General features: G+C 41.5%; 14 protein-coding genes across 32 annotated transcripts; 5 read left to right on the plus strand and 9 right to left on the minus strand.

Annotated features, from left to right (window-relative positions):
* Nucleotides 1-25,304: 25,304 nt before the first annotated feature.
* On the minus strand, nt 25,305-49,715 carry LOC140477001 (cathelicidin-related peptide Oh-Cath-like). 2 transcript variants are annotated; one of them, XM_072570073.1, is made up of 4 exons: nt 49,476-49,715; nt 31,113-31,220; nt 29,385-29,465; nt 25,305-25,696 (listed from the first exon to the last, which is right to left on the minus strand). In XM_072570073.1, exons 1-4 carry the CDS (start codon nt 49,653-49,655, stop codon nt 25,691-25,693), a joined length of 375 nt encoding a protein of 124 aa, XP_072426174.1. In that variant the 5' UTR covers nt 49,656-49,715; the 3' UTR covers nt 25,305-25,690. The 2 variants fall into 2 exon arrangements, with proteins under 2 accessions (XP_072426174.1, XP_072426173.1); XM_072570072.1 differs by having other exon boundaries at nt 25,305-25,699; nt 49,476-49,714.
* Nucleotides 48,241-119,329, plus strand: LOC140476999 (actin, cytoplasmic type 5-like). 2 transcript variants are annotated; one of them, XM_072570067.1, is made up of 3 exons: nt 48,241-48,369; nt 114,420-114,568; nt 116,784-119,329. In XM_072570067.1, the coding sequence occupies exons 2-3, from the start codon at nt 114,443-114,445 to the stop codon at nt 117,786-117,788; spliced, it is 1,131 nt and encodes a 376-aa protein (XP_072426168.1). In that variant the 5' UTR covers nt 48,241-48,369; nt 114,420-114,442; the 3' UTR covers nt 117,789-119,329. The 2 variants fall into 2 exon arrangements, with proteins under 2 accessions (XP_072426168.1, XP_072426165.1); XM_072570064.1 differs by lacking the exon at nt 48,241-48,369 and adding an exon at nt 114,220-114,331.
* Nucleotides 58,161-72,631, minus strand: LOC140477000 (actin, cytoplasmic-like). Of its 4 annotated transcripts, none has more exons than XM_072570070.1 (3): nt 72,608-72,631; nt 66,924-67,033; nt 58,161-59,173 (listed from the first exon to the last, which is right to left on the minus strand). In XM_072570070.1, exons 2-3 carry the CDS (start codon nt 67,023-67,025, stop codon nt 58,169-58,171), a joined length of 1,107 nt encoding a protein of 368 aa, XP_072426171.1. In that variant the 5' UTR covers nt 67,026-67,033; nt 72,608-72,631; the 3' UTR covers nt 58,161-58,168. The 4 variants fall into 4 exon arrangements, with proteins under 4 accessions (XP_072426171.1, XP_072426170.1, XP_072426169.1 ...); XM_072570069.1 differs by lacking the exon at nt 72,608-72,631 and adding an exon at nt 72,014-72,161; XM_072570068.1 differs by lacking the exon at nt 72,608-72,631 and adding an exon at nt 71,628-71,764.
* On the minus strand, nt 85,047-104,124 carry LOC140476998 (actin, cytoplasmic 2-like). Its single transcript, XM_072570063.1, has 2 exons — nt 103,991-104,124; nt 85,047-86,051 (listed from the first exon to the last, which is right to left on the minus strand). The coding sequence occupies exons 1-2, from the start codon at nt 104,114-104,116 to the stop codon at nt 85,047-85,049; spliced, it is 1,131 nt and encodes a 376-aa protein (XP_072426164.1). The 5' UTR covers nt 104,117-104,124.
* Nucleotides 119,330-133,770: 14,441 nt separating the features above from the next.
* LOC140477002 (uncharacterized) lies at nt 133,771-200,929 on the minus strand. Of its 2 annotated transcripts, XM_072570075.1 has the most exons (10): nt 200,655-200,929; nt 165,270-170,588; nt 162,252-162,374; nt 158,162-158,446; nt 155,177-155,262; nt 147,645-147,728; nt 146,410-146,556; nt 140,047-140,175; nt 134,903-135,025; nt 133,771-133,915 (listed from the first exon to the last, which is right to left on the minus strand). In XM_072570075.1, exons 1-10 carry the CDS (start codon nt 200,722-200,724, stop codon nt 133,901-133,903), a joined length of 6,381 nt encoding a protein of 2,126 aa, XP_072426176.1. In that variant the 5' UTR covers nt 200,725-200,929; the 3' UTR covers nt 133,771-133,900. The 2 variants fall into 2 exon arrangements, with proteins under 2 accessions (XP_072426176.1, XP_072426175.1); XM_072570074.1 differs by having other exon boundaries at nt 162,252-170,588; nt 200,655-200,928.
* A 7,686-nt stretch (nt 200,930-208,615) lies between these two features.
* On the minus strand, nt 208,616-252,681 carry tbrg4 (transforming growth factor beta regulator 4). The gene is made up of 11 exons (XM_072570077.1): nt 252,578-252,681; nt 246,134-246,587; nt 240,146-240,469; nt 237,737-237,908; nt 233,053-233,210; nt 224,950-225,060; nt 223,476-223,620; nt 217,824-218,072; nt 215,627-215,738; nt 212,842-212,956; nt 208,616-208,885 (listed from the first exon to the last, which is right to left on the minus strand). The coding sequence occupies exons 2-11, from the start codon at nt 246,542-246,544 to the stop codon at nt 208,784-208,786; spliced, it is 1,899 nt and encodes a 632-aa protein (XP_072426178.1). The 5' UTR covers nt 246,545-246,587; nt 252,578-252,681; the 3' UTR covers nt 208,616-208,783.
* Nucleotides 252,682-257,016: 4,335 nt separating this feature from the next.
* Nucleotides 257,017-339,214, minus strand: ccdc12 (coiled-coil domain containing 12). Its single transcript, XM_072570078.1, has 7 exons — nt 339,080-339,214; nt 281,939-282,018; nt 268,900-268,979; nt 265,676-265,737; nt 259,799-259,833; nt 259,600-259,676; nt 257,017-258,513 (listed from the first exon to the last, which is right to left on the minus strand). The coding sequence occupies exons 1-7, from the start codon at nt 339,161-339,163 to the stop codon at nt 258,434-258,436; spliced, it is 498 nt and encodes a 165-aa protein (XP_072426179.1). The 5' UTR covers nt 339,164-339,214; the 3' UTR covers nt 257,017-258,433.
* Nucleotides 339,215-358,796: 19,582 nt separating this feature from the next.
* On the plus strand, nt 358,797-586,571 carry nbeal2 (neurobeachin-like 2). Of its 4 annotated transcripts, none has more exons than XM_072570079.1 (55): nt 358,797-358,966; nt 429,838-429,932; nt 431,726-431,887; nt 437,258-437,336; nt 446,155-446,282; nt 448,810-448,892; nt 451,696-451,781; nt 456,547-456,853; nt 458,650-458,756; nt 460,076-460,162; nt 462,651-462,734; nt 465,086-465,184; nt 465,615-466,189; nt 469,926-470,058; nt 473,915-474,034; nt 477,184-477,493; nt 482,187-482,269; nt 482,854-482,946; nt 483,718-483,889; nt 486,922-487,055; nt 490,519-490,678; nt 492,499-492,601; nt 500,282-500,432; nt 503,186-503,344; nt 505,173-505,332; nt 506,854-506,942; nt 509,858-510,586; nt 515,779-515,957; nt 516,602-516,761; nt 519,031-519,168; nt 523,117-523,419; nt 524,365-524,514; nt 531,109-531,266; nt 532,740-532,864; nt 533,542-533,662; nt 535,637-535,794; nt 539,108-539,241; nt 543,843-543,947; nt 545,307-545,402; nt 547,613-547,737; nt 548,562-548,702; nt 550,473-550,603; nt 551,896-552,005; nt 553,360-553,477; nt 554,270-554,367; nt 556,443-556,556; nt 559,688-559,768; nt 563,076-563,185; nt 564,350-564,522; nt 568,529-568,623; nt 572,153-572,269; nt 575,588-575,749; nt 578,345-578,493; nt 580,712-580,880; nt 582,841-586,571. In XM_072570079.1, the coding sequence occupies exons 1-55, from the start codon at nt 358,916-358,918 to the stop codon at nt 582,946-582,948; spliced, it is 8,367 nt and encodes a 2,788-aa protein (XP_072426180.1). In that variant the 5' UTR covers nt 358,797-358,915; the 3' UTR covers nt 582,949-586,571. The 4 variants fall into 4 exon arrangements, with proteins under 4 accessions (XP_072426180.1, XP_072426182.1, XP_072426183.1 ...); XM_072570081.1 differs by having other exon boundaries at nt 580,712-580,847; XM_072570080.1 differs by lacking the exon at nt 358,797-358,966 and adding an exon at nt 396,027-396,155.
* Nucleotides 586,572-591,693: 5,122 nt separating this feature from the next.
* kif9 (kinesin family member 9) lies at nt 591,694-701,641 on the plus strand. The gene is made up of 21 exons (XM_072570115.1): nt 591,694-591,955; nt 597,477-597,578; nt 604,010-604,175; nt 611,125-611,231; nt 614,575-614,799; nt 624,558-624,641; nt 628,928-629,020; nt 636,382-636,529; nt 637,390-637,454; nt 642,099-642,176; nt 644,974-645,042; nt 647,131-647,235; nt 655,065-655,120; nt 658,159-658,249; nt 665,656-665,783; nt 668,135-668,317; nt 679,440-679,648; nt 681,652-681,831; nt 691,669-691,781; nt 696,295-696,399; nt 701,528-701,641. Exons 2-21 carry the CDS (start codon nt 597,483-597,485, stop codon nt 701,639-701,641), a joined length of 2,415 nt encoding a protein of 804 aa, XP_072426216.1. The 5' UTR covers nt 591,694-591,955; nt 597,477-597,482.
* Nucleotides 701,642-702,490: 849 nt separating this feature from the next.
* On the minus strand, nt 702,491-784,632 carry LOC140477015 (tubulin delta chain-like). 2 transcript variants are annotated; one of them, XM_072570116.1, is made up of 11 exons: nt 784,462-784,632; nt 781,049-781,154; nt 754,567-754,662; nt 754,096-754,157; nt 748,928-749,065; nt 738,075-738,216; nt 737,042-737,227; nt 719,796-719,891; nt 718,428-718,503; nt 716,068-716,209; nt 702,491-702,751 (listed from the first exon to the last, which is right to left on the minus strand). In XM_072570116.1, exons 2-11 carry the CDS (start codon nt 781,150-781,152, stop codon nt 702,516-702,518), a joined length of 1,278 nt encoding a protein of 425 aa, XP_072426217.1. In that variant the 5' UTR covers nt 781,153-781,154; nt 784,462-784,632; the 3' UTR covers nt 702,491-702,515. The 2 variants fall into 2 exon arrangements, with proteins under 2 accessions (XP_072426217.1, XP_072426218.1); XM_072570117.1 differs by having other exon boundaries at nt 702,601-702,751; nt 716,059-716,209.
* A 17-nt stretch (nt 784,633-784,649) lies between these two features.
* Nucleotides 784,650-910,839, plus strand: setd2 (SET domain containing 2, histone lysine methyltransferase). Of its 4 annotated transcripts, XM_072570094.1 has the most exons (24): nt 784,652-785,275; nt 796,351-796,975; nt 817,923-818,042; nt 832,514-832,529; nt 834,867-839,536; nt 846,479-846,607; nt 849,534-849,662; nt 850,565-850,688; nt 857,376-857,453; nt 861,627-861,724; nt 864,049-864,184; nt 867,988-868,122; nt 869,262-869,390; nt 871,946-872,566; nt 877,790-877,844; nt 882,069-882,255; nt 887,056-887,725; nt 887,912-888,064; nt 894,663-894,802; nt 897,603-897,714; nt 898,038-898,106; nt 905,045-905,128; nt 907,795-907,896; nt 908,651-910,839. In XM_072570094.1, exons 2-24 carry the CDS (start codon nt 796,971-796,973, stop codon nt 908,810-908,812), a joined length of 8,124 nt encoding a protein of 2,707 aa, XP_072426195.1. In that variant the 5' UTR covers nt 784,652-785,275; nt 796,351-796,970; the 3' UTR covers nt 908,813-910,839. The 4 variants fall into 4 exon arrangements, with proteins under 4 accessions (XP_072426197.1, XP_072426195.1, XP_072426194.1 ...); XM_072570093.1 differs by lacking the exon at nt 796,351-796,975; XM_072570095.1 differs by lacking the exon at nt 784,652-785,275 and having other exon boundaries at nt 796,329-796,975.
* Nucleotides 910,840-942,357: 31,518 nt separating this feature from the next.
* Nucleotides 942,358-972,494, minus strand: nradd (neurotrophin receptor associated death domain). Of its 3 annotated transcripts, none has more exons than XM_072570085.1 (7): nt 972,329-972,494; nt 971,819-971,962; nt 952,212-952,344; nt 950,320-950,655; nt 947,523-947,715; nt 946,740-946,810; nt 942,358-945,872 (listed from the first exon to the last, which is right to left on the minus strand). In XM_072570085.1, exons 2-7 carry the CDS (start codon nt 971,852-971,854, stop codon nt 945,565-945,567), a joined length of 1,077 nt encoding a protein of 358 aa, XP_072426186.1. In that variant the 5' UTR covers nt 971,855-971,962; nt 972,329-972,494; the 3' UTR covers nt 942,358-945,564. The 3 variants fall into 3 exon arrangements, with proteins under 3 accessions (XP_072426186.1, XP_072426184.1, XP_072426185.1); XM_072570083.1 differs by having other exon boundaries at nt 946,668-946,810; nt 972,329-972,493; XM_072570084.1 differs by lacking the exon at nt 972,329-972,494 and having other exon boundaries at nt 946,668-946,810; nt 971,819-972,102.
* Nucleotides 972,495-991,153: 18,659 nt separating this feature from the next.
* On the minus strand, nt 991,154-1,058,432 carry LOC140477008 (D-serine dehydratase). 4 transcript variants are annotated; one of them, XM_072570090.1, is made up of 8 exons: nt 1,058,361-1,058,432; nt 1,050,958-1,051,165; nt 1,044,890-1,045,170; nt 1,035,336-1,035,516; nt 1,007,550-1,007,671; nt 1,005,635-1,005,824; nt 1,001,977-1,002,082; nt 991,154-994,322 (listed from the first exon to the last, which is right to left on the minus strand). In XM_072570090.1, exons 2-8 carry the CDS (start codon nt 1,051,104-1,051,106, stop codon nt 994,233-994,235), a joined length of 1,119 nt encoding a protein of 372 aa, XP_072426191.1. In that variant the 5' UTR covers nt 1,051,107-1,051,165; nt 1,058,361-1,058,432; the 3' UTR covers nt 991,154-994,232. The 4 variants fall into 4 exon arrangements, with proteins under 4 accessions (XP_072426191.1, XP_072426187.1, XP_072426188.1 ...); XM_072570086.1 differs by having other exon boundaries at nt 991,154-994,959; XM_072570087.1 differs by lacking the exon at nt 1,058,361-1,058,432 and adding an exon at nt 1,058,112-1,058,207 and having other exon boundaries at nt 991,154-994,959.
* Nucleotides 1,058,433-1,064,256: 5,824 nt separating this feature from the next.
* Nucleotides 1,064,257-1,087,235, plus strand: klhl18 (kelch-like family member 18). The gene is made up of 10 exons (XM_072570091.1): nt 1,064,257-1,064,413; nt 1,064,545-1,064,675; nt 1,066,514-1,066,654; nt 1,069,041-1,069,239; nt 1,071,104-1,071,264; nt 1,072,605-1,072,741; nt 1,074,707-1,074,929; nt 1,076,533-1,076,637; nt 1,078,910-1,079,021; nt 1,083,541-1,087,235. Exons 1-10 carry the CDS (start codon nt 1,064,297-1,064,299, stop codon nt 1,083,925-1,083,927), a joined length of 1,713 nt encoding a protein of 570 aa, XP_072426192.1. The 5' UTR covers nt 1,064,257-1,064,296; the 3' UTR covers nt 1,083,928-1,087,235.
* The last annotated feature ends 10,019 nt before the right edge of the window (nt 1,087,236-1,097,254 follow it).

Raw genomic sequence — 1,097,254 nt, forward strand, 5'->3', positions numbered from 1 at the left:
GTTTAAGTGGAGAAGGAACCCGAGACACTACACGTGTAGTGTCTCCCACCCTCCCTCCTCCTCTAACCTAAAAAAAGGACTCAGTCGGCTGAACAGGTAAGCTACTTAGTGTTCTTGTTTTGGAGACTAAGTGTAGAGTTATGGCAGTGCAGGCAGTGGAATGTTCCTCCTGCAGGATGTTTGAGGTAGGGGTGACCACCGATGCTCCTGCCGACTTCACCTGCAGGAAGTGCAACCAGCTCCAGCTCCTCACAGACCGCGTTATGGAACTGGAGCTGGAGTTGGATGAACTGAGGATTATTCGAGAGGCTGAGAGGGTGATAGATAGAAGCTACAGGGACATAGTTATGCCAGAGAACAGAGGTAGCTGGGTAACAGTTAGAGGTGGGAAGGGGAGGACGCAGGCAGTGCAGGGATCCCCTGTGGTCATTCCCCTCAACAATAAGTATACCGCTTTGGATACTGTTGGGGGGGGCGGCCTAGCAGGGGTAAGCTGCAGTGACCGGGTCTCTGGCACGAGGTCCGGCTCTGAGGCCCAGAAGGGAAAGGGGGAGAGGAGGAGAGTGCTAGTTATAGGAGACTCTATAGTTGGAGGGACAGACAGGCGGTTCTGTGGACATGGGCAAGACTCTCAGATGGTTTGTTGCCTCCCGGGTGCCAGGGTCCAAGACGTCTCGGACCATGTCTTCAGAATCCTTAAGGGGGAGGGAGTGCAGTCAGAAGTCGTGGTGCACATTGGCACCAACGACATAGGTAGGAAGAGGGGTCGGGAGGTCAGGGAGTTAGGCTGGAAGCTAAAAGCTAGGACGGACAGAGTTATCATCTCTGGGTTGTTGCCGGTGCCACGTGACAGTGAGGCAAGGAATAGGGAGAGAGTGCAGATGAACACATGGCTGCAAGGATGGTGTAGGAGGGAGGGCTTCAGGAATTTGGACAATTGGACTGCATTCTGGGGAAGGTGGGACCTGTACAAGCAGGTGGGGCTGCACCTGAACCAGAAGGGCACCAATATCCTGGGAGGTAGGTTTGCTAGCACTCTTCAGGAGGGGGTTTAAACTAATTTGGCAGGGGGATGGGATCGGACTTGTAGTCCAGCAAGTAGGTTAGCTGTTTTTCAGGATGTCCAAGAATGTAGGGAGGCTGTGGAGAAGGTAGCACTGACAGGGAATACTTGCGGACACAGAGATGGACTCAAGTGTGTATACTTCAACGCAGGGAGTATCAGAAATAAGGTGGGTGAACTTAAGGTATGGATCAGTACTTAGGACTACGATGTTGTGGCCATCACGGAAACGTGGATAGAAGAGGGACACAAATGGTTGTTGGAGGTTCCTGGTTACAGATGTTTCAGTAAGATTAGGGGGTGGTAAAAAAAGACGGGGGGGGGGGTGGCGTTGCTAATTAGAAATGTTATAATGGCTGCAGAAAGGCAGTTCGAGGGGGATCTGCCTTTGGAGGTAGTATGGGCTGAAGTCAGAAATAGGAAAGGAGCAGTCACCTTGTTGGGTGTTTACTATAGGCCCCCCAATAGCAGCAGAGATGTGGAGAAACAGATTGGGAAACAGATTTTGGAAAGGTGCAGAAGCCACAGGGTAGTAGTCATGGGCGATTTCAACTTCCCAAATATTGATTGGAAGCTCTTTAGATCAAGTAGATTGGATGGGGTGGTGTTTGTGCAGTGTGTCCAGGAAGCTTTTCTAACTCAGTGTGTAGATTGTCCGGCCAGAGGGGAGGCTATATTGGATTTGGTACTCAGTAACGAATCGGGACAAGTGATGGGCTTGTTAGTGGGTGAGAATTTTGGTGATGGTGACCACAATTCTGTGACTTTCACCTTGGTTATGGAGAGAGATAGGTGCGTGCAACAGGGCAGGTTTTACAATTGGGGGAAGGGTAAATACGATGCTGCAAGACAGGATCTGAGGAGCATAAATTGGGAGCATAGGCTGTCAGGGAAGGATGTCGTTGAAATGTGGAACCTTTTCAAGGAACAGGTACGACATGTCCTTGATATGTATGTACCTGTCAGACAGGAAAGACATGGTTGTGTGAGGGAACCTTGGTTGACGAGGGAAGTTGAATGTCTTGTAAGGAGGAAGAAGGAGGCTTACATAAGGTTGAGGAAACAAGGTTCAGACAGAGTATTGGAGCGATACAGGATAACCAGGAGGGAGCTGAAGAAAGGGATTAGGAGAGCTAAGAGAGGGCATGAAAAACCTTTGGCGGGTAGGATCAAGGATAACCCCAAGGCCTTTTATGCGTATGTGAGAAACATGAGAATGACGAGAACGAGGGTAGGTCCGATCAAGGACAGTAGTGGGAGACTTTGTATTGAGTCGGAAGAGATAGGAGAGGTCTTTAATGAGTACTTTTCTTCAGTATTTACAAATGAGAGGGACCGTATTGTTGAAGAGGAGAGTATGAAACAGACTGGTAAGCTAGAGGAGATACTTGTTAGGAAGGAAGATGTGTTGGGCATTTTGAAAAACTTGAGGATAGACAAGTCCCCCGGGCCTGACGGGATATATCCTAGGATTATGTGGGAAGCAAGAGAGGAAACTGCAGAACCGTTGGCAATGATCTTTTCGTCTTCACTGTCAATAGGGGTGGTGCCAGGGGACTGGAGAATGGCAAATGTTGTGCCCCTGTTCAAAAAATGGAATAGGGATAACCCCGGGAATTACAGGCCAGTTAGTCTTACTTCGGTGGTAGGCAAAGTAATGGAAAGGGTACTGAGGGATAGGATTTATGAGTATCTGGAAAGACACTGCTTGATTAGGGACAGCCAGCACAGATTTGTGAGGGCTAGGTCTTGCCTTACAAGTCTTACTGAATTCTTTGAGGAGGTGACCAAACATGTGGATGAGGGTAGAGCAGTGGATGTAGTATACATGGATTTTAGTAAGGCATTTGATAAGGTTCCCCATGGTAGGCTTATGCGGAAAGTCAGGAGGCATGGGATAGTGGGAAGTTTGGCCAGTTGGATGGTTGAACTGGCTAACCGGTCGAAGTCAGAGAGTGGTGGGAGACGGTAAATATTCAGCCTGGAGCCCAGTTACAAGTGGAGTTCCGCAGGGATCAGTTCGGGGTCCTCTGCTGTTTGTTATTTTTATTAATGACTTGGAAGAGGGAGTCGAAGTGTGGGTCAGTAAATTTGCAGATACGAAGATTGGTGGAGTTGTGGATAGTGAGGAGGGCTGTTGTTGGCTGCACAGGGACTTAGATACGATGCAGAGCTGGGCTGAGGAGTGGCAGATGGAGTTCAACCCTGTCAAGTGTGAGGTTGTCCATTTTGGAAGGACAAATAAGAATACGGAATACAGGGTTAATGGTAGGGTTCTTAGTAAAGTGGAGGAGCAGAGGGATCTTGGGGTCTATGTTCATAGATCTTTGGAAGTTGCCACTCAGGTGGAAAGAGCTTGTAAGAAGGCCTATGGTGTATTATCGTTCATTAGCAGAGGGATTGAATTCAAGAGTCGTGAAGTGATGTTGCAGCTGTATAGGACCTTGGTAAGGCCACATTTGGAGTACTATGTGCAGTTCTGGTCGCCTCATTTTAGGAAAGATGTGGAAGCTTTGGAGAGGTTGCAGAGGAGATTTACCAGGATGTTGCCTGGAATGGAGAATAGGTCATACGAGGATAGGTTGAGAGTGCTAGGCCTTTTCTCATTGGAACGGCAAAGGATGAGGGGTGACTTGATAGAGGTTTATAAGATTATCAGGGGAATAGATAGAATAGACAGTCAGAGACTTTTTCCCCGGGTACAACAGAGTGTTACAAGGGGACATAAATTTAAGGTGATGGGTGGTAGGTATAGGGGGGATGTCAGGGGTAGGTTCTTTACCCAGAGAGTGGTGGGGGCATGGAATGCGCTGCCTGTGGGAGTGGCAGAGTCAGAATCATTGGTGACCTTTAAGTGGCAATTGGATAGGTACATGGATAGGTGCTTAAGCTAGGACAAATGTTCGGCACAACATCGTGGGCCAAAGGGCCTGTTCTGTGCTGTATCGTTCTATGTTCTATGTTCTATTGTGCAGTTGTAATGACATGTCCCTACTTGTATACTCTGCTCCTTTAGTAATAAATGCCAAAATTCTATTTCCCCTCCTTATTACCTGCAGTACCAACGTGCTAGTTTTCATGTGCAAAACCACTTTCCATTTAGTTTAGCAGTTCCCTTTCCATTACTTCCATGAAAATGGATAACCACACATTTATCCACATTAAACTTCATCTGCCAAATTTTGCCCCATTCACCTAACCTATCCATATCTATTTGTACTTTTAAAAATTTCTTCTTTGCAACTTATTTTCCTACTTATTGTACTATCATGTGAAAATTTGGCTTTAGTACCTACTATTCCTGCACCCTAGTCATTGATGTAGATTGTGAGTCATTGGGGCATGACGTCCAAACCCTGTAGCGTCCCACTAATTACAGCTTACCAACCAGACAAAGACCCATTTATCTTGGCTCTCTGCTCTATGTTAGTTAGGCAATCCTCTATCCAAGCCGATAACAGAAATTCAGTTATCCAACATCCAACTGTGAAATAGGCACAGCTTCCCGCCCTTGGGGTCAAAAGGAAGTATTGCCATACATTCCACAAGTGAACAAATGCTATCACCTTATTTACACCGATCCATTGACAGTAAGAACAGATATCTTTACTTCTTCGATTTTATTTAAAAAAATAAAAGGGGTGGCATGGTGGCTCAGTGGTTAGCACTGCTGCCTCACAGCACCAGGGACCCAGGTTCAATTCCAGCCTTGGGTGACTGTCTGTGTGGAGTTTGCACATTCTCCTCGTGTCTGCATGGGTTTCCTCTGGGTGCTCCGGTTTCTTCCCATGGTCCGGGGATGTACAGGTCAAGTGAATTATCCATGCTAAATTGCCTATAGTGTTAGATGCATTAACCACAGAGAAATGGATCTGGGTGGGTTACTCCTCGGAGGGTCAGTGTGGATTTGTTGGGCTGAAGGGCCTGTTTCCACACTGTAGGGAATCTAATCTAATCTTAAAAAAAAGTTACTCCACCCATGTGATCTTTCTTTATTTATGTGCAGTACCTTATCAAATGCCAGGAGTCCAGATATACTACACCAACAGGACCCCCTTTGGCTACTTTAGTTGTGATATCTTTGAAGAACTCTAGCAAATTAGTCAAACATGATTTACCCTTCACAAAACCAAGCTGACGCTGATAGGTTACATTTTGACTTTCCAATTTCCCCAAATGCATCCTGCTTACCTAGTAGGATTTCACAGCATGACAGAAATGAAAAGTGACTCAATCTACTTAAATAGTCATCTCTTAGTTTGAAGGATACAAAAACAATGTTTTTTTTTAAATGAGTAGGATCCCACAAGCAGAATTTTTTAATTGAATTCGATAATCTGTCATCAGCCTGGGTGTTTCAGTTACACACTTACCTGCCTAATACTATGAGAGATGGTCAATTAACATGTAGAGTCATAGAGATGTACAGCATGGAAACAGACAAGAACACAGAACAAAGAAAATTACAGCACAGCAATAGGCCCTTCAGCCTTGCAAGCCTGTGCCTATCCAAGTCCTCGATCTAAACCTGCCGCCTATTTTCTAAGGATCTGTATCCCTCTGTTCCCTGTCCATTCATGTATCTGTCTAGATACATCTTAAATGACGCTATCGTGCCCGTCTCTACCACCTCTACTGGCAATGTTTTCCAGGCACCCACCACCCTCTGCGCAAAGAACATTTCACACATGTCTCCCCTAAACTTTTCCCCTCTCACCATGAAATTCATGACCCTGAATAATTGAGTCCCTCACTCTGGGGAAAAAAAAACTTCTTGCTATCCACCCTGTCTACACCTCTGATGATTTTGTCGACCTCAAACAGGCAACCCTCAACCTCTTTCTTTCTAATGAAAATAATCCTAATCTACTCAACTGCTCTTCATAGTTAGTGCACTCCATACCAGGCAGCTTCCTGGTGGTGAACCTCCTCTGCACCGTCTTCGACGCATCCACATCCTTTTGGTAATGTGGCAACCAGAACAGTCAAACAATCAGGGCAGGGAGGGACAAGGTAGGACTAATAAATTAAACTGCATTTATTTCAATGCACGGGGCCTAACAGGGAAGGCAGGTGAACTCAAGGCATGGTTAGGAACATGGGACTGGGATATCATAGCAATGACAGAAACGTGGGATAGGCAGGACTGGCAGCTTAATGTTCCAGGACACAAATGCTACAGGAAGGATAGAAAGGGAGGCAAGAGAGGAGGGGTGGGGGTGTGGCATTTTTGATAAGGGATAGCATTACAGTTGTGCTGAGGGAGGATATTCCTGGAAATACATCCAGGGAAGTTATTTGGGTGGAACTGAGAAATAAGAAAGGGATGATCACCTTATTGGAATTGTAATATAGATCCCCTAATAGTCAGAGGGAAATTGAGAAACAAGATCTCAGCTCTCTGTAAGAATAATAGGGTGGTTATGGTAGGGGATTTTAACTTTCCAAACATAGACTGGGACTGCCACAGTGTTAAGGGTTTAGGTGGAAAGGAATTTGTTAAGTGTGTACAAGACAATTTTCTGATTCAGTATATTGATGTACCCACTTGAGATGGTGCAAAACTTGACCTACTCTTGGGAAATAAGGCAGGGCAGGTGACTGAGGTGTCAGTGGGGGATCACTTTGGGGCCAGCGACCATAATTGTATTAGATTTAAAATAATGATGGAAAAGGATAGACCAGATCTAAAAGTTGAAGTTCTAAATTGGAAAAGGCCAATTTTGACGGTATTAGGCAAGAACTTTCGAAAGCTGATTGAGGGCAAATGTTCGCGGGTAAATGGACGGCTGGAAAATTGAAAGCCTTCAGAAATGAGATAACGAGAATCCAGAGAAAGTATATTCCTGTCAGGATGAAAGGGAAGGCTGGTAGATATAGGGAATGCTGAATGACTAAAGAAATTGAGGGCTTGGTTAAGAAAAAGAAGGCAGCATTATGGGTGGCAAAGTGGCACTACGGTTAGCACTGCTGCATCACAGCGCCAGAGACCTGGGTTCAATTCCCGCCTCAGGCGACTGTATGGAGTTTGGACATTCTCCCTGTATCTGCGTGGGTCCCCTCCAGGTGCTCGGGTTTCCTCCCACAATCCAAAAATGTGCAGGTTACATGAATTGGCCATGCTAAATTCACCTAGTGTTAGGTGTAGGGAAATGGGTCTGGGTGGGTTGTACTTTGGCGGGTCGGTGTGGACTTGTTGGGCCGAAGGACCTGGGTCTACACTGTAAGTAATCTAATCTAATATGTAAGGTACAGACAGGATAGATCAAGTGAATCCTTAGAAGTAGGAGTATATTTAAGAGGGCAAAAGGGGGACATGAGATACTTTGGCAAATAGAATTAAGGAGAATCCAAAGAGTTTTTACAAATACATTAACGACAAAAGGGTAACTAGGGAGAGAATATGGCCCCTCAAAGATCAGCAAGAAGGAATTTTTGTGGAGCTGCAGAAGATGGGGGAGATACTAAATTAGTATTTTGCATCAGTATTTACTGTGGAAAAGGATATGGAAGATATAGATTGTAGGAAAATCGATGGTGACATCTTGCAAAATGTCCAGATTATAGAGAAGGAAGTGCTGGATGTCTTGAAACGCATAAAAGTGGATAAATCCCCAGAACCTGATCAGGTGTACCTGAGAACTCTGTGAGTAGCTAGAGAAGTGATTGCTGGGACTCTTGCTGAGATATTTGTATCATTGATAGTCACAGGTGAGGTGCCGAAAGACTGGAGATTGGCTAACGTGGTGCCACTGTTTAAGAAGGGTGGTAAAGATAAGCCAGGGAACTATAGACCAGTGAGCCTGACTTCAGTGGTGGGCAATTTGTTGGAGGGAATCCTGAGGGACAGGATATACATGTATTTGGAAAGGCAAAGACTGATTAGGGGTAGTCAACATGGTTTTGTGCATGGGAAATCATGTCTCACTCAATTGAGTTTTTTGAGGAAGTCACAAAGAGGATTGATGAGGGCAGAGCAGTACATGTAATCTATATGGACCTCAGTAAGGCGTTCAACAAGGTTCCCCATGGGACACTGGTTAGAAAGGTTAGATCTCACAGAATAAAGGGACAACTAGCCATTTGGATACAGAACTGGCTCAAAGGTAGAAGACAGAGGGTGGTGGTGGAGGGTTGTTTTTCAGACTGGAGGCCTGTGACCAGTGGAGTGCCACAAAGATCAGTGCTGGGGCCTCTACTTTTTGTCATTTACATAAATGCTTTGGATGCGAGCATAAGAGGTACAGTTAATAAGTTTGCAGATGACACCAAAATTGGAGGTGTAGTGGACAGCGAAGAGGGTTGCCTCAGATTACAGCAGGATCTTGACCAGATGGGCCAATGGGCTGAGAAGTGGCAGATGCAGTTTAATTCAAATAAATGCGAGGTGCTGCATTTTGGGAAAGCAAATCTTAGCAGGACTTATACACTTAATGGTAAGGTCCTAGGGAGTGTTGCAGAACAAAGAGACCTTGGAGTGCAGGTTCATAGCTCCTTGAAAGTGGAGTCGCAGGTAGATAGGATAGTGAAGAAGGCGTTTGGTATGCTTTTCTTTATTGGTCAGAGTATTGAGTACAGAAGTTGGAAGGTCATGTTGCAGCTGTACAGGACATTGGTTAGGCCACTGTTTGAATATTGTGCAATTCTGGTCTCCTTCCTATTGGAAAGATGTTGTGAAACCTGAAAGGGTTCAGAAAAGATTTACAAGGATGTTGCCAAGGTTGGAGGATTTGAGCTCTAGGGAGAGGCTGAACAGGTTGGGACTGTTTTCCCTGGAGTGTCAGAGGCTAAGGGGTGACCTTATAGAGGTTTACAAAATTATGAGGGGCATGGATAGGGTAAATAGACAAAATCTTTCCCCTGGGGTCAGGATGTCCAGAACTAGAGGGCATAGGTTTAGGGTGAGAGAGGAAAGATATAAAAGAGACCTAAAGGGCAACGTTTCACACAGAGGGTGGTATGTGTATAGAATGAGCTGCCAGAGGAAGTGGTGGAGGCTGGTACAATTGCAACATTTAAAAGGCATTTGGATGGATATATGCATAGAAAGGGTTTGGAGGGATATGGGCCGGGTGCTGGCAGGTGGGACTAGATTGGATTGGGATATCTGGTCGGCATGGACAGGTTGGACCGAAGGGTCTGTTTCCACGCTGTACATCTCTATGACTCTATGACTGTCTATGATTGCTGTCAAGAGTTTACCAAGTGGGCAGGGACTGTGTTATTTCCATGTGGTGTCTCAGGTGGATTCAGTTCCCCCATAACCAACATCAGAGACTCCAGGCTATTTCAGCAGGCACCCTAATGTGATCCATTTCTGCATTACTAATCTCTATGTATCTTGCCTGCTTTGTCACTCTCACAGTGCTGCTTCCTGTTATAATAATTGTCTTGATAAATTTCATCTATTACAATTTATATTTAAATAGTTAAAAATCACACAACACCAGGTTATAGTCCAACAGGTTTATTTGGAAGCACTAGCTTTTGGAGCGCTGCTCCTTCACACACCTTTAACATAATAGACATCCCAAGGTCCTTCACAAGAGTATTATAAAACAAAGAATGATACGGGGTCAAAAAGTGTGATGCTGGAAAAGCACAGCAGGTCAGCCTACCTTCCCACTCTACCATTAGCATCTCATGAAGAGATCAAGCCTGGTTCAATGAACAGTGCAGGAGGACATGCCAAAAGCAGCACTGGCACACCTAAACATGAAATATCAACTTGGTGGGACTACAACACAGAACTACTTGCTTGTGAAACAATGGAAGAAATATGCAATAGACAGAGCTAAGTAATCCCAACACCAAGGGATCTGATATAAATTCGACAATCCTGCCACAGCCAGCCATGAACGATAGTGGACAAGTAAAAAAAACACTGCAGGAAGAGGATGCACAAACGTCCCCATCCTCCAACATCCAGTGTTTGGCTGAAAGGTGGCAAGTACTATTTGTGTCAGACACCTGCCAGGCAATTATAATTTCCAACAAAGGAGAATGTAACCATCTCTTCTGGGCATTCAATGGAACCATTGCTGAATCTCCAACTGTCAATCCCATTATCCTGGGGTTACCACTGACCAGAAACTAAATTTGATAAATAGCCATATAAATACTGTGGCTACAAGAACAGGTAAGAGTCTCGGAATTCTGTGGCAGATAACTTACCTCCTAACTTTCCAAAACCTATCCATCTTCTACAAGCTGCAGATCAGGAGTACGATGCAGTATTCCCCACTTGCCTGCATGACTGCAACTCCAAAACATTCAAGAAGTTCAAAATCATCTAGGACAAGCAATTCATTTCATTGACACTCAATTACCAATTTCAACATTCACTCCATCCATCACTGATGCACAGTGGCAGGTGTGTGTGTGTGTGTGTGTGTGTGTGTGTGTGTGTGTGTGTGTGTGTATGCTCTATATAACATACTGTAGCAACTCACAACAACCCTTCAACTGCACCTTCTAAACTCATGGCCTTTATCTGGGGTAAAAAATACACAGGAACATCATCATCTGCAACTTCTCTCCAAGCCTACACTGTCCTGAACTAACTTCATTACAGTTCCTTCAGTGTGACTTGGGTTGAAATCCAGAAAGTTCTTTCCTAACAACACTGTGGGTGACTTGCATGAAATGAATGCAGTAATTCAAGAAAACAGCTCACCGCCATCTTCGTAAGTATAAGATGTGCCGGTGTTGGACTGGGGTGGACAAAGTTAAAAATCACACAACACTCGGTTATACTCCAACAGGTTTATTTGGAAGTACTAGCTTTCAGAGTGCTGCTCCTTCGTCAGGTAACTAGTGGGGCAAGATAATAAGACACCGAATTTATAGCAAAAGATCACAGTGTCATGCAATTACAATGATATATTGAATAAACTGAGATTGCAGTTAGATTTTTCATCTTTTAGAATGGGTTGCAGGTTTCAATTCATTGATATGTAAATCTCAGAACTTCTTTAAGCTATCTCGAGAATCTAACTTAAATGTTTTATTTTTAAAAAGGGAGACATCTCAGCTCAGACAATGTATTAAAGGTGTGAGGTTAGAGTCTGTCTGTGTCCCAATCTTGAGCCAGACTGGTTCTATTTCCAAAGTAGGAATTTATAAAATGTTATATGGATTGGCTGCCTGCGTCAATTGCCTGCAGCTTGTGTGTTTTTTGAGCAAAAATAGAATGTATCTGCAAATAAAGTTTTGCAAATGCAAATTCACCCCATAGACTTATGTGTGTATATGTGTGTATGTGGATGTGAGGAAGAGAGAAAGAGAGAGAGTGTGTGTGAATGTGTGCATGTGAGTGTGTGAGTGTGAGTGCGCGTGAGAGAGTGTGTGTGCGTGCTTGATAGAGTGTGTGCATCGGCATGACACAGTGTAAGCCTGTGTGCATGGGCATGTCTGAGAGAGAGCGTGTGTATGAGAGAGGGTCTGTGTGAGTGTGCACGTATGTGTGCTTGTATGTGTATGTATGAGAGTGTATTATGTAGTCGGGTCACCTGTAGTGTGACATGAACCCAAGGTTCCAGTTAAGGCCACCGTCATGGGTACAGAACCTGGCTATTAGCTTCTACTCAGCCACTCTGCATTGTTGCATATACCAAGGATAGTCACCTGAAGATCTGAGGCTGAATGCCCTGACCACTGAAGTGTTGCCTGACTGGGAGGGAACATCCCTGTCTGCCGACTATTGCGTGGTGTCCATTCATCCATTGTCATAGCATCTGTTTGGTCTCGTCAATGTACCATGCTCAGGGCATCTCTGCCTGCAGCATATGAGATAGACAAATGTTGGTCAAGTCACATGAGTAGTGTGTGTGTGTCTGTGTGTGTGTGTGTGTGTGTGTGTGTGTGTGTATACATGGTGGGCGGTGTCCCCATGTGTAATGGTGGTATGCATGTTGACACTCGAACACGTCTTGCAGTTGATGCCATGAGAGGGTTGTATGGTGTTGTGGTCGATATTGTCCTGAAGGCTGGGCAGTTTGCTGCAAACAAAAGTCTATTTAAGGTTTAGTGGTTGTTTAAAGGTGACAAGTGGAGGTGCTTGGAAGGTCTTGGTGAGGTGCTCATCAATAATGAGTTGCAGGTTGCAAAGAACATGGTGTAGTTTCTCTGCTCCCAGAAAGATCTTGACGATGAACTATCGGTCGCATTGCGTGTCTGTCTCCTGAGGAGGTCATTATGGTTTCTCGCTGTGGCATGTTGGAACTGGCAATCGATGAGTTGAGCATCATATCCTGTTCTTATGAGGGCATCCTTCACCACTGTCAGGCAATCATTGCATTCCTCCTCACCTGAACAGATCCTATGTATGTGAAGGGCTTGTCTGTAGGGATGGCTGTTTTAATATGTCTAGGGTGGAAGCTGGACGAGAGCAGCATCATGAGGTTATCTGTTGATTTGTGGTAGAGTGAGGTACTGAGGAGCCCGTCTTTGCAGACTATAACCTAGTGTTGTGTGAGTTTTAACTTTGTTCACAAGTATAATTAGAGAACGGCAATAAATGCTGGTCTGGCCAGTGATGCTCAGATCCCATGAATGAATATTTAAAAACAAATTTACCATGCTATATTGCCCATAGAGTCCAGGGATGTGCAGGCTAGATGGATTGACCATTGGAAATGCAGAGTTACAGGGATATGACAGAGGAGTGGGTCTGTGAGGGATGCACTCTGGAGAGTGGGTATGGAATCGATGGGCCAAATGGCCTACCTCCATACTGTAGAGATTTTTTGATTCGATGATTCTATAAGAATAAGGTAATGTTACCATTGTTCTGACCAACCTTTATCATTCCAATGCCATGAAGGAGAGAATATCTTGTTATTTATTTCACTGTCATTGATGAGAACTTTCTCTGGATATATCACCTGCTGAATTTCCCTGTATTAATGCAGCAATTAGATTCCAAATGAAGTATTTAATTTGTCATGAAGGTATCGCAGGTTACTCTTAAACTGAAAGTTATTTCCTCTTTTCTACCTTTACTGCTATCTTTATTTTCACTTGTAATTCTTTTGTTCTTCTTATTGCATTCTTTGTAAATATATTGAGATGAACTATGCTCACCAAATATCAAAAAAAAACCTAAACTTTAATTGGGAAGTAACAGACAAACTTATCTCAAATCTGTATCAAAGTAAATGCTTGAGAATATTGTCCAAGATATAATCAATGTTTATCTAAAGTGTGTAAACACCGTAAGGAGTACTTGGCATGAATTAGAAACAATTTGTCATGCGTCACAAATCTAATGGAATTCTTTGAGGAGGTAAGTAAGTTTGCGTAGGAGAGACATTCAGTCGATGTTCTGTATGTGGACTTTCAGTGGGCACTCTGTGGGGTTTTGCATTTTTTTAAAGGTGAACTATACTCCACTTGATACTCAACATGTTTAAATAGCACTTAACTCAAGGTGGTGGTGGAGACGGGCTCCTCACCAGAGCTAGTTCGCTCCGACTGCTATTCTCTGTTCTTTCCTCTTTACTCACTTATTCCCTCGCTTTCTTTGAGTCCCTTAGTATGTAGTGCTCAGTCGTGGAGGTGGCAATGGCAGTGGCTGGGGAGTTTTGACAGATGGCGATGAGGTGGCTGGTCATGGACAGCAGCATCACAGCTTCTTCGATTCCCCGGAGCTGTCCACAGTAGAACTCTGCAGTGAGGCAGTGGCTGGGGCCCACCGCGAGCCCTGATGGCAGCAGTGGTGGTCAGCAATGAGACTGTGGTCATCAGCAAAAGGTAGCGGCAGAGGTAGTCAGCTGCGAAGGTTGGCAGCAGCAGCAGTCAGCGTGAAAACTGCACTGAGGCCTTGCGAATGGTGGCGAAGCCTGGTGAGCCCAATGGAGGTCAGCAGCGGCAGTCGGCAGTGAAGGCAGCTGGCAAACACAGGCCGGTCTTAGCCAGGCATAGCTAAGGATGTGTCCAGTGCCGGGGAGAGCGAGTCCTCTTGGGGAAAGTCCAACGTGGAGCGTCTACAGGTCCATGGCTTAAGAAATGTTTGATTTTTTAACTTAATTTCTTTATTTTTATATAAGATGATTGTAGTGCTGCACTTTTTTTAACTTATATCTTTATTTTTCTGCTTCTGTAACTGAGATTTTGTACCTAGGTATTTTGTACTGAAAATGGCACCGCATGTGATGACATTGTACACTTTTCACTGTACTCTTTTATCCCCTACTTGAGTACACATGTCAGAAAAATCTAAATCTAAATCTAAGTCATTAAGCAACAAATCCAACTGACTGTAGAAACAGAATACAACTCAGGAAATGTCCTCCATAACGTACAGAAGTCTGATCTTAACAGAAAGATTCCTTGATGACAAAATCCCACACTCAATTTAGCTTGGCTTTTATCATCCTGTTGCATGATACAATAATAAGGAAATTGCTCTCTAACCATAGCAATCAATCTTAACAATGATTCTAATAGATAATGGCAAAATGATGTGAGGACACCGCCACTATTGAAAAGCATTGAACAATATCTCCAAAGTTCCTGTTCCTCTTAAGCATGCCATGTTTATTAAATACCACATCTCCAATTACCCATCTATTGAAATTCAGCAGAATTACCATGACTGAATCTCCCATACCAATATCCTGGCAGTTAACCAAGGACCAAGAAATGGAACTGAAGTGGGATATCATCGGGAGTTTAAACTAACATAAATATAGTTGAAAGACTAGAGGTCAAACACAGAAGAAGAAGATTTCATCTTGCTTCTGCTTACATGTGGGATTAACTATGCAAGACTGACTAATGCAATGTCAATTCATTGTCTTCTATGTGTAGAACAATCCTCAGTCCATTACCTCAATTCCATAAGTTTCTCTCTTGTTCAAAAACCTTTTATGTCACAACTGATTGAATGCAATCTCAAAATCCAAATATAGTCTATCTACCAGTTCTCCTGCATCAACTCTATGATGATCTTACAAAATTGATTTCTCTTCCATAAAACCATGTTAACTTGGTTTGATTGTGTTAAGTTTCTCTCAATACTCTGCTATTTCTTCCTTGATAGTGGACTCTAACATTTTCCCAATGACAAATGTTAGGCTATCTGACCTATAATTCCCTTGTTTTCTGTCTCCTTCCCTTCTTGAACTAGGCAACACATTTAATGGTTTTCTATTCTGCTGGAATACTCCGAGAATCCAGTGAGTCTGGAATATTTGGACTAATGCCTTCACTATGTCTGCAGTCATTTCCTTTCAAACCCATCAGGTCCTAATTAATTATCAACCATTAATCCCATTAGCTTGTCAAATTCTTGGTCTCTCATGATGTAGACTGTTACAAGATCCTTCATCGCATTAGCACTTTGCTTATTTCATACCTCTAGAATACTTATGATGTCCTCCAACATGAAGACTGATACAAAATTATCTACCTGTTCTGCATTAAGTCTCAAATTCACTTCAATTACTCACTTTTACATACCCACAGAAGCTCTTGCTGTTTGTTTTTATATTTATTGCCGATTTACTTTAATAATCAATTTTCACCCCCTTTTATTGGATTCCTAATCATCTGCAGTTGGTTCTAAAACAATTTTAATTTTTGCTGGATTGTATGCCTTAATTGTTGGTTGGATATTCTCTTTAGCTGCCTTAGTTAACAACTAAGTTAACAATTTTTCTCATCGGATCCTTCCTTTAGATCAGAATACGTTTTTCTTGAATGTTCTGAAATGTCTGCCTCTGCTCATCCACTGACCACCCTCTTAGTCTAATTCACAGTGAACTATAGACATTTTCTTATTTCTCTTGTCCTTAATTAAAGTAATTGTCCTTATTTGAGTTGTGAAGAATGGTTTAAGAGGATTCTCCCTTGAACTGAATTTGGAATTCTACAATGTGATGATTGTGACCTCACATGAATGTCACGCACACAAATATTCTGAGAACGGAGTCTATCAAACTTAAATAATTAGTCCACAGCTTGTCACTGAGACTCAGGTTGGATTTGCAGATTGTAGAGTCAATGCAGAGATGATTCACTAGGCTAAATAATGAGGAAAGACTCAAGAAATTTGACGTTTTTAGATTTGAAATGAGGCAACTGAGAAATAACCTTACTGCACTAGAAGAGACTATAGTACAGGAAAGAATGAGGTCAACTTTCAACTTCATGTTGTGGACAGTAATCTGGTGTAGAGGTTCCCTGTCATTTATGGAGTCCCAACAATTTGCTTTCCAAATATTTAACAACAGCAAAGAAGCTCAAAACTGTCAAGGACACAGTAGCTTGCTTGAGCAAGAATCTGTCCACCACATTAAACAGCCTCCTCCCATCACTAACAAATTTTGGCTGCCATTTGGGCTATCTATTGATGTACTATATCAAGGCTGCACATTTCTTACTGCAGTTATACAGGGACTTGATGAAATCAAACTTGGAGTTTTACGTGCAGCTTCTTACAAAAGAAAACATATATTTGCCATAAAGGGAGTGCAGCAGAGGTTCACGGGGCTAATACAAACAGTTAGAGACAAAAAACTGCAGATGCTAGAATTGAAAGTAGACAAGCAGAAGGCTGGAAGAAGATGAAGAAGTTGATGCTTCTGGTGTAACTCTTCTTCAGGAGCCTGACCTCTCCATCTCCTGATGCCACCTGGCTTGCTGTGTTCTTTCAGCCTCCTGTTGGTCTATCTTGGATTCCAGAATCTGCAGTGTTTTTGTCTCTAACCAAGTGATTATCACCTACTATCCTTCTTCGGCTAATAAACCTTTGTTTCTCCTTTCAAAAAAAAATTATTTGTCTGTGAGATGTGGGCATAATTTTTAATTGCCTACACCTAGTTGCCCCTGAAAAGATGGTAGTGAGCTGTCTTCTTGAACCACTGCAGTGTACTTGCTCAAAGTATCCCATAAATGCCATCAAGGAAGGAGATCCAGGATTTTGTGGCAAAGACAGTGAAGGAACAACTATATATTTTCAAGTCAGGATGGTGAGTGGTTTGGAAGTGTACTTGTAGGTGGTGGTGTTTGCATGTATCTGCTGCCCTTATCCTTCTAGATAGTAATGATCATGGGTTTGGAAGGTGCTGTCTAAAGGGCACTGCAGAAATTCAAAATGTTGAACACAACTTGTATGAAGCACCCAGGGGTGTAAGTGCAAATAATGTACTCCACGACATCAATGTCTCGCACAAAGATTGGTTTGGTCGCATGACTACTGACCCAGGTGGCCAAATATCGAAGGACATCGTTGATAAACTGAACATGCAGCAAAGAAGAAAAACTGACTTGACTTCCTACTCACATATCTAACTGTTGCATATGAAGTTCTTAACAAGAGTATTGATAGTTGTGGTAGTCTTCACCGTGAAGACACTCTGCTTCATGGGATAGATTACAAGCAGATCTCTTAGCTCAATAATGGACATTTATGATGCCATGAGCAACATCAGAATATTATTCAACCACAATCTACAACCTCATGTTCCAGTTTCTCTCTCACACTAGTATTGCCAGCAAGCCAGTGGATCAGTGCTATTTTAATAAGGATTGTCAGACAGCAGTAGGTACACATACCTAAACCTGGTGTAGCTAGATGCATGACACAAATAGAGCAAGACAAATTGGAGAATGTTCTTTTTTTTTTAGATTACTTAGATTACTTAGTGTGGAAACAGGCCCTTCGGCCCAACAAGTCCACACCACCCCGCCGAAGCGCAACCCACCCATACCCCTACATCTACCCCTTACCTACACTACGGGCAATTTAGGATGGCCAATTCACCTGACCGGCACATCTTTGGACTGTGGGAGGAAACCGGAGCACCTGGAGGAAACCCACGCAGACACAGGGAGAACGTGCAAACTCCACACAGTCGCCTGAGGAGGGAATTGAACCCGGGTCTCTGGCGCTGTGAGGCAGCAGTGCTAACCACTGTGCCACCGTGCCGCCCACTACCACCGTGCCGCCCACCGTTCTGTCCATAAACAGCAGGATAAATTTAATCTAAACAATTACTTCCTCATCTATGTATTCTCAATCATTATCAAAGTAATTCTCATCAACAGCAGCACTAACTCAACAATTACCTGCTCTCTGCCTCATCATTCAGACCTCTTGACTTCAAACCTAATTACAACATTAGTCCAAATATGGACAAAAGAACTGATTTCCAGGGGTGAGGTGAGAGTGACAGCCCTCAACATCAAGATGGCATTAAGGAGCCCTAGAAAATCTGGAGTCATCAGGAATTATGGGAAAATGTCTCCACTGGTTTGTGTTATATCTAACACATTTGCAGATGGTTATCATAAGATCAAATCCAAACGCAGAATTTAAATGTGATCAAGAACAGTAATCTGAGAAATTATGGCCTCAATTGGCATACAAACCCATATGATGTTGGAAGCCAATCATCTCAGACTTGAGCCATCTCTGCAGAAATTTCTCAGCGTAGTGTCCTAAGCTCAAACATCTTTGGCTGCTTATCAATGACCTCCATCATAGGGTCAGAAGTGGGGATGATGATTGCACAATGTTCAGCATCATTCAAGACTCCTCAAAAAGTGAAGCAAGTTCTGTCTACATGCAGCAAGATGTGGTCAAGTGCAGGCATGGGCTTATAATTAGCAAATAACAGATTTGCCAGATAATTGTTACAATCCCTATTGAGACCATTCACAGTTAAAGAGAAATTTTTGATCAACTAGAAGAGGTTATGCCACATTTTAAATGAAAATAAACTTGATTGTGTATAAAACTAAATTAAGCAAAACTAGCACTACTAATTCAACAATATTGTTCATAACTATTAGTGCTTTGAAATAGAAAAGATGATAAAATACTTTAAATTTAAATACTCAACTCTACATTTCCTTTTTCACGTTGACTCTGTCACCTGTTCCCACATACACACAATTGGTTACTTATTAGACTGAGAGCAAATGTGCCACAGCACTCAAGAGCTCACTTTCACTCTTCACATTGTTCCTGCTATTCTCTGAGGCCTTGGGACCTCCCTTCTTATTTCTAGTGAAGTAGTCCTTCTCTTTGATTACTGATCATTCCAGTTCAATGAATAGTTTTTAATTCAGAAATAAATATATATTTAGTGAGACAATTGAGAAACAGTCGGGAATGTGGAATTCAATGCCTGAACAGATGAGAATTGAAAAGTGTGGTGTTGGAAAAGCACAGCAGGCCAGGCAGCATCCGAGGAGCAGGAGAATCGACGTTTCGGGCATAAGCCCTTCTTCAGGAATGAGGCTGGTGTGCCAAGTGGGTTGAGATAAAAGGTGGAGGGGGGGGGAGTTTGGGGGAGGGGCGCTGGGAATACAATAGGTGGAAGGAGGTGAGGGTGATAGGCCGGAGAGGGGGTGGGGGCGGAGAGGTCGGGAACAAGATTGCAGGTCAAGAGGGCGGTGCAGAATCCGGGGGTTGGGACTGAGATAAGGTGGACGGAGGGGAAATGAGGAAGCTGGAGAAATCTACATTCATCCCGTGTGGTTGGAAGGTTCCTAGGTGGAAGATGAGGCACTCTTCCTCGAGGCGTCGTGTGGCCAGGGTCTGGTGATGGAGGAGGCCAAGGAATGCATGTCCTTTGCAAAGTGGGAGGGGGAGTTGAAGTGTTCAGCCACGGGGCGGTTGGGTTGGTTGGTGAGGGTGTTCCAGAGGTGTTCCTTGAAACGTTCCGCAAGTAGGCAGCCTGAACAGATGAGTCAATATCTTACTGAATGGTGGAGCAGACTTGATGGACTAAATATAATACCTGCTTTGCAGCTCAGAGCTTGCAAGATAAATGTAGGTTACTTTTTAATTGCAATTAACGCAGGCTTGTTCAATTTTCATTCATTTTCGGATTGTTTACTGGGTTTGTAATCAGCTTTTTCCATTTTCATGTTTTAGTATTGAGAGTCCAACATCAGATATATGTTCTAGTTAAATGCTATACATATTAACCATAAATTATATGAATTACAAAATCAGACATATCCAACACCATCTCTAGCTAAGAGATTCTAATCATCTTCCCTTGATATCAAACCCTACTTCCATCACTGCATCCCCTACTATCAAGATCCTGGGAGGTACCATTGATCAGAAACTAAAATTTGGATTAGCCAATCCTGAAACATTTCTTCAATACATTTCTGAAGAAAAGTCAACTTCACCTTGAAACGTTAACTCTATTTCTCACTGCACAGATCCTGCTAGACCTGTTGAATTTCTCCAGGATTTTCTCTGTGAGCAAGAGATAATGAGGGGTTGACTATACACATCCCACTCCCCCAAACCATTACACCCCAGCTATACCCTGCAGACAAATTTGTAGCAAAACACAAGTGTTAAAAGTGAGATGCAGCCCTAATTGGTGGGTTAATGGCCTGACATCAGCATGTAGATTAGTGTGGTGTGAAGGTTACAGTTCAAAAACAGCCATTACATACTCCTGCACTGCAGGTAAAGAAAAGTAAAAGACATCATCTCACCTGAAGTGCTGCCAGCCAGTCACTTTTGAAAGTAACTAGGCATTTGAATGAAACCCCAAAGCCAAAAATCTCAAAATGCACCGTTCAAATACCAATGCTATTGGTACCAACCAATGTAACAGCTACAATGTTCTACTACCTATTCCTCACAAATGACTCAAAGTCTGATCGTCATACCTTTTCGTCAACTTAAATCTATTAGTTTACTTCTTATTCCTAATCTGTGTGTAAGTATGTTGCATTAAAACTGCTTCTCACGTGTAGTAACTAATGAATTCATTCTCTTATTAACTCAAGAAAGCCTGATTAAAATTGGCTCTTATTTAAACCAAAATTCCTTTGGTCTGGGAGAAAGGTATCCACAGGGGAAGGGATCCTTTTTTTTCTACTAATCTTGTTGCAACCAGTTGATAGGTGGTGAATAAAAAAAAGGGATTGGTTCATTCCTCCTCTTCCAGAAGCCGAATGATTTGGTTTATCCCATCTGGAAGCTTAACAAATCAAAGAGTCTTGTCTGGTGACCAATTGTAACAATGGAACAAGGGGATTCAAAAAGGACACACACTAACACATCCTTTAGGGCAATTTGGGATGGGCCTTGCCAAGAATGTCCAAATTCTCTGAATGAATAAAAAAATACTAAGAGTCAATGACATTGGGTCTGTGGTTGGAATCACATATAGGCCAGACCATGTAAGGATAGCCGATTTCCTTCGCTAAAGGTATTACAGAAATGATTGTTTTCATCCAACATTCGGTATAACTTTATTCCTTCAAGATATTTCTTTTTGGTGAATTCAAATCCTTGACCTGCAAGGGTTGATTTTCAATTCATATTGTCTTTGTTATTAATCCGGGAATCTGGATTGCTGTGGGTTCTGAAGTTAGATCTGACAGCATGCATGATGTCTGACATGCCTAATTCTTCTCAATTGGTCTACTGTATTTAACTCTTACTTATATATCATAGCCAAAACCACTCAAGCAATGACTGTAATGATGCCTGTTCCCATGCTGAACTGGGCATTTTCATCAGCTGTTTTCAAATGTCATCCTTCCTTTGCCAGTAAATTGTTCATTTTTAATACTTCCCTTCCTCATCCAAACTGTCTCCATTTCCATGGATATGCTATCAACCAATGTTCATTTTAAGTTTATTGACTCCCACTGCTTCCTCAGCTACACCTCCTTCCAGCCACATCCTGTAAGGAGTCCATTGCATTCTCACAAGTTTCTCATATTTTCATCTTTCTGTTCAGATGATGCTAATTTTTAGGCCTTTGATTTTCTACTATCATCCTCAACTAAGGATAACCATCCATTATGGCCATGACCATTCTATTTCCCACACTTCTGCTCATAATCCTTTACCTCCATCAGAATCACAATGAGTTTCCCTTACTCCACCCCACCAGCTTCTGTTTTCAATAGATCCTCTGCCATTTCTGCCACCTCCAGGATGATGTTAACAAATAGTACATCTTTCCCTTCCAGTACTTTGAAGAGGCCATTTCCTCCACGACACCCAGTTCCAATTCTTAATCAACTGCAATATCCCACCTCCTCTTCCCATGGCACCTTCCTATGCAAACAATAGACATGCAAAACTTGTCCTTTAACTTCCTCCCTTCCTTCCTTCTCACCAGTCCCTCAGATATTCATTAATGAACAATTTACTGATACTCTTTCCAATTTAGTAAATGGAAATCAGTGCTCATGGTGCGATCTCCTCTCAAAATTGCAGATACCATAGAGGATTAATAGAAAGAAAAAGAAATTCTTCATATTCATGTATAATGTTACCACACCTCTTAGATGTGTCTCAATGTTGCACATGTAATGAAATCCTTTGAACACAGTGACTGACGATACTTAGGAAAGGGACAGAGCCAAAATAAAGGCACATCAGTACGGCCTGTACCTGTCACGTTTGCTATTGTTAAATGATGCATGACATGCTCTCAATTGAAAAGGTAATAGGATTCCCCAGCCCCATGGATATCCCTTTGTAAACTAAAATCCCAGAAAGTTTGATATACATTTGATGGTTCACCACGTGGTGAGATTTAAATTATTTAAATCTCAACTGCCTAGTACAGCACAGAACTAAGCCTTAGAAACTGAGGCTGCAACAAGGCAATAATTTACAGGGCATTGAATCAATGGAAAAGACTACAAATAACATGAGCTGTTGGACGAGATTTACATCCTCAGCTCACTGGCTGTTGCTTCAATCTGTCCCAGTTGAGATATTTCTCCCCGAAAGTCAGCATCCTCTTCTTTCCTATTGTGCAGCCCTACAAAATCACACACTCTCGAAGTAGGACCTGGCTTGTAGATGGAACCTAGACATGCAATCATTGTAGATAGCTCAGCTGAACTAGGTCCTGCTGTCAACTCCATTTTCATTTTGAAGTCACTAGAAACTTAACTCACACTTAATCCATACCCATTACCCTACATTTTCCCCTGACTAATGCACCTAACCCACACACTTATTTTCTTCCTCCACTCTGAACTCAGTTGTACTTAGTCAACCTAAACATTATAACAGATCTACAGCTTCCTAATTGATTTCTTTATCTTTCTACAACATACTAAAAGGGAGAGTTGGAGTGAGATAGTTGGCAGTGTTAATTGCACCCCCTTCAGAAGTACAATCAAATTTTCAATCAGTGTTTGTAGGCGGTATAGAGTCACTTGTATTTTAATTATTCATATTCACTATATTCAGAATGAATTATAGATTAGCATACAGCTAAGAGGTTCAGATTGTTCACATATGGAATCATGGATACCTGGAAAAGAATTATTGATTGGAATTTAACTATGGAGTTTATATTAAACACAAATGGACAACTGGGAGAAAGCTACAGGCTGATACTTAATCAAGAAATTTTGGCAGTTTATCTGTTGAACAGCAAATACAGAGAGTGAGTTCCAGGCTGTGATTCAAAATACAAGTTCAGATAGTTTATATTTAGAATAATGAACAACCAGGAATGAATTGCAGACTGGAATCTAATCAAAGGGTTCAAATGGTTTACAGATAGAATAATGGATAATTCAGTTGCTTTATCATGGTGGGAGTTCCTTGTACCAAGCAGGACAAATTGCATAAACATTAGAATAAATCATCCTATGGGAAGTTAAACACGGTCCCCAAACATAAAATTAGAAATGAAATAGTCTTTAATTTTGTCTGAATGGTGCCTCTGAATCAGGCGTATTGCCTCTGTGGAAACCAGGGATGAGTCTGACTAATGTAATGGTCACAATCTGCCATCTGCTGGTCACTAAGGAGTGTCACAAGGGCCAAATGTCACATTGCAATACATTCCCTGGTATTCCAATCATCACGTAGGTATTTCTGTATTATGGAGGGAAGTTGTGCATTCGAATGAACAGGATTGTTCAAAAGTAAGAGTGTAATAGGCAATTCCCCTGTATATAGTACCAGTAGACGAGTCTGATAAAGTCAATGAATTCGTGGGGTTCTAATACAGTTAAGCTATGAGGTACCCATTGAAGAGATAGAGGACTGAATATCAACTCTAACTCCCAGGTAACTATTAACCTCAATGGTAGATTTGCTATCCGCTCCCCCAATCCCATATATTTTCCAGACTCCTGACCACCAATATCATGCAAACCCTCCCCCCACCCCTTCCATTTCAATCAGACGTTGACACTCTCTGGCTGCAGGCCTGAGCCCCCCTACCCCTCTTGGACATGACAACCCCTGACTGTAGGCCTGACCTCCAACCCTTCTTGGACATGACACCCTCTGACGATAGGCCTGACCCCCAACCCTTCCTGGACAGGACCCTGCCGGACTATAGTTCTAACCCTTGGACATAACATTCGCAAATTGCTGGCCTGAGCACCATCCAACATGATACCACCACTCCCAACTCATCAGCTTGGCTCCACAGATTTCACAACATACCCCACAGACCTGACACTGCCCCAATTTCACTGGCCTGAAAGCACACACACTGTCCTCAACACCATTACCACCATCCCAGGATCTTTCAACCCCTCATCCTCACGTTACCTGACCCCGTGCCAATGTTATGCTGGGTCAAAATCCTAGAATTCTCCCCCCAGTGTCATTGACATATCAAATGGATTGCAGCAGTTCAAGAAGGCAGCTCATTCCCAACTAAGGAGTAACTAGGAACGGGCAATAAATGCTTGTTCAACCAGTGACACCCGTATCCCATGAGCGAATACAATGATGACAAAAGTGTTATATGACTCATGAAAATGTTGTAGTATAGCAAAGTCCTAACACAACCTAGTCTCTTCTGAAGCATCACTCCCATCTTAATAATAAGAATGTCTCAACGTGGCACTCAAATAAATTTTGGATACGGGACATGGAGTGAATGAGTGCATGAGGGACTAGATTAATACCAGTAAGAGTATAGTTAGTAAAATAGGGTTCAGGGAGGGGTTATAGAGTGACTGTGTGAAGGAAATGGATTAGCAACGGAGATTCAGAGCACTGTCTAAGAGGAGTTACTGAGCAGAATTAACATCATTAGTAGAAACAGGAGCAATAGGTGCTAGGAAAGCGGTTGATTAGTGACAGGAACTGCAGGGAACTGGTGGGAGAGATAACAGATTAACAACTTAACTTCAGTAAAAATACAGATAGTGGAACAGGGCACGTTTAGTCCCCATCAGTATGCTTACCTGTTAATTTAGCTCTTGAAAGTAAATGGTGGTGCTTTTCCTGTTCCACATAAAACAGATGGATACATCATGTTGATTATAATTTATTGTAGTAAGATTAGACAGTGAGAGTCACATTTTTAAATCCAGTTGAATGACTGCTTATGATAACACTTAGAACAACAGCTCTAATTGGTTGAACTACACATCTTTACTCACTATTGAATCAGATGATTGACAGAGCTATTGAAGAAAACAGGGAAAGTCTAATACAATGCATATTGTTTTTCTACAAAACATTCTGGATAGTCTAAAACTAAATTTTAGTATGTTTCTTCTCTGCAATAAATTTCACATTTTGTCCCATGCTCATGGTTTTATTTTAAACAGGAAACTTTTGGCAAAAGCTGGTTTTCTTGGCAGTTTGTTTTGCCTACTCTGCTGTTGACCAATGTCCTCTCCAAAACTTCTCACTCAATCCTGCTGAAAAGGCAAACGCAAAAGACAGGAGTTAAACATGCAGGTTCAAATCCAAACATCCCTTCACCCCCAGAGAGACAGACAGGATTTATTCTGCTAGTCAAGCCTACTCAGCTGTACAGTTAGATCATTCCTGATCTCTGCCTCAACTCCAAATCTCATGATGGTCTTAACCAAGCACTCGTAGCCTTTTGGAGGAGAGAGTTTTAGATTGTTACTACCCTTTGCTTCCTGATTTCACCCTTAAATAACCAGACCCAATTTTAACATTATTCCTTTTTTACCTGTGCCCTGTTTCATTATCTGTATTTTTACTGAAGTTAAATTGTTAATCTGTTATCTCTCCCACCAGTTCCTGCAGTGCTAATTGTATCATGGCTGATCAATCCAGTTCTCATCCTGTCACTAATCAACCTCTTTCCTAGCACCTAGTGCTACTGCTTCTACCAATGATGTTAATTCTGCTCAGTAACTCCTCTCAGATAGTGCTCCGAATCTCTGTCCCTAATCCATTTCCCACCACAGGCAGTTATTACTAGTTATATGCCCTACCCTATTGAATCTTTCTAACTCAACTGGATTATCCTTAAGACCTGTCTACTCAAGGGAATATAAACCTGGTATATGCAATTTGTCCTCATTACTTGACCCTTTAAGCCCTAACTACATTTCTGCAAACACCCCCACCTTGTAAAAGCCCATATATCTTTCTCAGAAGAGTAACTGTCAAAAAGTGAGTGCCATAATCTGGATGGGGCCAAACCAAGGTTCTGAACAGGTGAAGCCTAACAATATAAGAAGATAGAAACAGAAACAGAAACAGGAGTGGGTCATTCAGTAAGCTCAGGACTCATCAAGATCGAAGATAGTAGCCCTCAACTCCCCAAGCATCCAAATATCTGTCTATTTATTTTTCAAATATTTTCATTGATCTAGCTTCCACAACTTTCTGAAACAGAGAATTTCCGACAATCACAGCCCTCTGGGAGAAGAAATTCCTTCACCTCTCTGTTTTAAATGAATGTTCCCTTCTTCTAAAATTAAGTCCCTAGGTTTGAAATTGCCCCACAAAAGGAAACGTCTTTTCAACGTTGATCTTGTCAAGCCCCCTCAGAAGTTTATGTTTCAGTAAGATCACCCCTCCTCCTTCTAAATTCTAATGAATAAAGGCCTAACCTGTTTAGCTGTTCAATCTCTTTATCCCAAGAATAAGTCATGAATCTCCTTTGAACTGCCTGAAATGCCATTATGTCCTTTCTAAATACAGGAACTAAAACCCAGCTATACTCCAGTTGCAGCTTCAAACAACATAACTACAGCATAATGTCCTCCCCTTTGTGTTCCAGCCCCCTTGTGATAAAGGCCAACAGCCCATTTTACTTATGTAAATTGTTCTTTGTATCTGTCAATAGGTTCTTATGACTGTGTAAACTATCCTCTGTGTTTTTCGTTTCCTATATGAGTTCCTAATTTATTTATCACTTGAAATATTTCCAAAAAAATATGAAAATTGCCACAGTTATGTCCACAAACACTGTCAGTAACTGGATCCCAAATTTATCAAACCTCTTCATTTGTGTAGGTGTGCTCTCACTAATTTGTGATAAAGGGCAAAGCGAGCTGTTGCATGGGAAAATTATCACTTCACAATTCTGCTCAAAGTCACAAGTTATCCAGATTTGGAAATAAATAGCTGTTTCTTCATTGTCACTGTGTCAATATCCTGAAACTCTCCACCTAACAACACTTTGGAAGCACCTTCACCACATAGTCTTCAGTATTCAAGAATAAGACTCTTCAACATCTTCCTGGGGCAGGAAGGGATGATGCATTAATGCTGGCCTTGCCAGTGGGATTCAGAGCAATTCCTTGGTATTTTCTGTGGTACAGGTTATGGTTTTAGGAGATGCTATCAAAAAATATCCTTGATGATCGTTTCGTAATCCTTATCTTTTCAAGTGCCACAAATTCTCGAAGGTAACAATTGTAACATTACTGTTTAAAAAGGGACAGAGAGGAAGATCTCTTAGTTTGGCGTCAATGCAAGGAAATCTTAAAATCATAAAGAATTTGATAACTAGACATTTGAAACAATTGGGAAAGTTAGTTGGAGTCAGCAGGGATTTATGAAAGGGAAATCATGTTTGACAAACTTGTTGGGAGTTCTTGAGGATGTAGATTAAGAAGAACCAGTGACTGTGGTGCACTAGGATGTTCAGAAGGCCTTTGATAAGGTCCCATGCAGGAAGCTAGTAAATAAAGTTACAGCAGAGGGCTAATATACTAGTATGGATTACGAATTAACAGACAAGAAGCATAGAGTAGGAATAAACATATTCTCCAGATGACAACCTGCACCTGCAAGGATTCACAGCTGTTCACAATCTAAATAAAGAATTTGGATGTGGGGATACCTTGTGATGTTTCCAAACTTGTGATCACACAAAACTAGGTGGGAATATAAGTTGTGAGGAGGGTGCAAGAAGGCTTCAAGTGAACTTAGGCAGGCTGTGACTGAGCAAAAACAACAGTAGAACATAACGTGAATAAATGTGAAGGTATCCACTTTGGTAGAACAAATGGAAAGACAGAATAATTTTGAAAATGTTGATGACTTGGGGAGTGTTGGTGTCTGAAGGGAAAAGGATATCCGTGTCCAAGAGTCACTAAATGCTAGCGTGCAGGTGCAACAGTCAATCAGAAAGGGAAATGGTATGTTGACTTCATCACAAGGGTCTTTAAGCATAAATATTTTGTTGCAGATGCAATGAAACTTGGTGAAACCACACCTGGAGAATTGTGTACAATGATGGTCTCCTCATCTAAGGAAGAATGTATTTGCCAGAGAGTGATTGTAATGGAAGTTCACGAGACTGATATTTCAAATAATGGCATTTTATAATGAGGAAAGATTGAGGGAACTTGGTCTGTATTCTCTTGAGTGGTGATCTCACTGAAATTTATAAAATTCTTATAGGGTGTCTAGACAAAGGGACACAGTCTCAGGGTAAAGGATAGGCTAGTTAAGATTGAGATGGGAGGAATTTCTGCACTATGAGTATGGTGAATGTTTGGGAATCTCCAAAGGGGTATGGAAACTCAATCACTGAGTAGGTTTAAGAGAATAATGACATTGATGAATATGAATATTACACGGGAAAGTGGTCTTGACATTTATGATCAGTCATGATCCAATTGAATGTCGGAGCAGACCTGATAGGCTGAATGACCTACATCCACTCTTACATTCCTGTGTATTTCCTGTAGATGTTCATACTGCAGTCACAATGTCTGGTGTTGAAGGGAGTTGATTTTTTAACTGGTGGAAGAGGTATCAGACAAGCAGACTAGTATGTACTTGATGCAATCAAAACTCTTAAGTGTCACTGCAACTAAAACCATCCTCACATTCTTGTCTTGGACTTGATAAGGGGAAAGAGTTTGGGAACTCAAGAGCTCAGCCACTCATAATAGACCACCCAACCTCATGATTCATGTGGCTTGTCTAAATGATAACCGATCAACATGCTGAAGGGTTTTGGCAATGATAATGCCACTGACTTTCAAGTATAGATAGGTTTTCTTTTCTTCAGTGACTGTCACTACCTGACAATAATTATATCATTCTGTCTATTTACTGTCGCTATATGTGAAGCAATTACCAAAAGACAAGAAATGGATTGCTTACCGGTGAGCAGCTGACTGTAGTCTTTGTTGGTATAGGGACGTTGAAGCTAATTGTAATGATTGCGTTGCAAATCAATATGGTCTGTTAGGAAAATTGACCAATTAGTAGAATAAATGATTGTATTCTACTATTGCAGAAGATAATTACAGTTGAAAAGATACCATTACTTAGATTTGGATTATGTAAGTCTTTCAGCACACCTTAAGGTCTTACAAGAAGGCCACCTCCACAGTCTCCTTAGTACATTATCAAGCCTCATCTCAAATAGATTCGCTGTTCTGGTAACAATTCACATTCGTTATGGTGAATCTGTGCTGCCTTTCCTCTGAGGTCAATACATTCTTTCTCAGGGATGGTACCCAGGATTGAATGCCATATTTTTGATGACGTCTAACCAGAACTGTACACAGCTATAATATATCTGGCACTCCTTGGTAATTCCCCTCAAGATGAAGGCTAACATTCCATTAGTCTAAATTATTTTTGACCCATCCACTGGCTTTCAGTAGTTTCTGTATAAAGGTAGTCAGATTTGTCAGTTCTGCTGCAGTTTTGGATTCCTCGGAAAAATAAGAAGTGCAATTTACATTCAGTTGAGACTAAGTTGTATGGTTTGAATTGAGAGTCTTAGGTATTCTGGAACATAATTTCCTGAAAGTGTGAGTGTAGGTAGATAAATACATTTTAAAAACCAAAACTGTTTAGGAGTTTATAAACAGGGGGTGGATATGGAGTGAAGAAACAATGTTAAATTTTTACAAAACATTTGTTCAACCACAGTTATTCTGAGTGCAGTTTCAGAATGAATGTTCTTAAAAGGACATTGAAGCAATAAGAGTAAGCAGATTAGGTTTGCCAGGATGATGCCAGTACTGAGAATCTATGGTCTACAAGGACAGACCTGAGGTACGAAGACTACTTTGATTGAAACAGGAGAGATTAACAAAAGATTTGCGCAGGAATTTTGATACATTAATATTTTCTTTTGCTTGACAATCGGTAACAAGAAATTGTTAACTTAAACTGCCACAAAAGGAAAAATGAGGAAGGTTACAATACATTCTCACTGAAGCCTAGATTGTCTTTCTCCACAGGATGGAAAACAAGACAAATATGTGACAAGAAAAAAATATTCAGAGTTATGGGGAGAGATTTGGATAGCAGGATTAGATTTGGATTGCTTTAGAAAAAGCAGAGATAGCTCTGATGGACTGAATGTTCTCATTCCACACTACAGACCTTCAGGTTAAGGAAGTGTGGAGTAAGTTGCATTGGGAAGGATTGATACAAATGGTAGAAAATGGTTCAAGACATATGTGGACCATAATCTATAAATTAGGACCAGGATCTAATGGTTTATAGACTCTCCACTGCCTATCACTTGCCCTCTTAAGGGGCGACCTAAGAATTCTCGATTTTCCCATCATTCCTTTTACAAGGCAATGAGAGAAAGTCCGAGTGCAATATAAAGTTGGCATGATCTTGTTACGGTTGAATTCTGATACTACCATCAGATTCCCATTGGAGTTATGACGTGAGACTGACAGGACTAAGGAGGACTATTGAGGCTTATAAGGTGCATGGCTGCTGCAGATTAAATGGCAGCTAAGACCAAACTGAGCTCTCCCCCCATCTGACATCCTTTGTTAGAAACAGACACCATGAATCACAGTTAATTCCATTGGGTCATTCCCAAAATGCTCAGAAAGAAGACACAGTTATACTCACTCCATCATCCATGTATTCACAGTCTTGCATTACATCCTCCATTCCCTTAGTGCACACTGTCTGTTTGAGGGCAAACCCAATCTCATATTCTTTACCTTGTGGGATTTGCTGTTTGAACAAGGAGTAATTAAGCATTTACATTCTTATAGCAGTGCATTTGAGAGCATCAAGTCTGTTGAGGCATTTGCTTCTTTTTTGTCTGCAAATTTATCTTCCTGCAAGCTGAGGATGTATGTTTCAAACATTTATATATCAATGTTACCAGTAAGGACAGACAGATCAGAGAGAGCACAAGATGGATAAAAGAAAGGCTGAATCTCCATTGTCCCATCAAACACACCCTGGGCATGCATAGCATACTTAGGGATTAAATAAATCTCCCCTGCACTGTCCCATCAAACAAACTCAGGGCATGTACAACAACACAATAAATCTCGTTTGTATGTTCCAATATTCCCAGATAATGTGCAGCATGGATTAGACACAGAAGAAAATCGATGCAGTCCCATTAAGCAATCACTGAGTAGGCAGGACTGGTTAGACTTAGGGAAATAACCCCACGACTGAGTCCCATTCCTTGTGCAGGTAGACACAGAATAAAATTCACATCACATTTATCCACCAAATAATCAGGATAGGTGTAACATAGGTTAGATATAGAGTGAAAGTCGCTTTCCACAACCCACCCTGTACGGTTCACTGACAGCCTTTTTGGAAAGTTTCAGTCTCCAGATGCAAAGGTCTGGGTCTATTGAATTTGGTTCCCATTTTCTTCCAGTCTAATATACCTACTGTGATCCTCTTTGTCTGGAACCTGCAATTTAGAAGTAAAGAACATATTTACGTAGCGTCATATAAAACCCGGAAATGAATTATTTTTGAAGGGCAGTCACTGTTATGTAGTTAAGTGTGACATTCAATTTATGCACAGCAAGTTCCCACAAACAGCAAAAGGAATGAAGGCTTAGTTAAACAGTCTTTCAATAATGCTGGCTGAAGACAGAATACTGATAAGGTCAACAAGGAAAGGCATCTGCACCTCTTCAAACACAATAGAATCATTTCTGTTCACCTTATGTTTAAAACTTGATATCAAGTAAACAAAAAAATTATACCTGAATATCTAAATATCTGAATATGTGTTGCATTCATAACAAACTAAATGATTGATAATGCACATTATAGATATAAATAATACATGGTAGCCATTACGGAGTCATGTTTGCAGGATGTTGAGTCCTGAGTATTGAAGGGAATGTAACATTAAAGAAGAATAGATAGATGAGCAAAGGCGGAGGGCTAATCAAAAATAACACTTGTACAATAGTTAAAGGTGACTTGGTTCAGGAAATCAAGGTGTAGAATTAGTTTGGATAGAGATGTAGAACAGTAGAAGGAAAGAAGTCACTGGTGAAAATGGTTCACAGACCCTGTAGTGGTAACTAGAAATTAGGACAAAGATTACAAAAGAATATGGTCAATAGACAGCAATAATAATGGATAATTTTAATCTGCATATAAACTGGAAGAATCAGACTGGCACTTCTAGCCTTGATGAGAAGTTCATGCTTTCATCATCGTTCTTAGAGCAGCCTATCTGGCACCAAACAGAGATGAGGATATATTAGACTTGCTATTGTGTAGTGCAACAAGATTATTTATTGACTGCAGAGTAATGGCACCTCTAGGTAACATGACCTGTGGTCAAATAGATGGCAGATGAAGTTCAATGTGAAAAGTGCAGTGATGCATTTTGGTAGGAAGAACAAGACAGACACTATAAAATAAGGGGAACAATTCTAAGGAGGGGTGCAGAATTAGAGGCACCAACGTGCACAGGTTATTGAAGGTGGCAAGAGAGATGGACAGAGCAGTAAAGAAATCATACATTGTGCTGGGCTTTATTGATAGAGATATGCAATACAGGAGCAAGGTGAAGCTTAACTTGTATAAGTTACTGAAAACCAAAAATGCTGAAAATCACAGCAGGTCATGCAGCATCCATGGAGGCAGAACAAGTTAATGTTTCGAGTCTAGGTGACTCTTCATCAGAAGTGACATGAAGTATGAAGGGGCGGGGGGGGGGGGTGGTTGTAGAGTGCTGGGAGGTAAAAAAATGTTGTTAGTGCATATTAAGTGATCAGAATGTGAGAACGGCAGAACAATGGTGGGTCGAACTGCCAGACTGGAAAAAACAGATGGTCCCACTGAAGTGAGGGGAGGGGAGAGAGGACAGGGTGACAGAGAATGTAACAATAGAAGCTAAAAGAAAGGGAAGGAATGGGAATGAATTCACAATCTGAAGGTGTTGAAAGTATTAAGTCCAGAAGGCTGTGAAGTGCCAAGTCTGAAGATGGGATGATGTTCCTTCAGTTTGCACTGTGGTTCACTGGAACATTGCAGCATGCCAAGGACAGACAGGTGGGCACGCGAGCAGGTTGCTGTGTTAAAATGACCAGCTACAGGAAGGTTGGGGTCATGCTTGTGCACGGACCAAAGGTGTTCTGCAAAATGGTCGCCCCATCTGCATTTTGTTTCTCCAATGCAGAGTAGGCCACCCTGCGTGCAGCAAATACAATACGCAATTTGGAGGAGGTACAGGTGAATGCTGCTTCACCTGGAAAGACTGTTTAGGCCCTTGGATAGTGAGCAGGGATAAGGTGAAGGGGCAGGTTTGCACCCTCTGTGGTTACATGGGAAGTTGCCGTGGGAGTGGTGTTGGTTGTCGAGGACTGGACTACGGTGTTCCAGAGGAAACAGTCCCTCAAAATGCAGAGAGGGGGAGTGAGGAGAAGATGTATCTGCTGGTGGCATTCTGCTGAAGTTGTCTGAAATGGAGGAGAACGATCCTTTGAATGTGGAGACTGGCAATATGAAAAGTGAGGACAAAGGGGACCCGATTACGCTGTCATGTGTGATGGGATGGGACAACGGCGAAAGCACAAGTGATAGGTCTGATGCAGTTGAGGGTCCTGTCAACCAGTTTGCAGTTATGTGTAAGTTACTTGTTAAATCTCAGCTAGAATACTTACTACTAACTGGGTATACATTGTCTTAAAGCAGTATAATCAAATAAGGGCAGGAGAGGTCTTCCATCTGATCTCATAAATATTTAGCCTTCAGTTAACCTTAACAAAAACAGATTATCTGCTCATTATCAAAATTCTGTTTGTGGAACTTTACTGCTCACAAATTCACAATTACATTTCCTATACCACAACAGTGACTAATTTTCAAAAAGCCTTCCTCAGTCAGAAAGTACTTTAAGATATCCAGTTATGAAAGTTGCAATACAAATACAAGTGTTTCTTTGTTCATCTCTTGCTGCCTCCAAAGACACCCAGTTATTTCATTACTGTAGATGCACCACCCTCACACAATGCATTGCTCCCCTTGCCTTTCAGAACAATGTTGGCCATAATAGAAGGTGCAGTTAATTGTCTAGCTGCTGGCTAGACATAGCGTTAACACCTGAATCCAATGGAGGAGATAGCCCTTCACATCATGGAATCAGCTACAACTGAGCCCACAGCATTCACCATCACGAAGACCACTCAGGATGTTCATATGTGACTGCATTATGGTCCCACCTTAACCCAAACCCCTCTCATCCTGCCATTTGACATAATGTGAAAGTAGCTGATTATGTAAGCATCAATCTCTCACTTTACCCCGCCCCTCGGTCCCTTCACCCCCTCAATCTGTCCTTTCTGATTCACGCTTCCAGAGCCACCAGCATCTCCAGCCACAGTGATGAGAAAGCACAGCTAGTTGATGTGATAATCACAGTCAGCAACTCAGATACTGATACTGCTCAAACCTTAAATGCCTGTATAAATCAGCACACAGTGAGACAATGGGTAAGAGATGGCAGCAGCCTGGTTGAGAGTGATAGGGTAGCCTGTGTGCCAGACCACCAGAGGATAACAGCACAGATAAGCTTTGAAACACGGACTAAAATGAAAATTTTGATAGGTTGGCCCACAGGAGAGATTGATAGTAATGAATGCCAGATTCACTTTTGCCACTGTCAAAGGCCCATGGAAGAGTTCCAAATCAGTGTGAGGAGATCCCATAGAGCCTGAAGGCCAACTATTGCATCAAGGAATTGGTAACAGCAATCCATGACAGCACCAGCAAACCTAGCCATGCTACAGAGTCTGATGGGTGCAGTCTCTGTTCCATTGTAGCACAGACAGAAGCCTCCCAATGTCTCAGGGCTGCAAAGAAGTGAAAGCACAGGCATAGATCCTGAGTTCGATGCTTGATGTGATTACAGACTCAAGTTCCTGCCATTATGGCCATGGGTTTCAATTCTCAAAAGACCATACAGGCTCTTGTGACAATCTGTGCTCCTAAAGATATCCAAATTGCTGAGATGTCACCCAGAAACAAAGTAACATCATGGTGCACCATTAGTCTTTCTCAGGATGACAACCTTCATACTGCCACCACTGTATCTCCACCAGTGCCAACCTAGAGCTTCTCAAGGCCATCTGGAGTCTCCCTTAGTGCAAGTCACTCCGTCCTCCAGCCAGGCTGCAGCCAATGGGATAACACTGGGTCAGGCAAAGGTGCATGGAAGACTGATAGTAAGTATGATTTTTTTATTAATTATGTTATTGCTTTGTATTATTGCTATGTTACTGGATAAGATTGTAGAGTCAAAGTGAAGGAGCTTCAAACTCATGAGCTACTACATACATCACTTGCATCACCAAAAGATAAATCTCTAATTCTCCATGGAGGCCTTAGGAATGAATAACTGTCTCAGAATAAGTGCATAATGGTTTCTACCAGGATGGAAAGCATTCTCTGGCATGATATATGTGCTTATTTAAATAATTGTCCTGGACATTTCCAAAACCTATTGTTATTGACATCCATAATGTTGCTTCTGCCAACAGAGGAAGAAACCATGTACTCAATGAGCATAACATAGACGGGATCAACATTGGTGTATTCATTGATGTACAAGGATATATCGGAACGTTACCTGACCCCATGTGGAAACATCCAGACACATAAAATGTCTATCCCACTGTGACCTTTGTGGTCATGAACATGTCACTCTGATCCTACTGTGTGATTTCAAATCAGGCTGAAGCAAGTGGCTCAATCCTTTGATCTCATCCTTGTTTAAATTGTGTCCTGATTCAAACAGAGATGGAGGTGCTCTGGAGAAACCTTTAAGTGGACAGCCCACCTCTTCTGCCCTCTCTGTAAAAGTTCATATCTCTGCAGTTTTTATTCCATTTGCTGGTTTTGTTGCAGAACAAGGAGACACAGTCACCACAGCCCCTAGATTTCATACAATGTTGAGTCACCAAATCCCATTGCCTCTCTGAATGCATGCAATAGCTCATCAAAACACAATTCACAGCTGGAACTGCTGTTTGACATCATGATGGAATCTCTTCTGACACTTCCAATGACAATATACCTCTAATCCCTTCTCACCATGATGAGATAATGCCAGGAATGCCCAAAAGCATGTACAGCACCATTTCAGACCTTCAGGGCTGCTGCGGCATTGGCATTATCCATGATTTGGAGATAGTTTTACAAAATACCTAGTTCAGTCCTACTCGTTTAAGCCACAGTCATTTCCAATGTTATCACCCTCTAATTATAAATTGGGCTTCATTACTTGTGTGATGGTTAACAACAAAACTTACAAGCAATGGAGATCATTTCACTGAAAAATAGCACTTGGCTAAAACAAGATGTGGATACATCAGTACGGATCTCCCCTATTGCCACAGTGGGCTGAAATTTATAGATCATTATCAGTGGATCTGAAGCTGGAATGTTCACAGGATATAACACATGGCAACTCCACTGATTTCACATCCATCCCTCCCTATGTGCCATTTTATGATGGGTTTTATACAGCCCACCCATTGTCAGATCCAAGAAAGGACCTTAACCGGTCAATTAGTAACCATTTAAGTGCAGGATTACTTCAAAATCATCCATGGTAGGTAGAGGCTCACACCAGAGGCTCACACCAGCATATCCTACACAGGTTGGTTTGGGCTAAGTTGGCTGGAGAACAACATCCCATTGAGGTACTACACTCTCCCCAACCAAGGTCACAGACAGCCCCTCCAACCTTTCCCTCTCCTATCCGCCTCTTAAGCCTTGCTACCACTATTGCATTCTGCCAGCGCACCGCGCGTTCTCACTCCAAACTGCCAGCCCTCCCCTCCCACACTCACCACTCCAATCTGCCAGCCAGACCCCACCAATACCCCAGACGTAGCTTAAATTCCTTTTCCATGCCTGTCCATTATTTGGGGATGACTTACAGCTTCTGCAGTGGCCACTACTCAAACCTGGAACTGCTGGGACTGTAACATTGCCAAGCAACAAGCTGGTGACCTCCTTGTTTTATGGGCATGAGATCTTATCCTGAACCAATTAACACTGCTGCCAATGTAAAGTTGCCTCAGGCCAGCTAGTTTTTAATGAGTGGGCTCCCTATTGGTTTTGTAGTCAGGGTTTGGAGTAATGTTTTTGTACATACTAAATTGCCTGGCTAGCTCCAGCCATGTGAGCTTTACCTCTGTATAACTTGTTTGCACTTCAGTTTGTGGCAGCCATTGGTGGAACTAAGGAGCTGAAATTGAAGGAATTTTCTGAGCCATGTGAAATCCAGCTACTGTGAAGAAAGTAACCCCAGCCTCGAACATTTGAATATTGGGTGAATTAGAATGGTTGGCAATTTTCCACACCTTGTTGCTGCGGAAATGAAAGGAGATACGAGACAGATATGGAATGTGTTGTTCCTTTCTCAGTGGCAAAAATATGAAGTAGTTACACAAATAAATAAAAAGACTGAACAAATAAACATAGTAACCCTGTTATCAGCCCTGGGTCAAGAGCGATAGAGGCTGTATACATGCTAAACTTCACTGAGGAGCAGAGAACCAAAACAGGATAAATTTTGAAGATTTAAAGACTTGAACCATCTAATAATGCTACATTGAATGATAAATATTCAAATCAGAATTCAAGGAGAGAGGGAGATTACTAGTTCAGATGTGATATCACTGATACAGCTAGCTGAACCCTGAGAGTTTGGCCAAAGTGAAAGGTCATCTCAGAGATAGAATTGTCTTTAGGCTTAAGATATCCCATTCTGAGAGCATGTTTGCTAAAAAAAAAAGGAGGAATTAAATCTCAAGAAATCCATTAACATAACAGAACCTCTGACGCTGTCAATCATCATCTACAGCATATTAATGGGAGAACAGGTAAGACTTTGCATTATGCTGAGAGACATTCCAGGATAACAAGAACAATAGATTCTAAACAATTAAAAAGTATTTGTAGAAGGGCCAGAAGAGAGGTCACGGCCAGAGAACACGATATAAACATTGTGGAAGACATTAAACAGAAGAAAATAAAACATATCTAGTGTGGGGAAACGATGTCTATCTGTAAGAAGATGAATCACTTTGCATGCAAATATCAAACTGGAAAGGAGCAAAACAAGCCTTTAAAGATGGCTGCAAGAGAGATTTCAGACGATACCTCTGAATGAATTATTTTACACTATACAACAGGTTGGTATCAACAGGTCTAAAAATGCTAAGTAGTTTGTGACTATTAGACCACTGCCTGCACAAGGAGAGCATCAAATGAATGTGGCGTCAGATAGACATCATTCAGGTGCCTCATTCAACATTATGGGCTTTGTAAAGTTGTTCAAAATGGTGACGCAAAAACGAAGCCCTCATAGATTAAGTTGAGGCTATATGATGGAATGATACTCATTCCAATAGGAGAAATGAAGCCGAGAGTCTGACGCATTGGAAAGAATAAAGATCTGGAACAGTAGATGTCCACCCAACTCAACTGAACCAAGTCTAAAATTTGGACTAGTAAGTCTTCAGAGAAGCCTTCCAGAAGAGGCCTGCAGAGTTTCACAGGCTGCTAAGCCATTGACTGCTGAAAAGGTTATAAAGATCTTTTTACATGTGTTACATATCTTCATGGTATCATCTCAAAGTAGATTAAAGTGTGAGACTAACTCAGCATCTGCTGAGGTGGATTCCAACTGCCTGACAGACAAGATAGGTGATATCACCGACTCAGGAGTTCCTAAACAATGAAAAGAAAGATAAGGTGAAGAACTTATTCTGTGAAGATACTGATAGTTGATAATAAGCAAACGTAAGCTAAGGAGGTGGTCAGCACAGAACAGCAGAATGAACAATATGAGATGGAAATAAACAACATAAAGAAAAGGAGTGCCTGACATCACGTAGAAAGTTCATATACTGAAAGCAAAAAGCCTTAGCTCAGATCCTGATAAAGTGAGAGCTGGGGCAGAGATGTAGTGACCAATAGATGTGAAAACTGCAAATATCTGTTGGACTTGTGAACAATCTAGCAAAGTTCTCGTCTAATTTGTCATCAGAGTGTGAACATCTACACAGGTTCACTACTAAGGATATTGATATTGATGGTATTGGGCCACAGATCAAAAAACAAATTTCACTCAAAACCAACAATCAGCACCAGAAGTTTGACATGCTCCAGAAATTAGCAACATGGCAGATATCGGGTGGAATTTCCCAGCATCTGAATGACATGACCAATGGTAAGAAAGGATAGTCAGGGTTAGTTAGTGTAGATTTGGTAAGCGAAGATCACATTTGACAAACTTGATTGACTTTTATTGAGATAAATGGGAGCGTTAAAGCTCTTGATGTGGTCCACATGCACTTCAGCAAGGTTTTTGATAAGATCCTTCATGGAAGACTGGTCAAGAAAGTAAAAGCCTATGGGATACAAGGCAAGGGATACAAAGCAACACACTGGGTCCAAAATCAATTGACAGGCAAGAAGCAGAGGGTGAGATTAGAAGTATATTTATGTGACCGGAAGTCTTTCCAGTGGAGTGCCACAGGGCTCAGTGTTGTCTGTGGTGTATATTAATGATTTGGACCTAGATTTAGGGGGTATGTATCAAGAAGTTCATAGGTCACATGAAAATTTGCAGAACAATACATAGTGAGGAGGATAGCTGCAAACAGCAGGATATCAATGCACTGCTCAGCTGGGCACAGTAGTGCCAGTTGGAATTCAATCTGAAAACTGTGAGGTTTGGAAAAGGATTGGGCCATGGTCACTTTGGAAAACTAACAAGACAAAGAGTTACACAATGAATGGCAGGACCTGGAAAGTACGGAAGATGGGAGAGTGGGTGCACATTCACAGATCCGTGAAAGTAGAAGGGAAGGTAGGTGATGTGATAAGGCCTTTTGTGATACTTGGTTTTACAAGCTGAGATGTAAAATACAGAAGCAGAGGGGTTACGCTACAAATATAACTTACTGGGCATAGCTGGAGTACTGTGTGCAGTTCAGGTCACCACACAATAGGAAGGTAATTATTACACTCGAGAGGGTGTGGAGAGGATTTCCTGGATTGCAACCTGGGCTGGAGGGTCTGAGATATAAGGGAATATTGGTTAAATTGAGGTTGTTTTCCTTGGAGAAGTGATGGTTGAGAATGGCCCTGATGGAGGTGAATAAGATTATGAGGGGCTCAGATAGGCTGTAGAGGAAGGGTCTTTTTCCATGAGCAGAAGGATTAATCTAGATGGATAGATTAAAAGCTAAGAGCTAGAATGCTAAGAAGAATGTTGAGTTTTTTTTGTGGAGGGTGATGGGAGTCTGGAACTCCATGCCTGAAAGTGTGGTTGAGTCAGAAATTCTCATAATAATTAAGCAGTATAAGATATTCATTTTCATTGCTATAGCCTCCTGGACCATGATATTCTCTTGCTCTGGGCTCCATCTCCAGCCATTGTTTACTCCTCCCACCACACTTTTAGCAATACATACCAACCCTTTCCCAGCTACAGGGCAAACCTACAGTCAGTTCTGAACTAGCATCACTGGACTCAAAATGTTAACTCTGCTTTCTCTCCATAGTTGCTGCCAGAGTTCCTCCAGATATTTCTGTTTCTGTTTCTGATTTCCATCATCCACGGATTTTTTTATTTTTTTTTCACAGTAATTCTTCTTACTTTGTATTTGAGTGCAGGCATAAAACTAGGCAGCTATGCCTGAAAGTCTGCGAAGAGTAGTCCTTAGTCCAGTCAGGGAGGACTTTGGCCAGTCAGCAATTCAGTCACTGACTTCATCAGACCTGAGTCCATGGGGTTGGCTGTGGTCAAGGTCCAGGGATCATGTGCATATAGCCCAAAGATTGGGCCATGGTCAGTCTTGCAATTTGAGTCCAAGGATCACCAATAACTCAGTCAGGGAACTAAACAGGAAGCTGGTCCCTCCTCAGTCAGGGCAGATGATGGCAAACCACAGCCAGTCCTGCAGTTTTGCGTCCTCTATGTCGAAGGGTGTTATTAGGGAGCAATGCTGTTCTAGGGAAATTGGGGAACTCAAATCATGAGACTGGTGCTACGATGCAGAGTGGACAATAACTGTGAAGGGGTGATTGTAGATACTGGCGTGGGAACTAACATAACATGGGAGGGCACGTGATACCACAGGAGGGAGAGTCATCAAGGGTCACCACCATGCTGGCTTTAGAGGGGGCAGTGGATCACTATGGTGGCCATTAATAATTGTTAGGCCTGCAGTTCAAGAGATAAAGTGCAGAGATGAATAGCTAAATAAACAAGTTGAGTGGGGAGAATCAAAGCTGGTAGAGTTGACAGGGATTTCAATTCAGAAAGGGACATGAAGGTACTGTGCACCGAGGCAGACTTGATAAGGGAGCTTAAGGTGAAGGAACCCTTAGGAGGCCGTGATCATAATTTGATTGAATTTACTCTGCAATTTGGGAGGGAGAAGATAGAATTAGCGGTAATGGTTTTACAGCTGAATAAAGGTAACTCTAGAGGCATAAGGGAGGAGCTGGGTAAAATTGACTAGGAGAGAGCCTGGCAGGAACAACAGTGGAACAGCAATGGCAGGAATTTCTGGGAGTAATTAAGGAGACATAGCAGAGATTCATCCCAAGGAAAAAGAAGCATGGTACAAGGAGGAGGAGGCAACCATGGCTGGCTAGGGAAGTCAGGGAGAGCATAAAAGCAGAAGAGAAAGCATGTAATGTGCTGAAGGGCAGTGGGAAATCAGAGAAAGTTTACAAACACCAACACCAAAATGAGATAAGAGAGATTAAATATGGGGGTAAGCTAACCAGTAATATAAAGGAAGACTGTAAGAGTTTCTTTAGATATATCTAGGGCAAAAGAGAGGCAAAAGTGGACATTGGGCCACTAGGAATGATGCTTGGGAGACAGTAGTAGGCAACAAGGAAATGGCTGAAGAACTGAATAAATTACTTTACGTCAGTCTTCACGGTGGAAGACATGAGTAATATCTCTAAAGTTCAAGAGAGTGAGAGGGCAGAGCTGAGCATGGTGGCCATTATCAAGGAGGAGGTGTTAGAAAAACTGAATGGGTAAATTGCCTGCACCAGATGGACTTCATCACAGAGCCTAAGGGAAAGAAACTTCTAAGCTGAAGAGATAGTGGAGGTGTTAGCAGTGATCTTTCAGGAATTGCTAGAGTTAGGGAGGGTTCCTGAGGACTGGTAAGTCGTTTACATGACACCTGTCTTTAAAAAGGGAGTGAGACAAAAGAGGGAAAATTACAGATCGATTAGCCCAACCTCGGTCATGGGTAAGATCCTGGAATCCGTTGTGAAGGATGAGATTTCTGAATACTGGGAAGTGTATGGTAAATTAGGACAAAGTCAGCATGGTTTCATCAAGGGGAGGTCATGCCTGACAAGTCTTCTCGAATATTTTTGAGCAAGTAATGAGCACGTTAGCCCAAGGAGAGTGAATGGATGATATATATCGAGAAGGCCTTTGACAAGATGTCGTACAGGAGGCTACTGAGTAAGATAAGGGCCCATGGCGTTCAAAGCAAGGTGCTTGCACGGATAGAAGCTCGGCTGTCTGGCAGTAAGCAGAGAGTGGGGATTAAAGAGTCCTTCTCAGGATGGCAGCCAGTGACAAGTGGTGGCCTGCAAAGCTCAGTTTTGAGACCACAACTTTTTACTTTACACATTTATGATCTAGATGAAGGAACTGAGGGCATTCTGGTTAAGTTTGCAGACAATATAAAGATAGATAAAGGGACAGGTAGCATTGAGGAGGCAGACAGCTGCAGAAGGATTTGGAAAGATTAGGACAGTGAGCAGAACATTGGAGTACAGTGTGAGATCATGCACATTGCTAGAAAGAATAGAGGCAAGGACTACTTTCTAAATGGAGAGAAAATTGAGAAGTCTGAAGTGCAAAGAGACTGAGGAGTTCCAGTCCAGAATTCTCTCAAGATAAACTTGCAGGTCGAATCAGTAATTAGGAAAGCAAATGCCTTATTTTGAGAGGAGTTGAATATTAAAGCAGAGATGTACTTCTGAGACTCCATAAGGCTCTGGTCAGACCACATTTGGAGTATTGTGCACAGGTTTGGACCCAATATCTCAGAAAGGATGAACTGGCCCTGGAGTGTGTTCAGAGGAGGTTCACAAGAATGGTCCCAGGAATGAAAAGATTAGCGTATGAGAAATGTTTGAGGACTCTGCATCTCTACACGATGGAGTTTAGAAGGATGAGGAGGGACGTTATTGAGATTTACAGAATACTGAGTGGCCTGGTCAGAGTGGACGTTGGGAAAATATGTCCATTGATAGGAGAGACTAGGACACAAGGGCACAGCCTTGGAGTAAAGGGAAGACCTTTTAGAATGGAGATAAGGATAAACTTCTTCAGCTAGAGAGTGGTGAATCTATGGAATTAATTGCCACAGAAGGCTGTGAAGGCCAGGTCATTGAGTATATTTAAGGCTGAGATGGATAGGTCCTTGAGTATCAAAGGGATCAAGGGTTACAGGGAGAAAACAGCAGAATGGAGTGGAGAAACATATCAGACATGATTGAATGGCAGAGCAGACTCGATGGGCTGAATGGCCTAATTTCTGCTCCTATGTCTTATGGTTGGTGGGGCGAAGAGGCATCTGGAATAACAAGTGAAGCTTGCAACTCTCTCTCTCTCGAGTGCAATCTGGAAAGTCGTCTAATCTTGCCCCCAATTTCAACCACACAATGAACAAGTGCTGCCCCCACATGTGGGCAGAATAAGTTTGTTATATTTTGTCTGAGGGAACAGGCCACACTTGTGAGCAATATGCCCCTTCAAGGGGCAATTGCATTCATCAATCTTTCAGATTTGAGATTGAAGACATCTACCACCACAAACTTTTGCATGTGCACCTCACGCACTGGTCATCTTTTCAGTTTAGAATCCTGGCCACAAGCAATCCTGACCATGTCATTAACTACTACAAATTAATCCTTGTAATTTCTGGGAAGCAGAAAAGATCGCATGTGACCTTTAAAGTTGCATCTGCAGTCCAACAATTTTCGAACACATTCCACGGGTCTCAGACTGCACAGGGGTGCAGAGCTGCTGTATGTCAGAAGATGCTCTATTATGCAAGACTGCCTTTCTCGGGTGATGTGGGAAGTGGGGTTGAGGTGGGGAGGTGGGAGCAGTTACAAGGTTTCAGTAATCTCATCACACTCAAACTCTTACTGTATTTGTACAGCATGGTTTGTGCTGTATACATCTGAATAAATTTTGATATGCTCGTAACCCATATAGAAGCATCCCATGGCCTTCCTTGACAGAGATCTCCACTTCCTACAATACTGTAACTCTGGTAAGCTCCTGTGTGTGTCTGCTACAATGGCCCAAGAGTCACATTTTATATCTATCTTCAGTCCATCAGCTCTGCACCAGCAGTCAATAAAATCCTGGCTGATCTGATAATCTTCAACTCCAGTTTCTTAATATTTTCCAACAACTCTTAATTCCTTGACAGACTAAACAGCTCTCAATTCCTGCTTCGAATGGACTTGATGACCCAACCTCTACAGGCCTTTGCAATAAAGAATTCCACAGATTCATTACCTTCAGAGTAGAAATTCCTCATCTGTTGGAATAATTTTTGAAAAGATTCACCCACATAACAATTATAGATAGGCCGGCATTTTCTGCCTTTTTTATTCCTCTCTCCTTTGTTTGAACGGGTGTAATAGTTGTAATCCTTTAGTCTTTGGACACTGACCAATATATAACAAAGATTGACAAATTTTAAGCAAAGCCTCTGTGATTCCTGTCATGCAAAGTCTTTAGGATCCTGAAGCAAGCTTAGAATGATGTCACATTAGCCTCTTCCTGCAGGGTATGAGTATGAATGGTGGGTAGAATTAGATGAGTAGAAAGTACACAAATCAAAAATGGAAGATTCTTCAGTTGTGTATTACAATCTCTTAACAACTCTTACCTCTCTGTCTCTCTGGGTAAATGCTCTGTCTCTCTGGGCAATCCAAGATGGAGGACGGGAAAAATTTCTGGCTGTAACAGCTGCTCCTTTTTTGAGGTTTTTTAGGTGTTGGAGGTGATTACCTCAAATTCTAGGAGCAGCAATTACTGTTTCTTATGCTGTTGCATTGTTTTGGATCTTTGGGGAAAAAAGGTCCAAAACAACAGCAGTTTTAAAAGGGAGAAGAGCAGACAAAGGAAGCACATGGTGAGGTCATTGCAGGAGAGAGAGAGAAAGAGATAGAGAAAGAAAACCTGCACAGTTAGTGCCTTTGCTGTTTGAATTCATGTATCGCTGGACATCGGAGTGTGTCTGGGGAAATTAACAAACAGTGAAATTCACAACTGATCTTGGAGGAACTGTTGGGCGAAGTTCACAGCACAGAATCAGATAAGTTAATCATTGTTTTAAGTGTGGCCTACAGAGAATCGGCAGTAGTGAGTAGAGTGGGTTCTTTTTTGAATATATGTTTTTGGAGATATGTCTCTTGATTAAACTTAAAATATAAGCCATAACTATTAATTTAACCTGGGGCAGTGTTGTAGAGGAATAAGATGGTGTTATTTTCTGGGTCTGTAGATTGTGAAGGAGCAAACATGGCCTTTAATAGAGTGATATCTACTTCTTGTCAGATGTGGGAGTTTAAAGAGAGCTTAAGGGTTACTGTGGATTATATCTGTGATAAATGCTGTTGGCTGCGAATCTTATCAAATCAAATGGATCGGTTGGAGAGACAGTTAGGAGCAATGAGGAATTTACAACAGTAACACTATGTGATAGATGGCAGTTATAGGAAGGGGGAAAGTCTCAGATACAGTCACATAGATGGGTTAACTCCAGAAAAGGTAAGAGAGGTAGGCAGCTAGTGCAGGAGTCTTTTGTGGATATACCCATTTCAAACATGTATGCTGTTTTGGAAAATGTAGGGGTGATGGATTCTCAGCAGAACAAAGCACAAACAGCCAAGTTTCTGGTATTGAGACTGGCTCTAATGCAACAAGTGTTGCGTCGGGTTCCAATAGATCAATTGTGTTCGGGGATTCTCTAGTCCAAGGTACAGACAGATGTTTCTGTAGCCAGTAGCGAAAAGGCAGAATGGTGTGTTGCTTCCCTGGTGCCAGGATCAAGGATGTCTCAGAGAAGGTGCAGAGGGGCCAGCAAGAGATCATTATCCACATTGGAACCAACAGCATAGGAAGGGAAAAGGTTGAGATTCTGAGGGGCATGGATAGGGTAAATGGGCAAAGTATTTTCCCTGGGGTCGGGGAGTCCAGAACTAGAGGGCATAGGTTTAGGGTGAGAGGGGAAAGATATAAAAGAGAACTACGGGGCAACGTTTTCACACAGAGAGTAGTACGTGCATGGAATGAGCTGCCAGAGGAAGCGGTGGAGGCTGGTACAATTGCAACATTTAAGAGGCATTTGGATGGGTATATGAATAGGAAGGGTTTGGAAGGATATGGGCCGGGTACTGGCAGGTGGGACTAGATTGGGTTGGGATATCTGGTCAGCAGTTGGACTGAAGGGTCTGTTTCCATGCTGTACATCTCTATGACTCTATGACTCTGAACCAGGTAATGTACAGATTACTGCATGTAGTAATAAGGGTATTAATGGATGTGCAAGTGGATATGTGGAGTTTAGGTACATGTTCTACTTCCCTGTTGCTATTTTGATACAAAAAAGTAGAGCGATGACTTCTCTCTTCAGATCACACCAGAAACTGCCAGTTTTCTTTCTTACAGAATTACAGAATTGTTCTGGCATAGAAGGTGCCATTCAGCCCATCATGCCTGCAACTGTTATATTCCCAAATGCCAATTTCCCTATATCCTTGTACATAGTTTCTGTTCAATTAATCATCAAATGTCCTCTTGAAAACCTCAATTGAAACTATCTCCACCACATTTCCAGGTTATGCATTCCACACCCTAACCACTCACTGATGAAAAAGTTCTTTTCTTACATAACCGATGCTTTTTTGTACATCACCAAGTGTATGCACTCGTGTATTTTTATGAGCAGAAACAGTTTCTCCCTGTCCAGTTCAATCATGATTTTGAAAACCTCTATCAAACCTCCTCTCAGCCTCCTTCTCTCCAAGGGGAACACTTAAAGCTGCGTCATCAAAGAACTGAGTCCAGTTTAGGTAAGGCTATAAAAATGTGCTCAACATGAGATCACATCACCTAGTGCAGAGCTTGCAATGAAAATTAAAGCCAGCAAGATACATTACATCCCAGACAGATCATGAATGAAACTTGGATTAGGTCTTTTGGAGGAAGTGATTATCTTGTCAAGGTCTATTCTGAGAGTAAGACCATCAAATCTCACCGACTGCCAGTGAAATTGTGCAATGTTTGAAAGAACACTAAAATGTAGTTTCCAATGGTAAAAAAACTACTGAAGGCAGCAGTTGGAATTGGAGTAATGGACAAAATCAAGGTGAAAAAACAGGGCTAAATGCCACTTTGATGAAACTGCTGAATCTTTGCCAGAGTTGAGCACCGGATAGCTAGAGTGCAAAAGGTCAATGCCCTCAACAAGAGTCAGCCCCCATTTGGCAACTTGTGTCCTGAGCAAAATGGTTATGACCTTGGCCACAGTTATCAGGAATGACCATTATTGCAAATACTGACATTAACCTACAACTAGAGAAACCGATCCTCCTTTTCAGGCAGCTGCTTAGGAAGATATGATCCAACCACCTGCATAAAGTACAAAACAACACACAGTCCCAAAGATCCATCACTGTCCAACATGGAAATAGACAAGCAACAGTCTACCATGGCAACAGCACTCACTACAAACACCTGTAGTTAAAGGAGAAACAAACCCTTGGGAACAAACAAATACCAATGAACAGCCAACAACACGTAAGTACTATTGGAAGAGTTGCATAATTTACAGCTTATGAATCCAATGCATGTAAAAAGACTGATGAATGTGGAATACATGAGAGCTAATACTGCTTTTTTTCCCCAAAAACGATCATTTTTGTTTTTGTCTGTATTTTTGGATTTATAATTTGAAACTGCAAATATTAATACATGCAATCTCTTTTTGTTTTCTTTAAAAAGGGACATGTTTGGAGAAATGCATTTGTACATTGAGTACAGACTGACTTGCTGTGGTCATGTGACCTCATAGCACAGCTGCAACTAGTTTTCACTTTCATTTAAACACATTATTAGAAACAAAGGGAATATAGCACCCTATTAAATCCAGCCAATAACTCACACAGAGAGGACTCAGGTCCAATAAACAGCCAGCGCTGACTGAGCCACACTTATCCTTTTAGGGGAAGAGGGTGGAGTGTGTGAGAAAAGGTTTTAAAAATGCTACCATTGGGAGGATGGAATTAAAATCAGCTGATCACTAACCAGCAGCAAAGAATGTTGGTTGACAATACTACTATGTGCATGATTTGTCTTGGCTAGGATGCTTTCAAGATAAAATAACCTGCACAAGGAATATCTGGATGCAGCACACAGTTTAGAACTGGGCTTCTGCCAGCAAAGAAACATTTTGTGAAGTGCTGTCCAGGGGCTACGGAAACAATTCAAAACAAAATCTTTGGAGGGCAGGAACATGTTAAACTGTGCATGACACCGTCTCTTACCAAGGTCCAATTTAAAATGGTGATTAAAGGGTCTATTTATGCCACAGGACTCTGACATGAAATAAATCCAGTCGCTTAACAGATGTTGGTTTTGAACACCTACCAATCACTTGTCACTGATGATAATGGATCCATAATGCTGCTGACCCCATTTTGTAAACATTGCAGTTCTGTTAATGACAGGTGGATTGGGCCCATTATAATTTTTTTCTTGCTTGCCTCACCTTTGGTTAGGTTCCCTCTGATGTGCTGGCTCACCCAGCTCCTACTCCCAGGTCTACAGCAATAAAAGCAAGTTGCACGCAGGCCTACTGGGAAACCTCTTTCCTAATTCCAGCACTTCAGCTCCATTTTTATTACCTTGATTGCAATGCAGGAGGCTCCCAAGAGCTTAAATAGGTTCGTCTGGCTGGAACCTGCATTGTACTTGTAGATAGCAGCATACAATGCATCCTTGGATGTTGGCGTCCGTAGAACTGGGGCTCCGTTCCCCATGGCAACTGCCCCAACACACAAAAGCATTATCAACCAGAATCTCATCCCGTAAGAAGTTTCCTGTGCAAGATTCCAGTCAAAACTACTGCGACACTCCAGCAGAAACCTGTCTGCCCATAAGTTAGCTATTGGTTACAATGGTTAATTATTATCACAGGCCTTGAATATGTCTTTCATGGTCAGGATGAGCTGGCTTTTTTTTTATGTATAGATAGTGCTTCAGTTGTGTGCGGCTGTCGACCAAAACAAACACTAATGAAGCCGTCTGAACAAACATTCAGCTTTAGGTTTTGTGAGCTTAGCGTTTAAAAACGTTTTCTTAAAAAGAACGGAGAGAACCTAGCCACCAATATTACTTAGTCATGCAATGACGGGCAGTGCCATGGGTGAGAACATTGCCCTCCACTTGGCTTCACTGAGATTTTAACCCACTCTAGACCAATATGTCACAAAGCTAGTCCCTTTTTTTCTAAAAGCTGTTCCATGGCTCAAGGAGATCTGTCCTTGATTTTATTCAGAGGGACAATAAACCGGGCCGGGCTCCGATCAGTCTGGTTTGGTACAGAGATGAAACAGATTTCGAGAGGCCTTTTGTTTATGTGTAAACAGATGAGATTTCAGGCCAAAGTCGGTCATGCTTTAGAAGGGCCCTGTATAAAGAGAGGGGAGTGGTCAGCTCTTTAGCTGAGCTGAGCTGAGCAGTTTTAGTTGAGTCTTGAACTGGGAAGTTCAACAGGGAGCTGTGTGGAAATGCTCTCTTCCTCTTTTCTGCCCTTCAATTTCAACCTGTAAGCATGTGTTCCATTTATACTGGGTTTTTTAAGGGAGTTTGCTCATTGAGACTGTTGTGTATATTCAGAACAGCATAATGAAGGCTAGATGGATAGGTTGAGTTCTGTAGGAGTTCTTTATTTTGTTCTTTGTGTTTCATTGTGTATCAATTTTGTGAATACATTTTTGTCTGTCTTAAAATCTAGTAGTCAACCTAGCTACCTCACTTCAGGTCATTTTCACTGTACACTTACTGAAACAAATTGCAAAGTTTTGATCTGGGCTGCCTGCGTAAGAATGTTTTGAGTGGTCTGGCCTAGTCCATAACAGATTGGGGGCTCTTTGCGGGATTTTAAACAGCGATTGGTAGATGCTAGTGTCTTTATTTCAGGTGTTGGTTTGTTTGGGTAGACAAAGCTTGGGATAGGAGTGGCTCTTTCAGTTGCCAAAAGTTTTCTGGGTGCGGATGAGGTGACTTTTGAAATTCTGCAAAAGGAGAATAAGACCAAGTTGGAAGAATTAGCAGAGAAGCTGGAAGTGGAACTGCCTGTTTCAGTGAGGAAAGGAGAGATAATTACAGCAGTAGCTCACCATTTAAACTTGCTGGAGAAACCATCAGAATCTATAGAGACGACAAGAATTCAGTTGCAAATGAAGCAGCTTGAGTTAAAGGCAGGACATAAGGAAAGAGTAGCAGAAATGAAACAGTTTTAGTTACGACTAAAAGCAGAAGTGAGGGAAAGAGAGAGCAGCAGAACAGAGAGAAAAAGAGAGAGCAGCAGAAGAGAGGAAAAAGAGTGAACTTTTGAACTTTAAAAACTGCCACTTAAAGAGGAAGTTCAGCTTAAAAGTCTGGAGATAAAGGCTGAGGGTAGGTTCAGTGAGGAAGTAGTGCAAACTCATGTGGAACTCATGTGGAAAAGAATCACTAAAATTTTTTACTAGATATGGACTGCCAATAGAGATCTAGTCAGATCAAGAATCAAACTTCACATCCAAACTATTCAAGGAGGTTATGGATAATGTGGGAATAAAGCAATTCAAATCTACTGCATGCCATCCGGAATCGCGGGGAGCACTAGAGGGTTGGCATCAAACATTAAAGACCATGTTGAGGGCTTATGGTCAGGATTATCCAGATGATTGGGATAAGGGAATTCCATTTGTACTTTTTGCAATCAGAGATGCACCAAATTAATCGACCAAATTCAGTCCATTTGAATTAATCTTTGGGCATGAAGTAAGAGGTCTGTTAAAACTTATTAAGGAGAAATTAATAAGTCAGAATTCAGACACCACATAATTTGGATCATATGTCAAGTCTTAGAGAACGATTAAATAGAGTTGGAGAGTTGGCTAGACATCATATAAAAGTATCACAGCATATAATGAAACAAGCAGTGGATAAAAAATCACAAATTCACAATTTTGCAATTTGGGATAATGTATTGATAATGCTTCCAGTGTCAGGTGAGCCTTTAAAATCAAGGTTTAGTGGACCTTATCAAATCGAGAGGAAATTGAGGGAGGTGAACTACCTGATAAGGACTCCAGACAAGAAGAGATCTCACAGAATGTGTCTTGTGAATATGGTCAAAAGCTATTTTGACAGGGAAGGAAAGCAAGAGGAGAAAGTGTTAATGATTACAGCACAGAAGGAAGAACCAAATTCAGAGGATTTGGAAATGGACATTCCTCAAATCAAATTGGACAATGAGGAAGTTGTCAAAGTATTGAGTTACTTTCCACAAGAAAATCGAAATGAGGTGAAAGAGTTATTACTATCACAGCATGTGGGAATAAACTAGGAAGTACTAACTTAATTGTGTATGATGCGAATATAGGAAATGCTATTCCGATTAAGCAACATCCTTATAGGCATAACCTCTAAAGTTGGCAAAGGTCCAGAAGGAGATAGAGCACATGCTCCAAAATGGCATAATTGAAGTGAGTTACAGTGACTGGAGCTCATCCATAGTCATGGTGCCAAACCTAGATGGTTCCCAACGGTTACGTATGGATTATCGCAAAGTCAATGCCGTTACAAAAACTGATGCATATCCAATTCCAGGATTGGAGGACTGCTTTGAAAAAGTGGGACAAGCAACTTACATTTCTAAGTTGGACTTGCTCAGAGGCTATTGGCAAGTACCTCTGTCAGAGAGAGCAATGTCAATTTCAGCTTTTGTAATGCCAAATGGACTATATCAGTTCAAAGTCATGCCATTTGGTATGAAAAACGCTCCAACCATATTTCAGAGACTGACTACTAAGGTCATTGCTGCCTTACCCAAATGTGTGTTATATAATGATGACCTGGTGATTTTTAGTCACTCACAGAAGGAACATTTTGAGCATTCATCGGAGTTGTTCGATCGACTTTGGACGGCAGGCTTGATGGTAAACCTAGCTAAAGGTGAATTTGCCAAAGCCCAAGTTACCTTCCTGGGCCATATTATTGGACATGGACAAATGGCCCTATGAGATGCAAAAATGAAAGTAATTGGTGAATTCCCCATATCATCGATGAAAAAAGCAGTACTATGGTCCTGGGGTTGAGCGGATTTTACCAAAAGTGTGTGCCGAACTTTAGCAGTGTGGCTGCTCCACTTAGCAAATTGTTTAAAAAGGGCAAGATGTTTCAGTGGACTGTCAAAAGGCATTTGAGAGCCTAAAACCTGTATTAACCACTGCCCCAGTATTAGCCACAGTTGAACATTCATCAACAGGAATATTCAACGGTGGAGAAAAAGACTTTAAGCTTGGTGTTGGCCTTACAACATTTCAGTGTTTATATTACCAGCAATACGTCTGAGTCAATCGTATACAATGATCACAACCCATTGACATTTGTAAAAAATTTAAGGACAAAAACGAGATGGAGCTTGTTGTTGCAGCCGTTCAATTTGACAATTGTGCATGTGGCAGGTCACAAAAACGTGATTGCCGATGCGTTACTAAGACTCAAATGAGATATGGAGGCGTTCGGTAGTGGGTGTACTACGGCCTGAATTTGCATGTCGTTGTGCATGTTTGCATGTTTATAGTTAGTATAGTGTATGTGTGTGATTAGACTACTAACTGATTTTTGAATGGTATTGATGGTTCACTTTTTCTTAAGGGGAAGATGTCACAAACTCGTCCCTTTTTTTCCTAAAAGCTGTTCTGTGTCCTTGATTTTTTTCAGAGGGGCAATAAGCCAGGCCAGGCTCCAATCAGACTGGTTTGGTACAGAGATAGAAAGGAGTTTGAGAGGCCTTTTGTTTTTATGTTAACAGGTGAGACTTCAAGCCAAAGTTAGTCATACTTTCAAAGTGACCTGTATAAAGAGAGGGAAGTAGTCAGCTCTTTAGCTGAGCTGAGCTGAGCAGTTTTAGTTGAGTCTTGAACTGGGAAGTTCAATAGGGAGCTGTGTGGAAACTCTCTCTCTTTTCTGCCCTTCAATTTCAACCTGTAAGCATGTGTTCCATTTATATTGGGTTTTTAAAGGGAGTTTCCTTATTGGGACAGTTGTGTATATTCGGAACAACATAATCAAGTCTAGTTGGATAGGCTGAGTTCTGTAGGCATTCTTTATTCTGTTCTTCGTGTTTCATTGCGTAATAATTTTGCGAATAAATTTTTGTCTGTTTTAAAATCTAGTAGTCAACCTAACTACCTCACTCTGGGTAATTTTCACTGTTCACTTACCAAAACAAATTGCAAAGTTATAGTCTGGGGCTGCCTGCTTAAAAATGTTTTGAGTGGTCTGGCGTACTCCATAACAGAGGTGATGCAAGTACCTTCACAGCTTTCTATCCTGACTGGACCCTGTTCAGTGTTGTGTTCCACAGCTTAACTTCATGTTATCCACAGGAGCACTCTTCTCTCTGATTGTGGTACTGTCCTGCCCAGCCAAAATCAAGAGAAATCTTTACTGTGTCTTATTACCTCCTGACAGTGTGTGAATACATTCTGTTTGGGACGCCACATATCAGAGGGGATTACATTAACCATGGGCAGGCTGCAACCCAGATTCACAGGGGTGAAGCATTAAACACTGAGGAGATGTTAAAGAAACTAAACTTAAAATGGAAGAAGAGTGGTAACCTAATTGAGGAGACTGAAATGATAGAGTGATTGAATCATTTATTTAGATGCAGGGAAACTATTTCCTGTCTTGGAGAAATCTAAGAGGAGAAAGTGAGGACTGCAGATGCTGGAGATCAGAGCTGAAAATGTGTTGCTGGAAAAGCGCAGCAGGTCAGGCAGCATCCAAGGAGCAGGAGAATCGACGTTTCGGGCATCAGCCCTTCTTCAGGTTTTCCAGCAACACATTTTCAGCTTGGAGAAATCTAAACAAAGTGCACTCTTAAAATTATGGCTGGCCCATCCAAATAAATGGTCCAAAGGGTCAGTTTCTGTGCTGTATAACTCTATGACTCTATGGTATTAGTTTCTGAACCCTGAATCTTAAAACCTGGAAATTGGAAATTCCTATTTCTGACCAAGATCAGACTAAAGGTTGCTGATGTGCCTTCCCAGGGTTTTTTCCAGATGGATGTCAATGCATCTATCACAACAAATAAACTCTGCAAACTTCGCAAGCAATGTCTGGGTAGATTGTCACAGAAACCAGAACCACTTCCTTTTATGGCAATAGCTGCCATATACTAATAAGTAAAATGTTCAAAGGTCCCAAAATTACTCTGAGAGTTCCTGAGAAGGTAGGTGCATGGCAGACCGGAAAGGAAAGTAGGTGGGTGTGGGTGGGGGTCCAGATGGAGGGTAACTCATGAAAGACAAAAGGTGGGTATTGAGAGCGTGGGCAGGTTGGCATCACTGGAGAGGGTGTGGATGGATCAGGTATTCGGAGCAGGTCAATACAAGCAATTTGGGGACCAATGTCAGTGATCAGGGAAACAATTTTATTGTCATCCACGAGTGGGTTTTCTTCCCTCTAACAATTCCTGGGTAAATATTAATGTGAGTATATTAGGAACCTTGTTACCTCCTAAAATGATTTTAATAAATTTGTTAGGATGATTTCACCTTCTCAAAGCTGTGTTGCCTCTACTTGATTATATTATGTATTTCTAATAGCTCTGCTGTTATATTGTTTGTAAAACTACAAGTTTTCCAACAATGGACACAAAGATAACTGGCTCGTTGTTACCAGTTTCTTGTCTCCTTTCCTCTTTTATTGAATGTAAGTGTTATACTGGCAGCTTTCCAATTATCTGGGACTTCACCAGAATCTAAAGATTATTGGCTGATTACGACTGGTACATCGACTGTCTCTGTAGATATTTCTTTTAATTTACTCGGATGGAAACCATCAGGTCCAGGGAATGTGTCGACCATTAGGCCCACTATTTTCCTTAGGACATTTTCTCCAGTAGTAGCTATTGTATTTATTTACCCTCCTTTTAGCCTCTTGATTATTTTAATTTGCTAAAGAAACTCCTCTTTGATGTGGATTGGATACACTCAGTGTCAATGCCAAAATCCTTATTTTCATATGTAATCCAGATTCTACAAGTCAAGGTAAAATAGTTACATTTGCAGATGCTTATAGCAATTCACTGCTGAGGAAGTAAAGAATTATTTGGGGATGGTGTGAAAGTATTTGAGACAATGATAGATGGACTTTAAATGAAGGTACTTTGTTCTTTAATCATATCACTAATGATAAATCTACTTTATCCATTTAATCAGCTGGACTGGTTTAACAAGCTTTTATAAATGCAACCTCCATAATGTAAAAGGATGGAGAGTTTTTCATTACAGTGATAAACTTTCCTCCATCGCTAGACAATTACAATTCAAATGGTATCTTCAGGTAAAATTTAACTAAATTACCATTTTAATATTTTGTTGCAATAGTGAACATAGCTCATGAGCATGAGCAATGCTAAAAAGCTAAAACTGGGGCTGAAAGTATTTGAGGAGATGGAAGTGTTTGAAGAGACCTAATGTAGAACGGCAATCAACAAAGAAAATAAAAAGTCAATAGTGGAAGAAAGTAATGGCAGAGATCTATTCTGATCAGACTGAGCCTTAAATACTAAGCTTAGCATTAGTCATCCAAAAACCAGATGAGATACTTGAGCATTAGAAACTGTGCAAAGGAATCCCTGAGGCTGATCCACAGCATCAGGGCTAAGAGTTGTAAGGATTACTCTGGAGATTTCCATCTTGAGAAAAATTGTTTTAAATTAATCTTGGGTGATGGGTTAGAACCAGTAGACACAAGTTTCAACCAGTAAATGTAATGTGATCACAAATAGAATTTCCTGATAGTGTTGTGGAGATAGAAATCCTGGAATTACTTCAAAACACTATAGGACAGCCTCATAGGAGCTACTAATTAATATTCTCTGGCTAGATGTTTGCAGTGGACTACGTGTTTCTCATCATTGCAATAAACTTGAGGGATAAAGCTGACAATTAAAATCATACCAAAACAAGTCTTGGAACTGAGAAATTATTGTCATCGATAAAATTATCCCATGCTTTTCAATGACAAATCTGATCAAGTTATTTGACAAACTAACAAGGAGGCTTAATTAACGATAGTTCAGTAAATAATTTTTACATGGATATTCAAAAGTACATTGATAAAGTACCTCACAACAAGCTGATTTGGAAAATAGAAACACATGGCATTACAACTGAGGACTTGCATAGTAAATTGGTAAGGGATTGGAGGCAGTAAGAAATGATGAATGGGTGCTTTTCTGACAGTGTTATGCAGCAGGGCCCTCCTGGGGACCATTAGTTTTCTTGTTTTATATGAATGACCCGAACTTTGAGATTGTACTTCCTGTATCCAGCTTCACAGACTATACAGAATACTCAACATAGTAAATAATAAAGCAGAAAAATAGCAAACTTCAGGAGGAGATCAGCAGATTCATGAAGTAAGCATGTAGATAGTAGATCTAATTCAATATTGCAAATATGAAGTAATGCTCTTTGAGCGAACAGCTGCAGAAACAGTATAATGTAAAAGGTATTATTGTGAGAAGTGTTCAACAACCTCTGAACCAGAGGATGAACACTCTTTGCATGCAAAATGATAAGACAGTTCAGAAAGAATATGAAATACTTGGCTTTTTGAATATAAACTTTAAAAAAGGCTAATTAGAGGCAGAGTGTAGGGCAATTGGGGCCTAAATGCTTTTCCTCATAATTGGTTTTCCTCATAATTCCTCATACCAGAGATCATAAATCTAAACTAAATTCACAAAGAAAAAGTCTAAAGGGAAGTGAGCAGTAATTTCTTCACCATAAAGGTTTGTTAAAAATCAAGAATACACTCCTTGTAATCAAATTCCTCAGGAGCTCCTAGATTTTAGTTGATAATGTACTCGAAAGGAATAACTTGTAGTGTCAAGAGGAAAAATCTGGGCTGTGAATTAAATTGAACAGCTCTTTCAAAAAGCTGCCAAAGACATTTACAGGCCAAATAACTCGCTTACTGTCAGCTTCCATGATCCTATGTGATTGCCACACATTGTTTGGTGAAATTGGGCCCCTCGTAATTTTAGTCACTTACCAGACAACAAAACATCATTCACCTGCCTGTTGCACTCAAATCAAAGATATTATTTTTTTAAATTACCAGGAGTAGATGAAATGAGACCAAGGCATAGAAACTCAGAAATACAATTAGTGTCAATGTCACCATCATCATGATATCAATCGTAAATCAACCAGAATAACATCATTAAGCATATTTTGAATATCTTGCCCCCCTCTCACCCCCCACCCCCCCCAACCCCCCCAGCCCTCAGCCATAACACTTAAAAGCATTTGCGATGGATAACGGAGAGTCCAAATTCATCATACTCCTGCTTGGTGGTACACATTTCCTGGAAAGCAGAGAGAGAAGCTAAGATTGAGCCACCAATCCAGCTCAAATACTTCCTTTCAGATGAAGTAATAATTCTAATCTTTGTTGTTTTTGGAGCCAAGACTGTGATTTCTTTCTGCATTCGATCAACAATGCCTGGAAACATGGTAGATCCACCAGCCAGAGTAATATTTGCATAGAGATCACTCCTGATAGAATGTTCACATGCCTCGATGCTGTCATTGACAATCTTGTGGACCCCAGCTGATGGTATTCCCAAAAAGGAAGGTTGGAATAGAGCTTCTGGACATTGGAAACACTCCTTATTGATGGTGAGGATTTGACCATCTGGAAGTTCATAGCTTTTGTCTAGAGTGGAAGTAGTGGTAGCCTTTGACATTTCCTGGTCATAGTCAAGGGCCACATAGCAAAGCCTCTCTTTGATATTTTCGGCAAGCAATCTCTCAGCAGCCGTGCTGAAGTGGCAGCCACGCTGAATCAAGCTCTCCATTAAGTTGTCGTTTAGTTCCCTGCCAGCGAAGTTTAGGCGTTGAATGCTTTCAGGTATGGTATAGCCATCATTGACTGACATAGCAGAGGTCACGCCCTCACCACTGTCCAATACAAGGCCTCTGAGGCGGCCCATTCCATATATGGAGAGTAAGCTAGGAACAGTAGCAAAAACGCGTGGTATGTCAAAACTCTCAAACATCATCTGGGTCATCTTCTCTTTGTTAGCTTTGGGGTTGAGAGGTGCTTCTGTGAAGAGAATGGAATGTTCTGCTGGAGCAACTTTCAACTCATTGTTGAAGATGTGTTGCCAAATCTTTTCCATGTCATCCCAGTTGGTCACAATCCCATGTTTGATTGGGTATTTGGAGATCCAAATGTCTGGCCTGTCCCTGGCTTCTTTCCCAACACAGTAATTATTTAAGTCTGCTCTGAGAATAGCATCCTAAAGTAGAAAAGAAAACATGATTGTTTTACTTTCCCTTTTCTTATGTTGTCATTCATCTTACTCTTTTATGCAATCTAACATTCGCCATATTGTTTATTCCCACATTTGCCTGCTCCATTGTTTAGAATTCCCTTTTATCTCCCACAAATTCTTTCTAATCCTGATTTTATTTTTAGTATTTTGTCAGAATGGTTTTTCTTCCAAATCAGTGTGTAACAAAGTCACACCCAAACTAAAAAATCCTGTCCACCAAAAGTTTTCAGCAGGTATCAAGGTTCGAGTAGCGCTAGAAAACAAATCAATGCTTTTACCTCATCTGTCATCATCCCTGGGTATGTCTTATATTAAGAGTGTGGTGCTGGAAAAGCACAGCAGGTCCAGTAGCATCTGAGGATGAAGGGCTTATGCCCGAAACATCGATTCTCCTGCTCCTCAGATGCTGCCTGACCTGCTGTGCTTTTTCAGCACCACACTCTTGACTCTGATCTCCAGCATCTGCAGTCCTCACTTTCTCCTATGTCTTATATTGGACAGGACAGAAGAGGTGGAGGCACAGTGATGTACAATTGAGGGGTATGGGGAGGAAGGTGATCCTGGGCATTCTCAACATTTACCTTGAACCCTATCTAGTCTTATAAACGTGGAAAACTCTTGATTATCATGCAACTATACCCCAGCTGGAGATCTATGTTGAGCACACTTTGAAATAACATCAGTGATAACAAAAGCATAGAATGTGCTCAGCCTAGGGGACCATGACACCGAATCAAGGGTGGCTTGGCAATACCGTCAGTTCAGGACTGGCTTAAGGTCAAAAGGGTACAGCTGCTAAATTGTCAGAGTCCTAGAGTGACACTCCAATATTGACTCCTTTCACCACCAATCCACAGTGACAACAGCGTGTACCTTCTACATACTGCACTGCAATAATTCACCAAGCTTCCTTCAACATCACCTTTCAAATGCATGCACCTCGAAGCACAAAGGCAGCAGGTGCATGGAAACACCACCCCACCTACACGTTCCCCTCCAAGCCACTCACCAGCCTAACTTGGAACAATATTGCTGTTCTTTCACTGTTGCTGGGTCAAAATCTTCCTTACTAACTGTTGGTGTACCTAGACTGTAAGAATTATAGCAGTTCAGGAGGCAGCTCTCTACTGCCTTCTCCAGGGTAATTAAAAATAGAAAATAAATGCTGGCCTAACTAACAATGCCCACAGAGGGCACTGCAATTGTCTCCTTGATTAAAGGCAGATTAAACCTATCAAAATTGGGCATCCGTGAGGCACTAGGAGCAAACAGCAGCAGCAAGCCATCATTGTCTGTAACCTTATAGCCTATATTCTTCATTCCTCCAGTTCTATCATATCTATTCTTGGTTCGACAGGCAGCAAACCGCGTGGCAGTATCTCAATAAGTACATAACATATACCAGCTAACTGTTCTTGTGTTAGATTAGATTAGATTACTTACAGTGTGGAAACAGGCCCTTCAGCCCAACAAGTCCACACCGCCCCGCCGAAGCGCAACCCACCCATACCCCTTACCTAACACTACGGGCAATTTAGCACGGCCAATTCACCTGACCTGCACATCTTTGGACTGTGGGAGGAAACCGGAGCACCTGGAGGAAACCCACGCAGACACGGGGAGAACGTGCAAACTCCACACAGTCAGTCGCCTGAGGCAGGAATTGAACCCGGGTCTGTGGCGCTGTGAGGCAGCAGTGCTAACCACTGTGCCACTGTGCCACCGTGTTCTTGTAGTCCAAAGTGAAAATAACGTGCTATGGACAGATATTTCACAACCAAAGGATCAGAGCGGTTCTAGCACATAAGGGTAGCAATACTATAGATAATTGAGCACCATCCCTGTTTGTAACTAATAGTATTTCCCAGCACTAGAATATCAAAGTCCAGGCTCCAAGGTTTGTAATCACCTTCAGCCAGAATGTGGACACTCCTTTTTGGCCTCTTTCTGTGGTTCTTACCATCATAGATATCTGTCTCGAGTCACTGCACATGACACCAGGAATCAACAGAGTGCACGAAGCACAGCATGGTCACACTACTGAAGAGGACATTTTACCCCATTCATATTGCCACTCGTACCTAAAGTCAGTAATTTGCCACATTCCATTTGCTCATCTTCTCCCTGTAACCCAAAACATGCTTCTTTTTCAGATAAGCATTCAATTCCCTTGAGAATATCACACCTTCCTCCATTACTTTGGATTCTTAATCACTTGTTGTGTAAAAATAAAATGTTCTCATGTTCTGCACTGATTTTATTGCCAATTTATCTTAAATCCGTGCCCTTTTACTCTCAAATCTTCTTCCAGTGGGAATTTCTTTTCCTTAATGAGTTTTGAGTTAGCTCAGGTTGACTTGGATTTCATTTACCACCCCTGAGAAAAAGAACAGGAAATGACGTCACCAACCCAAGGCAATCTAAACACATAAATAGAAAGCGGGCCATGCCACCAGTCTTCATCCAGAGGCTCACTGAGATGTTGCTTAGTATGGTAACGAAACGTCTGAAAATGAACCTTCCAGCTCAGCAAGCAAACCTACATTCAGGTTTTTTCACTATTCACTCTCTCCAGACCCAAAATAGTTTTGAACATCTCTGTCAGATTGTCTCTCAATCTTCCCTCCTGCAAGGAAATCAGTCCCAACCTCTTCAATCTTTTGAGGTAATTGAAGTAACTAGATACAACAAACACTGGGAGGTTCAACAACATCTCTACTGTAATACTGAGACTAGTTTGCCTGATCTGGCCTTGCTGCTAGCCAAGTTGCTCCAGGGCAGATGCAACAATGGTATCTACACAAAGTGGAAAATTGTCTGAGTGTGTCCTCTTTACATAATGTGGACGTGTCCGGTGTTGGACTGGGGTGAACAAGGTCAGAAGTCACACGACACCAGGTTATAGTCCAACAGGTGAAGGGGCAATGCTCCAAAACTTGTGATTTCAAATAAACCTTTTGGAGTGTAACCTGGTGTCATGTGACTTCTGATTATGTAAAAAAGAAAGATAAACTCAACTCAGTCAATTACCATTCCATCAGCTTATATTCAAACTTCAAGAACTAAACAGGAATGGGGAGGTGAGAATGACTTCCCTTGAAATCAAATAATTCAACCAATATACACCAGAGTCTGAGTTAAAAGGTTCACAGGGATCAGAGGGAAAATACATGTATTGAAAGCATCATCAGCTGAAGGAGTTGGGACTCTAGGTTTCAATGATTGTGCAATAGCTGGCATTACTAGGGGCAGTACAGTGGCTCAGTGGTTAGCATTGCTGCCTCACATCACCAGGGAGCGGGGTTCAAATATGGTTCAATTCATCTGTGTGGAGCTTGCACAGTCTCTCCATGTCTGCATGGGTTTCGTCCAGGTGCTCAGGTTTCCTCCCACAATCCAAAGATGTGCATATTAGGTGGATTGGCCATGCTAAATTGCTCATAGTGTCAAGGGATGTGCAGGCTAGATGGATTAGCCATGAGAAATGCAGGGTTAGAGGGATTTAGTAGGGAAGTGGGTCTAGGTGGGATGTTCTTTGGAGGGAAGGTGCGGACTCAATGGGCTGAATGGCCTGCTTCCACACTGTAGGAATTCTATTCTATGACTTATCACAGCATTGTAGCTGTGAGACTTAGAGTAATGTAGATAACACATTTGTGAAGGTGGTCACCATACCATCTTAACAATGTGTAAGTAGAGAGGAAATGGGTGACCAGCAGACAGATAAAGCACAACAAGCAGTTAATGCAGTAGTTCCTCCATGTGTTCCTCAGTGTCTTGCTGATATTCAATCCAAAATACTGGTGAGGACAAAGATTCTCCTGAGGCATTTCAACTGTACAAAGAGGCATGGAAAAGCTCAGAAGAGAGTAATACTGAAGAAGGATCAATAGTCAGATGAACACACAGGGATTTCCATGGATGCAAATGTTGACACCAGGCTGTTATGTTGCTTCCTTCATTGCAGGGTTAGAAATCTCACTGAGAAGCAGCAGAGCATTCTGAGGAGAGAGAATGAGCATCCAGAAATCACTGTTCGTATTGGTACCAATAGCACAGGTAGAAAGAGAAATGAGGTAGACTTTTACAAAGTTAAGAAAGGAATTCAGAAGTAGGTCTTCAGAGAGGTAATGTCCTCATTACTCCCATTACCATGCACCACTGAACACAGAAATTGATTGTCAGTGCCAATAAATGCATATTTGGTGCTAGAGGGAGGGTTTTAGGTTCCTAGGACATTGAGGCCAATTTCAAGGAAGGTTGGACCTACACAAGCTGTTGTAGGTTATGATGTTGTTGTATGTTGTATGTTCTATGTTGCTCATCACTGGTGCCAGACCCAACATCAATACCATGTCAGCAATGTTTACCAGTGCTACTGGAGAGAGTTTAAATTAATAGGCTGGGGGATGAGAGTTTGAATGCAGATTCAGAAAGGAAAGAAAAAATACTAGAAATGAAAAGCAGAAAATTGGAAAGCAATGATATAAAAGAAAGAAAACTGTAGAAAATAATCAAGGAAGTTGTTCAAAGAGTAGTGGTATATACTTCAATGCTCACAGATTAGTGAATAAAGCAGATGAGTCAAGGACACAGCTGGACACTTGGAAGTGTGAGATGGGAGAAGTAGGTCATACAGTGTAGCATTTGCTGAGCATATAGAGATGGTGGGCATCAATGCCCACATTTTCCAATGCCTTTGAAATAAGAGGGTGCTGGGGCAGACAACAAGCAGTGGGTCCCACATCCAGACCATTCTGAAACAGGCCAGAAGTGTGGCCCATATCTGGGTTTCTGTGACTGACAACTTGAAGACATGTACTTATTTAATACACATTAGATGTAATCTGCATGAATTTTAACAAGGCTTTTGACAAAATCACAAATGGCAAAATGGTTAGAAAAGTAAGAATTCAAGTGACAAGTTGGTTCAATGGTAGGAAGCAAAGTCTGGATTAGTGGTGCTGGAAGAGCACAGCAGTTCAGGCAGCATCCAAGGAGCTTCGAAATCGACGTTTCGGGCAAAAGCCCTTCATCAGGAATAAAGGCAGTGAGCCTGAAGCGTGGAGAGATAAGCTAGAGGAGGGTGGGGGTGGGGAGAGAGTAGCATAGAGTACAATGGGTGAGTGAGGGAGGGGATGAAGGTGAGGGAAGAAAGGGTGGAGTGGATAGGTGGAAAAAGAGATAGGCAGGTAGGGCAGGTCCAGACAAGTCAAGGGAACAGTTACTGAGCTGGAAGTTTAGAATTAGGGTGAGATGGGGGAAGGGGAAATGAGGAAACTGTTGAAGTCCACATTGATGCCCTGGGGTTGAAGTGTTCCGAGGCGGAAGATGAGGCGTTCTTCCTCCAGGCGTCTGGTGGTGAGGGAGCAGTGGTGAAGGAGGCCCAGGACCTCCATGTCCTCGGCAGAGTGGGAGGGGTGTTGAAATGTTGGGCCACGGGGCAGTGTGGTTGATTGGTGTGGGTGTCCCGGAGATGTCCCCTAAAGCGCTCTGCTAGGAGGCGCCCAGTCTCCCCAATGTAGCGGAGACCACATTGGGAGCAACGGATACAATAAATGATATTAGTGGATGTGCAAGTAAAACCTTGATGGATGTGGAAGGCTCCTTTAGGGCCTTGGATAGAGGTGAGGGAGGAGGTGTGGGCGCAGGTTTTACAGTTTCTGCGGTGGCGGGGGAAAGTGCCAGGATGGGAGGGTGCGTTGTAGGGGGGCGTGGACCTGACCAGGTAGTCACCGTCTCCTCCCTGACCTATCACCTTCATCCCCTCCCCCACTCACCCATTGTACTCTATGCTGCTTTCTCCCCACCCCCACCCTCCTCTAGCTTATCTCTCCACGCCTCAGGCTCACTGCCTTTATTCCTGATGAAGGGCTTTTGCCAGAAATGTCAATTTCGAAGTTCCTTGGATGCTGCCTGAACTGCTGTGCTCTTCCAGCACCACTAATCCAGAATCTGGTTTCCAGCATCTGCAGTCATTGTTTTTACCTCGGTAGGAAGCAATGGTTGATGGGCACTTTTCTGACTGGAAGGCAATTTCCATTGAGGCTCCACAGATCTTGGATCTGGGTTGTTTACTTTTAATAATATATATCAATACCTTGGACTCAAAACCTGAAGGATAATAGAATGAAAAATCCTCATTGCATTTAAATATTTGTATATATTCATGATGCTCTAACCTACAGGATTGCAACCTGTAGTGATTGTAACAAGGTCAGTCAGGTGGATCTCATAGAATATGAGTTCTCTGATTGGACCAGATTGACAGCCCCAATCAGGGAGCCCTGGCTGACAGATATAATCAGAAGTGTCAGAGGTTCTGTTCACTCAGAGCTGGCTCTGAGGGAGCTGGATCATTGTCAAGGACTCTCCATGTGTAAATAAAAGGTGAATTGGTGACGGGATACCAACCTCTGTAGAGTTATTTCACAATCCATGAGCTATAAAGTTGGATTATGAATAATAATAGGCCAAATGGTCTCATTTGTGCTGTAAGTTTCCTTTATATAGTGGCTGACATAAAGGAAGATAGTTATGGTTTATGGAGATGAACTACTTTAACTTCAGGAGATCATTGGAGTTTGTCAAGGCAGTACTCTAGGCCCAGTTCTGTACTGCTTCTTCAATTAGCTGCCCTCCCTCATTAGATCAAAAATGGAATTGCTCACTGATGATTGCGGTGTGTTCAATTATTCACTAACTTTCAGATGAAGAAACCTTTTATGCCAGTTTACAAGTTTGTTTCACAGTGTTGGAAGTTAAAAACCTAAATGTGCCCATGAAACTCTCAAACTGGTACAAAAATTTAAATTGTTCACTAGTTTCTTTGGGAAGGAAACCTACTGTCCATAGTCTATACATGACTCCCTAATAACACACCAAATTAACTGTTCACTGAAATTATCTTAACAGGCTATCATGATAACTAGGAATACAAGTTACCTGTGCACTTACATTTGTATCTCTCGATTAAAACAACACTTCATCGATCAAAGAGCTGTTTGCTTGATCAGCACTCATCCACTAACTTAAACAAAAACTTCTTCAACTAATACTCAAGGAACATTACCTATAGGACACAATGCTGTAACTCGTGAAGACTTCACTGGCAGCACCTTCAAACCTGACAATACCCTTTAGAGTCTCCTTTTTCATCCGTCCTTTATCGTTACGAATCACACCTCCTCTTTCCAACCTCTATCCTTTATATTCAGACAGTCTTTTCCTATTTTAACCTGCTAACTTGTCTTCCCATGTATCTTAATCCATCAGGAGATCAGGAAGTCATGTATCAGAATGTATCCAGAGTCTTCCAATTTCTCCCATCATGAACCAAGATGAAATATCATCCAAGGTCTTTTAGTACACACCCCGCCTCCACCCATCACAGCCCCCAACCACTTCCTCACCCTTAATTCACCATTCTGAGAATGCGGAGATGGGTACTGCAGATGCTGGAGATTAGAGTCAAGATTAGAGTGGTGCTGGAAAAGCACAGCATCTAGGGAGCAGGAAAATTGACGTTTCAGGCAAAAGCCCTTCATCAAGATTGGATCAGCTGTCACCTGCAGTATGGATGCAAATAAATATTCCTGGTAAGAAGTGGATGCAGGTGAATATATGATTTAAGTCACCAGCAACTAGAAGGAAATTTAAAATGAAATTTGTTCTCTTGAATGTGTTTCAGTTTTGGCTGACTGAGAAGGTTTACCTGATGCATTCCCACAACAGATGGAAACACTGCTGTGGGATATTGATCCTCTGCAAACCCGACCTTGATCATCCCAGTTCCAATATCCACAACCACAGCCATGACTCAAACTGTGAGGAAAAACAAACACACAGAAATTAAAAAAAAACAAAGTGGTAACTGTGATAGAATGAGATTTAAGTAAATCGTGATGATGTAACTAATCACATAATTCTGACATCAGTAAGAGAAAAGACACAAGCCAAAATAAACATGTGAAGAGAGGGGCTTTGCGCACAACATTTCATAACTTACTATCCACATAAATAATTAAACTGTTCACAAGAAGTTGCCTTATAGTCATAGAGGCATAGACATGGAAATAGACCATTCAGTCCAACTCATCCATGCTGGCCAGATATCCCATTTTCCAGCAGTTGGCTCATATCCCTCTATAAACCCTTCCAATTCATATACCTATCCAGACGCCTTTTAAATGTTGTAATTGTACTCGCCTCCACCACTACCTCTGGCAGCTCATTCCATAAATGCACCATCCTCTGTGTGAAAAGATTGCCCCTGGGGTCCCTTTTAAATCTTTTCCCTCTTCCCTTACTTAGAGATAAGGAGTAGGCAGCCTATGAATAGTGTAATTTGGAGGTGCTGGTTTTGGACTGGGATGTACAAAGTTAAAAATCACACAACACCAGGTTATAGTCCAACAGGTTTATTTGGCAGCACTGCTCCTACATCAGGTGGCTGTGGAGTATAAGATTGTAAGATACAGAAATTATTGCAAAAGTTTACAGTGAGATGCAACTGAAATTATATATTGAAAAGACCAGGATTGTTTTAGAATCTTTTATAATGACCATGTTGGTTTCAGTTATTTCATATATAAATCACAGAACTTTTTTAAAAGTTACATTCTCAAGTGAACTTTAGTAGGTGCCATGTCGACTCAGATAATGCATTCAAGGTGTGAGGTGTCCTATGTGAGGTTGTCTGTGCCCCAATGGTCAGACTGATTCTATTTCTAAAAAAGGGATTTACATCATCTTATATGGATTCATGCAGTTTTTGAGCAAAATACAATACAATTCTGCAAGTACAAATTCACCCCACAACTTAAACGTGTGTGTGTGTGTGTGTGTGTGTTGGGGGGGTATGAATGTCTGTGAGAGATTGTGTGCATGTGTATGTGTGTAAGTGAGAGTGTGAAGGGGTATACGTCTGTGAGAGGATGCATGTGTGGGTGTGAGTGTGGATGTGTATGAGAGTGTGAGGGTAAGAGTGTGAGAGTGAGAGTAAGAGCATGAGAGTGAGAGTAAAAGTATGAGAGGAGGAGGGACAGGGAGACAGGGAGACGGAGACAGGGAGACAGAGAGAGGTGTGACATGAACTTAAGGTCCCGGTTGAGGCCATCCCCATGGATACCGAACTTGGCTATCAGCCTCTGCTCAGCCACTTTGTGTTGTTGCCTGTCCCAAAGACTGCCTTGGAGGATGGTCAGCCGAAGGTCCGATGTTGAATTCCCAGATCACTGAAGTCAATTGTTGTATGGTGTCCATTCAACAGTTGCTGTAACCTCTGCTCAATCTCACCATTGTATCATGCCTCAGGGCATCCTTGCCTACAGCGTATGAGATAGACAACATTGGCCAAGTCACACAAGTATCTGCCGCTTACATGGTGAGAGGTGTCCCCACATGTAATGGTGGTATCTGTGTCGACACTCTGACACATCTTAAAGCGTCTTTCATGACAGGATTTTAGGGTGTGTTCTGAAAACCGGGCAGTTTTCTGCAAACAATGAACTGTTTGAGGTTTGGTGGTTGTTTAAAGGCAAGAGGTGAAGGCATGGGGAAGGTCTTGGCGAGGTGCTCATCCTTATTGATAATGTGTTACAGGCTGTGAAGAACATGGTGTCGTTTCTCAGCTCCTGGGAGGTGCGCGACAATGACGGGTATCCTGTCGGTTACAGCTCGTGCCTGTCGCCTGAGGAGGGAACTACAGTTTCTCACTGTGGCACATCAGAACTGGCGGTTGATGAGTTGAGCGTCATACCCCATTCTTGTGAGGGCATCCTTGAATACTTGCAAGTGCCTGTCCCGTTCCTCCTCATCTGAACCGATCCTGTATATGCGTAGGGCTTGTCTGTAGGAGATGGCTGTTTAATATGTTACGGGTGTTGTATGTGTTGTGGTGCCAATCACTACCAGCTTGTTGTTCGAGTAATTTGCAGCCAATCTCCCCATTCTTCACAGGGTCTAAAGGACTAGTTCGTTTGCAGTGAGAGAAGGAAACTATAAGTGAGACTGAACAAAAGACTCTAGTCTTAAACAAGATATAGTTTATTGCATGATGACAAACAGGTGCAAGTTACATTAGTAATTTCGATATTGTTACTAAGACTACTGTAAGGCCTGTGGATATCAGATTTCAATCCACAAAATCCCAAGATCTTCTAACTTTTGCCCTACAAACCCTTATTACATCAGATCGGATAGATCTCAAACAGCAACCCTTTCAGAGCCATTACATTTTATAACACCCACACCCAGAGACAATCCAGATCAGCATTGCAATTTCCATATACCATTCTGGTTTAAAATACAAGATAAAATGCTAACGTGGTGGGGGCGGGAGGTGGATAAGGAAGCAGGCAAGTGAGAGATTGGCCTTCCCAAGCTCTCTAACTATTTCCATCATCTTCAAAAGCTTTTCATCCTCATAATCTTATCTAACATGCATTCTTTTAAAACACAAAGAGAGAATGCAATTTGGTATTTCTATTCCATTCTGCCAAAAGGCCAGCTGTGTATTCTGTGCAATAAAGTTGTCTGTCTCTACCAATCAATGCATATTAATCTCCACCGAACAGCACCTCAAACTTCCTGGGAAAGAAGAAAGGCAAGTTCTGTTATTAGGATCTCTCATAGTTCAGTGGGGTGCCGAAGGAGTAATGCATTGAACTAGTGGTGAGGTGAGACAATGAAAAGTTGACACAGGAAGTCATGATGATCTAGAATACAGGGATGAAAGGGTAATGGAAGCAGAGTCAATAATAACTTCCTTAAAAGGAATTGGATAAGGAAAATTGAAAGGGCTATGGGGGGACAAGGTCAGTGACTTCTCTTTCAAACTATTGAATAGAAATGTGATGGAGGTTTTTAAAATCATGAGCAGGCTGAAGAGAGAGAGAGGCTGTTCCTGCTCTGAAAAGCAGAATGGTAAGGCATAGATTTGAAGTGATGTGCAAACAAAGTGAAGGTCATGTGAGCAAACAAAACTTTATCAATAAGTAATTAAGGTATGGATGATCTGCCTAGAAATTTGCTGAAGGCAGGTCAATAGAGGCACTGAAGTGGGCACTGGATGATTATTTGGATAGAAATGGTGTGTAAGGATATGGGGAAAAGCCAGGAGATTAACCCGAGATAATAAAATCAGTACAGGCATTGTGGGCAGAATGGCCTCCTTCACCATCATAGAAATTATGTGATTCTGAGACTCTAATTGGGTTGAATGTGTAATTCCTGGTTCCTGATATTCTCAGTGAGTATGCTGGACTTGGCGATGTAACTTGTACACACAGCTACCTTACTGTAAACTACATCTTGTTGTTAACACTAGTGCCTTTTCCTCTTAAGATTTTACCACTGTTAACAGGCCCCAAAACCCAGAAGAGAAAAGATGGATTGGTGAGAGCAGATGAGTTCAACCATTAGCTAGTAATGTTAGATTCTGCAGCACACACAGAAGAAGTCAAGAGAGGAAGGTGGCAAGGAGGAGTTTCAGTGAGAGGAAGAAATAGCAAGCAAGGAGTCAGAGAGTGGCAAAGGCTTGAGCCAGTGGGTCAAGGAGCAGGTTAGGCCAATGTATGAAGAGTGAGCAGTTAGAAAAAGGATCACGGAATAGGAGAGACTGCAGTTCAGAAAGTACACAGCAAGGCAGTCCGTTAGGTAGTGGCACAGACAGCTGGAGGGTCAGCAATGAGAGGATATGTCGGGGTGGTGCCACTGGCCAGAGGGTCAGCAATGAGAGAGTGTATCAGGGTGATGCCACTGGCCAGAGGGTCAGCAACGACAGGGTGTGTCAGGGTGATGCCACTGGCCAGAGGGTCAGCAATGACAGGGTGTGTCAGGGTGATGCCACTGGCCAGAGGGTCAGCAATGAGAGGGTGTGTCAGGGTGATGCCACTGGCCAGAGGGTCAGCAACGACAGGGTGTGTCAGGGTGATGCCACTGATCAGAGGGGTCAGCAATGAGAGGGTCAGTTAGGGACTAGCAGTGATGGTCAACTGAGGGTCAACTAGAGAGAAATTGTTAGGCAGCTGGAAGTAGTGCTGAACATTGCAAAATAACTTCAAAATAAAACTCATTATAGTAACTGAGAATAAAGGCCCCATTTAAAGACTGACATTAAAGTGAAAGAAAATAAGGTGAAAAATGTAACACAAGTTCTTACCATATTACCTTTATGATTTCCCTTATTAATTTGACCCTGGCTCTTAGAAGAACCTTGTTCTTTATTCTACCTAAGTCACTGGTTCCTACATTGATTTGCCAGTGCAAGCAAAACAACACAATTCCCAGAAGTGCAGAGCAGCAACATTCCCAGATTGTAATTTTCTTCACCCAGTACCATATCACTTTAAACTTCACCCACATGAATGTAAACAAAGGCTGAACTCCTCCAGCACTGCACCTAGGATTTACTTACCTACTTCCGTCACAATCACACACTCCTATTCAAGAATAAAAAATCCAGACCAAAGGACGAGGAGGACTGCCTTGTGGATCAAAATGCTGAGGCCAACTTTCCTCCTCCCTGATGCCTCTCAATATTGGCACATTGGACTCTAGCTCAACAACTCTATGCTGAATTCCTGATTACACAAGTAATTCTTTGCAATTGTAACCTTCCCACAATCTATTACTCATTGCAGTCATGACACAACACTGACACTGAGATTCCTATCTAACCTTGTTTTATTTATTTAAATTTAAGCTCACGCAAATAATCAACTTGGCTTCTAACTTTAACCTATTTTGTACTATTTGCTTGATCTAGTTTAAGATAACAGGTAGATTAAACTAAATACTTACCTCTAACAAGAACTACTCCAAGTATAAAACTTCTTCTTCCCCCTCTATGTTGAATGCTCACTCTCACCAACTTCCCAATCTTTACACTGCAATTATAATGCAGTCAGAATCAACTCACATTTGACCAACATTTTAAGCACGCCCAAGTTCTAAAGGCTCACTCAACTTATGTTCACTGTAATTGCCTCTTATTTGGACAATCATTGACAAATGATTGACAGCTAGCTTTTAGCTTGCACTGACTTGCAGTTTCTGTTGAGTGTTGGCTAACCTCCAATTTCTCTTGCCATTTTTAAAGTTCTAAGTTAAACAAGATTTCAATTTGAAACTCCAGTTTCCATACTTAGCAGAGAATTGCTCTCTTACAATGTTCTAAATTTTTACTTTATTGACAACTACCAGTGTGTGCACAATCAGATAACTCATAACCTTTACACACTTTTTTGCACACACAACCAAGTTGTGAGTGTTCATTTTGTCACGTAGATGCCAGCATAAACCAAGGAAACAAAAATCTTTTGCCTAACTGAAAGTCCCATTACCACATCACTCTACGCTTTTAGGCAAGAAATGTTCTGATTTTTAAATTCTTACCTTTGTTTTCAAATCCCTACAAAGTGTTGCCCCTCCCTCTCTCCTCCAACCTTACAACTCTTCATGATATCTGATCTTCTTTAATGCAAGCCTATTCTGCATTCCTGATTATAACTGCTGCATAGTTTGTGTATGTGCCTTCAGCTGCCTGGGCACCAAGCTCTGGAATTCCTTCTCTCCAACTTGGTTTTCTTCTTTCAGAACATAAATTCTATCTCTTTGACAAAGGTGTCATACAGTGTTTTATAATACTTCCGCAAAGCTCCTTGCGATATTAAAGATGCTATAACAATATTGTAGTCGCTATATAGGAACAGACTTGAAGGGACAATGCTAGTTCTGTAGCATGAAACTTCATCACTCCCTCAGGGCCCTTAGAGTGTGCTGTACCCAGTACACCCAGCTATTTCTTAATGTAGTATGTAATGGATCAAATTGGCCAGAGACTCATGATTATAAATGGTGGGGATTTCATAAATTGACAGAGGTGGATAATGCATTGCATACTTTTGGCTTGAAATGTTTGCAAAACCTCCATCAATTAGCATGGGAATATTTCGGGCAGTTGTTAATCGACTTTCACCATTCAGACTGGATGTGGAAAATTTATAGAGCTTTGATCTGATCTGTTTGTTGGCAGCTTGCTTAACCCTGACTATTGAATACTGCTTCTGATATCCAGCCTGCATGGTTTAACTTCACCAGATTGGCATCTTATTGTCACATGACTGATGCTGCTTCCAGTATGCGCTTTACACTCCTCATTGAACCTGCATTGGTTTGCACATTGATGGTAATGGTAGAGTTGGCACTATGACAGGCCATGAGGTTGCAGATACAATTCTACTATTGATGGACCCACAGCACCTTAGGGGATACCCAGCTCTCAGATGCTAGGTTGGTTCTGAATCTATCCCATAAAGCAGGATCATGGAGTTCTATCTCCATAAAGACTGTGTAGTATCAATCCCCACAGATGTTGCCAGACCTACTGAGTTTCACCTGCAAGTTTTGTTTCTGTTTCAATGTGTACACATCCTGTCTGCAAAGATGCGCTGTGCAACAGGATAGCTAGCTTCAAGCACGTGCTGATGTCTCATATGGTGAGGCTGATGGACAATGCTAATATCACTAGTTTAATTGGGTTTTATAATGAGGTGACTGTGTGTGTAGATGAGAGTAGTGCAGTTGATGTAGATTACATTGACTTCAGTACAGCTTTTTACAAGGTGTCACATGGGAGACTAGTCAAGAAAGTGAAAGTCCATGGAACCTGGGGCAATTTGGCAAAATGATCCAAAAGGTGAACTTTTATTGCACTCTCTCTGTGGTAATAGCTTTAAGGTAAGGGGACAAAAACTGCACGTAGTACTCTTGGTGTAGTCTAACCAAGCTTCTAATGATTGAAATAAGACTTCAATATTCTTGTACACAGATCCTCTTGTGATAAAGGTTAACATACCATTTGCCTTCCTAATAGCTTCTTGCACCTTTATGTTAGCCTTCAATAACCTACTGATGAGAACACACAGGTTCCTTAATACTTCTCTAGTTTCTATCCTCTTCTGATTTAAAAAAAATTGCACACATCTGTTCTTCCTACTAAAGTGAATAACCTCAAATTTTACACATTACATTCCATGCTCACTCACTGAACATGTGCAAATCCATTTGAAACCACTTTATGTCTTCCTTATGGCATAAATATCAACCTAAGGATACATTCTTTTGGTAAAAGAGAAAGGGGGTGCTAATGGTGGTGAAGGTGAGATGGAAATGTAAAGTGGGTGTAAACAAACATGTGAAAAGGAAAAAATGGGTCTGACCTGCTGAGAGCAAAGTCAGCAAGACATATACAAGAGGCAGCTTTGTTGGGGGGAATTGTAGCTGTGTTGGTGGTGGTGTAGTGGAGGTGGCAGCTAGAGGTGAGAGTGTTATGCTGTGAAATTGAGATGAGGGTGTCATGCTGTGAAATTGTGGAAATCAATATTGAGCTCTAGAGGCTGCAAAATGCCTAATAAAACCTTGTTCCTCAAGTATGCATTGAGTTTCATTTGAATAGGTCCAGGGTGGAAACATTTCCACGCGAACAAAGTGGTTCATTAAAATCAGCAACTGGAAGGTCAGAGTCATTGCTGTGAGCAGTGTAGAGGCATTTTGCAAAGTAGTCACCCAACTAGCATTTGGTCTCACCAATGTAAAGGACACTACATTGTGAGCAGAGAATGCTGTAGATTACATTGAAAGAATACAACGTAAAATGCCACTTCTCCTGAAAGGTGTGTTTGGATTCTTGGTCAGTAAAGAAGTGAACTGGAAAGTGTTACACCAGCATAGAGTCATAGCGATGGACAGCACAGAAACAGACCCTTTGGTCCAACTCACCCGTGCTGGCCAGATATCCTGACCTAATGTAGTCCCATTTTCGAGCACTTAGCCCATATCTCGCTAAACCCTTCCTATTCATATACCTATCCAGATACCTTTTAAGTGTTGTAATTGTATAAGCCTTGACCACTTCTTCTGGCAGCTCATTCCATAAATGCACCACCCTCTGTGTGAAAAGGTTGCCCCTTGGGTCCCTTTTAAATTTTTTCACTAGTACCTTAAACCCATGCCCTCTAGTTCTGGACTCCCCCATCCCAAGGAAAAGACCTTGTCTATTTATCCTGTCCATGCCCTCATGGTTTTGTAAACCTATATAAGGTCATGCCTCAGCCTCTAACACTCCATGGAAAACAGCCCCAACCTATTCAGCTTCTCCCTCTAGCTCAAATCCTCCAACCTTGGCAATATCCTCATAAACATTTTCTGAACACATTTCAAGTTTCAAAACATCTTGGGAAAGAGCTATGTGGTGTGACTAAGTGTTAGGAGTGTTGCTGAGGAAATAGACCCTGCAGAGTGCTGACAGTGTAGGAGCATGGAAAATATGTTTGGTGGTGATATCCTGCTGGAAGTGACAAAAATGGCAGAGGATGATCTTTGAATGCAGAGACTGTTGGGTGGAAAGTAAGGACAAGGTGAACTCAATTGGGTGTTTCTGGGAGAGAAAAGAATGAGTGAGTGCAGAAGTGCAGAAGACAGGTTTAACACAGTTAATAGTCTTGTTCTAGAATAAGTGGGAATGAATTGGAGAGGAAAGGAATTTTGGAATTTACTTTGCAAAGAAAGAAGGGGGATCAAAGGTTGGTAGGTCCTTTCATGACTGCATTCCACTGCTCAGGAAAGCTGATAGGTAATCAAATTCTTATCTTGGTGATAGCAGTTTCTTCTGTGTTTAGAGTACTCTTATCAGGATGAAATTTCATTGCATGACAATGTCATTCCAATTTATTTTTATGCATGGTCAATGTCCAAATAAATTTATATAGCACTGCTGCTTTAGTATGAACATTATTCTGTAGTACTTTTTGCACTGTATTGGGTGTCACCTTTCAAATTAAGTGTTAAACCCAGGCCCCATCTACCCCATTAGGTGGATTTAGAAGATCCCAACTATTTTATACAGTCCTGGCCAATTTTCAGCCCTCAAAATAAGGAAACTAAGTTTGGGTTCAGGTTGAGTATGAATAGATACAGACAATTTTCCAGTCCCTTGATCTGGCAGGGCAGATGATGGAAATTACAAATAATGGGGCAGGTTGGCACCAAAGTCGTACCAGCCACCTCACCCTTTAAGTTCTGGGTAGGAAATTCCATGGGTGACCTTACTGGTCCACTACAAATTAAGCCCCTTAACTGATTAATCAGTTAAGGGCCTAAGGCCTCAGCAGTCAAATTCCATGCCTTCCCAGCAGGCAAGAAAAGTGACAACTTTCCAAAATAAGGAAAGCAGGGCAGTTTGCAAGCACAGATTGGGGCAAATAATAGTCACTGACCACCATTTCCCTTTAACACCCCTCCCCCATGATTCTTTCATCTTAACAAAAAAAAAGGGACTGAACCTCTAATTGGAGGAGAAAGTGAGGACTGCAGATGCTGGAGATGCAGGAGATATGTTCCTCCTCCCTACCTTTTATCTTAACCTGCTGGACACACTTTCCTCATTCCTGAAGAAGGGCTGATGCCTGAAACGTCAATTTTCCTGTTCCTTGGATGCTGCCTGACCTGCTACGTTTTTCCAGCAACACATTTTCTGTCCCTCCTCCCTACCTTTTATCTTAGCCTGCTAGACACACTTTCCTCATTCCTGAAGAAGGGCTGATGCCCGAAATGTCGATTCGCCTGTTCCTTGGATGCTGCCTGATCTGCTGCGCTTTTCCAGCAACACATTTTCACCCACACCCCCCACCAACCCAACCTCCACTCCCAGCACCTTCCCCTACAACCGCAAGAAATGCAAAACTTGCGCCCACACCTCCCCCCTTACCTTCCTCCAAGGCCCCAAGGGACACTTCCATATCCGCCACAAATTCACCTGCACCTCCACACACATCATCTATTGCATCCACTGCACCCAATGTGGCTTCCTCTATATTGGGGAGACAGGCCGCCTACTTGCGGAACATTTCAGAGAACACCTCTGGGACACCCACACCAACCAACCCAACCACCCCGTGGCTCAACACTTCAACTCCCCCTCCCACTCCACCAAGGACATGCAGGTCCTTGGCCTCCTCCATCGCCAGACCATGGCATTACGACGGTTGGAGGAAGAGCGCCCCATCTTCCGCCTGGGAACCCTCCAACCACAAGGGATGAACTCAGATTTCTCCAGTTTCCTCATTTCCCCTTCCCTCACCTTGTCTCAGTCAAATCCCTCGAACTCAGCACTGCCTACCTAACCTGCAATCTTCTTCCTGACCTCTCCGCCCCCACCCCACTCCAGCCTATCACCCTCACCTTGACCTCCTTCCACCTATCGCATTCCCAACGCCCCTCCCCCAAGTCCCTCCTCCCTACCTTTTATCTTAGCCTGCTGGACACACTTTCCTCATTCCTGAAGAAGGGCTGATGCCCGAAACGTCGATTCTCCTGTTCCTTGAATGCTGCCTGACCTGCTGTGCTTTTCCTGCAACACATTCTCAACTCTGATCCCCAGCGTCTGCAGACCTCACTGTCTCCAAGACTTTGATGTTGTGCAGCCTTAGGCTCCATCAATGCTCTCCAGCTCCCAATGGCTGCTACTGGCCCCTGATTGGCTGACAGTTTCAGGCATGGCAGGATTTGATTGGCGAGATACCTAATTGGCAGAAAACCCTGCCAGGTCACTACTTAAATGTGTGATTGGCTCTTTGATCTGATCAACATACTCAGTTTGTGGGCAGGAATTACTGGTCTTTAGAGTCCCTGCTTCCATGTTTAATGCCAAAAGAACTAAATGCAGCCCAGAGAAACATCAGTAACTGATGAAATAGTGCAAAATGTCATGGTCCAGTAGGCAATCGCCAGGGAAACTCCTAGGTGACTAGGCCATCTTGGGATCACAGGTCAGAATCCCCACCCCAGACACTGGTCTACACTTCTTCCACTTCCAGCACTGTAGTCCTGAAGCTGATATAGTTTTTCTTATTGTCCTGTGAACACTCCTCCTTGTCTTGTGACATCAGCTATTTGGTAATTCAATTCATTTCTGAGCTGCATCTTATCAGAGTTTTTTGGGCTATTGTGGCAAAGTGGTAATATCCCTATCTCTGACCCAGGAGGCCTAAGGGTCACCATCCTTTAGGAAGGAAACTGGCATTCTTTCCTGGTCTGGTCTACTTGTGACTCCAGGCCTACAGCAACATGGTTGACTTTTAACTGCCATCTGGGCAATTGGGGATGGGCAATAAATGTTAGCTTAGCCAGCAACACTCTCATACACTGAATGATCAAATTAAAAAGTTCCGGTTGCTCAAGATATATGTTGAAACATCTGAGTAAGTTAATTAGAAAATATCTATCACAATCCTTCCCATTAAGCTTTTCCTTATTACCAGATGCCCAAACTACACTCCCACATAGATTTAATTCAAGGTCAGTACCTCCTTAAACCCTGCTCATTGATGGTTAAATCCAAGGAGCTAGATTAGCAAAATGAGGACGTGGAGGATACTGATGAGGACAATACAGCATTATTTGCTTCCATTGCTGTCCAGGATTTTAAGAATGTTCTTATTAAAGCAAGATTCACTATGCATCTCTGGCATAGTGACAAACAAAATGCAACAGAAATTCTTCTCCACCATCTATTTTATGAGTCCCCACCCCACAGTGTCATCACCCACCGTTTAGTCAACAGCCAATGATGCCACCAACACAAAGCACTCCCTTCAAACAATTTTTTAATTGGACTCTTCACTGGAGACCACCAATTCACTTCTTGGAGGCAAGTTAAAAGAATTCTTGTAAGTCAATCACCAAGAATGGACAAATGGGAAAGTGATACAAGAACAATGATTTTTATGTGATTATGTGATTCACTTTATGTGATTCTGCTAAAGTATAAAAACATAGCAAAACATTGCTTTCACATATACCTACATGAATAACAGATCCAACTAACCATTAAAGAAGCTAATCAAATTAGTAAGTTATCCACTGGAAGCAGTCTTTCACTATCTACTGATATTAAACACCCAAATTTCACTTAACCCTTTACAGGTTGCTCCTCTCAGTGCTGCTCCCGCTCATAACGTTACTGTTGCTTCTTATCCCACCTATATAATCTTATCCCACCTATATAAGAGGTTCTCCCAGGTGTTCTGCAATAATGGATAATAGATTCATGTTCCATTGTGGAGGACTCCCAGCTAATTCTGGTGTGGTGGGAATTTTTAATATCGAGGCTAATAGAAATAGGCCTCAGTTGAATTGTTTGGTAGAAAGACAGCTTGTCTATCAGTGCATAAGACTTGAACTTAAAACTTTCCAACTCAGAGATAAATAACACTGAAGACAGACAACAAAGTGGAATAACCACTTGGACATTAACAGGTTAACTTATCACTGACAGGATAATAAGGATTTCAGGAGTGCATTGAGAACAGGCTTTATTAAATTGATCTGGATAAAAGAGATGGTGAGAGACAACATCTTGTAGACCACTACAAACTTGTATTCCAGTTCCACGTGACCTGACATCATTATGGCAAATCTCCTTATGAACACTCTAACAATTCTGAGAGTAAGAGTATTTAACTTTTTAGCTAATATTACTACTGCTAATCATTGCTGCTTATCGTGAATGTTTTGAATGTGATGGATGGCATCAGGCTTTTTGAGTGTTGCTGGAGCAATGCCGATCCAGGCAAGTGGAGAGAGTATCCCTGACTTGTGCCTTGTAAATAGTGACAGGCTTTTTAGTGTCAGGAGGTGAGTTATTCATTGCATGACTCCTTGCTTCTAACCTGCTCTTGTAGCCACATACTTAAATGACTAGTCATGTTCAGTTTCTAGTGAATAGTAATGCCAGGATGTTAAGTGGGGGATTCAGTGATTATAATGCCAAGAAGCAATGGTTAGATTCTCTCTTGTTGAAGATTATCATTGCATGGCCTTAGTATGGCATGAATATTACTTTCTGTTTGTTAACCTAACCCTGGATATTGTCCAGGTCTTGCTGCATTTGGGTATACATTGTTTCATATCTGAGGAGTTGTGAATCATGCTGAACATTGCACAATCGTCAGCGAACATCCCTATTCTTGATTTTATGATGGAGGGAAGGTCTGTTTGGACCTGGGATTCCACTCTCAGGAACTCCTGCAGAGATGTCCTGGGGTTGAGATGACAGACCTCCAGAAACTACAATCATTTTCTTTGTGACAGATATGACTCGCACCAGCAGAGTGTTTTCCTCCTGATCCCCACTGACTCCATGACACCACAAATAGTCAAATGTGGTCTTAATGTCAAGGGCTGTCACTCTCTCCTTCCTCTGAAATTCAACTCTTTTGTCCATGTTTGAACTAATGCTATAAAGAGGTCAGGAGCTGAGTGGCCCCAGTGGAACACAAACTGGGCGTCACTGTGCATTTTATTGCTGAGAAGGTGCTGCTTGATAACATTATCGATGACTGATGATCAAAAGTAAACTGATGGGGCAGTAATTGGCTTTATCTTGATTTTTACATACAAAACCTAGCTTTCATACTGTCAGGAAGATGCCAGTGTTGTAACTGTAGTGGAACAGCTTGGCCAAGGTGCAGCAAGTTCTGGAACACAAGTTTTCAGTACTCTCACTGCAATGGCTAAGAGACCATTGTATAAGCAGTGTCTCCGGCATTTCTTGGACCAAGTCACAATAGAGGATAGCAATCGTAAGAGTGATGGATGAATGGACTTGGTGTGAGTTCAAATGTGAGTAGCAGATCTTTGCAGGAGTTCAAAGTACTCAATGGAAAGTCAAAGACCAGCCAGGAAAGCATTGGAGTTCTCAAGCTGAAGAGGGGACAAAGACATGATTAAGGGTTTTAGCAATAGATGAGCTGAGATAGGCCACAGATGTGCAATGTTATAAAGATGGAAGCAAGTAGTCTTAACAATATATTGGATATGTGGTCAGAACCTCATCAGGTGTTTGAATGGAACAAAAACAGCAATTGTTGGCAAAACTCAGCAGGTCTGGCAGCATCTTGGGCAGCACAGTGGCTCAATGGTTAGCACTGCTGCCTCACAGCACCAGGGAGCCAGGTTTATTTCCAGCCTCAGGTGACTGCATAGAATTTCTACATTCTGTCCGTGCCTGCGTGGGTTTCCTTTGGGTGCTCCAGTTTCCTCACACAGTCCAAAGATGTGCAGGTTAGGTGAATTGGCCATGCTAAATTGCCCACAGTGTTCAGGGATGTGTAGGCTCAGTGTATTAGTCAGGGAAAATATAGAATATAGGGGAATGGCTTTGAGTGAGTTCTCTCAGGGAAGGAGCATCGCTCCGAAAGCTAGTGTGCTTCCAATTAAACCTGGTGTTGTGTAATTTTTAACTCTTCAGATGATCAGTGTGGACTTGTTGGGCCACATAGCCTGTTTCCACACTGTAGGTATTCTTTTATGAACTGTGGAGAAAAAGTAGAATTAATATTTCATGTCCAGTGACCTTTCTTCAGAACAGAAAAAAGGTCACTGGACATGAAATATTAATTCTACTTTTTCTCCACAGATCATGATAGAACAGAAGAAGGGCCATTGGATCTGAAATGTTAACTGTGCTGTTAATTAATTTCAGTGGTCTTCGCAGCTCATACCCAAAACTTAATTCAAATGGATTGAATTTAGTTGATTCATTCGGTGCATCTTAACTGCAAAAAGTACAAGTGGAATTCCTTTATCCAATCTTCTGAATAGTCTTGACTATAAGCCCTCAATATGATCTTTAAAGTTTAGTGCCACCATTCTAATGATCCTTGTGATTCCAGATGATATGGATTTAAATTGGTTTATTCCTAATATATCCATAACTTCCTTGAATAATTTTGACCCTTGATCCAATTGTATTTCTGTGGGTAGTCCATAACTATAAAAAAATTTACAATCTTCTACAATCCTTTTAACTGTGATACTGCAGAATGGAATGGCCTCTTGAAATCTAGTAGATACATCTATTATGATCAACAAATGCTGATTCCCACTTTTTGTTTTAGGTAGGGGTCTGACACAATCAATTAAAATGTTCTAAGGGATACGATATATACCCATTTGGAAGAAAATGTGCTTATCAGTGATAGGCAGCTTAGCTTTGTGCAGGGAGGGTCATATCTTGCCAACCTAATAGAATTCTTTGAAGAAGTGACAAAGTTGATTGAGGGAAGGGATGTAGATGTCATATACATGGACTTTAGTAAGGCATTTGATAAAGTTCCCTATGGTAGGCTGATGAAGAAGGTGAAGTTGCATGGGGCCCAAGGTGTTCTAGCTAGATGGATAGAGAACTGATTGTGCAACAGGAGAAAAAGAGTAGGAATAGAAGGGCCCTTCTCAAAATGGAGACCTGTGACCAGTGGGTCCCACAGGGATCTGTGTTGGGACCACTGTTGTTTGTGATATGCATAAATGATTTGGAGGAAGGTGTAGGTTGCCTCGTTAGCAAGTTTGCAGCTGACACTAAGATTGGTGGAGTAGCAGATAGTGAAGGCGGCTGACAGAGAATACAGCAGAATATAGATAAATTGGAGAGTTGGGCATAGAAATGGCAGATGGAGTTCAATCCAGACAAATGTGAGGTGATGCATTTTGGAAGATGCAATTTCAGAGTGAACTATACAGTAAATGGAAAAATCCTGGGGAAAATTGATGTGCAATGAGATCTGAGTGTTCAGGTCCATTGTTCCCTGAAGGTGGCAATGCAGGTCAGTAGAGTGGTCAAGAAGGCATTCGGTATGCTTTCCTTCATCGGATGCGATATTGAGTACAAGAGCTGGCAGATCATGTTACAGTTATATAAGACTTTGGTTCAGCCACATTTGGAATACTGCATACAGTTATGGTCGCCACATAGCCAAAAGGATGTGGATGCTTTGGAGAGGGTGCAGAGGAGGTTCGCTTGGATGTTGCCTGATATGGAGGGTGCTAGCTATGAGGAGAGGTTGAGTAGATTAGGATTATTTTCATTAGAAAGAAGGTGGTTGAGGGGGGACTTGATTGAGGCCTACAAAATCATGTGAGGTGTAGACAGGGTGGATAGCGGGAATCTTTTTCCCAGAGTGGAGAACTCAATTACTAGAGGTCACAAGCTGAAAATGAGAGGGGAAAGGTTTAGGGGAGATAAATGTGGAAAGTTATTCACACAGAAGGTGGTTGGTGCCTGGAATGCATTGCCAACGGAGGTGGTAGAGGCAGGCACAATAGCGTTATTTAAGATGTATTTAGACAGATACATGACTGGACAAGGAGCAAAGGGATACAGATCCTTAGAAAATAGGCAGCAGATTTATATAGAGGATCTGGATCAGCACAAGCTTGGAGGGCCGCAGAGCCTGTAGCTGTGCTGTAATGTTCTTTGTTCTTCAAATTCAAGAATGGGTATTAAGGATAGTTTATCACTGCCTGAGGTTTTCCAATTAACCGAACCAAAGTCTTATACAACTGAAACATGATTTGCCAGCTCTTGTACTCAATATCACATCCGATGAAGGAAAGCATGCCGAATGCCTTCTTAACCACTCTACTGACCTGCACTGCCACCTTCAGGGACCTGAACACTCAGATCTCACTGCACATCAATTTTCCCCAGGATTTTTCCATTTACTGTATAGTTCGCTCTGAAATTGCATCTTCCAAAATGCATCACCTCGCATTTGTCTGGATTGAACTCCATCTGCCATTTCTATGCCCAACTCTCTGGCAAAACGCAACCACGTCTTTATGGAGCCCAGACCAATAAAACTGTTTTTTCTATTTTGGCTTGAATTGTCCTTCCTCCCAAATTACCTCCTACTTGGTCATTCATGTGCTAACCACAACACATCCTTTCTATAATCCACCGGTAATATCACTTGATGATGTTCTGCCCATTTTCCACTCGTCTGTATATGTGACGGTCCCCATTTCCTCATCGCAGCAACATTGTAACATTCTGGAATACACTCGGATTCTTCTTCTGTGTATGCTTTTTGATATAACTGCTATAGATTTTCAACTTTCTGTTGTAATTCAGCCAATTTCTCTGAGCTAAAAATATCTACTTTGTCCTCCACCTGTTCTTGTTTTTTGTTTTCTGAACCATTTGATGAAACATAGTGTCTGATAATTGATTTTTTAACTTCCTCATCTTTATTATTTAATTTCTCCTCCTGTTTCTATTTGTGGCTTTGTAACCTTGTGATCTTTGTGACTACATAATTCAGAAATGCTGCAAGAATTCAACAGTTGGATTTCAACAGAACAGATGAGCATGTTAAGTAGGGAGATGGGGCCAGTCGGAATCCGCCTACAGGATTGATCAGAATGGATAAGATAACAAATGGCAGAAGGAGCAAAGATAAGGGATGGGCAGCAACAGGTTCACCTTTCAAGAGCCTTACACCAATCCTGCCAACAGGGCATGCGAGACCTTGTGTCATTGAGTCTCCTTCAAGAGACGAATCACCTCAATTTCATTGAAATGGTACACATTGAGGTGTTTGCACAGAGACTGCTACAGGACACGAGACTCACAAACATGTGAAGGTCAAAGCTAAGCAGGTAAAATGAAGCACATAAAGGAAACGCATGGGGAATACTTGAACATTTCAGAAATATGACAGCAATTAAGATTTTGAACTGGAAAATTAATTTGCTTTTAATTTTGTAATTGAGCACAGAAAGGAGCCTCTGAACAATTGGTAGGCCCCCAGCATGCAAATTAGAATACTATTTGGAACAAACTTGAGAGGAATGTCTTATTTGGAATTCAACATCACTTAGAATAAAGAGGATTACTGACTCATGAAGGTATACAAGTGATTAATGAAACTATATAAGGGATAATTTTGCTTGTAATAATGCCTTAAGCCAGATCAAGTCCACTTAGAGAAACTGATTAGAAGCACTTGCGATGGACTATAGAGGGCCCTGATTCATCATATCGCTGTTTGATGATCCACATTTGTTGAAAGGTAGAGAGAGAAGCCAAGATTGAGCCACCAATCCACACTGAATACTTCCTTTCAGGTGGAGCAATGATTTTCATCTTCATTGTGCTTGGAATCAGTGTTGTGATTTCCTTCTGCACTCTATTTGCAAAGCCTGGGTACATGGTGGATCCACCAGATAAGACAACACTAGCATACAGATCCTTCCTGATGTCTATGTCACATTTCATGGTGCTGTGGAAGGCAGCTTCATGGATTCCAGTTGACTCCATTCCTAGAAAGGAAGGTTGGAAGAGAGCCTCTGGACATCTGAAACGTTCATTGCCAATGGTGATGACTTGACCATCTGGTAGCTCGTAGCTTTTCTCTAGAGTTGAAGAGGAGGCAGCTACAGCCATCTCAGACTCAAAGTCAAGAGCCATGTAGCATAGATTCTCTTTGATGTCACGGACAATATCCCTTTCAGCTGTGGTTGTGAATGAGTACCCACGTTCAGTCAGAATCTTTATCAGGTAGTCAGTCAGGTCTCTGCCAGCCAGGTCTAGTCGCAGAATGGCATGGGGCAAGGCATATCCCTCATAAATAGGTACAGTGTGAGTAACACCATCACCAGAGTCCATTACAATACCTGTAGTGCGGCCAGAAGCATACAAGGACAGGACAGCCTGAATGTAGATATACATAGCCGGTGTGTTAAAGGTCTCAAACATAATCTGAGTCATCTTCTCCCGATTAGCTTTAGGATTGAGAGGTGCCTCTGTGAGGAGGACAGGATGTTCCTCTGGGGCAACTTGCAGCTCATTGTAGAAAGTATGGTGCCAGATCTTCTCCATGTCATTCCAGCTGGTCACAATCCCATGCTCAATTGGATACTTCAGGGTCAGAATCCCTCTCTTGTTCTGGGCTTCATCACCAACATAACACTCCTTCTGACCCATTCCCACCATCACTCCCTGTAAAGAAAAAGGTAAAAAAAGGTATACTTAGGAAACAAAGAATTATAGTAACACAAAGTAAACATCTGGACTTAGTCAGCCAGTAAAATCAAAGCCACAAACTGATTTATATACAGACTATTATAAAGTGATAATCAGGACTCTATTAAGAATTTGTTACTCAGTGACATTAGACCTAAATTTCAGAGTCATGGAGACTCCATTGCTTAACAACAATGGTGGAGGGACTTCAGGTCTGGAAATCCTAAACTAACACCTGTCCCGACCACTGTAAGTTAGAGAAACCATCGATCCTCATTTAGAACAGATAATATCTGTAGAACTGCCAATCTGTAAATTATTTAAAGTTAAGGCCTTCAAAAATTGGGTAAATTTCTGTCTGTTGAATAAGTGTTGCAAACCAATTCAAGCAGTTTCAGGATCTATTTCGGTATTTACTAATGAACCTGTTCAGAAATGTTATTACATAACACATGGAATAGATGGGACTTAAATCCAGGTATCCTGGGTCAGAGGTAGGGACACTAACACTGTACCATGAGCACTCACTCAGTAGCTGTTTATTGACATAACGCTAAGTGTTATCATTCTGTCATGATTAATGCTTCCACAGCCTATCACTATAAATATGGAAATTAACACTTTGAATGGAAGCTCAAAGAGATCATTAAGGGATTAACTGCCTTTGAAATGAGATTATAAATATATATGTTTTTTATAAGAATTAAAAACCTGAAGGGACTTAAATTCGTTGAATACCATTTGCTGGAAGTTTTTTTTCTGGAGTAGAATTTGTAATGGATATATATAATTTTATTTTATTTCAGCATGGTTCCTGAGGTCTACTCATTGTGGGTATTGGATGAGTTGGCATTGAAGGATTATTGGTAAAGCATAGCGGACCACAGCATGAAGTAGAATAGGGATATAAGGAGCCAAGAGGATGGGTAGGGAACCGTGAGCTGGCACTAAGTTGATAGAGTACTCGTGAGCTTACAAATATGAGTATGGGGACTGGGCAGGGCTCAGAGTTTGTGATGTTAACGTCTGGAGAGCCTAACTTTTAAAAAAACAATGAAGTCCCAGAGAAAGAGGGTGGTCATTTGAAGCACTTGATAACTCCTGCAGTCACTTCAGGTCAGTGTTTGGGGCAGTGCAGCGAACCATCGCATACTCACTCCCCCAGAATGGGGATTCCACCATCTGGGGCACTTTTTCTGAGATGAGTTAATAACTGGGACATTTTCTGGCTACGGAGCAAACTTTGAAGTTTTTACTAATTACCTACATTTTTTATTGATTCAACATAACAAGTCTTTTTTAAAATTCTTCATTCATGTAATATGGCTGACTAGGCCAGAATTTATTTCACTTTTCTAATTGCTAAGGGGCAGTTTAGAATCAAACCCATTGCTGTTGATCTGGAAAAACAGGCCAAGTAAGGACAACAGACTTTCTTCTCTAAAGAACATTAATGAACCAAATGGCATTCTGGATCACTAATCTAGTAACTTTACATTGCATCACCATCACCCTATGGGACAATGATCTCAATACCTGTGTAAACTTGTGGAGGAAGGGAACATGGTTAATTTTTATAAAGTGTGGGGATTGCCAGCAAGGCCGGCATTTATCACTTATTACCCTAGTTGCTCTGGGAGTGTGGCATTGCAAGTTCTTTCTGAATACCTGCAGCTCAGGTAGTTTTTTTTTGTTCTAACAGTTTGTTACAACTGAGAAGTTTGCAAATCCACTTCAGGATAAGTTAAGTGACAACCACACTGCTGTGCGCCTAGTTTTCCAACTGAGCCAAATTGGGTAAGGCCATGCTCTGCATCCTTGTTATGTCATATATACTATGCACCTTCGTTCCTAGCTTTGTGCCAACTGCAAATCTACCCACTATCACTTCAATCCTCTCATCTAATGAATTAATATATATTGTAAAATATTATAGGCTCAGCATCGATCCCCACTCACCACTTTCAGCCAAGCAGAAAAACAATCCATATTAGTATGTTACCCCATACACTTTGAGCAAAAAAAAATTAAGTGAAACCTTTCCAAATATCTTCTGAAACTCTAAGTACATCGATCTCCTCTATCTACAACCTATTCCGCTCCTTCAAAGAATTCCAATAAATTGGTTAAATATCATTTCTCTTTCACAATACCATACTGTTGCTATCTGATTACCTTGAGTTTTTAACAAAGTCCAGTTATAGCCTATTTAATTATCAATTTTAATACCTTCCCCTTGACGGACAAGCCATCATCTCCTGTTTTATGCCTTTGTCTCTTCTTGAATTGAGGGTTTATACTTATTGATTTTCAATCTGATTAAACCTTTCCATAACCCATCAAATTTCAGAAAATTGACAAGGCATCCAATATCTCATTAGCTACCTCTTGCAAGACCCAAGAATCACAGTATGTCCATGAGGACCAAGACATTTATCAACCAGACTGCCATTGGTTTACTTAGTTTCCCTAAGGATTATAATTTCACAATGTACTCCTCTTCCTTCAACCTCTTGTTTACAGGCATTGCGAGAATGTATTTGTATTGTCAACCGTGAAGAAGCAAAATAATTATTCATTGCATCCACATTTCCTTTTTATTTATTTACTCTCTAGTCTCATCTTCTAGAAGACCAACAGTCACTTTGCTTTCTCTTTCCTTTTTTTGATACCGATAGAAACTCATGCTATCCATTTTTACATTTCTAACTGGCTTCTTCTCATCCTCAGCTCTCATGTGCATAGAGTATCCTTTATATAAGTTTAAACTACAAGAGTTTGATGTACTCTTCTCCCTCTCAACTAGCTCTTAAGTTTAATTATATTATGCTCACTGCTACTTACAACTACTTTGAGTTCGTATCTGGTCAGTTCCATATCATGCTTCTTTAAGAAACTATCTCAAAAGCATTCCACAAACTCCTCATTGAGGCTAATATTATAAATCTAATTTTTCCAATTTTTAATGTCAATTAAAGTCATCCATATTTATTGCCATGTCTTTGTCACAAGCACCCGACATATCTTTTATACTTCTTTCCTATATTGTGTTTACTGTTCAGAGGTCTGTACATAACCCTATTAATAGTTCCCTTCCCCTACCATAACTTATCTCCACCCAAATCAATTTCACATCCTGATTTCCTGAACCAAGGCCATCTCTAGCTATTGGACCAATGCTGTCTTTGATTAACAGTGCTATGCCTCCACCATTATCTGGCTTCCTATTCTTCTTGAATGTTATATACTATTCAATAGGGCTACATGTAAGAAATCACACCAATGCCTCTACTTCCTCAGAAAACTAAGGAAATTCAGCATGGCCACAATGACTCTTAACAATTTTTATAGATGCACAGTAGAAAGCATCCCATCATGATGCATCATAGTATGGCAACCACTCTGTTCAAGACCACAAGAAGTTAGAGAATTGTAAACACAGCCCAGTCCATCCTGAAAACCAGCCTTCCTGCCATTGACTTTGTATATACTTCCTGCTGTCTTGGGAAGACAGATAACAGGATCAAAGACCCCTTCCATCCTGATTCTACTCTCTTCCATCAAGCGAAAGATACAAAAGTTTGAAAACATTACCAACAGATTCAAAAACAGCTTCTTTCCCATTGTAATCAGACCTCTCATATATTAAAGTTGATCTTTCTCTGCACCTTCCCTGTAGCTGTACCACTATATTCTGCATTCTGTTCTATAATCTGATTCTATTACTTTAGAAAGGTACAATTTGTCAAGATAGCACACAAAACAATACTTTTCATTGTCTCGGTACATGAGACAATAATAAGTCAAATCGAATCAACATTCAGACCCAACACTTGTTATCCTGCAACCACATCTCTGGAATGGCTATCAGATTATATTTATTTACTTCAATCTGCATTATGAATGCAATGCATATTCAGAGGCATAGTCTTTAGGTTTTTTTTGGTAACATCTAGTATATTCCTGCTGGTATATTCTTAACATATTTTGCACTTTAATTCTTCCTGAAATTCTTTTAACCTCATGGTCCATATTAATAATTTGCTCCCTACCTTAATTCTATCTCTTGAATTGTTACATTTACCTGAGCTTGATCACTCATCCCTCTTGTTAAGTCTGAGCACTTAGGGTTTTCCTTGATCCTATCAGCCAACAATATCTCATGTCCCCTCCTGGCTCTTCTTAGCCCTTAGCCTTCATGCCTCAGTTTTCTGACACAGTATGTAGACGGGACGGGCCAACAAGGGGAGATGCCGTATTGGATTTGGTACTCGAAAATGAACCTGACCAGGTGTTAAATTTGGAGGTAGGTGAGCACTTTGGTGATAGTGGCCATAATTCAGTTTTATTTACAATAGCAATGGGGAAGGATAGGTCTATACCGCAGGGAGAGAGGTATAACTGGGGGAAATGCAATTATGATGCGATTAGGCAAGAGTTAGGAGGCATAGGATTGGGAAGGAAACTGCAGGGCATAGGGCGCAATTGAAATGTGAAGCTTATTCAAAGACCAGCTACTACAGATCCTTGATAAGTATGTACAGGTCAGGCAGGGAGATAGTTGTCGAGAGAGGGAGCTATGGTTTACTGAAGAGGTTGAAGCTCTTGTCAAGAGGAAGAAGAAGGCTTATGCAAGGATAAGGTGTGAAGGCTCCGTTAGAGGGCTTGAGACCTTTAAGTTAGCCTGAAACGATCTAAGAAGAGGGCTAAGAAGAGCCAGGATGGGACATGAGAAGTTGTTGGCGGATAAGATCAAGGAAAACCCTAACGCCTTCTATAGGCATATCAGGAATAAAAGAATGACTATAATAAGACTAGGGCCAATCAAAGATAGTAGTGGAAAGTTGTGCGTGGAATCTGAGGACATAGGGGAAGCGCTTAATGAATACTTTTCATCAGTAATCACATTGAAAAAGGGCAATGTTAGTGTGAATATGGAGATACAGGCAACAAAATTAGATGGGATTGAGGTTGACAAAGAGGGCATTTTAGCAATTTTGGAAGATCTGAAGATAGTTAAGATGCCTGGGCCGGATGGGATTTATCCTAGGGTTCTCTGGGAAGCCAGGGAGGAGATTGCTGAGTCTTTGGCTTCGATCTTTATGTCATCATTATCAACAGGAATAGTGCCAGAAAACTGGAGGATAGCATATGCTGTTTCCTTATTTAAGAAGGGGAGTCTGGATAACCCTAGTAATTATAGGCCCGTGAGCCTTACTTCAGTTGTAGGTAAGATGTTGGAAAAGGTTATAAGAGATAAGATTTATAATCATCTGGAAGGGGAAAATTGATTAGGGATAATCAACACGGTTTTGTGAAGGGTAGGTCGTGCCTCACTAACCTTGTTGAGTTCTTTGAGAAGGTGACAAGATAAGTGGGTGAAGGTAAAACGGTTGATGTGGAAAATTTGGACTTCAGTAAGGCATTTGATAAGGTTCCACACAGAAGGCTATTGCACAAAATGCAGTTTTGGGATTGAAGGTGATTTAGCGGTTTTGATCAGAAGTTGGCTAGCTGGAAGAAGACAGAGGGTGGTGGTTGATAGGAAATGTTCACCCTGGAGTTCAGTTACCGGTGGTGTGCCACAAAGATCAGTTTTAGGACCACTGCTATTTATCATTTTTATAAATCATCTGGATGTGGGCAGAGAAGGATATGTTAATATATTTGCTGATGACACTAAGGTAGGCAGAGTTGTGGATAGTGCCGAAGGATGTTGTGGGTTACAGAGGGAAATAAATAAGATGCAGAGCTGGGATGAAAAGTGCCAAATGGAGTTTAATGCAGAAAAGTGTGAGGTAGTTCACTTCGTAAAAAGTAACAGGAATGCAGAGAACTGGGCTAATGGTAAAACTTTTGGCAGTGTAGATAGCCAGAGAGATCTTAGTGTCCAGATGCATAAATCTCTGAAAGTTGCCATCCACGTTGATAGGGTTGGTAAGACAGCATATGGTGTGTTGGCGATTATTGGTAGGGGGATTGCATTTCGGAGCCATGAAGTCATGCTTTAGCTGTACAAGACACTGGTAAGGCCACACCTGGAGTATTGAATCAGTTCTGGTCACCGCATTATAGGAAGGATGTGGATGCTTTGGAAAAGGTTCAGAGGGGATTTACTAGGATGTTGCCTGGTATGGAAGAAAGGTCTTATAAGGAAAGGCTGAGGGAACTGAGGCTGTTTTTGTTGGAGAGAAGAAGGTCGAGATGTGACGTAATCAAGACATATAAGACAATCAGAGGGTTAGATAGGGTGGACAGTGAGAGCTTTTTTCATCGGATGGTGAAGGCTAGCAGGAGGAGGTATAGTTTTAAATTGAGGAGTGATAGATTTAGGACAAATATTAGGGGTAGTTTCTTCACTCAGTGAGTAGTAGGGGTGTGGAACAGCCTACCTGCAACAGTAGTAAACTTGCCAATGTTAAGAGCATTAAATGGGCATTGGACATACATATGGTTAATAATGGAATGGTGTAGGTTAGATGGGCATCAGATTATTTTCACAGGTCAGTGCAACATCGAGGGCTGAAGGGCCTGTACTGCGCTGTAACATTCTGTGTTCTCTGTTCTATGTTCACTCTCTACTTCCCTAGTTATGTGGCTCATGAGAACACCAGTGCCAACAAGATTCAGGTGTAGACCATTCTGGGGCAGTACTGGGGCTGTGCCACACAAACCAGATCCCATCTCTTGATCCACGCATTCACTTTTATAATTTTGTACATTCTGTATGAATTTGTATATGATTTAGGTAGTAATTCAAAGATTTTTTTATTATCTTTGAGATTGTGCTTTTTAATTTAGCACCTAATCCTCATACTCCTTCAGCAGAACTTCCTTCTTCATCCTACCTATGTCACTGGTACAAATGTTGACCATGACCACGGATCCTCCCTTTCCCACTCCAAGTTATTCTTGTGCCCAGAGCAGATATCCCAAACCCTGGGAATGAGCAGATAACACAGTTATTTAAACTTGTAACCTTTGTTGCAAAGAATAGTGTCACTTGTGAAGTGTGTCTGATTGACATATATATAACATTTAGAGACTGGGTCTTAATTAAGAGGCTTAAGGCTGTTGGTTACTTTTGTGGAAAACTAAGCGTGGGAGATTTGTTATAACCAAAGCAGCCATCTTGTCACATATTAAAAGCCTGGAAACCATTTTAAATTTCATATTAGTGTCTGCTTGTTAAGCTTGTACATTCCCAGGCTCAGTGAGGTGGTTGACCTTGCAGTTGTACTATCACATGGCAGTGAAACTCTTTACCAGCACGGCAACGTTCTTCTTTACAAGATCCTATTGTAATACGAACACTTGCTTGTCAGCTAGCATTGTCCAGACACTATGTGACTGGGGCTAGTGACTGGGCAAAGTGCCTACTTACTCATTACACTGCAATTAACAGTTTGTTATTGTTAAATAATTGTAACCTATATAATCACGCAATTCTCTGTATCTCGTTGGAGAGACTTGTGACCATTAGGTTGACTTGTGTCTCCCCGTGAGCTCAAGAATAAACAGTCAATAACTCAAGGTTTGTGTGGCATTATTCATTGTTCCCTTAAATTGAACTGCTACGAGCAAGTCACCCACTGCATAATTCATTTCATCCCCAACACTAAGTCAGACAGTCCTTCAACAATGATCTAATCCAGGAATTGCCTAGGAAGCAAGGAACCTCTCAAATATCATTGGAAGATTTTTCATACCGAGGAGATTTATGGTAGGTACGGTAAACATTGAAGGCAATTAGCTTGGTTTGGGTTCAGGAATTAATTTAACTTAAGAAACTTCAATATTCAAAGCTAGTTTTAAGGCAGTTGAAGGAGACCTGACTAGGGTCAAAAGCTAGTATGTCCTCTCTCCTAGAAAGGAGTTTTTCCAATTAAGAGAATAAGTTACCTCAGTCGGGAAAAGTCCCATCTTCATATTGAGGATACCCTCTATCATGTTGTGTTTAGCACTACCAAAATGTGAAATAGAATAAATTTCCAGAAGATTTAGCATCTCAAGATTGGCACCCATGAAGCTACCAGCAGGTGTAGAATTGTACTGCAATACAATCTGCAATTTCTTAGCATACCTTATCCCCTATTCTGTTGTTACCACAAAGTCAGGGGATCAACCCTGCTTTAATGAAAATTGTGGGAGGGTCTGTCAGGAAGAGTATAAGGTCTCCTTGAAAATGAAATGTTATCAGTGAAGCTACAACACGGAGCTACTTGTATGCAAAACAGTATAAGTATCAAGTGTTAGACATGACTAAGCAATTCCATAACTAACAGATCAACTGTAAGCTCTGCAATCCTGTCGCATCCAGTTCTGAATAATTGTGGACAAATAAACAACAGTCAGGAGCAAGCAGTTCCTCAAGTATGCCCATCTTCAATAATAAAGGAGCCCAGAATATCACTACAAAATGCAAGGCTGAAGCATTTGAAATAATCTGGCTGGAGGTCACCAGCATCACAAATGTCAGCCTTCAGCCCATGGTTCAAATATGGATAAAAGAACTGAACTGAACTGAAGAGGGAAGGTAAGAGTGACTGTCCTTGGCATCAAGGCCCCATTTGACTAGGTGTGGCATCAAGGAACCCTTGCAACATTAAAGCCAGTAGAAATCAGAAGGAAAATTGTCCCGTGCTCGGAGCCATAACTAACCGTATGAAATGTTGGCAATCAATCATCTCATCTCAGAACATCTCTGCAGGAGTTACTCAGGGTAATGTCCTGGGCCCAACCATTTTCAACTGCTTCATCAATGACCTGTCTCCATCATGAGGTCTGAAGTGGGGATATTTGTTAACAATTGTACGATGTTCAACACCATTCATTATTCCTCAGATACTGAAGTGGTCCAGATGGACTTAGACATTATCCAAGTTAAGATTACCAAGTGGCAAGTAACATTTGTAATACACAAGTGCCAGGGAATGACTATTTCCAATAGAAAAGAATCTAGCAATTGTCCATTGATATTTAATGGTATTATCATCACTGAATCTCTCACCATCGAAATCCTCATGGATACCATTAAGCAAAAACTGAACTAGACTAATCATACAAATATTGCTGATACAAGAGCAGTTCTGAGGCTATGCATCGTGCAGTGATTAGCTCACCTCATGACTCCCCAAAGCATGTCTACTATCCACAAGCCACAAGTCAAGAGTGTAATGGAGTATTCTCCATTTGCAGTTCCAACAATATTCAAGAAGCTTGACACCATCCAAGACAAAGCAGCCTGCTTGATTGACACCACTTCCTCAACATTCACTTCCTGCACCACTGATGCACCTTTCAAACTAATGACCACTGCCACCAAGAAGGACAAGAGCAACAGATATGAGAATACCACTACCTGCAAGTTCCCATCCAACCCACTCATCATTCTGATCTGAAAATAGCTCACTGTTCTTTCAGTATTGCTGGGCTGAAATCCTGAATTCCTTCCCTAAATCTACAGTGATTGCAGTGTATCAATTCAAGAAGGCAGCTCAGTACCACATTTTAAGAACAATTAGGGATGGGGGAAATATGCCAGCCTAGCCAGCAAAGCCACAACCCATATTAGAAAGAATTTTTAAAAGTGAAAAAATAATGATGTGAAAACTTGAGAGAGGAGGAAAAATCAGCAAGTATATCATGTTAATACATTAAAGAGACATCATGACAGGGATGATAGTCTAGACAAAAGTGTATATGTGGTATGTGAATGAAATAGGGAATGAAATGAAAATAGTATCAGTACAATTGGAGAATTAATCATAATTTGAAAACTGACCAGTTAATCCTCTATAATCAGATTGAATAATAATACGAAAAATTTAAAACATTAGGTAGCATGATAATTTAACTTCCAGAAAGCTATCAAAGTAGCTATAACAGAATCATAAATCAATTTGTGTAAATAGTTCAAAAAAACATTTTTGGTTGTTTATTATATTCATATAAGGGATGTGTTAGGTATAAAACAAGATTTTTACAATCTCAACCCAGAGAAATTAGCCCAAGTGAAGAAGAGACTAAGTTTCTATAAACAATCTAGATTACTGAACTGAGTCATAGATGGAGCTGACCTATTGTAATGGTGCCAAAATCTGATGGTCACAAAGTTATTGCATTGATTATCACAAAATCAACAATATATCAAAAGTAGACTCAGATTCAATTTCAAGATTGGAGGACTGCATTGAAAGCCTTTGTATGATTCATCATTTCAAAGGGTGGCATGATGGCTCAGTGGTTAACACTGCTACCTCACAGCACCTGGGTTTGGTTCCAGCCTTGGATAACTGTCTGTGTGGAGTTTGCATGTTCTGCCCATATCTGTGTGCGTTTGCTGTGGTTTCCTCCTACAGTCCAAAGATGTGCAGTTAGGTGAATTGGCCAAGCTAAATTGTCCATAGTGTTCAGGGATGCGTAGGGCACATTAGTCAGGAATAAATGTAGTGTAGTAGAGAAGTGGAATGGGTCTGGGTGGTTCATTCTTTAGAGGAGCAGTGTGGACTTGTTGGGCTGAAAGGCCTGTTTCTACACTGGAGGAATTCTATGATTCTATAATTGACTCACTGAAAGGATATTAGCACGTTCCATTGATTGAGAGAAATATTAGCATTTGTAACCTGGATGGAATTTTCAATGCAAAATCATGCTACTTGTCATGAAAAATATACCATCAACATTCCAATGATTAAACAATAAAGTCATTGAGGGGCTATGTAATTGCATCATTTACATTGACAGTTTGGTTGTGTTCAGCCACTACCTTGAAAGAACATTTAGATCACTTGAATGAACTATTTAATCATCTACAAAGAGCTAGTTTGGTTATAAATCTGGGTAAAAATGACTTATTTGGCTTCCATAGTGATACAACACCATTTAGGACCTAGAGAGGTAAAAATAAAAACTATTTTGGGTGTTCTCATGCCTAGGACAAAATGTGAACATTTGCAACATATTGCCATGTGTGGATTTTATTGGACATTTGTTCCAAGCTCCCACAAGATATTGGCTTAGAGACATAGAGATGTACAACACGGAAACAGACCCTTCGCTCCAACTCGTCCATGCCGATCAGATAACCGAACCTAATCTAATCCCATTTGTCAGCTCTTGGCCCATATACCCCCAAACTCTTCCTATTCATACACCCATCCAGATGCCTTTTAAATGTTGTAATGGTACCAGCCTCTACCACTTCGTCTGGCAGCTCATTCCAAACACACACTACCCTCTGCATGAAAATGTTGCCCCTTAGGTCCCTTTCAAACCTTTCCCCTCTCACCCTAAACCTATGCCCTCTAGTTCTGGACTCCCCTACTCCAGGGAAAAGATCTTGTCTATTTATCCAATCCATGCCCCTCGTGATTTTGTAAATCTCTATAAGGTCACCCCTCAGCCTCTGACACTCCAAGGATAACAGCCCCAGCCTGTTCAGCCTCTCCCAATAGCTCAAATCCTCCAAAACTGGCAACATCCTTGTAAATCTTTTCACAATACCCCTCTGCTTCATTGACAAATTTGTTAAAGAAAGACAGTGAACGTGAATAGTTGCAAAAACAGAATTTTTTTGACAGTTGAAACCTGTGCTGGAAACCACACAGTTTTAGCAGTAGCAAATTATAAAAAAGACTTCTAAACAGGTTGTGACACCAGCAACATCAGCGTGGGTGCTGTTTTAGAACAAGATTGCAAAATGGTGATTGAATGGTCTGTTCGTTGTTTTGAAGAAATTGAATGCACGCATTCAATGGTAAAGAAAGCTACATTGTCTCATCAGTTTGAAGTCTACATCACTAACACACTAAAGAAACTGTTATTTTATACAGACTACAATTCTTTGTTTTATTTTTGGAGAATTTCGAGACAAGATCCTTCAGTTGTTTTGATGGAGTTTCATCCTCTAGGTGTTTGAATTAAAAATAATTAAAGTTCTTGGAAGAAATAACATTATAGCTGATACCAACTGCTATGATCCAAACAGTCTTAAGTCAAATATGGCTGCCATGTAGTTCATTGTATGTTTAATGTGATCATATTATTACTGTTAATTTAGTAGTAATATAGTATTACAAGTTTTTTTTAATGGGAAATTATGAAATTGCCTCTTATGGATACACGTATATTATTTTGTGGAAAGTGTGTTGAAAGGTGGATTATTTTTATTCATTCATGAGATTTGAGCATCGCTGGTTGAGCCAACATTTATTGCCCATCCTTGGCTGCCCTTGAGAAGGTGATGGTGGGCCGTTTGCCTGAACCATTGCAGTTCTTTTGCTATAGATAGTCCTATAGTGATATGAGGTGTTGGTTACTTTTGTGAAGGGTATCTGTAAAAACAAACACTTAGGCAGACAGTTCTTCCAAAATAGTGACCTGATCAAGTATGCATTGGAAGTTCAAGGTAACTCTGGAGCATTATGGAAAATTATTAATGTGCTTGTTTACGATTGGTAAGATGAACATCGAAGACCACTTTGTTTTGGTTTAGGATAAAATCAATGTTTTAGTTTAAGAAACCTAGAGATTAGGGTATTTTGGAGGTGACCTGGCTGGTGTCAGGAGAAAGTACAATCTCTTTCCTAGAAAGAGCCCAAATAACGGATTAACTCATCTCAGTAGAAAAGGTTTGTTTTTGCAACTTCCAGGTCAAGACGGTAAGGTTACAAATAAACAGGTTATTAGAAGCTGAGAAAGTCTAAGCTCTCAGTTTGGGAGTGAATTTTGGAGTAGACTCCTCCATCCACAAGATAGCAATAGGGAGAATCAGTTAAATCAAATACAAAGATTTGGCACAGAGGTGGACTTCAATCACTGTAAAATGACGGTGTTGTGGAATGGGTTGAAATTTGGTGCAGAATTTTACCAGAAATCAGCTAAGTACCATTTTCACTGCGTTACCCTTCATGAGAAGTAATGTGTTTGCTCACACTGCCATCCCAAATTTTCCTCTATGGCATCCTGTTTGTCAATTAGCAGGCCAATTCTCTCACTGGCCATAAGCAGAAGTATTTGCCATTGACCCAGAAATCATGGGATGCCTGGAGTTGGTACCATTTTTGACCCCAGCTATGCACCCAGTCAAGAATTGGCAGTCGGGAGCTGCCCTTCACTATCAGTATATTGGCACAACAGCCACAGATCAACACTTCCCACATCACATGTGTAGCAAGCTAACAGTTCTTTACACCTCCAAGTACATATTCCATCTATCACTGTTTGAACCCCGTAAACACCGAGACACACAGCTTACCTGTCCTACGCCACATTCCATGCTACAAACCTCTAAGTCATTGTTACTGTTTACCCAATGTCCTCTGTAGCTCAGTATCTCACCATTATTCAATATGAGTTCATCACATACAGGAAACCCTTCAAACCCTTAAAACCAGTTACTTTTAGTCACCAGCAGCAAAAGCAAAATAAAACAGAGGCCACAATGGTCTCTTTGAATACTGTCTAGAACTAAAGCACAAAAACGGTGCAATTACTTGCTCAGAGGAGACTCTCAACCACCATTTGTGGAAAAGATGTAGAGCAACAAATCCACAAGGAAAGTACAGAGGTACAATCATCATCGAATAGTTATAGCAGGGGACTTTAATAAACCAAATACAGACTGGGAGAGCAATAACGTAAAGAACAATGAAGTGGAAAGTGATGGGTTTCAGGAGGATCCAGAGACATACAGCATACATGAAGCATACAGACAGATGGGAAAAAAAAAGGGATTCATTTTGATCATGAAAATGAGAAGGGATCGTATAAGCTAATGGCACATTAGTGCAGGAACAGAGTACTATGAGCACACAAACACAAATCTTTGAATGAATAGGGAAAGATGTTTTAAAACGAACAGAACAAGATTTCAGGCTTTAAAAATAGTAATTGCAGTGTTTAATTATTCAACTGTTTGACGTCTGATCGTGTGTGTCTGGTGACTCCTTGCTTCTATGTATTGTTAGTCAAGATAAGATGTGATTTCTCAAAAACTAAAAGTAACCTGAAATCTCATGACTCCAGACACTTTAAATCTTCTGTTTTGATAAAGAAACAGGTGCCATATTTTCATATCAATGAGACATAAAACATAACAGACTAGAGCAGAAGACATTAAGCCATAACATTGTGTAATTATTGATTAAGCTTCAGTAGGAGTATTGTGTCCAATTCTGAGATGCACATTTGAGGATTGATTTCACATCATTGGAGATGGTACAATTGAGATTTACTAAAATAATGCCAAGGATGAAGACTTTAGTTATGCAGAGGAGCAAGAAAAACTAGAGTGGTTTCTATGTTTTGCTTGGAACAGAGAAGGTTATGGTGGTTGGACAGATTTAATAGAGATACTCAAAATTGTGAGAAGTCTTTTTAAAAATTGACAGGGAGAAACTCATTGTAATGAGAGGAAACCTATTTAGAATAGTTGGCACAGACATGACATGTGGGAACCATTTTCTTTTAAACATCAATGATTGTAACCTGGAATGTATTATCCAAATGAAAGGCAACAGCAATTAATTAGGAAGATTCAAAAATGAATTCAGTAAATTGCTGAATGAAAAGAAAAATAATATAGGGCTATGGGGAAAGAGAAATAGAGGGCCCACCTGTCCCCTATATACAGCTCCTTGCTGATTTTTAGCTTGTATCTCGACTCAGTGTCAACTCATACCAACACATTCCCCCAGCAACCAGCTTTTGCCCTGCTCCTCTCTATTCTGGATTAGTGGTGCTGGAAGAGCACAGCAGTTCAGGCAGCATCCAATGAGCAGCGAAATCGACATTTCGGGCAAAAGCCCTTCATCAGGAATAAAGGCAGTGAGCCTGAAGCGTGGAGAGATAAGCTAGAGGAGGGTGGGGGTGGGGAGAGAATAGCATAGAGTACAATGGGTGAGTGGGGGAGGAGATGAAGGTGATAGTTTAAGAAACCTAGAGATTAGGGTATTTTGGAGGTGACCTGGCTGGTGTCAGGAGAAAGTACAATCTCTTTCCTAGAAAGAGCCCAAATAACGGATTAACTCATCTCAGTAGAAAAGGTTTGTTTTTGCAACTTCCAGGTCAAGACGGTAAGGTTACAAATAAACAGGTTATTAGAAGCTGAGAAAGTCTAAGCTCTCAGTTTGGGAGTGAATTTTGGAGTAGACTCCTCCATCCACAAGATAGCAATAGGGAGAATCAGTTAAATCAAATACAAAGATTTGGCACAGAGGTGGACTTCAATCACTGTAAAATGACGGTGTTGTGGAATGGGTTGAAATTTGGTGCAGAATTTTACCAGAAATCAGCTAAGTACTCCTTCACTGCCGCACCCTCACCACCAGATGCCTGGAGGAAGAACGCCTCATCTTCCGCCTCGGAACACTTCAACCCCAGGGCATCAATGTGGACTTCAACAGCTTCCCCATTTCCCCTTCCCCCACCTTATCCTAGTTTCAAACTTCCAGTTCAGCACTGTCCTCTTGACTTGTCCGGACTTGTCCGACCTGCCTAGCTCCTTTTCCATCTATCCACTCCACCCTCCCCTCCCTGACCTATCACCTTCATCTCCTCCCCCACTCACCCATTGTACTCTATGCTACTCTCTCCCCACCCCCACCCTCCTCTAGCTTATCTCTCCACGCTTCAGGCTCACTGCCTTTATTCCTGATGAAGGGCTTTTGCCCGAAATGTCGATTTCGCTGCTCGTTGGATGCTGCCTGAACTGCTGTGCTCTTCCAGCACCACTAATCCAGAATTTGGTTTCCAGCATCTGCAGTTATTGTTTTTACCTGCTCCCCTCTATGCCAACTCAGCTAATATCTACCATGGGAAAACCTTAGAAACTATGATGGTATAGTTAATGTTGATGATGTTTTGCTTAAAAGAAAGTAGATTGAAATTCCTTCAACCAATCTCTTCTGAGATAGAATATAAATATTCTATGGTGGGAGAAGTGAAATTGACAAAGCAGCACTCAGTAAGCACAGAACAAGTAGACACGCCCAAAACAAACACTTAGAAACCACAGGACAGTACAACACAGCTGTGTCCAAGTCAATGTTGTTCGAGCTGTGGATCTAACAGTAGTAAAGCAAGAATTTGATGAGCGATCTCCCCACGTATTGTGCCTAACTTTCTCTACCCGACCGTCTTTCTCCTGGCTAGAACAGGTTCGTGACAGAAGTTCTGACTCAAGGTGAATCACGCGTGGGCCAAATTAAGGTTTGTTGCAAAATTTCAGGTAATTAATTTAGCACAGGTGACGACTTCCATCAGCCCAGTCCACACTATTCAGTACCGAATTACCAGCTGCCCGTTAACATACTTTCCCACTAGATGACCTCTACAGGCCCAGACATGGCAGCTTAAAAGTCAGTTAACAATTTAGGAGCCAAGTGCTCACCTCCACAAGCCAGAGTTACGACTCACATTCCAAACTGCAGCAGCAGCCGGCTGCCAATTAGTTACATTTGAAAATGAATTTAGCCGCTTGCCAGACTACCTCCACAGGCCGGGCCCTGGCAGCAATTTAGGAGACCAGTGCCCACCTCCACACGCCAGGGTCACTACTCAATTTCCAAATTGCAGTAGCTGAAGTCAATTCGCCGCAGATCAGAATTGTGGCCACCCTGCACAGTCACCCAGCCTTTCTCTGGTCTGACCCCTGGGCAGGGCTGGCTGCCAGGTACCAACTGGGTTAAATTTAAAATGTGAGGTTCGCTTACCCTGTTGAGAGGAAAAAAAAGGGCCTGCCAACTAACACCAAACTGTCAGAGAAATTTGCTCAATAGGTTAGAGATCACAAAACACATCTCAAAGTGAAATTGACAAACAGTTTATTGCAAGCAATATCGCTGGAAGAGAAAACAGACCAGCTGACACAGAACTGACTGTCTGTACAGGTAGATCCGATTTCTCTTCCCAGAGATAAGGATGAGACCAGTTTTATAATAATGCTGCACAATGACACTGATTAAGAAATGGGAAACTACAATGTCTCTGGAAATGGAGTAATTTAGTTACTAGGATGCTAATTGGAAAACAAATATCGGATGAATGTCATGTTCCTTCATATAATGCAACATCCTGACAGTATCTATGGTTCCATTCCTCTTCACAGGGAGGTGTTAATGTCTCCTCTGAAGTGGTGAGGTGCTTCCATTGTCCTGTTCCTGGAGCATGTCCTTTGCTGGTGCTTTTCTGTCCTGCTCTTTGTGTGGCTTTGGTATTGCTGGGTTGTGAAACTGCCCTTGGGGCTTTGAAATATCTGTGGTGCTCTGTCATTGTCCATGGGAGCTTAAAATGTATTCCCTTGTCTGTGTCCTGTCTGATTCGGCTTGTGAGCTGCTTGGGAATTCTGGGTGTTCTGGTACAGTTTGGCCAATTTTGCTTCTGTGGGCCTAGCATGGGTTAGCAAATCTTTTCCCACAGTTGCTTAACAGCTTTGAAAGTGATACTTGGCAGTTCTTTGGCAGATTTGACAGTTCCAATATTTTATCTATTTTAAATCTCTCCATGACATCTTACACTTCCTTTGTCCCAACATTGGCAACTTTCTCTTTGAGGCACCAATTATCTCTATCCTTTTCACCACACACCCATAATTTTGACAAATATCTTACATACACCTCCTAATATTTCTTTTGGCTCAGCATTAATGGTGAGCTTCTAATTTTTGAATATTATACTTCCTTCAGTGTTTATTCATAAACATGAAATACTTAAGCACAAAAGATGGAGAGAGAAAAAGAGGGAAAAGAGGTCCAGAGAAACAAAACCATTGAGATTTTGATAGGAGTCTCTACATGTATTGTTTAGCATGCAGTTTGCTTTCTTGAAGAGCTTACAAGATGATACCTGTTAGTAAATTGAAGGCCTTTCATAAAAATAAGCTGAGTTAAAAAAGGAGTCTATTAAACACTGACCTCATGTCGAAGCTTCCCCACGATGGAAGGGAACACTGCTCTAGGAGAATCATCCCCTGCAAACCCAGCCTTACACATCCCAGACCCATTATCCACAACCAGAGCAGCAATCTCCTCATCCACCATGGCTCAGAACCTACTGGAAATTACTGGAGATGAAGAGAGAGAGAAAAAAGCATTTCAACACATAAAGAAAATAGTAACTATTTTATATCACCTACGCACTAACCTTTTAAAACTAAAATTCAATGTTAAGCAGCTTAAATGATGGTTTCGCATTTATTGCTCCCCCCTTAATCCTACCTAAGTCATCAGCTCATTGACATCACATAAGATAGGGACAAGTTTTGGAAGGCTATTGTGGTTAGGGGGAGGGGCTGATAGAGAAGGTGGTCAAGTTAAAATGCAATATAAAATTTCATTTTTAGAAAGCTTCTTTGAATTGACATGTGTGTCTAAATAATTTCGCAAAAAATTCCCTCTTAGATTATACCTTTCAACTGTTTTGTGGGCAAATTTTTGTTATACTGGAAATGACCTCCCTTTATCAGTACATGGCATTCAGCCAAACTGGATAAGGGTGTGGAGTCAAAGATCAAATATGGTTGTTGGAGATTCTGGGGAAGAGAATGTGTCAGGGAGTTGGAGACTGGGGTCGGGAAGTCAGATTGTAGGCTGTGTTAAGAGGTAAGCTTGGTAGTTGGGAGTAGGTATTACTGCTCCCTCTGGGCTATGAACAGTGACATAAAAATATTTACTTCTTGGATTTATCCCTGATGTACCCTTTCATACTTGTCTTCCCTCCTGAGAGAGAAGAGGACGACATTCCTGCCTTGATCCCTTGTTGAAATTTCTGTCACATTTCTGATATCTCTATGTATGTTCCATTACTTCTTTAAAACAATTCATGGTATGTGGACAATGCAAGCAAATCCAACATCTGTCCCCTTGAACTGAATGGCTAGCTTGGGCATTTCAGAGGATGATTAAGAGTCAACCACATTGGGACTGGGTTTAAAGTCACATGTAGGCCAGACAGGATAAGGATGGCAGACAGATTTCCTTTCCTAATATACTTTAGTGAAGGTGATGGGTTTTTATATCAATCATTTATATGTTTGTGGTCACCATTACAGAGATTAGCATTCGATTCCAGATTTATTGCTTGTGTTTCAACTCCAGTCATTTTGTGATGTGGCTTGATCTCCTACTCACAGAGCACTGGCATCTGGATTTCCAGACCAGTGACAATACACTACACTGCCATCTGCCCTTTATTCATAGCACACATTACTTCTTCAAAGAACTCCAATAAATTGATTAAACAAGATTTTCCTTTCAACAAACCATCTTAACGCAGCCTGATGATCTTGTATTTTTCTAAAATCCCGACTATAATACCTATTATAGCTTCTAATATTTTCCCTATGACTGCAAGGATGTTGCCAGAGTTTATAGTTTAAGTTATAGGGAGAGGCTGAAAAGGCTGGGAGTATTTTCCCTGAAGCATCAGAAGCTGAGGGGCGATCTTATAGAGGTTTAGTAAATAAGGGGCATGGATAGGGTGACTAGCCAATTTTTTTTCCCCAGGTTAGGGAAGAACAAAACTAGCGGGCATAGATTTAAGGTGAGAGGACAAAGATACAAAAGGAACGTAACGGACAACATTTTCACATGGAGCGTGGTGCATGTATGGAATGAGCTGCCAGAGGAAGTAGTGGAGGCTGGTACAATTACAGCATTTAAAAGGCATCTGGATGGGTATATGAATAGAAAGGGGTTAGAGGAATATGGGCTGACAAATGGGACTAGATTAGGTTAGGATATCTGGTCAGCATGGACGAGTTGGACTGAAGGGTCTGTTTCCGTGCCGTACATCTCTGAGTCTTGAGTATATGACTCTATGACTCAGAGACTTGTCAGCATGTAGCTCCACCATTTCCCAAGCAATTACAACGTCTTTGAGTTCCTCCTTCCTTTTCATTCCACTGAATTACAGCTTTTACTGGAATGTTACTTCTCTCCTCCACAGTGAAGACTGATGCAAATTATCAGTTCTAAAGAAGAGTCATATTAAACTCGAAACATTAAATCCGTAAAAGATGGTGGAATTCTAATTTGGAAACAATTTTCACTTACTTGTCTCTTCGTAATAAATAATATTTTAAATTCCTTAAGTTTCTGTCCCTTCCTTTAAAACTCTGTCTTAAATCTCAGTGATGGCATTCAATGATTGAGAGGTTAGCGATTTGAGTGGTTATAAGCTATGTTCTTTTAACCACTTCAGCAAGATATATGATTTTTAGTGTGTTGGCAAACTGACATGTGTAAAACCTTGTACTACTCCTTTCCAGGTCATTATTTTGTTCCCTATTTTCTCCTATTTCTGGTTCCAGGCTCCTTGCTTTATCTTTTGCTTTCTGGACATTGTACATTGAACAATGAATGTCACCACTTATCATCTAATGATGGAAGGAGGGTCATGGTGGAGCAGCTTAAGATAGTTGGGCCTAAGAAACTGACTGTAATGAGAACTGGAGTTGAATAGTCTTGACAAAGCCCAAACTCAGCTTAAGTAAGGAAGTTATTTGCTGATTAAGTGCTGCCTGATAGGACTATTGACAGCTTCCATTATATTTTGATGATTAAAAGAGTAAAATGATGGGGCAGTAATTGGTCAAATTGACTTATCTTGCTTTGTGTGAGCACTTGGTCAATTTTACACTTTGTCAGACAGATACAAGTTGTTGAACTGGTGGCATTTGGGTAAAGGCACTGTTAGGTCTGAAGCAAATCTTCAACTCCACAGCTTGACGTTGTCAGGGCCTTTTCTATAAGGTGAAACTTAAACACACTCTCTGTTAACCCCTACAAGGCCCATGGATAGTCACTAATTAACCTCCTCATGGAGCTTGTTGAGTATGCGTTCCCTTGGTAACCGGCAATGGCCTGCCTAACTGCAACTCATCACTTGAGCTTTTTATAAAGCAGATCCAATTGCCTGTAATGGACTTTACATGTAAATATCTAATTGGCTTCAAAGTGCTTCACTGTTGATGGTAGTTAATATTTAATAATAATAAAAACGTTATGGTGATGTGGTAATGGGGAAAAAAAAATCAGTTGTGTGTAAGAGCACTTCAAGAAACATCAGGCAGACCTAGGGATGCGTCTGCAGATTTGTCTGCCTCGACTGAGACCAGCCTATGTATGCCATGAGTAGTGACTCTATTTTAGTGTTCAGCAATGAACAGTGTTCCTTGTCTTGTTGGGTTTCCTGAGTTATTTCATATTTTGTAGTGAACAATGAAAAACAACCTGTTCTCCAAATTACCTGAACCCTCAAAATCAACTGAAAGATATTGATGACTGAGGGATTTGTCAGACTGTCCACCTTTGTTACCATCCAAGCTGTGTTGACATTTGCACCTCTGGTTACACAACAAGTTATTATTAACAGCTTTGCTATGGCCCACGTTGCATCCATCTATGAGGGGTCTGCCTTTCCCCATGCCCTACTGAGTCATGTTTGATTACCAGGGATCTCACTGACTATAAGATCCTAACTCAATATGCTATGTTGTTGCAGTTCACTACTGCAGTTGAGATCTTTTATGATGAAAACTGTTCTGTGCATCTTGACTTTAGATTAAGATGGCTGTAGCATTACAGCCGTCACAGCCTGAAAGAAAATAATAAGTTTTTTAATTGTCTCTGTCACTGATAATTGTTTCAGACCCTCTGATAGCTTACTATGAAGGAATATAATAACTTAGGGACTTTCATAGTCACATGCAAGAGTTTCTAAATAACTGACAAAATAAATTAGTCAGATTCTACAGTTCTAGAACTCTCTATTACACCTAGTTCTGATCTGCCATTCCATTTCTAAACTCCCAGAGAGTGAGTTTTTTTTTGTTTGTGAATCATTAACAGGAGGAGTGTGTCCTGCTACAAAATGTGATTGGAATGACAATTATGAGCTTTCTATTCATGTCTTGTCCTTCATGGATTTTCCTCTCTCAATATTGGCTATTGTTACCTATGTGAAAAATCTTGGGATTATTATACTAAAATTGATAATATCCATTGCTTTGAATTGAATGTTCAATTAATAATTTCTTTCACCCCTCAAACCGATAATGATGTTAAGATATTGGCAGCTGCTAATCAATCTGAGTTTTTGACATTGGAACCTTTAAGTTCTGTTATCCCTCCACCCCTTTCATCGAAGTATTGTCTGGTGAAACATCAAACTTTGTTATTCTGAGATAAATTAACCTCTTTATCACCCCTAAAACCTCAATTTACTCACCCTCAGCACAATTCTTTTGGCACAGGTGTAAAATACACAAGGGTTATTTGGCTTCCCCATCCCCCCACCAACTCCTGGAAATGATGTCAATAGTGATGTAATAGACCTTAGGACAGTTATGGCACCATAGCCTATTGATGAACATAAATTACCTATTGTGAATAAGACAACATTATTCACAACAAAACCATGGCCACATAAAGTGGTGGAGAAATTAGCAGGTCTGGCAGCATCTGTGGAGACAGAGAGAAAAATAAAGTTAATGTTTTGTGGTAATATGACCAGGAACTATCATGAATAGGAATATGAGAGTTCCAAACAAGAGACATAACGATCACAAAACTAATTTGGTTTCTCCCACCACAGATACAACCAGATGTGCCAAGTTGCTCCAGCACTTCATTTTCTTTCAGATCTCTAGCAACCACAGTAGATTTCTGTTAAAACCTTGATTCCTAAAAGTTTGATTCATTTTTAGAACTGAACTTGAATATTTTCTTTCCCCCAACTTACATCTCAAATTGTTTGTCAGTAAACTGTTGAGTAAAACGTTTGAAACTAATCTTGATGTGGACATTGTGTATAGTGTTTTGATACATTTGAAACCTTGTGTTTTTTGTAAATAATTCGATCTTCCTAAAATAAGGCTACTGCAATCTTTGAACACTTGTCCCATTAACTGCGCCATTGTTAAAATTAAACATGTTAACCATCACCAATACGGAACTTACATTTGTGTAGTCATCTTCCTGAGATCTGGAAATCCTCAAATACTTCTAAGCCACTGAAGTACTATAATTATTTCTACAGAATAGTGAAAGGCATTGCCATCACATTCGATAGAACAGATCATCTCATTTTGAATTCTACCTGCCATTTTTTTAAGCGCAGTTGCCATTTTCTTTCACTCATGGAACATGGCTGTTACTGGCTGGGCTTGTATTTTTAACCTATCTCTACTACCCTACTAAGTGGTGAGCTGCCTTAATCATAGAATCATAGAGCTGTACATCACAGAAACAGACCCTTCGGTCCAGGTCGTCCATATCAACCAGATATCCTAAATTAATCTAGTCCCATTTACCAGCATTTGGCCCTTATTCTTCTAAACCCTTCCTATTCATGGACCCATCCAGGTACTTCTTAAATGCTGTAATTGTACCAGCCTCCACCACTTCCTGTGGCAGCACATTCCATACATGCACCACCCTCTGCATGAAACCATTGCATCTTAGGCCCCTTTTAAATCTTTCTCCTCTTGCCATAAACCCATGCCCTCTAGCTTTCGATCCCCCTACCCTTAGAAAAAGACCTTGGCTATTCACCCTATCCATGCCCCTCATGTTTTCATAAATGTCTATAAGGTCATCCCTCAGCCTCTGATGTTCCAAGGAAAATAGTCCCAGCCTATTCAGCCTCTCCCTATAGTTCAAACCCTCCAACCCTGACAACATTCTTGTAAACCTTTTCTGAATGCTATCAAGTTTAACAGGGAGACCAGAATTGCACACAATATTCCAAAAGTGGCCTAACCAATATCCTATGCAGCTGCAACATGACCTCCCAATGCCTATAATCAGGGCAGTGACCAATAAAGACAAATGTACTAAACGCTTCCTTCACTATCCTGTCTACCTATGACTTCACTTTCAAGGAACTGCACCCAAGGTCTCTGTTTGGCAATACCTCCCAGGGCCCGACCATTCAGTGTATAAGTCCTGCTCTGATTTGCCTTACAAAATGCAATACCTCATATTTATCTAAACTAAACAGCTAATCGGGTCATCTGGCCAAGTCCCATTTTACTCTGAGGTAACCTTCTTTGCTGTTCACTGAACCACCAATTTGGTATAATTTGCAAGCCTACAAAACAATCATCCTATGTCCACATCAAATTATTTATATAAATGATTTTTGAGCTGCTACAACCTATGTGCTGTCCATAAACCCACAATGCCATTTCGGTCAGAATTCTATGATGTCTCCTTTGGGTTCATGTGCAGGACTCGTGACCCTTTAGTCCTAGTGACAAGTGCCTATGGGATAGGATGTCCAGGGTTTACAATTAGTCTTCAATCTCAAGATATTATTCACAAAATAGTATGAAATGAAGGATGAAGCAAAATCCAACAGTAAAATTCTTGCTAAAGTTACACCAAGCTCCATCTTCCTCATGTCCATGTAAAACTACCAATAGCTATTTCAAAGTTCTCTCATAAGCTCCAACAAATTATAGATGGCAGTTGAGTTCCAGTGCTTGGAGTTCTAATCAGCACAGTCAATGTTGTATAAGGAAATTGTCCTGAAATGATTAATATTGAAGTAGCAAATCTCTGAGAAACGCTTATTCCTCCACAAGAACCCAATGGAGACAGATATGTGGCTTCTGCTATTTGTAATTATGCCTAACTAGATAATGGTACCAATTGCTATTATGCTATAGGTGATACATTACTTTAAAAGACAATTTTTTAATATATTCACCCATGGGACATTGGTGCCGCTGGCTGGGGCTTTGCCCATCCATTGTTGCCCTCGAGAAAATGGCAATGAGTTGCAATCATGAACCGCTGTAGTCCACGTGCTTTAGATGGACGCATGATGACTTTAGGGAGGGAATTCCAGAATTTTGAATCAACAGCACTGATGGAACAGCAATAGATTTTCAAGTCTGGAAGGTGAGTGGCTTGGAGGGGAACTTGTATCTGCTGTCCCTGTCCTTCTAGATGGAAACAGTCATGGGTTTGGAACTTCAGTGAATTTCTGTGGGACATCTAGGAGATGTATATTGCTACTGCTGATCATCGGTGGTTGAGGAATTAGAATATTGTGGATGTGGTACTTCTCTCTAGTGGCATATCTTCTACATTTTTAATTGGTTAGGCCCTTAGACCTAACAAAGAAAGGAGGATCAGAGGCAGTGAACTACTACACTCAAAAGCCCCCGATGGTTAGTACCCTCATCCCAATGCGACATGCAGCAAATATAGCAGATTGGAGAGTAAATACTCAGATGGTAATGTGAAAGGTGTTGGTTGAAAGATAATTATTGGGTGTAACACAATAGGGACATCTCTCTGAGGATAATACTATCCTCTAGCACCCACACCTCCAAATATAATTTGAGTTCTGAGGAAGGATCACTCGACCTGAAATGTTAACTCTGATTTCTCTCCACAAATGCTACCAGACCTGTTGAGCTTTTCCAGCAATTTCTATTTTTGTGTCTAATTTACAGCATCCACAGTTCTTTCGATTTCTTATAATAAGAGAAGTAGATCAATTGGACTTTTGAACAAACTCTGTGATTCAATTAGTTCATAGGCAACCCTCTACTTAGGCAACACACCTGTGTACTATCCACAGTTATATCCTTTGACATATTCTTTCAGTCCCTTAGTATCTAAAAATCTCTTAATTTCTGAATTGAATTTACTCAACAATTATTTACTCAGTTGTACATTGTGAACAAAGTGAGGCATATGTATAACTGTACATCTCCTAACTCTATAAACCACAAACAGTGTAAATAAGAATCTCTTTACATGCCTTTGAGATAATCAAATTACAAATAAATAAATCAACCTCCTGTAAGGAACTCTTCAATTCAAGTATTTGAAATTTAAAACAGGTTGTCAAGAGAAACCTGTCAGATTAAAATTAAATTATTTGAGATAATGATTAACTCCTGAACCCCATGGCACCCACTGTCATTGAAAGCTTCAAGAGTACAGGAGCACCCAGTCAAAGACATGACCTCAAAACAGAGGCAGAGAGTCAAGTCAAATTGGACATCCTGATGGTCCACTGAGCTGAAAAACAAGGAGGTCCTTAGGCCTACCACACTGGTACCTCCATTCCCTGCCACCACATCACTTGGCCAAAGGTCAGGAGCATGGGCTGTATTTCAACTATAAATTTAGTCCTCCTCTGAACTGGCCTGTTCTTCACTGATATTTTAACTTTTGTTATCAACCAAAACTTGATTCCAATCTCACTTTTTCCAGATGCTGCACTTCAGTTAAAAAGCCCATGTGGTGCTGCAATTCCAATTTTTAAAAATTCCATTGCTTCATCTCTCTCTGTTCAACTGATTTAAGGGCCCTTTACCAGTGCCAAAGTACAAAATCTTGGATTCATCAGCCTTCCCAAGATCCCAGCTTTCACATCTCTACTCTACAATGCACCACTTCAAGGATTCTGTCAGTTGTTTTTTTCAAGTGTGGACTGATGATGCAACCTCCATATGTCATTCAGGTGAATAATAGTAGAACACACGGCTCCAGTAATGTTTTGTTTCAGATTTTCCATCACCAATTATGATCAACCACAGAAGTTGAAAATGATCTACATTTATTCACAATAGTTGTGGACTGAATCTTCCTACCATTCTCACCGTGCTAATCCATTAGTTGCAAATCCATCATCTCTTTTTTTAAAAATAAACTCTTGTACAACACATTGCCGGCTTTCTTTTTTTGAAAATCAGAAAATCAACCTAGTAGTCAAATACCTTCTGAAAATCTACATACACCACATAATCTGGTTCTCCTTTATCTACATTACATGTCATTTTTAAAAAACGCTAATAAATTAGTCAAACACAATTTCGCTTTCATAAAATCCTTATGACTCTACCTGACTTAATTTACATTTTCTAAGTGTTTATTTTAATTGTTAGTTTCACCTCGAGAAAAGGCCTTTATTTCCTTCACCGATGTTTTTGTAACAAACAAACAGAAGAGATCCTATACATAGAGTGAATTCATCAATTCCCAGAAACTCTGCCTCCAGAAGAATTGTTAGATTATGTGTGTTTCTGCCAATCTCAACATTGCCCTTTATATACAAAATAGTCACTGACAGGATTAATGACCATCTCCAGTTTATCTATATTGTTCCATGCTTTAATTCAAAATGATATTTCAATCCACCTATTTTAGTTTTAAAGAGTAGTGATAGTTTGTCAGATGGATAGGTTGCAAAGTAAGTTGTCAAGAGAACATAAAACTACAAAGGAATTTAGATTGATTAAGTAAATGTAAAAATTGGTAGAGTGAGTTTAATGCAGGAAAAAGTGACTATGTCCACTTTGTCAGGAAGAATAAAAAGTGATATACTATTTAAATGAAGAGGGACTGCATAACTCCATGGTACTGAGAGGATTAGTTGTTCCAGTACACAAATCATAGGAAGTTGGTATGAAAGTAGGTCAAAGGATTAGAATATGCATTGAATACTAGTACTTATTGCAAAGGAAAGTCAGTATAAATATAAGGAATTATTGCTACGGTTTGGTTAATCTAAGAAATAGAATCCTGAAGAAAAAAGATGGAATGAAATGTATTAATTCATTCAAATACTAGCTCAATTTATTTTGAAAAATAGTGGTTGGTAATACAGTACACAAAGAATACATTGTGTGAGCATTATTTGGGAGCCACTTTAGACCCATGGTCGAAAGCTCTCCACCACTTGAGGTTTGCATTGTGTTATTTCTGAATCTGTTATTATTTTATTAATAACAAATTAATTGTTCTGATTAGTCATCAGTTCCATAGTCATTAGACTATTGTCCTAGTCAATATTACATCTTCAAAAATAAAAACTTAATTCAACAACTCTTCATGTTGTGCTTACAATGATTACATAACAAGAGCCAGCCATTTCAAAGGAATTCAATGTCTGGGATGTCAGTTCAGCCTGAATCTACATTTCAAAATGTTCCAAGCAAATGTAAGCAGGACAATTAGGACTTTAAACCTAACATCAGATTTAAAGAATTCTTTTCATTTACATTAAAGAAAAGGCAAACTAAAACAGGAGCATTGTTTGAAATTAAAACTAAAAGGTTTAAACATGAATAGGAGTATTTTAGCTCCTCCCCCATGTCAAGCCCATGTGATATGGGCGAGCTGAATCTGATGCAGTATAAAAGAACAGTGAATGAGCTGAAGAACATATGAGTAATCATATTTGCTGAGTGCTGTAATGCAAGAGGAGTTGTGCTGGGAATATCTTTGAAGGTAAGATTTGCTTGTCAACTTATTGCAAGAAAGTGGTTTGCTTTTCTTTCTGTCTGTGAAATGTTGTGATTTTTGGTTCTCTTTGCAGTGATTTCCAGCAGATTCTGAGTCATGGGGGATGAGGAGATTGCAGCTCTGGTTGTGGATAATGGATCTGGGATGTGTAAGGCTGGGTTTGCAGGGGATGATGCTCCTAGAGCTGTATTTCCTTCCATTATTGGAAGGCCTCGGCACCAGGTAATTTTATTCTAATTAATTATTCAAAATAAAATATTTTAAAAGGAGATTTTCAAATTTTGGTTTATACATCAAGATGAGTTTAGAGTTTGAAGTGGTCTTCTGGGCATGACTGGTCTCCCTGTCCTTTATATGATCTGTAAAGGATATTGCTTATGAGAAAACATGACATCAAATCCCACCACAGTACAGACTCATGTTTGAAAAGAAAACTAAAACTAAGATTTTATTGTTTTTAGTATTGTTTTTAGTTCTTTTTACAGCAATGATTATGCTGTAAGTTACACATCCTATCGTATTGATCCTGACCAACATTTGGCCCTAAAACACTGTCTATTCATTCTTTCCATGTGTCTCTTCCTATTCAACATCATATTGAGTTTTCATTTGTATTGTTTTGGAAAGAGTTTTGCATTTATATTGTCTTTTTCAAGGACAATCTCTTCTGTTTCTATTCAATATGTATTAGATTCAACTCCCATCAACTTGAGTGACTGTTAACAGCTTTCTGAAATGCCCAATGAAGCCATTCAATTGTGTCCAACATCTAAAGCAGGGTAACTAGGAATGAGCAAGATATTCTTACCAATAACACCTGCATCCCAGTCGTGGGATGTTTGAGGACTGTGAAGGTCAGGAATGCAATGTTAAGGTTGGGCTACATGGACCAGCAGTTGGGTTGCTAGGAAACCTGACTGCATTCTGTTGCCTATGTTAACCCATCATTTACAAGACCAAGAAAAAAATCCTTCAGAAAGGTCATTTCCTCTTTTGAGCGTAGGTCAAAATGTACTTTTTAATTAAAAATATTTTTTCTATCCTGATCTGGTATACAAATACTGCAATAAAAGAGCCTAAGCATTTTGACAGACTAGAAGCTTTCATATTTCATGTTTTGTTTTTTGTATTTTAACAAGGACCTATATATTTGGAGAGATAATAATGGGAATATTTCTGTTGATTGAACCGGATATGTAAACTTCTTTGCTGACCTACAAATCAAAGTTTAAGGTCAAAAATGAGGCTGATTTTTATCAAGAGAAATAATGTTAGCTTTCTGTTGTAGTTTGTTACTCCAATTTGCTTGAAAGCATTCAGTCTGAGCAACAAAATATTAACCTGTATCTATCTGTCCTTGAGCACAAAAGGAAGCTTGCAAACTAACTGCGACAGAACCAGCATGGTTGTTCAGTGGCTGTTACTAGAATAGCAATTCAGAATCCAGAGAATGTGAATTACAACCCTAGTTTAAAACATCTGGGAACAAAAAAGCTACAGTCAGTAACAGTAACAGAAGCACTCTGCCAATAAAGTAAAACTTGTTCAACAGTGTCCTTTTTTACTTCCAGGAAAAAAATACCATTCAGGCTGATGATTCCTGGTCCCTCACTGATTTGGTTGTCCACTGAAATGACTGAGTGAGCGATTCCGCTATAGTCACCTTTTTTGAGTGACTAAGCAGAAGTAGATAATACCAACTTTGCTAACAACACTCACACCTGGGAATAAATTACAGTTTGCTACTGAAGGAAATGTTATCCTCTTTAGTTCAGTGCCCAGCAGGGAATGAACCTTCAATGACTTATACCTTTGCTGACATACATTCTTTATTTATCCTGGTCACATGATAATGATTTATACAAATAGGAGAAGCTGATAAGTCTTTGCCTAGAAATGCTGCAGTCCACCTGATGTAGTTACATCTCCTATCCTATTGGTCCTGACCAGTATTTAGCCCTAAAATAGTCTATTCATTCTTTCCATGTGTCTTTTCCCATTCAACATCATTTGAGTTTCCATTTATTTTGTTTTGGAAAGAGATTTGCATTTATATTGCCTTTTTCAAGACTTACCCCAAGTCCCTTTCACAAGATATGAAAGACTGCTGAAATATATTCACTGTAATTTAGGGAACAATGTCAATGAACACAATCTGCTTTTTGTGATGTTGACTGTTGGCCAGAACACCGGGGAAGAGGGGGGGGCTAATTCCCTGGCTCTACTTTAAAGTATTACCATGGATTTTGTTTTATATATCCACATAAGAAGAGAACTGAGAGTCTTGGCTTTACCTCATGAATAGCAGCACCTCTGACTATGCAGCACACCCTCAGGTTAAATCTTCTAGTTTGTGCTTAAGGCCTGAATGCACCTTGAGTGTTCTACTAACTGTACCATGGTTGACTTGGCCTTGCTCATGATCTTCTAATTTCAGGGAGTGATGGTTGGAATGGGTCAGAAAGACAGTTATGTTGGTGATGAAGCCCAGAGCAAGAGAGGGATTCTGACCCTGAAGTATCCAATTGAGCATGGGATTGTGACCAACTGGGATGACATGGAGAAGATCTGGCACCACACTTTCTACAATGAGCTGCGAGTTGCCCCAGAGGAACATCCTGTCCTCCTCACAGAGGCACCTCTCAATCCCAAAGCTAATCGGGAGAAGATGACTCAGATTATGTTTGAGACCTTTAACACACCGGCTATGTATGTCTCCATTCAGGCTGTCCTGTCCTTGTACGCTTCTGGCCGCACTACAGGTATTGTAATGGACTCTGGTGATGGTGTTACTCACACTGTACCTATTTATGAGGGATATGCCTTGCCCCATGCCATTCTGCGACTAGACCTGGCTGGCAGAGACCTGACTGACTACCTGATAAAGATTCTGACTGAACGTGGGTACTCATTCACAACCACAGCTGAAAGGGAGATTGTCCGTGACATCAAAGAAAAGTTATGCTACATGGCTCTTGACTTTGAGTCTGAAATGGTAATGGCTGCCTCCTCTTCAACTCTAGAGAAAAGCTATGAGCTACCAGATGGTCAAGTCATCACCATTGGCAATGAACGTTTCAGATGTCCAGAGGCTCTCTTCCAACCTTCCTTTCTAGGAATGGAAACAACTGGAATCCATGAGACCACCTTCAACAGCATTATGAAATGTGACATAGACATCAGGAAGGATCTGTATGCCAATACAGTGTTGTCTGGTGGATCCACCATGTACCCAGGTATTGCTGATCGAATGCAAAAAGAAATCACAGCCTTGGCTCCAAGCACAATGAAGATTAAAATCATTGCTCCACCTGAAAGGAAGTATTCAGTGTGGATTGGTGGGTCTATCTTGGCTTCTCTCTCCACCTTCCAACAAATGTGGATCACTAAACAGGAATATGATGAATCAGGGCCATCAATAGTTCATCGAAAGTGTTTTTGATCTGAGCTTGTTCTGTGTAATGTGAATGTCCAGGCTGTCAAAGTAGAATATTGCCTTAAAATGCTTTAACTTGCCATTTTTCTTAATTATGTTGTTAAAAAAAGGTTTATTATATTAAGATAGAGGTTCATATTCTAAATGATATTCAAGGGAGTTTACTCACTTAAAATCCAGTGTGTAGGTAGAAAGTTGAATCCATTTGTTTTTTTTTTCCCCAAATCTGTTCCTTCTTATCCTTGTCTACAGTCTTCACCAGTTTCAATATTAAATCAGCTTAAATTTCATTCAGGATTCCTTGATATGCAAAAATAAACCCTCCATATATCTCCCTCCTTTAAGAATTAATTATTATTTTAATGATTATTCATCCTCTTGAAGCCACCAACATGTGCTTGAGAGCACATCTGTCCATAATAAGCCAAGATGCCCGTGTCAAAACTTCTGTTGTGAATGTAAACAATGCCGACTCCAAATTGCATATATATATATATATATCCTATTTAGTGGGCTAATCTTGCTTTGCATAATTCAGGATAAACTAAATTAAGCATTGTAGGTCATTATTCAGAGCTTTAAACCCACCACATGCTGTGCTGTTCAACACTATCCCTCCCTCAGGGATTGCCTATTGAATCTCAATGAGCTTTGGCTGCTGAACATTGTCAGTGATCACTGTTTTTTGCACACCGCCTTCAGGAAGTAATAATTTTGAAGAGGAAGTAATAAAGCATAGGATAAAGAATTACAAAGTACCACAAGTGACCGACTCAAGCGATTGTAACTCTTATGACTGAGGGATTACCACTTAACTATCTTAGGGATCTTGTAATTCTTATTAATTGCCTTGGTGCAACTGATCAGGTGAACTCCTCAAAGAATAAATTAGGGGAAACCAAGAACTTTAAACATGCTGATTTAAAGGACAGTAACAACCAAGTTTTCAATGTGGAATGGAAGATAGAACATCATCAAGGTTATATGTGTGGAATACTGGCCTTTCTTTGGTATCACTACTGAATGAGGAAGGTTCAATTTCAGAATATTTAACCTTAAGCAATCTGAAATGTTAGCTGAAAACTTGATCTGTAGGTTCCTTGTGTTGTAATACATACCAAAGTCCCAGTCATAGTCACCACAACCAACAGGTTCAGAATGTACACCCTAAGTGACTATTTTGCTAATATGGTAATTCTTCTTCCAAATGAGAACCCACTTTAACTCCATTTCTCTCCACAGGTGGGTTTCTCCAGTATTGTGTTGTTTATGTTTCATGTCCAGTATGACTCTTCTACAGAATCCACTAAACTTTGTCCAATAAGCTCATTCTGGCCTCCTCTCCATATGAAAGCGTGTCAAAGCTCGATAACCAGGAACTGAATCCTGCTTTATATTCCTTGGCTATTGTGAATAAAGTGCTCCATCTGACTTGTGCGCAATTAGTGTTGTACTAAGAGGGATTCTGCTTCTCCTTCTCCCTTTTAACTGTTTGGAGTCAGTGTGTATAGTTTCCCTGTAGTAAATAAATCATAAATGTAATGTGATTACGCTTTTGATGTTGTCTGCCTCTTCTCTCTAAGCACTATATCTGTTTTGTTGTGACAGTAAATTGTTCCTCCTCTGGTAACTTTCAATCCCAAGTCACTAATGAAGGCACATTTTCCTAATATTTCTCATTCTCCTTCTAATTCTAGTGAACATGTATCCTGTTTCTGATATTCAGTGGTAGTTGGGTTTGGCACAGGTTCCAATACAATTTCCAGAATTGTTCTCAGAGTATGCTTCTGTAAACAGCACCACCAACCATGTGAGAAATAGCTGCCCACTTCTTGCCCCAGCTTTTAAACTGTAACTGTGTACACTTTATGCTACAGGGACTAAATTCAGACACCAGACCACCTACAATACATTTTGTGGTTAAAATCTACGTGGTACAAGAGTTTGTTAGTTCATACTGAGAAGCCTTAAGGTTGAGTTTAATGTTGTTCCAATGTAAGATGTATTTGACCTTACAGTTTAATCTTCTTCTCTTAAGGTGCTTATATAATTGAAAAACATATCACAACCTCAGAATCTCTCAATGCCCGAAAGTGTTTCAAGGCTTATTAAGAAAAATCTTTGACATGTAGACCTCAATATCATGTAGCAGCCATCAAGTACACAGCATAGTCACGCAATAAAATGAATAACCAGATAATTTGCCTTACATATTGGTTAACTGAACCTACAAACCCTCCCTTTAGTCTATCCAATAATTCCAAAGAATTTTTTATATTCACCTTAAAAGACAAATGAATCTTATCAGGGGAAAAATGGCACCTCCAACTGTGCTGCTCTTCTCAGTAAAGCTCTGCCATGTCATAAGATGCCATTTGGCCTGTTATGGACCAGAGTCTAGATTAGAGTGGCGCTGGAAAAGCACAGCAGGTCAGGCAGCATCGGAGGAGCAGGAAAATCAACTTTTCTTGATTTTCCTGCTCCTCGGATGCTGCCTGACCTGCTGTGCTTTTCCTGCACTACTCTAATCTAGACTCTGATTTCCATCATCTGCAGTCCTCACTTTTGCCCTGTTATGGACCAGGCCCAATCCCTCAAAACATTTTTAAGCAGGTTGCCCAGACCTTAACTTTGCTATGTTAGTGTATAGCGGATTTTCCCGGAGAGAATTTAGCTGGTCAGACCACTGAGTTTTAAACAAAACAATGTATTTATAAGATTACTGAACCAAACACAAAGAACTGAAAATAGAATACCAAAACTTATCCCATCCATACCTGACAGGCTATCCTGACTTAATGGTGCTGTTCCAAAATACTTGCAACAATCCCAATAAACATCTCTTGGCACAAAAGGTAAAAATGAAAACACATCCTTACAGGTTTGAAGTCAGAAGAGGACAAAGAGTGGCAGCTTCTCACACAGACTCAATTGACTAATCTAAATTAAGGCTAGCTACGCAGCTAGCTGGCTTCTTCCCTTTGATTATACTGTTTTTTTAAAGACTTGAAAGCCTTCTGCTGGAGGCATTATCTGTTATGTGTAAATAAAAAGGACTCCAATAAACTCTGCAAACCCTGTCCAGTTGAAACCTGGCCAATTACCCCCTCTTTGAAAAAAACTCAAGGGCATAGTAACTTTGAGAAAGGATCAGCTTTGTCACAGGCCCCTCAAGCCTCCACTGCTGCTCAATAAACTGAGGGCTGATTTGATTTGACCTTGGCTGAACTTGGTGCCTGCCCTCCATATCTTTCAACACTAAAAGAAAATCAGTATAACTTACCCTTCAGTATATACAATGAGTCATGACTGCTTGCTGGGGAAGAGAATTCCAAACACTAATGATCCTCCTCATCTGTTCTAAATGGAAGATCCCTTCTCTGGACCTTAGTTCTGGTATTCAGCCTCACATATGTGGTCACCTCTCAGGGTGTGCCTTGAATCCATAAATATTCAGAAATAGCAATTCTATAAAAAAAAAAGGGCTTTCCCATTTATTGAAACCTGAAATCATGTTTGACACCACCATTTTCTCTCAAGGATTTTGCATTTATTACTGAGAAAATAAAATACAAAAGCAAGTTTTAAAGTCCTCCAGATGGTTTTATTAGAACTTGTATAGTGTCTCTTTGTTTTCCTTCTCCAAGCACTAGGGATCAAAATGAGAATTGATCTGGGGAGACTGATGTGTGAATAAAGTAGGGGAAGAATGAGGGTGGCAGAGACCAGACAAAATTCAAACAGGAGCTGAATATTTGACAAAAGAAATGACTGAATATGCAGAGAAGGTCAATTCATCAGAAAAGCTAAAGTTTCACAATGGTTCATTTTCAGTCCTGTGTGTTCCTAATTCTTAATCCTAATTCTTAAATCTGATATTATTGATTGGGGTCAAAAAAGCATATCAGGCAGCATCTAAGGAGCAGGAGAGTTGACGTTTCGAGCATAAGCCCAACAAATTCCTCAAATGCTGCCTGACCTGTTGTGCTTTTCCAGCACCACACTTTTTAGACTCTGATCTCCAGCACCTGCAGTCCTCACTTTCTCCTATTATTAATTGGGAGTTAACTTTCTTCATTTGTGTATAGAAATAGACAAATAAATGAAAATCGGTTTGTGATACTTTAGGGACCATGAGTTAACAAACCATGCGGGCTCCTGTGGAAAGTTTTAAAAAATCAGATCAGTTTGGAAAAGAATGTGGAAGATTTCTAATAGTTATCCTTCTCTGACCCATTCACACATACCACTTGAGTGATGAAAAATAGCCTAATAGGCCACTCTTAACAAACTTCCACAACCACCTGATGAAGGAGCAGCACCCCGAAAGCTCGGGTTTCCAAATAAACCTATTGACTATAACCTGTTGTGTGATTTTTAACACTTAACAAAAAAAAGATTTGTTTTTGTTTCACATAGTGAGGAACTAGTTCAGTTCTCATGTGAAGACAGTTAGTACTCACAATTTCTTCTATAGGTATATTGTCCTCTTAGAGAAGGAGAACTGTCTGCTGTCCGACCAATCCAACCTTATATTACTCATTTGATTACTTACAGTGTGGAAACAGGCCCTTTGGCCGAACAAGTCCACACCGACCCGCCGAAGCGCAACCCACCCACTACATTTACTCCTTACCTAACACTACGGGCAATTTAGCATGGCCAATTTACCTGGGCCTGCACATTTTTGGACTGTGGGAGGAAACCGGAGCAAACCCACACAGACACAGGGAAAACATTCAAACTCCACACAGTCAGTCGCCTGAGGCGGGAATTGAACCCGGGTCTCTGGCGCTGTGAGGCAGCAGTGCTAACCACTGTGCCACCGTGCCGCCCAGCATTGCTACCTGTGAGTTAGTGCTGCTGAATTAATTGCATACCAAACTGTGACTACAAATATCACACAGTTTGAGCATCCTGATTTGTGTTCTCACATGAGGCATTGAATCAGGACATATAAGTGAATATCTACCCTGTATTGTTCTTGTGTTACAGTGCCAAGTAGCCTGTGACTCAAGGGTTAACAATGTATTTCATTCAGGCATTTAAGTGTGAGTTCGGAGTCACAAATTGAAGCATTCACACTTACTAATATGCAAAACCACAACCCTTGGCATTAATATTATTCAAATTCCCCAACATCAACATCCTGAGGGGTGAGGTCTCATTTGACTAGAGGTTTACACAGAGCAGACATAAATGCTGCACCAAAAGCAGAAATTGCTGAAAACCCTCAGCATGCCTGGCAGCATCTGTGGAGAGAAATCAGAGCTAACTCAGTTCTGAAGAAGGGTCACTTGACTCGAAATGTTTACTCTGATTTCTCTCCACAGATGCTGTCAGACATGCTGAGTGTTTCCATCAATTTCTGTTTTTGTTTCTGATTTAAAGCATCCACCATTCTTTTGGTTTTTATATAAATATAATAACTAAAGAGCAAATCAGAAATGGGTGATCAATTCACTCCTGCCTCTTTTCCATCATCTACATGCAGAATTCAAGTTCCAGATTGTGATTGAATATGCTCCATTGATGTGGGTGAGAACAGCTTCAAGACTAAAGCATTCACCCCCCATTTAGACCAAAGCATCTGCTTAAATTCCACTGTCCATCCTCATTTCCTGCAGCACCAGCTCAGCCTGTCTTCAGTGTGCACCATTTACAAGACAGCACCTTTCACATCCCTGACCTCTACTGCTGAGGATAGGACCATTGCCTGTAAGTTTCCCTCCAATCTCACGTCCTCCTGACTTGAGAATAGTGTCCTTCATTGTCACAGAGCCAAAATCCTGGAATTATTGATCTACTAACAACAGTTTCTCAAGGGCAATGAGGGATGCTCATACCCCATGTAATAAAATCTGTGCTCTCTGAGGGAAAATGAGGAGATGGAGGAAATACTCTCTTGGAAGAGGACAAGGGCAAACCCCTTTCCCAGTAACACAAAGCCATCTGAACAAACACAAAATTAGAAGCAGTGCTGAAACATAGTTATCAGTTGAGATCCTTTCATGAGCATAGCATTGAAAATGGTGGGGCCTGTTTACTTCCTACATGGGCTTTTTTGTTACAGTGGCAAGTGAACACAAGGGTACAAGTCATATTTGACAAGGCCACTTGTAATTTGCTGAGTAATCAGGCCTGTCAGGCCCACGGTTCTGGCAAGCTGTCGCTTCAGTGTAAGTTAAATGACTTTGGGAATCAGTCAGCACTTTCTGATGACATAAGGCTCAAGGTACGGATCAATAATCTGCTCACCATCTGTTTCTCAGTAACTCAACCCACAGAAGCTATTTTCAGCATTGCAGTACAAGTAATTTTGTTGATAATTTCTGCGCTTTCACTTTGTGCCTGCATTTTGCTGCAGTGCAAAGTCATCCCGAGGTCCTTTGTAAATTAAGCAACACTGGTTTGTTCCTATTTTGTAATTTCTGCTCTCCTGCTGACAATGGAAATCCAATCAAATGCTTGAGCGACTGCACATCCTCTTCCAAAATAAAGACAGATGTGAAGTAACCATTTCATGAGGATTTATTTTTAGTTCTGGTAAATTAAGGTCTACTGTTTGTAAAGTTTTTTGTTTCTTGGGATTTAAGTGGATGTGGTATCTATTACGAAGGGATTGCGACTTAGAGTATTGAGAATCAACAACTAGAGCCATGTGCAGGCTACTCCGATAAAGATTTCATTCCCTAAAGAACATCAGGAGGGTTTTGAGAACAATCATGCACTATATCAATATACCACCCGAAAGGAACATTCACAGTTCCTCAAGGATTAAGTCAAGCATAACGGACAAAGGATTCTGGGATCCCAATGTATACTACAGGCTTCATTCAATCTAACTACTTACACTTGCCGATTCATTTACCCTATCCATATCCACTTGCAGACTTTTTTGTGACATCCTCACCACTTGTTTTTCAACTTATTTTTGTGTCATCGGCAAACTTCACTACAGTACACTTCCCTTACTCAACTCATTAATACATACTGCAAATAGTTGTGACCCCAGCATTGACCTGTGTGGCACACAACTAGTTACAGGTTGCCATCTTAAATTTCTCCCCTTCTTCCAACATTTTACCTTCTATTAGCCAATCCTCTATTCATGCTAAATTTCTACCTCCAACACCATGTGTTCATATTTTCTTAAGTAACCTTATCAAATGCCTTCTGAATATCCAAATATATTACATCCACTACTTTCCCTTTATCTATTCTGCTTGTTACCTCCTCAAAGAATTCTACTAAATTTATCAGGCATGACTTCTCCTTCATGAAGCCTTGCTAACTTTACGTGGTCATTTTATGCATTTCAAAACATTGTTACTGTTACAGTGGGCAGCACAGTGGTTAGCACTGCTGCCTCACAGCGCCAGAGACCCGGGTTCAATTCCTGCCTCAGGCAACTAACTGGAGTTTGCACATTCTCCCCGTGTGTGTGTGTGTGTTCCCTCCAGGTGCTCTGATTTCCTCCCACAGTCCAAAAATGTGCAGGATAGGTGAATTGGCTATGCTAAATTGCCCGTAGTGTTAGGTGTAGGGGAATGAGTCTGAATGGGTGTGCGTCAGTGTGGACTTGTTGGGCTGAAGGGCCTGTTTCCACACACTAAGTAATCTAATCCCTTAGAATAGATTCAAACATTTTCCCAATAAGTGACATTAAACTAACTTGCCTACAGTCACCTATTTTGTCTCTTTCCCTTTTTAAATAAAGGTGTTACCTTGTCAGATTTCTAACTCTCCAGTTTTTTGTTTCCAGAATCTAAAGACTGTGGGAAGCTTACTACCAGTGTGTCTCGAGAGCCACTTCCTTTAATATCCTAGGATACATCCCATCAGGTTCAGGGAACTTATCCGGCTTTAGCGCCATTAGTTTCCTCAGCTCTTCAGTGATAGGTTTTCCATTTATTTCCTATTCTTTTACCCTTTGAACATTTAGAAATTTTGGATGTTATTAGTGTCTTCTACTGTGAAGCAAGTGTCACATAGTCTACATTCCAGATTCAGCTCCTCTGCTACTTCCTGGCTCTCCACAATTATTTTCCCAGCCCCATGCTCTTAGTCTACACTCAAAGTTTATTTAGCCCCTTCATTTGGTTGTCTTTTGTTGGTTTTTAAAAACTTTCTCAATCCTCTGGCTTATCACTAATCTTTGCCATGTTATATGTTTATTTTCTTTCTATCTGATGCTATCCTTAACTTCTCTGGTTAATTGTGATTGGTTCATCCCCTTCCTAGAAAACTTCATCACTAAAATGTTCCCTAGTTGCGAACTACAAACTATTTTCTGAAAGGTCAGCCATTGTTTCTCAACTGTCTTTGCCGCTAATCTCTTTCTCCAGTTCAATCCAGCCAGGTCTGTCCTCTGTTTTCTGTAATTATTCTTACTTAAGTTTAGCAAAGTAGCTTTTGACCCAAGATCCTCCCTCCCAAACTAAATGCTAAATTTTACCATGTTATGGTCTTTTACTCTGATATCCTTTATTAAGCCTGTCTCATTAGTATCACCAGCTCCAAAATACCCTGATCCCTGGTTGTATGCAGAGCAAATTGTTGTACTGATTTAGTTATATGCTCTCATTCTCTCCAGATTTATTCTATGTTCCACCACATAACTACTATTCAAGGTCCTACAGATTACTCATAGCAGTGTCTTCTTTCCCCTGTTATTTCTTACTTCCACCCATATGGATTCTAAATCTTCTGATTTAAGATCATTTCTTGTTATTGTATTTTAACCATCCTGAACAAACGTACTACCCCACATTTTGCTTCATGCATTTTCTTAGAAAACTTTACACACCCCTGAATGTTTAGTCCCCAGCTTTGATCTCCTTAATGGCAATTAGAGTGAATCCATTCACCTGTATTTGTGCAATTATTTCACATATTTTATTCCAAATACTATGCACAATCAAGAAAAGAGCCATTCATTTTGCTTATTTACAATCTTTACAGGTTCACAACCCTTTGAGAGAAAAAATTACTATGTTTTAAATCTGCTACCCCTTATCCTAAAACTATGCCCTCTCATTCTAAAGTGCCCCATTAGGAAATATCCTTTCTACATCTACTTTGTCAAACCCCTTTAATATCTTACATAGCTCAAATAGATGTTCTCTCATTCTAAACTCCAGACAGTATAGGCCTAAACTACTCAATCCTCCCTCAATAAAACATAACCCTCATCTCTGGAATCAATCTAGTGAACATCATCTGAACTGCCTCCCATGCAACTAAATCCCCTCTCAAGTAAGGGGACCAAAACGGTATGCAATACTTATGTGGTCTCACTAATGCCTTGTACAGTTGCAGCAAAAACTTCCCTACTTTTATAGTCTATTCCTACACAATAAATGCCAAAATTCCAGTTGCCTTCCTTTTCACCTGCTGCACCTGCATACTAGCTTTCTTTTTTGCAATACATGCACAAGGACACCCAGAGGCCCATGCACTAAAGCTCTCAAGTTTCTCTGTATTTAGAAGTTACCGTTCTATTTCTCGCACAAAAATGGATAACCTCACACTCATCTACAATAAATTTCTTCAGCTAAAATTTGACTACTTCCTCTGCTTCTTCCTGGCTCTCTACTATTAGTTTCCCAGCCCCATGCTCTTAGTTTACATTCAAAGTTTATTTGACCCCTTTGTTTGGTTGTCTTTTGTTGATTTTTACCATTAACCTAATCTATTCATGTCTATTTGTAAATTTCTTATTGCAATTTACCTTCCTACCTACTTTAGTGTAACCTGCAAACCTGGCTGCAGTGTTTTCTATCAGCACATCCAAGTCATTAGATTAGATTAGATTAGATTAGATTACTTACAGTGTGGAAACAGGCCCTTAGGCCCAACAAGTCCACACCGCACCCGCCGAAGCGCAACCCACCCATACCCCTATATCTACACCTTACCTAACACTAAGGGCAATTTAGCATGGCCAATTCACCTGACCTGCACATCTTTAGAGTGTGGGAGGAAACCGGAGCACCCGGAGGAAACCCACGCAGACACGGGGAGAACGTGAAAACTCCACACAGAGTCGCCTGAGGCGGGAATTGAACCCGGATCTCTGGCGCTGTGAGGCAGCAGTGCTAACTGCTGTACCACCGTGCCGCCCACAAATACAGATTGTAAATAGTTCAGGCCTAAGGACCAAATCTCATGACATCCCACTAGTTACATCTTGCCAACCCACCCATTTGTGAACCAGATTTCTTTTTTAAATTTATGACAGTCAACAATATGCATATTAGGACAATTTTTATTCAAAATTTTACCAAGTTAAAATTTCACCACTTGCCATGGTGGGGTTTGAACTCATGCCCCCAGAATATTGGCCTGCATTCTGGATTGGTAATCAAGTGACATTACCACCGAATCACTGCTTGTGTGTATATGGAGATAGTAGGTGCTGTAATGAGAGTTTATTGAAATCTTCTGTTCTACATGAGAGTCAGCATAAATATCATGACAGCTGAAGCTCATCAGCTATCATGTCCTTTCACATCAACCACTATTTGCAGAGCATCTGGTACGTCATCAACAAATGTAAGCAAAGATAGTGTATAATCTTTGTTTTTTTAAAAAAAATGAAAGAACAAAACAAAATATGCATTCTCTAATGAATCAAAACCTAAATGACTGAAATTAACAAATGACTGTCCATGCCAATTAAAGCAGAACATTAAATTTTGTGTGATGGCCCTGTTGGGTAGGGAGAGAGCGAAGAGGAGTAGGCAATTTAGCTCTTCAAACCTGCACCAGCACGGTGGAAACACCAATCAGTAACTGAATGGGAAAGCAGACTAGTGGGGCTACACCTGTGTTCCTAATTTGCTTAAACATTTAGAAAAAGATGCAAAAGGCTTCAAGTTTAGCAAAGGATTTGTGTGTTGTTTCTTGTGAAGTATTAGTGTACACTGCATCTGCACATATAAAATGCACATTCCTCTCACTGGCCAGTAGTAGTAAAATCAAGGCCATGACAATCACCCACTTGAGGGAGAGAAAACCACCCTCGAGAAATGATTCTAAAATTTCCACTTAATGGCTCAAGCAATCAAATTGATTTTCACCATATTTTGTCTTTCTACATGTAACCTTTGAAGCTGATTCACAGAATATTCCAGATAGAGCTGGCAAATCAGAAGACTGTGCTCAATTTCTCCAGATGAACAGAAGGAGGCGTCGCTGTTGGAATCACTCACAGACCTCCCCCACCCTGATCTTAAAAACAATATTGGGTCTGATGGAAACATTCTATCAAAATACTTGCAAATTATTTTGACAATTGAAGCAACCAAATACTTTTGCAATGAAGAATGAATACTTTGAGTTCTATAAAGCAAAAACATTTTAAATAAATTCTAAACATAAACACAATTGCAGGTGTTGCAATCATGCCCATTGAGTTTAAATTTCTTTTCACTTTTGATCTAAGCTCTTTGAAATAAAAACTAAGCACGTAATATGAATATTTTATTCAATTTAGTGTCATATTGATTCAATTCACTTTCACCTCAGAACCGCAAGTTTTTGGGTTCAAGTCTCGATCCAGACACAAACACGAAAAAACGGTTAACAATCCAGTGCAGCTGAGGGAATGTTGCCTTCGATGGATTTGCCGCCTTCTGGAAGCAGAGTTAAACCAAGGTCCAATCTACCTGTTTGGGTGGATATAAAAAGGGACCACAGTGCTTCTCTTAAAGATGAGCAGGGAGGTTTTACTCCCTAGTTACACCCTCAAATCACTAAAAATTATCTTATCACATTTGTGGGTGTAAAAAGCTCTATATATATATTGCAAGTCCCTTTAAATAACTAAACAAAAAAATCTGTTATGTCAAATGCTCAGAATAGACTAAAGTCAAAAATCTGTAAGAACGTAAATATATTCAGTTATAGCCAGACATCCACAGGATTCCTTGTTGAGAAATAGACAATAGGTGCAGGAGTAGGCCATTCAGCCCTTCGAGCCTGCACCACCATTCAATATGATCATGGCTGATCATTCCTAATCAGTATCCTCTTCCTGCCTTATCTCCATAACCCTTGATTCCACTATCTTTAAGAGTTCTATCCAATTCTTTCTTACATGAATCCAGAGACTGGGCCTCCACTGCCCTCTGGGGCAGAGCATTCCACACAGCCACCACTCTCTGGGTGAAGAAGTTTCTCATCATCTCTGTCCTAAATGGTCTACCCCGTATTTTTAAGCTGTGTCCTCTGGTTCGGCACTCACCCATCAGTGGAAACATGTTTCCTGCTTCCAGAGTGTCCAATCCTTTCATAATCTTATATGTCTCAATCAGATCCCCTCTCAGTCTTCTAAACTCAAGGGTATACAAGCCCAGTCGCTTCAGTCTTTCAGTGTAAGGTAATCCTGCCATTCCAGGAATTGACCTCGTGAACCTACGCTGCACTCCCTCAATAGCCAGAATGTCTTTCCTCAAATTTGGAGACCAGAACTGTACACAGTACTCCAGGTGTGGTCTCACCAGAACCCTGTACAACTGCAGAAGCACCTCTTTGCTTCTATACTCAATCCCTCTTGTTATGAAGGCCAGCATGCTATTAGCCTTCTTCACTACCTGCTGTACCTGCATGCTTACCTTCATTGACTGGTGTACAAGAACACCCAGATCTCTCTATGCTGCCCCTTTACCTAAATTGATTCCATTGAGGTAGTAATCTGCCTTCCTGTTCTTGCCACCAAAGTGGATTAACCATACATTTATCCACATTAAACTGCATCTGACCACTCACCTAACTTGTCCAGGTCACCCTGTAATCTCCTAACATCCTCATCACATTTCACCCTGCCACCCAGCTTAGTATCATCAGCAAATTTGCTAATGTTATTGCTGAAACCATCTTCTAGATCATTAACATATATTGTAAAAAGCTGCGGTCCCAGCACAGATCCCTGTGGTACCCCACTGGTCCTTGCCTGCCATTCCGAAATGGAGCCGTTTATCACTACCCTTTGTTTCGTATCAGCCAACCAATTTTCAATCCAATCTAGTACTTTGCCCACAATACCATGCGCCCTAATTTTACTCACTAACCTCCTGTGTGGGACTTTATCAAAAGCTTTCTGAAAGTCCAGGTACACTACATCTACTGGATCCCCCTCGTCCATTGTCAGAGTTACATCCTCAAAAAATTCAAGAAAATTAGTCAAGCATGATTTCCCCTTCATAAATCCATGCTGACTCTGTCCTATCCTGTTACTACTATCCAGATGTGCCGTAATTTCATCCTTTATAATAGACTCCAGCATCTTTCCCACCACTGAGGTCAGACTAACTGGTCTATAATTTCCTGCTTTCTCTCTCCCACCTTTCTTAAAAAGTGTTATAACATTAACCACCCTCCAATCCTCAGGAACCGACCCCGAATCTATCAAACTCTGGAAAATAATCACCAACGCATCCACGATTTCCCGAGCCACCTCCTTCAGTACCCTGGGACGTAGACCATCAGGCCCCGGGGACTTATCAACCTTCAGACCTAACAGTCTCTCCAATACCAAATGCTAGCAAATATAGATTCCCTTAAGTTCAGGTCCTTCAGCCACTGTTACCTCAGGGAGATTGCTTGTGTCTTCCCCAGTGAACACAGATCTGAAGTACCCATTTAATTCTTCTGCTATTTCTTTGTTCCCCGTAATATATTCCCCTGTTTCTGTCTTCAAGGGTCCAATTTTAGTCCTAACCATTTTTTTTGCCTTGCACATACTTAAAAAAGCTTTTACTATCCTCCATAATATTATTGGCCAGTTTACCTTCGTACCTCATTTTTCCTCTGCGTATTTCCTTCTTAGTAATCCTCTGTTGCTCTTTAAAAGCTTCCCAGTCCTCCGTTTTCCCACTCATCTTTGCTATGTTATACTTTTTCTCTTTTAACTTTATATGTTTCTTAACTTCCCTCGTCAGCCCCGGCCACCCATACCTCCTCCTGGGATCTTTCTTCCTTTTTGGAATGAACTGATCCTGCAACTTCTGCATTATACACAGAAATATCCACCATTGTTCCTCCACGGTCATCCCTGCTAAGGTATTGCACCATTGAACTTTAGCCAGCTCCTCCCTCATAGCTCCATAGCTCCCTTTATTCAACAGAAGTACTGTCACTTCTGACTGTACCCTCTCCCTCTCAAATTGCAGATTGAAGCTTAATGTATTATGGTCACTACTTCCCAATGGCTCCTTCACTTCGAGGTCTCTGACCAATTCTGGTTCATTGCACAATACCAGATCCAGAATTGCCTTCGCCCTGGTAGGCTCCAGCACCAGCTGCTCTAAGAATCCATCTCGGAGACACTCCACAAAGTCTCTTTCTTGAGGTCCAATACCATCCTGATTCTCCCAGTCTACCTGCATGTTAAAATCCCCATAACAATTGTAGTAACATCTTTGTGACAGGCCAATTTCAGCTCCTGATTCCACTTACATCCGACATCCAGACTACTGTTTGGGAGCCTGTAGATGACTCCCAAGAGGGTCTTTTTACCCTTAGTATTTCGCAGCTCTATCCACACTGACTCTATATCCCCAGACTCTAGGTGCCCCCGCGCAAGGGACTGAATATCCTCCCTTACCAACAAGGCCACCCCACCCCCTCTGCCCGTCAGTCTGTCCTTACGATAGCACATGTAGCCTTGAATATTCATTTCCCAGGCCCTGTCCACTTGAAGCCACGTCTCAGTTATCCCCACAATATCGTATCTGCCAATTTCCAAAAGAGCCTCAAGCTCACCCATCTTTTGTCTAATGCTTCATGCATTCATGTATAGTATTTTTAATTTGTTACTGCTCTCACCCTTCCCATCAACCCCTATTTCACTCAACCTTACAGCATGATCCCTTTCTGAGTTTTCTGCCTCATTGATACAGTTGTCTTTCTTGACTTCCCTTGTTCTAACTTTCCCTTCAATTTCCTTTTTAAACATCCAGTTTGTCCCCTTCGTGCCCTCCCCCCCCCCGCTACTTAGTTTAAATGTAGCGGTGTTGCAGTAGAAAACCTGCCTGCCAGAATGCTGGTCCCTAACCTATTAAGGTGCAAACAGTCTCTCTTGTAGAATTTACACTGCACCTCTGTAGGTGTGACAGGTCTTTCAGAGAGTGAGGTGGGAGGTACAGTACAAAGACAATGAACAAAGGAACCATGGCAACATCAAAATATTTGTAACCTGGAAACTGAAGGTTTTGTCCTCTATCATTATTGGTGGTCACCCTCACCAGGAGGCATCATTTTTTCACTGGGAAATTATTCCATCTCATTCCAACTGCATATTATTCATGGGTGAACCCTGAGTGACTGAGACTATTCCAACAAGGCAGCAGGGAGGGGGCCTCAGTTTAGCTTGAGCCTGTCCAAGCTCAACACAAAGGAAGATTCAAATCAGAGGCATATGGACTGAATGGCTGAATTCACTAAACCATTGGATTAACCGAGGCAACAAGACCATTCAACTACAAAAGGATGCTATAACAGAGTCTAATTCTGTCCCCATTAACCCACATCCTACTTTGGAAAGACATGAAAGAATGAAAGAAGCTGCATTTATAATAGCACAATTCACAAACTCAAAACATCTCAAATTGCTTTATAGAGAAAGACATATTTTTGAAGGATGATGATGTGAGAAATACTGCTTGAGACTAATCTACAAATAGCAATGATATAATGCCCAGGTATTAGGCTTCAGTGCTACTGGTAAGGTATAAACATTGGCTGAGGTAGAAGCCTCTTGCTCCTCTTCCTATAATACTGTGGAATCTTTACGTTCACAGGGAGGACAAAGGGTTAACATTTAATCTCTAAAACACCACCTGCCACAGTACTGCAGTGAAGTCTCAGCCTGCACTAACTGTTTCAAGTTTCTGGTGAGGCTTGATCATTCTCCCACCATCATCCACACCCACAACCCTCAGTTTCTTTTTGCTGAATCAAAAGAAGCACAATCCAGCACAAGTTTGGTTTCTATAGCAGAGTTTATTAGTGATATAACAGATGCAAACTTGTATGATTTACAGTTTGGTTATAGTTTATAATGTTGATAATATCCAGTGATTATATATAGAAATAGATCTTCTTTTTGCAGTTTACATTGTTAGTTCCTGGGAATAAAAAAAAGAGACAATATTGAAATAGTTTACGATAAAGCCTCAGGTCTCACCCATCTTCACTTACTGTCTAATCCATGGGTCTTCTGGGCATAGTCATTGATCCTAGCTACCTGGTAGAAAACTGGGCAGATAGGAAGTTAAGAAATCAATGGGAGTGTTTCAACTAATCACGCCCAGCCTGGATTTCTCTAGGATCAATCTTGACTTGCATCTAGCAAAGACAGCCAGCAGGATACTTAGTTAAATAAGAAGGGTTTTAACTCTTGCCACAGTGAAGAAGCTTCCAGAGCTTTCCTGCTGGTTCACTGCCTGTCTGAGCAGAGTCAGAAGCACAGAAAGGCATTTAGAATAACTTTTATCTATTCTGTAGGGCCAACAGAAAAAAGGTGCCCTTGCACTGACTGGGGCCCAGGCACATGGCCTTCCAGTTGACGAGTAAAATTCTTGTTCATTGACCATCTACCTGAAGAATGAGATCCTCAGGATGTGGGCAATACTGGCAAGGATTGGCCGATTGTCAATCGCTTGAAAACTTCTTGGTCGTATAAATGAGTGGTCTGAGAGGGAATGAAGAGTCAGCTAGTTATTACCATACAGACCCAGAATGGTTTGGTTATCAGCTCCCTTCCCTGAGGATCAGTTGAGTTTTAACAATCAGAGCTTTCAAGGTCATTTTTCTCTAATGCTTAGCACTTGCACCATTTCCTGTTTTCATTTCAGTGTTCCAGGGTCTGCAGTATTTTTCATTCGGCACAGACACAAAATGGGAAACAGCCCTTACCATGGTCCAAGTTTGGTGACTTTCAACTCATTAGGTCAACGTGAATTTAATCCACAGATGAAGGGCCAGATCAAAGCCACTATACTATCCAAACAAATTCTTAACAGTTAAACATGTTATTCAATCCTGTTACCCTTCCCCACAGAGGCAAATATAAAACAAATCAACAAAATTTTTAAAAACCTGGTGTATCTCACCATTATAGCATTGACAATATCGTTCTTGTTGTGTCTGAGTGCTCGCACAGCTTTTCCCCTTGAGACATTTGCTTGGGCCATCACCAACTCTATATCTCTCGCTTCGAGTCCAGTTTCATCCAACTAGAACATGGAACATTCAAATGAGTCAGTCTGGTTGCCCTTTGAAACTTGCTAAACTACAGAAGGACAAACCAGCCTTGAAAGGTGTGCAAAAATTCCCAGGTTGAGGGGCAGTCCTCTCGACCGAGATGGTATGAAGTGGCAGTGTCTTCTTTTAAGAATTAAAATCCATAGAGTGTGGAAACAGGCCCTTTGGCCCAATAAGTACACACCAACACTCCGAAGAGTAACCCACCCAGACCCATTCCCCTACATTTACCCCTGACTAATAACCTACACTATGGACAATTTAGCATCTCCAATTCACCTAACCTGCACATCTTTGGACTGTGGGAGGAAACTGGAGCACCCAGAGGAAACCCACACAGATATTCACCAGAGGCTGGAATCGAACCTGGGTCCCCTGGCGCTGTGAGGCAGCAGTAAGATGAATGAAACGATCGCATTGAAATAGGTACAATCTTTCAGGGGTTTGACAGAGTAGATGCTGGGAGTATGTTGCTCGGGCTGAGGAGTCTAGAACTAGAAGTCACCATCTTGGAATACGATATTTCACGATTCAGGCGAGACAAAATTTCTTTGAAGGATCTTTGAAATGCTCTAATTCTCTATTAATAAAGTAAAGAGCGAGTTACTGAAGTAGGGAGAATACTTTAGAGGATAGATTTCATCAAATGCATTCTGGACAGCTTTTTCAATCAACATGTAGAAGGTCTAATGTGGGAATGTGCAGTGCTAGACCTAATTCTAAGGAACAAATCCAGACTGGTGTTCAAGGTGGCAGTGGGAGAGTATTTTAGTGACAGCAACTACAACGCTGCAGACTTTAAGTTTGTTATGGAAAAGGAAAAAGATAGTCTGAAAAGAAAATGAAATGGGATCGGATTAGAGGAAAGCAGATTTTATTAAAATAAGGCAGGATCTGGCCACAGTAGACTGGGAATAGCTACTTCTGGGTAAATGTGTGACAGAACAGTTGGGGATATTCAAACTGAAATTGGCAAGAATACAAGCCAAATATATTTCCTTTAGTGTGAAATACAGAAACAACAAGTCCAAAGAATCCAGCAGGTCTATGAATATTCAGGACTGGATAAGGGGAAGAGGCCTTTAACTGGTACAAAAGGGAGAAAAATCAATGAATGCCCTAATGGAGTGTAAAAAGTGTAGTAGAGAACTCAAAGCAAATCAGAGAGCAAAGAGGGGTGTGGGAAAACACTGGCAAGTGAAATTAGAGAGAGTCCCAAGGTATTCTATCAGCATATTAAAGAGAAGATAATTATGGAAGAGAAAGCACCATTAGGACCAAAGCTGCATATGGAGTTAGAGATGTTGATGGATGTTAAACAAGTACTTCACATCAGTCTTCACTTTAGAAGAGGCGGCTATAGATACAGAATTCAGGAAGTGGGACTGAGACAGTCTGAGTAAATTTACAAAGGATGTGAGGAGGTATTGGAGGTTTTAGCAGGTTTCATAACTGAAAAAGGCCCAAGTCTAGATGAATTGCATCCCAGGCTCCTGTGGGGTACAAGGGCTCTGACCCAAACTTTTAATTCCTCACTGGCCATGGAACAAGTGTCCAAGGACGAGAGGACATCTAAGATATTCCACTTTTCAAGAAGGTAGAGAGAGATAAACTTGGGAATTACAGACCAGAGTCACATCTGTGGTAGAGAAACTATTAGAGAAAAGTCTCAAGGAGAGAATTAATCTCCACTTGAAAAAAGCTTGATCAGGGATAGTCAGCATGGCATTGTCAGAGGGAGTTAATGACTAACAAACTTGATTGAATATTTTGACCAGTTGGGTAGATGAGGGTAGTGCAGGGTTGATGTAGTTTATATGGATTTCAGCAAAGCCTTTGACAAAGTCCCACATGGGAGACTGATAAAGGTGGTAAAAGGGCATGGGATCCAGGATAAACTGAGCAAATTGGATCCAAAAGTGCCTTAGTGTAGGAGACAGACTGGTGATAGAAGACTGTTGTGTATGCCTAGAGGCCAGTGTCCATTGGCATACCACAGAGAACAGTGCTGGATCCACTTTTAGTATACGTTGAATATTTGGAAGAAAACGTAGGAGGGATAAATCTTCATTTTATCTGTGAACTAACTTATCAGGTAGTTGTCAGTGAGGTAGAAGGTCTTAGCTTACAGGACAATAGAGACAGACTTTTTTCGGATTGGCAGATCTGTAGCAGATGAAATTGGACATTAAAAAATGTGAGGTGATACATTTTGAAGGAAATAATAAGACAAGAGAGCACTAGATGAATGGTAGGATACTAAGAAATTCAAAGAAACAAATGGATCATGGGTGCTTATCCAAAGATTCCTGAAGGCAGCAGGAAAGGTTAATAGGGTAAGGTATATAGGACACTTGCTTTATCAGTCATGGCATCAATTATGAGAGGAGGAAGGTTACACGGGAACTTTACAATAACTTCAGTTAGGCCACAGCTGGAATACTGTATGTAGTTCTGGTCACTGCAGGATAAAGGATGTGATTACACTGGAGAGTATGCAGAGGAGATTCACCAGGATGTTGCCTGGAATGGAGCAGTTTAACGATGACGACAGGCTGGAAAAGCTCAGGTTATCATCTTTACAGCAGAGAAGGCTGAGAGGGGACCTGATTGAGACGTATAAGATTGTGAGGGGCATGGGCAGGGTGGGTAGCAGCTGTCTCTTTTTGTTGAAGTGTCAAAAGCAAGGGGGTATAATATGAAGGTGAAGAGGTAATTTTAAAAGCAGGAGGTTTAAGAGGGGATTTGATGAAATAATATTTGACCCAGAGAGCGGTGAGAATTTGGGGGAACGCACTGTCTGAGAGGATAGTTAAGTCATGAAACCTCCACCTTTAAAGTGCTTGGATGAAACTTGAAATTTCATGATGTTCAAGTGCTCAGAAGTTGGAGCAGTTTAGAACTATAGTCGTCTTGTCCAAACAGACTCAATGGGCCTTCTGTAGCATATGATCATATGACCAAATTACCTATTTCGACTTTTATATTATCCTTAACTACGGTACTCTTTCTGATTGCATTATTATGAATCATTGTCATCTCCCAATGAGCCTGAGAGTTCAAGGTGATTTTTTTTAAAAATCCAGTGAATGGGCTACTGTTCTACTATGACTGAAAAGTCCCTCTTATACACTCACCATCAGCATTCAGAATCTGGAGTTGATCAGCTCAGAGGGGTGCAGTACAACCTGTTTTAGTGGTGCTTCTCAGTACTAAGGAAATCCCAGCCTCAAATTAGTCAGCAGACAGAATCACAGGACAAGACCAGATAAGTTCTCAAATAGTACAAGATGTGGTAGGCCAGCTCAGGAAAAGAAAGGTGACATTGTGGTCTTCCTGGCACTCCAGGCAGTAGTCGAGACCCTGCTCAATGCCAGACAGTGATAGACAGAAACAGTGGAAATCTATTGACTAGTCTGTTTCCATGCTGTACATCTCTATGACTATGACTATGCTGTATGAATGAATTTTACCAGCAGCCCTTCCTTCTTGAAAATTAATTTCCAAGATGTGGCCAGGTCATATATAGTTGGACTGAGCGATGAATTATGGAGCCATCTTGAAGCCTATACAAACTGGGTTAAGAAAACCACTTGTCCTTCCCTGACATGAACATGATATGATTGTGTCATAGGAAGAAATAAGAAGTGATAGCAATGGTCAAAGCTATTAGGTGATCACCATTGCATTTCAATGAATCATCTACTTACTAATTCCTGGAACATTCATACCTGTGCACTGCATTTTGATGTTGCTCCTGAGATAACGTAAGACTCTTCTCATCCTAACGATCGCATTAAAGACGTGTGCCTTGGAATTTGACTAGTCACCATGGTGACGGAGTTAAACATTAGACCAAGAGATAATAAAGGAATTTATCCTGTACAAACCAAATGTATTTATACTGGGTTCCTTTTTCTAAAAAAACTGTAGAGCTAATATAAAAAAGTAAAAATTACGATCCTGGAAGTGTAGCTCTCAGACAATATTTGCAGAATTCAAAAAATATCTGTAAGGCTACAACTGTTGTCACATAAAATAATCTCAGCCAGTTCTAGTCTTATGAAATAGATCTATAAATTTATCCCTAACAGAAATAAATAAAAGGTGGTCTATGTCATGTCTTGAGATTATAATATGGAGCTTTTTTGAACCTTTGGTAGGTTCTCCTATTGATATTTAATAAAATACCTAGAATGAAAGTTCTAAGAAAGCCTTTTAGTTGATGTCAAGAAATCAAAGCATTGTTGTGAGGGGAGGAGGAAAAAGAAATGATGCTCAACTGGTTCCAATGTGTATCCTTCTGTGACAAATAACCCTTTGTAACCTCAACACGGACTGTGCATGAGGTTTGCTCACTAACCATAAGTAAACTGAAGTACTTAACATCTTCCCCAACCCCCCCACCCCCCCTCCCCTCACTGACATCTGTAGGCAGAGGTTGTAATCATGTGGTTTCGTATGATATATCATTACAAACAAATTTCTAATAACCACTTTGCCCAGATCTTTGTATTTTTGGAACTCTGCTGAATCTCAAAATTAGATTTTAAGGGGAGATAAATTTAGAGATAAACTGGGAAGAGGAGAAGTTCCCTTGGAGATTAACCTTCCATTCCTGATATCGGATGCCATCTTAGGGATGGTATTAATTTGTGTTGCTATGAGTTTTGAGCAAATTTTCTTTCCCGATTGGCTCTCTGTTCTCAGATAATTTTCCAACAGCATTAAACTCACTGAATCTGCTATCGTTAATTTTCTGCCTGATTCAAAGATGGCTGCATTGTTTGTCCCAAATCCCAAATGTTGTTGTGAGTACTGCCACCTCTCAAAACCAACAGTGGAGCCATTTCATCCCTTCCAATACAGGCACCGTGGGGAAGTATATCAGGAAGATTAGAATATTAAGTGAAACAAATTCTGGAGTGGTTCCCCAATCTGTTTGGCCCTTTGCGAAGGCTTTGCTCCCAGCACATTACAAAAGGTGCTTTACCTCCTCTTCCTCACTTTCCTCCTTAATTGTGAGAGTGGGAGTTGTTTCAGGAACCAGTGTGGCATGCTCAATAGGGACTTTGAACTTCTCAGCTGCTGCCTTGTGAGCCTGCTGGGACAGATCCTCAATCTGGAATAACAGAGCAAAGAATGAGATTTGCACTTATATAGTAATTCAATTACAACCGCAAGATATCCCAAAGCCCTTTCCATGCCAGTGAACTAATCATGAAACATTGTCAAAAATATGTGGGAAACATAGCAAGATTCTTCAAACAACAAAATAAAATGAACTGAACTGAAGAACTGTTTTTGATGTTAATTGGGAGATAAATGCCAGCCAGAAGTAGTCCATAACTGTCTTCCAGTATTGCCAGGGAATCCTTCATATATGTCAAAATGGTAGACAACTTTCATCAGAAAGGCAACACCTATGACAGTGCAGCATATTCCCTCAGGACTGCACTGGTACATCTGCCTAGGACTCTAGAGGTGGGTTGGAACCATAAACTCTGACTCAGAACTGCGATTGGAGTTGGAATTGGAGCTGGAACCGGTGCATATTAATGACTGAGTGTCCTGCGATCTTTCCTCTGCCTCTCAGTGGGGGTGGGGACTGTGATCCATGGGCTCAGACCACCCCCCATCTGCTCAACCAAACCACCCGTTATATGTGGGGAAGAATGATTTTCAAAAAGGATATTGTGTTAACAGTGTCCAAAACCTAAACTGACAGAGCAGGCCTTCCACCACCTCCACAGCCATACACCACCCTATAGCAAGCCTCAGTCAATTCTCCCTTTATTATTCTGTGGGAGGTCCTCATTGTGTTCCCAGCTGATGAGCCCATTTTCAAATCTTCATCCCTTTGAGCTTAACATCAAGTGACGTTATTATTCAACTGTACAGATTGTTAGCCACGCCCCATCTGATGTACTGCATTACGTTTCAGGCAGATTTCTAGAAGGATATACTTCCCTTGCTGGGAATTCCGGTGCAAATCACCAGAATTAACCAGGAGCTGGAAGAGTTAGCCAAGGCTTAGAGGGTGATGATTGGTTGGCAAGATAACTGAGCCCCTGAGATACTGCAATGGAGCAAACAGTAGGGAACTATAGGCTCCCCAAGGACACAGGAAATTTAAAATAGACAAAGGGCTTGAGCAGATTCCATTCAGTTGCAGAAAACAAATCTCTGCACATGAATGTATGTTGCTTCCAGCAAACAGAAATGACATGCTGCAAGCATTGTTGACTAACCCAGAGTCTGCAAATTCACTAGCAAGCAAATGAAGAGGTTCAGTTTGCAATGAATTCATTTATATTTGCTATAACCTTTCTATTCATCTAGTGATGTGGGCTTCACTTATTTATTGCCAATCCCTACTTGCAGTGGTTAACTGCCTTTTTGAACCATAATCCTTGGCAGGTGGGTTTACCCAGAGAGTACTTTTAGGAAGAGAATTCCAGAATTATGACCCAGTGACACCATAGTTGTACAGATATGTATGAACTGTATTCCTCAGTATCATTCCCCTTGTCCTTCTAGATAGTTGAAGTCACAGATTTGGAAGGCACTGTGGAAGGAAGCTGTGTGAGTCACTGTAGATGGGCCAAGGGAGTGAATGCTGAAGATGGCAGATGCAGTGCCAATCAAATGGGCTTTGTTTTGGATAGTTGCAAATTTTTTTTTGAGTATTGTTCGAGCTGTATTTCTGCAGGCAAGCAGAGTATGCCATCACACTCAGGGGTAATGGCAGGTACAGGGAGCCAGGAGACAGCTTAGCTATAAAGTGACAAGAAACATTCATGCCACACAACTGCCAGGCAATTACCATCACCAACAGGTGAGAACCTAACCATCACCCCTCAGTATTCAACAGTATTGCAATCAGTGAATCCCCAACTAACAACATTCTGGGGATTATCACCGACTGTCACCTACAGGACGAACAGCGGGCGGGCAAGGGAACGTGGAAACTGAACACTAAGCTGTTGACCCCAGGAAACATCGAAGAGCTCAAGAGGGATTACGCAGGTTGGAGAACCGTGAAGCCCCTCTTTGAGTCTCCAGCAGACTGGTGGGAAACGGTAAAAGGGAACATCAAGAGGTTCTTTATCCTCAAAAGGTGTCCAGGAGGCGAGAGAGAGGCGGGGAAAACTGTCCCAGCTCCAGGAAAGTATGCAGAACCTGCTCCTGCTGCAGACGATGGGGGTCGATGTCACGGAGGACCTCAAGGAGGTGAAGGGCCAGCAAGCCTCGCTCTTTGCCTCGGAGGCCTCCAGGATAATCTTCCGGTCCAGGGTCCGCTCGGTGGAGCAGGACGAGACGTGCTCACGTTTCTTCTTCCAGAAGGTGCACAAAGAGAGCTCCGTGCTCAGCAGCCTGAAGAAAGAAGATGGCTCGGTAACGTCATCTCAGGCTGACGTCATGAGGATCAGCAAATCCTTCTACGCCAGCCTGTATGACTCTAAGCCAACCGACAGCGCGGCCTCCCAGTCGTTCCTGTCCTCTATCACGGAGGTCCTAGATGACGGAACACGAGAGAGGCTGGACCAGCCGCTATCTCTGGATGAACTGACCAAGGCCCTCGAGTCCTTCGAAAAGAATAAAACTCCCGGAAGCGACGGCTTACCGGTCGAGGTTTATTCCGCTCTTTGGGACTTGATCGGCCAGGACCTGCTGGAGGTGTATGTCAGTATGCTTCGGGCAGGTACCATGAGTGAATCCATGAGGAAAGGCATCATCACCCTCGTCTACAAGCGGAAGGGGGAGAGTGAGGAAATTAGAAATTGGAGACCGATCTCACTGTTAAATGCAGACTACAAAATCTTGTCAAAGGTCATCGCCAACCGGGTCAGGTCTGCTCTGGGATCGGTGATCCACCCGGACCAAACCTGTGCTGTACCGGGCAGGAAGATCTCTGAGAGTCTCGCACTCCTCAGGGATACGATCGCCTACGTGCAGGACAGGGGGGGTGGACACCTGCCTCATCAGCCTGGACCAGGAGAAAGCCTTTGACAGGATATCTCACAGGTATATGAGAGATGTTCTCTCCAAAATGGGCTTTGGGGAGGGAATCGGAAATTGGATCAGACTGCTCTACACCAACATTGTCAGTGCAGTCTCAATCAATGGGTGGGAATCAGATAGCTTCCCTGTAAGATCTGGAGTCAGGCAGGGATGCCCCCTCTCACCCGCCTTGTTTGTGTGTTGCATAGAGCCATTTGCCGAATCCATCAGGAAGGATGCGAGCCTGAGAGGGGTGACTATTCCTGGCAGCGGGGGCCTGCAGGTTAAGGCCTCCCTGTACATGGATGACGTCGCTGTTTTCTGCTCGGATCCGCTGTCCGTGCACAGACTCGTGTGCATCTGCGACCAGTTCGAACGGGCCTCAGGGGCCAAGGTAAACCGAGGCAAGAGCGAGGCCATGCTCTTCGGGAACTGGGCCGACCAATCCTCTATCCCCTTCACCGTCAGGACGGACCACCTGAAGGTGCTGGGTATTTGGTTCGGGGGGGCTGGGGCGTGCACCAAGACCTGGGAGGAGCGGATCAGGAAGATGAGACAGAAACTAGGCAGATGGGGGCAACGGTCGCTCTCCATCGCGGGAAAAAACCTGGTCATCGGGTGTGAGGTACTCTCAGTATTGCTATATGTGGCACAGGTCTGGCCTATCCCCAGGACCTGTGCCGCCGCAGTCACCCGGGCCATCTTCCAATTCATTTGGAGATCAAAGATGGACCGGGTCCGAAGAGACTCTATGTACAAAGACCGGTGCAATGGGGGAAAAAACACGCCCAATGCCACCCTCACCCTGATGGCCACCTTTGTGTGTGGCTGCATCAAGCTGTGCGTGGATCCCCGGTACGCAAACACCAAGTGTCACTACGTACTGAGGTTCTACCTGTCCCCGGTGTTGCGAAGGATGGGCCTGGCCTCGCTGCCGCGGAACGCTCCGAGTAGTTGGACCGTTCCGTATCACCTGTCCTTCGTGGAGAAATTTATGAGGAAAAACACCTTTGACCACAAGTCCATCAGGAAGTGGTCAGCACGTAGCGTCCTTGAGACTCTTCGGGAAAAGGAGAGGGCGGATCCTGTCGAGCGGTTCCCTGAGCAGACTGTCAAAGCCATTTGGCAGAATTCCTCATCGCCAGAACTTTCCAACAAGCACCAAGACGTGGCTTGGCTGGTGGTGAGAAGGGCTCTGCCTGTGAGATCCTTTATGCACGCCCGGACTCTCTGCCGCACCGCATGCTGCCCTCGAAGTGGCTGCGGGGGGGACGAGACTGTCACACACCTCCTTCTGGAATGTGCCTATGCAGAGGAAGTCTGGAGAGGAATGCAGTGGTGCTTGTCGAGGTTCGTCCCGAGCAGCGCCGTGACGCGGGACTCCGTGCTCTACGGCCTGTTCCCCGGGACTCACACCGAGACGAACATTAACTGCGCCTGGAGGATCATCAACTCGGTGAAGGACGCTCTCTGGGCGGTCCGAAACCTGTTGATCTTCCAGCTGAAGGAGTTGACCCCGACCGAGTGTTGCAGACTGGCACATTCCAAGGTCCAAGACTACGTGTTGAGGGACGCGCTGAAGCTTGGGGCAGCTGCCGCCAAGGCGCGGTGGGGAAAGACCACCGTGTAAGATCGGCCTGCCGAAAGAAGAACAGGGGGCCCATACAGACGTTTTTTTGGGCTCTGCTGATGCCTCAGCCAAATATATGTATATATACAAGATTGAAAAATGCACAGGATTGTAAAGGACAAGGATAAAGTCGAATCTGTGTTTGTAAATATGGACATATGTATGGCATGATCCAATGTACAGACCATCAAATCATTTATGAATAAAGTATATTTTTGAAATAAAAAAAAAATCAGTGACCAGAAACTGAACTGGATTAACTACGTAAATACTGTAGCTACTAACAGCAGGGAAGAGAGAATAGGAAAACTGCTGAGCAAATTACCCACAGATCTGCCAAAGCCAGTCCATCATCTACAAGGTAAAGGTGTGATGGAATATTTCCTATTCTTAGGTGAATGCAGCTCTAATAACACAAGCATCTTGATGCTATCCAGATACATACCACACACTTGACTTGCACTCCATCAACCATCTTCAACACTCATCCCCTTCACCACCTCTAGTGGCTGCATTTGTACCATCTACAAGATGCACTGCATTAAGATGCCAATGCCCTTAGATTGCACCTTACAAACCTGTGGCATCCATCATCCGAAACAACAAGGACAGCACAAATATAGGAATACCACCTGCAAGTCACTCTACAAACCACACACTAGCCTGACTTAGAACTACACTGCTTGCCATGCCTTTATTGTTGCTGAGTCAAAATCCTGTAACTCCACCCTGCGCCACAGTACAGCGGGTAACCACACGAAATGGACTGCAGTGGTTCGAGGCTCAACAAGCACCTTCAAGAGCAATTAGGATGAACAGTAAATTGCTCATCAAGCCCACAAAGCCCAAATCCTGAGAATGAAAGATGGTGAGTTACTTGCCACAGAATTCGTGGCTTAAAACCTGCTCTTGTCAGCAGCATTATAGCGGGACCAGTCTGCTGCAGTAGAGTATATACAAATCTTGCACTTTTTTTATGAATTACTCAGGAATTTGTGAAATTGCATTACAACGCCTCAGTCAGAGTTATCTTGACTACCAATCATTCCCTTTCCTCCAGTAATATAAATTGCAATTGTTAACATTCTTATGTCAATCCTGACAAGTACAAGACAAGAAGTTTCAACGTCTTGACTCTATTGTCAGCAATTTTCAGGTTCCACGTCACCAAATGACTACTAAATGCAGAGAAGTTATTTCCTCAGGCAAATCCAGAACAAAAATACAACACCTTATAACTAGGGTTCAATTCAGAAACATTTTTCAAACAAACAGGGCATTGGAATCCTGGAACTTGTTCCCTCAAAATGCTTTGAGTGACTGGGTCAATTGAAACTGTCAACAGGTTCTTGTTAGGAAATAAATTAATCCATGGATGTTGCATGACCTGTTGCGATCTCTAGCACTTGTTTGCAGTAGATTCTTGATAGGTGTCACCCAACAGATAGAAAGCAAAATCAGGCTGAAGTTGTTCAGATACGGATCAGCCACAATCTAATTCCTCCTACACACTGTTCTTTGCAATGTCTGATCAAACTCTCCCAGGTCAGGTACAGCAAGAATTAGACACAGGGTAAAGCTCTGTCTATACTGCTGTCCAAATTTACAACAACTCCTTTGATAAACATGTATGCTCACGCTTTATTTAATCTTTAAACAAGCCAATATTCAGTGATGCACAATAAAGCAATTTGTTCATCATAATTTCTAACACTCACTCACCTTTGCTTCTCCAAAGACTATGTAGATGTCAGATACCGGGCTCTTAAAAACGTCTGGTTTCGTTATAACAAAGAGGATGTTTTTAGACTTTCTGATTGTTATCCTAGTCACACCATGTACTTGACGCAGCCCCAACTTGGACATAGCCTAGAATGGGAGTGGAGAAAAGATAGAAATAGATAAAGAAACAAACCCAGTTAGAAGGACAGAGAAGAGTGAGATTGTGAGAGATAGATAGATAGAAAGGAAGGAGCAAGTGTTGGATTGAATTAGACAAGGAAGCGACAAAAGGGGAGAAGAAAAAAAGAAAACAAAAAAAAGAGTTGGAGTGAAAGTAAACCATGTGGAGGGAAAGATGTACAAGAGATGACAGTCATTGAGGAACAAGAGATATAGCAGGCAGAAATAGGGAGAGAACAAAGGACAGAAAAGGGAGACAGAAACATACAGAAGTATGAAAATGAAAAAGACAGTGAGGGAGGGGGAAGAGTTTGACAGCGGGAGAGAGTCAGAGTGGAACAGAAGAGAGTTCAAGGAAAGGAAGAGAGAGCGCAATATATTATCATACATTTTTAAAAACCTTGTGGAAGACTACTATTGATATCATCATCAGCTGGAAGCACTACTTTCCTCAGAAATGGAGGTTTATATTGGATGCGAGTGTGCATGGCTAGGTTCAGAAGCCATTAATATAAAGACCAGAAGAAAACTTGGCTCGCCATTGAATCACTTTGTCACATTGCATCACTCTGTACCTCTATTCATTCAGAAGGTTGATTTAGATCATGACCCAGTGCACTGAACTTGGTTTATATCACTGTATCTTGATGTGTAAAATGATGACGTTTGAAGGGAGGAGTTTATTCTTGTTAAACTGCTGATTGTGATTTGATACAACTGATTAGCTTTCTAGACTAAGGATTAGGCAACATTAAGGATTAGGCAATTGGGAACTGGAGTCATATATAGACTAGATCATTTAAAGCTGGCTCTCTTTTCCAAGGCATATTTATGAACTTTGATGGAATTTAAGTTTTCATACCTACCAAGGCAAGATATGAGCACATGTTCTTTGCATTGTTAGTCCAGTTATATAAACTTCTAAATTGCCTATTCATATTGTTTTAGCACATATTCATGCCTGTAATTTTGATAATATGTCTTCTCTTGTACATCTTGAGAGTCCAGCTATACCTAAGGTATCTCTGAGAGATTACACATGGCTTTTGACTCACCTTTCGTGCCTTCTTCTCACTACGGCTCTGCTTGGCTTTGCTGACAGGTTCATCGCCAATCCCAACTGCTTGGGCCAACTGTGACTGGAAGCAACAGATTTTAAAATAAATTTTAAAAAAGCATTGTAATTAACATGCAAAGATACTCAAGACAACAACTAATCTCATATCATGCGAAAAAACGTTGCAGAATGGAAAGCAGTCAACTTTCCAAGTGCCACAATACAACATACACTGTTCAAGTAAAGCATGTGAACGATACAGAGGACATCACTCTCTACAATGTCCCTTCAAAAACTTCAATGTTAGCTACATAACCTGGTTACAGTAAAACTCCTGCCTTGACCAAGAAACATTCACGACTCAATTTGGCCACATTTGGAATATTGTGTACAGTTCTGGTCACCATACTTTAGGATGTGAAGGGTGCAAAAGAGATTTACCAGGATGTTGCCTTGATTGAAGCATATTAGAAGTAAGTAGAAATTGGACAAACTTGGATTATTTTCACTAGAACCTTGGAGTCTGAGGGGTAACCTGATTGAAGTACATAAAACTGAGGCACAGAAAAGGGTAGATAGTAGGAGTCTTTTCCCAGGATATAAAGGTCAGATACTAGGGGGCATAGGTTTATGGTTGGGAGGTGGGGGGGTGGAGGAAAAACAAAAAGAGGTAGAAGAGGAATTTAAAAGATATGTGCGGCAAGGTTTTGTTTAAAATAGAGGGTGATAGACAGCTGGAATAGGCTGTCGGGGATGTAGTTTTCAAAGTAGTGGACAGTGGAATAACTATCAAAGTTATTTATACAAACTTCCAGAAGGCAAGTTTGTATAAGAGACTGTTAGGTGAAATTAAGCCCATTAAATATTAGGTACTTTATTAACCATCAGGAAAATCCCTGTGTTGGAGGATTTGGGATAATGGAAGAACATGTAAAATGGCAGGATGTGACATGGTGTGTCCAGCTGGAACGTGTGCTGGGATCTGGTTTATTTGCTGTACTTTGAGAATGATAGAGGAATTCACTAACAAGCAGGTAAGGATAGATAATGCTGTAAGTGGTGCAGATGAAGCCATAAAATTACAAAATATATTTGGAAAATAAATGGACAAAACTGTGATAAATGACTAAAATTTAGAGCAAGACCTTTCAGGGTGGAAATCAGGAAGTATTTCTATTTGGTAAAGGTGAGAAAAATCTTAGAACTCTGTTGTTTGATCAATTGCAAATTTTAAATCAAAGATTGTTAGATTTTGGTTATCCAGATAGACAGAAGTAGTTAAGCTGAAAATCAACCAAGATCTCTCTGAATGTCAGAACAAGTTAAATGATCTAATCCTGTTCCCATCAAGGAATATAACAAACTGAGATGTAGTGCCCATTGTGATCAGGTGAGAAGATCCAAGTGGGCATACTGCTGCAACCCCCACCTCCCACTGACTTTGGAGAGGCCTTCCGACTCTGGGCTGAGTCCAACGAAGGATAAATTGGAATATGTAGAAGGTGAGAACAGTCACACCAGCTGGACAATATTGAGGCGAGATGTTAAATGGCAATGGTGTGGTCACACAGAGGTCAATGAGGATGTGGAAGGATAATGCACTGCAGTCACAGACAGACATCGGATTCTGGATTAGTGGTGCTGGAAAAGCACAGCAGTTCAGGCAGCATCCGAGGAGCAGTAAAATCGACGTTTCGGGCAAAAGTCCTTCATCGGGAATGATGTACTAATGAGGTGTATTGTGACATACCAGTGACTTGAATAATCCTGTGACTGAGATTTTGCATGAAAATTAGTACTAAGTACATAGACATAGATATAGACATGTCACTCATGGCTTGACTGGGGCCTTTTCTATGTTAGGATAGAAGTGCTGTATTATGGAGTTACATATAGGCCTGATTTCCCTTCCTAAACAACCTTAGACGAACCAGATGGGTTTTAAACCACAATGATTTCATGGCCATCATGGCTGATTTCACATTGTTTTGAATTGTTATGGTGGGATTCAAACCTGGGTCACCAGAGTCTGTGGATTACTAGCCCTATGACAATACCATATTGTCACCCCTAGATGGAGGCTGCAATCACCATCAATGAAACTGAAGCGTGAAAGCAGTGAGAGACTTGGCCTGGGGCTTGAGTGAGCAGTGGAGAAAGATGATTTTAAAAAGGAGGCATGAGAGGCGAGATGCTTAAAGGAAAGCGTGTTAGAGAAGGTTGGAATGGGGGGGGGGGGAAACATGCTGACGTGAAGTTTGTTAATAAGAGCCACAATGTTTTGGCATATTGCATTGCCTGTTACAGGGAGCTTTGTGTTAACTGAAAGTCATGTATCCAGAGGTAACTTGGGTTGGGCAGCCTGGAAGTATAGGTCAGTGGCCACATCCCTGAATAGCCTCAGCCTGAACATCATTGATCCTCAACCTGGGATAGTAAGTTGTTGCTTAGGCTGTGCACAGAACCCAGCAACGGGAGTGCCTGCTGATGTGAGAAGCTTTCAGTAGAGATGGGCTTTAAGAGCAATGCAGAGGAGTCTCCGAGGTGTATTGTTACATACCAGTGACTTGAATAATCCTGTGACCGAGATTTTGCATGAAAATTAGTACTAAAAGTAACTGAGAAAATGCTCATGTATACAATATTAATAAGTTTTATCTGAAGGAACACAGAGGGCTTCCCTGACCTTATTTGAACAGAAAACCCATCCTAAAATATTTTCCCTCAGTTTCCTGCACTATTACAAGTTGTCACAATTTATGTTTTAAAGGTTGCAAAATAAAGTGGCACATTTTTAAAGTGGGTTTTAAGAGCAAGCTGGGGACTCATGTAGTGTCTTTGAAGAGAGGACAAATTGAGAAGTCATACATTTTGGTTAAGTCCCTTGGCTTCATAAATATAATCCAAGCACAAAGGCAAGGAAATTATGCCAAACCTTTATAAATCACTGCTCAGGCCCCAACGAGAATATGTAGCCAATTCTGGCTAATGCAGTAAGGACATCATTCGCTACCGTTTTAACAGGGATACGGGATTTCACATATAGGAGGAAAAAAAAAGAAAGACAATGAAGAATTTAGATAGAATAAATGAGGAACGGGTTTCAGCAGCCAAAGGATCAGTAACCATCAAAACAGCAAGAGGAGACATGGAGGTTTAACTTTTCATTATACGCTATATGATTCGGAATGTGCTATTCGAAAGATCAGTGGTAGGAGAATTACTAATAACTTCCAATACAAAACTGCATTACTACTTCAAGAGAGAAAATTTGCAGGTGTGTGGCAAAAAGAGAAGTGAAACTATTTGGATAGCTGTACCAAAAACAAACAGTCAACTGTCTGAATCACTTTCTCATATGCTGATTAATTCTGAGAGATCTAACTTGCAGAGGCAACCACACATGTTCAAGTACAGCTTCCCTCAGTTAAATCATCAATAGTCACAGGTAAGGTGCCAGAATACTGGAGGTTGGCAAACATGGTGCCACTGTTTAAAAAGGGTGGTAAGGACAAGCTAGGGAACTATAGACCAGTGAGCCTGACCTCAGTGGTGGGCAAGTTATTGGAGGGAATCCTGAGGGAATGGATGTACATGTATTTGGAAAGGAAAGGACTGATTAGGGATAGTCAACATGGGAAATCATGTCTCACAAACTTGATTGAGGTTTTTGAAGAAGTAACAAAGAAGATTGAGGAGGGCACAGCAATGGATGTGATCTATATGGACTTCAGTAAGACATTCAACAAGGTTCCCCATGGGACAATGATTAGCAAGGTTAGATCTCATGGAATACAGGGAGAACTAGCCATTTGGATACAGAACTGGCTCAAAAGGTAGAAGACAGAGGGTGGTGGTGGAGGGTTGTTTTTCAGACAGGAGGCCTGTGACCAGTGGAGTGCCACAAGGATCGGTGCTGGGCCCTCTACTTTTTGTCATTTACATAAATGATTTGGATGCTAGTATAAGAGGTACAGTTAGTAAGTTTGCAGATGACACCAAAATTGGAGGTGTAGTGGACAGCGAAGAGGGTTACCTCAGATTACAACAGAATCTGGACCAGATGGGCCAATGGGCTGAGAAGTGGCAGATGGAGTTTAATTCAGATAAATGCGAGGTGCTGCATTTTGGGAAAGCAAGTCTTAACAGGACTTGTACACTTAATGGTAAGGTCCTAGGGAGTGCTGCTGAACAAAGAGACCTTGGAGTGCAGGCTCATAGCTCCTTGAAAGTGGAGTCACAGGTAGATAGGATAGTGAAGGCGGCGTTTGGTATGCTTTCCTTTATTGGTCAGAATATTGAGTACAGGAGTTGGGAGGTCATGTTGCAGTTCTACAGGACATTGGTTAGGCCACTGTTGGAATATTGCATGCAATTCTGGTCTCCTTCCTATCGGAAAGATGTTGTGAAACTTGAAAGGGTTCAGAAAAGATTTACAAGGATGTTGCCAGGGTTGGAGGATCTGAGCTATAGAGAGAGGCTGAACAGGCTGGGGCTGTTTTCCCTGGAGTGTCAGAGGCAGAGGGGTGACCTTATAGAGGTTTACAAAATTATGAGGGGCATGGATAGGATAAATAGACAGTCTTTTCCCTGGGGTTGGGGAGACCAGAACTAGAGGGCATAGTTTCAGGAGAGAGGGGAAAGATATAAGAGAGACCTAAGGGGCAACTTATTCACGCAGAGGGTGGTACACGTATGGAATTAGCTGCCAGAGGATGTGGTGGAGGCTAGTACAATTGCAACATTTAAGAGGCATTTGGATGGCTATATGAATAGGAAGGGTTTGGAGGGATATGGGCCAGGTGCTGGCAGGTGGGACTAGATTGGGTTGGGATGTCTGGTCGGCATGGACAGGTTGGACCTAAAGGTCTGATTCTATGCTGTACATCTCTATGACTCTATGACATTTTTGCCAGTCGGATGTCCAAAACGTGGTCTGTGCACTCCAAACCTGGCAGAAGGTCGAAATCAGTCAGACCTCTTTGGAGAGGTATAATCACCTTTTTGGAGAAGCATAATAACCATTTCAAAAATTTTCCCAGAGTGTCTTTGGGAGTGGTCAAGCACTCCTTGGCATTGTTAACAGTAGATCTGTAAAAAGCGTACAAAATCAATAGAATGGTCAAACGGTGCCAACAATTCATCAAAATCTCCCAAGTCTACTTTTTAAAAAAAAATCATTGTGCTCTTTCATTCTCTCTGTTGATATAGGCAGGAGCATCATCAATATAGGATTAGTGTTGCCTGAATGATTTCATAATCTATTGTCACACAGTCAGGTGCTTGTCAGTTCATAGTTTGACAGCTCCAAGTGCTTATAAAGTCTTAGAAGCATGACTATGTCTAAAAGACTTTAAAACAAGTAGTATTAAGTAGGTGCAGAAAGTCAAGCATAGCAAATAGGATTAGAAAAAAAGCAAAATTACTGCAGATGCTGGAATCTGAAACCAAAAAAGAGAAAATGCTGGAAAATCTCAGCAGGTCTGACAGCATCTGTAAGGAGAGAAAAGAGCTGACGTTTCGAGTCTAATTGACCCTTTGTCAAAGCTCACAAAAAAAAAGGGAAAAATAGGGAGGTATTTATACTAGGCTGAGAGAAGGGGAGTCATGGCTCTAGAAGCAAAGGTAGCAGTTAAGAGATGATAATGACAGTGCATAGAGAGATTAGGAGCTGTGAATGACCAAGGCTGAAGCCAGTGCTATGTGACAAAATATGTGGGGGATAAGGGGAAATGGGTGAAGCAGAGGCAAAATGGAAAACAGGAGAGAAGGGTAGCAAAGGGGGAAAGAGGAGAGGAAAAAGGTGATGAGAAGAGTGGGGAGCGAGAGAAAGAGACAAGAAATAAGAGGCACAGAACAGTGAAAAAATAATAAAGAAAGGCAAATGAAATAAAATTACAGAGCAGAATGAAAACAGAGGGGTCAAGATGGGATAATCATCTGAAGGTGTTGAATTCAATGTTGAGAGTGGCAGGCTGTAACGTGCCTAGTCGGAAGATGAGATGCTATTCCTCCAGTTTGCGTTGAGCTTCACTGGAACATTGCAGCAGGCCATGGACAGACATGTGGGCATGGAAGCAGGATTGTGTGTTGGAGTGGCAAGCCGTGGGAAGGTCCAGGATCTGATTGCGTACAGACCGAAGGCGCTCAGCAAAGCGATCACCCAGTCGGCGTTTTGTCTCCCGATATAGAGGAGACCACATTGGGAGCAATGAATGCAATAGACCAAATTGAAAGAGGTACAAGTGAAACGCTTAGTGTCAATTAGAGTGTTTATTTTAAATAGTGAATTCATAATCTCAGTCTTGATGTCTGCCATAGAAGATACTGGGTGAATTGACATGCAGGCTGGAAGAGCATAGGAGAGTAGGTGAAGGGGAATGGTTTAGTATAGGTTGACATTATATTTGCAAAGGGCTATAAAGGGGGATTGGTAGAGGAGCCTAGGTTATCAGAGGGTGTGATGGTCCATAGGGGTGAGTGGAGATATGAGTTAACACAGGTTGGCATAGATGTAACCCAGGGAGTGAGGGAGGGTGTTGTATAAACACAACAAACTTTCAAGCACTTCTGCACCCACCCCCCCCCCCCCACAAACAGAGCCAGGAACTGCCCTGACCTGGCATCAAAAATTTAGACCATTGGTTTATGTTATTGCAAGCCTGATGCAATGGAATGTGTGCAGTACAGAATAGAAAATAATCACAACTCACTTTAAAAAAGGTCTATAACAAGCCTGTAAATGCTGATTACAGAGTGTCAAATAGCCATTTTGAATGAGGAGATGCGGCAGCACCAAGTAATCTTCCCCATCTCAGCTCTGAAAAATGACGAGTTTCACGACAAAGACCTTCACAAATCAACAGAAAGAACAAGGGAGCATTTGACCAAGCATGCTAAGAGTAGTTGTTATCACCTCACCTTGAGTGTTCAGTCTCTCGTCCGCATTTGGACCAAGACTACAATGTGGTCAGCAGCCGAGTGGCCTTGGTGCAGGCCATACAGACTCTCAGTTACTGCTGAACAAGTGCCACCTGATACCACAGTAGATTACACCATCCATCATTTCACTATGATTTTCTCCATGCATTTTAATTGCTAAAAATATCTTCAGAAAACATCATTCTGTTGAACAAGTCAACTTAATGCAAATATAAGGATCACTTCAATCAAAGTATGAACTGTAAGCCCATCTCTACTGGGACTTCCATAAATTAGAACCTTTGCAGCCAAAAGATTAAAGGGATAAAACTGGAACAGACTTGACTCCACAAGATCAAGTAATCATCTAATTCTATCAGCCACTGTTGACTATTCAAAATAGCTGTAGATTGTCATGATTTTGCACAATAATGATTCGAAGCACACTTAGAATTCCTCAAAAAATTTGTGCATGAAATGGCTGCTCCCTGGATCCATGCTGCAATTTTCATGGCTGAGGGTTAAACTTCAGTCAAGACTCCACTCATATTACAGTGTAGGCTCTTGAGCTGTCAACTGCCAGTGCTATTCAGAAAACTTTTCACAAACCTGTTCCTGTCCAGCTATTGGCACAGGGACCACAGGCTCCTCAAGTTCGGGTACTGAGTCATCACTGTCTGATTCATTGCAAGACCCTGGTAACACAAAGCAGCAGCATTAGCAAGGCAACCTCACTTTTAAAGGCACATCAAAAATATTCATGGAATGAAAAAAAACAGAACAGAATCCACTGAATTGCTCCAGAAGAGGATATATTTGAACATTTATCAGTGCCTCAGCCAACCTTTATTGCATGGATTGCTAGCTCTCGGAAGACAAGAAATGGAGTCATTTGTTCAGCACTCCACCAACTGCAATATCATAAAGGTCTCCTTCAATGATCTCACAATGGTATTTATTTACTCAAATTTCTTTTCTCAACTCTTCCTCTGTACTCTTTCACGTTCTTTTTATAATTACTTTCTTCTTACAACTCAGCTTCAATATCCAGAACGGATGAATCGGACAAAACCCTTGAACTTCTAGAAACAGTAGGGAATGGGACTAAGCCAATCAACCCCTTGAGCCTACCTCAAATCTGACTATCTGCTTTTGTTTCATATGTCCTGGCACCTTTAGCCAACAAACATTTATCAATCTTGGTCTTAAAGAGATATGGTAAGAATTTTTAGAGGAGAGAAGCAGACATGTTTATTGAGAGAATTACAGTAGAGAGGCTTATGAAGCTGAAGACACAAAAGGTGGAACCATCAAATAGGCAGGGTTAGCAGTGACATGGACCTGTAGTCAGAAGCTTATCTTACAGTCAAGCATAGTGGTAGCTCTCAAAATGGTGGTTCACGAATGCAGACTTTCACTAATCTCTCCAAGGACAGGGAGTGGTAGGAATCATTCACAGGAGTGGGAAACAAATGGAAGGATTGGAAAAGAAAGATCTGCCTATTTTTATGTAAATGAGAATTAATCCTGACAGTGTTGGGTCTCAAACCTAGCGTCCACTCAGCAATCACAGTGACAATGCCCTGTTGGTCTCGCATTTGCCTTCCACCTCCAACTTCCAAAAGGTGCAAACCAGTCACCCTGTAATATCAGCATGCATTCAATTTGGACTGATGCAGGGAGCAAGTACCATCATGAAACAACCTGGCTCAGTTAGTATATCCAGCATTTCCACTTCATGTTAACCTCTTGTTGTGTTGACTCTTGTTTTCATGGTTGGTTTGACTAATTTGAAATTTTCCACTACATGTTGCAATATTTCAAATTTCTCAGATGATTAAATAACACTAAGAAACTGCATGGGCTGGCTATGTGCAGATCTGTAAACATTTACTTGATTGAATACTTCATAACAGAACTGGAGGAGACTTGTCTGTTTCAAGGAAGAGACTTTTTCCAAATTAAAATAATAACCTACTTTTAGCCTGCTGAATATCTAAATATAGAGTGTCTGTTTTAAATACAGAGTTAGTAAATAGCTGTTGCAGTAGATGCAGCCTAAGAACTGATTGAGTAGGTTATGCCATTAACAGGCACTCTTTAATCACATTAAAAACCAGTCATTACTCACTGCTACGTTCACAGTCACACAGTTTTCTCTGGTCTGTCTCACCAATGTCTACATCAGTATAATTACTATTCTAAGCAAACAATAGTTTTCTTAAAGGCAATATTGAAGCACTATATGCACATGCAACGCTTTCATATTATGAACACTACAGACTATTACAATTTAGCATGGGGTTGATAAATAGCCCATTTGAAAGAGAATCCTCCAATGAAAAACTGTTTATGAAGTACTGTAATTTGACACCAAAATAGTGTACAATCTGATTCAGCTTCAGGTTTGCAAGGAAGAGGAATTGGGTGACAGTTTGCAACAGAGAAGGAGGACCTAGATAGCCCCAGCTGCAAATTAAATCCTGGTTACAAACGCGACTCCACTAATGAAAGCTCATCCTGCCAAAATCTCTTTTCCAAATGTTGGATCACTTGAGGGAAGCTTGCCCTGATAGCTGCTTGAACAGGGTTTTCTCCTGTGCTCCCCTATTCTAGTCTCCTTGCAGTACTGATGTCCTGGAACAGATGCCCTGGAGCCATCCAAGATTAGCCACCTCCTTTCTAGGCTAGAGCCCCCACATCTCTGCAGTGCTTTCTCAGTGTAGCTCAGACTTTTGAAATCAGCGTGATGATTGGAAACACTATCGCAAATGAAATGTGAAGTACATTTAACTGTGACATGATCAACTGGCCCAGAAACATACCACCTTTGCAGGATGTTTCAGAGTGGTATATATTAAATATCAAATCTAGTTTCATCCCAGCTCCCTTTCTCAAAACACACCACTAATACTGAATATCAGACTCCAACTTAAGAGTGCCAAAAATAACAGCAAACTAAAAAGCAGATTCGCCATATGACATCAAGTTCAGCCAGTAAACCTCGCCAATGCTTCTGTAAGTCAAACTGGTAAGTGGTCTTTCAGCCTATTGAATTCCAACTGCTGGTTCCAACAAAGCTGCCGGTCTGTAGTACAGGATAAAAAAAAACATGTTGCATCAGCTGTCAGGCCTGGAATCCAGAGTTCAAAAAGGTCAGTGGATGGAGAGATTACAATTTTCTTTTTTAAAAAAGCCTACTGAGCAGCTTGCACCTGTCCAAATTAAACCGTGCCCTGGTTTGACACAATTCTTCATTCCCAACACTGAAAACAATCTGGAACTGTTTACACGGCTGTGCTGAGGTAGGGCACAGGTCCCAGCAGAGATTCTCCCTCATCAGCAAACCTAGACCACTGTCCTCTTACGTATTCCCAAAAGAATCTCCCAGTTATTATACCGGTGACTTAAAACAAAAGTACTCTCCGGATGTGGGCATCACTGACAAAATCAACATTTATTGCCCATTCCTAATTACATTGAAATGTGATACAAATCTGATTAGATATTTCAGAAGGCAAACCGAGTCAGTTAAAACTGGGGGAACTGGAATCACAAATAGAAGGTAACCCTCCTCAGAAGGTTACTTGTTACCTTTGGAGACAGAGACAGTCTCATGTATCCTTTGCCTCTTTGGGATCTGGGCATCACTGGATTCAGTTTTAATAGTGCCTTTCTGGGCAGAGATCTTGCTCCTGCCATCTCTCAGTGGGATTGGGAACGGCAGCTCACTCTCACTGGAAGAACTTGAATCTGACGGACTAAAAGCATGATGTATCCTGCGATCGGGCTCAACATCCGAGGACCTTGCTTCAGCCTGGACAGAGTGAAGATGGTCAATCCTGCGGCACTGTTCCAGCTGTGCAGACATCTGCAAGGCTACCAAAACAAAAACCTGTTTTCACAATTTTGCTAAAAGGAACATTTTAATTACAACTTAGACTGATTTACTTTTTTAATATCAAGAAAGCAATGTAAAATGTCACAGGCCACAGCTCCACCAAGTAGAACAGAGAAGGTGGTGAGAAGTGTTTTGAAACTGTTCTAAATTTTCCTCGTTTAAAAAGTCTATGAAATATTTATGGTGTCTTCACTCCAGCTCTTGAAAGTTTAACACCTGAACCATGCTTGTTCCTCGCTGGCTTCTCCAATTTCAAATTGGTAAGCCTGGATATTTGGAAAAGGCTACCACTTTGAGGTTTGTAGGGAGCGGTTTAGTGGAGCAACAAATTGAAATTAAATGCAAAATAGCAAGAACCTCAATTTAAAATGCAGTCTACATTTGCCTCAGTCGAAACGCGTTCAAATCTCACCCCAGAGACTGGCATTCCAGTGAGGGAGTACCACACTAATCGGGAGGAGATTATTCCATAACATTATGCAGGGGAGAATTCATCTGCTGCTCTTCAACGTCTGAGTCAATAGGTATCCCTTGTTCATAGTGAACAATGAGAAGACAAAAATACATTTCTGGCTCCAAAACATTGAGAATGTCCTTAAATATAATATATAAATGCATAAACAAAACATTGTGAATGCTGGAAATGTTGAGCTGGTTGGGCCTGTGCTCATTACAGATTAGAAGAATGAGGGGTTAAATCTTATTGACACAAAATTCTGAAAAGGCTTGTCAGAGTAGACACTGAAAGGATGTTTCAGAACTGGGGGGTAGAATTTCCAATTCAAGGAGATCCCATTTAAAGATAGAAAGAACCAGGAATTTCTCCTCTCAGGAGGATTAGTCGTCGTAGGAATTCTCTTCCACAGAGTGGTGGAAAGCTGGGTCACTGAATATATTCAAGGCCGAAGCAGACAATCCTGATCAACCAGTGAGTCAAGCGTTATAGCAGACAGACAGGGCAGTGGAGTGGAGGCCACAGATAAAATCAATGATGATCTTGCTGGATGATAGAGATTGCTTAGTGGCAGAATAGGCTACACCTTTCCTATTGTTTTGTGGTCTTATTGCAAATGATTCATTCAATAGCTGGTGTGAAGAAAACATTGACGGTGCTGGATACAGCAAAGACATGATAACATTCCATTTGTAGCACTATGCTCCAGACCTCGTGACAAACTGCTTCAATAGTTACAACACTGGTACCTAACTACCAGTGTGGAAACATGGCATTGATATGTTCTGCCCACAAGAACAGAACAATTCTAACCCAGTGAATTGCAATCCATCAACTCAATCTCATAGTAATGGAAGGGATCATTGACTAACAAACAGCTTTTATACAACAATAATCTGCTCACTGATGTTCAGTTTGGGTTCCGCTCAGACCACTTAGCTCCCAACCTCATTTCTGACCAAGGTTACATCTGGACAAGTGAGCCATATTCTAGAGAGGAGATCACACAGACTGCCCTGGACATCAAAATAACATTTGATCAAATGTGACAAAGACCCTAAACAAAACTGGAGTCAATGGGAATTCAAGAGAAAACTTCTACTTGTTTGGAGTTATACCTATCATTGGAAGATGTCGTTAGAGGCCAATCATCTAGCCCCAGGGAATCACTGCACAAGTTCCTCAGGATAGTGCCTTAGGTTCAACCATCTTCAGTTGCTTCATCCAACACCAAAAAGGTCGGAAGTGGGGTTGTTCACTCACTAACAATTGCACAATGTCCGGCACCATTTGAGACTAAGTTATTGAAGTAGTCTGGTGTTCCTCTCCAAGTTGCACATGATCCTACCTTGGAACTATATTCGACAGTGATGGGTCAAAATCCTGGAACATTCTCCACACCCCACCCCCGACCGCCCCAGAGCAGCACTGTGGATGTATCTACACCATATAGAGTACAGCAGTTCAAAAAGGCAGCTCAGCACCACCTTCTGAAGGGCAATTTGGGATGAACTACAAAAATTGGTCTTGTTAATAAAGTCTAAATGCAAAGAATTGGTTTTAAAAACAAAACACAGAAATTAAGATTTTCATGGGGCAGGGGAGTGGGCAGACCATGTCACAACTGAAAATTGATAAAATTTTAAGCTAGAAAATCTAGACATACACACACTCTAGGTTGTACAAATTCAGAATTCACCTCCCAAAAAATGCTGTGCATGCTAGGTAAGGAATGTGGAACATAAAGGGGGTAAAGGAAGTTGAAATACCAAATGAGTCAATCTTACTAAATGGCAAAAAAAAGTGACTCAAAAGAATGAACTCAGCACTCTACATCCATGCCCATACTAGTGTTCCTCCCTCACCCATTATTGCAGTACTCTATACAGAGGAACTGCAGAGGGGGTCAGGGGATTGACAAGGAAAGCTGTCATTTTGTGCAATGCTCTTTCCACGGCTGAATAAATAAGTTCAATAATAAAGGCACCTATCAGAATAGGCCTATGGTCTTGAGAGCCAATGAAATATTTCCGAAGTGTTTTTTTTCAAAAGAAAGCATATATATTCACCCAAGGACATGGGCATGAGCATGCACACTGGTTAAGCTGGCACCTATTGCCCATATCTTGTTGCCCTTGAGAACCTGTTGCTTTCTCACCCAAAGCCACAACTTCAAAGCTCAAACTCTTCATGACTTCTCACCCACTGGTGGACTTTCAGTTGTAACAGTTTGTGTTGAGAAAGTTTCTCTGTTCGGATATCCTTCTTGAATTCTGCAATCCATTTGGTACATACCCATAATGCCATTAGGGAGGGAACTCCAGGATTTTGACTCAGTGACACTAAAGGAACAGTGATATGTTTCCAAATCAGGATAGCGGGTGGTATGGAGAGGAACTTGTAGGTGGCGGTGTTCCCAGGTATTTGTTTCCCTTATCCTTCTAGATGGAAGTTGTTGGAAGTTTGGAAGGTGCTGTCTAACGATCTTAGGCAAATTTCGACGGTGCATCTTGTAGATAGTACACACTGCTGCTAGTGAGTGTTAGTGATTGCAATGTAAATGAAACACAGTCATGATGCAATTCAGGGGTACACAAAAGGGGGGCAAATTTTGGCATCACAAGCTCCAAGACAACAATGGCCACCCTGGAGCTCTAATGGAGTTGGAACAGCTGCACACCCATTTTAACAGCCAGGCCCTGCTCTCAGGCCTCCATCAACCCTGTCACAATTTTCACTGAAGGGTCACAACTTATAAACCACAAATTGGATTGTCACAATTTTGAAAACATTTGAGATGCACCGATCTGATTAAATGACAGAATAGGGCTTGAGTGACGAGAAATGTCCAACTTCTGTTTCTAGTTCTGTAGCTTTACCTCTCAGTTCAAGCTTTATTCCAGTTATGATACATGCCAGGAATTTGTACACTGAAAGCTCCCACAAAGAAAGAAAAGTAAAATAAATCACGTTTTTAAAAAGGTGTTGGTTGAAGGCTAAATTTTAACCAAGATAAAGAAAAAAAATCCCTGCTCTTTTCCAAAGTATCATTCAAGTCCAGCAAATTGGGCAGATCGATTTAACGTCTTATTCTAAGGATGTAACCTCCAACAGTGTAGTGCTCCCTCGATACTGCACTCAAGTACTGGAGTAGCACTTGAGCACACCACCTTTTTATACGAAGGTGAAAGTCGTGTGAACCAAACTAACACATTGAAATAGAACAAAACTGTAACAAAGGGGTTAATATATTCTAGTATATGATGTTTAATCAATAAAAATTCAAACACATTTCAATTCTCATCTTAAACAGAACAGAAACTCCTTACCTGTTGCTTTCTCATCCATTTCCACCGCTTCGGACAGCTTAAACTCTCCATGACTCTTATCGTCTGCTAGTGGATTTTCAGTGGTAACAGCTTGCGTTGAGTAAGTATCTTGGTCCTGATGTCCTAAAGTCAGTTTACATGATGGGGAGGATGACACAGCAGAAAAGCAGTTGTTAGCCAGCTCAGGAGAGGTTGTGGCAGGAGCTTTATCTAAGGAGGGAAGGTCTAAAACCGAACAGATGGGCATTGGAGCAAAACCAAACTCTGTCATTGAAAATGTAGTAGGAATGTTACTCAATGTAACATGAGGACATGCAGGAGATTTATCTGGAGGTCTGCGAGATACATCAAGTAATGTATCAAATGTTGGTGTCTCTGCCCGTGAATGACCAATGGTGGCGAGATGCTCGGAATGATGTGAATTACCCAAATTTTTATCCTGAGTGTTGTTACCACTCACATCAAGCGAAGTGTGGTGATAAATGTCAACCTTTTCTTCTCCAGCATTACCCACCAGGCAGACAGGCATTTGATCTTCCACTGGTGCACTATTGTCTGTTTTGTTAGAATATAACTGTTCACTTTTCTGGGTGTCCACAGGAGCATCAGATATAGTTTGCTCTACGTCGGAATTGGAATATGAATTTGCCACTAAACCAGGAATATCATTGAATTGGCCAGTTACCAATCCTTCAGAATCCTGGCACTGAGATGAATCCAGACCATCAGGTGGACCTTGGTCTAACTTTCCATCTTCTAAATCTGTAGGTGCCTTCATAGGCAACTCTCCCTGTACCACTATGCACTCCTGAATGGTATCTTGTGCCATTTGACATACAGAAGAGATGGATGAATCTACCTGAACTGGCTCTGATGGAAGGACAGGAGGGACACTGATCTCAGCATCCTCTGATCTGGAAATACCGGATGTTGAGATATTGGATTCATCAGTGGGAATATCGAGGTCAGCTTCTTGTGCAAATTCTGAAACCCCAAACAATGACATTACCTCAGAAACTTCCTCCACTTCTGAATTTGCTTCCTCAGCTAAATCATGGCTCCTTTCATTGAAATGGGAAGCCCAGGCTGAGTTTGACCCATCTGGTGTTTCACAAGTCACATTTTCGTCAGGAGCATCTATGGTCACAATGCAATCATCAGAACTATCTTGTTCAAATAACTCCACAACATCATTTGTTGAATTTCTAGAAGCCTCCAAACATTCATCGGTTATTCTTTGTGCAGTCTCTGACAATGTCAAGGCAGAAGAATTTGATTCTCTTTCAGAGACTGAGATCTCCAAATTATAGTAAGATTTTGATGCAGTTGTACAGATTTCCTGTTGATGACCATCTACTGTTGAAACTGGGTTTGAGAGCTCAGTTTGAGAATTGGTATCTCTTTGTTCTAAGTTTAAATCCTCTACTGATCCAATACTGGGACCTGGTGATATTGCAGAAAGTTCAGTTTGGCAGGAATCAATACTTGCTACAGACTCCAGAAGATCTGCATTAATGATTAGATCATCTTCTATTTCTGATACTGGATTTACAATCTTTAATTCACACCCATCATCTCTCAGTGGGGGATCTGAGAGTTCAATTTTTCCATTGTTATTTATCGATGTTGCCTCTGCAACTTTGAATGTATTAACATCGCCACCTAGTGGAATACTGATGGAACTTATTTGATCATCTCTTGGACTCTCATCCAGGTTCACCACATTTGTATTGTTTTCCAGCATTGAATCAGAATTACGATCAGTGACTTGCGCATCATCTATAGCCTTGTTTGCACTATCCCTCAATGTCAATTCGACCGTCTCAAGTTTATAAACATTACCTTCGGGTGAGCTGTTAGAGAACTCTATTTCATCAGCAAAATGATGAGATATGGACATATCCTCTATCCCCATATCACTTTGTGACCCATCAGTAAGCTTATCGTCTTCACCTTCATAATCATTAACAAGATTATCATTAATTCGTTCTGACACATCTATGATCTCCAAATTATTAGGTGCATCATCAAACAAATCCCTCTCTTCTGGGAATGTGTCCATGACTTCTGATTTACAAACCTCAGATCCAGGTAATATATCGGAGGGCTTGGTTTGATCTACATCTGTTGCTTCACTAGAATCACGTTGCAATAGGTTCCCGAATGTTGCCACCTGGGAACTATAATCTCTTGAATCCTCTGACAAGCTAGTCGAATTTTTTACAAGTGTTTCTGAGTATTCAGCAGCATCACAGATTTGTGAATCATCTAACATTTTGTCTTCACATATCACTGTATCATCAGCCTCTGATTTAGAAGCAATCCCTAACAGATCAGCATTGTCTCCTAGTCCACAGTTGGAGACCTTCAACTGATCTTCAGAATCCCTTTGCAGCTTATTTATGGCTGCCTTGGTAGGATCCACACACTCAGTGGTAATACCTGGAATGGCTAATTTGTCTACATCATCCCCTTCTAAAACATCTTCTGCCTTTCTAGTTATAGTCTTTGATTGAAAAGAATTATCTTCTGATGAAATATCGGAGTCTTCATCTTTATCACCAGTGATGGTACATTTACAGACATCATCTTTTGGTAATATGGGAGGAACTTCTGCTTGACAATCATCATTTCCTGCCACTTTGTCTGCATTTTCTAATTTACCAGCATCATCCCCGCGTTGTAGGCTGGCAATTTCCAACTGTCCTCCAAAATCTTCAACTAGCATATCCAAGATCTCTAATTTGAGAGCATAATCTTCGGGTAATGCATTTGACACCTCCAATTTCTTGTCTTCGTTGAACATTGTCCCTACAACACTTGAATCAACAGAACAATCTTCTGAGTTACTGCTAGAAAGCTTGAACTGATCATCTTTTGGCACCTGGTTTAAGATTTTATCAACAATATCCCCTGGTTTTAAAAGACCTAATTGATTTGTATTATCTGGTAAACTATCTAAAGACTCTGCTTGATCATTATTCACTTCCTGCATTGTATCTAAATCTTTTAACTTACCAGCATCATTGTATTGTAGCACATCAGAAGATTCCATTTTCCAATCAGTATCTGCCAGTAGAGAATCAGGAAGTTCATTTGAATTATCATCCCCTTCGGATAGAGCGTCGGAGTGTGTTAATGAAGGAGGGTCAGTTTCTGAAATAGAGGCTATAGCCTTTAATTGGCCACCAGAACTTCCAGTCTCAGTATCTGGAAGTGCTACAGAATCAATACATTCTTGTGATGAAGAGAGATTTCTTGATAAAGGATCTGAACTTAAATCAGGATCAGACAAGTTGGATTGATCGCTGCCACCTTTGGCTTCTACTTCAATGTGTTCTTGGCTTGCACTGGGATGAGCTGTACTGTCTCCTATTCCAACTTCAATCTGTTGACTTCCAAATTCTTGATTTGGTTTCTCCAATGGTTCAGAGTACCTAGACTCAGCGTCACTGACCAACTGCTGAGATACACCTGCATTACTTTTTGTACTTTCTAATAAAGTCATGTCCTGTTGAGCACTTTCTTGTAAAGGAGGGTCGGTCTCACTGGTAGGATTATAAATTTCCAAGGCTTTTGTCAATTCAGGATCTTGAACGGAGGGCACGTGCTCAGATAAATCGGACTCACTGCTCATGTCATAATCTTCTGTTTCTGATGAGGAACTCCTCAAGGATGAAGGTATTGGCTCACTTGCAAAATCTTCCAAGGTTTCCTTCATTGAATTGTCTAATGGAACGATATTCATCACTTCCTGGTCTATGTTGAGAGGCTCATTACGCTGCTCCACCAGATTATTCCCCTCCAGGTTCATTTTTGATGCTCCAGCTATCTGCTCAGGACTTGCCAAATGTGAAAGGTTATTCAGTCCTGTATTTGTTGAGGAGTGGTCTATACCAGATAAGGAGAGAGATTCTTGTGTGACTAACTCAATGTTTTCACCAAAGCTTTCAACATTGGTTACATAGTCAGGCAATGGCATATCCCTGAATCCCAAAGCAATGATGCTTTTACACCCAATGGTTGGTCCACCTTCAGGTGATATTTCCGTAACAACTTCAGTCATCTCTGTGCATGAAGAATCAAATGGCTCTTGGACTATATTGTCCTCCAAGGAGTATAGTTTGGAAGGAGACAGTGGCCTGAGCTCTTTTCCATGATTAATTATACTTTCTGATCCACTGAGAGGGGATGACACAACTGTGTTTGCATTTTCTGCATCTGCTTGGGAAGAACTGACAAAGGAAGATTTTTCAGTGTCTTCAAGAGTTAGATCATCATAAGTGCATGGATTGTCAGCTTTCACAAAGACTGACATCAAACCTTCATTGATATTGTCATTAACACTAGAAGAATCTGCAACTTTCCCAAGGACATATTGACTAGCATCACATGACTGTTGGGCAGGGTAGACAGAGTTGTTGCTTTCAGAATTTGATTCACTTGAGCTGACATTTGGCAAGTCAGCATCACCAGGCAGATCAACAGGCAAATTTAATGGCATTTCAACATTGGGCCCTTTGTTCACGCCATCTTTAGACCACACACTGGCAACTTGATAGCAGTAATCATCAAACTTGTTCATACCTTCAGGCAAATTAGAAGCCAGTTCAAAGTCAAGTTCATCTCTAGCAATGTCCTGGGTGGGATTGGTATTTTTCAACTGGGAAGTGGGGCTTGAACTTGCTTCTGTTGGTGTGGGCTCTTTTGTAATCTGCCATGTTGTTGTTGTTTCACCACAGCTCTCTGATTGTACCTGACCAAAGATGGGGAGCAATTCCACCTCTGGTGACTGCCTTTCGCTTGGCTCCAAGTCATGAGTCATATCGTCAAAAGCTGACAATCCAGATGACAGATCTTCACTGTCCGAATCAGTTGAACACATCTCATTCTCTTCAACCTCAAGCATCATCTCAGGGAAAATGTCTTTTGCAAACCCAAACAATGATTTTTGCTCAGACAAATCTGGTGTACTGGGGGAGGGCTGGGAAACATATATATCCTCAGATAATGGATCGGTTTGTATGGTATACGTCTGTGAGACTGTAACACACACTGAAGCTGGCTGCTGTGAGATTTCTGTAATTAATCGTGTTTCACCTTTATTGTCATGGTCTGTGCCCTCAGGTTCTTTCCTCCAAGTCTCTTGCGTTTTTATTTCAGTAGGAGATGGTTCCTTACCATCATCTGAATTAGATTTCTCAATTTGCAAAGATGCCATTTCACATGTCATACTAGTAGCACAGTAGGTTTCATCTGGTCTAGAATCTGATGAGGAGGTTGAAGATGACATTTCCATCTCACTCTCACTTCCTGAATCAACAGATTCACCTTTTGATCCTTCAATCTGTACGTCAGTAACTCCTGAGAACAGGACGTAATGTTCTGGAGCAATTCTTTCATCTTCTCCCTCAAGAGATGCAGAAGCAGAAGATTCTGAAGTCGTATCTTGAAATGCAAAAGTCTCGTCAACTCCTGCAGTGATAGAGGTCTCTGATAGGGAGTAAAGATATGACACAGAACTGTCTTCTTCTTCATCTCCAACATTACAGTTACCATCAACGTGATCATCATTTGCATTACCAACATCATCTTCAATATTTTCTAGTTCTGTCTCAGTTGGGGACACCTCAGACAGTGAAGTAACTTCAATAGACTCTGCTTCAAAAATAATGCTACCTCTAAATGACAGCAGTGTTGCAGGTACCATTCTCTCATTACCAACACCCAAACCAATAGCTTCATTGGGAGACTGGAGTAACGTTGAAGTCCCCACTTCACAACAGCTTGCGATGTCAGAGTCTTCAGATGAACAGCTAACTTGTGTGGAGCTGTAATTTCTACTGGGTGGTTGATCACTTGGAATGCAAAGCTCAGAAGGTAGTGGCACAGAGCTTTCAAGCTTATCATCTACAAAAGAACTGTCATAATCAAAATTACAAAGAGCATTGGAAACCTTCCTGCATGACTCTTCCAACTGTAAAGTGGACTGAGATGGGATTGAAGTTTCAAGTTTTGAATCAAGTTCAGTCTTTAATTCCATGCCCTTTTCTTCATTGCATGTATCAGCATAATCTTCAACAAGCTCCTCCGAAGAAGCAAGAGGAGCATAGTTAGTCAAATCTTCATATTGTTTACTATACTCATGCTGGTCCTCAGTAGAAAGCAAATTGTTACCTGTTGTGCAAATTGTGCTATCCCCACTATGACTTGTATTTCCATCTTCCTGTAATAGGTTCTCAAAGTCTGAAGGCAGGCTCCTAGGTGTTGTTTCATAACAACTAACATTGTCATGTGCTCCCACGGATATTGTGCTTTCTTCCTCAAGTGGATCCTGAACAGGTTCAGTCGGATAATGCCCTGTACTTTCACCAATTTCTGTGCTTACATTTGGCATACACAGCCCTATTGGGTCATTTGCATTACTGGGTGCTACAGCTATTTCCTCCAGACCTGCTTCAGTCTTTTCATAATTTGATTCACCACGAGTGGAGCATCTATACTCCCTACTATATTCTGACTCGGTGGTAGACGCTTCGTCAGATTCTCCATGCTTAGTGGTTGTAGAATTTTGTAATATTGTTTGTGAGCTCCTCAATCCCTGATTAAAGTTACAGTCTGTTGTGTAAGATTGTCGATTCATATCATTTCCCTCAATTAATCTTGGCCCAGCACTAGAAATATCTTTATTTTTAAGATGTTCACATTCTTGTCCATCTTCATCAGCATCATCATCATCATCTTCACAGGTTTCAAGATTTTCACTATCAAATGCTAAAGCAGCAAGGTTATCTTGTGCTTCTGTAAGGCACCTTTCAGTTGATTCTTCCACAGAGGTCCAAGTTTCTTCTTCGATTATACTATAAGGAGAATCATCAAGAGGCAACACCTGGTCAGATTGGTCTTCATTGAGTTCCTCTGCAAATGCAGATAATGATTCTACATAACACGCAGACACTTCCATTGTTTCAACCTCTGTCAGCAGGTTTGGGGAGCATGAGGGTGAAGTGTTTGGGGTGCCAGATGATGTCCAGCTACCTCCTTCTGCAGTTCTATAAGATCCTGAGGGTGAGGTTGGAGGAGAACAGATGCCTTCGCTGCCCTCACTCTCCAGGGCTTCAATGGGCTCTTCATTTAAGCTGAGCTTCGAGTAAGAAAAGTATTTTGGGGCACCACACGTTGTCTTTATTGGACTGGATGGTGCAGAGAAGAAGAGATCGGCATCAGTACTGCACACATTGTCCGCAGTACTGGGATACACAAGCAATTCTTTGGTGTGTCCTGAATAACACAGGGGAATAACAGTGTATCCGATGGTTGTTACTTGGTCCTGAGTTTGAGAAGGTTCAGTCTTTGTATTCTCAGCCCTCAATTCAGTCAGTAAGTGGAGATGATCAACAGGTTTAGGCAGCTCCGCCTTATTGTCTGAAATGGCCCGATGTTCGAATGTTAGTGAAGCCTCATTACTGCTGTTTGCGAAGTTTGAAGAAAGGGCAGCCGAGGAAACGGTTTCCGCAAGAGAGATTGGTTTCTCGCGTTGCGTTTCAAGTGAATCGCGATCCGTTTCTACAATGGGGATATCTGCCTCAACAAGGGGCAACTGAACTGAGGTGTCTGTTTCGGAGTCAGATAGATCCTGATCTCCCTCCCTTTCCAAACCAGTTATTTCTCCCTCTCTGCCTACTTTGGTACTTAGCAGTTGCATGTCCCCATCTGGCTCCTCCCTAGACAGAGTATCTGTCTCTGAAATGCTGCTCACCTCTGACTCTTCCAAGGACATGCCTGTGCTAGCCTCGGAACTATCTTGTCTTGCATCTACAACTGGCTCGGTAGTGGTGGGCGGGCCATCTAATACATGCCTGCTTACTTCTCGAGCATCCACTGTGGATATCCCTGAGCTAATGTCTGCACTGAGGAGCTGTGGCCCATCAACAGTGCTGAGTACAAACACATCTGCCCTTTCATTATCCAGGTCCACTTTGTGCTGGGCACCTTGTCTTTCACTTTCTGAAAGACTTTCCTTGCTGCAAGATGCCGAAGATGACTCAGGGTACGAGCTATCCGTGTCTGTGTCACAACTAGCTCCTTCAGGCTGAGGTCGGGTACCCTCATCAGTTGGGCCTTTGTCTCCAAGGCTGTCAGAAACGTCACTGCTGCAATCCAACGCTGGACCAGCAGATGGCAGCTCGCTCTGTTCCATCCCCATGTACCACGTCGAGCCACCAGAAAGTTGCATCAGGTACGAGGAGTCAGCTGTTGGGGAGGCCTGGGGTGAGGTTGGACCTTTAGGGGTGAGCATGCTGTGAGAAGAGCCACAGGAAACATCAGGGGAAATGTCTGCAGAATTGACAAAAGAAAACAAAAAATAAGCAGATGGATTGCAATCAGAACAAAACCAAAAGTAAATGGAGACAGGGAGAAACAAAAAAGGTGAAGAGCAAAACAGTCAAGAATTAGTATTTTCATTAGATTGTTGTTCATTTCATAGAATCTTACAGTACAGCAGTCCACTTAGACATTCAGTCTCACCTTTACCATTTGTCTTTCCTCATAAACCCATAAGACCATAAGGCATAGGAGTGTAAACAAGGTCATTTGGCCCATCGAGTCTACTCTGCCATTCAAATTCCACTTACTCGCACTCTCCCCGTGGCCCTGAATTCCTGGTGAGATCAAGAATTTATCAATCCCTGCCTTGAAGACACCCAACGTCTGGCCTCCACTGCGGTCCATGCCAAGAATTCCACATAGATTTGCAGGTCTGCGGCCAATTCCCTTTTGAAAGTAGCTATTAAATCTTCTGTCATGTTTCAGGTAGTGCATTTCTAACTTTGGTTTGAGAATGGAATTCAGATTCTCAAATACAATTTAAATGCATGCTCGCCGTAATGATCTAGTCAGGCCTTTATTATGACAGAACCATCTCCAAAAGTCGGCCCAATTCTTCTGAAAAGGAGTCAATTGGCTGAAATCAACACTCTGTTCTGCCAGTCAACCCACAGTTTTCTTATCCCCACATGGTTTTGGAATTTTCTACATTTCCTGTAAATAGGGTGGAAAGGAAAGGACTACTGCCTCTGCTTTGGATAACTGTGACCAAGATGCCATGAATTTCAAAATGATTGTCCAAAGCGAAGAGACAGACAAGAAGAAATATCTTTTAAAGCAGGTTTGCCGGAGCCTAGATACTTCCCGAAGCATCAGAATCATAACACACATTCAATCCATCAACATCCAGGGTAACAGGTCCACTTCTGTTCGTCATTTTTTTAATTACTAGGATGAGAATACAGAAGGCATGCTCAGTAAGTTTGCAAATGACACCAAAATTGGTGGTATGGTGAATAGTGAAGGTTATCTATGATTGCAAACAGATCTTGATCAAAATTAGGTCAATAGGCTGCATCGTAGCAGGTGGAGTTTAATTTGGATAAATGCGAGGTAATAAAACAAGAGAGGGTACATCACAGGTAGACAGTGTGGTTAAGGTATTTAGCACACTTGCCTTCACTGTTCAGACCTTTTGAGTATAGGAGTTGGGACATCAGGTTTTAAGATGTTAGGGTCATAGTTTTAAGATATTAGGAGAAAGGTATAGAGGGGATGTCAGAGGAAGGTTCTTTATGCAGAGAATTGTGAATGGATGGAATGAGATGCCAGTGGTGGTGGTGGAAGCAGAGTCATTAGGGACATTTAAGTGACTGCTGGACATGCACATGAATAGCAGTGAATTAAGGGGTGTGTAGGTTATTTTATTTTACATTAGATTAGGGTAAATCCTTGGCACAACATCGTGGACCAAAGGGCCTGTTCTGTGCTGTACGTTTCTATGTTGAGGTTTTACAGGACCTTAGTGAGGAGTCTTCTGAAGTATTATGGAGTGCAGTTCTGGTCACCCTATTATAGGAAGGATATTAAATTGGAGAGGTTACAGAAAATATTTACCAGGACGTGGCCAGGAATGGAGGATTTGGGATATAAAAATAGACTGGATCCTTTTTCTTTGGAGCATAGGGGGTTGAGGTTTATAAAATCATGAGGGGCGTAGATAAGGTGAACAACAAGAGTCTTTTTCCTAGGGTGGGGGAATTAAAAATTGCCCTTTAGTTTTGAAGGAGAGAGAAGAAAGTTTAAAAAGGATACGAAGGACTTTTTTTTATAAAACACACAGATTGGTTCATGTATGGAATGAACTGCCAGGGGAGATGGTGGATGGAGGTACAGTTAAAACATTAAAAAGACATTTGGATAAGTTCACAAATAGGATAGGTTTGGAGGGATTTGGCCAAATGCACGCCACTAAGGCCTGGTTTGGTTTTTGAAAATGGTCACCACGGACTGGATGGACCAAAAGGGTCTGTTTCCATGCTCGGTGACTCTATGACAATAGAGTTCTACACCCTTGCTTATCCTTCCTAGCTACTACAGTTATCCTAACACCTTTAATGATTTTAGTCATTATATCCCCAGAGTTTTGCACTTTAAGTATGAAATTGGTTCATATTACCTATCCTCATTCTCCTGGCTAGTCTGTCACTTGAAACTGCTGAGTGTTAAAATTCAGTGTCTATGGGTGGAAAGAATCCTGCCCCCTTAGAGAAGAAAACTGAGACTGCTCCTGCAGGGGATGCCAAGACATCACTGTAATTCCCTCATTAACCTAACCCCACTGTCAATATCATACATTGCTCATCACCTCTAACAATGGCCTGCAATGCCTTCCCTTGCTTGTGCCTTGCAGGTGCCAACAGGATGGCCATGGTCTCTGTGGAGAAACATTTAAAAGGGTCATCTGGTTGGGTATATGAATAGGAAGGTTTAGTGGGATATGGGCCAAGTGCTGGCAAATGGGACTAGATTAATTTAGGATATCTGGTCAGCACGGTAGAGTTGGACCAAAAAGTCCATTTCCATGCTTTACATGTCAAATTGCTCCAAAGCACCTCCTCCATCACTGAAGAAAACCTCCAAAAGGAAGCATTGCAAGACTGTCCCCTGCACCCCCTACCAGCTCAGATACTGCATCTTGGTGGGAACATCAGGTTTAGAAAATTTAGGAGCTGGTGAGTACCTCAGTGCAACAGCTCCACAGTCGGCTGAGGAAGTACCATTCCAGACCACTGGCACTCAGAACTTCTTTAAAACCCACTCAAGATACTCAACCAACCCATCCTTCAGAAGATGGTGGCGAGCTACTCAGTGCCAGGCAGAAGATTCGGTGGCATCAACAAACAGAACTTTGTCCAAATGCATGGGGCAGAGCTGGAGCAGATAACAGCTATGTGGGAGGCATTGGCTTTCATTGCCCAGAGATTACAGTAATGCTACTGGAATGCAGCTGCCTCAAGCATCCTTTACCTTTGACCTCCATGTACAGGTTAGCAGTTGCCATGGAGAACCAGGCCCAGTACTCTCAGAGTCTGTCAGATACTTGCACAGAACCTGCCCTCTACTGGCCCAGCCATTGGTTTTCAGGACAATCAGGGCGATGTGGGAAACCTGGTACCCCTTTCTCACAATTCAACAGGGCGGGGCCAAGCACCCAACACAGGTCGTCTCCTCCAGGAGGTGGCCAGAGCCTCCACCTCTACCCTCACTGTCTCCCCACTACATCCTTGGAAGTTGGTTAGCACTGCTGCCTCACAGCGCTGGAGACCCGGTTCAATTCCCGCCTCAGGCGACTGACTGTGTGGAGTTTGCACGTTCTCCCCGTGTCTGCGTGGGTTTTCTCCGGGTGCTCCGGTTTCCTCCCACAGTCGAAAGATGTGCAGGTTAGGTGAATTGGCCATGCTAAATTGCCCGTAGTGTTAGGTAAGGGGTAGATGTAGATGTAGGGGTATGGGTGGGTTACGCTTCGGCGGGGCGGTGTGGACTTGTTGGGCCGAAGGGCCTGTTTCCACACTAAGTAATCTAATCTAATCTAATCAGGCAGGTTCACTTGCCACTGGCATGGTGACTCTTGACACATCCAAGCTGTCGAGACACAAACAAACATGCTCACAACCGAACCTCCAGGGCTAAAAGGACTCTACTGTCAACCAGGCTCCATCCACCCCAGAATCTGGGACAATACTGAGACTTGGTGGAAGTAAAGGAAAATAAAACTTTGGCAGCACGGGTGACATCACACTGTTTATAAATTCTCATGTCTCCATTAATGTGAATGGTTTTGCAATAAATCTGTTTGTTTGAGACTGTGTAGCCCTGAATATAAACATGCCACCCTGATACCATGATCACATGGGAGGTCCTTGGATCCATGCAGCCTGTAGAAGCAAGATGAACAAGGTAGCTATGGGACACTGCTTTACTGGTACTCAAAAACCCCTTTGTCAAACATCACAATTCTTTCTCTGGCCTCTCTGTGCCAAAGTGCAGGTGTGAATGAAGTGGTCAGCAATGTCTGGGGCAGGGAGGAGTGCTGCATAAAGAGACAGACAATGCAATTAAAAAATCACCAGGAATTTGGGGGCTTGGATAGCAGAGTCCACACAGTGTGTGGTAATGTGGGTGTGTAATGCTCTGGCCCTCTATAGGGCTTGCAGGCCCCTCCATCACAGACCATGATATTTACTCTGCCCAACCCTCCTATGGACTCAGCCCATTTGCTTCCCAATACGTTGTTTTGACTTCCAAAATGATGGAAGGAGACAGTGAGCTCACTTCAGGCACTGCTCCCAACTGCAGTGTGCGTGTCAGAGGCCCTGAATATCTAGGTCACCTCCCTGCCAGCCTTTCTTGCGAACCTCATTCACACATCCCCAGGCCCCACCCAAAAGTTGCCTACATGTGTCTGAACCAGTGTCCCCATCCCCTCCTAAGAATGAAGTGACCAGGTTGGGTACAGTCATACACTGCAGACTCTCAACCTTTAAGGAAGAGTGCTCCCAAATGCGAATGGACCCCATCCTTGTTACCATCACTGAATCTCCCACTATCAATATCCCAGGGGTTACCATTGATCAAAGACTCAACTGGACTCACCACATGAACAGTGGCAGCAAAAGCAGGTCAGAGGCCAAAAATACTGTGGCAAGTAACTCACCTCCTGACTGCCGAAGCCTGTGCACCATCGACAAGGCACAGGGGTGTGATGGAATACTCCCCAGCTGCCTGGATGAGTGCAGCTCCAACAACACTCAATAAGCTTGATACCACCCAGGACAGAAACAACCTGCTTGATTGGCACTACATCCACAAACATCCACTCCCTCTACCATTGACACTCCAGAGCAGCAGTGTGTAACATGTACAAGATGCATTGCAGAAATTCAAAGATCCTGAGAGAGAACCTTCCAAACCCATGACCACTTCCAACTAGAAGGGTAAAGGCAGCAGATACATAGGAACACCATCACCTGTAAGTTCCAGGGTCTGTGACTGTGAAATTGTTGGGTTCTCTAAATGACTCGGAGATGCATGCAGATGAACAAATGGAAGTAAGTGGAACATGGAAAGATAATTGTAGTAAGGCTGGGTTTTAGCCTGCTGAATTCCCCCCCTCCCAAGGGGTTTTCTGGTACAGAGTTGTGACCCCCACCTCTGAGCCAGGAGCCCAAAGTTCAAGTTCCACCTGTTCCAGTTCTGTCATAACAGGTCTGAACAGATCAATTAATAGTATTTATTTACCTCTCTGCTTGGCAGTTCACAATAAAGAATTCATGCCAACAGAAAACAAAGAAGAATGCCTCCAAATGGAATAGTTTTCTGTTTGACCGTTTTCAAATGGACCCTGATATAGAAGTATATCCCTGAGAATAGTGCAGAGACTCTATTACAAAGATATAGGATGTGTTGCAAAGACCAGAACACTAAAGACAGAAGTAGTCAGGAATTGTGGACAATGCCCAATGTGATTATTGAAGAATGACAGGAGCATTAAAAATAAAAGTCAGGGAAGATAACCTTTTGGTGGGGGGGGGGCGCGCAGGGGGAGACTTTGGGTCATCAATGTCATGACCCTAGCGAGTGTGACAGACATGCAGCTCATTAGTAGTAACTAGGTGTAGAGATTAAATTGAACTCAGTTGTCAGTGAGTGCAACATTAGAATCAAGAATTATGAGAAATTCTAAAGGGAAAAAAAAGACCAATTTAGAAAAATTCTGAGATTGCAGTGATTCACATGTTTGGGGAGTAATGTGATTGCCTGTAACAGCAAGGATTCACCTTGTAGTTTCAATTATGTAAAGCAAAATTTACCTTTTTATTTGAAATTATATTGCTGTAGTTTGTTTCAGTAAAAATGTATAAAATTGCAAGCATTCAGCAGTTTCCTCTCCATTAATATGCTGGGGTTTACTTCTTTTAAAGGAATGTATCAGTCAGTTTGGAGTTTATAATACTATCCTTGTTCATCCTTTTTTGACATTATTTTCCTTGAACAAATCAGTGTTAACTTTAACTTATTAGCACAAGCTTTACAAAATGCTATTTAGCTTTGTCCAAGATTACTCACTGAAATTCACTCACTGTCTTACCTGTAGTTGCTGGGTTTATTTTGTATCCTCCTTTGTTTTCACAATCCTTCAGTCCTCTTGCACTACCCTATTATCCATGGGGATTTAAAAGATCTGTACTCAATAATTCCCAGCCTTATTCCCCCACCCCCACAGTAACCTAAAAAGCATCCCATCCAATCTTGATGACTTATCCACTTTTGGAGGACTCCCAGCTTTTCTGGTAACTCACCTTTAATTTTTTTATCCTAGCAAAATCATTACTGCCCAGTCCTTTTCTGCAACATTCTCTTAAAAGAAATAGATGCAAAGAACTCAGAATTTTAAGACCTCAGCTAGTTAGCCTGGAATAAATAACACCCTATTTTGTCCCTCTCTTTGTGGGATTTTCTTTTTACTACTAATGGTGTTGATTTGACAAAGAAATAGTTGAGACCACTGCATCTTTTAAAGGAAGTCTCTGTGAAAGAGAAAGCTGTTGGACAGAGTGATGGCTTGGGATTAATTTTCACTTGCTTGAATGAACAAACAACACAGCCATGTCCTTCTGTACTGTAAATATCTGTGATGAGTCAATAGGAAGGATGAGTTAAGATAGACTCCTGAAGCAGTAGTAATAACAGAGTATAGTGACCCCACACAAAAAGCAATTTAATACTGAACTAGAAATGGAGCAACGATAGGAAATCTATTGGTCAGAAGCTGGGTTGGTTGGGAATCAAAACTTCAGGGAGACAAGCCTCAATTCCAAGCAGATGTTAAGAGGTTGAGGGAAAAAGCTACAGATCAAGTCATGGCTTCACTGGGTGAGAAGATGAGGTCCAGAAGGATAAAGAGACAATGGTAACTCAAGCAGAGTTCAGCACGCAGTTCAGTCTATGAGCTCTTCACACATGGAATTCATTAGAAATTAAAAGATTGAAAGGAAGAAAAAAGGGACAGTTGATCATTAAAGACTTGAAGATGGTCTTCAGCTGCCATGACTGAACTGGAACCAGAGATGTGCTTCCCGAGTCAGACAGATACTAACTGGCCTTGGATATGGCATCACATGAGTGCCAGGACTTTTTTTTTAAAAAAAGAAGAAAGTGACACCTACAGAATTTGGAATCTATTTTCAGTTATTGTGGATGCTTCTCTGTCAAGTGCCTTTTTTGTATACAAGATACAAAAGATTTACATTTGTGACCACAGAGTTTGAAGGTTGATCTTAAAATTTCATGTATACCAGCGGCACTTTCCTGGCTTAACCCCTCACTTCTATAATCTTAGATTCCAGACCAACAAGGAAATCAATCCACCTCTACCTTCAAAATATTTAATAACTTTGTCTCTTTCTGGGGAAGACACAGCAGATAGTGTGGCTCCAACATTTTCTGTACCGGGAGGGAATGAAAGGGAGGTTAGAGAAATCTTATACCATAGGCAGCATTGCTAGAATGTGGAATTATTTGTCACCAGGAACTACGGAGGCAGAGACTGCAGCATAATGGAAAATGAATGTGTAATGCTGACAGTCACATGCTATCAAGACTAAGTGATTAAGAATGGAAAGACCATACTGGAAGGGTGTAATCAGTTTTCTGCACAATAGAATGTAAAGTCTCGTCAGGACTTACTGAGTGTGAAGGAGAGAAAGGTAAATCTAGAAATGCAGTGAACTGCAAGCAGGTATAGTCTAGCTAGAGACAACAGTGTGCATGATGGCCAGATCCCATAGTAGGCAGCATCCACAACAGTATGAAGATGCAGGCAAGAGTTTGTCGAGGTGGAACAATCCATGGATATAGTAGTATCATCACTGGAAAGGGAGTGACCTTGCTATTTCAAAAAACAGAATGCAAGCAGGAACTGGAGAAAAGCCAGATGATGATACTGGAGTTGAACAGCCCACTCTGTCACAGGGAAGCTGGGATATGGGTCGCCTTGTTGCTTCGAAGCAAGTGTGACTTATACGGAGTTAGTTCAACTAATTACCAACAAAAGGAATGTAGGAATGGCTAAACAAAAAGAATTCCAAAGTCCATCTAGATCAGTTTCTAACATACTGCTTGTCACATAATACAATGATAATGGAATTGTTGAATAATCACTGCAATCACTTAAACAAATAAATTCCAACAGATCCAGACAATGGTGGTGAAATCTCAGTACTACAGGTCCAAAGTTCCAAAGTTCCATCAGAGCTGGAGGAATTTAAATTCAATGAATAAATCTGGAATATAAAACCGGCCTCGGTAATAATGTTCATTACAACTGCCATTACTTGCTGTCAAACCCATCTGGTTTACCAGCTCTCCTTCAGGAAGGAAGCTGCCATTTTTACCCAGTCCATTCTACCTGCAACTCCGGGCCCATGAAATGTGGCTGATTTTCAACCGTCCCCCAAAATGGCTGAGCAAGTTAATCAGTTCAAGAGCAGTTTAGGGGCAAGCAATGAATCCTGGAGTTGGCAGCACACTAATATTCCTTGTATAAGGAAAGGAAAAAAGTAACCATGCAATTTCTCAAATTATTCACATATTCCCAGGAAGAAATCCATCCGCTTTGCACACGACTGAACGAATCTTGTTCCACTGTCTCCTAGGGAGCCTATTCCGTAGATTGATCCATGCACTCATTGAAGTATCTTTTCTGGAAAGTAGTTTCGTATGCACTGATCTTGAAAGTGCAAGTCCCAATCCTCTGGTGCTACAGTGTTGGACATAGTAAAATAGATGAGGGATGTCTCCATGATAATGTTAGGATAGTCCCTGCAGACCACAGCACTGCTGACGCAGGACCAGATGACTGGTGATGGTTAAACCAGAGGGTCACTATGCCTCACAAGAGGTGAGAAGGCAGGGCTTCATAGCTATGTTACAGGAAAGCAGTGAAAGTCCATTGAATTATTGCTGGTATTCCCTACATACACAAAATCCAACCCTCCACTTCCCCCTTATCATACTCTATGGCACATGCTTTTGCTTCCCAAATCCTCCTCCAACAAATTGGCCATTTTGTCCCAAGGGATTTGCAGGGGCAGAGGAGAGTGCTGGGGGCTGGGCAAGAGCTGACAACTACTCTCTGGTCACACAATTAGAAAAACGCAGCACTGACACTTTTGTTCAGCAATGTGGTTTTATCAAGGGCCAGTACAGTGGGTTGACTGTTGTATGGGAAGGGTAGAGAGGGGCTCCAGATGGTACAGCCATAGCAGACAGGTTACAGGGTATAAGCAGATGGTGTCATCCCTTATGCCAGCTCCTGCAGTTGTCTGAGTATCAGCTTAGACAACACAGTAATGTATTTTGACAAAGAGCCTTTTTAGAGATCTGCAACGTTGCCCAGTATTGAATAAGCTGGGAACTTGTTGGGAAATAAAACAAAAATGTCTAGTGATAAACCAAAGGATGACTTACTCCTTTCACAAGGAGGAAGCCTCCTGTCTCTCAAATCAATCACATTCCCAAATTAAATTTTCTGCTTTTGCTCCCACAAATTGAGTTGCTTTAGCAAAGTCACTTATATTTTGCCCCCAGTTCATGATAATTCGGGGGTGGGTGCAGGGAAAGAGGTTTATTTAGCTCAGAGTTTGCCTTAGCACAGAGCAATTTGTTCACTGCAGCTGTCACATGACAGAGCAAAACGTAAAGAATGGATTAACAGGTAGACTCAGACTGGTAGAGGTCACAGTCTATTTTGCTGAAATTTATTGGTAACGTGGCAGAGGGATGAGGGCAGCGGTGACTGAATTAGGCAGAGAATGTGAAATTTTGATTTCCAGGCAACAGACTGAGATGCAGAGATTAGGTTAATGGCCTGTTTGCAATGGAACAGACTGAGTCATGTGGTGGATCAATTTACAGTTTCTCCTATAACACACATTTGCTAAATTCAATTTGGCTGTAACGTAATTTGTGAATTGCGGACTTTTTTTTTAAAAAATGAAGCAAACTCCCATTTGCCATTACCCAATTCTATCCCCGGCACTAGCTGAACAGCAAAACCCAGCCTCAGGACCCTCGGTTTGTAAAATGCAAATTCAGTGTGTTCACCCAAAACAGGAATATAATCAGCTCTGCAAGCCTTGAATCACACTTGAAACTGGGAATTGCAGTCTACATTTAGAAGGAACTTTATTCAAACCGGGGGGAGATACTTCCACATCAGCATCACATGATCAGTCAGCTCACACTCTTTCTAGTGAAAAACTGTAGTCAGTGATATTAGCATTAAAGTGTTAAATTTACTATATTATTTCACTAAAATATGATTTGAAGATTTACTTAGCCTAATGCAAATGGTAGCAAGTAACTACTATTTTTGTTTTGAATTTTAATGATATTTTTAAGTGGTTCACCCCAACCGTGTTTTTCTCATAGGTCATTATTTATATTGCGCAATTTTCTATAACACGGTATTGCACGGGAACGTTATAGCAGAACCACCGCACTCATTAAGTACTTTCTTCAAATTGCAACCTACATTCAAGATAAAGCCAATGGCATATGAGAATCTGGTGGCACCCAGTTCATACCCATTTAAAAAAGGAGAAAGAGTCAGTCGGAGGTCAGTAATATTCCTCACTGAACTCTGCGGCACAAAGAGAATGACAGAATGACAGCTTGAATACAAGCTCAGGATTGGCAACGGCAAGTTTGGCAGAGGAGAGGTGTTCAGATGCATGGGGAAGCAGGAAGAGAGATCCAAGGGAAGACACAGGGTAGGTTCAAGGCATCAGGGAGTGAAGTGAGAAGGGGACACAATCAGTCAAGGTAATAAAATTAAGGGCCTAAAATGTGGTCTGAGTACAGTCCAAATGCATGTCTCTCTCTCAGGATGTTGACTTGCAGCGTCTTTCTGTGCTCAAAATCCACCGGCAACATTTCAATCACCCCCTTCCCCCCCCCCCCCCCCACCCCACAACAGGAGTGATCTCAACTTTAAAGGGAGGACTAACTGAAGCTGCAAGTTCAGTCATTTTCAGGAACAGAGTCTAACTCTGGATATTAACATGAAGAGTCAGTAAGGAATGTGTTAAAAAGAACATTGGTGAAGAAACAATGAGAATATCTTTACTCTCCTGTAATCAGTGCATGCCAACCCTGAGGCATGCCAGCACATTTAGCTCTGACTAAGTGTGTATCAACAAATAACAATGACACGCACAAATCAAGTGAAATCAGTGTATTGTGAAATATTCACAAGTGAAATTTAAATTTGAAAGAACCGCTATGGATCTGATGGAGCAACACAGGAATGTCAGAACAGGGGTGGTCTATTCAGCCTCTCCAGCCTATTCCAACATTCAGTGAGATCATGGCTGACCTGTGGCCTAACACCATCGCTTTGGCCCATATCCTGTAATCAGTTTGATTACCAAAATGTATCTGTCTCACATTTAAAAGCAACAACTGGTCCAGCATCCTACCCTTCGTGTGTAGAAGGGCTTAACACCGCTCTTGGATGGTCTGGCCCAAATTTTTAGACTATACCCCTAGTTCTAGAATTTCCAATCATCTGTGGAAATAATTTATCTGCCTTTTTCTGTTAATATTTTAGATTTACATTTTATTTTGATTAGATCACCCCTTAACTTTCTAAACTGTGGAGAAAACAGGTCTAATTTGAATAATCTCTCCATACACTAACCCCTGACGTCCAGGTGTCATTCTTATCAACCTACGTTGTACTCCATCTGAGGCCAATATATCTTTCCTAAGGTGTGATGTCCTGTTCTGCTCACAGTACTCCCAGTGTGGTCTAACCAGGTTGTTTTGTGACTGCAGCATAACTTCTACATGTTTACACTCCAGTTCTCTAGATATAAGCCACCTTGTCTAGAGGCTCTTCAATAGCCTCCCTCCCCCCACCCAACCTTAGCTGCACCATTGTCAGCTGACAGTGGGTTTCAACAATGAAGTTCCATGTGATTCTATGCATGCCACTAGCACTTACAATTTTAATTAAAATTGTAAGAAAAACCTGGAAATGTAAGAGTCCAAACACTTCCACTATTAGAATTGATGCACTGCTGAGAAAGTTATATTTCTACATGTGTAGTATGATAATCCCACAACTTAATAGCTATTTTTCTGGTGTCAGCTACTAAATTGCCACATTTATCAAGCGTACAGAGAAATAGGCTATTTAGTCCAATTGGTCCATTATTTTTATATTCATTCAGGAGATACGGCTTCACAAGAATGTCGGCATTTATTGTCCATTCCCAACTGTGCTTTAGAAGGTGGTAGTGAGTTACCTTCTTGAACCACTGCAATCCATTTGGCATTGGTTCAGCAACAACCACAATGCTGATAGCATCTTTCCTCCATTCAAGATATTTCCCACTTTAGCTGCCTCTGTACCACTTCGCTCTTTAACCCCTCTTCCTTTCTTGTATCCATCAAGCTTCCTTTTTACGCAATGATTTCTGTTCAACCACTCCTTGTAGCCTCAAGTTCCACCTTCACCCTACCCTTGGAGCAAAGAATTTCTTGCTTAGCTCTTTGATTTGTTCCTTACTATTGTTTAATTAATTTTGGCTTACCCATGAGAAACTGCTTTTTCTTGCCCAATTCCGACATGAGGATGGAGCAATTTGAGTTCACCATTGCTATGCTACTAGTCCAGTTTGAAAACATTAGGTTACTATACATATGCTCTATTTACTGTTAGTTCTCCAGTTTCCCTAAACAACTGTCTGCTTAAGTGAGATTTGTGTGGGAGTCTACAGAAGGAGTCTGCAATCATCACCATCATTCTGATCTTCAATAATTCTTAAACTGTGAACACCCATATCTTTATGCAGTGATTTCTATACAGTATCCAGGGGTAAGTCTGGTCAGTCTCCACCTAATTGTATCACCTTTGCCTCCTAGTCATTAGGCTTGAGCACACAATCCAGGCTGACCAGTGCAATACTGAGAGGGTGCGACACAGATAGAGGTTCTGAAATCTTTAAACTGCCAATTAATGTGAAATTAAGTTAGCAAAAACTGCTCCATTTTTCCAGTGTGCTTAAATAATAAAAACAAAGAACATGTAGAATTGTTGGGAGGTCATTAAATTCTACCCTGCAGCAAGTTTGGAAGAGGGAGAATTTAATCAGACTGCAAGGTACAGAAGAAGGACCTGACTTCCTTCCTACCATTGCTCAATTAAATCCTGGACAGGAACGCTCATGGACTGTCTTCTCACCCAGCTAATGTCCACTGAAAGGACTAATCCACTGTTTTAGCAGATTTAATTGATCAGGCATGAAGAACCTTTGAATGAACAACTCTAAAATCAGTGCCCTCCTTCTCACCTCTTCTGCCAATGGGAACTTGCCAATGCCAGTGGCAAATACACAGACTAAAAAAACTTGATTTTTGAATACATTTAATAAAATCTCTCTCTCTACCTCCTCTTTCTTACATAGATTCAGGAAGCTGGGGTTCTTCCATCAAGGTGACTGGAGTCCCTCAGCCCCAGGGAAAATCTAAATTTTCTTCTGCAACCTCTAACGTCTTCACGCCCTTCCTGATAAATGGTATCCAAAACTGGCACAATATGCCAGTTGAGACAAAACCAAAATGTTTTATAAGGGTTCATCTTTGCACTTGCACTCTCTGCCTCTATTTATAACAGCAGGAGAGCCTGTTTGCTTATCCAGTTCCTCATACCACCTTCAATGATTTGTGAACATACACAATAAGTCCTTTAGTTCCTGCACTCCTTTGTTACTGTAGCCTTTATTTACATTGCAAACCAGGCAAAGCGTTGTTTTCTGAACCCACTATTTCATGTGTGATAGCAAGATTTGTGGCACAGATCCTATGCCGCTAGGTTTCACTGTATTTCAGTCCACTAGCCATGAAAGTCTCACGTGTAGCAGTGGCATCAGATGTTCCTCTCCCAGGGCCACCTGTGCATCGCTATAGCTACAAAGGTGACATAGGCAATTGGAACAGACATAGCTGGTACACTAACTAGGAAAGTAATTCCTTTTTAGGAATCCTCAGTCAGCATATCCCCACAATCAAATCGGTTTTCAGATTTGCACTTCTTTTGAATCCTCTCAAATTCAGTATATATCGTCCATTCGTAAATTTGAGGTTTCTAGTGCCATAGTGAGACACATCACCCACGAATAGAAGACTCAAACAGTTAGAGACCCATCCAAAAAAATGTGAATGGGTCCTTTTGTCTTAAATGGTGCAAACACCCACACAATGAGCAACACTGTTGAAAGTTGATCATGGACAACATGGAGTTAAAATTGTCAAATGAAAATGAATAAAGATTACAAATGGGGAAGAGAGTGAAATGATTTACAAGTTCAACTATCCATTGACAATTCTAACTAGTAGCAGCTATAAGTTTGGCAGCTTCAGAACTTGATCTATGAAGGAGACAGAGGCAGTCGGTAAAAGCTAGCAACTCTTTGTCAATGTAGAACAAAGAAGGAGAGATAGTCTGACACGTGAATCTGCCTAACAACCAAAGTGAAGAACAAGCTTAAAAATTGCCCGCAAGCACATTAACAGCTCGAGTGTGTTGTTTCTGCATGTGCTTGCGTCCCTATCTCATTAAAAAGCATTTGGCTATTTCTCAGGGATTTAATTAGTTCTCAGTGCTCTTGCTCAAAGAACATTCTGGAACTTTCACTATAACAACAAGAGCTCTCAGATCAAGCGAGAACAGCTTAAGACTATGTCATTTGCCTGCATATCCATGGGAACAAGCAAAAGCCTGGTGCGGAAGGAAGACCAATGGAAACCCTACTGAATTGAGTGACAGGTTGTTTAGGAGCAGTCATCAGACTGCTTTACTGGCCTGCAGTACTTCTGCAACCTTCAGTCAGAACGCAGTTTAGAATAACGAAATGTAAAATAAACAAACATCAACACTAAGTCCACTTGATTTCTAAGTTTGTGTTTTTTCAAACCTGGTGCATACTGTAAAATGTACGAGAGATCATAAATGTACACAAGTCATACCAGAAAGGAGCATTCTGCTTTTTTCGCAATGTGCAGGAGCCAACACAGACACACAAGGAGTGCACAGTAGCAGAATGAAATCGATCATTTGCTTTAACTGTTCTGCAGATAATCAAACCATATAATGACCTGGATGGGAGTGAACCAGTCTCTTTTAGCCACCACATTTGAGTGTGTACAGGAACTGACCCTGTGAGAGACATACACACAGAGTCACTTTGCTTTTTTTCCAACACATAAGCAAAGTTTTGCATCCAGCGAAGCCTCAAAAGCTGAAATAGAAAGCCTTTTATTGATTAAAGGAAGAGCATTAAGCTTTCCTGCTGCACTCAGACTCAAAAAGCTTTTAACCCAATTATTGGCTTGGTCTCCATGCTATTCCTGTCCACGATTACAGAAGGTAAAAAAAAATCCTGAGGCAAAAGGCCGCTTCACTGAAATGCAAGCACATTTTCTTCCAAAGAATCTTACAACGCAGAAAGAAAAACAGATAGAAAACTTCAATTTACATAATGTCTCTTTTGACCTCAGGACATCAGAAAGTGCTCTCGAGTTAAATGTAGCACTTTAAATGTAGGACTTCCAGCAACCAATCTACACAAGTTCACAGAAACAGAAATGTGAACATGAGCGGATAATTGCCTTGAGAAGTGCAAACATACAATTTCAGAAAAGTGGGCTAGTCTGTCCCTCTAGCTTGCTCCTCTATTCAGCAAGACCACGACTGAACTATTTGTGTTCGAATTCCCTATTCCAGTTTACTTCCAATAATCTTAGATTCTTGCTGCACAGGGAATCAATTGACTTCTGCCATAAAAATATTCAATACTACCCCCACATCATCTCCATTGCTTTCTGAGCTACAGGGAGAGGCTGAACAGGCTGGGGCTGTTTTCCTTGGAGCGTCGGAGGCTGAGGGGTGACCTTATAGAGGTTTACAAAATTATGAGGGGCATGGATAGGATAAATAGGCAAAGTCTTTTCCCTGGGGTCGGTGTGTCCAGACCTAGAGGGCATAGGTTTAGGGTGAGAGGGGAAAGATATAAAAGAGATCTAAGGGGCAACTTTTTCCACGCAGAGGGTGGTACGTGTATGGAATGAGCTGCCAGAGGAAGCGGTGGAGGCTGGTACAATTGCAACATTTAAAAGGTATTTGGATGGGTATATGAATAGGAAGGGTTTAGAGGGATATGGGCCAGGTGCTGGCAGGTGGGACTAGATTGGGTTGGGATATCTGGTCGGCATGGACAGGTTGGACCGAAGGGTCTGTTTCCGTGCTGTACATCTCTATGACTCTATGAGGACTCAAAGTCTCAACCAGCTGAGACAAATATTGCCATCTGTCCTAAAACAGCAACCTCTAATTTTAAAAATGTCCTCCAGTTCTGGGTTCACCCTCAAAAGGGACTATTTTGTCTCAGAGTTCCACCTTTCAACATTATGCAGGATCTTAAACTCTTCTGTTACATCACCCTTCATTCTTCTAATCTCCAGTGGAAACAAGCCCAGTCTGTCCTACATTTCCTTATAACACAACCCCTCATTCCTGCTCAGAACCATCTCCATTGCATTTAATCTTTCCTTATAGAGGAAATTAATACTGTACACAGTATTTGAGATGTGGTCCTACAATGCATTTAGGGCAGCACGGTGGCTCAGTGGTTAGCACTGCTACCTCTCAGGGTCCCAGGTTCGATTCCAGCCTCAGGCGACTGACTGTGTGGAGTTTGCACATTCTCCCAGTGTCTATGTGGGCTTCCTCCGGGTGCTCTGGTTTCCTCCCACAATCCAAAGATGTGCAGGTTAGGTGAATTGGCCATGCTAAATTGCCCATATAGTGTCAGGTGAATTAGTGGGAGGGAAATGGGTCTGGGTGGGTTACTCTTCAGAAAGTCAGTGTGGACTAGTTGGGCCAAAGGGCCTGTTTCCACACTGGAGGGAATCTAATCTAAAGCATTACATGCTTATTTTTAGCACTCAATTTCTCAATATAAAGGATAGCATTCCATACACACATTCTTCGTTACTGGTTGTACTTATATATTAACTTTTAGAGACTAGTATACCAGAATACCTGTTAGACATAGGGTAAATCCTTCTGCTTATTTAAACCAGCAACACAAAGATATTCACCTCCCCCCAAACCATCTGTTAAAATTCAAGAGGGAAAGAACTACACCAGGTCATGATTTAAAGTAAAATTAACAACTTTATTCTTTAAGTCTAACAGAGAATATTAAAAACAGCTATTTACAATTCCTTTCTCTTAAACCTATCTTTTACCTCCCACTCTACAATACTAGTCCAATAAAAAAAATCCTGATCAAGATTTACAAAAAAAATTCAACTTTCAAAACCAGTCAGCTGCCGAATCTTCTCTTTGTATCTTCACTGCAGATTTTCCCACTGTCATTTTCTCTATGTTCTACTGCGCAAACTTTGTATGGACAGGTACCTTTCAGAGAACTGTTCTGCTGGCAGTCTGAACTTGGGTGGTGGCTTGGCAGTTCTCCCCCTAACTGTTCAAAATATCCCAAAACATTGGATCACTTCATTGGCTTTAATATTACCAAAATGAGACTGAATTCTGGTATCTTGGGGCATAACCTAAACTGAATTTGATTTTTTTTTGTTTCATGGCAACCCAGATGCTGCTAGCTGTTTCAACAAAGTGTTACATTATTACCTTGTTCCGGACACTCTGTGCTTTGTCCTTGCTAGCTTTTCAACTCTCAAAAAGTACAGTACCTCTACCTTCGTAACACCTGAATCCCTCTCTATCTTGACAATAAAAGACGTATAAACAGTCATAATTAGGAGAAAGAGGCCATGTAGCCCATCTACCTGTTTTGCCATTCAATATGATCATATACACTGATCCTCTATCTCAATTCTATACTCCCCCTCTCTCCCATATCCTTAACATCTTTGGTTTCTAGAAATCTATTTCTTAAGCATACTTCAGTGACCTTATCTGCACAGCCTTCTGTGGTAGAGAATTTACAGGTTCACCATTCTCTGAATGATTTCTTCCCATCCTGGTCTGAAATGGCCTACCATCACCTGAGACTAGGACTCTTGTTCTGGACTCCACCTCTCAATTAGAGGAAAGAACCACCAAGTCTTCATTCGATCCAGCCTCAAAACTAAATCCATTTCAATAAACCCCCACCCATCACCATTCTTCTAAACTCCTCTGAATACAAGACAAGCAGACCCAAATCTCTCCTAATACAACAACTTTACCATTCCCAGAATCAATAATTTCCCTCTGTGGAAAATACATATTCTTCTGAGGCAGTGAAATCAAAATTGCACACAATATTGTAGATGTAGGCTCACCAAGGCTGTGCATAACTACAATAACTTTCCTACTTTCTGAACTCAAGCCCCCTTGCAATAAAGGCCAAATTACCACTTGCCTTCTTAACAGCTTGCTGTATCTCATGCTTGCATCTAATCACTCCTATACAAGAACAACCATGCCCTGTCCACTGCCTTTTAATGAAATTACCTAATCAATTGGAGCCAACTCATCCCCGATACCTTTGTAGTTTCACTCATTGAGAGTTAGGACCCTAGTTCTGGATTGGGCTACTCATTCCCTTGGACTTCTCACAAAATTAACTAACCCCCTTTGTTCACAAAATCAAATGTTATATTTCCTGCCCCAATATTTGTGCCTCAATGTACTAGTCTAAAATCCCATCTTGTCTATACTCCAAGTATTCATAGACAATATACAATACTGTCTATAACCTGGTGTCATGTGACCTCAATATTAATTACTAATGTTGGCCAGTTCACACAAATTAAAATTGCCCATTACTATAGCATGCATCTCTAATTTTGTGTTTAATGCCATCTCTATCTCACCACGACTGGTTGGAGGCTTACAAGTAACTCCTATAAATATTTTCCACCCTTTATTTTTCAACTCCACCCAGTCTGATTCTACACTCAGTTTCTGTGCCAATGACCTTTCTCACAATTGCACGGATATAATCTTTTGTGAACGCCTTCTTTTCCATTTTGCCCATCATTGTGGAAGATTAAATCAATCAATCTTGGGGGTTCAGTTCCCAGCCTTGATTACCTCGGCAGGTCTCTGATTACAATGGTGATTAGGGGCAACATGGTGGCTCAGTGGTTAGCACTGCTGCCTCACAGCACCAGGGACCCAGGTTCACTTCACACTTCGGGCGACTGTCTGCATGGTGTTTGCACATTCTCCGTGTCTGCATGGGTTTCCTCCAGGTACTCCAGTTTCTTCCCACAATCCAAAGATGTGCAGGTCAGGTGAATTAGCCATGCTAAATCGCCCATAGTGTTACGTGCATTAGTCAGGGGTAAATATAGGGGAGGGTAATGGGTCTGGGTAGGTTACTCTTCAGAGGGTCAGTATGGACTTGTAGGGCCAAAATGGCCTGTTTCCATATTGTAGGGAATCTAATCACAATCATGTCATATCTATGCACAACTATTTGAGCTGTGAATTAGTGTACTTATTGCAAGGTCCATTTGCATTCAGATATAGTACTTGTCTTTTTGACATTTTTACAAGTCTATTTTTGATATACATCTTTGCTATTAGTCTTTATTTCCGCTGCCTTATGGAATTATGGAAAATGAGCAGGAAAGTGCAGTTGATGCTGAGACAAGATCAGCCATAAAAGGCAGAGTAGGCTCAAGGGGCTGAACTGCCTATTTCTACTCCTTATAGTTATATTATGTTGTTCCACAGCTTTGTTCCACCTTTGTATTGCACTTCCATCTTTGTTTCCCCTCACTCTTGCCTCCCCTCAGATTCCTATCCCCCCGCCACTCTACACCAAATCCTTCCCCGCTGTACTAACTAATGCTTCTGTGGGGATATGGTCTCAATCCTGCTGGGGTGCCTCATCCTCCCCAAAATCAGTCTGAATACCTCATGTATATAAATTTTTCCTCCCTAAATCATCCATCCAGGCTCACATTCCCTATTCCTGAACTTGATAGCACGTGACACAGATTAAAAACTTTGAGATAATAAAATGGAAAGAGCAAGCCATTCAGCCTTTCAAACTTGTTCCGCCATTCAACAGATCACACCTGATCTGCCCTAGGCCTCAACTCTCCTTTCATGCTAATTCCTCAGAGTCCTCAACTTCTGGATATATCACAAACCTATTTTTTTTAAAAAATACTTTCATTGATTTAGCCTCAGGGTAGAGAAGTCTAGACATTCACTACCTTCTGGACAAAAAGAAATTTCTTTGCCCATCACAATTTAAAATGAGTGCCCTTGATTCTGTAGCTATCTCCTAATGTCATTCAATACTCCCCATTTGTAGAAACATCTTATCAACATCGACTGTCACCCTCAGAATGTTGCGTGCTTCAATAAGATCACTCTTCAAAACACTAAAATCAATAAAGGCCGACCTATTCACCTGTTCTTGAAAAGTCAATCTTACATCTCAGTAATTAACCTAGTGAAATGCTTCTGAACTAGCTCCAATGCCAGCATATTATTTCTTAAATGTGGGGACCAGACTGTACTCCAGTGAGAGTGCCAGTGTGTGCGTGTGTGTCAGTGCGAGTATGTGTGTGTGTATATAGTGCAATGGTGGTCACCTGTAATGTGACATGAACCCCAAGGTCCTGGTTGAGGCCCTCTCTATGGGTACCAAACTGGTCCAGGACATTTGGCCTCGGACCTTCGGGTGACCATCCTCCAAGGTGGACTTCAGGACAGGCAGCAGAGAAAAGTGGCCGAGCAGAGGCTGATAGCTAAGTTCAATGCCCATAGGGAGGGCCTCAACCGGGACCTTGGGGTCATGTCACATTACAGGTGACCAACATTGCACTACACACACAGACATGCACACAGACACCCCCTCACAGACTTAAGACACTCTGCACTCACTACACACACTTTCTCACACTCTCAACCCACAATCCAGACAGACACACAAAGACCCACCACACGCACACATATTTTGTGGGGTGAATTTGTACTTTCAGGGTTACATTGTACTTTGCTCAAAAACTGCATGAATTTATGTAAAACTCTCTTATCTCACTTTTTAGATTAGAATCAATCTAAGCATCATGGCATAGACAGAGAACACAGGGGGCCAACACCTTCAACATATTGTCTAGCTATCACCATTGTTAACAGCTAACCAGAGAATGCAACTTTTTTTAAAAAAGGTTTTGTGATTTACACATGAAAGAAATGAAATTATCACTGTATTCTAACAGATGAAAGGCTTAACAGAATCAATTTTTCAATGTATAATTTCAGTTACGTCACACAGCAAACTTTTGCTATCAATTCTGTGTTACGATCGAGCCCTCCACTATCACCTGATGAAGGAGCGTCGCTCCAAAAACTAGTGTGCTTCCAATTAAACCTGTTGGACTATAACATGGTGTTGTGTGATTTTTAACAAAGCATCATGCCTGTGACATGAAGTCAATCAGCATTCACTTCCCTCTTTACTCTAGACAGAAATTTCACAAGTTCCAGGTCCATCTGAGCTCAACCATCTAAAAGAAGTGGAAGTAATTATTTCTTCCTTCACTGCGTTCTATTGCAATTTCAAAGCTTTAGCCTCCAGTCTCTTTCTTGATAGAAATCTTAAATTCATTGCCATTCCAACCCCTGTATCACTACCAAATATTTGGTGCAGACTCCTTCCGAGTATTGCAAGGCTTTCTTTTTGATAAGAATTTCATACTTACCACACTGACTTATCTATAAAGACACTACAAAAGCCAGAGCACAACTGGATTTGGTAGGACTACAGAGCTTTTTTTCCATTGTTTCTACTGTCAGTTAGCAACAAGCACCCACGATATTGTCTCAAAGCCATCATAAGTAAGCAGTTTGATCATTGTTCTATTTGAGGTCCTATTTCATCATCCTACTCAAAAGTCTAAAAGGATTGTGTATCTTTGGGGAGTTAATACTGTGTAAGCTGAACCTGACCTATATCAATACCACACAGGAAAAGACAACTAAAATCCTTCCAGGGCCATATCAGTCAAGATTCTAAAATATGATACATATGTCATCTCAGGGTTTCATGCCCTGTTCTCAAATGAATTAAACTTCACATAGTACTAGTGTCGTTAAGTTTAGATTGTAGAAACTTATTGACTAAAGAAAGAAAGAACAAAGTTAAAAGGGTATTGCATTTACCTGAAAAATGAGCAGACATCTCCAGGAGTAGCAAGGACCCTGAACTTGCCATATCAAGGACACGTAATTGAGGAAATAAAGGTTAGAAATCCTGAAGCTATACTGTGCCAATTGGATGAGGAATATATAATCTGGAATGAGTAATGCTCATGGAAGGTTCTGGGTTCTATTTGCTGTCTTTACTGGGGGGAACTGATATCTGCAATGCATTGGAAAAATCACATCTGGCCCCAACACAGGCAGTAAAGCAAAAAAGAAAACAAAAATCAGTCAGGATTCCTCCACCCACTTCCTATCCAGTTAGCACAGCTGGAAGTGACAGAATTGTCAAGCATTCTGACACAAAGACAGGGCATCAGTCCATAAAGCCAGCATTAGTTTTTTACCCCCATTCTGTCATTCAGTTTCTTATTCATGCATTCCCATCTCAATGAATTTCAAGCTCTTCATGATGCTGAGATCCTTTGTCACCAGTGACTGAGGAGGACCACCACTTTTCATTTTTTTTTCTTTCTTTTTTTTTCTTTTTTTTTTCTTTCAAAGTGCACAAATCTTTATTCAATTTCCACCACCAGGAAGATAGGAAAAACACCCGAGTGGCCAGTGACAAGCACTGCCCTTCAAACCACAGGGCAATGCTGTGTGAGCAAAACAGTGAAAGGAAGGGTAGGGACTAAATCAAAATAGAGTTGGACGGGGAAATAATACACTCCACTCCCTGCGGCGCCCACCTCTCTCTGAACGACTCCAGGGTGTCGGTGGACACCGCGTGCTCCTTCTCCAAGGACACCCGGGCTCTAACGTAACCCCGGAAGAGGGGCAGGCAGTCGGCCCTAACGACCCCCTCCACGGCCCGCTGCCTGGACCTGTTGATGGCCAATTTGGCCAGGCCCAGGAGCAGACCCACGAGGAGGTCCTCGGACCTGCCCTCCCTCCTCCGTACCGGGTGCCCGAAGATCAGGAGCGTGGGACTGAAGTGCAGCCAAAAGCAGAGGAGAAGGTTCTGACCACCACTTTTCAATGAGAAGCTGACAGGAAGGTAATTGGACAGAGGGCAAGGGTCCAGGTGAAGGGAGCTGGGCAAGAGTGCCCACTGTAAATAGAGGATTCCTGCTTAAAGGAGTGGATTGAGAGATGGTGACAGAAATGGGCCAAATAGGACGAGACCAGATTGGGATGTCTGATTGGTGCAGACAAGTTGGACCAAAGGGTCTGCTTCCATGCCACATGACTGAGTGTTTGCATGCCAGAGACTCAGCAGCATGTGAATACAGCTAAGCAATCCCAAAACCAACAGATCAGATCAAAGCTCTGTAGTCCTACCAAATCCAGTTGTGGATGATTGTTGACAGTTAAACAGCTCGCCTGAAGAGGAGAAGGAACAAATATCCTAACCCTCCATTATCTGAGAGTCCAGCACACATCCATGCAGAAGCATGGCACTTCTGGCTGAAGATAGTGGTTAAGTGGACAATCCATCTTTGCCTCTGCCTGATATTCCAAAAGGTCATTCTTCAACTCATTATTTTTCATTAAATTAATTTGGTGGGAGCAGGGGTGGGGGGGTTGTGCTGGAGGTCAATCCTCTCAGTCCCAACCCATCACTGCAGAAGTTCTCCAAGATCGTGCCTTCTACCCAACCATCTTTAGCTGCTCAAATCAGTGACCTTCCTTTCAACATAATGTCAAAAGTGGGGATGCTTACTGATGATTACATAATGCTTAACACCTTTAGCAGTGACTCAGATACTGAAGCAGTCAATGTCCATCTTAAACAATAGAGAATCTATGTCACACCTTAACATTCAGTACCGTTCCAATTATAGATCCAACAGTCTGATTCTCCAATTTACATTATTCTGGGGATTACAGAAACTGAAGTACAACAATCAGGTTAATACAGTGGCTACTAGAGCAGGTCAGAGACTGGGAACTATACAACTGGTAATTCACCACCCAACTCCCCAAAGCCTGTTCACCATCTACAGGGCACAAGTCCTGAGTGGGGTGGAACATTTCCCACTTGCTTTCAACACCACTCAAGCAGCTCCAAGTCAAAGGAGTATACTTGATTGGCACCCATTCAACACGAACCACTCTCTGACTTAGTAGCCACAGTGTTAGCCAGATACAAAATTCACAGCAGCAACTCACCAACGGTCCTCTATGCATAATCTCTACTACCTCGAAGGGCAAGAGCAGCAGTTGCACATGAATATTACCTCTCCACTTCCCACAACAAGATGTAGAACTACATCACTCTGTTCCTTCACTGTCACTGGATCAAACTCCTGGAATTCCTGCCCTAATAGAATTGTATATATATGTACACCACATCAGGTGAAGGAGGTGGCATACCACCATCCTCTCAACGCAATAATGGCCCAGAGCAGCAATGCCGTCCTCTACCAGAACCCTGGCTCTGGGTGGGTTACTCTTTGGAGGATCGGTGTGGACTTGTTGGGCTGAAGGGCCTATTTCCATACTGTAGGGAATGTAATCTAGTCTACTAGAATGTTGAAAGGATTCTCCAATTCTTCCTTGCAGAGAGAACTAGTGTCCATCTGCCACCATCTCCACCCTCCTCTTAGCACAGCTTGTTCGCTCACTGTACAATTTCTCCTTCAATTCCACCCACTCCATATAAACAAAAAATGGAGAATGGGTAGGTGCATGACTCCAAACTATGCCTAGCTTATTGAGACATCCAGGAAATACTCCTTGTTCCAGTTCTACTCAGGTCCCTTCCCTCGTCTCCTTTACCATTATATTAATTTATCAGGGTTTTTTCTTGCTCACATCCTCAAATGGAAATATTCATCAACTTGGTTTATAATTTCCACTCTTCTGACATCATCATATGTCCATTTCTGATTTTCTCTCCCCTTCCTTGACTGGGAATAAGATATCAACTGATATTGACCAGTAAGCCTCCCATAGGTAACCTGACACTTGCTCACATCCACGTTCTATACAGACTCCATTCCAACTCCCAATTTCTCCATCTCTGTTCCATCTGTTGACAAGAAATATTCTTCTATACTAGTGCTTCTGACATGTTTTCCCTGCATCAACTGAGGAATTCCACCCCCTCCCCCAACAAGATCATGGTTGATAGAGTCCATTCTATTTCATGGATTTATGCTCTCACCCTTTCTCATCCATCACAGACCATGACAAGTTTCCGCTCAACTTTACTTTCCATTCCAACACTCTCCATATTCAATGGAGAATTTTTTGCTATCTCCATCACCTCCTGCAATGAGGCTATCAAACAAATTTTCTCCAGCTTTCTTCTTTCAGAATTCTAAAAGGTATCTTTTTGCAACAGCGAATTGCAAATGCTGAAAATCTGAAACAAAAACAAATTCCACAGGGCCGATCACATCTGTAGCGAGAGATTTATCGTACAACTTTTCCCTTCTGGTTCAGTTTCTCCGTACTTCCCCTTACATTTAGTCAGCTGCTATCCTGACTTTCACAACTGATCTAGACCTCTCTGACTGTTTCAATCAGATCACCTCTCATTCTTCATTTCAGAGAGTATATTCAGACTTTCATCATAAGACAAACTTCTCATCCCAGGGACCCAATCTAATGAACCTTCATTGTACCACTTCCAAAGCAAGTGTTTCTGTCCTTAAATGAGGTGAAGTCAAAGTCACTTCCTTGCCAAAGTACCATTTGACAAGCAAAACTGAAGTCAATGAAGATCAGGAGAAACTCCCCATTGGTTGGAGTATTATCCAACATATTGGGAGGAGGTTGTGGTTGTATGAGGTCAGTCATATCAGCCCAGAACTTTGCAGTTAGAGTTTTTCAATGTACAGTTCGAAATCCAGCCATCCTCAACTGCATCAAATGAGCTTCTGTCCATAGTTTGATCGGAAATGAGAATGGTTGCTGATGACGATATTTATATCACCCACAACCTCGGGAGAAGTTGGAGCACCATCTTCCTACTTGAGCTGATAAGTAGCAAGCAACATTTGTACCAAAAAAGTGCCAGATGAGCATCTCCAACAATCAAGATTCTGACCTTTTCCCCTTGATATTCAATGCCTTTACCATCACTGAATCATCCACCATTGCCCAGAAATTGAACTGAACCAGCTAAATAAATACTGTGGCTAAGAGAGCAGGTCAGATGCTGGGAATTCTATGGAGTGTAACTCGTTTCCCGACTCCTCACAGATTGTTTGACACCCGAAAAGGTGCAAGTCAGCAGTTTGATGGAATACTCTTCACTTGCCTGGGTGAGGGCAGCTCCAACACTCGAAACTTCAAAGAAACTAATTGACTCAAATCAGAACCCTCACCTACCATTAAGAATTCACTCCCTCCTCCTCCAGTGCACAGTGTCAGTAGTATGTAATATCTATCAGATGCACCAAGGTTACTTCAAAAGTATCTTTCAAACCCATGAACTTTACCACCTAAAAAGGCCAAGGGCAAAAAAGGATACCTGCAAGTTCCCCTCCAAATCGCACACCACCCTGATGTGGAGCTACGCCCAATAATTCCTTAATCACTAAAGTCCTTCCCTAACAGCATTGTGGCGTTATCACTATGCCATAGGGCGTGTAGCAATTTAACACAGTGGCTTCTCGTCTTAAAGTTAATTAAGGATAGACAACAAGTGCTAGCCTTGCCAGTGATGTTTCAATCTCATGAACGGGTTAAAAAGAATTATGGCCTTGTCTGTCTTCCCATGACCTCTCCACTGCCAAGGACACTGCATTTTGCTACTTTCCAATTCCTTCTGGCTGCCTGCCAGGTGATCCATTCAGCTGAGGACAGGAAAGGAGGTAAAATCTGTTTAAGGTAATATCATTAAATTTGACACAACTTTCCATATCAGATTTTCTGCTTTCCTACCTCAACTCCATCCTGATGAAGCCAAGACATAGAGTCATAGAGATGTACAGCATGGAAACAGACCCTTCGGTCCAACCTGTCTAGTGAGCAAGTAATCAGTTTATAGAACAGTCCCATTCAAGAAATTGTGGAAGCAACAATAATGATTCGTTCAAATGCAAATTAAACAGCACAAGTATTTTGAGGCATGACACATAATAAGGGAGGAGATAAGCAGCTACCTTTAGTCCTCTTGGGTCTTCCAGACTTTCTCTTACGACGTTTTAATCTGTTGGATATTACTAGATGATGGTTGATTGCTTTCGTTGATTAATAATTCCAACATCATTGTTTCATGCAACTACCAGGCTGGTTGAAAGCAAACTAGACATACAGACAGACACTGGTTTTCTTGTTGAGATAGAGACAACTAACTTGCGGACAGATATTGTCATGGCATGATGCCTAACCTTCACAAGAAGGTTTTCTGTGCAACCACATTCTGAAGAATCTGAGTTATACTGCATACTTCAGATTCACTGCTTCGACCCTAACTCCAAAGAGACAGTGCTTCGACATGTTTGAAGAGGAGGAGCAACTGTTGGTCAACATTCCTCCCCGAACATTATATCACTGTCGACAGGTCTAACTTATTAATCCTCTTTTCTGATTCCTATGTTTGACTTCACAACAAGGTCAGCCCTTGGGGAACATGGGCTGAACTGAGAGCATGGCAAAATATTATACAATTGTCGAGTCTTTCTTAGAAAAGCAATCTCAGATCATTTTCTCAGCCTGAAATAAAATATCTTGGAAAAAATGTATAACGCTCAAACAGTTCTTGACAGACTTAAAAATCCACAGAATATTTCTGTGCTGTTGGGTCAGCAGCATGATGTGGCAAGCTAGTGGCAGAGATGAATGGGAGGGGATCAGGCAATATTTATCCAAAATAATCACTCAAGAAATGAAACTGATGAAACCAAACAGATGCTGAGGCCTTAGTCTCTTAGCCTTCAAATAATTTGGCATCTCATGTCATTGCACAGGGTGACCTTAGTGTCTCAAACAGGAAGGACTACGTTACAGAACAAATTAGTCATAGCAAGTTTTGAGAAGATTTGTAGCTCATGTTGAGGTTCTGGATCGAGTTAGACCCCATCTACCACCACCTGAGAAAAAGAACAGGAAATGACATCACCAACCCAAACACAAATAGAAAACACGAATCATCAGTAGTGCTTCGCCTGGAGGCCCACTGAAGATGTTACCTAATAGGGTGATGAAACGTCTGGAAATGAACCTTCCAGCTCGGTGAGCAAACCTACATCCAAAAATAATCATACTGGAGTTCAAAACAAATTTGTAGGCTAAGTGGAAATAACATGGAGTGGATTTGCAAAACAGTGTTTGAAAAAAAACCATAGAGAAATTAAGAACTTTTGCCCCACACAGAATTTGGTAGGAATCACATTGCTTGAAAAGATGGTGGAAGCAGAAACCCTCAACACCTGGATACATACTTGAAATACCCTAACCTATCGCGCCATGGAACAAAAACCAGAACGATTCATTTTAATTGGCCTCAGTACTGTGCCACTACATCAGTGATTATATCCAGTGTAAAGCTCAAATTCAAATCCTCTGACCCAAAGGCAGTGTTTGAAGCTGAACCAATGACATTTCATTCAGTCATCTTTTCATCAAATTCTATAGCAGACGTCTGACAAAAGTTAGCTCAATTTTTCTCTCCAAGATGCTGCCAGACCTGCTAAGTCTCTTCAGCAATGTTTTTGTTTCAGATTTCCAGCACCTACTGTCCTTTAGTTTATTCTAGAGTCCATTTTGTTTTCCTAACTACTAAGACATAACTTCTAATTGCATAGTATCCGCCATATCAATACATTCGAAATCATTTTGCAGCCAAATAAGACATTAAAAAATTGTTGCAATGCAACCAGTGGTAAGCAATTTGTGCACAGCAAGATTCACATTAAGAAAGAGGCCAGATGTTCTGTTTTGGAGATGATGGATGAGAAGATACATTTTGGGTCAGGACATGAGAGGAACTGCCCTGCTCCCCTTGAAAACGTGCTGCAGGATCTTTTGTATCTACTGGATAGGTCAGGTGGAGACTCAATTTCATGCTTCACCCAAAGGGGAGCACTTCAGAGTGTTACACTTCCCTAGCACTGGACAGAAGTGTCAGCCTAAACCATGTGCTCAAATCTCAGGAATGGAGCTTGAATTCACAGTCTACTGGCCCAGAGATAAGAACACTACAGCTTGAAACGACCCATTTGGAGAATCAAGTTGAGTTCAAACATTTTGCCTGATGTATTTCACTAACGGTCCTGTTTACTTGAAACAACCACACTATGTACCTTGATTTCATTCGGATTCCTATAGATGACAACAATAACAACATTTCATTTTAGCTAAGGTCCAAGGTCAGTAATCAGCCTTAACTTCTATTCGCCTTTAGTACAAACATTGATAAAAACAAGGCATCCTTGAATGCACTTATTAAGCTTATCAACTGTTATATAATCTGACACCGTTTATCAGCTTTAAATCAAAACTGGTGCAGGGCAAGTCGAATCATGGATGCATACAGAGATTTAATTTTAACTGTGAAAGTAGATATTTAGGTGTGAATATGGTAGTATGCCCTGCTTTATTCAGCGTTATATCAGATAATGCTGCGTTCAGAACTGGAAAGCAGGTTTCACAGAATTATGATTTGCTCGTCCCCGTTATGAAAATGTCCGTCATAATACCCCAGAATAATAAAAATGAATTTTCAACATCGAGGTGGGGGCGGGGAGAGGGAAGAGTGCAACATTAAGACTGTTAAGCAGTCATGCTCTGGGGGGGAAAAAAAAGAGATAAAAGAATGAATTAATTAAATCCTCTTCCCAACCCCGACGCACCTGGACTCCTTTGCTTCGGTTGGAATTCCTCATGTAGACTCGCTGCATCTTTTGCTGCGTCTCCGGGCATTGTCGAACCGGCTCTCAGAATGAATGCGGCGGGTTCATTTAGGCGAAGCAGCCAGCTTGTGTTGTTTGGTTATCCCTACACCTGATCCTTCAGCAGAGCTGGGGGGGGGGAGGGGCAATACAGCGAGAGCAAACGTCTGCGGGCTGCGTGTGTGTTTGTGAGGCCGCAACTGAGAGTGCGCTGCACCAGCATCCCCTCTGACAGTGCACTCTACCGTACTTAGCTGTGTCATGCTAGATGATGTCAGCAGGATTCTGGAGAAAAATCAGGGTGTGTACCAGGCACTGCAGAGTGAGTGAGGGAGGGAGAGAGGGAGAGAGAGAGAGAGCTCGGTGGCCAAATAGAAAGCTCTCGTCTCCAATCAATACTGCAGAATAAGAAGCCACTTTTCCAGCACCTGGGGCTAATTGCATCACTCTGATCCTGTTTTCCACTCTGGAGATGAGCCTTATTTTTGTAACCTTTGTTAGATTAACGTTTCCCCCTTCTTTTAGATATTCATTTTAAATTCAAGCAGTGTCTGTTTAAACATCAGCAGGACTGCCACTAGTAATAATAACTGAAGCACAAAGACCATCAATGAAAATGTAGGGGAGAAGAGATAGCCTCGTTTGTTGAGAGTAAGGGGGCTCTCTCTGTTAACGTGAAAACGTAGATTATTAACCCCTGCCTGGGTAATAACCGAAAAAAAACATTCAATACGAAAGCAGGCGGACGTGGATCGGATTGTCTTTAATTGCCAGAAATACAAAAAGGAACTGCATTAAGCCAGCCCCGCGGTTAAATGTATCCGCTTTTTCAAGGTCTGTACGTTCTTAACACATTCTAAAATGATAGAAAGCTATAGTGCAGAAGGGTTGCACCTCATGTGAGAACAAGAGGGTGTGAATTATTTCTGTTCCAAGCAAACACTCATTCTGAAGGGTTATCAACAACAATGATTTGCATTTAGAGAGTGCCTTTCCTGTGTTTTTTTTAACCTCAAACCGCTTTACAGGAGCATTTATCAAACAATATTTTCTAATCACAGAAGCTTGTTGAGCCCAAAACATTGAATGCACTCAAGGAGTTAGACCTACTTCTTGAGAGTTAAAGGAATCAAAGAATGTGAGAAGAAAGCAGAAACAGGATACTGAGTTGAATGATCTGTCATAATCCTACTGAATGGCGTATTCCTGTTCCTATTTTCTGTGCTTCTAAAGCAAGGGAGTTGCCTCTAGCTGCCTCAACCACTGCCATATAAACTGGTTTTCTGGTCATTTATCTGATGAACGTTTGTGAGATCTTGTACTTGAAACAGTGGTTCAACAGTGACAACTTTAAAATTACATAATTAATTGTGAAATATTAAGATGTTCTTGGGCCATAACAGGCACAAGGTAAACTCCTTTGGTAATTCAGGAAGAACAATTACAATAGATTTTGTTGGTTGTTGTCTTCGATTTCAATATTTGTAGGTGGGCTTGGCCAGTATTGTTACTCATCTTTGTGACCCTGGAGAAGGTGGTAGTGAGCTGCTTCTTGAACCACTGCAGCCCAGGGACATATACACACTGCACTGATTGGAAGGGATTTCCAGACACAACAACACAGGAGGAATTGAAAAATACTTCCGAGGCAGGATTGTAAATGGCTTGGAAGGGAATTTGCAGGTGATGTTCCCATGCCTATGGAGCCCTTGTCATTCTAAATAAGAGGTTGTGGCTTTGAAAGGTACTTTGCTGAGTTATTACAAAGTCTTGCAGATAATATAAATAGTAGCAGTTTGTACTGAGTTCAAATTCCACCATCAGCTGTAGCAGGATTTGAATCCAGGTTCCCATAACACTATCTGGATTAACAATCCAGCAATAATACCACTAGGCCATCACTTCTCCACTTCCTGAGGTTCCTGACAGATGCTGGTCTTTAGGCAATTCAATTCATGTCACAAGATGTCAAAATGAATTGATAAAGGCAGTAGATACAACAAAGGTTACAGGCACTGATGATATCCTAGCAGTAGTATCATAGAGATGTACAGCATGGAAACAGACTCTTTGGTCCACCCCATGCTGCCCAGATATCCCAAATAAATCTATTTCTATTTGCCAGCATTTGGCCCATATCCCCCTGAACTCTTCCTATCCACATACCCATTCAGATGCTTTTTAAATGTTGTAATTGTACCAGCGTCCATCACTTCCTCTGGCAGTTCATTCCATACAAACACCACCCTCTGTGTGAAAAAGTTGCCCCTTAGATCTCTTTTAAATCTAACAATGTATGAGCCTTCTGTAAGTACAACTGAAGAGAGTTTTAACCTGTGGAATATTTCAAGTTTAAAGCTGGCTATAATGTAACACTTCCTACTTTCCCTGATAGTAGTAGCATAGCATATTTACAACATGAGTAGACTTAGTGAATAGGCCATATATTTTTGAAAGCTATATAAATGCCAATCAATCTGTACTGAATGGTGTCAAGCTCCTTGAGTGTTTGAGCTACTGTCATCCAGGCAAGTGAACAGTGTTTCATCACATTCTTGACTTGTACCCTGTGGATAAGACATTGGGAGACACTAGGTGAGTTGCTTACTGCAGAATTCCCAATCTCGGCCTGCTCCTTGAGTCACAGTATTTACAAGGTTACTGTACTTAAACTTCTGGTCAATAATAACCACTAGAATGTTAATGATGCAAAATTCAGGAATAATAAAGACATTAAGGGAGGTGGCCAGAATCTCTCTTGTTGGAGATGGTCATTGCCTGGCACTGAACATTTCCAGGTTTTGTTGGATGCAGGAATAGTTTTATTTTAGGTACCAGAGGAATTATGAATTGTACAGCACAATGTTACTGTACAATCAGTAATATCCCCACTTCTGACCTCATTATAAAGGTAAAACCTTTGATGAAACAGACATAAGATACTACTCCAAGGAACCCCTATGATAATGTCCTGGAGTTGTGATGACATTCCTCCAATAAACTTTGTGCTAAGTATGTCTCCAACCAACAGAGTTTCCTTCTAATTCCCATTGGCATTTCATGAACAGGACTACTTATGTAATTTTCCATCTTATGTTGTGGTTGTACTGGAACAACTTGATGGGGAATGCAGTTAATTTTGGAGTAAAAATCTTCACCACTACTACTGCTAAGATATTGTCAGTGCCTGCAACTTTTATTATATCCCCTCCCTTTATCAATTCCTTTGACATCCTGTGGAGTGAATTGAATTGTCTCAAGACTGGCATCGGTCAGGAACCTCAGGAAGTGAGGAAGTTATGGCCTAGTGATATTATTGCTGGACTGTTAATTCAGGGATTCATGTTCAAATCCTGCCATGGCAGATAGTAGAATTTGAATTCTGTATAAATCTGAAGATAGAAGTCTAATGATCACCATGAATTTACCTTTGGGGGAAAATCCCATTTGACTCACTGAAGTCCTTTAAGGAAGGAACTGCCATCCTTACCTGGTTTCACAAGCAGGAGGCCAGAAGAACACAGCAAGCCAGGCAGCATCAGGAGGTGGAGAAGTCAACTTTTCACGTGTAACCCTACTTCAGGACTGGGGGTGGGTGTAAGGGGAGCTGCAGATAAAGGGGGTGGGTGGCAGGGTGGTGAAGTGGGGTTAGGTGAAAACAGGTAGGGGGTACGACCTGGTTGGTCAATGGGAGGAATGAATCCAGCAGGTGGCTAAAAGGAAGGATCGATGAGAGGAATGGAAGGGACGAGGAGGAGCTGGGAAGGGAATCAAGGGGCCGGGAAATGTAATGGGAAGGGAGGTTATTTGAAATTGGAGAACTCAATGTTGAGTCCTCTTGGCTGTAAGCTGCTGAGGCAGAAGATGAAGTATTGTTCCTCCAATTTGCCATCTGATTCATTGTGGGAATGGAGGAGGCCAAAGATGGTCATGTTGGAAAGGGAGTGGGCAGGGGCTGCAAATTGGAGGAACACCCCATCTTCTGCCTCAACATTGAGTTCTTCAATTTCAAATAACCCCCCTCCCATCCCCTGTCCTGAAGAAGGGTTACACCTGAAACATTGACTTCTCCACCTCCTGATGCTGCCTGGCTTGCTGTGTCCCTCTAGCCTCCTGCTTGTCTACCTTGGATTCCAGCATCTGCGGGGTTTTTTTGTCTCTATCTTGACCTGGTTTGGCCTAAATGTGACTCCAGACCCATATGATGTGGTTGACCCTCTGGGGCCAATTAGGGATGGATAATAAATCCTAGCCAGTGAAGTCCACATCCTGTGAATGCATTAAAAAAAAAGTCTCATCCATTTTACATTTCTGGATGGCTATGGTTATGTATGTTTCAGTCTTGTCTTTTGCACAATTGTGTTGTGCTCCCCTATTGCTGAGGATGGGAATATTTGCAGAGCCACCATCTTCTATTAATTGTCTCCCTCCATTCATGATTGAATGCTGTAGGATGGCTCTGTTTTGATATGATCTGTTGATTATGGGATCATTTGGTTTTATCTATCACATGCTACTGTTTCGCATGCAAGTAGTTCTCTGTTTTGGTTTATTCAGATCAGCATCTAAATTTTAGGTATGACTGGTTGCTCTTGGCATGTCAGCTTGCACTTAAGAGTCATAGAGATTTACATGGACAGAAACAGACCCTTGGGTTCAACTCATCCATGCCGACTAGATATCCCAACCTAATCTAGTCCCATTTGCCAGCACTTGTCCCCTCTAAACCCTTCCTATTCATATTCCCATCCAGGTGCCTTTTAAATGTCACAATTGTACCAGCCTCCACCACTTCCTCTGGCAGTTCATTCCATACACGTACCACTCTCTGTGAAAAAATTACCCCTTAGGTCCCTTTTAAATCTTTCCCCTCTCATCCTAAACCTATACCCTCTAGTTCTGGACTCCCCTACTCCAGGGAAAAGACCTTGTCTATTTACCCTATGCATGCCCCTCACAATTTTATAAACCTATGTAAAGTCACCCCTCAGCCTCCGACACTCCAGGGAAAACAGCCCCAGCCTATTCAGCCTCTCCCTAAAGCTCAAACCCTCCAACCCTGGCTATATCCTTGTAATTCTTTTCTGAACTCTTTCAAGTTTCACAACATCCTTCCGATTTAATTGAACCAGTGTTGTTCACTGGCTTGATTTTAATGGTAAAGTGAAGTATATGCCAAGCCACAAAATTATAGATTGTGGTTGAAACAATTTTACTCATGCAGGTGGCTCACTACACCTAATGGATGACCAATTTTGAGTTGCCAGATTTGAATTCTATTCCAATCAGCACATAGTAGTGCCACCTAACACAGTGGACTGTTTCATTAATGTGAAAATGAAACTTCGTCTCAAGGACTGTGTGGTGGTCACTACTACTATACTGTTGAGAGCAAATGCATCTTCAATAGATGAGACTACAAAGGTGATGTCAAGATTTTTTCCTATTGTTGTTTCCCTGAACATTTGCTGTGGGCTCATCACCATGTTCTCAGGGACAGTTGGGAAATGCAGACCATTGCAGCAATGCCCACACTCCATTTAAGCATATGTGACCTTCAATACTTGATGAGCTCAATCAACTGTGGTGCTACTGAGCCACTCTTGGTGATGGAGATTAGAAGCCTCCCACCTAGAGTAGGTGGAAAGGAGATCTGAGAGGAAAAATAAATTTGCCTTAAGGGTGGTAGAAATATAGAATGTGTTGCTGAAGAGGGTGGTGGAAGCAGGTGCTCTTGTAACATTTATGAAGCATCTGGATGAGCACTTAAAATGCCAGGGTGCCTGGATCAAGTGCAGGTAAATAGGATTACAGTAATTTGGTATTTGCTGGTCGGTATAGCTATAGCAGGCTGAAGGGCCTCTTTCTATGCTGTACAACTCTATGGCCATTCCCTCACTGTCACTGGATTAAAATCCTGGAACTTCCTCCCTAGAAGATGGATGATATCCCTATTCCACATGGATGCTTTACAGTTCAAGAAGATGATTCACTGCCATCTTCTCAATGATAAAGTTGGCAATGAATGCTGGTTTTGCCAGCAACACCCAAATTCCATGAATGATTAAAGTGCAAGGAAATATAACAATAAAGATGATATTTCATTCAGGTCTACATACAGTTGAATTACATATTATAAAAACATGTAGATTTCATTTTATACTTTGTGCCAATTTCCTGTCATTTATTCTTGATGACTGGCAATTTCAGCTTTTGAGTTGCATTATGATAAAAAATGTAAAATTTGTTGAGCAACATGGACAGTGAAAGGGAGGCTTGTTGTTTATATTATACAATCATTGAATGGTAACAGTGCAGTATGGCCAATTTGGAGAAAGTGAGGATGGCCAATTTGACCACCAGTGTGCATATCATACCAGCTCTCAGTGAGCAACTCAGCTCATCTCACTCACTCATCTTTTCCATGCAGTACTGCAACTTATTACTTTTCCGTTTATCATCTAATATCTTTTTGAAACTCAAAACTGATTCTGCCTCCACCACATTGTCAGGAAGTACATTCCTCAAATTGCCTTTGATAAATGTTGAATGGCAAAATGACCAATGACCTATGGTTCTCAACCCTTCCATCAATAGTAATAATTAACACATGCTCGCATGCCCACCTATCCTTGGCATCAGTCAGTGTTCCAGTGATTCGCAGTGCAAACTGGAGGAACAACATCTCATCTTCAGACCAGGCACTTGACTTAATACTTTCAACAACTTCAGATTGTGAACCATTTCTTCTCTTTCATTTAGCTTGTTATATTCTGTTATCATGACCTCTCTCAGATGCTGTCTGACCTGCTGTGATCTCCAGTTTTGGTTGTTTTCAGTAAAAGTTCCTCTCTATCTTTCCAGATCAGCTCAGACATCTGAAACACATCTTCCAGTAAACGTGCTCAAAGATAATCAAGACGACACAAGCAGTAAACCTCCAAATTAATTCTCTGCAGTGCAAGTGTAGAAGAGGCAAAAACCTTTATAACTTCATGATTAATTCTGATGTTTTGATTTGCCATTAATTAATCTTACAAGGAAGGAGGCAGAATAAGGAAAGTGTGATGGACTATCAAAGGCAATAAAACTAATATCAATTCTAGAGTTATACACACAAATGTTCACCCCTCCAGAAGAGACGATTCAGTCCAAGGGTATTTATCATCCACACAAATCAGCTGTGGTCATTGTTCTCATCAGACAAAACCATTTAATTAGAGACAGACAGCAATGACTGACAATCCAATCTGGATTCATTCAGGAAGCTGAGGATGCTTCATGGCAGCTGGGGAGTCTCGACAAATTCATTCCCTTCTGAACACAAGGCGACGCTGAAATATCATATAGATTTTATCAGCAACATGGGGAGCAATGGTGGAGAGGGGTGTGATGGCAGTTCTGAAGAAGGGTCACTCAACCTGGTTTCTTTCCACAAATGCTGCCAGACCTATTGAGCTTTTCCTGCAATTTCTGGTTTTATCACAAAAAAATGATTACTACTCCAGGAATAAAACAATTCAGAATCATTTGAACTGTACCTGAGGTGAGTGGATTGCTGTTTCAAAATTTTTCAATTGTGATCGACTACCTCCAATTTGGGGTATGGATGTAGATCAGATTACAAGTGGGGATACTCACTACTACACTGAAGCAAAATGGGATTCCTCAGCCAAACCAGGCGATGCTTAACTTAGCTGAACACCATGTTGCAAACCACCATTCCATGACAGTGGAACACAGCCAATGAAAATTTCCACTCCCCACTGTTCAGAGACCTGGATTCAGTGAATCTCACCTACTTGCAAGTAGGTAAAAACATCAAAGGGGGTTAGCAGCTAGGAGGAAGGCTTCAAACAGAAACAGGATCGAGCATGATATGTAAAACCAGCAAATAATTGCTTGCATCTCCCACACAATCCTTGTTGTGAACTGAGTACCTTTTTAATTTAAAATATGTCTGTACAGTACAAATCTCTCCAAGTTCCAACTCCTCTGAATCTTTTTTTTGTCGCATGAATTTCAACAGGAATATTTTGGCTTCAGAGCCGGTTTCTGAATCACAGCATTGCGGTGGAGGTCTCTGCACTTCATTGTACCATGTCCTCAGCGATGGCTTTACCCATCTTGTCCTTTAGGTATGCAACCTTCTGCCAGTCAGATTTCAACTCCAGCCAATCATAGTATGGAACCTGCAGAGGAAAAAATGTCCAGGGAATGGGGCAGGTACAATAAACAAAAGTTACCTCAATATTCAAGCTATTCACTATAAAGAAATCCTGAATAAGTACATAATTTATGCTGCAATATAACTGAGACAGAGCACAATTTCTTTTGAGAAGTCCACTCGAAATTTTCTCAAGGGAAGCGAATATGTAAGGAGATGTCAGAGATCCATAAGAATAAGAAAGTTGTAATGTTAGGGGATTTTAACTCTCCAAACATAGACTTCATAGTCTAATAGTGTTAAGGGCTTAATGGGGAGGAATTTGTTAAGTGTCTACAAAAAAATGTTTTTTATTAAATATGTGGATATACATATGATAAAAAGAGCAATGCCTGATCTTCTGTTGGGAAATAAGATATGGCAAGTGACTGAGGTGTCAGTGCAGGAGCACTTTGGGGCAAGTGATAATAATAATAAAATAGTTATGGAAAAAGATAGACTTAATCAAAAAGTTGAAGTCCTACATTAGATTAAGGCCAAATTTAGTAGTATTAGGCAGGAAATTTCAAATGTTGATTGGGAGAGGCTGGTTGCAGGTGAAGGGACAGGTGAGAAGTGGGAGACCTTTAAAAATGAGATAATGAGAATTCAGAGACAGTATGTTCCTGTTTGTGTGAAGGGCAAGGTTACTGGTGTAGGGGATGCTAGATAACTAGAGAAATTGGTCAGGAAAAAGGAGGAGGATTCTACCAGTTAAAGACAACTGGGATCGAGTAAATTCCTCCAGCAATATAACTGCAATAGGAGAATTAGGAGGGCAAGGGGCATCAGATAGTTTTGACAATTCAAGTTAAGAAGAATCCAAAGAGTATCTATAAGTACATCAAGAGCAAAAGAGTAACTAGGGAGAGAATAGGGCCCCTTAAAGATCAATATGGCTGTCTGTGTGTAGAACCACAGGAGATGGATGAGATACTAAACAAATATTTTGCATGAAAGCTAGGGAACTTGGGGAAATAAATAGTGATGTCTTGAAAAAAGCCTATATTACTGAAAAGGAAAGTTCTTAAAAAGCATAAAATGTGGGTAAATACCCAGAAACTGATCAAGTGTTTCCCAGAACTTTTTAGAAAGCTATGGAAGTGATTGCTGTATTCCTTGTTGAGATATTTGTATCATCGACAGCTGTGCTGAGGTGCTGGAAGAGTGGAGGTTGACTAATGTGATGCCATTATTTAACTCTCCACAGGCAGTGACTCTGGCTGGTTCAGCTGCCTCCAAGACAGTGGAGATGACGACCGTCAGATGGCCAAGGCACTGCAGAGACCACCGATCGAGAAATATGGCATTCAGGGGTGAATGTGAGACAGCTATTAGGGTTTCTGTTTTATCCAGTTGGGTGTGGGCAATGCTTTGGGGTTCCTGTTATATCTGTCTGCTAGATATTGATGGAACTGGTGTATGTGTTGTACATAACTTGGATGATGGGGGACCTTGGGGTATCTGTTTTACATGTCTGGGTGTTTTGGGGGCATCTGGATTTCTGTTGTACCTGTGTGTTGGAAATTGGTGGCCCTCTGATGTATCCGGTGTACGCTGTGGGTGCTGGGGTTGCAGCTGAGTGTGTCCTAACCATCTATTGGGTACTTTAGGGCATGTGTTGTTCCTGGCTTGGGGATGGGAAGTGGTGGTCCTGGTGCTGTGTTTCCTTCTCCCCCTAGAAGAGTCACTTGATGCTCTGCCATTTTCAGCATCACCACCTTCCAACCATTTACCATCTGATGGCTTCCTATCCTTTGCTACTTTGCTTGCTCCTCCTTTTCATTTTTCTCCCTTTTTTTGTTCTTCCTTTTGTTTCTCCTTCCTCCCCCACACCTCCAAAGTTATAGATGCAGATTCAGTAACAACATTTTAAAGACATTTGGACAGGTACGTGAATAGGAAAGTTTTAGGGGCAAACGGGCCGAAAGCAGACAAGTAGGACTAGTTTAGTTTGGGAAACTTGGTCAGCATGACCAAGTTGGACGAAAGGGTCTGTTTCCGTACTGTATGACACTAAGAAAGGTAGTGAGGAAAAGCCAGGGAATGTACCTTACATCAATAGTGGATAGGTTGTTGGTGGGGACTGTTATGAAACTGCAGGCGGGTACTATACCTTTAAGAGAGAGAATGCTGTTTTGAACTAAGATGGCAGTCCTAGAGTGTACTGGAAAATTGAAAATGTGTAACATTTAGCTGTGAAACGGATATCAAGTTTTGGTTACTGTTTTGACAACAATCCAAGTTTAACTAATTTAAATTATGCCCCACAATACCAAAACCCAATCGAGTTTGAATTTGTTTTGCCAACACTGAACCAATGAGACTATCCGGTGTTGGATGTATAAAATGCAGACATTTTGAAAATTGCTCAGAGAACAACTGCTGTAGAGAAAGAGTGAGCTAACTACAAATATAACATTTTGCTCTCAAAGAAATTAGAAAACACTCTCCATCAAAGGTACCTTTCCACGTGAAACATACTCGTAGAAAAAGATGATGACCCAGGACAATCAACAGTTGGAGGAGTGAAGACACAGAAGAAGACAGCGACTGTGTGGCTTTGAAATTAAGTTGATGTAATTTTAGTGAGTGTCTCAATGGAACAGTATATTGTTATAGACTTATGATTTGGAGATGCTGGTGTTGGATTTTTAGATTGGAATCAATCTAAACATCAGGTCATAGACAGAGAACACAGGGGGCTAACACCTTCAACATATTGTCTAGCTATCACCATTGTTAACAGCTAACCCAAGAACGCAACTTTAAAAAAAGGGTTTTGTGATTTACACATGAAAGATGTGAAACTATCACTGTATTCTAACAGATGAAAGGCTTAACAGACAATCAATTCTTCAATGTATAATTTCAGATACATCACACTGGAAATTTTTGCTATAAATTCTGTGTTACGATCGAGCCCTCCACAATCACCTGATGAAGGAGTGATTTTTAACGTTATAGACTTAGAGGCAGATAGTAAGCAGTTAAGAGAAAGGGGGCTTAGAGTTGTGAATAGTTTTTTTTAATGTTGACTTTTAGGGTTAGAAAAGAAGTTGATATTATTTTCTTTAATTATTGGAATTTGGGAATTCTCCGTCACTCTTATTTTAACTGATCATAATCAAGGTTAGCTTTTCTGGGTTTTTGGTTTAATTAACAGAGGGGTTCTCCCCCATGTCCTAACAGATTTGGGAGTACTATGGTTAGTACGACTTTTAAATTCTCAAATGCCCCAAATCTGTTACAACACAGAGGCGAATCGCTCTGTTAATTAAGCCAACCACGCCTTCAACTTCATAACAGGATTCTGAGGAGCAGGATTTACATGCATTTGGAACGGGAAAGACTGCCTAGCGATAGTCAACATAGCCTTGTGAGTGGCAAATAGTGTCCCACTAACTTCATTGAGTGTTTTTTTTCTGAAGAGGTACCAAAGAAGATTGATGAAAGCAGAGCAATAGACATTGGCTGTATGGGCTTCAGCAAGGCATTCGATAAAGTTCCGCATGGTAGACTGATTAGTAAAGTTAGATCAGATCTCAATCTCAGAATTAAATTTAACAACTGACAGTTTTCATTATAATAGCATCCAATAGTTTTCTCCTGAACTGATGTAGCTTTTGCAAGGAATTAATTTCCTCAATGCCTCGAAGTTTTCCTGGCTCCTAGTTAGTTAATGAGTTTAAAATGAAAATCTCCTCTTTGCATCCTCCATCTCCCTCCGGCTGAACCTCCTGTTCTGTCACGTTATGAAGTCTCCTCCTCCTGTGACAGACATAGTCTCCATACACTTCCTTTGGCTGACTCTCCCCATCTCCCAGACTTCATAGCAGTCTGGCTTCAATGCAGTTTGGTCCTTGTGCACTGGTTGGGTTCTACATGCAACATGGAGCACAGTAGTTTCTTGCTACTTCCCAAAAATAGATGGAAGCTTACATCTACAACCAAGAATCCAGCAGCTAGCAAATGCCGACGGGCCATAGCGAAACGCCCAAGTAGGTCCCGACTCCGTGAGTTGTAGTTTGGGAATTCTCGAGCCACAAATGCCAATCTGTAAAATTAAAATGATGTTCAAAACAAGAGTCAACCTAAAATGCTTAGAAAAGAAAAGGCCATGGTACAACAACCCAACCATGTAACAACATATTACATATTAATTTGTGTGCCGTCAATGCGTACTCAGATCTTTTACAACCTTTCTCAATGATACCTCAAATCTCCAACTAATGCATTTGTTGAAAATTTCAATTTGGCTTCCTATGTTCAAAACCAAACCAACTATAGAGAAAAAAAATTAGTGGATCCAGAAATGACCACCATGGAGAGCAACACTCAGTCACCAAAATATTTTGTTTCCCATTTCCAATTTGTCAATCAAAATTACTTTGAATTATGTGCTTTAATTCATTACTGAGCAAGGTTTCTGACAATCTATACAAACTACATCCATCGTATGCACTTTATCTGCTCAATCGCTGCTTGAACAAAAAACCATTATGTTTGTCAAATATGACAGTTAAATAATCCTTGCCGGCTGGGTTTGATAATATCACCTGCTTCTATATTTAACATGAAGAGCATATTACCCCAAATATGATCTCATTTAATCACGCTGCAAATAAACCCACTCAGCATAGCCAAACTGTAATTTTTTTAAAAAAGACATATTTACTTGTGGGGTGTGGGTGTCACTGACTGGGCCAGCATTTATTGCCTGTCCTTAGTTGGCTTTGAGGAGGTGGCAGTGAGCTGTCGTTGTGAACTGCTGCAGGTTGACTCGCTAGGGAAGGAATTCCAGGATTTGACCCAACTGGAGGAATGGCAATACATTTCTAGTTCAGGATGGTGAGCGATTTGATGAGGAACTTGCAGATAGTGTTGTTCCCATATATCTGCTGTCCTTGTCCTTCTAGATAGTTGTGGTCATGGGTACAGAAAGTACTGTCTAAGGATCTTTGGTGAACTTCTGCAATGTTTCTCTTAGACAGTACTCACCGCTGCTTCTGAGCATTGTCGGTGGAGTGACTAATAGTCTGCGGATGTGGAGAGTTACTTGCTGTAGTTTTCCTAGCTTCTGACCTGCCCTTGTAGACACTGTATAAAAGTTCAGCTCAGTTCCTGGTCAATGGTAACCCCCAGGATATTGATAGTGTGGGATTCAGTGATTAACACCATTGCAAGTCATGAGGTGATAGTTAGGTTATTTCTTATTGGTGGTAATCTTGCCTGGCATTTGTGTGTCAAGAAGTTACTTGCCAATTGTGAGTTCAAGCCTGGATATTATCCAGCGCAGCAGGTCAGGCAGCATCCAAGAAGCAGGAGAATAGACGTTTCGGGCATGAGCCCTTCTTCAGGCTCTTTCCTGAAGAAGGGCTCATGCCCGAAACATCGATTCTCCTGCTCCTTGGATGCTGCCTGACCTGCTGCGCTTTTCCAGCAACACAGTTTCAGCTCTGATCTCCAGCATCTGCAGTCCTCACTTTCTCCTGGATAATTTCCAGGCCTTGCTGCATTTGGACATGGGCTGCTTCAGTATCTGAGGAGTCTCAAATGATGGTGAACATTATTCAACATTGCCACTTCTGACCTTATGATGGAGTTGAAGATGGTTTGGCCAAGGACACTACCCTGAGGAACTTGTGGAGCCAAGATGGCTGACTTCAAATCACCACAACTATCTTCCTATGTGCCAGGTATGTCTCCAATCAGTAATGAGATTTCCCCCGATTCCCATTGACACCAGTTTTGCGAGATGCAGATTGATGCCAAACTCAATCAAATGTGGCATTAATGTCAAGGATTGTCACTCTCCCCTTTGGAATCTAGCTCTTTTGTCCATATTGGAACCAAGACTGTAATGAGGTCAGGAGCCGAGTTGCCCTAGCAGAATTCAAACTGGGCATCAATGAGCAGATGCTGCTTGAAAGCAGTATTTCATCACTTCACTGATGATCGATATTAAACTGACGAGGCAATAAATGTCCACGTTGTGTCCAGGACTTACAAGGAAAACTTTCCACATTGTCAGTTAGATGCCAGTTTTGCAGATGTACTGGGCTAGCTGGGCTAGTGGAGGAACAAGTTCTGGGGCACACGTCTTCAAAATGTTGTCAGGACCCATAGCTTTGCAAGGCCCAATGCTTCTAACCAATACTTGATATCACGTGGAGTGAATCAAATTGGTTGAAGATTGGCAGCTGTGATGCCAGGGACCTCTGGAGGCCAAAATGGATCATCCACTTGGCAGTTTTGGCTGAAGATTATTGCTAATGCGAACATTTGCACTGATGTGCTGGGCTCTCTCATCATTTTGGATAGGGATATATGTGGAGCCGCATCCTCCAGTGAGTTGTTTAATTGTCCACTACAATTCACAACTGGATGTGGAAGGACTGCAGAGCTTAGATATAATCTGTCACTGTGGGATTGCTTAGCTGTATCACTTCCTGCTTATGGTGTTTGGTATCTTCAGAAAATTGACATTTAATTTTGAGGTGTGCCTAGTGCAGCTCCTGGCACGCCCTCCTGGACTCTTCATGATCTGCATTTAACTTCAGGGGCCTTTACCTGACCCAGGTCTGTGAGATCCTCACATTACATGCTAACTAGAAATGTACATTTTTTTATTTAGATTTATTCAAGTCTGGTTAAATGGCATTCAATGCAGAATGGATCATTTTTATTATTGATACTTTTTATCCAATCTTCACTCACTCCTTACCTCTTGGCTCCAAAGGGAAGGGGTTTTGACCCCTCTGACTGTGGTCCATGTGGAGCAGTGTATTCCTGCACAACAAGAGGCTTATTCTCAGAATCAAGCACAACTTCTCCATCTATGAATAAAGAACACACATTAACCATGCACAAGATGTAACATTCTAACTTCAGTGCAATGAAGCTGTAGGACATGTGGCACAGCTAACTGGACACAAGGATATCACAACCCATACCCAAAGGCAGGCGTTCTCAGCCAAGGCAACTTTATTGGGTACAAAACAGGATGCTAAAAAGAAAATAAGTGAAACAAATCTTCTGGTACTCACCAAAGCAAATTAGTGATTACCTGCAATAGCAGCATTCAATCAAGGTATCTGAGAGAGAAAATGTTTAAATAGCACCTTATGTTGCAATGGTGTAAAAAAATTGTTGTTCTGTGAACAAACACAAGCAGCCATTCCAAACAGCAACTTTCCAAAAACAGCAATGAGTGAGAAGCTGTTTGATGCTCTTTGAGAGATAATATTGGTCATTAATTGGGAGAATCTTCCAAAATTTTCTGAAGAGCGTCATGGAATTTCTAATGTCAAAGAATCAGACGTCAAGAGCCCAGGTGGTGATATTTCAACTCATTGATCTTTGAGCAAGCTCTCCACTTAATCCCATTCCCGTCACACTTTTAATCATCTCCCACCACACTAATACCTTCACACCAAAAAACACAATATTTGATTTCTCTGCCAAATACACAACAGTACTTCCACGATGTTTGACATTTAGCTTTTCATAAACTCACAATGCTTGAGTCAGACTTCTTGCTTCACCCTTTCAAGGCTGATCTTTAAGCCCCTTTTTTTAAACCAAAGCTCAGTTCAGCTGGTGTGAGGGTTGATTCAAAGGAGGACACCAAAGAAGATGTAAAATTGCACAGGGCTAGCTGCCTAGATTATGTGGTAAAATGTCTGTGGGATTAGATTTGGATTGTCCAAAAAAAAAGCATGAATATCCTCATTCTGTGCTGCAAACATTTGGTATTAATGTCTGCCCAGGACCCAATCAGAACCATATTCTTGATTTCTACAAGTTGCATTGAACACTGCAGGACTCAACTATTTAAATGATTAATCCCCGTACGAAAAACGAGAAGGAAACTTATATTCTACATGACAAGCAGCAATGAAATGAATGGCCAGTTAATCTGTTTTTGATCAACTAGGCAAACTCCTCAATAAGTATGCAAAATCAATAAGAAACAAGTGCTGCTTTATTATCTTCAAAAGAACAGCAGCTCCAGCAATATAAATGACCCTCTTAGTGCTCTCAAACGTACAGTTTAATATTGACTCATTTAATGTGTTCTGTCTTAACAACACTGTAGTGTCAGTATAGTTTTGCACACATGACCTTTACCCCTAGGGCATCCTCACTCTCTCAGATCCCTCTTGTTGCTGACTCTGGCTCTCAGACATGCCTCCAGTTCTGGCTCTCTGCATAGACTTCGTCCAGCCCCCACCTCTTCCCTGCGTGTCATTTCTCCTACGGGACTTATTTCCCGATTCTCTCAAACCCCTGGTGTTACTTCCCAGCCTCACTTCTCTGCAGACTCAGTTCTCACCCAGTACTGGCCTGGACAAGCATGATCTAAAAGTAATGTATAACTAGTGCATATATGTAATTATATACAGAATTTATTAAATATTTAGTGATATGTTTTATCTTGCAACCTTTTTCAGCTATGACTGTAATTGAACTTGTTCATTGATGTTTGAGTGAAATTTCCAAAAGAACCAAACTTTGACTTTTAATATTGATTCCTATGAGAACCTTGGATTCATTTAAAATTCGGAGTTTGAGGAACACAACCACAATTTTAAGTAAAAACTTACTGTATGTTTAAAATTTTATCATGTAGACATGCTAAGTTTGGAAGAGGAAAGTCAGCCCAGCACTGAATCCCTGTATGTTATCTAATGACTCCTGCTGAGCTATTGCATGTGGCAGCTGCTTCTTGATGGCAATATCAAGCTCAACTGCAGTGCTCAATTGGACCAAACAGCTTACCAACATTCAACGTTCAGACACAAGTGCAGAACTGCCATTTGGGTCAGGTCAATGTTGTCAATAGAAATGAAGTACAAAAACATTCAAGAACAGGATACGGTAAAATTAGTGAAGAAAAATAACTAATTCTACATACTTACCAATTACCCAACCATACGTAGTGTTGACACCACAGCGACACTTGGTCTGATCTCCAACAGCAGTCTGCAGCATCTCACGCACACCACTGCTGAGTGGACTTAAGTTCTTCCTGGTTCCTGAGATCCACGAGTCCAAACAGTGAGTTGGTAAATAGGGACCATTATAGTCAGAGCACTCGAGTTGGGCTGTTGCATTGATATGGACCAACTTCAGCTTGTAGTTTTCACTTTTCTGTGTCTGGGTTCCTTCTAGCAATAGTGAAAACAGAGACAAAGAAATGCAGTAGTGGCAGTCCCACCAGGGAATTGTTCCCATCCTTATTTGCAATATGTAGCTGAAACACATCCACATGTCACAAGGTTATAGACGAAACAAATCATTTTTAGAATGCAGTCACTCATACTTGACTTCCAAGACCAATTTAATTAGGTGAAGCAAAAGCACTCTCATTATTTACATTTCAAGTAGGAAAATAAGTTGTACTTGTAGCAGCTGCTTCTTGACAGCAGGATCAGGCTTAATTGCAGTGCCTAGTTAAGACTCTGCAGCAGGATGTAGATAGGTGAAGTGAGAGAGCAAAGATCTGGCAAATGCAATATAGAGTGGAAAATGTGAAATTGTCCATTTTGGCATGAAGAATATAAAGGGAGCATATTATCTAAATGTGAGAGGTCGCAGAGTTCTGGGATGAAGGTCTGGATAATCTAGTGAATGAATCACAGAAGGTTATTATGCAGGTAATAGAACATAGAATTATAATATGACAATAGTGAATTGAATACAAAAGTTGGAAGGTTTTGATTCAATTATACAGGTCACTGGTGACATGACATAGAATCATAGAACAGGAGGAGGCCATTTGGCCCATCATGTCAGGACAGGCAGCATCGTAGGTGGGCAGGAGGGGGAGGGAAGAGAGAGAGAGAGAGAGAACTCCCTCAAGTATTTTTGTTTCAGTAGATTCCAGCATCTGCAGTAATTTGTTCCCACACAGCTAGTCCTGTTCTTCAGCCATATGTCAGTGATTCTCTAAATTCATCACTTTCAAATATAAATCGAACTGTCTTTGAAATCTCACATAGAATCAGCCTCAACCACTCTCACACGTGGTGCATTCCAAATCCGAACAACTCTGAGTAAAGAAGTTTCTCCTGATCTCACTCCTAGCTCTCTTGCTGACAATCTTGTAATTGTAATTATGGCTCCTAGTTACTGACAGATCAACTCGTGGAAACAGAACATCATTCATTACCCTGTCAAAGTTATTCATGATTTTGAACAACTCAGTAAGATCATCTCTTCATCTTCTCTGTTCCAATGAGTATAAGTCCAATTTCTCTAATCTAAAATGCCTCATTCTTACTAAATCTCCTTTGAACTCTCTCCAGGGCTTTAATGAAGGTGCAAAGAACTGAACACAGTACTCCAAATGTGGTCTGACCAATGATTTGTAGAGTGTAGCATTATTTGCTTGCTTTTATACTCTATGCCTCCATTTATAAACTCAAGGATCCTTTAGCCTTCTTAACAGCTATTTCAACTTGCCTGATCATTTTCAGAGAAATATGCACGTGAATCCCAAGGTCCCTCTGCTCTTGCACTCTCCTTGAAGTTGTACCACTGAGCCTGTATTGTCTCTCCTCATTTCTTCCACCAAAATGATTTACCTCACATTTCTCTGCACTGAAATTCATCTGCCATATGTCTGCCCATTTGATCAACTTATCCACATCCCTTTGAAGTTGCTCAGTGTCATCCTCACAATTTAGTATTCTCCCTCGCTTAGTATCATCTGCAAATATAGATATTTTTGCTCTCAACATCCATCTCCAAACCATTTACATAAATCAGAAAAACAAGGTTCACAACACCAATCCCTGAGGAGCACCATTTTTAATTCATCTTCGATCTAACAAATAGCCATCTATACTTATTTTCAGTTTACAATCTTGCCAAAGAACTCAATTAAATTTGTTCGACATGATCTGCCCTTAACAAGGCCAAGCTGCCTGTCTAGTATTAACTTATTTTTAGGTGCAAATTTACCTTATTCCATATTATAGCCTCCATCTCTTTTCCCACTGTTGATGGCAAGGTGAGAGATCTGTAGTTTCCTGGGTTATTCTTTGCCCCCTTCTTTAACAATAGTTTCACATTTGCAATCCTCCACTCAATGGGACCAACCACTGTTCAGAGGGACCTGAAAACTTTCTGTCAATGACTCTGCAATTTGCTCCCTAACCTCTTTCAGCAATCTAAGATGGATCCCATTCAGGCCTGGTGACTCCCCTACTTGGAGCACAGCCAGCCTCTATAAGCACCTTTTCTTTCTTATCACTATACTGCTTAGTTGCTCAACAGCTACATTTTCAACTAGACCATCATCACCACTTTCTAATTTGGTAAAGACAGAAGCAAAATATTCATTTAGTCTTTTGCTTTAATGATCAGCTTACCCTGCTTAGTTCTTATAGGCCCAACTCAATCCTTCACTAATCTTTTACTGATAATATGTTTGAAGAACATTTTGCTATTTGTTTTAGCACAATTTTCCATGCTTCCTCTTAGCCTTCCCTATTCCAGCCTTAGCTTTTCTCCTGCATTTGATATGAGTATTGGTCTCTTTATTTAGAGAACAACGTACATGTTTTGAAATCAGTTCAGGTAGTTGACTCGACTAGTCATTAGAGTGAGTGGTTCATGAGGAAAGATTAGACAGGCTACCCTTGTATCAGCTGAAGCTTAAAGAGTAAGTGATGAATTGATTAAAACGTACAAGATCCTGAAGGGAAATGGAGACTATGATTACTCATATCGGAAAACCTAGAACTAGGAGTCACTATTTAAAAATCAGGGGTCACTCATTGAAACCAGAATTGAGACAAAGCTTTTCTTCTCTCAGCAAGTCATGTGTATTTGAAATTCTCTGCCTCAGATGGTGATTTGTAGCAGAGTCTTTGAATATATCAAGGTTGAGGACAATAGATTCTTCTTGGGTAGAAACTGAAAGGAGACTGGGGTAGGTGAGATTGTGGATTTGAGATAACAATCAGTTCAGCTGTAATTTTACAGAATAATAGAGCAGATACATGGACCACCTTCACTGTCACTGGGTCAAAATCCTGGTAGCCTCTCCCTAAGGGCATTGTGGGTCAACCTACAGCACTTGGACTGCAGTGACTCAAGAAGGCAGCTCACCACCACCTCCTTGAGGACAACTAGGTACAGGCAATAAATGCTCAGAAACCAACAATGCCCACTTAAAAGATTTTTTAAAAACTTGAGGGGCTACAGGATCCATTCCTGATTCGTGTTTGAATGTATGATACCTGGAAGTATAGTCAACAAATTACTTTTGAAGTCACGGGTATTGTGTAGCTGCATAATACAGCAACAACCAGTTGTCCAATTGAACAACTTTGGTGATTTGTGCGTGTGTGTGTGGCTGGAAGCATATGCTGGTCCAGACTAGGTTACTCCTGCAACTTCACATCCCTAAACAACATCAGTGAATCAGCTAATCTGACAGTTTCCATGGCCCACTAATTACAAGACTTAGTCAATTTCGTAATTTTTTATGGTGGGATATAAACTCCTACATTTTGGGTGACCAACCAACTCAATATCATAAAAGCTTTAAACATGACAGACATAAGGCCAGAACAATAATTGAGAATGAACAGAACACCGAAGGTTTAGTGAAGAGGTGCAAAAATGAAAAAGAGAAGCAAAGACTCATACGTAATGTAAAGGGAACCTTAAGGTCTTCTATAGGCAAATAAGCAATAAGAGAGCAGCTGGAGACTGAGTAGGGCCACTCAGAGACCAATCAGGTGATATCCAAATAGAAGCAGGGGTTATAGCCAGTTTGTTAAATGAATACTTTGCATCTGCCTTTTCAAAAGAGAAGGATGCTGCCCAGGCTATGGTGACAGGGGAGGAAACGCTGTCACTTGAGCAGTACAAAATTACTAAGGACAGATTGTTAGCGCTTAATACTGACATTGCACAGGGACTGGATGAGATGCATCCAAAGACTTTGAAGGAAATGAAGGTAGAAATTGCAGGGGCACTGGCACCTTTCAGTTTTCCCTGGATTCAAGGTAGGTACCAAAGGACTGGAGAATTGCACCTTATTCCAGAAAGGGTGTAAGGATGATCACAGCAATTACAGACCAGTTAGGTTAACTTGAGTGGTGGGGGGATGACTAGGAACAATTTTTGGATAGAATTAGTCATCACATAGAAAAATACAGTCGATTACAAAGACTCAGCACAAACTTCTAAAACGGAAATTGTGTTTGACTAACATGTAGGAGGTTTTTTTGAAGAAATAACAAAGGGTCAATGAGGGCAATGTTATAGATGTGGTATACATGGGTTTCCAGAAGACACTTGGTACAGTGCCATGCAATTGACTGGAGAGGAAAGTTATAGGTCATGGTAGATAGTGAGGTAGCTATGTGGTTACAAAATTGGTTGAGTGATGGAAAACATGAGAATGGTTGATGGATATTGTTGGGCTGCAGGAAGATTTGACGTGGAGTTCTCCAGAGTTTGGTACTGGGACAGTTACTTTTCCTGATATTTAATCACGATCTGGATCGCAATGCAGAGAAGTGCAAAGCGATGCACTTTGGTCAAAGAACGTGAAAAGAGAACAAAAGTAAAGTCAAAATAGACTTACTGGACTATAGGGCTGCTTTCTCATTAGAGAGAGAAGAATACTGGTGATTTAATCTGAGGGTCCCCACACATCAGGTAAGGGGAGAGGCAGAAAGGAGAATCACCATGGCAACCACAGCTGATGTGGGAATTGAACTCAAGCTGCTGAGATCATTCTACATTGCAAAACAGCCAGCCAACTGAGCTAACCAACCCCTATGAAAGACAATATAAAATAAGAGGTACTAACTCCAAAAGAGGTGTAGAAGCAGAAAGACCTGGATGTATATATGCTCAGATCATTGAAGGTGGCAGGACAGGCGAAGAAAGCAATTCATACAGCATAGTGTTCTCAGCTTTATTAACAGGTGTATAGAGTACAAGAGCAGGGAGGTGATGTTGAACGTGTATAAGACCCTGATCAGACCTCAGCTGGAATATTGTGTAAAGTTGAGAGAAATATATTGTAGCAAAGATGGGAATGTATTTGAGAGTGCACAAAAGAGATTTACAAGAAAGGAAACAGAAATGAGAAATTTTAGTTATGAGGATAAATTGAAGAACTTGGGATTGTTCTCTGAGAGAAGGCGGAGAGAAGATTTTCAAATAGGGGTTTTCAAAATCATGAGCAGGTGGGATAGATTAGATGTTGAGAAGCTGTTCCTGCTCTTAGAAAAGAATGAGCAGGCAAAATTTTAAAGTCATGTGTAAAAGTAGCAAGGGTGATGTGAGTTAAAAACCTTTTTACACAGTGAATAGTTAGGGTATGAAATGCACTGATTAAAAATGTAGTTCAGTTGAGGCATTTAACAGGCATTGGGCGATTACTTGACAGAAATGATTTTTCCCAGTGTGGGGAAAAGGCATAATATTGGCACTTGGTAAGAGAATTGGTGCAAGCACAATGGGGCAAATGGCCCCAGGCCTCCTTTTGCACCATAACAATCTGAGATTCTGTAACAAATTGAATTAAAATAAAGGCATACCTGTGATTCTTTGGAAGAAATGGTGATCCAGTACTTGACTGAGGTATAAAGGGCTTACTTGCTGCAATATACAGAGAGACCAGACTAAATCAACCAACAGGAATGGCTCCATCTCCACGAGGACACTGCTTAGTTTTTCATGAATCTGATGGGAAAAATGGTGGATGTCTTTATAAAAAGGATATGCTTGCTGACACACACACAATCCGACCAACTGACCTGCTTATAATGTAAAGCTAAGGGGTGCAAGGTTTTGCATTTCGAATGAATGACTTCCTTCCCCTTCACCTTTTACGCTATCCGTTTCCAGATCTCCCTGCCCTTTAGATCTGTAACCAATGGTGGCCTTCACTGATAAGTCTTGACTGCATATACCATAATGACAGTTGAACTTGAGGATAGTTACCAAATGGACCCCGTTCCTGATTACATACACACATACACACACACACACACACACACACACACACACACACTAGCAGAAATTAGTCCATAGCAATTAAGACTGATTTTGTCACTCCATCACAAGAGAGAGAATGATTCGATAAGGTTAAATGTGAGGTCAGTTACCTCAGGCCAAAGAAAGATCAACTGGAGTAGTTTCTACATGGTAAGAAATTTCAAAACTCTAGTGAAGAGGAGATTTGAGAGTCGAAGCATACAGATCACTTTGAAGCTGGTGAATAAGTACAAAATGAAACCAAAAAAAGCTAAAGGTGGCTTGAATATAAAGGGAAGGAAGTTATCCTACAACTGTACAGAAATTTGGTTAATGATTACCTTGATACAGAATCAGGATTAATAACTGGCTCTGAGGGAGTGTTGCACAATGTCAGCAGAATAATACTAGGGATTAAAGGTTTACATTACGAGTGCATATTTTGGTTCATCTTCCCTTGAAGATGGACAGTTGAAGGAAGATCTCATTGAGATGTTTAAAATAATGAAGAGTTTAATAGAATAAACAGAAGTACCTTGTCTAGTGGGGGAATAAAGAACGAGATATAGTAAAATTTCAGCTAACCCATTCAAGAGCAAAATCAACAAGCGGCTCTAAAGACAAAAGGTAACAGAAGTCCAGAATTCTCAACCTGAAAAGGGCACAAAACACTGAAGATCAAGATTAACTGTCTAATTGAAAGCCAAATTCTGGAAAAATATTGTACTGTTTCATATACTTCTGTATGAACTACCATAATCCTAATTAACATTTTTGAGAGTTAAGGCAATCAAAAAATATAATGCTAAGGTAGATGCATAGAGTTCAGGTTTGGATCAGTTTTGATCCAACTGAATAGTGTAATGAGCTGAAAGCTAAACGTACCTGTAATAACTAAGCATTCCCAGCTAACATCAGGTTAATTTTAAGTGAACTGGCCAAATCACTGGTCTTAGACCCCAATTATGTTTCTCTATTTTAAACCCAAAGGTGAGAATGTTAACATAGAGTCTGTACCAACTACAATATTCCTACCTTAGCATAGAAGGCCTCTCCTATGGTTGGTTGATAATTGAGACGAGCAAAAGCCATGATAATGTTACAGAGCTGCATCTCAGTCATATTGTCACAATGTTCGAGTACATACTGCATGAGATAAAGTTGATGTTAATACACTTTTGTTTGCATTCTTTAAAACAATCAGGATTTCTACTATAACCAGAAATCATTTTACATCTATAATACATAAAAGTTTATACATAACAAATACATCTCTAACAATTCTGACTTATCCCATAACTCACTCCCAATGTAAACGTTCCATTGAATGTTCTTTCTGGCTACACAGCCTCCTGAGATCCATGTGCAGCAACAATTTCTGGAAGCTGGAGTCAATGATAGGATTGGCATGCTGATGCCCATTGCTGTGCATATGCATAGCTTAAAGGGGGCACTGTTCTCAAGAATCCATTCTTTTATGAAGATGCATCAGAAGCCCAAAATATTTACAGACATTTATTACTTTTAATTCAAAAATGCATTGGTTTAAAGGGAGGAATGTTACAGGAAAAACTGCAGACTTAAATTCAGCATCTGGCAACATCCTGAGCAAAGCCCATGGAATGTCACACAGGTAAACTGTCAGGAAGCTTCAAACAAGGAGAGACTTATCAACCCTTCCGAGGCGAAAGTCACCTCTTGCAGACATATCTTTTTTGCCTTTCAGAATTATACAAAAGCAAAGGCAATGTCAATTCTACTGGATTGGACTAATGATTTGATTTTGATTTGATTTATTGTCACATGTACCTAAGTAGAGTGAAAAGTTTTGTTTTGCATGCACTACAGGCAGATCGTACATACAAACATTCATAGGGTGATAGAACAAAGCAAGCAGTACAAAGTTACGGCTGCAAAGAAGGTGCACAACAAAGCAAGGTTGACATTAGATTTGAAATGTGAGAGGTCCATTCAGAAGTCTAATAACAGGGGGAAAGAAGCTGTTCTTGAATCTATTGGTACGTGTGTTTAAGCTTTTGTATATTCTGCCTGACAGAAGACGTTGGTAAAGATTATAACTAAGGTGGGAGTGGTCTTTGATGATGTTGGCGGTGTTTCCATAGCAGCGAGAAGTATAGATGGGGTCAACAGATGGAAGGTTGGCTTACGTGATGGACTGGGCTATGTTCACATCTTTCTGTAGTTTCTTCCTGAGCACAGAATTTTTCGTACCAAGCCATGATGCATCCAGATAGAAAGCTTTCTGTGGTGTATCTGTAAAAGTTGGTCCTTATGGACATGCTGAATTTCCTTAAGTCTCCTGAGGAAGAGGTTGTGCCTTCTTGACCATCGCACATACATGGTGGTCCAGAACAGATTGTTGGTTATCATCACTCCTAGAAGCTGGATGTTCTTAACTCTCTCCACCTCAGCTCCATTGACGTAGATAGGGGAGTGTCCTCCTCCTTGCTTCCTGAAATTGATGACTAACTCTTTACTTTTGCTGATGATAAGGGAGAGATTGTTATCTTTACACTATGCCACCAAGCACTTTATCCTTTTACTGTATTGTCTTCTTATTGTTTGATATCTGGCCTACAATGATGGGCTCATCAGAGAACTTATAGATGAAGTTTAGATGAAATTTAGCCACAATGTCATGGGTGTACAAGGGGCTGAATACACAGCCAATGGGGTTAGGGTTAGGGTGCCAATGTTGAAGACTGTCGTGGAGAAGGTGCTGTTGCCTGTTCTCACTGATTACGGTCTGTGGGTCAAGAAGTCGAGGATCCACTTCGAGAAGGTGGAGCAGAGACTGAGATCTTGGAGTTTGGAGATTAGTTTGGTTGGGATTGTAGTATTGAAGCTGGAGATGTAAATCAATAAGTAGAGGCCTGATGCAGGTATCTTGACTATCCAGATATTCCAGGAATGAGTGCAGGGCTAGGGAGGTGGTGTTTGTCATGTACCTTTTGAGCCAGCAGACAAATTGCAAGGGATCAAGACAGGCTTGGAGGTAAGAGTTGATATCAGTTAAAAATATGCTGTAATATGTACCAGTCTAGTTCAAGCCTCAGCATGCTGTGATAGTCACAGTTGAAGAACTATCCCCCTAGTTATCCCTGTGTTACAAGTAAAAACGTTCTCTTACTCCAGGTAGCTTGATTTGTTTTTTTATTTTACCTTCTGTGAAATAAAATTATGTTCAGTTTTTAAAAGTAAACATGCACCTACCTACATGTCTATGGCTCTATCCCACTGCATTAACAAACTCAACACAATAAGAACTATCAAGCCAGATTTCATTCTGCAATCTGACTTATCCAGCAGACCCACCAGCTGGGATCATAACAATGGTATATCTTTCTTCAGGAGTTCTTTCAATGACAATGCTTTGGTGGAAAACTTCAGAATGTATTATGTCAAGAGATTGAAGAACCCAAGGCATCGCTAGGCCCTTTTTTTGGTCTTTTGAGGTAAGCACTGGTCTTATATCTTCGACTTTGCCTGGTTTAGGATTGATTCTTCAAACTGTATATAATGAGCCTAAGTAATTGAGTTATATTCACCTGGTACATTTTGCTGTTGTAAATAAGCCCTTGACAGTGAGCTACTGCTACCAGTGAGTGAAGGTTCTGATCAGACTCTTCTTCTGTTTTATCTATTACTGCAATATCATCAGCCATGCATACAGATCCAGGCACACATTTCTGTAATTCTGTTCATATGCTTCTGGAAATCAAAGAAACTAACAAGTCATAAAGTAGTCTCTGAAAACAACATTTTTGAAATTGTGTTCTGAACTTAGTGACTTCCTCAGATTTTCTGGCTAAGTGCGCTGAACAATATCTATGATTGGTACGCAACCTAAGGAAGAATTTATCTCCTGCAAACTTGGGATTCAATTCCTTTCATGTTGGAATCTTGCATGGTCATCTCCTTAGAAATGACACCCCAGATCCTGATGTACCGATGTTCCTTTTTATTAACTACACATATAATTGACCTACAGGAGTAAGTGAGGTGACCCACAAAGTGTTCCATGTCATCCAGCTGATAATTAAATTGTTTTTATATGTTGACACTGAACTTTCTGGGAGAGTCAGATTGACAGAATTGCATTTTCTCTGATGTGCAACATACTTTTGAAACGTATTATGGATCAAAACCGCCCAGATACAAATTTTGTCAATGAAGGACTGACAAAACTTCAATATGCAGGTGGACTGGGTAAATAATGTTGCTAGTGGATCTAAAGAAAGGGAATTCATGGAATGCTTACAGGATGGCTTTTTGGAACAGCTTGTCATGGAGCCCACAAGAGAGCAGGCTATTCTGGACCTAGTGCTTTGCAATGAACCAGACTCTATAAAAGATCTTAAAGTAAGGGAACCCTTAGGAAGTAGTGACCATAATATGGTAGAGTTCAGTCTGGAGTTTGAAAGGGAGAAGGCAAAATCTGATGTAATGGTGTTACAGTTGAATAAAGGTAATTATGAAGGCATGAGAGAGGAACTGACTAAAATAGACTGGAAGCAGAGGCTAACCAGGAAGACAGTAGAGCAAAAATGGCAGGAGTTTGTAGGTATAATTGAGGACACTGTACAGAGGTTCATTCCCAAGAAAAGAAAGATTAACCGGGGAGGGATTAGATAACCTTGGCTGACAAAGGAAGTCAGGAAATGTATTAAAGAAAAAGAGAGATCCTATAAAGTGGCTAAGAACAGTGGGAAATCAGAAGATTGGGAAGGATACAAAAGCAAACAGAGGATAACAAAGAGTGTAATAAGAAATGAGAGGATCAAATATGAAGGTAGGTTAGCCAGTAATATTAGAAATAATAGTAAAAGTTTCTTTCAGTACATAAGAAACAAACGACAGGCAAAAGTAGACATTGGGCCACTTCAAACTGATGCAGGGAGCCTAGTGATGGGAGATAAGGAAATAGCAGGAGAACTTAACAAGTACTTTGCGTCAGTTTTCACAGTGGAAGACATGAGTAATATCCCAAAAATTAAAGGGTGTCACGGGGCTGAGTTGAGTATGGTTGCCATTACGAAAGAGATAGTGCTAGAAAAGTTAAAAAGTCTTAAAATTGATAAATCTCCTGGCCCCGATGGGATACACCCTAGAGTTCTGAGAGAGGTTGCTGAGGAAATAGCAGAGGCATTGGTTGAGATCTTTCAAGAGTCACTGGAGTCAGGAAAGGTCCCGGATGATTGGAAGATGGCTGTAGTAACCCCCTTGTTCAAGAAAGGATCAAGGCAAAAGATGGAAAATTATAGGCCAATCAGCTTAACCTCGGTTGTTGGTAAAGTTCTAGAATCCATCATTAAGGATGAGGTTTCTAAATTCTTGGAAGAGCAGAGTCTGATTAGAACAAGTCAACATGGATTTAGTAAAGGGAGGTCATGCCTGACAAACCTGTTGGAATTTTTTGAAGAGGTAACAAGTAGGTTAGACCAGGGAAACCCAGTGGATGTGGTCTATCTAGACTTTCAAAAGGCCTTTAATAAGGTGCCACACGGCAGGCTGCTGAGCAAGGTGAGGGCCCATGGTGTTCGCGGTGAGCTGCTGGGATGGATTGAGGATTGGCTGTCTAACAGAAGGCAGAGAGTTGGGATAAAAGGTTCTTTTTCAGAATGGCAGCCGGTGACGAGCGGTGTCCCGCAGGGTTCGGTGCTGGGGCCACAGCTGTTCGCATTATATATTAATGATTTGGATGAGGGAACCGGGGGCATTCTAGCGAAGTTTGCCGATGATACGAAGTTAGGTGGACAGGCAGGTAGTACTGAGGAAGTGGGGAGGCTACAGAAGGATCTAGACAGGTTGGGAGAGTGGTCCAGGAAATGGCTGATGGAATTTAACGTGTGCAAGTGCGAGGTCTTGCACTTTGGCAAAAAGAATCAAAGCATGGACTACTTTCTAAATGGTGAGAAAATTAATAAAGCCAAAGCACAAAGGGATCTGGGAGTGCTAGTCGAGGATTCTCTCAAGGTAAACATGCAGGTTGAGTCTGTGATTAAGAAAGCGAATGCAATGTTGTCTCTTATCTCAAGAGGGTTGGAATATAAAAGCAGAGATGTACTACTAAAACTTTATAAAGCTCTGGTTAGGCCCCATTTGGAGTACTGTGTCCAGTTTTGGTCCCCACACCTCAGGAAGGACATACTGGCACTGGAACGTGTCCAGCGGAGATTCACATGGATGATCCCTGGAATGACAGGTCTAGCATATGAGGAACGGCTGAGGATACTGGGATTGTATTCGTTGGAGTTTAGAAGATTAAGGGGAGATCTAATAGAGACGTACAAAATAATACATGGCTTTGAAAAGGTGGATGCTAGGAAATTGTTTCTGTTAGGCGAGGAGACTAGGACCCGTGGACACAGCCTTAGAATTAGGGGGGGTCATTTCAGAACAGAAATGCGGAGACATTTCTTCAGCCAGAGAGTGGTGGGCCTGTGGAATTCATTGCCACGGAGTGCAGTGGAAGCCGGGACGCTAAATGTCTTCAAGGCCGAGATTGATAGGTTCTTGTTGTCTAGAGGAATTAAGGGCTACGGGGAGAACGCTGGTAAGTGGAGCTGAAATGCGCATCAGCCATGATTGAATGGCGGAGTGGACTCGATGGGCCGAATGGCCTTACTTCCACTCCTATGTCTTATGGTCTTATGGTCTAAAACATGAATATTCTTGGTTATTTCTACCACCATGGTTACCTTAGTGATCTCAGGATAGTCAGAATGCTCAAATCCATATGTGCTGGTAGTCCTACCACTGCTGGTCATACTTTACCAGCTACATTTGTGTGGTTGCTATAGTGGATTGACATAGCTGCACTGCATTGTCAAGGTACTAAAGTAAGGAATTGGCGACCCATTAGATGTAGTTAATAGTTGTCACTTGTCTTGTTAAGTTTCAACAATCCTGACACATGTCCTTCAGAATTTGGACTGGCAGGATGCCTGCACTATCTTTCATGTCAATCTTGGGTTGGGTGTGTATTTACCAATTTTCTTTGAGCAAATGTTGCTGATTGTGGCAATCCAGTTGATTGACCTAATCTAGTTGTGTTAGATTTAGAATACTGAAAGTCTGCTTGCTCTCTGGTTGGATGTTGTTCCACTCTGGGCCTTGAGTTAAGTTTGGGCTGTTGTGAACTTTGTGTATCAGGTCACATTTATGTAGCCTTCCTTGCTGCTGTTGTCATACTGCTACACCTGCCTTTTCCTTCATTGTTCCCCTTCGGAGCTTCTGGCTACATCTTTAGAGACAGACTTATTGCACAGGCAGGCACAATGTCTTTTTGTACCAGACACCTTGTACAAATCTTGAAATGCAGCACTGCTTCACAGAGGTTTGACATACTGCACTTACCATACAGCTAACATGCTGCGTGTCCTGGCTAATTTCAATACGGTTTGCTGCACTAAATGCTAGCAGGTGCGATTGTCTAGCTACAATGTCCTCATATTTTCTGCTACCTACAAGCTGTGAATCAATGCTGTAACTTTCAAGAAATGTTGTTCGGTGCATACTTGTTCAGGATGTAAGAGAAACCTTTTTTGTATTCATTCATGGAATATGGGCGTCATTTATTGCCCATCCCCAGTTGCTCAAGTAGGTGGTGGTGACTTGCCTTCTTGAACCATCACTACTGCAACTGCGACATTCTCACCACTAACCACGGGGAAGATAATCTGTGCCATGTCTTGAATCAGATGAGCTAACCATCACTAAGTAAACTTCTGGTGTTTGGTACCATCTCCTCCACTTTGTCTTCAATCAACCGCACTTTGAACTTGCTGGCAGGTTCAGCCATACATCCAGGGTTTGAATTCCTTTCAGAGAGCATTCAATGCTGTGTGATGGCTTACCAATGATTTCTGCTCCTGTGTAGACTTACTACGGTCCCATGGGTTGGAATAGATAGATGTTAAGTTCGCACAAATTCGGTAAATCCAGAGTTACCAGTGTAAAGTTTTGGCTTATTACTGTTACCAAAGATTACAATATTGAAATCAAGAATCAACCATGACCAAAGTGAATTGCAAAGCATGCTCAATGGATAAAAAGGCCTATTCGTGCTCCAATGAATTTCTTATTCTGCAACACCCTCAACACAAGGTGCAGTTCCCACTCATCCAGCTGTTTCAATACATTTACTCTACATCATTCATTCCACCTTCTCTTGGCATAACTTTCATCTCTGTCAATTCTTTCTGGGACCTTTATTTTCAACACAATACTCATCAGCTTTCAATTAATTATTTGCTGAAATAAGACCAGAAGAACTAGAAGCATGAGAAGGCCATCTGGCCCTTTATGCCTGCTCCACCATTCAATAAGATCATGGCCGATCTTTTCATTGACTCAGCTCCACTTACCTGCTCTCCCACCGTATCTCCTAATTCGTTTATTATTCAAAAAAAAACTACCTTAACTTTAAAAGCGTTTACTGAAGTAGCGTCAATGACTTCACTGGGTAGGGAATTCCATAGATTAACAATCATCTGGGTGAAGAAGTTCCTTCTCAATTCAGTCCTACATCTGCTCTCTCTTATCTTCAGGCTATGCTCTCTTGTCCAAGCTTCACCTGCCAATGGAAACATCCTCTCTACTTTTATCTTATCATTCCCTTCATAATTTTATATGTTTTTATAAGGTCACCCCTCATTTTTCTGAATTCCAATGAATATACTCAGTCTCTCCTCATAAGCCAACTCCAAAATCAACCTAGTGAACCTCCTCTGCACCCTCTCTAGTGTCAGTACATCATTTCTCAAGTAAGGAAACCAAAATTGCACACAGTACTCCAGTGTGGCCTCATCAGCACCTTGTACAGCCGCAACATTACCTCTCGGCTTTTAAACCCAACCCGTTTAGCAATGAAATTGTGCCATTCAATCTTTTGAACTTCAGATTCTCCCATTTTCTGGGCAGGATTTGGAAATTTTCATTACTACAAAAGTTGTGGATAAGTAGAGATTATTGTTCCCTTCCTGCTTGAGAGTCTGTGCACCATAATACTCTAATCGGTCTTATCGGCTTGGCCAGTTAATATTACAGATAAACAGAGTTAAAACTTGCCTTTAAGGACAGTTCCAATGTCTGTGTTAACCTTTGCTGCCTCACCTGTGCTAAAGCCTCAAACAGAGGCAGATTGAGCCACTTCAGGTAAGCAAATGACTTTGTGCATCGCATGACATCCATGGGGCTCAACTCTGGTACCCTGGGTAGAAGCTCGGCTGCTAACCGCTGAAAAACCTGTGTCTGCTGGAAATTCAGTTTCCCTGTCGGAACAACAAAAGGGAAATGAAAACTTTTCATAGATGTTAGGACTAATTTATTACAGGTATTTCTTTCAGTAAACAAATAAAACATTTTCATGAAATATTTCAATATGATCTTCTCCAGGCCTCAACTTCTGAGACCTCGTAGGGACAATTCCCAATCGCAGTGCGATACTACAGATGCCAATCAAACTAAGACACTTGATCAGATAAGGTTTGAAGAGTTAGGTCAAACTATACATTTCCCCATTGCCATGAGCAGAAATAATGTTGCCACTAGCTCACTATTCTATACAATCTTTACTGGGTTACAACTGGAGCAGGATCAAGGAGGCAATAAAAAGCACGATGAGTGGACAACAAACGTATTCATATTTTAAAACAAGTAATAAAGTGGAAAGGTGATCAGAGTTATGGACAGTTTGACATTAGCCAAGGGTATAAAAATATCTGCTGTGAATGAAATTAAGGGAACAGAAACAAAGTGAAATGCTCATCTGGACAGTGTTGTGACAATTCTGTGATCTGAGCCAAACATTTAAACCATCTAAGAGAACTGACCGCATGGAAACACAGTGATCGTTGCCCCGTGAAATCGAGTTAAGTTGGTTAAAAGAAAATCCAGAAAAAATTGTTCACACCTTTGTGAAAATAGACAATAGGTGCAGGAGTAGGCCATTCTGCCCTTCGAGCCTGCACCACCATTCAATATGATCATGGCTGATCATCCTTAATCAGTATCCTGTTCCTGCCTTATCTCCATAACCCTTGATTCCACAATCCTTGAGAGCTCTATCCAATTCTTTCTTACATGAATCCAGAGACTGGGCCTCCACTGCCCTCTAGGGCAGAGCATTCCACACAGCCACCACTCGCTGGGTGAAGAAATTTCTCCTCATCTCTGTTCTAAATGGTCTACCCCGTATTTTTAAACTGTGTCCTCTGGTTCGGCACTCACCCATCAGCGGAAACATATTTCCTGCCTCCAGAGTGTCCAATCCTTTAATAATCTTATGTGTCTCAATCAGATCCCCTCTCAGTCTTCTAAACTCAAGGGTATACAAGCTGAGTCACTCCAGTCATTCAGCGTACGGTAGTCCCACCATTCCAGGAATTGACCTCGTGAACCTACGCTGCACTCCCTCAATAGCCAGAATGTCTTTCCACAAATCTGGAGACCAGAACTGCACACAATACTCCAGGTTTGGTCTCACCAGGGCCCTATACAGCTGCAGAAGAACCTCTTTGTTTCCATTTAGGTAGTAATCTGCCTTCCTGTTCTTGCCACCAAAGGGATAACCATACATTTATCCACATTAAACTGCTCGTTAAGAACATATCTTGTCTCTTCACCAACAACTTCGCCTTTTAGTCCTATTCTTTCCTCAGTGATCCTCTTGATCTTTGCATATTAAAGCAACTTTTCACTTCCAGTGATTTTATTTGCCAATGCTAATGTCACACCCATACTTAACTTTCCTAAATTTTTTTTTGTTATAACTTCGCACTTCCTAAATTTGTTTAAGGTCTAGGATGACCTGATCTCTGAAAAGTATTATATGAATGCAAGTTCTTCCATTCATTCTCAGTTTCATAATGAAATATCCAAATATCTACATTAATTTTCAGTTTGTAATCTTGTTTTAGGAGGAAAGATTGAAGAGGCTATTATTTTATCAACTGGCGCTTAGGAGAGCAAGAGGTGACTTGAATGAAACATAAAAGAGCCTAAGGGGTTTTAATAGAGTCGAATTGAAAAGGAAATTACCTCTGTAGGAGAATTGAGAACTAGAGGACACTTGAAAAATTAGGCGCTTAATTTAGACAGAAGAATTTTTATCTCAAACAGTCTTTAAAACAGTCTTCATCAAATAGCAATGCAAGCAAGAGTTTTCAAATTCTTCAACGCAAATGGAGATAAGCGAGGGGTTAAAAAGTTATTGGAGATAGGTAGGAATGTACAATAATTATATCAACCAAGATCTTACTAAATTGTTGAACATTCTTGAGGGCCAAAGTGGCCTGTTCCTTTTTGTAAACAAAAAAGTTTATAGATATTTTTAATCAACCTGCTCAAAGATTTATGGTACACCTCTGGAGCAGATGTGATTTGAACCCTGTTCATATGTTTGTATGCTGACTCACTCCTTGATATCAATTATACAGTAAGCTGTGTACAATCGGGAAGAAGCAATCACATCTGGAGTGCAACATGGCCATAGAGAGTATTGCTTGTGGAATTTGGAGCAGTGTGGGAATAAGATGCAGAGGGGAATAGATGCTGTTTGCTTGCATTTTTGTGGCTCAGCAAAAAAAAGTGACATCACAGGAACACCGTAAGTTCATTGGTTGGCAATAGTGACTAATTTTACTGTCTATTTTGGTTACTTTCAGATTTAAGGTAAAAAGAGGGGAAATATTTACAGGTTACAGACTAAAGGTTCAGTAGGAAATTTTTAAAAATCAAATTAAGAACTATGTAAACAAAACAGGCCAAGCGATGTTTTGTACCTATAATGATTTGTGAGCAGGTGAACCCCAATGTGGTTCATCGTGAGCACATCTGTAGCAAGTGCTGGTTGCTTGACAAACTCTGTCTCATATTTGATGAGCTGGAGTCTGAGCTTTGAACTCTATGACACATCAGGAGGAGGACGAGTTATCTAGACGCCCTTAGATTAACTACCTTAAATTGGTCAGTGCTCAGGGAGGAACTGAATAGTTATTTTGCATCAGTCTTCACAGTGGAAGACACCTGTAGCATATCAGATCTACAAGAGAGTCAGGAGGCACAGCTGAGTGTAGTGGCCACCACTAAGGAGAAAGTGCTGTACAAGTTGAAAGGTGGATAAAGCAACTGGACCAGATTGACTACACCCAGAGTTCAGAAGGTGGTAGTTGAGGAAATTATGGAGACATTGATGATTTTTCAGGAATCAATGGAGACAGGGAGGATGACAGAGACTTGAAAATGACTAATGTAATACCCCTTTTAAAAAGGGAGGATAGCAGAAGACTGGAAATTATAAGCCGGTTAGCTTGACCTTGGTCGTTGATAAAGAGTTTAGAGTCCATTTTTTAGGATGAGTTTGCAGAGAATTTGGAAGTACATGTAAAATACGGCAGAGTCAGCATGGCTTCAAGGGGAGGTCATGCTTGACAAATCTGTTAGAATTCTTTGAATAACTAGCAAATTAGACCGGTGCCAGTGGACAAGATCTCTTTGAATTTCCAGAAGGCCTTTGACAATATGCCACACAGGAGGTTGCTAAATAACAGCTTATGGTGTTAGGGGAAAGCTATTGGCATAGCTAGAGAATTGGCTGACAGGCAGAAGGCAGACAGCAGAGATAATGGGGCCTTTTTCAGGATGGCAGTGATTAGTAGAGTTCCGCTGGAGTCAGTGTTGGGACAACTATTCACGTTATACATTAATGTTCTGGACAAAGGAACTGAGGGCATTGTTGCAAAGTACACAGATGACATAAATATAGATGGAGGGTCTGGTAGTGTTGAGGAAGCGGGGAAGCCACAGAAGGACTTGGACAGGCGAGAAGAGTGGGCATAGACAGAATACAATGTGGGAATGTGTGTGGTTATGTACTTTGGTAGGAAGAATGTTACCATTCAACACGCCGAGAAAACGAGCAGAAATGTACTGCTGAGACTGTCAAAGGTTCTCATCAGATCACATCTGATATATTATAAGCAGTTTTGGGCCCCGTTCCTAAGAAAGGATTTGCTTGCCTTTGACAGGGTCCAGAAGAGGGTGATAAGAAAACTCCCAGGAATTAAGGGATTGGTATATGAGGAGAGTTTGAGGATGCTGGGTCTGTACTTGATGGAATTTAGAAGGATTGGGGGATCTCATTGAAACTTGCAGAAAACTGACAGGCCTGGATAGAATGGATATGAAGATGATGTTTCCACTAGTCGGAGAGGCTAGAATCCAAGGGAACAGCCTCCAAGTGAAGGGCTGGCCCTTTAGAACAGAGATGAGTAGGAATTTCTTCAATCATGAATCTGTGGAACTCATTGCTACAGAGTGCTGTTGAGGTGAAGTTATTGAGAGTCTTTTAAACAGAGATAAATAGGTTCTTGATTCATATGGGATCACGATTTATGGGAGAAGACAGGATTGAGAAACATATCCATGATCAAATTGTGCAATAGACTTGATAGGCCAAATGGCCTAATTCTGCTCCTGTGTCTTCGAAACAGTATTTAAAAGTGAGTGCTGGAAGTACACCAACAAACTTTTCAGAAAAGAAACAGCAGTTAAAGTCATTGTTCAGTTTTAGGTGAAACACAGAACACACCATTTGCATCTGGATGCTAACGACCTACGGCAACTGTTCAGCATTTTGATTTTTTTTCAGAATTCTTGCATCTACAGTGGGTTCTATGTTAAAATATGTTTGCAGGGGTAGCCTCACAATAAATGTTCCTGTTCATTTGGTCCTGGTTCATACAGTGTAAAATCATATTGCTTTCTCATTAATCAGAGACATTTGACTTTCACAAACCATAAGCGAAGGCCATGTCGACCAGTACTCCAGTCTTCAGGTCACAGTGCTTCTGCATGAAATGATATGACAGGGCACGAAGTAAGGGAATAGTGCGCCGATTCTGCATCGCCAAAGCCAGTGCCACCTTTCTTGTGTCATCAGGAGTGAAAAACTCAGCCAATTCCAAGCCCTGCAATGTAAATTCAACAAATGAATAATCAGAATGCATACTCAAGACAGAAGTTAACTTGTATAAATTTATCTTCGGAAAAAACATCAGGATATCACAAACAGCTTTACAGCTGAAGTGTTATCACTGTTGTAATGTAGTAAATATGGCAACCAATTTGCATGTGGTAGTGTCCCAGAAACAGAAATGAGATCATATCCAGATCACCTGTTTGTGTTAAATGACAGATTACCCTCTCTCTTCTTTACTTGGCCCTTTGGATACTTTTAACTTCAACCAGAACAGATGAGACCCAGTATTAACACTTCATCTAAAAAATAGCCCCTTCAACAAAACAGTGCTTCCTCAATGTCTCACTGAGGTATTAGATCTAGATCATATGCACATGTTCCTGAAGTGAGACTTGCTACCACTAACCAAGATTGACAGCTGAGTCATGAACACTGATTTATATGGATGGTGGCATATGTGGGACCAGTGCATAATTCAAAAGTTAACTGGACAGTCTTCATGGGTATGGAACTTGCCTCTCAGTTTCTGCTCGGCAATTCTGCATTGTTTTGTATATCAAAGGCCACCTTGGAGGATGCTTACCTGAAGATCGGAGGCTGAACGTCCTTGACCGTTAAAGTGTTCCCCAACATATCAGCCTGGGGAAAACTTCAGCAGTTAAAGAACAACTGCTAAACAGGAATGTTCCTTTCCAGTCAGGGAACACTTCAGCAGTCAAGCAGACAGTGTCTGATCTTTGGATGTGTCCTCCAAGGCGACCTTCAACATACGCAACACAGCAGAATTGCTGTGCAGAAACTGATAGCCAAGTTCCATACCCATGAAAACAGCCTCAACTGTGATCTTGAGTTCATGTTGCACCACATGTGACCCCACCATACTGTTCTGAATTTATAAAATCATCTTTACTGTCCTCTTCTGATACCATCACCTTAATAACTTGCTATGATTTCTCTACCTTAATTAATTTACCGAGTTTTGGGATTACTTGTTATTTGGTTAGATCCTGGGCATGCAACTCTCATAACCATCATGTTATTCCAGTCATGTGGTTTGTCTCCAGCACCATCTTATTTTTAATTTTTTTGTCCTTATCTCTCTGCCTCAATTAATTGCATACTAGGGCATTTCTTCACTTGCTATTCAGTTGTTGACACTCCACTTACACCAGTTGTATGATCTTTTGGTCTCTCTGCCTGTGTGCTTCTCTTTACTTCACCTGTGATAAGGGAACAGTGCTCCAAAAGCTTGCGATTTCAAATAAACCTGCTAGACTATAACCTGGTGTTGAGAAACATCGGACCATAAAAGAAAAAAGCAGAGGTGCTCATGTAGTACAGTTCATAATCAATAGATGTCTCAAAGTGCTTTCAAACCAATGAACATTTATGGTATAATAACTGCTGTAGGAAACAGCAGCAAGTTGCAAACAACAAATTCACATACAGAGCAGTAATAATATGGTTCAGTGATTTTGACTGAAGGATAAATAATGAACAGGAAAATCTACTTGTCTTTGAAGTAGTGTCATAGGATCTTTCATATTCACCTGGATTGGGTCTCATCTGAAAGGCAACACCTCCAACATTTGACTAACCATTCAGTCCCCCACGACAGCATCAGTCTCGACTGTGTATTCAAATACAGGAGTTTTACTTGAACCTGAAACTTTGAGATTCAGGCAACAGTAATACCATCTCAGCCATGATTGACATACAGAAAGAAGAGTGACTTCGATGGGTGCCATACAGATACATGCATAGATACTAGCTACCATGGAGAACACCATAAAAAGTGTCCACTCTTGTGAGCGTAAACATTAAATAGCACACCATGTCTTAAGAACTGCATTCTCTCCACTTCTCATGTTATAGTCCAGTATGTAACAGTGTTTTACATAGTATTTACAGAACAGAGGTAGACCATTTGTTATAACTGGACAACAGTGGCTTTTATGCCACACACAGCCTTCTCTCATACCATTTTATCTCACCATCGCAACATATTCTTCTTTTCCTTTTTCCTTTCTCCCTCATCAAACTTCCCTCTAATGCTTCTTACACTTCAATATTCTGATATTCAATTTAACATTGTTTCTGTGTATAACATGTATCATACAAATACATCTATATTTCATATTTCAAGTTCAAGGTATAACATAGGTCATTATTACAGGGACAAAACATTTTTGATGAAAAATATTTCACTGTACAGGTAACTTATACCTTATCCTCCAGTCTGCCCATTAATGCACTTGATAGGGGTCCCAGCTTTGTCATCAATGTGGTTACAGTCTTTGCATCTGTGATCTCAGTCCAGCGTAGCTCCACGTTTTTTATTATGTCACTAAGCAGTACTTTCTGTCCGTCTGTCTGTGCATAGCTGGTGTAGTAGCCTGCCAACGAAGCAAGGTTTTTCAAGCTCAGACGCCTCAACCGCCAATGAATCTCATTTTCAACAGACCTCAGGACATGGTTATGAGCATCCAGTTTGATCGCAAAGAGGCTCCGCAGCAAGCTTACCAGATTCCCATTCCACACTGACGAAATCTAAAAATGATAAAACTAGAGGTCAAGTCCAGCTGAGTGCAAGAAACAAACAGCAGGAAGTCTTCCTTGGGAATATGTTGTCTTAATTCATTTCCCCACTGGGTGGCAATGTAAATTTACACTGAAATAATTCATGCATGCTGGACCTAATTTCAGGCCAAAGAGACATGTCTACAGAGTTAGTGACCAATACATCACATCAGTTGTATGACATTTTATTTATTTATGATAAATTGTGTGTCCTATGATCCTGCCCCACTAGCTATCTGACGAAGGAGCAGCGTTCCAAAAGCTTGCACTTTCAAATAAACCTGTTGGACTACAACCTATTGTGATGCAATTTTTAACTTTACTCACCCCATTCCAACACTGGCACCTCCACATCATGGAGACCATTAGCGGAAGAGAACTTGAGCAAAGAAGATGAGTTTATGGCAAAGTGAGTAAGCGAGTAAACATTTAGAACAGATCCAGTGCATTTAAAAAGTGTTTGCGGATATATATTTGGAGGGAAACACTCAAGGAGGTGACAGAAATGATGATTCTGACTTGCATACCAGGTTTATAAAACAAAATCTCTTGGGTTGTGGATGTTGTGGTCAAGACCAGCATTTATTGCAGGTCCTTAAGTGCCCGACTACAATTGTTTGCTAGGCTTTTCAGAGGACAGTTCAGAATCAATAACTTTGTGGGGACTGGATTCACAAAAAGGACAAAATGGGTAATAAATGTAAGATTGCCATCTTTAAATGACACAGTGAAATAGTTGGGTTTTTACAAAGGTCTGGCAGCTTCAAAGCCACTTTGCTATTATTGACCTTATTATTGCAGCCATAAGACACAGGAGCAGAAATTAGGCCAAACAGCCCATCGGATCTACTCCACCATTCAATCATAGCTGATAAATTTCTCAACTTTCTCCCTGTAACTTTTGATCCTCTTTACCATCAAAAACCTAGCTATCTCTGACTTAAATATGTATGGCAGTGAATTCCATACATTCACCACTCTCTAGCTGAAGAAGTTTATCCTTATTTCCATTCTAAAAATTTCTTCCCTTTAATCTAAAGTTGTGCCCTTGGGTCCTAGTCTCTCCTACCAATGGAAACATCTTCCCAACATCCACTCTGTCCAGGCCATTCAGTATTCTCAAAGTTTCAATTAGATCCCTCTTCATCATTGCAAACTCCATCAAATACAGATCCAGGGTCCTCAAACGTTCCTCATTGATGTGGCTTTTCATTCCTGGACCGTTCCTGTGAACCTCCTCTGAGCATACTCCTGGGCGAATTCATCCTTCCTGAGATATGGGATCCAGAACTGCACACAATACTCCAAATGTGAACTGACCAAACCCTTATAGAGCCTCAGAAGTACGTCTCTGCTTTTATATTCAAGTCCTCTCGAAAAAATGCCATCATTGCATTTGCTTTCCTAACTACTGACTCAACCTGCAAGTTTACCTTGATTGGGTCCTGGACTAGAACTCCCATGTCTCTTTGCACTTCAGATTTCTGAATTTTCTGCCCATTTAGAAAATAGTCCATGCCTCTATTCTTCCTACTAAAGTGCCTGACCTCACACTTTCCCACATTGTACTCCATCTGCCAATTCTCTGCCCACTCTCCTAACCTGTCCAAATCCTTCTGCAGCCTCCCCACTTCCCCAATGCTATCTGTCCCTCTACCTATCTTTGTATCGTCTGTAAACGCAGCCAGAATGCCCTCAGTTCCTTCATCTAAATTGTTAATGTATAAAGTGAAAATTTGTGGTTCCAACACTGAATCTTGCAGAACACACTTGTCAAAGGCTGCCACCTTCAGAAGGCCCCTTTTATCTCCAGTCTCTGCTTTCTGCCAGACAGCCAGACATTTATCAATGCTAGCACCTTGCCTCTGACACCATGGGCCCCAGTAGCCTCCTGTGTGGCACCTTGTCATAGAGTCATAGAAATGTACAGCATGGAAACAGACCCTTCGGTCCAACCTGTCCATGCCGACCAGGTATCCCAACCCAATCTCGTCCCACCTGCCAGCACCTGGCCTATATCCTTCCAAACCCTTTCTATTCATATATCCATCCAAATGCCTCTTAAATATTGCAATTGTACCAGCCTCCACCACATCCTCTGGCAGCTCATTCCATACACGTACCACCCTCTGCATGAAACAGTTATCCCTTTGATCTCTTTTATATCTATCCCTCTCACCCTAAACCTATGCCCACTAGTTCCGGACTCCCCGACCCCAGAGAAAAGACTTTGTCTATTTATCCTATCCATGCCCCTCATAATTTTGTAAACCTCTATAAGGTCATCCCTCAGCCTCTGATGGTCCAGGGAAAACAGCCCCAGCCTGTTCAGCCTCACCGTATAGCTCAAATCCTCCAACCCTGGCAACATCCTTGTAAATCTTTTTTGAACCCTTTCAAGTTTAACAACATCTTTCCAATAGGAAGGAGACCAGAATTGCACGCAATATTCCAACAGTGGCATAACCAATGTCCTGTACAGCTGCAACATGACCTCCCAACTCCTGTACTCAATACTCTGACCAATAAAGGAATGCCTTCTTCACTATCCTATCTACCTACAACTCCACTTTCAAGGAGCTATGAACCTGCACTCCAAGGTCTCTTTGTTCAGCAACACATCCTAGGACCTTACCCTTAAGTGTATAAGTCCTGCTAAGATTTGCTTCCCCAAAATGCAGCACCTCCCATTTATCTAAATTAAACTCCAACTGCCAATTCTCAGCCCATTGGACCATCTGGTCCAGACCCTGTTGTAGTCTGAGGTAACCCTCTTCGCTGTCCACTACACCTCCAAATTTGGTGTCATCTGCAAACTTATTAACTGTACCTCTTATGGTCCCATCCAAATCATTTATGTAAATAACAAAAAGTAGAGGACCCAGCACCGATCCTTGTGGCACTCCACTGGTCACAGGCCTCCAGTCTGAAAAAACAACCCTCCACCACCACCCTCTGTCTTCTACCTTTTGAGCCAGTTCTGTATCCAAATGGCTAGTTCTCCCTGTATTTCATGAGATCCATCCTTGTTAATCAGTCTCCCATGGGGAACCTTGTCGAACTCCTTACTGAAGTCCATATAGATCACACCTACAGCTCTGCCCTTATCAATCCCCTTTGTTACTACGTCAGAAAACTCAAGTCAAATTCGTGAGACATGATTTTCCATGCACAAAGCCATGTTGACTATCCCTAATCAGTCCTTGCAGGTAGATAACATCGGTGGTAAAAACAAGGGCTGCAAATGCTGGAAACCAGATTCTAGACGAGAGTGGTGCTGGAAAAGCACAATAGTTCAGGCAGCAACCGAGGAGCAGGAAAATTGACGTTTCGGGCAAAAGCCCTTCCACTGGTTCTCCTTGGTTTAATCTGCTCGTTACTTCCTCAAAGAATTCTAACAGATTTGTCAGGCGTGACCTTAAATTGATGTTTTGGTTAAGAAAAAGAAGGAAGCAAATGTCAGGTACAGACAGCAGAGATCGAGTGAATCCGTAGAAGAGTATAAAGGCAACAAAAGTATACCATATATATTCATGTATAGGTAAATCCCATGTAAAAGTAAACTCCTTGTTTTTGGCTCAAAAAATCTTGTATTTTCTATATATCTTGTGTATAAATCTTGATCAGATGGGCCATTGAGCTGAGTGGCAGATGGAGTTTAATTTAGATAAATCCAAGATTCTGCATTTTGGAAGGGCAAATCAGAGCAGGATTCATACACTTAATAGCAAGTGTTGCTGAACAAAGAGACCTTGAAGTGCAGGTTCATAGTTCCTTGAAAGTAGAGTTGCAGATAGATAGAATAGTGAAGGTGACCTTTGGTATGCTTTTCTTTATTGATCAGAGCTTTGAGTAAAGAGGTTGAGAGGTCAGTTGCAGCTGTACGGGACATTGGCTAGGCCACTTTTGGAATATTATGTGCAATTGTCATGTCCTGTCTATCAGAAGGGTGTTGTGAAAATTGAAAGGCTTCAGAAAAGACTTACAAGGATGTTGCCAGGGTTAAAGGATTTGAGCTATTGAGAGAGGCTGAACAGGCTGGCACTGTTTTGCCTGGAGTGTCGGAGGCTGATGGATGACCTTATGGAGGTTTAGAAAATCATGAGGGGCACGGAGAAAGTAAATAGACAATGTATTTTCCCTGGGGTGAGTGAGCCCAGAACTAGTGGGCATAGGTCTAGAGTGAGGCCAGAAATATTTTAAAGGGGTCTAAGGGGCAACGTTTTCATGCAGAGGGTGGTGCATATATGGAATAAGCTGCCAGAGGAAGTGGTGGAGGCTGGTACAATTACAACATCCTATTCATATTTAAAAGGCATCGAGAAGGGTAAGGGTTTAGAAGGATATGGGCTAACTGCTGGCAAGTTGGACTAGATTAGGTTAGGATATCTGGTCAGCACGGACGAATTAGACTGAAGGGTCTGTTTCTGTCTTGCACATCTCTAGGAAGAAACCCTTGATGGTACCATGCTGACTATGCTCAATTTTACCATACACTTCCAAGTATTCAGAAATCTCAATCTTCATAATAGATTCCAGGATCTTACCCATGACCGGGTTTGGGCTAATTAGTCTGTAATTTTCCTCCTTTTGCCTTACTCCTTTTTTAAACAGGGTGTCATGTTAGCAATTTTCCAGTCCTTTGGGACTGTCCCTAATTTTAGTGATTCCTGAAAGATTACTACTAATGCCTCCATTATCTCTTCAGCCATCTCCCTTAGAACTCTGGGGTGTCGCCCATCTGGTCCAGGTGATTTATCCACCTCAAGCCATTCAATTTTTCTAGCACCTTCTCCTTGGTGATGGCCACCATACTCAGCTGTACTCCCTCACTCTCTTGAATTTTTGGGATATCCTCATGTTTTCTACTATGAAGACTGACACTAATTATTCATTCAGTTCCTCAATCATTTCTTTGTTCCCCACTAGGATCGCACCTACGTCATTTTCCAGCAGCCCAATGTCTATTTCTGCCTCTCTTTTGCTCTTTATATATCTATAAAAGCTCATACAATTTTCCTTCATCCTCCCTTTACCATGCTTCGTTTGCCTCAGGATGAATCTCTGCTGTGGCTCCTGAATTACTCCCAGAAACTCCTGCTTTTGCTATTCCGTTATCTTTCCTGCTAAGCTCCTCTCCCAGTGAATTCTACCCAGCTCCTCCCTCATGTCTCTACAGTTGTTTTATTCAGCTGAAATACCATTACCTCTGATTCTATCTTCTCTCTCTCAAATTGCAGAGTAAATTCGATCAGGTTATGATCACTGCTTCCTAAGGGTTCCTTCACCTTAAGCTCTCTTGTCAAGTCTGTCTCATTGCAAACACTAAATCCAGTATTGCCTAGTTCCCTAGTGGGCTCCATCACAAGCTGCTCCAAAAAGCCATCTTGTAGACATTCCACAAATTCCTTTTCTTCCAAACCATACAAACCTGATTCTCCCAGTCCACCTGCATACTGAATTCCCCCACAATCACTGTAACTTTGCCTTTCCAATGTCCTGGTGTATCTTGTATCCCAGCTCCTGATTACTGTTTAGAGGCCTATACGTAACTCCAACTATGGATCTATTGTGCTGTTATTAATGACTCCGAGCTCAAGGCAGGTGCATTTTATATGATAAAAAGTCACTAACCTGGCCATCAACAGCATTCAACAAATGCTGGAAGCGACTGTCTCTAAGAACGTCCTGAGTGTCCAACTTCTGCTCCACTATGTGGCGGCACAGGCGGATGAGCAGTGCAGCTGCTTGATTCCCAGTAACTGGGTGTTCTGAGGAAATCTGCAGGAGCTCCTCTGTGTTCAAGGCTGACTCAATCAGCTCATCCACTTTTATGTGCTCTGGCTGGCAAGCATGTTCAGTGGCAGGTGTCAAGTCGGGTACGTGATGGTGAACAGATGAGTGGATGCCAGCCAGTGATGTCGATGACTGGTACAGTTCTGCTGGGGTCCATCTGCAGGCAGTTAGTAGAATGGCAGGAGTCGACACAGTGAGGAATGAAGCACTTAAGTGCCGTGCACATCTTTGTATCAACCTAGCTGCCATTTTTGTTGCTGAGTGACATTAAGTGCTTTACATCTCACACCACCTAAAGCAAAGACAGAAATTGTGATGTTGATGTTAAATGAATACATGTACTTACAATAATTATTCATTGTATTAAAATGTGACATGAGTGTTTAAAGTAGGAACAGGAGTTGCCCATTCAGATGATGAATGTTCTATCTGTCATGGTTGGGTTCTTGTGGCACAGAAGTAGTGTCCCTATCTTTAAGGTAGAAGACCTGGATTCAAGACCTGCAGCAGTGATGTTTTCCAACATGTCTGAACAGGTTGATTAAAAACATCTCCATCATTCATGGGAACACAGGAAGCAAGAGTACACCATCTGGCCCACCAAGTCTGCTCAGTTACTCAACTAAATCATGGCTTACCCTCTCCCATAACACACATTTTCACACACTATTCATTACATCTTTAACATCTAGAAATCAATCAATCTCTCCCTTGAATGTACTCAATTACAAAGCTCCCACAGCCCTCTGCAGTATAGAGTTCCAGACTAAGGATTCTGAGAGCAAAGAAATTCCTCCTCAGGACAGTACTAAATTGCCTTTCCCTCATTTGAGTCTGTGTTGCCTTTTTGACACCTCTGACAGGGTAACATCCACGCGCATCCATCCCATTAAGCTGTGTAAAATTTTTTGAGTGTTTCAAAACAGTGGAAAATGCGGGCAGTGAGCTTACTACCTCTCGCATCCAAAGTAAACACTTTACCATTTGACTGAATGTACCTGCACCATTTGAATTTAAATTAAGATATTGTTTGGTGTTTACAGTACCTTAATCTGTTTACCTAACTTTGCTTGATAACCATTGAGATCATTTTGGCAAATTGCACTGCACCAGCTCCAAAATCAAGACCTCTTCCTGAAATGTGATACCCAAACCTACTGCATTATTCTGGATGGGGTCCCATTAAGATTTCATGCAAACATATACTCAGATTGTCATCTGCAAGATGCTGCACACAGCAAAAATGAATGACCAGTTATTGTTTCTTATATTTACTAAAGGAAAAACATTGGCCAGTGGCACTGTGTGCGCCTCTATGGCATTTGGATGCTCTCTGGTCCTGTCATGTTGACAGCATTCTTCAGCCCTCTCACTCAACATGATGTTCCATCCCCATCCCCCAATACTATTGAAATTCCCAGATCACTCCCCCTAAACCACAAGTGTCTTAATTCCCCTTACCCTTGACATGACTGGACAGGCATAGTAATATCAGCGCCCTTGACGCAGCTAACAGCATCAATGCTATGATCATCCAAAACCAATTCCACTGGGTCACCTAGGTGCTTAGGAGAAGCGGAGTTCTGAGTGCCAAAGAAACCAACTTGGAAATAACTCTTCTGTCAATGGAACTAATTCTTCAAGAACATTGGCATGAGGGAGTATGGAAAAGGAACTCAAGAAAACAATGTTAAGGATGTCAACTTAAAAGACCACTTCCACCTCCCGGAGACCACTACCGAATGACTGATCAGAGATGTGGCTGGCTCTAGAACTGAGCTCATCAATTACAAAGGATTCTCAGAAACCATGACCAATGACATGGAATTGTCCTAGGTGGATAGTCATATTCATTAGCAAGTGATTGCTGACGACGCAATTGGAATTACCAATTCTTTCCGCTTGATCCTGTTGGTATTTTCTTCTTTTCCCTTCTGCTGTTATGCCCCCATCACCTGACACTGGCCTTTCCTATTCCCTTAGCACTGCTGGTATCACACAGTCTCCCCTTTATTTGGCACTCCTTTTCCCCTGACATTATTGGTTTCTTAATCTCATGGCCCTGGAGGAAAATAGTATTAAAACAAAATATTGGAAATACTCAGCAGGTGAAGTAGGACCTGTGGAATGAAAAACAGCTTAATCGTTCAGTTCAATGAAAAATTTAATGAAAAGCCATCAACTTGAAATTAACAATTTTTCTCTCCAGCAGTGCTAAAACAGCAAAGCAGATCAGGCAGCATCCGAAGAGCAGGAGAGTCTATGTTTCGGGCACAAACCCTTCATCATTCAACACTCCTGATGAAAGGCTTATGCCCAAAACGGTGACTCTCCTGCGCCTCGGATGCTGCCTGACCTGCTTTGCTTTTCCAGTACCACTCTTTTCGACTCTGATCTCCAGCATCTGCAGTCCTCACTCTCTCCATAGATGCTGCCAAAGTTGCTGAGTATTTCCAGCATTTGCTATTCAATACAATTTTTCTTCCAAGGGTCAGGGATTAGGATATCAAGTGTCAGATTTTCAGAATTTGCAGAATTTTACTCGACAAGAAACCGTGTTGACTGATATCCAAAAAGGATCCGAATGCAAAAGCAGGGATAGAGCTTTAGCGAAACCACAATTGGAGTCATGTTTCGGTCTCATGACAATCTTTTGCTAGACTGATTCTTGGCATGGCGAAAGCTTGAGTATAAATAGGCCAATAATCTCCAGTATTGAGAAGAAAAGGTGATATATCATTGAAACACACAAAATTCTTCAATTACTTGAAAGGATGGATGTCTGGAAGCTATTTTCCTGGTTTGCTAGTCTAGAACTCGGAATCAAAGTCTCAGGCTAAGGGGTTGGTTAGTTATGACTGAGATGAGAAATTTGCAACCTTTGGAATTTTCAGAAGGTTGTCAAACTCCATCTGAATATATGTTTTATTATATACACTCAAGGGTGAAATAAATAAGGTTTTTTTCTAGCAGCAAGGGAATCATGAAATTTGAAGATAACGCATGACAGTAGAAACAACATGGAATTTAGCTATGAATGGCAGAGCAGACTCTGAGAAGCATAAGATCCTCATTTAAGACCATTAGAGACAGAAGCCATTCAGCTCATTGATTCTGCTCTAACATTCAATGAGATCATAGCTGTTATGATAATCTTCAGCTCCACTTTTCTGCCTTTTCTCCATAAACCTCGATAGGCCGAGTTGCCAATCCAGATCTTAAACATTTAGGAACATGTTTCATTTGCATCAAGTTCTAACCTTGACTGCATAATTTAGGACAAACATTTGAGGAAATTGTGTGCAAATTACATTTGTAGTTTGAAACTCTATTTAAGCAAATTATGTAACATTTACTTTGAAAACATGCCCGCAGCATCAGGGAAAGACTGTTGTCAGGAAGCAGTGGGTCTGAGAGGGGAATGTGGAGGGGTGTGAAAAACAGTTGAGGGAGGGATAGGTGAGGGGAATGGTTGAATCATAGAAATTTACAGCACAGGAAGAGGCTACTCATCCCATTGTGTCTGCAGTAGCCCAGAAATAGCCATAGAGCTAAATCCCACTTTCCAGCTCTTGCTCTTAGTCTTAATGGCTGAGACACCTCAACTACATATTTATTTCAAATGTAAGGATTTCAGCCTCTCCCACTCTCCAAGGTAGACAAGCAGGAGGCTGGAAGAACACAGCAAACCAGACAGCATTAGGAAGTCGAGAAGTCAACATTTTGGATACAACCTTTCTTCAGGACTGGGGGTGGGAGTAAGGGGAGCTGCAGATGGGAGATGGGGGATGGGGGATGGGAGGCGGGGGGGTAGTTTGGGAGTGGAGGGGGTGGTGAGGTCAGGGTAGGTGAACACAGGTAGAGGGTATGCCCTGGTTAGTCGATGGGAGGGATGAATGCAGAGGTCCAGCACTCGTATGGAAAGAGTTTGCCTCTCAGATGTACAGCATGGCAACAGACCCTGCGGTCCAACTCATCCATGCTGACCAGATATCCTAACCTAACCTAATCCCATTTGACAGCACATGGCCCATATACCTCCAAACCCTTCCCGTTCTTATACCCATCCAGATGCCCTTTAGTAGTTGTAATTGTACCAGCTCCACCACTTCCTCTGGCAGCTCATTCCATACATGCACCACCATCTGCATGAAAAAGTTGCCCCCCCTTAGTGCTTTTTATATCTTTCCCCTCTCACCCTAAACCTATGCCCTCTATTTCTGGACTCCCCTACCCCATGGAAAAACTTTCTCTATTGGTTCTATACATGCCCCTCGTGATTTTATAAACCTCAATTAGGTCACCCCTCAGCCTCTGATGCTCCAGGGAAAATAACACCAGCCTATTCAGCCTCTCCCTATAGCTCGAATCCTCCAATCCTGGCAACATCCTCGTAAACCTTTTCTACAACATAACCTCCCAATACCTATACTCAGTGGTCTAACCAATAAAGGACAGCATATTAAATACCACCTTCACTATTCTATCTATCTACAACTCTACTTGCAAGAAACTATGAACCTGCACTCCAAGGTCTCTTTGTTCAGCAACAATCCCCAGGACCTTATCGTTAAGATGTATAAGACCTGCTCTGATTTGCTTTTCCAAAATTCAGCACCGCACATTTATCTAAATTAAACTCCATTTGCCACTCCTCAGCCGTTTGGCCTATCTGGTCAAGATCTCCCTGTACTGTGAGGTAACCTCCTTTGCTAGGAGAAAGCGAGGACTGTAGATGCTGGAGACTAGAGTTGAAAAATGTGGTGCTGGATAAACACAGCAGGCCAGTCAGCATAAGAGGAGCAGGAGAATCGACATTTCAGGCATAAACCCTTCTTCAGGAATCAGCTCATTCCTGAAGAAGGGCTTTTGCCCGAAACGTCGATTCTCCTGCTCCTTGGATGCTGTCTGGCCTGCTGTGTTTTTCCAGTATCCTTCTTTGCTGTCAACTACACCTCCAATTTTGGTACCATCTGCAAACTTACTAACTGTACCTCCTATGTTCACATCCAAATCATTTATATAAATTACAAAAAGGAGTGGACGCAGTACCACACCTTGTGGCACTCCCCTAGTCTCAGGCCTCCATGTTTGAAAAGCAACCGTCCACCACCACCCTCTGTCTTCTACCTTCGAGCCAGTTCTGCATTCAAATATCTAGTTGTCCCTGAATTCAGTGAGAATTACATTTACAGATACATTCTATTTTGCTGAAATAGGACTAAATCTGCAGGCAGTCAACACATATAATATTTTGTAAATTCCACTTTAGAAATAGAACCAGTCTGACTCAAGATTGGAATACAGACAAACCCTAACCTCACACCTTTAATACATTGCCTAAGCTGAGATATCACCTTTTGTTATAAAATCTTAAGTTATTTCGAGGTGACTTAAAAGTAGTTCTGGAATTGACATATTAATGAACTAAAATCTGCAACCCATTCGAAAAGTCGACTTAATAACAATTCAGGTTTGTTCAAAATATCATTTCAGTTGCATGACACTGTAATCTTTTGCTATAAATTCTGTCTTATGGTCTTACTCTCCACAATTACCTGATGAAGGAGCAGAGCTCCGAAAACTAGTGCTTCCACATAAACCTAGTGGTCTATAACCTGGCATTGTGTGATTTTTTTTTAAAAAAACTTTGTCCATGAAATCTAACCTTGCTAACCAGTCTATCATGATTAACCTCTCAAATCCCATAAACCCCAAACTTCCAGAACTTTAATCCGGAAAACACGACCATCCTATCTTTCAACTTCCCAACACATCTTTCTTTCGAAAGGAATTATCCCAGTATTTGTTACTCTTCCAAAGTCCAGGCAGGATACGCACAAAACGTTTGCAACACGATCACATCTGTCTTATGGGCCAGGACAGTCACCTTACTAGATTCTTATTCAGTTCCAACAAGATGTGTACAGTAATTGCAGGTATGGAGGCTGGTCTGAGGATGGGGGAAGTGTATGTGCATGTGGTGGGGTGGGTTAAGGATGTGTGAGAGAGAGCGCATGCGCGAGGGGCCAGAGCCCGTGAGAGAGTGGGGGGTGGGGCGACAAACTGAGTGTGTGTGAGAGAGAACGACACACACACACACACACACACACTGAAGAAGCAATGTGGTGAGAGGATGGAGTCAGGATGGGAGACAGTGAGAGAGCAGGGACAGGCATCCCTAGTTATGGGGCCAGAGGCCGCGCTCTCGCTTCCCCCTCCCTCCTCAGGATCGCGAGTCCAGCCCGTAGACCCAGCTCTCCCACCCTGAAGCTCACTCACCCACTTCCCCGAGACCAGCATGGCCGCTCACATTCGTCATCCAGACCGTGGTGATGACGCACAGAGGTCACCGCCAGGGTGACGACTTCCGAGTGACCAATCAGCTCGTTCATGTTACACCATGGGGCACGTGACCCGGAAGTGCGGCACTGCGGATGTCATGCCAAGGGCTACAGCAGTGGAGCTGGACAGTAATGGGAGCTTGGGGTTGTCCTAAACCCTTCAACATCAAGGCGTTTCTACTTCCATTTATACCAAAATCACAGTTTTAATCCAAATAAACTTCCCATAGAAATAAGATTAATAATACAATAAGTTCACGAGGAAAAGTCGGACGTGTATCCATTGGGGTTTAGATGAGTGCAATGTGATTGATCTATGATCCTGCGTGAACTTGACAGTGTGTATCCTGGGAAGATATTTCCCCTTGTGAGGGAATCGAAAACTATAAGACGCCGTTGAAAAAAAAGGTACTTCCCATTTCAACTGATTAGGAGATTTTTTTCAGAGAGGGGTTACTTTTTAGAATTCTGAAGGCTTACTTAAGACAGTTAAGATAGTTAAAGGATATGGACGGAGTTAGGAAAGTAGAGCACACAATCAAATCAATTATATCTTATCAAAAAAAGCCGGAAGGACTTAATTGCCTACTGTTGCTCCTAGTTCTTCTGTTGCAATTATTGCACCTGCATAATTTGTGATATCTCCATTATTTTAAGTCTCTCAACAGGTAGAATCAGAGCTCGCAGAACATGGGGCGCATTTGTCTGCTGGCTTTCTAAAGAGGCAGTTCACCTAATGCCACTTCTCCATATAACTATGTACGTTTCCTTTTCAGATAATAACACAATTCCCTCTTGAATGTTTTAATTGAACCCACTTCCGCCACACTAGCAGACATTGCATTCCAGACCAGAACACTACATTTAAAAAGTTCCATCACCATTACTTTCTCTTCCTTCTTTGCAACGGCACATTAGGAAGACTAATGGAATGTTAGCCATTACTGTAAAATGATTTAAGACCATAACACATAGGAGTGGAAGTAAGGCCATTCGGCCCATCGAGTCCACTCCGCCATTCAATTATGGCTGATGGGCATTTCAACTCCACTTACCCGAATTCTCCCCGTAGCCCTTAATTCCTTGTGACATCAAGAATTTATCAATTTCTGCCTTGAAGACATTTAGCGTCCCAGCCTCCACTGCATTCTGCGGCAATGAATTCCACAGGCCCACCATTCTCTGGCTGAAATGTCTCCGCATTTCTGTTCTGAATTTACTCCCTCTAATTCTAAGACTGTGTCCACAAGTCCTAGGCTCCTCGCCCTACCGAAACAATTTCCTAGCGTCCACCCTCTCCAAGCCATGTATTATCTTGTAAGTTTCTATTAGATCTCCCCTTAATCTTCTAAACTCCAATGAATACAATCCCAGGATCCTCAGCCATTCCTCATATGTTAGACCTACCATTCCAGGGATCATCCGTGTGAATCTCCGCTGGACACGCTCCAGTGCCAGTATGTCCTTCCTGAGGTGTGGGGGCCAAAACTGGACACAGTACTCCAAATGGGGCCTAACCAGAGCTTTATAAAGTCCCAGAAGCACAACGGTGCTTTTATATTCCAACCATCTTGAGATAATTGACAACATTGCATTCGCTTTCTTAATCACGGACTCAACCTGCATGTTTACTTTTAGAGAATCCTCAACTAGCACTCCCAGATCCCTCCCAAAGTGCAAGACCTCGCATTTGCTCACATTGAATTCCATCAGCCATTTCCTGGACCACTCTTCCAAACTGTCTAGATCCTTCTGCAGCCTCCCCACTTCCTCAGTACAACCTGCCTGTCCACCTAACTTTGTATCATCGGCAAACTTCGCTAGAATGCCCCCAGTCCCTTCATCCAGATCATTAATATATAATGTGAACAGCTGCAGCCCCAACACTGAACCCTGCGGGACATCACTTGTCACCGGCTGCCATTCCGAAAAAGAACCTCTTATCCCAACTCTCTGCCTTCTGTCGGACAGCCAATCCTCAATCCATACCAGTAGCTCACCTCGAACACCATGGGCCCTCACCTTGCTCAGCAGCCTCCCGTGTGGCACCTTATCAAAGGCCTTTTGGAAGTCTAGGTAGACCACATCCACTAGATTTCCCCGGTCTAACCTACTTGTCACCTCTTCAAAGAACTCCAACAGGTTTGTCAGGCACAACCTCCCCTTACTAAATCCATGTTGACTTGTTCTAATCCGACCCTGCTCTTTCAAGAATTTAGAAGCTTCATCCTTAATGATGGATTCTAGAATTTTACCAACAACTGAGGTTAGGCTAATTGGCCTATAATTTTCCACCTTTTATCTTGATCCTTTCTTGAACAAGGGGGTTACAACAGCGATCTTCCAATCATCCAGGACTTTCCCTGACTCCAGTGACTTTTGAAAGATCTCAACCAACGCCTCTGCTATTTCCTCAGCCACCTCCGTCAGAACTCTAGGATGTAGCCCATTGGGACCAGGAGATTTATCAATTTTAAGACCTTTCAGCTTTTCTAGCACTTTCTCTTTTGTAATGGCAACCATACTCAACTCAGCCCCCTGACTCCCTTTAGTACAGGAGGAATGAAGTATTGCTTCAATTCAATAGGAGCTTGGTTAGATTGCACGTACAGTACTGTGTGCAGTTTTCATCTCATCTCAGGTAAGATATTATTGCCATAGAAGGAATGCAATGAAGGTTTGTCTAAAATCGCAGAAATCTTCTATAAAGAGAAATAGGTAGAATGGTCCATTATTCACTAGGGTTTCAAAGAACAAAAGGTGATCTCATTGAAACCTATAAAATATTTTAAGGAAGAGACAGGCAGATACAGACAAGAGGCATTCCTTGATTGGGGAATCCAGAACCATGGAATACAATTTTTTTTAAAAATGATGAATTTAGGACCAAAATGAGAACCTCCTTTACTTAGAGAGGCGAATCTTTGGAATTCTTTACTCCAACCACTATGGAAGTGCAGTTGTTGAGTATATTTAATACATTTTTCATTATCAATGATGTAAGAATTGCAGGAATAGTATGGGTAGGAGGCATTAAAGTGTTTGGTCAACCATGATCAGATTAAATGGAAGAACAGGCTCAATTGTGATCTCTGGTTCTTGTCCCTTCCACCAACAGGAAATGTGGAAGTGTTTCTTCTTGTATATGTTGACCTAACCCTTCATGGTTTTGAATACCTATATCAAATCTCATTTTAGCCTGTTTAATCCAAGAAAAAACAATCCCAGCTTTTCCAATCGGTCTTCATAACTGAAACAAAAACAAATTGCCAGAAAAGCTCAGCAAGTCTGGCAGCCTCTGTGGAGAGAAATGAGAATTAACGTTTCGGGTTGAGTGACTCTTCCTCAGAACTACTGTTTCTGATTTACAGCATCTGCAGTTCTTTCAGTTTTCATTATTGAAAAATCAGCTTATGAACCTTTTCTGCACTTTCTCAAATACTTTCACACTCCTCCTGAAGTGTGATTCTTAGGAATGGACACACTATGCTGGTTGAGGCCAAACCAGCATTTTATTCAGGTTTAACTTCCTTGCTTTTGCACTCTAAGCACCTATTTTTAAATGAAGCCCAGAACATCATAGGCTTTTTTTTAACCGCTTCCCTATTGATAGTCAGCCTAACAGCCATTGGGTCCACCTTTTGCTACCAACTCACTTAAAACAAGTTGGAACATTCTTTAAAAAAACTAGGGGCCATAAATGCAAGTTAGTTTAATGAATAAATCCAACAATTAATTAAGATATTTCTTGGTGTGGTTTGAATATGAAAATCAACCACAGGAATGAGTGGCACAGCTCATAGGTTAGCACTGCTGCCTCACAGTGCTAGTGACCCATTGTTCAGCACTATCAGCACTCTTTCTCCCCTACTCCAACTATTGCATAAATGCTAACCCCTCCACAATTAACGTCAGCTCTGTTGAAGTCATCTCGACTTGAAACATTAACTTGCTCTCTCTCTCCACAGATGCTGCCTAACCCACTACGATTTCCAGCAATTTTTGTTCTCAGTGCAGATTTCAGCTTCTGCAGTAATTTTTTCCTACTCCGTTAGTATATTTGTCAGTCCTTGATCTTCCATTATGTTTAAACTTTTATCTTTAAAGAGCACTAGCACATCATTCCAATAGAATCTGACTGACCCCAGGTTTAGAGGTCAATATCAGTACTACTGTACTACCCAAGGCCTCTGCCGATCAGGTTGTTTGGGTCAATTTCATGTGACCAGTCTGAGTCGTCAGGTGGTCAGAGCTGTTAATCTGAGTCTGGCAAACCAGGTTTGAATCAGACAGAGCAGTCTGAATAGTACTGGCTGAGATTATCTGACCAGTCAGTCCAAATGACAACATAATTTATTTCACTGTAAACCAGTAGGATTGTTTTGTAATTTGTTTTATTATAAATTGGTGCATCAGTTCATTAAAAAAAAGTACAGAAAAAGCTGTCTAAAATATTGCAGAGCAGAAAGCATAATCAGTTAACAAAAGGGTAAAAATCTGTTTTGTGAAATCCCATCTCTAAGTGCTGACATTAGTCATTGACAGAGATGGACACACTTTACTCAAACAGACAGCGGTGTGGATGCATCCCTCATACAGAGATAAGGAGATACACATTTACAACCCTACACAGAGGAAGACAGACACCCAACATGAGAAAGATCTACAATCTTCAATGATACCCAGAAAGGAATAAGATGAACTGAAACTCAATAATAAATTCTTTTTAAAAGAAAAGCTGCAGGTATGGACTCTTCAGGATTTCCCACCAAAGGTCATTAACTAAAATATTCACTTTCCTTTCCTCTTTCAGATACTACACAGCATCTCCATAATAACCAGCAAATTATGTATACTTTTGATTGTTTTTGCAGATTGAGAATTGTTTAACACTACAAAAACTTATTCCTGAGTTCAGGTTGTGTCTCTATCGCCATTGATGTAAATTTCACTCTATAATTTCAGTGCATTTTAATGTTACTGGCTTCAACTCTCAGATACTGAAGGTTTTTGTAAAGCCTCACAGCTCCCCATTCTTCTAATCCCTCCAATTCACATTAATTTGATTTGATTTCCTGCAGGATCAAGTGAGCTGATGAGTGTCCATGATCATAAGGAGATACTTATGGTCTCTCAGGGACATGTTAATTATATTGCAGGTGTAGGTAGCTTTTCCCCTTAAACCAATTAACAATTCACCACATGAAAAACTGGAGAAAACATAGCAGCACGACTCAGGACTCCAAAGTGACCAGTTACTGGTGAATAACTGCACAGTGCTTGAGACAGATTGCACTGATTACTATGTCCAGCTCTGATCAGCATAACACAAAGAATCATCCAAACTCTGAAATCAGAGTAGAGAATAGGCTAAAAGGTGATCTCTCATGTTAGGTGGACTGAGCAGCAAGAAAAACAACTGACATTTTGACCTAGAAAGTAAGAAACCAAGAGTGATCCAGGCAAGTACTGATAATAGTAAATGGCACAGAAAAAGTAAATACTGAGCCATATCAAGATGAACTGTAACAATGGGAGATGCAAATTTAGAATGGATTTCAGTAAGTTCTTTACTCAGCAACAAGTTGAATTGAGTTTCAGGAAAGCTGGAGATGGCTGGACAATCACTGTAGAGAGGACTGCAGAATCATCTTGGGGGAAAAAAATGCTGAAGATTCTCTTTCCTCTTCACTGTGATCACTCAGTGAGTACAGCAATAGTGTTCTTATTCCAAGAAGACAGCTGTTGTGTGTTTGGTCTCCCCCACACCTCCATTGTCATGTGAAATTCTGAATCACTCTGAATCATAATCCTCCTGCTTCACAGCTCCAACTGCAGATGCCAGATCATCTTCATTACCTTTTAGTTTCTCGCCTGAGGGATGGAACAAAAAAATTAACATTATTTCCAATATTGTTATTTCCAAATTTTCAAATAGGCTTTCTTCCTTTGCCCCGAAACTACCATCTGCTAGTTGGCAGTTGTGCTCAGGACTTCATGCTCACTGATTCTATAATCACACTTGAACAAAATCATGTAATATAAATAAAAGCCTATGCATGCATGACCAATTGAGTATATGTAAGTAACAGTATGATGGAGAAGACAGCAAAAGTGTGAGAGTACAGGACCTAAAAAGACATGCAAAGGAGAGTCAGACATTGAGAGAAAGAGAGAAGTAAAAGACAGACGTAAAGAGTACGAGAGCGATTGGGTGTGAAAGAAATGAATTTTGTGATAGTGTGTTAGGTGTTAACAGGATCTTGTGTGGTTGTGTTGGCTCCTAACCAACAATAGGACAGCACCACTATTTGTTGAATAATGCACTGTACTGCTTAACTGTGGCTTTGTCTATATCTGTTTATTTTCTGATCTTCTTCTTCCTCTTCTGACAATGATGCCTGTTGAGCACTGTAGGATGTTGGCCTGCAGGTTAATCAATCGACTAGCTTTATGGCCACAGCAGAGACTGCTCCTGATCTCAGTGATCAGCAACAATGTTATCAAATGGCAGAGCAGATTCAAGGGGCTGGATGGCCCATTCCTGTTCCCAATACATGTCTGTATCTAAACCTTACATACACCAACGTATGCAAGTAGGCACAACATAAAATGGTGGAAATAACAACAGAAAAAGATGCTATTTAGCTGGTCACAGCAATGCTGGGGACAGCCACAGTCTTTTTTTCAAAATCTGCATGCCAATACATTCTTCCTTTCAAATACATTTTTAATTAACTTGCAAATTAACCATCAACTCTGCCTGGGTAACCATTTTTGATAAAGCATTCAAGACAGTAAGAACAATCAAGTTAAGGAATTACTTTTCAATTAGCAGCATTCCTTCCACTTGACCTTAACCACACTGAATAAATTGCCTCAACAATTTTGGAAACTCTTTGGTGACCACCATTGCTTCCAGTGAAGGCACTGGAACCTGATAATTAATTAATTACTCACGGATCAGTTCTGCTATTGCTCTCTGTGTCCTCTTCTCCAGCTTTTCCAGTTTCTTAGCTACATCCCTCTTCAGATCCCTGCAAAAGAAAGTCCATCAAATTGAACAACGTATCACCAAGTAGAACAGAAATTTGTATACAAATTAGGCACATTTGCTTCATAAACAGCATCTTGAGAGATTCAAAAATCAGACACCTACCAGTCAGGCTTCCTGGGAGCAAGGTTCACCAAGTCCTACAAAATAAAGTTTAAAAAATTGACAACATTTTAGCAACAGTTTGAGAATAGAAATTCAATTATTGCAGTTTTACCAAAACCAGATGAAAATTCAGGACACTGGACCTTGGTTCCCAAGATCTCTTCCAGAACACTCGCTAGAGTGCCCCAATACCTACGAAGTTTGTGGCATGACCACAAGCAGTGAGTAAAAGTACTAATATCTGTTTTACATTTGGGGCACTTTGGAGAGACTCCGGTCTTAAATTTCGCAAGCCACTCCGGTGCCAAATAAGCCCTGTAAAGTACCTTCAGTGGCACTGCCTGCATCCTATTACAAATCAAATCCTCCTTACATTCTTCCAAATATCCACCCCTGCCTCTGACAAGATCTCTACCCCCAATTCATGAGTCCAGATGCTGCACAGCCGCTGATTGTCCTTCGAAACACTACCTCCTAGTAAACAGAAAAGGGTATTGATTGAGAGTGTACCTGTGGATCAAAATTCTTTCCACATCAGACTTGCAGGGACGAACCAATAATGTAGTATTTTTCTGTATAAAGTCCCTAATCTGAAAATAACGAAAGAGGTCCCTCCTGGATAGTTCATATTTCTGGCTCAGCTGTTTGAAAGACATCATGACCTCCCTTTCAAATACATCTCCCAAACAGGAAACTCATCTAGACTCCCAGAACCTAAAGCCAGAATCCATTGATCCCAGCTGAAATCCTGGCATTCCTACTATGGGAGTAAAAAGGGAAGTTTTATGTAAATTGCTCTCACTTTGTCGCATCATTCTCCATGCTTAACCATGTTAAGGACAATCGGATTTCTGCAATGCTCCATGACAATCTTCATCTTGTCCATAAACAACAAACTAATGAGGGGGCATTTTGCCTGGGAGGCCTCGATGTCCAGCCAAACTGACCTCAGGTCCTGGCAAGTCCAATCAGCCACAGAGGATATTTCTTAAAATTTGGAAAGTCCACACCTCCACATCCCCTGCGGGAGCTGCAATTTAGCAAGCTTAATAAGAGACCACCTGTGATGCCTGATGAAAGAACCGAGCCAACTGTTAAGCCTCCATAGCACTTGCCAAGGTATCGTCAAAGGGAGCATTCGCATGGGATATAATAAATGAGGAAGAACGTTCATTTTAACCAGAGCTATTCTACCCAACCAAGATATCGGAAAAGCCTCCCAGCACTGAAGGTCCTGTTTTATCTTCTCTAGCAACTGCACAAGATTAGCTTTGTATAATTGATCAAAGGCCAGAGTAATAAAAATGCCAAAATACAGGAAACCTCCCTGTGACCACCTAAAAGGCAGATTCCATCCCCAAGTGAGAGTACTCCGACGAGAACCCCCACAGGCATAGCCTCAGTCTTCATAAAATCGATTTTATACCCCGAGAAAGAACCAAATAATCACTTGTATTAAATGGGACACAGATATTGTCAGATTAGTTAGAAAAAGAAGAATGTCATCTGCGTAAAGGGTGACCTTATGCCCCCCTGATCCCACTTCCAGAGCAATTATGTTCGGGTTCCTCCGGATAAGCCTCTGTCTACGGCTCAATCACTAATGTAAACAGCAAGTGAAAGGGGGCACTCTTGTCGGCTGCCTCTACTAATATTAAAATATCATCAGATCTTCGACTTGTCTAGCTACAGTTGTACCACTTTATTGGTAGAGGTTTTATTCCTCAAGGTATCAGGAGAATTATGAGTGATTTCTATTGCTTATCAAATTAATCTCATTTCCTCAGACCGTATGCCATTAGTGAGAACTGCTGCCTTAGGGTGACTGTATAATAATGGCACCCACTTGGCGAAGAGCCCTCCAAGACCAAACTATTCCAGGACATAAAAGAGGTATGGCTACTCCACACGGTCAAACGCTTTCTCTGCATCCAGGGAGACTACCAAGTCCAGAAACAACCCTTGCTGACATACCTGGACCATATTCTGTACTCTTATAATGTTGTTAGATGACTTGCAACCCTTAATAAAACCTGTCTGGTCCACCAGTGGAGGGCAAGACCTTGTCCTACCTCAACGCAAACATTTTTGACAAAATTTTGAAATCCACATTCAATAGCGGTGTGGGCCTGGATACCTGACACCTTAATCAAACTATCCACCTTGCCGCATTCAAAGACAATCCTAGGATCACCTGGTGGGTTTATTCCTTGGAAACTAGTGGCAGAAGAGTTAGATGGAAATGGATTTAAGTGACTTTAAATTAGGATGTGGAGGAGCCAGTGTTGGACTGGGGTGGACAAAGTTAAAAATCACACATCACCAGGTGCCTGATAAAGGAGCAGTGCTTCGAAAGCTAGTGCTTCCAATTAAACCTGTTGGACTATAACCTGGTGTCGTGTGATTTTTAACTTTAAATTAGGACACATTACAGGAACCTTGCTCTCTACCTAAAGTTCAGAAAGGATGCTAACTGCCAGAGGAAACAACAAATAGATTAACATCATTTCTAGGTCACTCTCCTTGAGCAGGTATTTTGCAACAGGCAATTCCATAATATTCTCAAGTACCAACAATGTGATGAGGAATCAACTAGGTACCAGGTTACTTCGATGTAGACATGAGTAAGGAGGTACAATTTTCATCCTGGGAATAGCAATCATAATATGGTGGAACATCTCATTTTGAATTTTAAATGATGTGTTAAGAGTCTGTAACTCAGTTCTTAACTTTAAGAAAAGCCAGTTATGGAGGTATCAACTGAGCTGGATTAGGAAATGAGATTAATTTGATAAGCAATAGAAATCACTCATAATTCTCCTGATACCTTGAGGAATAAAACCTCTACCAATAAAATGGTACAACTGTAGCTAGACAAGCCGAAGATCTGTTGAAAAGAAGAGGCCTGCAATGTTGCCATAAAGAGTAGTTACTTTGAAGATTGAGAGGTCTTTATTAATTTCTTCATGATTGTTCGTTGACTTTGGAGAGATAAACTAGAACATGAGTAAATTAACAAGAAATACAGGAAACAAATTTTACAAATTTGGAAAAAGATGATTTGGAGGTGCTGGTGTTGGACTGGGGTATACAAAAGAAAATGAAAGTAAATCAGGCAGGAAAAATTACACTAGCGAATAAGGAAATGGCAAAAAGTCTTGTCAATCTTCACAGCAGAAGATGTAAAGAACAAACTTTAAATTATAGGAAACCTTATGTTTAAGGAAATTAATTAATTAATATTAGTAAATTAGAAGTACTGGAGAAATTACCAGGATGAAAAACTGACAAATCCTCTAGATCTTGTGGCCTACATCATAGAATTGTAAAGAACATGGCTGCACATATGATCAATTTATCAGTTTTGATGTTCAAAAATTTTGTTAATTTGATAACAGATTTATGGATTGAAAATAACCAGTGTAACCCCATTGTTCAAAGGAGGCAGCAAAGGGAAACTAGGGAACTATTTACTACTTAGTCTGACATTAGTAAAATGAAAAATAATGGAATCTATTACTGTTGTTGTGACAACAGGGCATTTTTAAAAACATCACTGTTAGTAGAGTCAAGATTTTAAGTGGAAAATGAAGTCTGACAAATCGAGAAGAGGTGACTGGGTCTTTAGTGGAAGAGCCAACCACAAGGGAAAATCTACCTTAGCTTGTCTTTACTCAACTAAACTGAGGTCCGGAGAACAGTCATATTGAATTGGAAACCTTATTTGATCTTCTTTCTCCACAAATGCGGACAGATCTGCCGAGTTTCACCAGCACTCTTTTTTAATTTCAGTTCGCTAATATCTGCAGTATTTTGCTTTTAACCTACTCCCTGGGTTCTGTCAGGGTCATTTGATTCCTGACCTCATTACAGTCTTGTTCTGAACATGGATAAAAGTGCTGAATTCAAGAGGTGAAGTGAGGGTCACTTCCCTTGACACGTGATCAAATGTGACACCAAGAATCCAAAGCAAAATTCAAGTAAATGGGAATCAAGGGTACAGCTTCCACTGGTTTGAGTCATACCTAGCACAAAGGAAGATGATTGTTGTGATTGTTGAAGATCAAGCATCTCAGCTGAACAACTCTGTATAAGTTGCTTGGGGTAATATCCTAGGCTCAAATGCCTCCACTACTTCATCAATATCCATCCTCCAACATAAATCCCAAAGTAGAGATGTTTGCTGATGATGACAGTATTCAGTACAAGACAACGCCTCACACTGAAGAGTTCTTGTTCATGTGCTTTAAGATCTTGGTAAATTTTAGGTTTGGACTGGAAAATGGTTACTAAGATGCTCACTCCATAAGTGCAAAGCAATTGTGATCTCTAATCTCCAACAGAAGAGAATTTAACCATCTCCTCTTGAGGTTGAATGGCATTACTTTTGCTGAAAACTCCTAGGGTTACCATCGACTAGATACTTAACAGGAAAGAGGAATGAACAAACAAAGAGGTACTCCAGATGGAGTCTGATTAAGGTTCTGTACAACTAATGCATAGTACCATACCTTTATTTTGTAACGTCCTTGATAGTACAAGTGTAACGAAAGAATGAGAGAAATGTCAAACAGTTTAGCATACGAAGGCGTATTCATTTGTTGGCACCAATTTTATTTTTCCTTTTTTGTTTTAATCCTAAATTTCTCCTTCAATTGTTTCTGGAGAAGGCTGTTGGGTATTTGTTTCCAATGTCTATACTCAGCTATCTTCCAACCCTTTTGATTCCTTAACTTCTACACTGATCTAACCTATCGCATACCTTTCTGTCCATTGGACTCAACAACTTGTAACAAATTACTAGCTAGACCAAGGTGTGATATAAATGGAAATAAAACATGGGGAAAGATCACAGAAAGGGAGATCTGGGGCATCAAAAAGGTATATAAGTCATGGTAAATTGATTATTATAAATGTTCGCGTAAGAAAGAAAAATGAAGAATTAATCATGTTAAGAGTCAGCCTCAGTACCTGGGGCCACTGGGGCAGAGGATTCATTCTCGCAAAATAGGGAAAATACATAAAAGACCAGTGGCTTTGGGGCAGGGATATTTCGGCTGGAAGAGGTTACAAAGATTAAGATGAGGAAAATTGAAAGAGATTATCTTTATTAAATAGTTTTTGAAAAGACTTTTTAAAAATTATTCTGGGCAAAGGTCATTTCTGACAAGACCACTTATTTTCCATCTCTAGTTTCACCTGTGAAGATGTGGAGAGAACTTCTATTTGAACTGCTGTAATCCGTTTTGGGAAGGTGCTCCCACAAATTCACGTCTTTCCAGAATTATGTCCAAGCAATAATAACAGAATTATGATAAATGTGCAAGTGTGAAATGTGAAAGGAAATTTGAAGTTGCTGTTGATTCATGCAATTGTTGGCCTTGAAGGGGTTGCATGTTTGGACAATGCTGCGAAAGCTTTCATGGTCCAAACTGAAATCATTCACTCATGAACCAATGTAGTTCTAACATTAGCTCTTCTTTACTAAGTCAAGTTTTCTTCAATGTAAGATTATAGTGTGTGTGCTTATACGTAATTAAGCCACACACAGCATCACAGAAGCATAATTCTATTCTCGCCTACTGGCCAAAGAAACACATTGTAAAAATAAATGCATTCTCATCAGTGCTACAATAAATGCTGATAACAAGCTCTGAGAATAATTTGAATATTCTGACTACTTTCCCAACTGAGACCAGCAAAGAATTAGACCTGCATCTGGGGCCTTCCTTTTACAAATGGTTTATTTACCACGCAACTATCAACAAATCAAGTATTGTCTTCTGTCATAAACATTTCTAAGCTGGACTGTTCAGTTTCACTTTGTCATGACAGTGGGGGAAAAAAAAGCACCAGAGAACAAAGGACATCACATACCACTTCTTCAATGATTGGCTCAGGCTTCCCTGCTTCAAGTTGATCCTTCACCTTTTCGTCCACTGTTGATACAAACATAGCATGGACATCCATGAACAGATAAAGTCAACTCATTTATACAGTACCAAGTAACACTAGAAAGTCACACATTCATTTGCTTCTTGCAATTTCAGCAACAATCCTGCAAGACATCAATTCATCATCTGAAAGTCTTCTGTATCTTTTCTTATTAAACATGTGATAGCACTGGAAGATCATACACAGCAAGAAGGACTGCTATATTAAACCTATCAGCCCTAATGGGCTAGTGATCACCAAGAGAAACTCAGTTTTGGTTGCTCCACCTCCTAGCTCAGGTACACTATCAACCAACTCTTTGACATCAGACACTGGACAAACCTACACTGCATTGCCCAGCAACATATAAATCAGTGCATTTACTCAAGTAAACATAAAGCCAGTAAAGCCACACTTTTCATTCCAGTCGAACTTAAAATGTCATTCTTCAGAAAAAAGGCAAGTGGCGCAAGCTTTATCCTTTGCAAATAGCACTCTCCACCATGGCTGGGATTCAGCTAAGAAAGGTTGTGAAAACCTAAGGCTTTGACTATTTGTCACACCTCCTTTGGAAGAAGTCAGCCATTTTGCTATTATTTTGCTCCAGGACTGCAGGAATCACTGGTAAAGGTGGGATTTATTGTCCATTTCTGGTCACCCTGGAAAACAAGTTAAGCTTTCTCCTCAACCGTTGCATATGTTGTAGCAATGAAGGAAGTTGCATGGTCCTTGGAGCTATTATGGTAGGACACTGGGTGTCTAGGACTCCATGTATGGGGCACGTCTTCTTCAGCTCCTTTTCCACATTTTATCCACTCACCATTCTTATTCATACTAACTGAAGAGCCTACTAGAACACAGGCGAAAATAAACTTCTAAAGCCCACAGACATCTCTATTTCAGTACTCATTGTGATTTTGGATTCATTCCTTCCAACATGGGCCTGCTCAACAGTTTGGCGTATTTGTACTAGCATAACCATGGAATCTGCATCAGGCCACACCTCTACACATCATAGAGGTGACATGCGACATTAGCTATTACAGGGATATATCTTATTTGTAATGTGGTTTGTAAATCAATAAACACTGATGTCAGGTGTAATTGACTTATTGCACACAGAATACATGCAATTTTACTTAATATACCTGATAATGGTTGGTTGGGAATTTAAGAATACTATTATTGAGATTAATCTCTTAAGACTTTGAGAACCCACTCATCATAGACTGTCTCTAGCCTCTGGGACAGAAGGATCAGGTGCCAGATGAGCAGTCAGACCTGTCCCACAGGTCTGTCCTAATATTTTAGAACAGATTGACAAAAAGTCATTCTGTTTTTCTTCTAAAGAATTGTTCTATTTAACTCACTCCCTCTACATAACAAACCCCACAATTTTAGATTAGATTCCCTACAGTGACCCTCACCGTCCACACCGACCCTCCGCAGAATAACACACCCAGTCCCATTTCCCTCTGACTAATGCACCTAATACTATGGGCAATTATGGGCAATTTCCCATGGCCAATTCACCTGACTTGCATAAGCTGTGCAAGATGGCAGCTGGGTAGAAGGGCTGCATATGGGCTCTTGCCTGGGACTCATCCGCTTCCATCTGCTTTCATTTTTTAAACTTTGGCTCTTTGGTGGATCAGTCAACGGCATTGGGAGTGGGTCGTGTACAGAGCAGTGGCAGAAGATTTGGCACCTCCCAGTGAGGCGGTGGCAACGGCAGCAAGGACATCCTCCCTGCACTCGGATGCAAAGCTCCTCCAGCTGTCTGAGGCAATGGTGGCAGCAACAGACTCTTAACGATGGTGGTGCCAACAAAATGACATCTTGGAGGAGGGCAACCAGAGCAGGACTCTTGCCGCTGTGAGACTCTTGACAAGGCGGTAGTTGCAGCAGAGCCAGTAGGGGCAACTGTAGGTCCAGCATGGGAAATGGCAGCAGAGCCGGCGAGATAGGCCAGTAGTGAAGAGGTTGCACGAGGAATGTGAGTTCATCCCTTCTCACTTAGGACCACAATGTTTTGGGTAGGGTAACCCATCCAGAATCATTGTGACAAACCTGTTCCTTTGACAAGATTGTCAAATGCTAGATTGTCCTTGGTTTTTAATCAGGGAGGTTCCATCATGTCTGAAGTTCGAATGGTTCATTGGGGCCTTTTGGTTACCCCTAACAGATAATGCCTCCGGCCTAAGCCTTTCATGTCTTTGAAAAAAACGCAGTATAATCAAAGGGGTGTGGCCAGCTAACTGTGTAGCTAGTCTTCATTTAGAGTTTTTTGGTTCGGTTGCAGCAGGGGATGTGTGAAAGGCTGCTGAATTCTCTCCTCTGACTTGAAACCTGTAAACTTTTTTGTGTCATTTTTTAATCTTTGTGTTAAGGGGTCTGTTTATGGAGATTGTTGCAAGTATCTTTGGAACAGCATCATTAATTCAGGATAGTCTGTTGGGTTTGGATAGAATAAGTTATCTGGTATTCCATTTTCTGTTCTTTGTGTTTCATTCCGTAACTTTGTAAATAAATTCTGTTTGTTTAAAACTTGGCAGGTTTCCAGTTGATTCACACCGGGAATATCCACTATACATCTATCAAAAACAAATAGCAAAGTTACGATCTGGGCTACCGACTTAAAAATGTTTTGGGCGGTCAGGCCTAATCCATACCACACAATGAATTAATGGCCATTGGACAAGGACCAGTTGTAATATCCTTGACAATGTTATCAAACTATTACATTTCTCTGAAACAAATGAATCAATAATAATTTCTTATTACTTCATCTGAAATAATTCGTAATTGCAGAGTCAACCCTGACCAACAGTGCTTTAATGTTACATACTGGTGCAAAAGCTGGGCAAGAGGTAGAGATTTTAAAGTATTTGGTAGAAGGATAAGAAGGTAGGTGAGCAGTATATGACAGGGTGGTAGAGTTTTGGAGAGTATTCCTGAGAGGTCAGTCACGGCAGAAACATCCACTGAATTTAGAAAAAGCACTTGGATTTACGTTTGAGCTGCAGTACTCTATAGGTCAAGAACTAGGAAGCAGGATTAAACTGGATCGCTTTTCAGGTTGGCACAGATACAGCGAAGCAATGAGCTTCCTTCTGTACCCTCCATCTTTCCATGAGAGGTATTTCAGCAGTCACAGATTTACTAACCTGAAGCTGGCTTGGCATTGGGCACTTGTCGTTCTTTCAGTTCTCTATCTTCTGGGACATAGTTGCGGAGTTTTAATTCTCTAGAAGAAAAAAGAAATTCTTACAACTTTTATTCTTCAAAAAAATTACCAATCATATTTTTTTTGATTTCAGCTATCTGAATCAATGAAGTTAGTAAACATAGCGAAAACTGGAAAAACTCAGGTCTGGCAGCATTTGTGGAAGAGAAGTAGATTTAACATTGAGTCCAGTACATTTTTTTCTTCAGAATTCTTCTTCCATCATCCTTCAACCACGTTTTGGCCAGAACATTTTCTAAACAAGTTCAGCTGGACAAAGATAGGAATTGACTCAAAAAAGGGGTGGGGAGCATTCAAGCATCCCTGGTAAGAGATGTATAGGGAAAGAAACCAAATGAAATGGTACAAGTGGTACACAGCAGTCAAAGATGGAATAAACTTGGAAAGAAGAAAATAAGGCCAAGTTAGGAAGAAATAGATTGAGAAGACTGAATGGACTGAAATAGAATAGATTTCAGGAAGGCTATAGCAGAAGACTGCACAGGCACTCCAATTCTCTCAGTTTCCTCTTCATAATTGTTCTGACAATCCCAACAAGAATATATTCTTCGCCTCTGCCATCCTCAGTGCTTCTCCCACAAGCTGTTTATCCACAAATTTGAATTTGTGTGACTGCTGCCTTTTCAAGGATCCTTAACGACAAGATTTTTTTTAGTACTGATTTATCAGCTAGGAGAGAGCGCGTTAGTAATCAACAAAACATGCCCTAACTCATGTTTGACGTGATGCGTGAGACCTCCTCAAGTCCAGAGTGAATGTTGAGGACATCCATGACAATTCCATCCCAGCTGAATACCACTGTGCTGCTATCTCATGTGCATTTATTCTGCTGGTGGGATAGGATGTACCCAGTGATAGCAACGCCTGGGACATGGTCTGTAAGGTACATCTTTGAGTATGACTATGTCAGGATGTTGTTTGACAACTCTGTGCAACAGTTCTCCCAATCCTGGTACAAAACCTCAAAAGTTAGAAAGGAGTAATTTTCAGGATTGGTAGGGCTGCGTTTTCCAATGTTGATGGCAGGTGGTCAATACAATTTCATTTCTTTGTGTAGACTTTGTTGCAATTTGATACAACAGAGTGGCTTGCTAGATCATTTCAAAGTCAACCACATTGCTGAAGGTCTGAAGTCACATGTAGGCCAGATTAGGTAAGGACTTTTTTCCCAATTGAGAATAGTTACATGGTTTTTATTTCTTACTTTCATAAATCAATTTTCTTTAACTTTTATCCATTATTGATTCCTCAAAGATTCCCAACCCTAGAGTCTATTACTATTTTCTGTTCTTTGAATGCATTTGTTTTTGATTGAATATGCTCCTTGTCCACTTTTGTCAATCATGGGTGGTTCATCCTTCTCAGAAAGTCCTCCTTTCTGACTAGAATAAATTTTGCCGGGTGTTAAAAAGCATCTGGTTAAATGTCTAGCACTGAACATCTCCTCACCTTGCACTTGGTCTATATTCCCAGCATGGTTTTAGATACTACTTTTTTCCATACCTCTATTACTGTCCTTAATTAAGTTCAGGACACTGGTTTGAAACCCAATTTGCTCTTCCTCAAAGTGAATTTGAAAGTCTACCATGTTGTGATTGCTGCCTTTTCAAGATCCGATCTAATCATACATTTCTGAATCTAAAATGGCCTGTTCCAGGGCAAGAAGTGCAATGTACTGCTCTAAGAAACAATCCCTGATGCAATCCACAAATTCACCTTCCATGTTACCCTTGCCCAACTAATTTGTCCAGTCAATACACAGTTTAGATTCACCTCTGACAATTGTAGTGCCTTCTGAAACACGTCCACTACTTCCTGATTTATACTTTGGCGTAGAGAGAGAGAACTCTTTGCGGGCCTGTACCCCATGGCTTCTTTCCCTTGCCATTCTTTATTTCCACCCACATCACAGTCTAGTGCAGCTGTATCACTACGCATAATGGCATTGATACCTTCCTTTATTAACAAAGCTATCTCACTTCCTTTTCCTCTTTGCCTATTCTTCTGGAACATCGAATACTCTTGAATATTGAGTTTTCAGTCTTAACCCGTCCAATAATGACCTTTCTTTCATAGCTATTTAGTCATATTCATTTTTTCTATTTGGACCATCAACTCGTCTACCTTGTTATTTTGCATGCATTTACATAAAAAGCTTTGGCATTTTGCTATTATTGCTTTCTGGTTTCTAATTTCCACTACACTCTTCTGTATGTATATTTCATAAAAGTCCTGTAGAGTGGAAACAGGACATTTGGCCCAACAAGTCTATACCAACCCTCTGAAGAGTATCCCACCCAGACCCATTCCCCTACCCCAATTACTCTAAATTTCCTTTAATTACTGCACTTAACCTACACATCCCTGAACACTATGGGCAATTTTACTTGGCCAATTCACCTAACCTGCACATCTTTGGACTGTGGGAGGAAACCAGAGCCCGAGTAAATGTACAGAGAGAGAATGTGCAAACTCCACACAGTCACCCAAGGCTGGAATTGAACCCAAGTCCCTGGTGCTGTGATGCAGCAGTGCTAACCACTAAGCCACGATGCTGCCCGATATCTACCACTTTCCCTGCATTTCTGGTCTCCATTTTTAAAATTTATTTCAACTTCACTTCAATTGGACCTCTCACCTAGGAAGTAGAGATAGAAATAGAGCTAGAAAATCAACCAACATCATTGACCTAAAGGTAAACTAAACAATAAAATGTTGCAAAGTACCAGCAACATCTGTTTGCATGAGGGGGAAGCGAAAGAGAGACAGAGACAGAGGGAGAGGAGAGAGAGAGAAACCTCATCAAACATGCTGTAGTATAGTCAGGTAGCCGATAGGTCCCTGTATCAATGCAGTCAGCTGAGTGGGGATCCTTCATGAGTGCTGTCACATGAGGTACTGAGGCCTTTGGCTTTCATGCATGTCAGAAGGCCATCATCTTGGCCAGTCTGTATCACATCAGACCAGTAAGTTAGCTCACATCCAGAATGGGCAAAGGAAAAGTGTCCATTCAATGCTTGCCCAGTAGCCCACTTGAGGTGCAGTGATACTGTCCCTATCCCTGGACTGAGAGGCCCGGAGTTCAAGTCTCACCGATCCAAAGGTGTTTTGTAACTTCTCTGAATAGGTTGATTAAAAAAATTTTTAAAAAACACAAAGCACGTATAATGGAGGTTTTCATAGTGTAACTCTGCAATGAACAAAGAATCAATAACAGTTTTCTTCTTTTTTATTATCCTCTATTTCTGAAATATCAGGTTAGTCACTGAAGTAAAGTCAAAGTCAAAACCACCTGGAGGCCATCATGCGAATCTTGACAAGGTTACTAGAATATCCAGTGGACAAGGACAATACAGCTAAATCTGATACTTTTCTCATCTAACATCCATCTCTCACGTGCACACACTTCCTAGCTATGATCATTTGATAGTGATTGAGAATGAATTCCTGGTATTTATTCTCTTCCTTCCTGAGCACAATCACACAAAGAGCACTGAAGCATTCCTGTCATTACAACACTTGAACGTCACAGTGCACAGGTGCTGTCTCTGTCTTGCAGAATATCTGCCACTTGAGGGCAGCAAATATTACATCAATCACTCCAAATGGCATTCTAGAAAGTTTTTGAAACATACAAGCAACTGAAAGGACAGCTTAGTATTTTAAATTTCTAGCTCAGTAACTCTGGTGATGCAGCTAATTTGCTAAAATAATAAATTATATAATGGGATGGATTAAGAGTATTGCCAAACATTTCTATCAACTATCAGAGGGGAAGCTGCAAAGGACACTTACCCTGAACATTGGCTGCAAGACTTAAAATACAGGAGCAAGGAAGAGGGTAAGAGGTGTTCACACACAGAAATGCTGAAGTTTTGAGAAGACAAACATGAGGCTGCAGTAAACAGATGCAATACAAAAGGGTGCAAAGCTAAGGTCCCTGAGAGACGGGTAATGTCAGTTGCACTTATTTGAGATGTTTGTGGGAAAAATTTTGTTCACAAGGGTGTGTCATAGAGATGAAAGCCAAATATAAGAAAACAGGTTGGTAAGAGGTTTGCTCATAGCTAGTGAACCAGTCTTTTAGCATACTCTGGGAATACTAAACAAAGTAATGTTTTCTGGGGGAAATTTTGGCAAACGAAAATTCGTTATGGCAAGCACTGGGTAATGCAACATTTTAAATAAATACAAGGCTCAGTAGAGAGGGGTCAGTTTAAGGTAAGACAGATGACAGAATGAAAACATAGGTAGGCCAGATTGGTCTGAATAGATTGATCAATTAATCTCTGAATCATAATATAGGTAAATAGTGTACTCCCAACCCCTCTAACAAGTCAGGCTGCATAGTATAATTAAAAACTTTTCAAAGTTAATGATGTCTGAATGCAAGATTTTTGATGTGTAATGTTAACTTTGTTTGTCTCTCTACACCTAATGCCTGGTCTGTTCAGTATCTCCAACATTGTAAGTTATCAGATTTCAGCTTCCACACTGCTTTTGTCTAAGTATCTGGTTGGAAATGAGGCCCGATCAGAGGAGAATCTTTTATTTTTAGATTGCCATCTATACTGGAAGCTAAAGTGGTTCGTTGGATTTTTGTTACCCAAGACCTTCAACTTTCATCACAATGCTTCACAGTTTCACAATGTGAGCCACTCTAAGCTCCAAGCTGTTCTGTCGGGGCCATAAGCATTCCTCACTCTAGAGAATGTCACAACCTCAGTTGGTACACATTTCAGGAAGTAGTGATGGACTGCTGTTGGGATCACACAATATAAAAGAAAGAATAACACCATTTCAATTAATACAGGTCTACGTATCTTGGTCTCTAATATCAGATTTTTTCTTGGTATCCTGCTCAATATCTATCCATTAACTAACATCATTAAACTAACTTTCACAAAACTGATGATGGAAGCCTGTACTGCATAAAAGGGCTTACATTTCATGCAACAATGACTATACTTATTTTGAGTTGAGGGGGCAAACATGGCCTTACTTTAAAAAGTCAATTAAAAGCCGAGGGAAGTGATTGCTGGGCCCATTGCTGAGATATTTGTAACATCAATAGTCACAGGTGAGGTGCCAGCGGACTGGAGGTTAGCTAACGTGGTACCACTACTTAAGGTGGTAAGAAAAAGGCAGGGAACTGTAGACCAGTGAGCCTGATGTCAGTGGTGGGCAAGTTGTTAGAGAGAATCCTGATGGACAGGACATATACATATTTGGAAAGGCAAGGTCTGATTAGGGAAAGTCAACATGACTTTGTGTGTGGGATATCATGTCTCACGAAATTTGAGTTTTTTGAAGAAGTAACAAAGAGGATTGATGGGGGCAGAGCGGTGGACGTGATCGATATGGACTTCAGTGGCATTTGATAAGGTTTCCCATGGGTGGCTGGTTAGCAAGGTTAGATCTCATGGGTTACAGGGAGAACTAGCCATTTTGATACAGAACTGGCTTGAAGGCAGAAAACAGAATGTGGTGGTGAAGGGTTGTTTTTCAGACTGGATGCCACAAGGATCGGTGCTGGGTCCACTACTTTTTGTCATTTATATAAATGATTTGGATGTGAGCATAAGAGGTATAGTTAGTAAGCTTGCAGGTGACACCAAAATTGGAGGTGTACTGGACAGCAAAGGTTATCTCAGATTATAACAGGATCTTGATCAGATGGGCCAATGGGCTTAGGAAAGGCAGACAGTGTTTAATTTAGATAAATGCGAGGTGCTGCATTTTGGAAAAGAAATCAGAGCAGGACTTATACACTTAATGGGAAGGTCCTAGGGAGTGTTGCTGAACAAAGATCTTGGAATGCAGGTTCATAGCTCCTTGAAAGTGGAGTCGCAGATAGGTAGGATAGTGAAGAAGGTGTTTGGTATGCTTTCCTTTATCGGCCAGAGTATTGAGTACAGGAGTTGGGAGTCATGTTGCGGCTGTACAGGACATTGGTTAGGCCACTGTTGGAATATTGCGTGCAATTCTGGTCTCCTTCCTATCAGAAAGATGTTGTTAAACTTGAAAGGGTTCAGATAAGATTTACAAGGATGTTGCCAGGGTTGGAGGATTTGAACGAGAGGGAAAAGCTGAATAGGCTGAGGCTGTTTTCCCTGGAGCATTGGAGGCTGAGGGGTGACCTTATAGAGGCTTAGAAAATCACGGGGGCATGGATAGAATAAATCGGCAAAATCCTTCCCCTGGGGTGGGAAAGTCCAAGACTAGATGGCATACATTTCGGGTGAGAGAGGAAAGATATAAAAGGGACCTGATGGGCAACTTTTTCCACACAGAGGGTGATATGTGTATGGAATGAGCTGCCAGAGGAAGTGGTGGAGGCTGGTACAATTGCAACATTTAAAAGGCATTCGGATGGGTATATGAATAGGAAGGGTTTGGAGGAATATGGGCTGGGTGCTGGCAGGTAGGACTAGATTGGGTCGGGATATCTGGTCGGCATGGATGGGTTGGACTGAAGGGTCTGTTTCCAGGCTGTACATCTCTATGACTCTATATAAAAGGGACCTAAGGGCAACCTTTTCATGCTGAGGGTGGTGCATGCATGGAATGAGCTGCCAGAGGAAGTGGTGGAGGCTGGGACAATTAGAAATTTTAAAAGGCATCTGGATGGGGGTATGAAAATGAAAGGTTTAGAGGAATATGGGCCAAGTGCTGGTAAATGGGACTAGATTAGATTAGGATATCTGGTCGGCGTGGACAAGTTGGACCGAAGGATCTGTTTCCGTGCTGTACATCCCTATGACTCTTTGAAAATACTGTGGGTCCTGAAAATCTGAAACAAACACAGAATACTTAAGAAATTTAGCACATCTGGCTACATCTGTGGAAACAGAAACAGAGTTAACTTTCAAATCCAGTATGAATCTTATACATACTGGATTTGAAATACAATGTACACATAAGTCCCTGTTTCACCTCAGAAGTGTGGGGCCTTGAACAATGAGGAGGCCTCCTGCATTCATATGGAAAGATGCAAAGGGGAGAGATGGAATATCTGGTTCAATTAAGGAGTGGACTGGGGTTTGTGGAGGGATCAGTCTTTTCAGAGAATCAAAGATTATCAAGTGTATGCAGGAATGTCAAGTTGAGTTTAAAATCAAATTAGCCATAATCTTATTGAATGATAGAGCAGGCTCAAATAGTTGGTGGCCTTAGATTAGATTTTCCTACAGCATGGAAACAGGCCCTTCAGCCCAACCAGTCCACACCAACCCTCCGAAGAGTAACCCACCCAGACCCATTGCCCTCTGACTCATGCACCTAATACTATGGTAAAAACAATGATTGCAGATGCTGAAAACCAAATACTGGATTAGTGGTGCTGGAAGATCACAGCAGTTCAGGCAGCATCCAACGAGCAGCAAAATCGACGTTTCGGGCAAAAGCCCTTCATCAGGAATAAAGGCAGTGAGCTTCAGGCTTCAGGCTCACTGCCTTTATTCCTGATGAAGGGCTTTTGCCCGAAACATCGATTTCGCTGCTCGTTGGATGCTGCCTGAACTGCTGTGCTCTTCCAGCATCACTAATCCACCTAATACTATGGCCAATTCACCTGACCTGCACATCTTTGGATTGTGGAGGGAAACTGGAGCACCCGGAGAAAACCCACGCAGACACGAGGAGAACGTGCAAACTCCACACAGACAGTCACCCGAGGTTGGAATCGAACCTGGGACCCTGGTGCTGTGAGGCAGCAGTGCTAACCACTGTGCCCCAAATGTTCATGTGTTCTTTGGAATGCTGATAGGGACGATATGTTTAAAGCAGTTAGCACTCAGAAAGGTTAACTAACATTACAAGATAAGCTCTGCCCATCAGGTTCCTGTGAGGAGCTAATCATTTCATACCTGTGTTCAAACCACTATGTTCCATGCAGCTAAACAGTACTGTGTAATTATTCTCAAGTCTATCTTAAAGTCTCACAAGATACAATATATCAGTGTTACATGAGTGTAACTAGCTCAATGCCATTTAATTAACATACTCTGTTCAACAAGACTCTCGTTCTGCCAAAGACTTCATCTGGGCATTGTTCAAGGAACTGTGAACCTGCACTCCAAGGTCTCTTTGTTCAGCAACACTTCCCAGGACCTTTCCCACCTGGCAAATGGGACTAGATTAGTTGAGGATATCTGGTCGGCTTGGACGAGTTGGACTGAAGGTCTGACTCCTTGCTGTACATCTCGATGACTGTTATTTCTCTCTGTATAATAATCTAAGTATTGCTGCATTAGATAAAATAACCTACAGATATAAATCAACATCACAGCAGCAGGGACCTTGTATTAAAATAAACACCATATCTCTGGCAGATATTTAAAAAACCATTGAAGACCGATGGCAAAGCATCAATGAATTCTGAAAATTCAGACAACCAGCAGTATCAGTTTCTGAGACTATAGTCAGCATTCAGAGCATTCGGTAAGGTATCGACCAGTCAAAAGAGAAAGCCAGTTTCTTTTTGACTGAAATCTCTTTGAAGATACAAGTAATATCTAAGGGTCAATTCACTTGAAATAAAGGGACTGAAGTTACAAATATGAGCTAACTAAAGGTTAAAAATGTGCTAACAGTGAATATTTTACTCCTGTCTCACATAAAAATTCAATAGCCACTGCTTCGTTTTTTTTTAAAAGAAAAGCAACTAATTATCTAGTGCTCCAATAGGAAATACAGCTTTAAAAAATACCAGGAACCCATCTTTACACTAACCTCAATTTTTTTTCACATTGGTGCCAAAATATACAAGTCAAAAATGATGTCTCCTTATTTGGCATGATTGCAGTACGCAGGCAAAAAAGCTTCATACACAATCCTAAACTAAAAGCCTGCAGTTCTCAAACCAACATTTTGAAGGGACCAAGACCAATAAAGGTGCACCAACAGGGAACAATGAAGGGAAATTGAAACAAAAGAAAGGAATGATAAAAGAGAAGCAATAAAAATTTTAAAAATTACACTGCACTTTATTCTTAAAAAATGCACACATCTTGCAAAGAGAAATGGAAGATAAACAATTATGAATTGAGGATCCAGGAACATATTTGTTGAACTACAACTATTCAAACAGTATACATTTCTATTTTGCAGAACAGCAGACAAATTTTCTCAGCCCATTCTCCTGCCTTCTCTCCATAATCTTTGATCCCCTTACTAATCAAGAATGTATCTGTCTTCAATACAATCAGAGACTTGGCCTCCACAGTTTTCTGGCAAGGATTTCCACAGATTGTCAAGTCATACAGCACGGAATCAGACCCCTCAGTCCAACTTGCCCCCACTAAACAGACATCCCAATCTGATCTAATCCCATTTGCAAGCATTTGGTCCATGTCCCTCCAAACCCTTCCTATTCATATAACCATCCAAATGCCTTTTAAATGTTCTAATTGTTCCAGCCTCCACCACTTCCTCTGGCAGCTCATTCCATATATGCACCACCCTCTGCATGAAAAAGTTACTTCTTAAAATCTTTTTCCCCCTCTCACCTGAAAACCTTTAGCTTTGGATGCCCCACCCTATGAAAAAGATCTTGGCTATTTAACCTACCCATGCTCCTCACGATTTTATAAACCTCTTTAAGGCAGTGAGCCTGAAGCGTGGAGAGATAAGCTAGAGGAGGGTGGGGATGGGGAGAAAGTGGCATAGAGTACAATGGGTGAGTGGGGGAGGGGATGAAGCTGATAGGTCAGGGAGGAGAGGGTGGAGTGGATAGGTGGAAAAGGAGATAGTCAGGTAGGACAAATCCGGACAAGTCATGGGAACAGTGCTGAGCTGGAAGTTTGGAACTAGGGTGAGGTGGGGAAGGGGAAATAAGGAAACTGTTGAAGTCCACATTGATGTCCTGGGGTTGAAGTGTTCCGAGGCGGAAGATGAGGCATTCTTCCTCCCCCTCCCACTCTGCCGAGGACATGGAGGTCCTGGGCCTCCTTCACCGCCGCTCCCTCACCACTAGACGCCTGGAGGAAGAACGCCTCATCTTCCGCCTCGGAACACTTCAACCCCAGGGCATCAATGTGGACTTCAACAGTTTCCTCATTTCGCCTTCTCCCACCTCACCCGAGTTCCAAACTTCCAGCTCAGCACTGTCCCCATGACTTGTCCGGACTTGTCCTACCTGCCTATCTCCTTTTCCACCTATCCACTCCACCCTCTCCTCCCTGACATATCACCTTCATCCACTCACCCACTGTACTCTATGCTACTTTCTCCCCACCCCCACCCTCCGCTAGCTTATCTCTTCACGCTTCAGGCTCACTGCCTTTATTCCTGATGAAGGGCTTTTGCCCGAAATGTCGATTTCGAAGCTCCTTGGATGCTGCCTGAACTGCTGTGCTCTTCCAGCACCACTAATCCAGAACACTATTGGAGATGTCTTTCTTTAAACAAGACATGAAACCAAGATCCCATTTGTCACTTTTGTTTAAAACTGCACTCTTCATAGATTGGAAGCTATCCTGGCATCCAAGTCACCACTATACACTCAAATAACATGATCAAAAACAGATACGCTGTTCAGCTATCTCATTTGCAGTTTGTTGTACTTTTTGGTCCAAAATGCCCTGCATTATAAAAAGAAAGAATTGCAAGTACTTTGAAAGGCTGTACCAAGATGTGGTTTGAGCACACAATCTTATTTATTTGGTTCCAAACATTTTGGGATCCACTGGGGTAGGGAATGGTTCAATAATAAGCACAAGTTCATGTTTTTATCAATGAATGGAAGTCAGCCAAAACCCACAAGGGAAAATTCGAGAGGGCAGGAGACAACAGCCTTTTTCCAAATGTCCTTCTCCTGACTAAGAAAGAGCAGTTAAAAAAATCTTGCAATAGACATTCTACTCAAAAAAATTGAAGGTATTTAACAAAATTGCTTTAATAAAACATACAATACAGATTTGATCAGAAATTTAGGTCGTAGAAGCCAATACACTGAGATTTAGAAATCCCTCAACAGTGAAAAATTGGAAGCAGCTGCAAGCCTCCAGGTGTCATTAAACAGCACTATTTGCCTGGGAAAAGTCAGCTGTGGTCTGATCATTGTGAATTCTACACATTTCTAAACAGTGATGTTTCAACATGCTATTCCTTCCCTCCCAAAGTAGACTTAATAGACAAAAGATAGGCCATTGTTTTGGGTAGACACTCACTACTAACTGATTAATTAACACCTTTACTAGTCTTTTATCTATCCAAGCTTGAAGGCAGGCTCTGAGTCATGAGGTTACACTTTCAAACCCCACCCAGTGAGCACAGAATCTAATCAGCACTGTGCTAAGTGACAGCCACGTCACCAATGACACAAATCGTTCCAATGAGACTTTAAATCTAGGTCCTGCTTGCCTGTACCTGTACTGACTTGGCATCATAGATCCCATGGCACGATACCAAAGAGGAGGAAATACCCCAGTGATGGACAATGTTCATCCCTCAACGATCACCACGTCAACAGGAGGCTCACTGCTGTTATGAGATTTGATAGGGAGGTGCCGGTGTTGGACTGGGATGGACACAGTTAAAAATCTCACAATCCCAGGTTATAGTCCTGGTGTTGCGAGATTTTTGACATTATGAGATTTGTCATCCCAAAAAGGATTGTCACATTTGTAGAACTATCACCATAAGTGCTTCAAAAGTCAGAAGTCACATGACACCAGGTTATAGTCCAACAGACTTATTTGAAATCACAAGCTTTCTGAGCGCTGCTCCTTTGTCAGATGAAGTTGCACTTATTATTGCACCATTCACCTGACAAAGGGACAATGCTCCAAAAGCTTGTGATTTCAAATAAACCTGCTGGACTATAACCTGGTGTCAAGTGACTTCTGACCTTGTCCACCCCGGTCCAGCACCAGCACCTCCACATGACGCTTCCAAAGTAGTTAACAATTCTCTGCAAGTGTAACAAACTTTGGGAAGATTCAGGGAAGTTTGTGAGGATGCTACAAAAGTCTTCTTCAACAGATCCTATTATATTATATTTCAGGTGTACACGCAGTCATCTGCTGGTACAGAACTTGAGTGTTATTGAAAAAAGTTTGTTTTCTCAAAGTTTTTCATCTTGCACTCATTAGGATAATTCACAAGGATACCAACTTAGTGAAAGAAGCATTTCTGTTGGTTATACTCATTCTCTGTATATTGCTTATATTCTATTCTTACTTCAGAGTTCTAATACTTTTAGTTTCCACTTAGTTCCTTCCTGCTGTACTTTTTGTCAAATTGTAATCTCTTTCAAAAAATACTTAAAATGGGATTGAGGTTTAAAAAAGATTTCATCTATTTGAAATGTACCAAGAGCTTTAACTGTAGTTAACTCATTTTAAATAAGATTTTAATTTCTTGGACTCAGCAGAAATCCACTGTTTGTAGTGTCAGTTCCAACTCAGAGGCAACTATGCTGAACCTAAATTGCTCAGTTAACCCAGCAAGTCCTTGACCCACAAAGTGAGGGAAGATCATTGTAATCAAGCCAACCTTGTCCCAAGACAGCTTTGTTTTAATTCATTGGATATGAGCTTAATATTTTTAATGCATCTGTGCCTGCCCTCGAGGAGATGGTGATGGGTTGGCTTCTTGAACTGCTGTGGCCACTTGGCCACAGTTAAATGAGTGAGCAGATTAAATTTTAAATTGTTAAATTCCCATCATCTCCCCATCACTCCCAAAGGCTCTGACACTGTTGTTTCATTAGGCTCCACAACCTAAAGCAGTTCTCTGACACTGTGGACAAGAATGAAGCACAACAATAAGTAGTGCTGAATGGTAAGTATAAAGTATACTCAATGTTCTAATCTTTATGATCTCAAGATTCTCCATCCTGACGAGTCTAATAGTCACACAAAGCCAACTGGCGTCTGTAGAACTGCAACAGCATACAAGTTAGTGTGAAAAACAAAGGAAAGTTAGGGTAAAAATGTTAAGACAGTTCTACTCACCGGTGCTTCACCTCCTCATTCGTTTCCTTGTCTTCTCTGAGCTGTTTATTTTCTGGCTCTCCTTCATCTTGGTTTCGGTTCTATAGATCAAAATGTAAAGAGTAAATTGATTCACTTTGCCTGCAGTGCACTACTGTTCTCACATTAAGTCAAATAGTACAGGAACAGTTCAACTCATCCATGTCAACCAAGTTTCCCAAAATAAACTAGCATTTAATGTGCAACCAGATTGCAGTTCATTCAATTCTCCAAATAAAATTCACGTAATCGAGGTGAAAAATGCATCACTTTGTACTGGAGTAATTTATTGATTCTAAATTACATGTTGGAGCTATCAGAAAAGCATTTTAACCTTTTTAAAACCTGCTCAGTCCAGTCTTTAAAATATAAATCATTGTTATTGGTGTCAGACTTCACATGGCAAATGTGGCTTCATGAAAAATGATGACCCAACTAACATGCTGTAGAACACACGATGTTGATGGTCCCATACCACGACAAAGATCAGCTGCTGCACAAGGAGAGGAGACAGAACGAGAGGAGTAACAAAGTTGAATGACCAGGAATGTCTATTTAAATCCAAGATGAAACATTAGTGTGCAATAAACTTTGCTCAACTTCTCCTGTCAACTCCATTACATATTCTGGAAACTTTATATGTTGCCCTTGCTTCACTCTGGCTTGTGTCTGGTCTCCCACAGCTCTCTCTTTGAAGTAAGCTCACCAAGCTCCTGTTCCTTCTTACCCACATTCTTTTCTTTCTCTTCCATTCTCCCTCAAAATTGTTTGACCTTCTTTCTTTCCATGCCATTCTTCTGAGGTCAAGTATCCCTCATACTCCAGTTTCTGGTTTCTTGCTCCCTTTCTTCCAGCATGCATTGTATTGGATATGCAATATAGCCTGTTCCTTAATAAAGGTTTCAATATTGTGCAAAACAACCAACACATTAAACTAAAGATTTACTTCTATTTAGGAATGAATGACTGAATGATATTGGAAACGTGCATGACATTTTCTTTGATCAAAAAATATGCAAGTCACCAGTAAAATAAATATATGGGCTGAAGAACTTCTGTTTTAAATGAAGGACAGGGAGCAAAAGAAAAACTTTACAATAACTTTTTCAAATCCTGGGTAGAGTCAATGTTAATGCAGAGACATTTACAGACTCTGACATGATACACTGTAGATTCTAGTTCCTTTCCTTGAATGTATCCCATAAACATTCAAAGGCATGACCATTTATGCTAATAATTAATATTTTGAGGTGCTGGTTCTGACATAAATATGAACTGTGCTTTCACTTCCCTGAATAGCCTACAGGCAATCAAAGACAACTCAAATCTTCCAAATGCAAAAGCATGTCCTAGCTTGTCTCTCATACTTGCTAAAAACAAGTACAACTCAAATGCATTCACAAAGTAAATTAGCTCCCCACCTACATTTTGAAATGTTTGAGCAGAGAGCCAAACTCTTTCAACCTCAGCAGGTGTTAACTATCATCCACCCGGTTTCCATATCAGGTATGATAATAGCTGTGACACAGCCATTTGCTTCCCTCTCCACATTTTGCATACAATCTGGGAGGCAGTGTGAGACCCAAAGTTAACATATCAGAGTCACAGAAGTGTTAAGGTGTGGAAGACAGCTACTCATTCTGTCTTGCCTGCATTGCTTTATTAAACAAACATCATTTCTTATACAAAATCCTGCTTTTTCCTATATTCATGCATACATTTTATTGAAATAATCATCAAATGGCTCTTGAATGCCTCAACTGAACAACATAGTGGACATAATATAAACTGAATAATATAATGATCAACTTGATCTCAACAATGGCAACATGAGACTTTCAACCTATATCCACAATTTTGGAGAATACGGAATAGGACAATTATATCATCCTTCCAAACCAATTTGCATCTGCAGGCAGGTTTGTGAGTGCTTAGAGTGTGAAGTCTAGTTGTTAAAAGTCTTTCACTGACATGGAGAGGCATAGAACAGGAACAGCTAATTAAGTATTCCAAATAGTAAAACACACTCAAATCCATGCAAAGTTCACAAACCTGCAGATTAAAAATCCTTTCTCTCACACTAAAGATTAATGTTAAACTGACTTTCAGGGAGAGTTACTCAATGATCAATTGAAAACTTCAAAAAGGAACTCATTTAAAAGATGTAGAAAGAAAGGAAACTGAGGGTTCAAAGCATGGGTTTGACATTTTTTTGAATGGGAGGTAGAGGAAGGAAATTATCACTTGTTAAAGTGGGAAGTTAAATGGAGATACAGAAGTAATGTTCGCAATATAATCAAATGCTGAAAAATGTGTTGCTGGAAAAGCGCAGCAGGTCAGGCAGCATCCAAGGAGCAGGAGAATCGATGTTTCGGGCATAAGCCCTTCTTCAGGAATGAGGAAGGTGTGCCAAGCAGGCTGAGCTATAAAGTAGGGAGGAGGGACTTGGGGGAGGGGCGTTGGGAATGCGATAAGTGGAAAGAAGTTCAGGTGAGGGTGATAGGCCGGAGAGGGGGTGGGGGTGGGGGTGGGGGTGGGGGTGGGGGTGGGGGTGGGGGCGGAGAGGTCGGGAAGAAGACTGCACGTCAAGAAGGCGGTGCTGAGTCCAAGGGTTGGGACTGAGATAAGGTGGGGGGAGGGGAAATGAGGAAGCTGGAGAAATCTGCATTCATCCCTTGTGGTTGGAGGGTTCCTAGGCGGAAGATGAGGCGCTCTTCCTCCAGGCGTCGTGTTTCCATGATCTGGCGATGGAGGTGGCCAAGGACCTGCATGTCCTTGGCAGGAGTGGGAGGGGGAGTTAAAGTGTTCAGTGGTTGGGTTGGTTGGTGCGGGTGTCCCAGAGGTGTTCTCTGAAACATTCCGCAAGTAGGCGGCCTGCCTCCCCAATGTAGAGGAGGCCACATCGTTTACCTGAACCATCTCAGACTCCTCCCTCCCCTTCCTAGACCTCTCCATTTCTATCTCGGGCGACCAACTCAACATGGACATTTACTATAAACCGACCAACTCCCACAGCTACCTAGATTACACCTCCTCCCATCCTGCCCCCTGTAAAAACACCATCCCATATTCCCAATTCCTTCGCCCCCGCCGCGTCTGCTCCCAGGAGGACCAATTCCAATAGCAAACAACCCAGATGGCCTCCTTCTTCAAAGACTGCAATTTCCCCTCAGACGTGGTCGACAATGCTCTCCACCACATCTCCTCCACTTCCCTTGAACCCCCGCCCCTCCAATCGCCACCAGAGCGCCTCATCTTCTGCCTAGGAACCCTCCAACCACAAGGGATGAACGCAGATTTCTCCAGCTTCCTTATTTCCCCTCCTCTCCACCTTATCTCAGTCCCAACCCTCGGACTCAGCACCACCTTCTTGACCTGCAATCTTCTTCCCGACTTCTCCGCCTCATCACCCTCACCTTAACTTCCTTCCACTTAACGCCCCTCCCCCAAAATCTCTCCTCCCTACTTTTTATCTCAGCCTGCTTGGCACACCTTCCTCATTCCTGAAGAAGGGCTTATGCCTGAAACGTCGATTGTCCTGTTCCTTGGATGCTGCCTGACCTGCTGCACTTTTCCAGCAACACATTTTCAGCTCTGATCTCCAGCATCTGCAGTCCTCACTTTCTCCTAATATAGTCAAATGTTCAAAGGCAAAGTGTACAATAACACAGTGATTATAGTACTGGACTATTAAACCCCATTATCAAAATTTGGTGCATGAGGTGCAGATTAAGCAACCTACTTAGTCTTGGATGGTATCAAACATCGAGTGCTGATGGAGCTGCACTCATCCAGGCATGTCAACCTTTATTCCAGGAAGAGTCACAGCTCAGGAACAAAAAAAAACACTTCTACTTTGAAAGCACCTTCCATCTCAAAAACCTTACATTATACTCAACATAAAATGAATTGTGAACCATGAAATGCAGTGTAGAACACCAAAACAAAACAGACAAGGCGGTGGATTGGCAGAAAGCAAGGACATGAAGTCCAACGTATGAAGTGTGAGCTGAGGCATTTTCATAGGAACATGACTACACAAAGAAACACTATAAACTAAGAGTTACAATTCTTAAGGGGGTACAGGAGCTGATAAACCTGCTTTAAAGATAGCAGGACAGATGGAAAGATATAATATTCTGGGCATCAGGTACAAAAGCAATGAGGTATGGTGAACTTATATAAGGTACCTGTTCAACCTTAACTAGAGTCTTGGGGTAGTTCTGAGCACCAAACTATAGGAAGAATTTCAAAACATGGAGAGAATGCCAAATAGGCTTACAAGACTGTTTCCAAAGATGAAAACTTTCAATCATAAAAGAAAAATTGGAGAGGGTGAGACTGTTCTTCTAGGACAGAAGGCAAATCGGAGTTAGGAACGAAGTTTCAAAATGGTGAGAAAACTGGATGCAAGAGATAGAAACTGTTTTCACTCATAACAGGATCAAGAACAACAGGCTTGTGGTTTGCCAAAGTAGCAAATTTTATGCAAGATAAAACTTTTTCATGTAATGAATAGTTCAGGTCTAGAATGTACTGCCTGGAATTGCAGTGGAGGCTGGTTCAATTAAAGCATTCAAGAGGGTATTAGATAATTACTTGAATAGAACAATGCACAAGAGTACAGTGAAAAGGAAGAAGATTGGCACTAAGTCATAGTGCTCATTTCAAAAGCTAGTGTAAAAACAGTAGGCTCAATGGCCTCCTTCTGAATTGTAACACTTCTATGTTCCTGTGAATGCATTTGAAGTCCAGGAAATATATTTATTCAATGCTGAGATAGACAAATTTCTAATCAGAAGCAAAGCCAAGTATTATGAGGAAAATGCAGGAAAAGTAGAGGTGAGAATGATTAGATCAGACACGATTTCACTGAATGCCAGAGCAGACTTGATGGGCCAAATGGCCTATTCTCCTTCACCATCTTAAAGTAGCCATTCTGTTCAGGATAAGTGTTCATATTAGTTAACTTTTCTTGGCAGTCAGTTTAGGGAATAAATATTGGCCAAATTCCAAACAAACAGAGGTTTCTGCACTCTCTCCAAATATCCAAGTTTGATTAATTCTGCTCCTAACTCGTATTACACTATAAAAGAAACTTCAGTGCTACAAAACAGTGGGGACAACCATAAATTGTGAAAGGCTCCTGAAAAATGCAATTTTTATTTCTCTGAAATAGAGCCTTGAGATCTTTATCTTATAGACCACTGGAGGAGATGATGATATAACATCGTGATCCTCAGTAGTGCATTGACGACACCATCCAAGAGGTTGCACATTAGTCTGGAGTGCAACCTGGACCAACAATGTTATGAAGCACACTGACACGCACACACACAGCAAGACATCAGTTAAAAGGGAACATTTTTTTGCAAATCAAGTAATCTGGAAAATGTTTTTGGGAGGGACCAGTTAAAGTAAACAGTGTAGATCGAAGACAATGATAGGAAATGGCTACATTCCTGGCAACATGTGAAATATAAATTGCACATTTATGAGGTAAATATTGGAACAGTTCAATCTGCAGAACATTACAGGAAATAATTTAAGGAAGACTGTTTTCAGAACAAAATTAAATTCTATTAAAGGGACTTAATTACTTGCATTACAGTACAAGACTAAACTGCATGACTAAATACACACCCTGCCCAGTTGCAAAGTCCTCCTCATTACACCTTGAGAACCTGTGCTAATACTGGGAGGGGCACACCACAGTCTAGTCAAAAAACAGCCTGATACACTCTCAAAATCATACCTTATAGGCAACATAGCAAAATCCTCCAACACCATCCTTAGTTACATCTATCCCACCAGAAGGACAGTCCCATCAAAGAGACTGGGAGCTCTCAGCATTCATTCTAAATTCTACATGGTCTCATAGCATCTGGACAAACCCGGGAATGGAAACCACCTACTGATTATCTCCACTGCCCTTCTTCAGCTGGTGAATCAGTATTTCTCCATGTTGAACACCACTTAAAAATACTGAGGACAGTAATCACACAGAACACATTGTGGGTTGGGGCCATCAACACCAGATCCACATGTTGGCAAAGGAGAAACCATGATGGCATGTTTTATGTTCTCTTGTTATATTTGCACTGTTTAATCTTCCATTTCAGTTTGAGTGGAGCTAGCCAATGGATCAATAGAAATGAGTCCTGATGAAAGGTCTTGCCCGAAACTCTCCCGCTCTTTTGATGTTGCTTTCTCCAGCTCCACATTTTATCGACTCTGACTTTCCAACACCTATAGTCGTCGCTACCTTTAATAGAACTGGTACTGACGAAGCTGAAAAACATATCTGCCAGAAAGTGTGCAGCAATTGGTGAGGGAACCTATCAAATGCAGGTGTACTGGTACATGACAGTCTTGGTAGGAGCACCCATTGTACAGTGTTGTACAGATGAAGCCCCACCTTAATAATGATATCTTCCTGCACTATCTTGTGTGTCACGACCAACATTCTAAATGGTATAGACTCAGAAAAAACCAGCAGCGCCCCCTATCTTCTAAAAGATGGGTATGGATGGGTAACACATGCTAGTTTGCTAACGATGTTCTCAGCCCATGAATGAATAAAACTTTAGTTTAAATTTTGTTATCAATATAAAATATTGGAACAATTTAGTTTCTCTTTTTTTCTTTTATGCAAAGGGATGTGGGCATCAAAAGACAGGCCAGCATCTATTTTTCATCCCTATCTTGGAGAAGGTGGTAGTGAGCTGTCTTCTTGAACTGCTGAACCCCTCTATGCCTCAAGGAGAAAATACTGCAACTCAGTATTGAAGAATTGATAATTAATATACGCAATGTTTGATTTACAGTCACAAGTGGATAAGTAATCTCACATTCAATAATAAAGCAAACAATGATCGTTCTCAATGCTCCAAGATATAATCAGACAGAATTCCCCTGCTCCAATATTTAGCAAGACCTGCTGGCAAAGACGCATGTATAGACACCAGCTGAGGGTAGGATTCAGCTTAATTCTGGTGGTGATTGAACATTGATTATCCATACTCTTATTAAGAATGAGAGAACTGCTACCACTTGCAGACATATGCAATATCATCGGCTAACTCCACTCAAACTCAAATGGAAGGTTAAACAGTGCAAATATAACAAGAGAACATAAAACATGCCATCATGGTTTCTCCTTTGCCAACATTCTAGTGACGTTTTGGAATTGGGAATATAAAATAATGTCAATTGCAGGCATTCTGATGCTGACCTGTTCCCTAACCAGAGGATACAAATATGGGATTTTCCCTCACTGAATTAAAATTATTCTCATGATGTTGGCAGTGATGGTTATTAAAAAGGAATGCATTTTTTGTTTTTACAAGAATTGATACCACAACAGAACTGGATAGAGGCTGAAGCTCTCTCGACCACATATTTACAAGTCCAGTATGATTATTGGTGGGGAAATACTGAGGCATCAAATATTTTCCAAAGGAACAGTGAAGGGAATTTCCCAGCATCTGATGTAGTTGATCCATGTTAACATTTCATACCATGTCAACAGGCCTTGCATACTGTGGCCAAATCATAATTCTCATGCATGAAATTAATCATGTAAACTAAACATGAGGAACTTCCCATTCCAGATTTGGCATATATTATGACTGTGTCAATTAAAAATGATCAGAAGTAGAAGTAATTTAGTCATGTGGCTTTGCAACCCTCCCCAACTATGGAATATGGGTGTCACAGCATTCCTGCCCTTGTGACAGTTGTGACAAGTCACCTTCTTGACTTACTATAGTTTGAGGGCGGGATTTGAGTCGGAAACAATTGTACTAAACTTACATAGAGGTTATTACAAAATAATGAGGGTGGAGCAGGCTGGAATAAACTGGGAAAGGAGTTTGAGGAACAATTGCAGACATTTGAGAAAATAGTTCATGACTCACAGCAAAGATATACTCCACAGACGAAGAAAGAATCTAGGAAGGCAACAAGTCAACCATGGTAACCCAAGGAAGTTAAGGGTTGCATTACACTGAATGAAAAATCATTCCATGTAGCAAAGAGGAGTGGTAAACTAGTGGATTAGGACAATTTTAGAAACCAACAAAAGATAACCAAAAAATGTAGTAAGGTTAATAAGGTGGTAAGTCTTAAGTTATAAAGGTTAGATCACATGGAATCCAAGAAGAGTTAGCCAATTGGACACAAAATTGGCTTGACAGTAAGAATCAGAGGGCAGTGGTAGAGAGTTGTTGTTTTGACTGGAGGCCTGTGACCAATGGTGTTTTGCAAGGATCAGTGCTGGGCCCATTGTTGCTTGTCATTTATATAAACAATCTGGATGAGAATACAGGAGACATAGTTAGCAAGCTTGAGAATGACACCTAAATTGGTGGTATGGTGGATTGTAAAGAAGGTTGTCCAAAGTAGGATCTTGATCAACTGGGCCACCGGACTGAGGAATAGCAGATGGAGCTTAATTTAGATAAATGCAAGGTGTTGCATTTTGATAAGACAAACTAGAGCAGGACGTACACGGTTAAGGGCCCTAGGGAGTGTTGTCGAACAGAGACACCTAAGGGTGCAGGTACATAGTTCCTTCAAAGTGGAAGGAAGCGGACAGGGTGGCTTGGCACGCATGCTTTCATTGATTAGAGCCTTGAGTATGGAGGTGGGATGTCATGTTACGGCTGTACAAGACAGTGATTCGGCCACATTGGAGTACTGTGCACAATTCTGATCACCCTGATATAGGATGCATATTAGTAAAGTGGATAGGGTGCAAAAAATATTGATAAGAATATGGTCAAGAACGGATGGTTTCAGTTATAAGAAGAGGCTGGATAGGTCAAGATTTTTTGAGTGGAGGATAGGAGGCTGAGGGCTGGTGAGTAATCAAGGTCTTCTCTCCAGGATAAGGAGTCCAAAACTCGAGGGTATAGGTTTAAGACGAGTCATTGAGATTTAGAGCATGAAACAAGTCCTTTGGCCCAATTGGCCAAGCCAATCAGTTTTCACAATTAAACCAGTCCCATTTGCCTGCGTTTGGTGCATGTCCCTCCATATCTATCCCATCTCTGTCAAAATATTTCTTCAAATGACAAAGTTACACTTGCTTCCACCACTACCTCTGGCAGCCCATTCCAGACACTTATCACCGTGTGGAAAAACGGGTCCCTCTGGATCCTGTTGTATTTCATCTCTCTCACCTAAGGCCTCACCACAGGCTAAGATTCGACAAGAGGGTGAGACAGGCAGTACAGAAGCCTTACCTGGCCATTCCTCTGGAAAATATATATTCCGCTTTGGATACTATCAAGGGAAATGGCCTCTCAGGGGAAAGCAGCAATACCCAAATTTATTGCACCACTGTGGTCTCAGCTGCACTGGGGAGGAGTAAAAGGTGGGAACACAATGACTTTAGGAGATTCAAGTGTAAGAAGATTAGGCGTTTTGGTGGCCTCGAGGATGGTACGCTGCCTCCTGGTGCTAGGATGAAGGACATCTCAGAGTCTATCAGACATTCTGGAGGGGAAGAGTGAACAGCGGGTGATCGCCATACACATTTGTACCAATGACATCAGTAACAAAAGGGTGAGGTCCGAAAAGCAGACTACAGGGAAGTAGGAAATTGAAAATTAGGACCTCAAAATTAGTGATCTCAGCATTACTACCAGCACCATGTGCTAGTCAGAGTAGAAGGAGCAGGAAACAAAATAAAAACTGCAGATGCTGGAATTCAGAAACAAAAACAGAAATCACTGGAATAAAACACAGGAAAAAAAACAGGTGGCAACACCTGCACAGACCAAGTGGAGCCAAATATCCCAGACTCTGAAGAGTAACTGGACCTGAAATGTCAACTGTGCCCTCCCTCCACAGATGCGACAAACCCGCTGCATTCCTCCCCTGCCCACTCCAAGCAATCCCTGCAGAAAAACAAGATATATCAGAGGAATACATGGTGCAGGGGTGAAGAGTTTCATATTCCTGTAGCATCAGGATTGGTCCTGAGCTGGTGAAACCAGTACAACTGGACAGCTGACACCTGAACACAACTGAGGATGATGGTCTGGGGGATTTTGTGCTAAACCAGTCAGGAAAGCTTTAAAGTAAAATGGCATGGGGATGGTAACCTAGGCAAAGACAAAGTCAGGACTGCAGATGCTGGAGATCAGAGTCAAAAAGTGAGGCGCTGGAAAAGCACAACAGTCAGGCAGCATCCGAGGAGCAGGAGAGTCAACGTTTCAGGCATAAGTCCTTCATCAGGAATGTTTGGGGGGTGAGGGGGGCTGCTGAGACATAAATAGGAGGGTGGGTGGGGCTGAGAGGAAGTGGCTGAGAAGGCAATAGGTGGATACAGGTAGGGGGTGATGGTGAAACACCTCATCTGCTGTGTCCGTTGCTCTTGATTTGGTCTCCTGTACACCAGGGAGACAGGATGCCAACTCACAGAATGGTTCAAAGAACATCTCTAGAGCACACGCACCAAACAACCCCACCACCCCACGGCTGAATACGTCAACTCCTCCTTCCATTCCACCAAGGACATGTAAGTCCTGGGCCTCCTCCATCACTAAATCCTAGCCAGCAGATGCCTGGAGGAACAACACCTCATCTTCCTCCAACCATTCGGCATCAACGTCGATTTCACCAGTTTCCTCATCTCCCCTCCACTCCACTTCATCCCAGATCCAACCCTCCAACTCGGCACTGCCCTCCTGATCTGTCCCACCTGTCCATCTTCCTTCACACCTATCCGTTCCACCCTTACTTTGACCTATCACAATCACCCCACCTCCATCCACCTATGGCCTTTCCAGCTACCTTCCCTCCCAGCCCCAACACCCCCCTATTTATCTTTCAGCCCCCTTACTCACCTCCCCCCTTCACTGATGCCTGATGATGGGCTTTATGCCTGAAACAGCAACCCTCCTGCTCTCAGATGCTGCCCGACCTGCTAAGCTTTTCCAGCACCTCACTTTTCAAACCTATGCAAGGAGTCAGAGGAAAGGGAAACAGGGACAAGAACAAAAGACATCAAGGAGAATAAGTGACAGGCAAAATAAAAATCAATAGCCAAGATCAAACAGAGCCACGGTGAAAAAGAATGAGAACAAGATAAGTACATTAAGTACATAAGGTTTGTGCCTTAATGTACATTCATCATAAAATAGGTGAATTAATCATACAAAACATGAAAACAGATATGACATAACCAGGATTATGGAGACATGGATGAAGGATGAACAGCGACACAAACTGAACATTGAGGAGTACTTAGGAAGTATGGACAACAACCAAAGGAGGTTTAAAAGGGAACTGAGGGGCAATTTTTTTCCCACACAGAAGATCGTGCATAAATGGAACAAGCTATCAAAAGGAACATAGAACATAGAACATAGAAGAATACAGCGCAGTACAGGCCCTTCGGCCCTCGATGTTGCGCCGATCAAAGCCCACCTAACCTACACTAACCCACTATCCTCCATATACCTATCCAATGCCTGCTTAAATACCCATAAAGAGGGAGAGTCCACCACTGATACTGGCAGGGCATTCCATGAACTTACGACTCGCTGAATGAAGAACGTACCCCTAACATCAGTCCTATATCTACCCCCCCTTAATTTAAAGCTATGCCCCCTTGTAATAGCTGACTCCATACGTGGAAAAAGGTTCTCACTGTCAACCCTATCTAAACCCCTAATCATCTTGTACACCTCTATCAAGTCACCCCTAAACCTTCTTTTCTCCAATGAAAACAACCCCAAGTGCCTCAGCCTTTCCTCATAGGATCTTCCTACCATACCAGGCAACATCCTGGTAAACTTCCTCTGCACCCGTTCCAGTGCCTCCACATCCTTCCTATAGTATGGCGACCAAAACTGCACACAATATTCCAGATGCGGCCGCACCAGAGTCTTATACAACTGCAGCATGACCTCAGGACTCCGGAACTCAATTCCTCTACCAATAAAAGCCAGTACGCCATATGCCTTCTTCACTGCACTATTTACCTGGGTGGCAACTTTCAGAGATCTGTGTACATGGACACCAAGATCCCTCTGCTCTTCCACACTACCAAGTATCCGACCATTAGCCCAGTACCCCATCTTTTTGTTACTCTTACCAAAGGGTATCACCTCACACTTAGCTACATTGAACTCCATTTGCCACCTTTCTGCCCAGCTCTGCAGCTTGTCTATATCCCGCTGTAACCTGCCACATCCTTCCTCACTGTCTACAACTCCTCCGACTTTCGTATCATCCGCAAACTTGCTCACCCAACCTTCAAGCCCTTCCTCCAGGTCATTTATAAAAATGACAAACAGCAATGGTCCCAAAACAGATCCTTGCGGAACACCGCTAGTGACGGCACTCCAAAGTGAACCTTTGCCATCAACTACTATCCTCTGTCTTCTTCCAGCTAGCCAATTCCTAATCCAAACCTCCAACTCACCCTCAATGCCATATCTCTGTATTTTCTGCAGTAGCCTACCATGGGGGACCTTATCAAACGCCTTACTAAAATCCATATATACCACATCTACCGCTTTCCCCTCATCTACCTCCTTAGTCACCTTCTCAAAGAATTCAATAAGGTTTGTGAGGCACGATCTGCCCTTCAAAAAACCATGCTGACTATCCTTGATCACATTATTCTTATCCAGATGTGCATAAATCCTATCCCTTACAATTCTCTCTAAGATTTTGCCCACAACAGAAGTGAGACTCACTGGCCTATAGTTACTAGGATTATCCCTACTCCCCTTCTTGAACAAGGGAACCACGTTTGCTAGCCTCCAGTCCTCTGGTGCTACTCCTGTAGACAAAGAGGACACAAAAATCAAGGCCAATGGCTCTGCAATCTCCTCCCTTGCTTCCCAGAGAATCCTAGGATAAATGCCATCAGGCCCAGGGGACTTATCTATTTTCACCCTTGCCAGAATTTCCAACACCTCTTCTCTACATATCTCAAAGCCATCCATTCTACTTATTCGTGCCTCAGTATTCATATCGACAACAATGTCCTGTTCCTGAGTGAATACTGACGAAAAGTATTCATTCAGTGCCTCCCCAATCTCTTCAGCCTCCACACGCAACTTCCCATTACTATCCTTGATTGGACCTATTCCTACCCTAGTCATTCTTTTATTCCTAACATACCGATAGAAAGCCTTAGGGTTTTCCCTAATCCTACCAATTAAGGACCTTTCATGTCCCCTCCTTGCTGCTCTTAGCTCTCTCTTCAGGTCCTTCCGGGCTACTTTATAACTCTCAATCGCCCCTATTGAACCTTCACGCCTCATCTTTACAAAGGCCGCCCTCTTCCTTTTAACAAGGGATTCCAATTCCTTATTAAACCACGGCTCCCTCACACGACCCTTTCCTCCCTGCCTGATAGGTACGTACTTATCAAGGACACTCAATAGTTGCTCCTTGAACAAGTTCCACATATCAATTACGCTCTTGCCTTGGAATCTACTTTTCCAATCCACACATCCTAAGTCATGCCTCACCGCATCATAATTTCCCTGCCCCCAGCTATAACTCTTGCCCTGTAGTACACAATTATCCCTCTCCATCACTAGAGTAAAAATCACCGAATTGTGGTCACTGTCCCCAAAGTGCTCACCTACCTCTAGTTCTAATACCTGGCCTGGTTCGTTACCCAGAACCAAATCCAGTATGGCCTCACCTCTTGTTGGCTTATCTACATATTGTGTCAGGAAACTCTCCTGCACACATTGGACAAACAAATGTGGTACAAGTGAGTATAATTACAAAAATCAAAAGATGTTTGGACTGGTACTTGGATAGGAATGGTTTAGAAGCATATGAGTCAAATGCAGGCAATTTAGGATATCTGGTCAGCATGGACGAGTTGGGCTGATGGATCATCTTCTGTATTGTATGACTCTAAAAGGGAAAAATTAAACTGTGAGGTTCACATTGTAAGTAATATCAAGATGGCCAGCAAGAGCTTCTTTAAATACATAAAATGGAACAGAGAGGCCAAAGTGACCATAGGTCACTTGGAGGATAATGCTGGGGAAAATATACTGGATGGAAATAGCAGAGGAGTTGAATAACTAGATTGCATCAATTTTCACTGGAGAAGACATTAATAGCATTTCAAAATTTCTAAATATGTAAAGGGCAAAAGGGCAGGAAATAAACACAATAATTATCACTAAAAAAAACTGCTAGGGAAATCTTTGGAGCTAAAGTCCCCTGGACCTGATGGGATGAATCCTTAAATAACTAAGTAGCTACAGAGATAGTGGATGCACTGGACATAATCTTCTAGGAATCCTTGGATTCAGCGTAGTCCCAGAAGATTGGAAAGCTTCTGATGAACCAGCTTTAATTAAAAAGGAGACAGCAAAAAACACAGGCAGCTTAATGCAAGTTAACTTAATATCTGTTATTGGGAAATTGTTTGAGTCTGTTCCAAAGCATGTCACAGCAGAGCATTTACAAATACATAATGTGATCAAACAGAGTCAATAAGGCTTCATGAAGTGGAAATCATGCCTGACAAATTTACTAGAACTCAATGGGGCGGTAACAAGCAAGCTAGATAAAGGAGAAGCAGTGGATGTAACATTTGAGAATTTCAGACTGCATATGACAAGGTGTCACACATTTGACTAATTACTAAGATATGAGCCTGTGGTGTTGGCGGAGGTTTATTAGCATGGACAAATGACTTGCTAACCAATAGAAGGCAAAGGGTGGTGATAATGAGGGGTATTTTCAGAATGGCAACCTGTGGAGTATGACAGGGGTCAGTGGTGGGGCCACAATTATTTACAATATATTAAAATTGCTTGGATAAAGAAAGTGAATGCACTGTAGCCAAGTTTGCAGAAGGCACAAAAATAGGTGGGAAAGCAAGCAGTGAGGATGACAACGGATCTGCAGAGAGACATAAACAGATTAAGCAAGCGGGTAAAAACGTAGCAGATGGAACACAATATGAAAAAATGAGGTTATGGACTTTGACAGGAAGAATAGAAAGACTCGTTTTTATTTATATCAAGGAACACTGGAGGACAGAAAAGAGATTTGGGAATCCTCAAGCAGGATTCATAAAAACATGCATACTCATTCAGTGGATAGTAGGGAAGTCAAATGGAATGGTGGCCTTCAAAAGGGAATAAAGTATAAATGTAGAGACGCTTTGCTAAAAACAAGGCAAGGCACTAGTCAGACCACAGATGGAATATGCTAATCAGTTTTGGTTCCCTTACCAAAGGAAATATATAATTTCATTGTAAATAGTCTATCAGACATCCCTAATGAAGGGCCTATGCCCGAAATATCGACTCTCCTGTTCATTGGATGTTGCCTGACCTGCTGTGCTTTTCCAGCGTCACACTTTTGATTCTAATCTCTGGCATCTGCAGTCCCTAGAAGGGTTCACGAAACTAATACCAGAAATGGAGAGATTGTCTTAAGAGATTGTGTTGAAGAGGGACTGTACTCATTGAAATCGAGAAGATTAAGAAGCAACCTTAATGAAATATACGAGATTGTTAGGGAATGTGACAGCAGAAAGATCGCTTCCCCTTGTGAGATAGTCTAAGACCAGAGGGCCCAATCTAAGGATGAAGGGTTGCACATTTAAAACAGAGTTGAGGAGGATTTTCTTCTCTCAGAGGGCAGTGAATTCATAGAATTCTTTACTGCAGAGGGTTGCTGAGGCTGGATTGTTAAGTATATCCAAGGCTGAGATAAACAGATTTGTAATCAGTAAAGGAATCAAGGGTTATTGAGGAAAAGACAGGAGAGTGGAATTGAGCATCATCAGATCAGCCACAATCTCATTGAATGGTCGAACACATTTCATGGACTGAATGGCCTACTTCTGCTCCTCCGTCTTAGGGTCTTATGCAGGCCAAGAAACTGGGTCAGTAGTCCAGGATTTTGACAGCTACAAGAATAAAAACCAGTAGTTCCAAGTCAGGGTGACATCTGATTTGGGACGGAATTTGCAAGTGTTTCCTCACATGCACCCGTCAGTCTTTTTTTGAGATAGCACAGATGACAGTTGAAGAGCAGCTATCAAAGAAGAATTAGCAACTTTGTGGCAGTGCATTTTGCAAATAGTATGCACAGTTGCCAATGCGAAGAATGAGAGACAGAGTGAATGTTTAATGGGATGGATGATTTCCAATCAAGTTGCCTTTGGGTAAGCGTGAGAGTAGATTTAATGGGTCAACCATTGCTTGTCAGGTTGCTTTTGATCAGTTAGTTGTACTCAAGGATGAAATGTGTGAATTCAAAGAAGAATTTGGTTAAATTTCTGCTCTTTGACCCAGATAAGACCTGCCCTCTCATTCCTCTCCAGAATAATTTTCACACTTTACAACTGACCTGTCACTTTTTCACCTTGGCAGGTGATGGCCTTTAAATCAGACATTACACTGAGGCCCAGTGGGCCTCTTTCAGTAGCTTCAAAGACCAGGCAAGACACTATGACGAGAAATCTGAAGTCAACCCAATGATCTGGCCAACATTTATCCCTCAGAACTAAACAGATAAACTGTTCATTGATGTCATTGTGGAATGTTCCTGTGGCAGAATGGCTATTGCATTTTGTAACAGTAAGGAACAAAGTTCTTGTATTTCAAACGTAAGTTCACTCTTATTTTAAGAGTGCGCTCAACATTAACTCTAATGGCTTCAGATTAAACAAGAGCAGGAAGCATACTGCTTATTACCACATACCATCCTCCCTTGGCTGATGAATCAATACCCCTCAGTACAAAGGAAGGACCGATGGTGGCAAGGGCACAAAATGAATTCTAGGTCAGGGATTTCAATGCCCACTACCAAGTAGGGCTCAGCAGCACTACTTCTGATTGAGTTGGTTGGGTCCTAAAGGAGACAGCTGATAGATCGAGTCTGCAGCAGATGGCGAGGATACCTAGAAGAGGGAAAAACATACTTGACCTCATCCTTATCAATTTGCTGGCTGCAGATGCATCTGTCCAATAGTCTCCATTGTGTTGTGTGGCAATATCACCATGCCAAATGGGACAGACTTCAAACAGATCTAGCAATGCAAAACTGGGCATCCATGAGGCACCATGGACCATCAGCAGCAACACTGTACTCCAGAACAATCTGCAACCTTTTGGCCGGGATAGCCCTCACTCAACCATTACCATCAGCCAGAGGATCAACCCTGGTTCAATGGACAGTGGAGGATAGCATGCCAGGAGCAGCATTAGGCATACTTGAAAATGAAGTGAAGCTACCAAACAGGATTACTTTCTTGCCAAACACCATAAGCAGCATGTGATAGACACACCGAAGCAATCCCACAACCAATGGAACAGACCTAAGCTCTGTAGTCCTGCTACATCCAGTCATGAATGATGGTGCGTAATTAAACTACTCAATAGTGAAGGAGATTCCACAAATATTCCCATCCTCAATGATAGAAGAACCCAACACATCAATGCAAAAGTTAAGGCTGAAGCATTAGCGGCAATCTTCAGCCAGAAGGAAGTGGTGGAAGCTGATACAATTGCAACATTTAAGAGGCATTTGGATGGGTACATGAATAGGAGGGGTTTGGAGGGATATGGGTCCGGTGATGGCAAGTGGGACTAGATTGGGTCGGCATGGACGGGTTGGACCGAAGGGTCTGTTTCCATGCTGTACATCTCTATGACTCTAAGTGCCAAGTGGATTATACATCTCAGTCTGTTCCAGTGATCCCCAGCATTACAGATACCAGTCTTCAGCAATTATGATTCATGCCACATGATATCAAGAAGTGGAGGCACTAAATATTGCAAAGTCCATGGGCTCTACAGAAGTCCAGCAATAGTAATGAAGACTTGTGTTCTCAAACTTGCCAGTTCCCTAGCTCTTGCAGTGCAGTTAGAAAATGAACAACCACCAACCATGTGGAAACTTGGCCAAGTGAACCCTGTACACCAAAAGCAGGAGAAATCCAACCTGGCCAATTACAATCCATGAGTCTTCTCTCGATCATCAGGTTGTGTTGGAAGGTGTCATCAACAGTGCTATCAAGCAGCATCTGATCAGTGACGCACAGTTTGGGTTCACCAAGTTCACTCAACTTCTGACCTTATTACAGCCTCGTTTCAAACATGGACAGAAGAGCTGAATTCCAGAAGTGAAGTGAGAGTGACAGCCCTTCACATCAAGGCAGCATTCAGCCAAATGTGGCATCAAGGATCCTTAGCAAAACTGAAATCAATGAGTATCAAGGGTCAAATTCTCCACTGCTTTCGGTCATACCTGGCATAGAGGAAGACGGTTGTAGTTGCTGGAGATAGGTCATCCTAGCTCTAAGCTACCTCTGAGGGAGATCTAGTGTCCTCGACCCAAGCATCTTCAGTTGCTTTATCACTGTGCTATTCTCCATGGTAAGATCAGAAGTGGAGATGTTCCCTGATGATTGCACAATGTTCAGCACCACTCACACAGCTCAGGTTCTCAAAAAACCCATGTTCAAATGCAACAAGATCTGGACAATATTCAGGCTTGGACTGACAAATAGCAAGTAACATTTACACTACACAAGTGCCAGGCAATAACCATCTCCAGTAAGAAACAACAGAACCAGCACCCCTCGACATTCAATGGTGTTACCACCACTGAAACCCCACTATCAACATTCTGAGGACTTACCATTGACTAGAAACTCAACTGGAGTCATGTAAACACATAAGGGGGGCACAGTGGCTCAGTGATTAGCACTGCTGTCTCACAGCACCAGAGACCCAGGTTCAAATTCGATCTCAGGAGACTGTCTATGTGAAGTTTGCATATTCTCCCCATGTCTGTGTCCATCCAGGTGCTCAGGTTTTTACCCACAGTCCTAAGATATGCAGGTTAGGTGGAGTGGCCATGCTAAATTGGTTGCAGGGAAAGGGCAGCTGGGTGGGATGCTCTTTAGAAGGCTGGTGTGAACCCGATGGGCCAAACGGCCTACTTCAACACTGTAGGAATTCTCTGATAAAGACACAATGGCGACAAAAGCAGGTCAGAGGCTAGGAATATCACAGCAAGTAACTCAATTCCTGATTCTCCAAAGCTGTTCACCATCTATGAAGCACAAGTCAGGAGTATGATGGAACACTCCCCAACTGCCTGGACGAGTACAGCTCCAACACTCAAGAAGCTTGACACCACCCAGGACAAACCAGTCCGCTTGACTGGTACCACATCTACAAGCATCCATTCCCTCCACCACTGGCATTCAGTAGCAGCAGTGTGTACTGTCCACAAGATGCACTGTGGAAATTCACCAAAGATCCTCAGGTTGCCCCTTTCAACCAAAAGGACAAGGGGAACAGATATATGGAACACCACCACTTGCAAGCTCTCCTTCAAGCCACTCACCATCCTGACTTGGAAACATAACACTGTTCCTTCAATGTCACTGGGTCAAAACCCTGGAATTGTCTCCAAAGGGCATTGTACGTTAACCTACAGCACATGGACTGCAGCAGTTCAAGTAGTCAGCTTCATCATCACTTTTAAAGGGCAACCAGCAACAGGTACTAAATGCTGGCCACCCAGCAATGCCAACATCCTACAAGTGGAAAATAAAGCCTAGAGTACATTACTACTTGCACAAGGGAAAACAAAATTATCAATAATTTCAACTACTGATCTGCTCAAACTCTGTGGATATAGGTGATAGAGAGGAAAAGGAGGCGAAAAAGAGTACAATGAAGAAAACAGGCAACCAAAAACAAATGGAGAAATGACAATAAGAGAAGGGAAAGGAAAATGAAAGACAGAACAAAGCAACAAAAGGGAAACCCACCTCCTCTTATTATTGAAGTAGTTTTCTACTCAGGTGTATTCTGAAGACTGTCCATTGCCTATCAGATGCTGGCAATTATTATGTCATGAATTTTTCAGCATTCCTGGCTGAGTGTAATTCAAACTTATTGCAAAACTCTAACCAATTAGAAACAAAGTCTGAAAATGACTACGTCCAACTTTATGCAGCAAAAAGGATTAAAAATTGTGAGTTGTGCTGTCATCCAATCTCATATTGGATGACAGTACAAAAATAAAATCATGAAACAAGCTAGGTACTTTATAATTATGCACAGTAAGCTCCAAGTGGTTGTTAGGGGTTAACCAACATTGTTTAAAAATGAACTAACACAGGTTCTGAAACAGAAAACTCAAACACTTAATGACTAATTATTAAGCCATTTATAGATTTTTTTCCCCCAAGAATAAACACTGCTAAGTACAACCTCTATCCTTGTTCTACAAGTGTACATGATCAGCTCCTGTAGTTCAACTGTGCAAACTGCCTGGTATATGCTGATAGAGAGCCAATAAAAATAGAGCCAAAACAAAAGAAAGGCAAAGATAAACGTTGCTAAGATGAGAGTAGGGTGTTTGGAAGTGGGGGCTGGGGGAAAAGAGAACAGGAAGAGACAATGACAAAGACAATGTCTTTATGAAGAGCTACAAAGATTCTTTCTACAATAGAGAGGCCCAATAAACAGGGGCCTGGTCAGTGTACATGTCCATTTATAAACCGGGATTAAGCTCGTGGACTGTAGAAGCAAATAAACATGTCTCACTTCAGTTAACGATGCAACTATTTCACCATTGAAAGTGATTTTGAACTCCTAAATCAGCAGATTGGACTTTGATAGTAAACCAGAAATGGAAATATTCATTCAGGAACCCAGATTAAATGATCTTAGAATTAATAACATTTATCTACAAATTTGGCACTATAAATAATTGTTTCCTTTTTTGAGGTTCTATTCTCCAAGTCAAGACAGTATTTGCCAACAATGGATGTAATCACAGCTGCTTCACCATCTGGAAATCGCCGTTAATATATCAGGTTTTTCCTTTCATTGTTCTGGTTCACATGATCTCAATCCTACTCTGTCTTATGAAAAATTAATGCTGCAAACAAAATAACACACAGGATGAATGGCCACTCAGGCAAGCTGTCAAAGCATTCCTGGATTATGCAGAATCTCATCCTAATAACAGCATGCGTGTTCATGGGGGTTAGTGAGTGTTCTGGAGTTTGCACTGAAGTAAATAAAAATTGAGAATTAGCAATTTGCACCTTAATATTATTTCATTTATCCGATGCCTATAATCGGAGTTCAGGAATTTCCAACCCCATTACCAAACCCCCACTCTCTCAGAGGTTATTGACTTTTGCTCACAATAAGTAAAGTATTTTCTGAAGAGTAACAACAATAATTGAGGGAAACCCAGCAGTACCAAGTAAGCACCCTCAAACAGAAGTACATTATACTGTAAATAAATTTTAGATGTTAGTTGAGGAATGTGTACTGCACATGCAATTTGGCTTCCATCTCACACAATGTGTTGAGTTCTTAATGCCTCCATAATGACATAGAGACAGGCAATAAACATCCAGGGGGTCAGTTAGCCCAGTTGGCTGGACTGCTAGTTTTCAATGCAGAGTGATGCCAATAGTGAGAGTTAATTCCTGCACTGGCCAAGATTACCATGAAGGTTACTCCTTGTTAACCTCTCCTCTTGTCTGAGGTGTGGTGACCATCAAGTTAAACCACCACCAATCATTTGTCCCTATTGAGAAAGCAGCCATATGGTCCGGTAGGACTAGGACAACCGTACCTATATCCTAAGAACAAATGAACAATGAATCACATATAGCAGGTGGATGTGTGAACACACTGTCCCAAAAAAGAACTGTGGCAAGTATTGTTGGTTAATTCAAGGGAGCTCTTCAAACTCATACCAATAATGAAGATATAAACAAGGCTGACAGTTCCAGTTCAGTCATAGAATCACAGAGATGTACAGCATAGAAACAGACCCTTCGGTCCAACCTGTCCATGCCGCCCAGATATCCCAACCCAATCTAGTCCCACCTGCCATCACCTGACCCATATCCCTCCAAACCCTTCCTATTCAGATACCCATCCAAATGCCTCTTAAAGGTTGCAATTGTACCAGCCTCCACCACATCCTCTGGCAATCACTCCATACACGTACCACCTTCTGCGTGAAAACGTTGCCCCTGAGGTCTCTTTTCTATCTTTGCCCTCTCACCCTTAACCTATGCCCTCTAGTTCTGGACTCCCCAAACCCAGAGAAAAGACTTTGTCTATTTATCCTATCCAAGCCCCTCATAATTTTGTAAACCTCTATAAGGTCACCCCTCAGCCTCTGATGGTCCAGGGAAAACAGCCCCAGCCTGTTCAGCCTCTCCATGTAGCTCAGATCCTCCAACCCTGGCAACATCCTTGTAAATCTTTTCTGAATCCTTTCGAGTTTCACAACATCTTTCCGATAGGAAGGAGACCAGAATTGCATGCAATATTCCAACAGTGGCCTAACTAACTCCTGTACTCAGTACTCTGACCAATAAAGGAAAGCATACCAAACGCTGCCTTCACTATCCTATGTACCTGCGACTCCACTTTCAAGGAGCTATGAACCAGCACTCCAAGGTCTCTGTTCAACAACACTCCCTAGGACCTTACCATTAAGTGTATAAGTCCTGCTAAGATTTGCTTTCCCAAAATGCAGCACCTCGCATTTATCTGAATTAAACTCCATCTGTCACGTCGCAGTCCATTGGCCATCTGGTCCAGATCCTGTTGTAATCTGAGGTAACCCTCTTCACTGTCCACTACACCTCCAATTTTGGTATCATCTGCAAATTTACTAACTGTACCTCTTATGCTCGCATCCAAATCATTTATGTAAATGACACCTTAGTCATAGATGTTGTTGTGATGGAAAACTCTAGTCTACTCCCACCTGGGAAGCAGATATCAACATCATACGTAAACCTAGTGACAAACCCGCAGTGTATATCCTTCTAAAGTTATGTAGAGATGTGATGAATTTCTACAGAAAGGTTATGTACAATTGTTCTTTCATTTTATGAAAGACACACATACACAAAAACGTGCGTGCAATATACTTTCAATTAATGTTTTAATTCTTATCCCATTCCCCAATTCCACTTGAACTCTTAATTTGAACTCAGTATTTACTGTGGAAAAGGATATGGAAGATATAGACTGTAGGGAAACAGATAGTGACATCTTGCAAAATGTCCAGATTACAGAGGAGGAAGTGTTTGATGTCTTGAAATGGTTAAAAGTGGATAAATGCCCAGGACCTGATCAGGTGTACCTGAGAACTCTGTGGGAAGCTAGAGAAGTGATTGCTGGGCCTCTTGCTGAGATACTTGTATCATCGGTAGTCACAGGTGAGGTGCCGGAAGACTGGAGGTTGGCTAACGTGGTGCCACTGTTTAAGAAGGGTGGTAAAGACAAGCCAGGGAACTGTAGACCGGTGAGCCTGACCTCAGTGGTGGGCAAGTTGTTGGGAGGGAATCCTGAGGGACAGGATGTACATGTATTTGGAAAGGCAAGGACTGATTAGGGATGGTCAACATGGCTTTGTGCGTGGGAAATCATGTCTCACAAACTTGATTGAGTTTTTTGAAGAAGTAACAAAGAAGATTGATGAGGGCAGAGCCACAGATGTGATCTATATGGACCTCAGTAAGGCATTTGACAAGGTTCCCCATGGGACACTGATTAGCAAGGTTAGATCTCATAGAATACAGGGAGAACTAGCCATTTGGATACAGAACTGGCTCAAAGGTAGAAGACAGCAGGTGGTGGTGGAGGGTTGTTTTTCAGACTGGAGGCCTGTGACCAGTGGAATGCCACAAGGATCGGTGCTGGACCCTCTACATTTTGTCATTTACATAAATGATTTGGATGCGAGCATAAGAGGCACAGTTAATAAGTTTGCAGATGACACCAAAATTGGACATGTAGTGGACAGTGAAGAGGGTTACCTCAGATTACAACAGGATCTGGACCAGATGGACCAATGGCCTGAGAAGTGGCAGATGGAGTTTAATTCAGATAAATGCGAGGTGCTGCATTTTGGGAAAGCAAATCTTAGCAGGACTTGTACACTTAATGCTAAGGTCCTAGGGAGTGCTGCTGAACAAAGAGACCTTGGAGTGCAAGTTCATAGCTCCTTGAAAGTGGAGTCGCAGGTAGATAGGATAGTGAAGGCGGCGTTTGGTATGCTTTCCTTTATTTGCCAGAATATTGAGTACAGGAGTTGGGAGGTCATGTTGCGGCTGTACAGGACATTGTTTAGGTCACTGTTGGAATATTGCGTGCAATTCTGGTCTCCTTCCTATCGGAAAGATGTTGTGAAACTTGAAAGGATTCAGAAAAGATTTACAAGGATGTTGCCAGGGTTGGAGGATCTGAGCTACAGAGAGAGGCTGAACAGGCTGGGGCTGTTTTCCCTGGACCATCAGAGGCTGAGGGGTGACCTTATAGAGGTTTACAAAATTATAAGGGGCATGGATAGGGTAAATAGACAAAGTCTTTTCCCTGGGATTGGGGAGTCCAGAACTAGAGGGCATAGGTTTAGGGTGAGAGGGGAAAGATATAAAAGAGACCTAAGGGGCAACCTTTTCACGCAGAGGGTGGTACGTGTATGGAATGAGCTGCCAGAGGATGTGGTGGAGGCTGGTATAATTGCAACATTTAAGAGGCATTTGGATGGATATATGAATAGGAAGGGTTTGGAGGGATATGGGCCGGGTGCTGGCAGGTGGGACTATTAATACATCCATCGAGATGCCTTTTACATGTTGCAATTGAACCAGCCTCCAAAACTTCCTCTTATTCCAATTCTTTGCAGTGCTTTGTTGTTGTTTGTTTACACACTGATACTCTCATTTACTGGTGGAGAATTCATCCTTTCATTGTCTTTTGAGGCATTATTTCTCCTTCAGCAGAGGATATGCAGAGACTTTTTGGTGTCTTCACATGTGAGTGAGTGTGAGAGTCAGACAGACAAAGACAGGCAGAGCAACACAATTAGTAGTTGGTCCCATGCAAGCCACAGTCACCAGATCAATAACCAATCAAGACATTGTTGTCAAGCAATTAGCCCCCTTAGTGCAGAACCCATCAGCTTTGTGGACCCTATTTTTGCTCGCACTGTTCCAGAGGAAAGCAACATTGTACACAACTCAGTGTGCTCCAATACACGTAGTTTTTAAAAATTGCAGCCTGTTTATTTTATACAAATATGTATCTCCCATTTTTTGTCTACAACGTAAAACTGAAGGAAATAAAAATGTGGTTTTCACAAAGTAAAGTTGCTAACCTTGGAACCCATTAAGTTGGAAAGAAAACAGGGGGAAAAAATCACAAGACAAGAGATATGCAGGAGAGAAGTGCAAATGCATTTTTCAGAGAGATCAGCAAGGTCAGTGCAGTCTGACATTATTCCAAACACTAAACATTTCCAATAAAAATGACTCATTTTTAATAAACAGTAAGACAGTTTCACTTTATCACTATATAAAACTGACACTGATCAAGTACACAGTCAGAAAAACATGCAATGTTTTGGAAGTCAGATCCAGGGATGGTGGGGAGCAAGCAATTTCAGCTTTTTTGGAAATAGGGAGAGGCATTCCTGCCGGTGTCCTGCTGAAAATACAGAAACAAAGTAAACTGCTGACAGACACCAGAGTGAAGATCTGCAGTTCTCTTCATTATCAATAAATCCAGATGACAGCAGTTGATGGCAATGGGTGGAATTCTCGAGTTAGATTTCCCTCTTCATACTAAGTTACTTACACAGAAACATTTGGTGTTACATTCAGCCCATCCTGTACATGTCAGTTCTCACTTGTGAATCATATTTACCCACTCTCCTCCCATATCCCTTCATCCATTTTCCCATTTGTCTTCAAATTCAATCTAACTTCAAAATATTCAGTTTCTGCTTTAACCACAAAATCTGGACGTGAATTCCATACAAACTACTATATGCGTTAAGCTGCATCAAAATCCTGGAATTCCCTTCCAAACAGCATTGTGTGTCTACTTACAGCGTGGACTGCAGCAGTTCAAGAAGACAGCTCATCACCACTACCACCTGCTCAAGGGCAACAATGGAGTGGCAGTAAATGCTGGCCCATTGATACCCATGTCCCACAAGTAATTTAAAAAAAGTTTTTCTCCTGATCTCTTAAGTGTTTTGAATTAAATCTTGCAACATGACCCCATAAAAACATTCTGCTTCTCTCAAAATTATCCCATAAGTTTATAATTTTATACTTCATTAATGCACCTTGTAATATGCATTGTTATAGTAAAATAGTTTCAAATCTATCTTCATCCGAATCAGTCTTCAGAGTCCCTAAAAAACAAGTCCAACACTGAAAACAACACATTAAGTTTTTCTATTGTCAAACCATTATCTTTTCGGTTTGATATCCTATAATTCAGGATAAACCTCAAAATTAGCTATTTCCTAGTCTTCTCAACCAAATGTGCTGTTTTAATGTCCGAGGAAGTTGTACTCTGAATTCCTTCAGCTTTTCCAGAGTATCAAGCCTTTTTCAATTCAGATTATAATTACTGATTATTTTTAAACTAAAGCGCTTCACCTCAGACGAACTGACATGGAATTACACAAGCTTCTTTTAGACTTTCAAAACATTCTGCCTAACTCATTTAATTCTATAACCAAATCATCACAGGGAACAGAATCGATTTCTGTAAAATACCTAAACTCTTCTAAGCACTCTGGAAAAACTGATACTAGTTCATCTGCTTTTTTTCTTTCTAAATAGTTCAACACAATTTGCTATTTACTGCTTATTCCATTCTTCTCAATAGTCTCTAAAAATCTCCCACCTGACAGCTGATTAAAGGCTTTCTTAAAGTTTGTATAAACAACATCGATTGTGTTTCCCCACCTTCATGACTATTATCTCCTTGAACCATTCTATGAAATTTCTTCAGCACAATTTCCCATTTTAAAATGTTATGTTTTACCTTCTTAACAGCACTGAAGGTGTACTGCATGGACCCAGTTGCTCAAAAATGCAGCTCTCCTCCACCTTAAGAGTACAGAAATAGGCAACTACTGTTGGACTACCCAGAAATGCCCACATTCTGTGCAAGAATATATTAAAGAAAATGTCTAACCACCAGCTTTTCTAGTTGTATTATTAATTTATATTTAGACACACTTTAAAATTTCCATGACCACAAATGGCAAACTAACTGATCTGCAATGACTTGGACTTCCTTTCTATAAATAAATATTAAATGACCACTCAGCAGTCCTCCACTACACATCCACTCAATAAAAGCATAAGACATAATTACTAGGCCTCTGCTGCTTCCCCCCTCAGTATCTGGGATGTATCCCATCAGATAAGAGATCTTCCTTTAACCCAACTAATTTTTCATCAACTTTCCATGATAATATGATCATCTCACTCTCAGTCTACTTCAGAGTTCACCTGCTCTTGCAACATGTCCAAAATACTTTATCCATCATTATGAACAGATGTCTCCCTCGAGTTCCCAGCCTAGTCTAATAATTCTTTTTACTAATATATATATATGAAATGCCAGAAGTTCCTTTGGATGAGTCTTGAATTACTTCACTCATTAAATCTTTCACCTCAGCAAATCAAAAGCTGTAAATCCAAGCCTCACTTCAGGATCCAGGCACACGACACAGGCTGATCTTTTTAGTGCAACACCATGAGGAACATAGGTGGTGCAGCTGAAGTGTTCAAACTGTATTTCTTGACATGTCAATGTTGAAGATCTGACATCACAAATCTCCACAGTTCTGGTATATTCTCTTCAATAAGGTTGGACAATAGAAAATATTTCAGATCTGACTGAAGAGGGGCACGATACTGAAATCTTGAGTCGTGCACTGAAACTGAGGAATGTCAAATTTCAAATGATCATGTCAACTTATAATACAGGAGTAAAGTATGGAAAGTGAACATTGAGTGGCAAGATGGTGCGATTCCAGAAAGCAACTGAGAACTAACTACAGCAAAGCTTTTATTAAATGGCACCTATGGGATCAGGAGGTGATCAAATAATCAAGAGGTCCAGATATTAATGTAAAAACACACAGTAAGTAATAGAAACGTAATGTGGGGCATATATATCACTATTATACTTTGTTAACAACATAAATCATTTAACTAATAATGCAATGTTGCCTTAAAACTTACTGCAGAGAATCTTTTCACTCATACCTTCAACCAACTACTCAGACATTGTGGGAGATCACGGTATTTGAGGAGAAATTAACTCGAACTTGAATCAGTTGTTAATATTTTGTGTGGCTATTCAATTGAAAAAGTATATTTACATTCAGGTACGTAAATTGAAAACTATAATAATTGGACAGAATAATATAGTAAACTTTGTGATATCTGAGGTATATAAGTTTTTTGCCAGTTTATCAAAAGTGCTAGTTCAAACAAACTTTGCTATATCTCCCAAGCTCCGGTGTAATTCAAGAACTCAACCCTATAACTTGCAAATATAAAATCTTTTAACTTGACAGTACGTCACTTCCACAAAGTGTACAGAAGCCACAATATGGTTGATGGATTATCTTAAATTGGTTGTTTGCATACCAAGTAACACATTCAGAGTGTTCAGGAAGTACTGCCCAGATGCAAAATGACTTCCAACAACACACATTTTGTTTTGGGCTTTGCAAGTACTAGCTGGTTGAGCATGGTCTTTTCTTGAACCAATATGAACAACAAAAGGAACATGGAGTCACAGAGATGTATAGCATAGAAAGACCTTAAACATACGTCCTCTAGTTTCAGACTCCCCCAGTCGAGGGAAAATAGCTCGTCTATTCATCTTATCCATACCCTTCATGATTTTATAAACTCTGATAAGGTCACCCCCTCAGCCTCCAACCTTTTCCCTTCCAGGGAAAATAGCCCAGTATATTCATCCTCTCCCTGTACCTCAAACCCTCTAACCCTGGTAATTCTGGATTCTGGGGTTGAAAAATGTGGTGCTGGAGAAACACAGCAGGCCAGGCAGCATCCGAAGAGCAGGACAATAGACGTTTTGGGCATAAGCCCTTCTTCAGGCTTATGCCTGAAATGTCGATTCTCCTGCTTCTCGGATGCTGCCTGGCTTGCTGTGTTTTTCCAGCACCACAGTTTTCAACTCTGGTCTCCAGCATCTGCAGTCCTCACTTTCTCCCAATTCTGGATTCTGGGTAATGCAAGATTGAGGACAGGTAAAAATTGTGGCTCCAAGAGCTGCTCCCTTTTTGAGGTATTCTCAGTCATAGAGATGTACAGCATAGAAACAGACCCTTCATTCATGCCGACCAGAAATTCTAACTAATCCCGCCCCATTTGCCAGCAATTTGCCCATATCCCTCCAAACCCTTCCTACTCATATACCCATCCAGATGCTTTTTAAATACTGCAATTGTACCAGCCTCCACCACTTCCACTGGCAGCTTATTGCATATATGCACTACCCTCTGCGTGAAAAGATTGCCCCTTAGGTCCCCTTTAACTTTTTCCCCTCTCAGCCTAAATTTATGCCCTCTAATTCTGGACTCCTCCATGTCAATAAAAAAACCTTACCTATTTATTCTGTCCATGCCCCTCAAGATTTTCTAGAACTCTATAAGGTCACCCCTTAGCCTCCAATGCACCAAGGTAAACAGTCTCAGCCTATTCAGCCTCTTTCTAAAGCTCAAACCCTCCAACCCTGGAAACATAGGAATGTTACGCTTAGTAGTATTAAAATTCTGGAACTCCTTTCCACATAACACTATGGGTGCCCTACACCTCATGAATTACAGCAGGCCATGGTGATAGCTCATCACCAATTTCTCGAGGGCAATCAGGGATGGACAATAAGCGTTGGCCCATCCAGCAATGCCCACATCCCAGGAATAAAGAAAACCATTCTCAGGAGGTTTTACATTAATACTTCTGGTTCAGGACAGGAATGTCTTCCCCTTTAACCATTGTCTCTCTCTGCCATTGAGAAAGGAACATAAGGGATCAGTTGGACACAGTCAAAGCATCCTCCATTTTTCTCCTCAATGGTACACCCCATGGTTAATTCCCTCCTCCAATTCCCCTACTGCTCCATTCTCCCCTCCTGTACTCACACTCAGAGTCACAGAGTTATGCAGCACAGAAATGGACCCTTCGATCCAATCAATTCACACGTTCGCCAAACTAAACTAGTCCTATCTGCCTGCCCCAGCCTACATCCCTCCAAACCTTTCCTATTCTTATACATCTCCAAAAAGCTTTTAAAGTTTGTAATTGTACTCACATCCACCACTTCCTCAGGAAGTGTCAGTCCACATGCGAACCACTGTGTAAAAACAGCCCCTCAGTTCATTTTGTAATGTTAAAAGATTGAGTTGTACTATCTCTCTGGACATTAACGTCATGTTAAAGGATTAAAGTGTGCTGTCTCTGGGTGGGGGCGGCATTCATGCAGGAATGTGGATGACACACACTTCACTTGGCCAGCCATTTACCACTACTCTCCTGCTATTATCAAATTAAACTCTCATTCAGTCCTTCCATTCAGAAATGCTTTCATAGCCAATTTCCGAAACAAGCCACATGACACCTACATTGTCTTGGGGAATGACTAAGTCAGGAAATAGTTTACATAATGATTCCCCAGGATTAGGGCACTTACATTATCTCTGAGGATGACCTCATCCTACCATTGTACCTGGGGTAATATGTGGTTATGAGGGAGTGGCCAGAGTCTCTGTGAACATTACCAACTGACCTGTATAAAGGGACTGTCTTTTTCTTTGTTCAGGGCCTCTTTTGACTGGACTTTGCATGCCTGCGAAGAGGGTTGTACAAGCTTTAATAAACTGTTTGCAGAAGTGAATTGCGTATTGTGTGTGAAACCTGGGAAAAGAACCTAACAATTTTTAAATCTTTCTCCTCTTACCTTAAAATTACACCGCTTGCTTTTGAACTCTCCTTCCTTTCGGAAAAGACCCTTATGATCAGATAATGTTCTGGGGACCCAGGTTCAAATCCTGCCCTGATAGATGGTGGAATTTGAATCCAACCTTTACAAAGTCTAGAATTAAGACTCCAATGACGATCATGAATCCATTATTGATTGTCGGAAAAAACCATCTGGTTCACCAATCTCCCTTCGGGAAGGAAACTGCCGTTCTTATCTGGTGTGGCCTACATGCGACTCCAGGGCCACAGCAACATGGCTGACCCCCATATTGAGGTTGATTTCCTCGAATTCTCAGAACAGTTAATTACTGTTTTATAAGCTGTTGCATTCTTTTGGAACTTTGTGGAAGATGCTACTTGATTTGATCCCTATCGCAGCCAATCATTGGATTGTACAGTTAAGCACCCAACATTACAGCATTACTGAAATTCGTAGACAATGTTACTCAATGATGTGGTGAGCTGAATGTCTTTTTGAACTTACAGCAGCATTGCTTTCATGAAAAACAACCCTTGTATAGCTACTGTATAACAGCACCTGGAAAGGCTTGCTCATTTTGAATTGTTGTTCAAATTTTACGATACTTTGAGGTAATTATTTCCACGTGTGGGGGAAATCCAGAACGTGAGTGCCTATTCTTAAAAATAGCTCAGCCACTTTCCAAGCAAATGCTACTGGAAATCTGTAACTCTCCTCTCTAAAAGGATCAACTGTAATTTTATTTGGGTTAATGTTGCTGGAAGAGCACAGCAGTTCAGGCAGCATCCAAGGAGCTTCGAAATCGACGTTTCGGGCAAAAGCCCTTCATCAGGAATAAAGGCAGTGAGCCTGGAGCGTGGAGAAATAAGCTAGAGGAGGGTGGGGGTGGGGAGAAAGTAGCATAGAGTACAATGGGTGAGTGGGGGAGAGGATGAAGCTGATAGGTCAGGGAAGTGAGGGTGGAGTGGATAGGTGGAAAAGGAGATAGGCAGGTAGGACAAGTCCAGACAAGTCATGGGGACAGTGCTGAGCTGGAAGTTTAGAACGAGGGTGAGGTGGGGGAAGGGGAAATGAGGAAACTGGTGAAGTCCACATTGATGCCCTGGGGTTGAAGTGTTCCGAGGTGGAAGATGAGGCGTTCTTCCTCCAGGCGTCTGGTGGTGAGGGAATGGCGGTGAAGGAGGCCCGGGACCTCCATGTCCTCAGCAGAGTGGGAGGGGGAGTTGAAATGTTGGGCCACGGAGCGGTGTGGTTGATTGGTGCGGGTGTCCCGGAGATGTTTCCTAAAGCACTCTGCTAGGAGGAGCCCAGTCTCCCCAATGTAGAGGAGACCTCATCGGGAACAACGGATACAATAAATGATATTAGTGGATGTGCAAGTAAAACTTTGATGGATGTGGAAGGGTCCTTTAGGGCCTTGGATAGAGGTGAGGGAGGAGGTGTGGGTGCAGGTTTTACAGTTTCTGCGGTGGCAGGGGAAAGTGCCAGGATGGGAGGGTGGGTTGTAGGGGGGCGTGGACCTGACCAGGTAGTCACGGAGGAAACGGTCTTTGCGGAAGGTGGAAAGGGGTGGGGAGGGAAATATATCCCTGGTGGTGGGATCTGTTTGGAGGTGGCGGAAATGTCAGGGGATGATTTGGTTGATGCGAAGGTTGGTAGGGTAGAAGGTGAACACCAGGGGCGTTCTGTCCTTGTTACGGTTGGAGGGGTGTGAGGGCGAAGGTGCGGTATGTGGACAAGATGCGTTGGAGGGCATCTTTAATCACGTGGGAAGGGAAATTGCGGTCTCTAAAGAAGGAGGCCATCTGGTGTGTTCTGTGGTGGAACTGGTCCTCCTGGGAGCAGATCCGGCGGAGGAGGAGGAATTGGGAATACAGGAAGGCATTTTTGCAAGAGGTAGGGTGGGAAGAGGTGTAATCCAGGTAGCTGTGGGAGTCGGTGGGAAGGGATATGCTTCAAACTTGGGCAAATGGAATTGATGTCAAGATTACCCATGATTTAACTTTGGCAGAACAGGTTCAAAGGGCTAAATGTTTTACTCTTATTCTTAAATGCCAGCATAAATCAAGATTAAAACACGTTATTTATCTCATCCGTGCTTGTAGAATATTAATGACCTACAATCTCCACTGCATTTGCCAATCATACATTTCAGAAGTAGTACATTGCTAGGGGTGCTGAAAAGATTTTAATATGTAGAGTCATAACGGCCATTCCATCCATCAAGTTCATGCCATCTCTCTATAGAGCAATCCAGTCAGTCCCACTCACCTGCTTTACGCCTGCATCCAAAATATTTCCCTCCAATTTTCTTTTGAAAGTGTTGATTGTCTCTACTTTAATCGCCACCTAAGTAGGTAATGAAACCTTGCAGGTTTTTAAACACTCACTGCATAAAAAGTATTTCCCCTATATATTTGCCAAAAACCTTAAATGTGACTCAGTTAGCTTTTGGACCAAGAACTAGCTTATCTAACCCTAATAATTTTGCACACTTCTATATAAATCTCCCTTCAATTTCCATTGTTCCAGAACATGTGCAATTTTTCCACATTCTAAAATGTTTCGCATTTCAAGTGTTCCCTTGGTAACAAACTGTACAATGCAAGTAAACTAGACAGAACGCAGAAACAAGTCTGAGTTGTTGTCATATAAATGCAAGTTTTTTTTCAACATTTATTGATATTGATGTCTACCTGTATTAAGAACACTTCAGATAACACACAATTGTTCAGATGCCTTCTCATGGATCCAAAACAATTAGCAGACACTAATGTACCCATTAGTCTCCAGGCTATCCTCAAACATTAATCAACAGTCAGGTTGAGACTTGATTATCCTATAAATCTTCTCTGCTCCATGTCTCAAGTCATTTAATTTGTTGAATAGCAATGAAGGCAAATCCTCAACCCCTTGTTTCAGAAGGCACTATCCATCTAAGATTTGACTGGGTCATTACATTGGATCTGAACTATGCATCTAGTGCTCGTTTAACATTCATCTAAGATAACAGAGGTGAAGGAGCTCATTCAGACCAAGCTAGCTTTTTCATCTTGAAAAAGCTTTCAACCCTCTTCAGTCATAAGAGTGGAGCGCCTTATATAATTTTAGGGTAGTTATTTCCAGTACTAAATTTACAAATCCAATCAGTGTCTTTATCAGACACAGGGTTGCCTTTTACTCATGCAAATCCTATATACAATGTTCACAGTTACTTCATGCAACTTTTCCACTTGCAGTTTCTTTACCTCTAAAGATTTAACCATCAGATTCCTTTTATCTCTCCTCTTAAACCATGCAACGTTAGGTACCCTAATCCCCAAATCTAGAATGTTGCCCTTGCACTTTAGCAGCTAAACATGAACAATGCTGAAAATATGATCTTGTACGATTTTTAGCCTAACTCCCAACAGCAACTTGTATTCATATACCAAGTTACTATACTAAAATATCCCTAGGTACTGGCAGCTGCATGATCAAACAACATTTCACACTCAGCCACAAAGATTATGTTCGGGAAAATGACCAAAAGCTTGGCCAATGAGTTAGGTTCCAAGGAGAGTCTTATGGAATGAAAAAGAAGAGACTGGAGATATTTATGAAACATCATGGCACCTGAAATCACAATGGAATAATCTAGACTGAAGCGGAGAGAGCATTCAGATATGAAAATATGGTTGAGGAATTGCCTAACTGGGAATATCAGCCAATGAGTATAGGTATTTTGGACTTGTGTAATTAAGATGCCAACAGAATTTGGATGACATGATTACAAAGGATTGCATCGAGTAGACTGATCAAGACAGTACACTGGAATAGATCATTCTACAAGTAACAAAAGCATGGATGAGAGTTTCAGTAGCAGTTGCACTGAGGCAGAAACAAAGTGGAGAGATGTGTAAATGGAAATAGGCAGCCTCTGTGAAACGTATGGATGCATCGTCAGAAGGTTATCTCCAGATCAAATAGGACACCAACACTGAACAGACTGGTTCAGGCTCAGACAACTGTCAGAGACAGGGACAGAGTCAGTGTAGAGGAAAGAGGGGTTGTGATGGATCTGAAGACAATGGCTTTAGTCTTCAATTTTCCTAACATTTAGTTAAAAGAAATTTCCACTCATCCATTCCTGAATGTTGGACAAGAATTCAAAGTTAATGAAAGTAAGGTGGCAGTCAATTGCACTGGCTCAAGTGCCATTCTTTGGATAATAAATTCACACCAGGAGATAGGATGGATATTTAATATTGCATGGCAAAACTGAAGTGGAGGAGTTCTGGTCATTATCCTTCCTTCACCATGTAATCTACAAACTGCAGTTTCTCCTTATCCAAAATGGGAAACAACATCTTTCTCCCACTGTGTATAAATTCTACACTCCCGGGATCTAAATTATGCAAGGTGACAGAAGCAAGGCTTAAGGATCAGTTTTAAGTTTAAGCAGATAAGTATCCTCATCTGAAAGGCCATTGACTTGTGAAAGTGTATAATAAAAAAAATGGATTGCACTGAATGCAAGCACACTGGCACTCCCCAACTTTGACTTTCTCACACTTAGCTTGCAAGGTGAGAAGTCCTGTATCCTACTGCAAGCTCACAGTAACACATTTTGAGCATCTGTAAAAAGTCAGTTCTAAATCAGAATGAAACAGGCAAAAGGTAAACCTATGCACAATGCTTTCTTCGGAGAACATACTGTGTATAAAAGGAAAGTTCAAGATCCATCATCAGTTTTCTTTTGCTCTATGCTAAAAAGCTATTTACCAAAAATATTTTGAGTTAGGACAACCACAAGTTTCCTTTTCATACCCAATATAGCAGCAACTTCTCACATCACTGTGACTTTACAACATTGACAAACATCTGATGGGAAACTCTGGTTTCTGTTTTTTTCTAAAAAAGATAGGACCTAGCTTTTTTCAATAATAAAAAAATTATTTCTACTTTGCCTGACATCTGTTAGATACGTTCTGACAGGTTTTAATGTCGTGACTTTTAAGTGCAGTGACTGTGAATGAACAGCCAATGTGCACTTAACACCAACTGCAATGAGATGAACAACTCATTAATGTGGTATTGGCTCATGGATGAATGCTGACCAAGGAATAAGAAGAACTCATAAATAGTTCCAGGATATCTTCAGTATCTGTTTCGACCATACTCTGGATCTCATCTGAAAGCAGTGCTCTCTAGAAAGTAGTTCTCTGACAATAACCAGCCTATGTCAGCCCGAATCGCATGCTCAATCTAAGCTCAACTGACAATCATCTGAATCGGTGACAAGTATATTATCCAATTAAGGCCATGTAAATTAAACACATTCACATTATAAACTCCACAGTTCCTTGGAGAAGGAGCACGCGGTGTCCACCAACACCCTGGAGTTGTTCAGGGAGAGATGGGCGCCGCAGGGAGTGGAGTGCATTATTTCCCCGTCCAACTCTATTTTGATTTAGTCTCTGCCCTCCCCTTCACTGTTTGATCACATAGCATTGCCTTTTTTGTGAAAGGCACTGCTTGTCACTGGCCACTCGGGTGTTTTCCTATCTTCCTGGGGGTGGAAATTGAATAAAGATTCGTACACCTTGTGTCTCTCACTGTGTCTCACACCTACACACACACACACCATGGGTGCTGGGGAAAAAATAATAATAATAAGTGGGGAAAAGAAAAAGAAAGAAAATAAATAAATAATAAATAAAAAAATAAACAAGAGTGTGATCACACAGCATTAAAAAAACAAAAAAAATAAACTCCATAGTCTCCGGCTGCACTTTGAAATTGAAGCTCCAACCTTTGATGTTCCTGCTACACTGAAATTCCATCTTTTTGCAAATCTTACACACTAACAGTGAAATGACCAGCCTCTTTCTTTGACTCATCAAGCACACATTAAAATAGATAGATTACAAGTTTAATTTTTACAGTTGGTGACAGTAATGGTCATTTACTAAAGTTATTCACAAGGCAAATTTATTACACAAAAGAAAAAGTTTCTTTAGAAAGATCTAACAGAAGCAACAAAATAAAGTTTCAACCAATTTCTCAACAATATCCTTCACAGATAATCACTCCAAGTGCCAATCTGACCTTAAATCCTTTATTTCCAGTTTGATGTCAGACAGACTTCGCTTCAGTTCTGATGGAATTCCTGATGAAGCGCTTATGCCCAAAATGTCGACTCTCCTGCTTCTTGGATGCTGCCTGACCTGCTGTGCTTTTTTAGCACCACCCTCTTCAACTCCCCAGCATCTGCAGTCCTCACGTTCTGACAGTTCTAATTTTTTTTAAATTTCAAAAATATACTTTATTCATAAAATTATTTGGATCTCTATACATTTCCGTCATGCCATTCTTATGCACACATTGCATTGCTTTACATACAGACATCGAAATTTATTTTTCCTATACACAAGTCTGTACATTTACTATCCAGCTGTTCTGCTGAGGTGTCAGCGGAGCCCAAATGACTGCATGGGCCCCCTGTTCTTCTTAGGCTGGCAGATGTTACACGGTGGTCTTTCCCCACCACACCTTGGCGGCAGCTGCCCCACGCTTCAACGCGTCCCACAACACGTAGTTCTGGACCTTGGAATGTGCCAGTCTGCAACACTCAGGTGGGGTCAACTCCTTCAGCTGGAAGATCAGCAGGTTTCGGACCACCCAGAGAGCATCCTTCACCGAGTTGATGATCCTCCAGGCACAGTTGATGTTCGTCTCGGTGTGCATCCCGGGGAACAGGCAATAGAGCAGAGTCCCGCGTCACGGCGCTGCTCGGGACGAACCTCGACAAACACCACTGCAATCCTCTCCAGACTTCCTCTGCATAGGCACATTCCAGAAGGATACTGAATTAGTGGTGCTGGAAGAGCACAGCAGTTCAGGCAGCATCCAACGAGCAGCGAAATCAACGTTTCGGGCAAAAGCCCTTCATCAGGACCCATTCCAGAAGGATGTGTGTGACAGTCTCTGGGGTTGGTGATCAACCCTGACCAAACCTATGCAGAACCGGGCAGGAAGACTGCTGAGAGTCTCGCACTCCTCAGGGATACGATCGCCTACGTGCAGGACAGAGGGTTGGACACCTGCCTGATCAGCCTGGACCAGGAGAAAGCCTTTGACAGGATATCTCACAGGTATATGAGAGATGTTCTCTCCAAAATGGGTTTTAGGGAGGGAATCTGCAATTGGATCAGACTGCTCTACACCAACATTGTCAGTGCAGTCGCAATCAATGGGTGGGAATCAGATAGCTTCCCAGTCAGATCTGGAGTCAGGCAGGGCTGTCCTCTCTCTCCTGCCTTGTTTGTGTGCTGCATAGAGTCATTTGCCGAGTCCATCAGGAAGGATGCGAGCCTAAGAGGGGTGACTATTCCTGGCAGCAGGGGCCTGCAGGTTAAGGCCTCCCTGTACATGGATGACATCGCCGTTTTCTGCTCGGATCCGCTGTCCGTGCGCAGACTCATGTGCATATGTGACCAGGTTGAATGGGCCTCGGGGGCCAAGGTAGAGCGAGGCAAGAGCGAGGCCATGCTCTTCGGGAACTGGGCCGACCAATCCTCGATCACCTTCACCTGATGGTGCTGGGTATTTGGTTCGGGGGGGGGGGGGGGCGTAGCAGCAAAGTGAGGCAGAAACTGGGCAGATGGAAGCTACGGTCACTCTCCATCGCAGGAAAAAACCTGGTCATCAGGTGTGAGGCACTGTCATTGCTATTATACGTGGCACAGGGCTGGCTTATTCCCAGAACCTGTGCCGCTGCAGTCACCTGGGCCATCTTCCAGTTTATACAGAGGTCAAAGATGGACTGGGTCCGAAGGGACTCGCTGTACAAAGATCTAGGCAACAGGGGAAAAAAATACACTCAATGCCACCCTCACCCTGATGGCCACCTTTGTGTGTGGCTGCATCAAGCTGTGTGTGGATCCCCGGTACGCAAACACCAAGTGTCACTACGTACTGAGGTTCTACCTGTCCCCGGTGTTGCAAAGGATGGGCCTGGCCTCGCTGCCGCGGAACGATCCGAGTAGTTGGACCGTTCCGTATCACCTGTCCTTCGTGCAGAAGTTTATGAAGAAAAACACCTTTGACCACAAGTCCATCAGGAAGTGGTCAGCACGTAGCGTCCTTGAGACCCTTCGGGAAAAGGAGAGGGCGGATCCTGTCGAGCGGTTCCCTGAGCAGACTGTCAAAGCCATTTGGCAGAATGCCTCATTGCCAGAACTTTCCAACAAGCACCAAGACCTGGCTTGGCCGGTGGTGAGAAGGGCTCTGCCTGTGAGATCCTTTATGCACGCCTGGACTCTCAGCCGCACCACACGCTGCCCTGTCACACACCTCCTTCTGGAATGTGCCTACACAGAAGAAGTCTGAAGAGGAATGCAGTGGTGTTTGTCGAGGTTCGCCCCGAGCAGCGCCATGACGCGGGACTCCGTGCTCTACGGCCTGTTCCCCGGGACGCACACAGAGACGAACATCAACTGTGCCTGGAGGATCATCAACTCGGTGAAGGATGCTCTCTGGGTAGTCTGAAACCTGTTGATCTTCCAGCTGAAGGACTTGACCCCAACTGAGTGTTGCAGACTGGCATGTTCCAATGTCCAGGACTACGTGTTGAGGGACGCGCTGAAGCGTGGGGCAACTGCCGCTATGGCACAGTGGGGAAAGACCACCATGTAACATCTGTCTGCCTAAAGATGAACAGGGGGCCCACGCAGTCATTTGGGGTCTGCTGACGCCTCAGCTAAAAATGTAATCATACAGACCTGTAAATAGGAATGATTACTCTGTTTTGGTATGTAAGGAAATGGAATGTTTACATACGTATGGCATGTCCAGTTGTATAGATCATCAAAGTATTTTATGAATAAAGTATATTTTTGAAATAAAAAAGTGTTCCTGCCTCTGAGGCAGAAGCTTGGGTTCAAGTCCCGTTCGCTCCAGAGGTATGCAATAACATCTCAGAACAGGTTGATTGGAAAATACCCACGTTTTCCTGGATGGGTGTTGGAAGTGCATTCAATTAGGCAAGTGGAAACTAATCAATCTGACTTGTGCCTTATTGATGGTGTACAGGCGTTCAGGAGTTAGCTGATGAGTTACCCACCTCAGAATTTTCACCTTCTAATCTGTCACTCTAGCCTGATTTATATGGCTGCTCCTGTTCTGTTCCTTGTCAATGGTAATCCAAATATTTTATGAGCGAGGGAATTCTTATTTTTTTTTCCCTCTATATATAAATGTTTTATAAAAGATTTTAAAAAGCTTTTCAAGAAAAATATTTATTTTAGAAAAAAGTGAGGGAATTCAGTTGTGGTAATATCACTCAAAATCAATTAAAGATTAGATTCCCTCATGCTGGAGATGGTCAGTGCCTAGTACGTAGTGATCAATAACTTAAGTCCAATTCTACATGTTGGAGCGACATGCGATACTCAGCATGAGCTTTATTTGGCTAAGTTTGACTTAGGAAAATCGATGTTTCAGGCAAAAGCCTTCATCTGATCCTTGATGAAGGGCTTTTGCCCGAAACGTCGATTTTACTGCTACTCAGATGCTGCCTGAACTGCTGTGCTTTTCCAGCACCACTGATCCAGAATCTGATCTCCAGCATCTGCAGTCAATGTTTTTAACTAAGTTTGACTTAGTACTGCAAGACTCCAATATTGAGGGTTTTTCAGGGAACTCCCTCCCAACTGTATACCACTGCACTACTACCTTCAGTGGGTTGGTTCTGCCACAGTCGGTGTTGCCTGGATTATTGTCCATAAAGGGATTAAAGAATGAGTATGAATACGTTAGGCTGTTGTGACATTACTTTGCAAGACAGCACTGTCAATACTGGCACAAGTCCTCAGACAAAACTAGGGAGGACTTTGCAGGGTGAACAGGTCTTTGTAGACTGTTGACATTTCTGGCACCTTTTTGATTTGGCAGCAGTTTGATACAACTGCATGGTTTGGAAGGCCAATTCAAAGGATAGTGAATAGACAATTACATTGCGGTGGATGTGATGTCCCGTGTAAACCAGCCAAAACTAGGAAGGCAAGTTTCCATCTCTCAAGGAGATGAGTGAACCAAATGGGATTCGTTACACAGTCACCATTACCTAGACTAGTTTTGTATTTGCAGCTCCATATTTACTAAATTAATTTAAATACCACTAGTTGCTTTGGTGAGATTCGAGCCAATGTTCCCAAAGCATTATCACTGTATCACTACCTCCTTAGGTAATCTAATTAACATGGTTAAACCATTAACTAATTCAATAGCAACTGGGGGATAAAGAACACTGGACTACAGTGAGGCTACTCAGGAAAGACAGCACAAAAGGACTATTGTCATGCAGTAGGATAAATCTGAACTTCCTCCCCTGGAAGGCTGAGGTGAGATCAATTGAAAATGTCAAAACTGAAAGTAATATTGCTTTGTTAGCTGAATGTAATAATAGATCCAATAAAGTTATGTAAATAGAATTCAAATACAGATCAGCAACAATCGAAATAAACAGCACAGCAGGCTCAAGGACCAAATAATCTAGTCCTGACCCTGTACATCATAATAACACAGACGTCTGTTGAGAGAAAAGGGAAAAGAACAGGTTTCACATGAGTGAATAGTAGGACCACACCATTGAAATATATGGAAAGGCTTGTTTCCATTTGATCTTAAATTAAAAATGCATCAGGTCGCACTTTAAATTCGACAGAAGAGGAAGGGTGGGGCTGCTTCCAATGTTAATGGTATGTTCAGAGATACAAACAACAAATGTTACTTGGAACTTTGTGCGTCAATGTCAATACTGCAAGGTCCAGTTTCCGTGAAATAACAGAGGATAAACAGACCCCTTCACAAGCCCAAACTTGCAAAGATTGCAGGTGCATAATCTTGGTTCATTTTAGTACCCTTGTTATGACTAATTACTCACAACCTATTGTCTTCAAATTTGCTTTTACTTATTCATTTTCCAACTCATGGAGCTGCACTCCTATGACTCATGACTGTATTTTCAGTCATCTAGACTTAAACTCTATCTTTTGAGCACCCCTGCTGCCTCCAGTCCTCATTTCTTTTTGTTTGCGAATTACTTTGAGTGAGTAGATTAATCCCTAGAAAACATAACAAAAAGTGATTATTTTGTCAGCTGAAGCACAACACAAGCAAAATGCAGATAAGCTGAGAGGGGACCCGACAGAGGTGGAGCAGACTGAGGGGCATGAACAGGGTGGATAGCAAGCAAATAAAAAAACCGAAAGAACTGTGGAAACTGAAAATCAGGAACAAAAACAGAAGGTGCTGGAGAAGCTCAGTAGGTCTGGCAGCATCTGTGGAGAGAAATCAAAGTTAACGTTTCAGGTCTGGTGACCCTTCCTCAGAGCTCAACTAGATAGAAAGTAGCTGTGTCCTTTAGGTGAAGAATAAATAACAAGGGGGCATAATTTTAAAAGAAAACAGTGGGTTTAGAAGGGAGTTCAGGAAAATGTTTTCACCCAGAGGGGTTGGGTATCTGGAATGCAGTGCCTGGGAAGGTACCTGAAGTGGGGAAACCTCTCAACTTTTGAAAAGCAGCTGAATGAGCACTTGAAATACGAAAAAATGGGACTAGCATAGATTTAGATGAATTTTGTTAGTGCAGACTTAATAGGCTGAATGGCCTCTTCTGTACTGCATGACTCTATGAAAATATCAGTAATAAAGAAATTAGAAACAAACAGAATACTGGAGAAACTCAACAGATCTGGCACCTGTGAAGAGAAAAATAAAGTTAACATTTGGAGTTAATTAATCTCCTTCAGAACGGGAAGAATTACTGAGTTTCTCCAGCATTCTGTGTCTCTTCCAAATTTCCAGTACCCACTTATTTTACCTTCATACAAAGACCTTAGTAGCCCTCAAAACCAACAAATAGACAATAGGTGCAGGAGTAGGTCATTCTGCCCTTCGAGCCGATGAATCAAATGGTTTCCACACAGTAAAAAAAAAGATACAACATAGCAGATGTTCTAAGATTAATCTTAAAACATTTTAGAATCATAGAGATACACAGCACACAAACCCTTTGGTTTAACTTGTCCATGTTGATCATATATCCTAAATTAATCTAGTCCCATTTGCCAGCACTTGTCCCATTTCCCTTTAAACCCTTCCTATTCATAGACCTATCCAGTTGCCTTTTAAGTATTGTAATTGTACCAGCCTCCACCACCTCCTCTGGCAGCTCATTTCCATACTTGCACCAAATTCCAAGGGAAAAAGTTTGCCCTTCGGTCCCTTTTAAATCTTCCCCCTCTCATCTTAAACCTATAGTTTTGACTCACCCATCCTGGGAAAAAGACCTTGGCTATTCACCCTCTCCCTAAAGCTCAAACCCTCCAACCCAAACAACATCTCTGTAAACCTTTTCTGAACCTTTTCAAGTTTCACAACAACTTTCCTATAGCAGGGAGATCATAATTGAAGGCAGTATTCCATCAGTGATCTAATTAACGTACTATACAGCCACAACATGACTTCCCAACGACTATACTCTTATTACTGCCAAGCAATAATACTTCCTTTGAATTGGAAAATCGTGCATGCACTAAGCTATTAAGAAAGGTGATAGTAGCATAAATCCCTGGATTTTGTAACAAAAATAGAAATTGCTGGAAAAGTTCAGGTTTGGCAGCAATGTTTTGGGTCCAGTGACCCTTCTTCAGAACTGGTGGTGGCTAATAAAAAATTGATTTTTATGCAGAGGATAGAATTGGGAAGGGGGTAAGGAGTAAACAATAGGTGAAGATAGAGCCCAAAGAGAGAAGAACACTTGGACAGACAAAGTAGTGGATAACGGTCAGCCTAAGAGAATGAATAGCTATTAATGGGGACTATTAGTGGCTAACAATGAGTTGTGTATAATAGCAGACCACATGATAACCTGGTGTGGGGATTACGTAAGGACATGGGAGAAGATGCCTCAAGCCCTAAAATTGTTGAACTTGATATTGAGTCAAGAAGGCTGTAGAGTTCCAAAGCAGAACATTAGATGCTGTTCTTCCAGTTTGCATTGAGCTTCACTGGAGCACTGCAGCAAGCCTGAGACAGAGATGTTGGCCAAGTCAGCTATGAACAGCGACTATTAATGGCTCACAATGAATTGTGTGCAAAAGCATGTGGTAACAAGGCCTTATCTATGGGAGTTCAGGTAAGGACATTGGGGAAGGTACCTCAAGCCCTAAAATTGTTGAAATCGATATTGAGTCCAGAAGGCTGTGGAATTCCCAAGCAGAAAATGAGGGACTGTTTTTCCAGATTCATATTCATTTGTGAGTTTTGAGAAGATCTGTAGCTCTGGTTGAGGTTCTGGGTGTAGGTTTGCTCGCTGAGCTGGAAGGTTCAGTTTCAGACGTTTCATTACCAAACTAGTTAACACCATCAGTGAGCCTCTGGATGAAGCACTGGTGGTATGGCCCGCTTTTATTTATGTGTTTAGGTTTCGTTGAGTTGGTGATGTAATTTCCTATGATGTCGTCATTCCCCGTTCTTTTTCTCGGGGGCAGTAAATGGGATCCAAGTCAGTGTTTGTTGAGAGTGTTCCAGTTGGAATGCTATGCTTCTAGGAATTCGCGTGTATGTCTCTGTTTGGTTTGCCCTAGGACGGATGCGTTGTCCCAGTCAAAGTGGTGCCCGTCCTCATCCACATGCAAGGATACTAGTGAGAGAGGGTAATGTTGTTTTATGGCGAGTTGATGCTCATGTACCCTGGTGGCGAGTTTTCTGCCTGTTTGTCCAATGTATTGCTTGTTACAGTTCTTGCACATTATTTTGTAAATGACTTAGTTTTGCTTGTTGTCTGTGTAGGGCCCTTCAGGTTCATTAGCTGCTGTTTTGGTGTGGCGGGTTTGTGGGGCTACCATGATGCCAAGAGGTCTGAGTAGTCTGGCGGTCATTTCAGAGATGTATTTGATGTAGGGGAGAGTGGCTAGGATTTCTGGATGTGTTTTGTCTGCTTGTTTGGGTTTATTGCTAAGAAATCGGTGGACTGTATTTGTTTGGTACCCGTTCTTTTTGAATACACCGTATAGGTGATTTTCCTCTGCTCTTCGTAGTTCCTCTGTGCTGCAGTGTGATGGCTCATTGAACTAATGTTCTAACGCAGCTTCGTTTGTGGATGTTGGGATGATTGCTTCTATCGTTCAGTATTTGGTCCAAATACTGAATGACAGAAGCAATCATCCTAACATCCACTCCCTCCCAACTCTGTCTTCATTTTCCTAGCTACCATCAGTTCTAAAGGCAGCTTACTGGACCTGAACATGAACTCTGATTTCTGCCAGACCTGCTGAGCTTTTCCAGTAATTTCTGTTTTTGTTTCTGATTTCCAGCATCTGCAGTTCCTTCGATTTTTGTTTTTAATTATAATGCTAGTCTAACATCGGCTGCCAGGAGATACAGTTTATTATTTTAAAAAGGTGACTGCATATCTTGAAAATCTTTAGCTCTCAAAGAGCGAACATGGAATTGTAAAGGGTAGACCATGCGCAAAAAAATCTCTCTGAAGATGTATTAAAGTATCGAATAGGAGAATGTCTTTGGATGTTCTGATTTGGATTTCCAGAACCTATGTGCTCATAAAAGATAATTAACTAAAGTTAAAGTTCATGGAATCAAAGACAAATTATTGATCTGGTTCAGAAATTGACTGAACAGAAGGAGGCAGAGAAAAGAAGAATGGGCAGATACGCTAATTGGTAGAATGAGACCTGCGGTGACTCAGATGCATCTGTGTTTTTGATATTAGCAACTTAGATAAAGGGATAGATAGTAAGAATAAATCACCATTTATCAAAACTTTCCAAATATATAGGATAGGTGGCATTGTTAATGAATGTAGAACTTTATCATTATTCAGAAACATCTACAGATGAAGTGAATGGGTAAGAAAAAAAAGGATTTCAATGTGTCGGTATGTATTCAACCGCATTGGACTGAAAAAACTGTTCTTTCTAAATGGTGAAAACCCAAGAAGACTGTGATACAAACATGGTTAGAATCATAGAACATTAAAATTCCATGAACATATACAGAAAATCATCAAAAAGGCAAATGCTATACCAGACTTCCTTGCTCGAGGACTGGAATGAAAGGGGTGGAAATTAAGCTTCAGTGATACAAGCCCTTAATTAGAACACATCTGGATTAGAGTCATAGAGACCCTTCGGTCCAACCCATCCATGCTGACCAGATATCCCAACCCAATCTAGTCCTACCTGCCAGCAACCAGCCCAGATCCCTCCAAACCCCTCCTATTCATATACCCATCCAAATACCTCTTAAATGTTGCAATTGTACTAGCCTCCACCGCTTCCTCTAGCAGCTTATTCCATACTCGTGCCACCTCTATGTGAAATAGTTGCCCCTTAGGTCTCTTCTGTATCTTTCCCCTCTCACCCTAAACCTATGCCCTCTAGTTCTGGACACCCCGACCCCAGTGAAAAGACTTTGCCTATTTACCCTATCCATGGCCCTCATAATTTTGTAAACCTCTATAAGGTTGCCATTCAGCCTCCAATGCTCCAGGGAAAACAGCCCCAGCCAGTTCGGCCTCTCCCTGTAGCTCAAATCCTCCAACCCTGGCAACATCCTTGTAAATCTTTTCTGAACCCTTTCAAGTTTCACAACATCTTTCCGATAGGAAGGAGACCAGAATTGCATGCAATATTTCAACAAAGGCCTAACCAATGTCCTGTACAGCCGCAACATGACCTCCCAACTCCTGTACTTAATATTTTGACCAATAAAAGTAAGCATACCAAATGCCTTCTTCGCTATCCTATCCACCTGCGACTCCACTTTCAAAGAGCTATGAACCTGCACTCCAAGGTCTCTTTGTTCAGCAACACTCCCTAGGACCTTACCATTAAGTGCATAAGTCCTTCTAAGATTTGCTTTCTCAAAATGCAGCAACATCTATCTGAATTAAACTCCATCTGCCACCTCTCAGCCCATTGGCCCATCTGGTCAAGATCCCATTGTAATCTGAGGTAACCTTCTTCGCTGTCCACCACACCTCCAATTTTGGTGTCATCTGCAAACTTACTAACTGTACCTCTTATGTTCACATCCAAATCAATTATAAATGACAAAAAGTAAAGGACCCAGCACCAATCCTTGTGGCATTCCAGTGGTCACAGGCATACGTCTGAAAAACAACCCTCCACCACCACCCTCTGGTCTTCTACCTTTGAGCCAGTTCTGTATCCAAATGGTTAGTTCTCCCTGTATTCTGTGAGATCTAACCTTGCTATGGAGAAGGTGTCCTGTGGGGAATCTTGTTGAATGCCTTACTGAAGTCCACGTAGATCACATCTACCGCTCTGCCCTCAACAGTCATCAAGGGATATGGGGGCATTGCAGGAAAGTGGCATTGCATGAGGAGGAAGCCATAAGGGCCAAATGACCTTTTGCAATTCCTATTTCCTCTGTTCCTAACAGACATGGAAACACACAAAAGAGGAATAGGCCACGTGGCCCTTCAAGCTTGCTCTGCCATTCACGGCTGATCATCCAAATCAACAGCCTGTTCTCACTTTCCCTACACCCTTTGATCCCTGGAGCCCCAAGTGCCAACTCCTTCTTGATACAAAGTTTTGACCAACTGCTTTCCTTGGTTCACCACTCTCTGGGTAAAGAAATTTTTCCTCATCCCGGTCCTCGATGGTTTATCCTGCAATCTTAAATTGTGACCCCAGTGCTGAATTTTCCTTCCACTGGAAACATCTGTCCTGCATCTCACCTAACAGTCCTGTTAGAAGTTTATGGATTTTTAGGAGATCTCCTCTCATTCTTCCAAACTCCAACAAATACAATCCTAACTAAATCAATCTCTCCTCATAATCAGAAATCAGTCTGGTATATCTTTGCTGCATTCCGTCTCTAGCAAGAACATCCTTCCTCAGATAAGAGGACAAAAACTGCATATAATATCAGTGTGGTCTCACCAAAGCCCAACATAATTGCAGCAAGACATCCCTGCTACTGTGCTCAAACTCTCATTGTGAAGGCCAACATACCATTGGCCTTATTTTACTGCCTGATGCACTATTTTGAGATGTATATTTTCAGATGTCGATCACGTGCTTCCCTTGAGCAACTGGTGTAAAAAGGATACCAAGATCTCATTGCACGTGCCCCTCTCTCAATTTATAGCAATGCTGATAAAAAAGCTGCCTTCCTGTTGCTATCAAAGTGGATAACATTACATCTTTCCGCATAATACTACTTCTGACATATAACTGCCCACTCAAACAGCTTCTCCAAATCTCACTTAACATCTTTGAATCCTCCTTACAGTTCACCCTCCCACTCAGCTTTATGTCATCTTCAAATGCGGCAAGATTACATTTAGTTCCCTCACCTAAATCATCAACAAACGTTGCAAACAGTTGGGGTCCTACACTGATCCTTGCAGTACTCCACTATTCTCTCCTTGCCATTCAGAAAATGATCTATTCCTGGTCTTTATTTTCTGTCAGCTAGTTTTCTATCCACCTCAAAATACTTGCCCCAATTCCATCCACTTTAATGTTCCACATTAATATCTTATGTGGACTTTGTCAAAAGCCTTCTGAAGGTACATACCAATAGAAGCTTTTAATTAGTTTTTATGTTCACTGCAAGCTTACTCTCATGATCTGTTTTCCCTTTCTTTGCTCTCCCTTGCTGAAATCTAAACTGTTCCAATTCCTGTTGTTTGTTCTGGCAAATTTGTATGCCTCTTCCTTGGATCGAATATTATCTACAATTTCCCTTGTAAGCCACGGTGTAGCTATCTTTCCCACTGTACTTTTGCATTAGACAAGAATTAACAATTAGTGCAGTTCACCCATGCACTGAATGTTTACCATTGCCTTTCTACTGTCATTCCACTAAAAAACATTCCCTAATCTATCATAGCCAACCTGCACCTCATACAACTGCAGTTCATGTATTTCGATTAACACCCTTGTTACAGCATCAAATTCATCACTCTCCACGTTGATGAGGAATTCGATCAGATGACAGTCACTCATTCCAAAGGGCCTCTCACAATTCGATTGCTAATTATTTCCTTCTCATTACACAATAACTAGTTCAGGATGGTTTGTTTTCCAGCTGGTTCCTCAACATATTCGTTCAGTAAACTATCCCACATACACTCCAGGATTTCTCCTCAATAGTACTGTTATTAATTTGATGTGCCTAAAATATTTGCAGATTAAAATCATCCACAAGCGCAAATATTCCTTTATTACATGCATCCTTAATTTCCTGTTTAATGCCATTCAGAATCTCAACTTACAGTTTTGGGATTGATATATGATCTCAACTAATTTTTTTTGCCCCTTGGTGTTTCTCAGCTCTACCCACACAGATTCTACATCAATGGAGCTAATATCATTCTCCACCGTTGTGTTAATTTGCTCATTAACCAGCAATGCAACTTCACCTCCTTTTTCCTTCTCTCTGCCATTGCCAAATATTGAATATCCCTGAACGTACAGTTCCCAGCTCTCATCACCCAACAGCCATGTCTCGATAACGTCAAATATATTGTACTTGTTTTATCTATTTACACAATTAATTTATTCTTTTTATTTCAAATGCTCCATGTATTAGGAACAAGGCTAGCGTTTTTAAGATTATTTGTCCTGTTTCTGGGACGGGCTAAATAGTCTACTCCTTTCTCAAATAAACCCTTCAACACAACTTCACATGAGGACATCACTCTTCACCCCAACTTCAAAGTATGCAACCATTTTCCAACTCACAGAAAGCATTACTGTCCAGTTCAGCTATAGTTACAGTCATAAATCACTAAGCATCAATGGTTGGGTCTCTAAATTCACCTATGCCCAAACTCACCCCTAATTGATGAGACAGGCTTTCTGTGCATGTGTAGATTGCTTCATTTAAATAGCATGGTTTAATACAGTCAAGTCTAACAGCTAAACAAAATGAAACAAGGAATTGTGGATACCAAATCATGAGAGACATGGATAGGATAAATAGACAAGGCCTTTTCCCTGGGATGAGGGTGTCCAGAACCAGAGGGCATAGATTTAAAGTGAGAGGGGAAAGATACAAAAGGGACCTAAGGGGCAATTTTTTCACACAGAGGGTGGTGTGTGTATGGAATGTGCTGCCAGAGAAAGTGGTGGAGGCTTGTACAATAATAGCATTTAAAAGGCATCTGAATCGGTATTTGAATAGGAAGTGTTTAGAGGGAAACAGGCCAAGTGATGACAAATGGAACTAGATTAGGTTCGGATATTTGGTTGGCATGAACGAGTTGGACTGAAGGGTCTGTTTCTGTGTTGTACATCTCTAAGACTCTATAAAGGCCTGAAACATACAAAATCAGAAATTGCTGGAGAAACTCAGCATTATCTGGTAGCATCTGTGCAGAAGTGTGATCCTTCTTCAGAATGTACAGTGCACTTGTGACTTCAAATCCCATTGTTGCAAAACTTGCGAATGAATTTGATAAATCCATTGACTTTTTGGCTAACACTACAGGCTCTATGCAGTTGATTTAATTGCCTTGTTGTAAACAATTACGAGAAAATAGCAACTTAAAATTGCTCCATTTCAATTCTAAACAGGAACTATGGATTATTGTTGTGAGATACTTGAGAATGCTGTAGCAGAAAGGTAACTTAAAGTTGAGGCCAAGACAGATTGGCAAAACAGCTTTTAGCTAAGTCTGACTGTGCCTGCTTCACTCTTGAGAATCAACATTTGCCAAGCATTAAAAAAAATTCACAGGCAAGAAAGTAAGATAATCAAGAGCTGCGGTCATTGACTCCCATATCCTTTGCCAATACAAATCACTGTGTATATATCTCCAGCTTCCTTGCTTTGTCTACTCAGTAAGGGCAGTAACCTATCTCAACAGATGTTTTAGGTCCCCTCGTAGCTTTTTGATATACCTTTTGCTTTTAAAGTTATTTTTTATGAAATGGCATCAATATGCAAGAAAACAAAATTCCATATCTGTTCCCTTGAGCCAAATATTTCTTGATCATTCCAAGCTCTCCAATGTCAGATGAAAGTATTGTTGTATTTACATGATTTGAATCTACTACAGCAAAGCAGCAGCAGCAACTTCCTCTTTCAACCGCAGTCCAAACTCGACCTTATCACAAACAACAGTAGCACAGTAACTACTTCCTTTTCACATTCCCCCACGTTCCTGGGAGAAGCCATTAATTAAATCAATTAATTGTCAGTTTGGCTAACTTTGGTAGTCTAAGTCAGATGGTTCAAGGTGCACATCGTCACACAACAGAGACTTGAGTTTACAACCCAGACTGAGGCAACACCTCATCATGGAAGGAGCAGTATGTGGTTACAGTTGATATCTTTCAAATACTTTGAGCAATACAAACAAGCAATCACATGCAATATTGCATAACACTCAGTAAGGAGGGAACCTTCCTGATCTTCTGGTCAACATTCTCTCCTCAAAGCATAATTAAAAGCAAATTACTCTTTTAGCTCACTGCCCCATTGAGAGGAATTGCTGATCAAGAACAACTAGGCCAGACATAAGAATAGCCATTACACTCCAATGATGCAAATTTTTTGCTGTGATAAGTCCCTGCATAAATTCAAGGGTAGTTTCTTAGCTGTAATGGCCAGGTGATCGTAATCCAGAGAATATATTCAAATTCCACCTTTGGCAAGTTGATTTTTTAAAAAATCTGTATGTAAGTAAAAGAGACCACAAAGCTGCCTTTGGTTGCAGAATTTCACCACTGACTTTTGAAGAAAGAAACTTGGCATACTTACCCTGCCTGGCAATATTTGTCCCCAGTAACTTAAAGATGACTGACTCTTAACTGCTCTCAATTGTATCAACTTCTCAGATTAAGTAAACATTGACAATAAATGTCATTCTCATCAAGAACAGCAATAACCCAAATTTATAAAACAAAAGATGTATTAGTAAAAGTACAAATATCCATGTAAAAAGTGTGTTATATTACAAATAAACTACTATGTATATAATTATTATTACCGATCTCTACTGAAATCTAGAGTCTGTGAGCTGGCACTGACATAAAAATCGTTATTGAACCAAGACTCAGAATTTCCATGCACTACTCGCCATCCCCTTTTCTTTACCTGAATTCACCTTCCATCTAAAGAATACGCTCTCCTTTGTTGAATCCTAACTCATTATATAACTACCATTTTTACAGGGGCTCTGCTGAGCAAGTGGCAGTATTCCTTCCTCTGGAAGAGAAGGCCCACATTAAATCCCATTATCTCCTAGAGGTGTGCCATGAATAGCTTGACTGAAAATATCTATTAATACCAATTGTTGTTTAATATTGGAAAATATCACAAGGAGTTTGTCAAAAAAAACACAAAAGGAAATATTAGGACAATTAAGAAATAGATTTCAAAGAAGTTAAAAGAGGAAATGTCAGACCTTAGGTCCCAGGCACGAATGAATACTCTGCTACCAGTTATCAAGTTAAAATTGTCTGGACTTGATGGATACAGAATTGGAGGGCTGTGAACTTTAAGGACAATGCAGATATGGAGCAGGTAGCAACAGAGATGTGAAAACCACGAGAATATAAAAACTGAAGCTATTTCAGACCAAAAACTGGTACAGGATAAAGCCAAACGATCTAACAGGATCAAATCAGAGATCTGAATCACATCTTCCTCCCCCTAATATCCTTTCCAGTAAAATATCCTCCTCAGAATTCCCTTCCCAATAATCACAACCCCACTCCCAATAATCAAGTGTCTGTCAAAACCTTATCAGAAGCAACTCACCATCTTGAACATTTTCTCTCCTACTTCTGGAAAAAAGAGACAGCAGCATGTACTATTTCCACATTGCACTGCTGCAACTCACCAAAGTTCTCCTTCAACAGCATCTTCCCAACCCACAACTTTCACCACCTACTACTAGGGCATCAGACATATGGAAACAGCACCTTTAAGTTCCCCTCCAAGCCACACACCATCCTAATTTTGAATTATATCTTTGTACATTCATGGTAGCAGAATCAATGACATGGAACTTCCTTCCTAATGGCACTGTGGCTGAATTGACAGCACATGAGACTGTAGAAATTCAAGAAGGTTCATTATCATCTCCTCAAGGGTCTTTACAAACAGGCAATAAGTAGTACCCTTACTGGTGGCACTCACATCCCATTATCAATTAATTTTTTAAAAAAATCACCCTCCAAATGATAGCACACACCAATTGCCTGCAAAATGATCCAACATATTTCTTACTGACCAACAAAGCATCCATGCTGTCAGAAATGAGCTTTCCTTCATGAATACACCTCCCATTGATCAGATCTTCCTCCATTGCACTAGTTCTTCATCCCCACACCTCCTTCCGTTGCATCACTATTTGTTGGCCAAGATATTTAGTATGCCCCTGCTGTGAACTCCAAGCATCTCTGGCCATGAGTCGAGAGTGTGGTGCTGGAAAAGCACAAATCAGGCAGCGTCCGAGGAGCAGAAGAATGGGCGTTTCAGGCATATGCCCTTCATCAGGACTCAGCCTTCTCTCCCACTTTTTTTTATTGTTTCCTCACATAAGAGCATAAAAGGTAGAGCAGGAGGAAGGCAATTCAGCCCTTCAAGCCTGATGTGACATTTAATTAACATTCAATTCTATGGGCCAAGTGCTTGAAAGTGGAACGAGTGCAGATGTATGGCAACTTTTGTCACTGCAGACTCTATGGGCAGTATTGTATGATTCTACAATTCTATCATTAGCCTCTTAATTCCAGATTTATTTTTGGCCTCATTGTATGTCAGAGATGATGGTCAAGTGAAAGAGAAGAAAACCCACCATACATACACTACACAAACAGAAACAGAATACTCAGCCAATAAGGCCATGCTATTTGAGTATCCTTCCATCTTTTGTCATCTAAATATATTTATAATCCTCCATTCTCTTCTCTCTCATACTCTTGCTCTGCATCCTCTTAAATATGAGGTAAAAACAATGACTGCAGATGCTGGAAACCAGATTCTGGATTAGTGGTGCTGGAAGAGCACAGCAGTTCAGGCAGCATCCAAGTAGCTTCGAAATCAACGTTTCGGGCAAAAGCCCTTCATCAGGAATAAAGACAGTGAGCCTGAAGCGTGGAGAGATAAGCTAGAGGAGGGTGGGGGTGGGGAGAAAGTAGCATAGAGTACAATGGGTGAGCGGGGGAGGGGATGAAGGTGATAGGTCAAGGAGGAGAGGGTGGAGTGGATAGGTGGAAAAGAAGATAGGCAGGTAGGACAAGTCCGGGCAAGTCAAGGGGACAGTTACTGAGCTGGAAGTTTAGAACTAGGGTGAGGTGGGGGAAGGGGAAATGAGGAAACTGTTGAAGTCCACATTGATGCCCTGGGGTGGAAGTGTTCCGAGGCGGAAGATGAGGCGATCTTCCTCCTGGCGTCTAGTGGTGAGGGAGCGGCGGTGAAGGAGGCCCACGTGTGACAGGAATTTCCATATTTTCATCACCTTTTGCACCATGAAGTTTCCTCTGGAGTTACTCCTGATTTCTTGGTGACTATTTCATATTAATTGTCTCTAGCTCATGCTCTTCCCACAAGAGAAAACATGCTCTCTGTAATCATTTGTTTCAAACCTTTCATAAGATTACCATTAATTCACTCTTGAGCATCTTAATAAAAAAAGGACAAAGCCCATCAATCCTTTTTCAATACCCATGGGATTTATGTTCTCAATATTCTCAGTACCCTCGGCATTGTTTCAATATCTTTTTCTTTAACAAGGAAAGCAGAACTGAAGGCAGTATTGTAAATGTGATGCAATCAAAGTTTGATACATAGCTTCGCTATTTTTTAAATCTATCCCGCTAGAAACATTGAGGTTTTTTTAAATGGTTTTGTTAACCTGTGGCATGTTTAGTAATTTATACATTCGTACTTTGACATTCCTTTGTTTCTGTACCTTAAGGAGTCTCAAATTCCAAATAATTATGGCATTTCTATTCTTCTGACCAAAATGTACCATACATCTTCACTTTTATAATTTGTCAACTATTTGTCCAACCTGTACTTGGAGATTATTTATTTATGCGACTCATCTGCAGTATAATTTGTATGACTGTCAGCATCCAAACCATTTTTTGCACTTCTGCCCTCACCTTTCCCCTCAATCCCAAGACTACAACAAGATCCCCTATATACTTACTTTGCACCCCACTAGTTTCCATACTCAAAGGATTATCCTGCACCTTTACTGCCACCTCCAGCTGGATACCTCCACCAAACAAATGTTCCCTTCACATCTCCTTTCAGCACTCCAAAGGGACTGTTCCTTCTGCAACACTTTAGTTCTCCTCCATCACCTCATTCTCTCACCTCCCCCAATAATTCCTTCCTATATAATCACAGGACAAGTGACATTTGTCCAAGGCCCACATATTCATTCCAAACGGAGAATAATTTACTTGTACCTCTTTCAATGTAGTATATTTACATCCACTGCTGACAACATAGTCACCTCAACACTGGGGACTACAAATGCAGAACAAGTCACCACTGTGCAAATTACCTCTGCTCAGTCCACATCAATTATCTTTGTCATGACATTCACTTGGCATTTCATAATACCACTTGGCCTCATGCTCACATTTCTATTTTTGCATGGTGTGTTTTGGTGAAGTTCAACACTACCTGGGGGAACAGCAGCATCTCATTTTCTATTTATGCCCTTGACAGCCTTCTGGATCCAACATTGAGACCACATAACTGTAAGTTAATATTTTAAGATTATTTCCTCAGTCCAATGACCCAATTTTCTTCATCCCTCAGTGTTTGTACTGTTTTTATTCATGGTTTCATATTCAGACGGCTTTGCTTTTATTTGATTTCAAACTTTGTTTCCAGCCCTGTAATTGGGTATCAAATCTCGATCTATTGTCTGTCTTCTCCATAAATATTACCACTCCAGTTGGCTTTTGCTCATTGGAAATCCACGGATCTCCAATCCCCCTGAACCTTTCCCTGACCATATCTCAAACCAAAAGGCCTGTCCTTTTGTTCCACTTCCCCCTCTATCTTTTTCAACAGCATAAAACACATGTCTCATCCACCTCTCTTCAGTTCTGAAGAATAGCCATTTGACTTGAACTATCAATTCTGCATCTCTCCCAAAGATGCCACAGGACTGAGTTTATCCAGTGCTTGTTTTTATCTTAAATTGCCAGCATCCATGATATTTTGCTTTTATATTACAGCAAGTTTATGGAATGCATTTCTCTACTTTGTTGAGGAGCTCTACAACACTGAATATTAACCCCACCAATTTAGTCACCCATAGGGTTAGACACTGCATTTTTGTTTCCATAGTCCAAATGATCGATCTAAGCTGTAAACGTCAGCAATCTTTTTAGAGAATCAATTCCCCCATACTGCTGAACTGAATAACTACCATAATTCTCACTCTCTGCTTTGTTTTGAAACATGCTGGGAATCCATCTGTCACTTGTCCTTGACTCCACATTCACTGATTTTCATCACAGTTCTATTATGGGGCAAAGGCCTTTTGAAAATGCAGATACGTTGCATCTACCACAATGCCACTGCAAATCCTCTGTTACCTTCTCAAAAAAAAATTAAGTTTTGTCAGGCACGACTTTCCCTTTTGAAACTCATGCTGATTGCTCATTATTGTATTTCTCATTTCCAAGTGTTCTTATTCCTTCCTTCATCAGGTTTTTTTTTCTAAAAACTCTGATGTTAAACTGATTGGTTTATAAATGTCTGTACATATTGTGCCTCCATCCTTAAATATAGGAATTACAGTCAACAATCCACCAATCCACCTTTTTTCACACAATAACAGGAGTAGAGATAATGCCTTTGCTGTCTCTTCAATACATTCTTTTGGATGTGCATCATCCGGATCAGGAATGTTACCTTCTTTGGGTTTATCATGTTAAGTTAGTGTGATGTTCTTTCAATATAAACCATCATGCAGAAGGCAGGAACAACTATCTGCAGTACTTTGTATTTTATGTCACGTGAGAATTAGCAAGTTGGGGTTCTTTCTTGCACGATGTCATTCAATAGATGTGTTAAATGTCGATACACTTTGACCCATCAATATTATATTTTTTACCTTTACGACAAGAAGTAGTATCTTAAAGTAAGGGAGGTTGTCAACATAATGTGGGATTGTCATACGATTCCCCAGTTTTATCACTTTGTAAACTGACACCTAAAGTTAGAAGTCGGAGAGCTGATGAATACAGGCCCGAGCCTCGTTTACCTGTAGCTGCCGCTCTCTCAAAGCCTTCAGCCGCTCCTTCCTCCTGAGCGCCTCCTCCTGCAGCTTCCCGGTTCCATCCGCCATCTTCCGGCTGCCCAGCGCCTACAATTCCCGGCAGCCCTTACAACAGACGTAACCAGTCGCTCACAAGACAAACAACCAGAACCGTGATGAGAGGAGGGAACATCGAGCGTATCGATTTGTTCCATGCGTGACACCAAGGTGAATTCTTCACTCGCCTTATCAAACACCAAATCATTAAAACAAGTTAGGAACACAAAACTCTTAGTTTTCATAATATACTGGGTTATCTTGCAAGAGACTTCAAAATCTAATCATTTAGACATATGTTTTCCTTGTAAGCTGTTAAGGAAACTAAGAGTAAAATTACTCATACATACTAATCTGATTCATCTCATAAACTTTAAAACGCAGCCACAGTTCATTTCTAAATATTCTGTTATTTTTTGTCCATGTTTTCCCTCTGAATATATACTCTGTTAAACACAAAATGAATGTCAATAAATTAATAGCAAATGCATTAGCCTAAGCTCAATACCAGAAATGTGTGGAATAAAGCAGTTATGGTATATATTCTCTCCTAAGTTCAATGGTCACCACTTGGTCCATAGTAATGTACACACCTCATATAAGAATATGACTATAAAACTGAGGACCCAAGGTAAGCCAATCAGCCCTCACCATGGGATTCAGTGAGATCATGGTTGATCTGATCTTATCTTTGCTCAACAGCCATTGATTTCCTTCCTGATTAAAAGTCTGTCTATATCAGCTGTAAATATATTTATTAACCCAGTCTCAACACTGGTTCGGTAATGTGATGAATTCCATAGATTCATGTTCCTCAATGAAATGAAATTCCTCCTTATCTATGTCTAAACAGATGCCCCCCTTCCCTCCACTTTGCTCTGAGATTATGCCTTCTAGTCCGAGGTTCTTCCACAAGGGGAAACAATCTTTCCACATCTACCCTGTTAAGTCCTGTATGACTCTTACACATGTCAGCTCTGGACTGCCTCCAATGTCAATATATCTTAGACAAGAGGCCAAAACCAGTTCACTGCATTTCACATGTGGTCTTACTTGTAAACTTTGAGGAGAAAGTGAGGACTGCAGATGCTGGAGATCAGAGCTGAAAAATGTGTTGCTGGAAAAGCGCAACAGGTCAGGCAGCATCCAAGGAGCAGGAGAATCGAAGTTTTGGGCATAAGCCCTTCTTCAGGAATAAAGAAGGGCTTATGTCTGAAACATCAATTCTCCTGCTCCTTGGATGCTGCCTGACCTGCTGCACTTTTCCAGCAACACATTTTTCAGCTTGTATAGTTTGAGCAAAATTTCAACATTTTTGTACTCCATTTCCTTTGAAATAAAGGCCAACATTCCATTTGCCTTCTCTACAACTTGCTGAACTTGTATGCTATCCTTTCGTGATATATGCATGAGGACTTCTAAATCCCTCTGTGTTGTAACTATATGCATTGTTTCTCCATTCTTTTAATTTGCTTGTGGGATGTGAGAGGAACGAGCCGTGCCAGCATTTATTACCCATCTTTAGATGCCCTTGAGAAGTTGAGCTGCCCTTTGAACCACTGCAAACCACTGGAGATAAACCCCCAATGAAATTTGGAAGGGAATTCCAGAATTTTATACCAGCGATATATCTCCAAATCAAGATGGTGTGTGACTTGGAGGGAAACTTGCTGGTAGTGGTGTTCTCATGTGTCTGCTGCCTTTGTCTTTCTAGAAAAAAAGTGGTCGTGAGTTTGGAAGGTGCTCTGTTAGAGATTTCATGAATTTCTGAAATGCATCTACAGTATATCTTGTACATAATACACAATGCTACTACTGAAATTAAGTGGTAAAGGGCATGGATGTATTTGGATGTGGTGCCAATCCAGCAAGCTGCTTTGTGATACAGACAGGTTAAGTGAGTGGGCAAAAACTGGACAGGTAGAACATAATGTGGGGAAATGTGAGATTATGTACTTTGACAGGGAAAATAGAGGAGCTTTAAATGATTTAAATGGAGAAAGACTGCAAAAAGTTACAAAACAAAGGGATTTGAGAATGAATCACAAAAACGAGCATCCAAGATCAGTGGATAAGTAGTGAAGGCAAATGGAATTTTGATTTTTATCCCAAATGGAATGGAGTATAAAATTGCTAAGATTATACAACAGCTATGTAAGAATCCTACTCATTGACAACAGTTCAGACTTCAACACTATTATCCCCTTTAGACTGATTACTAAACTTAGTGATCTCAGATGAAGCCCCACTCTCTGCAACTGGATCCTCAGTTTCCTGACCCGCAGGCCACAATTAGTGAAGATTTGGGACAATATTTCATCCTCACTAACACTCAACACTGGAGCCCCCCAGGGCTGTGTACTCAGCCCCCTACTGTACTCACTGTATACCCATGACTGCGTCACCAAATACCAGACTAATGCCATTTACAGGTTTGCTGATGACACCACATTAGTCGGTCGAATTTCAGATGGCACAAAATAGACCACAGCCGGGAGGTGGAAGATCTGGAAAAATGGTGCACTGAGAACAACCTTGCTCTCAATGCCAGCAGAACCAAGGAACTCATTATTGACTTTCGGCGGGTGTTACTCATGCCCCCGACACATTAACAGAACAGAGGTGGAACGAGTGGAGAGGGTCAAGCACCTGGGAGTGGTCATCTACAACAAGCTTCTTGGACTCTTCATGTGGATGCACTGGTTACAAAGGCCCAACAATATATCTTCTTCCTCAGGCAGCTGAGGAAATTTGGCATGACAGCGAATATCCTTGTCAACCTTTATAGATGCGCCATCGAAAGCACTCTATCTGGATGTATCACTACCTGGTATTGCAACTGTACCATTCAAGATCGGAGATGATTATAGAGAGTGGGGAACTCAGTCCGGACAATCACAAAGGCCAACCTCCCAATTACAGAATCTGTCTACCAGGCCGACTGTCAAGGAAAGGCCACTAGCATTCTTAAAGCTCCATCCCACCCTGGCAGTGTTTTTCTACAATCTCTACCATCGGGGAGAAGGTACAGAAACCTGAACACACACACACACACCAGCTGGTTTCGCAACTACTGTTGTTTGAATACTGAATGGACTCACAAACTCTTAACATTTGCCTGTACCTGTGTTTTTGTTTTTACCTATTATTTACTATCTATGCTACTTAACGATGTGATCTGTCTGTATTGCTCGCAAGACAAAGCTTTTCACTGTGCCTTGGTACATGTGACAATAATTTCAATTCAATTCAATTCAATTCAACAAGGCATTAGTCAGACATAACTGGAAAACTGTGAACAGTTTTGGTCTCCTTATCTAAGGAAAGGTGTACTAGCATTGGATTTGAAGCATGTGGTGCTGTAAATGCACAGCCAATCAGGCAGCAACCGAGGAACAGGAGAGTCAACATTTCAGGCATAAGACCCTGATGAAGTGCTTATGCCCAAAACGTTGACTCTCCTGATCCTCCTTGGATGCTGCTTGACCCGCTGGGCTTTTCCAGCACCACAATCCTTGACTCTGATCTCCAGCATCTGCAGTCCTCACTCTCTCCTATACTACCATTGAAGGCAATCTAGAGAAGGTTAATTCCACACTTAGTCAAATGTGCTCTTGACATCAAGGGCAGTCACTCCCAACTCACCACTGGAATTCAGTTACTTTGTCCATGTTTGAACTAAGGCTGTAATGAAGTCGGGAGCTGAGTGGCCCTGGTGGACCAGTGAACAGTTGGGCACCAGTGAACAGTTTGTTGCTGCTTTTTTAACTTAAATATTCAATTCCTCTATTCCTCCTGCCATTGTGTGTAACCTTATATTAAATGTTCACTTATGTGTTGACACAGACATCTCGACTACTAGATTCTACAAAGGTCTCAACTGATTGGAAAGACAAAAATGTAGCTGCTCTATTCAAGAAAAGGTAAGGCAGTAAGCAGGAAACCTTTTTATTTAACCAGATAGCTTAACATCTATAATATGGAAAACGTTAGAATATTAAACAGGTTGTAGCTGAACACCTAGAAAATCAAATTACAATCAGGTAGACTCAACAGGCTTTTGTGAAAGGGAAATTGTGTTTTCACTCATTTATTTGAGTTTGCCAAAGATGTACAGGTTAGGTAGACTGGCCATGTTAAATTACATACAATGTCCGGAGAGGTGTGGGTTAAGTGTGTTAACCATCGGAAATGCAGGGTTACAGGGATAGGGTAGGGGTGCGGGGTCTGGGTGAGATGCTCTTTGGAGGGTCGGTGTGAATACGATGGTGAATGTGAGCAAACGCGAGGTCTTGCACTTTGGAAAAAAAGAATACAAGCATGGACTACTTTCTAAACGGTGAGAAAATTCATAAAGCCAAAGTACAAAGGGATCTGGGAGTGCTAGTCATGGATTCTCTAAAGGTAAACATGCAGGTTGAGTCCGTGATTAAGAAAGCGAATGCAATGTTGTCATTTATCTCAAGAGGGTTGGAATATAAAAGCACCGTTGTGCTACTGAGACTTTATAAAGCTCTGGTTAGGCCCCATTTGGAGTACTGTGTCCCAGAAGGAGCATGTCCAGCGGAGATTCACACGGATGACCCTTGGAATGGTAGGTCTAACATATGAGGAATGGCTGAGGATCCTGGGATTGAATTCATTTAGAAGAGTTTAGAAGATTAAGGGGAGATCTAATAGAAACTTACAAGATAATACATAGCTCGGAAAGGGTAGATGCTAGGAAATTGTTTCCTTTAGGCGAGGAGACTAGCACCCATGGACACAGCCTTAGAATTAGAGGGGGTAAATTCAGAACAGAAATGCGGAGACATTTCTTCAGCCAGAGAGTGGTGGGCCTGTGGAACTCATTGCCGCAGAGTGCAGTGGAGGCTGGGACGCTAAATGTCTTCAAGGCAGATAAATTCTTGATGTCACAAGGAATTAAGGGCTACGGGGAGAATGCGGCTAAGTGGAGTTGAAATGCCCATCACCTATGATTGAATGGTGGAGTGGACTCGATGGGCCGAATGGCCTTACTTCCACTCCTATGTCTTATGGTCTTATGGGCTAAATGGCCTGCTTCCACAATGAAGGGATTTGATGATAAGTAACAAGCAAGCAACTCCAAAGACCACAACAATTCAAGAAGGCAGCACACCCCGACCTTTTCCAGGACACTTCAGGATTGGCAATAAACGGTAGCCTTACCAGCAATGCCCATATCCCTTGAACAAGTAAAAGAGTTGGATAAAAGGGAACATGTAGAAATGGTATACTTGGATTTCCAGAAGGCATTTGATAAGCTGCATTATCGACTAATGCAACTGCTAAGTCCATGCTCATTGCACTTGCAGTGTCTGTGATGTCACAGCATTCCATCAGAAATCTTGTAAATTCAAGTTATAGGAGACACACACACCACAACTTCATTCTGAAAAATTGCATTACTAAAGACAATGTAACATGATTTGTCACATTCTGATGTTCATGGGATTTTACATACTTTAGGGGCAATGTAGCGGCTCAGTGGTTCACACTGCTACCTCACAGCACCAAGGATCTGGGTTTGATTCCAGCCTAGGCTGAATGTCTGTGCGGTGTTTGCACAATCTCCCTATGATTGTGTGGGTTTCTGCTGGAGTCCAAAAATATGCCATGAATTAGCCAAGCTAAATTGCTCCATAGTGTCCAGGGATGTGCAGATTAGGTGGATTAGCCGAAAGAAATGTGTAATGACAGGAATGGGGGTTGGCGGGTCTTTGAAAATCTTTGAAAACTTATTTTAACTCAGTAGATAAATTATTAATAAAGCAAGGTATAGGCAGGAATGTGCAGACATCAGACCAGCCATGATCTTATTGAATTGTGGAGATGACTCAAGAGGCCAAGTGGTCTACTCCTGCCACTAATTCATTTATTCATACAATGATATGTAAAGCAATTCAGAGAAAGTTCACTCAACGGATTCTAACTGTTCTTTGGGGTGAAAGAATTATTGTACAAAGGATGATCGAGTAGGTTCTACCTAAACCCGTGGAATTCACAAGAATGGGATTTTTTTTTAACTGTATCAGATTCTGAGGGGATGTGACAAGGTAGATGCTAAAAAGATGTTTTCCCTTTGGGGCTGTCTCAATCTAGAGGATGCCATTTAAAAATTAGATCTCTCCCATTTAGGACAGTAATGAGAAAAAAGTTTTTTTGCTATGGATTTTTAGTCTGTGAAATTCTGTTTCCCACAAAGCAGTCAAGGTTTTGTGAGGTGGGGTGCATGCAGACAGGAAAATGGAGTAGGGACAATGATCAGATCAGCCACAATGTGCACAATCTGACTGAATAGCAGAGTTGGCTTGGGGAGCCAACTGTGTATCTGTTCGTATAGATTTTAAATGTCATGTTAAATGTTATTCATATGTTTCTTATATTTTCATCTGTTTCCTTCAATATAGAACCGTTATATTTTTCCAGATGTTTCTGTTTCCACATTTAAACCTTACACCATAGATATAGATCCAAACTCTGAGTGTTATCTTCTAGATCTGTGCAAACCTTGAACCATTTTTGTTTTGACCAACACATTTAATAGTGACGCCTTTGCTACTTTCTAAAGAAAATTGAGCTTTCCAGAAGTGACTATAACCCTGGTCATCTCCATAAGTCTCTATTTCACCTGCTGCAGAGAACCAGATAAACTTTCCAAAAATATAACAGACATTTTCCGTTTAAGACATGCCTGCTGGTCAATCAACTCCCAGATATTAAAAACACGCTAGCTTCAGTTTTGCATGTGTGGGACACTGCTGCATTGGCTTCATTGAATTTTAAACCTACTACTTTACTCTCACTGTGCCGGAAAAGTATGCCTGCTGGACACACTTTCCTCATTCCTGAAGAAGGGCTGATGCCCGAAACGTCGATTCTCCTGCTCCTTGGATGCTGCCTGACCTGCTGCGCTTTTCCAGCAACACATTTTCAGCTCTGATCTCCAGCATCTGCAGTCCTCACTTTCTCCTCAGAAAAGTATGTGTCAGGTGTCTGTCCAGCAGCCCCACTCATTGGAGGGTGTGAAAACTGACCATCCTGCATCTTTTTAAGACAGAACTGCTACCCTATAAATGAGAGGGCAATACTGAGTGAGTCAAAGTGCATCCGTGTTCAACACTTCCATTGAATTTCGTTATGCATTAAACAAACCTAACCTGTTCATTGCAGAGCTTTCAGGGATGTAAAATGTCAAGTATTTCAGATTACTACTCCCTTTGTCCAGACTGTTATTTATGTGGAAAGGGATCAATCGTAATTTAGTATGATATTATGATTCTTAACAGGAGGAGACTTTAGTAATCAAGCCCTTTTACTCCATGAAACATACCAAAAGTGAAAATGTCTTATTTCATCATCAAAATAGTTAATTTGTTCCTCTTTATTTCTGCTATCCAGAATGGAACAGACTTTCACCAGGTTCTTGTAGTAAACTCCGAAATTTCAATTGTTTAAAACAAACTCATTCTAGCAATAAGTGGCAAAGCAAGTACTATTTGGAATCAAACCAAATTCCCTTAATACCAATACACATAGTCACATGACAGGCAATACAAATCTTCAGAGATGTTAAATGTTTTAAGAAAAAAGCCAAATGGCTAAGACACCCCAATGAATCAAATGTCTAAACTTAAAGGATGAAAATGGGAAGATTATCACAGTCCAATCAATTTCCCATGGTTAAGACTGCAATGTTGATCGTTTCAGATTCAATGAGATTGTTTGGTCAGACTTCAGTTTAGATGAGAGTCAATTAGAAGTGACAATTCAGCTTTTAAAGTCTATGAAATAGTTAAATATATCAATTTCTAGAACATATTTAGGTTCCTAGAAGATACTTTCCTGAGAGAGAAATCTATGCAACTTCTCCTGCTGTAAGGTTTCATCTTTGGATGGCTCGGTGGTTCAGCAGTTAGCACTGCTGCCTCACAGCACCAAGGACTTGGGTTCAATTTCCACCTTGGGCAACTGTCTGTGTGGAGTTTTCACATTTTCCCTGTGTCTGTGGGGGTTTCCTCAGGGTGCTCCAGTTTCCTCCCACAATCCAAAAGATGTGCAGGTTAGGTGAATTGCCCATAGTGCAAGATACATTAGTCAGGAGTATGTGTAGCGGGGTGGGCTACTCTTCGGAGGGTCAGTGTGGGCTTGTTTCCATACTCTAAGGAATCTAATCTTTACCCAGAGAGAGAGGAAGACCTTTCTTTTTGGTGCCAGCTTCTTGGAGGTTTGAGCCTTCAACTGACACACTTCGATGTCCATTGGAAAACAGAAATTTCAGTTCAGAGGCTATTGCTAGGAAACCTTCAGCACACAACCAATTCGAAATCAATTTGTTCAGCAATTACAGGCCACAGACATGAGAAGTTGTTGGCGGATAGGATCAGGGTTAACCCTAAAGCTTTCCATAGGTAGAAAAGAATGACGAGAATTAAATTAGGGCCAATCAAGGATAATAGTGGGAAGTTGTGTGTGGAGTCAGAGGAGATACAGGAAGCACTAAATAAATAATTTTCAACAGTGTTCATTATAGAAAATGAAAATGTTGGCGAGGAAGATACAGAGATACTTGCATCTGGACTCGAAGAGATTAAGGTTCACAAGGCAGAGATATTAGAAATATTGCAGAGTGTGAAAATAGACAAGTCTCCTGGGTCAGATGGGATCTCTCCTAGGATCCTCTGGGAAGCAAGGGAAGAGATTGTCGAGCCTTTGGCATTGATCTTCAAATCATCATTGTCTACAGGAAAAGTGCTTGAGGACTGGAGGATAGCAAATGTGGTTCCCTTGTTCAAAAAGGGTAGTGGAGACAACCCTGGTAATTACAGACCAGTGAGTCTCACTTCAGTTGTTGGTAAAGTGTTGGAAAGGTTATAAGAGATAGGATTTTTAACCATCTAGAAAAGAATAATCCGATCAGGGACAGTCAGCACGGTTTTGTGAAGGGTAGGTCGTGCCTAACGAATCTTATTGAGTTTTTTGACAAAGTGACCAAATAGGTAGATGAGAGTAAACTGGTTGATGTGGTGTATATGGATTTCAGCAAGGCGTTCGATAAGGTTCCCCACAGTAAGCGATTATACAAAATGCGGAGGAATGGGATTGTGGGAGACATAGCAGTTTGGATCATTAATTGGCTTGCTGAAAGAAAACAGAGGGTTGTAGTTGATGGAACATGTTCATCTTGGTGTCCAGTTACTAGCGGCATACCGCAAAAGTCGGTATTGGGTTCACTGCTGTTCGTCATTTTTATAAATGACCTGGATAAGGGCTTAGAAGGGTGGGTTAGTAAATTTTCAGACGACACTAAGGTCGGTGGAGTTGTGGATAGTGACAAAGGATGTAGTAGGTTGCAGAGGGGCATAGATAGGATGCAGAGCTGGGCTGAGAGGTGGCAAATGGAGTTTAATGTGGACAAGTGTGAGGTGATTCACTTTGGACGGAGTAATCGGAATGCAAAGTACTGGGCTAATGGTAAGATCCTTGGGAGTGCAGATGAGCAGAGAGATCTCAGTGCACATGTACACAGATCCCTGAAAGTTGCCAGCCAGATTGACAGGGTTGTTCAGAAGGCATACAGTGTTTTGGCCTTTACTAATAGAGGGATTGAGTTCCGGAACCAGGAGGTTATGCTGCAGTTGTACAAAGCTCTGGTACGGCCACACTTGGGAGTATTGAGTACAGTTCCGGTCACCGCATTATAAGAAGGATATGGAAGCTTTGGAAAGGGTGTAGAGGAGATTTACTAGGATGTTGCCTGGTATGGAAGGAATGTCTTACGAGGAAAGGCTGAGGGCCTTGAGGCTGTTCTCATTAGAGAGAAGAAGGTTGAGAGGCGACTTAATAGAGACATACAAGATAATCAGAGGGTTAGATAGTGTGGACAGGGAGAGCCTTTTTCCAAGTATGGGGACGGCAAACACGAAGGGACACAACTTTAAAGTGAGGGGAGATAGGTATAAGACAGATGTCAGAGGTAGTTTCTTTACTCAGAGAGTAGTAAGGGTATGGAATGCTTTGCCTGCAACGGTATAGATTCGCCAAGTTTGAGTGCATTTAATTTGTCATTGGACAGGCATATGGACGTATATGGAATAGTGTAGGTGGGATGGGCTTCAGATTAGTATGACAGAGCGGTGCAACATTGAGGGCCAAACGGCCTGTACTGTGCTGTAATGTTCTATGTTCTATAAAGCCCAACCTTTTTTTTCTTGAAAGCTTTTCTTATTTGCTTTCCCATAAGTCATTTGACTTCCAACCAAAAGAATAGATGGCTAACAGCCCATATTAAATTTTTGACTCCAGTAATTAGATCAAACACAAGTCCCAAAAAACACATCATTTTAACACCTTTTCATTCCAGAATGTCCAAACATTTCCACAATTCCAAGGTTTGGGAGAAGATTTGTAGCTCGGGTGCTCGTTGTTGTGGTTCTGTTCGCCGAGCTGGGAATTTGTGTTGCAGACGTTTCATCCCCTGTCTAGGTGACATCCTCAGTGCTGTTCTGTGCTGTTTCCTCCGGCATTTATAGTGGCCTGTCTCTGCCGCTTCCGGTTGTCAGTTCGAGCTGTCCACTGTAGTGGCCGGTATATTGGGTCCAGGTCGATGTGTTTGTTGATAGAGTCTGTGGATGAGTGCCATGCCTCTAGGAATTCCCTGGCTGTTCTCTGTTTGGCTTGCCCTACAATGGTAGTGTTGTCCCAGTCGAATTCATGTTGCTTGTCGGAGGAAACAGCACAGAAGCGCTTCACAGGAGGCACCCAAGCACTGAGGATGTTACCTAGACAGGGGACGAAACGTTTGCAACACAAATTCCCAGCTCGGCGAACAGAACCACAACAATTTCCACATTTCAGTTCCTCACAGTCTTAAATTATAAAAAGTATTCTCAATAGTAGTTTTGATAACTAGGTTCAACCATGAAACTTGTATGTTGAGAGGACTGTTCACCACCAGAACTAATGTGCATGGTATGGTACAATATGGTTTCTGACAGCAGCATATCGCTTTTTCATTTGCGCAAATGGTGCAATGATTATATTCATAAATTGGGTCATTTTCATTCTAGCAGCTCACACCTCAGATTCAAAGGAGGGGTTTTGATGTCGGAAAGACACACTTTCCTTTGCTGTCCCTCTTTAGCAAAATCACCAAACTGTTATTCCCAAATGGACCAGCTTTATGTACATTACTCTTTATCTGTATTTCTCAGGGAAGGAAAGTTTTCTTTTGACCCATTAAATATTACCTCTCCTTTGCAGGGTAGCAATTGTACTTTAAGAGTTGCAGAATGGTCAAATCTACCATCCGCTGTATGATATTATTGGCCAGACAACCCATGTACGTTTTTCCTGTGTAGACAAGATAATAGGATAGATTTCAAAAATTCTACTACATTGCAAATGTGTGCACTCTGACTTCAGTGGAATTGCAAAAATGAAGCTTCTGTATGTTTAGCATAACTTGATCTGATATAATACTTGGAAAATTAGAATGTCCAGACTTCTGATTTTTCTTCAGATTCTGGGCATTGCTGCCAATGTTATGTTTGCTGCTCAATCTAAGTAGCCCTGAGAAAAATTCCTTAATCAACTCAACAGTCCAGTTTATTGCATGACTGCTTTTTTAAACAGTTAACATAATATAAATTCTAATGGCCAAATCAAAATAAGGATAAAGCGTGTGATTAAAATTGAGGTTGAATCATGTGTGAAGTCTGATTCACTCATCTCTTTGCCCTGTGGCTGACTCTGTTTCACCTGAATGTAGTACATAGTTTTGGATTTCCAAGTGCAAGGCTAAAGTGTCTGAACTTGCACACTTATCCAGCTTCTCTCTTATCTTCTTTCATGCCCTCTCTGAGCTCATCTTGTCCATAATAGCCACCTCACACTTCCTCACCCCTAGTCCCACTCAACTGTTCAATACCCAATATTCCCATCTGGTCTCCATATTTATGGTTTAATTCTCTATGTATTGTCCTTCTTTCATTACAATGTGCTGACATCACTCCTTTCTCAAGTAAATCAGGATAAAAATGGGTGTGTCGCAGACCTGAGATGTTAACTCTGTTTCTCTATAGAGATTTTGCCTGACCTGCTGAGTATTTCCACCAGTTTCTATTTTTATTCCTTGAGGAGTCACATGTTGGCCAGATCAAGTAAGAGTTGCAGATTCCCTTCCATAAGGACAGTACTGAGCCAATTGGGTTTTTACAACAAACAATAATAATTATCATTGCCACCATCACTTGGATTAGGTCTATATTCCAGATGTATTAGTTAGTTTCAAATTCTATCCAACTGATTTTTAAAAAATCATTTTGTGGGAGGACCTTCCTGGCTGGGCCAGCATTTATTGCCCATTCCCAATTGCTTTAAAGAGGGTGCCAATAACTACAGTGATAGTTGTGGAGTTTGTACAGACTTTGGCTCATTGTATCTGCCCCAGTCATTAATCATCTACCATAACACGTTAATATTTTCCAGCACTTGGTCCAGAGCTATATGCTATGGCATATCAATATTTGTCGAAATATTTTTCAAATGTCTAGCTGGCACCTGTCCCTACCAACCTGTTATGCAGTGAGTTCCAGATATCCACCACGATCTGGGTGAAAAAAAAGTCCTTAAATCCTTCTAACCCCTTGCTCCTTATCTTAAAACTGTGCCCCCTTATTGTTAACCTCTCTGCTATGAGGAAATGTTTCTTCAAATCTACCCTACCTATGCCCATTACAACTTCATACACCTCAATCAGATCCCTCCTCAGCGCTTTTTACTGTAAGGGAAACAACCCCAGTCAAACTAGTCTATCTGAAACACCCTTGCCTAGGCAACATTCTGGTGAATCTCCTCTATACCTTCTCGACCACAATCACATCTGTCTTATAGTGTGTTGACCAGAAGTGCAGACAATACACCAGCTGTGGCCTAATGTTCTTTACAGTTCCATCTCATAACCTTCTTGCTCTTGTATTCAATGTCTTAACTAATAAAGGCAAGTATCTCATCTATCTTCTTAACCACTTTATCTTCCTGCTGCCTTCAAGGATCTATAGGCATGCATACCAAGATCCCTCTAATCCTCTATACTTCCCAGGGCCCGACCATTCCAGATGTATTTCCTTATCTTGTCCATTCTTCCACAATACATCAGCTCACACTTTTCTGAATTAAATTACATTTACCATCTACATTCCATCTCTATCATTCAATAATTTAGGGTTTCCTCCTTGCTATTCAACACACCATTTTTGTGTCATAAGCAAACTTACTGATTATGTATCCTACATTCATGCATTCTGGAACTGCTGTAATCTGTTTGCTGTGGGTACACCCACAATGCTTTCAGGGATTGGGTTCCAAGATCTTGACCCAACAACAGTGAAGAAATGGTGACATATTTCCAAGTGAATAGCTTGGAGGGAAACTTGCAGGTGATTGAGTTCCCATTTCCTCAATGGTATTGGTCATGATAGATGCTACCTAAGATGCTTTGGTGAATTTCTTTAGTGCGTTATGTGGATAGTACACACTGTTGTTACTATGCATCAATGATGGAATGAGTGAATGTTTGTGGACGTGGTGTCAATCAAGCAGGCAGCTTTGTTCTGGAAGGCATCAATCTTCTCAAGTATTATAGACCTGCACTCATCCAGGCACATTCCTGACTTGTGTCTTGTTGATGATTTACTCATTTTGGGGATTCAGAAGGTGAGTTGCTCACTGCAGGTTTCTGACCTGTTCTTGTAGCCACTGTATTTATATAGCTAGTCCAGTTCCATTTCTTGTCAACCCTCGGATGTTGATACTTGAGAATTCAGCAATGCTAATGCCACTGAATGTCAACAAGTAATGGTTAGATTGTCTATTATTGGAGACAGTCATTGGCTGGCATTTGTTTTATGTGAATGCTATTTGCTACTTGTCAGCCCAAGCCTCGATATTGTCCATGTCTTTCTGTATTTGAACATGGACTGCTTCAGGATCTGAGAAGTTTGTGTTACTGCATATTGAAAACATCCCCACTTCAGACCTTTTGACAGAAAGAAGGTCATCGATGGAGCACCTGAAGATGGTCTAAAGCACTAGCCTGAAGAAACTCCTGCAGAGATGTTGTGGAGTTGAAGTGGCTGAGCTGCCATCTTCCTTTTTGCCAGGTACGACTCAAAGCCCTTGCCCCCCTCCGATTCCCATTGACATCAGTAATGCTAATGTTCCTTGATGCAACACTCAGTCAAATGCGGCCTTAATGTCAAGGGAAGTCAGTCTCATTTCTGCTCTGATATTTAACTTTTTTTGTTCATGTTTGAACTAAGACTATTATGTGATAGACTATTATGTGATCAGGAGCTGAGTTGCCCTGTCAGAGCCCAAACTGGGCATCAATGAGCAGGTTGTTGTTAAGCAGGTGCTGCTTGGTAGCCCTGTTGATGACCCCCTCAGTCGCTATATTCTGCTCGAGAATAGACAATAATTGAGAGTTTTAGATTTGTCTTGCTTTTTTTGTGTACAGGTCATATGCAGGCAATTTTCCACATTATCATTGTAACAGTGCTTGAATAACTTGAGCTCGGCACACAAAATTCTGGAGCACTTTTCTTCAGTAATAATGTTGGAATATCATTATGGTCCATATTCTTTTAAATATCCAGTGCCTTCCGCTATTTCTTGCTACCATATGGAGTGTATTGAATTGGCTGAAGACTGCCATCTGTGATGATGGGACCCTCTGGAGGAAGTCAAAATGGATCATCCACTCAGGACTTCTGGCTGAAAGTTGTTACAAATATTTCAGACTTACTTTTGAATTGACGTGCTGGGCTCCCTCTTCATTGATGATGGGGACATTTGTGATACCTCCTCCTCCAGTGGATTGTTTAATTGCCCACCATTATTCATGAGAGCTTACGTCTGATCCATTAATTGTGGAATCCCTTAGCCCTGTTTATCACTTTTTCAGATTTTTCTACTTGTGCTGTTTGATAATGTAAGTAGTTCTGTGTTATAGCTTCAACAGGTTGACACCTCATTTTTAGATGTAACTGGTGATTTGAACCCATGTCACCTTAACATTAATCTGAGCCTCTTGGTCACTAACCCTTTGTAACATTACCTGAACTCACACCATTTCAGTTCATCTCCCAGTTGACAAAACCCTGACTGATGTCTTTGTTACTTCTAGATGTGAATATTCCAATTCACTCCAGGCTCGTGTTCAACATTCTATCCTCCATAAAGTCAAGTTCATCTCAAATCTTTATCTCTCTTGCAAAAATCCCCTTCACCTGTCACTCCTGTGTTTGATGACCAACATTTCAATTGTAAAATTCACTTTCCCTGTTTTCATATCTCCACATACTGTCTCTCATTTCTATCTGTTTAGTCTTGAGGCTTACAAGCCTTCGATATATCCATGCTCTTCAAATTCTGGCCTTTTGTGCTTCCTCAATTTTGATCATGCTGTGCCTTCAGCTACATAGGTGCTAAATTCTGGAATATTCTGCTTACCCTTCTCCACCTCATTGTCCTTCGTTTTAGACACTGCTTAAAACATACCTCTTTCTCCAAACTTTTGATCATCTGACCCAATATCTCCTTTTGTGGCTCAGTGTCATGCACTATTTCATTTTGCTCTTTTGAAGTACTTTGGGATATTTAATTAAAGCGCTATACCAATAAGTTGTTGATGTTGTTGATTAGTTTTGAATATTTTTAGATGGATTTGTTTCTAAGCGAAGATACTAATATATTTAGCAGCTGTATTATTGAATGTTCGTTGCCTTGGTGGAAGGAAAGCAGTCTGGAGACATAACATTTTAAAATGCAATTGGAATTTCCCCAAAGGTTAGACCAGTAAAGAAAGTATTGTTTTACAAGGCTGATTGTGTCAGTAATAGCACTTCCTGGGTATCCAGTGTAGAAATAATTTGAGACATGACAAGTGGCGAGTGTAAAATGCTTGCAAAGCACAGTGACATTAGACCTATGGTTTCCAAATCTCTCCATATTTGGAGTTAGCCTGATATCATGTCTGTTCTAAGGCAATTAATAGAGATTGATTGTCATCATTAGTTAACAACTGTTGAATCATGTGAGTATTGAGATGGTACAGGACAAACTGATTAACCCTGTGTTTTTTTTTGGCTATAGCAATTCTGATTCCATGGAAACTTCCACAGTTCTAGTCTCAAGATCAGCTCCATAACATATCATGCTGCTTTCGGTTTTTACTTTTTTAAACAATGAAAATCAGATCAACAGCCCCGAGGGAACACTGCAATAGAAGCACAAACAATTAAAAGAAACTTAAAGAAGGGAACATAAAGTTACCAAATCAAACTAACATTATCAGGGCCGATGATCCACCCAGCCCCTCCACTGGTTTTCAAAAGGCCTCTATGTTGCTGGTGAGCAACACATGCTCCTGCTCCTTGGGCAACATGAACACAGACATATCTGCAAAAAAGGGGCAGACATTCAGGCACAATGACTCCCTCCACAGCCTGCTGCCTGGACCAATTAATGGCTACTATCTGGTCATGACCATGACCAGACCCTTGAGAAGGCCCTCCGATCTGTCTGCCCCTCCACAACAGTAGCCTACATCCCTGGATGACTAGTTCAGTAACATTACCATTATGCCACCAACTTCTTACCTCTCAGTTTCTACACACACAGGATATTTAAAAAGAATTCATGTTGTTTTGCTGTGTCTCTAAAAAAATGTAACGGTCAGTCAGGGGTTATCTTGTTCATCTTCAAGGGAGCAGCTGCATTGTATCAGACTTAACTGCCTGACAGGGCTAGTTTTTTGGAGTTCAATATACAGGTTACTTTGGCAGAGCAGAATTGGTTGTAGAAAACAAACTACGAAACAAACCTGTGAAAAACAATCAGCCCAAATAATACCTGTAATAGTGATAACAAAATATTAAATAAGGATACTAGTGGAGAAAGCCAAATTAACACGTAGAATTAATCTGTTGTTGGCAACACTAGTTGTAAAATGAATAAAGCCCAGTCACTAAAAGGAAGCTTCCTGCTACTCTTCAAATAGTGTTATTATAGACTTCGGAGCCAAGCAACATATCAGAGCCCCCAGTGGAACCTGTGTTATTTTTAATAATCTCAATTCGATTGATGTACAGACTTCAAATCAAATCTTTGCACAGGATATTCACAAAGCAAACACAGCATTTAAGTGCTAATAGTCCTCTCATCTCCCTCTGAATCACCTGAATAGTTGGTTTGTCAGTTTAAAATCTAATGTAAATGACAAACCCTGTTAGCTGTACCCCTTTAATACTGAAGTGAAGCATCTGCCCACAACCTACAGGTTTGCGACTTGAATGGAGTGCAACTGGTGCTAGCAAACCCTTAGTAATTTAGTAATTTGAATAAGTATACTTGTAGGATTTATTGAGTTAAAAGTACAAACTCACAAGGAAATGAATTTAAGCCATTTGCTTCTTTAAACAGTTCTCAGAGAGAACTATATAAATTCCATTTGATTTTCCCCCATTTACTGTTTGAAAGAGCTTTTTCATCACATCTTTTACTATCTTTTTGTGATTTGGCACTTTGTGCCTGCGCTAATGTAATACCCCTGTTTAAGACAGGACAGAGGTTGATGATAGGAAATTATATGCCGATTAGCCTGACCTTAGTTGTTGCGAAGAGTTTAAAGTCTGTTATTAAGGATGAGATTTCAGAGTACTTGGAAAAATAGGTAAAATAGTTATGGTAAAATAGGACTGAGTCAAGGGGAGGTGATGCCTGACAAATATTTCAGAATCCTTTGAGGAGGTAATGAGTAAGTTAGATTCAGGACAGCCAGTGGACATAATCTTTGTGGATTTCCAGAAGGCCTTTGGCAAGGTGCCACATTGGAGGCTGCTAAACAAGAGCCCATTGTGTTCGGGGCAAGGTACTGGTGTGGGCACAGGATTGGCTGATGGGCAGAAGCAGAGAGTGGGTATAAAGGACTCTTTTTCAGGATAGCAACCACTGAATAGTGGAGTTCCACAAGGGTCAGTGTTGGCACTACAACTATTCACATTATACGTTATACATCTAGCTGAAGGAACTGAGGGCATTGTTGCTAAGTTTGCAGCTGGCACAAAGATAGGTGGGGACATAGACAATGTTGAGGAGGCTCAAGGCGGCAGAAGGTCTTGAACAGGATAAGAGAGTGGGCAAAGAAGTGGCAGATGGAACACAATGTGGGAAAGTGTGAAGTTATACACTTTAGTAAAAAAAAGACATAGACTATTTCTAAATGGGGAAAGGCTTTGGAAATCTGAAGCACAAAGGCATGTAGGAGTCCAAGTTCAGGATTCTTTAAAGTTAACACGTTGGTTCAACAGTTGGCTGTTAAGAAGATGTTACCAATATTAGCATTCATTTCGAGAGGGCTAGATTTCAAGAGCGGGGATGTAGTGCTAAATTTGTATAAGGCTCTAGTCAGACTGCATTTGGAATCTTATGAGCAGATTTGGGCTCACAGCACCAGGGTCCCAGGATCAATTCCAGCCTCGGGTAACGTGTCTGCGTGGGTTTCCTCCAGGTGCTCCGGTTTCCTCCCATAGTCCAAAGATGTGCAGGTCAGGTGAATTGGCCATGCTAAATTGCCCGTAGTGTTAGGTGCATCAGTCAGAGGGAGGTGGGTTGCTCTTCGGAGGGTTGGTGTGGACTTGTTGGGCCGAAGGGCCTGTTTCCACACTGTAGGGAATCTAATCTAATCTTATCATAATGGTAATATTTGTAAAGTAGCTCATCATGTCTCAAGATGCTGCGGATAAAAGAAAATGACTGTTCACAGAACTAAAATAAGGTAATTATCAGGTGGAAACAAACAGGGGGAAGAGGAAGCGGCCAGCTCAAAGGGGGGGGCGCGCACCCCCTTTCACCTGGCCGTGCGCGCTCCCACACCTCCACCACGGTCGCGCGCACGCCCTTCCATCTGGCCGCGTGCTCTCACTCACCTAGCCGCGTGTGACCTTCCACCTGGTGGCGCGCTCCCTCTCGGTTGGCGGCGCGCGGCTTCTGTCACCTGACCGCGCGCTCCCTCGCACCTGACCCGGCGGCCAGCGGCAGAAGCGCGCGCGAGCGGCCCCTTCCGCGGCGGAGCTGAACCTGGGCAGTTGTCTTCGCTCTCTGCGCGCGCGCGCGCACACACACACTTGGAGAATTATTTTTTTCGGGGGGGTGGGGTGAGGAAAGGTGATCTGAGTAGAGGCGCGCTCCCGGTCAAAAAAAGGGGGCGGCATTCCCTCGCGTGCGCGCGCGCGCTCAGAAGGAGAAGCGCAAACAGATTCAGCCAAAAAAAACCACACACACAACAGGAGCAACAACATAAAAGAGAAAAAGAAGAAACCCCGGAACCGAGATGGCGGAAGCGCCTATTGTTTGAAAACAGAAGGGAGAGTGAGAAAAGACATTTACTCGGAGTAACTTACAACTTAACCAAAGGATTTAATGTTAAATATAAAGCGAGGAAAGCCCAGCTTTCGGGATAAATACGTGAGGAAAGAGAATCTTCACTGATGCGAGATTCTGTGCAACAATTCTGGTTTTTTTTTGCAACGAGGGACTAATTTTACATTTTTTTTTGTTTGCAACATCGGTGGGGAGAGGTGGAAAGTGGGGATGAAGAGTTGCAAGAAAAAGCTGCGCGTGTGAGAGAGGATAAAGAGAAAATAGTAAATTATTAATTGTTTTTTAAAAAAAGAAGAAAGCGCAGCTCCTGTTGGTCGAGGAATGGCTTCGAAGGAGCGGCTGTACGAGCTCTGGATGTTGTACTTCGCCAAGGTGAGTCCCACACCTGGAAACGCAGGGCCAGGGACGCCAGTCTCACATGCGTTCACCCCCGGCGTCTGTCTCAAAGTTTCTAGCTTCGCTTGCAAAGGAAAGCAAAAGTACAAATCTGCTGTCACTGCACCGTGACAGTAGATTTTTCTTTTGCAATTTAATTTATTTTGTTTGTTATGTGTTGCCTTTGAGAATAATCTTTCAATTCCACGTTTACTTCATATCACAGTGTTATCGTCATTTCTCATTTGAGGAAATATAACTTGCAGGATAGTTGAAGGTGGCTGTCTTTGCCTTTGTTTATGCTGATTTGAGAAATGTTTATGTATAAGCCAGCCAATGTTTGATGGTGATGTTGAATGATCACGTTTGTAAAAGCAATCCAGGACTTGTTGCGGCCAACAATTGAAGTGTCTCATACGCACGATGCAATTTATTTGTGGACAGTTTAGTTCACTTCTCTGGGTTAAAAAACCGTTCCTTGAATTGTTTGGAATATTCATTTAAATCGAGAAAGAGGTAGGGCATGTAATGCTGACCGATGTTCACTGCAAGTGCTGAACGGATTTATTCGTGTTATGGTAGTTAGATTTCAAACAAGAAAAAAAAGTTCTTGATACTTCTGTTTGTGTCTGAGCGAGATGCCCAGTTGCAATTGTCCAATGTATTGTTGATACCAACCGTTTTACAAAGCGTAACTGTATTTGGGATTGTTCACCTTCATTGTTAGAATTGGTTCCATTGCAATAACACGGTGATCTTTTCGCAAATCAGACAGCTACTTCCAAATTGCATCTGTCGTACTTGGACAATGAGCTGTACTTTTGATTGATCATCATTTTCTGAGGGTGCGTTTATTTCGTTGAGTTGGTCATTTATTTATTTATTGGTTTACATACATTACGGTTTGTACGTGCATATATAGTGTGCATTGTATTAGAATTGGCAGTCCCCAAAGAAGAGTTTGCCTGGTCTGGATCGGCTTTTGCTCCAGGAACTGGGGTACGGTAACTTTGGGTCCGCCGATGGAGCCACTCCTTCAACTCGAGCGCTGGCTGTATGTGTCTGCGTGGAGTTCAACTTGCAAAACCTAACCTCTTGACGGAAATCACACTTCAAACTTGAAAATTCTAGCGATTTACTGCGTTTCGATGCTTTTTAGCTTGCTCACAGCTCTACATCTCCCTCGTGAGCTTTGGTTGAGTGTGTGATACAGTGAAGGTCCGCCCAGAAATCCCATTGTGACCTCAATGCTCTTCTCCATATCACTGCCCTCTTGGAGGCACGAGCTTGTTGTCATTGTCAATGTTGACTCTGCTTTCTTCCCACAGATGCTGCCAGACCTGCTCAGTTTCTCTAGCGATTTCTGATTTTTGTCCTGAAAGGACCCTTGGTGCTTCACCCTAGTGATTATTCTGCAGTCTTCACTGATGTAACAGATAGTTGATATTATCAGCTAGTGAAAGGCATCACCTGCAGCTTAAATGTGTCTGAACTTGCAAAATTTATTTGTGGGAGGTGGTCACAGATGGTCTTCTAGTTTCTGGAATCAAAAGACTTCAACAATTACTTATTCGATAATTCAGCTCAGTGACCAGATTTGCAGAAAAACAAAACTAGGTGTACAGGCAGCTGTGACAGTATTCTATGATTTCTAGAGATAAATTATACACACAAATGAAGATGCATTGGCTGTGCTTCCTCAAAGGAGTTCAGGACAAATTCAACTGCTTTTGGAAATAACCAAATATATTGTAAAATGTACGGTTGTTTTCACTTTTGAGGTTTGCATTTAAGTGCAGAACAGGAGATGTAATAGTCCAACCCAAAATAAATTTGAGATGTTCATTTCAAAATTTTTGGGGTGGGACTGGAGAGCTGGTAGAGTTCTCATCATAGTAATGCCTCTCGTTGGAGGTCCATTAACACAATAATAAGGATTGCTGTTGGATGTGGGAAGATGAAATAGTAATCTATGCAAGTAATGAATACTTTTGTGACGTTTCAGTAGCACCTGGATCTGTAACTGTAGCTGCCTGACAGCACTAGTTCTCTGCTTGTATATTTGCATTTCTTGTTCCTACTGCCTGCCTTCCCAATTTCGAGCAGCTCAACTACTCCCTTACTGCATAACCCCTTAAGCTCTGCTTCCCCTTGCTCTACTTCAACGTTGGTTAGTGTCATTGCCATGAGAAGCACACCAAAACCAACTCTTGATGTCAGGAAATGCTAAATAAACTCCATTTGGTGTCTCCCACCCCCTCCAGTAATAATAAAATTATGTGCTTAAAATCGGTGACCATAGGGTATTGCAGAGCGAGGAACTACACAGACATAAGCCTAGTTTGTACTACTGTGGTTAGGGTGTATTTAAAGGGAATGCATTGGTGAAATACTTAAATTGAAGCTTTCTAGATTTGTTTTCACTCAGCTGCTATGAAAATTAAGTAAATGGTAAACAGTGAGTAGAGCAGCTCTAAAAGGAAGCCAAGTGAAGCATGTGCTTACAAGTGTTGTGCTTTGCAAACTCATGTGACTTAAAGCAAACAAGGATTCTCATACCTTAAATGGGAACTGCAAACTAGATAGTGTTGCAATAAGAAGAATGTATTGAAATAACATCTTTCAGAACCTCCATATGCAACCTGTGAAATAAATTTGAAACACACTGTTTTAATGTAGGAAATACTGAATTGGCTGTACACAGCAGGATATCCAAGTTAAGAACATTTCATCTATTGATTTAGGGAGTGAATATTGGTCAGAACAGCTGACCTTCCTGAATCATCTGTGAAATTGCCACATGCAGTTTTACATGCATTGAAGAGGGCAGACAAGACCTTGGTTTTATGCTTTATCTGATAAGTTGATACCTTCTGGTCTAGCTTCATAATTTTGTCAGATCCTGCTTCAGTTATGTATGCATTTCCTTTTAAAGTGCAAGAGAATTGCATTCAGTGCATTAATCAATGTGGGCTGCTTGTGTGTAGCCCTAGCAGCTATTAGTGAGAGAGTTACTTTAAACTGAGACATTGCTTGCTTTACTGCAGTTCAAGTAAGAACACTTCTTTTGGATCTTTACAGGTTGGCATCTGAAGAATAGGGAGTCTAGGTTATAAGCTGAAAAATGTGTTGCTGGAGAAGTGCAGCAGGTCAGGCAGCATCCAAGGAGCAGGAGAATCGACGTTTCGGGCATAAGCCCTTCTTCAGGAATGAGGACGGTGTGCCAAGCAGGCTAAGATAAAAGGTAGGGAGGAGGGACTTGGGAGGGGCATTGGGAATGCAATAGGTGGAAGGAGGTTAAGGTGAGGCTGATAGGCCGGAGAGGGGGTTGGGACGGAGAGGTCGGGAAGAAGATTGCAGGTCAAGAAGGCGGTGCCAAGGCGCCAAGGAACCCTCCAACCACAAGGGGTGAATGCAGATTTCTCCAGTTTCCTCATTTCCCCTCCCCCCCACCTTATCTCAGTCCCAACCCTCGGACTCAGTACCACCTTCTTGACCTGCAATCTTCTTCCCGACCTCTTTGCCCCTCACTCTCACCTTAACCTCCTTCCACCTATTGCATTTCCAACGCCCCTTCCCCAATTCCCTCCTCCCTAGCTTTTATCTTAGCCTGCTTGGCACACCCTCCTCATTCCTGAAGAAGGGCTTATGCCCGAAACGTCGATTCTCCTGCTCCTTGGATGCTGCCTGACCTGTTGCGCTTTTCCAGCAACACACATTTTTCAGCTCTGATCTCCAGCATCTGCAGCCCTCACTTTCTACTAGTCTAGGTTATAATTCAGGAACATTATATATTTATTACATCTGTTAATTATCTATGGTGTAAGCTTCAGGTTTAAATATAGATTTATGCAATAGCTCAGTAAATTGTTTTTAGAACTTGAAACTCTAGTACCCCTCTCTACAGTCCAAACATGTGCAGGTTAGGTGAATTGGCCATGCTAAATTGCCTGTAGTGTTAGGTGAAGGTATAAATTAGGGGAATGGGTCTGTGTGGGTTGCGCTCTGGCGGGACGGTGTGGACTTGTTGGGCCAAAGGGCCTGTTTCCACATTGTAAGTAATCTAATCTAATCTAACTTTCATATATTCTCACTGAAAGGCACCCCATGTCTTCCAGTTAACTCCTTGTTATTTACCCATTTTTTTTCATACGTGACACTAGCAGTTGAACATCACCAGGCTACTCTTCTGTGGAAGGAGCCACAGCTCATTTTGCCTCCATCTGATGTTCATGGAGACATACTCTCTTTCATCATCCATGGCCACTGGTACTGACATCAATTGTAATTTCCCAATGAGAACACTGGTTAAGGTCAACTAACTAAATTGAACATAATCTAGGAAGTTCAATATGATTAGCACCTCACTGGAAAATGTAGCCACCATGGATGAGCTGAATAAATTTTATATCCTAAAGACCAAAGAAATGCCACTAGAGAAGCTGGAATTTTGTATTGCAAGGAGCTAGTGGGAGATCACTGAGTGGAGTTTAAGTTGCAACAGTGTGAACTCTGAACAAGATGGACCAGTCTGGGCATGTACTTCCTGTTAGCAACACTATACGAACAGTGCCAGAGGCTGTATATCCAATCTGTGTAAGAGAGACCCTTTCATGCTTCACTGTGGTACAAGTAGTTGAGCTCACTGATTCTAGCACTATCAGAAGGATGTTGTGAAATGTGAAAGGGTTCAGAAAAGATTTACAAGGATGTTGTCAAGATTGGAAGGTTTAAGCTTTAGGGAGAGGCTGGGGCTGTTTTCTTTGGAGTGTCAAAGGCTGAGGGCGACCTTTATAGAGGTTTATAAAATCATGAGGGGCATGGCTAGGGTAAATAGACAAGGTCTTTTCCCTAGAGTGGGGGAGTCCAGAACTAGAGGGCATAAGTTTAGGGTGAGAGGGGAAAGATATAAAAGAGACCTAAGGGGCAACGTCTTCACGCAGAGGGTGGTGTGTGCATGGAATGAGCTGCTAGAGGAAGTGGTGGAGGCTGGTACAATTACAGCATTTTAAAAGTCATCTGGGTGGATATATAAATAGGAAGGGTTTGTGGGATATGGGCCAGGTGCTGGCAAATGGGACTAGATTAGGTTCGGATATCTGGTTGGCATGGATGAGTTGGACCAAAGGGTCAGTTTCTGTGATGTACATTTTTGACTCTGACACTCTAAGTAAATAAGAGTATCTTTAAGCTGTAAGTACCACAGCATTGTAAGTTTGTGTCCTGGAAAATAAACTGATCTCAGCAGGGGTACTAGTAGAATGGGGGGGGGGGTGGGATTGTAGAGGTTGAAGTATGGGGGAGATGTTCAGATTTGCTGAAGAAACCGAGTTTCAGAAATTAGAAATGGGAACAGAGGATTGTGATCAAATGTTGGAACAGACTCGAAGGCCAAATGGCCTAATTCTATTCCTATATCTTACGATTTTATTGTCATTCATCCTGTTGAGCCTGCTCCACCATTCAGTTGTGTTAGAATATATTATCTACTTTAACACAATGATCCTACACTATCTCCATACCCTTTTGATGTCATTAGCATCCAGAAAGCTATCAATTTCTGTATTGAACATGCTCATTGATTGTGTTTCTGTAGCCTTTTGGCATAGAGAGTTCAAAGATTCACTATGCTGAGTGAAAAAATACAGGAACACTAATAGTGAATTGAGCCTGCAGTGCCATTTAAACCGATTTCAAGATCTCTTTTGTATATTATTCCCATGTATCTTAACACCACTGATAATCAAAAAAAAATCATCATCTTATATCTTGGATATACCCAAAGACTGAACTTCCACAGCTTTGAAGCAGAAAATTTCAAAAATTTGCTACTCTGAGCAAAAACATTTCTCATCTCAGCCCTAAATGGATTCCTTTTTTACTTTAAATTTTGCGTCTCATTCTAGATTCCCCAGCCAGAGGAAATATCTTGCCTTCATTAGCCTATCTATCCTTTTGTAAGTTTCAACGAGATCACCTTTCACTCTTCAAAATCTTAGAGTATATAGGCCCAGTTTCCTCAATCTCTCAAAATTAGACAGTCCCACCAACTCTGGAAAAAGTATGGTGAAGCTTTATTGCATTCCCTCTTTGACAATAATATTGCCTCTTATTCTTAAAAACCCCTAGTGCATACAGGTCCAGTGTTGAAGATTCCTCTTCATAAAACAATCCCACCATTCCAATTTAAGTAACCTTCATTGCACACCTTCTCTGGCTTTCCTTAAATAAGATTATACACAATGTTCTAGGAGCAGTCTCGCCGAGACTTTGTACAGTTGCAGCAAGACATCTTTACTCCTGTACTTAAATCCCTTCGCATTGAAAGCCAACATACAATTTGCCTTCCTAATTGCTTGCTGCATCTGTATCTGAGCTTTTAGTGACTCGTGAACAAGGACGCCCATGTCCATTTGTGATGAAGGAAACTGTCAGGGTTTTTACAAGTTGGTTTACTGGATGTAGGAATCACATGCTTTGCCTTTCTCACTTTGACCTGACAGTGCGGTCACTTCTAAGCCTATTAAGAGTCAACAATATATATTGAAGCTGGAATCTTGTAGAGCAAATGGGTCAGGTAGGATGCTTTCTGTGAAGTGTTTTAGTGAACCAATTTAGATCGAGATGATCCAACAACTTTTATGATTTCTTCCATTGCCAGCCCACACATTAACATGTTTTTAAAAATTCAGTTTCCCAATGTGGTTTGATGGAATTTGAACCCACTATCTCTAGGTTGTTGGTTTAATGCCATAGTCATTCCTGATCTTTTGTCAAGTAATCACTGTTGGAATAAACCATGGTGGAATATGGGATTGGAGATTTTATGTTACTAATTTGAAATTGAATGACCTACCCAAATTTGTTGTTTTCCAGATCTACTTACAAAAAAGCAGCTACTTAGTACAGGCACTAGAGATTGGTCAACGTTCAGAGCACCACACCTTGGCAAGATCAGGTCCGAGGAAACAAGTGGCCAGGTTAAGGGGAAAATGAAACACATGGAAACTTGTCATTGAAATAAGATTGCCTTTGAAAACAAAACGTCAGCCTGCTGATGTTGGTGCTCTGTTGAAATCAGTGACACATGCAAGTCAGTTCTGGTAGTATGAGTCCTGAGTGTTTCAACAAAAAATAGAAGTGGAAATAAAAACAGAAAGAAATGAGAAGGGTTATACAAAGGTCAAGCAGATACATTTAAGGGGATATCTTTCAAAAGGAAAAGACAAATTACTTGTGTATTTAAGTAGTGCCTTTCATTTCCTTAACATTTCCCAAGAAAGTTCACAGTCAAGAATGAATTTTTAAGTTAAGTAATTTACTGTATTTTCCTGCATCATAACAATTTGAAATATGAGGTGATTAGGTTTGATTGTTCTTCTTACCCAATGTAGACAGAAAATTCAATTTTCAAGGGGTATCAGAACAGAATGACTTAGGTGTACATGTGCATAATTCATTTAAGCTAACAGCACAGGTTGAGAGATTCATAAAGATTCATTGAGAGGTTCATAAATAGTACAGTATCCTCAGCATTATTAACAGGGACATAGAGGATAAGAATGCAGAAGCTAAGTTGAACATGTATAAGACACTAATTTCAGTTGATTAAGCCCAGTTCGGGGTGCCATACTTTGGGAACAATGTGAATGCATTGGAGAGAATACAAAGTAGATTAATAAGAATCATTCCAGGGATGAGAAATGGTGTATGGCCCTATAAACCACCCTAACATCATAACCAAATGAGCTGCTTCAGAGGTGCTGTGTGAGAGATAAAGACACTAGAAGAACTCCAGTAATCTTCAGGTCATCTTGTGGAATCCTTTTTGGGTCTCAGCTTAGCATCTCACCTGAAAGCCCACAATTTCCTGAATTTCTATCTGTACTATACTGAGCTGACAGCCTGAAGCTTTGTGCTCAATTCTTTGTTGTAGAATTTGAACCAACAGACTTTTCACAGTGAACCAAGAGTGTTAAAACTCAGCCACAGCTGACTTCTAAATCATTTTGGGAAGAAAGAGCCACAGAGTAAAAATGCAATGAGGGAAAGATAAGCCATCTGTGGAGAGAGGAAGAAGGATATGAGCTGTGACCCAACCATAGAAGTGCAGATGCTCTGTCTCAGAAGTGCTACAAAAAACTAGCTGGTTTGAAGAGCAAGGTCTAAATTTTTGACTATAGTATAAGTTTGGCCATAGCAGAAATAAAACTTGAGAGAAATGTAAAATGGACTGCTTTCTTGTCTGGTGCTGTGACGTGGTTAAAATCTAGTCTGAGCAGTTCCAGTGCATATGGAATTTGGTAAAAACGAAAATCTGATGTGCATCGCACAAGATAGATTGTGGTCTCCTTCAACTATAGTCTTCATCAACTTTTAAATCTTAAAGCGGTTTTTAAAAAAAAATTTTTGTTTATTTCTTTGAAATCTAATAACACTTCCACACTTCAGTTATTACAGGGATTCCATTATTATCTCTGCCTGTCTGCCTTAACCTTGTACATGTTAAGATTGTTATCTTTTTCAGTTTCTGGTTGATAAATTTAAGTTTTATTTCAAATAAAAGCATACACAAGATGGGAACAGAGTTAGTACTTTAAGGAAGTTGCTCCACAGAACAGCCCAGTGGCTAGAACCTGTAATTACACTGACAGAAGATGGAAAGGGGAACGTTGCCATGGCAACTTGCAATCGGAAATTTGACATAAAAACGTGACCAACAGGAAATTAACCAAGATTCAAACTTTAGAGGTTAGTTGACAGGTTGGCAATAACATTGAAATTGACTTCAGTTTCGCTTTTTCTTATCAGGTGTATGAGGAGTCGGAAAATCAGCTCCTGGTTAACAGTAGATGATGCTTATAGATGTATGTTTGATTATTGAGTATGGGCAAAACCATGATTTGCTGTGATGCCTGACCATGTTTTTCATAAATTTGAAAGCCTATAAGTGTAAATATTGTAATAGTTTCTGATGGTTAATGAATGGATCTTGAGGGTTATCATTGGCATACTGAAAAAGGTAAATTACAAACTCTTTTAACTTCAAGAGGATCATAAGCATTTGGAATTTTTACACAGTTCATTATAGAGGCAGAGACTCTAACAGAACTTGAAATGAGATTGGAACAGATGGCTGCAGATAAAGAATTAGTACAGACACAAGCCCAGTGGAACAGATACCATCCATAGCTCTACTCATGCCCAACCAGTAGTGACTAGCCAGCCACCACTCAAAGTCTATGTGAAAATACAAAGTGTCAGAGGGCAGCTAGTGTTTGTGAAATTGTATTTTGGGAACAGTCAGCATGTTCAGAGAGATGAAGAGAAAAAGAAAAATATAGTCTTCAGCCAAAATGTCTGCTGAAATGTGACTGCAGCTCTAAAATGGTTATGATCTCACTTTATAACTTGAAAACAGATTGTTTTTGTTTTCTAAATTTAGAACTCTGAAAAAATGTAAATAGTGATTTTCAGTGGCTGGAGGATCTCCTTTGAGAAATGTTCAAATGCAGAAAGCAAAGTTTTAATATCTGGGATAGAAACCCTTCATTAAGATTCACTAGCAGCCTCATTTGCATAGGTTCAACTTATTTGATAGCATTCTCCTCTTTCAAAGAGGATGTTGTATGTTTTAAGTCTCACGTTCTAAAAATAGAACATAAAGTCTAAGTTAGGACTCCTGGTGCAATATTGAAAGAATACTGGCCTGGTAGAGGTTCTGCAAATGAAACATTAAAACTACAGCCCATTTGACTGTGTTTATATGGACACAACATGACAAAGATACTGGAGAGCCTTCCTCTGTATAACTCCTTACCATGATTCTTAAAATGGAAGTGCTGAGATTGCAGATAAACTTTCCTCCCTCCAGAAAGATCAATAACAACAGAAATGCATGTCATTATCCATTGTTACGTATAAAACCTTGTATGCTAATTGGACATTTGTATTTGCATACCATTTCTTCTACTTCTCAGGTGGTCCCTGGAGATCAGGAATGACTTGCTTCCACTCAGGTTTTTGAAACGGTTGATAAATTAAGTGTGCGATCCACAGAATCTGCCATGTTCAGTGTAGTTGATGCATGAGGGGCATGGCAGATGAAGTTTTAGAATATCTGTGTACACTCTCTGCCTTGACTTCACTTCTGTGTACTTCTAACCAAGTCTTTCAGCTTTGGGTATCTTGCAAAATAGTGAAAACTTATTTAGGTCAGTCAGAAGCCAAGGACTCCCATGAGTTGGCTGGGATGTTTTATCTCTTGAGAAATGCTTTGATACCTTTTTAAAGCATTCTTTTGCAGAATACCTGTGATTGTCCTTCAGTGAAGTTCAAGTGAATGTAAAATGCATGGGGACTTTTCTGTCAAGCGTGATAAGAGACTTTATCAATACAAATTCTAACTAACTATTAACTTGCAACCTCATTAGTTTGAGAAGTAAATATTGTAATATGTTATATGTGTTAATTGAAGAATGTTGGTTACAATGTGTTGTTGAGCTATGGTTATAATCACGTCTGCAGTAAATGTTTGAATTCATACACCTTCAGCTCAGAGTTTATGAGCTGATTTACAGACGCAATGACCAATCAGGGAGGCAGAAAGTTACCTGGATTCATTTTAGCAGGAGACAATCAGATCTCCTAAGGATTGGGTCTCCTGATATGGTCAGGATCAGGGGGGTGCGACTATGAGGCAGGAAGGTGAGAATACCCAGAAGTGGGAGTAAAAACAATATGTTGGAGAAAGCCAGCTGGTCTAGAAACATCTGTGGAGAGAGTAAGACGGTTAACGTTTCAAGTTCACAATGACTGTTTGGAATTGAAAGCATCTGGAAAATCCTGTTTTGTTTTAATGTTGTAGGCAAAGGGAGGAGAGGAATAAGTGACACAGATTTAAAATGCCTAGGGTAAGAGACAAAGGCAGTGAAAATAGTGGTAAAGGAGTGATGGATGTGTAAATTAGGTGTAAATGTTAGCTGTGAAAAGGAGAAAGTAGGTTCATTCTGTTGAGAACAACGCCAACAAGTCACAAAGGAGACGTGGCAGATGTAAAATGCTATGAAGTTGTGTAACTGAGTATTGAGTCCCACAGATTGTAAATTGCCTTAGCAGGAAATCAGGTGTGTTCCTCCAGTTTACATTGTATTTCATTGGAACACTGCCCAGGATGGAAATGCTAATATGTGGTTTATTGAAATGGCAGGCAAGTGGAATTTTGGGATCATTTCGTACAGATAGACTGGAGGTAATAGTCCTGTGGAATGCTGATGCTGGAGGGGAAAGAAGGCTGTATTTGGTGATGGAATCCCCCTGGAAGTGTTGGAAATGGTAGAAAGTGATCCTTTGAATGCAGAGACTGTTGGGGTGGAAAGTGAGGATGTGACTGAGATGGAGAAAGTTGTAAACGGCAGGAAATCCTTACAGGTAGCTGGGTTTGAGGAAGTGTATTCCAGGTAACAACTGAGGGAGTCAGTTTGTAAGTGCTGTTGGTTGATAGCCATTGTAGAAACTATAAAACCATGGAGAGGAAGGGGAGTGAAGGTATTATAACTAAATTCACAGATGACCCCAGGATAGCTGGTAAGTTTCATGTGAAGAAGACAAAAGGAAATTACAAACAGATATGATATTCTGGATTAGTGGTGCTGGAAGAGCACAGCAGTTCAGGCAGCATCCAAGTAGCTTCGAAATCGATGTTTCGGGCAAAAGCCCTTCGTCAGGCTGCCTTTATTCCTGATGAAGGGCTTTTGCCCGAAACGTCAATTTCGAAGCTACTTGGATGCTGCCTGAACTGCTGTGCTCTTCCAGCACCACTAATCCAGAATCTGGTTTCCAGCATCTGCAGTCATTTTTTTTTTACCTAACAGATATGATATGTCAAGTCAGGGTGAAAAGTTGGCACATGGAGCATGGTGTGGCAAAATGTGATGTTACTCATAGAAGAAATGATAAAAATGCAGAGTTTTACTTAGTTGGAGAATGACTGCAGAATTGCAGATTCAGAAATATTTAGCTTCTCTGGTGCATGAATCACAATAAGTTAATTTCCAGATCTAGCAAGTAATCAAGAAGATTAATGGGATGCTATCCTATATTACATGAAGACAAAGTAAGCATTTATGCTTCAGTTATACAGAGTACTGGTGAGATGACATCTCTAATATTGTCGTCTTATTTAAGCAAGGATTTAAATACATTGGAGGAGGTTTACTGGATTGATACCGAGAATAAGTAGCCATGATGTGGAGGAACCGGTGTTGCACTGTTGGACAAAATTAAAAATCACATGGCACCAGGTTACAGTCCAACAGGTTTATTTGGAAGCACTAACTTTTGGAGCTTTGCTCCTTAATCAGGTGGTTGTGTCTTACCATATATTCCATAACCACCTGATGAAGGAGCAGCGCTCCGAAAGTTAGTGTTTCTAAATAAACCTGCTGGACTATAACCTGGTATTGTGTGATTTTTTTTTTGAAAAAAAACTAGAGCAAGTGGGTTATGCTATGAGGATAGGTTGGACAAACCGGGCATGTTTCCACTGCAGCCTAGAAGAGATGACTTAATTGAAGTGTGCAAGGTCCTGAATAGTCTTGACAAGGTGGATGTGGAAAGATGTTTTGCCTTGGGTCTGTCCTGAAATAAGGGGCACAGTATTAAAATTAAAGGTTGACATTTCAGGACAGTAATAGAGATTTCTTTTTTCTGAGGGTTGTGAGACTTTGGAACTCTGCTTCAGAAGCTGGTGGAGGTGGAGTTATTGAGTATTTTCAAGATGGAGGCAGATTGATTTTGTTAGGAAGAGGAATCGGAGGCTTTTGGGGATAGATGGGAATGTGAAATTTTATACACAAACAAATTAACCATAATCTTATTGAATGGAGGAACAGACTTGATAGTCCACCTTGTCTACTGTGTTCCTGTTTCATATGTTTGTATAACTGCAACTCCTCTGAACCTTTTGCTTCTGTTGTTGGGGTTTAACAATGGTGAGATGTCTGTTCGAGCAGATTAAATGAATATGATAGCATCCATTTTAGGGAGATAATATAGGGCTTGGGAGGAAATGATATGCAGCAATATTGTGTGTAGTTCTGGCCTTCCTCGTTTAAGAAGGCTGTTGTGAAACTTGGAAAGGTTCTGAAAAGAATTTCAAGAATGTTGCCAGGGTTGGAGGATTTGTGCTATAGGGAGAGATTGAACAGGCTGGAGCTGTTTTCCCTGCAGTTTCTGAGGCTGAGGGGTGACTTCAAAGGTTTACAAAATCATGAGGGGCATTGGTAGGATAAATAGACAAGGTCTTTTCCCTGGGAAGGGGAAGTCCAGATGTGGAGGGTGAAAGGGGAAAGTTATAAAAGTGACCTGAGGGGCAAACTTTTTCATGCAGAGGGTGGTGCGTGTATGGAATGAGCTGTCAGAGGAAGTGGTGGAGGCTGGTACAATTACAATATGAATAGGAAGGGTTTAGAGGGCTATGGGCCAAGTGCTGGCAAATGTGACTAGATTTATTTACAATATCTGGTTGGCATGAATGAGTTGGACTGAAGGGTCTATTTCTGTGCTGTACATCTGTGACTCTAATATAGTTAATGATGGGGGAATTTGCACAATGATTTTTGGAGGATCTTAAAATGATGGGTCGGGTCCTTAGTTGAAGAAACTGTAGGATCTGTGGTGAAAGATTAAATGATTGGGCAGTGTCTATAAGAGAGAGAGAGTGTACAGAGGCAGTGAGACAGGATTAAATGGCCAGAATAGAGTACATTACACAGGGTTAATGGAAGGAATGGGCTTGAGGAAACCAAGTAACTGTTCTTCTTTTATCTAATGCAGATTTTGCTTGTTAACAGCTTTCACAAGATGTAAATTAATTGTACCATTGCTGACATGATTTAAATGACAGCAGGAAATTAATCTCACAGCGAAAGGATATTTAACTCAGTATTTACTTCATAAATTATAAATGGAAGAATGCTGTACCATGCATGATTTTAAAAAAATTATGGGTCAGTTTCATTTTCCAACTGAAGGGTCACCTGCAAATTTTTAGATGATGGAGCTTTCTGTCCAATTTGTTTTGCGCAGTTTTTCCGTGATTATGCTGTGGGTGAGTTTGGGTTAATTTTCATTTATGACTTCTTCTGATTATGTCTCAATACATTTACATCTTTGTGAGTGATTGCATCCTTTCTGCCTGTTATGCAAACAGGACAGTGGAAGTTATGGACAAATGATGCAGGTTTTGTTGTCATGATCAGAGGGCTAGTTGATAGCAACTCAGCCAACAAGCTTGACGAACAACTTGAAAGTAAGAGATTTAAGTGTAGGGATAAGGAGAGGTTCTGGTTGTGATATGTTATCTTTTTTTTTTGCTGCAAGTATCTAAATTTTTCACATGGAACTTGCGTTTATCCAAGCGACTTGATTTTAATCACCTCTATAACCTGGATCATCTCTTTTTCCTTACTTGGGTAACAGCTGTCATTCATTAGTTCTGTCAACTTTTATCCAGAAGATTATGGGTTCAAGTTTAAACTTGAGGGCCTTGAGCAAACTTCCTCGGCTGACCCTCTAGGACAGCTTACTTGGGAGTATTGCCCTGTAAGGTTTTCTATCCTTGTAGTGAAATGTTAAACCAAGGTCCTGATGGATTATAATTTATCCCAGTGCTGTATTCTCAGAAGAGCAGAGTATCCTGACATATGTTTATCGTTCAACTAAATAGGGAATAGTTCCAGTGTGAAAGTTGTAACCTCCTTCCTCCTGAAGAACATTTTTTAATTTGACCATTATTGACTATTTTTGTTAACAACCTTGATTAAGATATTCTGAGTAAGTATTTAGATGAGAAGTGAAACATGTCAAAGATATTTCGAATTAAGCTGTTAATCAACATTATTACATACCTCTGGAGCAAGTGGGTCTCAAACTCAGGCCTGCTAGCTCAACGATAGGGACATTAACACTGCACCACAAGAGCCCCTTTCCAAATCAAATGCAATGAGGCAAGATTACAAGCTGCTGTTTACCCTGCTGATTGCTGATGAGAAATGCAAGGCAATGCACACCAATAAATAACAGGTGTGCTTGCATAAGGAGTGGCGGATTTTGAAACTAAGATGCAGTAGCAGTGTTATTAGACTCGAAATCTTGCTACATTTCAGGGCAATGATTGCAAAAAAAAAATTGCCCTTGTGGTGTGTCACTAAATGGACTCAAAGGGAATTGCACTGACACTGTGCAGTCATGTAACCACATTTCAGAGAATTGAGACCTTAATGGAAAATGGTTATGCTGCTAAACGGCTTGAACGTTGAATCCATTATGGATTCTTGTTGAAATGACAAGTAGAGAATTGGGTGGGCCTGTTTGTTAATTGACTCCTTCAAAGCAGGAAATATTTCATATGCAATTGTTATCACATTATTACTAGTTGCCACACAATGTAAGGAGTGTAGCCTTTGTTGGACAGACACAGTCATTCAGAGTAGTGAAAGGGGCCTCAGTTAGCTAAACAAAAATCAGTCTGAAACATCTCAGAGCACAATTATTCTCCAGCAAAGTTACAACATTTTGAAATATAATTTCCCCATTGTAGAGAGTACTAGCACAATTACTTTAGGGTTGTACAACTAGATAAACACACAATGCAATTTGTTCTGTCAAACCTGCTCTGCAATTTTGGCAAGCTTCAGTTTGAGATTCCATAGTACCCTTTCTGTATCTTTGTATGAATAAAAGCAAAGTTATCGATGTTTCGGGTATAAGCCTTTCATCAAGAATGGATCATCATCTGCCAGACCATCCACAACCTCATCACCTCTGGGGATCTCCCATCCACAGCCTCCAACCTCATTGACTGTGAACCCCGCACTGCCCAATTCTATCTCCTTCCTAAGATTCACAAACATGACTGCCCTGGTTGACCCATTGTATCAGCCCGCACCTGTTCCAGCGAACTCACCTCTTCCTACCTCGACACGATCCTGTTCCCCTTAGTCCAGGAATCCCCCACCTACTTTCGTGACACCACCTATTCAAAGATCTTCGTTTCCCTGGCCCCCAATGCCTCCTCTTCACCATGGACATCCAGGCCCTGTACACCTCCATCTGCCACGACGAAGGTCTTCAGGCCCTCCGTTTCTTCGCCTCACACTGTCCCAACCAATACCCTTTGACCAAACTGGTCCTCACCCTCAACAACTTCTTTAAATCTTTCCACTTCCTCCAAACCAAAGGGGTAGCCACAGGCACCCACATGGGACCCAGCCATGCCTGCCGGTCTGTCAGATATGTGAAACAGTCCATCTTCCACAGTTACACTGGCACCACCCCCCACCTGTTCCTCCACAACATCGATGGCTGTATCGGAGCCACCTCATGCTCCCACAAGGAGGTTGAACAGTTCATCAACTTTACCAACACCTTCCACCCTGACCTCAAATTCACCCGGACCATCTCGGACATCTCCCTCCCCTTCTGAGACCACTGCATCTCCTCCATGTCTGGCGACCGACTGACCACAGACATCTACTACAAGCCTTCTGACTCCCACAGCTACTAGACGACACCTCCTTCCACTTTACCTTCTGTAAAAATGCCATCACTTGTTCCCAATTCCTCTGGTTCCGCCACATCTGTTCCCAGGATGACCAATTCCACCAGAGGAAGTTCCAGGTGGCCTCCTTCTTCCATGATCGCAACGTCCCGTCCCTTCCCTCCATTGCATCTCTTCCACTTCCTGCATCACCAATTTTGGACCCCACCCCTCCCAACGCAACAAGGACAGAACCCCCCCCCGCCCCGAGTCCTCGCCTTCCACCCCACCAACCTCTGCATACATTGCATCATCCTCCGCCACGTCTACCATCTCCACACAGACCCCACTACCAAAGATATGTTTCCCTCCCCACCCCTATCAGCATTCCAGAGAGACCATTCCCACAGCGACTCCCTCCTCAGGTCCACACCCCACCCCCACTCCCAGCACCTTCTGCCACTGCAGGAAGTGCAAAATCTGCACCCACACCTCTGTCCAAGGCCCCAAAGGATCATTCCACATCCGTCAGAAGTTTCCCTGTACCTCTACCAATGTCATCTACTTTATCCATTGCAGCCAGTGTGGTCTCCTCTACGCTGGGAGACAGGACACCTTCTTGCAGATCGTTTCAGAGAACATCTCTCGAACATCCGCACCCACCGACTCCACTGCCCTGTGGCTGAACACTTCAACTCCCCCCTGCCCACTTCGTCAAGGACATGCGGGTTCTGGGCCGCCTCCATCGCCAGTGTAACCACTCGATGCCTGGAGGAGGAGCGCCTCATATCCCGCCTTGGGAGCCTGCAACCACACGAGATCAATGTAGATTTCACCAGCTTCCTCCATTTCCCCTCTTCCCCCCCCCCCCCCCCACATTATCCCAGTCCCAAGCCTCCTTTCTTCCCCCCCCAAGACTTGTCCATCACTCCCCCTCTGATCTATCACCCTTTGCACTCATCATCATCCACTTATCGCTTTCCCAACTACATTCCCACCCAACTCCACCCCCCTGCCGGTTATTTCTCAGGTCCGACCCACAAGCTATTCCTGATGAAGGGCTTATGCCCGAAACGGCGATTCTTTTGCTCCTTGGATGTTGCATGACCTGCTGTGCTTTTTCAGCAATGCACTCTCGGCGCTGATCTCCAGTCTTCACTTTATCGTAAAAGCAAGTTTTTTTTTCCCCCAGTTTGATGTCAGAGAGACTTCGCTTCAGTTCTGATGGAATTCCTGATGAAGTGCTTATGCCCAAAATGTCAACTCTACTGTTACTTGGATGCTTAGCTTAGATTCTCTACAGTGTGGAAACAGGCCCTTTGACTCAACCAGTCCACACTGACCCTCCCAAGAGTAACTCACCCAGACCGATTTCCCTCTGACTAATGCACCTAACACTACGGACAATTTAGCATGGCCAATTCACCTGACCTGCACATTTTTGGACTGTGGAGGAAACCGGAGCACAGAAAGTTGCCCGAGGCAGGAATTGAACCTGCGGCCCTGGTGCTGAGAGGCAGCAGTGCTAACCACTGTGCCACCCCAAGATGCTGCCTGATCTGCTGTGCTTTTTCAGCACCACCCTCTTTGACTTTACAGCATCTGCAGTCCTCACTTTCTTCAGTTCTGATTGTCTAAACTCGTTTTCAGTTCTGATGGCATGGAAACCTGTATATAAACTGTTCGGAGTCTTCAGAACCTAAAACCCTTCTGTTCGGGTGAGGTTGTTCATCTGAATTGAAATAAGATTCTGAATTCCTCTGTCTGATATAAAAGTTCAACTTTGTAAATACTTCATCAGTTAACATCACATGCTATCTGCTAGATATTTAAATGAAATCATAGTTTCTCAGAAGGTATATCTTCACTTCAAACTTGCAAATTAATTTCTGGTGTCAACATAAGTTGCCTCCACAGAACTGAAACCACACTGCAGTTTTATTTCCACCTCTAAAATTCAAATTCCCAAGGGCTGATAATATACTATTCACCTTGATCACCAACTCTAATTGGTCAATAAAATGTAAGGAGTTTTATTTTTAAACAGGAATCTGTTTAGTGCATGTACACTCTCCCTTCCTTCAGATAAACAGCTTGACTTGGGTGAGGATAATAATTTAATTCATCATTGTTATCAAACTGAATTTGAATTCTCCTTTGCAATACAAATAAAAGTGCTTCATTAATGCAAGTTATTGTTTGTTTGTCCTGACATATATTAAGAAGAACAGAAGTGCATTTCTTCATATGGAACTGTGCCACTGTGATCAGGTGATCTAATATCTTGCCAGATTAGTTAATATTAGGTGACTGGCTCTTAGGATGTTGTGATTGTCAGCAATGCTGCAGGGATGGAAAGTGGTAAACTTGCTTGGTTTTTACCAACTGTATGAAAGTTGGCTGTTAAGTAAGGAAAGGTTTGGGTTTGTCTGCAATACCTCTGATCTGTGAAAAATGAACGTGACCCAGTTAGTGCTTAAGGAACAAGGCACCAAATATCAAAGAGAGAGATTACCTATTTTAAAAATGGAACCCATCATGAGTTATAGTCGTCCTAGAATTGTTGAACTAAATCAGCTATTATTTTGGACACTCGATGTCATTGTCATGAACCTGTAGTATATATTTCCCTAGTTACAGCGGACATCATCCAGAAAGTATCTGAGTTGCATAACAGAGAATTCAACACGGAAGTTATGAAACTTTGTTTTGCAAACAGAAATGAAAGTGTTGCAACCGGTAATATGTGGTTTTAGGGCAGATGGCAAGAGGTGTCAGCCAAAGTCAGGAGATTTACTGCCTACATAGACAAGGCCTTCAGTCAGATCTTCGCAGGAGGCCTCACTGATCCTCATCACCAGCAGAGTATCATCAACACTTCCTGTTTTGACTACTTTTCCTTCTCTATCCATATTTCTTTCCATTATGCCGGACTATACGGGACATTGGTTCCAGTGAGTGCTAGAACTAATCTTTTGACCTTGCACAAGAGGCCGATCTCAAGATTTTGAGTTTCAGCAGGCTGTTTGGCATTGCATTAATACTGAAGTAACATGCTCTTTATGCCAAAGATTCAAGCGCCACTCCAGGGATTTGAACACCATTATCGAGGCTAGCACCAAGTCTATCAACATCCTGGGGCTGAAACTTAACTGGATTAGCCTACGAAAGGAAGTCCGGGTCTGCCATTAATAATTCACCTCCTGAATGTCAAGTCTTTCAACAATCTATAAAGCACAAGTCAGGAGTATGATGGTGTATTGAGAGGCAAGATTGTGATGCCTTGGTGAGACCACATCTGGACTGTTGTGTGCAGTCTTGGTCTCCCTACCAAAGGAAAAATATAGTTGCCATAGAAGGAGTGCAGCAGAGGTTCATTAGGCTGATACCAAGAAAGGTAGGGATGTCCTCAGCAGAGATTGATTCAAATGGCTCTGTATTCACTGGGGTTTAGAAGAATGAGAAGGAATCTGATAGATTTTCATATATTTCAAACAGACTTGGACAAATGAGAAGCAGGGCGGATGTTTTCCATGATTGGGCAGTCTCAAACCCAGGGACATTGTCTCAGGATATGGCTTAGATCATATCGGACTGAGGAAAAACTTATTCATTAAACAAGGAGTGAAATTGTGGAATTCTTTACCAAAGAACGCTGTGGAGGCTAAGTCACTGAATATGTTCAAGAAATAGATAATTATTTAGTTTTTGAAGGCATCAAGCAAAGCTATGGGGAGAAAGTGTAAACATGGCAGTGAGATGGGGGGATCAGTCATGATCCCGTTGAATGGCAGAACAGGCCTGAAGAACTGAATGGCCTATTCCTGCTCCTAGTTTCTATTTTGTCTTTTGAGTCCGAAAGATGTACAACACGGAACCAAACACTTCGGTCCAACTCGTCCATGCTGACGAGATATCCCAACCCAATCTCGTCCCACCTACCAGCACCCAACTCATGTCCCTCCAAACCATTCCTATGCATATACCCCTCCAGATGCCTTTTAAATGTTGCAATTGTACCAGCCTCCACCCCTTCCTCTGACAGCTCATTCCATACACTTACCACCCTCTGCATGAAAAAGTTGCCTCTTACCCCTCTTTTATATCTTTCCCCTCTCACCCTAAAACAATGCCATCTAGTTCTGGACTCCCCCACTACGAGGAAGAGACTTTGTCTATTTAACCAATCCATGCCATCATGATTTTATAAACCTCTACAAGGTCACCCCCTCAGCCTCCGACACTCCAGGGAAAACAGCCACAGCTTATTCAACCTCTCCCTATACCTCAAATTCTCCAACCCTGGCAACATCATTGTAAATCTTTTCTGAACCCGTTTCAAGTTTCACAACATCTTTCCAATAGGAGGGAGACCAGAGTTGCATGCATTTTTCCAAAAGTGGCCAAACTAATGTCCTGTACAACCGCAACATGACCTCTCAGCACTCTGACCAATAAAAGAAAGCATACCAAACGTCATCTTCACTATCCTATCTACCTGCGATTCTACTTTCAAGGAGCTATGACTCCAAGGTCTCTTTGTTGAGCAACACTCCCTAGGACCTTACCATGCAGTGTATAAGTCCTGCTAAGATTTGCTTTCCCAAAATGGAGCACTTTGTAGTTACCTAAATTAAACTCCATCTGCCGCTTCTCAGCCCATTGGCCCATCTGATTAAATCCCGTTGTAATCAGAGATAACCTTCTTCGCTTTCCACTTCACCTCCAATTTTGGTGTCATCTGCAAACTTACTAACTATATCTCTTATGCTCGCATCCAAATCATTTATATGAATGACAAAAAGTAGAGGACCCAGCACCGATCCTTGTGGCACTCCACTAGTCACAGGCATCATCTGAAAAAGAACCCTCTACCACCATCCTCTGTTTTCTGCCTTCAAGCCAGTTCTGTATCCAAATGGCTAGTTCTCCCTGTATTCCATGAGATCTAACCTTGCTAATCAGTCTCCCATGGGGAACCTTGTCAAATGCCTTACTGAAGTCCATATAGATCACGTCTACTGCTCTGCCCTCATCAATCGTCTTTGTTACTTCTTCAAAAACTCAATCAAGTTTGTGAGACATGATTTCCCATGCACAAAGCCATGTTGACTACCCCTAATCAGTCCTTGCCTTTCCAAATACATGTACATCCTGTTCCTCAGGATTCCCTCTAACAACTTGCCCACCACTGATGTTTGGCTCACTGGTCTATAGTTCCCTGGCTTGTCCTTCACACCTTTCTTAAACAGTGGCACCACATTAGCCAACCTCCAGTCTTCCGGCACCTCACCTGTGACTTTCAATGATACAAATATCTCAGCAAGGGGCCCAGCAATCACTAGCTTCCCACAGAGTTCTACAGTATACTTGATCAGGTCCTAGGGATTTAATCACTTTTGAGTGTCAAGACCCCCAGCACCACCACCACCTCTGTAATTGGACATTTTTCAAGATGTCACCATTTATTTCCTTAAATGCTTCCATGTCCTTTTCCACAGTAAACACTAGCGCAAAATACTTGTTTAGTATCTCCTCCCATCTCCTGTGGCTCCACACAAAGGCCACCTTGCTGATCTTTGAGGGGCTCTATTCTCTCCCTAGTTACCCTTTTGTCCTTAGTATATTTGTAAAAACCCTTTGGATTCTCCTTAATTCTATTTGCCAAAGCTACCTCATGTCCCCTTTTTGCCCTCCTGATTTCCCTCTTAAGTATACTCCAACTGCCTTTTATATTCTTCTAAGGATTCACTCGATCTATCTTGTCAATACCTGACATATGCTTCCTTCCTTTTTCTTAACCAAACCTCAATTTCTTTAGTCATTCTCGAATTCCCTATACCTACCAGCCTTTCCTTTCACCCTAACAGGAATAGTCTGTCTCTGGACTCTAGTTATCTCATTATTGAAGGCTTCCCATTTTCTAGCCGTCCCTTTACCATCTGCGCCCAATCAGTGTTTGAATGTTCTTGCCTAATACTATCAAAATTAGCCTTCCTCCAATGTAGAACTTCAACTGTTAGATCCGTCTATCCTTTTCCATCATTATTTTAAATCTAATTGAATTATGGTCCCTCGCTCCAAAGTGCTCCCCCACTGACACCTCAGTCACCTGCCCAACCTTATTTGCCAAGAGTAGGTCAATTTTCGCACCTTCTCTAGTAGGTACATACTGAATCAGAAAATTTTCTTGTTCACAATTCACAAATTCCCCTCCATCTCAACTCTTAACACCATGGCAGTCCCAGTCGATGTTTGGAATGTTAAAATCCCCTTTCTAGGTATCTCCACTTGCTTCAATAGGTGGCTCTCATAACAACATCTTTGCTGGATCAAAATTCTGGACCTTCCTTCCTAACGTTACCTTGATGTACCAACACTCAGTAGCCCATTCCCGCCTACTCCCCATACCCTTGGATTCCTTTAGCCTTAATAAGTATAACTAACTATATTTATCAATGACAAGAGGTTATCTAACAGTTCAGCTGTTGCACCAAGAACTTGATGTTCCATCTAACTGAGTACTTTCCTACATGCTGTCCTGTTTTGAGGTCCTTATCTAAGTCCTCAACAATAGGTACAGTACTCGTTGGTACCTTGCCTTTCAGTGAACTGGTTGCAACTGATTCAACTCTTTCATGTCAAGGCATGTCATAAAGGCATTACAAAATCATATTTGGTATTAGGTCATATATCAAGATAGTATGCCTGATGACTCAAAGCTTTTCCCAAGCAGTATGTTTAAAGGATTGTCATAAACAAGGAAAGAGATGTTAAGGGGATGGAGGGGAGAAAAGCTTTAGGGAGAGCGTTCAGAGCTCAGGGGCTTTGCAACTGAAGGCATAGCTCTCTCTGGTGGAATGATTAAAATTGCAATGTTCAAAAGGCCTGAATCGATGGAACACACAAATCCCGGTCTGGAGGTGATTGGGTTGGAGAGGGTTGGTACAGCTGGAGGAGAATTGAGATATGGAACAGTGAGATCAGAGAGAGAGAGAGATGAAACTGGACTTTAAAGTTATTGCTTAACCTGGAGCCAGTGTAGATCAGCAGGCTCAGAAGGGTGAGAGTGACTTGGTGCAAATCAGGGCATAGACTGTAGAATTTTGCATGACCAGGCTCACATTTTCAGAGAATAGAGTTAGTCAGGGTGACCAGATGTACATTGAAATTGTGAATTTACAGTTAATAAATGCATGGCTGTGCATTTCAGCAGAAGATCAGCATGGGTTATGGAGGGAGAATAAGATGATCTGGATGATGTGGATATGTAGTGGTAGGACGCTCATTTTTAAATATTGACCAGCACACCAGAACAACTTCCTGTCCTCTTCGTGTCATGGGATCTTTTACATATGAGGTCAAGTGGAGCTTTGGTTCAAAACCTCATCTATAAAATGGCGTTTTGAACAGTACGATGGCCCATTGGAACAGCACTGGAGTGTCAGCTTGAAATGTCTCGACTGGTGTTTTAACTTAGAAACTTCTGACTCTGGAACAGAAGTCCTACAGTTGGCAAGTGACCAATGCAGAGGGGGGGAAAAAGAAGCTTGCCAAATACATTTCTTAAATTGGCTTCTAGTTCAGAAATGGGAGGATAACAGTAGTCTGGATGGGCAGGCCATTTTACCCAAAGGAAAATCAGGCATAGTGCGAAACCGGATGGTGATTCTTTATCAGCCATCATTCGCGAACTCAGTTGACCGTCCTCCATCTCTTCAAAAGTGCCCCAAATGTTTTGTTCTATGATTGGTCAACTAGCTATTCATGGGTCAAAGTCTATGAAATGTACAGCAAAGGAATAGCCATTTTCCATGGTTAGTTTGTATTGGTGTTTATGCTTTACTGATAAGAAAAATGAAAGGCCATTCCGCATCTCAAATGTATTGGCCTGTTAATTAGACCATATCTCAGCTCCGTTTACTTGCCATCGCTCTTTATCACTTTATACCCATACACAATAATTCTTTAGCAATCTCATTCCTAAAAATAGAAAGTACGTAATGAATTAAGAAATCAAAGCAGAACTAGGGCCCTAAAAGTCTGCATGCCAGTTTGATTAGATTATGGGCTGATCTTCCGTATTTACCTCAATTATTTGCCCAATATTGGTATTCCTTGATTTCACTGGCATGCAAAAGTATATTGATCTTTGTTTCGAATATACTCAGTGAATAAACCTCTTCAGCCCATTGTGTAGAGGATTCCATAATTTTACCTCCTTCTGAGTGAAGACCCTTATCTCAGTCTTGTACGGCCAACCCTTATTCTGAGGTTCTGGGCTGAATCTTCCTTTTGGTAGCTAAGTCCAAGTTATATTGAGTTTCTCAGGGGATATTTTGCCGTGAGGCCGAACAGGTTTTCTCACTGTAACCTCAGAAAACTGACCTCATTAACCACTTATTCTGCCCTGTGGTGGTGGTGGTGTACAATTCCAGCCCATCTCGCCATGAGCCTTTCCCAGAACAACACACCACTTATCAGCAGATACCAGCATCCTTCATGTCCATGCCATTCTTTGAAAGGTCATTGAGAACCTGGACAAATGCTGGCATTCCAGTGTTGCCCTCCACAGTCCAAGGACATTTGCTGGGGAAGTGCACTACCTGCACACCAGCGCATCAACCAATTGTCCTCAGGACAGTGACTGAGCTATAGGGAACCTGGTGAACTCTCCAGTTATCGCTTTCTCACAGGCGGCCTCTACCTGAGCTGGGGAATGACTGTGTACTCGGATGAAGTGGAAGGGAGAGAACGAAGAAAGGGCAGTTTGGTAACAATGTGCTATACATTATTAGGCATTTGTTGACAAATGGCATCTTTAACTTGACATCTGGTTTGTCTCTCTCTGTTTAGCTCCATATCACCACACAGATTGATGTCTGTGGTTAGAGCCTGTTGTGGCATTTGGAAGCAAAAGGAACAAAGTGCCAAGAGAGTAATGGTTCCTACTGAAACCATTGGCCCTTAGCCTGCAACATCTCTCTGTTTTCTGGCCTCTGTGTCCAGAAGTGTTGACATGAATGAGTTAGTCATGTCTGGGGCATCCTAACATTGCGTTAGGATGGCCAGGGTTTAGGGACCCCATAGGTTGTGCACAGTGCATAGAGTAACTTCTTTCCCTTTGTGCTCCGATATGGCGGGGATCTTGTAACCCTCCTCCCTCACAGGTTCAACCACTTATCCAGTCACAACCATTTTCTTCCCCTGGCACACGATTCAGTTCTAGTGTAATGCAAGATGACTGTGAATGCTCCTCAGTCAGTAGTTTCCAGCTTATATTTCTCTGATAGGGAGGTACCAAACATCCAAATCCCCTTCCTATAAACACATTTTGCACTTCCAGCTTCCCACTTAAGCCTTCTAAATGAGCCTGCACTTGCCCATCTTCCGTCTCCCAGCCTATGGAGTATGAGATGAATATGCTGAGTGTGCTCAGATCATTTGTTCCCCTTCCTTGAAGCCAGAGAACTGTAGGCTGTGAGGCTGTGAATAAACCCACTCATCCATGACCCTCTTTCCGTCCATGCTGTATCACTCCTTTACAGATACTGTTGCCCACCGCCCCCCCCCCCCCAACTTCCACCTTGCCCCACACCTATCTTCAACTCACCAACTCACCCTCCATCTAAACTGCAGTCCCCAGCTCCTGATTTCCAGTGCCAAAGAACATCTAGCCAATTCTCCTTCATGAAGCAGAAGCCTCCTTTCCCTATGCCATTTGGGTAAATCTGCAACACCCCAGGCACCAGGCCAATACCCTTCCTTAGCAATTGTTTCCAAAACTAAAATTAGAATCTGATCAAGGCAGCATATGTAGTTGAAACTTAAGTAAACTTTTGTATTTCCTCCTGAACTTTCCCACCCTTTACCCCATCACCACTGTCAACCCCTTACTCACTCAAACATGTTCACATGCCCTGGGGCATGTGAACTCGAGGGTATTCGTTTTGGCATTCTTGTCCAAAACACAGTGTGCTGCAGATGATTTTTGAATTCTTTTTGACTCTGAAAGGGTTACTGCATGTTTTGCTTTTGCAGCGAGAGAATGACTAAACACTTTAATTACTGCTTCTTCTTGCAACTGGTCTTATCATTTCGATGCTGTTAGCCACATCCGTAGTGAAAGAAATAAGGGGGATGAAAATACTGAACAATCCTTCATCCTCCAGAAACTTTAACTTCTCCAGAATGCTGCCTGTTCCTTAACTTGTCGCATTTCTCATTTCCCTCTGTGCTGCATATGACCTGCATTGGTTTTGAATGTACCAGTATCTCAAATTAACATTCTGTCTTCATGTTTAATTGCATCATTCTCTGTTGAGAACACAGATCTGCCCTGCCGCACACATCCACTCCGTCATAACCTTAACAGAAATGAGGAACAGCAGTAAGCCATTCAGCCATTTGAGCCTGCTCCACTATTTTATCGAATCATGGGCTGATCCTCTATATCAATATCATTATTCTGCTTTCTCCCTGTACCCTTTTAATGCCTTTTAATATCATTAATTTTTTAATCTATCTCTGTTTTGCATATATTCAGTGAGATGCCTTCCACAGTTTTGCTGCACTTTGGGTGAAGAAATGTTTTCTCATCTCAGTCCTGAGTGGTCTACCTGATATTCTGGAACTGTGTTTCTCGATCGAGACATGCTAACCAAGGAAAACGTCTTCCCTGCAACTAGTCTGTCCAGCCTGTTCAAGGTTTATGCATTTGGGTCAGATTCTTCTCATTCTTCCAAACTCATTTGAAATCAGTCTCAGTTGAGACCATCTTTCTTTTTAAGACAGTCCTGCTAGAGAATCTCCCCTGCAGTCACTCAATGGCAAGTAAATCCTTTCTTAAGTTGGGAGGACAAAACTTCATGCGACATTTCAGGTGTGGCCTCACCAAGACACTATATAGCTGCAGTTAGATATCCCTATTTCTGAACTCAAACACTTGCAATGAAGGCCACTGTATCATTTGCCTTCCTGATTGTTTGCTGTACCTTCCTGTGTACTTGCATTTCATGAAAAATCGATATATCGAAGAGGGGAATGACCACAGGGGACTCCTGCACTACCTGCTTTCTGCTGCTCTGCCTGGTGGTCACTGATCCCCTTTCAGCCGTTGAGTATTTGGTTGCAGTGTGACCACCTCGTTGGATGTGTTGTCCATGACACACAAGCTCTGCAGTGAGTCTACCCACTGCTCCTGCTCTGAAAAGCGGTAAGCTAGGAGCTGCAGCTGGGGGTCACATCCTGCTCACATGTTCACCAGGAATGCTGTCAGTGTCCAAAGCTTCCCACATAGCACAGTAAGAGAATGTCACAGGTGCAAGCACTTCTGCCATGACTTTCCTTTAGATTAAACTTGTTAGTTATTCCTTTTAAAGAATACTAATTAGGCTAGGGTACTTCATTCCAAATACTCCCACTGCAATCCAAAATCCTAGTCTTAAATCTTTGCAGACCTTACTTTAAGTTTTAACTCTACTTCCTTCATACTACTATTATGACCTGATGTTGGCCCTATCTTTCTCCATTAAAGCCAAATGCAGCTACTTGTTTAAAAAGCATACACATCTCTAATTTGCAGCAATTTGTCGTCAATCCCTAATGGCAACTTCTTACCAACCAATAAACATTTCCTATGATTTGACCTATTTTTAATTTCCAGTGCTTTCTCACTGTCCAATCTTGCCCTGATTTCCAGGTAAGTGCTGTGGGCCTTGAGCATTTCTAACTGCCATGACATAGATCATTAGGTTTCAAGCTCTGTAATTACCTTCTTAACTATGCTGTCTCTTTACCTCTCTCTGCTTCAATAACATTTTCCTTAAACCCTTTCTTTAACCAAACTTTTAAGTCGGCTCTTCCAACATCTCTTTTGGCTCTGAAATAGTTTGTTGTCTGATTGTACACCTGTGAAGTGTTTTAGAATATCAAATGATTGTAAATTATTGGGTCTGACTAGTACTGCCTGCAATTTCTAATGCCTGGCAAGCTCCCAACCCAATCTCTACTCACTCTCATTTCACACAGGGTTTAGTCTGTTATTTTTCTCACCTTCTGTCCTGGGTACTGATTCACACTGGGACACATTTTTAAAGCTCCCATTGGTGTCTCATTTCAATGCATAGTCTTGGCACTAGCTCAAGCATTGTCAAGACTGACAACAGGATGTGTTGCAACCATGCATTCTAATATTAATTTATGGAGAATACTTAGCATGGACCACTGGATAGCAATCAGATGCAAGATTTATGTTGTTTTATATTCCCTAGCTCAGGAATCCTGATGTCAGTTCTGTTCCTAATTTAACAGAGATTTGAGAATGAATAAGAACCTTTTTGCTTTGTATGCTATGTGACATTCACTGTTGCCTGTCTCGACATTGACAGATGATCCACAACAGTGGTGTGGTGCACATGATTACATTAGATGAAATAGATGTTACTGAAAACGCAATCTGGTAGTTCTGTCCTTCAGTATTCAGCAAAGCTGTTGAGTCATCGTGCCACCAAGTTTCTCTTGGTGACTGTCAGTGGCTTCTTGGTGGAACAGAGGAATATTGATTCAGCAGCCCGGGGATGACATTGGATGACAGTCAGTATTTTGTTCCTTTGCCCATACTTCACCTGATGTCATGATACTTCATGGACTCCAGTATTAGACCACCACGGTTACTCGATTCAATCTTGAGGCCATCTCTGCTTCCTATTCATCACCTTAGCAGCGACCAAAACAAAATCGCAGAATTGTTATGGTGCAGAAGGCCATTTGGCCCATCATGTCTGAATCTTTCTGAAATCTATGCCTTTCGAAATGAGCACTGTGACTTTGCCATTTTTCTGCTTTCGTTCTCCCTGTGCCTGTGTGTATTGTTTCAACTATTGATTGTGTAACAGTTTTTTCACGCATCACGTTTACCAAGTTCGCAAATCACTTTTAAATGTCCAGAGGAATTTGGGACTATGATTGAGAGTTACATTCATAGTCATAGTGACATCAAGTTGTTGCTTGGCTATTTTCCAATTTTCCCATAAATCCCAGATACTAATGGGACAACTACTCAGGGTGCACTTTTGGATTCCAATCCAATGTTGAGTGGTCATGGACCAAATATCTACATTCATGTCCAGGGGGAATAATAATTATGCTTAATAATGAAATACTTTAACAGATATTGTCAATTCTTCTAACACTGCGTGCAATTCCAATTCATACTACATCATGTCTCATGGATTATTTATTCTCATTTTATACCTAATTATTTAATTATCAAACCAACTCTTGACAAAGTGTTGGCATCACTTCTTTCTCAAGGAGCAAATCTGTATAACCTCAAATTAGATTGTGTTCTCAAGATCTCTTAACAAGCTGGAGTGATGTGATCACATTGACCAGCATATGTGTTTTTGTGATTGTAGGAATAGTTTTTGCGGTTAGACTTGTCCATATCTCAGTTAAACATTAGTGCTATTTTTCCATCTTGCTGTCATTTAATAGGCTCCTTGTTTCTCAATAAATTACGTTTTAAATTTTTCATTCTTAGCTTTAAATCCTTTTGTAGCCTTGTTTCACCTGTCGGATTGCTCCTTGTGAGATTGCTCTAGCTCCTTGTGAATGCTCCATTTGATTGATTCTGGCCTTTTAGAGAGATTGACTTACTTGAACTTTTTTATTGACCCTCCACCTTCAGGATTCTTTCTCAAGCTGACACTTTAACCAAGCTTTTCGTCTCATTTCATGTCGATAAATATTAGCACTTGTTAAATCTATCTTTGTTTTGTGGGATGTGGGAGTCGCTGGTTGGGACTGTATTTATTGGCCATTCCTAATGCCCAGAGGCCAGTTAAGAGTCGATGACGTTGCTGTGGGTCTGGACTCGCATGAAAGCCAGACCTGGTAGGATGACAGATTTCCTTCTGTAAAGGGCATTAATGAAATAGCTGGGTTTTTACAACAATCAACGGTAGTTAAATGGTTGCCATGAAGCTACCACTTTTGAAAAAAATTCCTGATTTTCTTGAACTTAAATTGCGCCTTCTGCATGATGAGATTCAAACCATATCCAGAACATTGAGTTCCTGGATTGCCAGCCAGTAACATTACCACTAATGTCATTGGCTCCCCATCTTCACATATCTTACATATGTACAAGCATAACATTAGAATTATAAACAAGGTTACATATTCCACAAAAATATTTGTCTTGAGGTGGATTTTGCATGAAACATTAAACTCCAGGGGCATTGCTTGGTCAGCAAAAGACATGCGGTTATTTGTACACTTGTTTAAACACTGTAGCCTGAGATTGCAACTCATTCCTGTCCTTGAGTCATGTTAATTTTGCTTTGTGACTTGTAAATATTAATATCATCTCTGACAGGGGTTTTGAAAATTCAATGCAGACTAGAATAAATGTGCAAATTGCAGAGCAGTGAATGGCTCTGGCTCTGACCCAGGATTGTTGACATGTTGTTGATAATGATAATGATCTCGGAGAGATCTTATCACACACAGTAAAGGTTGTTTTTGTACTTGTTTTTAATGCAAACCTATGCTGCTTTGTATTATAACTGAATCTTGCTTCTCTCAAGCCTCCTACACACTGCTCCATTCTGCATCATTGCTGTGTCATAATTGAAACTACTCGTACTTTGTTCTTTTTGTCCAACCTGTGGAACTATTTTCCTCCAGGGCTATTCCCTTTGTTATATGATCTTCAACTTTTGAATAAAGTCATTAATATATTTGGTGAAATAATGAGATGAGTAGAACAAGTGCTGGTGTAGATATGTTGGAGTGGTGCTGAACAAGTAGATCTAACTTCAAGTGATGGTGTAGAATGCACTGCCTGGTGAACCCATTGAAAATTACGCCTGAATGTGGAATTGGAATAGGATCTGGACCTGAAAAGGAAAATTTACAGTGTTATGAAGCAGAGTAGGGAAGTTAAACAGATGGATCACTCTTTGAAAGAGCCTGTGTATGCGCTGTGGGGTGCGCTATGCACTGTGTATGCTGTAAGACTCTGCAGCCTTGCTGATTGCAATGCTACCATTTTTCTCACAGACTTTCCATTTTTTTTAATCCTTTACTTTAAGTTAAATGTATATAAGTTCTTTTGATTTCAGTGTATGAAGGCACTGATATATTGAGATACTGCACCTCAGGACTAGGAAGATCTTGGGTATAACCCTTGATCTGAGCTAAGAAAGAAGATACAAGGCAGTATGGTTGCTTAGCACTTGCCATTCATCTATCTAGGATCCAGGATACCCTGAGTGTAATTGAGGTTATTAATATCACAAGTGACATAATGTTTAAGACAAAACCTCCTAATGAACTGACATCCAATATTGAAAAATTCCACCTGTCTCATAAATGTTTGACAGTGGATCAGTATTGTTGTTGGGAGATAGGATTAAAACCTCAACCCATGTCAGTATGCCTGACATGGCAGAGTTTGGTGGGGCAATGCAGAAGAAGTTTTCGCTGGTTTCCACAGAATGAAAAGTTTCTATTGTAATAAGATTCACCATGTGAGGGAAATTAACTTGATTTATTGAGCTCGTAAGCACAAGTTGCAAGAAAACTTGGATGGAAAATGCTTTGTATCAAATTGTCACTTTAACTCTAACTGAGATATTAGAGATAAACACAGCTGTGAGTGCAGAAGGAATACATAGGGTAGATGAGAGATATGAAAAATTTTGTCTAAAGGGAAGGTGGCACTATTTCCTTCAAATGAAGCATGAAAGGTCATTACTATAGTAAGAGATACAACGGCTACTCAAACTCTCTGGATGGAGACGTGTTTTATTTCTCCAAAGAGTTCAATGAAATCTGAAGTGTTAGTTTCCACCCAAACCATTTACTATATCCTGGTTCCATTTTAGAAAACTTAATTGGAATATGAATTGTTATCTGGACCAGTAGTAGCTGGGGTCGTTAAGAAATTACCTGAGGACTGAGTTGATGTCTTCCTGGGGCAAGATTCAGCATGAGTGGAAGTTATGACTTTGTGTATAATTATGGAAAGTACAATTGAAGCTAAAGAGAGAGAATCAGTTGCAAGATTAGTTTCCAGGTATTTTACCATAGTGTTTTGGCAACAAGTGCAATGGCTCAGCAAAGTCCATCACTAGAAGTCACAGTTCAGGTTGTTCTGCTAGAACATGACAGTTGTGTTCCTTTGCAACCTCATGCTGTAGAAAATTGTGCTGCCGTAGATTGCTAATAGAAAATCACTATACCTGTTCAGCAGAAAGTTTGCATTATCCAAAGAACATCCACAAATAGTCAATCACGGTATAGTCAATTTGTGCTGACGAAATGTGCATTATAGCAGAAAGACCACAAATAGAAGTTAGAGTGGATCAAACTCCTATTTGAATTATCCTTAATCATAAAAAGCATTTGTTATGTCTTCATTAAATGAAGCTCAGGGTGCAGATCCATAATTAAATAAGTTAGCACAGACAACTCTCAATGAGGCCAGTGCTGAAGGAGTTTAGATCTGCCATTATATTAGAGACACAGATCTGATGAGGGCTTAGAGACAAAGAATGGGCTGTTGTTCATCAAATAGTGGTACGATCGGATATTGTAAGGAGATGTTGCAATGAGCATGTAAAATTGCTACAGCCGAACATGTAGGTATGTGCCAAATCGAGGCATTAATAAACAGGTATTTTATGTGATTAAGGCTTCATAAAGTTGAAGTGTAGTTCTATAAAACGTGTCATGCATGTCAAGTAATAGAAAAATCTCAACATCTAGTTAAATCAGTACCTTTGCTATCCACACCAATTTTTGAAGACCAATTCAGCCAAGTGCTAGTAGATTATATAGGACCATTACCAAAAACAAAGCAAGACATTGGTATGTCTTCACAAAGATGAATCTGACAACCTGATTCCTAGAACATATCCCTGTAGCACTGGAAAAGTTAATTTGGTTCATTATATGATTACCAGTTGAGAGATGATTTGATCAGGGGTCTAACTTTGTCTAATGGTTTCTGGGAGATCATTAACATTTTGAGTATATCATCTGCAAACTTTGAGAGCTTTGGAAAAGTACCATCAGACACTCAAACCATGATTAAGGCATACCATCACAAATACCCATGAGATTAGGACAAGTGGTTAGATTCCTTATTTTGCTATCAGAGTTCCCAAGTTAATCCATTGGCTTCAGTCCATTTAAATTGATTAATTGTTATAAGAATAGAGGTCATTTAAAATTAATTCTTTTAAGAACAATTCACCGATATTGGGTTATATATCCATGTTTCTTGAAAGACTTGAAAGCATGTAAGATAGCAGAAAAACATTTTCAAGTTTCATAAGCAAATGTGAAAGAATGGACAGATAAATATTCAATGACTAGAATGTTTTGGGTAGGAGATAAATTATTGGTCTTGTTCTGTTTCCAAGGTGAAACTCTAAAAAGCAAAATTTCAGTGATTCACACAAGGTGGTCAGGAAGGTCCACAGGATGACTTATCTGATGAACACTCTCTTGATTATCGGAAAAAAATTGGTTTTGTCACATAGACACATTGAGAAGGTGACATCGCAGGGAGGAGGATAAGGAGGAACATGTATGACAGGTGGCAGAGCAGTAGAAGATGACCTGAGGCAATGAAAGTTAGGTGGAAGGAGAGGTAGACAGTTCACAAAGTGAATCTCCTACAATTCAATTGGCTGCACAAAAATACTGGCATAGTCAAACTGTTCTTACTTAAAGAAAGGACAATGGAAGGTTCTTGAAGGACTATTTCGGAAGTATAAGGTAATTTGCAGAGATGCACCTGGATATACTTTGTTAGTTAGGCATGATGTGGACATATCAGTTGAGCCCAGAAAAACAAAGAGTAAAACAGAAAAACAAAACAGCTAAGGTGGAAACAGAGATTCAATAAATGCTGGAAAATCACTTCATTGTAGTTATTCAGAACAGTTGAAGTTTAATGAAAGTGTGGTTCCTAAATCATAGTGGTTTTGAGATTTTGAGGAATGTGTGTGTTTTACTTGAAATTTGAGTGTGATTCTAGCACAACAGGTGTAGTTTGACCAAATATGTTAAGGAAACAAGCAAATGTGGTATGGTTAGCAGAATGCCAGGCAGCCTTTGAAAAGCTGAAGGCAATCCTCATACATGTTCCTCATACTTTGGCTGACACGATAGGATGTATTCAATTTACAAACAGCTCGCACCACTGCCTGAACAACACAGCAATGCAAACATTATTTAAAATCAGTTTCTATGAAGTTGAAACGACAATTCATCACTATTTCTTAATGACTTAAATTTTGGCATAGGAAATCACACATGAACACTTTGTCAATGTCCCAAAGTTAGGCAGTAATTTAAGTATGGTGTATGGAAATATAACATTACAAAGAGATATTAGTAGCTTAGGTGATTGGGCAAAATGATAAATTGTGGTAAATGATTGAACAGGTGACCGTGTAAATGGTATAACAGTGGAAACAATAGAAATCAGGAAACGCTTGAGGATTTGAGTACATTATAATCTCATGAAAAGATGCAGAGAATAATCACTGAATAGAATGACAGGCTTTGAATCCTGGGTGCAGAAGGCATACATGAGCTATATTCAGAGCTTTGATTAGACCACACTTTAGGAAAGATATAATAGCATTGGAGAGAGTGCAGTGTAGATTTACCAGAATTATTCCTGGATTCCAGGGGTCAAAATATGAAGATATTTAAACCAACTGGATTGTATATTCCTAAAGTTGAAAGAATATGGGGTGGTATAATTGATATTTTCAACATACGAACACTGATCAGAGAAATTAAGATAAATCAGTGTTGCTGGTTGGGGAATCTAGACTTGGAACACCATCTAATTAGAGCCAGAATCTTTTGGCAATAAAATTCAGGGTGTTAGAAGTTTGGAATGCTGTTCTGTAAGCAGAAACAGATACTAGATTAATTGTAAATTTCATACTGATTTTTTTTTGTTGTTGTCCAAAGATAATAAAGAAAAAGGGCGAAGGAGGTTCTCCAGAGTTAAATCACAAATCACACATGATCTAATTAAATGGTAGAACAGATTTGAGGGGTTAAACAACCTAGTCTATTATGTTTTAACTCTCCAGTTCTCAGGTAGCATTCCAAATCTAAGGAGGATTGAAACTTTAATGCATACCCTTTACTGCTGTGGCACTGTTTCATCCAAAACTGATTAATTTTCTAATTGAATTCACTGGCCGTCAATTCTCCCTCACCATCTCCTTCCAAATAAACTCTGGCAATGTTTTCTGGCAATGTTTACTGCCACCAAGGATCCTGCATATTAGCAGCAAAATCTCCAAAATAAGTTGAATTAAACAAAGGTAAAATTGTAACAAATCCTTATAAATGCAAGCTAATGAGAAAATGTAAAGATGCAGAGAAAAATGTCAATAAAGTAGATTTGTTTGTTTTAAAAATCAGTTTTATATTGCACATGTGCTTTTGTTTTCAAACAAAAAGTCGGGAGCGTATGAAGTTGAAATTTCTTATTGGATAGTCGGTGTCAGCAGACATTTCCATAAGTTCCTCAACCCGTATTCAAAGCCACCTCAGGCTTACAACCATGCTACATCAGTTTTGATGACTTGCTTCACAATTGAGTGCAGATCTTCAGGGACTGGTACCTGCAGGAGAAGGAATTAGTTTTGTGGTCTTCCTGCCCCATCCTGCTGCTCGGTTTGGAGTCTGTTAGTCCAAACAGCTCAGTCACTGCCCACTCAGCAACTGGACCATCAATCCACACCTCGACTCAGTTGCCAACTCCCAGCCTCATGATTCGCCCAACCAGCAGGTATCATTCCATTGCAGCCTCCTGAAACTCCTGCAGACTCATGCACAAAGGTGGGAGAGAAATGACCTCTAATTTGATAAGCAACTGCTTGCAGGATCTTCCGCATGTCCTCAGCTGATTTGGAATATAGGTCGCAAGTTGAATGAACCCTTGAGTATTATGGCCACCAAATCTCCCATTGGACAAGCCTGCTATAGATCCTGCAGACTGTGACTACAGTGTGATAGATTGTGGTAATGCTGATAATTGAGCATAATTACCCAATCTGAACTAAGGTGATGATTGAAGTATGAAAACTTGGCTCAGTACCCATGGGTGAGGGTGGGCAAGACTGGGATGAATGTGATGTTCCCTGCGGTAAAATATCATGCTAGGCTGTGTCTTTCCAACTTGTGAAGAATATAATGAAAGCTTCAGAAAGCTAAGAGAAAAACTTTTTTAAAAAATAGATTGGAAGAGAATGAAGGAAATAATAGAAGAAAGGGTGCAGTGAAGCTTTGCCACGCCTTCTTTTTAAAGAGGCTTGTTGATTCAACAAGGTTGGGTTTAGCAAGAAGAGTGAGAGAGGAAGCGAGTCGTTGGCTCGTCTCTGACTTGCCACTTCCTGGCCTGTCTGTTGATCTGTTCAGAGTTCAGTGTGTGATGGAGTCCCGCTCTGCAGGAAGACTATTAAAAGCTCACAGTCCAATCGTCCATCACTTATCAGCATTGTCGAACAGTGCTCAACCCTCGAACTCCTTGGGAGAGCCACAGTAGATGAGCTAATAATGGACCTATCCATTTCAAAGTCTCCTCTACCAGCATTTGAGGTAATGAAATAGTAAATTTATTGGTTTTTATTTGATGCCTTTTTGGGAAGTATTTGAGATGGGTTTTAAAAGCGGACTTTTGGTAACTATTTTCACGCCTAGCCCCCAGAACATCCAGACCATTAAAATACTTGTTAAACAGTGAACAGCTTTTCTTCCTAATCTGGAAACACTAGTCTGAGAGTCACCTGCCTTTCTTAGCCTGTTTTATACAGTAACTTGAGAAATATGTGATATTCTGATTGTAGATGGCACAGGTTGATAATCCTGTGACAATATTTGCATCTGTCTCCGATCTTATCACTGATGTCTCGATGCACTTCAACTGATGAATTAAGTGGTGTTATGTATATGGGGGAGTACAGCAATTGTTAGGAATTGTGGGGAAATGATGACCAGAAGTCCATGTTTTTTTAAAATAAATCATTCTCTGGATGTAAGCATTGTTAGCAAGACTGGCATTGCTTATTTTTACTTCGTCTGAGAAGGTTGCCTTCTCAACTGAGGTTGTGGTTTGCCATTTCAGTTGGAGGTTCAGGGTCAACATATGGGCCAGATCAAGCTAGAAAAACAACTGGTTCCATTCTTAGTGACATTAGTGAACCAGTATTTGCAAAACACTTTACAACTTCATGGTTACTTTTTCACAAAGCCATTTTTTTTTTTGCAGACTTTTAAGGCTGAACTCGAATTTTTGCAGTGCTATGTTGGGATTTTAATTGTCGTCTTTGGTTCATTTTATTAAAGGTGTTTGATGGCAAGTTCATTGCACTACTCTCTCTTTATGGCCTTCTCTGAAAGCACAGGGTTTTGAGCAGCAATTGAATAGGCAGGTGGGATATGTGTTAAATTCCTGTCTTTCCTTCGAAAGACAGCACCTCCAACAATGCAGCAATGTTTTAATATTGCCTGAAGTGTTTAAGGTCTTGCGCGAGGTGCAAGCATGCAATCTTCTAGAATCAAGAAGGTTACCAGAGCAGTACTGGATCAAAGAAATGAACTTTGTTTCTATGGTTATATACACACTCAACTTTCTAATTACAATGTATTGCTACTTCCTGTTAACATTTAGTAAGTACAAAGGAAAGACCTGCATTTTTGTAGCTTTTTTTAAATTTCAATGTCTCAAAGTCTCAAAGTTCCTGATAGACGACAAAATAGTTTTTGAAGTATAACTGCTCTCATAATTTGGGAGATGCCATTGCTACTTTATATACAGAGCTGAAAATGTGTTGCTGGAAAAGCGCAGCAGGTCAGGCAGCATCCAAGGAACGGGAGAATCGACGTCTTGGGCATCAGCCCTTCAGGCTGCCCAAAACGTCGATTCTCCTGTTCCTTGGATGCTGCCTGACCTGCTGCGCTTTTCCAGCAACACATTTTCAGCTCTGATCTCCAAAATCTGCAGTCCTCACTTTCTCCTACTTTATATACAGACAGGGCCCCACAATGAGTACAAATGTGACAATGAACAAATTGTCTATTTGAGCAGCGATTGTTGAAGGTTAAATATTAGGCCAGGAGAGCACGTCAGCTCCTCTGCTGATAATGCTGTGTAATCTATTACATCATCAGAAAGGGCAGACAGGACCTTTTTTTTTGTTTAATGAATCACCTGAAAGCGCTGCATTGGGTTATGTGCTCATGTCTCTGGAGGAGGGATTGAAACTACAGTCCTCCCATTCAGGCAAAGGTTACTCCTCCTCTCCACAACTGCGAATTTCCAGTTAGGCCCTTGATGCTGACCCAAACCAGAAAATGGTTTGTAAATGATCCTCTTGCAAGGATGCCTGCCTTGAAGTTTTCCTTCTCTCTCTCTCTCTCTCTCTCTCTCTCTCTCTCTCTCTCTCTCTCTCTCTCTCTCTCTCTCTCTCTCTCTCTCTCCAAGAATCTCAGTGAGTCTCTCTCTCTCACTGCAACCCCCCAGGTCATCTCCTCTGCAGCTCTATTCCTGATGATGGACTTTTACTCAAAACGTCAATTTTCTTGCTCCTCGGATGCTGCCTGACCTGTGCTTTTCCAGCACCACCCTAATCTAGACTGTAAATGATCAATGTCAACCTGATGCTATCAGGGGCCAAAATACAATTATTTTTATTAGATTACAGTTCATCATATTATGCATCATCTTCAAGACTTTTACTATACTTATAAATTGAAATCCCAGCATTCTAATACTGCACCACAGTGGTCTTGAAGCTCTAATCAGTGGATGATGATGGGATATTACCAGATTCCTCCTACTTTTCTCTTGCACTTCTAAATTAATCTTGACTTATGGGTAAGTAGTCTAGGAAATTAGCCACTACACTAATCATATCCAAATGCAGGTGCTTTACAGTGGGAGTCAGAGTTTGCTTGCATGTTGAATGATTCTTTGGTCGAACTCACCCATGCCAAACAAGTTTCCCAAATTAAACTCATCCCACTTGCCTGCATTTGGCCCATTTCCCTCTAAATCTTTCCTAATCTTGGGCCTGTTCAAATTATCTTTTAAATGTTGTAATTGTATCTGCACTTTCCACTTCCTCTGGCAGTTCATCCACATAGGGGCCATCCTCCGTGTTGAAAAAGTTGCCCCTCAGGTCCCTTTCAGATCTTTTTCTCCTCTCTCACCTTAAAATGATAACATCTAGATTTGAACTCCCCTACCCTTGGGAAAAGACCTTTTGCTATTCATTTTATCCATGCCCCTCATGTTTTTATAAACCTTGATAGGTCACCTCTCAACCTCCCACCCCCCCAGTGGGGGAAAAAAAAAAGTCCCAGCTTATTGTGCCTCCCTTTCTATCTCAAACCCTCCAGTCCTGGTAACATTCTTGTAAATCTTACCTGCAACCCTCTCCAATTTAATAATATCCTTCATATAGCAGTGCAACCAGAACTGTATATGGTACACCAAATAATGTGCAGCAAGAGCACCTTTTTCCCACCTTCTCTCAGTGAAGAATTCCTTCTCTCTGTGAGAATCTGTAGAATTCTTTACAGAAAGCTGTTAATGCTGGTTTCCTAAGTATATTCAAGGCTGAGATAAGGAACTTTTGAATCCATAAGGGAATCCAGGGGTATGGGGTAAAGGCAGGAAACTGGAGTTGAAGTTTATCAGATCTTGTTGAATGGCAGAGCAGAATTGACTGCCCAAATAGCCTACTTCTGCTCCAACATCTTATGGTCTTACCTTCTGGTCGAAATCTTTTGCTTTTAATCTGGCATCTGTAGTTTTCATTTAGAACATGATTGAACATTTTGCTTCCATTTACCTTTTCCTATCCATTCATAAGTTTAAACCTTCTTGATCATATTACTCCTTCATCAATTGTTCAGAATACTCAAATTAAACATGAGGTTCCACAGATTATTTGGCCCATCCTTCATCCAGTTATTCATTACTTACACTGTATTGGCAATGTAATGGCTATGGAAGGCATTGGAGCCAACCTTATTCTGTCCCCATTTATAATGATGTGTACATTTGTAGAACAAACAGGGATATTAACCTGGCTAACTTTTGATTTCTCCAACAGAAATAATTTGAGTTCTGTTGAGCCTCCTTTCTGAGACCTGAGAGAAGTCTGACATTCTTCTCCGAGCTTTTTCCAGTGCTGTAGTTTGAAGGAACAGCAGGATTCAAATCATGTTCACTCCTGATTTGAGAACCTAATCCAGGCTGTTACCTCAGTGCAGTTTTGATGGAGTACAATACTGCTTCTTGGAGGCTAATGCAACAAAGTGAAATCCCTCTCCTCTCTCGTGTAGTAAAAGATGTCACGGCATTTTCAGAGAATGGGAGAGTTTTCAAAATAATCTGGACAATATATATTCCTTATCCATAATTATTTTCTTTTTGCAATATTATTAATACAGTTTGTCTGGTAATTGATTCAATTGCCTTCTTAAAAAGCTTGTTCTGCTTTGTTGGTTGACACACTTGGTTAATTTCAGCAGTGGCTTCAATGACACAACTTCATTGGTTATAAAGCATCTTGGGGCATCATGATATTGTGAAAGGTACTGTATGAATGCAAAACTTTTTTTTGTTATGGAGGATTCAGATACACTCTGTTAATTTATGTCATCAATTTTAATTTTCTAGTGGCCCAACCTCACTGCCCATTCACTTCCCTGCCCACACATGACATGACAGCGCAGTACAGGCCCTTCGGTGCTCTATGTTGCACCAACCTGAAGAACCAATCTGAAGCCCATCTATCCTACTCTGTTCCATTTTCATCCATATGTTTATCAAATGATAATTTAAATGCCCTTAAAGTTAGCAAGTCTACTACTGTTGCAGGTAGTGTGTTCCACACCCCTAATACTCTCCAAGTAAAGGAACTAGCTCTGACATCTGTCCTATATGTCCCTCCACAGTTTATAGCTTTGTCCCCTCATGCTAGCCATCACCATTTGAGGAAAAAGGCTTTCGCTGTCCAACCTATCTAACCCTCTGATTATCTTGTATGTCTCAATTAAGTCGCCTCTCAACCTTCTTTTCTCGAACGATAACAGCCTCAAATCCCTCAGCCTTTTCTCATAAGATCTTCCTTCTATACCAGGCAACATCCTAGTAAATCTTCTCTGAACCCTTTTGAAAGCTTCCACATCGTCCTTATAATGCTGTGTCCAGAACTGTACGCAATACTCCAAGTGCAGCCGCACCAGAGTTTTGTTCAGCTGCAGCATGACCTTGTGGCTCCGAAATTCAATCCCTCTACCAATAAAAGCTAACAAACTGTATGCCTTCTTAACAACCCTATCAATCTTGGTGGCACCTTTCAGGGTTCTATATACATGGACACCAAGATCTCTCTGCTCTTCTACACTCCCAAGAATCTTGCCATTAGCCCAGTATTCTTTATTCCTGTTAGTCCTTCCAAAGGGAATCACTTCACGCTTTTCCACATTTAACTCCATTTGTCACCTCTCATCCCAGCTCTGCAGCTTATCTATGTCCCTCTGAAACCCACAACATCCTTCAGCACTATCCACCGGCCTTAGTGTCATCCGCAAAATTAACCCAACCTTCTAAGTTCTTACTGAGGTCATTTAGAAAAATGACAAACAACAGTGACCTCAAAACAGATCCTTGCAGTACCCCACTAGTAAGTGAAATCCAGGATGAAAATTTCCCATCAACCACCACTCTGTCTTCTTTCAGCTGGCCAATTTCTGATCCAAACCGCTAAATCGTCCTCCATCTCATGCCTCCGTATTTTGTGCAATAGACTACCGCAGGGAACCTTATCAAATGCCTTAGTGAAATCCATATACCTCGCATCAACCACTTTACCCTCATCCAACTGTTTGGTCATCTTCTTAAAGAACTCAGTAAGGTTTTTGAGGCATGACCTACCCTTCACAAAACCGTGTTGACTGTCCCTAATCAATGTACTTCTCTCCTAGATGTTGATATATCCTATCTTTTATCACCTTTTCCAACATTTTAACCACAACCAAAGTAAGGCTCACAGGTCTATAATTTCTAGGGTTGTTTCTACTCCCCTCTTTGAACAAGGGGGCAACATTTGCTATTCTCCAGTCTTCTGGCACTATTCCTGTAGACAATGATGACATAAAGATCAAAGCCAAAGGCTCCGCAATCTCCTCTGTGGCTTCCCAGCGAATCTTAAAAGAAATCCCTTCCGGCCCAGGGGACCTAGCAATTCTGGAGAGTGTGAAAATAGATAACAGCTCCTCCTTGTGAACCTCAATCCCGTCTAGTCTATGAGTCTGTATCTCTGTATTCTCCTCCACTACATTGTCTTTTTCCAGTGTGAATGCTGAGGAAAAATATTCATTACCATTTCTCCTGTCTCCTTGGACTCCATGCGCAACTTCCCAATGCTCTCCTTGATTGGTCTTGATCTTTCTCTAGTCATTCTCTTATTCCTGATATGCCTATAGAAAGCTTTAGGGTTTTCTTTGATCCTGTCTGCCAATGACTTCTCTTGTTCCCTCCTGGCTCCTCTTAGCATTCTCTTTAGATCTTTTCTGGCTAATTTGTAACTTTTAAGCACCGTAACTGAGCCTTCACTTCTCATCCTAACAAAAGCCTACTTCCTCTTGATGAGATTCAACTTCTTTAGTAGACACGGCTCCCTTGCTCGACTTCTTCCTCCCTACCTGACAGGTACATAGTTAAAAAGGACATGCAGTTGCTGTTCCTTGAATAAGCTCCACATTTCAGTTGTGTCCATCCCCTGCAGTTTCCTTACCCATCCTTATGCATCCTCAATCTTGCCTAATCTGACCATAATTGCCTTTCCCCCAGCAAAAACTCTTGCCTTGTATTCTATACCTTTCTCTTTCCATCACTAAAGTAAACATAACCGAATTGTGGTCACTATCACCAAAGTGCTCACCGACTCCAAATCTAACACCCAGGCCGGTTCATTAACCAGTACCAAATCCAATGTGGCCTTGTCCCTTATAGGTTTGTCTACATACTGTGTCAGGAAACCATCCTGCATACAAGACAAAAGCTGACCCATCTAAAGTACTCGAACCATAGTATTCTCAGTCAATATTTGGCAAGTTAAAACCCCCATAACAACTACCCCGTACTCTCGCTCCTATTGAGGATCATCATCGTTATCCTTTCCTCTACTCCTCTGAAACTATTTGGAGGTCTATAGAAAACTCACATCAGGGTGACCTCTCCTTTCCTGTTTCTTACCTCACCCATACAACCTCAGTAGACTCGTTCTCAAACGTCCTTTCTGCCACCGTAATATTGTCCTTGACGAACAATGCCACACCTCCCCCTCTTTTACCATCTTCTCAGTGGCATTGAGGGTGAGTTGGAGGTTTGGATTAGGAATTGGCTGGCTGGAAGAAGACAGAGGGTAGTAGTTGATGGCAAAGGTTCATCTTGGAGTGCCGTCACTAGCGGTGTTCCGCAAGGATCTGTTTTGGGACCATTGATGTTTGTCATTTTTATAAATGACCTGGAGGAAGGGTTAGAAGGTTGGGTGAGCAAGTTTGCGGATGATACGAAAGTCTGAGGAGTTGTAGACAGTGAGGAAGGATGTGGCAGGTTACAGCGGGATATAGACAAGCTGCAGAGCTGGGCAGACAGGTGGCAAATGAAGTTCAATGTAGCTAAGTGTGAGGTGATTCACTTTGGTAAGAGTAACAAAAAGATGGGGTACTGGGCTAATGGTCGGATACTTGGTAGTGTGGAAGAGCAGAGGGATCTTGGTGTCCATGTACACAGATCTCTGAAAGTTGCCACCCAGGTAAATAGTGCAGTGAAGAAGGCATATGGCGTACTAGCTTTTATTGGTAGAGGAATTGAGTTCCGGAGTCCTGAGGTCATGCTGCAGTTGTATAAGACTCTGGTGCGGCCTCATCTGGAATATTGTGTGCAGTTTTGGTCGCCATACTATAGGAAGGATGTGGAGGCACTGGAACGGGTGCAGAGGAAGTTTACCAGGATGTTGCCTGGTATGGTAGGAAGATCCTATGAGGAAAGACTGAGGCACTTGGGGTTGTTTTCATTGGAGAAAAGAAGGTTTAGGGGTGACTTGATAGAGGTGTACAAGATGATTAGGGGGTTAGATAGGGTTGACAGTGAGAACCTTTTTCCACGTATGGAGTCAGCTATTACAAGGGGGCATAGCTTTAAATTAAGGGGGGGTAGATATAGGACTGATGTTAGGGGTAGGTTCTTCACTCAGCGAGTCGTAAGTTCATGGAATGCCCTGTCGGTAGCAGTGGTGGACTCTCCCTCTTTATGGGTATTTAAGCGGGCATTAGATAGGTATATGGAGGATAGTGGGTTAGTGTAGGTTAGGTGGGCTTTGATCGGCGCAACATCGAGGGCTGAAGGGCCTGTACTGCGCTGTATTCTTCTATGTTCTATGTTCTCTGTTCTTAGTGAAACATCTAAATCCCAGAACCTGCAACAACCATTCCTGTCCCTGCTCTATCCATGTCTCCGAACTGGCCACAATATTGAAGTCCCAGGTACTCGGGTTCAGATCCTTCCTGGGCCTCATTGCTTCTGGTCTTTGCAATCCGTTCAAAATCTGCCTGCTTCACTTCTAGCCTCTGATACATGTCAACTTCCTTTCTACCGTGACCAGCTGCTGCACTTTCCAGCGCTGAGGACCTAAGCTCTGGAAATTCCCCTCAAAACAAACACATTCATCCTCCTTTTCAAATTCTTCTTAAAGTCCACCTGTCACTTGTGCTAATCTCTCCTACTGTACTGTAGCTTGGTGTCAGTTATTGTTTTGTCACCCTCCTCTGAAGCACCTTTGAGCATTTCGCTTTATTAAATGATATCTGTAATAGAATATTCTTGCTACACTTGTATTGAACTAAGCATATTCTCCTGCTATCCCTGAGCTTTACAACCAGTGAATTCTCTTTAAAGTAAAGACACTTTTTTGTGGGTTCAGGTAGCATCCTGTTGACTTGAATCCAAAATCTGGCATATGTAAAATACTACATTACAACAGGTATCGTCCTCAGATCAGACTTAAAACTGAGGCTTTGTCTTACCAGGTTAATATAAAAGATCCCATGACACTATGTTTTTTAGGTAAGCAAGAGAGTTGCCCATTATCTTGGTCAATATTTACCCCTCAAATGATTTCAGTAAAATAGATGATCTTATCATTATCAAAATTGCTTTCTATGGACTTCAGATGCTGAAAATCTGAAGTAAAATAAAAATACACTGGAAATATGACTTCTCAGATGGTGCCTATGGAGCCAAAGCTTGAATTAATATTTCATTAGAACTGCAGACGTCTAGGCCCAGATCATCAATTCTTCCCAAGTAGACTATCCTGAGGAGGCAGTGATGTACTGATGTAGTGTTTAGGTCATTTGACGATTAATTTGGAACCTCAGCCTTGTGTTCTGGGATGTGGGTTCACATCCCACTGTGGCAGATGAAATTTGAATTAATCAAAAATCTGGTGTTAAGCTAGCTACACGGTAACATCTAGCTGTTAAAAGTGGTCAAAAATCCATCTGGTTCATTCATCCGTAGAGAAGGTTTGATCTCTGCGTGGATGTGGACCCCCTAGCCTCTGTGTGGATACAGACTCCCGGCTTCAAGGTGAAGCCTGGTGTGGTCTAGCTTGAAAGGACTGGTATTCTGAACTCTAACTTCTCTCTTTTTCTAATTTATTGCTGGACTTTTTATTTCTTTATTTTTCAAATTTTTTTTCCCTCAGAATTTGTACTTTGCTTAGGGTTAGGTGCCTTGGTACCTAAGATGGCATTGTGAGTTGCAACTTCACTTGAGTACATGTGACAATAAAGCTAATTGTAATTCTAATTCACTGAGATTGACTTGTCAATCCCTAACAGGGCATTTCAAATAAATGCTGGCCTGGCCAGCGGCATCCACATCCCATGAACAAAACAATTCAGCATGTATAGTATATCCCTAAGATATTGCTTTGTGAAGGAAATTCTGATCTGCTTTTAAATATAAGTTATTGAAATGAATGGTATTGAGTATTTAAGGGGAAACTAGCGAATCAGATAAGAGGGGAAGCAATAGTTAGGATGGTGGATTCAAATGAGAAAATAGGAGAGGAAGCTCGAGTGGACCATAAATACCGGCATTAACAAGCTGGGCCAAATGGCCAGTGGTTGTGCCATGTATTCTGTATAATGTAAACCTATGTAATTATTTGCTTACACTGTCCTTTATTTTAAGGAATTGTGCACAGTCTGGACTACAAATAGGCTCATCTCCCTTCATTGGTAATGATGTTTAATATCAACAAATGTACCTGCAAGTGCCTAATCAGGATACTTCTGTCATCAAGGTTGACTTTTTCTTGCCTGTCATTTTTTATATGCGGCATGAATAATGCTATGGACTACTTTTTTCTCGCATTCATTTCATTCACATTCACATGCAGCTTGGAACTCTTACAGTGAAGTGATTAGTCATTGCAGGGTTTTGCTAGCTTGTGGATCCAAACAATGTGAAATCAAGCTTCTACCACGGCAAATTGAGAATTTGAACTCTGATACAAAAATGTGGGATTACAAATCGATATCAATAAAAGTGAACTTGCTAAGTAATTGTTGCTCTAAGTTATTTAAGAAATACAGCAGCCAATTTGTGCACAGCAAGATGTCACAGAAGTTTGGCAGTAATGAGATCATCAGTATTAGTCATTTTGGTGAAGAAGTAAATGTTTAGTCTGGGATACAGGATAATCTCCCTTGCTCTTCTCATAGTGCCACAGGATCTTTCGCATCTGCTACAGATGGCAGATTGTTTGTCATGACATCTACAAGGTAGCAACTCCTAATAATGTCGCACCCCCTCAATGATGCATAGCCTGTCAGCATAGATTTGTATTTTTGACTGGAATATCAACCATTTGACTCGGACATTTACTACCAACTGAACCACAGCAAATATCCAAGGTGAATCTAGATCTTTGTGAATGACTGCATTTTGAGAGATATTTCATGTGGCAATTGGATGTTTGCTAGCTAATTTTGGAAGGCAGCTAATCGAGCACATTGATTTGAAACTGTTTTAATTTTAAGTTTGAATTTGCAAAAAGCATATACAGTTGTGAAAGCATTTTATGTTTGACCTCCTGTAATTTTTGGTGCTTTAACAATATACCAGAATAAATACTGAATCTGAAAGGGTCTGTCCAATGGAGTTTTTGTCAGTTGAATCTGAAACTAGGAACTCCATTAATACAAAAATTTAAAACATTATGAGTTGGTGGGGAAATTTGGGGCATCTGTGGTACTGAGGCTGGGCTCCAGCAGCTGATTGGTTAGATTTGTGCAACAGTGAATCCTGCTTGGTCTAGTCCCAGACAGTCTGGATGTGTGGAATGTTGAGAATCTCCTCAATCCATTTGCTGAATCATTTTAATTAATCATTTGTGTGTGAGAGAGAGGGGGGAGAGAGCGTAAAAGCAGAGGATAATATGCTGAGAAGATGCACATGGGGTAAGTTAAATCAAAGCAGTCCTCTTCAGACTTGCTACTCTCTCTGTTGTATCTGTTTGGTATTTTTTTTGTCCTGAAAAATAATTAGAATTTCTACACCCTGGCCCAGTAATATCAGATTCTGCTCAGCAGTTCAAAGCTCTTTCTGTTCTATGTCTGTTTTACACTGAAACTATTTTCTCTAGCCCCCTGCTATTCTTTATTTCCTCCTTCTTCCTTACTGTATTTTTGCTTTCCTTGTATATTTTGCATTTCCATACAGATGATTCAATCCTTTTCCACTTTCCTTAGAGTCTGTCTGTTCGTATAGTTAGATAGGTTATTGGTCATACATCATGAAGGACTGTGGGCATCACTTTCCATAAAATGGAAGCAAGAGGTTATACAGTTTGAGGGGCGCCACTCATCAAGTGTGTGGCAAGCCAAAAAGACAGGCTTCTATGAACTGTCTCAGGTGGAATAGAATCTGCACCATTTGAATTGATCTGCATCACTTTCTAGCCAACTAACCGATCCCCACCATGTCTCTATATGGGTTCATTGATTAGGAAGATTCAGCATGGATTTAGAACCATAGTGCCAATAGCACAGCACCAGATCCTTTGGCCCATCAAAAATAACCACCTAACTATTCTAATCTTCTTTTCCAGCTCAAATGCATATCTAAATACTGCTTAAAATGTTCAGGATTTCTGCCACTATCTCCGTTTATGTAGATATTGAGTTCCAGATTCCTACTATCGTCTGGGTGAAATCGGTTTTATTTTCATATCTCCTCTAAAGCTTCTATTCCTTACCTTAAATCTATGCCCCTGTTTATTGATGCCTCCATCAAGGGGGGAGATGTTTCTTCCTGTATACCCTATCTCTGTCTGCCATAATGTTAACCATCTCAATCATGTCCCCTCTCCATCTCCTCTGTTCACAGAAAAGCGACCTCCAATCTCTCTTCATAACTGAAAGTCTCCAGCCCGTGCCTGCCCAAGTAAATCTCCTGTGCACCCTCTCTCCAGTGTTATCACATTTCCCCAAAATGTAGATACCAGAACTGCACACACTACTGTAGCTGCGGCCTAGCTAACATTTTACTCTGTTCCAACATAACACCCCTGATCTTAAACTCTATGCCTCAACTAATAAAATTAAGTTTGCCATATGCTGTCTTAACCATTTTGTCCACCTCTCCCGATACTTGAGACGAATGTGCAGGCACATCAAGGTCTCTCTGATCCTTAGTGTTTCCCAGATCCTGCAGTTCATCATGTACTCTCTTGCCATGTTTGTCATGCCCATATTTATTACGTTATATTTATCCCAATGGAATTTCATTTGCCATTGATCAGCCGATCTGACCACCCTGTCTAGCTCCACCTGTATTCTAAGGCTATTCATCTCACTATTTATCATCCTATCAATGTTTGTATTGTCTACAAATTTACAGATCAACCCTCCTACATTCAAGTCTATATCATTTATGTAACTCACAAACAGCAAGGCCTTTCACACTTACCATTGTGGGATCCAACTTGACAGTCTTCCAGTCAGGAAAACATGCCCCAACCAAACCCTCTGCTTCTTTCCACTCAGCAAATTATTATAGATTCAATTTGCCAAATTTTCTCAGTTTGCATGGGCTGTTACCTCTGTTCTCCATTTCCTATGTAGACCTTTATCAAAAGCCTTGCTCAAGTCCAAATGTATTGCTCTCATCTACATACCTGGCCACCTCTTTGAAAAATTCAGTCAAGTTGTCCAGACATAACCTTCCCTAAATAAAACCATGCTGACTGTTCTTGGTTAATTCCTGCCTCTCCAAATGCAGATTAATTCTGTCCCTCATTATTGTTTCCAGTAGTTTCCCCACCACAGAGGTTAGACTGACTGACTTGTTTCTTAGTTTATCCTTTGCTCACTGCTTGACTAACCGTACTACCATTATTGCCAATATCCCACGTATCACCGTTCAGATCTTCTGATTTCCCTTTTAAGTTGCTGTTTCCACAGTTTATACTTATCGAAGGCTTCTGCTGTTTTGAGCCCTTCGTGTCTGCCAGAAGCCTCCCTTTCTGTCTCTTACTCCGTGTTATATGTCCCCACGGTTCACAGGACTTGACACCCCCACCCTTTTTCTTTATTGGAACATATTTGCTGAAAGGAAAATCATGTGTTCCTAACTTGCTGGAGGTTTTTGAAGAGGTAACAGAAAAACAGATGGTAAGGCTGTGCAACATAATAGACTTGTGAGGAAAGTTTTCTAAGTCATGATATAAAAGGGTCAGTTTCAACATGGATACAAACTTGGCTCAATTATAGGAAATGGTCAATGTATGTTTTTCAGAATAGAAGAAGGTTTGGCATGTAGTCCCCCTGGTTTTGGTTTTGGGATCTTTCCTTTTCCTGATAAATATTAATGACCTAAACTTTGATCTACAGTGGGCAATTTCAAACTTTGAAGATGACACAAGAATTTTAAGCTGTGAGGAGGACATTGTAGAACTCAAAGGACTTAGTCAGGTAGGTGGAGAGGGCAAATACATCAGATGAATTTCAGTTCAGAGAAGTATGAGCTGATGCATTTTGGTAGAAAAATCTTTAAAGGACAATATAAACTAGGACATGCAATTCTAAAGCACTGCCAGAGCAGAGGGACCTGGGTGCATATGTGCACAGATCATTTAAGGTGGTAGGGCAGGTGGAGAGAGCAATAAGGAAAGCATACGATATCCTCAGCTTTATTAATCTCAGTATGGAGTATAAGAGAAGGGTCATGATGAACTTGTGTAAGACACTGATTTGACCTCAGCTGGAATGTTGTGTTCAGTTCTGTGTGCCACATTAGAGAAAGGATATAAATGCATTTGAGGGAGTGCAGAAGCAATTTACAAGAATGGTTCTAGGGATGATAATCTTTAGTTACAGTTACAGCAATAGATCAAAGAAATTCGGACAGTTCTCTTTGGAGAGAAGTTAAGAAGTGATCTGATAGAGGTTTTGAAATCATAAGTTGATTGAATAGAGTTGATGAGGGGTAACTTCTGTTTGTAACAGGAGCTAGACAAAAGGGCATAATTTCAAATGGTTTGCGAAAAACAGCAAAGATGATATGAAAAATAAAGACATTTTCCCTCGCAAGTAGTAAAGTTGTGGAATGCATTGTCTGGAAATGTGGGGAGGCAGGTTCAATTGAGATATCCAAGAGAGCATTGGACAATTATTTGGATAAAAATAATGTGCAAGCATATGGGGAAAAGGCAACAGATTAGCAGCAGGCAATGATTCTCATTTGACGAGCCAGTGCAGAGACAATGGCCAAAACAGCTCTTTCTGCATAGTAAGATTTCCGTGATTCTGTGATTGTAAGACTTTGTCAAATCCCCCCTTCCCAATTATTTTCCAAAGCCTTGTGCCACAATAATGTTTTGCTCCTGTGCCTGGCCTAAACTTTAAGTGGCATTGCACAATCATTTGAGTCCATTGGTTAAAGTCAACCCATTCCCCTCTCCTGCATGTTGAGGAGGAGAAAGTGAGGACTGCAGATATTGGAGATCAGAGTCGAGAGTGTGGTGCTGGTAAAGCGCAGCAGGTCAGGCAGCATCCGAAGTGCAGGAGAACAGTTATTTCTGGCATAAGCCCTTCATCAGGAATGAAGCTTGTAGGCCAGTGGGGCTGAAAGATAAATGGGAGGGGATGGGGTTGGGGGAAGGTAGCTGCAAATGTGATAGGTCGGAGGGGGTATGGGTGGAAGGGATAGATGGGAAAAGTGATGGACAGGTCAGGTGGGTGGTGCCAGTTTGGAGGCTTGGGACTGGGATAATGTCGAGGGTGCGGGGGAAATGAGGAAACTGTTGAAATCCACATTGATGCCGTGTGGTTGCAGGGTCCCAAAGCAGAATTTAAAGCATTCTTCCTCCAGACGTAGGGTGGTAATGGTTTGGTGATGGACGAGGCCCTGGACCTGCATTTCCTTGACTGAGTGGGAGGGGGAGAAGTGTTCAGCCATGCAGCAGTGGTGTTGGTAGTTGTGGGTGTCCCAGAGATGTTCTCTGAAATGGGATATTGGGGGATAAGGATCAAGTAGGGTTGAGGTTCAGATCACACATGATGAACTAGAACAGCGGAGCAGACCCAAGGGCATGGATGGCTATTTTGCTTATGCAGGGAGATTGTGGATGCAGGTAGCATTGGGAAATTCAAGAGGGCGTTAGATGGATGTTTGTTCGAGGTAGAGAGTAAGGGAATTTGGAAGATAGTGCAGCACATCTGAATTTTGGATTCAGTTAAATGGGCTGGAATTCTTATGTTCTCCAACAATCAAAGCCTTCTAGAGACTGACCAAATATATTACAATTATGTGGAGGTGCCAGTGTTGAACTGGGGTGGACAAAGTTAAAACTCAGACAGCACCAGGTTATAGTCAAACAGATTCATTTGGATGTATTCTGCGCCACTAGCTACCTGACACAGGAGCACCTCTCTGAAAGCTGGTACTTCCAAATAAAACTGTTGGACTATAACCTGGTGTTGTCATATTAGAATTAGTGCAGCAGTGTTGTGTTTCTCAACCTCTTAATGATATAAACAGTGGGGAAGAGAAGAACTAGGCACAGCAGGTGAGTGGCAAAGTGTACAACTACATATTTTGACATGTTTTGATGTGGTTAGGAGGGAGGTAACAGGATTATATTTGAGTTGATGTTAATGAAAGGAAACTGATATAAAGTGTCGTATTTGAGCATGAACGTATCTTTTAAGTGCTGAGCAATTCACATAATTTGGTCATGAATTTCTCCGGTAGCTGCACAATATCCATTTGCAGGACTTTACTGTGTGCGTGCGTGTGGTATGTGGTGGACAAAAGCTGCGATTGTTTAATCTACTTGCATGACTTCATCAGAAGGTTGTGTGTTCAAGCCTCACTGCAGAGACATGAACATATATATTTGCAAGCTGACATTATACTATTGCGGATGCTCTCTTTCAGATGAGATATTAAACTAGCTCTGTCCTCAGGTGGAAATAAATTATTCTATTGTTGGTATCCCGTCTAATGTTTGCCCTAAACCTCATTGTTATAAATGCTCTAATTATTTATGATGTAAATTAGAAGCTGCATTTTATCCATTAAAGAAATGCCTAAACTGGCTTTGGGACATCCAGACATTGTGAAATACTAGTTCATTTTGTTTTGAGGGTGTTCCAGAAGATCTGCTACCTCTTATTTTAATTTCACCCAAACATCTTGGTTTTTTTTACTATTGGCAATTGAAGTGTTGTAAGTTTGCTTCCCCTCTCATCTGTTCTACTGTTGGGAAACAAGAAATGTTATTGCAGAACATGGTTAATAAACATGTGCCAATCTTTCACTCTTACTTACTTTCCTCTGATATTGTAGCTTTTTAAAGTGGAAGCAAATGTGTCTCGGTTGCAGTTTAATGTATCACTGACAGTGTAACTGGCTCGGGAATGCTTGTAGCGAAAGTAACAACTTTTGCCTCTCCTCTATCAAATCTACTCTGGTGGCTACACTACTCATGTGCCAAGGCAAAGAATCTTGGTGGCCTATTTATTCATGAAGGCCATAACAAAATCTGATGTGTGGTCCTTGTACCTGTGTATTGATTAGCTTTTTACAAAAAAAAACAAGCTCTGATCTTTGTCCCTTTTTGCCTTTTGTTAATTTCCCTTTGTTTTCCTCTTCCTTTCACCACAACTTTTGCTTTTCTCTTTTTTTTTTCCTCTCCTTTGCTCTCCTCCTTTTTTCCTTTCCTGTATAAAACCATCTTTTAGATAAAGCCTTCTACTGAATTTCTGATCTACTTACTTGTAATTTTGCTCTTAAATACAGTGAAACTGACACTAAGCTTCCACTGTGGAAAAATTAGTGCTGTACTAGACTAACAACAGAAAAATTCTCAGAAATCAAAACAAATTTTAGTACCAAGTTTCCTGCTGTACGATATCTGGCCTTTGGTACAAACCCTTCTTTTTTGTTTCAAAGAGAGATAGACACAAGTATCCGAGTCCAAGAGGGTTAAGGGAGTGGGGTGTAGTGGATTAGTCATGAAACAAGTTTAGATTCCTCACCATAGAGTCGCAAATCATGCAATCACCTATTTGATATGACAGGATTAGTCTGTTCATCTGTCATTCCTGGATCCATCAAAGATGGTTTGTACATGGAGACAAAGTGAGAGAGCAGTTTTGTTTTAATTATCACAAGAGTAAGGATGGTTTCAAGGTCAGACCTGCATTAAAATTAGTACCGTAGAGGTTGCTTCTGCCATTATATGTACTTGTACTGTTAATGCAATGAATTCTATGTCATCTTAATTACACAAGCATTCAAAAAGTGTGATTAGTATCATACATATGTCTGCACTGGCTGATCTGTGTTTGTTCCCTTGGACTCAAATGTATATGCAAGTCCTTCTTTATTTAAAAGTATGTTTGTTGCTATTTTATTCCGCTCTATTCCAAAGACACAAAGGTTGATTCAGTATTTGCACAACTTCAATTTAGAAGTTCTGGAGACAGAGTTGTGGGTAAGGTACTTTTGTGTAGATTTCCACAGATGGATAAGGCTTGCTTTTGGGAACTGCAGGAACACCAATTTTTACTGGTGGTGTCATGGTTACCAGTTTCCTCACCCAGATGACCATGCTTGAGATTATAAAACGGGACAGTGCGTGTTACCTGTTCATTCCAACCCTTGGCAATATGTTATCACAGATTCAATGAAAAAAATTGGGAGATTTAATCATTTGACTACATCGAAGTTTTTACTTTGTTAATCATTTGACTTAAAATTTAGATGAATCAAATTAAGTTGTTAGCTTGAGTCATCTGTCACCAAGAAGTCATGAGATTGATATTTCATCTGTATATTGTGACAAAGCAGTTCTGAGAAGGTATAGGTTAGTATCTCATGTTCTCCCTAACACCTAACACCCTGGACAGGATCAAATTGAAGCTGAAAATGTGTTGCTGGAAAAGCGCAGCAGGTCAGGCAGCATCCAAGGAGCAGGAGAATTGACGTTTCGGGCATGAGCCCTTCTTCAGGAAGGGCTCATGCCTGAAACGTCGATTCTCCTGCTCCTTGGATGCTGCCTGACTTGCGCTTTTCCAGCAACACATTTTCAGCTCTTATCTCCAGCATCTGCAGTCCTCACTTTCTCCCAGAAGATTTTTTTCTCAAATTGAAGGCCAAGCTAAACTGGAATTATCTAGGATTTACTTCATCTTGACTCATTTGGTAAAACTTGGCAAGTTATTAATTCAAGCTCTGATGTCATAATCCTCAGAGTTGCAGATCCCATTCTTTTAGATAACATCTTGTCTGTATGTTCGGTTTTACTGCAATTACATTCTCACAACATGCTGATCAACTTTACTGAGGCCAACTTAAGTTCACACCAAAGTGTGTCCTACCTTGTGGAAGGGATGTTGCAATAAAATGTTGTTTCCTGTTAGCATCCAAAACAATGGTGAAGTCAGGAGTATAAAACAGAACTTTTGAAGGAAGAAATTGAGCCTTTATTCTCAGTCTGGAATATATGCGGACCACATTATAACACTGCTTTAATTAAAGATAACTTATTTTCCCCCAATAAAAGCTTAAACTATTTTAAATCTTTCTTGGAACCATATGTGAATTGTTTATTGAGAAAATATCAAAATCAATGTAACTCACCATCTAGCAGCCTGATAGTCTGCCATCTCCATCGCAATTGTATCTCCAATCAGTCTCATTTATTAGGATAGACATAAAGGAGGGAGAAATTAAAATTACTATAACCAGGGGAGTAGTGCTGAGAGAGTTGTCAGAATTACAGACTGACAAAGTCCCAGGATCTCAGCCTCCGGTTCAAAAGACATGACTGGTGAGATAATTGCATTTGGTTTTAACTTTCAGTGAATCTCAGGAATTTTGGAAGGTTTCGTTATTGAAAATGAGCAAATATAACTCCTTTATTCAAAAAGAGAGGCAAACAAAATAGGCAATTATAGGCCCATTAGTTTAACACTCTTCATTGGTAAGAAGTTGTAATGGGGCACTTGGAAAGCTCAAAGAAATCAGATAGGGTCAGTGTGGTTTTGTGGAAGGGAAATCATGTTTGTTCAATCCTTTCGAACTCTCTCTGGATAAGGGGGGAGCCAGTGAACGTAATGTAGTTAGGTTTTCAGAAAACTTTTGATCAAATGCGCGTAATTAGATGCAGGAATAGGCAACTCAGCCCCTTAAATCTGCTTCGCCATTTAATATGATCATGGTTGATCTCATTTTGAACTCTACTCCACTTTCCCATCTACTCCACTTTAAAACCCTTTAACACATTACAAATTTAAAAAATCAGTCTATCTCCTGCTTAAATTCATTGTGTCTCAGCATCCACCACAACGTGGGGGTAGTGAACTCTACAGAGTCACGAATCCTTGAGAGAAGTATTTCTTCCTCATCTTTTAAATCTGCCACCCCTCACCCTAAAACAGTGCCCCCTCATTCTAGATTAAATCACGGGGAGAAACATCTGAACTATGTATGCTTTGTCAATCTCCTGTCGTCCTCTCTACGTCAGAGAGACTGAACGTAAACTGAGGGAATGATTCACCGAGCATCGCAGCCAGGCTAGCAGGGGCCGACTGGACCTCCCAGTCACTGCCCATTTCAATTCCCCCAACCACTCCCTTTTCAACATGACCATCCTTTGGCCTCTTACATTGCCACAACAAACCACAATGCAAATTGGAGGAACAACACCTCATCTTCCACATGGGCAGCCTAGAGTTTGGAGGACTCAGCATTGAATTCTCCAATTTCAAATAACCTCCCTTCCTATCCTCCAACTCCCTTCTCAGCTTTCCCCCCCCCCATTCCCTTCCACTACTCCCTGTCGCCAACTGGATTCATTCCTCCCATTGACCATCCAGGTCATACCCTTCACCTATCCCCACTTCAACACCCTGCCCCTCCCCCTAGTCCTGAAGAAGAGTTTTTCCCAAAACATCGACTTCTCCACCTGGCTTGCTGTGTTCTTCCAGCCTCCTGCTTGTCTGTTTCAATCCCCTTTAGCATCTAATGTACCTCAGTTCGATTTCCACTCATTCTTCTGAGGTCAAAAGAGGCTCTTGGCCTCAACTGTTCAATCTCTTGAATCACTCTGAACAAGTGTTTCATACCTGGAATTAATCTATTAAATCTTCTGTAATTTCATTCAAGGTTATTGCAGAAAACACAAGTTCGCAGTGTAGTGGGTAAGCTATTGGCATGGACAGAAAACAGAGAATTGACATAAATTTGTCATTTTCTAGTTGGCAGGTGATATGCCACAGGGGACAGAGCTGGGGCCTCTGATTTACATTTTATAAAAATGACTTTGGTGAAAGGATCAAAGATGATGTTGATGATGAATTTGCTGATGACAAAAAATCTGAAAGTAAGCTGTGGAGAGAAGATAAGGACATTACAAAGACATGTGGAGAGAGTGTGGAATAAATGCTCAAACATCTGGGAAATATGACAATAATGTGAAAATTCTATCATTTGGCAGGAAAACCTACAAAACATATTATCTAAATGATTGATGATGGAGAATCCAGTGTTCTTTCCATCACGTGACTGACTGATTCTCTCTTGCTCTCACTATTTGCCATTGGCTTGTGTTGCAAGAATTTGCATGCTGATAGTCAGCCAGTTTGACTGCAATATGATACACCTCTCTTGGCCATCCAGTCATAGAGTTGTAGAGATATACAGCAGGGAAACAGACCCTTGTCCATGCTGACGAGATATCCCAACCCAATCTGGAAACAGTAAAAGGGAACATCAAGAGGTTCTTCATCCTCAAAGGTGTTCAGGAGGTGAGAGAGAAGCGGGGAAAACTGTCCCAGCTCCAGGGAAGTATGCAGAACCTGCTCCTGCAGCAGACGATGGGAGTTGATGTCACGGAGGATCTCAAGGAGGTGAAGGGCCAGCAAGCCTAGCTCCTTGCCTCTGAGGCCTCCAAGATAATCTTCTGGTCCAGGGTCCACTTGGTGGAGTAGGACGAGATGTGCTCACGTTTCTTCTTCCAGAAGGTGCACAAAGAGAGCTCCGTGCTCAGCACTCTGAAGGAAGAAGATGGCTCGATAACGTCATCTCAGGCTGATGTCATGAGGATCAGCAAATCCTTCTATGCCAGTCTGTATGATGCAAAGCCGACCGACAGCGCGGCCTCCCACTTGTCCCTGTCCTCTATCATGGAGGTCTTAGACGACAGAACACGTGAGAGGCTGGACCAGCCACTATCTCTGGACGAGCTGACCAAGGCCCTCACACAAAGCCATGTTGACTATCCCTAATCAGTCCTTGCCTTTCCAAATAAGTGTATATCCTGTCCCTCAGGATACCTCCATCACCGTTGTCAGGCTCACTGGTCTGTAGTTCCTGACTTGTCCTTAGCACCTTTCTTAAACAGTGGCACCACGTTAGCCAACCTTCACTTTTCTGGCATCTCACCTGTGACCATCGATGATACAAATATCTCAGCAAGGGGCCCAGCAATCACTTTGCTAGCTTCCCACAGAGTTCTCGGGTACATCTGATCAGGTCCTGGGGATTTATCCACTTTTTAGTGTTTCAAGACATCCAGCACCACTGCCTCTGTAATCTAGACAGTTTTCAAGATGTCACCAAGTTTTGGATATCGGACTACAAACTGCTTTGTGATAGAAGTAGTTCAAATGTTTGTGAATTGACTTTTCACCAGTTCTTTTTGTATCATTAGTCACACTTTGTACTGTTTTCCTGTGGAAAGGTAAACTTATGGCTTTGCCTGTGATATGAAAGTAAGCAATCATACTGAAAGTACAAGGGAATGTGACGGTTGCAACTAAGGCTGCAGCAAGAATTGTATTATTATAAAATGACAATATCATTAATGAAAAGAATCAAAAATTAATTACCTTGCGTAATTGTATCAATAATTTTGAGCAGTTTTGTTTTGGGGAGGGGCATCTTGGAACATATCGTCCCGGAAATTTACCAGGCTGTTGTCCCAATGCAGTTTGTGATCAACCCCTCTTAGAGTAGTGATGTGAAATCTTTTTACATCTGTCAGGAGTGCATCAGCTTACTGTCTCAGTCAAAAAAAACAGGTAAGAGTTTCATATTTCTGAAGAGAGAATCAATAAAGAGATGATTAATTAATCTTCAATTCAAACCATTGAGGAAATGGGCAAAAGGGTGAGCAAGTAAAATGGGGGTGAATCATATCAAATCCACACTTTAACTTTGTGGTCTTAAGTATGACTGTGCACGTGCCAGGCTGTGCTCACCTGTTGTGATTAATGCTGTTTACTACACTGGTCAACAATCACTGCCTCAGATTGAACAAAGTTCAATAATCACCTGGGTGTGAGCTTGGAGGGTCAGTGGCATGTGTGGAATTATTTGATAATTATAGATATTTTTAATCAACCTGTTCATAATACACCCTGAAACAAGTGGGACTTGAACCCAGTCATCTTGTCCAGGCATTTTTTAAGACCTGCAAGGCACCTTTTAACTTATTTTGAGTCAACCTGTTTGGACATGTTATGATATGTGCTTGTGGCCAGCACACCCAAGGTGGGACTTGAACGTTCTGGCCCAGAGGTAAGAATGCTATCACTGCACCATAGATTCCCGAGAGATCCCAATGTAATTGAGAAAAAAATATGTTTGATCAAATATGTGACTGGGTGTATGGGACTTGAACCCAGATATTTGGCCCAGTTATAGGACACTGTCATTGTATTATGGAGAGTCCTTTGTTTTATCAATATAACATTGATTTTGTTTTGAACTGTTTTTGAAACCTATTAGGTGCTAATTGACTGCTTTGTTCCTATATTGGAACACTTTAAATAGCACTTGCATATTTTGATGTCCTTACAGCCTTGCAACACAGTTCACAATGATCAATTTTTTTTGTGATTTATCGTAAGTTTTCTTGGCATTTTAAAGAATTTTCTTGCATCCTTTTGTGCTATGTGTATAGTTAAAGGGGACTTCTTCAGAAGACTTCTGTATTACATTGTTGTCTTGAGCTTATTTCCATGCAGATTTCTCAATATTGTCATTGTAAAGATGTAAAAACCCTGTACCTTCTGAATTACTTAAGTGACGATTCTAAGATGAGAACTTTCTGATCTGAGGATGTGGACAGTGCTGCAAGACCACAAAATAGTGTCTTGAACTCTAAGTCACTAAGTGAGTGATTTGCATCAGTAGCGCTCTGTAGTGTACAGTGGTTGTGTTCCTGGCCCAGATGAAAGGTTATCACATTGAAACTTTGGGTGGAACTCTATCCGCCCGAGATGCGGCATGGATGGTGTTGGGTGAGAAAATTCATCAGGCAGGTTAGCACTGGGGGGTACTAGCCATTGTGCCATCACAGGAATTAAGTTATATCTGGAAAGGCTTTCCTGCCCTGCCATCAATTAATCTCCTAAAGGTTTCAATTAATAACGACCTAAAATCACTGCATCCATTAATGGACTGACCTGCCTACTGGATTTGTTGTGGGCAGGGTGTATTGAGTATCCGATCCCTTGAGTACCTGATGAGAGCAGGATCAGGTGGACTTTCCTGTTTGGGATGATGGGCAGTATACCAATTTTCACCCACCGCCACATTTGGAAGGAAAAGCACAACATTCTGCCCTTTCTTACAGTCGCCACAGATCCTTCTTGACACAGATTTGTTGTGGGAAAGGTGTCTTTGTGTGCCCTGATTTAGAGTTTGATGGGGTGGCATAGATGAGATAGCATGAGGATAACTCCTTAGTCCTGTGGTCCACTTTCACCACATGACTCACTCCATATAAAAGTTGCCAGTCTGGTTCTGGACTCCTATGTTGTTGTGCCCCAGTAGTCTGAGCCTCTGAAGCAGCACTGGGTCACAGTGGCTTCTGTTCTTTGATCAACTGCCAGTTCGATGGAGTGAGATGTCACTGGTTCACTTCCAAGAACAGTGAAAATGCTACAGGTGATCCCTTGACTACCCAATGAGCACAGGATCAAGTGGCCTTTCCTGTTTGGGGTGATGGGTGGTGTCCCACTTTTCACCCACTGCCACATTTAGAAGGAAAAGCACAACATTCTGCTCTTTGTTAAAGTTGTCACAGATACTTCATTCTTGACATGCAGATAGTTTCCAGTATTTCTACATTTTTTAATAGATTGCAGTATTTGTATCTGCAGTATTTCATTTTTGTAGTAGCTGGCAAACGCACAGAATTAGAGTTCAAATTCCACAAGACATTTGAGAATTTGAATTCAGATTTTTAAAAAATAATCTGGAAATGAAAAGCTGGTGTCGGGTGAAATAACCATTTGAGTTAACTTTCTGTCCTGCGAAGTCTGACATGTCCTTTACACCTACGGACAGAGGATGATTTTTTTAAAAATAAAATCATTCAGGGAATGTGAACATGGCTGGCTCGACCAGCATTTATTGCCCATCCCTAATTGCCCAGAGGGCAGTTAAAAGTCAACCACACTGCTGTGGTTCTCGAGTCACATGTAAGCCAGACCAGGTAACGATGGCAGTTTCACTCCAGAAAGGAGGTTAGTAAGCCAACAATCAAGAATGAATTCATAGTCATGATTTAGACTCTGATCTCTGAATTTTTATTTTTATTGATTTCAAATTCAACCATCTGCCATGGCAGAATAGAAACCCAGGCACCTCAGACATTACCTCAGTCTTCAGATTAACAGCCCAGTGATCATATCACAAGGTTAAGGCCTCCCCTGGAAAAGCATCTGTTCATTTTCTCATTTTATCATTGGTTTACTTGGACGCTTTAATTAACCATCCCAAATTATCCTGGGGGAGTTAAAGGTATTTCATATCTTGTGGGGCAGCGTCTCATGCAAGTCAGGCCAGGTGATAGGTCCCCTCCCTGAAGAGCCAGAGACCATGAGACTCTAAATTTAATGTCGTCACTTTTTTTTGTCACGTATTTCCTGATGCCTTTCCACAGTTTGTGGATTGTTAAATCCAGTTTTTCAATTGACGTATCAGAATTTGGACAGCCCAGTGCCATAAGTATGATATTGCTGAAGAAAATCATCCAGTAATTATATCCTTTTGGTACCTTCTCCTTTCTCTTTTTTTTTAAACTCTGCTGGCCAAATATTTTCCTATAATTTGCATTACACAACATTTGAGCTGCACCCTATGCTCAAGGTGATGAGATCAGCTATTTCTAAGAGCTTATTACTCAGTGCTGTTTTCTGAAATAAAGCTCTTCAGAGCACACCCACTTTTTTTGCATTATTTCATGAGTTGTGTGTGTCACTTGCAAAACCAGCATTTGTTATCCATTCTTAATTAGTCTTGAATTGGGTGGTTTGACTTTAGAGGGCAGTTAGAAGTCTGTGGTTCTGGGGTCACATGTAACGTTATGATAAAACCAGTGGATTAGTGAAATAGGTGGTTTGCAACAATCATTGATAGTTGTTATGGTCACCATTTGTTGAGACCATTCTCATCTATAAATTTAATTTAAATTCCAACATCTGTTAAGGTGGGATTTGAGCTTATGCCCACAGAGTTAGCCTGGATCTTTGGGTTAGTACGCTGGTGACATGATGATAATGCCATCATCTTCCCACATTTCAGCCGAAAGCACTGGGAGCCTTTCGGCAGAAAGGTTGAGCTGCCCATGCACTCATCCAGGAGAGGATGGGAGGCCGTTATATTTCATAATTCATTGATTTAAAACTTTAAAATGGACCCTGTTGAATTTCTACTTGGCCTGCTAGGGATGCATGTGCTTCTTCCTCCAAAGGGTCAGGTACCACTCTCAATCCTAGGGATCTAATTTTGCAAGAAGACACAAATCAGAGTTTGTGACCTCACCCGCTGAGACACCGTTTGGTAAAGCATATGGGGCTCTGGTTTAAAACCCCATCTGATGCCTTCAGGGTATTTTATCCAATGCCAGTGATTATGTTATCACTTGTAACGTAAGAAATTGGGTGTAGATGACATAGTATTGAAGAATCCAACAGATGGTTGTTGTTATTACAGCTCATTATTGTACGCAAATAATTCAGTCCTCAGGCCTGTAGTGCTTGGGCCAGTATTGAGCTCAAGTTATACAGGATGCTTCTTGTAGCATGTCATAATTCAAGTGATCCAATAGAAGGTGAAATTTGATCTGCAGGTCACATGCTATGATACAATGATATCTTGAGCTTGTCTCTTGAAGGTGTGTTGCCATACTATGCCTCTTAAAGGTGGGCTGACATACAACCATGAGACATAACACAATATCACCTAAAATTACTCCCTTCCAAAGGGACACTACTCACTTCCTTGAGTACACTATAATGTGAACTCCAGTTTTTGGAATAAATCATTAAAACCCATCATTGACAAGTGAAAAAGAAACCACTGGTCCATGGATAATTATTTTACAAATGTTGTGCTGATCAGTTAGTTTGATTTACCTGTAATTAGGTGATTACTGAGATACTCTGAGTGTTTTAGGGGCAGATTGTCAATCTTGATTGTATGGTTGTTTTGAACCACGGTAAAATAAGCAGTCACCTCTTTTTGTCCAATGTTATGTTTTCAGAAACCATGATAATATGCAATAACAACATCTTGTCCACCGATTAGTTCTTTAAAAAGAATTCAGTTAATCACTGCACCGTTACTTGATATATTCACAATTCAGGTCTGGTGTAAAACTGAGGCTCCATCTCCTTTCCCAGGCAAGCCTAAAGGATCACATGGTATCTTAAAAAGAAGCAGGAGAGGTTCCTCTTGTGTCTTAGCTGATACTTAACCCTTAATAAACATTGTTAAAGTTACCAGATTATCTGACCATTTTTACATGCCATCTGTAGAAGTTTACTCTGTGTAAATTGATTGCTGTGTTTCCAAAAGTGTCAACATTACAAAAGTACTTCATTGCCTGTAAATTGTGTTGGGACATGCGTTGTTATGAAAGCCGTGGTAAATCTATATTTTTCAAATTTGGGAGCAGATTCCACACATTTAGAGCTGACCTTTTTAATCTTCTAGTTGTTATGAAGAGGGTGGGTGTACTGTAACTTTGAGAATTAAAAGCAACAAAACTACCTGATAGAACCAAATGTTCTGAAAAGAAATAGAATGTAACATTTGGGTTGAACAACTTGATTGTCTGGTTGCCTGGAAACGACAGAACAGTTTTGAATTAGGCCAGTTTAAATTATACCCTGAAAAATACCAAACTCCGATCCAGTTTGAATTTCGTATATTGACAACCTTAAAAGCCAATGACATAATCCAATGCTTTGAGGTTATAAGAACTGGGGAAATTTGAACAGTTGTGCAGAGAACTGCCAAGCCCCAGCATGTGAAAAGCCTGCCCGAAAAATATTCTCTTAAAAGGTACCTTTCTCGATCAGTAACCTGTGAAGCAGAAATCCCTAAGAAGAAGAAGAATTTTTTTTACTAGTTCTTGGCCTATCGAATTTTCACAGATTACTACATTGGATAAATCTTGTTTGTGTTGCTGGTTTTGAATTAAGCAAGAGGTTTTATCGCATGTCGTGATACAGTTTAAATATATAAAAAAACTTACAGCTGTTCCTGTTTATTTGATACCCTTAAAATCCTGTTCATCCCCAGGAAATCTTCCCTTAACTTACTTTGTTCTTTAAAAATAGCAATTCCAGCTTCACTGGGATAATTGAATGTGTTAAACCCTGATATCATCTTGGAAAATCCTATTTGCAACCTTTTCAAGGCCTTCAGATTCTTCCTATAGTTGCTATAAAGTATTGAGCACGATACTCTTGCTGACACCTAACAAGCAATTTGTCAAGGTAAAAGCAAATTACTGTACATAATCTGTACTGAAAACATAAAAATACTGGAAATCGCAGCAGATTAGGCAGCATCCATGGAGAGAGAACAAGCTAATGTTTCGAGCCTAGATGACTCTTCACAGCTAATTTATTAAGGTTTAACAACTACTTTAAAAAAAACCCACATGAACTGCGGATGCAGTAAATCAGAAACAAAAGCAGAAGTTGGTGGAAAACCTCAGCGGGTCTGGCAGCATCTATGAAGAACAATCAGTTAACATTTCAGGTCCAGTTACCTGGGTCCGTTAATGCTGATTGCTCTTGACAGAGGCTGCCGAACTTGCTGAGTTTTTCCACTAGCTTCTGTTTTTGTTAACAACCACTTTGCCTTTGTGTTTCACTGGCTTTGTTTAAAAATAATCTATTTTGTGTTCTATCAGTGTTATCAGGTTGTCCTTCCATCTTTAAAGTTATGCTGTTAATCTCAGTTTAGCATCTCTTATGTCTACGTTAACAGTTTTGATTGCTATTTAAAGAACTCCGATAATCTCTTTTCTCCATTAAATGCCACAAGTGATTAAACAGTAGCACTTTCACCTTGTAACTGATACTTTTCCTTTTTATTATGTTTGGAGGCGTGGGCATCTTAGTACGACATCCCCCACCAGTAAGAGAGCCTGCTCAATCTAGTATTCATCAACCCAATGATTTCTCAGTCACTCACTCTTGGGAACGGCAAGATCCTGCTCACCTGAACTGTTTGGCTTCAGCTGTGTGTGGCAGTGTACTTCACCACTATTGATTGTGCAATAATGGTGAAGACCCAAAGACATTGGGATGGGAAATGACCTTTTCGGAGTGAGGAATCACAGATGAAAGTCCAAGGTGGGTTCAGAATCAAATGCCATTAAATGGCTATTCCCCTGCCTCTGTGTATGCTTCAGATTATTCTCTATTTGAGACAAACTGAGTCCCGTTTACAGCAGGAAAGCCGCCCTGTTTTTATACTTGGGAATGCTGCCTCCTCTTGCCCATCAGGAGTACAGCTAATTGGGTTAATGGTTAGATAAGGCTCTTAATGGATTGTTAATTGATGATTTAACAACCTCTTATTGGCACCAGGTTAGGAATAGTTGACCATCGGCTTTCCTGCCCAGAACTTCCTTCCAAGGTGGCAGCAAAGGGGCAGGTACCTTTATTGGTTTCCCACAACAGGACCTGCTATTTAAAGGAAGGGAATATTCCTGAACTGTAAGTCAGGAAGTTACAGGAACAAGTCCCACCTCATAGATTAGGGTGCTTTGTACTGTTTTGAATCTGAAATAAATTCCCTGTAAATGAATCATAGTGCGCAATTATTTATCTATCCTTTAATAATGTCACATTTCCTGACATTAGTCAATAGCAAGAAGGTTGAATAAAAACCAAAAGAACTGCGGATGCTGGAAATCAGAAACAAAAGGAGAAATTGCTGGAAAAGCTAAGCAGGTCTGGCATCCTGTGTGGACAGAAGTCAGAGTTAATGTTACGGATTGAGTGACCCTTCATCAGAACTCCAAGAAGACCGTTCTGTATGAGAGAGCTCCCGTAAGCCATATCAAACCAGGAAGTCAATACCATTGTCTTCCCATTACAACATTGTATTGTTTCTCAAATTGACCTGGTCTCAGTCTCCCTTCTTCACAGAATCATAGAATTGTTACACCTGGCTCATCAAACTTGCAACCATTCTATTACCTTGTACCAACCTCCTGCCCTTTCCCATATCTGTGCAATTATTTCTATCTGTGTGGTCATCTAATGCTGTCTCGAGTGCCTCCACAGCTTGACAACTTCATGTGGCTATGACCAACCATTATTTAAGAATGTGCTGAAACCTCCCCTCACAACCCTGAACCTGTACCATTGTCCTCTGTTTCCAAAACCACAAGGGCAATGTTATTTTGGGTTTACTTACTCTATCCCATTAAGTGCTTGTAAAATCCCCTTGGAGACCTTGGGGTTGGCTTATAGGAAGTTAAAAATCACACAACACCAGGTGAGGGTCCAACAGGTTTAATTGGAAGCACACTAGCTTTCGGAGCGTCGCTCCTTCATCAGGTGGTAGTGGAGGGCTCAATCCTAACACACAGAATTGTGTGTTAGGATTGAGCCCTCCACTGCCACCTGATGAAGGAGCGACGCTCCGAAAGCTAGTGTGCTTCCAATTAAACCTGTTGGACCCTCACCTGGTGTTGTGATTTTTAACTTTGTACACCCCAGTCCAACACCGGCATGTCCAAATCATGGCTTACAGGAAACTGGACTTGTCACCACCAGTGAGATACAGTAGTGTCACTGTATAATCAGGTCTGACATCGGGTTGTGCGCTTTAGGTGCTTAGATTAGTCTGGGCATGTTTTCATTTCTTACTGGGAGGGTATCCATAATCATTGTGGCATGTTCTGTCTTGCACAACACTATGTAGTGGCGAGGGCTAAAGATAGAGATGACCTTGGCATTAATGCTACATCTTCTTATTAAGACCATAAGATATCGGTGCAGAAGTAGTCCATTCATAGAGTTTGCTCTGCTGTTCAATGAGATCATGGCTAACTGAGTGGTTCTGAACTCAACTTACCTGCCTTTTCTGCATGCCCCTTGAATCTGTGACTGATTGATTGAAAATCTGTTTATTTCAGCCTCGAATGTACTTAATGATCCAGCTTCGACAGGACTCAGTGGTTTAAAAAAAATTTTTTTTTTAATGATTAAAATATGCGTGGCATCTTTTTTGGAAGAAAAGGGGACTTGACATTGCAATATTTTGTCAAGCTTCCATATAAATATCTTTAGTGAATTGGATTTGCTTAAACTTATACTACTTAGACCACTTTTTGTCTTGTCTCACAAGTAGAAAATAGAGGCAGGCCATTTTGATATTTTGGCTGACAATTCAAGTGCTTTTGTCCTGTTACCTTGCCAAAGATTGTGCCACCTCCACCTGTGCCAGGATAGAATGTACCATCTGAGATCAAGTAGCATGTCAGATACTGGTTGAGGAGAGGGGAGAGGGAGCATGGTAGGATGTGGAGGGGCAACTGATGAGAAGTGGGAACATTTTGAGTAAAGTTCCATTTCCCTGTTCCTTTCTTTAGTGACATCCTTTTGGAGAGCAGCTTGGTGAAGAAAAGATGAATGATGCCTTGTAAGGCTCTGTGTGAGGCAACTTTTGATCCTATTTAAGTAAAGGTATATTTGCCATAGTTGTGGTCTTGGCCATTATAAACATGACGGTCAAGTGTGAACCTCCATGGATTTGTCCACTCTTTGCATGCAAGCAATCTTTCAATTATCTGTAATCCTATACTTTCAGTTGAAATGCATTCAGTCCATTATTAGAGAGTGAGAGTGTGTGTGTGTAGTATATCTGTTCTCACCTTGCTAAATGTCTGTTGTACATCTTTTTCTGGTCGGCATGGACAAGTTGGACTGAAGGGTCTGTTTCCATGCTGTACATCTCTGTGATTATGACTCTAATATTCTCCTTCATGATGACCTTGGAATTTAGTGTCTGTGTCCCACTGCGAAGGACACAAAGGGCAATATGGATATTTTCTAATCAACCTGTTCAGAAATGTTAATACACACTTCTGGACTTCAACCTGGCTCTCCTGGCCCAGAGGCGGATCATTGCTTTTGGAGGGCTCTTGTGGCGCAATGGTAGTGTGTTCCATCTCTTCAGTTCTCTGCAGCTGTTCCCTGCTGCCAGTTTCTGCTGATGCTCACTTCTGAACTGTAAATCACCAGCTGGAAAATACAAAACTCTTCCATTGGTTGCACTGAGGTGGGAATATTTGCACTGATGCATACATCGTCTGACAGTGCATTCGGAGAAGGAAGGAGGTCCTCTAAGGAATGATCCCTATGCATCTCTGATGACTTTTCTTGTGGGAAAACAAAATCTATGAATTAGTCATGGCAAAGCAACACTCTTGAAAAACACAGTCCTTAGTCTTATCATACATCAGTCATGATGAAATAAAATCAGCATGTATGTCTGAGACTTGCACTCTACCACCAATAAGTTCTCTGTCTCTCAATTTCCAACTGAGAGGGGCACTGATGTCCCATTTTATTTCCATTATGTTTCCTCAACTGTTAGCTGTACAATATGTGTCAGGGCATTCTCTCATCCTCTGTTTTGTTTCTCATCTTTTTGTAAGAGGCATGTATTAATCACTGTGAGTGAATTTTAATAATTAATTCTGGATACAGTGTGTTGGGTGAGAGTGACTATCAGATGCAATACACTGCAGATAGTTACATTGGAGGGAAGGAAATGCAGATCAAGTGAAGGCTGGATGCTGCTGAAACTGAACTGAATGTGAGAAATGGTGTAATGGAGTAAGTTTGGCAAGAGAGTATGGATGTGGAAGCGTTTGCATCATATGTTGTTGGTGAATCAAGAAGTATACTTACTCTTCTGACCCAGTTAGGTCATTAACCATTTCCTGCATTATATTTAAGGCCAACAGAACAGAATGGTTATGCAGCTCACCTTCTCAGGCACTTGTAACCATGTAACATTGGTGACAACAGCAGATAATAATGCTGTCATTGTTGGGAAAAGTATGTCCCTCCTATTTTTGATGGCACCCAACACGTTTTAAGGGAAGCATCACTGAATCTTCTGACTTCGCTCTTTGTAAATGTATCTTGGCTCCTGGATCCTCATATTTTCATATCAGCATTGCCCGCATCAAGTACAAATTAGAGAAACTGATCTTCTGACTTTTTCTAAACGTTGCAAACATCATGCCCAATTCAAAACCTTCTTTGCATTAATATCAGGTTTATGGTTTCTGTCGCGTTTTTAACTATTGGAGTTTCATCACTTCGTGTCCATTTAATTGAAATAAATCAGTTTCTGCAGTGACTGCTTCACAATTGAATTTTCTTAATGTTAGGATAGACTAGTATTTGGTTTGTCAGGGAATCTGGAGTTTAAACAAAGCAGGCTGCATAGTCTTTTGAGTCTCCTTTTTTATGCTTTGATTATTACAGGACTATGATTAGTTAACAATTCCATAATTGTTGTATCATACAACTACCAGGATGCTGGTTAGTGAAATAAATTGATCTCTATGTTTTCAGACTGGATTTTATTTATCCGGTAATTACTATGTTCTTGAAAGTTCTCTTCTGTCAGAATCCATAACATGAATATCTTGACAAGGTCCATAAGAACACCCAGAATATTTCAAAGAAATTTAATTGAAAATGTATAGCACACTGACAAGACCTCACCCATTTTATAAACTAAAAGCCAAGTATTTAGCAATGTGACTCTACAGTTATGTGTTGTCCAGGTCAGGAATAAGTCCTATCAGGTTGGCAGGTGCAAAATGTGAGTGAATTCGACCCCACCCAAGATCAAAGCAGAGCTAAACCTGTTCACCAACTCGTCTGAGAGGATAGTGAACAAGCCAAATACAACACAGACTTACATTGTTAAATCAATTGAGGTCTGAGTGTGAGGCTGACACCGTGATTACATTGCTGAAGTGCAGATGAGAGCAGAAAAGCAAACCTTAGATATTATGAGGCATATGGTACTACAGTTGTGTTGCTGTCCTAATGATTCAGAGGCATAGACTATTGATCTGTGTTCGGGAGTTCACAATTCCACCACAGCAATTTGAAACTTGCCAATACTTTGTTTTAAAATGTAAATTAAAACTTAGCACTAGAAAAAGTGACCATAAAGACATCAGATTCTCTTTTTAAAAATCAAACACACTGTAGGAAAGGAAATTTGCCAGTGTTACCGGTCTGTCCTGTGTGTAAGGTCAAAAGGAGCAAAACCGAGTACAAATTGAAATCCTGAGGACTTGATTTAATTTTTGTGCTTTCTTTGCAGAAAGATCCTCACTATCTGCAACAATGGCTTGAAGCTTTTGTCACTTCCTTTGAACGAATTATTGATGTCAACACTTATGAACCATTGCAGCGAAGGTGAGTGCAATAAGTAAAATGTCTTTATCCCATTTTAATTTTCTGCTCCGTAATCTCTTGCAGCCCTTTTTCTTAAATTTATGATTGATTGATTGTTCATTCATCAGTGCTGTGCAATGATAATTATGGTCAGGGACACTTCACTGCATTTTAAGAAAAATACTATCTAAGTCATGACTTGTATCTAATTAGAGTTTGGCGGTTGAGAAGTGATCTTGTCAGGATATATCAGGATGTTAAATGGATTCAACAGGGCACATGCAAAGGAGCGAATATAGCTGGTGAAAAATACAGAACAAATGGACAGAATCTTAGCGCTATATTGCTCAGAAGTGAAATTGAGAAACACTTCTTGCGCATAAAAGGTCAACTGAACCTTTCAGATTTCAATAGATTTTTGCCTTGCAAAGATATCTAAAGTGGTAAGTGGAGGTCAAGTGCAGGCCAGAATTGTATATTCAAGTCGCTGAGTTGGTGCCTGAATTCATAAACTTCTGTCTTGGCGATGACTATGCTTTCAAGACACTAGCCTGGAAGGAACAAGAGACAAGTGTTTAGAAGGAGACAAAGTGGTATCGATATAATGGATAAATGGGACATAAAAAAAAAAGGAACGATTTCTGCAAAGAGTGTAAATATCCTAGACCTCTGCTACATAGGTGAGCAATAGCAATTTAATCTTCCTCCAATTATCTCAGAACAGTGGGCATGACGCTACGTTAGCTTGCTGTGTGTCAGTGTAATGGCACAGCAGTATACCAGGCTAACAAATTGTAATCCTGAGCCTTTGTTCACCTTTCCCTTATTACCTGGCTCAGTAACTTTCACAACGATCTCCTTCCTTTCACCTGTCATATGATATTAAAGTTAAGCAAACGGATTTAATATATATTTGACCCAATATGCTTGCAATTTGATTATGACTTTGATTATAATTTTCATGGTAATTTTGCAATTCTCACCCTATTTTTTTCCTCACTGAAAAAAAATAGGTTTTTCATTTACATGCAGCACCTTTTATAACCTCCATTTCCCAGAGTGCTTTACAACCAATGAAATACTGTAGAATATAGTCCCTGTTGTAATTGTAGGTAAAGCAGCAATCAATTTGCATACAGCAAACTTACACAAATGGTGATTTGATACTGACCAGATCACTACTTTTTAGTGCTGTTGAATGAGGGAGAAATATCAGTTAGGACAAAGCAGAGACTTTCCCTGCTTTTCTTAAAAAAAAAGTGCCATGAGAGAGTAGACAGAACCTTGGTTTAAGATCTCATCCAAATGACAAAACCTCAGCAGAAGAGCATTCCCTTCCTACTGCACTGGAGCATTATGAGTATTATTACCTGTACAAATCTCTGAAATTTATCTTTAACTCAGAATCTTCAGGCTCAAAGATGATGTTACAGCAGATGTTTTCCAGTTGTAATAAAGGCAAGTTAAAACTTAGACTGAGGTCATCTGGCAGGCCCCATGGCCAAGCATCTCTGCATATTATAGGAAATATCTGACCTCTACTTACTGTTGTCTTAAAGTGACATAGTCAAGATTGAGAGTTCAGTGTTCGGATATTGCATCAGAAAATAAAAATTAATCGAGAAACCATGGGACTTTTTCAAAGTTGTTTCATTTTCTTAGTTTTTTTTTAATTGCTAAAAGTGAACATGTTCAGTTTTCATCCACAGACGTGAGGGGGGCAGGGACAAAATGTTTTTAGTTCTTGATGGGTCAAGGGCTGATCTGATTAACATTTTGTTGCTATGGTTTCAATCACTGTTTTCTTGTTCCAGACCTGAAGAGATGGCTACAGAGATTCCACTGTTGCCAGGCAATGTGCTTCAAGTTCTGAGCCAGCAACTAAATGAATGTGTACAGAGATTATCCACTGAAGAGGCTGAGGCAGGCCTTGGGCAAGCGCTCCTCCTGATAAAATTTCTCATTATTATCTGCAGGTGCATATATTTGCATTATTCTTCTTCTTATGTTTTCAGATTTTATGTTTAATTTGCTCCATAGACACAGGATTGGGAGTAGGAGCAAATTTTGGCAGGACTAGGAGAGATGACAGTGAGAATAATGGGGTTGTAATGGTTGGGGATTTTAACTTTCCAGACATGGACTGCCATAGTGTTGAGGGTTTCGATGGAGAGGAATTTGTTAAGTGTGTACAAGAACATTTTCTTATTCAGAACGTGGCTATACCTCCTGGCGAAGGAGCAAAGCTTGACCTTCTCTTGGGAAATAAGGCAGACCAAGTGACCGAGGTGACAGTGGAGGAGCATTCTGGGGCTAGTGATCATAATTCTATTTTAAAATAGTCATGGACTTGATCAAAAAGTTGAAGTTCTAAATTGGAGTAAGGCCAATTTTGACGGTATTAGGCAAAAAACTTTCAAAAGGTGACTGGGGGCAGATATTTGCAGGGAAAGGGACAGCTGGAAAATGGGAAGCCTTCGAAAATGAGATAATGAGCGTTTAGAGACAGTATATTCCTATTACAGTGAAGGGCAAGGCTGGTAGGTGTAGGGAATGCTAGATGACAAGAGAAATTGAGGCTCTGGTCAAGAAAAAGGAGGCATATGTCAGATATAGACAGCTGGGATCGAGTGGATCTCTAGAAGAATATAAGGGCTAGCTTATACTGAGGTCACCCCTCAGCCTCCAACACGCAAGGAAAAATAGCCCTAGTCTATTCTGTCTCTCCCTATAGCTCAAACCCTCAAATCCTGGCAACATACTTGTACTTTTTTTCTGAACTCTTTCAAGGAAATCAGGAGGGCAAAAAGGGGACATGAAATAGCTTTGGTAAATAGGATTAAGGAGAATCCAAAAAGATTCTACAAGTACTTTAAGGACAAAAGGCTAACTAGGGAAAGAATAGGGCCTCTTGAAGATCATCAAGGTCGGCTGTGTGTGGGGCTGCAGGAGCTGGTTCAGATCCTAAACGGGTATTTCACATTAGTTTTTAAACTGTGGAGAAGAATATGAAAGCTGGTGAACCTGGAGAAAGGAAAAGGGCGGCACAGTGGTTAGCACTGTTGCCTCACAGCGCCGGAGACCTGGGTTCAATTCCTGCCTCAGGCGACTGACTGTGTGGAGTTTGCACATTCTCCCCGTGTCTGCGTGGGTTTCCTCCGGGTGCTCCGGTTTCCTCCCACAGTCCAAAGATGTGCAGGTCAGGTGAATTGGCCATGCTAAATTGCCGGTAGTGTTAGGTAAGGGGTAAATGTTGGGGTATGGGTGGGTTGCGCTTCGGCGGGTCGGTGTGGACTTGTTGGGCCGAAGGGCCTGTTTCCACGCTGTAATCTATTCTAATCTAATCTAATCTTGAAAAGTGTCTATATTCCAGAGGAGGTGGTGCTGAATATCTTAAAATGCATAAAGTTGGATAAATCCCCAGGACCTGATCAGCTTTATCCCAGAACTTTGTGGGAAGCTAGAGAAGTGATTGCTGCACCGTTGCTGAGATATTTGTATCAATAGCTACGGGTGAGGTGTTGGAAGACTGGGCAGTGGCTAATGTGGGGCCATTATTGAAGGAGGTTAGGAAAGAAAAGCCAAGGAACTATAGACTGGTGAGCCTGACGACAGTGCAGAGTATGTTGTTGGAAGGGATTCTAAGGGACAGGGCTTGCATGTATTTGACTGGCAAGTACTGATTACGGATCGTCACCTCGACTTGTGCTTTGGAAATCCTGTTTCTTTCACGATTGAGTTTTTTGAATAAGTGAAAAAGAAGATTGATGAAGGTCGAGAGGTAGATGTTGTCTATAAGGACTGCAAGGCATTCGACAAGGTTCCACGTGATAGACTGGTTAGCAAGATTAGATCACAAAGAACCCAGGGAGACCTAACCATTTGGCTACAATTGGCCTGAGGACAGGAGACAGGAGATGGTTGAGATCCTAAACAGGTATTTCACATTAGTTGCTTTTGGAGGGTTGCTTTTTGGACTGTAGACCAGTGACCAGTGGTGTACCACAAACATTGGTGCTGGCTCCACTGCTCTTTGTCATTTATATAAACGATTTGGATATGAATATCAGAGTAAGTTTGCAGATGACACCAAAATAAGTGGTATAGTTCATAGTGCAGAAGGTTATCTCAAAGTACAATGGGATCTTGATCAAATGGACCAAATGTAAGGAATTGCATTTTGGAAAGGCAAATCATGGCAGAACTTGTGTGCTTAATGGTAAGATCCTGGAGATTGCTGACCAAAGAGACCTTGGGTTCATGATTCCTTGAAAGTGGAGTTGCAGGTAGAAAGGTAGTGAAGAAGGTATTCTTACCTTTTATTGGTCAGTGCATTGAGTATAGGAATTGGGATGTCATGTCGCGGTTCTACAGGACATTGATTGGGCGACTTTTTGAAAACTGCGTTCAGTTCTAATCTCCCTGCCATAGGAAGGATGTTGTGAAACTTGAAAGGGTTCAGAAAAGATTTACAAGAATGTTGCTAGGGTTGGAGGGTTAGATCTTTTGGCAGAGGCAGAATAGGCTGGGGCTATTTTCCCCAGAGTGTCAGAGGTTGAGGGGTGACCGTCTAAAGGCTTATAAATCATGAGAGGCATGGGTAGGTTGAATAGTCGAGCTCTTTTTCTCAGGTTAGGGGAGTCCAAAACTAGAGGGCATAGGTTTAGGGTGAGAGGGAAAAGATATAAAAGGAATCTAAGGGGCAACTTTTTCACGCAGAGGGTGGTGCATGTATGAAATGAGCTGCCAGATGAGATAGTATAGGCTGGTATGATTACAACATTTAAAAGGCATCTGCATGGTTCCATGAATCGGAAGGATTTAGAGGGATATCAGCCAAATGCTGGAAAGTGGGAATCGGTTGAATTAGATTATCAAGTCGGCATAGACAAGTTGGACCGAAGGTCTGTTTCTCTCTGACTGACTGTCGAATCTAGATGGGAAGAATTGAAGGGAAAAATATGCTATGTCTACTGTAATTGCCCAAGGAAAGTTAAGTCTTTTATCTTGGCCTTGGTCTGTTGAAAAGCCTGTGAAATTGGTTCATAAGGGAATAAAACTGGAAATTAACCTTAAAAGTTAGTATACTCTGGTCACTTAAAGAGGTCCATTGTATGCTCAGCTAACTGTCACAAGTAATTGTGAAACAACAAGTTAAATAGACTTTCCATGGTATTGCTTAGAAAATAGATGTTGATTAGATGGAGACTTAGGGTGTTCCAGATTCTCTCAGATGTAGTAATTGTTATGAGGTCCACCAGCTGGACAACACAGAATATGTTGGGGACTGTAAATCGGGTCCAGTCAGGGAGCCTTGGCTGACAGATAAAAAGATGCATGTCAGAGAACCTGACGTTCTGGTATCTGACTCTGAATGAGGCAGTCCTATCGGTAAGGAGTGTTCATGTGTAAATAAAGGGAGATTTGGGGATGGGATACCAGCCTCTCTGGAATTATTTCAGTAGAAATCACACAGTGGTTGGTATGAAGAAAGAATCAGCACTTAGCTATGATAGACGTTAGCAATCTGAAATTGGGCTTTTGTCATAGGTCTGGACTTTTGCAATGAAGGGGATTCTCTTGATCATTGCACAAATGAGAGAGGAAGCTGAAGGAGAAGAAATGGGGACTGGTCACGTTGCACGTGCATGCATTCCATGGGCGCAGCCACTCCATGTTTGTGTTTCGCGGTGAGCTAGATGTGTGAAGCAAAGTGTGCAGATTAAACTTTGTAAGAGTAGGTCTGAATTTCGTGGAGTCTTGAGGGTTATAGTACCCTTATGGTTATGGTCCCATAACACTTTTGGGACATGGTCACATGTCCTTTGGGAGTTATTGGAGTTGTTAAAAATAAAGATGAATGTGCACAAAACCCATTAACTACTAAGGGTGCTATCAAAAACAACGGTCAAAAGGAACCATCATGATGGTAAGTCAGTTAGGACTGTTGTCCTCTCACTATTTTTTATTTTAAAAAAAACTGACATGTTAAAAGAAAATGACTACAGATAATTAGGTCTGTTTTTTTGAGAAAGCTGAGGGTGATCATATTGGTGCACAACAGATTGCAAAACCTTTTGTTCTCACAGTGGGGTGCATGTCGCTTGATATTTAATTGGCAACTCAAGCTGCTTAAAGATTTTGAAATGGGATTATGAATTCAGTCCTTATTTATAAGAGGTTAAATGTGGTGAGTTTTTTTATTTTATCAGAGTTTTTTTTAAAGTAAGCTTTTCAGTAAGCACTTTATTTCAACATGAGTCCTAGGTCTGGCAATGGTGGATACTCGGCGAATTGCCACGGTATGTGTAATGGCAAAAGGAGGTGGGTCGAAGACTAAGGTTTTAGCAGGAGTTGGTGCCTGAGCCAACATAGTTCTAGGAGGGGGAATGGAGAATGGTACAAGAACATAGTTGGATATGAGAGCTATATAGGGAGGAAGAAGTGTTTACGGTAGCACAGATTGGCCATTGGGATGGTGTAGGGAGTTGTGGGCTGAAAGCTGGGCTTACGATTTTGAAAAGAAACCTTTGACATTGCCCATGTGCATGGAGGTCGGCCTTCTGTCTCTGCATCTGGCAGCCTCTGCACGTTTGCTTGAATCATTTAGCTTAGCTGCCTGAAACCAGGGCCCTGAAAGTGAAAGCTGAAGTTCCAGGGTATTTTCTCCTGGCTCAGGTTAATGGAGCTGGGTAATGTCCTCACTCGACCTCTCAGTCCTATCTCAATAGCCCATATCCTGAGACTGTGTCTCCTGGTTCTAGATAGTCCAGAAAGGGAAAACAGTACTGTTGCTGCCAAGGCACTCTTGGTAAATATTGAAGGAGTATTGTCTGCACTAGTTAAGAGAGGATATACTTGCCAGAGAAGGAATACACTGGGGATGGTCGGACTGTCATATTAGGAGAGTAGGCCTAACTAGGCCTGTAATCACTAGAATTTAGAAGGCTGAGAAGGAACGTGATTGAAATGTACAAATTCCTAACAGGCTGGACAGTTTTGATACAGGGAGGATTTTTTTTTATGAATCTGGAACAGGGATCACAGTCTCAGGACATGGGGGACCATTTCGGATTGATATGAGGAAACATTTCACTCGGTATAGTGAATCTGTGGAATTCTCTATTTGCCATGATCATATTGAAAGGTGGAGCAGATTCGAGGGCTGAATGACCTGCAACTGCCACCTAGTTATTAGATTTTTGTTTCTATAATTCACTGCCACAGACCCATTTACCCAGATGTAAATCACCTGAAATCCTAAATGAGGTTATAGTTTGTAATTCTTCTATCTCTGAGCACCCCAACAAATGTACAGTAATAATACCAATCTTCTCTCTACACAGAAATTTAGAAAATATTGAAGCAAAGGTCACTCCAACCTTTCACCCGGTTATAAACCTGATGACTGTATGTATTATTAAGGTGAGTCTATTGTGTGTTTAATTTGCATAATGTTTTACTCCCATCATTTGTTTTACTTCCTTGTGAATGTACAATTAAGCTTTCAAAAATATTTCAAAAAGAAAGGCTTGATGATTTTTAGTGTTGAATCTTTTTAAAGATGGAACTGAATAGAAAAAAAAGGTATAGGAATGTGAGCATAACATATTTAGATTTTTGTAAGATCTTTGATAAGGAAAAGTGTAGTACTCGTGGGTATATGATCAGGGATAAGTAGCAAAATAAGTAGCAACTTGTTGCTGTAATAGAGTTGTAGAGTTAGGAATTTAAGGTAGTTACTCAAATTGGCAAAAGTTAGGAAATAAGGTTAGTGGTGACTATCATTGATCACCATTCCAAAAATGGATTTAGACTTAGGAGTTCTCTTTATCATAGAATTGTTACAATATAGAAGGAAGCCATTCAGCCCAGTATGCCTACATTGGCTGTTCAGACAAGTGTCATTACTGAGTTCCTTTTTCTGCTTTTTCCCATAACCTTACACGCTAATACATTCCAAATAATCATTCAGTGCTCTCTTGAATGCCTTAGTTGAATCTGCTGTACCATATTTTGAGTTAGTACATTCCATAGCCTGACTGCTGGCTCTGTAAAAAAAGATTTCTTTCATATCACCCTTGATTATCTTGCAGATTACTTTGTCTATGTCCTCCTCTTCTTCTTTTACGAATGGGAACAGCCTCTCCTATGTACTCTATCCAGCCTGGTAATGATTTTGAGAACCTTTATCAAATGTTATCTCAGCCGCCTTCTCCAAGGACAACAGTCAATCCTCCTAGCTTAAGTTTCTGATTCCTGGAACCATTGTTGTAAATCATTTCTACACTCTCTCCAGTGCATTTATGTCTTTGCTATAATGTGCCACCCATGACTGTAAACAGTTCTCCAGCTCAGGTCTCACAAATGTTTTGTACAAGTTCAGCATCCCCTCCTTTCTTTTGTACTCTATGCCCCTATTAAAAAAAATGAGAGCACTACACACTTTATTAACGGCTCCTTCCTCCTGTCCTGCCACCTTCAATGATCTATGCAGATATACACCCAGAACCCTCTGCTCGGTGCCCTCTATTTTATACTATCTTTGAATGCTTTGAATCTCACGTCTCAAATATTTACCCACTCCTCCAAATTTTCAATGACATTTTTGGAGTTCCACACTGTTACAGAATACCTACAGCACAGAAAAAGGCCCTTCAGCTCATTGTGTCAGTGCTGGTCAAAAACAATTACCTAACTGTATGAACCCATTTTCCAGCACCTGGCCCATAGCCTTGTATGCCTTGGCATTATAAGTGAACATCTAAATACTTAAATATTATGAGGGTTTCTGTTTTTACCACTCTTACAGGCTGAGTGTTCCAGATTTCCACCACCTGGTCTTTGATCTCTCCATCAAGGGGAAAAGTTTCTTCCTATCTAATCTTCTGGCCTCCCCCCACCTCATAATTTTAAACATCTCCATCATGTACACTCTCAATCTCCTCTGCTCTGAGGAAAGCTGCCTCAGTCTGGCCAAACTCTCTCCAAACTGAAACTGTCCAGCCCAGGCAACCTCCTGTTAAATTTTCTCTGCACCTTTTCCAGTGTGATCATATGCCTCTTACAATGTGGATTCCAGAATTGCTCACAATATTCTAGCAGTGTCCTAACCAATGGTTTATTTCATTTAATGATTGGCCTATCTGACCAGCCTGCCTATAGCCTTCTGTAATCTAAGGCTATCCTCCTCTGTGAACTTACTGATTAACCCTACTACATTCAGTCTAAATAATTTCTCTAAGCGCAAACAGCAAGGCCACAACACTGACCCTGCTCCCTTGGGGCTCCAGTCAGAGACTTCAGTCTAAAACAAAACCCTCGGTCATCACACTCTGCTTCCTGCCACTCAGTCAATTGTGCATCCAATTTGCGAAACTCCCTTGGATCACATGGGCTGCTATCTTTGCTATCAATTTCCCATGAGGGGCCTTATCAAAAGCTTTGCTAAAGTTGAAATAGATGACAACAAAATCATTGTCCTCATTTATAGACCTAGTCACCTCTTCAAACAATTCAGTCAAGTTGGTCAGATGTGACCTTCCCTTAATAAAACCATGCTGACTGTTTTTGATTAATCACTGCCTCCTAAGAATTATTTTTAGTAGTTTCCCCCACCCACCAAAGTTAGTCTGACGTGTAGTTTCCTGGTTCATCCCATGTTCCCTTCTTTAATAATGTCCTCCTCACTAATTACAATTCTTCCACGTTTAGTGTCATCTGCAAACTTTGAAATTGTCCCTTGTACACCAGGATCTTTATCATCAGTACATATCAGGAAAAAAATGTCTGAATACCGATCCTTAGACAATTCTGTTAAAAATCTTTACCACCCCAGAAAGGAAGTGCAATTTGATAAATTTTAGATTATGGTAAATTGAGGGGTGTAGTTACCACATAAAAGAATGGCAACAAAATATAAGAAGGTATTAATTAGCTCAGAGAATGGCCATGTAACTGGAAATGTGCCAGGCGATACATTTTGGTTGGAAGGTTAACCATTCATTCATGAATGTTCTACCCAAAGGCAGGTCCTTGACTCATTGTCTGCTGATGCTTCATTCTGAGTGATTTTTCTTGGCAGCTTTTTGTTTTTAGCAGTGGGTCCTTATTGCCTTTCAGTCAGCTGCGAAGTCCACCTCACTCGGAGCTTGAATCAAACCTGCGTTGTTACCATAGAACAATACAGCGCAGAACAGGCCCTTCGGCCCTTGATGTTGTGCCAACCTGTGAACTATTCTCAGCTTGTCCCCCTACACTATCCCAGAATCATCCATGTGCTTGTCTAAGGATTGTTTAAATCTCCCTAATGTGGCTAAGTTGACTACATTAGCAGGTAGGGCATTTCAAACATTTATCACTCTCTGCGTAAAGAACCTGCCTCTGACATCTGCCTTAAATCTATCACCCCTCAATTTGTAGTTATGCCCCCCCATACAAGCTAACATGATCATCCTAAGAAAAAGTCTTTCACTGTCTACCCTATCTAATCCCCTGATCATCTTGTAAGTCTCTACAAATCCCCTCTTCACCGCCTTGCCAATGAGAACAGGTTCAAGTCTCTCAGCCTTTCCTCATAAGACCTTCCCTCCAAACGAGGCAACATCCTGGTAAATCTCCTCTGCACCTTTTCCAATGCTTCCACATCCTTCCCTAAATATGGGGACCAGAATTGTACCCAATATTCCAAGTGTAGCCGCACCAGCGTTTTGTATAGTTGCAGCATGATATTGCGGCTCCGGAACTCAATCCCTCTATGAATGAAACCTAACACACTGTGAATGCCTTCTGAACAGCACAATCCACCCGGATGGCAACTGTCAGGGATCTATGTGCATGAACACCAAGGTCCCTCTGCACATCCACACTACCAAGAATCTTTCCATCGACCCAGTACTCTGCCTTCCTGTTATTCTTCCCAAAGTGTATCACCTCACATTTAGCTGCATTGAATTCCATTTGCCACCTCTCAGCCCAATTCTGCAGTTTATCCAAGTCCTCCTGCAACCTGTAAAATCTTCCACACTGTCCACTACTCCACTGACTTCAGTGTCATCCACAAATTTACTAACCTGTGCCTGCGTCTAAGTCATTCATAAAAATGACAAACAGCATTGGTCCAAAAACAGATCCTTGTGGCACACCACTAGTAACCGGACTCCAGGCTGAATATTTTCCATCAACCACCACTCACTGCTGCCTTTCAGAAAGCCAGTTTCTAATCCAAACTGCTAAATCACCGTCATTCCAAACCTCTGCATTTTCTCCAACAGCCTACCATGTGGAACCTTATCAAAGGCTTTACTGAAGTCCATGTACACCACGTCAACTGCCCTACCCTCAACTACATGCTTGGTCACCTTCTCAAAAAACTCAATGAGGTTTGTGAGCCCTTGATGAAACCATGTTGACTATCTGAAATCAAATTGTTGCTTGCGAGATGATTATAAATCTTATCTCTTCTAATCCTTTCCAAAACCTTTCCTACAACAGAACTAAGGCTCACTGGTCTATAATTACCTGGGTCATCTCTACTGCCCTTCTTGAACAAGGGCACAACATTTGCAATCCTCCAGCCCTCTAGTACTAAACCTATAGACAATTATGACTCAAATATCAAAGCCAAAAGCTCTGCTATCTCCTCCCTAGCATCCCAAAGAATCTTCTGATAAATCCCATCTGGCCCATGGGCTTGTCTACTTTCACTCCTTCTAGAATTGATAACACTTGTTCATAACTAACCTCGATCCTTTCTCGTCTCATATCTCGTACTTCATTCTTCTCCTCAGCAGTATTCTCCTTTTTCCTGAGTGAAAACAGATGAGAAATGTTTGTTTAGCACCTCTCCGTTCTCCACAGGGTCCACTCTCAACTTTCCACTTCTGTCTTTGGCCCTATTCCTACCCTAATTATCCTTTTATTCCTCACATACCTATAGAAAGCTTTACGGTTCTCCTTTATTCTATTTGCTAAAGACTGCTCGTGTCCTCTCTTTGCTCTTCTTAACTCTCTCTTTTAATCCTTCCTAGCTGATCGGTAACTGTCCATCGCCTCATCTGAACCATCTTACCTCATCAACACATAAGCCTCCTTCTTCTTCATAACAAGAGATGCAATTTCTGTTGTAAAACACGGTTCCCCTGCATTTTGCTACCCCAATTTATGCATCCTAATTCTTGCCTAATCGCATTATAATTGCCCTTGCCCCATCGATAACTCTTGACCCTTGGCATGTACCTATCCCTTTCCATAGCTAAACTAAACATAACTGAACTATGGTCACTCTCTCCAAAGTGCTCACCTACAACTAAATCAAACACCTGGCCTGGTTCATTACCAAGTACCAGATCCAGTGTGGCCTTCCCTCTTGTCGGCCCTTCGATATACTGTGTCAGGAAACCCTCCTGTACACATTGGACAAAAAACTGATCCATCTGACCCACTGGAGTTATAGCATTTCCAGTCAATGTTGGGGAAGTTAAAGCTCCCCCATGATGACCACCCTGTTGCAAAGAACATCTTAACTATGTACAGCAGCTCGAATGTCGTTATTCAGTCCAGTTTCTAATCTGTAAATCCACACCGATGGTTGCAAACATCTTGAGTTACAACAATGACCCAGGGTCCATAATAGCAGCCCCAGACACAAAAATGTTAAAAGCCACCAGGAGAGAGTCACTGCTGTGTTTGACTAAAACCTTTAAACAGTGTAAAAAAAAAAAACTGGTCAAAAAAGAATAATTTTGCTAATCCTCTCTTCCACCTCCCTGGAACTCTGTGGAGGCCTACAAAAAAAACTCCAAGCAGTGTGACCTTTCCTCTCCTGTTTCTAACCTCAGCCCACACTACCTTAGTAGACGAGTCCTCATCAAAAGTTCCCTCAGTCACCGTTACACTATCCTTGACTAACAAGGCCACACCTCCCCCTCTTTTACCGCCTTGCCTGTTCTTAATGAAAGATCTAAACCCTGGAACCTGCAACATCCATTCCTCACCCTGCTCTATCCATGTCTCTGAAATGGCCACAACATTGAAGTCCCAGGTACCTATCCATGCTGCAAGCTCACCTACCTTATTTCGGATACTTCTGGCGTTGAAATAAACACACTTCAAACCACTTCGCTGTCTGCCGCACATTCCTGTGACCCTGAAATCCTGTCCCTGACCTTCCTACTCTCATCCTCCTGTGCACTGCAACTACACCTCTGGTTCCCATTCCCCTGCTGAGCTAGTTTAAACCCACCCGAATAGCACCAGCAAATATCCCACCCAGGATATTAATACCCCTCTGGTTCAAGTGAAGACTGTCCTGTTTGTACAAGTCCCACCTTCCCCAGAATGATCCCAAATTATCCAAGAACCCGAAACCCTCCCCCCTGCACCATCCTTGCAGCCACGTGTTCAGCTGATATCTCTCCCTATTCCTTGCCTTGCAATCACGTGGCACGGATAACAAACCAGAGGTAACAACTGTTTGTTCTAGCTCCCTGAAATCCTGCCTTACATCCCTGTCCCTCTTTCCACCTATGTCATTGGTACCTGCATGGACAATGACTTGAGGCACGTCGCCTCTCCATTCAGGACCCCCGAGACATCACGGACCCTGGCACCTGGGAGGCAACACATCAACCGTGAGTCTCGTTCGCTCCCAACAAACCTTCTATCTGAGCCTCTAACTATTGAGTCCCCAATGACGCACACTCTCCTCCTTTCCTTCCTTCCATCCTATGCAACAGGCACAGGTTCTGTGCCAGAGACCTGGGCCCCACTACGTACCCCTGGTAAGTCATCCCCCTCAACAGTACCCAAAACGGTAGACATGATTTTCAGGGGAACGACCACAGGGGATCCCTCCACTGACGGTTGTTTTTCCCCCTTCGAACAGTCACCCAGCTTTCTTCGTTCCTAGGAGTAACTACTTCCCTGTAACTCTTATCTATCACAGCCTCTGCCTCCCAAATGATCCGAAGTTCATCCAGCTCCCGCTCCAGTTCCCTAACATGGTTTTGGAGGAGCGAGAGTTGAGTGCACTTCCTGCAGATTTACTTGGTTGGGACACAAATGGCATCCCTCACCTCAAACATCATGCAGGCGGAACATTGCTCTCCCTGCACTGCCATCCCTGCTAGTCCCTTTATCACAAAGTAAAAAGAAGCGACGCTTACTTGATATGTCACTGGTCTTTAAGGTTAGATGAGGTGGTTGGGTGGGAGGCCTTACAAAGGTAGGGTCTTTGGTTGAGAAAACACTGATTTATATAGCTGGACAGAAATAAAAATAAGAAGTCCCTCCTTTCCCAGAAACCTCTGCTCTCTGATTTCAAATTTAAAAGCACAAATCAGTGACTCACTGCTCCTAGCAGTCCCCTGGTGCAAGCTCCCGCCTTTCGGCTTGCTGCTGCCGCCGCTGAAAAACAGAAATGGAGGACTCCCGCACTCGTAAGTTTTTAAAGGTTCGAATCAGTGACTCACCGCTCCCGGCAGGCCCCATTATTCTGAACCATAACCAACTGATTTTCCTGGTGCCTTGAATAGGAAGATTAAGGAGGCCATGTAATCTATGAAAAATAAGTGTCTAATCAGTCTTGGTGGAATGAGGAGATGCAAATCACTTAGAGAAGTAACATAGATTGATAAAGCTATTAAAAGGCAAGCAAAGCATTGAGATTAATTTTTAAATTTTAAAGCAGACAAGTTATTTTAAGCTTGTATAGAACCTTCTTTATACCACCTTTTGAAGTAGTAAGAACAATGCTGGTCTCCACAGTTAATGACCTAACAGGAACTGGAAAAGGATGCAAACAAGATTTACTGCTATGATGCCTGAACTGGTGTTGTACAAGAAATATCTGAACTCCCACCCCACATCATCTCTGTAGCCATGTTGGCATGTAATGTCTTTTGACTCTAACTAGCATGTGGCACGAGTAGAGACCCTGAGATCACTTTCTTTGAGATCCTACTTTTTAACTTGCTTCTTTACTTCTTATATTGGACTTTAACCTATGTCATTGGTGCCAATCTGTACCACTACCACTACCACTACCACTGACAGTTCGTCCATGTACTTCAGAATTACCGGGAGGCAACGTACCATACTGGAGTTTCATTTGTGGATACAGAAACGTCTACTTATTCCCCTTACAATTAAATCATCTATTTCCGTAGTCTCTCACACTTATTCCTCCTCTCCTGTGCAGCATTGCCAACTGAAGTGCAACAAATTTGGCTATTGCTACTTGCATCTGAGGGGCCATTCTCCCCAATAGTATTGAAAGCAGTATACCAGTTTTGCAAGATAGTGGCCACAAGGGATTCCTGCACTGCCTGCCTAGTCCAATTACTCTGCCTGGTGATCATCCATTCCGTGTCAGCCTCTCGAAGTTCTATTCACAATACTCCCGTAAACCCTTTCGATGCAAACCTCAGCTCCAAAGATCGAGCTACCAGGAGCTGCAGCTAGAGACACTTCTGCACATGTTCTGGTCCCAGACACTGAAACTGTGCCCAACTTCCCAGTTACAACTGCAGGAGCACATCATGGCCATGAACTCTCCTTCCATGACTTACCTCTTTAAACCCGTTGATCGCCCTGAAAACTAAATCACTGTAATTACTCTTTGCCCTTCTTCCCTGAACCTTTGCATTGCCCTTCCAATGTGTCAGTCTATAACACTCAGTCGAGGTCAACTCTTTGCACTGGAAGGCTGATGTATTTTGGGCAGCCCAAAGAGTATCTTTCACTGAGTTGGTGGCCTTCTGGGTGTAGATGATGTTTGTCTCTGTGTGCATCTCTGGGAACAGCCCATGGAGCAGAAAAGAATCTGCGTAATGGAGCTGTTCAGGTCAAATCTGATGTATCTCTATCCAGACCCTTTTTGCAAAGAACTTTTTTCAGACTGCTTTGCCTAAGATGCTGATTGTGGGACAGTTGGTTGAACAGCTTATTTGCAGAGTGATGCCAGTAACTTAATTTAATTCCTACATTGGCATAAGTTACCATGAAATACTCTCCTTCTCAATCTCCTCCGTCGCCTGAGGTGAAATCACCACCTCTTCCTAATGAGAAAGCAACCCTTTAGTCTGGTACGACTATGGCAACTTTACCTTTTACCTTACCCGTATGTTCCATTCCAAATGCTTACACATCTTACCTTCAAGGAGCATTGTGGGGAAAACAAGAAGAAATTTTAAATAACGATATACTTCTTTGTTAATTCATTTTAATTTGTGTTTACTTCTAGTTAAAGAAGGGAGCACAGGAGAAGTGTTTATCAGAGAACTCAAAGGTCGAGCAGTTAACCATGTATGCATTGCACCTCTGTGAATGCCTCTTTGACCCATATCAAATCTGGAGGCGGCACTTGGGGGGGTAAGTATACATGACCTATGTTCAAGTCTATTATTTAACAGATGGCCTCTTCTTACTGTTGACTGCATGAGCTTGAGGACCAGTTACCTTCATGGTTTGTTTGCTGATCTTCCCATTTCTAATATTCCCTAAAAATGAGCTAATTAACACCCATCCAAGTCTCCAATGCCCTTCTTTCTATGCACCCTTGACCTCGTTCAGTTCCATGCATCCTCGTGAATTCACTTAAAGATCATTGTCTCTCACTTATCACTGACCGATATTGGAAAACTTTGTGATGTACTTTGTTAGTTTGAAGTCTGATCATCGAAGCTAGCATTTCTTCTCCTTGCCCTATTGCTTCAGTCTGGGTAAAGAGTCAACAGCTTTTATGTGGAATTAGTATTACTGATAAGGTATATTACATAAGGATCTAGTCAAAATAATGTAGTTTACTGATGCATACACTTTGAATTTCAAGAAGTTTTAAAATTCATTCTAATTGTCCAAGTGCCGTGGTGGAATTTAAACACTCATTCTCTGCATTAGTTAAGAGTCATTTTAAATAACACAACTTTAAGTGACACAACCATTACACTTCTTCACACTTTCCAATCTAATCTGAGCTGCTTTGATTTACTAATTCATTTTTCTAAGTGCCTATTAATTTTCAGTTGGAGTAATTATTCGAAAGTTTCTTCTCCACCAAAATTACAGATAGGTCTGTATTTTCTGGGTTTATTCCTCTCCCCTTATGTTTGAATGTATGTAAAGCTTATAATCCTTCAGTCTTCTGGCACTGTACAACATATAACGAAAATTAAGAAATTTTAACCAGAGACTCTGCAATTTCTGTTGTGTAAAGGCTTTAGGATCCAGAAGAACCTCTGAATAACCTGATGAGTCAGATAGAAAATACAGAAATCAAAGTTGGAAAATTGTTTAAATGTGGATAACAGTCTCTTTAAAAAAAAAACCAAGCTCTGAACTAGGTATTTTTCAGATTACCCTAAATAGTAATAAGGGTATCAATGAATATGCAGATGGAAATGTGGAGTTCAGGTACAGGGTTCACTTTTGATATTTTGATACAAAATGGTAGAATAATGACTTCTCCCTTCAACTTACACCAGAACACTGCCAGTTCTTTCTTTCAGAATATCAGAATTGAGGCCATTCAGACCATCATACCTGCAACTGGTCTATTACCTAGTGCCAATTTCCTGCCTTTTCCCTATATTCCTGCACAGCATTTCTGTTCAAATCATCATCCAGTGCCCCCTTGAATGTCTCAATTGAACCTGCTTCCACATTTCTACGCTGCATTCCATTCCCGAACTACTCACTGTGTGAAGATTTTTTTCATGTCACCCTTGCAACCTTTGCACATTACTTTTAATCTATACCCTTCTATTTTTTTCTCTTTTACAAGTGGGAGCAACTTCTCCCTATCTATTCTATCCAGCCTGCTCATGATTTTGAAAGCATCCATCAAATCTTCTCTCGGCCACCTTCTCTCCAAGGAGAAAGGCACCAACTTCTTTAGTCTATCCTAATGACTGAAGGTTCTCATTCCCAGTATCATTATTGTAAATTGATTCTGCACTGTCTCCAATCATCCACATCTTTCTTGTTATGCATTGCTCAAGTTTGTACATAATACTGAAGCTGAGGTTTAACAAGTGGCTTGTATGAGTTCGACATCGCTTCCTTGTCCTTGTACTCTGTTAATAAAGTCAAGAACACTGTGTTTTACTAACCATTCTCTCCATCTGTTCTGCTGCCTTCAATGATCTGTGCATATATCCATCTAGGTCCCTCCACTCCTTCACCTCTGTTAGAGTTGTACCACCTTTTTTGGTTTGTCTTTAAATGTTCTTCCAACCAAATTGCATCACATCCCACTTTTCTGCTTTGAGCCTTATTTGCTACCGATCTGCCTACTCCACCAACTCATTTTAGAGTTCCAAGCTATCCTCTTCATACTTAACAATTCTTCCAAGTTTGTGACATCTGCTAACTTTTTGAAAATGTTCCGTGCAGACCAGGATCCAGATCATTAATATATATCAGGAAAAGCGAGGGTCCAGTCTACTGTTACTGTTGTAGTATACTCTACATTGTTTTCTGGGAACGTTGATGATTGAACAATTGATTGCAGCAATTTTCTCACTGGCAATGATTGAGAAATTTATTCTAAACCAATATTATGTTCTGTCTTTAGCAACATGCTTGCCATACAGAGGATGGGTGACTAATATCTTGCCACACCCTTACATGAACTGGTGACCAGTGAACACCCTAAGGGGCATGGCTATCTAACCTGGTTAATGTAAATGCACACGATTGATGGCTGTGTTACTGGCTTATCAAGTTTTGTTGAAATTTGTAAGTCACTGCTTGCTTTTGACTGTTTGTGGGAAGGTGAGAAATTTTATGCGGCAGGACATATAAGCAGGTGTGAGGCTTAGATTATTGATCTGCTTGAAGAGCTTAGCTGTTCACATTAAGCCTCCTGAAAGCCTAACTATGATCTTCTTGGTTTTAGAGAGATTATCAGTTCCATGGAAAGGAGTAAATATAAATTTGCACCAGCTGTTTTACCTCAGGAATTTAATACATTCTTCCACGGTGAGTAAAACTGGGAACTTGGGCAGGAGCAGAGGGTTAGGAGTGTTACATGTGCGGTATGAATGTGACAGGTGCCTGTCAATAACAATCTCCCTTTGAAACTCAATGACATTATCATCGCTGAATCCTCCATCATGAGCCACTGATTCCCCTAGCACCACCATCTCCTTTTATCATATATCAGAAACTTAACGGGATCAATCACACAAATATGGTGGCTAAAGGAACAGGTCAGAGACTTGGAATTCTATTGTGAGGAACTTACTCCACAAAGCCTGTTCATTATCTAAAGGCATGTGAGTGCAGCTCTTAACAACACTCTTGAAACTCAACACCATTCAGGACTAGCAACTTTAAAGATTCACTCCCTCCACCACAATGACAACAGTGTATCCTCAGCAGGATGCCAAGCATCCTTCCACAGCACTTTCCAAATTAGCAATCTCTACCACCAAGCAGACATAGGCAACAGACACGTAGGAACACTGTCACCCATAAATTTCCCACCAAGCCACAAAGCTGTTCCATCTCTGTCACAGGGAGCCCTTCAAGTCTGCTCTGCCATGCAATATGTTCATGGCTGATCATTCAGTGCTGTTCCTGCATTTTGCCCCATAACCTTTGATCCCTTTAACCCTAAATCTATGTCCGAGTCTTTTGTTTTTATAAAGCATCCAATGGTTTGGTTTCAAACACCTTCCGTAGAAAAGGATTTCGCCATACTCTGGGTGAAGAAATATCTCCTCATTTTAGATTTAAATGGCCTGCCCGTATCGTCAAGATGTGACCCCTGGTTCTTGACTCCCCAGTCATTGGAAACCTCTTTCTTGTGTTTTTACCCTTTTTAATCGTGTTAGCTTTGTATAGATTTCTATGAAATCCCCTCTCGTTCTTCTAAACTCCAGTAAACATAGTCCTAATTGATCCAGTCTCTCTTTATATGTCAGTTCTGCCATTCCTGGAATCATAATGAAAAAAAACTTCATTGTACTCCTTTCATACTTCCTCTGAGGCGATCAAGACAATGCACAATACTCCAGATGTGGTTGGACCAGTGTTCGGTATAATTGCAGCAAGACATCTTTGCTCTTGTACTCAAATCTTCTTGTTACGAGAGGTTGGGGACTATAAATATAGAAAATAGGAGGTGGGCCTACTCTGCTATTCAATATGATCACGTTTAATCATCCAAATCAGTACCCTGATCAAGCCTTCTCCCCACACCCTTTGATCACTTTAACGCTAAGAACTATATCTAACTGCTTGAAAATATTCAACAGCTAATGCTTCAACCACTTTGAGGCCAATATACCATTTATTTTCTTTTCCTATCTGCTGCATCTGCACACTTACTTGCACACCAGTTGCTGAGAGTATATTCGGGTTTTGTTTCAACTCCCCCTTTTCCAACCTATCACCATTCAGCTAATTGCCTTCCTGTTTCTGCTTTTTAAAAAAAAGTGGATAACCTCATTTTTATCCACATTATACTTCATCTGCCATGCATAAGCCCACTCTCTTTCAACCTACCCAAATCACACTGTAGCATCTCTGCATCCTCCTTACAGTTCACCTTCCCACACAGCTTTGTGTCATGTGCAAACTCGGAGATATTAGATATGGTTCTGTCATCTAAATCATGAATATAGTAAATAGCTGATCCTAGCACTGGTCCCTGCCGTGCCCAACTAGTCACTGTCTGCCACTTGGGGGGGGAAAAATAACCCATATATTCCTTTTGTTTGTTTCCTGTCTGCCAGCCAATTTACTATCGATGTTAGTGCACTAAGTCCAATCCCATGCACCTTATGCTTACTTAATAACCACTTACTAGGACCTTATCAAAAGTCTTCTGAAAGTCCATGTAAGGCACATCCATGTTTTCCATTTATCGATTTTACTAGTTACTTCCTTGAAAAATTCCAGTAGATGTGTCAAGCATGATTTTTCTTTCATAAATCCATGCTGATTCTGCCCATTCTTGTCACTACTTTCCAAGTACTGTGCTACTAAATCTTTTATAATGGACTTGACCATTTTTCCTGTTAACCAGTCTATTATTCACTGTTTTCTCTCTCTCTCCTTTTTAAAATAACAGATTACATTAGCTACCCATCAATCCAGAGGAACTGTTCCGAAGTCTATAGATCTTGAAAGATGAACGTCAACGCACCCACTATTACTTAGGGCCACTTCATTAAGTATTATGGGATGTAGATGACCAGACCTTGGGGATTTGTTGGCCTTTAATCCAATTGATTTCTCTAACCCCATTTCCCTTCCAATATGGATTTCCATCAATTGCTTCCTCTCACTAAACCCTATGTCCTCAGTATTTCTCTTATTTGTGGCCTCTTTTGTAAATATCGAACCAATGTATGTAAATAGTCGGTCAGCCTGCCTTTCTTGCCACTTGATTTGGAGGATCTTGCAATGCTGTCTGGTGCGTAGGGTCTGTTGTCCAAGTCTCTGGAGCATCTGGAGCACTGTTGTCTGGTCAACAATGGTGTGTCCACATTAGATGGACTGCAGCAGTTCAAGACGATTGCTCAGTGCTACTGTATTGAGGACAGTTATGGATGGGCAACAGTGCTCACATCTATGAAAGAATTAAAAATAAAACGTCCAGGATGAGTGAGGATCTTCTGGTGTGTTCACACTCAATGTACATTTAAAATATCATTTCTCCAGTGGTGTTTATTAAGAGAGCTTGATTCTGTGAAGACTTTATTGTACAACTTCATTTTACATTCCTGTAACTACTCTAACCACTGTATATTTTATTTGTTCATAATCCTCACAGAAAGTTTCAAGGACAGCCAGAGTTTGCCAAAGACAATCCACCTAAGAATTTTATATCTTTATGGAGCTATTATCAGTGGAAGTAAGGTAAAACAAAGCTTGTGTGTTGATTGCACAGCTGAAATCTGGGAAAGGTTTTTCATTGGATATGTGATTTCCCCTCACTTCCCTGAAAAATAGAGAACTTGTGTTTATCCATGATTTTTAGACCTTCAGGAAGTCCCATTGTGCTTCAGTCAGTCAATTATTTTGTAAACAATTTATACACAGCATGGACTTGTTGGCATAATTTGAGAAAGGAATGTTGTACAGTCTTTTTGTATTCAAATTTCTTTGTGTCTCCATTTTTAATCTTAACTGCGAGGATTGTTCAAACTTGCAAGCTTGCCATCCAACGCACCCTTTCCTGCCACCAGTATTTCCATTGATCTGCACGTAAATTGTAACGTTCTACCCAATCCATGTTGCTGCTCAATCGGTGTATGAGCTGTATTCCCATATCCACATTGTAATTCTAAATGCTAAAATGATTTCTCCAATTTATGACAGCTCGCCAATCCTCGTTTAATAAAAGATTAAACAAAAACAGAATTTGCTGGAAAAGCTCAGCAGATCTGACAGCATCTGTGCAGAGAAATCAAAGTTAACATTTTGGGTCCGGTGACCCTTGGCCTCAGAACGTCTGAGGAAGGTCACCAGACCTGAAACATTAACTTCATTTCTCTTCACAGATGCTACCAGACCTGCTGATCCTTGCCAGCACCTTCTGCTTTTGTTTCTGATTTACAGCATCCGCAATTCTTTTGGTTTTTCTTGAATAAAAGATGAGATTAATGGCAGGAGGAAACCAATATTTGAGCTTTAAATGAGGATAATGAGTCCAGATAGAGAAAGGGACACATTTGACATGGTTTTGATGAGTGAGGCAAAGATCATGTCACAATTGAAGAATAGGTTGGGCAGTACCAAGAAACATTGGAATAAACTGAGGGAAGTGAGATTAGAACTAACACCACAGGATCATAACTCAGCTATTTCATTATAAGGCTGTCTGCCATTGAATTAAGATAGGGCAGAGCTCAACTCAACTCTATTTATTTACCAAAATAATTTACCAAAAGAGGTCTAGATGCTGTAAATACAGAACAAAAAGAGAAAGTGATGGAAAAACTCAACAGCTCTGGCAGCATCTGTGCAGAGAAATCAGAATTAACATTTCTTTGAAGAATGGTCACTGGACCTGAAATGTTAAGCCTGTTTTCTTCCCACAGATGCTGCCAGACCTGCTGAGTTTTTCAGCAATTTCTGTTTTTACTTCCATTTATTTATATTTGATTAATTTCCCTTAATGAAAAATCTATTAATCACTGGCTCAAAATGTTCAATTGATCCAGCTTCCATTTACTTTTTGCGAGAAAATTAAAAATTTTCATCATTTTTGTGAAAAACATTGCTTCCTGATTTCACATCTAATGGTTCAACTCTAACTTGGAAATTGTCATCTTGTTTGACTCCCCCTCAAGTGGGGAAAAAAAAGACTGCCTTTATTTTGTCTTACCTTTGTCATTTTAAAGACCTTGAACAAATCACTCCTGAAGGGAATGCAAACTGAGTTTACACAAACTGCCTTCACCTTGAACCCATTATACCTTGACTACTGCTTGTGCAGAGAATAAACACCAACATGAGCCAGTTGGGATGAACATCCTGTTTCCAAGACGTATCAGCACCTTACAGTGAAATCATTGTATATTGAAGTTTATAAAGTTAGATCACAAGGATAATTATGGTGTTTGAAGGAGGCCTTGCACATCCTGGTCAAATATCAATGTATTTCTTTGATGTGGGAGTTTCTGTCTCCATTGTTGTGTTTGGAAGTTTGTTGATCACCTTTCATGGTTTGCTTTCTGAACAGCTTGCATCTCAATTTCTACTTTTCAATTCTCTTCTATAATTTAGTGATTATCAATCTGAAAGGACAAATTCTTCCAATGGAAGTTCAACAATATTAGCAATTTTTGAGAAGATTAGCACAGGTTGACGATAAGTATGTATGTTAGCTTGCTGAGCAGGAAGGTTTGTTTTCAGACATTTCATCACCATGCTAGGTAACATCATCAGTGAGAGTCTCTGGTGAAGTGCTGGTGATATGTCCCGTCTCTCTATTTGTAGGTCTTGGTTTCTTAGGGTGGGTGATGTCATTTCCAATCCTTGTTTTCAAGGGAAGTTAGATAGATCTGAATCAATATGTTTTTTGATGGCATTCTGGTTGAATGTCATGACTCTAAGAATTCTCGTGCGTGTCTTTGTTTCGCCTGTCCTAGATGTGTGTGTTGTCCCAATCAGTGGTGTCCTTCTTTGTCTGTATGTATAGAAACAAGTGATAATGGCCATGTCTTTTGGTGGCCAGTTGGTGTTCGTTTATCCTGGTGGCAAGTTTCCTGCTAGTTTGTCCAATGTTGTGTTTTTTTACAGTTCTTGCATGGTATCTTATAAATGATGTTAGTTTTGCTGGCAGTATCTATTGGATCCTTGAGGTTTATTAGTTGCTGTTTATGTATTGGTTGGTTTGTGGGCTACCATGATGCTGTTCACTCCACCAAGAATTCCTGAACACCATCAAAGTCACCAAGAATGAAGAGGATGAAGTAATGGTCTACTTTGACATTTCAGGCCTATTCACATCAATTAACATCAACCTGGCCAAAGAACACTGGCATCACTACAAGGAAAACTAGGACCACAAACACGAGACAGTACCAACTTCATCAGCAAAGACAACATCCTCAAACTAGTGGACCTGTGCCTCACCACCCACTTCACATTCAATAACAAAACCTACAAACAAGTCAATGGAATACCTATGGGATTACCAATATCAGGGCTCATAGCAGAAGCAGTAATGCAGAGACTTGAACAAGCTAGCAAGTTTTAAGATGATTTCTGGCTCAGATTGAGGTCCAGATGTATTTGCTCCCTGAGCTGGTAGGTTCGTTTTCAAATGTTTCGCCACCATACTAGGTAAGACCCTATACAGACAACAAGGAAAACCAATGTCATTCACAAAATACCATGCAAGAACTGTAACAAACACTACATTGGACAAATGGGCAGAAAACTAGCCACCAGGATACACGAACATCAACTAGACACAAAAAGACATGACCCAGTCTCACTAGTATCCTTATATACAGATGAGGAAGGACACCACTTCAACTGGGACAACACATCCATCCTAGGACAAGCCAAACAGAGACATGCACGAGAATTCCTAGAAGCATGGCATTCTAACCGAACTCTACCAACAAACTCATTGACTTAGAGCCCATTTACCATCCCCTGAGAAAAAGAACAGGAAATGACATCACCAAGGAAATGATATCACCACAGGAAATGACGCAACCAACCCAAAGGGGAAACGCTCATAAATACAAAGCAGGCCATGCCACCAGTGCTACATCTGGAAGCACACTGATGTTTCCTATTATGGTGATGAAACGTCTGAAAATGAACCTTCCAGCTCAGCGAGCAAACTTGAACAAGCTGCCCTCCCATCTATCCAATCCCAACTTTGGGAACGCTATGTAAATGATACCTTTGTCATCACAAAATGGCGAAAATTAGAGGAAACATACAACACCATCAACAATATCCTGACTGGCATAAAATTCACAAAAATGCGAAGAATGACAACAGACTCCCACTCCTAGATATGACAGTTGAAAGTACAGTTAACGAAGAACTTCAAACCAGCGTCTACAGAAAATCAACAAACACAGACCAAATACCTAACTTCAGAAGCAATCATCTCAACACCCACAAATGGAGCTGCATCAAGACATTATTTCAATGAGCTACATCACACTACACCACCCAAGAACTAATGGAACGAACTAATGAACCTCAAGGATCCATTAGATACTACCAACAAAACTAATGTCATTTTACAAGATACCATGCAAGAACTGTTTTTTAAAAAAAAAATTACATCAGACAAACTAGCAGGAAACTTGCATCGGGATACATGAACACCAACTGGCCACCAAAGGACACGACCCGCTATCACTCATTTCTGTACATACAGACAAAGTGGACACCACTTTGACTGGGACAATCCACACATCCTAGGACACGAAAAACAAAGACACACACGAAACTTCTTTGAGGCATGGCATTCTAACCAGAACTCTCTCAATAAATACATTGACTTAGATCCTATCTACCTTTCCTTGAAAACAAGAACTGGAAATGACATCACCCACCTTAAGAAACCAAGAGCTAGAAATAGAGAGGGTGGGGCTTACCACCAGCGCTTCACTGGTGATTCTCACTGATGATGTTACCTAGTATGGTGATGAAACGTCTGAAAGTAAACCTTCCAGCTCAGCAAGCTAACTTACTTATCTATTCAATGATGTTTATCCTTATTAATGTCGCCAATGATGCCTGTCAAATCTATTACATTGAAGCTAAAGCACAGAAATGGCCCAGTTGGCCCAACTGGTTTATGCTGGCATTTATACGCTGTGTAAACAATCTCCCATTCTAATTTTCTTTTCATGCCCCTTCTCTCTGTGAGGAATGTAGTAACTGCTGGATTCAAAGAAAATACTCTCTACATGTGTCAGCCCAAATACCGAGTACATAGTTAACTTGACAGGGATATTTGAATTCACTTTTGTTATACAATCATATACAAAGGTCTTACATTGTGGATGGTATCTGTCAGAATGAACTACTTGTCACTGAATATAAACTGCATAACTTTCATTGCTTTGATTTAGTTCTATTTAACACAAGATCTCTCAATTCTGGAGAACCAGATATCAGTCTCTCTGTTTTCTCCAAATAGCAAAATGCACTACGAGCCATCACCCCGACCTCTGTTGAGGTACTTATGCTGATTCTCAGGACCTCGTGTGACACAGGAACTCAGGAGCCGAAGGATACCCGGCTGTTGCAAGTTGGCTTGAAGTGTCTGATTGGAATGATCCACATTCTCCACTCTAGCAGCATTGACCAGAGGAAAGTGACAATCGAGACAATATTGGACAGCTACTTTAAGTTGTTGAATGCTGATAGGCCATTGGCAGTGCAGGAAGAGGGGGCTAAAACCCGGTTAGAGGATGGCTTCATCACCCTGCGGATCAACATGCTCAGTAAGTGAATTTATTTTTGTTCCTCAATTATTCAAGATTATGCTTGATGTGGGGGTTATTTGTTTTTATTGATTCCCAGCCAGGTGTGCCCTTGGCTGGATCAGTGTTTATTGATCCTCCTTAGTTGCACAAATTGATCTGCACCAGCATTTGTTAGGTGAACAGGAAGCAAGGGCTTAAATGCCGATTAGATGGATATCAATTAAGATATGTTTGTATTTATAACATATGGGTAATTTGAGGCATGACATAGGAATTAAGAGGTGACATTGGATCAATTGTTTCTAAGTCATAGAGCCATAGAGATGTACAGCATGGAAACTGACTATTCAGTTCAACTTGTCCATGCCAACCAGATATCCTAAATTGATCTAGTCCCATTTGCCTGCACTTGGCCCCTATCGTTCTAAACCCTTCTTATTCATATAGCCATTCAGATGCATTTTAAATATTGTAATTGTACCAGCCTCCTCCACTTCCTCTGGCAGCTCATTCCATACATGCACCACCCTCTGTGTGGAAAAGTTGCCCTTAGGACCCTTTTAAATTTTTTCCCTTTCACCCTAAACCTCTGCCATCTAGTTCTGGTCTCCTGCACCCCAGGGAAAAGACCTTGTCTATTTATCCTAACCATGCACCTCATGATTTTATAAACCTCCATAAGGTCACCCCTCGGCCTCCGACGCTCCAGACTATTCAGCCTCTCCCTATAGCTCAAATTCTTCAATCCTTGTAAATCTTTTCTGACCCCTTTCAATTTTCACAACATCTTTTCTAAAGGAAAGAGACCAGAATTGCACACAATATTCCAAAAGTGGCCTAACCTATGTCCTGTACAAACCACAACATGACCTCCCAACTCCTATACTCAATGCCCTGACCAATAAAGGATAGCATACCACACACCACCTTCACTATCCTATCTATCTGTAACTTTACTTTCAAGGAACCTTTGCGCCTACATTCCAAGGTCTCTGTTCAGCAACACTCCCCAGGATCTTATTGTTAATTGTATAAGTCCTATCATTCCAACAGTTGAGTTTTCCTTGTGTCATATTCAAATATGACAGAACGAACAGACAAATAGCAATTCATGCTCCATTTAGGCATTTTACAGACTTCAGGACATTATGTTCAACAACTTCAGACCTTGACCTTTGTCCTCTACATAGACTACAAAGATCCCCCGTAACCCCCTTAGGTTTTGCTTGTCTTGTTGGATTTGCTTTCAGCATTTTCACACCCATTTTTGCATCTCAGTCACTCCTCCACCATCATTAGCGCTTCCTTTTGTTTTGTGTTCTGGGCATCCTCACCTTCTGTCCCACTTGCTCCTTCTCCCCCTTTGTGAACAATGTAAAAAGAAACTTTTTTTTTTAGCTCTGAATAAACTTTTTATTGGACTTGAAATTTAAACTGTTTCTATCCCCACAAATGCTGCTAGATCTGCTGAGTTTCTCCAGCTTTTTGTGTTTTTATTTCACATTTTCTTATTTCAGATTCAGACTTTATTCCAAACATCTATAATATTTTACTTATTATTATATGCGGATGTTTTGTGGAAACATTGGTAGGGATTGATTAGTGCGAATAATCAACACCTCAGTTGTTGCTGTATCGTGCAACTACAAGGACAGTTTTAAGGCAAACTAGGTGGAGCTTTTTATTTTGCCCAACAATTCTTATGTTGCGGCTCTAGGGAACCATGGTACCAACTGAGCTACTGTGGATTGTAGATGCTGCACCTTTATCTGTCATCCCTGCAGTGATGTTCGATTGCACGTTTTGTATTGCAGGTGCTATCTCTGAAATGTTGAACTGTAAGGATCGGCCTGTGCTTCAGGCAGTGTTCCTTAATAACAACTGCTTTGAGCACATTATCCGTCTCATCCAGAACAGCAAGGTATGGACAGCTAACTTTCCAGTTCTGCCTTATTGCTGGACGTTGTCTTGTTGCTCTTTTACTTTTCAGGGTCCTTTAAAAGTGAAGTTAGAACCTTGAAGGTGAAGTAAATCTTGTTGTGTAGTTGAAAAATTAAAGCAAGAAGCTCTCAGAACCTGAAAGTCAAATTTGCACCTCAAGATAGATTGAAAATTGGGTAACATCCCTTAACATTTGTTACCTCAATTTTTCTCCTCCTTTTGTGGGAGGATTGTTGGGAAAAGCAGGAATGTGGGATTAAATGGATATCTCTTTCAGAGAGCCACTAAACTTACAATTGTCCAAAAAATAGCCTTTTGTGTTGCAAGATTCTTTTGATTCCAAATCTCCTGGTGCTCTTCTGGTTATTGGCTGCCATTCACTACCCTTTGCTCTTTGTGTATCTAAGTCTGCTGCTATACCTGTATGCAGTGGAGAGTAGATTCATCTAATTATCATTGGATTCCTAAAATCATGGAATTTCAGTTTTCACTCGCATTATTTGAGAGGTAATTTGGCAGAAGGGATTACCTGCCATTTAGAGAACCTATGTAATTTTTCTGAAGCAGCAAGTGTGTGTAAGTGTGCAAGTCTTGAGTGTATGTGCAAGTGATTGAGTGCCAACATGTAACACTAAACGGGAGCAAGCGAGCCTGATTGCTGCCTCATGAGTGTGCGCGTGTAAATGAATGCATGAGTGAGTGAACTAGCATGTGTAAATGAAGATAAGTGTGCAACGAAGTGTTTGTGTGACCTCCGCTAGTCTACAAGAATATTGCCTTATGCATCTTGTAAAGAAAGTACTGTATCTCGGGTGAATATTGATGTGATGAAAAGAAAGATTTATACAAAAGTAGTATTATGGTCTTCAGTCTAGTAGCTGCACAAAGCATGGGATTCAAGACGTTCTACAGTGGCTGCTTTGAAGACAACAGTGAGATGAGGAAACTTCGGACCAGTTGATGGGTTAATACAACTTTTTAAAATGGCAGTGCCAGCTCTCGCCTGTTATGGTGGGATGTCTAAGGAATCCCTGGACAAGTTCATGGCTAACATGGTTTCTGGGTGAAACAGATGAGCACTTTGAACAAAATCTCCATGACCCTCAGTATTTCCACCCTCATGTTTTTAACCTGAGGGTCAGCATTAAAGATGATTGATGTTTGCACTGTCGTGTGTTATGCAAGCTTTGTCTGGTTTCTCATGTCATGTTTTTTCTCCCTTTTTTTTTTTCTGTTTTTTTGTCGCTTTACCAACTCTTCCCTGATTCACCCACCCACCCTTCACCCTCTCTTTGACAGCTGTATGTAAGCAGTAGGTCTAAGGATGACAGCAAGGGTGGGAGTGATCTTGCCACTCAGTTACTGACTGAAATCAATCTCAGCAAGGTATTACTGGCGATGCCTATACTCTGGGAGAAAATGGCCAGGCTTGATTTCAGCATGATGTGATCAGCAATTGTGAAACTTGCTCTTCTTCCCTCCAATTTGTTTCTATCTCTCTCGTTCTCTTGTTTAGTTTTATCTTTCTGCATCTCCTGTACTCTACTTCTGTTACATTCCTTGTGTATCCCAGCCCCTGTCTTTTTCTATTCTGCTCCCATTGCCTTTTTCTTTGTTTTACTCTTTCAGTTTCATTGCTTTCTTCCATTGCATGACCTTTCAATCTTTTTTGCTTCTGTTGCACTCTCCCTCTTCATCTCTGACCTCTGCTTTGCAGTTAATTTCTCACCTTCTTTTGTGCCCTGTGTTCCTCCTTGCCTTTTCTTATTGTTTTCTGTCTTTCCCCTCCTCCTGTTTTTTCTGTTGCTCCTTTTTTTTTGCCCAATCCTTTCTTTATACCCTCCACCTCTACAATTTCCCTTTATTATCTTACCTCAACTGATTTTGTTTCCTACCCTTTCACGCTTCCTTAAAATGATCTAGCAGCCAGTGTAACTTCATTACTGGAAAAGGATAAACCTGCCTTTAGATAATGCAATAGAGATTTGAACAAGAAGGAATTATTAAATGTAAAAGGAAGGCTGTAGCATGCTGACATCACCTGGTTGCTGGCGATGCTGATCTTGCCTCTTGTTCTGTGTTTCGTAAGTCTACTAATCCATATTATTTTAACTGCTTTATTGAAATTCAAGTTAATGACATCACCCCACAACAAGAACGTGTAAATATTTGAAACCGACTTCATTCATTGGCAATAAAAGATACTCTGATACTGCACTGTGATACAGTATCACGTCATTTCACTCTTGCCTGTTTGAGCTAATTAACGAGTGTCAGAATTTACATGATATGTTTGGGCAAATTCATTCAAGTTTTGAGATCATTCACCTGCTGAGGACATTGGGTGATGAACATCGTCTAATTGGGAGCAGAAATGTGCTGAAACATACATTAGTGATTGGGCAAAAACTGGAAAATAGAGTCCAGTGTATCAGAGTTCCACTTTGAACCATGAATTGTAAATATTTTATTAATGGTGGGAGTCTAGAAATTTGGAATCACAAGGCATTTGAGTGTTGACATGTGTATCACTGAAAGCTAGTGAGCAGATACAAAATAAAACGTTTTTTTAAAAAGAAGAACTATCAAGTGGACAAGAATATGGAAGTGAAAAATGATATCCTTTTGTTGCATACAACCTCAGAATCTGAGGTTCTATGTTCTAATTTGGGAACTGTGCCTCAGGAAGGATATACCTGCCTTGGGCACAATATGGTTTCACCAAAATGACAACAGAGCTGAAAGGATTAAGTTACAAGGTCAGGTTCATTGATTTGTATTGCCTTGAGCATAGTAGTTTAAGTGGGGACCTAATTGAAGTGTTTAAAAATCATAAAAAGATTCCATTGGGCAGGTAAGAGAAAAAAAATCCCTTTGTTGGGGAGTCCAGAATCCAAAAGAATGTAATCTAAAAATTAGAACTAGCCTATTCAGGCATATTGGGTTAATTGAGATTTTGGAAATGAATCAAGATTGGGTCAGGATATAAAGGCTAAATGCAGGTTCAGACTGTTATCAAGTTGAATGGCAGAACATACTGATTGCCTGAATTCTTACTGCTGTTCCTGTACTTGTTTGAGAATTGCGAGAAAGGGCTTGCAAAATTATTTGACTTAATAGGAAAATTGGGTTTTCTTAAGAGAAGGAAATCTAAATTACTTAAAGGAAATACCGTGAGATTGATGTAAGGTTGTGGATGACACTTGCAGTCTACAAAATATCATGATCATCAAAATCCAGAGGTGGTGGATGATCCCTGCAACAGGAAGGAACAATGTGATCTGAGCAGATCTGTTGTGGTGTGATGTTCATGTTTTAAATCCCACTAAAACTCTTTACATGTTTTCATGATTTCATGTCTGTGGTGAATGTAGTGTATGATGTAGCGTCACGGTGATTTGTGTCTTCCATGATCCAATTGGACATTGCTGGCTATGATCAGAGGACGAGGGAATTTGTTCTCTACCCATCATGGTTGAATAAGTTGCCTATATGAAGGGTTAATCTTTCCCTGGATGTAGTGTGTCGGTGGCAAAGCCGACATTTACTCCACATCCTTAGATGCCTTTGATAAGTGGTGGTGGAATTTGGTGTATTGTTTGTTATCCCATTTCGGAGGGCAGATACGATTCAATTATGTTGGTGTTTTTTTCCAAAAGCATCAATTGTAGAAAAATGCAATTTCAGTTCTTCCGAGGTAAATTTAGATCTTGTCTACTCATTGTCTTTACCAAATGATCCTCTTGAAAATATGCACACTATAGCCAGCCTGGTTCTTGTGATGGATTGTTGAAGCCCAATATTATAATGTTCCTATTTGTACGGTGATGGTATTACTTTGATTTGACAGTACCACTTTGTGGTTCCTTTGCAGGTATTTGAGAAAGAGTCAGACTCCATCACAGTGCATGCTATCAGAGTGCTAACAGCGATAATGAAGAACTCTCCCTCTGCCAAGGTATGTCTGTCAGGAGTGCCAATGTTATGGACTGCTATTCAAAGATTTAAGCCAGACAATGTTGGAAATATTCAATAGGTTTGGCAACATCTGTGCAGAGAAAGAGTAACATTTTGAGTTGATGACCTTTAATCAGAATAGGGAAATATTAGAAGTGGAATAGGTTTTTAAATAGGTCAAATGGGAGACGGAGAAACAGCAAAAGGGAAGTGAAAGGCTTGCAAGAGCAAATGAGTGTTTGTCAGGCAAAACCAACAGGATTATTAATACAGCAAGTTAAGAAACTAAAGTCGTGTCTAGAGGCAGTGCAAATGGCTTGACATTGATCATCTGGCAGAAGGCAAAATCGAGAGAATCAAAGTAAAACTTCAACATACAAAGAAATGGAAACCAATGACAGGCAAATTATGATCTGAAATATTAGAACTTCCCTGGAGTGTTGGAGGCTGAGGGATGACCTTAGAGGTTTGTAAAATCATGAGGGGCACAGATAGAGTAAATAGACAATGTCTTTTTCCCTAAAGTGGGGGAGTCCAGAACTCGAGGGCATAGGTTTTGGTGAGAGGGGAAAAACTTTAAAAGGAACCCGAGGGGCAAGTTTTTCATACAGAGACTGGTGCATGTATGGAATGAGCTGCCAGAGAAAGTGGTGGAGGCTGGTACAATTAGAAAATTTAAAAGGCATCTGGATGGGTCTATGAATAGGAAAGATTAAAGGGATATGGGCTAAGTGCTGGCAAATGGGACTAGATTAGGTTAGGATATCTGATCTGCATGAACAAGTTGGACCAAAGGGTCTGTTTCCATGCTGCAAATCTCTGTGACTATAACTCTGTTGAGTTTCGAAAGCTGTTACGTGCTATTCCTGAACCTCCTTTAATCTTCAATGGAATGCTGGAAAGACGTATTACCCCATGCTCAATAATCTACTATTTGTATAAGTAAGCCTGTGATGTGGTACATTGTCAAAGGCCTTTTGATCATTTAAGCATGCTGTATGGACATGTTTCCCTAGATCCACATTGCTTGTAACTTCCTCAGGGAATTCTGTGCATAGCTGTGACAATTTGCATCATTTATCTTTTGGGGGAGTGTGACCAGATTGAATTAATGTACGTAACCATGATTTTAATTTATATCTCCAGATGAGAAAAGATGTGAACTTGGGTCAGCATGACTGTCATCCTGCAATGTTTTTGGCTCCATTCTCATAGGGTGCATTATAGTGTAAAATTATAAATGGACTCTGTTTTGTATCACATTTGTATCTGCACAATGTCTAATTTTGCTTCTTTTGGGAGGCTGTTGATCCCTCACTTCTCACTGTTCCCACCCCTTCAATGATTTAGCTCATTATCTGTCTTTCACTCTCAAAATGCATTCTTTGAAGTCCTGTCTCAAAGGAGAAAATCGATTATCTATTAAATAAGAATGCATGGAGTAATCTGAATGACTTGAATGTTACTTTAGATAATGAGTCAAAATGGTTTCACTCATCTTTCTGAGGGAGCTTTCTGCCATGTTCTGTTAGAGGATACATGTAAAAATGCTTTCAATTTTGAATCATTCCTGTTTTGAGTTAGTTTCTACTTCTCTCAATAATATTATATGGTACTATTTTCTATTGATCTCACTATCCAATGCTCCTCTTCCAAGCACAGGAAAGATTTGAGCATGTAATAAAAAAAATAATTTGTGTAGTGCCAAGGAAGTCTGCTGCTGTTAGAAATAGCAAGAGCTTGTTCAGGGATTGTAGAAAGGTCAAGGGGTTTGGAGAGGGAAGTCCAGAGCGTGGGGCCAGAATAGTTGAAGGCACAGTTTTCAGTGTTTGAACAAAGGAGATGGGAGATGTTCAGAGGCCTTGGCTGAACTTTTGCGTGAGGCATCAAATTGAGGCCCCATTGTCCTGTCAGATGGAGACAAAAGATTCCATGGCGTTATTTCAAAGAAAATTTGAGGTATACTCTCAGTCAGTATTTATCCCTTAACTGTTAGCACTGAAACAGACCATGTGCTGATTATTTCATTGTTGCATGTAGAACTTCCTGTGTACAGATTGGTAGCCATATTTCCTTATGTAGCAACAGTAAGCACATTTTAAAAGGACCTCTTTGGTTATATGGCTTTTTGCCATGAACTGGGGTATGAATGACAGTCAGCCATTTAATAAGTTGCTGGTAGAATTGCAATGTTGTGAATTGTTTTGATTGTACAAGATTTTGTTAGTAGATACAGAAAAAGAAAGATGTTCCCTCTTCTGTTAGAAAAATGATTTTGGTTCTTTGCAATGTTTGCAGCTACTCAAATTATAATAAAGTAATTAACTTCTGCTTTGAATCTTTTGCCAACAGGAGGTATTCAAGGAACGGATTGGTTACTCTCATCTCTATGAGGTGCTGAAAAGCCAGGGGGAGCCAACAAAGCAACTCCTGCAGGAACTGATGAACATGGTAAATAGTTGGTTCTGGAATGATTTAGGCATAGTCTGAGGCCACAGTTGGAATTAATGTCCTGCGATAAGCAGGAGTTCAAAGTTGGTTTCCACTCTTGACCAGTTTCCATTTTTATTTCTAGTTGAGAGTAATGCTGGCCAGCTTGCTGTATGTTCTTGCCCCTCTTTGCTCTAGGGAGGTACGAATGCTGTAAGTTCTAGCAGCAGACCTACGTTACGGCTGAATGGTTTTCAAAACACATTGGGCTCAATTTCTAAACCAGCCATGAATGAGTCTTGCACAGAAATAAATTAGAAGTGCACCATTACGATCCTATTCCCATTGGTGGAAAGGGTATTGACACCATTTGGAGAGTCTTGCAGCGCAGTCATAATAATGACACAGACTCCAATCAATGCACCTAACAATGATTCTCTTATGTCTGCAGGCTACTGAGGATGAGAATATGACTTCCCTCAACATGATCAATAATGAGCAGGCACTGTTGATCCTGGTGCAGTGGATTCCTGACCTGGAATCTCGCAATCTACAGATCTTTGTCTCTGATTGGTTAAAAAAAGTGTGTGGCGCTACTCTTCGGACTCGCATGACCTGTGTGAAGGCTGGGGTGTTGAGCGCCACTCTAGCATCGTTGCATTGTCACTCACAGCTTGACAGGAAGTGTGGCGAGAATCTTATTGACTTGCTACAGGTGCTGGGTAGCCTTTCCATTCAACCTGGAGAACTCCGGCAGCTCATAAAACTACTTCGGACTACAGATGCAAAAGCACATCCGTACTCTGCCCATGTCATTCGGGCTTTATCAGCCATGGCGAAGAAAGATGGGTCTGAAAATGTGCTGCAGTACTTTGACCTGACTCCCAGTATGGCAGGAATAATGGTTCCCATCATTCAGAAGTGGCCGGGTAATGGTTTTGCTTTCCACACATGGCTCTGTCTGAATGAGGAGTGGGAGGATGGTTGCATGTTCAGCAGGAGACCGAAACGAAAACAACTGTATAGGTAGGAATTGTGAGTTATAATTCACCTGAGACTTATTTGCCCACAGAGGTGTCATTGTCCTTCCTCTACACAAGTAAGAATGGTGAAGTGTCACCCAGCTCACTGATGAGAATTGACAACTTGTACAACATGGATGTCATAAAAATATTTTTTTTTAAATGTAGAGTTATAGGCCATTCAGACCATGTTTTGTCATTCAGTAAAATCATAACTTATCCAATTGTGGCCTGAACTCCCCTTTCCTGTCCAATCCCACAAACTTTGACACCTTTTGTAGGTCAAAAACCTGTCTAACTTGACCTTGAACAATTTTAGTAACCCAGTCTACGCCACTGTCTGTGGAAGAGAATTTCAAAGATTAATCACACTCTTAGAGAAGAAATTTCTCCTCATTTTCATCTCAAGTAGGAGACCCCTTGTTTTTAAACTGCGCCCCATTGTTCCAGAATTACCCACAGGGGGAAATATCCTCTTGGCCTCTACATTTTCAGAATTTTATATTTCTATAAGCGCATCTGCCACTCTCCTCAACTCTGGTCAGTAAAGTCTCAAATTGGTCAACATTTATTTGATCAAAAACAATTATTTTATCATTAATGTTAGCTTCATGAACATTCTCTGAACTGCTTCCAATGCGTCATTAATTAAGTCAAAACTTGTACACTGGACTCCACTTGTCTCACCAGTGCCTTATAAGTCATAGTTACCCAACACAGAAACAGACCCTTCAGTTCAAGTCATCCAAGTTGACTCAACATCCTAATCCTAGTCTCATTTGCCAGCATTTGGCCCATATTCCTCTTAAGCCCTTCCTATTCAAATACCCATCCAGATGCCTTTTAAATGTTGTAATTGTACCAGCCTCCATAATCTCCTCTGGCAGCTTGTTACACCACCCTCTGCATGAAAACATTACCCCTCAGGTCCTTTTTAAATCTCTCCCCTCTCTCTTTAAATCAATGCCTTCTAGTTTTGGACTCCCCCATCCTAAGACAAATACCTTGGCTATTCACCCTATCCATGCCCCTCATGATTTTTTAAACCTCTACAAATTCACCCCTCGGCCTCCAACACTCCAGGGAAAAAAACCCAGTCTATTCTCAATATTCTGTGTGGTTTTCTGGCAGGTGCTTTGGTTTCTTCACACACTCCAAAGATGTGCAAATTTGGAGGATTGGCCATGTTCAGGGATGTGTAGGTCAAGTCCATTAGCCATAGGCAATACAGGGTTACGGGTTTAGAGTAGGAGGATGGGTCAGGGTGGAATGCTGTTAGGAGGGTTGGTGTGGACTTGTTGGGCCAAATGGCCTGTTTCAACACTGTGGAGACTGTTTAAAAAAATATTCAGCCTCTCCCTGCAACTTAAATCCCCCAGTCCAGGCAACATCTTGTAATCTTTTCTGCACTCTCTGAAGTTTAACATTTTTCTGGGCGACAAGAATTGTATGCAGTATTCCAAGTGGTCTTAGCAATGTCTGTAACATGACATCTCAACTCCTTTCTTATAGAAAGAATTACTTGATTTTATACTCCATACTCTTTACACCAAAAGCAGAAGGTTCATTTGCTTTCCAAATTGCTTGCTTACTTGCACCCTAACTTTGTGGTTCTTGTATAGGAATGCAAAGATCCCTCGCTACCACAGCATTCTACAATCTCATTCCATTTCCATCATATTCTGCTTTCTATTTTTCCTGCCAAAGTGGATGAAGTCACGTTTTCTGACTTCTGCCATTATACTCCATTTGCTGTAATTACCACACACTTAACCAACATATGTCTTTTGCTGAGCCTTGGTATTTTCAAATTTGCTTTCCATGTACCTTCATATCTTGGAAAGTTTGACTGCAATACTTATATTTCATTATCCATATTAATACTACAAATTGTAAGTAGTTGAGACTTCAGCCATGATCCTTGTGGCATTCACTAGATTGTATGCTCTCCTGTCAATGATCCATTTGTCCTCTCTCTCCCTCCCTATCTATTTCTGTCTCTCTCTCTCTCTCTCTCTCTCTCTCTCTCTCTCTCTCTCTCTCTCTCTCTCTCTCTCTCTCTCTCTCTCTCTCTCTCTCTCTCTCTGTGTCTCTGCTTCTGCCTCTGCCTCCTTTCTTTCTTTCCTTATTTTATTCTGCGCTGACTCCGACACCCTCCCTCTGCGCTCCCCCCCACTCTCTGCTTCCCCCCCCCCCCCCCACTCTCTGCCTCTCTCACACACACACAGACTCTCTCTCTCTCTCTCTCTTTTTCTCTCTCTCTGATTAGTTAGCAGATCTTCAATCTATGCTAATGTGTTACCTGCAACACATGAAAGTTTGAGATATGATCATACCTTTTGGAAATCCAAATACACTTTATTCACTCTCTCTGTTATATCCTCAAAAACTCAAATTTGTCAAACCCAATTTGCCTTTCCTAATCTGTATTAACTCTATTATGATTTTCTGAACATCATCTTTTTAGCTCATTAAAATATTCTAGAATTTTCCCAATATCAGATGTTAGGCTGACTGGTCTATATTTTCATGCTCTCTGTCTATCTTTTTGAATAGAAATGTTACATTGGTGGTTTTCTATCCTGCTGAGACCTCTCTTGGAATTTGGCATGTTTAAAAATAACGTACATATTATCTCTGCAGCTACTCTCATCAAGAACTTAGGACGCAGGCCATCAGGTCCGGGGTTTGTCAGCCTCTAGTCCTGTTAGTTTCTGAGTACCTTTTCTCAAGTGGGCAACATTATTTCTCTGTTTTGATTTTATACTATTTGGGGATGCTTTTTATGTCTTCAGCTATGACTAATGGTCACTTTAACAGCTCTTTGGTTTTTGTTTTAAATGCTTGTAGAAGTTTTTGCTGTCTCTTTTTGTATCTCTTGCTAGTTTTCTCTTGTGCTCCAATTTCTCCCACTGTTTTTTAGTCATTCTTTCTGGCCTGTCAAATTTTCCGGGCTTTTAATCTCCACAGAATTGTAAGCTTTTTCTTTCAATTTTATGCCACTCAAAACATCCTGAGCTATTCATGGATTGTTCATTTGTCTCAGAGTCTTTCTTTCTCAATGGAACTTATCCTTGGCAATGTTATACTTACTCATTGCAAATATATAATAACGTTACTCTGTGAGGAAGAATTGTCATGCATTGCTCACCTGTGCAGGGAAGAATCCATATTGGTCCATCCAACTAATTATCAGCAAATTTGTAACTGGGGCCAAATATTGGGTGAAATAGCATTGTGCTGTTTTGATCCCTTCTTGGAGAGTAATTAATAGCAGATTGGAACTGACACAAGATCAGCTTTAGAAAGACAATAATTCTGTCATCGAGCAAAGTGCCACAGGATAATGATGTGAATGGAAAAGGGCTTCTGAAGTTAAGGTTGAAGTACATATTTGGAATTGTGCTGAGCATCTTTTGTTCTATATGTATCCCTGTTTATTCCTGTCTGGAGGTTTTTGATGGGACAACATGGAGAGAGCTTTACTTTACAGGATGCTGGCACCTTTGTTCATTGGCAAAGTGCTTAGATTTATGAAATGTTTGGTTGAGAGGGTGAAGAGGATTATGCATTAAGAAAGTTGACCCCTGTAACTAATTCTTAGTGTGACAAATCTAGCAATCTTTACATTGGCAAACTGTTCTTAACAAAAGGATATTGTCTCCAAAACTCAGAAATGGAAATATGGACTAATGGTCGAAAGAACATAAAGTTCATTTTCTTTCTTTCTTTTCCTGCAGTTTCTTTACATCAAGTGGGACTGGGTTTGAAGCCTTCTTCACGTCGGACGGGATGCTAGTTGTTGCAGTTTGCACCAAGAAAGAATATATGACCGTGGCACTCCCAGAATTCTCCTTGAGTGACTCTCACTGGGTATGTTCTTCTACATGCTGATTTCTAGTCTAGAGTATCTCACTGGAGGTGGTTATTTTGTCCTGCCCTACTTTTTTTTGCAAAAAGTATACTTTATTCATATATTATCTCTACGTAGGTACAAAAGGACCAAACCAGTTCAGTCTAGACTTTTTAAAAAAAACCAGTGGGAATTTGGCATTCCTCATTTGAGCTTCAGTTCAGTTGCAACAATAAGGCATTTTCTAATCATGAAAGGAAACTATCAACATTTCCATTAAGACAAAGAGGGGATCTCAAGTTTAACAGACCTTCGTTACATTTTGGCTGATGGACCTTTAAACTCTGGTCTTCATCCACTGATCCTTGGTAGCAGCTGACCTAAACTTTAATTCATTCCTCAGCATGTAGTCCTCGACCTTGGAATATATCGATGTGCAACACTCAGCTGAGGTCAACTCTTTGCACTGAAAGATTAACAGATTTCAGACGGACCAAAGTTGCACTGAGTTGATGGTCTTCCAGGTGCAGTTAATGTTTGTCTCAATGTCTGTCCCGGGAACAGCCCTTAGAGTAGAGAGTCCTCCATCACGGAGTTGCTCCCTCATTATTTCCTTGAGAAGATGGTGCTGGGCATCTATCATGAGTGTTGGTAGCAGGTTTTGATACAGCTGTGAGAGTAACTTATTTGAGCACTTAAGAATGCACTTAAAAGTCAAGCAGGTTGATATGGGATTGGAGTTAAATGCAGGCCAGATGCTAACAATAGCAATTTCACTTCCATACAAGAATCCTTCAAGGTGAGTTGCAATTCTGGAGCATAATTATTGATAGTTTTTTTTATTATAAGAGCACTGGAACAGCGGTCAACTGAACTGAAAAGCATCCAGCATTTAGACATGCATACTTCTGGGTGGTGATGGAGCTGGAGAAGGAATCCTGCCCAGTTGTCCCTGTCTTATCTCAGTGCCCAGAGCAGTTGTAGTAGTTGTAATGTTACCCTAGCAATCATATAACAGAGAGCTAATATGGCACCCACATCTACTTAAGAGCTGTTTTGAGGCCTGGCTTCATTATAATGACCCCAACAACGTAACTCACAAGTTTTCAATTGTTGTTCAGGAATTGGCAGCCGGAGGCTACTCTCTCGAATGATCACTCAATCAGGGGTGGTAGCAAGGTGGCAGTGGGGAATGTGTTCTGCTTTTGCTGCAAAAACTTTTGTCAAGCAATTTTTTTTATAAGATACCATACAGTATGGAACAGGCCCTTCAGGCCCAACAAGTCTACACCAACCCTCCAATGAGTAACCCACCCACACCATTTCCCCTACCCTATATTTACCCCTGACTAATGCACCTAACTATGGGCAATTTAGCCTGGCCAGTTCACCTGCCCTGCATATCTTTGGAAACCGGCACACCTGGAGGAAACCCACGCAGAAACTAGGAGAACGTGCGGACTCCACACAGACAGTTGCCCAAGGCAGGAATCGAACCCGGGTCCCTAGTGCTGTGAGGCAGCAGTGCCACCCAGTAATGTAATATATTACTAACATCTAGCAGCTAAGCTGATGTGCAGAAAGTGTGAAGGACCGACACTGCTCTTGCTGCAACTGAGAAGATCACTACTGTATGAAGATTCTGCCTGACAGGATCCCACCATGCTCCAGCAGGGAATATCTTCCAGATCAACATGTCTGCTGACTGTAAATAGATGAGTCCTGTGGCACATTTTCTCCTTTTATCAAATTAATTTAACTACATCGCCATAACAATCTTTTCCCTTAATTCTTTCTTTAGTCAGTCCTCCAACTTGTAAACTCTCTATTTTTAATCGCATACTCGAATTACTCCCAAGGTTCACCCTGTTGACCTCCCATCCTCCACTTGGTGCAAATTCCACATTGTCCAAAATGGCCAATTGAATTGAAAGCTGTTCAAAGGTCATGCTGACTCATTTGGCTACATCTGTCCTGATTAGATGCAGGCAACTGAGTTTCACATCTTGTAACCAGAAGTTATTTGGCTTTTTCCATTCGTCTGATCAGTCTGGAATGGGACCTGAACACACATCCCTCTGATTCAGAAACTTTGCATCTGGACCAAAGATTTACTTCCCGCCTTCAATGTACGAAAGTGGTCTGTCTGTCTTGGGGTGATTACCACTAACATTAGGGTTAATGTTCCCAACTTTAACTGTAACATCTTGTAGAAATTCTGTTTGGAAGACAATTACTTGTGAAATAAGGTGAGACACTTGGCCCCTTGAAACTGCTGCTTTCTGGATGGCTCCAAGTAGTAACATGCTTCACCATTTCAGGGCACACTTAGGAAGGTGTTTGGGTTCAGTTTTAAATGTACAATTTGGAGTTTAATGATATTGTCAGCACCTGATTGCAATTTTAGTTGAAGATCTGAGAAAGTGAGTGGCAGCTGCTTATCCACGTACCAAATGTATCAGAAGGCAGATTCTAAATCAGAATCTTCAGTGTCACAGTTGAATTAAAAGTGCAAGAGGTATGTTGAAGTTGCAGAAATGTAGGATTTCCATTTCTTCTGAGTCTTTGCAAGAGGATATATTATCTTAATGAGTGCCAGAGGATTTTGACAACAGTTTCATGGAAATGTGGTTGCAGCATAACAGTTATAGTCATCGAGATGTACAGCATGGAAACAGACCCTTCAGTCCAACCCGTCCATGCCGACCAGAGATCCCAACCCAATCTAGTCCCACCTGCCAGCACCTGACCCATATCCCTACCAACCCTTTCCAATAATATACCCATCCAAATGCCTCTTAAATGTTACAATTGTACCAGCCTCCACTACATCCTCTGGCAGCTCATTCCATACACCTACCACCCTCTGCATGAAAAAGTTGCCACTTAGGTTTCTTTTATATCTTTCCCCTCTCACCCTATACCTATGCCCTCTAGTTCTGGACTCCCCAACCCCAGGGAAAAGACTTTGTCTATTTATCCTATCCATGCCCCTCATAATTTTGTAAACCTCTATAAGGTCACCCCTCAGCCTCTGACACTTCAGGGAAAACAGTCTCCGCCTGTTCAGCCTCTCCCTGTAGCTCAGATCCTCCAACCCTGGCAACATCCTTGTAAATCTTTTCTGAACCCTTTCAAGTTTCACAACATCTTTCCAATAGGAAGGAGACCAGAATTGCATGCAATATTCCAACAGTGGCCTAACCAATGTCCTGTACAGCCGCAACATGACCTCCCAACTCCTGTATTCAATACTCTGACCAATAAAGGAAAGCATACCAAACGCCGCCTTCACTATCCTATCTACCTGCGACTCCACTTTCAAGGAGCTATGAACCAGCACTCCAAGGTCTCTTTGTTCAGCAACACTCCCTAGGACCTTACCATTAAGTGTATAATTCCTGCTAAGATTTGCTTTCCCAAAATGCAGCACCTTGCATTTATCTGAATTAAACTCCATCTGCCACTTCTCAGCCCATTGGTTCATCTGGTCCAGATCCTGTTGTTATCTGAGGTAACCCTCTTCGCTGTCCACTACACCTCCAATTTTGGTGTCCTCTGCAAACTTACTAACTGTACCTCTTATGCTCGCATCCAAATCATTTATGTAAATGACAAAAAGTAGATAACATAAGCCACTTGCCCCTGAATGTTCTCTATCACTTGACATTAAAGCAAAAATCAGACATTAAGCCACAGGTTTGCTGCAGGTGCCCAAAAATCTGATTTTGTCTGCTAATGGTAGAAAGGGTAAATCTGGTGTGTGCGTGTGTGAGATACAGAAAGAAAACATGGACCGAGGATGTTGTGATCTCGTCGAGTGAGTAACTCCACTCACCAGCATTATTTCATTTTCTCCCCACTTCTTGTTTCCAGCACTGCATTGATATTGTTCACATCGCAGGACGCCGACCCTTTGGGCAGAATGTGGTTAATATCTATACAGACGGTTATTTAAGAAAGACTGCACAACTACGATTCCCTTCACTAAATGAGGTGAGGTCTGACTTTCATGAAGTTCATTGAGTTTCCCTTTATCCCTAAAATAAAACCGATAAAATTAATTTCTTTATGGCATCAATGATGGGACTCCGCCCACTTACCTTGGAGACCTTGAGATAAAGTTATGAATCAGAATACCATCGAATTGCAATAATAGAGGGGGTGCTACATTGTTATAAGAGTAAATTAACAAAAACAGGATTTAGTTATATATTTACACTCTTCTGTCCTTATTGCAATTCCAGTATGTTCTTTATGCATACCTTCCTTACTGGAAATCTGGACTCCTTTGAACTAAGGTGCAGTGTGTACTGAGTCAATTGAAATTTTCAAGTCTAAATAGATTTTTGGTGATTAAGAGTATCAATGTTATGTAGCAGAGGGTATCAGGTGCAGAACAGACTCTAGGCAACCCCTGAGCCTATTCTTTTATTCTCATCCCGTTGTTCTCTCAATTTTGATGCCATCTTGTACTCCAGGCTTTGATTCTTCACCTTTCTCAGTGTGCTCTGAAGAAAATGATCTGACATAGGAACAGAAGTGGCCCATTCTGCCTAATAAGTCTTCCCCACCATTCAATACCGTCATGGCTGATCAAACACTTCAATGCCTTTAACCCATGCCATCCCAGTGGTAGTCTGGCGCACTGACCTCTACACTGCTGAAGCCAAATGCCAACTCGAGGACACCTCTTCCTACTGCCCCCTCGAACATGACCCCACCCCCCATCACCAAACCATCATCTCCCAGACAATACAGAACCTCATCACCTCAGGAGATCTCCCACCCACAACTTCCAACCTCATAGTCTGGGAACCCCGCACTGCCCGGTTCTACCTCCTTCCCAAGATCCACAAGTCTGACCACCCTGGCCGACCCATTGTCTCAGCATGCTCCTGCCCCACTGAACTCATCTCTACCTACCTCGACACTGTCCTATCTCCCCTAGTCCAGGAACTCCCCACATACGTTCGACACACCACCCACGCCCTCCACCTCCTCCAAGACTTCCGTTTCCCCGACCCCCAACGCCTCCTCTTCACCATGGATATCCAATCCCTCTACACCTCCATCCGCCATGACCAGGGCCTCCAAGCCCTCCGTTTTTTCCTCTCTAGACGTCCCCAACAGTACCCTTCCACCGACACACTCATTCGTTTGGCCAAACTGGTCCTCACCCTTAACAATTTCTCCTTTGAATCCTCCCACTTCCTCCAGACCAAAGGGGTAGCCATGGGCACACGTATGGGCCCCAGTTATGCCTATCTTTTTGTTGGCTACATAGAGCAGTTAATATTCCGTAATTACCCCGGCACCACTCCCCATCTCTTCCTCCACTACATTGATGACTGCATTGGCGCCACCTCGTGCTCCCGCGAGGAGGTTGAGCAATTCATCAACTTCACCAACACATTCCACCCTGACCTTAAATTTACCTGGACCATCTCTGACACCTCCCTCCCCTTCCTGGACCTCTCCATCTCCATTAGTGACGACCGACTTGACACTGACATTTTTTACAAACCCACCGACTCCCACAGCTACCTGGATTACACCTCGTCACATCCTGTCTCTTGCAAAAATACCATCCCGTATTCCCAATTTCTCCGCCTCCGCCGTATCTGCTCCCAGGAGGACCAGTCCCACCATAGAACACACCAGATGGCCTCCTTCTTTAGAGACCGCAATTTCCCTTCCCACATGGTTAAAGATGCCCTCCAACGCATCTCGTCCACATCCCGCACCTCCGCCCTCAGACCCCACCCCTCCAACCGTAACAAGGACAGAACGCCCCTGGTGCTCACCTTCCACTCTACAAACCTTCGCATAAACCAAATCATCCACCGACATTTCCGCTACCTCCAAAAAGACCCCACCACCAGGGCTATATTTCCCTCCCCACCCCTTTCCGCCTTCCGCAAAGACCGTTCCCTCCGTGACTACCTGGTCAGGTCCACGCCTCCCTACGACCCACCCTCCCGTTCTGGCACTTTCCCCTGCCACTGCAGGAACTGTAAAACCTGTGCCCACACCTCCTCCCTCACCTCTATCCAAGGCCCTAAAGGAGCCTTCCACATCCATCAAAGTTTTACCTGCACATCCACTAATATCATTTATTGTATCCGTTGCTCCCGATGTGGTCTCCTCTACATTGGGGAGACTGGGCACCTCCTAGCAGAGCGCTTTAGGGAACATCTCCAGGACACCCGCACAATCAACCAAACCGCCCCGTGGCCCAACATTTCAACTCCCCCTCCCATTCTGCCGAGGACATGGAGGTCCTGGGCCTCCTTTACCACCGCTCCCTCACCACCAGACGCCTGGAGGAAGAACGCCTCATCTTCCGCCTCGGAACACTTCAACCCCAGGGCATCAATGTGGACTTCAACAGCTTCCTCATTTCCCCTTTTTCCCCCCCCCACCTCATCCTAGTTTCAAACTTCCAGTTCAGCACTGTCCCCTTGACTTGTCTGACCTGTCTAGCTCCTTTTCCACCTATCCACTCCACCCTCTCCCCCCTGACCTATCACCTTCATCCCCTCCCCCACTCACCCATTGTACTCTGTGCTACTCTCTTCCCCACCCCCACCCTCCTCTGGCTTATCTCTCCACGCTTCAGGCTCACTGCCTTTATTCCTGATGAAGGGCTTTTGCCCGAAACGTCGGTTTCGCTGCTCATTGGATGCTGCCTGAACTGCTGTGCTCTTCCAGCACCACTAATCCAGAATTTGGTTTCCAGCATCTGCAGTTATTGTTTATACCTTATCCCCATAACCCTGTTCACTTGTTTTGGTATTAATAAATTTATCACTATTAACTTGTTTTCACCATTGAATGCTCACAGACCTACTAAGTGTTTCTGGAAAGTTTATAAAAATTGAGACAACTGTGGATGCTGTAAATCAGAAACAAAAACAAATTGCTGGAAAAGCTCAGCATGTCTGGTAGCATCTGTGGAGAGAAATCAGAGTTTGATATTTTGGATCCAGTGTCCTTCCTGATGAACATGCATCCACAGATGCTGCCAGACTTGTTGAGCTTTTCCAGAAATTTCTCTTTTTGTTTCTATTTATTCCATTTTATCTTAAAATTTAATTAGATTGTAATATTTATGTTATAAAAATTTTAATCCTTCCTTCCAGTCCTTCACTTACTGCTGTATTGGATCAGCTGGTCACAGAACAACGACAACAGTTATTACTTCTCCCATCCAGACTCCCGATCTATCCTTCACTTCACATTACCCCCTCAACCGTTCTCAGTCCTTCCCAGCCAGCTTTACATCTCCCATGAGAGGCTCCACCTCTCCACAAGCCATTGTGAATACAATCGCGGCCAGCATGCAGGATGCAGAATGGGGCACACCAACGTCCCTGGAAGGGCTGATGGGATCCGTCTTTGTGTTCCATGAAGCCCTGCAGCCGATGCAGATCAAAGCACTTTTCAATGCAGGTGGGTTTTCCTGTTAACTGTGTTTTATTAGTCAGCCATAATGTGAGAGTGTGCACGCAGTCTTGTTTATTCCCATTTGTGTTATTGAGGCAGTAGTGATAGACGTATCTATCTACCTGTCTGCCCTCTTAAGTGAATGGTAAAGATTGTAAAGCAATATTTGAAGGAATGTATCACTCTCCAGTTTGTCAATCAACATTGTTCACACAATCAGTACTACCAAAAAACTATTTTATCTCCATACTCTTCTTGGGATCCTGTTGAGCCCAAATTGGCTGTCACATCTTCCAATAAAACAATAGTGATTATTCTACTAAATTATTTTGAGGTACCTGGTCATGGCCAGACAGGTCTATCTGCTCATGATAGATATCCTGTTTGTCCCAAGGGTTCTGGGACAAATCCACCAGCAGCATGCCAGTGCTCTCTGATCTGCCTCCTGTTAGGTGACTGTGTCATCTGCGGGATGACCAGCTGCCTGGCAAGGGAGCGTACAACATAACAGTGACCCCAGAACACATTGAGAAGTTCAAAGGTTAGAGATCTGTGAAGGCTCGCTTTGTTTCCCATGAGTCCGCTGAAGATTCAATCAAGGAGAGCATTAAGAGGCCATTCATCCTCAAAGCTGTTCAGAAGGCAAGAAGGAGTGAATGGTAAAATTGTACAAATTCCAGAAAAGCATGCAGAACCTGCTCCAACTGTGGATAATGGGGGTCGATGTCACAGGGGGTATCCAGGAGATGAAGAGCCAGCAAGACTCTCTGTTTACTTTGCAGGGCATAAAGATAATTGTCCGCTCCAACAACCATGGAGCACAATGAGATGCACTTACATTTCTTCTTTCAGAAGGTACACAGGGAGAGCTCTGTTATCAGCAGTGTGAAGGAATGTGATGAATGGTAGTATCACCTCAATCTGATATCCTGAGGATCAGCAAATCCTTTGAGAGCTAAACTGTATGACATGAAGTCTACAGATAGCACAACCTCCCAGTCGTTGCTGTCCTGTGTCATGGAAGTCATAGATGAAAGCATGCAGGAGAGGCTGAACCAGATGCTGTCTCTGGATGAGCTGACCGAGGTCCTCAAGTCCTTTTGAGAAGAGTGAGACTCCTGGAGGTGATGGCTTACTAGTGGAGTTATATTCAGCTCAGTGGGATCTGCAGGAGATGTACTGCAGTATGCTTCTGGCAGGTAGTGTGTGCAGATTCTCGAGGAAGGGCATCATCACGTTATCTACAATCAGAATGGGAGAGGGAGGACGTTAGAAATGGGCGACCAATTTCACTGCTGAATGCAGATTACAAAATCCTGTTTAAGCTCATCACCAACTGACTGAAGTCTACTCTGGTATCGGTGATTCACCTTGACCAAATCTGTGCTGTACTGGGCAGGATGATCTCGGAGAGCCTCATGCTCCTCAGGGATACAATGGCCTATATGCAGGACAGGGGGATGGACAGCTACCTCATCATGCTGGATCAGGAGAAGGCCTTTGACAGGATATCGCACACCTACACGAGGGATATGCTCCCTAAAATGGACTCTGGGAAGGGAATCCACAATTGGATCTGATTGCTCTACACCAATATTGTTAATGCAGTCTCAATCAATGGGTGGGAATCAGAAAGCTTCCTGATCAGATTTGAAGTCAGGCAGGGTTGCCCACTCTCTGCTGCCTTGTTTGTGTGTTGTCTAGACCCCTTTACTGAGTCCATCAGGAAGGATGTAAGCCTGAAAGGAGTGAGTATTCCAGGCAGCAGAGGTCAGCAGGTCCACGTCTCTGTGTTCTTGGTAGATGTCGCTGTTTTCTGCTTTGATCTGTTGTCAGTGCACAGGTGCATGAGCATCTGTGACCAGTTTGAACTGGCATCAGAAGCCAAGGTAAATTGAGACCAGAGTGTTCTCCATGTTCTTTGGAGCCTGGCAGACTGATCATTTATCCCCTTCACCATCAGGATAGATGACCTGAACATGTTGGGAATATGGTTCAGTGGGACTTGGGAGAAGACCATCGCCAAGGTGGCGCAGAAACTGGACTTTTGGGATCATCGCTCCCTCTCCATTGCGAATGTAAACCTGGTCATTGCCTGTGAAGGACTCTTGCTGTTGCTGCATGTGGTGCATGTCAGTTCTATGCTCCAAAACTGCACCGGTGCAGTAACATGAGCTATCTTCTACTTCATCTAGAAGTCGAAGATGGATTGTGTCCAGAGGAACACCACGTACAATGCTCTGGATCAAGTAGGGGTATGGTGGGAGATGTACCCAAGACCACCTTTATGTATGGCTGCATCAAACTGTGTGTAGACCTTTAGATACTCAAACACCAAATGTCACCACATACTGAGGTTCTACCTGTCCCTGGTGTTGTGAAGGATGGGCCTAGCCTCGCCATGGAATGCTCCAAATAGTTAGACTGTTCCATATCACCTTCCCTCCTGGAAAATTTGTAAAATAAAACATCTTTGATCACAAGTCCATCAGGAAGTGGTCAGTGTGGAGCTTCCTCAAGACCCTGCAGAAAGGAAGAAGAGTGTTCCTGTTGGGTGGTTCCCTGAGCAGACTGTTGCAGTTATTTGGCACAATGTGTTACCACCTGAGCTCTCCAACAGGTATCAAGGCGTAGCTTGGCCGGTCATGAGAAGGGCACGACCTATGAGATCCTTTATGTATGTTCGGACTCTCTGCTGGCCATGAAATGGCTGCAGGAGGTGGGGGGGTATTTGTCACTTGTCTCCTGGAATGTGTCTTTGCAAAAGAAGTCTGGCGAGAGATGCAGTAGTTATTGTCGAGGTTCATCATGAGCAGCTCCATGATGCTCTACAGTCTGATCTCCTGTATTGCCAAACATCAACTGCGTCTGGAGGACTGTCACCTCTGTGAAAGACAGTCTTTGGTCCGCTCAAACTTTGATCATGAAAGGTAAACAGTTGAACCCAACCACACATTGTACACATTCTAAGATTCAGGACTGTGCTGAGAGACATGCGAAAGGTTGGCATTGCAGCTGCCAAAGCACGGTGGGGGGGTGGGGAAACACCATCTAAGTGTTTCTGCCAAAGTACAGAGAGTTATCAGACCCTCTTATTGCCTCAAAATGAATGTAAATGGTTTCCTGCACGAGAAGGAAATGCCTCTAATTTGCAACTGCAACAAAGCTCTGAGGAATGTCAAATTCCAGTCTGTTTTTTGCTTTGCAAAGAGTTTACAGAATGTTTAGTACCTTCTGTCTGTACTCAGACAAAAGTTTTATGAATAACATATTTTTGAAATATAAAACAGAATTTAGGAAATGAACAATGTTGATAAATCTGTTCATCCTTTCATAATTGCTTTACCCTGCCTTTTCCCTCTGTCCCTCCCTCGCTCTGTTTCATTTTCTGTATTTAAATATTCTATGCCTTTTATTTGTTCACTTTGTCTCATTTGCTCTCGTTTCCCATTTCACCTTTGTCTCCTGGCCATGCTAAATTGCCATTGTATCGAGGGATGTGCAGGCTAGGTGGATTAACCATGGGAAATGCAGAGTTACAGGGATAGAGTTGGGGGGGGGGGTGGTGGTGGAGTTGAAGAAAATTTCTTCCACAATAAAGAAACTATGTTTATTTGTTCAGTTTTCAATGTTTATAAATCCATGTCCAAAGTGTTGCTCTGTGGGACAGTGCTGAATTTGCAAGCCTTGCCTTCTAGCATTATTAAGGGTATTGCCCAAGATCACTCCCAGTGCGTGCAATTGAAATGTTGTAATTAAACACAAAGGCCTGTATTTCTCTGCCAGCCAACACCTTGAGATGCACCTACATTTGAACTGTGACACCATCCTATTGCCCATTCATTTTTTTACCATGACCGCTTGTCACAACTGCTCTCCCACCACCACACCCAGGACACAGACCCTTCCCACTCCACTCCTCCATGCCTTCGACCTCTCCACAACTGGCTCACTTGCTGATCCTGAGCCACTGTATAATCTACAGTCCTCCTGCACCTATCTTTTGATCTCTTGAACCAAGTAAGGAAAAGTGCCACACATTAACATAACTGATCAAAGGTGCGCACATCATCTTTGAAACATCATACTGAGATTCTCATGTGCTGCATTTATCTTGGGAGTAAGACATAACTTAAAATGTTTTACACTAATGAGTACTCGTGGATGTATGTTCTCTGCATCTTAATCTGCTGTTTTGAAGGTTGAATTTTCACGATATCCCCAATTAAGTCACCCTGCATTCCTAGTTTCCAGCTCTTATGGGCTGCATAAAACGAATCCCATTATTTGTCTCTGTGTGTGTATCTCTTTCACTTTTTCCATTTGTTTTTCTGTATATCTTTCTATCTATCTATCTTTCTCCCCTCCCTCTCTCCCTCTCTCCCTCTCTCCCTCCCTCCCTCCCTCCCTCCCTCCCTCCCTCCCTCCCTCCCTCCCTCCCTCCCTCCCTCCCTCCCTCCCTCTCTCCCTCTCTCCCTCTTTTTTCCCCCCCCCTCTCTCTTCTCACTCTCTCTCTCTCACTCTCTCTGTTTGTGTGTCTCTCTCCCTACCCAAATGTGTGTCTCTACCCTCCCTACAAGAAGTGACCTGGTCTGCAGTAAAAGGCCCTTTGCTGGAGTTGAGGTTGCTGAAATAAACTCACATAACATCGAAGAGCTGCATGGTAATTACTTTGTTACTGGTTTACTTTGTTCTTTAGGTCCAAACAACTTATTGCCATTTAAGCCTGACAGTGAGCTATCCGATCTGAGTAGCAAGTTGCTCCTACATTATACTCCCAAGGTAAGTAAGTTCAGAAAGTGTTTTACATGAAAGTTGTAACAAACTTAGGAAGATTTAAGTTCTCTCAAATCAAAGTCTGGTGCATGGGAAAATAGTCACTTGATGAAGATAGTACAAGTTCTAACCACCTGCAGAGCTGTAGCAAAGTGGGCAGAGGAGAAAATTGATTGGAGGAGGGTGGAGTTTGATGGATGGATTGAGTAATGGATGCAGTTGATTCCTTCCAGAGGCAATTAGTGGCATAGTCGAGTGTGTGTTGCTTGAAGAGCACAGCAGGTCAGGCAGCATCCAAGGAACAGGAGAATCGACATTTCGGGCATAAGCCCTTCATCAGGATGAAGAACTTTCTGATGAAGGGCTTATACCCGAAATGTTGATTCTCTGCTCCTCGCTGCCTGACCTGCTGTGCTTTTACAGCAATACAGTCTTGACTCTGGTACTCCAGCATCTGCAGTCCTCATTTTCTCCTCCGCAGTTAGTGGCATACACCATATTTGTGTTTGTGATGGCAACCATACCTTTAAGGTAACTGTCAGCTATATGAATGTTAATCTGTTTTCATGGTTTCACTTGTTTGTGTTTAGGCCTGCAGAAATCAGATTTGTTTAGATCTGTCCACAAACCACTTCTATGATGGGAGGTTGACTGGGCACAATACAGTCAACTGGGATATCAAGGTGAGTATCAGTTTGATGGGAAATGTCAACAAGCTTAACACAGCATTATCTGTACTACAGTTTGGGATGTAAGAGCAGGATGGATGGGGAAGTGCAGCTTACATTTCACCTTACCGTAGCCATGACATTTAAACCAATGGCAGGGGAACTTCCACTAGATTGTCTGGTGCTTCTCTGCAAGCTAAGAGCAAGGCCCAGAATCTTGTAAACTGGGATCATTGTGGTTCATAGAGGTCCCCCATGGAGGCACATTGAAAACATCCTGCACCTCTGGGTTCAATCGTCTGACTGCAGAGACCTGACCCCACTTCGTAAGGAGCCATCACCCACCATTGGCTTGCAGCACTGTGACAGGAATACAGTGTAAGTGACCTGACATCAGCTCTTTAAACTCCTCAGGATGTAAAATCCAATTATTGGATTGGAGAATGTAGAAATTGCCAAGTTTGCCTGTGGGAAAACAAATTGTGGATTGTACAGTAACAGCAGACATTACTACACACAGTCCTCTTCCACACACAGTTGGACCTGGGCTAATAATTCCAACAGACAGACGCACGCACACATAAAATCACGTCCATCACAGTGTTGACCATACAGTACCCCCTCTGTCTTTCAAACTCTACTATGTGTGTGTGTGTGTGTGTGTGTGTCTCTCTCTCTGTCTGTCTCTCTCTCTCGCTCTCTTTTTCTCTGTTCTTTATGTCCTCCCATGTATCAACAAGCTGTTTGTTTATTCCTATAGTCTGAAATAATTCTTCATCTTTTTAGGATGTGATCAATTGTGTTGGGGGTATGGGTGTCCTCCTACCACTTCTGGAACAAGTGGCATCCAAAAGTGATGATTCAGAGGAGAATCAGGAGACAACTGACTTAGTGGGACCAGAACTGACATCTTCACAGAACATCCAAGGAATGCTCCTACCTTTGGGCAAGTCTTCAGGTAAATCTTTTGACCAGAATTTTGGCTCCTCAGATGCTGCCTGACCTGCTGTGCTTTTCCAGCACCACAGTTTCAACTCTGACTTCCAGCATCTGCTGTCCTCACTTTCTTCCAAAATTTTATAGTCTCTACCCTCCAAGAATGGTCTGGCAGATATGGAGTGTAAAATTAAGTGCAATGTTAGGGGCATTGAGCTCATCATCTGCCTTCATTTTTAACCAACACCTTTGTTATTTTACCAGTGATAGGGCGTGGCTGGTTTACCCTTGGGATCGAGGCCAGTTAATAGTTACTGAAGAGCCACTTCCCACTGCTGTTAGCGCATGTACTGTCCATGCCACACAATAAGGCCACCATATACACTCCAGTGGCCTGACTGCTAACCCATGTTGATAGCTTTCCTCCTGATTGGGAACCTTACCATCAACAGCCAGCAAAAAGAGCTGACCCTGCTTCAAGACCCCTTCCCCTTTCCCCACCGTCTTTTTTGCTCACAACTCGTCCAAACACCTACTTGGGAGGTGTATATGGATGGATAAGAGGTGAAAGCAGCTACATAACCTGACATCCTGTTCAGAAGAACTGCCACGGAGATCAAATTTCCAGCTGGAATAGCTCCAAGAGTACGTTTCATCATGAGACTGTACCTACAGAGATTTGGGAGAAAGCAAAAATATTGATAAATAAGGCATGTATAAAATACCCTGCTTCTGTACGTTACTGTAACTCTCGCAACTGTCCACAAACTCTGCATTTTTCCATCTCTTGTTCCATGTCATTTCCCCACTTCATTCGTCCAGGGTTTGTTGTCCATGCCATTAGCCATTAAAGTGTGAAGCTCTGAAAATTTCTGCACCTATGCTCCATCTGAAATATTCTTTAAAACTACATCTTCCAATATTCACGTTTTTTTTAGTCTGATTGCTTTGAAATCTGTCGGTACAGGAAGTATTACCAGCTGCAGAAGTTGGAGCTCTGGGTTCAGGAGCTCGCTCTATGGTTGGCGTCGTTGTGATATGCTGAGGCTGAGAGATATGCAATAAGTACATTCAGAGAGGAGATTACATGCACGCTCGGAGTGAAACTGGCGAAAAGACTTTGTAAAGTAGAAAGCAACAACAGAAGACAAATAAAGCATAGAGAAGCACTCAATAAGATTAAAATTAGGCAGAAAGGCAGAATTGAAGGCAGTCTATGACATTTGCAAAATGGTCAATGATTTGAATACCCAAATGGATATGATTTAATTCTAATAATAAAGACATGTCTCCACAGTGCCCAAGATTGGGAGTTGAATGTCTAGGAGTGACAAATAATGAGGTTAAAGGAGAAAGGTAGCACTTTTCAGGACAAGATCAGTGAGAATAGACCTTAGATCAAAGGATCATGATGGAATCAGTTTATCTGGAGCTAAGAAACAGCAAAGGGCAGCAAACATTGGTGAGTTGCTCAGTTGCTCCAGCAATTTCTGTTTTTGTTTCAAACATTGATAGCTACTGCTTATGGACTACTAAACTTTGTTGGTAATATTAGGCATGACGTAAAGCTGGAAATTAGGGATATATGTAATGTGTAGAGATACAGTAATAAAGGAAACTTCAATTTATATACCAAGTCAGAACTAATATTCTTGAGGATTAATTTCTAGAGTATGTACCAAATGTTTCTGATTCAGTACATTGAGGAGCCAACTAGGGATTGAGTTATTTTGTAAGGGAAAATGAAGAACTTGACTGTAAAGGAACCTTTGAGTATTATGTTAGAATTTCACATTAAGTTTGAGTACAATACACTTTGTTCATAAATTAGGGTCTTCAGTCTGAAGAAAGAAAATTTATGAAGAACTGAGTTGCAAGTTGACTCTGGTGGATTTGGAAAATACATTCAAACTTTTGGTAGACAGACCTTGGCAAGCATTCAGAGATATGTTCCATTCTCTACAACAGAGACATATGTGATTAGGGAACAATACCAGTAAGGTTTAAGAATTTGTTAACAGACAGAAAACAGCGTTGGAATAAATGGATCGTTCTCAGGATGTTACAAATAAGATACTGTAAAGGATCAGCGTGAGCTCCACAGATCTGTTTAAATGATTTGGATGGGGATATCAATTATAGTATTTAAGATTTGCTGATGAGGCCAAACTGAGGAGGAATATGCATTATAAGGAAGGTTCACTGAGACTTTAAGAGGACTTTGACAGGTTAAGTGAACAGAGTAGAACATGACAGATGGACTATAATGTGAATAGGTGTGACTTTCATTTTAAAACAAGACAGTTTTTTTTAAATGATGGGAAGTGTGAATGTCCAAAGAGACTGGGATGATCTTGTTTATGAGTCACGAATAGTTAGTGTGCAGGTGCAGTAAGTAATTAGGAAGGGAAATTGAATGTTAGCTTTCATCAGGTAGGGATTTGAATTCAGGAATAAAAATGCCTTGATTCAGTTATATATTGTCTTGGTAAGATCTCACTTAGATAATTTTTACACATTTGGTCCTTTTTTTTGAAGAGGGATACTTTTTGCAATTGAAAATAACTGAATGAATCCTGAGCGTGGCTGAATTGTCTTCTGGAGAGAGTGGGTGTGTACTACGTGGAATTCCGAAAAATGAGTTGACCTAATTTAAATTCTTAATTGTTTTGACAAGGTGAAGTAATTAAGATGTTTCCCATTGTTGGTGAGGTTTAACACCAGGGCACATGATTTTAGGATTAGGGGCAGGAATTTAAGACTGAAATGAGAAGAATTTTTGACACAGAGGGTATTGAATCTTTGGGTCAGCTCCTTTCAAAGGATTTTCCATCTGTAAATCCTATCCAGAAAATCCTGCCAGACCTGCAGGTCTTTTCATTTAACATCAAAACATTTAAAATCAAATCTTTTAGTGAATGGAGCTTTGTGCAATTAAGTGTTTACTTGAAAAGGTTCTGCTCAAGGGTATGATGCTGACATGATGTTGACATTCCATAAAGATAAGACCAAATGATGCTGCTTTATGCTAACTTACTTGTGGTCTTTTTATAGAGAGCAAATTGGAGAGGAATAGTGTAGCTGCATTTTTGCTGCTAGTTAAGAATTTAATCCGAAACCATACCATAAATCAGGAGAATTTCATCCAGTGCAATGGCCCGGCTGTCATAGGTGCCCTGTTGCAAAAGGTAAGACTTGTGAATTTTGTACTTGCATAGATTGTGGTCATCACTGGCAAGATTGGTCACTTGTTCATTCTTAATTGCCGTTGCCCAATGTAGGTCAGGCCATTTCAGTGAGCAGTTAAGAATTGACCATATTGCTGGAGATGCAGGAACAGCTAACTCTTGTATCTGCATCTCCAACCAATCAGCACCCACTTATAATGCTGTATAACTTGTTGTTTTCTTTCTTCAAGTTTGTTTCTTGAGTTCTTAACTTGATGAGTCTTAGAAAAGCTTCAACTTGTGTGTGTTTTTCTAAAGCAATGTTTAAGTTTTGTACTGCTAAGCAATTATTTTATGAACTTGTAAACGTTAAGCCGAGTTCTGAATATGATCTTATACTATAACCATATGCAGTATTCTCAAACGTGGTTTGTTCAAGGTTCTTAATAAGATTAGCATAACTTCTCTCCCTTTCTATTCATCAACAAAGAGCCTTCTGCTTGGGTTTGCTTTCCATAATGGTCTTTTATAACTAACTTAAACAATGTGATTTGTGTACTTACATTCCCAGATCCCTTTGCTCCTCCATCCCAATTGTTCATATTTTTATTAATTCTGTACTTTGTGTGATTCGTTACAGTCTTAAATCGGGACTATCTCTCACCCCCCCAACTACCTCCCCTTCCACTCCTCCAATGGGGTGCAGATGTTCAAATTTAGAAACTTTGGTTTTGATTCCAATGTCTTAACTGTCATTGGCAATTGTGACCTCATGCTTTATTTTCCCAATTGTATCCCTTTAAATGTGTATTTAAAATTTTAAAAAGGGCAATCAGATGACCTCACAGTCTTCTATATTCAATGGAATACAAGTTTAATTTATGTATTCTATAGTCATTACTTACTCTTCTGAGCCTGGTATAATTTTAGTGAATTTGCAAAGGCAAGGTTAAAGCTGAAACCTATTTGTAGGGTACCTGGAGGGGGAGCCTTACAATATATCTATTCTATGTCTATAGGCTTGCCCTGACGTCTTTAGGCATAAGGTACAAGTACTCATGCTCTTTGACAGACAGTGCAAAGAACTTGTATTAAGTAACTACCCATCCTGTGCCCACCCTATGTATTAAGTAACTACCATCCTGTGCCCACCCTATATATTCAGTAGCTACCCATCCTGTGCCCACCCTGTATATTCAGTAACTAACCTATCCTGTGCCTACTCTTGGACTGTTTCATTGGACTGCTCAAGATTCCTCAATTTAGAATTGATTAGAATTAACTACTGTGTTGTAACAGGCCATTTGGCCCAACAAGTCTACACTGAAGGTAACCCACCCAGACCCAGTCCTCAAACGTATATTTACCCCTCACTAATGCACCCAATACTAAGGGCAATTTAGCATTGCCAATTCACCTGACCTGCACATCTTTGGACTGTGGGAGGAAACCAGAGCATCTGGAGGAAACCCACGCAGGCAAGGGGAGAATGTGTAAACTCCACACAGACAGTTGCCCGAGGCAGGACTCTAACCTGGGTCACTGGCGTTGTGAGGCAGCAGAGCTAACCACTGAGCCTCCATGCCACCCACAGAACATAATAATAGCATCTTAACAAGTTTTTATTTTAGTTTAAATTGAAGCAGTTTCAGAGACACTAGTCAAGCTTGTTTAAATTGTCACCCATTCTATTACATTACACTTACTGTACAAAAAAAAGCTAATGTTTGGAGCTGGAGTTAGAGACTAATGTCCCTGTGAGAGCAGGATTAGGGGGAAGGAAATCTGTGAACAAATTTCAAAAGATTACAAAGGATATGACTTTGCAGTTAATGAGATTTTCTGAAGCTTAATGAGGTCTCATGAGATCTAACAAATTTCATTAAACTTAACAAGGATGTTTTGTCAGTTATCATTACTTTGGAGTAAAAAGTTTCTTTTAAAGCTTCCAGTTTTAATCAAAGGAACTTGTTATATTTGCAGAAAGTTTGCAGACAATTCCTGCTCAGTTAGAGCTGAACTAATTACAGTAAACTTAAATCATTTTAGAAACACAGATTCAAGAGAAGCAAGTAATAAAACAGCTTTTATCAAAGCCTAGACTGCAGTTTTTATTGTAGAAAGGATGATAACATGAGAACAGAGACCGCTACATCTTCCAAGGGAAAGTTGGATGAGTATCTGTCGAGAAGGAAGGCAGAAGGCTGTGGAAAAAGAGTCTGGCAATTAAATTCATTTTAGTTCAATCTATCAAAGAACCAGCAGAGATGTATTGATATGGGATTGTGATAATTGTGGGCAGCATGGTGGCTTAGTGGTTAGAACTGCAGCCTCACAGCGCCAAGGGCCCGAGTTCAATTCCAGTCTCTGGTGACTGTGTCTGCATGGAGTTTGCACATTTTTCCCCGTCTGTGTGGGTTTCCTCCAGGTGCTCCTGTTTCCCCTTGCAGACTGGGTGGATTAGCCATGGTAAATTCCCCATAGTGATCAAGGATATGCTGGCGAGGTGGATTAGCCACTGGAAATGCAGGGATAGGGTGGGGGGTTGGATCTGGGTGGGTTGCTGTACTGATGGTCTGTGTGCACTCGATTGGCCAAATGGCTGGCTTGTTTCCACACTGAAAGGATTCAATGGTTTTATGAAGGGAACATATCAGAATCATGCAAAACAGAAAAAGGGGCCGTGGAGTCTGAGTGGCTATGCTGACTATTAGCTGCAACTGTTCAATGGATCTGCACCCCCCAGCTCTGTTCCTTTCTTCAGGCATATTGTTGTCTTTATTGGTAGTACTGGCTGTGTAGGTATTCTTCAACCTGTTCAATATTATGCTTTCAATAAAAAAAGGGTGATTGAGTACATAAAGGAACAATTAGTTATGTTAAATGCCATCTTAGAATTAAAGGGTCAAAAAAACAATAATTAACGCAAATGTATATTCAAAAGATAATGATAACACACTCTAAGGACAGCTAACACACTACCAAGATATTTTCCAATCAACCTGTTCAGAAATAGTTTTACACACCTCTAGAATAGTTGAGATTTGAACCCAGGACTCCTGGCTCAAAGATAAGGAAACATACATTTTTTTTGGCAATCATAGCTGAAGGTTTGGTTCTGTTTTCCTACCTCATAAACCCAGTCATCTGTTTGTGTAATTTTAAGGTTCTAATATTGCACAGGAGGAAGAACATCTTTTGATTTTTGAAACTGAGTAAAAGTTCTGGAATGCAGGTCTCTACTGTTTAGTAGAACTAGAAACAATATAAGTGAGGTGTGACCATCAGCATTGTTTGGGAAATGAAAGAGAAATTTCTGGATGGCAGAGGTACATGAGTACAACTTTTACTCTTCAATTGACATCACTAAGATGGGTCATCAGGTTATTTGTGACTATGTATCAATGTGTTACATTGTAAAGGATTTCAAGATACCCCGTCATCATGGAACAAGCTATTAAAACACAGGTCTTTCTTTGCAAAGATTCCAAGCCACAGAGTGGACATGAATGTACTGATGGCCTGTCAGTTCCTCATGGAGCAGGTAGCTAGTGAAGGCAATAATCTCCTCCTCCACTGTATGTACCAGTACCTGCTGTTTGACTTCCGCATCTGGAGCCACAGTGATTTCGCCGTTCGATTGGGTAATGATTTACATTTCATTTGGAAAACCTCTTGCTGGGCCACAATACCCCAGTCTGCGCAATAGTATGATAGATTAGGCTAAGATGAAGTGGGAGGATCAAGTCAAGTCTCAACTGAGAGCAATCCAAAAGTTTTGGTCCCTAGCCTCTGATCTCTGCATGGCAATTTATTCAACTGCTTTTACTGCAAAATCCCTGTACGTTTTTATTAGATTATGAATGAAGAATAGATTTAAGCCAGTAACTACTTACATTTTCAGAAGCTGTTCAGAAAAATTAAAATTAACTTGTGTGCAAATTAGAATGAGCAAGGATTGTAATGGGATTGGGCAAAATATGATGCGATAGGAAGGCCAACATTTAAACTTTGATCCTGTTGAGTGGCTGCTTGAACCACTTTAGAAGGCTGTTAGGAACATATGAATTAGGAACAGAAGTAGGCTACTCAACCCATCACATCTGCCCCACCATTCTATAAAAGTCTATAAAATCAAGGCTGATCTGATTACTGTGTGTTCCTGCACATCTCCAATAACCTTTCACCCCTTGCTTGTCAAGCATCTTCCTACCACCTTAAAAATGTTCAAGCATCCTGTTTCCACCACCTTTTTTGAGGAAGAGAGCTCCAGGCTCATGACCCTCTGAGAGGAAAAATAAATCTTATTTCTCTCTTAATCAGTGATCTTTTACTTACAAATAGTGATCCACAATCAATGTCTTATACATTTCAATCAAGTCACTCCTACTGTTCTCAACTATAATGAATGTCAAACTTGGCTCATAAGACAACCTAACTAGCCTAGGTATTAGTCTGCTAAACCATCTTGGAATTCATTCCAATAGATTGACATTTTTCCTTACATAAGGAGACCAACATTGTATGCACTATTTCATGTATAGTACCACCAAGCATAGTCCCCTAACGTTTGTAATTGATTTCCCGAACTATAAATGAAACATTCACCTGGCTTTCCTAATTACTTGTATACATACATTCTAGCCTTGTATATGTTAGGACACCCAGATCCCTATGCACCTTAAAGCTCTGTAATCTTTAACCAATTTGATAGTATGCATCTTTATCATCCTGCTGAAATGGACAGTTTCACACTTTCCCACTTTATGCTCCATTTGTCAATTTAGCAGCGCATTAGGAAAAGTAGTAGGCCATTCGGTTCCTCGGTTTGACACATATTTATGAGTCTGAAAAGGAAAGGAGGTTTCCTTTTCTAAAGGATGTTAATAAAACAGATTCCCAACAATCCATTAGCTGTAGAGTCATGATTATTTAAACTTTTACCACTAAAATTCAAATTGGCATGGCAGGGTTTGATCATTTTTATTCCACATGTTTAGTGTAGGGCACTATTTGTCTGGTAAAGTAACCGCTAGGCTATCCTATCCTCACTGTGTTTGAAACATGTTTTAAGGGAGCCTGACTGGACTTCTAGCTGTGCTTTGCCTGACTTGTGAATGCTTAATGTGGAAAATGTGCTTGAAATGGGACATGTTCCATTCTATAATATTAACATCCTTTGGATGAGAAAAAATTATTACTTGCTCTTTTTAAAAGTTCATTCTCGGGATTATGAAGGCTGCTCTTTGTTGATTGTTGTTTGCTCAGAGGGTGACTGCCTATAAAATCTGCCTGCGTATCAAAATAAGCCTCCACTGCTGTGTAGTCTGCTGAACAGTCATCTAGTCTCAAAACATTAGCTTGCTTTCTCTCTATGGATGTTGCCTGACCCGTTATGATCTCCAGCATTTTTGTTTTCTGTGTAAGATGAGCATTGACTGTCTAATTCTCTTCACACTTACAGGTCACATACAGTACTTATCCACAATTGTCAAAGATCACAAACAACGTATCAGAAAGAAGTATGGTGTGCAGTACATTCTAGACTCCATCCGAACACATTATGGGTGAGTAGAAAGTTTTATGTGTCAGATTTAGGTTGTAAGTTGTAACTATCTGCTCTTCGGTTATTAGTTTTTCAATAGAGCAAGGATTAATTGTCATTAATTGAGCTACTGGTTATTCATAGGGTTGGGATTATTTGCTGTACAACAGTGTAGGTTTACTGTTTATTCAACACAGTAATGGTTGCTTGTTCAGTAGCTACAGAGTTATTGTTTACTCAGTAGCATGTGGATGAGAAACTTAACATATTTAAAACAACTCTTTGGATTTAGCCATCATCAGCAAGGCTAGAATTTATTACAAATGCTAATTAGTATTCATCTGCCATCTTATATCACTTTATAGAGAATTTCAACAACTATAATGATGACCATGAATCCATTGTCAATTGTCAGAAAAGCCAATCTCTTTCGCTACTTTCCTTTTAAGGAAGGAAACTGCTATCCTTACCTGGACTGGCCTGCATGCGTCTCCAGACCCACAGAACTGTGGTTGACTCTTAACTGCTGGCTAACCAGTTTTGCCCTCATCCATTGAATGAATGAAAAAAAAGTCTATAATGCTGATGTAGGATGGGTATAAGAAAGATGTCAAACCAGATTAGGTCAGAACGTTTCCTGAGAAGTGAAACTGGAGCTGACCTCAGCATTATGGAATTTGAAAAAATGGGGATAAAAATGACAACTCAGGAGGGCTGTGTATTGGTTGGTTCTCCATATTGCTGCTGTGTCTTCCTTTCTGTAAAATTTGAGAGACACTTATGATATAAATAGTTCTTTTTTTTAGATAGATAGATTAAAATAGATTAAAGAAGGCATTCAGCTTTTGTATATTTAAATGACACAAACAAAAGAAAAGCATCTAACTGTTGAGTCTGTCTTTTTAAGTAGCAAAGTTTATTGGTCATAGCAAGGCGTATTGTTAAACAGAGGAAAGGCAGGGCAACTCAAGCTTTCCTACAGTTAAGGAAATTAGCATGTAAAACCTCACAAGTACCAATCTCCAGACAACTCCTTGTACAACATGCAGGTTAGTGTAGAAATAGGAGGATGAAGTTTATGAATGCACGACTAAAAATATGATGCAGGAAAGCAAGCTTAGATTGGTGGGACATTGGTGCCACCTCTGGGGAGGTACAGGTTGCACCAAAACAGAACTGGGACCAATTTTCTTGTCAGTACTATTGGTAAAGATTTAAATGAACTTGACAGTGGCATAGTAACAAGAACATAATATTAGAAAGGAATGTCAAGGTGCACATGAGAGACAGGTAGCATTGAAGGAGGAAAGGAGTTAGTTGTTTTTTGATTAGTGGGGGTGGGGCAGTAAGAAAATATAAATTCTGTTAGTATCTATGTATGTGGTCAGTAAAACTGGAAAATTGCAGGTGCATGTCACTGTGGAAATATGTCATTGTGGGTCTCAGGAAGACCTGGCTTAAAGAAGGGCAGGACTAGGTATTAAATATTTCAGGTTTTCAAGCCTTTAGGAAAGGAAGGAAACTGAGGCAGAGTGCAGTTTTATTAAGGAGAACATTGCACTGCTGGAGATGAGATGTCTCAGAGGGATTAAGGTCAGAAAATATTTGGCGAGAACAAAGGAATAAAAAAGGAAATGATTACCCTGATGATGCTCGATGCAGGGTACTAAATATTTTTCTCTTTGGCTCCTCTTGAGTATTCTTTGATTTCAAAAAAATATTTGAGGGATGTGTGTGTTGCCGGCCGGCCAGCATTTATTGCCATCCACAGTTGCCCTTGAGAAGCTGGTAGTGAGCTGCCTTTTTGAACTGATGCAGTCCACCTTCTGTGGTTTGACTCAAAATGCCATTGGGGGGGACTTCCAGGATTTTGACCCAACAACAGTAAAGGAACGGCGATATACTTCAGAGGCTACTTTTTGGTTTTCAGGGACTACTTTTCATTCTCACTGACTCCTTTATTAGATGATGCAGCCACATACTAACATTACATCATTTATTTGTGATGGGATTTAGGATATTTGATTTCACACAGAAGCAGAATTAGAAGATGTCGTCAACATCGTCAATAGTTATGGGTTTAACTTAATTAACTTCATAATACCCAAAGAAAGCGGTAATTTCTTAGATTCCACAGTATTTAAATTGATACAAAGAACAAGACATAAGTGTTCTGCAAAGTGGTTGTCCTGTCTGCATTTTGTCTCCCCAATGTAGGCCAGACTATATTGTGTGTAATGAATAGAGTGAAGTGTAGGCAAATCACTGCTTCACCCAAAGGTGAAACCTTGGGACCTTGATAGGGAAGAGGGATGAAGTAAATGTTGCATCTTCTATGATTGAATGGAAAGGGAAGTGCCTTTGGGGTGTGGGGAGGTGATGGATCCACTCCTCCTTCACCTTGGTCCACTCCTCCTCCACTCCCAGTAGTATATATCCATTGGCAGATTCTTCAATTTAACACATCAAGGAATTGAGATCATTTATTTGCTCCATTTCAATGGTATATGAGAGCAGAGGATAGCATTTATTAAAGAGATTCTTGGTACCTGTGAATTCAAATATTGTGTACCTGTTAATGGTGTTAATACTGTACATTGCACAAACTATGGCCACCACTTTTGCCCCAAACGATGCCCAGTCGACGTCAAACTCCCATGGAAGCGAATAGCGTTTTAAAAAATTTGAACTATAGGTAAAATTAACCTGCATATGCTGCAACTTTGTAGTAAACAGACAAGTTGTTTCCTCCCCTAACAGGGTGTTGTCATCAAGCCAAAAGACATTTTGTCAAACATTCATCGGAATCTGATATGCATTTCAGTACTAGTGTGCTGCCGGGGATAAAGGCTTTATTTCAAAATGACTAGAACAGAGGGACCTCGAATATCTGAATATCAATTATCCGAATTCCAGCTTATCCAAAGAAGGTCTCAAGGTTCCGATTCAAGCATTACATCAGAGAGGTGTTTCCAACACTGATCATGTCTTTTGTTTAGAATGATTAAAAATGGGCTTTGCTCTCGCGCTCTCTCGCACTCGCTCTCTCTCTATCTCTCTATCTCTCGCTCGCTCGCTCTCTCTCTCTATATCTCTCACTCGCTCGCTCTCTCTCTATATCTCTCACTCGCTCGCGCTCTCTCTATATCTCTCGCTCGCTCGCTCTCTCTCTCTATATCTCTCGCTCTCCCCTCTCAGGGGTGTTCCCTAAACCCCCTTCCCCAGATAGTCTCTCCAACATTGTCCTGTACAGGGCAAAGGTGGAACCTGTCAAAAAGTTGTGTGTGTGCCCTACTTTCAGACTTTGTGTCTGCTCAGAAACAAACCCTGATACAGAGAGAGGGAGCAAGGCAGGCAGACCGAGGAAAAAGGTAGCTTCAGAAAACTCCGAGGCCCAGAGGAGAGACATTGAATCAATTAACTGAATAATCAGTTACCCGAATGAAATACTGCCCGCCCATCTTGTTCTGATATTCGAGGTTCCTCTATACTGTGTCAAACAACATGCCCCTTTGACCATTCTTAGTGAATATCATGATGAATGGGTTCAACCAGGAAAGATAAATTATTTTGATTGAGAGCAAGGTCATGGATGTTGTCAATCCCTACTGCATTTCCTGTGCGAACACCCTGAACAATCAAGACACTTGTCTGGTCTGTTTTTTCATCTAACTAAGACTAACAGTTGTCCAATTCCTGCTGCATCTCCATCTGGTCCAACCAATCAGATTTTTTGATTGATGCTGTATAAATTGGTGCTCTCTTTCGGAGTTTGGTTTCTTGCATGAATCCTGATGAGGGCAAATCGTAATGAAGTTTTGATTTTGTCTTTTGTTAGCAATGTTTACTTTCTATACTATTCGGTAGTTAGTGGTGGATAATAACTAGGCTGAGTAAGGAGTGTTCAAAGGGGTATTGAAATTCCAAATAAAAGAAACCATAGTGAGAGACTCACATAAAAGCTAATTCAAAAGTCTGTCTTAATTATATAAGTAGTTCAAGGATGGTAAAGGGAGGACTTAGGCTGCATGGGAACCAAAACATGGCTTTGGGCATGGAGGCAGAGTTCATGGATGGGCTATGAAATGAATTATTTGCACTTGTCTTTACCAAGGAGGAGGATGCTGTGGAGGTCATGGTGAAAGAGAACATAATTCATTCACTTGAAGACATTTAAAAATGATGAGGATTTTTTTGATATGATTGTATTTCAAGTTAATAGGGTACCATGACCAGATGAGATGCATCCAAGAATTCTGTAGGAAGTGAGAATGGAAATTGTAGAGCACTGACCATCATTTTACAGACATTTTTAGACTCCAGGGTTGTGCTAAATGTCTGAAGAAATTGCACATGTTACTCTCTTGTTCAAAAGTGGTGTAAAGATAAACCCTCGGCAAATATCCATCAGTTTAACCTTGGTGTGAGAGAAGTCTCAAAATAATAATTTGGGATAAAATGAACAGTCATTTGGGCAATCATCCTAACTGAGGAAAATTGACTTGGAGTTGTTGAGATCCAGTAATGTTTAACTGACTTGCTGTTTTTGTTTTAATGATGTAACTGAGAGGGTTGGCAATGGTAATGTTGATGTGGTATCCAGAGACTTTCAAAGAACATTTGATAAAGTACCGGACAATAGACTTGTGAGCCAAGTCAGAAGGTGGAATAAAAGGGTATTGTGGATACAAAATTAACTACGTAACAGGAAACCAAGAATGAAGAGACAACCTAAAATAAGGAGGAGCACTCCATGCCCTCAGATCCAACCCTGACTTTGTAATTAAGCCTGCTGATAAGGGTGGTGCTGTTGTTATCTGACAGACAGACTGACATTTACATTGCAGAGGCTGAGTGCAAGCTCCCAGATTCCTCCTTGTATCTTCCCCTGGACTATGACCTCCCCCATGGCACATAAGGATATTGATTCCACTATGGTCACCAACTTCATTTTATGTCGTGATCTCCCACCACTATGACCACCACTGCTTCTAAGCTCATATAGGCTCCCAAACCCGCATAGTTTGCTTTTATCTCCTTCCCAAATTCCACAAACAGAAATACCCAGGCAGACCCATTGTTTCTGCCTGCTCCTGCTCCACAGAACTCATCTCTTCTCACTTCGAATCATTATCATCTCCCCTTGTCCAGTCCCTTCTCACTGACATCTGCGATTCCTCTGACACTTTCAGTTTCAAAATTTCCCATTTGTGGGCTCCAGCAGCTTCCTTTTTACTGTGGGCATGCAATCCTTGACATGTCCGTCCCCCTCCCAATCAGGATGATTTCAGGGCTCTTCGCTTCTTCCTGAAACAAAGGCCTGAACCAATCCCATCAGCCACCATCCTCTTCCACTTGGCCGAACTCATCCTCACTCTAAACACACTTACACTCTTAACTCCTCTTACTTTCTTCAGGTGGATACCTGCATGGGCCCTGGTTATGCCTGTCTCTTTGTGGTGTATTTAGAATTTTCAGTCCTCTTCCTGTCCCCAACTGCATCTCGCTCTTGCTCTCTCTCTCTCGCTCTCTCTCTCTCGAGCGCTCTCGCGCCTCCCATCCCTTCCTCACTATCTCTGTTTCCACTTCCAGCTGGCCACCAATATCCACTACAAATCCACCAACTCCCACAATTACTTGACTATACATTCTCACACCCTACTTCCTTTAAGACACTATTCCATTCTCACACCCTACTTCCTTTAAGACACTATTCCATTCTCCCAGTTTCTCCATCTCCATCACAGCTGTTCTGATGATGTCAACTTTGACAAGTGGGCCTTCGAAATAGCCACCTTCTTCTTCAACCAAGGATTCTCCAGCGGTGGTTGACAGACCCCTCAGTCGGGACTGACCCATCTCCTGCACTTCAGCCCTCACCCACTCTTTCTACTCCCACAACAACGATGGGGTTGCCCCTTGTCCTCGTCCATCCCACCAGTATCCATATCCAGAGGATCATTAGCTACCATTTCCCCTCCCCTCTCGTTCCCTGGCCAGCATCTCAGTATCAGGTTTGCTGCTGTACTCCAGTGAAGCTCAATGTAAGCTGGAAGAATAGCACCTGCTGTTCTGTTGGAGATCTCTACACCTTCTGGACTCAAATTAAGTTCAACAATTTTAGGGCTTGAGGCACCTTTTCCCAGGTCCTTACCCCAATTTGCATACACCAGGCCTTGCTATCACGTGGTCTGCTTTATAACTGTTAGCTATTAACAGTCCCTATTAGCAGCTGTTCATTCTCCAAGGCTGACTATTGTCCATTCCTTTAATTGTCCAACTGTTCTCTGCCTTTGGACTCTATCTTCACTTACGTTTACTCCTTACTGCCCCTCTTCTTCCCCCCCCCACCCCCCAACCCTATGTTCTGCATAAAAACAACTTTTTCCTAGCTACCATCAGTTCTGAAGAAAGGTCGCTGGACCCGAAACATTAACTCTGATTTCTCTCTGTAGATGCTGCTGGACCTGCTGAGATATTCCAGCAATTTCTGTTTTTGTTTCTGATTTCCAGTATCGACAATTTTTTTTCTTTAAGAACTAAAATAATGGTTATAAATCTAATGATGTGAAACAGCAGTGATCTGAACTTCAATGACTTTTGCACATTTTAAAGTGGTAAGATAGGTTGAGAGCATGATTAATAAAACTTCGAGCATCCTTGGCTTTAGTACTAGGGACAGAGAGGACAACAGCCATGTAGTTCATGTTAACCACATCTAACACATCGTTTCAAACTCAGCTGGAGTATCCCATCATGTTCGAGACAACACTCTTTTGGAAGGATGTGGTGACATTCAATTCGGATAAAGAAAGATGCAAGAGAATGATTGAGTGCTTAGAAACCTCATTTATAAAGATATATAGGAGAAAAAATTAGATTAGATTCCCTCCAGTATGGAAACCGGCCCTTTGGCCCAACAAGTCCACACTGACCCTCCGAAGAGTATCCCACCTAGACTCATTGCCCTACCCTACATTTACCCTTAACTAATGCACCTAATACTATGGGCAATTTAGCATAGCCAATTCATCTGACCTGCACAACTTTGGATTATGGAATGAAATCTGAGCGCCCAGAGGAAACCCATGCAGACACTGAGAGAATGTGCAAACTCCACACAGACAGTTACCCGAGACTGGAAATGAACTTGGGTCCCTGCCGCTGTGAGGTGAGCAATGTTAACCACTGAGCCATCTCTCTCATTGAAGAAGTGAAGATCGCAAGGAACTTTGATAGAGATGCTTATAATGATGAGAGTTCTGGACAGGATAGTTTGATAGAAACCATTCCCGTTGATGAAAGAATTGCGAATCACAGGAAACAGAGTTAAGGTAATTGGCAAAAGAGGATTTATGGTGATATGGGGAGAAACGTTTTCCTATCATCTGAATGTTTAGTGCATATTCAGTCAAGATATTTAAGAGGAAAATTGAATCTTACCATAAAAGAATGAACGTACAGGGCTGTGGAATGCAAGTGGAAGAATAATGTTAGTTGAATAGTTTCTTCAAAGAACCAACACATACACAATATGTCAAAGGACCTCCTTTTTGCTGTAACAATTCTATGAAATACATTTATTGCTGGTCATCAGGACATTTAATGGAAGCAAGCTACTAAACATCGAGCTGGACATGCCATAATTTGAGGAATGGAGCAGCTTCACAACCATTTTCATTATCTGTTCCTTTCTTCTCAGCCCACAGAAGGATAACCAGACCACTGCTGATGTTAAAACTGTGCAACTGTCACTCTTCACCCTGGTGAAGGAATTTATCACCAAAGTAATTACAGCTGAGGAGTTGCACTGCATCATCTCTTACATGGCAACAATCAGTGATGATGATCAGGTAAAATTGGTGCAAATGTAATTGAGAATTCATACGTGTGAGCCCCATGGTAAATCCACTCATTCACAGTATTGAAACCAGACTGATGTGCAAACGGTTTGTCCCTTCCCCAACATCCATTTGCAATTTATCTTTTTGCCTATTGTTTTTATGCTCAAACTCAACTAGGTGAACTTATTAAATTGAATACAGAGCTCAGCTTGTGCAAATAAGTCCTATTCTACTGAACAAAGAGACCTTGGAGTGCAGGTTCATAGCTCCTTGAAAGTGGAGTCGCAGGTAGATAGGATAGTGAAGGCGGCGTTTGGTATGCTTTCCTTTATTGATCAGAGTATTGAGTTCAGGAGTTGGGAGGTCATGTTGTGGCTGTACAGGACGTTGGTTAGGCCACTGTTGGAATATTGCATGCAATTCTGGTCTCCTTCCTATCGGAAAGATGTTGTGAAACTTGAAAGGATTCAGAAAAGATTAACAAGGATGTTGCCAGGGTTGGAGGATTTGAGCTATAGGGAGAGGCTGAACAGGCTGGGGCTGTTTTCCCTGGAGCGTCGGAGGCTGAGGGGTGACCTTATAGAGATTTACAAAATTATGAGGGGCATGGATAGGGTAAATAGACAGTTTTTTTCCCTTTGGTCGGGGAGTCCAGGGCTATAGAGCATAGGTTTAGGGTGTGAGGGGAAAGATATAAAAGAGACCTAAGTGGCACCTTTTTCATGCAGAGGGTGGTACGTGTATGGAATGAGCTGCCAGAGGATGTGGTGGAGGCTGGTACAATTGCAACATTTAAGAGGCATTTGGATGGGTATCTGAATAGGAAGGGTTTGGAGAGATATGGGCTGGGTGCTAGCAGGTGGGACTAGATTGGGTTGGGATATCTGGTTGGCATGGACGGGTTGGACCGAAGAGTCTGTTTCCATGCTGTATATCTCTATGACTCTAGTATGTCCTTTCCAAAATCAACAAAATGTTCTTATCACAGTATTTCCCATTCAAACTTTTTGCTTTGCCAGGACCTACAAGTTGTCTTAACAATAATTTACATTTTCATTGCGTCTTGAATATTGAAAAAAATCTCTAGTACTTCACGAAAAATTAAAAGAAAAAAGGTCAACCAAACCCAAACAGATTTTAGGATTAGCGATTTTAGCCAAGCAGATAATTTGAAAGAATGTTCTGAAAGATGGAGAAGTGGATGCTTTCATTTGGAATTCATGAAGATGATGGCTGAGATGGTTGAAAGCATTATATAAGGACAATGGACAAAGGATATAAAGGTGTCGCGTAAGAGACCAGAGTCGAGGAATTAGGATTTCCTGAAAGGGTTGTATGGCTGTAAGTGCTTGCAGAGAATGAGGGATTCATGCACATGGTGAGAACTTTAAATTTGAGGACTTGATGGGATCTTTGGAGGGCAGATTAAAATCATGTGTAACACAGAGAATCAACACAAACTTCAGCTGGTTTACCCATTGTGATATATAACTATACTAATAGCTACAACAGGGTACTATACAGTGTCAACACAGCAAGTAGTTGGGAAATGCATAGCTTCAGTGCCATCAGGTTACGGGAAACAAAGCTTTGCCATCTGACATTGATCCTATAAATTTCTAAAATCTGGATTATATATCACTATCCATGACTTGCCTAATATTTAAAGTGTTGCTAGGGTCCTGTAATGTGGGCCAAAGCTTAAAATTTTTTAAATGAAACAAAATAAAGGGTTTATTCCCTTTCTAAAGTCCTATATACTCTTGTTAAAACAGAAATGAGTCTAATAGTTTGAATTTATGGAACGAAGAGCTAATTAATAAAATCCAGCTGGTGAGTAAGTGAATATAGAATATTTTTCATGCAGTAAGTGATGTCAAGTGGGTCAACGCTGCAGCCATTTTACTTTCAGAATGATCCCACAATCTTATTATGAATGACTGAGTGACAAGATAATCGGTTATTTTTGGTGATGTTTGATAAAAATCAACAGGACTCGAAGCTGTTTGGCAAGCAGTGGAAAACAGCCTGTTTCCCACCTGCTGTCTTAGATTAGGTGGCTGAAGTTCTCATTGGAAATAGACAAGGACCTCAACACTGTATTACCCATTTGGTGCAATTTTGGATTGTTAAATATGCTCCCACAATCCTGCCTTAGTTCATTGTTGAAAGCTGATGAAAATTAAGTGCCGTGTTGCATTTGGAAGATCAGTTTTTGGGGCCAGGATGAGCAATCTAGATTTTTCTGCCATTTCAAAAACAAAACTGTATTCACTTGCTCACCAACTGAATTCTCTCTGGCCGTACCCACTCCTGTGACCTTGATTATTTTGATCACCCCTTCATGGTCAAGGAGAATTTCTGCCTTCTGTTATTAAAACTGGAAACACCACGTAGCAGCTTACCAGTAAAATTTAAATGATCCCTGAACATGAAAATATCATAATTGCTGCACCATTTGTTATATCATCATACATCAAAATCACCCAAGGGATTTTCATTTTAACATTACATTTCCAACAGTGCAGCATTCACTTAGTAATATGTCACCTTGAATTATATATCCAAATTCGAGGTTGGGATTTGAACTCTCACCTTCTAACTTATAGGTAAGCGAATGACTACTGAACTGAGTTTAACATTTACTAGGGATTGAAAATGCTTCAGATCAAATGTGTTATGTGGTCTGATGATGATGTAACTCTTCTTGTTTTGCTTGCTATGTTATCAACCCTAGAGGATAAAAGTTTTGTGTTTTTCAGCTTTGTGGTATTCTGGACATCTTGCTCAGTCTGTTAAAGGGAGGTCCTTCCAGAGACCAGCTCTTTACCTTGCTGTTTGAGCCTGGCAATGTGGAAGTGTTTTACTCATTGATCCTACAGAAGAGGTATTCTGATGAAGTGCGTGAGAAGATCTTTAGGGTGAGTTGGTCCTGGGCACATACGTGTACCTTGGCAACATAGGAGTTGTGAGAAGAAAAGACTGGGGTCCCATGTGTTAATCTTCTGTCATGCTGGCAGTCACATATGACAATAGAATTGTTTACTAATCAATTTCTGTTAGTCTACCACAGATATGAATGAGACTTGAGGAAATTCTGAAAATTCAAGAAAAACACACTCCTCCTGAACATGCTATACTTAGCATGTGTCAAAAAAAGATCCTGTAGCCTGATGGCTACAGAATTAAATACAAAGTAAGACACTGACACAATCCATTCAGCATAGCTAATGTCACCAATTCTGATGAAAAGTCATCGACCAGAAACGTTCATGCTTTTTTTCCCTTTAAACTGCTGAATATTTCCAATATTTTCTGTTGATGTTTCAGATTGACTTCATTTACAATAGTTTGTTTGTGTTTTATTTTATTATTTGTGCAAGGAGTAATTCTAATCCTATAGACTACTTTTATTCCCGTAGCTCCTTAATCCTGCTCAATCCATTTAAAATTAATGCTGGGCTTATTAGCTCATGAGTTTAAACCCCACCATGTCAAACTGTGAAATTGAACTGAATACATTTGTTAATTTATGGACAACACAAAGAAAGCACGATGGCCGTTAAAAAAAATGCCCAGCTGGATTACTGACATTTTGGAGAAGGGAATCAGCCACCCTGAGCTCTCAGAATGTGCAAACTCCACACAGACAGTCACCCGAGACTGGAATTGAACCTGGGACCCTGCTGCTGTGAGGTAGCAGTACTAAGCACTGAGCCACCATGCCACCCCTAACTATCCAAGGAAGACCCATAGCAAAAACTTGACATCCTGAACAGACAATTGGTCCCTAGATTGAGAATGCAGATTATTAGTCTGCAGGTCAATGGGCACATACGGCAGGACAACTCATGACTTAGTGGAACCTAGAGTGCAGGCTTTGTTTACTGTTGTTCCCTTTCCTGCTGCTTTATTTCATCATTTAGATGTTGTTACCCAAGGCATGGCATAGCTTAATGGGCAAGTTGTTGCCATTTTGAATGATTTTAGCAAATGTTTCACGGTCGTTATTGTCAATGCCACTTTGTGTCTTTGCAGCATTTCTTTGTCCTCCCCTGGAACATGAGCCATTTGAATTGAGCCAAAGGACCTGGTGGTGGAGGCACCATGTCCAGTCCATCAAAGCTGGTCTTGCAGGAGTTTTACTCTACATTAGTGTCCTGTTACACACTACCTCGTTTACATTTTGGGAGGCTATTTTTCAGTCTTCCAGGGTAGAAGTGACTTGTATAAGAAGGATGGGTTGCACTTGAATTGGAAGGGGAACAGTATCCTGCAAGGAGTTTCAAAATGTTAATTCTGTTTTTCTCTCTCCATGTATGCTGCAAATCTCTTGAATTTCTCCAACATTTTCTATTTTTGTTTCAGATTTCAAGTACCCACAGTATTTTGCTCTTAACACCAGGTTCCCTGTTAGGCTGACTCAATAAATTTATGCTGCATTTAAAGGTGTAATAAATCTTAGTACTAAAATCTAATGATCTCATAAAATTTACACTTGTAACACTATGTGCTGATTTAGAAACTTTGGGGACGTAACCTAATCTTGAATAGTAACACAAAACAAGTAATTGAGACAGCAACCTATTTTAAAATTCCAAATGAGTCAAATTGGTCTCAAAATGTTAACTCGGTTTCTGTCTATATTAATGATGCCAGACCTACCAAGGTTTTCCAGCAGATTGAGTTTATATTTCGTAATTCCTTTGGATTGAAAGGATTTGTCATCTGCTTTGTTTTTATGACTAGCTAATGTACAAGATGTTGAAGTATGACAAAGTTCACGAGAGATGCAAACTGCGACTGAAGCTTAAAGATATTGGCTACCAAGGTCTGACCTCCTTCCTGAATGAATTTCCTGCCTCAATGTCACTCATTCGGTGCTTGTCAGAGCAGGTGCTGTGCTCAGGTAAGTATCTAATGTTGCTTCAATCCCATGTCACAGTCTAAAGGTACGCAGCAAGCCATTCGGGACTGAGCGAATGAGAGTCTGTGGAATTTTCTACCACAGTGTATTTGAGGCCAAAACATTGTACAATTTCAAGGAAGAGTTCGATATAGCAATTGAGGAAGAAAGGGTCCAAAGATAGGGGGAAAAGCAGGAACAGATTGTTGGGTTTGATGATCAGCCATGATCATAATGAACGGGCCAATTGGCCTTTTCCCACTCCTATTTTCTCAGCTTCAATCCCTAATTGACCTTGAGAAGGTGATTGTGAGCTGCCTTCTTGTACCATTGCAGTCCAGATGGGATAGATAGTGGTGTTTGGAAGCATGTTTTCAGGATTTTAATTCCGCGATATTGAAGGAGCAGCAATATACTTCAAGGTCAGGTTGGGAGAAGCTTTGAGGGAAGCTTGCAGGTAATTGTCTTCCCATGCAAAAGCTGCCTTTGTCCTTAAGTGGTCAAGGTTGGAAGGTATCCTCCAAGGAGCCTTGGTGAGTTGCTGCAGTGTATCTTGTAGATGGTGCACACTACCGCTACTGTGTGTTGGTAGTGGAATAAGTGAAGGTTGAAGGGGTTGGGTGGTTGCCAGTTAAACAGGCAGCTTTTGTCCTGGATGGTGTTGAGCTTTTTCAGTATTAATCGAGCTGCACACTACCAGGCAATTGGAGAGAATTGCATGGTACTTTTGTAGATAGTATACAGATATAGGGCATACAAGAGTTGACTTTGACGTCAAGGATTTCTGATGTGCTCTTATAGCCATTGTATTTACATGGTGAATGCAATTCAGTTTCTGGTTAATGGTGGTTCCTATTATGTTGGTAGTGCGGAATGCAGAAGTGTTAATACTATTGAATGCCAAAGAGAAAGTTTGATTCTCATTTGTTGGGTATGGTCATTGCCTGTCACTTACGTGATTAAATATTATTTTACACTTATCGGCCCAAGCCAAAACGTTATTCATTTTCCTTTTTATATTTGCCTAACATCACTTGAAGGTGGTAATTCTTTCCCAAACTTCCAATTGCATCTATTTCCCAGATTCACAAAAGTAATACCAGTGATTAATGAATTAATTGAGGACAGGTTACGTAAACTTGGTTTGTATTGCCTTCTGCATTGGAGATTGAAAATTATCTGATCGGTGCGTTTAAATGTTAAAATGATTTGACATGAACTGTATAGACAGTAAAATAGTTTCCAAAGTAGATTCACTCTTCTAAGAGAAGAAATTCAGCAAATTTGTGTACAAACAGCAACAGGATAATGGTCAAGTGGTTTGTTGTCAGTTATGTTGGGTGAGGTAAATGTTATCCAACAATACAGGCAGAACTCTCCTGCTCCTCTTCAATTTGAGCTGTTGGGATCTTTTACATTAACCTGGAAGGACAGACTCAGTTTCATGTTTCATCAGAAGATGATTTTCACTGTTAGTTTTCCTTTTCTTTCTTTTTAATGGTGGCTTCACTTCTCTTTTTTAAGATCCTGTTCCAAATTACAAGGACCTGATTGCCGTAGTTTATTTATCTCACAAAGCAGACCTAACTGTGCGGCTGGACGTTTGTCGAAAGGCAAGTGACGTGAGAAACTAACGTCCGTGATTACTGTCGAGCTTCGTGTGGAATGTTAAAATCTATCGTTGGTTATGCATATGGCTGGCATACACCTGTCTAGATAAAAGACTGTACATCATACACAGTTGTATTTTTACATGGTTGTTATGCTCAATAAGTATGTTCATGTTTACTTATGTATCAGTAATAGTGGTTATAGCAGTGCTCAGGTTGATGGTCCAAACCTCACCATCAAAAAACATGCTCTGGCACTAAATTGCATCATGTCCCATTCCAATAGGAGTCATATCAGGCTTGGGGATGCAAACTTACCTCATTCTACTTAACCTAAAATTTCCACATCTAACATTCCTAACATTATCCCAAGGTGAATCGCCTCTTGAAGATACAGTTCATTAACCCGACAGAGTCTAGCAAGGATCAAGATCCCTGTCTCTCATGATTGTCAACAAAGGAAACACAAAGCTCCTGGATAAGTGGTTGCATTTAAGAAAATTGTTGGAAACTGAGTGGGATTTGTTGGGGGAGTGGGAAGGATATATTATTAATTATAAATAAAACTTTGAATACAGTTGGAAAGAGAATCATTTTCCTGAAGCCTTTCATCTAATACTTAACAAATGCAAGAATGGCAAGTTTCAAGCATCACAATAATTTTATGCTACTGGGCAAAAGCAGGCTAATTGGTTCGCAAGTCAACTTCGATTGGTCAAAGCTTTGCAGTAAAGAAATTATGGGGAATTATCAAGTCTCCAGTGATCATGAAGTGGATATTTTATTTGTTAATTCTCAAAATATATTTAATCTTTAATGAAGGGGTTAGACAAGGTTAAAATAACAACGTAACGTATTTAAGGGGTTTGTTCTTATTATTTTAGTTTAGCTGGCAATGTTGACTTTTATTGCCTATCTGTAATTAAATTGTCTGCTTGACCTCTAACAGACATTAAGGCTAAACCACAAAGTCTAGATAGGGTCTGAAGGATTCTGAACTACCTATTGGGTATTGAACACAATTTGGCAACTTGCATGTTCACTTTCTATTGAGTAGTTTGGCAGGAAGAACAGCAAAGCAGCATATTATTTAAATGGAGAGAGATTGCAGAACTTGGTGGTACAGAGGAATCTTGGTGTGCTGGTAAATGAATCATACAAGTTATTGGAAAGGCATATGGAATATTGTGGTTTATTGCAAGAGGGAATTAAATATAAAGGTAAGGATATTCTGCTGATTGTATAGGGTATCACTGAGACTACAACTGGAATACTGTCTACACATTTGGCGTCTTTATTTAAGACCTGTTTTATAAATGCATTAGACACAGTTCAGATGAGGTTCACCCAAATAATATCCGGATGGTTGGTTATCACAGATTGGACAGGTTAGGCCTGTATCAATTGGAATTTAAATTGCAAGATGATTTTAGATAAAATTCTGAGTGGACTTGACAGGGTAGATGCTGAAAGAATGTTTCCTTTGTGGGAGGGTCTAGAACCATGTGGCACAGTATTAAAAATAAGGGGTCACACATTTTAAGACCAGGATGACTATCATTTTTTTTTCCTCTCTGCGAGACTTGAGAGTCTTTGGAACTTTCTTCCCCTGACAGCGATGGAGGCAGAATTGCTAAAAATTTGGAAAGCAGGCATAGATAAACTCTTGACTAACGGTGGAGTCAAAGATTATCAAAGTTTGGTGGAAATGTGGACTAGTGGCCATGATCAGATCAGCCATGATCTTATTGATGGTAGAGCAGGCTCAAAAGGGGTCAAATGTTCTCCATCTGTTCCTCAATCATATATTCATGTGCAAAGAATTGAGAGAATCCAACTGCATTAGAGTAAATAATGGTGCAGAAATAAGAAGGACCAGATAAGGAAGTACATACAACTTAAACTGGGTTTTAAGTGCACGTGTTAATGCTATGTTTGTAGATAACTAAAAGTGGTGGAACCCGAATCAATAATTCAATAACTTTCAAGCAGGAAAAGAATCAATACTTGAAAAGGAAAAATTTGCCACACTGTGAGGAAACAGTAGGGAATGGACTATTTGAATAACTTTCAAATATCAGTTCAAGTCATTGGGTTTTATGATTCCTTCTATGCTATATCATTTGTAAAGTCTTAAGATTGCAATGATAGGATGAGCAATGAAGAAGTTGGGTTTGAATGGAAGAATGTAATTCTTGAAATGGAGATGTTTGTGGACCATAGTTGGCACAAGTTGGTAATCACAATTCTAATGGGCTGCTTTCTCAATGCCATATCATTATGCAATCATCCTCAAATGATCATGGGACTCAAACGTACGTGTTGAGCTGCACCGCTCTTACCGAGACAAGTTTCCTCATCACTAGTCACCATAGATCAGTGGAGCTGGAAAAGATTTCAATAGAAGGAATTATCTTGAGGTTAATTGAAAATTGCAAAATGAGGAATTATATTGATATGATTTGAGAGTGCAATTTGAGGGCCAGGGAGACATTTGTAGCACTGTTTGAATTTTTTTGAAGGAGCAAGTGTAATAAAAACAAAACTGCTGGCAAAACTCAGGTCTGGCAGCATTTTTGGAAAGAGAAAGTGTTAATGTATTGAGATCAACATGACTTAATTAAATGACAGTAAAGCTTAACTCTGTTTCTCTCTTCATAGATGCTGCCAGGCCTGTTGAGTTCATCCAGCACTGTGTCTTTATTTCTAGCCTCTGCAGTATTTTGCTTTAATTTGAAGGGATATGTGTTGCTTGAATAAGTGATCAACATCAATGATGGGGAAATGCGAAGTTGGAAGTTCATGATGACTTTTTACGTGATTCCATATGAAAGGATTTTTAGGGCTGACTGGCCTTTTCTTTTAAAAGGTCTTTGCTATCTGTTTATTTCTGCTCTAAACTATCTATTTTCTTCCAGCTGTTCCATCTGATTTACTCTCAGCAAGACATTGTTCGTCAGTTGGCAAAACAGGCTGGATGGCAGGACAATTTTACCAAGCTCTACGTCAAAGAGTCATATGAATCTCGAGAGGCCAGTCTGTCAAGTTCGTTTACTAACTACTCCATTGACTTACTTAAGAACTCAGATCAGAACCAAGACTTCACCCAAGAGCAAGACAAAGAGTTGATCAATCGCATGAGTAGTCAATCAGACTTCCAGGACTCTGAAGTCTTTCTCCCTTTCAATATGGACCTCAATGAAGGCTTTTCGAAAGGACAACCCGACCATTCCATGCTTGGTCTTTTTCCCTCCAGTGAGATGCAATCCTATGATTCCTTGATCAAGTCATTTGATTCCATGGACCACACAAGTAACTCTTCGACCAATACCATAGACATTCCAGGCTCAGGTGAAGCCATCCCGTCTGATCCTTCTGAAGATGCTTTCTACCAGCCCCTGTCACCTTTTGCACAACCTTCCTTTGACTTGGGAACAGAAATGGGAAGCACCAGTTCCTTTACCACTGTGGAGAGTGGAAATTTGACTCCAGTCAGCACATCAGAAACACCATCTCCTCTTGAGAATTTCAAACCTTTCCCAGGAATTCGTACATGGAAAAGCTCCAGTCTCTCCAATGTCCTCGATGACTCTAGCTACCAAGAGAATCTCCCCAGTGATGATGCTTCTAATACCAGCAACCCACAGGTATTGAAATCCTTCTTAGTTTCATAATTTTTCTGCACCTTGCTTTTAGTCAAGTTACCACATGTCAGAAAGAATATGTTAGTCTTAAAGGGGCGTAATGCATATTAAACAAATATTAATATTCTTAGCAAAGGTTGAAAGGCTGCCCTTTGTCAGTAATCATCTTTGTGTCCCTGAAAATCAGATCTGAAGATCTGCAACAAAATCTTTTAGAAACTTGTGGAAATAAATGAGTGTGTGTAGGAAAATTGAAATTATATTTCACATCAAACTTTAATAATTTTATGAAGCCTTTTTTAATAGTCTTGAGCATGTTCTCGACTCATTTTAAATGAGATTCCTTTAACATTATCTTATAAAGTCAAAATTTGAACAGATTTGACTGATGTACCTTAAAATAGTTTGTTTGTTGTTACCCTTAACATCCTCACCTCGAGGCGGAAGCACAATCTGGTGCACAGAACCAACCTGGTTGCCTTCATTTCTGACCATAAGATCAACCATGAATGTTGTTGTTCAACCTGGCCCAGAGGAACATTCAAATTGAGGCCAATCTTCTCAGTGAATATCCATGTACCTTTCACTTTCCTCATTCTAATACTCAGATCAATCAGGTAGCAACATAACTGTATACATTGGCTGCAATCCATCTATGCATCGCTGTAGATCCTTTCAATTACTTCCCTGAAGATATCTTTATCAACAATAGCTCATGTATCACATACAAAACCACCAAACTTCCATTGTTTTTTTAATGTCCAGTGAGAGGACTTGAGTCTTTTCTGCTTGTCTGGTGATCAAAACCACACATGGCACTCAAATTTTAAATCTGATCGTTACGTCTTTGTCAAGTCATGCAAGATCTGACTAACTGTTCTGAGTAAATTGCCTTCTTCAGATAAGAAGGAAACTTAAGCCCATTCCCTCTTCATCTTCATCTTCTTCATCTTGGACAGCGTGGTGGCTCAGTGGATTTGATTCCAGCATTGGGTGACTGTATGGAGTTTCCATTTTCTCCCTGTGTCTGTGTGGGTTTCCTTCAGGTGCTGTGGTTTCCTCTGACTTTCCAAAGATATGCAACTTAAGTGGATTGGCCATGGTAAATTTAGGGTTACAGGGTTGGGTAGGATGCTCTTTGAAGAGTTGGTGCAGACTAGATTGGCTAAATGGCCTCTTTCTGCACTGTAGGGAGTCTATGATTCTAGCTCAAAGAATTGTGCCTCTATCAGCTGCTCCCTTCCCTACTAAACCCTGTTGCTGAAACAAACACCAATGTTTTCATACTTGCAGAATTTAAAACTACACTTGCGCCACATTTAAAAATTTCAGATCATCCTAGATTCTTTTTCTCCCCATAATCTTAGCCTGCAGCAAGTGCCACTTAACAATCAATTCTGACTTTAATGACCTATGTTGGCTATGAGTCTCCAGGGTTTCATCCCTTTGCTTCATGTTTCACCCTTCCTTAGCTTTTGTAACTTTATCCAGACCAACAATCGCCACTACCACCCAGTTCTTCCTCCACCTCGAGTCTCTCACTCTGGAATCATCTCTTCATTCCCTTTCTCCTTCCTTCTGACCAAAATTTAAATCATTTTTCCTGACATCTTTTTTCTTGACTCAATGTCTGTTTTTGATTTTACTTCTGTGAAGATTATTGGAGTTTTTGAGCACCCAAGGCACTTGTGCATTATCTGCAAATTGTTGTTGCAGTAGTAATAATGCATGCATTGTCACAACTCAGGCAGTAATGGATAGAACTGAAGTCAAGTCATTGAACATTTACAGTCTTTTTATCAGAGACATAGATTAACATTTCGTGCACTACTTCCAATTTGCTATAGGTTCAATCTGTTCACACATAACGAAGCACAAGATGATTCCCCATTCTAAAGCCCACCATTTGAATATCTCCAACTTTTAACATTCAATAAGTATTCAGAGGACATATCTGAAGGCTTCCTGATAGCAAAATGATTTCACCCATGTGAAAGGTGGGACCTGTACATGAAGGACGGGTTGTACCTGAACTGGAAAGGGACCAATGTCCTTGGTGGAAGGTTTGCTCGAGTTGTTCAGGAGGGTTAAACTAGTATGGCAGGGGGGTGGGAACCTGAGCTAAGTACTGGTGGTGAGAGTTGATGGACATGAGGCAATAGCAAGAGGTAGCGCAGCCAGTGGGAAGGAATTTCCTGGGAAATAACCAAGGGATTGGTTAAAGTGTGTTTGCTTTAATGCAAGGAGTATCAGGAATAAAAGTGATGAGCTTGGAGCATGGATCAGTACCTGGTGCTATGATGTTGTGGCCATAACAGAGACATGGGTTTCTCAGGGGCAGGAATGGTTGCTGGATGTTCCAGGGTTTAGAGCATTTAAAAAGAATAGGGAGGGGAAGAAAAAGAGGATGGGCTGTAGCACTACTAATCAGAGAGGGTATCACAGCTAAAGAAGTTACCATTGTCAAAGAGGGTCTGCCTACTGAGCCAGTATGGGTGCAAATTAGGAACAGTAAGGGAGCAGTCACCTCATTAGGGGTTTACTACAGGCTCCCCAATAGCAGCAGGGAGATTGAAGAAAGCACAGGTTGATAGATTTTGGAAAAGTGTGAATGTAGTGGAGTTGTTGTAATGGATGACTTTAACTTTCCCAATATTGATTGGAACCTCCTTTGAGCAGATGGTTTGGAAGGAGCTGTTTTTGTAAGGTGTGTTCAGGAGCATTTCCTAACTCAGTATGTTGACAGGCCGACGAGGGGAGAGGCCATTTTGTACTCGGTGTTTGGCAATTAGCCAGGTCAGGTGTCAGATCTTACAGTGGGAGAGCATTTTGGTGATAGTGACTACAACTGCCTCACGTTCTACATAGCTATGGAGAAGGAGAGAAGCAGGCACAATGGGAGGATATTTAATTGGGGAAAAGGAAACTTGCTCAGCTCTAGAGGCTTACAGGCAGACGAGGAAGGAGCTCAAAAATGGTCTGACAAGAGCCAGGAGGGGGCATGAAAAAGGCTTGGCAGGAAGGATTAGGGAGAATCCAAAGGCATTTTACACGTACGTAAGGAATAAGAGAATGATCAAAGAAAGAGTCGGGCCGATCAGGGATAGCGTAGGGAACTTGTGTATAGAGTCTGAGGAGGTAGGGGAAGCCCTAAATGAGCTTTTTGCTTCTGTCTTTACTAAAGAAAAGGACCTTGTAGTGAATGAAACCATTGAGGAGCAGGTAAGCATGCTGGAACAGATAGAGATAGAAGAAGCTGATATGCTGAACATTTTGTCAAACATTAAGATTGACAAGTCGCCAGGGCCAGACCAGATTTGTCCTCGGCTGCTTTGGGAAATGAGAAATACAATTGCTTCACCACTTGTGAAGATCTTTACATCCTCGCTCTTCACCGGAGTCGTACCTGAGGACTGGAGGGAGGCAAATGTAATTCCTCTCTTCAAGAAAGGAAATAGGGAAATCCCTGGCAATTACAGACCAGTCAGTCTCATGTCTGTCGTCTGCAAGGTGTTAGAAAGGATTCTGAGGGATAAGATTTATGACCATCTGGAAGAGCATGGCTTGATTAAAGGCAGTCAGCACAGCTTTGTGAGGGGCAGGTCATGCCTCACAAACCTTATCGAGTTCTTTGAGGATGTGACTAGTAAAGTTGATGAGGGTCGAGCGGTGGATATGGTGTATATGAACTTCAGTAAGGCATTTGATTAGTGGGCGGCACGGTGGCACAGTGGTTAGCACTGCTGCCTCACAGCGCCTGAGAACTGTGTTCAATTCCCACCTCAGGCGACTGACTGTGTGGAGTTTGCACGTTCTCCCCGTGTCTGCGTGGGTTTCCTCCGGGTGCTCCGGTTTCTTCCCACAGTCCAAAGATGTGCAGGTCAGGTGAATTAGCCATGCTAAATTGTCCGTAGTGTTAGGTAAGGGGTAAATGTAGGGGCATGGGTGGGTTGCGCTTCGGCGGGTCGGTGTGGACTTGTTGGGCCGAAGGGCCTGTTTCCACTCTGTAATGTAATCTAATGTAATCTAATCTAATAAGGTTCCCCATGGTAGGCTCGTTCAGAAGGTCAGGAGGAATGGGATACAGGAAAAATTAGCTGTCTGGATACAGAATTGGCTAGTCGACAGAAGACAGTGAGTGGTAGTAGAAGGAAAATAGTTTGCCTGGAAGTCAGTGGTGAGTGGTGTTCCACAGGGCTCTGTTCTTGGGCCTCTACTCTTTGTAATTTTTATTAATGACTTGGATAAGGAGATTGAAGAATAGGTTAGCAAGTTTGCAGATGACACAAAGGTTGGAGGTGTCGTTGACAATGTAGAGGAATGTTGTAGGCTGCAACGTGACATTGACAGGATGCAGAGATGGACTGAGAGGTGGCAGATGGAGTTCAACCTGGATAAATGCGAGGTAATGCATTTTGGAAGGTCGAACTTGAAAGTTGAGTACAGGATTAAAGACAGGATTCTTGGCAGTATGGAGGAACAGAGGGGATCTTGGTGTGCAGGTACATAGATCCCTTAAAGTCGCCACCCAGGTGGACAGGGTTGTTAAGAAAGTATATGGTGTTTTGGCTTTCATTAACAGAGGGATTGAGTTTAAGAGTCGCGAGATCTTGTTGCAGCTCTATAAAACTTTGGTTAGACCGCACTTGGAATATTGTGTCCAGTTCTGGTCGCCCTATTATAGGAAAGATGTGGATGCTTTGGAGAGGGTTCAGAGAAGGTTTACCAGGATGCAGCCTGGAATAGAGGGCTTATCTTACGAAGAGAGGTTGACTGAGCTTGGACTTTCTTCATTGGAAAAAAGGAAGAAAGAGAGGGGCCTAATTGAGGTGTACAAGATAATGAGAGGCATAGATAGAGTTGATAGCCAGAGACTTTTTTTCCCAGGGCAGAAATTGTTAACACAAGGGGTCATAGTTTTAAGCTGTTTGGCGGAAAGTATAGAGGGGATGTCAGAGGCAGGTTCTTTATGCAGAGAGTTGTGAGAGCATGGAATGCATTGCCAGCAGCAGTTGTGGAAGCAAGGTCATTGGGGACATTTAAGAGACTAGTGGACATGCATATGGTCACAGAAATTTGAGGGTTCGTACATTAGGTTTACCTTACATGAGGATCAATGGTCGGTACAACATCGTGGGCTGAACGGCCTGTTCTGTGCTGTACTGTTCTATGTTCTATGTGTTTTTATTTCCTAGCAAACACCAGAAGAGGAACTTTGCAACTTGCTAACAAATATCATCTTCTCTGTAATATGGAGAGGGGTGGAGGGCTCCGAAGATGCAGCGTGGAAAGAGCGAGGGCAAATCTTTTCTGTCCTGACAAAACTTGGGACAGCCTGTGAGCTGGTGCGCCCACCTGATGAAATCAAAAGAAGGTTGGTGTCACATCAGAAAACATACAATAAAATGTAAGAAGAAAAAAGAGAGTAGAGTGACACGTTCAAAGGATTACACCTTTGTCAGGTGAAGCAGCTAATCCATTTAATACTCTAGCATGAAGCTTCTTTTCTATCCCCAGTGGAGAGTGCGGAACAATATGTGAAGTCCATCTCAATCAGAATATATAGTTGGTGAGGAAGATAAAAAAACAAAGTTGTATTTATATCGCAACTTGCATAGTTCTGAGATTCCCAAAGTACTCTGCAGCCTATTATCAAATAGCAACTCCAACAAGCAAAAACAAAGTGAAGGTTTGATGATCTGTTAGTAATATTGATTAAGGCATGAATATTGACCAGGACTCTGGGAGAAATGGGTTTTCATACAATGACAACATGAGAGAAGAACCCATTGAGCAAGGTTGACACTTTGGGCTCGATTATTACTCACCAAACCCTTTTATTTACGTAGATTGAAATTGAGCTCTTTGTGTTTAAAGCAGCTTCAAAGTAAAAAGGAATATGGTAGAATTTGGTAGGAAGTGGCAGAATAATTGAGAAGATAGTTGTAGTCAATCAACAAATTTGCATCACTGTTGCTTTGATTTTGTTATAGGGTTGTTTTTGTTTTTGAATTACAGCCTATTGGAAATGATGTTGGAGTCTGCATTCTCTGACATTAAGGACTCTACAAGCACTGCATTAGCAAGCCATATCCAAAACATCCTGAAGCTGCTCCGACTGCTTCAGGACTTCCTCTTTTCAGAAGGGCAAAACAATCAAGTGCTATGGAGTGAAAAGGTAATCAGTGGACGGGGATGGGTGGGTGGAGGGAGTCAATCGAGCTGAAAGAGGTGCACTGGTGGGTAGGCACATTGTGTGGTGGAATTCTTAAGCCTTCCAGACCAAAATGCCCCAAGTTCCATTACTACCTTTGATAAGTCAACTTAGATTGGCTGTATGGCATGTGAAATGAAATCTGGTAATTATCATTACTGTGTCAATATCCAAGTGGGACTCTCAACATATAAACTATAGCACCTCAATAAGGGCCAACACCATGCAGTTGGGGAAGGAAAGTATTCAAACGTTACCAGTGCTACCTTCATCATGGGTATAGATATATTTTTAAAAACTAGCACAGTTCAGAATATAGCGGACCTTGATTCTTCTTTCATTCTTGCTCTCTCATTTTTCTTGTCAAATAAGTGTCATTTGATATTGAGTCTAGATTAGATTAGTGCTGTAAAGGCACAGCAGTTCAGGCAGCATCCAAGGAGCAGTAAAATCGACGTTTTGGGCAAAAGCCCTTCAGGAATTCCTGATGAAGGACTTTTGCCCAAAACGTCGATTTTACTGCTCCTCGGATGCTGCCTGAACTGCTGTGCTTTTCCAGCACTAATCTAATCTAGACTCTGGTTTCCAGCATCTCCAGTCATTGTTTTTACCTCATTTGATATTGAGTCAAGACAGGAGAGGGCTGGTCTGTAATGCCTCCACCATTCAAAATAATCACTTACAATTGTGAATATTATAATAGGGGAATTGATGTGTTAATGTATTGTGATGTAAGGTGTGTGACTTATTTAAATAGCTTTTAATATTGAGAGTGGATTTTGAACTAGTGACACGTAGGTATTGGTCTGTGCATATGAGGAATATTAATGGTTAACTTATGGAGCCATGGTTTTTATTTTGTGGGTGGCATGGTGGCACAGTGGTTAGCACTGCTGCCTCACAGCGCCAGAGAGCTGGGTTCAATTCCCGCTTCAGGCTCTGTGGGGAGTTTGCACATTCTCCCCGTGTCTGCGTGGGTTTCCTCCCACAGTCCAAAAATGTGCAGGTTAGGTGAATTGGCCAAGTTAAATTGCTCGTAGTGTTAGATGAAGGGATAAATGTAGGGGAATGGGTCTGGGTGGGTTGCGCTTCAGCGGGTCAGTGTAGACTTGTTGGGCCGAAGGGCCTGTTTCCACACTGGAGGTAATCTAATCTAATCTAATTTAATTTCAAGACAGCATATGAGAGAGCGAGTGAGAGAGAGAGAGACACTTCCTGGAGTGGTCATCAGAACTTGTTGGCAGACTAAATATTGACGTGTATCAGATTGCTTTCAGCCAGAAGGATTAGAGGTTTTTTTTAAGCTTGGGGAAACACTCCTAGCTTGCAAAGATTTTGATTTCAGTTTGTAGGAGTCTTGAAATTAGATGTAAAAAAACACTTCCTGTTGAAGAAAGGAGATAGTAGAGAACAGTTATGATGTAGGCTACCTCAGTGTAAGGTTTTTTTTAGTTTGAAAGTGCAAGCAGAAGTATTTGGTTAGAACTAAATAGATTATATGAAACTGAACTTAGTTGTTGAATATTCAAGAACAGATTATCAGACTTTTGAGCAGGAACAGAAAGCAACTGTTCAAAAGTCAAATCTATAGTTGTGATTGAGAAGGGAATTCTCTCTGGTGTTTGAATAATGTAAAGGGATGTTGTTGGGACAGATAGTAAATGTACAATATTCTGTGTTTCAAACGTTTTCCGTTTGTGTTGTACCTAGCGTCAGGGACCCTGGTTCGATTCAGGCCTCAGGAGACTGCAAACTCTACACAGACAGACACATTCTTCCCATGTCTGCATGGATTTCCTCCGGGTGCTCCAGTTTCCTCCTATAATCCAAAGGTGTGCAGGTTCAGTGAATTGGCTATGCTAAATTGCCCATAGTGTTCAGGGATGTGTAGGTTAGGTGCATTAGTCAGTGGTAAATAGGGTAGGGGCATGGGTCTGGGAGGGATACTCTTCGGAGGGTCGATGTGGACTTGCTGGGCTAAAGGGCCTGATACTGTGATTCTTAGTAGCTTGATTTATTCTATTTTATCTCCTTACTTTTGTGTAATAAGCTTCTGTTTTGTAGTTAAAGTCAGATCAGTAACATTGCATGTTTTTTTTTTCAGTGAATGACCACATTGTTAAATAAAAAAAATGTTCTATCAAGGCAGATTTCAGTCTAGGATCTTGTTCAGTAGAAGCATCAGTAATAATAGCAAAAATAATCATTTATTTAACAACGTTCCTGATTTCAGATTCTTGAAGGTGTAATTAACTTATTGGACAAGCTTGCTGTTTGGTACCATTCAGACAATGAGATGTCAGATCTGAAGGAAATGGCTCAGATTGGCCTCAGGATTATCCTGGGCTACATTGTACAGGAAGACATTCAGGTTTGTAAATATTTTACATGTGAGTAACAGCATAACTGAGGTTTCAGTCCCAGACAAGTCCCACCTCTCAATTTCTTTGTCAACCTCATCTCCTGGACTCTCCTCAACCCTCTATATGGAAGAGTAGTTGTCTTTGACTCCCCTTCTGATATAATTCAACCATGGTGTAAATGCCTCTGTTGAGATGCACACAAGATGAGAAATTTAAACTGAAGACATTCTGGGGAATCAAAGATTTATACAGAGAAGAAGAAAGTAATTCACCTGGTTGTGTCTGCTGGATGTTACGATGTCTCGTTCAACAACCTCAGCCCTGATTTTATTTTTTCTCATCAAATATATATCTAATTACTATTGAATTTGTTTACATCACTTTTCAGATAATACTTTCCAAATTTTGTCATCTTGCTTAATGAAAAAAGGCTCCTTATCATTCCTCTGGTTCCTTTGCGGATTATCAGAAATCTCTGATTGCCAAGCAAGTGGAAACTCTTTGTCCTCATTAATTAATTCTATCTAAATATGTCATCGTTAAATCTCCTCTAAACCTTCTCCGTTCGAGGGAGTTCAACTGCAGCTTTCTCATCTCTCCACAAAACTGATATCCATCTTATAAAGTCATAGAGATGTACAGCATGGAAACAGGCTCTTCGGTCCAACTCGTCCAGACTACCAGATATCCCAACCCAATCTAGTCCCACCTGCCAGCACTCAGCCCATATCTCTCCAAACCCTTCCTATTCATATATCCATCAGATGCCTTTTAAATGTTGCAATTGTACTAGCCTCCACCACTTCCTCTGGCAGCTTATTCCATATACGTACACCCTCTGCATGAAAGAGTTGCCCCTTAGGTCTCTTTTATATCTTTCCCCTCTCACCCTGAACCTATGACCTCTAGTTCTGAACTTCCCCAGGGAAAAGACCTTGTCTATTTACCCCATCCATGCCCCTCATGATTTTGTAAACCTCTATAAAGTCACCCCTCAGCCTCCAATGCTCCAGGGAAAAACCGCTCCAGCCTATTCAGCCTCTCCCTGTAGCTCAAATCCTCCAACCCTGGCAATATCCTTGTAAATAATTTTTGAGCCCCTCCAAGTTTCACAATGTCCTTCCGATAGGAAGGAGACCAAAATTGCACGCAGTATTCCAATAGTGGCCTAACTAATGTCCTGTACAGCTGCAACATGACTTCCCAACTCTTGTACTCCGTACTCTGACCAATAGAGGAAAGCATACCAAATGCCTTCTTCACTATCCTATCTACCTGCGACTCCACTTTCAAGGAGCTATGAACCTGCACTCCAAGGTCTCTTTGTTCATCTGCCACTCCACAGCCCATCTGATCAAGATCCTGTTGTAACCTGAGGTACCCTTCTTCGCTGTCCATTACACCTCCAATTTTGGTGTCATCTGCAAACTTACTAATTATACCTCTTATGCTCACATCCAAATTATTTATATAAATGATGAAAAGTAGTGGACCCATAACTGACCCTTGTGGCACTCCACTGGTCACAGGCCTCCAGGCTGAAAAACGACCCTCCACCACCCCCTCTGTCTTCTACCTTCTGTATCCAAATGGCTAGTTCTCCCTATATTCGTTAAGATCTAACCTTGCTGACCAGTCTCCCATGGGGAACCTTGTTGAATGCCTTACTGAAGTCCATGTAGATCATATCTACCACTCTGCCCTCATCAATCTTCTTTGTTACTTCTTCAAAAACCTCAATCCAGTTTGTGAGACATGATTTCCCACGCACAAAGCCATGTTGTCTATCCCTCCTCAGTCCTTGCCTTTCCAAATATGATAAAAACAGAAAATGTTGGTCATACTCAGATAGTCAAACAAAATTCTGATTAAAAAGTGACTGATCTGATACACCAATTGTTTTCCCTTCTGTCAGTGCTGCCAGACCTGCTGAATATTTCCAGCATTTTTTTGTTTTCCTTCCAGATTTCCAGTATCCACAGTATTTGTCTCCACTGTGGCTGTTGTAAATATTCTCTGCCCCCATTTAAAGTCTTAACATCCTTTCAAAAACATATTGCCCACATTGGACAGCTGGCCCCAGAAGGGTTTCGGAGAAAGTGAGGACTGCAGATGTTGGAGATAGGAGTCAAAAAGTGTGGTGCTGGAAAAGCGCAGCTGGTCAGGTGGCATCCGAGGAGCAGGAGAGTCGACATTTTGAACATAAGCTCTTCATTCTTGGTGAAGAACTCATGCTCAAAACACCGACTCTCCTGCTCCTTGGCTGCTGCCTGACCAGCTGTGCTTTTCCAGCACCATGGGCAACATATTTTCGAAAGAATGTTAAGACCTTGAATGGGGGCAAAGGATATTTACAACAGGCACACTGGAGACACATACTGTGGATATTGGAAATCTGGAAGGAAAACAGAAAATGTTGGAAATATGCTTTTCCAGCACCACACTTTTTCACCCGTAAAGGTTTAGTACAAAGTCCTTGCTTTGTAATGTGTATCTTACACATAAAGTTAAGGATCCCATATATGCAATCAATAATCTTATAAATTTATTCAACTACCTTGAAAAATGCACATATGTGACTCGCCAGGTCCCTCTGTTTCCACACTCCTTTAAATGCAATTTTTCATGCTGCCTCTCCACATTCTTCTTTTCCAAATGCATCACTTAATTTGTGTAGACTTGATGAGACTGTACCTCTTACAAATGTATATATGGATTGAAAAAGGGGCAAAAAGGTTTATATGAACGATGCCATACTGCAAACTCTTAACTATCTAAAGACCAAGCATTTTCGAGCTCTTTTCTCTCCAGAATAGGGGCAAATAAGATTAACCTAATAAAATCTTGGAAAATATAACTTGGTTGAAAATTGTTGACATGAAGGATATGCTTCCACTTGTGGGCAAGTCCAAACATTGAATTCTTAATGTACAAGTGAGTGATTCTCTTTAGGATAAGAGTGAAGGGAGGTAGTATAAAACATATGTAAACCATATGCAAGAACAGCGAGACCAGAGGGTTCACAGGCATAGTCGTGTTGTCATTGGACTAATAACCTGGAGACTCAGGTAATGCTGTTGAGACTTGTGTTGAATTTCCAGTATGGTGGAATTCAATAAAATAAAATCTGAAGTGGAAGAAGTCTAATGATGACCAAGAAACAATTGTCAATTGTCATGAATTTAATCTAGTTCACTAATCCAGTGCAGGCAAGGAAATTTGGTGTCCTCATCTGGTCTGACTCCAAATCAGTACTGCTATGGCTAACCCTTAATTGCCCTCTGAAATACCTAGCAAGAAGGGCTGCACAGATGACAGCAGCGCTACAGTCTGAGCTGGTTGAGTCTTAAAGGACGTAGCTGCAGGACTGGGTCTTCAGCAGGTGGCAGGGGAGTCAACAAGAGGGAAAATTCATCCACACCAAACTGCAGTTCTGTCAAGTACGAAAGAGAGTGCAGCAACTCAATGTGACAGGTCACCACCATCTTCTTAACTGCAATTAAGAAGGGGCAGTAAATGCTGGCCAAGACATCAACACCCTCATCTCATGAATGAGTGGAAGTAAACCAATCTTTGAAGGTAGTAAGATAAGGTGATAAGTCAAACAAAAAAGTTGTTAATGAGTTCAAGAAATAATTTAGGATCATTACCTTTGCTCTCATCACTTTGTCTGACTTCAAGTACACATATACGGTAATGATGACACTTTTTGATGAATGAGATTGTCTTCATTTAACATATAGAAGAATTCAAGTGAATCTACCTTTTGCCATGAGAGAACTAACAGTTAGCCACATAAAACCTCTGTCCTTGCTGGTGGAAGATATCTTTTAAATATAGCTTCAGCTCCCCACTACTACTTAATGCTCGTTAATTTGTTAGCCACAGAGGAAAATGTTTTGTCTGCTTCGGATGCTGTCAATGTATTCAACTTTTCGTTCCTCAACTCCCCTCAGGTGTGTGCAATGGCCTGTGTGAAGCTTCATAGCCTCCTCCAGACCATGCCGATACGGAAGGAGGAGGCTTGCTTTCTGCTGGGAAAACTGGATATTCCCCTTACGAGATCCATCAAGGGTAAGACTGAGATCTTCTCTTATCTGATGCCCATTGTCCGCACTCTCATGGACCAGTGTTACCAGTTGCTTGAGCTGCAATACCAACTGCCATCCCTGCCACCCACCAATGGCAGCCCGACCTTCTTTGAGGATTTCCAGCATTTCTGTGCCACCTCTGAATGGAGACTCTTCATGGAAAGACAGGTACGCATTTTACTTATCTAAGTGCAATGTGACATGTCTACATAAATTTTTAAGGATGGATGGTTTTATGTGACTGGTTTTCTGAGATGGTTATCAAAGAAGTCAATTACCCTAGTCTTATTTTCATTTATAATCTAAATTTTCACACCTCAAAAGTGAGAGATTCCTCATGGACATCAGTCATATCTTTTTTTTTCTACAATCTTTCAAAGCTTATCTTAGTGTTAACTGAAAAATTCAACTTGATTTATTTTGTTTTTTATCCAATTTGATACATTTGGCACAATTCGTGACACTTCACCTAGGTTACTTTAAGAAAAATAAATTCGTCCAGACTCCATCTACAGACTTGTTTTCCCTTCTCCTCCTCTTCTGTTCATTCCTCATGTCTTCCCAGGCAACTTTCTGGTCCTTGCCCTCCCACTATTTTCTGTTCAATTCACTGCTTTACTAGACTGATATCCTAGCTTTTCCTCAGTGATTTTCTCTCTGCTAAAATCTGATTGATCTTCTCAATCTGTCAATCACTCAGTCCTTTGGTTTTGCCTTTGTTTCCCGACCTACTGTACACCATGATGTCTACTCTCCTTCTCTATTTCTGTCCTGGGATCTCCATGCTCAATTTGTTTTTATGCTTATCCTGTGAACTCCTTTGGCCTGGTCATCTTGTATCTCCTGGTTTTCTTCCCTTGATCAGCTGTGTACTTTGCCCCCGTGATTATCTTCTGTTAGCATTACCGTTTAAGCCTATTGTATTGCTACATATTAAATCAAACCTTACTCTATTTTATTCTATCTTGTCTCATCACATCATTTTGATATTATGATTTTGAAGCCTATGTTATCCTCCCATATTTTATTGTGACCTATTTTCTTTCATTCTTGTTAATGTGTTTTCTTTGGTGTAGTTTATTTCTAGTGGACATAACTGTATATTTTTTACAGGTTCTGAAAGCTATGACTCAGTACGAGCATGATACATTTGCCAGAAGTCACAATCAGATGTCTAGCTTCTGGAATTCCTGCTATGACTCTCTAATGAGCAGCTCGCTACGTCGGGAGCATGAGCGTGGGGAGAGTCGTTCCAAGTTTGAGGTAGCTGATGCACTTGCCATCTTTTGACACACCCTATACAGTTTAAACTATTGATGGGCTCCACTACTTATTTAATGTCTTTTCTGTCATATCCTGCACAGTCTTCATTATCTTGGGCTTCACCCTAGCCTCCTAATCTACACCAGAGACCCTATCATACTGTAACCGATTATGAATTTACTCCCACCCACTTACTCTCCTAACTGGAAGTATTGATTCTTTCAAATGTCCACCATGTAGACTTACTTCAGAAATGAGTGTTTTGAAGAAGGATATATAAAAAGTTGAGACATGATATGTATGGCATCTTTGAGAAGAAAAGTTTGACTTTGAATCCAAGGGCTCCCTCAACTGTCTGACTGTGGTATTTTCCTTAGTCAAGTCTAGGTGTGTTTTAATCAGTAGTGATTGGCGGTTCTGATCAGCCATTAATCCATCATTTTTGTATGGTGAAGCCACCATGTCGTTCAGGGTGAATTGAATGAACAGTGTCCTTTTGCATTTAGGAAATTGTATATTAATAGGTTTGAGATTCATTCCATGATTCTGGTCAACTAAATCATTCTGATCAACCAGAGATCTTGCAGCCAAACTAGTCTGAAATTTTGGTGTTTTCCTTGAAAAATACTTGGGTGTTTTTTGAGCATTTGTTCTTCCCATAAGGGTAATACTTGAGATTATTTTTTTCCCTTCTTCAGCTGCTCTAAGTAGATGATAAACCTTATCCATGAACTGCTAGTGTCCTTGTGGCAGTAGTAATGCTAGGAAGGGAATATTAAAATTTTGACCTAAAGATGTTGAAAGGATGGTTGTGGTGTTAGCTAAAAACAATTTCAAACTCTGTGGGAGAATGAGCAGAGCTGACACAAATGTGATGAGCTAAATTGTTGCCTCCTGTGCTGTAACCATATTGTGATTCTACGAGATGCCGAAAGGTTCAGTGGATAATATAGGAGAGCATATGTGGAGCTGCATTAAGCACCTGAAAAGGAGGTGTCGACCTGGCAAAACACAAGAATATATGCTTGCCATACCATGCCATTGAAGCAACATAAAACAGATAGAGCAAAGCAATCATATAAACACAGATCGGAAACAACTGCCGCATCCAATTGTGAATGGTGATGGACAACTTCAGCAACTAACTGGAGGAGGTGATTCCATACATTCCATCCTTAATGGAGTGTAAAGCAACAAAGTACATAATGCAAAAGGTTGGAGCACTTGCCACCGTCTTCAACCAGAAGTATCAAATGGATAATAAAAGCAAAATACTTTAGATGCTGGAAATTTGAAACAAGCAGAGAAAATGCTGGAGAAACTTAACAGATCTGGTAGTATGTGTGGAGAAAGAAACAGAGTTAATGTTTTGAGTCCAATATGACCCATATCCAGCACTGAAAGGGGTTGCAAGATGGTGATTTTTATACTTTTGATGCAGTGCAAAAGACAAAATGGCTGATAATGGGGTGAGAGAGAATTAGGGATGCCAACTGGGGTAAATTAAGGTGTGGTTTTCATGACCAAGACACAAACATCCTTGAAGAAGACATAAACATTGCAAGTCGATTCTGAGGGGAAAGGAAGATGTCGAAAACAGGCTCTGTGAGGTCAGGCTCTGAAGCAATGGAATTCAACATTGAGTCCTAGAGATTGTTAAGTGCTGAAGCAAAAATGAGGTAGTGTTCCTCGAGTTTGTGTTGTGTTTTGTTAGAATATTGAAACAGGCCCAGGCCAGAAATGGTCACATGACAGCAAGACAGTTTTTTGAAATGGCAAACAACTGCAAGGTCAGGATTATTCCTATAGCTAGAGGGAGCTATTCTGAAAAGTGGTCACCCAGTCTGCATTTGGTCTCTCCAATGTAAAGGAGTCTGCTTTGTGAACAGCAAATACAATAGACAAGACTGAATGAGTACAAGTAAAATTCACATCACCTGGAGAGTGTGTTTGGACTCCTGGACAGGGAATAGGGAGGAAATGGATGGGCAAGTTTTCCAAATTCCACCATTGATGAGTATCATGAGGGAGTGAGGAAGTGCTGGATGTAATAGAGAAGTTGACTAGTGAGGCATGGAGGGAACAGTGCTGCAGAAGGCAAACCATCCCCCATCTCAGTGGTCTGAAGGCTGTCTGGTTCTTCCTTGAAAAGATAGACCGATTTTTAATTAATAAGGGAATCAATGCTTGATGGGCCGAATCGCCTACTTCTGCTCATAGTCTTATGATGTAAAAACTTGCTTATTTTTATTCTTATCCATGAATTCCATTAGTACCTTTTTAATATTCTGCTTAGAAATAATAGTAGCCATGGGCACTCGCATGGGCCCCAGCTATGCCTGCCTCTTCGTAGGATATGTGGAACAGTCCATCTTCCGCAGCTACACTGGCACCACCTCCCACCTTTTCCTCCACTACATCGATGACTGTATCGGCGCTGCCTCGTGCTCCCACGAGGAGGTTGAACAGTTCATCCACTTTACCAACACCTTCCACCCCAACCTTAAATTCACCTGGACCATCTCAGACTCCTCCCTCCCCTTCCTAGATCTTTCCATTTCTATCTCGGGCGACCGAATCAACACGGACATTTACTATAAACCAACCGACTCCCACAGCTACCTAGACTACACCTCCTCCCAACCTGCCACCTGTAAAAACGCCATCCGATATTCCCAATTCCTTCGTTTCCACCGCATCTGCTCCCAGGAGGACCAGTTCCAATACCGTACAACCCAGATGGCCTCCTTCTTCAAAGACCGCAATTTCCCCCCAGACGTGATCGACGATGCCCTCCACTGCATCTCCTCCACTTCCTGTTTCTCTGCCCTTGAGCCCCGCCCCTCCAACCGCCACCAGGACAGAACCCCACTGGTCCTCACCTACCACCCCTCCAACCTCCATATACAGCGTATCATCCGCCGTCATTTCTGCCACCTCCAAACGGACCCCACCACCAGGGATATATTTCCTTTCCTTTCCCTCCCCTCCCCTCCCCTATCAGCGTTCCGAAAAGACCACTCCCTCCATGACTCCCTCTTCAGGTCCACACCCCCCACCAACCCAACCTCCACCTCCTGGCACCTTCCCCTGCAATCGCAAGAAATGCAAAATTTGCGCCCACACCTCCCCCCTTACTTCCCTCCAAAGCCCCAAGGGATACTTCCATATCCGCCACAAATTCACCTGCACCTCCACGCACATGATTTATTGCATCCACTGCACCCGATGTGGCCTCCTCTATATTGGGGAGACAGGTGCCTACTTGTGAAACGTTTCAGAGAACATTTCTGGGACACCCGGACCAATCAACCCAACCACCCCGTGGCTCAACACTTCAACTCCACCTCCCACTCCACCAAGGACATGCAGGTCCTTGGACTCCTCCATCGCCAGACCGTAGCAACATGACGCATGACGGTTGGAGGAAGAACGCCTCATCTTCCGCCTAGAAACCCTCCAACCACAAGGGATAAACTCCAATTTCTCCAGTTTCCTCATTTCCCCTCTCTTTTCCCCCCCCCCCCCACCCTGTCTCAGTCAAATCCCTCGAACTCAGCACCGCCTTCCTAACCTGCAATCTTCTTCCTGACCTCTCCGCCCCCACCCCACTCCAGCCTATCACCCTCACCTTGACCTCCTTCCACCTATCGCATCTCCAACACCCTTCCCTCAAGTCCCTCCTCCCTACCTTTTATCTTAGCCTGCTGGGCACACTTTCCTCATTCCTGAAGAAGGGCTTATGCCCGAAACATCGATTCTCCTGTTCCTTGGATGCTGCCTGACCTGCTGCGCCTTTCCAGCAACACATTTTCAGCTTAGAAATAACAGGCCGTGTTAAGGAAATGCAATAATATCTTGACTGCATAAATTGCAAATTTACAGATCTCCAAAAGACATTCACTTTATCATCCTCAATATCTAACTTCATTCGGGGCTTTTTATTGAAATCGTGCTTAATAGTAAAGGTATTTCACTGGTTATTATATCAATATCTACAAGGTGATTAATGCTTGCTATCTTGCACAGAATCTTTACTCTTTTTACTGATTTCAAAGTGTTAACCTCACTTACTTTTGATGTACACCCACTTGAATGAATTGGTGACTACAACTAAAGTTATTGATGACCAATACAGTGTTTTCTGATAAGTCTGTATTGTCCTCCTCTCCTTCTGTATCTTTCATGTCACATGTTGGCTCCAGAAACCCTGCTCTTCTTTTGGGCAATTAAATTTTGTTTTCTGAAGAAATAACAAAGTGAATTAATGAGGGTGGCGTGGTAGACATGATCTATGTGGACTTCAAGGCGTGTGACGAGGTTCCCCCCTGGGAGACTGGTTAGCAAAGTTAGATCTCATGGAATACAGAGACAACTAGCCATTTGGATACAGAACTGGCTCAAAGGTAAAAATCAGAGGGTGGTGGTGGAGGGTTGTTTTTCAGACTGGAAGCCTGTGACCAGTGGTGTGCTGCAAGGATTGGTTATGGGTCCACTACTTTTGGTCATTTATAAATGATTTGGATGTGAACGTAAGAGGGTATAGTTAGTAAGTTTGCAGATGACACCAAAATTGGAGGTGTAGTGGACAGTGAAGAAGGTTACTTCGGATTACAATGGGATTTTGATCAGATGGGCTAATGGGCTGAGGATTGGCAGATGGAGTTTAATTTAGATAAATGTGAGGTGCAACATTTTGGGAAAGCAAATCTTAGCAGGACTTATACACTTAATGGTAAGGTCCGAGGTAGTGGTGCTGAACAAAGAGACCTTGGAGTGCAGGTTCATAGCTCCTTGAAAGTGGAGTTTCAGGTAGATAGGATAATAAGGTGGCGTTTGATCTGCTTTCCTTTATTGGTCAGAATATTGAGTACAGGAGTTGGGAGGTCATGCTGCGGCTGTACAGGACATTGGTTAGGCCACTTTTGGAATATTGCATGCAATTCTAGTCTCCTTCCTAATGGAAGGATGTTGTGAAAATTGAAAGGGTTCAGAAAAGATTAAAAGGATGTTGCCAGGGTTGGAGAATTTGAGCAATAGGGAGAGGTTGAGTAGGCTGGAACTGTTTTCACTGGAGTGTCGGAGCTGAGGGGTGATCTTAGAGGTTTATAAAATCATGAGAGGCGTGGATAGGATAAATAGATAAGGTCTGTTCCCTTGGGTGGGTGAGTCCAGAACTAGAGGGCATCGGTTTAGGGTGAGAGGGCAAAGATATAAAAGAGACATAAGGGGCAACTTTTTCACACAGAGGGTGGTGCTTGTGTGGAATGAGCTGCCAGAGGAAGTGATGGAGGCGAGTACAATTGCAACATTTAAAAGGCATCTGGATGGGTAGATGAATAGGAAGGGTTTGGAGGGATATGGCCTGGGTGCTGGCAGGTGGGACTAGATTAGGTTGGGATATCTGGTTGGAATGGATGAGTTGGACCGAAGGGTCTGTTTCCATCTCTGACTCTGAATGCATCATGATAGATTGAGTGACATCTGAAGTATCCATTAACTACACCTTGGTTATCCCTAAGTTCATTTTATTCAACTCCAATTCAAACCTTATGTCTGAAAGTACACCTAAGTCTCCAGACTTCACTTTTAGGCAATTATCCTCTGCTACCAATGTTAGATGACCTCCGAGTATATTTGTGAAGGCTAGAATGCTTTGGAGACGTCAATTACTTGCCCCTCAGCATTGATCTCTGCTCTGTACAATTATTCTACAGCTGGCTGGCTCCTCTTACCATTTACAGAGCTGTTTCATTTAATTAACCTGTTCAGACATGTCTAGCACGTTTCTCTGGCAGGTGAAATCGGAACTGGCCCAGAGAGAGGGACGCAGCCCATTTTTCATAAAAGCCTTACACATCTCCGTACTCTGGCAACTTCAAAAACCAAATTGATAAGAAAACAGCCCATGAGAACACTGATGTATTATGACACTGATCTGGGGAAGGTGGGACTTAAACTTGTCCCTTCCTCTGATCCAGGAGGTTCACTACCACTGCACCACCAGAACTCTCCAAGCCATCTCAGCTTTTTTTTTGGATATATTCTAATTAACCTAATCACAGTTGCTATTTCACACTCTGAAAGCAGGTGGGACTTGAAACTAGGCTTCCTATCCTAGAGGCAAGCACACCACCACTATGCCGCAAAGTCCCCAAGCAATCTGTTTTTTTTTAATATCCATAAGTGCTCTTACACACAACTGAAAAGTATTTATCCAATCATCCATGGTATTTTTCATCAATTAACCACACCAATAAATTGCCCGTATTTTCCAATTGATTTGTTTACATGCAAGTCCCATTAAGGGCAATGCAGAGCATGGAAGTTGAGAGATAGAGGCTAAATCAAAATGGACACGATTTAATGAACTAATCCGTACCATGCACCTGTTTACCTTACTGCCTCCAACTACTAGGAATTTAATATCCATCAAGAGAAGCTATTAAATACTGAATAGCATGCTATGTTTGAGGTCTGAGGGAAAGGAAAGGGCTTATTGGGCAAGACGGTGTGCTCCTTTTATTAAAAATGACCTAGAGTTAATGAAAATATTAATATTGTCATTCTCCTATCTATTCCATCTCCCTCAAGGAGTTGATGCTGGAGCCATACATGAAGCGTGTGAGGTTTGAGAATGCTCGATACAGCAATATCCTCAAACAGATCAACAGTCATCACAATACAGTGCTTCGGCAGTGGCAATCATTAAGACGTCTCTTTACTTGCCCACGTGGGGCCTGGGCCGAATGGTAGGTGACAGCTTTTTAAAAAAATCAACTTTTCATTATTGAGTTTGGACATTATTGAAAAAATTGTTTTTTTTTCCAGCAATCCAAAAGCTTAGCAGTCCATTTTCCTGACACCTGACCTTTTAAAGGCTGAATATTCATTGTGTTCATCCAGGTCTCAGAATTACTGGACTAATACTATAACCACAAAAGGATAGTAATTTCAATCAACCTGTTACAATATCTTATGAATGTTGGGGCAGGTGAGATTTGAATCCTAATCTTCTGAACCAGACACTACAACCACAACACAAGGGCCCTGCCATTTAGATGATTTGGTGCACTGGAACTAACCTTTTCTAGCTCTTACTGACAGAATTAAAGTCCTTCTATGTTTGCTGGTTATTACAGATAATGGCACTAAACTGGCAATCTTAATCACTAACTGACTGTAGGAAACCGACAAATTGTTACATTGGCCTGGAGGCTTTTGGGCTGAGACATATTGGAATTGGGAGAAAGATTTGCATTGATTTGTTCATTCTGCAAGTGAACCGGGATTGCTTGGTGGTTTAAAATCATGTCATTTTCTGACACTAATATCTCTTGCATTGCTGTGCATCCTTGGTTAATATTAAAATCACATCAGTATATGATATCAAGATATCCCGAGTGATTTGCATATCATGAAGTTCTTTTGAATTTACTGCTGTAACGGAGGAAACTGAAAAGCCAGTATGGTTGCACATATCAATGAGAAGCAACATCAAATTATTTTACATGTTGGTAGAGGGGAAATTATTGACCACAGCAATAGATGAACTCCCACAACACTAGATGAACTCCTTGTTTCTCATTGAATATCGCTATACCATCTTTTATATCCATCCGAGACAGCAGACAGCACCTTGTTTTGACTTTTCATCTAAAAGGCAACACTTCCTACAGTGCAATATTTGATCAGTCCTGCTGTGGAGTATCAGCCTGAATTCACATGAGTTGAAACATTTCAAGTTTTAACTCCCAACCACTTGACTTGGCTGTCATGAATGAATGATAATCTAAAGTATTCATTTAATCCTAAAGTAGCAACATTACCATTTACTCTGCATTTAATTTAATGTTACCATAGTCCTACCAGACCACAAGGCTGCTCTTTAATTAGAGAGAGAGACAGACAATTGGTGGTGATTCAACCTGAAGTCACCATGGCGAGAGATTGAGAAGTAGAGTTCATGGTAACCCCAGTAAGTGTGGGAATTGAACCGTCACTGTTAGTGTCATTTTGCATCACAAACCAGCCATCCATTCAACAGTGCTAACAGGGCCCTGACAGGGAGTATCAATCTGTGAGAGTCTGCATTGGAAAGGTTGGCATCAAGGTTAGTGTATTCAGCTCCATTGATATTTCTGATTTCTTGACAATTGTTTTAGGATGATATGCATATAGGTTACTGTTTCCCACAGCTGACTCAACTTCTTCTTACTCTATAGCAATCTGACTGAAATTAAATGGAAACTATCAAGTGTGGAGACCTACTCAAGGATGAGGCTCAAATTGGTTCCAAACTACAATTTCAGCACACATGCAGAAGCTAGTGCCTTGCGGGATAACCTTGGTAAACAAAATATGTATTTATCTTTAGGCTAGTGTTAAAGAAAAAGAGAAACTTGCATTTTACAGAACTGTTCAAAATCTTAGTATTTCCAAATAGATTTAAATCGATTAGAAAAGTTGTGTTTCTCATGTAGGAAACTCTTAGCAATTTTAATTAGCTTATTCCCAACTTTTAAGGCTATGTTCAGACCACAAAACTCTTCGAGCTGTTTATCCTCATTATTCCTCTTCATCCTGATCCACTGGGGTTTCTTCAGAAATATAGAGAAAAGAATAATTTTAACCATGAAGCTATCAGATCGTCGTTTCATTCATCTGTAATGAAAGGAAACCTGCTGTGATTATAGCTTGTGTTTGAATGTGATTTTTATTCAACACCGCTGTGCTCAGCTCTGTTGTCCACTGAAATGACCATCCAAACCCGTCATTATTTCAAACTGCAACAAAGATTTCTAAAGACATGTAAGAGCACCTTTGTCATATGCACTGTTGTAGTTTAAGAAAGCCCAGCATCTCCCTGAGGACAACTGGGAATGAGTGAGAGACACCGGCTGTGTCAGAAATGCCCATAAACAAGAACTAATCCAAACAAATTTTAATTGGTGCATGTTACGTGCATGTTACAAGCATGTAACAGCAGAAAGGATCCAAAACCGACTAATACTTGGTTTTGCATAGGTACCGATCATATGAGAAGCCCACCGGATGCTTTACCACTCGCAGTTGCAAAGGAAGCAAAAGTAAATGAGTTGGAAGATGATCAGCTTGGAGATGAAGATCTTGTTTTCCTTAATAGCCAGTAAGTATTTGGTCAATACAGCAACCAATATTTAAGGATGGTTCTGGATTAGTGGCGCTGGAAAAGCGGAGCAGTAAAATCAATGGTTCGGGCAAAAGGCCTTCATCAGGAATACAGGCAGAGTGCCTGAAGGGTGGAGAGATAAATGAGAGGAGGGTGGGGGTGGGGAGAAAGTAGCGTAGAGTACAATAGGTGAGTGGGGGTGGGGATGAAGGTGATAGGTCAAGGAGGAGGGTGTCGTGGATAGGCAGAAGAGAAGATAGGCAGGTAGGACAAGTCGTGGGGACAGTGCTGAGCTGGAAGTTTGGAACTGGGGTGAGGTGGGGGAAGGGGAAATGAGGAAACTGGTGAAGTCCACATTGATGCCCTGGGGTTGAAGTGTTCCGAGGCGGAAGATGAGGCGTTCTTCCTCTAGGCGTCTGGTGGTGAGGGAGCGGAGGTGAAGGAGGCCCAGGAACTCCATGTCCTCAGCAGAGTGGGAGGGGGAGTGGAAATGTTGGGCAACAGGGTGGTGTGCTTGATTGGTGCAGGTGTCCCAGAGATGTTCCCCAAAGCGCTCTGCGAGGAGGCGTCCAGTCTCCCCAGTATAGAGGAGACCGCATCAGGAGCAACAATATTTAAACATGACTTAGCCAAGTGCTAGCCTCTAGTTTACTGTCCGCAATGATGCGGTGATTGTTAACAACAGCATGCCACTATTACTAGTTGTAATATGCAGTGCACTTTTGAACAATTAATTTGAACAATTAAAATATTTAGCAGATTCTCATGGTGATTTTTGAATTATCTAATTTGTACTATGAGCATAGAAATGGAAGATGCAATTATAAAAGTAACCCAGCTGAAGTTTGGAAAAACGTTTTCTTCTCATACAGAAGCAGGTAGAATAGTCAATGTCTGTTACATAACAAAAAAACAGAGCAAGCTGAAATCTGAGTTAGACCAAAATGAATCAAACATTGTGGAAGTTGATGTCTCCAAAGTAATTTCAAAAAATTAAAAGTAGGACACAATTTCACATTTTGACTTTTCGGATCTCAGAACTTCCTACGATACTTAACAACCTAATGAGACATTGTGCTCAAAATTGTATTGCAGGAAAGGTGACAGCTAATTAGACAAGGTCCAGATTCTTTTCTATTCATTCATGAAATATGGGCATCGCTGGCTGGGTCAGCATTTATTTCCCATCCCTAATTCTGGCTTGAATTGACGCCTTATTAGGGCCACTTTAGAGGGCAATTAAGAATCGACCACATTGCTGTGGGTCTGCAGTCACATGTAGGCCAGATGTCTGCCTCGGCTTCTAAATTTAAATTGCCATTTCACTGCTGTTACTGTTTTCTGTTTTGGGCAGGCACAGTGGTTAGCACTTGTTCCTCAGTGCCAGGGACCCAGGTTTGATTCCAGCCTTGGATGAGTGTCTGTGCAGAGTTTGCATATTCTCGCCATATCTGCATGGGTTTCTGTTGGGTGCCCTGGTCTCCACCCACAGTCCCAAGTTAGGTGGATTAGTGATACTAAAATTGCCCTGTCATGTCCAGAGATGTGCAGATTAGGTGGGTTAGGGATGGTAAATGTAGGGTTACAGGGGTAGATTGGGGGACTGGGTCTGAGTGGGATGTTCTTCAGAGGGTCAGTGTGACTCAATGGGCCAAATGTCCTCTTTCCTCCCTGTTAGGATTCTGTGATTTTATATCACTTCACATAATGTTGATGCATTTTCATGCCAATGTATCCAGTCTTGTTGAGTTCCAGTCTCTAAACATCTGTCATGCATGGTATTCTTTTGCACAGCCAACATCAAAAGAGTGCAAAATCTAAATGCAATTGATATAATCTAACCTTGGCATCAGACTGCTTGTGACTATGCATATTGAAGACATTTAACATTGTACAAAAAAACAATGAATTATTTGCAAATGAAATGGATTAGTTTATTAGTTCTTGTTCACTGAGCAATCCTTTTTGCAGAGTTGAATCTGAGGAGCCCAGTCAGAAGGAGAAATTAGTGATCTCAGAGGAGTGTGAGTTGATCACAACTGTTGCAGTGATCCCTGGGCGCCTGGAAATCACCACACAGCATATGTATTTCTATGATGGCAGCATTGAAAAAGAAGAGACAGAGGAAGGTGAGATTCCTGAAACTCCTTTGCTGCTTTGTTACTGTCCTAACAAGGCCTTTGTGTCCTAAGCTGGCAATTTAATGAAGTCATGCTGCACCTGAACCAAGCTTTTATTAAGGAGGCAGTTTGACATAACTGCACAAGCCCATTCCACCATTCAATTCAATCTAAACTAATCAGGACCTCAACCAAATCTCAATATCATTTTCAACCTTGATTCTTGATTGATTGAACCCTTCAATCTTCTCAACTCAAAAGAAATACCAGCCCAAAGTTTGCATCTTATCCTCAGTAAGTAACCATTTGAAGCCATGGTCAAATTCTCATAAACCAATGCTAGACCCCCTTTAAGCCTTGCCCACCCATCTGTGGGTGTTGTGTTCAAAACTGAATATAGTCCTCCAGATGGAGACTGGCTCAGACATTGCACAATTGAAGCAATACTTCCTCCCTCTGGCTTTTCAAGCCCCTTGTGTAAAGGCCAATATCCCATTTGCTTTTTTGTTCACTTTTTGGAACTGCCACAGGTTTTAGTAATTTGAACACTCAACTCTGTTTCCTCATTTGCAGTTTCTAGTTTCTCACGATGAAGAAAATGTTCCATTTTGTCTTTCTTAAATCTAAACCTCATGATGTAACTCTTCCCAAACTAAAATCCATCTGTTAGATTTTTGCTCATTGCGTCTATCTCATTTTGTAATGTATCTGTTCAGATCCACACAGTGCAGCTCCAACAACACTGAAGAAGCTTAGGCAACATCCAGAGCAAAGCAGCCGGCTTGATTGGCGCTAGATCCACAAACTCCCTCCACCACTGACTGTCAGTAGCAGCAGCAGTGTATTACTATCTATAAGATACAGAAATTCTCCAAAGCACCCCAGACAACACCTTTCAAATACACAGCCAGTTCCTTCTGGAAGGACAAGGACAGCAGATGAATGGGAACTTACAAATTCCCCTCTAAGCTACTTGCCTGCAAACCTGGAAATATATTGCTATTTCCTCATCACAAATCTTGAAACTCCCTCCCTAATGGCCTTGTGGGCCGACCTACAGCAAATGGACAACATCAGATGAAGAAGGCAGCTGACCACTACCTTCTCAAAGGCAATTCAGGATGGGCAATAAAAATTGGCCCACCCAGAAATGCCTGCATCCAGCGAATGAATAAAAAATAAAATGTGACATGATTCCCAACTTAGTGTCACCTGCAAACTTGGATAAACTCATCACTGATATATGGCTGAGGATTTGGTATAGGTTCCAGAGGAGACCACATATCCCATGCTACTAATCAGAATGCATCCCATTACCATTGCTGTTTATATCCTATGACCCAACTACAAGTTTACATTTTATTTTACTAAATAATCTCTCATATGGAGCTTTGTAAAATGCCTGATATCCATAATGATATGCATAGAAATTCACATTTCCATTATGTCACTGGCCTCCCCAGAAATTGCGCTGGATAAATCAGACATGACCTATTCTTCACAAGTTTCTATACATTTCTTTTAATCAGTTGATGCTTGTTAAAATGTTCAGTCTCTCTGTTACTGGATTCTAGTAACTTCCCCAGTATAGTCAATTAGTAACACTCTCACCTCTGAGTCAGAAGCTGCTAGGCTCAATTCCGTGAAAGTATTTATTTTTTTTATTAAATTGCTCTCCATAGTGTTTTCTCACTTCCTCCTTTCTTAACTTTTATAATTGTAATTTCAATACTTTCCAATCCAAACCAGCAACTCCTAAGTCCGGAGAGTCAAACTCAGCACTGCTGATTTGAGTTTTCTGTAAATTAGGAACAATAAGGAGCAGAGGGGTATGTTTGTATTGGAGTACAGGAATGCTGATATTTAAAATGTTTAAACTCATTGTTAAATTTATCTTTTCAGGAAATTATTGAATTTACTCCCAAATTTAGAAGACCTATTCATTGAGCATGGCTTGATAGGCAATAACAATTAAATATTTCCATCTGCTAGGACCTTGTCACGTTTCTGATCTCATGTTTAAATCAGCCACCTAGCAAAAGAAAAGGACTTGCAATTATATTTATGTAAAATCTGTCATGACCTTAGGATTTCTCAGAACAGTTCACTGCCAGTGTAGAACTGTGACATTTTCTTCATTCATTCACGGGATGTAGGCATCGCTAGCTGGCCCAGCACTTACTGTTCACCTCTAATTTACAGAAGGCAGTTAAGAGTCAATGGTTGCTGCATGTCCTGCAATACAACAATGTAAAGTAAGTTCCTCAAAGCCATAATGTGTAGAATTCACCTACGGGCAGAATTTGGCCAGAGCACCAACAACTTGCTTTGAAAAGGAACCTTTATAGCAAACTGTCCCAAATATTTGATTATGATTAGGAATCGTAGTCAAATAATGAGTCACATGAATAAATATTAGCACAAGTGACCAAATACTTAGTAAAAGCAGCTTAAAAGGATGAGAAAGGGAAATAGAGAGGTTTAGAAAAGGTATTGCTGATTTTGAACCTTGACCTCTGGGAGTGGGACAGTGAAAATTAAGTTTGGGTAAGTACCAGAATTGGAGAAGTACAGAAATCATAGCTGGCTGTCAAGTTAGGGCAGGCACCAGATTTATGAATGGTTCAAAGTTTACAAAGAATGGTAGGTCGGAATGTACCCAGGTTGATGACTCTGCTATTTTTCATAATAGTGTCGTTTTTTAAGTCACCTTAAGAGGGCCAGACTGAAGTCTGGTGGTGCAAGCCTTCATTATGAACTGCAGTATTAAAGTGGATTATGTGCCTAGTTCTCTGGAATGGGATATAATCTCACAACTGTCAAAGCCATATGTCAGACTATTAACAGTGAGCCACAGCAGGTATTGTAACAACTTGCATTTACACATCACCTTTAATAGTGCATAACATCCAAAAATATTTCCAGCAAAAAGATTTGATGCTGTGCCACATGATAGAATGATAAAGCAGATGACCAAACGTTTTGTTAAAGAGGTCAGTTTTGAGGGTTGAGCAGATTTCACAACGTGGGGAAAACATCGCTAACACTTCTGGTTCCTGAACACTCGCCAGAAAATGTGCATCAATTGCTACCAAGTTATGATGGGTTGAGGATCAGTTATGGTGTCCCTACAATGTCATAGTGCGCCAACAATTGACTACAAGCTCACTATTAATGAAGAATGGTCAATTTGGCAAGGTATAAAAGAATTACGTGTGGAATTGTACTTTGGTTGAATTGTGGCCTTTGGGGAGGGGCAAGCATGGTGGAGTTGGGATGTGACGAGAATAAGATAATCTGAACTATGGTCCATTTGTTTCAGGAATTGGCTATGATTTCAAGCGTCCCCTGTCTCATCTTGGAGAGATGCACCTCAGACGCTATAACTTGAGGAGATCTGCTTTGGAGTTCTTCTTTATCGACCAATCAAACTACTTTATCAACTTCAAAAAAAAGGTAGTATTGTTAGGTTCTTTTTTTCCTGAGATTCTTACATATTTGATGCAACTGCATCTTAGCAACGTTTGTGAACAAGCAAACTTTTATTAAGCACTGTACAACACAAGCTTTGGCAAAACTCTGAAACCTCTTCATGGTTGTGAAGCATGTCCAAGGGTGAGGGTCTCTGAATAAAGGAAACAGTCCTTCCTTTATACAAAATCTTTACACCATGGTTAGTAATGCTCGCAAGACAAGCCCCAGTCACTCCCTCACAATCTTGCTACTCAAGATACAATGCAGAGACCTAATCATCTCCAGAAAAAATATAATATAAATCAACCCTTAATGGCCAGTTCTAAAGTGAATTGTATTTTTTTTAAACTACAGGGAATAGTCAGAATCCCAACTATAAATTTCTTATTGATTACTGAATAAGGGATGAAAAATGTAAATAGGCTTTTGAATAACAAGGAAATGGCCATGTAAATGGCTCTGAAAAATAAAAGATGATAATGTAATTTCTTCCAATCTATCTGGAGATCAGAAGCATCCCACCCTAGCCTCGGGACATCCAATTTCCTGCAGATCAGCAGAGCAAGTTAACTCGTTAATATCACAGTACTTCTGTTTTTTTGAAGCAGGTCCTCCATTATAATGAGATTTATAGTTGCCAATCAAGAAGGGAAGGAGGCAGAAAACAGGAAGGTCAGTTAACTTGAGATGTGCCGTCAGCAAAGTGTTGGAATCCATAATTGAAAAGGTTATGGCTGTACACTTTAAAAAGCTTAAGGTAATTAGGAAGAGTCAGCATTTCCCTTTTGATGAGTAATATGGGCTGTGGATAAAGGTGATCATGTACTTTGGTTTTGCAAAGGCATTTGACAGAGTGCCATGAAAAATAGCTATGGAACAAAATAGGAGCCCATGGTACAGGTAATAACGTACTAACACAAATAAAAGACTGGCTGACTAACTGAAAACAAAGTTTATATAAATTGGCCTTTTTCTGATTGGCAGGATGTAACAGGTGGCATCTCTGAGGCCAGGGTCCTCAACTTTTACAATATATTTTAGTGACTTGGATGAAGGGTGCCAAGGCATGATAGCTATGTTTGACATAAAGATAGGAAACTCTGTGGTGAAAAGAATATAAGGAAGTTGCAGGCAGATAAAGATAAGTTGAGTGAGTGGGAGCTACTTCACTTTGGCATGAAGCATACAAAAGCAAAGTCTGTCTTAAACAACAAATAACTGCAGAATTCTGAGTTAGAGAGGGATCCAGGAGTTGAGTACATGAGTCACAAAACGTTAGTATACAGATGCAGCATGTAACCAAGGTGGTCAAATGAGACGCCATCCTTGACCACAAAAGGAATGAAATGTTATGCGTCAGTTATCCAAGGTTTTGGTGAGACTACACCTGGAATGTTGTCTAGTTATGGTCTTAATAGGAAAGATGTAAATCTGTTGAAAGTAGTTCAGAGGAGATTTACTAAATTAATACTTGGATTTGTTTTCACTGGAATTTGGAAGAGTGAGAGGTGACTTGGTTGAAGTATAAAAGATCCTAAGTAGTCTTCAAAAGGTGGCAGTAGAAATTGTTTCCTCTTGCTGGTTAATCCAAAATAGGTGACACCTTTTTTTTCCATGTGTTACCCTTGGGACAGAGATGAGGGCATTCATCTCAGTGTGTTGAGACACTTTGGAACTTAAATGGATGTTAAGCTAATCGGCCTGTGATTTCCTGTTCTGTCTCCTTCCCCTCACCTTTTTTGGATAAAAGAGTTACATTACTTATCTTTCATTATGTTGGAAACTTCCCTGAATCAAGGGACTGGTTAGAAGATTAGAACCAACAAATCAACTATCTCACTAGTTGCTCCATCAGCCTAGGCTGATCTTTGTCAGAATTATCAGATCATAGCTCCAACAAATTACTCCGTGCTATCAACCAATGGTAATGCTGGAAAAATCAGATACCAGACTGAAACGTGGCCTTCCAGATCACATGTTTAAGTTTTGAAATTGATCAACATGGCAGTTAGTCATTGAAACATATTCAAATAAGGTTTCAGATGATCTTTGACAAAACAATGTAAGTTAATTGCACAAAAGAGAAAAGGAATAAACAATGTTATCAGTATGAAATAGTCAGAAAGATTTTGAACACATGCAGTGAAATAAAGTTACACCCTGTTTCCCAAAACCATCGTTTGTCAAATACTCCATTCCAGGGAAATATCACTCCTATCTCAACTCTTCAATTTTTTACTGAATTGACTCTTTCCAATTTTTTATCCTTGTCTGCTGAGTCAGTCTTACAATTCTTTTGTGATATCACAATCATGAACCTTTTAGAATTCTGATAGCTGAAATTTTCTAGTTTCTAACAACTTGAAATCTTTTATACAAGTTCCATGAACCAAAAGCCCTTTGGCTCAGTCAGACATCACATGACAGCAGGTTGTAATCCAACAAACGTATTTGAAATCACAAGCTTTCACAGCGTAGCCCCTTCCTCAGGTGATATCAAATAAACCTGTTGGACTATAGCCTGGAGTCATGTGATTTCTGACTTTGTCCACTCCAGACCAGCACTGGCACTTCCACACCTTTGGCTCAGGTAACTGGTTCCTTTGAACGGAACTGGAAAAAATGTGATTCTTCAACTGGAAGGTAACCGTTCTCCCTCTTAACTGAAGACAAAATCTCAACTAGTGACCTCTGTCTGATATAAACTACAGCAAAAGTTATTTCATCCATTAGCACCACGGGTGTCTTGTCAGGCCCTTGGCTAACATCACATGCCCCCTTGGAAATGACATTTTTAGGTTACTATTCCATATAACTTGGTGACCTTTCAAAAAAAAACTCTCAGAACTAGGCAAAATCCATATGCCGCTACTTTACATTGCTAATCCCAAATGATAATACTGTATTTTACACTCTACTTATCACATCATTGCCAATTTCTTGTTGATTATACTCTTCTTGACTTCCTTGAGTGCAGACCAGTGCAGAAAACCTGTGAAATTGTCATGCCCTTATTTCTTTCATTCAGTCTCCAGACTCTCTTCCCGTAGGATCAACACCCACTTTAACTATTTTCCTTTTAATTATCTGTAAAAAAAAATCATTATTGATTTTAAATTTCCAGCTAGAGTTTCTCTTGTATTCTAACTTATTCATTTTTTGACCAATCTTTGCTGATTTTCTGCTAAGTCCAATTTTCTGACTTGCCACCTGTTATTGCTCAATTTAAATGTTTTATTGGTTGCTTTATTCTCCATCCTACCATGTCATTATTGCTGAGGCGTGTATACATCACTCCCCCAAATGACTTCTTGCCTTTATCATTTTCCATTTGTGCTCAAACTGCTTCTACATCTAGGTTCCTAAACTTGGATCATCCTTTTCTATTTTACTAATGTTATGATTAATTAAACTGGCCATTACTCCACCTTTCATAGTTTTATCATCTAAATGTTCTGGACCCTTCAGTATTCAGGTATCAGTCTAAGTCAAATTGCAGTGTTGACTCTTTAATGACAATCAGTTGTTTGCACTGTTGGTTCATATGCATTCAGATAAAGAGCCTTTATGCCTTTTATTATTTTTCTCATCTCAGTTATTAGTTTACTGGGGTACCAGTACTATTCTTGGAGTCATTTGCAAATGTAGGCAAATGGTTCTGAACACTTGCACATTGAGCCATTCTGTCTAGAATTCCCTTCACTGTTCAAAAAAAGTCAACAGTATAAAATAGCAGTCTTTACATCTAGCCTTATCTTAATTTACTCTCAGATGTATACCCTCAATTCCTATGTGTCCTCAATCATTTTTCCAAACTTTCCAGCTTGCCTTTCCAAATTGAATCCCTTACTTAGCTATGCAGCTGGCTAAAACACTAATCCCAGCATGCTTCAAGTGAAGATTGACCCAATATTACAGGTTCCACTTTGCTTAATACTTCCATCCATGCCCCACAAACCAGAACCCAATACTCCCACACCAGTCTTCACACATTCATTTCTCTAATCTTCCTTGTTCCAAGCTCAGAGTGAGACTAATTCCAGTTTATGTCTGAAGTTCAATCTAATTTGCTTATATATAGCATTTTCACAACCTCAAGATGTCAGAAAGCAATTCACAGTTAATGAATTATATTTTGAAGTGTAAGCACTTACGTTATATCAATGAGACATGATTTTAACAAACTGCATTTATTTTATTAGAAAACACCTTGCATACAAGAGTGATAAATGTACCTCATGTGCACATTTACTGACCATTGAATACCTGTAACCAAGGAGGTAAAACACTTTGGAACACATTAGAACACATTTGTGCACCATTTTCCTTTTTATGTTACCATTTTAGCCATGAATATGCAAAAAGGGTAAAGCTTACATGCAAAACCCTATGTAAGTATATCATATGTCAAATAAGGGTTTGTGTAACTCGAGGTTTTGTTGGCCACATTGTGTGCTGTCTTGATTTGAGTTTTGAGAGGCTGGCTGATCACTTTTTGTTGATACTGGATTTTATACAGTTTCAGGAAGGAAATGCTGAGTCCACTCATCTGACTGATTTATTCTTTTTGCTTCTACACACAGGTCAGAAATAAAGTGTATTCACGTATAGTGAGTACACGTCCGCCCAATCTTAATTTCAACAGCCGCTCCCCTCAGGAACTACTGAAAGCATCTGGATTAACTCAGGTAAGGTACTGCAGCACTTTGTAAATTGGAAAATTAACGATTGACACAACCAGGCCGTTGTGGCTGTGTCAACACTTTGAAAGAGCTATCTACTTAATCTCACTCCCCTGCTATTTCCCATCGTGCTGACCATGTTAGCAACTTTCAAAAAGAAAACAAAATATGTTTCATTAACTGTTTATACCACCTTTTTGCAATGTACTTAGATTTAAACTAATTGGTGAAAGAACCAGAGGGACACTGTGTTTTAATAGTTTCACTTTTTAAAAAAAATATGTGTTCCCTGGTTAATCAAGTCTTCTGCTGTGGAAACAGCTTTTGAATATTAACTCTAACAAAGCTCTTCATGATTTTAAACAGCCCTGTTATATTTTCCTTTTACCTTCTCTTTTTATAGTAAAGGCAACAATTTTGATTTTTCACATCTCCCTCCTGTTTGGAATGCCTGAACTATAGAATCAATCTGGTAAATCTCCGCTGCACCTTGACACCTTTGCTAAAGTACAGTGTGTAGAACTGAAAACCATTGGCTAGGTTTTGCAGTCAGCATTGAGTGAACAGCACTTATTATTCCTTGCACTTGGGTTTATGGAATCTTTGTAATTGGGGAGTTTAAACAGTATCACCTCTGTATACATGATCTGAGATATGTTAATAAGACAGGGATGCTATGTATCCTCAGCCAATGAAATTTAAGAATTCTAATACGTTTACTAAAATGAGAAATAGAGGTTGGGATATTTAATCTAATGTAACATTGAAACATTAAACAAAATTGCACGAAGAATGAAAGATGGATTAGGTTAAGAGAAAAATAAGGGATATTTTGAAAATGTAGGAATATTAGAAATCTAAAGGAATGAGACTCTACAGTTGTTTAAAAAAAAGCAGTTTCAGTTTTGGAAACTGTTTGGCAGTAATTAAAACTTACATGCTTTTAAAATTAACATACACCAAGTGGAATAGTCGCAACCAACTAAATGCCTTAACTTCGCGTTGTTGTGTATGTGAATGATATGTCTATCAGTGAGGTATTGTTGTAACAAGCCCTGTGGAGGAACAGGACACTTCATACAGCAATTTCCTGATCTTTATGTTTAATGGGGCAGGTGTGCATTGCAGTAAATTCAGTCAGGATTGCTGTTAAATGGGAATTAAAAATGATACCCACAATCAGCACTCGCTATTATTCTTCTCACAAAATCCATGCTGGTACTTCAACTGAAATCTACCATGCATGTCATAATGGTGTAACTTCCCAACTTTTGTATACCTTGTTCTCTTTAATCATTTTGAAAAGACTGGCCTTTGTTGACTTGCTTTGCAGATTTCATGATTAATGGTATTATTTTGTTTCAGAAATGGGTTCAGAGAAAGATCTCCAATTTTGAATATTTGATGCAACTCAACACCATTGCAGGGAGAACCTACAATGATTTGTCTCAGTATCCTGTGGTAAGTTAACCATCCTAACTCCTGATAAGGGTGAGAGAGTGGGGGGGGAGTGGGCAGGGAGTCAAAGGCTTCTGTGCCCTTTTTTTGTGCCCCCAATAGTTTTCATGTACAACTCACACTCCTTTTATTCTTCCATGGATATCATAGCAAAGTTTTTTTTTGGTGCAACTCAATCAGTCAGGTTCAGGAACTTTGGATTTCAATCAATGTCACGAGGACTCGATGAGTTCTGTTCTAGGATTTTAAAGGAGATCTGTGGAGAGAGTAAATTAGTTGTAAGTCATCTTCTAAGAATCCTTCGATTCAGTAAGCTAACTATAGGTCAATTAGCTTAACATCTATCATTGGAAAAATGTTGAGTCTATTATAAAGGGAGTAATTGCAAGCATTTAGAAATACATTATATAATTATGACCTGCTATAATCTCCAGCATTTGTTGTCTTCATTATATAATTAGTGTCTGGCTCTATGAAGGGAAAATCATGCTTGACAAATTTATTAGAATTCCTTGAAGACATAAAAGCAGGATAGATGGAGTACCAGTAGCTGTAATGGATTTCCCAAACACATTTCATAAGGAACTGCACATAAGGCTACTTGGTAAGAGCTCATGCGTATGGGATGTAATATATTTGTATGGATTGGGATCAGCTAACTTACAGAAGTCAGAGTTTGGAAATAAGAGGCATTTTCAGGATGGCAACCTGTAGCTAGTAGAGTGGTGAGGTTCCGTTATTTACAATATACATTAATGAATTGAATGAGGAGAGCAAATGTATTATTGACCAAGATTTTGAATAACACAAATAGCTGGGAGGACAAGCAGTGCGGATGACGGATGACACAAGTTTACAAAGGAGTAAAGGCAGGATAAGCAAATGGAAAGAAACTTGGCAGATGGAGTACAGTGTGGAAAATGTGAGGTTATAGAATTTAGCAGAAAGAATAGAAGAGCTGAATATTATTTAAATGGAGAAAGATGGCAGAAAGCACACAGCTGAAGTTCCTTGGCATGAATTTCAAATAACTGCCGTCTAACTTCAGCAGGTAATGGGGAAAGCAAAAGGAATTTTGGACTCATATCAAAGGCAATTTTGGCCTTTAGATCAAAGGGGTGGCAGTGTGAAATTCAGGATGGCTTGATAAAATGATAAGGCATACCATAGCTGGACTACGGAAATAGTTTTGGGTCCCTTATTTAAGGAGATATAAGTGCAATGGTGGCAGTCCAGAGAAGGATCATTACATTGATCCTGGATATAGAGGCACTTTCTTATGAGGAGGTGAATAGTTTAGGCCTGTACCCATTGGACTTTAGAAGAATGAGATGTGAAACTATTGAAACATACAAGATTCTTGGCAGGGTTTGACGCAATACATGCAAGAAGGTTGTTTCTCTTTGAGAGTGCCTCAAACCAGAGGGCATTACCTCAAAGTGGGGGATCACCCAGTTAAGACGGAGGTGATGAGGATTTTTACTCCTGAGGGTAGTGAATCTGTGGAGTTCTTTATCAAAAAGTGTTGTTGAGACTGGTCATTAAGAATATTCAAGATTGAGGTAGATAAGCGAGTCGAGGGTTATGGTGAAAAGACAGGCAAGTGGAGTTGAGGATTTTCAGATCAACTGTGACCTTATTGAATAGCAGAGCAGATTTCCTTCTGCTCCTACAGATACAATATGGGTTACTTATAAAGCAAATCTCCAAACAATATTGAGAAAATACAACGCAAAGTAAAACGGTGTCTACACTGTCCGATCAAATACTCCCAGGTTAGGTACAAAGACAGTTTCTGCAAGAAGTAAAGCTCCTTCTGCATTTTCCCAGCTCTCTGGCATATCTAAATGAGATTTCCATTCTATGCCAAATGTAGATGTATTTCTTAGGACCATTGGAGCAAAGGATATGGGAAGAAAGGGGGAACAGGGTACTGACTGGGATGATCAGCAATAATGATATTGAAAGGCTGAGCAGGTTCAAAGAACGGAATGATCTACTCCTGTTCCTATTTTTTGGGGTTTTTTTATGTTCTCTGTTTAACATTACAGGCAGTTTAGCGTTAGAATGGTTCCCATCCTACAACTGAGCACAAAATACATCTTTTAATACAGTTAATGTGGCCATTATTTTACATATGAAATCAGCATGATTCTAAAAGACCGAGATGAAAGCTTTGTTTTAATTGCTCAATTTAATTTTATTTAACTTAGTTCCCATGGATCATTTGTGACTACACATCTGAGGAACTGGATCTGAACAACCCAAGTGTTTTCCGGGATCTCTCTCGGCCCATTGGTGTGGTAAATGATAAGCATGCAAAGGATGTGAAGGAGAAGTGAGTCAGTGGAATTTTTGTTTTCAGAATTTTTGTTCAGGACAGATTTTTTTTTCCTACCTACTAAATGATTGAAGGGATTTGTCCCCAACACAGATTAAGTGTAAACCACCAGCCATTTTGCCATTGAGTCATCAGTGGTAAGGCAAGTGGAAATCCAGTCCAAGTGTTAACTGCTGATTGATTTCCAATTATCCCTGAAAGAAAAATTAATGTCTATGAATAACAGGTGAGGATGGAATCCGGTTTAGATGTTACCCCCCCACACTACTCACAAATAATGTTACTTATAACTGACGCAATGTGTTTGATCACTGTCTTCTTCTTAGTTACGTTGAGAAAGACCTAATTGAAACCTTTAGAATGATCGAGGGTTTCAAGAGATAGATAAATGATTTCCTTGGATCAGCAAATTTATAAAAGTTGAGTTAGGGCATTCAGGATTAAAATCAGGAAACCTGTCTTATAAAATGGAAAAAAATCTGGAATTTTCTTCTCTAAAAGGTGTGGATGGTGAGCTACTTAGAGCTTTCAAGAATGTAATTAGTTGGATATAAAGAAAAGCAAGTAAGAGATATTTATCAAAAGTATTTAAACGGATTTGAGATACATATCAGCTATGATCAACTGAATGGCAGGGCAGGCTTGAGGGTATAGTAACCTACTCCTGTTCTTAATGAAAGGGTTTGCAATATTTCCCCTGCTAATTTTGGCTGATGATAAATATTCATTGGTTTTGGGAATTCTATGCCTATGGTTACATGAACCAAGTTGTGTTGAACAGTATATAGCTGAGATTTTACTCCCTCTGTTTCATCACCCAGATATGAGAGTTTTGAAGATCCAACTGGAGACATTGATAAGTTTCACTACGGTACACACTACTCCAATGCAGCTGGAGTCATGCATTACATGATCCGGGTCGAGCCTTTCACTACCCTGCATATCCAACTACAGAGTGGCAGGTGAGCACTGAATCTGAACAAGGCGGAGGATCTTTTTACCCTGCCTTTAGTGAAGAGAGATTATACTATGTTACATTAAACAATCTGGATTTGTATACAGATGGAACATGCAGATCAACGTGTTTCACTCGCTAAAGGATTTGATAGGGTTGATATGGAGAAACCAATTTCTCTGGTGGCAGAATCCAAAACAAAATAATATAAATTTGAGTCCTGCCATTTGTGAGTGACATAAAGCAACACTTTGTTCTCGTACATTGCAATTGAAATCTGAAAACTATCCCCCAAAATCTGAGTCACTTGGAGCTTCCAGAATGGAGATGGGTAGATTTTGTTCTGGAAAGGTCCAAATTATATGAGACAGAAGTGAGAAAGCCAATTTGACATACAGTTCAATAATGCTCTAACTGTGCAGCAGAGAAAACTCCTGAGGCTAAGTGATCTTTAATCATTTCTCCTGTCAGGGGTCTGAGGTTCAGTTGTGAAATATATATAAGCAATTTCAAGTCATTTCCAAGTGGCATTGATCAGGAGAACAAAATTATCCCTAAATTGGTTCTTAATGAATGTTTACATTGGAGGGTTCTTAGCTCAGGAAAGTGTGTTTGATTTCCAGTGTAGGCTGAACTGCTTTATTAAATATCATATTAATTAGCTAGATGCTTCAGTGATGTAAACTGATTCATGTAGGACTCCATTATTATGATCAGTGATTCTACTATGTTTCGTTTCTTCTGTACACACCTCCAGTTCATGTGTACCTGTGATTTTTGGAACTGGAAGTCAGTGTTGCTGTGTGCAGACCCTCGGCGAATGTGTAAGAGGTATTGTTAATTGTGGTTGTTAACTAACCTTTGTTTGGCTAGTAACCTATGCCATACCAGCCCTCGAAGTCTTCCATGGACCAGCAGAGAGAAAGTCTTGCTCATTATTTGACTGGTGATATATTTGTGCAGAATGTGCTTGATTGTATATTTTAGCCCGTGATATGTCTGATCTCAAAATCTTAGATGGGCAGTTTAAAGGAAGCTCTTTACACTAGGCAGAATAAGAGATCCATAATTATAAAGTATTCCATTCACATTCAAATGCAGCAATTTTTCATCTGTATGAAGAAGATCACGCAAGACTCTCTAGGTTACAATGCTCAACAAATCAGGAACCTATACACACACCACTTCAATCCTTCTTAAACATGCTGTGGGTCCATGTTGTTGCAAGTGCTGTGATATGAACCACAACCAGCTTGTGGTTAGGGTACTCCTGCCATTCACTTAGATTAATTAGTTCTAAAGCTATACAGTCGTAGAGGAAAGCCACCAATGAATCTTAACGAGAAGAGGCTCTTGTCTTTACTTAGAAACAACGTAATACATCTTATTTATCAGGTACTGGTTACATTAAGTTATATTTTTTTGTTAATATTATGAGGAGACTTAGGTTATAGGTATTTATTCCACTAGATACTAAGCTGTTCAACCTTTTCCCACCCAAGTCCTCATCACCTCATCAGATCAGGTGCAGCTTCATGCAACGTCCAACATTAAACCTTTCAGCACCATTACTTTATTCAATAAAGTTTCTCAATCTGGAGGAGAGATATCAATCTTTCCTGGAAATTGCCTCATGGAAGAGCAGCCTTGAAGTGCTGGAAGTTCTTTTTAACCTTCAAGAAAAGATTTCTCAATTAAACAGGTTTCTAATTTTGAAGGTGACTGTATTCCACCCATCTGCTCTATTCCTGTCCTATTAACCGTTTGTGTTCTTCAGGTTTGACTGTGCAGATCGTCAATTTCACTCAATCCCAGCAGCCTGGCAGGTCCGAATAGACAATCCTGTAGATGTAAAGGAGCTGACCCCAGAATTTTTCTACTTCCCAGAATTCCTGGAGAACCAGAATGGTAGGCAAAACTGGTGGCTTTTTAGCACGAGATGAATTATTGGATGTCATTGTCTTAAACTTTGTTTTTTTAACTCTTTAATACAGAACCTCAACTATCAGCTAAGAAAATGCAATGATATAACACTTTTTTTCTGGCCTCAGGGTATCACAAAGTGCAGATATAATTTATTAAATATTTTATAATTGTAGTCCCTGTTGTAAAAAAGAAAAACACACAATCACAAGCAGTGATGAGATGTTTGTCCAGATGTTCTCATTTAGCAATGCACGTTGACAGACATTGGGAGCATACTCTTGTTTTTCTTTGACACGTGCTTTGGATCTTTTGAACTGAAGTGAAGAGACCATCTGGGCCTTATTTAACATGCAAAATACAATAATACAGCATTCCCTCAGTATCATGCTGACTTATTAGTCTCATTTATGCCCTCAAATCTTTGTAGTGAGATTTGAAGCTATAATCTGATTTGGGTGCCAAATGCTGTCACTACAGTTAGGCTGACATCATGATGTAAGTGAGAGTGACTGGGCCGAGGAATGACTGAGTTAAATACACTGGACAGTGGCATTGAACCACAGCAATTAGAAAGCCAGAGACTGGTGTTGAGCTAGTTGATCTGAGAAAGGTCAACATTACATTTGGCTTCAGCATCCCTTGCATGTTCAAGTGGAAAAATCTGTCAGAATCCATGCTTCAGATAGTTCTGCCCCACTGGAAAATGCATTTGTGAATTTGTATAGGTGGAATCCCTCTACCATCAAGTCAATTGATGAGATGAATGATCATTATCACATAGACATTAATCACTTTGTCAAATATTGGGAAGATCTGAGTCTTGCAAGATCACTTGTGCCTATTGGGAAAGAGAAGAGCCATCTCTTATCGTTGCAGTTAATAAAATGGAGAAAAGTATGAGTGAAATTACTAACAAAATGTAATTTTTGTTTTGCTTTCATCTCTCTCTGTCTCTCTCTTTCAATGTCTGCCTCTCTCTTCCTCCCTATATCTTAATTTATATATATCTGTCTGCATCTGTCTATATTTCCATTGCTGTTTATGTTCATCTGATTTTGGATGTTGTTCCCCTTCCCCTCCATCTCCTTCACCTCTAACTTTCAGTCACTCTCAAAATCATTCTTTGTCTCACTCAGTCTCTGTATATGTCTCTCTCCATCTTCATATTTCCCTCTGTCTTTCACTTCTCCCATTTCCAAACCCATTTTTTTTGTCATGATATTCATGTTGACCTCTCTTCATTTCTCCCATCTTTTCTGTCTTTTGCTCTCTAGGGTTTGATCTCGGCTGCCTGCAGATGACCAACGAAAATGTAGCTGATGTTGTCCTTCCAAAGTGGGCAAAATCCCCTGAAGATTTCATTTACAAACACAGAAAAGCACTGGTAACTGAGAGGGAGGGGATAAAATCTGTTTGGTTATAATTTGCCATTCACCACAGTGCATTCTTCCTGTAAACTTTCCTTGGGATACTATTTTGGAGGTTGAGGATTCAGTTGCAATCTTAGATTATTGCTGCATTGTTTGTTTTCTCATCAGTGTTTCCATTTTTCTTCTATCATGAATCTCTATTGTTTTAATCTCGGTCCATCTTTGCACTCTGGCCACCAACTTTTTTTTTCTTGACATACGTCCTACAGTGAAATTGACATGAGAGACATAACCTCTGTGTTTTGAGTTCCGATCTTGCAGAGAACTCTTGGATGCTCCCAATTCCCATTTTCATCTTCAACTGGAGGTTTGTGCAGTGTTAATTCCTGGTAACAGAATCCGCCCCCCCCCCCATGGCATTGTGGGTCACCCCACAACAGGTGGACTGCAGTATTTTGAGAAGGCACCATCTTCTCAAGGGCAACTAGGGACAGGCAATAAACGCTGCCCAGCCGGTGACGCCCACGACCCACAAATTAATTTTTTTAAAATGATGAATGAAAACCAGTGTAACCCTTTTTGTGATTCATTTCACCCTCCTGAATTTTTCCTAATGTTCACTATTTTGAGTCTCCAAGTTGCTTGATTAAATTTCATGTGTTACCCAGTTACCATTGTTCTATGAATAAATGGTAAAGCACTCAATTAGATTCTAGTTTCTATCTCACTCCTATTGAACTGACTGGGTCTAATTGAATAGAATATGCCTATGTACTCCGTTTTGAAGAATGCGAGGTGATCTAATTGAAACTTACAAAATTCTACATGGGCTTGATAGAGTAGACACTGAGAAGCTGTTTCGCCTCCCTGAGAGTCGATAACTAGACTCCAGTGTTTCAGGCCCCTTCAGACTGAGACTCGGAGAAATTTCCTTCCTCCAAGGAAGTCTTTGGAATTCTCAATCCAAAGAGCTGTGAGTGTTCACATTGACTGTATTGAAGAACTGAGATCAATAGATTTTTTTTTCACCCTTCAGAGAATGAAAGGATATGAAGATCAGTGAGTCAGTGGAGTTAAGATTGTCACGGTCTTACTGAATTGTGGAGTTGCAAGACCTACTCCTGCTGCTCCTATTTTGTATATTTTTATTTTCTGAAGATTTTGTACATATACATCAGTAATCTGAACACTGCTTTAGATTTCATCCTTCCCTGCTGTTAATTCTGTTGGTTCTCTGATCTGTGCTTAATGTCTATACGATAATGGTAAGCCAATTGATCCAGTCTATTCCGGTACTTCTGTTTCACTGTATCTTGCTCGTTAGTCTGTAATTATTTAATGTCTACATTTTATTTTCCTGTCATTCAGGAGTCAGAACATGTCTCTACAAACCTCCATAATTGGATCGACCTGATTTTTGGCTACAAGCAAAGGGGCCCTGCAGCTGTTGAGGCATTGAATGTCTTTTATTACTGCACATATGAGGGTATGCCAACTGTGCGAATATAATGTGGTCTAAGCTTTAAGTTGAGAAAAAGGGGTTTATTGCAAAATCAGAAGATACTTGGTAGAAGCTTGTAATTTTTGGCATTTACTTTGAACCTGTCACGATTTGGGATTAGTTTGAAGGAAGTGAAATAATTGGAAGCTTTGATAGATTGTGAAAACAAAATTGAACCAGAATTGATTGAAATTGAATTGTAAACTCATACAGAAATGACAGATTCTTGAGTCATTGCAACTATACTGTTAGAAACAGCTATCTGCCTTCAACATTCTTTATGTATCCAATGCTCTTTTGAAAATTACTATTTAATTTGCTTCTGCCTGCCTTCTAGAGGGTGAAAATAGTTCACAGGAATCAATGAATGAATACATTCTAAAGGGAAATGCCAAATTAGGCTAACGGATAGGTCAATAGAATACAGTGACAAACATTTGAGAGGATTAGACTGAATAAAGACCTGGCAGATCAAGTCTAATATGGAAAAATGTGAACTTGATTGAACTGCATAGAATCATGAGGAGTCCAGACTGGATACACATGGAAGAATGTTTCTTCTTGTGGGACAATCTGCCCATATTGCTGATGTAAAATCCAACCCAAAATCTGTAACTTTAACTCTTTAGTCGTCAGTTCTCAATGATGGCCCTCTGACACTGGGACATGAACACTTCAGCTACATTTCTCAATTAAGTTTTGCCCCTGTGGTTTTGTAGATTTGGGGTCATATCATTCAATATTGCGTTCAACATTATCTCATTTCTTGCTGTATAGGTGCAGTAGATCTGGATGCAATTGCTGATGAAACTGGAAGGAAAGCTTTAGAAGGAATCATCAGTAATTTTGGGCAAACTCCATGCCAACTTCTGAAGGTATGAAGTTAAATTACTTTCATAGTCGCAGTCATGCAGCATAGACACAGGCCCTTGGGCCCACCATATCAATGCTGACCAACAAGCACCAAGCTACACTATCCTATTTACCTACACTTGTTCCATAGTCTACTATGCTGTTAGCCTCTCATCATTTCAACTGCTCACTTAAAATTATTTTCTGCCTTATACCTCTACTTTCCCAACTAATGCTCCTTATTTCTTGATTTATGGTTGTCTCATTTCGTTTCAAGCAATTTGCCCTTCCAAACTCCCAGTACCTCTCATTTGTGACACTTGTTTGAGTCTGTAAATGGAAGGCTAGTCAACCATATCGCACCAGCCCTGTATTCACCAAATAACCTCTCAGTTTTCAGCAGAAGTTGTGGTCAAGAGCCCTGTTAGATTTGATCAAACCTTGAACTTTCTTGCTCTTTATGAATTGGAGAACTCAAACTATCTTTGAATCTGCAAAACAGTGGTCATCTTATTTTTAAATATTCACCTAGCTATTGAACTGTGATCATGGTTATGCCACTGGACTAGGAATCTGGACATTTTAAGTACAAATCTCACTGAATAATATGATCAAACAATAAACATATTTATACTGATGAAATTTATTAAAATTCTGGAAGTAAAATAGCTGGCAGTAAAAATTAATGTAAAGCTATTGGATTGTTGTACTGATTAGTCTGAGTGACGCCATGTCAATGTGGCTTGTATAACTGTCCTCTGAAGGTCAAAGGCTTCTATCCAGCAGAAAGATGACCCATGACCAACTTCATAGGGCAATGTGTTGGCCTAGACACTCAACCTGAGGGTTGCAGAGGCTGGATCGTTAAGTATATTCAAGGCTGAGCGGGACAGATCTTTAATTAGTAAGGGAATCGAGGATTATGTGGAAAATGCAGAAAAGTGGATTTGAGGATTATCAAGTCAGCTATGATCTTGTTGAATGCCAGAGTGGATTTGATGGGTTACTTATGCTCCTGCCTCTTCATCATCATAAAATGCCTTGAATTTGAACTTGAGTTCAGACTATAAAGTCCATCATTAATTTAGTTCCATGTAAGTTTATCTGTTCACTGCTTAATTTTGGCAAGCAAAGCAACATCCCCAACCTCTGGGAGGAGAAAAAGTTATCCTTCTATATTGTTCTTAATATCCCTACTCTCATTTCTACTTAAGCAAATTTGCAGTTGAATTAATTGTTTCTTGGGATTTGACTCACATGTTATCACCAGTTATGCAGTTTGGCTGCATTCTTAACTCACATAATCCCATGATTCTTACTGCTAAGTGTGTGTCTGTGTGTATACAGTTTGTGTCCAAGAGTGAAAATGGCTATTAAATCTGACACTTGATGAATGGTCACTTGGGAAAGGTAGCACACACTTCAGAGTCTGTTTCCCCTGGCTAGACCCTAGAACCAAGGCCAACATCCTGGGATAAGGAATTGGCCAGTCAGGACTAAACTCAGGAGAAAGTTTTTCCCTCAATTTGTTCAGAATATTTTGAATTATCTATTCTGTGGTGCAAATCAATACCTTCAGCAGAAGTTATAAGAAACAGGAGCAGGAATAAGCCATATGACCACTTGAGCCTGCTCGACCATTCAGTTAAATCATGGCTGAATTTCTGTATGCGCTCAGTTTTCTTGTCCTATATCCATAATTATTGATTTCCTTCATATTCAAAATGGATTTCAGTACTGAATGTACTGCTAAGTAACAGCAGACCTCTGGAATAGAGAATTGTAAAGAATCAGTAGAGTAATCAGATTTCTCCTCAATTCAGTTTTAACAGGCCAATTCCTTTTCATGGATTTTTGATCCATTCCAGGTCCAAGGTCAGCACCCACCCTGTCAATGCCTCTATTATCTTAAACAATTCAGTGAGATCACTTTTCACTATTCTGAATTCCAGAGGTAATGGTAATGCTTTCGACTTTCAGGACAATGCTCTCATCCTAGTAGGAGTGAAGAAAGTTGGGACTTTGGGGAAGGACGATTCTCATCCTTAACAATGTAGCATACTAACTCCTCTGTGTGTGTGATTTTTCTTTCTTTCAGGAGCCACATCCTCCACGTCTTAGTGCAGAGAATGCTGCCAGGCGCTTAGCACGATTTGATTCCACACCAAATGTCTTTGAGCACTTGGGCCAACTCAAGTCCTTCTTTGTTGAGGTAAATGATTGACCAGTTTACCTGCCCAATGCAGAGGTCAAGGTATTCTCTCCATCTCCCCAACCAACCAACCAACCCCACCCCACCCCCAACATCATTGCCACCACCACTACCACAAACCATTTATTTCATCAACTTTACAACATAGAAACAGACCATTCAACCCAACTGGTCAATGCTAAAGCTCATGCCCCATAAGAACCTTCTCCAACCATACTTCAATTAACCCCATCAATGTGTCATTCTATTATTTTTTGATTTATTTATATACTTTACTTCCCCCTAGTGATGCTCAATAAATGCTTGCTATGAAGCTCGAGCAGATAGGGACAAAATGATATTTCCTCTTTTGGACAGACCTACTGAGTGACATTTCGCACCATCGATTTGCTATCCATTTCCATTTCTGTGAATGAATAAATGGAATACAAGTTCACAGTGTAATCACTCTCCTACAAAGTATTTTCTTCAAGATCCAGCAGAATTTTAAAACCTGTATTCAATCTTTCTTTCTGCTCTAAAGCGAGCAACTTCAGCATCCCTACCGTCTCCAAGTAACTGAAGTCCTTCAATCCTGAGTTCTTTTGAGGGAAATTTATTCTGCACTTTTCCTTACTCCTCCTCACATATGCTCAATGGTTTAAGACTTTAAGTTTAAAGTTAATAAATGCTGTGAAATGTCATTCATTAGGATTTTCCAATTGAGGAACTGTACTTGCTTCTACCTTTTGTATTTTGTTTTTCAGCCATAAATAAGGCCAAATTTTCTTCAATGATGTGAAAAGGAAGATTTGTTGTGAAACGCACTATACTAATACATCAGAATATGTCAAACTGTTTCAAAGCCATTGAAGAGCAATTGACATTGAATCACTGTTATAGTGAAATACTACAGTAAGACTCCCACATTCAGCCCTGAAATAATAACCAGAGAATGTGTTTCGGAATGTGATTAAGGGATAAGTTTCATCTAAGTCACTGAGAGAATACTTTTCTATAATAGGTGCCTGAGGATCTTAAATACATGATCACCTAGGAAGACACATACAGTCTTGTGTGGTTTAAAGTCTCTGCCAAAATATGAGAAAATGCAACACCCCTTCAGTACTGCTTGATTTAGAAGCTCTTGTGTTTTAGAGAGCTGAAAGATGTTCAGTAATTGGTATCGACCAGTAAACAAACTTATAAAAAAGCATTTTGAACAGTGTAACTGTGGGAGTTTTACTTATGATCAAAAGAGATCAGGATAGAAGGTGATCATCAAAGGAAAATGACAATGTCTGGATAATTTATTGTAAATTTGGAAACCTTTTTTCATGCTGAGGTTAATCAAGATCTCAGAAACTCATTCCTCCAAAAAAGCTGTGAATGCTAGACAAATGACTATTATAAGATTGAGACTGACAGAACCACAGGATTGTTTCAGTATAGAAGGAGGCCATTTGTCCCATTTTGCCTTCACCTGTTACCTACTACCAATTTCTTACCTTTTCCTCATAAATCTGCACACTACTTCTGTCCAAATGACCATCCAATGCTCTCTTGAATGCCTTAATTGAACCTGCCCCCACCATATTTCCAGGCAGTGCATTGTGTCCTCTAACTGCTCCCTGTGTGAAAACATGTTTTCTCATATTACCCTTGCTTCATTTGTACATCATTTTAAATCTCTACCCTTTTACTCATTTTTTTCTTTGACAAGCTGAAACAGCTTCTCCCTTTCCACTCTATCCAACCCAGTCATGATTTTGAGAACCTCTAACAAATCTCCTCTCAGCCGCCTTCTCTCCAAGGAGAACAGTCCCAACTTCATCAATCTATCCTATGACTAAAGTTTCTCATTTCTAGAATCATTCTTAAATCTCTTCTGTACTCTGTCCAGTGTATTTACATCTATCCTATAATGTGATGTCCAACTGTTACACTGTATTCCATCTGAGTATCTTGTACATGTTAAAAATGAGTTCCTTGCTCTTGTAGTCCACCTCTATAAATAAAGTCAAGAACACTTTGCTTTATTAACTGCTCTTTTCACCTGTCCTACTACCTTCAATGATCTGTGCACATACATACCTAGATTCCTCTGGTCCTGAGCCCCCTTTAGAATTGTATCTCTATTTTCTTATGTCTTTAAATGCTCTCTCTAGCAAAATGCGTCACTTCATACTTCTTTGCATTGAACCTCATTCGCCACCTATCTGCCCACTCCAGCAACTTGTCAAAATCTGCACAACCCTCCTCACCGATTACATTCTTCCAAATTTAATGCCAACTGCAAACTTTGAAATTGTCCCCTGCACACCCAGATACAGATCATTAATATATATCAGGAAAAGCAAGGGCCCCAATACTGACCGTCCTCCTTCAGCCTGAAATAAGCCTTTCCAATCACTCAGCTGATTTTGTATGTATTCTATGCTCCATTTTATACCAGGACCTATAACTTTCCACCAGTCTGTTGTGTGGCACTGTACCAAACTACTTCCAGAAATCCATGTATACCACATCAACAATTTAACCCTCATTGGCCCTTTCTGTTACCTGTTCAAAAACTCTACCTTCTTTATCAAGGCTGTATTGTTTGTAAATCTCCAGACTTCTGGCACTGCCCCAGGGCCCACAGAAGACTAAAAGATTACAGCCAGTGCCCTTGTAATTTCTATCCTCACCTCCTTCAAAATGCTTGTATACATCTCATTCGGTGTCAGTGCCTTGTCAACTCTAATAGATTAAATATGTTTTTATTATGTGTGGCTAACAAAAGATATGGAGCAAAGGAAATAGGTTAAGGTACAAATAGACATTCAGGGACTGAATGGTCTACTTCTTTTCATTAATGTTTTGAAAAGCATTAATAAATAGGACTTTTGAAGAATTGAAAGAAACAAGATTTTTATAATCATTCTGCCCAACACATGGGAGATATTGAGGCCCAGGTACTTAGCTCCTGCTCCTGTGTTGTTCTTGAGTTGAGAAAATGTCTTCAGTATGAGGAAGGAGTAGAAATGCTTGATGTAGTTTACAAAAGAATCTTCAAGTACAGAACAGGGTCCTTGGTTGTTCATGCCTCTCCAATATGATGTATTATTAGAGAATGTAGAAATGATTTCATAACCCTATCTGTCTTTCAGGGCATCAGCGATGATATTCCACTAGTGCAGGCCTTGGTGCCAACAAACCAAACGTACTCTTATTTAACTCCATATGTTCTGGTGAGTAGACAATGTCAAAAAACATCAAAGTCATCAGTTTCTCTTTTGTGGAAAAAGAAGTCCAATCCATGCACAATCACAATGGGGAGGTGATGGCATAGTGATACTATCGCTAGACTATTAATCCAGAAACTCAGCTAATGTTCTGGGATCCCAGGTTCAAATCCTGCCATGACAGATGGTGGGAATTTGAATGAATTTTTTTTTAAATCTTGAATTAAGAATCTGCTGCTGACTGTGAAACCATAGACAATTGTTAGAGAAGAAAATTATCTGGGAAGGAACTCTGCCATCCTCTCCTAGTCTGGCCTACATGTCACTCCAGACCCATGGCAATGCGGTTGACTCTCAACTGTCCTTTAATATGGCCTAGCAAGCCACTCAGTTCTAGAACAGCTAGGGGCAGGCAAAAAATGCTGGCCATCAAGTGATGCACATGTCCCACGAGTAAATAAAAGTGCTTAAAGTAACAGTATGGCTATAATATGACTAAAGAAATATATGACTGAAACTTCTGGGAAGTGGAAATCACAGTCAGATTGCCACTTTGCTCTTTTCACTTACCTTGTCCAGAAGCTCCTAGCATCAGCCAGAACCTCTGATATTGGCCTTCTGAGAAATGTGACTTGAGAGAAAGTAGGTTTAGTAGATGGTGGGAGAAGGTGACAGATGAGTAGCGCAGGACGGTAGGGTGGATCGGTGATGGAGGAGAAAGTGAGGACTGCAGATTCTGGAGATCAGAGCTGAAAATGTGTTGCTGGAAAAGCACAGCAGGTCAGGCAGCATCCAAGCAGCAGGAGAATCGATGTTTCGGGCATAAGCCATTCTTCAGGAATGAGGAAAGTGTGTCCAGCAGGCTAAGATAAAAGGTAGGGAGGAGGGACTTGGGGGAGGGGCGTTGGAAATGCGATAGGTAGAAAGAGGTCAAGGTGAGGTTGATAGGCCGGAGTGGGGGTGGGGGCGGAGAGGTCAGGAAGAAGATTGCAGGTTAGGAAGGCGGTGCTGAGTTCGAGGGATTTGACTGAGACAAGGTGGGGAGAGGGGAAATGAGGAAACTGGAGAAATCTGAGTTTATCCCTTGTGGTTGGAGGGTTCCTAGGCGGAAGATGAGGCGTTCTTCCTCCAACCGTTGTGTTGCTATGGTCTGGCGATGGAGGAGTCCAAGGACCTGCATGTCCTTGGTGGAGTGGGAGGGGGAGTTGAAGTGTTGAGCCACGGGGTGGTTGGGTGGTTGGTGCGGGTGTCCCAGAGGTGTTCTCTGAAACGTTCCGCAAGTAGGCGGCCTGTCTCCCAGTATAGAGGAGGCCACATCGGGTGCAGCGGATGCAATAAAAGATGTGTGTGGAGGTGCAGGTGAATTTGTGGCGGATATGGAAGTATCCCTTGGGGCCTTGGAAGGAAGTAAGGGGGGAGGTGTGGGCGCAAATTTTGCATTTCTTGCAGTTGCAGGGCAAGGTGTCGGTAGTGGAGGTTGGGTTGGTGGGGGGTGTGGACCTGAAGAGGGAGTCATGGAGGGAGTGGTCTTTTCGGAACGCTGATAGGGGAGGGGAGGGAAATATATCCCTGGTGGTGTGGTCCGTTTGGAGGTGGCGGAAATGACGGCGGATGATATGCTATATATGGAGGTTGGTGGGGTGGTAGGTGAGGACCAGTAGGGTTCTGTCCCGGTGGCGGTTGGAGGAGCGGGAAGTGGAGGAGATGCAGTGGAGGGCATCGTCGATCACGTCTGGGGGGAAATTGCGGCCTTTGAAGAAGGAGGCCATCTGGGTTGGTGATGGAGTGTAAGCAGCTTTGGGTCTGATTGAGGTGGGCATTTGGGTCAGAGATTATCAGGCTGGGTAAGGCATCATGTTTGCGAGGGGGGTTCAGGTCAGCTTACATCAGGTATTGAGAGGGCAAATAGAGTTTTGGGGGTTTGGTTTTAATGTTACCCAGGACAAAAAAAGGTTTAAAATTTGTTTTTCCCCTTTTTCTGAGATACATATTGAAGTAAATCAGTCAGAATGTGCTCTCTGAAGTCTGTGACTCTACCTCAGGGCTGTAAACCTTTTATGAAGTTTATAGATGCAGGGTAATTGCCCATCAGAAGTTTAGACTTTCCATGCAAGTTACATAGTCTATCACTCGGGGTATCTTGCTCCAACAATGTTCTTCCAATTGGAAGATCTGAGCCAACATACCCAAAACTGCATTCAAACTAATCCCAGGTTAATGCTTTTCTGAAGAAATAGAATGAGGGAAACAGGATAAATAAAAGTGACCACTAGATTCAGGATTGCCCAAATCTGCACCAATCAGTTCACAGAAATTCTTCCCATCTGACCTTGAAACTTGTGGGAGTTTCAATAAAGAAGGAAGAGCTTGTATTTATTATCACGTCTTTCATAACTTATTTTTATGCCAACGCATTTTGCAGCCCGTTTTTCACTAACTGAAGCAAATTTGAAATAAAACATGGAATGTTATGCACACTCCCAACTCACCCTCACCCCAAATCATGTCCGGAGGATGGTTGACATGTAATGCAGGTCTCTAGCTTGCATTTTACCAGCCCTGCCTCTGACCAATTGGGTTCACCACTCTTGGTGGTGGGAGGTGACCGTGCTATGTAATTAACCTGCTGATCGTTCTGTGGGCTGAGTGGCTCCCTCCTCTTTGGACGCCTTCTTCCACATGGAGACATCCCACCTCATCGCCACAACACACAGCCTTCACCACCGCACCCCCCTCACCACCACCAAACGTGTGAGCCTGTGTTGACAGGCGTTGATGAATCCTCCAGCTTTCTGACTCCTCCTCTTTAGAGAATGCCTGCAGTCCCACATTGGCCACATGTAATTGGAGATGGGACTTCCTGTCATGAGTGGCAGAAGTCTGATTCTGAACCAGTTTAACGAGCTGACAGTTATTAAATAGTAATCCTGGGTCGTCTTCCCACTCACTTCATTTGGTAAAAGTGTCGTAGTAGCTTCCCTGCTCAGGCCAGAGGTTATATAAAAAAAAAGAGCAATCATGACTCCATAACATCAGCGTGTTCAATCTACATTTTTTTTTTAAAAAGCACCTCATTGAGTGATTGTATCAATTACTCAGAAGAACAAGCCAAAATGAAAGGTGGAAGAATCGATGTATAACATTGAAGTAAATCACTTGGCTGATTACAATTATCCACCCACTATACTAGTGGGCCTTTGGTCTCTGTAATAATGGTCAGCTGTGGTTGTGAAATGGAATATTCAAACTTTATATCTCAGATATTATTATCATCATCCTCCTGATTGTGAACACACCACTCTGTTTCTCTCAGGTCACAGTGAGTGTGAATGGGTTGATAGGAACTCATGGCTGGCTGCCATATGACAAAAACATTTCCAACTACTTCACCTTCACACGAGATCAAAATGTCTCCAACGCTAAGTAAGTGCAATTTATAAGATTTTATTTAGTTCCATGATCAAAATAATTCCACCTTGATTCCGAATTTATGTAATCTTTTAAAGACTCTTTCAAAGGATCATTTTATCGTTTTAAAGTCACTAACTCCATTACTATTCAAACTAAACGTGGAATACTTCTTCCATGATGTCTAAGGTTTGAAAAACTCACACATTACTGGATCACTTTCCCCTATAACAAAAGGTCAATGAGAGTTATTGTCACCTTTAAAACACTGACACCAAGACTACTGTCCCCTTTAACACATATTGTCCCTTAGTTACTGTCTCCTTTAACAACTGTCCCTTTAGAGTTGCTGTCCCTTTTGAAACATTGACACTGAGAATAACCGACACCTTTACTACACTGTTGCTTAGAGTTACTGACCCGTTAATAAACTAACCCCGAGAGTTGCTGTCCCCTTTAACATATTGATTTACCAGGAAGTTGCCTAGTCTGGAGGGAAGTTCTTATGAGGAAAGGCTGAGAGACTTGAACCTGTTCTCATTGGCAAGAAGGCGGCTAATAGGGGATTTGATAGAGACATACAAGATGAGCAGGGCATTAGATAGGGTAGACAGCACAAATTTTTTTCCTAGGATGGTGACGTCAGCTTGTACGAGGGGGCATAACTACAAATTGGGGGGTGATAGATTGAAGACAGATGTCGGAGGCAGGTTCTTTACGCAGAGAGTGGTAAGGACGTGGAATGCCCTACCTGCTAACGTAGTTAATTCAGCCACACCAGGGAGATTTAAACAATCCTTAGATAAGCATATGGATGATTTTGGGATAGTATAGGGGGGCAAGCTGAGAATAGCTCACAGGTCGACACAACATCGAGGGCCGAAGGGCCTATTCTGTGCTGTTTTGTTCTATGTTCTATTGTCCCCTAGAGTCACTGACCTAGAGAGTTAGTCCCATTTATTACGCTATCCTTTTGACATACTGCCCCTTGGAGTTGCTGTCCCTTTTTTTTTGCACCATCTCCTAGAGTGTTGTCCCCTTTAATATATGCTGTGCTTGAAAGTTGACATCATCTTGAAAATTACTATGGAAGGTCTCCAGGCTTCACAATTCCAGAACATTAAAGATCATTAAATAATTTACCATATTTTACTCATTCTGTTATGACTATTTCTTCAGGTCTCAGCGCTTCTTGTCGGGCCCATTTGCTCCTGGAGTCAATTTATCACCAAAAATCCTGGTCGTTTCCCCTGACGGTAAACTTCTCTTCAGTGGCGGCCACTGGGATAACAGTCTCCGGGTTACGTCACTGAGCAAGGGCAAAGTGACGGGGCACATCATAAGGCACATAGGTCAGTAATATCCAGTTTTCATCATTGTAATAACTTTTACTGTGTTAGGACATGGGGTAACGCACACAGAAAAGATTTACCCCGTGTGGTAATCTGTGAAAATTTGAGAGGCCGAGAACTAACCCAAAGCCACTATTTAAAATAAGAATTAAAACTTTCTTTTTTTTAGTCTAACAGTGAATATTAACTAAAAACTATTTACAACTCATTTATTTAAATCTATCTATTACCTTCCCCTCTCCAATACTGGTCTGATAAAACCCACGATTAAGATTTACTGAAAAATTCAAATTTCAAAACCAGCCAGCTGTTGAATCTTCTCTTTGTATCTTCCTCTGTAGATTTGCTCTCCAGGTAGGTGGTGTTGTATTTTTCTGTGCAAACTCCTTCTCTAGACCGGTACCACTCAGAGTTTAAGAGTTCTCTTTCAACTGTTCAATTTTTTTTTTCCTGTTTTATGCCCCAGAGCATCTGACCATTTCATTGGTTTTAATATTGTCAAAATACTAAGTTCAAACTTGATTGGGGTTTGGTATCTTGGAGCATAATTTAAACTGGCCGAATTTGAATTTGTTTTTGCCTCATAGCAACACGGGTACTGCTAGCTGTTCTTACAAATTTTGCATTTTAAATTTTCCAGTACTCTGTTCTTCTTTAAGTCCTTGCTAGCTTTTCAACTCTCCTCATGGGTGTAATGGTGGCTCCGTGGTTAGCATGCTGCCTCATAGAGCCAGGGACCCGGGTTCAATTCCAGCCTTGGGTGACTGTGTGGCGTTTGCACATTCTCTCCGTGTCTGTGTGGGTTTCCTCCCACAATCCAAAGATGTGTAGGTCAGGTTAATTGGCCATGCTAAATTGCTCATAGTGTAGGTTATTAGTTGGGGTAAATATAGGGTAGGGGAATGGTCTGGGTGGGTTACTGTTTGGAGGGTCAGTGTGGACTTGTTGGGCCAAAGGGCCTCTTTCCACACTGTAGGATTCTAATTCTAAAGATGCAGTACTCCTTACACCTTCATAACAACTATGCTCATCGAAACTAACAGAAAATGGAAATGGTCACCCAGAACCATATTTTCCCAAGTTTGGGTACGTAGAGAGTAGTGCTGGAGTGTAGGTTGTTCCACTTTTCTGCTTTGATACTTGACTCAGCAGGTTCTGTTTTGTTTATCATTTCATGGGATTGGGCTTTATGGCTTGGTTGTACATTGCCTATTTGATTGCTCTTGAGAAGGTGATGCTGAGTGCCCTTTAAACCTCTGGAGACACATACAAAAAGAAGGGTATTCCAAGATTTTGACTTAATGACAATAAAGAAACAGAATTGCATTTCCACCTCCGAATGGTGTGTGACTTGAAAAGGAACTTCCAGATGACGGTATTTCCTTTCATTTGCTGCCCTTACTCTTCGAAGTTGTCAAGATTGCGTGTTCAGAAAATGCTGTTGAAGCAGCCTTGACAAATGGTTACAGTGCATCTTGGAGTGGATGGAATGCTCATCAAGCAGGATGCTTTGTCAGCTATCTTTTAATATTGTTGGAGTTGTCCTCATTCAGACAAATTGAGAATATCCATCAACACTCTTAGCCTATGCCTTGTAAATGATGGACCAGCTTTGAGGAGTCAGGAAATGACTTACTTCCCTGCTCTTGAAGCTACAGTAATTATGACCTCTCCACCCTGGAGGCTCCCTGCCTCCATTCCTGATGAAGGGCTTTTGCCCGAAACATTGATTTTCCTGCTCCGCGAATGCTGCCTGACCTGCTGTGCTTTTCCAGCACCACTCTAATCTAAACTCTGGTTTCCAACATCTGCAGTCCTCACTTTTTTGCCTAGTAGTTATGACCTGTCAAGTTAAGTTTCTGGTGCATGGTTTTCAACAGATTGATGATCGAGGATTATCCCCAGGAATCTTTCAATCATCAAGGAAATTAGACTTGTATACAGTTAACTGGGACTGATTTGCAGCTGAAGTCTCATGGCCAATAGGCTGGAGAAGGTAGGGGGTGTGGGGGTATGGTGGGTGTATGTTGACGAGTGCAGGCACTATGTCTAGGGAACTTTACCTATATCTGTTGCATGTCCTAAAAGACCTACAACAGTGTGATAATAGCATAAATCTCAAAAAGCTATCGTACAAATTCAGCAGGTAATAAGGATGGTAATTAGGATGTTGTATTTTATTTGTAAGGAAATAGAATATAAAAGTAAGCAAATCTTGCTAAAACTGTACAGGGCAGTCATCAGATCACAACTGGAATATTGTGAATAGTTTTGGACCCCTTCTCTAAGGAAAGATATACCAGCTCATTAGCATTTAGAAGAATAACGGGAAACCTTATTTAAATATACAAATTTCTGAACGGTTTTGATGGGGTGGGTACAGAAAAGTTGCTTCCGTTTGTGGGAAAATCTAGGACCAGAGGGCATAATCTGAAAATAAGGAATCTCAAATTTAAGACCAACATGAAGAGGAATTTCTTCACAGAGGAATAGTGAATCCATGGAATTCTTTACTGCAGAAGGCTGTCAAGGCTGAGTTGTTAAGTGTTTTCAAGACTATTTTGGACAGATTTTTAATCCGTACTGGAATCAATGGTAAAGGGAAAAGGCAGGAAAGTGGAGGATCTGAAATTTTCCAAATGGTCTAATTTAGTGCCTTGTATAGTTCTATATTTTCACCAGTCTTTTGGTGAAGAGGTTTCCTCTGAATTTCCCATTAATTTCTCTGTGACTATGTTGTATCAGTGGCATCCAGTTTTGCTCTTCCCCAGAAGTAGCAGCATGTATTAAGTCATCCCTCAGTCTTTTTTCAAGAGAAATGTGACCCAGCCTGTCAATCCTGACCTGATATGGATATTTACACATTTTTGGTCTTTGCAAATCTTCTGTGTACCCTCTGCACTATCTCTGTGTTGTCTTTATAATATGGCAATCAGAGCTGCATCAAGTGTTCCAAATGTGGTCTAACCAAAGTTGAATATAGGTTTATCATAAATTCTTTTCTTTTCATTGCTCTTACCAACCCTCTGTCAGCAAAGTTGAGTGTTTGGATTGTTTTTTTTTATGGCCTTGGTAAAATGGGAACAAGAGTAGGCAATTTAACCTGTTGTGCCTGACAAACATTCAATATGTTTGTGGCCAATTGAACACTTCCATATCTTTAACCACCTCACAATTTTAGTGATTGATCTTCAAGATCCCTTTTTTTTTGCTCCACCCTAAACTTCCAAGTTCAAGGTAATAAGTCACTTTCCTATTCTTCTTACAAAAATAATATAGGTAGACAAATCTTTATCCGAAATCCAAAAAGCTCCGAAATCCGAAGGTTTCTTTAAAGTTTTTCTCATTAACAAGGTTTTTTGGCGTGCAAACAGTTAGCCCAACTCCACACCCATTTGGTGCATGTCACTCAGATGCGATGTGGGGGAGGCGTGGCCCAGCACTGACAGGCCTCAATTCTGCCTCAGGGCCTGTTTTACTCAGTGAGTCTGCTGTTCGGTAAGATTATTTTAAAATTTCACCATCAAACTGTCACTTAATCTGAAATACAAAAAATTCTGAATTCAGAAAACCAGCTCGTCCCGAACATTTCAGATACAGGATTGTGCACCTGTACTTTACATTTATAGGTAATAAAATTGGCAATTATTTGTCCATTCTGAAAACTTGTAATATCTTCCAGTAATTTATTACATTCCTCACCTATATCTCCATTCTTCTACTTGTCCTCTGACTCCACATTCTCTGACCTTATTCATTAGTCTATAATGGGGCACTAATCGAAGGCCTTTTGAAAATCCAGTAAAATTCCATCTACTTCATACTTTTGTTTACTCTGTTACTTGAAAATATTCAACAAGGCTGGTTAAGCAAAACTTTCAGTTTTGGAATCCTGAGTGACTATTTGTTCGTACATTTTTCTTTTCTAAATGATCTTTCTTCCTTGAGTGATGATTCCAATATGTTTCCTACCATCACTGTTAATCATTACTTTTATTTCCCCTAGATATTGTGACATGCCTGGCCTTGGATCATTGTGGGACCTATCTCATCTCTGGATCAAGAGACACTACATGCATAGTGTGGCAGGTCATCCAACAAGTAAGATGCCCTTAGGGGTGCACCACAAGTGAGAAGAATGAATTTGTGAAAGTGTGTTGAATGGGATGACCATACAGTGATAGGATAGGACGTCGGTTGGCTCTCAGTATCCCAGTTCATTTCTCTATCTCATCTTGGGCATGTCACAGGAGTGACCAGTAACAGTCTGGGAATTTCTCTAATTTAAGGTCTTTTAGATAAGTCAAAAATGTATTGAGGTCCAGCAAATTCAGATCCTTTTCTAATTCATTAGCTAAAGCATTAATCTACAGTTTACTTTTTCTACTGTTTATTGTGTATTTAGTCTTTTGTTGTAACATCTCTAGTTTGAAACCTTATTTTTAGGTATGCCTGTTGCTCTTCTGCATATTTTTCCACACCTCATTGAATCTGGAATTTTGGATGGTAGAATAAGGCATGTACTGGGACTTGATCATTCTGCAGTGGATGGTTCTCAGAACTACAAGGCTGTCCAGTTTTTTGCATTATGATGATACAGTGAAACATGATAGATGGAATCCTTCATGAGAAGATAGGTCTTTGTTTTCACAGTCCAGAACTGAGCAATGTTCACTCCTAACAGTATCCTTATGGGCAGAATAATCTGTAGCAGCTAGATTATTGAGATCAAGTAGCTTATTCTCAAATGTGCTTACTTGTCATAGTCTGTGTGTCATGGAATTATACATCACGGAGCCAGACCCTTTGGTCCATCTCGTCCACACTGATCAGATGTCCTAAAATAATCTCATCCCATTTGCCAGCAATTAGCTCATATCCTGCTCAACCCTTCCTATTCACGTACCCACCTCTACCATCTCCTCTAGCAACACACTATATTCTCTGCATGAAAACGTTGTCCCTAACATCTTTTACATCTTTCCCCTCTCACCTTAAACCTATGCTCTCTAGTTTGGACTGGGGAAAAAGACCTTGGCTATTCACCCTATCCATACCCCTTATGATTTTCTAAACTTCTATAAGGTCACCCCTCAGCCTCTGACGCTCCAGGGGAAAACAGTTCCAGCCTATTCAACAAACCACATCCTTGAAAATCTTTTCTGAACCCTTTCAAGTTTAACAATACTTCTCCTTTCGCAGGGAAACCAGAATTGAACATAGAATTCGAAAAGTGGCCTTACCAATGTCATGTACAGCTGCAACATGACGTCTCAACTCCTCGACTTAATGCACTGACCAATGAAGGCAAGCATGCCAAACATCACCTTGACCACCCTATCTACTTGCCACTCCACTTCCAAGGAACTATGCAACTGCATCTTTGTTTGGCAACATTCCCAAGGCCCTACCATTGACTTTATAAGTCCTCAACAATATCTTTGAGGACTTGTCACATTCAGTCAGCATTGATTCCAGCTACTGAGCCACTCTTGGTAATGGACATCAAAGTCTCCTCCCAGTCATACATTCGGTGCCCTTGATACTCTCAGTGCTTCTAAGTGCTGTTTGATACTGATCAGGACACCATTTTTTTTTCAAACACTTGCACATTTCAGGAGCGCCAAACCACTTTCTGGTTTCTTTGGACTCCTTTTATTACCATGTGCAGTCACATGGTAATATTTTCTTGTAGGTAATGTAATGTATTTGTGTTGCCATGTGGAATAATTAGACTTGAGCAGTTGCAGAACTAGAAGAATTAATCAGTGGTCAGCATTCCAACATCCTTAAAGCCACTTAAGGAAAGCCTGGATGCCACATTTTTTAAACTGTCTTAAGTCAGCAGACGTAAGTTAGCAAAAACGTCTCCTTGTTCCAGAATATTGTAACATTTCAGGATAGGTTGAGTAAAAAAAAATAATCTACTGTTGTAATGTTGGAATTAAAATTAATATCTCCAAACTAGATTGTTATGAGTGAATCATTAAGGGTTAATTGGACATGACAATGAGCAATTAGAAAGTGGAAGACTACATGGAAAGCAGGCCTGGTTTAAAAACAGTCTGTTTTGGCTTGGAAGTAAGTGCATGGCTTTGTCTGGGTGGAAGACAGAATATTGTGTGGTTAATGAGGAACCAACAGGAGATGTTTTTCAACTTTTTTATGCATAAAATAATGTGTGGAAAAGTGCTGAAAGTACTGTAAATAGTGGTACAGCATGTTACATGAGATTCAAATGGGGATCTTTGCCCCATTCATTGGGCATCCACCACTGGGCTGGGATTCGCGAGACCTGGCTCATGGAATCTGAGGTAGAGCTCCAAGTGCTTTCATTACCAAAGTCCCCAATGAACCAGGAAGGCAGTGTGAGACTCACTTGTTTAACATTTATCTCAGTAATTTAACCCAATTAATTAACTCTTTGTTCGACCATAAGACACAGGAGTGGAATTAAGGCCGTTTGGCCCATTGAGTCCACTCTGCTATTCAATTATGGCTGATGGACGTTTCAATGCCACTTAATCACACTCTCCCCAGATCCCTTAATTCCTTGCGAGATTAAGAATTTGTCAATCTCTGCCTTGAAGACATTTAACGTCACGGCCTCGACTGCTCTACATAGCAATGAATTCCACAGGCCCACCACTCTCCAGCTGAAGAAATGTCTCCTCATTTCCGTTCCATTTTAAATTGACCCTCTCTAATTCTAAGGCTGTGCCCACGGGTCCTAGTATCCTCGCCTGACAGAAACAAATTCCCAACGTCCACCCTTTCTAAGCCATGCATTATCTTGTAAGTTTCTGTTAGATCTCCTCTCAACCTTCTAAACTCAAATGAATACAGTCCCAGGATCCTCAGCCATTCTTCGTATGTTAGGCCTACCCTTCCAGGCATCATCCATGTGAATCTCCACTGGACACACTCCAGTACTAGTATGTCCTTCCTGGACACAGTATGCTAAATGGGGCCTAACCAGAGCCATATAAAGTCTCAGTAACACATTGCTGCTTTTACATTCCAACCCTCTTGAGATAAATGACAGCATAACATTTGCTTTCTTAACCACGGACTCAACCTGCAAGTCAACCTTTAGAGAATCTTGGACTAGCACTCTTAGATCCCTTTGTACTTTGGCTTTATGAATTTTCTCACTGTTTAGAAAATAGTCCATGCCTGCATTCTTTTGAAGTGTGTTTGTCGTCTTGTAAACATTTTAATCAGCCCTTAAAGAACCCATTAGGTTCAGCCTAACAACACAATAGTAGGGCCTGAGGTGCAAATATTTCTGGATGATATGTTGCTTAAGGGATGTTGATCAAGACACAGCCTTTCCTCAAAGTTGTGTCAAGGGATTTTTATATAACCTGAGATGGGAAGTAAGGTATCGGTTTGATGTCTCATCTGAAAGACTGCAGCATATATCATGCTGGACTGGACTGTCAGGTTGTTTTATCCTTAAGTATCATACATGTGACTAGAACCCTTTATTTTCTGAATCTGAATGTGAGTACAGCTGTTGAGCCATGGCTAACATAAATCGTCTAGTGGGTTGAAACAGTTTAAGAAATTAATTATTGTTTGTTCATGAAGTGCTCCAGTTCATTCATCTTTTGTGTTTTTTTTTCAGGGTGGATTTGCTTGTGGTCTGGCTCAGAAGCCAGTGCAGGTCCTCTACGGACATGATGACACAGTCACGTGTGTGGCCATCAGTACTGAGCTTGACATGGCAGTATCGGGGTCTAAGGTGAATCTTCCACAGTGTGGCTGATTGGGAGTAGGGGAGGATTATTAATTGGGTTGCTGTAATGTAGTATTTCCGATGTTAAGCTGAGCAGGATCAGTTTGCTGCCAACACCTACAGGCTGAGACCATGAACGAGGTTTGTGTTGGTTGAAGGCAGGAAAATTGAAGCTTGTGAAAACAGTAATAGCAGTGATAGCAACCTTGAAATAGAGATGAAAGCAGAAGAATGATTGCAGGAAAACATGTTTAGTATGTTCATGTAATTTCTAACTGGTTGATTAAGAAAAGTATCTTTGGGGCACTATGACTATGGGAATAAATGATTGCACAAAGAGATGAGTTCATTGGATAAGAGTGCGGATAAAAGTCACCCAACTGAACAAATCCATATGGTGGAGAAAATCCAAAACCAAATAGAGAAGGACAACATTAAAAATCACACACACCAGGCTATAGTCCAACAGGTTTATTTAGAAGCACTAGCCTTTGGAGCGCTGCTCTTCCTTCAGGTGGTTGAGGCAGTGTCAAAAAAAGTAACGTCATTGGACTGGCATCCCAGATTAATATTCAGAGATCATAGAACGTTACAGCACAATACATCCCCTTCGGCCCTCGATATTGTGCTGACCTGTGAAATTAATCTGATGCCCATCTAACCTGCACCATTCCATTAACTATATGTATATCCATTGCCCATTTAAATGCCCTTAACGTCAGCGAGTCTACTACTATTGCAGATAGGCCATTCCATGTCCCTCCTACTCTGAGTAAAGAAACAACCCCTGATATCTGTCCTAAATCTCTCACCCCTCAGTTTAAAGCTGTGTCCACTCGTGTTAGCCATCACCATCTGAGGAAAAAGGCTCTCGCTGTCCACCCTATCTAACCCTCTGATTATCTTATACGTCTCGATTAGGTCACCTCTCAACCTTCTCTCCAATGAAAAAAAGCCTCAATTCCCTCAGCCTTTCCTTCCATACCAGGCAACATCCTAGGAAATCTCTTCTGAATCCTTTGCAAAACTTCTGCGTCCTTCCTACAATGTGGTGACCGGAACTATACACAATACTCCAGGTGTGGCCTTACCAATGTCTTGTACAGCTGAAACATGACCTCGTGGCTCTGAAACTTAATCCCCCTACGAAAAAACACCAACACACCATATGCCTTCTTAACAAGCCAATCAACCTGGGTGGCAACTTTCAGGGATTTATGCACCTGGGCACTGAGATCTCTGTTCATCTACACTGCCAAGAATTTTACCATTAGCCCAGTACTCTGCGTTCCTGCTACTACTACTGAAGTGAACTACCTAACACTTTTCCGCGTTAAACTCCATTTGTCACTTCTCATCTCAGCTCTGCATCTTTTCTATGTCCCTCTGTAACCAACGACATACTTCAGTGCTATCCACAACTCCACCTTAGTGTCATCTGCAAATTTACTAACCCATCCTTATTTGCCTACATTCAAATCATTTATAAAAATGACACACAACAGTGGCCCCAAAACAGATCCTTGTGGCACATCACTGGTAACTGAACTCCAGGATGAACATTTCCCATCAACCATCACCCTCTGTCATCTTTCAGCTAGCCAATTTCTGTTCCAAACCTTTAAATAACACTCAATCCCGAAACTGTATTTTGTGCAATAGCCTTCCATGTGGAACCTTATCTAATGCCTTACTGAAGTCCATATACACCATATCAACCGTTTTACCTTCATCCACCTTGTTTGTCACCTTCTCGAAGAACTCAATAAGGTTAGTTATGCACGCCCTACCCTTCACAAAACAGTGTTAACTATTCCTAATCAAATTATTCCTTTCCAGATGATTATAAATCCTATCTCTTATAACCTTTTCCAACACTTTACCCACAATCTATGTAAGGCTCACCGGTCTATAATTACCAGGGTTGTCCTGACTCTCCTCCTTAAACAAGGGAACAATATTTCCTATCCTCCAGTCTTCTGGCACTACTCCTGTCGACAGTGATAACATAAAGATCAAAACCAAAGGCTCTGCAATTTCCTCCCTAGCTTCCCTGAGAATCGAGGATAAATCCCATCCGGCACAGAGGTCTTATCTATTTTCAGATTTTCCAAAATTGCTAAAGCTTCCTCTTTGTTAACTGCAATCCCATCTAATCTAGTAGCTTCTATCTCCATATTCCAAAAGGGCACCAACATTACCCTTTTCAAATGTGAATACTGACAAAATTCAGGGGACATGGATTTGAATTTCACCAAAGCAAATGGTGAAATTAGAATTTATTTACAAATAAATTTGAAATTAGAAGAATTGTCAACTGTCATAAAAGCCCACCTGGTTCACAAATATCCTTCAGGAAAGGAAATATGCCATCCTTGCCTGGTCTTGTGACTTTGAGCCCACAGCAATGTGGTTGGCTCTGAAATGGCCATGCGTGCTATTGAGTTCAAGGCCGATTAGGGATGGATAATAAGTGATGCCATATCCTGTTAACAAGTTTTTTTTTAAAAGAAATGAGAATAGAGAAGCTTGAGACAGAAGTTCAAAGGCAGTAAGATAATTGGCATGCTTATCCATCCAGGACTAATACAGTAAGTATAAAGGCCATGTTAGACTGAGCTTGTTGTTGTAGTTTACAAGTAGTTTAATTGATTTGTTCTGACTTCAGTCTAATTAAAGTAGTTTCCCAACAGATATGCTTTGCCATTCCGTTCCTGCCATCACTGTTACAGTGTAGGGGAACCCGAAACACAGTTTGCACAACAAGCTCCTACAAACAATAATGTGACAATAGCGAACATATCTGCTTTTATAATGTCAATTTAAGGGATAAATATAGATACAGGAGGAAAATTGCCCCCTATTCTTTAAGCTGGTGCCCGGCAATCTTTTATATTGATCATGTCATAGATTAGTGCTCTGTTGAACACTTCATCCAAAAGGTGACACCTCCAATGGTGCAGCACTCTCTGGCTTATGTTCAAAACCCTAGGCTGACATTGATGGGGAGCGATTTGTACCCAAAACCTTCTGACTTAAGAGGCACTAGTACTACCAACTAAGCTATGATTGATATAACTGATTCGCCACTTGAGACTAGAAATTGCCATGTTCGGTTTAGGATACGTCTTAGCTGTGACAGCAGCATTGGGGCTGCATCTTCCTTTTCTCATTGTTCTGGTATTGGTTTGATGGTGGCCTGCATTGAACAATTCAATGGACTGAATAGCCTCATGTTACGTTTTCTACATTTCAACGTCAAGTATCCTGAGGTAAATAATTACCAAATAATTTTACATTTCTTAAACCTTTCCCCTTTTACAGGACGGCACAGTCATTGTACATACAATTCGACGAGGTCAATTCATGCGGACCCTGCGACCCCCCTGTGAAAGCACGCTGCCCATGACTATTGATGACCTTGTCATTGGATGTGAGGGTCAGATTGTCATTCACAGCAGTATAGAAAGCAGGGCATCATCAAAGGTAACAACACAATTCAAAATGGCAGAGGGGAGTTGGAAAAAAGGTTTTTCAGAGGATTCAGAACACACTGTCTTAGAAAAGTGGCAGAGGCAGAAACTCTGCACTTTTTAGAATTACTTGGAAATGCACCTGGTGTGCAGAACCCTGCAAAATTGAATTATATTGGATAATTCATTTTGTCTTTGCATAATACAATGTATTGAATAACCTGTTGTCTTAACCTTGTCTTGTTCCTTGATGAGTCAAAAAATCATGAGTGACAAGTACATTATGGCAATAGTCAGGGTCGAAACATTTTAGATTCGGTAGCCACAGATACCTAAGTAGGCATTGTGTTCTTAAATAATCTAAAATAGTTTATTAAGAAGAAATGTTTTAGATCTAATAAGCTAAAGAGACAGGGTGGTTCATTGATACCAGAGGATGAATGAATGGTTGGGACAGATGGTGTTACTCTCACAATAGTCTGTGAAAGTATTCTGCTCTCCAGCTGAAGTGTTAGAGGGCTTGAGGCTGGGTCATTCAGAATATTTGAGACTGAGCTGTACAACTATTTAATCTGTAAGGGATTCATGGGTTATGGGGAAAAGGCAGGAGAGTGGATTTGAGGATTATCAAATCAGCCATAGATGCCTGAGCAGATTCAATGGGGAGAAGGACCTACTTCTGATTTTATGCTTTATGGTCTTGTGCAGATGGGGATTGTCACTTGACAAGAATTTGTTAAATTATTTTCTACCTAAGAGCTAACAACATCTAACCAACAAATATGGAATAGATATTCATGATGTCAGAATCTATACATCATATAGGTCGAGGTCACATTTTAGTTTACTTCATGCTGAGGACTATATGCTCACTTTTCCAAACACTTGCATAGATGAAGGTGCAGAGGATGCATGAAAACTATCTGATGCCTGTTCAGGAATGTCTATGGACTAGGGTCTTGTCACCTCAATCTTTGTGACCATTATCCCCACTTTGTCCTGGTCCCTGATGGCTAATAATTGTCAATGTATTTTCAAAGACAGAAAAATCAACGCTGTGTTAATTCTATAAGAGTTCCATACTATCCTAAAAAGTAAGATTTATCAATGTCCTTATTTCTTCTAGGATATAACATAAGCTTGGACCGTGACACCTCAGTAATAGCTGTATTAGGTGAATGAAACCAACAGCTTCACAGGATTTCAGAAAATGTGCAACATCTAATGACCAACTCTCATTTTCAACCTCCTACACTCTTCCATATCATGGTTTTCTCGACCATATTTTATTCTGTTGCCCTGCATTGTAGCTGGGAAATATAAATGAGACTGGAGGTACTAAATCAAAATCTCTCAGCCCACTTTGCATTGGAGCATGTTGCTGAACTTTACACTTTGACAGTCAACCGTCTGAAACTTAAAACCTCTCCCAGTTTGTCCAATTCAACTTGTGCACTGAAAATTCTTAGAAATTGCAATGAACATTTGCATGAAGAGTAAATGAATAATTAAATCAATATGATGCTGTTTTTGATTTGAGGGATAAGTAGGTGAACCTGGATACAAGAACTCCCTTGATATTCAAATATGGGATTATGTGCCATGAAATTTTATGTTTATCTGAACATTCCAAAGGGGGAAGAACAGTACTGCCTGAACACTGAATTGCTAATGCTTGATCTCAGGGGACACCATTTGTCATGCCCTTGCAATTTGAATGCATATCCATTGTCTGTACGCTCCATCATTTGCTTAATACTTTTCTACCTGAGTCTTTAAGTCGCCTCCAATTCCATGTGTTATTGGTTTTGACTTTAGAACATCCAAATAAATAACATCCATCAATAGTTCATTGCCATTTAATATTATTGATATTTTTAAACAAATTGTTCAAACATGGTTGAGGCAGATGGGACATAAGCCTGAATCTTGTGCCTAAAGGTGGTGACAATATCACTGTTCCATATGAGCCCTAGCACATTTGTTATATCCTTGGAAAATTCAACATATTTGTTTGATGTGACTTACCTATTACAAACCAAAGCTCTCTCTGATCAATTGCAATTTGTCCATATGCCATCCCTAGTAACAGGTTACATTAACTTTCCCACAACTGGTTGGAAATTTATAGACCTATTAGTATAACTTCTCAATTTTTCTTTCCATAATGGAAAGTTATTGACAGTTTTCCAATCCAAGGGGATAGTTCTTGAATTGGAAGGACATTGAAAAATCATTAATCAACCATTAACAATTCTTTTTTATTTCTAAAGTGGACACTGTTGGGTTCTGATAGGTTATCTTGTCTTACTCATTAGTTACCATATTATAAACATAATTATTCAACTAATGGGTTCATCCCTGTGATTTTTTTTTTTCTCTTGGTACCTCTGGTCCCTTGCCATTATCTTTGTGTGGAGGATGTGTGACAGGTTGTCCATACAGTGGTTTGAGTCAGTGTAACAGAAACTGGCAGGTTTGGCATTCGAGGAACAGATAACATTCCAGATCAATAACATTTCATCCAAATTTCAATTAACTTAGCTAAAGGGATATCTAAGAAATCTTTGTGATATTAATATCCCCATCTTTTATTGTTTAAATCTAGGATAAAATGCTCTTGCATCTATATTCTGTGAATGGCAAGCACCTGGCTTCTGTGTCCATGGATGAGCGAGTGTCCGCAATGTGTATCGTTGAAGAGTTTGTGTTACTGGGTACCGAGCAGTGCTCACTGCAGATCCGGGACCTACGGAGGTAAAGTGCTTTGTTAACTCATATTGTTATATTTGACACAAAGGATAGATACACTATTATTGAAATTTGAGGGAGATTGATTGTCTTCACCACCATAAATTAAAATAAATGTATGTATTTGAAATAAACACATTTGCTTTGAGTGGTTCAGTGCATAAATGAGCCACACAGGATGAAGTTGGCTCCAGATTCAGTGTTGAATCAGTGCTAAAGCTGGGTAATGCTAATCAAATAGTGTGGAGTGAATTTAGTTATATATAACCCATGCTGTCTTTGCCCTGGGAGTGTTTGATTGAACAGTGTAAATGGAACTTTACTCTGTATTTATAATCTTTTAATAAATCTAACTCAATGCTTTTGCTCCATTATCCATCTGATGAGTATCCTGAATATTTTTGTCACAAAAGCATTGCGTTACTGATTCTGTTGCAGAGGACTCTGTCTTTTGCATGGATCTTAAGGATTTGGTACCAGATTTTCTTGGCTCTGCTTTTGGTAATTGTGTAGAGCAGATGGATAAGTAAATCTGTCAGCAGCACCAACGCAATGGTCAAATCTTGCTGTACCAAAAAATCAGGGCAGAGGGTAGGAATAGATGGGCATTTCACAGACTGGGCATGAGTTAAAAGCGGTGACCTACCCCCACCCCACCAGGATCAGTGTTAGGACCATTGCTTTTTCTGGTCCATATAAACAATTTGGAGATTGGTGTTAAGGGCAAATCTCTAAATATACAGATAATACTAAGCTAAGGAGAATAGTGAATTGTGAGGATGATGCTGAGTGATTTTAAAGGACAACTGACAAATTGGCCAAATGGACAAACACCTGGCAGATAGATTTCAGTGCAGACAAATGTGAGGTAATACATTTTGGTAGAAGAAATATGGATAGATAATACAGACTCTTTGTTAGAACAAAGGAACAGAGGGACCTTGGGTTCAAGTGCATAATTCTCTAATGGTAGCCACGCAAGTTGAATCAATTGTTAAGAAGGCATATAGGATCCTTGAGTTTTTAAATAGGCTTAGAGTATAATAGTAAGGAAATGATGCTACAACTTTATAAATCATTGCCCAAAACACATTGGAATATTACGTTCAGTTTTGGGCACTAAATGTAAAAAAGGATGTTAAAGTCCTAAAGAAAGTTCAAAGGATTTACTTGAATGATACTAGGAATGAGGAATTTTACATACAAACAACGATTGGAGAAATTGGGTTCATTCTCCTTGGAGCACAGAAGGTTAAGAGGTGAACCTTACTGAGGTGTTCAAAATTATGAACAATTTTGAGAGGGTAAAGAAGGATATTCTGTTTCCACTAGTTGGTATGTCAGTAACTCGGGATCACAATTTCAAGATTGTCAGCAAGAGAGCTATGAGTGAGATGAGGAGACATGTTTTTGCTCAGAGAGTTGTTAGAATGTGCTGCCTGGCAGAGTGGTGGCGTGGATTTCCGAGGACATTACAAAATAGAGCTAGATATATATTTGAAAATGATTCATTTAGAGGGCTCCAGAGATAGGGTTGGAGAATGGTACTAGCTGGGTAGCTTTCTCAGTAGTGGGATAGACACGTTAGGTTGAATAGTTTCCTTCTGTACTGTAAAATTCCATGAATAATGCATTGGCCTTGAGACATCCATGGCAAAGATTTACTAGAATAAAAACAAGATTTAAAGAGTTACTATATGAGAACAAGTTGCATTAAAATGGCTGTATTCCCTTTTTAAAAGTTCATGGGTAATATAATCAAAGTGCAAGGAGGATTGACACACAAACTTTTCTGTTGGTGGGGGAATCAGAAGAGAGTGGTATGGGCGTGAAATGCCCTACCTGCTAAGGTAGTCAACTCAGCCACATAAGGGAGATTTAAACAATCCTTACATGGGTGATTTTGGGATCGTGTCGGGGGACGAGCTGAGAATAGTTCACAGGTCAGCGCAACATCAAGAGCCGAAGGGCCTGTTCTGCGCTGTATTGTTCATTGTTCTAATATTTGTAACTATACGATGTAGGAAATCACGAATCATGTTTTGTCACAGACCAACGGAAATTGATCATTTTTGCCCTCAAAAAGCTTGCAGATGCTAAGTCAATTTAACTTCTTTAAATTGAGTTTAATAGACTATTGTAAATTGTTGTTAGACTAATAGTAATGACATATCAGAAGTTTTTTTTAATGTCTGTCATGCTATTTCATTGTGTTTTTTTTCAGTTTGAAGAGTGCAATGGAGCAAATGGTCATGAAGGTTCCCATTCACTGTGTTTCTGTTACCAAAGATAACAGCCATATTCTAGTCGGTTTAAATGATGGAAAACTAATTGTGGTGGCATCGGGTAAACCCTCTGAGGTAAAACACAGTGAGGAAGGCACAAGAAATTTGGTAGGATAACAGTAATTACACCTCATTTATATAACACTTCAATGAATTAAATCATTTGATGATGCTTCATTGAAGTGTAAAGAAAAATATTAAGCCAAATAAGATACAAAGGAATGTAAGTTCAAAGAGAGGTCAAAACATCTCAGCTCAGAGACTTGAGTACATAATTTGGGGTGCATCACTAAAGGAGCCCTGCAGTATCAGTGATGCCATTCCATCAGTTGGGATATTAGTATGTTGTAGAAATTTTGAAGAGCAGTCATTCATTCCAAATAATGTTTATTCAACCACCAACACTACCAAACCAGACTGAGTGGCAACTCACCAAATTTTCTGTATTCCTGTGTCCAAACTGGCCACTCACTGTACTAGGCTATTTTTTAAAAAAAAGTATGTTTGCCCCTCAAGAAATACTTTAGAATGACCTATGGAAATGATATGTAAATCAAAGCTGCTCCTTCTCTGTTGAGTAATTACAAGTGACTGATTTATTTGGTCAAACATTTTCCATTTATGTCATTGGATTCTGAGTTTAAATGGAACTCAGAACCAGGACAGTACAAAAAATTTGCCCAGCAAAGTCTGCATTGGCTATCTCAAAAAGCATTATAGATGGCCCTACTCTTCCATAGTATCTCTACGTCCCTGAAAACTTCATTTCCATCAATACTTAATTGGCACTGTCCCAGTGTCACATTCCACTTTACACACCAGCCATGCCTTCTCGAGTAACACATGTGCTGGTGCTGCTCTCTCCCCTGAAAGACTGTGCATGCCTGGTCACTTGAAATTTTTGTAACATAGATCAAAAACTTCTTTTGTATCAAAGAATAAAGGAAATGAGAGAATAAGCAGAAGTGCTGCAACCAAATTTGCACAAAATTAGGTGGAAAGGTACACCTAATTTTAGAGATACGGAGAGATACTGATAGGTTATGTTAGCAGACAAAAAGTTGACAGATAGAGTATAATATGGGAAAATGTTCATATCTGAAGGGAGAATAACTGTATCATTTAAATAGGGTAAAACTGCAGTAGGTGAGAACACAAACGTAGTTGGGTCAACTTGTGCATGAAACACAAAGCTAACACAGGTGCATCAGGTAATTGGGAAGGCTATTGGAATGCTGCATATATTTTAAGGGTCTTGAAGCATAAGAGTCAGGAAATGTTATTGCAACTATATAAGGTGCTGGTGAGACCAGCAACTGTGAGCGGGGGAGGGGGCAGCAGAGTCATTATGTATAATTAAGAATTAGATTGTTGATAGCAGAGGAATCAAGGGTTCTGGGGAAAGGGCAAGAAAGTGGACGTGAGGACTGTTGGATCAGCCATGATCCTGTTGAATGGTGGAGCAGGCTGAAGGAATTAAGTGGCCTACCTTCATGTATATAAAAGGGAGGCAGATAAATAGATTTAAGGTGCTGATTAGCCGTGATGGTCATTAGAAAGTGCAAGTGGCTGGAGTCATGAATGGTCACGTGGGCATGATACTTGAGGGTTGCTGTGTCCATGTGGCCACAACTCAACAACATTCACATTCAGGAGAGAAATGGGGGCAGCATAGTGGTTAGCACTGCTGTCTCACAGCGCCATGGGCCCAGGTTCAATTTCACCCTCTGGGGACTGTGTGGAGTTTGCACGTTCTCCACATGTCTACATGGGTTTCCCCAGGGTGCTCTGGTTTTCTTCTACAGTCCAGATATGTGCTGGGTAGGTGGATTGGTCATGCTAAAGTGCCCATAGTGTCTAGGATGTGAAGGTTGAGTGGATTAGCCATTTTAAATGTGGAGTTACAGGGATAGGTTAGAAGCCTGGTCTGGGTAGGAAACTCTCTGGCGGTTGATGTGGACTCAAGGGTCAAATGGTCTGCTTCCACAGTGTAAGGATTCTATGAATAAAGAGAGAGATAGATGATTGATAACAGCATCTCTTAGTTTAATCTCTGTACTTGTTTCAGACGCGGTCAAGTCAATTCGCTAAGCGTCTGTGGAGTTCCACCAGGCGCATTTCTCAGGTGTCATCTGGAGAAACGGAGTACAACAAGACTGACACAAGCACCAAGTAGAACTCCTCTATGATTGGCCACATTCTACCAAGAATCCATCTGCTGTTACAATCTTCAAAAAACTTTTCAATTTATTTAAAACTTTTTTAAAAAATGAACACTCAGCAAAGCTGGCAGAATGGAGAAGCATAGGGCTGTGCTTCTTCATCCACTTTTAACGAGCTGCTTTCACCAACCAAAGCGCCTGATCAGATCCAAAGGATTTAAAACATTGAATGTTTACAATGAATGTGGGAGAATGATCCAATGCCTTAATACTGCAAGGACTTATAAAATAGTTTTTTTTTAAGATAATTGTCAGTTTTTGACAACATCCTTCTCTCTGCACAGTGTGAACCTCTGGATATATGTAGAATGTTGTAGTTATTATGAGGGTATGAAGATGTTAATAATTGAGTTTTGGAGATTTTTTTGTGGGCAGGGATTTTTTTTATCATTGCTCTGAATCTTCACCTTTTCAATGTTTTTGTCACTGTTGCAACTTGGGAAAAGTTAAAGATACAAGACATATTGCTAAAGTTTAAAATACATGTAAAGGATTGTTGTTATCTGCTAACACTTGATATCATATTAACAGCTGGTGTACAATTCGTCTGCGAACAGTTAGTCTTTCATATCCATTTCTGTAGCTTCTATTTCCCATAAATTCATTTACAGCACAGAGAAGGGATGTTTGGCTCATTTGAATCAATGTCAGCAGTTCAGTCAGTTCCATTACCTTATCCCCATAGGTCACTTCTTTCATGTGCACTTCCACTTTCCTTTTCGAATTATTGATCATCACTATTTGTACCGCCCTTATAGCCAGCTAGTTTTAGATCATTGGCATTAACTGTGCAAAACAAGTTCTTCCTCATATTTGCCCTAAATCTCTTGTCAAAACCTTAAATCTGTGTTTCCTATTCTTTGTACCCATTAACTGATTGCACATTTTTCCTGTCTACCTTATTAAAACTTGAATTAATTACGTGCACTACGATGAAATTTTCCCTCTATCTCCTTCACTTCAAAGAGAGCAATTCCAGCAACTGTGAGCTAACCTTGTACCTAAAATCTCTTGTAGCTAAAATTTACTGAATCTGTTGATGATGACACTGAGATCGAAGTCTTTCAAACCAGGAACACATGTAGGTACCCTTCTCCAATTTGTACAGTTGTGCATTGAAGTTTTTTTACCTCAAAAAGAACCAGTGAAATGATAATGTGATTATTACCAATTTACTTTTTTTCATAAAAGTAAGATTTTTAAGATCCTACCCTTCAGTTAGGAGTGCCATTCCTTGGGACCACATGACAGGAGGTTGAATCTGTGTTTTTCACTTGTTTGAAATTGCTTACTGTGCACCTGTAATCTACCATTGTGTTCCATTTACACCCCTCACTGCCATTATCCTCTCTCTGTTAATTCTTCATGAATCACAATATCAAGTAACAAGGCCCAGACAATTTAATAATGTGTTAAAAGAGAATTAGATAAATACTTGAAGAGAAGATATTTGTGGGGAATAATTGGACTGCTGTAGCAAAGTGCTGACAGATGGGCATGAAATGGGCCAAATAGCCAATCTATTGATCAATGTGACCGTAACAATGCCTTTCACAATCTTGTTATCTTTTATTCTATCTAATCTCCAACTTCTCTCTGTGATATATTTTCCGATTTCATTCCTAGTTTTAATGATGACAATTCCTTTTCTTAAATCCTTCTAAACTGCAGTGCACCTTTTTCTCCCTTTGATTCAAAGATGCATGACACTGATTCCTACATTAAACCTAACGTACTTTCCTCCAAGACTTTTGTAACATGGAAGTCTTGGTTTGCTGTTCTTCCTGAAATTTACATACTTTTGAAAACCAAGCTTGTGAGTACTGAATTAATTTTTTTTGATTTACTTGTCTTCCCTTCCACTATTCTCTATTTTATAGATAACCTGCAAGATAAACCTTAGGTTTTAACTTTCCCTTCTTATAACAGAATATTAAGTTGAATTGGAATGTAACATTTTGTCTTAATCCTCTTGAGCAATAGTGATGATGGGAGATTCAGGCAGGATTTCCTCTCCTGATCAATATAGAGCCACTTAAAGTTGAAATTGAGGCCACTTGGCATGTTAAACAATGTCCTGGCACACACTGTCTGGCACAGATGTACACAAATGGACATTTGGGTAAAAATATAGTCATGGGTTGCTGGCACAATACTACATCTTTGGAAAAAAATGGAAAGCTGATGGAAGATTTAAAAAATAAATTTTAAAATTACTAGAGCATTTTAATATTTTAAGTTTATATATTGACTTTGTTTTAAACTTGGGATGTTACCAAAACAGAAGTGGGAAACCATTACGAGATCATTAATCTGGGCAAGCTCATCTTTTAATTTTTCACAAGAATGAGCTACTCATATGGCACATTTTCATTCATTGGCCTTTCTCCCCTTCATCCTCTCCTGTGTGATTCCACAAATGTTATATGTTTAGTAATGGTATATATACTGCTGATATTTGTTTATGGCTGGGGTGACTATTTATTAAGGAAACTCACTGTTTTTCTCATCTCAGTATGCCATAAATACAGCTCTTCAAAATTCATCAATGTTCTATTTTTTTCTGTAAAGGATTTTTGGAACTTGTTATATTAGCTTTAAGGTGTATTTTGAATATAATTGATTTTAGAAAGTAATTTTAGTCATTACTTCTTTGGTTTAATAATTAGTACTGTGGGAACATTTTTGTAAATTACTTACAGTAGTACTTAATGAACCCATAATCTTTCACGCCTCAAAGGACAAGGGAGTATCACTTACAAGGTACATCACCTACAAGTTCAACCCAAATCACACATTACTCCGACTTCAACCCGTTCCTTCATTGCTACTGGATCAACATCCTGAGGTTTCCCACCTAACAAGCATATTGACTGCAATGGTTCACAGGGGCAGCTCAACAGAATTCCAAGGCAAAACAAATTGCCAAAAAATGCCAACATAGGCTGGGACAATGTTTTAGACCTTTTGAAAATAAGGCAAGTATTTCATATGTGTGTTGGTAAACAACATGTGATCTCAGCCCAATAGGAACAGACAGTGTTTCATGATTTGATGTGGGTGTTATATTTGAAGTGGATAATAGAAAAGTGTCTCTAATGAAAATCTAAGTGAATAATTTGTATAAAAATTATTCTAGAGACTCCACCTTTTCAAGTCTTGGGTGCACCATGAATTTGGGCCATGTAGGCCATGGTTTCTAAATTGAAGCCAAGCAGGTAGCTTTCAGTTTGGATAGTGGTGGAGACATGAAAATTGACCTTGACAACTTCGGGTGGAGAGTGGGGCAAATCTGGGATGATTCCACCTCCTACCATCATTAATTGCCTTTGCCATGTGCAAACATTAGGAATGAATTGAGTTCATGTTCCCTGATCCTCTGATGAGATAAGGGTACTGCTGATATCTCAGATTAAGTAGCTAACCCTCACCCTATCAGATCTCCAAACATGCAAAGGGAAGGAACGTCCTGAATTTTCACTCTAGTCAATCTACAAGCATTACTTGTTCCAGACTTTTAAATTAAGCCAGCATTCATTTCCGATAGGTGCTTAATAAATGTTTCCTACAAGATTAACATTGCTCCCAAACTGAAACCACAATCAGATAAGTCTTCTCGCCATCCAAATTATTCATGGTTGTTAGATCCCACACAGCAAAGGCAACAATATTATATTTGGATCCACAAACATATGTGGTGATATGCAGTTATTACTGTCCCAAATGGTGTAATAAATAACTTTCTTGCTGCAAAATGATAGGATGCAATCAAATGTTATGACATACTCATTCCAATAAGTTTAATGTGCATTCTTAATTTTCCTTTCCTCCAGCTTGTGGCACCTCCCACCCACTCTGCCACTCCATGTGCAACCAACTGAGTCTCAATAGCACTCAGTTTCTAGAACATCCACTTATTGTAAGGAACTGAGAATCCTTGGCAAATTTGAGTTTTGTGAGGAACAATCATAAAAAGATTTAGGATTATTGGGTCTAGTGTCTGCTCTCCATGAACACCCGATGAGAGACCCAAATATTGCACAGACATATTGGGCCTACTAGCAGGGTCACAGGCTCTGTCATCTCCTGATCTCAACCAAATTTGTGGCCTTTCCTCCAAACTCCTGGCAATGATTGTTAAAACTGCCCAATATGTCTGTGCAATATTTGGGTCTCTCATCAGGTGTTCATGGAGAGCAAACACTAGACCTAATAATCCTAAATTAGGAGCACTTTTGGACTTGTTTACTTCCTCCATTTATGGCCTTACTTCCTCCATTTATGGCCCTGTTTCATTAAAAATGAATGAAGGAGAAGTGGAAAATCTGTTTTTTGTTTCCGTTTAGTTATCCACTCTGTATTGCCAGAATATGCACATTTGTTGTCATCTTAAAAGAAGGCAACATCAATGTCAAACTTCCTGCTAGCAGGCTGAATACTTCCTTATTTGTAAAACATTTCATGTGTATGTGGATTAATATACATTGACGTGTTAGAGAAGGCAACAAACCTTGATGTAAAAATTTATTGACATCTGCTTGAATACTGTAATTCGTAAAAGAAATGTTGATACTTTGTGAAGAAGTCTTGAAGAGATTTTGAAAATGGAAAGTGGATATATTTTAGAGTTTGGTGTTTTGCACTATGCACATTACACTATCACAGCAACCAACATCAAGGGTTTCTTATCAGCATTTTTTAAAAAAAAGTTAGGTAAAGTCATAAAGCCAATACAGTCACTGCTTGGATTAAAATAACAGCTGCCTTTATGTTTATTCCACTGCCTGATTGGAGAGTAGATGTTTCGATGAATACGTTTCACAGATATTGAATTTAAATTCAATGCATTTATGTGTACAGGTACATATGTTTCTTTATGTTCTGTTTGTTTGTGCGTGTGTGCATATGTGTGTAGATTGCGTTAAAGGGAAAATGCCTTAAGTGTAAAAAAAAATCTGTGGCCTTTTTTTGATCTGTTTGTCCACTTACTGCTTGTGGTGTATGTGAATTGAACTTTTGCTTTCAAAAACACTGAAAATGGAAAATGTTTTATAAATATATCTATTTAAAAATAACATGTTTTGATTTTCTTTGTGCACACGTTAAGTCATCTTACAGGGATTTTAGATCACATGATCTTTGAGAAGATCATAGAATCCCTACTGTGGAAACAGACCATTCGACTTTTCGAGTCCACACCCAATCCACCCCACCACCCACCCAGTTCCTGTAACCCTGCATTTTCCATGGCTAAGCCATCAAAGCCGCACATACCTGAACACTATGGGCAATTTTAGCATGGCCTATCCACCTAACCTGTACAGATTTGTACAGTTGCCAAAACTCACTTCTGTTTTTTCTTTTCAATTTTTTATTTTGAAGGTTTCTATTTCTCCTTGATTCTTTTTTTCTATTTCTGTATCCTTCTGTCTCCATTCCTTCTAGTTTTGTAAAGCATAGAAACATACAGGATAACACAGCATGGCTTACTGTCAACACAGTGCTGCCTGAAGCACAATCTTAGATAAAAAATATTTTGTCAGACAGAACTGGCATATTAATACAGTGGTTATGTTACTAAACTGATCATTTGAAAACCTTGGTTGTCAAAACATTAATGCAAATTCTATTGTGGTAATTTGAGAATTTAAATTCAATTATTCTAAAAAGAAATAGCGGAAGTGGAAAGCTGTTATCAGCCGTAATGACCATAAAACTCAACTGGTTTGGAGAGATTCTTAAGAGGATAAAATTTTGATAAATAAGATGCAAGACATAAAAGCTGAAGTAGGCCTTTCAGCCCATTAGGTCTGCTCTGCCATTCAAAGAGTTTTAGTACAATGTATCTATGGACATGCCCTCCCACCCATTGTATTAAACAAAATAGTGTGGGCCCAGAGCATCTCATCATCTTTCACAAGTATTATGTTGGAAACCATCTCAAAACAGTTTATGAAGGTGTAACAAAAAAAACCATATGAACTAATCAACTGGATTATTAAATGGAAAGATGAAAACTTGACAATGAGGCAAAAATCAGAACAATGCCTACCCCTGGGTGTGGCCTAGTTCTCTACTTTATTAATATTGTTTTTCCATGTGTTGCAATCCCCATACAGGAGAAATACAATGATAGCTTTGAGTCTGAAATATAAAGGAGCAATACTAATAAGAAAAATCATGTTTGGCAGGCAGTCATTCAAACAACCAAGTCAACTTGCATATATGTGGTACATTTCACAACGTACGTTTGTCTCAAATGCCAAGCACTTGCAAGTGTACTGTTGTAAGAACCAGGAACTAATTTGCTCAAGGTCCAAAGAAAGTGGTTAAGCAAGACACGTGGGCAGGACATTCTGTTCTTTAGGTAACAATGTAGGATATTTATATACTGAAGAGTTTAAAAACTGGAATTTAAGATTGGCATTTCTAATGGACCTGGAATCTCAGGCATTCTATGGTGATGCATTAGATGTTCCTAAGTCTGTGGAGTAGAATTTAAAACACATTCTGACAGATTTGAGGGTGCTTCTGCTGATTCGAGGTTGAGAGAGCAGGTATTGCAATGGCTTTGTCTATAGGAATATGTTTACTGATATTTGGTCTGATCAGAAGATGAGACCTGAAGTTGCCAGTGTTGGACTGGGTGGACAAGGTCAGAAGTCACACAACGCCAGGTTATAGGTTGTAAGCTTTCCCGCTGAGCTAGTAGATTTGTTCTCTGATGTTCCGTCACCATCTCGAACAGGCTAAACAAAGACACATGAGAATTCCTAGAGACCTGGCATTAAAACAGGAATTCCATTAAGAAACATAGATTTGAACCCCATTTACCAAACTCTCAAACAGAACCGGAAATGATATCACCTACCACAACAAACAGACAGATAAATAGCAATCAGGACAGAACACCAACGCTTCATCGGAGACTCACTGATGATATTACTTGGCATGGTGATGAAACATCTGAGAACAAATCTACCAGCTCAGCGAACAAACTTACAAATGGATCCACAATCTGAGCTACAAATCTTCACCAAAATCGCCAGGTTATAGCCCAAGACCTAAGGGGTACTGCTCTCAAAGCTTGAGATTTCAAATAAATCTACAATCATACATAGAAATATATAGCACAGAAATAGACCCTTTGGTCCAACTCATCCAGGCTGACCAGATATCCTATATAAGTTAGTCCCATTTGTCAGCATTTGGCCCATATCCCTCTAAACCTTCCTATTCCTATATACCTATCCAGATGCCTTTTAAACATTGTAATTTTATCAACCTCCTCCACTTCCCCTGGCAGCTCATTCCATACACGCAGCCTCCTCCACATGGAAAAAGTTGCTCCTTAGCTCCCTTTTATATCTCTCACCTTAAATCTATCCCCTTTTGGACTCCCCTACCCTAGAGAAAATACCTAGCCTATTTACCTATCCATACCCCTCGTGATTTTGTAAATCTCGATATAATCACCCTTCAGCCTCCAATGCTCCAGGGAAAACAGCCCCAGCCCATTCAGTCTCTCGCTATAGCTCAAATCCTCCAATACTGGCAATATCCTTGCAAATCTTTTCTGAACCTTTTCAAGTTTCACAACATCCTTCCTACAGCAGGGAGACTAGAATTGCATGCAATACTCCAGAAGTGGCCAAATCAGTGTTGTACATGACCTCCCCGCACCTATACTGAATGCACTGAACAATAAAGGAAAGCACACCAAACGCCACCTTCACGATCCTATCTGCAATTTCACTTTCAAGGAGCTATGAACCTGCGCTCTAAGGTCTATTTGTTCACCAACACTCCCCAGGACCATTAGGTGTATAAATCCTGCCCTGATTTGCCTTTGCAAAATGCAGCACCTCAGATTTATCTAAATTAAACTCCATCTGCCACTCCTCAGACCATTGGCCCATCTGATCAAGATTCCATTGAACTCTTGTGGTAACCTTCTTCACCGACCACTACACTTACAATTTTGGTGTCATCTGCAAGCTTACTAACCATTCACATCCCAATCATTTATATAAGTGGGAAAAAGCAGTGGAAACGGTACTGATCCTTGTGGCACACCACTGGTCACAGGCCTCAATCTGAGAAGCAACCCTCCACCACCACCTCTTATCAAGTTATTGAGACACTATGTTCCACACATGAAGCCATGTTGACTATCTCTAATCAGTCTATTGCTTTCCAAATACATGTTAGACTGTAACATAGTGTCATATTTAAGTGTCACCATGGAACAAGGCTAAAAAGGTTAAGTGTGACATGTTTGTTCAAAAGGATAGTACTCAAATAGGGATTGAATAAATCATGGGAAATTCAAGATTAAGTCCGACTGAATTCGGAAGACAGGTCTGAATGCAGGGGCGGGGCTGAACACGGGGGCGTGGCTGAATGTGGGGGGCGTGGCTGAAGGCCGGTGACGATCCTGAATGCGGGGGGCGGGGCTGAATGCGCGAGGCGGTGATGAATGCGGGGGCGCGGAGCTGAATGCGCGGGGGGGGGGGGGGGCTGAATGTGGTGCCGTCTGTGGAGAGCAGGCTGGAATGTGGGGCGGGGCTGAATGCGGAGGGCGGGGCTGAATCGTCTCCCGTGACGACGGCCCGACGTTGGTGTTGTGCGCGTTACGTTTCCCCAGCGACAGCGGCCTTAGCAACTGCTGCGTTTATCCGCTCGCAAATAACAAAGAAAATCTAAATCAAAGCGAGTCCAATGGAATCCGCTTTAGTTACAAAGCGAAGTGAGATCCGCGCTGAATCCGGAGCCGCAACTGGGTTTAGGTGGCAGGGGACCCTATTCTGCTTGGTCACCTTGGGAACAGTTTCCATGGTGATGGCGGCCCGGCATCTGGGAGGTGATGTCTTTGGAGCCTCCTGAAGGAGAAAGAGAGTGTGAGGGAGAGCGCGGGCGGAAGGGGAGAGAGGGAGAGAGAGAAAAAAAACCTCGGGGACAGTAAGTTGTCAGCATTTCATTCCTTTCCAGTTTATACAGAGAGTTTGCAGCCACTCCGAGCCTCAGTATGGTCATGATTTGGAGGTGCCGGTGTTGAACTGGGGTGTGCACAGTTAAAAATCACACAACAACAGGTTATAATCCAACGGGTTTAATCGGAAGCACTAGCTTTCGGAGCGCATTGTACTTTGCTCAAAAACTACATAAGACATAGGAGTGGAAGTAAGGCCATTCGGCCCGTCGAGTCCACTCCGCCATTTAATCATGGCTAAATCTGTCAGACCCTGTTAACTCATTTTTTTTAGATTAGAATCAGTCTAAACATTATGGCACAGACAACATCACACAGGGGGCCAACACCGTCAACATATTATCTGCCTGACACCAATTGTTAAAGTTAACCTGAGAATGTAACTTTTAAAAAAATGTTTTGTGATTTACATTTGAAAGAAGTGAAATTAACATGGTCATTCTAACAGATGAGAGACTTAACAAACAATCAAGGTATTTTTCAATGTAAAATTTCAGTTACATCACACTGTAAACATTCGCTATAAATTCTGTGTCTTACAATTGTGTTCTCCTCAACCACATGATGAAGGAACAGCACTCCGAAAGGTAGTGCTTCCAATTAAACCTGTTGGACTATACCCTGGTGTCGTGTGATTTTTAATTCAGTGTGGGCAATACGACTTCTATCATTCCTCATTTTACATTTATTGTTTGCTACAATTGGGCAGAGGGGAAAGTGGGACTAGGTTTGATCTCAATATGCCATAAAGCTATGTCTGCTGGCACTGGGCGAGGAATGAGGACCCTGGCTTTCTTGCTGAAACTTGGAGTGTTGGACTCACTTATTTTGAGAACAACCATCCCCTAACCATCAAAACTGCCACTCTCCAGGCGAGGTGCTGAGGTCTGTAAGAGCCCCCATAAGAATCAAAAGCATGAAAATGAAGCAAGTTCCATTGAGTACCTTTCATCCAAAAACAAACACAAAACAGCCATTGAAGTACTTTTAAAGTGCAGCCAATGTTGTAATATAAAAAACGTAAGCATGCAGAAGACCCACAAAAAATAAAATATGTAACCAAATAATCGTTTTTTTCTTGTTACATTGATTGAGGGATATATAATTAGTCACTGTACCAAACAGAGCTTCCCTGGAATGTCAGAGCATCTTTTACATCCATCTGAGTAGTTTGACAACTCAACAAGTAGCTGGATTGCATGAAATGGAGCATTCCCTCAATAGTATCCTGAAGTGTTGTTCAAAATGATGTGCCAAGTCCCAGGAATGTTCTTTGACCCAAGCCAATATCCAATATTGAGTTGAATGCAGTAGAGTCATTGAGGTGTACAGACATACCCTTTGATCCAACTTGTCCATGCCAACCAAATTTCCAACTTAATCTCTTCCCGTTTGCCAGCATTTGGCCCATATCCCTCCATATCCTACATATTCATATACACATCCAGATGCCTTATAAGTGTTGTAATTGTACCAGCTTCCATCACTTCCTCCGGCAGCTCATTCCATACATGCACCACGCTCTACGTGAAAATGTTACCACTTACATCCCTTTTAAATCTTTCCCTTCTCACCTTAAGCTATGCCCTCTATTTCTGGACTCCCACATCCTGGGACAAAAAACCTTGCCTATTTACCCTATCCATGCTCCTCATGATTTTATAAACCTCTGTAAGGCCACCCTTCAGCCTACGACACTTCAGGGAATATAGTCCCAGCTTATTCAGCCTTTCCTTTTAGCTCAAACCCTCCAACCCTGGCAACGTCCTTGTAAATCTTTTCTAAACCCTTTCAAGTTTCACAACATCCTTCCTATGGCAGGGAGACCAGAATTGCAAAAGTGGCCTAATCAATGTCCTGTGACCACTAAACAAATGCTAGCATCTCAAAAAGGGGCATAATTTTTTTTTAAAGTTTGAAAGAAAGCCTTGATAGAATTCCTGACTTCAGAACTGATATTTAGCAGGTTTAAAATTCCATTTCAGATAAAGGCTAATACCTAGTCTAAGAACCTTGGAATTGAAGGCAATTCAAATGAATATTTCCTGAACTTGGGTGGAGAAAAAAATAAACTCTTATGTTTGGTCCTGATTACTGTGCAGCAAACTGGAGAGAGACCGTGTATGAATGCCAGTCCGTCTTCAATAGTTCAATGACTTACTAGTGTAGTTTAAGTTCATATATTAACATTTTCAGTGTTATTATCTCAGCACTGAGATATGCATATATGATATGAACACAGCAGAAAATAAAACTTACATCTATATAGCAACTTAGAATTAGGTAATGGAGACAGCCAAACTCTGCTTTATCCCAACAGCAAAGCCCTGATCTGAAAAATAAAAGTGATAGTGAGCCGTTCTCGCTGCATCTCCATGCCAATGACAGCCCACCTAATCAGCATCCTCACTCATGCTGTACGAAATGGTTCTTTTTTTGTTAAGTTTGTTTCTTGCATCCTAGTTCTGTTCAGTGCAAGACAAAAAACGTCAATATCTCATCTCCTTTTAGCAATGTTTTACTCCCTGAGGCTTCCTTGCCAGCTGAAATGAGGTTTTCTCTATCAACCATTTTTGTTCCCTCATATATCTTGTAAACCTTGATCAATTCAACCACAACTTCTAAAGTTTCAGGGAATATGGTCCTAACTTATGTAATATTTCCTCATAATTTAAAACAAGAATCTTTTCAGTAAAAATAAAACTCCTTTATGGTCGGTACATTGATATGAAGATGTGTCATTTGAAGTATAAAATTAAAATGTAATTGTACATATATTGGTCTCCTTGGAAAGAATTCCTTTAAAGTTAAGGAGACTGGCTGCAGCACAAAAATAAGGTTACATTTGCAAAGAACAGAAGCTGCTCAATTGAAATCAATGAGCTGACAACACTTTCGGAAATATCACATGACTCAGTTTGTAGATAATAATTGGATTTGAACACAAGACAGTGCAAAATAAACTGTCCCAGGAGTAACAGCATTTGTGAGTTGAAAATCTGGAAGATTTCATCATCATAAATGAAGGATTCCTAAAGAAGACTGAAATCTACTGTACATCACTGTCTGCAGTAAAGCAGATTCAGGCAGCATCAGGAGGTGGAGAAGTTGATGTTTCAGGTGTAACCCTTCTTCAGAAATAGAGTTATTGGGGGAGCTGTAAATAAAGGCAGAGGAAGGGTTATGGGTGGGGAGAGGGGTGCAGTGGTGAGATAGTGATAGGCGAATACAAGAGATACAACCTGTTGGTCAATAAGAGGAATGAATATGGTTGGTAGCTGGAGGGAAGGGTCAGTTAGAGGGATGGAAGAGAGGGGGCGGGCTTGAAAGGAAGTCGGGAATGGGTGGGTAGGTTATTTGAATTTGGAGGATTCAATGTTGAGTCCTCTGGGCTGTAGGCTGCCCAGGCGGAAGATGAGGTATTATTCCTCCAATTTGTGGTCTGATTCACTGTGGCAATGGAGGAGACTGAGTATAGACATGGCAGAGAGAGACCAACCGCAAACTAAGGGTATGTTTCGCCTGCCTTCTCCCATCCATTCCATCAACCGACCCTTCTCTCCTGCTATTAGCCGGATTAATTCCTCCCATCAATCAACCAGGTTGTACCCACCACCTGTATTCACCTCTCACTACCTTACCATTCCATTCCTCTCCCCTCCCTTAACCTCCACCCCCCCCCCCCACCTTATCTACCACCTCCATTCCTGAAGAAGGGTTATACCCGAAACGTGGACTTCTCCACCTCCTGATGCCGCCTGACTTACTGTGTTTTTCCAGTCTCCTGCTTGCCTACTTTGGTGTCCAGCATCTGCAGTTTTTTATATCTATGTAAAGTAGATTCAGTCAGCCTTAGCTGGTTCAGGAAGACATTCCAGTACCAAACACTTTAATACTTTTCTCCCAGACTTGAGGTTATGTGTGTAATTTGCAAGAAGAACAGTTGTATAGATTTCTGCAGTTCTAATCATTTGTTAATAATCTTTAAATCTATATTTGAGTAGGCCTGGTTTCCAATAACTTAGTTCTTTGTTCCTTAAGAAAATTTATTCCCTTGTTTCTGGTACTGAACTACAATTGGCAATATTCCCTCATTTGTAAATTCAAACTTTATTTTGACCAGTACAGTAGTGGGACAAGGAAAGGAATCAGTTCACCCTTCCTAACTTGACTTAACAATCTCTTTGAATGGTGTGGCACCCAGATTTGCTTACTAGACTGTAGGTATGGATGTAGGTTTGCTCGCTGAGCTGGTAGGTTCATTTTCAGACGATTTGTCACCATACTAGTGGCTAGGGTTTCTGGACATGGTTTGTCTGCTTGTTTAGGTTTGTTAAGAAATCGACAGACTGTGTTCAATCTCAGCAACAAACCCAAACAAGTAGACAAAACACGTCCAGAAACCCTAGCCACCCTCCCCTACATCAAAGACACCTCAGAAATGACTGCCAGATTACTCAAACCCCTTGGCATCATGGTAGCCCACAAACCCACCAACACATTAAAATTGCAGTGAATGAATTTGAAAGACCCTATACAGCCAACAAGCAAAACTAATGTCATTTACAAAATACCGTTCAAGAACTGTAACAAACACTACATTGGACAAACAGGCAGAAAACTAGCCACCAGGACACATGAACATCAATTAGCCACAAAACGACATGACCCTCTCTCACTAGTATAGTTACATACAGATGAGGAAGGACACCACTTCGACTGCGGCAACACATCCATCCTAGGACAAGCCAAACAGAGACACACACAAGAATTCCTAGAAGCATGGCATTCCAATCAGAACTTTATCAACAAACACATTGACTTGGACCCCATTTACCACCCCCTGAGAAAAAGAACAGAAAATGGCATCACCATAGGAAATAGCATCACCACAGGAAATGACATCACCAACCCAAAGAAATGCAAACATATAAAAAGAAAGCAGGAATCATCAGCAGTGCTTCGTCAGGAGGCTCACTGAAGATGTTACCTTATATGTTGATGAAACGTCTGAAAATGCACCTTCCAGCTGAGTGAGCAAACCTATATCCAGACCCTCAACCTGAGCTACAAATCTTCTCAAAACTCGCAGACTCTAGGTATGGTCACATCATAGTTCTATTATAGTTCATTAGATATATAGGCCAGAAAACAATTAGCTTTTTAAAATATTCTCCATACCCACTTATGAAATTTCAATTATCCCTCTTTACTTCCACTATTTTAAACTTTCCTTCATTTAGTAAATATTCTATTTTATCCTTTTTAGATCAAAAGTGGATGATTTCACATTTATATTGAAATCCATTTGGCACAGTTTTGCTAATTCAATTAATCTACGAGTATCTTTTATATTTTTAGGCATTCATCTACCCTGCTTAAAGTTCCACTCACTATTTGGATTACTTTTGATATGAATTCCTATCCCATCATGTAAAAAAGAGGATCGTTTGACATTTTATGGTCTAACTATTCTTCATTGCACTTTAGTTGAAGATGAGCAACAAAAGCAGTGGTGTGAAGGTGTTCGCCAGAGTCAGAACAACAACTAATTTTGCATCAGATATGATTGAGTTTTTACCTGATAATCAGGTAAGGAAGACCATTACAGAGGATTCTTGTGTATGTTTTATTTACATTGAGAAATCACAATGAAGAGTTCAGGCCTTTGGAGTAGCTAACAACTTCTAATGGAAGGTGAACATCATGTCACCATATCATCAGTCACTCTCCCCTGGTCAATTAGCTGTCAAAAATATCCAGACTCATTTTCAGTCTTAGGAGAATTAACTAACTACTGTGGCATGAACAACTGTAATAGCCTGTATTAAACCAATAAGAAGTAATTTTATTGTTCATGTGTCTTTGTGCTTCATGTCTACTCTCCAAAGGCTCATCCACTGGGTTTATTCACTGAAAAACTAATTAAATACAGAGTCAAGGTACTGATTAAGTATTCCTTATATGGTATATAAACATCCTCTGTTGCTGACAACAGGTATACACTATAATTAAAACTTTAGGATTGCAACGTATCTTTTAATAACAAATAGAAGGATTATTTTCAGGAACACAGAAACTGGAAGATAAGAAAAGGTCCACTATTTCACTACTACCATCATGGTAACCTCCTGATACAAAAATAATACATTTCTTGATTAAATCAGTTCAACCTTCTGTAGACGCAGATGTGAGGTAAGAAAGCTAGAATTAGTGCCAAGCTTTGGAAACCATTGCTATGAAATTTCCTTCTGTAGCACAAATGCTGTGCTGTTGCTCTCTTTCTTCCTTTTTTTTGTTTTAGTTAGGCAGGTGACGGTTCTTCAATATATGAAACCAAGAAGTCAGGAGGGAAACTTTGGTGATAGCAAAGGAAGAGATCTGTGGTCCCACCATCAGCAGCCTGATGATCATCATGAATGTTCTTCGCGATGCCAGATGCCACAAGCTTCACAACCATGCCAGCTTCACAATGCAAAGAACCATCTCTTTATAGGCCTTATAAGATGCAGGCAATCTTGGCTTCTGGTTATTCAACACTAACTTCTTTTATTGTATGCAATCTTGATTTAGTATGAGAGCTGGCTAAAGTCAGTAAGTGAGGTGCACTGTGTTTGATTGACAAGAGGAGAAATTTCTTCACCTAGAGATTGGAATTCTGTATCACAGAAGGTGGTTGAGGCCATAGCATTGAACATTCTCAAGAAGTAGTTAGATACAATTCTTGGGACTAAAAGAGATCAAAAGGTAGAGGGAGAAAGTGGGAACAACATACTGAGTTGAATGATCAGCCATGTTCATATTGAATGATAGAGCAGGCTTGCAGCGCCAAATAGCTGACTCCTATTCCTATTTTCAATGCTTCTATAAGTGGTTAGATGCTTCAACCTTGTATTCTATACATTGCTACTGGCCATATACCCACTAACCACCTCTTTGACCACCCACTTATGTCTCATTCAAGTACAACACAACACTATTGTTGATATCCTGTCATAATCTTGCAGAACAACTGGCACACAATAGAAGATAGTATTGCAATATTAGCAATGGCTGAAAATGTGTTACTGGAAAAGCACAGCAGGTCAGGCAGCATCCAAGGAACAGGAGAATCGACATTTCGGGCATGAGCCCTTCTTCAGGGCTCATGCCTGAAACGTCGATTCTCCTGCTCCTTGGATGCTGCCTGACCTGCTGCGTTTTTCCAGCAACACATTTTCAGCTCTGATCTCCAGTAGCTGCAGTTCTCACTTTCTCCTCGAATATTAGCAATGGACCAGGATGCCTGCATTGGAGGTATACTGGATAAGAGGTATCATGTGAAGATATATTCTCTGATTACCCAAGTGAGCTCATTAGACTTGTTTGTTGCACCACTGCCAGATCCTCAGGGCTAGAATGTCATTACCTTCTTGGTCATCTCTTCCCCATTCCCCTCTTAGCATGGTCCTTGTCCTTCCATGGAATCAAATACAATAGCGAGAGTTCATGGACTACACCTCAAGGTTGGATAGGATTATGACTGCTCAATTCTCTCACTATTAATGTCCTGGAGCTTGCCACTGACTAGAAACTAAACTGAGCAAATCATACTAAAGCAAATGTTTTATTGACCTGCACCTTTGGGACCAGGGTGTACTAAACATACCACCGTTGTACTTTATTTATTGCTTAAATAATAATGAAACTTTGCATTAAATAAAACTTACCAACAGAAAGCCTTCTCACTCACACTATCAACTGACTACTTGGACATCACAGATGTAAATTTCTGGAATTTGAGATATATAATTTTTGCCGGTTTATCCAGAGTGCCTATTCATAAGATGCCACTTAAAACAAAGTTTGCTGTCATACTGAAACTACAAAAGAAGGCCAGAATATACCTTTGTAGTTACCACAATCAAACTTGCCTCGCTTCTCCAATGTAGTCACAATCACAGCTGAGATACATGCACTCCTCTTTCAAGATGAGTGATATGGTATTGAGCAGCTATGCCATAAGTGTAATTCAACTACATATCTGAATTTCAGCTGTGAATCTGAAATAACTGCCCTGAGGCTGACATCCTATCACCAAGTCACCCTTTAGTTACACGTGCACAGGACATGGCCTCTGACCAGCGAGCTTGGAACCTCTCTGAAGCAGCTGTTTATTTTTTGTCCTTCTTTTATTATTTTTTTCGTTTATCCTGTCACCACGTCACCCTTTATTTACTTGTGCACAGCCAGCTCAGAGTCAGTCCCCTGAACTGAGGAGGTTCTAAACCTCCTAGTTATATTTTTTTCTCCTGTTTATCTCTGTCAGCTAAGCACCGTCTGGCCCAGGTTAATAACCCCAATCAAGGATCTCATAGTCAATGAAAACCACCTGGCCCTGTTTCTAATCACTACATCCCTCTCCTCCCAAGTCCAGGGATGTAGGGCTGTTCTCTATCTTGTAGCTTCTCCTGGGAAGTTTTCACCCCAAGTCCGGTTCATCTGACTCTGACTTGGATATAGGCAGTGTGTACCAGACCATAGCTATGTCTTGCACCCGGAGCATCTTGGCAGATGTTCCTCTTTTTCTTCTGGCTGTAACTGTATTGAGTCTGCATTCATCTTGGACTCTGAGACTTCTTCAACACTAGACAGAGAGGTGGATCCCATACTATCTGACAGCTTTTTTGGCTGTCCTGAGGGGCCAGGTATGTTTGCTCCTGCCTTTTTGCAAAGTGGCAAACAGGTGATCCACGTATTTGTTCAGGACCGCCTCACCTACATGAGCTTTGTATGTCACAGGACATGACCTCACATCAACTTCACTTTGTACCCATGCAGGGCCATTTCTGTGGTCTCGACACCAAACGTCATCCCCTGAAGTAAACTGTCTCTCTTGCTTAGAGGAGGCAAGTGGCTGGCATTGGTGTTCCTACTGCCATTTCTCCCTCACCCCCAAATCTGGGAATATCACATTTAACCTGGTGCGGTGTCTTCTCCCCATTAGCAACTCTGCTGGAGCTATCCTTGTAGTTGCATGAGGGCTGGTCCTATAATCAAACAGAAACAAGGACAGAATGGTATCAAACAAAGCTGTATCTGTTTCTTTAAGTCTGCCTTCAACTTTTTGTTTTCTCTTTATGCCCGACCATTGGACAATGGATGGTATGCAGATGTCCAAATATGCCAAATGCCATTCACCTATAGGATACACTCAAAATCCCTGCTGGTAAATGACATCCCTTTGTCCATGGCCAATACTTTCAGGAGTCCATGTATCATGAATGACACTCACAGCTTTTCAGTGTCATCCCTGTGTTTGAACTCGCTGCATGTTCAACCATTTTGAATGGTATCCACAACTGACCAATCACATTGAGCTCATGAAAGCTCATAGTAGCTCATTGAGCTCATAGTAGACATGTAACCAAGTCCAAGGTTTACCTGGCCATTCCCATGGATGTGCGGGAGCTGCTGACAGTGTCCTTGTTAGCACTCTGGGCAGTGCCCCACCAATGCAGCTATGTTGGTATCCAATCCTGGCCACCAGACATAACCTCTTGCTAACATTTTCATTTTGAATATCCCTGGATGACTCTGGTGGTGTCCTTTGCTCGGGCTAATCACTCTTGATCCCTACAGTAATGTGCCATCCTATACAGTGTTCTGGTCTTGCTGAGTCCAGATAGGTTTCGATCCTGTTTGTGATTGCCCTTTTGTTTCCCATCACCGCCAGCTGTTTTAGTTTTGCCAAGATGGAATCTTTTTGTCCACAGTCGGATATTATCAGCGGTGACCAGAATGGTGTCTGGAAGGTTTAAAACCAGAATGGATTCTTCCACCACACGCACCACCAGGGGTATCTGCCAATGAGAGGCAGCTCAATGCATCCAGATTTGCCACTGGATTCCTGGACGGTGTTCCAATTCATAATTGTACATACTCAGAATAAGGGCCTACTGCTGAATTTGACAAGAAGATATGGGTGGTACAGCCTTGTCTTCCTTAAGTGACTGTAGCAGGGGTTTGTGGTCTGTTACTTTGACAAATTTATATTCACAAAAGTATTGGTGGAACTAATGACCACTAAACCTTCCTTCTCTTTCTGGACGAATTTGCGTTCAGTATAAGCCCAAGTGTGAGAAGCCAAAGCTATTGGGCATTCCTCTCCTTTGGGCCACTGCATGAGCCAACACTGCCTTGATGCCATGTGGGGAGTAATCGCATGTCAGCATCATCCTTTGCTTGGGAATATAGTGGGCCAACACCTTAGGTGATGATAGCTGCTTTTTCACTTCCCTAAAAGCTGCTTCTTGGCTAGGCGATCATTACCGAGGCTGACTCTTCTTCAATAGCAGATGTAAGGGTGCCAAGATGGAGCCAGGTACCATAATTATTCAGCAAATCAAGGAAAGACCTAAACTCCAGTACAGATGTGGCAGCCAGATGCTTATCACCCTCACTTTATCCTTCAACGGGTGTAATCCAGTTTTGTTCACTCTGTACCCCAATACTTTACAGACATAAATTTGTTATAGTAATGGACCACAAACCTCTGCTAGGGCTACTTAAGACCCATGTACCACCCATACCTTTTCATCAAATTCAGCAATGGGCCCTTATTCAGAGTGCGTACAATTACAAGTTGGAGCACTATCCAGGAGGCCAATGGCAAATGCAGATGCTTTGATCCTCCTCCCACTAGCAGGTGCTCCAAAGGTGCTGCCTCCGCTGGAAGAGTCTGTCCTGATTTTGAACTTTCTGGACACCCTTCCAGTCACCACTAACAAAATATCTGACAGCGGACTCAAAAAGATCCAGTCCTGGCAAAAGTAAAACAGCTGCTGGTAATGGGGGAAACAAAAAGGCTATCACAACCAGAATTGAAACCTTTCTGGACCTGGCAAGATCAGATCACCATAGTGGGCAGCATATTACTATGAGATGCAAGAGTGATTGCCTTGATTAATGCCTCCCCCTTTTTCTGGCATTGAGGAAACCTAAGAGTCTGAGATGGATGCAGTCTCAACATCATTAGTGCCAAAATAAGAAAAGGAGACTCTCCCAAAATGGTCCAGGTGCAAGATACAAACAAGTACGATACATGCTACCCATCTGAGTCCAAGTCACAAGAACCATACCTGAGGTGGAATCATCCCAGGAGAAGCTACAAGAGAAAGAGTAGGCCTACATCACTGGACTTAGTAGGGGAGGAGTGTAGTGATTGGAACCAGAGTAAGGTGGATCTTATTGACTCTGAGATCCTTGATTGGGGTTGTTCACCTGGGCCAATCAAGTAGCTCTGGCTGATAGGTAGAAACAGGAGATTTTGTCACTGACTACTCGGGTGTTTTCCCCCTTTTGGAGATTGGATCAGTGTGAGTGTGTGACTGTGTACGTGCAAGGGCTCTCCTCCTCCTTGAAGGGGATTGTCCCTGTTGCTGCATGGGGCCTGCCTCACTGCTGCCTGGGACTGGCCTTGGGGACCCTCCCCAGGACCTCCACCACTGAAAAAAAAAGAAACAGGAGATTCAACCAGCACAGATTACTAAAGAATCTGTTGTACTTGATTAATTAAATGTTCTAAGGAAGCCACTGTGTTTATAAATAACATTGATGTAATTTCAATGAAATCCCATATCATACTGGCATATTTTATTGTCATCAAATTAAACATTTACAAATATATCATGATTTAATCACTTTTGTAACATGAAACCCTGTTTATTGTTTCAAAATAAAATAAAAATAAACAGGAGATTCAGAAGGTCTCCTCAGTCTAGGGACTGGCTTTGTGCTGTCTGGGCACAGCCCGTGTTCTGTGAAAAAAACCAGGAGATTCAGAAGGTCTCCTCACTCTAGGGATTGGCTTTGAGCTGACTCTCTCCATAGATGCTCCCTCACCTGCTGAGAATTTCGAGGATTTTCTGTTTAACGTTTTAGTTTTCTTGTTAAGACAAACTATTAGTATAAGCTATAACTTGAATGTATTTTTCAAACATATTCAGATGACTTCTATTCACTTTAATTATTTTTCATCGCAGACAATACATATTCACACCAGACTAGACCAACGAAAGGACGTGGTCAATAATCAGCACAGCGACTGGTCATTCAAAGTAGATGGGATTCTCCACAATGTTCCACAGGATGTTGTGTACAAAGTCGTTGCAAAGAATGTGGTGTCTAGCACAATAAATGGCTTCAGCAGTACGTAGATCTAAATCCTCTGGTTGGGAGAAAATTGAGGAATCTCAGCTCAGGGAGCTTCGTGAGAATAAGGCCTATGTTCAGGTTCCCAGAAAGGATTGATCCTGTTGTCAATGACATTTGAATGTGCAAAATGAGAACATTGAATACAGCTGCATGTAGCAGTGGAAGATTTTTAAAATTTGTTCTTGGAGGTGGTCTTCCCTGGCATGGCCAGTATTTATTACCTATGTCTCATTGCCCTTGAAAAGATGCTGTTGACACAAAAGCAGAAATTGCTGGAAAAAAGAACTCAGCAGTCTGGTACCATCTGTGGAGAAAAATAAGAGTTGATGTTTCAGGTCCAGTGACCATTCTTTGGAAAGATGCTTTTGAGCAGTCTTCTTGAAACATTGTACATTTTTGTCTTGGTGAAGGTACACTCACATACTGTTAGAGATGGAGTTATAGGATTTTGATCCAGACAGGAAGAAACAATGATGTTTTTTTAAGTCAAAATGGTGTTTGACATAAGACTCAATTTGCATATACAGTCTGTTCTGATATAACACGATAGTTCAATTATCGTGTGATCCCACATTATAAGAAAATTGCATAATAGCAGCACTGTTTAAACTAGTGGGACTGGAATTGTGTTATAGCCAATTCAGGTAAAGAAAGTTCGCATTCTACAGGTAATGGTCTAAACTCTTCAATCACATTATAATCAATTCATGTTGAAGAAACATGCATTATAGTGTAGACTATAGATGATGATGTTTCTATGATTGTTGCCCTTGTCCTTGTAATATGGTCGATGACGCAGATTTGAGTGGTTTATTGAAGAACTGTCGGTGAACTATTGCAGAGTACTTTGCATATTGTATGATAGCTGCCATTGCATTGGTGATGAAAGGAGTAAATGCTTCAGGTAGTTCTTGAGATGTCAACCAAGTTGCTTTATCCTGGATATTACTATGCCTCTGTGTTGTATTGGAGTTGTACACAAGCAGGAAAATGGAAATTTTATGTTCCTGGCTTGTGCTTTTGTTATGATCCCAGATGATCTTATTCCTAGATAAGTCAGATCCCAGAATGGAATCTGGTTTGGTAAATTATGTTGTGTTCAGGTTTGTTTTAAATGTGGTGGTCTCACAAAGAAACATAAAAACAAAAATTTATTTCATAAAAGAAATTAAGATAAAATAGAATAAACCTAAGCTATTTACACATAACACAAGTTTAGAGGTTATAAAAAACATGGTAAAATATAATCCAATTCATCCAAAACACCACTTTACAGATCCAAAACACCGCTGTATATTACCCAAAAGTGCCCCAACTACTGTACTCACACCAGAGAAGGTCCTTTTCTCTAACATCTCAATAGATTTAATTTGACAGCAACCTCAACAGGGGAAGAACGGTAGCTCAGTGGTTAGCACTGCTGCCTCACTGTGGCAGGGATCTGGGTTTGATTCCAGCCTTGGAATCTGTCTGTGTGGAGTTTACATGTTCTCCCTGTGTCTGTGTGGGTTTCTGCTGGGTGCTTGGTTTCTTCCCACAGTCTAAAGAGGTGCAGGCTGGGTGATTTGGCCAAGGGAAATGTGGGAATCGGGTAGAGGACTGGGTCTTTCTTGGTGGGATGCACTTCGGTGGTTCAGTGCAGACTTGATGGACCGAATTTCCTCTCCCTTCACTGTAGGGATTCTATGCAAAACCAAAATTCTCAGTCGAGAAAATCTTATCCTGCAGCTGTCATACACCTGAGTTTAAATGATTTATCCAAAATGCTCATAGAGTCATAGAGATGTACAGCATGGAAACAGATCCTTCGGTCCAACCTGTCCATGCCGACCAGATATCCCAACCCAATCTAGTCCCACCTGCCAGTACCCGGCCCATATCCCTCCAAACCCTTCCTATTCATATACCCATCCAAATGCCTCTTAAATGTTGCAGTTGTACCAGCCTCCACCAAATCCTCTGGCAGCTCATTCCATACACGTACCACCCTCTGCGTGAAAAAGTTGCTCCTTAGGTCTCTTTTATATCTTTACCCTGTCACCCTAAACTTATGTCCTCTAGTTCTGGACTCCCCGACCCCAGGGAAAAGACATTGTCTATTTATCCTATCCATGGCACTCATAATTTTATAAACCTCTATAAGGACACCCCTCAGCTTCCAACGCTCCAGGGAAAACAGCCCCAGCCTGTTCAGCCTCTCCCTGTAGCTCAGATCCTCCAACCCTGGCAACATCCTTGTAAATCTTTTCTGAACCCTTTCAAGTTTCACAATATCTTTCCAATAGGAAGGAGACCAGAATTGCACGCAGTATTCCAACAGTGGCCTAACCAATGTCCTGTACAGCTGCAACATGACCTCCCAACTCCTGTACTCAATACTCTGACCAATAAAGGAAAGCATACCAAATGCCTTCTTCACTCTCCTATTACCTGCGACTCCACTTTCAAGGAGCTATGAACCTGCACTCCAAGGTCTCTTTGTTCAGCAACACTCCCTATGGCCTTACCATTAAGTGTATAAGTCCTGCTAAGATTTGCTTTCCCAAAATGCAGCACCTTGCATTTATCTGAATTAAACTCCATCTGCCACTTCTCAGCCCATTGGCCTATCTGGCCCAGATCCTGTTGTAATTTGAGGTAACCCTCTTCAGTGTCCACTACACCTCCAATTTTGGTGTCACCTGCAAACTTACTAACTGTACCTCTTATGCTCACATCCAAATCATTTATATAAATGACAAAAAGTAAAGGGCCCAGCACCAATCCTTGTGGCACTCCACTGGTCACAGGCCTCCAGTCTGAAAAATAACCCTCCACCACCACCCTCTGTCTTCTACCTTTGAGTCAGTTCTGTATCCAAATGGCTAGTTCTCCATGTATTCCATGAGCTCTAACCTTGCTAATCAGTATCATATTCTGGAATTATTACTAAACTCCTCAATCTAAAATAATCTATTCTTACTACTTCTCCCTTTCTCAGGACCACTGCTTTGCACATCCATCTCCAAACTGCATATATGCCCCAAACTGAAATTAAAACAAAACCTTTATTTAAAAGCTTTGGATTAAACTAATGTTCTAAGTTATAAGCTTAAAAAAACGTATTCACAATTTTCTAACAAAAACCCTGATGTCAAATTGTTTACCTTACTTGGTTGTAAACTTGCCTAGTCTACAAAAAAAACCTATTTGTTCTGGAAGTTATCTTGCTATTGTTTTAAAATAAATCACCATGGCTACAGAAACAGTTACAAAGTAATCATTCAACTCTTCATGGACTTAAAAGTGCATATAAAGAGGAACCTCGAATACCCAGCATTAGATTATCCAAATATTGGATTGTCTTGCAATGTCCCGATGCTTGGCTAAACTATGTTATCCAGCATTCGATTATCTGGAATTTGATTAACCGAGCAAAACACTCCTTCCCCATGTACAGAGCAAGGCTCCTCTGTACTTGGATTTCCAAAGGCATTTAGTAAGTTGTTACATAAAGTATTAAATATGCACGGTTAGGCTCATACAGTTGGAGGTCTAAACTTAAAAATAAACACATTAAACTACATATAAATCACACACCCTACATTAAATATTGCGATTCATGAGGCAGCCAATTATCACTTTATCAAGGGCTTTGAGAATTCCAGATTTGAATTGTCACAAAATTCCCTGCTTTCCATCTAACATATTCATGCTCCTCATGATCTAATATGCCTCAATCATGTCTCCTCTCAGCCTGCTCTGCTCCAAAGAGAACAGCCCAAACCTATTCAGCCTCTCCTCATAGCTAAACCATTCCATCTCAGGCCACAACCTGGTAAATGCCCCCTGCAACCCCTCCAGTGGAATCACACCATTCCTATAGTGCGATGATCAGAACTGCAAACAGTACTCCCATTAAGGCCTAAACAAAGAACAGTTCCAACATAACCTCCTTGCTCTTATAATCTAGCCACAATTGACAAAGGGAGTGTCCCAGATTCCTTCTTGACTACCCTGTTACCCTGTCCTGCCACTTGCAGGAATTTATGGACAAACACACCAAGGCCCCTCTGTTCTTCTGAGCTTCCTACTGTTCAACATTCATTGAGTACTCCCTTGTCTTGTAACTACTTCCAAAGTGCATCACCTCACACATAATAGAGTTAAATTCCATCTACCACAGATCTGCGCATTCAACCAATCCATCTATATCATCCTGCAACCTAAGACCTTCTCCTTCATTGTCAACCACCCAACCAACCTACATGTTATCCAACCTCCTCAACATTTTCTTCTCTATGTATATCTGTGGAATTCACTATCCCAAAGTGCAGTGGATGCTGGGACAGTGAGTAAATTTAAGGAGGAGTTAGACAGAGTTTTGTTGAAGGGATATGGAGAGAAGGCAGGAAAATAGGGGTAAGGAACATATCAGCCATGATCGAATGGCAGAGCAGATTAATTCTACTCCTATGTCTTATGAACTTATGAATTGTATACTTATCTTGCCAATTTCATTTTGAACAGCAACCCCCACCACCACCGTTCTGCTGCAGATTTACCCAGAAGTGGCTGCTCCCAGTCAACTTTTGAATGAATAATTTATTGTCACTTCTAACTTTATGTGATCATAGAATCCCTACAGCGTGGAAGCAATGTGGAAGGCCATTTGGACCATCAAGTCCACACCACCCCTCCGAACAGCAGCCCACCCAGACCAACCCCACTACCCGATCCCTGTAACCCTGCACAAGGTTATGTCAGATGGAAGTTCATTAAAGAACTCCTACAGCAAATTTCTGGAGCTGAGATGATTGACCTCCAATAACCACAGTCATTCTTGTTTATGATAGGCACGGTCCCAACCAGTGGACAGTTCCTCTCCTCTTCCAAAATTCCCAATGATTTCAACCTTTTTAGGGTTCCATGATGCTAAAAATGGTCAAATGCTACTTTAATGTTCAGGGCAATCACCATCACCTGACCTCTGTTTAACTAAGGCTTTAATGAGATCTGGAGGTGAGTGGTGCTGGCAGTACGCATTCTGACCATCAGTGAGCAAGTATTTGATGAGTAAGTGCCACTCTATAGCACTGTCAACAAAACCTTCCAACACTTTGTTGACAATTAAGAGTGGACTATGGAACTATAATTGACTGGAATAAATTTGTCATGCTGTTTGTGAATGGGGGGACTTTTGCACAGCTTCTCTGGCTTAGGACTAAGATACCGAGTCTGGAAGCAGCATTCCAGTGTGGTTCAGGTTATCAGACGAAGCAAGTCAGAAAGTAGGATGCTGACTACTATTGGCACCTACCTGCAGCAGCAGTACTATGCTATCAGCATTGATGCTAGGTTGGTGTTATGTGAGGAGAAAGTTCTTTTGGCTCTTTTTGGCTCTTTTCCCTCACTGACATCATTTTGAAACTGAGTTCAGATGTGTATGCCTTCTGTCAGCAGATAGAAAGAAATATGCTTAGCTGTTGGGCATCATAACAAGATGTGAATGAGAGACCAGAAACTAGGTTTCTAGTTGTTTGTCAGTTCAATCTGCTTTTTGATGGTGCCACATGTAGTGATGGGTGGTGAAATGTAGATGGCTGGTGTTTGACATTCGGTAGAGCTATTGTTGGCATGACCCCACTGGAAGTTTGTAAACCTTTATGATGTTAACTTGCCGAATATAATTATAATGGAGGACTCTAAGCTATCTCCCAACAGGATTTCTTCTGCTTTGGGAACCAAGTCAACCCAGATGTATAATGCTTTATCTTATTTTGTATGATATTAACATGCAATTATTTGGAATCCATGGATCTGCATCTAGAATGTGTTGGATTCTGGTAAGTTGGAGTTTAGAGGCCAAGAATGTCAACCATTTAAATTCTAAATTCCTTTAACAAGAGTTCATGTTTTGCTCCAAGAGGACATCAATGTAATAATGTATGCGAAATTGACTAAGGGCAAAGATAATAATAGGCTTGTTAGAATTGTTCAAAACGATGAATACGTTTGATAAATGAGGAGAAATTGTTTCCAGCAACAGAAAGGACAGTAACCAGACAGCATAGATTTAAGTGTTATGGCAAAAGAACCAAAGGCAATTTGAAGAGCTTAGTTTTGACAGTGAGTTGAAATACATTGCTTGAACTAGTGATGAATCTGATTCAATAATAACTGTTATAAGGAAATTGTTTAAGTATTTGATGGGAACAAAAGAGAGGGCTATGGATGCAGAACAAGGGAGTGGGCTAAATGAATAGCTCTCCTCCAAAGAACCAGAAGAGTCATGATGGGCCATTTAAAACTAGATGATAAGGGCTGCTGGAGACAGGAAATAATTTTAAGAGTATAGGAAATATACAAGACACCACGAGAATCCTGAACCTAAAAATAAAAAAAGACAATCTTTTGAGGGAGGGAGTTTTTTTGACTTCTTTATGGCCTGTTTGCATATTCCCAGCATCATCTTCTTTTAAATTTCCAACTTTTGTGTCTACATCACTTATTTACAGCGTTTTTTCCAACTGGCAAACCTTCAACAGAGAGGCAAATGACTTGCTTTACATTTCTAACACATGCAGTTTCTTTTTATTTGCATTGACAATGTTCAGTGTTCAAGTCCCAGCATTGACAACATCCTAAACACTATTCAGCCTGTCATGTCTGTGCTAACTTTTTACAAAAACAACATTACTAGTCCCAAGCTCCCATCCTTTACACACAAACCAGCAGACATTTTCTCTTCATGTGTTTATCCAATTTCCATTTGAAAAGCTGCCTCCCACCACCCAGTCAGCTCAAAAATGAATACTCTTTCTTTCTTCAACATTTCAATCCCTCACCTTGATGACCACACAAAAAGAATTCCTTTCCTGCCTTGTCCAAAGAATCTGTGGAGGAAGATACAGGAAAAAAGTATTATGTATAAATTACAAACTATTTTTCCCATTTCCTTTAGGTACAATAATGTGTTACGGACAAACAGGGGCAGGAAAAACCTACACAATGACTGGAGCTACAGAGAAATATGATTACCGTGGTATCATTCCAAGAGCAATTCAGCAGGTATGATTTGCAGTGACTAATCTACAATAATTGGTTCTTTGGGATTCATCTCCTATTAACCAAGTGTTCCATTCCATGTGTGATCAGTGTTCCTGCATTGTTATGAATGAAGATTCAGCCACAAGTTCTTTCATGGATTCCCAAAATTGGAAATCCTAATCCATGTCTAACCAATTTATCAAAGTTCTATGAGGTAAGGGCAGCATTGTGGCTCAGGGGTTAGCACTGCTGCCTCACAGCTCCAGGGTCCCAGGTTCGATTCCAGCCTCGGGCAACTGTCTGTGTGGAGTTTGCACATCCTCCCTGTGTCTGCATGGGTTTCCTCCGGGTGCTCCGGTTTCCTCCCAAAGTCCAAATATATGCAGGTCAGGTGAATTGGCCATACTAAATTGCCCATAGTGTTAGGTGCATTCGTTAGAGGAGAATGGGTCTGGGTGGGCTACCCTTCGGAGGATCGGTGTGGACTGATTGGGCCGAAGGGCCTGTTTCCACACTGTGGGGAATCTAATCTAATATAAGAAGCAGAGTTGATAAAGGAGGATAGGTAAGTGTAGTCTGTTTGGATTTCTAAAAAGCATTTGATAAGGTTCCATATAAAAGGTTATTGCAAGAGCTCATCATATTGGGGTAATATATTAGCATGGACTGAGGATTGATTAACACACAAGACAGACATTTTCAAGTTGGAAAGATGTAACCAGTACAATGCCACAAGAATCAGTACTAGGACCTTGATGCTTTACCACTTATATGATTAACTTGCAAATGTGATGTAGCAGATTTGCTGATGATTCAATATAGGTGGGGAGGGTATATTGAGATGAGGATATAAGAAATCTGCAAAGAAATATAGGTAGGTTGAGGTGGTGGGCAAAAACTTGATAGATTGAGTTTAATGTAGTACAGTGTGAAGTCATGTACTTTGATAGGAAGAATTAAATACAATTACTTAAATGGAGGAAACTCCAATAGTTCAGAACAGAGTGATCTGAAAGTTAGCATCCAAGTACAGCAAATGATTGAAAGGCAAATGGAATTCTAGCCTTTATTGCTTCAGGATTTACAGTGTAAAATAGGGAAATATACAGGATGTTGGTGAGTCCACACCTGGAATACTGTGTATAGTTATGGTGCCCATGAATAAGTACTAGCATGGAGGCAATTCAAAAGAGATTCACTAGGGTTGATTCCTGGGATGGAGAGGTTGATTTATCAAATAAAAGCTAAACAGGATAGGTGTTTGTTCATCAGCATTTAGAAGAATGAAGAGTAGTCTTATCGAAACATACCTGAAAAGATGTTTCCACTAGTGGGGGGTCTCTTGAACTAGGGGACATAGTTACAGAAGAAAGTATCGCTCATTTAAAGCAGGTGTGAGGAAATTTTGTCTCCCAGAGGTTAGTGAATGAATGCCTGGAATTCTCTACACCAGAGAGTTATTGAGGCTGGGTCACTGAAATTGTTTAAAAAGAGATAGGGAGATTATTGAAGTAAGGGGTGCTGAAGGCTTTAATGAACTGGCATGGAAGAAGATTTGAGACTTGGGGCAGATCAGATTGGGGCAGACTGAACCCATCAATGATGAAACCTTAAGTAAAGCCACAGCCACTATGGCGATGAAGAATGGCCATCCAGAGCCACAACGCTGCCACAGCCACCACCACAGCAAGCCCACAACCTCCTTCCTCCACCGTAGCCGAAGAAAAGAATAAAAGGTCAATTTTGATACAAAAGAGAAATTAATAATTTAAGAAACGAAACAAAATGCAAAGGAGAATGCAGCCAACCAGGGGAGTAGAAGTGTATGGGCACAGAGCCCGAAGATTTCCTAACCTGCCAGTGCCACCATCTTAAATTCTAAAAAAAGTTAGAAAGGGCTGGGGGATCTCAGCAGGTCTGGCAGCATCTGTTAAGGGACAAACAGCAATAATATTTTGAGTCCAGTGACCCTTCATCAGAATAGAGCTCATGATACCCGTTGATTACAAGGATTCATTGAGCATGCATCTGAGGAAGGATGAAGCGCTTGTCATGTGAGGAGCAGCTGAGGACTCTGGGTCTGTACTCAATGTAGTGTAGAAGAATGAAGATGATCTCATTGAAATTTATTGAATACTCATTGAATACAGAGAGACATGGATAGAGCAGATCTGAAGAAGATGTTTTCACTTGTAAAAGATACTAGGACCTGAGGGCACAACCTCAGAGTGAAGGGACACTCATTTAGAACTGACATTAAGGAGGAATTTCTTCAGTCTGATGTTGGAGAATCTGTAGAACTCATTACTATAGAATAGAATGTGGCAGACAACTGAAAGCTTAGAGTCTTATGAGCAGCTGCTCACAATGTGCTCTCCTGTACATTGGAGAAATGAAGCATAAATTGGGGGAGTGCTTCACAGAATATTTCAGAATGTTGTGGAGGCCACACTGTTGAAGTGTATTTAAGACAGAGATGGATAGGTTCTTGATTAGTAAGGCAATCAAGGATTATGAGGAAAAGGTAGTAGAATGGTGTATCGACCGTGATCAAATTGTACAACTGACCTGATTGGCCAACTGGCCTGCACCTATACCTTATAGAGTGGGAGTTTACTGCAAGCCTTCTGAAAATCCAAATGCACCAATTCCACTAGTTTTCCTTTATCTATGCTACCAGTAAGATCTTTAGAAAACTCTAATATGATATCCCTTTCATAAATTCATGTTGGCTCTGATAACTGAAGTTCCTTGGTCACTCTGGGATATTTTCTATATCTTCTTCTAGGAAGATAGACTCAAAATAACTGTTCATTTTCTCTGCCATTTCCCTGTTGTCCACTATAAATTGTCCTGTTCTCGTCTGCAAATAGGCTTTGCAATGTACGTTTTCTTTCTTGCTTTCTCTGTCTTAAAAGATTAAATGAAATCAATCATACCTATATTTAAGCACTGTGAAATTTAACAGATTGGTATCTGGCCTTTTCAGTTCTAAGAATTGCTTTTGTGCACATCTGAAGAGATTGAAGAAATACACATATAAGGGGCATGGAGCAAAAACAGAAATTGCTGGCAAAATTCAGCAGGTCTGACAGCATCTATGGACAGAAAGCAGAATTAACATTTCGAGTCTGGTGACTCTTCAACTGAGAGTTTTGGCAGTGACCAATTGAGTTTCAGATCTCCAGCATGTGCAGTTCTTTGTTTTATTAAATGACATGGATATTCAGTTCAATCACAAGGGAATACTTTAGTTTTAGCAACGGAGTGCCAGAGAAAGTACCTAGGCAAGATCCAAACCTTATAACAGAAGAAAGACTAGTAGAGAATAAAAAGGTAAAATGTTCAATGTTCTTGCTCACAGATTTTTAAAGAGGTAGAAGAACAGGGGGATCTTTCTCTCACTGTATACGTCTCATACCTGGAAATCTACAACGAGACTCTGTTTGACCTACTGTCTAGCCTGCCTGATAGTTTGGAAACTGATGGACACATGGTGGTAGTGGAGGACAACTATGGTGTGCATGTCCGAGGGCTCTCAATTCACCAGGTCAGCACTGAAGAAGATGCTCTTAACTATCTGTTTGAGGTAAGAACACTCAGGAGCATTGCAGAAATATGGGTGCAGAATCAAGGATTGGGTGAGGGCTAATGTTCCTTCTAATCTGCTTAACAAGCTGAAAGTTCCCATGCAGCCAGAGCAAAAGTCAATTCTATTGGTTACCACACGTGCAGAGATGTGCGAGACTGTAAACTTTTCAATCACCTGTGCATTCCAAAAAAAACAGAGCATTTGCTATATTACAGAAGAGTGGATCTGTTTTAAAATTATGCATTCTCTGCATGTAGCAAGGTCAACATTTACTGCCCATTTGATGGGGTTTCATGACAGTCAAACCTGAAATGTTAATTCTGTTTTTGTACAGAGATGCAATGTTACTTGCTGAACATTTCCAAGATTTTCTATTCTTATTTCATATTTCTACTATCCTCAGTATTGTATTTTTTGTTTTGATAACAGTTCATCTGCATTTGGTGGCATTATTTAGGCAATGACTAGGACACCAGGGATCAATAACACGGACTGAAATAGACAGACAAGATCTTGGTCTAAGACCTCATCCAACGAATGTAACATTCCTTCATTGGCAGAAGAAAATGAGGCTTTGGAGAACTTTCTTTTAGGTTGGGTGTTAGATTTATTCATTGACAAGTGTAACTAATTGTTGTGAGACTACATAGCCAACATGTCATGTGTCAAGTACTGTACTAGACCATCTGTTGTATGAAGAGTAGCAAAACAAAATCCACTGGATGAAGATCTGGCATTTTTCATTTAAATTTGAATTTCTAACTGAAAAGAACTAGAAGGCATGACATAGAGTCATAGAGTCATAGAGATGTACAGCATGGAAACAGACCCTTCGGTCCAACCCGTCCATGCCGACCAGATATCCCAACCCAATCTAGTCCCACCTGCCAGCACCTGGCCCATATCCATCCAAACCTTTCCTATTCATGTACCCATCCAAATGCCTCTTAAATGTTGCAATTGTACCAGCCTCCACCACTTCCTCTGGCAGCTCATTCCATACGCGTACCACCCTCTGCGTAAAAAAGTTGCCCCTTAGGTCTCTTTTATATCTTTACCCTCTCACCCTAAACCTATGCCCTCTAGTTCTGGACTCCCCGACCCCAGGGAAAAGACTTTGTCTCTTTATCCTATCCATGCCCCTCATAATTTTGTAAACCTCTATAAGGTCACCCCTCAGCCTCCGACGCTCCAGGGAAAACAGCCCCAGCCTGTTCAGCCTCTCCCTGTAGCTCAGATCCTCCAACCCTGGCAACATCCTTGTAAATCTTTTCTGAACCCTTTCAAGTTTCACAACATCTTTTCGATAGGAAGGAGACCAGAATTACACGCAGAATTCCAACAATGGCCTAACCAATGTCCTGTACAGCAGCAATATGACCTCCCAACTCCTGAACTCAATACTCTGACCAATAAAGGAAAGCATACCAAACGCCTCCTTCACTATCCTATCTACCTGCGACTCCACTTTCAAGGAACTATGAACCTGCACTCCAAGGTCTCTTTGTTCAGCAACACTCCCTAGGACATTACCATTAAGTGTATAAGTCCTGCTAAGATTTGCTTTCCCAAAATGCAGCACCTCGCATTTATCTGAATTAAACTCCATCTGCCACTTCTCAGCCCATTGGCCCATCTGGTCCAGATCCTGTTGGAATCTGAGGTAACCCTCTTCGTTGTCCACTACACCTCCAATTTTGGTGTCATCTGCAAACTTACTAACTGTACCTCTTATACTCGCTCCAAATCATTTATGTAAATGACAAAACATAGAGGGCCCAGCACCGATCCTTGCGGCACTCCACTGGTCACAGGCCTCCAGTCTGAAAAACAACCCTCCACCACCACCCTCTGTCTTCTACCTTTGAGCCAGTTCTGTATCCAAATGGCTAGTTCTCCCTGTATACCATGAGATCTAACCTTGCTGATCAGTCTCCCATGGGGAACCTTGTCAAACGCCTTACTGAAGTCCATATAGATCACATCTTCTGCTCTGCCCTCATCAATCTTCTTTGTTACTTCTTCAAAAAACTCAATCAAGTTTGTGAGACATGATTTCCCACGCACAAAGCCATGTTGACTCTCCCGAATCAGTCCTTACCTTTCAAAATATATGTACATCCTGTCCCTCAGGATTCCCTCCAACAACTTGCCCACCACCGAGGTCAGGCTCACTGGTCTATAGTTCCCTGGCTTGTCTTTACCGCCCTTCTTAAACAGTGGCACCACGTTTGCCAACCTCCAGTCTTCTGGCACCTCATCTGTGACTATCGATGATTCAAATATCTCAGCAAGAGGCCCAGCAATCACTTCTCTAGCTTCCCACAGAGTTCTCGGGTACACCTGATCAGGTCTTGGGCATTTATCCACCTTTAACCGTTTCAAGACATCCAGCACTTCCTCCTCTGTAATCTGGACATTTTGCAAGATGTCACCATCTATTTCCCTACAGTCAATAGCTTCCATATCCTTTTCCACAGTAAATACTGATGCAAAATATTCATTTAGTATCTCCCCCATTTTCTGTGGCTCCACACAAAGGTCACCTTGCTGATCTTTGAGGGGCCCTATTCTCTCCCTAGTTACCCTTTTGTCCTTAATGTATTTGTAAAAACCCTTTGGATTCTCCTTAATTCTATTTGCCAAAGCTATCTCATGTCCCCGTTTTGCCCTCCTTATTTTCCTCTCAAGTATACTCCTACTTTCTTTATACTCTTCTAAGGATTCACTCGATCTATCCTGTCTATACCTGACATATGCTTCCTTCTTTTTCTTAACCAAACCCTCAATTTCTTTAGTCATCCAGCATTCCCTATACCTACCAGCCTTCCCTTTCACCCTGACAGGAATATACTTTCTCTGGATCCTTGTTATTTCATTTCTGAAGGCTTCCCATTTTCCAGCTGTCCCTTTACCTGCAAACATCTGCCTCCAATCAGCTTTCGAAAGTTCTTGCCTAATACCGTCAAAATTGGCCTTTCTCCAATTTAGAACTTCAACTTTTAGATCTGGTCTATCCTTTTCCATCACTATTTTAAAACGAATAGAATTATGGTCGCTGGCCCCAAAGTGCTTTCCCACTGACACTTCAGTCACCTGCCCTACCTTATTTCCCAAGAGTAGGTCAAGTTTTGCACCTTCTCTAGTAGGTACATCCACATACTGAATCAGAAATTTGTCTTGTACACAATTAAGAAATTCCTCTCCATCTAAACCTTTAACACTATGGCAGTCCCAGTCGATGTTTGGAAAGTTAAAATTCCCTACCATAACTACCCTATTATTCTTACAGATAGCTGAGATCTCCTTACAAGTTTGTTTCTCAATTTCCCTCTGACTATTGGGGGGTCTATAATACAATCCCAATAATGTGATCATCCTTTTCTTATTTCTCAGTTCCACCCAAATAACTTCCTGGATGTATTTCCAGGAATATCCTCCCTCAGCACAGCTATAATGCTATCCCTTATCTAAAATGCCACTCCCCCTCCTCTCTTGCCTCCCTTTCTATCCTTCAAGTATCATTTGTATCCTGGAACATTAAGCTGCCAGTCCTGCCCATGTTTCCGTAATTGCTATGATATCCCAGTCCCATGTTCCTAACCATGCCCTGAGTTCATCTGCCTTCCCTGTTAGGCCCCTTGCATTGAAATAAATGCAGTTTAATTTATTAGCTCTACCTTGTCCCTGCCTGCCCTGACTGTTTGACTCACTTCTATTCTCAGCTGTACCCATCTCAGATTGATCTCTTTCCTCATTATCTCCCTGGGTCAAACCCCCCCCTCCCTGAATCTCCCCCCCCCCCCCCACCCCAATCCACCCCCCACCCCCTCCCCCCTCCAACCCCCCACCTTACTAGTTTAAATCCTCCCAAGCAGTTCTAGCAAATCTCCCTGTCAGTATATTAGTCCCCTTCCAATTTAGGTGCAATTCCATCCTTCTTGTACAGGTCACTTCTACCCCAAAAGAGATTCCAATGATCCAAAAATGTGAATCCTTCTCCCATACACCAGTTCCTCAGCCATGCATTCATCTGCTCTATCCTCCTATTCCTGCCCTAACTAGCTCGTAGCACTGGGAGTATTCCAGATATTACTACCCTTGAGGACCTCCTTTTTAAATTTCTGCCTAACTCTCTGTAATCTATCTTCAGAGTCTCAACCTTTTCCCTTCCAATGTCGTTGGTTCCAATGTGGACAATGACCTCCTGCTGGTCCCTCTCCCCTGTGAAAACATTCTGCACCCTCTCTGAGACATCCTTGATCCTGGCACCAGGGAAACAATACACCATTCCGCTTTTTCTCTGCTGGCCACAGAAATGTCTGTCTATATCTTTGACTACAGAATCCCCTAACACAATTGATCTCTTGGAAGCCAACATACCCCTCATTGCATTGGGGCCAGTCTCAATACTAGAAACTTGGCTGTTCGTGCTACGTTCCCCATAGAATCCATCACCCCCTACATTTTCCAAAACAGCATACCTGTTTGAAATGGGCATATCCACAAAAGACTCCTGCACTAGCTGCCTACCTCTCTTACCCTTCCTGGAGTTAACTCATCTATGTGACTTTCCCCCCTTCCTATAACTGCCATCCATCACATATTGTTGCTGTTGCAAATTCCTCATCGCTTCTATCTGTCTCTCCAACCGATCCACTCGATCTGGTAAGATTCGCATCCAACAGCATTTATGGCAGATATAATCCCCAGTAACCCTTTAACTCTCTTTAAACTCCCACATCTGACAAGAAGTACATATCACTGCAAAGGCCATTTTTGCTCCTTCACAATCTACAGATCCAGAAAATAACATCATCTTATTCCTCTACAAACACTGCCCCTGGTTAAATTAATAGCTATGGCTTATATTGTAATTTTAATCAAGAGACTTATCTCCAAAAACATATAATCAAGAAAGAATCCATTATACTCACTACTGTAGCCTTTCTCTTGGACAGACTTAAAACAACAATTAACTTATCTGATTCTGTGCTGTGAAGTTCACCCAACAGTTCCTCCAAGATTAGTTGTAAATTTCACTGTTTGTTAATTTTCCCAGATGCACTCTGATATCCAACGATACACGAATTCAAATAGCAAAGGCGGTAACTGTGCAGGTTCTCTCTCCCTCTCCTGCACTGTCCTCACCATGTGCTTCCTTTGTCTGCTCTTCTCCCTTTTAAACTGCTGTTGGTTTGACTATTTTTTTCCAAAGTTTGATGTTTGCAAATACAAACCCAAATAACTTAAATAAATTTGATACTCGATGACATTGAAAAATCAACCTGAATTAATGCCAGAGAAAGAAAAACTGAATTGATTGTATAAAAACTACATGGCCACCACTGCAGTAATAAATATGCAGTCCAGCCCGTAATGAATTGGAAGCCAGCTGATGCTTTAGAGGCATTGTAGAAGTTTAAACAAATGTGTAGACTGGCAATTAGTAGATTTAGACAAGGTCCTAGGAAAGAAAAGATCAGCTACATCCTTCTGTTGGCATCAGAGAAAGTGTTAGATCTGTTCAATAGTTGGGAGCTAAGTGAAGACAATAGCAAAAACCACACAAGATCTTTTGAAATCAAGAATTGCTGGGAAAATCTCAGCAGGTCTGGCAGCATCTGTAGCGAGAAGCAGATTTAACATTTCAAGTTCAGCACACATCTGCAGCCAAAGTCAAATCTTCAAATTCATTAATATAAATTTCAAGATCTAAGGTAGGAATCAGGTGAACCAGTTGACAATTTCCTGACAAATTGAAAGTTCAGCCAGAAAATGTCATTTTAAAGTCAAAGATGAAAAGCTGTCAGATCAGTTCATTTGGGCCTCTGCACACCATGAAGTACACAAAGGACTAGCTCACAATGTCACAGGCTGTAGATACTAACAGAGCACATGAAGCTCTGAGTAGCCAAATGAAGACACTGACTATCTAAATGGTTTACTTCCAGTTAAGGTAAGAGAAAGGTAGCAGGATAGCAGGTAGCAAGCAACAATTTGATTTCAGCTAGTCAGCATGGTTTCGTCAAGGGCAGATCATTTCTCACAAACCTTGTTGAGCTTTTTGAGAAGGTGACCAAGCATGCAGATGAGGTAGGGCAGTTGATGTGGTGTACATGGACTTCAGTAAAGCCTTTGATAAGGTTCCACATGGTAGGCTGTTGGAGAAAATGCAGAGGCATGGGATTGAGGGTGATTTAATAGTTTCGATGAGAAACTGGCTTTCTGACAGAAGGCAGCGAGTGGTGTTTGATGGAAAATATTGAGCCTGGAGTCTAGTTAATAGTGGTGTGCTACAAAGATCTGTTTTGGGATCACTGCTGTTTGTCATTTTTATAAATGACTTAGATGCAGGCATAGGTGGATGGATTAGTAAATTTGTAGATGACACTAAAGTTGGTGGAGTAGTGGACAGTTTGGAAGAATGTCACCGGTTGCAGAGGGCCTTGGATAAACTGCAGAATTGGGCTGAGAGGTGGCAAATGGAGTTCAACACAGCTAAATGTGAGGTGATACACTTTGGGAAGAATAACAAGAAGGCAGAGTACTGGGTCAATGGAAAGATTGTTGGTAATGTGGATGTGCAGAGGGATCTTGGTGTCCATGTACATAGATCCCTGAAAGTTACCACCCAGGTTGATAGTGCTGTTAAGAAGGCATACAGTGTGTTAGATTTCATTGGTAGAGGGATTGATTCCGGAGTCGCAATATCATACTGCAACTATACAAATCACTAGTATGGCTGCACTTGGAATATTACATACATTTCCCATATTTTGGGAAGGATGTGGAAGCATTAGAAAAGGTGTGGAGGAGATTTACCAGGATGTTGCCTGGTCTAGAGAGAAGGTCTTATGAGGAAAGGCTGAGAGACTTGGGTCTGTTCTCATTGGAAAGAAGACGGCTAAGAGGGAATTTGATAGAGACATACAAGATGATCAGAGGATTAGATAGGATAGACAGTGAAAGTCTTTTTCCTAGGTTGATCATGTTAGCTTGTACGAGGGGACATAACTACAAACTGAGAGGTTTAAGACAGATGTCAGAGGCAACGTCTTTACTCAGAGAGTGATAAGGGTGTGGAATGCTCTGCCTGCCAATGTAGTTAACTCAGCCATATTAGGAAGATTTAAACAATCCTTGGATAAGCACATAGATGATAATGGGATAGTGTAAGGGGATGAGCATAGATTAATTCACAGGTCAGCACAACATTGAGGGCCGAAGGGCCTGTTCTGTGCTGTATTGTTCTATGTTCTACGTTCTAACTGAAATTGTAACAAAAGAAAATGCACCAGACAGAGAAAAAGGGTGCAAGAACTGTGAACAACCAAATGATTTCACAGTCAGAAGGAAATGGCATCCATATGGATTAGACTGCAGACCATGTGGAAACCCAAATCTTTGAGAAAAGATGTAAAACAAAACAAAGACGGCAAATGAGTTATCAGAGACAGAGCCACAGGGCGAATAAGAAGTCTAAAGAACCAAAATGTCTATGCTATAGAAGATGACAATGAGTTTGGCAATATGTTAGTTGTAGCAACCATATACCTACAAGAAACATCTGGATACCACAATACCCAGAGAAAAGATTGCACAACTAGTCAGATCAGGACGAGGGTGAGAAATAAACCCACAACCATCATCTTAAGTTAAAATTTGATACCATACCATACTGTAACATTTTACCAGTTAGACTATATCAAGACTGTTTTATAATCATGTGAAAGCAAATTAGTATCCTAGAGAAAATACTATAAAGCCAGGCAACATCACACTATTTGACAGCTAGGAATAACACAAATGAGACACACAAAGGAAATTATGTTGACTGTACGTTTCATGTCACTGGAACAAATGGTCCTGCTATTCTGGATTTGAGCAGTTGTGAGGAACTGCAGCTTATCTCTGTAAATCTTGAGATGAATAAGGTGATACTGAGGGTTGGAGGGAATCCCTCTGAAAAGCATCCTCTGATCATAAGTAAAGTAAATCTGATTCAAATGTAACCAGAGTGTTTTGACAAAATCTTTGAATACTTTGAAGATTTTGTGCATCACATCAACAGTGACCCAGTGACGAAGCCAGTGATTCATTCGCTGTGTACCAATGAACTAAAAGAAAAGCTTGGAAGAGAGCTCTAAAGATGGAAGAAAAGCTAGAATCACAGAGCTCACAGACTAGGAAAATTCCATTCCATTGTCATGAGCAAGAAATCAAAGAGGTTTTTAAATATTTGCCTCAATCACAAAACAATAATCAAGTAATAAACAGGTATCCTTGCCTTATTCCAAAACTGTAAAAAAAACACCCCATTACTATCATGGATAAATGCTTTCAACCAGCTTGATACCAGAAATGGCTACGAGAACATGAAGCTGAAAAAGGAATCTTCACTGTTCAGGGAATTACAGGTATACAGTCATACAGCATAGAAACAGGCTCTTCATTCACCATGCCTAGGCCAACCAACAGGCACCAAATTATAATAATCCCATTTACCTGCACTTGGTCCATAGCCTAATATGCTCTGGCACTTTAATTGCATATCCAGATGCTTCCTAAATGTTAGGAAAAATATTCAACATACTCTTGGGCCAACTGTGTTCCAGCAAGAAGTAGGCAAGAGTTACCAAGGATATAAAGGATCCGTGAGACCACAGTCTACGTGGAGTCATTGAGAGAACTAGAAAACTGGGATCAAGCCAAATGCAGACAAATGTGTTGTGAAAGTAACAAAAGGATTGTAAATGGAGCAGACAGCTGACAGAATATAATTGAATTCTGAAAACATCACAGCCAGGAGGACTCTACCAGTGCTTTGACGGAATGCTCTTTTAAGCCGACAAGATTTCCCACCAGTAGATCCAAGTCAGAAAATAGTGTGACAATAATATGTCTTTAAGAGGTGTATTTTGTCCTGGTTTTCTTTTTGTGAAGAGAGGTTGAGACAGAGGTGTGAGCAATCTGCTTCAAGCCAGTAAAGTAAACAACTTGTGAGGCCTTGGATTTTTTTAAAAGTTGGAACAGCCTGAATTACAGTCAAATTTCCACAGAACTAAGACTGTTTTAAGTTTTAACCTTCAATAGCAGTTGCTACAGTCTTGAAGCTGGATGTGGAAGCTCTTTTTCCTCTCTCTGTTACAGCTAAAAGCTGAGGTTCTCTTCTTGCTGCTACAGTTCCCAACCTCAGAATTCTTAGCTTCTGGCCTGCTTTTGTAGCTGCAATGGCTAGGTCAGTAAAGTCTTTGGACAATGGTGACCCTAAGCACAGTTGATGGGGACCGAGGAAGGGAAGATGGCCACAGTGTTAAATGCTAATTGCGTTGTAGCCAAGCATGAATGCCTGTTACCACCTATCAGCACAAACTAAAATGTTGTCCCAATCTTGTTACTTGCGACCGAGAGCTACTCATCTCAAGGGCAATTTGTTGCAAAAATGTTGGCCTTGCTACTGATGCCTACATCTCATAAAAGATAAATTTAAAAAGTTTTCAGCGACAACAAAGATGTTGTCAAGATTCATAATCTTTGTGGAATCCACTTTGCTCAGTCATTTATTAATAACACATGGAGTGAATTGAATTATCTAAAGAAATAATCAGTAGTAGTGTATTTTTGGCGGTACACGCTCAATGGGCTGTAGGCCTCTTCTGTACCCTATGATTCAATGGCATCTAGAATTGTGGGGCCATTACCTTCAAACGCCTCTTTGCACCTTCTTTATATTGCTTTGTTTCACATTGCAGGGGGAAACTAACCGAATTATTGCATCACACTCAATGAATAAGAATTCCTCCAGGTCTCATTGCATCTTCACAGTGTATGTCGAGGTAAGCTTGGTCTTGATTCCTTTGGCTTGTAATGCTCTTATTTGATGTGATTTGATTTGATTTATTATTGTCACGTGTAGGGAGATATAGTGTTAAGTATTGTTTTGTGGGCTATCCAGGCAAATCAGACCTTACATAAGTATAAGGTAAGAGAACAGAATGCAGAATATTGCGTTCCAGTTATAAAGAAAGCACAGAGAAACATCAACTCTGGTATATGAGGGGTCTATTGAAAAGTCTGACAACAGTAGAAGTTGTCCTTGAATCTATTGGTATGTGTTTTCAAACTTCTGTATCTTCTGCCTGACAGAAGAGAGTGAAAGAGAGTATAACAGGGGTGGGAGGGGTCTTTGATAATGATAGCTGCCTTCCCAAGGTAACGAGAAGTGTAGATAGAGTCAATGGAAAGAAGGTTGGTTTACATCATGGACTGGGCTATGTTCATTACCCTCTGTAATTCCTTAAGGTCTTGAGCAGAGCAGTCGCCATATGAAGCTGTGATGCATCCAGATGCGATGCTTTCTATGGTGCATTTGTAAAAATTGGTAAAAGTAATATGGGCATGCTGAATTTCCTTAGCTTTCTGGTGAAGTAAAGTATTGGTGTACTTCCTTGACTGTAGCGTCAACATGGATAGACCAGGACAGATTGTTGGTGATACTTATTTTTGGGAACTTGAAGCTCTCGACCATCTCCATCTCAGCACCATGATACAGACAGGGATGTTTCCTCTACTCCACTTCCTGATGTCGATGACCTGCTCCTTTGTTTTGCTGATATTGAGGGAGAGATTGTAATCTTTACACGATTAAGTTCTCTATCTCTTTCCTGTACTCTATCATTGTTGTTTGGAATCCGACCCACAATGGTAGGTTGGATCTAAAACTTGTAAATGGAGTTTGAGCAGAATTTGGCCACACAGTGGTTAATGCATATGGAGTATAGTAAGGGATTGATTATGCAGCCTTGTGGGGCACCAGTGTTGAGGATTATCTTGAAGGAGGTGTTGTCACCTATCCTTACTGATTGTGGTCTGCAGGTTAGCAAGTCAAGGACCCAGTGCAGAGTGGGGAGCAGAGTCCTAGGTCTTAGAGCTTGGAAATGAGTTTGGTTGGAATTACAGTGTTGAAGGTAGAGCTAAGGTCAATAAATAGGAGTCTGACGTAAGCATCCTTGTTATCCAGATGTTGCAGGGGTGAGTGTTGAGCCAGGGAGATGGCATCTGCCCTGGACCTGTTGCAATATTAAGCAAATTGTAGCAGATCAAGGCAATCTGGGAGGCTGACAATGAAAGTGCCATTGCTAACCTCTCGAAGCCCTTCAAAATGATGGATGTCAGAGCCAATAGGTGGTGGTCATTAAGGCACGCTGCCTGATTTTTCTTTGGCACTGAGGTGATAGTGATCTTCTTGAAGCAAGTGGGAACCTCAGATCAGAGTAAGGAGACGTTAAGGATGTCTGCAAATACTCCCTGTCAGCTGGTCCTCATAGGATCTGAGTGCATGGCCCCAGACTCCATCCAGTCCAGTCACTTTCCATGGGTTCACTTTCAAGAAGGCCAATCTGATATCTGCAGCAGTAACTGTCGAGGCAGGTGACATCATTTCGCTGACCTTCTTTCAAAACAAGCATAGAATGCATTGAGCTCGTCGGGGAGGGATGCATTATTGCCAACGATTCAACCCAACTTCACTTTATAACCTGTTATATCATGTAAGCATTGCCACAATCGACGTGTGTTTGTGTGATTAGTCTGAGACTCTAGTTTAGTCTGTCTCAGCATCCCTGTTGGCTTTGCAAAGGCCGAATCTAGATTTCCTGTATATGTTAGGGTGACCCCAACTCGAAAACCTCAGACTTGTACTTCAGTAGGCAGTAGATCTCCCAGTACATCCATGGTTTCTGGTTAAATTTATAGAAGAATCATAGAATCCCTACATTATGGGAAGCATGGCCATCTGGCCCATTGAGTCCACACTGACCTTCTGAAGAGCATCCCACCCAAACCCACCCCTCCACCCTATCCCTGTAACCCTGCATTTCCCATGGCTAATCCACCTAGCCTGCACATCCCTGGACATTATGGGCCATTTAACATGACCTATCCACCTAATGTGCACACCTTTGGTCAAGGAACACTTGCATTAACTTCCTTGGTACACACTCCTCTACACAGTTACTGATGACGTTTGTGGCAATAGTGGCATTCTATTTAGGTCAGCTGCTGAGTTATTGAATATGGACCAGTCCACTGACTCCAAGCAGTCACGTAGGAGTTCATCCTTTACCTCAGACCAGCACTGTAAGCCATTCCTTCAACTCAATGATAGATTATGGATTAATCTCACAGACTACCTGAACAGAAACTGTGTTACTCATTTATTCAAATCTTGTTAATTTCATAACTTGAGCTGGAAAAAAATGCAAAATTTCATGTTATGCGACTTTATATTTTTGTTTTGGGAAAAAGCTTTATTCATATTAGCAAAATATCTGTATTCACAGAAGAACCTTTAATATCAGCAACAAAAACAGAAATTGCTGGAAGACCTGAGCAGGTCTGGCTGCACAGTTAACATTTTGGGTCCAGTTGACCCCTCCTCAGAAGTGATGGTACAATTGTTAACTCTGATTCATCTCCACAGATTCTGCCAGACCTGCTGAACTTTTTCAGCAATTTCTGTTTTTGTTTCTGATTTACAGCGATTTTTATTTAGAATTTTTAATGTGGTTGAAATGCTAATTAATTAGAATTTCCATACTGTATAAGTAATGAAACATAAATTCTCAATTGTCTTCAGAATCAATGAACACCTAACTCCATTATGCTCTGATTGTTTAGTGCCAGATGCTCAGCAGGAGTTGCCTGCTATAGGACCTTCTTTCAGGTTCTGAGACTGCAAGATAAATCAAAAGGTTGCCCCTTAGGCCCCTTTTAAATGTTTTCCCCTCTCACCACAAACCTATGCTCTCTAGTTCTGGCTCCACCCCCGCCCCCCAAAAGACCTTGTCTATTTACCCTATCCATGCCCCTCATGATTTTATAAACCTCCATAAGGTCATCCCTCAGCTTCCGACTCTCCAGGGAAAATAGCCCCAACCTATTCAGCCTCTCCCTATCGCTCAAATCCTTCAACCCTGGCAACATCCTTGTAAATTCTTTCTGAATCCTTTCAAGTTTCACAACATCCTTCCGATAGGATGCACACAATATTCCAAAAGTGACCGAACCAATGTACTATACAGCCACAGCATGACCTCCCAACTCATACTCAATGCTCTGTCCAATAAAGGAAAGCATACCAAATGCCTTCTTCACTATCCTATCTACCTGCAACTCTACTTTCAAGGAACTATGAACCTGCACTCCAAGGTCTAGTTTGGTCAGAGACTTGAGTTTTAAGGAATGTTTTAAAGGAGGAAATCGAAGTAGGGTGACAAGAGAAGCATAACATTAAACTGGAGCTTGGTGTCTTAAAACCAAACCCTATTTTTGAGTTATGTCATTGAAGGGCAGCATGTAGTTGAGAAATAAGAGTGAGTCAAGAATAGATCCTTGGGGGAACCCCAGAGATAACTGCAAAAGTAAGAGGAAGCTATTAAACTGACTTTCTGATTATGGTTACTCAGATAATAACGGAGCCAGTTAGAGCAGTACAAACTCAGCTGGCTGGCAGTGAAGGGACATTGGAGGAGAGTGGTGTGATTAACTGTGTCAAAGGTTGCAGATACCTGTAGGTCAAGAAGGACAAGGAGGAATAGTTTATTTTTGTCACAGCAACATAGAATACCATTTGTGATTTTGGAAAAAGATGTCTTGGTACTGTGGTAGTGGCAAAATCCTAATCGGAGGGATGCAAACAAGGAGCTCGGTAAGAATAACACATTCAAGGACTTTGCAAAAGAACGGGAAAAGTTGTACCATTTCTCTTTATGTTCTCACGCTGTAGAATAAAGCAGCTTAACAATGTCTACCTGGTATGTTGTAAAAATATATTTTTTCAGTCCACCTTTGAGAATATTGGAGACACATATTCAAAAATATCTATATATTTCTATTTGAGGTCATACTGGTACTATTGTTGTGCCATCACCAGAAGGTATTGGACAATGTGAATCTGTGGTATGGATCACTGAGCAGTTGTCACAGGCATCTCAGCCTCATGGGAACCAATGAATAGTTGTCAAAACATTAATGTTTTTCTTTCAATTGACTTACAAGTAGTTTCTGTTTGTAACAAAATGTTTAGAATTGCTCATCTTTAATTTTCCATTTTTGTTTGCAGACTCGATGGAAGGAGGCTTCAGAAGTCAAGTTTTTGGCCTCAAAGCTTAACATGGTGGACCTTGCAGGTTCTGAGCGTTTGGGAAAAACAGGAGTCAGTAGCAATCAAACTGTTTCATTCCATTGTTTAATCTGTCAAATTGGTTAATTTGCTGTTTCCCAAGTCAGATCATTTTGAACTTGTGGCCAATGCACCCTTTAACTTTTCTTTTGTAGTGAGCTGATGATTTATTTAAGTTCATGACCACTTTAAACTCTTTTAGCTCTCTTAAAGGGACAAGTAGGATCACAGAATTGTTATAGCACAGAAGGAAGCCACTTGGCCCATCATATCTGCGTCAGTTCTCGAAATGAACACCTTATTTAGTACCTTTGTCATGATATATCCATATAACACTGCACAAAATTCCTGTTCAAATAACCATCTGATTCCTTTCTGAATACCTCAACTGAACCTGCCTCCATCATGCTCTCGCAAAACCACTTGTTGCATGAAAAAGATTTTCCTTATACTGCTTTCATTTCTTTCTTGATTAATTTAAATTTGTGGCCTCTTGTTCTCTATGTTTTCACAAGTGGGAACATTTTCTCCCAATTTACTATGTCCAGACTGCTCCTGAATTTGGTTATTTCTATTGGATCTCCTCTCAGCCTTCTCTTCTTGGCCTTCTCTTCACAAAATAAAAGAGAACTAACTTTGATTTGATTTCATGTAATTTATTACTGTCCCATGTACTGAGGTATAGTGAAAAGTGTTGTGAAAAGAATATTGAAAAGAAACTTGTCCAACCTGTCATCATTACTGATCTGCTTCATTGCTGGAACCATTCTAATAAACATCTCATATGCTTTCTGTAGTGTCTTGGCACCTTTCTCAAAGTGTTGTGCCCAGAACTGGAGTAAGATTCCATTCAGACTGCACTAATGTCTCAAATAGGTTCAAAAAATCTCTTTATTCTTGTAACTTATTTTATTAATAAAACCTGGGTCATTGTATTCTCTTGACCTGTCCTACCAGCTGTAATGACTTGTGCACAGGTGCACCCAGATCCCTCTGCTCTTAAAATCATAGAATCATACAGTACAGAAGAGGCCTTTCAGCTCATTGAGTCTGTAAAATATACAACTACATACACTAGTCCCACTTTCCTGCACTAGTTCCATAGCCTTGAATATTATGACATTTCAAGTGTTCATTCAAGTTCTTTTGAAAGATTCTCAGGTTTCCTGCCTCAGCTTGAAATAATTCAGAAAAGATTTACAAGCATGTTGCCTGGATTGGAGGGTTTGAGCTACAGGGAATGGCTAAATAGGCTGGGGCTACTTTTCCTGGAACTTCGGAGGCTGAAGTTTATACAAAATTTATAAAATCATGAGAGGCATGGATAAGGTGAATAGTCAAAGTCTTTTTCCCAGGTTAGGGGAGGCCAAAACTAGAAAGAATAGGTTTAAGGTGAGAGGGGAAAGATTTAAAAGGGACCTAAAGGGCAACTTCTTCACACAGAGGGTGGTGCGTGTATGGCATGAGCTGCCAGGGGAATTGGTGGAGGTTGGTAAAATTACAATTTTTAAAAGCCATCTGGATGGGTACATGATCGGAAGTGTTCAGAGGAATATGGGTCAAATGCAGGAAAATGGGACTAGATTAGCTTAGGATATCTGGTCAGCATGGACGAGTTGGACTGAAGGGTCTGTTTCTGTGCTGTACAACTCTACGACTCTATAACTACTCTCCTAGGCACAGTATTTCAGACCCCACTACAGTCTGAGTGAAAATTGTTTTCCTCAAATCCCCTCTAAATCTCCTGCCTTTCTCTTTAAAATTATGCCTTCTTGTTATTGATAGTTTGACTAAGGGGAAGAGCTGCTTTCTATTCACCATGACCATGTCCCTCCTAATCTCATACACCTTCATCAGTTCCACCCTCAATCTTCGCTGCTCCAAAGAAAACAATCTGAGCTATCTAGCTCTCTTGATAGCTGCAAAGTCCCATCCCAGGCAAGATCTGATAAACCTCTTCTGCATCCCGTCCAGTGCAATCACATCCTATCTAAGTGTGGTGTTCAGAACTGCACACAGAATTCCTGCTATGGCCTAACCAAAGTTCTGTGTACAGCTCTAACATGACCTCACTGCTCTTATAATCTGTGCCATGACTAATAAAGGCAAGAATCCCTTCTTAACTACCCTATTAAAGTGTTTTGCCACCTTTTGGGATCTGTGGATTAGCACCCTAAGTTTGCTGTGTTCCTCTGAGCTTCTTACTGTTTTGCCATTGATTGAGTACTCCCTTGCCTTGTTCCTTCTTCAAAGTGCATCACTTCACATTTATCACGGTTACTTTCCTTCTGCTATTGATCTTCCCATCTGACCAATACGTTTATATCCTCCTGTAACCTAACAACTTCCACTTCACTGTCAACTACCAGCCAATTGTTATGTCATCTACAAATTTACTTAATTCCTCTCACATTCTCATCTATATCACTTAGGAATATCACAAACAATAAGAGACCAGCACTGATCCCTGTGGTACGCCACTGCACACCAGTCTCCAGTCACACAAACAGCTTGCCACCACCATCCTCTGCATCCTGTCGCTAAGCCAATTTTGAGTCAGCTTGCCAAGTTACCTTGGATCCCATGACCTTCTTTATCAGTTTCCCATATGGACCCATGTTGTTTAGCCCCCTTCATACTTGTTATATGTATTTTTTCAGTTTCATCCAATCCTGAATATTCCTCTGGCACCCACATTAGAGTTGTATTTCCTCTGGCATCCACATTAGAATTGCACCATTTATCTTACAGCGTCTCTTCACGTTCTTTCTACCAAACTGTATCACTTCACAGTTCTCCACATTGATTTAATCTGCGACCTATCCACTCACTCTACCAATTTGTTCTCTGCACTATTGTCCTTGCTTATAGTTTATAGTGGTTCCAACTTTTGTATCATTGGAAGTTTTGAAATTGTATCCTGTCCAAAATTATAGTCTGCACAATAACTTTGACTGCAGTATGGAGGACACTGTTACATTACTGAATGACTGACTCACTACATTAGATGTGATCCTTCAGATGAGCATCATGCCAAGAAACAAAAGTGGTTGGGAACCTTAGCAATGAATATAACACAATTTGCTTCGTATCTAGAATAAGATTACTTGCTGAACATTACAGCGAGTAAATATGTTTTTGAGTACTACAGGAACTCAGCAAGGTTCCACAAATGGCAATAAGATAAATGACTAGTTTGTCTTTTTTAGTGGTATATTTTGAGAGATAAATGCATTTTATAGTAGGATTACTGATGACCATGAAAGGGCAAAGAAAACCTGAGATTATAGAAATTTATGGCATGGAAGGAGGCCATTTTACCCATCTGTTGGTTCTTTGAAAATGAAGACATATTTAGTTCCACATCTCTGCTTATTGTCCATAACCCTAACAGCAATGCTGAGGGACAAGGTACCAAGAAGAGGTTTCTGTATTGGTGAAATGGTCTGTTTAGGTTATGTCAGCTCATTAAGTTACAGTAGGAAATTAAAGACTGATACTCTATCGCCTCAATTTCTTGATATGCTAACACATGTTGAAATTTTTGTTTTTATTGTTGCTGTTACTGATTCCCATAGAGGGGTGTAGCATATGCTAGAGCTAAGTAATTGTTGATTTGCCACTAACTATTTAACAATAGTCCATCTTCAAATAACTGTTTCCTATTAAAATTATCTACAGAGTCAGCTGTTGTCACCTTTTCTGATACAGCATTGCATATCCTGACAGTAGGAATATAGGAACAGAGGACATAGGAGCAGGAGGAGGTTATTCAGCATCCCTAAACTGCTCTGCTTTTTAATATGACTGTGGTTGGTCTCACTGTTCTTATCTTCACTTTTCTGTCTCTCCCAACTTCACATAACCCTCCATCGCCTTCGCTAGCAAAATCTATTCAACCAGACTTGAATGAATTCAATGACCAACCCTCCAGTGCTTTCTGGGGAGGAATGTTCCTCAACTTTGGGAGAAGAACTCTGTCTGTGGAAGATATTTTATTTTTAAACTGCATTCCTTCATTCTAGTTTTCCTCACAAGAACAAACATCTTATTGGCATCCATCCCATCAAGATCACTTTCAAAAAGATCACCTCTCAGTGCCCTAAAATCCAATGGGCAAAGACTCAATGTTTTCAAACCTTTTTTTGTTGGATAAGACCTTCGTCCCTGAAATGAGTGAAGTTGAACTTCTCTGATTACTTCTAACAAATGTATATTTTTTTCAAATAAGGTTACTAAACCCTTACATGGTACACCAGGTGTGGTCTCACCAACGCTATACACAGCTGCAGTTAAACTTCCCTACTTTTATATTCTACTAAGTTTTTGTGATTCATGTACCAAGACACTAAGATCCCTGAGTACTGCCGAATTCTGCAATCTCTTCCCAATTAAGTAACATTATTTTTCCACTCTTTCTGCCAGAGTGGTCAAAATCACATTTTCCCACATTATACTCTGTCAAATCCTTGCCCACTCTCCTAATCCATCCATAATCCTTCCCTACCTCCTCTTGATTACCTACTCTCAGACCAGTTTTGATGTTGTTCACAAATTTAATTGCCATATCTTGATCCCTTAATCAAAATCATTGGTACAATTTGCATGTAACTGAGGTCCCAATAGTATCCCTGTGGCATTCCATAGTTACAACTTGTCAACCTAAAAAGACCCATTTCTTTCCTTCCTTTGTTTTCTTGAGCTAATTAATTATTCATGGTGTCTTATTTTGTGTAGTAATGTTCAATGTGGCACCTAATCAAATACCTTTTGGAAATCTAAGTACGCTCTATTAACATGTCCTCCTTAATCCACCTTGTTTGATATTTCCTCAGAGCGTGGAATAAATTAGTTAAACACAATTTCCCTTTCATAAAACAAAGTTGACTGTGACATTGCTTTTCTAAGAATGCTACCTCCTTAAAAACCTCCTTAATAATAGATTCTGCCAATTTCCCAATGGCAGATGCTGGACTAACCAAACTATTTTTCCTGCTTTTTCCTGCACCTTTCTAAATAATGATGTTATAATAGCTGCCTTCACATCTGGTTGGGATGATGATAACCAATGCCTATACTATCCCTGTAGCAGCTTGCTTTAAGACCCTAGGACTGTCATGCTGGGAATGTTAATTATTTTTGGTTCCTCCCTGTATTTTACTTACTGATATTCAAATATCTTTGGTAAGTTTTCAAATTCTTTTACAGAGAATTAAGGTTATAGGGAAGTCCAGAATCAAGGGTCATGGGTAAACTATTTAGGTCTGTGATAGGAGAAATTTCTTCACTCAAAGAGTGGAATTTGTTACCACAGAAAGCAGTCAAGACCAAAACATTGTATGTTTTCAAGGAGTTAGAATACTTGGGGCTAAAGGGATCCAAAGAAATGAGGAAAAAGCAGGAACAGGCTATTGACCTGGATGCTCAGCTGTGATCATAATGAACGTAGAGCAGGTTCAAAATGCTAAGTGGCTTACTCCTGCCTCTGTTTTCTATATTTCTGAAGTACTTGTTCAATACTTCTACTATTTCCTTGTTTTCCATTATTAAATTTCCACTGTCACTCCTAAGAAGTCAAATACTTGCTTTACTTGTTCTTTACTCTTGAAGTACTTTTAGAAATTCTTACTATATGTTTTTATATTTCTAGATATCTTTCTATAAAACGCTTAATTTCTCCTTTTTTTAAGTCATTTTTTTGCTGGTTCTTGAAATCTGCCTAATCCTCTGACCTAATCTTTGCAGAGTTGTACAATGTTTCTTTCAATTTGATACTATCCTTAACTTCCTTATACTGCATCCTCCTTATGCAGTATTTTTTTTTGTCACTGGGATTAAACTTCACTGAGAATTATTAAATACCTCCTTAGAAATCTCCCATTACAAGTCTACCATCTTACTTTATAATCTAGTTCCCCAGTTCATATTAGCCAACTCTGCCATTATAATATTTTTAAATTTAATCTTTTATTTAGGATTAAATAGGTATAAAACACTAGTCATCAGCCTGTAATTTTCACCTTTGAACTAAATGTTGAATTCTATCGTGTGAAGATCATTGCCACCTAAAGACACCTTCACCATAAGCATATTTATTAATAGTCTTTTGCACATTAAGAGGTCTAGGATAGCCCACTCTCTGTTCACGTGAGGACATATTGTAGAAAAAAAAATTGTCTTGAATACACTCTAGGAGCCAGTTTTCCCGGCTACTTTTGTTAATCTGATTCACCCAGTTTGCATGCCAAGATTATTGCATTCCTTAACACACATCCAATTATTTTTCATGTATAACCTGCCCTACGTTGGAACTACTGTTAGGGTGTTTATATAACTATTGCAATTGACCTCTTATTGACCCCAATTTCCTATCCCTACCCAAACTGATTCGACGTTTTCCTCTATGAAGGTAAGATCATCTTTCACTAATGTTATCTTTCATTAACAGAACTACACCACACCTTTCCCCAGCTTCCTGATTTTTTGAAATATTTAATCTTAAGGTGCCAGCCTTGGTCACCTCAAAATCATGTCGTTGTAATGGCTGTCAGGTCATACATATTTGCTACTATCCATTCTATGCCACAGAAAGCAGTTGAGGTCAAAACATTGAAGGCTTTCAAGGAGTTAGATATTGCTCTATATAAGGAATTAAAGAATACAGGAGAAAGTGGGAACATGGTACTGAGTTGGATGATCAGCTGAGATCATATTGAATGGCAGAGAAGGCACAAAGGGCTGAATGGTCAACTCCTGCTTCTTTTTTTAATGTTTCTGTCCATCTTGTTACAAATCCTGCCTGAATTCAGATATAATACCTTTAACTGTATCATTTTACAATCTCTATCATCTCTGGCTTTATCTGCTAGTGCACCCTTAAATTGGAATGCTATGCTCCTAAGTTACTATCTGTTCAACTTCTTTGTAATTTCCCTTGAATTTACCACATCTGACCACATTGCTATTTTAAGCATTTTGCTCAAGTCATGTGAAGCTATTCACTACTTTGCTAATTTTTGGTTCTTAATGTTGTTCCTTAAACCTGAATTACCATCATTGATAAAAATGGCATTCAAGTCCAAAATATTCTACACATACAAAGAATAAAAACAGATCTAGCATTGACCGCTGGTGTACACCACTTCCAACTCAAGCCCAAACTGACCAATATCCGTTAAATCTAACTCTGTTTTCTACTTGTCAGTCACATTTCTGTCAATGCTGCTGTACTTCGTCCTGTTCATTCTTGATGGTAGAACACATGATTTTCTGTCTCAAAGGCAAAAAAGATACTGCTGAGCCTAAGCAAAGACTCATATGCAAAATAAAATGAAGTGTTTAATTTTCCTAATACTGTATATTAATCTACTCTAATGTGTTTTGTGTTCTTTCAGTCTGAAGGGCAGGTGATGCGAGAAGCTATGTACATCAATAAATCACTTTCTTTCCTTGAGCAGACCATCATTGCTCTTGCTGATCCCAAGAGGGGACATATTCCATTCAGGCAGAGTAAGCTTACACATGTACTGAAGGATTCTTTAGGTGAGTAAATAGAATTTTAAAAATGTGTGGAAAAAAGCATTTGAGAATAAAGATGTTAAATAAGAACATGGGACAATCACTAGGAGAAAGACTGATATTTAGGGACTGGACTAATAAACCAGTGAATGTGAGTTATCATGTGGTTTAAATTTGAATTCAGCTTTTTTAAGAAATTGGAAAACTGGTTAGATTGCCATAAAAACTCAACTGATTGACTACTGTCTTTTAGCAAAAGAAGCCTGCAGTCACTATGTGACCTGGCTTACAAGTGGTTCCATGTGGACATGGTTGACTCTTAACTGCCCTCTGAAATGGCCTAGTAAGCCACTACATTATGGTAAAAACTACAAAGAAGCAGGGGCAGTGGGGTTTGGCAATGTGCACTAAAGACTTGCTGATGAACCCTTGTGACCTGCTCATGAACTTGGGAGAGGAGGGACCTTCCATGTCAGGCTCTCTGTGGTCCTCTGGGAGACCCCAGTAGCAATGTCCACCCTCGCAGTAACCCCTATGCCCATCTCAACAAAGCTTGCTTAACTGGTCTCCACGGCCCCTATTTCCATTACCATTTTAGGAAAGTGGCATACTTCCATAGTGTCCCCTCTTTCAGAGTCAGTGCCAATATTGCGTCCCTGTAGTACTGATGAGCTGTGCTGCAATTAGCCAGCAGATCCTGGCCCAATTAGTTGCTGACGGTCTAAAAACAATCCAGAGAGGAATGTCACTAATGGCTGATGCAAGATGGCAAAAATATTCTGGTCTTAATATTTGGGAAAATTCACTGATCAACTGCATGAATTCGTTTTTATAGTTGAAAAGTACAATGTTTAAAGAAATTACTTGCTGTCAACTCTTTTTAGGTGGGACCTGCAACACAATCATGGTGGCAAATATCTATGGAGAGGCAGCTCAAATCGAGGAAACAGTAAGAATAATACAAATACAGACATGTAATCTGTTTGTGCTTGAGAGTATTAAGGGCTTAAGTGTTTTGTTTTTATTCACTTATTCCCATAACCTAGATTGGCAAGAGCAATGTTTATTTCCTAGTTGTCCTTGAGACGATGATGGTCAACTTTCTTCTTGAACAGCTGTAGTTCTTGTGATGAACCTATTAGATAGAAAATCCTAAAAAAAATCAATCTAGCAATGATGAGGGGTCAACACTCTTATGTCCAAACTGAGCTATTGTGTGACTTGGGGGTGATCATTTTCTATGCAGTAGCTAACCTTGTCCAACTTTCAGGGATTTAGGTGATTTTCAGGGATTTATGCACCAAGACACCAAGTTCTCTCTGTTCATCTTGGCAGTGTAGCTGAACAGAGAGATCTCAGTGTCCTGGTGCATAAATCCCTGAAAATTGCCACCCAGGTTTATAGGGTTGTTAAGAAGGCATATGGTATGTTGGCATTTAGTGGTACGGGGAATTGAGTTTCGGAGCAATGAGGTCATTCTTCAGCTGCACAAGACACTGGTAAGGCCACACCTGGAGTATTGCGTACAGTTCTGGTCACAGCATTATAGGAAGGATGTGGAAGCTTTGGAAAGGGTTCAGAGGAGATTTACTATGAAGTTGCCTGGTATGGAAAGAAAGTCTTATGTGGAAAGGCTGAGGGAACTGAGGCTGTTTTCGTTGGAGAGAAGAAGGTTGAAAGGTGACTTAATTGAGATGTACAAGATAACCAGAGGGTTAGATAGGGTGGACAGTGAGAGCTTTTTTCATCAGATGGTGAAGGTTAACATGAGGGGACATAGCTTTAAATTGAGGAGTGATAAATTTAGGACAGATATTCGGGGTAGTGTCTTCACTCAGAAAGTAGTAAGGGCATGGAACAGCCTGCTTGCAACAGTAGCGGATTCGCTGACGTTTTGGGCATTTAAATGGGCATTGGACATACATATGGAGAAAAATGGAATGGTATAGGTTAGATGAGCATCAGATTATTTTCACAGGTCAGCGCAACATCGAAGACAAAGGGCCTGTACTGCGCTGTAACATTCTATGTTCTATGTTCTAACTCTTAGATTAGATTAGATTACTTACAGTGTGGAAACAGGCCCTTCGGCCCACCAAGTCCACCGACCCGCTGAAGCGCGACCAACCCAGACCCATTCCCTTACATTTCACCCCTTCACCTAACACTACGGGCAATTTAGCACAGCCAATTCACCTAACCTGTACTCTGTAGTGGAGATTCTAGAGATGATGTTAAACAAACTTGGTAAGTCACTGTAGGGTATCTTATAAATCATAGGCACTGTAGCGGTGGCATGCTGGTGTGGATTGACTAGACATCAATCTGGGGTGGCACAGTGGCTCAGTGGTTAGCACTACTGCCTTATAGCACCAGGGACCTGGGTTTGATTCCTGCCTTGGGTGACTGTGTGGGTTTCCTCCCACAGTCACAAAGATGTGCAGGTCAGGTGAATTGGCCATGCTAAATTGCCTGTTGTTCTAAATGCATTAGTCAGGGGTGAATGTAGGGGAATTGGTCTGGCTGGGTTGCTTTTCAGAGGGTTGGTGTGGACTTATTGGGCCAAAGGGCCTGTTTCCACACTGTAGGGAATCTAATAATTTTAAAAAAATGTTTAAGCTGGTATTTGGAGAAGTGCTCATGAAGATTGCTTTGTCTATGATTGGAATAGCGATGGGATAGGGATATACTGAATGCTTTTCTCCATCTAGAAAATAACCTATGGTTCTATTCTTTCTACCGTAATACACAACCTCAAACTACCCCACATTGTATTCCATTTGCTACTTCTTTACCAACTTTCCTAGGCTGTCCAATCCTTCTGCAATCTCCCTGCATCATCAATATTACCTGTCCCTCAGGCTATCTTTGTGTTATCTGACTACTTAACAACAATGTCCTCAGTTCCTTCGTCTGGATTATTAACAAAAACTCTGAATAATTGTGGTCCCAACACTCCCCCTTACAGAACTCTACTATTTACTGGCTACCATCCTGAAAAAAAACTCTTTATCCCCACTCTCTGCATTCTGCCAGTCAGCCAATACCCCATCCATGCCATTACCTTGCCTCAAGCACCAAGGGCTCTTATCCTACTTATCAGATCCTATGCTGCACCATGTCAAAGAGTATCTGGAAATCCAAATAGATCCCATCCACTGGTTTTCCTTTGTCTAATTGCTCGTTACCTCCTCAAAGCATTCTAACGAATATTTCAGGCAGGAATTCCCTTGATGAAGTCATGCTGACTCAGCCCTATTTTAGAGGAGAAAGTGAGGACTGCAGATGCTGGAGATCAGAGCTGAAAATGTGTTGCTGGAAAAGCGCAGCAGGTCAGGCAGCATCCAAGGAACAGGCGAATCGACGCTTCGGGCATGACCCCTTCTTCCTGAAGAAGGGCTGATGCTCGAAACATCGATTCTCCTGTTCCTTGGATGCTGCCTGACCTGCTGCGCTTTTCCAGCAACACATTTTCAGCTCAGCCCTATTTTACCATGACCATCCAAATGATCAAAATTTCATCCTTAATAATGGACTGTAAAATCTTACCAATGACTGAGGCCAGGCTAACTGACCTATAATTTCCCATCTTTTGCCTCCCTCCCAACTTAAACAGGGGTGTAATATTAGCAATTTTCCAGTCTTTTGGAACCCTCCCTGCCTCCAGTGATTCCTGAAGGTTTACCATCAATAAATCCACAATTTCCTCGGGTATCTTCTTTAGGACCCTGGGGTGTAATCCATCCAGTCTGTATTATTTATTAACCTTCAAACCTTTCAGCTTCCTCAGCACTTTCAGCCACTTCTGTCTTGAAGTTCTGGTATGCTACTGGTGTCTTCTATCATGAAGACTGAAGTACCTATTCCATTCTTCTGCCATTTCTTTGTTCCCCATTATGACATTTTTAGCCTAATTTTCCAATGGTTCAATATCTAGTGTTGCCTCTCTCTTGCATTTTGTACTCAAATACTCGGTAAAAGATATTGCTTTCATAAATTGAATGTGGTCACTGGAAAATAGTGACAAGATTTGGCAGAGTCAGCATGGATTTACAAAAGAAAAATTATGCTTGTCAAATCAACTGGATTTTTTGGACAATGTAACTAGAGCTAGGGGAACCAGTGTTTGTGGTTTACTTGACTATAAGAAGGCTTTTGATAGGGTCCCACATTACAAATTAGTATATGAAATTAAGGCATGTGGGATTGAAAATAGTGTATTGGCATTTTTGGGAACTGATTGGCAGACAGGAGATAAAGAGTAGGAATAAAGGGGTCTTTTTTCGAACGGCAGGAAGTGACTAGTGAGGTATCAGAATTTTCAGTTACTGGATCCCCACTTTTCACAATATGTATTAATAATATAGATGAGGGAACTAAATGTAACATGACCAAGTTTGCAGATGGCACAAGGCTGTGTGGAGGGTGAACTATGAGGAGAATGCAGATATACTTCAGTATGATTTGGACAAGTTCAGTGAATGGACAATGAATGGCAGATGAAGTATAAAGTGTTTAAGTGTGAGGTTATTCACTTTGCTAGCAAGAAAAAGATGGCAGATTACTGTCTGAGTGGTGATAGTTAGGAAAGGGGGAGGTAAAATGAGACCTCAGTGTCCTTTACACTAGTCACAGAAGGTAAGCATGCAGGTGCAAAAAATGATGAAGAAGGCAGAGGTATATTGGCCTTCATAGTGAGTGAATTCAGGTACAGGAGCAGAGATGTGTTGTTGCAATTGTACAGGACGTTGATGAGACCGCACCTGGAGTATTGTGTTCAGTCTTAGTTTACTTATCTAAGGAAGGATGTACAGGCTAATGAGAGAGTGCCAAAAGGTTTACCAGATTGATTTCTGGGATGGCAGCACTGATATATGAAGACAGACTAGAACAATTAGGACTATAAGAAGGAATTTCATAGATACTTATAAAATTCTAAGAGGATTAAATAGGGTAAATGCATGAGGATGTCCTGATGATAGAGAAGTCTGGTACCTGAGGTCACAGTTTAAGGATAAGGGATAGGCCTTGAAGAGAAACTTCTTCACCAAGAGAGTGGTGAGCCCATAGTTGAGGCCAAAACACTGAATGTTTTCAAAGGAGTTAGATATAGTTCACAGGGCTAAAAGGATCAAGGAATATGGGGAGAAAGCAGGAACATAGTACTGAGTTGGATGATAAGCCATGATTATATTGAATGGCAGAGTTGGCTTGAAGGACTGAATGGCCAACTCCTGCTCCTATTTTCTATATTTCGGTGAATTCAGGTATCCAGTGTGATCTATGGTCATGTTCAATTAGATCAGTAGAACAATGCCTGATAAGTCGCATAAGACCTGTGAAAGGAAATCAGTAAGGGATCAGCTTCTTGCACTTCTAGTTTTAAAATGTGAGTAAGCTGAGGAGTGCAGTATCAGACTTGGCTGTGGAGACCTTCTGGTGCAATAGTCTAATGGTACATACTCATTCATCTTGCTTGTAAATAAAAGCCACATCAGTACACTGCACATGAGGGGGCTCTGGAACCGAATCTGGACAGGAAGGGAGAAAATAAACTCCTTATACCTAATTATATTTTGTCCTGTTGTTTCAGCTATCTACACTCCGGTTTTCATCAAGACTAATGTGTATCCCAGCTGAGCCAGCCCCTAATGTATTTAGTGATCCCAAGGTGAGTATAGAACTCATTCATTTTCTGTTGAAAATTTTCCCCTTCAAAGAAGTTGTCACTTACCACTCATTCACCCTGATGGAAGATTATCAAACTAGCTTTCTGTTAACAGGGTCCTGATTTGAATGGACATAATAAAATGACTTATACTTCTACAACATGTTCCTGCATCTCTCAGGTTTCAAGCACATCACATAGCTTGTTCTTGATTGATGCGTAATGGCTATTGTTAAATTGACAAAACATCTTTCACACACCTTGAATGATCAGCTAATATATGTATGCAGTAGTGGTTTAGAGAGGAATTCACATTTAGATAACTCATGGCTCTTCTACTAATGCTGCCATTCAATCTTTCACCTCAACTAATCAGTACTCCATTAGTGACCAACACTGGCATATTATTCCTACAATTGAGACATCTTTTGCACCCCATTTAGAATTGGTGATGGGACTGGGTCTGGAACTCCCGTTCCCAGCCTAGTGCTATAATTTTCATTGACATGGGATTTGAGCACAGGAAGAATGCACACACTCTATTCCTTTCATAGTCAGTTCCATGTATAGACTGAGCTTCTCATTTCCCAGCACTTTTGGTCGAACTGGGTCATATTGAGTCATACTGAGCCCAGGCTCAAAATAGAAATGAAACTGGATAGACTACATGGTGTTGATCTAGGTACCAGAAATGAAAATGGCAAAACCAGTCCTGTCAACTCTGCAAAGTCTTCCTTACTAACATCTGGGAGCAAGTTCAAAATTGGGAGAGCTATCTCACAGAGTACTCAAGCATGTCATAGTGGTATACAGTCAGCAGGGAATTGTCCTGGGAGTCCTCAACATTAACTCTGGACATCATGAAGTCTCACGACATCAATTCAAACATGGGCAAAGAAACCTCCCACTGGTTACCATCATCCACTGCTGATAAGCCAGTGTCCCTCCATGTTGAACACCAGTTAGAGGAAGCACTGAAGGTGGCCAGGGCTCAGAATGTACTCTAGGCAGGGGATTTCAATGTGCACCAACTAGATTGGCTCAGCAGCATCACTACTGAATGAACAGGTCTGGTCCTAAAGGACGCTATTGCTCAATTGGGTCTACAGCATGTGATAAGAAAACCAACAAGAGGGAAAGCATACTTGACCTTATCCTCACCAACCTACCTGCTGCAGTTGCTTCTATCCATGTCAGTCATGGTAAGAGTGATCACAGTTCCTGTGAAGACAAGGTCCCAGTTTCACATTGATAACACCTTACATTGTGTTGTGTGGCAATATCATCATATTAAATGGGACAGACTGAACAGATCTAGCAGTTCAAGACTGGGCATTTATCAAATGTCATGGACCATCAGAAGCAACACAATCTGCAACCTCATGGCCAGGCATCTCCTCCACTCTACCATTATTATCAAGTCAGGAGATCAATTTTGCTTCAATGAAGACCACACGTATATACCAGGAGTCATGCAAGACATTCTTACAAATGGGTTCTGTCAACCTGGTAAAGCTATAAAACAGGATGACATGCATGCCAAACAGAATAAGTAGCAAATGATAGACCTAGTTAGCTCAGTTGACTGGATGGCTGGCTCAAATCCTGTACCAGTTGAAGTCAGTAAGAAAGTTCCCACCTTCTCCTTGCCTGAGGTGTGGTGATCCTTAGGTTAACCCACCACCATCTTTCTCTTTTAAAGGGCAGCACAGTGGCGTAGTGGTTAGCACTGCTGCCTCAGAGCGCCAGGGATCCAGATTCGATTCCAGCCTCAGACAACTGTCTGGGTGGAGTTTGCACATTCTCCCTATGTGTGTGTGGGTTTCCTCTGGGTGCTCCGGTTTCCAAAGATGTGCAGGTTAGGTGAATTGGTCATGCTAAATTGCCCATTATGTTCAGGGATGTGTAGGTTAGGCGTATTAGTCAGGGGTTAATGTAGAGAAATGGGGAATGGGGTTGGGTGGGATACTCTTCTGAAGGCCAGTGTGGGCCAGTTGGGCTGAATGGCCTGTTTCCACAATGTAGGTATTCTATTCTATTATTATTCTATTCAGTCATCCCTCTCTGATGTGAGAGCAGCCCTGTGGTCTTGTTGGATTATGGCGATTTCACCTCCTTGAACACGATTAAAAGGTATGGCTGGCATACGATGCAGAGTGACGCCAACAGTGATGTTACTGACATGTTACTTACCCAAATATAGAAAACAAAAAGGTACCAAAGATCCTCAGGTAATCAGGCAGCATCTGTGGAAAGAAACACAGTTAACAATTCAGGTCGATGACCATTCAAACTCTGTTTTTTGTTTTTGTTTTCGCATTTCCAATATCCAGAGCATTTCGCTTTTGATCTTTAATGGCCGTGTCTAATTCCAGGTTTGCCCAGATGGACAAGGCTTCTAAGTAAATTAAAGGCTTTACTGCCTATAGTGATGAGGAACACCAATCCATCCAGAATTTTATTTGCCACATGACAATAGCTGAACCTTTCAGTGTACGCCATCTTTCTTCAAAGGATCCGATGGATCATTATGGAGAGTAGTTTCTAATTCCAGATGTATTTATTGAGTTTAAATACCACAAACCCCATGGTGGATTGGATCCATGGCCTCAGAGCATTAGCTTGGGCCTCTGGATCGCTGAACCAGTGACATTACCATTAAGCCACCATCTCCCTCCAAAAGTGAAAGTGCTATTAATTGTGGCGAACTGATTGATGATGAGTGAGGTAATGTGTCATTGGGATGAACTTCAGTGGCGAATATCAACATCCTATCCATTATCAATGCTTCTTTTTCCAGAAATTGGTTCAGAATCTTCAGAAAGAGATCCAGCTACTGCAGGATGAGCTGGCTATGCACAACATACTAGTAAGAAAGTTCACCATTCATTCTTCAAATATTTGTATTAACCTTTGTTGCACAAATGATAGGAGAGAAAGTTAGAATGTGATTGAGTGTTTTAAATAATTTTTGCTGTTTAAAAATTGGTGATCAGTGAGTTTGTGGTGAGTTTATTTTATTGTGCTGTCACAGCTCCCTGAAACACATTTTTAGTAGTGTGATGATCTTCTCTCATTTTTAAACTTTTTAAGGATTTTCAGCGAAATATTTCAATTAATCTTTCAGAATATCAAAGTTATATTCCAGTAAATCTGTCAAGTTACATAATAATTCTATTCCTATTAATCTTTCAGGATGGGCAGCACAGTGGGTGGGCAGCATGGTGGCACAGTGGTTCGCACTCCTGCCTCACAGTGCCAGAGACCCGGGTTCAATTCCCGCCTCAGTTGACTGACTGTGTGGAGTTTGTACACATTTTCCCTGTGTCTGCGTGGGTTTCCTCCGGGTGCTCCGGTTTCCTCCCACAGTCCAAAAATGTGCAGCTTAGGTGAATTGGCCATGCTAAATTGCCCGTAGTGTTAGGTGTAGGGGAATGGGTCTGGGTGGGTTGCGCTTTGGCAGGTCGGGTTGGGCTGAAGGGCCTATTTCCACACTGTAAGTAAGTAATCTAATCTAATCATATCCAATGATAATTATCTAGTAATTTTCTCTGGATATCCAGTGATAATAGTCCAGTCATTCTGTTGGGATATTCAGTTATACATTTCAATAAAACCTTCAGGATGTCCAGTGATTATATTTGACTAATGCCCTCAAAATTTGTTGAATGTATTTCAGTATTTCTGTCAGCTTATCTACTCTTGCAAATTTTAGGTTACACAGTGACCATATTCTAGTAATTCTCCAGATAATTTGGCTAATATACTCCAATATTTTTTTCCAGATATTCTTGAATACAAATCTATAGACCTTAAGAGTATTTAGTGATAGATTCCTATCATTCATTTTGATATACGGGCACAGATTTAAAATGATACAGCCTAATTATTTTTCTGGAGTATAATGTTATGGATCAGACATTCTTTTTAATTAGGGTGATATATTTTGTAATTCTTCAAAGATATTGAGAAATCTATTCCTATCAGTCTGGGTTTTACATGATTTGGCCTAATAATTCTCTCTGGTCATACACTGATACATTCCTGTAAATCTCTCACACTACTCCTGGGCCTTTTGCCGTTTGACTACACTGCACTTGACCCATGCACCACCTGACCACTCTGTTTCGAGGCCTTGCCCCCTCTGACTGTTCTACTCAAAGGCCTCTTCTCTGATCACTCTGCTCCCAAACCCTGATGCCTCTGATCACTGTATTTCTAACTCTCAATTATTCTGACCACATCTTGGTCTTTACCCCTGCATCCACTCTGCTCTTGGCCATGCACCCTCCAACTGCTCTGCTCCTGGCCTCACATTCTGTGATTGCTGTGTTTCCAGACCTCTACCCCTCTGACTGCTCTGCTCCAGGCCTCACTCCCTTTTGACTGCTCTGCTTCTAGGCTTCTACCCTTCCAACCACTGTATGACTTCAACCTGTTTGAACTCTCTAAGCCCAGACTCCACCTCCAATTGGTCACAGGTCTTGCCCTATCTGGTTGCTTCACTCTGTCTTCTCCTCCTGGATCTCACCCTCTCAGCTCACCACCATTGTTCTCAGGTTGTACCCCCTCCACTTCTGTCTCACTCTCTCTAGCTGCTCCAATCTATGAGACTATTCAAAGTGTCATTCTCTCTGACTATTCCACTCCCTGACATCATTATCTCTCTCCCTGTGGTCCTGGGCCTTGCCTCTGTGAGATAGTTGTACCTCTAATTCTGGCCTTTTGGCTTTAAACTTGCGACCCATTCTGGAATTTTCTTGCTTACATATCCACCCCCAACCACCCCTATAAAACTGGTCAATGAACACAATTTTGGTTATTTGCTATAATATGGCTGATGTGGCTCAATCAATACTCTTCTGAAGTGCTTTGGTACATTTTCCTAATTTTAAGGTGCTAAATAAAATTAATAGTTGATATTGTTACTGTTCATAGATACCTATTTCCCCTATAGGCTAACCGTCGCCAAACCAGCTATGAAGCTTTGACTGAAAATCAAGTTCAAGAAATTAAGACTCAAGTTTGTAGATATCTTGATGGTACACTGGATGAAATTAATGTGAGTGATTGTATATTTCAAACAATACATATGTGGAGAAATATACTAAGCCCACAGATCCGTCAAGAAACTTTATTGCAGCACAGGTTGTAGATGGGGCCCCACTGTCCAAGGGCTGATTTTCCAAAACAAGCTTCATTCTAGTACAGCTCCTGCAGGGTTCAATGAATTCATGGAATTGAAATAGAATCCAGGAAAATGCTGCCATGCCATACTGAGGGATACATAAATGTTTTTTAACTTTTATACAATGGAGTACTTTGATAGACTTGGACTGCACAGGAATTATATCCTGTCAACAAGGGTAGATTAGCTTAGCCTCTTAAGCCATTCCATTGGATTTTTATTGATTGGTACTTCACCTTTGCGGAAAAACTATATTGATTTCATTCTTAAAATCACCAAATATTCTGCATTAACATTGTTTTGAGGAGGGAAATTCCACTTCTACTTCTCTTTCTGTGATCAGATCTAATTTTAAGATTGTGTCCCTTTCTTTCTTGATTTCCCTACCAACAATAACAGATTTCTCCAACTACCATAACACTTCAATCATATCATCCCTCAACTTGCCTACACCCACGGATTTTGTGCATGTATTCCTAGAATGTGGACATCACTAGCTCAGCCACCATTTATTGTCCATCTCTAGTTATCCTTGATGGTGAGCTGCCTTTTTGAACAAAGATCATTTGAGTTAGGTAGACCCAAAATGCAGTTAGAAGTGAGTTCCAAACTTTTAGCCCAACAACACTAAAGGAACAGTGATATATTTCAAAGTCAGGATGGTGAATGGTTTGGAGGAGAACTCCCAAGTATCTGGTGCTATTGCCATTCTAGATGTGAGTTTGAAAAGATACCTTCTAAGGAGTCTTGGTAAATTTCTGCACTACTTCTTGTAGATGGTGCACCCTGCTGCTACTGTGCATGAGTGATGGAAGCAGTGGACATTGATGAATGTGATGCCAGTCAAGCGAGCTGCTTTATCCTGAATGGTGTAAAGCTTCGCGTCTGAGCTGCACCACCAAGCAAGTGGAGAGTATTCCATTGTACTCAAACTGTGGATACAGAACACATCAGAGGCTAGGAATCTTGCATTGAATAATTCATTTCCTAGCCTGTTCACATTTATGGCACAAATCAAGAGTCTCCCCTTTCATTCCCTCCCTCACTGATATTCAGTAGCAGTAATGTGTACAATTAACAAGATGTATTGCAGAAATTCACCAAGGTTTCTTCGACAGCACCTCCCAAACTCATGAGCACTGCCATTTACAGTGGGAGCATCATCACCTACAAGTTCCCCTCCAGCTACTCACCATCCTCACCTGGAAATATACCACCATTTCTTCAGTGTTGCTGGGTCAAAATCCAGGAACTCCTTCAACTGTAAAGTGATAAAGGTGTCATCAATACTGCAATCAAGCAGCACCTGCTCAGCAATAACCTTCACCAGGGCCACTCTGTCCCTGTCCTCATTACAGCCTTAGATTCAAGCATGGACAAAAAATCTGAATTCCAGAGCTGAGGTAAAAGTGACAGGGCTTGACATCAAGGTCGCATTCAACCACATGTGACATCAAGGAAGGTATCATAAGAACATAATAACATAAGAACTAGGAGCAGGAGTGGGCCGTCCGGCCCTTTGAGCCTGCTCTGCCACTCAATAAGATCATGGCCAATCTTTTTGTGGACTCCTCCTACCTGCATTTTCACCATATCCCTTAATACCTTTATTTTCCAAAAATGTATCTGCCTTAGCTTTAAAAGCAATTACTAAAGTAGTGCCAACTGCTTCCCTGGGCAAGGAATTCCACAGATTAACAACCCTCTGGGTGAAGAAGTTCCTTCTCAGTTCAGTTCTAAACCTGCTTCTTCTAATCTTGAAGCCATGTCCTCTTGTCCTAGTCTCACCTACCGGTGGAAACATCCTAACTATTTCTATTTTATCAATTCCCTTCATAATTTTATATGTTTGTATAAGATCCCCACTCATTCTTCTGAATTCCAATGAATGTAATCCTAGTCTACTCAGCCTCTCCTCATAAGCCAACTCCCTCAACTCAGGAATCAACTTAGTACCCCCTCTCCATCCTCTCCAGTGCCAGTATATTCTTTCTTAAGTAAGGAGACCAAATCTACACACAGTACTCCAGGTGTGGCTTCACCAGCACCTTGTACAGCTGTAACATTATCTCTCTGCTTTTAAACTCAATCCCTTTAGCAATGAAAGACAAAATTCCATTTACCTTCCTAATTACTTGTTGTACCTGCAGACCGACCTTCTGCAATTCATGCACAAGGACACCCAGGTCCCTCTGCAAATCAGCAAGCTGCAACTTTTTACTATTCAAGTGATAATCTATTTTGCTGTTACTCACACAAAAATGTGTGACTTCACATCAATGGGTATTGAGGACAAACTCTTCTCTGGTTGGTGTCATACTTGACACGTAAGAAGATGGCCACAATTGTTGGATGTCAGCCATCTCAGCTCAAGGACGCCTCAGGATAGTGTCCTAGGCCCAACCATCTTCAGTTACTTCATCAATGACCTTCCATCCATCATAACTTCAGAAGTGGGGATGTTTGCTGATGTTTGTGAAATGTTCAGCACCATTCAAAACTCCTCAGATAGTGAAACAGTTCAAATACAACAAACTCTGGACAATATCCAGGCTTGGGCTGACAAGCGACACGTAACATTCACACCATACAAATGCTTTGCTATGACCATTACCAAAGCAAGACAACCTAACCATTTGACATTCAATGCTGTTACCATCACTGCATCTGTCTTCAGGATGACACAAATAATCTTCTGGAAATGCTAGGGATAGAGGGTCAAGCATGAAGGAGGAACTGAAGGAAATCCTTATTAGTTAGGAAGTTATATTGGGGAAATTGATGGGATTAAAATCCAGTAAGTTTCCAGGGCCTGATGCTCTGCATCCTAGAGTAGTTAAGGAAGTGGCTTAGAAATAGTAGATACTTCGGTGATTATTTTCCAGCGTTCTGTAGAAGGGTTCCAGATTCTGGAGGATAGCTAATGTAACCCCACTTTTTAAAAAAAGGAGGGTGAGAGAAAACAGTGAGATCAGTGATAGGGAAAATGCTGGAGTCAATTTTAAGGATGTAGTAACCGAGTATTTGGAAAGCAATGACAGAATCGGTCAAAGTCAGCATGGATTCACTAAAAGGAAACTAAGCTCCTTAGAAGGTATCTTTTCTGGAATATTTTGAAATGTGACTAGTAGAGTAGTCAAGGATGAATCAGTGCATGTTGTGTATAGCAAAATTAAAGCTCATGGTATCGGAGGTAATGTACTAACATGGATAGAGAACTGGTTGGCAGACAGGAAGCAATGAGTTGATATTAATGGGTCCTTTTCAGAGTGGCAGGCAGTGACGAGTGGGGTAACTCCGGGGTCAGTGCTGGGACTGAAGCTGTTCACAATACACATTAACATTTTGGATAAAGGGACTGAACACAATATCTCCAAATTTGTAGATGACACTAAGCTGGGTGGCAATGTGTGCTATGAGGAGGATGCTAGGAGGCTGCTGGATGACTTGAACAGGCTGACTGAGTGGGCAAATACTTGGTAAATGCAGTATAGTGTGGATAAATGTGAGGTTTGGCACTTTGCAGGCAAAAACAGGAAGACAGATTATTATCTGAAAGGTGGCAGCGTTGGAAATGGTGAGGTGCAGCAAGACCTGAGTGTCATGGTGGAACAGTCACTGAAAGTTAGCATGCAGATGTAGCAGGTGGTGCATGCTGGCCTTCATAGCGAGAGAATTTGAGTTTAAGAGTAGGGATGTCTCGCTACAGTTATACAGGGCCGTGGTGAGGCCACACCTTGGGTATTGTGTGCAATTTCAATCTCCTAGTCTGAGTGAGTCCAGCGTAGGTTCACTAGATTCCTGGGATGGCAGGACTGACATATGAAAAAAGACTGAATTAACTGGGCTTGTACTCATTGGAATTTAGAAGAATGAAGGGGGATCTCAGAGAAACATGATGGGACTGAATAGGCTAGATGCAGAAATAATGTTTCCGATGTCGAGGAAGTCCAGAACTCAGGGTCACTGCCTAAGAATAAGGGGTAAGCCATTCAGGACTAAGATGATGAAGGATTTTTTCACTCAGAGAATTGTGAACTCGTGTACTTCTCTACCACATAAAACTGTGTCAGTTTGTTAGATATATTCAAGAGGGAACTGGACATGGCTTTTGCAACTAAAAGGGATCAAGGGTTATGAAGAGAAAGCAGGAATGGAATATTGAAATTGCATTATCATATTGAATGGTGGAGCAGGCTCAAAGAGCCAAATGGCCTACTCCTGCTCCTATTTTCTATTTTTCTATGAAACTCCCACTGTAAACACAATGGCTACAAGAGCAGGTCAGAGGCCAGGAATACCACAGTGAATAACTCACCTCCTCACTCCCCAAAGTCTGTCCACCATCTAAAAAGCACAAGTCGGGAGTGTGATGGATTACTCACCACTTACTTAGATGAGTGCAGCTCCAACAACACTCAAGAAGCTTGACACCATCCAGGACAAAGCAGCCTGCTCGATTGGCACAACATCCACAAGCATCCACTCAATAGCAGCAGTGTGTACTATCTACAAGATGCACTGCTGAAATTCATCATAGATCCTTAGACAGCACCTTTCAAACCCACGACCATTTTCATTGAGAAGAACAAGGGCAGCAGATACATGGGAACACTACCACCTTCAAGACCCCCTCCAAGCCACTCACCATCCTGACTTGGAAATATATTGCCATTCCTTAATTGTCATTGAGTTATAATCCGAGAATTCCCTCCCTAATGTTATTCTGACTCAACCCATAGCAGGTGGACTGCAGAAGTTCAAGCAGGCAGCCCACCACCTCCTTCTCAAGGGCAATTCAGAATAAGCAATAAATGCTGGCCAGCCAGCAACACCCGCATCCCACAGATGATTTTTTTAAAAAAGCATTATGAGTGTACTTACAGCAAGTGGCCTGCAGTCATTCAAGAAGGTACCTCACTAATGCCTTCTTGAGGGCAACTATTCATGAGCAATAAATGCTGACTATCCCAATATCCAGTAAAAACAAAGAAAAAAAGCACTCTGCTTTGACATTGAAATACGCACCTTTTCAGAGAGTACGTTATGCTATAGATAGCCGTTGGCATGATGAATGCTTGATTGAGTTTCAACTGCTAATGGATTTCTGTACTGTAGGGATTCTATTACTATGAGAATAAATGACTCTTTTAAGAAGTTGTAATAAGGAGATTGTACCTTTGCTATGTTTTTATTAATATAATTATAAGTCTTTACAAGAGCTTTTCTCACAAGGCACAAGGCATGACTTTTCTGATCCATGTTTGATGCACGATTTGTTTAGATGGTGAAAGGTTTATTTCTCTTCTCCAAGGAAGATAAAATATTTCCATTGATATTTTTTATTGATATTTCATGACTCTGAGTAATGCATGTAGTGAAAATTGTGTGTGTCTGCTCCCACACTCCTGGGCTGGTTTGCAGTTTTGAAACTACACTGTCTACTCAAATTTTGCTGGAAAAGCCACAAGAGGTGAAGAAGCCAAATGGTATGTTGACCTTCATAACTAGAATATTTGAGTACAGGAACAGGAATGTCTACCTGCAGCTGTACAGGGACTTGGTGAAACCACACCTGGATTGTTATGTGCAGTTTTGGTCTCCTTACCTAGAATTATTGTTCTGGCTTTGAAGGGAGTGCCACAAAGGTTTATCAGATTGATTGCTGGGATGGCACCACTGAAGAGAGACTGGATTAGTTAGGACTATATTCAATGGAGCTTAGACAAGGGTGAATCTTATAGAAGCCTACAAAATTCTAACAGGATTAGACAGGAAAAATGAAGGAAAGATGTTCCTGATGACTGTGGGGACCAGAACCAAGGGTCACAGTTGAAGGATATGATGTAGTTCATTTAGAACTGAAATGAGGGGAGATTTCTTCACTCAGAGTGGTGAGTCTTTGGAATTCTCTGCACAGAAAGTGGTGGAGACTAAACATTGAATGGTTTCAAGAAGAAGTTAGAAATATCTGTAGTTCTTCGGGCTAAAGGGATCAAAGGTTATGGGAAGAAAACAGGAACAGGGGTCCTGAGTTGGATGACCAACCTTGAGCATATTGAATGGCAGAGCAGGCTTGAAGAGTTGAATCGTCCATTCCTGCTCCTCTTTTCTATGTTTAATGTTTTTATGAGCAATGTCATTGTATCCTTTTTATTCCTTATGTACAGTCAAATTAACTCTGATGTTGAACCCTCTGACACATCCTCTTTCTAAATTACAGTAATGTCCTCCTTAACCAATACTGATATGCCTCCTGCTTTCCTTCCTTTTCTAGTTTTTCTGAACAACTTATAGCCATGATATTTCACACCCAACCATACTCTTGCTTGAGCCAGGTCTCTGCTATTGCCATGACAACATATTCCCACATGACATTTCATCTGTAACTCCCCAACATATATACTATACTCCTAGCATTTACATACATGCACATAACTCTGTTTTAGACTTCCATTCTTTCTCCCAACAGCATTAGCAAAATGCCCCGCAAAAAACTCAGTCCCAGCTTTGTTCAGGTGCAACCGGTCTGACTTGTCTAGGTGCCACCTTCCCCAGAAATGGATGCAATTTGGTTGGGTGTGACTTTGTGACTGGTCAAGAAGCCCACCAGACAGTTCTTAAGTGGATTGGGGCTTGGTCTGGTGGAATTCCTTTCTGCGGGATTTAGTCACCCTTGAAGATGGCTGTTCCCTATTTCACAGGACAAAAGTGAGGACTGCAGATGCTAGAGATCAGAGTCTAGATTAGAGTGATGTTGGAAAAGCACAGAAGGTCAGGCAACATCCGAGGAGCAGGAAAATTGACGTTTTGGGCAAAACCCATCAGGAAATGAAGGGCTTTTGCCCGAAACATCGATTTTCCTGCTCCTCAGATACTGCCTGACCTGCTGTGCTTTTCCAGCACCACTCTAATCTAGACTCTGTTCACTATTTCATGCAGAGGATATTTAATCTCACTGTAGAGGAAGTGTTCATTCAGCTTTCAACTCACATTATTTAGAATCTGTATCAGGCAATCATTTGCAGCTGATTTAAAAGCAAAATAAAGCAGCCATTAAAAATCTGACATAAGAACAACAAAGGCTGTAACACCTTAGCAGCTCAGGCATATAACATTTCAGGTTGATGGCCTTTTATGATGGAGGAACATAATTGATGGTATGGGAAGGATGGGGTGAAAGATTAACTCTGTTTCTCTCCACAAGTTCTGCCTGACCTGCTAACAGTAACAACAGACAAATTCTGTTAATGTACTTTCAGTTTCTTTCTAAATTTAAAATAAAGAAATATTCATAATGTTGAACTAAAATTCAGTTTGTGGTATGGTTTAGAGTAGTTTCAAAAGACTATTCATTCTCATGAAATTGCCCTCCTTTAACAATCACTGTTCAACTACTGAATGGAAGATTTGGTAGACTTGGGTCAAATAACCATGTGTAATGAACCTTTGAAATCATGCATTCTATATCGGTGAAATTTGTAGCACTTGCTTCTAATGCAACTATCATGTCTCTGGTAGGAATTTGTTATTGGACCACATGTAAACTATTGTTTTATCAGATAGAACACTGCCTCTATATAAAACAAGCTGAAACATTCTTTGGGTCAGGCATTTACATTGCAACACTAAAAACAATACTGTAATAGTTGTGTGTGATGATTAATTTCAAACTAACCATTTGACCAATTTAATTTTACAAGATCACAAACCTCAGGCAACTCCGTGAGTCCTTTGCACAATTCAAGATAATATTGCAGTGAGTACTGATGTATGCTCTTGTTTTCCTATTTATTATGCTTTCATTAAGTTGAGATGGTTCTTTGCATATTAAACACTCCCTGGGCAGATACTACAGAGTAGGAACAGAGTAAAGCTCCTTCAAATTTTTCCCATTGTACTCTTGCAGATAAGATATTGAATAAGTTAGATGGAGAGTGACATTTCCTCTACATTGCCCACTATGGTCTCCCAGATAAGATACTCTCTTTATTCTATCCACCAAACACTCCCAGGTCAGGTAAAGCAGGGATATATGCACAATAAAGCCTTCTCTACACTGTCCCATTAAGGACTCTTAAATCAGATGAGACGATTAGGTATATGGTAAAGTTTCCTCTGCACTGCCCCACCAAGGGGTTACAGGTGCTGGAAAAGTAAGGTATAGACTGAAGCTCCCTCTATACTAAATAGTTAAGAACATTCATATTTCCTTTGAATATGCTACATCAGTGACTGGTTTAAAAATACTGTACTATTTCATATCACAGCTTGTTAAAGACAAATCATATATAACTAATGAGATGGGTTTATTGATGAGGTAACAGAGGGCTGATGAGGGTAATGCAGTTATGTGGTGCATATGGTCTTTCAAAAGGTATTTGATGAAGTGCCACATCATAAGACTTTCAGCAAGATTAAAGCCAGTGGTATAAAAGGAACAATGGCTAAATGACTGGAAACAGCAAGCAATTACAAATGAATTATATTTCATACTGGAGGAAGGTGTTCCACAACAGTCAGTAATGGGATTATTGCTTACATTGATCTGTATTCATGAACTAGACCTGGGTGTACAGATCACAATTTCAAAATTTGCAGATGACACAGAACTATAATGTATAATGAACTGTGATGAGGATAGTTATAGATTTAGGAGGCTCTGGGATAGTGAAGTGGGCAGAATTGTATTTGATAAAGTTTAATGGAGAAAAGTGGAAAGGGATATATTATTAATAGCAAGAATGAGGAGAGAAATTATAAACTGAAGGATGTAATTCTAAAAGGATGCAGAAATAAAGAAACCTATGTGAATATGTGTACATTGTTTGAGGTAGCTAGGCAGGTTGAGAAAGTGGTTTAGAAAGCATAGAGATCCTACACTTTATAAACAGAGGGTAGCAAATAGGAGTTTGGAAGCTATGGTGAACTTTTAAGAATCATTTGCTCAGCCCCAACTGGAGTACAACAGTCAATACCAGGCATCACACATTTGTAAGAATTGAAGGCTTTAAAGACAGTGCAAAGAGCTTTAATGAGAATGGTTCCAAGGATGAGAGACTTACTTTACAAGCATGGAATCAAGAAGCTGGAATTGTTCTCATCAGAGAAGAGAAGGTCAAGAGATGAATTGATAAAGATATGCAAAATCATAAAGGATATATAGAGATTGTGGGAAATGATTTGGTGTGAGAAATTGTTGGAGAAAACTGGCAGGTGCTTGATAAACTGAATGGCCTCCTGTGCTGGAATGATTTTGATTCTGTATTGCATTATTATCAATATCGATGGTAATATCAGACAAGTCAAATCCCAGAGTGAAACCTGGCTTGATAGACTAGATGTTTTATTTTCCTTTTTGTTACCAATGGAGTCAGTCATTAAACATATTTGCAAGATCCTGTACATGTACTTGTGCAAAAACATTAGAGTTTATTTCAAAGAAGAAACAAAAGCAAACTATATTACACTATACAAGAACTACTGGAGTGATCCCATTATAAACAGCACAAAGAAAGAATCACAGAATTCTTACAGTACAAAAGGATGCCATTCAGCAACAATACCCTCATTGGCTTTCAAACCTCAGTGAAAAGTCACTCCTGCTTCTATGCTAAAGCCTGTTGCTCAATGGCACAGTTGTAGTCAACTTCCTTTTGGCAAATTGCTGTACTTCACTAGATGCTATATTTTTCAGTGAATGTATTTTCTTGATACTTAAAATAATCTGCTCCCTCCGTTTCCCATTACTCAAGTTTTCCAAAACTCAAGTTTTCAATAGTTTTGCAGGATGTCTCCCTCTCAGATACTTCCACAAACTATTTAACACCCAGGACTTCTCCTGGGCCCCAGTTGTTTGAAAAATGCTCTTAACATCAGCTCTGCTGATATTAGCTTCTTGCCCTTGCATGAACCTGCTTCCAGCCTTTCTTTTTCTCATTCCCGAACTTAATTCAGAAAAATACCTTAATAATTATGTCAATGGATGGATTGCTGGTAATTTAATTGAGATCATGCAATTTCTTTTAAATGCTGTTTTAAGCTTAATGTTAAAAATTACTTTCTGACTTTTGCAAAAATAGATCAGAATAATTAAGTCAATTTTCCCCACTTTAGAACCAAGTCTTCAAATAATTATAATAATATCATTAATCTTCATAGCAGTTGTGATTGGCAATAAGTACTTTGGGTATCCTGAGGTCAAGAAAATTACAAAAGAGATCTAAATTTTTCTTTCTTTCTTTACCTTGAAGTGCCCAGCAGCCATGATTGAATGGCGGAGTGGACTCGATGGGCCGAATGGCCTTACTTCCACTCCTATGTCTTATGGTCTTATGGTCTAACAAACACAATACACTCAGATCAGTTGTAGGATAAGCTCAAAATAGATGTCATCATTACACTATCTCATCAAAGCACTTCCATAGTAGTTATCTCATGGATCAGTTACAATAAAGCTTTCTCTACACTGGCAAGCCAAACACTTTCAAATAAGGTTTACGTCTGGTGCTCTATTTTTGCTGCTGTATCTAATGCAGCCTTTTCATCTGCTGCTTTGTCAGTGTTAATACTGCCTCTCTGAATCTCTCTAGCTTTGCTTTTGCCTGTTTCTTTTCCTGTCCCTAATCCCACCTCTGCCTGTAAAGTTGCCTTTCTCCCTATTGTCATATCTGCTTCTGTTTGTTCCAACTTCAACTTCCTTGCTGCTGTCTGTCTCTGTTTCAGAGGTTCTCTGCAAAATTCAGTTCACAGTCAAAACCATAACTTCTGATTTTATTCTCCTTCTTTCACATCAAGGCAACAAGGGCAGGAAATAGAGACTGCATTGCGGAAGAAGTACATTCTGATTGATAAAATGAATAAATCAACTAGCTGTACTCCTGAACCGGTGAGTGTGGGGAAGCCTGGGAACTATCATTACCTCAGCACATTATCATTAGTGCATGTACATGGATATGAGGTAAGGGAGGAAAGGGCTGGTTTTTGCCCACAATTTAAATGCTTCTTCTATTGTTTGATCATGTCTCTCACAATGCCATCTCACACTGCTATAGTTACTTTGATATATAGTTTGTTATATAGGTGAACAGCAAGTTAATCCAATGCAATTAGTTGATGGCAGAATTTTGGCCAGAAGGCTGTCTTTCTTTCCCTCTTAAAATATTGGCTTGGGATTCTTATTTACACCAGAACAAGTAGTAAGGACCTCAACTACTCACTTAAATCACCTCTCAAACAACAGAGGACCCACAGAATAAAGGAGATCAGAAAGACCAACAATCCACTAGTTGTAGCGTCCAGTTTATTTGGCTTACAATGTCCTTGTCTGCTTTATCTCAATCACAGAATCCGATGAGTTAATTTGATCTGGAAGTAATTGTTTGTAACAATGGTTGGAACAGTAACTTCCAAAGGTGAATTGGACATGCACTTGAAAAAGACATTATCTACAAGGCTATGAGGAAAGAACTTGATCTGTAAAACTCAGAACTCCCTTCACTGTAATTGTGCACCTACTATGCACTACAGCAGTTCAAGAAAGTGGCTCACCACCACTTTCTCAAAGGCAACTGGAGATAGACAGCAAATGATGACATTCCCAGTTACACAACTCAAGACTAAAATAGGCTGCTATCTGTAATTCTTATTATTTCCATTTTCAGGAAGTGGCTGAGAGGGCACCTTCTTGTTAAAATACCCTCTTAGTTCCTTAATTTTTAATGTAGCTGGGTGCTCCTCTGAGCTGCAAGACTTCCATTGATATTTCAATTTCGAAAACCGACCAGGCATCCTCATGAACATGATGAACATGAAACTGGGCTCCATACTAGTTTAGGGGCACCCCAGTCAGAAATACACAGCAATGACTGTTTTCCAGGGGATAGGTTCAGGATCTGAAAAAAGTCTGTGTTCCTATTTTCCACCTTCAAAGTGAAATTCAACCCAGTGGCTTTTCTCGCAATCTTTCGTATGCACTTATCATTGCAGATCCTGGTCTCCAAACAATTTAAGACCATATATATAGAGCAGAAGTAGACTATCTGGTCAATTGAATCTGCTCCGTCATTCAATGAGATCATAGCTGATTTATTATCTATAACTCCAGCCTTCACATATTCCCTTTATACTATAATTCACTTCTTCTTATCAACACCTGCAAGGTTAGGGGCCTGGAACATTTGAGTTCCTTTCCATATATGGAGTTGTTTCTCTCATTCCTTGACTGCTGGCATGGTAATTTAACTGGCCTTGTAAGTCTGCTATTAGGTCGGTTTGCCTTTACATTTTTCTGTTTGTTTGCAATGTTTGCCTCTAATTTCAATCAGGCCCTTACTTTTTTGTTTCCCTATGCCTTTATAGATTTCACAATAAATGTTAATTTTCCAATTCCTTTCCCCCCTTTTTGTCATTTTATGACAACAATGACATAAAAAATATACAGAGCCAGGTAGCTCTACATCAAATTGCTTAGGGAGCACCAGGCCTTTCCTCAGACACCTTCTACTTGTAACACAGCTTTTGGTGGTATCGTCACTTGCTCTGGTGTGCCCTGTACTTAGCCCATTTTCACACGTCACACACTTCAACGTTACAGTATGGTGGGATCCATGCAATTGGATCCTCCTGCTGTGGGGCCTCTGATTGTTTTACCAATTGGTACCCCGCTGCACTCATAAGCAAACGCCGTAGGCAGGTACACAAGCAGGGTCCTATACAAAGCACTATCAGTATGACCAGCCCTACAACTAGTAGAGCATGTAAGATCCAATACCCCTATCCTCCCCAAAGGAAGGTAAGCCACTGGAACCAGAAGTCATCTGTCATGCCTTCATATGATTTATGACACTAGTGATATTCTGGGACTCATCAGGAACATTTAAACAGCATGACATACCTAACATTTTGCAGACGCCTCCTCTCTCTGCCGTCAGTATGTCTAGTAACAATCGATTTGTATCACTGCTTCCCTTACTGCCGTTAACTCCGTACTAATGAGTGTTAGACCTTCCTCAGTCTCATTTGCTAGCAGTAATACACTATATCTCAGGCCATTAATCTTGTTTATTGCCAGCATTGTCCCTGCTCCCAAGAGAATAGACCACCCTATTCACTCCTGGTGTAGTCCGGGGTCTGCGAGTGTGTACCTATTCCAGTGCTGTGGGATGTCCCTTCGGGTTCGCTTGTTACTGGCCTTTGGGATGAACACTGTCTAGCAACACCCCTTCCATCCCAGGGGAAATGGTTGTACCCTCTCTTTCCAAAGGCCCATATTATACCCGCCATCATGGTCTGATTATTGATAAAGGAACAAGAAATATTGATGATCATAGGTAGCTGAGCAAGAGTCATTGGTTAAGTACAGCGTCGTAGTACACTGAGAGATCCCCAAATCGACTCTCCCCTAATTTGTGCAAATACACGTTTCTCCCCTGCCTTCCACTATATGGAAGGTTGTGGTCGGCAGCGTGTCTGCATTGGGACTGCAGTTAGCCTTGAGTTCGGGTGGTGGCATGAGATTTGTCCTAATTGCTCTCCCTACCAGGGTCAGGGTAGTCGCCGCTCGTGGAAGTAGGCAGCTAGCATTTCTCGTTAGGTTCTCTGTGATTGGTTCGGCAGTCCACTGTTGGGCTGTGTGCAAACATATCCAACAAGGGAAGCCAACCTCTAATCTCTGGTGTTTGTATTAGGGCCAAGGCACAAGCTCTGTTCCCTTCACATCTAGCAATGGCCCTTCGCACCTCTCAACCTACTGGTGTCGCATTTACACCACTTATCTCATGAAGGGCTATTTCGACTACCGAGTTAGAATGGCTCCCGAGCCCCAGCCGACTCCCTCCAGGTTCTGGCATGACATTAATGCCCTCTGCCCTGCTTGTGGTTAGGTCCATGATTTGGTTTGGTTGGTTGCCGTGCCCTGATGCTACTATTTCCTGTAGGACCTTCTGCACTGCATCTCTGGGGGTGGCGGCGACTACCACTCTATTCACCTGTCTATAGATGTCGGAGAAGGGTCTATCTATTCCATACCATCAGGCTCCCTCATCACTCTTCTGAATCTTGGTTATTATTACCCGTGTCCTGGCACTTCCTTCCTTGATAATAGAATACCTATTTCCCGTGTCAGGAGTCCCTGTAGCTGTGGTGGCTACTACTACGTTGCAGTTTCTGGGAGCACAAGGATCCCTGAATAAATATTCATTGTTCCATTTATAGTCGTCCTAGTTACTAAACAGCCGTGGGTCGCATGTAAAGTTCCCCTTAGCACCCTCGGTTAAGGTTACCATCTGCGGCTGTATCCCAGACGCCCCTGCCTTTGCGAGTAGTCCTGCCAGGGCAATTACTAAAATGTGAGCTGGGGCAGCCCCATATCTGTAAGAGATGTCTAGCAACCTTACAAATCCAGTATATCAGTCCAATCTGGTTATCGGAGTTTCACTACTTGCACTTATTTGGTTCCGGTATCGTCCGATGTCTCCTCAGGTCCAGCTACACGTTTGCAATGGCTGGCATGTATCCAAATGGCTCAGCGATCTTAACAGCTGTCTATGTTGTAAGGAGCACTTGAAATGGCCCCAGCCCCTCTTCACCTTCCAGTGTTTCCTCCTAAAGTCTTTCACCATTATCCAGTCTCCAGGTTCTAGATTGTGCAGCTTCCCTTCTGCTGGTTGGGGTGGTGCTGCCTTCACTTGATTCTGTATTTGAGACAAAAATGTAGAGAGTTTTATACAGTAACACAACACCTCATCCTCACAGTGGTCTGTTATTTGTCTTACTTTTGGTCTTGGGCCAATTCCTGTATTGGGCAGCCTACCAAACAAAATCTCAAATGGGCTAAGATTGGCTCTTCCTCTCCTTCTAGATCTCATATATATTAGCACAATTGGAAGTGCCTTTGTCTACCTCACACCTAGTTCCTCACAGCATTTTGTCAATTTATTTTTTAGGGTAGCATTCTCTCTTTCCACTGCCCCAGCACTCGCTGGGGTGGGGGTAGGCACAGTGTAGTCTCATGTTTATTCCCAAGTAATCACTGACCTGCTGTAGGGCATTATTGATGAAGCTGTTCCTCAGGTGTGGCTCATACCACGTGATTTCTGCTGTCGTTCTGTCCTCTATGGTGTCAGTCCACTATGGGCGTAATGGACTTCAGTGAGGTACGTAACGTACTGGGGACACTGTCTCACCTTCTTGTTGTTTACATATTGTAATTTTGGTCATGTCCATTCATACTGATGCCTCCCTACAGGCGGTTGCCAGCGCTGCGACAAAATCATTAAAGTCTCTGTTCCACTCCGCCTGCAGGTCGGCTGCTCTAGCATGGATATTTGCGGCTGGCCAGTTATACCTGATTTTAGTGACATTGGCACCCAGTTTTCATCCCAGGAGACGTCTCATCTCATGTGACATGGGATGGAACTCAGTACAGAACCTCGTCACTTCTTTGGCGAACTTATTACCTCCAACCTTGCGTGGGTCAGGCAATTGCCCATAGGCACTTTCCAAATCCTTCATGGTCCATGGCCAGTGGACCAACATCGGGTACACTTCTGGATCTGCAACTTCAACCATTGGTGCTTGCAGAACCACCTGGTTAGGTGATCATGAGTCAGTACTCTCACCATCTGACTCATTGTCTGTTGTGGGGTGATCGCGGACAGGCCCTGGATGCCTTTCTGTCTTGGAGAGGCCGTCCTCCACTTGGTCTTCTTGCTTCGATCTGTTGTGGGTATGAAATGCTACCGGTGATTCAGCAGACCCCAAGGCGGTGGCCGCTGACTTGGAACCTTCGCTAGGCGGATCTCGTAGGGGGGCTGTTGGTCTCGGAGGGCGGCCATCAAGGTCAGGATCTGGACCAGACTTCAGACACTGTACAGCTTCATTAGGTTGGTTTCCTCTTGTGTCTGCATGTGCGCTGGTATTTGTACGCGTATTTGATCTATCTTTTACTTGAGATTTCCTTTCTCTGATATCAGCCTCAGCCTTCCACATGTTATAAGCACTCCAATTCACAGCTTCTATTTGTCCCTTCCGTCTCTCCTTCTCTCTGTCCTCCAAACATGACCTCAGTATTTCCAAATGCCTTTTACTAAAACTTCCTCCCTCCGGAAAACCACATTCCTTGATCCACAATTCTAACTGCTTTACAGATTCTGGGCCATAATTATTTAACATGTATTGTATTGTATTTTTGGTTGACCACTCCAAGTCCTCTGTGGACCGTCTTTTTGTTTGCTCTTGCTGGAGCCCATTTTCAGCGTTATTGGAAAAGTGTTCAGCTCTTTCTCTCTCTCTCTCTCTCTCTCTCACATGGTACTGTTATCTTTTTTTGCCAATATGACTTGCTTTTACCTCCGGAGGTCCCCTCTCATTGGGCATGTCCGCCTCAATGCCTTAGTTTTCGTAAACCAAGAAACTCCATACCCGGTATGTCTTTGGCGAGTCCAACTCAGCCAGTGGTGGTTCCAAGTCTAAAACCATCCTTAAACTTGCTGTCTCTTCAACACTCTAGAGACATCAATCCTTTCCCTTGAGTTTTGCTTGAATACCGCGTAAGAGTTCAATGGACCCTACTCCTGATTTGTTTATTCTCTTAGAATGAGTCTCCATGTAGGATTACTTAAGCCACGTCTCTTACCCTGACCCTATTCGATTTGGACCCCGGCACCGGGGCAATCCAGAGATTCCCAGCCCTGTTGCGCAAAGGGGCCAATTTAGTGCTCAAGATGAAGTAAAAGTCCTTCAAGGCACTGGGAACCTGCACCTCCTGGGAACCTTAAGAATCTTCCCCAGTCGCAGGGTCCCGGGCGAGCCTCCAACTTTACTGTCATGAAAAATTAAATCAACTCGATTCAAATGCTTGCAAGAGCAAAGAAAAAGTTTATTTCAGACCTCTGCAAAACATTGGCAAGATGCCTCATGTAAAGGGGCGCTCGATAGCCTTCACATATTCCCTTTATACTATAATTCACTTCTTCTTGTCAACACCTGCAAGGTTAGGGGCCTGGAACATTTGAGTTCCTTTCCATATATGGAGTTGTTTCTCTCATTCTTGACTGTTGATATGATAGTTTAACTGGCCTTGTAAGTCTGCTGTTGGTTGGTTTGCCTTTACATTTTTCTCTTTAGTTTGCAATACTTGCCCCTAGTTTCAGTCAGGCCTTTACTTCTTTGTTTCTCTATGCCTTTATTGATTTCACAATAAATGTTAATTTTCCATTACAGTGATCCTTTCAAATGAAACGTTACACTAAAATCCCATTCACCTCCTAAACTGATGTAAAAAAAATCTCAAATCATTCATTTGAAGCGAAGTACGTCGTGTTCCAGCCAATAGTTACTCCTCAACCAATATCTAAAATCAATTATTGGATCATTAATATTTGTGGGACCTTTTGTATACAAACTGGCTGCCTTATATACGACCTTACAACAATGACTGTACATCAAAAGTACCTAATTCGCTGTAAAAATGCTTTCAGAACCCTGAAGTTGGGAAACGCTCTGGATATTAAATGCGAGTCTTTTTTTTGAAAAATTAGCTTAAATTACCCCAATAAATACTATGGCTATACTAGATTATATTGCTGTTGCACATTATTTCATTAACCTTTTCTATACTTTTTTACATTATGTGTAAAACAAAATCCAGACTGATGCTCCATGCTATCAAAGGCAAAATGAGACTAGAAGCAATGAAAGTTTTTATTTTGTAAGGTAATTAACAGAAAGGATTTTATACTTGTTATCCTGGACATGTCATGGCAAATTCACTTGAGCATAAAGTGAAGACTCTGGTAAAGGCTTCGTGTTGGAATTCAACTTTGAAAAACTGCAAATTTATGTAGTTTTTTAGATTTAATAAAATATTCTGAATCACTACAAGTCATTTCTAAAAGAAAACATTACATTGAGCACAGCAATGTTCCAGACACTTGGTATCAAACCTCACCATAGCAGTTAGTGAAATTTGAATTCATTAAAAATCTGGAATTTTTAAAAAGCTAGCCTAACGGAATTGCTGTAAAACTCTATCTGGGTCAATTTCCCATTAAAAAAGAAAATCTGCCAACTTAATCTGGTCTGACCTGTGTATGGCCCAGGCCTACAGCAATGTGGTTGATACTTAAATACCCTCTGGGCAGGAATGGGCAATAAATACTGGCCTAGCCAGTGAAGCCCACATCCCATGAAAGAATTTTTAAAAAATCTGTAAGGTTTTCTATTACAGTATCTTATTACTTGTGTAAATTTCACCAATTGTTTTTTCAGTACCTTATCTTTTGGTGCTTGCAGGTGGTGACTGAGACAGCTGAAGAAACACATGTTGGAGAAGTGAGTGGAGAGGGATTTGGTATTGGACAAGCTCCAACATCAGCTAAAGCCAAAAAGTTAAAAACCAAGAAGGGAAAAGATCCAACTGGGTTAGAGGTTTCCATTTTTTTCATTGGATTTATCTTTCTCCTTCAAGTGCTCTGCTTGGAGAAGCTACTGATATAATCTTATTGTGTTGTTGCAACCTTCCTCTTGTGCTAATCGTTGCAGAATAATATAGTATAAGCTAAAACAGATAATCCCATTGTATTTGTTTCAGCCCTTTGAAGAGCCATTACATTAGTTCTATTTATCCGTTCTTTCTCTTACTATTCCTCAGCTCTACTTAAATTGATTATTGCACAAATCTAATCTTGACTAACAGTGCTACCCCATCACATATATAACTTCCTTTTTTCTTAAATGTTACATATCCCTCATAATTCAGGACAATCTTTATTAACTTGCAACCATGTCTCCATCAGATTGTGTTTTCTTCATTTTCTTCCTTTGTTATGAATACATCTTCACATACATTTGTTTTTAGTTTTGCCTTTTTGCTATTTTTGTAATGTCTAGTTGGAATGTTTTAGGGTTTTCTTTTCTCTCTGCTCCTTCCTGCCATCTCCGGTCCTCATTTCACAAATTTATATTTTCCTCTCTTACCTTGTCTGTATTCTTTGCTGCACCCTATCCCCCATGATTTAATTCAAACCCTCTCTACTTCCCTAGTTATGCGGTTTGCACAAACACTGGCCCCTTAATGATTCTCCTACTATTTACATTTTTTTAAACCTGTAAACCTCTGATTTGAATATACTCAATGCTCGAGCATTCATAACTCTCTATTGCAGAGAATTCCAAAAGTTCAGAACACTTTCAGTGAAGAACTAATTCCTATTCTGGTACTAGTTCTAGGTTTCATAGGCAGGAGAAATATCCTCCCTGCAGCTACCATATCAAACCCCAAGGATTGTTTCAGTGAGATTACTCTCATTCTTCTAAACTGTAGGGAATTTAAATATATTCAACACAATCTCTTCTGAGAACAATGCTTTCATTCCATGAATCCTTGGGTGAGCTTTTGTTCCAGTCCCTGCAAGGCAAGAGGATAATGTATATTCTTAGTTAAGAAGACCACAATTGTTCACAATATTTTAGACATGGTTGCACCAAGGCCCTTTGAAACATGCCAGAATTTTCAATAAACACTAAAACTTTCAATTAGTTTCAATGGTTGCACCTATCTCTGAGACAGACAGAATCTGATAGACCAGTAAGTGTTAATGATGTAACAAGAACCTGAGTCAGCATCTCTTACTGTTAGTACTTTGCTATAGTTATTTTTAACATGCCAGAAGCTGAATTCTGGATAACTGTTTAAATCTGAGCTTGCTAGATTAAATCCAAGTTTCTTTTTATCATAAGCATTGTTGGCAAAGCTAACATTCTTTTCCCATCTTTAATTACCTTTGAAAAGATGGTGGTAAGCTAGTTTCTTGAGTATTACAGTCAATATGGTTGAGGTACACCTACAATGGCATTTAGGGGAAGGAGTTCCTAGATTTTAATCTATTAGAGGGAGGAATGGTGTCAAGATTTTGAGATTTGTTGGATCTGCACTTACTCAAACCAAGTGGAAAGTATTTCATCACACTTTTGACCTGTCTCATAGATTTGGACAGGTTTTGGGAAGTCAGCAAATGAATTACTTGCCACAGTAATCCCAACCTATAGCAGTGCTACTCTAGTAATCATGGTATTTTGATGGCTGATTCAGCTAAATTTCAGACAATGGTAACTTCCCATTATAGTGTGAGATTTAGCAATGGGAATGCCTTTGACTGGCAAAGAGGGTGGACTCAGAATTTTGCTAGACATGATTACTGCCTAACACTTATGCAGCAGATATATTACTGACATATCAGTTGAAGTCTGGATATTGTCCAAATATTATTACACGAGTGGAATGCTTAATAATCTGACAAGTTACAAGAAGTGCTGAACATTCAGCAATCACCAGCAAAAATCTAAACTTTGCCATTTTGATAAAAGAAATTGGTGAAGATGATTGGGCCCTGGACTCTAACTGAGGAACTCTTAAGGTGATGTAGTAAGGCTGAGACAATTGTCTTCCAACAATTGCACTATCTCCCTTTATGTACAGTTTCTCTCCCATTATTTTAATTAAATTTCATTTGATCAGAGCTTATTGTTGCTTGAGGTCAAGGGCAGTTACTCTCACCTCAGCTATATTGTCTATGTCTGGATCATGGTGTAATAAGTTTTCAGTTGTAATCCTGAGAGAACCCAACTAAGCATTGGTGAACTATTTTTAGTGAGAAAGCACAGCTTGATAGCATTATTGATGACATCTTCCATTATTTTTCTGATGATTGAGTGGACTTCAATGAATATTTACCTGTTTTGAATTAAGTTGATGGTTACTTTGTGTTTACAGTAGCAACATCAAGAAGGAACGAATGTCTATTGGAGGAAAAGATGCTGAGATGGTTTTACAGGTGAAAGAATCTTCACCTCCTATCCTTCCTGAGAAAGACGCAACACAGAGAGACCTTGAAGTTCTGAGTGCTGATTCTGCACAGTCAGAAATAGTTATCAAATTGGAAGATAGCAAGTCCAGGTAAGCAGGGGAGTTCAGAGCAGACTTGGAAAGAGAAATGGAATTCAAAGAATCTGTGATCAGCAGATTTTACACTATGAATTTCCTATGGTAGTGATGTTTGACACTGATTCAATTGGTTGAGCATATGGAGCAGTGGTTGATGGTGGTCTGGTGATGACAGTAGAAAAGCATTTAAAATGTGTTCTTCAAAGGTAAAAGGTAGAGGAATCTGGTGAATAGTCAAGATAGCTGTTTAAAAAAAGACCAAAATAATGTAAAATCCAGTAACTTTTTCTGCTGATTTGCTCTCCTTGAATTATTTTCGGATGAGAAATTTCTACTATTTGACAGATTTCCAACTGTTCAAGTACGTATGGAACTCCACCCTCGAAAATTATTTTTTCACCTCTGCCTCTTTGTAATTGTTTGGTGTGATTGATCATGATCTCATGTGCTTTTAGTTGATACTTAAAGTTCAAGCTTCCCAAGGCGCAGTCTGAGAGCTCCAGTGTTGGGGAAAAACTTAAAAGCCAATCACACAAGCTCAGAGATGACTGCCTACCTCATTACACCACTGGGACACGCTCTGCTGCTGACCATTTGACTGAAGCCTTAATATTTGCACAGGGTAGTAAGAGGGAGCAGAGCTCAAATCTCCACGCAGTTCAGTAAAGGAAGCAGTGAAGCTCAGGTCTCGATGTGGTTTGTGAAGGGGAGAGGTGTCTGGGTTTGTTATTTAGCATGAAGTTAGAGGAGGGTACCAGAGCTGGAACGTCTATGGGTTTTGGGGAGATGGGGGTTGGGAGCAGAAGAGCTCAAGTGTCAATGGATTAAGTGGGGAAGGAGCAGTCTGAATCTCCCACAGGTGTAGTGAATTGCTACCAATTTTCAGTGACAGTGTCCTTGCCATAAAAGGACCTAAGAGGGCTGTAAGGCTGTTGGAAAGGTGAGTGATGTCACCTGGTGGCATGACCATACTGATTAAGCGAGTGCAACTGGTATCTAAAAATGCAGTCATTCTTTGAAAACCAATGAGTTTCCAGGTTCGTACATGGTTACGTGAAACTAGAATGGTACCCATTGCTTAGTAGTCTGCATCACTGTCATAATTGAGGACAAATGACAAAACATTAGCGAGGCTCTTGACTGTTCCTTCTTGTTCCTTATTTTTACAAATATCGTCCCACTAGCTAACTGGGAAGAGGTGGCATCAAGTGGGGGTTGCATTTTGAGAAGTCGAACTACTGACCAAAAGCAAGGAAGTTGGATTTTAAAGAGGGGCTGCTGATGGAGCGACTGTGAGAGAAGACAGAGTTTAGGAAGAAAGTGCTGAGTGACTGATTGTGAGGGGTGGGGAGATGCTTTGAGAAGAGGGACTGGTGTATGAGTAGGGGAGAATGTTGTGAAGAGGGGCTATTGCATGTCTGGGTGTGGAGGGGTTTGCAAAGAGGGATATATATGTAGATGCATGGTTGGGAATGGTTGGTGGAGGGAGAGGAAATTCACTGAGTCTTCTGACTGCAGAAAATGTGGAGAGCTTGGTTGTGCATGAGTACAGAAAATAATAACATTCTTACAAAGTATTTTAAAACACAGGTTTTGAGATTAAAAATGTATTATTGAATTATAATATGTGAACTTCAATATCTTAAATGTTCCCTGCTCTTTTATTGCATTTTTCATTAATTTTCAAGAGATTCTTTTTCAAAACTTCATAAATAGGATGTGGGTATTGCTAGCAGGGCCAGCATTAGTTGCTCATCCTTATTATCCCTCTATCTATCTCTCCGTGTATCTGTTCTCTCTCTCTATCTCTCTGTGTTTTTGTTCTCTCCCTCTCTCTGTGTTTCTGTTCTTTCCTTCTATCTCTCTGTGTTTCCGTTCTTGAGAAGTTGTGATGAATTAAAATGGGAGTCATACTGGAAATAATCTATGAAGTACTGTTGTAGTCCTGTGGTAAGTGCATAATCCAGTAAGGTCATATTTTGGTGTCAGTATGGACTTCATCCAGTATAACAAGCACTAACTCAGTGCTGAGAAGCTGTATTCACATTGAAGATTTGATACAAATGCATTAAGAGTCAATGATAACCGTGTACTGATGTTGACTGTCAGGAAAAACTCATCTAATTCACTAATATCCTTTAGGGAAGGAAACTGCCATTCTTACTTAGTCTGGCTATATGTGACTCCAGACTCCAGAGTCAACCACAGCAGTATGGTTGATCTTAACTGCCCTCTGGGAAATTAGGGATGGCCAATAAATGCTGGCCTAGCTAGCGATGCCCACATCTGTGAATGAATTTTAAAAAAACAAGGTAACTATATACATTAGTTAGAAAAATGTCAACACATCTATCAAAACAAAGTTTCAACCTGATTCCCAAAACCAAAACCAGAAATTCAATCCCAGAGAAATATCACTGCCTCAGTTTTTAAATCTTTACTTAATTGGAAACTTTCCAGTTCCTTTTCCTTGCTCAAGAGAGGCAATTTCACAATTCCTTTTCACATCAGATGACATGAACCTTTCTACAACTTTGTTGGCCTAACTTTCTCAATTCTAACTTGAAGATTTCTATCCCAAATTCTCCTGGCTTGGAATCTTCAGAGTATTGAATCATTTCTGCTGGGGACTCCCTGAACTGAAATGGTTAAAGAATCCCTACAAAGAGAAAATCTTTTTACTTTTGAACTGAACACTTGTTTCTTGTGAACTAGAATCAAAACAAAACTCATCCTTTTGTACTGATTACTCTACCAGTAATAAACTCCCAAGTATAAATGTCTTGTACAATAACATTGCACAGATTCTGTCAGTACTTGATTGCAGTCTCACGCTTTATTAGCAGTGAGTATTTGAGTTACTGTTCCAGAATGATGTTCTGACGTTTAAAAAAAACCTGAACAAAACTAAACAAAATCCCTTTGCCTCTATTTTATAATGTAAATCCCAAAAATGATATAAATATATATATTTGGGAATACTTGGTCCTTAAAAAGTAATTAACTATGTGAAGGAAGCTGGAAGAGATGGATTCTGTGCTGCAGAAAGTTTACCGTATGATTGGAATATTGTGTCCTGTTCTGGTCACCCTACTATAGAAAAGGTACAGAGGCTTTGGAGAGGGTGCAAAGAAGGTTTACCAGCATGCTGCCTGGACTGGAGGGCTTGCCTTATGAAGAAAGGTTGAATAAGCTTGGACTTTTCTCTTTGGAGGGAAGGAAGAAGAGAGGAGACCTGATCGAGATGTACAAAATAATGAGAGGAATAGATAGAGTCAATAGCCAGAGACTTTTCCCCAGGGCAGGATTGACTGGTACGAGAAATCATAGTTTGAAGATATTAGGAGGAAGGTATCAAGGAGACGTCAGAGGTAGGTTCTTTATGCAGAGAGTTGTGAATGCATGGAATGCATTGCCAGCTGTGTTGGTGGAAGCAGAGTCAGTGGGGACATTTAAGTGACTGCTAGACATGCACATGAATAGCAGTGAGTTGAGGGATATGTAGGTTAAGTTACTATATTTTACATTAGGATTAAATCTCGACACAACATCGTGGGCCTAAGGGCCTGTTCTGTGCTATACTTTTCTATGTTCTATCTATGTTGTATTTCTAGGAACTGAACAATCAAAAGTTTTGAAGTATGTTATAGTTCACATACTGTTTACAAAAAACCAAATGTCTTTGTGGAAACTGACATTCAAGCTTTTAGGAAGGAAGATCAGAGATTAGTTTTCTAGATTTAGTTGCTTGACAAAGTTGTTTTGGAAGAGATAGGGCCACATACTGAAGGTTGCCTCGCAAAAGCTTCAGCACACAACTAAGAGTGATAATTGAAGTAAAAATCCTCCAAGAGTTTGGATACATGGTCGGCATGGACGAGTTGGACCGAAGGGTCTGTTTGCGTGCTGTACATCTCTATGACTCTATAAGCTAGCAGCAAAAAGAAAATTCCCTTTTGAAATCAAAGTACCTTACAGCAGGATAAGTTGCACAGACCTCTCTCACAGTGAAGTACCTTAAAGTCATAGAGAATTCAGTCCAACCTGTCCATGCCGACCAAATATCCCAACCCAATCTAATCCCACCTGCCAGCACCCGGCCCATATCCCTACAAACCCTTCCTATTCATATACCCATCCAAATGCATCTTAAATGTTACAATTGTACCAGCCTCCACCACATCCTCTGGCAGCTCATTCTATACACGTACCACCTTTTGTGTGAAAAAATACCCCTTAGGTCTCATTTATATCTTTCCCCTCTCACCCTAAACCTATGCCCTCTAGTTCTGGATTCCCCGCATCCAGGGAAAAGACTTTGTCTATTTATCCTATCCATGTCCCTCATAATTTTGTAAACCTCTATAGGGTCACTCCTCAGCCTCTGACGCTCCAGGGAAAACAGCCCCAGCCTGTTCAGCCTCTCCCTGTAGCTCAGATCCTCCAACCCTGGCAACATCCTCGTAAATCTTTTCTGAACCCTTTCAAGATCCACAACATCTTTTCGATAGGAAGGAGACCAGAATTGCATGCAATACTCCAACAGTGGCCTAACCAATGTCCTGTACAGCCGCAACATGACCTCCCAACTCCTGTACTCAATACTCTGACCAATAAAGGAAAGCATACCAAACACCTTCTTCACTATCCTATCTACCTACAACTCCACTTTCAAGGAGCTATGAACCTGCACCCCAAGTTCTCTTTGTTCAGCAACACTCCCTAGGACCTTACCATTAAGTGTATAAGTCCTGCTAATATTTGCTTTCCCAAAATGCAGCACCTCACATTTATCTGAACTAAACTCCATCTGCCACTTCTCAGCCTATTGGCCCATCTGGTCCAGATCCTGTTGTAATCTGAGGTAACCCTCTTCGCTGTCCACTACACCTCCAATTTTGGTGTCATCTGCAAATTACTAACTGTACCTCTTATGCTCACATCAAAATCATTTATGTAAATGACAAAACATAGAGGGCCCAGCACCGATCCTTGCGGCACTCCACTGGTCACAAGCCTCCAGTCTGAAAAACAACCCTCCACCACCACCCTCTGTCTTCTACCTTTGAGCCAGTTCTGTATCCAAATGGCTAGTTCTCCCTGTATTCCATGAGATCTAACCTTGCTAATCAGTCTCCCATGGGGAACCTTGTCGAACCCCTTACTGAAATCTATATAGATCACATCTACTGCTCTGCCCTCATCAATCTTCTTTGTTACTTCATCAAAAAACTCAATCAAGTTTGTGAGACATGATTTCCCACGCACAAAGCCATGTTGACTATCCCAAATCAGTCCTTGCCTTTCCAAATACATGTATGTTCTGTCCCTCAGGATTCCCTCCAACAACTTGCCCACCACCGAAATCAGGTTCACCGGTCTATAGTTCCCTGGCTTGTCTTTACCGCCGTTCTGAAACAGTGGCATCACGTTTGCCAACCTCCAGTCTTCTGGCACCTTACCTATGACTATTGGTTTTTCAAATATCTCAGCAAGAGGCCCAGCAATCACTTCTCTAGCTTCCCACATTGTTCTTGGGTACACCTGATCAGGTCCTGGAGATTTATCCATCTTTAACCATTTCAAGACATCCAACACTTCCTCCTCTGTAATCTGGACATTTTGCAAGATGTCACCATCTATTTCCCTGAGTCTGTATCTTCCATATCCTTTTCCACAGTAAATACTGATGCAAAATATTCATTTAGTATCTCCCCCATTTTCAGTGGCTCCACACAACGGCCGCCTTGAGGGGCCCTATTCTCTCCCTAGTTACCCTTTTGTCCTTAATATATTTGTAAACCTTTTGGATTCTCCTAAACTCTATTTGCCAAAGCTATCTCATGTCCCCGTTTTGCCCTCCTGATTTCCCTCTTAAGTATACTCCTACTTCCTTTATACTCTTCTAAGGATTCACTCGATCTATCCTGTCTATACCTGATATATGCTGCCTTCTTTTTCTTAACCAAACCCTCAATTTCTTTAGTCATCCAGCAATCCCTATACCTACCAGCCTTCCCTTTCACCCTGACTTTCTCTGGATTCTTGTTATCTCATTTCTGAAGGCTTCCCATTTTCCAGCCGTCCCTTTACCTGCGAACATCTGACTCCAATCAGCTTTCAAAAGTTCTTGCCTAATACCGTCAAAATTGGCATTTCTCCAATTTAGAACTTCAACTTTTAGATCTGGTCTTTCCTGTTCCATCACTATTTTAAAACTAATAGAATTATGGTCGCTGGCCCCAAAGTGCTCCCCCACTGACACCTCAGTCACCTACCCTGCCTTATTTCCCAAGAGTAGGACAAGTTTTGCACCCTCTCTGAGACATCCTTGATCCTGGCACCAGGGAAACAACACATCATTCTGCTTTTTCTCTGCTAGCCACAGAAACGTCTGTCTTTACCTCTGACTACAGAATCCCCTAACACAATTGATCTCTTGGAAGCCGACGTACCCCTCGTTGCATTGGAGCCAGTCTCAATACCAGAAACCTTGCTGTTCGTGCTACGTTCCCCTGAGAATCCATCACCCCCTACTCCTTCTGAGAACTTGAAGAATTTCCAGAAATCAGTATTTTAACTTTCTCTGAGAACTGAACAGTTAACTTCCATGAAGAGACTTGTATTTAAACAATACACCTAAATTAGTTTGATCTAAGGATTCTACCACTGTCAGTATTGTGAACTCGATGACAGGAAGTCAACTAGACTGTGAGAATTTTTCCCTTTTTTTGTCCTTAGAGTTCAGAATCCTTGACCCTGCAAGGTGTTTTCCCATTTTCCTTTTTAAATAAAAAACCCACATAATTTCTGCAGAGTTTTATTGCCTTGTTTGTTGTATTATTTTGTGTGTCTGAAATTAAGGGGATTTAGTTTAATTCTGCATAGCTGCATAGTTGTTCATCAATTTTGCCATTTATCATGCACGTAGCAGCCATGTGCACTACCTACAAGGTGTACTGCAGAAATTCATCAAAGATCCTCAAAGAGCACCTTCCAAACCCATAACCACTTCCATCTATAAGGTCAAGGACCAGCAGATACATGGAAACATCATTACCTTCAAGTTTGTCTCCAAGCCACTCACCATCGTAAATTGGAAATATATCACCATTCCTTTGATGTCAATGGGTCAAAATCCTGGAGTTACCTCCCTAATGACATTATGGGTCAACCCATAGCAGATGTATTACAGCAGTTCAAGAAGGCACTCCACCATCACATTCTCAAGGGCAACTAGGGACAGGCAATAAATGCTGGCCCAGCCAGCAATGCCCACATCCCACAAATGAATTTTAAAAAGAATGATTTCAAGAAGGAGTTAGATATAGCTCCTAGATCTAAAGGGATCAAGCGATATGGAGCGAAAACAGAAACATGGTACTGAATAGTATGATCACCAACTATCATATTGAATAGCAGGGCAGGCTGAAAAGGTCGAACTGCTTACTCCTGCTTCTATTTTCCATGTTTCTATGTGTTATGTCAGGCCACCATAAGGCCATAAGACATAGGAGAAGAAGTAGGCTATCTGGCACATTAGGTTTACTCCACCATTCAATCATGGTTGATATGATAGTCCTTACGCTCACTTTCCTGCCTTTTCCCCATAACCCTTCATTCCCTTCCAGAATGCAAATCTGTCTATTCAGCCTTGAATATTCTTAAAGCTTATTATTACTCCTGAGTGAAGGAATTCCTCCTCATCTCTGCCTTACTTTGGCAATCCCTTACTCTGAGATTATGCCTTATGGTCCTAGCCTCTCTCACAAGGGCAAACAACTCCCTTGCATTTACCCTGTCAAGGTCCTTTTAAATCTTGCATGTTTCAATAAGGTCACTTTCATTCTTCTAAACTCCAATGTGTACAGGCCAAAGCTACTCATACTCTCTTCTTAAGAAAATCACTCTTTGACAGGGTTTTCCCTCGTGAACCTTCTGTGAGCTGCCTCCAATGCCAGCATATTGTTCCTCAGATAAGGTGATTAACACTGTTCGTAGTGTGGAGGGAGAAGGGAGTGAATGTTTGTGGGTGTGGTGCCAATCAAACAGGTTGCTTTGTCTTGGATGGTATCCAGCTTCATAAGTGTTGTTGATGCTACACCCATCCAGGCATGTGAGGAATATTCCATCACATACTACTGACTTTTTGATGATGGGCAGGCTTTGGGGAGACAGGAGGTGAATTACTTGTCATAGTATTCCTAGCCTTTGGCCTACTCTTGTAGCCACTGTGTTTATGCAATGATTCCACTTGGGTTTCTGGTCAATGGTAACCCCAGGATGCTGATAGTGGGGAAATTCGGTGATGGTAACACCATTGAATGTCAAGGGGTGATGTTTAGATTGTCTCTTCTTGATGATGGCCATAACCTGGCGTTTGTGTGGGGTGAATGTTACTTACTACTTTTCAGCTGAAACCTTGAATATTGTCCAGATCTTGTTGCACTTCAACATGGAGTGCTTCAGTATCTGAGGAGTCAAGAATGGCACTGAACATCGTGCAATCATCGGTGAACATCTGACCTAATGATGGTGGCAAGATCATTGATGAAGCAGCTGAAGATGGTTGGGTCAATGACATTTACCCTGAGGAATTCCTGCAGTGTTCTGGAACTGAGATGACTGACCTCCAACAACCATAACCATCTTCCTATCTGCCAGGTATGACTCCAACCAATAGAGAGTTGGGTCCCTGGTACCCATGAATTCCAGTTTTGCTAGAGCTCCTTGATGTCACATTCAGTTGAATATAGCCTTGATGTCAAGAGCTGTCAGTCTCTGGAATTTAGTCCTTTTGTCCATGTTTGAACCCAGGCTGTAAGGAGGTCAGGAGCTGAGTGGCCCTGGCGAAACCCAAACTAGGTATCACTGAGCAGGTGATTGCTGAGCAGGTGCTGCTTGACAACACTATTGATGACATCTTCTGTCACTTTACTGATGAGTGAGTGTAGACTGATAGGGCAATAATTGACTGGGTTGGATTGTCCTGATTTTTGTGTACAGGAAATTCAAAAGTAGGGGACATATGTTTAAGGTGAGAGACGAAAGATTTAAAAAGGACATGAGGGACAACTTTTTTACACCGACAGTAGAATGAACTGCCAGAGGAAGTGGTGCATGCAGGTACAGTTAAAACTTTTAAAAGACATTTGGATAAATACATGAATATAAAATATTTGGAGGGATGTATCCCAAATCCAGTCAAGTGGAACTAATTTGGTTTGGGAACATGGTCAGTGTGAACTAGCTGGATCAAAGGGTCGGTTTTCATGCTGTATGCCACTATGAGTCTATAATGTGGCAGGACTGCAGAGCTTAGATCTGATCCATTGGCTGAGGGATTGCTTATCTCTGTCTATCATTTGCTGCTTAGGCTATTTGGCATGGACGTAGTCCTGTTTGGTAGCTTCACCAGTTTGACACCTCATCTTAATGTATGCCTGGTGTGCTCCTGGCATGCTGTCCTGCTCCAGAGTTGATTCCCTGGCTTGATGATAATGGATGAGCCAGGCTATAAAGTTATAGATTGTGTTGGAATACAATTCTGCTGACGTTTGACAGTGCACAACACCTCATGGATACAGTTTTGAGTTGCTAGATCTGTTTGAAGTTTGTGCCATTTAACATGGTGATAGTGCCACACAACAGTTGCCTCAACTGCTTTATGTGGCAGAGAACTCCACAGGCTCACCACTCTCTGGGTGAAGAGATCTTTACTTATCTCAGACCTAAATTTCTTAGACCATTATCCCTCGTTCTGGACTCCCTGGTCATTGGGAACATTCTTCCTGCATTTTCCTTGTGTAAAAGTTTTAATGGTATCTATGGGATTCCCCCTCATTCTTCTAAATTCCAGTTAATATAATCCTAACCAATCCAGTCTGTCTGCATCTGTCAGTGCTGCATCCTAAGAATCAGTCTGGTAAACCTTTGTTGCACTCCCCCTAAAGCCAAGACATTCTTCCTCAAATAAGGAGACCAAAACTGCACATGGATCACCAAGGCCTTGCACAATTGCAACAAGACATCCCTGTTCCTGTACTCAGATCCTCTTGCTATAAAAGTCAACATGCCACTTGCCTTCTTCAGCACCTCCAGCAGCTGGTGTAAAAGAACACTCAGGTCTTTATCACACCTTTTCCTTTCCCAATCCATCACCACAGATAATAATCTGACTTCCTCCTTTTGCTACCAAAGTGAATAATATCACATTTAAGAGTAGGTGATGGCCTAGTGGTATTATTGCTAAATTGTTAATCCAGAAACCAAGGTAAAGTTCTGGGGATCTGAGTTTGAATTCCACCATGGCAGATAGTAGAATCTGAGGTCAATAAAAATCTGGAATTAGGAGTCCATGGAAATCTGGAATTAAGAATGATCATGAAACTATTGTCGATAGTCAGAGAAAACCCAGCTGGTTCACTAAATGTCCTTTGGGAAGGAAATCTTAGCTAGTCTGGCCTACTTGGTAACTTCAGACCCACAGCAATGTGATTGACTCTTTACTGCCCTCTGAGCAATTAGGGATGGGCAATGAATGCTGGCCTAGCTAGTGACACCCACATCCCATGAATAAATTTACAAAAGTTATCCCTTCTTCTGTCATACCCACTCACTCAACTTGTCCAAATCACATTGAAGCATCTCTACATCTTCTTCCAATTCTTCTTCTTCACTACATCTTCTTCACTGTTCACCTTCCCCACTAGCTCTGTATCGTCTGCAAACCTGGAGGTATTATTCTTAGTTTTCACATCTAAATCATTAATATATATACCTGGGGTCCTGGCATTGATCCATGTGGCAATTAATGCTAGCCTACCCAGTGATGCCTAAATCCTACGAATGATTAGAAAAATTTGCTTGAATGACACATGGGCTTAAAGCATTATATTACGACCCAGTGATCTCAGTAGAAATGGGTGACAACAAATACACTGTAGTTTCTTCAGACTGATAAATAGTCTGTGGCTCAGGATCATAGCAAGTGGCACGACCTTGTGGAGTGGCTTTTATCTAAAGAAATTAAACAAAAATTAAAAATAAGATTTATCAAAAGCAGTTTTGTCCGGTTAGGATTAATTCTTTCTAGTTTTATTCTTGATTTATGTTCCCTTTTTTTGTGATTTAGCACTCCTCCACTAAAAGCATCAATGTTTGAAGTGTTCAAAAATGAAAAAGGACGTGAAATTAATCGTATCTTAATGGAGAATAAAAGTATTCTTAGTATGAAAAGGAAGAGTGTGAAGGAGCTGACTGAAAGGATCAACAACATTAAGGAGGAAATTGACATCAGTAACCAGGCACTCAATGTCAAGAAACAGGAGCGTCAGCATCAAGGTAATGCCACAGGACTGTGAGCAGTTTCTTTGACACAAACAGCATCATAGAATCCTTACAGTACAGAAAGTGACCATTTGGCCCATCAGGTCTGCACCAACCTTCCAAAAATCATTCCACCCAGACCCAGCCCCCTCAACTGTACATCTTTGGACAGTGGGAGGAAATTGGCACAACCGGTGAAAATCCACACCAACACAGGGAGAATATGCAAACTCCACACAGTTAGATACCCAGAGCTGGATTTGAACCCGGTTCACAAGCACTGTGAAGCAGCAATGCTAACCACTGGGCCAATTTAGCACTACAGTTATTCTACAGTTTCTGCTCTTCATTATCATGCTGCTCCTTCAACTCTAAGTTGACTTTTTAAAAATTTTATTTTGTGTAGTGGATTTCATGAGAGAAGCTGACATTGACTGTCAATCCCTAACTGCTCTGAGGAGGTAGAAACTCCTGAGTCACTTCAAAGGGTAGTCAAGCCAATTATATTGGTGTTGGACTGGACTCACCCAGGCCATTCTGGATAAGAATGACATACTATTTCGCTAAAGAACATCAGAAAACTGGTTGCATTTCTGTGACAATCTGATTGCTTCATTGTCCCTTTTACTTAAAACTGAATTTAAGTAATCAAACTGCATGGTGGAATTTCCAGTGACACTCTCTGGATAACTTGTCAAGTGATCTAAGCACTAATCAAATAAATATGTGTGAATATCAGGTATAGATCTGTCTGGTCTGTGAGAGGACTGCAGTGGAGTAACTCACAGACACTTGTTATAAAAATACCAACTTCCAATCAAGTTTGAATTGAGTATAATGACAATCTTAAAAACTGGGGAAAATTTAACAGTTGGGAAGAGAACTGCCACAAGACCAACAGATGTAGACTGCTAGTCAGAACTGTCTGAGAGGTACCTGTCTAGGGAAGGAGTTTGCACAGAGAAAAACATCAATACCGACCTGGGGAGCAAATCTACAAAGAGAAGTTTCGACATCTGGCTGGTTTTGAAATTTGAATTTTTAAGTAAATCTTAATCAGGGGTTTTATCAGATTAGTATTATAGAAGGGAAAGTAAAAGATAGATTAGAGGAAGGAGTTGTAAATAGTTGTTAGTTAATTATTCTCTGTTATACTTTAAGAAATAAAGCTGTTAACTTTTACTTTAAATAGCTCTTGGTCTCTCGAATTTTCACAGATTAGTGCACGGGATAAATCTTTTCTGTGTTGCTGGTTTAAATTAAGCAGGAGGGTTTACCCCATGTCGTAACATACTCATTGTCCTTGTTTCCTTGGCTGGTATATCAATGTAGCTAAAATCTTTAGCTAATGCTATCTTAAATAAACTGACTCTAGCCTGGAAACAAATACAGATAAAACTGATGGGATTGATATTTCTAATAATGTTAGGTCAAGTTACAAATTGTCCAGTGTACAACTTTATAATCTCACTGTTAGAAGGATGAAGAGGGTTTTTGTTAAAACCACGTTATCAGCTCCACAGGCCCAGTGCTTCAGTGGGTAAACAAAGATGATACAATTTCAATCCTAGTCTAAATTGAGTCAGCTAGTTAAATAAAAGCATCAAGTCTTGCACCACATTTGAACTCCACACTGCTATGCTTAAGGTTAGGGATGGAGATGCCAGGGTTCCTGTTTCTGATCACTACCTGATAAACCCCACTGGTAAAAGAGAATTAGACTGTGTGTAATGATTTCCACGATCAAATACTTAATGCCAGACGCTTGCAGACTTATGTGAACAATGATGACTTGGATGATGCTGAGAATGATAAACTTTTGTCAGATATAACAGCCAATGTACTTCATTACCTGTGACCTGTAAAACTGTATGTGATTCATTGCCAAAGTTCAACTTAACTCATTCTCATATATTTTCTCAAAATCTGTCATTGCATTTACAAGATTAATCAACCAAGGGCATAGTCCAAAAATTGACAAAACTTGTTTGATTATTGGTCCTTTCCACACCTAACAGGTGATTACCTGAATGAACAAGGTGATCCAGTGATCGATGAAGATGAGTTCAACTTGGTCATGCAATTGAAGGATTTGAAACACCAATACCGGCACGACTTTGATACTTTGCGAGACCTGAAGGTGGAGCTCCAATACTGCCACAAGCTGGTGGACCAGTGTAGGCTGCGGCTGTTAACAGGTAAGGGAAGACTACACAGCTCAAAAATATGCTGAGATTTCAACTGCAGCAGTTACAGTGATCAGGAATATCATTATTTGCAAGAAAAAAAAATAACCATGTTTAAGTTACTCAGTGAATGCTCAGCTAATGGTAGTATTGTTCTGTTGGAGTTGTTATACTTCAGATGAGAGATTGTTTCTATTTTCATTGGCTCAGAGAGATTTGAAAGTTACTGTAGTACTATTGAAAGAAGATTAGAAAAATGTTCTGGCCAACATTCCTCCCTTGATCATAAACAGATTTTCTAGTTATACGTCATTGCACTGTCTGAAAATTCTTGCTTTGCGTACGTAAGATTGTCAGATAACTCGGGTTTGAGATAGTTTGAGACATTTCTGAGACACATGACAAGTGACAATGTAAATATAATGCCTTACAAAACCAGTTAGACTAGAAAATCACAGGTATACTCTTCGATCTTCTGTGTATGACCAAACATTGTGTATCTCTGAATGCTCTCATTAATGCCAATGAAGGGTTATTTTATGCTCATAGTTTACAGTATATTCCAATGATAAGCTTTCATATGGAGAGCTTTGTGATTCTAAGTAGAGACCTAACAGAGGTTGGCAGGTTTCTTAATGACCCCGCATGTATTCATGTTACTCAAAGTGAGATATGAAGGGAAGGAGTTCATCCTATAAATCCAAATCGCATAAATTGCAATCCATATAAAATTAAACAGTAAATAAACTGTCTAGCATTAATTTAATTGGTGTATCATGTAAACATTTGCAAACTCTGATGACATATCTATTAATCTTCAATTAACACAAGGAATTATGCCCTCCCCCATTCCCCATGCCAATGATATAACCCTAGTAGTAACACTAGCAAGTTTCTCCTCATAGCCACGAATTCACAGTTAAGAACTTAAATCCAGTACAAATTTCTACTGCACTTCTCTGAGGTCACAAAGGACCAATTCCTTCATTCAAAATCCACAAAGTGGTCAAAGTATAAAGCAACTATGAATGGGAGTCAGTTAGAAAATTAGATAACATATTTAAAGTGTTGATACACACTCAGAGGGACAGAAAAGAGGAGACAAGAATGCAATTTGTTTTGCAGACATTGAGAGGATGATAAGCTAAAATGTGAATTGGGAAACATCAAGAAAGCTGCTGAAATATACCATGCAAAAGCAATCACAGAATAGCTAAATTGCTTCTTTAGTCATACAGCTGAGCCTCCAATCACCATGTTAAAAATAACCAGGAACTTTCCACTCTTCATATCTCTGAAGCACAGAACATCAAAAGCTTTGAAGCTACGCTCTACCCTTGAATGCACAGTAGCTAGGGTTGATTATAGCTGCTAAAGTCCAAATTATTGACCTTCCATCAGGCAAAAAGACCATATTCTCCCTGAACTGATTATAAATTGCAGAAGTGCTGTCATCATATTTGTATATCATATAGTTGCCCCAGCATCCATCACTTTATCACATTAAAAGGGGAAGAACCCTTTTAACCTCATGGTTAAGCATTATAAAAGATAGTCATCCTTAGTATTGTATTCCCAAATTAATCTGAATTCACACAAGTATATCTTCTCATTGGCCACAGTACAATCCATCCCTACGTACTGCTTCTGGTTGTGGTAATGTCTTACAGTATTTATAAAGAAGCAATTCCAGATGACATTAGAAATATAAGCTAGAGTTGACCATATTCTCTTTGCTAATCAGTAACATCATGGTTTATTATCTATTACAACTGTTCTTTCCTACCTGATCCTCATATTCACTTCTCTTCTATTCCAAGAATCTATAGATATCAGCCTTGAATATACTCATTGATTGATCATCTACAGTCCTCACAAGAAGATTCATAACTTTCTGAATGGAGGCATTTCTCCTCATCTCAGACCTAATTAGTTAAGCGCTTTTCCTGAGACTATGGTTTTGTTAAAATTATGAGCATATCATTTGGAATTGTTTCTTTAATAAGGTAAAATGAAGTGGGTCATGTGACTGATCTGGAGTCCACCTGACAGCAAGCCTGGTTACTGAGATTGTTAGAGATTAAAGGTGTCCCAAAATGTTTTGCTGGGAAGAAGGTACAAGAAGGGTTGCACCTAAACAGAGTTGGAATGGAGTTCCTTGTGAAGCATTTTGATAGTGCCAATCTAAGTTGGCAGTGTTGCCAACCAAAACAAAATAGTAGAGGATAATACAAAGGCTTGAAAAATACTTAGGGATACAACTGGCACTAGCATAGAGAATAGTAAGGTAATAGGTGAAGTTGGAGTAGGGGAGAAAGAAAGGAAGTCCAAACATGGTAAATGTACATGTGTGTAAATGCTGGGAGTATATCAAATAAGGTTGGGTTATTACAGATATAGATTTCAATGTGGAATATTATATTGTAGTACTGACGGAGACCTGGCTCAAGGAAGGGCAAGACTGGATGTTAAATCTTCCTGGGTATAAGTTGTTCAGGGAAGATAGAAAAAGAAAGAAAGGAGGATAGACAGCAGTATTGACTAAGAAGGACATTACAGTTCTGGAGAATTAGGATGTCTAAGAGGGTTCACGGACAGAATCCATCTGGCTAGAGATATGGAATAAAAGAGTAATTACATTGTTCAGTTTAGTCTATAGAACACCAACTAGTTGAAAAGATGTAGAGGAACAAGCCTGTAGGGAAATTACAGAGAAATATCAACATCACAGAGTAGTTATAAAGTTGGGCTTCAATTACCCAAACATAGATGGGTAGTGTAAGGGACAGTGAGGGGTAAGTGTTCTCAGAGGATGTGTGGGAGGGTTTTCTACAGCAGGATGCTGTTAGTCCGACAGCGAAGGATACATTTTTTTGGACCTGGTCCTCGAAATGAGATGGGCCAAGTGAATCAAGTGTCAGTGGAGGAACATTTAAAAGACAGTGGTCATCATATCATAAGGTCAGGATGTTGTTGCAACATGACATACAACAGTCCAGAGGAAGAAAAATCAATTTGTGGAGGGCTGACTTTAATGGGGCAATAACATGGCTGAGAGGATTGATTATAATAAGAGGCTGGTGGGAAAAACAGTAATTGAACAATGGGCCACCTTTAAGGAGCAGATGTATTCAGGGTGTATTCCCCGAAATGGAAAAGACAGGACAAACAAATCCAGAAATCTCTGGATGACAAAGGAGATAGAACATAAGCTTAGAAAGAAAGTGTGCTTTTGACAGATATAAGGCAGAAAATACAATTGAGAACCAATACAAATAACAAAGGTTTAGTGGGAGAGATGAAAAGCAAATAACAGAAGCAAAGAGGAACTATGAGAAAGGACTAGCAGCTGACATAAAAGGGAATACCAAAGTCTTCGATAGGCATATAAACAGTAAGGGAGTGGTTAAAGGAAGAATGAGACCAATCAGAGACCAAAAAGGAGATTTGTTCATGGAGGAGCAGATTATGGTTGAGGTGTTACATGAATACTTTGTTTTACAGAAGTGAAGGATGCTGCCGAGGCCGTGGTGACAGAGGAAGAAACTCACTAGAAGGGTTCAACGTTAATCAGGAAGCACTCTTGGATAAATTGTTGGCACTTAATGTTGTCAAGGCCTAGGAACCAGACACGTTACATCCAAGGATTTTTTTTAAAACATGAGGGTAGACATTGAGGGGACACTGGCCACAATTTTTTGTCTTCCCTGGACTCAGGAGAGGTGCCAAAATACTGGAGAATCGTGAACATTCCAGGCTTGTTCAAAAAAGATTGTCAGCATACTCCCAGCAATCACAGACCAATCAATTTAATTTCAGTAGTGGGGAACATCGAGAAATAATTATTTGAGAATAGAATTAATAGTGACATGGAAAGAAGTAGGAAGATTCAGCATGGGATTTGAAGGTGAAATTGTGTTTAACTAACTTTCTGGAGTTTTTTTTTAAAGTTAACACAAAGACTTGATGAGGGTAACACTGTTTATGTGGTATACACAGATCTCCAAAAGACATTTGATACAGTGCCATGCAATAGATCTGACAGGCAAGTATTGTTCATGATATAAAAAGGGACAGTAGCAACATGGATACAAAGTTGGCTAAGTGATAGGAAACAGAATGGTTTATGGCTGTTTATTGGGCTGGAAGAAGGTTTGTAGTGGAGTTCCCCAGGGGTCAGTATTGGGATGTTTACTTCTCCTGATATATATTAATGATCTAGATCTTGGTGTGGAAGGGACAATTTCCAAATTTTCCGATGACACAAAACTTGAAAGAAATTTAAACCGTAAGGAAGACATTGATAGTTGGTGGAATGAGGGACAGATAACTGCTGCAGAGAAGTCTGAAGTGAAGTACTTTGGTCAGAAGAGCACCAAAAGACTATAAAGTAGAGATAGTCCGTGACAAGGAGATAGGTGAAACAACTCATCCATCAGATGTCAAGTGCTCATAGCACTTCATGACCAAGCAGGACAAAGGTAATGGAAAAGATGTCTCCATTCAGCAGACAGCAGAACTGCTGGCACAGGATGGCTAATATTGATGACTACTGTTGCAATTGTGAAAGGTATATTGTGAGAGGGGAATCCAGTAACTCAGTGGTTAGCACTGCTGCCTCACAGTGCTAGGGACCAGGATAGATTTCAGCCTCAGATAACTGTATGTGTGGAGTTTGCATATTCTTCCTGTGTCTGCGTGGAGTTTCCTCTGGGTGCTCCAGTTTCTTCCCAGAGTCCAAAGATGTGCAGATTAAGTGGACTAAATTACCCATTGTGTCCAGGGAAGTACAGGATAGGTGGATTAGCCATGGGTTACAGGGATAGGGAGGGTGAGGGGGGATGTCTAAGTGGGAAGGGATGGTTTGGACTCGATAGGCTGAATGGCCTGCTTCTGTAATGTAGGGATTCTATGTATATTTTGGCCAAATCAGTGTAGCAACTTCACTGTTAGCACATGATCCCTGGTTTCTATGAGCCTACTAGTGGTCATTTCAATGCATGTTACATTCCTTGACTCCAGTAGTAACAGAACTGAGCACGTTTCTGTACTCATGGATGCATACAAGTTCATGCAGGCCATTCCCACTCATGACCAAAAGGCCTTAACTATAGCCAGAGTGTTAGTGCACAATTGGCTTGTCTGTTTTAGTGTTCTATATTGGATGCACAGTGATCAGGGACTCAACTTTGAAGACAAGATCCTACAGGAGCTCTGCAAGGCCTATGGCATTATCAACCTCAGAAAATAGTATAATGAAGTGTTGCTTGAAGTCAGAAGTCTATTGGATGATGGGAAGCAAGCAGCATTGTTGCAGAAGCTGAAATGTTGGTACAAGATGACTCAGGTAGAGTCAGCAATACAGAATCCTGTGTGTGTGTGATCCTGTGTGGATAGGCCTACTGCTACCATGAAAAACAGCCAGGGAAAGACCTATAGGATGCAGAAATTGAAGCAAAAGTGCCTCCAGTCAGACAATTCCTGGAATCCTAAGTGACATAACTCCCAATGTAGGATTCCTTGGAAGATACTATTACAAATAAGAGGCTGAGAACATCTCAAGAAAATGCTGGATATCAACGCATCCCTTACCAGCTTTTAAAAATTCATTCATGGAACGAGGGCAGCATTTATTGTCCATCCCTAGTTGCCTAGATGAGAAGTGATAAGCTGTCATCTGAAACCACTGTAGTCCATATGTTAGGGATAAACCCACAACCCTATTAGGGAGGGAAATTCAGGATTTGGCCAAGAGACACTGAAGAAATGACAATATATTTCTAAACCTAGATGGTGAGTAGCTTCGAAGGGTACTTGAAGGAGGTAATGTTCCCACGTATCTGCTGCCTTTGGTCTTTTAGATGGTAGTGGTCGGGAGTTTGGAAAATGAGAGGAGTCTTGATGAATTTTGCAGAGCATTTTATAGACTATACCGTTGCAGACACACTGCTGCTATAGATTGTTGAATCATAGAATCCCTACAGTGTAGAAGCAGGGTGTCAAGTCCATACTGACCCTTTGTAAAGCATCCCACCCAGACACACCCCTCGAGCCTATCCCTGTAACCCCATTTCCTATGGTTAACCCTCCTAGCCTCCAAATCCCTGGACAATATGGGGCAATTTAGCATGGCCAATCCACCTAATCTGCATGTCTTTTGGACTGTGGGAGAAAACCAAAGCTCCCAGAGGATATCCATGCAGACACAGGAGAATGTGTAAACTCCACACAGACAGTTGCCCACAGACAGTTGGAATCAATGTCGTGTCCCTGGCACTCTGAGGCAACAGTGCTAACCACTGAGCCAACGGTGGAGAGAGTGAATGCTTGTGCATCAAGCAGGTGGCTTTGTCCTGGACGGTGTCAAGCTTCTTGAGTGTTGTTGGAGTTATACCTATCCAGGCAAGTGAGGAGTATTCCATGATACTCCTGACTTGTGCCTTGCAGATGGTGGACAGGCTTTAGGGAGTCAGGAAGTAAATTACTCGTTGCGTGATTTCTAAACTCTGACCCATTCTTGTAGCCACTGTATTTAAGTTGCTAGTCCAGTACAGTTTCTGGTCAATGGTAACCACCTGAAACTCTCACTCTCTCTCCTCTTTGCTTAAAATAAAATCTACAGGAATGTCAGGAAATTGGTTATAGCTGGATTTAGGTGGAATTTGTGCATACTGAATGTTCTTTCTTCTCCACAGGACCTATTCTTAAACCTTGCAGCTCTAAAGAAAGTATTTATTCCATTATCATTATCACATTCCTTCCTGCTCCCATATTTCAGTAGTTCAGCAGTTTGTCCGTGCTCCCTGCAGTGTTCAGTCTTATCCATACAAATTGAAAGCACTTTCTATGTGTTGGATAAGATCAAAGAATGAAGCTCCTCTTTCAGTACATCCTAGATACCCATATCTGCCTCACTTATTGTTACATCATCCAACTCTCGATTACTGACCAAATTTAAATTACTCCCTAATATAAAGGGTGCAATTGTCTCCTGAATCAAATTGTGATGATAATTCTTCCTCACAGAGGCATTATGATGTCTGCAGTTTGGATTAAATCTGAAACTAGTAAAACAATTATTGTTTATCCCTAGTTGTTCCCAAGGATATTAAGAAATAACCAGTGACTCAAATCACATCTTGGCCCAACAGTCAGGCAGATTGTTTTCATTGAGAAAGTAATGAACAATATATAGAAAGGGGAACTGGTGGTCGTACTGTACTTAGTTTTCCAGAATGAATTTAACAAGGACTAATCGAAAGTTAAGACGCAAAATAAGAACTAATGGTTTTGAGTGTGACATATCGGCACAGAGGAAGGATTGGCTAGCTGATAGGAGACTGGGGAGACTGGGCGCCTCCTAGCAGAGCGCTTTAGGGAACATCTCCGAGACACCCGCACCAATCAACCAAACCGCCCCGTGGCCCAACATTTCAACTCCCCCTCCCACTCTGCCGAGGACATGGAGGTCCTGGGCCTCCTTCACCGCCGCTCCCTCACCACCAGACGCCTGGAGGAAGAACGCCTCATCTTCCGCCTCGGAACACTTCAACCCCAGGGCATCAATGTGGACTTCAACAGCTTCCTCATTTCCCCTTCCCCCACCTCATCCTAGTTTCAAACTTCCAGCTCACTTACTGTCTCCTTGACTTGTCCGACCTGCCTATCTTCTTTTCCACCTATCCACTCCACCCTCTCCTCTTTGACCTATCACCTTCATCTCCTCCCCCACTCACCCATTGTACTCTATGCTACTCTCTCCCCACCCCCACCCTCCTCTAGCTTATCTCTCCATGCTGCAGGCTCACTGCCTTTATTCCTGATGAAGGGCTTTTGCCCGAAACGTTGATTTCGCTGCTCGTTGGATGCTGCCTGAACTGCTGTGCTCTTCCAGCACCACTAATCCAGTAGCTGATAGGAAGCAGAGGGTGAGGGTGAGGTGACAAGTGGAATGCCACAGGGAGGGGTGCATCCTCAATTATTTGCAATGTGTATAAATGACTTGGATGAAGGGACCAAATGCATTGTTCTACATTTGCTGAAGATAAAAAATAGTTAAGTTGTGAACAGGGCATAAGGAGTTGACAAAGGGATATAAACAGGTTAAATGACTGGGCACAAGTTTGGTACATAGAGTATCATGTGGTAAGTTGCGATTTGTCCATTTTGGCAGAAAGAATAGAAAAGCAGAATACTGTTAGAATAGGGAGAGATTATAAACTCTGTGGTAGAGAGTGATATGAATATCTTCATACGTGTATCACAAGATGTTAGCACACTGGTGTAGCAAATCTTTAAGAAGACATGTTGCAATTTATTACAACAGGGAATACAAACATGGAAATATATGCTATAGTTGCATAGAGTGTTGTTGAGGCTATGTATAGCTGGGTTAGAAACAGTTCAGAGAAGGTTCACTTGATTGATACTTGAGATAAAGGAGGTCATTATCTTTTGAGAAAATATGGTTCAGGCTGGGCCTTAATCCATGAGAGTTTAGAAGAAAATAAAGGGTGATCTTATTGAAATATATAAGATTCTGAGGAAACTTGACAAGGTGGATGCAGAAACATGTTTCATCAGAACTATGGTGCATAGTTATAAAAATAAAGGATCTACCATTTAAGTTGAAGATGAGGAGGACATTTTTCTTTCAGAGTATGTTGAGTCTTTGCAACTGTCTTCCCCACAGACCAGAGGAGGCAGGTTCATTGAATACGTTTTAGGCAGAGATAGATTTTTACCCAACAAGGGGATCAAAGGTGATGAGGAGTAAGTGGTAATGTAAAGTTGAGGCATGTAGTGATGGACGGAACTAGGACAGAGATACTGAGGACAACCAGGAAGGGAATAGCAAGAGCTAAAATAAGAGACAAGAATAATGATTGCTAGGCAGTGCATGTCTCAGTCTGTGAGAGGCACAATTACAGAAATATATTTTAAAAATATAAACCAGATGATAAAATATGCCTCACTATTCTGGATTAAACAAGGGAGAAGTTACCCTGGATACTTTTCTAGCCATTTCCCAGTGATGGGGTGCTGGAACCAATTACAGAATCCCTACAGTTGGAAATAGGCCCTTTAGCCCTACAAGTCCACACCAACCTTCCAAATAGCATCCCACCCAAATCCATCCCCCATTACTTTACATTTATCCCTGACCAATGCAACCAACCTACACATCCATGAACAGCATGGACAATCCAACATGGCCAATTAACCTAACCTGCACATCTCTGGATTGTGGGAGGAAACCGGAGCACCAGGAGAAAACCCATGCAGACACGGGAACAACGTGCAAACTCCACACAGTCAGTCACCAAGGCCAGAATCGAACCCAGGTTCACTGATGCTGTGAGGCAGGAGTGTTAACCACTGAGCCACCATGATTGTGAGCCACCTAGATTTAAAACTGATTGTGCTCAGAAATAAATAATTTCAACCTTAGCACAAAGTGAGATTGATACCTAATGAACCAATCTCCAGCAAATTGTCAGAGAGGAGTAAAAAGTTATATTTTAACAAAGTATTATATCTGACATGAAACATTAAGTATGTTTCTCTCTCCACAGATGGTGAGTTTTTTTTTCTAGTACTTTCTGGTTTATATCAGAGTTACAACACCTGCAATTTTTAACTTTTGTTTTAGCATTTAATTCACCGTGACTTCACTTCCAGGAACGACTACCATGAAAAAGTTCTGCTTTTTCTTGTCAATAGGATTTCTATTTGTCTCTTTCACTTTACACATCTTCATTGCTTTCTATTTTCCTCCTCATGTTTGAGAAGAAGAAATTTGGCAATATGATTTTAAATAGTGCCCTTTTTTTCCCCTTTCTGATACAGAGTTTGATATTTGGTACAATGAGTCTTTTCTCATTTCTGAAGATGTTCAGAATTCAGTACAAAAAGATAACATTCGACCAGGGTTGATCCCAGAATCCAGAATGCTGTCTTTGGTAAGTTTCTTAGGATTGCTTGGACCATATATGTATGCTGCATCCCCCTATTCTTGTTAGTTGGCCTGACAAGTAACTTTGCCATTCAGACCATCAAATCAGTTATGGTAGTCCTCCCTTCCTGAGTTCCTATATCTTGCTTGCTTCCTGTAGCCTTCAATTCTCAATGTATTCTAATCCCCCTCTCATGCTCACACCTCATACCCCTTATTATGCCTTCTAATTTAGTCCCACTCATAATCTACATTCCTGTAATATTCTACCTTGTTCAATATAGGTAGCCATCATTTAAAGTTGTGGCTGTGTTCTTGAAATTGGTGACTTTAAGTGAATAATGGTTTCCCACAGGAATCAGTGCTAAAGTCAGAGTTAGGATCCTATTACTTGGAAAAAAATAGGGCACAGGTTGAAATACCCTACAGTACATGTGCAGTACTATGTATTTCTAGCGGCAGTAAGTTGCAAAATAAAATGAATCTCTAAATATAAAGGAAGTAACCCATACAGTGCAATATACAATTATTTTTAAAGATTTCTAACCAATACTGTGTACAAAATTGAAAATCACACAACACCAGGTTATAGTCCAACAGGTTTAATTGGAAGCACACTAGCTTTTGGAGTGACGCTCCTTCATCAGGTGGTTGAATGACAACCACTTGATGAAGGAGTGGCACCCTGAAAGCTAGTGTGCTTCCAATTAAACCTGTTGGACTATAATCTGGTGTTGTGTGATTTTTAACTTTGTACACCCCAGTCCAACACCAAATCATCAAACACCAAAGCATCTCCAAATCATTAATAGTGTACAGTATAAGTGCTTTTAGATTGACCAAGGTCCACCTAGTGGCAGATATTGGTCAGTGCAGGTAATCACTTGGCCACAGGCATCTGCATTGATTGAACAGAATGAGAAGCAGATGGCAACTGAAAATCTCACCGAGGTCTGAGCTATGGGGCAGGGGCTGGCCTGTAAACCAGGACAAGAGCAAGGCTGCAAATCAGGCTTGGGGATAGGGCAAAGTGGAAGGAGAAGTTAAAATCCCCAATGGTCACATTGCACACTGGAGACTTTAAAGGTAAAAATGGAGAGTAGGAATTGGAATGGGAATGAGTAAAGGGACTTCAGGACTTAGGCTGGAACTGGGCGCTCTGGGGAAATGGTTCTATGTACCTTGCAGGAGGTCTGTGGCAAAGGATGTTAAAGGGAAACTCAGAACTCGGCACGGTGCCTAGCATTGCTGCCTCACAGCGCCAGGGTTCAATTCTTGCCTCAGGCAACTGTCTGTGTGGAGTTTGCACATTCTCCCTGTGTCTGCGTGGGTTTCCTCCCACAGTCCAAAAATCTGCAGGTTAGGTGAATTGGCCATGCGAAATTGCCCGTAGTGTTAGGTGATGGGGTAAATGTTGGGGAATGGGTCTGGGTGGGTTGCGCTTCGGCGGGTTGGTGTGGACTTGTTGGGCCGAAGAGCCTGTTTCCACACTGTCAGTAATCTAATCAAATTAAATGAATGTATTGGCACTGCTTTATTCACAACATTAAGTGAGTTGATTTTATGTTGATTGCCTGTATCACTGTTGTGTACTCCCAATATCTTTATTATATCCATTTTATTCTACTTAACCCGACACTGGAGATACTAAATGAATATTTTGCATCAATATTTACTGTGGAAAAGGATATGGAAGATATAGACTGTAGGGAAATCGATGGTGACATCTTGCAAAATGTCCAGATTACAGAGGAGGAAGTGCTAGATGTATTGAAATGCATAAAAGTGGATAAATCCCCAGGACCTGATCAGGTGTACCCGAGAACTCTGTGAGAAGCTAGAGAAGTGATTGCTGGGCCTCTTGCTGAGATATTTGTATCATCAATAGTCACAGGTGAAGTACCAGAAGACTGGAGGTTGCCCCAAACGTGGTGCCACTGTTTAAGAAGGGTGGTAAGGACAAGCCAGGGAACTATAGACCGGTGAGCCTGACCTCGGTGGTGGGCAAGTTGTTGGAGGGAATCCTGAGGGACAAGAATATACATGTATTTGGAAAGGCAAGGACTGATTCGGGATAGTCAACATGGCTTTGTGTGTGGGAAAGCATGTCTCACAAACTTGATTGAGTTTTTTGATGAAGTAACAAAGAAGATTGATGAGGGCAGAGCAGTAGATGTGATCTATATGGACTTCAGTAAGGTGTTTGACAAGGTTCCCCATCGGAGACTCATTAGCAAGGTTAGATCTCATGGAATACAGGGAGAACTAGCCATTTGGATACAGAACTGGCTCAAAGAGAGAAGACAGAGGGTGGTGGTGGAGGGTTGTTTTTCAGTCTGGAGGCCTGTGACCAGTGGAATGCCACAAGAATCAGTGCTGGGCCCTCTACTTTTTGTCATTTTCATAAATGATTTGGATGCGAGCATAAGAGGTACAGTTAGTAAGTTTGCAGATGACACCAAAATTGGAGGTGTAGTTGACAGCGAAGAGGGTTACCTCAGATTACAACAGGATCTGGACCAGATGGGCCAATGGGCTGAGATGTGGCAGATGGAGTTTAATTCAGATAAATGTGAGGTGCTGCATTTTGGGAAAGCAAATATTAGCAGGACTTATACACTTAATGGTAAGGTCCTAGGGAGTGTTGCTAAACAAAGAGAACTTGGGGTGCAGGTTCATAGCTCCTTGAAAGTGAAGTTGTAGGTAGATAGGATAGTGAAGAAGGCATTTGGTATGCTTTCCTTTATTGGTCAGAGTATTGAGTACAGGAGTTGGGAGGTCATGTTGTTGCTGTACAGGACATTGGTTAGGCCACTGTTGGAATATTGCGTACAATTCTTGTCTCATTCCTATCGGAAAGATGTTGTGAAACTTGAAAGGGTTCAGAAAAGATTTACAAGGATGTTGCCAGGGTTGGAGGATCTGAGCTACAGGGAGAGGCTGAACAGGCTAGGGCTGTTTTCCCTGGAGCGTCAGAGGCTGAGGGGTGACCTTATAGAGGTTTACAAAATTATGAGGGGCATGGATAGGATAAACAGACAAAGTCTTTTTCCTGGGGTCGGGGAGTCCAGAACTAGAGGGCATAGGTTTAGGGTGAGAGGGGAAAGATATAAAAGAGACCTAAGGAGCAACCTATTCACGCAGAGGGTGGTACATGTATAGAATGAGCTGCCAGAGGATGTGGTGGAGGCTGGTACAATTGCAACATTTAAGAGGCATTTGGATGGGTATATGAATAGGAAGGATATGGAGGTATATGGGCTGGATGCTGGCAGGTGAGACTAGATTGGGTTGGGATATCTGGTCGGCATGGATGGGTTGGACTGAAGGGTCTGTTTCCATGCTGTACATCTCTATGACTCTATGACTTGCTCACTTCCCATATCCTTTAATATTTTTTCAGTCAAATTTCACTGTTATTATTCTTTCCCATAATCTTTAATATCCTAACTAGTCTGTTATCCTCTTTCTATTCATTCCCCACATCCTTAAGTGTTGCATGAGGATGGAATACTTGGTGACCTGCAGATATTGTGAGGTATTTTTCACATGCAACAATTGTAAACCAATCATTAAAGTGGTCAGGCTTAGTTAGCAACAGACCAAAAATCACATTATAAGTACAGGAAAAGAGAGGGGAGATTACCAAGTTCTAAAGCAAAGAGGGTTGGTCATTTCGAAAGAGGGCTATATATTTTAGTCAGGAATTGGGGGAGGAGCAGTTGTCATTAACGTTTCTGTCCCTTGAGAAAAGATGACTTGGGTAGTCAAGAGGATAGGATGGGCTGTGCATCAGGACAATCCAGCAGCCTGTCAGAAATGGAGGGAAAAGAGAGAACTGGTATTAGGGGTTTACAGGTAAATTACTGTGCAAACCGAAACCAGAATAATCAGTGCATGTCACTTTCTGAGTGTAAGGTCAAGGATTTGACATCCAGCTTGTCAGAATAGTATGGAGAGCAGGTGAGGAACCAATTGTTGTTGTCCATATGGGAAGAAATAATATCAGTAGAAAGCAGACAAGGGATATTGGGAAGGAACTTTAAAAAGTATTCTTCAAATGTAACCACTTCTGAAATATTATCCATGATAGTAAAAAGAGACAACAGGAGAGTGATTTGATTCTTAAGGTTTTGATTTAATAAATCAGGAGTTTGATCCCTCATGCACTGAAATGCTCTTTAGAATAAGTGGAATTTATTCATATAAGACTGGAGCCACTTAAACAAACGGCAAGGATAGAGGGATTAACTAACTGGAGAGAATGAATGGTGGGTGAGCATTTAAATGAAACGTGGGGATTAATTACAGCAAGCAAAAGCGAAGAGAATGGAGCATACTCTAAGATGTACCAGTATAAATAAAAATCAATGTTTAATTATTCTGAATCTGATACTGAGAGTAAACAAAGGAAAGTGTTTATAAAACAAATGGGAAATGTAATAAAAAATTATATTTGACTCACAATAAAATTACCATCACCCAGACAAAAAGTATTTCTCTTCCTTCCATCCACCCAGGATGAAGATGATAAGGAGAAGTTCCAACGTATCCAGAATGATATTCTGTTGAAAAATCCAGGTTCAGCTGCATTTTACAGGGCACAAATGAAGCTGAAACAGAGGGTAGGTGAATTCCAGGTCAGACGATGGAATGAGACTCAGACTGTGTGGGGATTACTAAGATGAAAACTAAAACTTCATATTGGTGGGGTGACAGAGAGAAACTATGAGTTCTTTATTTTGGTCAGAATGTGGCTGACCAACACAAGTTCAAGGACTAAGTACGTGAAAATGACAACGTGGGCTTTTGCAGATTGGTCATATCCCACCTGATCTCTACATTGAACCCGAACAGCAATAGCATTGAGACTTTGCATTTCTCCCCACCTAAACGCTCTTTGCGTCAGCCAAATACTCACCAAATTTTGAGATGCAGTCTCCAGGCGTAAGTTAGATTGGATGTGCAGGTTGATGTAAATTATGTCCAGATAGTTTTGTGTTCCTCATTTAAGTTCTCATTTTTAACTTGCACTCAACACTTCCATGTCCATTCCAAACAGTCAGCTTCCATAGGTCACGGACATCAGAAAGTGTCCCCAGTTGTCAGTATCAATGTCTACTATCTTACTATTTATCTTACAGCCAAGATACCCAAGCAGTTGTGACTCATTTGCCAATTTATCATATAAATGTGGATATACAGATGTCATGCATTCGATGAAGGTGTCTGAGCCAGCATAGATGTCATTGGCAGATGTGGGTACTGCAGATGCTGAAGAATTAGAGTCAAGATTAGAGTGGTGCTGGAAAAGCACAGCAGGTCAAGCAGCATCCGAGGAGCAAGAAAATCAATGTTTCAGGCAAAAGCCCTTCGTCAGGAATGAGTCCTCAATTTTCCTGCTCCTCGGATGCTGCCTGACCTGCTGTGCTATCCAGCACCACTTTCTAATCTTGACATAGATGTCATTGGCTTTACATTAAGTATCTGCTGATGGAATTATCATCCTCCAGGACCTCTGAGCGACCTTGTTCTGCCAAGGGATGCTGAGCAAACGTCTGAAACAATGAAGGTGGAAACTGTTGAGACTTTTTTTCTGCCTAGCATATGTTGCTCAGACCTCACCACTGCACAGGACAAAGGCCTGGTAGATTTGCAGTTTAATGTTTTCATTCATGTTGCTGCTGTTCCATACTCTGTTATTCTGCTTGAACACAAAATCAGTAACTTTTGAAACTACTGTATTAACTTCAGTATCAAGTAACAAAATAGCTGGTGTCTGTGGAGTTTGGGTATATTACACCATCTACAATCTGCAGGATTACATTTCCAATCCTGATTGAAGGGGACATGGCAACATACTGCATTGTAAGATTTGACTTTCTGATGCTAATGGTCAAAACACATAGATGTGAGAGGGTTTGTCCAATGCTGAAGATATTACTTGCTAGCCAGGAATTCAAATGCAGCATTATCAGAGTAGAGCAATTGTTTGAGTACTTGCTGCACTTTCATCTTGTGTATCGGGCAGGCAAAGTTGAATAGATTTCTGTCATTCTGGTATATAAGTCTATACTTTCTGGAAATAATCTGAAGGCATATCACTTTAGCAAAGGAAAGAATGTACCAAAGAGTGTCGGTGCCAAAACACAACCCTGTTTACTCCACAGCGGACTCTAAAGGGTTCCAATGTTGCCATTTCATAGCTTATCCATCAAATTGTCATGATAAGAGATGACATTGAGTAGCTTTAGCAGGTAAGCAATTCTCTCCACCAATTTAAATAGACTGCTTCTGTGCACAGGGTTGAATGCTTTGCTGAGATTAAAGAACGGAATATAAAATGGACTCCTTCGATTTTAATGTTTATATTGAGGCTACCAAACCAAGAACATCACATCAGTTTGCAGATTTTATTATTCTGTGACAACACTGTGTTGAACCAGGATCTGCAGTCTCACAAGGGAAATACATGAGACCAAATGCTTTTCCCCACAGTGTTCAGCAGGGTGATGCCTCAACGTTGTTGTAATTTTTGGAACAATCTTTGTGTCAAACATCCTGGGCACTTCTCTCTCACTGCCCCTTTGTGGCAGATAAGTTTGTGCAGTTGCTGTAGGAATGTTGATTTCCTGTGCTTGATGAGTTCAGATGATTTAGCATCAGGTTCTTGAGTCAATTTAATAAGCTCCTCCACTATGGATTCAGTATTCTTCTCAGCATGACTTTCTTTGGTTTCCAGAATCTTCTCCATGGAAAGTGTGCAATGGAGTAGTTTTCAACGGACTGGCTTTCTTTGCTGATAGATCAGTCGCCTCTTTAGTTCCTTCATTCATTCACCTCACATTCCCCATCGTGAAAGATATATGGATATTTCTGGCAAAGTTGAAATAAGTACTCATTGGTGCATCATCTGGCAATCTGTTGGACTTTACTTCAAACTAACCTTAATATGTTGAGTATATATGCTTGGACTTTTGTAATTAATGAGAGCAGACAACTTGGCTTCAATGACAGATTCTTTAAGAGTGATGTTAGTTTCAAATCAGTCACATTTCTGCTGTTGCTTCCCAAAGGTTATTATAGATAGTGTCTTCAAGTATGATCCGTTTAGCTTCTGTACTCTATGTCAGGATGCCAGAGGGCTCTTGTTAAAGTGTGTCAAGGAACTATTGATATTAGAATGGCGTTTCTGCTTTGAATTAGAACACTTTAAGAGTTGTATTTTAAACTGGTGCATATTAGGCAGTGGTCTGTATCACAGTCAGTGCTGCAGATGCTGCATATATTTAGAATGTGGTTGAGAGGAGCACATCTGGTGATAATCATATCGAATTGGTGCCAATGGCTTGATTATGGATGTCTCCAGATACCTAATGGTGTGGTTTGTGTGAAAATGTACGGTAGCAGCAAACCCTCAAGTAGTTTCTAACCATTCTTATTTATCCTTCCCAGGCCATGTAGCCCAAGGTATAACGGCCTCATGATCCACACCTTTCATTGCGTTAAAATCTCACAGTAGGTGAAGATATTCAGACTTGCATAATCTGCTTCTAGCCGTTTTAAACTCTTCATAAAACTAATCCTTTGCCTCTGTAGTGAAGGATAGCTTTGGAAACCCTAGACTGGTAGAGCTGCTTGCAGCTTATTGGCTGTGCTCAGTAGGTGGATAAAATCCACTGCAGAAGTCAGGCAAACTTTAAGAAAAAGGAAAATGCCAATTCGAACTGCAAGGCAGGACTATGTCCAGGGGACTGTCAGTGATTGATAGCTGTCTAATAATGAACGAAGCTGTCTATAAAAAGCATAACACAGATATAGCATCCTTACAAGAGACCAGGTTTTCCAAGAGTGAATCACTTATTGAAAATGTTCCATGTTCACCCTGCAGGGGCAGAGCTCAGAAACTTGTGAGCATGGTGTGGACTAAGGAGTTCACTACACTCAGTGATAGAACCTCTGATTTCTAAGGAAGCTATATTGGTATTCTGTTTATGAACATCCATATTAATCACAGTCATTTTGTGTGCCATATTGGGCAGATGTAAATTCCCTACATTTGGTCCTGACATTCGAGTTCAAGATTGCATTTTCCTTTTCCTAGAAATTAGCCTGACTTCTGCAGTGGATTTTAATCACCTCTTGACCAGAGCCTATAAGCTGCAAGCACTCATTGAGCTGGAGCCTGGTCTGAGGTGGCTGACCAGTGGGATAAGGAGGCCTTTCCTACTGTCAGAATCACCCTTATCACTAATTCTCTACAATAATTGAGTTGGCCTTATCACTTGTAACTGCTGTATCCTGCCTTGTATTACGATTCTGCAATGAACTAGATAACTTTATAAAGATTGCTGCCCCTAGTGACTTCCTGGTTATATTCAAAGATATGTACTGATTTGATTGCAGAAGTTTTGAAAAAGGTGACATATTTAGATGTAAGTTCTTCTTTGGGTCCTGCGCCAGATATTTTGTTAGTGTTTGCTCCTTAATCTTTCACTCTCCTGAGATACTAACAAGTTTGTGGAGCAAGGGGTTTACCCAAAACAGGGTGCATTGGTACATGAGAAGCAGGATGCATCCATATCTGCACTGCATGTTTCAGGGTCAAACCTCCTTCAGGTCGCTCTGGTGCTGTAGCCACGGGCTGTGAGGAACCCAGTCTCCTGCCGTTGACATGGGGAGTTGCTGACAGAGAGACTCTGTATTAACATAAAGGAACTTGCACATTTGGCTGACATTTTCATATTAATCCTAGCCAGGAGTGTAGACTGAAAGTAAAAACCAAACTAGAACACTAACTCTTTTCAGCACACACTAGACACATTATGGTTGATATGTTGGGCATACTTGATATGGGTCTGATATAAGCCACACCAGACACAGATTCCTACCCTACAGTAAATGAGTGAAACAAAATGGTTTTTAACACTTCAATAAGAGGTTTTATTGATTTTTTTTAACGTACCATTTTTTATTAACTGAATTAAATTCCCGAACCCATACCTACAGGAAATTATTTGCCTCAGGAAGGCCATTGTACCTTTTAGAGTAAGAATTGAATAAATAATTGAAGCAAAGGGAATGTTCGAGAAAAAGAATGAGAGAAACCTGGAACATGGACTTGAGCAGCTTGGCTGCTACTGTTAGGCCCAGATCTTTCACCACTGAGAATGACATGGCATCGCCATGACCTGAAAGGTTTCCTCCATAGAATGCACCATTCATACGAGTCTAACATCTCCAGAAACCCTGTTCTCAATGGCCTAGATTGGGTTCCAGCCTCTGAATTTCACTTTCATCAGAAAGGTAATTAATTTGAAATACCAAGTCTCCTTTTCCACCCATTAGATCTGCAGAGTATTGCTAGTATGTTCTATGTGAATGCAAGCCAAGTTTGTTTAGCCCATTAATCCCTGGTAAAAGGCTGATAAACCTACATTGTACCTGCAATACCTACATAATTCTACAGAATCTCCAGTTCTGACGAAGGGTAATTGAACCCAAAATGTTAACTCTAATTTCTCTCCACAGATTCTGCCAGATTTGCTGTGATTTTCCAGTAATTTCTATTTTAGTTTCTGATTTCCAGCATTTGCAGTTCTTTCTGTTATTCCAATGTATTTTTAGCTGAAACTTTAGTGCCTAAGATTTAATGCAAAACTCCAGAAAGTGAGACCAAGGCTCTGTAAAATTACGATTTATGTGTCTAGCTAGTCAGTTTGCAATTTCACAATGTGGTTTTCTTCCTTTCAGCAAAATTACCTTAATGCCATGGCTCAGCCTCAACCAGTAACCATAAGGAAGAAGCCAGGAATAATCACCCAAACAATCAAGAACAAACCACCCTCTATCTTCAGTGTTACCTAGCAGTTATACTAATAGAAAATAAAGCCAAAAAGGACCATCCAGCATAAATACTGCTCAATAACACGTTTTTTCTAAAACAACAAGCTGGCAACAAATTTAAGGCCAGCAGCCCCAATTAAGGTTTGTACAAAGTTAAATAAATCAATCAAAATCTCATATTGTGTTTTACTACCTGCAAGCATGTTTAGTTTTAAATTGCGTTTGTTCTCACATGTAGTTCTCAGACATGGAGTCAGCCCTGGATACCAAGTAAATAAATGTACTAGCTAGTGTACACTTAAAGGCAACTTTCTGCCTGTATTCAGTAATTCAATCTTTATATATTGTTCAGGATTCATTCAGCAGCCTGTATTGAGTTAGCTGATCTCTGGACAATGATCACATGCGTGAGTACTATTTGTGAATTGAATTTCCCATTCCGCAAGTACCCAACCACTGTGGGATACTCTCAGTACCACTACAGACCAAACAATAAACCTGGGACCTCTGCACATAAGACAAAACCACTGATGCAACTGCAATTAGTTAGCATGTTCCATATTGAAAGATAGGTCTGAGTTGAATGTTGCGCTGAAAACATACAGCATTCCTAGGTCAGGGAAGATAGAGTCGACATAGTCCCAGAAGACCATAGTCAGATACAGCTTAGTTGGATACAGAGTAAAACTCCCATTCCAAACACTGCCTTACCCACAATTTCAGAATGAACAAGTATTACATTTTTCCGTTGCTCACATGAAAATCTGACTCTGACTGCCCAACCATATTTCAAACCAGGAGACTGAGCTGGAATATAGTCCTGGAGAAGAAAAGCCATCACTTCTCCTCTTACCAATACTTAACAATAACACATGTATGTTTGTGAGATGGATGGTCAATGATCTCCTGCAGCAATGTATTCCTTCACCACTGAGTCCAGGATCTCAAAGGCCTGCATGAAGTCTTCCTCTTCACAACCGTGTTTCCAGTACCAATGGAGGTAGGCATGGGCATCATACATAGTCTGGGCCTTCTCTAGGACACGCTGAATATAATCTGACACACTGCTGTGGTTGGCACAAATGGTCAGAGAATGGCTGGACGACACCAGGTCAACAATATTGCAAGGATCTTAAAAGAGATGGGAAGAAAAATCACCAACTTCAGAAATCCAAAGTATATAATCCTAAAATATTTATTCCACAAATATGTTAAAACTATACTTAAATTTTATTGAATAAGAAAAGCTCATTTTCCCAAAGATCCCGTACACCTTTCCCCAATCATGATCTCAACCCACCAATTTAATCTCCTCCGACAGACTCACTACACTACCCTGTACATTTTGTCCCAGAATATGTATCCACATACTCCCACTATTTGATTCAGGTGAACTGTTTTTCAGAGACAGGTCACCTCTAACTTTCATCTCAGTTTAAAAACATGATCAACAACTAAATAATGTCACTGATCAACATCTTCAGGTTTACCATGAACTAGAAACTGAACAGAACTGGCCATATAAATTATGCGGCTACAAGAGCAGGTAAAAGCTAAGAGTCTGGTGAATGACTTACCTTTTGAATGTTCAAACTCCCATTTACAAGTTTTATAATGCCATCTGATTATGATACCAGACAAGTCAGGTGCCAGAGAGAAACCTGGCTTGTTAGATCATAAGCATTATTTTTATAGTTTGGTTACTCAGTCACTGATCTTATTCACACATAGTTGGCAATGTTAGAACATAGAACATAGAACAGTACAGCACAGAACAGGCCCTTCAGCCCACGATGTTGTGCCGACCATTGCACCCTCAAATTTCAGTGACCATATGCATGTCCAGGAGTCTCTTAAATGTCCCCAATGACCCTGATTCCACAACTGCTGCTGGCAACGCATTCCATGCTCTTACAACTCTCTGTGTAAAGAACCCGCCTCTGACATCCTCTATATACTCTCCTCCAACCAGCTTAAAACTATGACCCCTCTTGTTAGTCATTTCCGCCCTGGGTCTCTTGCTATCGACTTTATCTATGCCTCTCATTATCTTGTATACCTCAATTAGGTCCCCTCTCCTCCTCCTTTTCTCCAATGTAAAAAGTCTGAGCTCAGTCAACCTCTCTTCATACGATAAGCCCTCCAGTCCAGGCAGCATCCTGGTAAACCTCCTCTGAACCCTCTCCAAAGCATCCACATCTTTCCTATAACAGGGCGACCAGAAATGGACACAGTATTCCAAGTGCAGTCTCACCAAAGTTTTATAGAGCTGCAACAAGATCTCACGGCTCTTAAACTCAATCCCCCATTAATGAAAGCCAAAACACCATATGCTTTCTTAACAACCCTGTCCACTTGGGTGGCCATTTTAAGGGATCTATGTACCTGCACACCAAGATCCCTCTGTTCCTCCACACTGCCAAGAATCCTATCCTTAATCCTGTATTCAGCTTTCAAATTCAACCTTCCAAAATGCATTACCTTGCATTTATCCAGGTTGAACTCCATCTGCCACCTCTCAGCCCATCTCTGCATCCTGTCAATGTCCCGCTGCAGCCTATATCAGCCTCCTATACTGTCAACGACACCTCCAACCTTTGTGTTGTCTGCAAACTTGCTGACCCATCCTTCAATCTCCTCATCCAAGTCATTAATAAAAATTACAAACAGTAGAGGCCCAAGGACAGAGCCCTGTGGAACACCACTCACAACAGACTTCCAGGCAGAATATTTTCCTTCTACTACCACTCGCTGTCTTCTGTTGGCCAGCCAATTCTGTATCCAGACAGCTAAGTTCCCCTGTATCCCATTCCTCCTGACCTTCTGAATGAGCCTACCATGGGGAACCTTATCAAATGCCTTGCTGAAGTCCATATACACCACATCCACAGCTCGACCCTTATCAACTTTACTAGTCACATCCTCAAAGAACTCGATAAGGTTTGTGAGGCATGACCTGCCCCTCACGAAGCCGTGTTGACTGTATTTAATCAAGCCATGCTTTTCCAGATGGTCATAAATCCTATCCCTCAGAATCCTTTCTAATACCTTGCAGACGACAGACGTGAGATGTATTGATCTGTAATTGTCGGGGATTTCCCTATTTCCTTTCTTGAAGAGAGGAATTACATTTGCCTCTCTTCAGTCCTCAGGTATGACTCCAGTGGAGAGCGAGGATGCAAAGATCTTCGCAAGTGGTGAAGCAATCGTATTTCTCATTTCCCAAAGCAGCCGAGGACAAATCTGGTCTGGGCCTGGCGACTTGTCAATCTTAATGTTTGACAAAATTTTCAACACATCAGCTTCCTCTATCTCTGTCCATTCCAGCATGTACACCTGCTCTTCAAAGGTTTCAATCACTACAAAGTTTGTTTCTTTCATAAAGACAGAAGCAAAAAACTCATTTAGGGCTTCCCCTACCTCCTCAAACTCCACACACAAATTCCCTATGCTATCCCTGATTGGCCCTACTCTTTCTTTGACCATTCTCTTATTCCTCACATAAGTGTAAAATGCCTTTGTGTTCTCCCAAATCCGTTCTGCCAAGTCTTTCTTGTGCACCCTCCTGGCTCTCCTCAGACCATTTTTGAGCTCCTTCCTCACCTGCCTGTAATCCTCTAGAGCTGAGCTTGACCCTAGCTTCCTCCACCTTATGGAAGCTACTTTTTTCCTTTTGACGAGAAGCTCCACCGCTCTCGTCATCCAAGGTTCCTTTATCTTACCACTTCTTGCCTGTCTCAGAGGGACATATTTATTCATCACTTGCAACAACTGTTCCTTAAACAGTCTCCACATGTCTATAGTGCCTTTACCATGGAACAATTGCTCCCAATCCATGCTTCCTAACTCATGTCTAATCGCATCATAGTTTCCTCTTCCCCAATTAAATATCCTCCCATTTTGCCTAATCCTCTCCTTCTCCATAGCTATGTAGAATGTGAGGCAGTTGTGGTCACTATCACCAAAATGCTCTCCCACCACAAGATCTGATACCTGCCCCGGCTCATTTCCAAGTACCAAGTCTAGAATGGCCTCTCCCTTCGTCGGCCTGTCAACGTACGGAGTTAGGAAAAAAAAATTATTCCACAAAAGGGGAAAAGAAAAGCTATCTGACAATTCAGAAAGATTTTATGAACACCAAGAAAGGTTCAACCACGAGATGGTTCCGATGAGATGTTGGAGAGTTACAGATTAGCTAGGAAGGATTTAAAGAGAGAGTTAAGAAGAACACGGAGAGGATATGAACAGTCTTTAGCAGGTAGAATAACGGAGAACCTTAAGCTTTCTATAGGTATGTGAGGAATAAAAGGATGACTAGGGTAGGAATAGGGCCAGTCAAAGACAGAAGTAGGAAGTTGTGTGTGGACACTGTGGAGATCGGAGAGGTGTTAAACGAATATTTCGCATCTTTTTCACTCAGGAAAAGGAGAATATTGAACAAGGGAAGACTGAGGATTGAGGTTAGTAAGGAGGAGGTGTTATCAATTCTAGAAGGTGTGAAAGTAGATAAGTCCCCTGGACCGGATGGGATGTATCTGAGGATTCTCTGGGAAGCTAGGGAGAGGATGGTGGAGCCTTTGGCCTTGATCTTTGAGTCGTCATTGTCCACAGGTTTAGTACCAGAGGACTAAAGGATTGCAAATGTGCCCTTGTTCAAGAAGGGCAGTAGAAACGACCCAAGTAACTATAGACCAGTAAGCCTTACGTCTGTTGTAGGAAAAGTTTTGGAAAGGATTATAAGAGATAGAATTTATACTCACCTAGCAAGCAACAATTTGATTGGAGATAGTCAACGTGATTTCATCAAGGGCAGGTCGTGTCTCACAAACCTCTTTGAGTTTTTTGAGAAGGTGACCAAGCATGTGGATGAGGTAAGGCAGTTGACATGGTATACATGGACTTCAGTAAAGCCTTTGACAAGGTTCCACATGGTAGGCTTTTGGAGAAAATGCAGAAGCTTGAGAATAACGGTGATTTAGCAGTTTGGATTAGAAACTAGCTTTCTGTAAGAAGGCAGCGAGTGGTGGTTGATGGAAAATATTCAGCCTGGAGTCCAGTTACTAGTGGTGTGCCACAAGGATCTGTTTTCAGACCACTGCTGTTTGTCATTCTTATAAATGACTTGGACCAGGCATAGGTGGATGAGTTAGTAAGTTTGCAGATGGCACTGAAGTCAGTGGAATGGTGGACAGTTTGGAAGAATGTTGCAGATTGCAGTGGGCTTGAATAAACAGCAGAACTGGGCTGAGAGATGGCAAATGCAGTTCAATGTAGATAAATGTGAGGTGATTCACTTTGGGAAGAATAACAGGAAGGCAGAATACTGTGTCAATGAGAAGATTCTTAGTAGTGTGGATGTGCAGAGAGATCTTGGTGTCCATGTACATAGATACCTGAAAGTTGCCACCCAGGTTGATAGTGCTGTTAAGGCAGCATACACTGTGTTAGGTTTTATTGGTAGAGAGATTCAGTTCCGGAGCCATGATGTCATGTTGCAACTATACAAAAAGCTACTGCGGCCTCACTTGGAATATTGTGTACAGTTCTGGTCTCCCCATTACAGGAAAGAATTAGAAGCATTGGAAAAGGTGCAGAGGAGATTTATCAGGATGGTCTGGTCTGGAGGGAAGGTCTTATGAGGAAAGGCTGAGAGACTTGGGTCTGTTCTCATTGAAGAGAAGAAGGCTAAGAGGGGATATAATAGAGACAAAATGATCAGAGGATTAGATAGGGTGGACAGTGAGAATCATTTTCCTTGGAAGATGACGTTGGCTTGTACAAGGGGGCATAGCTGCAAATTGAGGGGTGATATATTAAAGACAGATGTCAGAGGCAGGTTCCTTACTCAGTTCCTTACTAAGGGTGTGGAATGCCCTGCCTGCCAATGTAGTTAACTCAGCCACATCAGGGGCATTAAACTGTTTAAATGCTTGGATAAGCATATGGATGATGATGGGATAGTGTAGGGGGATGGGCTTAGATTGGTTCACAGGTCGGCACAACATCGAAGGCCGAAGGGCCTGTTCTGCACTGTATGTTCTTTTCCCGGCAATATTCTTTATAGTCACTCAACCCCAAATGTAGTATCAGTCCAATCTTAACTCTTTAATTTCTAATTAATTGACTCTTTCCGATTATGATGGCCTAGGTGTTTCCATCTAGCCTGGATAGTTCTCCCAAGCTAACAACTTCCACATACTTTCACAACTTGAAGATTTCCACAAACTGCCCTTATGTGAAGATGATTTATCTTTTTCTGAATTGAACCTACTTTGATCTTTAGTTTCGCCTGAGATCATAAAACTCAGCTTTATAAACATTCAGCAATTAACATCCCAGGTAATCAGAGTCATAGAGATGTACAGCATGGAAACATACCCTTCAGTACAATCCGTCCAAGCCGACCAGATATCCCAACCCAATCTAGTCCCATCTGCCAGCACCTGGCCCATATCCCTCCAAACCCTTCCTTTTCATATACCCATCCTGATGCCTTTGAAATGTTGCAATTGTACCAGCCTCCACCACATCCTCTGGCAGCTCATTCCATACATGTACCACCCTCTGTGTGAAAAAGTTGCCCCTTAGGTCTCTTTCATATCTTTCCCCTCTCACCCTAAACCTATGCCCTCTAGTTCTGGATTTGTCCACTCCAGGGAACAGACATTGTCTATTTATCCTATCCATGCCTCTCATGACTTTATGAACCTTTATAAGGTCACCACTCAGCTTCCGACACTCCAGGGAAAACAGCCCTGGCCTATACAACCTCTCCTTTTAGCTCAAATCCTCCAACCCTGGCAACATCCTTGTAAATCTTTTCTGAACCCTTTCAAGTTTCACAACATCCTTCCAATAGGAAGGAGACCAGAATTGCACGCAATATTCCAAAGGTGGCCCAATTGATGAACTGTACAGCCACAACATGACCTCCCAACTCCTGTACTCAGTATTCTGACCAATAAAGGAAAGCATACCAAACGCCTTCTTCACTATCCTATCTACCTGCGACCCACTTTCAAGGAGCTATGAACCTGCACTCCAAGGTCTCGTTGTTCAGCAACACTCCCTAGGACCTTATGTTAAGTGCATAAGAGCTGCTAAGATTTGTTTTCCCAAAATGCAGCACCTCACATTTATCAGAATTAAACTCCATTTGCCTCTTCTCAGCCCATTAGCCCATCTGATCAAGATCCTGTTGTAATCTGAGGTAACCTTCTTCACTGTCCAATTTTGGTGTCATCTGCAAACTTACTAACTGTACCTCTTACGTTCACATCCAAATTATTTATATAAATAATGAAAAGTAGTAGACCCAGCACCGATCCTTGTGGCACTCCAGTGGTCACAGGCCTCCAGTCTGGAAAACAATCCTCCACCACCACCCTCTGTCTTCTACCTTTGAGCCAGTTCTGTATCCAAATGATTAGAGATCAGATTAGATTCCCAAAAGTGTGGAAACAGGCCCTTTGGCCCAACAAATCCACACCAACCCTCCAAAGAGTAACCCACCCAGACCCATTTTGCTCTGACTAATGCACCTCACACTATGGGCAATTTAGCATGGCCAATTCACCTAACCTGCACACCTTTGGACTGTGGAAGGAAACCGGAGCACCCGGAGAAAACACACGCAGACGTGGGGAGATTGTGCAAACTCCACACAGTCGCCCGAGGCTGGAATCAAACCTGGGACCCTGTGAGGCAGAAGTGCTAACCACTGAGCCACCGTGCCCCACCCTAACACTAGTTCTCCCTGTATTCCATGAGATCAAATCTTGCTAACCGGTCTCCTATAGGGAACCTTCTCGAACTCCTTACTGAAGTCCATATAGATCATGTCTGCCGCTCTGCCCTCATCAATCCTCTTTGTTACTTCTTCAAAAATCTCAATCAAGTTTGTGAGATAGGACTTCTCATGCACAAAGCCATGTTGACTATCCCTAATCAGTCCTTGCCTTTCCAAATACATGTATATCCTGTCCCTCAGGATTCCCTCCAACAACTTGCCCACCACCCACGTCAGGCTCACTGGTCTATAGTTCCCACGTTTGTCCCTACGACCTTTCTTAAACAGTGGCACCACGTTAGCCAACCACCAGTCTTCCGGCATCTGAGCTGTGACTTTCGATGATACAAATATCTCAGCAAAAGGCCCAGGAATCACTTCCCTAGCTTCCCACAGACCTGCTCAATTGTTGGGAATTTATCTACTTTTATGTGTTTCAAGACATCCAGCACTTCCTCCTCCGTAATATGGACATTTTTCAAGATGTCATCATCTATTTCCCTACATTCTATATCTTCCATGTCCTTTTCCACAGTAAATACTGATGCAAACACTTGTTTAGTATCTCCCCCATCTCCCGAGGCTCCACACAAAGGCTGCCTTGCTGATCTTTGAGGGGCCTTATTCTCTCCCTCGTTAGCCTTTTGTCCTTAATGTATTTGTAAAAGCCCTTTGGATTCTCCTTAATTCTACCTGTCAAAGCTATCTCATGTCCCCGTTTTGCCCTCCTGATTTCCCTCTTAAGAATACTCCTACTGCCTTTATACTCTTGCAATGATTCACTCGATCTATCCTGTCTATACCTGACATATGCTTCCTTCTTAACCAAACCCTTAATTTCTTAATCATCCAGCATTCCCTATACCTACCAGCCTTTCCTTTCACCCTAACATACTTTCTCTGGATTCTTGTTATCTCATTTCTGAAGGCTTCCCATTTTCCAGCCATCCCTTTACCTGCGAACATCTGTCCCCAATCAGCTTTTGAAAGTTCTTGCCTAATACCATCACAATTGGCCTGTCTTCAACTTAGAACTTCAACTTTTAGATCTGGTCTATCCTTTTCCATCACTATTTTAAAACTAATAGAATTATAGTCGCTGGCCCCAAAGTGCTCCCCCACTGACACCTCAGTCACCTGCTCTGCCTTATTTCCCAAGAGTAGGTCAAGTTTTGCACCTTCTCTAGTAGGTACATCCACATAGAGTCATACAGATGTACAGCATGGAAACAGACCCTTTGTTCCAACCCATCCATGCCGACCAGATATTCTAACCTAATCTAGTCCCACCTGCCAGCACACGGCCCTTATCCCTCCAAACCCTTCCTATTTATATACCCATCCAAATGCCTCTTAAATGTTGCAATTGTACCAGCCTCCACCACATCCTTCACATACTGAATCAGAAACTCTTCTTGTACACACTTCACAAATTTCTCTCCATCCAAACCTTTAACACTACGGCAGTCCCAACATATGTTTGGAAAGTTACATCCCCTACAAAAATTACTTTATTATTCTTACAGATAGTTGGATCTCCTTACATGTTTGATTCTCAATTTCCCTCTGACTATTAGGGGGTCTATAATACAATCCCAATAAGGTGATCATCCCTTTTTATCTCTCAGTTCCACCCAAATAACTTCCCTGGATGTATTTCCAGGAATATCCTCCCTCAGTACAGCTGTAATACTATCCTTTATCAAAGACACCACTGCCCCTTCTCTCTTGCCTCCCTTTCTGTCCTTAATGCAGTATCTGTATCCTGGAACATTAAGCTGCCAGTCCTGCCCATCCCTGAGCCATGTTTCTGTAATTGCTATGATATCCCAGTCCCATGGTCCTAACCATATCCTGAATTCATCTGCCTTCCCTGTTAGGTCCCTTGCATTGAAATAAATGCAATTTAATTTATCAGTCCTACCTTGTTCTTTGCTTTGTCTCTGCCTGCCCTGACTGTTTGACTCGCTTCTGTTCTCAACTGTACCCATCTCATACTGATCTCTTTCTTCACCATCTCCCTGGTCCCAACCCCCACCTTAATAGTTTAAATCCTCCTGAGCAGCTCTAGCAAATTTCCCTACCAGTATATTAGTCCCCTTCCAATTTAGGTGCATTCCGTCCTTCTTGTACAGGTCACTTCTACCCCAAAAGAGTTTCCAATGATCCAAAAATGTGAATTCATTAACTGAGTCACAGTTATAGAGTTATAGTCATTAGAGATGTACAGCACGGAAACAGACCCTTCGGTCCAATTCATCTATGCTGACCAGATATCCTATATAAATCTAGTCCCATTTGCTAGCAATTGGCCCATTCCCTCAAAACCCTTCCTAATCATGTACCCACCCAGATGCCTTTTAAATGTTGTAATGCTACCAGCCTCCACCACTTCCTCTGGCAGATTATTTCCATACTTGTACCATCCTCTGCGTGAAAAAGTTGCCCCTTAGGTCTCTTTTAAATTTTTTCCTTCTCACCCTAAACAAATGCCCTCTAGTTCTGGATTCCCCCATCCCAGGGAAAGACCTTGTCTATTTTCCATATCCATGCCCCTCATGATTTTATAAACCTCTATAACGTCACCCCTCAGCCTCCAATCTCCAGAGAAAACAGCCCCAGCCTGTTCAGCCTCTCCCTGTAGCTCAAATCCTCCAACCCTGGCAACATCCTTGTGAATCTTTTCTGAACCCTTTCAAGTTTCACAACATCCTTCCGATAGGAGGGAATCCAGAATTGCACACAATATTCCAAAAGTGATCTAACCAATGTCCTGTACAGCCGCAACATGACCTCCCAACTACTATACTCACTCCTAGTTCCATCTATTCAACAACACGAGCCAGGACCCTCCTATGAATTGGATAAGCCCTGCCCTTGTTTGTTTTACCAAAATGCAATATCTCACATTTAACCAAAGTAAATTCCGTCTGCCACTCCTCAGCCCTATGACTGGTGACAGCTTTGTACAGTTCTGTCAAAGGAGCCTTGCTGAGTTACTGCAGTGCATTTTATAGGTGTATAGACTGTTTCCACGTGCATCAGCAAAGAAGGGAGTTGGAATCAAGTGGGCTTTTTTTCCTGGACAGTGTCAAGTTTCTCGAGTATTGTTGGGACTGAACCCATCCAGGCAAGTGAAGAGTGTCCCATCACAATTCTGACTTGTGTCTTGTGTCCAGCCATTAGGGAGACAGTTATTCACCGCAGTATTCTGGAGGAAAGGTAATTGTTTAAACTGTTTAAGATTATTGGATCTCAAACAGCACCCTGACGAGCCCAATCATTTCCTGGAACTGAAATGACTGGTCTCTAACAATCACAACCATTTTTTCTTTGTGCCAGTTATGACTTCAAATCACAAGAGTTTTACCCTGACCCTCAGACTCCAGCTTTGCTCGGATTCCTCGAAGTCATACTCAGTTCAATGCCGCCTTAATGTTAAAGACAGTCACTCTCACATCCCTCTGGAGATCAGTTTCTTTGCCCATGTTTGAACCAAGGCTGTAACGAGGTCAGGATTCAAGTGCCTGTTGTGAAAGTCAAACTGATTATCAGGAAGCAGATTATTCCTTTGCAAGGGCCACATGAGAAAAACCCCTTCCATCACTTTGTTCATGGTCAAGAGTCAACTTACAGGGCAGTAATTGGCCAGCTTTCCTGCTTTGTGACAAACTGGGTAGTTTTCCACATTGTTGTGTAGATGCCAGTGCTGTATTGTAACAGCTTGACTAGGGGTGCAGCAATTTCTGAAGAACGAGTCATAGAATTATACAGAATCAAAACAGACCTTTAGATCCAACTTGACTGTGCTGACCACATCCTATACTGATCCAGTCCCATTTATCAGCATTTGATCGATATTCCTCTGAACCCTTCCTACTCAAGTATCCTTCCAGATGCCTTTTAATGTTATAATTGTACCAACCTCCACCACTTCCTCTGGCAGCTCATTCCATATATGCACCACCCACTACGTGAAGAATTTGTTCCTCAGGTCCCCTTTAAATCTTCTCCCTCTCACCTTAAACCTATACTCTCTAACTTTGGATTCCCTGACCCTAGTAAAAGACGTTAGCTATTCACTCTATCCATGCCCCTGATGATTTTATGAACCTCCATAAAGGTCATCCCTCAGCCTCCAGCACTCCAAGGAAAAAGGCCCCAGCCTATTCAGCCTCTCCCTGTGGCTCAAACCCTCCAACCTTGGCAACATCCTTGTAAATCTTTTCTGAACCCTTTCAAGTTTCACAACATCCTTTCCATAGCAGGGAGGTCGGAATTAAACATATTATTCTGAAAGTGGCCTCACCAATGTCCTGTACAGCCACAACATGACATCCCAATTCTATACTCAATGTACTGACAAATAAAGACAAGTGTGCCAAATACCTTCTTCACCATCCTGTCTACCTGTGACTCCACTTTCAAGGGACTATGCACCTGCACCCCAGGTCTCTTTGTTCAGCAACATTCCCTGGAGCCCTATCATTAATTGTACTGTACTGTACTGCCCTGATTTGCCTTACCAAAATGCAACACCTTCAGTACCATTATCAGAAAGTTATCAGAGCCTATCACCTTTGCAGTATCAATTGTCTTCAGCAGTATTGTGGAGTGAATTAACTGTTTGACTGCTGGGGCTGTCAGGAGGAAGTTGAGATGGATCACCCAACTGGCACTTCTGATGGAAGATTGTTGCAAAGTCTCCAGTCTTGTCTTTTGCACTGATGCGCTGGGCTCCCTTGTTATTGATGGAGATAGTTGAGGAGCCTCAATGTCCAGTTGGTTGCTTTTACCTACCTTTATTCATGACTGGACGGGGTAGAGCTTAGATCCAATTCATTGATTGTGGGATTGTTTAGGCCTGTCGCATGCTGCTTTATTGGCGTTCATGCAAATACTCCTGTGTTGTAGATAAAACAGATTAACACCTCAGTTTTAGGTATCTCTGTTGTTGTTCCTGGCATGTGCTCCTGCAATCTGCATTGAACAAAGATTGATTTCCCAACTTCCTGGTAATGGCAGAGCCTGGAATAACCCAGGCCATGAGGTTACACAGTGTAGTTGAAAATAATTCTGCTGCTGACGATAGCCTACTGTGCCTCAGTTTTAAGTTCCTAGATCTGTTCAACATCTATCCTGTTTAGCATAGCAGTACTGTCACGATAGAGGATATCCTCAATATGAAGATGGGTTTCATCTCACAATGGTGAGGATGAGGTCAGGTAGATTTTTCCTTCTTGTTGGTTCCCTCATCACCTGCTGCAGATAGTCTAGCAGCTTTGTCCCTTTAGGACTCAGCTGACTTAGTCAGTAGTAGTGGTGGCATTCTTGGTGATGGACATTGAGATCCTCACACTCAAACTATATTCTGTGCCCTTGCCGCCCTCAATGCTTCCTCCAATTAGGTTTCAACATAAGGATTACTACCTTGGAAATATATTTTCATTTCTTCATCATCGCTGGGTCAAAATATTGCAGATCTCTACCTAACAGCATAGCACATGCAACAACATGAGATGGACACTAGCAGGCCAAGAATGTTAATCAGCACCACCTTCTCAAAGATACTTAAAGATAGGCAAGGAATGCTGTCCTTGCCAGTAATGACCACATTCCATGAAAACAGCAAAGGACTTGTATTTATATTGCGTCTTTCTCAAAATAAAAGGCCCCCCCAAAGCAGCCCCTGAAGTACTACCATTGGAATGCAGCTACATTCTTGTGATGTGGGAAATGGGACAGTGTGTGTGCACACAGCAAACTCTCCGACAGTAATGTGTTAGAAAGGACAGTGTCAGTTTGGGTGTTGGTATTGCAAGGTTCATATCCCGTGAGATCACACATACAATAGCTAATGGGAGGAGGAGATCTGGCGTAGAAAATGAAATCTTCAGAACAAGTCTTTGTTTACTGTTCCAAAACCTGCTACACAACTATTTCTGACAGAATCACTGATATAGTAACATAGAATTAAACAATACAAAGCAATTCAGCTCACGACATTCGAAATCAAGGTGAAAATAATCATCACTTCATTATTATACAAACTAATGTGACTCTTCTGGTCTGTTTCCCATTTACTGCACTTTATTAAAAGAGTTTCCTTAAAATTGTCAGGATTGAAATTTGGAGATGGACTTTTGCAGAGTTTGTTGCTCCTGACACACACTGATTCCCATTTGAGTGTTGGGGTCTTTGAACATCTGCATACCTATCTGGATTGTTAGTTACCATTCTCATTGTCATGCACAGAGCAGCAGATTGTGGTTCTTGGCCCAGATGGTACATCATACTGGAGAGAAACTGGTCTATGGTAGTATTCTCTGAAATATGCTTCAAAATTCAGGCCCAAATTTCCTGGCAAGTTGGAGCATCAAATGAAAAATATATTGGCCTGAATTTCCTGGAAAGTGAAATTGCATTGGAAGCATTTTTCACTTGAGTGTCAGTTAGCTCAGTTGGCTGGATGACTGGATTGTGGTGCAGCGTAACACCAACAGTATGGGTACAATTCCTGTACTGGCTGAGGTTACCATGAAGGACTCTCCTTCTCAACCTCTCCCATTGCCTGAGGCACGGTGACCCTCAGGTTAAACTATTAATGAGAGAGCAGCCCTATGGTCTGGTTGGACTATGGTGACTTTACCTTACTGACCTGTCCAAGAGTCCAAGGGATGAGAATTCCATGAAACACATCCATATCCTTGTTTCATTTTCATCATGATGGGTTGTAGTGAGCAATTAAATGTCTCAGCTCCGCTTCCACGTGCCACGGCTAGAACTGCTGTGCTCTGATACTGATTGAAGGAATTAAGAACATGTTAACAATAATTTTGCAAGAACAGCCATTCTTTCACGAATTCCCTGTTTTCTTCTCCTCGAGTGGATCTCCAGTAGGGTGCCCCACCCTGTCTCTCCAAACACTTCAAGGTACAGAAATGGCCCAAAGTATCCACATAGGCACTCAGGAATTAGTTGCTAGCATTAGTCAACCCCGTTAGAGAGTGTTTTCTTTTAAATTTCCTTTCTGCATGTGGGTAACATTAGCAATTTTATTCCACCTCTCTGGGTTGGCCTGGCGATGGGTCTCATCAGCAATTCTAATAACTTGCTCAGCCATGTCTGGAGACACTAAGGGTCGAGTACAGGAAAGAATAGGTCGCCTTCATTGCAAGGTATTACAACTGGTCAGTATTCTCTTAAGGTTAACATTCAGTCTCAGCTGGCAGTTAGGAAGGCAAATGCAATGTTAGTATTCACTTTAAGAGGCCCAGAATACAAAAGCAGGGATGAACTACTGAGGCTGCATAAGGCTCTGGTCAGATCGCATTTGGAATACTGTGAAGCAGTTTTGGGCTCCGTATCTAGGGAAAGATATGTTGGCATATGAGATTGAAACTTACAGAGTACTCAAAGGCCTTGATAGAGTGGATGTGGACACAATGTTTCCACTAGCAGGAAAGCCTACGGCCCAAGGGCACAGCCTCAGAGTGAAGGGTGGATCCTTTAGAACTGAGATGAGGCGGAATTTCTTCAGGCCGAGGGTGGTGAATCTCTGGAACTCATCGCTGCACAAGGCTGTGGAGGCCAATTCATTGACTATATTTAAGACAGAGAGAGATAGGTTCTTGATTAGTGAGGAGATCAAGAGTTATGGGAAGAAGACAGGAGAATGGGGTTGAGAAACATCAACCATGATTGAGTGGTGAGGCAGACTCGATGGGCCAAATGGCCTAATTCTGCTCCTATATCTATGGTCTGCTTTGATATAATACCGTTGACGACCTGTGGGCATCTCAGAGCACTTTATAGTTGATGAAGGACTATATTTTAAAGCATTGTCACTGTTGTAGTTCAGGCAGTACAGTGGCACAGTGGTTAGCGCTGCTGCCTCACAGTGCCAGAGACCCCGGTTCAATTCCCACCTCGGGCAACTGTCTGTGTGGAGTTTGCACATTCTCCCTGTGTCTGCGTGTGTTTCCTCTGGGATTTGGATATGCTAAATTGCCCATAGTGTTAGGTGTAGGGAATGGGTCTGGGTGATTAGATTAGATTACTTACAGTGTGGAAACAGGCCCTTCGGCCCAACAAGTCCACACCGACCCGCAACCCACCCATTCCCCTACATTTACCCCTTTACCTAACACTACGGGCAATTTAGCATGGCCAATTCACCTAACCTGCACATCTTTGGACTGTGGGAGGAAACCGGAGCACCCGGAGGAAACCAATGCAGACACGGGGAGAACGTGCAAACTCCAGTCAGTCGCCTGAGGCGGGAATTGAACCCAAGTCTCTGGCGCTGTGAGGCAGCAGTGCTAACTGCTGTGCCACCGTGCCGCCCACCGGGTAGGTTGCTCTTCGGAGGGTCGGTATGGACTTGTTGGGCCAAAGGGCCTGTTTCCACACTGTAAGTAATCTAAAAAAAAGGTAAAATTGACGTTGCTTGAAGGACAAACATAGACCTGGGATCTGTTATTTCATCTGAGGAGACTTGTAAGATCTTGTCTCACCCAAAATGATGTATCACCAATAGTGTAATACTTCCTCAGTACTGGAGAGTCAGTCTAGATTCTGTGTTGAATCAATGGAATGTGTATTGAACTCATCACCTCCAAGTTGAGAATGCTCCCTCTGAGACATGGCTGATGCACCCACACCTTATTGCATGTTGCCATCTTCACTGACACAATTTTCTAAAATCCTCAACTTCACACCATTACACAATAGGAATGAAGGGTTGGAAGGAGGTCATTGATTACTCCCTTCTCAAGGTGAATTTATATTGACAACAAACCTGGCCACATCCTGAGAACATTTTTAAGCTCACTGGCTCTAGAAATGACAGTTGGAAATTAGGAACAGGGACACTCCTAATTGATCCCAAAATGCAACAAAATGTGATAACACAATGCTTCTGTCAGTCTCACTGGTCCATGAAGTTGTGTAGTAATTCCTGAAAGATGAGAGTAAATTTCTTCACCTCAATGATCTCACTTATCTGCAAAAGGATACAACATCCCCAGTGGGTGAATGACGTGGAAGAGTCCGCACAATGGAGGACAGCATACTATCCCAGGATGCAGTTCCCCTAAGGACAACAAAGAGAGTGACAATAATTGGACCAGCAGTATGTGGTTAATCTAGACTGTCATGGAGCCAATTCTAAGGGGATTAAATATTTGAAAGGAGGAGGAGGAAAGACTATTTAGCTAATTGATCCCTGTTCAATATCAAAACTACCCCATTTTATCAAATTTACTTTGGAGAAATGGGACCTCAATTTAATGTCTCATTTAAAAAGTAACAGCTTTGTTGGGGCAACACTTTCTCCACATCGATAATCGATTTAGTTGTGGTTTGAACTATAACCTATTACCTCAGAAACAAGGTAAAGTTGATACATTGGGACCTGTTTGACCTGAAGACTCTTACACTCAGTTTTCATGCTATTCTGACAGCTGGCTAATGAGATTATAAATCAGAACATGAGCATTTAACAGCCTTGCTATTTAAGATATGAACTGCTTATTGAGTGTTATTCCACACTCCCAGTTATGCAGGTCAGCTATGCAAAGTTACAAAGTTGTATCTTTATCAAGAAAACACCAGCTACTTAATGGAGTGACCATGGACACCATGGTAATATTTGCACTTCTGAAACAGAAAACTGGTTTGGGGCTAACGCCAGAAAACACACAAGTGGAGAACTGGCTTCAAGTAATGGCTTCTCGTGCAAAAGCTACAACTGTGTTCAACTGATTCAGGTATTACCTTCCCCTATTAGATCATAAAGGGCTGCTGGGGTTCTTCAATGTTGCTTACACCTCGGCAAAGTGATGGTACTCAACACCATCTCAGCTATGATGCCTAAGATATGACTCAAGAGTTTCATGCGGGTTACCTAAGGAAGCTTTATAAGACTATGAAAGGTAAGCTGTTTCAATCTGCTCCACCATTCAATTGGATCATGACCATCCTTACGTCCACTTTCCTGCCCTTTCCTCATAATGCTTATTTCCTCCACTCTGGATATAATCCAATCTGTACATGCCTGCGTGTATTTGCCGAGACAGTGTCGAGGGAACTTTATTCCATGTCTAACCCATGCTAGGCATGCCATCAGAGTGCTGTATGCAGCTGATAAACTCAAAATTCTCAGCAGTTCCGAGTCTGACACACTGATTCGAAACATTCTACAGCTAATTCAAATTTTCACTGAGGTGTCCTTAACCCATCAATTAGCCATATTGATGATTGGAAGGAGAAAGTGAGGACTGCAGATGCTGGAGACCAGAGCTGAAAAATGGGTTGCTGGAAAAGCATAGCAGGTCAGGCAGCATCCTGATGATTGGACCCATGAGAACCAGGTCAGCCTCCTACCTCCGGTTCACCTGGCTTGTATATAGGAACTTGGTAGTTGGCACGGGACAGACAGTTCTCAACAGCTCCCAAGGCTCCAGACCAATGCTGACAGCACTTCAAATAAAAAAAACACACAAACTAGTTAGACAGTGAAACAAATCAACTCATGATGCTTGTGACACTTCTGCAAAAGAAAGCCTGAAATCATGGTTGAACATTATGCATTGTAGAGCCAGGTTCAAAAAGGTCCATGTGCAGAATTACCACTGGGATGACTAGGTGGGTTCAGGTCAGAGACCCTTGGGCCCATTATAGGTTTCATTGTGTCTAGATTAAAGCTACCGAGTCCAACCCCTACTCCAACTCTCCTGCTGAGATGAGAAATTAAGAATTCAACATTTAGCCTCTTGCAGATGGTTATCCAGTGACCCTGATATTCAACTGGTATCATGGGAGACTGTCTTCAAATGGGTTGAAAGGTCATTTTCAGCAGAAGCCTTTTAACAAGCCCTACTGAGAAACTGTGTGTAAGGAGAAGAAAGGACTTGAACAGTCCGTTAGTTAGTCAAAATTCATTGCTTGCCCGTGAGTATGAACTGGTCATTTGGGAGGGATACCAGAGAGCTTCCAGAGTAACCAAACTAAACCCAGTAAGAGTCTTCACTTATGTTAGCAGAGCAAGAGAAAAATAGCATAGAAACATAGAAAATGCATGGTGGCTCAGTGGTTAGCACTGCTCCCTCACAGCACCAGGGACCTGGGTTCAATTCCAGCCTTGGGCGACTGTCCGTGTGGAATTTGCACATTCGCCGTGTGTTTCCTCCCACGATCCAAAGATATGCAGGTTAGGTGAATTGGCCGTGTTAAATTACCCATCGTGTTCAGGGATGTGTTGGTTAGGTGCATTAGTCAGGGGTAAACGTAGGAGAATAGGTTTGGGTGGTTTACTCTTCGGAGGGTCAGTGTGGACTTATTGGGCCGAAGGGCCTGTTCCTACACTGTCTGGATTCTATGATCTATTCTATATTTAATAAAAGGCGAAGGAGTACACTGTCTGGCCCTTCGAGCCAATTCTGTCATTCAACATGATAATGGCTGATCATCCAACTCATAATCCTGTTTCCACTTTCTCCGCTTGGACCTTGATCCCTTTTGCCCTGAGGACTATATCGAGATTTAACTCCTGCTTGGAAACACTTTGACCTCAAGTGCTTTCTGTCACAGAATTCCACAGGCTCATCACTCTCTGGGTAAGGAAATTTCTTCTTATCTCTGTCTTAAATGGCCACATCATATCCTTAGGTTGTGACCCCTGGTCTGGAATCCCTGGTATTGGAAACATTCTTTCTGCCTTCGTCCTGTATGATTCTGTTTGAATTTACCAGTTTTTTAAAAAACATTTTTATCAAATTTTATTCCCACCTCATTTAACTAGGCTGCAGTGAACATAGTCCAAACCAAGACAGAGATGGGTACTGCAGATGCTGGAGATTAGAGTCAAGATTAGAGTATTGCTGGAAAAGTACAACAGGTCAGGCAGCATCCAAGGAGCAGGAAAATCAAGGACCCTGATGAAGGGCTTTTGCCCGAAATGTTGATTTTCTTGCTCGTCGGATGCTGCCTGACCTGCTGTGCTTTTCCAGCACCACTCTAATCACAGTCCAAACCAATCCAGTCTCTCTTCATATGTCAGTCCTGTTGCCCCAGGAATCAGTTTGGTAAACTTTCATTTCATTTCCTCCATAGCCAAACATCCTTCCTCAGATAAGGGACCGGAACCCCATACTCCTGGTGTGCTCTCACCAAGCCTCAGTACAATTGCAGTAAGACATTCCTGGCCCTGTACTTGAATCCTCTCACTAATAAGGCCAGCATACCACTTGCCATGTTCATCTTACCTTCAGCGACTGGTGGGCAAGACACGCAGGTTTTGTTGCACCTTCCCCTTTCTCAATCTATCACCATTCAGTTAATAATCTGTATTCCTGTTTTTGCTAACTCACACTTATCTACGTTATACTTCATGCATTTGTCCACTCACTCAATTTGTCCAAATCACACTGAAGTATATTTGCATTTTCCTCACAGTTCACCCTTCCACTCAGCCTTGCATCATCTGAAAACTTGGAAATATTACATTTAGATCCTTTATCTAAATTATTAACAAATACTGTGAATAGCTGAGGTCCAAGCACTGAACCATGCAGGACTCCTTTTGTCACTGGCTGCCACTCAGAGAAAAACTTGCTTATACCTACTCATCGTTTCCTTCTATTCAGCTGAGAACTCCACCCAATCCTATGTGCCTTAATTTTACATTAAAATTTTATATTAGCATAAGCATTAGCATGAAGTAACCACTCGAAGTCAGAGAGTGGTGGTAGATGGTAAATATTCAGCCTGGAGCCCAGTTACAAGTGGAGTTCCGCAGGGATCAGTTCTGGGTCCTCTGCTGTTTGTAATTTTTATTAATGACTTGGAAGAGGGAGTCGAAGTGTGGGTCAGTAAATTTGCAGACGATACGAAGATAGGTGGAGTTGTGGACAGTGAGGAGGGCTGTTGTCGGCTGCAAAGGGACTTAGATATGATGCAGAGCTGGGCTGAGGAGTGGCAGATGGAGTTCAACCCTGTCAAGTGTGAGGTTGTCCATTTTGGAAGGACAAATAAGAATGCGGCATACAGGGTTAATGGTAGGGTTCTTAGTAAGGTGGAGGAGCAGAGGGATCTTGGGGTCTATGTTTATAGATCTTTGAAAGTTGCCACTCAGGTGGATAGAGCTTGTAAGAAGGCCTATGGTGTATTAGCGTTCATTAGCAGAGGGATTGAATTCAAGAGTCGTGAAGTGATGTTGCAGCTGTATAGGACCTTGGTAAGGCCACATTTGGAGTACTGTGTGCAGTTCTGGTCGCCTCATTTTAGGAAAGATGTGGAAGTTTTGGAGAGAGTGCAGAGGAGGTTTACCAGGATGTTACCTGGAATGGAGAATAGGTCATATGAGGATAGGTTGAGAGTGCTAGGCCTTTTCTCGTTGGAACGGCGAAGGATGAGGGCTGACTTGATAGAGGTTTATAAGATGATCAGGGGAATAGATAGAATAGACAGTCAGAGACTTTTTCCCCAGATACAACAGAGTGTTACAAGGGGACATAAATTTAAGGTGAAGGATGGATGGTATAGGGGGGTTGTCAAGGGGTGGGTCTTTACCCAGAGAGTGGTGGGGGCATGGAATGCGCTGCCTGTGGGAGTGACAGAGTCAGAATCATTGGTGACCTTTAAGCAGCAATTGGATAGGTACATGGATAGGTGCTTAAGCTAGGACAAATGTTCGGCACAACATCGTGGGCCGAAGGGCCTGTTCTGTGCTGTATCGTTCTATGTTCTATGTTAAGGGATGGGACATTATCAAAAGCCTTCTAAAGTCCAAAACAAAATACGTCAACCAGCTGCCCTTTGTCAACTCCCCTAGCTACATCCTTGAAAATGTGGACTCTGTCTGATCCTGTCACTGTTTATAAGTGCTATCCTTTTCACAGTGAGGGAAAATTATAATCTTAACTTTTCAAACTGTATTTGATTGTCACTCACTGTGTTTGTCCTTTCAGAGTTGTATTAATTAAATTGATGGAGATCAAGGGTTGGACAAAGCAGATAGAAACAGGAAATGATTGGGTGATCCAGACTGAGGGAACAAAGAAGATTAAACATAAGAGATTTAAGGTAGAGAGCAGAAGGATTTTCTTTAGAATAGAGGGTTTGAGTCAGTAGTTTAAAAGGGAGAATATTAGTACCAAGAATAGGTTAGATGGGTTGTTGAAGGACACGAATTTTGGAAGAGAGTAATCATACAGATGAGGATTACAGCTTGTGTGGAGGAAAAACAGATCGGACCAAATAGCATTGTCCTTTTTGTAAATCTCATGTAATTCTGGGGCCTGGCTGGGTTTATGTCCCTCAGGAAGGTTTAGCTTGCTAGCGTCCTCTCATTCCACCTACTCTCCTGAAGAACTTAAGCTTTCACTGTTGTGCATTCCCACAGATACTTTTGCAAAATTAGCAGTTGGCCAACAGTCATTGTCTGAGAGTGGGCAGTGAATGTTAGAAAGCTGTTCGACCACGTGGGCTGAGAATGTGCAGACAATGCCAGGAACAGCTGTAATCAATGTGTACAGAGGATAATGACACATTCCCAGGGAACCGTGGGTGGCACGGTGGCACAGTGGTTAGCACTGCTGCCTCACAGCGCCAGAGACCCGGGTTCAATTCCTGCCTCAGGCGACTGTTTGTGTGGAGTTTGCACATTCTCCCCGTGTCTGCGTGGGTTTCCTCCGGGTGCTCCGGTTTCCTTCCACAGTCTAACATGTGCAGGTTAGGTGAATTGGCCATGCTAAATTTCCCATAGTGTTAGGTGCAGGGTAAATGTAGGGGAATGGGTGTGGGTGGGTGCACTTCGGCGGGTCGGTGTGGACTTGTTGGGCCGAAGGGCCTGTTTCCACGCTGTAAGTAATCTAATCTAATCAAAGTACAAACACATTGAGAAGCCCTAGAATGTAGCTCCTAGAAGTAGACCATTCCTCCCTTCAGCCTGTTCTGTCATTCAATAACAACATGGCTGATCTAGTTGTGGTTTCAACTATACTTTCCTCAGCCCCCAAAGCCCTTGACTCCCTTGTTTATCAAAAAATGATCTAAATCAGCCCTGAATAAATTCAATGATCCAGCTTCAACTGTTTCCTGGGGAAGAGAATTCCACAGACTAACCACCTCCAGAGAAAAAAACATTCTCCTACTCTGTTGTATAAAGTAGATCTTCATTTTTAAACTCCACTCCCTAATTCCAGCCTTCCCCACAGAGATGAAACATCCCTCCATTATCCAGTCCCCAAAGCAGATAATATGTTTCAGCAAAATCACTTATTTTTCTGCTAAATCCCAACGAGAATGGGACCAACCTTTTCAACTTTTCCTCATGAAATAAACGCTGCATTCCAGGAATGAGTCAAGGTAACCTTCCCTAAACTGCATCTAGCACATTTATATCCTATTTTAACCAAGCAGGCTTAATCTGTACACGGTGCTTCAGATGTGGTCTCACCAAGGCCGTGTGATAACCTTTGCAATCAACACCACATTACATTTACTGGATTAGTGGTGCTGGAAGAGCACAGCAGTTCAGGCAGCATCCAACGAGCAGCGAAATCGACGTTTCGGGCACATTACATTTGCCTTTCCTGTCACTTGCAGCTGCAAACTAACATTTTTTAGCAGTATGTACCGGGACACTCAGATCCCTCTATACCTCAGAGTTCTGCAATTTCCCTCCATTTAAATCATACACTGCTTTATTGTACTTTCTGCCAATGTGGTTACATTCACATTTTCCCACTTTATATTCCCTTTGCATATATATACAGTAAATAGTTCTGGCCCTTGTACTTAATCCTATGGCCCCACTGATCACAACTTGCTGACCTGAAAAAGGCCCACTTATCCTTTTTCTTGCCTCTTGGTGGCTGACCAATGTCAATGCTGATATGTTACTCCCGATTTTTGTAGTAGCCTTTGATGTGGCCCCATTTTGTAAATTCCAAGTACACCACATCTACAGGTTCCCCTTTGTGCATTTTGCTGCTTACTTCCTCAGATAAATCTACATCAATCAGTTACAACTGATTCCCATTTCACAAAATCATGTTGGCTCAACTTATCCAAAATTATGATATTTCAAATATCAAGTTATAATCTCCTCAATAGTTTCTGGCAATTATTCTACTACAGATTTTAGGCTCACGCTGTCCTGTTTTCAGTCTCCACCTCCCTTAAATAAAGTTGTTATGTTTATTAAAAACCGAAAGAACTGTGGATACTGTAAATCAGAAACAAAAACAGAAGTTGCAGGTAAAGCTCAGCAGGTCTGGCAGCATCTGTGAAGAGAAATCAAAGTTAATGTTTCGGGGCCGGTGACCCTTCCTCAGAACTGTTACATTTATTATGTTCCAATTCACCTGGGACTCCTCCAGAATATACTTTGGAAGACTTATCAATGCCTTTGCTAAATCTGCAGCCACTTAGTTAAAGATGCTCAGATGGAGGTCATCAGGTCACAGTTTAGATCTAATAATTTCTCCAGTGTCTTTTCCCTGCTGATGGGATTTGATAATTCACTGGGAGTGGGAATTCAATGTGGTGGGGAAGGAGCTGCTTTTAACTCTTGTAGTGGTTTGCAGAAGATTGAACCAGTAAGTGTTTGAAACGCGGAACACATGGACATTTTTAAACAACCTGTCCAGGGATGTTATGACATGTCCCTGGAGCAGGTAGGACTTAAATTCAGATTTCCTGGCTCAGAGGTAGGGACAATATTACTATGTCACAAGAGGCTTCGGAGTTATTTTAATGAACATAGAGTCACAGAGATGTACATCATGGAAACAGACCCTTTGGTCCAACCAGTCCATGCCGAACAGATATCCCATCTCAATCTAGTCCCACCTGCCAGCACCCGGCCCATAACCCTCCAAACCCTCCCTATTCATATACCCATACAAATGCCTCTTAAATGTTGCAATTGTACCAGCCTCCACCACTTCCTCTGGCAGTACCACCCTCTGCGTGAAAAAGTTGCCCCTTAGGTCCCTTTTATATCTTTCCCTCTCACCCTAAATCCTGTGCCCTCTAGTTCTGAACTCCCCAACCCCAGGGAAAAGACTTTGCCTATTTACCCTATCCATCCACTTGTCACCCCTCAGCCTCCAACACTCCAGGGATAACAGCCCCAGCCTGTTCAGCCTCTCCCTATAACTCAAATCCTCCAACTCTGGCAACATCTTTGTAAATCGTCTCTGAACCATTTCAAGTTTCACAATATCTTTCCGATAGGAAGGAGACCAGAATTGCACACAATATTCCAACAGTGGCCTAACCAATGTCCTGTACAGCCGCAACATGACCTCCCAACTCCTGTACTCAATACTCTGACCAATAAAGGAAAGCATACCAAACGCCTTCTTCACTATCCTATCTACCTGCGATTCCACTTTCAAGGAACTATGAACCTGCACTCCAAGGTCTCTTTGTTCAGCAACACTCCCTAGGACCTTACCATTAAGTGTATAAGTCCTGCTAATATTTGCTTTCCCAAAATGCAGCACCTCACATTTATCTGAATTAAACTCCATCTCAGCCCATTGGCCCATCTGGTCAAGATCCTGTTGTAATGTAAGGTAACCCTCTTCGCTGTCCACTACACCTCCAATTTTGGTGTCATCTGCAAACTTACTAACCATACCTCTTATGTTCGCATCTAAATCATTTATGTAAATGACTAAAGGTAGAGGGCCTAGCACCGATCCTTGTGGCACTCCACTGGTCACAGGCCTCCAGTCTGAAAAACAACCCCACACCACCACCCTGTGTCTTCTACCTTTGCGCCAGTTCTGTATCCAAATGGCTAGTTCTCCCTGTATTCCGTGAGATCTAATCTTGTTAATCAGTCTCCCATGGGGAACCTTGTCGAACGCCTTACTGAAGTCAATATAGATCACATCCTGCTCTGCCCTCATCAGTCCTCTTTGTTACTTCTTCAAAAATCTTAATTAAGTTTGTGAGACATGATTTCCCATGCACAAAGCCATGTTGACTAACCTAATCAGTCCTTGCCTTTCCAGATACATGTACATCCTGTCCCTCAGGATTCCCTCCAACAACTTGCCCACCACCGAGGTCAGGCTCACCAGTCTATAGTTCCCTGGCTTGTCCTTATCACCTTTCTTAAACAGTGGCACCACGTTAACCAACCTACAAGCTTCCGGCACCTCACCTGTGACTATCGATGATACAAATATCTCAGTAAGAGGCCCAGCAATCACTTCTCCAGCTTCCCACAGAGTTCTAGGAAACCATCTATTTCCCTACATTATATATCTTCCATATCTTTTTCCACAGTAAATGCTGATGCAAAATACTCGTTTTGTATCTCCCCCATTTTCTGCGGCTCCACGCAAAGGCCACCTTCCTGATCTTTGAGGGGCCCTATTCTCTCCCTAGTTACCCTTTTGTCCTTAATGTATTTATAAAATCCCTTTGGATTTTCCTTAACTCTATTTGCCAAAGCTATCTCATGTCCCCTTTTTGCCCTCCTGATTTCCCTCTTAAGTATACTCCTACTGCCTTTATACTCTTCTAAGGATTCACTCGATCCTTACTATACCTGACATATGCTTCCTTCTTTTTCTTAACCAAACCCTCAATTTCTTTAGACATCCAGCATTCCCTATACCCACCAGCCTTCCCTTTCACCCTAACAGGAATATACTTTCTCTGGATTCTCGTTATCTCATTTCTGAAGGCTTCCCATTTTCCAGCCGTCCCTTTACCTGCAAACGTGTGCCCCGAATTAGCTTTCGAAAGTTCTTGCCTAATACCGTCAAAATTGGCCTTTCTCCAATTTAGAACTTCAACTTTTAGATCCGGTCTATCCTTTTCCAACACTATTTTAAATCTAATAGAATTATGGTTACTGGCCCCAAAGTGCTCCCCCACTGACACCTCAGTCACCTGCCCTGCCTTATTTCTCAAGAGTAGGACAAGCTTTGCACCTTCTCTAGTCGGTACATCCACATACTGAATCAAGAAATGTTCTTGTACACACTTAACAAATTCCTCTCCATCTAAACCTTTAACACTACGGACATGATTAGGAACGTGTCACCAATACTTTGTTGGAATAATAATGTGGAGGTTGGTTTGTTCATTTGGCTGAACAGTGGTTCAATTCCAATTACCAGCTGAGGTTACTGTGAAGGGCTCTCCACCTCAACCACTCCCATCACCCGGTGGTGATTCTAAGGTTAAACTATCTTCAGTCAATTTCTCTCTAATGAGAGAGCAGCCCTAAGGTCTGATAAGACAATGGTGACTTCACCTTTACTAGGAATAATAATTTAAACATCTTAACTGGTTAAAATGACTAAATAAACCAAGCCGATTAATTATATCCAATTTCCAATAATTAAAAGTATTAATTAATTGAAATTGAAATTAATTAATGGACACAGCAGTACGAGGGGTGTGCTGCATCTGAAACATTTGGGAGTTTGTGGGATGTTTGGTGATTGGTAACTGCATCTGCAATAAGTGTTAGCAACTTAAGGAACTTTGTCTCAGACGTACTAGTTCAGACTTGGTGATAAACATGGGAGGTTGAATGTTACCTCACACCTTCACATAATCACACCCATTAGATTAGACAGTGGCTTTAGACCCAGTTAGTGATCAGGAACCAGTGGATGTGATGGAAAGGAGAACTCAGATGAATGGTGGTGGAAAGATGTTATAAAATAACAGCTGGGGAAGACCATTCAGCCCTCTAAGTCTGTTCCAGCATTCAATGGGATCCTGGATGACCTGACTGTGGCCTTAACTCCACTTTGCTGCCTTTCTCTCATAACCTTGTAGATAGCACTTACGCATATTTGGAAAAGTGTGGCCTAATTAGGGACAGTCAGCATGGCTTTGTGCAGGGTAGGTCATGCCCTACTAACTTGACTGAATTTTTCGAGCAGGTGACGAAGGTGATCAATGTGGGTAGAGCAGTGGATGTTGTCGACATAGATGTTAATAAGGCTTTGGACAAGGTCCCTCATAGTAGGTCATGGATTCAGAATTGGCTTGTCAATTCAGAAAGGCAGAGGATAGTGGTGGAAGGTTGTTTTTCAGGCTGGAGATCTGTGTCTAGTGTTGTCCCACAGGGATCCGTAGAATCACAGAGTCATAGAGATATACTGCACGGAAACAGACACCTCGGTCCAACTCATCAATGCCGACCAGATATCCTGTACAAATCTAGTCCCATTTGCCAGCATTTGGCCCATATCCCTCCAAACCCTTTCTATTCATACACCCATCCAGATGGCTTTTAAATGTTGCAATTGTACCAACCTCCACCACTTCCTCTGGCAGCTCACTGCATACATGGACCACCATCTGCATGAAAAAGTTGCTCCTTAGGTCACTTTTAAATCTTTCCCATTTCACCTTAAACTTATGTCCTCACGTTCTGGACTCCCCAACCTAGGGGAAAGTCCTTGGCTATTTATCCTATCCATGCCCCTCATGATTTCATAAGCCTCTATAAGGTCACCACTCAGCCTCCGATGGTCCAGGGAAAAATAACCCTAGCCTATTCAACCTCTCTCTATAGCTCAAACCCTACAACCCTGGCAACGTCCTTGTAAATCTTTTCTGAACCCTTTCAAGTTTCACAACATCCTTCCTATAAGAGGGAGACCAGAATTGCACACAATATCCTAAAAGTGGCCTAAACAATGTCCTGGATAGCCGCAACATGACCTCCTAACTCCTATACTCAATGCCCTGACCAATAAAGGCAAGCATATCAAAGTTTATCTGGGACTCCACTTACAAGGAACTATGAACCTGCACTCCATGGTCCCTTTGTTCAGCAACAATCCCTAGACCTAACCATTAAGTGTATAAGTCCTGCTAAGATTTGCCTTTCCAAAATGTAGCATCTCACATTTATCTAAATTAAACTCCATCTGCCATTCCTTGGCCCCTTGGCCCATCTTATGAAGATCATTTTGTACTCTGACCTAACCTTCTTCATTGTCCACTACACCTCCAATTTTGGTGTCATCTGCAAACTTACTAACCACACCTCCTATGTTCACATCCAAATGGTTTATATAAATGATGAAAAGCAGTGGACTCAGCAACAATCCTTTTGGCACACTGTTGGTCTCAGGCCTCCAGTCTGAAAAGCAACCCTCCACCACCACCCTCTGTCTTCTACCCTTGAGCCAGTTCTGTATCCAAATACCTAGTTCTCCCTGTATTCCATGAGATCTAACCTTGCTAACCAGTCTACCACGAGGAACCTTGTCAAATGCCTTACTGAAGTCCATATGGATCACATTCACCACTCTGCACTCATCAATCCTCTTCATTACGACTGGGACCACTGCTGCTTGTGAGATATATAAATGGCTTAGATGAAAATGCAGATGGGTGGGTTAGTATGTTTGAAGATGATACAAAGATCAGTGGAATTGTGGATAATGTAGAAGGTTGTCAAAGGTTACAGCGGGATATAGCTCAATGGCGGCACGGTGGCACAGTGGTGTGGGCGGCATGGTGGCACAGTGGTTAGCACTGCTGCCTCACAGCACCAGAGACCTGGGTTCAATTCCTGACTCAGGCAACTGTGTGGAGTTTGCACATTCTCCCCGTGTCTGTGTGAGTTTCCCCCACGTGCTCCGGTTTCTTCCTACAGTCCAAAAATGTGCAGGTTAGGTGAATTGGCCGTGCTAAATTGCCCATAGTGTTAGGTGAAGGGGTAAATGGGTGGTGGCGGGTCGGTGTGGACTTGTTGGGCCGAAGGGCCTGTTTCCACACTGTAAGTAATCTAATCTAATCTGGGCAGAGAAATGACAGAAGGATCTTGGGTTCCAGTCCCTGAAAGTGGCCACGTAAGTAGATAGGGGAGGTAGAGAAGGTGTATGATATGCTTGTCTCTATTGGTCGAGGAACTGATTACAAGAATCATGTTGCAGCTTTGTAAGACTTTGGTGAGGCCACATGTAGAATATTTCATTCAATTCTGGTCATCACATTACAGGAGGTTGGTGGAGGCTTTGGAGATGGTGCAGAAGAATCCAGGATTCTGCATGGGTTAGTGGGTATGACATGGGTTGGTTTCTCTGGAGCAGCGGAGGCTGAGGGGAGACTTGATAGAAGTTTATAAAATTATAAGAAGCATAAGGGTTAATGGTCAGAATCTTTTTCCCAAACTGGAAATGTCTGAAACTAGGGGGCATAATGAGATGAGAGGGGGAAAGTTCAAGGGAGATGTGAGGGGAAGGTTTTTTATTTGACACAGAGAGAGTTAGGAGTGTAGGACACACTGCCAGGAGTGGTGGGGGAGTCAGATATGATCGGGGTGTTTAAGAGACTTTTAGATAAGCATATGAACACGTAAGGAATGGAGGGATATGGACTAAGGGCAGGCTGAAGATTGTGGGCTGAAGGGCCTGTTCCTGTGCTGCATAGCTCTATGTTCCATCAAACATGTGTCTGACACAGCCTTGAATATATTCAATGAATATATTCATTGTTCTCTGAGAAGCTGAAACCCATTCACCTTTACATGTGTGACTGAATCATCTATGTTGCTAATCATGCTTCATGTGTTCTGTTATACTGTCTCTAATTTTAACTTCTGACTATTATTCCTAATATGGCATCAGTCACTAACTCTGTGATCTGTCTGTATTGCTCGCAAGACAAAGCTTTTCACTGTGCCTTAGTACACATGACAATGAATTCAATTCAATTCAATTCACTCATGCACTTTACTGCCATTGCACTCTCTGCCATAACCTTATAGATTCTTCTTCCAAATTGCTATTATGCACTCCAGCTTTTCTCTTCAGACATTTAAATTTAGTTTTATCTGACCCAGCTCTCTCATTAACTTGATGCTCTATCTACTGTCACATTGGCAGAGGCCTCTCCTCTGATGTTAAATCTGTACAATGTCAGGATGGAGCAGGAGGTCCTTACTAGTCCACGTCAGGACCTCACCTGGCAATGGTGCTACTCCCCCACTGCTTTTACAGTCACAAGGGGAAATGGGGGAGGGGGGGGAGCAGGCATGGTTCTGGTCAGCAGTGGCAAGCTGCTAAAGCAAGGCACCTTATTTCACCACTCCTCCTGCCTGCTTACTAACCTACAGCCTGTAAATGTACACAAAGCCAGTTATGGAAGTGTAAGGGATGTATTCATTGAGGTAGGTTGGGGGTTAGATTTTAAAAGTACCATGTTATATAACAAATGTAGTTTTAAAAAAGACTTTCATTTAGATAGTACCTTTCACAATAGGTCATCCTAAAGAGCTTTACGGCCAATTATACATATTTGAAGCATTGTCACTGTTGTGAGGTAGAAAATGTGCTGCCAATTTGCACACAGCAAGCTCCCACAAATAGTAATGCAATAATGACAAGTTTATCTGTCTTTGTTAACTTTGACTGAGTGAAAAATATTGACCAAAACCCTGGTGATGATTTCCCTGTTCTTCTTTAAATTTTTTTTGGGCACTAGCAGAATGATGGTATTATAGGTAAAAACAAGGACTGCAGATGCTGGAAACCAGATTCTAGATTAGAGTGATGATGGAAAAGCACAGCAGGTCAGGCAGCATCTGAGGAGCAGCAAAATCGACATTTCGGGCAAAAGCCCTTCATCAGGAATACAGGCAGAGAGCCTGCAGGGTGGAGAGATAAATGAGAGGAGGGTGGGGGTGTGGAGAAAGTAGCATGGAGTACAATAGGTGAGTGGGGGTGGGGATGGAGGTGATAGGTCAGAGAGAAGGGTGGGGGAAGGTAGAAAAGAGTACAATGGGTGAATGGAGGTGGGAATGAAGGCAATACATCAGAGAGGAGGGTGGAGTGGATAGGTGGAAAAGAAGATAGGAAATTAGGACAAGTCATGGGGACAGTACTGAGCTGGAAGTTTGGAACTGGGGTGAGGTGGGGGAAGGGGAAAGGAGGAAACTGGTGAAGTCCACATTGATACCCTGGGGTTGAAGTGTTCCGAGGCGGAAGATGAGGCGTTCTTCCTCCAGGCATCTGGTGGTGAGGGAACGGCGGTGAAGGAGGTCCAGGACCTCCATATCCTCGGCAGAGTGGGAGGGGGAGTTGAAATGTTGGGCCACAGGGCGGTGTAGTTGATTGGTGCAGGTATCCCAGAGATGTTCCCTAAAGCGCTCTGCTAGGAGGCATCCAGTCTCCCCAACGTAGAAGAGACCGCATCGGGAGCAACGGATACAATAAATGATATTGGTGGATGTGCAGGTAAAACTTTGATGGATGTGGAAGGCTCCTTTGGGGCCTTGGATGGAAGTGAGGGAGGAGGTGTGGGCGCAGCTTTTGCAATTCCTGAGGTGGCAGGGGAAGGTGCCAGGACGGGAGGGTGGGTTATTAGGGGGGCGTGGACCAACATTTCAACATTAGGGGGGTAGAGTACTCATTGTTAATTCTAGCTGAGTAGTATATTTGAATTTTCGTTATCCTATCATGGGGTGCCTGGGTCAAGGGTGGGGCACTGGTTGGGAGAGGTTATGATGGGCTTTTGGAAAGGAAGTGCTGCCCCCTGGGAACAAGGGGGAAAATCTCCATTTAAATACGTTTTATATTTTTTTATTTAGAAATAGTTTTTATTATATTGATCTGAGTGTATTAAAGAGCCTTTATTTTTATGAATTTTATATGCTCTATGCTCAGGATGTTTTGGATAGGGTTTCTTCTCCCGAGGGGTCTCGGACTTGCCTGGTGATTATGGTTAATCATCAATTAAATGGTGCACCTGGAATGTCAAGGGGAGTAATTCACCAGTCAAAAGGAAGAAAATATTATCAAACCTCAAGAAAGAAAGGGTTGATATAGCTCTCCTACAGGAGACACACTGATTGGATAAAGAACACCTGAAATTACAACAGGGAAGAGATTATTTTCCATTCTCTCTTTCAGTGCAAGGAAAAATACTTTGGGAAACTGGGTGGCTGAGGGGCCCCTGGACTTTCAAACTGGCACAGATTAATTATGGAATGTATTCCCCTTGACTTCCTTACAAATATGGTGCACCAAAAAAGCCGAATTATTCCATAAAATATGGCAGCCCTTCTTGAATTACACAAATACAGATATTTTGGTCATCCTAACAAGGGCTCTTATTTAATTGAGAGGGTGAACCTGGCTGGTCCGGGGCCCCTTGGGAGAGGAATCCCGCACAAATATGGGTTTTATTATGATCTGATGTTAACACATTCCGAGCATGTATCTCACTACTCAACTTCTGTGTTATCCGTTGTTTTGAATAATGTAAGAGATTTAATCATACATTCTGGTTAGTTGTAGGTTGGATGAGTAGTTAGTTGAGTTTTTTTTTCTCAGTATTTCTTTTTTTCTGTTTGATATTAGTTATTTAAGATTTAATTGTATATCAATGTTTGTACTTGGGTTGTTTTGTTAATTTTCTTCTGTAAACGTGTAAAAACATTTTAAATTTTCGATAAAAATATCTATTAAAAAAATGTTCATCAACACATCATCACCTCGGAGTCATGGGAAATAAAATTAATTTGGATTCTACAATTTTGTTGAAGGATTTTAACTGTACGTCAGCTCCACAGAAATAAAATGGAAAGCAAAATTCAATGTTTCCTGCAAACTAACAGAATGTATGGAGATTGTCCATACATTCTATTCTGCAGAGCCGAAACTGGTTTAATTCTCCCAATCTTTCTCAAACAGTACTTACCATCGGAATAGTTGGGTAAACTATAGCCAATTCACAGTGAACTTTGTTCTCAAAAGATTAGTCATGGTGTTGAGGAGATTAAAACAGGAACTTGCCGCTAATCCCGATGAAGGGCTTTTGCCTGAAACGTTGATTTCAAAGCTCCTTGGATGCTGCACGAACTGCTGTGCTCTTCCAGCACCACTAATCCAGAATCTGTGTGAAAATCTACCCGTTACTCTGAGAATTACACCAGTCATCCAGATGGGCCAATGAGCTGAGGAGCGGCAGATGGAGTTTAATTTAGATAAAAGCGAGGTGCTGCATTTTTGGAAAGCAAATCTTAGCAGGTCTTATACTAAGGTCCTAGGGAGTGTTGCTGAACAAAAAGACCTTGGAGTGCAGGTTCATAGCTCCTTGAAAGTAGAGTCGCAGGGAGATAGGATAGTGAAGAAGGTGTTTGGTATGCTTTCCTTTATCGGTCAGAGCCCTGAGTATAGGAGTTGGAAGGTCAAGTTGCGGCAGTACAGGATGTTGGTTCAACCACTTTTGGAATATTGCATGCAAGTCTGGTCTCTTTCCTATCGGAAGGATGTTGTGAAACTTGAAGGGTTCAGAAAGTATTTCCAAGGATGTTGCCAGGGTTGTAGGATTTGACCTGTAGGGAGAGGCTGAATAAGTCGGGGCTGTTTCCCCTGGAGTGTCAGAGGCTGAGGGGTGACCTTATGGAGGTTTATAAAATCATGAGGGGCATGGATAGGATAAATAGACAAAGTGTTTTCCCTGGGGTGGAGGAGTCCAGAACTGGAGGGCATAGGTTTAGGGTGAGAAGGGAAAGATATAAAAGGGACCTAAGGGACAACCTTTTCACCTAGAGGGTAGTACATGTGCGGAATGAGCTGCCAGAGGGAGGGATGGAGGCTGGTACAAATTGCAACATTTAAAAAGGTATCTGAATGGGTATATGAATAGGAAGAGTTTAGAGGGATATGGGCCAACTGCTGGCAAATGAGACTCGATTAGGTTGGGATATCTGGTCGGCATGGATGAGTTGCTGTATACTGCCATGACTCTACGATTCAAAATTGCAGATCAAAAACAGGATTTACTTGTTTAACCATCAGGACAGTGATTCCCAAACTGAGGATTGGGGCAGTGTTAAGGTTATGGGAGGTGGAGGCATGTAGGTTTTGTCACTGAAACCGGGAGATTCCAGGTGTGTAATGCCAAAGCATCATGAAGCAACGTGCTCACTCTAAATCACCCCAATTGTCTCTCAGCATCCAGAACATACTAGGAGTAAATATCATCAACAATCTGTCCTGGTCCATCCACATCAATGCTAGGGTTAAGAATGTAAACCAATGCCTCTACTTCCTCAGAAGATGAAGGAAGTTCGGCTCTTACCAACTTTAATAAATGCACTATGGAAAGCATCCTACCTGGATGCATCACAACTTGGTATGGCAACTACTCTTCAGAGACTGCATGAAATTACAGATAGTTGTGATTGCAACCCAGTCCATCATGTAAACCAGCCTCTTCCTTTCACTGAGTCCATCAATACTTCCTGCTGCCTCAGGAAAACAGCCAACATAATCAAAAACCCCTCCCACCTCAGTTATACTCTCTTCTACCCTCTTCCATTAGGCAGAAGATACAAAAGTTTGAAAACACTAACAGATCCAAGGGCAGCTTCTTCCCCATTGTTGTCAGACTTTGGAACAGACCTCTCATATATTAAAGTTGATCGTTCTCTGAACCTTCTCTGTAGATGTAACACTATATTTTGCATTCTGTTCCATTACCCTGGTGTACTTGTGTAAGGTATAATCTGACAGGATAGCACACAAAACAATACTTGCGCTGTATCTTGGTACATCTGACAATCATAAAATCAACTCAAATCAAAATCTTTGGCACAGCTTTGGCATGGCCTGAATGTCTACCTTTGGGTTCGGAGTTTGTTTACTGGGTACATCAATCCAGCCAGGCAGGAAGCAATGTGTGTGTTCATGTCCGACAAGGAAATTTGCGGCTGTAGAGCTGGGGCATGGTCAATCTTCTTTCCACACAAGACCTGCATTCTGCGCAACACGTCGTCATTGTGAAACAGGAGTACCCCATCAGCATACCTACAACAATGTCAAACACACAAATTAAAACGACGCTGGATAGAACAGCCCAAACTAGATTTCACACTTGGCTTGAAAAGGAGGCAATGTTGATGTTGAAAAAGGAGACTTCTCCTGAAGACATAAGATTATTGTCACCCTAAAGAACTCCCCTAGTCTTCTGCACAAAATGTCTTGAGATCTTCTACATTCAGCTGAGAGATTGTGATGACGAAGCCTTAGTTTAACATCTCATCGAAAGGGCAACACCTCTAACTGTGCAGCACTTCCTCAGTGTTACCAATGTCAGGCACCATCATCTGATTCAGAGAGGTCATAAGTCACATAACATCAGGTTATAGTCCAACAGGCTTATTTGAAATCACAAGCTTTCTGAGCCCTGCTCCTTTGTCAGGTTAAGTCTTCTCCTGACAAAAGAGCAGCAGTCTGAAAGCTTACGATTTCAAATAAACCTGTTGGACCAGTACCTGGTGTTGTGTGACATCAGACCTTGTCAACCCCAGTCTAAGACCGACACCTCCATATCATGATACAGAAGAGGAGAGACCTAGCCACTGAGCCTAACAGGCTGATACAGTCAAGCAAATATCAGGCACTGCACTTAGTGTCTTTCTCTTTCTGAGATATCCTGTAAGATATCCTGGTCGCAAAGATAGGGTATCCAACGTGCGATTTATCTGACCACAAGAAGTGGAAGGGAAGTTTAACTTTTTCTATCAGGAATGCTTAATGCTGCCACCTGGTGGCCAGAAATAGAAAGTGTCTGTTCCCATCAGTTTGAAGACCACAAACATTCAGACAGAAACACAAATGTTTAAAGCATATAGCAGCTGAGGTGAAATCTTACCTCTGAAGCCAAGAAAGGCAGAGCAGGGAGTTGTAATGTTGGAGTGGACTTTCCCCCACCTGGTGTGGAGCGACCGTCACAGAGAGAATGTAACCCATTGGAAACTCCTCCCGGATTGATTCACACAAGTGTGCACCCAATCCTACAGGAAAGAAAATATTCACCGTTCCAGATCAGAAAAGCTTTCAGGCTCAAGAAGGACAATGATATCAACAGGTCACTAGCTTCCACTGTCTCTTTGGACGTATGATAACATTCTCAGCTCTGAGAAAGATGAGACATGAAGCTGAAAGCACGCACTCGGGTCTGAATCTTCCAGGACAGTCTGAAGGGGTAGCTGCACTGTCAGAAGTACCATGTTTTGAATGGGCTGCCAAATTAAAGTTCAGTCAGCCCTCTATGGAGATGTAACACCTTGAAGAAGGTCAAGAGAATTGACCTCGGTATATTGACCAACAATTATACCTAAACTAGGGGCATTTTCACACCGCCATTCATGTTGGGACAGAGGTGGAAAGGCTTTAAAGTTAGGAGGTGGAACCCAATCCAGAAATACTCCCGATTCCTATTTTCAGCGACTTTTGCTGGCACAGGATGAGGGTGTGGCCAGTGAACCTACACTCAATAATTCTACTGTCTCTACTCTGACTCTCCTGATTTCCATGGAGTCAGGCCAACTTTTAAAGAAGACATGCTTTAAGTCTTCTCAGAGGGGCAGGAACCATGAGGGAACCCTATCAGGTGCTGCGAGAAACACACACACAAAAAAGTAGGCATTCAGCCTTTCCTGTAATGGAAGACGCAGGCTGGGATACAAAAGTGCAATTATAGACTCATTCTAGCAGGTGTTTGTTTACTCAGTACAAAGGAATGTGCTGGCTTTTATTTGCTGTTCTTGCAGGTTTTTGAATGCTTATTTTCTTACTTGGCTGAGATTAAAAACACATAAAGTGGTTTAAAGGTTTCCTCCATTGCCTGTGTTTGATTTAATTTTGTATTGGAAAGTAAGATAGGCAATGTTGATCAAATGTATTTTCATCATGGTTGTTTTAGATCAACCATTTCAGCTCCAGGATAAGACTACAGTAATTTCTCAGGTTGGATATTTTCTTATCAACCTGTTGACAGGTGTTATTACACAGCAAATGGGACTTGAACACAGACCGTGTGGATCAGAGTTAGGGACGCTACCACTGTGCTGACACCACCCTTCAAATGCTCAGGATAGTGTGCTAGGCCCAACCACCAGATGTTTATTTTGATTAAAATTCCAATGACTTGCTCGCATCATAGTGTGGTTGATTAGTTATGTACTTAGTGCATACTGGGTGAATACACATGGAGGGGGCAAAAGGGGCATGGGACATTTGAGAGTGCTTTGGACACTGAGATATTAAGGGCTGGATGACCATGAATACAGTTATGCTGTTTTCTAAATTAACCTTGCCATCCTCCAGTCTCCACTGCTGCCTGTAGATGGTGGGTCTGTCTCCAATCTGTGGCCAACTCCTCAACACAGGAATAGGGCAGGTGCACTTCCCTACAAAGCAAAAAGGATCATATTGCCAGGAAAATTCCAGACTCTCAATATCCATTTCCTGATGAAAATCTGGTGCTCACTATCTGGTCATTTTAATACCTTGTTAAATGTTTGTAGGCAGCCCTTTTGAATTACTCGGAAGCCGATCTGTCTGCCATTTTGATTAGGGCTTTTGTCTTGCCATGATGGTCTGGTCTGATAAACCTCAGGCCATGAGAGGAAGACTTTCAAACAAATGTGGGTTTAATAATTGATGCTCTCGAAGGTTGAGAGCTATGGTCTTGTTGGACTAAAGTAGCGTTATTTATTTATTGATTTGTAATAAGTGTAGTTTTGATTTCTTTTCTACAGTAGCATAGTACTGTAGTTGGTTCATTGTTTATTGTTGTTTTTGATGTTTTGGTGCTATATTTTCATGTTTCTGTAACTTTCTAATTTTGCAAAGAAAAATTTTTCAATAAAAATATTTTTAAAAAATCTTTGTAGGTCCTTATTAGCTACCATATTTTCCTACATTGTAGCAGGAACTGCTCTTCTAAATTATTGATTGGCTGTGAAACGCTTTGAAAAGACCTGAGCTCACGAAGAGCACTATATAAATGTAGGGTTTGAACATTTTCCTCATGCAGTTCGACAGTGGCTCAGTTAGTCAGTGGTTGTAGAGCTTTCAATTATCAAGGAGGGAAGCAAAGCAGATTATATAATGGGCTGAGTCATTAAAAGTGCAACTTTACATAATATTTTAGCCTTACCAACAACACCTGGTGACTTAAAGGGGAAACATCATGTCTGAAACTGCAAGTCCATGATGTAGCATAACTGCCTGTCTTCATAAAAAAATACTTTCACCGCAATTTCTCCTGTTGTCATTTTTGAAGAAAGATTAATTTTGCCTCTTCCTTTTCACCACATTGATGTGATTCAGTGGATTTGCACAATCGTATGGTATTAACAGAAAAAAAACCACAAAACAGTAAAGTGTTCTTTTTCTCAGCCTTGTTATGCTGAGAATGGTATGAGTTAAGTGGGGCTTATTTTCACTTTTGAATAGCAGCAAGACACCTATAATGTTGTGACATGTAATAAGTGAGCAGCTGCAGGCCACCTTGAGGCCTCAAATACTGGCCCACCCCGTCCCTACCAGGTTCAGTTTTCAAAAGCAGTACAGTTGTGGAATGGGAGGTGTCCCCTAAATGTCAACCACTCAGGAATCCCTTGAGGCTAAGAAAATACTAATCATGTCTTTGGTAGCCTTTTCCGTTCCATTGTGTTTAACACAAGCTCTGATTACAAAACATTAGTGTGCAGGTACAACAAGTGATTAGGAAGGCAAAGAGAATGCTGTTGTATTTCACAGGTGCAATCAAACATAAAATTAGTGAAGTTTTGCTACAATTATAAAAGGCATTGCTGACCACATTTGGAGTACTATGTGGAGTTTTGGTCTCCTTAATTTAGTGATGTGGAGGTGCAAGTGTTGGGACTGAGCTGGAAAAAGTCAGATGTCACTTGACACAAGGTTATAGTCCAACAGAAACCAAAAGAGAAAATGCTGGAAAATCTCAGCAGGTCTGGCAGCATCTGGAAGGAGAGAAAAGAGCTGACATTTCGAGTCTAACTGACCCTTTGTCAAAGCGTAGACTCGAAACGTCAGCGTTTTCTCTTTTGGTTTCAAATTCCAGCATCTGCAGTAATTTGCTTTTGAAGTCCAACAGGTTTATTTTAAATCACAAGCTTTTCGAGCGCTGCTCTTTCATCAGGTGAAGTGATTAATTTACAACAGGATATAATTGCATTAGAAGCAGTTTTGACCTCATTGCAGCCTTGATCCAAACATGAATAAAAAGAGCTGAATACCAGCGATGAGGTGACAGTGGCAGCCCTTGAGATCAAGGCTGCATTTGGCTGAGTTAATGCCCTTGAAAAGCTGAAGTCAACCAGATCTGCTGGTTGATAGTTATACCTGGGACAAATGTGGATGGTCATAGTTATTTTAGGTCAATCATGTCAGCTCCAGGATAACACTGCAGTAATTCCTCAGGTTGGATATTTTCTTACCAAACTGTTGACAGGTGCTATTACACAGTTCTGGAGCAGATGGGACTTGAACACAGACCCGTGTGGATCAGAGTTAAGGACTTAACCACTGTGCTGACACCACCCTTCAAATGCTCAGAATAGTGTGCTAGGCCCAATTGTCATCAATGACAATCACCACCCCCATCATAAGGTCAGCAGTGAGAATGTTCACTGATAAGTGGACAATGTGCAACATTGCTCATGATAGTTAGAAATGTAGAATTTTACACTACAAGAGGAAGCTATTTGACCCCATAGTGTCTGTAACAGCTCCTTCAGAGACCAAACCTAATCAGTTTCCATTTGTAGCAAGGCCTGGGTCAAGACTTGGGTTTTTCTGGTCTTTATTCTTTCAGCAGATGTAGGCGTTGCTGCCAAGAGCAGCATTCATTGTCCATCCCTAATTACACTTGTAATGACTAACTTCCCTGAGCACTTCAAAGGGCAGAACGGCCCTTCTTTCAGACTTAATCCCCAAACATTATTTTCAACATTTTGGTTAACTATCTCTCTTTGAATCAGTTTTTAAAGATATTTGGTTAATATTAAAGGTTGAGAGGTGACTTAATAGAGACATATAAGATAATCAGACGGTTAGATAGGGTGGACAGGGAGGGCCTTTTTCCAAGTATGGTGACAGCGAGCAAGAGGGGGCGTAGCTTTAAATTGAGGGGTGATAGATATAGGACAGATGTCAGAGGTAGTTTCTTTACTCAGAGTAGTAAGGGTATGGAATGCTTTGCCTGCAACGGTAGTAGATTTGCCAACTTTAAGTGCATTTAAGTCGTCATTGGACAAGCATATGGACGTACATGGAATAGTGTAGGTTAGATGGGCTTCAGATTGGTATGACAGGTCGGCGCAACATTGAGGGCCGAAGGGCCTGTACTGCACCGTAATGTCCAATTTTGTATGTTCTATTTAGCCTATTCACTGGTTAACCATTTCCCCATCTTCAGATCTAGTTTCTGAATGTACTTTCAATACTTTGGTTAACCATTTCACACGTTTTAGCCATACTTGATTTTTGTCCACGCTCACTGGTTGGGTTATTTTCCATTCCGATATTTTGATGAGGCTGCTCAGCTTAGGGACTCTCCTGTACTCCAATGGCAGCCCCCATTTCCTACTCTCACCCAGACGTTTCAGACACCTTTTGGGCAGTCCTTGGAAGTGCAGCTAAGTAGTTTCAGACACAGTTCAATAGTACCGGAGGCCAGCTAGAGTGCCCGTCTGCACCTAACCAGTGCTTCCTGCTACCATCCACTCAGCTGCCAGCTGGCAGCATTCAATCTGTGTACTGTCCCTTAGCTGGGCAGTGAGCAGGCAACTGGGTACTTAAACCAGCTGCTGTAGCTCTAAATCCTTTTGCCTACTCTTGGCTGCCAGCTGATCTGATCTTCTGCAAAGAGTTACAGCTGAAGGGCACCTCTGGGGCCTGATCATTCGAATGAGATTTCAAACTTTTGCCTTGTCCCTCCAGGCTTAGTGCATTGATAAATTATGTGACAGGGTTTCTCCTGTCCAATCAGTCGTCCCTGGCCTGACTGGATGCCAGACCTCAGACTGTGGGCACCTATTAATTTCTATGACGAGGGGAAATGATTACTCAATGTAACATGCCATGTCACCACATTTAATTCTGCTCAATTCTTTCTTGACCAGTCCTACCTGTCCACCGTGGGGTGGCACGGTGGCTCAGTGGTTAGCACTGCTGCCTCACAGCACCAGAGATCCGGTTCAATTCCTGCCTCAGGTGACTGTCTGTGTGGAGTTTGCACATTCTCCCGTGTCTGCATGGGTTTCTTCCAGGTGCTCCGGTTTCCTCCCACAGTCCAAAGATGCCCTGGTTAGGTGAATTGGCCGTACTAAATTGCCTGTACTGCTAGGTGCATTAGTCGGGGTAAATGTAGGTGTGGACTTGTTGGACCAAAGGGCCTGTTCCCACACTGTAGGGAATCTGATCTAATCTTCCTTCCCACCTATCCGCTCCACCCTCCCATCTGCATCCACCTATCACCCTCTCTCCAGCCCCACCCCCTATTTATCTCTCAGTCCCCCCCTTACCCCTCCTCGTTCCTGATAAAGGGCTTATGCTTAAAAAGTCGAATCTCCCGCTCCTCGGATGCTGCCTGACCTGCTGTGTTTTTCCAGCACCACACACTGTTTGTTTCTGCCATGCTAGGCTAAGCTAGTTTCAGAGTTGTTCAATAGCTCTAGGTCCTAGTCAGCAGCTGCCTGGATCCAGTCAGTCTCTCTGCTACCTGGTCAAGTACCAGAAGGTGGTTTTCAGTCTCTGTGTCATTTCCTTATCTGGATGGAGGATGAGTTGCTGGCCATTCAGTCTCCCCAAGACACAGCACCCCAAGTCCTTCTGTTGTTGACCCAGAGCGATATTTTTTCTAACTTGTTCGTGGGGTGTGGCACTGGATGGGCCAGCATTTATTGCTCATCCCAAATTGCCCTGCAAAGTTGGTGGAACTGTCTTCTTGAACCACTACAGTCCTTACTGTGTAGGGACAGCGAGGAAGGGAGTTCCAGGTTTTTGATCCAGCAACAGTGAAAGAACAGCAATATATTCTTTCTAAGAAAGGATGGTGTGTGACTTGGTTGTGTTCCTCCATTTCTCTTTCTAGATGGCAGAGGTCATTTTGGAAGGTGTTGTCAAAGGAGTCTTAGTGAGTTAGTGCAGTGGATCTTGTAGATGGTACACAACACTACTAACAGGCATTGATGAAGGGAGTGAGTGTTGAAGGTGGTGCCAATGATTGGGCTGCTTTGTCCTGGATGGTATCAAGCTTCTTAAATGTTGTTGAACCTGTACTTATCCAGGCAAGTGGGGAGTATTCCACGATACTCATAACTTGTGCCTTGCAGAGGGTGGAGGGACACTGTGGAATCCAGAGGTGAGTTACTGACCTTAGAACCACAGAATTGTTACAGGTGTAGAAAGAGGCCATTCGACCCCATTATGTCTGAATGGCTGACTAAGCATTTTAACTTGATGCCAATCTCTCACTTTTTTCTCGCAACCCTCCCAATTGTTTCTGTTGAAATGATTATTCATTGCTTCAGTTGAACCTGCCTTTATTGCATTCCAGACCCTAACTACCCTTGGTGTAAAAAGATTATTATCACTTCGCATTTGCCTCTTTTGTAAAACACTTTCAATCTGTGCCTTCTGGATGTTGCTGTATTCATGAGTGGGAATAGTTTCACCCAATCCACACTGTCCAGACGCCTCAATTTCCTCTCCAAGAAAAGCATTCCCAACTTCTCCAATCATTCATCATAACTGAAGTCTTATCCCTGTAACCATTATCATAAACCTCTTTCTGAAACCCACTCATATCCTTCGTATATTGTGGTACTAGAATTTCTAGCCTCTAACCTGCTCTCGTATCCAAAATTTCATTTGGTTGGTCTGGTCCACTTCAGTTTCTGATCAATGGTAACACCCAGTATGTTGACAGTAGGGAACTTAACAATGAGAATGCCATTGAATGTCAAGGGTTAGATTCTCTCTGAATGGTTGTTGCCTTGGATGTTTCCCTTTGTGGAAAAGATTAGAACTAGGGGTCAGAGCTTAAAAATAAGGCATGTCTCACTAAAGAAGTAGATAAGGAGAATTTTAACTTTGAGAGGGTTAGTGATCTGTGAAGTTCTTTTCCCCAGTGACCAGTGGAGGCATGGCCATTGAACATGTTTAAAGCCGAGGTAGACTGATTTACCACTGTGTGTAAGATCAGAGAGCTGTTGGAATTGAATCTCAATGCATGCAATGCAGAATCAGTGCCTAAAGGAAGACAGAGGGGTAAACAGCAAAGACTCACAAATCCTGCTTAGCTGCAGTGTCTGGTGCTGAACCTCCCACAAACAGCAAATAACAGGCTATTACCTCGCTCGTGCATTCCCACTTGTTTTATTATCCCATGTAAAAAGCCCAGCAAGGGAGAGGTCACTTTCTTTCTCAAGTGCTTTATTCTAGACACAATAAACCAGATTGTATTCCTTAACTGAGCATGACCAGCTTGTATGCTCTAGGCAGTTTAGAGGGGAAAGTAATTTTATATTGTCTGTTCTTGAGACGCATCTATTAAATTTCTGGTGTAAAATATTATGTTACTAGTTCAGGTAGGTGATAATCATCCTTCAGTTGTTTAATGTCCCTTCCTGAAGGTGCTTTCTCACGTAGCTGCTCTACAGCTCAAATGCAAACACCCTGCTCCCGTGTCTGTTTATCAGCCAAGACAATGAAAACAAGTTGAACATTTAGTGTCATGCTGTGCAAAATGTTGCAGTTTAGGAGAAAGAATGAGTAGAGGCAATATAATTTAAAAGATACAACCGCAAAGGAGGTGTAGGTTCAGAGAGAGCTGGGAAGTCATTTCCACAAATCTTTGATGGCGGCAAGCTCTTAAAAGGTAGATAGGATCCTGGGCTTTATTAGTGGAGCCACAGAATACAAAAGTAAAGTAGATCAAGTAAAACATTGCAAATCATGCAGATGCAGTACTGTGCTCAATGCTGGTGTTCACATTTTTGGACAGAAGCAAGGTCTTGCCAAGTCTACATAGGATATTTAAAGAAGAAGCTAGGATTGTTCTTCTTAGAACAGAGAATCATAGTACACTACAATTCAGAAGCAGGCCATTCAGCCCATTCAGTCTGCACTGACCCTCTGAAGAGCATCCCACCCAGATCCCCAAGCCCCCATCGTTTACCCATAACCCTGCACTTCCCATGGTTAATCCACCTAACCTACACATACCTGGACAAGATGGGTGATTTAACATGGCCAATTCACCTAATCTGCACATCTTCGGACTGGGGGGTGGGGAACCCACACAGACACAGGGAGAATGTGCAAACTCCACACAGTTGCCAGAGGGTGGAATTGAACCCAGAGTCCCTGGTGTTGTGAGGCAGCAGTGCTAACCACCGAGCCACCGTGCCCAGGGAAGATTAAGATCAAACATAATAGAACAGTTCAATATTCACGGGGTGGGGTTGACACAGTCAGTAAGAAATACTTAGCAACAGAACACAGGGAAGACTAAAGAAAACTTTCCAGACACAGCGACTTGTAGCTACCTGAAATATGCTCCTGAAAGGAGCAGTAGAAACAGTACTAACTTAGAAGAGGGAATTGGATATAAATTTGAACAATAAAAAAATTGCAGCACAACAGGAAAGAGTCGGAATAAAAACAGAAATTGCTGGAGAAACCCAGCAGGTCTGGCAGTATCTGTGGAGTGAAGGCAGAATCCTGTGACCCTTCCTGCTAATGAACTGAAAGAGTTGGGTTGTTGAACTAACTGGATAGCTGTTTTAAAGAGTTGGTACAGGCACAACAGTCCCAATGGCCTTCTTCTGTGTCAAAGACTAACCCTGAATTTCCCCAGCTGTACTGTGAAGGATATTTTCCCTTTAAAAAACAAAAGATAAAGAAGATGGAGATAGGTGGGGATGGGGGGATGGGGTGTCAAGATCAAGGGATAACAGTCTCAGAAAATGTGGTGAACCATTTTAGGACTGGGACGACAAGAAATTTCTTCACTCAGAAGATGATGAGCCTGTGGAACTGTCTATCACATATGGCAGTGGAGGCAAAGCCACTGATATATTTAAGAAAGAAATAGATTTCTAAAAGTATCAAGAGGTATTCAATCTCGGAGTGTGTCGTTGATTGCTTTCAGGCTCATCCTTTCGCCATTGCTTCTCACAAACCATTGCATCTTGTTGGGTAGTTCACTTAATTTGAGGAAGGCACTCATCTGTTAAATGAAACAATTACTGAATTCCAGAGCATAGCAAGATGATCCTTCAAGTTGAATCTTGAAGATTTCACATTCTACCATAGCATTCTACTTTCTTCATTGGGTGTGCTTCTCTTGACAGTAGGTTATTTGAGTCAAGTTGGGTTGTTCATCTTACAGCAGAGAAAGTTATGAGACAATTATCAAGACATTTAAAATCGTTGAACGATTTAATAGAGTAAATAAGAAGGAAGTGTTTTCAGAGGCAGGAGGGTCAATAACTAAAAGTGGGCAGCACAGTGGCACATTGGTTAGCATTGCTGCCTCACAGTGCCAGAGACCTGGGTTCAATTCCGGCCTCAGGCGACTCACTGTGTGGGAGTTTGCACATTCTCCCCATGTCTGTGTGGGTTTCGTCTGGGTGCTCTGGTTTCCTCCCACAGTCCAAAAATGTGCAAGCCAGGTGAATTGGCCATGCTAAATTGCCTGTAGTGTTAGGTGAAGGGGTAAATGTAGGGGAATGGGTTGTGCTTCGGTGGGTCAGTGTGGACTTGTTGGGCCGAAGGGCCTGTTTCCATACTGTATATAATCTAATCTAAAGGACAATGATGCAAAGTAACTTGCTTAAAAAAAAAAGAGGTGGCACAAGAGAAAATATTTATAATCTGGAATACAGTGACTGAAAGGGTGGTGAAAGCAGATTCAATTATGATTTTAAAAGTGAATTAAATAAATTGCTGGAAAGGAAATTATTGCATGGTGATGGAGAAGCAGTGGGGAATGGGGCTAAGCTCTTTAACAGAAACAGCAGAGACAAGTGGTGCATGACTTCCTTCTGCATAAGCTATTTCAACAATTCTATGCTACATTTGAGGAAAATTAAGAATCAAGATGGTTCTTCGCAGTCTAGACAGTAGTAATCCTGGATTTTATGGCAAATGCTAATTCACTCTATACTTTCCACTCATAGCTAGACCTTGCTGAGGCAGGAATGATCTTGTAAAAATGGTAAGTATTGAATATGGCACCTAGGATGCTGGAGACTTTTCCTGTGATCCTCATGTGTATTGAGGGGGCTAGGTCATCTTACCGTATTTTCTGATTTAGGCTTTCATATATCCAGACACTGAAAACCCTGCAACTGGAAGAATGATGACGCTTGTTTAAAGTCAGGTGACAGTGAAATTTTCATTGGGAAACTCCCCTGCTCCTCAAAAAAAAAATTCAGTGGATCTTTCACATTAATCTAAACTGGCAAGCAGGGACCTCACTTCAACAACTCACTTGGCAGTGCAACATTCCCATAATTGGCCTGGATTATATGTTGAAGTCCTGGTGCGCAGTTTGAGCACAGACCATGTGTCTCAAGTGGAGCTTTCACAATGTGACACACAGTTCACCATAACAGAGGTCAGTTGAAACTACTTCTGCCTGCCAGCTGTTTGATTAACCTTTGACCTGTTTGTTTTTCTCACCAGATCCTGTGCCACCAGTCAGACTGTGTAACAGTACGACCCCACTGTAGGCATCACGTCGCTCCACCTCCTTCCGGAAGCTGTCCAAAGTGCGATGGAGCAAACTATTGTCATCCTCTCTCTGCAGCCCATGATACCCTGTCAGTAGATTGTGGATCGTTAAGTTTCTAGGAATCCATATGAATCCTTTACATGCAATATAATCCTGTTTGAATAATCACTACAACCAACTGATCAAAATAGTAGCAATTACTGAATTATACTGTTGACAGAATAGAATCAAATAGATATATTCAAGGCCGAGTCACATAGATTTTTGATAAACAGGGGAGTCAAGGGTTATGGAGGGGGGAGGGGACAAGATAGCAAAGTGAAGCTGAGACTACAACCAGCTCAAGTCACAATCTTATTGAAGGATAGACTAGGCTTAGAGATCCGAAAGCAGAGTCCTGGCTCTCAAATTATATGCAAGTAGATTTATAGAATGCACAGAAGGCCACTCAGCCAGTTGTGGCCATATCAGCTCATGGCAAGTGGAAGCCACAGAGTTCTACAGCCCTGCCTTTTCCCCATAGTCCTGCAAACTTCTTTTTTAATTCACTGGTGGGACAGGAGAGTCACTGGATGGCCACCATTCATTGCCCACACCTGGTTACCCCCGAGAAGATGGTGGTGAAGCAGCCTTCTTGAACCACTGCAGTCCAGGCAATTCTCTTTTGGAAGCAATGAATGAATCTGCCTCCACCATATGCCTAGGCAGTACATTCCAGACCCTACTGACTCGCTTGGTAAAAATGTTTCTTTAATCACAATGCCATTTTTTTTTGTCAAACAACTTAAAGCTATGTCCTCTGGTTCTTGATCCTTGCACCAATGGCAATTATTTTCCCTACCTACTGTGTCCATACCTGGCATGATATTGAATACGTCTATCCAATCGCCTCTTCTCCAAGGAGAACAGCCCAAAATTCCTATATAACTAAAGTTCTAATCCCTAGAACCATCCTTTGTGCTATAATCTCTCTATTTCTTTCAAATCCTCCTAAAGTGTAATGCCAAAACTCTGTGCAATATACAAGTGAGAGCAAACAATTGTTTATGCAGGATTATCATAACTTCTGTGTTCAGCTCTTCATGTTCCTGTGTGTTTTGTTTTAAATCACTCTCTCAACCTGCCCTTCCATTTCAATTATTTACGTATGTATGCCCTCCACTTGCACCCTTTATGTTGATTTGCTCACCCCATTCTCAGCCCCAGATGCAGATGCAGGAGTTCCTCAGGGCCAGAAATCTTCATTTGCTTCATCAATAATCTTCTTTTCAGGTCAGAAGTAGGAATATTTGCTGATGATTGCATAATGTTCAGCACCATTTCACAATTCCTCATTTACTGATGCAGTTCACGTCCAACTGTAGCGAGACTTGAACAATATCCAGGCTTGGTCTGACAAATGGCAAAATAGCAATCGCACCTCACAATGCCATGTAATGACCATCTCCAACAAGAAACAGTCTAACTAGCTACAGGACATTCAATGGGATCACCATCGCTGAATGCCCACTATCAAGATTCTGGGAGTTACCATTAACTAGAAACTGAACTGGACCAGCAATTTAAATACTGTGGCTACAGCAGCAGGTCAGAAGCTAGAATGCCTGTGTGAGTAACTCACGTCCTGACTTCCCAAAGCCTGTCCAGCTGGAAGGCACAAATGAGCAACGCGATGGAATACTCCATACCTGTCTGAACAAATGTAGCGCCAACCGTAGTCAGGAAACTTGATGCCACCCAGTAAAAAAAACCATTGACACCACATCCTCAAACATTAACAGCCTCCACCATTGATGCACAGTAGCAACAACGGTGCACCATCTACAAGATGCTCTGCAAAAATTCACCAAGGACTTTGACAGTACCTTCCAAACCTGCGACCACTACATCTAAAAGGACGAGGGCAGTGGATACATGGAACATTGCAAGTTCCCATCCAATCCACTTTACATCCTGGCCTGGAAATTCAGTGCTGCTGGGCCAATATCCTGGAAATCCCTTCCTAATGGCATTGTGAAGGTACCCACACCAATGGTTTGCAGCAGTAAAAAGGCAGTTCACTATGACAGAGTCATAGAGATACACAGCATGGAAACAGACCCTTCGGCCCAACTCGTCCATCCAACCAGATATCCTATATAAATCTAGTCCCATTTGCCAGCATTTAGCCCATATCCCTTCAAACCCTTCCTATTCATATACCCATCCAGATGCCTTTCAAATGTTGTAACTGGACCATCCTCCATCACTTCCTCTGCTAGCTCATTTCATACAAAACACCCTCTGCATGAAAAGTTGCCCTTTGGGTCCCTTTTATATCTTTTCTGTCTCACCTTAAACCTATGCCCTCTAGTTTTGGATTTCCCCACCTCGAGGAAAAGACCTCACCTATTTACCCTATCCATGCCCCTCATGATTTTATAAAAGGTCACCCCCCCCAGCCTCCGATGCTCTAGGGAAAATAGTGCCAGCCTATTCAGCCTCTCCATTCTCAAGGTCAGTTATGGTACGCAATTTATGGTGGCCTAGCCAGCAATGCCCATGTTCTTCCATCTAAAACGCACCACTTCACAACTGCGTGAATTTCATTTGCCATTTGTCAGCCCTTCCTGTTTATCTCCTTTTGAATTGTAACACTGTTCTCCTTATGGGTACACTGAACAGTGTAGCTTGGTGGATACCAGAACTGATTAAATAACAAGGAGGAGAAACTGAGGACTGGAGATGCTGGAGATCAGAGCTGAAAATGTGTAGCTGGAAAAGCGCAGCAGGTCAGGCAGCATCTAAGGAACAGGAGAATCGACGTTTCGGGCATCAGCCCTTCTTCAGGAAGAAGGGCTGATGCCCGAAACGTCGATTCTCCTGTTCCTTGGATGCTGCGTGACCTGCTGCACTTTTCCAGCAACACATTTTCAGCTCTGATTAAATAACTAGTCGACCACTTGTTATTTGTTGCTCAGCCTGTCCTACTTTTCCACCATGAGTGCCATTTAGCACACAATGTTTAACCTTTTCTCAAACTTACACAGCTCAGGGTATATAATCTTCAACAGATTGGCTATATGATTATCTGGATTGGAAATTTGAGCTCCCCTAAGGACTAAGAGAAAAAAGCGTCTTCCAGTGTAAACCCAGATGTGACATGTTTGATTCCCAATTTGTGCTTGGTTGCTGCAAGTTATTTCATGTTCGACAGCAACTACTTTGTTTTAGAGAAACAGTAAAAATCAACCAAGGGTTCTTACTGCTGGGCACGAAGCAGTCACCCTTAAAGTGATTACGTGTAAATATCATTCAGTGTGAACAAAACTAAAAACGACACACATTCCTTTATTTTCTTTTCAAGTTAGATCCCCCCTTTCAAAAATTACCATAAAATTGGCAATCACCACCCTCTCAGGCAGTGCTATCCAGAACACAGCAATCCTATACTTAAATATCTATAGACGTCCCCCATAACAAAATAACCTGTGTCTTCTTTTTACCAAAAAAAACTAATATAGGGAAAACTGTACCTCCTTATTTACTCTAGCAGAATTTAAAATTTTGAATACCATGACACATCAGTGGTAGGGAAACTAATAGGAAAATTCTGAAGGGGAGAATTAATCTTCATTCAGAGAGGCAAGGTTTGGCCCGGGATAGTCAGCATAGCTTTGTCAGATGCCTCAGGAATCTGACTGAAGTTTTCAAGGAAGTGTCCAGATCTGTTGATGAAGGTAGTGCAGCTGATGTTGTTTGTATGGAATTCAGAAATCTTTGACAAAGTTCCATTTGGGAGTCTGACAAAAAAGGTAGAAGCACACGAAATCCAGGGTAACTGGGCAAGTTGGACCTAAACTTGGCCTAGTGGCAGAAGACAGAGGGTAGTGACAGGAGGCTGTTTGTGTGACTGGAAACCAGTGTCCAGGGGCATACAAAAGGGATCAGTGCTGGGTCCCTTTTGTTCATGATAAATATAAATGATATAGATGAGAATGTGGAGCGGAGGGAGATGATAACGAGGTTTATGGATGACATGAAGATTGGCTGGGTGATTGACAGTGAGGGTGAAGCTCTTAGATTACAAAAGGATATAAATGGATTGGTCAGATGGGCAGATTAGTAGCAAACTTAATTTAAGCTTGGTGCTTGTGAGGTGCTGCACTTTGGAAGAAATAACAGATAACCAAGTACTGAATAAATGGTAGGATGCTAGAAAACTCAGGAACAGAGGGATCTTGGGGTGCTTATTCACAAATCCCTCAAGATAGCAGGGAGGGTTAATAGGGTTACTCAGAAGGCATACTGAACAATATCCTTTATTAGTCGAGGCACAGATTATAAGAGCAGGGAGATTATTTTGGAGCTATACAGAACCGATTAAGCCATAGTGGGAGTACAGTGTGCAGTTCTGTTCAATACACTAAAGAAAGGATGTGATTGCATTGGGGGGAGTGCAGAGGAGATTCACCAGGATGTTGCCTGGGATGGAGCATTTTATGCTATGAAGAGAGGTTGAATAAACTCAGGGTTTTTTTTCCAAGCAGAGAAGATGCTGCTGGGGTGAATCAGATTGAGGTGTATAATAATGTATTGTGAAGGGCATGATCAGGGTGTAAAGAAAGCATTTGCTCCTCTTACTTCTGAAGAGTGGCCTCTGCTGTTCAAAAGGAAGGAAAGAAACCCATGGGCTTGCAGAGATTAAAGGGATAAGAAATTGCCACGCTTGTGCCTTGCTGCTGAAAGACAACTCTCAAATCGGCATGGCAGAGAGAAGTAAGTCTGCTCGAGAGCTACCAGTAGCTTTGACTTGTTCTTGTCATGCAACACATCTGTTAAAAGTGCAGTGCACAGATCTCAGTTACTGTGGAAGTCCTTTCTCTTCAGTTCATTATGTTTACTCTCTATTACATACTGTTTATGTTAATTCTGTTTTAAAGTAAACATTTTAAAATTTGAAATATTGTCCGTTGGTTATTTCTGTTCATCATTTAACCTTTAATTAAATTAATTAATCTTTTAATAAAAGTTTTCTATATCCACAGGGATCATAGCAAAGAATCGATAGATTAGAGGATAAGGAAGGTTGATGGCTTTTAAGCTTTAAAATCTAAATGACACCTCAGAATCTTACCAAGAGCCCAGTTGTTGCCTCTTCCTCTCAGACCAAGGGAAATGTTTGAATCTCTGAATGACCTTTAACAAGATACAAATGTTATGTCAGTTTAATCGCAAGTAGTGAAATAATACCTAAAGTGTAGTTCAACAGTTGTCCATTTCAAACAACCCAACACTCAAAATATTTAAGCCTACTAACATAACATCATAGTCAGCCACCAATATCAACAAAATGGTGTCAATCATTTGCATCACTCTAAACATCAATTAACTTCAGTGTATTAAACAGGATGGGCTTTTCAGTCAGTAATTGCTCGTATCTTGTTGAAATGGGCTGACCTTAGTGATGTTACTTTCATTAAGAGTCCTTGCAACCTCTGCCTCCTGCATTAGGCAGCACTGATTAGGCAGACTGTATCAGCTTCAGGCTTGTTTAGTTTTGGAAATAGTTTGGAAAACTCATTAACTTAAGGATATTATTCCATACCCACTCTTTACTTCCCGGAGCAAACTCCTCACTACTTTGGGCTCACTGTCCACACACAGGGCACTCAGCTTCCCATCAGGTGCGTAGAATGGATACCTGTAACAAGAGATTGCATGGTGTCTCCAGTCAATAAACACAAATAATAAGACATGTTCAGGGTGGAATAGCCAGAGAATATATCTCAAATACATCAAGATCCTGCAAGCAAATATCAGTAAGCCAGAAGAGACATTGAAAAAGTAGGTGTTCCAAGGCCATGATTGACAGAATACTGCCAGAGCTGAAGAAAATAGAAAAAGTAAATCTAATTTACATTAAGAGTACGATAAGGGGTTCATATTCAAATAGTAAAAGGAAAAAAAAATTGATAGGAAATTCTTCCAGGTAGATAGGAAGGTACATTTAATTTGTGCTGACCGTCTTCAATGGGTGATAGGGAATTGGTGATGCATGATACAACTCCCCAGTTCTATCTTCCATTAACTTCAAAGGAAATTAGTAATGCGGTGTATAATAGTTGATACAATTCAATATCGTCCATCTTACACCATAGCCTATAGTAAAAATTACTCTCATAGGGTGACTAATACTTGGAATGGAACCTCAGGAAAATCAATAGAGAGAAGAATCTCATTAACCAAAGCTGTTAGGGCAAAGATCTCATAGGGCAAAGATCTCATTGAATGGGAAAACTGGCCTTTACTCTTAGTAATTATCGAAGGATTTCGATCCTCAGACTGTGAAAAACAACCCTTAAAAGCTTGTGAACCTAACGTCTAATCTGTATCTCTGGAAATATAATGTACATAGCTTTCTTCTATCACATTTCCATATAAGCTGTGTGAGCTAGTTAAATATCTACCGTCCTTTTTGTGAAGATTTCTGTTTCTTCAATTCAACTACAGGCAGAGGATTGTTTTGATGCATGTCTTTGTGGAGCTTTTGACCTGTTGCCAAGGGTGGTCAGAAATTGAAAACTGGCATCCTTCATTGTTATCATTCATGGGTCAGTAATGAAGGAGGTAACAATTTGAAAATTGCATTGGACCCTCTCTAGCCTGTTGCCAAGGGGATTCAAACAACAACCTCACAACATTGTAACAAAACAGCCTGAGGCTGCAGGTGGCTTTTAAAATATCAAGGTAGTTAGTTAAATTCAAAAGAAAGTTTCTACAAATAAAATCGGCAATAATTGAACACTGGAGGGCAGGATGGAAAAAGATTGGGTTTACATGCAACATAAAAATCAGAACAGATAAGTTGGTCAGAATGGCCTGTTATTTTTGTGTAGATTCTATGCAAGAACACAATAAACCAGTGCTATTTTATGTTGAGAATTCGGGCTATTACATACAAACAGGAAAATAGAGTCAAACTCATAAATAGATCAACTATGATCTAGAATTAGAAAAATGAATCAATTGTGCTAGTAATTTGTATCCAAGTCTCTCCTTCACCTGGCCCATCTTTGACTCCCCTTCCTTGACATTACTGTTTCCATTTCTGAGGACAGACTGTCCCCCAATATCTCCTATAAACTCACCAACTGCCACATTTACCCCGACCACCCTCTCTCTCAGCCTACTTCCGGCAAGGATTCTATTCCATTTTCACAGTTTCTCTCTCGGTCCATTGCAACTATCCAGTGACACCACCTTCCACTGGGATGCCTCTGACTTAACTTTCATCAATTGAGGATTTACCTCCACTGTGGTTGGCAGGGCCTTCCTTCAGCTGTGTCCGATCCATCTCCTACACTTCTGACAATCCCCTCCCTCCCAGGACAATGATAAGGTTTCCCTGGCCCTGACTTTCCAACCAACTAGTCTCTGCATTCAAAGGATTATCTCTGCCATTTCTGCGCCTCCGACTGAAAGACTTACTCCTGCTCCTAAGTCCTATATTACATAGATCCGAATATATGACACTATAGATTAAGAGCAGATGTAGTCCACTCAGCACCTAATGAATTGCTTTACCATTCATTAAGATTGTGGCTACTCTGATTATGCCACATTTCTTTCTATCCCCAATAACCTTTCAGCCTCTTGCTTATCAAGAACTTATCTACCTCTGCATTAAAAATTTTCGAAGACTGTGCTTCCATCATCTGTTCAGAAAGAGAGTTACAAAGACTCACGAACCTCTGTGAGAAAATATTTCCCTTCATTTTTGTCTTCAACTGGCAACCCCTTAAATTTAAGCAGTGACCCTCAGGAAGCATCCACTCCATGTCTATCCTGTCAAGACACTTCAGGATCTTAGATATTTCAATATACAGTAGCACCTCGATATATGAACGACGCCCTTCATGTACAAATCGGTTTACAAACAGGATTGTACGTAAAGTTTTGCTTCAACGTACGTACGAAATTCAAGGTATGAATGAAGGTACGAACGCAAAAAGCCCATGTGCAACCACATGGTTTCATTGTTTTGCTTTGCTACGCGCTTGTTGAACGCAAAAGCTCTCGGGCCCCGCGTGATCTCAATCAGTTCGTCTTTGGCGTGTGCGCTGTGAACAGCCATCCAAGCATTCTTATGCTATCCGAACAATGGGAAAAATTGATTCAGTTCGCGAACTTTTCGCTTCGCGAACCAGGTCCCGGAACAGATTAAGTTCGTAAATCGAGGTGCTACTGTATATCTTATGTGGATTGTGTTATTCTTATAAAATCCAGCTGGAACAGGCCTAGTCTGTCCAACCTTTCCTTGTAAGGCAACACATCCAAATCAGGTATTAGTCTGGTAAACCTTTTCACAATTGCTTCCTGTGCATATACACCCTTCTGCAAGTAAGGTAACCAATACTGTATTTCAGATGTGGTCCCATCAATGCCCTGTATAGCTAAAGCATAACCTCCCCACTTTTGTATGGAATTCCCCTCACAATTCATGAAATCTAATAAATTGTTATACCCACATACTAACCCGCTGCGATCATGCACAACTTTACCCAGATTCTTCTGCATCTCAATCTCTCATCATTGAGATAAAAACACTTGCTTTTTATTGTTCCTACTAAAATGAACAATTTCACATTCTGTCACATTATGCTGCATTTGCCATACCTTTTCCCACTCATTTAAATCTGTCATTATTCCTTTAGTAGTTTCCTTATATTCTCTTCACAACTTACTTTGTCACCTATCTGTTCTGTTGCTCTTCCAATACAGGGTAGCATTTAGCTCATCCTCCCTCCCTCTTTAACTCTCCATTCCTGATAAAGGGCTCCGGCCTGAAATGTCAAATTTCCTGCTCCTCGGATGCTGCCTGACCACTCTCAACTCTAATCTTCAGCATCTGCAGACCTCACTGTCTCTTAGCATTTAGCTCATCTTACTTTTGCCAGTTCTTAGAAAGAATTGCCCAATTACCCTATCCTTTTGCCCTATTATTTTGCATTTTTATTTTTGTAACATTTACCCCTTTAAAAATAATTATGGATTCTAGTCTCAACACTACTGGTTGAACATTGCATGTTCTAACAACTCTGGACGTTAAAACAAATTCTCCTAAACTCTCTCCTCGATTTCCCTGTCTTCTGATGATGATGATGTTGACGACAATATATTGATAGCCCTTTCCAATTCAATGAGCATTAGTCACTCACCCTTTTCCCATAAACATGGGTGCTGCAGACAGAGCACTGGTAACCACTACATGAGTCCTTAAAAAAGAATTGGGAGGCATGTCACAGTGCATCACAGGGGAGGTGAAGGCATAGTGGTATTATTACGGGACTGTTAATCCAGAAGTTCAGTTAATGTTCTGAGTTCGAAACCTGCCACTGTCAACGGTGGAACTTGAATTTTTTAAAAATTCAATAAAAATCATGAATTCATTGTTCTTTGTGGAGAAATTCCCATCTGGCTCACTAATGTACTTTAGAGAAAAAAACAGTCATACTTACCTGGTCTAGCCTACAAGTAATTCCAGACTCTCAACTGCCCCCTGGTAATTAATGCTGGCCCAGCCAGTGACATTCCATGAAGGAAGTAAAACTAAAAATCGTTGTTGACATTTCACAGTGATATATTCTCATCTCTAAGTCAGAATATTCAAGCTTTGTTTCAGCTACTGAAACTCCAGTGCAATTCCATATCGTTCGGATAAGATGTGAAACCATAGTCTTCCATTTCAGATGGACATGAAAAATAAAATCCAGTGACACTTATCAGAAGAATAGCAAAGTAATATTTCTGATGTCCTGACCAACATTTCTGCTTCTAACACCATTTGTTCACGAGGTAATCTAGTCATGGAATTAATGAAACAACTTGGTGCTTTAATTCGATATGATGTGGAGGTGCTGGTGTTGGACTGAAGTGGACAAAGATAAAAATCATACAACACCAGGTTTATTTGGAAGCACTAGCTTTCGGAGTGCTGCTCTTTTGTCAGGTAGCTACCTGATAAAGGAACAGCACTCTTAAGAGCTTGTACTTCCAAATAAACTTGTTGGACTGTAACCCTGGGGAGGTATTGTGTGATTTTTAACTTGATTGGATATGAAACTGGGGTAATGGACACCAAGCTAAAGGTGTCTGTTGCTTTTGTGTCTCTCCAATGAAAAATGGTGTCTATCCTAGCAGGTCTACTTCCCTCAGAATTAACTCAGAGCCTATGATATAATACCTTAAATACACCTACCTGTAAGTTATAATCATTGGTCTTAACTGTCAGAACATTTAAGTTAATCTCGTTCTTATGTGGTAACAGAGGCAAGGTGTTCCTCCCATTGTAATGAAAAATGGTGAAGCCATCAATGCACAGTAACCACATTCTTTCATTAGCGTGGAATCCATCAGAGCTGATAGAATGACTAGGATTCATATTGTACCTTTCATGCCCAAAAGACATTCCAAAGTGATTTACTGCACTTCTGAAGTGTTGAAACGTAACATTGTGTACAATTTGTACACAATTACCCACAAATAGCAATGTGATAATGACCAGATTTTTGAAAAATTATTTGATTGGGGGAATCCAAGATGGCGGTGCTCTAGGAAGATCACTTTGCAGAGCTCCACACTGCATCGCAGGCAGGACAAAGTCCTAATCCACCCTACCCAGGTCATCGTGGTATTCTAGGATTCTGAAAAAGTCACAGAGTCCTAAAAGATTTTAAGAAGTCACTTTTTTTGAGATGCCGGTGTTGGATTGGGGTGTACAAAGTTAAAAATCACACAACACCAGGTTATAGTCCAACAGGTTTAATTGGAAGCACACTAGCTTTCGGAGCGATGCTCCTTCATCAGGTGATACTGGAGAGCTCAATCCTAACACAGAATTTATAGCAAAAATTTATAGTGTGATGTAACTGAAATTATACATTGAAAATTGATTGTTAAGCCTTTCATCTGTTAGAATACAGTGATAGTTTCACTTCTTTCATGTGTAAATCACAAAACCTTATTTTTAAAAAGTTGCATTCTCGGGTTAGCTGTTAACAATGGTGATAGCTAGACAAGAAGTCACTTACCTGCATTTTTGCCATTCAGGGATGCCTAACAAGGCAGCAGGCTCACCTTAGGCCAGGGCTGTGGCCCAACCTACAGGATTCTCAGACTTGATTTCTTACCAGGTCCTGGTAATGGAGCTCGCAAAGTCTCGCGAGATGCTATGTAAGGAAATTGAAGAGAAGCTGGCCCTGATCTCTACCACGCTGCAGAAGCACAAATGCAGCTGGGAGACCTCAGGCAAAGGTCAGACAAGGTTGAACACAGGGTCACAGTGGTCGAAGCTGAGACTGATTCCTCCAAGGATAGGATCCTGGAGATGCAGGTCCGTAATTTGCTTGACCTGGTCAATGACCTCGAGAACAGGGGCAGGAGGAAAAATATTTGGATTGTCAGTCTGCAGAAGGGAAAGAAAGGTGAACAACTAATGGAATTTACTGAGGATTAGCTACCGAAATTCCTTAACTTGGAGGCTGGAATGGGAAGCTTGAAGATCGAGGGGGCTCACCGGGTCACAGCATGGAGGCCAGTTCTGGACCAACATCCTCGCCCTATCCTGGTGCAGTTCCATTACTATAGAGACAAGCAGAGAATCGTGGAAGTTTCCAGAGTTCGGGGAAGGATTCGAAGGCCTTAATTAATGAAGGCTCTAGGATCACGTTTTCCAGTTGCGGTGACCCAGAAAAGGAAATTCTATGATGGCATTCAGAAAAGACTGAGGGAGCTCAGGATTCAGTCGTCTCCGAGGTACGCAGCAGTGCTTCGGATCACCTGTAATGGATCCGTACACTTCTTTGACTCATCAGAGAACGCAAGAGACTTTGTGAACAAGTTAACTTAGTCTGAATAATTTAATATGTACAGTTAATAACATTGTTTGGATATGTCTTTATACTTTAAAAAAAAAGGACGTCGTATTGGGGTTTTTCTTTTACTCTTACATTTCAGCAATAATCTGGGTTAAATTATGCTCGGGTACGGATGGGTATTTACTTTTAACTTCTAAATTAAGTTATACCAGGGATTGGTGTAGTACTTACTATTCACTTTTAACTTCTTTGTTAACATTGTTATTCTTTTCTGTATATCCCTTTTTTTGTCACATGCATTTGTGATGCGGCTCCAGCTAGGAGGAGAGAAAATGGTTGGGATGGCTAGATAACGATTTACGGGTAGTATAAACCCATTTCAGATATTTAAATGCCCCAGTTGTTGTGTTGGCAGCGGGGTGGCAAGTTGGGTTTTGGGATCTGTAGGTGCCCCTCCGTCCCCGTATCAGTCGAAGCAAAACGCTCAGAGACACAGTATAGTTTTACCTCCTTCATCTTTATTCTGGGCCCTGGAGGGAGAGAGAATGATCACCCATGACATGAGTTCTCGCTCTTCTCTCGAACAGCAGTTTCTTAATGTATTATATAGTCATTTTACAGCAAGGAGCATCCAGATAAGGCAACATACATATTGATTGGGTGACCATTACAATCAGTGAGTGTCAATAGTAAAGATTAAGCCATCTGCTGTTACACAGTGAATATTCTTAACCTTAACTGGCTTCACATAATGAATACTTCTCACCTCGTTAACTGACCTTTCTTACAGAATGCTTCCAATATTGTTAAATGGCTCTACATAGACTTTTGATCTTGTTAACCCATTACCCTTGCCTCCAGCACCCCATTGTTAACTGCAAGCTCTTATCTGATCTGCGTCATGCTCAGCTGAACCTCACGTTTCACAAAACTCAAAACTTAACTCTTTCCCTACATCCTATACACATTCTCACTCCCTTTGGGCAGAGGGTGAACTCCCCTATCCAATTCCAGTGGCGCTTTATATGTTGTTTTGATTTTCAGTTTTTGTTGTATATTGTCTTTTGATAGTTGTGTATGTTTGTTAACTGTAATGGTTTTAGTTTGTGCAGTTTTTATGTTCTTGTGGATTTTCTTTTATTAAGGCTCAGCGATTGTAATGAGAGTTCTTCCTCTCTGGAATCTAAATGTTACTGCAGAAGGTTATGGCTAATGACTCTTTTAAATGGTGTACCTGGAATACTAAGGTGAGTCATTTGCCAGTTAAGAGGAAAAAGATACTCTCGAATCTTAGAAAGGAAAAAGTGAATATTGTTTTATTGCAAGAAAAGCACTTGGATGATAGGGAACATTTGAAATTGTAGCAGAATGGCTTTGATCAGGTTTACTTTTCATCTGTTAATATTAGGAGTAGGGGAGCAACCATATAGTTTAGGAGGTCTCTCCCATTTAAGTTACTAGAGGGTGTTAAAGACACACACGGGAGGTTCATAAACCTTAAAGCCTTGATAAATGGGGAAGAATACAGTATTTTAAATGTCTACTGTCCCCTGGCCCATCCCCTCAAATTTCTGGTGGATACGTTGTCTAAGTTGTCTAAGTCTTGAATCTCGGCATATCATCATAAGGGGAGATCTTAATTGTCTTATGGATTCCACAGTAGACAGGTTGCGCAAAGGTCCCCCGATACCTTCTTTACAAACCAAGCAATTTGTGGATTTGTGTGTGGAGTTAGGGTTGGTGGACATCTGGAGGTGTCTCCACCCTACTGGCAGGAAATGTATATTTTTTTCCAAACTGCACAGCTGCCACACTAGGATAGATTTTTTTTGACCCTTGTTGCAATCCTGGACTTGATTGGTTATATTGCCATCTCCAATCACGCTCCAGTGCACTTGTGGTTTAAGATTAAGGACGCTGTAGCAGGTCTGAGACACTGGATAGTAAGTTTGTGAAGTATTTTTCTAATGAATTCAGTGCATTTCTAGACATTAATTCAGGTTCAGCGAGTAGCCCATCTGTTCTTTGGGAAACTGCTAAAGCTTTGTGAGAGGGTTAGTTATTTCCTACTCTGCCAGTCGGAAGCGGAAGAAGGGAGAGCAGCAATGTCTATTCGAAGTATGGTTGAAGGTAGCCAAGAAGGCTTACTCTGACAGGCCCTTGTTGGCCAAGCTACAGAGGATCACAGCACATCTGTTACATTGAACTCCATGCTCATGCAGACGGCAAAGAAGGAGCTTACTTTTGCAAAACAAAGGCTGTTTGAGCATGGTAACAAACTGTGCAAATACTTAGCGTATTCTGCCAGGAAAAGAAAAGAGTGACACCCCCCAATCCATTACGTTGATCAGGGAAGGTGCTGGAAACCTAACCTGTGATTCTAAAATGATCAATGCAGCATTTCGGAGATTTTAGTCTGAAGTACACCGGTCTGAAAGTTGTGAGGATGGGCGGGCCAAGATGGAGTCTTTTTTCAAGAACCTGGAGCTTCCAGTTGTAACCCATGAACAAGAGTCTTTTCTCATTGCCCCTTTATCAGAACGAGAGGTACAGGAGGCTGTGAAGCACCTTCAGAGTGGAAAGGCACCTGGTCCTGATGGACTCCTCAGTGAATTTTACAAGGAATTTATAAGCATTTTGTCAGGCCCAATGCTCAACATGTTTAATGGCTCATACAGTCATAATCACCTCCTGCCATCTCTAAGACAGGCCAATATCTCTCTTATTCTTAAAAAAGGGAAAGCCCCAAAGAACTGTGCTTCTTATAGGCCCATTTCACTTTTAAATGTTGATTTTAAAATCCTTTCCAAGTCTCTTGCGTTAAGGCTGGAAACCGTGTTGACTTCTATTATTAAAGAGGACCAGACAGGCTTTATAAATGGCCGTAGATCTTCTAATAACGTTAGGAGGCTGCTTAATGTAATTCAAGCATGTCACCAACAGTCTGGACAAGGATTAGTGATCTCTCTAGACGCAGAGAAGGCATCTGACCAGGTCGAGTGGCCGTAACTTTTTTATACTCTACAGCGGTTTGTTTTGGGCAAAGCCTTTATAACATGGGTAAAGGTGCTCTACAGTGACTCTCTTGCCGTGGTTCTTACCAATGGTGTGTGATCAAGCAATTTTAATATCTTTAGGGGCAGCCAACAGGACTGTCCCCTTTTGCCATTGCTTTTTACATTGGTGAGCGAGCCACTGGCAGAGGCCATTTGTAGGGAATCCTAATATATCAGCTCCAAAAGTAGGGTCAAAATTACATAAGATTTCATTGTACGTGGACAATGTCCTCACCTTTTGGTCAAACCCAGCAGTTTCTGTGCCTCGTCTGACACAACGTATCAATTCATTTGGCACCTTTCAGGTTACAAGATCAATTTTGCAAAATCAGAGGCTATGCCTCTTACGAAAATTCTAGGTTTTGAGGGCGAATCTTAATTCCCTTTTAAGTTGTCACAGGGTATATTCATTACTCCAGTTTTCGATCGGCTGTTTAAAGCTAATTTTGTTCATTTATTTGATAAAATCAAATAAGACTGTCGAAGATAGGAGGTGCTTCCAGTTTCTTGGTTCGAACATAGAACAGAGAATAATACAGGGTAGAACAGGCCCTTCGGCCCTCGATGTTGCGCAGACCTATGAACTAATCTAAGCTCATCCCCCTACACTATCCCATCATCATCCATGTGCTTATCCAAGGATTGTTTAAATCTCCCTAACGTGGCTGAGTTAACTACATTGCAGGCAGGGCATTCCATGACCTTACCACTCTCTGAGAAAAGAACCTGCCTCTGTACATCTCTGTGACTCTATGACATCTGTCTTAAATCTATCACCCTCAATTTGTAGTTATGCCCCCTCATACAAGCTGACATCATCGTCCTAGGAAAACTGTCTACCCTATCTGATCATCTTAAATGTCTCTTTCAAATCCCCTCTTAACCCAAGTCTCTCAGCCTTTCTTCATAAGACCTTCCCTCCAGACCAGGCAACATCCTGATAAATCTCCTCTCTACCTTTTCCAATGCTTCCACACCCTTCCTGTAATGGGGCGACCAGAACTGTACACAATATTCCAAGTGAGGCCGCACTACCATTTTGTACAGTTGCAGCATGATGTTACGGCTCCGAAACTCAATCCCTCTACCAATAAAACCTAACACACCGCATGTCTTCTTAACAGGAGCAGGAAAATCGAAGTTTCAGGCAAAAGCCCTGTTAAAGGGCTTTTACCCAAAACGTCGATTTTCCTGCTCCTCGGATGCTGCCTGAACTGCTGTGTTTTTCCAGCACCACTCTACTCTAGAATCTGGTTTCCAGCATCTGCAGCCCTTGTTTTTACCTATGCCTTCTTAACAGCACTATCAACCTGGGTAGCAACTTTGAGAGATCTATGTACATGGACTCAAAGATTCCTCTGCACATCTGCACTACCAAGAATCCTTCCATAGACCCAGTATTCTGCCTTCCTGTTATTCTTCCCAAAGTGAATCACCTCACATTTAGCTGGTCAGATAGCCCTCATTAAAATGAACATTCTCCCCCGTTTATTGTACCCTATGTGAATGCTCCCCTTGAATTTCACTAGGCAAATGTTCAGGAAACTGAACGGCTGCCTCAGCCCTTTTATCTGGCATTGTAAGCAGCCCCTTATAAAGTTAGCTAAATTGCAATTGTCTCACCACTGAGGGGAATGGATCTCTCGGACATTAAAAACTATTAACTGAGCTCACTGATATCTTATGCAAGTGGCTTGTGGGGACGCTCTTTCAATCTGGTTAGATATTGAATCTTCTCTTGCAAAGTCGCTCATTTTTAGCTTGCTGTTCCTTGACAAAATGAGGACAGCTAAGGAATATTGCCAAAACCCAATAGTTATTAATACGGTTAAAGCATAGTGGGCAATGCAACAGAGTGAAGGCAATATTGCCAAAAAATCTTTTTTTTTAAAACAGCTTTTCAACCAGGGATGGTGGACCCAGGATAAGCTTTGGGCAGCTAGGGGTGTGTCTTGCATGGGTGATTTATTTGAGGGAGACACAATGATAACATTTGACTAGTTAGCTCTTAAATACGAGCTATCTAGCAGGGACCTCTTTCGTTTTTTTCAAATTAGGGTTTTCATACAAAAAAGGACCACACATTTAACTGATCCCTACAGATCCGACCTAGAGAAAAGGATGCTCAGTGCAAAGAACACGCTTTCGGTCAGCACTCTTTATCACCTGTTTGGGGGGGCTTCAGAGAAGGTTGAACAGATTTGCACGGTGTGGGAGAGAGAGTTGGGCGATCTCGATTTGCAATAGGACTCATGCTTTACAGTTGAAGATTCTCCACAGGGTCCACTTGGCTCCAGATCATTTAGGAGAAAGTGAGGATTGCAGATGCTGGGGATCAGAGCTTAAAAATGCGTTGCTGGAAAAGCACAGCAGGTCAGGCAGCATGCCCAAAACGTCGATTCTCCTTCTCCTTTGATGCTGCCTGACCTGCTGTGTTTTTCCAGCAACACATTTTTAAGTCCAGATCATTTAACAAATCTAAGATGGCTGTAACAGCTACTCCTTTTTTGAAGTATTTTAGGTGCTGGAGGTGATTTCCTTGAATTCCAGGAGCAGCATTTACTGTTTCATATGCTGTTGCATTGTTTTGGAATGTTGGAAATAAAAGCTAAAACAACAGCATTTTTAAAAGTGAGAAGAACAGAAAAAGGAAGCACATAGTGAGGTCAGTGCAGGAGAGAGAGAGAAAGAAACTGACACTGCACAGTTACTGCCTTTGCTGTTTGAATTCACGTAGCGCTAGACATCAGAGTGCGTCTGGGGAAATTAACAAACAGTGAAATTCACAACTGATCTTGGAGGAACTGTTTGGGTGAAGTTCACAGCACAGAATCAGATTAGTTAATTGTTTAAGTGGCCTACAGAAAGTTTGCAGTAGTGGGTAGAGTGGGTTCTTTCTTGATTTTTTTTTGAGATATGTCTCGATTAAACTTAAAATATAAGCCATAACTATTCATTTAACCTGGGGCACTGTTTTGTAGAGGAATAAGACGGTGTTATTTTCTGGGTCTGTAGATTGTGAAGGAGCAAAAATGGCCTTTAGTAGAGTGATATGTGATTCTTGTCAGATGTAGGAGTTTAAAGAGAGTTTAAGAGTTACCGCAGATTATATCTGCAATAAATGCTGTTGGTTACGAATCTTATCTGATCGAATGGATTGGTTAAAGAGACGGTTAGAAGCAATGAGGAATTTGCAACAGCAACAGTATGTGATGGATGGCAGTTATAGGAAGGGGGGGGAAGTCTCAGATACAGTCACACAGATGGGTTAACTCCAGGAAAGGTAAGAGAGGTAGACACCTAGTGCAGGAGACTTCTGTGGATATACCCATTACAAACAAGTATGGTGTTTTGGAAAATGTAGGGGGTGATCGATTCAAAGGGGAATGTAGCATGAACAGCCAAGTTTCTGATATGGAGACTGGCTCTAATGCAACGAGGGGTACGTCGGATTCCAAGAGATCAATTGTCTTAGGGGATTCTCTAGTCCAAGGTACAGACAGATGTTTCTGTGGCCAGCAGTGAAAAATCAGAATGGTGTGTTGCTTCCCTGGTGCCAGGATCAAGGATGTCTCAGAGAGGGTGCAGAATGTACTCAAGGGGGAAGAGGGGCCAGCAAGAGGTCATTGTCCACATTGGAACCAACAACATAGGAAGGGAAAAGGTTGAGATTCTGAACAGTGATTACAGAGAGTTAGGTAGGAATTTACAAAAAGAAGTTCTTGAGAGTAGTAATATCTAGGATACTCCCGGTGCTACAAGCAAGTGAGGGCAGGAATAGGAGGATAGAGGAGATGAATACATGCCTGAGGAGCTGGTGTATGGGAGAAGGATTCACATTTTTGGATCATTGGAATCTCTTTTGGGGTAAAAGTGACCTGTACTAGATAGTGAGGAAAGAGATCAATCCGAGACTGGTACAGTTGAGAATAGAAGAGAGTCAAACAGTCAGGGCAGGGAGGGACAAGGTAGGTTCGATGCAAGGGGCCTAACATGGAAGGCAGATTAACTCAGGGTATCCATGGGACTGGGATATCAAAGCAATTACAGAAACATGGCTCAGGGATGGGCAGGACTGGCAGCTTAATGTTCCAGGTTACAAATGCCACAGGAAGGATAGAAAGGGAGACAATAGAGGAGGGGAGTGGCGTTTTTGATAAGGGATAGCATTACAGCTGTGCTGAGGGAGGATATTCTTGGAAATACATCCAGGGAAGTTATTTGGGTGGAACTGAGAAATAGGAAAGGGATGATCACATTATTGGGATTGTATTATAGACCCCCTAACAGTCAGAGGGAAATTGAGAAACAAACTTGTAAGGAGATCACAGCTATCTGTAAGAATAATAGGGTAGTTATAGTAGGGGATTTTAACTTTCCAAACATCGACTGGGACTGCCATAGTGTTAAAGGTTTAGATGGAGAGGAATTTATTAAGTGCGTGCAAGAAAATTTTCTGATCCATTATGTCGGTGTACCTACTAGAGAAGGTGCAAAACGTGACCTACTCTTGGGAAATAAGGCAGGGCAGGTGACTGAGGTGTCAGTGGGGGAGCACTTTGGGGCCAGTGACCATATTCTATTAGATTTAAAATAATGATGGAAAAAGATAGACCAGACTTAAAAGTTGAAGTTCTAAATTGGAGAGAGGCCAATTTTGACGGTATTAAACAAGAACTTTCAAAAGCTGATTGGGGACAGATGTTCACAGGTAAAGGGATGACTGGAAAATGGGAAACCTTCAGGAATGAGACATTCCTGTTAGGGTGAAAGGAAAGGCTGGTAGGTATAGGGAATGCTGGATGAGAAAAAGAAATTGAGGGTTTGGTTAAGAAAAAGAAGGCAGCATATGTCAGGTATAGACAGGATAGATCGAGTGAATCCTTAGAAGAGTATAAAGGCAGTAGGAGTATACTTAAGAGGGAAATCAGGGGGGCAAAAAGGGGACATGAGATAGCTTTAGCGAATAGAATTAAGGAGAATCCAAAGGGTTTTTACAAATACATTAAGGACAAAAGGGTAACTAGGAAGAGAATAGGGCCCCACAAAGATCAGCAAGGCAGCCTTTGTGTGGAGCCGCAGAAAATGGGGGAGATACTAAATGAATATTTTGCATCAGTATTTACTGTGGAAAAGGATATGGAAGATATAGACTGTGGGAAAATAGAAGGTGACATCTTGCAAAATGTCCAGATTGCAGAGGAGGAAGTGCTGGATGTCTTGAAACGGTTAAAAGTGGATAAATCCCCAGGACCTGATCAGGTGTACCCGAGAACTCTGTGAGAAGCTAGAGAAGTGATTGCTGGACCTCTTGCTGAGATATTTGTATCATTGATAGTCACAGGTGAGGTGCCGGAAGCCTGTAGGTTGGTTAACGTAGTGTCAATGTTTAAGAAGGGTGGTAAGGACAAACCAGGGAACTATAGACCAGTGAACCTGACCTCGGTGATGGCAAGTTGTTGGAGGGAATCCTGAGGGACAGGATGTACATGTATTTGGAAAGGCAAGGACTGATTAGGGATAGTCAACATGGCTGTGTGTGTGGGAAATCATATCTCACAAACCTGATTGAGTTTTTTGATGAAGTAACAAAGAGGATTGACGAGGGCAGAGTGGCAGATGTGATCTATATGGACTTCAGTAAGGCATTCGACAAGGTTCCCCATGGGAGACTGGTTAGCGAGATTTGATCTCATGGAATATAGAGGAGAACTAGCCATTTGGATACAGAACTGACTCAAAGGTAGAAGACAGAGGGTGGTGGTGGAGGGTTGTTTTTCAGACTGATGCCTGTGACCAGTGGAGTGCCACAAGGATCGGTGCTGGGTCCTCTACTTTTTGTCATTTACATAAATGATTTGGTTGTGAGCATAAGAAGTACAGTTGGTAAGTTTGCAGATGACACAAAAATTGGAGGTGTAATGGACAGCGAAGAAGATTACCTCAGATTACAAAGGATCGTGACCAGGTGGGCCAATGGGCTGAGGAGTGGCAGATGGAGTTTAATTCAGCTAAGAGTGAGGGGCTGCATTTTGGAAAAGCAAGTCTTAGCAGGACTTATACACTTAATGGTAAGGTCCTAGGGAGTATTTCTTGGGGTGCAGGTTCATAGCTCCTTGAAAGTGGAGTTGCAGGTAGACAGGAAAGTGAAGAAGGTGTTTTGGTATGCTTTCCTTTATTGGTCAGAGTATTGATTACAGGAGTTGGGAGGTCATGTTGCAGCTGTACAGGACATTGGTTAGACCACTGTTGGAATATTGTGTGTAATTCTGGTCTCCTTCCTATCGGAAAGATGTTGTGAAACTTGAAAGGATTCAGAAAAGATTTACAAGGATGTTGCCAGGGTTGCAGGATTTGAGCTATAGGGAGAGGCTGAACAGGCTGGGGCTGTTTTCACTGGAGCATCGGAGGTTGAGGGGTGACCTTATAGAGGTTTTCAAATCATGAAGGGCATGGATAGGATAAATAGACAAAGTGTCTTCCCTGGGGTCGGGGAGTCCAGAGCTAGAGGGCAAAGGTATAGGGTGAGAGGGGAAAGATATAAAAGAAACCTGAGGGGCAACATTTTCACACAGAGGGTGGTACATGTATGCAATGAGCTGCCAGAGGATGTGGTGGAGGCTGGTACAATTGCAACATTTAAAAGGCATTTGGATGTGTATATGAATAGGAAGGGTTGGGAGGGATATGGGCCGGGTGCTGGTAGGACGGACTAGATTGGGTTGGAATATCTGCTCGGCATGGACGGGTTGGCCTGAAGAGTCTGTTTCCACGCTGTACATCTCTATGACTCTTTGAGTATCTTCAACTTATCCCATGTGCAAACTGAGCACAGGCACTCTTACTCATTGCATCTGGTCCTGCTGCAGGCTCCAAATATACTGGAGCATTGTGATATGTGCAATAGAGAGGATCTTGGGATCTCCTTAGCCTGTCCAGTGTATTGCCTATTGATGCGCGTCAGAAAAACATTTTTCAACATCCTTACTTTTTGGGTGTCTATTAGGGTGGGTGTCTGTAAATCCTCCGAGTTTGTCGGGTTGGCGCAAGGTAGTTATGGAGCATATCCCTTTGGATTTTCTTTCAAGTATGGTGCATCATAAAATTGAGAGTTTTTATTAGGCATGGCGGCTCTTTTTGGACCGCCTGAACACAGATTTGTCTGCCACACTAATAATGACTTTTATATAGCCACAATGATTGTGCTTTATGAGTCCAGTGTCCAGACAGGGGGAACTGCAAATGTATGGCTATGTGTAAGTCAATGCTTTTGATGGCAGAGAGCCAGTGTTTTGTCCCGTTGAGCCATATTATTATGATTATTATTAGTTGGTTGTTAGTTATTATTTATGCATTTAGTTGTTTTTTATGTATACATTTGTATATGAGTGCAGTTTGATATCATTTTTTCTTGCTTTTTTTGTACTGTTTTGAATTATATTGTTTTGTATTTATTGTAATATCAAAAAGCTCTTTTTCAATAAAAATATATTTTTAAAAGAATGAATATTGGGCAGAGTAGTTAGGGTGTGGTGCTGGAAAAAAAGCACAGCAGGTCGGGCAACATCTGAGGAGATTATTGGGTAGGACAACCAAGGATAATCAACCTGCTCTTCTTCAGATTCACGCCATGTAATCTATTAGATCCATTTGTAAGTGTAAATTAGCCCTCAGTTTAATGTCTCCTCAGCAATCTTCAAAGTGCAATGTTTCCTCAGTACTGCAACAGAATGTCAGCGTCGACTTTTGCACTCAACTTTCCAGAGATTTGATCCTACAACATAGTGAATGAGAGCTGAGTGTGTTACCAGCTAAAGCATGGCTGGTACATATACACCAAACCAAAAGAACTAGGAGCAGGAGTAGGCAATTCAACCCCACATGTCTGGTCTGCCATTTAATATAGCTGATCTCATCTCAGCCTCAACTCCACTTTCCTGCACTCTCTCCATAACTCTTCGATTCATTGCTAACTAAAAATCTGTCTATCTCCTCATTAAATGTACTCACTGTACTCTGGGGTATTGAACAGATTCACAACCTTTTGAGACAAGTAATTTCTCCTCACTTCTGTTTCAAATTTGCTACTCCTTATCCTAAAACTATGAACTCTTGGTCTAAATTGCCCCACAGAAGTAAACATCTTCTCTACATCTACTTTGTTAATCCACTTTAGTATTGTATATATCTTATAATCATGTTCTTGATGAAGGGCTCCCGAGTCCCTACCTCTCTGAGCCAAGAGTTCTATCTGATCCAGTGGCGTATAATAACATCTTTGAACAGGTTGATATAAAATATTATAAAAATTGCCCCAGATAGGTTTTTGTGGTGCAGTGGTTGCATCACAATCTCTGGGCCAGGAGGCCCTAAACCCATTCCATGTACTCCACAGGTTTGAAATATCACTTCTATGAATAGGTTCATTCAAAATTGTTTTTCTAAAATTTACATTGCAAGGACAGAGTATGACCGGATCTATACACAGGGCCACATAGGATATACACCACAGAAACTTGGCATTCAGCTCAACCAGTTAATGCCAGTGTTTTTAATCTACTTGAGCATCCTCCCATCTTCCTCATCATTCTCTTATTGTGTAACTATCAATTCCTTTCTCCAATAAGTGATGCTGTTGCTTCCCCTTAAGTGCATCTATACTATTTGTAGCGATTGGAGTGTGGTCAGCCAAGTGGACTTCATAGAATAGGAGTTCCTTGATTGGGGCTGTTTACCTGGTCCAATCAGGGAGCCCTGGTTGACATGTATAAACAGAAATGTACTGGCCACTCGGGTGTTTCCTTTCTTCCTGATGATGGAAATTTGAATGAAGATTCGTGCACCTCGTGTCTTTCACTGTGTCTCACACCTGCACACACACAACATGGGTGCTGGGGAAAAAATAAGCACTACCACAGTTAGGCGGTAGTGTGGGGGTAATAAAAAAAAAGTGTTACATATCCTGTTCACTGTGAGGGTGCTGGATCAATGCCAAGGACTTTGCACATGCAAATAAGGGTTGACTTGGTGATGAGGTACAAACCTTAAGAAAAAAATAAACAGAAATGTGAGGGGTTCTGTTCACTCTGAGAGGTGGCTGACACTCTGACCAGTGTCAAGTACTATGCATGGGTAAATAGAGAGTGATGGGATACCTGCCTTTTTGGAGTTATTTTGCTACTCATTGCAACCACATCCTGTAGGAATGTGAGTTCCACATTCTTACCACTCTTTGGGTGAAAAATCTTTTTCACAATTCTCTATTGGATTTCTAGGTCACTAACATATGTTGACGACATGTAGTTATGCTCGCCCCATAAAGGAAACATTTTCTTTATGGTTGTATCAATACTAAGATTATCCAAACTCAGGGGTGGAGCTCTTCCTGATGAGTGTCTGAGGAGTATTTAGTCTTCACAAAACCATTTGATTTTGGGCCTAATATGATTAGATTAGATTCTCTACAGTGTGGAAACAGGCTCTTCGGCCCAACAAGTCCACATCCGAAAAGAAACCCATTCCCCTATCCTATATCTACCCCTGACTAACACTGTGGGCAATTTAGCATGGCACATCTTTGGATTGTGGGAGGAAACCGGAGCACCAGGAGGAAACCCACGCAGACACGGAGTGAATGTACAAACTCCACACAGACAGGCGAGAATCGAACCCTGGATCCTGGTGCTGTGCGGCAGCAGTGCTAACCACTGAGCCACCGTGCCGCAAGGTTGGATCTGGAAGGTTTATATCGCTCCAAAAAAGATACTTGATATATTTCCATCTCAAAATGTTCCTTCACACTGTCTGATACAGGGTGTGTACATAGTACAGAATCATACAGAACAGGCCCATCAGCACATCACGTCCAAACTGACAAAAATTACACTAAATATATACAAGTTCCACTTTTCAGCACTTGCCTATAGCCTTGAATGTTATGCCATTTCAAGTGCTCAACCATGTACTTTTAAAGGTTATGAGGTTTCTCGTCACACTACCACCACCCTCACCCCCAGCCCCCCCAAGGCAGTCAACTCCTGATTTCCACTACTGTCTGGGTGAAAAGAACTTTACTCAATTCCTTCTAAACCTCCTGCCTTTCACCTTGAAGTAATGCTCTCTTGTTATTGGCCCTTCACCAAAGGGAAACAATTATTTTGTATCCACCCTGTCTATGCTCCTCATAATCTTATACACATAATCAGATCCCCTCTCAGCGTTCTCTGCTCTAAAGGAAACAAGCTGAACTTAACCAGCCTTTTTTCCGAGATAAATTGCTCTATCCTATGCAACATCCTGGGAGAATCTCCTCTGCACCCCCTCTAAAATAATCGCATCCTTCCTATAGTGCGGTGACCAGAAATGTGCACAGTCCTACCATAGTGGTTTCACCAAAGTTTTATACAGCTCCAACAAAACCTCTGTGCTCTTATAATCTATGCCACAACTGATAAAGGCAAGTGCCTTCTTAATATTTTATTAACCAGTCCCACTGTCTTCAGGAGTAGAGTCACAAGGACCCAAGTTCCTTCAGTTTCTTTGAGCTTTCTGTCCCCTGCCATTCATTAGGGACTGCTTTGTCTTGTTATTTCTTCTAAAGTGCATCACCTTTCATTGATCAAGGTTAAATTCCATCTGTCATTGGTCTGTCCATCTGACCAATGCATCTGTATACTTCTGCAACCAAAGACCATCTTCCTCACTGCTCAGCCAATCTTTTTGTCATTCACAAACTTATTTATCATCTTCGTCTATAATTTTTTTTAATATATGCATATCATGACCAATTAGAGATCCAATACTGTGGTACAGCACTGGACACTAGCCACCAGTCACACACAAACAGCATTCTACCATCCTCGCCCCCACCACTATGCCAACCTACCAAGTTACCCTGAATCCTATGCGCTTTTGTCTTCTTTGTCCATCACTCAAGTGGGATTTTGTCAAATGCTTTGCTGAAATCCATATTAACTATACCAACTGCATATATTGCTTTAAATGTGTGTCTTGACCTTGTGTTTGGTATGTACAAATTTTTTGTCATTCTTGGTTTTTTTGATGTAATTGAGCAAAAATCCATAAAGAATTTTCTAGGTTGCTGCACCAGTGTAGGAGAAAGCTAGAACTGATTTTAAAAGAAAAATTTGCTTTTGCTCTCAGATGGAACATAGAACAGTACAGCACAGGAACAGGCCCTTCAGCCTGCCATATCTGTGCCAACCATGATGCTATTCTACACTAATCCATCTGCCTGCATGTGTCTGTCTAAATGTCTCTTAAATGTTGCTGTCACTTCTGCTCCTACCACCTCCCCTGGCAGCATGTTCCAGGTACCTACCATCCTCGCATATCTCCTTTAAAAACTTTCTCCCTCTCACGTTCAATGTTCTGGGGAATAGGTTCAATCCCACCATGATATATAATTAAATTTGAATTCAATAAAATATGGAATTATAAGTTTGATTACACAGTCAGCATTAAGCTGTGTTGATTGCCATAAAACCGCAATGTCATTTAGGGAAGGAAATCTGCCATTCCTGGCCTTACGTGTAGAGAATTATATTCCTTGCTTTCCTATTCCCTCCAGGCCAGTGAAGGTAGAGTCATTTCCTCATGAATGAGGGAACAATTTGCTCATGTGGTAGATAGTTTACTTAAATGACAGTTATATATCCAGGGGGCAAAATATGCCTCTGATGTCAGGCACTGTATACTGCATTTGTTTGGTTCCTATAATTAAAGTTTTCTTAGTTTACTGACAGCACAGTGCTCATTGCTGGACCAAACATGAGTTTGAAACAAAGCCTGAGAATTTAAATTTAAACTCAAATTCAGACAAAATAAAATATAGAAATTGAGTTGTCAGAGGGAATGCAAAAAGCAGCAAAGAACACAACCTATTAAGCACCACTCTCCCTGCTTGATCATGCACGAGACATACCAGGCCATTTCTGAATTCAACAAAATGGAGCACTGCACTCCAATAGACTTCAAAAGACAAAGGTACAAGTGCACCATTGGCAAGTCCTCAGTTGACTCTCTGTAGTCATACATAGAAATTAGGTCTTCCAAAGTCCCAGGCTAAGAATTCAATGGAACTTGTAAGTTTGATCCTTAGATATGCAGCGCTCAGGGCCAACAACATGTTGACACACTGACTCGCATGAATAAAACTCAGCTTTGGATGAATTGTTCCATAGCTTTGTTAATTTCTCAGAAGAGTCGAATGGAAAGGAAGTTAGCCCCGACAAAGATTCTGGAGCAGAACCTAAAGGGCGGCTGATGTCTGAATACATCATCTTTCCATCAATTCCTGAAAGCAAGACAGTGTATTCCTGTTGACTCAGATGGAGAGACTGAAAAGGAGACAGTGAAATGTGGGCAGTCCAAGTCTCTATGAACTTTGCTCAGGAAAGCATATTCCAGAAGGGTGATGCAACATAGAAAAGAACAGTTATGAGTGAAAGGAAGCTCAACTGCCAAGCATAGGGCTCAGAGAAAACAAAAGGTCAGTGAATCCTACACATTCTCAGCCCACTATTTTGACCCATAACAGATTCAGCACAGACTTCCATGCCAGGACAACAGCGACTGAAATCAACACAATTTTGACCACCAATGTGAAAACTATCATCTCACAAGATGGAAGGCTACCAATCACAATAAAGTAAGTTAAATATCACACAACACCAGGTTATAGTCCAACAGGTTGACTTAGAAGCACTAGCTTTCATAGCGCTGCTCCTTGCAAAGGAGCAACACTCCAAAAGCTAGTGCTTCCAATTAAACCTGATGGACTATAACCTGGTGTTGTGTCATTTTTAACTCTGTACACCCCAATCCAACACCAGCATCTCCAAATCCTGACAACATATTCTAACATGCTTCACTGGAAGTTAATCAGTCAAAAATTCAGAAATAATATGACATTAGGAAAAGTGAGTCAAAGATTAGTTAAGGCTGTCAGTTTTAAAGAGAAGGCGTGGAGATGTAGAGTTTTAATGGGGAGCTAAAGTACAGTTTTCAATGGTGGAGTGAAGGCAGTGGAGTCTCCAAAAAAAGGCTGAAATAGGAGGAGCACAGTGATCTTGGTAGACTGAAGGACTGGAGACATTACAGAGGTAGGAAGGGATAAGGACATGGTGGGTTAGAACATGATCAGAATTACAAAATCAAGGAGTTGCTAGATCATTGAAAGTCAATGAGAACAAGAATAATAGATGAAGAGGACTTGGTGCAAGTTAGGATATGGGCAGCATATTTGGATGTGCTCAGGTTTACAGAGGGTAAGCAGCTGACTCATTTTAGATGTCTCCCATGCTCTGCCACACTGGGAATACTTTATAAATTTATTTTAGACACTGCAGTACCACAATTGGATTGTACAGCACAAAAATACCATACATCAAAAACATTTCTGAACTGACAGCCAGACTTCTGCGACCACTAGGACTCATAACAGCACACAAACCAACAGCCACTCTCAGACAACAACTCACCAGGACGAAGGACCCGATACCCAGCATGAGCAAAACCAACGTAGTATACAAAATCCCATGCAAGGACTGCACAAAACACTACATAGGATAAACATGAAGACAGCTAACGGTCCACATCCATGAACACCAATTAGCCACGAAACGACATGACCAGCTATCCTTAGTAGCCACACACACAGATGACAAGCAACATGAATTTGACTGGGACAACACTACTATTATAGGACAAGCCAAACAGAGAACAGCCAGGGAATTCCTAGAGGCATGGCACTCATCCACAGATTCAATCAATAAGCACATCGACCTGGACCCAATATACCGGCCACTGCAGCGGACAGCTGGAACTGACAACCGGAAGCGGCAGATACAAATCACTAGAAATGCTGGAGGAAACATCACAGAAGCACTTTACCGGAGGCTCTCAAGCACTGAGGATGTCACCTAGACAGGGGACAAAACGTCTGCAACACAAACTCCCAGCTTGGCAAACAGAACCACAACATTAACCTGGACCTTTGGAATTAGCAGTCTAACAATATTACCACTATGCCACTGTCTACTCCTCAGCTTAGCTTAATGGTGGATCTTAAGTCAGAAGGTTGTGGGTTCAAATCCTGCACCAGGAACTTGAACACATGATCTAGGTTGCTAGTGCAGTGCTCCCTCATTATTCCACTGAGGTGTCAGAGATTTGCCTTCCAGATGAAACATTAAACCAAGGCCAATCTGCCCTTTAGTGTGGAAATAACGGATCCCATGAAAATGTGAAATCAAACAGGGTAATTCTCCCTCATGTATTAGCAACTATTTATCTCTCAGCAAATCTAAACGAAATAGATTACTTGGTAACATATCTCTGTTGCTGGGACCTTACTGTGCACAAATTGGCCAATTACATTTCCTCCATTACAGAGTGATTATGCTATAAAGGCACTTCAAATTTTTGGGTAGTGCTGTGGTCATGTAAGGTGCTGTTACAGGTAGGAATAGACATGATAGAAATATTGGCCATTATACACCTATGTGCCATACCATAATAATACAAAAGTGCAAACTATTTCCTTTAAAGATCACCAGTTAAAGCCTTTACACGTTGGACAACAGATAATCCACAAACAGGGCTGCTAAAAGGCTGGTGACATGTTCCTGACTGATGAGGAACACCAGTTTGGAAAGCGCTAAATTCTCCATTCGTTCCTATTAGAAAAGGCCTCCTCACAATTGCCAGATCACAAATCTTCCAGTAGAAGCCCAAATCTCATTAGTCTGATAACTCAGCATCATTTTACACCATATTTCTTTATTTTTAAAGATAAATAATGATTAGATTTGATTTGATTTGATTACTTACAGTGTGGAAACAGGCCCTTCGGCCCAACAAGTCCACACTGCCCTGCCGAAGCGCAACCCACCCATACCCCTACATCTACCCCTCACCTAACACTACGGGCAATTTAGCATAGCCAATTCACCTGACCTGCACATCTTTGGATTGTGGGAGGAAACCGGAGCACCCGGAGGAAACTCATGCAGACACGGGGAGAATGTACAAACTCCACACAGTCAGTCACCTGAGGCAGAATCGAACCCAGGTCTCTGGCGCTGTGAGGCAGCAGTGCTAACCACTGTGCCACCGTGCGGCCCACCAATGGAATTAATACAAAACACTAACAACAGTAGGTTGAAAAGAAAATTAAACCATAACTATCAAAATGGTTCACAGGTTATCTCAGAGTACTACGGGACCTTGATCAGATAAGCCAACAGGCTAAGGAGTGGCAGATGGAGTTTAATTTAATTGCATTTTGGTAAGGCAAATCAGAGCAGGACTTATACACTCAATGGTAGGATCCTGGGGAGAGGTGCCAAACAAAGAGACCGGGGAGGGTGGGGGGGGTGGAATGTTCATAGTTCATCAAAGGTGGGGTCACAGGTAGACAGCACAGTGAAGAAGGCATTTGGTACACTTGCCTTTATTGGTCAGTGCATTGTTTATTGGAGTTGGGATGTCATGTTGTGGCTGTACAGGATATTGGTTAGGCCACTTTTGGAATACTGTATTAAAACCTGGTCTCTCTGTTATAGGAATGAGCTTGTTAAACTTGAAATGATGCAGAAAAAGAGTTACACGGATGTTGTGAGGGTTGGAGGGTTTGAGCTACATGGAAAGGGTGAATAGTCTGGGGCTGTTTTTCCTGGATCATCAAAGGATGGCAGGTGTCCTTACAGAGGTTTATAAAATCATGAGGGGCGTGGTTAGGGCGAATAGCCATGGTCTTTTTCCTAGGTTAGAGGAGTCCAAAATTAGACATGAAAAAGATATAAAAGGGAGCTAAGGGACACCTTTTCCATGCAGAGAGTAGTGTGTGTATGGAACAAGCTACCAGAGGAAGTGGTGGAGACTTGTACAATCACAACAATTTAAAAGGCATCTGGATAGATACATGAATAGGAAAGGTTGAGAGGGATATGGGCTAACTCCTGGCAAATGGGAATAGATTAATTTAGGACATCTGGTTGGCATGAATGGGTTGGACCAAAGGGTCTGTTTCTGTGCTGTACAACTCTATGACTCTAGGTATCCTCAGAGCCAGGCTTTGTTTTGAAAATAGTTCCTGGTCTATTTTCATTTGACTTGAAAAAGAGGGTATACACATCTGGTCAGGGAGATTGCCTGCTCTCTACACATCTGACCACGCACACATTTTTCCATGTTCTATTTTATCCCACAGGTAGGTTCTTTTGGCTATTTCCCCCCAACTTTTGTCCTCCCTTGTCTCAAGGCCACAGCCCTGACTGGGTACAATAGTCCATGGAATTTCCCATCCTTCATTGGTGAAGTGTAGGAATGGGTGCTGACAGGCATTTTGAAATTATGGGGCACATTTGCTGGCTCCAATACCCTCTTCAGCCAGTCGATAACTAACAAAGGTCAGTGTGTAACAATTAGAAGTTAAGTCCCTTCTACTTCTTCCCATCCTACTTAGGGTCAAATTCAAAGTAGAGTCGAAAAGGGTGGTGCTGGAAAAGCATCCAAAGTGCAGGAGCTTATGCCCAAAACATTGACTCTCCTTCTCCTCGGATGCTGCCTGATCTACTGTGCTTTTCCAGTGACCCCCACCCTCCCCCCACTTCCAACTCGGACTCTCCAGCATCTGCCATCCTCACTTGCTCCGAGATGCTTCAAATTCAAAGTACACAGAGGAAATCGTAACTGTGGAGGAGGCCAGAGTGATTCATACAGTTGCTACTCCTCCGAGGTCACCTAATCCAACACAGGTCTACATTCAAGCTTGAAACCTTTTGTTCTTTGTGGTTCAGTGCTACACAAAGTGGGGATTTTATCCATTAACTCCTGAGAGTGCCATACAGCAGACCTCTCCAGGCCCATAGACAACTTGAAAACTAAAGACAACATTGAAACACAGGAGCAAGGAATAAGAGCAGGCCACTCAGCCCTTTGATCATGATCTACCATCTGATTAGCCAATTACATCACAGCTCAACACTACTTACCCATCGTTGCTCTTTATTTTGATTGCATGATACCCTTAACAAACAATCAATTCTATTTATCTCAGTCTTAAAAGCTCTAATTATCCCAGATTCACAGTGTTTTCAGTTGCAGTCACTTTCCAGGGGAAATCACTGACCTGTCCAAGGTAGAATTTGGAGCCTTTTCATTGGTAACCAGCTTCCACCATTCCTGTCCGACTTGATTGCCACATTGCCCAATCTGTAGCCAAATGGTGGACATTCCTAGAGGAAAAGAAGAAAATGGTGGCCATATCTCATGGCATACAGAATCCCAATGTATAGTGCCCATAGCAAGCAACAAGCATGGAATAGGGTTTAATGGAGAAAAAGAGAAAGTGAATACTCATCTGAACACAGCCACTTTTTTAACACTGAGAACGAAATCATTCTGGTTGTAAAAACAATTCGGAAAAATCTAAAGTGGGCAACGAACTCACACCCACCCCCTTCCCACTTTGCAGGTCATGTTAGAATTGTTATTGGACCGTGTGAGACAAACAGCAGTTGAAAGAAAAGAAGGACTTGCATCTTGATAGTGACTCTCATAACCATTGTTTGTCAGAATCATTGGCGACCTTTAAGCGGCATTTGGATAGGTACATGGATGGGTGCTTAATCTAGGATAGAAGTTCGGCACAACATCGTGGGCCGAAGGGCCTGTTCTGTGCTGTATTGTTCTATGTTCTATGTTCTATAACCACCGAATGCCTTAAAGTGCTTCACAGACAATTAAGTGCTTTTGAAGTTGAATCACAGTGATTATCTCAAAATACAGCAGCTAATTTACAATGTTGGCTGAGGGATAAATATTGACCTGGACACCAGGGATAACTCCCCTGCTCCTCTTCAAATACTGCCATGGGATCTTTTGCATTCACCCGACTAGGTAGACCAAGATTTAATATCTCATTTGACAGACGGCACATCAAACAAGTGCAATGCCCTTTCAGTACAAAACTGGAGGGTTGGCTTTGAATTTTGTGCTCAAATCCCAGAGTTGGACTTCAACTCAGAAGCTTATGTTTCAGATAATAAAAGCAAAATGTTGTGGATGCTAGAAATCTGAAATAAATGTCACAATGACTGACTGCTTACAAATGTGACACTTTTAAAATTCCTACTTTGGAAATAAAACCAGTCTGATTTAAGGTTTGGATACAGACAGACTCTAACCTTACACCTTTAATGCATTGTCTGAGTGAGATGTCACTTTTTTAAAAACCTTAAGTTGTCTCAGAATTGTGACTTGAAAGAAGTTCTGGGATCTACATAATAATCAATCAAAACCTGCATTCTAAGTGATTAAAGACTTAACAGTAATCTCGGTTTGTTCAATACATCACATCAGTTGTATGACACTTTGAACTTTTACTGCAAATTCTGTGTTCTATGATTCTGCCCCATTAGCCATCTGATGAAGGAGCAGCACTCCAAAAGCTTGTACTTTCAAATAAACTTATTGGATTATAACCTGGTGTTGTGTGATTTTTAAACTTTATTAGTCAAGGTATCAAATACAAGAACAAACAAGTTATAATACCTCTATGTAGCACATTAGTTCAGGCATAGCTGGAGTACTATGTGCAGTTCTGATTGCTGTCCTGTAGGAAGGATGTGATTGCATGGGGCAGGGGCAGGGTAGATTCACTATGCCAGAGTGTTTATACTATGATGTTAAATATTGAGCTGATTTCCTTATGGCTGAGGAACGGTGGTCAAAATTAAGAGGGTTACAGATAGGGTGGACAGGAAGAAACTTTTCCTCTTAGTAGTGGGCATATTTTTTAAGATAAAGGACAGAAAGTATTTTCTTTCACAGAGGGCAGTGGGCATCTGGAACTCACGGTTTGACAGAATGGTATAGGAGGGAATCATCACAGTGTATAAGAACTTAGAAGATCACTTAAAGCACCATATCAAACGAGGCAATGGGCCAAGTGTGACTAGAGCTGTACAGAGGTGATTTCAGCCTTGGGTGACTGTCTGTGTGGCGTCTGCACTTTCTCCCATGGAATGAGGGTATGACTGGCCATTTATTGCTCACAGGGCAGTTAAAAATCAACCACATTGCTATGGGTCTGGAGTCACATGTAGGCCAACAGGTTCCTTCTGTAAAAGGACATTAGTGAACCAGATGAGTTTTTTTTCCTGACAATTGGCAATGATTTCATGGTGGTCATTAGACTCTTAATTCCTGAGTGAATTCAAATTCCACCATTTGCTATGACAGGATTTAAACCCATGTCCCCAGAACATTAGCTGTGTTTCTGGATTAACAGACCAGTCACAATACCACTAAGCCATTGCCTCCCAGGGCCTGTGGGGATTTCCTCCCATGTCATCCAGTGATGTGCAGGTTAAGTGGATTGGCGATGGTAAATTGTCCCGTGGTATCCAGTGATGTGCAGGCTAGGTGGGTTCGCCATGGTAAATATGGGGTTACAGGGATAGGGTGGGGGGACTGGATCTGGGTGGGATGGTGTTCAGAGGGTTGGTGCAGAATCAATGGCCCCTTCCACACAGTAGTGATTCTATGATCCCAGATGCTTGATAGAAACATGATGGGCCAAAGCTCCTTTTCCATGAAACCCTATGCTTATGACTCAGAAGCAAGTGTCTCACCAACTGTGCCAGCTGACAACAAGATACAAGGAATGGAAAAGGGAGACATGGGTTAGACACACAGATAGATGACATAAGTTATTTGAAGTGGTTGAAAAATTAACATAGTCCTGGGCCCTATTCTTCAAATAGTTATTTATCATGGGATCTGAAACAGAAGACCCAACAGTGCTGGATGTTGCAGGTGAGATATTAAGCCAATAAAGGACTGTTTCTGAACTGCACTGAAGTTTCAATCTCATTTAAGTCTATGGATTGGGGCTTGATCTCAGAGTTCAGTCTAACCATTGAAACTATGATCAGGAAGTAATAGTCGGAAAATCCCAGAGTGTTCAATAACAGCTTTCAGGGAATGGAACTTTCCAATTCTACCTGGTATAAATATACAGAGGAAATTTCGATATGGGGACATCGGCACAAGCCTAGCATAACATTTTTTAGGACTCAATTATACCTCGGCGTTTCTGAAATCAGTTTTACATGCTGCTGTTTCCAAAAAAACTCTGAACAACTAATGATGCACGTGTTATCATTCTACACAGTCCTGTACTCTACAGTAACTCAATTGGTCACAGTCTGTTGCTAAGGAAGAGGCATCATATCAAAGACATAAAAAACTGAAAGTGCCAGGCGGTTCGAAAGCGATTGAGTAAACTGTCTCTCGTACATTCAAAAGTGTCGTTCACCTCTTTAAAGTTTTAAAAACAAGGTGCAATTTTCTTATTAAAAATTATAAACAGATTTCATTATAACGAATTGATTTTTTCCACCCTATGACCAAGTGTTTTTGAATCGTGCCCTATTACAATTTTCTTTTAAATTGCAACTTTTAAGAAGAAAAGTGAGAACAGACGTTGTTCCACAGACAAACCCATATCTCTAATTGCAGAAAGAAACAAACACAAACCTGGCAATTCGCAGCAGTAACTCCCGTAAATGAATGATAATAAAATGTCGCTTGTTATGTCAGTTTTACCAGTCGGCCAGGCACTTTCAATTGGCCCAGGCGTTTGTCGATTTTACAGGAAAGTCCCAGTCTCTTTTTAAAAAAAACTATCTCGGTTCATTTCCGTTTGTTACGGAGCGACGTACATCGTCCTAGTGTTCTTTCTCGAGCCTAAAAAAACACACACAGAATGTGTGCTTAAAACAAGAGAGAAACCAGATAAAAAAAAGATTAAAATGGATTTGGATGTAAAGAATTGCGTTTCTTTCTGACGGAGGAATTTTTTACGTTACAGTTTTTTTTCTGTACAGGCAAAACGGGGATTAAAAAAAAGATCGTGTGCCTAGTGTTTTCACTTATATTTGGTACAATAATATATATAGAAGGGATGTTTTAAAAGAAGGGATTCCACAAGGCGACCAGCGGCGGAGCAGCAAGCCTGGAATGAAGCTGAAGGGCAACATTTGTATCGGATCGGAGGGGAAAATTGATACAAAAAGGTTCGATTTTGGAACGTCGCGGGCGCCGGGATTCTAATTTCAGAACGTCGAGTTACCAGTCGCTTCGGGAGGAAAACTCGCAACGTTCCATAGGAAGGTGGAAGACAAATTTATAAAGAAAGAAATTTACACGCCGGCCGGGATAATCGTTGGGGGATTTTTTTTTTCTTTCTCGTTGTTTTATTATTTTTTTCTTTTTAATGCTGAATGTTTTGAGTAAAATAGCGCCGCTCGGTGAAGATGGGGGACGCTTATGACCCAGAGCACCCGACCGAGTAAGTAATTAAAATATTTATTATTATCATATAATTGATTTGTTTAGTTGTTTCACGGCGGATTCCCAGAAAAAAAGAAAACTTGGAATTTGAAATGTGATTTGGGAGAGGGTGGATGCAAAACCATGAGTTTGGACTGTTTTGCGAAGCGGTCCTTCAGGGAAGGTCTCAAAAGGATTGGAGCGCAGGCCCCTGTGATGGTCACTCTCCTAACGTTTTAATCCCCTCCTGTTTTACCTTCAGCCATCTCCCAACCCCTTGTTTGGCTGTAACGTAAAATAAATGGCGGGTAAACTTTGAAAGGGGAAGGATTAACCGATACATAGGATAGCTTTAGGAACGGAGATGCAAGGCCTGAAATCCACGACGCTCGCGTACATGTAATGGGCGGGCGGTGAAGCTTGCGGCACCAGTGGAGTGTCTGACTGGGGGCGTAGGGCTGGCTATTGGTGTTTTGAGCCACGAGAGAGTGGCCTCAGTAGGATTTTTTAGCTGGACAGTGGTATAGTCACAGAGAGAATGGTAGGTCGGGTGGGAGTGATCAAGAGGGGTTAGTTGAAGAGAGAGGTGAACGCTTGTTTGACCGGGGTGTTGGGGGTGGGGGTGTTCTCTTACTTGGCAAAGTGTTAATGTTTGGTATAAAACACTCAGCAATTAGCTCCATCTTGCTGCACTGGACACAATGGAGCCAGAATGAAGGGCTGTAAACATCAGAATGGTCAACATAATCAGCCAAATGCATAGTGGCCATCATTTGCCAAAAAACACCGTTGGATGCCATCTTGAGTCATTTCAAGCTGTTATCACAAACTCTCATAGCCATGAGGAAGAAAATTCATGATCAATTTTATACTAAAACACGTGCAAAATATTCATTTTGACATAAAGCTTTCACTAATTGCAAGTCAACCAGATCAAAGTGATCTCTAAATCTACATATAATAGACAGAATTTTACATTCTTTTAAAATGGAACAAAATATTCAAATGAGGGAACTCTTTCTGTCACTAAAGCACTCCTCTATTCTGGGAAGTCTTCTGTACACAATTTTCCAAGCTGGACTTTGACAAACTGTTCATGTTAAAATGAGACATCTGCAGAATATTCTGGAAATGTAGGCTGGTCTTGGACAAGGTAAAGGTGGGTACATGATATGGGTGGGTACCCTTTGTCAAGAAATGAACAAGTTTTGAGATGGAGGGACTGGAACCGCGATTTACTCTTGTTATTTGCACCTTCAGGTGATGATTGTCCTGATGGTGATTTCTAACATTTACTTTTTTTATGCGCTCCTAATATAATCCTTCATAACAAACAAGAAATTAGCAGTATGTCCTACCCTCTAAAGAAAAGAACTTAAATTTACACAGTATCTTTTACCACTGAGGGCATCCAAAGGGCCTTCGTGTCCAGGGGAGTACTTTTGACATAGAGTCGGTGATGTATCCAAGGAAACTTGCTCATCCACGCTTTGCTAAGACCCACACAAAGGAACGAGTTCAGTAATGAGAACCAACTAGTTTTTGATTTTGGTTGTGGGATAAATATTGACTAGGACACTGGGAAGATCTTCCTGGATCTTCAACTAGTGCTTGTGTCATTCACATTCAACTTGGGGGAGATACAGGGCCTCAGTTTAATGTTGTGAATGAATAATGGCACCATAAACTGTATGGTGCACCCTTACTACACCACTGCTCTTTGACTATATGAGCAGTCAAATTCTCTGGGTGTCTTGGCCAAGACTTCTCATCTCATCCTAATTTAGTGCCCTCAAGCATGTTGCTTCCATCACGCAAAGTGCGGTACTGGCTACCAGTGGGAATGGTAGTGTAGCACTTATTTTAATGGAGAAGGCATGGTCGAAGATGCTACATTTTAGGCAAGATGGTTTTGATGATATAATTAGGAAATCGCAAAGAATGGGGTATCTTAGAATTAACAGTTGACGGTATCTTTTGTATGGTTGCCATCAATTGTTTGACCAACATCTTTCTTTGTAAGAGTTGTACAGAATTGTCATTGAATATCCAGAGACACCCCCTTTCACCCAGCAGCGCTCCAGTAGACTAAGACTGTGTGAAATTAGGTGTGGCTCGTGAGAGCATGTTCAAGTAGAAAGGAATATAAGAAAACTTTAAATCTCATGAACAGGTTGGAAAGGAATATGTAAATGTTTCTAATCAGCCTGTTCAGACATGCCTTGGGCAGGTGGGGCTTGAACCCAGACTTTGTGACCCAGAGCTAAGCCCATTGCCGTTGCACCACAAGAGCACTTACAAATTCACTGCTCGGTTGAAACAGTTTTACCTTTATTGGGTATTTTTCATCAACCTATTCAGAGATGCACTGACGCATCAAGGCACTTGAACCCAAAGCTCCTGATTCCGAGGTAGGGGCGCTACCATTGCACCACAAGAGCCATTTTTCCAAAAGGAATGAATATAAAGGGAGAGCTTAATGATGGACAGTCGAAGGTTTGTTCACACACTAGAAAGCTCAAAGCAACAGAGATTTTGGGGTGATTGTCCACACACCCTGGAAACTGACAGGGCAAGTTAATAGGGTGGTTAACTTCTGGGTATCAGTGAGGTATAGGTTAGAAGAGCAGGGTGGCTGAGTTAGATCTTTACATGACGTTTGGTTATGGAGTACTGCGTGTAGTTCTGGTTACCACCCTGTAGGAAGGCTGTGATTGCACTGGAGGGGTGCAGAAGAGATTCGCCTGGGATGGAGCAGTTTAACTGTGAAAATACTCTGGATAAGCTTGGGCTATTTTCTTTAGAGCAGTGAAGGTTAAGGGGGAAACCTGAATGAGGAATAAAAAGTGTAGGCAGTTTGGCAGAAAACAACTGTTCCCTTTTGTTGAAGGGACAATGAAAAGGGGCAGACTCTGAAAGTGAAAGGCAGGGGGTTTATTGGGACATGAAATATATTTTCATTCAGAAGGTGGTGCAGGACTGGAATACACTGCCTGGGAGGGTTGTTGAGGCTGGTAACCTCAACTTTTAAAATGTACTTAGTTGAGCACTTGAAATGTCCTACTGTTCAATGCTAAGGGCCAAGTGCTGGAAATTGGGACTAGTGTAGATTAGTTATTTTCTGCAGTACAGACGTGATGGACTGAAGGTCCTCTTCTGTACTGTATTTTTTTTATGATCCATACAATGAGTTTCAAGAGAGGAACATTTGCATGACACTTTTCACCACATCTGGAGATGGACAGTGAAATAACTTTGAAATGTGGTCACTTTCAATGTAGAAAAAGTTGCAACTAATTTATGCAAAGCAAGTTTCCACAAACTGCAATTAAATAGTTGATCGCACTATGTTTTGTGGTGGTGGTTGTGGGGTAAATATTGGTCCTGGCACCAGGAGAACTCCCCTTTTCAAACAGTGCTGGAAGATCCTTTGCCTGAAGTCATTTGAGGTGATTGAGAGTCTCTGAAAAAAGAAACTATCCGTTACTGGTGGGCGTGTAAGCTAAAACATGGCAAATTGGTACAAACTGCAATATTGTGATTTGGAATTCTAGGTTTCCTTGGTTAATTTGATTTTGTCTACGCTGTATTGGCAGTACTTCCCTAGAAGTAAACACTCATGGTGCTGTCTTTGATGACACTGAGCCACTTCTTAATTGGTCATTAAAATAGACAAAACGCAGGAAGAAAGAAACTTGGGTGGGATTGTGAGATCTTTCTCCACTCTTGAGGTTAGCATTCACTCTCTCTCGTTCTCTTTCCCCCTTCTCCTCCTCCCGATACTTAAAGTAACAATCATAACTTTATATTCAGGTACTCAAGCCAGGTAATTGGGCCTGTTCTGTGAATTGCTCTTCAAGGTATTAAATGTTCCATGGTCTACTCTGGGTGACCACAGTTGCACAATTACACAATTTTCTCTTTTTTTTCAATTGACTTTCTGAAAGATGGTAACGTACGGTGGCTCAGTGGTTAGCACTGCTGCCTTACAGCACTACGGTCCCAGGTTCGATTTCAGCCTTGGGCAACTGTCTGTGTGGAGTTTGCACATTTTCCCCGTGTCTGCGTGGGTTTCCTCCCACAGTCCAAAGATGTGTAGGTCAGGAGAATTGGCCATGCTAAATTGCCCATAGCAATAGGTGCATTAGTCAGCGGATAGTGGGTCTGGGTGGGTTACTCTTCAGAGGGTTGGTGTGGACTGGTTGGGCCGAAGGGCCTGTTTCCACACTGTAGGGAATCTAATCTAAATGCTGACAGAATGTCTGCCTTTGTTGTGAATTTAGAAATCAGCATAATTTCAGAATACTGTCTATGTCGGAGTTGAGGAATATATTCACTTTGAGGGTCATGATTCTTTTGGAATTCTCTACCCCAGGTGGCTGCATTATGAAATATTTTCATTGCTGACATGGACAGACTTTTGAACTAAAGGAAAGTTATGGAGAGAGTCAGTAAATTGGAATTGAAGCCAAGTTTAAGCAGATTTTAATGAATGGTGAAGCTGAAGGAGTCTAAGCGAACTAATCTTGCTTCTGTTTCTTATGTTCTTTGAAGCCAGAAATCTTTTTGTCAAGTCTTTTTCAATGTTTTTATGACTTCTCTTGACGAACCACTCCATTTGGCTTTCCAGGCTGCTTTATGGGTTGAAGTCGTATTGTCGAAGATTAAATATATGGGTCCAAAAGGGAGTATGCAGCTTCGAGTAGTGTTGAGCGGTGTTGCTGAGGTCCTGGTGAACAAGGAGATGTTCATTTTCTTCAGTTTCCTGGATTTCCCAGAAGGTTGCAGCATCTCGGTGAATGGACAGAGCAGTATGCAACAACATGAGAAGCCAGGGTTTTGGGGCTGGCTTGACGTTTCCAATGATACACCACATTGCAATATTCAGTTGACAATCAACAAGTTGAGCGTGATCCTTCTGATCCTAACTCGTGCTCAGTACTGGCCTGGGAACTCGAGGAGCCTCACTGTGGTCTGAAGCACCGATGCTGATGTTCCACAGTTTGTACTTGCCAATTTTCTGCTTTGTTCTGAAATGGGTGTGAGTGGGGTTCATGTCGCACATTATTGTTACAGATGTTCACTTGGCACGTACTTAGTGTTCCCATTATCAAGATGCAATGCAGTGTTTGTTGTATTGTTAGGGCTTGAATTAAGCTTCTATATCTGCAAATAATTCCTCTACATGTTTAGTTTATTGCTCAAATGGACTCTTGAAGTAAGGGGTCTTACATCGGTTGAGTTTGGACAATATTAATTCACCATGAACTTGCTTTGAATTTTTTTGTTTTAACGTGCCTCGGCCTTCATGTTGGGTTTCTTTTCATTTCCTTGCACAACTTCCATCCTTTTCATTTGCAGCTTAATTTTTATATAATCAGTGGCTCCAGCAATTGTCCTTTGGTTCAATGCATTAGTTACTGTCCACTGATTTCACGTGTCAACTTGTGGTTCTTTGATGACAACAGTGTACCATAGCAAAGTGCATGCCCTTCAGTTGCAAGCTTAGCCATATTGGTTGGTGATCCCACTGCAAGAAGGGTCATAACACAAACTGAACTGACACCCACACAAACATGGTTTTGAGTGAAGATTCTCAGGTGAAGAAGAATGTACTCAGTTTCCCCCCCTCCTCACCTGGTTGTTAAGTGGACTGAACTCAATGTTCGCACTTCGCACTATTATTCATTTGGCAGAACTCAAGGACTGAACCCACAGCCAACTGGGCACAATGGTCCGCACTATTCCAGCTCATGGGAGCTGATGTTTGTTTGAATTTATGATGTGGAGGTGCCGGTGTTGGACTGGGGTGGACAAAGTCAGAAATCCCACAACACCAAGGTATAGTCCAGCAGGTGTATTTCATATCACAAGCTTTCGGGGTGCTGCTGCTTTGCTTTGTCAGGTGAGGGTCAAATAAACCTGTTGGACTATAAACTGGTATCGTGTGACTTCTGACTTAGTTTACATTTCGCCATTTGCGGTAAAAGCGAAAGAATTGAGGATGCTGTAAATCAGAAACAAACAAATTGCTCAGCTGGTCTACCAGCATCTGTAGAGGAAAATAAGATTTAACGTTTCGGGTAAGTGACCCTTCCTCAAAGCTGTTCTGAGCGAAACGTTAACTCTTTCTTTTTATAGATGCTGCCATTCCTGCTGAGCTTTTCCAGCAATGTTTTTGTTATTGGTGCAGTGACCAGTTGTTAGCTGGCAGTCAGCATGAGGTAGATGTTGGAGATGGACTGTGCTTAAGTTGTTTCTCTGGACTTTGGGGTTCGGAAGTCACAGTGCTGCATTTGTGCAACAGACGTAAGCCAATCAACCCCTCATGTCTGTGCCATCATTCTGTTACCTCAGTCCAATTTGAGTAGCCACCCTTGTGGAAACTGTCGGTGGGAAATAAATGCTGACCTCGTCCACGTCATCAATGTCCCATGAATAATGAGAAACAAATAACTACCTCAGTTCCAACAAAAATCTATCAATCTCAATCTCAATCTTCAATATTTCAATTGGCCCAGCATTCACAGTCTTTCAGTAGAGAGTGTTTAATTGAATGAAGAGGTATTTTCTGATTTTATCCCTCAACAACTCTGATTATGTCTTTTACTGAGCTCACCTATATTAGAAAATGATTTCTCTCTTTCTGGATTTTGAACCTTTTTTATCATGATGAATACATTAGTTAGAATACCCTTAATCCTTCACATACTGGATATGTATTAGTGCTGCCTATAGTGTGGAAAGCTTAACATCCAACTAGTGGAAGCCAAAGGTTCATGACTGTTTTGTGGATATGAAATTTAACCAAAGTTTGTTTTTAAGATTTTCTTAAGTTTGTGCTTCTCCTCTCAGACAAAAGATTACGTGATCACGCTCAGCTCTAGGACTGGAGCGCATAATCTAAGCTGTCGCATCAGTATCACACTGAGGGACTGCTGCATTACGACAGGTTTATTTTTCTGATGAGATGTTAAGTTGAGGTGCTCCTTTTGTATTGAGATGGATGTTAAAAGATCCGCTCACGCTTTTGGTAGTGGTCTGGTGATTATGTTACTTAATTAGTAATTGAGGGAATATTAAAATCGCACCAGCAATTTGTGAATTGCAATTCAGTTTTTAAAATCTAAAAGTTAAAAGCTGAAACCAGCAAAAGTGACCAGTCAGCTGGTTCACAAACTTGTTTTGGTGAAGCAAACCTGCTGTTCTTAGCCAATCTGGTCAATGTATGACTTGGTTGGACTCCTCTGAAATAGTCTGACAAACATTCAGCTATACTGACCAGGGCAACTCCAAATGTAGAATACATGCTGGCTCTGCCAGTGACACACTCAGCCCAAGAATGAGTTTTAAAATAACCATTGTTAATGTGCCAGTGTTCCCCTGCTAACAGCTTAATAGGCCATTTAGGGTTGCTGTGTTTTCCTGCATAATAATCATCAATGACTCCACTTTCTGATCATCTCCTCTTCTACAAGTGAATTATTAAGGGAATGAAAAGTTACTAGATAAGTACAAATTAAGTGCTTTTCTCTTTCCCGGGGAATTACTAAGTCTGCCCAAATGGAAATCTGTGAAGTAACTCGTCATAAGTATGCTCAGTTTCTGTATTGGTATTTCAAACTTCTGCCTGGTTCATTCACCAGAGGGATAGGGTACCCTTTTGGGTATGTTACTAGACGAGTAATTGTAGGTCCAGACTGATGTCCCAAAGACATGAGTTCAAGCCCCAATATTGCTGGAGAATTTGAATTTAATTACTAAATTGTGAATAAATACTATTGAGTATCATGAAACTGCCATATAATCATGAACAGTACCATATCTGAAGATGAGATCCTAATATGGTGAACTACAACATAGGACTAAGCAGCATGCTTTAGACAGCAAAGTAATCTAGATGTAAACGGCAGTGGACAATGACACCGGCTGGAGAAGTTTTGAAAGGATCCCTATCCTCGGTGTAAAGGAGCCCAGTGCATGTTTTTTTTTAAATTTGCCTGTGGGACATGGGTGTTACTGGATGGGCCAGCGTTTGTTGCATGTCCCTAGTTGCTGTTGAGAAGCTGCTTTCTTGAACCACTACAGACCTTTTGCTGTAGGTACAAGGCCATTCTGGAAGAAATTGCAGGATTTTGATCCAGCTATACTGAAGGTGTGCTAAGGCAGGTGAATGGCTTGGAGGGGAACTTGCAGGTGGTGATTGTTCCCATGGACCTGCTGCCCTGCTCCTTCCAGACGGAGGTAGTCATGAGTTTAGAAAGTGCTGTCTAAGGATCTTTGGTGAATTTCTGCCGTGCATCTTCTGAATGGTACACAGTGCTACTGCTGAGCATTGGTAGTGGAGGGAGTGGATGTTTTATGGGTGTGGTGTTAAACTTGAGTACTGTTGGAGCTGTACCCATTCAAGAAGGTGGGGAGACTTCCATTTCTCACTTGAGCCTTGTAGATGTTGGACAGAATTTGGGGAATCAAGAAGTGAAAACTTGCTACAGTGTTACTAGCCTTGATCTGCTCTTGTCGCCACTGTGTTTGTATGGCTAGTTCAGTTTCTGGTCAATGGTAATCCCCAGAATGTTGATGTTGGTGGATTCAGTAATGGTGACATCATTCAACATTGAGGGGCAATGGTTAGATTGTCTCTTACTGGAAATGCTAGTTGTCTGGTCTTTGTGTGATTAATTGAAAATATCTACCCTGAGGAACTCCTGCAGAGGTGTCCTGGAGTTGAAATGATTGACCTCCAATAACCACAACCGTCTTTTTATAGAAATATAGCCTCACTGTACCAACCTGCAGAGAGCTCTCCCTTGATTCCTGTTGACTCCAGTTTTGCTCGGGCTCCTTGATGCCATACCCAGTCAAATGCAGTGTTGATGTCAAGGGCAGATACTTGCACCTTACCTCTGGAATTTAGCTCTTTTGTCCATGTTTGAACCAAGGCTGAAATGAGGTCAACAGTTGAGTGGTTCTGGCAGAACCCAAGCAGTGTGTCAGTTAGCAGGTTATTGCTGAGTGTGTGCTGTTTGACAGCACTGTTGTTTACCCTTTTCATCTCTCTGGCAGGTTTCGATTTGTCCTGCTTTTTGCATCAATGTGAAAGGCAAGGCTAAAGCATTTACAACCATCTTCTTCATCCAGAAGTGACCAGTGGTTGATATAGCTCCACCACCTCCAGAGTGCCAGCCAATAACTGAATTGTTTTGCTGCACATCTGAGCAAGAAATTGTCTGTATATTATGGGGCTTGACGATATCATGTCTGTAATGCTAAAAATGTACATCCAGAATGGATGTATGCCTAAGCCATCCAACTGTGGAAAATTGCCCAGATGTGCACTATCCACAAAAAAAAAGGACAAATCCAAACCAACTGCTTTTGCCTCATCAGCCTACTCTCCATCAGCAAAGTGATGTCAAAATGCAGCGAAGTAACGCTTGCACACAAAATGAATCGCCATTCATAATGATATTATAACCTTTAGTCCAAATATCTCCGAGCTCCAGAGGTGTGATGAAAGTGACTGCCCTTGAATGAGGAGTGTGACAACCAGAAGCTCTAGTAAACTTTTTAAGGATTTGGAGAAAAGCACTATTTGGAGATACAAACAATTTGGATGAGAATATAGGAAGCACGTTTACTAAGTTTGTGGATAACACCAATATTGTTGGTACAGTGGACACTGAAGAAGGTTATCTAAGAGTACAATGGGATCTTGATAGGTCAGTGGGCCGAGGAATGACAGATGGAGTTTAGTTCAGATAAATATGAGGTGTCACATTATGGTAAGAAAAACACTCTCGCTCAATGGTAGGGCCCTTGGAAGTGTTGTCGAGAACACCCCAAAGGTTGCAGGTACATAGTTCTTTGAAAGTGGCGTCACAGTAGATGGCGAAAAAGGCATTTGGCCCACTTGCCTCCATCGGTCGGATGAGTGAGTACAAGAGTTGGGACGTCACATTACAGCTGTACAAGACGTTGGTAAGGCCACATTTGGAGTACTGCATACAATTCTGGTCGCCTGTTGTAGGAAGGATTTGTTAAACTGAAAATGGTTCAAAATAGATTTACAAGGATGCTACTGAGACTGAAAGGTTTAAGTTATAAGGAGAGGCTGGATAGACTATGGCTGTTTTCCCTAGAGTGTAGGAGGCTGAGGGGTGACCTTATAGAGGTTTATAAAATCATGAGGGGCATGGATAAGGTGAATCGCCATGGTCTTTTCCCCAGCTTAAGGGAGTCCATAACTCGAGGGCGAGGTTTTAAGGTGAGAGGGGAAAGATTAAATAGAGACCTGAGGAGCAACCTTTTCGCATTTGGATGGTGCATTAATGGAACAAACTGCCACACAAAGTGGAGGAGGTGGGTACAATTACAACTTAAAAGACATTTGGAGATGTACATAGATAGGAAAGGTTTGGAGGGCCAAACGCAGGCAAATGGGACTCATCGCACTGCTGCCTCACAGCGCCAGGGGTCCGGATTCAATTCCTGCCTTGGGCGATTGTCTGTGTGGAGTTTGCACGTTCTCCCCGTGTCTGCATGGATTTCCTCTGGGTGCTTTGGTTTCCTCCCACATTCCAAAAGATGTGCAGGTGAATTGGCCTTGCTAAATTGCCCATTGTGCATTCGCCATGGGTAAACGTAGGGAAATGAGTCTGGGTGGGTTACTCTTCAGAGGGTCGATGTGGACTTTTTAGGCCAAAGGGCCTGTTTCCACACTGTAGGGAATCTAATCTACAACTGCAACCATCTCAACTCTAGAATGCAGGGGTTCCACAGAACTGTTTACTATGCTGAGTCGTCTTCAGCTGCTTTAATATTGACCTTCCCCTTCTCTTAAGATGTTCAGACTCTGTGTCATTATTAACCAGTAACATTAATGGCACACAGTCATCTCCAACAATAAAGAATCTAGCCATTTCTGTTACCATAACTTAATTTGCCCATTATGGGTGTCATCCTGGGTGTTACTTTTGACCGGAAACTTAACTAGACAGGTCAGATAGACATGGTGGCTATTGAGCAGGTCATGTAATTCTACAATGAGTAACTCCCCTCTTTACTCCCAGAATTCTTTTCATCATTTGACAGACCAGATCTCGAGTGAGTTGGAATACTCTTCGTTTGCCTGAATGAATGCAGTCCAGCAAAAGTCTTAAGATCAACGCCTTCCAGTACATAGCAGCTTGCTTGATGGATACTCAATCCTCTGACTGACTTAAACATTCGCTTTCTCCATTGCCGACATGCAATGACACCAGTATGTACTACATGCAAGGTGCAGTGCAGCGACTCCTACAACCTCGCCTCCCAAACCTGTGACCTCCAGCACTTTGAAGGGCAAATGTAGCCAACATGGGAACAACACCACATTCAAGTTCTCCTCTAAGCCACACACCATCCTGGCTTGAAACTGTGTTGCAATTCCTTCACTGTCAAGGAATCAAAATCCTGGAATCTCCCTTAACAGCAAAACAGATTTTCCTGCACTGCCTGGTCAGCAGTGGTTCAAGAGAATGGCTTGCCATCACCAATACATAAACGCTGGATGCTGATAGCCAAAAGGAAAACAAAATTGAGTGAAATGCCTGTGCTTGGGTCTCCACGATAGCTTTGTGCCCAAGGAATGGATAGACCATCTGGTCTGACAGAAAGGAAGAACCTGACATTGATCGTGCACTCTCTGCAGACTTGGTGTGGAAGTACTTTATATGTGGTCAGTGTTGTAAATCAGTAAATGCAGCATCCAGTTTTCACACTGTAACGTCCAATGAGAAATTTACTGAATTGCTGTTGGATGAGAAATGAATATTGGCCCGATCACTAAAGAAGTTTCCCCTTTTCTTTTATGTTTTAGTTTAATGGCTCCTCTTAAGAATGGCACCTTGTCTAGTTTTCCAGCAGTACTGCCCTGAAGTGTCATCCCAGATTCTCACTCGAGAGTGAGACCTGACAATACAGCTCTCTGATGCCACTTTCAAAAGTGGTTACGTTGAGTTAAGTGATGTTGTGGAATGGGGTGGAAATTGAAGCAATGGATTGGGTGTTGGTGTACAGCCACTCAGATAAACGCAAGGCTTGAACTAGTGGTTATCAGTGAATGTACCACAAGAACTCAAGGGCTCTCATGGCATAATGGTAATGTCTCTGCCTCAGGCCAGAGACCAGGGTTCAAGTCAAGTTTGTATTAGAACAGGTCTGAAGGAGTAAATGTTTAAAAATAATCTACCAAAGAAGCTCACCAACATTGTTATAACAACCATTGTGGGATCATTTGGAGGTCTGGCCGTTGGCACTGTCAGTCCTGGATGCATTTTCAATGACTTTACTGTCCTCACCTCTGCTATCTGAACTGTTACAAAAATATATCAGCTTTTGAGTGAACATTTTTTTTGGAAAATTATTTTAAATGCCTTGACACTAAGAATTTGTCTTGCACACGTTTCATCCCCTGTCTAGGTGACATCCTCAGTGCTTGGGAGCCTCCTGTGAAGCGCTTCTGTGATGTTTCGGGCCGAAGGAAGTATCACAGAAGCGCTTCACAGGAGGCTCCCAAGCACTGAGGATGTCACCTAGACAGGGGACGAAACGTTTGCAACACAAATTCCCAGCTCGGCGAACAGAACCACAACAACGAGCACCCGAGCTACAAATCTTCTCCCAAACTTTGAGCCTTGACACTAAGTTCTGAGCTAATAATGAGGGATTCTTGTCTTATGTATTTAATATGTTGTACAGTTCACTAATGTTGCAGTGTAATGAAGTATAGGATTTAAACTTCCTTCACACAGTGTTCTGTTTATGGCATCTTTTGAAATTATTCACCCCTCCCAAGCCCAATTTCTCATTATGGTGGCAGAATTTTGTCACTGTGAACTATGTTTGCACACTAAAAGGTAACTTCAAATCATAGAATCCCGACAGTGCAAATAGAGGCCATTCAGCCCATCCAGTCTGCAGCAATATTCCAAAGAGCATTCCACCCAGGACCCTTACCCCATCCCAATACCACCATTGACTTTGGATAAGCCACCTAGTTTACACAGAGGGCAATTTAGTCTAGCTGATCCACGTAACCTGTGCATCTTTGGACTGTGGGAGGAAACTGGAGCACCCAGCAGAAACCCACACAGGCATGGAGGAATGTGCAAACTCCTCACAGACCATGGTTAGAATCAGACCAGAGTACCTGCCGCTGTGAGAAAGCAGTGCTAACTACTGTGCCACCTGCTCCAGAAGTGTTTTGTAACATCTCTGAATGGGTTGATTAGGGAAAGAAAAATGAGAGGTGATTTTATTGAAATGTACTGAAATGTGATTCTGAAGGGACTTGATTGGTTGGATGCTGAAAGAGCACTTCTGAAGAGTTACACGTTAAAGATGCTGATTGGGAAGGATTCGTTTTCTGAGGATCATTGAATGTTTAGAAATCTCTTTCCCCAAAGAGCATTAGAGGTTACGTCAATATATTCTAGGCTGAGTTTGGCGGGTTTTTTTTGATTTACTGGACAGTTGAGCATTATGAGACAGAGGCAGGCATATGGAGATAAAGTTATAATGAGATTAGTTTAAGTTTATTGATGGCAGAGCAGGCTCAACGGACCAAGTACATACTCCTATTTCTAATGATTTTAAGATTTATTACTAGGATGGTAAAGTGCTTTACTCTCCTGTTTCTTGTCCGATTCTAGAAGTTGCTTATTTTGAAGGTTGGAGGTTAATGCTGATTGCTGGGACAGGATTGGCATTCACCTTGTAGTTGTAGACCTCTCATGCTGGGTAATGTCCACATGAGGATCCAGCTGGGCAGAGGCATTCCTGTTCAAGTATTTGTGTCTTGTTGTAGGGCACTATATATATTGAATTGGAATATGTTTACAAACTCATCCTTCCTGAGCATTTGGTACATAATTTTAAAGATAAAACTTAAGCATTGACTCAAGAAACATTTTTTGACAAAGGTTTGTGGATTTTTGAAAACTTTATTCCCAAATATGGATCGTTTTAAATTTGAGATGGATAGAATTCATGAGCAAGCTCTTCAAAGATGTGGAGCAAAGAATGGTGAATGAAGGTGAGCAAAAAAATCATCTGTGATCTGATTGAAGGGTGGAACTGGCTCATGGGACCTCCTGAATTCCAGTTATTCTAGTATACCTTTCCATGAATGTTTCTTGTAAGATCCCCATCCTAAATGGACACAGTGCCACAGTGGTGATACTGCCTTAATCTCTGATGGCCATGCAATTATACTTACTTTTCAGGGAAGCATAGGAGATGGTCATTATCCAAAAATGGCCATTATCCAAAAATTGATGTTATTACTATAAATATTTGGCCTTAAATCCTAACCATACTACAGAGGGTCCCTGATTAAAAAGTGTCTGATTTCTGAGTGCTTGTACTTACGAATGTGATCCATGCAGGGATGTAATTTTAAAAGAGATATAAATATTTTGTGTACTTACAAACAGTTGTTTTATATTGTACTCCATTGTGTTCCAAGGCACGCTTGCTTTCAGTGGTCAGTGCATTGAGTGTGGGTGTTGGGGTGTCATGTTGTGGCTGCATAGGACATTGGTTTAGACCACTTTTAGACTGCTGTATTAATTTCTGGTTTCCCTGCTTCAGGAAGGATGTTGTTAAATTCGAAAGGGTTCAGAAAAGGTTTACAAGGATGTTGCCCCGCATGGACGGTTTGAGCTACAGGAAGAGGCTGAATAGGCTGGTAAATCCTTTCTATGGAGCATTGGAAGCTGGGCAGTGACCTTAGTAAAGGATTATAAATCGTGAGGGACCTGGATTGGGTAAATAGTCAAGGTCTTTTTTTTTTCCCCCAGTGTAGGGGAGTCCAAATCTAGAAAGCATAGGTTTAAGGTGAGCGGGGAAAGATTTAAAAGGGACCAAAGGGGTACCTTTTCACAATGAAGGTGGTGCGTGTATGGAACGAGCTACAAGAGGAAGTGGTGGAGGCTGGTTCAGTTACAATTTAAAAGGCATCTGGATGGGTACGCGAATAGGAAGGGTTTCGAGGGATATGAACCAAATGCCTGCAAATGGAATTAAATCAGTTTAGGATAGTATGAACAAGTTGGGCTGAAAGATCTGGTTCCATAATGTATAACACTATGACTTGCGAACAGACTCCGGAACAGAACCTGTTGCAACCTAGAATTGCCTATATATCAAAATATTGGTGTAACAGCATGGTCTTATCTGTATGCAATTGCTATATAACTAGGAAAGGCCAATAAACACTTTTATCAAAATATAATCTTTTCTTATAATAGCACTAATTTTGAACACAATTTTTCTTGTTATTATTTCAGTCAAAACTTTGACAGAATCAAAGCTTCTCACTCTAAGAAGCTATGTAAAGCAACTGTGGTATAAAAGCAGATACTTTATCAAGGATCTGACCTTATGACTTGTTTATGGTTGTAGAACATGAATATCTAATTGGGAATTGTTTTCTTCTGAGTTGGAAAGGCAGATTTATGTCCGATAGGCTCAGTTTCACTCAAGGACTTTTTGCTTGAAATCTGTCTAATTTTAATTTCAACATTCGTCATCAATGAAAACTGCTTTCAAATGACCAATTTTGTTTGGAGTTCTTGTTTAGATTTCAAGTTTTGTAGTAACGTTATCACTCCTTCCTTGAGTCAATGACTTGGATGAGGGGACTGAAGGCAGAGTATCAAAATTTGCAGATGGTACCAAGATATGTAGCAAAGTATGTTGTGAAGAACACATCAGGAGGATGCAGATGGACATAAACTGAGTGGGCAAAAATATGATAGATGGGGTACAATGTGGGAAAACACCAAGTTGTTCATTTTGGTAGGCAACATTTTAATTGTTTTGAATAAAGTACAGAGGAAACTCGATTATCCGAATGAGATGGGCAGGCACTATTTCTTTCGGATAATTGATTATTCGGTTAAGTGATTTCCTCTGGGGCTCGGAGTTTTCTGTGAAGTCTGCTCCCCGTTCAGGAGACTAGGCAGCAGCACACTGCATGCATGCCAGCCACCACCACCTCGTTTGCCTCCCCCCCCCCCCATCCAACACCACCCCTGTTCACCCCAAACTCCATCTGCCCCCCCCACTCCAAACCCTATCTGCCGTTCCACCTGCACCCAAACCCGTCCGCTCCCTGCCTGCCCCCAATCCCATCCAACACCAACACCCCTGTCTGCTCCACCCCCATCCACTGTCCAATCCCTGTTTTCCCCCCACCAGGGCAGCCGGACTGGACACCAACAGTAAGACTGCTACTGCTTCTATGAGGTAAGTCTCCAAATAGCGCAGTCACACACACAGCCACACACACAGCCACACACACTTTTTACTACAAGTTCCACCTCTGCCCTGTGCAGGGTAATGTTGTAGAGATTATCTGGGTAAGGGGGGTTTAGGGTTTAAGGATGGCATGGTGGCTCAGTGGTTAGCACTGCTGTCTCACAGCACCAGGTTCGATTCCGACCTCAGGCGACTGTCTATGTGGAGTTTGCACCTTCTCCCCCTGTCTATGTGGGTTTCCTCCAGGTGCTCCGGTTTCCTCCCACAGTCCAAAGATGTGCAGTTCAGGTGAATTGGCCATGCTAAATTGCCCATAGTGTTAGGTGCATTAGTCAGGGAGAAATGGGTCTGGGTGGGTTACTCTTCAGTGGGTCGGTGTGGACTGGTTGGGCCGAAGGGCCTGTTTCCACACTGTAGGGAATCTAATCTAATCTATTCTTCCACCCCTGTATAGAACTCCAGGGAAAGTGTAGGGGGGTGGGTGTGGGGGGATTGGGGTAGGGGAGAAAGAGACCGGGATGTCCGTCATTTGGAGACGGTGCCTGGACTGTCCGCAGCAGCATTTCAGTGAGCCGAGTTCATTTTTTAGTCGTTGTACCTGTAATCAAAAGACGTGATCAGGGTTGAAGTAGCTCTTTGACGTAATCTTTCTATCTGGCCCTCAAGATCTCCTTCGGATAATCCAATATTCGGATAGTCGAGGTTCCTCTGTATATTTCAAGTGTAGTCACTATTTGTGTATACTTGCAGCTAATTTGTAAATTCAGTGCATTTCTCTTGGGTTTGGAGGTCAGTTATCAATATTATTAGAATAATACAAGGACATTGGAGTTAAGCTTCAATGAAAATGCTGCATACAACCTTCTGTGCAAGTCAAATTTTTAAAAAAAAAATGATCTTGAGATGTGGCTGATTGTTCGATAACGTTCATAGCCCATCCTCATTGGTTTTAAGAGGATGATGGTGGTTCCTTCTTGGACATCATGATTTGTTTAATTAGGTTACGTTAGGGGCTTGCAAGAGTCAACCAGGTAGATTTGGACTGGAGTCATGCATAAGACAGACCAGGTGTGACAGGAAGACTTCTCCCTTGAAGGACATTAAGTTTTTTTTATCATAAACCAGTTGTTTTCATATTTTTGTTCTGGTGGAAGACTGCCACTTATTAGATTTTGTAAAGTTGATTTCATAACTCATAATGTGTCCTTTTGGGTTCTGTGGTTATTCATCCAGTACCACAACCATTAACTTGTACCCAACCAGCAACACCTGTTTACTGTTTATACTATGAAGCATACAGAAATACAGTTCTGTATTGTACTACTATAAACTTCTCTCAAATAGCATTACATATGGAATGAATTATATTAAAGTGAAGACATCTGGCTCTCAATCTTGCACATATGCATTGGGTGGTGTTTGCCAGGGAGTAGTGTTGTCCTGGGCATTGAAAGAGCTCCCCCTCCTGTGTTTTGAATAAATTCAATTTCGGGACACACGCATTCTTGGCAAGGCCAGCATTTATTCCATTGAGAAAGCGATGATATGGTACTACCTAAAACTGCCCACTCCTTGTAAACAAGCTGTTTCCACAATGCTGTCCCTCTTGATAGCAAATTAGCACAATTTGTCTGGCTTTCTCGGTAGGGGCTGCCTAAAGTGGGGTGGTGAGCTGAAACTTTGGGGTTGCAAACTCTGAACCAGCCATAGAACTTTGATTGAGATGTAACAGCTCTGCTCTTGTTCAAACAGGACCCTGTGTAAAGGCCCTAAACCCCCTCCATCCCACCAGTTCTCGACTCAATCCCACTTGGGAGGTCCTGACAAATTTCATGCTTCAAAATGGGATCATATTAGGGAAAAGTGCTGTTGAGAGCAGGAAAGAGTTAATCATGTTGTGTCACAGATGGGTTTCCATCCCTACTGGGCATTACAGCACTTAGTGATTTGTATTGATACCAGGTATTCACAAACAGCCCGTGGTATATTCTTTGGTGAGACTACTTTGTTGGAATATGTCAATGTGTTTTACCTGAATCACCTACAACAGACAGAACCGTAATTGAATTCACGGAGAGGTGATAAAACTGAATTTTTACGTTGTGCCTTTCACAATCTTGCGCTGTCCCAAAGTGCATCTCAGCTCAACAAATGCTTTGGAGGCGAGATCACTTTTGTACTAATGGCACAGGCAGCACTCCCTCTCAACTGGACAGGCATGTTGGCCTAACAATGGGAACAGAGAAAGAGGGAGGGGGGAAAGGGGAAAACCTATTTGTAAAAGGCAACGGGGTTCATGTTCCAAGAATTGGTGTGCCTTTTGGACCTCTCGGAAAGATTTGGTGATGAGTCATAATCAGGGCCTGTGAGAGTGAGCACTCTGCGATGGCATTCCTTTCGTAACTACGGCAACGGACTGCCAGCTGGAACAGTCAACTTTTAAACGGTAGGGAGGGAACAGAAACTGCTGTAGACCTAGGCCTTCTCATTTTAATGGGGTATATTTGTGGAGTTTTTCTTTCTCTAAATGTTTTATTTAAAAATTTTACAGTGTATGTATACACTATGGGGCTGGGTTGAGATTTTCAAAACAATCAAGTTAGCCGTTTTTTCCTTTTTTTTGTTTTCCGAGTGTTAAGCTTTCTCTCGCACTTGCCTCAGCCCCTACCTCCTAATATTTTCCAACTTCCCCTCACATTACTCGAGGTGTGGGGCTAGTGAATGTAGGGTGGACTTAGTGAGGGGACAAGGTTTGACTACAACCTGCTATCAAATTATTTTCTAAACCTGCTTTGCCCCTTGCCCTCCACAGGTAGGATCACCAACTGTCCCAGATTGTCCTGAAGTCTCTGGGAATTGGAAGATTAAATTCCCAAGGTAATGGCGTAAGCAAATGGGGCAAACCATAATTTGGGCGATTCTCGATGAATATTGAAGAGTTTTTATTACTTTTGTATCCTTGTGCTCTTCCCAAGTGAATCGATGAAAGGATTTACAGATAATAACGACACACCTTTCATGGCAGCGATTACCTTACTGCCACTGTCCTTTGGTTTTGTTAGTCATATACAGCAGGAGTGTTTTTGAGATTGCTTACCATGAAGAGGCCACCCCAAGCACCAGGGTGTGTGTGACCAACAAATGTTAGTCCAGAATTCTGAGTTCAGACCCCTTGTCAGAATAGTTTGAAGTGCGGCCTAAACCTGTGTTTTGACATGTGGAAAAGCACCAAAGACAAGTCCATATCAAATTCTCACTACCATTATTTGCTTACTCTAATTCACTCCATTGGTAGGACACATCAAGTGTCTTGGTGTAAGTGGGTACTGCAGATGCTGGAGATTAGAAAAGCACAGCAGGTCAAGCAGCATCTGAGGAGCAGGAAAATCAACATTTCGGGCAAAAGCCCTTCATTAAGTGTCTTGACTGTTGCAGAAGGAAAACCCAATAAAACCTGTGAACTTTTAAAATTTATTCACGGAATGTGGGCATCGTCGAGCTGGCATTTATTGCCCAGAGGGCAGTTAAGCATAAAGGGTCTGGGGTCACAGGTAAGGATGACAGTTCTCTCCCTGAAAGGGCATTTGTGAACCAGATGGATTTCTCCGACAATTCCCAATGTCATGGTAATCATTATATTCTTGATTCCAGATTTGTGTTGAATTCAATATCCACCATCTACCATGGCAGCATTCGAAGTAGGATCCCCAGAATACTACCCAGGTCTCTGGATTAACTGTCTAGTGGGGTCATTGCCTCCCCACTTAAGACGTACTGATATTACTCATCTTGTTAGCATCAACGTAGAGGACTAGTGCCCTTGTTTCAAAGTATTAGTTTGTTTTTATAATTTTTGCTCTCTGGGATCTTACTTTATCTCATCCTCTACTGAGTAAGTACCCCTTACTTTTTTGGGGGGTAATGTTCCACAGAAGCTAGATATTTCAGTTAATTGGCCATCACCTTTGACTAAATCTAGATAGATATTATCTGCTTAAATAGAATTGTAGTTTGTATTTGTATAAAACCTTGCGTGTCCTTGGGATGCAGCAAAGTGCTTTGTAACTAATGAATCATTTTAAAATTACAGTTGTTTCTCAGTGAATATGGTAGACAATTTGCCAATAACAATGTCACGCTAACAGCAGTGTGATAAATGGCCAGATAAATCTATTTTTGGTAAGGTTAGTTGAGGGATAGTTATGGCTAGAATACAGTGAGTCATGTTGGATTTGCCACGTAAATAGCCCAATGAGTTGGTGTCAATATCTATCTCCCACTTGAGCTGTAAGGTCCCTGCTTCATTCCACAGTGTCATAAGCTGTGTTTTTTACATTTAAAAAAGATTTAATGTCTGCCATAATCTTTTTCAGTTTTAATGTAATATCTACCTCCTTGTTGTAGATCATTGGAAATGCTCTGGATCAAATGTTCTGTTTTCCAAGCAGACCACGTATTTCAGGTCTTTGTTCATATTTATATTTACTATAGCCGGCCAGCCCAGGGAGTGTTGAAATAGTTGAATCTGGAGGTGATAGGATGTGGGTGATTTCAGCGTCAGCTGGACTGCAGCAAGGAGAACGTTATGAGTAGATGGTCTCGATGGTGGAGAGGATACAGAATGCTGACTATCAAATAGAGTTGACAGCTTGGTTCAGTGGTGCAGATGGGGAATCAAACCGGTGATAATGATGAGATTGTTGAAAAGGCCAAAGATTTGACGTTGGTCTTTGCTGTTTTAATCAGGGGCTACATATTATGACTAATCCAATTCCACTTTGACCACAGAGAGACATTGGAAGAGTCAAGAGTTGGTGTAGATCTACAGCTGGGTACTGTCAACGTACATGTTGAAGTTGATGACCTATCTGCAAATATTTGATACAGGGCAAAAATATAGGGCCTAGGAATGACTCATTTGGGGACATCAGTTTGCAGGGATATGGAGAAGTAATTGTAAGAGATTCTCTGGCTGTGACTGGATAGTTTGTGTCAAATTGGGACTGTCCGTTGAACTGAACAACATCAAACAGGTGTTGAAAGAAGATTTATATGGTTGACTGTCAAAGGCTGCAGGACAAGATGGAAAGAAAGTACACAATAGTTCATCTTAAAAAGATTGTCATTCCTCACATGTTAGGATCATTTCACTGCTTTGGAAGGGATGGAAACCTGATTGGAGATTATCAGGTTCCAGGCAGTTGGGCATGGGAGGAGACCTGTGGACGGTCTTTGGAGAGGTTAGGGATTGTATGGCACTTTGCAGAGCCAAAAGGTTCAAGGATATCGTGGAAAAAGAATGAGGAGCATTAATTAGGAGGGTAAATATTTCAGCATCAATTAGCAAATAGGCTTATTTCAAGAACTCACTGCTTTGAGACATCCTAAAATCGCAAAGGGTGCTGAAGAAATGTAAATTGTTTCTGTCTGTATTGCTTTGAGAATCTTCAATGTCCAGTGAATGGGCAAACTGGACCGCTGTTATTGGCTTTATGTAATGTTTCAGTGTCAACTTTCTGACCAATTGGCACGAATATAGTACATTGTATGAAAGTCTGTTTCACTCTGCTGTGACTTGTGCCTATCCAGTCCTTCCTCCATATCCATGAGTGTTCTGATCCAAAGAACCCCCACAAATGTTTAAATGCTTGAGTGCAGACTTATTAAAAATAGGTTAAAAATTGCAGATACGCACATTTTGCCCACAGATGTTGAGTTTCGTTACTTTTTTTTGGCGTGGATAGGTGAATTTGTGGTTTCACCGAGATAGAGGATTTACTGTATATGCTTTCCAATGGACTACCTGAGTTCACACTCCCAAGAGCATCTCATGGTACAGAGGAAAGAACACTCTGGCTGTCATTCTTTGCTGCCCCTTTGGGAGGAGTATAATGTCACAAGTGCAGCAACGTAAACTGGATGTTTAGGTTTTGGGGGACAATTGACATAGTTCAGCTCCTCTTATAAACTGAGGTTTGAAACATACAACTATTATGCTCCACGTAATCCCACAGAACTCCATACTAATGTTCTGGCTTAGAGTCTGAACAGGAAGTTATTGGTGCCAAGGGACAAATTAACTTACAATTAATGGTAAACAAAATAGCTTAACGTTTTAAAGATACAAAGCAATTGTTCTCTTGAGGCTAGGAGCGTCTCTGCACCATAATTAGCTCATAGTCCTGATTGTCCACATATGTTAATGCAAAATTATTCCCCCTCAAATCTAGCTGCTGGCAGCTTTTCTTAGGCCTGTTTGCTTAATCTCAGTGTTCTAGCTTCCTTAGCATTGCCTTCAAACTTGCTTTCGTCCTCGTCTGAGGAGGCAAGTGGGGCTTGCCTGTTCAGAGTTTTCATCCTGTCATTGAGGTAAGTCTTGCAGGGCCCAGTAAGCTGTCATTATTCTGGCGTTCCTATCTCGTGAGTACTGGAGTGCTCCTCCTGAGTTGGACCAGGCAACAAAAGCACATCTTGAGAAGACCAATTATCTGTTCACTGATGCTCTTAATTGATGCATGTGCCACATTGTAGTGCTGTTTAACATCAGTCCAAGAGCCTTGCTCTGAGATGCTTTGACACCCATTAGCTAGCCCTGGAGATGGAGGTCAAACATTTGCTGCACCTGCCAATTGTTCACAATGTAAAGAGAACAGGCACATATTTGTTGGAATTGGTGCCAGTGGCCACCATTGAATTGGATGTTGAGGGAATGAAATCCCATCCTGTTCAGGAATCAGGTAGGGTGATCCCAGGGAGCTCTGGGTGCCACATATATGCAATCAATGGCCCCTTGCATCTGAGGGAACCCAACACTGGCTGTAAATCCAACTCTGGCACCTTGACTTTTGGGGTCCACGATAAATAGACAAACCCCTCCATTCCTGAAGAAGGGTTGTAGCTGAAATGTTGCCTTCTCCACCTCCTGATGCAGCCTGGGTTGCTGTGTTCTTCCAGCCTCCTGCTCGTCTACTTTTGGATTCCAGCATCTGTAGTTTTATTTTGTCTCAAACTGTATTTGTTGCCTGCCAAAGGATCAGTGAACTCAGCTGGGAATTTGGGGATACCACACGTCTCCAGAGTTAAGGTCTGAAAGGAGCTAGTGATAAGAAGATAAAAATCACACAACACCAGGTTATAGTCCAACATGTTTAATTGGAAGAACTAGCTTTCTGAGTGCTCCTCCTTCATCAGGTGGATGAAGGAGCATCTCTCCGGAAGCTAGTGCTTCCAATTAAACCTGTTGGACTATAACCTGGTGTTGTGTGATTTTTAACTTTGTACACCTCAGTCCAACACCGGCATCTCCAAATAGTGATAAGAAAGTTGAGTGCCGCTGTGATCTTCAATCCCACTGGTGTATTACTGCCTCGCATAAGCCACTAGCTGCAGGACATTGAGGATGTAGGTTTTAGTGTTACCAACAAATTTCTGGTGCTGCTTTTCACTCTTCTTCAGGTATCTGCAAAGCCATCAGTGCACCCTCTGCTTTGGTAGCCTGCTCGACAAGACTAGAGCCCCTTCTTCCTGTCTTCAAGAACTGCTTGCTTGTCCATTATTCTCTCTGGTTCAGTGGCACCGGGCAATCTTTACAAAAGAATTTGTTGTGGGTGGTACTAGCTGAGCCAGCATTTATTGCCATTCCCTAACTTCCATTGAGAAGGTGGTGGTGAGCTATTGCCTTGAAATGCTGCAGTCCATATGCTGTAGGAAGACTCCAATGGCATTAAGGAGCAATTCCAGGACTTCTCTTCTTCCCTCCACCTCTGCACTGCTGGTTAATTTGATGAAACATCTGGTGAAGTACATTTACTTTGAGCCAATTACCACATGCATAAAAAGCAGAAAGCAGTTAGGTGGTCTTCATTACCCTCTGTACTGCACTTGTACAAGTGTGGAGTCTACAGCCTACATGACCGTTACATCTCCATGTCTGTAACTTTCATATAAAAATGGGCCTATGAATGTTCCTGTTCCCCCCCCCACCCCACACCCTGCAGTCTGTGTTGCTAGAGCTTATTAATTTTCTTTCTACATTCAGTGCTAAGCCCACTCCTGAAAGTGTGCACAATAGCAGGGGAGGCAATGTTGTAGTAGTAATGTCACTGGATTTGTAACTAGAGCCCCAGGCAAATGTTCTGGGGCATGGCAATGAATCCCACGATAGTAGTGAAATTTGAATTTAGTAAAAATCTGGGATTAAATGCGTGTAACCTTTGGCGATTGTGTTTATGACAATCTGGTTCGCTTTAGAGAACGAAGTCTGTCCACATGTGACTCCAAGCTGACAACAATCTGACTTTCAACGATGTTCTGACCCACTCTGTTCAAGGGCAGTCAGGATGGGCAATAAATGCTGGTCCTGTCAGTGATATTCAGATGCCACAACCAAGAAATGAAATAAAAAGTGTGTTTCCGTTTCAATTCCCTCAGTTCAGTGTGTTAAGAGTTGTGAAGGGTGCACATGCGAACAGATCTTGCAGGAGGAGGGTACTTAGCACCCATTTGGACTACATTGGGAGATAGCTGGTGATTGTAATCAATTGATTTGTTCATGTTTGCACTTTCAATACACTTTTTTCTCCGAAGACTGTAGATCATTGCCTTTCCTCTCCTTTGCCTCCCCTGTGACTATGAGCCCTTTCACTATCTCTCAATTTCCCCTTCCCCCACCTCACCCCAGTTCCAAACTTCCAGCTCAGCACTGTCCCCATGACTTGTTCTACCTGCCTATCATCTTTTCCACCTATCCACTCCACCCTCCCCTCCCCCCCCCACTCACCTATTGTAGTCTATGCTACTTTCTCCCCACCTCCAACCTTCTCTCACTTATCTCTCCACCCTTCAGGCACTCTGCATGTATTCCTGATGAAGGGCTTTTGCCCGAAACATCGATTTTACTGCTCCTCGGATGCTGCCTGAACTGCTGTGCTCTTTCAGCACCACTCTAATCTAGACTCTGGTTTCCAGTATCTGCAGTCATTCTTTTTACCTACTATCTCTCAATATTCCTGTTCTTCACTTTGAACCCCAGGCCCTTACGCATTCATTTCACCTGGTTATTTTTCCTCCAAGGTGTGTGTGCTTATCCCTCTGTGTTACCTGCCTTTCTGTGTCCCCCATCACTGATTCTCTCTCTTCTGTATCCCAGTTTTCTTCCCTCTATTGCCCAGAATTGTTCAAGTGTTCCTTTCCACCCAGCCGATCTTTTTCCCAACTTCTTGAATTGAGGTCTTCTTGCCTGCCCCACTCAGGTTTGCTAGTGTTGGCCAATGTGGCTGATGTGCTTAGGCAGCATTGTTGACCTCGTGAGGCTTCACGTTTTTACACAAAGAATTCTAGAACAGCAAGCAAGACCGCAAGTGACTGAAACTTCTCAAAAGCTGGTTGACCCAGGGCAGCTTCACCTCTTTGCGCAAAGAAACAAATTTGGTTATGAAGGCACCACATTACTGAAGAAGTTTGCACTCTTGGAGCTCACACATGGTAGTTCTAGTTTGTTAATACACACGCATACCATTTTTAACTGCAGGAGATCATGCTGGGTGAATGTACTTGGAAGATTCTGAAGTATGTTCATCACGTTCCTGATGAGCTTAGGCTCGACTCTCCTGCTTCTCGGGTGCTGCCTGACTGGCTGTTTTTTTTCCAACGCCACACCTTTTGACATACTGGGGTGTTGAAGTATTCATGGTAACCTGATAAATGCAAAAGGGGTTCTCAAAGCTGACTCATCTGGAAGGTTGATCTGAGTACTTAAAGGCAGTTAAAGTTTTGATATTATTTTGCCTCTCATCCATTCCAGCTTTCTAAAAGCTCAGGATGGGCCCAGAAGGTTCCACCCAGAGTATCTGGTCATTGGGCTGTTTGTTGTCTTGTGTTGTGCACATTATGTTCCTCACAACCACCGCAGTGATTATGCTTCAGAAATACTTCACCAACCACAAATGTGTCTTGAAGTTGGTGGTGTTTATTCAAGAAAGGTCCTCTCTAAGTGGAAGTCTTTGTTTCTCTTCTTTTCTTTATTGGACCCCACAAGTGATCTCGTGGGGATTGAGCAACCACCAGTAACAGTAAGAAGGTGGGGGAATTATGATGCCTGTGGAAAGTATTGGAATGGTGGCTGCATATCTTGCAATGCCCACCTGAAGCAGTCAGATGTGGCTCTCTATTAGTCTGGTTATATCTGAGGAGAATGTGTTCAAGCTGCATTCCAGAGACTTGAGAGAGAACTTTCAGATAAAACACACACAATCTGTCAACCTTCTCAAAGGAGAATAAAGATTGTATTTATAGATTACTCTGTGTAACACTGACCAAAAAGCCACAGTAAGGATCCAACACGGGGCGTAAACCAAAACATACCTTTCCCCTTGGTGAGGGATTATAGATCAGGGGCATGGTTTTAGGTGAGGAGCAGTTTTGTTTAAAGGAATAAGAACTAGGAGGTCAGGAGTGGGCTGTCTGGCCCTTTGAGCCTGCTTCACCCCTCAATAAGATCATGGCCAGTCTTTTCGTGGACTCCGCTCCACTCCCCCGCGTTTTCACCATATCCCTTAATTCCTTTATATTTCAAAAAAGTATCTACTTTAGCTTTAAAAGTGATTACTAAAGTAGTGAGAACTACTTCCCTGGACAAGTGATTCCACAGATTAACAACCCTCTGGGTGAAGAAGTTCCTTCCCAGTTCAGTTCTAAACCTGATTCCTCTAATCTTGAGGCCATGCCCTCTTGTCCTAGTCTCACCCACCAATGGAAACATCCTATCTGTTTCTATTTTATCAATTCCCTTCATAATTTTATATGTTTCTATAAGATTCCCCTCATTCTTCTTCTAAATTCCAATGAATATAATGCCAGTCTACTCAGTGTCTCCTCATAAGCCAACCCCTCAACTCCAGAATCAACCGAGTGAACTTCCTCTGCACCCCCTCCAGTGCCAGTACATCCTTTCTTAAGCAAGGAAACCAAATCTGCACACAGTACTCCAGGTGTGGCTTCACCAGCACCTTGTACAGCTGTAATATTACCTCCCTGCTTTTGAATTCAACCTCTTTAGCAATGAAAGACAAAATTCCATTTGCCTTCCTAATTGCTTGTTGTACCTGTAGATCATCCTTCTGTGGCTCATGTGTAAGGACACCCAGGTCCCGCTGCACAGCAGTATGCTGCAACTTTTTAACCATTAAAGTAATAATCTACTTTGCTGTTACTCCTACCATATGAGGGGGAAAAAGCTTTCACCTCGAGCTGTTGGGAATCTGGAACTGCCTATAAGAGTGTTAGAGTCAGAAACCTTTGTAACGTTTAAGAGGTATTTAGATGTGCGTTTGCAGTGCCAAGGAGTGTAAGGCTGTGGGCCAACTGCTGGAAAATGGGATTAGGGAAGTTTGGCACTTTTTTTTAGTGTCTAGTGTCGAATGTGTCGAAGAGTCTTTTTCTGTGCTGTCGACCTCTATCCCAGGACAGTCTTTAGAAAAAGTGCCTCAGAGTGCATTTGGTGCACAGCCAATAATGACTCGTTTCTAATCCATCTACTCAGAGATTTTATCACAAACAGATGAAACCCAGGCCTCCTGGTCCAGAGGTAGGGGCGCTACCACGGTGCAAGAACCCTTCCAATCCAATCAACTTTCTATATTAATTTAAATACTTTGCCAATTGCACTGTTCAGAGATATTGTTAGACACCTGGAGCAGATGGGACCTGAACTAGGGACTCCCCTTCCAGGGGTAGGGACACTACCACTGCACCACAAGAGGGCACAATCCAACCAATAAATTCCCCACAACTGTCACTGAATGCATTAATTCAATTAATTTAATTGATATTTATTAGCTCTTAGTGTATATGTATTAATTTGTTCCTTTTCACTTTGTTACATTTCACATCTTTACCAACCATTCTGCAGCAGAACACCGAAAAGGCAGGAGTCAAAATGTACCAGGGGAACCTGATGGCACTGAATTTTGACAGGTCCTCTGAACCTGATGGAGCATCTTAAGCTTTCTAAAGGAAGTGATTGCACAGATGATGGATTCTTATGTGAGCTCCAAGCAGGTTGAAAAGCCCCAAATGTAACAGCTCTATCCTAGAAAAGAGGATGACAGAAAGCAAGGAGTGTTCAGCCAGTTATCTAACATTTGTCATTATGCTAAGTCGCATTATTATAGAGATGGTATATTTAAGAAATCTCTGAGGTATATCCTCTCAAATCTGACAGTCTTAGGACTGTGGCCATACTAGATTTTGGAACTTGGCTGGGTTTGAGGGAAGAAATGTGAACGCTTCTTTTAAAATCATTACATTTTAACTCAGTGAATGAGGGACACCTGAAAATCAGGTAATATGATTGTAAAGTCCTTTTTAGGTTAATGGCTGTTATACTTAATAGTATGAATTCACTTCTCCTGCATTGGAGCTTTACTAGGAGAAAGTGAGGACTGCAGATGCTGGAGAGTCCAAGTCGAAAAGTCTGGCAGATTAAGGCCTCCTCATCACTTCAGCAGGACCTATTTAAAATGAGAACCAATCAATTAAAAAACCATGTGTGGTCTTCAGTCAGAGTTGGTTTTTGGGTGACCACGTTTGAAAGAGTATATTGTAATACTCATAATCATATCTGTGAACGGGAAATTGTATCTGACTGGTTTACAAGAGTTAATTGAGGATTTATCAAGCAAGCTGGATAAAGGGGAATTAGTGAATGTATATTTGGATTTCCAAAGGCATTCGTTGAACTGCTACATGAAAGTTTACAACCTGAGGTAAGACTCCCTAGTGCTGAGGGTGATATATTGTCACTAATTGAGGATTGATTAACTAAGAGGAAGCAATGAGCTGGTACAGTTGTGTAATTTTTGGTTCAGCAAACTGTAACAAGTAACATAGAGATCACTGTTGGGGCCTGAACTGTTGACAGTCTGTAATAATTGGTCTCAAATTATGTGGGCAAATTTGCCCCCCAAGATCTACAAAATTCCCTGGTGACCGAACAGGGAAAAGTAACCCCGATAAGTATGATAGCTTATAATTGCATCCATAACAACATCCAATAATTACAGACTGGGTCTCTTCCTTCTTTGCTTCAATATGAGCCTGTTGTCACCCAATGAGGAAGAGAAACGTATTGATTTGGAGGAACAGCAAGCAGTTAAGAAAGTTAAATGAGGGAATTAAAGCCAAAAGAGGTACAAATACTGTAAATCAAAAACAAAAATTGCTTGCAAAGCTCAACAGGTCAGGCAGTATCTGTGGAGAGAAATCAGAGTTAACATTTTGGATTGAGTTCTGAGGAAGGGCCACTTGAGCCGAAAGTTAACTCTGACTTCTCTCCACAGATGCTGCCTGACCTGAACTTTTCCAGCAATTTCTGTTTTTGCAAATGAGGGAATTGTTGGGGGAGCCCGTGTTGTCAGAAGTTGGGAGTCTCCTTTTTGCTGTGAGAGAGGTAGCAAACAAGAGAGAACTGTTTTAAACTTGTCACCAAGGTAATATTTGGCTAACTAGGAGGTCCTTGAAATAACTGAGGTAACAAATTTCTTGCAAATGGAAACTTCAGTTGAAAGTTGCACAAGTTAAAGAACTAATATATCAGGTAAAATGTAGTTATTAGGAGAAAAAAATGTGTGAATTGTTAAATTTAAATCTTCGGTGCTTGATCTGAGATGCTATAAGAAGGATAACAAGTGCCTAGTTAAAATGTGATTGTTCAATGGAAAACATTAACAATGACCAATGAACAGTGTGTTTTAGGGTGGTTTGTTTTTTGTCAGTTATTTTGAGAAAATACTTGCATTCAATTATGCCTGTTACCTTATGCCAGCTTAAATAATGCAGTGCCAAGGAGATTCTTTTCTTGTTGTGGTTTGGAGTTTAATGGATGGCTGGATGGTTGTTGGGGAGATTGATGAAAGGTATTGCTACTCCATGATTGCATCACTTAATAAATAACTGCTGCATAACTGAATCATCTGATATATCGCCATTCCTTCACTGTCACTGATGAGAATCCCAGAATTCTCTCTCTTACAGCTCTGTGGATGTATCTGCAGCCCGAAGGTAGCTCACTGTTACTTTCTTGAGGGCATTTTGGGGATAAGCAATAAAAGTTGGCTTCACCAACAACGTCCATATCTCACAGGTAAATTGCTTGGAAAGCTCAGAAGGTCTGGAAGCATCTGTGGAGAGAAATGAGAGTTAACGTTTTGGGTTGGGTTCTAAGGAAGGGTCACTCCACCTGAAATGTTAACTTTGATTTCTCTCCACAGGTGCTTCCATACTTGCTGAGCTCTTCAGCAATTTCTGCTTTTGATTGTGCAGTGTGGTCTCCTCACTTAGCAAAAAGAAATTAATCCCAAATTGTTACAGTGCAGAAAGAGGCAATTCAGACAGCCTTGTCCATGCAAATTCTCCAATGAATAATTCCCCTCGGGCCAGTCTCCTGCCTTCTTCAAGTTAAGAATGCCTTGATTGAACCTGCCTCCACTAGACTGTCAGGCAGCACATTCCAAGCCCTAATCACTCCAAGAAAAACTTTCTTCTCATGTCTCTCCTAAACCAATATTGAAATTTTCAACCTCTCTCATTTATGATAGGATTTCCTTCTATCTCCCCTGACCAGACCATTCATGATCTTGAATACCTCTATTGAATCACCTTGCCCTTATCCAAGGAAAACAGCCCTAACCAAAGATCCCTGTAACCGTTCTCATGAATCTTTTCTGCACTCATTCTAATGCCGTCACTTTTTTTTTCTTACACTATTGCATCCAGGACTGGGAGCTATATTTTATTAGCAGTAGTAGGCCATTCAACCCCTCGAGCCTTTTCCATCATGATCGTACAAGGACGGCTGCTCAAACACTTCAATATCTACTGCCCACGTTATCCCATAACGCTTTGCACCATTAGTAATCAGAAATCTGTTGATCCGTACCTTAAATGTACTGAAAAATTGATCTTGCATGACCCTCTGTGGTAGAAAATTCCAAAGATTCACTGTCCTCCAATAAACGAAAATTCTCCTCATTCCTGGTTCTAAGTCCCCCTCTGTTTAAACTGTTAAATGTTTAAATTGTGCCCTCTGATTCTATGGGAGGATCCTTTCCTGCATCTGTCCAGTCAACCTATTTAAATATTTTGTACATTTCGATGAGATTATCTCTCATTATTCTCATCTCTAGGGAAAAATGTCCAGTTTTTCCAATCTCCCTCCATAAGATGGTCCCATTATTGGGAGCAGTCCGGTGAACCTTTGTTTCTCCTCTATGGCAGTAATATCCTTCCTGAGGTAAGAAGACCAAAACCAGATACTCAAGGTGTGCTCTAGCAAAACTCCTGTACTTCACTAAAGAAGTGTTTTATAATGTCTCTGCTCTTGTCTCCTGTACCCCCCAATAAGACTTCGGATACGGTGTACTTTACTAAGCATGTCCTCAACTAGTCCTGTTACCTTCAATGACATCTGCATGGATACATCCTGATCCCTTTGCTACTGCACCACCTTTAAGCTTTTTATTTTATATGACTCTTCTTCCTGCCGAACTGGATTACTTCACAATCTTCTGCATTGAACTTAATCTGCATTTGTGTGACTACGGTGATCCCTGAAATGAAAGAGTTGTTGAATGAGAAAAGGTTGAGCACATTGGCTCAATGTCACAGAAGGTTTGAAGGATGTGAGGGAGTCTTCTCTGAGGTGACGATGATAGGGTAAATGCTGGGGGACCATGCTTCCCCTCATATAGAGGAATCTAGAACTAGCCAGTACAGTTTTAAAGATAAAATTGTCTCCTGTTAACGCGGAAATGAGCAATTTCAACTGCGAGTTATAGTGTTTGGAATTCTTTCTGTACAGAGTAGTGGATGCTGGGTCATTGGATATATTTGACACTGCATTAAATGGGTTTTTGATTGGCCAGCGAGTGGAAGGTTATGGCAGGGCAGGCAAGAAAGTGGCATAAAGTCCACAATCCAATCTCCCCGATCCACTGAATTGTAGACCAATTTCACAGGGCCGAATGGCCTACTCTCCTTGTTTCTGAGCATCTTGTATTCTAAAATCAAATGATTGTTTTTAATGTTCATGTGCCTGGGAATCTGTAAAAATTCTTTAAGCTCCAGTACAGTCCTGGAACATTGCCACCCCTTTCATTTACAGTGTGGTTCTGGTATAGGGGTAAGGAAGCTATGATGCAAAGCACTTGTGGATTGTGTCAGGAATGTTATGTCTTTCATAAGGCTTTAGCTGGGAGGATAATTTGGTGATGTATTATGGCGATTCCACTGTCTATTTCAATTTGTCTGATTTTTAAATTCTAGAAAATAACGTAACTTTTCCTTTCTTTCTTCCCCTCCCCAAGGGCTCATGCCTCTCCTCACCCTCCATCACCTGCGAGGGAAGGTTGGACGGAACTGCAGATGTCGCCTGGAGCATCGACGCATCTTCAAGTTCAGTCCGCTGGAGATGTGCTTGCTGTGGGGTGAGATGGACAACTCTCTCTTGCTCTCTCTCTCTCTCGCGCTCTCTTTCTCGCGCTCTCTCTCTCTCGCGCTCGCTCTCTCGCGCTCGCTCGCTCTCTCTCTCTCACTTAGTCTGTGTGTGTCTCGCGCTCTCTGTTCCATGCTCGATTTTACTATCTTGCGCTTTCTCTCTAGCTCCCCTCACTTTGGACATCTGGTTGCAGGACCCCAATTGAATGTTTCAAATTTAAGGAATCCTGTATACCGTGCAAAGAATATGAGAGAAGCATAGAGCTGGAAGTTCTTATGACTGTTTCTGCGTAACGAGTGTGTTTCTGTCAAGCCATTGTGTTTGAATTATCTGTATCTCTGTTTAAGAGCTTCAGTTCCAAGTTGAGCTTAGGGAGCAATAATGACATTAAACCCTCCAAGCATCGAAGCCTATTTGTTGTTTGAGTTTGCTGAGAAATAACTGTGTGGTCCCTTAAATATCCTTTGATAATAACTCTGTTGCTCTCTCATTAAACAATAGTGGTATTAGGCCAATTTATTTAACCATCTAGTAATGCACTAATAATTCTTTCCAATTCTGATACCCCTTTAATTTTATAAATTCTTCTATTCACAATTTTTGCTGAAATTTACAATGTCATAACAACCTCCTGCCACTGGTGGGAGGATATAATTATGGTGTAACATATTTTCAACATCCATTCTTAAAAGTACCTATGGACATATTTGTAACGGTTCTTACAAAATAAGAAACAAAGATAGGATGTGTTAGAACTTAACATTTGCAAATATTGACACTGCAAGTGGCATTATTATTTTCTTTGTTAGCCATTATACAGAAGCTGCAGGTTTTGGCCGCTGTGTTTTGTGAGGTGAATTTCTGAAGCCTGACTTCAAACTTGACTAGCATCTTGCTTATTTTTTTCAGAACTTTCCCTGACTGCAATGCTTTAGTAAACTTAAAGGCAACAATGTTGCTTTTTTACATTTATGAATGTGGTGGAACTTAATTTGTCTTGCATTGTTGCATTAATTGATCCACTGTATCTTTCTTTGTGCTATGCATTTAGTCCTGTGTGTCATTTCCCTCTTCTTCCTTAGCCCTCCCCAACACATCTCCATTCTCAAGCTCTAAGTTATGTATCCTAGGAGTTTTCAGACAGCAGGAAGCTCATTCAGTCAGCCATTCTCATGTTTGCACCTTTGTTGCAAGTATTGCTGACCTATTGGCAACATTCTGCAAGACCAATGCACTTGCTTCTGTTCCCAACATGGCACAAAAGAAGTGGGAGCAAACTCCATTCCTTTCCCCACCCTGTTCATCCCCAGCCCAACCATCCCCTAATCATGATGAGGCAAGTCAGAAGCCCTCACCTGAGATCTATGGGACCAGAACTCGCAGGAGGTGTTTCGCAATATCCCGGACTGTTGACTGTCTGTGTGCCCATCCAATTACAAAATGACAAGCAAGTCAAGCAGCATCAGGGAGCGAAATGCAGAGTTGATGCCTTAGGTCAATGACTTATCAACAGCATTTAAAGGTATTAGTTTTTGAGCAAACCTAGAAGCAGAGAGAACAAAAGGGAAATGGTGAAAGTAACGATGGTTCAAGACAGCATTTTCTGAGACAAACATAGAAACTAAAGATGATTCTTGGGGAAATGTGACTACACTGGAATCACATACAGGGTGACAGGGCGTTTTGGAGATGCCATATGGATTGTTTATTTCATTGGTGTGGGGAGGGGGGGGGGAAGTAAAACACAGCCCATTGTGTTTGCTGGCTCTTTGAAACTCAATTACCCTCATCCTCCCACTCTTTCTCAAAGTCCAGAAAATAATTTTACTTAAAGTACATATTCAATTTTTAAAAATGGGATCTTTTGGTGCCTTGTTGGACGGTGGACAGGGAGTCAGGAGGTGCAGTGCTTGCTGTGAGGTTCCTGCTCTCTGGCCTGCTATTGTAGTCACTGTCTGGCTGGTCCGGTTCAGTTTCTAGTCCACATTGGCTCTCTGATGACGATGGTGAAGGATTCAGCAGTGGTAGCGCATTGAATCTCAAAAGGCAGTGGGTTCAACAAGGAAGGAGGATATTTCCTGGTATTTGTGTATGTGTGAATGTTGCTTGCCCCTTGGCAGTCACCGGCAAACATCCCTCCTTCTGAACTTTACAGATGGAAAGTAATTGATGAGGTGCTGGGATCGTTGGTCCTTGGGAGCTCTTGCGGAGATGTCCTGGAGCTGAGATGGCCGGCGTCAGGCAGCTACAACTGTCTTCTTTATGCTGGGTGTGACTCCACCCAATGGAGAGTTTCCTCATTACCACTGACTCTGGTTTTGATAGACCCCCTTGATGCCAAGCTCTCTTGGTTCCCAACATATACTAACAATTCATGCAATGGGCAATACTGATTATAGAGCTACATTTTCAGATATCAAAGCAGCTTTTGGCTTGGTCATGGAAGACAGAAGGTAGTTGTGGAGGGGTGTTTTTCTGACTGGAGGTCTACGACCAGTGGTGTTCCGCAAGGTTCAGTGCTGGGACCTCTGTTTGTTTGTAATTTATATAAATTATTTGAATGAAAATATAGATGGTCTGATTATTAACTTTGCAGATGACATAAAAATTGATGGGAGTGAGAAAGGTTGTCAAAGGATATAGCAAAATTCCGATCATTTGGAAATTTGGGCAGAAAAATGGCAGGTGGACTTTAACCTGGACACTGAGGTGATGCATTTTGGGAGCTCAAATGCAAGATGAAAGTATAAAGTAACTGGCAGGACCCTGAGATGCCCTCCGTTTCTTCCTCTCCTGGTGACCAAACTGGTCGGAACTGGTCCCTGCCCTCAACAATTTCTGCTTCAAATCCGCCCACTTCCTTCATACCATGAGCATCCACATGGGTCCCAGCTATTCCTGCCTCTTTGTTGATACGTGGAACATTCAATCTTCCACAGCTACACTGGCACCATTCCCCACCTTTTCCTCCGCTCTATTGATGACTGTATCGGTGCCACCTCATACTCCCACAAGGAGGTTGAACAGTTCATCAATTTCACGAAAACCTTCCACCCTGATCTCCAGTTCACCGGGACCATCTCGGGCAGCCCTCTTCCCTTCCTGCACCTCTCCATCTCCAGTGACCAACATAGCATGCACATCTATTTCAAAACCACCAACTCCTGCAGCTACCTGGACTACCCCTCGCCCAGTAAAATGGCTATCCTTCACTCCCCATTCCTCCACCTCCATTGTACCTGCTACCAGGAGGAGCAATTCCACTCCAGGACGTTCCAACTGGCCTCCTACCTCAAGAATTGCAATTTCCCCTCCCATTTGATCAACAATGCCCTCCAGGGCATCTCCTCCACTTTCCGCACCTCCGCCCTTTAATCCTACCCCTCCAACCACAACATGGATAGAATCCCTCTGGTCCTGACCTTCCATCCCCGTAATCTCCATGCATCATCCTCCGCAATTTCCGCTACCTACAATCAGACCACCACCACCAGAGATATGTTTCCCTCCCCACCCCCATCAGCATCCCGGAGAGACCATTCCCTTCGCGACTTCCTTGTTAGGTTCACGCGCGCCCCCCTCCCCCCCCCCCCCCCCCCCCCCCCACTGGAACCTTGCTTTGCTGCTGCAAGAGGTGTAAAACTTGCGTCCACACCTCCCCACCCTAATCTCCATCCAAGGGCCCAAAGGATTCGTCCACATCCGGCAGAGAGTTTCCTGCACATCCACCCACCTCATCTAATGTCTCCATTGCTCTCGATGTGGTCTCTACATTGGGAAGACAGGACACCAACTCATGGAACATTTCAGGGAACATCTCTGGAACATATGCCCCAAACAATCCCACCGCCTGTGGCCGACCACTTCAATGCCATCTCCTATTCCGCCAAGGATATGCAAGTCCTGGGCTTCCTCCACCCCCAAATCCAACCCACCTGATGCCTGAAGGAAGAATACCTCATCTCCTGCCTTGGAACCCTCCAACCACACGGCATCAATATGGATTTCACCAGTTTCCTCATCTCCCTTCCCCTCACTTCATCCCAGATCCAACCCTGCACCTTCTTGAACTGTCCTACCTGTCCATCTTCCTACCCACCTATCTGCTCCACCCTTCCCTCTGACCTATTACCATCACCCCCCCCCCCCCCACCTGTATCTACCTATCACTTCCCCAGTTACCTCCCTCCCAGCCCCACCCCTATCTTCCTATTTATCTCTCAGCCCCCTTCCCCCACCCACATGTCTGAAACGCCAATCGCCCTGCTCCTCGGATGCTGCCTGACCTGAGCACCACACACTCAACCCTGATCTCCAGCATCTGCAGTCCTCACTTTCTCCCAGGACCCTGAGGATCATTGATTATACAGAGAGTCCATAGTTTCCTGAAAGTGGCAACACAATTGGATAAGGCAGTGAAGAAGGTATATGTCATGCTGATTATCTTTAGTCGCAGCATTAAGTACAAAATTGGGAAGTCATGTTGTAGCTGTGTAAAACTTTGTGGAGGCTTTGGAGAGGTGCAAGAGGTTTACCAGGATGTTACCATGTGTATTAGTTATAACAGGAGGCTGGGCAAACTTTTGGATTGTTTTAACTTGAGTGTTAAAAGCTGAGGAGTGACCTGTTAGAAGTTTATTAAATTATGAGGGACATGGGTAGGATGATGTTGGAGTCATTTTCCCAAGGTGGACATGTCACATACTAGAATGCATAGGTTTAAGGCCAGAGGGAGAAAGTTTAAAGATGTTTAAGGCAAGTTTTTTCAAGCAGAGGGTTACCTGAAAATGGTAGAAGCAGATATACTAGCAATGTTTAAGAGGCATTTCACCATGCATGTGAACAGGCAGGGTATAGAAGGATACAGACTGTGTACAGGCTGATGGGATTAGTTTAGAGCAGCATCATGGTTGGCACTGACATGGTGGGCTGAAGGGCCTGATCCTTGCTGTACTGTTCTGTGTTCTACGAAGCCTTTCAAAATCAAGGCAGTTTGTAATATTTAAAATACAGCAACCAATTTAATGAGATGCTGTTTTGAATGATAAATATTGGCTAAGGCACTGGGGAGGTCTCTTTCAAAATGTGCCTCAGATCTATTCCTTCTACACCTGAGAGAGCAGATAGGATTATCACCACATTGGAAACATGACAATCCCACAGGAACAAACACCTTGGCTTATGTTTTGACTTTACTATTGGGAAAAGTTCAATTATAGCACCAGATCTCCATTGCCAGTCAAGGGATTTAAAAAGGGGAACCTGAAACTGCAGCAGTAGCGAATTTTTAAAGTGAATTTCAGGTGTTCGAGTTATCATCCACACTAATCAAGTGGATATAGGAAGTATAAAGATCTAACTATTTGTTTTTTTTAAAAACAGACAAAAGTAGTCTGAGAATAGGTTAGGGTCTTTTTATAACCACAAATAATAAAATGATTGTGGCACCTTGAAGTTCAAGGATGCCATGTGCAGTGTGTCTACCACTGAGCAATATTTTAAATCTCTAACCCAGCAATCTCGTGGGACTAGTTCAGTTTAGGAAACCTGGTTGGCATGGACGATTTGTGCCAAAGGATCTGTTTCCGTACTGTATGACTACAATCTCTCTCTCTCTCTCTCTCTCTCTCTCTCTCTCTCTCTCTCTCTCTCTGTGCTTGGTGGATTACGCCAACTGGAAGCTAAACTAGTTGGGTTGTAATAACATAATAATGTAAAAGTTTGGTTGAAGAAATCTGTAGACCAGGCCTGTTTGTGTTCATGTAGCTTATAATGGTACTGTCTCTCATGATTAGCTTTCCCACTTTGTTTAGGAGCAATGGGGGCTCTTTGTCAGATTTCAAAACTGACCTTCACTTAGAGCTGTGAAGAAATGAAATCTGGTTCCTGATAATCCTGTGGTGTTCAACATAGCCTACCGTGCGTTGCACAACTGGTGCTCTAGCTGACTTGTAATGTGAGATCAGGCCCAGTCATTGATCAAAGTAAAGATTTTGATTTAGTGTAGTCTGATTTGCGTCTCATGCTATCTCTGAATTTACCGTTTTGCCTGTTAATCTGGTCCTCTTGCCTTGAGTACAACTTGGCCCAGTACCTCTTCAATTTTTTTCCTCTGTGTCTTCGTCCTGCGTGACTTGCTCTGTTTCTCACTCTTTTTTTCTCTCACTCATCTCTCTTCTCCTTCCACACCTCTTTCCCCACCCCCCCCTCCCCCGCTCCTCTTCTGTTCTGTCTCCACTCTCTGCCACCCAATCCTGCTTGCACCATCTCTTGCTCTCATTTTTTCTTTCTTTGACTCCCACAGGTTAAGGTGGACATCTCGGTGTTTTTCATTTTGCGTGTTTTTCTATTTTTGTTCATTCACATGATGTAGGTATTGCTGGCAGCATTAATACTTATAATGCAACACTAACTGCCGTGAAGAAAGAGGTGGTGTTGAGCTGCGTGTTTGAACATGGTTGGTAAATGCACAGTACTGTTAGGCTCAACAATTGAGTGAAGAATTAAATTGTTCCAAGTCAGGATAGTACATTACCTTCATGATTCCATACACCTTGCTACCTTTACCTTTTTAGAGGTTCTGGGTTTGGAAGATGCTGTTGAAGAACACTTGTTGAATTGTTATGATGTATCTTGTAGATGGTATACACTTCCATCATTGTGTGCAGGCAATAGAGGGAGTAAATATTTAAGGCTGTGTATGGAATGTGATCAAACAGTGTGCTTTGTCTTGGATAGTATTGAGCTACTTCAGTGTTACGGAGCTGTATTTAGCCAGGTATGTGGCATTCAATCCCACTCGCGATTTGTATCTTGTAGATGGTGGGCAGACTTGGAGCAGCCAAGAGCTGACTCACTTGTGATAGAACTTTCAACCTGTGCTCTGTTTTAGTAGGTACAGTGTTTATATGGGTGGTCTATTTAACTTTCTAGTCAATGGTTATCCTCAAGGTATTGATGATGGAGGATTCAGTGAAAGTTATGCCATTGAACAACGAGGTTATAGTAAGTAGTCTCCATAGTCCCAGAGGACCACAAGACTCCTCTCTCATCCTAGAGAGTGCGAAAGACGATTGGTGGTGATTTAACCTGAGGGTCACCATGCCTCAGGCAAGGGGAGAGGTTGAGAATGAGGGACCTGCAGGTTCTCCAGGTTTGAGTTAAGGAAGAGAAATTTGAAGGGGAGGATCTTGCAATAAAGTTTAGTCATGCCTAGCTGACGAAACAAAAATATTAAAAAGTCAAATGTATTGAAAAGGTATGTATTAATTGGTGATTGTTAGAAGGGTTGGACAGAATATAAAACAGCAAAGAATGAGGTAAAGAAAATTAATGAGGGAGGGAATTTTTAAAATGCGAAAGCTAGCTAGCAATATGTAAAGAGATACTAAGAGTTTCTGCAGATTTTTTCTGAAGGAAGTGAATCTGGGGAATTAATAATGGAAAGTAAAGAGATGGCAGATGAATTCAACAGGAATTTTGCATCCGTCTTCACTCGCGGATACAAGTAACATCCCAAAATAGCTATAAATCAGGAAACTGAAGGGAGGGAAGTTACAATCACTGGGGAAGGGATATGGTGCACATTTTTGGAGTTGCAGGCTGATGAGAATATCCACCATGGATGTCATCCTGGACTCTTCCATTAAATTAGGAAGCATGAAGTATAAATCCTATATTCAAAAAGTAAGAGAGACAGAAAACAGTAGTAACCTATAGGTCTAGTTAGCTTAACATCTGGCATAGAGAACATATTAGAAACTTTTATAAAGGCATCAAAATGTGACAATTATAAAAGTTCACAGTAATCAGGCAGAGTCAGCATGTTTTTGAGAAAGAGGAATTGTGTTTGATCAACTTATTGGAGTTCTTTGGGGAAATAATGTGCTGTGGACAAAAAAAAAATTGGTTATACTGTACTTAGATTTTCAGCTAGAATTTCATAAGGTGTCACATTAAAGGTTATTGCAGAAAATAGAGTTTATTGTATTGGCATGCGTAGACAATTGACTCGTGAACAGGAAATTGGAGATGCAAATGGGTCATTTTCTGATTGGCAAGATGTAAAGAGTGGTATGCTACTCGGATTAGTGCTGGGACCTCAAATTTTAACAATTTATCTGAATGACATTGACAGCACTGAAGGTATTTATTTCCAGATTAGAGTAGTGCTGGAAAAGCACAGCAGGTCAGGCAGCATCCGAGGAGCAGGAAAATTGACATTCCGGGCAAAAGCTCTTCAGGAATTGTATTTATTTGCTGATCACTTGAAATTGCTTGAACTCTCAATCTCTTATATTTCAAATATCATCGTGTGTAGTTGCCTGGTAGGCTGTCAGTTTGCATCACTTTGCTCTCCTCTTCCCACCCAAGCTTCCATCCTGTGATAAACAATATGCTGCTAAATGTAGGGCATCGCAATTACTGAATGTCTGGCTTACAAATGCTTGAAGTTACAAACGGGAATAATTTTTAAGACCCCAACTTTGCTGTACTTGCGAACGATTGCTTTATATTGTCTTGCATTGTTTATCCAACTTGCGTACAAATCAACTTGTGGACAGACTCCAAAACAGAAACCGTTCACAACCTGGTCACTGTCTGGATTTCATCCTGCCTTTTTAAAAAAAGCACTCTGTAATTCAGCGACCTGCTGGGGCTTCTGAATGTTTGCATAAAGAGACTCCATGTTGCAAAGGAAAATATTTCACATAGTTTTTCGAGCTTAATTTACAGTTGATGACTTGTGTTATTTTACTATTTTTTCCATTTAATATGGATAATGTCAGAGAACATTCCAAGATGTTTATTAAGTAAAGCAGTTGACTTTAAAATACCAAACTTCCATTTGGTCTTTGGACTATTTTAATATAAAACTTGATCATAATGAAGATGACTGGTAACTTTGGTATGATAAAAAAAACACAAAAAAAACTTAGTTTTGTGAACTGTGTGCACGCCCCTCTGATCAGATGAGTATGCTAGCCTCATACCTCTGCTGTACTACACTACAAACCCAGAGGTTATTAGTTCAGATCCCAGTATGGATTAAAGGAAAATTGAAACCAGCTTGTGGGCTGACTTCAGTAGCTTAACTTTGGAAGATATCAGACGATTGTTTTAAAAGTCCTAATTGATTCACTAGTATAATGTCATTGCAATCAACCCTGAAGAGTAGACCCTGATAAATCACCGAGGAGAAAGTGAGGTCTGCAGGTGCGGAGGTCAGAGTTGAGAGTGTGTTGCTGGAAAAGCACAGCGGGGCAAGTAGCATCCAAGGAGCAGGAGAATTGACATTTCGGGCCAGAGCCCTTCATCAGGAATTCCTGATGAAGGGCTCCTGCCCAAAACATCGATTCTCCTGCTCCTCGGATGCTGCCCGACCTGCTGTGCTTTTCCAGCAACACGATCTCAACCATGATAAATCACCCCTGCTCTGGTTTTAAGAGTCCAATCCCATGTGATTTTGTAACTCTTATCAAGTCGTCTGAAGTGCAATAATAAACTACCCAGTTATAAATAATTAATATCTAATCAAAAATAAGTGAGGAAGAATACTTTCTTTTAAAAAAATGTTTATTCATCGATTGGACATTGCTAGCCAGGCAACCATTTATTTCCCAAAGTAGTTGCCCTTGAGAAAGTAGTAGTGAGCTGCCTTTTTGAACTGCTGCAGTCCATTTGGTGTAGGTATACCCACAATCCTGTTAGAGCTCCGGGTTTTGTCCCAGCAATGTTGAAGGGTTGTCAATATATTTCCAAGTCCAAGTATATTGAGTGACATGGAGAGGAACTTGCAGGTGGTGATATTCCTATATGTCTGTTGCCCTGATCCTTCTAAATGGAAGTGGCTGTGGGTTTAGAAGATGCAGATCAACAAACCTTGGAGAATTTTAGCAGTTCCTCTTGTAGACGGTGCACACTCCTGCTCCGGAGTGTTAGTGGTGGAGTAAGTGACTGGTACCACATCCGCAAACAATCCAGCTGCTTTGTCCACTTGCATGTTGTTGCAGCTGGACATATTCTAACAATTGGAGAGACTTCGTCACACTCCTGACTTATGTCTTGGAAATGCTGACCAGGCTTTGCAGAGTCAGCAGGAAAGCTACTTGCTGCAAGACTCCTATCTTCTGTCCTTTTTTTTATTTAGCAACAAGATTTATCTGGTTGTTTCAGTTTCTGGTCAATTTAATAATGGGGGTTATGACACGATGATGAGGTAGCTAGGGGGTTGCTTTCAGAAGCCAAATGCAGAATAAGAGAACAGTGGTCACTAAAAGAGTTACTTCCACTTTCTGTCTTATTGGTGATGGTCATCATCTGGCATCAGTGCGATGCAAATTTTACTGGCCACTTTTCAGCCCTCGCCTGGATATTTTTCGGGTCTCGTAGTATTTGGGCTTTGACTACTTCAGTATATGAGGAATCACAGATGGCGTTAAAAATGGTGAAGTCATCAGCAAATATCCCCACTTGTGACCTTAGTGTTGCAGGGAAGGTCATTGATGAAGCAGCTGAAGGTGGTTGAACCTAGGACACCACACTGAGGAACACATGCACAGACATCCTCCAACTGTGGTGAGTGACTTCCAACAACCACATTTTTCCTTGTGCAAGGTATGACTCCAACCAGCGGAGTGTCGTCCTCAAATCTCCACGTTCAGAATGGAGCACAGAACTGCAGATGCTGGAGATGCCCATTCACTTACCCATCCACTCACTCACCTTGGTTCCCCTGCTGTAGGAAAGATGTTGTGAAACTTGAAAGTGTTCAGAAAAATTATGCAAGGCTGTTGCCAGGGTTGGAGGCTTAAAACTGTAGGGAGAGGCTGAATAGACTGAGGTTATTTTCCCTGGAGCATCAGAAGCTGAGGGGTGACCTTCCAAAGGTTTAAAAAAAAGCATGAGCGTCTTGGATAGAGTGGAGTCCGATACTCGAGGGCATAGGTTGACAGTGAGAGGGGAAAGATACAAAAAGGGCAACATTTTCACACAGAGGGTGGTGTGTGTATGGAATGAGCTGCCAGAGGAGGTGGTGGAGGCTGGTACAATTACAACATTTTAAAAGCATCTGGATGGGTATATGAATAGGAAGGGTTTAGAGGGATATGGTCCAAATGCTGGCAAATGGGACTAGATTAGGTTAGGATATCTGGTCAGCATGAACAAGTTGAACTGAAGGGTCTCTTTCCATTCTGCAAATCTCTATGACTGTATCTGAAATAAAAACAGAAATTACTGGAAGAACTCAACAGGTCTGGCAGCATCTATGGGAAGAAAGTAGAGTTAAGGTTTGAGTCCGGTGACACTTCATTAGAATGTTCTGGTACTGGAGAGGATGTCCTTGCTGTTAATTTAATGTGACGGGATCCAGATTCTATGATTTCATTATTACATCCATCTGACAAGGCAAATGAGATCTCCATCTTGTGGAAGGTCTCTTAACCTGTTTGTAATATTTGCCTTATGCCCCACTCGAGCACCCTAGTATCATGGTGGTGTTGAGATTAGTTGAAAAGTGAATATGATATATAATAAGATTGGAAGTTATGTAAAAATGTACTTTGATGCCCAGTGACAGGTTCTCCAAAAGTGGAAGTAACTCTTTTAGTGCCCTCTATTCTCTTATTCTGCATTTGGTTTCTGAAAGCAACCCCCTAGCTACCTGCAACCTTTCTATTGAATGTTTGATCTTGGCCTATTCATCATCGTGAGGGGTACGTAGAAGGACCATACTGAAAAAAGAAAGGATGGTCATATTGCATACCCCCAGTAAACAAATTGACGAGGGGCCAGGAACTGCAGTTAGTGGAATTAGAAGGCATTGCAAGCTCAGAATTAAAATCTGAACAGGGCTGTGCACATTGTAAACTGGTCTTTTAGACTGTTAGCTAGGAAATGAGTAATGATGAGATGGAGGTTTGTAATTTATTGGTATAATTTGAAAAATAGGGGAAGAGTAGATCTTAGTTCCTAGTTCTCTAAAGTTTTTTATTTGAAAGGACAGGAAATCATTTTGAGCAGTGAAGTGGAGGCATTTCCAGGAAAGCATGTGACTTAACTGACGATCAGCTGCATTAGGAGCTAATTGCTGAATGTTTGCAAAGTTGGGTTTTAGTGATGGAGAAACCGATAGTAGGTACCTCTCACAGGTTGAATCCTGAAGAATGAGTCAACCAAACGCAGTTTTTTTTAATGTTTGTAGACATCTCAGGGTTGTCAAAATTGGCATCTTGGCCTTCAGAGTTGGAAAGAAGTCTTCTGGCCACAGACCTAAGCTGCTTCAGTAGAAGGGCCAGAAAGTGTCATTTGAGTAAAGATAGGAGTGATACTCTTCTCTAACTAAAAGATTTTGCAGTGGATAGATTTGAATTGTTTTTTATTAAAGTTGTCTTGTGTGTTGCTGGGTTTTGTTTCCCTTTTATTTAGTAACACCACATTAAATAAACTGCAAAATAAAACTTTTATGATCTGTTAGGCTAAGTTTTATTCTGAGATTGAACTTGTCCAATATTACCAGCAGTTGGGATCAAAATGATGGTGAGAAGTGGAAATCCTTGACTAAATTGGCATCTGTTTTATTTTTCCAAAACGTTCTAAATGAATATTCCATGTGAAAATTGTCCCATCCTGATTCCTGTATGTGAGTATATCCTGGTTATATTGCAACTAGTCTAATGCCCATAGGCAGCAAAGTAAACCAAGAACTGCAGATAAACCATGCTGCCCAGTGACCTCCAACAGTTTAAGCAAATAAGTTGAGCTTTTGCTCAGTTGTAACCAGGCAACCTAATACCAAGGACTGTTGAGGGGCTGTGATTAGACCCAGCTGATCAGACCCCATTCAGTTATTCCAAGTGGTTAGTCTGTTTGCAGAACCAGACCTTAGATCCTAGGTTGGGATTTATTCAACAGTATTAGAGCAGCTTTTATAAGCTTGCCTCTTGTTATTCCTGGAGGTTGCTAGGATAAAGTATGATGTCATCAAGATATTTAAAACTGCATACTCTCTAGGTACAGAGAAGCTATTTCCTCTGATGGGATCAAGAGGGTATAACTTATTCAAGGGTGATTCAGGAGTGAAATCAGGAAGCATATTTTTCATACACAATGCTAGTGGAAATCATAAACTCTTTCTCCCTTGAAAGGCTGTGTACTTTGGATGAATTGACATTTTCTTGTCTTAAACGGACACACTTATGTCAGATAAAGAAAATTAAATTTTAATCCAGATCTTGCATCCTCTCACTAAATGACCTCCCCAACAGGTTTGACGTATTAAGCAACCTATTCCTGTTCTTTATTAGATTACCATATAGTAAGAAAGTCTTTGTATTTATCAATTTCCTTTCACATTCTCAGAATCATTGTGCATCATTATAATCAATTTTTTAGCCTAACACTGCAGCTAATCTGTCGCAACCAGCAGTGAGCTGAGTAACCAGTTAATCTGTTTGGACAAAGTTGGTTGAAGGGCAGAATAAGAATATATATAAATTTCTTAAAAATGATGGTGTGGCATCTTTAGCATTCAGCAAGGAAAGGGAAGAAAACCTCTCAAACGTCCTACACAATACACCATTGATATCTCCACTGGATTATATCTACACTTGCATCTCTGAAATGTAACTTGAAAGCATAACCTTAAGACTCCAAGATAGTTGGATGTTAAGCAAGGAAAGGATCATGTTCTTATTGTGTTGTCTACTTTGGTCAGGTATCCTGCCAACGTCCTGCTTCCCACATAAAAGAATGATAATATGGACTAAGGTTTTGAAGTATAGCCAGGTCGAGGAAAACTTCTTCAAGAAGCTTGCAAAAGAAAGATTCTATTTCAAGATATCTACTCTTAATTACTACACCATCATTCATAGGACAAAAAAAATCTATGTATGTGAATGGTGGGAGAGGAAATGTTTTGGGTTAATTAATGATACCATCATCACTTGCAATATTCCATCACACTATACTCTTGGCAATTGTAGAATATCCTATTTAATTTTCTTTTTAAATCAGGGACTGATTAGGGCCACCATTTTCTCCCTATCTTCTGTTGCTCTTAGGTGGTGGTGCTGAACCACTGCATTGAGCCACAGTCAACTGACTAATTTTATTGAGCCACGGTCAACTGACTAACTTAATTGACAGAGCAACTCCTTTGGTTTTGGACTGGAGCCCTTCATAAGCAAAGCCAGGTTAAAAATGGCAGGTTTCCTTTATCAAAGTGTGTTAGTAAATTCGTTACACTACTTGCTTCAGTACTATACTTACAGAGCTGCCAGAAAAATATTCTGTTTTATTAACTGGAGGGTCAGTACTTTTAGGAGAACAAGATGAAGTGCAGTCAGTTTGGTTGCGATGCTTCGGTTATTATCACTTTGCCTCTTTTTATGTGAAGAAGTTTCTAACCTTGTGCTTTATTCCATTTTCTTACATGGCTTGCTTGGTCATCTGCAACAGAGAAGACGAGAATGCAGTAAGATTTAAATAATGTTCAATTAATTATTATCAATCGTTCTGTTGGGGAGAGAGAGAGATTGATCCTTTTCTTGCTGTTCATTGAAAAAGATTTGGCCAATTTTAAGCTTTAGCCAAATTCAGAAACCTGGCTTCAGTGGGATGTAAAATGAATGGGGAAGTTTTCATTTTTTTTGAGGGGGAAAAATGTTGTCCTTGAGTTCATCAAAGCAAGAACAGGTTGGGATTTTACTCATTGGAGATTAGCAAAATGAGAAGTGTTATCAATGAAACGTGTAGGATTCCTAAGGGGCTTGCCAGGGTAAGTTCTGAGAGGATGTCTCCCCTCATGGGAGAATGTAGGAACAGAGGGTACAGTTTTAAATTGGCACTCCTTTATTCTGAGATTGAGATAAGGAGACATTTCTTTTTCTGAGAGTTGAGTCTGTTGGGAACTCCATGCCCCAGAGAGCTGTAGGGGCAGACTCCTTCTTGATCAGAAGGGAAGTCAAGAGTTATAAGACAAGTGCAGGAATGAAGACCTGAGTCTCACATTCTGTGATCCTATTGAATGGCAGAGCAGGCTCAAGGTGCCAAATGACCTCCTGTTCCTAATTTGGTAAGGTCTTCTAGTATATCATTGTGTTGAATGTGCTAGTTATTAGCCTTGAGATCATGAGCATGTTGAGCCAGGTACAAAACTAAGTAATGTTCCTTCTATGCTATCACATCATATGCTCGCAGGGCAGATATGGCATGGGTAAGCTTTGTTCATATGCGTCAAACACACTATAGCAGGTTGGATACAGTAAAGCTCCATCTATGCTACCCATCAAACACCCCCAAGATAGATATGGTTTAGATATCCAAACCAATGTAAAATTCATCCATCAAGGTACCTGAACTACCAAAAAAGTGTCAATTTATGTAGTAGTTTATGTCATTTGTCAAAACTGTTTTTTAAAAAATCGTCATTTTGCCTTGGGATATGGACTTTGCTGGCTAAGCCAACACATTTGTTCATCCCTAAATGCCCAAAGGCAACTAAGACCCACATTGCTGTGGGTCTGGAGTCACATATAGATGAGATCAGATAAGGACAGCAGATTTCTTTGCCTAAATGGATTAGAACTAGATGGACTTTTACTCACAATTGACGATTGTCACATGGTTGCCGCTAGAGCAGTTAGTTATATAAATGAATTATTCCAGATTTTTACTTAAGTCAAATTTCACCATCTGCCATGGTGAGGTTCAAATCTAAGGTTCCAACATTACCCTGGGGTTCTAGATTACTAGTCTAGTGACATTCTCACTATTTCACTCCCTCCCCTCCACATACAACAAATTACCTTTCAATGGAAGGAAAACAGTCAATTTGTTTAGCAAAAAATTGCATAAAAGATTAATCATTTGCATTTTTTAATGTGTTATTTAAAGGAGAATGTTGTCGAGGAAACTAGAGAACTTCTTTCACTGAAATTGTACCTTAGGATCTTTAATGTTTACCTGAAAGAACGGATTTAACTTTGGTTTAATGCCCTACTGAATGACTTTCACCTCTGACTGTGTAACACTCACTATGTCTCCACTCGTGTTGGCCTGAATTATATGCTCAGGTCTTGAATTGGCATTTGAAGTCACAATCTTTTGACTCTGGAAAGTTGCAAAGTTGTACTTTTCCCATTTGCCAAATCAGCCATCCTTTAACATCCTGAGTGAGGTTTCTCGATTACTTAAAATTACATCGCTCTCTAATTTTGAATTACTTTTAGACTTTGCATTCTTATTTATTTGCTTAAAATAAATAATTCATAAATGCCATTCAGATACTTCAGGAAGATTCTGCCCTGGGCTGTGCAGGGTTAATTGATCTTAGCCAGATGAACAATGAGAGAGCTTCTCAATCCCCTAATTCATGAAGGGGGAGATATGCCATATATGTCAGCCTGCTTGGCTCCTCCTCATTGCAATCGCTATTGTTATTATGCAGTTCCACTAATATTTTCCAGTTCCTTGGCTACATGATCAGTCCTCAGGTCAAGGCTGAGACCTTGACTGTATATATGGTGCCTAGCCACCATGCACAATCCTGCCCTTGTCTGTCCACATCCACTTTCTATTAGCAAGGTGATCACTAGGTAGCCATTCAGAGTAAGAACCCTCTGTACCTCATGGGTAATTGAGTGAGCAAAATCATCACAAATATGCACTGAACTTGCATGTGTCCCAAACTTTGGTGCACTGAACTTGCATTTGTCCCAAATACCTGCTATCTTGATTGACATTAAGCTTGAATTATATTGAGCTGCACTATTACTGAGCTGTACCTAAAGTTTGTGTAATACCATTGCAGGTTAAGCCAGAGAATCCATCGGTATTGAATGTTCTCAAGGGTCAAGTGACAAAAGGCTGTAGTCGCTTTCTACCCAAAGGCACCAAGGCAAAAGTCAACCTGGAGGACCAAGGGCGACAGAAAGTGTCTTTTACCTTCAATGTAACAAAGACCTTACGAAATAGGTTCCAAAGTGCCATTGGAAGTGAACTGGATGAAGTCAAGATCCCACCTCTGACATTGCCTCCGATTTCGGTGAAAGGGAGCCAGGACAATAAAAGTGACTCTGATTCAGCCGATGCTACTGAGACCACTACCTCACCGCCAAAATCCAAGGTAGAGTGGAGTAAGGTACATTTCAAGAAGAAGCATCTCACCGATGCAGCTAAACCTGCAGGTTTGCAGGACAGGGAACCATGCAGCTCATCAGTGGAGGAGCCTATGGATGTAGCTGCCAAGAAGGATTGTACAGGAGGAACAGAAACTGTGACTAAGGTGGCTGCTGAACCAAAACCATCAAAACAGAATCTTAGTACATCCCACATTGGGAAAGGTGATAACTTGGAGGAATTTAAGAATGTCTCCTCATCTTCGGAAAACGATGAGCTTAGGAAGGTTACCCAAGCAGAGGAAGCAGTGCATGCACAATCAGCTGGCTCAGAGTCTGATGGGGATTTATTAAGGAGGTCGCAAGAAATGAGAAACACTGAATCCGATCGAGATGTTAAGAAAAATCTAATTTCTTCCAAAGTGGATGACGTTGAAAAAGCTTTCTCTCATTCCAAGTCTGATAGGGATAAGAGGAGCAGTGGCCGTTCCAAGTTGGATCGAGATGTTAGAAGAGCTTCATCCCGCTCAAAATATGGAAGGGAGGAAAGGGTCAGTTCTTCTCGATCCCGTTCTGAAAGAGACTCGCGGATACCCTCTTATTCAAAGTCAGATCGTTCAAGGACATCTTATTACCGCGATAAGGATCGAGGATATCGTAGAAGTTCACCTTACTCAGAAAGGAGCAAATTTTCACGTTCCAAATTAACATCAGATTTAAGAGATGCTTCCTCTTGTTCAGATTCTGAAGAAGATTCTAGAAGATATTATCCTAGATCAAATGATTTGAGGAGGGCTTCGTTGTGTTCTAAATCATATAAAGACTCTCGGAAGTACCAAACACGGTCAGACAGAGACCTGAGGGCAACTTCATCCTGCTCTGAGTCAGAAAGAGAGTCTAAAAGGACTAAATCTCACTCTAAATCAGATAAAATGTCCAGAGCATCAGCTTCCTGTCATGAGACAGAAGGCTCTAAAATAAATTCTCCTGAACCAGAATTAGATTCCAGGAAATTGCCCAAATCAGACAGTCATTCAAAGGTATCTTCACTTCATACAAAGTCGTCGTCATCTTGTCATAAACCGGAAGTAGTTAAAACCAACTCATCTGACCTGGAATTAGATTGCAGGAAAATCACCAAATCCGATGGTCTTTCAAGGACAAGTTCATCTCATTCCAAATCTGTAACCTCTTGCCATGAAGTCATAGTAAAGAGGGATTCCCCTGAGTTAGAAATGGACTCAAAATGTTTTAAATTGGACAGTACCACCAGGGCACTTCCACCTCATTCCAAGTTATCTACTTGTGGAACAGCTCAAGGTGACTGCCCAGAGCTAGAATCAGATTCCAGAAGAAGTCACAATCCAGATATTAATTCGAGGATATCGCCTTTACATTCTAAATCAATTGCTAACTGTGAAATGGAGGTGGTTAAAATGGAGTCTTCTGACCCAGAATTGGACTCTTGGACTAAAAGTAGACTAGATAAGAATTCAATGGTAGCTTTATCACATTCTAAGTCAACGACTTGCTATGAAATGGAGGTGGTTAAAATGGGCTTTGCTGAGCCAAAATTAGACCCATGGACAAACAGGTTTGACAAGTACTCCGTTGTAACCCAATCTCATTCTAATCCAATGACTTGCTATGAAGCGGAAGTAGTTAAAATGGAGTCCTCTGAACCTGAACTCAAATTGGACTCTTGGAAAAGCTGTACATTGGACCGTAAGGTGAGAATACCTGCATCTAGTTCCAGGTCCTGTAAAATGAGGACATTGCCTCTTTATACATCTGACAAAGAATTAAGGAGGATTTCGTGTTCTGAGTCAGAAGATGAATTCAGAGAGTTTCCTGAACTGCACAAGTCAGGAACAATACAGACTATTTCTAGATCAGATCAGATTTGTTCCTCATTTGATCACCAATCGGACAATTATGTAAGCACCTCACCATATTCCACATCAGACTTACCAAGTGTGTTCTGCCACTCAAGATTCACTATGGATATAGCTGGAAATTCCCCTGATTCTAAATTAGATAGACCTTTAGCAAAGGTTTCATCTAATTCCGAATCGGAGGAAGAACAGGGATCTTTACCTCTTTGCGAAGCTGATTTGATGGTTTCTTCTCATTCACATTCAAATGAATTGCTGTCCTTGCCCCATTTCATAATTAAGGATTTGAACACCTCCCCTCATTGCAGTTCTGATGAGATTAAATCCTTGGTCCACACAAAACTGGAGCAGTTCAGCACTTGGCACTACTCCAAGGAGAAGGAGATTTTGCCTTGTCCCAAACAGGATGAAGCTGCATCCATGTCCCATTCAAATTCAGATCTAGCAAGGACTATTTTGGCAAATACCAAAAGTTGCATAAATGAAGTTAAGCACATAGGTGACAAACCAACAGAAACGAGGGATGTCGATAGTCGAAGGGAACAACACACCAGTGAAGGAGATGAATTGAAGCAAGATAGGTTATTTCAAAATTGCAAAAATAAACCACATACAGATGTTAGTGACCAGAATTGGGATTCATTTGACAAGGTTAGATTGTACACAGATTTGTCCAGTCACCTTGCTTCCGAAATGCAGGAGTCTTCAGAAGTGAGGACCCAAAATCTGTCAATTAATAATGAAGGTACCTCATTTTCTACCAGGCCAGATAGTTCTGTTAAAGTAGAGCCAGAGCAGTCAATGGAAATCTTTCAAGATGATGAAGAGACCGATGATGAGATGGCTGGGGAGGTGAACACTGAAAGACCTTTGAGTGTGACCAACCTGCTGAGCTCAAATGAAGCAGAGCATAGTTTAAAGACTTACAGAACCAAATCTGATTGTGATAGTAGCTGCATGAAGACAGAATATAGCAATGCAAGTTCTGAAAATGAAGAAGGCTTAGAGGTTGTCAAGAGTAGCAGTGAGCAGGAGAGTGAAGAAAGTGAAACAAGCTCTGATTCTGATGATAGTGGAGTTCCCAGGAACCGTTTGCAGTCTGTTGTGATCATTCCCAAGAATTCTACATTAACATTAGAAAAGAGTTCATCATCCTCTCCATCCTCCTCTTCCTCTACCAGAAGCAACCATCAGGAGAAGAAGCATTTGAGCATTGAAGGAGGTCAGAGAGAAGCAGAAGAAAAATTCTGTCAAGGACATCATCAACCAAGCAGTATTCAACTTGGAAGTGACCCCCAGGAGTTAGCTGGTGGCCAGATTCCCGATGATGAAGACGTTCAGGGCAGCCAGTTATTCTCCCCTATAGCAGCAGAGGACCAACCACCGGCCTCTTCAAGTCAGATCTCCCCCATTACTGAGGCCTGCAAAAGCAAGAAACAGCAATTGTCAAGTGACAAGGCAGACAGTACCAGTCAGCCTGATGGGTTTTCACCGGAACAAAATCAGCTTCCACGACCAGATGAAAAACCTGGTTGTGTGGAGTCTCCACATGTGGATGGATCTGCAGAGCAACACCATCACCAGTTGCTTGGTATCTACTTGGACAGTCCTGTGTCTGGAGAGAACATTGCTCAGCCATCTGGTGGGTTAGAGAAAAGTCTCGAAGAAAAGCCAGACAGTGGGCAGGCTGTGCCTTGGTTGCAGCAGCAGGCCCGAGATGAAGAGTCACTTTGTAGTCCAGAATATGTTGTTGACAGCCATGACTGGGACCTCTGTCAGCCAGAGAAGCCAAGCAGCAGTTACCAACAACCAGATAGCAGTTATGGACTGTGTCTGAAATATGAAAATCAAACAGAAGAAGCAGATTTACATGATCAAAGTAGTTGCTGGCAAGCTAGCAAAGCCAATTACTGGGATCCCAGGTTGCACTCCAAGTCAGTGTTGTATAGCAGCTATCAGTTGAGTCAAGATATTTCGGGCTCCGATGTTCAAGGGCAGGTGCAGCCTGACTCCATGACTGATGACTTTGCAAGCTACGATAGCTGGGAGGCTGTGGTCCGTGACCCACGAACTGTTGCCAAAGGTGTAAGCTCTCTACAGGCTCATGAGATAACCAGCAATTCTAGTAAGGGGACCACTCTGGTGTTGAAGGCCAGTGACTCAACAGCAGACAAGGAGCCAAGGGCCAAAGGGTCAGAGAAAAGGTTGGAAGATGAGCAGGGGGACTCCCAGAAGGCGCAGCAAGAGGATATGGACACTGATTTGGAAAGTGATACCGACACACGGGACTGTGAGCAAGTGAGCACTGAGCTGGATTCACGTCCCATGTTGCCCTGCAAAGAATGGGTCTCACTAGTGTGCAAGATGGAAGACTTCAAAAACACTCAGTGGTGGAAGGAACAGTCAAAGTTGGGATTAATGCCACCTTACTTTGAGCTAATTGAAGAGAATTTGTATTTGACAGAGAGGTAACAACTTTTAAATACTCTTTTTATTAAACAATAATTCAAATTCTACCATAATGGAGATTATTGGTGTATCCTTAGTGGAAGTTATGCAAACCTTTATCAATGAGAATTTAAGGATCAGCTATAAAATTATGTTAATTCTAGATACTACATTCTTGGAAGGCTATCAGATCCTTGGAGAAAATGCAGATGAGATTTGTTAGAATTATACCAGAACTGAGTATACATTAGTTATATGAGGAGACAAGCTGGCTTGTTCACTTTAGTGCAAGAATATGGCGATAACTAAGTAATGGCATTGGCAATTAGAGAAAACCGATCCAATTGCTAAGGAGTGTTTTGACCTGCAAATACTGTTTTATCATTAATGGGAAACAGTGCAAGATGATAATATTAAATTAATGCTTGGAACTAGGCAACTCAGACAAGGTTGGCATGGCATTTATTGTTCATCCCACACTGTCCTGAGATGGCGGTAGTGGTCCTTCCCCTTTTGAAGAAACTGTGACATGAGCTGAGCACAGATTAGGTAAATCTAGCAGGTTAGCTTCACTGCCAGTGCCACTCTCAAATTCGTAATGACATGGTTGGTTTAAACTGGTACTTTCTATGCTGATAGATCGGAACCATAACCGACTTCATGACTTTACAACCTCCTAAGATACTTTGCTACCAATTTTTGGAAGATAATCAATTGAAGTGCAGTAACTTGGTGTGCATCAAGTCCCACAAACAGTATTGTAGTGATTTTTTTTCAGTGAAGCTGGCCAAAAGATAATTATAAGCCAAGTCTCATGTTCTTCAAATAGTGCTATTGGGCATTTTACATCACTCTGAAAGGGAAAGTGCTACCTCAGGTTCATGTGTTCAACAGTGCAGTAACCCTCCAAACTGCACAATAGATTACAGAAAAAAAATTTGTTTTGGGTGTTATGATACATCATTGATGCAGATAGAACTTGAACCTGGAGTTTCTTGTCTAGAGGTAGGGAAGCTTCACGTATGCTAAAATGTGAGGGCTGGGATTTGAATCAACAAGCTTCTGACTGTATTCCCATTGAATCAGAGTTGACATCAGGTATAGTTAGTGTTGTTCTCCATGGGGCAACATGGCACAGAATCTCTCCTTTTTTAGTTTTTTTTCCCAACTTATTTTATTTTAATAATATCATGGAGGTGCACAATGCTGCTGCTCTTCCTTTAATACTGTCTTTTTAGTCAGCCAAGCAGTGAGGGCCTTGCTGTCCTCCAACCCCCATTCCCTTATAGTCAAATATCATTAGGTACTACATTCCCTGCATGCTCACCCCACCACGTCCACTTTAATTCAATTGCCTATTGTACTCCATTCAATTTGTTTTGTTTTGTGTTATTCATTAACAATGCAATAATTCTATGTTACATGTTACTGCCACTAGAGGTTCCTAATGAGCCTTGTAGCAATTCCCACAGATAAGTGATACAAAGAATAGTCTAGGAAGTAGATTTTAAGGGAACAAAGAGAAGTCAGAGGCAGAGAGGTCAGGGAAAGTATTTTAGAGTCCAGCTGAAAACTTGGCCTCAGTTGATGGAACAGCTAATGTCTGAGTTACCCAAGGTCGAAATTAAACAAATGCAGATATTGGAGGATAGTAAGACCTGAGGGAGGTTAGAGATAAAAGAGGACTAAGGCCTTGGGAGTAATTTGAAAATGGATGTGAATTTTAAAACTGTGACAGGGCCAATTTAAATCAGTGGTGATATGGAATGGCACTTGGTGCGAAAGGGTACAGCAAAGAGTTTTGGAGTGTGTTGATTGTAGGATTTAGGAGACCAGCCTGTCGTACATTAAAATAAAGATCACATAACACCAGCTTATAGTCCTACAGGTTTATGTGGAAGCACTAGGTCTCGGAGCACTGCGCTTCAAGCACCTGATGAAGGAGCAACACTCCAAAAGCTACTGCTTCCACATAAACCTGTTATAGAGTCAGAGATGTACAGCACAGAAATGGACCCATCAGTCCAATCCGCCCATGTCGACCAGATATCCCAATCCAGTCTAGTCCCACCTGTCAGTACCCGGGCCATATCCCTCCAAACCCTTCCTATTCATATAACCATCCAGATGCCTTTTAAATGTTGCAATTGTACCAGTCTCCACCACATCCTCTGGCAGCTCATTCCATACACGTACCACCCTCTGTGTGGAAAAAGTTGCCCCTTAGGTGCCTTTTATATCTTTCCCCTCACACCCTAAACCTATGCCCTCTAGTTCTGGTCTACACCACCCCAGGGAAAAGACTGTCTATTTATCCTATCCATGTGTCTCATGATCTTATAAACCTCAATAAGGTCACCCCTCAGCCTCCAACACTCCACTGAAAACAGCCCCAGCCTGTTCAGCCACTCCCTATAGCTCAAATCCTCCAACCCTGGCATCATCCGTATAAATCTTTTCTGAGCCCTTTCAAGTTTCACAATATCTTTCCGATAGGAAGGAAACCAGAATTGCGTGCAATATTCCAACAGTGGCCTAACTAATGTCCTGTACACCCTCAACATGACCTCCCAACTCAATACTCTGACCAATAAAGGAAAGCATACCAAACGCCGCCTTCACTATCCTATCTACCTGCGACTCCACTGTTGGACTATCACCTGGTGTTGTGTGATCTTTAACTTTGTCCATCCCTGTCCTCCAAATCATGCATTAAAATAGTTAAGTCTGTTGGTAACAAATACGCAAATAAGAATTTCAGATGACTGAGCTGGAGCAGAGTCTAGCGGTATTATGAAGGTAGAAAACAGGCATCATAGCAGTGACCCAGCTGTGTGATCAAAACCTCATCTCAACATCATGTCTGGTGTGAAGTTTACAAACAGTCTGCTTCAGACTCAGTTAATCACCAGAAAGAGATGAAATTGGTAGTTGGAGAATAGAGTTTGTGTCAGAGATTGAAGGTGATAGCTTCAGTGTTCTTAGTATATAACTGGAAGAGACTCCTGCTTATCTGGTTGGGCAGTCAGTTTGAGTTTAGTAAAAGTGAAAGAGTTGGCGATTGCACTGGGATGGAGCTGAATGTTGCCTGCTTGCTTGTTAAAAATGGCGCTATATTTAGATATCACCCAGGTTATTGAGGAGGAGTGTGTCATGGATAAATGCTTGGACGGAATCTGAGTTAATTGTACAGGAGCAGGAAGCAAAACCATTGCAAGCAGTACTTTGGGGATGACTAGATGGGTAAGTTTGGAACCAGTCTCTGCCAGCTCAACAGAGGAGAGGTGTCACAGGAGGTTGGTATAGTATGGTTAACCATGTAAAAAGCTGTAGGAATGACAATGGGGGAACATGTACTTTGTTGTGGTTGTGTTCGCCGAGCTGGGAATTTGTGTGGCAGACGTTTCGTCCCCTGTCTAGGTGACCTCTTCAGTGCTTGGGACCCTCCTATGAAGCGCTTCTGTGATGTTTCCTCCGGCATTTATAGTGGTTTGTATCTGCCGCTTCCGGTTGTCAGTTCCAGCTGTCCGCTGCAGCGCCCGGTATATTGGCCCAATATACCAGCCACAGCAGGGGACAGCCGGAACTGACAACCAGAAGCGGCAGATACAAACCACTATAAATGCCGGAGGAAACATCACAGAAGCGCTTCATAGGAGGCTCCCAAGCACTGAGGATGTCACCTAGACAGGGGACGAAACGTCTGCCACACAAATTCCCAGCTCGGCGAACACAACCACAACAATGAGCATCTGAGCTACAAATCTTCTCACAAACTTTGAACCTATTGTCTATTTTTGATACTATGGCGGAGACAAAAATCCGGCTGGAGAGATTGAAATATAGATTTCGAAGAATCTGATTTATGAGATGGCAACAAAAGTACACAAAGAGGGTACAAATATATTATATATTTTTATATATATATTTTTATATATGTAATACACGCTGTATAAATGGGCTAAATCAGCTGGCAGCAGTTGCGGTATGATGTAGGGAGTGAGGTAGTCTGTTTGGAGAATTGGTAAACAAAATATTACTTTGAAAGGTACTTGTAAATGTTGATGTTCATGAGAGACTTGGGTGTACTCTCATGAGAAACACAAAACATTAGCTTCAGGTACAGGAAGCAATTAGTAAAGGAAATGGCATGTGAACTAATTAGGCTGGGCATTGAGATTGTTTCCTCTGGCTGGGGAAATTTAGATCAAGGTGGCACACACTCTCAGGATAAGGAACCAGTCATTTGGCATTAGCATGAGGGTGGATTTCTTCCCTGAAAAGATTATGCATTTTTGAAATTATCTGCTCCAGATGTTTGTTGATCCTCCATCCTAGATTATATTTAAAGCTGGCATCGACCAATTTTGTCCAGAGTGGGTGTGAAAGCCAAAATAGTGAATGACTCGGTCCTAAAGCAAAAACATGAAGAACAAGATTCAGAGCAGTACGTAATGGAGAAAAGAATCCAAATGGGGATGGTCTGAAATTGTTAAACTGCATGTTGAGACCAGAAAGCTGTAAAGTGCCTCATTAGGAAATAGTCCTAGCTTGCACTTATCTGCAGCAGGCCGAGGACAAAAAGTGAGAATGAGAACAAAGAAGCGAATTTAAAGTAACAGGCACTTAGCAACTTGGCTTCACGCCTGCAGCCTGGGCAGTAGTACTCCTTGAGGTAGTCACCCAATCTGCATTTGACCTCCCGAATGTAGAGGACACAATAGTGTGAGCAATCAATATGGGGTTAAATTGAAAGAAATTCCATCGCTGCTTCACTTGGAAGGAGTGTATGAGGTCTTGGACAGTGAGGAGAGAGGGGATGAAAATGCAGGTATTGCACCTCCTACAATTGCATGGGCAAGTCCCATGGGGGTGGTTGAGGAATGGAATAGATTCATCAGAATGCTAATATGGAGGGGAAGGTGTGATTGCTGAAGGCATCGTGTTAGAAGTAGCAGAAATGGCAGAAGATGCTTTCTTGACTGAGGAAGCTGGCAAAGTGGAAACTGGGGGTGAGGTGAGTCCTGGTGTGGTTCGGGAAGGGATGAGAACAAAATGTGCGAAATGGTTCAGATGAGTTGCGGACTTTGTCAGTAATGGTGGTGAAGAACATCCATAGATAAGGACAAAGGAAGATGCGTCAGAAGCACTAATGTGAAAGGTAGATTTTTGGAAGGAGGTAGAAGTTGGTGCTCTGGCTCTGCAAGGTTGAGGTCAGTACACCAGAAAACAAACTACCAATAAAACTGGTCTGTTAACCGTGTCTGGGTTCGACCGAAGAGAATGGAGTGCTACAAGTTCAGAGGGAGTCTGGGCAGAGTGTCCAAGGGGAGGCCAAGCAATTAAGATGATAAATACAATTAAGATTGCTTACGATACAGTAATAGCTCTCAACAGAAAAAAAGTCAAGAACAGGTCAGAGACTAGAGGGTGGAGGCAAATGGAAGGCTGGTCAGGAGAAGGAGTCCTAGGTAAAGTATTAGGCACAGGTGTGAAGATGACAGAAATGAATTCAATATTGTGCCACAGTCAAATTAAAGTGGAGACATAAAAGGGTAAAGCTGGACTTTTGCCAGAACAAATCATCCAGCCTCGGATGGGAAGGTCAGATTGTGTATACAGCAAGTGGTGGCGTTAAGAAAGGGATGGGGTTGGAGGAAGGTGAAGGGGAAGAAAGATCTGGATAGATGTTGGTACCAGGAAGTCAGAGCTTACTTTCCTTAACATATGAAAGGAATTTTTTATTCCTTGCATCGTTTGTTTCATCTGATGTCTTAGGGCAGTTTTGAGGTAGAGTGAAACAGTTCTGCTAGAGAGAAAGTGAAGTCAGAGAAACCTGTTAGGCCATGGAGGTGCCTGTAAACTTGGGTAGATTTTAAACATGAAGGTTGGATCTTCACTTGGAAGGCAGGGCTAGAGAGCATCAATGAGGAAAGGAGATGTGGCTATAAAAGTAAGTTTTGGCAGACACCTTATCGAAGACTAGGAGTGAAATTGAAAACATTAAAGCTGAACAAGGCTTACTCACGTTTTACGCGTCCAGCCAGCCTTGACAATGAATGGTTGAACCAGTTGGCGTTGTGCTGGTTCAAGATTGCGTTCCTTGTGCTCAAAGGGAAGAGGACAGACGAGAGAAAAAAGAAAGTGACAGACGGAAGAGATGGGAGGGTTGAAGCAAAGACAGATATGAGACAAGAGACAGATTATGAGAGGTATCAATTGAGAGTGACGGAGAGAACATTTATGGAGCACATTAAAACCTCATGAAGGTAAGAGAGAGAAGATTAATACAACAGTAGTCAGTGAAATAGAAGGAAAGATAATTAAAACAGACTGGAAGATGCAGCAAGGGTAAGAAGAAGAAAATTAGAGGGCAAGACATACAAGTGAAGGCTGTATTTCAAATGTTTTTCATGGTAGGAAGGGCTCCACAGAGATCAGATAACTGTTAACGATGAACAGAATTTGCAAAACTAAGAAATCTGGGAAATTTAGACCAGTATGCTGAAGTGAAGGTACTCTGATTGTTGGCCTGTGTTGTATTCATAGATGCTGACTGACCTCAGTGTATTTCCACTGGATTAATATTCCATATTTTTTTGAATTGCAGTATGAGCTTTGACTTGGTTTTTCTCTAGCTTCACCAATGGATGCTGGACAAATTGAAATGTTCAGATTATTTTTGTTGGTCAGGATATTAAAGGCTAATGAATTAATGAGTGAGTGAATAGTCTGCTGTTGCTCCTTTGATAGAAGTGCTCTCCATTCCTCAGTGCTTTGCATTTACATTGTCTCTCTCTTTCTTCCAGGCTGTTCCTGCTGCTAACTTTTAAGGTCAAATAGTCCATCGTCATTCAAAACACGTGTTTGCTTCTTAAATAAAATGTTTATTTGTGAAGTTTGGCTTGGCTTAAGGCATGTGTCACCTTCCCCATGTCTTAATTAAACAAATTTACTTGCAGGAAGAAAAGCAAGTCGCACCGTGACATCAAGCGCATGCAATGTGAGTGTTTACTATCCAGAGAAGACCGAGAGCGAGGAGAGCTGGCGTGTGGTGAAGACTGTCTCAACAGGCTGCTCATGATAGAATGGTAAATGTCTTCCCATTGACTTGTGATGCCACCAAGGATCAGGATGAACTTTCATAATCCCCAAGCCCTTTAGAGTCTCCGTTGTACTTGTTGATGCGTGGTCAAACATTGCAATAAAATATTACCAACTGGATCCAAAGAGTGAAACCATAGGGTCCCAAGAGGGTTCATCATTTGCAAGCATGGCTTTTTGTGTCTGTTGACAACTCGAGTGCTCAGCGTTGGACACTGGCAGTGTCAATAGTAGAATTGTATGTCATTTTAGACGATGCCAGTTATGATCCCAACTTATTATTGGAAAGGTCGATGTTAATATTGGCTTGATAGATTATAAATTTTACTTTGTTTACTATAGGTATCAGTCACTGAATATATTCACAATTGCTGTCAATGTACTTTTAAAAAACCATCATAAAAGTTTATTACAAATTTATGACAAGATTATTTAAAAAGAAACACATCACACGAGACAAGAGCTCTTAGAAACAGAAATTTGTGGAAAAGCTCAGCAGATCTGGCAGCATCTGTGGAGAGAAATCAGCGTTAACATTGTGGGTCCAGTGACTCTTCTTCCAAACTGATGGTAACTAGGAAAAAGTTATTTTATGCAGGGTTGGGGGGGGTGGGGGTACAAAGTAAACGATAGTTGGCGATAGATCCTAAAGAGAGAGAACAGTTGGACAGATAAAGGAATGGATAACAGTCAGCCAAGAAGAATGAATAACTACTAATGGGGTCTATTAGTGCCTAACCATGGGTAATGTGTAATAGCAGATCATATGATAACGAGGCTTGGTGTGTGGAGGTTGGGGCAAGGACATGGACGAAGTTGCCTCAAGCCCTAATATTGTTGAACTTGATATTGAGTTGAGAAGGCTGTAGAGTTCCCAATTGGAAAAATGAGGTGCTAGTCTTCCAGCCTGTGCTGAGCTTTGCTAGAGCACTGCAACAAGTCTGAGAGAGATGTTGAGCAGAGAGCAAGATGGTGTGTTAAAGTGCAGTTACTGGAAGCTTAGGGTCTTTTTTTTTTTTGGAACAAAACATTGGTGTTCTGCAAAGCAGTTACCCAGTCTACACTTTTGATTGTACAATACAGAGCAGACCATGTTGTGAGCAGTGAATGCAGTCAACTCAACTGTGTGAAGTGTAGGTCAAGAGCTGCTTCAACTGGAAGGTGTGTGAGAGCCTTTGGATACTGAGAGAGGAGGGAAGTAAATGGACAGGTGTTATACCTTCTGCAGTTGCAAGGGAAGGTGCTATGGGGAGTGGACCAGACTGTCCTGTAGGGAATGGTCCTTGCGGAATGCTGACAAAGGAAGGGAGGGGAATATAGTATTCCGAAACTTGTATCTTCAATAGATTATATTCCTACCTGGCTTGTGCTTTTGGAACTCTCTTCCCGTTATCTCCTCAGAATTTCGCCCTAGTCTTGACTGCTTAGAGACCTCTGCTCTTCTGCTTCATCTTCTGAATGAGCCAGCTTCTGGCAACTTCTCACTGTCTCAGAAGGGTCTGAACTCAAGACTTCAAAGCCATAGCGGTTATCTCCCAGGTGGCTTGATGGTCATTTAGACAAAATTACATGGCTTCTTGTAAATGATGTTTTGAGCTCTGTTCAAAATGACCTACTGGCCTGTTTTCTAATATAAGAAACCAGTCAAGACTTTTGGTCAAAGGGTGTCTTCTGCATTGTATGACTCTATGAACAGTAAATTTCATTTTTCTCCAGTTTGGAACCCACCTTCCCAAGTAACTTTAATGTATTGTGATATTTCTTCGCACAGTCATTGTGTCTGTTAACGAACTGAAGAATGGGGGAGATGAAGACTGTGGGTTTATGGTCCTGTGAAGTGGTGTTAAAGCAGACTGTACCTTGGCATCAAAATTGGAACTTAAGAGGATCAAGGGAAGAAATTTGAGATGATGCTTACCATAGTTGTGCCTTTAAGATGTAGAGAAGATGAAGAAATCTGAGTCAATGTGAATCCCTCTGACGTGTATTCACCTAATTAACTTTTCTTGTAAAATACGTGCAGAAGGAGATTTTTGGTCCATATATAAGGGGGAAAATACACAAGTGAGACCAACAAGATCATGTTTACAGTGACATGACAGTAGAACTATGACCTCCTCAGTATAATCGCATGAATCTGAGTTCCACTTGCGGTGCTGATTAGAAATTCTGCTTAGTGTCACAGGAAAAGTTGAAGTGATAGCAAATGAAGTCAGATTGAGCAAAAGTAATTGTTGGTAATGGCCTTATGAGAGAGGTAAAGAAGTTATGTCTTTGAAAGAGATGTTCTCATTAATCTGTTGTAAAATGCAAAGGCATTTACTGTTACATCTTGTGGCAAACGAATATTGTGTGTGAGGACCAGAGAATATAAAGGAAGCTCATCAATATGTAGCATCACCAAGGTACGATTGAATAAGAATGGGTGATGATTGGAGATATTTTCAATATAAATGGAACATAGAATGAGAACGTAAGATTTGAAAGTAGATTGAATGACATTGCATTTGAATAGTAGCATAGCTTTGGTGGAAAACCATAAAATCTGGTTAGAAGTGTGCAGTAGTCTACACGTTCTGAAAACTTGGACATATCCCGAGTCAATGATCAATGCGTTATGTAACCATGGTCACTGCAGAAATGATGGGCCAAAGGACCTGTTCCTGTGCCGTACTGTTGTATGTTCTGTCGGTGACCAAACGGTGTTCTGATGTGGGACTAGATCAAGAAGTAAAGGTCACCAATTCGGGCACCTTTTGTTGCCCTGTTTGAATGTATTTGAAAGAAGATCATCATAACATTTTATGATCTGCCTGTACTGCTCATAAACAAAACTTTTCACTGTATTTCGATACACATGACAATCAATCAATCATTCAATCAATGTTAGATGTTGTCATTGCCTTGTTACAGCTCATCAAGGTGTCTGCATGGAGAGTACTGTACAAACCGGAGGTTCCAGCGACGGCAGTATGCTGATGTGGAAGTCATCCTTACTGAAAGGAAAGGCTGGGGTCTGCGAACAGATAAAGAGTTGTCTGTGTAAGTGAAATTAAATTTACCTTTGCATCAGTGAAGCATTTCCAATGTGTTCCATCATTACTTACCAAGCTGCCTCTTGCAGGAATATGATTCTCATAAGTTTCTTTTGTCAGTTGTCAATTTGCCTACCCTTCGTCTGAAGTAAATCATTACCTACTGAGCCCCCACTCCTGCCAAATGTACACTGTTCATCAGATTGAAAGTCGGTAGGCAATCTAATCTTGAACATGCAATTGCAGATCAGCCACTATTTGTGGATTTCTTCCTTGCATTCCCCAAAAGACCTCCAATTTTTATTATTCTACATTCTCCATCACAACTCCCTTACCTGCTGCTCCCAAGCATCCTCCTGAGAAGAAGGAGGATCAAGTCAGCGATCTAATTCTTGTAAGCGCACTTGCATGGGTTGTATATGCTCTGAGTTCTTGCAGCCTCCTCATGGTGACTATCTGTTCAGGATTGTAAACAACCGTCTCCTGAATTCCTCCCAATAATACCACGTGGTTGTTTGAGCTCTTCGTAAGAGTTTGAGTTCTTGGACATTAGAGAAAGTTCACACTCTTCACTCTGGCTGAATATCTCTGTTTGATATAATGGTTTAATTTTTTTACAGGAGTTCAGTTACTACCCTGCCCCTCCTGGCTCCTAATAGCTGGGTTTTAGCTGCTAACAGCTGTGAGGTTGAGATTCATCGATTCAGGTTCTTCTCTTATACAGCCCAACTATCTCAATTATAGCTTCCAACTTCTTTCATCTCCAAAACTTATCATTTTTAAATCATAAAATGTTCAAACAGGGCTTGATTTTTTTGTCCTCTGTCTTTCCTCTGTTAGGCAAATAAGGCTATTAGGTGTTTAATAAAGTGAAATACTGTTGTAACAAAAAACCTTTTGCCTTTACAGGAATAGTTTTGTGCTGGAGTACTGTGGGGAAGTGCTGGATCACAAGGAATTCAAGGCGAGAGTTAAGGAGTATGCCCGCAACAAAAACATCCATTACTACTTCATGGCCCTGAAGAATGATGAGGTGAGCAGCTGGCCAGTAGTTTGCTGTGATTCACATTTCCCCCTGCACTATCTCAGTTTGGCATATTATGTACAAATTGATTTGCCGAAGGAGTTAACCACTTTGACCCATTCCTCTGTTCCCTGAATGCATTCTTTTAAATTTAACCCCAGCCAGTGTTTGTCATTTCAGTTTTAAACGCCAGTGTGGTTTCTGATTTCCCCGTTTCTGATAGAACATTCAAAGGCCCAACCATTCTCTGAGCTTTTAAAATGGCAATAATTCTCCAACCACTCTCCATTCTTTTGTTGCTGTTCTTAAATTCTTAAAGTCTGAAGTTCTTAAAGAGCCGCGAGGTTTTGCTGCAGCTCTACAAGTCCCTGGTGAGACCACACTTGGAATATTGTGTACCGTTCTGGTCGCCCTACTATAGGAAAGATACAGAGGCTTTGGAGAGGGTACAAAGAAGGTTTACCAGGATGCTGCCTGGACTGGAGGGCTTGCCTTATGGAGAAAGATTGAAAAAGCTTGGACTTTTCTCTCTGGAGAGAAGGAGGAAGAGAGGAGACCTGATCGAGGTGTACAAAATAATGAGTAGAATAAGTAGAGTCAATAGCCAGACACATTTCCCCAGGGCAGGATTGATGGGTACAAGGGGTCATAGTTTTAAGATATTAGGGGAAAGGTATAGAGGAGACGTCAGAGGTAGGTTCTTTACACAGAGAGTTGTGAATGCATGGAATGTGTTGCCAGCGGTGGTGGTGGTGGAAGCAGAGTCATTAGGGACATTTAAGCGACTGCTGGGCATGCACATGGATAGCAGTGAGTTGAGGGGTGCGTAGGTTAAGTTATTATATTTGACATTAGGATCTTATGCGGAAAGTCAGGAGGCATGGGATAGAGGGAAATTTGGCCAATTGGATAGAAAACTGGCTAACCGGTCGAAGTCAGAGAGTGGTGGTAGATGGTAAATATTCAGCATGGAGTCCAGTTACAAGTGGAGTTCCGCAGGGATCAGTTCTGGGTCCTCTGCTGTTTGTAATTTTTATTAATGACTTAGATGAGGGAGTCGAAGGGTGGGTCAGTAAATTTGCAGATGATACAAAGATAGGTGGAGTTGTGGACAGTGAGGAGGGCTGTTGTCGGCTGCAGAGGGACTTAGATATGATGCAGAGCTGGCCTGAGGAGTGGCAGATGGAGTTCAACCCTGCCAAGTGTGAGGTTGTCCATTTTGGAAGAACAAATAAGAATGCGGAATACAGGGTTAATGGTAGGGTTCTTGGTCAGGTGGAGGAACAGAGGGATCTTGGGGTCTATGTACATAGATCTTTGAAGGTTGCCACTCAGGTGGATAGAGTTTGTAAGAAGGCCTATGGAGTATTATCGTTCATTAGCAGAGGGATTGAATTCAAGAGTCGTGAGGTGATGTTGCAGCTGTACAGGACTTTGGTTAGGCCACATTTGGAGTACTGTGTGCAGTTCTGGTCGCCTCACTTTAGGAAAGATGTGGAAGCTTTGGAGAGGGTGCAGAGAAGATTTACCAGGATGTTGCCTGGAATGGAGAGTAGGTCGTACGAGGATAGGTTGAGAGTTCTCGGCCTTTTCTCGTCGGAACGGCGAAGGATATGGGGTGACTTGATAGAGGTTTATAAGATGATCAGAGGAATAGATAGAGTAGACAGTCAGAAACTTTTTCCCCGGGTACAACAGAGTGTTACAAGGGGACATAAATTTAAGGTGAAGGGTGGAAGGTATAGAGGAGATGTCAGGGGTGGGTTCTTTACCCAGAGAGTGGTGGGGGCATGGAATGCGCTGCCCGTGGGAGTGGTAGAGTCAGATTCATTGGCGACCTTTAAGCGGCATTTGGATAGGTACATGGATGGGTGCTTAATCTAGGATAGAAGTTCGGCACAACATCGTGGGCCGAAGGGCCTGTTCTGTGCTGTACTTTTCTATGTTCTATGTTCTAAATTATTTTTGTGCTTGTTATGGGATCACTGACCACTGAAATATCAGACTGGTTTGTGAACTCCATTTGGTGGAGTGTGTTAAACCCACAGGTCCCGAGTCAGAAATGTGATCGTTGTGCTAAGTCTAGGCTTACATCTCATTGCAGTGATGAGGAAGTGCTACATGGCCAAAGTTGCTATCTTTTGGATAAGGAATGAAACTATGGCCACATCTGTCCCCTCAAGAGAATATTAACAGTCCCGTGACACTATTTGAATATGATTAAGGCAAATCTCCTGTTGCCCGGACCAGACAAAGATTAGTGATGAAACTTTCCCAATCCTCTGGTCAAATATCAGCAAAGCAATGATTTAAAAAATAACAGAGAATTAACTTTGTGAGTAAGCTTGTAAATAGCATCGAGAGAGACACCATGAGCTCTTTTAAAAAATATTAATGGGGAGTGAGGGGCCAAAGTGAATAGAGGCCACAAAAAGAGTGAGGTTGGGAAATGGCAGAGGAGTTCATTAAATACTTTGCATCAATCTTCAAGGTAGAAGATCCTCATAGCATTCCAAGATTCTAAATAGTCAATGGGCAAAAGGGAAAAAAATAAACAAACACAATAACTGCCACCAGAGAAAGCATAGTGGGGCTAAAAGCCAATAATCCCCTGATGGGTTGCATCCAATGTTCAAGGAAATACTGTCAAGAAAGTGGATGCACTAATGGTTCTCTGCAATTATGCTCTCATCCTCTATTTTCCCCCTCTGGATCAAACTTATTGTCTTCTTTTGTTGAATGCTAAAATGCATCCAGTACTCCGGCTTGTTACTTCTTCTGGCAAGACTATATGCCTCCTCTTTGGATCTAATACTAGCCCTAATTTATTTTGTAAGCATTGTTGAACCACCTTTCCAGTCTTATTTTTGTACCAGGCAGGAATGAAAAATAGCAGTAGTTCATGCGTGTGATTTTTAAAATTAGCTATTGCCTATGCACTGTTATTCTTTCATTAACGTTCCCCACTCCACCCTTGTCAATTTGCACCTTATAATCTTTTAGTTCCTTTGTTTGTTTGTTTGTTTATTTAGATTCTAATTTAGGACCATAATTTTCCAAAAAATTTTTTTAATTATTTTAACCACTTCACCCCACCTGTTTAGAATTCTTCAATCATATTGTAGTCACTCTTCCCCATGGGACCCCACACAACAAGGTTATTAATTAATCTTCATTACATAGTAACCAGTAACAACTTGGCTGTTCTCTGGTTGGTTCTTCAACATATTGGTCAAAAAAAAATACCAGGAAATCCTCCTCCACACAATCTCATTGCTAGTTTGGTTTGTACAGTCTATATGTAAATAAAATCTCAGTTGTAATCTTCGGATACATCTTGACTTTTTGTTTAATGCCTTTCCATGCATCTCCACTACTTTTTGTGGGCCTATATTATAGCCCCAACATGGTTCTCTGAGTCAATACCCTTCCTTGCTATTGCAATGATTTTTTTTTCTAAACTGATGATGCTACCCCGTTCCATTTCCCTTTACATCTGTCCTTCCTAAATAATGAAACCCTAGATGCTCAGTTCCCATCCTTGGTCACCTTGCAATTATATCTCTGTAGTCGCGACTATATCTTAACTGTTTATATCTTATTTGTATTGCTAATTCATCTATTTTGTTGCAAGTACTCCATGCATTATGACACAATGCCTTTAGACGTGTCTCTTTAACCTTATTAGTCGTCATAGCTTTATTTTGCACTATGGCCCCATTATTTTTTCTGCCTTCCACTTTTTCCTCTTTCTTTTCCATCGTGCGGTTTTTTTTACATTCATGGGGTGTGGGCGTGTCTGGCTAGACCAACACTTCTTGCCTATCCCTAATTGCCCAGAGGGCAGTTAAGAGTCAGCTACATTGCTGAGAGTCTGGAATCCCATGTAAGCCACATGAGGTAAGGGTGGTAGTTTCCTTCCCTAGTGAAGGAGATAGTTTTTTTTTTCCAACAAACGAGAATAGAATAGATTTGTGGTCATCATTAGATTCTCAATTCCAGATTTTCAAATTCTACTGTCTGCCACGGCAAGATTTGAACTTGGGTTCCCAGAACATTACCTCGGTCTCTAACAGGCCATCGTCTCCCCCCATGGCCGCCCTCCTCTGTCGCCCTGCTCCGGTTCCCTGGTCAGTTAATTCTGTGCTTGTGAGATCTTGCTGTGTGTGAATCAGCTGAAATTTGATTTGTCTCCTGGGATGGGTTCATCGCTAGCTGTGCCAGCATTTATTGTCCATCCCTAACTGACCTTCAGAAGGTGGTGGCGAGCCACCTTTGTGAACCACTGCTTTCCATCTTGTAACTGTAGCAGGTTGCTACAACTGACTATCTGCCCTGACCATTTCAGAGGGCAGTCAATCCACATTCACATTGTTGAGAGTCTGGGTTCACATGTAAGCCTGACCAAGTAAGGATAATAGGTTTCCTTTTTCCTAATGTGAATTAGTGACTCAAACGGGTTCATGTGAAAATGAATGATGGCTTCTTGGCGTCGTTAACCATTTTACAATTTACGTTTCTAGATTAATTAAATTCAAATGCCACCACTGCCATGAACCTGTGTCTCCAAAATTTTAACTTGGCCTCTGGATTGCCAGACCTGTGACATTTCCACTAGGCCACCATCTCCCTCTACATTACAGCAGAGACATCACTTCAAAGGTACCTCATTGGCTGGAAAGTTCTTTGGGATATTCTGAGATTGTAAAGATGTTCTATAAGTATGCCATCATCATCATCAAAGCTATCAGCTGTTGACCGAGCCGAGACTTAGCATTAGGCCGCATGCTGTCCCACAGATGGCATAATGACCTAATGCCATCTTCAACGCTTCAGTTGACCCTGCCTCTTTCAAACTTCCAGGCAGCTCATTCTAAATACAAGTATTCACTGTGTAAAATGTTAGTTCTCACCTTTTTGTTTCTTCTGCAAAACGCTGTGTCCTCTAGTTCTTGACCCCTATCTGTCCCACCTTTTATACTCCGGGCTTCTTTACCTGCTGTCACCAGCTCCTATGAGATTGGACACTGTTGTTAACTCCAGCCCAACCACTCCATTTAGCATCATACATCAGTGTATTGCTCACCAAGGCCCTTACAAGGAAGAAAACAATTGTAGCTGTGTACATGTCGATGTACATATATTGAAGCAAGTCAAGTCACTTCTACTTCAGTTTATTCATGCAACATGAGTTGCTGGGAAGTTCAAGGTTTATTGCTTATTCCTAGTTCCCCTTGTGAAGGTTGAAGCACCTTATTGCAAGCTTGCAGTCTGTGTACTGAAAGAATTTCTACCGTGTTGTAAGGCAGGAAATTCCAGGAATTTGACCCAGCAATTATGAAAGAACCATACTTTAACATAGATCAGTGCATAAGTCATAGTCATAATGTCTTGCAGCATGGAAACAGACCCTCCAATCCAACCAGGCAATGCTGCACATAATCTCATATCTGCTCCTGGTCCATATCCCCCTCAACCTTCCTATTCATATACTTATCCAATGTCTTTTAAGTGTTATAATTGTACCCACATCCACTACTTCCTGAGGAAATTAATTCCACATGCAAACCACCCTATGTGTAAAACTTTGCCACTTGTGTCTTTTTTAAATCTCTCTCCTGTCATCTTAAAATTGCGCCCCCTAGTCTTTAAAGTTCACCATTCTAGAGAAAAGACAACTACCATTAACACTATCTATACCTCCCATCATTTTATAAACTTCTACAAGGTCGCCTCTCAACCCCTTGTGTTCCAGTGGAAAAAGTCTCAGCTTGTTGTCATAATTCGAATCTTCCATATCTGGCAATATCCTGGTAAATCGCGTCTGAACATCCTCAGCTTAATAATATCCTTTGTATAACTGGGTGACCAAACTTGACACCGTATTCCAGAAGAGGCCTCACCATTGTCCTGTACGGCCTCAACATGATTCCCCAACTCAAAGGACTGCGCAACCTAAGAAGCTTCAAAAAGCACTCTCAGAAACAGGTTGACTAATACACTGAGTAAGATGTGAGCTATCAGCAGGGATTCATTTCAATTCATCAGCCATATATATGGCTTACTGTATGTAGGGTGCCTTAAACGTCCGCAAATCATCTCATCGATATGGTCCATATTACCTGCTTGCTGCCATACACTGGCTGAGAAGGAAAGTATAACTGTCAATTCATATGTCTGAGCTGAAAAAGCCAGGCACTACTTAATCCCTAAATATGCACTGACCAACTTCATGCTGAGTACAAGTGAGCTGTACGTATTTCCCATACACCTGCTGTCGTCCTAATTCCAGTTGCTGGAAACTACAGATTGAGACATCATATCAAAGAAAGGTTCACTTCACAAGGTGAATCAAATGGAGTGAGTGGATTCTCTCCTACAATGAGGTGAATTAACCTAACCGGCATTATATAACATCTCATTGGTGCTGGCTGAGGGAGGAATTTTGACCAGGAGACACTGAGCTCTTTAAGACATGGCATCTTGTCTCAATACTCGGTGTGACAGACGAGAATGCTGATGGGGCAGCACCAGATATATCGGCCTAATTTGAAGGTTAACCTTCAATCAGCCAGAATCTCATTTTGTGCTTGTGTAAAATGAGCAGCTGCTGTACTTGTGGTTTTTGACAACAATTAGTGGTTTCTATTTATGAAAATAACTTATGGTTTTTGCTTTCCTTTTTCTTTTCACTAGATCATTGATGCTACTCTGAAAGGAAACTGTTCACGCTTCATGAATCACAGCTGTGAGCCCAACTGTGAAACTCAGAAGGTGAGAATGGAAGCTCAAAGTAATTGTTGTGATAATAACTTGCCTCTCTCACTCTCCTTCCCTTGCTCACTGTCTTATGCCTTTGTCTGCCCCTTCTTCCCTTCCCTCCTTCTGTCCCTCTTCTTTCTCTTCCTTTGTTACCCCTTCAACCCCCTCCTTCCTTTTTTCTCTACTTCCCACCCTCCTTTTCTTCCCATCCTCCCTTTTTTACTTCCCTGACCCCAGTCCCCTACCCATTTCTTCCTGCCTCACCACCCCCACCTTCTCTGCAACTTTCACTTTCAACCCCATCAATTTATCCAGCATAAACGCGTTACTGATTTGAATTTTCATCCTCCTTCCTCTCTGTCTGCCTGTGTGCATATCCTCCCGCCCATTCCCTCTCGCGCTCTCTGACGTCAGGGAGATACAGAACAGATTCTTGTTCTGTAATGGCTTAATGGATAACATTTGGGGTGCTATACTTGACCTTGTTCACATTGGATGAGATGTTAGGGCTCCAACTCCTAGTCTTCATTTATTATGTATGTCCCTAGTCATATAGGTATGACTTGAGTACCCATTCTATTTGAAACCATAACAATACAAGAATAGCAGAAGGCCATTTCATCCTCAGGCATGTTCTACCATTCACTAAAATCATCTATTTTCTTCAGTTCTACCCTTCAGTGCTATCTCAGCATCCTATAATGATCTGTGCTTTGAATTTACTCAACAATTGAGCATGTGCAGCTCTTTACCCCAAAGAATTTCAAAGATTTGTAACATGTTTGACAAAATTTCTCCTCATCCTAAGTAGTCCAATCTCTCATTCTGAGACTATGAACCCCTAGTTCTAGGTAACTCGCACTCGCAGCAGTAACCATTTCAAAATTTTAAGACTTCACTGAGACCACATCTCAATGTTGCAGAAAAGAGATCTCAATTATTCAAACTGGCTTTATAAATCGATCTTTGCATCTCAATAATGACCGTTGTTACACTCACTGTTGAGGCAAGAAAGTCCTTCCTTGGGTAAGGAGACTCGAACTGTATGAACTAATCCAAAAGTTGCCTCACCAAGGCTTTATACAGTTGAAATGCATTCTCTTCAGTCTTATACTCCAATCTTTTTGCAATAAAAATATAATATTTACTATTGTGTTTTCTTTAGCTGCATGTAAACTATGATTTTGTACAAAGGTCTGACTTAATGCCGTCATTTTCAGGATATTCCCATTTAAATAACATGGCATTCAGAAGCAGAGTCACAGAACTCAAATGTTAACCCTATTTCTCTGTCCACTGATGCTAGCGGGCCTGCAGAGTTTCTCTAAAACTTAATGTTTTTAATTTCATGTTTCCAGCATTCAGAATATTTTGCTTTTACATAACCTTCTACTTTCCTCAGTTCTCCCCTTCAGCACTATCTCAGCATCCTATAATGGTCTTTCCATCTGCAAGCCTAATGATCTGTGCCTTGAATTCACCCAACAATTGAGTATGTGCAGTAGGTAACTTCACATTTTCGCCACATTTCTTTCACCTACCGTGATGTTGTTCCCTCATTTAACTGTCTGAATCCTTGTCCATTTACACTGTACATTCCTACATATATATTTGCTAAAGAAGTAACATTAGACAAACTATCTCAAGAAGTTGGAATATCTGGTCAACATGGATAGGTTGGACTGAAGGGTCTGTTTCCATGCTGTACATCTCTATGACTCTAAGTAGCTTTAGAGATAGTAGATGCATTGGTTGTAATTTTCCAAACATCCTTGAATTCTGGAGAAGTACCAGAGGGTTCGAAAGCTCATGATGTGACAAGCATTTCAAAAAGGGAAGGAGTCAAGAGTGGCTAACTACAGACCAATTAGTCTAATCTCCATTGTTGGAAAAAATGTTGGAGTCAATTATTAAGGAAGTAATAGCAGTTCATTTTGAAAATCACAAGTCAAGCAAAGTAAGCATGACTTCACGAAAGAGAAATAGTGTCTGACTATTTTGTTCAAGTTTTTTGTGGATGTCTCAACCAGAATGGATAAAGGGAAATCAATAAGGTGTGTTATATTTAACTTCCAGAAGGCATTCAACAAGGTACCTCAAAAGGTACATCAAATAAGAGCCAATGGTGTTGGAGGTACTCTATTGGCATGGAGAAAGAATTGGCCAATAGGCAGGAAACAGAGTGCAGATAAAGGGGTTCTTTTCAAAAAAATAAGCACTACCGCAGTTAGGCGGTAGTGTGGGGGTTTAAAAAAGAAAAAGAAGAGAGAAGAAAAAAATAAAGAAAAAGAAAAAAAAAATTAAATAGGAAAAAAAAGGGGTTCTTTACCAGATTGACAGCCTGTAACCAGTGCCATACCACAGGGATCAGTGAAGGGACCGTGACGGTTTACAAAATATATTAATGACTTGAAGAAAGGAAGTGAATGTACTGCAGCCACATTTCCAGATGACTCAAATTAGGTGGGGAGGCAAATAGCTGACAGAGATGTTTATTGGATAAATAAGTGAGCAAAAAGTTGGCAAATGGCACATGTAATGTGGGATAATGTGAAGTTGTACATTTTGCGAGGGAGTATAAAATAACACTTATTTGAATTGAGAAAAGCTGCAGAAAGCTGCAACACAGAGACTTGGGAGAACTTGTGCATGAAACGGAAAGCTAGCTGGCAGGTTCAGCAGGTAATCAGAAAGGCTAATGAATGTTGGTACTTATCTCGAGGGAATTGGAAGTATAAGAATCAAGCAGTCTTGAAATTTTGGAAGGTGCTGGTGAGACCACATCTGGAGTAATTTGAACAGTTTTGGTCTCCTTATTTGAGGAAAGATATCATTTCACTGGAGGCAGTTTGGAAGCGGTTCGCTGGGATGATCATGGTTGGAGGGATTGTCTTATGAGCAAAGATTAATTAAGTTGGAACTCTACTAACTAGGGTTTAGAAGGATGATAGGCGATCTCATTGAAACATACAGGATTCTTAAGAGCTTTAACAGGGTAAATGCTGAAAAGATGTTTCCCCTTTTTGGGAGAGTCTAGGACAAGAGGACATAGTCTTAAATTGGCATCCTGTTATTCTGAGACGGAGATGAGGAGGAATGTATTCTCTCAAAGGGTTGAGCGTACTTAGAACTCCTTGTCACAGAGGGCTTTGGGAGCAGAGTCCTCGTGTATATTTAAGGTTGCCTTAGACTCTGTAGGGGAATCTGTGCTTATGAGGAAAATGCAGGAAGGTTGACGTGAGCACTGTCCGAGCAGCCAAGACTGTTTTGAATGGCAGAGCAAGCTCGAGGGGGATGAACACCCTACTCCTCATAACGAATTTCTTTTGTGTATCTGATTAGCAGCCTCCACCGTGTCTCTGCCTTCCGAGTCAACCCAAGGAAACTTTTTATTTATAGCCACACCATTTTCGCCCAACCCCTGCTGTTAACTAGCACTTTTTTCCAGTTTCTCCTCCTCTTCCTTCATGCTCTCTTTGAGCTCAACTTGTCCATGAGACCCAACTCCTGTTCACTCAATCCTATTCCCATGAAATACTGATCACCTAACTTCTCCTAGATGGTTCCCATGTTAGCTGATATTTTTAATAATTTTTCTTTTGAGATGTTCTCTTCAGACTACGTATCGGATGGGGAGAAAGCTTTTGTCCTATGTACTCGTGGGGTGTGGGCATCACTGATTCAGTCAGCACTTATTGCCTGCCCCTAGAATTAAATATTGGGTATATCAATGCCATTGTCTTCGTTCATTTTCCCGAGTTACTGATGGTATCCTTCTCCCTGCCAACTGTTTGTGATTAAACCAAACTATTTTCAACTTTGGTGTCACCTTTTGATCCTGAGGTGACCGTCCAACCTCGTGTTAATGTCACCTCCTAACACCAAACTCTGTAACAACACCCAATTTTGCCCTTTACTCAGCTCCCTGCAGGAGGAGCTTTCAATCTCTGGATTTGACCATTCCAGTACACTCCAGGCTGACCTGCATTCCATCCTTCATAAGTTTGATGTCATTTCCAAAACTCCTGAGCTGCCTTTGTCTTTATTTGCTCCAAGTTCCACTCATCTATCATATGCCCCGACTCAAATGGAAGCCAGACTGTGAACTACCTTGTCCTTTACGTGTGTATTCTCTTGTATTTGTAGTATTTGCTTTACATTTCCTGGTATCTGTGTTCTTTCCAGTGGACAGTAAATGGGCAACTACGAGTTGGATTTTTCACAACTAAGACGGTTCCAGCTGGGACAGAGCTAACCTTTGATTACCAGTTTCAGAGATATGGGTAAGAGATGTCCAGCACAGCCTCTTGTACAACCTGTTTCTTCATTTCACTCCATTTATGCAGTTATCTTTAACACTACCATATACAATCCACTGTCACACAGTGTTGCAGTGTATGTAATACATTAGATGCACCACAGCAACTCACCAAAGGCTTTTCAGAAGCTCCATCAAAACCCTCAACCGCCATTTTCCAGAAGGACTGGGCCACCATATGTATGGGAATAGCATCACTTTGAAGTTCTCCTCATACCATCTGACCTGGATGTATGTCATGTGCCCAAGTCCTGAAACAGCTGACTGCCCAGAGCCCCAAAAGTATCTCCGATATGACTGACAACAGAAACATGGCTGTGTTGAGGACTTACACTCAAAGAATGGTATATCAGTAATGTTCGTGGGCTTGTAATCCTGAGATCAAGAGTTCAAGTCACACCCAGATTATAGTAAAATCCAATTGTTTAATAATATCCTTTGGAAGTTTTGGAAGGAACTCTGCCCCTACATGCAGCTGTAGCTAGTAACTAGCTTTGAAATTGCCTAGAATGTCACTCAGTTGTATAAAATTCTTATCAGTGATGGAGATACTATAATTACACCCTATCCTATAGTCAGTGTTCAGTCTCTAAAACCTTTTCCCGATGTCTCTCTCACTGTTACTAAGGTTGTGATCATTTGATCAGCTCTTTCAGCCATTTGTCTGCCCAAGAGTTCCTCTCAAATCCATTTCCCCACACTCCCCTGGCCCCATACACGCATGCACACCCGCGCACGCACACACGTGTTTCTACACCTACTGCAGTCCCGAAACAGCTCTCGCCAAAGCCATACATGGTGTCCAGTACGACTGTGACAAAGGTAAACTTTCACTCCGCATCCTTAGCTTCTGTACAATTTTTTTTTTAGATTACTTACAGTGTGGAAACAGGCCCTTCGGCCCAACAAGTCCACACCGCCCCGCCGAAGCGCAACCCACCCATACCCCTACATTTACCCCTTACCTAACACTACGGACAATTTAGCATGGCCAATTCACCTGACCTTTGGTACTTTGACCGTACCATTGTTTCATGCTTCTTCACTAACAGCTTGTCCTTTAATTGTGCTCAGCTGGTTCCATTCTTATTTAAATTTTGGTAGTGAATCATTCTGAGAACTTCTCTTCCACACTATTGTCTTGGGTTTCCCCGAGGATCAGTTACTCCTTTTTCCCTCATCTCAACAAGTCAGTTTCCATGTGTACCTGAATGACTCCTAGCTGTCCCTCCCCTCCCATGACTAAATTATCGGACTGCATGGTGAGCTGCTTAGCACTGAATAAGGAAAAATATCCTCTAATTAACTGTAGGCAGCCCCAGTTATGGAACAGGTTTCATTCTTGTGTCCATTTGCAGGTCATTTGTACACACAGCAAAACATGTGCAGGGAAATGTAAAAAAGAACACATAAGTACAGGAAATATTCATATGTTGGATCTTCAAAACTACGTTCCTGTCTGGGATTGGGTTCATAAATTCAGGCGCTTATAATTTGGACATTCATAATTCGACAAACCCCTGTATTGGAAAGAAGAAACCATTATCTTTGGTTTCCTACACAGGACTCTACTCTTACCTGGCTGACGATGAATCAGAATGTTCCCAACATTGGTGTCATAATTGGCCCCTGGATGGCCTTCCATTCAAAGAACTGCCCCGTTTCTCTTGCGACTGCTTGCTTCCACCTTCATTTCATTGCCAAACAGATTCCTGCTTCAGTTCACTTACTGCTGAAACCTTCAGCCATGGTTGTGTTACCTCTGTTTTTGACTAGTCCATTCCACTCCTCGAGAATTCCATGTTCAGCGCTCCATAAATATGATGTCATTCCCAAAATGTGTTCCCATGTCCTAACTCCTCCAAGTTCACTTCTCCTGTCATCCTTACGTTCACTCACGTCCATTGGCTCACAGTAAGCAATCCCTCCATTTGTAAATTCTCATCTTTGATTTCAAACCCTCCTTGTCCCAGCCCCTTGCTATCTTTGCAATCTGGTCCAGACACACAACCATCTGAGCTATCTATACTCTAATACTAGTGTCTCATGCATCTCGATTTTAATTATTTCTTAATACCACAGATATCATTTTGTTTTGTAAAATTCCATGGTACATCTTGAAATGTTTGATTATATTAAGGTGTTATATAAATTAAAGGTTTAATCCTTAATGTTTGTTGTATCCCTGAGGGTGTCACAGATTAATTAGCTGCATTGTATCTTGGTCCCTAGCTGGGGTTTGACCTTAAGCTTGTTACTAATTCATATTTTTGTTTCTCTGACTCCTAGAAAAGAGGCTCAGAAATGTTTCTGTGGATCTGCAAATTGTCGTGGATACCTGGGTGGTGAAAACCGTGTCAGCATTCGGGCTGCTGGAGGGAAGGTTAAATTAAAGGACAAGGATCGATCCCGAAAAAAAGACTCTGTGAGTCTTACTTTAAATAGCCTGATGTATGACTTATACCACATTAACTGCAGATTCCCTTTCTCTCCCCACTTACCCTCTGTCATCGGTGCAGTAAGGTGAAAATTACAAAAGGGACATCATACTTGTCAATCTACTAGAATTTTTCAAAAATGTAACTAATCAAGTTAATGCAGGGAATCGATGGATATGGTTTACTTGAACTTTCAAAAGACTTCTGATTAGATCCCACATCAGAGATTAGCATGTAAATTTAAAGCACATGGGCTTGGGGGTGTACTGAAGTGGATAGAGAACTGGTTGGCAGACAGGAAACAAAAAGTATGAATAAACGGGCCTTTTTCCAGAGTGGCAGGCTGTGGCTAGTGGGTTACCACATAGATCAGTATTGGACCCCAGCTATTCAAAATAAATATAAATGATTTAGATGAGGGAAGTAAATGTAATATCTCATGTTTATAGATGACACAAAGCTCTGGGTGAAGATGGAGGGGAGTCTCATAGAAATCTATAGAATTCTAGGAAGCCTAGTCAAGGTAAACACCAGAAGGATGTTCCCAATGACCTGGGAGTCCAGAAGCAGAGGGTCACAATCTCTGCATAAGAGGTAGACATTTAGATCTGAAGTGAGCAGTAAATTATTTACCTAGAAAGTGGTGAACCTGTGAAATTCTCTGCACAGAAAGCGGTTCAAGAAAAAACATTGAATGTTTTCAACAAGATAATAAATATAGTTCTTTATGGATAAAGATGGAGATTGAGGGTTTGGTTAAGAAAAAGAAGTAAACATACGTAAGGTATAGACAGGATAGATTGAGTGAATCCTTAGAGTACAAAGAAAGTAGGAGTATACTTAAGGGGGAAATCAGGAGGGCAAAAAGGGGACATGAGATAGCTTTGGCAAATAGAATTAAGGAGAATCCAAAGGGGTTTTACTAATACATTAAGGACAAAAGCAGTAACTAGGGAAAGGATAGGGCCCCTCAAAGGTCAGCAAGGTGGCGTTTGTGTGGAGCCACAGAAAATGGGGGAGATACTAAATGAATATTTTGCATCAGTATTTACTGTGGAAAACGATATGGAAGATATAGACTGTAGGGAAATAGATGATGACATCTTGCAAAATGTCCAGATTACAGAGGAGGAAGTGTTGGATGTCTTGAAACAGTTAAAGGTGGATAAATCCCCAGGACCTGATCAGGTGTACCCGAGAACTCTGTGGGAAGCTAGGGAAGTGATTTGCTGGGACTCTTGCTGAGATATTTGTATCATCAATAGTCACAGGTGAGGTGCCAAAAGACTGGAGGTTGGCAAATGTGGTGCCACTGTTTAAGAAAGGCGGTAAGGACAAGCCAAGGAACTATAGACTGGTGAGCCTGACCTCGGTGGTGGGCAAGTTGTTGGAAGGAATCCTAAGGGACAGGATGTACATGTATTTAGAAAGGCAAGGACTGATTAGGGATAGTCAACATGACTTTGTGCGTGGGAAATCATGTTTCACAAAAGTTTTTTGAAGAAGTAACAAAGAGGATTGATGAGGGCAGAGCAGTAGATGTAATCTATATGGACTTCAGTAAGGCGTTTGATAAGGTTCCCCATGGGAGACTGGTTAGCAAAGTTAGATCTCTTGAAATACAGGGAGGACTAGCCATTTGGATACAGAACTGGCTCAAAGATAGAAGACCGAGAGTGGGTGGTGGAGGGTTGTTTTTCAGACTGGAGGCCTGTGACCAGTGGAGTGCCGCATGGATTGGTGCTGGGTCCTCTACTTTTTGTCATTTACATAAATGATTTGGATATGAGCATAACAGCTACAGTTAGTAAGATTGCAGATAGAGTCATAGAGATGTACAGTATGGAAACAGACCCTTCGGTCCAACCCGTCCATGCCGACCCCAGGGAAAAAACTTTGTCTATTTATCCTATCCATGCCCCTCATACTTTTGTAAACCTCTATAAGGTCACCCCTCAGCCTCCCACGCTCCAGGGAAAACAGCCCCAGCCTGTTCAGCCTCTCCCTGTAGCTCAGATCCTCAAACCCTGGCAACATCCTTGTAAATCTTTTCTGAACCCTTTCAAGTTTCACAACATCTTTCCGATAGGAAGGAGACCAGAATTGCACGCAATATTCCAACAGTGGCCTAACCGATGTATTGTATAGCCACAACATGACGTCCCAACTCCTGTACTCAATACTCTGACCATAAAGGAAAGCATACCAAACGCTTCTTCAATTTCCTATCTACCTGCGATTCCACTTTCAAGGAGCTATGAACCTGCACTCCAAGGTCTCTTTGTTCAGCAACACTCCCTAGGACCTTATCATTAAGTGTATAAGTCCTGCTTAGATTTGCTTTCCCAAAATGCAGCACCTCGCATTTATCTGAATTAAACTCCATCTGCCACTTCTCAGCCCATTGGCCCATCTGGCCCAGATCCAGTTGTAATCTGAGGTAACCCTCTTCACTGTCCACTACACCTCCAATTTTGGTGTCATCTGCAAACTTACTAACTGTACCTCTTATGCTCGCATCCAAATCGTTTATATAAATGACAAAAAGTAGAGGACCCAGTTCTGATCCTTGTGGCACTGCACTGGTCACAGGCTTCCCGTCTGAAAAACAACCCTCCACCGCCACCCTCTGTCTTCTACCTTTTGAGCCAGTTCTGTATCCAAATAGCTAGTTCTCCCTGTATTCCATGAGATCTAACCTTGCTAACCAGTCTCCCATGACACCAATATTGGAGGTGTAGTGGACAGCGAAAAGGGTTGCCTCAGATTACAACAGGATCTTGACCAGATGGCCAATGGGCTGAGAAATGGCACATGGAATTTAATTCCAATAAATGCAAGGTGCTGTATTTTGGGAAAGCAAATCTTAGCAGGACTTATATACTTAATAGTAAGGTCCTAGGGAGTGTTGCTGAACAAAGAGACCTTGGAGTGCTGGTTCATAGCTCCTTGAAAATGGAATCACAGGTAGATATATTGTGAAGAAGGCGTTTGGTATGCTTTCCTTTATTGGTCAGAGTATTGAGTATAGGAGTTGGGAGGTCATGTTGCAGCTGTACAGGACATTGGTTAGGCCACTGTTGGAATATTGCGTGCAATTCTGGTCTCCTTCCTATTGAAAAGATGTTGTGAAACTTGAAAGGGTTCATAAAAGATTTACAAGAATGTTGCCAGGGTTGGTGGGTTTGAGCTATAGGGAGAGGCTGAACAGGCTAGGGCTGTTTTCCCTGGAGCGTCAGAGGCTGAGGGGTGATCTTAGAGGTTTACAAAATTATGAGGGGCATGGATAGAGTAAATTGCCAAAGTCTTCTCCTGGGGGTCGGGGAGTCCAGAACTCGAGGGCATAGGTATAGGGTGAGAGGGGAAAGAAATAAAAGAGACCTAAGGGACAACTCTTTCACGCAGAGGGTGTGCATGTATGGAATAAGCTGCCAGAGGAAGTGGTGGACGCTGGTACAATTGCAACATTTTAAGAGGCATCTGGATGGGTATATGAATAGGAAGGGTTTGGAGGGATATGGGCAGGGTGCTGACAGGTAGGACTAGATTGAGTTGGGATATCTGGTTGGCATGGACGGGTCTGTTTCCATCCTGTACGTCTCTATGACTATGACCCTATATCAAGGGGTATGGGGAAAAAACAGGAAGAGGTAACAGAGTAGGATAATCCGGTGTGATCACATTGAATGGCAGAGCAAGTTCGAAGGACTGAATGGCCTAGTCCTCCCATTTTCAAGTTTTCTAATAGCCAAGCCATGTGGTCTAGCATCTCTTTCCTCTCAATTGTCAGGTGGATGAAGAACTAGAGGCATTCCTAGAGAACGGTGACGGATTGTGTGACTCGAACCATGTGCTCAGTTTAACCCGGCTGATGGTCCGCATAGAGACAATGGAGCAGAAATTGACCTGCCTGAAGATAATACAGGTAATGGGAGAAGGACCTGAAATAGCAGTGAGTCATTCTAACCCAAGTAAAACCTCATGCCCAAAGTTAATCCAGAGGGGATTGCTATTTGAATGCATGTCATGGTCATGTATCTTTGTAATGCTTTCACTTGTTGGTAAGTCGTTCATAGTTAATCATGCGGACCTTGTTGGCATTACCTCTCCAAAAGCAAATAGCATCTTGGGAACAGTGGCGCAGCAGCGATGTTACTGGATTGGTAATTCAGTGACAGGTAAAATCCCAGGCAGTTGAGAATTGAATTCTAATTTTTTTTTAGTCTTCATTTAAGTGGTTGTTATATAATAAAAGTGACCATCTACTTTTTGGATTGTCATTAGAAGCCCACCCCTGGTTCACCTGCCACCCTTACCTGGTCCATCCTTTATATGACTCCAGTCCCCATACTCGTGGTCAGCTCTTAGCTACTCTTTGTGTTTGCCCCGTAAGTCACTCATTTCTAACAAACCATGACTAACAGTTCTGGAATATATAGAACTACCTAACATTGTGAATCAAGCTTCACCGCATGGATTACAGAGAGTGGAGAGGTTATAATGGAGCTGTACAACACCTTAGTTAGGTCTCAGCTGGAGTATTGTATGCAGTCTAGTCGTGATACAAGAGAAAGGGTTTGATTGCGCTAGAGCGTGTGTGAAGGATGGACACTGCAATGTTGCCTGGGTTGGAGCGATTCAGCTATGAATAGAGACTGAATAGGTTAGGATTGTTTTCCTTAGAGTAGAGAAAGTTGAGAGGGGAAACCTAAATGAGGCATGTAAAATTATGAACAGCGGAGTAGAGTGAATAGGAATAAATCTCTCCCCTTCAGCAAAGGAATCAATAACTCGGGGGAATAGATTTAAGATAAAGAGCAGGAGGTTTTGAGGGAATTGAAGGAAAGTATTTTTCATCTGGAGCGTGGTGAGTACTGGAACTCGCTGCCTGAAAGGGTGGTAGAGGCGGAAGGCAGTGCATTCTCACTATCGGAAGAAAATTAAACATGGGCAGCAAATGAAGGCTTTGCTATTGATGTCCATATCCCTGCATGGAAAGAAAGGAAGATTGACAGCCTATAATGTTTTTTAAACAACATATTAATGTGCATGTTCATTTTGCAGAACACCCACTCGCAGAGTTGCTTGAAGTCCTTTCTGGAATACCATGGATTATCGCTGCTATGGATCTGGATGACTGAGCTCGGCGATAGCCGGGGCAACTCCAGCAACAATATTAAGTTTCAGACTGAAGTACGTTGAGCTAAAGATTCGTGGGGCATGTTGCACTTGAGTGTTGTATCTAGGTGTATGCATGGGAAGCTGCAATACTCTCCCTGCTCCAGCAGAGAGAGCTCAAATATTAATAAGTGCTGAAAGATGGCACAAAGTGAAGTTGGTTGGTACAGCACAGGATTTAAGGTCATATTTTTGTACGGATTTTGTGTTTGTCTAAGTAAACAATAGTAGTGCTGCAAAACTGCACTTACTGTCAGCATTGAGCACACATATGTAGTTGTTTTCCTATCTTCAAATTGTTCCTTGAGAATGGATCTGTTTGAAGGTTGATAAACTTGGAACATGATGCAGTGGGAAAAGTTCTAATTTTGCAGAAACTTTGCCACATCAGACAATAAAGTGCTTCGTCCTTTACCACTGGGGGCATTGGGGTAGTAATGGAGTTTATGGGCTTCCATAGTCCTCGCAATGAGGAGAGGCCACTAATCACCAGACCCAGGATTGTCTTCTCAGAACTCAGGGACAAAGCTGCTGTCTCATGGAAATGTACATTTGGATAAATGGGGCCATTCTGTCTGTCGTATCAGTGCTGACTGTGAAACACCTACAGCCTTATAGCCCTTGATCTGTAGCCCTGTAGTGCCTTCTTATCTACCTTTAGTCTTCAGTTAATTGTGGAAATGCACACTAAGGTTCCTTCTACACTTAACAGATTCCTACCATTTTATTATGTATTCCTTTCCCTTGTTTGCTCTCCTCAAATGCATTACCTCAGTCTTTCCTGGATTGAATTTGATTTCCCACTTATCGACCAACCTAACCAACCCATTGATATTTTTTTCCTACATTCAACAGATTCCTTCCTCACTTTCAGCCATATGCCCAATTGTCATGTGATCTGCAAATTTCTTTATTCTGCCTCCAACATTTAGGTCTCAATCTTTGACACATGCTGCCAGTAACAGCAGGCTCAGTACTGTACACAATGGAACCCCTTGGAAAGAGCCTTCCAGCTTCCTGCCAGTTTGGATCCAGCTTGGATCTCGAGAGCTTTCAATTTATTAATCAGTCTACATACTAAGTTTTTTTTTTCAAAAGTCTTAGAAAATCCATGTAGAGTACATTAATTGTGCTACACGAATTGACACTCCTTACTTCCTCAAATGCAGTCAAGTCAATCAGGCTCTACCTTCTTTAACAAATTCATGCTGACAGCCTTGTTTAGTCCATGCTTCTCCCAATGTTGATTTGTATCATTTCTTAGAAATTTGTTATCCATATCCTGACCTGATGGTGTCTCTTGAGTTTTCTGTAGAGTAGGGGATTGAATCTGTACCTTCTCAAGTGGGAATGCTACAATTCAGATGAAGGTTCAGTGCATTACATATTAGCTGTGAATGCAAAGTAAAATTTGTTCAACACTATCCCATTAGATAGAAATGGTTTATATCTCACCAGTGCTGTACCTCTCCTGGTAAGTGTAGAGGCAGCTTTGACTTTACCCCTTCCATGCTGTATCTGCCTTAACTGTATAGCACTGGGCCTTGAAAGACTCAACGATTCTGGTAAAGTAGAGGAATCTGAAAAGCTGGTGCTGAGCATACTCTGCTTTTATTGTAAAGAAAGTACTTACCCATTTGACACTCTTATCTTCATTCATGTCCTTGAATATTGCAATGCCGAAGGAGGTCATTTGGCCAATCATTGAAAGAGGCGGACGTCACATCCCACAGCACTCAGCAATCCATTTTCATGTGCATTGCCAATATCCTTTTTGGAAGTTCCTATGGAATCAGATTCCACCATCCTGCCAGATCTTTGCACCGACTGAAAAATTCTTTCTGTGTCAAGTCCAGCTCTTTTGACAATAAGTCAATGTTCTATGTTACTAACTCTCTCCTCAGAGCAAGAAAACCTTCTTACTTGTTTATTGAAAACTCATTGTAACATTTAGCAGAATCGTATAGAAAATACAGCACAGAAACATACTATTTGGCCCAGTCAGACCACAGTGCCATTTATGCTGCATTCAAACAAGTGAATATTTCCATTAACTCCCCTTAACATATTCTGCTGTATAGACAAAATCTCAGTTTCTCCACTCTCCATAAAACTAAAGTTTCTCATCCCTAGTATTATCCTGGTAAAATTCCTCTATAACTCCTTCAAGGATTTGACGTTGTTATTTGATACCCAGTGGTGAAAGAGGGAGTGACCAAATCAGCTGCTCTGTTTCTGGGTCCCAGTTCTGCAGTGTGAAAGATTGGCCTATACTACAGAACCTCCACGCTGTGGTGCTGCTGTAACAAGGAATCAAGATAAGAGCACAAAACATTGAGAATTTAACATTAAAAAGTTGCAACATCGAGTGTGGTCCTTCAGCTTACTGTCATGTTGAAATGTGAAGGGATGGGCAAGGTGAGTGAATGAAATTGTGACATAAAGCATGACTTTTTGAAGGAAGACTAATATTGCTAAGGAATTCTACCTCTTTTCTGTCATGAGTCCAACCATTGAAGTTGGAATATGAGAATAGCATTGACTATAGAATTGTTCGCTTGTCTTCACAGATCATGAAGACCCTGGAACTGCTACCAATCTCCACCAAGAACATGTTGGAGGAAAGCAAACTCCTGCCTATCATTCAGCGTTGGGCTCAAACGAAGGCCTCAGCTCCCCAGATCAGCGAGGCAGACGGTTATTCGAGTGAAAATACCTCCCGTGCACAAACACCGCTGAACACACAGGATCCAGCGTTGAAGCAGAGCACTGAAGCTGATACTGACCCCTCCAAAAAACTGGTGATGAAGAGGCTGAAGATCATGAGTGAGAACAGTATGGACAGTGGCCTTTCTGACACGAGTAAAGCCTCTGACGGAGAGGTAGAGGTCAAAGAAGTGAAGGATGAGGTTGTTGCTACTATAGAACCGTCGCCATGCCTCCCGCTGGACGAGGAGGAGCCACCAGGCCAGGTGCCGGCTGATGATGGGGAGGGCCAAGAGACAGATCCTGCTTCCAAAACAACCAATGGGACAAAGCTGGAAGAGGGGATCTTGGTGGAGACGCCATCGCAGGACGAAGAAGAAGGCATTTCAGATGCAGAGAGCGAGCGAAGCCAAGAGCAACCTGGTAAAATGGAAGATGTGAGTGAGCTGGCAATGAAGCTGCTTGATGTCTGGAAGGACCTGAAGGTAGGTACTAGCAGCTGAAGGAGTTGAAATGCCGTGCGCACCGGATTTCAGGGAGCGAGTGGTCAGCAGGCTCATTTAGGTGGAAATAGTCTGTACTATATTGATACAATCAAATGCAAATTAGGACAATTGTTTTCAGAAAATATCATTTTGAGATTGATCTTTGAGCAATTTGATTCATGATATCTAGACAGTTTGGCTTCGATTTCCACATTGAGCACCATTGGGATTTCCCTGCGTGTCTGAGTCTGTGATAGGATTACAGTGAACAGTCATTAACTTCATCTTTGTTTATATATGCAGCCATTGGAATGGGGGAAGGCGAGTTGGATAGATTCAACATCAAATGGCAGGAATGAATATGGCCAAATAGGGAAATAAAAGGTGGATCCAATCCTATAAATTGGGAATATATGTTTACCCATTGTCTTTTCTCATCTAGCAGTTCCAGACTTCCTTTTGGTCAGTGCCATCTATGCAAAAACACTGTTTTCCTGCCCCGCAGAGTTGTCTTTAGTGATATTAAAAAAATCGTTGGAAAAAGAACTTGTGAATCTCCCATAGTATTGCTCAAATGGGTAAGGGAATGCACCACTTGGTGGCCTGGCTTTGCAATTGCAGCATGTCATGGCCTGTTTGCACACACATCTCCACAAAGAAAATACTGATGATTTTTATTGAGCTATGGGATTCAACCTGCAAGAGTGTCACTAACGAGTGCCAACAACAGAAAGTGAAGTGGTGGAAAGGAAATACGGTCACACTGGAAGATTTATGGTCAAGGTCCCCCACTGGCTCAATGGATGAAGGCTATGCCTCATATTGTAACAGTTCAAACATACCAGGTTTGAACCTTATCTCGGCTGAGTTAACTCTCCTCAGAGATGAGCATGGTAACTGAAATTCTCGAATCAACTTCTGAGATTGGACAACTGAAAGCACAGAAAGCAGTCAGAGCTGCTTTCTCCCCATCATGATCTAATGTACCGTTCTGTCTAAACAGCAAAGCCATGCAGGAATGAGCAATGTGTCAAGCAACAACTACTATATATAGCATCTTTAAAACAATGAAATGTCCCAACATATTTCACAAGAGCATTAAATAGGGCAGTAGTAAAGTGGGTAATAATGATAAAAAGGTAAAATTAATGATTTTATTTAAATACATGTAGAATTCAGAATAAAATAAATGATCTAACAGCTAATGAACATGACGTGGTAGCTATTATGGGGATATGATTACAAGGCAATCAAAGTTGGGAACTATATTCAGGAGAATGTGATTTTTCAGAAGGTAAGACAGGAAGAGTGGTGGGTAGCTTTGTTAGTACGAGATGGATTAACTACAATAGAAAGAAATGATCTGGATCAGATGTAGAATCCATATAGCTAAACAAAGAAATAACAAGGGAAAGAAGACATTGATGGGAGGAGTGTGTAGGCACCCTAACAGTAGATGTTCTGTAGAATAAAGAATAAATCATGAGTTCATTTTTTTTAAGAAAACATGGCTAACTTTAATTTTAATGTGGATTTGAAAAATCAGTTTGGCAAAGGTAGCCATGAGAAACAGTTCATAGGGGAATTTGGGACAGTTTCCTGCAATAATGTTAGGATCCAATGTGGAATAAGGCTGTGTTGGATCTGATAATGTGTAATGAGAAATTATTCAGTATAAGAGCTCCCTAGGGTTCAGTGACCGTGACATGACAGAATTCAGCGTTCAATTTGAGAAACTGGGGTCAGAAATAATTGCTCAACTTAAATCAAGGTCATGGGGGTGACCACTGAGTGGACTAGGAAAGAAATTTAGCAGAAAAGATATTTGAGGAACTGTGGCAGATGTTTAAGAAAATAGTTCCTGACCCTCAGCAAGATATGCCTCAGCGAGGAAGAAGGACTCTAGGAAGGGGGTGCAATAGCCATAGTTAAACAAGGAAGTTTAGGATGGTATCAAACTGAAAGCAAAAACATAACGACATCGCAAAGATTAGTGCTGAATCATAGGATTAGGAAAGCCGACCAGCAAAATATTAAAGAGGGAGAAAATAAACTGAGAGCAAAGTAACAAGCAATATATAAATGGACAATAAGAGCTTCTATATATAAAAAGGGAGGAGAGGGGCAAAGTGAACATATGCCTATTCGAGAATGAACCTGGGAAAGTAATCATGGTTAACCAGGAAATGGCAGAGGAGTTAAATAAGTACTTTGCCACAGTCTACACAGTAGAAGAATTTAATAGCATTCCAAATATACTAATTAATTAAGGTGCAAAAAAGGGGGAAAAAAAACACAATACCTGTCACTAGGGAAACAATAGGGATGAAAGCCAGTCGGTTTTCTGCACCTGATGGGTTGCATCCTCACATTTTAAAATAAGTAGCTACAACAATTTAGAATGTATTGGGAGTAATCTTTCAAGATTCCTTAGATTCAGAAAAAAGTCTCAGAATTGGAAAACCACCATTGGGTCAATGCACTTATTCAAAAAGGGAGGGAGAATAAATGAAAGGTAACTCTAGTTTCACATCTATCATGGGGTAAATGAGAGAGTCTGTTGCAAACCATAGCAGAGCTATTTAAAATACATAATCTGACCAAGGAGAGTCAACATAGCTTCATGAAAGGGAAATCCTACTGTAAACTTGTTACTGTTCTTCAAGGAGGTAAAAAACAGATAGAAAAAGGAAAACCAATGGATGTAATATATTTGGATTTCAAAACATGTGTTTGACAGGTTATCGCACACAGGCTACTGAATGAGATAAGAGCCCAAGGTGTAGGGGCATTTTAACCAGTAACTTGTGGAGTATCACAAGGATCAGTGCTGGAACAAATATTATTTACAATATACATCATGGGTGGTACAGTGGTTTGCTTCACAGGACCAGGGACCCAGGTTTGATTCTAGCCTCAGTCAACTCTCTGTGTGGAGTTTGCACATTCTGTCCATGTTTGTGTGGGTCTCCTAGGTGCTCCACTTTCCTCCCACAGATGTTCAGGCTAGATGGATTAGCCATAGTAAATACAGGGTTCCAGAAATTAAGGAGATGTTAGTTTTGGTGGAATGCTGTTCGGAGGGTTGGTGCAGTTGGGCCAAATGGCCTCTATCTGCACTGTATGGATTCTATGATCAATTACTTTGATGAGGAAATATGCTGTTGCCAAGATCATAATTGGTGGAGGATGAGAAGGTTAAGTAAGTGGGCAAAATTTGACAGATAGAATATAACGTGGGAAAATGTGAGGTTATGCACTTTGACAGGTGGAATGGAAGAGTTTAAAAATTATCTAAGTTGGAAAGGACTGCAGAAAGTGGCAGCACAAAGGGATTTGAGAGTTCTTATGCATGAATCATTAACAAGATAACATCCAAGATCAACAAGTAACAAGGAAGGCAAATAGGGTGTTAACCTTTATTTCAAAGGAAATGAAATATAAAAATAGGGAGGTTTCAGGGAGGTGTGAAAATAAGCACGAGACTTTTAAAATCTGGTTGAGTCTGAACGTAACAAAGAAGTAGATGAAGATTTCAGCAGCAGACAAACTGAGACAGTGGCAGAATCAAACAACCATTGAGTGTGAAACCAACAGACGATGCATAAGCATTTAGAATGCTTGACCACGTGGTAGTCCTAGAGGAGGTGTTCAGTGCAATAAGTCAGCCATGCACAGCAAGCGAAAACAAGAGGGAATATCTATCTTGTGTTGTCCAGTGTATTTATGCAAGAAAATGACAGGCCATGGCTGGACTGTTATGATTTCTCATTCCCTGGCCCTATAGTTCAAGAATCTATTGCCGCACCTTCCTAGGCCGATTGGGGTTATATGTTAAAGGGCTCATGCGTTAGTAGATTTTTGGCAGGAGTTGGAGGAGAGGTCAAGGATGAGACATATAACTAATGTTCTAAATTATGAATGAGAAGCTTGGACTCCATTGTCAACCTCATTTCTGCTCAATAAAGTTGTTCTGAGCAAGCCAGACCTTCTCCATGAATCTTAATCAGTAGTTGGTGAGGTTGAGACCCATTGCTGTGTTTAGCGTAGCGGTAAGCAGTGTTATGTTGCCACACTCAGCCTGGATTAACATTCCCCACTATTGATGGATTGCTGCATTTCCACAGGAAGGTGAAGCGTAACAGTCGCGATACCTTACCTTACTACAATTGTGCAGGCTGCTGGTGAGCTCACGCCTGAAGTACCACATGAGGATCTGACCCCCCCCCCCCCCCCCTCATTTCAAAATAGATGTACTAGCATTAGGGAAAAATCCAAAGATTCACTAGGCTAATTCCCAAAGGAATGGGTTGCCTTATGAATAAATGTTTAATTTTACAGCATTGCAATTCAAAGTCTAAGAAACGATCTGATTAAAATGCAAAATGATCTGAGGGTTTTTGATGGGGCCAATGCTGAAAGGAGGTTTCTTCTAATCAGAGTCCCTACAATATGGAAACATTGCTCAACCCATCAAGTCTACACTGACCCTCCGAAAAGCATCCCATCCAGACCCACCCGACTACCCTAATCCTGTATTTCCTATGGCTAATCCACCTAGTCTGCATATCCCTGAATACAATGGGCAATTTAGCATGCGTGATCCACCAAACCACATTTGGACTGAGGAAGGAAATCAGAACACCCTAATGATGGAATAGAACGAAGGGCACAGTTTCAAAATAATACTGTCCCTTTTAAGATGAAGATGAGGACTTTCTTCTTTCAGGGGGTTGCTAATCTTGACAATTGTGCACCCCAGAAAACAGTGGAGGCTGGATCACTAAATATATTCAAGGTTAACTTAGACAGAATTTTGATCTTCATTGGTTATAGGGGATTCCTGGGAAAGGAGTGTTTCGGACACGGTTAGATCCATCATAATGTTATGAAGTGGTAAAGCTAGCTCAAGAGACATATTTCCTATTTTATCTAGGTGCTGTTCTTCTAATAAGAAAGCAATGAATTAAAGTCTTGTCCAACTGTCCAGGTGGATTGTAGAGAGAATTGTAGAGAGAATAATTCTGGCACACCAGATAACATTTACAATTCATCCAAAATTAGTTGGTAATTCTTAGCCCTGGTGCCATGCTGTGAGACCTTGCTCTGTGGAAAATAGCTGTTATGTTTCCCAACACAGCAGTCACTTTTGCAAGGATAATTTTAAGATGTGATTGTTTAATATAAATGCCCATTTCTAACTTTGCTAACTTTGTTACTTAGGAGGTATACAGAATTCCCAAGAAGGATCGAAGCCAAGCAGAACGGGAAAGTACTGGTAAGTATGACAAAGGCCTCTTGCTCTATTAGCTCCTTTACTACTCTGACTCATTGATATGTAATTTTGTCTGTTTGACTGTGGAGATGGAAATGAAATATTTGTTCAGTGACCCAACCATTTCCTCACTCCCCAGATATTTTATTGGTCACTGTGTCGAAAGCACCAACAAGTAATTGCACCATTCCTCTACCATGATGTAACCATTTTTTGGTCTCATGATTCTTGGTGACCTTTTGATGTGCTGTGTCATGCCAGCTTTAGGCAAGAGTAGTCTGTATAATCCCACTACCCCACCTTTTCTCTGTGGTCCTTTTGTAAAATCTGCTTTTATATTCCAGACTGGTTTATTTTAATCCTAATCTTCCCTTTTTGTCAATTATCTTGTCACCTTTTGCTGGTTTTTCAGAACTATTCCAATCCTCAGGCTGTCTACTATTCTTTATAACATAGTAAATCGCACTTTTTTCCCTTATCAGCAGTGCGGGCATCACTAGCTGGGTCCCCGTGTGTTACACATCCCTAGTTTCTCTTGAATTGACTGACTCGCTAGATCATTTCAGTCACATGTTGACCAGACTGGGTAAGAACAGCAGATTTCCTTTCTTAAAGGACATCAGTGAACCAAATGACAATTTGCACTCGTTACATGGTTGCCATTTGGCTAGCTTTTTGATAGTGATTTTTATTGAATTCCAATTTCACCATCTGCAGTGGTTGGATTCAAATCCATATTCCCAGAAAATTGGCCTGGATTCTGGATTACTAATCTATCAAAATTACCACTGTTCCACTTCCACCCTCAGTATCTCGTGCTGACTTCAGCTTTTAGACCAGACCTGCAGATAGCTTCTTCCAGGAGCTATCATACATCTGTTTAAGTATACTCAGCTTTAATTATCTCTTCAGAGTTTTATCCTAACACTTCTGGCCATACAATAACACTAACTCCTCATTCTAAGGTGACCTACTTCACTATGTATCCTTCTCAGGAGAGCAGATCAACAAGGACTTCACAGGACTCAAACTAAAAAACAAAACCAAGTCTACTCCTCCAAGCCATGGGTGTTTCTCCTCAGCTTAAAAATAAATGTTCTAGCCATTTCTAGCAAACCTCCAGATTCCATTATTTATGTTGCTAGATCACAAAACAATCAAAAATAAACAAAAGTCCGTTGGTGGTGCAAAAAACCCATACAGTGTAAAGCCAGGCGTCAAAATTGTTTTTGAAAGAAGTCACCATGGTTACAGAAATACTGATAAATTAATGATTAACTTCAGACTCACTCAAATCCTACAATCACTAAGTCAAAAACCTAAGCATGCGATAAATAATTTTAAATTTATGCATAAAGCATACAGTTCACATCACAATATTGATCGGTCGGTATAGGGAGTGGATTGTGCAAAGCAGCCTAGGTCGCCACTTCTGTTTGCTGACCATTCATAAATCTATAGGTTTTGGATGTGGAGGATGCAGGTTGTTATTCCACATCAACCTGACACATTCACTGCCTGTAGTCAACATGAGCCATTGTGCGTTACCCAGATGTTTGTGTGAGACGGTGATCGGATGTGCTGTCAGTATGACTACCCCTTTTCCCTCTGTCTATTCCCACCACAAAAGCAAATTACAATTAATTAGCCCTAATATCCAATTGAAGAGAAAAAAATCAGGCAGATTGACTGAACTGAAAACCTAAGCGTGTCTAGGAAAAGATCTTCAGAGCCTACGTCTGAAGCTGATGGTAGTGAAGGACGGGAAAAATGCACCACCGGAAAGAATCAGAGGAACATGGTGTTCAGATATGATATTTTACAGCTGGACAAGGTCACCGAGAAAGGGAGAGGTGACTACGTGGAGGGATTTAACCACAAGTTGTGAATTCAAATTTTAGGCATTGAGAAACTGGAAGCTAATGTATTTTGTTTAATTCATTCACGGATATGGGTGTTGTTGCCAGAGCCAGTATTTAATACCTATACCTCATTGTTAAGAGTCAACCACATTGCTGTGGGTCTGGACATATGTGGGTCAGACCAGATAAGAATGGCAGTTTCCTTCCTTGAAGGACATTAGTAACCAGATGGGTTTTTCCAACAGTCAACATGGTTTCATGGAGATCTGTTAAATCCGGATTTCTTTTATTGAATTCAAATTCCACCATTTGCCATGGCAGGATTTGACCTTGGCTCCTCCAAACATTACCTGGGTCTAGCAATAACACCACTGGCCATCACCTCCTCCTATGTGAATGAGAAGAGGATGATGCGAAAGTGGGACTTGGTCAAAAAAGAGACATAAAAGCATTGAACATTGGAGGTGACAACTTCTCATTAGAGACTTTTAGCAGAAGATTGGCATGTGGCAAAGGTAGGCAGTCTTTCTGATGAAAAGAATATGAAGTCAGACACAATTTAGAGTCAAATAAGATGCAAAGTTTGGTTCAACCAGAGATGTTAGTCATATAAGGATTGAGCTATCAGTGGCCAAACTGCTTAATGTTAAACTGAAATAAATGATGGATGTTCAGGATCAGATGTCAGGGTCATGGGAGCATTGGGAAGGTCCAAAGAAAATAGTGATGACCTAATGCTGGGAGTTGTTGATGTACACATGAAAAGTGACCCCATGTCTGTAAGAGATGTCATCAAACGCAGAATGTGGACAAGGATAGGGTAAGAGTGCTGAGGATTGACTGTTGGTGAACTCCAGCAGTGACAGTGAGAAGATAAGTTGTGGCTGAACTTGCTTTGAGTTGACAGTGAAACCAAACATATCAATCCTACTGAGCTGAACAACAGAGGAAAGGCACAGAGAAAGGTGTCATTGTTGACCATTTTGGAATCTGCGTAACTGCCCTCTTGCCGAGGGCACTGGGGTTCATCCATCGTCGTCAGTCACACAGGATATTGTGTTTTTAGGAGTGCATGACAAAGTGCGAACTTGAACAAAGGAAATTCCAAACTGAGGGCTGTGGAAAAGATGGTGATCAATTCATTCAGCAATAATATATTCAATAAGTGTAAAACAAAATTGGAAATCACAAACTAAGGGTTTGAGAGTGAGATTTTGATCAGGTTCCTAAGGTAAAAGTTTTGAGGGGGAAACCATTTACAGTGATAGGAATGCAAAAGGAAATTGTGAGTTCACTGGGAAAGGGTTTGAACGAGCAGTGGATAGCTCTCGTGGAAGCGATATGTTTGACAATGACAGAAGGGGAAGAGCGTAAACGTGCCAAGGATTTTTGCGGTGAGGCTAGGGGGGGCAAGCTTTGAGGTGAGCTTGGTGATGAGGACAAGGAGAAATCTCGTATCAAACTAAATGCTCCTTTCTTGGTGACAAGAAATTCATGAGCCCCTTGTAGATTTGATGGAGCTTATCAAAACTGATCCGATGAGGCTAGATTATAAAAGCAAAAATTTAGATTAGATTTTTTTTTAGATTACTTACAGTGTGGAAACAGGCCCTTCGGCCCAACAAGTCCACACCGCCCCGCCAAAGCGCAACCCACCCATACCCCTACATTTACCCCTTCACCTAACACTACGGGCAATTTAGCATGGCCAATTCACCTGACCTGCACATCTTTGGACTGTGGGAGGAAACCGGAGCACCCGGAGGAAACCCACGCAGACACGGGGAGGACGTGCAAACTCCACACAGTTAGTCGCCTGAGGCGGGAATTGAACCCGGATCTCTGGTGCTGTGAGGCAGCAGTGCTAACCACTGTGCCACCGTGCCTCCCTTTGCTGAGGGAGAGAGGATGGTGAAGTAAATCAGTAGTTGTTGTGGCAAGTAGAGATCTGAAAGGATGGTAATACTGCACTTGACTTGCTGTTTGACTCACTATAACAGCTGTACCTGACCTAGTTCTTTGGCAAAGCAAAGTCAGGGAAGGGACTACCAGCTGAGTATTTATTTAGTTATTATAGCAGAGCTAGTTAGTGATGTGGCAATGTTTGTTATCATTGGTACATAAGAGCAGGTGATTGCTCTTAGCATGGAGAGCTCAGCCAAATTGGGCAAGCCAGTCTGTACCATCAGTGTTGTTCACTGTTCACCATCTCGGGAAACCAGAGGGGTTAATTTAAGTAGAGTTTTATTTTGAGAGAGAAATGGGAGCAAAATCGAACCAAAGAATCACTTTTTGTTGACTTGTCTGTTGCTTTCTCAATCCCAATTGAAAGTTCTTCTGTTGCTTTGTATTTTTTGCGTTCTAGAGCGAAGCAGGGATGGGACAACACAGAAGGATGTTTCCCAGGCTCCAAAGACACCAGTGAACCTGGGTAAAGAGAAAGATGCTGACAAAACACTTAGCAAAGATCGTAAAAAACGTAAACCTGCAACTTCTCCACCTCCGTCAGCCTACGAGAGAGAAGGACTGAAAAGATCTGTCCCAGATGAAAGGCAAGCTTATTTTCTGTTTCTCTTTCTTTCTGCCTATTCTGATCGTATTCTGGGTTCTACGAAGCCCTCCGTCACTCTTAGGTGGTGACTTATCAGTGATGGATCGTATCAGGCTGAAACTTCCAGTGTCATTCGTGTTGGTATACTTACTTTATCAGATTTGGGGAAAATAACTAGGTAACCTACAGCAAAATTCTTGCCTTGTACCATGCTTTTCATAATTTCAGGATGACCCAAAGCATTTTCCAACCAAATAAATTTTGAGTTGTGGTTACTTTTGCAATGTAAGCAACACAAATAGTATTGAGGTAATAACCAGCTACTACTTTTACTGAAGTAAAATAAAGAACTACAAATGCTGTAAATTTACAACAAAAACAGAAATTGCTGGAGAAAATCCAGAGGACTGGCAGTACCTGTGGAGAGGAATCAGAGTTAACAATTTGGGTCCAGTGACCACTCAAGACTGTAGCTACGAAAAGGTGCCTAAGGCAGAGTTGGTGGGTGTGGTTAAAGGAGTTAGCAATAGGTGGAGATAGACATCAGCGGAAGAGAAAGACAGTTAGGCAGACAAAAGGATGGACCATGCTCAGAGAGATAGAAGAGATGATAATGGGACCTTAAATATGTGAAAAGGTGAATGGCTACTAAAAAACAGCCCATGAGATGACAGGGCCCAGGCAGTGGGACGGATAAAGGAAGTGGAAGATATGTTCACACCCTAAAGTTATTGAATTCGATATTAAATCCAGAAGGCTGCTGGGTCCGCAAGCGGAAAATGAGGTGCTGTCCCTCCAACTTGCACTGAGCTTCACTGGAGCACCGCAGCAGGTCCGAGACAGAAATGTTGACCATTGAATACAGCGGTGTGTTGAAGTGGCAGGAAACTGGAAACTCTGTCATTTTTACAGACGAAAAGGTGTTCTGCAAAGTGATGGCCCAGTCTGCGTTTTATCTCCCCCCATCATCAAGGAGACTACATTGTGAGCAGAGAAAACAGTAGACTAGACTGAGTGAGCGAAGTGCAGGTAAATCGCTGCTTCACCTGGAAAGTGTTTGGGCCCTTGGATAGTGAGGAGGGAGGACGTAAATGGGCAAGGGTTCGGCCTTGTGCTATTGCGGGGAAGGGGAATGTGTGTCTGGTGGTGGCATCCTGCTTGATGTGGGAGTGGAAATGGTGTCTATGATCATTTGGTTGTAGATGTTATTGGGGTGAAAAGTGAGGACCAATGGAACCCTAAAGTATTGTGGGAAGAAAGAGAAGGGCTGAAGACAGAAGTGCAGATGGTGGATCAGATTGGGCAATTGCTTTGCAGAACACCTAAATGCCATCTGTGAAAACGATCCCTGACTTTGTTGCCTGTCACTGCACACACTGTGGTCCCTGGCCAACATTTCTGGCTCGGATCTGCTGCAGTGCTCCGACAAGGCTCGGTGCATAGACGCTACCATAACCTGGCTGAATACGTCCAACATTTTCTGTTTTGTTTGTACACTTCTGAAACGAAATTCAACAAGTCCAGTAATTTGTTAGTCAACAGAGTGCAAAATGGTCTTGCAAGTTTTTGTGAAAACTCAACTAGTTTAGGATGTAGGTTTGCTCGTTGAGCTGTAGGTTTGATATCCAGACGTTTCATTACCTGGCTAGGTAACATCAGTGGCGACCTCCAAGTGAAGCGAAGCTGTGGTCTCCTGCTTTCTATTTATTTGCTTGTCCTGGATGGGGTTCCTGGGGTTTGTGGTGATGTCATTTCCTGTTCATTTTCTGAGGGGTTGATAGATGACATCTAGAACTCTCTCAGATGGCATTCCTTTCCCATCAACTTGCCCGAAGATGGGAAAGGAATGCCATCCGATAGAGTTCCACCCACGAACAACTGTACTTCCTGCATGAATGTTTGAGAAAACAGGTACTGCCAAAATGTCTCCAATACAAACCGCCGATAAAAATACCTCAAGCCAGAAGTTTAACAGAACGAAACGGCCGCAGAATGCTCCGAGAACTAATCAATGACACCCACCACAGACTCCGAAAATACAACCGGGAAATTGCACTCCAAACACCGTTATTCAAACAAGTAACAAATCAAGAATGGACAGACGCGGTAGAACGAGCCATAAACACCAAACAACGACAAACACAGATAAAGAAAAATCAGGACCTGAAGAAAAAAACTTGACAAACTCACAAACAAAGACAAAACCGATAACACAGGGGCATGGATAAAGAACTTATCAGACCGAACCCTATCAGACACAGAAAAAGCGGTACTAGTAAAAGGACTAAATTTCAATTACCGAGACACTGACAATAAGGATTTCCTTACGGCATTAGAAACTACACTGAAGGACAACAAACTCACAGAAGAAACACAACAAACGATCAGACCGACAGTTGCACCTACTCTGAGCCGAAAGAGGGAAGGAAACAAACTGAACACACAAGAAAAGCAAGCCCTAGAAAACCTCAAAAAAGACAAAAACATCGATATATTACCTGCAGACGAAGGTCAGCTCACAGTCATCCTGAACAGAAGGGACTACATAGAGAAAGCCAATGCACTACTCGCAGACACCAACATCTACCAACAGGTGACGCTAGATCCGACCCCACAACTAGGAAACAAAATTACATATCTCCTAAGAAAATTACACAATTCCGGAAAATTAAACAAGACGGAATTCCAGAAAATGAAACCAGACGGGACCAACACCCCACGATTCTGCAGACTACCAAAAATCCATAAAACAGGAGCCCCCCTCAGACCCACAGTCTCACTACCCGGAACACCAACTTACAGACTGGCCAAAGAACTACATGCAAGACTGAAATACCTAGCAGAAGAGTCACAGCACTCCATCCACTCCACCCAGGAATTCCTAAAAATCAAAAACGCCAAAATAGAGAAAGACGAAACAATGATCTCATTTGACGTAACAGCACTGTTCACCTCCATCAACATCAACCTGGCAAAGGAAACACTTACCACACTTTTAGCAGAGACCATCACACACACCCCAACCACCATCAATCACATTACAAACAAAAACATCATGAAGCTAGTGGACCTGTGCCTCACCACCCACTTCACCTTCAACAACGTAAACTACAAACAAACCAACGGCACACCCATGGGATCTCCGCTATCAGGATTCATAGCAGAAGCGGTAATGCAAAGACTAGAACAAACAGCCCTACCAACCATCAAACCAAAAATCTGGGTCTGCTACGTACGCATTCCTGGACGTCACAGTCGAAAGAAAGGACAACAGAGAACTACAAACCTGCGTATACAGAAAACCGACAAACACTGACCAAATACTTAACTACACCAGCAACCATCTCAACCCACACAAACAAAGCTGTATCAGAACATTATTCCAACGAGCCACCACACACTGCAGCACAGACGAACTTTGGAAAACAGAGGAGAACCACCTATACAATGTATTCAAGAAGAACGGATACTCAAAAAATACAGTCCGCAGATTCCTCAAGAACCAACCACGACAAGCAGACCAAACTCAGCCAGAAACCCTAACCACCTTACCATACATCAAAGAAGTTTCAGAAATGACAGCCAGACTACTAAGACCCCTCGGAATCCTAGTAGCACACAAACCCACCAACACTCTCAAACAAAAACTAACAAACTTAAAAGACCCAGTACAACCCATGGACAAAACCAACGTCGTCTACAAAATTCCATGCAAGGACTGCCACAAACACTACGTAGGACAAACAGGAAGAAAGTTAGCCACTAGGATACACGAACACCAGCTAGCCACAAAAAGACACGACCCTCTCTCCCTCATAGCCCTACACACGGATGAAAAAACCCACCATTTCAACTGGGACAACACATCTATCCTGGGACAGGCTAAGCAAAGACATGCCAGAGAATTCCTAGAGGCCTGGCACTCCAACCACAATGCCATAAACACACAGATCTAGATGTCATCTATCAACCCCTCAGAAAATGAACAGGAAATTGCATCACCACAAACCCCAGGAACCCCATCCAGGACAAGCATATAAATAGAAAGCAGGAGACAACAGCTTCGCTTCACTTGGAGGTTGCCACTGATGATGTTACCTAGCCAGGTAATGAAACGTTTGGATATCAAACCTACAGCTCAGCGAGCAAACCTACACCCTAAACTTCAAAGTGAACTACAAACTTTCACAAATCTTGCAAAAAAACTCAACCAGTTTCCAGATGTCTTGGGGGAAGAGACCATTCTCTCTTTGGCTGGGCTTACATGTGAATCCAGTTCCTCACTGCAACATTTTTGCATTTATAAAGCACATACACCATAATGAGATGGCCTAAGGTGATTCACAGGAGTGTTTTCAGACTAAAATTGGCATCTGACCCAAGGAGAAACCAGTTGGGGGAGACCAGTATGAGAATTAGGTTTCAAAGTGTTAGGTGAGAGGCTGAGAGGTTTAGGGAGAGAATTCCAGAGCTCAGGCACAAGGTTGCTATGAGCAAAGGAAGCCGACATTGCACAAGAGGCCTATGTTAAAGGAATGTCAGGGTTATCAGAATTTTTATAAGTTCTTTGAAGTGGGCTAACAACCCACTTGGTCGTGAAAACAATCCCTCACGGTCGCCAATCACATTCCAAGAATAAAATGTTAACTTGCACATGAAATGCGTCATAAATTTGAAGGTGATGAGACAGGTTTGGTTTAGGAAAAAATTCTGATCTCTGCTGTTGAAATGAGAGAGTTTGTTATTTTATTGTTAATTATAAACTTTACTGTGTAATGTTGCTTTTTCTTATTTCAAAAAGGTACGACGGTGCAACACCAGCTAAAAAGAAGAAAACCAGAAGTAAACTGTCAACGGAGGAACGCAGGAAGCTGTTTGAACAAGAGGTGGCGCAAAGGGAGGCGCAGAAACAGAGCTTATACTTGGTACAGCAGCAGCAGCAAATACAACCAATTTGTGTTAGCTCGCAGGTGCCTTATGACTCTGGAACGTACAGCAACTCTCATACGAGTTTTGCCAGTTACCCACCGGGATACCCTCTGCAGACTTATGTTGACCCGGTCAACCCAAATGCTGGCAAAGTGCTCCTGCCAACACCAAACGTGGAACCCTTGTGCCCTCCGCAGATGGGCTACGAACACCCGCAGCCACTGTTGGCAGAGACTGTCCCAGCAGGGCACTCCACGGTTCAGCATCTATCACCTCAGGTGGAAGTCCAAGGCCAGCAGTACCTGGCTCAGGCTCCTGTTGTCATTCCTCAAGACCCAAACGTGGCAGCAATACAAGGATCTGGCACTCAAACGACTGGGCAGAGCTATGGAGTATGGGATCCCAACCAGCAGACAATGGCAGTGCACCAGCAATATTCCAGTGGGCAGTCCCAGGCACCAATTTATTACCAGGGACAGCCATGCCAACCTGTTTACAGTATATCCTCTCCTTATGGACAAACTACTCAGCAAATCGTCCAGGTACAGTCCTTACCTCCTCCTCATAAATCAAACTTGCAACAGAGCTGATAGTGGGGGAGCTTGGAGGGGGAATTATACAAGTGCTTGTCATTCTTTTAGTTGTCCCTCTCCGTGTGTGTGTGTGTGTCTGTCTCCCTGTCTCTCCTTCACTGTCTCTTTCTGGCTTTATGTCTTTGCTCATTGCAGAGTTACACTCAATCAAGTCCTGAATGCGCACAGGGGCAGCAGTGTTTCCTGGCTCACCCACAGGGTGCTGTTTCACAGCCAACAGCAGGAATGCTCGTGACATCGTCAGCCCCATCCTACCAGCAACCTGGGCAACCACAGACTGTACAACAGGTACTTCCTGTGCTAATCCTCCTTGTTGTGGTATTGTCTCATCTTCCTGTCCTTTACGCTTCTCACCTCTTCCCCCCCACCCCAACTCAGTCATGGAGATGTACAGCACGGAAGCAGACCCTTCAGTCCAACCCGTCCATGTCGCCCACATATCCCAACCCAACCTAGTCCCACCTGCCCATATCCCTCCAAACCCTTCCTATTCATATACCCATCCAAATGCCTCTTAAATGATGCAATTGTACCAGCCTCCACCACTTCCTCTGGCAGCTCATTCCATATATGTACCACCCCCTGCGTGAAAAAGTTGCCCCTTAGGTCTCTTTTATATCTTTCCCCTCTCACCCTATACCTATGCCCTCTAGTTCTGGACTCTCCGACTCCAGGGAAAAGACTTTGTGTATTTATCCTATCCATGCCCCTCATAATTTTGTAAACCTCTATAGGGTCACTCCTCTGCCTCTGACGCTCCAGGGAAAACAGCCCCGGCCTATTCAGCCTCTCCCTGCAAAATCCTCCAACATTCTTTATAAATCTTTTCTGAACCCTTTCAAGTTTCACAACATCTTTCGGATAGGAAGGAAACCAGAATTATATGCAATATTCCAACAGTGGCCTAATCAATGACTTGTACAGCCGTAACATGACCTCCCAACTCCTGTACTCAATATCCTGACTGATAAAAGAAAGCCTTCTTCACTATCCCATCTACCTGCGACTCCACTTTCAAGGAGCTATGAACCTGCACTCCAAGGTCTCTTTGTTCAGCAACACTCCCTAGGACCTTACCATCAAGTGTATAAGTCCTGCTAAGATTTACTTTCCCAAAATGCAGCATCTCTCATTTATCTGAATTAAACTCCATCTGCCACCTCTCAGCCCATTGGCCCATCTGATTGAGATCCCGTTGTAACCTGAGGTAACCTTCTTCGCTGTCCACTACACCTCCAATTTTGGTGTCATCTGCAAACTTACTAACTATATCTCTTATGCTCACATCCAAATCATTTATGGAAATGACGAAAAGTAGTGGACCGAGCACTGGTCACAGGCCTCCAGTCTGAAAACAACCTTCCACCACCACCCTCTGTCTTCTATCTTTAAGCCAGTTTTGTATCCAAGTGGCTAGTTCTCTCTAACCCTTGATTTGAGTTTAGTTCATAGCTTTACATTTGTGCACAGCTTATCATGGTATCAAGGTGTCCAAAAGACTATTCACAATATGGTATGAGTGAGTCTTCGATTGAGTAACAATATTCCCTACTCTGAATCAGAGGGAGTATGGTTCAATCCTTCTTCCAGAAAGTCCCAATGAAAGGAGAAAATGAATTGTTAGCAGCAGCAAACCAGTTCCTATTTTTGAAGTAATGTGGACAAAGATATACAGATACCCAGAGGTATTCGTGTACACATGCACGCAAGAAGTCCTGCGCATATTGGCATACATATGTACACACACATACATGTGCACAGGCACACTTTAATTCTCAGACACAAGATAAATACTCAATTAGTTTGGTTTAAAGTGTTAGTTTGGAGAAGAGCATAAGTCAAGCTCAAAGAGAACTACAATTCACAAGATCTGTGGGCGGCACGGTGGCACAGTGGTTAGCACTGCTGCCTCGCAGCGCCAGAAACCCGGGTTCAATTCCCGCTTCAGGCGACTGACTGTGTGGAGTTTGCACATTCTCCCGGGTGCTCTCGTTTCCTCCCACAGTCCAAAGATGTGCAGGTCAGGTGAATTGGCCATGCTAAATTGCCCGTCGTGTTAGGTAAGGGGTAGATGTAGGGGTACGGGTGGGTTGCGCTTCGGTGGGGCGGTGTGGACTTGTTGGGCCGAAGGGCCTGTTTCCACACTGTAAGTAATCTAATCTTCGATCTGAGCAGAAAAGCAAAATGGCTAAGCTGGAAATTGGAATAAAATCCACAAATACTGCTGAATTTGCTGATGACTCAAAGATTGGTAGGAACATCAGTTGTGAAGAGAACACAGAATGTGAGTAGGGATATAGATAGACTAAATAAGTCAGAAATGCTAAAATTCGGCAGTTTATGCAGTGTGGAAAATGCTAGGAATACTGCAGCGAGAATACTCCTGACTCTTCAAAGTCTGCCCACCATCTACAAGGCACAAGTCAGGAATGTGGTGGAATACTCCCCACTTGCTTGGATGAGTACAGTCCAACAACACACAGGGTACTTAACATTATCCAGAACAAAGCAGCCATCTTGTTTGGCACCATCTCCAGAAGCATCGACTCCCTCCACCACTGACACTCGGTAGCAGCGCTGTGTATTATCTACAAGATACACTGCAGAAATTCACCAAAGATCCTCACACAGCACCTTCCAAACCCACAGCCGTCCATCTGGAAGGACAAGGGGAAGATATATGGGAATACCACTACCTTCAAGTTACCTCCAAGCTCTCACTGCCCTGACTTGGAAGTTTATCACAGATCCTTCATTGTCACTGGGCCAACATCCTGGAATTCACTCCTTAATGGCATTGTGATTCAACTCTCAGCAGTTCACCACCATCACCACTACCTCAAGGGCAACTAGGGACAGGCAATAAAATGCTGGCCAGCCTGCGATGCCCACATCCCACAAAATGAGTGAATAAATGTGAACTTGTCCACTTTGGCAGGGAGAATAGAAAAGGAGCATATTACTTAAATGGAGAGAGATTGCAGAATTCATTGGTACAGTGTGATCTGGGTGGCCTAATACATGAATCACAAATAGTTAATATCTAGGTAGAATAAGAGATGAAGATGATAAATGAAATATTGCCATTTATTCCAAGGCAAATGAATTATTTAATAAGGGAAGCTTTGCTACTGTTATACAGGAGAAATGGTGAGAGCACATCTGGAGTACTGGGGTACAGTTGTAGTCTCCTTTTTTAGCAAGGACATAAATGCATTGAAACTGTTCAGAGAAGCTTCACTTGAGTGATACTTGGGATGGTAAGGTCATCTTATGAGGAAACATTAGACAGGCTGGGCCTCTAACAGTGGAATTCAGAAAATAGAGAGATGTGACAGAGACTTGGGTAGACAGGAAATTGGGGGATATGAACCGTGGAGATGCAAATGGTTTTTAGTTTAGAATCCTTAGAAGAGTATGAAGAAAGTAGGAGTATACTTAAGAGGGAAATCGGGAGGGCAAAACGGGGACATGAGATAGCTTTGGCAAATAGAATTACAAATATATTAATATAGTTTTATAAATATATTAAGGACAAAAGGGTAACTAGGGAGAGGATAGGGCCCTTCAAAGATCAGCAAGGCGGCCTTTGTGTGGAGCCACAGAAAATGGGGGAGATACTAAATGAATATTTTGCATCAGTATTTACTGTGGAAAAGGATATGGAAGATATAGACTGTAGGGAAATAGATGGTGACATCTTGCAAAATGTCCAGATTACAGAGGAGGAAGTGCTGGATGTCTTGAAACGGTTAAAGGTGGATAAATCCCGAGGACCTGATCAGGTGTACTCGAGAACTCTGTGGAAAGCAAGAGAAGTGGTTGCTGGGCCTCTTGCTGAAGTATTTAGATTAGATTAGATTACTTAGTGTGGAAACAGGCCCTTCGGCCCAACAAGTCCACACCACCCCGCCGAAGCGCAACCCACCCATACCCCTACATCTACCCCTTACCTAACATTACGGGCAATTTAGCATGGCCAATTCACCTGACCTGCACATCTTTGGACTGTGGGAGGAAACCGGAGCACCCGGAGGAAACCCACGCGGACACAGGGAGAACGTGCAAACTCCACACAGTTAGTCACCTGAGGCGGGAATTGAACCCGGATCTCTGGCGCTGTGAGGCAGCAGTGCTAACCACTGTGCCACCATCATTGGTCACAGGTGAGGTGCCGGAAGACTGGAGGTTGGCAAATGTGGTGCCACTGTTTAAGAAGGGTGGTAAGGACAAGCCAGGGAACTGTAGACCAGTGAGCCTGACCTCGGTGCTGGGCAAGTTGTTGGAGGGAATCCTGAGGGACAGGATGTACATGTATTTGGAAAGCCAAGGACTGATTTGGGATAGCCAACATGGCTTTGTGTGTGGGAAATCATGTCTCACAAACTTGATTGAGTTTTTTAATAAAGTAACAAAGAAGATTGAGGGCAGAGCAGTAGATGTGATCTAATGGACTTCAATAAGACGTTCAACAAGGTTCCCCATGGGAGACTGATTAAAAAGGTTAGATCTCATGGAATGCAGGGAGAACTAGCCATTTGGATACAGAACTGGCTCAAAGGTAGAAGACACAGGGTGGTGGTGGAGGGTTGTTTTTCACACTGGAGGCCTGTGACCAGTGGAGTACCACAAGCATCAGTGCTGGGTCCTCTACTTTTTGTCATTTACATAAATGATTTGGATGCGAGCATAAGAGGTACAGTTAGTAAGTTTGCAGATGACACCAAAATTGGAGGTGTAGTGGACACCGAAGAGGGTTACCTCAGATTACAACTGGATCTGGACCAGATGGGCCAAGGGGCTAAGAAGTGGCAGATGGAGTTTAATTCAGATAAATGCGAGATGCTGCATTTTGGGAAAGCAAATCTTAGCAGGACTTATATACCTTAATGGTAAGGTCCTAGGGAGTGTTGCTGAACAAAGAGACCTTGGAGTGCAGGTTCATAACTCCTTGAAAGGAGAGTTGCAGGTAGATAGGATAGTGAAGAAGGTGTTTGGTATGCTTTCCTTTATTGGTCAGAATATTGAGTACAGGAGTTGGGAGGTCATGTTGCGGCTGTACAGGACATTGGTTAGGCCACTGTTGGAATATTGCGTGCAATTCTGGTCTCCTTCCTACTGGAAAGATGTTGTGAAACTTGAAAGGGTTCAGAAAAGATTTACAAGGATGTTGCCAAGGTTGGAGGATTTGAGCTACAGGAAGAGGCTGAACAAGCTGGGGCTGTTTTCTCTGGAGCATCGGAGGTTGAGGGGTGACCTTATAGAGGTTTACAAAATTATGACGGACATGGATAGGGTAAATGGGCAAAGTCTTTTCCCTGGGGTCAGGGAGGCCAGAACTAGAGGGCATAGGTTAAGGGTGAGAGGGGAAAGATATTAAAGAGACCTAAGGGGCAACCTTTTCACTGAGGGAGGTACATGTATGGAATGAGCTGCCAGAGGATGTGGTGGAGGCTAGTACAATTGCAACACTTAAGAGGCATTTGAATGGGTATATGAATAGGAAGGGTTTGGAGGGATATGGGCCGGGTGCTGGCAGGTGGGACAAGATTGGGTTGGGATATCTGGTCGGCATGGACGGGTTGGACTGAAGGGTCTGTTTCCATGCTGTACATCTCTATGGCTCACCAAGTGCCGAAGCATGACATCTTTAGAGTCAAAGGACCTGTTCCTGTGCTGTATTGTACTTTGTTCTTTTGTTCTTGACGCCTATAAAATCCTAAAAGGGCTAACAGGATAGATGCTAAATGGATGTTTCCCCTTGTGGAAGCGGCTAAACCTAATCGTAGTTTGGAAATAAGGTTTCTTCCATTTAAGGCAGTGATGAGAAATTGAGTTATGTGCATCTTTGGAAATATCTTTGGGGCAGAGTCATTGAATAGTTAGCCCAGAAGCTGTGGGGAGTAGACAGAACTGTGCAGTTAAAGCCACAGTCAGATCATTCATGATTACATTGGAATGACAGAGCAAAGGGGCTAAATGGTTGTTTGATCAGCAACTGTAGCAACTCTGCACAGCTAACTTTATAATAGGGTTAGAGCTATGCAGCTGGACTGGTGTACAGAACAGAATTTCAAATCCTAATATGATCTGAAAGCTTGAATTTCAAAAAGTATCTGGAAGAAAAAATCTGGTATCTGGAAAAGTGACCACGAAGATTGCTGATTGATTGTTACAGAAGCCCAGGTAATTCAAAAATCTCCTTTTGGGAAATCTGCTGTCCTAGGCTGGTATGAATTGAGCCCACACCAATTTGAGGTTGACTCTTATTCACCTCCTCAACTGTCGCAACTAACAATTTAATTGCATCAAATTGTTCCAAACAAAAAAAGTCTTTGAGGTAGCTTGGGATGGATAATAGGTACCACCCTTGATGTCAATTCCCACTTCCTGAGAATAAATAAGGAAAATAATTGATAACTCTCAAAAGGCCACATTATTCTTCTTGACCACCCCTTCAGTCCCTTGCCAGCATTCCATGGTTAAGAGAATTCTATCACACTTGTCAAAATGGCTGTTCTTTGAATCTCAGTCCTTGACAACATGTGTAGACAGCATTCTCATCGGATGTGGAGACTCGAGAGCTTTCTGATGGAAGTCATTGGTCAGGGCCAGAAACTGAGAGAACTTCCTGATTTTCTTCACCCGCACAATGCCGACAACAATGGCATCATTATCACAGATCACTGAATAGACCTGGGTCTGTCTTGTTCTTTATTGATTCAACCACTTATTGAATTATTCATTCGATCACTTGGGCAGGAAACAATCTGCCTTTCCTTGTCTGGTTTCTTCAGGTATTTACAGTTTTTGTGCATGGACTGTTGTTGGATTAAGTATGTTGTTCTTTCTATTTTAATAACTGTTCTGTATCTGTAATCTCCAGCCGGAACTGATAGTTGTCAGCAGTCTTCTCGATTTGCCACCACCTTCTCCTCCAAAACCGAAGACCATCATCCTCCCCTCCAATTGGAAGACTGCCCGGGACCCAGAGGGAAAGATTTACTATTACCATGTGATAACCAGGTAGGTTTTTGTGGAGCCTGCCCCACTGCCAGTAGGTTGGTGGAAGGAGTATAACCTGTAATGCAATGCAAGGTTGACTATAGCCGTTCAGCCTAGAGGATTGACAGGAAAAACTGTTTATATTGTCGTCGAGTCATTGATCATAAGGAATTCGGCATCAGCATTGAATCAAGATGCTCAGCTGTCCAATTCCCTCCCCATTCAGCACCACCCAAAAATATTTGCATGGAATATCTTGCATTCATTCACTTCAGCTATGCTGCAGGTAACTGGGGCCTTGGCTTGGTGCAGTTACAGAAGTCTGGCATTTCTCTGCACTAAGGAAAATTGTGTTTTCATCTCAAATGGTATCAGATTTCCTTAGCTTAGTGCTGTTGCCACTCCAGAAAATTGAGCACACAGCCTCAGTCAATATTAAACTTCAGTACAACATTACAGGAGTGCTGCACGGCTAGAGGTGCCGTCTTTTGAATGAGAGACCAAATTGAAGCTCTGGAGTCCCAGTGGTACAACTCTGAAGTTCTGTCCCCGTTCCCCCCCCCCCCCCCACCAAATCCCCACCCTAAACCCCTTTCCTGGCCACCATTTAACTTATAACATGAAAAGCAAAAGAAAGCACATGTAAGGTTTAGGAAACCGAAATCTTGAGTATAAAGAAAGTGGAAAAGAACTTCAGAAAATAAATTAAGACAATTACAATGGGTCATGAAATGTCTTTGACAACTAGGATTAAGCAGAATCCTAAGACATTTTATGCATATATTAGGAGCAAAAGCATAACTAGAGAGAGGGTAAGTCCAATGAAGGACATTGGATGGAAGCTGTGTGTTAAGCCAGAGGAAGTGGGTGAGGTACTTCACATCAGTGTTCACCAAGGATAAAAACACGGATGATGGTAGGTTTAGCGAGAGGTTTGTTGACACTCAAAGCCATGTCGATTAATAAGGAAGAGGAGGTGTTGGATGTCTTGAAAAACATTTAAGACAGCTAAGTTCCTAGAGTCTGATGGTATCTATCCCAGGATACTGAAGGATAAAGGGTGGCGAATGTAAGGGCCTTAACAAAGATGTTTGGCTTCTCACCAACACCTGAAGAGGATACAGTATTGTTCCTTTGTTTAAGAAGGGCAGTAGAGATAATCCAGGAAATTATGGATCACTGAGCCTTAAATGAGTGCTGGGAAAATGAATGGAGAAGATTCTTCGGGATAGGATTTACTTGCATTTGGAGAAGAATGGACTCGTTAGGAATAGTCAGCATGGCTCTCTGTGGGGAGGTTTTCTCTCTGATTGAATTTTTTGAGTAAGTGATGAAGATGATTGAGGGATATGCAATGGATGTTGTCTACCTAGACTTAACTAAAGCATTTAACTAGGTCCCTTATGGTTGGCTGATCCAGAAGATCAAATTGCATGGAATCCATCATGAGTTGGCAATTTAGATATACAATTAGCTTGCCAGCAGAAGCCCAAGGGTGGAGGGGTGTTTTTCTGACTGAAGATCTGTGACTAGTGGTATTCAGTAAGATTCAATGCTGGGACTTCTGCTTGTAGTACATATAAATGATTTGGATGAAAATATTGGTGGTGAGATTGGGAAGTTTGCAGACAACACAAAAATTGTTGGAGTTGTGGATAATGAGAAAGAGTATCAAAGGGTCCAGAAGGTTATAGATCAGCTAGAAAGTTGGGGAAAGAAATGGCAGATGGAGTTAAATCCGGACAAATGAGGTGATTCATTTTAGGAGGTCAAATGCAAGAGGAACATATACAGTTAATGGCAGGACTTTGACGTACAGAGGGATTGACGTACAGAGGGATCTTGGGGTCCCAGTCCATATTCCCTGAAGGTGGTAACACAAGTGGATAAGGTCGTTACGAAAGTGTATTACATGTTTGCCTTCATCAGTCGAAGCATTGAATGCAAAAGCTGGCAAGTGATGTTGCAACTGCAAGACTTTGGTCAGATGACATTTGGAGTTTAGGAAGAAAGTTGAGGCTTTGGAGAGGGTGCAGTAGTAGTTGAGGATGTTGCCTTAAGTACATTATCTATTAGGAGAGATTGGACAAACTTGAATTGTTTTTGTTAGAACATCGGAGATTGAGGGTCCACCTGAAAGAGGTGTATAACATTGTGAGAGGCATGGATAGTTGGAGTCTCTTCTCCAGGGTGGAAATGTCAAATACTTGGGGCATAGATTTAAGATAAGGGGGAAAATTTAAAGGAGATGTGCGAGAAAAGTTTTCTTTTAACAGAAAGTGTAGTAGGCTCCCGGAATGCACTGCCAGGGGAGGCGATAGAAACAGACGCGATAGCAAAGTTTAAGAAACGTTTAGATAGATACGTGAATGGGCAGGGAATAGAGTGGCACACACCATGTGCAGGCTGTTGGGATTAGTTTAGAATAGCATCAGACCTGGTAGCCCAAAGGGCCCATTCTGGTTTTGTACTGGTCTATGTACAATGAAATAGATTATTCTGTTATTGCTATTTCTGACATTTTGTAGACTAATGGTAGCTGTCTTACACCAGTGATTATCACTCAGTTCATTGGCTGCACCCCAGGTATCAATAAGGTGGCATCTTGACTCTGTAATTCACATTCCCTGTTCCTGCCTCTGCTCAGGCATCCAATCCAAGGTTACATGCTTTCTGGTGCCAGGAGGTTCCTCAGTAATCTAACTAGATCTTATGGTGATGGTCATACCAAGAGCTTTCAACAACCTCATCCTATACTCCACCTGTTTTCCTGAACAGCCAAAGCCCCCACCTTGCTCAATTATATTGTATGTTCCTGCAGGCAAACGCAGTGGGACCCACCATTATGGGATGGAGGCAGCGACGACATGAGTGTAGGTCATGAAGCTGAAATGGATCTCGGGACTCCTACATATGATGAAAATCCAGCCAAGGTGACGATTCTTGCTATTGAAGGGAACTTTGGCTCTGTGGCGATTTAGGTGCAAGAAAGGAATGATTTTAGTATCTTTCATTCATCAGTGTCTCATCTCTTACTCAATGCACCGCATCCTTCACTCAATGATGCATAGTCAGCCTAGTCACTGGGTTCCGTACCTACGTCTTTCTTAATGGCATATTATTATCATCCTTTTGATCTGAATTTCCTTATGTACTGGTTTTACCCGCTTGTTATAAATCAAAGGGGAAGACAGTGATATCTGTCAGCTAGAGTATTGAAAGGGGAATTTCATTGTTTGTTTCTTGTTTCTCTTAGGACCCAATGCTCACTGAATTACACGGACAGAATGGGAGCGGAGACGGGACACCTAACTCTTATAGCCAGGTGTGTGTACATGCAGTCTGCATGCATGTGGTGGTGGGAAAGGCATTCCAATATTGGGATGACCAAAGCCATTGCCTTTCAATTCCCATGCAATCTCTGCTCCAACACCCCAGCTCCAACCCTCTCTGGTGACTGTCTAAGTCTAAACTAGATGATAGGAACGTAGAACCTCGGAGCATCATTGGGCAATTTGGCCCTTCAGGCCTGCTCAGCCATTCACTAAGGTCATAGTTGATCAGACTATGGTCTCCACTCCAGCTTCCAGTCTGTCTCCCAAAATGTTTAACTCCCTTGTCCATCAAAACAAATCTAACTCTTCTTTGAATACATGTAATGACTGAGCATAGGAACAGAAGTAGACTATTCAGCCACTCAAGCTTGTTCATCATTCACTGAGATTATAGACTCCCAACAATTTATCCACTGCAAGCGTTAAGCTAACTGGTCTGTAATTCCCTGGCTTTCCTCTTTCTTCCTTCTTAAAAAGCAGAGTGAAGTGCAGAAATCCAGACGGATGACTCTTGAATCTAGGAAACTCTGAAAGATCATCGTTAGGACATCTACAGTGTGTTCCCCGACAGATGGAAACTGTTAGGTCCCAGAGATTTGTCACTTTTTAATTCCATTAAATTCCTCATTATCAATGTTTTACTCAAGTTAAATTCAGTCGCCAACTTTGATTTGTTGTTGATTTCCTTGTGACTTTTGACAAGCTATCCTCCTCTTCTGTAAATACAAAGGCAAAGTAAGGCAAAGTAATTATTCAATATCTCTTGCCATTGCCCTATTGTCATTGATAGTATCTCCATTTTCAGCCTTTAATGGGCCAACATTGCACCTGACCACCTACTTGCCTTTTTATATAACTAAAATTTCTCATCTTGATTTTGTCCCTTTGCAGGCTTCCTTTTGTAATGCCTTTTCATAATTCTTATAAGGTGCTTAGTGGCCCTTTGATCTTTGTATCTTTCCCATTCACCAGGATCTATACTTTTTATTTTGCATTTTTATTAGTCCTTTCCTTTAGTTTTATGGTGTCCTTGTCTCCTTACTTGTCCCTGACTTTCTTTTCTTTGAAAAGGAGCTTTTCCTCGCAGAGTATAAACTTGTTCTTTATTGCATTAAATGTTTCTTTATATGTAGTCATAGAGTCATATCGTCATACGCCATGGAAGCAGACCCTTTGGTCCAACTTGTCCATGCCAACCAAGTTTCCCAAACCAAACTTTTGCCTGCATTTGGCCAATGTCCTTCCAACCCTTTTCTATTCATGTACCTGCCCAAATGTCTTTTAAATGTTGTAACTATACCTGCACCCACCACTTCCTCTGGCAGTTCATTCCACACACGAACCACCGTCTGTGTGAAAAAGTTGCCCCTTGCCCTTTTTAAATCTTTCTCCTCTCACTTTAAACCTATGCTCTCTAGGTTTGGACTCACCCACCCTTGGGAAAAGACCATTTACTATTCACCTTGTCTATACCCTTCATGTTTTGATAAACCTCTATAAGATCACCCATCAATCTCCTACATGCCAGCCTATCCAGCCTCTCCTTATAACTCAAATCCTGCAGTCCTGATAACATCCTGATATATCTTTTCTGTACCCTCTCCAATTTAAAAATATCCTTCCGATAGCAGGGTGACCAGAACTGAATGCAGTACTCCAAACCTGGCCTCATCTGCATCCTGTACAACTGCAATATAACGTCCGAACTCCTCTACTCAATGGTCTGAACAATGAAGGCAAGCCTGCCAAGTACCTCTTTACCACTCAGTTTTTTGAAAGTTGCCACACAATGTTCCTGAACCCTTGGTCTCTCTGTTCGACAATCCACTATTCTTGAGTTGTTTCCCATTTATTCAGGACTATCTCTGTCTTAACAATGATTTGGAGATGCCAGTGTTGGACTGGGGTGTACAAAGTTAAAAATCACACAACACCAGGTTATAGTCCAACAGGTTTAATTGGAAGCACTAGCTTTCAGAGCACTGCTCCTTGCAGCGTGGGTTGGTACCTGGGACTTCGATGTTGTGGCCATTACAGAGACGTGGGTAGAACAGGGACAGGAATGGCTATTGCAGGTTCCAGGGTTTAAATGTTTTAGTAGGGTCAGAGGTGGGGGTAAAAGAGGGGGAGGTGTGGCATTGCTTGTCAAGGATAGTATTGCAGTGATGGAAAGGACGATGGAGGAAGACTTGCCATCTGAGGTAGTTTGGGCTGAGGTTAGAAATAGGAAAGGTGAGGTCACCCTGTTAGGAGTTTCCTACAGGCCTCCTAATAGTCCGAGAGACTTAGAGGAATGTATTGCAAGGATGATTCAGGAGAAGAGTGAAAGTAACAGGGTGGTTGTTATGGGGGACTTTAACTTCCCAGATATTGACTGGGAAAGCTACAGCTCAAGTTCATTAGATGGGTCGGTGTTTGTCCAATGTGTGCAGGAGGGTTTCCTGACACAATATGTAGACAGGCCAACAAGAGGTGAGGCCATACTGGATTTGTTTCTAGGTAATGAACCAGGCCAGGTGTTAGATTTGGAGGTAGGTGAGCACTTCGGGGACAGTGACCACAACTCAAGGGTGGCACGGTGGCACAGTGGTAAGCACTGCTGCCTCACAGCACCAGAGACCCTGGTTCAATTCCTGCCTCAGGCGACTGACTGTGTGGAGTTTGCACGTTCTCCCCGTGTCTGCGTGGGTTTCCTCCGGGTGCTCCGGTTTCCTCCCACAGTCCAAAGATGTGCAGGTCAGGTGAATTGGCCATGCTAAATTGCCTGTAGTGTTAGGTAAGGGGTGAATGTAGGGGTATGGGTGGGTTGCGCTTCGTTGGGTCAGTGTGGACTTGTTGGGCCGAAGGGCCTGTTTCCACACTGTAATCTAATCTAATCTAACTCGGTGACTTTTACTCTAGTGATGGAGAGGGATAAGTGTGCACTGCAGGGCAGGAGTTATAGCTGGGGGCAGGGAAATTATGATGCGGTGAGGCATGACTTAGGATGTGTGGATTGGAAAAATAGGCTTCAAGGGAAGGACACAAATGATATGTGGAGCTTGTTCAAGGAGCAGCTATTGGGTGTCCTTGATAAGTATGTACCAGTCAGGCAGGGAGGAAAGGGTCTTGTGAGGGAGCCGTGGTTTAATAAGGAATTGGAATCCCTTGTAAAAGGGAAGAGGGCAGCCTATGTAAAGATGAGGCGTGAAGGTTCAGTTGGGGCGATTGAGAGTTATAAGTAGCCAGGAAGGATCTGAAGAGAGAGCTAAGAGCAGCGAGAAGGGGACATGAAAAGTCCTTGGTTGGTAGGATTAGGGAAAACCCTAAGGCTTTCTATAGGTATGTCAGGAATAAAAGGATGACTAGGGTAGGTATCGGTCCAGTCAAGGATAGTAGTGGGAAGTTGTGCTTGGAGGCAGAGGAGATTGGAGAGACACTAAATCAATATTTTTCGTCAGTATTCACTCAGGAACAGGACATTGTTGCTGATGTGAATATTGAGTCACAAGTGATTAGAATGGATGGCTTTGAGGTATGTAGGGAAGAGGTCCGGGGAATACTGGAAAGGGTGAAAATAGATAAGTCCCCTGGGCCTGATGGCATTTATACTAGGATCCTCTGGGAAACAAGGGAGGAGATTGCGGAGCCATTGGCCCTGATTTTTATGTCGTCGTTGTCTACAGGAATAGTGCCAGAAGACTGGAGGATAGCGAATGTGGTCCCCTTGTTCAAGAAGGGGAGTAGGGACAGCCTTAGTAACTATAGGCCAGTGAGTCTCACTTCTGTTGTGGGCAAAGTCTTAGAGAGAATTGTAAGGGATAGGATTTATGAACATCTGGATAGGAATAATGTGATCAAGGATAGTCAGCATGGTTTTGTGAAGGGCAGGTCGTGCCTCACAAACCTTATTGAATTCTTTGAGAAGGTGACTAAGGAAGTGGACAAGGGTAAAGCAGTAGATGTGGTGTATATGGATTTTAGCAAGGCGTTTGATAAGGTATCCCATGGCAGGCTAATGCAAAAACTACGGAGGTATGGCATTGAGGGTTCATTAGAGGTTTGGATTAGGAATTGGCTGGCTGGAAGGAGACAGAGGGTAGTAGTTGATGGTAAAGGTTCATTTTGGAGTGCAGTTACTAGAGGTGTTCCACAAGGATCTGTTTTGGGACCATTGCTGTTTGTCATTTTTATAAATGACCTGGAGGAGGGGCTTGAAGGCTGGGTGAGCAAGTTTGCGGATGATACGAAAGTCGGGGAAGTGGTGGACAGCAAAGAAGGATGTGGCAGGTTACAGCGGGATATAGATAAGTTGCAGAGCTGGGCAGAAAGGTGGCAAATGGAGTTCAATGTAGCTAAGTGTGAAGTCATTCACTTTGGTAAGAGTAACAAGAAGATGGATTACTGGGCTAATGGTAGGCTACTTGGTAGTGTGGATGAGCAGAGGGATCTTGGTGTCCATGTACACAGATCTCTGAAAGTTGCCACCTAGGTAAATAGTGCTGTGAAGAAGGCATATGGCGTACTGGGCTTTATTGGTAGAGGAATTGAGTTCCAGAGTCCTGAGGTCATGTTGCAGTTGTATAAGACTCTGGTGCGGCCTTATCTGGAGTATTGTGTACAGTTTTGGTCGCCATACTATAGGAAGGATGTGGAGGCACTGGAGCGGGTGCAGAGGAGGTTTACCAGGATGTTGCCTGGCATGGTAGGAAGATCGTATGAGGAGAGGCTGAGGCACTTGGGGCTGTTCTCATTGGAGAAAAGAAGGTTTAGGGGAGATTTGATAGAGGTGTACAAGATGATTAGGGGTTTAGATAGGGTTGACAGTGAGAACCTTTTTCGCGTATGGAGTCAGCTGTTACTAGGGGACACAGCTTTAAATTAAGGGGAGGTTGGTATAGTTCAGATGTTAGGGGTAGATTCTTTACTCAGCGGGTTGTGAGTTCATGGAATGCCCTGCCAGTAGCAGTGGTGGACTCTCCCTCTTTATGGTCATTCAAGCGGGCATTGGATAAGCATATGGAGGTTATTGGGCTAGTGTAGGTTAGGTAGGCTTCGGTCGGCGCAACATCAAGGGCCGAAGGGCCTGTACTGCGCTGTATTTTTCTATGTTCTTTGTTCTATCAGGTGGTTGTGATGAACCACCTGATTGAAGGAGCGGTGCTCCGAAAGCTAGTGCTTCCAATTAAACCTGTTCGACTACAACCTGGTGTTGGGTGATTTTTAACTAATCTCAACAAAGTCAGCCTTCCCTAAATTTAAAATTCTAGGTGCTGGAACTCACTGTTAAATGCTACATTGAACTCCATCATGTTATGATCAATATTTGAATAATGCTCACGCACAATTAGGTTACTAGTTAAATTCATTACCCATTACTAGATCCAATATTGCTTGTCCTCTTGTTGCATGCAGGACATATTGCTGGATGAAACTATCCTGGGGACATGAGAAATTCACCATCTTTCTAACAGGGGCTTGTCTGCATCTCCCAATATATGTTAAAGATAAAATTCACTATTAACTCTACTCTGCCTTTTTCTACACATTTTTCCTAATTTCTGCGTTTATACAAACTAGCACTCAGAGCCACTACCAAGGGGTCTATATACAACACCCGTTACCATTTTAGATTGTTTACTATTTCTTACTTCCACCCATAAAGTCTCCACTGAATGCTTTCCCCTCATTATATCCTCTGTCACCTTGAAGTGATTTTGTTTCTGATCCGTAAGGCTACTTTATCTCCTGTGCTATTTTCCTTATCCATCCTGTAAACCTTTTAACCTGGTACATTTAGTTCCCAATCCCGATCAACTACATCTCAGTAATGGCTACTGTCTCCAATTTGAATTTGTGCTTGGAGCTCATTTCATTTCATTTGTTCCTTACACTCTGTACACTTGTGTATAGAACTCTTCTTTGGGCCATACACTGTGACCTATCCATCAGCATTGATACTTAATTCACTTGTTTATTATTTCTCTCTCCCAATTTAAGTAATATGCTTCTTTTCCATTGCCTGCCATAACTGAAGTAGGTTAGTGTCATGGGTCTTTGCACCAGGGCCCTGTTTTCTTTGAATGGAACTTACTTTTACTCTTCATCACTATCCCAGTTTTGTTTCAATTCACAAATGGGACATGTGTGTCTCTGGCTAGCCATTTATTGCCTATCCCTAATTGCCCAGAAGGCAGTTGAGAGTCAACCACGTTATGCTGTGGATATGAACATTTCATTGATAGTTCTGCGTCAATTAAAAACATTGCACTAAAACTCCAGGGAGCAGCTTTTTAGGTTTCCTGTCTGGCACAACAGGACAATAATGACTTACAGTGATTTTTTTAATTGGTGTTTCAGTTTTGCCCTTGATCCTAATCCTTGACTCTGTAGTGATTATTGAGCCTGTTCCTCTCTTCTGTAACACTGTTGTGCTGCACTATCCGAAAGTTCCAATCAAACACTATCATCCCCTCTTCCCCAACAACCCTTTATATACCTTAGTGTCACACAAGGTACAAGCATATACATGTGCAATAGCAGCAATAAAAATGAATCACAGTTCTACAATTGAGTAAAAAGAATTGGTGATGCCAATTGATAAAATTGTTTAATGTGGGTAAGAGTTTAGGAAAAGGGGATGAATTATTATCACCAAAGGACAACATTGTTGACAACGAAGCTGACAAGGAAGGTTTAGTAAAGATGTAATTGGATGAGTAAATAGTGAAAGAATGGGCAAAGGGTATGGTGAATGAGGTTACATCAATCTGAAGGACTTGTTGGTTTAACAGCCTTGTTACTGTGTGATTTGCAACAACTGGGTGAGTGTTGATTTTTGCCACTTTAACATTCGGTAGCTGGTCGGTAAGATGTGGAAGTTTAACATGAATTGCCTTCCTACATTTTGTCTCTGAAGTTACCAAAATCCTTTATATCTCTTGTCCAGTCATCCAAGAAAAAGCCTAAAACAGCAGAGGCTGATACCTCAACTGAACTCGCCAAGAGAAGCAAAGAGATGTTTAGGAAGGAGGTAAGTCTGCACCATAAAAGTTTAGCTCTTGCCCTGCTTGTCTTCATTTCCCATTCAGTGCCCCCACCCATTATCACCTTTCTGTAAAATTCTATATGTCTATAAAAGAATGAGCTGCGTAGGGTTAATAGTCAGAATCTTTTTCCCAGAGTTGGAATGTTTTAAAACTAGGGGCTGACATAAAAGGTGAGAGGGGGAAAGTTCAAAGAAGATGTGAGGGGCAAGTTCTTTACACAAAGTGGTAGGAGTCTGGAATGTATTGCCAGGAGTGGTGGTGGAGCCAGATATGATAGGGGGCATTTAAGAGACTTTTAGATAAGCACATCAATATACAAGGAATGGAGGTAGATGGACCAACAGCAGGCAGAAGGGATTAGTTTAATTTGACGTCATGTTTGGCACAACATCATGGTCCGAAGGGCCCATTTTTATGTTGTACAGTTTTGTGTTCTATGTTCTGGCCAGAAGACCTCCATCAGTCAACATCAAGAGCAAATCAATTGTTGCTTCCTTTTCTGCATAAAATGGCTGCCAGCCCTCTCCCTGCTTGAAAATTTGGTAAACTGGCCATTTAGCTCATTGCATGTTGGATCTTGCTGTATGTAAAATGGCTTCAGAAATGATTGATTAATTACCTCTCATGATATAATTTAAACATTTTTACATGTATGTATTTTTTTTGCTGTTTCCAGTCTTTTTATTTGCTTGTGTTTTAAAGCATATGTGTAAGGCTTAAAAAGTTCGCAATTAGAATAGATGTCAGGAGAGGGAATGTGAAGTTGGCAGTGAAGTTGTGAAACAAGTTACTGAGGAAGTACGGTGTAGTTATCAATAAGAATATATTTAGTCAAATTTGGATACTTCTCTCAAGGAAGGATGGACTGGAGGAATAGTGAAATGGTTGAGAGGATGTGGATCCCTGGAAAAACCCTACTTTTTTTGTTTGTCCTGCATAGCATCTAGAGACAAATTCAACTCTGGTTTTTAAGAGGTCCATTGTCTGAAATTAAAATGGGTAATTCATTCAGTGAGATTTCCTCCTCTTCGTTCCTCTGAAGCGCATAAGCTCTGATCTCAGATAGGTGTATGTCATTATATGATCGCCCTACTTCGTCCTGTCAGTGTGTTGTCCTCCACAGACCTAATGATGGACATGACATTTTCCCAAGGGAGAGCTGTCATCTCTCTCTCAAATCCTCCTCCCATGAACATATTCCTGTTTCTCAGGGACAGGCACCCTCCAAAGTATGAATCCTCATCTCTAATTACACACAGCATCCACCTGAAAGACCTTGTTTTCAAGCTCTCTCTCATGGGCATCCCATAAAGCCTCAAGAAAGTATTGTTGAATCATTGCTTTAAATCACTGTTGATCACGTGGTGAATGTGCTACCACAGTGCTGTTAGGTATTAACTTCAGTAACATTGAAGTTGCAATAAAATGTGCTGAAGCCGGGATGATGTGTAACTTGACAGCGGTGGTATTCCTATGCATTTGCTGCCCCCCATTTTTTTGAGATTGAGACTATGTTGTCGAAGATCTTTGGTGACTTTCTGCAGTTCAAAGTGTCAGTAGTACACATAGCAGTTACGTTGTGCTACTAGTAGAGGGAATGAATATTTAGATTAGAGTGGTGCTGGAAAAGCAGAGCAGGTCGGGCAGCATCCAAGGAGCTGGAAAATCAACGTTTCTGGCAAACCCCTTTCATCAGGAATGAGGCAGGGAGTCTTCGGGGTGGAGAGATAAATGGGAAGGGGTGGGGCTGGGGAGAAGGTAGCCAATAGTACAATATGTGAATGGAGGTGGGGATGAAGGTGATAGGTTGGAGTGGATAGGTGGGAAGGAAGATTGGCAGATAGGACAGGTCATGGGGACGGTGCTGAGCTGGAAGGTTGGAACTGGAGTAAGGTGGGGTGAGGGGAAATGAGGAAACTGGTGAAGTCCACATTGATGCCCTGGGGTTGAAGTGTTCCGAGGTGAAAGATGAGGCATTTTTCCTCCAGGTGTCAGGTAGTGAGGGAATGAAGGTGGAGGAGGCCCAGGACCTGCATGTCCTCAGCAGAGTGGGAGGGGGAGTTGAAATGTTTGGCCACGGGGCGGTGGGATTGATTGGTGCAGGTGTCCTGGAGATGTTCCCTAAAGCTCCCTGCGAGAAGACGTCCACTGTCCCCAATGTAAGGGAGACTGCATCGGGAGCAACGGCTACAATAAATGACATTGGTGGATGTGAAGGTGAAACTTTGACGGATGTTGATGCCTCACTGTCGAGCTGAGGGAGTGCTGCATAGTTACCAAGACTCTGTGCTTTTCAGATCAGACCTAACAGAGTTTCCATTTGCGCGCTCAGATTTTTTTTTAGATTGCAAGATGTGATTTGAGGAAGAGCAAGTATGTTCTCACTGGTATCCTGACCAATATTTATCCTTCATACAACATTGTTAAACCAAAGCACCTCTTTATAAGGTGTAATATTCAAAATGGAATGAAGTGTGCTAAGGTCCTATATAAATGTAACTTTACTGTAGAATAAGCAGTACGTGAAAATGCTATTAACCTAGCGACCGTCAAGATTGAGATGGGAAGAAAAATACTCACAGTGGAATTTCAGTGGGGAAGGGAGAACCATCTACTCTGTTCAAAGTTTTGTTTTCCCTCCTGATTCCAGATTTCCCAGTTCATTGTTCTGTGCCTGAATCCTTACCGGAAACCTGACTGTAAATTAGGAAGAATTGTGGCTACAGAGGACTTCAAGCATTTAGCTCGGAAGGTAGGGGTATTGAAAGTATTGTTTGGCAAAGTTGTGGGATATCTTTTCTGGGGCTGTGTTGGGAAAACCAAATGTCTGACAGGCACTGTTGATGACCCTGTGGCCCACTGCTAGTCCTTGGTATGTGCTAAGGTACATGGACACAAACAGCAGTCAGAACAGTGATGTCTGACCTCAATCTCTGAGACCAGACCTGCTCCAGCTCTACTCCATCCACCTTTTGAACTTGTGGAGGGTACGGCTATCCCTGGTTAAAAGTAGTTCTGAGCATACGGTCAAGCTCTACAGCGATGGCCCACAGTGTCGACCATTTCTCTGTCTCTTGCTTTTCAGACTCTCATTAATAAATTGTCACTTGTGTGAAGCAATTAACACAGTGAATCTGAAGATAAACTGAAAGCCCCAGTGAGAGTGACTATCTATTGTGAGAGGAGAACTGCATGGAAGATATAAAGCAGATGCATAGTAATTACTTTGTTTTGTCTCCCCCTACCTCCTTGGTCTCTGCCCCTCTCTCCTACCTCATTTTTCCTGTCCTCCTACTTCCACTTCTTCCCTTCCTGTCTGTCCCCTGTGCCATCTCTGGCCCTGCGGTAACCAACCCCTCGTTTACCCTTTTGTTCTCATCCCCTTGCCTTCCCTCCTCTCCTCCCATCCTATCTTTCTCATCACGGCAATTCCTATTTTCTCCTATTGCCTCTCCTCTCCCGCCCACTTTTCCCCTTTCTCTTGCTCATCCCTCTCTGAAATGCAGTTGACACATGGAGTCATGAACAAGGAGCTGAAACAATGCAAAAATCCTGAGGACCTCGAGTGCAATGAAAACGTGAAGCATAAAACCAAGGAATACATCAAGAAGTACATGCAGAAATTTGGCGCCATTTACAAGCCTAAAGAAGAACCAGATGTGGATTGAATAATAAACCCCTCTCTGTTCCTTCTCCCCAGACCTGCCCTGTCCTTGAGCAAAAACCCATTGTGAATCTATAACCAGCTTCTCAGTCTCCTCATAGCTATCTGTATTATACTGTTTTAACGCATATGTGAATATATTGAGAAGGCAAAGAAACCACTTTCTAGTTAACGACTAGTCCCTGTTCACTCTGACAGTTTTGTTTTTAGAGGGAGGGAGGTTGCAGGGTCAGGGAGGGTCTCATCATTCTCCCTCTTTTACTGTGTAAATACTAGAGTATTGGTTAGATATCAACTCATTCTGACTGTATATCACCGACAGTCAATGGAAAACTGTCGTACTTTAAAAAAAAACATTTTACTGTATTAAATTTTTACGGACTTTTTTATGTAAAGAAAATGTTTAAAAAACTTTTTTGCTTTCAATTTAATGTCAGCGAAAAGAGAAATTGTGACGAATGTTTTTGGGGAAAAAAGTTTTAAGACTTTTTTTTGTTTTTTTTTAAAAAACCTTGTGCAAAATAATCTGTGACTAGTACTGACTTAAAGGTTGTTTTCTTTTGTTTGGATGGTGGGCGATGGTGTTTATTCACTGAGCAAAGGTTACATAAAATGAGTTTTAATTCTGATCCTTCCCCCCATCTCCCTACCAGAAGAATGCAGGCAGTAACTAGGCCAAACAGGGCAAGGAAGGTTCTCTGTTCAACTCCCTCACCCCCACCCCAATATGTTGTGGGTTAGCTGATCTCCGCTGCTGTGGAATGCTTGGGGAAGCTTGTTAGTGTTAAAGGCTCTGTATTCAATACTGATTGGGAATAGCAAATGGCTTTGGATAGCCTTCTTGGCTCACAGTCACTATCTGGTGAATCCCCTGTGTTTACGTCGCTCATTTGCGCGCGCGCACACACACACACACACACACACACACACACCTTTCTCCCACCTCCTACCAGAGAGTGAGATTGAGAATAGGAGTGTCCTCTGCTGTGATATCCCCTGCAGTCAAATAGGCTTTGGCCACTAACTTAATCAGAATGTTGTGTGCTGAATGGTATCTCAGGGTGCAGCACCCATATAATTCCTAACCCTTTGTTAACTTGAAAGAATAGGATCTTCATTAACTTAATATTTTTTTACAAGATGCAGGGAAACGGAAGGAGCAATTTTTGTGAGAACGTGAAACTTTACTTCTTTGGATTTGCTTCCAATCCTGAGCGAAGTTATGGACGCCATCAACAAAACTGGAGTTAGCAAGTCACTTACAAATCTCTCCCCTACCCCCTTTCCCCGGCCGATAATTACTATCATGACCTAGGCAAACTTTAGACCAAACTGTCAGCTCTGATTGGGGCCACAATGGACCAGGCACTCGTTTTGCTGCTTGTCCGTGGAAGTTGTTGGGTGTTGAGGGAGGGTTTCGATCAGGTGGCTGGCCCAGGACCCACCCATTCCTGTGTCTTCCCTTATCTAGCCACAACTGAAAATTCTGTCCAAAAATCCTGGTTAGGCTTGAGTATTTTGATACATGAGCCAATCTGATATTTAAAAGAATGTGTTTGATGGTGGAATTTTTTTTTTAATTATTAATTAAATTAAAGCGTATTATATGGCAGGGGGTGCAGGAAATATGATGTATTAAATATTTAGTGTCTGGTAGTGAAACCTTTGATGAAATCTCCAGTTTGACGAGTGATTCAATTCTGTACTATAAACTGAGAATTTTTTTTACAAAGCACAGTTCCCCAAGTTTTTTTCTGAAACAATTAAACTGTTATGGAAACCAACTTTATATTGACACAAGCTAAGGACTGAGGTAGGCTCTTGAATGTTCTTCCCTCTCTCATTCACTCATTCTTTCTTTCTCTCCTCTTCCTCTCTGGGAAATAAGTTTCAGTGAGTGCTCTCTGGTAAGTGGCTTGTGCGTTTGTAATTTTACGACTTGCAGAGATTTCACTTGGTGCTAGGAGCTGGATATTTGCAGGGATGAATGTTGTGTATTTTTAAAAGTAAACAAAAAAATTGTTTGAAATCCGCCTAGAGTCTTCCTTTTCAAAAAGAACTTTCCCCTTGTTCTTTTGCTAACCATTTAAGGTTAAAGGGAGGCTCCAATCGTAGGCAGTGGTTTTTTTGGAAAGATGGAGGGGACAAGGCACAATGAAGAGTGAGGGAGAGAAAGAGGCATGACTGCAGAAGAAGCAATCAAGTACAGAATCCTGTTAATATATAGCTTGAGTACTTTGAAAGATAATATAAAGAATATTCGTACACTGATCTGTACAAAGAGGTTGGGAGTTCCATTAAACTTTAAGCTAAAACACTGACCTTTTACAAGAATGTAAAAGAAAGTGATGTACGTGTGCATTTTTCATGGTTAGATTGCTGTCTGCAACCTTATGTTTTCTATGTTTATATAGCACACATTTTCTCATTGCTGTATCAGCTTTATATTATATCTGCTGTTTCCATGACTCTACAGTATCTCGTTTATATTCCTCAGTTCTCTGTTGTATTCATTGCACACTCCTATGTGTGTGTTTACATTCTCAGCATGGTTTTCTTTATGTACTGGTTAACACCACCACCACTACTGTAGCTTGTTGTCTGCTCTATGCTCCTGTTTACTCTGGACACATACTCTCTACTGTTTTCCTTCCTTGAATGTACCCTCGCTGCCGTCCCTGTGTACCCTCGCTGCCACCCACAATGCATTCACATGTTCTTTTCTATCTGGTGCATCTCTCTTATGTCCTTTATCCACATGGAATGATTTCTTTCTGCTCCTCCTGGGGGTTAATCTGCAGTTGCATTTTCTTGCTTTGGTTTCTCCAGTGTTTTTTCTGTCCTCACTTTTTTTTTCCTAAACTGTTTTCTCACCCATGTTTCCATGGCTGTATTTTTCCGATTCTGTTAACATCCTTAAATCTCCTGTGTGCCCTCTCTAGTATAACTACATCCTTTCTGTAATGAGGTGACCAGAACTGCACACATTAGTCACGTTGTGGGAGCTAATAAAGACAAAGGTGCTCTGTGCTGCTTTCTGCACCTTATTGATCTGGGATCTTTACCTTTAGAAACAGAAACTAAGCATGAGTAGGTTATTGACCCCTTTGAACCTGTCGGCCGTTTGATAAGACCATGGCAGATCTTTGATCTCAATGCAATATTCCTGCTTTAAAAGCTAGAAATGTATATATTTCTATGATTTGGCTACAATAGCCTCTGGACAGAAAATTCACAGGTTCACTCCCTTCTTCCCTCATCTCAGTCCTAAACGGTCTACTCTATATCCTGAGATTGTCTCTCCTACTTTGACAGTTCCCTTGCTATTTTCCCATTAATTGAGTTTTTTTTTTGGCTTTGTTTGATTTTCCCCACTGCATCACCTCACCCTGTTTCAGGTTGAATTCTATTTACTTTCTGTCACTTGACCAGTCCATTGATACCTTCTGTAGTTGACAGATTTATTCCTCACTATCAGCCATGCAGCCAATATGTGGGTCATCTCTAAATGTGTTGATGTCCCCCACATTTACATCCGAACCCATTAATAAAGGCAAAGTCATCAATATGTACAACAAAAACCAGGGCATCTGATACTAAGCTCTGTGGAAGCCCTCAGCTTTGCAGGTCACTAAAAACACCCAACAATTCCCCTGCCACTGAGCTAACTTGTATCCAGCTTGCTCCGTTCCCCTGCAACCTATGGGTTTTTTTTTAAACCAGACAGTTGTGTAAACCTGCGCTGTGTATTATCTCCCTACCTCTTGCTTCAAGGACACTCTCCCCAGCTCTATCTGCTGGCCTCTGGGCTTGCCCTCTCCTTCTCCCTTTTTTGTAATTGGGCACTCTCTCCGGATTGCACTTTATTCTCCCCATCTAAGAGTGCTGTCTTATCTCTCTCTGCCCCAGAGCTCACTGTGTTCCTTTCCTTCCCTGAGCACGTGCACACTTTCTCTCTCTTTCTGTCTTTCCCCCACCCCCCAATCCTGTCATGATGTTCCTGTCCGTCTGTCTCTTGACTTCCTCTGTCTGCGTGTGCTCTCTGCGCTTCCTTATGGTCACTATCTCTGCCTCTGTTATTTTTGTGTTTCCTCTCCATTTTTTCCTCTGCATTTCTGCATGTCACAATCTCTGCCTGAGTGCTCTTGCTCACTTTCACCCCTTTCTGCTTCCACGTCTCTCTGCTTCACTCTGACTATTTTTCTCTACCTCTGCACCCATTCTGCTATGCTTCTCCCACCTGGCTTTACACTCTCTATGCCCTCACTCTCTGCCTCTCCATGCCGTCTTTTCACCACTTTATTCACTGTTCCTCTGTGCTTGCTCGCTCTGTGTTCTCTCTCTCTCTCTGCCCCTCTCCCTTCCTTGCACACTCTCTTTCTCTCTCGTTTCCCCTTGCACTCTCTCTCCCCAATTCCCCCCACCCTGCCCGCCTCTGACCTGACTGTATTCTTGTACCTTATCTGTCTCTGTGCCCTCTGGCTTCTGTACTCAGTGATCACTCTACCTCTCTCTGTGCCATTTCTCCCTCTCTCTACCCACTCTTATCCCGTGTCTTTCACCTCTGTCTGTGTCCTCTCTCCCCTTCTCTGTGACCTCTCTCTACTGTTCTCTGTTTTTGCTTCCATACTTCTCTCTGCCTTTATGTGCTTACTTTCTCTTGCTCTGTCTGTGTGCTCTCACTCTCCATTTCTGTGCACTCTTTCTCCTGTCACCCTCCACCTGTGCTGGCTGGCTGTCTCTGTCACTGTACTCTCTGCCGCTATTCTCCCTATGGCTTCTTTATTTCTCCCAGTGAGCTCATTACACCATGAGAATTCCAGACAGTTAATGTGCTCACGGCAATTTTGGCGGTACTTCTGAACTGTGAGCTCAGGGTGTGCTCAACATATTATCAACCACTTAACAGGCTACAACTCGCTATCCATGATCTTGATTAGTGCCAGAAGTCTGCTCCTCTTCTCTATTTTTCCTCTCTTACTCATTATCTTTGTGCCTTGTCACTTTGTCTCTTTGTAATGTGCGTGGCAGTTGTAAGAATAGAGTAGAGTTTAAGTTGTAGGTTAGCAATTCAACTTGTCTGCCATTGATTTAAAACGTGGCCACAATCAATAGTTTCTTGTTAAAGGGTGGACAGGAAACCTGGTGTGCAGGTTTTATTTTAACCAGAATTAGGTAAAATTGGGCAATTTTGGTCTGGGATTTCGGAACAAAGATAATGTAAGATTAGATGTGGAATGGATAAAGAATGGATACCAGGTTTGTACTAAAAGAAAAGAGGTGTCAACAGCGGCTGCTAAATCCTTCCTACAGGTGGAAGAGAGGACTCTGATGAATTTACAAAAGGTTACAAAAGCCAGGTTGATTGAATGGACAAACTAAAAGTTCCAATGAAATGTCACTGGATCTGAGATGTTAACAGCTTTCTCTTCACAGATGTTTTTGGACCTGTTGTGTTCTTCTAGCAATTTCTCTGAAACTAGAAGTGGAAATGGCTGCCAAGGCTCAGAAGGCAGCACAGCAATTGGGCTAAATAGGAATACAGGAGAGATCAGGTCTTCAGTTAGCAAGGCAAAGAAATAGCTGATGAAATAGTTGATTAGCTGGATTTAATCTTCCAGTTCTTAATCTGTTCTGAGAAAATTTCTTTAGCAATTTTTCAATTCACTATATCTCATTCTCTAAAAGAGAGGAGGCAGAAAGTAGGAGACTTACTTAACATTAGCTTAACAGTGTCACAGGGAAGATGTTAGAGGCTATTATTAAAGACATTATAATAGCACACTTGGATAAGTCAATCGTATTTACCTAATTTGTTGGAGCTCTTGTATGAAGTAATTTGTGTTGTAAGTAAAGGAGAACCAGTAGATGTATTGTACTTTTGATTTCTAGAAGGTATTTAATAAGGTGTGATCTCAAAGCTTGCAGAAAATAAAAGCTAATGCTGTAGGGGTTAATGCATTAGCATGGATAGAAGAATTTCTGGCAAATAAGAAGCAGAATATAGGAATAAATGGTCTTTTTTCAGGCTGGGATGGAATTACATGATGTGCCACAGAAGGCAGTATCTAAATGCCTTGGATGAAGGGATGGAGCTGATGACACCAAGATAAGAGGAAAGTGAGTTGTGAAGAGGATCTAAAGAGCCTATAAAGGAATATTGATGGTTATTTGAGTGGGCAACGATCGGCAACTGAGGTACAATGTGAGAAATTGTCCATTTTGATAGAATAAAATGTTAAGTAGTTCAAGAAGTGTGAGATTCAGAGAGATCTGGGTGTCCTTGTGCATGAATCACAAATTAACATTAGTGTGCAGGAATAACAAGGAGTCAACAAAGCTAGTAGTATGGTGAGGTAATATGGCACTTCTATCATAAGGAGTTATTAAATTCCTATGGCAGGCATGTAGATATGTGGAAAACATGAACATTGATAACTTGGTAATTTATTTGGCCAACATTTCATAAGGATGTAGAATAGTACTATAAAACATCTCGTGTCAGGTAGTAGGGAAACCCCTGTGTAATTAACCCCCCACCTTACATACACTTACCAGTTTATGAAGAAACATTCAGTCGAGTGTTAATAGAGCCCTGCTGTTTTGGATACAAGCTCAATAAAGATATTTTTGTTAAGCTTTGCACAATACCCCAATTTACCTGATGTTTGGACCAATGATGATAGGAAGTACAGACCAGGTTCTTGTATTAAACAAGAATTATTATTTAGTACAAGTAATTAGACTATGGTTAGTAGTAATTAGTGTGCTAAATGGGACAGACTTCAAATGGATCTAGCAACAGGACATTCATGAGGCGTGTAGATCTTCAGCAGTAATAGAATTGTACTCGAATACAATCTACAATTTCATGGCCAGGCATAGGACAGCATGATGGCACAATAGCACGGTTGCCTCACACTGCTAGAGACCCAGGTTTGATTCCTGCCTTGGGCAATTGTCAATGTGGAGTCTGAACGTTCTGCCTAACGACCTTCAACCAGAAGTACCGAGAGCATGATCCATCTTGATCTCCTCCAAAGTTCCCCAGCATGACAGATTCCAGCCTTCAGCCAATTTGATTTCACACTTAAATGATATTAGGAAATGGTTGGAGGTACGGGGTAGTGCAAAGGTTATGAGCCCTAACAGCATTTGAGTGCTAGTACTGAAGGCTTGTACTCTAGAACTTGCTGCTCCCTTAGCCAAGTTCTTCCAATATAGTTACAACATTGGCATTTACTCGACAGTGTGGGAAATCGCCCCGGTATGTCCTATACGCTCATAACAGAACAAATCCAACTGAGCCAATTACTACCCCATCAGTCTACGTTTGATCATCAGTAAAGTGATGGAAAGTGTCATTAACAGTTCTGTCAAGCAGCATGTACTCTGTGATGCCCAGTTTGGGTTCCACCAGGACCATTCATCTCCTGACCTCATTACAGCCTTGGTTCAAACATGGACAAAAGCTAAATTGCAGAGGTGAAGTGAGAATGACCTTGATATCAAGGTCACATTAGACTTATTATGGCATCAAAGAAACCTAGCAAAACTGGAATCGATAAGTATCAGGGCAAACTCCCTGCTAGTTGTAGTCATACCTGACATATAGGAAGATGATTATGGTTATTGAAATCAGTTATTTCAGCTCCAGAGAAAGTGTGGCAGCACTGAGGGAGAGGGACAGATGTAGACAGAGAGAAAAGAAGCAAGAGCATAAGTAAGACATTCATCTGCACCTCCCAGCACTGCCCCCCATCCTACAAGATCATGGCAACTTTGCCTCAGACCACAACTCCTGTTTGTGCTAGCTCATCAGAGCTCTTAACTCATCAATATTTCAAAAATCTATCGACCTTCTCTTTAAATACTTTAGAAATACAGCCTCCATAACTCTCTGGGATAGACAAGTTCAGGCATTCAGTAATCTCTGAGATAAGAAATTCCTTTGTATCTCAGTTTGAAATGAGTGTTGCCTTATTCTGTACTATATTCCAGAGTTCATGATCTCCCCCATTGGTGGAATTATCTTCACAACATCTTACCCTGTCATGTCCCCTCATGAGCTGTGTACGTTTCAATAAGATCATCCCTTGTACTTGTAAACTCTGAAGAATAAAGGCCTAACGTAATTAGCTGTTCTTAATAGGTCAATGCCCTCCATCCCAGGAATCAGCCTAGTGAATCTTCTTTGTAATGCCTCCAATGTCAGAACATTCTTTCTTAAACATGGAGACAAAAATTATACACAGTACTCCAAGTGCAACTTCACCAATACCCTGAAAAGTTGTAACAACTGTTAATGTATTTTTAAACTCTAACCCCCAAGTAATGAAGGGCAAAATTCCATTTGCTGCCTTAATTACTTGCTGGACCTGCATGCTAACATTTTGTTTTTCATGAACCTGGATCCTTTTGTACTGTACTTTTCAGAATCTCTGTCCATTTAAATAATTGTTGACCTTTTGATACTTTCTACCAAATTGCATAGCCTTACATTTCCCTACATTAAAATCCATCTGCCAAGTTTTGCCCACTCACTCAACCTACCTATAATCTCCTTGCAGATTCCTATTTCCTCATCACACCATGCCCTTCCCACCTATTTTTGTATCTTAAATAAATTTAGATACTTTATACTCTACCCCCTCTTCTAAATCACTCATTTCGATAGTAAATATTTGAGGCACTAGAACTGATCTTTGATCCACTCCACCGTTTCTGTCTTTTCAACCTGAAAAAATCCCATTAATCCTGACTCTGTCTTCAGTCTGCTAACCGATCCCAATCCATGCTAATACATGACTTCCAATGCCCTGAGCTCTTGGCTTGTGTAATGAAATTTTACGTGAAATCTCATTGAATGTCTTCTGGAACTCTGAATGCACTGCATATATTGGTTCCTCCTTCTCAACTTCTTACATCCACAAAGAATTCTAGCGAATTTGTCAAACATGATTTCCCTTCCAAAAAAGCATGTTGCTTCTTTGATTGTGTTATGATTTTCCAAATGCTTTCCTTCAATATTAACTCTAGTATTTTCCCAAAGACAGATGTTAGGCTAACTGGCTTATAGTTTCTTGCTTTTGTCTGCCTTTTCTTGGCCAGGGTTTCTAATCCAGTGGTCTCAGACCAGTGTCTTCAAGTACCATTTGCTACTACACTGATACCTGCCTTTATTAACAACATAACCCCGCCTCCTATTCCTTTTTGCCTGTTCTTCTGGAAACCTTGAATATTGAGTTCCCAGTACTGATTGTCCTGCAATGGTATCTCTGTAATAGCTGTCCAGATTCACTTATTTCTATTTCTGCTGTCGACATTACTATTGTGCTATAAGTGCCACAATTATTCAGATAAAGAGCCTTAAGCTTACAGAATCCGCTAACTCCTGGAGTATTGTGACTAATGCCTCCACTAATCTCTGCAGCAGCTACCTTTAAATCTTGAGTGCAGGTCATCAGGTCCTGGTGACTTGTCTGCCCTCGGTCCCATTAGTTTATTAAATACTTTGCCTGTTGTGATAGACTGTTGCAAGACCTTTCTTCCCATTCACACCTTGCTTCTCTGTTATCCTTGGGATATTTACAGTGTCCACAACCATAAAGCTTAATGCAAAATGTTGATTTAAATTATTTGCCATTTCTCTGCTCCCTATTATCAACCTCCAGTCATATCTTCCAAAGGTTCCACCCTCCCCTCTGTCCCATTAGCTGTTCTATTTTAGATACCTATAACAGTCTTGTTCTTTGCTTTTATATTTCATGCTAATTTACTTGCATAACCAATTTTCTCCCTTTTTATTATGTTTCAGTAAACCTCTGCTGATTTCTAAAATATTCCAAATCTTCTGTCCTACCACTGTTTTTTTGCTGCTTTGTAATCTGGTAGTTTTTGGTTGGATATTACCCTTGACCACTTTACTCAATAACAGATAGTTCATTGTTTTAATCAAGTCTTTCTTTTGGACTGGAATAATTTTTGCTGCACATTACAAAACACCTGCTTAAATGTCTGCCCCTGCTCATTGACTGACTTTCTCCTTAGTCTATTTCCCAATCTGTTTTAGACAAATAGAGTCATAGAGATGTACAGCATGGAAACAGACGCTTCGGTCCAACCCGTCCATGCCGACCAGATATCCCAACCCAATCTAGTCCCACCTGCCAGCACCCGGCCCATATCCCTCCAAACCCTTCCTATTCCTATACCCATCCAAATGCCTCTTAAATGTTGCAATTGTACCAGCCTCCACCACATCCTCTGGCAGCTCATTCCATACATGTACTACCCTCTGCATGAAAAAGTCCCTTAGGTCTCTTTTAGATCTTTCCACTCTCACCCTAAACCTATGCCCTCTGTAATTGTCCTAGTTTAAGTTGAGGATACTGGTTTAAGACCTGAGTTGCTCTCCAATAATGTGAATTCGAAATTCTACAGTGTTGTGATCACTGCTACCTAGATGATTCTTAACTATTAGATATCGTGTTGATCCTAGCTCATTGCGCATCACTGAATGCAAAACAGCCCCTTTCAGGGTACATTTGGCAACCTATTGCTTTAAGAAACAATCCCCTGATACACTATACAGATTAATTTTCTACATCACCCCAGCCAATCTGATTTGTGCAGTAAATATGCATATTAAATCCCCCATGACAATTGTGGTGTCCTTCTTACCTTCATTATTTATCAATTTATATTTTGTTCTACAGTGAGGAACCTCATTGGAACTTAGAGACAACTATCACTCATTACTGTTGTTCTTGTTATTCCTTATTTCTACCCCACTGATTCTATATCATAATTTATTGTGCCTATAGGTGCTCACTCCTGCATTGATACTTTCCTTTATTAGCAACACAACCCACCTCCTTTTCCCTTGTTTCATGTTTTTCTGAAAAATTTCAATATCTCTTTGAATATTGAGTGCCCAGTCCTGGTCATCGTGCAACCACATCTCTCTAATAGCTATCAAGTCAGATTCATTGATTAACAACTAAAGGGGTGACCTATAATCCAATTTAATGAGACAGGGTCATAATTGCAAAAAATTAAAAATAAAGGGGTGCTGGAGGCAAATCAAATGACTGGAATAACATGGAACAAAAACAGAAGCTGCTGGAAATGCCTAGCAGGGCCAGCGGCATCTCTGAAGAAAAATCAGAGAAGGGTCACCGGACCCGAAGCATTAACTGATTTTTTTTTCATAGATGTTGCCAGACTCACTGAGCATATCTAGCAACACCTGCCCCTGTATGACAACATCTGCAGTTCTTTCTGTTTTTATTTGACTAGAATAACATGATAGGTATAAGGTCACATGCTAAGGGTATAACCATAGTAATAAGTGATCCAAAACTGTATAATCTAATTAAGGTAAAGAGATCATAACAATTTATCAAGGTAATGGTGTCAAAACAGGACAGCAAAGAAGATTTTGCAGATACAGAAAGTGTAGTGGGTTCACATGTAGCACGACATGAACCCAAGACCATGTTTGAGACCGTCTTCATGGGTATGGAACTTAGCTATCAGCTTCTGCTCGGCGATTCTGTGTAGTTGTGTATCTTGAAGGCCACCTTGGAGGATGCGTGCCCAAAGATCGGACGCTGAACGTCCTTCACCGCTGAAGTGTTCCCTGACTGGGAGAGAACGTTCCCCATCTGGTGATTGCTGTGTTCATTTATCTGTTGTCATAGCGTCTGCATTGTCTCACTAATATGCCATGCCTCAGGGCATCCTTGCCTGCAGTGTATGAGATAGCAGCAAGAGCCTTAAGCTTACGCTGTTTACCACTATTATTTATACTGGTTCTAATTTCTGCTGTACTCTTTTGCTTATATTTCTACCCCTTGCCACAACATTGATTATCATTAACCTCCACACCACCTCTACCTCTGCTCTCATTTCTTTTTGAATTTTATAAACGTCCCTTAAATTGAACTGAACCACTCCCAACACCCAAATTACTTAGTTTAAAACTCTTATCTACAACCTTAATCATACATCCTTAATTATTCAATGCAATCACACATACTTTATTGAAGCTCCTCCACTCACATTGTACAACAATATTGTTCATTTAGGTGTATCATTACAGGTTTCCTTATACTTGTTCAGCAATCTTATCAGATCTTCCTGTAAATATAAGAATACAGCCTTTAATCATCCAGTATTTCTGTATTTCTAGTCAAACTGTATGGTGTTCACTTGCAAACTGTCTACTTCACCTTCCACCTCACTCGTACCATCTCTGTCATCCTCCATTACTCTAATGACCTGACATACTTTCTTCTCTGAAATGTTGCTCCAACACATTTATGTGACGAAATCAATGTTACTTTCAATGATCAGCTATCAGATAAGTCACTTTACCAACTCTCTTGGCTACTTGGTAGAGATCATTGAATCGCCTTGTAAAGGCAATTGCCTCCTGCTTGAAGTGTCCTATTGTAATATGTTTGCCTGCATATTCTTTTCCTTGTGAAGCATTTAAGTGCTCCTGTATTACGTTATATGCTCCTGGTGTTTTCCCTATAAACATGGACCCATAATCCAACACTTAGGAATTGTCTTAAGAACTACTCCTTGATCAATTTTAATGGACCTCTTATCTCACGGTCATAAACCAAGTTGAATAAATAACTTTAAAAACTGAAAGAACTGCAGGTGCTGTATGTCAGAAACAAAAACAGAAGCTGCTGGAAAAGCTCAGCAGCTCTGGCAGGATCTGTGCAGAGAAATCTTCACAGATGCTACCAGACCTGCTAGGGTTTTCAAACAACCTCTGTTTTTGTTTCTGAATAGATAACATTATTGATTTAATTTTGGGAATTCCTGCAAGCAAACAGTAAGTACTCTTATCCTGTATCTCGATCCGTGGGAATTTGTGACAATAGGCTTTAATCATGGTTTTGAGACTCTGCTGGTATCTCTCCAAACTTTTTGTGTTTGCTAATGAGACACAGTTGTATTCAATTGTGTTGTACCCAAACTGCTGATTTTCTGGAAAACTTTAGACAAAGTTAGAAAGTTGGTCAAATTGTATTTCAATGTGTAGTCCATAACAAGTATTGTCCTCAAAGGAATAGCCTCAATCTTCACAGTAGAGGACACTAATAGCATTCCCAAAAGATTACAAAATCAAGGTGCCGAAGTGGAGAAGGAAATAATTACAATTACTATCGCTAGAGAAAAAGTGCTAGGGAAACTGATTGAGATAAAGGCTGATAGGTTCCCTGAACGTGATGGATGTATCCTGGGATTTTTAAAGGAAGTAATTACAGAGATAATGGATAATGAATCCTTAGATTCTGGAAAAGTCCTAGAGGACTGAAAATAAAATGCCAACATAACACTGTAATTCGTAAAGAAATGGAGTGAAAACAAGGCAACTATAGGCCAGTTAGCTTGACGTTTTGACATTGAGAAGATATTAGAGTTTATTATAAAGGGATGTGATGGCAAAGAATTTAGAAATACAAAGTATAGTCAAGCGGTGTCAACATAGTTTAATGAAGGAGAAATCATGTCTTAAAAATACTGTACAGTTGTTTGAAGAGATAACATTTTAAATTCATTTTTTAGTGGGATATGACCATTGCTGGCATTTATTGCCCATCCCTAGTTGCCCTTGAAAAGGTGATGGTGAGCTCCCTCCTTGAACTGCTGCAGTCCACCTGCTGTGTTTGACCCACAATGCCATTAGGGAGGGAATTCCAGGATTTTGACCCAGCAACGGTGAAGGAACGGTGATATGGTGAGTGGCTTCAAGTGGAACATGAAGGTGGAGGTATTCCCATATATCTGCTGCCCTTGTCCTTCTAGATGGAAGTGGGAGGTAAAGTGGAACCAGTAAATTTAGTACATTTGGATTTCCAAAAAGCATTCAAAAAGGTACACGTCAGGCTACTTAATAAAATCAGAGGTCATGGGTTTCATATTAGCATGGATAATGGATTTACTGACTAATAGAAGAGAGAGAGTTGGGGTAAATGGGGTATTTTTAAGATGGCAACTTGTAACTGATAGAGTGCCATAATGCTGGGGCCACAATTATTTACAATACAGGTTGAAGACCTGAATAATGAAAGTGTATGTTGTATTAAAATATTTAAATTGACACAAAAATAGGTGGGAAGGTAAGTAGTGAGGATGACACAAAGAGACTTACAGAAAGGTGTAAACAGGTTAAGTGAGTAGGAAAAAACCTGGTGAATGGAATATAATTTGGGAAAATGTGAGGATATGCATTTTGGCAGGAAGAACAGAAGAGCTGAATATTATTTAAATGGGGAAAGACTGCAGAAAGCTGCAGCACAGTGATTTGGTATTCCTTGTGCATGAATGACAAAAAGCAACTATACAAGTTCCGCAGGTAATAGGGAAGACAGTTGGCCTTTATTTCAAGGGAATGCAATTTAAAAATATAGAAGTTTTGCTATAGCTATACAAAATACTAGTCAGACTACAGCAAGAATCCTCCAAACAGTTTTGGTCCCCTCACCTAAGGAAAGATATACTGGCATTGGAGGCAGTCTAGAGAAGCTTCACTCGATTGATCACAAATATGCAGGGAGTTTGTGATAAGGAAAGGTTGATTAGTGCGGGCTTATACTCATTGCAGTTTAGAAGAATGAAAGGAAACCGTACTGAACTCATAGACTCATAGAATCCCTATAGTGTGGAAACAGGCCATTTGGCCCAACAAGACCACACCTACCCTCCAAACGATATCCCACCCAGACCCTACAACTCTACATTTTGCTGCCTGAACTGCTGTGCTCTTCCAGCACCACTAATCCAGAATCTACACTTACCCCTAACTAATGCACCTAACCTACCCATCCCTGAACAGTGTGGGAAATTTAGCATGGCAAATTCACCTAATCTGCAGATCTTTGGAATGTGGGAGGAAACTGGAGCACCTGGAAGAAACCCACGTGGGGAAGGATGTACAAACTCCAAACAGACAGAGTCCCAAGGCAGGAATCGAACCCGGGTCCCTTGCACTGTGAGGCAGCAGCACTAACCACAGCTCTTGACAGGGTCAATGCAGAGAGGTTGTGGGAGAATTTAAAACAGAGATTAGGAGGCCTCTTTTCTCTCAGAGAATGATTAATGGTCAGAATTCTTTACCGCAGAGTGTTGTAGTGTCTCAGTCAATTTATTTATTTAAGATTGAGATACAAATTTTTAATGATAAGGGAATCATGGGTTATGGGGATTTGATAGGAGAGTGGAGTTAAGGATTATCAGACCAGCCATGATCTCATTGAATGATGGAGCAGAATCAATGGGCTGAATGGTCTACTCCTGCTCCTACATCTTATTATCTAAAGAGGTTGGTGCCCTCTCTTTCTCTGTGCTCTTTGTACTTATCTTTGTACTGTCAACCTCTGACTTTTATTCTGTATCTTTCTCTATGCCTCTTGTTTTTTTCTCTCTCTCTTTACCTTAGTGGCTTTCTCTGCCTCTATACGTCTTTCCTTCTGAACTCTCTATCCATCTTTGCCTCTGTTTGGTTTTCTCTGTCTGTCTGTGTCTGTCTGTCTGTCTGTCTGTCTCTCTCTCTCTCTCTCTCTCTCTCTCTCTCTCTCTGTGCCCCCCCTGCCATTTCTCTCACTGCTCCCTCTTTTTCCCCCCAGCCTCTCTCTCCTTCTGTCTCCCTGCACCTTCCTATCTACCCTCCCAGCATTTCTCTCCCTTCCACTCTCCCTTCCTCTCTCCCTCCCTGTCTCCTTCTCCCGCCTCCGCTTCCCACCCCTCATTCCTTCCAGCCTTCTCTCTCCTCCCTCCATCCTCTCCCCTTCTCTCCCTTACTGCCCTCTCTTTCTCTGTCCCTCTACTCGTCTTTCTTTCCCCCTTTCTCTCTTTACCCCTTATCTTGTGTCCCTCCTATCCTCTTCCTCCTTTCCTCTGTTCCCTCTTTCTCCACTCTCCCATCTACCCATTTGCCTATCTCTCACTCTCTCTGTCTCCCTCTTCTGCCTTACATCTCTCTGGCCCACACCTCCAGCTCTCCCAGCCTGTGGCTCTAATTCCCCTCACCTCTCTTCACACACCCTCCTCCCCCCCCCCCCCCCCCCCCCCCCCCCCGCCTTGCCCCTGCCACCTCTCTCATGTGTGCCTCTCTCTTATACAGTGTGCTAACTCACACTGTGTTTGCTCACCATGTGGTGACTCGAGCTCTTGTCCTGTTCTGTGCTGAAAAGTCACGGAGGGAGGGAGAGAGAGAGAGAGAGAGGGTAGAATGAGGAAGCCAGTTGTGTTGCTCATTGTGTTAATCAGCATTTGGCAATAGAGATAAATATTGCTGACCAAAGTAACATGCTGCTAAAGATTTCCATCTCATCAGGACAGAATCACAAGAGAATCAAATCTCAAAGAGAATGATGATTTATAGTGCTTGGGAAAAGCATGGTAATTGGTTGTCATGTGAACTCTGTTTTGTATATTCATAGCCATGAATAGGAGAATATGTTCATAAACTGCAAAGGTTTTGTTTTGATTCAAACCAGGCAAATGGACTCTGATTGGTGAAGACATAATACAACCATTAGATATAGGAGGAGAATTAGGCCATTCAGCCTATCGAGTCTTCTCTGCCTTTTAATCATGGCTGACATTTTCTTAACCCACTCTGCTGACTTGTCCTTGTAACCCTTGACCCCTTACTTAATCAATAACCTATCTATCTCTATATCAAGTACCCTCAGTGACTTGGCCTCCACAGCCTTCTGTAGCAATGAGTTCCACAGATTCACCACCCTCTGGCTGAAGAAATTCCTCCTCACCTCGGTTCGAACGAGTCGGCCCTTCAATCTGAGGCTATGCCCTCAGGTCCTGGGGATGATTGGGAATGCACCAGAAAATGTCTGCACCCTTGGTTTTGTTGAGTTGAGCAGCTGAAATCATGAATATGCCCTTGCTGTTTGCAAATGAGAGGGCTCTGAATGCGAACATATATGGCTTCTAGCATGCACAAATAATCCATGCAGTGAGCCCAAATGATAACCTCAACTGTTTTATACATATTTATTTATACCAATAAATTCAATAATCTCAATTCACTCAGTTGAAGGATTTAAATCTGAGATCTTACCTTCTTCTCTGCTAAGTTTGAGTCTGCATCCTCTTCCAGTGTGTTTAACAGGGTGACATACCTTGGGTCCTTCTGTAGGAGCTATTCCTTCTCCAGTCTCAACCAATCCCAGTTCTGGGTGAAAATGGGTACTACAGATGCTGGAGATTAGAGTGGTGCTGGAAAAGCTCAGCAGGTCAGGCAGCAACCGAGAAGCTGGAAAATCGATGTTTTGGGCAAAAGAAGGGATTTTGTCCAAAACGTTGATTTTCCTGCTCCTCGGATGCTGCCTGATCTGCTGTGCTTTTCCAGCACCACTCTAATCTCGACTCCAATCCCAGTTCTGACTGATTCCATTCATCCAGAATTCACAGCCTTTAGAAGACGGGGTCTTCTGATTACTGCCCTCTGTGTGATAACCTTTTTATGACTTTACTGCTAAATGGTTGGGCTCTCATTTTAGAATTATGCCGCCTATGCTCAGGATTCCCTCCGCCAGAAGAAATAGTTTCTTGCTACCCAAGCAAATTCTCTTTTCTCATTTGCAACTCCTGCATTAGATCATCCTACATTCATCTAAACACAATTGTCAGACCTACTCACTTCCAAATTTCCCTAATTTTCCCCTGTAATCTTTACAGCTTTGGTCTGGAACTCTGGTGTGGCTTCTGAACAAAAATATGCCAAATATTCAAAGGGTTTTTTTTAAGAAGTGTCTGTTGTGGTTGGTAACAGGCTATGGTTGGATTTCTGCTGCATTCTTTACTGTAAATGTCACCAAGTGTTTTGGAAAGCCAATCAGTTGAAAAAGGAAAAACAATTTGTGGGAAGAGACCTCGCCTGTGTTTATTTTCTACTTCCGCCAATATTCCTGATGTGTTCCTGGAACTGCATGGGACTGTTACCCTGGTTACAGACTTAGCCCCTTTTACACACTCAATCATCTCTTGTTTCCAACTTGTTATTGATCTGTCCTGACTTTGACTTCACAGTTGCACATGTTGGCCATTGATTTCGCTGCCTGTCCCTCTCAACTGTAGTGATTGAGTTGAAAAGAATGGAACAGCTGCTTCCACATCTGCTGTTTAATCACATGCAGGCGGTGGAAACTGAATCAAGGATTAAATCCGGTCGGCTTGCCTGGGGGAGGTTGGAGGGGGTGGGGTGTGCGGGAGTGAAGGGATGACAGTAAATTGAGGCCTGTGCCTCTCTCTCTCACTGTCCTCATTTTAAAGAGAAAATATTCCTTAACCCAGAGATTCCTTTTGGTTTATCACTCGTTTCCTTCTTCTCTTGAAGGTGCTCATTCTGCAGGGGGGGTTTGTACAAATCCATAGGTACCAGGTGGCCTCCCTGCAAAGCAACTTACCTTGTCCGTAATGTGATCATTCTTCATATATCAAACTAGAGGTTGGTCACTGTTCAAAGTCTGGTCTGGTTTAATTTTAACCCTGCCTGAGCCTTAATGGGAATGCAAATAGTTTCCTTTCATGTTTAGAAAATGTCTTTTTTGTTGCAACTAGATGGAAGTGCAATTGAGGAATGTCAAACTTCCACAGTAATTTCTACGAATGCTGTACAGAAGTGTTTTGTACTTATTGTATTTACTTATAAGTAAAGTACAATTCTGAGGAAAAAAAATCAAGGGATTGCAATGTATTTCACAGCTCATTAAAGTTACGGGAGATTTAACGGACAGATGTGTCAGTAACCAGAGGACAACAATTTAAACAGTTATGAAAAGAATCTGAAGGGAGATGAAATTCCTTTTTAAACAGGGAGTTAATATAATCTGGTATGCACTGTCTGAAAGAATGATAGAAGCAGATTCAATAGTAACTTTCAAAATTTGTTAAATATATATTTGAAACGGACAAACATGTAGCGCTCTGGTGATAAGAGCGAAAGGGTGGATTTATTTAGGTAGGTTTTTTTTCAAAGATTCATCACAGGCAACATGGGATTAATGGCCTCCTGTGCTTTAAGATTCAGTGATTAAATGGTTTACACATAAAATACAAGATTCCACAAGTCACAGCTATAATCTAGTCCAAGTTCACGCACTGTGTAATCTTAGATCATAGGAGAACTCCATATGTTAATCACTCAACCAAAGGCTGCTTCTTTCTGTAGATCAATATTGTAGAGACACCAGGAACATGTAGGATTAGATCATTATAAACAATTGACAATTGTCAAAATTCAAAAGTGGACTTTGGAATTCCTTCATCAGGAGCTGGATCCCTAGGAAGCATCTCTAAAATACTTTAATCTGCAGAATTGAGAGAAGATTGAACAATAAAAGAATGTTCAGACTCTGCCATCTCTCTGCTTGTCAGAATCTCATGCAATAGTTTGCACTAACTAGTTGTGGAAGGCTTAGGTTCAGCATTTTCCTCCATATTTATTTCTAATTCCTTATTCAAATGGAATTTTAAAGCTAATCTCATTCATTAATGAGGGGTGGCCTTCTGCAAAGGTTAACCCAAGATCTCTGTTCTCTCTCTTTCTTCTGTTTCTTTTTAAGATGTAAGATCATCATTTGTTGATTGTGGCAGCAAGTTTGCATCAGATAATAATCATCAAGATCTGAATGTTTCAGTAAAAGAGAATTTCTTCCTCCATCAAATTATTGTTGTGTCAATTGAAAAGCAATGATGCCTGACTCTAGACTGGACTTGTGGAAATTTTCTGGAATCTTTTTAAGTTCTGATTTCCGTTTGTCTCAAAGTCCATAGGAAAATGCTATCAACAACTGTACCTGTTGGTGAAGCAATTGAATTTGTTCACCTTCTAACATTTTACCACTTGTTTGACTTATTGCCAGTAGATCACTGATGTTGGAGTCCAAAATTTGGAGATCTTCATTTGTTTTTGTTACTTATCAAGAAGCTACTGCCACAATTTGAATTCCATAAGAATCTCAGAAGCTCTTCCTCTTCAGACTGTGAGGCCTGATATTGCTAATACATGAGCTTGTAGTCAATTCTGTAGTTAAACCTTTCAAAATCGTGCTTAATTTTAATATGTAAAAGCTCCATGTGATGCTCAGTTTGAAGCATTTTGAAACAAGATGGGGGTGAGATCAAAAAACTAGGAATTGGCAAATATACAATTGCTGCAGCTTTTTCTACTACTTGATCAAGGCTTTAGAGTCTCTGTAGTTTGCTGCCTCTTTAATGAAAGAAACCTTGAATGCTTTTTATGGCTTGTTGATGAAATTCATTTGCAACTCCAGCTGACCTTTATGCAAACTAATAATTTGAATTTTCAATGATGGCTGGATCCAATTCAGAATTAAATATCTTCCTTCCCCTGTATATCTTTTCACCTGATGCTGGCTCTTGCTGAGATACCTGCAGGTGATTTGTTTCTGCAGTTTCAACATTTTCTCTGACAGTAGCCAGTTAATTTTGAGATTCTTCATTTATTGTTGTAATCTGGGTTCTGTTAATGGGGGTTCAGTACTATCTACTATCTGAAGCTTCAATACTGAAGAATCTTTGTTGATGATCTGAGACCTCCTCCAGTCTAATTGAAGATCCTCTTCTAACTCCATAATCTGAGAGATATTAATGGCAATTTGCTCCTGTTTGCGGGAAATTCTGAAGCTTCATTACTGTCTGTGAGTGACCCACCATAAGTTTCATTCAAGTTGTTATTCCTTTAAGCACCAGGGTGTTTACAAACGTTTTCTTCCTCTTCCATAAAATCATCAAAATCAATGGCTGTTTCATTCTCTTCCACTCAAACTAAGATCTAGGATGGTTGCATTTGGTCATCATTCTGGGTGCACTATGTTCCCCACTCAATCTAGTGTGGAAGCAGGCCATTCAGCCTGTCAGGTCCGCACCAACCGTCCAAAGAGCATCCCATCCAAATGCACCCTCCTACCCTTTTCCCATTAACCTGCATTTCCCATTGCCAATCCACCTAACCTGCACATCTTTAGACTGTGGGCGGAAACCCACGCAGACACGGGGAGCACATGCAAACTCCACATAGACACTTGCCCAAGGGTTGGATCAAACCCAGGTCTCTGGCAATATGAGGCAGCAGTGCTAACCATTGAGCCACCGTGCTGCCCAAAATCCTCCTGTGATATAAGGGATAAAGATTATTCAGTGTTGCTTGATCCACAGTGAATTGAATCAACTTCAGTTACTTGTAACTGCTGAATAAAGAATAGACAAAGCCACATAAGCACCTGTGCTTAAGAAGGATTCATGATGATTCGGAATGACACGGTAAAGATTAATTGGTAAAGGATAAAAGATCAAATACCAGGCTTCGCATAGTGTAAAATAAGATGGCGTTGCAAGCAGCTAAGACTATCCTGCAGCTGGAGGAGGTATACCTGACTGATTTATAATACTTGACTAAGGCTAAGGCTATGGAATGACAAAAGTTTAGGTTAAAGGTGACATTTCCTGCACAGAGATAATTAAAATATTAGCACAACATTTGGGACCAGTGGAGAGAAAAGGTGGACTAAATATTGCTATGAATGACTGTGCTAGTGCCCTGGAAATTAAGCTCCACTATTCCTGGAGTTGTTGCGAATATGAAAATTTAATTAAACTACCGAATTACCCACTTTTACCTTGCTGTCTAATGTTAGTTAAAAAAAATGCACGCCATTCTTTTCATTAACAAGAAAATAACTACTTATTGTAAGCAAACTTGTTGTTCCGCCTTTATTGTCAAAAAACATGGAACCATTCACTTGTTATTCTGCTGAGCACACCAGAAGCACGCAACTGGTCCTGATTGAAAAACCAATCAAAAGACTGTTTCTAGGCAAAACTGCCCTAAACAGATACACACAAAGCCAATTTTTCTAGCATCCCGGCCCCGCTTTAATCAGGTGGTCTTGTAGACACAATTCACAACAAGTTCCAATAACTCGTCTTTAAATCTGCAGCACCTTCTTTCACAGTTTCCAAACAGACAAGTTGGATAGAAAGCAGCTGTTCCCCTTAGCTGAAGAGTCAATAGTAAAGCGGGGAGTGTACTATAAAAGCGAAAACACGAGATTTCAGGGGATTTGCGCTAAATGGTTTTACCCAGAAGGTTGTTGAGTTCCAGAATGCACAGCCTGATAGGTTGGTTGAGACAGGAAACCTCACAACCTTTAAAACATACTGGGATGGGCATTTGCAGTATGATTGTATTCAAGGCATATGCCAACTGCTGGAAAGTGGGTCTAGTATGATTTTGGGAGTATGGGTTCAATGGGCCAAAGGGCCTCTTCTGTACTATATAATTCTATCATTCTATGATCTTTTCCCATTTTTAAGCCCACAGTTAATAAAAATAGAAGTGGGCTTTTTAATACACCCAATGGTGACTCATTTGAGTTAGTGGGAATTCAGTTGCAGCTAAAGCAACTTAATATCAGAAGAGAAATGAAACTTTAAGAATTGAACATGAGGAATGCATTAGAGAAAGAGAGATTGGAGACTATAATTAGATATTCAGCAAAGAAAATAGTTTACGGAGGGTAAATGAGCAAAGACATAATAAAATTTTTGCAAGGTTTGTAGCTCAGGTTGAGGTTTAGGGTGTAGGTTTGCTCGCTGAGCTGTAGGTTTGATATCCAGACATTTCATTACCTGGCTAGGTAACATCATCAATGGTGACCTCCAAGTGAAGCGAAGCTGTTGTCTCCTGCTTTCTATTTATATCTTTCTCCTGGATGGGGTTCCTGGGGTTTGTGGTGATGTCATTTTCTGTTCATTTTTTGAGGGGTTGATAGATGGCATCTAGATCTATGTGTTTGTTCATGGTGTTGTGGTTGGAGTGCCAGGCCTCTAGGAATTCTCTGGCATGTCTTTACTTAGCCTGTCCCAGGATAGATGTGTTGTCCCAATCGAAATGGTGGATCTCCGCTATCAGGATTCATAGCAGAAGCAGTAATGCAAAGACTAGAACAAACAGCCCTACCAACCATCAAATCAAAAATCTGGGTCCGTTACATAGATGACACCTTTGTCATCACAAAACGAAACAAGATAGAACATCATCAACAACACCCTCACAGGCATAAAGTTCACCAAGGAGGAAGAAACCGACAACAAACTCGCATTCCTGGACGTCACAGTCAAAAGAAAGGACAACGGAGAACTACAAACCTGCGTATACAGAAAACCGACAAACACTGACCAAATACTTAACTACACCAGCAACCATCTCAACCCACACAAACAAAGCTGTATCAGAACACTATTCCAACGAGCCACCACACACTGCAGCACAGACGAACTTTGGAAAACAGAGGAGAACCTATACAACGTATTCAAAAAGAACGGATACTCAAAAAATACAGTCCGCAGATTCCTCAAGAACCAACCACGACAAGCAGACCAATCACAGCCAGAAACCCTAACCACCTTACCATACATCAAAGAAGTTTCAGAAATGACAGCCAGACTACTAAGACCCCTCGGAATCCTAGTAGCACACAAACCCACCAACACTCTCAAACAAAAACTAACAAACTTCAACTATCACTGTGTTACTATCAGTGGTCTCTGGCAGTTAGTTACCAAGGGTTATGGTCAGGTCACTGTCAATGTATTATCCTTCATCACTATTGGTGAATTAGGAATAGGTTACTGTCAGTGGATGACTGAGTTTATGGTGTGTGGGTTCTCTCTGATATGATGATTGATGCGTTCTCCCTGGTGAGTGTCAGAAAGTTCTCTATGGTTATCATCAGTGAGGTATTGCTGAGAAAAGAAACATTTTATCCAAGCTCATTGTGTTGTACAAAGAGGGACAATTCGCAAGAAATACCAATTCAAGGGGAAAACCACCATGCGATGAGAGGGCAATGCTGATTGGTTGGTAACCATCAGTAACTTGCTTGTTGCAGACAGACAAAGGGACATGCAGTTCCATCCAATGCACCAATCCTTAGGATATAGCCAAGATTAGCATCACTGGATATAGAAAGCTGCAGAGCTGGGCAGAAAGGTGGCAAATGGAGTTCAATGTAGCTAAGTGTGAGGTGATTCACTTTGGTAAGAGTAATAAAAAGATGGATTACTGGGCTAATGGTAGACTACTTGGTAGTGTGGAAGAGCAGAGGGATCTTGGTGTCCATGTACACAAATCTCTGAAAGTTGCCACCCAGGTAAATAGTGTGGTGAAGAAGGCATATGGCGTACTGGCTTTTATTGGTAGAGGAATTGAGTTCCGGAGTCCTGAGGTCATGCTGCAGTTGTATAAGACTCTGGTGCGGCTGCATCTGGAATATTGTGTGCAGTTTTGGTTGCCATACTATAGGAAGGATGTGGAGGCACTGGAACGGGTGCAGAGGAGGTTTACCAGGATGTTGCCTGGTATGGTAGGAAGATCCTATGAGGAAAGGCTGAGGCACTTGGGGTTGTTTTCATTGGAGAAAAGAAGGTTTAGGGGTGACTTGATAGAGGTTGTCAAGATGATTAGGGGTTTAGATAGGGTTGACAGTAAGAACCTTTTTCCACGTATGAAGTCAGCTATTACAAGGGGGCATAGCTTTAAATTAAGGGGGGGTAGATATAGGACTGATGTTAGGGGTAGGTTCTTCACTCAGCGAGTCGTAAGTTCATGGAATGCCCTGCCAGTAGCAGTAGTGGACTCTCCCTCTTTATGGGTATTTAAGCGGGCATTGGATAGGTATATGGAGGATAGTGGGTTAGTGTAGGTTAGGTGGGCTTGGATTGGCGCAACATCGAGGGCCGAAGGGCCTGTACTGCCCTGTATTCTTCTATGTTCTATGTTCTAAAAGACCCAGTACAACCCATGGACAAAACCAACTTCATCTACAAAATTCCATGCAAGGACTGCCACAAACACTACGTAGGACAAACAGGAAGAAAGTTAGCCACCAGGATACACGAACACCAGCTAGCCACAAAAAGACACGACCCTCTCTCGCTCATAGCCCTACACACGGATGAAAAAAAAACACCATCTATCAACACCTCAAAAAATGGACAGGAAATGACATCACCACAAACCCCTGGAACCCCAACCAGGAGAAAAATATATAAATAGAAAGCAGGAGACAACAGCTTCACTTCACTTGGAGGTCACCATTGATGATGTTACCTAGCCAGTTATGAAACGTCTGGATATCAAACCTACAGCTCAGCGAGCAAACCTACACCCTAAACATAATATAATGCTTAGAAAGATGGAAATTAAGAAGATTTCAGATGTAGAAGATCGCTTTGATGAGAAAGACCCTAGTCATGATAAAAGTCCAATTAGGAAATTTTAAAGTTTGTAGAAGCCATAACAAAACTTAAGGAAAATTTTTAGACTAATTACTTATGTCACTTAAAGAAGTAGCAAAACAAATGAATTGGCCAAAGGAGAACTGGACACTGCAGGTAACACTCATTAAGTCTACGATTTTTTATTCACTCATAGGTCATGTGTGCCACTGGCTGGCCAGCATTTATTGCCTGTCCCTGGCTGCTCTTGAACTGAGTGGCTTGCTATGAAATTTCAGAGGCCAATTCAATCAACCACATTGCAGTGTCTCAGGTCGCATGTAGGCCAGACCAGATAGGGATGGCAGATTTCCTTCCCTAAAGGACATTAGTGACCCAGATGGGTTTTTCCCAACAATTGTCAATGGTTTTATGACCATCAGTAGATTCTTAATTCCAAATTTTTTTAAAGTTGTGGCAGATTCAAACCCAGACTCCAGAACATTATCCAAGTTTTTAGATTAATAATCTAACAATAATACCACGAGGCCATTGCCTCTGCTGAATTACTTTCAGAAGAGGGTTCTATAGGTTATGACACTGCAGAAAGGGTTAATCTGGGTGCACATGAAGAACATGGTCAAAAATTTAGAAATTTGAGGAAGTAGACTGGGCAAACCTCCAGTAAATTTGAAATGGTAAAGTAAGTTATTTTGACAGAGTGCTACATACATTATGAGTAAAGATCATGTATGAAGCACTCAGAGAAATTGACTGCAGGTAATTAGAATCCAAGTTGAAGACCAGAGGGTTGCAATGTCTGATGATTATGAACTGATCCATAAAAGTAAACCATTTTTTCCAACCCCTATTAACCTAAGAAGATAGAAGGTGGGAAAATGAAAGGAAGGCATGTGGCTGTGTAAAGAAGGGACATCTGAGAATTCCATGGGAAATCTTGCTCAAACAGGAAAGGACAGTGCTGAGGGTGGAAGTGAGAATCAAAGGCTGAAGTGTTTGCTTTGCACCAGAATAGGACACTCATTTAGCAGACAGGAAGCTCATGGGACTTGTTGGGTCTCTGATAAAGGAACTTGTAACATTAACTACAACTATGAGACAAAGGTAAACATTGCTGTAACTGCAGGAGAGTTAACGAAGGTAGATGAGAAATAGAAACTTTTTTTTGAAAGATAGAGGTGCTTACTGAATATCTTTTTCCGGAGAAAGACCTAACTTTTCCAAAGTTTTTATAACTTGAATAGGCAGAAAGCACATGCCTATTGTGCAAAATGCAATTAGCATGTACTTGATGTCTGGAGCAGTGGTAAGTAGGAGTTACTCAGAAATTATCTGTGAATGGAGTTGACTTACTCCTAGGTAATAATTTGCCCAGATTGATAGGTATAGCTTTGCACATAATTACAGAAAGTCCCAGTGAGCTGAAAACAGATGGAATACTCACAGGAACAAGTTCCAGGTATCTCTCCCTTGTGTGCAGAGACCAGAGCAACAACTAAACAAACACATCTCAAGAGGTCAAAGTCATACCACAATTAGAGAAGCCAAAAGCTTCTTCAAGGAGGAGGATAATTCATAAGAAGTATTTGGTAGGTGTTATTTAAATAAGGTCAAAAAACAGATCCAGAGTTGAATAAGTTAACTCAAACAACACATATTGAAGCTGTGCTTAAAAGAACTCCAGAGTGTTATTGTGTTGGAAACAAATTCCTGATGACAATGTAGAGACTACATCACACATGTGTGTAAGGAATGGATCGTTGTTTGTCAAATACTGGTATCACCCAAATATTCGAATGAGATAGTGAGAGTAACATTTTAAATTATGCAGGAACGTGAAAACCCAAGCCTTGATAAACAGACCCTTTGCTTGGCCATGACTTCTAAAGGGTGTATTGCAGTTCAGTAAAATATGCCATTTATGTTAGGTAGTGGGAAAACCTTAAAATACAATCAAACCAGCATCTTAAATACCTTCTAGTTTTGAAAGAGCCAGTCAGTTGTGTTAGTAAACTGGGTATGACTGTGATCAAAACCAAAAGTGGGACACCAGTATATCCTTACAAATATAGATATGACTACTGTTATGGACCAGATCAAACCTCCTCAAAACATAAGAAGGATATAGCTAGACCCTCATCCATATTTTATTTAAAGGCAAGTATAACACACTGCATTTCTGATGTGATTTAATTGGGCAAACTATTAACTTTAAGCAAAACATGCTTTATTCTTCCACCATAGTTAAAATACAAACAAAAAAGGAATTGTCAAAACTGTAACTTTACTGAAATATAAAATAATACATATTTTAACTATTACTTATCAGCTGTGCCAATATAGCAGCATCCCTTAAACATACCCTTAGCAAAGGCAAATGCTGTAAAACATTGATTTTCCTCACTTGCTATCTCCTTCAATCCAGGAGAAGGAACACAGACAGAATAATTCTAACAGCAGAGGGAGCACCTCAAGCTTTTGTAGCAGCAGAGACAGAGCTGTATCTAGCAGCTTCAACTCCAAAACCCCAACTTCAACAATTCAAACCAAAACTAAAATCCTGGGTGTATGTGAGCCGCACTCCACCCACTCAGGCTTCTTTTGTCTGATAAAACAAAATCAAAGCTATTTACTCTGGAGCGAACACTCAGCACCAGGTTTACAACATATCTCTTCAAGAGAAACAATTAAAAATCACACTTAAAAGAAGTTCTGAGATTTACATATTAATGAACCGAAGCCTGCAACCCATTCTAAAAGATGAAAGACTTAACAGCAATCCAGGTTTGTTCAATTTATCATTTCAGTTGCATGACACTAATCTTTTGCTCTAAATTTTGTGTCTTATGATCCTACTTCACAACTACCGGATGAAGGAGCAGCATTTGGAATCGTAGTGCATCCAGATAAACCTGTTGGACTATAACCTGGTGTTATGTGATTTCTAACTTTGTACACCCCAGTCCAACACCGGCTGCTCCATATTAAGAGAGACAGGACAGAACAAATCCTTCTTAAAGTCACATATCATCACACTACCCAATTTCCAGGTATGATTCTATTGCAGACAATTTCAAATAAAGCATTGGTGGCAAATTAATTCGTTTTTCAATCATTGTAGACTATCAATTGAAATTCAGTCAGACCAAGTCTCCAACTTTGTGTCTAAAGTTTTCAGGACATAAGGAGTAATTTGAGCATTAAAAAGATAACACCATCATACAACATTCATAAAACAAAGGGAACTTTTGAGAGATAGCTCAGAGTCTCAAAATAATGATATCTGCAGTCCTTGAGATGATGCAATCCTAACAATGGTTTAGGTAGGGAACTCCAAGTTAATGGTGCCTGCTGGTCTGTAGGCCCCCAACTATATATTGAATCAACTCAGTGAACATTAACATCATCAAATAACCTTTGGTGTTCTCATTGTATTGAGAACTAAGTCAGGAGGATATCGTTTCGAAGCTCTAGAGCCTTGAACAGATAATCTTAATTGATGCTCCATTGTAGGACTTAGTGATGTGTTTCTGTTTTATTCTAATCTCATCAGGAAGCCTCAGTTAAGGGTCATTGATCAATGGGCAAGATACCACCTAGGTTGAAAGGAATAATGAAGCATTGTTCTTAACACTTGAGAATTTATAAACTATTTACAGGATTTAATATCATTCCTGTTCTCTTTACTGTATTGAGGTACAGAAGCTGTTGCATAAAGGCATGGCCATAATGGACTTGGGGATCACCACAGGAGACACTTTGTAACTTACCTGCACTCTCGATAAAGTTGATTGTGCCATCGCATGGCAGCATCTCACCCCCAGCATCCAACTCACTGAGGCAGCCACACTTGGTTCTACCTTTACCTGTCAAAATGTATCCAGAGTATTTCCAACAGTGACTTCCCTTCTCTTGCCAACTCTGTTAGCTTGGGAATTTCTTGGTTTCTCCACTTCAGTTGCCCATCAGTGAAACCAAACCCAGAAATGGAGTCGGTTCCCATAGGTACTCTGACACTTCCCAGCTCAACCCGATCACCTCCCAGCCCCACCTTTCCCCTAAACTCTTCACTTGTATCATATCCAGCTCTGGGCATGGCTCAATATCAAGCGATTAAAACTAACCTTTTCAATTCTCGCCCTGATCCGTAACAGCCACCCTACCCTCACCTCTCAACAATTGCTTTGTGCTCCAGAACTGACGTCCGACTCTCTATTCATTCTATCATAAAGAACAATCAATCCCACTGCCTCAATGCCCAAATGAACAAAACTCAAAATCCAGGTCATCCAGCTCAGGGGTCAGTTAGTTAGAGATAGACATACAACTTGGAGGTCTGACACTGTAGCTAGGCAATGCTCAACCTCAATGGGTTGCTGTTGAGCAGTTTACCTACCTCGAATCTACACTGTACCTGATCTGACCATATGTAATGGGGCTGTATAAAAGGAAATTTCCTCTGTATCTGAGCCGTATCATATCGACCTTGAGACAGTGTGAAGGGAGCCTGTGTTATACCTGAGCTGGATTTGATAACAGCAGATGATCTTTGCCCTGACACGTACCTTGAAATGAGAACAAAACAATGTATCATTTTATGGTAATTAAACCGCAGCGACCTCCCAGGCTGACAGTGACTTTGAAAATATACACTGGTACAACTATTCTTGTCAGTTACACAGAACAGAACAACACTGGGCTGGATCCTTTCTTTGAAGTCAAAACACACTCTCGAGAATAGAAGCACTTTCATTCGAGAGGCCAAAGCACCGATATAAATCACATCCCCAGCATCTGGATGCAAATATGAGGGAAGGAAAGCAAGAAAGTTTTTGATTAACTTCACATGTCGAGAAACCTGGAGCCATGAGATCCAGTTACCCAGTGAACACCTCACAGATGTCTGCAGGGAATGAGATGATCAGGAATTCAGATGTAAGTCAGCTCAGACTCACCTTCAGTAATGGAGCTTCTTTCAATCATCTGTTTTACAGTTCTCCCTTTCTCACTAATGTTTTGCAACGTCACTTAAGTTACAATGCGATACAGACCTCATGGTTTTCATGTTGAACTAAAACCCTGAAATAGTGAATTCAAATACTACCAATGATGAAGTGCGAATCAGATATTTAATGAACTTCTGCTTGACTTTCCCTTCAACTGGTCTTCTAAGCCAGGCATCACCTCAGTTTCAGGTAGGAGAAAGGGAGGACCACAGATACTGGGGATCAGAGTCAAGAGTGTGTTGCTGGAAAAGCACTGAATTGGTCCTAATTGTAGTCACAAATGATTTACTAGTGACTTTAACTGAGGTGCACTATCCCTCATCATCTTTTTGGAACATTCTGGAGCCTTTGACACATCCAAAACCTCAACCTGAGCTACAAATCTTCTCAAAACTTTATATTCCTCCACCATGAGAACACTTACTTTCTTCTGCAGATATTACCAGCTTCATCCTGCTCTGTTTTCAGAGCACCTCATTCGTTGTGAAACTGCTTTTGGACTTGCTGAGATTACTAAAAGCACTTTAGGAAGTCTAATGATCTTCCTCTACTGTGGAAATTGTTAGCCAGGCTCAATGTTTTAAATAGCCTCTGGTATCTTACAATAAACCACACCCTACTCATTCATTAACCTTATCTTTGTTGACCTACTTTGGCTTCTGTTTCACTAGTACTGCCAATTTACATTTTCTTACACTGAGTCGAAGTCCTTGCAATGCCTAGACCCACCCCTTTCTCCATACTCTTCTTCAGTTACAGAAAGCTAACCAAGCTCTGCTTCCTTCCAGTCTGGCCTGTGTAACTCCACCTCTTTTTTTTCCCCATCATTAGCTGGTGTGTTTCACTGTTTAAACACAAGTTTCACAAGTTCCCTTGGCCTCTCCACGTATCTTTTATCCTTTCAGATCCAAATCCTCTCCACATGCACCAATCCTTTGGTTGCCCCCACGTAATCTCTCTTCATTTGCTCAGCATTAACTTTTGACTGATTATGCGCATGAATTGCCTTGCCATACTTTATACATTCAAGGACCTATATACATGCAAGTTGTGATTGTTTCAATATTGGTAATCCATGAGATTATAATTATGTTAAGTGGTGTGTAAAAAAAAAGACATGAAACACTTGTGTAAAAAATCTAACTGGATCCCTAATATCCAACCTCCAGGGGAGACAATCTGCCCTTGTTAGCCAATCTAGGCATAAGACCATAAGATTTAGGAGCAGAAATTAGGCCATTCAGCCCATCGAGTCTGCTCCACCATTCAATCACAGCTAGTAAGTTTCTCAACCTCATACCCCCACTTCCTCCTCCTAAGCCTTGATACCCAAGAACCTGCCTACCTCAGTCTTAAGTATACTCAATGACCTGGCCTCCACAGCCTTCTGTGGCAGTGAATTCCATAGATTCACCATTGTCTGGCTGAAGAAGTTTCTCCCTATCTCCATTCTAAAAAGTTTTCCCTTTTCTGTTAGGCTGTACACTCAGGTCCTGGGCTTAAAAGAAACTCCAGTCATGTAACTCCAGTGATTATTTCAATAGGGGCTCAGCAACTCAAAATGAAGAATAAACAGCCTTGCTGTTGCTCACATCTGAAGAACCTCTGGCTGTTCTGCATGTGAACCTACAATATAACAGTAAGCTGATAAATGGGTAGAATCTCACATGGTTCTCTTACCCCATTAATATTTCAGAGGATGCACTATCAGAGCTGATTCTCCTTCAGCCTGGGACCCCGTATTTATTTATTGCACTTGCAATGTTCAGTTGAGGCAGCATTCAATGTACCTTATAGTTGAACCATTGAGACACAAGTACCTTCACTTAAAGTAAAGGTAGTTGTGCCCACCTGCAATTTAGCTGGGAAATATTGAACTTATTCTGGGACTCAGACCAGTCACAGTTCAGACATCCATCCTGACCACTTCGATTAAAAACAGATTAGATTTGAATGCTACTTAGCATTAATGTTTCCCAAGTTGTCAGTGAGTAAAGCATGCAGACTGTAATGCTCATTTACACACAGGAATAGACCATTTAGCCCTTCATGCCTGTTGTACTAGTCAATAAAATCATGGCTAATCTGTACTTTACCCTCATACCTGCCTTTACTCTGTATCCCTTGATAATTGCATTGAATCAAATTAGTCTCGATCTTGAAAATGTAATCTGTTCTACAGACACTGAAAAAGTTTGTTTATGGGAAATAATCATGACTAGAAAATGCCATAATATTGTCCATCCCTCAAGGAGGTGGTACAGGGTGTGGTGTAGGAGGTCCAGATTTTGACTAAAACTTGTGAAAATGTACTTTGTGAATGGTGTTGCTAAATGACCTGGCTCCAAAATGAAACATCTGCTAGTTGTTCTGGATTACTGCAGAGGAAATGATTTATCTCCATCAGCTCTGGTGAATCTATATAGAACTTCCTCCTGGGCCAACATAAGCTTCCTGAAGTATGGTATGCCAGAGGACACTAGCCAACCTCTCTCTAAATCAGAGATCATTTATTCCGCTTTGATCCCAGTCAGAGGTTCACTCTCTAGGTTCACATATGAACTGCCCAGTTGAGTGAGAGTATTCAGTGCACATTAGACAGGACCAAAAGAAAAATGCAATGTTCAAGTGCTCCAGCCACTCCAGCACCCTGCTAGCTCTCCAAACCTAGCAGTAAATGCATTCCACACAAAGCAACTGTCAATACCATTCAGAAGGTCACAGCCTTTCACTTTTGACCTCTGCAAATCTGAGCTCATTGAAGCTCTGCTTACACAGAGTATCACATTCTCCTTCAAAATTGCTTTGATCTCAATTAAAGCCATCTTTTGTGTGCAGTTAATGATGGATGGGGACAAGTAGTACAGCAGTAAGAGTAGCTGAGAACTCAGCAGGAGCAATGCTAAACTCGGGTAAGCCATTTATAGATGCAGAGTGATTCTACTGCTCCCCCACCCAACAACTTCCACATTTATACCAGCACAGACCGGACAATGATGACTCCACAAGCAAATACATCATTATGACAAAGAATGGACAGTTGTGTGGAAGCTGGTGCCTGTGGAATCCCCTCAGAGAGGAGAGGGCAGACCCAATGGCGGGGGCGAGGGGCAGAAGAAACTTTACACTTCGAGTTCTATGACTTTCTATTCCATGAAAATAAAGGATATCAGCAGATTACTTAACATACAAGTAAATTAAACCACAGGCAAACTGGAGGAAGTGAAACTTAATATTTCAAAATGTTTATTTGGAATAACAAGATTATTTTAAAGAATATAAAATTTCTTTGTCAAACACAATTAAGTAATGACAAGACGATGAAGATTAAAATGGTCTGCAACAACTCCAATGCAGAAACCCCCGACTTCATCTCTTCCTGCTCAGGAGAAAGTTCCAGAAAACAGCATCAGCCAAAGCAAGCTGACAATTCCTCAGTTTCCAAAATTCCAGATGTTTATCATTTACACTTGATCAATAAAAAGTACACTGATACACACAAAGATAATGATTTGCCTTAAATTGGCATTAAAGACAATAAATCATTGGTAATACTTTGTAATGTTGTACATAGGTTGATAATTTAGTTAACATTGCAGTCATTGTAATTTTCTGTGCCTTAACATTACTTTTTTTTTAAAAAGTGACTGATTTGTCCACTTGAGGGCACAAAACTCAATGCCGACCACTGTAAAGCTTTTATTTTGGTCACAGGAAAAGCATCAAACGCAGGGAAACAGCATCCATTACACTCCATTCTCAAATCTAACCATAGCACAGGCAACACTGTCAAACAATGCTCCCAAAATCTCCGCCAGGTGAATGTCAACCAAGGATCGCAAGTTCTACTGCTTGCTGCTTTCTGCTCAATTGTCTTTGGAAATTGGAAAGTATTTGTTGTGTTTCTCATTCCACCTGAAGTAGGTTGCCCCATAGTTGTATTAGTTCTGGTCTGTGGTCAGTTATGCTGTTTTCACACCAGAACCTGGATTGAGACTTGCAAAGTCATGTCATGCAATATGAAGGAAAAGTGCACTGACTGCAGACAATTTTCAAATTGGGTTTTGCAGAGACTAACACTTTACAAAAGTTTGCCATTCCCAAGGTAAAACATGCCCATGCCCCCAGAAAGTTACATTTTCAAAAATAGTGCCTCATAAGTCAGTTTTTGGCTGATTTCTTTTGGCCTTGAAACATAGTTCTCCAAAGCCACCAATCCCCTATCCACCCAAATAACCATATATTGTGTGGGAGACTGAATCTGAATCTTTGCAAAATATTACAATTCAAGGATCACAGTCAAGATTCTATTAATGTATAGTTCTCAAAACATGTGTGATTTCAGCCCATGTATGGATGGGGCAAATCACTCTGCAGATCACCTCCTAGCCCACTTGCTTTCATGCACTATTGCAAAACAAGTCAAAATTATAAAAGAGGGTGGTGTTGCATGAAAAGCAGTTGATTCCAAGCTGGAGTGTTTCAGCCCCAGTCCTGGGATTCATGGTCAACCACTTCTTCCTCCTCAATTTCTGCTCTGCAGTGATGAAAATCTGATTACGTATTTGTACAATGCAACAGCACTGTGAACTCTGCTTATTAAATGACAACATTGTGCAGGTTAGGTGAATTGGCCATGTTAAATTGCACATAGTGTTAGGTAAGGGGTAAATGTAGGGGTATGGGTGGGTTGCGCTGTGGACTTGTTTCCACACTGTAAGCAATCTAATCTAATTGTTGTTGCTCAGATCTATGATAATGGATGCTGTGCAAATCAAAGCCAAAACCAGTCTGGTTGTGAGAAGTCAAGGCAATGGTGGGGATAGGATTTCTGGCCTGTTGCCTGCCCTCAGTCATGCCAATATCTCTTAGTGACTTAGTCTTGAACCAGGTTATAGGAGGCCTGGAGAAAGCCCGTGGACCACTACAAAACCATTGAACTTATAGATACTCCAATGGACAGCCAGGGACTGAACATTTGCCGATTTTCTCCCCCTCCCCCTCAGAATATAGGTAGTGTTGATCACAAACTTAGCAACTTTCCAGCTTTAATGCAGCATGGACCCGTGACTCCTGACTGGTGCCACATTGTCACATCCAGCAAGGCCATGGTCACTTTAAATGGAGTTGCATATCCAAAAACTGAAAAGCTCATATGTAACACAAAGGCTCAGCTACTTTTGCAGCCAGGCTTACTGTCTAGTCAGGCATTTTTTAAAAAATCTGTAACTGTTTTGCAGGGAATGACAGCAATAAGCAGTTATTTTGAGTGTAAAGCACCCAAACCACACACGCCTGGTTTAGGAATCTATTGGTTTTTTTTATTATCAGCTAAAACACCTCAAATACACATGGAGTGTAACCAGGTCTGTAGATTAACTGGATATCCAACCCAGAGGTCTAGAAAATGACATTAACTATCTGAATCCACCTTGGTGCCAAGAACGACGAATTCCTCCCTCTTGTGGAAAAAGGAGGTAGCTTTTGCTTACTGTCCAGTAGCACCCACCCATCCCTCAGTGGGAAATGTCCACAACAGTCTTTGTTCATCTGAGAAAATTGACTCAAGTGTGATGCCGTTTCAAGCTGAAGTGTTCACTGACATTTGCTAGCCCAGACAAAGATGTCACTGAAGTGAGGTAGGAGAGAAGACACTAAAAAGGGATTTATTTTATTTTAAAACTTGTTAATTCACAGGAGCAGAGCTTTGCCAGCATTTAATGCCCATTCCCAATTAACCTTGAGAAGGTGGTTACCTTTTTGAATAGAAGTGTGGCTCACTAACCACTGCACAGGATCAGGAATCATGCACATGGGTGTAGGTCTGAAAACACATTGACAGAGGGGCACAAGGATGTCAAGATTCCTTTCCCATCAAGCATTAGTGAACCAGACAGGATCCTACAATAATCTGCTGGTTTCGCAGTCACCACTTTCATTCCTGATCAATTCATTGAATTTAAACTCCGAAGCTGAAATGGTGGCATTTGATCTCATGCCTCTAGATATTTGGCAAGAGCTCAGAGTACAATAACATTACCAAGACCCTGGCTTACCCCAACTAGAGAAGACTGTCAGCACCTTACAGAAAGGCAAGGAATTGAGCAAAAAAGAAACCAGTAAAATGGAGCAGACTGCTCTGCCCATGCAGTTCATGCATAGGATACTGTAAAATGAAACAAATAAAAACTCACATCTCAAAACATTCTAAGATGTGGGCCAATGGCAAGACTTCATCCACAGTTTCACAAATTCCGTTCCAATTCCCACACAGCCAAACTGATTGTCTCACCATTTTGTCCTAGCTAAAGTCAAGAGGTTTTCTCTTTGAAAAAGTTGAAGAGACTCTGCACATTTTGAGTCTGGTGTGACCCCCTTTCTGCTGAGACAAAAATCTTCATCACATGACGGCTGAGGGTGGGTGCTGCTCTTTGTGTCACACTAGAGAGGTTACTGCTGACTCAGATTTTAGACACTCCACGATGTCCTCCCTCTCCATCCTCCTCAACGCTTTGCAGAGTACATCCAAGTTGCCATTGTCCCTCATCGACCAATCAGACAGCAATGTGTGAGCTGGGTCCTCTCCACGGCCAATGGTGGCCACCCGTTCCTCATCATAGCCCAGATGACATGCCAGGCTGCGCCAGTCAGCTCGGCTGTCATCCTGACTCTCCAGCAGCTGTTCAACCTCTTGCCGTTTCTGTAGTGGGAGCTTGCTGTACACAGACGGGTCAGCACAAACAACTGATGGGAGAAGGGGGAGAAAAAGAGAAGCAAACCTGGTTAGGCAGTTAGTTGCTGATGCAGGAACCACAATTCAGTGTCAACATCTGACATCGCATTGATGAGACGAAAACAGGATCCCTCCAATTGAATAAAACAAGTAACTGCAGACGCTGGAGATCTGAAACAAGAACAAATTGCTGGCAAAACCCAGCAAAACTGGCAGCATCTATAGAGAGAAAGCACAGTAAACATTTAGAGTCCAGTGACTTCTGAGGAGTTGTCACCGGACTTAACATTAACTAAGTCTTCTCTCCAAGGATGCTGCCAGACCTGCTGGGTTTTGTCAGCTATTTTGGGTTTTTTGTCCCAGAATGGATTACAGGCAAGAATCTAAATCAAGGGATTTAGGTATTTATAGGGAAAAGATCAGCAGGTATCCAGGAGGTTGCAGCTAACTTGTGGCATCTTGCGTGATCATAAGTAAAAATGGGGACATCTTCCTTGAAAGTAGAACCCAACCAGAGAGAGGGCGAGTTTATGAAACAAGGCCACTCCACTATTTTGACCCTTTTTCCACACATCTCAACCTGAAATCTTCAGTCATGGAAACTGGGAAAGTGCCCTTCTCTTGGCTCCCACCAATGGCTCAAACTACTCCAGGATTAAAATGTCCGATCTAACTCCCTATCTTTCTTATTAAATATGGGAACAGTCGAGATTGGCTATGAGGCACACACAGACTTCAATAAGCAGCTCATGCATGAGGGATTTTCACAGCACAGTCAATGTCAGTCACTGCCAGAGCTGTTGTACCTTTACTAAGCTGTGGCTCATGGAGGCTGTGGGTGTCGACAAACACTCCGCTGTCACCGTGCAGCTTCTCACCTTCAGGTCCCACGTCAAGCTCACCAGCTCGAGCTTTCGCCAGCTGCTTCTTCTGCTTACATGTGTTCCAGCTGTAGGCAGAGAACAAGAGAGAGACAGAGAGAGAGAGAGACAGAAGTGTAAGAGTCAGGAAACTGATATTAATGCAGACAGAGGCTAATAGTGGGCAAATTGCAAGCAAAAATAAGAGAAAGAGCTGATTGCAAGCAAGAGTGAGAAAGTAAGAGGAATGGAACAAAGGAGGTGAGTGATAAATGATGAGGAAGAGTGAGAGCGCAGAAGAATTGAAAGAAAGAGAAGAGGAAAAATAGTTCAATTGAAGGAGCAAGTGTGAAGGCTGAAGCAATGTCAAAACTGAGAGATAAATCAACAAGTGAGAATCTAGGAAAGAGGAGATAGATTTGGCTCATGAAGGGGGGCAGCACATGAGAATAATACAGGCAGTGGGACAAGGCCTGTAATCAGGCTCATCCACAAACAGCAGACGCACAAAGTCATCAAACTACATTAGTTAATTAGACATCACTTCTTCCCTCACCTTCACTTCCATCCCCCTCCTCCACCAATTCATCACTTTCCTCTTCTTCCCTGCCAGTCAAGTAATTTAGGACAGACCAGGAATCAAACCCCAGGCCTTTGGAAGCTCAACCTTATGCTCAGTGGGGACATCCCTTCCTTTACACAGGTGGAGGGACACACAAAACAAAAACAAAATATGAAGTGGAATTTGCCCTTTCCTGAAATCAAATCCTAATCTCAAGTTAAATCAGCTATAAAATTCACCATTTCACAGTGACATAGATCACAAGTCCCATGATGACTGCTGCAAGGATGGAGAAGTAAACGGGAATGATGTCCTTTCCCGTATCATGAGCAGTGAAGTTGACCGTGCCAGATGCAGGTTCCACAGGATTTACAAACGTGGCATCGTCTCTCACTGGCTCCACCTGTGGCCTCAGCAGCGATGAGTTTTTGCCTAAATGGGCAGGAGGAGGGAATGAAAACTACATTTTAGATCCGCTCTGTAATAAAGTCACTGCAAGCAATTCCAAGTTTAAGAAATGGAGAGCTGAAAATCAAAACAGTAGGTGCTGGAACTGAAAAAAATATAAGCAGCATTTTGGATGGAAGAAAGACTGCGATTATAGGCTATGATCAGAAAACCATATACATATGATGACAGTCTAAATGTATTCAGGAGTGTGTTTTATACTGACATGTCGATGGTCTTATAAGGAATGGCTCAGTTCTGGAACTAATTCTGGGGAATGAAGCCAGACAGGTGTTCGGGCTGGTGACGGCAACCACAGCATTGCACATTTTCAAGTTTGTTACAGAAAAGGGAAAAGACTGTCTACAAAAAAAGTGTTTTTGGGGGGTTGTGGGCGGGGGGGGGGGGGCAATCTAATTAAAGTAAGGCAGGATGTGGCCAAAGTGTACTGGAAATAGCTCGGTGTGACGTAGTCGTCTGTGTGCAAATTGGAACTGGCAAGAGCACAGGCCCAACACACTCCTTTTAGGGTAAAATGCAGGAATGACAAGCCCAGACAGAGCCATGGATTTCCAGGACTATTCAGTACTGGATAAGAAAGGAAAGAGAGAGGTTCCTAGACAAGTGCAAAGGGAACAAACCAATGGAAGTCCTGGTGGAGTACAGTAAGTGCAAGGGAAACTTAAAGCAATTAGGAGAGCAAAGAGTTTCATGAAAAACATTGATGGGTAAAATTAGGGAGAATCCAAAGGCAATATATAAATAGGGGGAAAGAGGGTCTGAGCAAATTAACATAGCGAGTGAAGAGACATTGGAGGTTTCCGTGGGCTTGAAAAGTGGAAACAAATCTTTTGAGTTTTATCCCAGCCTGCTGTGAGAGGAAATTATAAGGGCTCCGACCCAAATTTTTAATTCCCCTCTGGGCACAGAGAAGGGGCCAGAGGACTGAAGGACAGCTAATGTGGTTTCACCTTTCAAGAAGAGTGGTAGGGATAAACCAGGAAATTACAGATCAGACCAGGGAGCCTCCTAATAGGAACAGGGAAATTAGTGAAGAAAATCCTGAAGGAGAGAATTAGTCTCCACTTGGAGAGATATATTTTGGTCAGGGATAGTCTGCATGGCTTTCTCAGAGGGAGGCCATGCCTAATAAATGTAATTGAATTTTTTCCAAGGATGTGGCAGATGTATAGATGAGGCTAGTGCAGTTGATGCAGTTTGTATGGATTTCAGCAAAACCTTTAACAAGGTCCCATATGAGAGACTAACAAAGTAGGCAGAAGCACATGGGATCCAGGGTAACTTGGAAAATTGGATCCAAATTGGCTTAGTGGTAAGAGACAGTAGGTCATGATAGGAAGCTGTTTGCTTGATCAAAGACCAGTGTCTGGGGGCATATCACAGGGATCAGTGCTGGGTCCCTTATTGTTTGTGATACACAAATGATACAGAAGAAAATGTGGATGAATTGATAAATACGTTTTACAGATGACAAGAAGATTGGCTAGGTGAGGCAGCTCTTGGGCTACAGGAGAATATAAAAGGATTGGTGAGACAGACCAATAAGTGGCAGATGGAATTTAACCCTGTTAAGTGTGAGGTGATGCACTTTGGAAGTAACAAGACAAGGGCATACTCAATAAATGGCAGGACAGTAGGAAGCTCAGAGGAACAGAGGGATCTTGGGATGATTGTCCACACCCCTGAAAACAACAGAGCAGATTAATAGGGTAGTTAAGACATACAGGACTCTTGATTTTATCAGTCATGGCATAGATTACAAAAGTTGGGAGATTATGTTGGAGCTGTAAAAACAAACACTTTGGTTAGGCCATAGCTGGAGTGCTGTGTGTAGTTCTGGTCACTGCAGGATAAAAGATGTGATTGCGCTGGAGGGAGTGCAGAGGAGATTCACCAGGATCTTGTCTGGGATGGAGCGGTTTAACTATGAAGAGAGGCTGGATAAGCTCAGATTGTTTTCTTTAGAGCAGAGAAGGCTGAGGGGGGACCTGATTGAGGTGATGAAGATTACATGGGCATTGACAGGGTGGCCAGAAAGCAACTGTTCCCCTTAAAGTATTAATAGGATTAGGGTTAGAGAGCATAATTGTAAAGTGAAGGGCAGGAGTTTTAGAGGGGATTTCTAAGACTTTATAGGGATTCGAGGAAAAATTCTTTTCACCCAAACAGCACTGGGAATCTGAAATGCACTGACTGGGAGGGTCGCTATGGCAAGAAATTGCAACTTATAAATAGTACTTGGATGGAGTGTATTTGGAACATTCAAGGCTATGGGCCAAATACTGAAAAGTAGGACGACTGCAAATTAATTTTGTTGGTGAAGGCACAATGGGCCAAAGGGCCTCTTCTGTACTGTCTGATTCTATAAGATATAGATTCTTGGCTGCAAAATTCCTCAATTTTCCCTTGTCTCTCTACAACCAAGTGGATGTAGAGGTATTGGCTGGACATAGAAATTCTCATTTTTAGTAAGATCAGTGTAGTGCTTCCCAGAGGGAGTACAGCCCAGAAGGGATTATGGGTTGAAACAGACAAGGCGTCAATCAGAATTCAAACCGCAGGCCTTACTCAGGCAGACTGTGTCAGAGGTCCTTTGGCACTCTTGCAGCACAAACTCATCTTTGTCGCAAACCCGACATGGCGCACACGGTTGGGAGTTGCTTGCTTTCTCAGAGGAGCCTTCAGGGCACAGCTCACACTTGACATTTTTGTCCCTGCGGCATTTCTCCAGCATCTGAAAGCCCTGGGAACAGCTCCTGCTACCAGGCTGCAAGTAGTACCCTTCCATGCACTGACACTGGATGTCAAACGTGGCAGTACACAGGGACACAACCTCCATCTTATCGGGGCAGCTTGAGCACAGCTGGCAGCGAGAGAAGCTGGCACTGGGTGAGAAAGTCACACCTACAATTCAACAAAGCAAGGAAATGGAATTAGTGTAATCCAGGAACATTCCTAGCTTTAACTCTGAGCCCCTCTCCTACCAACCCATGCAGTTAGTAAATAGAAAAGCATTTGTAGTTTTCACAATGCCCCAAAGCCACTGAAGTACTTCGCAGCCAGTGAAATACTCATTACTGTACTCATTACTGTAACGTCGGGAAATCTGACACCAAAAATGTGCACAGCAAAATCTTAAACTATCAATACACAGTAATGGGATAATCTGACATTAATAGAAAAGTAACATATGTTCAGGAGCCTGGGAAGTCTCATCTGCTCTTCTTTGGAATAATGCCACTTTATTCCCTCCAACCACCCAAATGGCTGGTCCTGGGTAGGGGTGGGCCTCATCCAAACGAGCGCACCTCCAACAGTGCAACACAATCTCAAAACGTCCAACACAGGTTATAGGTTTTACTCTTTACTCATTCACGGGGTGACAGCTTCACTGGCTAGGCCAGCATCGATCGCCCATGCCGAAGAGTCAATCACATTGCTGTGGGCCTGGAGCCATATGACGGCCAAATTCTACCTGGGTGACAGATTGATTTCCCTAAAGATCATGGAACCAGAAGGGTTTTTTTTTCAGAAAACACAACAAGTGCTCATTGGTTTCTTGATGAACTTATTGCTGAAACTAGATTCATTAACAGAATTTAAGTTCCACTAAATGCTGTAGAAGGATTGGAACCCTGTCCAAAAGCATTAGAATAGGCCGTTGGACTACACTCCAGTGACTTTATCATTGTACCATCACCTCCCCATAAAACCATTAAGGACAGCAGACAGGTTGAAGAAGAGAAAAAAAAATCACACTGTATCCTGGCTTTATTAATAGAGACATAGCGTTCAAAAGCAAGAAGATTAGGTTCAACTTCTTAAGAAACTGGTTTGGCCTCAGCTGTAGTAGTGCGTCCAGTTCTGGTCACTGCATCTCAGGAAGGATAGAGAGAAAGTAAGAAGTAATTTCTAAGACTGGTTCCATTAGGAATTGTGCTTCTGACAAGAGATTATTGAAAATTTGTAACTATTTCCCTTGGAGAAGAGAGCTGCAAGGAGATCAGATTATCAGGCTTCTGGACAGAGTAAACAGGGGAAAAATGCTTCCACTCACAAAGGATTGAAAACAATGGGCACGGATTTGAAGTAATTGCTAAAGGAGGATTTAAAAAAACAACACAGTAGGTGATTAGGGTCCAGAATGTACTGCCAGAGAGCATGGTGGTGGCTATTCAGAAGAGTAATCAAAAGAGAATTAAATGCTAATTGAAAAGGTGCAATGTTCAGGTGGGGAGAAGACAAGAATGGCACTAAGTGAAATGCTCTTTTGGAAAGCTGGCCTTTATCTAGGTAGAACAATCCTGTGATTGAGAACTAAAGCATACATGGTAATTTCGAAACAAGACAAGTGCAAGGAACAATACACACAGCTAATGAAAGGGGAAAAATGGTGAAGCAGAGAGGTAAAAATAGACAACATTACCTCAAGAGGTTACAGACTGACTGCAGACACTTACCATCCTTACAAGGCTGACATTGAGTATTAGTGATGTTACACTCTTTAATGACACCATGACCTACAGGGCAGAAGTCACAGCAGTCACCCTGCAACGTAAATTGTCCACTAGGGCAGGAGTCATCCGCCAGCACCTGGAGGATCAAGGAAAGAAGGTTAAACAAGATAGACCAGCAAGGGCAAGGACATCTTCTTCCTCCTTAGGATGCCCAATGTACATCATAATTACTGATCTACACTCAAAAAGGAGCCTTTCATTTGACAGTCTCAGCGAGTATGCTAGGATATCACGGTGGCCATGTTCAATTGAATCCTAGATTCAGGCAATGAAGAACCAGCACAAATTCCAATGATCTAGTAGGAGGTATCTAATGGGCAAGCTACATGAACATTGAGTAGAGAACTAAACATTCCCTGTGGCTAAACATCTTGCTCACACAAAGAATGGCCACAGTGGCAAGATGCCACAGTGAGACACAAATGAAAAGGGTGGGGGGGGAAGAAGAAGGGGGTTGCAGTTGGGGTCCGATCTATATCCACCTACCTACTACTGCACTGGAGTTCCACCAGGAACAGGATTGGGTAAGTGGGATACTGATGCAGAACAAATTTGAAAAATGGTCAGAGGAACAAGAAGTGACAAGAGAAGACCTGTGTTCTCATTCATTGATAGGTCCACAAATCAAACTTTCATTACTCTTATTAAAGCTCCTTCTATTGTCTCTTTGCTGTACAGGAAAACAATGTGGGACAACTGGAAACCAGCGCTCAGAATGCAGAAAGAATATCTTCCACTAAAAACAGGGAACAAATTGAAGACTAGTGAAACTTCTGAAACAAATATAAAGAGGGAAACAATTACAGGTTAGGAAACCGAGGCATACGTCAGGTTCATAAGCAAACAGAGGAGTGGAGGATTAAAAAAAAATCGAAAAAGAAATTGGGAGGGCTAAAAGGAACTAAAATTATATCAAAATGTATTAGAAATGACATTTTACAAGCACATCACAAAGAAAAGTAGGACATATGTGTAGAAAAATGGCAATTAAGAAATAAACAAATAGGGTCACATAACTAAAGAAAAATTAAATAATCATTTCACTTTGATATTCACCAGAAGAAACAGAGCAGGTTATAAAGACACTAGTTGAGGTGGTGTATAATGTCAAGTGTGCATTTTAACGCAAAAGCAATGTATTGAATAAACTAAAACTCAAAAGAGATGATAAATCCTTTGGACTGGATGGGCGTATTTGTATTAAAATAATCTAGAAGAGATGGCAGAGACATATTACTCAATAGTTTTTTAAAAATGCATAATCCAGGTGTACTTGACTAACAATTTTCATAATTAACAACATATACAAAAAATTATAGACCTGCCAGCTGAACATCTATAGTAGGAAAAATGATGGAATAGAAAAATATTTAGCCAAGGATAACACAAAGAATAGCATGAATTTCACAAGAGAAAATCTGGCTTGATCAAACTTTTATGAATTATGCAAAATTTAGAGAGAAAAGACAATGGTAGTGAAATTTCAGTAAGGCGCACCATGATAGATGGTAGCTGGAGACAAATGGCAGAAAGAATTCCCAGCTGTCTTACAAAATGCAGAGCAGGGGAGTCAACATAATTTGTAGTTTATCACAAGTGGCAAGCAATGATCCACAAGGATCAGTGCTGGGACTACTGCTATTCATAAATTTATACTGACTATCTGAAATGCAAAATCAGAAATATAATTTCTGAATTTATATATATCAAATGTAGAAAGGGGAGGGGGCATGGAAAATAGGGAAGTAACACTGGTGTGGACTGGTTGAGCCAAAAAGATGTGTTTTCTTGCTGGGTATCGTACTGAACATAATCAAATTACTATTATTCCACCATGGACTTCTCTCCCAGAAGAGAAACGTTCAGTCAAGTATTGCCTCATCTCAAATATAACAGAACAAATCTCAAGTACCTATCCATTACTACATCTCCTGTACTCCACTCTAGTTGTTTTCTTCAAACTCTCCATCTTTGTCCCAAGCAACATCGGGTCAATTGCATCCTGCGGCGTGTTTAATCACTGCAGTCTTTACTCATACCTTTAACTTCAAACAAAACAACACTGAACTGTAAATCATCTTGGCCTCTCCTGGACTACATACTCTGCCACAGTCGAAGCCCCAAGACCTGAACGCCAAAACTTTCAGGAATTGGAAAACAATGTTCCAGATTATGAAAGCAAAGCTTCAGTAAGATATGTTTACATTTTCATGTTCATTGTTAGTTATAAATTTTTTTTGGGTTGGGCGGGGGGGTGTGCCGGAAGTGAAGAATTATCCAAGCTTTTTAAAAAAAGTGTTAGTCTCCCAGTGGTCTTGCACATTGATTACATGACGTGTCGATCCTCAAGGCATGAGTGGGAAGGCTGGGGGCAGAGACTTGGAAGCTGATGGTTGGGTGACAAAACCTCCAACATCCAGACAGCGTGATGACTCTCCTTCCTCCAAAGTGCAGACAACACGGCCTCCCTTTTTTTTTCAAATACTACTTTCTGACTCTGGTTTATTGAGTTTGGATTTCCTGTGACTGGAGGTTTTGGCAAGAGCTGTAACTCATATTGTTGCCTGATTGGTGAATGAATCCTAAATCAGAACCATTAGTGACTAAAGAACTATGCAAGTTAATAGCAGCATCCCCACACCAGAGGCTCTACAGCATTGAACAGAACCATCAGAAATAAAATATTTGGATATTCCTGGTCTAGCTGATGCGTGTTGACAAGCTGTTCGACAATGTATCAGCACAGGCGACATTTTTTTTCTTTTTTCTCTAGGCCAGAGGCACTGAGGCCAAGTTTATTGGTCCATTTGGTCCCAGCCAAGATCAGCAAACTCTGCAGAAGCCAGAGTTTCAATAGCTCAGTTTTTGTGACTAAGTACTTGAGACCTGCTCAAGTGTAGCTTCCACAGCATCATAGTTTTATACTTCAGTAACTTTGCTTTAATAGCAATGGCTCGGAATGGGGGAGCTGAATGAGATGGGGCAATGGAGGAGGAGGAAAATTGAGGGGTTGGAAGTAGAAGCAGTAAAGGGGGATTAAAGTGGGATAGAGGGAGGAGGGCACAGGAACAGAGGAGGGAAAGAAATGAGAGGGATAAAGAAAGGGAAGGACAGCAAAGGAAGTGGGGGGGGGGTGAAAAAATGAAAGGAAGGAGGAGGTAGAGAAAGGGAAGGTGTGGAAGTTGAGTGAAAAGCCAGTGGGAAGAGTAGTGTGAAGAGGAAGTATTAAAAAAAAGGTGTCAAAAGGAGAGAGAAAGTGATGGCCAAGAAAATAATTGGGGAGGGTGGGGGGGCGTGGAAACAGGGAAGAACGGAGAAAACCGAGTTGGAGGGGTTTGAAAAAGGAAGCAGAGGGAGGAAGAGAGATTGAAGAGGAAAACAAAAAAAAGGCAAATGAATTAGGATCCTGTGATTCTTAGCTTCGATCATGATTCATCCAAGGCTGGCTGTTTCCAATTTACATGAACAATTTCGATGGAGAAGATTGACATACACTGATCGTGTTGGTAGATTTGTGTGACAGACAGACAGAGACAGAAATGAGTCAAATATTAAAAAAACATGCTTGGGCAAAGAATGGCGAATACAATTTCAAAACCGCAAACAAAGCTGGAAAGCCACTCAGCCCACCCAGTTGATTGTATCAATAGGAATCGAAGATTCTTCCTTCTGCACAATCTAACTGGTCCTGAATAATTACACTTACCTACACATGAATTATGAACAAGTATAAATACCTCATGGAGGAAGAGAACTGAGAAACAGTAGCTCATAGCAAATTAGAGTCATAGGCATACAGCATGGAAACAGCCTGGAAACCTTATCGCAAACTAAACTAGTCCCACCTGCTTAATCCTGGCCCATATCCCTGCAAACCATTCCTATTCAGGCACTTATCTAAGACTATATTAAACTTTGTAACTGTGCCTGCATCTACAATTTTTCAGAAAGTTCATTCCCCACACAAATCACCCATTGTGTAAAAAAGTTGTCCCTCATGTCTTTAAATCGTTCTTCTCTCACCTTAAAAATATGCCCCTTGCCTTGAAATCCCCCATCCTAGGGAAAAGACACCTACATTAACCTTCTCAATACCCCTCATGATTTTATAAACCTCCATAAGGTCACCTCTCAACATCCTATGCGCCAGTTAAAAAAAGTCCCAGCTTTTCTTTATAACTCAAATCTTCCACTGCTGGCAACATCCTGTTAAATCCTTTCTGAACTCTCTCTAGCTTAATAATATCCTTCCTATAAAAGGCGAACAAGCAGAACTGTTGCTAAAAGGAATACAGACAATACTGCTTACAAAGACTTTAATAATAGGCATTTGGTGAGGTGCCATGGAGTAAGGTCAATGATAAAATTCATGCATGAGATATTAAAGGGAATTCCACAGCACAGACAGGAAGTTGGTTATAGTTCAGAAAGCTTTTGCTTTGGGCAAAAACAATGTAAACTCGGATGTCCTCCAGGGTTGATAACTTTTTTTTATATAAAAATGATCATATCCAGTCCATTTTATCCGAATCACATTTAATGTTATCCCTCCCATTCCCTTCAAGTCTGCCAGCAGTCAATAAGGTTGTCCTGTTCGCTGGAATTTAATCTGTTTTCTTTTCCCCGAGCTCTCCACAACTAGAAACAAAACAAACAGTCTGTTTCTACATGCTCTGTCCAACCCTTTACAACATTAAAATTTCTATCAAATGTCACCCCATAACTTATGTTGTTTGAAGTCTTCGTATATGTATTTTCTAACAGCAAGCAGCCACCAAGAAATATCCGTACACTCTCTAAACTATTCTATCTATAGATAACAAAGTTTGAAAGCAGTGTGAACTAAGAGCAGGACAAGGAAATACTTCAAAAGGAACATGGGAACTGGCAAGTGGAAAGGGTGGAAAAGTAAAAGATGAAACAATAGCAAGATATGACATACACTTAATAAACAGAGGCATAGGTTACAGTGAACATTTATAATTGATTAGATTGGCCTCAGTATTTTAACCTATTCTGGGCACCACATTTTAGGAAGGAAGGGAGGAAGAATGTAGTAAAGATTTAGGGAATGGTTTTGGGATACAGGATTTCAGTTACATGGATAGCTTGGAGAAGCTGGGAGTTATTTCCCTAAACGGAAGAGATTTGACAAGTGTTCAAAATGATGAAGGATCTTAGAGTAGATAGCAAGAAATTGTTTCCATTGGAGGGTCGTGAACCAAAACTTACAAATTTAAAAAGGTGAATGGCATAAGAACCAGAGTTGATACACAGAAAAATCTTTTTAACAAAAAATCCCAGTAATGCCTAGTGTATAACATACAACCTGAAAGATTAAATCACAGCTATCAGAAAAGAAGAAAAAAAATGGTTAAGTACCCAAAAGGGGAAAAGATTTGCAAGTTAAACAGCTGAAGAATTTTCTCGCAGAACACCACTATGTCACAGTGGCCACTTTATCAATTCTACAGACTGTACAGAAAAAAAAAAAATTTGGACTTCAATTTAACATCTACTATCCCAGAATTGGGAGACCAATGGAGGTTGGTCTATTGTGAAGGGGGAGGAAAAGAAAGAACACCTTTCATGACACCTCAAAGTACTAGATCAACAACAAAATACTAATGTTGTTAAAAACAAAATAAGAAATGCAGCAACCAATATTCTTGCAGCATGTCCCCCCAGAATTAGTAATACAATAAACAGCCACAATTTGTTTCAGTCATGTCAATAAATGGGCAAATATTGGTTCAGCCACCAGGTAGAACCTTTCGCTCTTCTAAAGAGCAAGTCATGGAAAGTTTCATATCCACCTGAGAGAGAAAACAGAACCACAGTTTAAACAACTCAGAGTGCAGCATTCCCTCAGTGGTGCATCAGAGTGTCAGCCTTTTCTTAAAAAGGGAGGAGCACAGAGTCAGAGACACCGATAGAGATGTCAGATGTAAGCTACTATATAGAAATGTAAAGCAATACAATTAGAGAGAATAAATAGCAGAAATATCCACTAAATAGGAAAAGAATCAGAGCAGACATCAAAAGATCAATGAATATAAACTCTTTCCATGAGTCAGTGAGCCAGGAACTAAAGGCCATAAACATACAATCTTTGTCAAAGTGCAATGAGAATTTTTTCAAACACACAAGCTATTAGAATGCCCAACCGGAAACAGAGCTAGAAACGGATTTCAGAAAACTAAAAAAAAAGTGGAAAAAGTTTTGGAAAAGAAAACATTCAAAAGGCACTACAGGATAAGGAACTGCTCATTAAAACGGAGTCAGCACAGAGAACAAATGGACTGAATAACTTTTTCTTTACATGGTAAAACTGTCTGATTTTAGAGAGTAGGAGAGAACCATGCACCAGCCTTCTGTTGGAGGTCGTCAAAGACTCACTCCTCAGTCTATTCAGCATGAGGGGATATAACTTGTTCATTCGAGGTTGTAAGCTAGTGGCCAGGCAACCTAAATGCCTTTTGACTGCCTTTAAACTGGGTGCGTAAATATGTTTAAATACATTTTTTTCAAAAACCACACAGTGCAGACAATAGGAAGGAATTTAACAGCTGCAGGGGCCCAGTATCTCTCTGATCTTCACCACTCAAGACTCATGAGATTTCTAGTCTCAAAAGGTTTCCACATGGTCCTTATGCCCACTATTTCTCATATTTGGTGTAACATAATACTCAAAGTAAATAGACTAGAAGCAGTTTTTTTTTTAAAACATACAGCACAAGCCATTATTGAAGTTATAATCCATTGTTTGGGGTTACATAGTGGAACAGTCTGTCAGAATTCACTACAGCTGATGATCCTCCAATATCAGTGCTGGTTTCAAGCTGCCTTATATCACAGGCCTCACACTTACTCCTGAGATTGCCAGTAGCTGAAAACTGTCAATTGTGATACTTTGGATTTCTCCATGTGATATTGAGAAACAGCTGAAGACATTTGATGCAGCAAAGGCTATGCACTCTGACAACATCTCAAAAAAAAGGACACAGAAAGCTAGTGCTCCAAACTAGACATCACTAGCTGAGTAACTCTCATATAGCTACAACACAGCCATTTATCCAAGTGTAGAAAACCACCCAGATATGGCTGGTGCAAATGAAAAAAAAATCCATACAATCAATTGCCACATCAGATATTTGTAATCAACACGTGCAGGTCTGTAATGACACATCTTCTGGCTCAAAGACAGGGACACTACCACAGCACCTCTCAGTTCATTCTCATCAGTGGAGTGATTAAAGATAGTGTTGACAGTACTATCAAATGACACTTAGTCAGCATTAACCAGCTCATCAATGCTCAGTTTGGATTCTGCCAGAACTACTTGGTTCCAGAATTCATTAGCCTTGTTTAATGAACACATGGATTAAGAGCTAATTTCAAAAAGGCGAGGAAAGTGTCTGCCCTCAACATTAATACGTCATTTGATGGAGTATGGCTTCAATGAGCCACAGCAAAATTGAAGTTAGTGAAAATTTATCAAGTTATCTACCAGTTGGTGTTACATAGAATCCTTACAGTATGAAAGCAGATTAGTCAGCTCAGCACCAACCCTCCAAAGAAGATCCCACTAGACCCACCCCATTCCTGTAACCCTGCATTTCCCATGGTCAATCCTCCTAACCTGTACATCCGTGGACAGTATGGGCTGTTTAGTACGGCCAATTCATCTGCTTGCACATCTCTGGACAGTGGGAGGAAACCAGAGCATCCAGAGGGTAACCCATGCAAACATGAGGAAAATGTGCAAAACTTCACAGATAGTCACCCAGGGCTGGAATTGAACACGGTCCCTAGCACTGTGAAGCTGCAGTGCTAACCACTGAGCTAAACATACTGCCCTAGCACAAAATTATGATTACAGATGGGTTTCGGGTCACTGAAATTGTTCCTCAGGGTGGTCCCCGATGCCCAAACATTTTCTGGTACTTCACTAATATTCCCACCATCATAAAGATCAGCACGGAGATTATCACTAATGATTTTGTTGTTCACTGCCATTTGCGATTTCTCCAATTCTGAAATATCAGCAGCAGTCTATGTGCAAAACATTCAGGCTTGGGTTATCAAGTCAGTCTTGGGTCATAAAAAAAAAATGACCATCTCTCACAACAGAAAATCTAACCAGTGTTGAATGTCCCAACCATCATTCTGCACACTACCATCAGCTCGCTATATAAAATATAGAAACAAAGCAGGGACTGAGGCTAGGAATACTGTGGTGTGCAACCCATCCCCTGACTCCCCAAAGCAGGCCCACCATTTATAAGCCAAAAGTGAGGACTTGCCTGGAAGAGTGCAGCTCCAACAAGAAATTCCACACTATTCAGGATAAAGCCATGTGCTTGATTAGTGCCACATCCATCAACTGACCCATTCACTGTTGCCCATGTACCATCTACAAGGTGCCACAACCTTCCAAATCTTCAAAGCCACTTTCAAAATCTGCAATCTTTACCACCTAAAGCAGCAAAGACAACACCACCTGAAAGTTCCTAAGTCACATCTTGACTTAGACCTATAATTGCCATTCTTTCAGTGCAAGGATCAAAATTCTGGAGCTCCCTCTCTCAGCACAGTGTGCATACTCACACAGTGATTGCTGGGGATCAAGGTGACAGCTCACCATCACCTTCTTAAAGGCAATTAAATATAAACAATAAATCCCACCTTTGTCAGCAATGTTCACTTCCTATACGTGAATAAAATATGAAAAGCTAGGTAAATAAGGGCAGAATTTTTACTTTCCACAACACCAAAGTCACTAGCTGATAGTATCACACAGTTAGAGATATGGAACTGGTGAACTGGGCAGGGAGAGATCTTCAACTCCACAAAATAAAACTACGGGACACCAACTGGTCTGATTAGATGTGTGGCCCAGCTGCACGTGGTGTTTATGGGAAAGGAAACATTAACACAACTTCTGCCTTCAAACGAGGAATAATAGGAAAATCAGGCACCACTGAAGTGTAACCTGCCAAGGGGGTGAAAGACCGAAAACTGGGGCTCTACTGTAAATAATATAGATTCTTTGCTTTAATTCCACACAATAGGAGCCGACAGAAGAAGCAATTAAGGAGGAAGTGAGTTCAGACAAGGTCTGTGCAGATGGTGCATCTGTGGCACAGGCTGGAGGTTATTTTGCGTCTGACAGAGACTGTTAAACATTCCCTCTCCACCCCCTACTATTCACCAGGACTGAATTCTTCTTTCAAAACAAAAGACAAATTAGAACTCAGTTTGAGATCCTGAAAACAACCAGCCAGACTATTTCTCAGTCATCTCCTGCAGAATTATTTATTTGAAACACAGTCTGTTTAATTAGGATTGGGTTGAAACCATTCTGGAGAAGCTGGAGTTTGGGTAGTATTAAAAAAAATGAAAAATGTATACCGGACAGGTAAAACGATGGATTCAGATATTATTCCCAGTCGGAGAGTGCAGCTGAAGCCTTGCCACACAACTTGGTTAAAATAAAAATTTATCAGAATAAATTTACCACTTGACGATTGATGATTGAAGTTAAAAAGAAAAAAAAACTCATTTCTTTGGAGAACACAGGAGCTGTGATAGAATCGCAACTATATATAGAATCACAAGTCTATGAACTGCCACAGGGAGTGGTAGATGCAGGTATAGTTACACCATTTAAAAGACATTTGGACAGATACAAGAATAGGAAAGATTTAGAGGGATATGGACCAAATACAGCCAAATGGAACTATTTCAGTTCGAGAAAACTTGGTCGGCTTGGAAGAGTTGGATTGAAGGGTCTGTTTTGTGCTGTGCAATTCTATGACTATAAGGCACATCCATTCTATTTTACACGGTCAGTGATAGGCCAGAGATGAGGAGAGGTACATTAACTTTAAGGTAAACAATTGGCAGGGTGCAGTAGTGAAAAGCCTATACCTCATTTAAATGTAGGGGGGGGGGGGGGGGAGCTTCGGAGAACCACATCTATCCTGGGACACGACATCAACCACATGCTTACCCATATTCTGACTTTCACATGTGCTGCTGTGGAAAAACCAGAACAGCACCATTCTACTTCATTGTTTGGTAGAGGCGTTTTCTCTTAAAAAAAAAATCAGGGAACATGGAAAGAAAGTACGAAGAGCTACACAGCCTAATAGTATGAAGAATGCAATGGTCTAAGAGAGTATAACTAATAGAAAACAAATGGTGAAAAATCCTGAAGAACAAGGCTGACGTAACACAAATACTATCTTACAGCACATGGGGTGCATGTGGTGATGCACAATGCTTCACCCAAATCAGTTTAGTGTTTGGTTACAGTCGGTCATCTTCATCAGAATTATGACTGAACAAGCTCCGCCGTCCAGAAAAGATTCTAGGAGCCAGCTTCATCTATCCATAACATAGATTTGATCAAGCTCAACAATTCTGAAGACACATTAGCATAGAGGAACAAAGTGGAACATCAAAGCAGGTCTCGACTGTTTAGTCAGTCTCTTCTGCTATTCCATGGTCTCCTTAGTATCCAGACTCCATCTTCCTACCTTTCTTCTGTATTCTTTATCTACCAGCCTCCATCCCAAAAGCTCCAAACACATCTGGCATTCGCAGACTTCATCCAGACAGAGTTCTACATTTTAAGCATCTTTTATGTGAAAATGATTTCCTAATTTAAACTGTCTGCAGAACGATGGACAGTCTGCAATAAAACAGAGAACTGGAGGCAATAATATGCTATGAAGAACCAGACAGTTGGGATTAAAGTGATACGGCTGCAGAATAATCAGAACTAGGAGTGAAATACTGCAGCATATTTAGAAAAGATTAAAAAAAAAGGAAAGAGAGGTAGAGTAGCTGAACTCAATAGATAATAGCATTCAAAATGACTTGGCCACCAACAAGACAGAACTAGCATGCGTGTGTTAAGGGGCTGAGAATAGCTCTTGAACATAAAATGGATAATATTGGCAAACAATGTAATGCAACAATGTGAAACACTTACAACAATTTTCATAGTCCAAGAAAAACATCTCCTGTTGAGAAACAGGCAAAGCTAAACACCAATCACCATGAATGATTCAAGACAAGGAAATAAAAAGTGAGGGTAATAAAAAGTGACACAGACCAAGTATAGACATGGACTGCAAGCAAGACCCCAGAAAAGAATACCAAAGAGAAAAAAAGACAAAATATTGCAAATTTAAAAAGGTGTGCAAGGAAACACTTGACGGACAGAATAATATCATTTGCAACATTACAGAAATAATGACGATAACATGATAACTCTGTGTGCTACTACATTAATACTGGTTATTTTAGTTTTTTAACTAATGGCGTGGGGATATTGGTTTGTGCACGAAGGGGTTTTAATGCTTAACTTTTCGGTATTTCTGGGGGAATGATTTTGCTTAACCCAGTATGAGAGAGGGAGTCCCAAAAGTAATAACACGGATTTGTTTGGATTAGGTGAGTTTTATAAGCCACAGCATACAGAAGATTCATTTTCCTCTGAAAAGGATCAGGATTTTTTGTTTTCATCAAGAGGAAATACCCACAGCTTGGAAAGTTGAGAATTCCAGTCCAGAAGAATTTGGTTTGAAGGAATTATTTGGAGCTGAGAATGTCTAAGCTCAGTTATGTGACAACCAAGGAAGAGTTACCAAACTTTCAAGACGGTGAATTTTTTAAAAAAAGGTTATGTTACACCTATAGATGTGATCGAGAAGTGAACAGTCTCTGATGTTTGAGTACTGCTCAATGATGGCATTATATTTTTTAAACTGTGTTTTGAATTGAGGAACATCACTTAAAAAGGATGATGGTGAAAAGGAAATGGCAACAAACAGTTCATGGGTAAACTGCAACAATCGTTTATTCCTGTCTGATGCAAAAGTAAAAAACAGGACAAAGAAGCCAAACCATAGCTTACAAGTGAAATTGAAATAGTATTAGATCCAAGGAAGGGGTGACGGGGTTACAGTCAGGGTTGAAAAATAAACAGACCTGAGGAGTGGAAGCAATTTGAATTCAGCAATGTAGGACAAAGGAGAAAATGCTGGAAAGTCTCAGCAGGTCTGGCAGCATCTGTAAGGAGAGAAAAGAGCTGATGTTTCGAGTCTAACTGACCCTTTGTCAAAGCTTTGTCAGTTAGACTCAAAATGTCAGCTCTTTTCTCTCCTTACAGATGCTGCCAGACCCTCATAGCTGTGCACAGAAATAGACAGCATCTTCATGGATTTCAAAAGGACAAAATTTTGTTTATTCAGCCTCATTGGGTTTTGTTGACAAGATAACAATAGATGAAGATAACAGTGAATGTAAGTTAATTGAAAGTTTTATGAAAATCTAGATAAAGGTACCAAAAATTAGACTAAATGAATAAACATCAGAGGACAGGAAATCTGCTTAGACATTTTGCTACAAGTCAGAAAACAGTCAAGGAGGACAAATGATATTTATTCAAAAAGAGGAAGATGACAGTAAGTGGTATTCCAGCTAGATCAGTACTTGGAGTACAGTTGTTTATACTTTGTGAAAATTATTTCAACTAAAGGCAAAAAGTGGGCGGCACGGTGGCAGTGGTTTGCACTGTTGCCTCACAGCGCCAGAGACCCGGGTTCAATTCCCGCCTCAGGTGACTGTGTGGAGTTTGCACATTCTCCCCGTGTCTGCGTGGGTTTCCTCCGTGTGCTCCAGTTTCCTCCCACAGTCCAAAAGTGTGCAGGATAGGTGAATTGGCCATGCTAAATTGCCTGTAGTATTAGGTGAAGAGGTAAATGTAGGGGAATGGGTCTGGGTGGGTCACGCTTCAGCAGGTCAGTGTGGACTTGTTGGGCAGAAGGGCCTATTTCCACACTAAGTAATCTAAAAAAAAACACAAATTCTAAATTTGGAGACAAGATCAAATTTTGGGGTGGAGATAATCGATATTGAGGAGTTAAATATGCAAAATTATTTGATTGGCAAATTAATTTCAACATAGAAATAAGGTAATACATTTTGGCAAGAAAAATGAAATTTTTCATAAGGCAAGCAAAGGAACCTAAGAGTACAAATACCCAAACCACTAAAAAGGAACAACACAAGTCAACAGGGGCAAAAGCAAACCAATCACTACATTTCAGGTATTGAAAGTAAAGTTTGTACGAGTTCAATAGAACTTTGATTAGACTGCACCTGAAACACCAAATATGATTCTTACTACCATACTATAAAAACAAAAAATGATATGTTGGAACAGGAGAAGGAAAGATCTACAAATGCATTAACAGAAATGCAGGATATATCCATCATGAGGATAAACAGATGAATCAAGTTTTTTTTGAAAAAGCACCAAGATTTATTTACAACATCTTTAAACATGTAAAAAGGTTTTGATAACAGATAAAATGTTTCCATTTATGGCAACGAACAAAACTAAATGCCATCAATAGAGAAAAATCACCAAAACAATCAACCAGGGAATTAGGGAAGTTTATCCAGTGTGGTGAGAATATGGAACTCGTTGCCACAGGGACTGGTTAAAATGTAGCACAGATGCACTAAGAAATTAGACAAGTACATGAGGGAGAAGGGAAAAATGCTGATATAGTTAGATGTGTAAAGATGACAGGAGGCTAGAGTGGAATAGAAAAGTCAACTTGAACTGGATGATCTGGTTCTGTGCTATGTTGCCTTTATAATGATTTCAAAACTCAACAGCCTGGCTCAAATTCAACATGACAAACTGTTTCTCTGGATTTACTCACTGCAACAGTGATTTCTTTGTACCTACTGTTTTATCATTTTAAGTATCTCAGTTAACATTTTAGGACAAAGCTAGGTGGGAGGGTGAACTGTAACAAGGGCACACAAAAATGCTTCAGGTGCAATTTGGATATGTTGAGTGAGTGGGCAAATGCTATTCACTTTACTAGCAAAAATGGGAAGGCAGAATATTAGCTGAATGGCAATAAGATTGGAAAAGTAGAGATGCAACGAGATCTATTGCTAAAAGTAAGCATGCAGGTGCAAGTGAAGAAGTCAAACGGTTATGTTGACCTTCATAGCAAGACGATCAAAGCACAGAACAGGGATGTCTTGCTGCAATTATACAGAGCACTGACGAAACCATACCTGTAATAGTACAAAGTTTCAGTCTTCCGACTGGAGGAAGGATATTCTGGCTATTGAGGGAATGCAATTAAGATTTACCAGACTGATGCCTGGGATGGCAGAACTGACAGGTTAGAAACCTATAACTATAGAATTTTGCACAGTGACAGGGAAGTCCAGAATCAATCTATGGGGTTAGAATCTATGGATACAGGGTAAGCCATTTAGGATTGAGGTAAGGAGAAAATTTCTTCACCAGAGAGATTGTTGAACCTGTGGAATTATCTGCCACAGAAAGGGATTAAGATCAAAGCATTGAATGTTTTCAAGGAGGAATTAGATATTGTTCTTAGGGCTAAAGGATCTCAGTGCTCAGGAAGAAAGCAGGAATAAGGTACTGAGTTGGAAGATCAGCTGCAATCATGTTGATGAATGGCAGAGCAGGCTAGAAGGGTCAAATGGCCTATTTTCCCACTCCTATTTGCTATGTTTCTATCAGTCCTCAACCCTCTAATTGTCTAAATAAGCTTGTGCAATCATTCCTCATAATTTAACCTTTTCAGATCCAGCAAAGCTGTATTTCACTTTCCCCCCCAAGACTGATAGAAAGTATCCTTTCTGATATGGGATGGCCCAAGATAAAAGAAGTACTTTGCACGTGACTGAAGCACCACTATGTTCCTCTCGTAGTACATCCACATTATAACCAACTCACCAGTTGTCTTGTATACCTTTGGTACCAAATAATGACCTTATAATGAGGTGTAGATATAGCCACCAAATCTTTTTGAAACTCCACAATTCCTACTGGGATCCCAAAAGTCAGCATTTTCTAATACAAAACAGCTCACATCATACATCAGTAGAATCTTTCCTGACAGGTTATGTCCTAATTTCCAACATCTCAGGAAATATCATGGCCTGCACACCATTCGTCCAGTTTAATTTGTACTGTTTTTTATTACCCTTAGCCCTCCTCCCTGCCAGGAGGGCATATTAAGCTTTGAAGCTGTAAACTGGCTCAGCACTGACCACAATCTTCCTGTTGCTAGTGGAGAATTCCTTCGGGTACCAAATATGCCACTTTCTATCCCCTTGGCCTACATCACTGGTGGGGAGAAGATGCTGTGGATTTCACCAGTTTCCTCATTTCCCCCCCCCACCCCCACTTTATCTCACTTCCAAACTTCCAACTCAGCACCGCCCTCATGACCTGTCCGTCTTCCTTCCCACCTATCCGTCCTATCACCATTACCCCCACCTCCATCTCCCGATCACAGTCTCAACTACCTTCCCCACCAGTCCCACCCCCTCAACTCACAAGCCTTATTCCTGATGAAAGGTTCTTGCCCAAAACGTCAATTCTCCTGCTCCTCGGATGCTGCCTGACCTGCTGCGCTTTTCCAGCAATACACACTCAACCCTGATCTCCAGTCCTCACTGTCTCCTATTAAGACACTCAGTTGTATCAGACAACCAAAAAAACCCACTACCGCAAGCGCAACTCTTGCTGCGCAAGAAATTCCAATCTTAGCCACGACTTCTATTTCCCCTAGAAACAAATAACAAAAATTATCTAACAGGGTCGTGGAGGCAGTGGGTGGAGTACAAATGTCAGCTCCCAGGAACTAATATGACCCTTTGACTGGGGCCCTGCAGCAGTATAGAAAATATTAAGCATCAACCCAGCACATTCTGTTAAGCGAAACAATCAGTCATGGTTTTAAAAACCAGTGGCCTTGAAATTCTTGGTTTGCGTGGGTTTCAGTTGCAGAGTAAAGAGGTGGAACTGCTCTTAACAGGGCATGAAGAGAGAGACCAGGCATACTTCAGATCAAAGTTGCTTCTAAATTCACATTCAGCCATGGGCAAAGACTCCAACTGATGCTGGAAAGAGTCAAGGGTTGGTTGCCCAGTCTGGTTTCAGTTTTGCTTATGTCAGGCAAGGCAACAAATTCATCATAACCACTGACTTCTGCTCTCAAGCATTTTTTTTTGGGTGGGGGGGGGGGGCGGGAAAGACAAGGATAGAAGTGGTGGCAGCAAAACATCAGGAAAGACTTGTATGCTGATTTAACAAAAAAAAGTCATTCAGACCCAGGTAGATGGAGAGAGGGAACCACAAACAAGAAAATTTGACTCTGAAAATGCAGTCTCATTTCACCGCCCCAAACAAAACACCAAATCTCATACAATGAACTATAATGGTCTACAGCATACTGGTCTCGATGGTAGGATGAGCTTCTGAACTAAGGGAACCAGATATTTCCTTGAAAGGGAAAAATAGCAAGGCATGTTGAAAGTGCAATAACCTGGAGTCAAACTTAAGAGGATGAAAGTTAGTCTTTGACTGCAAGGGAGCTTTCAAACTGGCTAGGACTTATTTAGAATGATTGGTGAAAACTAATTTCACCCTAGCACTTGAATCAATTCACTACTTTCAACTGTCTCCTTGATAAAGCTCCATTCAAGAACACTGCAAAGAGACTATAGTTTAACCTCTGGCCATTGACGAAATAAGGCTTGTATTTATATAGCAGTTTTCACAGCACAAAGTGCTTGCCAGCATACTGCAGGAAAATAGCAGGCAATGTACACACAGCAAGCTCCCACAAATAGAAACATGATAAATGGAAGGCAAGTCTGTTTTAGCGATAATGGTTAAAGAACAAGTGTTAACCAAAGAAAATTCCCTCCTCCGATCAGACCTCATTTTAACATCTTAACTGAAAGACACTCCCCATCTGCCCCCATACAGAAGTCCTCTGCAGTCAATCAAACGTGTGGGTGTGTGTATATACACACTAAGAACCTGGATCAAACCTGAAGCTGACTGCACACACAGACTGACTAGACTGTAACATGAAGAAATGACACCCAAAGTGTCAGAGGGTGCCTATGGAACCACACCTTGGAACAGTCAGCACAATGAGGGAACTAAATAATAACAATAGACAAGAGACTGGGAAACAGAGGTTTGAACTTCACTGGGGTTCTATTGAACTGACCAAGAAAAGAGTGTATGTTAGCTGCTTAGGAATCTCATAATCCAATGCAGAACATGACCACTTATGAAAAGACTCAAAGTATTACATACACAGAAAATAATAATGAATGAAAAACAATTTCTACAAAAAGAATCATCAACCCATTTCACACAAGCTCAAGGAAATAGAAGAATCATTGTCTCTCGGAAAATTTTATATTCTAGATCCCCACCTCTCCCATTATATTTTCTCCCCTTTGGGGTTAAGATCTTCCAGAGACTGAGTTACACAAGAAACAAGTACCTGTGCTTCCTCTCCATACTGGGCTAGGAGCCAGAAAAATGGCAGATGCTGGAATCCAAAGTAGACAGATAGGAGGCTGGAAGAACTCAGCAAGCCAGGCAGCATCACGAGGTGGAGAAGGCAGTGTTTTGAGTGTAGCTCTTCTTCAGGACTGGGGGTGGATAAAGGGGGAGCTGCAGATAAAGGGGATGACAGGGGTAGGGTGCTGAAGTGGGGAGAGGTGAAGACCGGTAGAGAGTACAACCTGGTTGGTCAACAGGAAGAATGAATCTGGTTGGTGGCAGGGAGGAGTGTAAGGCAGGGCAAGGGGCTGGGAAGGGAGTTGGAGGACTGGAAGGGAGGTTATTTGAAATTGGAGAACTCAATGTGGAGTCCTCCAGGCTGCAAGCTGCCCAGTTGGAAGATGTGGTGTTGTTCCTCCAAAGTGTGATTTGGTTCATTGTGGCAATGGAAGAGGCCAAAGATGGTCATCTTGGAAGGAGAATTATAATGGGCGGTGACTGGGAGGTCCAGTCAGCCCCTACGGCCAAACTGAGATGCATGTCAGAAAGGAAGTGGGAAAGGGAATTAAAATGTAAACTTAGGAAACAGTTCATAGAGCATCTCAGCTGGGCCCACAGGGGCCAACCGGACGTCCCAGTTACTGCCCATTTTAATTCCCTTGCTGACATGACCATCCTTGGCCTCCTCCATTGCCATAATGAACCAAATTTCAAATTGAAGGAACAACACATCATCTTCCTCATGGGCAGCCAGCATTGAGTTCTGCCATTTCAAATAACCTCCCTTCCCATCCCCCGACTCCCTTCCTAGTCCCTCCCCCTCCATTCCATTCCTTCCTGCTACCAACTGGACTCATTCACCCCACTGACCAACCAGGGTTGTATCCTCTGCCTGTCTTTACCTACCTCCACTTCACCACCCCATCCCTGCTACCCTCTTTATCTGCACCCCTTACACCCATCCCCAGTCTTAAAGGGTTACACCCAAAACATCGAATTCTCTACCTCCTGATGCTGCCTGGTTTGCTGTGTTCTTCCAGCCTCCTGCCGGTCTACTCCCACACATACTATGTGTGGACTACAGGCTGTTCAACCACAGAAGCCATCATTAAGGAACCAGTTCCTTTCCTCACTTATATGTACTTGCCACTGGAGGGAGTCAGTCAACAACCAGCCAGGATTAGCACCCAATGCAGTTTATTCACACATCACACATGGATTCCAGAGAATTTAAGATCAATTGGATGCCTGGGCTAGTAATGCAAAACATGTGGACTTATATTTTAGAGAATGCAATCTCACCGTGGAGATGAGCATTTGAATTCAGTTTAAATAAAACCACTGATATCTGTGAAAGTGACTGTGAAGTTATCATACAAAAGCAACCAGGAATTTACAGTACTGTTCTTTAAAGAAGGAAATCTGCCATCTTTACCCTGTCTAGACTAAATGTGACTCCTGCCCCACACGCGTGCAGTCGACTGCCTTCTGTTGTGTCTGAGCAAGTTATACCAAACCTGCCACCAGCAATTCAGGGAAAGGCACAATACTCCCCATTCATTTCAAGTCGACAAGTGTGGCACTGGAAAAGCACAGCAGGTCTGGGAACATCCGAGGAGCAGGAGAATCGATGATTCGGACGTAAGCCCTTCATCAGAAAGTCGAGTTCAATGAAAACATTTATTCAATACAGAGTATGGTTTCGCTGGGGCTCAACTCAGTTGCACAGGATGCCAGTAAAAATTCTCCAGCAGAATATTCTCGTAAACGCGGGCAAGGAGTACCCGCTCAGAATTCCAAGTGCGGGTTTACAAACAGAGTTGCCTTTGTTTTCTACACTATTCTCCCCAGTGTCCCGACCAATATTAATTCTCTGAACTAACACCTAGACACAGAGAGGAGCAGCTCGTGGTATCTTGCCGCTGGTTGTGGGAGCTTGGTTACCACGTTAAAAATACATGACGCCGCTGCAAAAACGTGCTTCACTGACTACAAGGCGCTTTGCAGGCTCTATATAAATGCAAGTTGTTTTTATTTCTCTCCGCACGCTTTATTTTTTTTGAAGCTGGAGGTTCTTCGAACAGATGATTCAGGTATTAAACATAATCTTAAAAATAATGAAGATAAAACAGTACAGTGACTCCAGTCTAACACAGCCTCTTACCTGGGAGATGAAGAGCAGACAAAACAGGAACCGCATCCTGCCCTTGGCCAGTTTCCAGTCTGGGTGGATTCAACTCAGATTTCAGTGTTGCTCAGTCCCGGCTTAGTTTAAACTTGCAAGCTTCTCTGTCTAACTAATGCCAGCCTGAGAATGAGAGACAGGATTCGTTACTTAGACTATAACAAAAAATGGGATAACAAGAACTGCAGGAATGGAGTCTGGCGGAGCCTCTGGCTTTGTCCAGGGACCGAACCCTCCAGCTCCTTCCAATAAAAGGCAAAGTAGCGCGGATGTTGGAAATCTGAGCCCCCACCCCCTGCCGGCCCCTGATCTCCAGCCTGGGTGCTCGGAGCTGCTCACTGAACCGACCAGAGCGGAGCCAAAGGCTGAGATTACAAGGCACAGCCCCAGAGAGGGTAAGAGAGAGGAAGAGGAAGAGAACTTTACCTCCCCCCCACCCCCTCCAAATCTGCACTGAACCCCCACCCTGACTGAACCAAGTGCACTCACCTTCACCCTCTGTGACCTCCCTGCTTTCCTTTTTCGTTTCTCTGTTCTGCCTGTCTGTCTTTCTCTGTATCAGTCTCTCTCCCTCAATGACTGAAATGTTTCCAATTGCTTTCTCATGGAAGAAAAACCACAGAGAGGGAGGGGGTTAAAAACTCAACCCCACGTGGTGCTGTTTAGGGGTGGGGGGAGGTGCTGGGGGGGGGGAACATACTTTCATTCTGATTGGCTGAGAGCTGCAGTATCAAAACTGCTCTGGAAATAATAACTTTGTTAACCAGAACTTCAACTCTTAAAGCCACACCGCATAGGAACCTCATTTTCATATGTTCAACTGTTAAATATTGAACTATTCAATATCAAACTGATCTGTTGTGTTCCTTTAACCACGACGGCTAGGCAGAGGGTGAAATAACAGGAGAACAATTAACACCACCACTAATAGCTGAAAAAAATGCCATTGTGATTTGATGATGGAAAAAAATGTTCAATTGTGTGTAAAAGTATTTTTGGATATAAAAAAAGGGAAAGATAGGACAAGCGTTTATAAACCCCTTTTATGTTTTCTGTCAACAATTCACTTCTAGATTGCAGCTGCTTAGATTCTGTAGAGAAATACTGTAGCCAATTAGTGTTTGGCAAGATGCCGCCAACAGCCGAAGAAATAAAAGACCGGTTAATCTTTAATAATGATTCATTTGTGGGGAGGAGGGATTTCGCTCACTTCTGTACATCAAATACTGCATTGGGATCTTTTACATTCTCCTGAGAGGGCAGATGGGGCATAAATTTAATGTCTCTTCCAAATGCGGCACCTCTGACAGTGCAATACACCCTCAGTGTAGCATTGAAGTGTTAGCCTAGATTATGGTTACAAATCTCTGGATTCACAGTTGGATTTGTACTCGTGAGAGATCTCCCAACTGTGCCAAGCATAATTTTAAAAAAACATTTTCTTCATAATTAAACAAATATTTAAATACCTTCTGTATTCAGTTAACTTTTTTTCTCTTCCTCTGCACCCCTGTCCAGGATTTACTGAGGAACGTTTTCCAGGGTACAGTTCAATGTGTGCTGAACATGTTAACATTTCTTCCGAGAACATGAATATCAATGATAAGGAACGCATTAATTACCTATTTCTTAATCATTTTTGAGAAGATGGAATCTCTCCTTGAATAAGTCTCAACAGATAAAGGGTGCTCCCATGATGATGTTAGGTAGGGTTAGATTGTCCTGTGTCACCTCAGACATAAGCAATGGCAATAGAATGATGTCTATTATGGCAATTACTCCAAACAAACTCAATTTATCTTCTTGTCCAACATCAGTGCATTTTCCAGCAGTGACTCAACCAGGTTCAAACATTATTATAGAATTAGTATCAGGCCCTTCAAGAGTGAAATCAGGAAATAACTTTTCACAAAAAGGCTCATGAAAATCCTGAACCCTTTGTTCCTGAAAAGGCTGTGGATTTTGGGGCAATATTGATTTTAAAAATTGCAATCAATATGATTTATATTGGGTAAGGGCAGCAAGGCATATGGACCTGAATATTATTGGGATCTAACTAGCCTTGATCCAGTGGAGAACAACCTCAAAGGACCGAACGACTTCCTGCTCTTCATATGTAACTGGAGAGAGATCAAAACTGAGATCTCAAAGTTAAATCAAAATGTAGTGGAGGAACACAGCAGAGCAGTCAGCATTTGTGGAGAGAGCAACAAAGTTAACTCTTCGAGTTCAATAAAACTTCATAATCAAGCAATGACAAGATTCCAAAATCATTATTCTTGTTTTCAAATCCCTCCATAACCTCACCTCTCTCCACGCCCGTAATCTCCTCCAACTCCATAACCTCTAAAATGTCTGCACTTCTCTAATTATGAGCTCTTAAACATAAGAATATAAGAATTAGAAGCAGGAGTAGGAGAATGGGTGAGATTCTGAATGATTACTTTGCATCAGTGTTCACTGAGGAGAGGAACATGATGAATCTTGAGATTTGAGATAAAATTTTGATTAGTCTGGATCATGTTGGCATAAGTAGGGAAGATGTGTTGGGTATGCCAGAGGGTTTTGAGGCGGACAAATCCCCAGGACCGGATGGGATCTATCCCAGGTTGCTGAGGGAGGGAAGAGAGGAAATAGCTGGGGCCCTGACAGATATCTTTGTGGCATCCTTAAATACAGGTGAGGTGCCGGAGGATTGGAGGGTTGCTCATGTTGTCCCCCTGTACAAGAAGGGTAGTAGGGAGATTCCGGGTAACTATAGACCAGTGAGCCTGATGTCGGTGGTGGGGAAGTTGCTGGAGAAAGTACTGAGGGATTGGATTTATTTATATTTAAAAAATAATGAGCTTCTCAGTGATAGGCAACATGGTTTTGTGCAGGGGAGATTGTGCCTTACCAACTTAATAGAGTTCTTTGAGGAAGTGACCAAGTTGTTAGATGAAGGAAGGGCTGTAGATGTCATATACATGGACTTTAGTAAGGCGTTTGATAAGGTTCCCCATTGTAGACTAATGGAGAAAGTGAAGTCACATGGTGTGCAGGGTGTTCTAGCTAGGTGGATAAAGAACTGGTTGAGCAATAGGAGACAGAGAGTAGTAGTTCAAGGGAGTTTCTCGAAATGGAGAAAGGTGACCAGTGATGTTCCACAGGGGTCAGTGTTGGGGCCCACTGTTGTTTGTAATATACATAAATGATCTGGAAGAGGGCACTGTTGGTCTGATCAGCAAGTTTGCAGATGACACAAAGATTGGTAGAGTAGCAGAAAGCATAAGGGATGTCAGAGAATAAGGAGGATATAGATAGACTGGAGAGTTGGGTGGAAAAGTGGCAGTTGGCTTTCAATCCAGACAGATGTGAGGTGACGCATTTCGGCAAGTCTAATTCTACAATGAGCTTTGGGAAAAGTTGATGGGCAGAGAGATCTGAGAGTGCAGGTCCATTGTACCCTGAAGGTTGCTGTACAGGTGGATAGAGTGGTCAAGAAGGTATATAGTATGCTTGCCTCCATTATACCGGGTATTGAGTATAAGAGCTGGCAAGTATTGTTAAAATTGTACAAGACATTGATTCGGCTGCATTTAGAATATTGTGCACAGTTCTGGTCGCCACATTACCAAAAGGATGTAGATGTTTTGAAGAGCGTGCAGCGAAGGATTATGAGGATGTTGCCTGGTATGGAAGGTGCTAGCTATGAAGAGAGGTTGAATAGGTTAGGTTTATTTTCACTGGAGAAAAGGAGATTGAGGGGGGACCTGATTGAGGTTTACAAAATCATGAAGGGTATAGACAGGGTGGATAGAGACAAGCTTTTTCCAAGGGGAAGGATTCAATAACCAGAGGTCATGCTTTCAAGGTGAGAGGTGGAAAGTTTAAGGGGGATAGAGTCATGGAGTCATAGAGATGTACAGCATGGAAACAGACCCTTCGGTCCAACCTGTCCATGCCGACCTGATATCCCAACCCAATCTAGTCCCACCTGCCAGCACCCGGCCCATATCCCTCCAAACCCTTCCTATTCATATACCCATCCAAATGCCTCTTATATGTTGCAATTGTACCAGCCTCCACCACATCCTCTGGCAGCTCATTCCATACATACACACCCTCTGTGTGAAAAAGTTGTCCCTTAAGTCTGTTTTATATCTTTCCCCTCTCACCCTATACCTATGCCCTCTAGTTCTGGGCTCCCCGACCCCAGGGAAAAGACTTTGTCTATTTATCCTATCCATCCCCCTCATAATTTTGTAAACCTCTATAAGGTCACCCCTCAGCCTCCTACACTCCAGGGAAAACAGCCCCAGCCTGTTCAGCCTCTCCCTATAGCTGAAATCCTCCAACCCTGGCAACATCCTTGTAAATCTTTTCTGAACCCCTTCAAGTTTCACAACATCTTTCCGATAGGAAGGAGACCAGAATTGCACGCAATATTCCAACAGTGGCCTAACCAATGTCCTGTACAGGCGCAACATGATCTCCCAACTCCTGTACTTAATACTCTGATACACGCGGCATGTACTTCACACAGAGGGTGGTGGGCGTTTGGAACGCGTTGCCAGCAGAGGTGGTAGAGGCAGGCACGGTAGATTCATTTAAGATGCGTCTGGACAGAAACATGCGTAGATGGGGAGCAGAGGGTTACAAATGCTTAGGAATTGACCGACAGGTTTAGACAGTACATTTGGATCGGCTCATGCTTGAAGGGCTGAAGGGCCTGTTCCTGGGCTGTAAATTTTCTTTGTTCTCAATCTGCTCTACCATTCATGGCTACTCGAGGTGTGGCCCCAATTTCACATTCCAACCTACTCCCAATAAACTTTGACTCCCACAAGCATTATTAAGTTTTAACAGTTTTCCTTTAGTGCCAGCATCTTCAGTTCCTTAGATCCTAAGCTCAAGAATTATCTCCCTCGACCTCAAATAACATTCCTTCTTCGAGACACTCATTAAAATTCACCTCTTTGTCTAAAAATGTGGACATCTGACCTAACATCTTCTCATGTTGTCCAGTTCCTTTACTTTTTACATAACATTCCTGTCAAGAACCTTAGGATGTGTTACATTAATAATATAATCAAAACAAAAATAAATATAAAATATTGTGGTTGCTGAACCTTCAACAACGTGTTCAATAGGAAGTCAAGCGACCCCTCCATTCATCCATCCACTCAGTAATGACCCTGTCTCCTCTCTTTGCATATTCACACATGCACCCTCTCCTTTGTCTACGCTAGTCCATTAAGAGAAACTGTATGTCTGAAGGCATTGCCATCCTTTAAACTCTACCCAAATGTAACTTTACCACTGGACATGCTGCTATAGACAGAATTATTGTAATAGAAGTAAGGTAAACTTTGTGTAGAGGTAACTAATTTTCCTGTATTGACTGAACATCTCCAAAAATATAAATTCATCTTCATTGAAAACAGTCGTGAAGGAAACATCATCAGTGCAATGGAAATTTTGTTTTGTTCACTTTTATGAACTCTTATTTATTAGTTGTAGAAGTATTGGACTGGGGGAGTAAAACAAAAACAAGAAAGACAAGTATTTGTGGGCAGTTTTTCACAACCTCAGGATGAAAGGGTTTTACAGCAATTAAGTACTTTGTTCAAGTGTATGCTGTGATTCTGTGACTGTGGTATGCAGTATACTAACTGACTTTTGTCCAGCCTTCCATGGTCTAGCCTCCATAAAGATGAGTTCATCTATAACTTGTCTGCCTATATCTTTTACATGTATCTTCCTTGTGTTCACTAACCAGTAGCTCCTGGTTATGCAATGCCTCAATTTTACATTTCTCATCTTTGATCAAAATCTCAGATCACTAAATTACTATTTTTAGCAATACAGGATGATAAGGTCACCAAGAGAGTGAACAGTTCTGAGGTTCATTTCTAGAGAATTTGGGTAAAATAGTTAAATTCAAGTGAAAACTCAATTAGTCCATTAAAAAACTGTGCAATTTTATTTGCCATATTATTAAAAAAAGCATAATTTTTAAAATGTGGATAATGTTTAAGAAGGGTTTAGAGGAATATGGGCCAAGTACTAGAAAATGGGACTAGATTAACTTTGGGTATCTGGCCAACATGGATGAGTTGGACTGATGGGTTTGTTTCCATGCTGTACATCTCTATGGCTCTCTAACTCGAAATGAGAAAATTTAATTATTAGTAAAAATTAAGCAGACTATGTTATTTTCTCTGGAAAGATGATCTAATTAATTTCTTTAAAATTTTGAACTATTTTCATTGAATACATATTTATTTTTACTTACTTGCGGTGCTGAACGTCACTGGCTGGCCTGCATTTATTGCCCATTCCCAGTTGCCATTGGAAGCGGTAAGCTCTCTTCTTGAACTGCTGCCGATCATGTAATATAGAGATAGATCTACAATGCCTTTAGGGAGGGAATTCCAGGATTTTAACCTGGCAATGGTGAAGGCAATATATTTTCAAGTGAAAATGGTGAATTGCTTGAAGGGCAACTTGCAGTTTTTTTTAATTTCAAAAATATACTTTATTCATAAAATTATTTGGATACCATTCTTGTGCACACATTACATTGCCTTACATACAGACATCAAAATTTCTTTTTCCTATATACAAGTCTGTACATTTACTATCCACCTGTTCTGCTGAGGCGTCAGTGGAGCCCAACTGACTGCGTGAGGCCCCTTTAGGCAGGCAGACGTTACACGGTGGTCTTTCCCCACCGTGCCTTGGTGGCAGTTGCCCCAAGCTTCAGCGCATCCCTCAACACGTAGTCCTGGACCTTGGAATGTGCCAGTCTGCAACACTCAGTCGGGGTCAACTCCTTCAGCAGGAAGATCAACAGGTTTCGGACCGCCCAAAGAGCATCTTTCACCAAGTTGATGATCCTCCAGGCACAGTTGATGTTCGTCTCGGTGTACGTCCTGGGGAACAGGCCGTAGAACACGGAGTCCCGCATCACGGTGCTGCTTGGGGCGAACCTCGACAAACACCACTGCATTCCTCTCCAGACCTCTTCTGCGTAGGCACATTTCAGAAGAGGTGTGTGACAGTCTTGTCCCCCCCGCAGCCACTTCGAGGGCAGCGTGCGGTGCGGCTGAGAGTCCGGGCGTGCATGAAGGATCTCACAGGCAGAGCCCTTCTCACCACCAGCCAAGCCAGGTCTTGGTGCTTGTTGGAAAGTTCTGGCGATGAGGCATTCTGCCAAATGGCTTTGACAGTCTGCTCAGGAAACCGCTCGATAGGATCTGCCCTCTCCTTTTCCCGAAGAGTCTCAAGGACGCTACGTGCTGACCACTTCCTGATGGACTTGTGGTCAAAGGTGTTTTTCTTCATAAACTTCTCCATGAAGGACAGGTGATACGGAACGGTCCAACTACTCGGAGCGTTCCGCGGCAGTGAGGCCAGGCCCATCCTTCGCAACACCGGGGACAGGTAGAACCTTAGTACATAGTGACACTTGGTGTTTGCATACCGGGGATCCACGCACAGCTTGATGCAGCCACACACAAAGGTGGCCATCAGGGTGAGGGTGGCATTGGGTGTGTTTTTCTCCCATTGCCCAGATCTTTATTCATCAAGTCCCTTCGGACCCGGTCCATCTTTGACCTCCATATAAACTGGAAGATGGCCCGGGTGACTGCAGCGGCACAGGTTCTGGGAATAGGCCAGTCCTGTGCCATGTATATAACAGCAATGACAGTGCCTCACACCTGATGACCAGGTTTATTCCCACAATGGAGAGCGACCGTAGCTTCCATCTGCCCAGTTTCTGCCTCACTTTGCTGATACACTCCTCCCAAGACTTGGTGCATGCCCCAGCTCCCCCACCCCCCCCAAACCAAATACCCAGCACCTTCAGGTGGTCGGTCCTGATGTGAAGGGGATCAAGGATTGGTCAGCCCAGTTCCCGAAGAGCATGGCCTCGCTCTTGCCTCGGTCTACCTTGGACCCCAAGGCCCGAGTCTGTGCACGGACAGTGGATCCGAGCAGAAAATGGCGACGTCATCCATGTACAGGGAGGCCTTGACCTGCAGGCCCCTGTTGCCAGGAATAGTCACCTCTCTCAGGCTCGCATCCTTCCTGATGGATTCGGCAAATGGCTCTATGCAGCACACAAACAAGGCAGGAGAGAGAGGGCAGCCCTGCCTGACTCCAGATCTGACTGGGAAGCTATCTGATTCCCACCCATTGATCGAGACTGCACTGACAATGTTGGTGTGGAACAGTCTGATCCAATTGCAGATTCCCTCCCCAAAGCCCATTTTGGAGAGAACATCTCTCATATACGTGTGTGATATCCTGTCAAAGGCTTTCTCCTGGTCCAGGCTGATCAGTTGTTAGAGGTTAGTCATCTCAGTTGCAGAGATCAGGAATTCTGTCAGGGTAGTGTCCAACATACACAAGTCTCACCTGCCACAGAACTGATCCCAAAGCCTCAGAAGTTGTTCCCTTTCCTCTTACAGCTGTTATTCAATCACACAATCCTCCTGTACTTATGATGAGTAGCAAATTACAGTGGGAGTCAATTCTGAGATTATTGCTCTTAAGGTCCTGCTTTTTAATTTCTTCCTAACTCCCTGAATTAAGGATCTCATTGCTCTTCTTACCTATGTTGTTGGAACCAATGTGGACCATGACTTCTAGCTAATATCCATCCCTAAAAAGAAGCCTTACAGCCACTCTGCAACATCCTTGACCTTGACACCAGGGAAGCAACACACTATCCTGGAGATTAATGCCACTGAAATACCTATGTGATCCCCTGACTACGGAATCTCTGTCACTATTATTCTTCCATTCTTCTTTCTTCCTCCTCTATACAGCTAAGATGCCTTGGTGCCATGGATTTGTCTCTGGGTGCATTCATCTGAGGAAGCATTACTTTCACTAATATCAATTTTCAAGCAAGATAGACTCAGGAGATTCTTGCATTACCTGCCACATGCTTTTAGACTGTACAGCTGCAACATGACCACCCAACTCCTATACTCAATGCTCTGACCAATAAAGAAAAGCATACCAAATGCTTTCTTCACTATCCTATCTACCTGCGACTCCACTTTCAAGGAACTATGCCCCGTGCGCCAAGGTCTCTTTGTTCAGCAACACACCTTACCATTAAGTGTATAAGTCCTGCCCTGATTTGCCTTAACAAAATGCAGCACCTCATATTTATCTCATTTAAACTTTATCTGCCACTCCTCAGTCCATTGGCCCATCTGATCAAGATCCCATTGTATGCTGAGATAACTGTCTTCACTGTTCATTACACCTCCAATTTTCATGTCATCTGGGTCCGTTTCCGTGCTGTACATTTCTATGACTCTACGATTTCCTGGAGTAGTCATCCATTCCCTCTCTACCTGCATGTTTCTAATCTGCAGTGAAACTGCCTCCCTAAACATGCTATCCACATAGCCCTCTGCCTCCAGCTGCTGCTCAAGTTAACAGCTCAATCTTTTACAGCCAGTGATATTTCCTACAGATATGTTTGTCTGAAACACATGGTACACCCATGGCCTCATACATCCCACAGGATGTACACACCTTTTGTCCTTACTGACATGCCATTTTGTAAGTCTGAAAACTATTTGTTACTCTTAGAATGAATAAATGATAAAACTTAATAGCAAGTTAACTTTACTTCGCTTATGTTAATTTTACTTTCCTTTGGTTTCACTTTATTATTTAATTTTACTTTGATTTGATTAAATTTTAATTTGCTAGCAATCCTTCCTGAAACAAAAATAACTGCTTAGTCTTTATAAAGTTTAGCACTATTTAGTCCCTAACAGCAGGATCTCACAAACAAGAAATGTACAGATTTCCTGTGATATTGCTCTTGTATTATTTTCCCATTCCATCACTCTGGGTGCTGTGTTCAGAATGAAGCCACTCCCTGCTCATCACACTTATTTTCAACTTGCTGCTGCCTTCCTTTGGCACTGTGTTCAGAATAATGCTATTCCCCAATCCGTATTCTCCACGTTCTTTTTCACCATTTTGCCGCATCTCTTGACATTGAATTCAGATGAGGCCATTCCTGCTCTCCGCACTCGTTTAAAATGTGCTGCTGTCTCTCTTGGTACAGTGTTCAAAATGAAGCCATTGCCTGCTTTCCACACACCTTTTGTACTTGCTGTTTCTTCTCTTGGTGATATGTTCAGAATGAAGCCATTCCATACTCTTTCTGCATCCTCCCTTGGCGCTATGTTTATGCACACTCTTAACACATTCGTTGTTTTCAATGTTGTGGTGTTGAGTCATCTTACTGGTTACCTGTGTTTTGTTCTGAGGTCTAGCTTGGCCTTTTTATAGAATCCCTACAGTATGGAAACAGGCCATTTGGCCCAAAAAGTCCACATCGACCCTCTGAAGAGTATTCCAATACCCTATTACTCTAAATTTTACCCCTGACTAATGTACCTAACCTACCGATCCCTGAACACTATGGGCTACTTAGCACGGCCAATTCACCTAACCTGCACATCTTTGGACTTTGGCAGGAAACCTGAGCACCTGGAGGAAACTTACGCAGACACGGGGAGATTGTGCAAACGCCACACAGACAGTCGCCTGACGCTGGAATCAAACCTTGGTCCCTGGCACTGTGAGACAGCTTTGAGTGCAGCGTGCAGAGGTGCACAGGGGCTGGGCATACACGAAGAATCTCACAGGTAGTGTGCTTCTCTCCACCAGTCAAGTGATGTCTTGGTGCTTGTTGGAAAGTTCTGGTTGACTTTGACAATCTGCTCAGGGAACCACGTGACAGGATCTACCCTCTCCTTTTCTCATAAGTTCTTGAGGACACTACATGCTGACCACTTCCTGATGGACTTGTAGTCAAATGTGTTTTTCTTTGCATATTTTTTCATGAAAGACAGGTCATATGGAATGGTCCAACTACTCAGAGTGTTCCACGTTAACGAGGCCAGGCCCATCTTTTGCAACACTGGGGACAGGTAGAACCTCAGTACTTGCTGTTTGCATACCGAAAGTCTATTTACAGCTTGATGCAGCTTCACACAAAGGTGGCCTTCAGAATGACGGGAGTATTGGATAAGATCTTCCCTCATTTTATCCAGAGCTTTGTACATGATGCCCCTTTGGACCACTCCAGTTTTGACCTCCAGATGAAGTGGAAAATGGCTCAGATGATTGCAATGGTGCAGGTTCTAGGAATGGGCCAGATCTGCACTATGTATAACAGAGAGTGGCTCAAATCTGATGACCAGGTTCTTACCTGCAGTGGAGAGGGAGTGGTGCTCCCAAAAGATCAGTTTCTGCTTCACCTTGGTGATATGCTCCTCCCAAGGTTTTGTGCAAGCTCCAGCCCCTAAACAATATTCCTAACATCTTCAGGTAATCTGTCCTGACAGTAAAGGGAATAAAGGATCAGTTCCCAAAGAGTATGGCTTCATTCTTGTCTCAATTTATCTTGGCTCCTAAGGCCAGATTGAACTGGCCACAGATGCTCATGAGTCTGTACACCAACAGCAGATCTGAGCAGAAAATGGCGACATTGTCAATGCTGGCTTCCGCTGTCTGGAATAGTCATCCGTCTCAGGCTCGCATTCTTCCTGATGGACTTGGCAAAAGGTTCTATACAACACACAAACAAGGCAGGAGAGACTGGGCAACCTGTTTGACTCTGGATCTGATCAGGAAGCTTTCTGATTTGCATGATTGAGACTGCACTAACCATATTGATTGAGTGCAGTTGGACCTAATTGCAAATTCCCTCCGAAAGGCCATTTTGGAAAGCACATCCCACAAATACGTGTGCAATATCCTGTGAAAGGCAGCCTTAGGAATGTGAGGGTACAGCACAGGTTTCATCAAGGTAGATCACCAATCCCAGAGCAAACCTGATCCGGTTAGCAATGACCTTAGACAAGATTTTGTAATCTGCATTCAGCGGTGAAAGTTTGGTCACCAATTTCTAATTTCCTCCCTCTCCCCCTTCCACTTGTGGATGACGATGATGTTACCTCTTCTCAAGGATTTACAAGTAGAACATAGAACATAGAAAAGTACAGCACAGAACAGACCCTTTGGCCCACAGTGTTGTGCCGAGGATTAATCCTAATGTAAAATAACCTAACCTACGCACCCCTCAATTCACTGCTGTCATGTGCATGTGCGTGCGCTTAAATGTCCCTATAGACCAAGTTATCCAGACTGGAAGATTATTTGGGAGTACTCCAAGGCAACTGTTATATACAAACATTACAGGCACAGTAGTATCTAGGCTAACATCAAGCTATTGGTTTACAATAGAACAATATGTTTCATGTTATGTTTCAAGTGATCCTGGGATAAGATGAAGTATGATACCTTTATACCTTCAGGTCCCATGCTATGATACAGTGATGGTAATATCAGTTTGTCTTTTAAAGGTAGTGTGAAATACTGATCAGGAAACATAAAACAACAATCACAATATGTATGTTTTTGTTTTATTCAGCTGTGGGATTTGGGTAACTGTCCACACCTAAAAGCCCTTGAGAGGATGGCGGTGAGCTGCCTACTTTAACTGCTGCAGTCCACATGCTCACAGTAGACTCATCAAACCTTTAGAGAGGGAATTTATCCCAGCCACATGGAAGGAACAGAGATATATTTCCATGTCTGGATGGTGAGTGGTTTGGAGGGGAAGGTGGAATTCCCAGTTATGTGCTGCCCTGTCCTGGATTGTAGTGGTCATGGGTTTGGAAGACATTGTCTCAGAAGCTTTGGTGAATTTCTGCAGTGCATTTTGTGGATGGTATACACTGATGCTACTGAGTGTCAGCAGTTGAGCAATGGTTGTTGTGGATGTGATGTCAATCAAGTGTGCTGCTTTGTCCCGAATGGTGTCAAGTTTCTTGATTGTTGTTGGAGTGCACTTATCTAGGCAAATGGGGAGTATTCCATTACACTCCTGATTGGCGCCTTGTAGATAGTGGACAGGCGTTGGGAAATCAAGACGTAAGTTACTTGCTGCAGTATTCCTAACTTCTGACCTGCTCTTGTAGCCATTGTATTTATATGAAAAGTCTAGTTTCATTTCTGGTGTAGTCAGTTCTGATCAATCTCTACTTGCCTTAAAAATCTGCTGCATCTCCCTGATTACTTGCAGTTACAATTGGAAGACTTGCGAGACCATTAAGAGTGAACCATTTGGTGTAAGAATGAAGTAATATGTCAGCCCATGTGGTTGATCCTGAACTGTCCTCTGAAGTAAACAATCAACCTTTCAATTACACCAGAAGGTATATCACCCCCCCCCCCCCAGTGTACATAGTGTACCCCTCCATAGTTAAATGACCTCACAGCACTTACTACCGAGTTCACACAGATCATTAGCTATAAGCCATTGGCTGCTGCTGAAGCAGGAGTTTTTATGTTCAAGGCAAATTACAGAGGTATCAGTAACATATCTGGAGACAATTCAGTACAGTTTTGGAAGGGCTATACAGTTTTAGAAGAGATGTTAAACAGTGATCCTATCAGGTGGGTATGGAAATATCCCAAATAATACCATCTTTTAGATGAGAAGGGGATTTCTCCCCATACACTGACCAAATACTTTCCTTCAACAAACATGGCTGAAACAGATTTCTGGCCACTATCTATTTTGTATTTGTGGGACCTTGCAAACAAAACTAAATGAAATAAAGACTGTCATTAGCCTATTGATCTCCCTCAGTACTGCATTGAGGTGTGATCTTGGATTTAAGAAACAATTCATTTACTAATCCAGTACTCCTTGGCCCAGCTGCATCCTCGCTGACTCCCAGTCTTAGCTAAAGCTCTCCACCTTCATTTCTTCTTTAAAACACTATAGAATCTACATCTTAAACAAAGCCATTTGGCCATCTGCCTCAGTGTCACCTCGTGTGTGATTCAATGTCAAAACTTGCCTTATTACACCCTCATGAATCCTCTTGGACCATTTTGTTAAGCGAATGTTGCTATGTCAATGCAACTTGTTGCTGTAGATCCTCAGGGATGCTGACAAGAAAAGTTCAAATCTTTAAACTGGTTGTTTTTCAGATGTACTTGTTATTCATCCTTTTGCTCCAGGTGATCTTACAGCAGCTTTGAAGATGCTTCTAGTTACTTCCTTGACACCCAAATCCATCCCTCACACTTTCTTCTCCTGATCGTTGGGCAAACAGTGTTTACTGCAGCCTCTCATAAATTATTCAAGTCTCATAATGACCATCCCCCATTCCTCTCTCCACCACTTTCCCACCCCCACCCCAACCCCCCACCTCCAGTCCCCCAATATGGGTGGGGGGGGGGGGAGGGGGGAGGGAGGGGATTGTGTTTGACTTTTAAGTGACAGATGGATGCTTCCTGCTTAACAATAGCTAGGCCTGGACATCAAAGCAGGCAACTGATGTTCCGAGGTGTGAGTGTATGCATTCCAGGCCTATATGCTTCTGCTGGGGAGGAGTCAGGGAGGGAAGTGGGTTTACAGCCATAAAAAAGGCCAATATTGAAGAGCAATAAAAAGAGATTAGACTCACTACACTTAAACTGCTCTTTTATTCCCTCAGAAGGAGCTTTTCTGTCTCATTTTAGCCTCAGCTTTTTCTTTAAATAAGGATTTTTTGAAATTAAGAAAACCAAGTCTACAGTGAGAAGTCTGTTCCCAAGAGTAGAATAAAGATAAGATAAAATGAGATTAGAGATTAATTGATACTATGTTTGGATTTTGACCTATTGATTGTCAAGAGGAGAAGGAAAATTGAGAGGGACAGAAGATAAGAAAGAATGAATTACATGTGGGTGACTATATAAGGAGTTAAGGTAAATCTATGAACAAAATCCTATAAAGAACTTGCATTTAGCTCATATCACACCATAACGTTTTGATCTACTGGCGTTGATGTACAAGGGAGCACATTTTGAAATTGAAAGTATTTTTAATTCATCGATCACTATGTGCAGTTTGTTGATTGTGAACTTGTATTAAAATCCCAGCCATTTCTTAAACTCCTGTCAACACAGTCCATACCAGCCAATCACACTGTCTTATTTGGCAATTATAAACTTAAATATGCATTTTTGAGTTGAAAAATTGAAGCTGTTTTCTCATGTGAATGTAGCCCAAAACTTGTATTAATTAGACGAAAAATGGGAAGTCAACTTCTATGCCAAATATAGGTCTATACATGCATTTTGACATCTAAAAAGAGGGATTGTCTTACCTGCTGGGTTTACTTATAAATAACATGTTATAAATACCATATATATTACATATCTACTATATATGTCTTTCATAATCTCAGGTTGTCCCAAGCTAAACTAGACTGTAGTTTCTATTGTAATATAGATTCCCACCGATAAGGAGCAGAATCCTCTCCTCACAGGATAATGAGAGTCAGTAACGGCCATTTCTGGTCCCGATTCAACTCTTGCTGGCAGGATGCTAGCCAATGAGATCTTCCCAGGGGTGAGCAAGTAGATTGTTGCTTCCAGGTCTGCCATCCAATTAAAGAGAGTAGGTGACTTGCAGAAGCCCAATCAGAAAGCCTGGAGCTCTGGAAGTACAGTGACCCCACACCCACTTCTGTTCAAAGAGGGCACTGCCACAAGCAGAGGGAAAACCACATGAACATTAGCCATAGCTGTCAGGCCGCTGCTACAGGGCAAATATCTCCACAGGATGGTCATTGGCAGTGGCTGATGACCATGGCAAATGGGTCAAGTGTTATTAGGAGTGCACCCATTCAGATAAGTAAAGAGAATTCCATCACATTCTTGAATTGTACCTTGGAGATTGAGGACAGGCTTTGGGGAGATAGGAAATTAGTTGCTTGACACAGAATTCCCATAGTGCTGTTAGGAAGGGCATGTTGACCCACCCACAACAATTATGTTTCTAGGTCAGGATGGTATGTGGCTTGAAGTTTCTAGAGTTGGTGATGGTATTCCCATGCATCTGCTTCCCATGTCCATTGGTGGGGCAGGTTGCAGGTTTGGAAGGTGCTGTCAAAAAGCCCTTGGCGAATTGTTGCCATGCACCTTGTATATGATGTAATGTGTTACTACTTTGCGTCAGTGATGGGGAAGGTAAGAATATTGAAGGTGGTGATGGGTTCCAATCAAGAAGCTGCTTGGATTTGGATGGTGTTAAACTTCTCAAGTGTTATTAGGAGTGCACCCATTCAGGTAAGTAAAGAGAATTCCATCACATTCTTGAATTGTACCTTCTAGATTGAGGGCAGGCTTTGGGGAGATAGGAATTTAGTTGCTTGACACAGAATTCCCAGCCTCTGGCCTGCCCTTGTCATCAGAGTATTTATATGGCCAGGAAAGTCCAATTTCGGGTCGAATGTAGATGGTAGGGGATGCACTGATGGCAATGCCATTGACTGTCAAAGAGAATGGTTAGATTCTGTCTATTCGGAGACAGTCATTGTGGGCACCTTTGAGGTGCCAAAGTTATTTGCCATTTATTAGCCCAAACATGGATATTATCCAGACTTTAGGAAAGACCAACCCAAAGGGGTAACATGTCAGGCCACGAGCCTGATATTCACTACTGTGAAATTCATCCCAGTTTTGCACTGTGGGGCAGGAAGAATTTATCCCAAAATGTGGATAGCAATCTTCCTCAAACAAAAAATTAATAAATGGAAGTTAGCTGATTTCACTGATTCTGTTTGAGGGGAAACCATTGACTGGAACATTGTTTCTTTTCAATAGTACGATTAAAACTTATGTGTCCACCTGAGAGAGGGCCGAAGGGATCAATGCGTTGACTGAAAGCCTGCAACTTCAGCAGCGCAGCATTCCCTGGAGTGTCAGCCAGGATCATGAGCTCAATTCTCTGGACCGAGGCTAGAAACCACAAACCTCCAAAACTGAGACCACCACTGAGCCACAACTGACACTTGAAAGAGTATGAGATTATTTTAACACAGGATGCAGGGGGACAAGAATGTGAAATGACGCATTCAAAGCTTGGGAGCAAAGATTCTGAGGAGCAATCCCACGGTCCTAATAAAATAAACACTGTGACAGAGACCTCTAGAGGTGAAAAAATAGGTGATATTTTCGAAGAGTGTGACAGAGTCAGAGTCATGGAGATGTCTAGCACGGAATCAGACCCTTTGGTTGAACCTGTCCATGCCGACCAGATATCCCAACCCAATCTAGTCCCACTTGCCAGCACCCAGGCCATATCCCTCCAAACCCTTCCTAATCTTATACCTATCCTGATGCCTTGTAAATGTTGCAATTGTACCAGCCTCCACCACTTCCTCTGGTAGCTCATTTCATACACATACCACCCTCTGCATGAAAAAGTTGCCCCTTAGGTCTCTTTTATATCTTTCCCCTCTCACCCTATGCCCTCTAGTTATGGACTCCCCCACCCCAGGGAAAAGACTTTGTCTATTTATCCTATCCATGCCCCTCATGATTTTATAAACCCTTATAAGATCACCCCTCAGCTTTCGACACCCATGAGAAAACAGCGTCAGCCTATTCAACTTCTCCCTTTAGCTCAAATCTTCCAACCTTGGCAACATCCTTGTCTTTTCTGAACCCTTTCACATTTCACCCCATCCTTCCGATAGGAAGGAGACCAGAATTGCACGCAATAATCCAAAATCTGTCTAACCAATGTCCTGTACAGCTGCAACATGACCTCTCAAATCCTGTACTCAATACTCTGATCAATAAGGGAAAGCATACCAAATGCCTTCTTCTTTATCCTTTCCACCTGCGACTCCACTTTCAAGGAACAATGTACCTGCACTCTGAAGTGTCTTTGTTCAGCAATACTCCCTTGGACCTTATTGTGGAGCCACAGGAGATGGGGAGATACTAAATGAGTATTTTGCCTCAGTGTTTACTGTGGAAATGGACATGGAAGACATAGAATGTAGGGAAGTAGATGGTAACATTTTGAAAATTGTCCATATTACAGAGGAGGAAGTACTGGATTTCTTACAATGCACAAAAGTCGAAATACCCAGGCCCTGATCAGGTGTACCCTAGAACTCTGTGGGAAGCTAGGGAGGTGATTGCTGAGATATTTGTATCATCAACAGTCACAGGTGAGGTGCCGGAAGACTGGAGATTGGCTAACATCACGCCACTATTTAAGAAAGGTGTAAGGACAAGCCAGGGAACTATAGACCAGTGAGCCTGACGTCAGTGGTGGGCAAGTTATTGGATGGAATCCTCAGAAGGACTGATTAGGGATAGTCAACCAGGCTTTGTGTGTGGGAAATCATGTCTCATGAACTTGATTGAGTTTCTTGAAGAAGTAAGTAAGAGAATTGATGTGAGCAGAGTGGTAGACGTGATCTATGTGGCGTTTGATGAGGCCCCCCACGGGGAACTGGTTAGCAAGGTTAGACCTCATGGAATACAGGGAGAACTAGCCATTTGGATACAGAACTAGCTCAAAGGTAGAAGACAGAGGGTGGTGGTGGAGGGTTGTTTTTCAGACTGGAGGCCTGTGACCAGTGGACTGCCACAAGGATCGGTGCTGGGTCCACTACTTTTTGTCATTTATATAAGTGATTTGGATGTGAGCGTAAGAGTTATAGTTTGTAAGTTTGACACCAAAATTGGAAGTGGAGTGGACAGTGAAGAAGGTTACCTCAGGTTACATCAGGATCTTGATCAGATGGGCCAATGGGCTGAGGAGTGGCAGATACAGTTTAATTTAGATAAAAGTGATGTGCTGCATTTTGTGAAAGCAAATCTTAGCAAGACTTAATGGTAAGGTGCTAGAGAGTGTTGCTGATGGTTGCTAAAAGATTCCCTCAGATATAGAAACACTATTCAAATCTTAAATAGTCTGAACTTGATAAGGAGAGAGTTGTTGATGCATTTGGAATGAAGGAGGGATTTGAAACTTAAGATGCAACATTTATTTTAACTATTTTTTGCTATGTGGGTGTCTTTGGGCTCCCTGTCATTTATTACCTACCACATTGCACGAGAAGGTGGTAAATAGTTTGATAGATCATTTCAAAGTTCAGTTATGTCTCAACTGTATTGATGTCATATTGGTGTCACATATAGTCCAAACAGGATAAGGATGTCATGTTTCCTTCTCGAAAGGACCATCTAACAGCTACACTGTCGGAGTTCCAACTTTTTATTTTAATTGAACTCATGCTGGAATTGATTATTCTTTGGATTGTGAGTCTAATAACATAAAACATATATTTCTGTACCACACTTGACACTGAGAGAAAATGAAAAAAAGTGGTTCCCATCTAATGGCAACAACTCTCACTTGATGTGGAGGTGCCAGTGTTGGATTGGGGTGGACAAAGTTAAAAATCACACAACACCAGGTTATAGTCCAACAAGTTTATTTAAAAGTTCAACCTTTCAGAACGCTCCTTTAGCAGGTAGCTAGTGGAGTAGGATCATAGGACACAGAATATATAGTAAAAGATCGAAGTGTCATACAACTGGCGCAATGTTTTGAACAAACCTAGATTGCTGTTAAGTCATAGAGTCATAGAGATGTACAGCATAGAAACAGACTCTTCGGTCCAACTCATCCATGTCAACCAGATATCCTAACCTAATCTAGTCCCATTTGCCAGCATGTGGCCCACACCCTTTAAACCCTTTCTATTGATATACCCATCCAGATGCTTTTTAAATGCTGTAATTGTACCAGTCTCCACCATTTCCTCTGGCAGCTTATTCCATACACACATAACCTTCTGCGTGAAAAAGTTGCCCCTTAGGTCCCTTTCATATCTTTCCCTTCTCACCCTAAACCTATGCCCTCTAGTACTGGACTCCCCCACCCTAAGGAAAAGACTCTTGTCTATTTTTTGTATCAACGCCTCTCACAACTTTATAAACCTCTGTGAGGTCACCCCTTAGCCTCTTTAATCACTTGAGTAGCTTGCAACAAATGACAAACCAAAATTAGCAAGGCAAAATCACTTTATTTTATTTGAAATTGTTTCAAATGAACACAACACTGAATCCCTACAGTGTGGAGGCAGGCCATTCAGCTCATTGAGTCCACCTGGCCTTCCAAAGAGCAACCCACTTAGACCCACCCCCTAACCGTATAACCTTTCAGTTCCGTGGATAAACCACCTAACCTGCCGATCCCTTGATACAACAGGCAATTTAGCATGGCCAATGCACCTAACTTGCACATCTTTGGACGATGGGAGGAACTGGACCACCCACGCAGACACGGGGAGAATGTACAAATTCCACACAGACATTTGCCCAAGGCTGAAATCAAACCTAGGTCCTTGGCACTGAAGCAGCAGTGCTAACCACTGAGCCTTTGCCCACGTATTCAATCAGTCACACAGTGAGGCCCATATTCCAGTCAAGAGTGACTCCTCAGAGTGAAGCTCCCATCTCTAGTGATTACACCTGGTCAATAATGTCTTAGAACTGCAGGTGACAGATTGCAACAGAGCAAAACAATCGATCACCATGTATCTGACAATATGCTGAACACCATAATTTCTTAAAATGCAATCCTAAGAATATCATAATACAGCACTTAGAAAACACCAATGAGATTACACAAAGTTAACATGGAGTTATGAAAGGGAATTACTGTTTGACAAACCTTCTGGAAGTTTTATTTTTGAGTACATGACAAATAAAATGGATGAAGGAGACCAATGAATTTGAATTTTCAAACCCATTTGATAAAATCCCACATAGGAGGTAATTGAGCAAATGCACACACATTACGTTGATGGTAATATATTGGTATAGACTGCGATATCTATTTGAAAAACAGAGTGGGAAACAGAGTGTGTTATTTTTGGAGTGGAGGGCAGTGATGAGTGGAGGACCTCAGGGATCAATGCTTGAGTTCCAGCTATTCACAATGTAAATCAATAATTCGAATGAGAGATTCAAGCATAGTATTTTCAAATTAACTGATCAGACAGAACCAGAAGGGACTTTGAGCCATGAGGAAGACAGAGGCAAAAAGACTATTTAGATACGTTGAGTGAGAAAATGCATTACAGATACAGTATAATGCAGGTAAATGTAAAATTATCCACTTCGGTGGGGAAAAACAGATTGGCAAAACAATATTTAAATGGTGTCCACGATGGCTCAGAGGTTAGCACTGTAGCTTCACAGCGCCAGAGACCCAGGTTTGATTCCAGACTTGGTCTACTGTCTGTGTGGAGTTTGCACGTTCTCCCCGTGTCTGTGTGGGTTTCCTCCATGTGCTCCAGGTTCCACCCACAATCCAAAGATGTGTAGGTCAGGTGAATTGGCCATGCTGAATTGCCCGTAGTGTTTGGTGCATTAGACCGAGGGAAGTGTGTCTGGGTGGGATACTCTTTGGAGGGTTCGTGTGGACTTATTGGGCTGAAGGGCCTGTTTCCAGACTGTAGGGAATCTATTCTATTTTATACTCAGTCTCCCATTCGCCTATCCTTGAAAACATTCTGTTCCCTGGGATTTGCACTCCAGTACCTCACCTTGGAGGTCATTGTTCATTAGGGTGACAGTAGGCTGCCCAGTTGTGGACAGCATCACAGCTGAGATGAATCCAAATTTCCCCTAAATTTCACCTAAAAGACTAGTACAGGTATAAACCCTTGACTCATTTAAAAAGTATCTGGATATGAAGTGCCATAACTTGCAGAGATATGAAGCACATGCTGAAAAATGGGATTAGGTTGCGTGGTTAATTTTTCCATAGCTGGAGACACAATGGAGAGTATGGCCTCCATCTATACTGGAAATATTTTCACATTTTCGAAACATTTAAATATCTGAGGAGGAAGAGGACTGCATGAGGATGTAGCGAGAGTAAAGGGAGTGGTAGCATTTGAATTGCTACTGAACATGCGCACTTTGAGTCCAAAGCACTTCCTCTGCACTTTAACAATTCTATGATTCTATGAAATCAGGATTTTCCCAGCGTACAGCTGATTGTCCAGTCAGGACTGCTATTGGTTATTTAGGACAGCACTGTTTCCTCAGTGTGAGTAATGAAATTGATGTGAATTAAAGTACATAGAAAGATAAGATGAAAATAAAATCACAGTCCAGCTTTTTTACCGACTATTATTCTCATAGGTGCATGATGCAACACTAACAGACACATTGGCTAATGACTGCAAACAATCTGTACCAATTAGTCTACAACAGACCCAGATGTCAAATATGGAAAAACAGCACTGGTAGCAAGGTCTGAAACATGGGTGCAAAGACCCAAGATCTTAAGCAGATGGCTAGTGAGTAGCTTGCACAGCACCTTTCATGTGATTCGCTGTGATGTCAATTATGGTGTAATAGGTCTGTTAATCCTCACAGTTCAGATTCATTCTGAGCTTTGGATGAAGTGGAACTTGGCCGCACTTTCAGGAGAGGGATAGAAACTGAAGTAGACTCTCCTCATGTGATCTCCTTGTTCTTACCAGCCTCGTGTTGGTCTCCATTCAGCTACTATCTTCCCTGCTGAGTGCACATAGTAGACAGGATGCATTGCTGCAGTGGCACAGGCCTATAAGGGAAATATCGAGAGAGATAGAGAAAGAGGAAGAGTGAAACAAGAGAGGAAGAAGCAGAAAAAGAGGATAAGAAATAGAACTCATGTTGCTTGTTATCTGCGTGTGTGGCTACTAAGAATAGCTGTAGTGTACAACTAATGTAGTGTACAAAATCCCATGCAAGAACTGCACAAAACACTACATCGGACAAACAGGAAGACAGCTAACGATCCACATCCATGAACACCAACGAGCCACGAAACGACACGACCAGCTATCCTTAGTAGCCACACACGCAGATGACAAGCAACATGAGTTTGACTGGGACAACAGTACTATTATAGGACAAACCAAACAGAGAACAGCCAGGGAATTCCTAGAGGCATGGCACTCATCCACTGTTTCAATCAACAAACACATCGACCTGGACCCATACACCAGCCACTGCAGCGGACAGCTAGAACTGACAACTGGAAGCAGCAGATTCAAACCACGACAAATGCTGGTTGAAAGATCACAGAAGCGCTTCACAGGAGGCTCCCAAGCACTGAGGATGTCACCTAGACGGGACGAAACGTTTGCAACACAAATTCCTAGCTCGGCGAACAGAACCACAACAACGAGCACCCGAGCTACAAATCTTCGCACAAACTTAGATTTACAGTGAGTTGAAGGGAGGGATAGAGAAGGTGAAAGGAGGAGGAGAAATGGACAAAGAGGCAGGTAGAGAAGGAAAGAGATGTTGATAGACAAATGAAAGAGAGAAAAAGGATAGAGGGGTAAGGAGAGAATGATGTTACTTCAAAATTTGTTCAGAACATCAGACATTTATTTTACAAAATTTATAAATATTTTATTTAAAAATAAAATTGCCGTAATATCAAAAGCCGTCACACTCCCTTCACTTCAATTAGATAAAAGTAATTTGTAACTCAATCTCATTTATCTGAGTTTCAAGTAATTCCTTCATTCCCCTAAATAAAATATCAATGAAAATCAATCCTAAAATTTAATTTGGCATCCATAACATAGGACAGAATTCCAGATTTCCATCACATATGTGAAAATAGGATTCTTGATTTCACTCTGGAATGGTCTAGTTCTGATTTTATGATTGTGTCTCACTAATCTCACTGATAGGATTCATCCATCAGAGAAAATGATTCCATTATCTACCTTTATTTATTTTAAACATCTAGATAGACCACACCTTAATCTTTTAAAGTCAAGGAAAATCAAGCCAACATGTTCTCATAATTTAACCATTTCAATCCCAATATAATTTTGGAAAATCTGCTCAGCATCCCCTATAAGGCCAAAAACTGAAAAGTAAATGCCCAAATCGAACGTGTATTCCATGTGGGGTCTGATCAAGTCACATACAATTACTTAACTAAAAACTGAAACTGTTGGAGAAACTCAGCCAATTTGGCAGCATCTCTGGGACAGGAACAGGATTAACATTTTGAGTCCAATATAACCCTCCCTCAGAAATGAGTTTGGAATTTGGTTTAAGTTCCATATTGGAAGAGTCATATTGGACTTGAAAAGTTAACCCTGTTTCTGTGTGGATGCTGCCAGACTGGCAGAGTCTCTCCAGCTATTATTTCATGTCTACAGCAGCTGCAGTACATTGTTTTTATTCACTTAGTACTGTAGCAGCTGTGAATCAAAATAAAAGCACTGATGTCCCAGTGGATAACACTGTGGGTTAACAGTAGTCCATTTTACATGTCCTGTACAGTTTAATCATAAATTCAAAATTTGTTTTTCATTTTCTAATGTCAAAAGACTATAATAAATAGAACAAACCTGTAATTTGCTCCCTATCATGTGTAAGGCAAGGCCTTTAATTAAAAATAAAATTATAAGGTGGTAAATACATTTGTACATCTGTGAGTACTGGAGCATACAGCCACTTCATTTTGAGCAATGAATATCAGTATCATTGTACTGGTCGGTGTGTGTGTGTGTGTGTGTGTGTGTGTGTGTGTGTGTGTGTGTGTGTGTGTGTGTGTGTGTGTGTGTGTGTGTGTGTGTGTGTGTGTGTGTGTGTGTGTGTAGAGAGAGGGAGAGGTCCTGATGATACCAGCTACCCTGCAGCCATTTATCATTCAGCCATGCAGAATTGGCTAAGAGGGAGACTTGCACCCCCATTAGGGAAAGACGTCCCACTTCAGGGAGTTGTCGAAAAGGGTGGTGCTGCAAAAACACAGTGGGTTAGGCAGCATCCAAGGAGCTGCAGAATCTATGTTTTGGGATGTGCCGTTCATCAGGAATGGTGGGTTGGGGGGAAAAGGGGCTCAGAGACAAATAGGAGGGTGGGGTTGGGGCTGGGGGGAAAGTAGCTGAGAAGGCAGTGGGTAGATGCAGCTGGGGGTGGTGATGGTGATAAGTCAGAGGGGAGGATGGAGCGGTTAGGTGGGAAGAAAGATGGACAGGTAGGACAGGTCAAGAGGGAGCTGTGAACCTTTTCATCCTAACAGTGTCAGGTTCAGGCAGTGGTCACTGGGGAGCTAATGGAGATTGGACTGAAAGTAAGTCTGAAGTTCCTGCTTAGCAGCTGCATAGCACTTTAGTTAGGCCACATTCAGACTATTGTGTACAGATCTGGTCACCACACTACCAAAGAACGTGGAGGCTTTGGAGAGGGTACAGAAAGGGTTTATCATGATGTTGCCTGGTTTGGCAGGTATTTTCTATGAGGAGAGATTGAAAATGTGTTGCTGGAAAAGCGCAGCAGGTCAGGCAGCATCCAAAGAGCAGGAGAATCGTCGTTTCGGGCATGAGCCCTTCTTCAGGAATTCTGTCCTCACTTTCTCCATGAGGAGAGATTGGACAAACTTGGTTTGTTTTCATTTGAACGTTGAAGGATGAAGTGCGACCTGATAGAAGTTTATAAAATTATGATAGACATAGATAAAATATATAATCCGAGTCTTTTACCCCAAGGTAGAAATGACAATTACTAAGGGTCATAGGTTAAGGTAAAAGGGGGTAAGTTTAATGGAGATGAAAGAGGCAGGTTTTTCACATAAGAGGGTAGTAAGTGCCTGGAATGTGCTGCCAAAGGAGGTAAGGCAGGAGGCATTTTGACAAAAAAATGAATAGACGGGGAATAGAGCGATATGCACAGCATAGAGGCAAAAGGTTTTTAATTTAGAAAGGCATCATACATCAAAATAGTCTTGGTAGGTCAAAGATTCTGGATTAGTGGTGCTGGAAGAGCACAGCAGTTCAGGCAGCATCCAAGTAGCTTCGAAATCGATGTTTCGGGCAAAAGCCCTTCATCAGGAATAAAGGCAGTGAGCCTGAAGTGTGGAGAGATAAGCTAGAGGAGACCGCATCGGGAGCAACGGGTACAATAAATGATATTAGTGGATGTGCAAGTAAAACTTTGATGGATGTGGAAGGCTCCTTTAGGGCCTTGGATAGAGGTGAGGGAGGAGGTGTGGGCACAGGTTTTACAGTTCCTGCGGTGGCAGGGGAAAGTGCCAGGATGGGAGGGTGGGTTAAACATAGAACATAGAACATAGAACATTACAGCGCAGTACAGGCCCTTCGGCCCTCGATGTTGCGCCGATCAAAGCACACCTAACCTACACTAAGCCACTATCCTCCATATACCTATCCAATGCCCGCTTAAATACCCATAAAGAGGGAGAGTCCACTACTGCTACTGGCAGGGCATTCCATGAACTTACGACTCGCTGAGTGAAGAACCTACCCCTAACATCAGTCCTATATCTACGTATGTGGTTGTTTGGGGTGTGGACCTGACCAGGTAGTCGCGGAGGGAACGGTCTTTGCGGAAGGCGGAAAGGGGTGGGGAGGGAAATATATCCCTGGTGGTGGGGTCTTTTTGAAGGTGGCGGAAATGTTGGCGGATGATTTTGTTTATGCGAAGGTTGGTAGGGTGGAAAGTGAGCACCAGGGGCGTTCTGTCCTTGTTACAGTTGGAGGGGTGGGGTCTGAGGGCGGATGTGAGGGATGTAGATGAGATGCGTTGGAGGGCATCTTTAACCACGTGGGAAGGGAAATTGCGGTTTCTAAAGAAGGCGGCCATCTGGTGTGTTTTGTGGTGGATATGGTCCTCCTGGGAGCAGATCCAGTGGAGGCGGAGGAATTGGGAATACGGGATGGCATTTTTGCAAGAGGTAGGGTGGGAAGAAGTGTAATCCAGGTAGCTGTGGGAGTCGGTGGGTTTGTAAAAAATGTCAGTGTCAAGTCGGTCGTCATTAATGGAGATGGAGAGGTCCAGGAAGGGGAGCGAGGTGTCAGAGATAGTCCAGGTAAATTTAAGGTCAGGGTGGAATGTGTTGGTGAAGTTGATGAATTGCTCAACCTCCTCGTGGGAGCACGAGGTGGCGCCAATGCAGTCATCAATGTAGCGGAGGAAGAGGTGGGGAGCGGTGCCGGTGTAATTACGGAAGATCAACTGCTCTACGTAGCCGACAAAGAGACAGGCATAGCTGGGGCCCATATGTGTGCCCATGGCTACCCCTTTGGTTTGGAGGAAGTGGGAGGATTCAAAGGAGAAATTGTTAAGGGTGAGGACCAGTTCGGCCAAACAAATGAGAGTGTCGGTTGAAGGGTACTGTTGGGGACGTCTGGAGAGGAAACAACGGAGGGCTTGGAGGCCCTGGTCATGGCGGATGGAGGTGTAGAGGGATCGGATATCCATGGTGAAGATGAGGCATTGGGAGCCAGAGAAACGGAAGTCTTGGAGGAGGTGGAGGGCGTGGGTGGTGTCTCGAACGTATGTGGGGAGTTCCTGGACTAGGGGGGATAGGACAGTGTCGAGGTAGGTCGAGATGAGTTCAGTGGGGCAGGAGCATGCTGAGACAATGGGTCGGCCAGGGTGGTCAGGCTTGTGGATCTTGGGAAGGAGGTAGAACTGGGCAGTGCGGGCTTCCCGGACTATGAGGTTAGAAGCTGTGCGTGGGAGATCTCCTGAGGTGATGAGGTTCTGTATGGTCTGGGAGATGATGGTTTGGTGATGGGGGGTGGGGTCATGTTCGAGGGGGCAGTAGGAAGAGGTGTCCTTGAGTTGACGTTTGGCTTTAGCGGTGTAGAGGTCAGTATGCCAGACTACCATTGCGCCCCCTTTATCCGCTGGCTTGATGGTGAGGTTGGGATTGGAGCAGAGGGAGTGGAGGGCTGCGCGTTGTGAGGGTGAGAGGTTGGAGTGGGGGATGGAGGTAGACAGGTTGAGGCGGTTAATGTCCTGGCGACAGTTGGAAATGAAGAGGTCGAGGGCAGATAATAGGCCAGCGCGGGGTGTCCAGGTGGTTGCAGTATATTGGAGGTGGGCGGGAGTCCTGATTGTGAAAGTAAGCTCAGAGGCGGAGGCGCCAGAAGAATTGTTCGACATCACGGCGTGTATTAAATTCATTGATGCGTGGACGGAGGGGGATGAAGGTGAGTCCTTTGCTAAGGCACTCCACCCTTCAGGCTCTCTGCCTGTATTCCTGATGAAGGGCTTTTGCTCAAAACATCGATTTTACTGCTCCTCGGATGCTGCCTGAACTGCTGTGCTTTTCCAGCACCATTGTAATCCAGTATAAGATACTGACCTATGGGTTCTCATACCCAACACACCATGCACACTTTCCGGTACACACAGGTATGCTCATACTGTCACATCATCCCATCAAAACCCCCCAGAGTATTCAAGTACATATTGAACTTTTAATTCCAACATGTGTCATTTTAAAAGGGAAGTGCTACATTCCAAAATCTGCCTGTGGATGGAAATTCAGTGACTGCCTCTGGAACCATTAGAATGTCATACCTCTACAGAATCAGGGAAACATGAAGCCTAAAAAGGGAAATAAAATGAGGGACTGACTATCCTCCCCCTCTCAGCAAGAAGCTATCTCCTGCAATCGTGTTTGGGATGTACAATAACAGGGGTCAAAGAGCAACTGAAAGCCCGGTCTGTGTATGTTACTAGCCTGACATACTAGAGTGTGGTAAAAACAAGGACTGCAGATGCTGGAAACCAGTGTCTAGATTAGTGTGGTGCTGGAAAAGCACAGCAGGTCAGGCAGCATCTGAGGAGCAGGAAAATCGACGTTTCGGGCAAAAGCCCTTCATCAGGAATAGATGATATTCCTGATTGAAGGGCTCTTGCCTGAAACGTCAATTTTCCTGCTCCTCGGATGCTGCCTGACCTACTGCGCTTTTCCAGCACCACTCTAATCTAGATACTAGTGATGTGAAGGTCACATTTGGAGAACAGCCATTAATAGAACTGTAGGTAAAAGAGGAATAGACAATTTCCCACTCTGAATGTTGCCACTCAGCAACTATCAAAGGGAACTAGAACAAAGGAATTTCAATCAACGTTCAAATCCAAGAATCTAAAAACCAAGTGCTTAACTACTAACATAAAACTACTGGTGCCATCCAATATAATGGACACGATGTTCTCTATTTATTCTTTATTGCTGACTGAGAAAGACTGATCTCTTTTTTTTAACTTTTATCTTTTTATAGACTCAGTTCTTATTTCTAATTTGATGTGCATTTTATTGCTTCTCACATTTAGTGAATTAGAAGTCGAATTAGAATTAGCTTTATTGTCACTCATACTCAAATGAAAAGTTTACAAGTCACCACTTACATTGCCATCTTAGGTACAAATGTATAGATTCTTGAGTGCAAATTCTTCAGGAGAAAAAAATTAGAAAAACAAAGAAATAAAAAGTCCAGAATTCCAGTCCTTTCAACTGAGTCCACACCAGCACCTAGCCTGTATTCTGCGCCAGGCCTTGACTCCAGACTGCGCTGGGCTTCACTTTGAGGCTGCTGAAGCCATGAGACTGCTCTGGAATTACCTCAAGGCTCAGAATCCATGCTGAGGCCACACTGGGCCGACAGACCACCACACCAGACTAAGAGACAGCTACACTGGGCCACCGAGAGACAGCCATGCCGGGCTATGTGGTTAAATTGGCTCCTTTTTAAACAAATTCAAGAGATAGATACCCACAGGTGACAAGCTCCTTTTAAAATTAACCTTGTTTTCACCAATGGTGGGGACATGAATAAAGAAGGGGAGCTGATTCATCTCCCCTCACTTGTGATTTGGGGTACACTTCTAGAACTGTAACAAACTGGGGACCCTCGCCTGAGGTCTGGTCATGACATATACACACACTGACATGTTCACATATATTCTCAAACATTTGCATCTTCTTGGAAACATGCACTCAGACACGCACATACCCAATACTCTCAGATACATACAGAAGTGCCAAGCATGGCTAATTTTCCTATTCTGATCTTACATACATTGTAGTCAACTACATTGTCAATTTAAACGTGATTAATTAACTCAGAGACTGAGTATGGCACTTTCTGGACATACTTGGTCCCGTATGACACTGGTTGAGACACTTCGCGACAAAATCTTACTGGAACTCTTATCAAATTGTGGAACTAATTATTAGAACTGAAACAAATATCACTGGAATAGGCACTGGGCTGCTGTGAGCTTTCCTTTTGATTTCCAACTGTGCAAATTTATTTATAGTTTAAACTAAATTCAATGTACCAAAACATCACCTTGATCAGTGAATCTGAGGTTCATGCTCCTTCCTGTTTTGACAATGCTTTGTTACTCTAAAACAAGTCTGCACACATTCAAACAGAAATACCTACATGATAAGGAATAATTGCGATCAAGCTTCCAAGCAGGAACTTGTTAAAATCCAGCTTCCCCGAGATTGGCTCAATCTTCCCATGTTCCTGCGTCATTTCCACCAACCTGCGATGAAAAACAAAGATATAAACAGTGGATTGGGTCCCTGGTAATGCTGGGAACTGGAATATGCATTGGGTTAGACAACAGTCTTTCAACATTCGTGGACAAATGGAAATAAGAGCTCAGAAGTTCCTGAAAGTCCACACCACCAGACTGAGTGTATTACAGTAGAATTCATACTCACAAGCCAGGCACCTCACAATCAGTCCTAGGTCTGGATCATGTAGCAAGCTGGGTTAGACAGCACAAGGAAAGTGCGAGAATCTCGTACATTCCAGTTCAACCTGACTCGTCTCTGGTATCCTAACCTTTCCCCCACCTATGGCTTGCTCTTTTATTCTGCTGCTCAAGAAGGGATCTTGGTGGTACAATGGCTCAGTGGTTAGCAGTGTTGCCTCACAGCACCATGGACCAGGGTTCAATTCCAGCCTTGGGCAACCATCTGTGTGGAGTTTGCACATTCTCCCCATGTCTGCCTGGGTGTCCTCCGCGTGCTCTGGTTTCCTCTGACAGTCCAAAGATGTGCAGGTTAGATGAATTGGTAAAATTGCCCATAGTGTTCAGGGATGTGTAGGTTAGTTGCATTAGTCAGGGATAAATGTAGAGTAATAGTGTAGGGGAATGGGTCTGGATGGGTTACTATTCGGAGGGTCGGTGTGGACACGTTGGGCCTTATGGCCTGTTTCCACACTGTATGGATTCTATGAAAGAATGTATTTTCCTAAATGACTTTAAGCCTGGAATGAAGCTTTAAACCAAGGTCCCATCTAAGATGTAAAATGAAAGCACCCATGACCTTATTTCAAAAAAAGAGCTGAAGATCTGTCCTGGTGTCTTGGTCAATTTTTATCAATCACCCAGCATCATCAAAACAGATTTGTATTATTCAGTTGTATTCATTTGCACTTTGTTATATACAATCTGGTGTTTCATTTACTAAAACAGTGACTGCACTTTAAACAGTACTTCAGCAGTGACCTGCAATACTCCTTTTCTAGGAGTGTTTGATGAGGCAGTGTCAGCCATGTGTTAGAGGTTATGGATCAAGTTTCACTCCAGAAACTGCAGTGTAAAATATCTAGATTAGCTCAGTACTGCATTGTCACAGGTAATCCTAGCTGCACGAAGGAGGAATTGAAGGATACAATGACAGGACTTACAAGAACAGCAGTGGAAGTATCCCTGGTGTCTAAGCCACTATTTATCCCTTAATAAATGTCACTAAAGCAAATTATCTGGTCATGACCACATTACTTTTTATAGAAACTAACTGTGCACAAAATGTCTGCCACTTTTTCTACTTTAATTACAACATTGACTTCTTAATTTGTCAATGGGACGACAATGTTGCTGACTCCAACATTTATTGGCTGTTCCTAATTTCCTTTGAGAAGGTGGTATTGAGACACCTTCTTGAACCACTGCAAGTTCATATATTGTAACTGCACTGACATTACTCATTGGAAGGGAGTTCCAGGATCCTGACAGTGAAGGAATAATATATTTTCCAACTATGACTTGGAGGGGATTCTACAAGTTATGATGTTTCCATGAACCTATTGCCCTGGTCCTTCTATGTGGTAGAGGTTGCAGATCTGAAAGGAACTGCAAAAGATCCTTGGAGTGTTGCTGCATGCATCTTGTAGTGCTGCCACTATATGTAGACAGTGAATGTTCAAGGGTGGATGGGCTCCAAGCAAATGGGCTACTATATGTAGGATTGTATCAACCACCTTGAGTACTGTTGGAACTGCAAGGCAAATGAAGAATATTATAGGTTTTGGGGAGTCAGATGGTGAGCAAATTATTACAGAATTCCAAACTTCTACCCTTCTCTTGGAGCTGCAGTATTTATATGGCAGATTCAATTCAGTTTCTGGTTAATGCTAGCCACTAAGATACTGTAGTGGGGGAATTCATCAAATTGTTATGTAAGTGGATATCAAGGGTGATGATAAAGTTTCTTTTGTGAGAAATGGTAATTTCCTGGCATTTATGTGTTGTTAAATGTTACTTGCCACTCCTCAGTCCAAGCCTGAATTTTGTCCAGATCTTGTTACATATGGCCATGTGATCATGAAAATGATCATTTATTGGTGTAAAACCCCATCTGATTCATTTAAGTGCTTTGGGGATGGAAATCTGCCATTTTTACTGGTTTGGCCTACATGTGAATCCAGACCTGCAGAAATGTGGTTGCCTTCTGAAGTATCCTGGCAAGTCACTCAATTCAAGGGCAATTGGGACTGGCAAAACATGTTGGCATTACCAGTGGTGTCCACGTCCTATGAAAGAATAAAGATAAATAAACATGGGCTGCCTTGGTATGTGATGAGCCATGAGTGGCTCAGAACATTGTGAAATCATCAGCAAACATACCCCAGTGTTGTCCCTGAAATGAAAGTAAGTTCATGGATGAAATAGTTGAAGATGATTGGACCCATGGAGTGGCAGCAATGTTAGGATTATAAACCAAGATGATTGCTCCTGACAACTACACTACAATTCTATAAGATAGACGTGACTCCAGCCAGTGGAGTTTTTCCTTTAATTTCTCTAAGTGATTTTTAAGTTTGCTGGAGCTCTTTAATGCCTTAAGGTCAAAGGCAGACGCTCCCACCACACCTCTGGTTAAGGCTCGGACCAAGGGAGGTCTGAAATCATGTGATCCTGGAAGGGACCAAACTAAACATCAGAGAACTGTTGCTTGATAGCAACACCATTTAAAAAAAAATCATGCTGATCAGACATGTTACAACGCCACTGCTGATGCAAGTGGTCTTGAACCCAAGCCTCCTGGCTTAGAGATAGGGAACTATTATTGCATCGAGTAACATCTTCCAGCACTTTGCTGATTAAGATTGAGACTAGACTGACCAGATTGGATTGTTCTGCTGAATATATTTCACAGACTGTGAGCTGTTTTGTAATACCTTATTGTCATAAAAATGAGTCTTTTAAATATAAATCTACCTATGTATAAGAGGAATTTTACTCTTTATCTAACCTGACTGATACCTACCCTGCAAGTATTTAATGGAATGGTTTACAGGAAGTTTTAGTCAATGCTGTACTTATCTTGGAATGTTTCCTGAGTTAGCAAGAGCAATTGTAGATCAAAGCTGCTCCACCCACTTTTCCTCTTCCTGACTAACAAACACAGCATAAAACAGGGATCAAGCCTGCAGAATGCTGGCTTGTAGCATACTGTTGGACTATAACCTGGTGTTGTGTGATTTGTAACTTTGTACACCCCAGTCCAACACCGCATCTCCAAATCATGTAGCATACTGAGTGGTGTATTTACTCATTGATCCATTAAGGTGCAATTACGCTATCTAGAGAAACAATACCATTAAAACTAACACATAAATGTCTGCGGGGAACTACATTTGGCCTTACCAAATCTAGGTTCTGCACGAGAAATACATTGGCAACAATCACACAAGACATGAGTGCACTTAGTTGTGACACTCTCAGAGGGTGAACAGCACAACCACCAAGGGCGGCTTTTATCTGCTTCCTTATACTGTTTCATGAATATGCTTTCCTTACTTCAGCTCAGGATGACCATCAATGATTGCGTAGCCCGTCGGCAGTTTTCCCATACTGTCCAAGCTCAATGCCGCCCATCCACAGTCGACCAACATTTGATTCCGATGAGGATAGTGACCAATGACCCTCGTCAGCACTCGCACAGCAATGTCATCCATCTGACAGGAACCAATCATCATCTGTTGGACATCTGGGGGAAAATGATTCAAAAATGAATACTCAGAGATCTGGACTGAGAAACATGAGTCTTGCACAGTCAGGAGGGCTGTTGGGAATAATTGAGGTTTTGTATACCATTACCCTTATGTAAAATTAGACTAAGGTGTTAACTCACAACAAGCTAATTCTGCATCCCACTATTGTCAAAAAATAGTGGTGAAAACATCATTTAGGACTTGAACCTACAACCTATACTGACACTCTTTGTGTTAATGTCAGAGGTGAAAAATGTGTTGCTGGAAAAGTGCAGCAGGTCAGGCAGCATCCAAGGACCAGGAGAATCGACGTTTCGGGCATAAGCCCTTCTTCAGAAATGAGGAGGATGAGCCAAGCAGGCTAAGATAAAAGGTAGGGAGGAGGGACTTGGGGGAGGGACGTTGGGAATGCGATAGGTGGAAAGAGGTTAAGGTGAGGGTGATAGGCCAGAGAGGGGGTGGGGGCAGAGAGGTCGGGAAGAAGATTGCAGGTCAAGAAAGCGGTGCTGAGTCCGAGGATTGGGACTGAGATAAGGTGGGGGGAGGGGAAATGAGGAAGCTGGAGAAATCTGCATTCGTCTCTTGTGGTTGGAGGGTTCCTAGGCAGAAGATGAGGCGCTCTTCCTCCAGGCGTTGTGTTGCCATGGTCTGGCGATGGAGGAGGCCAAGGACCTGCATGTCCTTGGTGGAGTGGGAGGGGGAGTTAAAGTGTTTAGCCACTGGGTGGTTGGGTTGGTTGGTGCGGGTGTCCCAGAGGTGTTCTCTGAAACGTTCCGCAAGTGGGCGGCCTGTCTCCCCAGTGTAGAGGAGGCCACATCAGGTGCAGCTGCACCTCTACACACATCATTTACTGCATCCGCCTACTTGCGGAACGTTTCAGAGAACACCTCTGGGAACCTGCACCAACCAACCCAACCACCCCGTGGCTGAACACTTTAACTCCCCTCCCACTCCGCCAAGGACATGCAGGTCCTTGGCCTCCTCCACCGCCAGACCATGGCAACACGACGCCTGGAGGAAGAGCGCCTCATCTTCTGCCTAGGAACCCTCCAACCACAAGGGATGAATGCAGATTTCTCCAGCTTCCTCATTTCCCCTCCCCCCACCTTACTTCAGTCCCAACCCACGGACTCAGCACCACCCTCTTGACCTGCAATCTTCTTCCCGACCTCTCCGCCCCCACCCCCTCTCCGGCCTATCACCCTCACCTTAACCTCCTTCCATCTATCGCATTCCCAACGCCCCTCCCCCAATTCCCTTCTCCCTAACTTTTATCTTAGCCTGCTTGGCACACCCTCCTCATTCCTGAAGAAGGGCTTATGCCCGAAACGTCGATTCGCCTGCTCCTTGGATGCTGCCTGACCTGCTGCGCTTTTCCAGCAACACATTTTTAAGCTCTGATCTCCAGCACCTGCAGTCCTCACTTTCTCCTAATGTCAGAGGTGTCAGCCATTACTGAGATAGAGTCATGTTTGTCTGTCTTGCCGGGAGTGAGAAATTTCAAGCCTTATCTCAAGAAGAGGGACTTCTCCCAGTGTCCTGGCAACAATCAACTATATCCATTGGTATTGCACATTTAACTTAGAAAAACCTCTAAAGGCACTTCACAGAAGCACAGTTGGACAAAAGAGACAATAAGTTGAAGAAAATAATAAAAGGATAATTAAAATGTGGTTAAAGGGGTAGATTTTAACAAGTTTGCATGGTCAAATGGTTCTCACCATAAAAGACGTAGTTTCCAGGGTGGACCTCAGTGAGCCGAGCGATGTCTGGTATAGGGTGACTGCAGGTGGGTGTTGAACCAATGCTTGAGCGAGGACACCTCACACCTGCCTCTTCTAACCTACAAAGAGACAATGACATTTTTTAACTTCAATATGTACACAGAAACTTCCAATAACAGGCCCCTCAACAGTCTGAGGACAAAAGATCCTGATCCAAGTGATAGTCAACTGTCTCATTCGTTTTAGATTTTGACAGATAGTTTGTTCATCGCTCCAGATAGATCGCTGTTTATCTTAGATTTCCCACCTGTAAATCTTTCTCTCCAATTAAAAAAATAAGTTTTATCTTGTGGCTTTGCAGAAACATGAAACATCACTTCTGAAGTTTTGAACATTTCCAGTCGACATTTATCTTGCACTGTTACATTAAATGGTCAGGCAGCATCCAAGGAGCAGGCGAATCGACGTTTCGGGCATAAGCCCTTCTTCAGGAATGAGGAGGGTGTGCCAAGCAGGCTAAGATAAAAGTTAGGGAGAAGGGAATTGGGGGAGGGGCGTTGGGAATGCGATAGATGGAAGGAGGTTAAGGTGAGGGTGATAGGCCGGAGAGGGGGTGGGGGCGGAGAGGTCGGGAAGAAGAGCAGGTATAGCACAAGGGAGAAAGAGAGCAAGGATCCCTCTATGCTGTCCCATCAAAATATTCCCACAGAAGGTAGGGTTTGGTTAGATATAGTTTCTATCCCTGGTTTGTCCTGTTAGCTGATCTCTGGTGGGAGTCAGCTGAAATTAGACTCAGCATCCATGGGTCAGGGGTCTTGTTGAAGACTCAGGGGATATAGTTAGAAATTTGCGCTGCCCCTTCCAGTGAAGACCTGCTGAACTACACGCCAATCAGTCTGTGGCTTCACTATCAACAGGCCTGTGGATGTATTGTCCAGAAGACATTTGATGACATGTAACATCCAAGATTGCCATGGAAAATAAAAGCTCACATTAAAGGGGCAACACATTGGCATAGATAGAAAACTGGCAAACAGGAATCAGGAAGTAGTTATAAATGAGTCACTTCTTGTTGGCAAAATGTGTGAAGTAGTGTGCTACAGGGATTCAACTTATACTGGAGCCTCAACTTTTTACAATTCATACAAACTACTTGAAATGAAGGGACCTAACATATAGTTGCTAAGTTTGCTGTGACACAAAGGCAGGTGGGAAAGTAAGTTGGGGAGAGAAAATGAGGAAACTACAAAGGGATGCAGATGGTTAAGTGAGTGGGCAAAATTGCAATTAATGGAGCACAATGTAGGAACATGAGAAATTGTCTAGTTTAGCAGGAAGAATAAAAAATGCTATTATCTAAATGTTGAGAGATTGCTGAATTCTAAGATGCAAATAGATCTGGGTGCCCAAATATGTGAATCACAGAAGGGTAGTGAGTAGGTACCCCACCACCAAGATATATTTCCCTCCCCACCCCTATCAGACCACTCCCTCCATGACTCCCTCGTCAGATCCACACCCCCCACCAACCCAACCCCCACTCCCGGCACCTTCACATGCAACCGCAAGAAATGCAAAACTTGCACCCACACCTCCCCCCTTATTTCCCTCCAAGGCCCCAAGGGATCCTTCCATATCCATCAGAAATCACCTGCACCTCTACACACATCATTTACTGCATCCACTGCACTGATGTGGCCTCCTAGACATTGGGGAGACAGGCCGCCTACTTGCGGAACGTTTCAGAGAATACCTCTGGGACACCTGCACCAACCAACCCAACCGCCCCGTGGCTCAACACTTTAACTCCCCCTCCCACTCCGCCAAGGACATGCAGGTCCTTGGCCTCCTCCACCGCCAGACCATGGCAATACGACGCCTGGAGGAAGAGTGCCTCATCTTCCGCCTGGGAACCCTCCAACCACAAGGGATGAATGCAGATTTCTCCAGCTTCCTCATTTCCCCTCCCACACCTTTTCTCAGTCCCAACCCTCAGACTCAGCACCGCCTTCTTGACCTGCAATCTTCTTCCCGACCTCTCCGCCCCCACCCCCTCTCTGGCCTATCACCCTCACCTTAACCTCCTTCCACCTATCGTATTTCCAATGCCCCTCCCACAATTCCCTCCTCCCTACCTTTTATCTTAGCCTGCTTGGCACACCCTCCTCATTCCTGAAGAAGGGTTTATGCCCGAAATGTCAATTCTCCTGTTCCTTGGATGCTGCCTGACCTGCTGCGCTTTTCCAGCAACACATTTTTAAGCTCTGATCTCCAGCATCTGCAGTCCTCACTTTCTCCTAGTGAGTAGGTACAGCCAGTAATTATAAAAGTTAGGAGAGTGTTTCATTTATTGCAAGTGGAATTAAATATAAATGTAGGGTTGTTAGGCTTCAGCTATGCAGGACGTTGGTGAGACTATATCTGGAGGGTTTTTTGTGTCTATATTTATTGAAAAGTTTTTTCGTTCTTTTACAAAAAATAAACCAAAAATGTTATAAAAGTGCAAAAGTACAGGCAAGTAGAAATAATATCCTATTATTATATTACAGTAACTTTGACAATAAACTCACTACTATTCTTCAAGATACAGTCATCTCATAATTAATTAAGGATGAAAATGTGTTGCTGGAAAAGCGCAGCAGGTCAGGCAGCATCCAAGGAGCAGGAGAATCGACGTTTCGGGCATCAGCCCTTCTTCAGCCCTCGAAGATTTTAACCTACTGCGAATCCTCTCATATTTAATTAACCCAAATTAGCATAAACTCAAATTGAATTAAATAACATTAAATTAAATTACAATCCAGTAAAATTAAATTACACTACATTGAACTATATTACTCCACTCACCGCACCTCCATTAAGGCTCCCATCCACGGGAACAACCGTTATACATTTTACTAGGCCTTCCCACCGCCAGGGTCCCTAGACCACTATATACGGCCCTCATGGCTATGTAAAGGCCCTAATCAGTACCGCCAACAGATCCATGTCTATATAATTTAGAAAGGGCTGCTATGACTTATAAAATTGCTCTGTTCCATGGCGCACCATACTTGACGGATAATCTTGAGGGACGTGTTCCATCACAAGTCTGTGCCACCCTGCAAGACCTGGGGGTTTTTCTGATATCCAATTCATTAGGATGTTCTTCCTTGCACATTGTGTAGGAATATTGAATAGCCTCTTCCCGTGCTTCCCCAAAGAGGGAAGATTCGGTAGTTCCAAAAGGAGGGACACTGGATCCTCTCTAACTTCCATTCCCAGGTCCTCTCCAGCTCATTCACTATAGTCCCCCAGTATCCGCGGATCTTGTAACAGGACCAATAGCAATATGTAAGGGTGCCAGTAAGGTTTTTACATTTGGGACATTTCGGGGAAGATCCTTTCTTAAACTTTGCTAACCTCTCTGGTGCCATATGGGCCCTGTGGAGGATCTTTAATTGTATTTGGGTTAATTAAATATGAGAGGATTTGCAGTAGGTTAAAATCTTCGAGGGCTGAAGAAGGGCTGATGCCCGAAACGTCGATTCTTATTGCATATTGAAATCTTCTTTACATTCCCCCATATACCCTCTCATGTTTCCAATGAGATTTCTTCCCCTAACTCCTGACTCCAAATCTCATGGAGTCTCTCCATATCCCCCAAGGCATTCCCTCTCTGCAGATGATATATGGTACTAACTAGCACTCCCACATTGGAGCATTCTTCATTCTATATCTGACTTGTAGGCCTGGGTCAACAGCGTGGTCTTCTTCTGTATGTAATCCCTAAATTGGAAATATCAGAAAAGGTCCCTATTAGGGATTCTGTATTTCTGACCTAATTGGCTAAAATACATCCAAGACCTCTCCCTCAAATAAATCTCCTAGATAGGAGATTCCTTTACCCTTCCATGCTCTAAAACCGGAGTTCATTGACCCCGGTCTAAATCCTGAGGCTCCCACTAATGTGGTGAATGGCAAATCTTAAGCAAATTGCCCTCACCCTGCTGCATTATCCTCCATGCTTTCACCATACTTGTAATAATCGGGCTCTCACAGTGCTCAACCACAGACCTCAGCTTATCCATAAACTGTGAGTTTATGAGGGGACAGCTCACCTGCGAGGCCTCAACATCGACTTCAAGTCACTGCGTACCATTCACCTACATATGACAACAGGGCACCTATGTGGTATCTCTTCAGATCGGGGAGGTCCACTCCCCGCCCATATCCTGCAGTAGTTACAACTTGGTAAATTTAATTAGGGGCACCTATGGTACCAAATAAATGATCTAAGCCACCCCGCAAACCTCTGCAGCACCTGTTTGGGTAACTATAACGGGAGCATCCTCATAGGATATAACAACCGAGGAAGAACACACATTTTAATCAAAGTTATACGGCCTAGCCATGAGATGGGCAGTCCCTCCCACTGCTGCAAGTCCTGCATTATTCTCTCAAACAGCTGCACAAAGTTAGCTCCGTACAGCTGCCAGACGTAAGGAGTAATAAAAATTCCCAGATAGAGAAAACTGTTCTGTGACCATCTAAAAGGAAACTCCATTCCGTCCTCTCAACTTTGATACTTCCACCAATCCTCCCATGGGCATGACTTCCAATTTTGTGAAATTTATCCTGTCTCCCAAAAAGCTGCGGAATAATTTAATTTTTTGTATTAGCCAGAGTATGGACTTTTCGGAGTTAGCCAAAAGCAGAAGGACATAATCCGCATAGAGAATGATTTTGTGTTTCCCAACTCCCACCTTTGGTGCCATTATTTCAGGGTCCTTTCGGATAGCCTCTAACAATGGTTCAAGTAGCAAGGTAAACAGCGGCACCTGTCAGCTGCCCATACCCACACTAAAATTGCTCAATTTAACCCCATTCATGATAACCGCTGCCTTGGGGTCTTTATAGAACACTGCCACCCACCTGGCGAAGGCTCCTCCCAGGCCAAAGCGATCTAGAACAGCAAAGAGATACGACCAATCCACCTGATCAAAAGCCTTTTCTGCATCCAGGGAGACCACCACACCTGGAATCAATCTCTGCTGACATATTTGCACCATATTCAATACCTGTCTGATATTGTTGGAGGAGCTGTGAAGCTTGATAAAATCCGTCTGGTCCACTTTTATAATAACGGGGAACATCTCTTCCAACTTCAGTGCCAATATCTTTGATAGGATTTTAACATCCACATTCAACAACGAATGGGTCTATACGATGCACAATCCTCGGGGTCTTTCCCTTTCTTTAAGATAAGGGAGATATTAGCGTCCCTAAGAGAGGGCGGAAGGCAGTCCTGGCTATACGAATGACTGTTACATCTCCAGCAGTGGTTCACCTAACATGTGTACGAACTCCTTGTAAAATTCACTTGGGAACCCATCTGGACTGGTTGCCTTATCACCTTGGAGCTCCCTTTTGCACCTCCTGTATCATCAGAGGCGCATTTAAAAGGGAGGCCTGATCTGTGTTTATACCAGGGAGGTGCAAAACAGGTTTTCAAAAAAGGATTCCATTCTCGCTATTCCATCCCCACAGCCCTCCAACCGGTATAACTCTGCATCGAATTCCCAGAATCTGGCATTGATCTTCCTTAGTTCACGAGTGACATTGCCAGTTCTCTCCCTGATATACACAATGGACTATGGAGCACTTTTCTTCCTGGACAACACCAAGTCCAAACAAACAGACGGAACAAATAGCATATCAATTCTTGTGTGGCACTTGTGCGGGTTGGAGTAATAGGTAAAATCCCTCCCATTAGGGAGGAGGCACCACCACACATCCACTAGCCCCAACTCCTCACACAAGTTCACTAACTGTGTAGATTGCCTAGGTGTACCCAACAGCCCTCTTGGCATCCTGTTTAACCCAGGGTCCATGAGACAATTAAAGTCTCCTCCTACAATCATATGGCGCACCCCAAGAGCCATTAATTTAGAGACTGCATCAACTAGAAATTTGAGAGGATGCGCCGGGGGACAGTAAACGTTCAGGATGCCATACTCTTCTCTGTGTATCAATGCCTTGAGAATGATGAACCATCCATACTCATCCTTAATTTGGTCTATCACCTGAAATGGGAGGTTCCTTTGCACCAGTATGGCCACTCCTCTGCTTTTGGAATTGAAGGAGGAGAAGAATACCCTATCGTATCTCCCTGCTGAACTTCAGATGCTCCCCATCAGTCAAATGTGACTCTTACATCATCGCAATGTCAATCCTTTCCTTCCTAAGATTTGAAAGTACCTTTTTCCTTTTAATGGGGGAATGGCTCCCCTTTATATTCCAGGTGCACCACCTGAACAGATCGCTAGCCATGACCGCACACTACAGCCTGAGGTCCCCCAAGAGAAAGAAGCCCATTCAATGTGCGATGAGTAGAAAAAGCACAGACTTTATCAAATCTAAAGACTATTCCTACAAACACTACTAAAACTAAAAAAAACTAACCTCTACTCTTAATTTAAACAAATAAACACAAAAAACATAAATCTCCAGAGAACAGATGGAATTTAATTTAGATAAATGCAAGGTGCTGCATTCTGGGAAAGCAAATCTTAGCAGGACTTATACACTTAATGGTAAGGCCCTAGGGAGTGTTGCTGAACAAAGAGACCTTGCAGTGCAGGTTCATAGCTCCTTGAAAGTAGAGTCGCAGGTGGAAAGGATAAAGAAAGTGTTTGGTATGCTTTCCTTTATTGGTCAGAGTATTGATTACAGGAGTTGGGAGGTCATGTTGCAGCTGTACAGGACATTGGTTAGGCCACTGTTGGAATATTGCATGCAATTCTGATCTCCTTCCTGTCAGAAAGATGTTGTGAAACTTGAAAGGGTTCAGAAAAGATCTACAAAGATGTTGCCAGGGTTGGAGGATTTGAGCTCCAGGGAGAGGCTGAATAGGCTGGGACTGTCTTCCCTGGAGCATCGGAAGCTGAGGAGTCACCTTATAGTGGTTTCTAAAATCATGAGGGGCATGGATAGGATAAATAGAGGGGGCCTTTTTCCTGGAACACGGCGTCCAGAACAAGAGGGCATAGGTTTACAGTGAGATGGGTAAGATATAAAAGAGACCTAAGGGGCAACGTTTTCACGCAGAGGGTGGAATGAGCTACCAGACGAAGTAGTGGAGGCTAGTACAATTGCAACATTTAAAAGGCATTTGGATGGGTATATGAATAGGAAGGGTTTGGAGGGATATGGGCTGGGTGTTGGCAGGTGGGACTAGATTGGGTTGGGACATCTGGTCGGCATGGATGACTTGGACCGAAGGGTATGTTTCTGTGCTGTACATCTCTATGACTATAGGAGGCACTCACTCCCAACCTCACAACCAGTTAAGACCATGCCCCAAACCCAAGCAATGGGAAAAAAAATACATATTATTTACACTCCTACAAGTTAACAATGGATGCCTATCCCTCCCCCTCCATATCGCAACCCCACACATCTTTACATGAAAGGAATAACCACCCCTACCCCAGCAAAATAGAAAAATACAATAACTAATAGCCACCAAACAGATATAATATAAAACATTCCAGATTTTACACCAAAGCAATACCAACCCTATAAGGCCTGAGACCCCAAAAGGGAAAAGAACAAAGAGATGGAAGGTTAAAAAAAAGTAATATTATGCCATTGTCCACATGCATCTGTTCCTCCTTTCCCCTCGGCCAAAGTCTATCATTTCAGCGAGTTCAAAAATTCATTTACTTTTTCCGCCAAGTCAAAGTTGTAGACAGTTCTCCCATAATTGAAATGTAGCACTGCTGGGCCCCTCAGAGAATATTGAATGTTTAAATCTCTTAATTTTTTTCTTTACATCATCAAAGGTCTTCCTTTTCTTAATTATGACCCCAGAAAAGTCATGAAAAAGCATTATCCTCAAACCTTTAGAAGCCAAAGCCTGTGGATCTCCTCCAAGTCTTCTGGCTGTTTCTATTATTAATTGCTTTTCCTTATTGTGCTGGAGTTGCACTAGGACCAGGAGAGGAACTGAACCAGCCCGGACCTATGCAGCACGATCTGGTAGGCCAGCTTCACACTCACCCAGCCCGACTCAATCTCCAGCCAGACGCCAACTCTCGAGATAATCAGCAAGTTTTCCACCTTCTTCAGTTAGCCCACGATACGTAGATTTTTTTCTCCAACCTCAATTTTCGAGGTCGTCTACTTGTTCCTGCAAGGCCCGAACCTGGCCTTCCAAGGTTTGGATCCCCCTCAGAGCTCTCCGTCATGGTCTCTGAGGCTGTAGTCCTCTGTTCCACCGCTTCTACATACTGATCCAAAGCCCAGATCTCCTGCTCATGCTTTGTCAGTATGGCAGTAATTGGTTCCAGCGCTCCCTCAATTTTTTCATGGCGTTTTGTGAACTCCGTGCATAGATACTGTTGCTCCACTGAAAGTAAGGGCACCGCCGTGGGAGTTGAGGTAACAGCTGCAGGTGTGCCCGACATAGTAGGAGAGTGCCCTGCTTGCTGTGTTCCCCTTTCTCCCTTTCCCTTGGATGTCTTCATTTCAGCTCCAGATCTGTCAAATCTTCATTTGAAAGGGATCTAGGTATTCTACCTACTTTACATTACAAACTTTCCTCAGAAGTGGTCGATGGGAATGGGGAGTGGGGTAGGAGTTGTAGGAGCCCACCTTGCCTGGGGTATGGCACAGAGCCCAACACAGCAGACTGTTCAGACAGCTGCAATCTTGAATCCCAGCATATCTGGAGCATTTAGTACAGAGTTGGACTCCTTGTTTAAGATTGGGTGTAAATAGATTGAAAGCAGATCAGGAAAAGGTTTAGTTGACTAGGCTAGGCTTGTATCTGGGGGAGTTTAGTGACGTATAAACTTAATTGAAACATATGACAGGATATATGAGGACAGGGTATTTTCTTTTGTTAGAGAATCTAGAACTAGGTGGTCACTATTTAAAAGTAAGGGCCCACCCATTTAAGATGGAATCTTAGCACAGGGCATATGAGTCCTTGGAATTTATTCCTCAAAGTGGAAGACCCTGAATTGTTTTAAGCCCGAGCTAGATTTTTGAGAAGCAAGGCATGGTAGGTTATCTGTTGTAGGCAGATATATGGAGTAATCAGATCAGCCACTATCTTATTGAAAGGTGGAATAGGCTCTAAAGAATGAGCGGCCTACTCCTGCTTGGTGCATTTGTACATTCATATAAACTTTCAGAATACATATGCATTATAAAGGCTAACCTCAGGTGACTTCTGGGTTTTTTGCCAACCAGAATTAGACAGTATATTCCAATGGGGGCCAAATCTTACACTGAGGTCCACCGGGGAAAACCCAGTGGATGTACCTCCCGCTACCTTGGAATCTGAGAGGGGGAAATGAAGGAAACTTAAGTTGAGGGAAAGAAACAAAGAGTGGATAATAAATAATTGATTAATTAAAGAGATAGGCAGCAAAGTTACAAACCCACAAATAAAGGAGCAAAGAGATGAACTATTCTACTTTCAAAAGCTGCAAAAAAATTGACATTAATGAATTTTACAAAAAGAGCATATAAGATATTCGCTGGATAAACTTTACGAGGAAAAATGCTCCAGATGTTCTAGATTTGGTGTTAAAACACCACGCTGACCTTTGCCAATCAGAGAATTGGAAGACTAGAATGGTCGCAGCTTAAAAGTCTTTAATGTTTCTGCCAGCTTTCTGCAAGAGTAATTCACTGCTGCTACTCCTTGGTAATTTTTAAAAATCTGTTAGATAATGATCCACTTTTAAATGTCAGCAGTGAATTTGCCTCCTCCACAATCTCAGGCATCTTAGAGATGCTAGCCATACATGTGAAAAATAGTAAACCAAAAATAGTTACCAAAAGAAACACAATGTTAACCTTTTAATGCAATAAGTGGTTGGGATTTGGAATGCAGTGCCTAATAGGGTGGTGGATACACCAGCAACCTTCAAATGGGATTTGGATCAATATCTGAAGGAGAATAAATGACAGTAATATGAGGAAAAAACAGGGATTGATCTTTGAAAACGGGTGCAGATTCTATGGACCAAACGGCCTCCTTCTGTGCTGTACTATTCTTAAAGGGCAAAATTCAATAGCCCTGCAGGCCAGCATGATGTTTGTGATGAAGGATTAATCCACACTGCTTTCTGCTATTGTAAAGAGCATGGAAACTTCAAACGGCCTGTTCTTTTAAATTATACTAGCCTGCAGTCCAGCACTAAATGCCTTAATAGGAGCCAAATGTTTGATCAAGTCCAGCACCACTAAAAGTTTGTCTGCATTATTTAAAGCCAGATGCACTTCCTATGATGCATCACGCTACAAGAGATGCTGTAAGTAACAGGGGAATAATTTCTGATCTATATAAAACTCTAAAACATAGGAGTAGAAATAGGCCATATTGCCCATCCAGTCTGCTCCACCTTTCAATGAGATCATGACTGATCTGACAATCCTCAACTCAATTTTGCTGATTTATCGCCATAACCCTTGTTAAAGAGTTCAGCGTACACCTCTTGACCTGATCACATCAAAGATTAAACTGATGGATCTGTATGGTTCTTGACCACTGTGGTAGTCATTTGAAAGAAGCAAGGCACTTGCCAACCAGGGACAGAAACTTGGGTCCTGCTCCAACCCCAGGCCCTATCTCTGAATGAAGCACACTGGCCTTGCCCCTGACTCTAACTTCTGACCTGGGTATAGGGGCCTATACCAGAACTGAATACAGGGGACCCATGCCTGATGCCAGTACAGCAGGCTCCCTAGAGGCCTAGGTCATATTACTGGGTCCTGATGTACCCCGTGTCCTGGGTGCTGCTTGCAATGGAGTCCTCTAATGTGAAGAGGCTGTCATATCATAACTACCACACAGTTTTGGCTGGCCAGGAGACTTTCCCACTCTTACCACCTGTCAGGAACCTATGAAAGGAGATGAAAGCTGATAAGTGATCTTTGTTGCACACCACAAATGTGCCTTCTTTGACCATCGAATCATGGGAATGGGCTCAAACCCAGAGCTTGTGCTTCACAGTTAAGTGATGTAATTTGTGGTTTTCTATATGTCAAGCCATGCAATAGAAACAGATGGTCAAGGGCTCATTGAGTCAAATATCAGGGCGCTTACTAACAACACTAACTATTTATAAGTGGATAATACCACAGACTTATACAGATAGTCTGACTTCTGTGCTATTGATGTTATTGCATGTTACACACATATAGCTGGCATACATTGACTGCATGACACAGAGACCCTGAGAGTACCTCGATACTAGAATGTCACATATTGTCATTTCATGTATCATGATGCAGCTTAAAATATTTCATTAGTGGATATTCTTAGTACAATTTTTGAGGCTTGCAGTGCAAACTGACTGAGCTGCTTCTGTTAACCACTTTCAGGCATCAATGAAATTGCCTTCCTGATGTCCACCTCAATTCTTACGGTGTGACCAGCAAAGGCTAGTACGTTTAATAATAACTCCCTTTTAGATTGAGTCTGGAATTTTCTCATGCTCCTTTTGTAGATTATTTTTCCTACTCTTTGGTTTTTGTACTTTTTCTATGTCTTGTTCAAGATTTAATCTCAACACACCCATTCAATGTGATTTTTCTTCTATAGTTTCTGCACACAGCTTCTTTATATCCGCAATCTGCTGCTCTTTCACCTGTTTTCCCTCACTGATGGTAGTTGTTGGTGATCATCTCTCAGCTGCGAATTTGTGAACTTTCATGTTTGAGCTTAGCTGTTGAACTTCCTTGGCTGCTAGTTGCATCAAGATTGCTAGACTTTAAGTCTAGACTTCTTTAAATCTAGGTTCCTTTCTGTCAGTAATCTCTTAACATTGCTTCACATGTTAAGCCACACACTCGACCTGTCTCTTACAGCCTTGTTTCAGTTTTCTCCAAATTCACAGTATTCTGCTAAGTTCTTTAAGATTGTTATGAACCTTGGTTGCATTTGTAGAATCTGAACCTTTCAGCAATCTTTTAGTGAAAAATGGTTCTGTAGGATTTCTGCTGTTTCTTTCTAGGTTTCGGAACCCAGCTTCTCTTAGTGTACCAGATTCCTCAGGGTTAAAGGTTATTTCCCCATAATACACAGGAACAGAGGGCTGACTATTCCTGCTTCAATTTTGTTAGCTTGAACAAATGGAATCTCTCTGGTAGGATTTCCAGCTCTGTATTTTCATCCTATTTCCTGCCATTTTTAAATAGGAAGGGCTGTGTAGTATAATGTATCACAAAAGGTTTAGCACTGCCTTACTTCTTCCTGTTTGAAACAAGGTATTCCTCAGGCTGCCTGTTTCCTTCCGAGTCCACACTACTACTTCAAGACATTTCCCTCCATGTAGGATACCCATTATTCGCTATGTTCCTTTGCATTGTTCACCTCTTCCCTGTGGTGAATTCAGTTTTTTTTGCCTACTGTGCTTACTTTGACATAGCGCTAGTGTCTTAGATTTTTTTTCTTCTTTTAATCAAAGTGCCACCAAGATCTGCAGTAAGGACCATGATTCCTTTTTCTTGACCAATCATTGGATTGATTTGGTGGATCTCAAAGCAGTTTTTCCCCTTATCACCAGTTTTTTTTTGTGTTAAGGTCCAAAACAAACCAGAAAAGCAAATCATTAAACAAACGAAGCTTTATTACGGAGGTGTTCAGGCTATAGGCAAAGAGGTTAGAAAGAGCTGCTTGCCTGCCCAGAATGGTTGATGATGTCACCCTTAGGTCACATGTTTGGGCTCTTAAAGTGACCCTCTGTTCAAAAATGCATAACAATTTTGTCTTGTAAAAAGGAATTTCATGGAATAGTCCACCACCATAGTGTAATTGTGTACTTGGACAAGGAAAATATCAATAGCAATCTTGCACAATGACTCAGAAGGAATCTCTTCTGAGTAAGAGGTTCTCTTGATTGTTGAAGTTGAGGGATTTTGAGGGAGACATAGCATAATGTAATGTCACTTGTCTAGTAATCCAGAATCCTAGGCTAATGTGGTTCAAATTCCATGAATTCAATAAAAATTTGGAATGATAAAAAATCTTGCCTAATGGCAATCGTGTACCCACTGTCAATTGTCATAAAACCCACCTGGTTCACTGATGTCCTTTAGGGAAGAAAATCTATCATCCTTACATGATGTGGCCTATATGTGACTCCAGACCTACAGCAATGTGGTTGACTCTTAATTGCCTTCTGAATTGGTACTACCATGACACTCAGTTCAAGCAGCAATGAGGCCCAGCCAGCAAAAGCCACACCCTATGAGCACATAACAAAATATTGATATTTTTTACACAACTTGATAGATAGATTGATGTCCTTATGAATACTGGCAATATAGGGATTCTTGAATTTTTCCTTTTCTCAGATAGCCTATGTTTAAATGGTTCAGCATGTCTTAATGTAGAGCTTTCAGAGTTAAACTTGATTGCTTTTGAAGATTGCATTCTTGGAGAGTTCTAGTTTATCAGTGATTGATCAGAACAGATTAACTTGGGGACCTGTTGACTGCATTCAGGCCACTGTTTGATGAAAATCTTGAGCTGGTTGTCATCTGATGTAACTTGGTGAATCTGCACTACTCAGCTGTACAAGAATGTATAAGATTGACATTGTGGTTTGGAATCTTTGGTTTCCTACTGACAGGTTTGTTATCTCATGGACTGGAACAACATATAGATCAGTGCATGCAGAGCATACCAGTGATAGGAGTCCATGTGTTTCAACCATATAAAAGGTTTCAAGTACCAATCCTCAGGAACCACATTGATATTTAGAATGGATATTGCCAATGCATGGGACATCAGACTAATTGTAAGCAGTTAACTTATCTTGTGGGAACTACACCATTCTGTCCCAGTTTTCTGAGTAAATCTCATAGAAGCTGCATTAAAGGATGACATTTACAATGGCACTAATGGCAATCTTGGTATGTAGTGAATGTAGTTCATTCCTCTCGGGGTAAATCACTTCGATAGAGGCAAAGGTTTCAGTTTTTCTGATGGTGTCAATGTGTTGTATAAAGTTTACCATATATCCAGTCTGATTGGATCTGGAAGTGTTTCACTGCAGTCACCTCATGGACTTTGTGGACATGCTTGCATGCTATGGAAGGAACTTTGGAAGCTTCTATAGCATTGATCCTTGGCTTGCCCTTTTGCATGTGCTGCTGTGAAGCATTGTTGCACTTTGAGTTTCTCTGATGCTTGGACTTCCTGAATGTTTTAATACAATGTCTTCATGCAAAACATAGCATGGACAGAAAATACTGGACACCAATATTCCTAGTCAGCTGCGTGGCTGGGAAATTCTGTGCATACTCAGTCATACTCACCTACATTTACTTGCTCTTCTGTTTAAATATTCCATGCAAAGATCTTGGAAGTCCATGCAAAAAGAAAAATGTTAGTGGGGACATTGATGGACATTACCTTGGTGGGGGAGACAAGTCATATCTCATCCAGGATCTGGATGATCCACTGAATCTTTTGATGGTTGCAAATATTGTTCCATTAACAAGCACTTACAGACGCATCTAGCCTGCTACAATTGCTTTGATCATCTGTCCTTCTTCTGCTACAGTGTCAATGGTATACTCTTTAGTCTTGTTCAGAAGTGTTTTACTGAAGGATTTAATGGGTGTTGAGGCAATGGACAGTTCCAAAAGCCTTTTAGCTAAATTAGCTTTGGTAAAACGCCATTCCATACCTTTGTGTCAACACCTGGCTACAAATTGGTTGATCGTTTCACCTGGATGTTGGCAATATGGACTGAAGTCAAGCCTGTGTTTCCTGACATTGACTTGAACTTCAAAATGATCTGTTAGAATCTGATAAATTTTGTCAGGATCTTTGTGCTCACTGTCCGAAATACCTGAGGATTTTATTCTTTTTAATTTTCAGAGTCCAAAGCAAGAAGACGTTTTACTGCCTGTCATTCTGTAACAGCTATCTGATAATCCATTAAGTAAAGATTGCTTCTTCTTTTAAATAATAGAAATGGGTTGGGATATCTGGTCGACATGGACGGGTTGGACCGAAGGGTCTGTTTCCATGCTGTACATCTCTATGACTCTATAATTACTGACTGAAAGACTGTAGTGTGCCAATCCATGGTCAGATGTTTTCTTTTCATCTTTCTCATGTAGCTTGATGCTCTTCAAAATGTCAGCATAAAAATCTGTAATGCAGCGTTGTGCTTTTTTTTTTCTTGATTTTCTTTTTCTGCTGCTGTTGCTCTAAAGCTGCAGACTTGACAAAAAAGGCTTATATTTGTAGGCCAAATCATTTTTTAAAATTATCCAAAGAGAACTGCAATGTCACATGGGCATTTCTTCTTTACTCTGCACTTTCTCTGAGAGACAAACATGGAGGAACCAACCAATATGGACAGGTAAGTCTTTTTAATGTAGAAAACTACTTTTTTCAGTGTTTTTTTTTTTGTTTTTGTTCTTCGACTTTTAAAGCTAGGACCTGTCCTTTTCAAAATTGCCATTTTTTTAATCAAAGGAGGGAAATGAAGTAATCACTGTGCATCACTATATGTTCATAGCTTTTGGCTGATCATTTTAGTCTTGGTTGTAGTGACTTCAGCTCTGAACTCAGACAGATTGATGGATGACTGTTAGGAAGAAGACTTTTGACAATTATGAACATACAAGCATGTGAACAAGGTTCAAGAGTAGGCCATTTAGCATTTTTAATCTGCTCCACAGCTATTACAAGGGGGCATAGCTTTAAATTAGGGGGGGGTAGATATAGGACTGATGTTAGGGGTAGGTTCTTCACTCAGCGAGTCGTAAGTTCATGGAATGCCCTGCCAGTAGCAGTGGTGGACTCTCCCTCTTTATGGGATTGGATAGGTATATGGAGGATAGTGGGTTAGTGTAGGTTAGGTGGGCTTTGATCGGCGCAACATCGAGGGCCGAAGGGCCTGTACTGCGCTGTATTCTTCTATGTTCTATGTTCTATGTTCTAAATAATATCATGGCAGATCCAATTTTAACCTCAACTCTGCGTTCCCGAATATCCTCGATAACCTTTCATCACCAAAATAATCAAGAATTTATCTACCTCTAAACACAAGCTACTGTTACTATCAGCAGTTAATATCCAGTTACTCCCACTGTCATAACAAGATTTTAGTTTCTATGTCCTGCCACTATTGCAGTTTGTGGTTTTCTATATATTAGGTCACGTAACACGCTGACTTAGTTGTATGGCTTCAGAATTGGCTTGATAATAGAAGACAGAGGGTAGAGGTGAAGGGTGTTTTTCAGGCTGGAGGTCAGTGACTAGTGGTATTCCAGAGGGATCTGTACTGGGACCTCTGTTGTCTGTGTTATATATAAATGACCCAGATGAAAATGTAGATGGGTGTGTTATTAAGTTTGCAGATGATACTAAGATTGGTGGAGTTGTGGATAAGTGTAGCTCCCTGAAAATAGCCCCACAAGTAGATAGGCTGTAAAGAAGGCATATGGCATGTTGGCCTTGACTGGTTGGAGAATTGAGTACAAGAGTCATGTTACAGCTTTGTAAGACTTTGTTTAGGCTACACTTAGAGTATTACATTCAATTCTGGTCACCACATTACAGGAAGGATGTGGAGACTTTAGAGAGGGTGCAGAGGAGGTTTACCGGGATGTTGCCTGGATTAGAGATTATGAGCTATAAGGAGAGGCTTGAAAAAACTCAGTTGTTTTCTCTTGAGCGGCAGAGGCTGAGGGGAGACCTGACAGAAGTTTATAAAATTATGAGATGCATAGAAAGGGTTGACGGTCAGAATCTTTTCTCCCAAAGTTAAAATTCTAATACCAGGGGACATGCATTTAAGCTGAGAGGGACAAAGTTCAAAGGAGGTGTGAGGGGCAGGTTTTTTACACAGAGAGTGGTAGAAGTCCAGAATGCATTGCTGGGGTGGTGGTGGTGGTGGCAGATACCATAAGGACATTTAAGGGACTTTTAGATAAGTAAGTGATAATGCAAACAATGGAGGGGTATGGACCAAGGACAGGCAGAAGGGATCGGTTTAATTTGGCATCATATTCAGCACAACATCGTGGGCCGAAAGGCCTGTTCCTGTGCTGTATAGTTCTATGTTCTACACCATTGATAGTCAGGTTCTTGTCAACTCAGATATTAGAATCAGAATCCCTACAGTGTGGAAACAGGCCCTTCAGCCTGACAAGTCCACACCAATCCTCTGAATAGTAGCCCACACAGACCCATTCTCCTACATTTAACCCCTGAGTAATGCATTCTGGATTAGTGGTGCTGGAAGAGCACAGCAGTTCAGGCAGCATCCAACAAGCAGCGAAATCAACGTTTCGCGCAAAAGCCCTTCATCAGGAATAAAGGCAGTGAGCCTGAAGTGTGGAGAGATAAGCTAGAGGAGGGTGGGGGTGGGGAGAGAGTAGCATAGAGTACAATGGGTGAGTGGGGGAGGAGATGAAGGTGATAGGTCAAGGAGGAGAGGGTGGAGTGGATAGGTGGAAAAGAAGATAGGCAGGTCGGACAAGTCCGGACAAGTCAAGGAGACAGTTACTGAGCTGGAAGTTTGAAACTAGGATGAGGTGGGGGAAGGGGAAATGAGGAAGCTGTTGAAGTCCACATTGATGCCCTGGGGTTGAAGTGTTCCGAGGCGGAAGATGAGGCGTTCTTCCTCCAGGCGTCTAGTTTCCAGCATCTGCAGTCATTGTTTTTACCTCCCTGAGTAATGCACCCAACCTACACATCCCTGAACACTGTGGACAATTTAGCATGGCCAATCCACCTCACTTGGAAAACTTTGGATTGTGGGAGGAAACCAGAGCCCGGAAACCCACGTAGACACAGGGAGAATGTTGCCAGAGCCCAGAATTGAACCCAGATCTCTGGTGCTGTGAGGCAGCAGTGCTAACCACTGGGGCACCATGCCACCCCCTTGGAAGTTTATTTACTTCACTATTTATAAGGGTACAATATAACAGAGGTACAGACATAGTATGGGTTCTATGCTCAATGTTGTTATTGTTCATTATACACACATAGCTGACTTCATTCTACAGCAAAGAATGACTGAAGGTGAGACAGGTATCTTTATAATGGGAAGTCAGTTTGTGATATCAGGTAACTGTCTGTTCTGGAATTTATCCACCAGTATGGTTACAAATAACATGCCACAAGATCTCCCAAATGGCTCATCATTTTTTTTTTTAACAATCAACCCTTTAGGATGTTCATGACACACTTTCTTGGCCAAAACAATCTGAGGCAAGACTTGAATTCAGACTCTCTGGTCTAGAGGTAGGGACATTAAAAAATTTTCAAAATTATTCTTTAATTGTTTTTCTTTTGTTTTCCACAGGACACACGACTATAGCCCAGCCAGCACAGAGTCAGTCCTCGAAACTGAGGAGATTCTAAATCTGTGTGAGTGAGTGAGTGAGAGAGAGAGAGAGACAGACAGACAGGGAGAGAGAGAGAGATGGAATTGTAATTATTTACTGGTACAATATAACTGTGTCCAGTAACTGAATGAATGAATTCATGTGGGCCAAGTGGCCTCAATTTTGTGATCTTGTAGCTCAGAGTGATATAGAACCCCAGAAGTTTTCTGATCTGTCTCATTCCAATAAGGGTGTTTCATGCCATTTCCTCTCTGCTCCACACCTCTCTCCTACTGGCTGGGAATTGACAGTCAGACAAAGGGAGATAATAGCAGTGTTGCCTTGATGATTTCCCTTCTGCTTGAAACCTGTAACCTGATACTTGTTAGACATCTGAGACAGAAAGTAATTAAAGGTTGCAGTATCTGCATGCAGTTATAAAAGGATTGCACATCAAGTCCCTAGGGGAAGGGGTGGGAAAAGGAAGTGTCACAAGAGGCTGTTAAGCACTCAACAATTCACATTTTGGAAGCAGCCATTATCTCAGAACAGTTACAGACCTCTTTTACGTTCACAGGCCTTCATCATCACTCAAAAGTCTCCCCAACAACCCCACCACCCTGCCGTTTGATAAGGCTGCTATTACCTGAAGCTTGTTTAAAATAATATCTTCTAATGGATCTCTGTTTTGGAGGCATGGTGCAGTGAGCGAAGATACTTTAAGGTTGCAAGTAAAGTTTCTGCAGAGAAAATCTATAGGCTGAACTTTACCAGAAAGTGTTGTTTCTGGCAAGTTTCACAGAGGGTTTTTCTCTGTGACACCCAGTGAATTTTCTCGTGCTACATCCCAAACTCAGCTTAGTAACAATGTGTCACGCCTCGAACATTCACCCATCCAAAGTTCGTCTGATTTTCACACTTGCAGTAGGGGGATGTATTTGCTACTGCCAGGATGTTGCACGATCCCTGGTGCCAGCACAATCTTTGAACTGCAGCAATATAGATGGCGGCAGGGTAGGGCTCCTGAACCAGAGTTTGTCAGCTCCAACTGCTTTTTTCTATCTTCTACTTTCCTTCGGTATCTCTTGAGCTCAAATGGCATTGGCAGAGGACCTTCCAGACCTTGAACGAGCCCAGTATGGAGGAGAGGAGGGCCAGCGCAGAGGAGAGTAGGCTTAATGCGGACCTCGAGCAAGCCCAGCGTAGAGAAAAGTAGGTTGAACGCGGACCTCGAGCGAGCCCAGCGCGGAGGAAAGTGGGCTCAATGCAAACCTCGAGTGAGCCCAGTGTGGAAGACAATAGACCCAACAGCGACACCGAGCAAGCCCAACTCAGAGGAGAATAAGCCCAACACAGACCTCAAGCGCCCAGCGTGGAGGAGAGTAGGCCCAACACGGACCTCAAGTGAGCCCCGCACAGAGGAGAGTAGGCCCAACACAGACCTCGAGCGAGCCCAGCATTGAGGAGAATAGGCCCAAAATGGACCTCAAGTGAGTCCAGTACAGAGGAGAGTAGGCCTGGTGCAGAGGAGAGTAGGCCTGGTGCAGAGGAGAGTAGGCCCAACGCAGACCTCAAGAGAACCCAGTGCAGACGAGAGTAGGCCTAACACAGACCTTGAGCGAGCTCAGCACAGAGGAGAGTAGGCCCAGCACGAACATCAAGTGTTGGTCAAACTGGAAGCAGTGGTAGTGACAGAGCAAGGCAGCAGCTGGGGCCAAGCCCGAGCCCAGATAGCAGCAGCAGTGATGCAGTGATCCAAGTTCAAACCTTGCAAGCAGCAGTGTAGCCTGGCAGGCCCAGGCAGGTCTTAGCCCAGCCTTTGTGAAAAGCAAACTCTCTTGCGGAAAGCCCAACTTGGACCGTCTGCAGGTCCATGGCTTAAGAGAGGACTGTCATGTTTGACATTTTAACTTTATTTCTTTATTTTTCTACTCGTATGCTAAGAAAACTGAAATGCTGAACTTTTTAAGTTATTTCTCTATCACTAAGATTTTGTACCTCGGTGCTTTGTACCTAAGTCAGCATCACGTGTGGTGATAGTGTACACTTTTCACTGTACTCTTGTACGTTGTACTTGAGTTGTTGTGGTTCTGTTTGCCGAGCTGGGAATTTGTGTTGCAGACGTTTTGTCCCCTGTCTAGGTAACATCCTCAGGTTCAGGAAGGGGAGGGAGGAACCCGGTTCTACCTCCATCCCAAGATCCACAAGCCTGACCACCCTGGCCGACCCATTGTCTCAGCATGCTCCTGCCCCACTGAACTCATTTCTACCTACCTCAACACTGTCCTATCACCCCTAGTCCAGGAACGCCCCACATACGTTCGAGACACCACCCACGCCCTCCACCTCCTCCAAGACGTCTGTTTTCCCGGCCCCCAAAGCCTCATCTTCACCATGGACATCCAATCCCTCTACACCTCCATCCGCCATGACCAGGGCCTCCAAGCCCTCCATTTCTTCCTTTCCCGACATCCCCAACAGTACCCTCATTCGTTTGGCTGAACTGGTCCTCACCCGTAACAATTTCTCCTTCGAATCCTCCCACTTCTTCCAGACCAAAGGGGTAGCCATGGGCACACGTATGGGCCCCAGCTATGCCTGTCTCTTTGTTGGCTATGTAGAACAGTCGGTCTTCCGTAATTACACCGGCACCACTCCCCACCTCTTCCTCTGCTACACTGATGACTGCATTGGCACCACCTCGTGCTCCCGCGAGGAGGTTGAGCAATTCATCAACTTCACTAACACATTCCACCCTGACCTTAAATTTGCCTGGACCATCTTTGACATCTCCCTCCCCTTCCTGGACCTCTCCATTTCCATTAATGACGACCGACTTGACACTGACATTTTTTACAAACCTACCAACTCACACATCTACCTGGATTACACCTCTTCCCAACCTACCTCCTGCTAAAATGCCATCCCATATTCCCAATTCCTCTACCTCCGCCGTATCTGCTCCCAGGAGGACCAGTTCCACCACAAAACACCCGAGATGGCCTCCTTCTTTAGAGACCGCAATTTCCCTTCCCACGTGGTTAAAGATGCCCTCCAACGCATCTCGTCCACATCCCACACCTCCGCCCTCAGACCCCACCCCTCCAACCGTAACAAGGACAGAACGCCCCTGGTGCTCACCTTCCACCCTACAAACCTTCGCATAAACCAAATCATCTGCCGACATTTCCGCCACCTCCAAAAAGACCCCACCACCAGGGATATATTTCCCTCCCCAACCCTTTCTGTCTTCTGCCAAGACCGTTCCCTCTGTAACTATCTGGTCAGGTCCACACCCCCAAACAACCCACCCTCCCATCCTAGCACCTTCCCATGCCACCGCAGGAATTGCAAAACCTGCACCCACACCTTTCCCTCACCTCTATCCAAGGCCCTAAAGGAGCCTTCCACATCCATCAAAGTTTTACCTGCACATCCACCAATACAATTTATTGTATCCGTTGCTCCCGATGTGGTCTCCTCTACATTGGGGAGACTGGATGCTTCCTAGCAGAGTGCTTTAGGGAACATCTCTGGGACACCCGCACCAATCAACCACATCACCCTCTGGCCCAACATTTCAACTCCCCCTCCCACTCTGCCGAGGACATGGAGATGCTGGGCTTCCTTCACCGCCGCTCCCTCACCACCAGACGCCTGGAGGAAGAACGCCTCATCTACCGCCTCAGAACACTTCAACCCCAGGGCATCAATGTGGACTTCAACAGTTTCCTCATTTCCCCTTCCCCCACCTCACCCCAGTTCCAAACTTCAAGTTCAGCACCGTCCCCTTGACTTGTCTGGACTTGTCCTACCTGCCTATCTTCTTTTCCACCTATCCACTCCACCCTCTCCTCCTTGACCTATCACCTTCATCTCCTACCCCACTCATCCATTGTACTCTATGCTACTTTCTCCCCACCCCACCCTCCTCTCACTTATCTCTCCACCCTTCAGGCGCTCTGCCTGTATTCCTGATGAAGGGCTCTTGCCCGAAACAATTGCTCCTTGAAGACTTCCTGTCGATGCAGGTAGAGATGAGTTCAGTGGGGCAGGAGCATGCTGAGACAAAGGGGGCGCAGTGGTAGTCTGGCGCACTGACCTCTACACCGCTGAAGCCAAACACTAACTCGAGGACACCTCTTCCTACTGCTCCCTCGACCATGACCCCACCCCCCATCACCAAACCATCATCTCCCAGACCCTACAGAACCTCATCACCTCAGGAGATCTCCCACCCACAGCTTCCAACCTCATAGTCCGGGAACCCCGCACTGCCCGGTTCTACCTCCTTCCCAAGATCCACAAGCCTGACCACCCTGGCCAACCCATTGTCTCAGCATGCTCCTGCCCTACTGAACTCATCTCTACCTACCTTGACACTGTCCTATCCCCCCTAGTCCAGGAACTCCCCACATACGATCGAGACACCACCCACACCCTCCACCTCCTCCAAGACTTCCGTTTCCCCGGCCCCCAACGCCTTATCTTCACCATGGATATCCAATCCCTCTACACCTCCATTCGCAATGACCAGGGCCTCCAAGCCCTCCGTTTTTTTCCTCTCCAGACGTCCCCAACAGTACCCTTCCACCGACACTCTCATTCGTTTGGCCGAACTGGTCCTCACCTTTAACAATTTCTCCTTTGAATCCTCCCACTTCCTCCAGACCAAAGGCGTAGCCTTGGGCACACGTATGGGCCCCAGCTATGCCTGTCTCTTTGTTGGCTATGTAGAACACTTGATCTTCCATAATTACACCGGCACCACTCCCCACCTCTTCCTCTGCTAAGTTGATGACTGCATTGGCGCCACCTCGTGCTCCCGCGAGGAGGTTGAGCAATTCATCAACTTCACCAACACATTCCACCCTGACCTTAAATTTACCTGGACTATCTCTGACACCTCGCTCCCCTTCCTGGACCTCTCCATTTCCATTAGTGACGACCGACTTGACACTGACATTTTTTACAAACCCACCGACTCCCATAGCTACCTGGATTACACCTCTTCCCACCCTATCTCTTGCAAAAATGCCATCCCGTATTCCTAATTTCTCTGCCTCCGCCGGATCTGCTCCCAGGAGGACCAGTTCCACCACAGAACACACCAGATGGCCTCCTTCTTTAGAGACCGCAATTTCCCTTCCCACATGGTTAAAGATGCCCTCCAACACACCTCGTCCACATCCCGCACCTCCGCCCTCAGACCCCACCCCTCCAACCGTAACAAGGACAGAACGCCCCTGGTGCTCACCTTCCACCCTACAAACCTTCGCATCAACCAAATCATCCGCCGACATTTCCGCCACCTCCAAAAAGACCCCACCACCAGGGATGTATTTCCCTCCCCACCCCTTTCCGCCTTCCGCAAAGGCCATTCCCTCCATGACTACCTGGTCAGGTCCACACCCCCCCTACGACCCACCCTCCCATTCTGGCACTTTCCCCTGCCACCGCAGGAACTGTAAAACCTGTGCCCTCACCTCAATCCAAGGCCCTAAAGGAGCCTTCCACATCCATCAAAGTTTTACTTGCACATCCACTAATATCATTTATTGTATCCGTTGCTCCCGATGTGGTCTCCTCTACATTGGGGAGACTGGGCACCTCCTAGCAGAGCGCTTTAGGGAACATCTCCGAGACACCCGCACCAATCAACCAAACCGCCCCGTGGCCCAACATTTCAACTCCCCCTCCCACTCTGCCGAGGACATGGAGGTCCTGAGCTTCCTTCACCGCTGCTCCCTCACCACCAGACGCCTGGAGGAAGAACGCCTCATCTTCCGCCTCGGAACACTTCAACCCCAGGGCATCAATGTGGACTTCAATAGCTTCCTCATTTCCCCTTCCCCCACCTCATCCTAGTTTCAATCTTCCAGCTCAGTAACTGTCTCCTTGACTTGTCCAGACTTGTCCGACCTGCCTATCTTCTTTTCCATCTATCCACTCCACCCTTTCCTCCTTGACCTATCACCTTCATCTCCTCCCCCACTCACCCATTGTACTCTATGCTGCTTTCTCCCCACCCCCACCCTCCTCTAGCTTATCTCTCCACGCTCCAGGCTCACTGCCTTTATTCCTGATGAAGGGCTTTTGCCCGAAACGTCGATTTCGCTGCTTGTTGGATGCTGTCTGAACTGCTGTGCTCTTCCAGCACCACTAATCCAGTATTTGGTTTTCAGCATCTGCAGTCATTGTTTTTACCAAGCACAAAAAACTGCCTGGTTTCATGTCTGTGCTTATGAGCACCACAAGCTCAAAGTACGGTGCGTCTCTAAAGTGCAGCTGTGGGGACAAAGCACCAAAGTGCAAGTCAAGGCAAGCAGGGATGCTGTGAGTATCAAAGTAGATAGAAGTAAGTGCTGAGACAGTGAGTGAGCAGCCCCATTGAGCTTGGTCCAAACTGTGAGGTGTGAGCATGGTCTAGAGTGTCCTTGCAGCAGCATTGCAATGAGAAGTGTTGGGATGTGTTCAAAAATGCAGTATTGAAGTGCAGAACCATATTGTAAATGGATTAGAGATGTGCGATGATGATGCAATATATGTCGGTACCAAAGCCTATGGATGTGGGGTGCATGCACTCACTGGCAATGAGGCAAGATTAAGTAATAATGAAGATGTTTATATATGCTAATACATGCTATTTTGCCTCTCGCTGCTTGCTAGTGAGAATCACATCTCCCCATTCAACATTTAGTTGGAAAATGTTCTAAACATCAAGAAAGATGGGGTGGCACGGTGGCTCAGTGGTTAGTACTGCTGCCTCATAGTGCCAGGAACCCAGCCTCGATTCCAGCCTCGAGCAACTGTCTGTGTGAAGTTTGCACATTCTCCCTGTGTCTGAATGGGTTTCCTCCGGGTACTCCAGTTTCCTCCAACAGTCCAAAGATGTGCAGGTTAGGTGAATCGGCCATGCTGAATTGCTCATAGTATTCAGGGATGTGTAGGTTAGGTGCATGAGTTAAGGGAAATGTAGGATTACAAGGTAGGGGAATGAGTCTGGGTGGCATACTCGTCAGATTTGGGCCATACTGTAGGGATTCTATTCTATGGTAAGAACCTCACTGAACATCTGACCTCATTTTCCCAAATTTCTCACCATGACCTATGTTGCCCACAGGCCACCTTTTATCTCCTTTCTCCCTTTCAATTCCACTTGCATTCCGATTGATAGGAATGGGATTCGGGCATTCTGCCTGTTGATCCTGTTCCTTCATTCAATGAGTGATTTGTGGCCAAATTCTATATACTTGCCTTTGGCCCATATTGCTTAATACCTTTGCTTTACAAAAAATTATTTACCACCCTTTGTGTGCTTCCTAACATCTCTCCTGAACAGTCTGGCCCCTAATTCTGGAATCCCCAACCAATGGAAATAGCTTATCATCCACGCTGTCTTTTCCTGTTAATACCTTGACAACTTCGATCAGATCACTCTTTAACCTTCTAAATTCTAGTGAAAACACACCTGATTTGTATCATGTTCCCTCATAACTTAACCCCCAAAACCTAGATACCATTCTTGTAAACCTACGTATACTTGCTCCAAAGCTAGTATAGTCTTCTCAAGGAGCGTTGCCAGATCTCTCTCAGTACTCCAAGGAGTCTAACCAGATTTTTGTATAATTGCATCATAACTTCTTAATCCTTATACTCCAGTCCTTTAGATATAAAGGTCAGTATTCCATCAGCTTTCCTGCTTGTTTTTGCACTTGTTTGTGGCATTTTAAAGAATAATGCACCTGAACCCCTCAAGTCTCTTTGGATACCTATTGTATTTAACTTCATACCATCTAGAAAGTACCCTGATCTATCATTTTAGGTCCAAAATGAATCATCTCACACTGGTTTACATTGAACTCCATCTGGATAGTTTGGCAATTCACCCAATCTATCAATACCACTTTGTAATTTTATGCTATTGTTGTGTCCTTAAGTTTACAGGTGTACCATCCTTTACCCGAAATGCTCGGGACCAGCTGGTTTTCCCAATTCAGAATTTTTCAAATTTCAGAATAAGTGGCAGTTTGATGGTGACGTTTTAAAAAAATCTTTCCAAAGAATAGACTTACTCTGAGTAAAACGGGCCCGGAAATAAAATTGAGGCCTGCCAGTGCTTGGTCATGTCCCCACATGTTGCATCTGAGTGACATGCATCGAGTGGGTGTTGACTTGCGTTAACTGTGTGCCCGCCAAACAATCTTGTTAATGAGAAAACAACTTCATAAAAAAACCTTCGGACTTTGGAGCTTTTTGGATTTCAGGATTTTGGATAAAGTGTTGTCTACCTGTACTCATAGAGTCATGGAGTTGAACAGCATGGAAACAGATCCTTCATTCAACTTGTCCATGTCAATGAAATATCCTAAGTTAACCTAGTCCCATTTGCCAGTATTTGCCTCATATCCTTCTAAACCCTCCCTATTCATGTACCCATCCAGACACATTTTAAATGTTATATTGTAATTTTAATTGTCATTATAATAGTAATTGTAACCGCTCGGTGCTGGTGAACATCAGATGAGAGCCAGTCCAGTTGCCTGCTGGAACACATTACCTAGACTTGCATATGACATAATGACTGTTTAAATGAGATGCTGCAAGCTGCCCAGTGCCCAAGTAACTGGTTCAATGAACAGAGAAAGTTGATTTAAAATCGTGCATACAACAACAGTGGAACTGGGCTCTGGAAATGTGACCCCTGAAACCCAGTCCTGTTTTTTACTTTTACCCCAATTCACTGATTAGTCCTGCTTCAGCTTCCTGGCCCCTGAGGTCTGGAAAGGGTTGCATCATCAGTGGATAAAAATCCTATGCCAATTTTGATTTGTTTCAGGGATACAGGAGAATTATAAGACTGTGGATTCCAACTGTGGTTTTTAAATGACTCACAGATGCAGAAAGCTTGCACAGACATCGACATAATGCCTTTCACAATTTTAGATGTCCCAAAGCACTAAATGAAGTACTTTTGTAGTTACCGTGGTAATTAAGGAAACACAGCAGCCTATTTGAGCACAGCAAGATTCAACAAATAGCAACATGATCACGACCAAATAATCTGTTTTTACTGGTATTGACTAAGGGATTAACAGGCCAAGATGTCAGGGATAACTCCCCTGTATTTGTGCTAAACTATGACATGTGACATCTTTTTGTATCTAAAGAAAAAGTAGTTGGGGCCTTGGATAATATATTGCATCTTAAAGATGGCTCCTCTCACAATGCAGCACTCCCTCAGCATTGCACTGACAGCCTGAATTTTCTCAAGTCTCTGGGCTGGACATCCGGCTTTTGAGCTAAGATCGCAGTCTCAGCCACCGTTGGCATCTTGGGTTAACCAACATTGTCTGTGCTTTCCTCCCTCTGAAATCCCCGGAAGAAATGAAAGATTAAATGATTTTGAAACTAAAATGCTCATACTTCTGCACAAAGTCCAGGGTGGCAGTGGTGGTTTCCTGGGCTACTGCTTGAATCTCCTCCAATCCGGTTGCATGGTAGGAATTCCCACAATGTGCATATACCCCTGCCAGCTCCACACCTTCACATTCTGCAATGGATTTTGCCAATATCATTGCTGCTGGATCCTCAGGTCGCACCCCAACTGTAAACAGGAAGAAACTTCATTAAAATTGTAGACCTCCAGCACTTCACAAACACAACAACCTGAATTAGAATCCCTACAGCATAGAAACAGGCCCTTTGGCCCAACAAGTCCATGTCAACCCTCTGAAGAGTAACACACCCAGACCCTTTACCAATGTAGCTAGCCTACACATCCCTGAATGCTATGTGCAATTTAGCATGGCTAATTCACCTAACCTGCACATCTTTGTGATTGTGGGAGGAAACCCACGCACATACTGTGTGAATGTGCAAACTCCACACAGTCACCTGAGACTGGAATCAAACCCGGGTCCCTGGTGCTGTGAGACAGCAATGCTAACCACTGAGCCACTGTGACACCCTAAGAGCCACAAACTTGCCTTCTGAGGATTGAACTCAGGACCTTCAGATTTGAATCCAAACCTGAACCCACTCCATGTTTCCACTGTCAGCCCCACTTATAGTTTTATTTCAATAGGCCAGCTCAGATCAGACATCCTTGGCAGTGCCTTGCATCTCTCACCCTATCCCCTTGGATTTCAATGATTGGGCAAGGAATTTAGCAGTAAAGATGGCTGAGAAATTATGGCTGAAAATGTGTTGCTGGAAAAGCGCAGCAGGTCAGGCAGCATCCAAGGAACAGGAGAATCGACGTTTCAGGCATAAGCCCTTCTTCATGTTTCCTGAAGAAGGGCTTATGCCCGAAACGTAGATTCTCCTGCTCCTTGGATGCTGCCTGACCTGTTGCGCTTTTCCAGCAACACATTTTCAGCTCTGATCTCCAGCATCTGCAGTCCTCACTTTCTCCCCTGAGAAATTATGGTAAATGTTTAAGAAAATAGTTCATGGCTCATTACAAATCAGTGAGGAAGAAGTCAATCATGGTTAACCAGGGAAGTTAAGGATATCATCAAATTGCAGAAAAATATTGCAAATGTTAGTGGTAAGTCAGAGGATTGGGAAAGTTTTAAGAATCTACAAAAGATGACCAAAAATATAATAAACAGTGAGAAAATAAACTTTGAGGGTAAACTTGTAAACAATATCAGGATCAACCGTGAGAAAGTTTCTTTATATAAAGACAAAATTTAAGAGTGAGGCCAAAGTCCCTTGGGGAATGAGGCTGGAGAAATAATAATGGGACCCTGGAAGTGTTAAAGGAGTTGAATAAATACTTTTCCCCAATCATCTCAGTAGAAGGCACTAATACCATTCAAAAATTACTAAATAATCAGGTAGCAGAAAAGAGAGAGGGAACAAATAATGAAGTGGGGGGTGAGGGCATACTTTTACAGTGAAAGGCAAGAGATTTGGAGGGTATTTAAGGAAAATTATTTTCACCCAGAGCATGGCGAGAATCTGGAATGCATTGCCTGGAGAATTGATGGGTAACCTCACAGCCTTTGAAATTACTCTATAAATACCATAACTATCACTAACAGTACTAGGGAAACTATTGGGACAAAAGATTGATATGGTTCTGGACCTAATGCAGTGCATCCTCAGACATTAAAAGAAGTGACAGTGACAATTGCTGCATGAGTAGTAATATTCCAGGAATTCTTAAATTTGCATAAGGTCGTGGGGATTGGAAAATTGCCAAGTCAAAAAGGGAAGGCAACAAAAGACAGCTAACTACATGCCTGTGTGCTTAATATCTGTGTTTGAGAAAATGTTAGAGTCTATTATAAAGGATGTAACAGCAAAGCAGAAATATATCATGTAATCGAGCAGGGTCAGCTTGATTTCATGAAAATAAAATCATATTTGACAAATCTTTTCAAATCTTTAAGGACGTAACAAGCAGGATAGATTAAGGGGATGTCATGGATGTAATATATTTGAATTTTCAGAAGACATTTAATAAAGTACCACATGTTAAACTGCATAATAAGACTCCTTGGTATTGGAGGCAGTATACTAGCATTGATAGAGGATTAGCTAAGTAACAGAAGACAGAGACTTGGAATAAGGGGGACTTTTTCGCCATGGCAATCTGTAATCACTGGAGTACCTCTGGGATCAGTGCTGGAGCAACAATTATTTACAACGAATATTCATGTTTTGGATGAGGAAACTGAATGCACTACAGCTAAGATGGCAGATGACATAAAAATAGGTGAGAAGGAATATAATGTGGGAAAGTGTGAGGTTATGCACTGTAGCATAGATAAGTTGGATATCATTTAAATGGAGAAAGAATGCAGAAAGCTACAGCAAAGAAGGATTTGGGAATTCTTGTCTATAAATCACAAAAATCTAGCATCCAAATTCAACAGGTAACAGGAATGGAGTACCAAGCTGGAGGGATCTTTCTAAAACTATATAATACACTTGTCTGATCGCATTCAGAATATTGTGAACAGTGCTGCTCCTCTTATCTAAGGAAAGATATACTGGCATTTGTGGCAGCCCAAACTAGGTTGTATTCAGGCATGGAGGGATTTCATTATGAGGAGAGGTTGAGTAGGTTGGACCTGTTCTCTTTGGAGTTTAGAAGAATGAGAGGTGACCTTATTGAAAAATGCAAGATCCTTTGGGGACTTAACAGGGTAGATGCAGAATTATTGTTTTCCCTTGTGGGAGAGACCAGAACCAGAGGGCATAATCATATAATGAGGGGTTACCCAGTTAGGACAGAACATTTTTTTCTCTCCATGCATTGTGAATTTATGGAATTCTTTGCAGCAGAGGGCTCTAGGGGATGTGTTGTTAGGAAGGTTCAAGGCTGAGATAGACAGACTTTTAATTCAGAAGGGAATTAAGGGTTATGGGGAAATGGCAGGGAAGTGGATTTGAGGATTATCAGATCTGCCATGATCTCACTGAATGGCAGTGCAGATTTGATGGGCTGAATGGCTTATTTCTGCTCCTACATCTTTTGGTATATTCATCACTAACTACCACTTCAAACAATCTTACGGTTTTGTGCTCGTCACCAGTTCACCTCAATACCCACAAGTCAATGGTGAGTCCGAATAGGGGTTCTGTACTGTCAAGACATTGTCGAAGGAAAATTACAATATTGACTTGGCCTTGCTAATTTACCAGTCCTCATTTTCACATCAGTATAACTCCTTCAGAACTCCTAATGGACAGGACGTTACACACTCAGCTTCTGAGGTTCCTGTATACTCTCCAACCAGTTATTAGATTAGATTACTTACAGTGTGGAAACAGGCCCTTTGGCCCAACAAGTCCACACCGACTCCTCCAACAAGCAACCGACCCAGACCCATTCCCCTACATTTACCCCTTCACCTAACACTATGAGCAATTTAACATGGCCAATTCACCTAACCTGCACATTTTTGGACTGTGGTAGGAAACCGGAGCAGCCAGAGGAAACACACGCAGACACGGAGAGAATGTGCAAACTCCGCACAGACAGTTGCCTGAGACAGGAATTGAACCCGAGTCTCTGGCGCTGTGAGGCAGCAGTGCTAACCACTGTGCCACCGTGCCACTGTGCTGCCCATAAAGGTTATCATACAGGCTGATTTGAATACGGTCAGACAGAAGGAGGCTCACGAGAGTGTAAGGGGACAAAAGATTGATATGGGCCTGGACCAGTGCTGACCACCACATTCTCAGGTGGCTTTAGTGGCTATCAGCAAGCGGTCTTTACAGACCTGGATTGACCATGTTTGTGAATGGAAAGACACCCTAACCACCTTAGTGAACTGTTCACATTCTCCTGCACTGGATGCATGAATAACTATCCTCTCCAAGAGCAATGAGGAGATTGTCAGTCAGATTAGTCAAGCCACTGCAATGTCTTTCCCTCTGACTCAGAGAGCCCAACAGTGACTTCAGCCAATAGGGAAGTAGAAATAGAATAAACATGTAAAATGTTTATGATATAAATAATCTATGGGTAGAATCAAAGACTGGGAGGTTGATGGTGCTGCATAAGTGATTAATAGATACAGAGCTTCATCAGTGAGGATGTCACATCATCTGAAGGTAGGATCTGAAGGAAGAAGGTCTTGCTGAATCATAATTGAACGTTCATTAGTTTGTTATGCTATGATTTTGAGTCCACATCCATTGAAAACATCCACAATCTGGTTGCAATTTTGGAAGACAGATCACTGTAAGTATTTAAAGAGGAGAAAAATAGATTTTTGAAATACTGAGGAGTTAAGGCCGTGCCTGAAAGAGGAGTTGAGCCCTGGAGCACATGTTCTTATAGAACAGCAGAGGCTGAATGGCCTATTTGTGATCCTATTTCTTACATTGTTATGAAATCTGTATAGGGCCGTACTTAAGATTAAGATGAGATCTTGTCTGCTGTCTTAGGACGATGCAAAAGATCCATTAGCACCATTTTGAGGAAGGGCAGAAGACCTCTCCTCACCACGGAGTCAATAATTATCAACATCAGTAAAAATGTTTGTGAGACTTTTGCAAAGGCAGTACCTTTCCTATTTATGTTTTAAAAGCATTAATTATCTGTAAAGCACTTTCTGAGACCTTTAAAGACATAATTATCAAAACAAATCTTTCATGCCATTAATATATCTTGTTCAACCTCCCTTTCCTCCTTTGTGACTGTCCTTAAAACTTCATTGACTGATATCTTGATCACTCCTCTGAATCGAACCTTTGGTTCAGTGTCTTTACTTTATCTCATACCTGTGAAGTGTCTCAGGACATTTATTTTTCTCTGTACAAAAAAGGGAACCTATGAATACCGATCATCACCTAGAGTGTATGGATGACAGCATAATTTAACAAAGCAGCTTTCACAGTAGAAGCTCTAAATTCCTTTCTGGATGGGCCTCTAGGTCTTTCTCATCTGCATCTGTTTTTTGGGAATACTCTATCCCACAAAAATGTAGGAATCCAGAGTTTTATTTTGCATCAATTCATACACAACCCTGTTAACCAACACTGCAGGAGAATATGCCACTTCCAAAGGCTGTACTGGCACCTAGTGGCTGTACCATGGAATCTCACTGGAAGCTGACCTAATTTCAGACGCAAGTGCGGATCAAAAATTTGATCACAGCAAAATCCTTCCGTGATTAGCTCATATCAATACCCACTTTGACCCTACAAATGTGTCCAGTAGGTCCAGGTTCAGGTCTCATCTATGCTGCAAATGTGTTACAAGTTGTCTAAACAGGTTGATTCAAAATACTTACAAATATCATCAGCAGACACTATTTACAACAAAAAACAGAAATTGCTTTTTAAACACAGCAGGTCTGGCAGCATCTGTACACAGAAAACAGGGCCAACTGATGGTAGCTAGGAAAAGGTTGGTATTTATGCTGAAGATGAGGTTGGGCTGGGGGTGGAGTGAGAAAGGAGTGGATAGATGGAGATGGAACCCAGTGACAGAGATATTAAAGGACTAGGCAGACAAGGGGATTATTGATAGTAAGCCAGGACAGAAGAGAAGCTGAATAAGTGATAATGAGAGCTGACAGTAGGAGAGAATAGGTTGGCTGACTTAAAGAAACCCATGTCATGGCAGGACCAGGGTGTGAGGTTGGGCAAAAAACATATAAGGATGAAATCAGGGCTCTAAGATCATAGAGTCATACAGCATGAAAATAGACCTTCTAGTTCAACCAGTCCATGCCAACCATAATCCAAAATTAAACCAGTCCCACCTGCCTGTGCTAGGCCTATATCCCTCCAAACATTTTTTATGTCTTTTCATTTACATCTAAATGTCTTTTAAATGTTGTAATGCACCCACAACCACCACTTACTCTGGAACTTCATTCCAAAAACAGACCACTCCCTGAGTAAAAATATTGTCCCCTTGTGTCTCTTTTAAATCTTTCTCCTCTCACCTTAAAAATATGTCCCTTAGTCTTGAAATCCCTCATCCTAGAGAAAAGACACCTGCCATTCACCTTACCTATATTCCTCATGATTTTACAAATTTCTCTAAGATCATCCCTCAACCTTCCACACTTAGTGAAGGAAGTCCCAGCCTATCCAGCCTCTCCATTTACCTTAAATCTTCCATTCCCAGCAACATCCTGTAAAGCTCTTCTGAACCCTCTCCAGCTTAATGATATTCTTCCTATAATGGGACACAGTACTCCAGAAGATGCCTCACCAATGTCCTGTACAACCTCAACATAACATCTCAATGCCTATACTCAAAGCTCTGAACATGAAGGCAAGTGTGCTAACCACTTTTTTAACCAACCTGTTTACCTGTGATGCAAATTTCAAAGAATTATGTATCTGAACCCCTAGGTTTCTCTGTTTTACAACACTACCAAAGGCCCTACTTTTAACTGTATAAGACCTGTCCGTAAATGTAATACCAAAATGCAATACCACATAATGGGTTAGGGTATGACCATTGGTGGTAGTCACTTCGAGATCACACTTGAAACACCTCCATCATCTGCTTTATCATTTTCTGCTCTAAGGACAACAAGTCCAACTTTTCTGGTTAATCCACATAACTGTAACCCCTCATTCCTGGAACAACTCTCGTAAATCTGCTCTTTACTCCCTTTAAAGTTTTCATATCCTTCCTAAAGCATACTGCCCAGAACTGACCTTCTATCCCAGCTGAGGCCAAACTTGTGTTTTACAAATTTAACTGCCTGGATTTTATATTCATGCCTCTATATATCAAGCACATAAATCCCATTTGCTTCATGAATCTCTGTTAATTTAACCCAGCCACTTCAGAAATTTGAACACAGACAACACCAGTTCTCTGTCCTGCATTGCCTAAAACACTGTAGCATATTCCATATGGTTCCAACCTTCTATGTTTACTGTACTTCCAAATATTGTCATTGGCATATTTAAAAATTGTGTCTTCAATTCTGCCAACAATTCTAAGTGATTAATATATATCAAAACAGCAGGCATAATTATGTACCCTAGAACAACTTCACTGTACAACTCCCTCCAACCCAAAAACAGTCTTTAATCCCAAGCATTTTCTATATCTCAGTTAATTCTGCATTTATGATGCTACTGCTGCTTTTATCCCATGAACTTTAATTTTGAGAACCAGCTGTGTATCTCTCATACTGTGCTGCGCGAAAAACTGCTAAAAACTCTTTGAACCAAAAGAGGTCTGACAATTATAAGGTGTACGTTTAAAATAAAACACATTTTAAAATCGGAAACTTTTCCTGCACAAAATAAGGAGAGCAATTTTTTCCCATTCACAATGCTGTCTACCCTGGAAAATCAATGCATATCTGCACAAGCAGTGCAAACAAATGGATTACCCTCCTAAGACACCAAGCTAAGTGGAGTTACAAAAGTATATTTAAAAAGAACTGTAGAATAATATATAGATAATTTTGAAATTAGTTATGTTTATGTTGGACATAAAATCTGTATTGTGACAGTTATTGAACTCGATGTGGAGTCCTAGAAGCTGCAAGGTCCCCAAGTGGAAAATAAGATGCTGTTCTTCAAGTATGTGTTGACTTTCATTGGAGAACTGCAGCAGGCTTGTGACAGAAATGTTGGTCTCGGAGCACAATGGTGTATTGAAGTAGAAGGCAACTGTAAGCACGGTTTCATTTTTACATACAGAATGTAGATGTTCTGCAAAGCGGTCACTCATTTGGCGTTTTGCTTCCCCAGTGCAGAGGACACCTCATTCTGAGCAGCGACTACAGTAGACTGGATTGAATGAAGTGTAGGTAAATTACTGCTTCATCTGCAAGGTATATCTGGATTGTGAGAAGGGTAAATGGGCAGGTTTTACACTTACAATTGCAGGGGAAGGTACCGCGGTGGGGCTGATATTCATAGTATGAATTAACTAAGTAAGATATGACATTATTAAAGTATCCTAAATTGACCTTGGAAACCAGGTGTCTCAGAGTTGGGGCACGCAAAACAAGTGAGCTCCCAGGAAATATCATTGGCTTAATTTTATGTCTACTGGTCACTTTACTCACTTTATTGAATTAATTTTGTAATTAAGGTTGTTCTGTTTGTTAAGAGACCTATAAAAGTTGTCTGTGTTTTAAGCAAATTGCAGTAGCTTTTCCAGAATACACAGAGGTGCTTAACCTTTGTGTTGCTGGATAACCTATACCCAGCATCATAATAAATTGTTGAAACAGACCGAGCTGCTAGTGTTTATTTGACCGATCGTGGAACCGAGAGGCCCCTCCCATCGGTCTGGATTTACTTGGGAAAGTGTTGGGAATAAAGGAGGAGTAGAAGGATTAATCTAGGAGGAATGCTGACAAAGTAGGGGAGGGGAATATGTGTCTGTTCATGGCATCCCACTAGAGGTGAAAGAAATAATGGTTTACGATCCTTTGGATGTGGAGGCTGGTGAGGATGAGAGGTCCCTATCATTGTTGTGGAGGGAAAAGGCTTGCTACCGTGTTCCAGTGAGCCTCAGCAGAAGCTCGAAGAACAGCACCTCACAGTCTGTAGGGAAATGCAACAGCCTATCTGTATCCCATATGCCCCGTAAACAATGTGATGATAATCTGATTATCTGTTTAATTGATGTTGCCTGAGGGATAGATGTAGGTCAAGGCAACTTTCTTTAAATATGCCACAGAATCTTAGACCACCTAAATGGAGAAACTGGTCTTCAGTCTAATGTCTCATCCAAAAGCCTATTGCAGTACTGCAATGAAGTATGACACTGAATTATATATTAAAGTCTCTGGAGTGAAGGTGAACACACTAGTTTCTGATGTGGAGATTAAAGCACAACCATGGAACCGAGGCTTACCACCACAATGCCTTAATTTTCCCATTGAAACCTCATTGATCTAGTATCCTAATTCCACATGAAAATTCACCTTTCTAGTATCCTGACTCTCCTTTAGTCAAAGCAACAGATTTCAAAGAGTATTGTATTAAAGGTGAAAAGAAAGTTAGAGAGAAAAAGTAACTCCAAATCCTAGAGTATTAGCAGTTGTAGGCAACATGAACACACGAACAAGGAACAACAGTAGGTCACTCAGATCTCTGAGCTGGCTCTGCCATTAAATAAGATCATGGCTGACCTGATTCTATCCTCAACTCTCATTCCTGCATATCCCCAATATTCTTTCATCAATGGTTGAGTGTTTAAAATTGGAGACGCTCAGGAGTCCAGATTGTATATTGTACAATAATATATAAGGGTAATATCAGAGAATTGTAGGGTTGCAGATACTGTAGGGATGGAGAGAGGCCAAGCTATTAATGTCATTTGTACGTAAAAGATCTCATGGCATTTTGAAGATGAGGAGGAGTGTTCTCCCCGTGTCCTGGCAAACATTTATCCCTCAACCAACCTCACTTAATGACTCAGTTGACTATGAAACACTTGGATTACAAAAGTTGCTATAGAATATCAGTTTCTTTCTTATTTTCTTTCCCAGTGCATGTAATATTCCACAATAGCTTACCTCTTCCATTGTTGCAGTTTATCTTCTGCCAGACCAGCCATGCCTTCCCATCTTTCAGTCGCCTCTTTTTCAGCTCTGCCAGGGCCAGCTCATTGTCAATCAACACATGGAACATCTCCAGGCGTTCTGCCAAGTCAGCACAGATGTCCACTTTGTCAAAAGGAAGTGGGTAAGCATACAGGATATCATCAAAGCCGTGGTCAGTGTAGAAACGTGCTTCAGCCAGTGTGGAGACAACGATGCACCTTCGAGAGCCCCCCGTCATAATATCCGCACATTCCCTGAAATTGAGAAAAGAAAAGGCACAAGCTCAGCAGCAAGAGTAATTCAGTGCAAGTACCTCCTTCCAATCCCTTTATTCTAACACTCTGACTCCAATTTCTCAACCAATTCAGCACATGTTACGAGGTCACCTGCAAATCTATGTGTTTTCATGTTTGCAAGATTAAAGATTATTGTGGGCATACAGGAATGTAGAATTGAGGTTAAAATTAGATTATGATCCTACTGAAAGGGGGAGTAGTCATGAAGGGCTGAATTGCCTACTCTTGTTTCTTGGTCACATCTATTAATTTTTCAGAATTCATTTTCAGAATGTGGGTGGCTGGGCCAACATTTCTTACCTATCCCTAGTTGCACTTGAGAAGTTTTTGGTGGTGAGCTGCCTTCTTAAACCACTGCAATCCATATGCCGTAGGTTGACCCACAATGCCCTTAGGGAGGAATTTGAGGAGTTCAAACCAGAGACACTAGAGGAACTAGGATATATTTGAATTTGGGGTGGTGAATGATAATTTGCTGTATGTAGATCTTGCTATAATCCCTATTAGCAAGATTCATTGACACTTCTCTGTTACTATGTCAGTGAACTTTTCAAGAAAAAATGTAACTAGATTTTTTCAGTCGCTTTATTTCTAAGTTCATCCTGACTCTATTTTCATGGATTTTATCTCAGAGTATATTGCACACGGGTGAAATGCAGAGTAGGACAGAGGGTCCCCGTAGTGAATTTAGCCAACGACCTGGGTTATTTCAATTCGAAAGCTAATTTAAATCTTGGATTATGGCTGGAGCCGGAACTGGGCTGAAAGCCCCAGGATGTTAAATCCCAAGGGAATGGTCATCAGCATGAAGTTAATGCTGGGAAGAAGGGGGCTGAGGGAGTGTTGGTGCTGGAAAACACAGACAAGGAAAGTGTAGGGAATGACTAAAAATTCTCTGTAGGTAGATCCAAATGAAACATTCCAGTTTCTCCAGGCCCCTGAGGAAAGATCAACTTAAATTCTTACTTCGTCTCTTCTGCTCTTAGCAAACTCTGGTTCTGTCGCTGACTTTGTCCCAATACAACTCCTATGATTTTCAATAAAAATCACATTATAGCCCCAGCACATCATCAGAATGCATGATTCACATTTTAATTATCGGGTATTCCTGTGTCAAACAGAGGTCCAGGGGTTTAAATAGTGGGAACCCTGGAGCTATGCAGCAGTTTCCACAGGTGACCATTTAAATCAGTCCCCACACCCCTTGCCCATTCTGCCATTCCCCGGGCAGGCTGAGATAAAAAATAGCTCGAAGAATCTTGGTAGCTGTCCTATTTGAGCTACTCTGTTTCTTTTAAGTTACATGAAAAAGAAAAACACTGCCACATCTAAAGTGCCTTTGCTGCAGACTTTCATAATCTCCATATTTGTACAACGCTCCTCCCTCACACTTAATGACTAATATCAGGAAAGCTGTAGACTATGCTTGCTAGAGTCATATTTATTCTTTGCTGTTTGTAAGCTCAATTCCAGTGTTTGCATGGCCTGGCCACCCTCTCCTTCAAATCCCTTTTATCACAGTAATTGTTCCTTTGGTCTATATTCCTGCTGATTTCCCATTTGACCTAATCTTTCTAAAGATTTAATAACTTGGAATATTAGTTCACAATCATCATCTAGCATGAATCGAAGCTGAATTTGTGTTTCTAACGCAATTATTTAGTTTCTTAGACTATGTAAATTCTTTTACAGAATTTTTATTTGGTTAACTGTTTCCTGCTGTTATGTACTACAACGTGTTTGCTGGATTACTGGATCAGCAATGTAATTTCTTTCTTTTTAATCACTTCTGTTTTGTGCTGTGACCAAATCCAGAAAGGTGAATAAATTCCTCTATTTTAACTCCAGAGGTTGGTAGAGCAAACCTTGATTTTTTTGAAGAAAGTTGAGCTACCTTCAATTCAGTCTGTACTTCACCACACGTAAAGCTACAAAGTAAGTCACAGTGCTTGAGCTAGCGAGTAAGGAATCTGTTTTATTATTTTAAACACACTCACTTATTTAAAACATGGAATCATTGTCAATTGTTGAAGCCTATGCCAAATCCTGCAACATACACACACTCAAGCACAAAAGCAAACAGAACAAGTTACAGTGTAGGGAAATGAAGTTGAAAAAAGTATAAGAATTGTATGTTCCAATGTTCCTTTAGTTCTCAGAAAGCCCAGTGATGTTGTGACAGATGTAAGCTGGTTGTCCTTTTGAAGGCAAATTCTCTAAACATGATCAGACGTTTTCTCAAAAAGGTGGCCTGGCATTTGAAGTACCTTATATTTTTAAATTCTCTGTCACTTTGATGTATTCAAACTTGTAATAGAGATAGAATCCAAGTTTGAAAAAAAAAGGTGTTGAGAGAGACTGCTGTTTATTCCATCCAGCAGGTTTTGTTAATGTTGCTGCCTTCTATAGCCAACAGAAAAGTTTCTAATCACAGCCTTTCTCAAGGGTGACTTTTGATCATTTCGAAACTAAATATTCACGCGCAATTCATGGCAAAGAAGAAGCTTCAGCCTCCCATTAGCAAAACTATAAAGATGCCATAGAAGCAGAAGAGAGTTTTCAACACCCTCTTTTTTTATAATGCTTTTTGTTAAGGTTTCTTTTATCTCTTTACTATTCCTGCAGATAAAAGGTGAAGGTTGATAGGGAGCTGAACAATATGGGCTATGGCAAGAAATGTGGCAGAATTTTGTAAGAAGTCTATCAAGGCCTATCTTGGGGTCAGGAGCAACTTGCTGCATTTTCTAAATAAGTTCCAGGTGAGATGATTGCTAGGCAGCAGCGTGTTGCCTATTAAGGCAACATTTCTTGTTTATAATCTTATTAACTGCACATCTTACCTGATTAAAATCTTATCGAGCCAAAAATCTGCCAGGAGCAAACTAGATGCCAAGAAATCTCAAGATGGATGTTATCTGGCAATGTCAGCTCACTGCTGGCTGCAAAGAGTCTCTATGTCGAACACACATAACAGCATCTCAGGACACGACTCATGGGCACCTGCTGAATGCATCTCTCATCCCCAAACATTGACATCTAATGATTACCAAACCTTCCGGATCCTCATGGCCCCTTTCCAATCTATTTGAAGATACGCAGGAAGTCGAAACCTGCATTTCAGGACACTCCTAAAATGCTGCAGCAAGGACATTTATGTGCAGGGACAGGCACCACACTCAGACATTGGACTAGAATGTATCTCAGGGTTGCTCACTTGCTCCCTTAGTGCTACCTGGATCCTCACTGCTTCTCTGCCTTGCCTTACCTATTAATGTAATCACACAACCTTGTTGGTGAATAAGGGGGCATACATTTTGCTGCATAGCACCGCGCAACACCAATCTCACACCTGCACCATGTGCCAGTGACTTTCACTGTACATGCAGCAAGCAAGCAGCCATGTCTCAAACTCTGAGGGATGTAGTCCTCACAGAAGTCCACGGAGGCACCCGTTAGTCGGAAGTGTTGGCATAGTACGACAGCAGCAGCCTCTCACACCAGTCGAAGGGATTGGCCATGGTCAGGTCAGGGTGCTATTGGTCAGGGGGGTCCATGTCTCTGGAGTCTGTGGAGTGGATCATGTGGCTCCAAAGTGGCCAGTCCAAGGGGATTAGGGCTAACACAGTTGGGGAGATAAGCAGCCACCAGTCAGGGGTCCAAGACTCAAGGTCATTCAACAGTGTGGACCACGGTCAGTCCATTGGAACCATTCACAGAAACTGAGAGGGGCTGTGGTTACCAATTACTAGTTGCCATGGGAAGGAGACTTGGGAATTTATTTCTGGTGAATAAGGGTTAAGGGGGTGGTGGGGGAATAATAATTATAAAAGGGGGGGGGGGGGCAACAGTATTTGTAAGGGGGATTTAATAAAGCATGGATAGGAATGAGTTAATGTGGGAAGTGGGTTGGTAAATGGTCAACAGCATTCTGGCTTCAAGGAATGGCAGTGGAGGTCACAGGTATTAGTATCTGATCATTTCAGGCATTGCCACCCAGTGATGTGGGTTATCAGGAGTTGGGGAGGGTAAAGTGAGTAGGTGCAGACTTTTATGGACTGGCTGGATGCAAAGCTGAGGGAGTTCGTGGAAGAGCTGTCGGGAAGGGGAACTGGATGTTTGAGGCCTCTTTGGGTACTTAGAGGCAGAGGCTGGAAAGCACTGTCTAAAATTTGCTCACTATCATCTTCAATGATAACAGAAATGCACAAACTGCAGTAGGAAATGAACTGAGTGCAACCACACCTGGAGTGGGCAGAGTATCTCGAACCATGAGTGAGAGGGGTGTAGGACCCAGTGAGGCGAGATGCACACAACCATGCACTGTTCTGGATACAGACATCGGAGCCCCCTAATTCCTGGTGATTCTTATTGCATTGTGTCCCTGTGTGCTGTACACACTCCCTGCCCTGGACATTGCTAGCCCCTTCCTTCATGCCAAGTGAATGAAGTTAGGCATCAGGTTGGCACTGTTACATTCAGGATTTCATAGAGTCTCAAACAAATGGATACACTACAAAACCATTCACATTTATAGAAACATGATACTTTATAAGCAATGTCACCTGTGCCACCAAAGTATCCAAAAGGGACTCTTTCTCTCAGTGTGCCTCAGTCTTGTCCTAGATTCTGCAGCTTGGATGGAGGAAACTTGCTTAGCACTGGAGCCTGATGGCCTTGAAGATTTAATCAGGCAACCCCAGGGTCATCTGTGGGTCAATGGCTCTGACATGCTGAAGGTCATCTTTAAGAGGCGGCTGAATCCTCCTTGGTTTGAACGTCCAAGAGTCTAAAGGTGGCCGATCAGGAGAGGACTCACAGAGATGATGAAGTCACTTAAAGATTGGACACATTCAAATAACAAGGCAACTTGCGATTATAGCAATTCTCATGATGTTTGAGTAGCAAAGCCTGAGATTATCTTACTCAAGTTCCTGATTTTAAATTAGTGCATGCTTATGAAACTCCATTAGCTGGAACGGTTTATCCATATGTAATTGGTTCCAAAATGAATTATAACAATGGTTATTTCACCTTTTTCAAGTTCCTTTCCATCCTTTACCCTAGTAGCTGGTTCTTAGCAGGGAACATGGTCTATCCTAATTATTCAATGCCTTACAATGAAAATCTTTCCAATCTGCCATTTACAACCCTATAGACTAATTCCTCCTTCACAATGCCTAGATTAACATTCATCTTTATCCACATAAATGATAAGTACATTATACAAGTTGGTCAGGTCAATTTCTGTGGTTCCCCTTTCTTTGCCTCAAATAAATACCCCTTATGTTGCTGGCTGTCAGTTACATGTTTATCTACCTGTACCTCCCTGTGCTGTGTGAATGTATGTTGGAATAACCTATCTAGAAATTTCTCCAAATTCACTACTTATCAGAATTTCTCCAATTTGTACTTCATACTGTGCTAAACCAGGGTGACTTGTGAGATAGAAATTTTCCAGTAGCCCCATCACCGGTGCATTCCTGTATGTATGTGGTTGCATATGTGCTCATCTGTATGCATGTCCCTGTGTGTGTGTGCATGCAAACATGTATGAATGCATATGTTTGTGTATGCTTATGTGTGCCCACAGGTATGCATGCCTCCAAGCATATTTGAATGTATGTATGTGTGTGTATGTAATACTTGGCTCAACAGTGGAATACACAATTGAACAGCCTCAGCAACTCATGAACAACACTTGCAAGAGCAGAGGAGAAAATTAAAGAAGAAATCTGAGCCACTTACACAGTTTTATGAGTCTTCATGTGTGGTCGGAGACGAACTCCCAGGGCCTGACATCGCTCAATCATTCGTTTTGCATTATTTTCAACTTTCTGGATATCAACAGTGAATGCAGGGGTCAAGAGTTGCTGAACTGATGCTACAGAAGCCATGGCGAACTTGTGAGATGAAAGCCCCAGTCATGGGTTAGTCATTCAGGCAGCACCTAGACCTAGGGTGTCATTGGAAGGAAGAGGAAAATAAAGTTCATGTAACATTAAGTTTCTCTCTCCGCGGATTGGAGTTTGGTCTATTCCAAACCCTAACTACTCCATCTATGAAAAAGACTTTTTTCTTAACGCACATTTGCCACTTTCACAAAACATTTTGAAATGTTGCCCTCTTATTCTCAAACCACTTTTGAGCAGGAACAGTTTCTGCCTGTCTACTCTGTCCAGACTTCTCAGTGATTTTGAACACTTGTTTCAAGTCTCCTCTTAGCCTTCTTCTCTCCAAGGAAAACAATCTCATCTCCAAACTTTCTTCATAACTGAAATATCTGGAACCATTCAATCAGCAAAGTCAGTCTTACTCAACAATGCATGCACTCAGTCCTAGGTTAAAAAGTCTGAATTTTTACTTTGTACAAAAGTCGTTCATAGTTTGTAGTTGCCATTGAACTGAAGGCTACAATTTAAATTCTGTAGTTGCCACTCTTAAATAGGGTTTTAATTTTCTCAACGGTTCCAATGAAAGGGCAGCTGAATAAAGAACCAGCTGAAACTGGATCCTCATTTAGTGACTCTGATTGGCCCTTTATGTTGAATATATATAAGTAGCCAACTTGGTGTGACTTAGCATGTCTGGAGGTAACTTATAATAGAATGTCACAGTTGAGTGCTTCAAGGAGGAAGAGTATATGATGTTTGATCACTTTTGCCTAAACCTTCCAGCCACTAATTAAAAAATTGATAACATAAAGATCAGAGGATTCTTCAAGTGTAAAAAGCAGGGATATGAGATTAATCAGATAATAAATTAAACAAAATACAATATCGATGAGTAATGTGCTGTTGCTGTAGCATGTAGAAGGCTGGATACTAAACTGATTCAAAGCAAATTTATCTTTAATAAGTTTGCAGGTCAAGGAACTTTGTTTCTGAGTTAAGGAGTTGGAATCCAACCAGACATGCTAGTAAACAGAAAATATTAGGAAAAAAAGACCTATTTAATGTAAAGTTGTTGACACTAGTCACCAATTCTCATTGTTTTACAGAAGTATTTTATCCAAAATATCTGGATGATCTTGAAAGTGCTGTTGCGAGAAGTTTCAAAAACAATGTTCAATTTTTGTTAGAATTCTTTCTAATTAATATTCTAGTTTTTGTAAAAAGAAAGGTTGGGCAATTTGAAAGATTCATTGTATTATTAAAACACTTTTGTTAATGATACTATTATATGGAAAATAGATTTTACGAAAGTGCATGCAATCTAAGATGTAGAAGATGAAAATAAAAAGTTTCCTCTTCTTTTTATTAGTTTGTTTGAAGGTAATCTCTATGTCACCAAAGGTTTTATTATAAGAAGAGTGTGGTCTATTACTTTAGCAAATAATTAAAGTTAAGTGATGGATATTAATTGTTTTTTTAAAATATTTTTGAAAAGATTTATTTTTTATAAAATTACAAAACAACAGAATTATAACAATAAACCAACAACCACACTACTCTATATAAAACAAAAGAACAACAACACAAACAGAACGAAACTATACTCATGGCCAAGATAAACAAATCAGTCAAAGTAATAAACAAATAACACAGCTCAGTGCCACGAAACAATAGCTCCCAACCTTTGACAGCATTAAATATTACACCTGCATTTGTTTGAAGTTCTTCCTCTCAGGACACCAAGTTCACAAAACCAAACCATCATGGCTATACAAAGGCCCAAATTAAAATGTCAGAAATATCTGCTTCAAGGTAAGCCAAAAAGGGCTACCACGCCTTCGGTTTTTTTTTGGTGCACCATATTTGTGAGAAAGTCCAGGGGAATATGTTCCATGATAGGCTTGTGCCAATTAGACTGGCACGAGGGGTTTTCAGACACCCAGCACATCAAAATGTCTTTCCTTCTCCATGTGTATCTCAAGAAGATAAATTGGGCAGGTCCAGGAGAAGATAGACTGGGTCCATCTTAACGTTGGTCCACAAGACCCTCTCTATTACTCCTCCCACAGCATTCCAATACGTACAAAGCCTGTGGCAGGACCCCAGGCAGTGAGTGAGAGTATCCATACTTATTTTACACTTGGGACACATTGAGGATATCTTAAATTTCAAGAGACAATCTAAGGCCAAATGGACCCTATGAAAACTCTTCAATCGCATGGCATGGGTCCTATTAGAAATGGAAACCTTTTTCGCATTCTCACAAATATTCTCCCATGCCTCAGAAGAGATCTCAACTCACGTAGTCATTCAATATCATCCGAGGGACCACCCCCTTCAGATGATAAAGAGTACTCACTAAGGGAGTGCTCTTGGCATGAAGCACCCTCTTCTCTACATCGGATCTGTAGAAGTCAGTCAAAAGCACAGCTTCTTTTTGGATAAAATCTCTAATCTGGAAAAAACGAAATAGGTATCTGCTAGATAATCCGTTTTTAAGGATTATTTGGTCAAAGGACACCATTATTTCCCCCTCAAATAAATCATCCAAACAGGAAACTCCCCTAGCTGCCCAGAGTTTAAACCCAGGGTCCATTGTCCCTGGCTGGGAACCCAGCATACCAATAGTAGGGATAAGAAAAGATGTTTTAGATGTATTACTCACTCTGCTACATTGCCCTCCACACTTTGACAGTATTAATAATTCTTGGATTACAGTAATTTTCCACAACTGTCTTCATTTTGTCTAGAAATAATAAGCTAATAAGAGGACACTTTACCTGGGAGACCTCAATGTCCAGCCATATTGCTACCGAGTCCCCACAAACCCAGTCACTTACAAAAGATAAAAGAGAGCTTAATTGATATCTTTTAATATCCAGAAGGTCGACTCCTCCTAGCCCTTGGGGCAATTGCAATTTCACGAGCTTAATAATGGGTCACCTATGATGCCAGATAAAAGAGCTAAACCAACCATTAAGTCTCTGGGAAAAACCAATGGAAGCATCTGCATAGGATTTAGCAAACAAGGAAGGACATACATTTCAATAAGAGCTACTTGACCTAACCAAGATATTGAAGGGCCTCCCATCTTTGAAGATCTTGTTTAATCTTGTCAAACAAGTGGACAAAATTAGCCTTAAATAGCTGATCGAAGCTGGGAGTAACTAAAAGGCCTAGATAGAGAAACCTCCCTGTGACCACTGAAAGGGAAACCGTGACTCACCCTCGACGTCAGGTATTCCCCTAAGATCCACTCCCATCCCACCCCCACCGTAGACATAGCCTCCAATTTTGAAAAATTAATCTTGTAACCCCAAAAAGAGCCAAATGAACTGCATCAAATGAGGCACAGAAACTGCTGGGTTCAAAAGAAAAATAAGAACATCATCTGCAAATAATGTAATCTTATGTACCTTTGATCCCACTTCTGGGACGGCTATATTAGGATCCCTACAAATAGCCTCTGCCAGCGGCTTAATCACCAGCGTAAAAAGTAGAGGTGATAGGGGACAACCTTGCCGACTGCCCCTACAAATATTAAAATTACTAGATCTTACACCATTGGTGAGAACCGCCGCCAGAGCATCACTATGAAGGATCCTTACCCACCTGGTAAAGACTTCACCGAGACCAAACCATTCCAGGGTATAGAAAAGATATGGCCACTCCACCCATCTACAGAAATTACAGAAATCACTTATCCCTGAACCAATTGCTGTTGACACACTTGAATCATATTGAGTAACCTCCTAACATTGTTGAAGGATCTGCGGCCCTTAACAAAACCAGTCTGGTCCCCTTGGACAATGGAAAGCAACACCATTCCAGCCTTAATGCAAGAGTCTTGGACAGAATTTTAAAATCAGAATTTAAAAGCAAGATGACTCTATAAGAAACACAGTCCTCCAGGCTCTTCCCTTTCTTAAGGATGAGAGAGATACTAGCCTCTCTCAAGGGTGGCGGGAGGCAATCATGACTGTACGAGTAGTTGTACATGTCCAACATCGGCCCTGACAATATATTTATAAATTCTTTGTAAAATTCACTGGGAAGACCATCAGGGGGTGCCTTTCTACTTTGAAGGTGCTTCACCGCCTCCTGTATCTCTTGCACTGTTAAAGGGGCACTAAGGATACGCACCCGTTTGGAGGTCCCGCCTGGAAGATTTAGGTTCTTAAAAAAGAACTCCATCTTTTCCCACCTATTTCACAGTGTTCTGACTGGTATACTTCAGAGTAAAACCTCTGAAATACAGCACTGATCTTTTTAGAATCACAAGTGAGAATCCCAGTCCCTTTCCTAAATGAGGCAATAGATTGTTGAGCATTCTTTTTCAGAGCCAGATATGTCAAATATTTGCCCAGCCTATCACCATGTTTAAACAACCTTTGCTCCTCAAAGAAAAGTTTCTTCCTTGCTGTCTGGGGGAGCATGGAATTAAAGGTTGACCGAAGAGCTGTGACCTGCTGCAACTTAACCACCGATGGCCTCTTAAAATATGCCAACTCGGCTGCCTTCAGTCATGCCTCTGCAGACGCTGCTGCTCTCCCTTCTGCCACTTCCGGCTGGCAGAATAAGAAATAATTATCCCTCTAGCATAAACTTGAGCAGTCTCCCAAGGAACAGATGGGTTACTAGCCATATTTGAACTGATGGCCAAGAATGCTTTAAACTTGTGAGAGAAACACTCAATGAGCTTACTAATGTTGAGAATAAAGGGATCCATTCGCCAGTGCCGCGAACCTGTTACTTTGTCCTTAATCTCAACCACTAAATATACTGCTGCATGATCGGAGGTGGCAATATTCCCAATTGTGCAGAGTATCACCAAATCCAAAAAAGTCACTGGGGTTAGGAAAAGATCAATCCTTGAACGACACTTATGCAGATTAGAAAAAAAATGTAAAGTCCCTACCTATAGGGTGGAGATGTCTCCAAACATCGGCCAGCCCCAGTTCCACACAGAAATCAAGTAGCTGCTTAGATTGTGGAGACAGTTTTGGGGGCCTTTGGGAATTCCATCTGCCATAGGGTCCATAAGGCCGTTAAAAATCCCCCCACCCCACACACATAATGATATGCCACGACCCAAGGGCCATCAATTTGGAAAATGCATCAATCAAAAATTTAAGGGGAAAATGGATGAGGAAAACACCCGATCAAACCCACCCTACTGTGACTTCAAATTTTATTATCATCAAGGTGAGTTGCCTGCAATCAGACAATAGCCATCCTCTCCTTTTTAAGATTCGACAGCACCTTTTTTCTCTTGACCGGCAAGTGACTCCCTTAATGTTTCAGGTCCATTATTTAAGAACACAGTTAGCCATGACCCCCGACAACAAACTTTGGACTCCCAAAAGGAAGCATTCGACTTACAAAATGCTGAACATAAATAAAAACAGTCCAAAAACTACACGCACTATAACTACAATACCTAACAGACCAACAGAACTTTCAAAAACTACATCTACAAAAACACCAAAAAACTAAACCAAGTATCAATCATGAAAGGTACTTGATGGGAGATTCTAGCCCCTGCCCACAGGAGGCACTTACACCTCCCACATACACCTCCATTTCTCCTTCCAGTTTGAGCCGCACCCCAAACCCAAGCAAAAGAAAGAGAGAAGAAAAGTGGTAATGCAATCAAATACATTTAAAAAAGGATGAACAGTCTGCCCATCCTCAACTATACCTGAACACCAATTAACATCGGGAAAAAAAAACCCAATAACGTTTTCTTTAAGGAAAAGATAGGAGTACAGAAAGCAAAGGAAGAAAAGCATTACTGTGCATATCCTATAGGCCATCCATTCTATTTTAAAGTCTCCAGAAAAATTTCCGCTTTTTCTGAGGAATCAAATGATTGTACAGTGCCCTCATGAGTAAAACGAAGCACCGCTGGGTCCCTCAGTTTTCTCTTAACCTCATCAAGTGACTTTCTTTTATGGATCATGGCCGCAGAAAAGTCCTGGAAGCACATCATCCTGGATCCCTTGTAAATCAAGGCCTGTGGATCCTTCCCCAGCATTCTGGAAGCTTCCATAACTCTCTGCTTGTCCCTGTAGCACTGGAATCACAGCAAGACTGAGTGGGGGTACTGGTCCAAACTGGACCTGTGCACAACAAACCCAGTGAGTTCTGTTGACGTTCACACTACCTGCCTTAGCCTCCCAACTAAGAAATCGCAGCAGTCAGTCTTCAAAAAAGCTTGCTGGCTGCTCGCCTTCCACTCCCTCCGGCAGCCCAATGACACGGATATTCTTTCTCCTACCTCTGTTTTCGAGGTCGTCGACCTGTTCGATTAAGGTTCAGGCCTGGATCCACTCCGTTGAGAACTCGATCACAGTCTCCGACGTTGCAGTCCGCCGCTCAACCTCTTCCATCCACTTTCCAAGCACAAGCTCCTGCTCGATCGGCGCCTAGATCATCTCCATGGTCTGTTGGGTAGCTGATTCCATCGCAGTCGTAGTCACCGGTGTGCCCAATGCTGTTGGCAAATGTGTCCCATGTGTTGGGACTTAGTTGAATTTTTCCCTTTAGTCATTCTTGCTTACCAAAACAAGATTTAAACAGTTCGACAAGTGTTTAACAACTATTTTTTCTGAAAAAAAAGCTGAAGTGGGGGTGGGTAAAAACACCACTACACCTGGGTTGGGGTGCAGAGCTCAGCAAGGCAGATCTTTCAGCTCGCCGCCATCTTGGATCCCCTGATGTTAAATGCTTAATTGTCTGGGATATATATGTGAAGGGAACTGTTGGAGGATTAGATTAGATTACTTACAGTGTGGAAACAGGCCCTTCAGCCCAACAAGTCCACACCGACCCACCGAAGCGCAACCATAAGACAAAGATGCAAAAATTAGGCTATTCAGCCCATTGAGTCTATTCTGCCATTCAATCATAGTTGATAAGTTTCTCAACCCCATTCTTTCCCTGTAAATAAGCCCGCAAGACATAAGACATTAGCATTGTTCACCAGTGATCCTTGCAAAATCATACCCATATGAAGACAAGATCTGAGTCAGCTCTGATGTTTCCCATGATTAATGATCTCTATCAGATTTAAACCATGCATGGTTGACACTTGGTTCAGTATGTGATCACTATGCAAATCATATCTCAGTGAGGGTTAGGACACAAACAGAAACATTTCATCAAATATAGTCTTACACATCCAAAAGACATGCAACCATCTTTAAAAAAAGGTTAGGTGTTATTTTTACAAAACCAATTTTCTTTGTGAATTACCTTTTCACTTCTTTCATCTTTGAGTTTGCTGAAAGTGCGGCCTCATTCAGGGTCAATGTTCAATAGTTGAAGGGATCATCCATAAATTGCATAAAAATGAAAAAAGGCTGAATTTAAAGAAATGAGATGACAGCTGGATTCCACAAATAACAACAAATGAACAGTTAAGCTCCTAGCGGCATTGCTTCTGGAATAACTAATTGTTGTGCTGCCGGTTTGAGGTTGACATCTACTTGGGGTTGTGCTGTGAGTTCCTGCTGTGGATCTTCATGTAACTGAACAGGCTGATTGTCAACCTGCAAATCTTTGGCTACATGGGGAAGGATGTCCCAGGAAGTAGAGGGATCCAGCGTGCAGAATTTGCTCCTTTTTCAGGCTTGTCATTAACGTGTTTTGACTCAAAGCATGACGCAGCTTGATGTTCAAGTTGCTACTATTTTGAACAATTGGTAGCAAACTCCTCCTGGTCATTAATGTCAATGCTGCCACATTTGAAAAAGAGTGTAAATGTGTGTGTAGCATTTTCCTTGTTCTGCTCTGGAACATTTGACATTTGAAAGTTAAGTAAGTAGGACAAGTTTTCCTATATCCAGACAGTGTCCTATCCACTGTGGTAAATTTTGAAAGAGTTTCACTCGAGTGCTTACAGAGCTGGGTTCAAAAAGGACATCAGGAGTTGTTTGACTGTATTGCATTTGAATCCAGTAACTGCGACAGAAGCATGACCGGTAGAATTTCTCTAGTACTCTTATGTGTCACTGATGCACAATCTAGGTTTCACTCCAAAACAGCTGTATTGACAACTGTTCTGTACACTTAGACTTGTGTTGATTTGTGGACATCTTTGTTGTCAAAGACTCAGTGACACAGTTGGTAGACGGCTGAGCTGATGGAACTGATCCTGTGTTGCATCGTCTCATTGAGGAGTGGCTGCTAAGGCATGGGCAGTGTTCAATATATTTCAGAGTGTCTCCTTCAACTTACATGGGAGGTTGAATATTTGACGCATTCCTGATGAAGGGCTTATGCCCGAAATGTCAACTCTCCTGCTCCTTGGATGCTGACTGACCTGCTGTGCTTTTCCAGCACCACACCTTCCGTCTCCAGGTTGAATATTTGACCTATCTTTGACAACGTTCAAGGATAGAAGTCTCTTGTATGCAAATCTCTTTAGTGAGATCAAGTGTGGTTTACAAATCTGATGCAGAGTGGGAAACAACGCTACAGTCTTCTCCATGCTATAGGTCATGTAGATGTGGTGGTCAGTTTAGTTTGGTAAACTATTTCAAGGAAGTAGCTCAGACCCTAACTTTGCTAGTTGTTTTAAGCAGGTGTACTGTGGATATTCCAGGAGTGATGCATCTGGTCAAAACACTTCGTTTTAAACAAAACAGATTTTATTTGCAAGATTACCAAGTGAAACACATACAAAAGGGAACAGAATATAGAATATAGAATAACTTAACCTAACCAAAAACCCAACAGGTTATCCCATCTTAATGATGCTGTTCCAAATACTTACAACAATCCCCATAAACACCCCGCGGCAAAAAAGGTAAAATCAAACACAGGGTCTTACAAGAGAGATGTTAGAGAGAGGGACAACATTTGTGTCTTGACAAGGCAATGGCAATCATGTTTTCTTGACCTGCCACATGCACAATTTTCAAATTGAATGGCTGTAACAACAAGCTCCATCGAAACAGTCGGGCATTTTTATCCTTAAATTTCTCCACAAACTTCAATGGATTATGATCAGTGAATATGATTGTCTCAGATATATCACTGGTTTAACATAAAGATTAAATGTTGTAACGCCAACACAAGCTCAAAGTCTCCTTCTCAACTGTCGAACATTTCTGTTGATGGATACTCAATTTCCTGGAGAAATACCAGATAGGTCTTTCTATCTTCCTGTCATCTTCCTGCAAAATGATGCTTTTCCAAATACTTACACAACAATTCCCATAAACAACTTTTGGCAAAAAAAATGAAACACAGGGTCTTACGGGAGAGATGTCAAAGAGGATCAGCATGGACCTGCTTCTTTGGGAGCAGCAGCTTCACAATGACTGCTTGCTAAAACCAAACCAAACCAGAGAAAAGCTGAGCTGGGAGAACTGGCCACTCCCCTTTCATTGTACAATTGTTTTATTTTTAAAAGCCTTTTGCCTGAAGCAGTATCTGTTAGCTATAATCAAATTGGCTCAAACTCTTCAAACCTAGACCTTTTGGAATCGCTGTTTTTACAACCTCTCTGAGAAAAGCCAAGGACAGCATATGGACTTCAGCAAGGCATTTGATAGGGTACCCCATGGTAGGCTCATTCATAAAGTCAGGAAGTATAGGATACAGGGAGATTTGGCTATCTGGATTCAGTATTGGCTGGCTGACAGAAGGCAGAGAGTGGATGGAAAGTATTCTGCATGGAGGACTGTGTTGAGAGGGATCCCACAGGGCTCTGTTCTTGGGCCTCTGCTCTTTGTAGTTTTTATAAGTAATTTGAATGAGGAGGTTGAGGGGTGGGTCAGTAAATTTGCAGATGACACAAAGGTTGGAGGTGTCGTCGATAGTATAGAGGGCTACTGCAGGCTGCAGCACAACATAGACAGGTTGCAGAGCTTGGCTGAGAAATGGCAGATGGAGTTCAACCTGGACAAATGCAAAGTGATACATTTTGGAAGGTCGAACTCGAATGCTGAATATAGGATAAAAGACAGGATTCTTGGTAGTGTGGAGGAACAGAGGGATCTGGGTGTGCAAGTACATAGATCCCTCAAAGTTGCCATCCAAGTGGATAGGGTTGTTAAGAAAGCATATGGTGTTTTGGCTTTCATTAAAAAAAGGGGATTAAGTTTAAGAGCCACGAGGTTTTGCTGCAGCTCTACAAATCCCTGGTGAGACCACACTTGGAATATTGTGTCCAGTTCTGGTCGCCCTACTATAGGAAAGATACAGAGGCTTTGGAGAGGGTGCAAAGAAGGTTTACCAGGATGCCTAGACTGGAGCACCTGCCTTATGAAGCAAGGTTGAATAAGCTTGGACTTTTCTCTCCGGAGAAAAGGAGGAAGAGAGGAGACCTGATCGAGGTGTACAAAATAATGAGAGGAATAGATAGAGTCAATAGTCAGAGACTTTTCCCCAGTGCAGGATTGACTGGTACGAGAAGTCATAGTTTGAAGATATTAGGAGGAAGGTATAAAGGAGATGTCAGAGGAAGGTTCTTTACGCAGAGAGTTGTGAATGCATTACCAGCTGTGGTGGTGGAAGCAGAGTCACTGGGGACACTTAAGCAACTGCTGGACATGCACATGGATAGCAGTAAGTTGAGGGGTGGGTAGGTTAAATTACTATATTTTACATTAGGATTAAATCTCTGCACAACATCATGGGCCATAGGGCCTGTTCTGTGCTGTACTTTTCTATGTTCTACAACCTTTTTAAAGGAGCAGCATTGTCATAGATAGATAGGAATGGAACCAGGCAAGTATAGTGCTATTCAACTGGATGGCACTAGATATGCATTGAAGGAGAATGATGTGATCAATTGTGTCAAACTGAAAGTCAAAATGGATAAGAGGAATAATTTATCTTGGTCACGATCACATGTCATTTGTTGTTTTGCTAACAGCTACTTGGGACTGTGGGGTGGAAGGAAACCTAATTGGAAGATTCAAACATTGAATTAAGACAGAACATTCTGTTAAAATTTATGCAATATCCATGGAGAGAGATACAGTTACTGTTTCAGGTCTGTGATTTTTTTACCAGTTCTGGTGAGGAATGAAGATCAGTGATAACGTAGGATGAAGTGATTTGTATAGCTTCTGGATTAGTGGTGCTGGAAGAGCACAGCAGTTCAGGCAGTATCCAAGTAGCTTCGAAATCGACGTTTCGGGCAAAAGCCCTTCACAGCTGTTCACAATGAGGTAGTGCCAAGTGCTTAAATGAGATCTTCTGTACATGCCTAAGAAGCACAGAGGGAAGCTGTAGGCTTAACTGACAGGTGAATTCTGGTACATTGGTGGGTCAGGTAGGTGAGGAGTTTGGGTAACACAAGCAGTACTGCTGAATTCTAGCAGAGAATTGGGAAGGCAGAATACCACAGAGCGGAGAAACATATCATAAGAAGAGATGAATCAGCGAATGAGGTGAGAAAAAAGAAAAATTGCAACTGGATGAGATGTGTTCATGTCTGTAGTGACAGTCAAAATACATATGTAATACATAGACAAGGAAAACTCAAGTTTTAATGGCCTGGTTAAATAAAAATCAGAATACATAAAGACCTGAAAGTATATAGGAAATAGATAGGAAATAACAGGAAGGAGTTCAGGGTTAAATAATAGTGTTTGAGGTGAGTTATTGGTGAAATAAGATGGAGTCAAAAAGAGGCATCAATAAGGTGCTTGGAGATAGGTGAAGCTAGCGGAGTCAAGAAGCTGTTTGAAGGCAGAATATCAGGGAACACAGGTTTTTTTGGAAATAAGGATTCAGGAGGTGTTAAGTCCCTTGTAGGAGTAGAAAGATGGTAGCAAAGTTATAGGACAACATAAAATCCAGAAGCAGCAGAGGGTTGCTCTTTGGCTAGTGCTGTAAACTGATCAAATTTACTCATATCATTTGTATGCATCTTTGATGCCACTAATTTATCCCAAAAATCCCCTCTCCCATGAAATAACAGCAGCTGCAGAATCATTCAAAGTTCAGAGTGATTCTATTATTATTTCTGAATCCTCTGACAGAGTTGTAAGTTCAAGTCCAATTTCTTGAAGGCCTAACACATTGCAGAGGCCCTGGAACCAGTTTGAACAGAGCTGAACTCTATTTAAGTAATTTCTTTTTTCTCTTTTTGTAAATCAAAATGGCACTACATTTTGGCAACCACTTTTCACTATATCTTCCTAGATACGTATGACAATGAGATCGTTCATTCATGTTGATACCTCTGTCACAATGAGGAACTGTGTTATTAATGGTGAGAATACACAGCTTGGTAAGATCAAAATTCACAAAACTGTCTGAGCCTAATGTTTAACAGCAAGAAATAGTGTATTATATAGAACTAAATATCTTTAAGCAGACACAGTGAAGGAGTCAATAAGATGGTGGTGAGACAGTGCTGGGTGTTATCAATGTTGTGGAAAATGTGTCTAAGTGTTGCTTCTGCAGAAGTCAGGTACTCAGAAGTCATAAACACTCAGTGTGCAGAAGTGATAAGACCCAGTGTTGCGTCAGCAAAAGTAATAAGATTCAGCTATCGGGGGAGGGGGGGGGGGGGGGGTTGCACCCTAACAACAGACCACAGACAGATGTGGTAAGCCAGTTAGATTAGCAGCTGCACAGAGCAATACAACTGTCACATATGAGGTAAAAGGAAAGGTACAGAGAGGCTCATAGAAAACTGTATAAATGTGCAATAATATTATTCAGAAGTATGCCGACTTTGTGCTCACCCAGGCTTGCAAGCACATATGAATAAAGACTGCTTCGGAATTTGACTCGGACTGAAATTATTTGGCAGTGAGCTTTGTTTCTCACAATGCACTGTGCATGAAGAAACTGTCCTGATGTTGGCATAAGGAGTGGGCAAGAGGCTTAAAATGAGACAGTGCTTCAAATGGACAATGGCAATTATTAACTGCCGAGGGGAAGGAATAATATATAGTAATATATAACCAAGTGGACCGGGAGGGGTGGGTGATCAGCAGTTTAGTACCAACAGAATGAAGGGAGTAAGGACACAGAACTCCAAACTCCCTGGATCCACCTGAATCCAGCTCCATTCTGCGTTTTTTCACCGGGTACGGAATTTTCCGACGCTCCCTCGCGGGGGGGGGGGCGCGTCAAGGACAGGACCCGGAAGTGAAAGATGAACGGCGGGTGAAAAGGCCGTGACCCGGAGCCGGAAGTAAGGAAGTTAGCCCCTGAGTAAGATGGCGGACCCGGAGGAGGATTTGCTGCTTTTCAGTGTCAGTGACCTGCCGGTTCGTGGCTACGGCCTGATGGAGGAGATCCGGCGGCAGGGCAAACTCTGCGACGTGACCCTGCGGGTAAGGCCCGGCAGCCCCACACCCTCCCTCACTAACCCCGCACCGTCCAGTTAGATTCGTGTCTGGGGGGGGGGGGGGGGGGGGGCTCCTTATTGACTCGTGGGTCTTTAAATGAATCTGGCCTTTTGCAGGTTGGTGACCACAAGTACACCGCCCATCGCATTGTGCTGGCTGCATCTATTCCGTACTTCCATGCCATGTTTACAAACGACATGATCGAATGCAAGCAGGATGAGATTGTCATGCAGGGAATGGACCCCAGGTAGGAAGAGCTCACATCGCACTCTCTGTCGTTTACAGATACTGAGCTATTCTCATTTATTTTGTCGCTTCTTGTTCTGCGCAGCGTCAATGCGTGCTGGGGGTGGAGAGGTTGCTCCATCTGCAAAGACGTTGCCCGAAGAACAGTATATGAAGCTATGGTGGATTTTAAGTATCCTGTGCCATTGGTTAAACACCATGGTGTTTTGTTCGAGTGTTGCTCCTCATGCACCAAAACAAATGAAACTGCCTTCATAATATTTGTGGAATGCACTGGTATATGGCTGTTATGGTTTTCTTTGTCATTGAATTCAATGAAGTATTTTATATGTTCTGTATTGTTTTTGGAAAGGTTTGGAACTTTTTTTCATGATTTTTTCCCTACCATCTCACCTCAACATTGAGGAGAAGAGCAAGGTATAGCCAGTCTCCAATGTTTACACCATTTGTAGTAATCACAGTCAATCATCTACCTTTTGAAAAATGTTATGATCAGAATAGACGTCAGAAGGCTTTTGCCTGAAATGAGAATTTTCCTGCTCCTCGGATGCTGCCTGACCTGCTTGACTCTAATCTCCACCATCTGCAATCTTCACCATCTTTTGCCTATCAATTACAATGGATCCACTTTAAAGTTGTTCTGAACACCTGTTATATTCTGTAGTTATTTTTAACCTGCTAATTTTTAAAAGGTTATTGTGTATGTATACCTGTGTCCAGTCAACAATGTATATAGGTAAAAACAATGACTGCAGATGCTGGAAACCAGATTCCAGATTAGAGTGGTGCTGGAAAAACACAGCAGTTCAGGGAGCATCCAAGGAGCAGGAAAATCAATGTTTCGGGCAAAAGCCCTTCACCAGGAATATAGTTGGATGTTAGAATCCAGAGACATACCAATAGAACCAAGACATGATAACAGTGAAACTAATCTCACTTTACAGTTATTAGCTGATTGAAACTGTAGTTGTTAACAATGTGAACAGATGACAATGACTTAGCAGCTCACTACAACCCATTGCAGGGCAATTAAGGATGGGCAATAAATGGCCATCAATACCCACATAATAAATGAAAGGAAAAAAATCAATAAAAATACTTTCCAGTTAGTTTCAATCAGCTGAAATATTTAATATAGGATCAGGGCAATCTCTGCTATAACCTTTGACTTGGTTTAATCCAATGAACTTTCTATGAACTATACATTGTTGAAGAATCACATTAGGGCAAATGCAACTCAATGTACAGTGACGACTACATTTTACTAATCATGGACAAGTTGCTGTAGGATGGTTAACAGCTCTGGTTAACAAGGATTCAAAAGTTATATTGCAATTATACAAAACCCTGGTTAGACCTCACTTATAGTATTGTGAGCAGATCAGGGCACCACATCTTAGGAAAGATGTATTGGTCTTGGGAGGAGTACAACGTGGGTTTACAAGAATGATACCTGGACTTCAGGAGTTATGAGGTGAGATTATACAAAGTAGTTTTCTTTAGAATGATAAGCAATGATTTGATTTGAAGTCTTCAAGATATTAATACTCTCTTGAACGGTGGAACAGGCTTGACAGGCTGAATCGCCTACACTTACTCCTATGTTCCCAAGTTCTGAAGTTAAACATTAATATAAGTCAGTGTTTCTAGGGAATAAGCAAGATGACCAATGTTTTACCAATGAATCTGGATTAAATGACTGTAGCAAAGGTAGTGTAGTACTCCAACCATGAGGTGAATGAGAGCATGCTTACAACAAAATATTGATGGGATTTTTGTCATTTTTGTGTAGCGTAAAGATGATAAATTCTGAAATGAGCCTGTCTTGTATTCTCACAGTGCTTTGGAAGCGCTCATTAACTTCGCCTATAATGGCCGGCTGGCAATAGACCAGCAGAACGTGCAATCGTTGCTAATTGGTGCCAGTTTCTTGCAGCTTCAGAATGTAAAGGATGTATGCTGCACCTTCCTGAGAGAGCGGTGAGTGTTGGGAGTGGGGGAGAAAAATGCAATCATAATTCAGAAGTGTTGCTTCCAGACCTCAGTATGTCAATACAGTGCCCACTGGCCAGGGAGGGTCCAATCTTGACAGAACCGATCCCAGCATGAAGTGAAATTTGACCACTTTAATTGATGTTTTATCTCTTGGTCACAGGAGGAGAAAGAGACAAGCTAGAGTTCTGCTTTCTGATTGTTCTTTTGTTTCCTGCTGAAGTATTTATCTCATCGGATGTTAAGAGGATAGGATTCAACTTAGCTGTGATGCACTAGAGACTTAATGACTTTCTGATAATTGAATAAATGGAAATTGAACAGTGTTGAGAGACTAACTAATGCAGACCATTTGGGGAAAAATATTTCAGGGTGTTTAAATCCAGAACTGAACCCTAGCAGAAGTCTGTGCCTTCAGGGGAAGAAACCATGATTTGAAAACTAATCTGGGGTGAAAGATTGCACTGGTTAGACTGTACACAGTGGTATGGTATTAAGGTGATTATGGTGATAAGACTGAAGAAAGTACTTGGCCCTCTGGTGCTTAACTGCATCGATCAGGAGGTTTTTAGTTTCAGTCCCAGGGTCTGCTTTCAATGAGCTCAGACAGCTGACCATCACAGTGCCACATTTAGTCTCTGTGCAATAAGAAGAGAGCAAGTGTTTCCTCTGCTAGGGAATATCTTTTAAAAATGAGGGGAATTGAGAAGAATTACTAGTTTCAATGGTGGCAAAACTTTGGAACCTGTACCTTTTTAAAAGACTGTAAATATTGATTCAATTTAAATTTGTCATACAATTATTAATAGAGTCATAGCGGACTCAAAATGATAACTGTTTCTCTCCAAATATGTTTCTCCAGCATTTTGTGTTTTGATTTCACATTGCTATATCAGGTTGGTGTAACAATTTCCTCAATTATGTTTGGCTTGTAACTAACTCCTGTATTCATGGATAATAACAAAATCTGTTTCCTAATGACTTCCAATATAGAAGGATTAGTTATAGTGATCAATTCTAGTTTTTAGAAGGTTTCCACTAACAAGTCATAGAGTCATAGAGATGTACAGCATGGAAAGAGACCCTTCGGTCCAACCCGTCCATGCTGGCCAGATATCCCAACCCAATCTAGTTCCACCTGCCAGCACCCGGCCCATATCCCTCCAAACCCTTCCTATTCATATACCCATCCAAATGTCTCTTAAATGTTGCAATTGTACCAGCCTCCACCACATCCTCTGCGTGAAAAAGTTGCCCCTTAGGTCTCTTTTATATCTTTCCCCTCTCACCCTAAACCTATGCCCTCTAGTTCTGGACTCCCCAACCCCAGGGAAAAGACTTTGTCTATTTATCCTATCTATGCCCCTCATAATTTTGTAAACCTCTATAAGGTCACCCCTCAGCCTCCAACACTCCAGGGAAAACAGTCCCAGCCTGTTCAGCATCTCCCTGTAGCTCAGATCCTCCAACTCTGGCAACATCCTTGTAAATCTTTTCTGAACCCTTTCAAGTTTCACAACATCTTTCCAATAGGGAGGAGACCAGAATTGCACACAATATTCCAACAGTGGCCTAACCAATGTCCTGTACAGCCGCAACATGACCTTCCAACTCCTGTACCCAATATTCTGACCAATAAAGGAAAGCACTCTGCCTTCACTATCCTATCTACCTGTGACTCCACTTTGAAGGAGCTATGAACCTGCACTCCAAGGTCTCTTTGTTCAGCAACACTCCCTAGGACCTTACCATTAAGTGTATACGTCCTGCTTAAAATTGCTTTCCCAAAATGCAGCACCTCGCATTTATCTGAATTAAACTCCATCTGCCACTGCTCAACCCATTGGCCAATCTGGTCCAGATCCTGTTGTAATCTGAGGTAACCCTCTTTGCTATCCACTACACCTTCAATTTTGGTGTCATCTGCAAACTTACTAACTGTACCTCTTATGCTCACATTCAAATCATTTATGAGGAGAAAGTGAGGATTGCAGGTGTTGGAGATCAGAGCTGAAAAATGTGTTGCTGGAAAAGCGCAGCAGGTCAGGCAGCATCCAAGGATGCTCCAAATCATTTATGTAAATAACAAAACGTAGAGGGCCCAGCACCGATCCTTGTGGCACTCCACTGGTCACAGGCCTCCAGTCTGAAAAACAATCCTCCACCACCACCCTCTGTCTTCTACCTTTGAGCCAGTTCTGTATCCAAATGGCTAGTTCTCCCTGTATTCAATGAGATCTAACCTTGCTTATCAGTCTCCCATGGGGACCCTTGTCGAACGCCTAACTGAAGTCCATATAGATCACATCTACTGCTCTGCCCTCATAAATATTCTTTGTTACTTCTGTTCTGTTACCCTTCTCATTTTTTATAGACTGCATCCTAAAAACTGCCTTGGAGTGCGTCAGTTTGCAGAGACAATGATGTGTACAGTCCTTTATGATGCATCCAACAGTTTCATCCATCAACACTTTGTGGAGGTATCCATGTCTGAGGAGTTCCTTGCATTGCCCTTTGAGGAGGTGTTTGAGCTTGTTGCTCGGGATGAGCTCAATGTGAAGTCTGAAGAACAGGTATGATGGGTTTACTGTGAGTGTTTTGAGTTGGGAGAATTGGTAGTGAGACTATAGGGAAGTTGTTTACATTGATCGTATTAGAGATCGTTGTTGATTTAAAATCTCAGTAAGAAACATGATCTGGATTATTCCCAATCTGTTCCAGAAAACAACAAATTTTCAGTTACTGTTGATCACATCATTGACCATCAACAACATCATAGCCTGAGACTATTCTGTGGCTTTATGAAACTTTGATTATGTTACTTTGTTTTCAAACACACTTAAAAATAACAACTGCAAATCCTTTCTGGTAACAAAATAAATTAAAATGTGTAGGAGGAATGGAATGGAAATAGCATAGGAAGAGGAGGGAATGATGTAGAAATGATAGTATTTCATTCCTTTTGTCCATCCTATCGGAAACAGAACCGTAGTATGGATGGGATGGGATTTAAATAAGTTCTATTGTGATTTTAAATTTCGGAAACTGCCTTGATTTAGGAAAGGTCCAGTAAATTGGAAGATAGAAAATGTAAGTTTTTTTTAAAAGAAAGGGAAGGAAGCAAAACACTACAGGACAGTTGGCTTAAAATCTGTCATAAAGAAGATAATTGACACCATTAATAAAGAAGTTAGAGCAGGATATTTGGAAAAATTCAATGAAATCGGGCATAGTCAGAATTGTTCTATGGAAGGGAAGTCACGTTTAGCCAATCTGTTGAAGTTTTTTGATGAAGGAGCATGCAATGTGTACAAAAGTAACTGTTGATGTAATACACTTACATTTCCAGAAGACATTTGGTGAAGTGCCACATTAATGTTTATGGTATGGGGGATAACATATTGGCCTGATATAAGATATAAAAGGAAGCCAAGAGTAGGCATAAATGGATTTTTTTTTCAGGTTAACAAGACGTAACAACTGGTGTCTTACAGGGATTGGTGCTGGGACCTCAACTCACGATAATTTATATAAATGACCTAATGAACGTATGATTGCCAAATTTGCTGATGACACAGAAGTAACTAGGAAAGTAAATTGTGAAGAGGATGTAAGAGACTATAAAATATTGAGTGAGCAAAGATATGATAAATGGAGTATAATGTGGGAAGGTATGTAATTGTCTTTTTGGCAGAAAGAATAAAAAATATCTGTTACCTAAGTGGTGAGAGATTGCAAAAATCTGAGATGCAGAGGGATGAGTGTCCTTATGTGTGAACCTCAATGGTTAGTTGCAGGTACACCAAATGATTAAATGAAATAGAATGTAACCATTCATAATGAGGAGAATTAAATACAAAAGTAGAAAGGTTATGCTTCACTTACATAGGATACTTATGACCTTATCTAGTGTACTGAGTGCAGTTTTGGTTTCTTTAAGAAGGGTTGTAAATGCACTGCAAACATTTCAGGAAAGATTTACCAGACTAATATTATGGGAAGATGTATCGTCTTATGAGGAAAGGCTGGACTGGCTAGGCTTGCATCTACTGCAGTCTAAAAGAGTAAGAGGCAGATTGATTGAAAAACATAAGATCCTGGGGGAGTCTTAACTGAGTTGACATAGAAATGATGTTTATCCATTTGGGCAATTCTAGAACTAGGAGTAACTATTTAAAATAAGGTGTCACTTATGTAAGACAGATAGGAAAAATTTATTTTTGCAGATGGCTGAGTGTATTTGGAACTCTTTCTCAAAAGGTGGTGAAAGCAGTGTCTTTGAATGTTGGTAGAGGTAATTAGATTCCTGATAAACAGCTGTGTAGATGGAGATGTGGAGTAATCAGATCAACCTGCTCTCATTTAAATTATGGAGTAAGCTCGTGGAATAGCAAGACGATTCCTGCTCCTAATTCCTACATTTGTTCCCTTTGCCAGGTATTTGAGGCGGCCCTTGCTTGGGTACGATTTGATCGGGAGAGCCGTGAGGAGTATTTGCCTCAGCTGCTAACCAGAGTGCGCCTGCCTCTCTGTCGACCACAATTCCTAACAGACAGGGTTCAGCAGGATGATTTAGTTCGCTGCTGCCACAAGTGCAGGTAAGGTGGTGGGACATCTTGGTAATTCATCCACAATGGTCCTCAACAGGAAACAAGGTTCAGCTTGACTGGGCAACTCTGTATCATCACGTTGAAACTGACTTAGTTTCTGCCAACAGGTGCTGCCTGACCTGCTGAGTATTTCTAGCATTTTTGTCTTTTTATCTGTGGATTGTGAGGAAGCGTGGATAGTTACAGCAGAAGAGCAGTGGAAGAGAGTATGAAAATTCTGGTGAAGATGTGGTGGAAGAAAGCAGGTAGCTCCAAGGGTGAGGCAGCCCTGATGGCCATGTCAGTATGGGGTTCTTCAGTTGCAGCCTACATCTCCTCCATTTTCAGTGGTTCTTGTGCAGGCAACCTCCAATAATAGCACTTAGTCTTGAGTTAAAAAGGTAAAAACCTGAGCATAAAATTCTGACTGATGTCTTAGTAGAACAATAGTGGAGAGCTTCACTGGCTGAATTACTGCCATTCAGATGAAATATTAAACCATGTTCGAGGTCTTTTTTCCCTTTTTTTAAAACCAGATATTAATGCCTAGATCTCCAGATTATTTGGTTGTTATTTCATCATGTGTGGACACTTGCTATGCCCACATTGACTAACACATTTTTGTCCTATGAGGTTGCATAATTTGCCATCTATATTTGGGAAATCCTGAATTGTGAATGATTCTGTAATGCTTTTAGTCAATTGTCTGTTCAGGTCTCGGACAGGTGGGACATGAATTTGGACCGTCTGGCCCAGAGGTCAGTTCCTTACTACTGTACTACCTCGACTACATTTTAAAATCCAGTACTTTGAGCTGCAGTGAAGCTCAAGGACTTGATTGATTTGAGCAAATAATGTTCTGATCTGGATGCACTACCATTTCAACAGTCTCTTGAAAGGTTCTGTGTTATTGCAAGTTTATTTTTCTTTTATGATCTTGTTTATTTGGTGAGTGGGGACTGTTTGATACAGTGAATTTGAATGGTGAATGAGGATGAGCCTACCTTTGCTTATTTATTGATGATGTGTAAGTTGACCTTCATGGGCAAGGAAAGGAAGTAATGGAGGAACAGGCAGAGTTCCTGCTCCAGACTACCATCTATTCATATCTGCTGGAAAGTGCTTTGCCCGGGGTTGTTAAGGCCCACATCGTTCTCATCTGTGATTCTGTCCTTCCTGGCAATGGTCATTAGATGGTAGCACTTGTAGTTCTTTATGATCTGGCATGACCACTTAGGTGTGTCTCTGTCATGAGTTTGAGTTAATCAAGATGAAAGAAGATTCATGAAAGAAAGGAAGCAGGAGAGTTGCTTATGTGTGTGCTTCAGGGCTCACATTTTGTTTTTCAGGGACCTTGTTGATGAGGCAAAGGACTATCACCTCATGCCCGAGCGCCGTCCTCATCTGCCGTCCTTCAAGACCCGGCCACGATGCTGCACCTCCATTGCTGGCTTGATCTACGCAGTGGGAGGCCTCAATTCTGCCGGTGTGTTAACTCACTGTTCAAATGATCTGCATTAGGAAAATTAAGAGAAATTTTATGACCACATTTTAATATGTTTTTGTACTTGTCTGAAAATAGGAGAGGATTATTGCATTCAAAAAGCAATTTCCATCAAGTGAAAAAGGCCTGCATTGAGTTGCAGATGAACCTCCTGCTGAAAATAAGCCTTTCTGTCAATGTATTTCCAATGGAGGCAACTTTCACCAAATGACTCTTGAAGAAACTTTGCGAGTCCCTCTCCTTCATTTCAGCTTCCCAACAAATTATGTGGTTTACCTGATTGATTTCATTGCTCCACAAAACTTGAACATGTACACCTCTGTGTGTTGTTCAAAACCAAATAGCATACAAAGAATAATCTCATTATGTGTGTATATCATTAGCATTACATTAGGGGTTAGGTGGGTGAAAAGTATGTAAGGAAAGAGGCAGTGAAACTTTGAAGAGAAAATTACTATCCAGATTTGAATTGTTGGTCTCAGATATTTGTTGCTTCTTATTTTCCTTCCTTGTTCCAGAAGTATTAGCCTTGCACTCCCACGTACCTCTATCTCTGGGTTGGGATAATGCTCAATGTAACTAGTAGGCTCAGTGGTCAATCCAAGCTTTAGCTGTAGCTGATTCCAGTCAAGGAACCAATTTTCTTCAGTGCCCTGGATGTGTGGTTAGGAAAATCACTCTCTGCTCCTGTATGTGTTTTCTAGCAAGGGCTTCTGAGAGAGTGATGTGGTAAGGCTGTGATGTGCTTTACAATGCATTACCCTGAGATATCTACTGCAGAGACTCTTTAATGAAGAATGAGGAAGATAATAGTAGTGGCACGGCTCATACTCCAGAATCTGACCAAGGGCTCTGCCCCTTTCCCTCCAAGGGAACAAGTGAATTAGGAAAGATGTTTTAAAACAACAACAAAAAATTAGACGATTTAACCAAAGGTTGATTGGCATTCGTGGGTCACTTGTGACAATGCTACTCCTTTTAACAAGGTTATATTGTCCATGGGTCTTTTCAGAGAGGTCATCAAAGACATGGACTTCAAAAAGTCTTAAGTTGATGGATCTTATGACCAGTTTGATTATAGCAAACAGACACTGCGTAAGGCAAAAAGTTTCAAGCTTCTTTAAAAAAAGTCCATTTTAATAATGAAAGAGGAGTGGCCAGTTCTCCCAGCTCAGTTTTTCTCTGGTTTGGTTTTTATCAGTAGTTGTAAAAGCTGCTGGACCCAAAGAAGCAGGTCTATATGGATCTCTTTTTGACTCCTCTCCTGTAAGACCCTGTATTTGATTTTTACCTTTTGTGTGAAGAGGTGTTTGTGGGATTTGTCGCAAGTATTTGGAACAGCCCCATTAGGTTGGTATAATCTGTTTGGTTTTCGGATAGGTTGTTATTCTATTCTCTTTTGTTTGTGTTTCACTTGGTAATCTTGTAAATGAATTCTATTTTGTTTAAAACGAAGTGGTTTGACCAGCTGCATCACTCTTGGGGTAGCTGTATTACACCTGCTTTAAACAACTAGCAATGTTACGGTCTGGGCTACTTTCTTGAAATGTTTTGAGGGGGTCAGGCCTGGTCCGTAACATGTTAAAAGGGAAATGTGTTTTGCATCTCAGTGTATTGTCATTGGATTCAGTGGAGTCCACAAAACGCCTTCACAGTTACCTTATCTATAAAAGGAAAGCTGTCAACTTGGAGCAAACCTAAACAGTAATTTCCTTTTGCAGTGGATGTATTACTTAATATTCTTATCCCTGACCCCATTCATGCTTGTGACTGGATGTTTACTAGACGTTATAAATTCTGTAGAGCTGTTACTGAATATTAAGACATTGATGGATAGTTAAGACAGTGGTTCACTCTCTAACATTTAGAAAGCTGTTACTGGTCTGTACTACAAATGCTGCCTGTCTCCCATTCTAACTGCCCTTCCTGCCATGTTTGCCTTTATAGGTGACTCTCTGAATGTGGCAGAGGTGTTTGATCCCATTGCCAATCGATGGGAGCGGTGTCAGGAGATGACAACCTCTCGGAGTCGTGTGGGTGTGGCCATGGTCAATGGGCTGTTGTACGCAATAGGTGGGTTCGATGGGCAATCGAGGTTAAACACAGTGGAAGTTTATAACCCAGAGACAGACAAGTGGACCAAAGTGGCCAGCATGAACAGTAAGCGCAGGTAGGACTGTTTGGACAATGCCAAACCTGCATTCACCATCTCCTTTCTTTCACATTGTATTCTATCTCCTCACTCGACAATCTCTGTGTCTCCCCATCTGCTACCCAGTGCTTAACAAATTTGGTAATACACAACTTGAACGTGGCTGCACATATACATGTTTTGTCAAAGCTTTTCATTTTGCACTCATCAGGATAATTTGCAAGAATATAATTCCAGGCCAAAAGTGGTGCTGCTTGGTTGGCACTTGGACTCTGGTAGAAGACTTGCCATGGACAAAATGCCCATTAATAGAGTCATACAGCATGGCAACTGACCCTTCAGTTTAATTCATCCATGCTGATCAGATGTCCAAAATTAATCTAGCCCCATTTACCAGCATTTGGTCCATATCCCTCAACTCTTCCTGTGCATCAGAGAGGGTGGCAATATCGAAGAAACCTCTCTTGTTACCGCTGTAATCCTTTTCATCAATTTGATTTTTTTTTAACTACACGTACTGGTTATCAATGAAACTGTAACTGGAGTAATGTGTCCCGTGGAAGGGCATGCTTGTCCTCGTGGGAATGCAACAAAGTATCATTCGACTGGATCTTGGGATACGAGTATAGTTGCATGGGCTGCAAATATATATCCCAGAGTTCACAAAAGTAAGGAATAATCTAATGGAACCATGTTAAACGTCTAGGGAGCTTGATGAAGTAAAACTGAAAAATGCTTCCTGAGCTGTGGAATCTGAATAAAGGATTGGCCATTTGGGGCTAATATGAACAGAAACTTCTTCACTCAGAGTTGTGAATCTTTGGAATTCTCTACCCCAGTGTGCTTTAGATACAGAACATTGAGTATATTCAAGGCACAGCTCTGTAGATTTTTGAATAATGAAGGATATGGGGAAAGTGGAGTTGTGATTTAATGAATGGAGGAGCCGATTTGGAGAGCCAAATATCTAGTCTTGCTTCTATTTTATTTCTTGAAATGGATCCATATTGTGTTACCTTGTACGTGCCAAAGAACACTGAGAGAATCTACAAGAAGGAGTAGAAGATCTAACATCGTTTCATTTCCTTTATAATGTACCAGTGGACTGCATAGTTCACTGTTGTAAGATGTCCATATAGAAATGTAAAAATATTATGCATGCATGACTATTTGCAGAAATCAATTTAGTGAATTGTGAGAAAGGATTATAGAGACTTGGGATTTTAAGCTTGAATAAAGATGGTTGATGGGTGATCTTATAAAGGAATAGAAGATAGAAAATGATAATGGGAAGGTAAATCTGGAACCTTAATTTAATTGTGACAAGCAAAAGAGTACAGCTTCAAACCAGTGAAGAATAAATTTAGGATTGATGTCCAGAGATTCTTGAATCAGTGATCCAGCAGGTGGGATGGACTCCCTATAAAACACTGGAGGTCTGACTTTGGTACAATTTAACAAATAGCTAAATTTTGAGGTAGAGTACCTGGGTGGATGTATCATTCAAGTTCATCCATACAATGGAAAATCTGTTTTTCCATACATGTGAATGGGCACTGACTGTTTGTTTATTGGAGGGAGTTCTACAACCAGCAACTCAAATTGTCTCTATTTGTTTCAGTGCAATGGGAACTGCTGTCATGGATGGACACATCTATGTTTGTGGTGGATATGATGGAATCTCCTCCCTCAACTCTGTGGAATGTTACAGTCCAGAAGCTGACAAGTAAGTATTGTTCATACTGTCTTATTATTTTTATAACCATATGTCAATTATGATAAAATGTTGGCGATGTATGAGCACTTTGCCTAATTTTTTTTTATGGACCTCCATAATGGAAAAGGCTGCATCAGAACACTAAGAGAATTTACAAGAAATAGTAGAGGATCTAACATTTCATCTTGATGATATACCAGTGGACCGCAGAGTCCACTATTATAACACATCCATGTAGATTAGATTCCCTACAGTGTGGAAACAGGCCCTTCAGCCCAACCAATCCACACTGACCCTCCAAAGAGAAACCCACCCAGACCCATTTCCCTCTGACTAATGCACCTAACACCTACGGGCAATTTAGCATAGTCAATTCACCTGACCTGATCATCTTTGGACTGTGGGAGGAAACCAGAGCACCCGGAGGAAACCCACACAGACACAGGGAGAATGTGTAAACTCCATACAGATAGTCGCCCTAGGCTGGAATCGAACCTGGGACTCTGGTACTGTGAGGCAGCAATGCTAACCACTGAGCCACCGTGCCACCCTAATACAAAAAGGTTCTGCATTCTGGTCAACCTGTCTTTGTAAATGTCTAGAAATCATTAATTTACAATGGAATGAATACAATGATGAATTTAATGGCGTTGAGGCAGAAATGCTCAATGTATTTAAAAGTTGCTTATACATCGACTTGAAGAACTCTAATGCTGGTACGAAACTGATCAAGAGCAAGAAATGAAATTAGATCAGATCACCTCATAGCTCAAACATATTGGGCAGAATGGTTCCCTGTGCTGTTGATTTTCAATGTTATTGCAACAGCAAATGCCTTTCAAAAATATTCCCTTCATTGAAAACAGTTTGGGAAATGCTATGCTCTTGGAAAACTATACAAGGGAATCTTTTTAAAAAAAGAATTACAGTTGTGATCACCTCCCCTATGGCTCCCCAAAAACCTGCATTGGGAACTTTTATAATTTAAAAAAAAAACGAACATACAAACAAGTATATAAATGTTTGAATTAGGAGCTTACATAGGTCATTTGGCCCCTTTTTAGCCTGCCACTCAATGGGATCATGGCTGATCTAATTGTGGCCTGAATTCCACATTCCCACCTACCCCCAATAAATATCCACCCCCTTAGTCAGTCCTTGTCAGTGAATAATCTATTCTCTACTGCCTTAAAAATATTCAAAGATTCTACCGTAACTGTTCTCTGGGGAAGAGACCCTCTCAAGGTAAAAAAAACACAGTTCCTCCTTATCTCTGTATCAAATGGGAACCTTTTAAGAATGGAATAGACGGTAGTAGAATCTTTCATTTGACTGGTCAATGTAGGAAAATTGAGGTGATTAATATTAGAAGGAAGAAGCCAAAATGTGCACTAAATGGGAAAAACTGAGGAATTGGATGTTCAGGGACACAAATCTTTTAAAAGTGAGGGAAGTTTAATAAACCTGACATCATATTTTTATAAAGAGTACATAGAATATAGGAGGAAAAAGCAAACACAAATTATTATTTGGATCTCATTAACTTTATTCTTAAAGTAAGACCTGCTGAAATGAGTTACTGCTGACCTGGAAAGCCTGCAGAAATTAGTTACTTTAACATATTTCATGATCTCCCAAAATGTGATACTTCACAATCAAGAATTACTTTTAAAATGTAGTCACTATTCAAATAGAATGAAATGAGGTGGTCAAATTGTGTGAGCATCCTACAAGCCATAAGATAATGAATATGTAATCTTGTTTCCGGCTTAAATATTGGCTAGACTATGAAGGAGAAGTCCCCTTCTCTTTGTATGATGCTGTGGGGGTGTCTTTGTACTTAGCTGAGAGAGACTGCAAATCTTAGCTAAACGTCACACCTGAAAGACAGTGCAGCACTTTCTCAATACTGCACTGGGTGTGTTAGCCTAGATTTTGTGTTCAAACCTCAAGTGTCCTGCCTTCTGACTCAAGTTAAGAATGATGCAAACTGAGCACAGCTGTTGTCAGAAGAGATTCACTAAAATGATATCAACAGGAGTGTATATTTAATTTGCAAAATCCCAAAGCATTCGTCTGAATTATTTAACAAAAGATTGCTAAATATTGAGGGCAACTAAAACTTTAACCGAGACATCAGTTTTAAAAGTACTGTAAGTTTTGGTAAGCTGAGGAAGATTAAATAATTCAATTAATTTAACTGATTTAAAAGTAACAGCAACAATGAGAAGTTCAAGGGAATGATTTTGCTAACCCATTCCTCTGCCCTGATTCCCAACAGATGGGTGTCTGTGACTCCAATGAGTGCCTGCCGCAGTGCTGCAGGGGTCACTGTGTTTGAAGGGAGGATCTATGTCTCTGGAGGGCATGATGGGCTGCAAATATTTAATACGGTATGTTCTGGGATTCATTTGAAAACAAGTTCAAGCTTGGAATAAAGGGAACAGAGTTGTGCATGAACAACGCAGTTCTAAATCCATGTGATAGCATTTCATAAGAAGACAGCAAGCAGCTAGAGCACAACTAAGGCATATTAAATAATTTCCTCACCTCTTTTTCATGATGCTCACTTTTGCTATCAAGTTTTTAAAATTCACTCATTTGTATATGGGCAGCACTAAGCAGTGTATGCTTAGCAATAACCTGTTTGTTGACACTCTGTTTGGATTTCACCTGTGCCACTCACCTGCCTGAATTTCAGCCTTGGGTTCAAAAATGTACAATAGAGCTGAATTCTAGAGCTGAAGTGAAAGGACTAACCTTGATGATGTGTTGCCAACCAAATGGTGATCTGTCCTGGATGGTGACAAGCTTTAGTGTTATTGGAACTTCACCACCTCAAGTAAATGAGGAGAATTCATCACACTCCTGATTGGGCCTTCTGGATCAGCGATAGGATGTGTGGAGTCGAGAGGTGACTGCTGGCCTCCAAGCCTCTGACCTGTTCTTTTAGCCACAGTATTTGCATGGCTAGTCCAAGTTCAGTTACTAGTAAATGGTAATCCCCAGGACGTTGATGGTGGTAGACTCAGTAATAGTATTGCTATTGAATGTCAAGGGCAATAATAAGATTCTCTTATGTTGGAGAGGGTCATAGCCAGGTTTTTGTGTCGCAGATGTAAAATGTCACTTCTCAGCCCAAACGTGGATATTGTCCAGGTCTTGCTGGATTTGGACATGGGCTACTTCAGTATCTGAGGGGTTACGAATGGTGTTGAAAATTATGCAATCATCAGCAAACGATCCCAACTTCTACCCTTCTGATGGAGAGAGTGTCATTAACAAAGTCATAGTTGGGCCTAGGATACTCCTCTGAGAAACTCCTGCAGAGATGTCCTGAAGCTGAGATGACTGACCTTCTACAACCACAATCCTTTTTCTGCCTTGTATGACTTTAACCAGCAGAAAGTTGACCTCTGTTTCTCATTGTCTCTGGCTTTTTTAAGGCTTCTTTGCTTCACTTCGTCAAATGCCAGCTTGATGTCATTAGCTGTCACTTTCTCTTCACCTCTAGAATTTAGCTCTTTTGTACATTTTTGAGCGAAGGCTATATTGAGATCAGAAGCTGAGTGGCCCAGGTGGAATCGAAACTGGGCATCCAAAGAGTGGTTTATTGCTTAGCAAGTGGCACTTGATACCACTATTGATGACAGCTTCCATCACTTTACTGATAATTGAGAGTAGACTAGTGGGATAGTAATTGGCTAAGATTTGTCCTATGTTTTGTGTACAGGGTATACTAAAACAATTTTCCGTATTGTTGGGGAGATGCTGTGCTGGAATTACTTAGTTTGGGGCATGGCAAAATCGTGAGGTCAAGACTTCTGTTGGAATGTTGTCAGAGTCCATAGCCTTTGTCATATCCAGTGTCTCCAACCATTTCTTGATACCTCCTGGAGTGAATCTAACTGGAGACACTAATCTATGATCCCAGTGACTTCTGCAGGAGGCCAAGATGGATCATCCACTCGGCACTTCTGGCAGACGATTGTTGTAAATGTTTCACCTGTTATCTTTTGTACTGATGTGCTGGACTCTTCCATCATTGAAAATGGGGATATTTGTGGAAATTTCTGTTCCAGTGAGTTGTTTAATTGTCCATCTCTATTCTCACCTTGATTTGACAGAACTACAGAGTTTAGATCTGATTTGTCAGTTGTGGAATCACTTAGCCCTGACTATCACTTAACTGCACATGCTCCTTGGTATGTAAGTAGTTACGATCTGGCCAAAGTAGAATGAGAACGGTTACGTCTGCGTAAATCTACAGTTGAACACTTAGAGTTATGGATTCGTAGAGTCATATAGCATGTTGCCAGGGGTAGTGAGGGGTATTCAGGATGGGATTGGTGAGAGTGAAAGCCAAGTATGTTCCCTTTTTAGGGTGAAATGTAGGAGCAACAAGCCCAGAGATCTCTGGCTGCCCAGGTATATTCAGACTTGGTAAGAAGGAAAGAGTTTTTTAATACTTACAAAGGGAGCTAATCAAAAGTAGCCCTAGGACAATATAGAAAATGCAGAGGAGAATTAAAGAAAGTAATTAGAAATGCAAAGAGGGGCCATGACAAAACACTGACAGGCAAGATTAGGGAGAAATCCAAGATATTCTAAGGGGAAGAGAATAACCAGAGAGAGTCAGGACCGTTAGGGGCCAAGGATTCAATCTGTACTTGGATCCAGAGAACATTGGTAGGATGTTAAATGAGTATTTCACTTCTGTCTTTGGAGAAGGAAGATGTAGATACAGAATTTGAGGATGGGGACTGTGGTTCAAGGTCAGTCTTGAAATAGGAAGTGAAGAGGTATCGGAAGTTTGGTGAATTGAAAAGTGGAAAAGTCCCTGGGTCTTGATGAGTTGCATCCCAGATTGCTGCAGGAGATGAGGGTGAAAATTACAGGGGTTATGACTCAAGTCTTTAATTCCTTTCTGGCCACGGGAGTTGCCAAAGGATTGATTAAATCATAGGTAAAGTGTATGGAAGGTAATATATTGGCATGGATAGAGAATTGGCTTATTGACAGGAAACAGTCAGTGGGGTTAAAGAGTTCTCTTTTTAGGCTGGCAACCTGTGATTAGTAGGGTTTCACAGGGGTCAGTGCTGGAACCACAACTGTTTACAAAATATATTAATAACTTGGAGGAAGGAAACAAATGTGCTGTAGCTACATTTGCAAATGACATCAAAACAGATGGAAAGACAGGTCGTCTGAGAGATAGAGATAGATTAAGAAGCTGGCAAAAAGTTGGTAAATGGTGTATAATGTTGACAAATGCAAACTTATTTATTTTGATAGGGAAACAAAAGAACAGATTATTTAAATGGAGAAAAGCTGCAGAAAGCTGCAACATAAAGAGACTTGGGGGTGTATGTGCGTGAAATACAGAAAGCTAGCACACAGGTGCAGCAGGTAATCTGGAAGACTAATGGAATATTGGCCCTTATTTCAATGGAGTTGAAGTAAAAGAATAAGGGGTGTCTTACTGCAACTGTGTAAGGTGCTGGTGAGACCACATCTAGACTACTATGAGCAGTTTTGGGTCCCTTATTTAAGGACAGATATCATATCGTTGGAGGCAGTTCAGGGATGGTTGTGAAGGGATGAACAAATGCTAAACAGATTTGGACTGTACTCACTGCAGTTTAGAAGAATGAGAGGTGATCTCATTGAAACATGTAGGATTCTTAAGGGGTAAATGCTGACAGGATGTTTCCACTCATGCAAGCGTCTAGGACTAGAGGGTACAGTCACAGATCAAGGGACACCAATTTAAGACCGAGTTGAGGAAGAATTTCTCCTCTCAGAAGTTTGAGTGTCTTTGGAACTCCTTGTTACAGAGCTATGGGGACAGAGTCCTGGTGTTTATTTAAGACTGAGATAGATTGCTGATCAGTAGGTGAGTAGAGTGTTACGAGGAAAGCACACTAAAGTGGATGTGAAGAATGTCAGATCAGCCATGATCCTATTGAATGATGGAGCAGACTCGAGGGCAGAATGGCCTACTGCTGTTACTATTTCTTATGGTCTTAGACTGGACAACAGCTAATGCAACAATTAGGGTTTTGGAGATAAACCAGCGAGTGAAAGATCAGTGAGTGACATCCTGAGAAGAGGTCGTGCCTAACAAATTTGATTGAATTTTTGAGGTATGCAGATGAGGGTAGTGCAATTGATGTAGTTTGTGGACTTCAGCAAAGCCTTTGACAAGGTCCAATGTGGGAAACTGATAAGCTAACTTGGCAAGTTGTATAAGCTTGGATTGTTTCCTTTTAGAGCAGAGAAGGCAGGGAGGGACCTCATAAGATGTATAAGATTATGAAGTTCTGTTTTGTAGCTTCACCAGCTTGACATCTCAGTTTTAGATAGGACTAATGCCACTCCTGGCATGCCCTCCTGCACTCCTCTTCAAACCAAGGTTGATCCCTGGCCTGTTGGTAAGGGTGGAGTGTACAATGCAACAAGTCACTGAAGATTTTTTGGTGTTAACTCGTAAACTCTCAATCTTCAAAAACTATAAAGATCAGGATAAGCTGATACATGAAACTAGCATCAGTTCCAAGGTGCACACCACCTGAATTTTTTCCCTGTTCTTTCTTGGCTACTGGAGTAAAATCCTTGACTTATTTTTTCAAAAAAAAACACAACTACCACCTTTTTGTGGGAAACTAGGGATAAGCAATAACTGTTGGTCTTATCAGCTTGGATATACCAGAAATGAATGTAAAAATCATAGTTTGACAAATGTGAGATTCTCCACACCAGGGACTCTTTGTGCAGGCAAAGAATTAAACCGTTTACCGATGATCTGGGTAATGAGTTGAGTTCAAGTTCAATCTAGATGAGCACAGTAAGACCAAATGACATGTACTTGTTTTAATTTTGTTCTTAAATTCACTTTTTTTTTGGAAACAGGTTGAATGTTATAATCATCACACCACTACCTGGTACCCCGTGCCGAGTATGCTGAATAAACGCTGTCGGCATGGGGCTGCATCACTAGGCAGCCAGATGTACGTCTGCGGTGGTTACGATGGCTCGGGTTTCTTGAGTATTGTGGAAGTTTACAATTCTTCTTCGGACCAGTGGTATCCACTTGTTCCTATGAACACTCGTCGCAGCCGGGTGTCTCTCGTGTCAAGCTGTGGCCGCCTGTATGCCATCGGTGGCTATGATGGACAGTACAACTTGAACTCAATGGAGATGTATGATGTTGATACAAACCGCTGGACGTTTATGGCCCCCATGGTGTGTCATGAAGGTGGGGTTGGTGTAGGGTGCATTCCCCTCCTCAGTGTGTAAGACAGTCATCGTTCCCCTCGTCAGGGAAGTCTAGCATTTAGTAGAGATATAGAAACAATAGTATATTTATGGGAGCCCAGTTTTCAGTGTCTGTTGATCATTGTCCGTGGCCAAAGATGATGCAGTGATAATTACGTCTTTCCAACAGAGACTGGTAACTTATCAGTACTCTGTCACTATCAGTAGAATCTCTGGTATTTTTAAAGGCAGCCCTTTAATTAAAATTATAAGTACTTTATATATTACACTTGCATAAATAACCAGGTGTTTTTAATAGTTTGTTCTCATGATTACCCAAATTCACATCAGCATATCCGTAAAAGCTAGTGTCTGACTGAGTGTTGCCATGAGTTAGGGACTTCCTTTTCACCATTGGGACGTAGATTTTAATGTGTGAAAATAGAAAGCTGAGATACTGACAGTCCTGTTGTACATTGTTTTGCATCTGACCTATGCACCTTGTTCTTGAGTACTTGCTGCTGGAACTAGATGTCTGCAATAGTGTTCCTGGAATGAACAACCCCTCACCTGGCTGTAAAGACCCGGTCGAGCACTCCCTTCATGGCCTACTTGGTGGCCCGTCTACCATTCCTGCAAGGCTGATCAGTCAATGTGTATATTTATCTTCTTATTGGTCTAAGTAATGTGTTGAATAGTACTTTGTCTTGGGATAGTTGAGTGAGTGTATGAATATGAGAAGTTCTAATGGTTTTACATTTCCAGGACGGTATAATCGTTCTTTGTATACTATGATAGTGCAGTTTGCTGCTGTTTCCAACCCAGGTAAAACCACTCTTGTCATTTTTCTCCTGGTCCTGCTCCTTATTCTACATTCTCTCCTTCCAAGTGTTGTTTGTCCTTAGGAGCTTATAGACATAATTACAATATCGTGATTTTAAAAAAAATGTTTACGGTAATCAAAAGGTAGGAAGACTACCTGATGGTGATGTGGGTCTTTACTTATGAGTACTTTGTTTATCAAGAGTAATGGATATCTGGGAGAGAATTACAGAATGCAATTCGTGGTTATGCCACAACTAGGGGAATATGTAAAGTCTGCCTGCTGCACCATGGAGAACACCAAACTGTACAATTTTGTTCTTCCAAGCAATTGAAGACAGCATTGGTCTGAAGAGTGAAATGTTGATTGGTGTGGGTTTGCCTTTGGGAGTGTGACAGAAGAAAAGTATTGCACAATATTAAATGTGATTTCAAATGACATTTTATTCTCAATATTATGTTGGTAGCTACTGTATGTTAATAAACTATAAATGTCATTTACTGGGTAGACATTTAGCTGGGGGCGGTGTTGGGGTTTGCACAGTTTGCATATAGAACAAAAGACACCTCGGAGTCAGTTGGAGAATGGAATCTCACCGTGAATTTTTTTAATATTAGAATAATAAAGATCCAAGATGGAATTACAAGCTAGAATTGAAAAGATGATTTGGGGTGTGTTAAGATTGAATACGTGATTAGATTCCAGTGTAGCAGAGCAGACACCTGACATTGATTCGTTGACTGGAATGTAAGGCAAGAGGATTCTCTGTTTATACAGTCCATAGAATATAATGGGTACCCAGAGAAATGAACCAGAAGGTGCACATGTTTTACGTAGCATCACAGACTGAGAGATGCAAATGAAGTTGTGTTGAAATTGCTTTTGTGCTACTCTCCTTGCTTTACAGTTGGTTCTCTGTGTAGTACAGTTTTCTAATTAGAAACTGTAATCTACTATTACCAACAAGTAACCGTTAATTATGTATGTAGGAATTAAATCTCACCTGATTATTTGATGTGGAAGCATATTCTGTTCTCCTGCTCCTTGACACATTACAGCAGGAATCAATGGATAGCCATCTCCCTATTATAATGGTACTGAGGTAACTGCAGGTTCCTACTGCTGGCACAACTGAGAAACCTGAGTGCTTATGTTTTAATGGCTCATTAGGGAGGGCTAGAAATATAATTAATTTACACTACATGGGTCATGTGTTCCAGGTTATGATGCTTGAATGAGTTAGCTGAGCCATATTTAAATAAACTACAGCCAAATACTGCATTGTTGAATAATATAACTTTTTTCAAAATCTTGCACCAATGAAGCATGCCATTTGCCCAAGTATGGATTTTTCTGCTCTTGACCCACTGTCCTGCTCTTTTACTAGACCCATGTATATTTTTTTCTCCAATTTATAAACTTAATTCCCAAAGAAAACAAAAATTAGAAACAAATTATTTATTTAGTCAACATGACTTCAATGGCACAGGCTCGCTCATTCACTTTACTGGACAGTTAAAAAATCTGAAGCAGTTTCACTGTCCCAAAAAACAAGGTGGGGTAAATCCTCTGCCAAAGTCACAGCAAATTGGAATAATTGGGGAAGTAAAGCATTTGCTGTCTGCTGAATTATTCCTGGAACCAATTACCAAGCCAAGAGATCATATATCAAATTCACTGATTGAATGGTGCTCATTTTCTGCACAAATTGATTTCTGATGTGAAGCCAGAATGTTGTCTCCAAATCTGTCTGAGAATCCCAGCTGCACTTATTTAATCAGCTAAAACATATGCTTATCACAGACTTGGGGAATCTATAGATGTGTTCTTCAGTTTTAAACCCTGTGAGCCAGTTTCTTGGATACTTTGTCTCTTAATAGAAGTAAAGAAGAGGCAGTGTCCCAAAGTAATTTCCACTAAGCCCCAGTTATGAGTTGATTTCTGTTTGGCTCCATTGGGATTGGTGAAGAATCAGTGCACCCAAGTCCTTTTAAGTTTGTCCTGCCCTCCTCAAATGTCCTGAATTTTGAATTTGAGCTCTACAGCTTTGGATATTCATGGTACTACATAAACGCAACTTGTTATAAGCAATGGTTATTGCCCTATGAGATGATTTATGCTGGCTAGGTCTTTGTCATTAACTTGAAACTGTTGGCCTGACTCTCTCTCCACAGAAGGATCATTATTCTAATAGGGGAAGGAAAGGAGGAGAATTGGGTCCCTAGATATCTATCCTTTTTACAATATCAAATGTGAAACCTAGATTCCTAACTTGGTAAGAATAAGACACAGGAGTTGGCCATTCAACCCCTTGCGCAGATCACTGTCAGAAAACAGGTAATCATGAAAATCTACTTCTATCCATCCATCTGTTACAGTAAGTGATAGGTCAAACCTTTGTGTATCAGTGGTACATATTGTATGTGCTGTCTCTGAAGTGTACACAATATTTTATTACCAGGTTACTTTGGAACACTTGAATGTTTTTAATGTAAAGTTGTATTAAATTATGTACATTCCTACAGAACCCATTCAGAGTTTGCATTTCATTTATCAATATGTGGAAATTATCAATACGTGGAAGTTACCAAGACTGAAGCCAACCAGTTAATTGGACTTTCCTGTTGACTAAGTTAAATTTAAATATTCTCCCATTGTATACAACTTACAAAATACCTGCAGAGGTCTACATGTGACTGCTTGCCTCTTACAGTGATCATGTATACCTTTTGGTGTCAAAAATAGCAGAACAAAATTCCTAATTTTCTGTGGTTTTATGACACTCTACTCCAACTCACAACCTTTGGAGTAACTTACTTTGAAGGTTGTGTTTACGCTTCAAAAACACAAAGTACTCTGTTGATGTTATCATGTTAACGACTTTGCCTTTTATGCCATTTGCTGGTTAGGTGGGTCATGTTGCAACGTTAGTTGCTGACTCTGCAATGTAGCTGCGAGGCTACAAGATAAGCCCAACATTACTGTTTGATAGGCAGCTGTATATCAATTTCTGCACACAGATTGCATCACGCATGTGCAGTGCCATGAATTTCATTTAAAAAATTACACTAAGAAGGAGCCTATTTGGCTAATGTCTGTGTTGTCTGCAAATAATATATCAAGGGTATACCCAATAATTTTCTTTTAAAGGTGAAGAGGGTATCTGCTCTACTGTCCTTTCAAGCAGGGAATTCCAAACTTCCTCCACTGTTTGGGTGAAAAAGATGCTCAGTGCTCCTCTAATCCTTCTTTGTATCCCTGATTATTTGTTAAGGAAAATACTATCCACAATTTCTAGACCTCTCTTGCCACAGGTATATCTCCTATAATTCCTCTGTTCAAAAAACATGTTTTATTTTCAGACTTCCAAACTCCACAATCTTTCCCTATAGTTAAAATTCTCCATTCCTGGCAGCACTCTTCTGTACAGTTTGTATTCTTCCAGTATTGCAGTGACCAACTGTATATAGTATACTTGCTGTGACTTAAGTAATGCTTTATACAAATCTGTGGCTAACTATTCAAGGAAAATGTGTGCTTGCTTTAATTTATCTACTTATTGCATCCTGCTACCTTCAGGAATCTGTAGCTGCACACTCCAATATCTCTTTCTGTTTTTTAGTATCCTACCATTTTATTATGTATTTATTTTATGATTATCATATGCAAATTTTAAAATTGTGCTCAGTAATGAGTTTAAATCATTGTCTGAAAGTAAGGAATTTATGACGGTTTTGCAGTGTCGCACAGGAAACAGCCCTCCAGTTTTGTTTTTTTTTTGTCAAAAAAATGTTACTGATTAAGAATACATCCCTTGTCCAAAGTTACAAAGATCAGTTTCATTCAACACTGATGTGGGACTCTTTGGAATTTCACTACACTTGTAATTACAGTTTATAATATTTATTCTTGTTTGCCATGGTTTCCAGTAGTTTGATCTTTCCGTATTGTGTCTGTGTGTGGGGAGGGGGGGATCATGGTGACTTGGCTGAGTGGTCTAAGTGACATCCTCAGTGCTTGGGAGCCTCCTGTGAAGCGCTTCTGTGCTGTTTCCTCCGGCATTTATAGTGGCCTGTCTCTGCCGCTTAGCCACTATAAATGCCGGAGGAAACAGCACAGAAGTGCTTCACAGGAGGCTCCCAAGCACTGAGGATGTCACCTAGACAGGGGACGAAACGTTTGCAACACAAATTCCCAGCTTGGCGAACAGCACCACAACAACGAGCACCCGAGCTACAAATCTTCTACCAAACTTTGAGTGGTCTAAGGCACTGGATTCAAGTTCTGATCACGATTAGAAGCATGGGTTCAAATCCCACGACTGCCTATGATGTAGTTGTGTTTGCAGGTCATTTCTCAAAAGCTTTGGTTTGGGGCAGCATGGTGGCCCAGTGGTCAGCACTGTTGCCTCACAATGCCAAGGACTCTGGTTCAATTCCAGCCTTGGGCAACTGCCTGTGTGGAGTTTGCATGTTCTGTGTCTGTGTGGGTTTCCTCTCACAGTCCAAAGGTATGCAGGCTGTGGATTAGCAGGGGAATGCAGGGTTACAGGGGAGTGAGCTGATCATTGAGGACTCAATGGGCCAAATGGCCTGCTTTCATACTGTAGGGATTCTATTGATCTTTATTGGAAGTTGTCCCAATATTTACTGATTTACTGCATCCTCAGTACATAATCAGAGTTACTATTTGCTTCTTGCCACTGAGCTAGTTTTGGATCCAAGATGTTCGTTCTTCTGTCTCCAGAATTCTCAGAGACATGCTGCTTGTGATTTGTTCTTTATAATTCACCAATAGATCTACACAACAACATTAACTGGTGACTTGTACAGTGGGCCTTTATCAGTTTTCTATCATATTTATTTTAGTTATTTACCAGAGATGACAACATTGAAGCCAACGTTTCGAAGCTTCAAGAAATTCTTCCAAAGACAGGACCAATGTATATGTTGTGTAAAATGTGAACCACTAGTGTTGGTCTCGATGGTCTCCATTTGAACAGTGACAAAAACCATATCACTGGTAGTCTAAATTGAATGTTATTTAATGAAGTAGTTCTACACTATTTGTGCAATAATAACTTTAGTTTTTAAAATGTTATAATCTTTGGCATTTGACGCAAAAAATTCATTGAATCCCTCTTGAATCATGTTGATTATGGTACTATAATAACACCATAAGGATTTCACTCTGGATCATTTTAGGTGTTTTAATTTTAGCATCATTCCTCCTCTAAATATCATTTCCTGGTCCATTTGAATAGAATATTCTATATTTTGTTTGGCATTCAATTGCTAGGTATGCCAAATTTTCATTGGTTTCACCCTTATGTCAATGAGGCATAATGTTGGCTTTCGTTTTGGACACTGTTGAACCACAGGAAATTCAGAACCCTGATTCTTTGCAAGACTAGATATTTTTGTTCTATAAAGCAGCTGCAACTAGTGATTGCTATTGTCATTTTAGAGCATTCTGATGAATTTCAAGGATTGATTCAGTTGTAATCTTTTCAAGATCAGGCTGGTGAAGAGACATTCTAGTACATTTATTCGTGGGCATTTTCAGCCATTTTGTTCTTTCATTATTGTACAAGATTTCAACTAACATTAAACAATAAAACATGTTGCAGTGTATTTTTTGAAGAATTAACAAACATTATTTATTTCAATTTGCATCTAGCTTTGTAATTCTTTTTATTTGCAGGCGTACCACCTTGTTATCTTATTAGATCTTGATGAGTTTCTGACCACACATCCACATCATCTCCATGTTCAATGTATACATTTTGTAACATTACTCTGGTTCTGCCTCATCTATTGCAACATCTATTCATGGCTTAATTAATTCTGGATTTGACTATTCCAACATAACCCTGACTGTTCTCCACATGTAACCCTCCGTATACTCAAGACACTACTGCATGTGTCCTTAGTGGCACTTTAATCTCAGTCACTCATAATGCAGGTTAGCAACCATGGGAATAACTTCCTGTCAAGAAGTTCTCTTTATGTAAAGATACTGGCTTTGTACATCCCTCCATGATCCAAACCTCTCTTTGTAACTTCTTCTATCCCTACAACCCTTAAATACCTGTGTACGTTTAATTCTGACTTTGTGAACTCATCAATTTAATCATTTAACCTTTGGTAGAGCTGCCTATATTCTGGAATTCCCTCCCTGCATCTTTCTCTTTATCTCCTTTCTTTGAGAAAGCTCCTAAAAAAAAAAAGTCTCTCTTTGATCAAATTTTTGGCCACCTTTTGTATGGTAAAGTTGAAGCATTCATAACAATTTAAATTAGGCAGGCTGAGTGGATGATCTGCCTCAAGAGGTGACCAGCATCACAGACATAAGTCTTCAGCCAGTTTGATTTGCTCCATGTAATATCAAGAAATAATTAGAGGCACTGATACTGGAAAAACTACAGTCCCTAACAATACTTCAGCAATAAAACTGAAGACTAGTGCTCCAAGACTTGCTGCACCATTCGCCAAGCTGTTCTTGTATGGCATCTACCTGACAATGTGAAAACCGCCCAAGTATGTCCTGTACACACAAGAAGAGCAAATCCAAGCTGGCCAATTACTGCACCATTAGTCTACTCTTAATCATCAGTAAAAGTTTGGAAGGTATCAGAAACGGTGTTGTCAAGCAGCACCTGTTCAGTAATAGCCTCAGTCACACCCACAGTAGTGTCCATCTTCAGCTCCTTCATCAATGACCTTCCCTCTGACATGAGGTCAGAAGTGGGGATATTTGCCCACGGTGGCACAGTGGTTAGCACTGCTACCTCACAGCGCCAGAGACCTGGGTTCAATTCCTGCCTCAGGCGACTGACTATGTGGAGTTTGCACGTTCTCCCCGTGTCTGCGTGGGTTTCCTCCGGGTGCTCCGGTTTCCTCCCACAGCCAAAGATGTGCAGGTCAGGTGAATTGGCCATGCTAAATTGCCCGTAGTGTAGCTAAGGGGTAGATGTAGGGGTATGGGTGGGTTGCGCTTCGGCGGGGCGGTGTGGACTTGTTGGGCCGAAGGGCCTGTTTCCACACTGTAAGTAATCTAATCTAATATGATTGTGGAATGTTCAGTACTATTCATGACTCCTCAGATACTGAAGCTGTTCATGTCTCAATGCACAAAGATCTGGTGTGAAAAGTGGCAAGTAATATTTGTGTGAGATAAGTGTAAGCCAATGACCATCTCCAATAAGAGGCAATCTAACCATCACTCCTTGACATTCAGTGGTGATATCATCACTCAATCCCCCACTATTAGCATCTGGGGTTACCATTGACAGAAACTCAACAGGACTCGCCACATAAATACAGTGGCTACAAGAGCATTCAGAGACTATGAATACTGCAATGAGTAACTCCCCTCTTGATTCCCTAAAGCCTTTCCACTATCTACAAGGCAGAAGCAAGGACTATGATGGAATACTCCCCACTTGCCTGGCTGTACAAGATGCATGGCAGAAATTCTTCAGAGATCCTGAGACAGAATGTTCTAAACCCATGACCATTGCTGGCTGGAAGAGTAACAGCAGCAGGTACAAGGAACACCCACGACTTCCAAGTTCCCCTCCTGCAGTGATGTAGAGTCAAATTCGTGGAATTCCTTCCCTAATGGCAGTATGGGTCAACCTACTGCAAATGGATTCCACTGGCGCAAGAAGTCAGTTCAGCATCACCTTCTCAAGGGTAACTAGGGCCAGAAATAAATGCTAGTCCAGCCAACAATGCCCTCGTGAATAAGAAATAGTAGCAAGCCGTCAAATTTGTTTTCTGACGCTCCTGGCTTGGGCATTTTAACAATGTTATATTAATACAAGTTGTTACGTATGACTCTAATTCTGATCTCAATCTTCCAATTGAGAATTTGCACCTGTTTCTGTGCTAAGGGTTTAGGAACACAAAATATGTTGAGGCTAAATTCATGGATAATCTTTAAAGTCATGAGTGAGCATGTTTGCACATGCTCATGATTGGTGTGAGATTGGGATATAGACTAACAGCCCTTTCTAGAGGTACTGATAAAAGGTACTTGTACATGAATATTTTTCTCCCCTAGAAGTTGGAAGAACTGCAGAAGATATGGCAAATCAGTGGTGACAAAATGTAATGAGCCCATTCACAATGTAGTAAAGTGCTAGAAAAACAAACTTGGAGCTTTGTGTCTGTGCTAGGAATGAAGTTGCTACATACAGACAGCCTTATAGTATTTATTAACTAACGTGCACAGCAAGTAAAAGTAGCAATGTATTACAGTTCTGAGTTCAGTTGCAGCTGATTAGCCCCTCGGTCTTCCCTAATTATTCTTAGAATGTATCACTTTTAATCCTCCAGCTGAAAGCATTATGTAATGTTCCCAGCCAGGCACAGTGCAGCTTTAGGAATAAAAGAATGACTAGGGTAGGAATAGGTCCAATCAAGGATAGTAATGGGAAGTTGCGTGTGGAGGCTGAAGAGATTGGGGAGGCACTGAATGAATACTTTTCGTCAGTATTCACTCAGGAACAGGACATTGTTGTCGATATGAATACTGAGGCACGAATAAGTAGAATGGATGGCTTTGAGATATGTAGAGAAGAGGTGTTGGAAATTCTGGCAAGGGTGAAAATAGATAAGTCCCCTGGGCCTGATGGCATTTATCCTAGGATTCTCTGGGAAGCAAGGGAGGAGATTGCAGAGCCATTGGCCTTGATTTTTGTGTCCTCTTTGTCTACAGGAGTAGTGCCAGAGGACTGGAGGCTAGCAAATGTGGTTCCCTTGTTCAAGAAGGGGAGTAGGGATAATCCTAGTAACTATAGGCCAGTGAGTCTCACTTCTGTTGTGGGCAAAGTCTTAGAGAGAATTGTAAGGGATAGGATTTATGCACATCTGGATAGGAATAATGTGATCAAGGATAGTCAACATGGTTTTGTGAAGGCAGGTCGTGCCTCACAAACCTTATTGAATTCTTTGAGAAGGTGACTAAGGAGGTAGATGAGGGGAAAGCGGTGGTGTGGTATATATGGATTTTAGTAAGGCGTTTGATAAGGTCCCCCATGGTAGGCTACTGCAGAAAATACAGAGATATGGCATTGAGGGTGAGTTGGAGGTTTGGATTAGGAATTGGCTGGCTGGAAGAAGACAGAGGGTAGTAGTTGATGGCAAAGGTTCATCTTGGAGTGCCGTCACTAGCGGTGTTCCACAAGGATCTGTTTTGGGACCATTGCTGTTTGTCATTTATATAAATGACCTGGAGGAAGGGTTAGAAGGTTGGGTGAGCAAGTTTGCAGATGATACGAAAGTCGGAGGAGTTGTAGACAGTGAGGAAGGATGTGGCAGGTTACAGCAGGATATAGAGAAGCTGCAGAGCTGGGCAGAAAGGTGGCAAATGGAGTTCAATGTAGCTAAGTGTGAGGTGATTCACTTTGGTAAGAGTAACAAAAAGATGGGGTACTGGGCTAATGGTCGGATACTTGGTAGTGTGGAAGAGCAGAGGGATCTTGGTGTCCATGTACACAGATCTCTGAAAGTTGCCACCCAGGTAAATAGTGCAGTGAAGAAGGCATATGGCGTACTAGCTTTTATTGGTAGAGGAATTGAGTTCCGGAGTCCTGAGGTCATGCTGCAGTTGTATAGGACTCTGGTGCGGCCGCATCTGGAATATTGTGTGCAGTTTTGGTCGCCATACTATAGGAAGGATGTGGAGGCACTGGAACGGGTGCAGAGGAAGTTTACCAGGATGTTGCCTGGTATGGTAGGAAGATCCTATGAGGAAAGGCTGAGGCACTTGGGGTTGTTTTCATTGGCGAAAAGAAGGTTTAGGGGTGACTTGATAGAGGTGTACAAGATGATTAGGGGGTTAGATAGGGTTGACAGTGAGAACCTTTTTCCACATATGGAGTCAGCTATTACAAGGGGGCATAGCTTTAAATTAAGGGGGGGTAGATATAGGACTGATGTTAGGGGTAGGTTCTTCACTCAGCGAGTTGTAAGTTCATGGAATGCCCTACCAGTAGCAGTGGTGGACTCTCCCTCTTTATGGATATTTAAGCGGGCATTGGATAGGTATATGGAGGATAGTGGGTTAGTGTAGGTTAGGTGGGCATTGATCGGCGCAACATCGAGGGCCGAAGGGCCTGTACTGCGCTGTATTCTTCTATGTTCTATGTTCTAGAACTCTTAGTACACTGCCTGATAAAATATTCCATGTCAGGTACAGCAAGGGTTAAACTGCATTGTTCCAGCAATGTCTCCTATCATAGTTTGGGAAGAGTGTTCACTTTTCAGACCTATTCCAATTTTTCTCTGACCCACTGTTCTTTGGTTCCTGAAAGAATTACTAGTTGGTTTGATGTAGGATCAAAATTTGTACTCTCAGGAATGGATTGACAGTTCCAACTCTCAAAATCTCCAAATCCCTTACTGAAAATAACAAATATCTTGGCAATGTAGACTGGATTTAAATACAGGATTGAAAGGCCAGTATCTAATCAATTACAGATTTTGTGAATAACACCAGATTACAACATGGAAATATCGGAAATGTACACACCAAGGGGTGTGATATGATGAGAAAAAGGCAATATCTTCGCCAACTAAAACATTTTGAGTAAAACATTGAAATTATGCCATGGCAAAGCTCATAGAGCAAATAAAGTTACTTGTTATGAAGGGCTTTTGCTTGAAATGTTGATTCTCCTGCTCCCCTGGTGCTACCTGACCTGCTGTGTTTTTCCAGCACTACACTCTCGACTCTCATTTCCAGCATCTGCAGTCCTCACTTTCGCCTGTGATCAGTATGCACCTGATCACTTCATTACAAATCACACGTGATGTTGCAATAACCATATTCTGCCAGAAGATGTCAGTTATTCACATTTCTTTTCTACTCTCAGATATTTATTGGTACAAATAAAGACAAAGAACAGCCAAATCACTTGTAAGTTTCTTGCCTCGTTGCATACTATACTAACTCTGATATCTCATTTACATGATACATGAATGTATTATGCTGATTACCCCTTCTAAACCAAAAGCATTTTGTTTGCTTCAAGAACAAACCATACTTTCTTTCCTGTGCTTTGTTTTGATGCATTTTCGAATGGCTATGAGGTATGTGTAAAGCAGGTCCCTTTATTCTTTAAAAATATGCATCTTATGCCATGCAATTTTTGTTCTGTTCTTTAATTATGTTCAGGAGAATTTTCGAGCACAATGAGATAGGGGATATTGCTAGATTTGATTCCTAGGAATGAGGTGGGTCAAGCAGATCAAGTGTTAGTGGGGAGGTATTTAGGATGCTTCAGGTCCTTGTAAAGAGCAAAGAATGGTCCAGAGAATGAATAATTACCTGGGAATAGCCAACTTTGATGGGCCAAGAACAGAGCTGGGCAGACTAGAGTGGAACTCAAGGTTGGCAGGGAAAACTGTAGCTGAACAAAGAAATGATGGGGGTTCAGGCATAATCAAGGCATATTCTTTCAAAAGAGTCAGGTAATCCAAACAAATCCAAAGTTATCTGGTTGAAAACAAAGATAGAAATTTAAAGAAAATACAACTGAGAACCAAGCTGAATACAAAAGGTTCAGAAGGGAGGTGAAATAAAGAACATAAGCAAAAATAGATTATGAAAAGAGACTGTCAGCAGACATAAAAGGGAATCTGAAAGTCTTCTATAGGCACATAAATAGAAAAAGGTTCTAAAAGATGGAGTAGGGCTGATTAGGGTCTAAAAAGGGGATGTACAGAAGCTACCCAAGGAGAATTCAGTGACTGAAAGTATTCAAAATTGATAAGAAAGGGATATTAGGTAGGTAGTACTTAAGGTTGACAAGGTATCTGGACTGGGTGAGATGCACCCAAAGATGTGGAAGCACGTAAGACTGGAAATTGTGTCAGTAAGGTCTGTGGATGGTACAAAACTTGAAATTTTTGTGAACTGTGAAAAGAACAGTGTAGAACTTCAAAAGGACAGACATGTTGGTGGAGTTGCCAGATGAGTTTAATGCAAAGAAATGAGAACTGATGTATTTTGGTAGAAAAAAACAGGTGACACTTTAAAATCAAGGGTACTATTATAAAGTGTGTACAGGACCAGAGAGACGGAGCTATATTTGTACATAAGTCATTAGAAGTAACAGGACAAATTGAAAAAGTGGTTAATAGTGCATAACCTATTGTAGGATTTATTAATGGGGGCTTACAGTGTAGAAGCAAGGAGAGTTCTGCTGAATTTGTATGAGATATTAGCTACACACAACTGCATTACTGTTCTGGGTTGCACAGTTCAGGTAGGATGTGAATACATTAGAAACAGTGAAGACAAGATTTAAATGTATGGTTCCAGGAATGAGAAAATTCAGTTATGACAAGAGACAGGAGAAGTTAGAACTGAGATGGTAAAAAGGGAGGTTTGTTATAAATTTTCAATATCATAAGGGGTCTGGATGGGGTTGATAGAGAGAAACTGTTCCCACTTGTAAAAAGATTGATAATAAAGGGCTACACATTTAAAGTCATTAGCAAAAGAATCAAATGCAATGTGAGAAAAACTTCTTTC

Source organism: Chiloscyllium punctatum, chromosome 5, assembly GCF_047496795.1.
Source record: "Chiloscyllium punctatum isolate Juve2018m chromosome 5, sChiPun1.3, whole genome shotgun sequence".
Classification (NCBI taxonomy): domain Eukaryota; kingdom Metazoa; phylum Chordata; class Chondrichthyes; order Orectolobiformes; family Hemiscylliidae; genus Chiloscyllium; species Chiloscyllium punctatum.

Coding starts and splice junctions, on each gene's coding strand:
- LOC140477001 (XM_072570072.1), bottom strand. CDS start 49,655: ATGAGATTCTGGTTGATAATGCTTTTGTGTGTTGGGGCAGTTGCCATG. Junction 31,221..49,475: donor CCTCCTGCATTGCAATCAAG/GTAATAAAAATG, acceptor TTGTTCAAACAG/CAAATCCCACAAGGTAAAGA. Junction 29,466..31,112: donor GTGAATACATGGATGATGGA/GTGAGTATAACT, acceptor TTTTCCTAACAG/ACCATATTGATTTGCAACGC.
- LOC140477000 (XM_072570070.1), bottom strand. CDS start 67,025: ATGGCTGTGGTTGTGGATATTGGAACTGGGATGATCAAGGTCGGGTTT. Junction 59,174..66,923: donor CTGTTGTGGGAATGCATCAG/GTAAACCTTCTC, acceptor TTTCTACTTTAG/GATGCTATTCTCAGAGCAGA.
- LOC140476998 (XM_072570063.1), bottom strand. CDS start 104,116: ATGGTGGATGAGGAGATTGCTGCTCTGGTTGTGGATAATGGGTCTGGG. Junction 86,052..103,990: donor TGGGGAAGCTTCGACATGAG/GTCAGTGTTTAA, acceptor TTTTCTTTACAG/GGAGTGATGGTGGGAATGGG.
- LOC140476999 (XM_072570067.1), top strand. CDS start 114,443: ATGGGGGATGAGGAGATTGCAGCTCTGGTTGTGGATAATGGATCTGGG. Junction 114,569..116,783: donor TTGGAAGGCCTCGGCACCAG/GTAATTTTATTC, acceptor TTCTAATTTCAG/GGAGTGATGGTTGGAATGGG.
- LOC140477002 (XM_072570074.1), bottom strand. CDS start 200,724: ATGCCCGGAGACGCAGCAAAAGATGCAGCGAGTCTACATGAGGAATTC. Junction 140,176..146,409: donor TAGTCTTTGGAGAAGCAAAG/GTGAGTGAGTGT, acceptor CTGTTATTCCAG/ATTGAGGATCTGTCCCAGCA. Junction 135,026..140,046: donor AGGAAAGTGAGGAAGAGGAG/GTAAAGCACCTT, acceptor TCCATGTTCTAG/TTGGATGAAACTGGACTCGA.
- tbrg4 (XM_072570077.1), bottom strand. CDS start 246,544: ATGGCAGCTAGGTTGATACAAAGATGTGCACGGCACTTAAGTGCTTCA. Junction 218,073..223,475: donor TTTCTTCCAAAGAATCACAG/GTATGCCTTTAT, acceptor CACTATTGCTAG/AAGGAACCCAGACACAGAAA. Junction 215,739..217,823: donor TACGTATGGTTGGGTAATTG/GTAAGTATGTAG, acceptor CTTTATTCATAG/ATGGAGAAGTTGTGCTTGAT.
- ccdc12 (XM_072570078.1), bottom strand. CDS start 339,163: ATGGCGGATGGAACCGGGAAGCTGCAGGAGGAGGCGCTCAGGAGGAAG. Junction 265,738..268,899: donor CAATGCCAAGCCAGCTTCAG/GTTAGTAAATCT, acceptor TTGTATCAACAG/TGGACGAAAAGGTGAAGGAT. Junction 259,677..259,798: donor GCTCCCAGGAAGCCTGACTG/GTAGGTGTCTGA, acceptor TTTCTTTTGCAG/GGATCTGAAGAGGGATGTAG.
- nbeal2 (XM_072570079.1), top strand. CDS start 358,916: ATGGCTTCGAAGGAGCGGCTGTACGAGCTCTGGATGTTGTACTTCGCC. Junction 456,854..458,649: donor CCTGCGGATCAACATGCTCA/GTAAGTGAATTT, acceptor TTTGTATTGCAG/GTGCTATCTCTGAAATGTTG. Junction 559,769..563,075: donor ATTTAACTCCATATGTTCTG/GTGAGTAGACAA, acceptor TGTTTCTCTCAG/GTCACAGTGAGTGTGAATGG.
- kif9 (XM_072570115.1), top strand. CDS start 597,483: ATGAGCAACAAAAGCAGTGGTGTGAAGGTGTTCGCCAGAGTCAGAACA. Junction 636,530..637,389: donor TGTACTGAAGGATTCTTTAG/GTGAGTAAATAG, acceptor AACTCTTTTTAG/GTGGGACCTGCAACACAATC. Junction 637,455..642,098: donor CAGCTCAAATCGAGGAAACA/GTAAGAATAATA, acceptor CTGTTGTTTCAG/CTATCTACACTCCGGTTTTC.
- LOC140477015 (XM_072570116.1), bottom strand. CDS start 781,152: ATGTCCACCATTTGGCTACAGATTGGGCAATGTGGCAATCAAGTCGGA. Junction 718,504..719,795: donor ACAAGCCAGGTGAACCGGAG/GTAGGAGGCTGA, acceptor TGTTGTCCTTAG/GGGAACTGCATCCTGGGATA. Junction 716,210..718,427: donor ATTCACCCACTGGGGATGTT/GTATCCTTTTGC, acceptor TCCTTCAATCAG/TATCAGAGCACAGCAGTTCT.
- setd2 (XM_072570093.1), top strand. CDS start 785,241: ATGGGGGACGCTTATGACCCAGAGCACCCGACCGA. Junction 877,845..882,068: donor AGCAGAACGGGAAAGTACTG/GTAAGTATGACA, acceptor TTTGCGTTCTAG/AGCGAAGCAGGGATGGGACA. Junction 888,065..894,662: donor AACCACAGACTGTACAACAG/GTACTTCCTGTG, acceptor TGTAATCTCCAG/CCGGAACTGATAGTTGTCAG.
- nradd (XM_072570083.1), bottom strand. CDS start 971,854: ATGCGGTTCCTGTTTTGTCTGCTCTTCATCTCCCAG. Junction 950,656..952,211: donor ATGTCAGCCTTGTAAGGATG/GTAAGTGTCTGC, acceptor GTTGAATTGTAG/GTGTGACTTTCTCACCCAGT. Junction 945,873..946,667: donor TGAGCCACAGCTTAGTAAAG/GTACAACAGCTC, acceptor TTCTCCCATCAG/TTGTTTGTGCTGACCCGTCT.
- LOC140477008 (XM_072570086.1), bottom strand. CDS start 1,051,106: ATGGCTTCTGTAGCATCAGTTCAGCAACTCTTGACCCCTGCATTCACT. Junction 1,045,171..1,050,957: donor ATGAAGACTCATAAAACTGT/GTAAGTGGCTCA, acceptor TCTCAATTTCAG/GGAATGTGCGGATATTATGA. Junction 1,007,672..1,035,335: donor ACCCTGGACTTTGTGCAGAA/GTATGAGCATTT, acceptor GTCTCTTTGTAG/GTTAGAAGAGGCAGGTGTGA.
- klhl18 (XM_072570091.1), top strand. CDS start 1,064,297: ATGGCGGACCCGGAGGAGGATTTGCTGCTTTTCAGTGTCAGTGACCTG. Junction 1,071,265..1,072,604: donor CGCTGCTGCCACAAGTGCAG/GTAAGGTGGTGG, acceptor TTTGTTTTTCAG/GGACCTTGTTGATGAGGCAA. Junction 1,079,022..1,083,540: donor GGCTGCAAATATTTAATACG/GTATGTTCTGGG, acceptor TTTTGGAAACAG/GTTGAATGTTATAATCATCA.